Source organism: Ursus americanus, chromosome 22, assembly GCF_024610735.1.
Source record: "Ursus americanus isolate L20-20 chromosome 22, mUrsAme1.1.p, whole genome shotgun sequence".
Classification (NCBI taxonomy): Eukaryota; Metazoa; Chordata; class Mammalia; order Carnivora; family Ursidae; genus Ursus; species Ursus americanus.
The window spans coordinates 36,119,207-37,220,957 of NC_142148.1; the positions used below are offsets into that span (position 1 = coordinate 36,119,207).

The 1,101,751-nt window shown below is 40.6% G+C and overlaps 2 protein-coding genes, 2 long non-coding RNA genes and 2 pseudogenes across 15 annotated transcripts; 4 read left to right on the forward strand and 2 right to left on the reverse strand.

Annotated features, from left to right (window-relative positions):
* Positions 1–45,195: 45,195 nt before the first annotated feature.
* BTBD3 (BTB domain containing 3) lies at positions 45,196–79,033 on the forward strand. Of its 2 annotated transcripts, XM_045809093.2 has the most exons (5): positions 45,196–45,330; positions 69,657–69,948; positions 70,457–70,547; positions 71,111–71,229; positions 74,506–79,033. In XM_045809093.2, exons 2-5 carry the CDS (start codon positions 69,806–69,808, stop codon positions 75,536–75,538), a joined length of 1,386 nt encoding a protein of 461 aa, XP_045665049.1. In that variant the 5' UTR covers positions 45,196–45,330; positions 69,657–69,805; the 3' UTR covers positions 75,539–79,033. The 2 variants fall into 2 exon arrangements, with proteins under 2 accessions (XP_045665049.1, XP_045665042.1); XM_045809086.2 differs by lacking the exon at positions 45,196–45,330 and having other exon boundaries at positions 69,219–69,948.
* Positions 79,034–287,317: 208,284 nt separating this feature from the next.
* LOC123799865 (uncharacterized) lies at positions 287,318–790,732 on the forward strand. 10 transcript variants are annotated; one of them, XR_015720957.1, is made up of 15 exons: positions 287,318–287,459; positions 368,274–368,377; positions 409,289–409,381; positions 512,704–513,029; positions 513,345–513,463; positions 665,274–665,387; positions 689,639–689,754; positions 731,898–731,953; positions 758,160–758,432; positions 759,552–759,675; positions 762,757–762,852; positions 766,955–767,120; positions 779,196–779,295; positions 785,427–785,533; positions 789,479–790,732. It is a non-coding gene; the product is annotated as an uncharacterized LOC123799865 (long non-coding RNA). The 10 variants fall into 10 exon arrangements; XR_015720954.1 differs by having other exon boundaries at positions 785,427–790,732; XR_015720961.1 differs by lacking the exon at positions 368,274–368,377 and adding an exon at positions 395,938–396,015 and having other exon boundaries at positions 785,427–790,732.
* Positions 640,815–664,785, reverse strand: LOC123799860 (uncharacterized). 2 transcript variants are annotated; one of them, XR_015720963.1, is made up of 4 exons: positions 664,517–664,785; positions 650,218–650,359; positions 648,574–648,773; positions 640,815–643,716 (listed from the first exon to the last, which is right to left on the reverse strand). It is a non-coding gene; the product is annotated as an uncharacterized LOC123799860 (long non-coding RNA). The 2 variants fall into 2 exon arrangements; XR_006781736.2 differs by lacking the exon at positions 664,517–664,785 and adding an exon at positions 650,486–650,631.
* A 73,387-nt stretch (positions 790,733–864,119) lies between the features above and the next one.
* LOC148108066 (endogenous retrovirus group V member 1 Env polyprotein-like) lies at positions 864,120–866,293 on the reverse strand (annotated as a pseudogene).
* A 31,476-nt stretch (positions 866,294–897,769) lies between these two features.
* On the forward strand, positions 897,770–898,230 carry LOC123800600 (ORM1-like protein 2 pseudogene; annotated as a pseudogene).
* A 42,534-nt stretch (positions 898,231–940,764) lies between these two features.
* On the forward strand, positions 940,765–1,077,758 carry SPTLC3 (serine palmitoyltransferase long chain base subunit 3). Its single transcript, XM_045809157.2, has 12 exons — positions 940,765–941,177; positions 973,014–973,199; positions 988,358–988,512; positions 989,144–989,292; positions 1,006,457–1,006,581; positions 1,008,578–1,008,671; positions 1,022,851–1,022,956; positions 1,031,516–1,031,735; positions 1,039,799–1,039,925; positions 1,064,367–1,064,502; positions 1,069,377–1,069,506; positions 1,073,850–1,077,758. The coding sequence occupies exons 1-12, from the start codon at positions 941,061–941,063 to the stop codon at positions 1,073,961–1,073,963; spliced, it is 1,659 nt and encodes a 552-aa protein (XP_045665113.1). The 5' UTR covers positions 940,765–941,060; the 3' UTR covers positions 1,073,964–1,077,758.
* The last annotated feature ends 23,993 nt before the right edge of the window (positions 1,077,759–1,101,751 follow it).

A 1,101,751-nucleotide genomic window follows, 5' to 3' on the forward strand; every position in this document is an offset into this window, starting at 1 on the left:
GCTTGATACAGTTTGCTCTCGTGTATATTTTACTCAACAACAATTATTTTTTTTCATGTAGACTAATCTTGGAGGCCAGAGAAAACGTGTAATGGCTTCTCGTTCGTTCCTGTTTAACTTGAACAATATACTAATGTGGTTGATACCTAGTTCGACTTTCATCGTTAGTAGCAATAAAACATTGGCATTGGATTATACATTTCCTGAGAGTAAGTGTAAGCATTTAATGTTTTGTTTTGATCACCCTCATGTGTGAAAATTAAGTAGACATTTTTGGAAAATGAAATCAATGCATCAAGGCAGGAAACCATTACAGGAGCCTTGTTCAGACAGTTTACAAAGTTTGAGCGCCTTGACATAACTTGGAAACCGAGCCGAGCCTCTGGTGTTCTAAATAACGGGTTTATGGAAAATATAGTTTTCTACATTCTATGTCCAAAACTGATCCCGCCACCTTTTGTTTTTCTTCCTTGACCTAATTTTCCTTCCAGAGATTTCCATTCCTATTCCTAGTACCACATTCTCCCAAGGCAAAGGGCTGAGGGTGCCACCCTCACTCCCCTTCCATCTTGCTCACCAGCACATCTCCTCAACTGCCCCGCCTCAGGCTGCACTGTCTCCACAGCTGATGCTGTTGGTGAGCTCCCAGATCCAATGCTTTCTTTTATCATTTCTCTATGCCCATTTTATCAGTTCTCTGTACCAGTTTGTGCTGTTTTGCTCCAAGTGGTTTACAGCTGAGGCCTTCTTTGGAGAGCTGCCCTGTCCTGGAACTCTGTACTCTTGATGCCTGGGGATTTATAGCACCCTGAGGTGGTTGACGGCCAGTGAGTGACTAGTGCAGAAATATGAAAGCTCAGTCCCCTTGCCTTCAAACAAAACAAACTCTGAGATGGAGTTCTAGCTCCAGAGCTCCTTATGGAATCAGGCTGAGTCTGGGACTCAAACTGAAAGCTCACTCTTGCTTAGTCTCTTCTCCTTCCCTGTCCTGCTTCCCTCACCCCCTAAATGGTTTCTCCTAAGAGCAATGCCTTGGAAAATCACTTCCCATGGACCGCTTTGCCTCAGAGTCTGCTGCTAGACAACCTGACCCAAGAGAGTCTCACTTGGGTGGCCACCTTTCTATTTTCAAAGCTATTGCTTTAGTTCACTGCTGATGGTAACCACTTCCTATTGCCATCTTGGCTTGTGACTCTTCCCATTTAACCTACTGTCAGATGACCTCCCAATGTATATCCCTGTGCACATCACTTCTCTGATCAAAATCCAGCAGTCATTTGCCATAGAATTAAGGAAAAACTCCATGCTAAATTCCTTGGCATGAAATTTAAAGCCCTCCACATTGTGACTCCAAACTACCAGTCATTGAATCCTGAAATTATACAGAACTCTCCTCTGACAAATGCCTACCCACTTTCCAGGCTCCCTGCTTTGCTGAGAGCTGTTCCTTCCATCTTAAATGTCTCCCATTTAATCCAAGTAACAAAGTCGTGCCTATCAATCAAGTCCATGTCAAGTGTCTTTTTGTTATGAATACTTTATTGATCCTCTTTTTATTAGTTTCCTATTGCTGCCATAACAAATTACCACCACAAACTAATGGCTTTAAACAACACACGGTTTATCTCACAGTTCTGTAGGTTAGAAATCTAGGCAGCCTCGGTTGGGTCGTCTGCCGAGGATTCACAAGGATAAATTCAAGGTGTTGACCAGCTGGGCTCTTACCAGGAAGCTTGGGAAAAATCTACTTTAAAGCTCCTTTGGGCTGTTGGCAGAATTCAATTCTTTATGGTTGGAGTACTGAGGTCCCTGGTCCCTTCTATTGTCAAAGGCAGTTCTTCTAGAGCTTTGATTCTCTTGGACTTCCCTTTCTGTCATATCTCCATTGTCTCCAAATGGAGGAAGGTCTCCACTCTTAAGGAATCACATGGTTAGATTGAGCCCACACAGATAATCCAGTTTAACTCCCCATCTCAAAGTCCATAACCTTAATTATGTTTGTAGTCCGTTTTGCCATGTAATAGAACATATTCATAGGTTACATGGTTTAAAGTATGAACATCTTTTCTGCCAACCACAGTCCCCTCTTCCCCAGTAAGAATGGTTTCTTCCCACTCTGAACTCTTATAGCCCTTTATATCTCCCCATAGTAATTTCTCTCACATCTAAAGTTGGAGTAGCTAACTTACTTCAGCTGTGCTTGCTACATGCCAGGCACTCTCCTAAGCACTTTACATATATTGACTCACTTAATCTTCGTAACAACACTTTGAGGTCAGTACTGTTACTATCTCCATTTTACAAATGAGGAAACTGAGATAAATTATAGACTAATAAATTATAAACTAGTAGATATAAACTAATAAATTATAAAGCTAGGTATGAAAAGATGATGCTATGTGTTTGTTAAACTGTTTCGTTTTCCTTCCAGCGCCACAGGAAGACTGCCCTGCACCAAGGGCCATGTGACTGATCCTGGCCTATGGAAAATGATCAAAAGTGATGATGGTCACATTTCCCGCCTGGCTCCCTGCAGTGCATGGCATGGTTTTCCACGCTCACTCCCTCTCTTTGGCTAGCAGCAAATGATGTCAAGATGGCAGAACCATACGGTAAAAAAAAGCCTGGACCTCTGAGTCACCTCTTGCAGGAGAGAAAGCTTGTAGGTCCTCCTGACTCACACTGGATAGGGGCATGTGAGTTGAGTAACATTGTGTTAAATCACTGGGGTTTCAGGGATCTTTGTTACAGCAGCTCGTATCACTTACTTTGATGAATACCCTAAATTTCAAACCTGGAAAATCTGGCTCTGGAGTCTGTGTCCTTAATTACAGTGTTATTCCTTCTTCCTTCCTTTTCTGAATAATAAAACTTGTAAGATGGTTGGATGAATCTAACACTCATAGAGATAACATAAGTGTGGTTTAATGAGTTCATGGCATATCTTATTTTGCAGTGACTTGAACACTTGAATTCTGTCTGGGAGTCTGCAGTCTGATGTCACTTCCCTTTCTACCCCCTGCCATACTTACGCATTGTTTAACATACAGATGTTAGATTTGCTGAATTAAATGAAGAAAATGAGATTTTCTAAGTAAATTATTTCTATAAAATATATTTCAGAGAAAATGTTCAGTGTACTTGAAAAAGTCACTTTCAAACATTAAGAAAGCATCCTGCTGACACAGAATCTGTAGGAGTTAAAAGGCTCTTGCCTGTTTGTTTACACCTGCCAGGTGGTACCTTTCCCTAACAAATTTATCAGGAAGAAACTTACATTACATTGGAAATATCCAAATACAGTAAATAAACTGTGATAAAATGTTTTACTTAGGGGTGCCTGGATGGCTCAGTCGGTTAAACGTCTCCTTTTAGCTCAGGTCATGATCTCAGGGTCCTGGGATTGAGCCCCATGTCAGGGTTCCCCTGCTCTGTGGGAAATCTTCTCCCTCTCTCTCTGCCTGCTGCTCCCTCTGCTTGTTCTCTCTCTCTGTCAAAAAATAAATAAAATCTTTTTAAAAAATGTTTTACTTAATGATAGATATGAATACGTGTCACAAATTCAGTGTCTTCTCTAAGCAGTGAAATAAAGAAGGTCTCTTTCCCTAATACTCAAGGGCATAAGGTAGAACTCTTTTCTCTCCACCAGGAGAGCATTCAAATAAAACATTTATACATATTTCACTTTGGACTTTCCTTCAATTTACATATAATCTGGTGAGATTCATTTCACAGGAAAACTAGCAGAGAAGAGGGAGATGACTAATCCCACTCTAATCCCCTCCACTTAACACAACAGGCTCACAGAAGGACCACGAACTGGACTTCAAACCAATGGAATAAAAATACAAACTGCTTGTTGCAATACCAAATGTTGGAAGTCTGGCATAAATATATCCTGGAAGTGGCCTCAAAGTAATATGCTTCTAAAATGTTCTAAATGCTTCTAAGGCTCTAAACGTCATAAATCCATCTTTTCTTCCATCTGTCTGGCCGTCACCCATTTTCAGCCATCCTAGAATGTAAAGCCCTTCTCCATTTACATCCATGAAATACAGGTTTGCATATAAACACATACTTACATCTATAAATATATTTATATTTACAAACATATATGTTATCACAGTTTGCCAAATTATAAATATTTGCACAAATATTTATCTGTAATGATGATGATGAATGCTCTGCCTCTAGTCCTCCCCTCTTCCCTGAGTTTCAGACCCAAATTTTGACAGTGCAGTAGACCTCTCCCCAAGTATCCTGTAGTATATAAGACTCTAAGAGCCCAAAACCAACTTCATCATTTTCTCCCCAAAATGCCCTCTTCTGAGGACAGTCCTGATCCGGCTGATAGCCCTGTCATCCACCTCATAGCTTGCTTTTAAAAAGAAATCTAGGAGTTACCCTCCCTCCCTCCATTTCTCCATTCTCTCACATTTCAACAGTTGCCACAGCCTTTAGAATCGACCTCAGAAATGTCTCTCTAAACTCTTCATTCATCCCTGCAAAAACTGCTCATGGAGTGTCTACTAGGTCCCTGCTCTTGTCTCATGTGCAGATTACATTGTAGTGAGAGAAGTCAGAAAGTAAACTAGAGCAGAGGAGAGAAAGACAGACAGAGAAAGAGAGAGACAGAAAGAGAGAGAGAGAAAGGAGGGAGGAAATAAATCTATGAAGGAAATGAAAGTCATGTGATGGAACATGGTAAGGTAGGTGCTACCTTGGGAAGGAAAGAGAAGAAAGCCCTCTCCGAACAGATGGGTGTCTGAACTGAGACCAGAGGATGGAAGAGAGACAGCCCTGGGGCAGCCAGTAGAAGAGCTCTGGGCTGAGGGAACAGTCAGAACAAAGCTCAGAGGCGGACACTGCTTGGTGAGTTCAGGAAACAGGAAACCCAGTGTGGATGAAGGACGATGACTAAGGGGGACAGGAGTGTAGAATGACACCAGGGAGGTAGGCAGAGTCAGCTCATGGACAGCCTTCCATTTTGTCTCTATCACTAAGGGACTGTATTAGAGAGATTTAAGCAGGGTGCAAAATGGTCTGAATTACGTTTTTTCAAGAATGACTCTGGCTGCTCTCCGGATAAAACAATGTCTAATCTACTCTTTATTTCTACGGATTTGCCTTACCTGGGAAATAAACCTGAGAATGGGAGAAAGTTAAAGCCCATTACCATCCTTAAGGCTAGGAATGGTATTGGCTTAGCCTAGGATTTCTGCAGCAAAGGTAGTAAAACGCTACTCAATTTGGAACATTTCTGCATAGAGAACTCAGAGTACTTGCTAATGGAATTTCTGTCTGTGTGTGTGCTCGGTTAGGTAGGTGGGGGCACAGAGAGAGAAAAGGGAGAACTGAGGATGACACCTTCATTTGGGGCCTGAGTAAATAAATGCTCTCACTCCCCCCACAGCTCCTGCTTTAGTTCAGATTCTCTATAACTCAAGCCTGGACAAAATTGCAGTAGTGTCCTGGTCTCCATTTTTTTCCAGTGTCCCGTTCTCCCCACCCAATCCTCTTTAAAACATCCTCTATGTTATCCTGTAAATCTCAGAATCATTTCCCTTAAAATTTGGATCAGTCAAGGTATGGTTAGGAAAAAAGAAGCCACACTAAGTATTGTCAGAGAGGATGTAATAGAGACAACTATTTACTCAGATCACAAAGGGGACACTGTCACTTCTAGGGTTGGGGCAAACTAGATAGGTCATTCATATCTGCAAAATGCAGTTGCTACCCTGAAGACAGAGATACATAGAAAGAAAAGGGAGAACCCCACAACCCAGGAGCTTGGAGAGGCTCCTAAATATCTTAGGTTCCAGACCTAATATTCCATAAAGCCATCAGGTTTTTCAGAACCTAGTCACCTTTGCATGTGTCATTTAATCTATTTGGAATTTCATTCTCCCTACGCAGAAACAGCTCTGGAAACCACCCTCAATTTCTCCAACCTGAGTGCATCATTGTCTTCTTTGACAGCCTTGTGATTCCACAGCTCCCATGTCAACAAGGATCATACTGGATTACCATGCATCTATGTACAGCTATCTCACCCACAGGACTACAGATTTCTTGCAGGTAAGAATTATGTCTTAAAGACTTCTTAGCAATCCTCCAGAGATGTTTGTTGAATTGATACTAGCACTGAGAATCTCTAGGATCCACACTGACTGATACTTGGACAACTTTTTGAAGTTCCAATTGGAGTCAGAGATTAAATACTACTTACCTCACCATAAAAGGATACAGAATAAGTGGGGGGTCATTTTACATGTATGACATCTATATCAGTTAGTTTTTGTGCCATTAAAAACAAAACAAACAAACAAACAAACAAAAAACACCTCCTTAGCTTTGTGGTTAGCTCAGCATTCTGTGGGTTGACAGTTTTGGCTGGGCTCAACTGGGTGGTTCTTCTGGTCTCTCTAGACTCACCCACACATCTCTGGTCAGATCTAGGTGGGCGAGGGGCTAGTTAAGTCTAGAATAGCTTGTGTCTGCTCTGTATGGCACCTTCCTCCAGCAGACTAGAGTGGGCATGGCTACTGGACCAGTTCACTCTCACTTCTGTTGCAATCTACTGTCCAAAGGAAATCACAAGGGTAGACAAAACTCAAGAAGTGAGGAAATTACCCCATCTTTTGGTGGAAGGAGATTTCAGTCCTAATTATGGGGTGCCAGTTCTAAGCTTTAGCCTCAAAAGGCCTTGAACACCCCTGCTCACTATCTTTGTTGAGACGTTGCCAGCACCATGAGAGAAAGCCTCACGGCTTCCCAGTTGTTCCTAAGAGCATCCTTGAAGAGTCTACATCTGCGCGCTCTCAAACTGCAGCAAAGACTAGCAGAGTTGCTGCCCAACCCATAGCTAAACTTGGATGCATAGTGAACTAAGCCGAGACCAGATATGTAATAATAAATTCTTATTATTTTTAGCCACTGAGTTTTGAGGTGGTTTGTTTTATACTGCTAGCAAACTGATAGAGAACTTACTACCCACCTGACATAACACTGATCTCTATGCTGCTCCGAAGTAATCTTTTCGTTGTTGCTTTAATTTATTGTCGAAGATATTTCCTTGAGTTACTCATTTATACACATGGTCTCTCTTTCATTCTCGGCTTTCCAATATCCAACGGCAAGTTTTTGTTTTCACGCTTTTTGAAAGGTAATACAGCTTACAGCTAGGGTCAGCTATGTTGCCTATTCTCAGCACAATCAATGAGCAGAGCATCTGCAGCCAGAGGTTTAGTCCTGGTTCTGACACTGACTAGTAGTCTATCTTTGCGCATGTTTCTTTATCTGTACAATGATGATAATGATGCAAACCTAGCACCCCCACATAAAGCTGTCCAGGTTGTGTACTGCACAATTCCAACTGCCACCAACTCTTGTTCTCCAGTAAATAAGCTTCATGGCTGGACATGGCAGCCATCGGTTATTTGGGGTAAATACATACATAGTAGGCATTTATTAAGGGTTAGCTCTCTTTTCTTCTCTCTCCTAACTTGCAGACAAAACATTAAAACCTGAAACAACTGGCACTCCATGTTCTAACCCAGGGATTACCAAACTATGGCCCATGGGCCAAATATGGCCCATTGTGTCTTTTCATAAATAAAATTTTATTGGAACACACCCACACTCATGTCTATGGCTGCTTCCGTTTTACAGTGGCAGAGATGAGGAATTATAACAGCTCATACAACCCACAAAGCCTAAATCATTTATCATCTGGCCCTTAGAAATAACTTTTTTATACCTCAAATTTTTATTGCACATAAGAAGCACTTGGAACTCGTGTTTAAAACACAGATTCTTGGGTCCCACCTGTCAGGGATTCTGACCCATAGATCTGACTGAGTCCTGAGTAGCTGCATTTCTAACAAGCACCCAAGTGGGGCTGATGCTGCCAGTTTAGACACCACACTTTACACAGCACTGTCCTAATCATCTGAGATGGTTTTCCTTATTCTTAATATGTCAAGGTATTAATAAATTAAAAACATATATGAAAACTGAACCCATTTTGTGGAAAAGCTCAAAACTGTGCCTTAGGTTTTGACCAAATAATAACCGCAAGCCATTTTAAGTACAAGTTTCCATACAGATAATTCATGTTTATTCACAGGAGGAAAAAGTTAATCTGGGCCAAGACGGTAACCACCAGCCAAAGTCAGAAATCAAAACACATGCGCAAAAATAAAGAATACATATTAGGCTTTAATTATTAGCCTGTGTACAAAATGAAAAATTCGTCTTGAGGTTTTCCTAAATTAGAAGGTTTCCTCCTCCTAATTGTGCCATTTGTCCAATTCTCTTGAAAATATCTAATAATGGTGTGCTCAGTGACAACCACATACTCCACGGCTCAAAATAATTTATATTTTTCCCCACTAATAACAGATTGCTGATGCTCTTCCCACAGCCTCAAGCGTTCAGACTGATCACTAACGAAGCAGCTTACTGAAGTTATAGCAGGTCAGATCTGTTGTGATCCAATGAGGGATATTTGAAAATCATCCTACAATGAGCCTTTATAAATTATTATAATTAAGCTGGTTGTTATTAGCCTGCCCTTCCTTGATCTCTAATTTAATTTCCTTCAATGATTTCTTTCTTCTACCCATCTTTCTACTTCAGTGCTTAAAATAAAAAGAGCAAATCACTTCCTTTTAAAATTGCATAATGTACCTTCATTTTATCTTGATCATTGAGATCATATCCCTTTTATTAGTAGAAAAATGACCTGAATATTATTTTGAGTCTATTTTCAATATGGAATCAGCCTCAAAGAGCAAGAGATTCTTAAATGGCTATGGGAGACTTTACAGTCCCTTAGGTGTCCAGTACAAAGGTATAAAGTTAAAAGTAAATGCTAGCTTCCATAACGTGGGACCTTAGAGGAAAGACTGGAACAAAAATCCCACACACTCCATGTGCAGATTCAAAGATTTATGAGCTCTTACAACTAAACACACACCCACACACTCCAATGGAATTGTCCTTAGATCTCAGAATGTGTTCCTGAAATAAATCCCTTATGCCAACTGGAGTATTACAATAAAGAAGTGCTTTGAGTGGAGAAAAATCTGGTTTACCTCCTGGTTCTTTCTTTCTTTCCTTCTTTCTTTTCTTTTTCTTTTCTTTTCTTTTCTTTTCTTTTCTTTTCTTTTCTTTTCTTTTCTTTTCTTTCTTTTTCTTTCTTCCCTCCCTCCCTCCCTTCTTCCTTTCTTTTTGCTTCAGTTCCTTGAGTAGCTTTCCTAATTTATTAGAATCATAGCTCTTTCAGCTTTAAAACAGAGATTGAAAATTCCTACCTCAATAAATTTCGTAAGTTGTGCTGGGATCATGGTTTGGACTGAAACAGTTGTCTGCAATTTTACTTTTTCCTTGCTGCTTTTACACATTTTCCAAATTTTCTACAGTGGACAAACATGTCTAGAACAAATTTGAGAGGCAATATATAGCATAGGATTTAGGAGCATGGACTTCTTCAGAGTGTCTGGGCTCAATTTTTGTTCCACTGTTTACTAGCTGTGTGACATTAGGGAGCTAAGTAATCTACCCATGCCTTAGTTTGTCACTCTGAAAAATGGGAATAAAATAAGCATTCCACCTCACTGGATTTTTTTAAGGATTAATTAAATTTAGCGAAAAGTGTATGGAAAATGCTCAGGAAGTTTTAATCATTGTCATTACCATCATCATTGTTGTTACTCTGGCGGTTATAAAATAGGGTGTTATTCATTTCATCTTCTCTGTTGTTGGCATAAATCTTACTATAATGTAGAACCCAATTCTTACTATGTTCTGTATCTCAGGGCATTCACATTTACATTCTTTTCACAACGCAGAAAGAGTTTGGTTGTATGAATGATCCAGCTTTCTGGGGTCACCTCCCAAACAATGGCTTGTCTTTGAATCCTTGTCTCAGGGTCTCTTTCTGAGAGCTCTCAGACTAAGACATATACTTAATGCTGAGAATGCTAAACCTAAAATTCATAGCAGACTACCTAGGAAATAGAGGAGAGTCCAGTGGAATGAAACAAATATTACTTAACTCTGAAAAGCAAGACTTCCAAGCAAGAATGGCTTGTTCAATAAGCCCCTGTGTGCAAAGAAAGGCGGGGGTGATGTCAATTTTGATTCTACCAGTGGTTCTGAGACGTTAAGTAGCCACCAGAGATCACGGTGAGTGGAAATATCATCAGGACTTTGCTTGGAGCACTGGGTACTACTGTCCAGTTAAAAAAGCAGATGTGAATAGGAAATTCACAAAAGCAGAATGAGCAGAGTTATCTGTGGAAGCCATGAAAAACACATAAATTTATCATGAATTTAAATTCCTCTAAAAACAAATGCCTGATTCTTCTTCTGGCAGTATTGAAATTTACAAAACCATACTGACCTTCTTTCTGAAAACAGTTTAAAATGTTAGCTAAAATATAAATAAAATATTTTTAAATGTAAGCATGAGTGGGAGAGAAAGTGTAGAATTCTCAAAGGCCAAACACTGATTGAGAGCAGAAATCCAGACAGGCCAGCAGAAAGTCAAGGCCAGCATCAAGCTAACGGCATTTGCAAGTCCAATAGAGCTTGAGAGTAGGCGGCTTTCACAGCCTGTTTTGGGACAGGCTGTGATCAGGACAGGCTGTCGGCTGGGATCAGGAGATGCCAGAGCCTCACCCACATAAAACGGGGCCCACAAAGGACTACTCTCAGAGTAAAGATAAATGAAGAAAAAACTGTCCTTGCTGCCTACCCCCTCCAAACCCTCCCATGCTTCACACCACATGAATCAACAAGAAAAGTTGATTACCTGAGACCTTGGCATTGAGAGATTATATTTCCAAAACATTCCTCTGAAAGGTTTACAACACAACTCACATTACCTGAATGGTCTGAAAAGCCTCAAGCTGAGAATTTAAAAGCTTATAGTTTTACTTTTAGGGTAAGATTAGCTGCTTTAATAAATAAATCCTGAAATATCAGTGGCTCACCACAACCCACTTTTTTATTTATATCATGTTCAATTGCCAGAGAATGGGGGCTGGAGATGAGGAGCTCCCCAACAGAGGTGACTCTGTCTTCACTACATGGCTCATAAGTGCTCCCTGAGCATCTGCACCTACCTGTCAGGGAAGAGGGAGAGGATTCTGCGTGGGGATGTTTAGGGAAGAATATTAAAAATGGCCCCCAATGAATCATGTCTCCCTTTGCCTTTGCCCCTTCACATTGTGACTTTGGAGCTCCTCCCATGGAAAGTTGAAATCTACTTTCTCACCCTTGAATATGAGTGGACTTAAGACATGTGTTCGCTGACAAAATGTGGTAGAAGCAGCATTCTGGAGCTTCTGAGCTTAAGCCTTAAGAGAGCTGGCAGTATCCACATTTTCCCTCTTGAGAGACCAACCGCCATGTTGAAAGGATGTCCAGATAATCCTGCTGTAAAGAAAGGCCACATAAAGGCCATGAGAAGTGGGACATCACATGAAGAGACAGGCCACAAAGGGTGGAATCATGGCACTCCAGCTCACAGTGAGTGACCAGGCCTCTGATGTGTGATAGAAACCATCTTGGGCTTCCGGCCCAAGCAAGTTCACAGCTTAATGTAGCCACATAAATAGCCCAGCCAAGACTAGTAAAATACTGCCTAGTTAACAGACAAGCTCATAAGAAATAATAAAATGTTTGTTGTTTTATGGCACTAGGTCTTAGGAGTTATTTGTGACATAGCAATAGGTAATTAAAATGGGTGTTCATTCAGTGGCAAGATGTTTATCGGTCAAATTTGGAAATGGATGCCTCACTCCACTCACATTCCACTGGCAAAAATTCAGGCTCAAGGCCATACCCAACTCCAAGGACAGCTGGGAAATAGAATCCAGCTACATACCTAGGATGAGAAAGAAAATGTTTTGGTGAACAACTAGCTTGTTTCTACCCCAGAAATGGTCCCTGTTCCATAGTTTCCCAGCACTTAGCATAGGCAGAAACAGTGTCTGAAGGAATTTACCTTTATTTTAGACTTCAAAGAATTAGAACAAAGTTCAAAATAAGCCTAAAAACAAGGAGACATAGCTCTGGCTATTACAGCTTTTTAGTGAGAACGTAAGAGAATGTTATGCCCAAAAATTTGAAAATAAAATAATTCCCCAAATAATGATGTATCAGCACAGACTCAAGAGTAATAGAAAATGTGAGTGACTTATAACCAATAAAGATAAGGAATCAGCACTTAAAAGCTTCAAAGGAATTCCCAAATCCTGACAGATTAGTAGGCGAGTTCTAACAAACATTTGAAGAAATGATAATTTATATATTATTCATACACTTCTAAAGAACAGCAAAAGGAAGAATATTCCCTAACATTTCATTAAGTGAGTATGATCATGTTACAAAAACCAAACAAGAGGCTCAGGGAATGGAAATTTTTTTTTAAAGATTTTATTTATTTATTTATTTATTTGGCAGAGAGAGAGAGAAAGCAAGCACAAGCAAGGGGAGCAGCAGGCAGAGAGAGAGGGAGAAGCAGGCTTCCCGTTAAGCAGGGAGCCCAATGTGAGGGTCGATCCCTGGAACCTGGGATCAGGACCCAAGCCGAAAGCAGATGCTTAACTGACTGAGCCACCCAGGTGTCCCAGGGAATGGAAATTTACAGCACATTTTCACTCAAGAACGTATGTATAAAAATCTGAAAGGAAATTTTAGCAAACTGCTGAGCAAAGAAAAGATAATACATCATGACCAAGTTGGATTTATCCTATGAATGTAAGGACAGTTTAAAAAATAAATTTATTGGGGCACCTGGGTGGCTGAGTTGGTTAGGCATCTGACTCTTGATTTTGGCTCAGATCATGAACTCAGGGTGGTGAGACAGAGCCCTGTGTCAGACTCTGCACTGGGCATGGAACCTGCTTAAGATTCTCTCTCTCCCTCTCCCTATGCCTCTCCCCCCCACTCATACATACATTCTCACTCTCTCTCTTTTGCTAAAAGAAAAATAATTAATTAATTAATTTCACTATGTTGACAGATTAAAAGAGTCTAGTTTCCAGGCTGGCATGTAAGAAGCTTGGAAGCCATCACTTTGTCCTAAGAATAAGTTAAAAGTTGAGCAAACTGAAAATCAACAATTCTTCTTAGATTCATCAGAGAATTGAGGTCACAGGGCAAACTACTGCCGTAAATACTGAAGACACAGACAAGGCAGGTAGAGAGAATCACAATGTACAGGAGCAGAAGCCTTTTCTAGAACCACTTCAGGCGTAGGAAAACCTCAACTGTAATTGATGAATTGTTAAAGGCTCAGTGTGGATAAAACTGGGGGTGAAGAACTCCAGGGACACAGGTGTTTTTTGGGAGGTGCGGTGGGGTACCACACTTTTGTGAGTTTCACCTCCTGAAGCCCAACCACATTTTCACAGTGAAGATAGAAGAAAAATCCCCTTCCGGTAGGGGGAGGGAAAAGCACCATTTTGAAATACACCAGATCATCCTGTTCTGCCCCCAGGAAAAACTATTCCAACCAGAGCCAATGTTTTGAATTTCATCAGAGCCTAACTGACCTGGAGGAAGGGAAATACCATCTCCAATCCCCTCTAGCCATCCTGTCCCATGAAAGTAGGGGGAAAAAAAGAGGCACTTATGAAGTTCACAGCTCAGGGCACAGGCTCATGAAAAGACAGACCTATAACAGGCTTACAGAACATTCTCCTCCCCCATCACAGAGGCCAGTTTACTGCAGTTCCTTTATCCAGTACATCATGTACAGCTTTCACCAAAAAATGACAAGACATACTAATGGGGAAAAAAAAAAGAATAGCACAGTTTGAAGAGACAGAAAACATCCGAGCCAGAGTCCGATGTGGTAGGATGTTGGAATTACCAGAGCAGCAATTTAAAATAACTATGATTAATATGTAAATGTTTTAATGCAAAAAGTTGGCAACATGAATGAACGCAGAATGTAGGAAATAAAGAAAAATATTAAAGTAATCTCAATAGATTTAGAAAGGATGGTACCTGAAATTATGTTTACATTTATTATATTTGCTTAAAAAGTTTCTGGACAGAGGCACCTGGGTGGCTCAGTCAGTTAAGTGTCCAACTCTTGATTTTGGCTCAGGTCATGATCTCAGGGTCATGCATCCTGCATCGGGCTCCAGCTGGGTGTGGAGCCTGCTTGAGATTCTGTCTCTCCCTCTGCCTCCTCTCCTGCTCGCTCTCTCTCTCTCAAAAACAAAAACAACAACAACAACCAAAAACACAAAACACAAAAACAAAAACAAAAAAAGGAAAAAGAAGAAAAACAGCCTATCACCACTTCTGTTAAATATTATCCAGAGAAGAAAAACAAGAAAGAGAACTATAAATGTAAGAACTGGAAAGAAAGAAATAAAATTGTCATAATTCAGAGCTGATGTAATTATCTATAGAAATGCAATTCTACAGGCATATTATTATAATGAATAAGAGAGATCAGCAAGTTTGCTGGAACAAAACCAATACAAAGTATTTAATTGTATTTCCATAAACCATTAAGAATAGTTAGAAATCATGATTAGTCAAAAAAAAAATTTAAATAAAATTTATTACTAGGCTGTGACTTTCCCCAAAACAGATAACTGCAATATTGATTGGATATATTTTGAATCTATATATCTATTTAGGAAGAACCAACATCTTACCATTATTGAGTCCTCTGATACTTAAAAATTGTATATCCCTTCTTTTATTTCGGTCTTTTCTAATTTCCCTCAGCAATGTTTGGAGATCTCATCATAAAGTCTATTACATATTAATTTATAAAAGTTACCCTTAAGTTTTTCATGTTTTTATACTATTTTTTTTTTAAAGACTTTATTCTTTCATTTGACAGAGATAGAGACAGCCAGCGAGAGAGGGAACACAAGCAGGGGGAGTGGGAGAGGAAGAAGCAGGCTCATAGCGGAGGAGCCTGATGTGGGGCTCGATCCCACAACGCCGGGATCACGCCCTAAGCCGAAGGCAGACGCCCAACCGCTGTGCCACCCAGGCGCCCCTATACTATTTTTTTATGATACACTTCTCCATTTAATTTTCCAGTTCATCACTGGAATTCCTAGTCATCACTAAATTCACTTATTTCTAGGAGATTTTATCCTATGTTTATTACAGAGATGACATCATATATTAGCAGAGAAAGATAAACATTTTAGCTATTAGTCATCCTTATTTAAAAAAATGAAATTAAATCCTTTCACACACACACACACACACACACACACACACACACACACAAATTCTCCATGGATTAATAACTTTAGTGTGAAAAGCAAAACTGTATAATGCCGAAATGTCAAAAAAAAAACGTATTTATGATATTGAAATAAGGAAGGATTTTTTAAAAAATATTTTATTTATTTATTGGACAGAGAGAGACACAGAGGGAGAGGGAACACCAGCAGGGGGAGTGGGAGAGGGAGAAGCAGGCTTCCCTCGGAGGAGGAGCAGGAAGCCCCATGCGGGGCTCGATCCCAGGACCTTGGGATCATGACCTGAGCCAAAGGCAGACGCTTAACAACTGAGCCACCCAGGCGCCCCAGGAAAGATTTCCTAAATGAGATAGAGAAACTTCAATGAGGAAAAAAGGTAATAAACCTGGATATATTAAAATTAAATTTTTCTGATGATCATAGAGAAGTAGCATGGAATAGAGGTTGGGATCTCACACTCTAGAGACTAATGCCCAGGGTTTGAATACTGGCTGTGCTATCAACTACTGGTGTGAACTGGGGCAAATTATTTATACTCACCACCTTTCTTTCCTCAAAAGGTTAGGCTGGTAATAGTGCTTATATCAAAGAGTTGATAAGAAGATTAAGTGACTTACAAGACAATTGTATCCTATAACTATGCAAATGTTCATAAAATAAACTGTATAAAAAGAAATCAGTGAGAATGAAAACTCAATTTGAAAATTGGGAGAAGATATTTGGAACAAATATAACTGACCCAAAGTGTTAGAATATTTATCCATCTACTATCCATCCATCCATCCATCCATCCATCCATCCATCCATCCTCTTCACACAAATCAAACTTAAAAGAGAGTAAGCAAGGGACATAACAGGCACTTCACACAGAAGGAAACAAATACTTTAAGGACAACTTGTCATTGTTGAAGAAAGCTGAAGATGCTCATAACTTATAATCCAGTAAGTTCACTCTCAGGAATACACCCTGGGGAGAGGAGTTAAGATGGCGGAGGAGTAGGGGACCCCTTTTTCAGCCGGTCCCCTGAGTCAAGCTGGATAGGTACCAGACCAGCCTAAATAACCACGGAATCAGCCTGAGACGCAGGATGATGCATCTGGATCTCTACAAATGAACATCTCCAGCGCTGAGTATTGAGGTACGAAGAGGGGAGCTGTAAACCGTGCACGGATATCGGAAGATAAAAGGAAGGGGGAGGGAGCCGCCGCGTTTGGGCTCCGGGAAGCGGCAGCCACCTGCACGGGGGAGCGGGCGGACTCACAGAGGGCACCCGCGAGAGAGCGGACTGAGACCGGTGAGCCGTGAACCCGAGCCACCAGGCATCTCCCCGAACACCGGAATCCCGGTGTGCTCACAGGATCCAGACTGAGACCGGGAGCTCCCGGAGCGCGCGCGGGGCGGCTGGCGGCTGGCGGGCCACCTGCACGGGGGAGCGGGCGGACTCGCGGTCGGCACCCGCGAAACAGCAGACTGAGACCCTGAACCGGGTGCGCGCGCCATCAGGCTTCTCACGAAACTCCGGAATCGAGGTGTGCTCACCGGGCATAGACTGAGACCGGGAGACCCGGGAGCGCGCGGGGCGGCCGGTGGCTGGCGGCATTAGAAACACAAAGGACAGAGACGCGCGGGCCGGTGGCTGGCGGCATTAGAAACACAAAGGACAGAGACGGGGCCGCCGGTGGCTGGCGGCATTAGAAACACAAAGGACAGAGACGCGCCAGCCCTGGAAGTGAGGGCAGGGACGCCGGGTGTGGGGCGCACATCCCCGGACGCTGCAGGGTCGAGCAGCACCAACAGTAACAGAGTTAAAGTGGCCAGAACATCAGTGGAGAACGGGCCGCAATCCCTCTGTTCTGCGACAATGCAGCTTCTGCTGCTCTGACCGTCAGAAGAGGCATAGCCGGCCGCCAGGGAAAGCCGCCAGAGAACAAAAGCCTGGAAATACCAGCTCAGAGAGTGCCCATCCCCATCCTCCCTCGCAGGGGACACGGAGACTCTACCCCAACAGGGATGCCTGAGTATCGGCGCGGCAGGCCCCTCCCCCAGAACACAGAAGGCAGGCTGAAAAATCAAGAAGCCCACAACCGGAGGCGCCTGGGTGGCGCCGTCATTGAGCGCCTGTCTTCGGCTTAGGGCGCGATCCCAGCGTTCCGGAAAGGAGTCCCTCATCGGGCTTCTCCGCTGGGAGCCTGCTTCTTCCTCTCTCACTCCCCTGCTTCTGTTTCGTTCTTGCTGACTGTCTGTCTCCCTCTCTCAGATAAGTAAATAAATAAAATCTTTAAAGAAGAAGCCCACATCTCTAAGATCCCTATAAAACAAGGGGCACGGCCTGGGACCCAGTCAATAATTTTGGGCTCTGGAAACCCCGCAACCTCTCTTCATCAGAATGACAAGAAGGAGAAGCCCCCCCCAGCAAAGAAAAGACAGTGAGTCAGTGGCCTCTGCCACAGAAGTAACGGATATGGATGTAACCAAATTATCAGAAATGGAATTCAGAGTAACAATGGTCAAGATAATGAGTAGACTTGAAAAAAGTATTCAGGAAAATGTTACTGAGAATATACAATCCCTAAGGGCGGAAATGAGAGCGAATTTGACAGAAATTAAAAATTCTATGAGCCAAATGCAGGCAAAACTAGAGGCTCTGACGGCCAGGGTCACGGAAGCGGAGGAAAGGGTTAGTGAATTGGAGGATGGGTTAATAGAGGAAAAAATAAAAATAGAAGATGGTCTTAAGAAAATCCACGCCCACGAATGTTGGCTACGGGAGATTACTGACTCAACGAAACGATCCAATGTTAGAATCATCGGCATCCCCGAGGGGGTGGAGAAAAACAGAGGTCTAGAAGAGATATTTGAACAAATTGTAGCTGAAAACTTCCCTAATCTAGCAAGGGAAACAAAAATTCGTGTCCAAGAGGCAGAGAGGACCCCTCCCAAGCTCAACCATGACAGACCTACACCACGTCACGTCATAGTGCAATTCGCAAATATGAGATCCAAGGAAACAGTATTGAAAGCGGCCAGGGCAAAGAAATTTCTCACGTACCAAGGCAAAGGCCTCAGAATTACATCAGACCTGTCTACACAGACCTGGAATGAGAGAAAGGGTTGGGGGGCATTTTTAAAGCTCTTTCAGAGAAAAACATGCAGCCAAGGATCCTTTATCCAGCAAGGCTGTCATTCAGAATTGATGGAGAAATAAAGACATTTCAGAATCGACAGTCACTAGCCAATTTCGTAACCACGAAACCAGCCCTACAGGAGGTATTATGGGGGGTTCTATAAAAGTAAAAAGGCCCCAAGAGTGATACAAAACAGAAAGTCACAGCCAATACAAACAAAGACTTTACTGACAACATGGCAGAATTAAAAGCATATCTCTCAGTACTCAGCCTGAACATTAATGGTTTAAATTCTGGTTTCAAACGCCACAGGGTTGCAGATTGGATAAAAAGAAATGACCCATCCATTTGCTGTCTACAAGAGACTCATTTCGAACCCAAAGATGCATTCAGACTGAGAGTAAGGGGATGGAGTACCATCTTTCACGCAAATGGACCTCAAAAGAAAGCTGGGGTAGCAATTCTCATATCAGATAAATTGGATTTTAAACTACAGACTATAGTTAGAGATGCAGAAGGGCACTATATTATTCTTAAAGGAAGTATTCAACAAGTGGATATGACAATTATAAATATATATGCCCCCAACAGGGGAGCAGCAAGATACACAAGCCAACTCTTAACCAGAATAAAGAGACATATAGATAAAAATACATTAATAGTAGGGGACCTCAACACTCCACTCTCAGAAATAGACAGAACACCCTGGCAAAAACTAAGCAAAGAATCAAAGGCTTTGAATGCCATACTCGACGAGTTGGACCTCTTAGATATATATAGAACACTACACCCCAGAACCAAAGAATACTCATTCTATTCTAATGCCCATGGAACATTTTCAAGAATAGACCATGTTCTGGGACACAAAACAGGTCTCAGCCGATACCAAAAGATTGAAATTATCCCCTGCATATTCTCAGACCACAACGCTCTGAAATAGGAACTCAACCACAAGGAAAAATTTGGAAGAAACTCAAACACTTGGAGACTAAGAACCATCCTGCTCAGGAATGACTCGATAAACCAGGAAATCAAAAATCAAATTAAACAATTTATGGAGACCAATGAGAATGAAAATACAACAGTCCAAAACCTATGGGATACTGCAAAGGCAGTCCTAAGGGGGAAATACATAGCCATCCAAGCCTCACTCAAAAGAATAGAAAAATCTAAAATGCAGTTTTTATATTCTCACCTCAAGAAGCTGGAACAGCAACAGAGGGACAGGCCTAATCCACGCACAAGGAAGCAGTTGACCAAAATTAAAGCTGAAATCAATCAAGCAGAAACCAGAAGTACAGTAGAGCAGATCAACAGGACTAGAAGCTGGTTCTTGGAGAGAATCAATAAAATTGACAGACCACTGGCAAGACTTATCCAAAAGAAAAGAGAAAGGACCCAGATTATTAAAATTATGAATGAAAAAGGAGAGGTCACGACGAACACCATTGAAATTGGAAGGATTATTAGAAATTTTTATCAACAGCTATATGCCAATAAACTAAGCAATCTGGAAGAGATGGAATCCTTCCTGGAAACCTATAAACTACCAAGATTGAAAAAGGAAGAAATTGATTTCTTAAACAGGCCAATTAATTATGAAGAAATTGAGTCAGTGATAAACAACCTTCCAAATAACAAAACTCCAGGCCCGGACGGTTTTCCTGGGGAATTCTACCAAACATTCAAATAAGAAATAATACCTATTCTCCTAAAGCTATTTCAAAAAATAGAAACAGAAGGAAAGCTACCAAACTCATTCTATGAGGCCAATATTACCTTGATCCCCAAACCAGGCAAAGACCCCATCAAAAAGGAGAATTACAGACCGATTTCCCTAATGAATATGGACGCCAAAATCCTCAACAAGATACTTGCTAATAGAATCCAACAGTTCATTAAAAGGATTATCCACCACGATCAAGTGGGATTCATACCTGGGATGCAAGCGTGGTTCAATATTCGCAAATCAATCAGCGTGATACATCATATCAACAAGAAAAGACTCAAGAACCATATGATCCTCTCAATCGATGCCGAAAAAGCATTTGACAAAATACAGCATCCTTTCCTGATTAAAACCCTTCAGAGTGTAGGAATAGAAGGTACATTTCTCAATCTCATAAAAGCCATCTATGAAAAGCCTACTGCAAATATTATTCTCAATGGGGAAAAGCTGGAAGCCTTTCCCTTAAGATCAGGAACACGACAAGGATGCCCACTCTCGCCACTATTATTCAACATAGTACTAGAAGTCCTTGCAACAGCAATCAGACAACAAAAAGGGATCAAAGGTATTCAAATCAGCAAAGAAGAAGTCAAAATGTCTCTCTTCGCAGACGACATGATACTCTATGTGGAAAACCCAAAAGAAGCCACTCCCAAACTATTAGAAGTTATAGAGCAATTCAGTAACGTGGCGGGATACAAAATCAATGCTCAGAAATCAGTTGCATTTCTGTACACGAATAACGAGAACGAAGAAAGAGAAATCAGGGAATCCATCCCATTTACAATAGCACCAAAAACCATACGTTACCTTGGAATTAACTTAACCAGAGACGTAAAGGACCTTTATTCTAGAAACTATAAATCACTCTTAAAAGACATTGAGGAAGACATAAAAAGATGGAAAGATATTCCATGCTCATGGATCGGAAGAATTAACATAGTTAAAATGTCCATGCTACCCAGAGCAATCTACACTTTCAATGCTATCCCGATCAAAATACCGAGAACGTTTTTCAAAGAACTGGAACAAATAGTCCTTAAATTTGTATGGAACCAGAAAAGACCCCGAATCTCCAAGGAACTGTTGAAAAGGAAAAACAAAGCTGGGGGCATCACAATGCCGGATTTCGAGCTGTACTACAAAGCTGTGATCACAAAGACAGCATGGTACTGGCACAAAAACAGACACATAGACCAATGGAACAGAATAGAGAGCCCAGAAATGGACCCTCAGCTCTTTGGGCAACTAATATTTGATAAAGCAGGAAAAAACATCCGGTGGGAAAAAGACAGTCTCTTCAATAAATGGTGCTGGGAAAATTGGACAGCTACATGCAAAAGAATGAAACTTGACCACTATCTCACACCATACACAAAAATAAACTCCAAATGGATGAAAGACCTCGATGTGAGACAGGAATCCATCAAAATTCTAGAGGAGAACATAGGCAGCAACCTCTACGACATCAGCCAAAGCAACCTTTTTCATGACACATCCCCAAAGGCAAGAGAAACAAAAGATAAAATGAATTTATGGGACTTCATCAAGATTAAAAGTTTCTGCACATCCAAGGAAACAGTCAGAAAAACTAAGAGGCAGCCCACGGAATGGGAGAATATATTTGCAAATGACACTACAGATAAAGGACTGGTATCCAAGATCTACAAAGAACTTCTCAAACTCAATACACGAGAAACAAATAAACAAATCAAAAAATGGGCAGAAGATATGAACAGACACTTTTCCAATGAAGACATACAAATGGCTAACAGACACATGAAAAAATGTTCAAAATCATTAGCCATCAAGGAAATTCAAATCAAAACCACACTGAGATACCACCTTACGCCAGTTAGAATGGCAAAAATAGACAGGGCAAGAAACAACAATTGTTGGAGAGGATGTGGAGAAAGGGGATCCCTCCTACATTGTTGGTGGGAATGCAAGTTGGTACAGCCACTCTGGAAAACCGTGTGGAGGTCCCTTAAAAAGTTAAAAATTGAGCTACCCTATGATCCAGCCATTGCACTACTGGGTGTTTACCCCAAAGATACAGACGTAGTGAAGAGAAGGGCCATATGCACCCCAATGTTCATAGCAGCAATGTCCACAATAGATAATCGTGGAAGGAGCCGAGATGCCCTGCAACAGATGACTGGATTAAGAAGTTGTGGTCCATATATACAATGGAATATTACTCAGCAATCAGAAAGAATGAGTTCTCAACATTTGCTACAACATGGACGGCACTGGAGGAGATAATGCTTAGTGAAATAAGTCAAGCAGAGAAAGACAACTATCATATGATTTCTCTCATCTACGGAACATAAGAACTAGAATGATCAGTAGGGGAAGAAAGGGATAAAGAAAGGGGGGGTAATCAGAAGGGGGAATGAAACATGAGAGACTATGGACTATGAGAAACAAACTGAGGGCTACAGAGGGGAGGGGGGTGGGGGAATGGGATAGACCGGTGATGGGTAGTAAGGAGGGCACATACTGCATGGTGCACTGGGTGTTATACACAACTAATGAATCATCGAGCCTTACATCGAAAACCGGGGATGTACTGTATGGTGACTAACATAATATAATAAAAAATCATTATTAATAAGGAATACACCCTGGAGGAACCATTATACCTGCACTCAGGAGATCTATATAATAATGTTTATAGCACTGGAAAACAAAGCAAAACAAAAGACAAATTTCCACCCATAGTAGATTGGATAAGTAAGTTGTGTAATTCAGTTTTTAGTAAAACTGAACAGTTAAATATATCAACCTGGATGAATTTCAAAAATATAATAATGAGCCAAAAAAAAAGCAAGTCACAGAAAAATACATTCAGTTTGAATCCATTGATTCTAAGTTAAAAATATGCAATATGAAACAACATGTTGTTTAGGCACACAAATGTGGTAAAATAAAAAAGAAAAAGAAAAATGATACAACATTTAGGCTAGTTACCTCTGATAGAAATGGCAGGGATGGGATTAGAATGGAGCAAGAGGCACTTCAATTTTAATAGACCTGTTCGGTCGTATCAGATCACTGGTATTAGGGTGTCATTGCACTATTATTCTTTATCTCATGTTCTATGCCATTTTCTTTTTTGTATCTACCCAATGTTTGATTAAAAAACAGTAATCAAGGGGTGCCTGGGTGGCGCAGTCGTTAAGCGTCTGCCTTCGGCTCGGCGTGATCCTGGTGCTCTGGCATCGAGCCTCACATCGGGCTCGTCCACTGGGAGCCTGCTTCTTCCTCTCCCACTCCCCCTGCTTGTGTTCCCTCTCTCGCTGGCTGTCTTTCTGTCTCTCTCTCTGTCAAATAAATAAATAAAATCTTAAAAAAAAACAGCAATCAAATACTAAAGTCATCACTTGTAGAAGAGAATTATGATTTACAGTTTTTAAATGACCACAGGAAGAAATAAGGAACAAATAAATTTTGATCAACATAGCAAAGGGCAAGAAAGAGAAAATCGAGAAATCCAAAAACACCCAGAATTGTCAAAATAGAAAGTGGTGTTGCAGGGTTACAGGGTTCTTGTCTCATGGAGTCAAAGAAAGATGAAGAATGAATCTCCTGGATAAAGGGTGAAGTGAGGTAAAAGCTTATTAAGGGAAGGTTAGAACAGAACAGAAAAGCTCTCTAGAGCAAAAGGAGTCCTGAATGGGTTGCCACTTGAGGGCTTTTATGGTCAGTCTTTCATAGGAAACTGATCAGGGAACTTGGTAAATTTCTTGTCAATATCACCGTGGATTTGTGAATATCATGTCTCTATTTAGAAAAAAACACTATGGGCTTGTAAATATCACGAGTGGAAACAAGGTGCGCTTGTAAATATCATGTCTATTTCTCCACATCTGGTATTTCTGTGAGCCTGGTTATGTAGCCCCCTGCATCAGCCTAGTTACATCACCCCCATTTGTCTCTTCCTACCTACCCTTGCCTGTTCCTTCCTCAGTGGCACAAATAAAATTAACCAAGATAATCATAATAACTATTGTTAGTTAAATTTGTTTATTATAAGGCAATGAATGATTCTCAGATTGTTTCAAGAAATAAAACAAAATTCAGTTATATGGGGAAGTATATTCCAAAACAATACAAACAAAACAAATGAAGAATAAAATATACAGTAGCCAAAATAAAAATTTGAGACAGAAAGTTTTCATTTGGACAAAGGGATCTATTCTATTTTCCAAAATTATAAAAACCTCATTGAGAATAATATAGTCATGAATCAGTCAATTAATAAATCTCACAATACACAATTGTTTCCTATTATTCACCGAGTCCATATTTATGAGTTTGCTTACTTGTTAAATTTCATTTGTAACCCTAAAATCAATACCCATGGCAATTTTGCAGTTATTTACAGATATGCACCAAATGGCAAAAAAATTGAGTTACTGATGTGCGGTTATCAGTGGAGGTCAAACAAGACAAAGCTCTGCCTTCCTATTTCAGCTCTTATACTGTAAACAAATGTACTTTTCATGGTCTATTTAGGGGTATTTTTTTCATATTTTTTATGCTTTTTGTTGGTGATTTCACTGTTTAAAATGGCCCCCAAGCAGAGTGCTGAAATACCACTAGAGTTCCTAAGTACAAGAAGGCTGAATGTCCTTTATGGATAAAATATGTGTTTTCATTCAGATATAAGTTATTGTGCTGTTGTTCATGAACTCAACGTTCATGAATCCACAATATATGTATTAAATAAGGTGTCTTTAAACAGAAACACACATAAAACAAGATTATATATTGATTGGTTGATGAAAATGTTGTGACCAGAAGCTTGAAGGAACCTAACTTAACATATCCCCTAGGAGCAATATCTCAGTATTTGCTAATTCAGTCTTCAAGCTGACTTTTATAATATAACTACCACAGATAATGAGAATCAACCATGTAGAACACAAAATCACAATCACATTTGGAGAACTGAACATGTCTCTGAGAATTCAACAGATCAATTAGAAAAAATTTAATTAAAATATAGAGAATCTGAATAATGCATACAATATGCTTATTTTGGCTGCTAGCTATCCTCTCTGCCCAAAGGCCTATAGCAATGCCCACATCAATGAACTTCCCAACACTCCACACCCCTAGATCCTTACCTCTTTATCGCCAATGCCTTCCTCCCAATCCAACTTAGTCACCTGCTCCCCTGGCCACATCTTAGAAATTGTTATCACCAAAAACTGCTCTCTCTCTAAAATCTTGAGTTTAAACATACTACCGGGTCTACCACTTTCGTTCCATCTCTCTCAGTAACTCACAAACACCCACTGCTTTAATTCTTTAGCTCTTTGGAGACCTCCAAAATACCGATTCCCTAACTATCTCACAGCCTATTTATTCCTCCCTTCCTTGTCCAAACCTATGTCCATGACTTCTCATTATAATTACGCCTTCCCAAGGACCCCTTGTTCCCTTGTTTTTCTCCCATTCTCTCTCCAGAGAATGCTCTCCCTCCAGATCTTTCCTTGGCCAGAAGCTTATAATCCTTTAATGATTCTGCCTGAGTATTAGTTCCTCTGGGTGTCCTTTCCTGACCACCCTCAGTACAGCCAGCTATCTCTATCTCAACTTCTTCCTTCTTTTATAGTATTTAAGGCAACTTACAAATATTTCTATTTGATATGTACTCCCCTCCCCATTTTGCTCTAAAACATAAGTTCCATCAGGACAGAGATCCTGACTATCTTATTATCCCTACATTCCCTGTAACCTAATATGATCCCTTATACATATTAGAAATTCATTAAGTGCTTGTCATACAAAGGAATGGTTATCAAATTCTCTTCTCTATAAACCATATACATTATTTTTAAATGTCAATTTGTGGAATGATTATAAAATTTAATCACATGTAAAGGGGCACCTGGGTGGCGCAGTTGGTTAAACATCCAACTCGTGATTTTGGCTCGTGATCTCAGGGTCATGAGAAAGAGCCCCACCTCAGGCTCTGCACTCAGTGTGGAGTCCACTTAGGTTTCTCTCTCCCTCTCCCTCTGCCCTTCCCCGACTCTCAAATAAATGAACAAAATAAATCTTTTTAAAAAATTAATCACATATAAAGAGATAAAAACAACCTTAATTAATTTGATACTGTGGAAATTAGACCACCTACATTCTTTCGTAGAGTATAATAAAACAAAAATTTAATAAGGAAAAAATAACCAAAATGGACCTTAACCAGTTGGAAATCTAAAAACCTCTATTTTCAAGACTTCAGGAGAAAAAATTAAAGGTTATAATTACAGTTACATATTTACAGTAAATATGATGATCCACAAGGCTCTGGCTTAGTCTACCTTAGACTTAAGCCATACACTCACAGTTTTAATGACTACCTACAAGCAAAAGACTTAGAGGCAGCTCACTAGTTCAGGTCATCTCTCTGACCCCCAGACCTGAATATGCAAGCAGCTTCCTCCCTATTGCGCCTACTTGGATATCTCCAAATCCCCTCAAACTCTAAAGTCTTTGAGAATGTTGTCTTAGCCAAGTCAGTTATAAATCAAATTATATACAGTAAAAGTAGAAGTGCCTAACACTTCTCAGAGTGCATTAAAATTTGCCTACAAAACATTTCATATGCTGCCAGGAAGATGGCACACCAGCAATCCTAAAGAAAATTAAATGGATCTTAGTGGGATTAATAAATTAACGTTAGCAGATTATTTGGTAACAAAGCAGATCCCACTGACATCAAGTTTGGAAAAAGTCTCTATAAGGAGCAAGGAAAGGACAATGGGAATCTATGCAACACTCACTCCCCATGTTTTCTCCATCACCATGTTCTAGAGCTTGTTCTACTTCCATTGGCTCCTAGCTCTTTGAATCTCCAGCCCATAAACTCACTTCTTGGAGTAACAAAAAGGAAGGACCCTGAAACACTCTTTTGAGTCCCCACCTTATCAACAAATATAGAAGCAAAGGAGCCCATGTATCCTGCTTCCTTTCTGTTAATTACAGATGACGTTTCTCCTGCTCCTATTCAAGGTAAACCCTCTGCTTGTTCACTCGGTGCCCATAATTTTTACTCTCTGCCATGTATCCTTTCTCTTCTCTCTACTGAATCATTCTCTTCAGCATTCAAACTTGTAATTTCTCCCACTTTAAAAACTTTTTCTGGTAACACATCAATTTTGTTCCCTTTTATAGTAAAACTTTGCGGAAAAATTGTCTACTCTTTCTTTACACTACCTCCAACTTCTCCTATGTCACTTGAACCATCAGAGTTAGACACTCCCCTCCACCATGCCAACAATACTGGTATTTTAAAAGTCACCTCTAAGGCTAAATTTAGGAAGCAGAACAACATCCAGCAAAGAAGAATGAAAAGGACATGCCAATGAAGTGGGAGGGGAACCAGGCCTGGGTGCTGTCCTAGAAACAAAGGAAAGAAGTAATTCAAAAGGAAGGAAATAATGGCTTGATCCAAAAGCTGCTGAGAGGTAGAAATGACCTTTGGACAGTGCAACCAGTGGATCCCATGGAGACACGAAGGAAAACCTTAATGGAGGGGGTTCAAAAGAGAATGAGAACTGAAGACAGCAACAGAGAGGACTCAAGACCACCCAGGGTTTGACAGTTTGCTGGGAGAACTCACAGAACTCAGCATAGAATTGTACTCACTTCTGTGAGTTGTTGCAGTGAAGATACAAAACAAAATCAGCAAAGGGAAAAGGTGCAGGGGGTGAAGTCTGGGAGAAACCAGGCACAAGCTTCCAAGACTCCTCTCCCAGTGGAGTTACACAGAATGCGTGAAATACCCCAACAACAAGTTGTGACAACATGAGTGAGGCTGTGCCAATCAGAGAAGCTCATGAGAGACTCAAAACCCAAGGTTTTTATTGGAGGCTGATCATGTAGGCAGCCTCTGTCTGGCATATAACAAAATTCCAGACTCCCAGAGTAAAAGCAGCTGTTGAGCATAAGCCATATTGTTTATGCCAACAGCTGAGACAGAGTCAGCCACTCTTTTTTCAGTAAATTTAATCATTAACCAACCTGTGTATCACAACCCAGATTTTAAAATTTTGAAGGAATATGTCAACTTTTTCTTAACATATCACTTAAAATATGATCTCCAAATCTGATATTACATTCTATCTTTATGGCTGCTAAGTCAGCCACTCTTATAATTAGTGATGGTAGAACCCTCCCAAAATTCAAGTTCCCTTGTAAGCAGGCTTTTTAAGGGCAGACCTGCTACATTAATTCTTTTCTGCACAAGAAGAGAGAGTCAGCAAGTAGAGACTATTCCTTCAATAAACTTTGCTTTGAAGAGGATAAGAGAAACCAGATGGCAACTGGAGGAAACATACAATGTCAAAGGGTTTATTTTATCTTATTTTTAATAGGTGAAATTACAGGACGTTGGAATGATAAAGGGAATTATCCAGTGAGGAGAGAAAATTTGATGATGCAAGAGAGAAAGGATACTTAAATGGAAAAGAACAGGATTCTGCACACAATTGAAATATAAGCCTTTTAATGCAACATGGGAAGTTCACCCATCATATGAGAGATCATGATTGTTGATTGACAAAATAAATATATGTCTGTCCTACTTCTGAATTTTATTGACAAGAGAGCTCAGTACGATGACAACTTAAATGATTAAATATACAAAATCAATAGCTGTCCTATTTAAAAATCTAGTGAGGAAGGAAAACTTCCATTCACAGAACCATTTGGAAAAATACATCTAGACAGAAATAGACATAATACATGAAAGAAAACACTATATGTTTTATGAAAACATATGAAAAACACTATAAAATGTTACTAAACAGTATAAAAGTAGACAAGAATAAATGGAGAACCGTATCAATCCATATTCTTGCAAAGAAATACTAACAGAGTATTTTCTCCTTGAATTAATCGAATTTATTCATTCAAATGAAAACCAATTTCAGAGGGAAGAAATTTGAAAGAATAATTTTTAAACTTATTAGCTGAACTATCCTCAAGTTATCTGAATCAAATTAATTTTGAGTCACATCAAAACCTAATTTGATTTCATAGGAGTAAAAAGTATTACCTTTTTTCTCAATAATGTTTACTTTTGTGTTTTACAAATAATATTTATTAATTGCAAGAAAATTTATAATACACACAAGGACTTTTATTGAATAAAATAAAACCATCTGCAAATATAAGACTCGGGGACCACCACTCATTCTTGACATTTTGTTGCATGCTCTTTCACGCTTTTTAAATGCAGTCCTTGATTTGCATGATGCTGATAGGTAAGACTCTGTTACCATGGTTCTGTTATAACTAATGCCCAGCAAAATAGTTCAAATCTCAGTATCTATGCCATACTGAGTAATTGTATAAAACACAAGCTTTGTTTCTAGCTCTTTGGTCCACCAGTTACTTCACAAATAACAGATACACATCATGACTGGTAACCGATAGCATTACTTCTTTCAAAGTCTGTCAGTGATTGATCATTGCACGTGGTTATTCTATTCACACACAGACAGCAAAACGTGTAGCTGTGTTACCTCTTTGTTTCCTAGGGATAAACCCATGTGACATTTTAGAAAAATGAACAATAGAAAGAGGAAACTGGCTAACAAAATGAAAGTTCAGGGGAAAAAAATCCCAAAAAGTGTTAACATTGAAAGTGAAATTCAAACAGAATATAAATGGAGTTCTAAAAGAAATTGCTGATATTCAGCAATATTGACACTGTCACTATTGGAGAGGAACCTGGTGAAGGCAAACTTACAGACATGAATAAGGAATGTAGTTATGAAGAAAGGATGAAGATGTGCCAAGGACAGTGATGTCAGCAAAAATCTTTCCATTAAAAAACCTCTCAGAGATAACTTGAGGACTTAACAGTGCAAAGGAGAAAGTGTTAGAAGATGACTCAAACTTAAAAAGCAGTATGACAGGAGCACCAGGGGAGCTCAGTCAGTTAAGTATCTGCCTTCAGCTCAGGTCATGATCTCAAGGTTCTTGGATCCAGCCCCACATCGAGCCCCACATTGGGTTCCCTGCTAAGCAGGGAGCCTGTTCTCCTCTCCTTCTTTCTCTCTCTACCTCTGCCCCCGCCCCCATTCATGCACGAGCTTGTTCTCTCTCAAATAAATAAAAAATAAAATCTTTTTAAAATTTTTTAAAAATTTAGAAAAGGAGTATGACAATTCACCAAGGCATGGAGATGTTTGCTCCGTAAGTTATATGACAAGAAGGCAAGCACTATTTAAACTACTCTTGATAATTTTTTAAAGAAATAAAACAGCTTAAATCAAATGCTTCTAATGTTTTATATTAGTATTACATAGATATTAATTTTACTATTTTTTCATTTTTGTGGACACCTACAACAGATAGTGAGAGCTTGCATTGTTGGTTATAGAGTTCCACACCACCATGGAAGGCAAGGCTGCCTGTATCTCCCTCATTTATTCATTCTTTCTCTTTCTTCTCTTTCTCTGTTTCGTATCAGTACATGTACTGTAACAAAAATGGTACCATAAAGGAAACGTTTTGAATCCTACTTTTTTGCTTCACATATATTATTTCCATGTCAACACATAGAAATCTACACCATTTCGCCTTTAGTGAATGCAAAATATTCCACTGACTGGCTGTTTCAACATTCATACAATGATTCTCCCATTAAAAAACACATAAATTGTTGCTTTTGCTTTACGATTATGAAGAATCTACAATGTGCTTCCTGAAAGTAGAAGTGCTAAATCAAAGTAAGGGTAGGTGTATTTTTTAATTTGGTAACATACTCTTGAACTGAGTTTCTGAAAGTTACAGCAATTTATCCTTCCTCTTGGAGTGACAGAGAACCCATACTCAGACTCCACATCAAAAGGGGGTATTTTAAGTCTTCCTAATCTTTGCTAATCCAATAAGTAAAATACTTTTTTGCACTTTATTTTTTTAAATTACTTGTTGAACTAAATGAAATTTGTACTGGAGTAAAATAAGAGATCGTGGCAAATTTCTATTTTACATTAGGAAGTATAAATACTTATATTTAATTTATACTAAATAAATTTTTTAGGCTAGATAATTTAAAGATAGCCATATTCAAAGAGGCTTTTTTGTAGTTCTTCAAAGACTTTAACTGTTGCGTAACAATCAATGTTACCTCTGTATTCAAAGACTAGAAAACAGAGATTGCACAGACAGAATACAAGTTTGAGAGTCTGTTTATTGCTCTTTTCATTGGCTTTTGGCCACAGGTATTTAGATGTTTATAGTGGTCTTTGTATGGACATCCTTGCATGCTAGAGATGCTTCTAACATTGGGATCTTCAGAAAAAAGAGCAGGGATTAACAAATATTGGTTAAAGGATGGGTTTTATATCAGAAATATAAACATAACACTGAAAATGAACAGACATGAGAAAAAAATCAGCATAAGTTAAAACTAAGCAAGAAATCAAACTTCTGGATTTTGGGGTTTTTTTAAAGATTTTACTTTTAAGTAATCTCCACACCCAATGTGGGCCTTGAACTCACAACCCCGAGATCAAGAGTCACAGGCTCCACCAACTGAGCCAGCCAAGTGCCCCTCAAACTTTCCATATCAAAACATTAAATTATAAACTTTAATATAATAACAACTGCAAAGTTAAGCAGTAAGTTCATAGTTTATTCTGTTGTGAAATGATGTCCTTGCTATCTATGAGGCTTGGTATGAGCACAGTAGTTTTTAATAACTGACAAAACTTTAATACTGGAAGTGTTCAAATTTCCGATTTTTTTCTGAATCCTCAGAAGGCCTGATAGCATGAGACCTCTCATTCCCACACGGCAACTATAGAAAGGGGCTGAAAAGTAGCAGGTTCCTTTACAAAGGGGCAAATTTCATAGTCTCTAGCTCACCCTCTTTATTCATTTATATTGCCTGCCTACCTTTTGCTCAAGAAAGTAAATCAATCTTGAATTTCCTTACAAATTTATATTACTAGAGGAAAGAAATGAAAACTTATTATGGATTCTGATTAGCATATCCATTATACTTGAAAGGGACAGCAAATAATTTTATCACTCTTTTCAGACATTTTATTTCAGGGAAGGATTTTTTTTTTCTTTAATATTGTTCTGTTAAGTTCTTTTGGACTACCTGTCCAAATAGATAACCTAATGCTGAAACACTGTGCGTTAATGCACCATTTAGGGGTTACATAGATTTCCACTGAATTTTCCACGGTCCTAATGGAAGCACTTATCAGACTTGGTGCCAGTGTGATCTGCTTTGTAGCTGAGAAACCAGTCCTTTCATTTATCATCCCCACTAATTCCAGTCCACTTTTCTCTAAGAAAAGTGTATAATCTGTCTGAAGTCACTCTCAGTATTTTGTGGGCAAATTTCAATGTCCACTGAGAAGGGTTATATTCTTCTACTCTAACTGTAAATGATTTGCTTTATAATTGGCTTGGCTAACAATAAAATTCTCAAAATACATGTTTTAGATAAGTAAGCACATTTACTTACTTACATCTTCAAAACAACCATCACCTAGCAGAGATGGGCAATATGCTGGCTCAGCTACTTCTGTAAAGATTCTAGAAGAACTCTACTTTTGAGCCTTATTCATTTTCAAACATTAGAAAGAGAGAATGAAAGGCATTTAGCTGGTTTTCCATTAAAGGAATAGCATCTATTATGGGAAAGAATAGAAACATGAACAATTCAAGCTTAGAATGATACTTACCAGCTCCTTAAAAGAAAAGCTGACTAATCAGGGTCATTCATCCCTACTTTGAGGGTATCATAGTACATTGACTGATCCTTGATAGATGTTGTTTTGTTTTTTTTTTTTTAATTCTGTGACTTACTACAACTACTTGCTCCTAATTGTCAGAGGTCTACATCTTCCTCATCTTTGTAGAGGTACTGCACTGACTAGTTCTTTCATCTGCCCAAAGTAAGTGCTCAATGCTAATCCACTGACTTATTCACACAGATCCTGACTGAATACGCCTCATGCTCCTACTCTGGGTGGTATATACCTTTTATCCATCAAGTCAATCACAATATCCCATTAGCATTAGTGACCTTCTGTCATATCCATCTTTCCCTCTTCATCCCTCCCTCTATGGCCCAGGATCAGGAACTGGTCATCTCTCACTTGGACCTTTGCAATATCACCCCTATAGTCCTCCCTTCCGCTGTGGTATTTCTAATGTTAAATTCTGAACATACCACTCCTCTTTAAATTCTTCAGTGCCCTCCACTCCCTACAAAATGAGAATCCTTAGCATAATATAAAAGGCCCTTCAGGAATGCTCTAACACCTGCCTACCTGTCTAATTTCATTTCCCATTCCACCTGCGGTCCTATTATAAATTCCAGTATTACTGGATAATGTCCAAACATGCTATCTCTTTCAGACCCTTTCTTTACATAGGTTGTTTCCTTGGCCTGGAATGTGTACCTTCTGCCTGTGGGCCTAGGTAACTTCCACTCATTCTTCTAAGCTCCAAAGAGCCTTCTCTGAAACCAACCCTCAATTCTCTAAAGGGACCTCACTTCATCTGGCACATCCCGTCAATAGAGTATTCCTCACATTGTAATAAAACTTGTTTGGAAGTGTTTCTCACCCCTAGACTGTGAATTCCTCCAAGGGAGGCAGCTGTCTCTATTCTCTTTGCATCCCTGGCACTTGTCACTGACAAGTTAAGGGAGGTGTGCACAGAGAAGGCACTCAATTCATTTTGACCGAATGGAAGAACAGACAAGGCTGACTAGTCATTTCCTTGAAGACTTCATTCATTCATTCATTCATTCATTCATTCATTCATTCATATATTCATCCATTCATTGGGTGCTTCCTAAAAATGAGTAGACTATTGTAATGGAAGCCCCTGGGAGGCTTAATAAAAATGGGGTCACTTCATTTGTCAGGGCCAGAGGCATTGAAAGCCAAGTTGAGGCACTGAAGCTTCAGAATTCTGCTTAGGGCCAACATATGCCAATTATTAGGGCCACTATGTAAATATAATGAAGAGAATAATGTACACAATAGTTATGGCATTTCACATGTACACATTACTGAATAGATTTGAAGCACCTAGGTGTTTGCAAGCTATTTATCACATTTTAAATCATTAGAAATATTTAAGAGGAGGGTTGGGTTCTGGGTTATGATCATCTCCAATTTATTGACAAGAGAACTGAGGCATGGAAAGATTAAGTGGCTTGTCTAAGTATACTTTGTGTGATAAACAGCAAACATAGTTCAGTTCCTCACTCTTTCCTGTACCCAAGAGTTCAGCTACCAAACTTTGCACTACCTTCCATACAGACTTTGGCCCTAGCCACGTGACTTGCTTTGGCCAGTGGGATGTCAGCAAGCATAATACTGGCCAAGGCTTGAAAAGTACATGAACAATTGGGCTTTCTTGCTCTTGCCCTCTGTCATCTCCATGGAAAGCACCTGCCCACGCTAGCCTCTTGGTCCGAGAGGAAGGAGGAAAAACACCGGGAGCAGAGAACAGTCACTTCAGTCATCCAAAACATGGCTACATATTCAGCTAACAATTTAGGCATGTGAGTGAACCCAGTCAAGGCTAAACTGCCCGGCTCAACCCAGACTAACCTGCAACCCTCAGACTCATGAACTAACTATATGCTTATTGTTTTAAGTCACTGAATTTGGAAGCGGTTTTGTAAAAAGCATCATTGCAATAATTCACCCTGTTAATAAAAGGAAAACTAGCACTAGATAAAATAATGAACAAAATATTACTATTGTAGTCACTCTTTACAGATATTGGCAACCCTGTAAGACAAAGGGGCCTAGGTATTGGAGGTTGAACATATCCAACCTAAAGAGTCCAGAATTCTCTTCATTTCCTAAGTGTTATCCACCCTGAGTAGTTCTGTGACTTATCAGTGAGAGTTTTGAGATACTTCTTTATGTCATGAATGGCTCATGATTTTCTGACTTCCAAAGTATCCTTCTTAGCAGAAAAAATAATCTTCAATGAGAAAAAATATTTTTTGTAAGATCTATTTATTTATTTTAGAGAGAGAGAGAGAAAGAACACGAGCAGGAGTGGCAAAGGGAGAGGAAGAGTGAATCTCAAGCAGATTCTGCACTGAATGCAGAGCCCGATGTGGGGCTCGGTCTCACGACCCTGAGATCACAACCTGAGTTGAAACCAAGAGTAGGATGCTTAACCGGCTATGCCAAGCAGGCACCCCAAGAGAAAATATTTTTATAGCACATTATCCCAAGCTAAGCTAAACTGTGATTTGAAGACCAGTTGTGACTGGTGAACTCCTACATGAGGGCACCCACTCATGGGAGGCAGGGGTATGTTAGATGGAAATTGTATAATAGGTAAGTTTCTGGGTCAGAAATAGGAGGGATGAAGGGATGGGTAGAGGTCAGTGGGGGATGTTTTATCCAAACTCTCGCTGGCAATCAAGTATAATGACCCCAGAGAGACAGAGGAAGGTCAGGAGACATGAGCCGGGATGCGGGATTTGGATGGGATTTGGCCAGCTGGATCAAGGCAAGGGGATAAAAGCAGAGGCAAAGACAATGCTTTGAAGCCCAGATAACAAAGACTTTTATAGTGGAACACAGAATGGGACTCTCATGTAGGAAAAACAGAATGGAATATAGCATATGCTCTTCAGTTGCCCTGGATTTTGGTAGCATCTGAAGTACTGGGCAAAATTCCTCCTGGAAGAGACACAGTACTTACTTACAGGGCTTGGCATCCATGGTACTGATTAAACCACCTGCCACATACCTCGTGGGCACCAAACACTAATGAATGGTTAGAGACAAAATCCAGAAGAAAGTCCCTCTGAGCTAAATGGACAATTGGAAATAATTGCATGGCTCTGAAGTGGGTATTAAGGTCCTGCATTTATGTAGTTGTTGGGGACAAGAAACAACAAAGCAAATTTCAGTGTTAAAATCAGTGTTTAACCTATAGGCTAGTGATACCAAGAGGCTCCGGTTCCAACTATTAGTATCTCCACGATGTATACTGCACCTAAAAGAATGAATATGATGAAAAAGACAGATAATGTGAAGTTTTGGCTAGATTAAGAAATGACAAGAACTCTCAAACGATGCTGGTGGGAGTATAAATTTGCACAACCACTGTTGGGTGATGTGTACTAGAGCTGAGTATATGCAAATCCTCTGACCCAGCAATCCTACGTGTAGGTGAAGTTCAACAGAAACATGTACCTGTGTTCATCAAAAGACATGTATAAGAAGTTCATAGCACCACTGCTTATAATAGGAAAAAACCATCAGTGATCCTATGGATGATTAAATTTTGAAATATTCACACACAGGATACGATACAATGATGAGGATGAACATCCTACAACCACACTTCATAGTCTGGATGGAGCTCACAAACTTAATATTGAGCAAAAGAAGACACAAGATACATACCGTATGATTCCATTTATGTAAAGTTCAAAACAGGCAAAATAAATGAATGCTGTCAGAACAAAGGATAGTGTTATCCTGGGGGATATGGGCAGTAGAGTCCATAAGATGCATGAAGTAGGCTGTTGGGATGAGGGTTTATGTGATGGCTACCTGGGCATTTTTAAGTTGGGAAAATTCATTGAGTTTCATACTAATGATTCATATGCTTTTTTATGTGTACTAGGTTTGATAAAAATTTTAAATCTTGACATTAAACGTCAAGTCAAAGTAATATGTGATAAAATTTTATTTTTTTGGTTTGGTGGGGGATATTTTGTTTGTTTTTTTGTTTTTTGTTTTTTTACAAATAGTGGATACTCTGTCTTCATAGCTGAATCAGAAAATTACCATCTCTGAGTTTTAGCTTCCTCATTTTAAAAATGGGAAAATGGCATCTGTTCTGTTCATAAGTTGATTTGAAAATCAAGTGAGTTAGCAGGCATGAAAAGAAACTTTGAAACTGGAAAATATGTACACATGGAAGATATTCTTGTTGGAACAAAGCAAAAAGGGGTTTTAATTCTAATTTTTAAATGATTTTACACTGTTAAAGAATAACTCCCTTTGACAAATGATAGTAATTTTAAGTGTTTTGGATCAAGTTTTAAAAAGCAGGTTTGTCAATTATATAATGGTCTTTAATGTACCCAGATTGTTGCTTTTGTTTCAGAAAACAGAAAATTACATGATAGCTTGTAAATGGCACATTCAATTTCACACACTGAGAATGTTTGAAAAGCGAAAGGTCCACATATAATTCAGGAACTCAAATTTAATGGCATCAAATGATACATAATTTGATTCGTTCAACCACATTTCCAGAAATTAATCACTGAGTGTCAGTATCTTTCCATCCTTCATGACTTGGTTTGTCAAAAGAAAACTGCCCTTTTTGCCATGGCACTACTAATCAGTAATAGTTGGTTCTCTGGATTTAGCATTTCAATCCTGCACTCAGCATCTGGAAACATTTTAAAAGGTCAGATTGCTACTCCCTTATTCAATTTAGTAAAGTTTCACAAAACAAAATGAGCTTCCTTTTGTGCCTCCCAAAATGCTTAGCAACACCTTTAGAAATCAATGGAAACTTTGTCAGAGTAAAAGTTGGGAGTAAAGATTAGAAAAGGAAATTGGAAGGCATGACCTATAGCTTCTTCCTCTCCCACTGATGTTGTTTCTCTAGATCAGAGTGTCTGAACAGGGTCACAACTGAACTTTTAGAATGGCTAATTCTTTGTGGGGTGGAAGGGTATTTTTCTGCACCTTGTAAGATGTTTTAGCAGCATCCCAGACCTCCAACCACCTGATGCCAACAGTTCCCTCCCTCCCCCACATTGGTGACAAACAAAAATGTCTCCAGCCACTGCCAAATATCTCCAAGGAGGGAAGAGGGGGGTAAATTTTCCTCGAGTGTGCTTCTGATGGATATCTGCTAACACTTTAGTCTTCAGGTCTTCTCCAAGATGCCTATACCTTTGTACAAGTTCTTCCAAACTTTCTAGAAAGAGTCTGGCTGTAAAGTGCCCTGCACCAAGGGTGTGTTAGTAGCCTGGTGGTTTGGCAAGCCCATGTTGTCCTGTAGGCATAGCAGGTCACTGTCTTGTATGCAGATTTTTTTTTTTTTTTTAAGATTTATTTTCCTTGAGAGGAAGAGAAAGAGAATCTCCAGCAGACACCCACTGAGTGCAGAGCCCAGTGGCCTGAGTGGTCCCTCTCACAACCCTGAGATATGACCTGAGCCAAAACCAAGAGTCAGATGCTCAACTGACTGAGCCACCCAGGCACCCCTAGTATGCGTATCTTTAGAGCATACCTTTATTGAGAGTATTGAATTCTGAGAGCATCAGAGAGAACAAGAAAATAGAAAACATGGGGAAAGAGGCATAAAAGGAAATGAAGATAATATTCAGGTCTGCCTGGGAAGGGGCTGCAAGATGCCACTTTTGTCCCTGTGTACCTGGTGCATACTGGTGCTGCCCTGCTCTTATTTCCTTGCAGGCACTGGTGCAAGATGTCTGGCTTACAACTGCCAGCAATTGATATTCTTTAACTTTTTTACTGGCCACAGAAACACCTTCAGTTTATGAGCAAGGGCTAAATCAAAGTGCAGGGAATAGTTTCCCTGGGAGCAGCCCTCGATCTCTGATAGACTAGATGGGTGGGTAATGATTCCAGCTCTCTTGTCCCCTGATGAATGGTAGTTAGTGGATAATGATCCCAGCTCCCTGGACCCTTGACTGGAATATCCCTGAGGCATGTGCTCTGTGCTGGCTCCCAGAGTTTTCCCTGCATGACTGAACTCCAGCCTGTAACTTGGCTGCCTACCCTTTGTTTTACTTTCCCACTTTACCACCAGTGTTTCCTTGGATCACCTCCAAATAAACTACTTGCACTTGAATCTTATTTGGAGGTTTGGTTCTAAAGAAAATCAGAGCGGGGAGTGGGGGGTCTGGTGAGATACAGCTTTACGCTGTCACATTGGGTTCCAGAATATTCCAAATCCACAAAGCTAACCTTGGGAGAATTAGAATCTATAGGGCTTCCCCTGGTCCAAGTTACTTTATCAGAAAGAATATGTTCTCCAGCTTTATGAGGAGTTACACAGTAATAACCGCTTTTAAAAGGGCAAACAGCATAACATAAGTATGTGGTATTTTCTTAGTCTATTTTCTGTCATTTACTCATGTAGGCACAAAATGTTGTATGGTAACTCAAAGCTCTATGAACTGTAATTTACTCTTATAAGGTTATAATCTAGTAACAAACAATTTATAATGCCTGTTTACAGGGAAAAAGAAAAAAGGTTTCCATAGGACTTTGAATCTCCACCAAATAAGTAACCCCAGAGATGGAAATATACTGTTCTAGTTCTTAAGACATAGTTTAGTCATTTACCCAATTAATAAAATATGATGGCTTTTATCTAATGTCTGGGTTTATGAATCTCTCCATATATAACCCTTCAGTATATTTTCCTCAAAATTCAACCAGAAATGGTTTTACATGATGAACTGGGGAATGGTTTTACATGATAAATTGAGCCATCCATTGTAAACAACTGCAGTGAATAATGCACGTGTGAACTACAAATGTTAAGTGGACATCAGACAAGCAGGAAGTATTTATCAATATTATATGCATATGAACATTTATTTACTTATTTAATCTTTCCAAACTCTGGTTTAGAATTTTGACAAAATATATAGCACTTAAAACCTTTTTTGAACTCAAGATAATGTATTAAAGTCTTTTAAACACATTGTATCTGTTTACTGATTATTTAGTTGATCAAAGATCGTATTTATTTTCATTATTGATCCATACAATCAAATGTAAAAAGAGGCTTTAAAAGTGTAAAAATGACTAAACCACAAAGAAAAGTTCTAAAAGACACTAATAAAACTTAGAATAAGAAAGATTTCATTTACAACAGGTAGAAATATTCAACCCTGCAGCTAAGATAGATTAAAAAATCACTGCAGAGTAAGAACAACTGGAAATGAACAGAATAAAACATGATAGGACTAATCAAATAAAACACTAAACATGGCGGATTGAAGGCACTAATGTATGTATCCACACCCTTGGGAGTGCCTTTCTACACTGACTCTGGGCTTGCCCAGCTGGTTTGCTCTGGCCAGTAAAACAGTGTCACCTTGATACAATCAGAGGCTTGAAAATCTGTGTATTTTTATACCATCTCTGCAGGGCCACCACAGAACAAACCTGCACAGACAAGGGACCACAAAGAGCAGAGCTGAGCTGTTCTAGTTGAGACCATCCTAGACCAACCAGCCTTCAGGAACCCATTCAGCTAAACGTGGATGCTTGAGAGAGCTCAGACAAGATTAGCCAAGCCTGGCCCAGACACAGAACAGCATAGCAGACCTGTAGACTTGATGGAAGAAACAAAGGTTGTTGTTTTAAAGCCACTAAGTCTTAGAGTGGTTTGTCACTGAGAAATATTAGATATACCCACTATATTAGGTACAGGTGGTCAACAATCGCTGGCATAGAAAACAAGATGGGAAATATTTATCATGAATATGGGCTAGCTCTTATACTTGCAATAGGATATTGGACACAAGAGTTAAACATATCAAATAATGTAGGCATCACAGAAAGGTTTTATGACCCCATTGTCAGAGATGATTTCTCTATTAGGACATTTGCTAAATAAACACAAAGTAAAAAACCCAGAGAACATATACGGAAGTGCCACTGAGACCTAGGCTGTCCCACTAAAGTAGAATATAAGGTATGGAAATAATTATTTTACTATTCATATGACTTTACAAAACCTTGCTTAATGAAGTATGTGTTTACATTCTACAAAACTGGATATAATGCTCTGTAGGAGGTTCATTTTTAAAGGAAAAAACCCTCTGTAACCCAATACTGGATTTGTAGCACTGTTTTTACCATTGCTTATACAAAACAATTCCTATGCATTTGATTTTTATGATTATACTCAATTTAATATTTTAAATGTCATCCTGATGTAAAGTTTAATATTCAAAAATAAAGGTATAATTAAAATGTGCAAAAGTCAGCTAATTGGAAAGTTGTGTCAATCGATCACATTTTGTCAGTGGGATAAAATATTAGAAGGAGGTAAAGCCTGTAAAGAATAACCAATATTGTGCCATGTTATTAAATTTTGATTCTTCATGATCAAATATGCTTATAGGAAGAAACATTTATATTGCCATTCTCTCTACTGGGTGATCAACATTCTACTTGTGATACTGAGCAAATTGAATTCATTTGAATAGCATTACTAAAAAAAAATCATGGAGAGTGCTACATATGAATAGTGTAGAGCTAATTGTGTTTTAAGTCTAATTTTAAACCATTTAATGCTAGCACACTGGTTAAAATTTCAAGGCAACATTCCAGGTTTTGTAATTAAAAAAAAAAACAAAAAAAACTGGCCCAGGATGTATTTTAACTTATTTCACATCTCCTATTATCATCATTATTATTCATCAGATGATAATTAACATCCATGGCTGGAGGCCATTCCTTTCGATTTTTATTAAAACTCTTCCTTTTCTAGTATAGGGTTTTCTTTAATCCCAGATTAATTTATTTCCCATTCACTGTGGCAAAGCTCCTAAAATGAATATATTCACAAATTCTCAAAATAAAATATCCTGAGTATTTAAGAGTTGCTAAAATGCTAGGTATTTTCCCCAAATTACTTGCTTTTGTAAATCCTGGAGTTGGTTCACTGTCACCCATGGTGGAATATTTTGTTCTCAGCCAAAAGGAAAAAGGAGGTCACATTATGACAGCACTGGTTACAGGACAAACATGATGGTCATCTTTGTCCGCCTGTGTAATGGTTTCCAACTCAATCATTCCTTGTCTTTTTATAAACCCAACCCCCCACCTTTTGTTATTTTCATTTTAGTTTTTATGTATTTTTCCTCATAAATCTCCATTAGGTCAGGGAAAATTTATCTCAGATTTTTTTTTTTAACTCTAAAGTTTCTTTCTCCTTTAAACAAAACAACAGCCATGACAATAAAGAGAAAACAAACAAAACAGGAGTTTCTACATCTGAATGAATGGTAAATGTCTCTCCTACCCTGCCATCTCTGACTTTATCCTGTAAGCTCAGAAGGGAGTCAGTAGAATGTTATTTTATTTTATATTTATCAACTTTGCTCAAAATAGTTTTAAAAGATGCTTGCTACTCTACCCCTTTGGCTTGCACCATACCAAACTGTGCAACGCTGGGGGTCACAACAGAGGCAGGTTTAAGAGAGTGAGCCCCCGGCATCAAGTTCCTGAAGAAAATGTAATTGGCCCAATCATTCACATCCCTCCAAAGGAATTGGCTACACCCTACCTTAAATTACAGTTATGATTATTCATTTTTTTCCAGGCTCTTTGATAAATCCCCTGAGGGTAGGGATGTTGCCTACTACATAGTAAGTGGCAATATTTTTAGATTAAATGGAATATTTTATCCATTTTTGCATGCTCCCAATAGCTATGGGCCTGCCCCAGAAGGAATTCAATAAATACACTCAGTTATGTATCATGTACCTACTCCGAGACTGGGAATTATTTCAAAAGTAACCTCTTCTTAGGTTTCTCCTTCCAAGTAGCAAGTAGAGTGAATTGAACTGATGCTTATATATATATGGAATAAGATGTTCAGATGTGAATTTTATCTCTGCTTTGCATGTTTGGTGTTTTAAAAGTACAGTGAAGGGATGCCTGGATGGCACAGTCGGTGAACCATCTGACTCTTGATTTCGGCTCAGGTCATGCTCTCAAGGGTCCTGAGATTGAGTCTGGGTTGGGCTCTGAGCTGGGCATGGAGCCTGCTTAAGATTTTCACCCTTCTGCTTCCCCTCCCCTCCCCACTAGCACATGTGTCTGCGCGCGTGTGCATGCAGATGCTCGGGCCCTCTCCCTCTCTCAAATAAAGTAAAAGTACACCTAAAGTCCATCTTTACTTAATAGCTCATTTGGCATTTATTTGCAAATAATTAAAATATTCATATATATCACCTTCTAGCATGTCTGAGTTAGGAAGACCAAATTTTTCTGTTAACTCTTAAAGTCATTTACTAAATGTAATATTATTACCCAGTGAACTCAGAAAATGCTTTTCAGTGCCAATATCCACCTTTTCTTCTCTTTTGGTTTTGCCTCTGCTATTCATTCACAAGTAATAGTAGTTGCCGCTTATATAGACCCTAATACATGCTGCCTGTCTACCTACTTTCATTTAATTTTTCATAACCTCACAAGTTAAAGATTAGAATCTCCATTTCTCAGATTCAGATGGTAATTAACTTACATAATTTTCATAAGTTTGCAGGTTATATTAGTCAGGGTCCTCCAAAAAAACAGAACCAATATCTGTCTATCTATCTACCTACCTACCTATCTATATCAAAAGAGAGAAAGTGAGAGACTTATTTTAAGGGATTGACTCACATGACTGTGGAGGTGGGCAAGTCCAAAATCTGGAGGGTAGGTCAGCTTGCTGGAGACCCAAAGGAAGAACTGCAGTCTGCTGGCAGAATTTCTTCTTACTCAGGGGATGTCAGTATTTTTCAATTACGGCCTTCAACTGATTGAATGAGGCCTACCCACATTATGGAGGGCAATCTGCTTCACTCAATGTCCACTGATTTAAATGTTAATCTTACCTTGAAAAAAATACCTTTGTGGAAACATCTAGGATATGTTTGACAAAATATCTTAGTGCTATGGCATAGCCAAATTGACACATTAAAATTAACCATCATGATTCTATTTTACAGATGAGCACAGTAAGATTCAGAGGTATTAGCCATTTGCACAATATTGGACAGTTTGTTATGGAACACTTGGGCTTTACAAAAGGCGTTTTTGTTTCCCAAAGCCCATGTGTCTACACACACACACACCCATATACACACACACATCCATACATACACATAGTCTCTCAAATTTAAGTTTTTCAGTTGAGTAGAAGTAAATTCTACCAGGGCACAACTCCAGTTAGAAAAAACATTCAGTGACTGGAGCCATATATTTTAGAGGTCTAATTTATCCACTAATAAATACGTACCAAGGATGATGATCTAATCTAATGAAGTTGGTATCTGTTATTATAAATAGCTCTGTACACCCAAAAAGGCAGTGACAAAAGCTAAGTAATTCTCCTGTCCTTCACTATCTTTGAAAACTATTCATGCTTTCTATTCCTGGTGCCGACACTGGAATTAGGACCCTACCACTTCGGACAGGGATATATACATTGTATGTCTCTAGTCTTTATATTTCTAAATTCTGCATTTAATCAGAACTTACCTCCCCTCCCCCCCAATCTTCAACATTTTTCAATTACCCTCTGAAAAAAGGTAAAATTTTGAGGTTAAGCATTAAAAATAATTTCCAAATGAGCTTCAACTACCCTTTCAGCCATCGTTTTTGCCCTTCACTATGAACAATACACTCAGGTTAAACTTGTCCCAGTAGGGTTCGTGTGTGTGTGTGTGTGTGTGTGTGTGTGTGTGTGTGTGTATACTTTTTTTTTTTTTTGCAATTCATTCCTTTATGTTCACCTTTCTCTCCAGGTGAACTTCTGACACCAGTTCTTCCAGGTTTCTCAATGAAGTTTTCGGCATCACCCCAATCCAGTAGCAAGTCTCCTTCCCCAAACTGCTTAAGAGTGTAGCGCACTCCCATATCTGTTCAAAAACAAGGACGCAATCAGTTCAGGAAAAGGAATCGCAAGCCAATAGTTCCCCATTAATGGAGAACGCCCTGTATCCTGAACAAAAAGCTCTGCCAAAGTAGGTGCTCAATAAATGTTGAACACATTAGTTGAAGGAACCAGAAAAAAAGCCTGCAGTCTGTGGGACACGGGTGAACTTGCCTCTCAGGGAGGAGGAATCCTAGCCCTCTTCCACTTTGCTCCCATTCACTGGTCCAGGGTCACCGCCCTCTTCGCCACCGGACCTAGGAAGGGACAGGCAGTGCGCATGCCCCTTATCCAAGGCTGCCTCCGGGCGCGCGGCCTGCTTGGCCCCGCCCCCTCCCGGCGCCCGGGAGCGCGCGCGCGGCCCCGCGGAGCGTGCCCTGCGTGCGGGTGCCCGCCAAGCCCGCCGGGCGCTGGATCCCCGAGTGCCCGGGCCGGGGCCTGAGGAGTGGGCACCGGGCCGGGGCGTCGAGCGGCGAGCAGTGCAGGCGGCGGCTACGCCGGAGGTGACGAAGAGCGCGGACGGTGAGTGAGGGCGCCGCGGGCGAGCTGGCGGGCGCCTTCGCGCGTGCGCAGCACCGGACCGCCCGGCCAGGGGCGCGCTCCCGACCCCGGGCCGAAGGTGCCGAGCGCCGCTGGGCAGGGACGGGGCCGCGGGCAGGCGCCAGGCCGGGGGATGCAGGGGCGCCCAGATCCCTCGCCTTGGCTGGAGAGACGTTGGTTGCACCGGCGGGCTTCCCGAGGGGTCCCAAGCGGGACGGTGCCGGGCCCGCGCGCTGGGGTCCCGGCGCCGTGGTCCGAGGGGCAGGGCCAGCTGCAGCCAAGGGGCGCCGGGGAGGGGCGAAGCGAGCCCACCCGGGCTCCAGCCGGCCATACGGCCGCCCGCAGAGTGCGCGACCAGCGGAGGTGGCGGAGGTCCAGGGAGGGGGCGCGGCGGGGGAGCGTTGGCGCCGAGCAGGTGGCGGGGGCCGCGCCCCTGGGCCAGGGAGGCGCATGGTTGGAAACCGGAGCAAACTTCCCGGAGTAACTTTATTGAGGCGCTGCCAGCGGGGCCCGCGTTGGGGGCTCCAGGGACCTACACCCCGGCCTTTCCCAGTCCTGGTCGCCTCAGAACCCCGTCGAATGATGGTGGGCTTACTGGGATTCTATTTCCTTCTGGCCCTGGAGCTCGTCCTTCCAAGTTTTGATCGGCATTCATGGCCCATTCGCTCTTAAAATAGGTGTATAAGTTTGGTGTTTGGGTAGGAAGGATGTTTGCTATCTTGGGAAGAAAAAGGTTATACTGCCTAGTCTTTTAATCTCAAAGAAAGTATTGTTAGAGTATGCTGGGGATTCCTAATTGTCAAGAAACCTATTGTCCTGTGTGCTTGGAGAAAGCCAGCTAATTCTATTATTAGCCTTAAAAAGACAAAGGGAGATAATTGTGCCTTCTTTTCTTTTTTTTAAACACTCTACCACCTCGCCAAATCACGGACTACAGTAGTTCCCAAAATTGGCTGCAGAAGAGAACCACTGGAGAGTTTTAAAACTCTAAGCTTAAATAGCACCCCAGACCAATTAAAACAATGTGTATTTTAAAGATCCCTAGGTGTTTCCAATTTGCAGCAGAGTTTGGGAACCGCGGGTTTAATAAAAGTCAAGATTTCAATTTTACGAAGTAGCAGTTTGTAATTGAGATAAAAGTCTAGCTTCATTTTCCATAGACAGGAACTGACAAAGGGTGGTTTGTTTTCCACCGGGGAGAGAGGGAAGTGTCTAATGGTTCAAACTTAAACTTAACTATAATGTGACTCTAGCGTCCAGGTCTTTGTTCTCACTGATGTTCTGAGTTTCCTTTGGGGTTACTCAGCCCTCCTTCTCTGACCCCTGCCACAGCCGAGGAGTTTCGTTGTCTTTTAACCTCTCAAACTCTCTTTCTTTACCTTCTCCCAGTTTCCTTCTTTTAACCATCCCCCAACCTCTGGGAGAATCCCCCTCCCCCCAGACTGTACTGGCTTTGAAGGGTTACTGCGGGTTCCTATAGCAACGAGTCCTCCAGGGGAAGTGGGCGGGTCCTCCTACCTTTGGGTTTCAAAATAGGACTCTTCCTTTTCCGAAGAATTTGAATCACCCTTTTCATTTCTTGGCCTCAGCTCAGGTAAGGGTGAGCTCATACAGTTCCAGTTTTTCTTTCTAAGTAATTACAGAATTATTAGTGCTGTTGTATAGGGTGATACTGCTCGCAGCTATGAGGAATATTCATTCTTCCCAGTCTTTGCACTGAGAACTTGTTTAACAAAGTTCCAAAATGTGGTGGAAACGATGTTTTTTTAAAGTTTTCCTTTCTGAGCACAGAAGCCTAAGAATTGTACATATCATTTCTCCAAAGTCTTAAGACTTCTTATATTTCAGAAGTTTTAAAAGTGAAATACAATCCTACAGCCATGCAAAAATCTTCTGGTAATTTGTGGCCAAAGAAAAGTCATTATCAGCCTTTGACTTGTTTTGTTCCTAGAAAGTGCTTTGCCTTGATTCTTTACGAAAAGAAAAGTTAAACCACTTATAGTATTATACTTTAACAAAGGAAAAACATACTTTGTCTACAAATTTGCTCACTCCTTTCCTTCCCCAACATACACACATCCAAAGCTAATTTTTGAAAATGTTCACTGTTATGCTCAAAACAGGTATTCTACAGCCATCTAATTCCGGTTAGCCTTGAAAGGAGCTGTTAAAACAGTTCTGAACAAAGTAGTACAGAAATACATCATTTATATGTCTTAGGCTTTTTGCTTTTTGAAACCTTTTAAACTTTACTATGTAAATAATAATCAGAATTCAATTAATCAATTCCAAAATGTTTTTAGTAGGCGATTTAGTAGTGATTCTGATCTTTGGGAGTCAAGAGAGGTGTTTTTTTTTTTTTTTTTTGCAATTATCTCCTGTCTTATGTGCTAATTAAATATCCATTATGGACTATGAAGCAAATTCTGAAAGGATGATTTTTTCCCATTTTAACTCAGAAAAATAATTATGGAAATCCCTCTCATTTGATGTATCTTGTAGTTCAAACAGTAATGCTCTACTGCTAAAATAGTAATCTCTCACCTAATCTTTCCTCTTTTTTCATCACGTTTCAAAATTGAGGGCTTCAGAGCACCTACATTTGAGAGGATCTGTTGTTCCTTTGGCTTCTAAACGTTTTAAAATAAAAAGAAATTGTCCCTGTTGTAGACATTTAGGGAATACCCCCAAAATTAAAATTAAAATCACAGTCACATCATCAGAAATAAACAACTGTTCATGAGATGGTATGCTTCCACTTGTCCCTTATTTGTCTGAATGTTTTAAAATTGGCAATTTTAATTTCATCTGCAGTTTTAAATACTGCCCTTTTACTTAATATACTATAGACATTTTCCATGCCTTCAAATCTTTGAATATAAGATTTTTCATGATGGATATGTCAAAGTTTATTTAAGTAGTTTTCTGTTGTCTGACATATTTCCTTTTTTTTTTTTTAGTGGTTAAAAAATCAGCATTAAATGCTGGTTGCAAATCCTACCTTGGCCACTTCAGATCTAAGTGGCCTTTATTAATTACCCAATTCTTTGATTGCGTTTGCTTTGTCCGCGGAATCAGGGTAATACGGATGCCTGCAACATAGAGTTTTGGAAAGATGGAATGAACCAGATAGAGGAAGGCCTTCAGCAGAATCTGGCAAAGGAGGTAGTAGGCTCAGAAAGTAAAAGCAGACTCGCAGGCAGAGCTGGGATAAATGCCTATGCCTGAAAGTCTTGGTTTCTCAGACTTGCTTGGGCTAGATTTATAGCAGAATTCCTGGGGCAGAGGTGAACTCTTTATGACTCTTGAGGCACGTTGCCAAACTGCTTATGCCAAGACACATTGATTCTCTTATGCACCTAATGGTTTCCCCACTGTGTCAGCATTCCAGTGTTTAATCTTTCCTAATTTTCTATAAAAATGTGATCTTATTTTATATTCTTTGGAAACTAGTGAAATTAGTGATTTGCTTCTTGTTTTACCTTTTGAAAGGTGTTTGTTCAGGTACTTTGCCCCCTTTACTCTTAATTGATGATTTTAAAAAATGATTATAAATACCTGTTTCATATAGAGTATTGTGCCTTTATCATATTTGCAGTGATTTTTCCCTCACAGCTCATTATTTGTCTTTTAATTTACTTTATGGTATTTTCCAAACAGCAAAATAGTTTTATGTAGTCAAGCTTTGTCTTGTCCTTTATGATTTTTCCTTGTAAACATTTCTGTTGGGAAAGTGTAGAGATGATGTAACAAATTTTGGAAATATATTAGATTTTTACATTTAATTATGTATTAATGTATGGATGTGAATTGTCTTACACCATCTCCTCGCTAACTCATCAGTTCTACCAGCACCATTTGTTAAATAGTCCATCCTTTCCTCATTGGTTGTGGTCTTTCCTTTATTACATGTTAAGTTCTGGACTAGCTTTGGGTTTGCTTCTATTTTAGGTCTTGCTCGTGTATGTGTTGATCTCTAAACTTAATGCCAAGTCTTTTAAATTGTAGATTTAGAATACATAGAAATATCTGTTAGAGCAAGTCATGATATTCCTTAGAAAATCAGAATTACACTCATCTGTCCTTTCAGATAAAGATTATTATCTTACTATCTTTAAACTAATGCATGCACATAGTTTAAGTCTAAGAGTACTAAAAGGCTTATTGTAAAATAAATGTCCCTTGCCCCCTCTCTCCCCTACCACTCCCATTCCCGAGTCTCCCTCCCCAGTGGCAGCCTTTTGACTGTTTACTGTTTCTTCTCAGTTGTTCGCTGGGGCCTTTTGTAGGGTCTTTCCTCTTGGGCTGGTCAGAGAGTGTGGTCTTCCAGCATCCTGAGCTGTGGAAAGGATCTAGCTGCCAGTGTTCTCGGAGGCATCTGGCAGGAGTCTTCAGCATCCTCTTTGTATAGAGTCACTTTGGGGAAGGTTCCTGTGCTCTCACGGCCCAGAGACTTAACTGTTTTATCTGCTCCTATGAATCAGTCTCCAGTCTTGCTGAGCTCGGGGACTGTCGGCCAGACATTTGCTGCAAGTTAAGTTGGAAGGGCATCCTGGGATGTAGGGTGTCGTCAGTAGCCTTTACTAACCTTACTTTAGCCTGTCATCCTTTCTCCTCCAGTTTGTGAGTAAACTGGAAGTACTTCTCAGTTTTCCTCACTTAAGACGTAGCATTTCACTGTTTCAGGTGGGCTAAGTTGCAACTAGGCTGTCTGCTTTCCCCTTTCCTGATTCTGTTGCAGTTTTCCACTTACAGTTATGTGCGTTGTTGTTTTTTGGGAAAGGACTGTCGTCTACATGTAGTGACTGTCTCTCTCAAGGGACATGAAAGGTTATCCGGACCTTCTAGCTCTCCTCGAAGAGGTTTTGGGTTTTGTTTTGTTTTGTTTCATTTACGTCCTAATATGTCTTGTTAGGGTTCTTCGGTGTTTATGTTTTTGTTGCTGTTGTGATGGGTTCTTCAAATTGGCTATTGCTAGTGTAAGACAGTCGTTGATTTTTGTATATTTATTTTATAGCTGGCTTTTACTCTAAGAGCTTTTACTCTAAGAGCAGTTTATTCTCTTGGGTTTCCTAGTTATATAATCAGTTGCTGATAATGACACTTATTTCTACTTCTTTCTAATAATTACACCTTTTATTTTGGTTTTATGGCATGCTGCACTAACGCTAACTTTCTAGAACATTATAAAATGATTCTGGAACATTATCAAATAGTAGTGGTGGTAATGTGCAAACTTGTGTTGTTCTTTATTGTAATAGAATAAACAGTGGTGCGATACTGGCTTTTAGTTTGTCATAATTCCTCATTAGGACAAAATCTATATTTTATTTCCAGTTTGCGTGGAGGTTGTTTTGTTTGGTTAAGTGATAGGAATTGAATATTAACAAATAACTGTTAGCATTTATAGTTTATCACTTTCTTAATGGTGTTTCTTAACAGATCAATTGATTTGAGTCCCAAATATTAAATTGGAGTAAATCCTTTCTTTTGGATAATCCTTTAGAAAAACATTCAATTCATATGCAAATTGAAAGGATAACATCATATTCAATCCATAATTATCTTCTGGGGTGAGGTGGGATATGGTCACTAGGACTTTTTCCAAAGAAGGTATTCCAGGTTGCTAAATCCAGCAGTCATTTCTCATCTTTACCTATTGGCAGCATTGATATAATTGGTCATTCCCTCTTTTTTGACATATTTCACTTGATTTCGAGGACACCACATGCTGCTACTTTTCTTCCTATGCTACTAGATCACTGGTTTCACTTTTTCAGTCATTTTTTAAAATTTGCACTGTTTTTTTCTTACCAACCTATTAATTTGGAATGCTTCAGGGCTCAGTTCCTATAGGACTCTTGTCACAAGCAGTTACAAGAGCTTAATAAAATACCACGTAGCTGCGTAAGACTCCCAAATGTATATTTCCATCTGGGGTAGTGCGCTGAAACTTCTGAAACACATGTTAACTACTTTTTTGACTTCTTAACTTGAATATGTAAAAGATACCTCAATTTTAACAGGATTAAAATTGAGTTTTTTATTTTTCTCTACAAACCTGCTCTCCCTGCAGCCTGCCCCATTTTGGTGGGTGGTAAGTCCATTTCTCAGGTTATCCAAGCTAATGCCCTTGGAATCATCCTTACTCTTTTCTCTCCACATCAGATCCTGCTACTGTATCTTCAAAATGTATCCAGAACCCTGTTGTTACCCACATAAATCCAGGCGCTCAGCCCCTTTCCCCACCTCTGTCTACTCACACTTTTGTCCAAGTTTCCAGCACCTCTTGACTGGATTATTACAGTGGCCCCTCTTTTCTCCTTCGCTGGCTTCCTTTTAGTACATTATGGGCATAACAACCAGAGTGATCTTTTTAAAACAGGAGTTAGTTTACATTAAAACTGTCCCATGGCTTTCCATCTTACTCAGAATAAGTCCCGTTCCTCTTGTTGATTCACAAAGCCCAACACAAATCTGCCTATCACTAACTCTGCCCTTTTTCCCACTTCTCTCCCTCTCCTGCCCTCCATTCCATTCATCTTTATCTCCTTGTTGATCCAGAAATACATTAGGCACATTCCCACTTTCAGGTCTTTGTGTTGGGTTTTCCCTCTGCCTGTAATATTTTTTCCCCAGGTGCATTCATGGCCAGTTTCCTCAGCTCCTTCCAGACTTCACTAAAATATCCCCTTGTCAGTGAGGTCTGTTCTATTTATAATTGCATGTTAAGCTCTGTATCCTTCTTGCAGAGCTCTGCATTTTCTTTTTCTATAGCATCTATTACCTTCTAAGATATTACCTGGTTAATTGATTGATGGTGAATTGTCTCTTTCCCCACTGCTGGTAGGCTGTGAGTTCTGTGTGGGCAAATATTTTGTGTCTGTTCATTAATGTGTCCCACGTGTCTGGTATGTAGAAGGTGTTCAGTAAATATTTTTTGAATGAATGGATGCAGTCTGCCTTCTCTGGTGTTTTGTTTTGTTTTTTCTAATGCATTTCTTATAAAGTAGCATAGACCTTGGCACCAGTGGGTCCAACAGCAATGATTTAACGTCCCACCAGCAAAGGAGAAGTTCCAGAACATGTATGATTTACAGTGGATATAATAATACATAGACTGGTTATGAGAATTAAGTCAGAGACTGTAAAGTGCTGAATTGTGCCAATGTGTAGGGACAAGTTGCTTAACAGTCAGAAAAGCCTAGCCAACTGCCTTGATTCACATTTGAATGATGAGAATTATGTTCTAGAACCTGCTCTTTGGATTTCAGCTTTTAACCAAGGTGGGGGACAGTGACCTCACTTCGGGAACTTTTCAGAATACATGTCTGAGCTCCCTGGTAAATATCAGTGATATACTGTTACTATATTTGTTTTTTAGCCACTGCCTTAAAGTGGAATGTAACCATTTGTTTTCTCCTTTTGTGCTTTCTTGCTGTTAAGGACATTTCTCCATCTTTTATGTCCCCTTTAAACTTTTTCCTCTGAGGTTGAAATAAGTTCTTTTATAAAGTGATTTTGAAACCACTCAGAGCCTCAGAGAAACTGCTAATTGAACATGATACTAAATCCACAGAATCCAAGCATCTCGTCCCTTACCTTCAGCTTCCCGGACTGCAGTCTGCTGCAGTCATCCGTACAGCAGTCATTATAGCAGTCATTTTAGAGTTTTGCTTACAGTGTTTCTACAGTCTCCTCTTGTGTCCTTCAAATCCAGAGTATCTCAAAAACATCAGACTCCCTCCCCTTCTCTTTTGGTAGAGTAAGAGCTATTTGTATGGTTTGTCCTGTTGTAGTTGCTGTGCAAATAAGTGATGTCATGTGCAAGAAAAAGATGATTTTTTTAGAGATCATCTAAGCAACCAAAGAATAGACAATAAACCAAAATGTATGTAATTCTAGAAATGTTGATAAACCCAGTAGCTGTTACCTAAACACAAAATCTGTGAAATTTTCTTCAGTTTCTACTTTCTTTTTCTTTGGGCACGTCTAGTTCCTTATTTTTTACCTCCTGAATTTTTCTGTAGTGGTATATGAGCAAGAGCAATCCCCATATTCAGTTAGAGGGTATAAGTGTTTTAGACATGATTACTGTACACGTTAGAATTTCTGAAGCACCACTGTTCTGAATGCACCTGCCTAATAAATTTGCTTTGCCTTTTCAACTCAGATTAGCATTATATCTGGGTTTTGTTTTTGTGAAGATTCATTCTTTTGCAAATATCACTGATATAATTTATTTTATTTTGAACCCCAAACAATCTTATTGGCCAAGTCTGAATGGAAAGCATTGACCTGTCTTTCTGCCGCTGAATCACAAAATAGCCCTTAGTTTAGGCTGTTTATTAATTGATAGCCCAGTTGGAAAATATACCTTGTTTTTATAGTTCTACACTTGGTTTGGGACATATGTAGTATTTGTTTTCTTTGTAAAGATTTTTTTTTTTTTAATTGCCACCAGTGTTTTTGGAAGTGGTAATCTTGACTACCTAGCACCAGCAAACATACCTACTCTATAGTGAGGGACTAATTTTGACCTTCAGCCATTATTATACTTTAGGTTTCTGAATAGAGAAGTGATTACCAAGGTCCCACCTATTTTCATATCTCTGTTCATGAAAAGTGTAGTAAAAAGTCAAGTGTAGTAGTCAAACTACATTTAGATGTGTTACTAGGGGGCTTATTGGAATGATCTACATTCCTAGAAAGTCTAGAAAATGGTAAAGTTTTTAATTACTGTTAGAGCAGGCTTCTCTTCCCAAAATAATATTATTGTCATCATTAAAAATGATGAGAAACTACCCAGAAGCACCTCCTGCTCAAGATGTAAGGTCAGGCTCCGAACAGCTGTTCCTTGCTGTTGCTTTCTCTTGTATAGCCCTTCCCCCAGGCCCCGTCCCCTGTCCCCCCATGTCGGACACCCTTTCTGGCAGGGGTGCATCCCAGGACGTCCTCTCTTCCCATGGTTCCTTCTCTCTCCCTTTCCTGGGGCCTTAGGAGATAGGGGTGAGTGCCAGGCACCTGTTCGTCGGAGCATGGGCAGTTGGCAGCGGAGGTAAGTCGCGGTGCAGTTACTTCTGGTCCCTGCTGGTTGTTCTCTCACCAGACGCCCCACTCCTTCCCCTTTCAATAAATATTGTAGAATTTCCTTATGTGAATTAGTGGATTTTCTAGTTAATTTAATACTACTCAGCAGTATTTCTGTGGGACCTACGGGGTCAGCACATGTTTACCTGAAATTCTGGGATACTCTATTATCTACTTTCTCTTGCCAGTGCCATGAAAGACTCCTCAAAATGTCAAATTCGATCCTGAACTCTTCCTAGCATACAGCTGCTGGCAGGTACTCAAAATCATCACGAGGCGGTGATATACACTACGAAGTGGGTGTTGGTTGGGGATGTCAATAGGTAATGGTGTCTGGCTTGAGTAATAGGAAAATCAGATGCTCAAGTTTGGGACAACCTGTATTTTGATTTTACTGTCTTTCTATAATAACATATAATTATTGGGTATAAAGTAATTATGAGGGTTGCAATTCTACCAACATATACAACCTCTAAAATCCTTTTATGAGTGAAGCTAAGAAAGTGAACACTGGGTCTTTAGTAAAAGGGTATTTTTTTCTTTTATTTTTTTTAAGATTTTATTTTTAAGTAATTTCTACACCCAGTGAAGGGCCTCAGACTCACAACCCTGACATCAGGAGTTGCATGCTCCACCAACTGAGCCAGCCAGGTGCCCCAGAAAAGGCTATTTTTAAATGAAAAATTACTGCTGGTAGATGAAATATTTCCTAACCTGAACTTTATTTCCAACAAACTATTTTCTACTGCCTAATATGTTACAAAGATTTTGGTATTATAGAAAACCAAATACTGTACTATATATACATAGTACATAGGAAGTTATTAAATTAGTGTGAGAGAAGCAGGTTTGAAGGGAGAAAGTGAACAGCGAATTCTCTTCACGGTGGCAGCCATGTTTACCTTGGGGGGATAGCAGAGGCTGCTACTTTAATTGTCCTAAGGAAATGTGGTGTAGGAGAAAGCAGATTATCAGGGAGACACATCTGCGTCTTTCTTACTGCTAACATTTATGTGAAGCCTCTAAGGACAGTTGTCTACTCGAAACATTTAAATTTTTCTCTTATTTAAAGTCTTCCGAGAAGGTATTAATTGATAAATCTTGTACCTCATGCTCGGTGAATTTCGTGAAGTTGGGGCAAAGCTAATAAGGTGCCAAACAGGGTCATAGAACAAATAGAATATTAGTTTTTTGACTGCTGTTAATTTTTGTGGCAGAGATTGTCTTCTTTTTCCTTGTGTTCTCTATTTTATCTACCTAATATGCAAAAAAAAATTTTTTTGGAATGAGTAGTTGAGAATTATGCTCTGAGAATTGCTGTTTTCTAGAAGAATAAAACCAAAAGGCTGCTATGTTAAAAGAACCTTCATTAAAAAAACCTCTAAGGGCTGACCACCAATCATGCTTACAATAAAATCCAAACTCCTTGTGATGCTAGGCAGGTGTCAGTGGTTCTCATACTTTTTGGTCTCAGGATTCTTATACTCTTATTTTGAGAAACCCAGAGAATTTTTGTTTATAGGGGTTATATCTTCTTGTTATTTATTGGAGTGGAAATGAAAGCAAAGAAAAATTTTATGTATTTACTTATGTGTTTAAAAATAAATAAATGTGGGACGCCTGGGTGGCTCAGTCGATTAAGTGACTGCCCTCAGCTCAGGTCATGATCCCAGGGTCCTGGGATCCAGTTCGCTTCGGGCTCCTTGCTCAGCGAGGAGCCTGCTTCTCCCTCTGCCGCTCCCCTGGCTTGTGTGCTCTCTCTCTCTCTCTCTCTGACAAATAAATAAAATCTTTAATAAATAAATAAATAAATGTATGTATGTTTTGGGTTGAATCATATGACAAAAATCTCATCTCCCAGATGGGTAGCTCAGAAAGGAAGGATATTTTAATAGCCTTTTCAGATTATTGTGACTATTCTTTGATACCTTGTCAAAATTTGAATGGTAGTTTTTTAAAGGTTAATTGCCGTGTGAAATCTAAAACCATCAGTGAACTTGTTTTGTACTCCTGTTACACGGAAATCCGTTGGTCTGTCTTGTACTTCAAATGGACTGTTTTTTTCCCCGTGCATGATTTTGTAATGTAATTGCATTGTTATTAGAAAACATTGGTTCAGTGAGTAATGCAAATCTGTCAAATGTTATGTTTCATTATACAATATTTTAAAATTACATTCATTTAATATCATCACCAATCTCATCAGAAACAGTCTTTAAGTGTTGGGAAGCTATGAAACTCAAACTTATGCTGGTATAATCAAGATTTCTGAAATTTTAATTTTTGCTTGAACATTTGAATTTTATCATTGGCAATAGTTTGTTTTCTGTTTTGTTTGAAGTGCCACTCTCCATTCATTTTTTGAGAAGATGTCAGCTGGTTATTTAAGTGTCATAAAGCATATTTGGCAAATTTTCTCAAGTACAGTGGTATCCCATGAAAAAAGTGGCTCATTCAGCTCTAACACAAACAATTGCATGAGTATTTTTTTTCTCAAGGCAATCGTTCTATCTCTGTTTCAGTAGAAATGCCTTAGGGCTACTTCCCATTTCATCACACAGAATATTAAAAAGATATGTGCTCAGGGGTCAACAGTTTTTACTGCTGCATCTCCCAGAGATTTCCCCATGAAACAGTACATTGATTATGGCAAAGGAAGGCACGGGAGCTAATCTGCATTCATCGAAGCTGTTTTACCACTGTTCCTAAATCCTCCAATTCCCCAGGTGTGGGCGGGGAGGAAGGGGGAAAGAAAGGCGGTTTGACTGGTCCTTCCGTGCATGTTCCCTTTGGCTGTTCAGGATCTGCTGGAGTGATTTGCACTTCAGGTGGCTTAGGAACCAGCAGCATCAGTAGTGAAAAGAGTCACAGAGCCAGGCTATGGACCAGTTCTTTTGGAGCTTCTGGAGCGAACCCTGCCTTTTCTGTTTGGAGCAGGTGGCTCCCCTCGTGAGGGCTCTTGGTTATGCACCACCACTGCCAGATGTTCCTAGGAGGTTTCAGAGGGCTGCAGTCACTTCTACCTACTTCACATACTTTCTTACCCAGTGCATTTCACAACTGCTTAAAATGCTTCATACCTTAAAATCAAGCATACTTTCAACAGTAGGCTCAAAACAATATATTTACCTGATCCCGCCTTCCAAAAAAATTTTTTATAGCCATTTTAAGTTATTTGGAAATCCAAGTTATGTTTTATTTTTTTCCAGCACACAATTCAAACCATTGTTTTATAGCAGCTTGTTAACAACCCTACTAATGATTTTTAAAATCATTGCTGGTGGTAAAAGTTTCCTTTACTAATATGCAAGAGACTTTTGCAGCCGTGGAGAAGATACTCAGCTATTCCATTATTGATATTACCATCTTCATTTATTCTTACTCCAATGTTGTAAGAGAATATATAGACAGAAGGTGAGAATTCTTTATTTTGGGGGAAAAATTAAACATTTTTCTGGTTCTTCTTAGTAAAGGATGACATGGAAATGCACACATGTAAAAAGTGCACTTTTCCACTTGTGCTCATGCTCTGCAGTAATCTTAATGTGACATTGCCCATCCCTGGCACTGTGGTTTGTTTGCCATGTAGGCGTGAGTTTCCAGACTGTTCATATACTGCGCCCTGTACACACAAGCCTGTTTTATTACTTTGTTTGAAGATTGGGTGTGTCTAATGTAGTGGAAATTTATCCATTCAGTGTTAAGTACAGACGAAACACATTTCAAAGCAAAAGTCTCTTTAATTATCTATTTTTTTAGATTATTCATATGACTGCTTTCTTCCTTTCATGTGAATTGCTGAGAATTTATTATCCTTTCCAGTTCATTAAATCACTAAAATTCTCTACTGGTGCTATAAATAAATATGCCAGACCATGAATTGAGACTAGTTGATAAAGGCAGCTTTGTCCTAGTAACTGGGTCTCGCTTGTGGTTAACCCACACTTTGAATATGTGAATATTGTACTACAGTAAGTTTTAGACTTCTGGTGAAGCAAAGCCTTGCTTTAAACACATGTGGGGACTTGCCTTAAGAGGAGTTTTAGCGTTGTCAGTTCGCCTAGCTGCAAGATGAATGCAGTATTACAAAACCACATTTGTGCTTAGACATGTTCGGGAGAGCCTCGGGACACATTTAATAGATGTCTAGGTTCTTTACCACTGTACCTCACATAAACCTGCAGCTCAGGAGCTAGAAACATCCTAGGCCCCAGTTTCAAACCATTTTAAACCCAGGAACAGTTGCACTCCATAAATGCACTCTGGGGTTCTAGATGAACTTGGACGTGTGGGACTTGGTCCTTCCTGTTAACACAATGATTGAAAGCCAAGCGTGGGTGTGGTGCTGTTAGCTTTTATTGGGAGATGCGGAGATGCAACCCTCAGAGAACTCAGTCTCATCAGACCTCCTAAGGCAGGAGGAAATGTGAGAAAGTGCTGCATGGAGAGTCTCTTAAGTATCAGGAAGTCTTCCTTGTTGAGGTGTCTTTGGGCTGCATTATGAAGGATGGATAGGCTTCTGGTAAGTAGATTTGTAGGGAAGAAAGAGTGGTGAGGATGGCAATAGGCAACAGGCTCATTTCAGGTTGGGAATAGACTTGTTTGCTAGGTGAGGACATGAAGAGGACAAGATAGCTCACAGCCAGCTCCTGGCAATTCCAAATGCATTGCAAACCATGTGACTTCCTCTCTCTGAGGAAGGTGAGGCAGGATTTCTTCTTTTCTCCCTGGATAGACACTTGGTGGGCAGTCCTGACATGCTGGTGGAGCAGGAGAGACCGGCCCATCCTTGTTTCACGTGGTATCTCTTTAGGAAGAACGGCACAGAGTAGTTGGTTAAAACTTGGCCACACGCCACCTAATAAATATTCCTTTTCGCTTCCTTTTTGATGCTGTATTTTAAATTTTATGAACAAGTGTTACCTTAAATACTGACATCAACCAAGTCTCCTATACTGAACTCTTAGTGGATCACAGCATCCCTGTGGCTGGCTAATAAAATGCTTATGCAGAGATCTAACTCCTACAGATTTTGAGAACCATTTTCAGAGACTGTCTGCTTTTCCCTTGTCTAGTTCCAGTCATCGTCATTACAGTAGACCTTGTATGGGTCCATGTAGGTCTGAACTGTGGTGAAATGGTTGTTCTGTTATTAAAAAAAAGGAAAAGAAGAGAAAAAAGTAACAATTGAATTGCCACTCGTTGAGTATATATTTGGATTTGAATGTTCATTAATCTTTAATCTGCCCATTATAGTTAAGGTACACATGTAAATACTGTCTGTTGTTTTGTGATGCAGAGATTAGGGAAACCCGAATTTAAAAACATTTTTATGAATACTTTTGACTTTCTAAGTGAGACTCATTTGAGCATTATTTTATGAGCAATTACATTTTTTTATTCTGTACCTCTGGGCAGTTCAAGTACTGACCTACTTATATAGTAGCTCTTAATTAAAAAAAAATAAATGCTTGCCGAATATATATTAGAATTGAATTTTTGGTTGAAATACCTTATTTTCTTAGTTCTGGCACATGCAGTGAAACTAAGTACAGAACCTTCTCAACTTTTATTCTGATGACAACAGCATGAGGGATGGAAACAACAAGGGAGTACTTCATCAGTGCCAAATAATAATTTTCTGCAGCAAATGGAAGCCGTCTCTGAATGTTACTTGGTGTTGATATAGTTAAGGTTTTGCCAACCTTTATAGGACAATGTGTCTTTATATCGTGTCCTTCACAACAGTCATGGGGAATTGTATACTTTAAAGCTAATTAAAAGTAGCATAAAACCTATTTTTTAAATCTGAATTTAGAACAGATTTTACTTTGAATTTTTGCCAGAAGTTGATTTCTGTAATAATCCTCTGTCACAGGCTTCTAATTCTACTTGAATTTTTTGTTAGGAAACATTTTTGTGACTTAGTTTAGAAATGTATGTGCCTTTATCATTTTCATTTGGTGGTCTCTACTCCAGAAAAGACAGGTTAGAAATTGGGTGTGAAGATGCCTTGTATGACTTCACATGTTATTTGTATTTTCCCATGGCACAATTTCTCTCAGTGGAGCAGATTTCTTACTTTTAGATCTTGCACTGCTTGCTTAATGTAACTGTATTTCATTCTAGTCACATACATTGTAAACGTGAAAGAAGGTATTTCGTTATTTGAGACCCTTGTGGATGTGTTTACTGGTTTTTTTCTATGTGATTTTGTTAAAATAAGAAATAAAAGCCCCTCCACCTCCCCCAGCCTTGCCTTTACCAAACCTATCTTGTTCACTTTACAGTGATAAAAAAGTTAAATCTAAGTATATAATGCATATCATTACTTCAGGTGTTTTAGGAGGTAGTTGGTGAATTGATAGGAGAACAGTGTTCATTTCTAAGCACTCTTTAGTGACTAAGGGCATAACATATTTAGATGACTTGTCTTTGGTTATCTAATTTTTTAATCTTGTAGAGCTTTTTAACTAAGAGTTGTGGATATTGGGGAAATTGGTCTATGAAATTTATCCCATTAATAACCAGTACTGATATATACTATCTGGTGGTTTGAGCATTGTCCAATTCCATGTACTTATTGGAAAAGGATGACTTTCCCAACAGAGCAAGGCATTTTTTAGTTTAGTTAACCCTTAATGAAGAAGGGCCTTGGCTTTTATCTTAATGATCTGACTGTGGAAATGTTTTTGGTTATTTCTAGTATCAGGGGGAAAAAAATAGCACCTGCTAAAGTAAAAAAAAAAAAAATCTGTGGAAAAAAATGTTTTCCTTTGACCAGTACACAATTTTCTTCTGTCAGCTGAAGCCAACAGCCAACCTGGAGAAGGCAACGGCAAAGTTATTCCATTCTAGCATTTCCAGTAGGATTAACGTCCCCTGTTGGATCAGTACAGTCTCCCTTCTGACCTTCTCAGAAGAGGCTTTCTGAAGCCTGATTTTACTTTTCTTTGCACAAATTGTTTTTAAGTACCTAGGTGAAAGTCATACATACATACAATGGGATCATTGTATTATGGCAATAATATTTCTACCTTTTAAACTAACATTTTAATATAGATTCTGTTTGTTTGAAAATAATTTCTAAGGAGTCATTCAGCTCCAGGTTTAATATATAGTGTTGTTATAAGTTAATCTTTGATTGATAAAATATTTTTAGCAAATATTACTCAGAGAATTAATCAGCTTCTGTTGATCAGGTTTATGTATATGTATAGTTGTGCGCCATGAGAAAATGTTAGAAATACATTGTATTAATGCTTGAACTCTTACCAATGGAAATTCTCATTTTGGAATTTCCACCTCGACTTTATACCATATCATTGGTTGTCCTAGTAGCAGTCTCAGTTGAGAATAGTGATCATATACTTTATCAAATGACTATTTGATGAAAGCTCAATTATTCTAAGGTAGTTGAGCTGCCATCTTGACTGGTTAGGGGAATAATTAACCAACCTAAAGAAGAGAGCCCTTTCTTTCTGTTAAATTATGTATCTTTTTTTATTTCACTGACTGTAAGGTGCCATCAACAGCATGTAAGACATGCTATTATTTTATGTACCAAGGAAAAAGGGAAGAAAAAACCCTAGTACTTGTACTCATGAGATGCCATCAATTATAAGATAAACCCAATTTCAGAGATGTTAAAATGGGGGAGAGGATAATAATAAAATATGGTACATATGTATGTACATAGTTTTTGTTGGGTATTGGTTATAATCATAATATTAAAATGTTAAAGAAAACTATATTAAATAAATCACTATTCCTGCCAAACATACAGATTCTTTAATCCTAGAAAACTAGAATTGGGAAAAAATAAGAGATTATGTAGTCAACACTTTTACACAAGAGGAAATTTACTAGGAGATCATGTAGAGTATGTAAAAATTAGCAGTTGATTACCTTGTTTACCAAAGTATCTTAAACTTTACAAAAGAATTTGTAGTAGTAGTCCTTTAAATAGCTATCTTTAGAGTATCTCATGATAAATTTTATATACTCTCCCTTCTCAAGGTCACCTCATTTACCATATGATAAAGACTTGGGATTTAGATGAGGTGTTTAGTATCCCAAACAAGTGCATACAGACACAGCTTATAAGCATCAAAGATCATACATCAAATACCATACAGAATTTTTACAAGAATCGTTGTTCCTGCCTTCCAAGAATAGTCACATTCTACCGTTGGGTGTATTTTCCAAGTTTAAAGTACAGTTTAAGGTTAACCGGAGCTCTGTGCACTAAAAAGGAAATGATTTAGTGAAATGGTCCATGAGCCTCATCCTTTCAGCCAGCACTGAAGTATGCCAGGCCCAGATACTTGTCTTAGTTATCAGCCTTGGTGCCACAATTAAAACTAGGTCATTGTGAGAGAGACCAGGTTGAGTTGCTAGTATAGACATTACTACGTGCTCCATAGATGAACTACTTGCAGCTTTTGGCTCTCTCAGAAAGTGGGTACAGCAGAGCATCTGCCAGCAAGTACTCTCACAGGTTTGAAGTTGAGTGGACAACTAGCCTAGAGTAGCGGTTTCAGGTGCAGATTTGCACATCACGTGGGGACCTGATCACACTGTACAACACACATCTTAATAATCGAATGTTACGGGGCTCCTGGGTGGCTCAGTAGTTAAGCGTCTGCCTTTGGCTCAGGTCATGATCCCAGGGTCCTGGGATCGAGCCCTGCATTGGGCTCCCTGCTTGGCGGGAAGCCTGCTTCTCCCTCTCCCCCTCCCCCTGCTTGTGTTCCCCCTCTCGCTGTTTCTCTCAGTCAGATAAATAAATAAAATCTTTAAAAAATAATAATAATAATTGAATGTCACCTGCAAAATTCCAGCAAGTTCCTCAGCAACCTAGGACTTTCCTGGCCTGAGTGAGGCCAGAAAAAGCCTGTGGATGGGATGAAATGTCAGTAGTTGTGCAGCCTGGAAGATTATATCTTTGGGTTTGAGCCAGATTAATCTTTGGGTTTTTGTTGTTTTGGAAGATTATATCACAAATGTTTCCTGCTTTGGGTACAATTGTTACCAATAGTGAAAGCTTACCTTTGCAAAGTGTTTTCAACTTTTATCAAAATGCTTTCACAAACATGTAATCTTGCCTTCACAGTAAACCTGAGAGGGTTGACTGGGTATTATTATCCCATTTGGCAGATGAAAAAAACAAGGCTCATGGATATTAAGTAACCTTCAGGTCACTTCTTGTTGGCTCTTGCTTTTTTCACTATTCTGTGCTGCCATTGCTTAACTCCATATTTATTTCTAAATTTAGAAAGCATATAGCCTGTTTTCCAGCAGCTCTTGCTATCTTAAAGACTGCAAACATTTTGTTGCTTATCTTTTTTACCTCCTAAATTCTGCTCAGTATTGAAAAGCAAGCAAAAACAAAACACTATTCCATCATGATTTATCAGATTAAATTAAAATTACTCTCCTCTGTGATGGTCTGTCAGTAATTTTTGGAAGTGATACTCCTTTCCACAGTCCACCCTACCTTGTTTAAACCTCAGTTAACCTTGCTCTGTAGCTGTTTAGGTTTCTTGTGTTAAACCAAATACAAGTCCAGACAAGAAGTTCAGAGCTAGAGCAAGTTAAACAAGACTCTCCAGCGTTGTTAGTTGTTGACATAGGATTTGTTGGTATAAACCATGAGTGCCTAGTTTTTCCAACTTTCATTTTACCTGGGAAGCCTCTTCTGGCTTTGAGCGGCTCCCTCATTTATGTTCCTTCCTGTTACAGTTCCTCTCCATGTCTTTCCAGAAAGTGTCCTAGAATTCTTCCTGCAGGGTACAGAGTATATATGTTCATGGTTTTCATATCTGTAAGTTTTGCATATATTTTTTTTCTTTTAAAGTAGATCAGAAGTATGAAGATAAAGCATTATGTAAAAATGTGGGGTAATGAACTGCAGATGGAAATTAGAGTGAGTGAAACAGATAAAATTAGGCAACCAGTCTGGAAATCTGCATTCTAGTCCAGACATTGCCCCACTGCTTAACCATTGACAGATCCCTTCTGGATACCTTATCTGTGGACAGAGTTGTATTAAATAATTTCTAGAGTCCCTTTCAGTTCCAAACCTCATTCATGTCCCCACACTGAATGTAAAAGGATTCTACTAAATAAAGAGGAATGTCTGGCACCTTCCAGTGGTGAAGAAGATAATCTAAGTGAGCTTAAATTCTGCTGATAATCTTGTTATTATTGGAAATTGAATGAAAAGAGATAAAGATGATAGAACTTTCTGACAATTGTAAAAATCATCTGAAACCCACTGTGACTAGCGAATCTCTTAAGTCTGGTTCCTAATCTTGCTCACTATTGTATGCCAATACCTAACGCGCTGCAAGGCCAGCTTGTTGAATTTTAAGTACAGGTTTCCCCTACTATCCAAAAGTACAGTGTACCTGTGGAAACTTTTGTAAGCCAAAATGGCATAAAGAAGCAATCACCATTTACTTTATTTGGAAAAAGTTTTGAGTGTTCCCAGACCCATAAAATAACCTCTCTTTGGCTTTTCTGATATTTTAGGATACATCTTGCAAATGGATGCACAGAATAAATCAAGATAAAGCATAGGTGCTCTGGCAAAGCCATGGCAGCTTGATGCTGAGTGTAGTTCCTGGGGAAGGAGCTTGGTGGTGCCACTTTTCTCGAGATGTGTGCTGCCTCTAATGGCTCGCTGCGAAACATGCTGAATGCTATTTTTGCTTCTTCCTTTTTTCATAAAAGCAAAAATTCTTTGGATTTCCTTTAGTGAAAAAAGATATTAATGTAGGTCTTTCATAAAAGCAAAGTGCATAACATGAACTTTCAAAAGGTGAGGGATACGTATATACTTTCATAAAACATTAATGGGCTTCTTGACCAATTTACTTCATTAGGGCAGATTAACCGTGTCTCAGAACAGCTTTAAAATTCAGGAGGTGTAAGAACAAATGATACAATGCTAGTTGAAAAGAAATTTTAGAGGTGAAATATGAAAATACATTTTGGACAGGTATCCTTCATTTATCTACCCTTCAACCTAGTCGGTGATGTTTTTGGGTTGCGGATTCAATAGATGGGAGTTTTAACTCTTGATGTTTAATTTCAGGGGGGAAAGAAGCCATAATTTGTGTTTAATGAAGTAGACTATAGATGTGAAAGCAGAGAGGAAAGTGATATACATATTTTGTATATTCAAATCAATCTTTAATTTTCATAACATTTTATTGTGTTCTGGGTCATGGATTACCCTGTAAGACAGATGATAGTTGTGGCTCCTGGTCCCAGGAAAATAAATACACACTCCCAGTTGTGCACGCCATTTGTTGATGCAGCCATTGCCTTCTTCCCCTTATTCCAAGTTCTTGATAGAAAAGTGCTTTGGAATGTTTAACCTTGAAAGCTATTAGAAATCACCTAGACCAGTATTACTTAAACTGTGCTTATGAAATCCATGGAATGAATCAAGACCAACATTAAAAAGAGAAAAATAAGATAGAAAATATCTATACTATCATAACATGCTGAGAGTTTTTGTTTTGTGAACCCTCTTTCTATTTGTGGATGTGTGTGCGTGCATGCATGCTAGTACTGAGTCCGAATATAAAATGCATTTCTTAGGATTGAAGGTAAAGACTGAGAAACACTCATCTATTCTAGAGAACCTCTTCATATTGTAGCTGAGGAACTTGATGCCCTTAAAGGCTAAATGATTTGTCAGACTCCCCTTCCCTTCAACACACACACGATCAATGTTTTGTGGCCAAGCCAGGACTGAACCACATTACTTGGTGGCTAGTTTTGCTGTGCCACAATACTAATTTTTTGAAATAAAATTGTGAAGTAGATTATTTCAAAATATTAAGTGGTTCTTCTGTTTCTCACTTAGCAATCTTTAATCCTTTATTTTTCCCACTAAAATGATCTCTGTCGTTGTCCTATAAATAATCTGAGCATGAGCTGCTTTTCCAGAGAGTCAAAGTACTTTGAGGCCTCTCAGTTAGCTGTCCACACACCTGAATCCCAGAATTTTGACATTTAGGGCCTAATCAGAAGAATTTCAGAATAAGACACCCAATGTTAAGTTTTATGACCAAACCAAACCAAATTAATCATTTTGAATATTTCTCCACTCACTTGATAACCGAATGCAAAACGTGGCTCCAGATGTTGATACTGGATCATTGGGAGACCCTGTAACCTTCTTTATTTTAATCTTAGAGGCTTTCTCAAACTTGAAATGGTACAGATTACCTAGAGGGTCTTGTTAAAATGCACTTCTGCTCCGGAATCGGGGTGAGTTTCTGGATTTCTGTGAGGCTCCCGGGAGGTGCTGCTGCTGCTATTGCTGCTGCTGCTCCAGGACCACACTTTGAGTAGCAAGGACTTTGTTACCTGTCTTCTAAGCCACGGTAGGAAAACGAAGCTCTCAACAAGTTTTCCATGTCTTGATTTTATGCTTTTCAAAATTAGCTAAAAGATTAAAATGCCACTTTAATTTTTTAAATTGGATTACTTTTTGTATTTAAGAACGTATCTTTAAAACAGCCATACTCCTCAGTCCCCACTTTTCATGAGTGTGACAGTGCCCCTCTTTGCAGCGTTGTTCTAGGGAATTCATATAACTAGTATATTCAAGCTTTTCCACAAAACTTAGTTTTCCAAATACCTAAAACTTTAATTTCAGAACGAATATTTTCTAAAACATTATATAATTTTCTTAAGCTGTTGCATGAACTTGTTATTTTAGTGGTGGAAGAGCAGTGTTTGTTCGAAGCTTTCTTGGTAAAAGCTGTTGAACTGAGTGTGAAATGAATAAAAGCCACAAAGCCTTCTAAGTTCTTGTATCTACTTTTTTGTGCTTTTACTATTTTGTCTGTCCAGTTAACAGTTGTTAGTATGTCTGTCTCAAAGCAGCTCATTTCCCTTTCCAATCTAATTGGTTGCTATCTGACCTGAAAGCCAGGTATGTATGGGACTAATCCTGGTCAGAAGGACCTCCCTGTCCTGGGGGCTTTCCTAGGAGGTTGGTGTCGAGAAGTTCAGTAGCAGTTGAGCAGGAGAGAAATCTTTTGGTTTTATCCATATCCTGGGTTGTTAGCTCAATTGGAACACATGTGTTCCTTCTTTATACCTTTTACCACATGCTTTTAAAAAAACTAGTCTCTAGATCTCTCTCTCTCTTTCTCTGTATAGCATTGTGTGATTTGAAAGGGTATGTGTATGTCTGTGTGTGGGGGGGCTGCATATATATACATATGTATATATATGGTAAGCCTGTGACTGGGAACACACAATAATTGTAATAAATAAGCAGCATTTCAGGGTCCATCTAAAATGGAGACGAATAACCTTGTGGTAAAAACTGTTGGTTCTCTTATATAAAGTCTGTCTTGTACTGGCTTTGCAGTTTTAAGAGTAATAATGATGACAATAAAGAGGATATTCCTAGGCTCAGTCTTATGACTTAGGGTCCCAGGGATTCAAAGTTTGATTTCAGTTTGTTCTCTTCAGATTATTGGTTATAATAACCATCGTGGTACATTCGTCAAGCCCTCACTCTGTGAGGCACTCCTTATTCAGATGACTGCTGTGCCACAAGCAGGGCTGTGCCCATAAAGACTGTGTTAGGTGGGGCCGGGGGGAATGGCTGCGGCACTTGGAACAAATGAGAGTAATCCAGATAGATGGGGTGAGATTAAATCTCCTCATTAGTCCCTCTTTAGAAACAAATAAGCATGTGTGGAACCTGTAGCAGGTGTTTTGTTTTTTCTTGCTCAACAAAGCTAGAAATTGTTGGGGGCTTCACATCCATGAAAACCACATACATCGTAGTGTATGTTCTTCTGATTCAAAGCAGAGAGAACCTGTTTGCATTTTAACTAGGCAGCACCAGAACATTTATCATTTTCAATAGCCTTATTACTGGTTTTGTGTTCGAAGTTGTGGATTATAGTCTTTAAAATTACGACAAGTTAAGTGTAGCCATAACATTTAGGCTGGATTCTGAGATCCTGAGCAGGGACATATTTTTAGTGAATTATAACCTTTAAATACTGATGAGCAGATTTGTCTAATTTGAATCTTATTTTTTATATCTAAAATTTGTCTGTTTCAGTGCAGCTAAACCTACTGGTATAATCTTAGTCTAATTTAAAAGTATTTTCTGATCTGGGACTCCTGTCAAAGATCATCATAGGAACTAGAAAATGTTGGGAGATAAAATGAACACACGACCTCATCTCTCTTATTTTGCACTAGACTATAACTTGCATTCAAAGAGACTGGAAAAAGGAAAACAGCGTTCCTTTCCATTAAGCTGTAATAAGTGTGTTGTTTAGTATGGTTTTGCTATTAATAATCCCTTTTAGCTGAAAGAAAGGAGCATTTTGTTTGAAGTATTTGAAACTAAATGCTGCCGGGATAAAGATTTTACTAGAAAGACAGAGTAGATATCAGTGCCTACCCTTTGTGAATTGATCCTGCTTGTTTAACCAGGGAAATAAAAATGTACATCTACTGAAGAGAAATCTGTGAGCACAAACTGTTCCTTTCCTGTTTGCAGATTTCATAGGTTGTTTATCTTATTTAAATATACAATAATACAGGAGACAGCAGAATGCAACTGCTGTTCCTTTAATATCAGAGCTATGCACGTTACAATAGGTGTCACTGTTTTGCTTGGTCCAATCATGATTGGTGACTTCAGCTATTGGCTCCGAGCACTGGCTGTCTGACTCCATCTGCAGGGCTGTAATACCTACTCTCCTCCGATCCATTCACCACACAACTTCAGCCGGCTGAACAGACTCAACACGGCTCCAGCACATCTTGCTAACCTAATTCAGAAAACAAGTGCTACGGCTCTCTGCCTGTCATCTTCGCTCAGTGTAGCATTTTCAGGTGATCTAGGAAACTGGGTTATTTTTATGAGCAAATAAGAGAAATAGGAATCACGATGGAGATGTATTTAGCAGACCCAGTACTGGATAAAACTTAAAGCCAGTTTCTATTCAACATAGTGAAAAGGTCACCTTGTCCGGCTGAGAAAAGAAGCAAAATAGCAGCTTGTTGGTTTCTGTTAACATCTCGGCTCATGCCAGCCTCTTTTCTTTGATGTTTGCACCAATTTGGGATATCTAGCTATAAAGAGAGACACACTGTACTCATGGTAGATGACAAGGAAAAGAACATGAAATGTCTCACCTTCTTCTTGATGCTTCCAGAGACGGTAAAGAATAGGTCCAAGAAAAGCTCGAAGAAGGCAAATACCAGCAGCACCAGCAGCAGCAGCAGCAACAGCAGCAGCAGCAGCAGCAAGTTGCCCCCAGTTTGTTATGAAATAATTACCTTGAAGACTAAAAAGAAGAAGAAGATGGCTGCTGATATATTCCCTCGTAAAAAACCAGCCAACTCCAGCAGCTCCACTGTCCAGCAGTACCACCAGCAGAATCTCAGTAACAACAACCTGATCCCGGCCCCAAACTGGCAGGGTCTCTATCCCACCATTCGAGAAAGGTAAGTGACGGGCCAGCATATTTACTTTAAAAGTTTTCCTGTGTTGAAGTTTCTGCTTTTGCACAACCTGTAATGTATTTTAACATAAATCTGTGTTTCCTCTTTTCCCAGAAGCTTTATTGGTAATGGAAAACTGCCTTGTATCTTTTCCAAAACAGTACAGCTGTTTTCCTCTTAGATAAAAATGTTTTTGCAAGCTGTAACATTTAAGTGACAGGCTTGTGTCTACGGACCATGGAAGGTTTGAAGATAGAAACCTTTTATTTGTCCTTAGTCTAATGAAAAGTTTGGATAACTTTTTGTTTTTTTTTTTTTTTTTTTAACTTTAGTTACTTCCCATGTGTTTGCAGTGATCACAAACAGAGTTGTGTAGTTGGAATCTTTATTTGTAGTTTTACCCTGAAGTTACTAAAGTGTTAGCTTGTGAATCTCTTGTGGGTTTTGTATGTTGGGGAGGGGTATTAAAAATGCTGGCTGCTGTGCATTAATGAATTGCCTCTGTTTATAGAAATGCAGTGATGTTCAATAATGATTTGATGGCAGATGTACATTTTGTGGTTGGGCCACCAGGTGGGACTCAGCGGTTGCCAGGACACAAAGTAAGCAACAGCTGCATTACCCGTTTAGTCCTGAGATTTACAAAGAGGGAACCTCTCCATAAGCCTGAAACTTGGTTGGGGTGGGCAGCTTGCCGATGGCAGGCAGCGCATGTTTCGCCCATCATAGAGAAGGCGCAGCCTCTCCAAAGGGTCTTGGCCACGCTTAATTTTTTTCTTTGTTTCTTTCTTCCCTGCTTTACATCCCACACAAAAACATGCCCTCTTAACTCTCCAGTCATGGGAAGTTGTTGCGACAGGTTAGGAAAGTCATGTTTACTCTTCCCTAGAAATTGGTTAGATAAGCTTTTATTTTATTTATTTATTTTGTAATGAGGGAACTTAGACATTAATCTCTTAAAGCCTTGAGGTAGTTAGCAGCATAAAGACTGGCTTGCATGAACATCTATCTTCTGCTTTCACGGCAAGATACACACTGTACCTTGGCTTTGAAGAAAGAGCAGTGTAGGTGCTCCGTGTCCCCTAAACCCGATTGCTTTTCTGGACTGATTGACTGAAAATGCCTTCAGTTTAGTGCATGAAATAAGATTTCCCTTTCTCCACAGTATGTTTTAGCTGTTGGGAGCTCTGTGTTCCATGCAATGTTTTACGGAGAACTTGCTGAGGACAAAGATGAAATCCGTATACCAGATGTCGAACCTGCTGCTTTTCTCGCTATGCTGAAGTAAGCATCGTTCATTCGTTTAGAGAGAGTTTGTTTATGCTGTGCCTGTACTCGCTGGTTTCTCAGTTAAATAGAAGAAAGGGAGACTGATGAAGAAAGAGGGTGCTGCTTACCTTGTAAATGTTTTTGGAGAGAACTCCGGTGCATCTTTCGGGGGAAAGCATGTGGAATGGTGCAGGCATTTATAATACACCTTGGCATGGGATTTGGGAGCAAATGGCATGGATAGTGATTTGATCTTTAACGACTCACAATCAAAGAAAAATAACTTTCTCGTGCAGGATTATCTAATGTTCTCTCTGACATCGTTGTATATGAACAAGTCTCTGAAGACGTAAATTACATTTTTGTTTCACAATTCCAGAAATTATATACCTCGTTTACGTACCACCAGTTAAGAGGTTTCTCAGTTTTCTAGGAGTGACTGTTTCCTGTCAGCAAATGTGTAAAACTTGCTGTTTGAAAATAATCTGATCTTTGCCCATACGTACGTGCGCATACTCTTATATAAAATCAGTACCATTTCTCAAGGATAAAGAAGCATTTGCATTTGATAGTAGAGGAGACGTTTTTGAGAGAGATGAATAGTTTTCTATAGTTTTATATGTATTTTTACAGGAAAACTTTAATTGGTAATATAAAAATGTAAAGCTGTAAGATATATACTTACTTAAAAAATAGTTTTCTGTCTCATGGGTCTTTTTCAGAGTCCAGTACGTGTTAACCAGCTAAATAGAAGCCGCTTCTCAGATGTGCACTGCTGATGGGCAGTGTGATAGTCTGCCCTGTGATTAGCATGAAATGGTTATTTTAAATAACTTTTTATGATTTTTGTTAAATCCTTCTTCTAGCACGCCAAGTATATCCAGAGCTCAAGGTTATCTACTGCTGTAGGGATTTTGGTTCTCTGGAATAAATACGTTTGTTAAAAAAATTATTCTGTGTGTCAACAAGTTGGACAATAATCCCACAAATGGTTAAAATGTTGCAAGGTATTTATTGTCTGCTCCTACTGAAAAATCAGTACTGCAGTTAGTTGGAGAACTTAAAAGTATTCAATTCTTTATTTATGTTGTAGTTTTGAAATCTAATTGCTTCTGACTGAAACTTTCACAGTGGGAAATAGGGAAATTAAAGATACGTGAGCATGTGAAGGACCAAAAGGTAAACTAATTCACCACTTTGAAACAAACACTTAGTGACCTTTCTAATCTTTTAGAGATATATGTACGGAAACCAGTTTTACCTGGAGGGCTTTTGTTTTGTTTTGTTTTTTTCCAGTCAGGTCAGCTTTGTACAAGTGACATTGTCTCTCACAGAGGAGGACGCTAACACTAGTTCAGCATCTTGACTGCCCTGCAGCCCAGTAGAGTGTTGTGTTGTTTTAGCCAGAGAGATACATCATTAGGAAACAGGAATAAGAATTACAGAATTACATTTCACCCAAGTCATTCCATCCGCATCTTTTCTTACAAATATATTACCTAGAATATATCTCAATACAGCTTTTTAAAATTATACACGCAGTCCACCAGAAGTGGTAAGAATCAGAAATGTGGTACAGTGCCGTTTGCTGTCGGGCCACAGTTGATCAGGACTGTACTGTTGCCATGGATAGCGGAGGCCAGGCTTTCCAGACAACTGCGTTGTGTGGCTGAGTAGCCAGTATTCCTAGAAAGGGAGTCGTCAAGAAAAAGGGAAGACCGCTCACTTGACGGTCCAGGGTAAGAGCCACTAAGTGCTGACCTTGTTGCAGATTCTTCCCCAACATCCTGGTTCTCAGGTCAGAGCATCACCGAGCTGCCGGTATTTTGTAAGTTGGTCTTGCCAGTGGTATATGGCTTAGCCTATCAGAAGAGAAAGAGCTTCCTAGGAAGAAAATGGAGGTTTCATTTGTGATTGTGGACGTTTTTCTTACCGTCATCACTATAGGGTTTTTTTTGTTTTCTTTGCAGAAGCCATTGCTGATCTTTTGTTATATGTGTTTCACTGAGTTAGAATATAGTAACTAAAGGAAAACTTAACAGCAAGTAGCTAAACACCTTAGCTTTAACTGGAAAAATTTAAAAATTAAGTGTTATCAGTATGTATTTTTCACCCATATGTAGTTCTCACTGACTCTTATACTCAGCCTGGCAATCTAAAAGAAGCAGATGATTTTTGCTTTTACATACCATTCTGGAAGACTGCCACCACCCCCCTAAATCACCAGGAAGTGTTTTATCTCCTGACATAGGGATACTTTATAGAATCATAAAAATAGTGCATATTTGGGCTTTCTTGCTTTTGTCTTTTAATAAAATATATCCAGAAATAATACATTCTATAATTCTAAAGGTAGAAGAAATGTGTGGAGGAGAGAAGAAAGAATTTAGAGTAAAAAAAAAAAAACAAACCAGGTACAAAAACTATGTTGGATTCTATGTAAAGGCAACTGGAAGATAATGTTGAAATCCATATATGATAATCTGTTGAACTTAGAACTACTTGAAAAATATGTTTCTTAATCTCAGGTTTTATTTTGTGTTTAGGAAAAATTCAGGTCATACTCAGTTAAAAGAATTAAGATGTAATCATTGCCACCATAGTATTAAAGGCATTTGTTTCTATTTGTATAGAAAATTTTAGAATAGAACTATGTATGTGTGTTTGTATATATGTATAGAGAGAGAGAGAGCTTCTGAAACATAAGGAGATTTTTTTTTTTTTTAAGATTTTATTTATTTATTTGAATGAGAGAGAGAGCACGAGGAAGGTGGGGAGGGAAGACTTCCCGCTGAGCAGGGAGCCCAACAGGACACTGAGCTTTCCGGGCTCAGTCCCAGGACCCCTGCATCATGACCTGAGCCAAGGCAGACGCTTAACCGACTGAGCTACCCGGGCACTCCAGAGATTATTCTTTGATTAAATATAATGTGTATTTAACAGAAATGTTGCTTTTTTTTTTCCCCCAGTGCTAACTCTGCTATACAGTTTTTTTCCAAACAGTTCTAGTATCTTCTGTTTTTTTAAGAAGACATTGAATGCAGGTGATAAAATAAAGGATTGAATGGTAACACAAAGTTAATGTCTTTAATTATACAAACTTATTGCTGAGTTGAAATATTAATAATTTATGAACATATTTCAGCTGTTTCTTTAATCCCTAATCATTTTTGTAATAACTGTCACATAAGATGATTTTCTTGGAACTAACTTGAAAGTAGTTGCATCTTTTCTTGCTGGACATGCTCATTTTGTGAAAATTCCATTTATATGCGGTGTGCTGTCTTTCAGATATATCTATTGTGATGAAATTGACTTGGCTGCTGACACAGTGCTGGCCACTCTTTATGCTGCCAAAAAGTACATCGTCCCTCACCTCGCCAGAGCCTGCGTTAATTTCCTGGAGACCAGCCTGAGCGCCAAGAACGCCTGTGTGCTCCTCTCCCAGAGCTGCCTGTTTGAGGAGCCAGACCTGACCCAGCGTTGCTGGGAGGTGATCGATGCCCAGGCTGAGTTAGCTCTCAAGTCCGAGGGATTCTGTGATATCGACTTCCAAACTCTAGAAAGTATCCTCCGCAGGGAAACTCTGAATGCCAAAGAAATTGTGGTTTTTGAGGCAGCTCTCAACTGGGCTGAAGTGGAATGCCAGCGACAAGACCTAGCTTTGAGCATTGAAAATAAACGCAAGGTCCTCGGAAAGGCACTTTACTTGATCCGCATACCCACGATGGCCCTGGACGATTTTGCAAATGGTGCTGCCCAGTCTGGAGTTTTAACTCTCAATGAGACCAATGACATATTCCTGTGGTACACTGCAGCCAAAAAACCCGAGTTGCAGTTTGTGAGTAAAGCCCGCAAGGGCCTCGTGCCCCAGCGCTGTCACCGTTTCCAGTCATGTGCCTACCGGAGCAACCAGTGGCGTTACCGGGGCCGCTGTGACAGCATCCAGTTTGCAGTGGATAAGAGAGTGTTCATCGCTGGCTTTGGGCTGTACGGCTCCAGCTGCGGCTCCGCCGAGTACAGCGCCAAGATCGAACTCAAGAGGCAGGGCGTGGTTCTGGGGCAGAACTTGAGCAAGTACTTCTCGGATGGCTCCAGCAGTACCTTCCCCGTGTGGTTTGAGTACCCCGTGCAGATTGAGCCAGACACCTTCTACACAGCCAGCGTCATTCTGGATGGCAACGAACTCAGCTACTTCGGACAAGAAGGCATGACGGAAGTTCAGTGTGGCAAGGTGACCGTCCAGTTTCAGTGCTCCTCGGATAGCACCAATGGCACTGGGGTGCAGGGCGGGCAGATCCCTGAACTCATCTTCTATGCTTGAGAACACCTCCCGAAGCAGTGTGAGCTCTGAGGTGCACATCTGGTTCCCCCTTGCTTGATGCTTAGCTCATCTGCAGATATGTGATCAGTGCAGGTAATTCTTAATGAATGAAGCTGTAGGCAGTTTCTAATTTCTTTCAACCTTTTAATTATGTACAGGCAAAAATGCAGCATTCAGCTTTTAACTATATGCTTAAAAGAGCCAAGTTCTTATTAAGGCTTTGTGGTTTTTAGAGTTGCGTCTGTACACCTGGGGAGAATTTGTGCTCTTTTCCAGCTGCCACACTGACCTTCCAGTTTTGTCCTTCTTAAAATTTTCTGAATCACCTTGAATTTTCTTTAGGGCTTTATTTTGACAAATAGAAATAAATACTCTAAAATAATAATGATAAGAGTTATTTTTAAAGAGAACCCCCACTCCCCCAAAATTATAGGTAAACCTCAGTGTACAATTTTGAAAGACGTTTTGCTTCATAATAAGTAATAATTTAGAAAGTAGGCAGTAGTTATGTTTAGCTCTTATTTTATTTCATTTTAAATATTTTACTCTGGGCATTATTTTTGCTTAAGTCCTAAATTCATAAGATTGTTACATGTTTAACACTGCAAAGTATCTGTGTAGGATAGGAAAACAGGAAATTGGATGTTTGCTTAGGCCATGACTTCTACTACAAGCAGGTTTTTATTCTTTTAGTTTAGAAAACAAACTATTGCAGTACAGACGCTTCTTTTAGAACTAAATTACACATTTTTATTGTCAATAGGGAAAAATCACAGGCCTATTAATTTAAACTAAACAGCTTATAAAGGAAACCTAAAAAAGTCCCATTCTACAAATAGTTTATTTCATGGCATAATAGAATACACAGTTTGAAAAAGCCAGTCTTCTCCCCACTTTGCCTTTGATCCCCGTTGTTTACTTGTTTTTATAAGTTATACTGTATAGAATTCTTATTCCCTTTTTCCCATGAAAAGAGGACCAAACAATTCTTCAGATGTATGGAGTAACAATTAGTTTTGTAGCACTACATGTTAATGTAATAAGAAACTTTTATTCATTGATTTTTTTTCTTTTTTTTTTTAATCCAGAATACACTTCACCTGATTTACTTTGACCACATACTATCTTCGTCATTAATTATAATTATGTCCTGTTCCTAGACTGCTAGAATTTGGCCTTTGGCCATCTTAAAGTGCCAATATACGCCTGCAGGGTTTAAAAAAAAAAAACAAACGTCTGGAGCGATACACTTGATTGTACCTAATATTCACTGCATCAGCATCACATCCAGCCCTCTTATTTGTCCATGGTTCATGTAAACAAAGGAGGGAAAAGCTCACCTCAGAATTCTCCTTCAGTGATGGCTTGTGATGGTTTAGTGCCTGTGACCCTGGTGTCCGACATGTTCACTTCAAGTTGAAGTATCCATGTGTTTCTGGGCAGCTTTTCTGCTCAGCATGATCCTGAGATGGCTTCCCCCACCACCCAGAGTGTGGTCCCTGGCCGCCTCCTTCTCCTGCTCTGCGAGTCCCAAGCTGGCTTGTCTGGAGCCAGGGGTTAGTCCTGGGGTGGGCGGGCGTGTGTGCTTTGTGGGCGTCCACGCACGTCCATGTGCATGCAAGTGTGTTTGCCGACTCAGGAATTGTCTCCTCCCTGCCTGGCCAGTAAGATGTGGGACAGAAATGGTCCCCCTGCTGGCCCTGGCAAGGCCCCAGGAAGTGACTACCCTTATCTTATTCACTGTGCTTCTGGGCCACCTTTTCCCCCGTAGACGTGGGCTTGTTGCTTTTGGCCGGCTTCCCTAGTGGAGGAGAACACTGGATTATGGGAAATGTTTTAATAATCATGTTTGCCATTACCTATGCCTGTTAGCATAGATGATCAAAAGCTGTTACTGGTGATTATAGATGAGTACTCCCAGGACAACTTTCCAAAATTATCTAACAATTATTTCTTATTAGGAAGATGACAGATAGTAGTTTTGGCAAAGTATCTGTGAAATAAAGGTATGTTTTCAATTTAAAAGATACTTCTGTAAAGGATTTTGCTTTTAAATTATGACTAAACATTTCGGTAACTCATAGCTACCATGCAAATTGGTAGGCTGTATACCTGATTAGAAGGCACTCATTTTTAAGCCAGAGGAGAAGAAACTTGATTTAGCACTAATGTCATCATCTCAGATTGTTGAGGTGGGTATTGTAACCTTAGAGTGACGATCGTTCATTCAGTAACGCTCACTGTCAGTGCTCCTGTTAGCAAGATGCCCTCCACGTGGCTAGGGAACTGCTGGGGGAAAGCCAAGGGGGATCCTGTACACTGGGGGTATAAGAGCTTGATTTTATGTTAATTACCATTAGCTAAAAAAGAAAAGACACATCTACCACCTCATTGGCTGGTGTCGAGAGCTGTGGGTTAAGTTTGAAAACTGTATTTAGAATGAGAAATTTTGTATTTTAAATCCTATTCTCCCTTTTGCATTTTCAGCAACATGGAATGAAAGCTAATGTGCTTGCTTTATTTTCTTTGGTAATCTCGAATTTTGTAGCTTTTAAAACTAGAAACCATTGTTCTGACAAGGCAGGCAACTCTAGTGTATAAACACAACTTTATTAAACAGAATACTCTGTAGATGCTTTTCCCAATATATCTGGCAGTCTTTGTCATTGTTCATACTGGGGATAAAGGGGAACTAGGCTAGCGGTTCTAATGTAACATTCTTTAAGCATATCTTAATATAGTATTTAAGTAAATGGTCTAATTTCTACATAATTATTGCACTGAACTGTCTTTTTTGTTTTTTAAGGTGTTTAAATAAGCTCGGCTAATTCAAGACACTAGCCACTTGTGCATCAGAGTGCTTGAATTTAGTGGCTTACAGCATTATTTATGAAGGAAAAATATATAAATATGAAGTACCTCATGTTGAATGTTATTGTACTGTATTTTTAATGTAACAGTGCAGATCTTGTTAGACACATGAATGTGTATAATCATGTTAAATGCAAATAAAAATAAAATTGGTTCATAGATCTGTTTTCCTTAGCATTTTTGTAGGTCCCTTGAAACAGTAAAAAATCCATTCTGGCACTTTTGGTGCCACTACATTTTACAGAGATGGTTTTGCAGGAGCATTTGTTTGCTAAGTATTCAGATATCTTTGATCCCTAAAGATGTAAAAATTTGAGGCAAAAGCATAGGAGAACAATGAATATGTTAATCAGTCGCATTGTTCAAAGCCTGACTGTGAAGTTAATGAGAGGAAGTGAATGGGTGCATTTATATTCCCTATATGGAACTTGTGCTTTGCTGGCATTCTGCTGCTATAGTCGCTCACATGTCCGTGGATCTGGCTGTACTGGGGGGTGTGGATACGGAATCACATCTAGCTTTAGATGTAACCAGTGCTGCTTGTTCCTGCTGTGTTATAATAGCTTAAGTCTCTGAATGAAAAAAAATAAATGTCATATGAGAATTTTGAATATGTTTATGTGCTCAACTAGTTTTCCATTATATTTGCCCATTCAAGTAATACACACACACATACACATTCATACATAATTATATATAAACATATATTTTTTCTCTGCAGCTTTCTGTTGGTTGGTTTTATACTAGAGTTTATTGGGAAACCCTACATATTTGTTTAATCACTTCATCTGCTCAGCCTCTGTAGCATACCTGCTCAGAATTTTTGGAGTTATTCCAGAGAATAAAGAAACTGGAAATATTCATTCTAATCAGTTTAATTACAGATACAACCTAAACTGCAAAGGTCTTTAATCCAGGAAAGTCAGCTGTTCTCTCTGTTGCTATTTAAACTTAATCCACATATGATTGTTTTCAATATCCCAAAACAGTTGGAAATGATCCCCGTCCTTTGTTGGCACCCAGGATCAACATGTCAAGGAAATTATACTTTTCTCCCCGAGGACTCTATGGCTTGCCTACAAAGGCCGTGAACTTAAACTTGGGAAAAAATAGAAAGGAGGAAAGCCCTCCTGAGGAACTAAATCGTGTGAAACGTAGAGGCCGAAACAAGCAAGTGGCCCTGAAAACCTGTGGTTACCCTGAGTGTTCGTTAGAGTAGGCACCCTAAGTCGGTGCCTTTGAGGTGTGTTGGTGGGAGTTGACCACACTTTAGATTTCAAATTAATGCATTTCAGCATTTTTTTCTGATCCATTTACATTTATTGACCAACTGCTCCTTTTGCTCAATACTTCATGTTATCCTCCACTTTTAAAAATACATCATCTAACAAAACTGAAAACTGGGGAAATTTTTCAAAAATAGAATTTCCTCACTTATTTCTATAACCACCGTAAGTGCTGGTGAAAAGACCTTCTCAATCAAGATACTGTCCTGTGGGTGAGATGGCAGTATTTGTGAGGAAGAGTTGAAGATGGTGGTTGACCCTGTCACACACCAAGCAGCAAAGCCATTCACAGCAAAGATCAGTTGCTGAAGAACCTTTGGGTGCATTTCTCACTTGGGCATCTCCCCTCTGCTGCCTCTTTTAGGCCTTTTTAGAGGGAGCATGGCAGGGGAGGTGTAATTCCCATCTATGCCAACTCTGAGTATCCTTACGACTCTTGTGTTCTATTTGCCCGTTCACACAGGTGTGCGTCGGACAGCAGTTTTACTAGCAGATGCCACTTTATACTCTGCCATCTATAAAGTCCTTAACCTCAAGATAAATAAACTAAACACCTGCTCTTTACTTTGTCTAACCTGTACTTATTAAACAGTTCTGTGTACTGGACGTGATTCAAGTTATCTATTCAACTACCAGCACTTCAGTGTTAGTTTACCCTAACTGATTTCTCTTTAAGCTGGTTTTGGTAGTAACCAGTCTCACTGCTACGAAGGAAGGAGGGACTGCGTGTTAGACCTCAAGAATGGTGTCCTTTTTCCCTTCGTGGGACAACAGTACCGAAAGTTATTTCAAAATTGAGGCACATTTTTTTTGTTGTTTATGACATTGGTGGGCAGTTTATATTTAACAGACTATGTCTTACATCAGTTTGTTTTTAGAGGAGTGAAATTATACCTGAAAAAAGTTGAAAAACAAGTCCTACTAGTAGCTTTCTTCATTTTAGCATGAAGTGCTGCAAGAAAGCTTTATAAGCAGCAGATAGCATAAAGACTGTTGTGAGAAACCAGAGAATCTGAGATATTTTGGTATGTAGCAGTCTTTACCGTAGCTGTACAATTTGCATTTTCCTTCCTAAACTACTATATTCAAAAAATAGTCACAAGAAAGAGGACAATTTAGGGAAAGCTGCAAATCGTCTTTCAGAGCTCGAAGCAGAGGGTACCACCTTCTGTACAGTAGAATATATAAAAATGTACTTTTGAGAGATACTCTGCATTTTTGTGCTTCTCTTGATCAGCCCTAAAGCCCTAAACTGTAAATTATTTCAGTGCCCCTTAGAATAATGCCAAAACAAACAGTACACCGGAGTCCTAACCAATTAAAAATTAAAGACAAACTCCAATTCTAAGAATATTTGGAGGCATTGATGGAATACTTGGTGTTTCCTAGATAAAAGACGTAAGGTTTAATGAATCAAAAGGATTACCCCATGGTTCGTTCACCCGTTGGTCATTTATTGACCCTTTGCTTTATCCCGGTCAGTAAGAGAGATCCTGGGGAGTCAGAGACTCAGTAAGATACGGTATGTGCTCTCTAAAGGTTCAAGGCAGTGCAGCTCCGCCCTCAGCATGCAGAAGAATCATGAATTACCAGGCTCTATCCCCAGAAATTCTGATTTGGTAGGTCTAAGGTGGGGCCTGAGAAACTGCACATCAACAAGCTTCCGTATGCTGCTGCCGCCGTCTTTTCATTCACATTTTGAGGGGTCCATGCAGGGTAGGAGAGAAATACCTTGGCTCCTCCAGGAGCACTGCAAAGGACATCCGGATCAGTGGAAGGTGTAATGCTTGAGCTGGGTTTTGAAGGACGCATTAGAATTCTCTAGTGAAGGTTGGTGGTGCCAGTTGGAGGGGGCAGGGAAGAGTGAAGGGAATTCTAGAAGAGAAACAGAGCAGATAGACAAACCGCTCCACGTGGCTTAAGCAAAGGGACACGTGGAGGAACGAGGCCACCTACTGTGTGCCAAGTTTGGAACCAGCTAACGAAATGGACCTGAACACAAAGCACATCATCTGCCAGACTAAATTATCTGGCTTTTATCACAGAATGAGGCCATGACAGTAAAGAGATTTGAGATGGACCAGAAAGAGCTTTGCATTTTAGAAACATCTTTCTGAACTCTGGGAAGTATGAACTGGGTCAAACCAAGACAGAAGTACATAGGGCTGGGCTGTGAGTAATGCAGATGAAGACGGAAGGGGGCCAGGGAATGGAGAGAATGGTGAAGATTCTAGAAATGTGGAAGAGTGATCCCTGGCGGGCAGTGGTTGTAGCATCCAGTTAAAAGAGGGCTTGGTGGAGAAGGAATGCCTTGACATTTATCCTAAAGGAGAAGAAAAGTCTGCTTTCTTTTGCTTTACCATCCTCTGTAGAGAATTGGTCTGTCGATACCCACCCTTGATTCTAAGATTCTTTTAGGAAGAAGGGAAAAAGTCAACATAGTGTACTGGTTAGTAACGCTCCAGGGCAAGGCGACAGGGCTCTGGCTGCATGTGACTCCAGGCAAGTGACTTAACCTCTCTGAACCTTAGTTTGCTCAAGAAAGATGGCAATAATAATAGGGCCTTCCTCAGAGGGTTATTATGATGAGGAAAGAAATTAAAATTTCGAAAGCACTTACAACAGCACCTGGCAAACAGGAAGTGCCATGTAAGTGTTAAGTAAAACAAAATCTGAACGGCCCCGAATTAAACGTATGCACCTTCCTCGTATACGCCCTTATGAGAACAGTTTACTTGCAGTTGCACACACTTAACAAGTTGTCAGTGCAGACGATTCGAAACCATCATTTTTTTGCTGCTCTTTTAAGTCACTGGAAAATAGCTAAGGAGTATATAGAGCTGTATTGTTGAGGAATTCTCCTATTTGAACCAAATTTCTTCTAAGTTTCAATTTGGTCATGTTAGTGAGATATAACTGATGTGCTGGGTTCTAGCACCTTAGATAGGATTCCTCAGAAAACCACTCTAAACCTGACTATGAGCACGTAACAAGTGTGCGAGAGACCCTTTGAAGACATTTTCCAAGAGGAGTCTATTTGCACATATATACTCTGGGTTCTGCTACAGTCAAAATAAACTCTTTATTCTTGGCCTACAATCTTAGACAATTTTGAACATCACCCCTTCTCCAGATATTTGGGGATTAAACTCAGTTTTAGTATTGAAATTATTTGTTGTATGTTGAAAGCAGGTTTGACCTTTATTCTGAGTGATGCGAACATCACAGGGGGCAATTGAAGGGCTAATTGTCTCTGTTCCAGTAAGCACAGGTGTTCCTGCAAAGTACTGGGAACCTCGAGTTTGCTCTTGCTGGCTCTTCGTCTCCCTCCCACTGCCTTCCCCACGAACATCCCCTCCTCTGCGGACTCACCTCCTGAGCCAGTGCTAGGGCCTCATTTGGCAAGGGCCCTGACAGCAGTGAATTTCTGGTCCCTTGTTCAGGGCTGGAGTCTCTGTTTTGCAAACTAAGCCTTTAGGAGCCTCACACCCCAGAGATTCTCATTCAGGGGCCACTTTTATCTGAAGCTCAGGGCAGGGGTCTGGGGATCCTGATGCACATGAAAGGTTGGGAACCCCTGGTATAGACAAGCCTCCCGGGACCTTTCCTCACACCTGCATGGATATCTAGCTTCGGCAACCTTGCTCCTTGCTGGCGATCCGGCACCAGGTGCTCTCAGAAATCAGTCTTGTGCGTATACCCTGAACCCATGACGCTTGGAACTGGCCGCAACCAAAATCACAGTCGGCATTAGTGGATGAAATAAACCAAGGGAATCAGAAGGCCTAGCTTCTGACTCTCTAACTTCTTGACCCTGACCTCTACTTGTTATTCTTGCCTCGGTCCATCTCCCTGTACTTCCCAGACCTCCATCTGCACCTCAAAAGCCCAGAGATCCAGTTTGTTCAGGGGTGCCCTGGTCCCAACTCCAATCCAGTTGGACTATGTTGCCTGCTGAAGTTCTGATCACCATTATTGACTGGTCTTGGTGCCTGCGCATGTTTGGGACCCCAGTCCTGAGCCCCATCTCTGCGCTAGCCTATGCATTCAGTCTGCAGGGTCTCCTCTCCCAGGCAGATACTCCTAGGCACTGGTCCTGACGGAGCCCCCTGCCCAGCCTCTTCCATAGCCCCCACTTTCCGTTCTTTCCTTCTTACCTTTGACCCGACCCCCACAATGGCATACTTAACATACATCTGTAGCAGCTTTCCATTGCTCAAGTAATGCATAACAAACACACAAACTCAGGAGCCCACGGCAATACATTTATGCTCTGGTGCCTACGAACAGCTGTGGGTTGTCTTGGCAGCTCCGCGTACTTGATTGAGGGTTGGCTGCCTTTGACTGCGGCAACTTTGCTCTGATTGTCTCTCATCCTCCAGCAAGCTAGTCTGGGCATGGTTTCGTGGCAGTGGTCAAGGCACAAGAAAATCACCTGCAACAGGAAGAACCACGCCTGGCCTCTTGAGGCTTGAGCTCAGAACTTATGCACTATCACTTCTGCATTGTGTTGGCCAGAAGCAAGGGGTGGTGAATTAGACTCTACCTCTTCACTGAGAAGAGCTGCAAAGTCACGTTCGAAGGGCTGTGGATAAAAAGAAGAGTATCATATTGGGCCATTTATGCCATCATAAATGTGCCTATGTGTAGACCCTGTGCTCCTTTCTAACCTGGACTCCAGAGTCAGTTCCACTCGAAGTTACCCACAGAGAATCTACAAGCCCCCAAAGCATTAATTAACTGAAGATGTTATAGAGGGGAGGAGGAGGAATCTTGCTCATACTCATAACGTAAACTTCCCAAGTATCCATTTGGCAAATGTCCTCACCACGTACTTGGTTGGTTCTGCTAATGCGTGGCTTCTTGGTCCCAATTCCCCAGGCACAACTATATCTTCTCATCAGATCACATCTCACCCCCTAGCTTTAGCTCCTCAACCCGGAGCCTTCACTTGGAGTACTTAGACACCTCGTTAGATGTGATATTGTCACTTAAATCACTTCCGCTCTCATATACTGCCCCATTAGCGTTGCTGTACAATTTCCTCAAAAAATCAGGTCTTCGTAAAGCCAGCAAGTGGAGGTGGATAGGAAGGAGCATTTCCCTTGTGTGTTTCTTCATTATCATTAACAGCAACACCCTGAGGAAATTTTACATGGTCCATGGGCTTCTTCCAGGTACAGGAAGATGGTCCTCAGAGGGTCAGGAAGGAAAAAGGAAGTTGTAGGCTGATATAACAGCTCAGCCATCCCTTGGGGCCAGGAAGCACTGGAGAAAGAGGGTTGTCTGGAGCGGGGAGAAAGGATGAGGTCTCAGGTAAGCAGGATGTCTCACACAGCTTTTCTACCTGGAGCCTCTCTCCCATTTCTCATCTCTTTGGGAATTCCTGACCTGGGACCTACCCACAGCGTTTGACTTGGGGAAGTTCAGCAGGTAGGACAGTTTAGGGCGAATTCCACCAACCAGAGGGTTGGGCATATCACTTATATTCCTCTAAGGTCTGTTTGCCAAGGGCTTGCTTAATCGGCTCTGCACACCGTGACCACATCACCAAGGCCTCATCAATGGAGCGGGTTGCTTATGTGACCTTTCCAGCAGGGCTTTGGCACCTCACATGCACATTTGTAAGTCAGCGGTTTACTGCTACTGCTCTTTGGGGGCATATGACCCAGGCCTCTGATCCTGCTTCCATTCCTTTCTTCTCTGAAGAACCCCTCCCTCACTAGTGCTCCTGCAGGAAAGCCCCGGCCGCTTTGTCTCTGTTTCTGTTCCACAGTACAGAAAGTTTTAACTACTGGAGTGTCCCAGATCCTTCCAAAGTGAGGCAGCGTACTTGGTTACCAGTAGTAACCAGAGTCTTGACTGCTGAGAGATTTGCTAAATCGGTCCACTCCTTCCCCAAATTTCAGATTTACTTGCCAGATGGGTTTATCAGAAAGCAACAACATTTACTTACCTTAAATAGAGAACTGCTGAAATAGAACAATTGTGATAGGCTTTAAATATCGTCATAGTCACCCATAAAGGGTGTTGTTATCCCCTATAACAATTCCATGACTATAGGCATACTTTGGGCTAGAGGTAACATTCAGTGTGAATGGGAGTCATGTCACGTGGTGGCTTCCCAGAGATCGACTCTGTCATCCGCCCCAATCACAAAACTGTGGCTGAATTTGAGCACCTCTTGGGACAAATCTCTTCCTGTTGAAGCTTCTCATCCCCCTTTCCTCCCTCCTCGACTGCATTCAGGAAGAATGTACCTTCCAAGAGAGTACAGTCCAGCGGAGTGAACTACATCCATTTCTAGTAAGATTCCAGTGTGGACTGACTTGAAGTGCAAGAACACTCGTTTGAGGGGGTTTTGTGGCTGTTCGTGGTGGGTATTGTTGCGGTTTTTTAATATTCCATTTATTCAGAGTTTAGAAGGCAAGTGGGAAATGAACTAGATCTCTTCCCTGTAACTGCAAAGAAATACCTACCTACCTTCTCAGGTAAACAGCTGTTGGATTGATAACACCAAATCCTCCATACATGCAAATCACCTTGGCCTCCAAGAAAGCTTCAGAAATGAGCATGGATATGACTAGAAACAGGATAGTGCAGGGGCCGGAGTGGTGGGGGGTGGGGGGGTGAGGGTAAGAGAAAGGACCCTCGTGCCTCCCCATTTCCTCTGAGATGCAAAGTCTTTGGATAAAGAAGGAAAGGAGTCCTTTGGCTGGAGTGAATGATGTCCAGTAGTGACAGGTGGCCAGGGGAAGAGGGCATGACTCTGTTAGACCTCCCTGGCCGGCCACCCACACTCTGTAAGGAGCCTTTATAGTTTGCCAAGCCTTCTGTGAGAGCCCCATCAATGACTTCCTCAGGGCCTTTTGAGCTTCTGGGCCTCCAAATAGAGCCCAGAGTGCAGGCCAGACCCACCAGCCATTCAGAGTTGGGGAGTGAGGCCAGAAACCAGACCATCACTGACTCCTCTCCATCAAGTACTGCCCTTGGGCCATGCCACAGCTGCCAGGATGTGCAAGCTTTTTCCTTCACCAGGAAGAAGCAAGTCTGGCTCATGGCAGCTTCAGACATATCTGGAGTCCAGAGGATGGCGTTGAAGTTTCCTTACTGCTCTGCTATGTCCACCCCACGGCCTGGGTGAGGTCTGCCCTATGTGGGGAGGCAAAGGTCCTCTTGGCTTGCATGCACTCCTCCCTTCCTTTTCTACCCTTCTTGCCTCAATGGCCTCATTCCTCTGCTGCTCACTGGATTCTAGCTATAGCTTTTGAACGTGAACAATCCATCCCATTTCCTGCCCACCATCCCCACATTCATTGGTGAAGATGTTAAAAGGCAAGGGAGTTTTCTTTTCTACAACTGTGTTCACCTCTCACAGCTAAAAGACCGCTTCACAAGAGGTGGAAGAATAGGTAGGGACAAAGCAGGTGGAAGAGTCCAGAGGCGCCATGTTGTCACGGTAATGAAGATGGGTGGGAACAAAGAGGTGAACATCACCAGACACCTGACCCCTGACCCATGGACCAGGAAAGGCAAGTGGCTTCTTACAGCCTAAATAAATAAAATGTGCCAGTTGTTGGGCTTTGCCATGTGACTGCCATTTACACAGGGCTGTGCAGTCTTCCCAAACTCCCGCTAAGACGTCCTGGTTAGAAAAACAAATTATTGCGTGTGTCCAGAATGCAGTCTTTCACAGGTCATTATCAGAGCGGGTCCCTTGTCAATACCACGCCTGATTGGGAGCAGCTCTCAGAATCATTTAGTTTCTCTTGTCAGGGGAAGCTTTTTAACTGCTTCCTGCTGTCCTGTCATTTTGTGCTAACCCCAAAAGGCAGTGTTAAATTGATGTCATCTTTCCAATTTCTTCTCAGAAGCATTTTCCTTTCTGGTTAACAATGGAAACATTTGCGCAATAATCAAGGGAGAAAAGTGGCCAAACATGAATGCTGTGAAAACCCCTAAATGGGATGAATGCATTTATTTATCTGTGCAACCCGTCATTCTGGATGACACAAAGAAGGACGAATCTCACTCAGGTAGTAAGATAAGTAAAGGAAAATAAAGAAGTAAAATAAAAGCAAGTCCAAACCAAGAAGAAACCCATTGCCTTTCCGTCAAGAAAAGGATTCGATTTGAGGCTTTACCTTGTAGAATTACCACCAAACAAAAAATTGAAGACAGTGTTGATAATAATTGAACTGGGTGAAGAATACATGGCTTTCATTGTACAGTCTGTTTGTGTATGTTTAAAAATTCACACGATAAAAAAATTAATTGTGGCAGGAATTGGATGAATGAGCTCATACAAGTCAGGTGGGTCCTGGGCAGAGGCCATTTCCCCCCATATTTACATTTGCAGTGCTAGGGGGGCCCATTCCAATAACGTCTAGCTGAAAGCAAGTTTGAAAGTAAACTTTGTTTTAGACATACACGTGAACAAAGGGTTCTCTGTGATTGACCCACCCCTGGATTCGTGTAAACATAGACGAAGGTTTTCACAAATGCTGGACGTCTGAATTTTAGAACTTAAATTACGTGTTTTCTTAAATTTAGGGATTGACAGGTATGCTTAGTTGCTTAAATGAAGACTCCTACTTCATAAGATTCCTAATTAAATGGGAAAGGCATTCTCAATTTTTGATCTTTGTTAATCATATCTGGGAGAAGCCTGGAAGTTTAGATCATGATTTAATTAGGGCATTCTTACAGTAGCCCTGGTGCTAACATAATCTAATTTTAGCAAATTTTAATTGCAAGTGCAGAAAGGGTTTATGTGGATTGGAGTTGGATCTGAGATATTCTAGCTTCTGGAAGTAGTACCACCATCCCCTCCACCTCAGACCCTCCATTTAGCCATGCCTGACCCTAACAGTTTATAGAGCCCAAGGCAATGGTACAAATGGTGACCTATATATTATGTGTCTAAATAGTAGAAGTTATGTATCAAGCTAACAAATGTTAAATAAAATGTGTTCTAGCATTCTTTTTTTTTTAAGAGAGAGCGCGCACATGCGCAAGCTGGGGTGGGGGAGGGGCAGAAGGAGAAGGAGAGAGAGAATATTAATCAGGCTGAATGCCCAGCACAAAGCCTGACATAGGGTCAGTCTCACAACCCTAAGATTATGACCTGAGCTGAAATCAAGAGTCAGACACTTAAACAACTGAGCCACCCTGGTGCCCCTCTGGCACTGTATCTTGAGAAATAAGACTCCACAGGAACCTGGAAGACCAGGTTCAGATTTCAAACTCTTGGCTCCTCAGAGTTCTGTACTGGGGAATGTTGGTGATTGAGAGGACTCTAGCCTGTGGTCCCCACCCATAGTTCACACCCTTTCCTTGACTTTATCTCCTCAGCCCATGCATTCAACTTTGTTCATTCCAATCCAACAGCAAAGAGCTACCCCTCGGCCACACTTGGGGCCTATAGGTACACATACTGGTGGTATGTCTGTCCTCATGAGGAAGTGGCCTCGGGGCCATGAGGACAGAGAATTCCAGGATCCCAGATACTGCATGATGCAGAGATTGAGGCGTGGGTTCTAGATAAGCACGTCCCCTTGACTGATTTGCAAGCATTAATGAAATCCATGGGGAAGAACTTTGTATGCTTCTCCTCCATCAGGCCCTAAATGTTGGCTCCATAATCTTTCCTCTCACACCCAGGGCTCAGTAATCTTTCCTCTCATACTTTCTTCCTGAGTGATCTCATCTGGTTCCGCGGCTTTATATCCCTCATTCATTCACCCAACAAATATTCATATTTCTAGGTACTAGGGATACAGTAGTATATAAAACAGAAGACAAAAATCTGTGTCACAGAGCCCACTTTCTAATAAGTGATGATAAGGAAGATATGGCAGTTTTAATCATGATCCTAAATTCTTTGGTATTCTATCTAATGTAAGGTGGAATCAAACTCTACTCTCTTGAACTTGGGTGGTCCATAGAGCCTAATGAAAGTGATGCTCTGTGACTTCCAAGGCTAGGTCATCAAAGGCCATGACCTTGGTCCCTGGAAATGCTCACTCCTAGAGCTCTGCATGGTCACATAAGGAAGAGACCACCCTGAGACCACCATGTTGGGGTTCTGGTCGACATTCCCAGCTGAGTCAGTCCTTCAGCCCAAGCATGAGCCAGGAATGGGGAGCTACCTTGGAAGTGGATCCTCCCTGCCCGGCTGTTCCGGTCTCAGCTATTCATGTCACTCCCAACTGAAGCCCCTGACTTTAGAGAACAGGGAGTTTCTGTCCTCACTGTGTATTTTCTAATACTGATCCACAATATCTGTAAATAGAAAAAAGTGGTTATAGTTCACTCCACTGAGATTTGGGTCAAGATGCACAGTGACTTCTAAATGTATGTCTCCAGCCCAGACCTGAATTCCAGGTTTGTATGTTCAGCTGCCTTCTCACAACTCCATTTGGATTTCCAAGTGGGCATCTGAAAATGTCCACTTCCAAAATGAAAGTCTTGATGACCGCCACTGCCGCCCAACAACAAACAAACAAAAACAACTCATTCATCTTCCCAATCTTGTAAAAGTCACGACCTCCAATCCAAATGCTTATGACACAGTCATCCTGGATTCTTTTTCCATCATTTCCCACATCTAATCCGTTAGCAAATCCTGCTGCTTTGACACTGAAAATAGATCTCTCATCTGTCTATTTCCCTTCAACTCCAACCTAATCACCATTGTCTCTCACCTGAAACAGCCTCCTACCACATTCCTGGCATCCAAACCTAGCCACTCTAGACTGTTTTTGAAACAGCAGCCAGGGAGATCTTTCAAAAACATAAATCAGGATTTCCAGGCTAGGATGGTGCAGTGAGTGAAGACAGCAGTGCTTCCTAACCACCACCCTTCACCCCCACCACCCAATTCTCTAAACAAATAATCATGAGAACATTGTATATTACAAGCGAAAAACTGAAGCAACAAAACTGGGATTAAATACAGGATAAACAGTCCAGGAAAAGGAAATGGAATGACACACACACTTACACATATGCGCACACACACAGTGAATGGATGGCAACTCTAGCCTTGCAGTCTTCAGATCTCAAAGCAAGCAGGAGGCCCTGGAAAGGCACATGTGCTCCATGAGATATTTCTTTTGAGGACACCCCTGCTTGAAGTATAGGCTTGGAGTGGTCTCCCAAAGTCCTAAAATGAGGTTGAAAAGGCCAGCCCCGCTACTGCCTCTGATTGTAACTCCTGGCAAGTAAATGGGGAAATGGATGACACAGACACACCCCATGAGATCAAGAGCTGAGCCAAGCCACCACTGGCTTTGCAGCACCTTCTGAGATCTAGTTCTGACTCGTGGGAGGGGAGGTCCAGGTGGAGGCAACTGTAATAGCATTAGACATCGAGAGATACACACAAAAGGAAAGAGGTGTGTTTTGAGGGAGGATCTCCCATTTGAAATAAGCCTGTAAACTGAAAGTCCCACATACATGAAATAATCCAGTGCTAAGAAGGACAATAAATTAAGACATCAGAATATAAATTCACTCTTAGGAGATCTGTGTGTTAGTTAGTTATTGCTATGTAAAAAAATCACCCCAAAACTCAGCTGCTTTCAACAATTTTATAAAATATTCCAATGAAAACTTTCAGTATTAAGATCTATCAAGTAGATAGTAGAAAGAGAATAAGAATTTATGAACCACAATCAAGTTTCAAACATATAGAGATACATTTGATAGACCTGAAGGGTGGGACGCTTGAAGTCAGATTGCAGGAAGTGGCATTGGGGTCAAGAGGGAAAACATAATCACCATAAGTAAGGAAGGTTACTGTTCATTCTCAGTAATGGGAATGGGCTGGGAGAAGGGACAAGAAGTGTTAGGTTAGTACGAAAGCTCCAACTGGTGAGGGCTCCTGTACACCTTAGTAAGAAGAGACGTGTAGCCTAATATGGGAAAATACATTTCACTAAGGGGCTGTGCATCTTCCTCCACATGCAAGCATGGACACACACGCATGCATGCACACATGTGAACAAGGGAGAGTTTCTTCCAATGAGCTGGAGAGGTGAATACCCAAGTTCATGGAGTGCCTGGGGCCTCTGAGAACATGACCCAGTGGAAGGCTCTTCAACACCAGGGCATCTGGAGTCATCGGGGGGCAGAGTGTCAGATGCAGTGACAGCAACAGCAATAGCATCAGAGAGAAGAGGTGCCCAGGACAGGTTCCTGCAGAAATAGCTGTGTGGACTAGTGAAGTAGGAGAGGCAAGAATAGGTAATGGAAGTGGAGGCTACAACGAATTGAACATGAGACAAATAAAACTAGCCTCTGCCAACTCTGGTGACTGCGAGAGAGACACAAGGAAAGGGGTGGGCTGAGATCCTGCCACTTGGCTGCGGTAGTCAACGAATCAATGGACGTTAGGAGGAACAACTGAAGCAGCATTCCCTGGGAGTGGCAAGCTGGGGGTCAAGAGGAAATTTAGGTAATATAAGAGACGGATCTGGAAAAAAACTACAGTTCTCTGAGCACTAACTTGTAGATCTAAATCTGCATAATTATTTGTGGTAGTCAGCCTCCAAGATGGCCTCCATCGATCCCCATGTCCTGGTATTCACACCACTGTGGGGGTCTGCACACATTGAATAGGCTTCCCTGTGAAACCAATAGGCTGTCACACAGATAATGGCGTGTGATCTTAGTGCTAGGTCATAAAATACATCATAGCTTCTGAGCTACTTTTTTGGATCATTTGCACTATGTGCAGCCAGTGGTCATGTGGTAAGGACAGTCAAGCCATCCTATGGAAAGTTCCAGGTGGTGTGGAATTGAAGTGTCTTGACAATAGCCTTGTGAGTGTGCCATCTTGGAAGTAGATCCTCCAGCCTCAGTCCACATCTTGACTTCAACCAATTCAGAGACCCCAAACCAGAACGACCCTGTTAAGCTGCACTGAGATTTCTGACCCACAAAACTGCACAGGGATAATAAATACTTACTGTTTTTTAAGCCTTTACATTTTAGGGTAATTTGTTATGCCCCAAGAGATACTTAACACAGATTTGGCACCAGAAATGAAGTCAGACAGCAGATGCTTTAAAGATTTTAAGAGTGTGTCTTCTTGTAGATTTTATGGATATAGTACTCTCATGGGTTCAAATCCCTCTAGACTGCATTGACTCAGCCAGCTTCATGGGGCTGCAGCAGGCTGGCCTGGGCTTGTAAACATGAGGGTGACAGGAATCCAGGAGAGAAAGAGAAAAAATAAGCATTTTTTCAAGGCTGGACATGAGTCAAATTTGCTACTGTCCTGTTGGCCAAAGAGAATCACATGTCTAAGCACAGAGTCACCTGGGAGGCTGATACTCAAGGGCATGGATGAGGCAGTTGTGATAAACTGGGGCTCTTAATACAGTTAATGTACCGCAACAATCCGCTAAGTTTGCTCTAAATATGTCAAGTTATAGGAATATTTTCAAGATGACAACCCCCTTATTCACATGTCCCTGTTTTCCACAGCTCTTTAATCTAATCCAATGTTCCTTAAGTTTTAACAAACGGTTTCTGAAATGTACACAAAATTTTCAATGTTAAATCCTCCGCAGTTTTTTTGGCCAGTTTTCACACCAAAATCTCTTGGAGTTACCTTCTTTCATTGGTTGCCAGAGGCTTCCCCTAAGCTTTGATACACTATCTAGTAATAAAAACCTTACTCCTTACAAATACTATTGTTTAAGTGTCATTAAAATTGGGGTTTTTAGGAACTGTAGATCATTTCTCTCAGCACATACATTCCTTGGCTCTTTTTCTTACAAAAGCAGAAGGGAGATTAAAAAAAAAAAAATGCAGAACATGGGGGGGCACCTGGGTAGCTCAGTCGGTTAAGTGTCTGCCTTCTGCTCAGGTCATGATCCCGGGGTCCTGGGATCGAGCTCCCCATCTGGCTCTCTGCTCAGTGGAGAGCCTGCTTCTCTCTCTCTCTCTGCTCCTCCCCATCCCCTCCACCCCCACACTCATGTTGTCTGTCGCTCTTTCTCTCAAATAAATAAATAAAATCTTAAAAAAATAAAAAGAAAATGCAGAGCATGGGATGTTTGTTAGCAGAAATCCATGATTATCTTTACCCCTGATTGAAAGGAAACACTACTCCCTTTCCCTTAGTAGTAGCTCTTGGCTCTTTGAAGTCTAACTGCCATTACTGATTTTATATTTGATGGTTCTTTTGTAATATTTCTACCTGTTGGTTAGTATGCTTCTATTGCATATGGTTTTTCTTATTCCTTTTTTTTAAAGGATGATTTTCATCCCTTTCCAGTTGCATTTCAAAAAGACTTTAGAACATGAAATTTTAAAAGCATTTTTAAGCAAAACTTGGTGTGCTAACTTACCTCCAAACAGAGTTACAAAGTGGTTTCATCACTGTATGTATTGCAGGAGGAATCCCTTGTTGCAGAAAGCACCTGGAGAAAAAGCTGTGTAAGTTATGGGCCTATAGTGGATACTCGTGGGAAAATGTGCCCTACTTAGTGCTGTCAGCTCTCTTCTTTGAAGGCTTTCTGAGCTTAAAAGCATGGGATTTGCTCTATTAATATATTTTATATGGAGTGCGAGAGAGCATAAGTACTTTAAACTTTGACTTTTGTGGATTTGACATTGTGGTTTCAAGAATTTTAAGGAGATTTCAGGGAAGTTAGTAATTTGTAATTTTGCCGAGACAGGACATTTAATCTGAATGTGCAGTGAAGGGTAAGAGGCTCAACCCAGTGGGGCCACCTTATCACCCTCGTCTAATTCTATCATCACCCACCTGGGAATTCTTTTGCAGTGATGGTAGCAGATATGTTGTTTGCTCATGATGCATTTATCCCCACCTTTCTCCTCTCCACTTCCTAATAATTTGTATGCTCTTCCAGGTTTCCCCTTCTACTTCCCCATTACAGCTTAATGTGGGCCCTGATTGCATTAGATCCAACCACTGTCATTGGTTTAGGAGTGACCATGTGGCTTAAAACAATGTAATCAAGGCAACCTTAGAAAATCTGGGTACCATTTAGCTATTGCTATGTAACACCAACCCCCAAAACTCAGAGTTGCTTTAAACAATAAGCATTTGCCATAGCTCTGCAAGTCAGCTATGTGGTTTTTCTGATCTCAGTTTGGCTTATCTGTGTGTCTGTAGTCAGCTTCGGGTCTGCTCGTGGCCCAGCTCCTCCAGGCTGAGCTCTCTCATGTGTATGGAGTTAGGTTGGCTGGAGATTAGTCTAGGTTGGGCTCAACCAAGATAGCTTATTTCTACTCCATGTGGTCTTTCATTGCCCATCAGGGTAGCCAAAGTTTGTTCTTAGTGGAGACAGGAATCCAAATGAGAGTGAAAATGTGCTATTCTTTTGAGGCCTAGGCCCCGAACTGGCACCTTGTTACTTCTACCTTATTCTATTGGCAAAAGAGCCATGAGGCCAGCCCACATTCAGGGGGTGGGGACACAGACTCCACTTCATGATGAGGGGAACTACAAGCTCACAGTTGCCAAAGGCATGGTTTCTGGGAGGTGGAAGTGGAGAACTGGGGCCATTTTTACTGTCTACCAGGGTCAGAGTGAAATGTCAAGATCAAGACTCTCTTTGTCTCACTTCTGGATACGAACAAGAAAGTGGATGGAAGCCCCTAGAGCTGCTTGCAGCCTTCTTGCTATCACGAGGGAAGACAGCACGAGGACAAGGACAGCATAAAGGGAAGACAGAACCAAAAGAATTGCAGAAGAAATGTGTCACAGCTCTCATGATCCTGTGGACATCTGGATCAAGCCACCACCCCGTGGACGTTAGAGATGCATAAGCCAATAAATTCTGATATCATTCCAGCCTGTGTGATTGGAATATTCTCTTTGGAGAAATTCAACTGCAATTCAACAGAACAATACTTTGCTTCTCCTTTAAAATTGTACCTCCTCCCCCAAATTCAGCTGCTAGTGCTTCTATGAAAATAATGCATAGATATGTAGGAGACAGTTCCTAGTCAGAAAGTCAAAGTTAACTATACATTAAAAAGTGAAATATCTTACTCAACAGAAGTTCACATCTGTAACTTTAATACTATATTTATGGAATAGTAAGGAGTCTGAATGGGTGACTTAAAATTTTCAGTTATAATTTACTGTCTCTTATGGAAAAAATTATATGTTTTAGTAGACAGTTACTCAGGCTGTTTTTTTTTTTTTAAATTATGTCTTTTGAAATGCTCTCTCCATTTATTTTCTATTTCTGCCACAGTTTTATTGACCTTTGTGTTCTATGGCTTATGTTAAAAATACTATTGGTATGTTGAATATGCTTTTCTTGAACTAAACACAATCCTTCATGATTCCAACAAAAATTTTTAAGGGACATTGAACTCACATCCTCCTTAGCCAGTTTGAGAATTATAGCTTTAATAGCATTTGAAGATTGGTAGATTCATGAAGGGCCTTGGGACATATCTTGCTCAAGTGTCGAATGTCTACTCTAGTTACCATTCATTTAAACAGTAAGTGGATATATAAAGCTTAGTGTAGTCACCACTGGCTAGATGATGTATTAATAATTTTAAGTTCCATGGGAAAGAACCCTGAGTAGAAGGCCAGGGGTATAGCTTCTAGACCCAGTGGTACTCCTGAATGGCTGTGAAGCCTTAGGCAAGTCACATAAGGACTTCTAGGACAGAACCCTTGTTGATTAAATCAGAAGCACTCTTCACCTTCATCTACAGGTCATATACAGACTTCAGCAAGTTCAAGTGAAGAATAAGAAGGAGCGTATTTGATTGACTTGAACTCAAGATGCAAGAAGTTTAGAGTATGGCGTTAATATCAACAGAAGTAGTGAAATTATGTGATCCAACTGGGAAGGTGCAAAGTGTCATTTTCCTTCCACTGTGATGGGAAATCAAACATGGATGGAAATACTCTCAGAGAGCATGGGAAATCATACAGAAACTCAGTCGGCCCTACTTCTCAGGAGGAAAAATTCGTTTGATCGAAAAACTATCCCAAATGTTGCATCAAGTTTGTGTTAAGCACAGTCAAGAGAAAGTTACCAATGTTTCAAAGACAAAGGACTAAGAACAAAGGATGTCTGATAATTTCCACATTAGCTTAAAAATTTATAAGTTTCCACCTAAGCAGGGTGACCATGTACATCTGTGTAGCTTGTAAACTGCACAATATCAAAGATCACTGTTTGCATAGTCTATGGTATGAATGGCTCTCTCTGCCCTTATGCAGGTACAGTATACACCTTTATATGTGGCTCCCTGCACTCAGTCCCTTGTGTCATTTGTTAATTGGGTTGATACAATCCTATCCAATTTCAGAAGCTCTGTATCTACACTCTCAGGCTGTTTAGTCTTCCAGTATAAGTTTTTCCCTATTAAGGAAAAAGTGGTCCTGGAATATCATTACCCCTTATATGCCCCCAAGCCTAAGGACCCAATCCCTGAGGTCTTTTTCCATCAGGCCTCTTCTGGGGGCATGACAGTAAAAAGGGAAGTGTCAGCATCTGTCTCAGATCAACCAGTCAGCTCTTCCTTTCCTAGCCTGTCATCAGGCAAATGCATGTGATTCCTCTCCTTCTTGAAAGTGTCTCTTCATCTCAATAAAGACTTTGGGCTTAAATAGTCATCAAGTTCTTCCCACTGTCAATGACTCAGCTACATTAATACCTGTCACTGCTAATGAGGTCTCCTTGCCCCACTCTGTTTTCATTCCATCCACTCTTTTTTTTTTTTTAAGATTTTATTTATTTATTTGAGAGAGGGCAAAAGCAAGAGAGATTGCAGAGGGAGAGGGAGAGGCAGACTTGCTGAGAGCCTGATGCGGGGCTTGATCCCAGGACTCAGTGATCATGACCTGAGCCAAAGGCAGATGCTTAACCGATTGAGCCACTCAGGGTCCCCCATTCCATCCACTCTTAGGAAATCCTTGTGTTGTCTTCCCAGATAATAATAATAATAATGGGAAACACCATCACTTACTGAGCACTTACGGAGTGCCTGCCATTGTGCTTTTCTTCCCTTTTTTAAATACAAGGGACTTGAACCTGAAGACACTAAGTAGGTCAGATCAGAGCTGGCATAGGATACAGGGCTTGTCATCTCCAAAGCCTTTGCTCACAGGCATGCCACTGAGCTTTCATGACCCTGGCCTGGGCAGAGGACAGCCAGCTCTGGACCAAGACGTGTGGGCACTGGGGCCAGCTCTTAATGTCTGTGCTTCAATGTGGTAATCTTCATATATGGGGTCACCATTGATTTAAAAGAGAGTGTTTAAGGAGGAAGGGTGAGTGGGAACCCGCTGGTGAAAGTTCTTAATCTCTTCTTGGTTGTCATAAGTTAGTCACCATAAGCCCCAGCTGCCTCCCCACTCAACAAGATGAAAGCCCTGTGGGTGACAAGTCCTACTGCCTTAGAGGGCAGGTCGGTGGCAGGAGTATCTCAGTTACAGCAGGTGCCCACACTGGCTCTGCATTCAGCCATGTGCTCTGCTTTGGCCGAGGAGGTGGTAGCACAGCAGACACAAGCAGGGACTTGAAAAGCATGTGTATATTTCTACTCCTGTCCTTAATCCCTGCCACTGCTGAGACAAGTCCAGACTAACCTGCGGGAGACATCTGACAAACAAGTGGAACAGAGGCAAGTCCTTCCGGCTGAGGCCATTCTAGAGCAGCCAGCCCCCAGCTGACCAGTTAGCAGACAGTGGACACATGAGCAAGTCATTCTGAGATAAGCCAAGCCCAGCCCAGCCCAGATCAACAGATCCACTCATAAACTCGTGAAAAATGATAAGCAGCTATCTTAATCCACAAGTTTTCAGATTGGCTATATAGCACCAGATAACTGACACAGTGGGTTGCTACTGGACTGTGGGCATCATAGTATCTTCCCCAAGTGGCCCTTGGATGCACAGATGTTCTCCTGGAACAAGCTACGTATCGCTTTCAGCATGCGCCTAAGGCCACCCATGCAGCCCTACCTTTGCTGAGGCTTTTCCTTGCTGAGTCCAGGACAGTATTTGCTTCTTAGGCCCCTGCCAGTTGGCTGGTCCTTGCTGTGCACTTGGCATATGATTAAGGTTGTGCCTTGGAGCAAAGGTCAGCACCCTTGCTGTGGCACTCACTTTTGCTTACCCTTGCCTCCAAGATACATCTTTCACCAACGGACAAAGCCTCCGCTAAGGTGAAATCTTGTGGGGCTGGCACTTTTGGCTTAGAGCTATCTGCCTAGATCACAGCATTCAGGGCCCAATCACGGTATAGTAAAACCAAGCCCCAGAGCCAACATAAGCATCTGTAATTTGCTGTGTTCACAATCCCATGCCTGTGTCGGAGACCCATCCTAAGCATCTCCATTTGTTACTGTGACCCACCAATTACACTCCCTCGACGTGCCTCCAGGTTCCTGGACCAGTTCTCCAGTTGCTGCAGGTTTTTGGGTGGTGAGGGAGGGACAATAAAGAGAAGCTCCCCTTCCCACCTACTTCTGAATCAACTGCGAAGTAAGAGTTAATAAACGGCAGATGGAGGTAGATGTTCTTCTAAAATAACGTTGGTGATGGAGACTTCCGCTTGTATCTGTGGGAAGGTGAGTTTCTGAACACCGAGCCTCAAACTTAGGCAGACAGACTCATGGCCCTGACGTGGAAGAATGCACTGGGAGGGCTCCCTTCTCGGGGGCTGGACAAAATGCTTGTATTTCCTCTGGCTGGTGTGTCTAGAAGGCATTTTCCCCATACTGTTGTATGGATGGCTTTCTCGTCACTTCTATCTTAGGCCAAAACTGACCTTCTGTGAATCGTCTTCTCTGACTTCTTGGTCACTATCATATATGGCAGTTTTATGACATGTCTACAAATTCTTTGACACTCCTCTCATCTGAGATGGGGCTGAAGTCCCCACCCCATGAACCTGGGCCAACCTCGAAGACTGTTAAAACCAACAGAATGTAGCAGAAATGACACTGCATAACTCATGTAACTTCGGGGAGTCAAGTTATTGAAGGTGATAGAGTTTCCGCAGCGTCTGCTGGGACACTTGCTTTTGGAGCTCTGAGCCAGCAGGAATGAAGGCCAGCTACCCTGAGGCTGCCATGCTGGCAGGAAGCCTGAGCCACATAGAAGGGCTACGGGCCAGTGCTCCAGACGGCACTCACTGCCCGTGTCCCAGGTGACAACCAGCATCAGCCACCAGACATTCACACGAGATGCCTTCAGAAGGATTTCAGCCTACACCAGCCAAGTACCCCAGTCTTAGAATCTTTCCAGATAAGGGTGTAGATATCGTAACAGAAACAATCTATCTGCACCATGTCCCATTAAATTCCTGAACCACCGAATCCACGGGCATCATCAAATGATTCACCTATTGCCGTTCATTTTGGGGGTGGTCTGTTATGATGCAGTAGTAATGGGAACACTCTGCTTCATATCTTTTTCATAGCAGTACTTATCATGGTCAGAAATTACATTTTTTATTTACTGATTTATTTACCGACAGCCTGTCATTCCTTCAAAGATGTAGGTTAGCTCTGCTAGTTAATGACTTGTCTGTCTTAGACCTAGAACAGTGTTGGCACATAGCAGTCAGTCAATAAATATTTGTTGAGTGAATGAATGAATAAATAAATATCTTTTCCCTTATAGAAGAGAAATAAGACTTTCTGGGCAATTATTTCAATCCTTGTATTCTTCATCTCTGGGCCCTAGGCAACAAAACCGAGGCTGTTTGCGTGAGATACAAAGTAGACTGTTCTTTTTATAATATCCAGGCAAATCGTCCTGCCAAACATTCAATTATTCGTTCAATGCCGTGAGCTGAGCACCTGCCCTTGCCCCACAAGCCAGCCACTAGAATTCTTGCTAGGGACAGCGAGGTAGACAAAACCCAAGCAGCCTTCAAGGAGTTGTTGTCTAGGAGGGGCGTGGACAAATTAAGGGATGGAGAAGTGTCTTAGCAGAACACAGCCTCAGTGGTGAGTCCCTTAAAAGTCAGGGGCAGTGACTGCCGTCAACACACCACCATATCCCCAGAGCCCCGCTCAGAGCCTGGCACATAACGGGTGCCCAGAACTATTTGTTGACGGCTGAGCAGAGGAAACAGAGATTTTTCAGAGCCAGGCCCAAAGTAAAGGCGTGCATCAGAAGGGAAGGATAAGTCACTAGGAGAAAAGGAACTCTCGTTAAATGTCAAAGGAACATTTGGTTCTCAGCTGGCATATTCTGCCATCATAAAGCGTCATTACAGAAGCCAATTTAAAATACCAAGGACCCTGGCACAAACATGCCACTGTTTTCTTAAAGCAAGTCTATTAAGATGACATGAAGAAATAATGGCATCTGCCTTGAGTTTCTGCCTGGAGATGGATTCATGCAATCTCAGCATTTTATCCTGAGCAGCTCCCCTGAGAAGATGCACTGGGGAAACCATTTGTATCTCTTTTAACGAAGACAGGAAGCCTTGAAGTCCATGGGTTGTCCACTTCCATGAGACTCCAATCCAGTCTCGGGGAAAGGTGTCAGATCTGAAGATCTTGTGTGCTGTTAACGGCACGCGGTTCTTTTCCCCCTGGTGTTGACATCTAAGGCAATGCAAAGCCTTCGATTTTACGCCAAGTTAGGATGCTGGGAATATTCCTGAGTACCATGTGCAGGAAATTAATTAAGCGATGCAGGAAATTTGGGCACGTCACCAGGAACAGAGGATATACTGAATTATTATTTGTTGAATGGCTGAATGAGGATAACTCACAAGATTGCTTTATGCTCTCTGTGGTTTTTCATACATCACATGCAGGCTTATCCAGCCAGGCTTCACCAAGACGGGTTCATAGAGGAATAAAGGGAGTTTTAAAAAAAACAACAGCAAGAATAGTCACTCGATGCAGAGCAATGCATCAGCTACTGACTCACTGAGTCCTTACTCCTGGAGGGTTTTTTTTTTGCCACATTTCGCAGTTTTGTTTTGTTTTTTTTCCACATCGTACTTTGATGGCTATGTGGAACTTACTGGACCTCTCTGTCCCCCTAAGAATCACCATCAGAGAAGTCAAGGATGGGGCCCAGCCCCACTGCAGACAGAAGTAGATGAATCAGTGGGCAGCCTCGCTGGGAGGAAGAATGAATATAAAAATAATTAGTGATCACTGACTATGCTCAGCATTTCAGCATTGCTCTCTCATGCCACTTAATCCTCAAGCACTTGCCTTAAGTACTTGTATATATGTCTTATGCCCCTTCTAGGAAGTGGTATAATGTCTTGGGAAAAACACAGTTGTTTAAGTCAGAAAGTTCTATGTTCCCAGACTTAGTAAACCTCAGGTAACTCATTTATAAGTCAGGGACTATCACACCTGTATTGTAGTAAGTGTGAGAATCACATGTTATAATGTCTGTAATGTAACTTACACATGGTCTGCCCCACGGTAAGGCAAACAAACCGTAGTAGCCTGTCCTTATTTTAAAGCCAGTGTATAAAATCCTTGAAGGCAGAAAGCTGGCACAGTGCCTTACCTATGAGAAGATTTTACGAATATTTATTGAATAAGTGAATGCATGAATAACCATGGGATGAAATAGTGTATTAATCAGGGTAGCTCTAGCAGCAGAAATAAATGTATTTCAGTGGCTTATCAGAATAGAATGTTATTGCTTACTCACCTAGGACTCCAGCTTGCGTGTTCCAATCAGCAAATGGCTTTCTACCACATATTGATTCACGGACCCAGGCTCTGTCCAGCTGACATACCCTGGCCTTGGAGTCTTTGTAGATCGCCTCCAACTGCTTCTTAACCCCAGGCCTGGAAGGGAAGGCACACTCACCACCTTCTACTCACATTCAACTGGAGAGACCTGGTCATAGGGCTACACTTGGACCCAAGGGAGGCCAGGAAGTAAGATTCCTCATAATAGTCGTGGTGTGCCTTTCAACTACGCACCGCATGAGGGGGCCAATTGTTATTGTCAAAAATGGTTACTGTCAAAATAGTTAAAAAAAAAGAAAGGGAAGCCAGAAACTTAGAGATGAGTGAACACATAATAATAATTTGTGTAAAAGGTATTCCCATAACATGCTTAAAAGAGATAATAATTTAATGATTATTAAATAATATTATTCATAATTGGCCACATTGGCAGGTGCCTATAATGAGCCAAGCGTAGGACAACAGGATAAGGTGGGAACTGTGGCTGATCGGGGAGTTCTCGACTCTCTCAGGCTTCCAAAGCAGGGAGCTAAATTCATCCTGTTCGTAGGCCTGGACTGAGCAACAGCCCTATTTTACCTTATTTCACTTTATTCTGACTTTTTAAAAAAAGATCTTATTTATTTATTTGAGAGAGAGAGAGAACATGAGCAGGGGAAGGGGCAGAGGGAGAGAGAGAGAGAATCTCAAGCAGACCCTGCATTGAGCATGGAGCCCGACTTGGGGCTCGATCTTACAACCCTGAGGTCATGACCTGAGCCGAAACCAGGGGTTGGACACTTAATTGACTGAGCCACCCAGGTGCCCCTTTATTTTGACTTTTTTTTTTTTTTTAAGATTTTATTAATTTATGTGACAGAGAGAGAGGCAGTGAGAGATGGAACACAAGCCGGGGGAGTGGGAGAGGGAGAAGCAGGCTTCCCACTGAGCAGGGAGCCTGATGCGGGGCTCGATCCCAGAATGCTGGGACCATCACCTGAGCCGAAGGCAGACGCTTAACGACTGAGCCACCCAGGTGCCCCTATTTTGACTTTTAATTAAAGTATAACATATCTACAGAAAAGACTAATATCTAAGTGTACAGCTTGATGTGTTTTTATAAACTAAACAGCTGTAGTGTAACCAGCACCCGGATCAAGAAACAGAACGTCCTCAGCATTCCAGAAGGCCTCCTCATGCTCCCTTCCAGGCTGCTCTCCTAATATTCAAAATAAACCAGAACTCTGAAATTTATTTATTTATTTTTTAAGATTTTATTTATTTATTTGACAGAGAGAGCAAGAGAGCACGAGCAGGGGGAGTGGCAGAGGGAGAGGGAGAAGCAGGCTCCCTGCGGGGCTCAATCCCAGGGCCCTGGGATCATGACCCGAGCCGAAGGCAGCTGCTTAACCAAGTGATGGCCCAGATGCCCCAGAACGCCCCAGATGCTTAACCCTAGATGCCCCAGAAGTCTGAAATTTAAAGTAAAATTTCCTCTGAGTTTTAATGTATTGTGTGGTGGCCGTGAAAGAGGCATTTGCAGACTGGACCGGGTTGAATGTAACCAGGTCACCACACACTCTCCCTCCTCTCGGTGTGGGTGTCTGTTATCCACTGAGTCTAACAAACCCGCCCGAAATGTACCGCCTTAACACAGCAGACATGTATTATTTCTCACAAGTCTGGCTGGGCTCCCACAAGCATTGGCAGACATCTGGAAGGTCATCTGGAGGCTAACTGGTCCTGGTGATGTCGGGTGGGGTAGCTCATCTCCACTCCATGTGGCGTTCCGTCCTGCACGGGCTAGCCCAGGATTGTTCACATGGCGGCTGGGCAGAGTTTGAAGAGAAAAAGTGACCTGGGAGGGAGGCAGGAGGGTCCGACTCGGAGGAGATGGGATGATAGAAGCAGAGGTTGGCTTGATATGGCCACGAACCAAGGAAGAGGGGCAGCTTCTAGAATCTGGAAAAGGCAAGGAATGGATTCTCCCCTAGAGCCGCCAGGAAGGACACAGCTTTTGCCTTTAGCCCAAGACCTGTTTGCGGCTTGGAACCTCCAGAACTGAAATACAGATTTGTGTCTTGTGCTAAGTCTGGGGTCATTTGTTAGAGCAGCCACAGCAAACTGGTACGCCCAGCTTTTGCCGGGCCGTGGACTCTGCCTTTCCTAAGTCCCTGCATGACTGCAGATGTTCTTGCTGGCCAAGAACATTATCACTCAAGAGCCAGACAACCAGGCCCTGCTGTGGACCCTGCGCTGCGGGGACAGCCTGTCTCCACCCCTCCTCCAGCTGTGCCCATCTCCATGGAGCCAGGCGTCTTGCAGGCCCAGGCTACCCCAATGGGGTCCGCTCAGCAGCGGTGGCAGCCTCGCCTAGGCATCTGTTAGGTGTGCCATTCATGAGTCCCCCCACCCCCAGACCTACCGGAGCAGAACCCCTGGGACTGAGGCCCAGCAATTTGTGTTTTTACAAGCCCTCCAGGGATTCTGAAGTAGGCTTGTGATTGAGAACCATTGCTACCCAGGGTGTGTGTGGGGGGCGGGGGGAGTCTTTTCCCAGGGTCTGTCCTTCTCAGGGTGGACTGTGCTAGAATGTATGCCTCCTGGGGCCCAGGTGATGGCAGTTTGGAAGAGGGTTGAGAGGCTGAGTTTTATGGTCTGAGGTATCTGTTTATTGCATAGGAGGTCCCGATTTTGCTGAAAGTAGCCAGGGGAGGAAAAGAGAAGAGGGAATGGACTGGAGTTCTCATTTAATCTCTTGTTCCCAGGAGCCTCTGGTCATAACAATGAACAGAAATGGGAAAAGCGAAGTGCTTTGTAAAGTACTGATCTGTGTATACTTAGAGACATGGTGAGCACCACCTTGTATAGGGAGCAAAATCGTTTTTTAGGGCATGAATGGGATACTAAAACTAGTAACAATAACAGTAAAAATAAATAATGATGTAGTTTTGGAATGTTGGTGAGGTCCAGAGCGGATGACCAAGAAAGAATTCTTGAGATGTCTTTGGTGCAAAAAGGTGATTGTATTAAAAGCACGGCGACAGGACCCAGGGGCAGAAAGAGCTGCCAGGGTTGTGAGAGGTGACTGATTATATACTTGGGAGTCCAGGAGGTCAGGACAAAGGGCTTTCATATGCTAAGGAAGACTCTCAGGATACTGGAGGCCTTGCAATTGTCAAGCTAAGGTCGTTTTTTCCCTCTAGCAAAGCATTACCATTATGATAGTTGGGAGTTTCCGGGAGGAATGTTACACTCTGCCTGCCTGAACTACTTGTCAGTGAGCTACAGGTTATAAGGAAATTTTATTTTATTTACACTCCCTTCTACCTCTGTTTCCCACATCACTATGGAGGGGAGGGTGATGTTAAGGCTCCAAGAAATTGAGTTAGGGGTCTCTGAAAGTTAGGCAACTGATAAGAATGCTTTTTCCTTGTAAATCACTAAGATACTGGTAACCTGATAGAGACTCAGGTCTTGCAGGACTGTGATCTCTGTTCGTTTTTCCCTTTGCTTAGTTTTAAGGCAGCCAGGAGTTCCTGAGGAATGTCACACATAACTCATGGAGGAGGGAGGCTGGGGTGGATTGTGGTCAGCTTGTCCTTTGTCCTCAGCTTGCTTTCTGCTCCCTCATCAAATCATCATCATCATCATAATAGTTGCTATCTGAGGTCTGAATCCCTGGAAGCAGAGCCTGAAAGGATTCACGTGCAAGTGATTTACTGGGGAAGTGCTCTCAGAGGGAAGCAGGGAGTAGGGGAAGCCAGACGGAAAACGGCAAGAAGCCAAGCAAGGCAAAGCCCCAGGCTCAACCTGATCCCGAGGGCAGCTCTGGAGTGTGAGTTACAGCTCTCTGTCTATCTGCCAAAGGCAAGGGGACCGGGCTCTCTGACTGTGGCTGCCAGTGTTACTGTCTGCTTGGGGTAACACCTGCCAGGCCGGCTCCCTGCTCCTGCGGGTAAGGTGGCTCCAGTAGCCCAGGGGCAGGCCTCAGAAGAAGGTCTCAGGTGCAAGCTGTTCCAGCAAAGCCTACAGGAGCTCATGGGGGCACAGAAGTGGTAGCCTGGGTCTCTGAGAACCTGGACAGGTCACTAGCATGTCCACTTTGGTTACCCTGAGCTCTTGCAGGCACTGTTCTCAAGGCTTCTCTGGTATTCAGTCATCAAACCCTTACCAGGTAAGAACAGTTGCCATCCTCATTTTCCAAATGTGTAACCTGAGGCTCAGGAAGATTAAGTAATTAGACCAAGGATCCACCAGAAGTAGGAGGTGGCTGAACTGGGATTCAGACCTAGGTAGTGCAGTCCCCAAACATCTCTGCTAATGGCCCCCTCTTGCCGCTGCTGTCCCATGGGCCCCACCTGCCCGCCCTGCTTCCGGCTCCTTGCAGGGACAATACTTCATTGAGGGGCAGCAGGAAGGTGATTTTCCAACTCTCCTTCATCCAGGAAATCAGAATGAGGCTTGTGAAGAAAAGGGAATTTTTTATCAACCACGAGAGAAAATCTTAATCTATATGCTTAATTAGGTCAGATACCCATTTTCCTCTGAGTCTTTTCTAGTTCTTTGAAGTCAGAGGAAGCCCTGGGCATTGGAGGGGGAAAAAAGTAGAAAGAGAATTGGGAGGAAACCCTCCACATACACACAAGAGGGAAAAAAAAAAAAAAATCAATCGTCAATCTTCTTTAAGGATTGAATGCAGATAAAGTCAGCTATCAACCCTATCAACATGGAAAAAAATGCTTAAAATAAAAACTAGGGCAATCCCCTGAAGGAGGAACAGCTTGGCATCCGTCTGAAGACTTTCCTACCTTGTTAAGAGTCTCGTTCTCCTTCTCTCACTACAACACTGGAATTGCTTGCGGTCAATCCAAGGACTCCTTGAGGGTTTTGATATTTCAGGTAAAACTGAAGACTCAAAACAGATCTGGAATTTTCAGAGGGCCCGTGAGGGCTGTTTGCCGTGGAGCAGCATGTGTTGGGGGAGTGAGTGTCGATGTGGTAGGTCAGGAGGTCCGACGTTCCTTGCGTGTTCAGCTCTGACGCTTGCTACCACGGAGGCACCAGGATGCTACCCTCTGGCGTGTCCTTCTGGGATTACGGCCACATTCTGTACCTGTGCTGTCCCAGACAGCGGCCACGACTCACACGTGCCTGTCAACTTGAAATGTGGCTGGTGCGACTCAGGAGCTGACTTGTTACTTCTATTTACTTTCAATGAACTGTGAAGCTTCATAGCCACACGTGGCTAGTGCCTACCCTAATGGACAGCTTAGCTCTAGGCCTTCACCTTTTATGGATTCGGTATATCAAAAAGCACCTGCAAAAAGAGATCTTTAGGTCCCAGCCTTTTTGTGCATTTGTGCAGATGAAGAAACCAAATACGCCAGTTAACTTCTGCTGCTTGAAATAACAACCATTTATTTATTTCATGATACCCTCGGATACAAATTTGGGATGGGCATAGCTGGACAGTTTTTATTGTCTCCTGGGGCTAAATTTGTGTGGTTGAGGGCAGCTCCCCTCAGCTGAGAACTGGCTGGTCTGGGACGGCCTCGGCAGGGTGGGTCATTTAGGTTCCCAGTCGTTTCTCATCCCCTGGAAGGCTAGCCTGGGCTTTCGCACATGATGGCTGGGCAGGGCTCCAAGAAAGGAAGCCATAGTGTGCAAGACCCCCGAGGCTTAGTCTCAGGACTTCTGCTGCCTTCTGTTGGCCAAAGGCAATCACATGGCCAGCTCAGAGTAGGGGGCCAGGAAATAGACTCCTCTTCTTGCTGGGAGATACAGCTGAGTCACACGCAAGGAGCATGGATATCGGGAGGCATGAATAATGGTGGCCATTTTTTTAATCAGCCACACTGAGGCCCCAAGGGCACAGTGACTGACCTGAGGTCACAAAGCAAACTTTTAGTGGGGCTGGGACCCACACCTGGGACTCTTGACTCCCAGACCAGTGCTAATCCTAGATTGGTTCTTGGAATCTCTTGTGTAGCCAGCACTTGCCTTTGTGGGCCTTGGTTTCCGCATCTACAGGAAGATGGAGAGGCGCAAGATTTCTGACTTCCCTGAGCTCTCAATTCCGGCGTTGGACTTGGTGGTTGCCTGGGGTGGGAGCCGGGGAGGGGCAGAATCTGGGGGTGTGGGCAGATCTGGGGGAGCCCATGTGGAAATCCTGAAGGCTGCCTCTTTTGCAAAGGAGCCAGAAATTGTCACATGCGACCTACGTAAGGTATTTACCGATAGGCTCAGCTTTTTGGAAAGAAGTTGGTAAAAAGACTGAGTTTGGAAAGGATGGCATTTTTTCTTCCAGGTTTTTCTCATTTATAATCCACCCACTTCCTTTTCCTTTCATAAATATGATGTACGTGAGTGGAGTGATCTAAATATCTTCCTAGTTCCAGAAGCCTGACAGTATTTTCACATCGATCTCACATTCGATAAATCACGCCCTGCGGATCTGTGAACTGAAAGGCCAATAAAATGCCTCCGGTGAGAAGCGCAGCGGCGGGAGGGAGCGCTTCTGTTAGGGCCCTGAGTCTCCCCAAGGCAGTGATGCTAAGTGCAGCCCGCCTGGGACCTACCCACGGTCCAGATTGGTGTGTTGTGCCCCATCGCTGGCTCACAAGTCTTCACTTGTGAAAACAAACAGCAATGAGTAGAAGGGAAGTTCTTCGGAGGAAAGGCATCGCGGAGAAGCTAGCTGTACTCATCGAGATGGTGGTGAAGACGGTGAGCTGGAGAGAGAGGGAGAGAAGGGGGAGGAGGAGGTAAGCGGGATGCAGGAGAGAGGCTAAGAGGAGGAAGGTGGGGAGGGAGGGGGTAGGTGGGGAAAGGAGGAAGCAGGAAGAGGGGCAGAAGGCAAGCGAAGAGAGAGAGGAGGAGGAGGTGGCAAGGGTGGGGACTTGGGGAAGGTAGAGATGGAGGGGTGTAGGTGTGGGGAGGGACGACCACAAGGGCAGGGCCAGTTCTGAAGCCTCAGTTTCCCAGAATGCAGACACCGTGGCTCTTTTTCTTTTTTCTTTCTTTAAATTTTAAAGATGTCATGGCATTATGAAAGGATTCATGAACCAGGCAGCACCCCATCTCTCCAAGGAGCTCCCATGGCTCGTCCCTCGGCACAACTCTCTTCCCTTTCTCAGGGGCCTGGCTCTCCCCGGAATCCAGTGGGGGTCTCCAAGTTTAGTGACACAAGTGAATGTGACTCAGGTCCAAGGCGCCCTGAATTTGTTCTATCCTCCCAGGCTGTGTGCCTTCCAGTGAGTGGCTTTACTTCTTTGCGTGTTTGTCTTTTCACCTACAGAAACGGCTGGGCCATTTGAGGTGATTTTTATTTTAAACTCTCTTTGGCTAGAAAAATATCTTCTGGTGACCGTTTGTGAAGAAACCATATACATACCCCACAGAACAGGGCAGGGCCCTTCTGTGCTCAGTTTAAAGACAGTTGGCTTAGACCAGCTTTCTTAGGCTGGGATCTCTGGAAACAGACCCTGAGACAAGCCAATGTCCTAAGGAAGTGTTCCCAGGAGAGGTTTGAGGGCCAGGAAGGGCAGGGAAGAGGATGGCAAATTCCCAGCCTCTGCCTGATCCTGTGGAGTGTTCTAGGGCATCAGTTAGGCCTCAGAGTTTATCCCCTTTGAAGTAAGGGAGCTGGGTTTTCATCCTGGGCTAGCGGCCTCTGGGAGGGTATACCTCTCAGCAGTTCCCAGCTGTCAGTGCTGGTGAGAAAGCTGCAGTAACCCAAGGACAACCCTCTGAAAGGGGTCACAGGGGCCACTCCTTAGCAGCAAAGCAATGCACAGCTGGGGGACAGGCGCAAGGAACCAGCAGAAGGGATCCTAGGGAATTTGGGCAGGGAACCAACAGCGTCTGTCATCTTCATGAGTTTCTCCAAAAGCTCGTGGTCCACAGGAAGTGAGGCCATCTAGACCGGTAGGCCCTCGGACAACCTTGCAGCTGACCACACGATGGAGTCACGTGGCGGCGCCCAGCCTAAATCAGCAGAACTGTGGGGTAGGCCCACAGAATTCTCAGCTGAATACATGGAAGTTGTTTTAAGCCATGAAGTATTAGCACGCTTCGTATGCAGCCGTAGCTCTCTGACACAGGGGGAAGGAAATGATCGGAACCCAGAGTCTAATGTCTATCCCAGCAAACATCTGTAAGTAGAAACTAAAGGTGGGGTCAGTGTTGGAGTCAGAATTGGCCTGTATCCTATTTTTTGTTTTACTTCCCTTTACAGTGGCACTGAACTTCATGAGACACCAGATAGTTCTGCCTGGAAGGGGGCAATAAGAATAATGTCTCTCCAGTTATTACTGAATTAATACTCGACAATTGACCCTCTCTTTCAAATCATCCCCAGCATTTCAAGCTGCTACTGGGTTTTAATCTACTGCCTTATCATCCCCGAGGTCACCGCTACAATGGCATTTGTTCTTGAAAGATAAGTCAGCTTCTTTAAAAAGAAGGCAGCAAATAGTATAAAGAAGGAAAGGATAAAATAAGATTACATGGCTAAGCAAAAACTTGAGAGGGAATAAAAGAAGAAGGAAGGAGAAATTAATTGAACTGTGCTTTGAGTGATTGGCTCGGTGGCCAGCTTCTGAAACAGTTAAGATTACAGTAGGGAGATTAGGTCAGTAGATATTTTCCAGACATCTCCCATGACTCTAATTGAAGTTATTTCTAAGCATCAGAGGAGCCCAAATACAAAAGCTTGGTTCAACATGACCTTTCTGGAGATTTTGCTGATTGCACCTTAAGGATGGATCTTATTATGGCTCTGGTGAGGTACCTATCACTCTGCTTGACATCATTCCTCCCTACAATCACCACGTTTGCATAAAAAACTAATATGAGAAGTGTGGTGAGCCACGAGGCAGATGGAAGCCTTTGACTAATTAGTCGAGAATGGTGACAACTTCAGAGACATGCTTTGGAACAGATTTAGCACTGACACTGCTCTGCCGATATGGGAACACCGTGTCACTTTACTGGGAGTTGGGAGAGGAGGAGGTGCCAGCCTCAGAAAGCCTGGTGTCTTGGCTTTGTAAGAGAGCAACTGAGAGTCTGTCCACAGGTGACAGTCCTGTTTGCAGAACTCTCAGAATGCCTTTCCCAGTCTTGTCACACACCTTCCCTTTCCTCTTCCAGACCCAGAGGGCTGGATCCCTTCCCCTCCGTCAGCCCCAGACCCTGTCCTTGACTCCTTGCTCCTCTGGTACTTCTGCTTCTAGAATACCCATATCTTGATTCATAAAAGAATCACCTTTTAGAGGTTTAAACCCAGATACCTGGTTTATACGCCCAGAGATTTGGATTAAGGAATCTTGGATGGGGCCACAGAGCTTGTATTCTCAGCCAGTTTCCAGGTGCTGTTGGTGTTGCTGGTGCAGGGACAACACTTGGAGTGGTTCTCCCTTAAGGAAATGATAGATTGATCTAAGCCCAGCGTCGCAAACTAGCCACCTGCAGACCAAGTCCAAGCCCAATGTATCAGTTTTCCCTCATAACATTTTAAAGGGAAATCACCCCAAAATATCTAGATGTCTGGCATCTTTTGTAAAGTAAGAACATCTGTCTCTATCAATGGACTTGATGTTGGTACCAGCATCGCCAGTTAGAGGGGTAATGGACTCCTTACTTTGCTATAGTCCTCACTCACGTGACACCAGGCTCACTCCATCCTTTCTTCATGTGGCTGGTCTCTATTGGTCCCTAAGTTTGCGTCCCTTAACTTAAATTTGCATAATACAAATTAATTCATGTTAACCTTTATAGGTAACACATCTGCATTTTTGCAAGGGCTTTCTGGCAATGGTGACTTAATTCAGAGGTGTGATACCGGTGGTGGAAATCTCAGGCTGCAGGGCTCAGCTTTGTGGAGAACTGGGGGGCTTCTCCAAGGACCTGGCAGAACAGTCTCCTCACACGTCTCCAGGAGATGAACCTGGTTTCCCAAAAGTTGCTGCGTAATAATTTGGCAATAGATGAGAAAAGACGATGCATGCCCTCCTAGAAAGAAAGAGTCTTTATAAAATGCGATTTTTACTACAATGAGGGGTAATACAGGCTTAAGTTCAGAGATGCAAAACATTTACTGGGGTTCTGCTTATGAGAAACCCCATTCTCTCCTTCCATTTGTCCTTAATTCATTCCTTGAAGGTGCCATGTAGAGTTGACCACAGTTTCTGGAGCATTGTCTGGGTTCAAATTCTGGCCTGGCCATTTACTTTCTGTAATACCTTGGTTAAATTACTGTGCGCTGGAGAGCCTTGGCTTCCCCATGCATAAATCACACCAACTTTGCAAGGCTATATGTGATGGTTAAACGGAATAAGGTACATAAAGGTCTTAGAACAGCCGATGCCTAGTGAACGGTTCATAAATGTCAGCAACACCTGCTTCCTGTTGTAGAAAGTTTGTAGGCAGAAGAATCAATCCAATCTAAGTTCTAATCCCTGTCCCCCTAGGTATGGGTCATGTGACCTTGAGAAATGTTGCCCTTTCTTTTATTCATTCTTCTGACAGATGCTTATTGAGCCTATATGTCCTCACCGGTAAAATGGAGATAGTAGTATTTACTTCATAGAATTGTTGTGAAGATCACACGAATAATTCATATAAAATAGTGTTTGACGTACGAGAAGTACCTAATAATATTAGGTTGGCCCGCATGAAATTGCTGTTTTTGTAAGTTAAAAATGGTTGAATTCTAACAATTTTCTGCAGTTCAAACTAACAAGTAGTACTATTCTTGCTCTTAATATGGTGGTTGTTGAGGTTTTATTCCTACCAACTCTACAGGGGGTGTCTGAGTTAGCTCTTGCTATGAAAGAAAAAACAAGCCAGCTCAAAACCCAGAGGGATGAAGCAACGAACCCTATGAACCCTATTTCTCATGAGTCTCACGAGCCTCTGGATCAGCTGGGCGGTTCTGCTGTTCTGGACCAGACCTGACTGATCTTGACTGGGCTCGCTCATGAGTCTGGAATCACTCAATAACAGATGTGGCTGGCTGGTCTTGGATGTCCTCACTCACTTGTCTGGGGCAATGAGGATGACTGGGCCATGTGTCTCATTCTCCAGCAGGCTAGTCTGGGCTTATTCATGATGTGATGGCGAAGTTCAACCAAGAGCGCTGGGCCTCTTGGGCCCACGTGTGCTACTGGCATGGCATCACTTCTGCTGCGTCCTTGTGGCCAAAACAAGTCTTATGGCCAAGCCCAGAATCAAGAATTGAGGAAATAGACCCCACCTTTTGGTGGGAAGGACTGAAAAGTCTTCTAGCCAAGGGCAAGCATCCAGGGAAGGGAGGAGACTTCAGGCTTCTTTTTTTTTTTAAACCAATCAGTCTAGGACACGAAGTATAAATAATACTTGTGTTGCTTTGCTTCATCATTTGTGTTATTTCTTTAACTGAAAGAATGATTTTTGCCAAGCAGTAAAATATCCCTGTGCCTTTGATGATGACATATTTTTATCTTCCCCTCCTTTGGCTCTCCTGGAGTTTTAGGAGGCTCTGGTTGGGACTTGCGTGGGTGGTCTCCTTTCACACCTCAAGGACTCCATTTCTCTACCTTAAAATACAAGAAGCCGAATCAGTTTTGCCAGAAAACAGAGTAACTATAGAGCGGCTTGGTTCGTTTAACTCCGTTTTCTTGCTGACGAAATGCACAGCTGCTCTTAATATTCTTTTTTTTTTTTTTTTAAAGATTTTATTTATTTATTTTGACAGAGAGAGACAGCCAGCGAGAGAGGGAACACAGCAGGGGAGTGGGAGAGGAAGAAGCAGGCTCATAGCAGAAGAGCCTGATGTGGGGCTCGATCCCAGAACGCCGGGATCACGCCCTGAGCCGAAGGCAGCCGCCTAATGACTGCGCCTCCCAGGCGCCCCCTTGATATTCTTTTTCTCCAGCACCTCTAATCAGCAGCGAGGACTTCAAAGACACTGCTAAGTGCACTGTAGTCGTATCATAAAGACGGGGACAAACTCTGACCTCTCCAATTTTTAAGACTTCAATCACAAAGGACTTTATGAAGACTTTACAAAATCTTTGTGGATTGAAATAATAAAAGCTAAAATTGCCATGTCACTCTGTATATGCATTAAACTGTTTACTCACTATTCTGATGAAGGTACTAGTAGTATTCTCATGTTACAGATTTAAAAAAAAAATGGTGGAACAGATCAGTTAGAACCTTGCCCAGAGTCACCCACATAAGAAGTGGGAGAGTCAGGATTTGCACAAAGAAACCTGTGGTTGGGACCTACACACTTTAGAAAGGTTATGAGTGTCCCCTCTCTTCCCAAATAATATTAAAAATATTAAGTCCTTTTCAGTTCTACTGAAGATCCAGAAACCATGACTAGGCAGATTGTAGCTCAGTATGAAAACAAAGATATAGTCTAACTTTTAAGGGCTCCCTATCAATAAAGTGCAGTGTAAGGTACACGTTCCCAGATACAACTGAACATCACTGACAGAAGAACTCGGGGACTCAGGGCACCTGGGTGGCTCAGTCGGTTAAGCGTCTGCCTTCAGCTCAGGTCATGATCCTCGGGTCTTGGGATGGAGTCCCACGTCGGGCTCCCTGCTCAGCGGGGAATCTGCTTCTCCCTCATGCTCTCCCTCTCTGTGTGTCCTCTCTCTCTCAAATAAATAAATAAAATCTTAAAAAAAAAAAAAAGAACTCAGGGACTGGATTCAAATCCTGGCTCCTTGATTTTTTCTGTGAAAGTGTCTAAGGCCTCTTAGCCTCAGCTTCATCATCTTAAAAAACAAAGAAAACAAAACAACAGAACAACTATAAGTAATTCCATAAGCTATCGTGAGGATAAAGCAATATATTTAAAGGTCATGACTCGTTATGGATCACCAGCGAGGATTCATTTCCTTTCCTCTACCATCAAAGGAGTTGCCCAACAGAGCTTCCAAAAGATCTTACAGGAATTGGAGACATGGGACCATGTCTTGTATCAGAAAAGCGATTAGTCTAGCTACTTGGTACTAAAAGCATCACGTGGGGGCTTGTTAGATATGCAAAACATGGGCTCTACTCCGACCTACTGAGTGCAGTCATCTTGGGGTGAAACCCAGCGATCTGTGTTCCCAGGTGATTCTTATGCTTCCTAAAGTTGGCAATGCCCTGGCCGAGGTGACCTCTCTTCCTGCTTTAGTTCTATGGTTCCAGTTTCTCCCTCCCTCACCCACCCATGTAGTAATTGCTACTGTGTGCTGAATACCTCGTCTGCTCAAACATGTGAGTAAACACTTGACATGCATTTATGTAATCCTTGCACCAGTGGGGCTGGTGCTATTATCATCCACACCGTACAGATGAGGGCACTGAGACGTTAAGGAACTGGCAAACTAGGATTGCCATCTGAAAGTGTTCAGAGCTCTGGCTACCAAGCACTCTGCTAATCTAATCACCGCATAGGGTCTGTCATAACTCCAAGAAGGACCTAGAGGGGAGCTCTTTGTCTTTCAAACCCATTCATCTGATGATGCAATGGAGTAAAGAAATTAAGCTATTGATCTCAGACAAGTCATAAAGACGGCCCGCATGGAGGGTCACTGGCTGATAACCTGAGTCCCTGCAAGACTAGAAAATGCTGGGAGGTCACAGGGCTGTGGAGAAGGGGGTCGGGAGGTTCCTCCCAGGGGTGTGCTCAGCAAGCAGGGACCCGGTGGGTGGAAGTGCTGCCTTGAGTGCCCTGCAACTGAGAAACACAGCTGGAGGTAATTATTTTTTCCTAGCTATAAATAAAAGAATCCTAAGAAGAACAAGGTGGGGGAAGAGCAACTTGGGGGGAGGGGTGCTTCACTTATGCTCTTCCCCTGTCAGCTGCTCTGGATGATAGAACAATGAGTTGGTTTTAACCACTTCCTGCCCCTTGCTACCTTTTTTGCTGGTGATGTCTATACAGGGAACAGGCCTTAAAGCAGAATTTATGATCATCTGAGCCTGCAGAAGAGGTGGTCCTGCCTGATGCAGAAGAGACTGGCAGCAGAGATCCAGGTAGATTATTGTGTGAAGGAAGAGGGACCTTGTGTCCTGTCATGCTGGGGCCCTTACCTCCCCTTCGTATCTGCTTCAGCCACACAGATGGCACTGGCCTCATGGCTAGGGGCTGCTCATTACAAATGGGGCCTCAGGCTACAGGCAATAGTCAGGATTTCTGATGATTTGAGAAGGATGTTCCGGGCTTAACTTAAACCACCCAGCTCCAGAATTCCATGAGAACACCATCATCCCTTTGGCAAAGTATTCTTAGTTTTCTAAAATGGCAAATACTCCTGACGATGGAAGCACACCAAGCCTCCCCTCTCATTTGAACCTTCGTGGTCCAAAGTCACTTTCGGTGATTATATTTTGATGCATTTGAGGAGGGACAATACAGTAGCTCTAGAGAGTTGCTGCGTGACGTGTGGTTCTGGGTCAATCGTGTTGTATGCCCTGGGTGCCCGGTGGAAATGCAGTCTCAGGCACAGTCTCAGACCTCCTGAATCAGAATCTGCATTTTAAAACACGTCCAGGTGGTTTGTATGCATATTAGCATTTGAGAAGCCTCCTCTAGCTGTCTGAGACTCAAGTGGGGCCACCTAGCAGCTGTTTGGGGGGGAGGGGAGAGGACCAGAAGGAGATAGTTTAACTTGGTGAGCAAAGCATACATATTCTGGAAATGTAGCAAATTCCTTAAACTGTACATGAAGTAGAAAGCAGCTGAATGATGTAAATCTGATCCCTGACTGTGAGTCAGCTGTTCAATCAATAGCAACATCTCTTGGTGGTCCTGAGGGGACAGCCCTGTGGACCTGCAGGGGACGTTAATGAGGCTAAGGATCGTATCGCCTGGCTGACACCTGCTAGGCAATCTTCCACAGCAAAGTGCTGGCTAACAGAAAACTTCAAACTGTGATGTCCTGACCAATTGCGAGCCATCTACCCAGACTGCATTGAAGTTTGCAGCCCCCGTGGAACACTGTTCATAAGGAGCTTGCCTTACCTAGAGTCAACCTGGGGCTTCCCAGAGCCTTGCTTTGTTGCATGAGGGTCTGGGGGTCTCCAGGTTCTTGAACCTGAAGGTGAGGAAGGATCACTGTTCCTGCCTCACCTTCAGGTGGAGGTTTAGGAGACCAGGCTCTCGGACACCTGGGTGGCTCAGTCCATTAAGCGTCTGCCTTTGGCTCAGGTCATGATCCTGGGGTCTTGGGATTGAGCCCCACATTGGGCTCCCTGCTCAGCAGGGAGTCTGCTTCTCCCTCTTCCTCTCCCTCTGTGTGTGTCCTCTCTCTCTTTCTCTCAAATAAATAAATAAAATCTTAAAAAAAAAAAAAAAAAAAAAAAGCCAGGGCCTATCCTGAGGCTTGGGGACCGTCTGTGAAGTTTCTTCCAATTAAGTTCAGTCAGGACTGCCACGGACTCTTGAGAAGGCAGACCACTGACCTGGGGAAGTCTATACGGGCCGTGTGGCCTCTCTCGTGATGATGAAACGGAGAGAAAAGTTCAAATTAAATCATATCCTTGTTCCAAAAACATTACCGTAAATCATATTGTAGTCATTTCCGTGACCGCTCCTAGACTCAGACAGTCAGGAGCCTTCGGCATGCCCGGTGGACCTTTAGCTGACTTCAGTTCTCAGCTCCCCAGTCAGCGACTTTGCAACTGGGATCTGAGATGCGCAGGGATGGGTGCACGTGTCTGTGGGGCTCCACCCTGCACGTGCACATATATCCGTACAGGGAGGTGGCTCTCTGATCCACATCACCCTCAGATGGCGTGGCGTTCCAGGTGAGGAGGTCTCATCTTCCATGAAATGGAACACATCTGTAGGATGATTAACAGAAAAAGAAAGGTCGAGTCCTACTGAGACGCACCGAGACTGCCCCGGGACCCATGCCTTCTTACTGCTAATCTGCGCCATGTGTTCTATGGAAGATAGACATATCTTCCCCACCTTTGATATGGTCCTCACGTGTTTCATTCTGTTGAAAATTCTCAGAGGTTAATCTCTCATACCCACATGGTGAGTGATTACTGGGGACCCTGATTGGAGGGGCAGCAACTTATAAAATGAAAAGAGACAAGCTTTAGACTAAATAAAATAGATATGAACTATTTACTGAAATGAAATGAGAGAATTCAAACGAGGTAATTCTCTGGAGTGCAATTTCATAGGCTCTAGATTTTCAGGGCGAGGCCACTTTGCTTGTTTACAGGCAAGGTTCTTATTGCACAAGGCTTAATTGGGGATGCTAACATGTGTACCTCTCTCCAGCCGTGAAGTCTCACCCACAACAAACTCAAAGGTTGTATTTGAACCATGAGCACTTTGGAGCCTGTGGAAGGGTCTCTGTCGAAAGGCCTGGACTTTAATGCCTGCTCTTCGCATTACCAGCGAATTAGATCCACCCGTGTCCGCATTCCTTCATTCACTAATTTACTCAGGCATTCTTCTAAAGATAGGATAGATCCTGCTCTTGCTGGGTTTACATTCTAGTGGAGGAGATGACCAAAATATATTCAATAAATACACATCTAAGTGTGTACCTGAGAATAAAAGAGGGCACCAAGATAGAGTGTAGCCAGGATAGATGGGCTACCTTTTGGCCATGAGGGTCAGGAAAGGTGAATTCCAGACAGAACAACAAGAGCAAAGGCCCTGAGGTAGAAATGAGCTCACACATGTGTTTTTCTTTTTAACAGACTTTTATAGCTCTTAGCACATACAAGGAATTGATTTAAGCATTTTGCAAATAATACATCATTTAATTCTCATAGAAACCCTCTGAGGTAATGCTAGTCTTATTTGTACAATGCTACAAATGAGAACGTTGAAACACAGTTTAAGCAGCTCACTAGCTTTAACTTACATAGCTGGTAAATTGTAGAGCAAGGATTCAAACCCAGATCTGACCCCAGGGTCTGTGCTCATAACCACTTTGCTGGTAGTTCCCAAATTACCACATATGGGAGCATTTAGGGATCTTTAAAAACTACTGATGCCTGGCTCCCTCGCTCAGCCATTTGGATATAATTGGGACGGGCCGAGAGCTGGACATTGGGATTCATGAAAGCTCCCAGATGATTGGGATGTGCAGCACACTTGGACACCAAGGGCATTGTGCCATGACGTTTAGCATTAGAGTGAGAGCCTGAAAGAGCAGTAGCATGTTTAGACTTGAACAAGGGAAGGAGTGGAATTCCCTCCCCTCTGGCCCCTGTTGGTTCACATTTGCCTATTTATGCATTTGCCAAAATCAACGGCATCCATATAAAGAAGAAATGGTCTACTCTTGAATCAAGAGTACCCTGGTCACACCATTCCCATCAGCAGTGTGTACCCAGCTCTTTCTTCCGGTGAGGTACATAACCACCTTATTGCCTGACCTCAGAAGAGCACCCCACAAAAGTCATCAGACACCAGTTCTGCTGGGACAGGAGCAGGTCAGGCTGAACTAACTCCTGAGCCCAGTAATATTGGCCCATTGTCTTTGAGAGAGCCCATTTTATATTTTCTGCCTAAGTTGATGCTCAAAGTGGACCCTGGTTCTTGCTCCCCATATTAAAGGATTGGTTCACACTTGTGCTATAAATTGCTCTTCCATTTACTAGAAAGTTGGGTGAAACCAGCTAGTTATTGACTCCAAGCAGTGGGAGAAAGTCTACGTTGTGTCCTACATTGGGGTCACAGGCAGCATGGAAACTTAGGGAGGCTCTAGATAATTTATTTTGTCTATAGGCACTATGGAACTGGGAAGGGACAAGAATCATGTCACTGATTCCAACATTTGGTTCAGACATATTCCTAATATCTCACCAAGACAGGAATTAGGACTATTTTTCTGGTGCCAAGGTTCTGCTTGGTAGAGCTCAGAGCAGGTTAAGTGCCTTTGGCTTGAGTTTTGATTGGTGTGTGCGTAGGTTGCTTTGAGTATCTGCAACAGGCCTTCCAGAGTATCCTATACCTGCAAGAGGGAAATGACTGCTCTGGAGACTGAGAGGAAATGCCAATTAAATAAGAGAACAGGGAAGTTAAGAGAACTTCCCGACACCACCTTTGGTGAGTTGTTGAACTGGAATTGGAAATGAGGGTGTCTTTGCCAGGCATGACTGATTAAACTCCACACCCCTATTCATAGGAGAGGAAGCCTTCCAAAGACTCCTAAATGGGCAGTGAAGTGATGAGAAAAGATGATTATGGCACAGATGCCAAGAGCAGGCTCCATATTACTTACAATCCTACAGCACATTTTACGTGATCGTAATGTTTCACGAGAGTAGCAGAGGCTGTGCTGTAAACTGCCCCATCAAAGTCCCAGCTGGCAAGCCAGGGATTATGAAACAAAGCTGCAGGTTAGGAAGCCAGTGTCATCCACATTCTCCATTAATGTTGTATACAATTAGCATTCACAAGTAATGGCTCAGGGCTCACTCCCAGTGTAAGGATTTATGGGGTTTTCTATAGCGTGGAAAGTCAGAGATGAGTCAAAAACACTCGATTAAAGTCTATCCCTCCAAAAGTCCTAAAAATATGACATACTTAGGACTACAGTGAGTTGGTTTTATTTCCTCCTACGTCAAACACTTTGGACATTTCATGAAAAGCAATATGCTAAGGTAAAGTTTAAAAATGTTGGTGATATGTGTAAGTATTAACTAAGTTAATTAAGTGGAAGCCATCTGTGGATTCCAGGATGTGGGTTGTGGAGAAAGGATTGTGGTGAAGGGACATGGGAGGACTTATACTCTTGGCAGGATTGGAGAAGCAAGGCATCTAGTACAGGGAGTCTGAATCTGTGTGTGTGTGTGTGTGTGTGTGTGTGTGTGTGTGTGTGTGTGTGTGTGTATAAAGATTTGCATACACACGGTATATATATATATATATATATATATATATATATATATATATATACACACACACACACACATATATATATACATATACACACACGCACACACATATACATATATACATATATTTTTAATTGAATGCAGATGCTAGTTAAATACAAAGTTTACTTATTTCGCACTAGCTTTTCTGCCATTTTCTATTTTCTTAAACAGCAAAGACTAGAATGTTAATAATAACCTCCCTCGTCCCTTTCCTTGAAGAAATAGGAATTAAATCCTTGGGATAATGATGTAGCAGTGACAAAACCAAGCATAGACAATGCGAGAGAATGTACACCAGCCCTCTCTTCCTCCTGAGTGGGAGATTCCTAGGTGAAAGAATTCTAGATCTGCCTCAAGATCCTGGACCAAGTCAGGCCATTGGGCAGAGGGACAGGACTGACCATGCTGGGCTGACAGTGGAGAGAGAGAAAGAGAGGGAAACTATTGTCATAAGACTTTGGCAGAATGAATCCCACAAGGGGAAAGTTGGTGATGAAGGGTTGATGTCCCATGGGTCTGATTGGAGGGGGAGTTAGCAGAGTTTCAAGAGAAGCAGGAGAGAGAAGACATTCGGGCAGTTACTTTAGATGTGAAATATTAAAAAGGACAAATAACAGGAAATGGGACTTTTAAGTTTTCCTTAAAGTTAAAATGAACGAATGGAATCCACTTTTAAAAGATTTCAGGAAAGCTTCAACTTCCATTTCAGATACAGTTTGGCTGATGAATCATATTTCTTTGACTATAACACCATACAGGAATGAATTTTAGGGCTGAAACCATGGAAGACTTTATCTTACATAGGTTATAATGGTTCTGCAATATTCATATGTTTTCTCTTTTTGTTGACCAACTGATACCCTATGAGACTGGAAAGGATAACTATTGCAGCTAGATAAGCTTTCTGAGCCTAAGGATGCCAGAATCTCTGATATGGCAACTAGATTTGGACCTTGTCATTCTTAATGAATAAATGTTAAAGGCTTTGGTGTTAATCAGTGTAATTTGCTCTCAGTAGCCAAGTCATAGTTCTAGGTCGTAGATCAACAACAGAGGTCAGGACAGGAAGAAATTAGGGTATTATATTTGCTGTCATTTTTGAGCAAGGGGAAGTGTTGACTAGAATTTGGGAGGGAACAGCTTGCCATTGCAGATGGCCGGCACCATTATCAAGGGGAGCCAAGGGGCAAAAATGACATGAGGCAATCCAATATTAATTTGGAGTTATGAAAGTCCAAGACACACCTGCCAACCATAAGCTCCATGCCATGCTCATCTTCCCGCCAAAGGTGAGTGTGGCCATGAAATACCAAGTGCACACTAGTGGTCATGGTCAAGAGGAATGTAAAGGGCTATGAGGGAAACTTATAATGCTCTGCCTCACCATAGATAAGGCTGAGTTCATATGAAACCAGTGGAAGTCACACAAAGTGGAGACCCCAAGGGCCCAAGAGACTTGATTTGATTTTTCTCCATTATTTGTTCTCACAGCATCCTGTAATTTCCATTCCTAGCACTCCTCACAATTACAAGTAATTATTAAGTAGTTATTTGTTAATGTCTTTCTCTTTAGATTATAAGTTTCATGTGAGCAGGGATAATTGTTTATGGATGTATCCCTAGTGCACAACATGGTGTCTAGCTCATGGTAGGGGCTTAATGATTACTGGTTCATTGAGTGAATAAAATTAGTGTGATCAAGGGTAGAGCAGGAATCAATACCAATGTCTAGGGGATTGATGGTAAAGGAATGGGATCCAAAGGAGAGAGGTAAGAAGAAAAGGTACACAAGTAGAGTTCTAGGAAAAATAGTAAGTTCCTCCCATTTAGGCTGAGACTGGGTCTAGAAGAACCTTGCTAGGTAAGGTGTGGCATGGACCAGAGGCATCAGCAGCACCTGGGAGCTTGATGAAAATGTAGGATCTTGGCCTCCTGCTGAAATAGAATCTGCATTGAGACAGATGGCCAGGTGATTTGTGTGTACATTAAAGTGTGAGAAGCATTGTTCTATGGCATGAGCAAATATCCTGCTTCCTAACATAATTTTGAGACTGCTGAGGGCACTCAGACCAACAGTGGCTAAGGAGAATGGAGCCAACGGGGGAATGTGCTCCATTGAAACCATGACATAATAGGGGTGATGTTCAATGTGCAGATAAGGAAGTCTCTTGCTATTAGCACAAGGAGGAAGACGAAGCAACTTAATGTAGACTTATTATTGTCAGTCTTGAAGTTGGTCTCTGTGAGGCAACTAAAAGACAGCAAATCATGCCAAGTTCTAGTGTTATAAATATTATTGACTCACATGGGGAAAAGCCATACCATCCAGACAGGGAAATGGAAGGGTTAAAGTGTAGGGACTTTTTGTCCACGATTTATTTTTACCAATCCTCTGAATTTGAGTGACAGGAAAAAGAAAATGAGCATGAATGAAGGAGCCCTGGAGATAAACAGTTGGTTATATGAATGGTATAGGTCAGTTACATTCAAATTGCATCTTGTGGAATTTGTGGTTTTTCAGGGATCCCTCAGGGGATGACATAAGTGTAGGAAATTGAGGAGGAGACAGAACAAGAGACCATATTTCACTAGAAGCGGTGTTTTACATATCTGGGTTCTACCAAGTACTGGAGTGATACAATGGGGACATGGATTGGCTTGCATGCCATCTCAGATGGATGACTAAGAGAGGGTTTGGTCAGTGGGAACAGTTTTAATCTAAACAGTTGTAAAAGGTCATGGAGTATTTTCAGACCCCCCATCTAGGAAAGGAGAGAAAATACAGAGACCAAGGGCATTTATTTTTGTAGGTGCCTATTATGTAACCCAAATATGTAGCACACATGGCATCATTACAACTTGATCCCAGATTTCTTTCCACCCGAGCCTAGGATTCCTCTTAGCACAGAACTCTAGGCAGCCATTAATAATTGCTTGGGAATGGTACTAGAGTTGAATTTCTTCTACCAATTCGAGTTCCAGGAAATAGGAAAACATGTCAGTAATTTCTCTAATTGTCTATATTTCAGTAATGTAATGATGGTTTTATATGGGACAAGAAGTGAGCATTTGTCAATTTTTTAGCTACCCAGCACCTTTTGGACACTCTTCCTATTACTGGGGACTTCCTATCTTATAAATCATACCTCCCCAAGAATGGAGCCCACAATTCTTTTTTTCCCATCCTCCTTTGCAGATAGACTCCAATAATTATATGCACCTGTATTAGACCTCTGATTGAAAGAAAGCAAGAAGATGAAGCTGGCACTTCACAGATTCCATTTTTGGGTGAAGGGGGCTTGAAGGCATCCAACTTTCTAGGATATTACTGGTGGAGATTCTGGCACCTGGCAACCCACTTTAATGTTGCAAGCTGAGATATCTTATTCCAGCTTCAGCAGGAATGGAGTCCTGGCTGGTTCAGGGATACCCTGTGCTTTGATCATTGTTGTTGCCTTTATAGATAGCCTCTAGACCTGATACTCTGGCCCTCCGGCAGATTCTTCAGTGCCCTTTATATGTTTCTTCTTTATTTAAACTAGCTAGAGTGAGTCCTGTTGTTTGCACCCAGAATCCTGAACTGTGGTTAAAAATAAAAGCTCTAATTCTTCATCTTTCCTTGTGTTAGTTATTGATTGTTACGTAATGAACTATACCATAACTTAGTGGCTTACAACAGCAATAAAACTGTACTATCTATCACAGTTCCTGTGGGTCAGAAATATTTAGGAGTAGCTTGGTTTTGTATTTGAGGTATGGGCTGGGGCAGCAGTCATCTGAAAACTTGACTGGAACCAGAGGATCTGCCGCCAACATGGTGGCAAGTTGGTTCTGGTGGTTGGTAGTTCTTTTCCATGTAGACTTCTCTACAGATCTGCTTGACTGTCTTCATTACAAGTGGTTGGCTTTCACCAGAGCAAGAAATCCATGAAAGGAGGGAGGGAGGAAGGGAGAGAAAAAGAGACAGAGAGAACCAGGAAGTCCTTTTCATGACCCAACCAGGGCAGTCACACACCGTCATTTCCACCACATTTTATTCATTAGAAGGGAGTCAAAGTCTAGCCCACAGTAAGGGGAGGGGAAATAGGCCCTTCCTTTTGAATAAGCCAGTGCCCCAAAATTTGTGGACATCTTTTAAAACCACCAACCATGCTCTTTGCCATATAAATTTGTAGTGCCTTCCCTTAGCAGGTGAGCTAAACTGCCCTGCCCTACCACTCTGAGCTGAGTCATTTGACTTAATTTGGCCAAAGGGATCTTTGGAGACATGATGATGATCAAGTAGAGATTTGAAAAGTGCTTGCATGTCTCCACTTGCTCTCTTGCATCTCTGTTGTCACCATGTGCTTGTATCCAGGCCACCCTACTGAATGACAAGAGCTACATGGTATAGAGTCAAGTATATTAGTTATCTATGACTGCATATCAAATTATCCCAAAACTTAGCAGCTCAAGACAATAAGCATTTATTATCTTTCAGAGTTTCTGTGGTTTAGGAATTCAGGAGTGGCTTAGCTGGTTAGTTCTGGCTCAGGTTCTGGCTCAAAGGTTCTGGTCTTTGGAAGGCTTGGCTGGGACTGACGAGTCCACGTCCAAGGTGGCTCATGCATGTGGCTCGCAAGTTGGTGCTGGATGTTGAGGCCTTGGTTCCTCACCATGTGGATCTCTCCATAGGGCTGGTTATGTGTCTTCACCACATGGTCTGGCTTCTACTTAGCTGAGTGATTCAAATGAGCAAGGCAGAAGCTACAATGTCTTTGGTAACCACGCCTTGGAATGACTGTCATCTTTGGAGGATCCTACTAGTTACACAGGACAGCTTTATTTTATGTGGGAGGTGACTGCACAAGGGCAAGGATATACCAGGAGGCAAGCATCACTGGGCACCATCTTGGGGGATCACGACCACATCAGTTTGCCACAGTCATTCCAGTTGAGGCCAAATTCTATCAGCCAATAGCTAGTCTCACCCCGGGCATGGGAGCAAGCTGTGGAAGATCAGCAGAGCTCCCCAGCCAACCCCCCACCCCCCGCAGGCTCCAGCTGACTCCAGATACGTGAGCAATAAATGAAGTTTTGTGGTTGTTTGACAGCATTATTGTGCACAGCCACGATAATGTGCTGATACAAGCACATTAGTGACACTGGGAGACATTTAGAGGATTATGAATTAGAACTGCAACGAGAATCCCTAGGCTCAGTTTTCCAATTGGCTAGTACTGAGATTCATATATAAATAGGATCTCTGCCTTTAAGGACTTACATTCTAATAATTTATACACATTGAAGCATTTGAGCCATTGATCTATTTGTTTCTCCTGCAAAATAAAGCACAGGAATAAATGCATGCAGTTGCTTTTATTCTGAATTTGTTCTCAAACTGCTTTTGTGTGCAGAGTAGACTGCTTTTGCCTAAACTCTTGAAACTTTTAAAAAATTGGCTTTATTAGGTGTAGTTTACATATAATAAAATTCACCAACTTTAAGGCTACGGTTTGGTGAGTTTTAATAAATATATATGGGCACATAATCACCATCACAATTGAAATATAGGACATTTCCATCATTCCCCAAAGTTCGCTCATATCATATGCACTTTTAAGTTAACTTTTTATTGCAGTAAAATACAAGCAAGTGCAAGCTTGATGAATTTTCACAAAGTGTATCCATTATTCAAATCAAGAAAGAAAACATGACAAACACTCCAGGGGTTCCCACATGTTCTCTTTTTCCAATGGTAACTACTAAGCTGGTCTTCATCACCATCAATTAGTTGCCTGTTTCTGAATGTTAATGTCAATGGAATCATATAATAACTATTCCCTTGCATCTGGTTTCTTTTGTTAAACACTATGCTTGTGAGATTTTCTCCTATTGCTGTGTCTAGTTGTAGTTTGTTTATTCTCATTGCTAATACTCCACTGTATGACTATGCCACAATTTATCTATCCATTCTATTCCTGATGAACGTTTGGGGCTCCTATGAATACACCTGCTAGGAACATTCGATACATATTTCCTGGCTTTTTTTTTTTTGATGGCTTTTCCTGTTTTTAGGGGGATAGTAGGAATACAATAGAATCAAAAACTGCCCATTCATTTTGATTAAATCAACTGTTTGGGGACACTCACCAAAAAAACAATGGACTTTTCAGAGGACATTTTCCTTGATGGAAGATGAGGCCTCAGGTTTGTATATGCTCCATTTTATGAGAAAAAGAAAATACAAGAGTGCATTTTGAAATTTGAGAAGCAGGTACTGAGATGGTCAAACTTTTCTTCTCATTCCAGGCTCTCTGTACCAACCTTTTCTCCCTCTCTTCCATTTTCCTTTCCTTCTTGCCTCCATTCCTCCCTGCCTTCTCTCCAGGCATTTTTAGGTAGATAGGAATTTCAAAGCCAGGGGTGAATTTTCCTCAGAGGGGAATTTCTTTTTTTCATGAAAGTGAAGATGAAGTCAAGTGATTTTCAATTTGCTCCAAATGGCTTCTTTTTCTGGGAAATAGTTTCGGGCTTTCATAAATATCGAGACATTTTTGTTGTCTCAAATTTTGTTCTGCTTATTACATCCTGCCAGATGGGTCTCAATAAGCCATAATGAAGGCCACGACGGCCATCATGACCCGCATCCTCTCCATCACTGGGACCCTGGTAGCCCTGCCATTAAAGGCAACCGAACATTTCATCCGCCGCAGTTGATGGGCAAGTTTCAATTTGGGCTGGCCAGGCCCCAAAATGATCTACAAATGGCAGGTTGCAGGCTGTTATTTTATAGACTATAAGCTAGTGTGAAATCCTGTTCCTCTTAAGGAAGCTCATCTATTCAAAATTGAAATCACTTTTGCACAAGGACTGCTGGAGGACAGTCCTCCTACGTCCCACATGCCACATGTGTTTTAAGGAAAAACTTGCAAATTCAAGTTGCTTCTAGTTCTTCAACATGCCACCAGTTAATCCATTTTGAGAGGTCCTTTCTACCCGTGTGGGCATGTAGTAGACATGTGGTTTCAGGGTCCACTCCCCATGGATCCTTTCTCAAGAATGTTTGATGACCCCATCTGGTTGGTCCCTACCCACAAGTTCCCCCAGAGTGATCTCTGGTGGGTTAAGTCAGCTGTGCTTGAGCCTCTGATGGGCTTCACTGGCCATACACTATAAGTCGGGCCTTTGGTTGGAGCATACTGTCTCATTTTGTAGGATTTGAAGCTGCAGGTTGGGGTCTGGGGGTTGCTGCCAGCTGTCTTCTCTGTAAGGCTAGGGCCCCTGGTGAATGGAAGTGACACCGAGGAAGCAGTATTTGTCATGTTTAAGCTCTACCATTTGTTCACTCTTCTTAGTTAAGCCGGAAAAAAGAGTTGCTTCTTCCCTTCCTTCCGGTCGTGATCATTTCAGTAAACACGGACCCATTTTTGCCAACTGCACCAAGGACCTGTGAGTGGCCATGAAGCTGACCATGCCTTCATTTAGCGTGACTTCAAACTGAGTTTACGAAGGAGGCCTTCCAATAGCCCCACGGGTTGGGGTGTGTGTTTCTCCCCCTTCGTGTAGATTGGACCCTGAAGTCCACATGTGAGAAGGCATTCTTTTTGAGGCCGAAACTCACTGAATAGAAGTCGTTTGCATTTCTATTTGAGCAGCCTGGAGACAAACATAGTGAAATGAATAGCCTTTTAATTTAATTGGCTTCCCAGTGTGAATCCAAAAATAGGAGGCACAATCCATCTTGGAGTTACTGTAGAAATCCCTGAGATCCAAAGCCCCGCACATAACTCCCCCAGAGTGTAAGCGTCTTTCCCACTCATGCCAGCCCTCCCACAGAAACCGAGGCAGAGTGGGGGTTAAGTGGGAAGGGGGGGAGTCTAGTCCCAAACAGACGATTGTGTCTGTTTATTGGCGATGAGCTGCAATTGTCTTCTCTTTTTCAAATATAAACTATGCATTCAAGGAAAAAGAACAAAAAGTGCTATTACATATTTGTGTACTTTTCAAAATCAAAATAGAGCCAATGAAGAGAAAAAAAATCTAATACATTTGACTTTTTCAAATGAGAATGTAAGAGGGTATGATAACATGGCTGGAAGTGAAAGCCTGGTTGAAAGCTGTCAGAAAGTCCTTCTAACAGCTCAATCTTCTACTTCTTAGAGCTAGGATCGTATTGGAGAGTCCTGGGGTTAATCTTGCCTTTGGGTTGGAAATGAAGAAAAAAGGAGGCATCTGCTGTCTGGGTTACAGGCCAACGTTCTAAGTGCTTTATACACTTGAAACAAATCTGAGCAGAATACTGGCGCCTCGTGGTCCCCCCAGAGCAGGACTTGTGCGAGAAGGCACAGAGGAAGCCAGGGCCTGATGCAGAGGGAAGGAGAGGCTGATGAAGAACATTAACCGCTAGGGAGAGCAGGTGTTTTCTCCAAAAGACCTCTCCCATGCTAACTAAAAGAGCCACTTGTGTCTAACTTCTCCGAAATTTCTACTTTTCTGCACTCTCAAATGAAAACATGTGCCTTGGTTTGAATAACATGTTCTTTACTAAAACTTTGGTGGAATTCAAATGCTGAAGGGAAAAAAAAAATGATAGAAACACCATCAAAATAAATCCTTTTGTTTATAATTAGAGAATACATTGCATGATTGGGTGAACCAGAGTTTCCCGGGAGGAGAATACTAGTGTCCTCTGAGTAGCAGAGAGCTCCCCACATGATTCAATAACTTGCCTTGCAGCAGGAAATGTAGCAGAGCTCAGCTCCGCATCAAGGACCCTCCCAGACCTGTCCTCACCTGGAGCAGGGCGGGAGCAATTCCCACCATGGAAGGACTGGTTTTTTTTAACCCAGGTTTTATTCACCCCCCATCCGCAACCATGGTCCTGGGCAAAACTGTATAGGAGGTGGCGAACCTCCTGCCCTCCCAAGATTCTTGGGTGTCTCTCCTTGCCCTCAGTCTCTCGTCTGGTTCCTGGCCATCCTCACCTAATCCTCTACCTGTGTTCTCATCTTTAGCGCATCGTCTCGTTTAACTCCCAGAACAACCTGATGAGCCAGGTCACATCATGGGCCCCATTTTGCAGGTGGAGAAAGCGAGCCTCAGAGACGTCACGGTCCCAAGTTCCTGCAGCGTTTACATTCTAGTTGGGATTTTCTGAACACCGGAGCAACTTCTATGCCCCCAAGGATTGCATCTCCGGTGGAGAAATTCCAGGGGCTGCGAGAAGCTGCGCACACTGGCATTCTCGAGGTAAATCACGTAGCTCGCCCGCCTGTGCACGCTCCTTCTGCACTTGGCATCTTGAGTGGCGGAGTGGGTGATTCTATCAGCATTGGAGAAGTGGCAGCGAACTTTGGAACATTAAAATGAAGACTGATTCTTAAGCTTTGCAAACAACGGGTCCCTTTATTTTGGAAAACACTTGTCCTTCCTGATGTCAAGTGTTGCATTGAAAGAGGCAGAGTTAGAGAACAGGACGGCAATAAAAAGAAACACATTTCGTTGCCCTATGGTAAGTCAAGCAGGCCGTGCTTTGGGCTTCAGGCTTTTTCCATCTGTGGCATGAGGACTTTTCATTAGACGATTGCCAAGGCCCCTATTTTAGCTAAACTCCTGCTTGCTCTTTGAGAAAAGGAATTAATTTCCCATTTAATATGCAACATTTTTTTTTCCCCACTAGCGCCTTTATCTCTCTCACCTTTGGGATCATTCCTGGCTTCCTTCTTGGGCTGTTAATAATTAATAGCACTAGCGTTTATAAGCCAGTGGTAATATGTTTTGATTTTATCATTTCTTTTCATGAATTATGGATATTATTAAAAAGCAATTTTTTAAAAGTCCAAGAAGGGAATGGAAGTTGAAGGGAGGTCAGAGGATGAGAGGGCACGCCATCCCGCTCTTCCATCATCTGTCAGCTTTCATAAGTAGCTTTCAACTTGAAGGAGCTCCTGCTCTTTCTCCACGTCTCCCTTCATGGGTGGGAAAACACAGCCATAGCTGGAATATAAATTCATACTTGAGCCTTGAAATCCTCCACCTGCCAGGAGGTCACTACATAAAGCAGGTTTCTCTTAGATGTCATTCAAGAGGTAAACCCCTGAATTGCTCCTGAGTGAGCACACTCAAATTCTGTACGGATTTAGAATCAGGAAACTAAAGGTTTCATATTGACATTGTCTTTGATTGACCAGCTGTGTGCCTTTGAACCCGGCAATGAACCTGTGGGGCTCCTTATGTCTAAAATGTTAAAACAATACCAGGCTCATCTCAGTAACAAGAATCTTTTGAGAGTAAGATGAAACTGTAAATGTTAAAAATAAAACAAAGTAAAATGTCTGTTCTTTGAATCACACCACGAAGAGAAGGAAAAGGCAAGCCACAAACTGAGGGAAAATATTTGCTAAACATATCTAACAAAAGACTTATATCTAGAGTATATGAATAACTCTTACTGCGCCCTACATAATTTTTAAATGGGCAAAAGATTTGAATAGATACTTTACAAAAGAATATATATGAGTGGCCAATAAGCACATAAAAAGATATTCGACATGGTTAATCATCACAAAAATGCAAATTAGACCCATGAGATAATACTACATAATCATTAGAATGTCTCAAATTTTAAAAATAGGAAAGACAGACTGACAATATCAAGTGCTGGCAATGGTAAAGAACGACTGGAACTCTCCTACATCCTGGTGAGAATATAAAATGCAGTAGCCACCTCGGAAAATAGCTTGACAGTTTTCTTATAAATATACACTTACCATATGACCCAACCATTGCATTCCTAGGTATTTACCAAAAAAACCTGAAACTGTGACACAAGACCTGTATGTAAGTGTTCAGAGCAGCTTTCTTCAAAATTACTTAAATCTGGAAACAACCCCAACGTTCATCAACCGGTGAATGGATAAACTAATAAACACCCATACGGTTGAATACTGCTCAGCCGTAAAAAGGGATACACTTAAACAAAAGGAGTTGGACTCAGAGTACTTACTGTATGATTCCATTTATATAAAACATAAGAAAAGACAAACCTAATAGATACTGGCAGAAAACCAATTCAGAGTTGCCTAGAACCAGAAATTGTTAGGTGGGGTTTGTGATTGCAAAGGGGCACATGGGAAGTTTCTGGGGTGATGGAAATGTTTTATATCTTGACTTCAGTAGAGATTACACAGGTGTATGCATTTGCCAAAAAAATATGCACAGAAAACGAAGGCACTTTCTCTCTGGGTTTCATTTGAAAAATTTTTACTACTAAGTCTTCAAGTTTACTTATCTTTTCTTCTACCGTATTTTGTTGTTGTTGCTGCAAACATTGTATTGCGTTGGGTTTTTCATCTCTGGAAGCTAATTTGAGTCTTCTGTTACCTCTGTGTCTTTCCTCATGTTCATGCTTTCCTCTACCTTCTTGAATACGTGGAATGTATTTATGATCCCACACATTACTTGTATAAGGTCCTTGAATATTAGTTCTATCGTCTGTGTCATTTCTCTATTTCTACGATTGATTTTTCTTTTTTGCATTTCCCTACCTCTTTGCATGCCTGATAATTTTTGACTGGGTATCAGACATTGTAGTATTTCCATTGTTGGGTGCTAGATTTTTTCTTTTGGTATTCTTTTAAATATACATGAGTTTTATACTCAGAACTGATTTGATTCATTTGAGACTTGCTTTTAAGCTTTGTTAGACAGGACCAGAGCCTTTACTCTGTGGCTAATTTGGTCACACTGCAGAGGCAATATCTTTCTGAGTACTCAACCATATCTCAAATAAGCGTATGCAAACAAATGAGTAATCAGTACTCAACCAAATGTGTATGTGAGCTTTCTCCATTCTGCTGTTGGAAATGGCATTTATTTTTAACTCTGAATAAACTCTGAGTAATTTTCCACCTGCTCTTTTCCAGTGGTCTTTCCCTCGCCCTGAGTAGTTTCCTCACAAGCAGAGTCTTATCAGTACTCAGCTAAGGACTTGATGGGAACCCCATGCAGAACTCTGGAGCTCCCTGCCTCTCTCTCTCTCTCTCTCTCTCTCTCTCTCTCTCTCTGTGTTTCTGTCTCTTTTGTGGTATTCCCCCCTGCAAACTCTAGCTTCCTTGACTACTCCATACCCTGCTGAAACTGAAACCTGAAAACTCTCCCCAGATAGTAAGCTGGGGCAATCACAGATGCATGTTGTTTATTTCTCCTCTCTTATGGGCAACTGTCTTGCCCTGTTTGCTGTCCAGTCTCTGAAAACCATTGTTTCATATATTTTGCTCCATTTTTTTAAGCAATCTCTACACCCAATATGGGGCTTGAACTCACAACCCCCGGAACAAGAGTCACATGTTCTACTGACTGTCAGCCTGGTACCCCTCTTTTGTCCATATTTTTTTAGTTGATGGAAGGAGGGCATATCTGGTCTTTGTTCCTTCATCACAATTGGAAGCAGAAATTTCAAATGGGTGCATTTGACTTCGTGTGATTTATACTTCAATAAATGCCATGAGCCTTCTCATCCGTGAGGCTGCACTGTAGCCTGGATGCTCAGGGTAGCTTTGTAAAACTTTGCCATGTTGTATAAGTGCTAGAATGCGACAGGAGAGTCTGACTAGAAACTGCAGAGCAGTATGTCATGGACCTACTTGGCCCCACCACACATGCATCACCCATAAGGTTGCTGCAGCCCTTATGGCTCTTACCTTTTCAGAGTTTACTGCTCTGCATCACTTTGCCTGGCTATGCTCCCAGCAGGCTGGGGTGACAGGGAATCAAATCCTCCCAGAGCAGCCTTCAACCAAGGTCGAGGGGGAGCTGGTGTATCAACACTGCAGCTTCCTTGCTCTTCAGGGAGGCAGCTCTAGGGAGTGTCCTCTACAGTTTGCAGGCTTGCCCAGCAAGATCCCTCTTCAGCCGCTCAACGTGGCCACTTGCTTGAGATCATACTTTTTATTCATTACTTTCCTACCCCGTCTTACTGCTTCCTTCCTCCTCCCCAGACCCTATAATTAGTATTTCCTGGGATCACCTCCTGAATAACCCATTTGTAAATGAATCCTTGTCTCAGGGTCTGCTTCTGGAGGGGCCCTCACTGTGACAGTAGCCAATTATACCCAAACAGAATCAGGCTGCCCAGGCTGGAGAAGGAGAAGGGACCCCAAGCGTCATCACTCCTCAGTTCTCTGCTCATCCTTGCCTGTGATCTCACACATGAGTGATATAGCACAGGCCTTTGGTGGTGGAAGTATCAAATGATAATCCATTTCTAGAGGACAATTTTGGCACGAAATACAGTTTTAAAGATGCCTATCATTTTTGGTTTAGTGGTTGTATTTCTAGAAATGTACTTAAAGAAAATGAATGAGGGTCTGTGCAGTATTTGGCTCTGGAACTTTGCACTGAAGCTCTGTCTGTAATATCAGAGAAATGGAAGTAACCCGGAGATCAGCAACAGGGTATGTGACAATGACAGCACATTCATATAATGCAATACTTTGTAGTCATTACAAATGCTGTTAAAGATTAATATATTTTGGTAGAAGATGTCCTAATATATTGTGAGGTACAAAGGGTAGGTTATAAAGCAATAAATATAGAATGATCTTACTTATTTCAGTTTCGAAGTAAAGGAAATTTCTGTTTGAAACTTGACCATTCACAGAAAAGCTTGGCTCTCACATAACACAAAGCCAACAACTCATACTGTTGGAGGTTTGAACCTCCAACAACTCATACTGTGGACTAAGTTGGGAACTCTACACCAGTATTAAGCTGGAGAAGCAGATGACATCACGTGGATGACATCACACAGTGAAAATGACCAGTCCCAAGGGCAACTTTTCAGTCCCCTTCTGTAACAATTGCAAAGTTCCATTTGGATCCTTCCTAATTTAGAAAAGACTGTCTCCCTCTTGCCTTCTGTTTGGCTCTCACTCCTCATCAGGAGAGGCCTGCCGAACTCCTCCTCCCAGAAGAATGCAGCTTTCCTTGTCCAGCTTACTAAGTTCATCCTCAACGGAGACCATTTTGGGTCTTTGGTTATGCTTTGACATATTTGAATGAAGTTGGTCAAAAGTTGTAGTTGAACAAATATTACCCACAAGTCTTTTCTGAATACCTTTTATGTGCCTCATACCTGTGCAATGTATAACATAATAACTTTGAGTGACTGACCCATGGGGACAGAGGACCTTGAGGAAATAATCTGAATCAGAAATGAAAATTCTTCTACCTCTGACCTGCTCTTCCCTCTCTCCCTTCTTTTAGTTTTTTTTTTTTTTCCTGCCCTTAGGCGGTACCAGTTGAGCCACAGAGATGAGAGTAGAGGACATGGCTCATCCATCTTTAAGAAGCATATTTTGGGGAAGAGCTCAGATATACATGAAAATAAATAGTCCGGAGTATATTCCCCGACTGGGTGTATAAGAGAGATATAGAGTCAGAGAATTTTTGAGCCACTTAAACTAATGTTAGCAATTAACATTGAGGGATAAAATCCAGCGAGATTAAATGATTTTCTAAAGTCTAACAGCTAATAAGTAAGGAATAAGGACAATTGAATATTTCCATTAAATAGAACCTCAAATTGTTTCTGTTTATTTATTCAAAGGAGAACCTGCCTCTCATTGTACCACTTATTATTTGGAGGAGGCAAGAGCAGTGGACTTGCATTAAAGTCATTCATGGGTTTGGGGAAATCATTTTGAGAAGACAGGTTCTATAGCCAGGCCAGGGAGTGGGACTGCCTGAAGGACCTTTGCAAAATATGAAGCCTCACATTTCATCCTTTGCAAGGTCTGATTCACCGAGTGTGGGATGGAGCTTAGGGAAATGTAGTTTTCAACTGCTACCCAGCTAATTCTCAAACCAGCCAAATGTTAAACTCTGGGCTTGACCAAGCCCCAGGCAGTCTGGGATCTGGAGGAAATAAAAAGTGGGAAGAGGAGAGAGGAAATTGGCTCATAGGATTCGGACCAATTTTTTCGTCCAGAGCAAATTCCTTTTCTACCCTGATTGGTGTTTGCCCTCAAATGAAAAAATGGAATCTGCACGTTTACAGGAATTTGCCAGCTTGGGTGGAGATGGACGGTAAAAGTCTTCCAGCTCCTCCAATGCAGAAAGGAAAAGAGAACTAAAGGCCACCCCTCTTTCTGACTCGGGGAGCAGCGCGCGTGACTTTGCTCTGTCTTATTGCAGAACAGGGCTGTCGCACATCACCATTTTATTTAAAAGCAGTTTCCCTTCCCTTCGCTCCAACATCAGCTCAAATCACAATATTTTGTCTCCTTTTTAAATAAAAGATGGGGCTTCACTATTTGGGAGAACTGACAGGTTTTCCTCATCCTTTGTTTGATGAAAGACTCTGAAGACTTTTCGGAGCCCTGCTGATGGCTTCTTCCCACGTTTGAATGAAACGCAAACCGAAAGGCTGCAAGCCCCAGAGCAGGCAGGCAGGTGCGTTTGCACCACTGCTCTCTGCAGCTGCTGTTCAGTGTGCTGTTAGGGAACGGGCTCGGCACGCTGCAAACTTTCATGCTGTGGAACTCTAGGCTACGGTTCGGTCAACAGGCTCTTTCACCGTCTTCTCATCTTTCCAGCTTTGTCCACGCTAGAGCTTGAGCCGGTCGCGTTCCTGGAGTTGTGGCGAGCCTGAATGAGAGGTCCCGCCGGTGAGACGCAGGAGATCCTGTCTGTCCTGGACACCTTGCGGTTACTAGCAGGAGAAGGAAGGCCTCCAGGCCAGGGATGGCCATGCTTTTCCTGCAAAAGGCCAGGGAGTAAATATTTTCAGCTTTGTCGGCCTTGGTCACAATTACTCACCTCTGCCATTGCGGCGTGAGAGCAGCCATAGGGAAATGAGTGTAGCTGTATTCCAATAAAACTTTATTTGCAAAAACAGGTGGCTGGGCTGGATTTGGCCTTTGGGCCATAGCTTGCTGACCTCTGGTCTAGGACATTAGGACCGTCAAGTAGAGACAGCGCTGAGTTTGAATCCTAGCTTGTCCACTAACTTGCAGTGGGACCTGGGAGTAGTTACTGAAACTGTGAGCCTTCCCCACGTCCGCAGTAAAACGGTAATAAACCCACTAGCTTGTAGGTGTACTGGAAAGAGAGCTGGAACAAGTCCTGGATTGATCTTCAACCACACGTAGGAACCTTGCCAAGACTATGACGTCACTCTTCTAGAGACCAAACCAGAAATCAGACTTCAGATGCTGGGGCCCCACGGGCTATATTTTGTTAACTGAGGGGTTTTATTTGGATCATGTGGTGTTTTAAAGACTTTGGCAGTATGAATGCTTTTAGATACTACTGTATGTTTTCGACTGGTCTGTCAATACTACTTTGTTGTCTCATGGCTGGATAGCTTCACTTTTATTTTTTTTATTTTATTTGTTTTTGGATAGCTTTGCTTTTAAAATGTCCTTCCTGGTGTCTATAGGTATATAAGTTTATGACCCCTTGATTGGAAGGAGTCTGAAGACTCTTCCAACTCTGAAAGAACATGACTCTGCCACTCTCCGGGGATGATGCCAAACGTTTCACATTTCTTATTTAGGAACAAGTCACCCAAAACGGTGGTTTAAAAAGAAAAACCACCTTATGCCTTCCTTCTCCTGAGTCTAGGAGTTGGCCAGGCTGTTCTGTTGTCACAGGCTGGGTCCAGCTGACCTTGCTGGCCTCTCCCATGCATTTGTTGTCAGCTGGTGACTCAGCTGGAGATTGGCGGGGGGAGGTCTGCCTCAGCTTAGATAATTCCACTCTCTTCCACGCGTCCCTCCTAAGCCTCCAACACGACAGCTAAGTCAGGTCCTCAGAGAAGTGAGAGGGGAAGCAGATAACATGCGTGTACAAGCTTCTACTTGCGTCAAGTTTGCTACTCTCCCATTGGTCAAAACAAGCACATGGCCAAGTCCAGGGTCCGCGTGGGAGGTCACAACCAAAGGCATAGGGAGGAGTGGAGAGCTGGAGCTACCAACACAATAAATCTGTCACAGATGCTAAAGTGATGGTTTGTGTGCGGGGAAATGGGAGCACCATTATTCTCTTTGTCTTTGCTGAACAATGTGGTAACTTTCTGAAAACAAAGAACGGGACCACGTGCAGGCCATAATGAGTGCCGGTGACTTTGAGTGTGTGTGTGTCTGTGTGTAGAAGGGGTGATGTTTCTCCTTCTTTTCTCTTTTCCCCTCAAACCAAGAGCAAAAAGAGAGTTCTGGAGACCTTTGAAAACTCTTCTATCAGTCCCCTGGGGAACTGTAAGAGGTAGATTTTAAGGATACTGTCAAGTGGGAGATCTTTCCAAAGAAACACTGCTCTCATTTTTGACGTCATGAGCTGCTTGTGTTCTTAGCTTGGGATTCATCTTTGGAAAGGTGGTTATTTATTTCTGACACACACTAAGAAAAAGTTTTTATTATAAAAGTGAGAGTGAAGAGAAGTAACAGCAACAGAAAAACCCTACCACCACTACCATCATCAACAAAACACGAATAGGTTATTTTTGCAAAGTAAAAGTTGTGAGTTTTCCACATGGTCTATGAAGAAAATAAAAGGTATAAATCAATACTGATTTTATACATCTTTTCCTTTGCATACAGGTGTTGCCAATAAGGTCCCCCAGGTAAACATCTGAGATAAAATAATGAAAGCTGAAATGTTGAGACTACTCATTACTTACATTAATTTTTTTATAAGATATAACTTAGGGTACAGTAAGAAAAGAACCTGTATTTTTCTAAAGCATTTTCAATTTGTCAATTTCTAAAGTTTTCAATTTTTTAATGGAGATGAACAATGCCAAGGTACAGAACCCTCAGTCCGTCTGACACCCACCACATTTGCTAAGTGCTTAGCAACACAAGAAAATAATGCGAAGAAAGCCAGAGCTGAGAGAGCCGAATCCGCTGAGGTGAGGTTGAGTTCCTTGACGCCTGCAGTGTGGTCCACGGAGAGACGGCATCACACCATCCAGGAGCTTGTCTCCACTCGGACCTGCGGAGTCAGTCTGCGTCTTATCAAGGCTCCGAGGATTTGTAAGCACATTAGCATTTGAGAAGCACTGGTTTCTAATTAATTACATTATAAATTAGAGGCTACATCTGGATTTGGTAGAAACCTTGGTATTGCAAAACATTTATTCGTAGACCACTTTAATAAAGACCCCAGATCTATTACCATTTTCAGGCCTCAGTGTTTTATATCTGTCAAACAGGGACTCGTAACTCCCTTCCATGATTTTCAAAGGAGTTGAGGCAATCAAACCATAGTTATAATAAAGTGTTCTGGAACAGATAAAGAGATATATAAATATTGGGTCTTATTTTATTAATGAAGAGCTTCAATCGAAATCGTTTAGCTAAGTACAAGTCCTAAACACTGAGGAAACTAATGAGGTCAAGAAAACACTATTCTGTCTTCATGCTCGTAGGACTATCCAGCCATCCACCCTGGGTAGCTGGCATTCCAGAGCACTGAATCTGCTCCATTATGTCAACGATGACCCATCACTCCAAAGGTCTTAACACCTGGCACTTGATTCTAAGATTTTGCTGCTGAAAATGTCCTCTGACCAGCACTATCAGCCTCGCCTGAAGGCTTGTTGGAGACGCAAAACCTCCGGCCTGAACTCCAGTCCCCAGAAGCGGAACCTGCATTTTGATGAGATCCTCCTTGATTCTTTTTGTTTTTTTAAAGATTTTATTTGTCAGAGAGAGACAGAGCAAGCACGCACAAGCAGGGGGAGTGGCTGGCAGAGGGAGAAGCAGGCTTCCTGCTGAGCAAGGACCAGATGCGGAACTTGATCATGACCTGAGCCGAAGGCAGACGCTTAAGCGACTGAGCCACCCAGGCGTCCCCATCTTTCTTGATTCTTGTGCAAATTAATCATTGAGAAGCGCAGATCTCGCTGAGTACTTCTCAACTGGAGAAGGAAGATCTTCTTCGGCCCTAGGGTCCTTCTAGCTGGACATAGAATCATCGACATGAGACAGATTAGCAGGAGAAAATCATATTTAATAGGTGTACGTGCAGGGAATCCACACAGACATGGAAATTCCAAAGACAGTGAGGCAACATGAAGCTTATTTGAGCTAAGGAGAGGGGAAGGAGTCTGAGGCTACAAAGGGGAGGTAAGCCATTAGCAGAGAGGTGAAAGCAGAGGTTTTGAAAAACAAGGTTGCCCCATTATGCAGATAAGTTTCGTAGGTAAAGGGAAGATTCTGTTAATATCTCTCTTCCTGGTACAGGCTCTCCTTTACAAGGTAAATTTAGACAATTGAGGGGGAGACAGACAGCTTTTCCTGCTGGGTTTGGATTACTTTTAATTAGAAATAATCTGTATGCCAAAGTGGCCCACCTTCGGGCAGCCTCTCCTGGGCACATACAGAACCCTGGCTACACATTAGAATTCCACGGAGGCCTTTAAAGATACCAATGCCCAGCCCCACCCTAAGCAATGAAATTAGAACCTTTAGGCATGAGCCCAGGTGTTTGTATATTTTTAAAGCTCCTAGATGATACTTTGATATACTCTTCGGGGAGTGCAAAGGGAGATTCAGAGAAAGGCCATGAAGAGTCAGGGAACAGAGAACCTTGAGGATCTTAGAGATCCTTGGCATGGGGAGAGAACTGGAGTTTGGGTATGAAAGGAGTAAGAAATAAAGAGTTATGGCAGTGGAAGAAGCCGAGCCACGTGGAACTCAACTGTGGAAATGGCTGAGGAGCTCCGGGGGAAACTAGACCCCACGCTGCGTGTTCAGTTATATGTGCTTCTGAGATATAAAGACTTCTGTCTTCCCAGAACTGTAGTAAAGACTCCATGTGGTTGGCTCCTCTTATGGAAAATAAGGAATAAGGGCAGAGCCCAATGCCTGAGTTTACATAGAAAATGTATGTTCAGAGTGGGCTGATGATATAGGTTTGCCAGATAAAATACAGGACACCTGATTAAATTCTAATTTCAGATAAAGAATGAAAACCTTTCTGGTGTAAGTATGCACCATGGGATATTTGAAATATCTGAAATTGACATTTAACTGGGTACCCTGTATTTTTATTTGCTCAATCCAGCGACTTTATGATGAACCCTCAGCTGGTTCTGAGAAGCAGGAGCTGAGGTTCTGAGGCCTCATAAAAGACTTAGTGTTGAGCTGGCAGAAATCTTGGCAAGGACGTTGTGCTTAACGTGAACAGAGGCATCTTACCTACATTTGGTTTAAATCAGAACTACTTTCTCTTTACCTTTTCCATACTTTCCCTTTACTCCACGTGTTGCGGTTTGCTTGGGTCTCCCCCTTGTCCTGCCCCATTCTCTTTGCCTTCCCTTTGTGTATGTTTCAAAGTGAACTTGTCCTTGACTCGGTGTTTCTTGTTTTCCCAGCGCCCTCCACTTCTGGTAAGAGAGAAGCTCTTATTCTTAAAGCCAATTCAAATCCGTTGGTATTTTTGGAACAGCTCTTATTTATTTACCATATTCTAGTGCACCATAGCTTTGGACATTCGTCCATACATTTACATTTCTAAAGTGCTCCATTCTTCTCTATTTTGTGATGGACAATTTCCTGAGGCAAGAAACGAGTCAGCTCAGGGTGTGGGAGACACCGATGAGGGAGGAGATGAAGAACAGCAGCAAAATGAAACAAGGATTTTGTCTGAACCCAGCCCCCACCAACAGCCGCTCTCCCTGTCCCGGCACAAAGAGCTGTTTCAGCCGGGGTGCTGAGCGGGCAGGGGACCGCTTTCAAAACCACCGAGTCTGTTTACGGAGATATTATTTTCTTTTGAGAACTGCCTGAAGTGGAGTCTTGTGAGGCATTTCTCAAGAGCTGCCCCAAACCACTCCCAGGCTGGGGTGGTAATGCACGTACAGAAAGAACGAGAGACGGGCACTGGAAGGTTCTTTTCTAGCTTGCCCAACAAAGAGAGAGGAATGGGATAGAGCCCTGGTTCCCAAAGTGTGGGCTTTAGACACGCTTTGCAAGGGCATCCCCAAGGAACTCATTAGAAATACAGAATCTCAGGCCTTACCCCAGACTTGCTAACCCAGAGACTCCTATGGTTGGTCCAGCAATCTATGGTGTAATAAGCCTTCCAGGTGATTCCAATGTACGCTGAAGTTTGAGGACTACCAGGACTGACAATTATACTTCTTCACCCTCCATGAGAAAACTTCATCTCTGTTGCCAAGCACCACTGTCTAGGGGGATGTGGATTGCCCAGGTGTGCTGGGCCGTGCTGTCCAGACACTGTGGATGCATGTGGGGGTTGGGGGGGGGAGAGAAGGAATCCTTCTCTTTAGTTGGATGACAAAAAAGGGACCAGGATAGGTAAGGACAGAAGGAATAACAGACAGAAATGAAACTTACAAAGCCAACAGAGTCATACAGAAGGGAGAGTAAACTTTATATCCAGAGCAAAAATGTGTTGAAACAGAGTTTTAAGTTTTTTTTCAAATACTATATGTACTCATAATAAAACTGGCCACTATTTCGTTTGACGTATGACATGCATTGCACTAAATGTGATTCAAACTGGTGCTACAGGTAGCCGCATATACGCGCTGGGTGGGGTCCTTGCCAGTGAGACCACAGCCCCAGAACCAGGCTTCGAATTGGCTGCTCTGTAGAGGCGAGCTCTCATCCTAGTGGTTCGGGGCTTCGGCTGCGTCCTGGACACCCCCAGGAAGCTTGAAGAAATATGGATACTTGAGCTCCAGCCCTCATGTATTAGGTCTGGGGTATACCCTGAGCATCAGGATTTTTAAGCTCTCCTGGGATTCTGATGTGAAGCCAGGACTGAGGGCTACTGTCTTATCAAATCTGTAGCTAAATGGTTCGCAGCCCTGGAAGCAAATAAGAGGCACCAGTTTCCTCTTTAAACCATACTGGTGGTCAGGGCCCATCTCCTGAGATGCAGATTTAATTGATCTGGGGTGGGGCCCAAGCTTGGCATTCTTCCAATGTGTGGCTAGGGTGGGGGTCACTGCTCTAACTCTTAACACTGCTAGGAGCCCAGGCGATAGACGAGCTGGGTTTGCAATATGGCCTTGACCCTGACTTATTGCTGCTGATAAAGTCCTCACCCAGAATGACTTCGGGTTGTCTCAGAACAGCAGGAATCAGCCAGTTCAGTTCAGGATTATTGATGATTCAAATAAGGGCTGTGTGTCAGTGTGTGTGTGTGTGTGTGTGTGTGTGCATGGTAAGTGCAGTGTAAGTATAAAGATGAATTAAGAATAAGAGGCTTAATTCCCCCTGTTGAAAATAAGAGAAGAGACTCCCCTTCTCCTCCTTTTTGTCAGACATTTACCTTAGAAAATGCCAGAACATTTACCTCCAGAAACCAAATAAGCCTTTTGTCAGCTTTATGACCCAGGAGTGTCTTTCTTAAGGACCTGGGAGCCACCTCCTTGAAATGTGGACAGCACCCCCACCCCAAGTCTCTGTGGGAGGTAGGAGCCTAACCTGGTGGGCACCTCGTTTCAAGTTGTAAAATTACCTCCTGTCATAGAGATAGGAGTTAGTGTTTGTTCCTCTGGCTAAAGTCAATTAGCTGACATCGCTGGTCGCCTCACTTAGCAGGCAGAGTTAGATGAACTCTGTGTGACCGATAGTGCTGCCCAGCCCTCTCACCTGAGGACTCGTTATTGTTTGTCTTGAAAACGACTCATTCTTGTTTAGCTTGACAACGTGCCCATAAACTGGTTGTCTCTGCTTGCCTATGTAAACGGTGCGGATGATTTCCTTCCATCTCTGTGGTCTCTTAGCAGGCTGCCTGTGACATGCATCCCAGTCAGGTTTCACGCTTATCCAGCAGTAGAACTGCTTTCTTTCTCTACTGACTTTGTGGAGAGGATTTCTGGATCGGGAGAAGATTTTTTTAAAAATTATATTTCCAGGACTCTGTGTGTGTGTGTGTGTGTGTGTGTGTGTGTGTGTGTGTGCTTCGTTTCCTTGGGGACCCCTCTGGCCCTGACATTCCAGAAACCTGCGGCTCATGCTAGGACCACAACTTCCACCCTCCTAGAGTCCTGATACATCAGGGTCCCACACAGGTGCAAAGGGGTCTGGGAAGAGGCCCTGTCCCAGCCCCCAGAGGGGAGAGAGGGCACCTGGAATTGCTCCTGGCAGTGGTGTGTCTATAGGGCAGGGTGTAGACACAAAGCAGAAATGAGAGAAGAAGGAGATGTAGCAGAAGGATGATGGTGAAAGTGGAAAACTGGAGAATGTTCTTCCGCCTGTGACACATGATACTAGCCTCATTTATAATAGTGTTTTCAATAGTAAACGCGGGTAAACAGACTAGAACAATATTTGAACTGACGAGAAGTAGATGGAGGTGTCTGAGTTTGACTTGTAACAAGGACTAAGAGTTTGGCCAGGTACAGTGACCTACGGAACCTCTTTCGATGGCCCCAGTGGAGGTCCAAGATTATTAGAGTTGATGGGTGCTGTCTCTTCTCTTTGTACTCTCACCGTTGCTACCACAATTTTAATGACTCACTGGGGATCTGTAGTGGAGAGAGTGAACACCAGACCTCCCAGATTCTCTCTCCTCTTCCACCCACCCCCAACAAAAAGCCTCATTGTGCTCACTGAACCCTGGTACCATGAATGGGGCCTTTATTCCAGCCACATTTCTGAGTGTGCTGCAAGTTCCCCTAAGTGCAACGGTTTTGACGTCAACTTGCAAAATCATAAAATAGAAGACCTGGAAAGAATTTATGAAATGGTCTGATTCAAACTCATTCTTTTCCTTTCTTTTTCTTGTTGGTAACAGAAAAGAAGAAAAAGAAGACAGAAAAGTCAAGAGACTTGTCCAAGATAAAGCAGTTGGTTGGCCACCGAGTTCATTGATCTGCTACCACCAAATCTAGAAACACTCGACCAAAACACAGCAGATTATTTTTTCCCCCAGTGTTGTCCTGTTCACATTTCTATGGGAAAGATAATGGACATACAACTCCATTAAGTTATAAGTGATTTTCTCCAGTTTACCTGTCAGGGAAAAGTTTAGAGCTGGAGTTCAGAACTCCTCCCCAGCCCCTTGCCCCTCTCCACACCCTCAGTCCAGGGTGAGATTTGCTATAGAATGTATTTTTTCAGTGGGTGGATTTCCTGTTTGAGATTTCTGCCTCCTCAATATGGTTGGAGCAAATGGAGAGCCCTATGTGGGAATGAAGTTGGAATCCTGGCTACTTAGAGGCATGCATTTTACTAGAGTCTTGGACCTGCAGATTCCTGTTTGCCTCAGTCTCTAGGCCAAAGTATGGGGCTCTTAGTAATTAGTAGTGTTTCTTTATAGGAAGCTTGTTCTAACGTCTCCTCATCTTTGTGCCTTGGTTCCTCCACCTGTCAGGTTCTTTCTTTACCTTAGCAGTTGATGTTTGCCATCCACCTTCTCCTTTCCCTCCTCCCCCTCCTCCCTTCCCTCCTCCCCCTCCTCCTTTCTCTCCTTCTCCTTCTTCTCTTTCCTCTTCTTCTTCTTCTTCTTCTTCTCCTCCTCCTCCTCCTCCTCCTCCTCCTCCTCCTCCTCCTCCTCCTCCTCCTTCTTCTTCTTCTTCTTCTTCTTCTTCTTCTTCTTCTTCTTCTTCTTCTTCTTCTTCTTCCTCATAGTTTTTATTGAGAAATAACTGACATACATCATTGTATAAGTTTAAGGTGTACAATCATGGTTTAATTTATGTATGTTGTGAACTGGTTACCACCATTGGTTCAGTTAACATCCATCTTCTCATACGGATACAATGAAAAGAAAAGTAAGAAAAAAAGGCAAAAGGAAAAAAAATTCTCTACGTGATGAGAACCCTTAGGGTTTACTCTCTGTGTAACGTAACTATGTATGAGATGGCGGTGTTAGCTATAGGCATCCTATTGTCTGTTATATCCCTAGTGCTTATTTACTTTTTTTTTTGAAAAAAATTTTTTTTTAAAGATTTTATTTATTTATTCGACAGAGATAGAGACAGCCAGTGAGAGAGGGAACACAAGCAGGGGGAGTGGGAGAGGAAGAAGCAGGCTCATAGCGGAGGAGCCTGATGTGGGGCTCCATCCCATAATGCCGGGATCACGCCCTGAGCCGAAGGCAGACGCTTAACCGCTGTGCCACCCAGGCGCCCCCCTAATGCTTATTTACAACTGGACATTTGTACCTTTTGACCTTCCTCGTAACCCCCCTACCCTACCCCTTCTGGCTTCTTTTTTGACCTCAGTCAAATATTTCTTTATCTGAGAAGACTTCTATGAGCTCTTGGCAAGGTTGGCGAGTGTCTCTGTTGCTTCCTGAACACACGTTGGTACAGCACTTGTCACAGGGCCCTGCAACTGTTGGCTAGACTGTGAAAAGGCGAAATAGAACATTTCACTCCTAGATGCATCATTCTAAGTGAAAGACATGAAACTGAAAAGGCTAGCTACTGTATGATTCCATTTATATGACATTCTGGGAAAGGCAGAACCATAGGAACAGAAAACAGATCAATGGTTGCTTGGGGGTAGCTGGAGAGATTGACCACAAAGGACATGAGGGGATTTTTTGTTATGATGGAACTGTTCTGTATTTTGATTCTGGTGGTAGTTACAAGATTGTATGTGTTTGTCAATAGTCATAGAATTGTATGCCAAAAAGGGTTATTTTATTGTATGTAATTTATACCTTCATAAATGTGACTACAGAGGAAAAAAACAAGAACACAAAAATACCAGCTCTTAAGAAATTCCAAACCAATCAAAATTGTAAACTCTCATTTAATAACTGAAGTAAAATAAATATAGCCTTCTTTATTCTGGAAGCCCAGTTATTATGCCTTATTAGAAATAAAACTCCAGGGCACCTGGGTGGCTCAGCTGATTAGAAGTCCAACTCTAGGTTTCGGCTCAGGTCATGATCTTGGGGTCATGAGATTGAGCCCTGCATTGGGCTCTGTGCTTAGCATGGAGTCTGCTTGGGATTCTTTCCTCCTTTGTGTCTCTCCCCCTCTGCTCCTCCACCTGCTTTTTCTCTCTCTCTAAAATAAAATAAATAAAATCTTTTTAAAGAAAGGGAAATAAAGCTCCATTTAGCCTCAAACACTGAGTTATTTTGGAAAGTAGCATGGAAGTCGCCCCGGGATAAGCATAGGTTTCTCTCTCTGTTCTCTCTCAATTCGGTCACATTGGCCAAGAAGGCATCTCAGGGGGCTGCCTTCCTCTCTTTTCAGAAGGGTAACCCAAAGTTTAATTTGACCTTGAGAAAATGGGCATGCTAAACACAAGTGGTATTGGGGTGGCCTCAGAACCTAAGGAGTTTGAGTCTGCTGAGGAGCACACGAGCTGCTGCAATCCCCCAGGGACTTGTACAGTTTGCTAGACGACCCTGCCAGAAGCCGAGCGTGAGGCATTATCATGGCCGTCAAGTGCAGGCTGCTGCTCAGAGCTCCAGAACCAGCAGAGATGGGAAGCCAAGGGACTTAGGTAGCACTTGGCCCCACAGTGAGTGTAAACATGGCAGGGATCAGATGGCGGCCATAGCTCAGTAAGTATCTGGAGGATCCTGTGATTTGACAAGTCAGACATGGGATTTTCTGCCTGCCTTGGTCAAGAGGGACTCAGAATGGGACTACATGGCATCCGAAGGGTGGTGAAAGTAGGGACATGAGCTAGGAGAGATGAGTCCACCCCAGTGCCTGGCCATTTCCTCGGATGCTGATGGAGGTGGCATGCTTATGTGGATGAGACTGGATTTTTCCAAAGTCTAACAGAAATTTCCTACTCAGGGTGGACCCTTCAGGAATCCATAGTCATGGATGTGTAGCGAATGAGCTGAACATAATAAGCTTAGCCACACCAAGAAACTACACTTTGTTCTATTAATTAGCATCTGGACTCTATCACTTACATTCGCCCTGACTGAATGCTGTTTCCAAGCTTCAAAGCACTGGAGTTGCATTGTCCAATATAATAGCCACTAGCCACACACGGTCTTGTAAATTTAAATTTATAGTAATTGAAATTAAGCACAATGTAGAATTCAGTACCTGAGTTTTATTAGTCACATTCCACGGTGCTCCAAGCTGGCTGCTGTTCAGGGCCATGTGGGTGGTTAGAATCTTTTCATCTCCGCAGAAAGGTCTAGCAGACAACACTGCATGAAGGACTATTCCCTCAAAATCCTAAAACCCAAAGTGCTTCCTAATTGTCAACTGAATAAAAACATGTAATCCTAAAAATTCAAGTTCATCTCATGGACTGCAGCCCCCAGACTCCCCTTTCTTAGCTCCCACAGTGATGCTAGCCTCCCTGAGATGACAGAGATTTTGCTCTTACTGCGTCTGTGTCTGGATTATTTCTGGTTCATGGACAATCTGGTTTATTTCTGTCTGGACTTCTCTACTAGCAGCAAGTGTTGAGGGGCTGCTGTCAGCCTGTTCTGGGTGGTATGTTTTTGGAAATCTTGGAAAGCTCCGAGGACGGAGTTCCTACCCCTTTGTGGGGACCGCAGGCCAGGCTGGGCAGCATGGTTGAGAAGGTTGCCCTGAGTTCTATCCTAAGCCACTGGCGTTATTGTCACCCTCACATTGTCTTGTCTGCATCTGTCTTCCCTGCTGGCTTTTTTTCACAGCTGTATCTGTGACTGTGTTTGCTTTGGGCTTGTGGTTAAAGTTATACTGCTTGCAATTCTCTAGGAGAAAAGCCTCTTCCCTGGTGCTGTGATGGTAAATGCTTAAAAACTGATTCTCTGGGTTGAAAAAGGCCTTGATTTGTAACATTTCCTGAATATCACGGTATAAATTCTCGCACCATGGTCAATTTCAAGTTGCCAACCCAATGTCCAGGAGCACAGAGCTGGAAAGTATTCCCACCACTTAGACATAATGGCTGCAAACAGCCTCAAGAGCGTGATGATAGTAAAAGAATTAGAGAGTGATGAGCTTTAAGTATTTGTTATTTTTGTATTTGTTGTTATTATTTATTTAACTTTGAGTTTATATAATTAAATTTTTCATAATGGCTGTTTAACCACCAGCTCACAGAATTATTGAAAATTTCACAATTGGCTCTCCTGGGCTGCTATGAGCTGGCTCCAGCACACCACTGCCCCCCACCCTTGTTCCCGAGGAAGAAACAGAATTAGCTCTTACAATGAGTGGTCTGTTCCTAATTTAACCCCTTTGTGTGTCTGGCCAACACTGCGGGAATACTCTCAAAGATTCATAGATTGTAGGAATCTGCCATCTGTGAGCACCATAGGGCTATCTAATTCAATCAGATCTTCCATCAAGAGAAGTAAATTGCACAAAGATTTAGAGAATTAAAACTGACCAAGAGCAGAAATCATTGCCTTCTCAGAGGGCTTCGCCTACATGACCATTGTGAGGTTGAGCCAGAAAATGTGCTGGTTGGGAATGCAGGTGGACCGGAATGACTCCTGCTGGCTTGCCCAGAGCTTATTGACTGCCTGTTACTATTACTTGAGAAATCTGGTTTGTAGCGTGTGCCATTTTCTGTTTTAAAATGAGCAGCCCAGTTGTTCCGTAAGCTGGACTCTTGCTTTATACGTTATTGTACTTAAAAATGCCATTCAGTGCTTATCAGTTGCCTATGAGTTTTTTGCTGATAATTGGGAATTCCTGAAAGTGGAAAATGAGTGTTTCTTTGGTGGAGTGGTTTCTGCAGTTCCTGGTCTGTTGTCTGGTTCAGAAAAGGTACTTGTTACATGTGGGTTGAATAAAGGCTAAGATGCTAGGATACACAGGTTCCGTTTAAGGAAGGGACAACTTGCTCCATGCTGTTGGCTAACTTTGCTGTTAATTACAGACATGTCATTAAGACTGTTAAGCACCAGGGGTGCCTGGGTGGCTCAGTCAGTTAAGCAGCTGCCTTTGGCTCAGGCCATGATCCCAAGGTCCTGGGATCGCGCCCCATGTTGGGCTCCCTGCTCAGTGGAAAGTTCTCCTTTCCCCTCCACCTTTCCCCCATTCCCCCTCCCCCTCCCTCTACCTTCTCCCCTTCCCCCCTTCTCCTCTCTCATGCTCTCTTCTGCTGCTCTCTCTCTCAAATAAATAAAATCTTAAAACAAAAACAAAAACAAACTGTTAAGCACCAAAGGACATCCCTGAAGTGCTTTTCTACTGTTTTCCCCGGGGCCTTACACCCTCATGGACCAAGAGGGGAGGACAGCAGAGTAAATAGAGTAAAAGCCTGGACCTGGAGAGTTCTGTTGGCAAATCCCAGGTCTTCTATTTCCTAGCTGCGTCACCCCAGACGACAGACAAGTAGTATTTCTGAGACTCAGTTTCCACATCCATAGCATGGCAGTATCACTTTTGCTTCACGCATCATCAAAACTGCACGAGCTGATGCGTGCAAATTGGCTGGCACGTGGCAGGCACCCAAAAGGTGATGGTTAGTGATACAATAAGTTTCCATTCTCTTATTCTGGTTCCTTCTCAGTTGCTTTCATGAGAGATAACCTCATATGTGGATACTGTCTCAACCCAGTGGAACCACAACATAAAGGGTTAATTCACCCCTCTGTGGTTTCTATAGACTAGGGGCGAAGAACTAAGTCAGACACACCTGCTACCTTCAAAGAATTTAGAAATCGGTGGGTGAGTGGAAAATATAGCTGAATTATTATGATATGGTATGACCTAGGAATTTTGCTATTAGAAACAGAATTTGAGAGGGAAATTGACCAAGAGGAAAGTTTGACTACTAACTTTGAACAAAGCAGGCCGGACATTTCCCAGATCTCTGACCCATGACCTTTGTTGAGAGCGCTTGACATTCAAAACTACATGCAGGTACATTCCCAAGGTAAGTGGGCAGTCCTGTGGTCTTTCTCTGGGTCTGCTGAATGTAACTGATGGCAGCCAGATATCCCGGGCTTTTTACCCTTATGGCTTGATTATCTCTGCCAGCGAAAAAATAAAGCCGAGGCCTGACCCCCCAGGGTTGTTACACTTTTGATTATTTTTGGACAGAGGCAGCACTATCATTACCTCCTATCTCTCAGTCATGCCACACATCTCAACTATTCCAGAACCTTCCCTCTACAAAACAAGAGATCACCTGAGAAGGTCTTACACATCTCTGTGGAGTCTTTTTGGATTTGGGCATTTCAAGGAAAACACATTGAGCGTTCTTTCATACCTGTGTACTTTTCTACTTCCCTTCTGCAACCCTTACCCCCGTTCCCACCTTAAGACAGTTTCTTTTCTGCTTTATGAAATATGCACAGTTCTAAAGCTGGCACCATGTGAGCGCTTACTTCCAAGAGGATGCAACTTAAAGGAAAACGAATTAAAGCTCTCTCCATCCTCCCTTGCGTCTCCCCCTCTGAAACAAATGAGGCTCAGCTTGAATGGCCTATCAGGTGTGCAGTTACCTTCCCCCAGCAGTCTGCGTGGCGCGGAGCAGATAGACTCCCCATTTACGCATATGTTTCTCCAGGATCTTTCGTATTCATTTTTGGGCTTTTTTGGTATCCTGGTACATCCTATGAAAATGCAAACACTCTGGAAAACAGTGCTACCTTCAGCAGTTCTTCTCACTTCAGCCAGGAATTGCACAGGGCTATTAGACACTAGAAAGATTTCAGGGCCTGGAGATGGGAGAGAGAGGGACCGTAAAAGAACAGAAAGGGCCTTGAAAGAGTCCACCTGAGGATTTCATAGAAATGCCGAATCTCCAGCTGCCCCAGGTCTGCTGAATCAGGATCTCTAGAGATGGGGTCCAGAAATCTCTGTTCCATACAGCAAGCCCCCCGGCGATCCTGACTCGCCCTTAACTTTGGGAAGCGCCAAGCTAACCCACCAGTTCAGATCCACTTTTCTTCAACTTCTGCATCAGTAGCAGAAGCCTGGCTTTATAAAATATTAGACTTCCTCTGACATGATGGGAATGTACCCCATTTGCAAATACATCCAGTGTTTGTGCTACAAATTCACATTGTGGGAGGATGTCCTTTCTCTCTGTGCTGCAGTGTTCCCCTTCCTTGTGGTTCTTATAAAAAACACAACTTTTGAGATACATTTTATTAATGATAATTATCAGTGATGCAGGAGATAATTTTCCACAATTCTCTTTGATCTGGAAGAAGTCTGCTATGATTCAAGGAGAATCACGAGGGCTCTCAAACCCCTCACATGTCTGTGTGCAGGACTGAACACCTGTCTGAGTAGAAATACAGAATATAAAGGAAAACTATATTGTGGGCTAAAAAGAGGAAACACTATTGAATATCTGAGAATTCCATCTGCTTTTTTGCTGCTAAGATAACAGGATAAGAGATTTTTCCTCCTGCTGCTATATTGCATTTGATTGGTTTTGGAGCTGAGTAAAGCAAACTGCACTTTTGGAAAGCCACTAGGGTAATGGAATTACTGGAGTGGGTGTCAGAGCGCTTGAACCCTTGTTCTGTTCTGTCCTGATGACTCACTAGCTATGTGAACTTGGATAAACCAACCACTTCATGAGCCTCTGTGCCCTCCTCTGTAAAATGCGGTTATAGTCCCCCTCTCTATTTTGAAGGTTGTTGTGAGGATAAAATGAGAAAATGCATATAAAAGTCATACAAATATGCAGTATATGGGCCCAATGGTACCCTGGGGCCTGTATCAGAATTCCTCTCTGTACCGCCACCCCTTTGGCTTCCTCTATGTAGAAACAAAATAGTCTGAGGACCAGAAGGAAACATCTGAGGCTACACACAGTCCAGAACTTTCCAGGGAGCCAGTGGGAAGGAGAGTCCAGGAACCTAAGCAGAAGAGGCTGGCCTGTTCTGGAGGTCTAGATTGAAGTCTGTAGGTTTTGCTGCTACCTAGGGAGGCCCACTCAGCAGAAGTCTTGGAGAGGAGATGCACTCGTATACTTGCGGCCTTTGGAGGTACTTTCCGAGCTTGCCGACCTAGAGGAGAACCCCCAGTGGGCTGGGTTGTTAACGGGGCCTTGTGTGGGGAAAGGGTTGGCATTGCACCTGGGAAGCTCAGCACTGAACTTCTCATTTATAAGCAATTTAGAGAAAACTAGGGTAGTATGATCCTATACCCAGCTAAGATATCTATGCCAGGGCCAGCAATAGGCATCTGTTTTCAGAGTTGCCAAGCCCAGAGAGTAGTGTAGAGGGAGTATTCCTAGAAAATGAAACTTCAGGAACCTTGAGGGACATATTCAAGGACACAGTCTAGCAAATAAGAATTGATTCACGACATGGGTCTCCAGATAGGAAAATATGCGAAACACAGAAGGACAAGACAGCAATGGCCCCTGCTTTTCTACATGTAAAATTCTAGGGAAAAGGAAAACAACACAACAGAGAGCAAACATAAAATAATCTGGGCAAATACACTATTAAATAAACTTAATAAAGTAAATTTAAATCCGCTAAATTCCCGTTCAGAGTAGAGAGATGATCAGATTGTACAAATCGAAAATAATCAACTACATGGTTTCTAGAACGATTACACATAAAAGCAAGTGATAATAAAATACGGATGATAAAGGGTTTACCAAAAATATGCCAGGAAATCAACTCAAAATGAAGCCAATGGGAGACTCTTAATGTTTAACAAAATGAAATGCAAGGACAAAGCAGCCAATAGGGAAAAAGAGAGGGATGGATAATGGTAAAAGTTTTATTCAGCAAAGGAGATACGATAGTTGTAAAAATTTATGCATCAAACATCACATCTGCCAAATACAGAACGAAAACAAAACAGACTAGAAATGTAAGGAAACTGGGACAAAGTACAATTCGAAAGCAGCTGTTGGTAAGCAGCTTTCTGCGTTCCAAATATCAAATAAATGAAAAGTGAGAAACAATGTGTTGAAGAATATAATCATTAAGTGAGGATATGGACACGAGAAACCGTGAATATAGGCCTATTTCTTTGATCTCTAAAAAGTATACTTTCCTCCCTATTTTGATGGAGCAACCAGTAGTATTGATCATGTATTTAGCCACAGAGAAAATCTTAATGAAATATCCTAAATAGACACTTTATAGACCATATTCACTGATTCGACAGGAGTAAGCCAGAAATCATTAATAAAAAGGCCAGAAAGCACATTAACTAGATGGAAGTTAAAAGTATTCTTCTAAATAATTACAGGATCGATAAGGAAATTAAACTGAAATTACACACTATTTGAGGTATTTGGAAAATAGTATAAAAAGGAACACTTTGTACAAAAGAAAAAACTATGGGGTGTAGTTAAAGCTCTATTATGCAAAAATAGGTCTTTATTTCTTTTGTTCTTTACAAAGGACGATCAGTAAGTGAACTTCATTTTCAAATTAAGAAATCTGAAGGACAAATAAAGTGAACCGAAATAAATGAGGAGAACAGAGGCAATTGATTTATTTAAAAAAAATAGAATTAGAAAAAAAATTACAGAAAGGAAACATCAAACAAAAAGCAATTTCACTGCAAAGATGACTAAGATAGACTGGCAAGCATGATTGGTGAGAAAAAAAGGCAGAAATCTGCATTCCGTAGCCTGAGGAAGGAGAGAAACCTCTGATTTGTGAGAGATTTAAAAATGTATTGGAGAATATTATTCATAAATAATGTATTACACATACATTACACATAAATATTATACATATACATCAATTTTATACATAAATATATTGTAACAAATGTTATTACCTGAAAAACTATAATTGCATAAAATGGGCTCGACAAGAATTAAAATATCTGGTGAGACCAAAAGCCAGTAAATTGATGGTAAAATAATCAAGTATCTACCATTTAAAGAAATCACTAGGCCCCAGTAGTTTTATAATCAAATGTAACCTTTTAAAAATATGAAAATTTCTCTGTAATTTAAGTGACTCGAAACTGCTGGAAATGGCAGAAGTGGGACAACTCATCTTATTAAATGTATATACTCTTAAGACCAAAATCTGTTAAGTTTCATATACGAAATAAAGCTCTTTATCAATTTACTCACGGATATAGACACAGATTTTCTGAAGTAAAGTGTTAGTAAAGAGATTTCAGTCAAATAGTAGAATATTAATGCCACACCCAAATAATATTTATTCAAAGGATTCAAGGAGATTTCAAATTTTGAAACATATCACCTAGTTTTTTGCCTCAATAAATTGAAGACAGGGAAAGCTATATGATTATACCATTAGAGACTAAAGGAGTACTTTATAAAGTCTAGCATCCATTCCTCTTCAAAATTCTTTTTTTTTTATTTTTTTATTTTTTATTAATAATGATTTTTTATTATATTATGTTAGTCACCATACAGTACATCCCCGGTTTTCGATGTAAGGCTCGATGATTCATTAGTTGTGTAGAACACCCAGTGCACCATGCAATATGTGCCCTCCTTACTACCCATCACCGGTCTATCCCATTCCCCCACCCCCCTCCCCTCTGTAGCCCTCAGTTTGTTTCTCATAGTCCATAGTCTCTCGTGTTTCATTCCCCCTTCTGATTACCCCCCCTTTCTTTATCCCTTTCTTCCCCTACTGATCATTCTAGTTCTTATGTTCCATAGATGAGAGAAATCATATGATAGTTGTCTTTCTCTGCTTGACTTATTTCACTAAGCATTATCTCCTCCAGTGCTGTCCATGTTGTAGCAAATGTTGAGAACTCATTCTTTCTGATTGCTGAGTAATATTCCATTGTATATATGGACCACAACTTCTTAATCCAGTCATCTGTTGCAGGGCATCTCGGCTCCTTCCACGATTTAGCTATTGTGGACATTGCTGCTATGAACATTGGGGTGCATATGGCCCTTCTCTTCACTACGTCTGTATCTTTGGGGTAAACACCCAGTAGTGCAATGGCTGGATCATAGGGTAGCTCAATTTTTAACTTTTTAAGGGACCTCCACACGGTTTTCCAGAGTGGCTGTACCAACTTGCATTCCCACCAACAATGTAGGAGGGATCCCCTTTCTCCACATCCTCTCCAACAATTGTTGTTTCTTGCCTTGTCTATTTTTGCCATTCTAACTGGCGTAAGGTGGTATCTCAGTGTGGTTTTGATTTGAATTTCCTTGATGGCTAATGATTTTGAACATTTTTTCATGTGTCTGTTAGCCATTTGTATGTCTTCATTGGAAAAGTGTCTGTTCATATCTTCTGCCCATTTTTTGATTTGTTTATTTGTTTCTCGTGTATTGAGTTTGAGAAGTTCTTTGTAGATCTTGGATACCAGTCCTTTATCTGTAGTGTCATTTGCAAATATATTCTCCCATTCCGTGGGCTGCCTCTTAGTTTTTCTGACTGTTTCCTTGGATGTGCAGAAACTTTTAATCTTGATGAAGTCCCATAAATTCATTTTATCTTTTGTTTCTTTTGCCTTTGGGGATGTGTCATGAAAAAGGTTGCTTTGGCCGATGTCGTAGAGGTTGCTGCCTATGTTCTCCTCTAGAATTTTGATGGATTCCTGTCTCACATCGAGGTCTTTCATCCATTTGGAGTTTATTTTTGTGTATGGTGTGAGATAGTGATCAAGTTTCATTCTTTTGCATGTAGCTGTCCAATTTTCCCAGCACCATTTATTGAAGAGACTGTCTTTTTCCCACCGGATGTTTTTTCCTGCTTTATCAAATATTAGTTGCCCAAAGAGCTGAGGGTCCATTTCTGGGCTCTCTATTCTGTTCCATTGGTCTATGTGTCTGTTTTTGTGCCAGTACCATGCTGTCTTTGTGATCACAGCTTTGTAGTACAGCTCGAAATCCGGCATTGTGATGCCCCCAGCTTTGTTTTTCCTTTTCAACAGTTCCTTGGAGATTCGGGGTCTTTTCTGGTTCCATACAAATTTAAGGACTATTTGTTCCAGTTCTTTGAAAAACGTTCTCGGTATTTTGATCGGGATAGCATTGAAAGTGTAGATTGCTCTGGGTAGCATGGACATTTTAACTATGTTAATTCTTCCGATCCATGAGCATGGAATATCTTTCCATCTTTTTATGTCTTCCTCAATGTCTTTTAAGAGTGATTTATAGTTTCTAGAATAAAGGTCCTTTACGTCTCTGGTTAAGTTAATTCCAAGGTAACGTATGGTTTTTGGTGCTATTGTAAATGGGATGGATTCCCTGATTTCTCTTTCTTCGTTCTCGTTATTCGTGTACAGAAATGCGACTGATTTCTGAGCATTGATTTTGTATCCCGCCACGTTACTGAATTGCTCTATAACTTCTAATAGTTTGGGAGTGGCTTCTTTTGGGTTTTCCATATAGAGTATCATGTCGTCTGCGAAGAGAGACATTTTGACTTCTTCTTTGCGGATTTGAATACCTTTGATCCCTTTTTGTTGTCTGATTGCTGTTGCAAGGACTTCTAGTACTATGTTGAATAATAGTGGCGAGAGTGGGCATCCTTGTCGTGTTCCTGATCTTAAGGGAAAGGCTTCCAGCTTTTCCCCATTGAGAATAATATTTGCAGTAGGCTTTTCATAGATGGCTTTTATGAGATTGAGAAATGTACCTTCTATTCCTACACTCTGAAGGGTTTTAATCAGGAAAGGATGCTGTATTTTGTCAAATGCTTTTTCGGCATCGATTGAGAGGATCATATGGTTCTTGAGTCTTTTCTTGTTGATATGATGTATCACGCTGATTGATTTGCGAATATTGAACCACGCTTGCATCCCAGGTATGAATCCCACTTGATCGTGGTGGATAATCCTTTTAATGAACTGTTGGATTCTATTAGCAAGTATCTTGTTGAGGATTTTGGCGTCCATATTCATTAGGGAAATCGGTCTGTAATTCTCCTTTTTGAGGGGGTCTTTGCCTGGTTTGGGGATCAAGGTAATATTGGCCTCATAGAATGAGTTTGGTAGCTTTCCTTCTGTTTCTATTTTTTGAAATAGCTTTAGGAGAATAGGTATTATTTCTTCTTTGAATGTTTGGTAGAATTCCCCAGGAAAACCGTCCGGGCCTGGAGTTTTGTTATTTGGAAGGTTGTTTATCACTGACTCAATTTCTTCATAATTAATTGGCCTGTTTAAGAAATCAATTTCTTCCTTTTTCAATCTTGGTAGTTTATAGGTTTCCAGGAAGGATTCCATCTCTTCCAGATTGCTTAGTTTATTGGCATATAGCTGTTGATAAAAATTTCTAATAATCCTTCCAATTTCAATGGTGTTCGTCGTGACCTCTCCTTTTTCATTCATAATTTTAATAATCTGGGTCCTTTCTTTTTTCTTTTGGATAAGTCTTGCCAGTGGTCTGTCAATTTTATTGATTCTCTCCAAGAACCAGCTTCTAGTCCTGTTGATCTGCTCTACTGTACTTCTGGTTTCTGCTTGATTGATTTCAGCTTTAATTTTGGTCAACTGCTTTCTTGTGCGTGGATTAGGCCTGTCCCTCTGTTGCTGTTCCAGCTTCTTGAGGTGAGAATATAAAAACTGCATTTTAGATTTTTCTATTCTTTTGAGTGAGGCTTGGATGGCTATGTATTTCCCCCTTAGGACTGCCTTTGCAGTATCCCATAGGTTTTGGACTGTTGTATTTTCATTCTCATTGGTCTCCATAAATTGTTTAATTTGATTTTTGATTTCCTGGTTTATCGAGTCATTCCTGAGCAGGATGGTTCTTAGTCTCCAAGTGTTTGAGTTTCTTCCAAATTTTTCCTTGTGGTTGAGTTCCAATTTCAGAGCGTTGTGGTCTGAGAATATGCAGGGGATAATTTCAATCTTTTGGTATCGGTTGAGACCTGTTTTGTGTCCCAGAACATGGTCTATTCTTGAAAATGTTCCATGGGCATTAGAATAGAATGAGTATTCTTTGGTTCTGGGGTGCAGTGTTCTATATATATCTAAGAGGTCCAACTCGTCGAGTATGGCATTCAAAGCCTTTGATTCTTTGCTTAGTTTTTGCCAGGGTGTTCTGTCTATTTCTGAGAGTGGAGTGTTGAGGTCCCCTACTATTAATGTATTTTTATCTATATGTCTCTTTATTCTGGTTAAGAGTTGGCTTGTGTATCTTGCTGCTCCCCTGTTGGGGGCATATATATTTATAATTGTCATATCCACTTGTTGAATACTTCCTTTAAGAATAATATAGTGCCCTTCTGCATCTCTAACTATAGTCTGTAGTTTAAAATCCAATTTATCTGATATGAGAATTGCTACCCCAGCTTTCTTTTGAGGTCCATTTGCGTGAAAGATGGTACTCCATCCCCTTACTCTCAGTCTGAATGCATCTTTGGGTTCGAAATGAGTCTCTTGTAGACAGCAAATGGATGGGTCATTTCTTTTTATCTAATCTGCAACCCTGTGGCGTTTGAAGCCAGAATTTAAACCATTAATGTTCAGGCTGAGTACTGAGAGATATGCTTTTAATTCTGCCATGTTGTCAGTAAAGTCTTTGTTTGTATTGGCTGTGACTTTCTGTTTTGTATCACTCTTGGGGCCTTTTTACTTTTATAGAACCCCCCGTAATACCTCCTGTAGGGCTGGTTTCGTGGTTACGAAATTGGCTAGTGACTGTCGATTCTGAAATGTCTTTATTTCTCCATCAATTCTGAATGACAGCCTTGCTGGATAAAGGATCCTTGGCTGCATGTTTTTCTCTGAAAGAGCTTTAAAAATGCTCCCCCAACCCTTTCTCTCATTCCAGGTCTGTGTAGACAGGTCTGATGTAATTCTGATGCCTTTGCCTTGGTACGTGAGAAATTTCTTTGCCCTGGCCGCTTTCAATACTGTTTCCTTGGATCTCATATTTGCGAATTGCACTATGACGTGACGTGGTGTAGGTCTGTCATGGTTGAGCTTGGGAGGGGTCCTCTCTGCCTCTTGGACACGAATTTTTGTTTCCCTTGCTAGATTAGGGAAGTTTTCAGCTACAATTTGTTCAAATATCTCTTCTAGACCTCTGTTTTTCTCCACCCCCTCGGGGATGCCGATGATTCTAACATTGGATCGTTTCGTTGAGTCAGTAATCTCCCGTAGCCAACATTCGTGGGCGTGGATTTTTTTAAGACCATCTTCTATTTTTATTTTTTCCTCTATTAACCCATCCTCCAATTCACTAACCCTTTCCTCCGCTTCCGTGACCCTGGCCGTCAGAGCCTCTAGTTTTGCCTGCATTTGGCTCATAGAATTTTTAATTTCTGTCAAATTCGCTCTCATTTCCGCCCTTAGGGATTGTATATTCTCAGTAATATTTTCCTGAATACTTTTTTCAAGTCTACTCATTATCTTGACCATTGTTACTCTGAATTCCATTTCTGATAATTTGGTTACATCCATATCCGTTACTTCTGTGGCAGAGGCCACTGATTCACTGTCTTTTCTTTGCTGGGGGGGGCTTCTCCTTCTTGTCATTCTGATGAAGAGAGGTTGCGGGCTTTCCAGAGCCCAAAATTATTGACTGGGTCCCAGGCCGTGCCCCTTGTTTTATAGGGATCTTAGAGATGTGGGCTTCTTCTTTAAAGATTTTATTTATTTACTTATCTCAATACTCAGCGCTGGAGATGTTCATTTGTAGAGATCCAGATGCATCATCCTGCGTCTCAGGCTGATTCCGTGGTTATATAGGCTGGTCTGGTACCTATCCAGCTCGACTCAGGGGACCGGCTGAAAAAGGGGTCCCCTATTCCTCCGCCATCTTAACTCCCCATTCCTCTTCAAAATTCTAAGTAAAATTTGAATAGAAGGAAAGAAGTAGGCATGGTAAGGACTACTTACTTAACAGAAACATGAAAATAAATGGTAAAACCCTGAAGTTAATTCCATCAAAATATGGAAAAATTAGGGAGACCTTCTATTACTATTAAAATTGAACAATGTTTGACAAGTGCTAATTGATGCAATAAAACTAGTAAGTAAAAATATCAGCATACATACAGCAGAGAAGAAGACTCAGTTATTGTATCCTTGCAAAATTCAAGTGACCCCAACTAAAATAACTACTAACATCATTAAGAGAACAGGGACACTGGTGTTGAGAGGGATTGGATAAATATACCCAATCAATAGCTAACTGAAATAAGTTAGAAATAGGAAAATATTATTATTCATAATACTGACCAAAAAAGAAAATATTTAATAAAATGAGAAAAATATAGGTTAGGTGGAAAAGACTATAAAATCTTACTCAAGGATATAAAACAAGGCAAAAAAAATGAGGAAAATATATTTCTGGATGGGAGGATGAATATCATAAAAATACCAATTCATCCCAGTTTAATGTATACAAATTTAATGTGATTTCAGTCTGAATTGGATCTGGTCAAAATAATTAAACTCCACTGGAAGACTAAATGATTAAGAAAGCCAAGACAAATTTTGAGAAGGAGTAATGACTAGGGACTTAGCATTTATTAAAAATGCAAAAAGGTACTACATTAGTTTCCTGTGGGTGCTGTAAGAAACTACCAGACACTTGGTGGGTTAAAACAACAGAAATCTAGGGGTGCCTGGGTGGCTCAGTCATTAAGTGTCTGCCTTTGGCTCAGGGTGTGATCCCAGGGTCCTGGGATCAAGCCCCACATCGGGCTCCCTGCTCTGCTGGGAGCCTGCTTCTTCCTCTCCCACTCCCCCTGCTTGTGTTCCCTCTCTCACTGGCTCTCTCTCTCTCTCTCTCTCTCTCTCTGTCAAATAAATAAATAAATAAAATCTTTAAAAAACAAAACAAAACAAAAAACAACAGAAATCTAAGGGGGCGCTTGGTGGCTCAGTCAGTTAAGCTTCAGACTCTTAATTTAAGCTCAGGTCATGATCTCCTGGTGGTGGGATCGGTTGGTGGGATGGAATCTTGTGTCTGGTCTGCTTGTCCCTATCCCTCTTCCCCCCCTTTCCCTCCCCTCCTGCTCTGTGCACCCCCCCCAATGAACTTGCACACTCTCTCTCTCAGTTTAAAATAAATAAATACAATCTTAAAAAAAAAAAAAAAACAAAACCAACAGAAATTTATTCTTTCACAATTCTGGAAGGCAGAAGTCTGAAATCATGGTATCATTAGGACCCTGCTCCCTCTGGAAGCTCATGGGGGTGGGGAATCTGTTCTTTTTTTTTTTTTTTAAAGATTTTATTTATTTATTTGTCAGAGAGAAAGAGAGCACACATGCAGGGGGAGAGGCAGGCAGAGGGAGAAACAGGCTCCCTGCTGAGCAAGGAGCTCAGCGTGGGACTCGATCCCAGGACCTTGGGATCATGACATGAGCTGAAGGCAGTCACTTAACTGACTGAGCCACTCAGGCATCCTGGAAATCTGTTCTTTGTCCCTTCTAGCTTCTGGTGGCTGCCAGCAGTCCTTGACCTGAGGCTGCCCCATTCCTGTCTCTACCTCCTGGGTCACAGAACTGCCCTCTCCTCTTCTGTCTTGGTAACTTCAGTCTCTTCTTATAAGGACAGCTGTGACAGCATATAAGGCCCACCCTGATAATCCAGGATAATCTCATTTCAAAATCCTTAACTGAGTCATATTTACAAAGACCCTTTTTCCAAAAAAGGTAACATGTACAAGTTCCAGGGATTAAAGTGTGGTTATTTTTGGAAGGCCATTTTTCAGCTTACCATGACCACTGTCATCAAAACCTATTGCTACCAGAGCAGGCAAATAGATCAATGGACAGAACAGTGGAGAAGTAGAACCATGTACAAATGGGAACTCGACATATAGCAAAAGTGGGATTTCAGGAAATTACTAGGAAGACATGCTTTCTTTGAACATTAGTCATCTGTAGAAGAAAATAAAACTGGATCCATATCTCATTACCATATACAAATAAGCCCCCAATTTATCAACTATGCAAATGTAGGAGAAGAAAAGTTAGCAGAAATTCTAGGGGAATACCTATATAAATTTGACCAGTAAGAGACAGACATACATGACTAGATAAAAATAAAGTCTTTCAAATGACACAAATGCCTTTCAAAAGGTCAGGAGTCTAAAGTTCAATAATGATTATCACATTTTTTGTATGTCTTTCCATTGTTTTGAATTTCACCAGCAAGGCTGTTGTGGGAATTTCTTAAAGCGTTTAGGGTTGGGTGCCTTTGAAATACAAAAGTCATAATTTCCCAAACCAATATCCATCAGTTAAGACACATTCAAGTCTAGGAGAGTATCACGCCCCCCTTTTTTTTCATAATTACATCACTTACTTAAATAATAAATTAGCATCATTCTTAGAGAGTAGAATGAAAGAGCTGAAGAATTCTTTAGTTTACTTCCTCTTATTTCAGAGAGGAAGGAACCAAGGCCAACGATGGATCAAGTGGACCTACCAATGTCTCAGGCTTGCTTCTGCTGAGTGGGGACAACATCCACGCCTCCGAATCCCTGTCGGTTCCTTCCCACACACGTGGCCTTGCCTGAGGAATATGAGAACAGGGTCTCCTCCAGTCTGCCCAGAACAGTCTATTGTCCTTGACTCTTAGAGCCTTGAATGGCTATTTCTTTTTTCGAAGGTTAATAGGAAGTGTCAGAACTGCATTACCCACCTCCAACACTCTGCTGTTGTTCTTCCCAGTCTGAACTCCACCGATGTCACAGAGTTCCAGACACTTCCAAATACTAATGAAGGGCCTTAGATTGGAATCCACTGACTACCCTGATGGATGAAATGGACATGTAGACTTGACAGGCTGGCTAATAGGGACAGAAATGGGAGAAAATATCCTGACAGAGATACGCTACTTAAAAATTACTCTAAACGGGGCACCTGGCTGGTTCAGTTGGTGGAGCGTGCGACTCTTGATCTTGGGGTCTTGAGTTGGAGCCCCATGTGGGGCATTGAGATCACTTAAAATTAATAAATAGAAAGTGTTTTGAAAATAATTAAAAAAAATAAAAAATACTCCAAGAGAGATGGGGTAAACAGCTGACTTCCTGCTGGCATGCCATTCCCCTGTTCCTGCTCGGGGCTAACACGACAGGGAAATTTTATTTTGGCACACATAGCTGAGGGAAAATAATTTCCCTAATCCTTCTGAATTCAATGTCAGACAACCAGACAGTCCCCCATTGTCGGCAGTTAGAGGGTCCGTCTGGATTTCTCCCATTTTGTTCTATCCCAGAAGCAGTTTATACTTTCAACAGGTTGGTGGGGAAGGTTGTTTTTTTTTTTTTTTTACTTTTCTTGAATCACTGAGAGCTTTTATCAAGATCTAGGCAGCTAGGCTGGGATCTAACCAAAATCATGCTTATGGTTATCTAAGCTTGGGTTCCTCAGACCCTGAGACTAGGATTGGAGTGCAAGTCAGTTATGTGGGTTGTGGTCCCAGGATGTGCCTACAGGGCCGCGAAGGGCTGAGACACGGAAGGGATGAAGGCCCAGGATGTGTTACTGACAAACTACACCCTGAGCCATCATGGCTCAATACCACTGGGGACCTCTAGGGGGCAGTGTAGAACACGTGAGCTTCGTCCCACCTAAGTGGTGAGAAGCTGGGGTAGTTATTCACCCACACCCATTCCCCATCTCCTGAGGCCACTTTCTGGAAGTATTAACTTTCCAGCACTTCTGACCAGCCCAACAAAGAGAATGTCCTTACACAGGAAGCTGGCAGCTGCTTGCAGCCGGTCACCATTACTGGGGCACCAATACCATCTGCTGCAGGGACCTTCTAAAAAGAGAGGTCGCATCTTAATTTCCCACACTTTATTTCATAAATAGGGTAGTGCTCGAAACTTGACCCCATGATAACTTAGCCTATATTCTTAAGTCGAGTGCAAACAGTAAATTCATTCATCGATTAGCATTCTGTTTTTAGTTCTAATGGGGAGGGAAATAGTATTTTTAATTGAGATTCTACATCTTTTGGCTATTACCTGAAAATATTGACAGTGGCTGAGTCCTGACCAGGAAGTTAAAGACCCATGCAGTTCACTCCAATTATGACATTTAAGCCCATATTATCTCATTGGCAGGAAATGAGGCTCCCCACAAACATTTCGCTTTTCAAACTGACGAGCAATTAGAGCTGAAAAAGACGTATAAATTAAAGTATTCAGTGCATTTGCATTGGGACTATAAATCACAATAGTTATCCTGCTCACAAAATCCACCCAATAGGGTATGGTCCCTCGGGTATGTACATCTCTGGATTTTTCTCTGTCCCCTTCCTTCTCCGTGTTTACTTTTCTCAGGGTGGACCTAAGAATGGAGGCATTAAAATCAATCCTGTTTTGTGCCATGTGAGAATATTCTCTGGCAATGACAGTACTTCTTTTTTAAGTTGTGCTGATTTTCTTCAAATCTGGACTTGCTCTTATATTATTAAGGCTGGTTCCATCACATGTTTGCTGCATTGCCATCTGAGGCTCGTCTCATTGCCAGCAGCTCTCAAATCCTGGCTTTCTGTCTAAGATATAAAGGTGGAAGTGCTATTTATGGGTAATTACAAAATCACCTTGCTCCAACCGATTTATTGGAGAAATTTCTATCAAGGTTTAGCGCTCATCCCAAGCATGCAACGATGCTGATAGTATTTAATGATTTATTGAATGCTGCCAACTCCAGCTCTTTCTCTCAGTTTGTAGGTGGTGGGTTTGGGGAATATTTCGGACGCAGTCAGTGCTATGGAGATATTTGGTAGATCCCGCAACACAGCCCCTTGTCTCTTTTCTCTCCCTTGCAGTTGATTTGACTGGGTGTGTTTTCTGTTAGCATGCACTGGTAGAAACGCCCGGGGTATCACCTAAGGTTCTCCAGCTCCTCCTGATTATAGAATGTGCTGTCAAGATGTTGGGATGTTTGTTTAACTAGAAGTAACAAGGACACTCAGAACGACTGAGCTTATGATGACCTAATTGTTTACTAACACAAGTGAACTTGATGACATCAAGTGTATAAAACCCATTGGTGTTATTGAATACACTTTTCAGATATTCCAGTATTATGTTTCTGATTAAATCTTTTTTTATAAAGGAGATATCGTTTGCAAGGAGTGAAATGCATGGATATTAAGTGCATAGACCATTGGGTGTATATATCCATGGAACATAGGTCCCAGTCAGGGTACAGAACATTCTCAGCACCCTAGAAACTCCCTCCTCTTTCCAGTCAGCTTCCCCTGCCTTCAATCAGTCAATCACTCCTATGCATTCCATCATTACAGAACAATTTTGCTTATTCTTGAATTTCGCTAGCTTCTTTGACCCAGTATTACATTTGGTTTTCAAGACGCATCTGTGTAGCTGTGTAAATCAAGGTGGTTTCTTTATACTGCTGAGTAGTATTCTGTTGTCTGATTATATATTAGAGTCTTTCTCAAATCTCTTGCTGATGGGTATTTGGAATGTTCTCAAGTTTTGGCCAGTATGAATAAATATTCTTGTGCAAGACTTTTGGTGGGGTTTTCTGTTTTCATTTCTATGGAATGAAACCTGAGAGTGAAATTGCTGGATCATAGGAAAGATCTGTGTGTAAATTCATATTATTTTTATGGTTTAGAAATGTTGGCTTAGGCTTGCATGGTGAAATGTAATAGACTGCCAATGATCACTCCTAAAATTTAAGGTGAATTTTTACCTGTATATAGTATCCCAGACATTTCTACCTATATACAACATATTGCTCAGCAACCCAGAGTGTTGTTTGCTCTATTGGCATGTGAGGGTGTGGCCTCCAGGCCATTTGAGGAGTATATTCAGCCTGGGATGTCCCCTAAATGCTATTCTTCTTCTTTATTTAAAGATTTTATTTATTTATTTGAGAGACAGAGAGAACATGAGCAGGGGGAAGGCAGAGGGAGAAGCAGGCTCCCCACCGAGCAGGGAGTCTGATGCATGGCTCAGTCCCAGGACCCTGAGATCATGACTTGAGCCGAAGGCAGCTGTTTAACTGACTGAGCCACCCAGACGCCCCTAAATGCTATTATTCTCTTGAGCGAGAGAGGAGCCCATGACATCAATGCCCGCCTATTGCGTTCTCCTGATGGTGAATTCAGGTCTTTCCCTAGACCTGGGACCAGGTCCTGCGGGAGATGGGAAATTCGATGCCTGCTCTGATCACCCACAAATGGTGTGTGTGAAGGGATGCAGGTTAGATGCTGAAATCACAAAGCAAAATGTGAAGTCAGAAAAGCTTCTGGAGGAGCAACTAAGAACAGACAGAGTCAGGATTACATTACAGACAATGATGATTTTAATAGCTGTATAAATTGCTCCTTTACTTAATTTGCTTTGTTCTCCTGTTTTCCCTGCAGTGGTTTGTAAGAAGTTCAGTAAGTAAATAAGCCTCCTGACGGGGCAGGAGTGGGGCGTCTTCTGCATTCTGGGGGGTGCATAGATACTCTACGGGGCAGAGTAGATTGTCACTGAAGGGCAACCAGATATGAAAATCCCACCTGTGTGACCTTGCAAATTCATTGTTGACAGGCTGATGGTGGGATGTGCTCTTCTATTCCCGGAGGCTCACGCTAGAAAGGGTATGTAAAACTCACCCATTACCATGAACTGACCTACTTCCGGCCTTGTGCTGGCCCAAGTAGTCTGTGCATCATGTGACCTTGACAAGTCCAACGACTTGGGCTTTAGTAGGTCCCCTTGGGCAGTTTTGCTTGATGGGTGCAATGCTAGAGTTTTTTGTCGTGATCCAGGCAAAGGTGATGTAATTCCTTAATGAAATGCCTGGATTTCAGTCTAGGCTTCCTTTTAGCCTATGAATTTCCTGCATGAAAGATCGCCTCATTTGATAATATAGGAATTTTGTTGCTTGGCCTGAGCTCTCCTTGGCAATTCAGGATGATTAAAATGTCCGAAGAGCATCTTGAAGGAGAGCAGCCTTTGGTGCCCCGTTGTCATCCAAACCTTGAGTGGACCTCTGTGTCTCCTGGCCCTCTCTCTCTCTGTCTCTCTCAAACTTTATATCATTTATGGAAGTACTGCCAGGTGAGAATGCAGCCTCGCAGAAGATTTGGGGAGATGAATTAAGGCTTTCGGTATTTGGAGGCTGGAGAGTTATAACTTTCCACTCGCAGAAGTGCCAGAGTGGGCATTTACTGAACGTAGGTCACTCAAAGAATAGGTCCCCATGTTCTGAAAAAGTATTAGATGTCAAGCCCCCCTCCCCTCCATTGGTAGGAATTGCAGTTTTAAAAAAATGCAATGTTGGACTCTTAGTTTTTTCAATATTTTTTTAAACCAAGAACGGGACTGAATATATTTGCTCGATCTTTTGTCACCATAGGTCCCCAGTCACTCGGTGAGAATGCAAGCAGCAGGCAATTTAATTTGTTCACAGTAGAATCTCAGGTCCCTTTGAGGAAGGACTTTTAGCTGCTCTGCTCCCTAATTGTGGAATTTACTACCAATTTCTAATCCCTGTGCCCTGCCCGTCTCTGCTTAAATAAATGAAAGCTTTCCGCATTCCCAGAAGTGTTTGCAACCCTCAGCTAGGAGCAGGAGGGGCCAGAGAGAGGTGGAGAGAAATGCTTATTGCTCAGGGTTCAGGTTTCCCTCTGGAAAAAAAGGGTGTACAGATTCACACTCATGTTCCTCTTATTTCTGTTTCAGGAGTCTGAATCGAGAAAGCAAGAGTAATGATGATACAATCAAGGAAAACATTTGGGGACAGGCATGGGAGAAGGAGGAGAGGAAAAAATACAGGGGAAAGCAAAGATCTTGGAAGAGCCGAGGAGGGAATAAATCAACCTATTCTCTCCTGTCCTTTCCTCCTACTTCTCTGTGACTGCAGTGAATTTAGTGGCTTCTTAATTCAGTGACGTTCACATATATCACAGGGCAGTTCTATTTGCTGAAATATTTATTTGCCTGGAGTTGGACTATATAAAATGTTAAGCGCAGACATGGTAAATGGCACATGTTACATTCCTTTGCTTTGCTGGAAGCTTTTGCCCAGGGGATCAAGACCCCAGGGAGGGAGTGGAACCCCTTCCGGCACCCTGCCCACCCCCATAGCTGTGGCAGCCACACCCCAGAATTTGGCAGTGACAAGCACAAGACGGTTTCTATCTACAACCGTCTTATCTTTTGGTCTCTGCAGTGCGCTCTGAAATTCAGCATTTTTCCTTTGTTACTTATTCATTTAATAGATGAACTGTAAGACAGAGAGAGCACATTTACAAGAATTCTGGTAAAAGCGAAGTGGTGGAAAGAGTGAACAAATTTATGGATATGGTTTCATGATAAGCTTCCCATGGGATTTGGAACTCCTTTCCCTTTGCTATACAATGAGGCTATATAAAGACTCATTGGAAACAGATGTCACAGCATTGGGTGCAAGAAATTTTGTGAATCCCAAGGCTCTTGATGACCTGCGTTAGGGACATAAAATGACATGATGAGTAAATATTTTAGCTTTCAAGGAAATGGTTGATGGCGCTTAAATACCACGCCCCCCAACACACAATCTTGACATCAATAAGTTAATAGCTACTGTCTTTTTACAGCGAGAAGAGGTGTTCTTCAGGAGGCCAAGCAAGTACCTGGGGTTCTGAGACTCTTTACCCAGCCTTTCATGGAATCTGATTATTTAGGAGTCTTTGGGGATTAAGGATGGCATCACTTCTCACAGCCAAGCTTAGCTCTTGCCTCTGTTATAATGTGTGAAGAAAACCGAACATAGAGCACAGAGAACCACAGTGCATCCCTGGTGGACGAGTTTCCTCATTAATAGTTAAAGTTAGGAAGAAGACTAGTGTGTGCTTTCTAAGAGAACAGAATGACCATCAGGCTGAGAAAATTTAACCCTTCGTCTTGCTTGGGTGTCAGTGTCTTTTTGAAGCAGAGATAGGCCAGGCAAGGTGGAGAGGAGTCAGAGAACTAGACAGATTTGAGGGTGAGATGGTCACAGAGGTATATGGGAAATGGGTTCATCAAGGTTTGCATCAGGAGAAGCAGAGAAACGAGTCAAAGTGAGGTGGGATTGGAGAGGTTGAGAGAAAGAATAGATCACAGGGGCTAGAGTCTGGGATGGAAGGAAAACATGAGTTTCTGAACCAGCTGGCAGCTAGAAAGAGATCGGATAAGGGTACCATTTTGCTCTGATACCACCTCTGACTTAACCCAGACTCCAGCATATAGTTGATGCTTTACAAATCTTTATCAATTGAATGATGGAATAAATGATTGCAGTAGAAACTGGAGGAACTGGGCAGTATACCAGAACATTGTTCTGGGGAACCAGGGCATAAGGCAGCACTACTCTGAGTAGAACAGGGGTATCGTACAACTTCTGGCTCCAGGCAGAGGCCAGGATGTCTTTTTGGAACAAGGCAGGAGTTCAAATCTAATGTCCTTAGATTCTGGGTATATATCTCCAAAAGAATTGGAACGAGGATCTTGAAGAGATATCTGCATCCCCATGTTCACTACAGTCTTAGTCACAGTAGCCAAGATGTGGAAACAACCTAACTGTCCATTAGTGGATGAATGGATTAAGAAAATGTGGCATACGCATACAATGGAACATTATTCAGCCTTTTTCAAAAAAGGAAATCCTACTATATGTGACAAAATAGATGAACTTCAAGGATGTTTTGCTAAGAGAAATAAGCCAGTCACATCAGGAAAACTATTGCATGATTCCACTGGTATACAGAACCTAGAATAGTCAAACTCATGGAAACAGAATAGGATGATTTCCAGATGCTGGGGCAAGGAATGGAGCGTTGCTGTCCAGTGGGTAAAAATGAGTATGTTCTAGAGATCTGCTGTATAACACAGTGCCTATAATTAATAATGCTATATTGTGCATTTAAAATTTTGTTAAGAGAGTAGATCTCATGTAAAGTGTTCTTACCACAATTAAAAAAAGAAAAAAATTAACTGCAAGGCTGGCTTGATACTGAACGTCTCATCCTCAAACCAATGGCCTTTACATTCCCGCTGATTAGACATAGGGCTGTTATCTGAGCCCAGAATGGAGCAATCGGTAGGGTGGGTACAAAAGGCCCCAGGTACACAGATCTTTAGAGTGTAGGAACCAGCTTTCCAAGACTCAACCGGCTCCCGGAAAACTCGTATTTCAGGGCCGTGTTTAAGGGTGCAGGCAGGAAAGGAGATTTGGTGTTGCTGTTTGTGCCTCCAAATCTTAAGTGGGGTGTATGTGAGAATATGTGTACGTGCCTCTGTTTAAGAAACAATGTCAGGTAGAAGGAGTACACAGAAGGAGGGGTTAGAGAAACACTCACCAGGGGATATACAGAGATGTGGAGAGATAGCAAGATAGCGAGACCCAGAGGTATTTAGACACGGAAACAGAGCAAGAAAAACAAAAGTATAGAAAGAGTCATGGACAGGCCTAGTAGAATTTCTTTCTCCCCTCTGCCCCCAATTAATCGATCAGATGGTTGGCATGACTGATGATAGGGTGGTTCTGATTTTAATTGAAACTCTAAGGGTATACCTCTGTTAGATCTTAGGAACGTTAGAGAAGTTGAGATTTTAAAAGGAAGAAAAGAAAACTAGCCTCAACATAGAGAAAAAGTACTCTTCACAAAAGACAGTCATTTTGATGACAAAATTAAGTTTGGAAACACAGAAAGTGCATGGAGAGGGACCCTGGTCCTCCAGGATGTAAGCTGGGTCCAGGCGACCCGCCTCACGGGCAAGTCATTGTGTTGGATATTTCGGTTCTGATCAACCCCCATACATCTATATCTACGTAGAGCCCCGACACTATGACGGCTGAAAAAATATTTATGAATCAAAACATTAATAAGCAGATGCCCTTTTGTTTGCTCTTACTCATATTCAGGTGAACTCCAGGCCAGTTTTCTTCCTGGCAACTCTGCCCCACCTCACATGGAAACAGAAGTAATTATAAATTACACCGCAGGCTAGTCAACAGGAAATGTTCCAAGCCTGGGCTTTAATTCATTTTGGGTGATAGTTCGTCTCGCACACAGCCCCAGACAGGAATAACTTACTTTAATCGGCCATCATTCGTGGACTGGAGCGTGGTCTACTTTAGAAATGACACTGCCCCTTTATTGTAACTGTATTTCTCTGACTCATGGTTATCTAACTGGAGGGAGTAGATCAATTTCTCATAAATCATAAAAGTATGTAGAAAAATAAAGTCGATTTCTTTCCTCAGCCCTTCCTAGCTCTCTACACAATGACAAGAAATAAAAGAACCATACAGCCATACTTGGAATTCTCCCAAAGAAGATGATCTTAGGTGCTAAAAGCCAGAAAGACAGTGGTCACAACCTGAGGTTGGGAAAGGGAACGACGTGGGCCATTCATTCTCCAAGGTTCTTTGGCCCTTTGTTAATAGGCTAATGCAATCAAGACTCTTGTAGCCCTAATAGCAATTTCTTTGATCTGTAGAGTCTTTGTTCTTCATTAGAGAGCTGTTTCTCAGGACTGGGATGATCTGTATTCAATGGCATTAGGACTCCTATACCTTTCAAATGCCAGGGAGGTAGCAAAGGTACGCCCCGGAGTGTGGAGGAACAGATGATGCGGGGCAGTAAGTCCCTGCACTGCATCAGAGGCGTCTGGGGCCACATTGCTCTGTGGATGGAAGACCTTGCCGTGAACCTCAGTGTCATTTCCTCTCTCTCCTTTTAACCAAGGCCTTTTTTTGAAAAGGTTGGAAAGGCATGGAAGGAAGGCGTACGTATTCTGTTGCCAAGAATTGTGGTCTTCATAAAGACAAGTTCTCAACGAGCAGGTGAATCCAATAGGGGAAATGGCATCATGTTAATTCGACCCACGGTCACTCTGGGTGCCCGCCTGATGGGTGAGGTCTGGGCTTTGGTGGTTCCTGTGCTGCCCTTTTCCTGGGGTCTCAATACAAATAATTCTGTGGCACTGGTTTAGAAATCCACACCCTTTCTCTGTGGAAGACAGCCACTTTTCGTTCCACTGTCATGTTTTAGTCACATGCTTCTGGGTGATAGAAGAAGTCCAATGGGTAATTAAGACTGATTTTCTTTTCAACTGGGGAGTATGATTTGCAAGAAAAAAGAGGAACACAACGTAAAGGAGCTGTAGGTACAGGCATGGATATGGATATGTGTACAAATGGTTTCTCTTCTCTCTAGAATCCAAACTATAAATACTTAAAAGATGAAATTTTAAGCAATGCCCATGCACTGTTAAGTATCTATTTAGCCACACAGTTTGGAAGAGTGCGTGTTCGTACACAAAGTGTATCTGGGGGCATTGAAGCGCTCTTTGGAGGGACTCATGCTCCCCTTTCCTTTCCTGAAGCTTTCAGAGTAAGTGAAAACCCAAGGTGCTCACTGCATCAACTCCCATACCTTAGGAAATGTATGAAAGCCATTGTGTAAGTTTAAGTTTGGCACCAAGGTTTGTTGTATTTGGGGGCGTCTTTTCATGTGTTTGCATGAAACAGACGCGTGTGTGTCTACACGTACAATATATATATAATATATATATTTTGGGGTTTTGGAGAAGTATAATTAAGACATCGTGTAGCTGTCATCTGTAAATATTCAAGAATAACCATCCTTATGTAAAATTGATATATTCTGATTTGAAAGACTTTAGCAGGCCAAATTTTCTTCCAAATTACTGACTTGGAATTATTCTTTTAAAAAGATTTATTAACTTGACAGAGAGAGGGAACACAAGCAGGGGGAGTGGGAGAGGGATAAGCAGGCTTCCCACCAATCAGGGAGCCTGATGCGGGGCTCGATCCCAGGACCCTGGGATCATGACCCAAGCCAAAGGCAGATGCTCAACCGACTGAGCCACTCAGGCGTCCCAGTAAGGGGCTTCGTAATTCTAGTTTTGTAACGAGTGGTTTTGGCTCTTTGCTGGAGTCTCCCAGTTGTAGAACTTGCTAATTTAGTATTCTGGAATCATTCGTTTGGTTGCCTTCCCTGTGAACACACCTCTGGCTGCATCTGTAAATAAAATGAGTTTGAGTCAATTTTGCTGTGTCTATCTTTCAGTGTTTCAATTTAGTTTGCAAAGGCTGCTCTGTGAGCACCCCTTTAAAAAATGGATTGCCGAGAGATGGACACAATAGAAAGACAGAATTTCCCAGTTAAGAATGCCAGGAGACATCTCTGAGCAGTTATGGAGATGGAGATGTCTGGAAAGTTTATTGCCCTTAATTTGCACAGCATTTCCTCCCCTGCCACCTCTCCCCCATCGGTAGGTGTTAGCTCTTTAAGGGAGCTTGACATTTAGCTTGGAAATGAACACAATTTTTTTGGTTCCACTTAACAACCAGGGTAAGTTTTCATAGGTAATTTAGCAAATGTCAAACTTTTCTAATAATGTAGATTTGATTTATACAGCCAAGCTTGTTATTCTCACTCCTGAGAAGCCTTAGAACTTGGGTGGCTTTTAAACCAAGGCACCCGTGTCCCTGCTCACTTACAAACGCCAGTAGCCTCCCAGGAAAACCTGAGCCTCCCTCACTGTCCTCAGCATTCCTGCTTGTCTCATTCTCACCTGCTCTGAATTCCCTCCAGCTCTACCAATCAGGGTGCCTGTGGGTGCATACCAGCTATTTCTTTTTCTTTCTGATTCCTCCTTATCACATAAACAAAAGTCACTTCTCTTGATAATGACACATTTTCTTGTCTTTTAATGATGAGAGCAAATTGGACATTTTGGCTTGTGACCAGACGGTCAAGATGTATTCGTTCAATGCCCATTGCATGCACGGGCCTCACTACCCAAAATTCTTATTTGCTTATCCAGTATCAATTTCCACTTTTTTCCTGGTAATCCTTCTTCTTTTTGGGTGTACGTCATTTGGTTCAGGTCGCTGTCCTCCCAGGGTGAAGCAGGCTTTGCTCCCATTTCCTTGTCTTGTGAGCTGCCCTGGCCAATTGGAGCCTAGCATCCCTCCCACCCCGGCTTCGGTGATTAAAGATAGGCATTGGTCTGATGAGCGCCAACAAGAGCTGAGAATGACCAAGAGTAAGGACGTCTTTTCCCACTGGGGTGAGTGAAAAATAAATTGTAGATCTGGAACTGTGAATGTCCATCTAGGGGGCTAGCCCCTCTTTTCCCAGAGCTTGTGTGGGGAAATAATAATACCAGGTCACATTTGGCATATGGGGTGATAGAGACACTATAGGGTAGGAGATATCGCTATGAGTAAGGCTTCACATTATGGAGGACTTAGAATTTCAGCCAGGCTTTGAAGGATGAAGGGGATTTGGAGACCCAAGGAAGGTCCTTCTGTGAATGTTTGTTCCCCCTGATACTCTGCCTCCATGACATATCTTGGGTCTCTGTTGGGTGTCTTCTCTCTCCATTGGTTCCTTAATGTTCCTCTTTCTCAGGATTCTGGGCTTGGATGGCTGCCCATCATGTTCTCTAGCTCTTGGTTCAGTCAACAGCATAGTTTTTGATTATCATTTCTGTGTGCAAATGATTCCCAAATCCATTTTTTCTACCAAGACAGACATCAGTTTTAAATTCTAGCACACATTTCCAACTGGCAACAATTACTGCCTTTAAATCTCAAAGGCCTCTCATACTTAATATAGTAAACATAAGCTCATCATCTTCCCCACTCCTACCTCTTTCTTTTCTTCCAGGTTTTAGCTTAATGTTGGCTAATGACACTATGACACTGCATTGTCCCCCGTGATGGAATATACCCTGAAGTCATCCCAGATTTCTCCCTCTTTAAACTTAAAATCATCAGATTTGATTTATTCTACTTCCTCAGTATCTTGGAAATATGTGCTCTCTTCTCCAGTTCCCTGCCCTTATTCAAATATCTCTGCAGATTTTTTTCAAGACTCTCCTCTTGGTTTACCTTACAACATTTACCTTTCTAGTGTAAGGTTTTCAAAATTTTTGTTTTTGTTTTTCACGTCTGTTTTTATCATGGCACACCCATATCTTGGGTTCCCTTTGGCCTAATAAGATTACACCCATATTCTTCAGCATAGTTTATAACACTCCTTATGATCTGGTCCCTGAATTCCTTTCCTACATAATTTTTTTTACAAATCACCAATGTCTTCCTAGCCATATCAAGCAAACTATAGTCTCCCCAAACACACTGTATTCTGTGCACAACCACGGAACTGGCAAATAATATCTGTTGGCTTTGATGGGCCAAAATAACTGGCACTGGTACGGTTTGGGGAAATCAAGGATACAGATGAAAGTTGTGCACAATCAGCAATTGAGGCAGAGAGACTTGCCACCTTCTCCAAGGTGCAATCTTCTGGGCTACAAAACTCTCACCGAAGGAATGCACAGCAGAGGATAATAATAATGTATGACTAATGAGTCTCATGGTAGGCCTTCGGGAGGCCTAACTTGAAGACCCAGTCTTACTTACAGCAGACTGGGTAAGTTGTTCCTCTAAGTTTAGGTGGAAATATGTCAGGAATCACCTCCCCTGGGCCAGGTGCTTCACTTAAATCTTGGGGTTAAACAATGTAAATTCCAGAACAATCAGGTATGAACACAAACCTCATGTATCACTCTTGTGATTAGGATAATGCTGCCCAGCTCAAAATCATTCCTGAATTTGGATTGGTTATCTAGTCATCTTTGGGGTCATGCTAACCAGATTCTTAGACCACTATTAGGACCATACTGCAAGATACAATGGTTCCCACCTTTGGGCCTTTTCATATTCCCTCTGTCTGATTTATCTTCTCCTGCCTTCTCTATCTGGTGAGCTGCTACTTACCTCTCAAAACTCAGTCTGGATGTCACGACCTTTGCAAAATGTCTCTGCATTTCATTGTCATTAAGAGAACCAGCTTTTACATTCTGGTTGCACTTTATAATGCCCTCTTCCAGAGCCCAGGGTGTTGCGATTATCTTTCCTCTGACCATGTTCTGTTTATCCTGGCATCCAGGACCTGGATACTGTCTGGCACATAGCAGGTGCTCACAAATGGTTTTTGAATAAACGATCAAATGAGATGAGGGATGGAATGAACAAAGATAACAAACCTGGAGAGCCACATATACACAGCTTGTGTATGAGATCTTGTTGAGGGTGTGGTGGAAAATACATTGCAGAAATTGGTTGTCAAGGTCAATCAATTTGTTTAGTAGTGAAACTCTGCTCTAAATTCACGATACTATGAATTTGATTAAATAACACGTGAACTATCTGAACAATGCATTATAGTTCCCACTAAAATGATGTAGAAATAGATTATTGATAAAAAAATATTCAATTTAAATGTCAATTTAAAGTATTGATGTAGGACAATGACTCATGGGGTTGACTCTGGGAATAAACTAGATATACCGGTCAGTGTAGGTTAGCTGCTATAACAAATATAACAAATACTCCTCAAATCCAAAGTCTTGACTCAAGGGAGGTTTAGTTGTCACTCATACAAAATGCAAAGAGGCTATTTTTGGTTGGGTAGCTGTGTTCCAAGAAGTGAATCAGGGACCAAGTTTTTTCTATCTTGTGACAGTATTGTGGTATGACTAGGATTATGGGCCAGAATTCAGTTTTGTGGTCCTACTGAGGTTTAAGGGGGCTAAGAAATGTGGCCTTCCTGTATGCCTAGGAGGAAAATGAAGTGGTTTCCTGACCACAGAACGCTGTCCCTTGTGCACCAGAAAATTAAAAAAGGAGAGTGTACCTTTAAAGCAAGCTGTACTTCAACCGAATTCATATTTACGGTTCTATTTTGTCTATCGTAAGAAGTCTACCTTAAAAAGACCTGTAAAAAATTACAAAAGGCATGTGACATTATTTTTCAACTTTGGAAATGGTTGCTTTGTACTCATTCAAGTAGACAGGATAATTTAACAGCAGTGATTCTATCAACATCATCATCACCGTCATCATCATCATTATCACATCTTCATTGAAAGCCTAATATGATATATAGGTCAGTGCACTAGGTAATGGAGTTTCAAGGAGGCATAAAGGCCTTGAGAATTTTATAATTGAGCTGGGAAGTCAGAGTTACTGCATTTATAAGGTAAATCATAATGCAAGACTGCACGTGCTTAGTGCTAAATGAGTGGCAGTGATATTATGGAGAAACGGGCCTCCTCGAGATAGATGTAATGCACTCTAAGAAATATGGGTATTGCCTCTCTCAGAGAATCATATACTATAAAAACCATAAAAACCATAGACTAAAAACCTTTGGGAGCATAGGCCACTTCTTTCATCTTATAAGTGAGTGTACCAACTTGTCTCTAAAGATGCCCTCCAAATCCCAGTCTCAGGCAATCCCACTCTTATTCCTTAAGGTTGGGCTGACCCCATGACTTGCTTTTCACTCAAAGAGAGTGGCAGAAGTGGCATTGTGCCAGTTGCAGGCCTAAGCCTTAACAAGCCCTGGCAGCTTCTGCTTTGGTCTCTTAAATACATACTCTGGGAGAAGTCAGCCAGTATATAAGAGGTCCAACACTCTGGGACAGCCATGCTGTAAGGAAGCCCAAGCTAGCCAAGTGGAGAGGCCATATGGAGAGAGAGATGCCCAGCTAGCCATGAGCCATTCCAGTTCTGAAGCCAGGCCTGTGAATGCGACAGCCATCTTGAACTTCCAGTTGAGCCAGTCATTCAAATGACTCCTGCTCAGTTGTTGCCTGACTTCAGCCACAAATGAGAACTTGCCAGTTGGGTCCACCCAACTCACAAAACCATGGTTGCTTTCTCACAGCAGTGGATAATCAGTACAACGAAGAAACTGAGGTCACAGATGCTAAATGAGCCCCTCAAGGGCAAACACTACTTATGACTGAACCAGGAGGAGAGCCCCATTCTTTGATAGGTTTGTAATCCCGTGTAGTTGAGATCAGAGCTTCTCCAACTTTAGTGGGCATCAGAATCACCTGGAGAAGTTGCTAAGCCTCAGATTCCTGGGCTCACTCCTCAGACATCGTGAGTCAGTGCGTCTGAGGATTTACATTTCTAACAAGCTCCCTGGTGACATCAATGCTACAATCTGTTGACCACGCTTTGAGTCACCCTGCCATAGAGCAGGCCAGAGGTGATCTTCCAGCTCAGGTTAGGCATCGGCTGATTTACCACTGTGCTTCTTCACCATTACCTGCTTGCTGTGTTTCCAGGTAAGTAATTGAAAAGGGCAAAGTAACAGGCCTTGTTCAGGCAGTGCCCAGTTGCAGCTGAGCCCTATTTTAGCTTTTTCAGCCGTAGGCTGAAGAAACCCATATGGTCTGTGAGAATAGACCCACTTATCTGAGTTCTGCTTTCCCTAGGTATGACAGCCCGGGTTTCATAACCTTGTTACCAGAAGCAATTAGGGGCATCATCCAGATTTTCAGATCCATTTCCCACGGAGACACACGTTAGGAATCTCCCACAGTGAATTTAATTAGCAGAAAATGTGGCTCAGCCAGCGACCTGCCATGCAGATAACAGTCATGGCTGCCCAGCAACTGCAGCTCCTTTTTCTTAAAAAATGACAAGTTTCCTAAAAGGTGGTGATGAGTCTCAGCCAGCCATCGGGTGGGACTCTGTGCAGCCTGATTTCACGTAATCAGGCAACTCACACATCTTGCTTCTATTCAATTTAAAGGACTCACGTAGGCAGAGATGCTAGTGAGAAAAGATAATGGCTTGCAAATGACAGCGTTAGGCATTTCCTTCGTGTACCTGGGCCTGTGTTGGCTACTGGTGTATTTCTGCAGATGTTTTGGGTGTGATACAGTAATCATATTATATCCAGAACTGTTATTGAAGATTATCTGATGAGTATTTATATCCTACATTAATGGTGGGTATGCTATGAATCTGCTTGAGATATCTCTGCATAAAAAGCCAAAGGATTACAGTCTTTCGTTGTGGGCTGGAGTTTAAACATGACCTTGTTAAGCATTAATGAAAGTCATAGGCAAACATTTGTCAAGCATCAGTGGGTGAATAGACCCCTCCCATGCGGAATATTTATGCTATTACAATACCTATTAGATATGATGTGAGAAATTGATTGAATATGCTCCTTGTACTATAATCCTACATGAGGATTAATGAATATATCAAGTACCAGATGGTATAATTTGGCATTGACTAAAGTTATTGGTAAACTGAGAATTTTTAATGTCCCTAGTGTTTCTGGCTTGGACTAATTGATTGATGGTCAAAATTTAGCCAGTGCTTTTGCATTAATGGGGCTCTGTGGCTTTGAGTGGGTGGTCACAGTGGTGTGTAATGCTAACTTCCAAGGGGAGGATTTCATTATGGAAAGGGAGCTTTTAGGTCAGTTAGTAAGTGCCTCTTATTTTCAGCTGAGATACCAATTCACACTACCTCAAGCAGCAACAGTTGAAGTTCTCCCATTTCTCTTCAGCATTTCCAAGATAGAACAGTATTATTTGGAAAAAAAAAAAAATCTTGGTCAACCTTGATCACATCTATTTGTTTTTATCTGCATTTATTTGACTACTGAAATAGATGTATTTTTGTCTTACGTTTATTGGCTATTTGCTTCTTTCTCTCTCCTTCTGGTTTATTCATCAATATTAACCTTTTTTTCCGTTGGTATTTTTGCCATGCTTTGTTATTCATTGGAAATATTTCATTTACAAAAGTTTGTTGAGCCTTGAAAGATGTTGGTCCTTGAACCGTGTCAGTAGCATGGGCTGAGGGCACTCGGAAGTGTTCATGAGCTGTGTGGCCAGGTAAGCTGGTGATATAATGGGTGTTCAGAGGCAAAGGTGGGTCTCTGTGAACTGCACCTAAGCATTTGCATGTGGAGTAAATGAAGAATATTTGTAAAAGTGGGACTAGCAGGCAGCTCTCTAAAGAAGTTGAAGTTTTGGGTAATGTGTTACTTTAATTTACATTCACTTTACAGTCTGTGCACGTGAGAGTTATTTGGAAGAGGTTGACTTTTGCTAGCTGTGGAAAGCAGTAAGGTCGCTAGTGACAGAGCAGAAAGAGCTGGGCTGTTTGTTAATGCGCTCTGGCCATACCGTAACCACACAAGGCAGGGCTAACGGGGGTGGAGTCAATAACAGGCAGTTCTCTGGCTTTGAGGGTTATTTGTTCTACTGAGCCAATATGTTTTTCGTAGTGAACATTTTCTGTAGTGTTCTGTTTTCGCCTCTTTGAAAGGCTGGTAAATATAGTTTGAAGGTGTGTGGAAGGAAAAAGTATTGCCAACCTCATGTTGGTGGATTGAACTCACTGTGTCCGCTTCTTTTCCCATGAAACCCAGACATGCTGAGCTTGCATGGCTTTTGAAATATGGCAGAATTGAACTTAAAACCGGAACTTTATCAGGTTAGAGGGCCTCATTTTCAGTAGCCGCCCCCCCCCCCAAAAAAAACCTCTTAAAATGGCCAGAACATCTAATTTAGTTTTATCATGACCCACTCCAATTTTGTCACATTTATTGTTTGGAGTCACCTGAATGTTTTCATTTTAATGAAATGGGCATTTTAATCAGTGAAAGAACACTATCTGGTTGAAGATTTAGTGTGTTACTACTGGGAAATTCGATTTATCTGTTTTAAGCAACCATCTGGAATAAGTTTATTTGTATTGCATGATGTGCATATATTTATGCTGCAAGATCAAAATCCTTAAATTGCATCCTTTTGAAATTTTATATATTATATAATGACAATTGCCAACACCACAATGAAGTGATTACATGGCTTTCAAAAATGGAAACATTGTGCAACAAAAAGATTACAATGTGTAATGAACAAGTTCATTTACTCGAATATAAATGTGGTGAATAATGAAATGCATACACTATGAGCTGAGATGAATCTTCTGTCATTAGAAATACAATTACAGGGTATTGAAATTTCCAAGGTCTAACAAAAGTAAATAGATATATTGTTATCCAGCCAAAAATAGATCTAATTTATTTGTGAAAGTTTTCCTTAATTATGTCATAAATATATCAAATAACTCACAGTTAATAAAAACTGCAAAATGTGTATACATGTGTGCATATGGGTACTTTTTTTAATCAAAGAACAATGTTTATCTAGGTCTGTTCTGTGTATGATTTGAAGTCTTCCCAGGTAGCTTTCAAGTGCTCTGCCATTGTCCCTTTACCCCACACTCCCCCTATCTTTCCGTGAACACCATTGCCTCTCCTTATGCCTTAAATACTCCCTAGAAAGATCTTTTCATAGGAGAAGATCTGAGGAGCAGAGTCATATGAAAGGATGAGCTAACGGAACACCAACTTTGCATGTATGGAGTGTGGCAGATCCCTCCTGACATTGGAGTCATAACAACCTGGGTTGGAAAAATTGCCACTTCCTACTTGACCATGGTTAAGTTATTTAACCTTTCTGAATTTTCTTATAAAATAAAATACCCATTATATTCCTATAGGGTTTGGTGAGGATTAAATGGTGTATTTCATAAACGGCTCTTGATAGAGTGTGTTGCTCATAATGAGTTAATAATATTACTTTGTTTCCTCGACCATATGTTCTTTTCTTTTGCTAATTGCAATGTGGTCTTTTTGGCCAAGGTAATTAGTTTCTTGTGTTCTCTTTTGTTGTATTAGGTAGGATGTTTTGGCTACAAGTAATATAATACCTACCTAAAAATAGTTTAAGCAATGAAAATGTTTATTATATCACATAGCAGCAAGCATAGCAATAGGTGGTTCCAGGGGTGGGAGAGTGACTCAGTGGTGTCAGGAAGGATCCCTCTTTCTGCTCCCCACCATTGCCATATTGGATTGGTCCTTTGGCTCTCTCTCCTCATGGTTGCAAGATGGCTGCTGCTGTTCCAGGCGTCACATGTAGCCGTGGCAATATCCAGCTGAAGAAGAATGGTGTCTCTTCCCTGCATCTCTTTTTACTGAGGTGAAAAAGTTTTGCTATCTCTTATCCCTCTCCAAAAAGATTTCCCCTTAGGTCCCACTGGCCAAAACTGTGATATATTCTCATGTTTTAGTTTTAAGAAGGGGCTGGAAAAGTAGGATTTTGGGGGACTCTTTTTTGAGCACTAGGACAAGGAAAATTGAGAAGTCTCCCAGGAACATCTTCCCCATCCCTACGTCATGTAAAGTACTTATTTTGGTGGGGTGGCATGGAGATGAAATGAAGTTACATGGCAGATATGTCTATATGTTTATCCATAATGGACCATTTTAAGGAAATCTATGGGAACGTTTCTCAGAAGGTGAGGTTATATGCATCCAACATGTGGCTCATGGGGCAGAAATTGATTTGAACAGCGGAGAATGCCCTCCACGTGTTCTTGCATTGCACCAGATGAGTGGGAATCATCTTGCTCAAGGCTTTTGCAGGAGAGGTTTGGGGGTTATAGAATAGCCCGAGACTTTGTTTTACCTTGGTTATGAGTAAGAAACAACCATCTGGAGGACCAGACTGGTGGACAGTAATGGATAAGGAGCTACAGAGAAGATCATGAGTGGTAATGCCTGTTCCATCCAGAGACCGAACAGTGAGATTTTGGCGGTTGGGGAAAGCACCAGCCATTTCCAGAAGGGCCAGCCCCAAATATTTATATTGTGTTCATTTGTTTTACAAATATTCATTGAGTAACTTTTTAAGCAGGCGTTGGGCTAGGTGCTGGGGGTTTAAAGGGGCCATAAGTTAGTCCCTGTCTTCAGGGAGCTCATGGTCAAAATGACAAAGGCAGCTATGCAGACAACTTTACTTGGCTCAGTTTATTGGGTTATTTTAGTAATATGTTCTAGGTGTGCTAATGGTGAGCGTGGGGCCCATAGCTCTGTGTGGAAGAGGGGCTGTCAGAAAGTATCCATGTTGAGGGGTGTAAGGGTTTCAGTTAATGAGGGAGAAAGAGGACAGAAGCCCATTCTAAGTCCACGATAGTAATAAATTCCACAATCGACACTGTATTCCATGCCATATATATATATATATATATATATATATATATATATATATATATATATATATATATATCCTCACAATCTTTACCGCAGCCAGGCTGGCGGGGCGATGTCGCATGGTCCTTTCCCCCATTTTACAGTTGAGTTATCTGAGATGTGGGAGGGTTAAGTGCCCTGGCCAAGGGTGCATAATCAGAGGGGGTGTTGGCATGGCAGGTTTGAGGTGGAGTGTGTGTTCTGTTTGCTGATCGTACTGCTTTCCTATTGCCCCCGGAGACACCCAGCTCTGAGGATCAGAGGTCAAGAAGGTGACACAGGAGACACATCATTAGGCTGCACAGAGAAATGCAGTGTCTGTCACACTCAGTGTTCTGCAGACTGGTACTGCAAGATGGCAGCCCTCACACCCCTCCCTGGGTAGGGCGCCTCCTGAGCTCTGCCTGAGAGGGAGGGTTGGAGAAAGAGCACAGATCCTGCAAATCTTGTATGAAGAGTCTGGAGAAGCCCCCGTTAGTCTCGCATTTCGTCTAGCATTTGTATTTGATCATAGTGTGAACCAATTCGGAAACCTGTGTACTATGGCGCCCCGTGTGCTGGAACACTGGCTTGTCTCACTGATACTCCATGGCATGCCTCTATTTATTTTTTTTCATTTTTGTATCACTTAGTTTCTGTATTCAGAAAATAGGGTTTTCAATCCAAGCCTTTAAATCCTGGTTCCACAACTCGCTAATTCTGGAATTGCTAATTTGGAATCCTGTCTAAGTTAAACTCTCAAAGCCTCAATTTCCATTATTGGTTAAAAGGTTCTACCGTTAGCACATTCTCCGTGTTATTCATAGAGGCAAATGAGCTAATATTTGTAATGTGTTTGGCACGTCCATCCCCCTCTCCTCCTTCCTTATGCCTTTAAGCCACCTGCAATTTTCCAGCCAGGGAAACTTGACATTTCTGGGTCTGCTGGTTTAGCCAGGTCGCTAGATTGCAACCCAAGCTACATATTAGAATCACCAGGGGGAATTAAAAAAATACTGGTGCCCGGGACTCACTCTGGACTAGTTAAAATAAGAATCCTTGGGGAACATTAGTGTTTTTGTAATACTTTCCCAGGTGACTCTAACATGCAGCCTGGACTAGGAACAACCAAGCTACAGAGACTGCTTCTCGAATTTTAATGGAGCATACAGATCTCCTGGGTTCCTGGCTAAAATTCACATTTTGATTTGATAGGTCTGGGGTGAAGCCTAAGACTGCATTTCTTTTTCTTTCTTTCTTTTTTTTTTTTAAGGATTGTATTTTTAATTAATCTCTATACCCAACATGGGGCTCGAACTTACAAGCCCGAGATCAAGTGTTTCACGCTCTACTGACTAAGCCAGCCAGGTGCCCCTGAGATTGCATTTCTAACAAGTTCCCAGGTCATGCTGCTGCTGCTGGTCCAGGGATCACAGGTTGAATAGCAAGGGGAGCTAGAGGATGAGATTACCTTGCAGGCAGGAATCCTGTTTGCAGTCAGGCAGGGGCAGCTAGATAATGTCCGAAGCTCATGGTCCGCCTCTTTTCTGGAATAAAAGTTGAGGCAAGTGGACTGCCTTCAAATGGCCCATGCATTTTGTGTCCTCTATTTCTGCATATCACAAAAGTTGAGGTTTGGAGCCTCAGAGACAGAGTTTAGAATTCCAGGTATAGGAGATTGTCGGGACTGTTGGATGAACTGGGATTCCTGCTGGAGGACTCATGTGAGCCTGCCGAGGTGCTGCTGGGGGCTTAAGATGCAGAGGATGTTAAGGTTTCTATCTGGAGGAGACCTTCAACCTTTAGTGGAGCTCAATACAGAGGGGCCACTCAGGTTTCTAAAGACAGTGCATTTCATACTTAACACGCATGGGTTGGGAATCCGAGGGGGGTAGTCGTTTAAGACTTTTCTGATCAGTAGATTTGGGTGGGGTCCTGAGAATTTGCATTCTAACCAGCCCCCAGGTGATGCTGCTGGTTTTGACCACACCTTGGGAAGAACTCTTTTAAAAGCCAACAAGGGAAAAAAATGCTTCACAGCAAAAATCCTTATAGATCATTTCTCTGGGCCAGAAATGATCTTCTGGGCAAAGGTTCAAGGGCGGAATCAGTCACGGGGAGGGGGCAAAATGGAGAGCAGTATTCAGTGTGATGCTACAGGATATTTGGGTGCGGGTGTGAGGTAAGAGAACGGCTTCTCGAACATCTTTAGCCATTTGAAGGATGGTGGGTTTCTAGGCTGCGAGACTACTCCCCGTTCATATCAGGACTGCCTCGCACCCTCTTGCTGGAGGGCTAATTAGACTGCCCTGATGGCATAGCTACCCACACCGAGTCCTCTTGCCTGGAAGGGGATGCCTTTCCTAGAAAGTAGGGATACGAAGAAGCAGCAGGAACCACCAAAGTGGCTTTCGAAGCTGTTGTGATCTGTGATGTGGACACATTAGTGGGCAGGTATGCAGAAGCACTAATCCTTATTGTATCCCAAGAAGGACAGCGAGGTTCAGAGCGTGCACACCTGGAATGAGAGGAACCCTAGTGCATGCTTATTTAGTCCTCCCTGCCTTTTCTTGGGGACTGCCTCCAGCTCCATGTCACATCAGCTCTGGCCATTGGATGTGCTCTGTCATCCACTGCTCCTGTCTGTGGTCCTGGGCCATGGGTTCCAGTTGGAATGTCTACCTTCTTTGCTGGTTGGAGGTTGGGGTCCCGGTCCATTCTCTCAGAGCTTTCTGGATCTCCCTGTGCTGTGGGTAGGGGGAGTGGAGGTGGGTTGAGGTGGGAGCTCAGAGCCTTTTTGCCTGAACAGTGCCTGCCTACCACCCCCGAGGTTGCCCTACAAACTGTGGGATCTCCTAGGAGATTCTCCCAAAAGGGAGAACCCGGGCACCTTGCTTCCACTGACAGATTCCCTCTGGGTTCTCCCCACCAGCCCCAGCCCAGGAAGGCTCCTTTCAGCCTCAGCCATTGTGGTTCAGGAAATACCCCAAAGTCACACCCTGTCCTGAATCCTCCCTACTCTATGGCTTTTGGTTAGCAAAACAAACAAAAGTAAAAATACTCCTTTTTCTCCTAGGAGCCCTCCAAATATTTTTTTTTTTTTTTGACATTTCTGGTTTTGCAAATGAAAGCTTTGGTTTGAACAACTACTCCTTTCTGTCCCTGAAATGGGCTTCCAGAGGCAAATTTGGAATTAGGACCCAGCACCGAATTTTTTTCCTCTTCCCACCAAACTCCACCCCCAAGCACCGGCTGCCTCAGCCAGAGTGGAAGGGAGGTGGTCTGAAAGGGGCAGTGAGAATCACTAGGAATGAAAACATATTGGGTAATATTTCAGACTATCACCTCACTGTGCTTTCGGGGCCCACGAAGCTGCAGGACTCAGCACTAGCCCCTACACAGGCCTCCTTTGCTGTCCTCCTCCTCCCCCTTCTCCTCTTCTTCCTTGTCTTCCTTTGTGCTGGGTTCTCTGCGGAATTACAGGTCAGGCTGCAGGGGCAAGGGGATTGAGCAAGATAAATAAAGTCAAAGATACCTCACCTTTTCTCGCCCGAATTCAAAGAAACAGCATTCTCAGAGAACGCATAGTCTTTTTATTCTCAATGGTCAATAGCATTGAAAAGTTTCTCTTCTTTCCCTTTTAATGCTTTGTAAGCTAAAGCAAAAATAAAACCTAGGGCAGTTTGCATTTCCTACGAAATATTTCTCTTATATGTGGTTCTAGATGTCAAGCTTGGGAGAATATTATTGTGACTTTCATGGAGTCTTTTTATGGTGAGAGCCAGTGTGTGCCAGTAGGGAAAGTGTGCGTACATTGAGAACTGTTCTCTGGAACTCAGCATGGAGGTGTATCTAAAAGACGAGGATGCGGCCAGAAGGGGAGCTCTGCTTCAGCATGCCGGCTGCCATTTCCAAATGCACGCAGGTCTGTCTGTATTGAAAACTTTCAGAGGGGAGGGGGGTGGGGGAATGGGATAGACCGGTGATGGGTAGTAAGGAGGGCACGTATTGCATGGTGCACTCGGTGTTATACGCAACTAATGAATCATCGAACTTTACATCAAAAACTAGGGATGTACTGTATGGTGACTAACATAATATAATAAAAAATATTATTATAATAAAAAAAAAGAAAGAAGAGAAAACCTTTCTACCAAAGGGCAGGGGAAAGCCTGCAAGTCTGAGAAGCAAATTGGGAAAATGCCCTCAGCAAGCGGGAGCGCAGTAAGGCTCCAGGGACAGGGGCCCCAGGAAGCCAACGATGGCAGTGCGCACGTAAAGAAATGAGTTTTATTTTGTTTTTATTTATTTTTAAAGATTTTATTTATTTACTTGTGAAATGAGTTTTATTTTGAACAGTATATTGCATCTGAATTTCTTCTTGGTGCCTCAATTAACGTGGACCTAATAGGATCCTAAAAATCAGCCTTGCGGTGGGGTTTAACGTGGAGATTATTTATCTTGATCTTTTTCTTTTTCCCATCCAGAATGCTTTTTATTCAATTGGCTTTTTTTTTTTCTAATTTAGTTTTTATTGTTGTTTTAATTAGAAGCAAAACCTCTATGTTAACAGTTCCTTATGTGTATTTACGAGATATTCTCTATGTGTACTAAGAAAAACCATAATGGCCCGAGACTGCTGGTAAAGCTCTAGTCCTTGATTTGGATGCTGATTGCACCATCCAGCCTGGTAAATTTTAATTTGTTATTTTTCTGTTTAAATGTCTTTTTTTCAATAAATAGCTTATGTTATTTATTAATTTTTAAAGATTTAATTTATTTATTCGACAGAGACAGAGAGCACAAGCAGGGCGAGTGGGAGAGGGAGAAGCAGGCTCCCTACTGAGCAGGGTGCCCGAAGTGGGGCTCGATCCCAGGACCCTGCGATCATGACCTGAGCCAAAGGCAGACGCTTTACCTACTGAGACACCCAGGTGCCCCAATACATAGTTTACTTTAGAAATTTAGAAAAATTGAGACACATCTACAAAACCCTTTGTATAGTTCACACGTAAGCGTTCGTTTTATAATGAATTTCGAGGACAGGAAAGTCTCAGGGCAGCTGATAAAGGTATATGATGTGTAAAAGACTTAAGATAAAGGTAATTCAAGAATACTTTAATCCATCCGCTCCATTTTCCCAGTAGAAAGGAGAACCAGAGTCTAGTGACTTAAGAATTTGAATCCAGGCCATATATTCCACTCTGCCGTCTGTGTAGCAACATATGGAACCTGTACTAGATAGTGGCAAGAGTTTCTGGTGCCTTGAAAACTCAACACTAGGTATATATCATCTCGTTTAATCCATTAAAACACTTCTGTTGGGAGATGGGATTTTCATTCTCATTTTTCAGATCAGGAAACCGAGGCTTCTCAAGGTGGGTGACTTAGTCAAGGTCACACAGTGAATGTCAGTGTTGGGATTGGCACCCAGGTCTCTCTGACCCCTGACCTCACCTTTTTAACATTCTGCTGTCGTCTTTTCTCCACACCTAAAATTTTTTGTTTTGATTTTGATTATTTCTGGATTCAAATTTTACTTTTTCCTTTTGGAGTGGAATTTCGAACAGGAGAGGAGAAGAGACAAGATGCTGTGGCAAAGAAAGTAAATAAAGTTTGTCTACCAGCATGTGTTTTTTTTTTTTTTTTTTGGTTAAAAAATTAAACAAATATATCCTACCTATTTCCTTAGGTATTAGAGTCAGCATTCTATCTACTTAAGCAAGAATTTTACCAACCTTGATATTGTCTAACTATGATATTAAGCCTGTGAGGAGAGAGGCTGCTAGAAAGATCTCTTTCACTGAACAAAGACCTCTTCAGCCCTTGAAATGGAACTTGCAGGTTTCTGTGATGGGACAAAAATAAACTGGGAGTGTCTTCCCACCCCAACGACATGTCCTTTACCCACATTAGTTTAGGGAAGCAGATAGGCTGCCCGAGGACGCCAGCCACCACGTTGCACGAAAGCCAGACACCTTCACTCCAGAATTATGAGCCCAGCTCAGTGCTCTGTGAAAATAGGTACTTTTCTGGATGATTTTGTGATTGCTTTGATGATGGGGTAACACTAAATGCTGTCATTACTGAGCTATAATGGCCGAAAGTAATTTTCTCCCAGCATCAGGGACCGTAGAGAACTTGTTCTTTTCCTGTTATTAGTCTACGTTGGAGAGAAATTCATTTGCTAGAGGAAAGTTATTAAAACACTCTAATTCAATATTTGTGTGAAAAATGATAAAATTGATAAATTACAGGTGAGTGAGACCAGTGAGCTCTGTTGTTTCTTTCCTCCGGGACCCACTGTAGATTTCTGATATTTCCTGTGTTGTAGCTTCTTAGACACATGATTTGTCTATTTGAGCATGGGAGTAAAGACCCATGTTCTGGGGCGCCTGGGTGGCTCAGTCCTTAAGCATCTGCCTTCGGCTCAGGGTGTGATCCCAGGGTCCAGGGATCGAGCCCTGCATTGGGCTCCCTGCTCTGCTGGGAGCCTATTTCTTCCTCTCCCACTCCCCCTGCTTGTGTTCCCTCTCTTGCTGTCTGTCTCTCTCTGTGTCAAATAAAAAATAAATAAATAAATAAAAATAAAAATCTTAAAAAGACCCATGTTCTTGGCCTAACAGCCAAATGCAGCCAGAAGGTCTGACATTCTGCTAGAATATTGTCATTCTTAGCTCCATCATTATCCAGAGCTGACCAAAGCCCTATTTTGCATAGAACAATCTTGATTTGTCCACAATAAATAGATTATTCTTGGAGCCACTGATGCTCTCTCTTACCTGATCCCTAACTGGTCCCATCACTCAGAGTTTAACCATTTACCAGAGAGCCTAAAAATAAAGGCACAAGCAATTTTATTTTTCCCTGATTTTCACATTGAAATGCACCATAAATTTTCTCATGCTCCTTCGAGAGTCCTTCTCTGGTGTTTTTTTTTTTTTTTTTTTCCCTTGCTTTTCAGTTCCTTCAGCTCCTAAAAGAACTCCCTAACGTGCAAACTTCTTTTCTTTGTGGTGTATACTTTCTCCTTTCCTGATCTCATCTACCTCTAGCTTAGTGCTTCTCAAATGTAGTGCACGCAGAATTGTCCGGAGTGTTTGCTAATATAGACCCTCAGCTCCATCTCAGAGATTGTGACTCCGTTGGCCTGGGGTGGACCTCCGGATGGTGCGGTTCTAACCGTTTTCCAGATGATGTTACTGGTCTGTAGGCCATACTTGAGGTGGCATTGCTCTGGAGCTCAGATAATCGTATCTAGGTAGATGATACTGTGTTCTAGGGCTTTCTCAAGAACTTGAAACTGATTTTTCAGACTTCCTTCTGGAGGGCTCTCCTGGCTGGCCTACTAGAGCTCATATGCAAACTTGGCTTCAACCTTACTGCCCCATCTTCTTCCCTTCCCGTATTTACTAACAGTGCCTCCTGTTGAATCACGATATCGTAGACCTGCAACTAATATAACACTGTATGTTAATGATACTGGAATTAAAATAAAATAAATAAAAACAACAACAACAGTCCCTCCTTTACTGCAGGTAGCCAAGCTTAAGGCCTCAAAATTCATTTGCTCAACTTTCTCATCCTTTTTGCTTTTGTTCCATTAGGTACCAAGTCCAGCCATGCCCATTTAATTAATGACCTTCATGGTTACTCCATGCCACAAACACTTCATTATCTCTAGAAGTCTTTTCCCACACTGCTCCCTCTCATACTTTCTGATTCAGCTGCAGCCATATGAAACACTTAAGTGCGTTTGTGTCTTTAAAAGTGCTGGGTCCTCAGCCTATAACAACTATTTCCTTCTTTTTCACCTATGACATGACTATAACTCATGGGTCATGGATGGATGAAGAGCAGGGTGACATTATTTTAAAGACTTTGATTTATTAGACTTATAAGGGAGACCTGAAAAATCTAGTTTAATCTATATAGAAGATTCTTGGGATAGATTGGGCTAAGAATATATTTCTTCCTCTACTGTTTTCAGTTCTGCCCCACTGCTTTTGAAACCCATGTGTCATCTACATAGATGGAGTGAAAATGGAACCGCATCCTACTTGATGATCTTTAGTCTATCTTATTATGCACCCCTTGCTTCTCCTCCCCCCACCTTGAGTAATAAGCTAACCATAACAATTACGGTCACCCTGGCTTCCAAGTAAAAATCTTTAGGTCTAACAGGAAGTCTGGGACATTTGGGGGACATTCCTTTAATTTGTGAGCACCTAGATCGAGTACCTAAAGTGGAAACTGACCCCTGGAATCAAGACAATGAAACATCCATGACTATTTTGGATTTCCAAGGCCTTTCCTTTTAAAGCATGACCACATTTTGAAATGTTGGCTGAAAGTCTTTCAGAAACATATTATACATTTCTGTACCTTATCAAACAAAGATTCAGAGCCAAACTTGTCTTTTCTTGATAACTCACAGCAACCATAGCGAATGCCACTTTTTGTGTCATGCAGTGTTTTTCTGTCTTTTCTCCAGTTTCCAGGTGTGGCTTTATAGGTGACTAGCCGGCCTCCTGCAGCTCCCCTGCCTAAACAGACTGCTGATTTTAATCTGCTGGAGCTGGCAAGTTAGATAACCAAATACGCACCAACTGTGTGCAAAGTACAAGAGGCTCAGGAGCTGATGGAGGGCCTCTCTGTTAGACCGGGACCCTTAGCTTTTTGTGCGTTAGCACAGCCATTTCAACCACCCAGAGTGATTCTTTCCCTCTTTCCTCCGGACCCTTTCCTTCCATCCTCCCCTCCCTCCCAGCCTCCCTCCCTCCTTCTTTTCTTTTCTTTTCTTTTCTTTTCTTTTCTTTTCTTTTCTTTTCTTTTCTTTTCTTTTCTTTTCTTTTCTTTTCTTTCTTTTCTTTTCTTTTCTTTTCTTTTCTTTTCTTTTCTTTTTTCTCTTTTCTTTTCTAATTTTCTTCTCTTTTCTCTTCTCTTTTCTTTTCTTTCTTGCCCTTCCTCTCTTTCTCCCTTTCTTCCTTCCTTGTTTCCTTCTCTCTCTCTCTTTTTTGCAAACTTACTTTGGATTGCTCAGCGACGTCTGCTGTTTTCTTGAGTGGAGTTTCCTAGTAGAAGACTGACCTTCAGATGAGTACAATTCAATCACATTTTTACTCTTTCATTAGTGTACCGTGTCTTCATTTCTGAGAAATATATTCAAGTCCAAGATAAGGATGCTTGTTTGAATTTAATTTAAAATAATTTAAAATTTGTGGCGTGAAAATTCTGGGAGAGAATTTAAAGTCTCCTCTATATACATTGACCACATTTGTGTATTTTGTTTCTTGCAAACATACGTTGAAGTTGTAGATCCTTTTGTATAAAGTGCACTTAGAGAAATGGCTTTTACACTAGTTGTATATACTGTGCTAATTACCAAAGATTTTTGAATTTAACTGGGAAAGAGAAAGAAGAGGTATTATAATATCGGAATAAAACTGTACTATTAATTACCAATCTCTATTGCTGTTTACATTCTATATTGACAAACTTAACTTGCTGAGGGCTAAAAATTGATCTGTCCAGACTCATTTCCATTACAGTTAAAGTCATTATGTGAAACAACAGCAACGGTTGCAAAGGAGAAACAATGTATCTATCTTCACAACTAACTAGGAAACTTGGCAATTTGGCATTTCAGTCTGTTGGGTCCTTCTTGTAGGGAATATAATTGTTAAAGATGTGATATTCTCAAATGGTGAGTCCCAGCCACTGAGTTAACCTGTGCTCTGACAGTAAGGTTAGATTGTGCACCCTGCACTAGGAGACCTAAGGGTGACTCTAGACTTTTTCTCTTTAGCTCAGCAGTTAATATGTATCTGTAGAACCATGTGCTAAGGAATACAAAATTATAAGAAAGGTACAGTCCCTAGCTCTGAGGACCTGCTATTTTGCTAGAGAGACAAGACAAATGAGTAAAACTCTTGGTGAAGCAAGTGTGGTGCGTAAAGATAGCACGTGGGGATTTCTTTCAGGGCTTACACTGCCAGGGTAGATGTTAAGTGAAGAAGGAGGTGAAAGAGATCAGCGTGGGCTGGTGTTGGGGGAGGAAGCAGGGCGCGATTGTGACCCTGAGTACTTTCTTAAAAGGAGAGGAGCCAGAGGCAGAGACAGTGTACTAGAACGCTGCCCGAGCTGGAGGCTACCCGGGATGCATGAAGTCAGAGTGAAGGTTAGTATGAAAAGAGCTTGGAGGATATAAAGGGAACTGGCGGTGTAGCAACTATCCCTTTGAGCAGAGAAGATGTCACCGGAGTGAGAATCTGTGGGTGGCTGCTCATCCTCAGAGCCGGTGGGGCGCAGAAGAAAGGGTAGAGAGAGATGCTGACGGGGCTCCAATCGCAGACTTTTCAGGAAAGCGGGTGTTCTTAGGCTGGGCTCCCTGGAAGCAGAGCCTGAGATAGGGATTCTGGTGCAGCTGATTTATTGAGGGAGAACTCTTAGGAGAAAGGGAGGGAGGGAAGCAGGATGGGGCAAGGGAAGAAGTCATCAAAAATAGGCTTTCTTTCTGCTACAGCTGAGGCTCTGGCTGATCCCATGGAGTTCAAGAGTGCCAGTGGCACGAGAGGGCTGTTCCGACTGATGAAAAGGGGCCAGGTTTCTGTACTCTGTGTCCTTCGGTCATTAGCCAGCTGCAGGTTGCCTCCAGGATGGGTGGGGAGGGCACAACCCCCCCGGGTATTTCCAGGCAGGTAGCTTGTCTGCACAGGCAATTCTCTGGCAAAGGGGGCAGGCAGTGAGCCTTTGGCAGGCGATATCGACACATCTGGGGGAGGGTTACACCTGCTTAGGAACGGGGATTTGGACAGGGCACCAAGGGGTCTACCACACCGATTTTTTTACTCTCAAATAAAATGTTCTTTCTTCAGTTTCTCCTCCCAGTTTCTCCTCTCACTTACACTCACAAACCAACTCTCTGACAGATTCTTAGGTGGAAGGTAAAAGCAGTGTACCCCCTTCTGAAAGTCCCTCCCCCCACTCCCCAGTGATCTACTGCCATCATATCCAATTGTGTCTGGTTGTGCCCGATTCCCAGCCTAAACCAAACATGAAATAGCAAAAGGGTTTATGTTTGTTACAGTCAGCAGCCAGAGGGAGAGTGGAGGGGCTTTTAGGACCCAGCCTATAAGTAATAGTCCTGGCTTTTGGGACAGAAATCACTTCTTATTGCCTGGACAAACTGGTGGACATTTAGAGGGTCACTTTGCATGTAGGAGGACAGATTCCTTTTCATCTTCTCAGTGATGCATGTGCAAAAGCAAACACATCTTAGTATTATCCAGACCAAAGACAAGAAAAGCCTCATCCACCTAGAATTTTATTATTTGGAGAGATGGGGGCAAGAAGAGGTCTAGTCAGGAAGTTTTAACCCTGGCTGCACATTAGAAATCTGGGGGAACTTAAACAAACAAAATACAACAATACCTTTGTGGATTAAACAAAATCTTGGTGTAGAGAGAAAATCAGTAGGCATTGCTATTTTTTTTTTTTTTAATTCCCAAGAGACCATAATGTACAGCCAGGATCTGTTCTCTATCAGATAGCTGTTATTATTCAACAATCTGCCCAGAGCTCCGTGGATTAAAACAAGCATGTGTTTTTACTCTTGAGTCCGAGGACATCAGCTGACAGTATTTCTGGTCTAGGCCGGGCAGGCTCATGCATCAGGGGGCGGCTGTTTCTGGGGTAGATGGTTCTGCTAAGCTCGGTCAGGGTCTTCGTTGGGGGGCATCTGGCTGGTAACTGGTCTAAGGTGGCTGAAGCTGAGACCACATGGTTCTGCTCCACGTGGTCTCTCATCCTACAGGGTAGCCCAGCATGTTCAGATGGTGGCCGGGCAGGGTTCCAAGAAATAGGGCAGAAACACAGAAAATCTCTTGAGTTCTAGGCTTGGAACTGGTAGAGCTTCCCTCTAACCCATTCTGTTGGCCAGAGCAAGTCCCAAGGCTGGCTCAGAGTCAGAGCAGGAAGGGATTCCAAAGTTAGAGGACGTGTGTGTTGAGAGAGGGAAGTCAATAATCGAGGCCAACAATGCATTCTGTCTACCACTCAGACCAAAATCCCTAACTCTATGGTGGGACAACTGACTTGTCAAAGTAGTTAATCTAAGACTTAGATATTTCACCCACACATCTGTTCATTGTCTTCACCCTCTCCCCTGTCATTCACACCTCTTCATTATGGGCAGTATTTGAACTTTGGCCTCTAGCCATGGCATGGACATTTTAGCATACAATATGCACCTATTCTTTATTTTTTACAGTCTAATTCACTTGAATTATGATTGTGCTCTGGACTCAATTTACATAGACTAGATCCACAGATAGATGGACAAGTGAAAGCACATACTTGAAATTCATTTTCTAAAGTAGTAATTATGGAATACTCATTGGAAAGTATTAACAGCTGGAGTATGTTCTAAGAAAGCGATCACGGAATTTAATCTCTCACATGTTGACAATTCAGAGCCTTGTGATATTTCCGTGCACTTCCTTACCTGAAGAACTGTTGTTCTGAAGGGAATGGAAGGCTTATGGGGGAGTGAGTTTCCTGGTGTCTCTTCAGTCTGGGCAGAAACACGTTGAAATAGATTATACACCTACAGATGACCCGCCATTCACTTTCCAACCATTTTTCAAAGTGAGTATTAATATATTGTCTTACCTTTGGGATTTTCCATAATCGATGCCTTCACCATCTGGTCCTAATTAATCTCACCCCCTCTGGCCTAAAATCTGGCTCGTCTGGAGTCATTCCTGGCCCCTTATTCATGCTCATGTTGTTTCTCCCACTTACTCCACCTCCCTGGGATGCTAGCCCCTTCCTCTCCTCTCTGCTCTTTCAGATCCTGCCATATTCTCAAGAAGCTACTCAAACTGTCCTTGGGATCTCCTGAGGCTGTTTGGGCCGTGATAATGTTTTCTTTCCTTGAATAGCCGCGTAACTTATTATCTGAACCTACTAACCCCATTCTGTCTTGAGTAGCTGTCGGGGGGGGGGGGGTTAAGTATGTAATCACACCTCATCTGATTGGCCTGTGAGTCCAGGTCAAGCCAGGTCAACTGATTTGATGGCTGAGCAATAGCAGGACAGTCATAGGAATGTGAGTTCCATGAGGCCAGGCTGTCCACCTTCTGTGCTCATTACTGTATCCATGGCATTTAGCACATAGAAGATGCTCAATTGCATCTATTCAATGAATGGAGAGCAGGCAATCAATAAACACTTTGCATATCAATAAATAAATTGTATTTCAGCGATAAGAAACAACAAAAATGTGAACATTTTGAGTGTGTGGAATCCAACCTTTGTCCCTTTTTCTATTGAAAATGAGCCCCTATTATATGGAAGGCAATTTGCTAGACACTGGGGGGTCAAGCATAAACAAGTCTTAACTCTGAAAGATCTTACAGGCTTGTGTGCGGAGGCTATCATTGCTGAGTGACTTTTGTATACTAGGTGCTAATGCTGATGATGTTGGAGTGACTGGCTTGTCACTTCAGCCATTGAAGTAAATAGTGTTTAGGGTCCTACACTCTAGGATATATGATTATTGGTCCGCAAAAAGCTAAGAACTTTGCATAAGACATTTAACTGTTCTGGGCCTCAGGGTTTTCATCTGTGAAATCAGAAGAACTTCTTGAAGAAACCCTCTAGTTCTTCCTTGCTCTGACCGGATTCTCTTAAGAAGGGCTTAGCATCCTTCTGATGGAATGGCATGGTCTTAAATCCGTGGGAACGAATCAAAAATCAGAAAGTGTGCTATCATTCTTCTGTTTTCCTGGTCTGTCTCTCACTGCCAGCATGACCCTCCTCCATCTTGTCACAAGAACATTAAGGTTCTCCAAGCAGCCCTGGAGGACATTTACCAGAACTCTATTCAGCATGGCACCACTCTCTCTATGATCCTGTTTGCTAAAGCAAAAACAAAACAGCGAGAACAGAAGTGTTTATTTCTTCCTGACTGGGCCTGATCTAATGGGTATTTTGTTGAATCCCATTGCTCATCCACCTACCCAAATGTTCCCTTTGAATCTGCCCAGGAACATAATGTAATGTTTGGTGATGTATCACTGTTACTAGTTCCCTCAGACTGAACCAATGCATAATGGAATGCTTGTTCCCACCAGTCCTAGACCTCAATCCAGAAGCCTTGTCCCTAGAGGCAGTCAGACATGACCCTAACTCCTTTGTGACTCAGGAGCAGAGGCCCGTGTCCCTCCAGATTCATCTTGGCTGCCATCATCAAGGGGCTTCACTGCACCCCATTTTTTGGAAACTTACAAACTTTACAAACTCCTTGATTGAGGAAATTCTATAAACTTGGCCCTGAATGGGGGCAGATACTGCACTTCATCACGTTGGTGCATTAACCTGTTTAAAACCTCGGCAAGGATTGATTATTTTAAGGCTTGTCTTCCTGAGCCTCTCAGCATTGAAAAACGCTTTTGTTTCTAGGATTGTGTTTGCCTGCCCTCCCACACAACAAAGCAAATGTCTCCATGACAGATGGGCCACACTGCAGCCCTCAAAGTCAGCAGACTAAAGGCTTATTGAGCCAGAGGGAAAACAAAGTCCAGAAACCTCTATGGAAAGCAGCCTTTACTCAGCCCATTTGGTCATTTACGGGTCTAAGTGGGCTGAAATCTCTATACGTATGAAGATTAAAGTCTCCCTATTAACTGGAGACTGTGGCTGGCCAACATTCTATGGACATTCTTGAGGACACGCTCTTGGGAAATATTAAAATTTTGTGTCAGGAAACAGGCTGGTCAGATTAGTCTGTGAGTGAGTTTGTCATCATGAACGCAAAACGTTGCCTGTGGGAAATAGAAGGAGGTCTCCCTCTCTTAAAAAAAAAAAAAAAAAAAAAAAAAAAAAAAGGTCTCTGCCCAAGGGTGTTTAAGAGCATGTGTGCCTGTCGGAGGCTGTCTTCTTGAGAACACCCGGGACCCTGAGAGGGACTAGCATTTACTGTTAGTCCAGTGGCTTTCCCATTAGAGTGAAAGGCAAAGGATTTGCAATGATCTCTAAAACCTTGAAGGGTCTGACCCCCCTTCCTCTTTTCTGACTGCCTCCTAATCCAACTAGTTTGACCCTATTACTACCCCAAATGAGAGTGGATAAAAGCAACAGCAATCATTTATTTTGCTCACAACTCTGCCATTTGATCAGGGGTCAGTGGAAAAGGCTCATTGCTGTCGAACCTGGTATCAGTGGGCAGGGCTCAACAAAGGGCTGGAGGAGCTGCTTCCGAGACCACTCATTCACCTGGCTGCTGGCCATCAGCTGCAAGCTCAGCCTTAGTCCCTCCTCACGTGGGCATCGGTGTGGCCTGAGCTTCCTCACAGCATGGCGGCTGAGTTCCCAGGGCAGGCATGGAAAGAAAGAGAGCCAAGCAAAAGCTGTACTCCTTTTCATGAGCTTGCCTGGAAGTTACTCAGGGGCACTTCTCTCATACTTGTCATACTTTACAAGTCAGGGCAGTCACAAAGCCCTGTCCAGGTTCGGGGAGAAGAGACATAGACTCTACCTCCTAAGAGAGGATGGGGATAGCAAGGCTCTGGAAGGTCATATGGGATGGGACGTATTGTGGTGGCCATGGTTGGAATATAAAATCTGGAACGGTCCCTTCAGTACACTAGGCATGTTCTCTCTCAGTCTTTGACCTTTACTTTCTCTTTGTCTAGAAAGCTCCTCCCTTAGATACGCATGTGGCTTACTTCCTCAATAGCTTTGCCTCTTTACGCAAATATTTTCTTCTCCTCAAGGTCTTCCCTGGGTGGCCTGTGCAAAATGAAAACCCGCCCCACTTCCTAATCCTTGCCCTGCTTGCTTTTTCTCCATAGAACTTGGCACAATCTACATACTGTATATTTTACTTATTTATTCTGGTTTTTATCTTTTTATTTTACTGTTCTCTTCATTAAATTGTAAGCTTCCATTAAGGGAAAGGATTTTAGTGTTTTATTCATTGCTGTTCCCCCAGAGTGAGTAGAGTGCCTGGCACATAGTTGTGGACTCAATAAATATTTGTTTGAGTAAATTAATGAACATCTGCCCTCATAAGACACAAGAAATGGCAGTGACCATTTGTTCTCATTTACTTTGATCCGTAGGTCCTGAGTGCAGTACCAGGCATATAGACACTCTATGATGACTTAATTAATGAACTAATTAAATAAATCTAGTGGTTTTAAACTGTTTCTCAATTTGAGAAAATCAACAATAAATATTCCATCTACAGTCATGTATTCACGATGAGTCCCCCTTCCTCATCTGCAAAGTCATAGCGCCAGCCCATGTGCATATTAAATTCTGCCCTAACAGTGCTACTCCAGCTTCCTGTTAGAGCCAGAAAGTTATAAGAATGGAAGGAGGGAAGATCACAAGGGATGCCCAGGAGAATACACACAGCTCTGGCAGCGAACCTCTAGCCGTCTGCTTGATCTCGCCTCCATTGTTTGCCATCTGAAGGGGTTGACCTGTAAGTCAGTCGGAAGGTGGCTTTCCCCCAATCTGGTTCAATGTTGGCAGTTCAGATGTCCTAGAAACTGGGAAGAAAGCAGGAAGACAATTACTTCAAATGTTATCACACAGTTGATGGGGCATTTCTGCTGTCCTTGAGGAATGGCCTCTTTTGTTTCCACATGGCTCTCTAGACAGGCATTCCCTGCCTTGTGCTTGTGAGCGCGGTTTCAGGATGTGTTTGGAGTAAAGTAGTGACATTTCAAAATGGATTAATAAAGAGTCCTTTAAATTGTATGTGCTCTTGAGTTTCCCTTAAATAGTACTCACTAAAGCATACAGGTTGGAATCAGGCTGGAATGCCCTGGACCCATCATCAGGTATATTTTCCAGAAGTTCAAAAGGAGTCTGTTCTGAGACAGGCTTATAGTGCATTTCAGTGTGTGTACTGTTTGACAATTTCCCCCCTGCCAAAATAGAGGGAAAAGAGCCGTGGCCCCAGACAGCTTCAAGTTGGTGGACAGGATCATAATAGTGCCCTACATGTGTCACCTGAGTCAGCTCAGTAGCATACGGGGTCTCCATCACTCCCTGTTGCGTCAAGACCCTGAATCTGGAAATGTCTAGAAGAGAGGCAAAGGGTGGCCTGTTCTCCATGTCTGGTGGGTTGTGTGGGGCCTGGGGGTTCCCAGGGCTCTGCCAATGCTGCTTCCTTCTCAAGCAGAGGTTACAAGAAAGAAAGGACTGACATGCTTTGAGCTCCTTCTGAGACTAGGTAAGGAGAATATAAACTATTAATGTAATTTATGGGTAGAAGCACTTTGAATATAAATGAAGCAACCAATGGCCCTTTTGATTGGCATTTATATCTCCTTTTATAGAGATCACACAGAGTAGTGTTATAATTCTTGACAGTTTTGATTGTAAAATATATGGGACTTAAGCTCTCTGGAAGAAAGCAAAGATGATTAATATTAATAATGGACAATTAAATACACAACAGACATGAGTAATATGTTTTGTATTTATATAGCTATCATTTTAACTCATTGGAAAACACTATATGCTTTATTGTCAGAAATCCAGTAATAATAAGACGCTATATTATTTAGGTCACATAAAAGAAGACATTCAAGCTAATCCCTAAATCCTATTAATTTCTTTATTCACTACAGAAAAAACAATAGCAATTTGACTCTACTATTCACACGAATGTATTCAAAGCAATGGGCCTGATTAAAGGTGAGATCGAAATTCAAATAAGTTGGTTCAAATGCAATCAGTCCCAGAGTCATTTGGAAGTGCAAGGAAGACTGTGGATGTCTAAAAAACAAATAAGAGATGGGGCAAATCAAAGTATATTAATATCACAGTGGTGAGCATGTTTTGTGTTTTTTTTTCCTTCTTCTATATGCAGGATGCTGAGTGAAGTAACTGGGCTCTGTCAGCAAAAATACGGTTCTAATAAGAGTGTGTATTGTTATGGGGGAAACTATTTCAATAGAAAATGCACATCTCTTAGATTATATCCAGCATTTGGAAAATTGCAAAATGTTTTACCACTTCTATTTCCCAGTTCCTCCTCCCTTCCCATGACTCCATCCATGGCCATGTGGAAAAAGGTAGAAGGTGATAATAAGAAAGAATGGATATTGTGCTTTGTCTTTAGGTCAAAGTAGAAGAGATGAACAAGTGAATGTTGCATGTATCAGATCTTCATCCAAAAACCATTTGGAATACTTTTAGGACAAATAGGATAGGTAAAGGGTGAAAAAGCAGTAGAAGTAAAAATTTGTGTAACACGTGGAAAATGTGATCCCCCAAATAAATAAACGACCCGTACACACATTGTGTTCTGAAAAGTCACGTGTTAGAGGTGGAACTTAAAATTGGATCTGAATTTTTTTAAACCGAAGAAAGAAGACAACGTGCATAGCTACATAACTTACGTAGGCGTAACTACTCTTCTTAGGAAAATACACCTGTTTTATTTTCTAAGATTTAAAAGAAGGTTTTCTTTTGATTTTATCTTATTTTTTGTCGTTTGTCTTCATTCCCATGATAGAGACAGAAATCAATTCTCCCATCCTAACCCCTTTGCAATTTGCTGTGGTGTGGAAAGCCCATCTTATGTAAGGAATGGTTATGACCCTCCACTGCCCTATTTACCTCTGACATCATATACCTTATTTTTAGTGATGCGCCCATTAGCCTTTGCTGCATAAACAAGCTCTCTCAAACTTCACGGCTTACACCAACCATTATTCATTTGCTCACAATTCTGTAGGTTGGCAGTTTGGGCTGGGCTAAACTAGGGCATTTCTTAGCTGGTCTTGCCTAAGTTCACTCGCGTAGTAGTTGCTTCTGGAAGCTTAGCTGGAACCGAGTGGGCGGGGATGACCTGACTCACATGTCTGGTGGTTGGTGGGCTGAAGGCTGGGGATGCTTTTTTCTTTCCTCCATTTGGCTTTCTTAGTCAGCTAGCTTGGACTCCTTCAAATTCCAGAGTTCCAGGTACGTCAGAAATAGAGCAAGCCTTAGTTGAGTGCAAGGCACTGTCCAAGCCTCTCTTGGCATTACATTTGCTGATGTCCCATTGGCCAAAGCAAGTTATAGATTCCAGGGATGGAGAAGTAGACTTCACTCTTAAAGGCAGGACCTGCAATCAATTTGAATGTTGAATTTGAGGGTTGTTTTTTTTGTTATGTTTGCACATTCTTTTGCAAGTTCAAGTTTGCTGCTGCCATTGGAGGAAAGGGACCACCTCCCCTTGCTGACACTGTAGCTTCTACTCCTTGCTTAAAATCTTCTGTCCTGTAGGGAGGTCACCTGTGGGGCCTCTGAGATGCTCTTTCAGAAAGAGGAGTTCACCTCATCAGTTGAGACAACAGGGATTGAGAATGCATCTGATCTGAGAGGTGTGGGGAGAGCAAGGAGAATATAGAAATGAGTAGAAATAATGCAGGTGGAAATTGTATGTGTGAACACACGGGCATGCATTCATGGGAGGCGAGAGATGAATGAACTTGTATTTCAGTGTTAACCGGCTTTATTCCTTTGAGGGCAAAGGAGAATCATTGAACAATTTTAGACTTTTATAAATCATTTCCCAAGTGAATACCAGGTTGTGGGTTAAGATAGATCCCAAAACATTACCACAAAGCATTCTTTCTTTGGCAGGACCTTTCAAGATGCCTTCTTTTATTTCTGGAAGTTCCCAGAGGCATCTCAAATGTTTTTACAAATGCAATCTTCTTAGCCACCATGTGGTGTCTACCATTTTCTCTGCTACGGTCCCCTGCAGGGATGTCAGCTGCTGAGGTCGCTGATGCTGGCAAATGCCCTTTGAAAATTCTGGGGATACTCAGGTGCTGATGCAGGCTTTGTCTCCCACCAGGGATGAAAGTGCTAGCATCAGCATTGGTGGGTCTGCAGGTGCCCCCTTGTATTCTTATAGCCTTGTAAGGCTTTTCCTACAATGACCGCCTATGGATTTTACTGGTTGTTATGTATGTTTTTTTGACTCAGTTGGATGAATTCTCTTGCAGTAGTGTTTTCGTTCCTCATGCAAATAGAGCTGTGATGGGTCTGCTTCACAGGTCCTTCCTATAACCCTTGCATTAATTACCTTGCAATGCAGCAAAGGACCACGAAGCCTCATAAGTCTCTGGATTACCTGAGTGGCTATGGCTTGTGCATCTAACTGCAGTCAGGTGGCTTTGCTGCTCCTACCTGTACTCTCTGACATATCTACGTGGGCACTCAGCTTAGGAGATGTGGCCCCATCCATGTCATCTCTCATCCCCCAGCAGGCTAACCCAGGTTTGGTCTCATGACAGAGGCGAGGTTCTAAGAGAGAGAGTAAGCACTCAAAATCTCTTGAGGTTTAGCCTCGGAATCTCCACAATGTGACTTCTACTATTCGAAGTCTGTCACCAGGCTACATTCAAGGGGTGGAAAAATAAATAGACTTTATCTCTTGGTAGGAGGAGCTGCGAAATCACGTTGCAAGGGGCATGGATACGGGCAAGGGCAGAGAATTGGAGCCATCTTTGCTACCAATCTAACTACCACAGACCCGGTCACCTCCGAGTCCTGAGGTGAGCACAGGTTGGCAACCCAGACAATGTTAAATGCATTTTAGAAAGATTAATTTGGTAATCCTTCTAAAAGGGGAGGAGATCAATTGATTTAGGTAGTGGTAGGGGAGGTTGGTGTAACCAGCAAAATGGCTTTTGCCTTAATATAAGTGATAAATCAGGAGTGTCTAGAACAGGGCTAGTGCATAGGTTGCACACTGTGTGATTGATTTGTAGTAAATGCCTGGAGTGGGGTGTTGAGGAGAATTATGTGGCCACTTTCCTGGGTGAGCTGAACACAGAGCTTTGATGGATTGGCCATGTTTGCCATGGTCTTCGATGGGAGCAATGACAGCACAGGACCAGCTATTTGCCATTTTGGTCTACCAGGGGTGGTAAAGTGAGGTTAAAAAGTCTTTTGAAATTAATTAGGAGGCAGAATTAAAAAGTATTAGTGATCCATTGCAAATGAAAGGAAACTATTATTCTAGAATAGTCCCAGTTTTTGGATTTGGATACTAGATGAATGATAACATCATTTCTAGAAGTGGGTCATATTATATAAGCAGTAGATTTGAGTCTGTATTAGATAGGCCAGTCTTGTATAATATTGCAAAAGGAGTATATATATTTTTTTCTGTCGTCTCTTGGTGCATAGCAAACCAACCCAAAACTTACAAGTTGTGATGATTAATTTCATGTCAACTTGACAGTGCCGTGGGGCGCCTAGGTATTCGGTCAAACATCATTCTATGTATTTCTGTGAGAGTATTTTGAATAAGAGTAACATCTTCATTGATAGACTGAGTTAAGCAGATTACTCTCCCTAATGTGAATGAGCCTCATCCCATCTGCTGAAAGCCAGAATTAAACAAAAAGGCCGACTCGCCTTGAGTCAGAGAGAACTCCTGCTGCCTGACAGCCTTTGACCTGGGATGTCGGCTTCTAAATGCCTTCACACTCAAACTGAAACATCAGCTTGCTCTGGGTCTTGGGCTTCCTGACTTTGGACTAGAGTTACACCATCTGTTCTTTTGGTTCTTAGGCCTTTCGACTTAGCCTGGAACTACACCGTTGGCTCCCCCGGGTCTCCAGCTTGCCAACTTAACCTTACAGATCTTGGGACTTGTCAGTGTCCATAATCATGTGAGCCAATTCCTTATAACAAAAAAATAAACATATACACCTAAATACACACATACACGTGCTACTGGTTCTGTTTCCCTAGAGAACCTTGGTTAATACAGAAGCTTAAAACAACAACTGTTTTACTTCTCAGAATCGGGAGGTCAGACATTTGACAGGGTGGACTGCGGATGCTCTGTGGTATCTGGGGTCTCAATGCTCCGCCCTCTGGCCTCTTCTTCTCAGCGTGGTCTCATCACAGTGAAATCTAGTCTGAGCTACTGTAGACCTTGGCAGATGCCCTCAGGAGAAAGTATTCCAAGTAGACAAGGACTTCTTAAGCCTCTGCTTCCATCATGTTTGATAATGTCCCATTGGCCAAAGCAAGTTTGGTGGCCAAGCCCAGAGTCAGGGTGACAGGGGACTACACAAGGACATGGATGCCTGGAGATGTAGTTCAGTGGAGCCATCAAAGTTAATCTGTCACTGTGGAGAGGTTTGATGTTCCATCTTGGGCATACTGATTCTGATGTGTCTCTGTGATAGCTAAGTGGGAAGAGTCGGGGGCAATATGGGCCTGAAGCTAGGAAAAGGTGATTTAGCTGGATAGATACATTTGGAAATCATGACTACATAGGGGTAATATGAAAATATTCCACAATCGGGACGACAACCAATCAGAACAGAGATTGGCTATAGCCTTGAAGCAGGGTCTCAGAGAGTCCCCTGTTTTGCTAGGTATTTTCCCTTTTGTTTTTGGTGACAGGAGTCCCAGGAAAAGAGGCAGGGTAGACAGGGTAACAAGATGCCACTGGTGGGAGGAGGGCACTGGGCATCAACAACTTACCAGTTGGTAGGAAATATTACAATATTTCGACAACAAGTCTGAGTGTTCTCTCTGTATACAGGTGGTGGCTGAAGCCACGGGTAGTTGGTCAACAGTGTACTGAGACAGAGCATGAGATTAAATGGGTTGATGTGATCAATATTCAACCACTTCTGGCCTACAAAAAGTATAATTTCATATGTTTCAACCTAAGCCACAATGGGACAAAAATAAATTTAAAGTAGATACCAAATTTCATTAACAGGCAGGCAAATAAGAGGAACCCCCAAAGGAAATTGAAAAGGAAGATTCCATGGAAGGCAAAGGAGGAACGCAGAAGAGGAAGGAAGGCAACAAAGGTCTTGAAAACCACATTGCAGAGTTCAGGTAAGATGATGACTGCCGGTCTTTTGTATTTGGCTACTAAGAGGTAACCTATCTGAGTTCCACTTCGGGGAAATGGTCAGGGCAGAAATCATGCTTCAGACACTCATGAAGTACCCGGAAAGTGAGAACTTTCCTCTAAACTCTAAACTCAAGACATGGTTAGAGTATTTCCCTTTGCCTGATAGTGAAAAGAGAAAAGGTACTTGATTTGGAAGTAGAGTTGCGGTAGATTATGTTTTTTAAGATGAGAAAGACCTGCCCACATTTATTTTTTATTTTATTTTTTAAAAGATTTTATTTATTTATTTGACAGAGAGAGACAGCCAGCGAGAGAGGGAACACAGCAGGGGGAGTGGGAGAGGAAGAAGCAGGCTCCTAGCGGAGGAGCCTGATGTGGGGCTCGATCCCATAACGCTGGGATCACGGCCTGAGCCGAAGGCAGATGCTTAACCGCTGTGCCACCCAGGCGCCACCTGCCCACATTTATATGAGAAATGGAAAGATATTTAAAGATCCTTCGGCGTGATGTTTTAAGATGATCTGTTGAAAAGGTCCGATGGTGAGTAGAAAGAGCAAAGTCCTAGGATCAGGGGCTGGGGTTCTTGTCCCAGCTTTTCCGGTTTCGAGGGCCAGTCTGGTCACTTTGTAGCAAATCTGTCTTGGTAAACAGTGGTTCTTTATCTCCTATTTCTTCAGCTTTGGTGCTTTAGTCCCCAAACACCAGTAGCTTCCCATGATGATGCGACTGTTGCAGAACTTCTCCCAGGGAAGTGAAGCTCAGCCTTAGCCATGTATTAGCATCTCCTGGGTGCGCTTGTAAAATGCTGATGTCTGGGTCTCACCACAGAGACTCTGATGTAATTGGTCTGGGATGTGGTCATGGGTTGAACTGTGACCCCCCCCCCCCAAAGGTATGTTGAAGTCCTAATCCCCAGTACCTCAAAACGTGACCTTATTTGGAAATAGGATCTTTAAAGAGGTGACCAAGTTAAACCAAAGTCATTAGCATGAACCCCAATCTAATCTGATTTAGTGTCCTTATAAAAAGGGGAAATTTGAATACAAAGACTTGTGCAGTGAGATTATGGGAAGGGAAATAAGGGAAATGCCATGGCAAGATTAGATTGGCGTTAGGTTGCCTCAAGACAAGGAACATCTGGGCTACCAGCAGCTGGAAGAGGCAAGGGGGGATCTTTCCGTCATGTGTCAGAGGGAGCGTGGCTGATACACAAATTTCAGACGTCTGGTCTCTGGAGCTGTGAGATAATACACTCCTGTTTGATAAACCACTTGGGTTGTTGTACTTTGTTACAGAAGTCCTAGGAAATTAACGTAGATGGTCTTGGATAGCAGTAGTTTTAAAACTGGCCCAGACGATTCTAACGTGCCAGGATTGGCATTCGTAGCTATTAAGGGAAATAAATGTATAGCAGGTGTAACCTGAGTAGAAAATGTCAAAATCAGTTTAGGAGCCATGCAAACATAATTATCACAAGTATAATATTTAAAATATAGTAATCTGGGGAGTAATTTTAATGCCTAGTTATCTATTTCTTCCTAACTTGGGGCTTTGCCTTACGAAAGAGACATTTGCTGTCTTGCTCCTCGGCAATTTCTCGCCTGGATGCTCATTTTTAGTCTAATTTCTCACTGTGAGTGATGAGATTCTGGATTTCTACTTCGTGTGTGCTTTACAGGTCTCCTCATGGCATGTCTTTTATTTTTCATGCCCAAGGGCACTGACTTGCACCTATCCCTATTGGACTTCACCCTGTTCATTTATAATGTAACATTTCTTCAATTTGTCAAAGTTACTTAGAATTCTGATCCTGCAGTCCAACATTCTAATTTCTATTACTCAAGGAGAGTCCCCAGGACAATTGAATTAAGAATTATATGAACAGGAGGAGGAATCAATTTCGAGAAGATCAGATAATGGAAGGTTTATTATATTATGTACTGCATTAAAGTGTAAAGATGTATGAAAGATAAATGGTCAATGCATGAATTATACAAAGAGTTCCTTAAACGAGCCTGTGAGATCAGGCCCTGTCCAGGCATAATGTGAGATGCAGAGTCTTGTCATCACTGTCATCCAAAGTGTGGTACACGGGCCAGCAGCGGCAGCATCCCCTTGTTGCTGGTTAGAAACACAGCATCTTGGGGCGCCTGGGTGGCACAGTAGTTAAGCATCTGCCTTCGGCTCAGGGCGTGATCCCAGCGTTATGGGATCGAGCCCCACATCAGGCTCCTCCGCTATGAGCCTGCTTCTTCTTCTCCCACTCCCCCTGCTTGTGTTCCCTCTCTCGCTGGCTGTGTCTATCTCTGTTGAATAAATAAATAAAATCTTAAAAAAAAAAAAAAAAAAAGAAACACAGCATCTTAGACTCCATCCCAGAAACACTGAATTCGAATCGGCATTTTCACAGGGTCTCCAGGGGAAGCACATGCATATTAAATTTTCAGACATTTTATTTATTTTCAGAGATTTTATTTATTTATTTGACCGAGAGAGAGAGAGAGAGACAGCCAGCGAGAGAGGGAACACAAGCAGGGGCAGTGGGAGAGGAAGAAGCAGGCTCCCAGCGGAAGAGCCCGACGTGGGGCTCGATCCCAGAACGCTGGGATCACGCCCTGAGCCGAAGGCAGACGCTTAACGACTGAGCCACCCAGGCGCCCCAGACGTGTTTCCTGCCTTGAAGAGCCCACCGAGTAGGCTGGTTGAGGAGGCAAGGTACAAATGTGGTAGAGCAGTGCTTCTCAAAGCATGGTCTGGAAAACCACCTGTATTGAGGTGACCTTCAGGGCCTGGCACAAGGAAGGATGTACGCTTGGCCCCTTCAGATACCAACTCAATTTGAATCTTGGGAGGTGGGCCTCAGGAATGTGCATTTTGATACGTTCCCGAGATGAATTGGATGCACAGTAAAGTCACGGAGTAACTGTCCCAGAACCATAGGAATTAATTTCGCCTCCACACATCTGAGGAATATGACACCCTTCCATTAATAACAGCTGTGCATGATGGCAGTGTCCTGGGGGTGGCAGCTGCTCTTCCCTAGAGCACTGTCGTCAAAGGATGGGCCACAGATCAATAGCCTGGCTATTCCCTGTGAGCTTGTTAGAAATGCACACTTTCAGACTTAACCCTGTGTCTCCTGGTAGGGGCTCAATCGTTTTCCCCCACAAATTCATATTTGAAGTTCTAATCCCCAGTACCTCAGAATGCAACCGTATTTGAAGATAAGGAAATAAAAGAGGTAATGAAATTAAAATGAGATCTTTAGGGTCGGCTCTAATCCAACATGACTGGTGTCCTTATGGGAAGAGGACATTTGGACACATCACTGTGCACGTAGAGGGGAGACCATGTGAAGCCAGAGGGAGGAGATGTCCATCCTAACGCAAGGAGAGAGGGCTCAGAAAAAAATAACCCGATGACACCTTGATCTTGGACTTTCAGCTTCTGGAGTGGTGAGAAAGTACATTTCTGTTGTCTGAGTCATCCAGTCTGTGGTACTCTGTGGCCCTAGCAGAATCGTACACCAATTAAATTAGAATCTGATTTTTTAAAAGAAGATTTTATTTTTTAAGTCATCTCTACACCCAGTGTGGGGCTTAAACGTACAACCTGGAGATCAAGAGTCACATGCTAAACCGACGGAGCCAGCCAGGCGCCCCGAGAATCTGAATTTCTAACAAGATTCATAGGTGATTCGGGTGTATAAGAAGCTTTGAGAAGTACTAGTCTAGGACAGTGGTTCTCAAACTTTACAGTGCATCAGAGTTCCCTTGAGAGCTTGTTAAAATAACAGATTGCTGGGCCCTGTTGTAGAGATTGATTGGGTTGTCCTGCGGTGGGGCCAGAAAAGTCCGCCTTTCCAACGAGCTCCCAGGTGATGCCGAGAGTACTGGTCCACTGACCACACTTGGGTGGTATAGGTGGGACCAGCAGCATCAGCTTTACCTGGTAATTATTAGAAAAGCAAATTGGGAATTCCTGCGCCCCGCCCCCAAGACTTGCTGAACCAGAGATTTGAGGGCTGGGCCCAGCAGGGTGATTTTAAAGCTTGAGTTGAGAATGGGTGGTCAAGCACTCAACAAAATCTGGGCAAAAGGGCCATGAATGTTTGAAACACTCCTTTACCACCAGGTGATTATTTTGTTGTTTTTCTAAAGGCATGCTTTCACCCTTCCAGCCAAGAATCACGGCTGGCAATGGTTGTGGCCATAGCGAAGGCGTAGTTCTTAAACTTGGAAGTGTATCAAATCACCTGTTTATTGGGCCCAGTGATTCACTTGGGTGAGGGGCGTATCCCAGAACTTGTGTTTCCTAACAAATTCTGACTTGGTGCTTATGCTGCTTGTTCAAGGACCACGTTATGACAAACATTAAACTTAGGGCTTGCAGAATACTGGGATGTGGGTCAGATCTTGAGACCACTGATATGGCAGACAGTGTTTGTTGGCCAACCAAACGCTCATTCTGGAGTCGTTTTCCCCATAGCTTTATCCAGTATAGGACCTAGGAAAAGATAAGTGTCTACTTTCTCAGACTAGACTACAGCCAGGAGTGAATTGTGATACTCTGACAAAATTCTAGCCACTGGGACCTAAGCAGAAGTCTGCAAGGGGTGTGGGGCAATTCTGGAAAAGTTATTGCTTGACGCTAATAGAATATCCAGCACTGCATTTTCCCCCTCTGGCTTGGGACACAGAGACAATGCCTGGAACTGAAGCAGCCTTGTTGGGACCACAAGCATACATACAAAAGGCAATGGGCCAATAGAATAAAGGTGGCCAAGTGGCGACTTAGAAACACAGAACCAGCGCTCAAAACCTCTACCTCAGAGGCTGCTTTATGTGGGACAACAGTCTATTGCTTAAGCCACGGTGAATTGAGTTTTCTGTTACTTATAGCCAAAACCACTTCTAAATGATAACGAGCCATCTGTATAATTAAAAAAAAAAATTAAACAAGTGACCTGAGGTTACCAGACTTTATTCCCTTAGGTTAGAACATCAAAACAAAACAAAAACCCAGTAACATAAAAAAACTATAAAACTACCACTTAACACCACCATCATCATGGTGTATAATAAAGGGCATTTTAACCTACACAAAAAAGGCAGAAAAATTTAACTGACTAAATCAAGCGTTTGAAAACAGCTTTATTCTTCATTGCAGTGAAAATAAGTGTAAAGTTGTCAGAGATCTGCAGACATCTCCAGACCAACATCTGGTGGTGACAGCAGACCGTGGACACCCTACATTATGTCCTTAATAAGCTATAGTTTAGGCAAGTAAAGGTATTCAATTGTCGAATAGTCTGTTTAGCGTATGTCAGTAATCATTAATACGTGAAGCTCATTTAGCATTTCATGAGTCCGTTTGAGCTTGGTTTTCTCTTTGTGGTTCATGCAAGGACTCTTAGGCAAGCCCTTCCTATAGAAGCTCCTTTGATCAGTTCATAAATCGCTCTCACCTGCTACATCCTGATGCGTGTGTCTAGACAGAAACACACATACGCACCGTTAACCGTCAGCAATGAAAAACGAAACAAAGGCCGAGTCACAGAAAGACTCCAAAACGGCATGTGTATCTTAATCCCTTACCGATGTGCTCATTGCTGAGAAACTGCTTTGCTCAAGCCTAAATCCAGCCCGAGTTGGGGTTTTTTTGTTTGTTTGTTTGTTTTTTGTTTGTTTTGGTTACAAAATAATTAGTCTCTGAGTCACTTTTTAATCTTATGCTAATGAGACCCCCTACAGCCTTGGCTCATACCTTCAAATTAGAGATTGATCTATAATTAATAAGGCTTATAATGCCAGTACCTGAGACAAAGGAGATCTCTGGGCAGCTGGGGAGAGAGAGCAGAGAAGTGCAGTAAGGGCATTTACAGTTGCATTTGTGCTGCATACCAACTTGGCTTCTGGTGACAGAATGAAGCAGGTGTCTGTGGGTAAGCAGTCTGATGGCTCAAGCTTCTCTGCCAAGAAAAGCAGCGAAACTGCCCCTCGGAGATCTTAGGTGAGACAATGGGTGCTGCATCTAGTTTCCGTCCTTAGTAAGAGCATCCCTGCTCATGGGCCCCTCGTCCACTCCTGCATGACGTCTCTACCCTGGCTTGGGAAACGTGTTTTGAACTGCCTACAACTTCTGAGAAAAGCACCAGGGCAAGGAATCATTTGTTTTTTTCCAGCTATTTTTGGAGCCATGTGACTTCCCTACACTATAGCTTTAGAGCCTCAAAATTCCCAGTCATTGGAGGAGAGGAACACTTGCTGATTAATTAAAATCTAATTTTCTATTTTATCATAATTGCAGCAGCAGAGAGAAAAAAAAAAGTAAGACTTATTATTCCAAAAATGAAAATGATCCCCGGACAGTTTGGGCTTATTATGAGCTCTGTGTTACAATTTGTTTTAAATTGAATCAATAGAATAAACATGGAAATGAGCTCTGTGAAATCATTTATTTTTAAAGGATTTAAATGAAAGCCTGCATCATTTTGGTTAAATTTTTTTAGACTCCACCAGGATAGACCTCTTGATAAAGACAAAGGAAAGAAGAGGGCTTTAGGCTTTGCGGTAGGTCTGGGACAACCCTTGGGGACTGCCAGTGCACGGCTTGATGACTGGGATTTCTAACCGTGTTTAAGACACCACAGTGGTTCCCTGTTAGCTCAAGAGATGATGTGAAAGTGTCCCCCAACACTTTCTGTTGGGGAAATCTCAAAACAATTGATTTCAGTTCACTTGGAATTTTTAGACTGGGTAACACTGGAGAGTTGAGGCGGCTGCCTGAAACGTTCAAGACGGCACAAGGGAGGCCAGCTGGGTGCCTCTGTGCCCTGACTGGGTTCTGGCACGTGGGCTGGGGCGTGAAGGGCATCCGTGTGAGAGGTGGTGACCTGGCACCTGGGGATTAGAGCTGGCTCTCCCGATGTAATTACTTGGTTTACTGATTCTAATGGGAAGGAGGAGTTGATTTTTACCTCTTCACTTTCTGCTGAGTCTTCACAACACCCGCAAAGTCGTATCGCCTCTGGCTGGGGGCGGGGGGGGGGGGCGGAGAGGGGAGTGATTAGGGGTGGACACCTGGGGAATTTCAAATGTGCACTTCATAAATGTCCTGTATAAATGGGTGAAGTACCATTAGTGCTAAATATAAAAAAATAGGTTACACAATTGCGTATATATATATATTTATATTTGTATTTATACAAAATTTGTTTATATTTATATTGTGTATTTATATATTCTGTATATTTATATATTTATAGCATATATTAATATTTCTATCTATGTATACATGCATATAAAATACATATATTTATAACATATACATATGGTCTTATAATATTTGTATGATATATACATATATGTACATTTATGTTCTGAAATGTTTTAAAAAAATATATACTGCATGTATGCATGTCATATATATGGTATCTATAATGTATACCATAGGTGTCTATGCATATATATATATATATTTTTTTAATGATTTTTTATTATATTGTGTTAGTCACCATACAGTACATTCCCGGATTCCAATGTAAAGTTTGATGCTTCAATAGTTGCGTATAACACCCAGTGCACCATGCAACACGTGCCCTCCTTACTACCCATCACCGGTCTATCCCAATCCCCCACACCCCTCCCCTCTGAGGCCCTCAGTTTGTTTCTCATAGTCCATAGACTCTCATGTTTCATTCCCCCTTCTGATTACCCCCTCTTCTTTATCCCTTTCTTCCCCTACCGATCATCCTAGTTCTTATGTTCCATAGATGAGAGAAATCATATGATAATTGTCTTTCTCTGCTTGACTTATTTCACTTAGCATTATCTCCTCCAGTGCCGTCCATGTTGCAGCAAATGTTGAGAATTTGTTCTTTCTGATAGCTGAGTAATATTCCATTGTATATACGGACCACAACTTCTTAATCCAGTCATCTGTTGAAGGGCATCTCGGTTCCTTCCACGATTTAGCTATTGTGGACAATGCTGCTATGAACATTGGGGTGCATATGGCCCTTCTCTTCACTACGTCTGTATCTTTGGGGTAAACACCCAGTAGTGCAATGGCTGGATCATATGGTAGCTCAATTTTTAACTTTTTAAGGGATCTCCACGCTGTTTTCCAGAGTGGCTGTACTAACTTGCATTCCCACCAACAATGTAGGAGGGATCCCCTTTCTCCACATCCTCTCCAACAATTGTTGTTTCTTGCCTTGTCTATTTTTGCCATTCTAACTGGCGTAAGGTGGTATCTCAGTGTGGTTTTGATTTGAATTTCCCTGATGGCTAATGATTTTGAACATTTTTTCATGTGTCTGTTAGCCATTTGTATGTCTTCATTGGAAAAGTGTCTGTTCATATCTTCTGCCCATTTTTTGATTTGTTTATTTGTTTCTCGTGTATTGAGTTTGAGAAGTTCTTTGTAGATCTTGGATACCAGTCCTTTATCTGTAGTGTCCTTTGCAAATATATTCTCCCATTCCGTGGGCTGCCTCTTAGTTTTTTTGATTGTTTCCTTGGCTGTGCAGAAGCTTTTTATCTTGATGAAGTCCCATAAGTTCATTTTATCTTTTGTTTCTCTTGCCTTTGGAGATATGTCTTGAAAAAGGTTGCTTTGGCCGATGTCGTAGAGGTTGCTGCCTATGTTCTCCTCTAGGACTTTGATGGAATCCTGTCTCACATCGAGGTCTTTCATCCATTTGGAGTTTATTTTTATGTATGGTGTGAGAGAGTGGTCAAGTTTCATTCTTTTGCATGTAGCTGTCCAATTTTCCAAGCACCATTTATTGAAGAGACTGTCTTTTTTCCACCGGATGTTTTTTCCTGCTTTATCAAAGATTAGTTGCCCAAAGAGCCGAGGGTCCATTTCTGGGTTCTCTATTCTATTCCATTGGTCTATGTGTCTGTTTTTGTGCCAGTACCATGCTGTCTTTGTGATCACAGCTTTGTAGTACAGCTCGAAATCCGGTAATGTGATGCCCCCAGCGTTGTTTTTCCTTTTCGACAGTTCCCTGGAAATTCGGGGCCTTTTCTGGTTCCATACAAATTTAAGGACTCTCTGTTCCAGTTCTTTGAAAAATGTCCTTGGTATTTTGATCGGGATAGCATTGAAAGTGTAGATTGCTCTGGGTAGCATGGACATTTTAACTATGTTAATTCTACCGATCCATGAGCATGGAATATTTTTCCATCTTTTTATGTCTTCCTCAATGTCTTTCAAGAGTGATTTATAGTTTCTAGAATATAGGTCCTTTACGTCTCTGGTTAAGTTAATTCCAAGGTAACGTATGGTTTTTGGTGCTATTGTAAATGGGATGGATTCCCTAATTTGTCTTTCTTCAGTCTCGTTATTCGTGTATAGAAATGCAACTGATTTCTGAGCATTGATTTTGTATCCTGCCACATTACTGAATTGCTCTATAACTTCTGATAGTTTGGGAGTGGATTCTTTTGGGTTTTCCATATAGAGTATCATGTCATATGCGAAGAGAGACAGTTTGACTTCTTCTTTGCCGATTTGGATACCTTTGATCCCTTTTTGTCGTCTGATTGCTGTTGCAAGGACTTCTAGTACTATGTTGAATAATAGTGGCGAGAGTGGGCATCCTTGTCGTGTTCCTGATCTTAAGGGAAAGGCTTCCAGCTTTTCCCCATTGAGAATAATATTTGCAGTAGGCTTTTCATAGATGGCTTTTATGAGATTGAGAAATATACCCTCTATTCCTACACTCTGAAGGGTTTTAATCAGGAAAGGATGCTGTATTTTGTCAAATGCTTTTTCGGCATCAGTTGAGAGGATCATATGGTTCCTGAGTCTTTTCTTGTTGATATGATGTATCACGCTGATTGATTTGCGAATATTGAACCACGCTTGCATCCCAGGTATGAATCCCACTTGATCATGATAGATAATCCTTTTAATGTACTGTTGGATTCTATTAGGAAGGATCTTGTTGAGGATTTTGGCGTCCATATTCATTAGGGAAATCGGTCTGTAATTCTCCTTTTTGAGGGGGTCTTTGCCTGGTTTGGGGATCAAGGTAATATTGGCCTCATAGAATGAGTTTGGTAGCTTTCCTTCTGTTTCTATTTTTTGAAATAGCTTTAGGAGAATAGGTATTATTTCTTCTTTGAATGTTTGGTAGAATTCCCCAGGAAAACCGTCCGGGCCTAGAGTTTTGTTATTTGGAAGGTTGTTTATCACTGACTCAATTTCTGCATAATTAATTGGCCTGTTTAAGAAATCAATTTCTTCCGGTTTCAATCTTGGTAGTTTATAGGTTTCCAGGAAGGATTCCATCTCTTCCAGATTGCTTAGTTTATTGGCATATAGCTGTTGATAAAAATTTCTAATAATCCTTCCAATTTCAATGGTGTTGGTCATGACCTCTCCTTTTTCATTCATAATTTTAATAATTTGGGTCCTTTCTCTTTTCTTTTGGGTAAGTCTTGCCAGTGGTCTGTCAATTTTATTGATTCTCTCCAAGAACCAGCTTCTAGTCCTGTTGATCTGCTCTACTGTACTTCTGGTTTCTGATTCATTGATTTCTGCTCTAATTTTGGTCAGCTGCTTCCTCGTGAGTGGATTAGGCCTGTCCCTCTGTTGCTGTTCCAGCTTCTTGAGGTGAGAATATAAAAACTGCATTTTAGATTTTTCTATTCTTTTGAGTAAGGCTTGGATGGCTATGTATTTCCCCCTTAGGACTGCCTTTGCAGTATCCCATAGGTTTTGGACCGTCTATAATGTATACCATAGGTGTCTATGCATATATATTTTTATATATAACATATAAACACGTGTATATCTGTATATTGATATTTACAAAAACGTGTCATATATAGCCACGTGTATATGTCTGTATGTCTAGGTAGGATATAGAATATACACCAAAATATCAAATGGATCACGTGGTCATATCTGTAAGTGATATTGTGGATAATTTTTATTTTCTTTGTGTCTTTCTGTAGTTTCTAAATATTCCATGACTATGAAGTATTGCTTTGCAGCCACAGGAAAGTCGATAAAAGGAAAGAGAGAAGCTTCCCTGCGTGTTGTACGTGTCCTCAGGACAACTGTTTGCCTGCTGTGATAAGTGAGGGTTATGGTTCCCCTAAGTGTGCGTCCCTTTCTTTATCAGGTTGTTGTCTGTATCCACTGGAACGAAGGAGCATTACCTTCAGGCCACGTGGGTTTGGATGGGTCTAGCATTTGTCCCTCTCCTTCTTCCCTTCCCCCTGGCATGCATGAGCTCACTCAACTGACATGATCACAGAGAATCTCCAGGGTCCCTCAAACGTTCCTGTTCTTTGTGTTCGCTGATGCTTATATGAGTTGTCACATACATGTCCTCCTTCCCCATCCTTCATGGCAGACAGGTGGAAATGAAGCCGTAGTCAATATATACATGTGGGCTCCTGGGTGGCTCAGTCAGGTAAGCATCTGAATCTTGATTTCAGCTCAGGTCACGATCTCAAGGTTGCGGGATTGACTCGTCCCTCATTGGGCTCTGTGCTCAGAGTGGAGTTTGCTTGAGATTCTCTCCCTCCCTCTGCCCCTCTCCTTGCTTGTGCTCTCTAAATAAATAAATAAATAAATAAATAAATAAATAAATAAATATCTTTAAAAAAATATACACATGTTAAGCACAAGCTCTGGCCTAGTATTCTCATGAGTATGAGATCTGAAGGGCTTGTTGAAACACTGTATTTCTGACTCGGTAGGTCTGATGGGGCCAGAGGAACTGCATTTCTAGCAAGCCCCCAGGCAATGCCCAGGCTGCTGGTCTCTGCACCACCCTTTGAGGGGTCAGGTCTAACAGCCCTCAAGGTGTAGACCCCACAGCAGCAAAAGCAACAGCAGGAGCAGCAGTGAATTTGTTCGAATCACAGGCTTTCAGACTCCGTCCCAGAGGTGTTGAGTCAGGATTTGTATTTTTTAAAAATGTTCCCAGGATATTCAGGTGCACATGAAAAAGAGGTACCAGGATAGGCATGAGCAAGAAAGACAGGGACTTTTGAAGTTAACTAAGAGGCACGTAGAGCTGAGAGGCTCTGGCTATCCTCTTCTCCAGGGTACCTGGCCAAAGTCACCATGTTCTAAACACCGGAGGGAAAGGATGCATTTCTCAGGAGTAGAGAAGCAAGCTGCTGGGTCTGAGGCATAAAATCACAATGTCGATATATTAGTTTGCAGAGAAAAATAAAAATGGTGAGAGAGATGCATAGGTTGGGTCACCTCCCTGAGAAGGCAGGTGACATGGGAAATCCAGTCAGCCTCAGCAGGTGCACAAGTGAGCAAGGGTTCCAGCAATGAGGGCCTTCTGCATGAAGGGGAAGTTCTAGGGTATTCTCTTTGCTGCTCTCCACTGGGATGGGACCAGGCAGTCTTTGCTCTCTGAGTCTGTTACTTTTATACATTCTTTAGAGAGGTGAATACTTCAGTTAGGTCACCCATTACGCCTTTTTTAAAAATGATTTTGTATATTTCTGTTCTGACTCCTTGTTTGTTTCGAAGTTTAACTCTTAGTGGACAATTCTGTTTCCTTTAATTTGAAGTTCCTTGGATTTACCAGAGAGCAGGCTTTGTATGAGCCTCACAGATTGCTCAGAGATGTTTTATGTAATTCAGGTCTTTTTTCCCTCACTCAAGACAAGCCAATAAAATATAAATTATTGTCCCTACCTTTCAAACAAAAAATTGAAGACACAGAGGTTGTTGTGGGTTGAATTGTGTCCCCTAAAGTGATATGTTGACATCCTAACCCCCCAGCACCTGTCCATGTGACCTTATTTGGAAATAGGGTCTTTGCAGATGTTATCAAGTTAATGCTGAGGTCACTAGGGTGGGCCCTTACTCCAGTAGAACCACTGCCCTTACAAAGAAGAGAATGCCAGGTGAAGACAGAAACACACAGGGAGGACCCCACGTGAGGACAAAGGCAGAGACTGGGGTAATGGATGCCAAGGATTGAAGACCACACCAGAAGCTAGGATGTGTCAAGGAAGGATCCTACCAGAGTTTAGAGGGAACATAGCCCTGCTGACACCTTGATTTTGGTGATACCTTGACGATGCCAGAATTGTGAGAGGATGACTGCATTTTTTTTACCCATCTAATTTCTGGGTTGTTTTTGTTTTGTTTTGTTTTGTGTTTGAAAGCGAGCGAGAGAGTGCCATTGGGGTTGGGGAGAGGGGCAGAGGGAGAGAGAGAGAGAGAACCTCAAGCAGGCTCTATGCTCAGCATGGAGCCCAATAGGGCTCCACTTCAGGACCCTGCGATCACGACCAGAGCCGAGATCAAGAGTCAGATGCTAAACCGACTGGGCCACCCGGGTGCCCCTAGTTTGTGGTATTTTGTTAGGGAAGCCCTAGGAAACTAATACAGATGGTTCTGTATGGTGCTGAAAGGTATCCAAGTTGGTGGTACAGGCAGACACTGGTGGGACCCCTCCCAGATCCCCTCAGTCCGTCCACTTCAGTGTGTGCCGAGCATGTCCATCAGCAGACACCTGCACCCTCCACCTGAGCCCTTTCTCTGGCTCCTGAAGCAGGCAGGTTGGATGTGCTGAGCATTGAACACCCCCAGGAGCTGCCTTCAGCCAACAGTGGGGGGGAACTGGAATGCACATGGGGCCACAGTGTCCCAGGGGTCCTCCGTGGTCACCCACAGCGGTGACCCGCTCATCAACTCACCCTGCCTCGGCCCCCTCCCCTTGCCAGTCTCACTTCCCCCTTCTCTAAAGGTGCTTCCTAGGCCCACCTGCAAATACACACCTGTACCTTCCATCAAGGAAGCCTCTGGGGAAGGCCAGCCTCAAGCAGATTTAGACTGACTCCTTCCTGTCTGTGTTCTTTCCAGCCCAGCACTTACAGGAAATAGGCAATGATATTTTCCTTCTTTGATTTTCCCCAAACACTGAGCATAAAATTGGCAAAATACTTAACAGATTTTAAAATGCACTAATCTGTGCTCCCTTAGAATTTGTCACAAAACCCTCCAGGAGCTGGGAGAGGAGTGGCTAATGCTGTGAATCACAGGGTGAAGTTACGTGGGTGGCGTCCGATACCTGCCAGGCCCATGCTGAGGGCCTTACGCACATTATGTTGTTAAATCTCCAGGATGGCTTTGTGTGCAAGTTATTCCTGCTCAGGTTGGCCTTTGACATGGAGCCAAAGCTCTTTGAGGCCAAGCATCATGTTAAACTCACTAAAAAGGCTGAGAAAATCCCCACTTATAAGATACTCTTCAGGGAAGAAGTGAGGGGCGGGAGGGTGGTGGTGCCTTCAAGGTGCTGTTTTCCTTTAACTCTCATGATGCTTTATGCTTCCTAAGTGCTCAAAGAATGTGTGATAGAAGGATTGAATGATTGGCAAATGGAAAAATCCATCTTGTGGGGCCTGAAGATGATACATTTGGGGGATGCTTGTTATTGCAGTAAAACATACACAAGATAAAATTGACTATTTAAGCCATTTAAATGTACAATTCACTGGCGTTGAAAACATTCACAATATTGTGTCACCATGGCTATCCGTGATCGTTCATTTTATGTGTCAACTGGACTGGGCTAATGTCCTGATGCCAGGACAGCTGGTAAAACATTCATTCTGGGTGTGTCTGTGAGAGTGTTTCTAGAAAGAGATTAGCATTTGATTCGGTAGGCCGAGTAAAGAGATCCACCCTCCCCAATGTGGGAGGGCATTATCCAGTTCTTTTGGGTCTGAATGGAACAAGAAGGCCAAGGGAAGGGGGAATTCCTTCTTCTTGAGTCGCGGCATCCATCTTCTGCTGCCTTCAGACTCCAGAGCTCCTGATTCTTGGGCCTTCAGACTCTGGGACTCCCACCAGTGGCTGCCTGGTTCTCAGGCCTTTGGACTTGAACCGAATTATACCACCAGCTTTTCTGGTTCTCCAGCTTGCAGATGGCATATTGTGAGACTTGGCCTTCACAACTGTGTGAGCCAATTCCTATAATAAAGTTCCTCCTATATATAGCTATATATATATCCTATTGGTTCTCATTCTCTGGAAAACTCTGACTAATATACTCTCTATTTCCAGAATTTTTTCATCACTCCAGACATCAGATTTAAAGTTAAGAATTTCAAAAATTTTACCTTTACACATATATATTAAAGATTCCATTTATTTATTTGAGAGAGAGAGAGTGTGTCAGCAAGCTGGGGGAGGGGAGCAGAGGGAGAGGGAGAGAGAGAATTCCAAGCAGATTCTGCATTTAGCACGGAGTCCAATGTGGGGGCTCGATCTCACAACCCTGAGATCATGACCTGAGCCAAAATTGAGAGTCAGGCGCTTCACCAACTGAGTCACCCAGGTGCCCGTATCTTTTCATTTATTTTAAGAAAAACATTCTGCTACCTTCAGTATATGGTGATGTCTGTCTTGTTTACAAGATGGCGGCATCAGCATCATGTGAGCATATTGCCAAGGCTTCTTTCTCAGAACCTGTGCAGTGAAGGGTCCTGGATCTTAAGTTTCATTAGCTTCATGATAAACCCATCTCTGTGTATTTATATCTAAGAACAACTACTTTTTTTATTTGCTGAAAATTGCTAAAGTTCTGATCTTACAAATAAAGTAAGAAAATGGAAGAGTTATTTTTGGTGTTCCCGAGACAAACATACTGATTGGGTCCTTGCATTTCATCCCATCTTCCTGTCATATTTGGGTTAACGTCATCTGTTGATGGGCTTTTCCTCAGTACCATCTTAGACCCGGTCAGGAGGGACCCTTGCTCTAAGACCTGTGCTTTGGAGGGCCCCATGCCTGCTGTGGTCCAGAGACTAAGCCTTCTTTTCTAGATTACTTTTCAGGTAGCCAGGGCCCTAAAATCTCTTTCCGAAGGTTCATAAAAGTTTGCTTTCAGGGCCCCCATGTGCCTCTTCCTGTGGCATACCTTTCCAAATGTGTGCGTATCGTGAGGCCTGGGGAGTGGCCAAAGGTGGCTGGAGTGTGGGAAATGTGGATGAAAATTGAACTTGCAGGCTAGTGTCCAAAGATGTTTTCTCAGGACACCTTACATGTAGGCTAGAGCTAGGGAATGAGAAAGGAAGAGGGCCAACCCATGGATCCAGGGCTGGAGTTGGCTCTCCTTACACCACTGTGTTCCAACATGATGCTCCGAAAGGGGGTCCAAACATTCAAAATCGCAATTTGGCTCTTCAGATTATTATGATGGAATAATATTTTCCAGAATACAAGGATGGCACATACTTTATGTAGCAGTTTGTAGCATATCACTTTTCAGTACTTAGCCATATGGTATGTGGGCCATCGTTACTATCCTGCCCTAGTCTCGTAAGTAATTTTCTTCTCTCACTCAGTTTGCTAAACACAACCTCATTAGGCCAAATACCTGGACAAATATGAATTAAACTCACGAACAGGCTCTTGTTTACTTAATAAGAATCCTGTTGTCAGGCAATCTCAGGGTTGGCTGAACAGCTTGGAGAGCATCAAAGACTCAGGTGTTTCCTTCCTTTTCATCTGTCATCTTCAGAATAGAGGTGTCTGTCCTCATGTCGCAGGATGGCTGACTGAGCTCTAAATATCACATTGTCCCATGATAGTGCTCTGAGCAGAAGTAAGGAGGCATCAGGCAGGTTTTCTTCTCCTGATATCTCCTATTCAGTGTGAAAACTCTTATCCAAATGCCCTAGCAGAATTTTCCATCCATCTTATTGGCTAGAACTTGTTACATTATCTACTTCTGGACATATTACAGGTGAAATGGAATGGGTTTAGACCAAATAGGATTTGTCCCCTGGGGGTTGGGCACATTACTACCTGAACACAAAAATTCAGGTTCCTTTCAGCAAAAAGGCAGAGAGAACTTGTCTTAGGCTGGTAAGCCATAACAACAGATAGAGAGAATCGTTCCTTTCCATAGAGTTATAAAGGAAGATCAGTTACTAGGAAGTGAAGAAGGAAAGGAGATTTGTCACAGGATAGAAAAGGCAACCACAGCTGAGCTTGTAATAAGCAGATTGCGAGAAGAGAATGTTCAAATGAAGTTCTGTGGGCCTTCATTATAAACGGTGAATGATTAACGACATTGAATTTCCTTAAATTTATGGCTTGTATTTGTTACATAACACATCACTAATAAATAAAGTCTGATGGATTAATATTGCTCTTCTCCCTCAATATTTTCATGATGTTGTTTTACCAGAATTAACTGTTGCCAGGAGAAAAATCAACTCTAAACCCTTCATTGCTCATGAAGTAAAATGACTTAATCAGCTCATCCTAGAATAAATGAAAAAGACTCTTGAGTCACCATTGAAAATTCTGATGAAGCATTCAACTTCTGACATTCCAAGAAGAGGCACCTGGGTCTGACTTCCCTTTGTCTTACCCGGGGGACGAGCAAAGACGTGTGTAGGGAAAGGGTAGAGAAGCCACAAAGGGCCATACAACCAAAGCCTGCTCAAGTGTTTGTCTGACCCCGAGGTATTTCTTAACGTTGACTTGTCACTTGCCTGCTGCTTAAAGCTTACATCCCAGCGGTAGCAGGCCTATGGTGTCCTTTTTCTATGCAAAGAATAAGGCATTTATATGGACCATAAATATTTTGACCTACGGATAACACATATGTAACAAATGGCCTGGAGGTTAGAATTGCATCTCAGTGGCTACATTTCTGCCCTGTCATGCTAAGTGGCATTTCAGGTTAGGAAGGGGCTACAGATCAATGATAGACGTGATCTCTGCTTCCGGAAGTGACATGGGGCAGGAGACGGCAATGTGGGGCTGACCTCTCTATGGTAGCTAATTCGCTGTGTGCTGAGTAGGCTTTTCACAGCATGGTGGCCAAGTTCCAAGAACGAGCATCCCCCAGACACAGAAGTAGAAGGTGCCAGTTTCTTAAGGCCTGGGCTGGGGAATTGGCATGGTGTCCCCTCTGCTTCATTCTCTTTGTCAGACAGAGAGCCTGGATTCAAGGGAAAGGGATAAGGACATAGACTCCACCCCTTGATAGGAGGAGTATCTAAGAATTAGGGCGACATATTTTAAAAAAACCACATCATCTCAAATGTCATCTCCCCCAAGAGGCCCAGCCTGGCCACGTCTTTTTAAGCAGCCCTGCCCTCCCCACGATCACTGTCTGTCACCATACCTCTTAGATTTTCTCCGTGGTACAATTACCTAGACTTTGTGAATGCATTAATTTAATTGCATAATTGTAATGTCACTCCCTGCCAAGTATGTATTTTCTGGGAGAACAAGAATATTAGGGATGTCGTTCACAGCTACCGCGGCTCATAGCATAGTAGGGGCCCCATAAGCACAGAGTTGGTCCACACTAAGTATTTATTGAGTCCGTGAAATTTTTATCAACTAATTCTTCCAACAGGTCAAAACAGGGATGTATCTCATACCCACCGTTCATACTTGTCCCCTAGCTTTCTTTTATAATCTGGGGCTCTTATGAATATGGCCACTCCCGGACCTGAGAATCCAGCTAATTATCACAGACTTAAGCTGGGAAGCTGCTTCCAATCGCAGGAGTGTGGCTGATTGCAGCCTTCTGGAAACGCACCAAATACCCTGTCACACAAATTCCCAGCTCCGACATGAAAAAATTGGATTAGGAAATAGCTAAAGAAGAGATATTCATGAAGGCGTAGCTTTCTGAGGTGCAGAGGAGAAAATGCCTCTGCGTATTTGTTACTGTCCATGGTTATAGTTACTGGGAAGCAAACAGTAACGGCACAGCCGTAATTCTGAGAAAATGGGCCGAGTGACTTATTGCCTGTTGGTTCAGAGCCTGCAGATCTGTTTTCCAAAGTGCAGCCGGGATAAAGCTACAGAATAACGTGCAGCTTTTTACCTTGTCCCGGGTGCCTTATCCGGCCCGGGAGGAGCAAGCTGAGTGGGGAGAGGCATAGGAAGAGCTCACGCGCCCGATTCTGTGTTGCTGGCCGCGGAACTGCAAGGCGGACATTCACCGGACTTCAGTTTCATCCTGAATTAGTGATGCGTCTCCATTAATGAGGGCAGCATGATGGTGCATCTCTAGTTCTTTTCGGGAGAAAATAAAGTCAATTAAAATCATTGCCTTTCCGAGGAGAAGCAATTCACACAGTCTTTTATTAGTAGCACAATGGTGTTGTTTTCCTTTGTTACCAAGACGGCAATTAACAGGTTTCTAATGGCAAGTGGGTGACAAGTAAAACCCCCTATTAGGAAGGTGACTGCTTTCAGCCCTCTAAACGGAGTGCAAGGCTTGACGGGTTTACAAATAAAATAAAATAGCTGCTCTAGGCCGTTGGACTCTTCACATGAATTTGTCGACCTGCTTCCAGTCACAGGCCTTATGTTTGGCTGAATGGTATTTTCCTGCTGCATGTCAAGTATTAAAATAATATAGAGCAAACTTTTAAGTCATTTCTGGAAAACAAGGAGGGGTTTTAGAAAATCTGATAGCTGTAGGATTCCAGGTGGGAGTGTTGGTGGTTATTTTTATACATGGTATATTTTAATTCTTAGTATTTTTATTTTTGATTCTATTTATGTATTACAAATACTTTTTTCCTGTTTGTTCATAAAGTAACAAGTTTGGCTTCCCGAAAAAGCGAAAAGAAGTATCTTGTTGGAAGTTGATGACATTTTCCTCAAGAGGTCCCAGGGAGACTGAAGAAAATGGAATTCAGTGAGGTGGTAACATAGCATGTGACCAAGATCAGTGAGAAAAATAGAAAAGGACCCCAGGTCTTCTGATAGGGTAGAGGAGGGAGAAAAGTCGGTACAGAAACCTAATATGATCAACACAGAACTCTTCATCTTTCCTTTCATCCTAAAATTGCTTTTCTCTCAACGCCCCCAACCCGCTGGTAAAATGTCACCATTCTTCTGGTTAACCAGGCTGGAATATTCTACTGTTGATTCCTTCTACTTCTTTGTATTTTATCTTCTTGTCTTTCCCTAAGATTAGACCTCTAGATGTGCCATTTATTTCTGTCTGATTTTTCTCCTTTTTTTAAAAAAAAGATTTTATTTATTTGACAAAGAGAGAGAACGCAAGCAGAGGAAGCAGCAGGCAGAGGGAGAAGGAGAGGGAGAAGCAGGGCTCCCTGCTGAGCAAGGAGCCCTGCATGGGGCTCCATCCCAGGACCCTGGGATCATGACCTGAACAGAAGACAGACGCTTAACTGAACCGCCCAGGCGCCTCTGTTTTTCTCATATTCAGTCTTTTCTGTTGCTGTTTTCAATGTTTGCATGTCCAGCCTAGAGTGAATGTTCATTTAGTTATGGATCTGCGGACCTTGTAGATAACGTCCAGGATGAAATTTTCACCCAATGCGTGTAAATATGGGGTCAGAATTCAGGAGAAATCTCAGGGAAATCCAAATTTGAAACCCACCCATGAAAAGACACCGTGGAGGGTTTGAAGTGAACTGGATGGAGCTAGAGAAAGATTGGGTTCAAGAGCCTGTTGCGAGGCTCCTGGGAGCAGAAGAGAGAGCCAGAGGAGGCATTCCAGGAAAGAACATGGTCAGGGCAGTACCCTTGGAAGCAAAGAAGACCCAAGCTTGAAGGAATCGTCAAATATTGTAAAGCCGTTCAAGAAAGATTAAAACTGGGAACAGCTGATTCTTGTGGCATTTAGGAGGGGACTTTCCAGATTTAATAGAGTCCTCAGGAAACAATTGGAATAGGAGCAAAGAGTGACTTGAAGTGATGAAGTTTAAGTGGAGATAAACATCTCTAAAAGGGGTCTGCAAGTTTCTCAAGTCATACTCACCTTTTCTGTTGTCTTGGTTTGGGTTTCCCAGCTCCCCTCCCTAGACAGAGCCCAAGGGAAGGGCTTGAGTGCAGGTAGTTTATTGTGGAAAGTGATCCCAAGGAACAGGAGTAGGGTCTGGGGAGGAGGGAGACAGAAGGTGAGACGGGGATGGGAGGCTGTGTTACAGAGCCCATCAAGCTGAAGCTTTTTGTACCTAGGGCTAGAAGGTGAAGTAAATGTTGGGCTAGCTCCCCACTTCTCCTTATGTTTTCCAAATCCCAATACTTTTGAAGCTCTTGCTTCAGTGTTGTTGGAGAAACATCTGAATACCCTCTTCTCACCCTGATAACCTAGACAATCCCCACCCAACTCTAATGATGATTTCAGCTCCCAAGTGCTTGCTCACCTGCTCTCCTCTCTTTACTGTTCAAAGCGTATGGGGTATCTTTTATTTCGCTCATCTGGAAAGGAAGGCTCCCTGCTTCCTGAGGTCGCTTGGTTTATTACACCCAACCCCCGCCCCTCATTGGATTTAGGTCTTTGGGCACAAAACCCAGGATGTCTTGCAGACATCTATGTGTTTATCATCTAGACACCTCCCCACCAAAACACAGACACACATGCACACACGTACACCAGGTGGGTAGCCAGTGGCTAAATACTCCCCTCTTCTCTCCTCCTGGGGGCAGCCAGAGGTGCTTCTATGCCACAGGTATGAGGTCCCTAGCTGGATGGAGCCATACAGTGAGATAACAGGCCCTTGGACTGGCCTCCCCTCCGTCTCCATCTTACTCTGGGAGTACTGAATGAGAGCAGGAAAGGGGAACAAAAAGTGGAGAAAACCATAAATGAGTCTCTCCAAGTAATGATATTCGACTCTTAATATCTTCAACTGGATACATACTTGAGTGGGAGAAAGGAGGACAAGAAAATAAGAGAAAACCGTAAGTTGATATTTTCAAATATCATCCAGCCACCAAAGTTTTATTTTTTTCTTCTTAGCTTAACTATAATAAACTATATGTTCATTAAGATTAGGCACTATATATTACCTATATTTTATCCCCTTATATTGCCTAATATGATGCTGGGCATATGGTCATGGCTGCTGTTCTTGCACATGGGTTATATTGTTGACTCTGAAACACTGTTACATCTGAGGAATATAGAGGTGTTTTCATGTTAAAACACCTACGAAAGCAGGTAAGTACCTTTATTCTGCTTGGGGAGAGATGAGTCGGTGAGGATTCATTAGGTAGTCGCCAGCCACAAGAACAAAAAGGAATAGCAAATTGCTCTGTGGGGGCAAATTGCCTGCCCTGCTCCTGGGCTTAACCAGTGTTCTCTTTTGGGCCTCCGAGGTGCGGTAAGTGTCACACATCAGTGTTTGTGCTCTGGCCTTGCTTTTGTTTTCCAATCCTTTAGAGGGGTTTACCAACTTTAATGGCCCAGATTTCTCATCTCAGCCTAATCTCCCTACTTCTCCACCAGAGCAAAACCCTTGATCTTGATTTCCTTTATAGCCTTTGCATGGTAGGCACTCCTCGTATGATCAGGGGTAGCTGTTGATGCTGTAAATCCTTTCCTGCTGTCCTTACCAGAAAACTCATGATTCACTTACTGTGTAAGAAATGCCAAATGCCAGGACACAAACACACACATACAATTCTCAATGCTTTCTTTTTATTCTCCTAGGTTAGGATCACTTGTTAATATTCTCAGAAAGTTTTTTTTTTTAAGATTTTATTTATTTAGAGAGTGGGGGGAGGGGCAGAGGGAGAAGGAGACAGAGAAGCCCAAGTAGACTCCATGCTCAGCACAGAGCCCAATGAGGGGCTCGATCTCATGACCCTGAGATCATGACCTCAGTGGAAATCAAGAGTTGGGCACTTAACAACCTGACCCACCCAGGCACCCCTCTCAGAAAATCTTTCTAATTTAACCTGAGTTGTTGTCTACCATTTCATAGATTTTTGTGAAATGAGCAATTCTCATTATAACTGGGGCAGACTGAACACTCTTGGTTATTTCCACTTTGTCTTCATTTCCAGAGATTAATGTCACTGAAGTGGACATTGAGCGATGGTTTAGTCCAACCCTCTGTTCCCATTTGGACAGCAGGTAAAGCACCCACACTTAATGGCTTTCCTTTCTAGTAGCAAAGAAATAGTTCAGGGATTTAGTTAATGCATAGTGTACTAAAAAAAAAAGTTCCCAACTAACCTCGAATCCGGACATTGAATGACTATGCTATATGAAGGAGATCTTTCATAGCTTATTTTTGACAGAACCTACTAGTAGCCCTGCATAAAGGTTCTATGCGCTGTTCTTGGTAATAAGAGTTTGTGTTTGCTTTAAATGCAGGAGACATTTTATTTCTAAGAAAGGGCAAAGGTGCTTCTCAATACATTATCTAGGAGCTTTGTATCAAGTTGCAACATGAATGGACATTTTTAAACTGTTATCTCTTGGTTATGCTACTAACAAACTCCTTGGCTCAAGGACTCAGATGTCCCTTTGGCCCAATTCTCCCTAAGGGCAAGGGGGTCATATGTATGGCATGACATCTGGGTATCTTACTGGGAACCAGTTTCTAGTAAGATGATGTTCAACCGCATTGAGGTGATAGGAATTGTCTGGGCAAAAATATCTTTCCCCTGATAAACTCTAACGTTCCCAAAGAATATTCTCACATAATATATGACATAACAAAGAATATTCCCACGTAATATATGACATAACAGCTTCTGATATAACCATGGGAGGGTCCCCATCACTGTAAGCAAACACTAATAATGCATCTTTGGGGGATGGTTTTGTGTTTCCCTCTCAGACTCCTAAGGGTAGGCTAGATCATATTGTGCACCTTAGGTAAGGGGAGGCACAGCATTGCTGGGGTTCCTCATCCTAGCCGCTGAGAGAGATTTTGTCCTGGCTCATGATACAGGTTCCAGAATCCCTGGAGCGAAAAACACTTGAAAACCTTAAAAATTGTATTCTTTTGTCATTCCAGAGTGGTATTTTTCATGTAGATATTCAACAAGTGTCCCTAGGAAGGACAGGGTCAATACAGAGGAAGAATAAATTATACAAGGGATGCTGGCCATACTAATTAGAAACTTAGGAATTCGATCACTCCATTAGGAGATCAAGGGGAGGGACTGGCCTTAAGAACTTCTGAAGAAACCAACAGACATTCTTGTACACTGCAGAGAGAGATGCAAAATGGGACAGCCACTTTGGAAAACAGCTTTACTGCTTCTTACACAGTTAAATATATCTTTACCATATGAACAAGAAATTCTACTCCTAAATATTTACCTAAATTGGATGAAAATCTGTGTATGCAAATATTTTTAGAAGCTTTTTCATAATTGCCCCAAACTGGAAACAAATGTTTCTCAACAAGGGAAAGGTTTCTCCATACAATGGAATACTACACAGCAATATAAAGGAACAGAGTGCTGATAAGATTAGTATAGGTATTTGTATGGATACTTACATGGAAAAATCTCAAATGCATTGTACTAAGTGAAGGAAATAAGACCCCAGATACCACATACTATGTGATTCCATTTATAGGACAGTTTTGCAAAGGGCAAACTGTAGCGACAAATAAAGCATCCCTGGCTGCCAGAACGTGGGAGGAAGGGTGACTGCAGACAGACATGTTGGGTGACGAACTATTCTGTGTCCTGATGGTGATGGTGGACACACGTGCCTACACTTGCCAACTCACAGAACTCTACACTACAACAAAATTAAACTAGATAAAATGAAATAATTAAAAAGGCCTCCCCCACTTTCTCTCTTTCTTTCTCACCCAGGATGTGAATGAGTCTACTAGCTCTCTCTCTGTCTCTCTTGTGATTCTTACGGGGCTCATTCTCCTAACATATATGGTTTCCTCTGTGTGTAGGTGTATTACACCCAGGCACAGGCTTCCATCCGTTCAGCTTAGTAACTTCAGAGAAGAGGGGACACATCTTGTCTCTAAGTATATGCATATACAATCCCAGGAAAGGACTCCTTTGGCCCATTTTGGGTCAAGTGAACAATTCTTGGCCAATCATTTTGACCAGACTGATGGACTGCTATTTTTGGAAATCAGGTACTCATTCCTGTGGCCATGCAGGTGGGATATGGTGATGAACAGCTCCCTGAATGGAGGGTGGGCCTATTCCCCAAATTGGGAGGTGGTCTCACTTGAAAGGGAAGGAATGGTGGGCAGACCAAAAAAGCAGAGACCACTCTTGTATAGGTGGTCCATTTGCAGGATGCAGGGAGGCCAGTAATTGGGGACTTTAATGCAATCAGTTACCACAAGCTTGTTACCACAAGCTTTTATATAAGATCAATTGATCTATATCTATCTATCTATCTATCTATCTATCTATCTATCTATCATCTATCTATCTATCTATCTATCTATCTATCTATCTATCTTTTCTTTTTCTGGATCACAAATTCTCCCCCAACTTCCTGAGAATCTAATGACAGCTTTCGATCAATGCCCTTGCAAAATGTAGACTGCATGAGGTCACATCTGCATTCCCCCCATCTGTCTCCCAGTTCATGAATTCAAGAAAGGGTTGGGATTCTCTAAGGTTAGCCTGTATTATATTCCCCCAGAGCGCTTGTAAAAGATTGCCGTGTCCTGCCCCAGAGTGTCTGATTCAGTGGAGCTGGCAAGGGACCTGAGATTCTGCATTTTTAACAAGTTAACAGGTTCCCAGGTGATGCGGATACCGCTGGTCCAGGGACCAGATACGGCAAACCACTCCTCTCAACCACAGACTAATGGTTCTGTTGCTAGGTCTGCTATAGCATGCATCTCCAATTCTGCAGTTTTTCCAGAGGGAGACTTAGCCACTGAAGAGTCTCAATTTGTGTTTATTATAACTGCTGCACTCTTGATGCCTCTGTTAGGGCACCATTGGGATCAAAACAGCAATGTTAAATAGCTCCTCATGTATCGATTCATATCTTGCAACTCAACTATTTAAAACATGAACAATGTTCTTCCAGGGGATTGACGGGTTTTAGAAATTGGCCTTTAAAATCACTTAAAAATGTTAACATTTATTGTAAAAAGAGGCTGCCTTTTAAAGAGTCATTTGTATGCTTTTAGCTCTCCCAGTAGGAAAAAAAAAACACCTAATAATTCATATTCATATATTTTTACATGTAAAATATAAACAATTTTATTCCTGTTTTTGCTTACTATCCTATGTGTTTCCTCACACCATTCCACCCCCTTTAAAAACAGGATTTCTTGGGGACACCTGGGTGGCTCCGCCACTTGGGCGTCCGACTCTTTGATTTTGGCTCGGGTCTTGATCTCGGCATCGTGAGTTTGAGGCCCATGTTGGGCTCCATGCTGGGTGCGGAGCCTACTTAAAAAACAAAAACAAGAACAAGAACAGGGATTTCTTATTGGAGGCACAGCTCTGTCACACGATGTCTCAGAATTTGCAAAATCTTTCCATGTTTTGAGGAGATCAATGAAGTTTCTGATTTCCGCAGTTGAGAATTATTAATAATGATCTGATCGTGCCTTCAAAAATGAACTGATGGTCTCCTTCAAATATATACTCTAGTGCTATTCTTGCCATTTCTGCTGTTGCAATGGATGGATCAAGGAATCTGAATCATTAAGGCTTTTCTTCTTTTTTTCACAAATGCCAAACAAAATTAGACTGATTATCCAGGCAACCTGACCTGGGACATTTGTGTAAGGTTTTCAGTTCCGAACAATTGCAGACATTAAAGGCAAATTGCCAAGATGTGGTCACTCTTGAACCTCTTTATTCATATCTTGCACTGCCTTCCAGTTTCTAGCCATTTTGCTTTTTATTTAAAACCTAAAAGGCAACTTATTAGTCAAGCATACAGTAATGTAGAGGCCCTGGAAATGGCTGTGTGATCCGAGGATGGAGATTCCCTTATGCCCTTTCCTGTGCAGCGTGGGTGGGCCACACATGGATTTACAAGGCATTTGTGGCTCCTGGTGACAATCTGGAGGGTGTTCTGGCCCTCAAGGATCTCATTCACTGCCATTCCACTGTCTCTTGCAATCCAGACTTCCCTCTAACAGACGGCCATTCTCCCCCAACTTTCTTCTAATTCCATGGCCCGTGAGGTCATTTTGCTATCTTTTTCACCCCCACCGTTGATCCATTTCTGGAGGAAGCTGACTCTGAGACTCTGAGAGTTCCATGTGGGAATGCTTTTGGTGAGTTTTCTTGGGATCCTATGTGGGAGAGTGAAAGAGGCAGGTTGGATCTGGTGAGAATTTGGGCTGTGATTCACTCGTCACAGAGGACTCATCTGAGCTAAGCCAGGGTAGCCCTGTGTCTCAAATTGGGGCATGCATTTGGGCCTTCGTACTCTGATATGGCATTCATTGAATGAGGGCTGTCCCTGGATGGGACATGACCTTGGTGAGGACGTTTCTCAAGGAGGAGCTCAATTCTGCACCAATAGCAGCCGACAATGTTGGAAGCTAGGAGGATGAGGGGCTTTGTGTGATACGCTCTGGCATCCATTATATCCCAGGTAGTTGCAGGCACGAAGCTCCATTGCTTGGCCAGTTTCCATAAGAAATCTATCCAAGCAAAGTATTTAGTGAGTATAATTTAATTGGGTTTTAGAGATTGTGGGGAGTGGTCTTCCCACGTTTCCTTGGCTCATTTCCTTCTTTCTCCACTCTCCCAGTTCTGTTCTCATCTCTCCCTCTCAGAATCCGGCCTCTTCACTGTCCTTCTCTTATGCAAAGCAGAATACGGCCCTTTCTAACCCAGAAGCCAAACGCCAGTCTGAAAGGGGATAGAGCATGAAGGCTTGACCCCGTCCAGTAAACTGGCCTACCTGATGCCTCCAACTTGCCTGGTAGACTCAGGCCTTCCCATTGTCATGACCCAGTAAGGCTTTCTTCTTTCCTCGTAGCATTTTCCTGTTACAGCATTTTCCTGAAGCGCCTACCTCCTTTTGACCCAGGTATTCAGGCCCTTGCCATCTGGAGGCCCCCCTCTAGCTCATCTCTGACCACACTTTCCTTCCAAGGACAAGGAATCTGCAGGGCCGAGGAATGGGCCGACCCAGAGCCCCTACACCTTCTTTGAGACCAAGCAGCAGGTATCAGATGTATTAGTTCCTCATTGTTACTGCGCCAAAGAAGAACAAACTTAGTGGCTTCAACCACCTCAAGTCTATCGTCTCACAGTCCAGGAGTCAGAAGTCTGAGGTGGGTCTCACAGCACTAAAACCAAAGTGTGGGCAGGGCTGGGTTTCTTTCTAGAGGCTCTAGGAGAGAATGTGTTTCCTCGCTTTTTCCAGCTTCTCGAGGCCACCTGCATTCCTCATATCCCCTTCTATCTTCAGAGCCAGGAGTTGCTGGTTGAGGCTTTCTCAGATTGAAATACTCTGGCTCTTAAACTTCTGCCTCCCTTGTGACTACATGGGGCCCATCTAGAGAATTCAGCTAATCGTAGTTTAAGGTCAGTTAATTAGCAATCTTCATTCCATCTGCAACCTTACTTGCCCCTTGTTAAGTAACATACTCAAGGGTTCCGGGTATTTGGGTGCGCACGTCTTCGAGAGGCCGCTATTCCGCCCGTCCCACCTGGACCCCAGGAACCTGCTTCTATACAGACCTAAGCTCATCCAGTCTGTCCTCTGAATGCAGACCCATTATCAGTGAAAGCTCCTTGCGGCCGACGAGGGTAAGGGAGTCCTGAAAATTTGAGTCATGATGAAACGCAAACCCATTAGGTTTATCTTGAGGTTGCTAGAACATTTCCAGGGTACTGAGAACCTGTCTGTGGTAAGCCAGGGTACTTGTTCTGAGCCACAAAACCTCGTAGCAAACCTCAATGATTCTCAATCTTGCCAACCGGAAGAGCCACATGATAACTTTCTCTAAAGTGACAAGTGTCCAGGTAGCCAAAGCGGGAAATAAACAGGTTTTGGTGTTAAATGATCGGAAGAGGCGGGAACTGCAGGCAGTCTCCAGAGTCTGAGCATCTCCATCTTACGGCTTTAAGAACTTGACGTCTTTCTTATTCGGGAAATTAGCTAAAAGTTTATTTGTTGGGTCTTCCCTTTATCCTCAAAACCATCCTGCTGTGCCCCTGGTAGCTTTGCAAAGCTCAGTGCAGTGCGGGTGCCGCCCGAAGCCCCGGGATTCACCTTGCTATCTTTGCTCATTTCATTAGCTTTGCTCTCCTGTGATTCTTCGTGATCCGGCTGAACAGCTCCCAGAGTGAAATCTTAACCTTTTTGACCCTTCATCCCTTCCCTTCCCTGAGGAAGCACTTGTTCCCTTGTACTTCAGTTTTCGTGGGATGCTTAAAATAAAACACTCTTGGCGGCTGACTGTGCATGAGGGACGGAGCCCTGGTCTCAGAGCATTTTCCTGGGAGTGGTGTCGAAGGACATCTCACGCAGCACACTCAAGGCTGGCAATTGGTTGATTAATTGGAAAAAAAAAATCACAGAAAGCAGGGGGTCATAAAAAATGATTCATACATGCCTTAAACATTTTTATTTTAACTTAAAACATATAAATTGACATTCATTTGCCAATCTTTGATGTAAAGCTAAGGTCTTTTCTCTTAATTGGAGTGATGTGTGGTCTCTTTTCATAAATCACACTCTTAATGCATCCCTTAAGATCCTCAACTTCAATTTCTTTACATTGAGGCAAGAATTAAAGTGACTTGCAAAGCAATCTGATTGAATAATCTCCCTCGATTGTTATAATCTCTCCCTGAGCCCTTCTCAGTGTTCTCAGCCACACCTAATCCAACAGTTTCTATACAATTTTACTGGCTTGCTTGCATCAAACTATTCTGAAGAACTCCACTTATTTTTCACAAAAGCATCTCTTCTTGTGCACTCATATTTCATAGATTCCATACACTTAATTTACGTAAAATTAATTTGCTTACATAAAATAATCACGATTCGAACTAACGTATTTGGTAATAAACTCAGCTCACTCTTGGAAAACGCTGGTAAGTTTTCAAGTCAGAGTAGAAGTGCAGCGGTATCCTAGGGAGAAGCCTTTGAGTGAGGGGTGTGGATGTTTGGGGCTCTGTGGCAGGTGCTGGCCATGCCCCTCCCTTGGCACCTTGACCCACCTTGGATGTCACCCGCAGTTTTGGGGCCTTCCTTCCTTTAGCAACTAAGGAGAGTCTGAAAACGCTGGGGACCTAGTGATTCATGAGGGATAGGAGTTGAGGAATGAACACTCTGGCTTCCTTGTGCTTCGGGGGATGCTTCTGAGACAGATTCTGTTCAGTCTCCCAGATGCCCACGGAGGCCACCTGCTCATTGATATCCCCTTTATTGGCTTCCTCTCCTACTGGCTTCCCTTGCCCGTTCCTTCAGGGGTCTTCCTCATATCACCTCCCAAATTTGTACTCAAATTCTCAACTCTAGGTCTTCTTTTGAAGGAACCTACATGAAGAGAAGCACCTGGCAATATGCTGTGTACAGAGAACTAAGAGAATGGACCTGGCAAGTGGATTGAATGGAAGCCACAGAAGAAACCTTCCATGATTCTGGGAAACCTTTGGTCTCTCCCTCTTCAGACCTGTAAGCAATTTCCATCTTCATTTTGAATACACATGGTGCTTTCTTTAAACCAACATTGTGCTTACGTTGTTGCAAACTTTGTTGCAAACCTTGGACAATATGTTACAAGCTACCAGCTGGGGCAAGGGTTGACTGGTGTCTTATCGTAAGCCGCCTGCCTGAATTCCTCTCTTTCACTCTGTTTGCCTTGAATGTTACAAAGTGGCTATTCTGGGCCTTCGGCATCATCTGTGCCCCAATTTCTGTTTCCCACACAGGTTCCCACACTGAAGCTCTGCACCTAGCCTTCAATGTACCCATGGTTCTGGGCCCCTGACTATGGGAATCCATCACTTAGCTGAGACCCCAACCTTGGATGTATGCCCTGAAACTGCCAACCCCACTTCAACTCTGTCTTTTCCTCCCCGCCCTTCCGCTTACCTGTACCATAGTCACAGCCCCAGGCCCTTCTCTCACAGGTGGACTCTAGGTGGTATTTCTAATGCATGTCTTTATAAGAATTTTCCTGTAAAGCTTACCTTCCCATCACTTAAAGCCATCTAAATGTTTCTCTTCAAAGATACACAATATTGAATTAATGCTCTTTCAGAAACAGAACAAAACCATTGTATTCTGTCTCCCCCATTCTTAAGAACAAGTGTTTGGATTGTAGAGTGATTGAACCACACTCCATTCTCTCTTATTAATGGAAAATTGGCCATAAATTGTCGAGGCGTGACTAGCTCATTTCCCAACACAGCTGCAAATGCTTTATGCTGGGATCACTTTCGATTTCTCAGAATGAAAGGAGAAATCTCTATAGAACTGACACCTCTCTAAACAGTACCCCGAGTCACTGTCTACAGGGACCAACTACTCTGAAGGGAGAACTGACTGAAGGAGGCGCTACCTTCAGCTGAGGCTGTTTTCTTGGAGTGCTTGTCTGTTTTCTCACAGCGTGGTGGATGCGGCTGCAAACTTTAAGAAGGTAGTCATTAAAACATTTTCTCCCTTTTTTTCATTTGGAAAACTAATCCAAAATGTATATATGCCTGGGAAGCACTGTGTATTTAATGCACAATAATTCATAATAACACCTTATTATAATATTTGAAAGCACATTACATTTTTCAAAGCGTTCTCACCCATAAATCACCTATTTTCATCCTCACACATCCTGATGAAGCATATTTTAGTATTTGGTAGATGAAGAAGGTGTTCAGATAGATTTATTGATGTGCTCAAGGACACAGTACGTTAAAAAAGACACTTGAGCTTCTCTGTTCTGACACTGCTTCTAGCGTCCCAATGCAGAGTCACCTTTTGTCTTTTCTCCTGGGACCAGCCCTCGTTTTGGAAAACGATTTCTTCCCCGATTTCACATGTCACAGAGTGGCTGCCAAACACTGTGCCCTACTGACATCTCTTTCACAGGGTTTACAATCAGTGCAATAAGGAGAGTTCTAGTCAGCATTTTTTTTTTAAATTAAGAACCAGAGGAAGAAGGTTCCTCCCACTCATGTGATAAAGTTTAAAGCTGTTCACTGTCATGTGTCAATCTCATGAGAAAGGCAGCCCAGTCCATGAGACTGAAGTTGACATTGGGCTGGGAAGAGACACGAGACATGCTAAGAGAGAACCGGCATGCCCGCTTATGTGGCCGGTTGGACCCGGACCCTACACAATGCATCACTTTTTGCCCTGGGCCCGGGCTTGGGGTCCATCACTTGCATTGAAAAGACACAGGTTTCCTTCCCAGTGCATTAACTCACTTGAGCCTCAGAAGAACCCCATGGGTGAGACATCGCAATTATTACAATTTCCATGTTGGAATTGAATTACCTGAGACTGTTCATTGGAGGCTAATCTGCAGACATACAAATTAGTCAATGACCAAGATGTGATTAGAACGCCCCTCCTTTTCTATACCAAGTCCTATCCTTTTCTTCCTCAGCACACAGTTTATCTGCTGCTGAAGGACACAGAGGGAAAATAAGACAGAATTTTAAAACTTGGTTAGGTACAATTTTCCATTTGTCTTGAAAAAAACTCCATGTTCTATTAACTCAGCTGTCCTACTCAGAGGTGAACTAGTTCCTCTTCCAGTGCATTCTATCCCAAATAAATTGTGGTTTAGTTTAGTCACTGATTCCCTAACATTGATATGAGTGCTGGAGATTTTAACCCATGTGAAAGATACAATCCCTGAATTTAAGGATTCCATAGTCTGTTTTTTTAAGTGTGTGTGTGTGTGTGTTTAACACATTGCTCTGATGTCTCTGTCATTTTTGCCACTAGGATTGGTACCCACAAAAAACCCCCTTAACCAGGATGGGGCCCCTTCTCCCAGCTGCTGTGAATATTGGTTATTACTAACTCACAGCTGCCCCCTTTTCCTCAGAGAATTGCCGGAGGCTTCCAGGAGCTGCGCTGTCTAGCTGGGTATATGTCGTGCCCTTCTTTTGAGGCAGCTTTCGGACAATGACAGACTGCTCCCAGTGCCATTCACATCTTAAAACTCCCAGTGGGGTCAAACGGAGACTCAACTTCACCTGAAACTATATATTTGCTTACCTTCTCTCTCTGTACTACCCTGCTTTTCTCACTCCGTGACAGGTTTCTCCTGAGAACACTCCATCACTTGTCAAGGATCTCCATCTCGTATTCTGCTTCTAGGGAAACTGGCCTAAAATATTATCTTCCTGGCGGTTTCACTCTTCTACTTATATCTTCCTTCCATATCACGTGTGTCCATTCTATTGGCTCTGGCACCCACCACTCACATTCTTGTTAACTCTGTTGGTCAACCGGGGTAGAAAGAGCAGCCTGGTGATGCCTAACCTAATACCGTGTATTGCATAATTCTCCTCAGTTGGTTAAAGTGGTAGGTCTGAAGAGCGAGGGATGTCCTGCATTTCCTAAAATAGCATAGCAGCAACTGTACTAATTTTAGCTAAGGACACAAAATGCCCGGGGATATAAAGATGTGATTCTTTTTTTTCCCCTTGAAAGATCCAATTGTATGGAAAAGCTTGCAGGAAGCACAGGATAAGTTAAAAGTGTCATGTTTTTCACCAGAAGTAAAGTAAAGGCAGGAGCTAGGGGACTGATGTCAGGTGCCCCTCTCCAGTGTTGATATACATGGCTAATGGGGTCCTGAGACCACGGAGTCGTCAAGTGTGAGGCCTCTCATATCCATGGTTACCATGTGTTGAGTTAGGAGTGAGGGCCAGAATCTGTGTGTGAGGAAATGTGCAAAGGATAAACTAGAAAAACATGCCAATTATTGGTATTTTGTCAAGGGGGTGGGGGCCACCACTGAGCAGTAAAGATGGAGTCAGCCATGGAAAGAACAGAGAAAGTATAGCAGGGGTGGAAAGAGCTCAGTGAGCACTGGATGCAGTGCTTAGACTGTGGTGCCTTCCATGCCAACTGTCTCTCTGCTCTATAACCTCACGATGCCCCTTCGAAATTCAAGTGTTTTCTCCAGTTGACAGACTAGGAAACCTGCAACTCAGTAATGTCACTGATACCACACAGCTAATTTTAGATCTTTTTTTCCTACTGCAATGGTTGTTAAGGTTCTGTTAAATAATACATTCTGAACACCTGTTATATAGTTATTTCCTTTGCATAATGTAAAGTTGAGCTTCTTTTTGCTTGTTCTCCATTTTTTCCTTTTTTTTCTTAAGCTTTGGAACTTACTTTCTAGCTACAATGGAACTGGAATTAGTGGACACGTCCAGGTCCAGTGACTCAAGAACAATCACGATTTGGCAGCTTTTGTCATGGTTCTTATCAGCTTCTGCTTTTCCCACCAAGAGAAAAGACATTTCTTAAGTGTGTTCTCATCTGGTTCCTTTTTCTTTCTCTTCATTGATGAGGTTGCCCATCTTTCAATCTTACTTAGGTCTAAGGTAAAAGCACAATTACACCAAAGCCCTCCTGATTCCCAGCAGACGTCCTTCGATCATTGCTCTTGGCCTTAACCAGCTGCTCTTCATTATGTCTCACAGCAGTAAACCAAGTAAAGACCACTTACTGACTTACTGGAAAAATCACTCACTGATCTCCCCATATCCCATTGGGTGTACCACCATTATCTCTCTAGATGCATGTAGCTTGTGTGACTGTGTGTCTGTAGGTCCTCTCCACCCGTGTGTACACACAGCAGATTATTTTATACTAGGAAAATTTCCCTGGAGGTCGCCAATCCCCCCACCCCCTACCCCCATTTTACAGATGAAGAACTGAAGTCCAGAGTTATGACTTTGTCTAGGGTCACATAATTACATGTTAGAAAAGCTGGAACCAGAACCCATCATCATCATCACCAACAAGGCTTTTTCCCCAAACTCTACAAGTCTCAGAAATACCAGGGTAATTCATAGCAAGCACCATGAAGTATTTTCAGTCATTCATGTCACTGTGGAAGATGAAGCAGATCCTCTAATGAGGATTTGAGTGAAGGTGATTCATTTAAAATGTGTGCACAGGAGAAACCAATAAGGGTAGAGAAGAAGCGGGTCAAGGAAGAAGAGGGAGCCAGTCAAAGGTATGACTTAAGGCAAAGATTCAGCCTCGGTCTGATCCCATGGGGATCCCCGGAGTGCAGATTACCCTGCAGAGACTTCCCACCCCCTACTCAGGGCCACAGAGCTAAGCCTTCATGCCTGTATCTTTCTTCTCAGAAGACACAAACTTCTGATTTTTGCTTCAAGTGGCTCAGAAGTGGCCCAAGAGAAGACTTCTGAATGAAGCCGCAGGTGCATAATGTTAGAAGTAAAGAATGCGGGAACTTGCTCTTGGGCAAATGGGCAGACGACCAATAGTGGGCGCTGCAGAGTCGAGGTCATGGATGTAGTACGGCTTCACTAGCCTTTCACAGCCCTCGGTGGCTTCTATGTCTATGTGTGATGCTCCGTCCTCATATCTCCACCTGGCTGCCTTCATCTTTCCTGTCTTTGTACCCCTTCAAGAGGCCTTCTTTGGCCATTCTAATGTAGGTCCTGTCTCCTCTCAACGTTCTCTATCTCCTTGCCCTCCTTCATTTTCTTTGGTATACTTATTCCTCCCTGAATTTACTTGTTTCAAAGTGTAATATCTCTCTGCCCCATATAAACACCAGGAAGCCCGAGATTCTGTCTTTCTTTTCATCATTTTATTTTTAATCATGGAAGAATGCTTGGCTCACAGTAGGTATTTAGTGTATATTTGTTGACTAGTAATGAATGGCTAGATGGATGAAGAACCCCATCATGAAGCATTTGTAGAGAAATGTGGGACTATTCTCAAGTTTTGGCAACATGCATTATGGCACACAGAACTTGCTGTCATTCCCTCCCTATCAGTATGCAAGGGAATATATATGAAGGATTGTATTAAAGTTCAATCTGTAGTCTTCCAAATTATTGTAGATAGTATTGGTCTTAATGGGTATATTTTAAAGTGGTGAAATGCTTCCAGAAAATTTTTGGAGAAAATTATGGCATTGAAGGGAGCCTTTTAGTTCTTTGATACATTATGCCTCTCAATGGAATATAATAGCTTCTCTTTTCCCCCCAGAAGATGTGTGCATTTCATTATATGTCATTATCTGATATACGTTTGGCATAAAAGGCACTTTCCCCTTTTTCTTTTTTTGCATAGGACACATATAGTAGAAAATTTCCATGAGTTGGTGTCATATTCTGTTCTACAATGTATCTTATTTGGGATTAGCCCCAACCCCTTTTCTTTTTTGCTGTTGTGTGGGGGAATATATTGATTCATTACATAATTTGTATTCTATTCTTCAGATCAGAAATTGGCCTAGGCATTCAGACTGCACAAATCTCTCCCCCTGCACCAATATTTTTTTTTCCTTTAGCCAAATACCATTTCCCTGAGCAGCAATTTAGTCATTACCCCATGATATAAAAGAAATGTGAAATCTGTCACAAGGAAGATGATGTTGTGACACGGAGAGGGATCCTTTGGGAGGTTTAACCAGGTTTTCCACAAGATTGAAATGAATGTGACACTATGTTCAGATTCATAATTAAATTTATTCTTTTTTTTATGTGTGTGTGTGTTCTTCTTTACTATGGAGAGAATGAGAATGAGAAAATGTGGCTGTAGCTATGGACTAAGGACAGGAATCAATCTTAACCTTAAAAATAGCAGCTTAAATATATGGGTTGTACTTTAAGTTCCAAGGCGCTCCATGCAAAGCATTGTACTATAGCTGTGACTTCAGGTGTGGGCTAATAATAGATGGCTAATGTAATCCCCAGGAGAACTGTAATTACTCTTTAAATGGCTTTCTTCTGTGCTAGGCAAGAGAGTAGCAGCTATGGCTAGTCTCTACACTGCAGTGTTGGCACATGTAGACACCTAATAAATATTGTCAAAATTGAAAATAGAAAGAGATGCGCTTGAGAGGAGAAGAGGGAGAGAGGGAAAGGAGCAAGTGGAACAATCCCGTGAGAGTGAGGAATATTCATCCCTTATGAGACATGGTTCAAGATTTATTTAGGAAATCACCACTCCACCAATGGATCGAAGAGTCCATTGGCACTAGGGGCTGATAGTCACCAAACCCTTTGGAGGAGATAGGCATGGCCAACTTCAGAGAACTTCCTGACACAAGGCATGAGGAGGGGTGATGGGACTATCTTGGTGACCAGTTGTAGGGAGCTCATAGGGTAAAGGATGACTCTGCTGCACCTGTTGCCTTCAGGTGCTGTAGACGGCCAGAAGTCCCATGATCGGAATGCAAATGGCTGAGCACTGATCAAGCCCAAGGGTAGCTATTAATTGTTCATAGCCAGGAGCCCTGATCTTGTCCTATGTCTGGTGTGAGTGAGAGTCACCCAAGTTGAGCGAGTCAGCACTGCTTTCTTTGGTGGCCCAAATTCATGCAATCCCAAATTACAAATTCATGCAATTGTTATTAACGTTGTTTACGGCAAATCCAGCAATGTTACCCTATACTTAAGTAGGATATTATAATAACATCTGTCTTACAAACATACACACACACACACACACACCCTATTACTACTAGTCGGAATAATTGATGATCTAATGGGTGTTTGGGAGAGTGATTCCCATTGATCATATTCCCATTCTTTTATCAGAAAGTCTGATTTTGAGGGGGGGGGCACTGGCATTTTATTTTGATTAATTAAGTAATTTTTGGATTCACCCCAACTTAGTCAAGTTTTATTTTTCTCAGAAAGTTCAATTTTTAAAGATTTTAGAATGGTTTTAACTCTTGTTAATTCATGCTGAGGCAAAGAAAAGTACAAAATGCAAAGGAATGGTTGGCCAGAAAGCATGTAAAAATATGCTCATACTTACTAGTAATTATGGAAGTAAAAACATAACTCTTAGCAAGGTACAGTTTCACAACTGTCTTATTGGCAAAAGCATTTAAATCTTATGATGCGAAGTGTTAGGAGGATGTGGGAAACCATCATTGATGGGAATGTAAACTGGTTCAACTACTTTGGGAAAATATTTAGCAATATCAAGTATATCAGTTATGTCATACAACAATAATACTGTGTGTGAAACCACTGCAGAGCTTAATGTCTTCAAACAAGAACCATTTATTGCTGTTGGTGGGTCTAGTAATGCATCTGTGGTCAGCTGTAAGTTAGCTAGACAAGTCAAACAAGTGTAGACAAGTAACATTGTTGATTTTTGGTTGAAGGCTGGTCTGAGATGGCCAATGTGATGCCTGGGCTCTTCTTCATTTTTCTTTAGTATGTATGTCTGTTACATTCCCCCAGCAGGCTAGCTACATTCTCCTGGCAGTCTCAGAAAAGCAAATGTGAGCATGTTTAATCATGCAAGGATGCAAGCAGAAACACATAATCACTTTTCAAGCCTCTGTGTCATGTTTGTTACCATCCAATTGGCCAAAACTCAGGGTTACCCTGTTATAGGAAACAGTCCACACTGTTTGCGTTAACACCAATTCGCACAATCTATCTAACTCGTTAAATGGCATGGAAGATTCACATATCCTATGACCTGAAATTCCATTCATAAAATGTCTGGTGCACATGTATAAGAAGACATGTATAGGTATATTGATTATGGTAGTGTTTGTAATTTAAAAAAAAATTGGAAAGACCCTAAATGTCCACCAAGAGAAGAGTTAAGTTTTGGTAGAGTCATGCAACAGATAACATGACAGCGTGAAAATGAGTAAACTAGATATTTAGTTAGCATATGACATGAATCCTCAAAACCAAATATTAAGTAAAAGAAAGCAAGTTGAGAGGGCACGTGGGTGGCTCAGTCGTTGGAGCGCCTGACTCTTGGTTTCAGCTCAGGTCATGATCGTGGGGTCCTGAGATTGAGCCCCACCCACCTCTACCTGTCCCTCTACCTCTGCTCCTCCCCCTGGTCTCTCTCTCTCTCTCTCATAAAGAAAGAAAAGAAAAGAAAAGAAAAGAGAAAAGAAAAGAAAAGAAGAAAGAAAGTTGAGGAATGACACATAGAAGGTATTATTTATGAAAATTAAAGAAAACACACACACTTTTCACGTGCAATTATGCGTGTATGCTTAACTCACTCTTTCTTTGGTGGGCCCACTTCATGGGGTGGTTTTGAAATGTAGGAATAGAGAAAGAAAATGGAGCCCTCAGAACCCAGCTGACCAGTGTTAGTCCAAGGATGGTTCATGAACCAGGAGTAGCAGCATCACCTGGGAGCTTGAGAGAAATGCAGATTCTTGGGCCCTGCTGCAGATCTTTGAATGAAGATACTTAGGGTGAAGCTCAGCAGTCTGTTTTAACTAGCCCTCCAGTTGATTCTAGGGTACACACAGCTTGGAAAAACATTGTCATAACTTCTTTTCAAATAATGACCAGTTAATTGCATCTAAGCAATGCCCACATCGACAAAATAGCAGTCACTTGGGATTACTCCAATCTCAATGCGAAATGCTTATGGGAGGTTTCCATGAGACTATAATGAGCAGGGATTTCAGTTCTTATCTCAAGGAAATAGATTTATTATTATGCTAGGTATCTTAGCACAATACTAAACAAAATTGGGAAATAAAGAACTAAGACTGGAACTGAAAATATATTCACACTTTTTATTTTCCACACTTTGAACATCTTTATATCTTGTATGTTGCTTTTTGATTTAAAAAATTATGTAACTTTTTTGGATCCATATATCATTTTCCATTCCACAGAGATTTCTTTCTTTTTTTTTTTTTTTAAGATTTTATTTATTTATTTGAGAAGGAGAGAGAGAGAGAGCAAGAGAGCAACAGCACAAAGGCAGGGGGAGGGAGAAGCAGGCTCTCCGCTGGGCAGGGACCCCGACGTGGGGCTTGATCCCAGGACCTTGGGATCATGACCTGAGCCAAAGGCAGACATGTCACCAACTGAGCCACCCAGGTGCCCCTCCACAGAGATTTCTAACAGAAAGATGAGGAACTGTTCAGCTTCAAATGATATTATTTTTATTTGCATTGATGAAATAAAATGCCTGTAGAATTTAATGGAATATGCTACATAAAAGTAATTTAATTTTTATTCAAGTGGCCCTATCTATGAAAGAGCAATTTTCGATGAAGGTTGACATTCTGTAAAATTTAATCACCAACTATCCAGAAAATAGCTGTGAAATATTTTATAGTTTTCTTTCATGTGTCCATTTCTCTTACAAGTCTTAACTTTTTCATGAGAGAATATTCTTTGTAAAAACACTTTTTGGTTCTTTTATGTTACGATCGACAGTCCTATTTTAGTTTAAAAAGTACATGTTGAGCACTAAGTATACACCTGCCACTGTTCTGGTTTTTCAGGTAATTTAGCAACCAAATCAGATACAGCTACTGATCTCATGGAGCTTACAGACTGGGTCAGGGTTGGGGAGACAGACAAAAAATAATTTTATAATAAATCACAGGGTATTAAATGCTGTAACATTGAAACAAGATGGCGGTCTAGAGGCTCCTAGGAGGGCTGTTAATTGGGTGGTGAAGGAAACCCTCTGAGAGGGTGACTCTGAGGGAAGCGAGGAAGGGAAGGGATACCGGAGGGTGACATCTCAAGAGGAGGAATGCCGAGTGCCCTGGACCCGAGGCAGGAGCGTGCTGGGGTTTTAGAGAAATAACAATTAGGCCAATTTTGCTCAAGCTGAGTAAGAGACAAGGGCGGCCCAGGTAAGTTGTAGAACCCTGTTTGATTTGGCACTTTGAGAGTGCTCAGCTCTTTTTAAATGCCAAAAGAGACTTTTCGATTATTATCCCATGTCAATCAAGTTTATTTCTGGGGCCCCTAGGTGGCTTAGTCCTTTACTGGCTGCCTTGGGCTCAGGTCATGATCTCAGGGTCCTGGGATCGACACCCCCCCCTTTGGGCCCCGTGCTCAGTAGGAGTCTGCTTCTCGTTCTCCCTCTTCCTCTATCCCTCCCCCTGCTTCTGCATACGCTCTTGCTCTCTCAATCTCTCTCTCAGGTAAATAAAATCTTTAAAAAAATCAAGTTTATTTGCTATGCTATATGCAAATCATGCAGCTGTATCAAAATGCCATTAAGAGGACACATTGTACTCCGGTCAGCAGTGAGCTCTATATGCTGTCTGGAAGGCAGGGTTGCTGCATAGTTGGGCAGGCTAGAAAGAAAGTGCATGGGCCCTTAAATGCCACCTTCTTTCTCTTTTTCAGGAGAGCGCTCTTGCCCCTCTCCAATCACGATGTTGGAATTTAGAAACCTGTTTCTGTCTGGACCAAGGCTCAGTGGTGGGGGCAGGAGGAGGGGTGTAGTGGGTTGTAGAAATGAGCTACAAGCTCCTTTACTTTTTAACCTGGGACAGTTCTTTGAATTTTGGTGAAATCTCTCTTACTTCATACATTGAATTCCTGGAGAGTACTTTTCAATACAAGGTAACGTGTTAGAAATAGTTGGGAGAATAGTGACTCCAATAGCAGAGGTTTGTGTCATGTGTGTCTATAATGTGGATATTGAAAATCTTGGGTCAGGACTTCCTTCAGCTCAGCCTTCTTTCAGTCCCTAGAGAAGGCCCCTCCTGCCACAAGGATTTTACACGTACTGAGCTTTTGTTTCTTGTTTTTCTCTTGTTTGGATGTACACTGGGATGACCCAGGGATGCCCAGACCACACCTCGAGGGATGCGTTAAATCAGGATCTCGGGGGCAAAGTTTCCCAGGGTATTCCAACTTGCAGCCAAGCCTGAGAACCACTGTGTGAACAATTTGTTTTTCAGCCCACCTTTCTTTTTTTTTTTAATAATAATTTTTTATTATGTTATGTTAGTCACCATACAGTATATCCTTAGTTTTTGATGTAATGTTCCATGATCGATTATTTGCATATAACACCCAGTCAGCCCACCTTTCAATCCCGCTTCACATGGTGTCCTCTTTGACTTCCTCCGAGACACATTCCTTGACATTCTCCTGCCCCAACCCTTAGTCAAACCCCCCTGTTGAGTCTGTACCCCGCCTCCGGAAACGCTTATCACAGTAGTTATTTTACATTTCTTTGTGACATTATTAGTTTAATCTTTTTCTTCTCAGATTCTTTTTTTAAGGTGATTTTAAAACTTATTTACTATGACAACCAACTTTTGCAATCCTGGTGTCTTAATGCCAAGAAGGATGACCGAGTCTATGTTGAATTCTTATCCTATTTTTTTTTCTCCCCTGAATTAATCAACTGACCTCTGTAAGCATACCAAACTCACGCTGATCAAGGTCATTGCCGGCAAATTTATCTTCCCCACACAGGACTTTGTGGTTCAAACTAAAGTAATTGAGAGGGCACCCTGACATGTGAGGTGCAGTGCAAACATTTAAGTATGAAGTAAGTGCTTATTTTCTGCCAGTTTTTGTGAAAAGAAACCTAGCCTTATGCGCAGAAAAACATACGGTGTTCAAAAAATGTGTTCTCTCCTACTCTTGACTGTGAGCTCCTTGAGGGAAGTGACTGTGTTTGATTTTGTTTACCTTTAAATAAATCCCCAGGCCCGAGCACCTGGCACCCAGTGAATATTCAATAACTATTTGTTGAATAGGTGAACTGGAAAGATGGAAACTATTCTAGGGGCTTATTTTTCAGCTAGTTCCGGTTCAGTTAAGGGGGAAAAAAACAGTGATTTTTCACTCCTGACTGAATATTAGCATTGCCTAGTATAAAAGGTATTGAAAATAGCCCAAGCCTGGATCCCAACCCAGATCAACCAAAACCCCCAGAATTTTGGAGCTTGGGGTGTTGCTGTATTAGTTTTCTATTACGTTGAACACATTACCTGCTTAATTGCCAGATTAATTTAGCAGCTTCAAGCAACACAAACTGGTTACCTCACAGTTTCAGTAGGTCAGAAGTTCAGGTGCGTAGTGCCTGGATTCTTGTCAAGCTGAAATCAATTTGTTGGCCAGGGCTGTGTTTCTCTCTGGGGTTCTTAATTCTCTTCCAAGCTCACTGATTGTTGGCAGAATTTCATTTCCTTGTGGTTATAGGACTGAGGTCCCTGTTGTCTTCCTAGCTTTTGGCTGGGGATCAATATCAAGAGGTCACTCTGATGTCCTTGTCACCTGGCCCTCTCCATCTCAGCAGCAGAGAACCTCCTTGGTGTCAAACTCTTTATGCTTCACAGCTCTCTGACTTCTCTTTCGTGACCAGCTGGGCAAGACTCTTTGCCTTTAAAGGACTTGAGTGATTAGGTCACGCCTACTCAGATAATATCCCGTTCTTCTTTCTTTCCCTCTTTCCTCCCTCCCTCCCTTTCTTTCTTTCTTTCTTTCTTTCTTTCTTTCTTTCTTTCTTTCTTTCTCCTCTCTTTCTTTCTTTCTTTCTTTCTTTCTCTCCTTCCTTCCTTCCTTCCTTCCTTCCTTCCTTCCTTTTGGCTTTTCAAAAAATTTTTTATTGATATATAATTGGCATATAATATTGTGTAAGTTTAAGCTGTGTAACATATTGATTTGAAACATTAATTTCTTAAAGTCAGCTGTGCTGTATATCACATAACCTAATCACAGAAATGTAAGCTATCTAACACACATTGCTGGGTATTATGCTGAGTGTGTAAACTAGGGATGGGGGTGCAGGAAATCTTGGGGCCATCTTAGAATTCTGCCTACCACAGTTGGTATTAAACAACTCCCCAGCTGAGCGTGAGAACCACTGGACTACATGTATCAAATATTTAATAGGGCAAGTTGTTAAGCAACCTTTAAAAACAGCAATTTTTTAAAAGAAATACATCTTCTAGTCATCTAAAACAACCTCACCAATCAGGGGACAGCAAGAGAATTTCTAACTGTGAGTAGCAGAGACTTATTTAGGGCCCCATGTGACTCTCAGTAGAAATATCATCTGAGAGAAGCACTTTCTGTGGGATTTGAACTATACCATTTCTGAGATCTAGTGTGTCAGTCAGGGTTCCAACCACACACGCAGCTCACCCTGGTGACAAGAGACTCTGGTGACAAGACTAATTACAGAGATGTGGTCGGGGCTAAAGGAGCAATCGGGGGTTGGAGACTAGCAGTAACGGGAGGTCATTACCACCTGCGGAAGGGATTGTTGTCCTTGGAGTCCATGGGGAGCTGGAAGCGTAGAGGGAGCTGTAGACAGGCAGACACGGTCAGAGACCAGGGAGAGAAGCAAGGAGAAATCCTCTGACTTTTCTCACCTCCCATCCTGTGATCTCCTGCCCTTAACTTCAGAGGGAGAAGAACCATTACATCTTGAAAATGATATACTTTTTCAGATTGATAAAATATGTTTTGAAAATTAAAAATTGGTATAAATGGGAATTCTTTATGCCTTATAAAATAATTTGCCAGAGGGGTTTCCCATGTAGTAAATTGGGCTTTGCCAATTACATCACTTATTCATCAGTCCTGGGCACTGGGTTGTCCTTTGTTTTATTGTCAACTTTTTAAGGTCCATATAGATTAGCCAGTGAGCTTGGCACTGGGATAGGGGGCAGGGAAAGGGAAGTTGAAGATGTATGTTTTCATTTTCAAGACCAATAACATACCTTCCTTTAAATTAGTATAAGCATGAAGTTATCATATTAATAGAATGAGTAATTTTATTGATAAATTAGGACATTTCTTGATGATATGTCTTACATAAGATATGCATAATCTATTTGATATGTATGAGTAAAATGAAGATAAAATAGTATTTTTAGCAGACATGGACCTTTAAAATGTTTGTTAATTTCTGATTTATGTGAAGATTTATAGCATAGGCAAATTTTAAATCTTATTTCAGCACACTTATGATTCTTTTTCATTAAAACCAGGAAACTCTCTAGGCAGATGCTTGGTTTTTGTCCTAAATTTTATACCTTCTCTCTCTTATCTTCACTCTCCCTTCTTCCTACCTTCATGTATGTTTGTGTGTTTGTATTTCTCAGGTGTTGTAAAAATAATCTTGAACATACTCCACTATCACTTTAAATTTCCTAGTTGCATGTTATTGACATGAATTAGTAAGTAATAAACAATATTCAAAATTTTAAAAAATATAATATTTAAATTCAAGAACCATGACTGAAAAAATCTTTTGGTCCTATACATTCTTAAAAAAAAAAAAAAAAAGTCCTTGTAAAATAAAAATTAAGAAAAGCTAAACAAAAAGTAAAACATTGAAATGACAGGACGGCATTAAAACAGGAGAAGGGAACATCAGTGAAACAAAGATGCTTATGAATTTCTGGAAGGTAGAATCATGCCTACCGGTGATTTGAATGAGCTCAGTACAAGTTGGTAGCTGAGTGTGGGGTTCATGCTGTGGCCAGTGAAATCAGAGGATATGGAGAGCAGAACTGAGAGAAGGGACAAAAAGTAGGGGGCTGGCTGATGTCTTTGCTAAATGGCTTATAGAATAGCCTCTCCCACCCTCCATCATCCCTTGAGTACAGCCACAGAACTCATTTCCAGGATAAAGCCAGAGAGATACTTTTTAAAGAAACAGAAGTTCTGGGCAGAACATAGGCTTCCAGAACAGGAGTTAGCTCTCTCCATTAGGACCCCTCTAATTATGCCGTTTGGAGGAGGGGCACAGATTCCTTCATGCTTTCTTAGAGATGATGTGATCTCATAACACACACAGATTTTACAGCAAGTCTTCTCCTTCGTTGTAGAAATTGGTAAGGGCTGAGCACACGCAAGCCAGCGGAAGATGTTATTAATTCGATCTTCTGACAGTAAATCACTGAATAACCAACATTTCCAGGTATATGAAGACAATTGGCCATGCCAAGGAAGAAATAAGATAAGGAAAAAGACTACAGAGTCAAGGGGATACTTAAATAACCTAGGGGAAGAGATGCTAATTTAAGCTTATATTCCTCGGAGTTATTTTGAAATGCTATTGTACCCATAAAGAGAGAAACATTCTTAAATTGAATCTATAATTGAAAAAATTTGTTAGTAAAATATTTAAAGAAGAAGAAACAAAAAGCTCTTCAGGCAATGAAACCTTCTCCAGAAACTTCCTCTCAATATAAAAGAAAGAAAGAACACGTATTTTATACAAACTCTTCCAAAGGGTAGTGAGAGGGGAAACCTTCCGCGACTCACTTAATAGGCTAGCATAACTTTGGTAACAAAACCTGGCAGTTATATTCCAAGCATAATGAGTCAATACCTTACATGGAAATAGATGAAAAAATCCTGTAAAAATTAGCAAACAAAAAATAAATACAAATTAGCAAGCAGTATATATCAATAGATAAAAGGGAACTTGACCAAGTTACGTTTATTCCAAGAATACAAAGTTGGTTAAACACAAAAAAATCAATGTATTTTATCACATTAACAGAATATAGGAGAAAAATTAAACAATCAATAGATGCAGAAAAGGCAGTTTATAAAATTTGTTTATTTTATCATTTATGATTTAAAAAAAGCCCTTAGTGGGGTGTCTGGATGACTCAGTCAGTTAAGCATCTGACTTTTGATCTCAGCTTAGGTCTTGATCTCATGGTGGTGAGTTCAAGCCCAACATTGGGCTCCATGCTGGGGCTGGAGCCTACTTAATATAAAAAAAGATCCTTAGCAAGCCAGGAATGAAAGGAAGCTTTCTTAATTTAAATATGAGTGTCTAGGGAAAAAACCCAAAGTTTGGGATTGAGACAAGAATGTCTGATATTACCATATGTTTTCTATTTTGTACAAGAGGTTCTATCTATGGTGATGAGGCAAAAACAAATAAATATGGTTAATTTGGGAAAGAAGAAATAAAACTTACTACTTGTGAGACAACATGCCTTGATTTGTTTATGTAGAAAATCTAAAGGAGTCTTCAGAAGTAACATTTGGTCAGTGATATAAGGTGATCATTAAAATCATCGTGTAATGTACAACAGCAGCAAATATTTACAATTTTCTGAAGTTAAATATATGATACAACTTAATAACAGCATCAAAAACATCAAACACATAGAATAAGTCTAGTAAAAATGTACTGGACCTCTGCATAGAAAACTGTAATGCATTGTTGCTAGAAAACCAAAACACATAATGATATATACTATTTCCATGAACAAGAAGAATTAATATTGTTAAGATGTCAATTCTCCTTAAATATTTATTTTCAATAAATTTCAATCAAAATCATAGCTGATGATCTTGTAGAAATTGGCAAATTAACTCTAAAATTTATATGGAAATGTGAAGGGCCAAGAATAATCAAAACTATCTTTAAAATATTGAGTTAGAGGTCCTACATAACCAAATCTACCTACCTCATCAGTTTAAAGCTACCATAAATTAAAAATGGGTGGCATGGTGCCAGGACTTACTGGTAGAACTGTGAAACATACTGGAGTTCAGAAACAGACCCATGTATTAATGGGTACTTGATTTATGACAAAGGTGTCATGACGACCCAGAAAAAAAGACTTTTTTCTCTTTAATAAATGCATTGAGTCAACTGGATATCAATATGGAAAATTTGAATCCTCACCCCTACACTTCATAAAAATCAATTCCAGTGATTTTAGATCAAAATGTAAATGATAAAAGAGCAAAACTTCTGAAAGACCACAAAATAGAATATCTTCATGACCTAAGTGTAAGCAACTTAAAGAGGGCACTTTAGCACTAACCATAGAAGAAAAGATTAATGAAATCAATTATTTCTGTTCATTAAACATGTGATTAAAAGCATATAAAAGACAAACCAAAGAATGGGAGAAGATATATGTTATAACCAACTAAGGGTTATTGTTTTCCAGAACATGTAAAGAACTCCTACAAGTAAATTAACCAATACAATTAACCCAATGGGAAAATTTGCAAAAAACTTGACCAGCTATATAACAAATGGCCAACATTGATATTATAGAGGTACTCAATTAAAGTTTGAAAAACAAAATGCTACTATACGCCAGTCAGAATAGCTACAGTTAAATAGACTGACAATACCAAGTGCTGGTGAAGATTTCAAGGAACTGGAACTTTCATACATTGCTGGTAAGAGTGATACTGGTACAAATGCTTTGGAAAATGGTTTGATGATATCCTGTAAAACCTAATATAATCATACCCTATGACCCTAAACAGCATTAAATAGAACACATCAGAAGTGTGAATATATGTGCACCAACAAAAATGTTTGTAATTTATTTATAACAACCAAAGACTAGAAACAAATAAATGTATACGCATTTTAAATATAAGTTTTTATAGATTCATAAAACAGGATGCTTTTCAGAAATTAAAATGAATAGATCACTTCTGTAAGCAACAATGTGGATAAATCTCACAAACCTAATGTTGAGTGAGAGGGGCTAGTCATAAGAGAGTATATAGTATTTTGTTTCTGTTTTATGAATTCAAAAACGGTCAAAACTATTAAGCTATTAGGAATCAGGAAAATGATGCCTTATGGGAAGAAGAGGGTAATGATTGAAAATGGGACTCAGAGCGTACTTCTGAGACAAAGACATTGTTTTATCTCTTACTTATGTGATCATTTTAAGATAATTCATCAAGCTATAATTTGTCCACTTTTGGATTGCCCATTATACCTAATTAAAATTTTTTAAATAAACTGCACTGCATACTAATGATTCAGAATCGGATTGGCATTAACATTCTCACATCGGCAACCTTGTATCTTAAAAGATGGTATAATTATGCCTTCAAAATTGTAAGAAGAAAAAAAATAGGGGGCTAGAATTCTAGGAAATAAAAGATACATTCTTTTATTCTCACCTCTTATGCACCATTTCTAAAAGAATCCAAGAGAAATTCAAAGGCCTGAGGAAACAATAGAAGTAACCCAGGAGAACAATAAAAAGAAACAAGAAGACAGCTGTGCTTATGGCCTAGAAGCATTTTGTATCATCCAACAAGTAGCATGATAAGGCAAGTTGATGCTTTAAAGAATGTGATAAAACATGAATACTTTCTCTCCAACAACAAGAAAAACAAAGGGAATGCAATAAAATTCTCCAACAGATTTATAAAAGTTGTATAAGAAAATCATGTTATAAATTTGAAGCAAACCGAAGTGTGTCATTATATCGAACATGTGCTGGAATGTCATAAAATACATTTGACCTTGATGTTTGAAATATTCTCCTTCAAGTGACTCAAGTTGAGAGACCCAGGATTACCTCTTTGTGAGTTCAATCACACCACCGATTTCTGCATAATCATCGTATTTTTAATATTGTTTATTGGTTCATTATTTTCAGAACCAAACTGTGGATGCAGAACTTTATTATAAATAGAAGTCAGAATATAAATGCTACACAACGTTGTCAAAGCAATGCAATGCCTGGCAGATTCTGACAAGTGGTAGAGGTGCGGGCTGTGAAAGCCAAGTGGAAAGATGTCAGAACATTAAATACCTCATCTTGTACAGTGAGAAATTGAGAGCTACAGCTTGGAGCTTATGGGTCTAAAACAGAGATCTTAGTATCGGATTTAAGATTTTTTAAAAAATATAATCAACAAACATAGAAGGAGGGAGAGAAAGTAGATGGAAGAGCTATAGAGAAAATAAACTAATTATTTCTTATGTCCACATAGAGCCTGAATAGACACAGCTTAGTGTTGAGAAATGTGGACATAGAGACACAAACATTTTATTTAGTATTACCTCAAAGGCCTGAAAGGAGAACTACACAAAAATGATCTGTGAAGAGGGAGTGTGGAGGGGGAGGGAATGAGAAAGATTGAGGGGGAGTGTTTCTTTTCATTTTGTACCTCTTTCTTTTTTCTTTCTACGTGCATTATGTCTATTAAAATAACAACTAACTCAATTAAGACAAAAATAATTGTTAAAGGAATTATCCAGAAGTAGCAGAAAAATTTAAATGGTAGTACGTATACAGAACTCATGACTGCAAGTCCCATGCTAAAGACCTTATTTTGGTATCACTATGAAATCTTGTGTTTTGCTTTCTGTGGTAGATTGCAAAGTTAGCCACATACTTTGCAGCTCCTTCTCTTTGTAACTGGATTTTTCCCTCCTCTAGAATCTGGCTGGCCCTGTGACTTGTTTTGGCTAATGTATAGTAGCAAATGTGGTATAAAAGTCTTGAAAAGTTCTTGTAATTCAGGGCTTACCCTCTCTTGCTACTCTTGAATCCTGAGACTTCTGGTGTAAGAAGGCTGGGCAGGCTGCTGAATGATGAGAGCAGGTGGTGCCCGAGAGCTGACCAACCTCCAGCACGTGAGTGAGGCTCTACCAGATTATCCAGCTGCCAGCTAACTTGCATGACTCTGAAGTGAACCTTGCCAAGACAAGCTGAACAATCCCAGATCAGATGACCTGTCCAATGGACCCATGGAATTGTGAGCTAAGCAAGTGGTCATTGTTTTATGTTTTGGGATGTTTGTTATGTAGTGAAAGCTAACTGATACACTTCCTATAAATAGGGCCATTTTGACTACTACCATCTCATAGAAAGTTCATGAATACTAACAAGATCATGATGGATATTATCCTTGAGATATGACTAGAGAAGCAAATTTAGTATATCTCTTGATTAATTGTGTATATTTAATAAATAAATCTTTAAATGGATGATGATTTTTAGTACATAAAATTCATGTGTCTCCCTTTTCATTATTCAATATCTTGTGGTAAAAATATTATTTCTAAAAATACTCACTCCCATTTACATTCACATATATCTGCCCAGGTGATGTTTTATAATGGTTCGTATACCAAACTTGCCTTAAATTACACTAGAACAAAAAAGGACCAGGTAATTGAACTGAGATTAAGGATTGAACTGGGATTAAAGATTAGGTTTTTTCAACTATAAAATTCACAAGGGAGCGTTAGTTAGGACATTCAGTTATCCAGCTAACTGAGACAAAGATTTGCAGAGCAATGTTCAAGAAAGTCAATGAAAAATTCCGGGAATTTTCACATTTTCAGAGATAGTGAAAATTAGGTTTTGGAAATAATCCAAAAGCCCCTTAAAGTTTAGGACTGAAGCATTATTTGTCTTTTAAAGGACAATCAAATTAAAGAAAAATCTAATGGAAAAATTTAACAATCTAGATTCACTGTAGTTCAAAATGTCCAGATTAGGTTATTTAGAATTTTCACAACTAGTTCAAGGGTCAAAAATTACATCAAATTTCCAAGACCATTCAATTGGGGAAAGAATAGTCTTTTCAATCAATGGAGCTTAGACAGCTTAATATTCACGTGCAAAAGGACAAGTTTGGACCTCTTCTTTATACTATACACAAATGTTAACTCAAAATAGTTTATAGACCTAAATGTAAAAACTGAAACTATTAAACTCTTAGAAGAAAATATAGGAGTGAATCTTTGTGACTTTGGAGTAGGCAAAGTCTTCTCAGATATGATACTAAAAGAAAAGAGATAAATTAGACTTTCGAGATTAAAAATTTTTGTGTTTCAAAGGACACCATCGAGAAAGTGAAAAGATAACCTATGGAAGGGGAGAAAATATTTGCAAATCATATATCTGATAAGGTTGTAGTATCCAGAATATATAAATAATTCTTACAACTCAACAATAAAAAGACAACCCAATTAGAAAATTGGCCAAGGATGGAAATAGATATTTCTTCGATTAAGATACAAATGGTCAATAAGCACATGAAAAGATGCTCAACATCGTTAGCCGTCAGGGAAATGCAAGCAAAACCCACAATGACACTTCACATCCACTAGGGTGACAGTTATCAAAAAGATAATGGCAAGTGTTGGTGAGGATGAGGAGAAATTGGAAGCCTCGTATATTGGTGCTAGCCATGTAAAATGGCACAGCTGCTTTGGAAAACAATCTGGCAGTTTCCTAATGGTTAAACAGCATTACTACCTGACCCAGCAATTCCACTCCGAGGTGTATACTCAAAAGAAATGAATATGTATGCCCACACAAAAACTTGCAAATATTTAAAATAGCATTATTCAGAGAGCCAGAAAGTAGAAACAAGCCAAAATGTTCATCAACTGGTGAATGAATAAATAAAATATCCATATGATGTAGTATCATTTGGCCATAGAAAGGAGTGAAGTACTGATACATGATACATGGATGAAACATGGAAACATACCAAGTGAAAGAAGCCAGTCACAGCACGCCCCGTATTGCATGATTTTATTTATTGGCAGTGCCCAGAAGAGGGAAATTTACAGTGACAGAAAAGAGTCCTAGTTTGCCGGGGCGGGGGGTGGGGGGGGGAAGGAGGGAATGGGGAGTTACTGCTAACGGGCATGAGGTTTCTTTCTGGGGTGATAAAAACATTCTAACATTACATTGTGGCAATGGTTGCACAACTCTGTGAATATATTTAAGCCCACAGAATTTTGTTCTTTAAATGTATGAATTGCATAGTATGTAAATTACATCTCAATGAAACCATTATGTTTTTAAAATTGTTAGATGTCTCATTTGACCTAATGAGGATAAATGACCTGAACTGTAAGGTCCTTTACCAGATAAAGCTGGATTCAAAGGATTTTGATTTTTTTTTTAAAGATTTTATTTTATTTTTCTAAGTAATCACCACACCCAACATTGGGCTTGAACTTACAGCCCTGAGATCAAGAGTCACATGCTCTACCAACTGAGCCAGCCAGGCACCCCCCTGAGGGATTTTGATTTTTAAGAGACCCTAAAGGGAGCCTTAATTTTGAGTCTTGTTTTAAAAAAAAGCTAGGTATATGAAACTCAGATCTGTGAACTCAGGACAAACTTCCTGAATACTAAGAGAAGAAAGTATTTGGTATTCTTTGCTTGGTCAAAAATACTGTTATGCTATTCTAAGTCTGACTTATGAAACATTCTGTATCTGGCTTGTCTAAGCTATTATTTAGGAGAGGCATCAAGATAAATTTTGAGGGTTTAAAAAATGTCAGATATAAGTGAAAACAAAATAAAAAAAATTTTGTGAAGTTTTTCCCCCCTAACATATTCATGTGAAAACACATGCTAATATTTCATCTTTGTTTCGTCATTCAGCTTGCCAAAGAAACAGGCAAGGTGTGATATTTTAATCATCTGTGTTGCTTTAATATTCTAGCAACATATTTTTTTGCTCTGAATTCCGCACAGAGTCATTTCTCAAGCAGACGCTATGAGAAGAAATGAGAAACTTTTATCTTGTTTTGCATAAGAAACTCATAAGAGGAATTGATAAATACTTAATAAAAATAGTTTATGGAAAGGGGGTAGGGAGTGGGTGGTAAGGAGAGAGAATTGAAGTCAAATAACTCATTATTTTTAGAGTAGAATAAGATTGATTTAAAAACATAATCAGTTACCAGATTGGGCTCAAATGAGTGTTATGTATTTAGGTTAATTCCTAATTTATGTTTGTTAATTTTTTTCACCTCCTCCCTTGTAAACTTCTCAAAGTCAAGTAAGAAGTAACTAGTTTCTTATCCAATTATGAGCAAAAGACAAAGAGCGCTTAATCAGCATCGTAAAGGCATTTGAATCCTTATTAGATGAAGCACCCTTATTTGGTCTTCAAATCATTGTCACGGGTGTATTATTATTTCTCATTACAGGTGAATGAAGAAATGGAGCCTTCTACAGATCAAATTATTCAATACATTATTTATGTGAATTAAATGTGTAGTGAGGAGTCAAACCCAAGCCATTTGCTGAATCACTTATTTGACAATTGTATAGTAGGCCTACACTAGATATACAATGATTGACTGGTGTTTCCATGGACTTGCTTCCAGCTCACTCAAAACCCTGGAAATTGGTGTATGAACAGGTAACAGTAAGTTTCGTGGGATAACCGAATGTCTCCAATCCAGCGAGGAGTGCAAGTGCCAAATGACTCCCTATTCATCACCCCAGAGCCTTTGCCTCATGGTACAGCAGAACATTTTCCCTGATATTTCCTTCTTCTGGATTCTGCTCCATTCATCTCTACCCTCTAGCCAGCCTGTCCTATTTTCTGAACAAAACACTTTCCTCTTTATGAACCCAAATTTCTGTGACTTCCACTCATCAGCCCTCCATACAACCTGCAGAACTACAAAGACCACATCCGTTCCCTCTTTCTCATGAGTAAATGTTCAAAAATAGCTTTTTTGGGTGCTCCTTTAGATAGCATCCTTTCTATATTAAATAGAATATTTTTATCAGCAAGTTTTGAGAAGTCATGCAATAAGTGAGTGTTGTCCATGGAAGTCTTGGATTCATCCCTCTTCCTGATGTGAGATCACATTGGGGTAACTATTTTTGGTTGAGTTTCATTCTGTGTATTTGGGTTGTATTGACTCTACTACCAGATTCATCTTTCTCAGCCTGTCTGAAGCAGTGAATTCCTTCCTCTTAGACATAGAGGTGAATGTGCAACCCAAGTCAGGCCGATACAAATCAATTCTAGGACTTATGTTGCAACTTCTAGGAAAAAAGAAGCTTACTTACTACTGGTGTTGCCAAGCAAAGATAGTGAGATGTAATTTCAGAGCTGCTAGGAATTAACACCTGCAGAGAGATTGCCTGAGAATGAAGCCCACATGGAGGAAAGCTGTACTGAGAGATGGAGAGACAGAGAGAGATTAAGGACATCACATGAATCCCTATATCATCACCTACCTAAGCCAGATACTCCTTGACTTTTCACATACACGAGCCAACAAAGTCCTTTTCCTTAGAATGAAATTTTATTTGTATTCTGTGAACTGCCTCCAAAATAGTCCTTTCAAAAAGCCCAAATTTCTAGATCTGTAACCATCTTTGTCCCTATTATAAATACCTTTGGCCAGGGCAATGTGAATAAATGATGCATCCATCTAATATCCACATTATTAGGGACGCCTGGGTGGCTCAGTCCGTTGAGCACCTGCCTTCTGCTGGAATAGAGCCCCATGTGGAGTGAGCTCTCTGCTCAGCAAGGAGTTTGCTTCTTCCTCTCCCTCTGCCCCCCCCTCAAATAAATGCAATCTTAAAACAATATTTAAAAAATAATATCCACATTATTAGATAATAATATTACGTGATTAGAAGGTAGGGATTTTTATAAGGAATGAGAATGGTTAAGTGTTTTGCAGGAGGTAGCCTTTGAAGACCTTGCTTGCCATGCTAAAGATTTTAGGCTTTATTTTATACACAAAGGATCCCATTAAAGTTTTTTGAAAAGGGAATGACATGATATAGCTTCTGCTTAAATCAAAGCTTCTGGAGGCAGAGGGAGAGCTATTTTGAAGAACAACAGGCTTGAAGTCAAGAGAGAACTTACTCAGATAATGAAGCAGAGGAGCCGAGAAAAGATGAACTTGGTCTGTAGCACTTTAAAGGAAGAAATAATGGAAATACCAGTAAAAGTTGCAGAATTTCACAACTGGTTAGTCATGGGAATAATCAAATAAAAAGTGTAGTTCTGAGCCAGAGTCTTTTTCAAAATTTCCTTTTGTTTGTATTACATTATTCCACTCATTGGTGCTCTCTAAAACTTCGGCTCATTCGTATTTGAGGAAACTACAGCGCCTAGTCTCACGTTCTTCACTGAATCGCTTTGCCAGGCACTATTGCTAAAGTGAGTTTAGATTTCAGATTGTACCTGTGCTTTAGTTTTTACTTCTATTTAAGAGTTATCTGAATTTTTAAAATTGAATTATACAGTAATTTTCTTTTGGCCTGGTATTACGATGAGTTATTTTCTAGGAACTATTGCTAAATAAAAAACTCGCCCCAATAAGGGGTCATTCACCAACTACCATTTTATTACGTTCACGGATTTCCTTAGTCAGGAATTCAGACAACAAGAATGACATGTCTATGTTTCATGATGTCTGGGGTCTCAGCTAGGAAGACTAGGGCTAGGATGACTTGAATGTCTGCAGAGTCATCATTATCTGGGGGCTTCTGGAGCTAAAGCAAGGATGTCTTGAAGCCAGAATGGGGTGACTTGAAGGCTGGGCTCATCTTGGATTGTCAGCTTGAGTGCTTACATTTAATCTCTCCAAATGGGTTGGACGGCTTCACAGCATGGCAGCTGGATTCTGAGATAGAGTATCCAAACAGAAGCATCTAGAGAGTGAGCATTCCCATAGACACAGGTGGAAACGGCATGGCCTTTAATGGCCTACCATCAGCAATTACACAGCATCACTTCTTGCTCTTTTATTTACAGCAGTCACAAGGCCACCCAAATTGAGTGGACACAGACTCTACCTCAGTGTGAAGAGGGCAAACGAATGTGTATCCATTTTTAAAAGCGGGCACAACATTCATCAACAGGCTTCGAGTACTTGTAAATTAGTTGTGCTTTCCAATTGTAGTAAGGAAAATCAGCCTCCATCTACAACCTCTGTTGTACAACTTCTTGCATTGCTATGCTCTTTCTCTTCATCTGTAGGATTAATAATGATAAAATAAGTCTATTGTTATTGTTATGATTTTATAGATTATTTCATTTCAGTCAATTCTTTTTAAATGTAATTTGTTACTTATCTTTGCTATTAAATATTCAGGTATAAATATTCAGGTATAAAGTCAACATCTTCACATTCATTCTTCAATACCTACCACACGCCAAGCAATTTTGGGGAGCAGTGGTCTGTGAACTGTGACCCATGGGCCAAATTTGGCTCGCTCCCAGCTTCTGTATGGCTTGTGACCTAAAAAAGTTTTTTCCACGTTTCAGTGCTTGACAAAAAAAAAAAAAAAAAACCAAAGAAAGAATAATATTCGTGATGCTTGAAACTTACATGAAATGTAAAATTGTGCCAATAAATATTTATTAGACTGCAGCCATGCTCATTTATTTATGTATTATCTATGACTATTTTTGTATCTCAGTGACAGAACTGAGTCATTTTAACAGAGACCAGATGGCCCACAAAGCCTAAAGTATTTACTATTTGGCCCATTACAGAAAACATACACCAACACTTCTAGGGTATACAGTATTGACAAGGCTTACAAAAATTCTTACTTCTGGGGGTTTATATTTAGTGAGGAAGTTGGACGATACACGTATCATATACAAATAAAACATATAGTGTGATAAGTTGGGCTAAGAAGCAAAAGAAGGCAGGGAAGGAGGATGTGTAACCTCAAGACAGGGGACTGAAATTTTGGCCAACACAGTGTCACTGTGATGGTGAAGTTTCCATAAAGACTTGAAGGAGGTAATTTGGGAAAGAGCCTTCCAGGCAGATGGAATGGTCAGTGCAAAGGTGTCCTATGTGGCTGAAAGTGAAAGGAAGGGTAAGTTATAGGAGACGAAGTCAGACAGATGAAGTCAGGTAAAGATGGGCCAGGAGATTTAGGCTCCCATAGGTCATAGAAAATAAGCATGCTTTTATTTTTGAGGTCCAGGGTTTTGCTCACAGAAGTGATCTCATCTGAATGATGTTTTAATGGGATCATTCTGTGAACAAATGTGTGCTCTTTGAATTGGGATATATTACTATTGGCTCTTTTTGTTTCTTTGTATTTGAGGTGGATTGATTCACATTTGCCTATGCCTTTATTTTTATTTTTATTATTTTTTAGAGAGAGAGAGTGCATGCACATGCACGTGAGCAGGGGGTAGAGGGGCGGAGGGAGAAGGGGAAGAGAGACTCTTAAGCAGGCCCCATGCTCCCTATGGAGGCCGATGTGGGGCTTGATCTCATGACCCTGAGATCATGACCTGAGCTGAAATCAAGAGTTGGATGCTTAACCGACAGAGCCACCCAGGCGCTCCAACCTAGGTCTTTATTTTTAGTATGACTTTATCTTTTTGCTCTAATTTGATCTAAGTATATCCCTTGTAAGCTACATATTATTGATTTTTAAATAAATTTGAGGCATGCTGGAGGTCAATCTAAACTTTACGAGTATTGTTACAATTGTTGCGATTGGTCTAACTTTGCATCATATTTTTTCTTTAAAAATAAGTATTTTATTTGTGATTTCTTTTTGAATTTATGTTTACCCAATTAATGGGGGAGGAAAAACGTTGGCAGGTAAGGATTTTTTTTTTCCTTTTAGAGTTTTAAGTAACCCTGAATTCTCTCTTCCCCTTCATTGAAGGTTACATTAGTGTTACCAATTATTTGGTGCTCTTTCCAGAGAGAGTAGAGAGTGTTGTTCCATCCCACGTTGTTGTAAGATCAACCAGGTGATGTTCACCAGTACCGAGTGGAAGATCTAAGAGCCTCTGTCATAGGGCTGGACATTCCAGATCAGAAGTTCTGTTTTAGCTTGGATCTCAGAGCAGAGAACCAAGGTTTGACTCACAGTGCTCTTCCTCAGAGCCTCCAAAAAGGAACCAACATTATCGATCCCTTGATTTTTTTTTTTTAAGATTTTATTTATTTATTCGACAGAGATAGAGACAACCAGTGAGAGAGGGAACACAAGCAGGGGGAGTGGGAGAGGAAGAAGCAGGCTCATAGCAGAGGAGCCTGATGTGGGGCTCGATCCCAGAACGCCGGGATCACGCCCTGAGCCAAAGGCAGACGCTTAACCGTTGTGCCACCCAGGCGCCCCTCGATCCCTTGATTTTGAACTTCTAGTCTCCAGAAGTGTGTGGTAATAAATTTTGGGGTTTTTTTTAGGACACTGAATTTGTTTTACTTTATTATAGCAGCCCTGGGAAACTAATGTACTTAGGTATAAGATTGTTATTCTCACTTCTATAAGAGTTTTAAGATCAGAGATGGGGGGGCGCCTGGGTGGCACAGCGGTTGAGCGCCTGCCTTCGGCTCAGGGCGTGATCCCGGCGTTCTGGGATCGAGCCCCACATCAGGCTCCTCCGCTGTGAGCCTGCTTCTCCCTCTCCCACTCCTCCTGCTTGTGTTCCCTCTCTCGCTGGCTGTCTCTATCTCTGTCAAATAAATAAATAAAATCTTTAAAAAAAAAAAGATCAGAGATAGGGAAGTTGGTACTTAAAATTGTATAAACCATTCCCATTTAGAGCATTAGATTTGAGAAGTCCCTCATTTTCCAGACCATCTACAAAATCTGGTATTTAAAAGACAAAGATACCAAGGTGCAAAAATTTGGCTGGTTTTAAATCCTGTGTATATGGAATCTGGTTCCATTTTCCCCAGCACAGAGCCTTCAGCCCAGACAATCCCTAACAGATAGAAAGGTAGTGATAACTATCGCTAAACTGTTGTTTTTCACTTGTAAATTAGACATGATGAAATAGCATCAACTGAAGATTCGCAATGAGTTCACATTTTAATGGAGACTGGCAGGTTACCAAATGCTGAAATAAATATGTAAAGAAGCACTGTGAGCGTATAGACCTGAGAATAACAAAAGTAATAAGACTAATTAAAATCTGCTCCTATCACATTTCTTCTGAAATTAAAAAGTTATTTATTATAATGTATTAAATGGATATGGTTCACTCATTTCTTTGTACTTTGGAAATGACTTCTGAGAAAAACCGAAGTGTGAAAAATAGGAAAAGAATCTGGAAGAAACAAATATGAAGAATAAAAGCAATCTTCACATAGGATATCCTCTCCTAATTCATAATCTTGGAGAAGTGAGACACTTTTCTACGTCTAAATCCAATTTTTCACCCATGCAACTATGCTTAGAAAGTTATTGCAGTATGTTCTCTTTTAAAGAGAAAATGACACAGAGACAAAAGATATAAGATCTAAGAAGGCGGGGTCATGACACAAGTGAGTAGTCAATGGAAGCCCCAGACTGAAGGAAAGACAAGTCCCAGGATGACAGACCTAGAGAAGAGATACCTGGGTTGGAGAGAGAAGATCATAGCTCTGGGACAAAGGTCTCCGTGGGGGAAAAATAAATAACAATTATTTACTATTTTAAAAATTATTATTAAAAATGATCTACTATGATCATTATTTAATCTATTTTTTAAAAGATTTTATTTATTTATTTATTTGGCAGAGAGAGAGAAAGCACAAGCAGGGGGGCAGCAGGCAGAGCAGGCAAGGGAGAAGCAGGCTCCTGGCTGAGCAGGGAACCTGATGCGGGACTGGATCCCAGGACTCTGGGTCATGACCTGAGCCAAAGGCAGATGCTTAACCAACTGAACCACCCAGTTGTCCCAATCATTATTAAATCTATTATGATCATTTTTAAAAAATGATCTATTATGATATGCCATTTAGAGTAAGGAAAACTTCTAAGAAGTATATGATAGATCTGATGAAATATTTGGAGAAGTAGTGAGGAAAGATATACCGATAATTATGTATGATTGGCAGAGTAAAGACAATTATTAATTCTAGTGAAAACAAAATTTAAAAGGAAAGGCATGCAATTATAATACAATAATTGGCTTAGTGAATAACATTCACTAAGATATAATGAAACAAACAGATGTCATCGATTAATTGTAAATGTCAGGTAACTATATTAGGAGTATGGGGAAAATGGTTTTAAAGTACTTTAGTTAGTTATCTATTGCTGCATAACAAATTACTCCCGAACTTTGTGGCTTTAAACAGTAAACATTTATTCTCTTCACACTTCCTGTGGATCAAGAACTTGGAAGCAGCTTAGCTGGATGGCTCTGGCTCAGGGTCTCTCATGAAGTTATAGTCCAGATGTTGGCTGGGTCTGCAGTCATCTGAAGACTTGGCTGGGGCAGGAAGAACTGCTCCCAAACTCACTCACATGGCAGCTGGCAGGAAGCCTCAGTTCCTCACGAAATGGCAGCTAGCGTCTCCCCCTGCAAATGGCCTGAGAGAGAGAAGGAGAGGAGAAACTGTGATGGAAGCCACGGTGCTTTTTTATGACTGGTCTCCAAAGTCAAACACCATCACTTCTGCTTTGTTCCATTTGTCAGAGGCAAGTTACAAATTTCAGCCCACGCTCAAGAAGAGGAGGATTAACCCAAGCAAAGAGTATCAGAGAATCTATGGACATATTTTTAAATCTACATAAGAACTTTGGTCAATTATAAAGAGATAAAGGGACATATTTTTAAATCTATATAAGAACTTTGGTCAATTATAAAGAGGTAAATATAAATATAAAAGATAAATCTGATTGATAAAAAAAGTAGTATAGGCATTTTATTTTAAAATATGAAAGTAAGGGGGTGCCTGGGTGGCTCAGTTGGTTAAGCATCTACCTGGTGATTTTGGCTCAGGTCATGATATCAGGCTTGTGAGACTGAGCCTGACTAGGGCTCCACATTGCAGATGCAGCCTGCTTAAGATTCTCTCTCTCCCTCTCTCTTTGCCCCTCCTCCTCTCCCTCAGCTCATGCACGCATACTCTCTCTAAAAAAATAAAAAGAAAGTAAGTACTATTAAAAAACAGCTAAAAGAGGCAGAAGTGGTTGTTTTTGGGGAGGAGCAGTGAAGAGTGAGGAGGAGGGAGGCAGGGGACTATTTTTTGTATTGTTCTTACAGTCTTTTCATAACTATGTTATTAAAACATTTTTAAATTAAAGGCAAAGAAATAAAGGGAGAGAAAATGGAAAATAGAAAAACTTCTTACCATGTATTTAAGCATTTACCATCTAAGTCTTCTTCATAGAATACCAGTATTGTCCCAGGTTTTGAGAACCATAGACCTAAAGAAAGAAAAGGGTTAATGAGATTCTTCCTAACTTATTTTCCTGAAAGGAAGGGAAGGGGATGAAGGAAGCTAAAAGTAAGAGAAGAGGAGAAGGGAAGGGAAGAGGAAAGTAGGTAGTTCTGTTCTCCTTCCAAGTCACATATCTGACAGCCCTTTAGTATCCTGTGAAGTATGGGAGAATTAATTAAATTTAAAAAGAATCATTATAAATCAGTTATCAGGGAGCTTGATTAATATTTGTTGAATGAATTAATGATTTTCCAAAGACCTTAACACATAAATGCTGTCAGTTCTCCAATATATTGAGTTTCCCACAATGATAGTAGGTGAAAGCAATTATTATATTCCCAGGGAAAAATCTTATCTGTAGGCTTTCTCATTTTTATTTCCATTTTGTGTATAATTTTTTCTTTGTCTCCATGGCGCCAAATATTGCTTTAGATATATAATTTTTGAAAACGTGTCTATCCAATGTTAGGCTGTGCTCTAAAGCAGGCAGTCTCCCTCCTGCTCTAAGGTGGACCCAGGTGGGCTTATCTCTCCTAACCTTGGGTCCTTGTTCTATTTAATTCTCTTCCTCCTCTCAGGCACCTGTGGTGACCCAGGGAACCCGCCTGGAAACATGTTTTCCTGTTTCTCTTTCCTAAATGGCTGCACCATGGTAAAGAAACTAATTGAATTCCCCACACCATGACATGCCTATATATGTGTGTGTGTGTGTGTGTGTGTGTGTGTGAGAGAGAGAGAGAGAATATACATTCAGCACTGAGTGACAGAAATCACCTACAGCAGTTAAACAAGTAAGGAGTTTTATTTTTTTTATGTAAAAAGTATTCAGGGAATAGGCTTTATCTGTCTTCTTTTACTTTTCCATTCAGCCATTTTAGGATGTGGTTTCCAAGTTGATCATTACTGCCTCAAGGTCTCAGAATGGCTGCTCCAACTCCAGCACTGCTTCTGCATTCCTGCCAGGAAGAAGGGGAAGATTCAAGGCAATATCTGTAAGGCAGCTAAGTCTCTTTACCATTAAGGAGCTTTCTCAGAAGTTTCACTGATCTCTCTTGAGCAGCACTGTGTTATCTGACCACCCCTCCATGTAAGGAAAGCTGGGAAACATTCCCCCCGCCCCCGGTTGTTGCTGTTTGTTTTTAACCCGGACACATTGCTGCTACGGCAAATTGTTTGCAAACGTGACGGCAATTGTGTCTCTCCTTTTCTCCACTCATACACCGTGACTTTGAACCTCCCCCCACAAAGGGCTGGAGTCTCTTTCCCACTCCTTCAGTCTGGGCTTGCCTTAGAAATCGTTTTGGCCAATAGAATGAAGTGGAAAGGATATTGTGTCAGTTCCTAACCCAGGTGTCGAGGGATGTGCACGCTTTGTCTTGCTCTCTCACAACTGTGTTGATCCACCATGTGAACAAGCCCTGGCTATCTTGCTGGATGGGAGATTCATGTGGCTCAATTACCTCTGTCACGCCAGCCAACAGCTGGCCAATCCTTAGATCTCTGACATTCGAATGAAACTCACCAAGACGAAAAGAACTTTCAGCTGACCCAAGCCCATATCGTCAATTCATTGAACCGTAAATGGTGGTTTATTTTTAGCCACTAAATTCTGGGGACAGAATATAATTCATTAAAAGATGATACGGTCTCCCTAAATAAAATTAGGGCTATCTTGGTAAGGGAGAAGGTAAGAAAGGCTAATAATTAGGCAGCTAGCTCCATCTGTCATAGGGCGGACCAGTATTTCCTACCTCTATGGTATTCTGGGGGCTCAAAGAAACTGATGTCTCTTCTAATTTATTTTTCCAAAAAATTCAATAAATATGTGCTTGCTTCAGCAACACATACACAAAAATTCAAAAAATAGGATAATTATTTAAACATTATTTTAAAATAAGGTTGAGAGATTTGGGAGGCATATCGAGTGGGCACATACTATGATCAGTGGATAACAGACAAGCATGTGGGGGCTGTGTGCCTCCCTCAGTTTCTTGCTCAGGTGAACCTCACCAGCTATCATAGTGGTTTGGGCATCATCAAGTTTAGTTGTTTTCATTCCGAGTCATATATTGTTTAGTTCATGTCCAGGTGGGACTGATGGTTAGGTGGGAGGACACGGAAATGCTAATGTGGAAAACAAATTAAGAGACACATAAAAATCCCATTAATATTGTCTTCACCAGATCTGTAGGCTACAGTCATATTATCTGTTTCTCAAATAGCCTGGAAACTTTTCATGGCACTTCAGGAGCCAATGCTAAAAAGGGGAAATAGAGCAATGATTGTTATTTGTAAGTTGGCATATTGTTTATTGAAATAAGGATTAACCATACTTACACAGTGATTTGCAAAGAAATACTTCTAATTATGAGTCAGAAGCCTCTCTCACATTTACTCACTTTGAAACACAATAGGAAAATTATAAAAATAAACCATTTTATGTTTTATGAAAAATGCAAGAATCTCCAGTAGTTATTCATAAAAATTAGTATTTTGTATTTACATTGAATGTTGTGATATGAAATTATGTTTCAAACTATAGTTTTATATATATTCATTACCAAAAAAACAAATCATGACATATCTGTTTTTGTTTTGTTTTTATTTTTTATTTTTTGACATATCTTTGATAATTAACCTGGCAGCTTGTCTCTTACTAAATGAGGTTACTTAAAAATATAACTTTATATGTGGTATATAATCATTAAATACTTTAAATGAAATATATATGTATATACATATGTTTATGACATAGTTAATTTGTATTTTACTTAATGTTGCTTCTATAACATAAATATCTGAGGATAAATAATGGCTCGATGGGTGACAGAGGATATTGTTAATGGGATGGCAAAGATGTTATAACTAATGAAAAAAATCCTGCCATGGAGATGTGTTGCTTTAGGGCTGTGGGTGTTGTCCCTGACTCTGCACAACTTATCTCATTCATAACTTGTTTCTGCATTAGCCCCTTGCCCTTGATAGAGGATGAGGCATTTGCCAAGATAAACATGGCGGCCTCACTCTCACATGGCTGGTTTCCTCCATCTGGGACTCCTCCTTGCTCCCCATGTTTCACAGAAACGTGTTTCTTCTTTGTTTCCAGATGACCTTTCCTGAGCAAATCCTTTTCACATTAAGGACTCTTTAGGAGTTGAGGGTGAAATTAATTTGGCAGGCATGATTCTTCCTAGAATTTATTTGTGAAAAACCAGCATCTGGAAAAGAGGGGAAGTGGGGAAGTGCTGAAATTTTCAGAGGCGAAACAGGACAAAAAGTAATGAAGGCCATCTTCTTGATTTTTTCCAGAGGGACGATGGAAGTCTGGAGTGTCGATCTGCTTTGACGTTCTCAGCCAAAGGGCCATTTAAAATAAATCAATATAAAACAATGATGTTCTGTGCAGATGTGGAGGAGGCATCACGTAAGGAGCTCCACATGCTTCAGAACTCAGTGCTGTTCTAATTCATGATGGCTCTGCTCTGTGGATGTCCCCATGTGGAGCAGGTCTGGTTTCTTTTTTAGTGTCAGGGACTAAAGCAGAGAAGAGTCGTGTGGCTTCCCCCAGCTTCCCACAAAGTTGTAAAGAATAGTTAATGAAGGGCCAACACTGGAACCTATTTTCAACTCACTTGACATAACTGTGTTTTCTGGATACGTAGCCGAAATTTTCTAAATAACGATAAGTGTCCATTCTTCAGGTTCTTTCTCTGACCTAGTGCGCTTCCTTTTTTTTTTTAAAAAAAATTTTTCATTTATTTATTTGAGAGAGATAGCATAAGCAGGGGAAGGGGTAGGGAGAGAGGGAGAAGCAGACTCCCTGCTGAGCATGGGGCTTGATCCCAGGACCCTGAGATCATGACCTGAGTCAAAAACAGACGCTTAACCTACTGAGCCATCCAGACACCCCTGACCTAGTGTACTTCCAAGAGTGAGTACAGGTAAGGCTCTTCTCAGGGAGGCCAGACATTAACATATAAAAACAACATTGTACAGTTCTTAATTTTTTATACAGTTCTTATTTCTAAATTGGATTTTATATCTGTTGAGGGCTTGGCTATATTTTATTCTTTGTTCCGACCCCAAATCTATATTGGGAATATATGTGTTTATCTATATTAGGGCCATACAAAATTTATTCATAGGGATATTAAAGTGTTAAATTGGTATGTTCACAGTTAGAGGCCAGGGCTTCTGATATATGTACACTAGAGGCATCTGGTGAAAATTCTAGAAGAACTCAGATGATTGGAACGAAGCCTTGACAGGTGTAGGACTGAGGGTGTTTTAGGTGCTGGTCACAACAGAAGCAGACAGTTAGGGTTAGGGTGAAGATTAGTATGTGAGAAAATATAGCGGAGACAAGAAGGAATTGCAGAAGGGATGGCAAATGTTATAACACAAGGTCTGGGTGAGGCGAGGCACCTTCATTGCAATGGCAGTATTTGGGACATTGCATGATGCAATCCATGCAAAGCCCTTAGCACAATGCTCAAGGCACAGGAAGCATATGTGCTTTTCAAAACAACTCTACGAGAGAGATGCTACTATTATCATCTGAGAATGGAAAGGGTAAGTTACTTGCCTAAGTAACTTACATGGCCACTAGCCAGAAACCTGTCGTTTAGCTGCTAGGCTATTCTGCCTCTTTGTTAAGCATTACCATTAGTTAATGCTGATTGGCTGCTATTACTAGCTACTATTATTATTCGTTATTATTTGTAATAATACTCCATGCTACCAATACTCTACATTATTACTCTGTACCATCTCCAAATACTTACTATTATCATTAATAGTAGAATCTTAGTATGATTGCACAATTTTTAATGGTCTAGGACCTGGGATTCAGGCTGCTAGGGTTCAGATATTTTTTTCTTCCATATCTTGTGAGTTTAAGCCAGTTATTAAAGCTTTCTCAACTGGTAATACCATCTAGAAAATGGGTATCATACTTTTATGTTGATCATGAGGGCATATCATAGATGTTCTTTAAAAAAGTCTTTCCTAGGGCACCTGGGTGGCTCAGCTGGTTGAGTGTCTGCCTTTGGCTCAGATCCTGGGATCGAGCCCCATGTCAGGCTCTCTGCTCAGTGGGGAGCCTGCTTCTCCCTCCCCCTCTGCCTGCCACTCCCCCTGCTTGTTCATGTTCTCTCTCTGTCAAATAAATAAATAAAAATAAAAAATAAAGAGTCCTTCCTTTTGGGTATACAGTAAGATTGCACCCCCCCCTCCATTTGAAGGTAGTTATGACCATGTGCCATGCATTTCACCAATGAAATATGAGTGGGAGTGACTAGTATAACTTCGGGGCAAATGTTTTAAGAGCCAGTAAATAATTGCCATGTCCCCTGTTCCCAGCATTGGCCATCACACTGGAGAGCTGTCCCCTGAGTCCCTGAGTGACTGTGTTAAGTAGTCTCCTCAAATAACCTGTGATGGGCACATAGCATGAATGACAAGTAAATCTTAGTTGGTTTAAGCACTCAATATTTTGAATTATTTGTTTTTACAACATAATCTAGCCTATCCTGATCTCGTGGCACATAACTTGGTCAGTCAGTCAGGATGGGGGAAGTTATGCAGCAGTAACACCCAGGCCTCATAAAGACATTATGTAGCTTATGCTGGGTGAACATCACGGGTTGATTGAGTGCTCTCCTCTATGTCATCCTCATTCAGGGACCCAGGCTGACAGAGTAGCTGCTATCTGAAAACTTCTCGGTTGTCATGGCAGAGGGGAAAGAGAGCATGTTAATCCATGTGTTGGCTCATCCAGCTTCTGCCTGCAAATAATTCACAGCACTTCTGCTCATATTTTGAGGGCCCCAGCTAACTGAAATAGTGCAGAGAGCAGCAATCCTACCTCTACTTTAGAGAACAAGGAGTACTATAATGTATTAGTGAACGACACTAATCTTACATCATATAAATCTTCCATCTTTTCTCTATACATACACCATCTAACATGTATATTACCTGCAATATTGCCAATTTTATTTTATTTATTTATCTTTGCCAATTTTAAATTTTATGTTTTTATATGTAAATATGTATCCTGGGTATGGAAAGTGATGCTTAAGCAATTGACGTCTTAGTTCCAGGCTTATAAAAGATATTTGATGAAATCTCTCCAGATGGAATTTTCTTTGGGATCCACACAACTTTTTTTTTTTTTTTTAAACTTATATAGAATGTATTCCTTTGGAAAGAAGAAAAGATTATGGTCTCTATCCTTCAGAATACTTAGTTATCAGGGCCCTTTTGGAAAATATTTATCAGTGGGCCCCTTTACTTCAGGTTCAAGGGCATTTAAAGGGACCTCAATACAACTTCTCTCCAGTTTTCCCTTTCCTTTATCCTAATTTATCAAAAAACATGCTCATTGTGGTTATGTTACAATGTAAGTTATAATCACATGTATATTGCCTGCAATGTATATCTCATTACCATTCTGTGAAAGAATGTAAAAATTATTAAATTTGTAAGATTGATTTAATTGAAGTTTGACTTGATTTCAAGTCTAAACCTTATTTCTGTGTGCTCACACTTATTAGTTGGTGATACAAGTCACATTGGCTACAAATTTGATTTTTTAAAATATAGAAGAAGAAAAATTGGGGGAATGCTCATCCCTGATACCACAGCCATAATTTTTCTCATTTTGATGTTGAATCCATCTAGTGTTTCAATGAGTTCCCATAGGGAGCCATTCATCTGGAACTTTCCATAGTGTGACTGTGATGTCTACACACAGAAATCTAAACCAGCTGAAGGCCTACCAGCTTGCCTGCATAGAAAATTGAATTCTGCTCCCTGGAAAATAGCAGGGACAAGCAGAATGTGAGGATCAATGAAGATTAATGGCATATTACTTGATGCAAATTAAAACGGACAGAAGAAATGTAGTCTCTTGGGGTTAATCAGGGGCTTATCAGGGTCCAGACTTTTGTTCTAAAACCCAACTCCAGTACTTTTGCTCTGAGATACAGATGCTGTTTCCGCAGCCCCTGTTTGCTGGCAGTGATAGGGGCACATTTATGATGGAGTTTTGTGGCTTTGGAATTAACAAAAGGGAAAAGAATCCGTCATACCAGTATTTGTCAAGGTGGTGTGATGTTTATCACACATTAGTGACAGGAAAACATTTGCATATCTCCAAAAAATCTTGTGGCTAGCATTCACAAATGGGCTCATATGTCTTGTCATTAAATGTGTTTCCTTCTTGGGGTGCCTGGGTTCCTCAATCAGTTAAGCGTCCGCCTTTGGCTCAGGTCATGATCCTGGGTCCTGGAACAGAGCCCGGCATTGCGTTGGGTTCCCTGCTCAGCAGAGACTCTACTTCTCCTTCTCCCTCTGCCCCTGCACCTTCTCGCGCTCGCTCTCAAGTAAATAAATAAAAAGTCTTTTAAAAATGTGTTTCCTTGTTGACTTTGTTGTTGGGAAGCTCAGAATTAAATCTGTGACACAGTTTAAATATTGTTGCAGAGCAGAAAACATTTTAGGGTACTGCCAGCCTTTGCTTTACTTTATTTAACCTCATATACTGTCTTTTGTTAATAATTTTAAGACTTTTTACTGAACCATTCAGGGAATGGATGAATGCATAACTTAATTCATTGACGTTCTTCTGGCTAACTACCAATCTTCAGTTACAGTGATGAGACAAAGTCTTACCAGGGACCCAAATATTCCATGAGCCCGAGGATACATAAACTGATAGCTACTGGGAAGGTTGTTGAAATACAATCTATTTGGATTGACTGGTGGTCAATCTCAGGGCTGTTTTTGAGCCAGAAATACCTTAGTTTCTCAAGGAAATAGTAGGAAATATGGTCAAGCCCTAGAAAGAAAAGAAGAGGCCAGTTGATTTAGGAAAGAAAACCAGGTTGGAATGTAAGTGGGAAAATTTCTTGAGCATCAGTGTTGGAAGTGGAAAGCAACGCTTCACTGCGAGGAGAAATGGAGAGTAGTTAGCAGTATTATTGAACTCCTTGCATGTCTCGGGTAGCCCACAACTGCTGGGGTCCTGGTGCTGCATTACTAACTTGCTTAGCGAATTCATTGGGACAGAAGACAGTAGGGGTTGTGTTCTGGGTAGTGGGGTTTGTGGCTCATCTTGTGTAAACTGAGGTGAGGCAGAAAACAGGCTGTTATCTGCAGCAGCTATGGCGGTGGTGTTAAGCTCCTGGGGCTGGTGTTCCACTTGCCTATTAGTCTGCTGCTGGCCAATGGTGAATCCATAAAGGCATCCAAAGGCACTTTGGAGAGTGTTCCTTAGAGATAGGAAATAGGGCAGAGGATATGATTGGGGACCAGTAGCTGGGTAGTTTGTAGACAAGGAAAATATTTTTAATAGACTAAGTGGCCATGACTGCAACAAAGAGGGTGTGTGTGTGTGTGTGTGTGTGTGTGTGTTGGTAGAACTCTACACCAAGGTGGGGTTGTGACTCTGGAAGGTGGGCTGGTCAGTGACGGAAGCTCTGTGATGACATCCACACATGTTTGGGGTTCTGGAGATGGCATGGCAGCTCTTGGTCCAACCACCTATGAAAGTGATTTACACATATTAACTCACTTTATTTTCTTAGCTCTATGATATAGATGCTATTATTATACCCATTTTACAGAAGAAGAAATTGAGACATTAAACACTTAGATAACTTTCCCACAGTCACTCAACTTCTAAGCCCAGTAACTGGGATTCAAACCCAGGCAATGAGACTTCAGTCTTAGCCACCGCACCACCCGAGCCTTGCTGTTCTGATTCCTGCTTGGAATGGCACTGGTGCCCCAGACAGCTTGTCATCAGGATGAACTCAGGAGTGGCAGAACAGGAGAATGTACCAGCAGCAGCCATGTGCTCTAATCAGCCCTTCTTCCCCTCTCCATCACCTAATACCGTGGCCTATTTTTTGAGCTTTACTCTCAAACATGAATGAATTCCTTTTTCCGAAAAACAGATTCATTGGTGGAGACTTATGGCCTTCACCTTCCAACTAACTTGTCTATGCGGAACTGGGTCTTCTACTTGTACCTCGAAGAACAGATCAGGTCTTGGCCTTTTCTCTTATTAAAATCAACCCTTTTCCTTGCAGTGATGATCTTGGCAAAAAGTCTTGCATCCTTTGGCATGCTTATTAAAAATAGTAAGTTCCCTTTCATTCTGCTTCCAGGAAAATGGGTCTTGTACTGGTCCTAGAAATGGATAATGCAGGGAAGACCTCAAGTGATCCTCTGCAGGACAAAGTAAGTCTGTCTCTACCAGTTAAAGTAAAATTCAACAAAGAACTGTACCCACTTCATAGTTAAGCTCACAGAAATTGGACTCATTAGAGCCCCTAAGTACTGACACCACCACCAATTATCTCATGACTCGTAGAGCCTTGCTTTTGTCACAGATCATGACCAGACAACGGCCTCCTTGGCAGGGGGACAGCCCTCTGTAATAACTGGCCATAAAGACCATTAGTGGTGTCACTTCTTCTGCCTCTGATCTGCAATACGCTCCAATTACCATTGACAAGATATCAGAAGATAATCTACCACAGGCAGGAATATTGAGTGCTTCAGCTTTGCCGTTTGACAAGGGTAGAGGACAGGAGATGTTAATTTTACCCAATAAGATCTTTTTTACTTTAAATTAAACAATCGAGGTACAAGTGTGAGAAGAAAATAAAAAAGAAAATAAGATGGCAGTGCCCCTAATTATTGTCTCCCAGATTCTCTCTCTCTCTCTCTCTCTCTCAAACCACTCTAGATCTGTCTCTTTCCCTATGTTTACTTTAAATTGTCTTTATCTTCCTTAGGATTCAAGATAGCAATTAACACCTATAACAAAAATTTAAGGGATGCCAGTTACCTAGGAATTCTAATAGCAATTAAAATGTTATCAGGAAAAATTTAAATTCTAGCTGAAGAAAAAGAAAAACGCTATCATTAAAAATCTTCAGTGACATTTTAATGCTGGAAACAAAACTCTTCCCAGATCTCATGGGTAATGCTTTGTGCATAGAGAGACCTTTAAAATAAATGTCAGCTAGGACAGGGAGGGCCCACCTGCTTAGAGCAGGCCAGGCAGCTTTCTAAGAGGCTCTGGGCCACAGTGCTGGGCTCTCAGAAGGGTGAGGATTTACATACAGTCCGTGCCTGGAGAACTCTATCAGTCAGAGTTCGGCCAGAAAAACAGATCTACTGCGAATAATATGAAATGAGGGCTTTGCTATGGAAATTAGACCCATTGTATAACCGTGGTAAGAGCTGGGGAAGTGCAGAGCCAGGAGAGGTATCAGAGAATCAGCTAGTTTGGAGCTCTGGTGTGGGTGATGTCAGAACTTGCAGGAACATTCTATAACCAAGAGCGTCAGGCCATCAGAGTGGGATCTCTAAAGGAGGAAGTCAAGGAGGAGTCTATAGGAAGCTCTTGCTTCTGTGTGGAGCTTACTTACCTCCATGGGTCCGCAGCCAAGCTTGTGCTGGTAGGGTGGGCTGCAGTGAGGAAGGGGAGCAGAACAAGGGGCTGAGGAGATGGGGACAATCAGGCCTGCCAGACTTATCTGCTCCACCCACTGTCACACCTTGCCACTGTGACCTTTGGAGAATAATGACTTCTGTTTTACTTCCTTCTTCAAGTCCCATGCAAGTTCTTCCTTTGGTTCTCTCTAAGTGGGATCAAACTGAGAAGGGATTCTTAGAAATATAGTTCCCAGAGTTAGCCAAGTTCACAAATGTAGTCCAGCATTCTGATTATACAAAAGCTCCTTTACCTCAAGCTCTCTGGCATTTTGTTATTTCAATAAACATTTACTGAGTACTCATCAGTATTCTAAACATTAACATTTCACAAAGAAATGGCTTTTTTTTTTTTACCTTTAAAGGAGCTTATAGTCTAGTTAGCAGAGAGAGATGTGAATGAAAACAAAAATTTAATTGAATTCAATGTGATGCATGCTGTATTTCAGATATGAACAAAGTTATTTTAAAATACCAAGGAAAATATTCTTTCTAAGGGAATCAAAGAAGGCTTTTCTGGGGTATGAAATAATAGTTAATGCAACCCAGCAATTCAGCTCCTATTAGAGGGAAATTAAAACATATACAAAAAATTATGTATAACAGCATCAAAAAATAATAATACTAAACTGAAAATAATTCAAAGCCCATCAACTGGTGAATAGATACACACAATTTAATATATACACGTAGTGGAATACTATGCAGCAATCAAAAAGGATGAACTACAAATAACATAACATGGGTGAACTTCAAAAACATTATATTAAGTGATAAATGCCAGAAATACTAAAAGCAGATTTGTATTTGCCTGGTGCTGGGGCTGGGAGCATGGGTTGAATGCATATTGGAATGAAAGAATTTGGGGGTTGATTGAAGTGTTCTATATAACTGTATGTTTACTAAAACCCATAGAACTATACACTTACAATGAATAAATTATATGTGAGTTAAAACTCAATAAAGCTGTTAGAAACATTGCTGCTTTCTCACTTGATGGGCCATGGCAGTAATCCGAAGGTGATAAATACGTCCCCAACACACTTTTATGTGTGAATTCTTTGAAAGTCTGGTTTTGTTAGTTGGAGACCCACTGTGTTTGGTGAGTGCTAGTGGCTGTAACAGATAAATTCTAACATCTCAGCAATTTGAAAAAGGAGAAATTTATTTCTTATTGCTGTAAATCCATAGAGGATGTTCCCAGCTGGCATGCTTTAGATGTTTTTTCAGGGACCTAATCCTTCCCACCTTGTGATTCTTCTGTTTCCAATGTGGAGTCTAAGATGGTGCTGTTCATTGACATCAAGTCAAGGGAAGATAAAGAGGTTCTTGGAGGAATGCATGCGGTGGTGGTGGTGGTAATGGTGGGGCTTAGAGACCAGACCTGGATAGGAAAAGCTTTACTTTCTCTCACTTTCCAATGGCTAAGACCATCATACAGCCACGTGTAAAGGCAAGCAGGTTGGAAAAGCAGTCTAGCTGTGTGCCGAGGACAAAGAGGTTGATGAAATGTTTGCTGAGCTCAACCACATCAGCCAGCCACGCTTCCCTTCTCATCTCTTTTCACTTTCCCATTTGAGGTTTGCAACTGACAGAGAGAGATGCATTTGGCAGACTCTAGAATGCTATTTCCAGTGATCGATTCTGAACAGGGAGTCCTTCCTGATACTACTGGCCATGATCATGGCAATGCTGACCAGACAATACCTTTTTTCTGCATCATTATGCACAGCCCTTATCTTTATCTGGAATTAGCTGCAGAAATGGAGGATTACGATTATAGTGATATCTGAACTGCTCTGTACTATAAAACAGATTGTGGCAGAAATTATGACTATCACCCCTCTATGACACTTGTCTTTTCTTCAGGGACTCGGGATTTAGTGTGTTAGGCCTGAAACTCTAACAACCAGGGGAAATGAGTAAGCTTAGCCTTTAAAGAGCCTGTTTCCAGTGATGCAGCAGGCTTGATGATGTCAGAACTGAGCAAAGTCCCTGTCTGAGCAAAGAAATAGCTGCTATTTAGAGAGCAGATCGATGCAATCACATATGTTATCAATATTCCAGCTAATTAGAGTTTTCCACCCAGGGACCACTGGTAGAAGTCATAAAAACAATGGTGCCCTCTTTGTTGACAGACCCTAACCTATTTCATGCTCAGCTGTACTAATTCCCTACCTCATAAAGAAATTATCTAAGAGGGTTTATTAAAGCTTTCAGGATCCTCATAAAATAGTCTTCATATGGCAGGAAGAGGATATTGATGGATTGTCCATTATCAGCTGTGCATGGGATCTTGAAAAAGAGCTGGATGCTTGTTGCCTCTTCATGATGGAAGAGCGGAGGTGCTTAATTACACCAAAGCACTATTATCCCAGCAGCACTTCTGCTATCACCATAAACACTTGAAATCTTTAGGATGAGCTGCTCTGACTCGATAGTGGTAATTGAGTGGAAAGGAACATTTAAAACCAGCTCTGCTTGTACATTTGCATTTGTCTTAGGACCTCAAGTGTTCCTGCTTAAAACCTTCTGAGGCTGTCCCTCCACACTTGAAGTGACATCCTTCCTCAGTCCGTGTGATCCAGCCTCACACCCACCTGCTTCTCCCTCACCACATCCCTGCTGCCCTGGTCTTTTCTTTTTTTCTCAAACAAAACTGAGGGTACTCTGCCTCCATGCAGTCTGTACTTGCTGTTCCTTTAACCTGGTGACTCTTTCCCAGCAATTCACAAGCCTGGCTTTTCTTTATCTTAGTCTTCAGCTGAAATGTTGCCTCCTTGAGAAGGCCATTCTTCACTATTCAGTATAACATTAACCATGCCCCCACGACATCATCTGTCTTATTTCCTCCACAATAGTTTATCATCATAATGCTTGCTTAATTTCTCTCCTTGCCTATTGTTTGTCTCTTCCAAAAGAATGTTAGTCCCGTAAGGGCAGAGATCTTTTCCTGATGTGTTCGCTGTTATTTCCAGCACCAAAAACAGTGTTGGGTGCATAGAAGTATGGGGAAAAAAAGACCTCTCTTCTCTCCCAAATGAGAATAAGGAAAGGCTATTTATTCAGAGTTTGTTATGGCAAGGGAGTCAGGCTCCATTGCTTGTATTTGGCAGAGACTCAAAGCTGGGCAGATGAGTGGGAAAGCTTTATCATGGGGAAAAGCAGAAAGGCTTCAGGGATGCCTTCATTGGCATGGGAAGCCGGAGGCGGGCATCTGAGAAGTAGGGTCTCCTATGTGACTGGTTAGCTGGCCATATTTGGCTTTCTCCACTGGGTCCCAAGTTGGAAGTAGGGGCAAAAATTAGAGAAGCTGTCAGTTATTGATCATGTCCTGGCTGCTTAGCGCCAATTGCTACAAAGTTTGTGGTTTGGCTTCCTGAGCTGGTTGCCGTACGTTATGGGTCAGAGTTCTATTTTTATATACAGTCTGCTCATTGTCCCTTTGTGTATTCTGACTTTGAGAAGCAACTCAATGCATATTTATTACTTTGGGGTCTTTCCCTGCATCTTCTGCAGCTTTGATTTTGCATCTAGCATTCATTTTCTTACTCATTCTCACACCTTCCTTCTTTCTCTCTCTTTTATTTTTTTAAGGATTTTTAAATTTATTTATTTATTTATTTATTTATTTATTTATTTATTTATTTATTTATTTATAGCAAGCAGGGGGAGAGGGGAGGGAGAGGGAGAGAGAGAGAATCTCAAGCAGACTCTGTGCTGAGCCCAGAGCCTGACATTGGGCTCGATCTCACGACACTGAGATCACGTCACCACCCGAGCCAAAACCAAGAGTCAGATGCTTAACTAACTGAGCCATTCAGGTGCCCCTCCCTTCCTTGTCCAGAAAGACCTCTCCTGTCCCTACAGCCTCATCTCAATGTTAGCCTATTTGTTTATCTCAAATGGCTATTTATTCTTTGGGCTCCAGCAACCACCATGCTCACACTTCATGCCAGGATCATCCCACTGTTCTCTGAATGGGGAGTGAACGCAGGCACTAGTCCATCCCCAGACTGTCTATTCCCAGTCCTTCCTGATTGCAAATCCAGGATTTTCTTGCTTTTCCATTTTCTCCCACCCTCTCTTGCATGGAACTTCTTTACTTTCTTTCTTTTTTGGGACTACACCCTGCTTTGCGTCTTTTCTATAATGTCCAGACCACACTACTGCATTTAGTCTCTCCTACAGTGCAATCCCTTGACTTCGTCTCTTGTTTCCATCTTGGCACTTACGACTGAGCATCTCCGGATCGCGGGTAACTCACAGGGCCCATGTGTTTCCTTTCCTGGTCCTCTCTTACCATCAAAAATAAAACTGTCTCATAAGGGATAGAAATGGAAGTCGGCATACTTCCCACTAAATTTCTTTTAATTCTTGAGCTTCTATGATTGATTCTCCATCAGATGTGAGCACAGCAAGAGGCCTTTTTGTCACTCATCAAAGACTTCCTGGCTCTGAGATCTTCCTTTTCACAGCTGAGTTGAAGCAGACCTGAATAAAAGAATCTCTACACTGTGAGAAGGTGAAAGCTTTAAAAAAGAAAGAAAAGAAAAGGAGAAAGGAAAAAAAAAAAAAAAAAAACCTGTGCAAGGAGACTTAGGGTTCCTCACAGTACAGCCTACCTCCCAGGTTTGAATGACTTTTTTCTGTGGTTGGCTGATTAGCGAGGCTTCCCTTAGTCATAATTAGCTTGATGAAAACTGCATAGATGCTCCCCCTTTTCCTCTTTAGAGTCTGAGAACTTGGAGGACAGGAATGAAGTCTGACATTGTTCATTTATGGAGCCCAGTTGGGGCTGGCTCACCACGGGCACTTAAATGCTATTGATAAATAATGCACGCAATGGAGCTCTGGTTTGGAATTGAATTAAACCTTGAGTTCAAACATGTTCTCCCTCCGGTTATATCTGTTTCGTATCTAGCAAAATGCAACAGTGAAGTTTGATGTAAGTGACTAGAGGAAAGGGAAACAAGCCCCAGAGAAAGAAAGTTTGTGCATTCTGAGTTATTGAGAGTCTTTGCCCTAGAAACATAAGTTTTCAGCACGATACAAGGTTTTTTGGCAGGTGCAACATTTGTCTTCTTCCAGATGATTTGGAAATGCAAGGAAGGCTTCATAGAATGGGCTGATTATTGCATTCTAGGCACTGTGTGTGCAATTTTCTAGCTGGCAATTCAGATAAAGAGATGTGTTAGATAGACCCTGAAGAAGACACGGTAATCCCCACTGTCAATGAGTTTATAGTTTATTACGTGTCAAGTTTCAAGAACCTTAAAAAAGACCCCCCATGGCCTGCTTTTACTTGCCTTTCACTGCCTTATCCCTCAGCACTCCCTCGCTTACCATATATGGTCTAGCAATGTCATCACATATAAAATACTACTTGCCTCCCTGTCTTTGTTTATATTGTCCTTTCTACCAGGCCTCTTTCTCTGAGTGACTCCTGCTCAGACTTTAAGTTTCAGCTTGGGTATAGCATCCTCCAGGAAGACCTAGACTAAGTCAGGTACATCTCTTTATGTTTCTGTATCATTCTGTGAATGGGACCGATATGATCCTTAGCTCATGGTACTGCATGAAAGAATTTCAATCTGGAATGGCCTGGAGGATGAAGGTGGAAAATCTCATGCCTGTGTCCTCAGGAAAACAAAGCTTCAGGACTGAGAGGCTGATGTCTCATAAATGCCTGATTTAGAGAAAACTGATAATGTTAGAATTTTCTTAAGTGATAGGCAGTTGGTCAGGCACTGCCTCATATCGACCTGGGGAAATTTTTGCTTGTGGTTTCCAGAGACATGAGCAAGAATTTGTATGACTGCAGGGATTTTATCTGCTTGGGGAATTTTCAAAGCTGGTCTCCGTTCGCTTTTGATTTTAACAACTTTTAACTGAACTCCCCCTTCTTTACCTTCTCTGCCCCGAAATATGGCCCATCCCAAGGCCTCAATAGACTTGCCTGTAGCTTGCTGTGGTTTGCATGTCCCGAATTGCAATTCTCTGCTATTGCCAAATAAACTCATCTGTTTGACACTTTTGAGCTTGTCTTGGTTTACCTGTTGTTTTAGGTCAACATCCTCTACCATTATATGTTATGTTTGTCTTCTCTGGCCTGTGAGATACTCAGGGCAAGGACTTTGTGGTTTTCATCTTTTGGCACCCAGAACCCAGTGCAGTACCTGCAGTCATTGGGGGCTTAACAAAAATTTGATGAATGATTGAATGAATTACTGTTTCCGGTGGTTGCTTCTATAAGGGTCTATATACCCGTGAGGTGTTTTACTTTAATGTCAGAACTGCCTGGGCTAAAACTATATTCACTGCCAATTTGGTTACTCTTGGGAGTCCTCGGTCACTGGTAGTATTTGAGAAGATAATCAGAATTTTGCTTTTAGACAATCTTGTGGAATAGAACATTGACCTGGGTGAGGAAAGACTGGAATTTGGAGAATCAATGAGAGATGACAGGATTTTTAAGGATCACTGTGACCATAGGATTGCAAAAAATAAGAGAGAGTAGAATAAAAAAGTGGATACATAAAAAATATATGACAAACTATATATATAAAATGATGTAAACATAAGTAGAATATAAAAGGATAAATCATTTTTTAAAAAGATTTTATTTATTTATTTGACAGAGATAGAGACAGCCAGCGAGAGAGGGAACACAAGCAGGGGGAGTGGGAGAGGAAGAAGCAAGCTCACAGCGGAGGAGCCTGACGTGGGGCTCGATCCCATAACGCCGGGATCACGCCCTGAGCCGAAGGCAGACGCTTAACTTCTATGCCACCCAGGCGCCCCAAAAGGATAAATTATTTTTATCTTCTTCATCATTTGTTTATATGTTCTGCTCACTTTCCTACAGATAGTTTATTTTTTTCTCTAGGTACAGTGTAAGTACTTTCAGTATATTAGGGTTAATCTTTCTCTCATATGTTTGAAAATATTTCCTAAGTCATCTGCCTTTTAATTTTGTTTCTGATTTTAAAATACGCATTCAGGTATATAAAGTGGAAAGCTTTGTGTTTAATACCCATCATGCATGAAACTTTAGGATGAGTCTGGTCTGGTGTCACATGGTCTGAGTTAAAACTTTTGCTTTAACTCAAGAAAAGGGAAACCAGGACCGGCAAGAGAGGAGAAAGCATGTAAGATGCCTATGATTGCTGGTTATAAGATAGGCATTTTTTCCATATTAGGAAAAAATTGTTCCAGCAATTCCAAAGGAGGGCTAAATTTTATTGATTTTTTTCCCCAGTGCATGTTAAACTGGACGTATGTGTATATTTTACTTCTCTGACCTACTCATGTATTTTATCAGATTTCCTAATGACAAATCATCCTTGCATTCTTGGGATAAACTCTTCTTCATCAAGGTGGGGGATTTTAAAAATATAACACTGAATTTAATTGGCTAATATCTTATTTGGATATTTTGCATCAATATTTATGGATGAAATTAGGTAACGAGTGTTTCCTAAGCTGGTATTACATGGCAACAATGTTTCTGTGGTCAGGTAAGCATAAGAAATGTATATATTGTGTTAGAGATTCAAAATGAATAATTTTTTTGGCAAGAGTTCTGTTTAATGTTTTTGGAACTTGGAGTTTTTCATTATTGTTAGAAGATATATTTCTTGTAACAGTTTCATTCAAACTGCAAGTATTAATAGAGGTAGGGCTACAATGACAAAAAGATAGACAAAGTCCTTGCCCCAAGTAATGCAGAATCGATTGGCTAGGGGATACGGACAAGTAAACAGGCAAATTGGGTCACATTTTGATTAATGTGATACAATAAGATAATACAATAAGGGAGACCAGGATTCTGTAGGAGCACAGAATTTCCCAAATATGTATGGGGTGTGTGTGTGTGTGTGTGTGTGTGTGTGTGTGTGTGTGTAGGGATGTCTTGGGGGAGTTTATATAGGATTGTCAAAAACATTGAAGCTAAAACTTATTCGTATCCATGGTTCTAGTACAACCAGGAAACATGTTTTTGAAATGCTTGCCCCATAGTGTTGTCTATGTCAGGTTTTGATACAAAGTTACTCACATCTGTTCATTGAAAAAGAAGGATATGTGTGGCTTTTTATTTTTTTGTGCCAATAAAAAATAACTATGTTTCCTTAAAGTATGAATATATTTGACCAGTTTTCTGGTTAATTCTGGCAATTGATATTTAACTGTTAGTTTTCTGAAGATATCTCTTTTTATTAGCATACCCATTATACAATGTGTAGGTTTTAATATCATTCTATCTATTGTTACAATGTTCTTCTTATGCCAAATTCTACTTACTAGTATTTTTTCTCGTATTTGTTAAGGATTATAGTAAATAGAATAACCATCATGTATTGACTACTTACAATATGTCAGGCATAGGGTGCTAAGTGCATTTCGCACAATTTACTTTACAATGAAAGAGGTATCATTATTGCCATTTTTAAGACAAAAAATCTGCGGATCAGTGAAGTTAAGCAACTTGTCTGATGTCACACAGCTTTGTAAGTGATGAAGCCAGCATTCGCACCTAGAAATGTGTGAACTTCGGGATGGTTCTACTGAATCTCAGATTTGTAAAGTTACTCTATATTTTTCACTTCTGCAGGAGGTCATGGAAAGGACGTGACTGCCGATTGACCCGTAACCTGGATCCGGGCAACTGGAGGCTCCTCGCCTCCTCCCGTCCTTGGACTGCATGCTCCACCCACATTGGCACGGTGGGAGCCATTTTCAAGGACACAGCTTTGCGAGTAAGGAATTGTTGAGGACATGGGGACCGTAAAAGTGACTGAACCCTGGTAAGACCTCCGTATCACTTTTAAGATTCTGGCGGGTGGGTGCGGACATCTACGTGTCCTGCAGCCACTCAGGACAAGGCCGGCAAGTTAGTTCCCTTGCTTTTTAAACCGGTCACCTACCCATCCGGAGGATCTGGTTCTTTCCTAAGTCTCCTTGCCCTCCCTGTACTAGGGACCGTTTGCAAACGAATGCGCGCGCACAGACAGACAGACAGACACACACACACACACACACACACACACGCACGCACACGCGCGCGCGGGCGCGCGCGCGCGCGCACACACACACACACACACACACTAGCTCTAGAATGTATAAATTCTCTCCTCTTTTCAAATCCATTAATTGCTCTTTTTAGTTCTGTTATTTTTCTTCTGTTTTATATCATACTTTAATTTTTTATTAATTATTTCATTTATTTTTCTCGTCCGCTTTTAACATCAAAACCATAAAAGGGTTTGTAGAACTGAGTACAAGTTTGCGGTATGCCACATATTTGCATATGAAATAGCCTCAGTTTTGTTATACTCTAAATGTTTACTTGAAAGGTTTCTTTGTGACACAATAATTGTTTAGAAGCATACAGAGCATTATTAATTTTCAAATAACTGGGTTTTTTTTTGCCTCTTCATAGCTTCTAGTTTTATTGGATAATCTTAAGAGGATGCGGTTTGTACTTTTTCTGTTCTTTTGAATGTGTTGAGCATGACTCTCCGTTGTTTTTCATCTGTTTATTTAAATATTTGTTGTAGTCTTAGATATGGTCTTGGGGATGGTCAAATTTTTCACTTAATCTAAAAAAAATTTTGCTGCCAATAGGGAAATTTAACTCCTTTATATTACTGATAAAAAACAAATACTTGGCCCAAATTCTTCTTGTTTGAACTTTCCTTGTTTTCTTTTGATTGCCTTTTTTTCTGTGTATAGACTATATTTTACTTATGTTTACATTCAGTGGTTATTTTTAAAGTGTACTCGTGGATGACTTTAACCTTATATTTCTTCTCTTCAAAAAGACTGACTCTTTATCACCATGTGGGGAAAGGAATATGATACATGTTTCATTTTTCTCCCCTTCACCCAGCATACAGTCTTTCAAAATTGTTAAAGACTATTACTAAATAATTACCTTTTTGACAAAAAAAAAAAAAAAGATGATTGCATTTGTTCTGATGCTCTGTTTTCTGTCTTAGGAACATCTATAATTCTTTACTTGAATCTGTTTTCTCTACATGCCTTCATTCCACCCCCCCCCCCATATTTTTGTTTCTATTTATTTTTCCTCTTCATTCTTTTTAACTTGATCCATTAAAAGTGCTTTGATTTTTTTGCCATGACCATAATATTTTTTTTATTGCTTTCCATTTTACTTGTGTGAATTTTCTATTTCCATTTGTTTTTAAATTTTATTTCAGCCAGTTTTTCTTAAATCTGTTTTGATCTTCCCTTCTGTACTTATTTTCCTAGCCTTGGTTTATTGATACTTGTCTTTTTCTGCGAAAAGGAATGAATAAATATATATACACACACACACACACACACTAAATTTTACTGTAAATTATAGAAAACTTGTTTCAGATGTATACTTTTCTGAAACATTTTATATCCTACATGTGAAAGGGAAAAAAAAAGCTTACATTGGTGCTTTCAGATGAATTGTTCTTGAATGAAAAGTTCAAGTGTTTATTAATTAAAATGAGACTGTTTATGGCCTAACTTCCCTCTCCTATAGAATATAGCCAGAGAATTCTTCTCCCTTTTCCAACTTACTTTTCTCGACCCTCCCACAACCAATCTGGCTTACTGAAGGTCCTTGCGTTTCCACTGTCTTAACAAAGCTTATCCTTATGTAAGGAAGCATTTCAGAGCTCAACCATCTTTACAGCTCCAGCTTCCTGTGTACTCCCAGTGTATGCTGGGAGTTGCAGTCTCCTAAGGATACAAATAACCAAGAAGCTGACAGGGCCAAAGGTGGAGGGAGGACCCTTGGGGTGGTTCAGGAAATTATTTCGTAGCTTGTGGGACATGGCTGCCTATGTTTCTCAGTGGTGCCCCTCCATCCAGGATGCAGTACAAAGAGTAAGAGAAAAATCTCTTTTTCTTATCTTCTGTTTTCTCAGGGCTTGTTTTGAATTTGTTCTGAGGATTAAGTAAGTACTGTGTTGTCTGAGAAGAAGGTCCCTAACCCAACCCCTGTCACTGTATTTAGTAGAAATTCCACTCCCACCTGGCATCTCATCTTCTCTTAATTTTTGTTTGCATTGTTACTGTCAATTTTTTGTCTTGCCCTTAAACTTGTCTGTATCCTTGGATTCGTTTTATGAAGGTAGAGAGAATGTGTGGCAGAGTTGGTTACTTTGCTACCATTGAACCTAGAAATCATGTGTACATATATTCTAAGGACAAACTTCATAGGGACAAAATTTTAATGAAATGCAAACAGTAGCATTTGGACAGGCCCCTCCTTGGTTACATTTCAACTATCACTAACCACTGAGGAAGCCATACCACTGCTCTTTACACTCCTGTCGAAGAGCCATTCTTCCTCTCTTATCTTATGCACAAGGTATCATTTTACTCCTAGTTTACTTAGACTCGCAAGTGTCTGGAGAGTTTAGTACCTGTCTTGGTGGACAGAAATCGTTTCCTTGGCACCATGGAGAGCCAGTGCAGTGTGATGCTTGGGCAAGTAGATTCCAGAGTCTGTGCGGGTTCAGATCCTAGCTTCTCACACACCAAATGTGTTTCTGCTGTAGTGTTCTGACCGTTCTGTCTCTTGTTTCCCCAACTATAAAATGGGGCCAATAATAGAGTACCTCCAATGTATGGTTATTGTGATGATTTAATGTCTTGCAAGTAATCAATATCATAAAATACTGACAGGAGTATCTGTCACATTGTAGATATTTAACAAGTGTTCCCTGCTCTAATTAAGAGAGCCATACTTTTTTCTTGTGTATTTGAGCAATTGTATACAACTTAAAAACTTTAAAACCCAATTCAATGATTTTTGTTTGGAATACATTCCCCAGGTGTTACTCTAATTTCTTTGCATACTTCCAGCAAAGTTGTTGCAAAAGGAACTTTAGGTCTTTCTTACCATTCGATATTTGTAGTGTTGCATTTCCCTCAAGCTCAGGTGACAGTGAGGAGCTGTTTAACTTTCTCTTCCTCCCCTCCCTGCCATGCCGTGGGAGTAATGTTACTGTGACTATAAAGTTTTCATAAAATTGCTCACTGTCATTCCTGAGACACCCACGGCAACGATTAACCCAGCATGAGTGTTGCATTGTCAAATACACTGATGAGATGTAGGCAAAACTTTTAAAATAACTCCCATCCCCTTCCCCAACTGATGCTTGCATTAGGCAAAAAAGAGCCTACAGGTTGCTGAGGAGTGAGCAGGAGTTGGAAGCTGCTGTGATATTTTAAAGGGCTTATTGCCCTCTCCTCAGGTTTGTATTTCAAAGCCTGGCCATCCAGCCATGAGCGCTATAATATACACGGCTGCTGGAGGCTGACGGGGTTGTGAGGGTGGTGACTCATTCTACACCTCTACGATGCAGGTCAGTGAGAATGACTTGCCTGAGGGCCTTGAAGAAGGACAAACTAGAGTCCTGCTTGAGCTGTCATTGGGTGGCAAGCGTGTTAGACATTATATTAAATGGACCTGGTATTAGCATTTACCACATTGCTTGGTTTTACTGGGACCGTTCTGGTTTCAGCACTGAAAATCGCACCGAATCGTGGGAACCCTCTCAGTCCTGAGAAAACCAGCGCAGTTGGTCACTGTACCTGGGATTAAGCTATAGCTTTGCATTTAGAACAAGCTGTGTGATCTTGGCCAGGTCATATGGCCTCCTATGGCTGGATTCCTCTTTTATAAGGTGGAACTAACAATATCTGCCTAGTAATACTGCAAGAATCACATGCAGTAGTGTCCACTAACATGCTTTGTGTCTTGTGAGGTCCTATGCCAGTGTCAGAAAATGCAATCCTTGAAAAAATTGTTTCTTTGAGCCAGAAGGGTCTACCGGAGAATTCCAGAGTGGGGGTGGTTATACAAAGCTGAAAGCCTGTGTCCTGAAGACTTCTCCAAAGCAGTGGTGCGCATGACTCCAAAACCAATTGTCTGGGTTGGGAGATAGGTTTGAAGGAGGTTTGGGTGTCGGGGAAAAGTGGGGGGTCACAAAGATCCCTGGTGTGGGATCCTGATGAACTGATATTTGATATTTGCAATGGCTTTACTTTATATTTGCGGTGGCCCTAGGCCTCGGTGCCTACCCAAACCTTTTCATGTGGCCTAGGCTAGTCTGGCTTTTCTAAAAGAACTTGCTATTCTTATATGTAAAATGAAAGATCATTTTATGTAGAATCTGTGATTTCTCAACTCCCTTTCGGCTATAAAGCCACATCACATCACACCCGTGGGTTTTCAGACATTAGCCACTGTGGGAGTTGGAGGTGGCCTCCAGACCTCAATCCCTCTTAGGCCTTTTACAGTTATATTTTGTACCTCATCACCCTATTTCTTTCCTTTACTTCTGACACTCTCTAATTAGCTCCTTTGTACATTTATTTTCTCTTGTTTCCCTCTTCGCCCCTAGAATATTAAGTTCATGAGAAATGTAGAATTTCCCTGTCTTGCTGACTGCCATCCACTGTGCCCAGTGCGGCAGGTGCCTGGCCAGTGTGTGGGGAATGAATGAGGGGACCAGACATCCACGATTATCTTCTATTGGTCACAGGCCACACCAGCTTGATATATTTTGGGTGAATGAATAAATGATGGAAAAAATTAAGTGACCAAAGGATGCATAGAAATAACACACAACTTTATGTTCACAATATTTTAATTTCTTTAAAATCAATATTGTTGATAATGAGGGGAGCAAAAGACGTGAACTATACAGTTCTCAGCCACCTTTAATGCAAGGATGGTGCAGACTTTCAGATATTAGGCCCCGAGGTTGGAGTTCGAGCAAGAGATGGCTTATTGGAAATTTGAGGTACTCTGAAATACTTATGAACATTTACTTCAGCTGTTACGTAGCATACCCCCAATTCTTTTTTTTTTTTTTTTTCATATCACAGGATGTTAATACAGTCTCAAGTTTAAGATGGTAATTAATTCAGACTATGAATGTGGTGGAGTCCAGCTCTTCGGTGCCAGTAAATTGCCTGTGATGACTGTCCTTTCCTCTCCTCTATCCCAACGCAGCCATGGGATGTTGGCTGACATTAAAACTGGAGGAACAACAGGGCAGCCACCAGCAGGCAAAGGCAGGGAAGAGAGGGTGTGTATAACTCTCAGATTAGGCCTGCTCCCTCTTATGATTCACAGCAGATGTTATCTGCTAAACTCAAACAGCTGATCCTTGATTTAAAGATAATTTGTTTATTATTATACTAAACAGAGCCCGTAAATCTCTATTATAGCCTGATGAGAACCAGGGAAAATATTGTATGCTGAAAGCACCAACAGTTTACATTTTCCTAGCTTCATTCTCCCCCGTAATCTGAACCACTGATAAGAAATATTGACTTTTTCAGAGAGAATTCTAAGCAGAGCAATAAACAATGCATGTTTTGTTGTGTGTTAAATGTGTCTTGAGTTATAGTTCCAGGGGGAAGTCAGGCTCGACTTTGGTAATCTACCACACATTGTGTTTCGGTGCCGGCTGAGTCTTGTCCTGAAGGCCTGTGTTCTTTCAAGCTTCTTGAGTGTATCCAAATCCTCCGGGTTCATGTTCTCAGAGAGGACACTGGTTGCATAGAGAGCAGAGGTTGCATAAGGCCCCCATAAACCCCATTACGGCGATTTGCACAGCTGTAATCATTATAAATAAATTCCTTCATAAATTTCAACAAATGAAATCATGTTATTTTATTTTGCCTGCTCTGTCTCTTCGCTGTGCCGCTGAGTCGCCAGGGCGTCATTGATTTTGGCTCATTTTTGTGGAAATGAGATTTAAAGAAGAGCCCAATGACAGCAGCTGAGAGCACTCTTCTCCCCCAACCCAACCTTTGTTTTTTTGTCCGCTGTCAGAGGAAAACAAGTAGATGAAAATAAGAATAGTTCATGGACTGAAATGAGAACAAGTATGTGTTAAGTTCCCGGAGCACATCTCTTTACTGCTTGGAGGTATATTGAGGTATAATTTTCATGTAGCAAAATTCACAATTTATAGGAACAGAGTTCTTGGAGTTTTGACAAATACGTTGACTCTTGAATATGGGTTTGAACTCTCCGGGTCCACTTACATGCAGATTTTTCTTGCTAAGTATATGTACAGTACTAGAAATGCATTTTTTTCTTCTTTCTGGTTTTTTAGTACCTCTTTTCTCTAGCTTATTTTGTAAGCATATAGGAATACAATATATGATATATAAAACATACAAATTATGGGTTAATCAACTGTTTTGTTATTGGTAAAGCTTCTGGTCAGCAGTAGGCTATTAGTAGTCAAGTTTTGTGGGAGTCAAAAGTTATATGTGGATTTTTAGCTGTGCGGGGGTCAACACCTCTGACCTTATATTGTTCAAGGGTCAACAGTAGTCATATGACCACCGATAATCACCATATAGAATATTTCCATCACCTTCCCCATAAAGATTCTTATACTTTGCAATCAGCCGCACTCTTGACTGTTGCTGTGTTTTCTGGTCCTGTAGTTTTGCCTTTGCCGGACTGATACAGAAGTGGAATCACACAGTATTTAGCCCTTTGAGTCTGGCTTCTTTTATGGAGCTTGATGTGTCTGAGATTCATCTGTGTCGATATATAAGTGTTTCATTCCTTCTTACTGCTGAGGAGTATCACTGTTCTCTTCCATTCTCAAGCGAGGGTCATTGGGTTAATTTCAGTTTTGCATTGTGAATTAAGCTGCTTTAAACATTCTTGTACATATCTTTCTGTGGACATGCTTTCATTACTCTGGGGTAAATACTTGGGAATGAGATTGCTGGCTCATATGGCAAGTATATGTTTATGAGAAAAGTCAGACTGTTTCCCAAGTGTCTGTTCCATGTTCCATTCCCACCAGCAATGGATGAGAGGTTTAGTTGCTTCTGCCTTCTTCTCAGAATTTGATGTTGTCAGGCTTCTTTTCTTAAGACCATTCTGATTAGAATGAAGCGCTACCTGTGGTTTTTAATTTACATTTTCCTAATGACTAATGATGCCGAGAACTTTTTGTGTGCTTATTGGCCATTTGTATATCTTCTTTGGAGAAAGGTCAATTCAAATACTTTGCCCAGGTTCCTCAAAAATTTAAACATGAAATCACCATATGATCTGGCAGTTTCATTCCTACGTATATAGTCAAGAAAATTGAAATCAAGGGCTCAAACAGATAATTGTACACCGATGTTCATAGTAACAATAGCCAAAAGGTGGAAACAACCCAAATATCCACTGACAAATGAACTGATAAACAAAATACAGTATATAAATACAATGGGATATTATTCAGCCTTTAAAAGGAATGCAATTCTGATACGTGCTACAACATAGATGAACCTTGAAAATATTATGCTAAATGAAATAAGCCAGACACAAGGATGAAAATTGTATGATTCCATTTAGATGAAGTATGCAGAAGGGGCTGATTCACAGAGATGGAAAATACAAGAAGTTACTAGAGATGGGGGAGAGGAGAGAATGAGAGTTATTGTTTAATGGGTACGAGTTCCTGTTTGGGATGATGAAAAATCCTGGAAATGGATAAGGATTGTACAACATTATGAATGTACTGATTGCCCCTGAATTGTGCACTTAAAAATGGTTAAAATGGTAAATTTCATGTTATGTGTATTTTACTACTATAAAAAAGGAATTCTTTGCCCATTTTATAAGTGGGTTGTCTTTATTTTTGAGTTGTAGGAGTTCTTTATATATTCTAGATACTAAATCCTTATCAGATATATGATTTGCAAATATTTGTTACCATTCTGCATGGGTGTCTGGTTGCACAAAATTTTTAAATTTTGATGAAGTCCACTTTACTTTTTCCTTGGTTGTTTGTGCTTTGGGTTTCATATCTATAAAACGATGCCTCGTCCAAGGTCATGATTTATACTTATGTTTTCCTCTAAGGAGTTTTAGTTTTTACATTTAGATTTATGATTCATTTTGAGTTGACTTTTGTTTATAGTGTAAAGTAGAAGCCCAAATTCATGTTTTGCATATGACTATCCATTTGTCCCAACACCATTTGTTGGAAAGGCTATTCTTCCCCTATTGAATTTCCTTAGGACCCTGTTTAACTGTAATTGACCATAAGTGTGTGGAATTAGTTTTGGACCCTCAAGTCTATTCTGTTGACCTATTTGCATACCTGTATGCCAGTATCACATAATCTTGATTACTGTAGCTTTGTAGTAGGTTTTGAAATTGGAAAGAGTGAGTCCTCCAACCTTGTTTTTTTCTAAATGGTTTTGGCTCTTCTGGATCCATTGCGTTTCTGTATGACTGTTCGGATCTGGTTGTCAAAGTGTATAAAAATGGCAGTTGGAATTTAGATATGGATTGATTGAATCTGTATATCAATACAGGGAGTATTGTAATCTTAACAACATCAGGTCTGCCAGTTTCTGAACATGGATATTATTCCCTTTATTTGGGAGTTCTTTTATTTCTTTTAGTGATGATTTATAGTTTTGGTGAACAAATCTTATACCTTACTGATTAACTTTATTCCTAAGTATTTTATTCTTTTGATGTTACTTTAAATGGAATTGTTTCCTAAATTTTATTTTTGCAGTGATCATCGCTAGTGTATAGAAATACAACTGATTATGTATATAGATCCTGCAAACTTATTAAATTTACTTATTAGCTGTAACTATGTATTTGTGAATTACTTAGGGTTTTCTATATATACATAACGTCATGTCATCCACAAATAGAAGTTTTATTTCTTCCTTTCCAATATCAATGCCTTTTGATTCTTTTTGTAGCCTAATTGCCCAGGCTAGTACCTCCAATACAATATTGAATAGAAGTGGTGAGATCTTAGGGGAAAGCTTTCACTTCTGTCACCATTAATTATGACATTGGCTGTAGATTTTTTGTAGATGTCCTTTATCAGGGTTGAGAAAGTTTCCCTCTATTCCTAGTATATTGAATGTTTTTATCATGAAAGTGTGTTGGATTTTTTCAGGCTTTTTCTTCTATTTTGTGTAGTTTTTATCCTTTAATATATTAATATGGTTTATTGCATTGATTGTGTTTTTGCATGTTGAACCAGTCTCGCATTCCTAAGATAAATCCCAGTTTATCATAGTGTATAATTTTTTTATGTGCTGCTGCATTCAGTTCATTAGTATTTTGTTGAAGATTTTTATGTCTATTATTATAAGGAATATTGTTCTATAGTTGTCTTTTTGTGAGAGGTCTTTGTCCATTTTGGTATAAAGGTAATATTGGTTTCATGGAATGAGGTAGGCAGTGTTCCCTCCTCTTCTGTTTTCAGAAGAGTTTGTGATGGATTGATGTTAGTACTTATTTAAAAGTTTGGTAGAATTTATTATTGAAGCACTCTGGTCTTGAGCTCTTTTTTTTTTGGATTTTCTTTATTATTAATGAAATTTTCAACTTGTTATGGATCTATTCATACCTCCTATTTTTTCTTGAGCAGGTTTTGGAAATTTGTGTCTTTCTAGGAATTTGTTCATTTTATTTGGTATTCTAATTTGTTGGCATACAATTGTCCTTAGTATTCTCTTTTATTACACTTTTTAATTCTGTAAGGTTGGTAGTAATGCCCCATCCTTCACTCCTGATTTTAGTCATTTGAATCTTCTCTCTTTTATTCTTTTATTTTTTTATTTTTATTTTTTTATTTTTTATTTATTATTATTTTGTATACGTATATTATTTTGTATATTATAATTTTGTTTTATGTTATGTTAGTCACCATACAGTACATCCTTAGTTTTTGATGTAGTGTTCCATGATTCATTATTTGCATATAATACTCAGTGCTCCATGCAATTATGTGCCCTCCTTAATATCCATCATTGGCCTATCCCAATCCCCCACCCCCTCCCTCTAAAGCCCTCAGTTTGTTTCCCAGAGTCCATAGTCTCTCGTGGTTCATTCCCCCGTCTGTTTACCCCCCCTTTATTCTTCCCTTCCTTCAACTACCAATCTTCCTGCTATTTCTTATGTTCCATAAATGAGTAAAACCATATGATAATTGTCTTTCTCTGCTTGACTTATTTCACTTAGCATAATCTCCTCCAGTTCTGTCCATGTTGCAGCAAATGTTGGGTAATCGTTCTTTCTGATGGCTGAGTAATATTCCATTGTATATAGGGAGCACATCTTCTTAATCCAGTCATCTCTTGATGGGCATCTCGGCTCCTTCCACAATTTAGCTATTGTGGACGATGCTGTTATGACCATTGGGGTGCATATGGCCCTTCACTTCACTACGTCTGTATCTTTGGGGTAAATACCCAATAGTGCAATTGCTGGATCATAGGGTGGCTCTATGTTGCTTTTATTCTTTTAAACATTTAACTAGATTTAACTAGTCTGGCTAACTGTTATTAATTTTGTTGATCTTTTAAAAAGAACAACTTTTGGTATCTTTGATTTTCTTTATTGTTTTTCTAATTTCTATTTCATGTATTTATACTCATAGTCTATATTATTTCCTTCTCTCTACTCATTTGGAATTTGGTTTACTCTTCTTCTAGTTTCCTAACGTGTAAGGTTAGGTTGTTAATTGGAGATCATTCTTTTTAGTGTGAACATTTAAAAGTATAAATTCCCCTCTGAGCGCTAATGCTGCATCTTCTAAGTTTTAATATGTTGTGTTTTCATCTTCATTCATCTCAAAGTATTTTCTAATTTCCTTTGAGGTTTCTCCTTTGGCATATTACTTATTTAGGAGTGCATTCTGTAATTTATGCATAATTGTGAATTTCCTGAATTTCCTTCTGTATTGATTTTAATTTATTTTCACTGTGGATGAATGATTTCGATCCTTTTAAATTAATTGAGACTTGGTTCATAGCCTAACATAAGATTTAGCCTAAAGAATATTCCATATATATTTGAGAAGAATATTTGTTCTGCAGTTGTTGGGTGAAGTATTCTATAGTTGGTTGTTAGGGCTAGTTGGTTTATTGCATTGCTCCAGTCTTCTGTTTCCTTGTTGACCTTCTGTATAGTTTTTCTATCCATTATTGAAAGTGGCATTTTGAAATATTCAGCTTTTTTTTGTTGAATTGTCTATTATTCCTTCAATTCTGTTAGTTTTTACCTAATATATTTTGGGACTCTGTTGTTAGATGCCTATTATTGCTTCAAATATTTTTTCTGCCTCTTTCTCTCCTTTCTTTTTGGGCCTTTCAATGTGTGTGTGTTGATGCACTCAACTGTTTATACAGGTCTCTGAGGCTCTGCTCATTTCTCCATCTTCTTTTTCCCTTCCTATTCTTCAGACAGAATCATCTTAGCCTGTCTTTAAGTATATTGATTCCTTTTTTTTTTTTTCCCTGCTAAAATCTTCTGGTGAAACTCTTTGGGTGAATTTTTGAATTTTTAATTCTTGCAGTTTTCAGCTCCACATTTTTTATTTGGAGTTATGTAATTATTATGTCTTTATTGATATTCTCGAGTTAGTGAGCCATCTTTCTCAGACTATACTTTAGTTTGTTAGACATTTTTTCCTTGAACTCTTTCAACATATTTAAAATAGCTGGTTTAAAATAACTGTTTAGTAAGTCCAACTCCTGGATTTCCTCAGAGAGTCTTTTTTTTTTTTAAGATTTTATTTATTTATTTATTTGAGAGAGAGAAGGAGAGAGCAAGGATTGAGGGAGAGAGAGAAGCAGACTCCTTGCTGAGCAGAGAGTCAGATGCAGGGCTTGATCCCAGGACCCTGAGATCATGACCTGAGCCAAACGCAGACACTTAACTGACTGAGCCACCCAGGCGCCCCTCTCAGGGAGTTTCTGTTGATTACTTATTTTTATTGTGCATGAGCCATACTTTCTTTTTTCTTTGCATGTCTCCTAATTGGGGGGGGGACTAGATATTTTAAATAACATGTAATAACTTTGGAAATTATACTCTGCCCCCTCCCCAGTGTTTGTTGTCATTGCTGCTTGTTGTAGTTATTCTTTGTTTGTTTCGTGACTTTTCTGAACTAATTCCGTAAAGTTTGTATTTTTTTGTTGTGTGTGTCCACTGAAGGCTCTATGGGGTTAGCTTAGTGGTTAGCTAATGTTTCAACATAGATTTCCTTGAATTCCTGGAACAAATAAGTCTCCTAGTCTTTGCTTAGTGGCATACCTTCCACACCCATCCAGGTAATTGATAACTCTTCCTTAGCTTTTACTTCCTGCTTGTGCAGAGTCTCCAAATCAGTCACAGAGTAGGCATATAGTCTTATGCGTGCATGTGACTTTCTATGTTCATAGCAATGTGATGGAGCTTTCCAGAGCCACCATGGACTTCTTCATCCTCTTATTTTCTTTCAAGCTTTCTTGTTAGTCTGTTGTTTGTCCTAATTGTATCTATCATCTCAAGCAGTCACAACTTTATGACTGTAGCTTTTTATTGTTTTGGTAAATGCCCCACAAGGAGAGGCTTTATGCACAGCTAGCTCCAACTTAGGTCAAATAAAAACAAGCTTTTCAAGTGGGATCTTCTAGGGACCCAACAGACAGGCTAAATAATGACAAAATAATGGGAGTGAGGCTTTGAGAGAGCTTCAGCTTTGTTCTGTGCCTTCCACATGGAATGTTGCCCGTTATTTTCAAGGGTACTGCTGAGTTGGAGTGGGGAGACACAAAGCTCATGTTCTTACTGAGATTCAAATGTATTACCCAACCAAACACTCCCCATATTATCGAAAGCCTTGGGTTATTTCCCAGAGTTCTAAAAAAGTTGATTCTGACAATTTTTGTGTTTTCTCTTTTTTTAATAGTATGTTTTTATTAAAATATTTTTATTCAAGTATAATTAACATACAGTGTTATATTAGTTTCCGGTGTACAATATAATGAATCAACAGTTTTGTACATTACCCAGTGCTCATCAAGATAAGTGTACTTTTAATCCCCTTCACCTATTTCACCCACCCCTCCTCTCACCTCCTCTCTGGTAACTCTCAGTTTGTACTCGATAGTAAACAGTCTGTTTTTTTTTTTGTTTGTTTCTTTTTTCTTTGTTTGTTTTGTTAAATTCCACATATGAGTGAAATCATATGGTATTATCTTTCTCCAACTTATCTCATTTAGCATTAAATCCTCTAGATCCATCCCTGTTGTTGTAAATGGCAAGATTTTGTTCTTTTTTATATTTTTAATATTATTTATATTAATATATTAATATTTATAAATATTAAGTATTTATAATAATATTGCATTCATCTCTCTCTCTCTCACATCTTCTTTATGCATTCACCCATTCGTCTATGGGTGGACACTTGGGTTGCTGCCATATCTTGGAATATTGTAAATAATGCTGCAATACACATAGGGGTGCGTATATCTTTCTGAATTAGTTTTTATTTTCTTTGGGTCAATTTCCCAAAGACAATATACAGATGGCAAACAGACACATCAAAAGATGCTCAACGTCTTTCTTCCATCTTTAGGGAAAAGCAAATAAAAACAACGGTGAGATATCATCTCACACCTGTCAGAATGGTTAAAATCAAAAACACAAGAAATAACAAGTGTTGGTGAGACTGTGGAGAAAAAGGAACCCTTGTGCACAGTTGGTGGGAATGCAGACTGGTGCAGTCACTGTGGAAAACAGTGTGGAGGAGGTTCTTCAAAAAATTATAAATAGAAATACCATATGATCAGGTGATTTTTGTAAGTTTTCATTCATTTTAAAGAGGAGTAAAATTTTAGAGGTCCCTACTCTACTATTTTTGCTTACATCTAAGATTTTATGTATGTGTGTTATTCTTATATGCTAAAATATGTGTAATGAGTACCATATCCTTTTCTTAAATGTAGTCAAGGTTGGGATTTGCTTCTGAGTACTAGGCAGTATAAAAGGAGACCCCATTTTACCCACTGGCTAGGTATAGAATGGGAAAAGCTATGAGGACAATAATTCATTGTTATTACATAGGTCCCTGGCCCAATCCTCTTGTAGGCAATGAGCATCCCCAAATAATTCATGCTTTGTGATAAGCACTTCTTTCTTTGATCATTAGATTAAATTAAATTAGGTGAAGCTTACAGGCCTCAAAAATAAAGCTTCCTAATTCAACTTGATTATGATGCAACCATTTGAATTTAGGTACAAATGCAAAGTTGAGACGTAGGGGTGTGATTGGACTTCATCAGTTAATTTTAGAAGATGGGAGGATTACTCTTACCTGGACGGGGCGCTATCCAAATGCCTGACCACTCTCACTAAGACTGAAAACTTGGTTGGCTCCTGAAACTAAGACAGTCCCATGGTCATTTCTTCAGGAAGGACAAGACTTACAGTTGCTACACCTGCTGAGACCTTTTGGCTGAAGTTCTTTTCCACTTCCAAATCCTTAAGAATTCAGTTCCATTCCGTTCTCTCCATTTTCTCACTTCCTCCTTAGATCCTTCTCATTTCTTTGTCCGTTCCATGCTGTATCCATTGTGGTGAGAAACTGTAGCCCTTTCTTTGACTCTCTGGTGAAGGGCCTTCCTTTTTTTCTGTGCTGGGTCTAAGTGAGATGGGACATAGCATAGAAGCTTGTTTTTAACCATACTTTTAAGTATATTTTTTGTGTAAAGTCCTATCAGTTTGGAGAAGGGAAAAAACCTGCTTCTGGCTTCATCTACATAACTAGGATTTTATTCCTAAGTCAGACTGTCTTAGCAAGGATGACTTATTTCTCGATGTTCAGCAAATGTGTAAAAACCACGCAAGCATCGGAGGTTGTCCTCTGGAGATAAGTGGAGCTAAGCATAAAATACATGTGCTAATAGCTCTGTGTCTGACTTGGCCCACATTTATGAAATGATGACTCTTCATATCTGGTAGGTCAATTGACTTAGTTTAAACTCTGATTAACCCAGACATGGATAAATTACAATTTATCTTGAATCCAGATGGCAAATGTGCTTATGACTTCTCGTACTTGACTGCACTGCCATTCTCGTAAAGTTGTATACAGCTGTTAACTGAATGCTGTTGTGTTGCATCTATGGGAGAGATGCAAAATTGGGGAATGTGAAGAATTTATTTGGAGTGTAAGTTCTTTGTAAGTAGGCCATTGCTCATATCTAGCCACAAGACACTGTAGCCATGATATATTTGGTCCAATAATTGTTCCCATCTAAAAAATTAAATCGCTTAAGTGCATAATTTATATGAATTATTATCTCACTGTTGGTAACTTGCATCGCAGACTGCTCTGAACTAAGAGCCAGGTCAAAACATGGTTTATATGGCAGACTCAGCTCAGTGGGGCTCAGCATACACCATTCAGTCATTTATTTACATAAGTGAATGTTTATTAAAAGCCTACTGTGTGCCAGCAACTCTGCCCAGTGCTGAAAGATAGCAGCAAGGATAGTGCACTTTGAAGAAACAAAGCTTCGCCTTGACTTTGAATCAGAAGCTGTTAGAGGAACCATCAGTGCAAATTTGGTAAAAGCAGTTGCTGCCAGACAAACAAACTAAACTGCTTTCTTTCGCACCCAAATTTTTATGCATTATATAGACCTGCTTTGCCCAATATGGTAGCCACTGACCATATGTAGTATTTTAAATTTAAGTGAATTAAAATTGAATACATTTTATTTTTTATTGTTATTTATCTGTTTATTTCAAGTAGGTTCCATGCCCAGTGTGGAGCCCAATGTGCGGCTTCAGCTCACCACCCTGAGATCACGACTTGAGCTGAGATCAAGGGTCGGATGCATAGCTGACTGAGCCACCCAGGTGCCACATAAAACTGATATATTTTAAATTTCAGTTTGTCAGTCATCCTAGCCTCATTTTAAGTATTTAATAGTCCCATGTGTCCAGTTGTTACTGCACTGGACAGCACAGGTGCAGAACATCTCTGTCATCACAGAAAATTCTGTTGAGCTGCTCTGATATAGAAGATGGAATGAAAAAAACCCGGTGACTTCATTTACAATTTAATGATTAATATCAGGCACAATTTATGAGTTCATACTATTTCCTACAACAGACACATTTATGAGGACAAGAAATTTTCTAAAGCAGGTTTTACAAGCTTTGAAGTTACAAAAAGACAGACTTGACAGTTAATTTAAAGCGTTGTTACCTCATGTGTTCTCATTTTCTTTATGTTGAATGTTAGAAAAAATAGCGTGAGCCAACACAAAACTAATAATAAGGATGATGGCAGGGATTGCTGACTCTTCACCAAAATCCATTCTCCTTTCTTTTTTTTCTGCAACGGTATAATGCTACTTGGCTGACCATCGGCACTGCAGTGCCCACCTTCACATACAGCTTGGTGTGGTGACTTGGTTCTTAACCAATGGAATGGGAAGAGAAGAGAAGTGACATCCCTTCTGAATAGAGCCTTTAAACGGGCTGATGTGCTTCCTTCATACTCTTACTTACTTTGCAGCAGATCAGCTTCTGCACCATAGCTCCCAATATGCAGAAAGAACACCCCCTCAGTAGGGGATGGTGGAAAACATGAGAAGCAGCCCGAGTCGTTAAGACTGTGTAGAGTCAAGTGGCCCAATAACCTGAAAGTCCAGCTGATATATAAGGAGAAAAGAACTTACATCTTACTTGACCCACTGCATTTTGAGGTCTGTTTGTCACAGCAGCGAATATTACCCTAGCATACATAAGAGCAGGTATTAATTTTAATTTTGATCGGTAATTTTTTTTTCAGCCTGAGATGCCAGAAACAACCACATTATCATGAAAAAAATAAATTTATAGCACTTCCCCCGAAGAAATCCCTCTTTTATCCATGATGAAATTGCTTCCTATCTTTATAAGGCTCTTGTTTTAGGTTGGATTCCCTAGAAGCAGGGCCTATGTTGGGGGTTCTCTTGCATTTATTGCATGAGGACTCTCAGGAGAAACATGCAAAGCATTGAAGGGAGCAAAATGAGGAAGGGGAATGAGCCAAGAAAAGACATGGATTCAGCTGGACACTAGTTTCTGCTTAATTGCCCAGAGAGCTCTAGAGTATAAGTCTCACCACAGAGTTGTTTCCGCCTGAGGCAGGGCACAGGGTTTGGAACCTCCATTTTAGTCAGTCTTTCACTGTTGGACCCTCCCTGGCATTTTCAGGAGGATGGTCTCTTACTGAATGAGGGACATCCTGAGAAGAGGGGAGCTGGGAATTGCTTCCAGGCAGCACTCTCGTAGCTGGGGCATGGGTGCACCAGCCCATGAAGGCATCCGTGCAGCCCCACCGTTGTTACAACAACTTATCTTTAAATATGGGAATGTATGATCTATGGTTCCCTATTAGATGAAACTGACAGGAAGATTCTCTTCCTATAGGGAAACCTGTATTTTTTTTTGTGATCCTAAATATGGTACCTAGTTTGGCAGAGCAAATTTTTTCATAGGGAGATGGACAGGCAGAAGTTAAGTTTTGGCATAAATACAGAAGTTGGGACAGCGGTGTCCATATGAAGGTGTGGGGGAACCAAGAGAAGAAGGAACACCTCTCTTCAGGGTGCCGCAGAAGCCCGTTCCTGATGTGAGCAGGCCTGTGACAGTAGCAGTGTATGGAGCTGCAGCACCTGAACTCTAGAGCCAGGCGGCCTCTGCTTGAATCCAGTTTCTGTCACTAACATGCTGTGTGACTGTGAACAAGTAACTTGACCTGTCTTTGCCTCAGTTTCTTCTTCTGTAAAGTAGGGATGATGATGGATGCTAATAACTACAGGCTGTTGAGTGAATCATACCCAAGTATGCAAAGATCTTAGAATGCTGCCCAGAGCCCAGTGAGTGGCATCGAAGGTAGCTCTGTTAGGGAAGCTAGGTCTTGAAATGAGAAGCTAAGTGTGCCAGAGATTCTTCTGAAAGACTGAGAGATTCTTCAGGTGCAGAATAGGAGAGGGCAATGGTTAAACAAGCCCTTGGCCTCTGGAAGCAGTTATTCTAGGACTGAATCCCTACTCCACTACTGCATGACCTTGAGCAAAATATTTAAATTGTTTATGTCTCGGTTTCCTCCTATTTAAATTTGGAATAATGGTAGCATTTTTCTCAGAGAAGTATGGATGAAATAATAATTGTAATATTCTTGAACAGTACCTGGTACATAATACATCATAGTTAAAACTTGTTCTTGTTCTACAAGAAAAGGCAGGGGGACTCTTGCAGAGTTCATTGCTTAGGACAGGTTCACAGCTTATATACAGGGGTTTATGAGATGAGTGTGATGTCATAAAGTTAAATAGAAACTGAGCTGGAAAATCCCACTGTATAAAGTGAAGGTGACTTGACTTGATCCTGTGGGCACCGTAAACCCATTGAATGCCAAAGTTTTCTCAAGCTTCTTTCAGAGTAAGGAAGTGGTACTTGTTAGCTATTGGTGCATAACAAGTGATCCCATAATTTAGTGTCTTAAGACAACATCTAGGGGCGCCTGGGTGGCTAAGTCATTAAGCGTCTGCCTTCGGCTCAGGGCGTGATCCCAGCGTTCTGGGATCGAGCCCCACATCAGGCTCTTCCGCTATGAGCCTGCTTCTTCCTCTCCCGCTCCCCCTGCTTGTGTTCCTTCTCTTGCTGGCTGTCTCTCTCTCTGTCAAATAAATAAAGAAAATCTTAAAAAAAAAAAAAAAAGACAACATCTATTCATTTAACTCAGAATTGTGTAGGTTGGCAATTTGGACTGGGATCAATTTGGACGGAGAGATTCTTCAGGTCTCAGGTAGGTTTCTTTGTGATTCTTTGTTTGCTTTCTGGTTAGATAGTTAGCTATGGTTCAAGGGGTTGGCCAAGTGTTGATTTGCGGCACCTTGGTTCTCCTCCACATGGTTTCTCCCTGACAGACCTTGTTCTCATGTCAGAGGCAGGGTGTTCTCATGTTCTCATGTCATGTAAAGAGTGCGCAATAGCTCTTAAGGCCTAGACTCTCAACTGTGCAATGTCACTTCTGATGAATTTTCTTGGCTACAGTGAATCATAAGGTGGAGCCCAGTGTTGGAGTAGTTGGGTTTACAAAGTTATAGGGAAATGAGCATGGGTACAGGAAAGTCATTAACTGGGACCGACAGTGAAAACAATCTAGCACATTATCCAAGGATCACTTCTTTAATTCATGAGCAAGGGCAGAGGCAGCAACTATAGCACTGTGGTCCTCTTCAGGGTGGGTGATGTTTGTAAGGGCCTGAGAAGGGATAGCTTTAAACACTCCCAAATAGGTGAGTCACCTTGGCCTTGCCATCTCTCCTTTTGTGCCCTAGCCTCTCTATTCTATACATTTCAGAGGTTGGTAGTTGTTGCCTGGAGGAGATCTGGTTGGGGAGACACCTGTATCATGGAGGGTAAAGAGACCTCACAAACATATGATGTAAAAAGAGGGCATGATATTGAGGTCAAGAGAATCCATTGTTGAAAGGAAAGGGACACATTTTATTTTATTTTTTTAAAATATATTTTTAAGACTTTATTTGACACAGAGAGAGAGAGCGCACAAGCAGGGGAAGAGGCAGGCAGAGGTAGAAGCAGGCTCCCCACTGAGCAGGGAGCCCGACTTGGGGCTCAATCCCAGGACCCTGGGATCATGACCTGAGCAGATGCTTAACTGACTGAGCCACCCAGGCACTCCAGAAAGGGACATTTTAATATATAAAAGCAAAACTTTTTGAAATAAACATTTGATCCTTTCTATTCCACCTTTGTCTCTTTATTCAGAAAGTTAGAGAATTAATAAAATCTCCCAATTTATAGAACTAAAGACATAAAGTAAACAATGTTGACTAAATGTCAGGAAAGTATGAAGTTATAATATTTGAACTGTATATTAATCCATATATGTTTGATATAATTTATACAGATCATTAGTCTTCAAGTAATCTGAGTAAATAAAGGGAATATATATTTTATTGAGGACCACTACTGTGTGAGAAAAGAATCATTGAAGATCACAGATTAATACAAAAGATTAATAGCTGTGTTGTACTGATACTGAATTGGGGAACCAAAATTAAGTTTTGCACCCAGGACATCCAAGCCTTGCCTGGGTCCCTTGAGTCACTCACCTAAACTCTTTGAATGATAATTTGCATTCTTGTTACATGGAGGTGTTTCTGTCACTAGATTGTTGCTTTTAGCACATTGCCTAGAGTTTCCTCTGCCCCCAGCAAGAAGTCATTCCTTCATCATTAAAGCATTAAAAATCATTTAGTTTAATTTTCTCTTTGAAGAGAAGGAAAATGTATAATTTACAGAAAAAAAGGTATAATATTTTTTTTTGGAATATCTGGTTTTTGTTTGTGCCTTGAACAGAACTGGGCTATGTTTTTGTTTGGGTTGCCCCAGAAGTGGGCCCTGAGATAAGGATCTGAATGAAGTAGTTTATCTAGGAAGGGAGCCCAGGAAACATTTGTGGGGAAGTGAGGCAGGGAAGGGAAAGCCGCTGATAGGAGGTGTGTTACCTTGCTGGTTACCACTGTGGGCGCCAGAGACTTAATGCCTTTGGGGAAGCCTGGGACACAGAACAGACCATATGCCTGAAAGATGTCTCACCTGAGAAGTGAGGGAGCTGGGGCATTTATACACCACAGCCGTCAGTCTGCGGCTGAGGGCTGCTCCCAGGAGGTATTATTAGCCTGCCATGTCCAGCCGGCTCGTGTGGCCGTGAGGGCTCCTGCCACCAGAGAAGGTCTTCAGGTAAAGATGTAAAAGTGATGTGCATGAAATGCTAAGTGCTGAGGGAATATGGATTGTGACTTAAAGTGTCTGTTCCACACTAAATCCTGGTTTTCAAACCTTTGTTTTTTAACTAGCTTCTCAGATCCTTTCATGGAGTATAAAACAGCATATAAAACTGATTAAAAAGCAAACAAACAACGGAGCTATTTCTGTGGTGGTTAGCGGGTGCTTGGTTCCTGTGTTCTCTCTTTCCCTGTGGTTCTGCAAACCAACTGAGAGCCACCTCTGAGGAGTTCAAGGGCTCCTCAGAAAACAGCTTGAAAACACATGACTTAGATCTTTAAGGATATTTCCAGTTCTGGCTCTTTGGTTGACATCTTTGCACTGAACTGCCTTCTGCTAAAACTTTCTCTGCCTCCTCTCCTCCTTAAGACAAAACCAACACAAGATCTTTCCAACTGGATATTGTGGTGTTAACAGCCAAAAAAAAAAAAAAAAAAAAGTACTCAACGGGAAAAACACAACAAGATGTAAAAATGCAGCTCATTGGATGGCTATTTAAAACCCCCAGAAACTACAGAGAATAGGGTAGCCATAGTAACACACCCAGGCATATCATCCCCGGGGAGTGATGGCAAGCTGGAGGAGGAGGGATGGGGGTGTGGAGGGCAGGGGCCTGATGGGCAGGGGGCTCTCCTGGCACAGATTCACTACTGAGACTGGAAAGGAACAGCCTTAACAGAAGCTGTGAATCTCCTCGACGAACATAGAGGTTTATCTATATTTTTGGCAACTTCCCTTTGGAATCAGAAGTTGGCTTCTTTAGAGATAACTTAAACGAAAGCATATTAAAAAAAATCTTTGATGAAACTCACACTGTGGGGGAAAAAAAACAACAGAAGACCAAATGGAAAGTGTGGGCGGTAGTTGTGATTATGCCTTTTCAAGCAGTTCCTCAGACACTGCTCTGGGTTTGGGTTCTTACTGTGTTGATGGTCACATTAAGTGACTGAAACTGCAAAGGAGCCCATGGGCTGTTGTAGTAAAAGTTACTGGTGCCTGCCCAGTGCCCCTCTTTCCAGCCCCTCTACCAGCTGCTGGGAATATTGAAAGCGAATGACTCACAGCTGCCTCCTGTTCACAGAGCTGCCCTTGGCCAACAGGCACTGCCTCTCCAAAAAAATGCCTGGGAAGCCATGTCTTCCCTCCAGTTCCAAACCAGTGACTGATTGAGCCTGGGGTATAAAATCTCGGTTCCTGGCTGCATTTTAGGACATAACTGTGCTACTCTTCAAGCTTTCCCATGGGATCAGCCTTAAACCAACCAGCCACCACAGGAGACCATTTATTTCTTCACTCAGCTTCTTCTGCTCTACCTGTTTCTCTCATTACCTTGAAGGTTTCTTCTGAGATCACTCCGTCAGTATATCACTTGCAAGAACTCCAACTGAGGCTTTGCTTCTAGGGAATCTAACCTAAGACATTGCTAGTATTTGGAGGGAAAATGCACAAGGGGATCCATGAAAGTCTGTGAGGGATTGACATCCATCCTCCATCCTCCAACCCTTTCCTTGGATCTACACATTGGATTTCTGCAAGATTTTTGGTGAATGAGAGCTCTTGGATACCAGTGTCTAAAAGCTGTTGGACCAGAAGATCTCTAAAGCTGGGTCTAGCTCAACAGTTCTGGGAGGGCTTTTTCTACTCCTAAGAGTGCTCTAGTTTTACTAGGATTTGAGAATGAATGGGGAAAGACCACGTATTAAAGAAAACGTGGTTGGTTGGAGTAGGCCTTGTCATCACTCAGAAATTCTTCAGACCGTTTCTCTAGGAGAAGGGGTATTATCATCCTTTAGCTTTTTAAAATCTGCCACTTTGTGGCTGCTTCCCTGAAAAACCCAGATCTGGATGCCAGAGTAGAGCTTATGTTGCCCTACCTAGATCCTTTACTGGACTTGGGCATCCATTCTTCCAGTTGTCCTTAGTTAATGAGAGCCACCTCACCTGGAGATGCCGAGGAGTTTATCCCTTAGTCTCCATAATACACCAGCTATAGGTCAGGAGGTAGCCATGGCTGGGTGCTTCCAGGTGAGACCACTCTGGTGTAATTTACATTCCAGAGCTCCGCATAGGGTCACCTGAGACCACCTTGTCAGCTCCTTTCCTGCTCCATCCTGCTTTCCTTTCTCCCTTGCTGGATTCTCTTGGCAGCACTCCCTCAACAAATCATTTGCAAAACAACTCCTAGGTAAGGCTTTGCTGCTGGAGAATTTGACATACTAGTAATTCAGATGGCTCAGGGCCACAGAGAGTGAAATTTGGCTGGGGATTAAGCACCAACTGATAAAATTGAGGTCCACAGAAAACAATTTGGAGGCCTTTGAGTTAGAAAAGCTCGTGTTTTATTCCCTTTCCAGATCTCCTGAGTATCTTTTCAATGTGGGAAAATAGAGAAGGTAAGGTGTCTGTTTGTTTCCCTATTCAAGAAATTGGAGGGTTTTTGTTTTGTTTTCCACAGCTCTATCCTCAGTGTTTATACCTGGGTGCTCAAGTACTTGTTGAATGTATTTTAACAGATGTTGCAAAATACCTTGTTGATGGACTTTTCTGAGTGCATTTGGAATACAATAAAGATGTAAAAAATGGTAGGCTTAGGGGACAAGATAGAAGATTAACCTAGTTTTAGGTTTATTAACTTTGCTTCTTTTCAACGAAGTGGAACGAGTCTTATTAAATACTAATTATCTTCTCCATTCTTCTGCATTCTGATTGTTTTGTTCTTTTAGAGAATATGCTTCTTATAGAGAAAATAACCTTTTTCCGACTCCTGTATTCAAATACCTATCGTATCTGGGCTCTAAGCTACAATTCTTATGGACTGCACTATTACTCAACTCTAAATGCCATTTTAAAAGCCAGTTTTGACATTTATTTAAACCATTTGAGATCTCCAGTCCTCCGGGGAGACAGTATCTGATGCTGAATGACTAATATGAATTTTTGTAGCCTCTGAATGGTTTATGGAGCAGGATGTGATATCAGAGTCTTTGAAACATTCAGTGCAGTTAAATCTGGCAACCTCTTTGCCGGGATCTTCCTTTATTAAGGACCAAGTACACATATATCTTGATGGATAGAGAGAGAAATGAGAGGAATTTGGAGAAATTTGGCCCCTTTAATGCCCCTCCTCAGAATATGTAATTTCCTTCCCACCACGTAAGTTATAAGCCTTGGCTGGTAGGGGAGTACAGAGCTGGGACTGAGATGAGGTATCTACCTAAAGTGCAAAATTTAAGTGGTGCCAAAAAACTCAGTATTTTAATGCAGTATTTTTAAAATAAAGATTTATGTGTTTATTTGAGAGAGAGCGAGCACACATGAGCAGGAGGGAGGCAAAGGGAGAGGGAGAGAATCCCCAAGCAGCCTGCCCCCCCCCCCCCCCCGACGCGCGGAGTGAGGAGCCTGACTCGAGGCTCCATCCCAGGAACCTGAGATCATGACCGGAGCTAAAATTAAAAGTCAGAGGCTTAACTGACTGAGCCAGGTGGCCCAATGCAGTATTTTTTATTGTGGCAAAATTTAGCATCTTAATCATTTTTAAGTCTACAGTTCAGTAGTGTTAAGTTTATTCTCATTGCTCTGAAACAGATCTAAAATGTTTTCATCTTGCAAAAATCTGAAACCCTATACTCACGGAAAAACAACTCCCCTTTTCCCCCTACCCCGGGTCCTCGGTAACCAAAATTCTACTTTCTGTTTTTGTGAATTTGACTACTGTAGGTACCCCATAAGTAGAATCATGCAGTATTTGTACTTTTGCGACAGGTTATTTCATGTAGCATAATGTCTTCACAGTGCATCCGTGTCGTAGAATGTGACAATTTCCTTCTTTATGTAAGGCTGAATAGTATTCCACTGCATGTGTATACCACATGTTCTTTATCCATTCGTCCACTGATAGACGTCTGGGCTGTTTCTACCTCTTGGCTATTGTGCATAGTCCTGCTATGAACATAGGTGTGCAAATATCTCTGTGAAAGCCTGTTTTCAATTCTTTTGGATGTATAGCCAGAAGTGGGATTGCTGTATCATTTGCATTTCCATTTGTATCATTTTGGAGAAATGCCTATTTAAGTTCTTTGCCCATTTTATATAGATTAGGTTATTTGATTTATTTTCTTGTTGAGTTGTTAGAGTTCTTTTTATATTTTTATGTTAATCCCTCATCCAGTCTAGGATTTGCAAATATTTTCCATCATGCCATATGTTGCCATTTCATCTTGTGTATTTTGATGCACAAAAGTTTTTAAGTTTGATGTAGTCCTGTTTATCTATTTTTGCTTTTTCATTGCCTGTTATTTTGGTGTCATATCCAAGAAACCATGCCAAGTCTGATGTCATAAAGCCTTTTCCATGTGTTTCCTTCTAGGAGTTTTATAGTTTTTGGTCTTCTGTTTAAGTTTTTAATCTGTTCTGAGCTCATTTCTACACATGTTGAAAGATAAGGGTCCAACTTCATCTCATGCAGGTCGACATCTTGTTTTCCCCGCACCATTTGAAAAGGCTATCATTTCTCCCATGAGTGGTCTTGACACCTCGTCAGGGATCATTTGACTGAATACATGAGAGTTTATTTCTGGACTCTCTGTTGTATTCCATAAGTCAATATGTCTTTATGCCGATATCATACTATTTTGATTACTGCAACTTTATAATATGTTTTAAAATCAGGAAATGTGAGTTTCCCAACTTTGTCCTCCTTTTGTTTTGGCTATTTGGTGTCCCTTCAAATTCCATATGAGTTTTAGGACGAATGTTTCAATTTCTGCCAAAAATGCCATGGGGATTTTGATAAGGATTGCATTGACTCTGGATCGCTTTGGATAGCATGGACATCTTAACAACATTATGCTTTGCAGTCTGTGAACACAGGGTGTTTCATTTTATTTTTACCTTTTGTATTTGCTTTCATCAATGTTTTGTAGTTTTCAGTGTAGTTTTCTTTGGTCAGGTATGTTTTTATGTGTTTTATAATAATATCCAAGGCCGTTGTACATGGAATTGTTTCTTAATTTCCTTTGCAGGTTGATTGTTCATTGTTCCTGTATAGAGACACAACTGATTTTTTTTTTTTTAAGATTTTATTTATTTATTTGACAGAGACAGCCAGCGAGAGAGGGAACACAGGCAGGGGGAGTGGGAGAGGAAGAAGCAGGCTCCCAGTGGAGGAGCCCGATGTGGGGCTCGATCCCAGAGCGCCAGGATCACGCCCCGAGCCGAAGGCAGACGCTTAACGACGGCGCCACCCAGATGCCCCAGAGACACAACTGATTTTTGTGTATCAATTTTGCCTCCTGCAACTTTGCTGAATTTGATGGTTAGTTTTAACAGTTTTCTTTTTTTTTTTTTTTTGTATGTGGAATCCTTAGGGTTTTCTACACATAAGATCATGTCTGTGAACAGAGTAATTCTACTTCTTCCTATCTGATTTGGTTGACTGTTATTTCTTTTTCTTGTGCAATGCTCTGGCTAGAACTTCCAATACTGTGTTGTATAGAGGTGGCAAAAGTGTGCTTCCTTTCCTTGTTCTTAATTTTAGGGGAAACGCTTTTGGTCTTTCATCCTTGAGTATAATGCTAGCTGTGGGCTTTTTACGCCTGTTCATCTCCTCCCCACCCCAACCCCTGGAAACTATTTATGTGTTGAGTTTTAAGAATTCTTAGCATTTTCTTACAACCTTTTTTATTTCTGTGGCATTGGTTATAACGTCCGCTCTTTCATTTCTGACCTTAGTTATTTGAATCTTCTCTTCCTTTTTCTTAATCTAGTTAAGGGCTTGTTAATTTTCTCAATATTTTCAAAAAACCAACTTTTAGTTTCATTGATTTTTTTGTTTTGTTTTTTTATTTACTATTTCATTAATCTCTGCTCTAATCTTTATTATTTCCTTCCTTTTCCTAGATCTGGTCTAATTTGTTCTTTTTTTAGTTTCTTGAGGTATAAAGTTAGGTTGTTGATTTGAGATCTTCTTTTCCTTTTAAATATGGGCATTTACTGCTATAAACTTCCTTCTTGACACTACTTTTGTTGCATCCTGTAAGTTTTGCTCTGTTGTGTCTTCATTTTTTTTTCATGTACAACTCTTATGAACAACTTTATTCCATGTATTTTTATCTTTTTTTAAATGTTTTTTTATTATGTTATGTTAGTCACCATACAGTACATCCCTGGTTTCTGATGCAAAGTTTGATGATTCATTAGTTGCGTATAACACCCAATGCACCATGCAATACGTGCCTTCCTTACTACCCATCACCAGTCTATTCCATTCCCCCACCCCCTCCCCTCTGAAGCCCTCGGTTTGTTTCTCAGAGTCCATAGTCTCTCATGCGTCATTCCCCCTTCTGATTACCCCCCCTTTCTTTATCCCTTTCTTCCCCTACCGATTTTCCTAGTTCTTATGTTCCATAGATGAGAGAAATCATATGATAATTGTCTTTCTCTGCTTGACTTATTTCACTTAGCATTATCTCCTCCAGTGCCGTCCATGTTGCAGCAAATGTTGAGAATTCGTTCTTTCTGATAGCTGAGTAATATTCCATTGTATACATGGACCACAGCTTCTTAATCCAGTCATCTGTTGAAGGGCATCTCGGTTCCTTCCACAATTTAGCTATTGTGGACAATGCTGCTATGAACATTGGGGTGCATATGGCCCTCAGGATATTTTCTAATTTCTCTTGTGACTTCTTCTTTGACCCATTTGTTTTTTAAGAGTGTTGTTTAATATCCACATATTTGTGGATTTTCCAGTTTTCCTTGTGCAGTGGTTTCTGGTTTCATTCCATTGAGGTCAGAAAAGACACTTTGTACAATTTTAATCTTCTTGAATTTGTTTAGACTTGCTTTTTAGCATACTATTATGATCTGTCCTGGAAAATGTTCCATGTGCCCTTGAGAAAAATATATATATTCTGCTCTTTTGGGGTTGAGTGTTCTGTATGTGTCTGTTAGGTACAATTAATATATAGTGTTGTTCACATCCTCTATTTCCTTATTGATTTTCTATCTCATTGTGTTCATTATTGAAAGTGGGCTATTGAAATCTACTATTATTTTTTTCCTGTCTATTTCCCCTTCAATTTGGCCAAAGTTTGCTTCATATAATTTAGGAGCTCTGAAGTTTGGTTCATAAATATTTATAATTGTTAATCTTCTTGGGGAATTGACCTTTTATCATTATACAATATTATTTGTCTCTTGTAATAATTTTTGATTTAAAGTCTATTTTATTAGAAGAGCCACTTTTGTTCTGTTTTGGTAACCATTTGCATGTAATATCTTTTTCCATCATTTCTCTTCCAGTCTGTGTGTGTCCTTAAATCAAAAGTGAGTCTCTTGTATACATCCTGTAGTTGGGTCCTGTTTTTTAACCCATTCCGACAACCTATATATTTTGATTAAGGAATTTAATCCACTTAAACTAGAAGTAATTCCTGCTAGGGAAGGATTTACTATTTCCATTTTATTAATTCTTTTCTGAATGACTTGTAGTTTTTTGTCTCTCTTTTCCTCTCTTCCTGCCTTTCTTTGTGTTTTCTTGATATTTTATAGTGATATGTTTTGATTCCTTGACCATTTCATTTTGTGTAAATTCTACAGATATTCTTTTGTAGTTACCATTGCAGTTACTTAAAATACCTTAGAGTTACAGCATTCTATTTTAAACTGATAAGAACTACCTTCACTAACATATAAAAATTCTAGTCCTTTACAGCTCTACTCCCCACTTTATATTACTGATAGTATAAATTACATTCTTATATATGGTATACCTATAATACAGATTTATAGTTTTGAGATGTTTTTGTCATTTAAATTGTATGTGCCAAAATTACAATAGTACTGTGTACTATATTTGTTCATGTATTTACCTTTACTGGAGAACCTTGTATTTTAGTATGGTATGTTGTAATTGAGTACTCACAGAGGTATTCATATATTGTATTAACTTGGTGTCTCTGTGGAAGGAAAAGGGCCTGCAATCTTTTGGTATGCCATCCTGCTGAAGTCTGAATCACCTTCATCTTTGCTCAGATCTACTCTTAGAAAGATTTCACCTTAGTAAGAATGTGAGTCATTGTTCTCCTCTGCCTGGGGCCTTGCATTTAAACCTCATTTTGCTGCAAGAGTGAAAGAATGAACAATATATTTATTTTTAAATTTTAATTCTAGTATAATTAACATATCATGATATATTAGTTTCAGGTGTACAATATAGTGATTCGACAATTCTGTACATTACTCAGTGCTCATCATGATAAGTGTATTGTTAATCCCCCTCACCTATTTCACCTATCCCCCCACCTACCTCCTCTCTGGTAACCATCGGTTTGTTATCTGTAGTTAAGATTCTGTTTTTTTGTCTCTTTTTTCTTTGTTTGTTTGTTTTGTTACATTCCACATATGCGTGAAACCGTGTGGTATTTGTCTTTCTTTGGCAGACCTATTTCACTTAGCATTATACTCTCTAGTGCCATTCATGTTATTGCAAATGGCAAGATTTCATTCTTTTTTATGGCTGAGTAATATTCCATTCTATATATGTATACTCATCTTTTATCCACTCATCTATGGATGGACATGTGGGAAAGAATGAGCAGTATTTTAAACATTAAAATTAATGCAGAAAATCCTTAAAATTTTAAATAAAGACAGCATCGGAGTGTTCATTTTGTTTTTAAGGTAAAATTCTGAGACCACAGACAGGTTACAGGGAATGAATGTTCAATGCAAGGAGGGAAAGTTATGTGGGACTTAGTTGTCACTATTTGAGTCTCACAGGTTAAGCTGGTCACAACTACTTGAAACCAGAACGGATGTAATCATCACATTGAAAACAAGTGGGTTGGGGGCTAGGGTGCAAAGGTAGGGAGGGCAGAGAAAAAAGATACATTTACTGAAATACCCCAGGTACATTTTGTCTTGCTTAATATGGGCAGACAGCCTATGGTCAGGAGATAAGCAAGAATGAAGGGACATCTTAGACAAAAAAGTTAGAGATCCAAGGTATGCAATATGTTCTGGGATTTAATGGAGAATTTTTTTTTGTCTTTGTATTTTTTCATTCCAAAGGGAGAATGCAAATTTTGAAACCAAAAGCATCTTTTCTTTTGCAAAAAGCATCTACCATTTTGCAAGACAGTTTGGAGACAGGTGGTAACTAAAGATTTAAAGAGCAAAATTTCAACTCTGTGTAAAAGCTATTGTGTGTTTAAATTGTCCCTAAATGGGAGATAAGGCTGCATTTTCTGTCTCTAATCCTCCTCTAGCCCTTCGGCCTCTAGGCCTCCTCTCTCTTCAGATGTCTTTGTGTGTATCTGCACAGTATTCATATATTGTTGTTAACTTGGTGTCTCTGTGGGAGAGGAAGGGCCTGCAACTTCCTAGTGTACCACCCCGCTGATGTCTGAATCCCCTTCATCTTTGCTCAGATCTGCTCTCAGAAAGAGTCCGCCTTCATAAGAATGTAAGCCGTTGCTCTCCTCCGCCTGGGGCCTTGCATTTAAACCTTATTTTGCTGTGGGAGTGAAAGGATGAGCAGCTTTTTTCTCTGACAAATGGATTTCAGGCCTCTCTGCGGAGGCTGTGGACTACTGAGTGTGAGGGCAGGTGGGAGCTGTCACACGACCAGCTCTGCTTCTGCAAAAACTGCCCTTGGGAGCCCTGAGGAAGCAGAAAGCACGACTTATATGAGATAATATTTGATATTGAGATGCTATGTCATAAATTGGCACAAGGCACCTTTATAGAGAGGAAATGTGGTCATTCTATGCCGTGTCTGAGCTTTGTTTTCTAAGCAGTCTGAAGAAAACGAGCAATGGGTGTTTTCCAAGAACCTCCTGGATAGTTCAGTAGGAATGGAGGCTTGCGAAACTGAGAGTCTCTTAAGTAGAGTGAATCATTCTCCCTGGAGTAGGATGGATGCCTCAAAAAATATTTTATGGACATATCCATTCATTCCTTTATCCAGCACATACTTACTGAGCTTGTAATGTGTTATATATATGGCATTGCTCCAGGCCCTTGGCTTCCAGAAGAAAACAAAACTGTGGAGGTACCTATGTCACCTGGGGATATGGAAGGAAGACATGTAGCTTTAGAATGTGTTCTTCAATTTAAATGGTAAAGAATATGAAAAATGTCTAAAAGGAGTGAAGCTTAGTATATTAGGTTCTAAAAACTGTTTTATCTGCATGTATCAATCGGAAATTTTGCTTAACTGGCAATTGATTTTCTTAATAATGACGATTAAGTACTGCAAGGACAAAAGTGCCTTCTGAATCATCAAAGAAAATTAGATTCTTTTTAACACAGAACCGGTGTTAGATGTATTTCTTAATTATTTGAAAAATCTGTGTGTCTCAATTAATCAGGCAACATGATTAACTAGAGAAGGTTGTTCCTTGGCCTGGTGGGATAATACTTAGTTTACTGTAATATGATTTCTCAAAGCCAGCAAGTCTGTAAAAATGTCTACGAGGGAGTAAGAGGCAAATATATTTTAACTATTCCTAGATTGATATAAAAGCCAATTGTATGGAAACTGAGATAAAATAATAGCAGACTGGTCCCTAGAAGCTCAAAGCACTTATGCTATCCAGTTCAAGGTTACCAAATTGCAGATAACAAAGACTCCATGATCTGCTACCAAGCATCACCTCTACCTGGGTTTTATTTCTTCTGGTGAATTAACAGACATAATTCTTCAAAAGACCCTCAGCTTGGAAGAAGAGAGTTTGGAGGAAGAGAACAGACGGATTGACATTGCTCTAGACTGTCCAGAAATAACCAAATGGAACATCTAGCTCACTGGGTGGCGAGCCAATTGATGTCTGTTTTTTAGTTCAAAGTCCTAAAGATTAGGGAACAAAGTCCTAAAAATGTGCTGTGGGAGATGGGCCAGCTAGAGACATAGAAACAGAAAGTATTGGGGTTCGAATGGCCATGGCAATGTACACATTGCTTTTTTGTCCCATAATTGCAGCATATGGCTCAGCAGTCTGGAAAACGATACTGTGTGGTGTATCACTGCATAGAGAAAGAATTCCTAATGCCCGAGTCACTGGGACCGGTTTCTTTATAAGTAGGGTAAAGGGAACACTTGAGATATAACAATGAGTTTTAGGCCAATGCACTTGGGGTAGAGGAAGTTGATAACCACAGGGAAGAAAACAGTAGTGAAGGAAGCCACTTTTAATCAGAACAGTAAAGACGGCTTTCAGCGCAGAAAGTCTTGAGTGGGAAAAGAAAAATAAAGGGGCAGGGGAGAAAGAAGAGCAGCCCACCTACCCCACAGTAGAAACATACAATTAAAAAAAAAAAAAAGGTACACTCTTGGTTTCTGCTCCGACATGTAAGGAACTTGGAAGAGATCACTGCATCCTAATGATAGGTAAAAATCTGACCAAGCGGAAAATCAGCTCTTCGTTGATCTATCAGAAAATTGAGGTCACACCGCAAACCACTGCCCCCAAAACTAGAGAGACAGATAGGTAGATACAGAGAATCACGACTTACCAGACCATGAACCCATGAGCAAAATCCTCTGCTAGAACCAGGGTTGGGGTAGAAAAACCAAAACTATAATTGACGAGTTGTTGGAGGCTAAGTGTGGACAAGTCTCAGTTAAAAACTCCAGGGGGACACAATCATAGAGGGGTGACTTTTATCTCCAGGAGCCCTACCAGGTTTCCACAATGAAGATGAAAGAAAAATCCCCTGTGCTTCTGACACGGGGAGGGGAAAAGTAGCTATTTTGAAATATGCCAGCGCATTCTGTTCTTTTTAACAAGGTCTGCTCTCAAGAGGAGCTATTTTTATCAGAGCCCCGATTTGATGGAGGTAGCCTGGATTGCACAGAGTATAGCGATGACTGTCCTGGAGGGTCCCCTGATTAGTGATTTTCATGGTTAATATTTTACTGCAGCATAGCTTAGCATTGCCCTGGCTAATACGCATGCCAGTTCTAATTGTTTGTAGATGACAGTCCGGAGTTTTGTTTTTGGAAAGACTGTGAAACTAAAGACAAGCTCAAAGGAAAGGGTACGTGATCAGTTTGCTTGTCGCATTGAACGAGCGGGAGGCGTGTCCTCCATGTATTTGTCAACTGTGAGATCCTAGCCTAGTGCTATCCCATAGAACTTTTAGCAAGGATGGAAATGCTCTGTGTCTGCACCTGTCCCATAGGGTAGCTGCTAGCCACATGTGCTGTTCAGCACTGGAAAGCTGGCTAGTGCAACTAAGAAACTAAAGTTTAATCTTACATAATCTTAATTTAACCATGTGTGGGTAGTGGCTACCTCTTGGACGGCACAAATGTGGTCCATACTCGATTTGTATACATATTCTGGACTTAGACTGAGAAACAAAGAATTCCTGGAACCTAAAGAGTATGTTTCAGCAGTACTTCCGCCCTTTAACATTTATCATTTAAAATTACATATTTGTAACATGATTCTTTTGTGGGCTTGGCCTATCTCTTGGATTTCTTGAGGCTGTAGGGTGAGGAAAATTAGATTAATAATTTTATGCTTCAAAAGATAATTTAGCAAAAAAAATTTAGCAAACATTAGTAAAAAACATGATTATTAAATATATCCTATTATATTAAAACATCATCCCCTATCCAAAATGTCTTGATTTGAGGATTGACCTCAAAGCAAACACTAAGACAAGCATTTGAATGGAGGGGCCTTATTTGGTATGTGAATTCAGAAGCACAGAGGAGAAGCAGAGAAGTGAGAAAGGGAAGGAAGAAAGCCAATAAAGAGTATGTTAATTAGTGAGCCATTTCTGTGGGCAACTGGAGCTAATCCTGCTGAGACCTTCTGGGAGACTGTACAAAGTATACTTTGTAATCGTTCACCAAAAGTTACGGAAGCAGGAGTGTTTATTCAGCTACTCTCATTCCTGATTAATTGAGGGCTGGTCCTGTGGAGGGTTGTGAACATCCCAGAGCTTCCAGTTCTTCTAGCTGGAGTTGCTCCTATTCCAGAAGAAAACCTTAGCGAGAGGTAGACAAAGAGGCTTGAGTGGGAAGGTCCCTGCACGGTCAAGTCCTGTCCTCCAGAGCCGCACCTGACCTCCAGGGTGGGCTAAGGGAATACCATCCGTGCACCAGAGTATCTGGTTAAATGTTCAAGAATATCGTAAAACTCTTCCTTGGTCCCATTGCAGTCTGGTCTGTATGATGCACAAATATTTAATCAGAATTGGAGCAAAACATGAGATGCAAAGCTTTGTTTCCCTTAACTATTTCAAGGTCTCAATGTCCAGTTAGCCTCATAGGTTCCTGTTCTCCTCCCAGCAGGGGTGCGGTGTCTGCAGGCTGCCCCGGGATTTCTTCAGTCACCTCAGCTCCCCTGGCCTGCAATGCATGGTGCCTCACTTACGTCTGACCTTCCTGAGTGGCCCATGCCAGTCTCCCTTGTGCCATCAAAATGCCTATTTTCTGGATCTCATTATTATGGGATTCTGATCTTAGATTATTATGAGAAAAGTCATGATTTTACTAAAGTAATCCATAGTCAGTTAGCCAATTATATGCTTCAAAAAGATGAACTCAGACAATCTAACCATAGGAAGATTTGTAAATGGTATATTTTATCCATTGAGATAGGTTATTAGAGACACCGATGGGGACCTGGAATAGACATTGTTTTTTTCCTACCCGTTACCCATCTCTCTCTCCCTTGTCTTCCATGTTAACAGGATCGAGATTTCTTCAGATAGAAGCAGAGATTAGCAGGATCTCAGGAAAGGCAAATTCCTACCCCAGCTTCTAGAGAAAAATCTTGATTGGTCTAGACTTGCTCTTATCCAATATGAAGCCACCAATCTTAGAGCACTTGAAACGTGACAAGTCCAAATTGAGATGTGCCATAAGTGTAAAATGCATGCTGAATTTCAAATATTTAATTAAAAAATGTAAAATAGCTTATTTTATGTTGATTACTTAAACAATAATACTTTGGGTATATTGGCATTAGATTAAATAAAATGTATTACTAATATTCATTTCACCTCTTTTTACTTTTTAAATACGACTTCTACGCAATTTAAAATTATATATGTGGCTTATGTGACCTTTTTGTAGAATAGTGTTGATCTAAATGAATTATGATTATTTCCCATGGCCAGTTATTGGGCTAAGGTCGGCGGTATGACACAACTTTATCAATAAGATCTAAGAGGTAGTGTGTAGCTCCTGGGAAAGTGTTTGCTTTCCTGATATAAGAAATAGTCTTGGCTAGCATGTCCTTTGCTCTTTCAATTCTCTTCTATTCCTTTTTTTCTGGAACACAAGTGAAATGCCTGGTAGTCTGGCAGCTCTATTGTGACTGCGAGGCAACAAATAAGCCACCAAACCTAAGGAATAAATATAAGTAACTCAGTGTGAAAGATATTAAAGTTTGGATGATATTGTGGATTATCTTTGACTGTGATTCTCCTGACTTCTTATTAAGGTTCTATTTGTTTAACTCTGCATGTAAGGTTTTGGTTACATGCAGATAAATGTTCTCCAAAGGGCAGAGAGCCAGTCCGACATTCTCTACACTACATTTACACTCATCATTCTTCAGTTCCCAGCCTGGCTTTGAATGTGGATTTAAGGAAGGCATTTGAAGGAGTTTTAATCTTATAAAATGGTCTTCATTAGGGGCGCCTGGTTGGCTCAGTTGGTTAAGCGTCTGCCTTCAGCTCAGGTCATGATCTCAGTGTCCTGGGATCGAGCCCCACATCAGGCTTTCTGCTCAGCTTGGAGTCTGCTTCTCCCTCTGCCTCTGTGCTTTTTCTCCCTCTCTTGCTCTCTTTCAAATAAGTAAATAAAATCTTAAAAAAAAAATAAAATGGTCTTCATTCACCACTAGAGAGACAGTTTACTGATTACCTCCACTCAAGTGTATTACTTTCCTTTTCTAGGAACAGTTGATTCCACATTTGTGTTTACTCAGTGTATAAAAAAATACAAGGATGAAGCTAGTCCTGAAACAGTTTGTAGTAGAAACTAACAGTTTACTCTCCTCTCCAAATCTACATTCATAGGAGTAGTGCATCCATCCTCCAGATGCTGCAAACAGAAGCTTCGAATAGCTGAGAGCTGCCCCCTTCTTCAGAGAACTTCCCTCAACCCAGGAGAGCGATCTTACCCAGAAATGTCTGGGAGATTCTATGCTTTTCTCCTGGGGGTGGCCCACAGCTAAAGACTGAGAAGAGAGTCAGAAGGTTAGCTCCCTTGCCTTAAGGAAGACCAACTCTGTGGTACTGTGCATGCTCCAGAACTTCTATGAGATCATACTGCCATGGGGCTAAAGTACAGCTAAGACCACATCATTGCTTGCTTCCTTCCCTTACCATTTTCTCTTTCCCTCATTCCTTTTCTTCAGCCCTCACTCAATAAGCCACATGCACAAGAACCCACATCTCAAGCTCTTCTTCTGGGGAATGTTGACTTAAGACACATTTTAAAGGAAATTAACATTCAGGTCTAGTTTCTTAATGTGTAGAGAAAAGTCACAAGAGTGATTAGTGACATCATGTCAATATTTTTAACAGTATCTTTGAATAGTTGGCAATTCTTGAAATGAATTGGTAAAACAGGTGTTTTCTCCTGGAGAATTTATAAAGCTAATCCTTATACAGTGAGGAGGCTCTTCATTGTGTGATAGTAAGATGTGTGCCAAATCCTATAGTCTCTTGAGTTGTGCTGAATCTCCCTTCTACTTAAACATTCAGACCACTTGAAAATAGAATACCCAAACTAAATAAATATCTTTGCCCTAAGACTAATTTTACTCCTACCCCAATGAATAGAATTGAGGAGCCATAGATGGAAAAGTGGTTTGGGATTGTCATAAGATTGATTGTAAGCTCAACAGGGGCATGAACTAGCAGGGAAAGTTCTCGGTAATATCAGCCAGGTGCCCAGAGGAAATTAATAAGTAGATGTTGAAAACATAACCAGACCCCTAATACTGAGTCAGGCAAGAATTCTGGTGGCAGAGTGACTGGGTAAGAGATTCTAATTAGGAAATGAGAAGAAAGGAAATGAATATGCTCCCCTAAGGATCTGACTGAAGGGTGAAGTTTCCATTCGTTTGCACTGGGTATTGTAGTCAAAGCTGGTTTTGTTCCATCAGCCAGGGGAGAACTATGGATATGAGTTGGTTTAAATGTGTTTCTGTGTGGCATTACCTATGCTCTCTCTTCTTTACATTGTCTGAGTTCTTAGGGCTATAGATATGTGGAGAAATTTGGTTTTAGGTATTAAGTTCTTAGGAAAAATAAAATGCATCTATCTGCAATAAGCCAATTTAATGGCTTTGGTCATTAATATTGTCAATATTAATCATTATAGTATTATCAATATCAAATGAATCTACATGTTATCTTGTGACTAAGGAGGATGTATTGTCTAGAGTATTTCAGTGATTTATTTTCACATACTCATCTTGTGGCCATTTTCATTCATTCAGTAAATATTTTAAAGCTCCTACTATACCCAAGACTCAGTGCTAGACTTTGGTGAGATCTTATGATCTGATAAGGGAACAAATGTAAAAATAGAACTCCAAGTCAGAATGCAAAGGGATGTGTGTTAAAAGACAAACATGAAATGCCATGAGGGTTTAGAAGAGAAAAATATTATCTTCAGTAACAGAGACCACTGGAAGAAAAGGTGGCAGATATCTGAAATCATTATCGGCATCATTGTAGATATTATTAAATAATTCTGCATGTTAAGTAGGGACAAACAGGGCTACGATTTCATGAGTTAATCTCTATATACTAAAATCACTTTTCTAGTAATCTTAAGTGCTGGAAACTTTTCATAAATACTTTGAGAATCCACGAGCTTTCATTCTAGAAAACTTCTAAGAATTTTAGAAAATGACTTACTAAATGGAAAGCTCTCTTCAAAAATCTCTGGAGACTAAGTCCAAGGGAAGAGTAATTTTGATGACATCCATCTATTAAAAGAATGCTTTTCCCAGCATCTCTTGAAAATGAAGAATCTCATTTTGAGAAGTTAAGGTTTTCAGGGTCACAGGTTTTCAAAAGTCATCAAAAATGAAAGAAAGAGGAAAAATTGTAAAATCACGTCTCTGCTCCAGAGCTCTGAAACATGGAGGGAGGGAGGGAGGGAGGGAAGAGAGAAGAGGAGAGGAGAGGAAAGGAGAACAGATTTGCTAATAGGTACGACTGAAACACAGATTTACTAATGAGTTTAAAGAAGACCTTGTACTCATACATGTTTGACCATCTTTTCAAATTGAAAAAGGAAAATTTTCATTAGCTTGAGAGTGAAAGCAAGGCAGATATTGGAGAAAAGAGAAAACGTAACAAATATGAATGTTTACTTTTACTTTATGCTGTTTGAGTTTTGAAATAGATCCCTAGTTTCTTTCTTGGTTGTGCATATATGCTAAAGCAGGAAAAAAGTAGAAACTGGTCTTAGTACTCAATGGCTACATATCATTTATTTATTCATCACCAATTTATTGGATATCTATCATGCCAGGCACTGTGTGAGGAATCAGGAGTACAGAGATAAACCAGATATAGTTATCACACCTTTGGAATCTGGTTAGGTTATAGAGAAAGAGATAAAGCTCTCTCATCAGTGTTAATAAAACTACCACATCGGTAAGAGAAGAAAGGGATAAAGAAGGGGGGGTAAACAGAAGGGGGAATGAAGCATGAGAGACTATGGACTCTGAGAAACACACTGAGGGCTTCAGAGGGGAGGGGGGTGGGGGAATGGGATAGGCTGGTGATAGGTAGTAAGGAGGGCACGTATTGCATGGTGCACTGGGTGTTATACACAACTAATGAATCATCGAGCTTTACATAAAAAACCAGGGATGTACTGTATGGTGGCTAACATAATATAATAAAAGATATTATTAAAAAAACCCAAAAAACAAAGCAAAACAAAACAAAATCTACCACATCATATGTTTTAAATATACCTCTAAGCACCTTACATGCATTCATGAAGAATGTGGAATCTTACTATCCTCGTATGTGAATAGACAGGAGCCCACAGAAGTTGAATAACTTGCTTATAATCTCTCTGCTGAGGCTCAACATTAAATCATCTTACTATTTGTGTATTTTTAAAACGCTGTGCTATTTTAAAGGATCTGCTATGTTTTTTGACAGGAGAAGTGAGAAACTGCCTGGAGTAGGGGGGAAGAAAGAGAATTTGTCAAGGCTCCCCAGCGTTGGTAATTTTCGATGAGACTTGAAAGGATGAATGGATGAGAGCCATGACAGCACATACGGAAGCACAGAACAGGAGCAAATAGCAGCTCAGATGGACCACTGAGTAACCTGGGGAGAGAGACAAGAGACAAGACTAGAAATGCAAGCAAGATCTTAATGGGCCTGATGTGTCTTGTTAGGTATTTGACAAGACATCGAAGTCATTAGGGAAGGTGGTTTTTTAGGACAAGTTCCACAGAAACAGATCCTGAGACAAGGATTCAGGTGTAAATGATTTACTAAGGAAACATTCCCAGTAGTAACTGGGTGGATAAAGAAGGACAGAGGAGGGGAAGAGGCCAAACAAGGTACTGTAGGAATTAGGAACAGTAATAGAACACTTCTGGTTGCCTTAATCATGTAAATATTCATGATAAAGATGGCAGCTCACTGAAACCTTGAAGGATTGATCAGGATTTGATAAAAATGGTTTAATGAGGGTGCTCTATAGAGAAAAGATAAAATAATGCTTGAGCTAAGATAGAGTCAAAGACAGGATATGAGATAAAACCTAGGAGAGTGGCAAGACATAGGTAACAATGTTTTGAAGACCAATTAGCATGGCTTCATTTCAAGGAAAAGTAAGCTTTCTCATTTTTTTGCGACAGATGGTAGTTTTCCATGGGGAAGTTAAGATTCTACCCTCACACAGAAACTGGGAGATAGGGGTTCTATCTTTTTTGACGATTATGTTTCAAAGAGATGGTTCCCAGATCTTTAAGAGAAGCGTTCTTGGGTTGGAAAACTGTAAAGAGGCTTTTAGAAATATTTACATATCAGAGGGGCAGAGAAAGGATGTATGATTACAAGTTCTGTAAAGTAAATGCTCTGAGCAAAGTGAGGTCAGTGGACTAGAGTCAGACAGAAGCCTGTCCAAGGTTCAGTCAAGCTGAGGGGAACATTAAGGCCTTCTTGGTGAAGACAGTCTTTTAGAGTTTTTATGTACTTTACCACTTCCACCTTAAGCATGGGAACTAAAACTCAAGTTCAGGAGTTGGCCAGCCAGTAACTTTTTACTTAATAATATTTCTGGTGGAATTTTAAGCCTGTAATGAGTTACTACTTTGGACACGAAACAGGGCCCTAGTGACTATTTAAAATGCCTACTTCCTGGCCACAGAGGCCTAAAGAAAGAGTTTTACATGAATCAAGAGATGGACATTTAACATTTTTAGGGAAAATGGCATTAATCAAAATGGTGAGCTGAAGGAAAGAAGACATGCATTCTAAATTTCTGGAACATATTTTTATGTTTAGCTTTTAACGTATCTATTCATTTCTCAGAATAGCATATTTCTTGGAGCATACTTTTATTTGGATCTGGTGGTGCAGATGGTGGAGGGAAGTGTGAGTCCCTTGGGGTGCTGTGAAATGAGAGTGTTGGGGCTGGAATATAAAATGAAGAGGAAAGACCTATGTGGGAGGTAAAGGAAAAAAAAGGGGGGATAATAATAATGATGATGAGATCTGAAGAGTGAAACAGTGTCTGTATCGGTATTTATATCTGTATCTATATAATGTATGTGTGTGTATATATATGTATATGTATCTCCATCCAAGCCTCCCTAGCACCACTTCTTTTGGAAAACTCAATACCCTCCCCTTCTTTTGGATAACTTTTCTTCCCCTGGTTTCCCACCAAGTGGTTCCAATGGAGAGGGGCAAATATAAGACCTGAATCTCCCGGAAGAATTAGATATGCTATCCAAGATAAGAGTGGGTGGTTAAATGATATAAAGATGGGGGGGGACTTGATAGGTTGACCAGCTGTTCTGGTTTACCCATGACTAAAGGATTTCCCACAATTTTCAGTGCTAAAACCAGGATGGCCTCAAAGAAAATGAGACAGTTGGTCACCTTAGAGATGAGGGGTTTTGTAATTCACAGCCAAAACTGTCCTTACTAATAAGACAGGTGACCGTTGTGATCAGCTTCCAAAAGAAGATCACCCAATGAGAAATTTAGTAGAGATTTTTTGCCTTAACATGTCACTCTCAAACCAATTCATTAAGATGTGATTTGGGGACTCTGGAATATTTCTTCCATGGCTCCTTCCACCTGCTGGTTGAGAGCTGTGCTGTGGGATTTTGCAGTTTGGCAATCTTTCATAGCTGAGGTGCTGGAGGTCCCTGCCCACCTTCTATACACCGAAACAGGGGGGAATCAGGTGGGCTGAGGTGGTGGAGTACAATGCACTGGGAGCATTGGCTGCAGTGTCCTGACATCACTGCCTGTAAATGTGCCCTCAGTCACCCTAAGGAAATCTACCATAAGCTGAAGAAGACCCTTAAAGATGGCATAGGGTCAATAGGCTTATTTACTGATGATCAATAAAGGCTGAGACAGGTAAAGGAGTGATTCACAACTGCACATGCATTCTTAGTTGAGCAGGATTAGATGCTGAGATTCCTGAGGTCCCTTCCAGGACACACCTGTCCACACTGAATGTGTGGGTGAAATGTGAGACCACTGTAAATATGATTTTGGTGAGAATGTGAGAAGGAAGCAAAATTACTATCCTCATACACTTTGAAAATTATTCCTTTTAAAAAAAATACGTCCTTTTCCTTTTTCTGTCTTTTAAAAAAAATTCAGCATTCTCGAGGTATAATTTGCACATAAAATGATAAAATATTTAAAGTATACATCATGGTGATTTGGTATACATGTGCAGTGTGAAGGGATCCCCCCTCATCTGGTTAATTAACACATCCATCACCTCACATCTTTATCTTTTTTCATTTTCTCTTTTTCTTCTTCTTTTTGGCAAGGGTGTTAAATTTCTCCTGTCTTGGCAAACTTCAGTCACACACCACAGTATCATCGACTACTATAGTCACCATGTTTTCCATTAGATCCTCAGACCTTATTCATCCCTTAATAGAAAGTGTGTGCCCTTTTACCATCCTCTCCCTATTTCTCCCAGCCTCAACCCCTGGCAACCACTTTTTTTTTTTTTTACTGTTTCTATCAGTTTTGACTTTTTCTCGACTTAATCTTAACAGAGCATTTCATTGTAGAAAAATAAAACAGCATGTTATTTGGAGCTAGACATCATGTGTTTGGATACTGGACATTGTACCTGTTCACTAAGAAATTTCAGGCAAAGAAAGTGCTTAAACTCAGTTTCTTCATCTGTGGAACAAGTATAGCATTTTCTGTCTCTCAGGGATTCTGCTGTGGCACACATAAAATCCATTAGGTAAAGAGCTGTGTGGTTCATAGCTACTAATGTCAGCCGTCAATATCATTAAAGGTACCAGTAAAACCCTCCCCAAGTGAGACTTTTTTGGAGGATCTATGAACCTGTGAGTCTGCAGGCTTGTTTTCTGGGGCACATACATAGCTTAGAAGAAGACCACGGATATGGTGAGATGTGCAATAAAGCTAATGGGCAACAACTGGAAACTCACAAAAATTGATTACCAATAGAATGATAGGTTGATTGTTCTATTTATTGATTGGAATTCAGCATGTGGAAATTGGGTTAGCAAATGAATGCAGACTAACCCAGGGAAGGGGAACCGTGGTTTTCCGTAAAGATGTCTGAAACAGTATTTTGGATTAATGGTTACTGGTTCAGAGTGCTCAGTAGAGCCCAGTGGTTTTGCCGTGGGTGGGTGTGTGTGTGTGCTTTTATGGTTGGTTGACCACAGCAGACCACAGAAAATAAGGAAGAACTCCGTGGCTTTGTTGAAAGCTGTATTTCCTGGAACCCCTGAGAGTGGCTTTGTTACTCAGCTTTGACATTATGCTTGGAAGGAAATCAGCGCTGTTCTTGTTTGGCCCGTCATTTTTCTTTTTTCTTTATTCTTTCTGGTTAAAAATGCTCTATCAAGTCTTAAAGTAAAAAAAAATGTCTTTACCTCAGGGCAGGCAGAGTTAGTTCAAGGAAGGGGGAAAAAAGACCTCAGTTAAACTCAGTCCCATCAAACTTGGGCCTTCTAGGTGATGATCCGGAAGTCACATTTCAAAACCTTTAGCTTTTGTTCAGCAATCTATGGATACCTCCATTGATCAAAGCCCCTTTTCTACATTCTCTGTAGAGTTTGCAGGAATGGTTCTCCAACATTAGCATATGTACAAGTCAAGAAGAATATTTTGACAGAAATGCAGATTTCTGGGAGGTGATGGTGGTATGGAGAATGCATTCTGACTCCCTCCTGGAGACTTGGGTGGGGGCCGACCTTGAAGGATGCCATTTTTTTCTCTTGACCAAGTTTACCCTAGCGAAGTATTAACATCTTTGGAGTTTCCCATCTTTGACTTGTCATTCTGTCCTTGTACTTGTACCATTATTTAATCTACACATAGACAATGTGCCCTTGATCATTTAGAACTCTTGCTAAGACCTGAAGGACCAGCAGTGAAGACCCCATGCTACCAGCACATCCACCAACGTGAATGAGTCTCACGGATAATTAGCTGGGTCAAAGAGCACAGTCACGGAAGAGCTCATGCTACATGATTCCGTTCAGATGAAGTTCAAGAACAGGTGAAATTAATCGATGGAGAAGGAAGGCGTTAGAGTGGCTACCTCTGGCTGGGTGACTGTGTAAGCAGAAGGAATTAGAGGTCCCCCCAAAAAGGAAGAAATCATTTCAGGCCTCCAGCTATTTTCTGTGATCTTGCCTTACCCACTTGACTTGCCCAGCACACTTCGTGCAGAACTTCGAGGAGGTGTCAGAATTCCAAAGAAATGCAAAAACCTCCGTAGTTAAGGATTTTAAGGGAACAAAGGGAATGCAAATACTATCAGTCTCTCCCAGGCCAGGAAATAGCCTAACTGTATCAGAGACAATAAATCAGTGGTAAAACTCCCAGTGCTGTTTCAAAAGTAAGCAAGGCCCTGCATTCATTACCTGAGATAAAGAGGGGGAGATCCATCTAGCTTATCCCCGCTCTCAGCTCTTGGAGCGTGTCCATTACCCTTCCCTCTTGTCTGACAATTACCTCTGCTTTATTATAATGTTATGATAAAACACCCCTTTCTGAATACTCATCGTAACCCTAAATAAAATAAACACACTCACGCCCGCACAGGGAGTCCTGGCTTTGGAGGTTATGCCCCACGATCTCCTCATTCGCTGCAAATAAAATTACCTTAGAATGTCAGTTCTACCTGGTACAATCTCTAACTCACCAAGGAGTGAACTCACAGTAGTTCAGTTATAGTTGCACACTGGGAAGGAGTTTGGGGAGACTTACGGGGTGTTAGAAATTATATCCTGGTCTGGATGATGATCATGTGGGCTGTATATATACTCAAGGAATCAAGGTACTCCATACTTAAGATTTCCATCGTATACATTTTATTGTATATATGGTATTTTCCAATTGAATTACACACACACACACACACACGCACACACACACACACACACACACTGAGGGACCCCAGTTAAGTGAAGAGTAAACAGCTAAGACCTTTTTATGCTCCTTTGAAGGCCTTCCTGTTGAGTTGAATTTACAAATGGGCGAAACAGATTATGACTAACACCTTTTGTCACCCACATTACCCCCAGGCTGGCTGATACCTAAAATTATACTTTTATTGCAAAGTTTAAATCTTTCTCAAAGGGTGCTACATATCTGGGAAAAGTAATCATGTGTCATTAACATTTGATCATAAAATAAGAAGAGGTTTTATAAAATTCACATAGTTTAGTGGTTCTCAAATCTGGCTGTGTATCAGAATCACCTGGGAATCTTCAAGATATGGACTTGTCAGTTGTATCTTAGACCTACTGAGTCAGAACCTCTGGAAGTAGGGTGCCCAAGGAACAGCGCGTGTGTCTGTATGTGTATGTGTGTGTACACATATGACACTGTAATCAAAATTAGTCCAAATGATCTCCCATGTGGGAATTTCTCCACGTATTACAATGATAGCAACCTCCAAATTTCCTTGTATATAGATTATGATGTTTCCAGAGATCCTTCCCATGGATCATGTCATCTGAGTCTTACCTCTATGGGGTAGATAAAAGTGGTATCATTTCTCTTTTGCAGATGAGGAGATAGAAGCTCAGGGAAATTAAGTGACTTGCCCTTATCAGTGAAGGTAATCAGGTCTTCTATTCCAGACCTCCTCTTACTCTCTCACTGTGAATAGGAAGTCCTGCCCAGCCTCTTCTTGAATAGTTTCTTTTTTTTTTTTAATAAACTTTTATCTTAGAACAGTTTTAGATTTACAGAAAAATGTGAAATTAGTATGAAGTTCCTATATAGCCCACACCCAGGTCCCCCTTCTATTAACATTTCACATTAATATTATATATTTATCATAATTAATGAACCAATATTGATATATTTCTATTAACTAAAGACCATACTTTTTTCAGATTTCCTTAGCTTTTGCTTAATGTCATTTTTCTGTTCGAGGATAACACCTACGTGTCTCCTTAGGCTTCTCTTGGTTGTAACAGTTTTTCAGATTTTCCTTGTTTTTGATGACCCTGACAGTTTTGAGGAGTACTGTTCTGGCATTTCGCAGAATGTCCTTCAATTGGGATTTGTCTGATGTTTTTATTATGGTTACACTGAGGTACTATGCTTTTGGGAGGCAGACCACAGAGGTGAAGTGCCCTTCTCACCACATCCTAGCAAGGGTAGATACTATCAATATGAATTATCACTGTAGATGTTGAACTTGATTATCTGGCTTGAAGTTTCTCCGCCATAAAGTTACTCTTTTCCCTGGTTCTGTACTCTGCTCTTTGGAAGAAAGTCACTATTTGCAGCTCACACTTAAGCAATGGAGAGTTATTCTTCAGCTCCTTAAAGATGGAGTAACTACATGAATTATTTTAAATTCCTCTTCACTAGAAAATTTTTTTTTGTTCCTGCCCATTTATTTATGTGATTCTTTATTTATATCAGTGTAGGTATTTATTTATTTAAAGTCATGGATATTTATTTGATACTTTGGGTTATAATCCAGTGCTACCTTATTTATGCTGTTGCTCAAATTGTTCCCACTTTGACCATAGCAAACTCTTTCAGTTGGTTCCTATGTCTCTTTGGCGTACCCAGATGCATGCGTGTATATGTGTGTAAGAGAGACCACTTGCTTATTTTGTGACACTACAAGACGCTTCAAGGCTCATCTTGTTTATTTTCTGACTCAGTCTTAACATCAGCCATTTCTCTAAGGAGCCCTGAATTCTTTTATTGGAGAATAGTATTAGAAATCAAGAGCTGGGTGCCGAATGTACTGTTAAATGACTCCTGTGATATTCTAGGTTAGTTCAAACTCTCTAGCTATTTATGATAACAATCTGCTTTTTAAAAAAATGTACAGGATTTCCTAATATTTAAAATACTAGGAAAATCAAATAAGACCTATAAAACACAAATCCACCTTTTTTATTTGAGTAAACAAACCTAATATTGCATTTCAAAAAAAAATGAGTAAACATTACAGAAAAATTGCTAACAGTAGTTTCTAAATGCTCACTCTCAAGTTTTATACTTCCCTTATCACAGACTGGTAACAAATAGTTTGTTGATTAGCACTGGTCTTTGGACAGCACTTTTCAGTAGCTGTCCTTTGGTTATGTCACTGGCAGACTCAGTCTTTGGAGCAGGTCTTTGCCTGATAACTTCCAGCCACAGGTTCAAGTTCTGTTTTCCGGAGCAGTAAGGCACAAGGAAGACCCTCTTTTACATTAAACACTCCTGATACTTAAAGACAGTTGTCACGTCTCATAAAGACCCAAACAAATCCTTCTTAGTTTTTTCTATTGATTTTCCTAAAATGGATTTCCATTGTATCCGCCTTATTCTGTGTCTGTTCATCTCAATGGACTCCAGTTCATTTATATTTTCTTAAAACAGCATTATGACTCGAACACAGAACCTCAAATGTGGAAGTCTGCACCTTCCTTGCATGAACTCACAGCTGCTCTTCCCTCCAGCCTTCACAGTTTGGAGACCACTCTCTGTCTTGGATTTACTATAACCCCTGTATATGTCAGTCACCTTAAGAAGCCCAGGTCTTCAAGGTAATGCCTTATTTCTCACATGACTCTGTCCGTCACCTTTTCTGATCTCATGGCCCACCCTCTCCATCTCTTAAAAACATTCCATGGTGCCCCCAGGACTCACAGTCAGGAGTAAAATACCCCATAATCTCACCCTCTCCTGGGACTATCCCCTTCACTTCTTGTTCTAACTGGAAACCTCATCACCTTGCTTCCCTTGCAACTCCACTGGTGGTTGCTTCCTTGTTTGCACTGTTGGTGCCACTGGGCTTGATGATGTGTGAATGTTCTGTTTGGTCCTCATTGCCATTCCACATCTTCTCCCTAATTCTTCTCTAAACATTACCCCTCAACTTGACTCTCAGGTCATTACTTCATTCCACCTGCTACCCCTTCTTTGTTGTGATTGTCTGTACACTTGTCCGATCACTGCCCATATTCCTTGAACATTTTAGCTCTTGGATAATTGTTAGGTTCTCTAGCATGAATTCATTGGTAACTTAGTTCTCTGTTCTCTCTTGCCATGCTCTTGTCCTGTACCCTACCCTGCTCACCGAGTCTTTATACTCTGGACATTGTCATTGCCAATGACTGCACCCCCTCTATTATCTCAGTGCCAAACATGTCACACTACCACTACCACTTCCTGCCCTTCCATCTCACTCCCTCAGTACACAACTGTAGTAGTTCCTAGTTCTGAGAACTCCTAACAGTGGATACAACCACCTCCTCTCGGTCTATTAAAACCACCTCAAATCCTCACTTTTCTCCTTATCCAGTTCAAATCCCATGGCCGACCATTATGATTACTCTTTTGTCTGCTAACCCAACACCCTTATTGAAACACTTGCTCAACTAAGTCACAGCCTTTGCCACATCTTTCTGCCTACTCTATACCTGTTCATCTGTCATTGAAAGTGGCTGCAGAAAAATACCTAGCTGTGCTGATTGGTCTCACGTTCGTTCACGGTCAACCTCAAGTGTGTCTTGGTCTACACAGCACTCCTATTATTTTCCCCACTCATTCGTTCTCCCAATCTCCTAAAAAACAATTTTATACCTTCCCATCTGTGCTCTGACCTTCCACATCTCCCTCCTCATCCTGATGCTCTCACATCATGGCCTTGCTTTCCATTTCATGATGAAAATGGAAACATTCATAGGAACACTCCTACAACCTCCCACCACCAGTTGTGCTCCCCTATCTGCCTCTGTGCCCATTTTTTGGCTTCTCTCTTATTAGCAAGCCTGAACTACCCATACCCCTAGCTAAGGGCAATCCCTCCATTTGTGCACTAGATTCCATCCCTTTCTCACCTTCTCAAAGTCATCAATCCAGTAATTCTTTCCCTTTCCTAAAATTTTTTCCTTTCCTGGAATCTTCACAGTAGCATGGAAGCATGCTCTTACTTTTCCATTCTTAACTATAGTTCTATCTAGCCATTACCTCAGTTGTGTCCTTCCCTTTACAGCAGAACTCAAAGGTTTCTGTCAATTGTCCAGTCTTCTATTTTCCTCCTTCCATTCTCTCTTGAACTCATTCCAATCAAGTTTTGCCTCCATTACACCATTTAAACTGTTCCTATCAAGGTCACCAGTAACTTCACATTGAAAAATCTTGTCCTGAATTCATTCTAGTTCTTTATTTCACTTGAGCTTTCAGCAGCAGCAGAGCTTTAAGCTCCTGTTTTATTTGAAATGCCTTTTCTATTAGGCTTTCTGGGGGCCATAGTTGCCTGGTTTTCCTACTTGTAGGACCACTTTTTTAGTCCACTGTGCTGGTTCTTCATCTTCCCAGTCTCTACAGTTTGAGATACATTTAAAGAGGCTTAGTCGTTGGAACTTTTTATTCTCACTCTCTTCGTTATTTCAACCAAACTTACGGCTTTAAATATTTGTTTATTGATGCCTGCCAAATTTATATTATCAACCTGGACTTCTTCCCTGAACCACAGATTCTTATATCCACCTTCCTGATTGATATATCCAATTGGTCATTTCATAAGTATTTAAAAATAAATATATCCCAAACTGAGCTCCCATTATTTGACCCAAAACTTGCTCATGTGCAATCTTCATCTCAGCAAATGCCCAGGGCCCCCAAATAATGGTATTATCTTGACTCCTCTGTTTCCTAAGCTGTGTCTCATAAATAAGAAAATGCTATTGCTCTTCCTTCAAAATAGATCACAATTTGACCACCTTTCAGCCCCTTCACTGTTACCATCTTGGTTTAAGTCACCATCATCTTTTGCCTGGGTTATTGACAATATCTCCTAGCTAGTCTCCCTGAATGCTTCAATACAGTGGCCACTCTTGCTAATCTGGTGAAATTCCCAGCCAGTTTATGTCCCTCCCCTGTTCAAGGCTTCCTCTGGCTTCTCTCTTTCCTCAGAGTGAGATCCAGTGCTCTGAGAGTGACTAGAAAATCAGCTCCGCATCACCTCTCTGATCATATCTCTTACTGCTCTCAGTCTTGCTCACTTTGCTCCAGCCACACTGGGTTCTACACTGCCAGGCCTCCTCAGCACCTTTGCCCTGGATATTCCTTCTCTTTGTCCTTCCTGAGATATGCATGGCTTGTTCACTTTTGTCCTTTTTATCCTTTCTCAAGTAGCCCCTCTCAATGAAGACTTCCCTATCCGTCTTATCTAAAATTGTAACCCTCTCAGTCCCAACATTTATTCCCCTTTCTTGCTTTCTTTTTCATCATTTTTTTTTCTCTAACATTTTTGTCTGGTTCATCATTTGTTTTTCCACTAGAATGCAGGTTTTATGAGGGTAGGGTTGTGTGTGTGCATTGTTCATTGGTATATTGCCAGCACCTACAACAGTGCCTAGCATATAGTAGTAACACAGTAAACATTTATTGAGTGAATGAATGGTTAATTGAATGCAAGGAATGTTGGGCGTCTACATCCCATAATATGAACACTATATAACACAAATACAACCTAAATGTGGATCAGATTCTCATTTGTTTAAGCAATCACATCCCACTCTTGATACATTTCATGCTTACAATCAACCACAATTCTCAACTCTTTTTCATATGAAGTCCTGCCAAGCCAGGAGTTCCCTATTGTGCATTCACAGAATTATTTTTAAATTCCCACACATGGCCCTTTATAAACTTCTTCTTGTTATTTTAAACTCAGCGGTCCAAGTCTGCCAAGAGATAATTCTGGATATTGATTTTGATATATCTTACATGAACATTCTCTTCTAGCTTTGATAAACTTTTATTTGACTTCATTTATGTTCGTTACAATGTTTAATCAGACAAGAGAAATTGAAAAGCCCTGGGGCTACCGAAAGAGAAGTTGTAACATGTTGCATTTTCCCAACACCACTGTACCATCACACGCTCTTCTTATACTGTGATGCTGATGCTCTTACATGGAGAGACTGGGTCTAAGTTCCCTTCCCTGGAGCCTGGGCAGTTCTCGCAGTTGCCTCAATCAATCAGTAACTCTATGTGACTTCTAAAGCTAAACTAGAGATGGTCACACTGCTACTACCTGGTCTTTTATTTCTTGAGACACGCACCTTGAGGCCCTGAGCTGAGATATAAGATGTTTCGTTATACTGAGGCCACCTTCCGAAGAAACCACATAAAAAAGACCACAGAGAGACACAGAATGAAATCTGAGAAGCCCCAGATAGTTAAGATCCTGGGTACTTAAGTCCCTGCAGCCCTGTCGCCAGACATGTGAGTGAAGAATATTTGAAGAAGATATTAGTCTCAGCCACCATCTGACTGCAACCGTAAGAAAGGTTGAAAGACCCCAAGTCAGAACTGCCTAACTGACCAGTCCCAAATTTCTTACCCATAGGAACCATGGGAGGTAATAAATGATCATTGTGTTTTAAGCCACTAACTTTTAGAGTGATGTGTTACACAGCACAGGGGAGCACCCTACCACACTGTTCTGGGGAGCAGTCTGTTCTATTGACTCAGGTCTGGGGTGCTACATATGAGAAGCACTCAAGGTCAGGAGAGATGCTGACAACTTCTGTGGGAAGACTTGACTGCTTTATGCTGACTAGTAAATCTTCAAAACAGAGGGCTGTTGTGGAATAAACTAGAATGATGGTAAAAGTGAATTGAGACAGAGTGAAGATGACTAGAAAGCAAGCTTTGGAGGGTTGGGGCAAGAATAGAGATGGGTTCTGATTCACTATTTTACTTGTACTGGCCATTCTTTTAATTTATTTGAGGGAAATTTGGAGAAACGATTGCTTTTGCACAGTTTTGAATCTCTGCTAATACAAGCTCCATTTCTTCATTCAGTCTCTCTATGCCCCCCGGTGCCTCTGTTCCCCACTTAGTTCTGATTTGCAGCTGGGAAGACCTTATATTCTAACAACTTTTTTGTCCTAATAACTTTTGAGTTATTGAATTACTTTCAATGTCTTTGCTTCAAATTTGCATTCTCACATTTGAGTGAGAAAAAAAACCAAACCCAAACTCTTTCATTTACTCCACCAGTGTCTGATATATTGTACCCTTTGGATCTCCAACATTTTATATGGGATTTCAATTGATTTCTTTTTGCCTCTTTTTGATTGTAGGCAGCCCGAGTGTATTTAAAGGTATAAACTCTGTCTCAGGTTTTTCATTTAAAAAGAGCTTTCCCCCACCTCTGTGCCTTTGCTCCTCTTGCTGTCATAACACCAATATTTTAAAATGATTTTGCTCATATTAATCACGTTCTCAACCTGAACTACAAATCTTACAAGTGTGTACTGTCCAAGAATAGACAATTTATTAATGTCTTCTTTTCCCAACACCTCTCTTTATAACCGATTTAATTACAATGTCTGAAATTTTGCCTGTTAGACACTTATTTAAAGAGTGTGGTATGTAGAATAAGGGAAAATAGCCATAATTGAGTTTAAATTAACTCAAGATTATTTTTTAACAAGCTACGAGGGGTTGACTTCCTCTTATGCTTCCTTTCTCAGTGGAATCCGATGATACAAAAAAGCATACAAAGATCAGTAGCAAAAGGGAAATAAAGAACAATGTTGTTAATTTATTGCATTCAAGTGTCAGACAGCTTCATCCTATATTCAGATGATAGTTGTGCTGGTTTTAATTCTGGGGCCAAAGTGTGTTGCTACCCAATTCTGTTCAGAGTCTAAATAATGTTATTGGACATTTTGAGATATATTTGCAATGAAGTGATTCTGATACCTCCTTTCCTGTCAATCACATGGGGAAGGATGGTGCTTACCTCTGGAAAGTAAGCCTGTAGCCTTCCATGGTATGTTTATAGCATGGTGACAGGGAGAGAAGACAAGTAAAGTGAGCTTCCTGGTGGAGAGTAGGAAGTAAAAGAGAATGAATGGGACTTTAGACACTGCCTTTTATAGATACAATTCCTATGATTATAATACCTGATCCGATAAATACTTTATACTTTGATATATCTGATTATCAACTCCTCCTTCCACGAGAGTAATAAATAATTGAGTAGAGAGGGATCAGAAACTCCTTTGTAGGTATCCCTGTAAGTGGAAAAAAGAAGAAATTACCTTGGTTGGGATGACATACCTACCTGAGGAATAGGGCATACCGTTTACCTGAGTTGGTTCTGGCCGCTATCACAAAATACCACAGACTGAGTGGCTTAAACAATGGACATTCATTTCTCACAACTCTGGAGGCTGGAAGTCTGAGATCAGAGCCCCAATATGTTTGAGATCTTGGTGAGTGCCCTCTTCCTGCTTTCCTCACATGGTGGGAGGTCAGAGGGGTGAGAGGAGGAGGGTGAGAGAGAGAAAGGAAGCTCTGTTGGGTCTCTTATTATAAGGGCACTAATCCCATCCTGAAGGTTCCCCCTTCATGACCAAATTACCTTCCAAAGGGCCCACCAACAAATACCATCATCTCACTGGGGATTAGAGTGTCAAGATACAAACTTTCAGGGGACGTGAACATGTAGTCCATAACACTGTCCTTTATCTGCCCAATCTTCCCCAGACATTTATTTCTTTTAATTCAATTGAGTTTTACAACTGGGTCAATAGTTGAGCTTGATCGTGGCTGATAACTTCAGGACAATTATAATAAGACGAGCCAAGACTTAGTGGTTTAAAAGCATAACCATTTCTTGTGTCTTCTGAGTCTGTAGGTCACCTGGGTGGTTCCACTGATCTTGGCTTAGCTCACTCATCCATCCATAGTCAGCTGGTGGTTTAGCAAGAGGCTGGCTGGTCTAGGCTGTTCTCAGATGGGACAGCATGGGTCTCTTCCATACATCTCTCAAGTCTCTCCAGCAGGGTAGTGTGGGCATGTTCTCATGACAGTTGTACAAAATCAAGGGCAAGAAAGCCTGCTTGTGTTACATTTTCTCTTGTTCCAAAGCAAGTCATATAACCAAGTCCAGAATCAGAGTGGGAAGGGAATACTCAGTTACAGGACAAGGAGATTTCAGGAATATTATTAATTGAGGTTATGACTTAAGAGAAGCAGTGTATCAGGAGAATCACGCTATCACCTTCTTGATTCTAATGTCACCCCCATAGAACTGTCTGTGATAATGGAAATGTTCCATATCTATGATGTCCCATAAGGTAGCCAACTAGCCATATGTAGCTATTTAAATTTGTTTAATTTAAATGAAATAAAATTAGAAAATGAGTTCTTTATAATAGCTTATTTCTTATCTTAATAGCTAACAATATACTAATCACTGTTCCTAATACTTCACCCTGAATCAGTGAGGTGAGAAATTATGCTATTGTACTTAGAAGTCCCTATAATAGGTCAAAATGGGCCATTAACTTGGTATATTGGAGGCATTGCTGTGCCCTATTGGGAACCGATTTAAATTGATTAGGTCAAACTCAGCCAGTTTATTCTTTGAGAGAAATTTCAGCAGCCTACCATAATGGAGGAGGTGATAAGTTTCCTCTCCACAGACCAGCTAAAAAGTTGCAATGAAGCCAAATCTCAGATCTAGCTATCTCTGCCTCGCTTACAGACACTGATTAGCAAGTAAAATTTAGAGTCCACACACTGTGCTCTGCAGGCTCAATAAAGACTCCATCTCTATTTTTAGGTGATTTAATAGTACCTTCCATAAATGTTGGAATATTGGAATATTCCATAAAATATTCACCCAAGACAAAGGCAGCAGGCTGCTGCTAAGCATATGATGGACTCCAACAACCAAGAATCCTCTTTATTATCTGCTGAATGCTGAATTGTTTATGAATCAAGCTTAGGGTACCATTCCTCACTGAGAAGAATCTAGAATACCTTGAATTTTATACCCAGTGCATACAAGGGTCTGAATGGCCCTTGCATATTTCTAACCAACCCGAATATCCTGACACCATCAATGTCACCAGTCTAAACTCATTTCTAAAATCCTTTGTGGTGATTAAAAAAAAACTGCTAGGCTCACTAAACAAAATTCACTCCTGACATAAATTCTGCTAACGTACAAAACCTTAGATTTTATTCTGAGATCCACATTGCTGCGGAGCTTGGAGTAATTACCCTGAAAGTATGGTCTTTGATGGGGTGCTAACAAATCACCCTGAGGATTTGGGGCAACTCAATATCCAGTGGTCTAGATTAAAATGAGCGTGCACACACATATGTATTCTATTTTTACTGAAGTATCATAAAATAAACTCGAGACCACAAAATTTAAGGTGAAAACTTGTACTCTTATTTCGAGTTCTCAAGTCAGATTCTGACAAAATTTATGTTTTTCAAAAGGCTGGTTTATTTTTGTCTTATTTAAAGTTTCACTAGCAATCTCTAGTTTTAAAACATCTGTGCTAGAAAATGTGGCAAATGTAATTTTTGTTAATTACAAGTTCCAAAGTTTTGTGGATGTTGTTTAATACATGATCAGTTTGATAAGGATTTCAAGGAAACTTGGAAAAGGGGGGAATTTTTGTTTCTAGATTATGTATTTCAGTACTCCCCTACAAGTTTTATTTTATATTATTTAAATTCTTTATGCATGTATTTACCTCTTGTGTTCTTCATGTATCGAAACTTTAAAAATCTTGTTTAAAATCTTCTCCATTGGTTGTAATTCTGTCCATTTCATCTTAAAGTTTTTAATGTATGCATTTGGTGAGCTGTTATTTTATGCATACCATTTTATGACTGCTAAATTTACATTGCAAGTGTATATTTGAACAATAAAACATGACACTTTAATTTGAATCATCTTTAATTCAGCAGGACGTGAAGTTTTAGTAATTTATTATTAATATTATTCAGAAAGGGTACAGGATTGATATAATTTCTGAAGACTCGCATGCTTAAGACCTTATTTTTCTTCCTTCTCACGAATAATGGCTTGACTGTGTATAGAATTACTCGTTCTCAAGCCTTGTCTGTTCTAGTCTTTCCTCCATTTTTTTGCTGACACTTATTTTCTGTATTTTGAGGTTGCTTGTGTTTCTTACCTTGTTTCGCTGGATTTTTTTGGTTTCATGTTTGTGTTCTACTCATTCAAAAATGCCTCTCGCAGGTGCCTAGTCGTGGGTTTCTTTCTTACTGTTTTTTGTCTGTTTTTGTTGGAACAGGTGAGCTTTTTTAACCATCATACTTGGGTACTTTTTTTTTTTTTAATGATTTTTTATTATATGATGTTAGTCACCATACAGTACATCCCCGGTTTCTGATGTAAAGCTCGATGACTCATTAGTTGCGTATAACACCCAGTGCACCATGCAATACGTGCCCTCCTTACTACCCATCTTGAACTCTTTCTTTTTCTTTTAAACTTGGTCTTTATTGCATTTGGTTCTGAAGTTCCTTTGTTTTATATCAGCAGATGTGCCTATAACTCTTCAACTAGATTTTTATTCCCTAGCTCCTTATATATAATTTCCTACCACATTGTTTTCATCTTTCTGTTTCAAATTCCGAGAAAAATCTCTCAATGCTGTCCTTCCCAGCTCTGTAATTTTCAAGGATGTTGGATCTGCTTTCTTACCTCTAGTGAGGATTTTAACTCGATTTTCCAGTGTCAGCGTCCTTAAAATCCTTCCCTATCTCCTCACTCACCTTGTCTCAACTCACTGCTTTGTACTTTACTCTGAGGTTCTATATTCATTTCCATCTTTTATTGTTGTTATTATGGCTTTCTGTTTCTATTTTATGTAGACGAAGGCACAGCTTCCGTGTCAATAGAGATTCAGTCATTCATCCAACAATTATTTGCCGAATACCTTTTTCATGCTCAGTAGCACCTTTATTAGTCACAGACATTAAACGAAATAATTACACAAATAATTATATACTGACAAAATCACAGGGTGCCCCAAGAGTATATAATAGAGGCCTACTTTAATCTGGGGGGTAAAGCAAGGACTCCTTGAGAAGGCAAAACCTGAATAAAGAATAGCAGTGAGCTAGTTTAAAGAGAAAGTGGGTGAGAGCCTTCCAGGTAAGGTGCCCAGCCTTGGCAAAGGAGGTCAGAAATTCTGTTTCTTTCCATGGTGCTCTTCCTCTGAGTTTTTGGGATAAAATCCTCTTTCCTTTGATCTGCAGAATTTCTTAAAGATCACGTGTTGGAGTGTTTATTCTTGATTGAGGGAAATTTTTCTCTGGACCTTGGTCAGATCACAGAGCCTGTGGATAGGCCTAAGTTCAGCATTCTGTCCGCTGTGGTGGCGATGGAAACCCTTTCTCATGACAGAGTTGAATGATGAGCTAATGCTGATGTGTGTATCTCTGAGCCGAGCTGTCCTGTCTAGCATGACTTTTCTGGATTACTCAAACTGTGTGACATGGCTGTCTGACTAAAATGGGCTGCCAGCTTTGTTTGGGAGTTCGATGCCAAGGCTCTATGAGTCAGGGTCAGCCTGGTGGGAAGCATTTTCCTCCTCTTTTTTCCCAGCAAGTAGAGCCGCTCTATGTCATGTAGCAAAGTAGGAACAACTCACATCAACGACTTTATAGACATAGGACATTCCTTCCAAATTCTGGAGCAAGGTCCCTCAGCACTCTTCATTTTGGGGTCATCTGATCATTTTGTTTTGTTTTGGTTATTTTATCTTCTGTGTATTTATATGTGTTCCGTGGTATGTAAGAAGTTGTGACAGATGCTATTTTAAACTAGAAGTCTTTGGGTATATTTTTAGTCTGCCAAATTTCTTGGAACTACTTGATTTTAAAACCAGAGATGTTTTTGGTGAGTTAAAACATTTTAGCAGAAAGAAAAAGCATGTATGAAGTCTAGATCAGCATTTTTATTAACTAGTACTTTTATCGTCTGATATGGACCTGTGGGGATTTGGGGGTCACATAGAGAGATGGGAAAGAGAGAACACTGGTCTGTGTGTGAGGAATCCCAGCCCTGACGTTAAATGTGTCCTTCCTGGAGTCACATTCCCTCTCCGCGAAAGGAGGTACTCAGACAGTCAGTGTTTGCTGAGTTTGTTCTGCAGTGTGCTAGGGCCTTGCCACTCAGAGCCTGCTCCTGCACCAGCTGCATTATATTGCCCGAGAGCGTGTGAGAAATTCAGAATCTCAGGCCCCAGTCCAAAGATATTGAATCCGGATTTTAACAAGACTCCAGGTTATTCCTGTACTTGTGAAAGTTTGAGAAGCTCTGATCCAGGGGCCGTCTGTAGTACCATAGGGCTTCTCTAGGGATGTGGGGGAAGGAAAGAGAAGAATGTTAGGAGAGAGGTTTTCTTCACTCTACTCCCCTTAACCTGCCTCAAACAGGGAAGCTCTGCTTTTTCCCGTCAAAGAAAATTAATTATGAGTGCCCAGGTATTTTCTTTTGGGAAAGATAGATCCTTCTGCAAATAAGGAAATTGTTTGATTAAATGATCATCAACATTCTTTCAGCTTAAAAGTTTCATACTTACACTTTGTTTCAAAGACAAGAGAAAGGCAAATTTATTATAGCTTTGGAGGAAAACAATTAATATAATATCAAGCATACAAACTTGATTTCTTGGAGCCCACATGGGATAAGCTTGAGACCAGGCTGTCAGAAATCCAGGAGAGGAGACCCTGCTTTCCGCAGGGAGCAGGACATTGATCCTGTAATATCCCTAAGGCCCAGAGGACAGCCTCCTGCCTGGATACCTACAGAACACTGGGAAGGAGCAGGACAGTTCCCCCAGTATCCCCAGCCTCCAAGCCAAGTTTTTGGGAATGTCAGATTTTGGCAAAAGGCATAGAATTGTCAAATGGCAACTTATTTCTGCAATGGCAAGATGTATTTGTACTCTGTTAGCAAAATGTATTGTTAGTTCTTATCTGGAAAAAAAAAATCAAGTACTCATTTATCCCCTTCCCTTCTTCTCGGCTGTGCCACAAAAATGCTGCATTACAGTCACCCTGAACTCAGTGTCTTTAAAGCATTAATCTTTTTTTTTTTTTTTTTCTTTTCTTTTTCTTTTAATTCTCACAAATCTGTGAGTTGACTGGGAGACTGGCTGGTCTGAGTTGGGCTTAGTCATTTTCTGAGGTGTACTGGCAGGTTGACTGGGGCTGGCTGGTCTGAGGGGGGCCTCTGCTGAGATGAGTCAGGACGAGTCCTCCCCTCGTGTGCCTCTTCCTATTAGGCCAGCCTGTGTGTGCCTGTTATCACAGGAAATTGCAGAGAAGCAGGGAGGAAGTAGAAATGGGCAAGTGTTTTTCATGCCTCTACTTTCCTCCCACTTGCTAACTTCCTGTTGGCCTATGCAAGTCACATGGCCAAGCCCAGAAAGAGAGAGGGAGAGAGTGTGAGGGGCTAGAAAGCTACAGCATAAAGGGTGTAGATGCACAGAGGTCATTAATTAAATTCAATTTAAATCAATTAAATGAAATATGAAGCTACCACACATGATCTTAAACAGGAATTGGCAGGAATCCACTTGTAAGAAGTACAGTTCGCACTTAACACAAGGAGCCCTGGAACAAGGATATGTGAGAAAGATGGATCTCAGTGAACTACAGCAGGAAACGATAAGCACTCATACAAAACGCCTTTTCAATATGCCAGTTACGTTACGATAATACAGGGAAAAGCATAAGGCATTTGTTTTATTTTTCCTATTTCTGGTTTGGGAGATACTATGTCCTTTCTCTTTTATTAATCCACCAAGTAAAAGTTAAATAAATTATTGCTCAACTGATTTATGGCTAATTCAGCTTTACTAGGTCCCAGTGTGGCATTTATGGGTGACCAATTATCTCTGCCAAGCCCTTCTTCCATGGTCTACTTACGACCTCCTGTTGTGCTCTGCCTTGAAGATGCTTTCATGAAAGCGTTTGAGAAAGTCGCGTGGCTGACAGTTACTGCAAGATGCATTTGTTTCCTGACTCTTTGGCAGTCAGAAATAATCTGCATGACCTACCTGCCCCTTTGTCCCAGAGAAAGCTTTCCTAGAAATGTCCAGACCTGAGAGAGGAGAGCCTGAAATCTGTGAGCCACCCTAAGTATGTCGGTAATAACCCAAATTAATTTGAGTCTTGTTTTCCCTCCTGTTGGAGCTGGGAGCATATCGGTGGGAAGGTTAATACAGTGCAGTGTTATCTCCTCCGGGCAATTCTGCCGCCTCGGAATCGTTTTGCATTTCCTCCCTGGGAAGGAGATGTGCTCTGCCATAGTGATAAGGAGAATGGCAAAGAGGTCAATCCAGAGAGATTAGGCTGCCTACCAACAGCTCCCTGTGCCGCACAGGGTTATTATGAATCTGGGAAGTGAGGGGCTCAGTTAATTTTAGTTCTGAGTAACTCAGTCTCCATGGGGTTCTTTTAGGAGATGCAAACAACTCAACAGAACCTTGTTAAAAAGACTTCATTCTGTGCAGCCAGGGAGAGAGCCCACATGTGATTTTTACACAGGAGACAACTTAGTGTCAATTCAGCCAAAAAAGAAAATCAGACTTCAATACTTTTCAAGAATCTATTGTAAGGCAGGAAAAAGTTTTCCCTTATCCTCTTAGGATCCCTGGCTAGGTCTGAAAATTAAACTGACAAAGACTGATGAGCAGAAGAAAAGCATACAGACTTATTTAATATAAATTTTACGTGGCAAGGGAGGCTTCAGGAGGAAATGAATGGCCGAAGAAACAGTAAAAGCAGAGCACTTTTATGTTAGGTTTGATGAAGAGTAGACAGTCATGTAAGCAATAGCAAACTGGGGGAGATTCAGTAAAGCTGGTTTGTTCAGATTCTTCTCACCGTTTCTTTGTCTTGGGAGATAAGGATGTTCCTTTCCTCCGGGTGTAGGTAGGGCACCTCTCACATGAGGGTTTATGACCAGTTTCAGGACAGAACTTGGGAAAAGGTCAGAGTGACCTTCCTGCTTCTGCTATTTTCTTAAACTCCTTCGGCTAAAAATATTCAGTATGCCACAGTGCCATATTTTGGGGTAGCATGTCCCGAACCCCATCACTATCATGCTCACCTCCCATGCCTTTGCTAAATTAGAATAATTTTGCTCCCTGACTTGGTAAAAAAGAACAAGAATTGGTAACAACTCCCTCCTAACCATTAATTCAATGTTGTTATTTTTTTCTTTTCTTTCTTTCTTTTTTTTTTTTTTTTACTGGTGGCAAAGCAGAAATTCCCACAGGCCTTGAATGCTAATGAGGTGCCAAGAAGTGCTGACAGGAACTATGCATAGAGAGAAGAGTTCACATCTAACTTCTGGGCAGACTTTCCTTAAAAAATACCTCACCGTTCCATAAGAAATAAGGAAGAGGAAATCTGTAGACCGAACCTGATTATTGGTCTCTGTTTCTTGCTCTCCTATGTCCCTCCATTTCCTGACCTCTGTTCTGTTTGCTCTCTGTAGCTCAGATTGCTGTCTACCCTCCTATTTAAAAATCTATCTTCCTCAGCTGTGGTGACCAAACTCTACTTTAGTCAAGAAGATCTTTAAGACAGTCTGCAGGCACCAACTGTAGGCCTCCAGAAGAATGAAATGTAATGTGAATAAGTGAATGAGTGAATGAATGAATGGAAGGATGAGCAAGTGAATCGGTGGGTGAATGCATGAACAAAGTGGGCTCTGCTCTCTGTAGCCAACTCCAACAGAATAAAAGGGATAAAGAAACTTCTGTTTATTCTCAGTATGATGACATTCCAAGGTCAACTTAGGTTTAGACTTCTCACAGAATTATGGGAACCACGATCATGTCATTCAATGGGCCAGTAAGCTTTCAGATGATAGGCATCCCAGGAAAGCTCATAACTGCCTTTCCTCCACAGCCTCCCTGTGCCACCCCCTCTCTTCCTTCCCCCAGACTCGGGGACAGAATTATTCTGGAACAGTGCTGTCCACTAGAAAAATAATGGGGGCTGTGTATGTAATTTTATGTTTTCCCATAGCCACTTTTTAACAAAAGGAAGAATAAACAGTGTTTTATGGGTTGAATTGTGTCTTCTCCAAGAAAGGTATGTTGGAGTCCTAACCCCAGTACCTCAGAACGTGACCTGATTTGGAGATAGGGTATTTAAAGAGGTTATCAAGTTAAAATGAGGTCATTAGAGTTGGGTGCTAATCCAATATGACAGATGTCCTTAAAAAGATTACAAATTTGGACACAGGCATAGAGGGAAGATGACGTGAAGGGACCTCAGTGAGAAGTCAGCCATCTGCAAACCAAGGAGGTTTGCAGCCCCCTGAAGGAACCAATCTAGTCAATACCTTGGACTTCTATCCAATACCTTGCATCTTGGACTTCTAGCGTCTAGGACTGTGAAACAGTGAATCTCTGTTGTCTAAATCACTCAGTTAGTGGTATGTTATTACCAGCAGCTCTAGCAAACTAATATACAGTGAGAAGATTTTTAAAAATTATATATTTTATTTAACCCCATATATCAAAAACATTCTTCCTAATTCAGCATGTATTTGACACAGCACCTCTGTGACTGGGCTCACTAGTTTGGACTTGCCATACTTCAAGTGTTCAGTAACCACATGTGGCTTGTGGGCGCCCTGGTGGACAGCATGGGTCTAAGGTGAGCTGAATCCTGAGGGGAAGGATCCTGTTTTCCACTCCCCCAAGTTGAGTGCACACAGACCCACTACTCCAGGGAACTATACAATTGGGGGGCAAGTGGAGTTTGGGGACTTTAACTTCAAGTCTGAAGATGGTAATTAAAAACAAAACAAAACAAATAAACAAACAAACAAAAAGGTCTTCCATTTTGTTCCATTAGTGTGGTTCTGCTTATAAAGGGTGTATGTATTTTAAATCCTGGCAATTCGGTGCATTTCCTACTTGGGCAAATTGGCCAATTCAACATTATTACTTTAATCATACAAATGCAGACTTTACAAGTGATTTACCATAGAAACTGAGAAAAAACCCACCTCTCTTCAACTAAAAATATAACAGTCTCTCTATAAATATGCACAACCATATGACAAACAATTTCTGGGGCACAGTGCTACATTTTATTTCCTTTAAAGAAGTCAATATGGTGGATCTTGAGCACCATTTGCAAGTGTGAATTCTCCATTTGCATGCCTGCTTTGGGCCTGCTGGGCAAGGTCTTAGTCCTTGGGTCAGTCCATCATCTGCCACTTTTCAATTTGTTTAGTGACGCTAGAGGAAAGGAGTGAACGGAGAAGCCTTTTCCGATATTTGTCATCTGCTTTCTTTCTAGATCTTAAAAACAAACACTGACAAATTAATATGGTTGATTATGTCAAATAGTTTCTCCAGGAAAAAGAAACCCTAAATGGGATGTGATATTATGATTTATAATAAGAAATACATGGTCTTTGTTCCCATTTCTGGCACAGAGCTCCTAAAACCCTTGGGATTTTCCTAAATGAGGAGAGCAATAAATGTATCTTTTGTTGTGTAAATAAGGTGACTTTTGGAAAGCACCTAGGGATAGGTGCTGGTTTTCAGTGGAGCCAACCATCTGATTAGAAGGTTGGAACATTCAGTGCCATCCCCTGACCTCTGGGGAAGAGGGAAAGGCTGGAGGTTGAACCCATCACCAATGGTCAACTATTTAATCATCTTTTCTATGTAATGAAGCCTGTATAAAAACCCAAAAGGAGGGGGTTTGATGAGCTTCCAGGTTGGGGAACCAGAACACTGCCATGTGCCACTGAGCCAGGCCCCAAATTCCACAAAGACAGAAGTTCCTTTATTCGGGACCTTGCCCTTTGTATCTCTTCTTCTAACTAGTGATTTCTATCTTTTCATATTCTTTGCAGTTAACTGGTAATCTTGCGAGTAAACAAGTTTCCTGAATTCTGTGAGCTGCTCTAGCATGTTGATCAAACCCAAGAAGGGGTTCACAGGAACCTCTGATTTATAGCCAGTTGGTCAGAAGTCCATCAGAAGTCCAGATAACACCCTGGACTTGCAATTGGTATCTGAAGTTAGAGGAGGTGACAGTCTTCTGGGACTGAGCCCTTAACCTGTGGAATCTGATGCTATCTCTTGGTAGTCAAATTGAGTTGAATGGGAGGACACACAGCTGGTGGAGATTTGCTTGGTGGTGTGGGGACCCCTCCGCCCTGTGCCCACATACACACACATTGGAATTGGTATCGGAATCAATATGGGACAACTGGCAAAACTACTAATGAACAGCAGTGTTCTCCAGTTGTAGTCCAGTGGAGGAAAGACAGTTAAGTCCCATGTAATTGTGAGAGGAATGTGAACGTTATAAGACTGTGTTGAGGAAGGACTGAGACAAGCACTGCTGGGGCCCCTGGAGGGCTGGGTATATGCATCAGCCCTCTGTCTACCTCCTTTTCCTCAGGCTTCCATCCATGATCCTTTTTCCTTCTTACTCAGTGTCCTCTCTCTGACATGGTCTCACTCATTTCCAAGGCTTCACTTGCCATGTGTACTTATTTCACCTGAAGATTCCCAAACCTTTTTCTGTCCTGGACCAGACTTTGGACATTCTAGAACCCTCTGTCCAGTTGCATACTGGACATCCTCACTCCAGGTCTCTCAAACAGACTGAACTCCGGATGACAACAGCTTCAGCTTTCCCTCTCAAACTTACCTCCTTCCTTCTTTCCTTTCATAGTAACGGGGTCTCATTTACTGCTGGGAAGCCAGGGATCATGAGGGACCCCCTCCTCTTCCTCATGGCCCACCTCAGTCAGCTGCTATGCCCTGCACATGCTGTTGCCTAAATACCACTTGAATCTGCTTCTCTCCAGTCATCAGCTCCAACACCCCAGGCCACCATCATGTCTCACCAGGATCATGCAACAGCTTCCTCATAGGCCTTCTGTCCTGATTCTTACCCCTTCCAGTTTGTTCTCCAAGCTTCAGACAGAGGGATTTTGCAAAGAGGCAGGTGTGATTTCGTGTCTTCCTGTTTCCATCCTTGGTCGGTGCCTGACATCAAAGTGTAAGCCCTGTGGTCCCTCGTGTTGTGGCCTCTGCCTAATGCTCTGGCAGCCCTGTCACTTGCTTCTCCCTGTCCAGTTCTACATCTGTGGTTCTTAAGCATCAGCATCACTCCCTGAGGAACTTGTTAGAAATGCAGATTCTAGGGCCCACCCACGACCTACTGAATCGGAAGCTCTGGCCCGCCATCCGTTGTCATAAGAAGGCTTGCTTCCAGGGGATTCTGATTGAGCTCAAGTTTGAGAACTGCTGTCAATATTAAGAACCACTAGCACAGATGCTTACTCATGTCAAATAGAAAACAAGTCAGGACTTAGGAAAGGGAGGCTTTAGTCTTAAGGATTGATGCAAGGTGAGGGGAGAAGGGCTGTTGCAACGGGGAGGAGGTTCTGTCCATAAGGTCTGCCAGCATCTCCAGGGTTAAGCAAAAAGGACTTTTCTTTTATAGAGAAGAGTGAACAAAGCTAGGAAGAGCTGGGTGTGGGGAAGTAGGATGAAGGGCAGGGGCATGACAGGACAATAGAACTGAGGGTGTTTTACCTTGAAGATGCTATTCCCAGGACAGGAAATTTGGAGGGTCTGTGTCTGGCCTTGTCTAGATAAACAAGGAGGTCATCTCAAGTTTTCTCTAAGTTTTATGGAGGAGGTGCTTCTTTGCAGTAGGTCATTCTGGAAGACAAAAGTGTGTGTTGGGGGGGGGGGGATCGCTTCCTGTTTTCCAGGAGCTCATTCCAGCTGTGTCCAGTCTGAATGTAGCCCTTTACCCTTGTTCTCCCCACTGCCAGGAGCCCACCTGCCCAGTTCTCTGCACCTACTCTCTCCCTACCCTTCCACATTCAGTGGGTGCTGGTGTCATCTTAACTGAACATTCTCTCCTGTGCTGGATTCCACATGCGACATCTACACTCCGGATCTCCAGTCCTAACTCAGTGCCTGGCACCTGGCTGGAGTCAATGCATACTGAACAAATGAAGGAAAGTAGAGAAGTTTCTTGGAAGATATGTTAATATAAGAAGCTCTTTTAGTGCTTGATAATAATCCCTTGAGAACTTTTTTTTTTTTCTCCTTTTCTGCAGTTAGAAGGCAGTCAGAAGTGTCACATTCCCTCCTGAGAGCTCTTTGAAACTGCTCCTAAAATGGCTGCCATTTTACTGACCTCACTGGAGCTCTCTTTTTCCAAGCTCAGCTGCTTAGTGTTTTCTTTCTTTCTTTCTTTTCTTTTTTTTAAACATTTCTATTGTGTTCTTCAGGGCAGGATAGAGGTGTTACAGCATTCTAATGTGCTACCAGGCTGCAGATCAGAATTTAACAGCCCGTGGGAGGGCCAATTAGAGTCAATTATAATGTAATTGAACTGCCTTGTATTCCTTGTCTGTATAGAACTTCTTTTGGGGAAGATTATGCTTCCCTCCACACCGTGATTGGGGCAAATCTCAGCTGTACCGATTCACAGGAAATGGTTCTGACCCTAGATCCTGGAGTAGAGCTTCATGGAGGCTAACATGTCCTGGAAGATTAGGGCCAGAGAAACTCAGCTCAGTTCTGTTATTTTGAAAAGCCAAAGGAGATGCTGACTTCCCTAATTTTTTCCCTTTTCTTTCTTTTTTAAGATAAGTGTACTGCTAAATTCTTATAAAGAATTAGGGCATAGATGAAGTCACAGTTAGTGACTGTGGGAAGTTAGCTCACTCAACCTGTTGAAAAAGGCAGAAAGGAGAAAGAGGTGAAGGTCGCATTCTCTCCAGTGTCTCCATTGCTGGGTGTTGGAAGTGGTGCCCCCATGGGAGGATTGACGCTATCCCTTCCCCACCAACCTTCGCCTGGAAACTGGCCTTTGGACCATTGGAGAGGGGCGCCACTGGTTACATAATTTCTCCTTTCTCACTGCACCTAGCCACCATCACATCCTAGTTTTGGGATGTAACTGATATGAATTTCTGAAGGCTCGGGTCCATGACTGGTTATGTAGTTTCCCTAGTGGCAGTGACCTCCTATCTGCTCTCCGTCCTTCCTTTCTCGACTCTTTCTGCTTTTTGCTCCTCTTCCATGATGTTATATATCCTAATAAAATAATGTAACATACACCATCATCCTCAACCTCAGCCTTCTGATGAACCTAGGGTAACACGGATTACATTTGTGAAAATGGGAAAAGAAAGCAGGTTTTGATCGATTTGCCTATTTTTCCATTTTCTAGGAAACAGCTTAGTGGTCTGAGAGCCCAGTTCATGGCAGAGGGCTTCCAAAGTGATAGAAAGAAAGTTATGTGCTGGTCCCTGATATAAAGCTGTTTGAATACTCACCAGTTCCCTTGACTCTTGACAAGTCTGTTGCTTCCGTTGTCTTCCAGAATGTAGAAGGAAGTAGCTTATGTGACAGACTCAGTCTCCTTTGATTAATTCGAACTCACTGATTGATTAAGGCCCATCCTGGAAAACTTCTCTTTACTCAGAATCAGTTGGCTTGCCACTTTAATTACACCTGCAGAATCGCTTCACCTTTGCAATATTCTCTTGGCTAGAGGAAAGGTAATGGATTCCACCCACACTTAAGGGGAGGGAATTATGCAAATATAGGCATACTGGAAGGTGGTGGTGGTCCTTAGGGATGATCCTAGCATCTGTGCCTCACACTGAGGCAATCCAAGGCAGAGACCTGAACACAACATCAGGATTAGGTCACAGAAAGTCACTGGTAAAAATGATGTCCTAGTGGGCCAAAGACCTGGTCTTTTTTCTATTTCCTGGCTTCTAAGTGACCCATGATTTTTGCATGAGCCCATCAGCAGAGAAAGAGAGAGAGAGACTCAGTAATGATGATTATTAATAAAGATTACTCAAAATTTGGATATAAAGTGAAAGGTGGGTGGCTTGCTTTTTCAGTGTCATATGGAGGTGCAGGCCCATCCAGGGATTAGGCAAATGAATGTTCTTTAACTCACAGTTTGCTACTGATTAGAGGTCCCAGACTCCGTAAAGCACAGCTATCAGGCAGACTTTTTTCAGTAGAAATGCAAATTACTTCCAATCAGTGGAACGGATCATCTCAAAGGTTATGGCTTATCACCCTGTTGGACATTAACCATCTTTGTACGCAGCCTATCCTAACCAGCCTTTATTAACTTGGCTATGAATACCTATCTTTTCAAATGTTCTTTGGGCTGGTTTTAACACCTTACTATTTCTCTCAGTAATTAATGAGTTGAATAAATCTTTGACATGTGTTCATTTTATATTTGCCTAAGCATTATTATGTCACTTTTTTGAAAATTATACTTTAACAATGGGATAGAATTTTTCATCAACCAGGCAGGAGAATAGAGTTTATTTAATTGTGACAAATAAAGAAAAGTGAATTTTTTAACCCAATATTATGGGGTACAATTCACAGCCTTGGCAATCCTCTCAAATTCTAAGGAGAAATAAATTTCCTTGCCATGCTCTTTTGGGGGAAGGAAGGAAATAAAACCCATAGTCACCCACCTTCTTTCTTTGCACTTATAAATGCCTGATCTGTGGTCTGCAAGTTTGAGAGCATAGTATTTAACTACCAGATATGGTAATGATGGTAGCAGTGAGTCAAAGATCCATTGTGAGGGCAAAGCACACAGGTCAGACCCCCATCACAAATGCTCTGCTGAGAAGTGTCTCAGATTGGGCACTCAGATATGACAGAATTCCAACAAAATCCTCCAGTATTGCTCAAGTGTAATTTAACCTGGTTCTTGATAGATATAGGGTAATCCAATTAAATATAAACTTAATCTAGTAAATTATTTTATTTATAAACATACATGCCCTTTATTATGTATAGTTGATATTTTATCCATTATATATAAATGCATAGACACGTGTGTGTGTGTGTAAACATATACATATACATATATTATGGTAATTTTGACTTCATGCTATTTGCATCTTCCACATTTACTTTAGAACATAATGCTTGGATGAGATATGACACCACTGCACCCAGTGCCAAGCCTGGCGTTAGATGGCTACTTCACAAATGCTTGGTCTGTGTGGCATAAGATGTTTCACATGCAAGTTATGGAAAGAAGCGTTGTTTCAGGCTGAGCCCTGCTTAGGCTTCTTAGTAAAACTGTGGTGTCCCACCCAGGAACTTCTCTGCCTAACTCAGGGCTCTGCTACTACAGGTGTTGTTCAATAAGAGCACAGAGCTGCCCCCAGGCTTCTTGCCAAGAGAATCAGCTCAAACAACAGGAGCTGCTTTGCCCAGAAATGCTTGGAGATTTTGCCCCTTACCCCAATGTGGGGGCAGCCCAGAGCCAATGACTGGCTGATATCAGGGCACAAAGCTGGTTCCTCTTGCCTCAGTGGGGGACGGGTATCTCTATGGTGTCCTTTATTCTTCCGACTCCTGGAATCATCAGGCTGAGGCCAGATGCCAGCCAACATCACATCCTTTCTGGGCTCCTTCTCTGACCCTATCCTGTATCCCTTTCTAGTCTTCGCTTGTGAGCTCACCCCTATTAAGTCCCTTGCACAAGAATCCCCATCTTGGGCTCTGCATTCAAGTAACCCAACCTAAGACTTTCTGAGCCTGGTTTCCTACTGTGAGTCATCGCTGAATGTTGCCTCTGTACCAAAGACAGTGCAGCCTCCCAGATACACTCCTTAGGAGCGATGCTTCTGTTAGTCACTGAGAAGGGGAAGTGATGCCTTCCACATAACTGAATTTCTACTGCTTAAGCCCTGCAACGATTTAATCAATAGAGGTTTGTGGAAAATAATTTTGTGACATCAGTAAACTATGGAATTCCCTGGACTTCAAATCAGAGGACCTCATTTTTCAGCCAGGCTCAGCATCTAACTTGGTGTGTGGGTGCAGCAAGGCTATTCGCGGGAGGTGTGTTTTCATTACCAATAAGATGGGGATCATCTAACGGCCCCAGTCCCTTTGCAGATTACCATGAGGGACCAATGGGTAGTGAATGTGAAAGCATTTTAGAAACTGTCAAATGGGTTTATTATTCCAGAGTCTCTTGTACGCAAGAGAAACTTACAATCTACTTAAGCTCACTTCTCTGGGAAGTTCACAGCATGAGGCTGCAGTTAGATTTAGGAGCTCAGTCACCACTGGAATTTTGTCTTTCCTCTCATTTCTTGGCAATTCTTACTTCTTTTTAGCTTTGTTCTAAGAAAGGCACTCTGCATGTGGAAGAAAGTTGGCTTCAGTTAGCAAATCTCATTCCTACCCAGGCCTTAGGGTATCCTGAGAGCTTATGATCCAGGGGAAAAGAGGACAGTGTTCTGTATAACTCTGGAAGAAATCATGGGGAAAACTAAAGGAGCAAGCGTGGGCACATGCCCACCCCTGAACCAATTGCTGTGGCCAATGGAAAGAAATACACCATTTGGACAGAAATGGGTTTTGTGATTTTTTTTAAGGGTCATGGAGTTCAGCTCCACCAGAACCATATGGAACAAATAAGAATGCTGTGGAATGTGGAAGTGATAATTTTCTCAAAAGACAGATACCAGATTGGCAGCCATATGTACACTACAGTATTGTGTAAGTTAGAAGGTATAATAATTATCAAGCAGAATATATTAAACTTTTATTGGTATCTCAAGACCATTGATAACTAATCAGTCCTTTTGGTCTATTATTGTGATAATTCATATGGTGACTAGGGTTGTTAATATCTATACCAAATTTCCCCAGACTCTTAAAATATTGTTGAATACTTATGTCTGTATTTTTATGTAGTTTTCCTATTTTCTTCTTGCCTGTTATTGAAGTTTTAATACACTTACTTCAAGTGCCTCTTCCATACAAAGTACTATGGGCCAACAATTTAGAAAACCATGTGAACATAGAACTTTGTCTAAAATAAGAGCATGTAAGTTTTGAGAGAGACTCTCCTCTAAGAAAAGTCCATGGACATTGTGACATCTTATGTCATTGCTTAGAAGCCTCTTGTTCTTATCTGCTCTGAATTGAGATTTCTGGTCTCAGGGACCAAATAGCCCTTTCTACCTCAAAATACAGTGAATGTTAAGGAATCTAGATTGGGTATCTGGAGTTTAGGGGGTCTGTTCCACTGATACGGGATCAGGTGAATTAGGACAAACACTGAATTCAGAATAAGACTTTGATTATATTTCTGGGCCTTCCACTTACTGGTTAATCAGGTTGGCTTGGTACTTATTACTAAAGCACTTTCTAAATGCACAGGGATAGATGTTACAGATATAATAGGGGCTTTAGCCAATGACTTTTCAGTTACCTGTTGCTAGGTAACCATTCACCCCAGAACTTAGTAGCTAGAAGCTATTGCACTTTATTTCCTTGTGATTCTGTAATCTGGGCTGGGCTTGATGATTCTTCTGCTGGTCTCACTTAGAGTCTCTCATGAGGCTGCAGTTGTTCAGAGGTTACCCTGGGGCTGCAGGATCTGGAGGACTTCACTCACAAATCTCATTGATGCTCTTCATGGTATCTCTCTTCACATAGTCTCATCATACAGTAGCCTAACTGAGGCTTTATTACCGCATGACAGTTGGTTCAGAGAATGAGTACACCGTAAAGCAGGATGCATATCTGCTTGTATCATGCTTGCTAATGTCTCAATGGCCAAGGCTGGTCACATGGCCAAGTCCATACTCAGGGCTAGAGGAGAATGTACAACAGCAAAAACACCAGGAGGTGAGTTTCATCGAATGCTACCGAATTTAACAGTCTGCCATTGGTGGTTCTAGCTCAGAGTGGAATCACTAGAACTCCAAATAGCCCTTCAGGGTGAAGTAGGTAAGCCTCACTTTAACAAAAATTTCACTCACAAATATTGAGCATTAACAGTTAAGATTTCTATTGGGGAAAGTGTTCCACTGCTAAGAGTATATATATTTTCAAGTCATTGGACTATATAATCTCTTGCAAGTTAAACATTTTATGATTTTATGACTCCAGTTCTTGGGCCACTTAGTTGATCTGTCCTTGGATGATAGCACATATTCTTATCTACACCACTGGATACCTGCCAAGATGGATACAATAATGTCTCCACATCGCTTAGAGGTCTTCAACAGACACACTGAATGCATCCACTGAATTTCAATTCCCTTTCTGCATCACATCCTGCATAGGAAATACCTCCTCCATTTAGAACACTAATATCCGTAATTATGAGCACTTATGAATTTAAAGGCAGGTGTTAACATTAAGTAAATCCATAGTGTGAACATATATTCATTTGGAATGTGCTGTCCTGTGTATGTGACTGTGGTATTACTGTTCCCCTGTCAATAGCGCATGCTTTTTATTTTATTTCTAAAATTTCAGGTAGTTAACATATAATAACTACAACAGGTATTATTATTGAACCCTTATCATGTTCCAGGCACCAAGCTAGTGCTTTTCATCTCATCCCTTTAATCTTTACAAAATCCTTAGAAAATTGATATTATTATTATTATTTTTAATGGATGGACAAAGAAGGATACTGAGGCTTGGTGAATGATCCAAATCCATGCAGCTGAGTTAGCGGCAGAGCTGGGATATGAACCCAGAACCTTCAGGCCACAAAACTACTTCTACAGTCCTCCCATACCTCACTCATTCCTCCTGTGATTGAGGACCTAATCTAAGGTGCAGGGTTTTAGTACATAGAAAACAACACACCTGCCTGGACAGAGCTAGTGTCTTTAGCCATAACCTACTACCTGGGTTCTCAACCTTGGCTGCATATTGCAATAATCCAGGGAGATTTCAACAAATGCTAATGCCTGGGTCTCACCCTCTTTATTCCTGATTGAAATTGGCTTTGGCAAAACCTGGGCACTGGGCTTTTTGAAAGATTCCCAGATAATTTTAACTATGCAGCCAAGATGGAGAACCACTGACTTGGAGGGACCACGTATATGTCCGTGCCTCCAGGAGCCACTTGCAGGACCCTGACTATTCCATGGCATTGCAGATAATACTTCTGTATGGAATGCTCTTACTTCCTTAGTCCTTAAAAACTCCTAATCCTGGTTCAAAATCCAAACCCAGTGAACAAAAGGAAGTAACCGAGGGAAAGAAAAATGATGCAAACATTCAGACCAACATTATACAAAAATCTGAGCTCGTGATCATGAGCTGCCTTTCAGGGTTTCCTGGGACACCCCCTCCAGACCCTGACAGCTGACACCTGAAGGATTCTCCCTTCTTAATTCTTAGCCTCTACTGTCTGTCCCAGCCCTTCCGGGGCCTCTCAATTTTTGAGGAGATTTGCCAATCACACCAGTTTCTGGGGATCCACTGGCAGGTGACTGGGGAGAAGGGGATGATATTGGTGTTTCAGTCTCACTCTCTTCTCTGATGGTCTGATCAGAGATGAGTTCAGTGAGAATGTGCGGTGGGCCGCAGTGCTGGTGGCAGCGGTGAGGTTCATGTGTGGCTCCTCTCCTGGGAGGGTGCAGTTTCTTTATTTATTAGGGTAAGGGCAGTTAACTGTCATCCTGTATTCTAAAAACTTTGGATTTTAGGGGACACGGAGAAGACCCAGAAAAAAGTTGACAAATGGAAAACCACTGCAGGGAAAAATAACATAAATATCAAACATCAGACTCAAATGATTTTAAATTCTACCAAGTTCTACCTTGTTCAGTAAAACCTATTATGACTTTTTTGGTGATAATTAAAATAATTAGATTAGCACTTAGAGGTTATACTCATTTCATCTCACCAGTTACAAATTTCTTGGAACTCTATTTCCCACTGTATAATTAGGTCAGCCTCAGCTCCTCATCTTCATAGCTAATGGATCTATTGTTATTTATATAATATAATAATGACTATATAATATATACAGTATGCATTGCTTCTGTTATCAGAGAGTATAAAGGTAGCTTACAAGAGTTTCAGTCTAAATAGATCTTCAGCTAAACAGATCTTACCATTTGGCGGACACTCTTCAAACAATATTAAACATACATCATCATTTATATATTGTATACTTTATAATAACCTGATGAGGACAGTTACTCTAACTATCCCCATTTTACAGATCAGGAAACTGAGACATAGAAACATTAATTGATTTCGTTTACTGAAGGGTACTCAGGTAATAAGTCGGGGGAGGAGTGTCTCAAGGTGTCTCTGAGGTCTAGGCTCTTAACTTGCACACTTGACCATTTTCTGGCATAGCTGTGAAAGGCAAAGACGTTATAGTTGTTATCAACAGGTGATTTGTGATTTCTTTGTGTGTATTGCACTCCAGAATCATATGATAGAGAAAGATCATTACTAAGATTTCAAAAAGACCATCTGGAGAAAGTATCTTCTGTAACATACACATGCAACATGGAAATCTGTAGACGAAGGAGAAGTATCAGTGGTATACACCAAAATGTTGATAGAAATCAATTGGGGTGTGGGATTAGAGATGACTGTTGTTGCCTTTTTTGTGCTATTTTGAATTTTTAAAAATACTTGTGACATTTAATATTACATATTTCCTCCACACTCAGTATGGAGTCCAAGGCAGGGCTTGATCTCACAACCTTGAGATCGTGACCTGAGCCCAAACCAAGAGTTGGATACTTAACTCACTAAGCCACCCAGGCACCCCAGTATTATATATTTTATAGTATGTATTGTTATTTATATAGTATAATAACGACTATATAATACATACAGTATGCATTGCTTCTGTTATCAGAGGGTATAAAGGTAGCTTATAAGAGTTTCAGTCTAGTATAAACCTCCCTGTAAACCCCTTACCATGTCCTAATCCTAGAAAAGTCAGAAACTAAGCTTAGGGAGCTATGGATGGAAGAGCTGGACAGGAAGAGAAACTTCTGAATATCTCCCCTCCTTTCTACATGGTAGGCCTTAGTCAGAGCCTTTGACAGATACAAGGATTAGACATGTTAATTCTGATTTAACGTAATGGGGAATTTGAATGATATAACTGTGACCAGATAAGTCATAGGGCCTGCTAAGATTTTTATCCAGTGGCAAGGGAAGAATTATTACAGAATAGACGGGGGAGTGAGGAGGTGGGAACTATGTGATGAATTTAAGATATTTAGCATTTCCATCAGGTTTAATGAATGTAACCCACGTTTTGTACTTTTTTTTGAGAACCTGCAAAAAGGTTTTGGCTTCTTTTCTATAATTTCTGGATAAGGGACTGATATTTGATCTGGTTTTGGCACTATGTTGAGATAGGCCTTGATGAGACTCGAATTTCCTTAGTTATATATATATACATATGTATATATATATATGATAAGGAGGTAGAAAAAACTGCTCAGCTTTGTTGCCACCAAGAAAGGCTCTTCATAAAGAGGGTAAGATTTGAACTTGGCCTTGAAGGATGAACACACAGGTAATATATCAGACTAGTTAAATGCAAGAACTTAAAAAGCTAGAAAAGCCTAGACTTAAATGCAATGCTTACTACTTATTAACTGAGGGACCCAGGATGATCTTTCCAACTTAAGTTGAAGTTGCAAAATAGGGAATTTTTTTTTTTTTTTTTTTTTTTTGTGGGAGAGAGAGTGTGAGAGGGGTGGGGCACTGGGAGAGGAAGAGAGAGAATCTTAAGCAGGTTGGGCACCATCTGATGACCATGAGATTGTGACCCGAGCCCAAATCAAGAGTCAGTCACTTAACCAACTGAGGTACCCAGGCATCCCGGGTGTATTATTTTTTAATCACACATTCTGTTGCACATTTTATAAATAGTAGTTTGATTACATATAATGTTATAACATATATTATTCTTGATTATAGATTTACAATAATAATGCAAGTGTCTATCTCAGAATGTATGAGTACTAAGAGATACAACCAAAATGACTGTGCCACGCATAGGACCTGTCTATTAGAAAGTGTCCAAAAAGTGGCAGGAGCTGCTGCCACCACCAGAAACTCAGGCCAGACCTGAGCAGGCAGAAGGAAGAGCACATGCAGATGTGTTTATAACACGTCGAACATGCCATAGAGAATGAGACAGCCTCACTGAGATGGTCTAGTAAGTGGAGATGGAAACCAATTAACAGAAATGGGAATGTCACAGCTGAGAGAAAATTTTGGCATCTCAATCTGGGTCTACACAGCCTCCTCCTTGGTTTCATTTGCATCCCTCCATCTCTGGAATGATGCCCCCGACAGTACATTATACGGCTTTCCAGAGCAGGTCAGACCCGGCACGGGGAAAATGGAACGGCCCTGCTGGCAAGTAATGAGGGTCCCCACACAGCCTTTTATGTGGGAATTAATCTTTTATTAAGAAAGAAAATTATGCCCCAATGCTTTGGGGGCTTTTTGCTCCTGGTTACAAGAGCCACGGGAAGCACTAGTTCCTCTCCAGGGCCTCCGTCAAGGGCAGTCTTCTAACAACTCCTTTGGAAGCTGAGACTCTCTGGGGGCTAGTATGGTTTTTGTTTTTGATTTTGTTTTTTTTTCTTTTCTGGTCTTAGGTGAATGAGGCATTTGAGCACAAAATACACTGTTGGCTGCTTACTAAATCCCCTCTTTCTATGCAGACTGCTGGGGGAGACTCAAAGTTTGGGTGATGCTTTTATAAAGCAGATGAATGAGTCTGCAAAGGCATTTGGGAGTTAAAGTGTGCTCATGCTCCTTTGAGAAATTAGAGCTCAGGAGAGAAGAGGGATTTAGCCCTCAGTGGAGATGCTGGGGAAGGGGATGCATTGATCAATGTGTCCGGCATGTGTGAATTGAGGGCCTGGCATGTGCAAAGTGCTATCTGGGGCCTGGATTCTGCTCTGGAAGTGCTTCCAATCTGGCAGCAGTGAGAAGGTTCCCACATAAGAACCTCAAACAGAGCCAGGATGTTTCTTGAGCTGAGGCAAAGTGCGGAGTGAGAGGCAAGGGCAGGCAGGAGGTGATGTCCAGGGTGCGATGACGGGGCATGCTGGACACACACAGGTCTGTCCGAAGGGCTGGGTGCAGACATGGCATGGAGAGAGGCCTGAGGAGGGTGGTCCAGGACGAAGGAGCAGCCCGGACTAGGGGGAGGTGGCAAGACCTAGTCCAGGGGGTTTTGTGGCTGCTGAGTACCGCCCTCTAAGGGGTGGGAGGCTCATAAATAGGAGCGGGGCTTCTGGCACTCCTGAGGATGCTAATGGTAAACGTGGGTGGAATTCAAAGTCAGCTCTAATGCCTTTTTGGAAAGGAAACCCTGTGCATATGTAAAGTCAGACTGGGTAGTGGTTGAGAGCACTAGGTTAGGAGATGAACAGAGGTCCAAAGCCCAACGCTGTCATTTCTTAGCTGGCAGACCCTGGGCATGTTTCTCTAACACTCTGTACAAAAAGGCTAATAAATAGCTTTCTTGTAGCAGGAGAAAATTCAGTGAGATAGTCCCTGTAAATACATTGTGCATTATCTGAGCACATGGTAAATATGCAATAGTTCGGACTATTGCATTATTATTACCTGGCTAGCTCCTCTGGTATCCTTAAGGTAAAGTACCGAAACCATAAAAATGTAGCTAATATATAAGCATTAAAAATTTTGCTCCTTCCCTAATTTGCAATCTGGTTTCCAGTTCATAAACCATACGTATGAATTTTTTGAGAGATTTGGAAGCTGGGAAAAGAGAGGCATGGAGGCTTTGGTAGAATTTGGAAGAAAAGAATCCTGCAGACCAAATAGACTCATTCTGTTGAGTTCTGAGGCCAGAAACTGTACACAAATGAGGAAGTTTAGAGGGAATGGGTGTTTAGCACAACAGAAGGTAAAACTGAGAAACATCAAAGCTATTTTTTAAAAAGGAAGAAGGGGAATTAGAGATAGAAGGAGGGAAAATGGATAAAGAGGGGTGACAGAAGAAGGAAGGGAAAGAAAATGGTGAAGGAGGGAAAGAAGGGAGGTGGAAGAAGAAAGAGAAGGGAGGGAATGAGGAAAGAGTGGGGTGGGTAGGAGGTAGGGAGGGAGAAAAGGGAGGGAGGGACAGAGGAAGGAAGGAGGGAAAGAAGGAAGAGGGGAGGAGAGGAGGGAGGAAGGAAAGGAGGGATGAGGGAAGGGAGGATGGGAAGGGAAGAAGGGAAGAAGGAAAGGAAGGAAGGAAGGAAAGAAGGGAGGAAGGAAGGAAGGAAGGAAGGAAGGAAGGAAGGAAGGAAGGAAGGAAGAGAGAAGGAGAGAAGGAGAGAAGGAGAGAAGGAGAGAAGGAGAGAAGGCAATCATGGCTTTGCAGGACAGTGAGAGTGGGACAAGTGAGCCCATCTGCCATTCCTCCCAGAAGTATCCAAGCCTAGAATAAACACCCATCAGATATTCCTGCATAGATGAGCACTTGGACTAAATGGCCTTTAGAGTTTTCTCCCTAGGCCCTTTTTATGAAACTTTGGATTTCAAATAATGTGGCTGCTAGAGAATTCAAATATGTAAAATGGACCCTCTGGTTTTTTTTTGTTTCCTTGCCGCTATTCCTTCAAATCCCAGAGGGCAAAACTAAAATGTTTTCCGAAGTTGTTATATGCATAATGTTTGAGGCATCAGGGCTGCATGTCCAAGACTGACAGATATATTCTTTCTCTCAAATTCTTCTAAACACATGACATTTCTGATCTGATCCCTCTGGAGTCCAGCCCTTACTGAACATTCACAAATAGTTTCTTTATCAAAAATAGCAACCAAATGAAATTTTTCACTTCGTGCAACTTAGTGCCGCAACATTAACCATGAACACTTATTTTCTTAGTGGAATTAAACAAAAAATGCCCCTTGTCCTTGGGAATCTAGACCTTTCTAGCGTGTGTGACCAATGTCATGCCTCTTTCCTACACAGTTGGATTTTCCCCATTTAAAAGAGCAGCTTTCATTCCCCCTTAGGTTTATGTCTTGCATGTCCTATTCATTCGGCCGTAGAAATGTATTATTATTACACCTGGAACACTTGTTACATTCCCGTCTTCGATTGGACTTGCATTTGCCAGCTTACTCCAGAATTCAAGGACAGCATGTGTTCTTGACCCTCTCAGATGGGTTTACTCAGAGAAGCACAGCTTAGATCTCTGTCTGGACCAGGAGGTTGAACACCTGGCATATTCAGATTCTGCTCTTGACCATGCAGATTTGGGAATACTTATGAGCACTGACATTTATTGTCATTTTACAGATCTGGGATGGTATTTTATTTCTTCCTGGATTCTATGGCTAAGGTGTATGTAAGCCACCACCCCTCCCCCGGCTTTGTAGTGGCTTTGTATTGTGAATAGAAAGACTTTCCATAGGCATGGTCTAATCTGTTAGCTATCAGCACATTTTCTCACAAGTATGGTTTTTTTTTTCTTTAAAAATTTTGTGTAGTGGGAAATAATAAATGCTGTATAACTTTATTTAGAGATATTTGTTCACGTAGAAAGAAAGCCAAGACACGCCATAGAAGAGCTTTCTGAACAAAAGGAAGGCATGCCTGAGTTTGCTCTGAGTTATGAAAATTGATGAGGTGAAGAATTTCCACTAGATTTTTATTTAAGGGAAATACAAGGAGGCTAATTTCAAACAAATAAAAAAGAATGTAGTTGCTTTATGAACCTTGCAAGTGGACAGATGACCTTTAATATGTGGAATGACTTTGCCATGCTAGTTTAAAGGCAGGACCAAAAGCATTGCTGGACGTTTCTGGAAGAATATGTTGGATGAATGGCAGGATTTTGAGGAGGTGGCAAATCAGCTAGGTAGTTCCATAAAACAAGTGTTGGTGTTTCGTCAGAGCAGAAAGTTTATTGGAGAAGGCTATGGACATCCCCAAGTTGGATCTCCTTACTTTTAGAGAAAGAGAAATGAAGTTCCAGAGAGGGTAAAACTTGTGAAGCTCTTTGGCACAGCATGAACTAGAACCTTGGCCTTCTGAACTTTGGCTCAGTGACCGCCCATCAGATTGAGGACAAATTCTCTCAGACTTGCCCAGCACCCCACAGATTCAACCTGAGTCTGGGGCGGCCTTCCTGAACCTTGAGAGAGGGCAACTTGGCACCACATGTGAGGGCTGAAATTTGCTGTGGGAGAAATGCTGCTTCCTCTTGACTTAACTCAGACTGGAGGACCACACCGGATGAGTTCTGGGGTGCAGTCTCTGACCCTGATGCTTCTAGGGCTGGGTATACAGTTGGTGCTAAATGCATAGTTGTTGGATGGCTGCATGATGGCTGATTGTGGTACACGCTTCTGTCATAATGATCGTAATAAATCAGTGCTTTTATTGTATACATTGCCCATATTAATCTTCATAACACCTCATTCCCTGCGAGGCCAAGTTCAAATTCCCTTCCTTCTACTTGGCATAGTATCATATTCCTTAGCCCTTCATGTTTCTTTGTTGGAGCAATCTCTCAAGCCCTGTATTCAAATCTTACTTCTTGTATGAAAGCTTTGATTAATTTAAACTTAGTTCTTTTTTTCTCTGAAGTCACATTACATACAGCCTATGTTCATGGTAGCCAGGATGTGCTGTGGAGTTCATACCTCCAGAAACAATCCTCATAAGACAAGGGATGGGAATTGGTAGCACAGTTCTGGGTGCATTCCTCAAAAAGCCACCAATAGGACTGAACCTCATTTGCCCAAAGTGGTGATATACTATACATACAAGGGCTTTCTACTACATACAGTTCACAATCTATTTGGGAATGAACCTTTTCTTCCTTCCCTCTCTCCCTTTTCCTAACCCTCTTTTGTGCTTCTCGGAATTACTTCCCAGATACACTACCTGCACCCAAGTCCTTGTTTCAGGGTTTGCATTTAAAGGAACCTAAAGTAAGACACCATATATTGAAATACTTAAAAAAACATACAGTGCTCAGCTTAGAACTATGCACATCACACATGCTAAAATTATATGGATTAAATAAATATGGATGAATGGAAAATATGCCCTATATCAAGATCTATTTTCTGTCTCCTCTGAGGCTGTCAGATCGTACTGAGCTTTGTATTCATGGGTAATAATAAAATGGATGTTTCAGAGTCACTGTTCATTCCCTATATGATTCCTTTGTAGCCCTGTTGGTGTCCCTCTTAGATCTCCTCAATAAAGGAGCTACTATGTTGGCTGTCACAGGGGCCCCTGCTCTGGAGAATTGTCCTTGGCCAGTGAGGTCATGTCTATCATCCAGAGGCAGTCAGTGACTGACTGACATGGGGACAGCACAGGCTAGTGTCCATGCCTTAGAGGGGGCTCTGTGGTGAAATTCATACTCCAGAATTCCTTGTGGGATCAGGTTGAAGCTAGATACCATGTCAGCTCATACCTCATTGTTCGTCTGCTTTCCCTGCCCATCTTCCCTTACTCCCCTTCACCAGAGAACCCTTCCTCAATACATCCCATGCATCTGAATCCCCATTTCAGGCTCCGCTTTCCATTGATCTCCCTTATCTTACAGGGCTTTTTCTTCCAAGACTCCTGGACAACCTAATGCTGAATTTCTCATATAATATGACAATTCATATGTTCAGTAAATTTTGGAAATTTCATCTCTGCAACAAGGTAGGACTGTCCATTATCATCATTTTCACCTCTTCCTATTAAATATGTAAGAATGGTGTTTGGCAACTTTTTCAGGAAGTAACCTTCTTTGATGTAGACTCTGTTCGGTACATGGAATGACTTGACCATGGAATTTCTCTAGGGTTCATAAATAAACTTTCTTGGGGGGAAAAAAGCATGACTTTATTCTGCCATAGAAATTTTATTGCAATATTATATAGGATGATATTTAATATAGCTCAGTTTATAACTTATAAGAGGCCACTTTGAGGTTAAAATATTTTAGCTGCCCTGTTGCTTTTGCAGTTGAAAGGAGCAGAGTAGCTAGAAAGATCAAAAACAACCTTTTAAATTCCCCAAGGCCTTGTTTAATGGAGTGTATACAATCAAATTTCAACAATCCATGGTTAGATTATCTATGGCAGTACTTCTCAGACTTTAATGTGCACATGAATCACCAGGAGATCTTGTTTAAATGTATATTCTGGTTCAGTAGGTCTAGTGTGATGCCTTAAATTCTATGTATGTGAAAATCTCTCATAAGATGGTGATGCTAATTGTCCACAGACTGCACTTTAAGCAACAATATCTTATATATATTTTTCACTCCTGTAGTGCTTCCCCCCCTACACCCAGTGACCATATAGATAATAGAATCTGGAGATAAGATTGAAAGTCTGACACAAAGCCCTTCATGACTATGCAGCCTAAGCAAAATTGTCCTCCTGGCCTCCGATGATAAGCTCTGACTCTAAGGACATATAATGATATTGCACATGATCAGAAATATGAAAAATGTTGGCTTTGGTAAATTTTTTTAGGTGGATTCGGGTTGAGGCTTGATTTCTCCTGAATATACCTTCTTATCTAGCTTTTAGAAAGGGATATCACCTTCAATGGTAACACAAGGAAAATAAACACAGTAAATACTGGTATCATAAGCAGTCTGGTTGGTAACAAAAAGTACTGATTGCACCCTACCTGGCTTGCTCTTTGGGGGTCCCACTCTGCAGTGGAAATTCTACTCTTAGCTCCTGTAATAGTTCACCAAATTCTAGGCCTTATCTTAAACATGAAATATCGAAATCAAAGCTTATCTTACTATATTTCTTGAATTCTAAGTCTAGGCCTGAAGCAATTTATTTTTCTGAAATAGCTAGTCCATGTTTCCAAGGTATAGCTGACATTCTGAGAAATATGCATCTTCAGAAAATATCCTCCTGTTTGTGTTTAAATATTATATAGACCATATTTATACCTTAAATTCTCAGGAAAATGAATATGCATAATGTTCATAAAGTTAGAGTATTACACACATAACATATTGTTTCCTCATGGGAGGTATTGAACAATAAAACAAGATGAAATTTTAAGACTTTCTAATTTCCCCTCAGACCAATATTTTGTATTTTATAAATTTTTACTCTAAAATAATTAATGTTGATGTCAACAAAAATGGGAAGGTCTCTGAAAATTCTCTCTTCCATAAAATCTATAAAAAATTGGTAATAAGTAGTCAGAATCAGCATTTTCATAACTTTAGAAGTTAAGAAAAGGCTTGCAGTTATACGGAAAGTTTTTATTCAATAACAGTGTTTGCATCTCAGTAAAAATAGTGAGTGTTTTAACTTACCCTGTTGCCATCTTCCCACCCTTAAGCTCTGTGGTAGCTGGCTGCCTTGAAAACCTAGAGCCCATGCTCATAGTTAAATACACCAGCCTGGAAGCGACTAGAAGAGAAACAGGGTTGAAGCTCCCTTAAACTTCATTCCCATAGATTATCATTATTTGGCCTGTCTAGTGGTTCCATGGAAGACCCCACTTGCAAGACAGTCTTTATTTGCCTTGACTAGGACCTCACATAATGCAAAAAAACCCTTTTGCCTGGCAGTGTTTGTCAAAACCAGTTAGAGGTAAACTACCTACTTTTGTGTCTGTCTGAAGCATTGGATAACAGTTGGAGAAAACCATAGACTAACTAAAAATCTTTAAAGGAAAAGCTGGGAAAAGAGATATTCACAGGGATTTTGAAAAGCTCACACACACAATCACAAGGATCTAAAAGTTTATGTGAATGTGTAGGGATGTGTGCATGTTCAGGAAAGACCTGAGAAGGACTTAAGTTCTCACCTGTGGCCTACCTTGAGGCTCATTGTAAGCAGGAAGTGAAGCATAACGTAGAATCATCAAATACCTGGCTGAGTACTGAAGATGTTCCCCAGTAGACACACAGAGACCCTCAACAGAGCCTGGTAGACTTACTGGTTCCTTTAAGGAAATCTGCTTAGTCATTAACTGACCATGATGTTGACTAGGCAGAGACTTCAGTTGCCACAAATGAAAAAGAATAGAGACTTAACAGAGTTCATTCAGGGAAGCCATTAAACCAACAAACCATTACCATAGCCATCACCACCACCGCCACCACCACTATGGCAACCACATACACACAGACACAAAACAAAACCCAGTAGTAAAAGCAAAACATTGGAAGGGATGAAAATCAGATTTTCAGAGTTGCCATGTTATTTTAAATGTCCAATTTCTAATAAATTATGAGACATGCAAGGAAAAAAAAACACAGGAAAATATGGTGCCTAAACAGGAAAAAGAGCCGTCAATAGAGATTATCTCTGAGGAAGGTCATGTGTTGGACTTACCAGACAAAGACTTGAAATCAGTTATGTTAATTATACTAAAAAAAAATACAGTCTATTGGAGTGCATAAGAATGATGTCTCACCTAGCTGAGAATATCAATAAAGAGGCAAAAATTAACTAAAAGGACCAAATTGAAAAGTACAATTACTGAAATTAAAATTTACTAGAAGAACACAATAGCGTATTTGAGCTGGCAGAAAAGTTAGCACAATGGAACATAAATTAATTGAGGTTATATACACTGAGGAACAAAAAGAAAAAAACAATGAAGAAAAACGAGCAAACACTTGCAGGCACATCAACATACTCATAATGGGAGTCCCAGAAGGAGAAGTGAGAGCAAACAGGGAAGACTATTAAATATATAATGGCCCCAATTTCCCCAAATTTGATGAAAAATATTAATCCGAATATAGAAGAAACTCAACAAACTTCAAATAGAATAAACTCATAGATATTCACACCTAGGCACACTATAATTAAACTGTTGAAAGACAAAAACAAAGAGAAAGTCTTGAAAGCAGAAAGAGAAAATAAATTCATTACATATAAGGGATCGTCAATAAGATTAATTGTTCACTTCTCCTCAGAAACCATGGAGGCCAGATGGCAGTGAGATGATACATGTATAAAGTGCTGAAAGACTTTCCAACCAATTCAGTCAAGAATTCTGTAACATAACTGTTCTTCAAAAAGGAGGTGGAAAAGAGACATTACCAGATAAATAAAAGCAGAGAATTCATTAGCAGACCAACAAGAAATACTAAAGAAAATCTTTGAGGCTGAAATTAAAGAACACTAAACAGTAAATCAAATCCACATTAAAAATAATAAGTACCAGTAAAGGTGGCTATATCAATAAACATATAAGACAGTATAAATATATTTTGGTTTATACCTCTTTTTTTTTCTCCTATCTGATTTAAAGGATATCTGCATACATCAACAACCATAAATCTGTGTTGATGAGCACATGGTGCATAAAGATGTAATTTATATGACAGTAATGACACAGAAGATCAAGTGTAGAATCCAGCAATATAGTGGCAAAGTTTTGGCATAGTATTGAAGTTAAATTTGTGTGAAAGCAACTAGATTGTTATAAATTGGATGTTAATTATAATCCCCAGGGCAACCAGTCCGAAAATAACCCCCAAAAATACAGTAAAAGAAAGGAAAATGGAATTAAAATGATAAAGTAGAAAATATCAGTTTAACACAAAGAAGCAATAATGGGTGAGTAGAACAAAAAGATATATGACACATAGAAAACAAATAGCAAAATGCAGTAAATATAAACCTTGCCCTGTAATTATAATAAGTGAAAATGGATAAACACTCAAATTGAAAAGCAGAAGGGACAAAAAAAATGACGGAGAGTAAATCCTATTTCAGGATAGTTGACTTGCAACAGATCAAAGTTTGCAGTTTTCTGAACACTACTGGTTAGACCAGATTGCAAAGTCCTACTAAAATTTTATTGGAAATTTAATGTAATTTCAATTAATATACTGCTTTTCTTTGACAGGAGTTGGGGGCGGGATGTGAAAAATAATGCTAAAGTTTATCTGGAAAACTAAGCCTATGAGATTTACCAGATGAATTCTGAAAAAAAAAAAAAAAAGGATAGGGGTGCCTGGGTGGCTCAGTTGGTTGAGTGTCTGTCTTCTGCTCAGGTCATGATCCCAGAGTCCTTGGATCAGCCCCCATCAGGCTTCCTGCTCATCAGGGAGTCTGCTTCTCCCTCTTCCTCTGCTGTGTCCCCTGATTGTGCTCTCTCTCTCTCTGTGTCAGATAAATAAATAAAATATTTAAAAAAAAGAATAAAAAGAATGATCCAAGTATATACTGTCTAGAAGAAATACACTTTAGATTAAAAGGCACAAATAGATTGGAAATAAAAGGATATAAAAAGGCATACCATGGAAAGAGTAAGCAAAAGAGACCTGGATTGGTTTTAGTATTGGACAAAATAGACTTTAGGACAAAAACAGTTACTATGGACAAATAAGGATATTTTATAATAATACAAACTCTTGCAAAATATAGAAGAGAAGGATACACTTCCCAATACTGGAAAGCACATTATTAAAAAACACCTATAGACCAGTACCCCTTATGAGTACAGATCCAAAAATAGTCAAAAAAATATTAGCAAACTAAATGCAACAACATATACAAAGAATTATACACCATGACTAAGTGAGATTTATTCCAGCAATGCAAGATTCTTTCAACATATGAAAATCAATCAATATAATGCAACACATTAATAGAATAAAGAACACAAACCACATGGTCATAGTAATAACAGAGAAAAATCATTTGACGCAATCCAACAGCCTTTCATGATAAAAATATTCAATAAAAAATATCAGACACCCTGATAAAGGGTATCTATAAAATCCCCACAGATAACATTATAATTAATGATAAATGTCTGAAACTTTCCCCCTATGATCAGGAACATGACAAGGGCATACTCTTGTCATTTCTCCTTAGCATAATACTGAAGTTTCGAGCCTGTGCAGTTAGGCAAGAAAAAGAAATACAAGGTATACAGAATGTATACGATGAAGTAAAACTACATTTATAGATGACATGTCTCTTTTATAGAAAATACTAAGAGATCCACAAAAATCCATTAGTGCTAATAAACAAGTTTGGCTCCAGGATACAATATCAATATACAAAGATCAATTGTATTTCTATATACCAGCAAAGAGCTGGAAATGAAATTATGAAAATAATTCCATGTATAATAACACTATTAAATAAATACTTAGGAATAAACTTAACCAAAGAAGTATAAAACTCATACACTGAAGACTTAAAGGCATCATTGAAGGAAATGAAAGAATACTTACATAAATGTAAAGATGACTCATATTCATGGATAGGAAGATTTCACATGTCAAGACGGCAGTATTTCCCAAGCTGATCTTAAAAGTCATATAGGAATCGAAGGGACCCAGAATGGCCAAAACTCTCTTGAAAAAGAACAAAGTTGGAGGACTCACACTTTCTGATGCAGAATTTAATACAAAATACAATAATCAAGTTGTGTGCTAGTGGCATAAAGTCAGACATATAGGTAAATGGAATAGAATTATGAGTCCAGAAATAAACCCATTTTACATATATTTATGGTCAACTGATTTTTGTTAAAGGTGCCAAAGCAATTCAAAAATTGATGTTTTCAAAAAATGGTGTTGGTACCATTGGACCCCTACTTCACACATTTGCCCAACTTAAGTCAAAATGAGTCAAAGACCTTAAATAAGAAATAAGATTTCAAAACTCTTAAAGGACAATATAAATGCAAGTCTTCATGACCTTGGATTAGGCAATAGTTTCTTAGATATGACCCTTTAAAAACACAAGCAACCAAAGAAAAGGTGGATTAATTAGATTACATTAAAACAAGCAAACAAACAAAAAATGGTCTGTGCTTCATGGAACATCATCAATAAAGTGACAAGATATCCCACAGAGTGGGAGAAAATATTAGGAAATAATTAATCTATTAAGGGTCTAATATCCAGAATATATCAAGAACTCTGCAGAACAACAGTAAAAAGCCCAATATGGGCAAAAGGTTTGAGTAGGCATTTCTCCAAAGAAGATATGCAGATGGCTAAACACATGAAAGATTTTCAACATCATTACTTATTAAAGAAATGCAAATGAAGACTACAATGAAATACCATTTCACAGCAAAACGTGTCTATAATAAAAAACACAGACAGGAACAAGTGTTGGCAAGGATGTGGAGAATTTAGAGCCATCCCTCATTGCTGCTGGGAATCTAAAGTGGTCTAACTGCTGTGGAAAACAGTTTGGCAGTTCCTCAAAATGGTACACATAGAGTTACCATATGGCCCAGCAATTCCATTCCTGGGTACATGCAGAAGAGCATTGATGACATCAATTCACACAAATACTAGTAAATGAATGTTCATAGCACTTTTACTCATCGTAGCCAAAAAGCAGATACAACCTAAATATCCATCAACAAATTAATGGATAAACAACTGTAGTGTATCTACACAATGGAATGTTATTCAACTATGTAAAGGAATAAAGAACTGATACATGCTGTAAAATGGATGAACCTTGAAAACATGATTCGTGAAAGGAACCAGAGACAAAAGGCCATATATGGAATGACTCCGTTTATATGAAATGTCCCGAATGGGGAAATCCATAGAAGACAGAAAATGAATTAGTGGTGATCAGGAGCTGTGAGAAGGAAAGTGGACAGTGACTGTTACTGGGTGTGCGGTTTTTTTGTGGCGAGATGAAAATGTTCTGGAAATGAGAGGATGGTGGCACAACCTTGTGAATATGCTTGAAACCACTGAGTTGTATTCAAGAGGGACATAATTTTTTGTATGTGAGTCATGTTTCAATTTTTAAAAAATCAGTGTGAATTCACAGAGAAGGAGATACACGAAACTTTACTGCAAATATAAAGAATATTGCAAACCCTGATATTATTGATTTTTGGAGTCGTTTTTTACCTGTTCTGTTAATCTGATACCAACTATTGGCATGAATATTTGAAGCTGATGGCAAAAAAAAAATTCACATATTAGTGAGGCTGCATTATTCAAAAACAAGATGAACAGAGAATTTGCATGCCCAAAGTTAAGAATTCATGAGGAAAAAATGAAACCCAGGTAATAAATACAGACAGACAGGAATAATATTGTTTTGAATGAGTTCGGCACTGTTGCTTGGGGTAAGAAAAAGTTTGAAGTAACAGTGAGAGAAAAGAAAGAGAACATTGCAGGAAATTTGGATCTTAATTTGAAAAAAAATCATATGGTCATTCCCATTCTTTCTTAATGTTGTGTGTAAATTCGGGCTCCCTAGCAGTAGCCTCTCCAGATGATCATGACTGTATCACCCATCAGGGCCTCTCAAACTATAACGTATATTTGAATCACCTGGGACCTTGTTACATGTAGATGCTAGTTCACTAGGTCTCTGGTAGAACTTGAGATTCTGCCTTTCTTTTTTTTTTTTTTTAAGATTTTATTTATTTATTTGACAGAGATAGAGACAGCCAGCGAGAGAGGGAACACAAGCAGGGGGAGTGGGAGAGGAAGAAGCAGGCTCATAGCAAATGAGCCTGATGTGGGGCTCGATCCCATAACGCCAGGATCACGCCCTGAGCTGAAGGCAGACGCTTAACCGCTCTGCCACCCAGGCGCCCCGAGATTCTGCCTTTCTGTAGAACTCATTGCTGATGATGCTAATTGCCCACAGATTGATCACACCTTAAGTAGCAAGGTCTAGTGTGACTTTTCTGCTCTTCTCAGTACTGTGCTTAATAAAGGCCATCCAGTAGGTAGATGTTGAATAAATAGATGACTTTCTATGCTGTGATAAACGAATTTCCTATTTATATTTTCCTAGGCACACATACAGATTAGGGAAATTATAGCACATCACAACATGAGGAAAATATTGTGGATTCCATCAGATTTTTCTTTCCTATGTAATCTCAGAGCACATTGCTGCTGCCAGATTTTTGCACGTAAGCAATGTGAACTGCAGTCAGCTGTGAAAACTGAAGTTTACCTCCCTCATGCATGGAAATTACTTCAATAAATGTTACTTGAATAAGTGAGATTGAATGTGAACACATAGATGCCTAAGACTCTTGCTTATCTCCATCTCCCTACGGGTAACCAAAGCTGCAAAAGTTGGAGCATCCCATCATGGGTCTTTTGACTTAAAGGCAAACACAGCGTAGAATCCACTGTACTTCCTTACACCGTGAACTGCCTCATGGAAACTTCTCTCACAGAGGAAGTACAGAACCTAATGAAGTCTGTTCTCTCCTTTGCTATTTCCTCTTAGTCCCGGGGAAAATGACAGTCTGTGTTACTCAAGATTAAAATAGTTTTCCCCGAATAGAATTTCCCAAGCTCATGGGCAAACAAGGCAGGCGGGAGGAACCTGTTTACCTGAGAGTAAGCCTCTTGAGGACAGGGTCTTAAGCCATCAGTAATCAAAGCAATCGTTCCATAACATTTATTGAACACCTACTATGTGCTTCAGCACTGTGATAGTTTCTTTAATCATCACAATACCTGAAGAAACATAAGGTCCTTGAGAAGAAGGACTTTGTCTGGACTGTTTAACATAGTATCTCTAGTAGCTGGAATGATGCTGGGCAGTAAACAGGTATGCAGTAAACATTAGTTGATTGGCCAAATGACCTATACATTAGATAATGTTCTTTTAAAGAAATTTTTATTTCAGTTCAACTTAATTAACAAATAGTGTTTTATTTATTTTTAAATAAATTTTATTTTTTATTTTATTTATTTATTGTTAAAACACTAACAAATAGTGTTTTATTAGTTTCAGAGGTAGAATTTGGTGATTCATCAGTTGCATATAATACCCAATGTTCATTCCATCAAGTGCCCTCCTTAATGCCCATCACCCAGTTACGCCATCCCCCCACCCACCTCTTCTCCAGAAACCCTGTTTATTTCCTATAGTTGAGAATCTCTTATGGTTTGTTTCCCTCTCTGTTTTTGTCTTATTTTATTTTTCCTTCCCTTCCCCTATGCTCATCTGTTTTGGTTCTTAAATTCCATATATGAGTGAAATCATAGGATATTTGTGTTTCTCTAACTTATTCCAATTAGCATAATACCCACTAGTTCCATCCATGTCGTTGCAAATGGCAAGATTTCATTCCTTCTGATGGCTGAGTAATATTCCTGTGTGTGTGTGTGTGTGTGTGTGTGTGTGTGTATCACATCTTCTTTATCCATTCATCTGTTGGTGGACATCAAGCTCTTTCTGTGTTTTGGCTATTGTGGACATTGCTGCTATAAACATTGGGGTACATGTGCCCCTTTGAATCACTATGTTTGTATCCTTTGGATAAAAAACTAGTAGTTCAATTGTTAGATCATAACATAGTTCTATTTTTAACTTTTTGAGGGACGCTCCATACTGTTTTCCAGAGTGGCTGTACAAGCTTTCATTCCCACAAACAGTGTAAGAGAGTTCTCCTTTCTCCACATCCTCACCAACATTGGTTGTTTCCTGAGTTGCTAATTTTAGCCATTCTGATGGGTGTGAGGTGGTATATCAGTGTGGTTTTGATTTGTATTTCCCTGATGCCAAGTAATGTGGAGCATTTTTTCATGTGTCTGTTGACCATTTGTATGTCTTCTTTGGAGAAATGTCTGTTCATGTCTTCTGCCCATTTTTTGACTGGATTTTTTTTTTTTGTTTTTTTGGGTGTTGAGTTTGATAAGTTCTTTATAGATTTTGGATACTAGCCCTTCATCTGATAAGACATTTGCAAATATCTTCTCCCATTCCATAGGTTGCCTTTTAGTTTTGTCGACTATTTTCTTTGCTGTGCAAAAGCTTTTTATCTTGATGAAGTTTCAGTAGTTCATTTTTGCTATTGTTTCCCTTGCCTTTGAAGACATGTCTAACAAGAAGTTGCTGCAGCCCAGGTCAAAAAGGTTGCTGCCTCAGTGTTCTCCTCTAGGATTTTGATGGATTCCTGTCTCCCATTTAAGTCTTTCATCCATTTTGAGTTTATTTTTGTGTACGGTGTAAGAAAGTGGTTCAGTTTCATTCTTCTGCATGTGGCTGTCCAATTTTCCCAACACCTTTGTTGAAGAGACTGGTTGTTTTTTCCATCAGATATTCTTTCCTGCTTTGTCAAAGATTAGTTGACCATAGAGTTGAGGGTCCATTTCTATGTTCTCTATGCTGTTCCCTTGATCTATTTGTCTGTTTTTTTTTTTTTTAAGATTTTATTTATTTGACAGAGAGAGATACAGTGAGAGAGGGAACACAAGCAGGCGGAGTGGGAGAGGGAGAAGCAGGCTTCCCGCTGAGCAGGGAGCCCTATACAGGGCTCGATCCCAGGATCCTGGGATCATGACCTGAGCTGAAGGCAGATGCTTAACGACTGAGCCACCCAGATGCCCCTATGTGTCTGTTTATGTGCCAGTACCATGCTGTCTTGATGATTACAGCTTTGTAATAATGCTTGAAGTCCAGAATAGGGATGCCACCAGCTTTGGTTTTCTTTTACAACATTCCTCTGATTACTCATGGTCTTTTCTGGTTCCATACAAATTTTAGGATTGTTTTTTCCAGCTCTGTGAAAAAATGTTGATAGTATTTTGAATGTGTAGATTGCTTTGATAGCACAGACATTTTGACAGTATTTGTTCTTCCAGTCCATGGTCATGGAATGTTTTTCCATTTCTTTGTGTCTTCCTCAATCTCTTTCATAAGTGTTCTATAGTTTTCAGAGTTTAGATCCTTTACCTCTCTGGTTAGGTTTATTCCTAGGTATCTTATGGTTTTTGGTGCAGTTGTAAATGGGATTGATTCCTTGATTTCTCTTTCTTCTGCCTCATTGTTAGTGTATAGAAATGCAACTGACTTCTGTGCATTGATTTTATATCCTGCCACATTGCTGAATTCCTGTATGAGTTCTAACAATTTTGGGGTGGAGTCTTTTGGGTTTTCAATATAAAGTATCATGTCATCTGTGAAGAGTGAAAGATAATGTTCTAATTTAATAGGAAAAGAGCGCCAAAAGTTCAGAGAAAAATGTAACTTCCCTTAAGTCACATAGCTAGTGAATGACAGAGCAGAATTCAAAAGATGGTCGGTGAGCCTCTGAAATAACACACTGGATCTGTCATGCTCTTCCTTTATTTTCTACCTTTTAAAACGCATGGCATCTTCCATCTCCCAGGGGGGTGCCCAAGTGCTGTGTGCCTTGTTTTTTTTTTCTTCTTATTCTGACAAAAAGTCTACTCTTCTCTCTCTGGCACAATACTACATACCAGAAGAAGTCCAGTTAGAGAGGATCAGGTGTAAGTTTTTATAAGCATAGGACATTCACAAAGTGTAGCAAAAATTACCAGTAGCACAGCAGTGTGTCTTGGAACTTTGGCTGAAAGCCACTATACTCAGGGTTGCTTGAATTAGCAAATAAAAATATTGGATGCCCAGTTAGACTTGAATTTCAAGTAAACATCAAATAATATTATAATATTGATATGATGCATTATTTGGTATACACATACTATTGTTTGTTTTCCTGAAATTCAAACTTAAACTGGGCCTGCTGTGTTTTATCTGGAAATCCTAACCACACTATATCATAGCCCTGCCCAACACAGTAGCAGGAGCCAAAATGTATTGGTTGAGTGGATAAGTAAATGGATATATAGAAGAATATACGAATAAGTGAACAGATGATCATTCAGAATCTCTAATTCTCTGCTTTGGGCATCATTTAGGCAAATGTTAGCCTGTGTCCTATTTGATATCATCTGCAACATCATCATATGTCCTTGGAGGCAGAGCTGCTCACTAGGGCCAGGAGAGTCATATGGCTTGGACTGCACAGTCACAGAGGGCCCCAGTTTTAGGCTTTCAGTCTTATCTTTAGATTACATTATGCATAGGCATGGGAATGGGTACAAGAGTGAAGCAAATGCTTATCAAACAACTTTAAAATTGTATCTCCTTGAATAGACCACACAGCTAGTCCTGTATTAGTTTGTTACGGCCACTGCAACAGTTTACTCCACACGTAGTGACTTAGGACAGCACAGAAAGATCAGCTCAGAGTTCTGGAGGTCAGAGTCTGAGAATGGGTGGTAGGGGACTAAAATCAGGCTATGGCAGGGCTGTATCCCTTCTGAGAGCTCTTAGGGAGGATCTGTGTCTTCTCTTTTCCAGCTTCGAGAGGCCACCTGCATTCCTTGGTGCCTGGCCCCCTCCAGCAAAGGCATTACTCCAGCCTCTGCTTCTCGCCTTGCTTCTTCTCTGACACTGACCCTCTTGCCTCCCTTTCATAAGGACTCTTGTGATTACATTGGTCTCAGCCAGATGATCCAGGATAATCTCCCCATTTATGGAACCTTAACTTAATCAAGTTTTAAAATCTCAGTTATCAGGAAGGTAACATATTCACGGGTTCTGGGGATTTTGATGCAGACAACTCTGGGGCCATTATTTGGCCTACAACAAGCACTGTAGTTAATGTGTAATTATATTGCACAGTGTTCTCTATAAATGTTAACAGATTAAGTGTAAACCTTTAAAATATACCAACATTTTTACAGCGGCTTCTGTTATTTCTTTATGTTTTAATATCCTTGGAGCCTCTTCTGACTTCCGAGAGTCCCTACTTGAAACAATGTGATTTCTTATCTCAATAACGGAAGTATTGCACAGTTTGGTGGACCAAATCAGTGGTTCTCAATCTTAGCTGCACATTAGAGTCAACTGAGCATTTTCTTAAAAAAGTCCCAGTGCCAAGGCTGCACACCAAATCAATTAAAACAGGGTCTCTCGGGAAATGGATCCAGGCTTCGGTATTTTTTAAAAGCACCCCATGTAATTCCAACGTGTGTCCAAAACTGAGAACCCCTGCACTCAATTTAGCCTTCCACTGCTAGGCTAACCTGTCTTTTCTTCCTTTACTCTCTCCCGATTTTAAAAATTTACTTTTATTTATTATTTATTTTTTTATCGAAGTATAGTTGACATACAATGTTACATTAGTTTGGGGTGTACAACATAGACAAGTTGTGATTAGGCTGTGCTCACCACAAGCGTAGCTACGGTCTCTCGCCATAGAAGGCTATCACAATACTATTGACTATATTGTGCTGTACCCTTCATCCTCATGACTTATTCATTCCTTAACTGGAAACCTATACCTCCCACTCCCCTTTACCCATTTTTGCTCCCTATCTCTTATTCTAGCCAATTTTTCTTGCTATCTGCAAGTTTGTCTTTCTCCCTTGTTGGTCTGTGTTCTTTCGATTGCATCGTATTCAATAAGGAAAGACATACAGATGCTCTCAAAACAATCAATATGGTGTGGCTTAGTGGGGACAGTGCTGTTCCGGGAACGAAAAGGTGCTCTGCTTTACCCCAACGAGCAAGTTCTTCTCCTCTCTGACCTTCAGTTTCCTTATCTGTAGAATGAGGAGTTTGAAATAAACTTTCTATGGTCTTTTCTAATTTATAAACCTCACAATTCTAAATATAGAGAGAAGAGCAAGGCTTATGGAAGGAGTTCTGGATCCCAAACCTGAAGATTAGATCTGATTTAATTAAAGGCAAACAGTTTTACTCTATGCATCACTGTTTGTCTTGGCTTGTTTCCCCCAGAAGCAGAATATGAGACAAGGATTTGAGTGTGAGTGATTTAGTTAGGAAGTAACCTCAGGAAGCACCGGGGTAGCAAGGCAGATAATTCAGGGTAGATTCTCAATTTTAGTGTCTCTGTGGGTAACTGGAGCTCCATCCCACTGGGAACCCCAAAGCCAGTGTAGAACATGGGCTCAGAGTTATCCCACCAGAAGGTACAGGTTGTGGTGGGGGAGGCGCTGCATACTGATTTTTAATTTTTGTCAGTCATTGGTTGATGGCTGCTCCTGGGGACTGTTAATTCTCCAGTCACTTCAGCCTGCTGTGTGTAAGGACAGAGAAATGTGGTGGCAAGAGAATCCTTTGGGGAAAGAGATGCAAATGGTAACATTTGGATGTCAGGTCAATGTGCCCCACAGGGTTAGGGCCAACGGGGATATAGACAGATGCTACTGTGGCTCTTTTTTTTAATGGCAATAAATTGTTGCTCTTTATATATTAATTAAGGATGTTTGAGGAATAAATGAATTAACATTTCTGAAGTACTTTGAGAACTGTCCCCACCCTTTGGGAAAGTTGCTGTAGGCAGACAGAATATTGCGACAAATGTACTCCCCTTTAAAAAAAAAGGCTCTCTTGGATATTTTTAGGAAGCAGATGAAAATTTTCAGTCTGTTTGAGCACCATTTGGTTAGATTCTGTTTCAGGCCACTAAATGACATTTCCCCCCTCAAATATCAGAAGGTTAAGGAGTCAGATTTTCAATACTAAGAGTAAATGAAAATATATTACTTGCAGGTAGGACAAATCCCTATGCAGGTGTTGAGGAGGAAAGGTGTTGCTAGTATGCTATGTGTTATGTTTTAGCCCAAAGGGAGAAAGATGTCCTTTCCCTATCTATGCCAGAGCCTGCAGACATATACTAAGAGCACAGAGATTTACTTTCTCTCCACTAAGTAAAGGGTGTCACCGCTATTGCTCACGCTCATCACAGCCGTGTTCTCCTGAGACCATAGACTCCTTCCTCATCTTATTATAGAGCACTGAACAAGGTGAGTTGACCATCTCTCCATCTAACCATTCCAGAAAGTTCATGGAACTGGGTGATTTTTTTTAAGTTGGATAAATAGCATAGATTTATCTCCAAACTTGAAATCTTGCTCAGAATTTCTTCTCTATACTAAAAGAATGGTAAATGTTTTGTCTTTAGATCCATAATCCTTAGCTCTCTCAATAACATTTATTAGAATCTTCACTATAACACTGATGGAACTTCAGAGTCCATGAGCCAGATTCCATCTAGTGCAGAGTCTGGGGGATGGAGAGAATGTGGTGAATGGAGCTTATTCCCTCAACATTAATGAATCCATGGTTTTAGATTGTCTCCAAACTAAGAGCATATATTCAAAGCCATCAAGACCACCGAACCTCATTTGAGCTGCCAGAGTGGCAAAAACTGCATGAATGACCCCAGACTAGATCAAGAGAAGACCATTCACTTGAGCTCAGCCCAAAATTCGTATCCACTGAATTATGAGTAAACAAAATGATTGTTGTCTTAAATCACTGGGTTTGTGATGGTTTGTTATACAAAAATAGATTAGTTATATAATTTTTAAAGCAACAACCAATGGGTATTTAAAAAGGGATGCCTTTGACATTTCAAAAATATTTGAAAGGCAATTTAGCCCTAATTCATCTCTCTCAAATTTTTTTATGAGCTCTTTTCTTGCATGTAGGTCCCTGGTTGTCAGATGTGTGTTCTAAATTTTTTCTGCCTCACCTTTGCTTCTGTAGACCCTGATCATGGAATGCTTTTTTCTGGTCCTCTTAGCCTACCCACAGCAAGCTGCTGTTCAAAATCAACCTCCTTCACAATTTTTGCCTTGATCAGCCTGATTTTTTTCATCCACTAAACCCATTCAACCTTGACTAGAATCTACATATTTCATGCTATATCAATCAATTCAAAAGTCTTAACCTCCAATCTGGACTCTAAGCTTCTTGCAGGAGAGAAGTGCCTGCACCTGGTATGGAATCTTTCACATAGTTCCAGGTGTGTGAGCATCCACCCAAAAATGCAGGGGTCCCAGTGATCTACTATCTACTGTCATTTAAGTTAATATATGGCAGGAGGGAAAGAGCAAGGAAACAATGAAACATCCTAAGTCCCTGGCTCTTTTCTCTTTGGCTATGCATCTGTGTTCACTACTTTTTATGACCATTAGCTTTATAGTTTCCAAATAGATTTTATTAGTGGTGGAGAAATACCAAGGGAGTATTATCCTTAGAATCATTGTGAAGTACTATTGCTGTGCTGAATGTGGTTGTAGGAGTTATGGTGGAGTTTGAAAAGGAGATGGCAGGGGTGCTACCCCAGTATAATGATGTGAGTAAGGGCAGAAGACCTTCAATACATTTGTGGTACTGACTTCCACTGAATTAGTGTCATCTCCACTTTCTTGTTTTTCTTTCTTCTTCCTTATTACAACACACTTGGGGAGCAGATTGAAACTCTGGTCCTCATTATAGTCAATAAGATCAACCCTACATTGAAGGATTTATTTTCAATTTAGTGATACTATCTTTTGAACTTCAAGAAGGTTATATTTCAAGGATATTACATTTCTGGTGGATGAGCCTTTATTGTCAGTGATAATTTTAAACCCCACTCCCTGGTGGAGAATCACTGGCAGCTAGCACCGGGACTCAACGGGGTCTCTAAGAAGATCTAAGTAACACAAGCATAAAAATGCAAGTGAAATGTCGGTCTACACTTTCCTCCATGGAATATGATGCAAAATCCAGAAACATTTACAAAGCTGACCTAGCAGAGAATCTGAAAACAGAGACAGAATTTCTTTGGACAGTTAATCCAGAGGTTGAAATGGATGCCTCTTGGAATAAGAACTAGAGGATCTTCTTTCACACTTTCTTCAAGTTTAAGGGTTCAAAGGTGGTGACTGGTTAAGAGTCTAGGCTTTATTGTCAAACAGTTTGAATCAAGACGTCACTAACTAGCTGTGTGATTATGAATAACTTACGTAACATTTTTAGTATTTATTTTCTAATTTATTCTTTATCTGTACACTTAGCCCATGCATACTGTAACCTATAGATAGATTTACACTTTCCTGATGAATAATAGTCATGCAAAAAATGTTAATTTTTATTATGCAGTGTTGCTAGCTTGCTTTGGTCTTACACTTGTTAAGAAAATCCTTTTGTATTAGCGTCTTAGGTCAGGACTCCAGAAGCTGAGCCTTAGACAAAGATTCACTTAGAAGTGATTTATTATGGAATTGCTCCCAGAAAAGAGTGGCGAAGGAGTGAGGGAAGCTTAACACAGAACACAAAGAAGCCAAATGAGGATAGAGACGTTTCATGTGAATTTCCAGCTCAGCCTGACCCCAAGGGGAGCTCTATAGTTTGTTCTACCTCATGACGAAGGAACTGGGATTTCACAGTTCAGCACTGAGCAGTCATCAGTAAAGGTTCACTCTGGCATATATAGACTCCCAGTATGCAGGCAAAATGGCTTGAGTAGCTTAAGAATATTATTCCAATAAGAGGCACATGGGTGCCTCTTTATTAGAAGCAAAGTACACAGAATGAGGATGAAGAATGCTGGAAAAGTGCTGAATAGTTTCAGGAAAGAATATGGATTTATTCACATGTTATATAACCTCTTTACCATGTACTAGGTGTATTTTAGAGACTTAATGAGAGATGACAAGGCTCTACTTTCAAACGAAAATATGACATTGGTCAATGTGAAATGTTTCCAACTCAGCTTTGCTTCCATGTGAATACACCCACGTGGATGAATACATTTTGAGTCGTCTGACCTTTTCTGTTCAGATTTTCAGAATAGCACTAACAAACACATGACAGAATCACTTTCATTTCTAACTCTTCACTTTAATTCTAATTGACTTTAGAATAGAACCACCCAGAAGAAGACACTTGGGTACCAAATGATCCAGAGTGTAGGCATGTAGTTTAGAGCTTCTGTGACTCCTTAGGGAGTCAGAGTGAAAGAACCAAACCCACGTCCTCTTTTAGGTGTATCCTCTGCTCTGGCTACGTGTGTGATGCCTGAGCAACTTGGTCAATTTCTTCAATAATAATGACAATCATTATTAGAAACATCCCATCACATGTCATGTTTTTACTTTGCACTAGGCACTTTGCTAAGTGGTTTTGCACGTAGAATTTAGAATTCAAGTAGCCCAGTGATGTAGATATGATTCCCATTTTATGAGTAAGGAGGTGAGACTTACTGACTGGTACTGACATATGGAAGCTCAGCTCATTTGTTCTGAAGTAACACAAACTCTGAGGTACAGTTTATACACCAGAGCTCCCCTTGGGATCAGTTGAAGTTGGGAATTTACCTGAATTCTCCCTCCTCATTTGGCTTCTTCCATCTCAACCAGCTTCCCTCATTCCCTCATCAGTCTTTTCTGAAAGCAATTCCTTAAAAAAAAAACCACTTGCATTGAGGTGCCTCAGTAGCTCAGTTAGTTGGGCATACAACTCTTGGCTTCAGCTCAGGTCATGATTTCAGGGTCATGGGATTGAGCCCCATGTCAGGCTCCCTGCTCAGTGCAGAGTCTACTTGAGATTCTCTCCCTCTCTCTGCCTCTCCCCCCACCCTCCAAACCCTGTTCATGATCTCTTTCTCTCAAATAAATAAATAAATTTTTTTAAAAAAATTGCTTGCACATGAATTCTCATCTCACGGGTACCTTGCCCAAGACACCAGTCTAAGAGGATGTTATTACCAATTATAAGACAAAAAAAGGTCAATGGCACAACTTGTTTAACCTTGCCACAAGGTTGGTGAGGATGACAACACACATTTGAACTCAGACTGGCTCCTTTTCAAAGTCATGTTCTAAATACCACCTTTTAGTTTCCCCAGTAAACTGAAGAGGTCATGCCAACTAAAGTATAACTTAACAGATAACTTTACAGTATCATGACTCTGATAATGTGTGATCCCACCCCCACCCCTTCAACTTAAGAACTAGCTCTTCTCAGATATCCAAGATATTGAGGCTCTCTGAATATCTCTTACAAGAATCTGTAGACTCTGGGGATAGTGGCAGGAGGGAGCAAACCTCCCTCCCCTATTAGTTCATTTCTGTAGTCTGAGAAGATTTGTTTTTCTTATTTTTTATCTCTCTATTTAGGGAAATGCTATAGACATTCTGTCACAATGTAGGGAAAGGAGGAATATGGATTAAAGGGAAGGATGGAAGGAGAATTGTGTCCTGTTTGGGAAGTGCAGACTCTTACAAGATAAAGCCCTCGGTACTCTGGATTCTGGGCTTTGTGAGTGTGTACTGCACAGCTTTGCTGGCCAGTCCTTTCACTCATTCCACTCATCCAACCTGCTCTGCAAAACATTTCCAGCTGCATAACTCACATCCAACTTAAAACCAGTACTAACTGTGGTACTAAAGCAATTTTTCCCCTCCCAATCTCTACATTAATGCCTGCTTTTCAAGTTGTTACACAGCAAACTTATTACTTCACCACAAAAAGGATCTGAGTTCTCCTCATTAGTGGACTGAACACACATGTAACTTGTACAGAAGTTATTCCTATAAGCTTTAATCATTAGACAAATATTGATACATTATTATATATCTTTAACTCATTTATAACTTACATATAACAAATGCACAAGATATATAATAAAGGTACTTATCTTAGCCAGAGTTACCTGGAAACAGAGCCTGAGGCAAGGATTAAGTGCTGAAGCTTTTTTTTTTTTTTAAGATTTTATTTATTTATTTGACAGAGAGAGACAGCCAGAGAGAGAGGGAACACAAGCAGGGGGAGTAGAGAGGAAGAAGCAGGCTCATAGCGGAGGAGCCTGATGTGGGGCTCGATCCCAGAACACTGGAATCACGCCCTGAGCCAAAGGCAGACACTTAACGACTGTGCCACCCAGGAGCCCCTAAGTGCTGAAGCTTTATTTGGGAGATGCAGACCCAGGGCATTAAGAAGACAAAAGAAAGTGAGGCAGGGAAGGGTGGAAAACAAGGTAAAGGGGATACTTTACTAGTCACTGCTTTATGTTGATTTCTGAATAGATACAGTGTGTTGCCTAGCAGGTAGCTTTGCTCAGCCCCACACAATGTCTCTGGAACAGTCCCTGAGAGTTTAAGGAAGGACATGTGGACAGTGAGCCCATCAGGGGTTAGCCAGTCTTCTAGGTAGCTTGAGTCTGGCATGTGTAGATCTTTGAGGTTCAGGATTTTACATCTCCTTTCTAGAGTTAAATAACAAAAATTCAGTTTCAAAGATCTGATTGGCTTTATTGAATGATTCAGGAATCGGGCAGCATCCCATCTAATAAATAGAAAGGAGTTCCAAAGAGCTACAGAAAGAAAAAGGTTTGTAAAGGCAGAGAGAGAGGACAAAATGGTAATTATTAGTAAAAATCGCTTTGTGTTTAGCAAGGTTGCCCTCCTAACAGGGAATGGAAGGGGTCTATCAGTGGATTACCTCCTAGTGTTGATGAAAACATTCCAATATGGCTGGTTAAAGATCACATTTCTAGGGGAAGCCGAAGCTGCATTCAGGTGAAGTATTAAGTCTTGGTGGGGTTTAGCATAAGTAACTCCATTTTGGGCCTGCCATCTCTGTCTCCTTTTTAACACAAGGAAAACAGATATCCTTAATTTGCTTTGTCTGTTCTTTGAAAAGTGTGACCATGAACAGGTTAGACTGATGTTTATGTGGTTTATGGAATCAGTCTCATGCATTCATTTAAAGCCACACCACGTAGACTGCCTGCTGCCAGGGTGAGGACCTGGTATCTATATTCAATCAGGGGCCTCTGCCATATTTATCCAGCTGGTTTTGAAAACAAAGGAAACTACATGCAAGGGTGAGGTCAGTCATCAAGCCTGGGCCTCCTGAGGTGCCAGGCTTTAGATATCCGTCCAGTCAGTGTGGCGGGGAGACGCGGGCCTCATTCCCATTAGTGTTAATGGAGCCAATTGTATGAATCCAGCACATATCAATGTGTATTCTCTCATGTTTTGATATCTTAATGCATGAAATTACATCTCTAGGGAAAGGCTTGCCTCCTCTTAAGTGCTCCCAGTTCCCATTAATGATAATGGAAAAGAGACACACGCACACCCCCACTGTTGCTCAGGAGATTGGGCAAAATATGGAAGATGATTAGGTTTTGGGAGTGTTACAGGAGACTCAAAGAAGCTGCGGGGAGGGTCTAACGGGATCCTTCTTTGTGGGCTTATTTAAGCAGTTTTGTTTTGTATAGACAGTTTTCTCAGAACTGTTAACAGGTCATTGGCTATCGTCTCCTCTCTAGGAGGAAGATGCTGATGTCTATACATGTTTGGGAATACCCTTTGGGATGTGGGGTGTATTTGTGAAGAAAGGGAGTGGATAGGGTGCCGGAGGAGCCACAGGTATTCCCATGAGAATGCTAGGGTGAGTAAGCAGGTGCACAGTGTGTGGGAAGAACTGACATGGAGGCTAAAGGCTGCTGTGCGCTGGAGAAATGCAGCGTGAGGGAGGACAGCGCCCACCACTCCCCTGCCTGCACTTTCTTTCGGATGGTGCTCTTCTGTGTTTTTGGAAAAGCAAGATAAGCAATTCTGGCCACATTCTGCCCTTTTCTCTTTGTAGAGAGGGCACGGATACAGGTTCTTCAACAGTCTGAGGTTACTAAAAAGGTATAATTGTACAACTTAGACATAACGCTACGTGATCAGATTACAAATTAATATGAAAATCTGCCAACGCTTATTTAGTCTCTCAGCAAGTTTGGCGGCTGTTTCCCCTGTTGAACTAGAATGTGTCCTCTTGGTGACTTCCCGTGGTTTAAGGAAATGGCTTGTTTGGAATCAGCCACACACGCACGTGGCACAGTATTGTCACTTGCTGGTGGGATGAGAAAGGTGTTGTGAGGGGCACTTAAGTAATTTCAAACTAGAGACCACAGTGTCTGAAATGGTATCACATTCATTCTTTCGGTATAAGCTCTTACTTTTTTTTTTTTTAAATGTAAAGCAAAAGAGCGTTGTAAGAGACTGTATATTCTTCAGTTAACACCCATGAGGGAATACGTTCATCAGAGACCACTCAGACGTGATTCATAGGGGAGGATTCTTCAAGGGGGAGAAAAAAGTGAAGGAACGAGAAGAAACAGAGGGGAACATGGAGTGGGACCGGGATAAACCTGCATCCTCATGGAAACTTTGAGGTGACAGAAAAGGCAAATGAGTTGTTGAGCTGGGTGCACACTATAGAAGACATGCCTTTGTAGCTGGTGTTTCTTATCCTTCTTTGGAGTGAGTGGTACAGAGCTACTCTGAGACCCAGATGAAAACTATGGACCCTGTTGTCAGAAATATGCACACACACAGGCATACATCCAAGCTCACACACATTTTTATGGAATTTTGAGTGTACATACATCCCCTGACATCCATCCATTGCCCCGAGTTCAGGGAAGCAGCCAAACTAGAGAAGTTCAAGGTCAGAGCTCCAGTATGATGAGGACAGTAGATGATGGACAACAGTGGCCTGGGGTCTCTCATTTCTAACAATCCCATATAGAAGGTGACTTTGTCCACAATAGCTAAATCGTGGAAGGAGCCTAGATGCCCTTCAACAGATGACTGGATTAAGAAGTTGTGGTCCATATATACAATGGAATATTACTCAGCTATCAGAAAGAACGAATTTTCAACATTTGCTGCAACATGGACGGCACTGGAGGAGATAATGCTAAGTGAAATAAGTCAAGCAGAGAAAGACAATTATCATATGATTTCTCTCATCTATGGAACATAAGAACTAGGAAGATCAGTAGGGGAAGAAAGGGATAAAGAAAGGGGGGGGTAATCGAAGGGGGAATGAAGCATGAGAGACTATGGACTCTGAGAAACAAACTGAGGGCTTCAGAGGGGAAGGGGATGGGGGAATGGGATAGGCTGGTGATGGGTAGTAAGGAGGGCACGTATTGCATGGTGCACTGGGTGTTATACGCAACTAATGAATCATCGAACTTTACATCGGAAACCAGGGATGTACTGTATGGTGACTAACATAATATAATAAAAAAACATTAAAAAAAAAAAGAAGGTGACTTTTTGGTAACAATGAAACTGTAAACAGATCTATTGAGACTGGTAGAAATACTCACATGTTCTGATATGAATTGCAGTGCTGCTAGTTGTGTGGATAAAGATGAGTTTTAAGTCGGCAAACTTAAGTAGTGACACAGAATAATTTTGGGAAGTATCCCAACACTTTTTCTACCCCTGTCTTAACACAAACTTGCATTACATTCACTTAACCGGTCTTCCTCCCCAAGTGTTATATCAGAATCACTAAAACAGGGAAGAATCAATAAGTCTTTAACAACATTCCATTATTGATACACCAACTACTCCTCTGTGCTTACCTGCCTCTCAATTGCTCTGGTTTCCTAAAAGAAAAGTACCAGATTGAAATAGTACCCACTGCCTCCATATCAGTCTTCCAACAAATGACAGTCCTCAATATTGTACCTTTAGGAGCAGAAATAGGAGATGTTTCTACTTTTAAAGCTTTGAAACAACAAAAATACAATCATTCAATCCTTCATTTCATGGCCTCTCAGAAATAAGCAAAATCTCTGCCACGTGAGGCTAAAGGTTATTTTTAATGATTTGTTAACTCTGACATATTAGGAGGAAGTTCTTCAAAAGTGAGCAAATGCTGATTCCTCAAATATACACATTCTTGAGTTTGCGAGACACAGATGACTGTGACCTCAGTTCCTATAGCAGGAACTTGTCTGGTTTCAGCTCTATGTTCCTTAAAAAAAAAAAAATGTAATTCCCTAGTAAAATGGGTAGACCAGAGAGAATAGCATGTCTTTATAACTGCTTTATCTTTTCTTTTTTTAAATTTTGCAAGTCATTATTTAATTTTAGATCAAGGCAAGTCCTAAATTATTAGTATATTTGTTCTAAAGCCAGATGAATCGTATTCTGAAAAATCAGAGTGGAGCTGCTAGTGGCATCCACAGGTCCACTTTAGAGTCCCATCCTTTCAGCCTGACTGTTTGCTCTAAGTGATAGAGAAAGGGTACAACTGAGATAAGGACCCTGTCCACAAATTCATTACTTTTAACTGTGCTCACAAAGGATTGTGTCTGACAGCTCACTTTGTAAATGACCACTGCAGAGCTCTGATTATTCTTGTGGCGGTGATAGGTAGAATGAGGGGCTTTTGACTTCACCCGATTTGTGGAAGAATTGATCACCTTTGCATGCTTTCTCTGTAAACATTTCCCAATTCAATATGGACTCTTTTTACTGAGGATTCTTCATCAGAGGCCGCTGAGAGGTAGGGACCTCCAGCAGGTCATACTTCATTACCTGCCATAGATCAACCTCACGTGTCCTCATAGCAAACTCTGCAAACTCCAGGTTGCTATACATAAACACCAGCCAGTGCTCATAGGCAAGGAATTTTCAGATGCAATTCTGAAAGATAGGCTGGCCAGGAAAACAGGACGCCCAATCTTCTTAAAGTTCGAGGCACTTTCATAAGAAAAGAAAGGTGTCCATTCAGGGAGATAACTGGTTAGAAAATTAAACTCACCATAGTTTCTCTATCCGTTGCACCCTCCTTGCCTGGCTTTAGACGTGGAAAAATAACAGATGTTGCATGATAAAGCATAGGATTTGGATGACCTGTAGACGTAGGTTATGAACATCTAGACATGGCTTATAAACATGTAATGGTTATGGCACAATGTGATCTGTTAGCTTCCATCTTACCTCCCTCAGGCACCACCTGTCAACTTTGTTCTTCATGAACAGTGGTCAAGTGTGCAGGAGAAAATGGCAATCAAAGATCTATAGTTCTCTACACCTGCCATTATTAATTGCAGGTAGAATTAACCTTAGGAAAGAGTCCTCAAGAGATTGTGGCCAATACAAGCAAAGCTCGCGATACTAGACAGGGCTGCTGTACGTCCACATTTGTATAATGAATTTGCTTCTGTAGATCACACGGTTATTTGGTTATATATGCCGTCTAGCCCCTTACACATTTTGTGTCTACACTCAGGTCCAATGCTGTGGGCCAGTGGTAAGAAGCCAGAGTATATGTTCAAGCTAATGAGCTTGCACTGGCTTCTTGTCAACAACACCATGCTCCTGATATTCTTTCCACTGTATCCTCTTTAGGTAATGTTAGGCATCACAGGGTGGTGGGTCACCTAGAAGACCTTAAGCAATCATTGCCAAGGTAACAGACTAAATGGCATTTCAGAGAGTCACAGGAAAATTTATGGGAACTTGTAAATTCACCTAATTCAGGACCGAGAATGCAGCAAGCTGATGAGCTGTCAGCTGTCTCTGTTGCTGTAAGTGTGACTCTGAACTCTCTCCTTTCTAACTTTCTGCTTATACGCAAGTAATGAATCATGGAACATTACATCGAAAACTAGTGATGTACTGTATGGTGACTAACATAACATAATAAAAAATTATTATAAAAATAAGTAAATAAACTAGACAGGAGAAGCTATGTTAGAATTGTGTGTAAAGTAAGAACTGTTAGGTTCTAAATGAGACTGGGAGGGATTCATCTATGAGTAAAACCCACGCTGGAGCTTAGGGGTTACTTTATGCTGCTCGGACATCTCCGCACTGGGCTCTATTTTGTCCAGTCTTAACTACTCTAGCCTAAATCAAGTTGAGTGTCTTTTGGAGCCTTGTAGATATGGGTTAGCATTTATTAGTCAGCACAGGTAGGTTAAACTGTGATAACAAACAATTCTGGAATTTTAGCGACCAACCAGAGCAAAGGTATCTTTCTTGCTTAGGCAGTGTCTTCTGAGTGTCCAGGAAACCCTTCAGGACAGCTGTTCTTCGTACAATGACTTGGTGGTCCAGGCTGATGGGCACCACTATTAGCTGCACCATTGGGAACAAAAAGCCTCCTTGTTCAACAGGCAGGGGAAGAGGCACTGGAGACATGTGAGTGAGTCTTTCACAACTTCTTCCATGTCTCAGTGCATTGGCCAGAACCAGTCAAATATCACCACTCCGCAGCAACAGGGTAGGGATTTTTAATCTTCCTATGCTCCTAGAACCAGATCTGGACAAGCACTAGAAGTCTCTGTAATGACATTTATCATCACAAAGTAACATTTTAACTCAAGCTAGAAAAATATCTAACTTTCAGCTTTTAATTCTTCCTCCTTATATTATAACCCCTTGGGTGCCACATTCCCATGAAAGAAGAAAGAAAAGGCCTTGCATTTCCTCTTGTTTGTGATAAACAGGAGGGCACTGTGGCTGGTGTGTCCAGGTCATGATTTATTGGTTCAGCCGAATCTACTGCAATGCTCCATTCTTCCAGGACACTCAGCAACACAGCAGATCTTTTAAAGAATCCCAACTGGCTCCCACGCTGAATAAAAGAGAGGGGAGAAGTATCCCAGCTAGCTCTGGTTGAAATGGAAATCTGCTCAAACTGAAAATAGAAACTCTCATGGGGGTTGTCTTTAAAAAAGAACGGCAGGGCCCAGTAGTTCTGGGTGACATATGTTGAATCATTTAAATTTCATTTCTTTCCACACAGTTTAGTCAGAAAGTGAAGGGGTTTGAAGCTGTAAAAAATAACACAGAAAATAGAACTTCAAGTCAAAAAGACAGTTCAGGAATTTCTCTCAGACCAGGGCAGCCAAGGTATTTGTCAGTTCAGACCAATTTCCTTTATCCCTCCCTTGCTCCTGAAATATGGTTTTCTAAAACTCTATTAAATGACAATCCTATAATATTCCACACTATTATTGTCCCCCATCTCTCCTGACTCATCTGGTTATCCTCTCTGGAAATGCGTATCTAACATTTTCTATCTGTTCTTTCTATCTATAGGACATTCAAGGTCCTCTTTCAAAGCTCTCAATTCCCCAAGGCTTTCTCTGCATGTGCTTTGTGCTGTGCAGTTATCACTTTATAAAATACTGTCCTTTTCTCTAGGAGCTCCTCTGTGTGGTTGAGAACTTAATCACACACTGGCTTGTTCTGGAGGTATTGCCAAGTGTGTTAGTCCTGTCTTCCCAGACAGGTCCATTGGTCCTTGATCATTTCTCTTTGGGACTCAGCAACACCAAGTCAATGTTATATTTCCATGCTCTATAGCTATTTGTTGATTGATTGCATCATACCCCACTTAATCAGATTGGGGTAATGTGACTTTCCGGGGTAGGTACATTATACATGAGTATGCTCTCTGGCCATCCTTCCTGATGTGGTCTCATCCATCCACTTCCGAATAACTGCCAGGGCTGAGTCCACATCAGAGCCCAAGAGTAAGCCATGCTTTGAGCTGTTCCTGCCACTATTTGTGTTGGGAATCCCTGCCTTGTTGTCTTTGGAAGATTGGAGAGTTCTGTAGATTGGATTACTGTTCCCGCTTTTTCACTCCTTCCTAAAATATAGGTTTATTTCCATGCTCCTTTGTCATGTGATTTTCCCTCTCAGTAGAGTGGGCAGAATATGAATTCCTTGTTCATTATGGGTTCATACAATTTGATCTGGCCAACGGCGATTAATAGATGTATCATGTGCAGAGGACTTAAATATGCTCCATACTTAGTTTAGCCTCTTTTGCTCTACTGTTTGTTTTATGAAGTACTTGTCTTTGGCATTTATCTAGTTTCAAAATTATGAAAACACATGGAACAGAGGTGAATGTGATCTGAAGCTGAGTCTAGCCCAGCCCACCTGAACCAAGGTAAGCCCAACCAAGCGTAGTCAAACCACAGCTGATCTATAGAGAAAAATAAGAAAAGTAGGCTTTTGTTGTTGTAAGCCACTGAGATTTGGGGAGTTTTGTTATCCAGCACGTCACAGTAAAAATCTAATAGGGGAGGAGGCTGGTGGTAAGGTATCCAGGCTATGGAGCCCCCAAACATATGGTAGTAAAGCAGTAACTGCTGACCTGGGGGGAGGGCTTAAGGAAGATACTGGAAGAAAGCAGAGTGTTCTTGCTGGAAAGACACCGAATAAAAAAAACATAACCTCCTGAGAATGACCAGGTAGGATGGCTGCCCTATGGCATTGATACTTCTAGTGACAGTCTTCCCTATTTGGAGACACTGTCCTTGCTGTCCCAGTGGCAACCTGCTGTCCTTTAGATGTAAAGATTCCAATATAGTCTGAGGATAAATGGTGCAGAGTATTGGTTCGGTGAGTGAGTTTTAGAGCCCAACTATCTGGGCTTCGTGCCTGCCTCTGCTGCTTTACTGACTTTGGCGGGTTATTTAGCCTCTTTGTGTCTCAGTTTCCCTACCTAGAAAATGGGACTAGCAACAGAACATATGCATCTCAAGAAATCATTGTGAGGATTAAATGTTTTAATATGCATAACGTACCTAGAACAGGACCAGGAACTCAGTAAATACTCAGTAAGTATTGGTTGTTTTCATCATTATTGTTATTATATTTTCACCAAAATTGAGGGCACAGAACCCCATTGCATTCTGCTGAATGTCCTGTGGGGAATTCAGATGGATACGTGAAGACATGGCCATCACCCTAAATGAATGTGTAATCCAAAATGTGGGATAATACTATATAGGTACTTACTATCCCCCCAGTGCTCCACAGGAGGAGGGCCCACGTGTTTTGAGCCCACACTTACTGAGAGCTCATTTGGTCCAATACTGAGATGAAGATGGGAAATAAAACATGAATTCATAATAGAGATATGACCAAAGGGCTATGAGAATGTGGAAGGGAGAGAAATTGCAAATGGGTGGGGAAGATGGAAGATCTCCACAAAAGATACGAGACTGAGGTTGGATCAAAGAATGCTCTCACAGAGAAAAACAGTCAAGGACGAGGGAATGCCAGTCAGAAGAAGCTTTTGTATAGAGGGGAGGAATGGCAATTATTACAGACTTGGGGAACTGATGAACTGGGGTATCGGTTGTTGTTGTTGTTGCTGTTGTTGTTATTGTTGTTGTGTGTGAAATGAAGAAATTGTACCTGAGAGAGGTTGAGGAACCTGCCTTATCTCACACAGAAGTTTGGAGTTAGGTGAGAACTCGGGGTCTTTCTGACACTAAGCCTCATTCTATTACACCACATTTTGTCCCAGATATTAGTAGAAAGTAGAAAGGAATACCAATTTGGGGTCATATTTAGAGGGTCTTGAAGGTCAAGCAAATGAATTTGATCTGTAATCGGTAGTCAACAAGGGACCTTAAAACGAGGGGACACCATGCTAACTGTGCTTGTACTCGTCATATCATTTTATGAGTGGTGGGCCAAGTGATCAGAGTGGGACCATTTGAGAGCTGGGAAATCATGGTAGAAACATCAGTAGTGGTGTAGGGGCCAGGTCATTGGTGGTGCTGGAGTCAAGTTACAAGGAATGGACTCCATTTTGTTCAGCTGGCAGGGAGTCATTTGGAGATAATGGTATTGATATGTTTGTACTGAGTTGCCCCTATTTTTTTAAAAAGGCATCTTAACTGTAAATACATTTTTATCTAGAAACCCACAGAAAAGCTGGAGGAATACCCAGATTTATCTTTTGTTAACATTTTGACTTAATTTGTTTGCCTTTTTTCTGTCTCTCTTTCTTTCTAAATAGGCATATGCATACATACACACATGTATAAACTGATTTTTGTAAACCTTTAGGGAGTAGGTTGCATACATTATGACTCTTCACCCCTAGATTCTTCAGTATATATTTCCTAAGGATAAGGACATTCTTTAAATAACCACAGCCACTTGTGAATTTCAGGACATGTATAGCACTATTTTCCTTCTCGCACAGGATCCAGTCTAGGATCACACATTTCACTTAATTGTCATATCTCTTTAGTTTTCTTTCATCTGGAACTGTGCCTCTTTTTAGTTATGACATTGACAATTTTGAATAACACAACTGTCTCCTTTTAATGGAATAGTCCTCATTTGGGGATTTCTGAGAGTTCCTCGTCCCTAGATTGAGGTTGTGCATTCTCAGCTGGAATACTGCACTGGGGATATTGGGCCCTTGTCATGATATCACATTAAGATGCGTACTTTGTCCCCTGGCCCCTCATTAGTCATGTTGATTCTGATCAGCCAAAGTATTGTCCAAGTTTTTCCCCATTAAGGGGTTGTTCAATTTCCTTACAGTATAGTTAATACACTTCCTTTGCAACAAATAAAAGTTTGTCAAAGACACTTAAGACCATGCAACTATTTTGCTCCTCATTAAAATTTTTCCGTGAATTTAGTGTCCTTTGATAATTCTTGCCTGATCCTATCTTTGCTATGATGATTGCAAAATAATGATTTTCAGGGGTGCTGGGTGGCTCAGTCGGTTGAGCGTTGGACTCTTGATTTTGTCTTAGGTCATGATCTCATGGGTTGTGAGATCAAGCCCCACATCAGGCTCCCCGCTCAGCGGGAGTCTGCTTAAAGATCCTCTCCCTCTGCTTTTCCCTCTGCTCATGCACGTGCATGCTCTCTCTCTCTCAAATAAATAAATAAATCTTTAAAAAAATAATAATGATTTTCCAACTACAGTTCATCTGCTGCATCTACCAGCCAGTAATCGGCATTCTTTTTGAAAAAGAATTCAAATTCCTTTCCTCCTGTTTATTTATTAATTTATCTAGCAATTTTTGGTACAGACTCGAAGATTATCTTCCTTAAAAGTTTTGGTGCTCAAATTGTCTTAGATTTGGCCATGAAGAGCTCCTTCAAACTAGTTCCTGTGTCCTTGTGACATAAGCCCATTTTTTTTCTTTTGAATACTTTTTAAAACTTTCTCATTTAATCAGCAACCCTTGAACACACTATTTTCTATGGTCATGTTCCAGAAATTCACAATCTCATGAAATAATTAAATCCAACTACTGCCTTCATTGATTCTTTGTTAGAAGCAACTAAGCTATGACCCAAACTTTTCCTGAAAATCATTCACTCTTGCTTATCAATTACACAGAGCTCATCTAAAAGTTCTTTTTCTTACAAATGATCTTGGTTGATTCAGAATTTCAGCACCAAAGACTGGGCACTTATTCAGTGCTCATTCTACTTCTGGGCTCAGATGTTTCCTGTAATTTGAGATCAATGGATGATTAAGCTAAAATTTTACCAGGCAACAAAGAGCATGACCCACAAATTCAGACAACAGTATATTCTGATCATGGTACTTTGTAGGGGAGACAGAAGCTGGGGTTAAAAATGGAAGAAGTTCTGGAGAATTCAGCACTCTCTTGGCCATATTCTTGCTCTCAAAGACCTTGGTCCAAAGTGTCCAATTAAAGATGTGAGTTGGAATATATTCTTTTCCATCTCATCCTTAGTTAGGGAGACAAGGGGCAATTAAAGAAATAATAAGTTACAAAAATATCCTTTATTTGTTATACCCTAGGATATATATGGTTATCCAAGGTGAATACCCAAACTCATAGGTAGTGGGCAATAATGGTACCCCACCTAGGTTCCTTGTAGTAGGATGGTACACCCATGCCCAGCTGCTGTGAATGTTAGCCACTAAAGGCTCATATCTGCTCCCTTCTTTAGAGAATTGCCCTAAGTTAATGGGCATCTTCAAGCCCAAGTAATTTGGCTTATCTCCTTGACCCCAGGATAGCCTGAAGCCAAGGACTGATGGATTCAGGAGTACAAAAATGTGATCCCTTTACCTCAAATTGAGACCAACTCTGTGATGCAATTCATGTTCAAGACATTCCCATGGGACCAAGGCTGAGCCTGGACTTGCTTAACTAGTTTCCTTATCCCACATGCTTCCTTCCCTCTGTTACAAATTTCTCCCAAGAGCACTCTCAATAAATCATGTGTCTTGGGACCCAAATTCTTGTCTCATGCTCAGCTTCTATTAAATTAAACCTAAAGAACACAATCAAATTAATATGGGAAATGTCTTAAAGTTATAAATAATCTCATATGTGATTTTCAAAGTAGTCAGAAATGTATATGTTTGCTATGAATCATTTGACACAAAGAGGAAGTATTTAAAACCAACTCATAATATCCTAGTACTAATACTTTTTGAACAGTGTCACCATCTTCCAGTGATATTGGTTGGAAATCTCAAAAATATCTTTGACTTTTTCCCACTGACTTGCCTCTAGTCACCCACTTCTGCAGGTTCTCGAACACCTCCAGTCAAGAACCGTATGACCTCTCTTTGACACATTCTCTCTCACTGACATTTTTGCCTCTATTCTTCCCTCCTCTGTTCCCCATAATATCTACCATGCAGGTCATTTCTGTATCAGGCAAGGCCCACAGTGGTCTAATTTGGTCTGCCCATCTTCTTTCCAGGCCCACTGACCTGTGAGGCCAGTTGCTCTCTTTATTTTCAAATAATACATTGCAAGGATACTTCATATATTCTTACCTTTCTTGCTTTCGAACATGCTTTTCCTTCTCTCAGAATTTGTCTTCCCACATATCTACTTCTTGAAATGCTATCTATAAAAATCCAGTTTAAATGCTTCTTCCTCAGCAAAGCCTTCTAAGATTCCCTAAATCAAAACCAACTTTTCTTTTTCCCATATTCCCTCAGGCCATTGTTTGTTCCTCTAGGAAGGCCTTTCCCATACACCTGTATGCTTGTGTTAATTACCAGTGAATGCATCTAGCTTCTCCACTGTACTGTAAGGTGCTTGAGGAAAATAACTACATTTCCCTCTACTCACACCTCTTCAGTCTGCCCGCCTTCTGATCTTTTTGCTCATCCAGCTTGCCTACATTCTGCGTGGTCCACAAAAGATGGCTGCAGAAAACTGTGTGGTCTAGGGAATGCCCCAGCTTTCCTCATGGACGCACCATGTCTTGCTGCTTGAATTCAGGGCTATGTGCTGCACTCTTGCTTTTTTATTTTTCCTTCCCGTTTCTTGCCCCCTTCTGATTTAGTGACATTACCCCTTGTCTCTTTGAACATTTGTATTTGGGTTCTGGTTTGGCTCTGGACTCAACTCATTTCAATATCCCTTGCAGCCTTGGATAAGAGTTTCTTTTCCCAAAGCACATACCTATTGAGGATTCAATAAATACGTGTATTCTGGACCCCGTGGAACTCTTCTGCTCTGTTTGCTTTCCATAAGCACTCAGTTTATCAAATAAGGAGTCACAAAGACCCAAGAAGCTTGTCCGTGGGTAGGTTTTCCAATCAATAAGTGGGAGGCCCTCCCTCACCCAGTGTTCAAGCCATTAGCTTTTACAATTGGTAGATTCAAGTCCTGGTTCATACATTTGACTTTCTTTCCCCCAAGCTCAGGACACATACAAGTTCTCTTGGAGAGTGATGGTGGCCATGACCAGGAGTTCAAAAATATCAGCATGAGAGATTGTGGCAAAGGGTGGGGTGTTCTGGTTTTCCTTGAAGTCCATGGACTCAGTTGTACTCAGACAGGCTTTTGCTGATTCATGGGAAAATGTCCATGCAGTTCTCTGTTCCTACTTTTGTAGCTTTCAACACAATTTTCCATACTGTCTGAGTTGACCCCTAAATGGATCTTTCTAAGTGAAAGTGTGTTATCAGTTGCAAAGCACTATGAAAATGTTAGTTGCAGCTGTTGTAGCAATTGGTATTTCAAGGCAGGAAAAGGAGTTCATTTTGGCCGTTCCTCTTTTCTTAAAATTGAGAAGCTCTGAACTCTGACACTTAATTGTTCTCATAATTACAGCAAGAGAGAGGGAGAATTAAAACTAAAATTCAAGCAATTACATGTGCAAGGGCAAAAGTGGCAATTACGTTAAAATGCATGGCCCATTTTCATGTTAGTTAAGATGGATGTTAAAAAAATCTGAGATGCAGGAGGTGTGGGCAGGGCCTATAATATGAAGATCTTGACCTCATAGTCCCATGAATGTGTTTTTAATTCTTTCAGCCCCAAATAAATGTCTTAGATAAAAGGATTATGTGTGAGACGTGATGTATTTTTGCACCTTTACAGAAAGACAAGATTTGTCCTTAAGAAATGTTTCTAAATCTTTGACATTTGATTTATTATATAGTCATATCTTACATAGAGTTATCAGAAGCCTAAAAATGTCTCCTCATTATCTAAATGCCAAGACTACATCTAGTTAGAACCAGCCAAATTAGAGGACAGAGTTATAACTGATGGAATCTTAGTAACAGTTTGTAATAAAAAAATAGAGAAAACACATTCTTAATTGCAAGGGACCTGCCTCTCCCACTCCTATTGTGGATAATGTTCTGTTTGTTGATTTGCTCACTCATTCATCCATATGTTAATGCATCTTTGAAATTTTCTTTTTTTAACCTTTCATTGTGAAATAATCACAGATTCACAGGAAGTTGCCAGAAAAAAGTACACCAAGGTTCTGGATACTCTTCACCCGGCCTCCCCCAATATTTGCATCTTTCATAACTATTGTGCGATATCAAAATCTGGAGATCAATGTTGGTCCAATTCACAAAGCTTATTCAGATTCCATCAGTTATGCTTGCACACAGGTGTGTGCACATGCACATGTGTGTTTAGCTCTATGCAGTTTTCTCACTAGTGTAGCTCTGTGTAACCACCACCATAATCAAAATACAGAAAAACTCTTTTATCCCCATATGACTTCCTCATGTTATTTATCCTTTAAAAAAATGATTTATTTATTTATTTTAGAGGGAGGGGGAGAGGGAGAGAGAGTCTTAAGCAGACTCCACACTGAGCAAGGAGCCTAACGCAGGGCTTGATCCCACGACCCTGAGATCACAACCTGAGCTAAAACCAAGAGTCAGACGCTCAACCAACTGGGCCACCCAAGCACCCCTTATTTATCCTTTTATAGCCATACCCACCCTCTCCCCCATGCCCGGTCCTTATCAACCATTAACCTCCTCTCCATTGCTCTAATTATATTATTTCAGGAATGTTCTATAAATGGAATCATGAAGTATATATCCTTTAGAGATTGGCTGTTTTCATTCAGCATAATTTACTTGAGGTTTATCCAAGTCTTTTCTGTGTATTAATAATTTGTGCCTTTTTGAGTGGTACAGTTAGTATGGGTGTACCACAGTTTGTCTAACCATCCACCCACTGAAGGACATTGAAAGACAGATATTTAGCTCAGAATTTATGTGTATGTATTTTAACTGAGTTGTTTGCTAGCATTAAGCATGAAGAGATTAAGCTCAGAGCCAGCTGGTTATGGACTAGGGTTTGATTTCCAGGAGTACTGGTTTTGAATAAAGGGAGAGAATCAAGATGAGGCAGCCTTCTGAGTTACTTCACCCTGAAAGGTATGATCATGACTTCTCCTGGATGTTTGTAGACGCTGCTTAGAAAAACGAAATCAGAACCAGGATCTGAGGCACTAAATTTAAACTTCGGGCTCCTAGTTTACAGAATGGCCATGGATTAACTACACACTTTTCCACCTTTTCCATGAATCACTTAGAGATCCTGTAGAAATGCAGATTCTAATTCAGAAGGTTTGCGTGAACCTAAGATCCTGCAATTTTATCAAGCTCTCTGGTAATACTGGCATTGTTGGCCCACGGAACTCTCTTCGATCAGCAGTGGACAAGATGATACCAGAGATTCCTTTATAACTTTTTTTTTTAAAGATTTATTTATTTGAGAGACAGACAGACAGAGACAGAGAGAATGCACGCATGCGCTCGAGTGGGGAGAGGGGCAGAGGGAGAGAGAATATCCAAGCAGATTCCCCGCTGAACATGGAGCCCAACAGGGATCTTGATCTCACGACCCATGAGATCAGGACCTGAGCTGAAACCAAGAGTCAGGCGTTCAACCGACTGAACCACCCACGCACCCCTCCCTTATAACTTAAAATACTTTACCTTGCTTCCTTTAGACAAGTTTATAGCCTGAGGAGAGAAAGTGCTGAGGACAGAAGCCTAAATGGCTGGAATTTAGTTACCTCAGAGGTGCCACTGAGAGAACCGGGGGGCCAGTGTGCCAGCCCGTCTGCTCTGCATGGGCTCCCCTGAACAAGTGTGTATAACTCTTCCAAGACCACAGCGTTGGCCCCTGCAAGCAGCCAAGGCCAAGAGCATGTTTGGTGGGATTTGGTGAATCTCTGAGGTAAAACCAGCTCTTAGACGACCTTAGTCTCCTCATGTTGAGCCGTAGACAACACCTCATGCTTGTAGTATTAACAAAGAATTTTCTTCTCATTTCATTTTGCCTTCATGCATGAAGAGAGTAGACTTATTCTAGGTCATTTTAATAGAGCATAATTAGGCCCAGTGGGTTAGAGATTTGAGTTCAAAATAATGATAATTTTGATGATTGTTGCTGTCAAAGTTATAGGCCTGCTTGTGAAGTGATGAACTCCCTGCCATGACAGGCGTGAAGCACAAAGTAAGATGATGGTTTACTGGGTCTATAAAAAGATTGTGTGGGAGGATGGCCTAGATCAGGGGTCGGCCAATTTTTTTTTTTCTGTTAAGGATCAGGCAGTGAGTATTTTAGGCTTTTGGGCCAAATGGTCTCTGTTGCAACTACTCAATTCTTTTGTTGTACCCCCCCCCATGCAGCCACAGACAATACATAAATGAATAAGCATGCCTGCATTCTAAAAAAAAAAAACACATTACTGATGGACACTGAAATTTGAATTTCCTACAGTTTTCATGTGTCATGGAATGTTGTTCATCATTTGATTTTTTTTTCCTACCATTTAAAAATGCAAAAATCAGTCTCAGCTCACAGGCTGTACAAAAACATGGTGGTAGGCTTCTCTTGGCTTGTGGCCCTTCGTTTGCCAACCTCTGGCCTAAATGAACCTCAAAATGTCAGGAATCTGGGGGTGTGAGGATTCTGGCCTTGCTTAGAATACTCTGGAAGGTGGCTTCCTCTAGCTGAGAAAAAAGGATTTGCCTTTCATGGGTAAATTGCCTTCCACAGGTAAATATGTTTCAGAGAGACGGATGTTTCATCAAATCTCACCCTGCTGGAAGCATTTGCTCCTTCCTGAGGGATTTGGGATCTCTTCTGACAAACTTTGCCTTTCTCCGACTCCAAACAGCAGATTCAGCCCACTGCCCACAGCCCTGCCTCAGATGGTTTCACCTTTGTAAGTTGCCAGGTGTTCTTTCATCTAGAGAGCAAGCTGTGTATGTGGACAGCAACCCTTAAGAAAAATCTCGAGCTTTGTGAAGACTTTCTGAAGCTGACCTTCACGGTGTTTTGAGTTACTGTAACTGGCTGTGAATGCTCACCTCAGTTCTTGGGTGGGCTGCCTACAACAGCAACCCTGCTGTGTGTTCTGCTTCCGACGTCATCTGCCCCCTCCCATCTGATACTGCAATAGTTCCTGGGTGGGTAATTAAAATGACTCTCTTCCTGGCTGAAAGCCGTCTTTGGTCTAGACCTCTCCGCTGCCTTTATTGCATCAGTGAATTTTCCTGGATCAGACCAAGGGGGCAGAAAATGATTTGATCCTGATTATGGAAGAAGAAATGGAGGGACTCCTGGGTGGCTCAGTCAGTTAAGTGCCCGACTCTTGATTTCAGCTCAGGTCATATACTCAGGGTCGTGGGATCGAGCCCTGTGTTGGGCTCCACACTTAGCGTGATGTATGCTTGTCTCTCTCCCTCTGCTCCTCCCCACCCCAATAAACAAACAAACAAATAAATAAAATCTTAAAAAAATAAAGAAATGGAAAAGGCACAGCAAAGGTCTTCTCTGAGGTCACAGAGAAGTCCATGGCTGAGCCAGAACGGACATGCACATGTACACGGTTCTCAGACTCTGTTGGTCCTTTAACTTTATGTGTAATCCCTATTCTCTTCAGAAATCTATGTACATTTTGTGGATTTATATGGCTGCATTTCCAAGTATGACACTTGCTTTCTGAGACGCTGAAATGGGCTGAGGACTATAAAATACTGATCAGGAAGAAAAAAAAATAGGCTTCAGAGGGAACTGATAACGCATTGGTAGCAAAGAATGTGGTAGTATAGGTGAGTAATATAGCAAACATAGTACTAATAAAAATAGAATAAATTTATGTATAATATGCAGGCAAGATTTTATTCATAATTTTAAAAGCCTTCAATTCAGTTCAGTTGAACCAACTGACCTGACAGAGAGTTGAAGTGATCTTAGAAAGCATCTTTTGGAGTATAGTGGTCATTCAAGGCTTAGGAATAAATTTTATAAGAACTCTAAAGCATGGGATGTCTGGGTGGCTCAGTCGGTTAAGTATCTGTCTTCCACTCAGGTCATGATCCCGGGGTCCTGGGATCGAGTCCTGCATCAGGCTCCCTGCTCAGTGGGGAGTCTGATTCTCCCTCTGCCTGCTGCTCCTCCTGCTTGTGCTCTGTCTTGCTCACTCTCTCTCTCCAATAAATAAATAAAACCTTAAAAAAAAAAAAAAAAGAAAACCTAAGCATTTACTTGCTCAAGTAATTTCAGTGAAATCAGGAAAAGAATTTAAAGATGAAGGGTTAATATCATCAGTATACAAATACATGAAATAAATGTAAAAAGCACATGAACTATATAAGTTATAGAAAAAACAGTAATGGTCCAAAAATTTGAGAAGATGGAAAAAAACCCTCCAAATTACAGTGGGAAATCACAGATCTGCATTAAATTCATTAAGATTAAAAATAACATGATTTAGGGGCACATGGGTGGCTCAGTGGGTGAAGTTTCTGACTCTTGGTGTCAACTTCGGGCCTGATCTCAGGGGTGGTGAGATGGAGTCTGCACTGGGCTCCATGCTCCCTGTGGAGTCTGTCTGTCTCCATCCCCCTCTGCCTCACCCACCCATTGTGCGCATGTGTGAGCACAGACTCTCTCTCTAAAATAAATCAATAAAATCTTTTAAAAAAACAACACAATTTACTAAAACCATAATGAGGAAACACAACTAGCAGAATAGCTAAAATAAAAATACTTACTTAAAAAAAAATGCTGGTGAGGTTGAGGAGAAACCGGATCACTCAGACACTGTTGGTGAACATGCAAAATGGTGTGGCCACTCATAAAAATAAATATATGACTACTGTATTGACCCAGAAATTGCTCTCTTGGGGGCATTTATCCCACAGAAATGAAAATGTATGTTTACACAAAAACATGAACACAAATGTTTTTAGTAGTTTTATTCATGATAGCCCCAAACGGGAAGCAACCCGGATGTCCTTCAGGGAGTGAATGGTTAAACAAACCATGCTGCATTTTTACCATGGATTATTACCAGCAAAATACAAAGGAATAAATTATTGATAAATGCAACAAACTGGATGCCTCCAAAGAATTATGTTCATTGAAGAGAGGCAAGACTAAAAAGGATACATACTGTATGATTCCATTTATATAACATTCTTGAAATGACAAAATTATAGAAATAGAAAACAGGTTAGTGGTACCTGGAAAGAAGGAGGAGGTGGGGACAGGAGGAAAGTGTGTGTGTCTATCAGAGGGCAACATGAGGAGTCCTCTGATAATGGAAATGTTCTGTATCATGACTGTATCAGTATAATGTCCTAGTTGTGACATTGTGCGAAAGTTTTGCAAGATGTTATCATTGGGGTAAATTGGCTAAAATGTACATGGGATTTCTCTCTAGTAACTGCATGTGAATCTAAACTATCTCAAAGTTAAAAGTTTAACTAAAAATACAATTCTGAGAGTTAAAAGAGATATAAAGAAGTCTCTTCTTGCTTACATATTGGGAGTGGTACCATGATCATCGATCGGTACTTCTGGAAATATTTTAACAACACAAAAGCCTCAAGTTTTTCCTGTCTGTCCTAGCAGCTCTGCTTATATGAATGTATCTTGGAGAAATAATTGAATGCTCCTATAAAGACTTATGTATAAAAATATTCAATGTTGCATTATTTACAAGAGTAAAATATTTCAGATAGATACAATAACTTATAATGAAGGCATATTTAAAGATTTGTGCTATGTACATATCATAGACTCTAATGCAGAGATCAAACTCATCTTTTTGGAAGAGAGATAGGGAGTAGAACCCAGTGGCGTGGTTAAGTACATGGGCTCTGACACTATAATTCATGGAATCGAGTTGTGACAGCCCTGCCTATGTGCTGTGTGATCTTAGACTAGTTTACATCTCTGTGCTACATTTATCTCTTTATAAGGTACAGATAATGAGGTTGTTGCAAGGCTCACATGAGCTAAAAAAGTAAAGGCTGGTGCTCCATAAATATCAATTGAAATGTCTCACAGTTTTTAGTCATTTTTGAAAACGTCCTAGAATGAGCATACATTATTTTTATATGTTTAAAAATGAGAAGGAAACAGATATTGTGAAATAAAAGACAGGCAGTAAAATATTAATACTGGTTCATGATGATGATAATAAGTGGGGAAGGATCTTATTTTTCCGCATGATTTCCCAGATGGTTTGTGATGTGGGTTAAGCACACTTACAAATGAAGCCTTTATTAATCAGGGAACATAGGATGTATATCACGTCTGTGCACCTTTTATATTTCTCAGAGCTCCATAACTACAGTCCACTTTCTCTCCCACACCTTTGCTATTCATTGGCCCCTGTTGACCTTACAGCCTTCATCCCTTGGCCACGCTATTCTGCTTCCCACAAATTCCTATTGCCCAGTTTTTTTTTCAGTGCTGTCTAACTTTTAAGCCTCATTTCTCTCACAAAACCTTCCTGCAAGTACCTTCCACCATGACCTGACTTCTCTTAAAGTTCTTTCTCTGTTCAGTGTCATCCCATATGATTTAGCACTTTATGGTTGCCATGTAGAATGCTATTTTATGGTGTTGTTTTTCTGCACGATGCTGCAAATGGATACTTCTTATACCCTTAACTGAAATGTAAGCCTTTGTGGTCAAGGGCTGTTTTTATATTACTTTTGTGCTATGCAGAGAGAGTCACGGTTGAATGAAAGAGAGACAAGGGTAGCCTGACTGTATGAGTTTAGCCTTGAGTAGTGATGAGTGAAGTAGGTTTCATCCTAATGAAATATCCTAAGATATTTGGTCAGATATCTTCCAAGTGACAGGAAGTGGCTTTTCTTTTTTCAGAACCATATAGCAGAAGATTACATTAAGGGAGACATCCTAAAACCTGAATTGAGAAACTTGAGAAGTCCGGAAGAGTAGCTGGGAAATCTGGAGGTACTGAGTAACATAGTATCTATACTTGGGGGTTGAAGGGCAGCCCTGCCCGGAGGAAGAAAGTGAGGTTAAAACATATTCTTACAAAGTAAAGCACTGTAAAACAATGAGATGCCTTGTTTATATGTAATCCTAAACAATCCCAATACGTAAACAAATACAGGTAACAAATTTTGTTTCAAATAAGTATATTTCCTAATTTCGACTTTTAACTTTTCCAACATCAATGATATCAATATTCTGATCAAATTAGAGAGCTAAAATAGAGATTATAGATGCCAGTTACAACTTAATATCCACTCTGCTTTCTGGTTTATTTCTCTCTGTTGTTTTGAGCTGCAAAATCATGAGAAGTTTGATTCAGTAAATTTAACTATTGTAAATGATTACAAAATGATGGGTTCTGTTGTGTTGTTTTTAAGGAGCTTGTTTGCAATCTTGAGATATTCTTAATTCAACTTGAAGACTTGAGAAAGAACTAAGATGTTTTTGGTTACTGCATGAAATCCCTCTACTATTCAGTAACCATTTACACCATGTTCTCTGTAGCTCCTTTTTATTTTGAAAAGTTCAAAAAATTCAGAAGGATGCAGAATAATTTAACAAAGACCCTCATACCCTCCACTAAGAATGAACAAATATTAGTATTTTGTCCTTCTTGTTTCAGATTTATTTTTATAGTTATAGATATGACATTATAGATATTTGAGCCAACTCTAAGGCAGCCACTGTCAAGAAATTTCTTTGATTTCCTCCAGCCATCTATACTATATTTTTAGCAAATACATATTTATATAAGATGTAAGTCTATAATATATATTTCCCAAGCTTTAGCAATCTACTTCAGGGCTTGTTAAAACAGATTGTAGGGCCCCACACACAAGAGATTCTGAATCAGTAGGTCTGAGGTTGGGCCCAAGAATTTACATTTCTATTTTAAGTAATCACCATACCCAATGTGGGGCTTGAACTCACAACCCTGAGATTAAGAGTTGCATGCATATTCCCAGGAAATGCTGATGTTGCTAGTGTAAGCACTAGATTCTTAGGACAATTTATATTTATTCTCATTTTTAAAAATTACTCACTGTATAATTTATCATTTTTTTAAGAAGCACTCTGTAAGTGATCATGTATCACTTGTTTTAATTCAAAATCATGTTCCCGTGGTCTGTCCATGTGAAACATATCTATATAAAACTTATGCAAGTGCTCTAGAACAATTCTATCTCTTTCTCTATTGTTGGTTATTCCTGTTTTTCCCAATTTTTGCTATATAAACAAGGCTACACTGAGCACTTTTCTGCATGTCTACCAGTGTAAATATACCATAAAGCAAAATGGTTAAATATTAGTGATGTGCAAGTTCACATTTTCTAGATACTGTCCAGTGGATCTTCAAGGCAGTGGTTCTGGTTTATAAAGTCTCCCAATTATTGCTATCCTCACTAACCCTCAGTTATTCACACTTTTGTCTTTTGCATAATTGATTAAAGTTACTGATGGTTCATTAATGTTTTAATTTGCATTTCCTAACTTTTCAATGAGGTGGAACATCTTTTCATATTTGTTGGTTATTCAGATTTCTACTCTAAATTACATGTTCCAATATTTGGCCTCTTTTTATTTTGCATGTAATCATTTTATTAGTGATTTTAAATGCGTTTCTCTTGTATCCTCTTTACTCATTCCTAGAGATGTACATACTGTGACTATTTATCCTCCTAAAATGCAAGTAAGAGAGCAACACTAGTTTTTAAAAATGGCAAAAGGGTAGAATATATGTCATAAAAGAACATATATGAATGGCTAATAAGAGCATGAAAACGTGTTCATTATCACTCGTTATCAGGAAAATTCAAATTATAACACAGTGAGATATCACTATAAACCTAGGGGGATCCCCAAAGTTAAAAAGACCATCAATAGCAAGTGTTGGAACAGATTAAGAATCACAGAAATTCTAATAGATTGCTAATCAGAATGCAAATTGGCAGAACTACTTTGGAAAAATCATTTGACAGGTTTTTTTTTTTTTTTAATTGAGGTATAATTGACATAGCATATATTAGTTTCAGGTATACGATGTAATGCTTCAATATATGCATATTTTGGAAAATAATGAACACAGTAAGTCCAGTTAACATTCATCATCATACATTGTTACAGTTTTTTGTTTCTCATTATGAGAACTTTAAAGATACACTCTCCTAGGTACTTTCGAATATGCATACAGTATTATTAACTATAGTATTTGGCAGTTTTTTAATAAAGTTAAACATGCACCTAGTCTATGACCCAGCAATCCAACGCCTAGATATGTGCTCAAGAAGAATGAGGGCGTGCGTCTACCTAAGCCACGCATGCAAATGTTCACGACAGAATGATTAATACTAGCTTCAAACTGGAAACAACCCAAATGTCCATCAGTGGGAGATGGATAAATAATTGTGGTTTATTCATACAATGAAATATACTCAATAATAAAAAGAATGATATACTGACAGATGTTTTTATGAATCTCAAAAACATTATGCTGAATAAGAGAAGCCAGGCACAAAGGAACACACTATATTATTTCTTTTATTAAAAGTTCAAGAATTATCAGGATAGTGGCTGCATTGGTAGGTGTATGGTGGGTATTGATTAAGAAGTGGCCTGAGGGAACTTTCAGGGCTGCTAAAATATGGAAACATCTTGACCTGGTGGTGGTTTGAGACTGCAAACGTAGGTAAAATTCCTGTACACTGAGAAGCTGTGTATTGTGCTATATGTGAAATATTCCTTGCTAAAACAAATTGTAAAGAATGAAATGTCTAAGGCTCTCGTTTTATTGGAATGTCAAGAAGAGAATTTCTTTGGGAGGGGAAATGAGTGGTAGCTTGCTTTCACATAATAGAGAAATATGTGTTTGATAATGACTGCTGGCATTTTGAAGATAATCACTATAGGAATTAGAAAATACCCTGCAATGTCCAAAGAAACGAGAATTAAGAATTGAGAAACAAAATTAAAAAAAATACAAAATGTAAAGAAAGGTGAACAGAATAAAATGGATGCTTAATTGTTACCTAAAATGAGAACAGGTTGAATTCTCCTATGAAAAACAGGGATGATTAATAATTCACTTACAAATAGAGTCTTACATTATTCACAGGCTATAAAAATGGAGGCAGAAACATTACTAGAAAATAAAAAAGCGATCAAGTGGTGAAAGTGGACAGAAAGAGTGTGCCAAGTGTAAAAGGTATGATTTAAGAAGAAAACCTGGTCTTACACTTATATTTACTAAACAACAAAGAAAATTACATACATATATGTGTACACATATATATGTATATATATAATATTGTTCTATGTAAGTTATTACCTTTCAGTGTTCATATATTTTCATATATTTAAGAAGTAGATGTACAAAATTTTTAAATAAATGAAAATGTATAAAAATGGAAAAGTAGTCATTTACACTGAATGAAGTTAGAAGTTTATTTTATGGCTTTTTTTTTTCATTAAATTTCTGACAATGTTTAATGGTTTGATTTATGGTAAATGAAGCAAAAATAATTATTTTTAGGCTGAGATTATTTTGCATAAAAATTACCTTGTTACTTGATAGGAATGGCTATAGGATTATTTTGCAAAAATTCTAAAGGTGAGCCATGATAACAAATAATTATCATCACAGAATGACATGGAGGGCAAATTGTCTGGCTTTCTCCCATAAGCATCTGAAAAAGAATGAGAGATATTCCCTCCGTGCATACTGGTCGCTGGCACCCCTCCAGACCCCTTCACCAAACACAGTCATCACACCGATTATGGGAGACTTGGGCTCTGGTAGTAGCTAGGAAGACTTGGCGTCCTGCTGTCTGAGTTTCTCTGGCTCCAGGGAAGAATTACCAGTTGTCTTTGAAAGTTTGGCTCTTTTGTGTTCTAGAGCTAGATTGTCTTAGAAGATGAGAGACTTTAGGGCTAAGGAGGGTGAAGGCTGGGGCTGGTATCATGGTGGGAACTTGCATCCCTCTGCCATACAATGCTCTGTGAGGTGGCAGGACCTCTAAGACTGCCAAGAATGTGCCTGCACCATTACCAGGAAGCTTCAAGTTCTGGGAGCAAAATCTAGGAGTCCCCTTTGGTCAAGGTTGTGTGCAGATGAGCTTGGTCCCAGCTCTTCTCCTTTTCAGGATCAGTGCCCAGACTGCAATGGAGATCCACACTAGGACAATAGAATGTAGCCAAAGAAACATAGGAAAAATGGCAAATCTCCCTAGGCATGGCTTGGAGTCAGGTTAAATCAAACTTGGAAAAATTTTAAAAATATGATGGTTCCTTCCCTGCAATGCTTAGGAGTAAATTCATAGTGCCCATATTATAGTTTTATTATTTTTTATTTACAAGTGACTTGTGGGAGCATTTTTTTTTGGTATATGTTTGTTTTCATATGCTGTTTTCAGCATGATTAGCATCAGCTCAAGAATCCACCTGGTGCTAATAGAACATGATTTGTAGCTTCATCTTGAGCATTCTTGATCTTGCCATTTGCATCATCAAATTTTCATTTCCAATAGTCTGGTTTTAATCAGTAATCCATTTCTCACTTAAATAACTATTGTTTGACCTCAACAGAAAAAAGTATTAAAAGTAAAATAGATAAGAACCACCTCAAATATATAACGAATATAAAATTTTGCATAATGTGTTTCTACCTTGATGGAGCGTATTATACATTCTCTTGTTACTGCACAGCCAACTGGGATTTCACAACAGGAAGGTACGTGAAACAGATTTGCCTGGGTCTTACTTGTATTTAATAGAGCACAGTGTCCTTGTTCTGTAGGTTTGAACTTACTTGTACATTTTTAAGTAGATGGATGTGCACGGGCCTGAAGTCACAAAAGGTCAGTGCAGAACAGCAACCTTTCATTTCCACAACACATTTACACCAAGTTCAAATACATGGGGAGCCTCTGCAAACTCAGGATACACTTTAATTAAACTGAGACAGCAGGAGGGCTTTTATTTAGAGAATTGCACAAAAACGAGTTGCCCACAAGCATAAATTAAAACATTGGTAATCCTTAGTATATTCAGCCTATACTTTAATAGATGTGGTTTTTAAAAACCATTTTAAGAGGAGTTCGAAATATTCAAAGAGGAAAATTTGAAGTAGGAAATTGCGAAGCCCAGAAATATCTCTATAGAATTCTGAGATGTTTAGAGAAGTTAAGTTGACACTTCTAATTCTTTGATCCTTCGAATCCATATTTTCATTGAGTAGTGGTTTATTCATATTATTATTCAGGGTCTCATGAAATAAGTTGGCCTACTCCAAACTCAAGCAACATGTAAAGTAGAAGTCATATAACAACACACATAGTAAAAGTTCATGTAATCCTCATCCTCTACAGTTAAATGTAGTGACAAGAACATTTCAGGGAGTGTATGACTGGTAGAATTGGGTGAATCCTTATGGATTCTCTTAGACAAACACATTTTGTGAGCAATCACAACGAGAGGGTCGGACTTCTCCATTTAGTATGTACAAGTGATTATTTTCCTCATAGAAAATTACCCTTGGTGCTTCTCTGAACTATACAAAATATTTAATATTGTTTATATATTCAGAGTATAATCACTTGTTTCATATAGATATTGTTTGGCAGTGTGTTTGAAGGCAAAATTCCCAAAGAGAAGATGGAAAGTATCTCAGGAGAACATAATTTGTTTTCTAAAAAAATAGCTTTATTGAGGTATGATTGACATACAATAAATTGCACATATTGAAATTCATTAAGTTTTGACATATGTATAAATCCATGAAACCAGCACCAGCATCAGGATAATGAACACATTCACTTCCAAAAGTTTTGCCATGTCTCTTGATAATTCCTCCTTCCTACCCTTCCTTTTTGGATATGGATTTGGTATTCTGAAGTCTTTGTAAACTTACTTATTTGTTTTGGTTGCTTTTTAAAAGATTTCATCAGATTTTCTAAATGCAATTTTGGATAGAAATGATGAGAGTACATATCCTTGCCTTTTTTTCAGATCTAAGGGGAAAAGCATTTAGTCTTTAAATATTAAGTATGACATTAGCTGTAGGTTTGGGGTAAATGCCCTTTATTAGGTTAAGGACATTCCCTCTATTCCTACTACACTAGGAGTTTCTATCAGGAATGAATGTTGGACTTTGTCAAATGTTTTCTTCTACATCTATTAAGAACGAGCATATGGTTTTTCTTACTTAGTTTTCTAATATAGTGACATACATTGGTTTTCCGATGTTAAGCCAACTTTGCTTTCCCGAGATGAACCTTACTTGGTCAGGATGTGTTACCCTTTTTGTGTATTTATGTCATCCTTATCTTTGTCCCTCTGTATGTAATTTATCTTTTCTTTTTTTCTGGCTGCCTTTAACATTTTCTCTTTATCAGTGATTTTGAGTAATTTGATTATAATATACCATGATGTCATTTGCTTCTTATTTATTGGAGTTGGATTCTTTGAGCTACTCAGATCTGCCACTTTTCATCAAATTTGGGGAATTTTCAGCTGTACCACTTCAACATTTTTTTTTTCTGTCTTCCCCTTTCTCCCTCTGGGCACTTCCCTCACACATATATGAGGTCCTTTGAGGATGTTGTACAGCTCACTGATGTTCTGCTTTACTGTCATTCTCTTTTTATCTCTGTTTCATTTTGCATCACTCCTATTGCTATGTGTCCACATTTACTGTTTTTTCCTGTCTATCTAATCTGCTGTTAATTCCATTCTGTGCAATTTTCTTCTCACACATTGTAGCTTTCATCTCTAGATGTTCCTTCACACTTATGTACTGATCAGTACTTAGCTAAAAACTCAAGTGGAACCTTCTGCTTATTTCTCGGGTCCTCTCTATATTCAGTTCTCCCTTCTCTGGTCCTCTGTTCAGTGAACTGTATTACATTGGTCTCCCAAGACTCTCATCTCTGTCTTCTCAACTCAGAGAGTCTACTGGTCTCATTCTGTATTCTCTCTCCATATACTAGGGACTGGAAATGCTCCAGGCAGTTAGCTGGGACAATCATAGATCTAACCTTGTTTGTTTCCTGTCTTTTGGAGATCACTGTTCTTTATTGACTGATACTCAATTTCTTTGAAATATGTTTTATACATCTTGTCTGTTTCACGGTTGTTTCAGGTGGCAGCACAAATCTGGTCCCTATTACTCCATCTTGGCCAGAAATGGAGTCCAAATCATTTAGTTCTAATTTCCTTTCAAACAGGCCAGTTTTTGTCTATCCAGGTAATTAGCCATACTAACTATTTTGGTTAAATTCTAAATCTTTAATAGAGTGGTTAAATTTCACTACTTTGAGTAAAATTTCAAGTGCTTCTCCCAACACAAAGTACTGCCCTTTTAAAGTGACGTGTGGGCATTCTTCACATGATTTATTACCATCCACACTATAGGTGCAGCTTGCTTAAAAATAAATTGGATATATGAGGATATTGATAGTTAAAGAGTTACTTTAAAATTTCCTCATTTTTCATAAAGATTTGCCATTAAATTCTTGCCTTCCAACTTCAGTTTCCTCGCTTCTAAAAAATTTACATTCAGTTTTTGTTATAAATACTTCATTTTAAGAAGATATAAAATTTAATTTGCATAAATTTCTCAGTAACATATCTGTTAAGAAGCTGCAGTAGTTCAAGGGCAAAATTGGGAAGCTCTTGGCAGAAAACATGAAATCACTGGGCTGATGATGTGTGCTGGATTGTGAACTGGAGTCCTGCCAACATGTCTTCCAACCATGAGAAGTCTTTCCAAGGAAAATGACCCTGGCAACCATAGAGAGCGATCCTTGTTTGCACACCTGGTAAGCTGGTGGGTTTTCTGCAGAAAAGGTTAGTTCATCCAATGTTTCATTGCACAGAACATTTGGAGGTGAGACAAATAAGAGAAAACTATGTCTGATCAATTTATTTCGTCTTTTTAGAAAATAAAACGGAGAGAAAGAATTTGGTAATCTGGGTTCCTCGGAACTTTAAAAATCTGTAAAAGAATGACGTTACCCTTCAGGTCAGACTGATTGAGAGGGGCACAAGGGAGCTGGAGAGCTGGAAATATTCTAGATTTTGTTCTGGGGAGTGGTTATAAAGGTACATGCATAAAATTAATTGAGATTTAATATTCATGAGCATTACCATGTCCCTGTCATTTCTAAAAAAAATATTTTCTAAAAGGGAGGTAAATTTAAGAATATAGGGTGCGTTGATCCTGGAAAAGTATCTGAATATTCACAAGGCACCTATCACATTTTATATTTTTTAAAGGCTGTCATTTAGAAAGATAATGTCAAACAGGTATTATATTTGTTATTAGTGAGGTTGCTAAAATCAAGCAAAGTTCTTAAAAAGTTGAAAAAAATGGTTTTACCAACACATAGGGGAATTAACTCTTTGTGTATTAAATGGTAAAATTTTAACTTTTATCTTTAGGTAGAACCAGTAAGTATATAACAGCTAAGTTATGAGTACATACATTCTGATAAGGAATCATTAAGTAGAACTCGGGATTCAGGATGTCTTGCTTAATGTTTAAGGTTGACATCATATGGGACAGTTAGGTTTTCCAACTAAATATCCCCTTGATTGGAGAGGGTCTATAGCTAGGGCCAGCAAACTGTGCCTCATAGCAAATCTGGATGCCAGCTGTTTGTGTCCCCCCAAAATTCATAAGTTGAGTCCTAACCCCCAAAGTAATGCTATTAAGAGGTAGGGGCTTTGGGAGGTGATTAGGTCATGAGAGCAGAGTCTTCTTAAATGATGTTCGTGCTCTTATAAAAAGAGATCCAGAAAGGTCCTTTATCCCTTCCATAATGTGACGGCACAGCAAGAGTTGCCAAATATGAACTATGAGGAAAGCCCTTACCAGAGTACAGCCATGCAGGCACCTTGATCTCAGACTTCCAGCCTCCATAAATAAATAAATGTTTGTTGTTTATAAGCTACTCAGCCTGTGGTATTTTGTTGTAGCAGCCTAAATAGACTGAGATATCATTTGTTACTGTAAACTGAGTTTAATAGTAACTCATCCACTTTCCATTTGCTTAGTATTCTCTTTGGCTACATTTACACTACAAGAGCGATGTTGAATGATCAGGCAAAGACCACGTGGCCTGCAAAGCTTAAAATAGTTACTATCTTGTCCTTTGCTGAAAAAGTTTGCTAACCCCTAGTCTACAAGAAACATAACCCGTAATTACCACCCTCTATAATTCTTATTTTGTGTACACAGTAAAATGCAGTGTATTATGCTCATACCATAATGTAGGCCTCTGTATGGGGGAAAGTGGGCTCACAGATATCCCTGTATTTATTTCTCATAGAAGTTCTGTGATGTAAATTTGTTTTCTCTCTTAGTCAATTGCACAAATGCGTATTAGGGAAGGTAAATAACCAGTAACTTTCCTAAGCCCTCACATCTAAGAAGTGGCTAAATCCAAACCTGAACTCATATCTGACTCGCCCTGACCCCTTTCCTGTACAACACAGAATTTCCAGTTCAGATTTACAAAATATAAAACCTTAGACCAACAATGGGGTGAGTATGTGCTAATACCAGGTTATGTGCAATAAAGTGGCAACAGATACGACTGTGAAACCAAGACTTGAGGAAATAAACCAAAGGTGAGCTATTTTCTGAGTCTCTTATCAGAGCCATTGGAGTTGGGTTTCTCCTGAAGGGAACTGATGTTTCTTTAATCAGTTATCTTGGTAATCAATCACCCATGTAAAGCCTTCCCCTCACTTTTTTCACTGTGTATAAGATCTGTAAGAAGTAAGATCAAACTCTCTTTTAGTCATAGATTCATGAGAAGATTAATCTACGCATGGCCCTTTGTTTTTGCTTTGTGTAAATTTCTTCTTTTCTGCATGCAAGCAGATCATTTTCTTTTGCATAACATTCGTATCTCTGATCTTCTCTGCCTCTGAATTAAAGATTGGGACAGCTTGAGCAATGTTGGGGAGCATGGAATCGTGGAAAGAATAGGATGAGAGGCAAATGTCATTTAAAACAATACTAACCCCTGGCTCTTCGAGGGATGGAAGGACAGACAGAATTCTAGAAAACTCTGCAGGTCTTCTACCCTCTCACAGAAATTGGCTTTTAGTTTCTCTGCAGGTGCCAGGTACACTAAGCATCAACAAAATGCTGGTGGCCCAGTACATGGTTCTTACACATGGTTGAGGCAGAAGAACACTGATCGTTGCCTACACAGAACTTTATCTTACTGTTTTCTAAATAAAGGAACAATGCCCAAGTTTTTGCTATTTGGAAACACTGATGGCCTGGGCCCTGGCCACACCAATTCAGGGCCCACTGAAGTAATCTCAGTTCACAAGAAGAGCCCAGTCCCCTATCCCGAGTGTGTCGGGTTCCGCTCCTGAAACAGTAGGGGTTAATCTTGGGGAAAGAATAAAAATTTGGAGAGGTAGATTGTACTTACTTCTGAGGACTGCTATAACAAATGACTATAACCTTGGTGGCTTAAAACAACAGAAGTGTATTCTCACTGTTCTGGAAGCTGAAAGTATGAGATCAAGGTGTTGGTAGGGCCATCACCCTCCAGAGGTTCTAGGGGGAGATTCATTCCTTGCCTCTTCCAGCTTCTGGTGGTATTGGCATGCTCTGGTCTGAGGCCACGTCACTCCAATCTCTGCCTTTGTGGTCACGTTTCCTCCTCTTTTATGTGTCTCCTTCTCTGCATATCTGTCTCAAAACTTCTTCCACCTCTCTCTTCTAAGGAGACATGTGATTACATTTAGGGTCCATCCAGACAATGCAGGGTAGGCTCCTATTGAAGATCTGTATCACACCTTCTGCCACATAATCACAGGTTCTGGGGAGTTAAGATGTAGACATATCATTTTGGGGAACACCATTCAACCCATTACACAGATTTTAAAGAAGAGTATATGAGAGTCTTCCTTTCTTGAAAATCAAAATGTCTTTGTTTATCTCTGACTCCAGGACCTAGAGAAGCTTCAAATGGACGTGGCGAGTGTAGGCAATAATAAGCCAGAGCCTGGCTGAACTGAGATTTTATGTGGAGCTGGGCATGCATTGCTGTTGCCAGTTAGTCGGTGGTCATGTTCCTTTTCCATTATCTTCAAACTTGAGGGACACTTTGTTAAAAGTTACAGCCTGGCCTCTAGTGTCTTCCGAGGAATCAGGATGAGGCTTGTGCCCACATGTGGGACAAAGAGATGTAGTGATGGCTGTGTCTCAGACTTCCAGGGGTAATCTCAACCAGCAGTGGTGGCTGATATTAGAATATGGGGTTATCCTACGAGGGGTCCTGGGAAAAGGGAAAGCCACTAGATGGCTAAATGAGAAAGACAGGGTACAGGAACATGAAGGTTTTGAGTGCCCATGAGGCAGGGTCATGGAAAACTCCACAAGGCAGCTAGGAGGCATTTTCAGGTGGCAGTAGAGCTTAGTCACTTCCCGACAACATCCTAGCAGACCGGTAGGCTCAGCCCATGATAATTGTCTTGGCCTCACTCATAGGCCACTGAGTTACTGTTTATAAAGTAAGCATAGGAAATATTGCTATTTGGGGATGGAGTGATGATTTCTAATACAAGGGCAACTTTACCTCTGGTTCACTTCAACTAAGATATGTTGACTACATCAAGGTATCTATACTATTACCAGAGAATGGAGGCTTATTATTTGAAATAATGTAGCTTAATTTTTTGTTTATCTATGTGATTTTGTTACGTGTCATTGGATCAACTATACATCTTCTATTTCCTTTATAGAAAAAATATATATAATTTCACAGTCAAGAGCTGTAGTCTTGGGGATCATGGGCACATCATGCTGGCTGTTAATCCAGACCTACTGCAGGGCTGTCAAATGCAAACAGTGGATGGTGACGCTATAGGGAAATAGAAACAGAAAGAAGCCAAACTCCTTTTGTAAAATTTAAGAAAGACAAAAAGGCAATTTAAATACAGAATTGACCCTGGTGAATAATTTGGCAAGATGTATTGGCTTCTTCCAGGTGTGGAGTTTATAGGCAGATTCAATGCAACAAGAAAGAAATGCAAGAAATGGACAGACAGTGGATGTGAAGCACAAGACAATGGGGTCCTTTGCTCAAATATTGCCACAATGTGACTTTTCAGGTTTTTATGTCATACTGGAAGAAATGATGCAGGTTGGCAGTAGGATATGTCAATATTTTCCATCTCCAAAATGTCACCAGCAGTTAGGAACTGGCAATTTCAATCACAAATCTCGTGGACACTATTTATATTGTAAATAGAGGGAAATTTGAAAATACGTTGCATATCGTAAATCTCTATTGCTGAGTTAACTCAGGAGTATGAGAATCCTAAAACTGGTCCTTACTTTAAAAGGTGTCTGAATCAACATTTGCCATTAGTATGTAAATGGCCAGAGAATGCTGTGGATATTTGGAGGGGGTGGTGATGGGGAAGTGTATTGCATGATCTGGATGTTGAGAATTATACTTCCATAACCACCCCTGGTAGGGCTTGTATAAGCATCCCTTCCCAGCCTAGGTGACAATAATTCAGAACAACAAGGGAAAGGTTGTACAAAGAGTTTTAACATTAATCAGCTATTGTGTGCCAGGCATGTGCTAAGAACTGTCAGGTGTGATATTTAATTTATTTCTCTCAATATCAATGTTAGGCATAATTACTGCATATTTTATAGATTTAGATAGGAGAAGAGAGATGAAAAACTTGAACAAGTTCAGACAGTCAGTAAACACAGAATCAGGACTTAAATTTCAGTCTTTCTGAGCATTGATCCTTTCAATAACCTGTTACCTCTAGAACGAGTAGAACACTTACTAGTTGAGTAAAATTTTAATTTAAGATGGATACTTCCTTATCAGTGTTCTTAAAATCCTCTCATACAAACTCCTTAAGGTGGTAAACCTGTAAGGACTTCCTTACTCTTAGCTGGCTATTAGTTTATTACTTTGGTGTCATTGGTTCCCATGGTTTTAAATTGTGCAACCCTAGTAGTAAAAATTTTGTTATTATGTATATATATTTACATATTATACTATAGTTTGCTTATAATACTATAAATAAAATATATGACCTGCTACAATAAGGTAGATTTTACATTATAAACCTAAAACAAAATAGAAATGTAAAAACTGAGAAAAGATGGTATAAATATTTTAAACCATTATTGTAATGTTTTCTATGCTGATTTACTATGTATTGTGGTTATATCATTATATGTTATTTGTTTTATTTATTAATAGTACACACATAAAATATTCTTAGTAACAATAAGATTGAGTTATTTTTATTTATTTTATCATTATTTTGAAACTCTTGGCTTAAAACTTACAATAGCACAGTCTTAAAAGTCTTAGCCTCAATGCAGTATATGATTTTATTTATATAAATACATTGAATACTTTAAAAACTTGAAGTATAATTCACATACAATGTTATATTATTTCCAGGCATACAGCATATTGATTTGACAATTCTGTACATTACTCAATGCTCATCACATAAGTAGTCACCATCTGTCACCATACAATGTAATATTGTTGACTATATTCCTTATGCTGTACTTTTCATCTCTGTGACTTATTTATAACTGATTATAATTTGGTACCTATTAATCCCTTTTATCTATTTCACCCATTTCTCTACCCATCTTCCCCATTGGCAACCGCCACTTTGTTCTTTGTATTTAAGAGTCTGTTTCGTTTTTTGGTTTTTGGTTTTTTTGATTATTTGTTTCATTATTCATTTGTTTTGATTTTTATTTTTTTTTATTATTATTATTTTTTAAGATTTTATTTATTTATTCGACAGAGATAGAGACAGCCAGCGAGTGAAGGGAACACAAGCAGGGGGAGTGGGAGAGGAAGAAGCAGGCTCATAACGGAGGAGCCTGATGTGGGGCTCGATCCCACAACGCCGGGATCACGCCCTGAGCCGAAGGCAGACGCTTAACCCCTGTGCCACCCAGGCGCCCCCATTTGTTTTGATTTTTAGATCCACATGTATGTAAAATCAAAAAGTTTTGGTCTTTCTGTGTCTGACTTTTTACACTTAGCATCATACCCTCTAGGTTCATCCATATTGTTGCAAATGGTAAGATCTCACTCTTTTTTATGGATGAGTAATATTCCATTGTATATATACACCACATCTTCTTTATCCATTTATCTTCCAATGGACACTTGAGTTTTTCCATATTTTGGCTATTGTAAATAACACTGCAATAAACATAGGGGCACATGTATCTATCTGAATTAGTGTTTTCATTTTCTGTGGGTAAATACCCAGTAGTGGAATTACTGGATCGTATGGTATTTTTATTTTTAACTTTCTGAGGAACTTTCATACTGTTTTCTATAGTGGTTGCAGCAGTTTACATTTTTGAATACTTTTTGATGTATACCATACATTAAGGAACATGAACAAGTTATATATGTATAATTAGATGAATTATTACAAAGTGAATATAGCCAGGCCAAAAAAGTAGAACAAAAAAAGAAAAAAAAAAAAAAAGTAGAACAGCCCCATATCCCGTAAGCTAGTTTTCTGATTCCTATAGTAACTATGCCTTCAGTCTCTCCTAAAGGGATATCTTCTAATAGTGTTTTCAACCTTTACATAAAGGGATAACATAGCATGTTCTCTTTCATGAGTGGTCTATTTTATTCAACTTTATGTTTGATACATTCAGTTGTTGCAAGTAAAGATCATTCATTCATTTTCATTGATGGGCAGTGCTTATTTGTGTAGTTATAACTGAAATTGATTCATTTTAATATTGATAGGCACTTGGCTTCGTTCAAATTTGTGAATATTACGAATACCAGTACTATAATCACTTTTTTACATATTCTTTGTTGCACATATATCTGCATTTCTGTTTAGTTCTAAGACTGTGACTGCTAGGTGATATGGTAAATAAATGTTTAGTTTTATGAGAAACTGCCAAAAGGTTTCCAAAGTGACTGTACCATTTTATATTTCCATGAGCAATGTGTGAGAGATGCTCTATATATGTACCAACTCTTGAGATTCTGGATAATTTTAGGCAATCTGGTGGGCATGTAATAATAGGTATCTCAATATGGTTTGATTTGCATTTCCACAATGACTAACAAAGTTGTGCACTTTTTTTTTTTTTAATGTTTAATGGCCCTTTAGAAAGTCTCTTTATTTATTTTCTTTTTTGGATAGTCTCTTTTTGAGAAACAGCCATGTAGGAACTTTCCCCATTTTTCAATTGGATTATTTGCCCTTTTAAAAAATACATTATTTTGTAAGAATGTTTTTATTCTCTAAATACAAGTCCTTCATGGATACAAGTCACTTATTTTACAAATATCTTTACCCATTCTCTGGCTTGCCTCTTCATTCCCGTAATTGTGTGTTTTGATGAACAGAAATTTCTAATTTTAACTAATTTTCATTTTGTCCATCTTTTTCTTGGTGGTTAGAAATAATCAAGTCTTGTGTATTTATCTATTTCTTTATGGGTACTGCTTTTTGCTTAAGTAATTTTTTCCTACACCAGTCACATGAAGGTATTTTCCTATATTACATACCAGAAGGTTTTTGTTAACCATTTATGTTTTGTTCTACCATCATGCTCAGCCTGGAATTGATTTTTCTATAGATGATAATACATGGAAGTTTGTATTTTTCTACATGGATATATATTTGACCTAGAACCACTAATTGAAAAACCAGCCTTTAGTTATCAGTCCATCGTATCACCTCTGTTATAAATCAACTGTCATGCTTGGGTCTGTTTTTGGACTCATTATTGTGTTCCATTGATCTATTTATCTATCCTTCAGACAGTCCTACTCTGATTTATTTACTGAGGTTTTATCTGGATAAAGGGTAGTATAAGTCATTGTACCTAGCTAGGACTTTGATCTTCCAGATTGTTAGCATTTCTTGTCCCTATTCACTTGCCTGTGTTCACATATACATTTTAGTATCAGCTTGTTAATTTCCACTAAAAATGTGGGAGTTTTTAAAGGGATTTCATTGGACCCAAAGATTAATTTGAGGATTACTAACATCTTAAATATGTTGAGCCTTTCAATATAGGAAAATAGTAAATCTCTCTATTTTTAAAGGATTTCTTCAATCTCTTTAGATTTTTTTTTTCTCTGTAGAGGTTTCAAAATTCTTCATTAGATTTTTAACAGATACTTGATTTTTGTCATGCTATTATAAATGGTATACTTTTTTTTATCTGATTAGATTTCAGCATTTATTAGCACTTTGGTAAAAACAACTGTGCTTTTGAATAGCAACAACAAAAAAGTATATCCCACTTGAATAAAACCTTAAATATATCAAAGAGTGTTAACAGTGTTCACAGCATCAATCTTATGATCTCCTTCAACATAGAGAGGAAGCTAATCTAGCCGGAATTATGATGCAGGACCTTCAATATCTAAGTGAAAGATACCAATTTTAAAAAGAGCATTTTCTTCTTTTTTTTTTTTTTTTTAAGATTTTATTTATTTATTTGACAGAGATAGAGACAGCCAGCGAGAGAGGGAACACAAGCAGGGGGAGTGGGAGAGGAAGAAGCAGGCTTCTAGTGGAGGAGCCTGATGTGGGGCTCGATCCCATAACGCTGGGATCACGCCCTGAGCCAAAGGCAGACGCTTAACCGCTGTGCCACCCAGGTGCCCCTAAAAAGAGCATTTTCTAATTATTTCTTGATAGAATATAGGATTGCAATGATTCTCTAATTGATCTTGTATCCAGTGCCCTCATTATTTTTACTTATCAATAAGAATATATATATATTTTTTTACTCTTGGATTTTTTACATGAACAATTATTTCATCATTTAATGAAAATTTTATTCCTTCCTTTTATATTTTTTCACCTTTTATTTTATAATCTTCCTTTACTGCACTGGCTATGCCTCCAGTACAATAATGATTGGAAATATGATAGCAGGTATCTTTGTCTTCTTCCCAAGATCATAGGAAAAGCTTGTTTACATGCCCTTTATCTAAGAAAGTTACTGTCCATGAGTTTTTATTGTAAGTATTGAGTTTTATCCAATGCTTTATCCTTTATTCTCTCCATGTGGTGAATGATAGTGAGATGTGAATTCGTACCATCCATGCTGTCTTAGACAATCTCCACTTTGTCATGATGTATTATTATTCCTGTAGTTGTATTTTGCTGGGTTTTGTTCTTACTATTTTGTTTAGGTTTACATCAGAGTTCACAAGGGAAGTAAGCTTATAACTTTTCTTTCTTGTAATGTCCTTATAAGAGGTCTTGGGATTAAGGTTATCCGGGTTGTTTTAAAAGAAGCCAGGTGATGTTCCTCTCTTTCTATTACCTGGAGCAATTTGTGTATCAGGCTTACTTTTTCCTAAAACATTTGGCAGAAATCATGGTAAGGTAATTTGGAGTCTGAAGTTTTTTGTTGTTGTTTGTTTGTGGAAAGGTTCTTAATTACTTATTTAGATTTTAAATAACTATCAGATTCATTGAATTTTCTATTTTTTTCTCGTTGATACAGATTTAGTAAGACTTATTTTTCCCAGTTAGATCTAAAATTTCAAAGATTTTTACCACAAAGCTTTTCATAATATTCTTCTAATATATATATATTTTTTACTTATAGTGTTGTTCCAGTCTTCACTCTGTACATTGGTGCTTTAGGCCTCTTTTTTAGTTTCTTTATCTGTCTTGCTAGGGGTTTAGTAATTTCACATTCTTTAAAAAAAAAAAGCAGATTTTGGCTTGGTTGATCCTTTCTATATTATATTTACTTTTGATTTCATTAATTTCTTCCTTAACCTTTTTACTTCCTTTTCTTTTTCAGGTTTAATTTGCTATTCTTTTGTAAAAAAAAATTCATTTTTATTGAAGTATTTAGCATACAATGTTATATTCTTTTCAGGTGTACAATATAATGATTCAACAATTTTATATATTACTCAGTGCTCATCAAGACAAGTGTACTCTTAATTCCTTTATTTCACTCATTTCCTCACTCAACTCCCCTTTGGCAACCACCACTTTGTTCTCTATTTAAAAGTCTGTTTTTTTGTTTGTCTCCTTTTTCGTTGTTTATTCATTTTTTTTCTTAAATTCCACATATGAGTGCAGTCATTTGGTATTTGTCTTTCTCTGTCTGACTTATTTCGTTTAGCATTGCACTCTGTAGATCTACCCATGTTGTTGTAAATGGTAAGATTTCTTTCTTTTCTATGGCTGAGTAGTATTCCATTGTATACTATACGCCAATCTTCTTTGTCCATTCATCTATCATTGGGCACTTGGGTTGCTGCCATATCTTAGCTATCTTAAGTAATGCTGCAATAAACATAGGGGTTCATAAACCTTTTTGAATTAATGTTTTTGATACCTAGTAGTGGAATTACTGGGTAATATGGTAATTCTATTTTTAATTTTTTGAGGAACCTCTTACTGTTTTCCATAGTGGCTGCACCAATTACAGTCCCACTGAATTCCTTTTTAACTTCTTGATAATTGATATTCAGTTTTTCTTCTCTTCTGTGTATATATGGCTGTAAAGTTCCCTCTTATCATAGTCTGAGCTATGTTCCACAAGTTTTGATTTGTCTTATTTTTATCATCATTCATTTCAAAATACTTTGTTTTTCATTTACCTCTTGATGACTTAGGAGTCCAGTATTTAATATCCACACATCAATTTCAACAGCAAACTATATGAAGCAAAAGAAGGATCAGTTTATCCAAAGACAAAGCACTGGAACTCAGAGCTCCTCAACGAAAGAAGAAGGAGAAGAGAGAGAGAGAGAAAGGAGCAGAAAACTTATTTGAAGAAGTAATGGTTGAAAACTTCCCTAACCTGGGGAAGGAAACAGGCATCCAGATCCAGGAAGCCTAGAGAATTCCAAATAAGAGGAACCCAAAGAGACCCACAACAAGACATTATAATTAAAATGTCAAATCTTAAAGACAAGGTGAGAATAGGAAAAGCAGCAAGAGAAAAAAACAGTTTCTTGTATGTGAAGGAACTGACATAAGACTAGCAGCAGATTTTTCGCCAGAAACTTTGCAGGTCAGAAGAATATTCAAAGTGCTGAAAGAAACATCCAACCAAGAATATTCTACTCCACAACGTTGTCATTCAGATTGAAGGAGAGAGAAAGAGTTTTCCTGATAAAAGTTAAAGAAGTTCATCATCACTAAACTGCATTACAGGAAATGTTAAAGGGACTTCTTTAAACTGGAAAGAAAGGTTGCTAATTAGTAACGAGAACACATAAAAAGTAAATCTCACTGGAAAGGTAAATATAGATAGTAAAGGTAGTGGATTAATTGCTTATTAAGTTAGTATGAAGGTTAACATTTATAAATTATGAGATATTACAGAAAAATCCAAAATCCTGTTATTTCTCAAAAAATCAGAAATCCCAACAGCAGTAGACCAGCATTCCTACACAGAAACAATGGCTGTGCTATTTCATAAAGCTGTTCTTCCATTTTTTCGATCTGGCCTACAATCTGCATGTTGCCACCTGGCCAAATTCTTTTAGAAAGCTGACCTGAATGTTTTTGAGTTTGAGATCCTTGAAAAAACCTGACAATAAACTTTCATTGCTCTGAGACCAAGTACTTTATCTGAATTATGGTTAAATCACAGCATGCCACAGAATATTTAGACATTTGGTGACCAAATTGATATCAGCGAAATAGTTAAAGCTTTAAAAAATTATCAGTATACATACCAGACTTGATTGTTCATAATAAAGCCGATTTATTTTAATTAATGCCTGAAATCCTAGATGCCCAAGTACTTCAGTTTATCCAATAATTTCTTCTTAAATCAAACTTTTGAAAAGAATAATTATAGGCGCTAACAAGTAGCAAAACTGTGAATAGAATTGTTTTCTTTTGTTTGGTGGAGGAAGGTAATCAGCAGGAAATGGCCAAAAGATGAGATGTAGGAAGAGGAAGCTGGGAGCAGGAAAAAACTCTCACAGGGAAGCAAAGACACTGGGATCACTAAGAATTGATTTCATTACAAATCTCAGCAATTGCTGGGAACAGTTTCCTGGGATAAGCAGTTAAAGCAGGTCACGCATATAAAAAGGAAATGCTTTGTTTAGTAAAACTGGAAGAACTGAAAACCATACAGATTTTTTATGGGTCAGTATCTTGCTAATCAGGGAACACCTTACAATTTAATTTAAGGCTTTTTACAGCCTTTGAACTTGTTATTTAATTCAGACGTGATTGAAAGCTGCTGGGACTCTCATAGGCCGTCAGCACAGATGCCTCAGTCCCACAACATAACCATGCAGAAATAAACAAGACATTTGTGTCCAAAAGTTTGACTTTTCACTCTCTGTATTGGATGAACCTGAGAGCAAACGCTCCTTTAGAAGAGTCTGACCTCAGAAGACTCTGGAACATCTGGAGTCTGGGAAGGACTAACAGGATTTATATGTACTGATAGGAAAGGGCCACTCAGCACCTGGTGATAACACCGCATTCAATCAAGGGAAATTAAATTCTAACAGGATTAAAGGAGTCAGCAGTTAATACATAGGAGCAAGATTTCCCCCAAGCCGACATGCACATTGAAAGCCTATCTTCTATGGGAGAAACTGCTAAGAACATGACACAATGCATTAAGGAAGGAGGCAGCTTAAAATATGTGCAGAAATTCTAGCTTTTCATTCTGGTATGGCAATAGAGATTAGGTCTGAATCTCCTAGGATTTATTGCCCTGTTTTCTAGCAGTGAATGCAAAAACATGCATTAATATAACAGTGTGGAATCCACCCAAATAAACTAAAATTATATATCGAGTTTTTAGTGTGACTATCACGTGCACACACACAGAAACTGAAACAATAAAGGGAATGTCCTAAAATATAAAATAAGAAAATCATGAATACTGTTCATTATCCCAAATCAAGGCTCTTTAGTACTTTGTTGTTGGCCTCACAAATCTAGCTGTTCCTACTTGATATATCTGTGCTTCCTAATTTGCAATTTTTCTAAAATTCAACGGAGATGTCCACAGCTTATGCAAATCAAGGATCAACACTTCCCTTACAGCAGTTACCAGGGACTTGTCTTTCCCCCCCTAAGTTCTCTATAACCCTGAGAAGAAATATACCATTCCTTTATGGCATTGTCACTTTATCATCTTGCTTCCGGCCATAATTCATTGTGAGACAAAGCACCCTGCTTCTTCGTGGTTGCTTCTTTCTCCTTGTAAAAATTGATTCAAGGCAATTAGATGCCCCAGCTATTCAAAAAGCAAGCAAAGATTGGTGAGGGGCCCAGGCTAAAGGACAAACTTGTCCTTCAGAGAGGTCATGCCTCAGCTGAAACTTGCCTTTCCCGGGGGACAATGGTTCCCTGTCAGTCCTCTCTGAAACAGGCTTGTTGTTTTGCTCGTATCCTTCATTTCTGAGTCAGGGAGAGAAATTAGTTTCTGTGGTAGGTTGATTGCATTAATGCCCCCTCCCCCCCACTTCACCCCTACCAGTATCTTCACCCTCTGCCTTGTAGCATTATAATGCCTTCCTAGTCTGACTCCAAACTCAATTAGATTACAGGACATTTTAAAAGGCCAATGGGTTGTTAATAAGGGTGATGTAAGAAGAGGCTTTAAGTGTGCTTTCACGTTGGGGTTGCTTTCCCTGCTCTCTCTCATGTCTATGTGAAGGCAAGGCAAGACTTCTGGAGGATGAAAGACATGTAGAGTAGAGCCAATCCGAAATCAGCTAATAGCCAGTGACCCCCACTTATGTGATTCATCCAACCAAGACCAGAAGACTTCTTTTACAACCTACAAGCTTGAAGTCTTTGTTTCCCTGTGGATAGTCTCTTACGTTCCTCCACTGGCCCATTGGCCCAGACCTTGGGAACCACAACTCCGGTTTCAATAATCTTCCTAATAGGAGAGAATATGCCTCTGGTGAGGTGGAGGGCAGGGGGAACATCTCTCAAAGTCCTCTTTAGTTATACCTGGGCAATCTCCTTGCTACATTGCTAAAAAAAAAAGAAAAAAAATTAAGTAGTTAGGTACTCACCCTGCTTAGTCTCCATTGGGATGTATTGTTAAATGTGTTACTGTCAGATTTGATAAAGCCCTTTTTGTTTCTCTTTGGAGGATTTTTCTTCATAAGAGTTGAGATGATCCAAGAAATGCAGTGTATCTTTAGGGGTGTGTCCACACAAATTGTTCTAAAAGAATCAGGTTGGAGATAAAATTAACTTCTCTTAAAGTTGCTGATTCATCTCTATGGTAATAATCAATTGTGTGGTTGAATCCAATCTTATTTTTATAAGATGGCACCCTCTGTGTCTTTACTTGTATTAAATTAAAAAAGAGCTCTAGTTGGAAGGTTGAATTTTATTGATAATTTCTAACCCTTGCAATATAGTCAGATTGTATTGAAAAAGTATCCATCTGCATGCTTTTTATAAGAGATACACCCAACACGCAGAGTAATCATGAACATTTGAATGTAAAAGTATGGGGGAAATACACAAGGCAAATACGAAGCAAAATAAGTCTGGTGTAATTATATTAAAATAAGTTAAAATAAAAGGACTTTAAGACAAAAAATAAGGTTAGGGGTAGAAAAGGTCTTTATATTGATAAAAATGTTTTTAAACAAGAAAATAAACTAACCTTCTATGCACCTAAAAAAATAGCGCCCATAAAAATATATTCCTAATAGTTTGAAGACTTAAATTTAAAAGTCAAGCAAAACTGTTTAGAAGAATATATCTATAACTTTGGGAAGGAAGCCTTTCTTAAATATGTCAAAAACACTAAATATAAAAAAAAAAAACCAGATGAGTACATTTGGCCAAATTCAAATTAAGAACTGGTTCTCAGAGATACCATAGGGAAAATGAAAAGACTCCTGACAAACTAGAAGGAGATATTTGCAACATGTGTCAAATCTCATCCATCAATCAAAGGACAGCACAATGAAGTGTAATACAGTTGACCCTTCAACAAAGTGAGGGTTAGGGAGACTGAGCAGCAAAATATCTGTGCATAATGTTTGACTCCCCCAAAACTTAAATACTGATGGCCTGTTGACTGAAAGCCTTACTGGTAACATAAACAGTTAACACATATTTTGTATGTTACATGTATTATACACTGTATTCTTACAATAAAGTAGCTAGAGAAAAGAAAATATTAATAAAATTCTAAGGAAAAGAAGATAGATGTATAGCGCTGTAGTGGGTAAGTGGATCCCTGCAGTACAAACCTGTGTTGCTCAAGGGCCAGTTATTTTTGCACAATAGAGTACTAGACTGTAGTGGAAATAATGGAGTCCAGCTCTTGTGACAAAGGAATGAATTTAAAAACAAAAAGAATATTGAGTTGAAAAAGCTAGTACCACAAAAACTAGATATAATATGATACCCTTTTAATAAAATCTAAAACTAAACACATATTGTTTAGAACTATACACATAAGAGACAAAGTAATCATGAAAATAGCAGAAAATGATAAAATCAAAATTTAGAATAATAGTGACTTCAGGGGTCGAGGAGCGAAAGGGGTATAGGGTAAAGAAAGAGGAAACAAGAGAATATCAAAATTAATAATAATGGGGGAAATCCCAGGGGCTGTTAGTGCTATGTTACATGTTTTACAAGTAGGTTACATATATCTTTTTGCACACATCAAACATTACATATTAAAAAAAATAAATGAATCCAGTTGTCAGTTCTTCGCAAACTATCAAAAATGAATTAAATTAAATTCAAAACAATAAAAAAGACAAAATGTCTCCAGAACTTCACATTTAAAAAAGAAAGTCAAAAGCCCGGGTGTCTCAGTTGGTTAAGCATCTCTGCCTTCGGTTCAGGTCATGATCCCAGGTCCTAGGATTGAATCCCACGTCGAGCTCCTTGCTCAGTGGGGAGGCTGCTTCTCCCTCTCCCTCTGCCTGCCACTCTCTCTGCTTGTGCTGTCTTTCTCTCATACTCTCTCTCTCAAATAAATAAATAAAATCTTTAAAAAAAAAAAAAAAAGAAGAAAGAAAATCAGTCTGGGGGGGGCTGGGGAAGAAAATCAGTCCATTAGAAAATGAATTCAGGGGGCCTGGCTGGCTCAGTCAGTTGGGTGTCTGACTCTTGGTTTCCATTCAGGTCATGATCCAGGGATCATGGGATCGAGTCCCACATGGGGCTCCATGCTCAATGGGGAAGGGAGTCTGCTTGGGATTCTCTCTTTCCCTCTCCTTGTGGCTCTCCTAACCTCCCACCCTGCACATTCTCTCTCTCTCTATAACACATAAATAAATCTTAAAAAAAAAAAAAGAAAAATGAATTTGGTTAATAGTTTTGGGTGGAAGTTCTATATAAAAAGAAGAACATTAGAAAAATAAAGAGAAAGAGAGAAACAGAGAGAGAGAGAGACAAAGAGCCAGAGACAGAAAGGAGAGGATATAGAGCACTTAACAAACACTATAATTTTGGTATGGTAAATAATGCTTTTTGGCATTATTTTTATCCCACCTGCTTTCCTAAAATGATAAGGGAGAGACTCTAGTTGGATTAGAAGCATTCTTGGCATTTGCTATTCTGAATGTATTTTCCATCTTGAAGTTACTGTGCGTGAAGCCAGGAGCAATTACTTTTCAAGTGGATACACTGTCACCACCTTTCAAGGTGTCATTGTCCTGCATTTCATCAGAACTACTTGAGCCAGCCAGAGGTTCGCATGCCAGGCATTACAAAATAAATAGAGAATTGGAATTCTTTCCATCTATAAATCAAGGAAATGCAAAATTGAGTTCTGACTGAAGAGGCACTCCCCCCTCTTTATGAGAAAACCATGTCTTCCAACTTTTCTGGTATGGTGCAAAGACTCATTTTAATGAGGGGCTTTTACTTCTTATTATTCTTAGAAGTTATTGGAAGTTTGAATATCTTCTTTTAAAAAGTGTTTTCTACTTTTCCGACTAAGGTTCTTTCTCTGTAGAAACAACGGATTAACCATTTTTAAAGAACTTATTTTCTTTCCAGCAATCCTGATGAATAGCCCATTGTCCAAAGCTTGATTTAACAGGTCTTATCAGATGGGTTGTGCCTTTGAGAACGACCAGTAGGGACTGACGGCTTGTCGGTCAGGTGTTTTGCGAGAATGTGGGTGCCTGAGTGCTGACATGCAGAACTGCTTTGATTCATTTGCCCAAAGAAAATTCAAATGACTTTAGGGTAATTTACTTATTTAGAAACATTATATCCTTCTTACCCCACCTTCATCTTGACCCAAGTAAGTTTTGGCTTCAAGGGTATTTTGTTATTGTATATATTTAAAGTGTGCAACTTAATGATTTGATATACATATACATTGTGAAATAATCACCACAGTTCAGCTAGTTAGCATATCAGTCACTTCACATAGTTATAGTTGGGTTTTTGTTTTGTTTTGTTTTGTTTTGGTGGTGAGGATACTTAGGATAAACTGTCTTCGCAAATTTCAAGTACACAGTACAGTGTTGTTACCTATAGTCACCAAACTATACATTAGGTCTTCAGAACTCATTGATTTTGCAAAACTGAGACTTTACCAACATCTTTTCATTTTCCCCTTCTTCCAGTCCCTGGTAATCAGCGACATTTTACTTTCTGCTCCTATGGGTCTGACTATTTTAGATTCCACATGTGAGAGCATAAAGCATTTTCTTTCTGTGTCTGGCTTATTTCAATTAGCATGATGTCTTCCAGGTCTGTCTATATCATCACAAATGGTACAATGCCCTTCTTGTTCAATATTCCATTGTACGTATATACCATGTTTTCTGTCTTCATTCATCCATCAATGGACATTAAGTTGTTTCCATATCTTGGCTATTATGAAAAATGCTCCAATGAACATAGGAGTATGGGTATCTCTTTGAGACCCTGATTTCAATTTTTTAGATATATACTCAGAAGTGGGATTATTGGGTCATATGGCAGTTCTATTTTTAACGTTTTGAAGAACCTGAATACTGTTTTCCATAATGGCTGTACCAATTTACATTTCCACTAACACTGTAGCAGGATTCCCTTTTTTCCACATCCTGGCCAGCATTTATCTTTTGTGTGTGTGTGTTTTTTTTTATAATAGGTATCCTAACAGGTGTGAGGTAATATTTCATTGTGGATTTGATTTGCATTTCCCTGATGGTTAGTGATGTTGAACACTTTCTCATATACCTCGTGGCCATTTATGTGTCTTCTTCAAAAAAGTGTCCATTCAGGTCTTTTGCTCACTTTAATATCAGTTATTATTATTATTATTATTATTATTATTATTATTATTATTGATATTGAGTTATCTGAGCTCTTTATATCATTTGGAAGTTGACCTCTCATGGTTTGCAAGTATTTTCTCCCATTCCATAGGTTGCCTTTCATGTTACTGATTATTTCCTTTGCTGTGCAGAAGACTTTTAGTCTGATATAGTCCCAGTGTTTATATTTGCTTTGGTTGCCTATACTTTTGGTATCATATCTAAAAATTCATTGCCAACACCAATGTCAAGGCATTTTTTCAAGGGTAACCTATGACAGTAAAAAGGCTCTTCATTTTCCCTGAGAATGCTAAACTCCCTCCCAGTGACTCTCAAATTGAAAACTGCCTTCAATGTATCAATCATTTTCCATAAGTGTTTAATAGCTTCAAAGAATTATGGTTCCATATCCTTTGTGGGTTTTAGCTGGGGTGCAGTGTTCACAATTGAATACATAAAGGAGACGATTCTTGAACCACACATACACACTCTAGTGAAAGTTAAGAATACACAACTGGCCTACTTTACACAGACACACATAACCCCCACACACACCACTTAATCTATTTAAAATCTGTTCCTAGCCTCTAAATTTCTCAGACCTTAGGGAAATAAAACCAAGGTCATAGCTATATAATTGCAAAGATCCAACTGTGTCTTATTAACCCAGTCACTTCATGAGCTAATTCGGGGCCATGTGTCCACAAAACCACAGCATGTTTAAGATTTATAATTAAATTTCAAAAATGAAAGCTCCTCTTGCCTTTCTTGTGTAAGGATCCATGAAGTGTGTGGCTATCATACAGAATCTAATGGATAGACTGCCTTTTTATATTAAGCCTTTTCTTCTTATTGTGATGCCAGTTTGTGGTAAAGGATGTGGCATTGCTTTCTAAAAAGTCATTCCAGCTTAACATTCAAGAGATTAAAAAACAATGCTGAGAGTACATTTGAAGAAGTTCCCTGAATTTCTCTGGGTTCCTAGAAAAATCAATCTAAAAAGATAGACATTTTCTATCTACGGATATCTGTGGTTTAAAAATGCCCACCAGGGAACACTGTCTATGTCAGTAAAGGGATGAGAGAATGTACTTGTCCAGGCTCTCTCAGAAACAAATGCCAAGCAACGATTAAACACAAAGGGTTTTTTTTGAGGGGAAACACCTGTAAGGAAAAATGAGGAGAGAGCTGGGAAAAGCTGGGTGAGCTGTCAGACCACAAAGCACATCTGACTTGGTGGGAAGGTGATAGTGTGATGAAAGTGGGATTATAGCCTCCTAGACCATTCTGCAGCCTTAAGTTCCAGCAAGGCGAGCGGGGCATCCCTGAACCAAAATCCAGCCACTGGAGAAGTCCTGTGACTCCCAGAAATGGACCTGCCTTACCATAAGCCATAGCTCAGTATGCTCAGTCATTGGCCCCAGTGCCAACTCAGAGCTCAGTGACCGGACCCCTGGGATTTCAACCTCGTGCCGTAAATTTCTTCACATGCTGTAAACAAGACACAGAATAACTTAGATGATATTATAGAAGATGATTTCTTTGCTAGTCCACTTGTTACTATAGAATGTTGCATAACAAACCACCCCCAGATCTGTGTATTGCCTGTTGGTGTCCCTTGCAGTTTTTGTTGAAAGATAGACACTGAGTATGGATCGAGTAGTAAGGAACTGAGGTAAGTAGGCATTCAGTGTAAGGTTTCATGTTAATCTGACTCAGAGTTGGGCTATGTGTAATGTTTGCTGGGGCTATAAGTGCTAAAGATTTTAAATTCCTCTAGGGTCCTTGTATTTTGTCCCCCCCCTGTCGACATTGGGTTTCTCTGAGTATTCTCTTCAGAGAGAGACTATGTCTGCTATTTCAGCTGTAAACGAATGTGTTGCTCTGGCGCCATGTTGATGTGGTAGTGAAGTGTGGCAAAGAGGAAGTCTTTTATAATACTGTTATTAAATCTCAGTCTTTTAGCGGGCCTGTGACTTTAGGCTGTGACCTTCACAAGTGTTTCTCCAGTGGAATAGCTTCTGCCCTCCCCTGCTCCATATTCCCGTACCTGGCTACAGCATTCCCAACTGATTGTCATGAAGCTCTGTCCTGTTGACTATGTTTTTCTGCTATTACTTATTTTTTATTTTTTAAAGATTTTACTTATTTATTTGACAGAGAGACAGAGAATGAGCACGGGGGAGGAGCAAAGGGAGAGAGAGAGAAGCAGACTCCCCGCTGAGCAGGGAGCCTGCTATGGGGCTCGATCCAAGGATCCTGAGATCGTGACCTGAGCCAAAGGCAGATGGTTAACTGACTGAGCCACCCAGGTGCCTTTATTTTTCCTCTTTTAGGTGAGAAGGAAAACTAGCAGGACCGGAGTGGCTCCCAGATGGGATAATGCTCTGGCAAAGTCTTTTACTCTGGAGCATAGGCCCTCATTATGGAAAAGGTTCTGGGCATATCTCAAAATGATTATTTTTCCCCTTTCTGCTAGAGTCAAGAGGGGCTCTGTCTTAGCTCTTCACTGTGAGAACCTAGTGGGGCTCCTGGAGATAAAGTCCACAGAAGTATGGGGGCCACCAAATACTGTAGCCTCCCTAGTTTCTCGCTGCCACACTTGTCTACACTTAGTCCTCAGGAATTCATGAAAATTAACATTTACAGTTCTTACCACTATATGGCTCCAGTGGCTTTATGCCAGGTAAGCAGATCTCAGCTGTAACCCTCTGGGCTTGTCTGTTTCTGCAGACTGCAAGGTGGAGGTTTATCCTGCAACCTCGGTTTTCTGATGGAAAAAGTCATTAATATTCAGTTTCTCCAGCTTTTTCATGTTAAGAAGGACAATTTCCAGTTCTTTACATACGTGTTCTTTAAGCCATATTATTCACAACAGAATAACGAGGTCAATATTTTTATACCATTTATTTGGAAATAATTATAGGTTCATGAGGATTTCTAAAAATGTACAGGGAGGTCGCATATGCTCTACAGCCATTTCTTCCAGGGCTAACATCTTGCATAACTATAGTACAATATGAAATCCAGGAAGTTGGCATTGTTATAATGCACAAAGCCTAATCAGATGTTACCCAGTTTTCCATACGTGCGTGTGCATGTGTGTGTGTACGGTTCCATGCAACCAGATTAAGTTTTAGGAAAAAAGAAGACAATATCTAACATAACCACAGACCATGTTAAAGTGGGAAATTGACATTGATACAGTACTACTAAAATCTGGTACAGACCTTATTTGGGATTCACCAGTTTTTATGTGCAATCTTTTGAGTAGAATTCTACGAAATTTTGTCACCTATTTTGAGTAACCATCATAAAGTTAGAATGCAGAACTAATCACTACAACTAAACTCCCTCTTGTTACTGCTACTGCTACAATCACTGATCAATTCTCCATCACTATAACTCTGTAACTTTGAGAATGTTGCAGATATAATTTATTAAATAGATATATTTAAATATATTTATATTTAATTTATTAAACATATATATTTAAATATATATTAATTATATATAATTAATAAATTATTTAATGAAGTGCAACTTTTTATATATAATCACATAGCATATTGCTCTTTGAGATAAGTTTTTTTTTTAAATTCAATATAATATCTTTGTGATCCATCCAGAGGTTGTTGCATACATTAATAGTGCATTCCTTTTTATTGCTGAGAAGTATTCCACTCTGTGGCTGTATTACTGTTTGTCTATTCAAGTGTTAAAGGACATTTGGGTTATCTCCAATTTTTAGTGGTTACAAATAAAGCTGCTATGACATCATGTACAGGTTTTGTGTGAATGTACCTTTTCACGATTCTAGAATAAATACCCAGGAATATGATTGATGGGTCAAATGATAAATCTATGATTACAAGAAACTGCCAAACTGTTTTCTGAAACAGTGGTACCATTTTATATTTCCACTATCAATGTATGAGAGATCCAGTTCTTTCCCATCTTGCTAGCATTTGGAATTAACACTATTTTTAAATTTTAGCCATTTTTTTTAAAGATTTTATTTATTTGAGAGAGAAAGAGCATGGAGGCAGGGGCAGAGGGAGAGGGAGAGAAGTAGACTACCCACTGAGTGAGGAGCCCAACATAGGTCTTAGTCCCACAACCCTGAGATCATGTCCTGAGCTGAAATCCAGAGTTGGACACTTAACCGACTGAGTCGTCCAGGCACCCTTGCATTTTAGTCATTCTGATTGGTGTATAGTAGTAGCTTATCATAGCCTTAATTAGCATTTCACTATGGCCTGTGATGTCGAACATCTTTACCTGTGCATATTTTTCTTCCCTATATTCTCTTTGGTGAAAGGTCCAAACTTTTGCCCATTTTCTAATTGGATTGTTTACTTTCTTACTGTTTAGCTTACAAAATTTTTAATGTATTTTGGATCCAAATCATTTGTCAGATATGTGGTTTGCAAATTCTTTCTCTCAGTCTATGGCTTATCTTTTTATCATTTTAACAGGGTATTTTGCAAAGCAAAATTTTAAAATTTTAATAAAGTTTAACATTAATTTTTTAATAGATCATGCTTTGGTAACATGTCTAAGAACCCAGTACTTAATATTTTTAAAAGATTAAAAAATTCTCTAAGAATTTCTTCTCCATCACTTAATATTTTTAATAGATTAAAAAATAGTGATAAGCAAATTATAAAACAAAGTTATAATGAAAGGTATTTTCATTATGTATGAAACATATAATGCTAGTGTATACCTGTATAATATATAAATATATATGATTATAATACTCATATTTATATATATCTATGAAGCCACAAAATAAATTTACCAAATAAATATGATTAAAGGAAAATATTAAATTGTAGAGGACATTTAAAGAATTATGAGAGTATTTGCATGGCTTTATGCTAAAAAATTTGAAAACTTGGTTGAAATGGATAATTTTCTAAGGAAATTTAAGTTACCAAATTTATTGTCTAAACAATATGATCATCATGGAGAAAATGCAGTAAATAGATAAACATCTACTTACACAAAATGAAAACGATACATGTATTCATCATTAATATTTTCAGGATTAAAAAAACACAACACATAAATATCTGCATTTTATGCAATTTTATTTATTTATTTATTATTTAGTTAGTTAGTTAATTGGGGGAGAATCTTAAGCGGGCTCTACCGCAACCGTGGAAACTTAGGGCTGAATCTCACAATCCTGAGATCATGACCTGAGCCGAAATCAAGAGTTGGATGCTTAACTGACTAAGCCACCCACGCACCCTTGCATTTTATGCAATTTTGGAATACAGAGGAGAAAAAGCTTTCCACTGAACTAAATAAATACAGTTATTACTGATACCAAACTATGACAAAGTAGCAGAAGGAAGTAATAAAAGACCAATTTAATCACATTCAGTAAAAGTATGAAATATTATCAATTACAGTGATCGAGTGATGGTAATGCTAAAAATGCAGAAAGTCTGCGTTCCAGAAATCTACTGAGTTGCTATACTAATAAGTCAATGAAAAGGACAAGAAAGTTACAGTTATCTCAGCACATTCAAAAAAGGCATATACTACAATTCAAATTATATCTAAGGCACATAATAGTTTAAAAAATGTACTAGTAGAATAATGTTTATTGAAATGTAATTTCCATATATTTATATGTGTATATATAGACAGATTTATATAGGTATTTATAGCACACAGTAATAGCCAACATCATGATTAATTCCAAAAAACTAGGCACTTTCCCATTTAAACTAGGAACAAAAGAAGGACAATTGCAATCATCACTATTCTTTATAATTATTCTGAAAATATAAGGGATATAAATACTAGAAGTAGGAAGGAAATAATTATTATTATTTACAAATTATGTGATTATACATTCAAGAAACCTTAAGAAAAACAACAACGATTAGAATTAGTGGGAGAATTCAGTAGTGTGGCCAATTACAAAATAAATAATCAAGTGGAATTTTCTTATATAATAATAACTCTTTAGAAGTTGTAATACAGAAAATGATTGCATTCACAATAGTAATATTAATTATAAACAATATTATTTCACAAATACAAAATAATAAAGAACAATTATCATAATAAATGGACAGGTACTGTATAAAAAAATTAAAAGTCTGTAAAAGGGCTTAGAAGTTTAGAATAAATGGAGAACTGTGTCTTATGTGTAAGGAGATATAACATTGGGAATAAGTCAATTTTCCTAAAATTAACCAATACATTTAACTCAATTTACAGAGAAAATCCAAGTACGATTTTGTTTTTCTTTCTTTTAAGAAATGACAAAAATTATTCTAATATTTATCTGAAAAAGTAAATGTGCAAAGGTGGTTAGAAAAAAAACTAACAAAGGAGGAAGCATACAGAATTTAATTTACCAAATACTAAAATATGTTGAGTGAGATCACAAAAGATGATGGAGTAGAAAGCTTCAGGAATCTGTGTCTCCATCAAAACAACCATTGAACCGTCAAGAATTGCTAGAATCAACTATTTTGGAATTCTGGTTTCTGTTCAACACTAACCATGTCTGAGGGTGTGCTTGATGGAGAAAGAGGCTGGTAAATTTCAGTGTTTTGCATAGCAGTTAACTTACCTGCATCTCTGAGGCCTATGGCAAGCAGCCATGGAATCACCCCCTTATGTTCCTAGTACAGCTTGCTGGTGCCAGGATGGGGAACAAGGACCTTGTTTTCTAAAAATTGAGGTTGTGTGTTTTGATCTGCCTGGTGGATCACTACTATCATCTAAAGCTCAAGAATCCCTATTTTTTTTTCCCTTGTGACTAAGTCGTACTTGCTGCTAATTGTTAAGGGTTTTGGGAGTAGAGGATCGAGGACAAACTAAGCCTGCTCCAACCTGAAGGCATTTGGAACAGCTATGCCCTTTGACTAGAAGGCTCTTCCCTCCAGGCTAATTTCTGCTAGGCTAAATTTCTTACCTCCTTGAAGCCTTTTCTCTAGTTTTACCTGCTCAATGAAGCCTCCACTTTCCTATTTAATTCTGCCCCTCACATTCTCTCTGGTACTTACTGCCTCTCCGTCAAGCTCTACTGTAGGACTTAGCACTTTCTCATATGCTGTCTAGATTATTTACTTTATTGTTGATTGTCTGTTTCTCCCACACCAAAATGTAAACTCCTTAAAGAGAGGTTCTTTGTTCATTTTGTTACATGTAGTAGATGCAAGTGTATGTTGCCCTGACAGCCCCTCCCCCCACAACACACACACACACACACACACACACACTCTCTCTCTCTCTCTCCAGGACTAAAAACACACTTTCCCCTAGATCCTGGGAATGATGGAGGGTGACTGCTCAAGAGATTATTTCTTTTGAAATTGTCCTCTGCTGAAGAGTTCCATCTTGCCCAGTGTCATGCACTTCCCCAAGGACAAGCCCCTGTTCAAAGATTTCTAGATGCAAAAGTACAGAGCCTCAAAATCCTTGCCTGAATTTGGGACAGCTGTGAAGGACATCCAATGTCCACAGCTCTATGGGGAATGGACTCCATGGATCAGCTTTGCTCTTCCCATATTTCACTGACCTTCACAGGTGTCCACCCCAAGAACACATCCCCAGAATGTTCTTCCCCAGTAATCTCCATCTCAGAGTCTATTTCCCAAGGAACCCAACCTACAACATTCGCTGATGTACCCCAAGTTCTAGAAAAGTGTCTGACAGAAGTTTCTTTAAAAATGTTGGATGCATGAATAAATATAAATACACTGACAACAACTTCTTCAAAAGCTAAATGTTGACAATCAACACACCTGCACATACCTTCCTGAATGTTAGGAATTTCATGGTACAGCATTTTTTTTTCATGTACCCACTCAACAATATTTATTAAATATCTATTGCATGTCAGCTGAGGATACACAAGTGAATTAAAGGGACAAAATCCATTCTTCATGAATCTTAGAGTCTCATGGTAGAGTTAGAAAATATGAAAACAAACGTGTATAGTTTAATGTCTGTGATGAGAGCCACGAGGGCAAATAAAGTAGGATAAGGGGGCAGAGAGTGATATGGTGGGGGTTAGAGTGATATTTGAAATTGGGTAATTAGGTAGACCTCTCTAATGAAGGGGGATTAGCTAAAACCAAAATGAAAGGACATCACTTAGGAATGAACCTTATAGATGCCTGGGTTAAGAGTGTTTCATGAAGAGAGACAGCATGTGCCAAGGCCCCGGAGCAGAAATGTGCTTAGTGTTTTGAGAAAAAGGCAAAGAGGCTGGGATGGAGTGAGCAAAATGGAGAGTGGCCAAGACAGCGGCATGCATTTAGAGTGACCGTCAGTTGCTGGGCCATGCAAGGCTTGTTGAGAATTTGGGATTTTATTTTAAGTGTAGCAGGATGACTTTGAAGGGTTTTGAACAGGGAGGTGGCATGACCTCCTCCCTGTTTTTAAAGGAATTTGGGTTCCCATGCCCTCACTGCTTCTGGCATTTTTAGACATGTACTAATATCCTGTTGAGTTGCTCCATGGAACATAGTAGTTATTCAGTGGATGCTCACAGGACAATGACTCTTGATGTTTGCAGTTTGGTACCTTTGAATGACACGGGGCCCTTAGGTATAGTTAATTCTGAACGACATTTGGATTCAACCAACAAGTTTCCAGAGCCCACCATGTGCCTGGACAGACCTTATTTGATCTTCATATTCTTGAGAAGTAGACATCATTACTCCTTTTGCAGAGGAGAACACTGGGATTCACAGAATTAAACAACCTACCCAAGTTTGCATAGTCGCAAGTGACTACAGTAGTCTTGAACTCATCTTCTTATTCTGCATCCTACATTTTTGCACAAAACTTAACCACATGTATTTGCTTTCCTCTTTTGTGGTGTGAGATAGGATAGGAAGTATAAATAAAAATGACCATTCACTGTGCATAGTGCTAGGCAATGTAGACACACCATTTGAATTGGCCCCCAAACAATTCCATGAGTAGATAATATGATCTCTGTTTTCCAAACGAAGACACTGAGATGTAACTGCTTGTGCTCAACCTGTGGTCCATCGGCTGGCATCATCAGCACCACCAGGGAGCTTGTTAAAAATGAAGAATCTGAAGTCTCAATCTATGAAATGGAGAATATAATAGCTTCTTCACGTATTTAGTGCCCTTCCACTTCTCATTGTTTGTATCACTGTTTGGACAAGCAACTCAAGCTCTTTTTGCAAATGTAGATTGTGATTTAGTATGTCTGCTAACAGTCCATTGCCAAAGCAGGTCATGTGGCCAGTTAACCTCAACAGATCTGGATGCATTTTCTGTCCATGGAGGGAAACCGGGAGAAAGAATGCTGAACTCACTGCTGAACAGCAAACCAAATTGTCACAGAATTAGTAAGGAATTTGGCCATTTTATTCAACCAATTACTTTTCTTAAATTATGACAAAGATTTTTCCATTGTTTTCTGGGGTATCCTACCAAATTTAACTGACTGCCAAAAGATCCTTTTTTAAACACGTGTGATGCTATCTCTGGAAGGAGTTCTGGCAAGCACAATTTCCTCTGTCTTCTATCCCTTGTCACACATTCGCATTCCTTATAAAATGGTACCTTGGACAGCTGTCTGGATGAACTCCCATTAATCCAGCTCTGTCCCTGTTCTAAGGAAAGATGAAAGGCTTCTGGTCAACAGATTAGTGATTCTGCATTAAATCAGTTGGACTCCTGGCCATCTTTTACTTCGATGAGCTATGCTAATTTTGGAAAAATTTATTGACCTGTAAACTTAGTCAAGAAACAGAATATTACCAGCATGGAGGAAGCTGCCTTCATACTCCCTTCTAGTTACTATGCTCCCCAGGGTAACCACTATCCTGACTTTGATGCACCTATATTAGCTTTGCCCATTTCTGTTCTTTAGATAAATGGAGTCACGGAGCATGTACTCTTGCATCTTGCCACATTCACTTACCACTGTGTGTGAGATGCATCCGTATTTTTACATAAAGTTGTAGATTGTTACTCTTTATTCTTGTGCAGTGTTTACTTATCTACTCTATTGCTTGGTAACAATGTGGAAGCACCTATTTTTTAGACATTAGGAATAAAGCTGCCATGACATTGTGCGCTATGACTTTTGTTGAACCTGTGTATGTATTTCTTTTGGGTAAACACCTCTGAGTGGGATTGCTGGGTCACAGGATTTGTGTGTGTTCATAGTGAGTAGACACTTGCAGCTTCTATTTTGAGAGTTTGGAGGGTGCTGTGGACTTAGTCGAAGATGCGTGTGGCTACGTTTTGTTTACAAACTTGTGAATTTCCGCTTTAAACATAGACTATTTCTCTCTGGGCCTAAGTTGTACTTTGGTTGCAAATTAGGCAGTTTTGAAAGCTGCAGCAACTTCTTTGACTTTCTGGGGCTGCATCCAGTGTATTCCTCATAGATGAGTAAGAGATGGAGGTTCTTGCCACCAGTGCTGTGTGCATAGGGAAAATGTCCTAGCGTACCATCACCCAGTACTCTCCCGAGAGTGGATGATAGGTCTGGAAAATGATGATTATCCCTTTAGAGTCCAAATGGCAGAGTCATTTATCATTTCAAGTCCTGCAGAGAGGGACAGGCCTTGTTCAGGGTTTATGCTCATGAGCTAAGTGCTCTGCTGTCCTCATGTTTGCAAGCCTGTGTCTCTGTGGAGGGATGCAGAGTCTTAGGGTTTGAGGGAGGTCAGAGCCCTACGGGGGAACAGAAAGACAGAGAGAGACCTAGGAAAAGAGAAAGAGCTACTTATAAGCCCTACCTCAGCATTTCATATGGCTCCAAGATAGGTACCTGCCCACCGTGAGAGCAAAAGAGAAGTTTTTGCTCAGTGTATGTCAGTTACAACTGATAAGTTTATCCAAGAGACTTTAGAGTGGAGAGAAAAAGTGTTGAGTTGGAGGTCTCCCTCCGAAGGGCGTACTTATCAGATGGAAGTGGCCAGTGGGAGTAAAAGACAAAATGCACAGAGGAAAGCTTCTTCTCAGCCCCTTCCTTAATGCCAGGTTGAATTTTCATGCTCTTTCCTGGCTTTGTCCTTTGATGAGTATGAAAGCCATCAGAAAAGTGTTTCACAGAGTTACCACTCTGGTGAAGAAGCAAATGGAAAACATTAAGGAATGAATATGTAAATAAGGTACAAATTATGAATCAGAGTGATTCAGAAGAATATGAGAGAGTGAATATTTTTGACTTTACTAATTATATCAACAGGGAGGTGGCTAATTTGGCATTGAAATAGCCCAGAGGCGTAGTTATATCTTAAAATACATACTTAAAAATATATGCTTAAATAAAAATTTAGTTATGTCTTATATTTTCTCATCCTAATGAAAAATGGACCCCCTAAGAGTAGTAGGAAGGGCCCCAGAAAGAACTAGATATGCCCTCAGATGGGGAATTTGAGGAGACTTAAAGGAATATGTTTACACAATTGCTGGCAGGATTAAGGGGAACAACACAGAATTTTGAAGCCCCTGGAGCTATAACAATCTTGAGGGGCTCTTTATCAATGCCTTGGGTGGAATGGGCTGGGGGAGAAAAGAGCAACCAGTACCCAGGAGCTGTGTCTAGAGGAGAATCTCAGCCAGCTAGCATCAACCTGACAGGAGGGAGCCAAACCCACTTTTCTACCTCCCTCCCATCTCCTGCTGGCGTCTTCATTGGATGGATCCAACTGGAAGCCCAACTGTAAGGAGCCTATTCATTGGTCCATGGAGATAAATTCCCCTTGCCCTCTCCGGTGGAAAAGGGCCAGAGGGGCAAGCGGGAACCATTCAGCCTACAGATAGTTAGGTTTCTCAAGAACCCAAACAAAGCTGGTTGTTTAGATAGTGGTCTTTTTTATAAAATGCACACCTATGGTACTGTGATTATTTAATGTTCATTAAACACTTCTAGCTCATTAAGCATTCATTAATTAGGGTCTAATTCTGCAAAAGCTTCTTTTCCCAGCCACGAAAATCAGCAGTTTCTTTTTCTTTTTTTTTCCCCAACTGCCTTTATCTGGCTGAAAGAAAAAAGCTTTTTTTAAACAAATGTTGCAGGGTTATGTAAAAACTCTGGAAAAAATATCAATAATCGGCTTCAAAAGGTGAACACAAAATTTCCTGAAGCATCTATAATTATGTTAGGATTTTACAGAGAAAACACTATCTTCTAGTTGTAAGTCTATATTTAGGGGCTAAAATACCTGGTTATATCCTGTTCAGCCCCGGCTATTGATTTAGGAATTCATAGAACTATTTATTCTTCTGCTCAATAGAAAAGATTGCTTACCATAGCAACCCCCGCATTAGCATTCAGCTTCCTGGTTGCAAAGCACCTTCCGAAGGAGGATGTACACCAATGTGCAAAGTGAGCCCAATTTTTTAAATATAATTTTAAGGGGGGGAGGCTTTTATATTAAAACTCACAACAAAGAAGACAACCCGAGCTAGAGACTCGCAATTGTCTCAGGCTTGTTTGCAATTATTTAATCTGCACATTTTCCCTGATTCCAGGCATTCTATTCCTCTTGCACTTCTCTAAGCCAAGAAGGGGTGGGAAATAATAAAATATTATGCACAACCCACACCCAACATCAAAAGCTTGCTGCTCTCTATGGGGAGTTCCGACTTAGGTCAGCTTCACCTCAGTGTTCTTAGATTTACCTTTCTTTCTTCTGCTGGAAAAAGGCAAATTCTTGGTCCTGCCACTCAAAATCTCACAGAGAAAATATTTAGTCTAATTTTCTAGTGTGTTTCGCTGATGTCAATCAGGTGTCTGGAACACTAGTGATTGTTCTTACCTCATATTGTGAGGTGAGGTAGCATTTTAATTAGGAAAAAAAATTGACTTGTGCTCATAAGTGATAGTCACAGCTTTTGTCAGGGAGCTCAAAATGGATCGAGGCCAAGAAGGCATGATTTGTATATCAACGATCAGGACTTTTAAACCTTTGTTTGGAGTTTCACAGGTTAAAAGGGGTTAGTTCGCAGGTACATTATAACATTGCTTACAGTCAAAGATAATACTGAAATATAACCCTGGAATGGTTAGTGACTTTGACATTCTATTTCAGCTTTAGGACAATTTTTACCTGATTGCAGACAATGGCTGAACAGAAAAAAAAAAAAAATACAGGGGCTCAGGTAACTCAGAGGACTGGCAGATAGATAATAGGGGTCAAGAGAGGTGAACGAGGTGTTCTATCCAAGGAAGTGTGTTAGAGGAAGAGGGGCTGGAGAATGGGATTGTGCTTTGGGTACAGGTAGAAGCTCTTTCTTCCGCATGCGTTGTGTCCTGAGCCCTGTCTGAGCCCCATGAAGCGGGCTAGAGGCTTGAATGAGAATGGCATTTCTGATTGAAGCAGGAGCAAATATGTTGGGCTTCCTGCATATATTTTTATCCTGTACACTTCCCTCAGAGGTGTCATGGGCTTTGCTTTCAAGTTAAACTCCCTTTCTGCAGACTTAAGGAAAAATGAGATTCTGGGTCCTTGGCAGACCTATCGTTGCATTAATTTTCATGAAGCCTTGATTTAGCAATAGGGGGCTCTTTCCTTTTGAGCTGACCTCAGCATTGATGGGTACTGTCTGTGAGAGGATAAGGAAGATTCATCCAAACGGACAAGGTGGGTTGGGGTTGGCTCAGAAATGAATTTGGCTAGGTCTTCTACAGGTATCACGGTTTTGTGAAATCAGTTGATAAATCAGGCAATTAATGAGAGATCAAAATATTAGCATTGCCTGAAATATTACTGCTGAAATATTATTTTCAACTGTTATCAGTGCTATGGCATTCTTACTTACCAACTTCTTTATTTTTTTAGAGATAGAGAGAGAACACAAGAGTTGGTGGTGTGGCAGAGGGAGAGCAAGAGAGAGAATCTTAAGCAGGCCCCACCCTCAGCATAGAGCCCAATACAGGGTTCCATCTCATAACACTGAGATCGTGACCTGAGCCAAAATCAAGAATCAGATGCTTAACCAACTGAGCCACCCATGTGCTCCATTTACCATCTTCTTTAGACCAGTGGTGCTCAAACTTTAGAACAAAAGTAGTGCTTGGAGATTTAGTGATCCTGACGATTCAGAAGCTCCACCAGCAGTGACTCAGTCCTGGGTGGGACCTGAGAATCTGCACTTCTAACAAGCTCCTGGGGGATGCCATTGTGCTGGCTAGAGGGCCACACTATGAGTAGCACTGAGTCAGTTACCTCCTAACTGGTTGTTGGGCCCAGGAGTCTGTGTTTTAATAAGCCTCAAGGTGGTACAGATGCTCACCGAAGTCTGAGAAGAATTGCTTTAAATCGCATGGTCTGAAACTTACTAAACACTGGACCTCCTGATGAATTCCTTAAAGGAGGCTAACGCCTGGTCTCACCCAGCTGGTTCTGTTGAAATTGGACTGGTAATAGCCTGACATAGGGATTAGTTGCAGCTCCCCAGATGATTCTAATGTGCAGAAAAGGTTAAAAAACCATTTCTTAAACCATCCCCTCACTTCTAGGTTACAAGACTAGACTGTCTGCAATGTGTTCTTTTCAGTGGTTTGCTGTGGAAGGGAAAAGATGGATAAAAATTCTAGCATCTGAAAGGAAGAAAGTTTTGCTAGCTTCGTGCAAAGTCAGTCCCAGCTTACCTTACATGCTGTAGGGAGTGAGTAATGAAGGGCTCAATGCAAAAGTACTGGGAATGAGTCAGCCGGAAGAGGTAGAAATTTGGGCAGAAAAGCAAGTTCCATAAATCTGTAGAAGTGAAACCCATTTAGTTACCTCCAAAGGGCCAAATGTGCTATTTAAAATGCTCCAATAGAGCATTCGATTTCACAGCTGTCGGTAGCTTTGAGGCCAAATTATCCTTCCCTAAAGTTAGGAAGCAGAAGTAGGAGCACTACTCAAAGCCACATGTACTACTGAGATATTAATTAAGCCCCAAAGACTTCAAGGACCCCTGTCCCGTCCCCTTAAATGCTTTGTTCTTTGCCAACTGATGCAAAGAGATTTTTCTTGACCTTCCTTACATTTGACCCAAATCTCTAAGGCTGGGTATTATTAACATAAAGGGATGTCAACATTTTAAATTCCAGAGAATAGATTCCTCCAAAGCACACCTATATCCTTTGGTTACTACCCCAGGATCTTGAGATTTATTTCTGCTTTTATTAAACAGTCTCTTTTAGGAATGTGTTAACAAAAAATAAGCAAGATTCCTTCCATTTGGGAAATCCAGCTTGAAATTTAGGCAGCAAGTGTGGGTATTACGTCAAATTTGAGCACTGAATGGAGCATCAGAGACACAGGATTCGTCCTGGTTTTCATCTTATCATATGACCTTGAGAATGTCTTTGAACTCTTCTAAGCCTTAGTTTCTTAACTGTCAAATGGCAATGACTTCTCATGTTCCCTTTTGACTTTAATCACGTAAAAGGGTCTTCGGAAACGGGAATCTGGCAAACTCTGTGGGATCAAAGTCAACTGCAAATCTGTTGTGTTAGTTTTCAGACTTCCAGGGGAAACACTAAGGAGATTGTTGCCTGTTTGCAATGACACTGCTTCAGCTTCAGTGCCATCTCCTCCCTCCCTGCTTTCCTGCTGTGTACTAGCTGTTGTTTTTCATTGGTATGATTTAAGAGACTGGAGAAAGCAAGCCATATTCTTCAATGCATTCCTGTTAGGGTAATAGAAGATAAACCGTTTTTCCTATGATCTGCTTCCAAATCACTCTCACCAGCTGTGAATCTCCTGTTCACTGAAAGTTATCAGTTGAACTTTTTCCTTCTGTTGGTCTGTACTTAGCCATCTTTCTGAAAGGAAGTTCCATTTACTTTGTTGGTTCCAGGAGAAGGCAGCTATGTCAAGGCCTCATTCTGCTTCTTCTTAATTGGATCAGTGGGGAAGGGGGTTGAGCTTCTCTGATTTGCTGGTCAGCTGACAAATACTCTCAAAAGCCCTGCTCTAGTCCTCCCGAGTATAGTTATCTTTGCCAGCCGATACAAATACATCCCTCTTGACTTTGTAACCATTGCACTCATGCCAAAGTTGGGACTACATTAACATAAAAGGATGTCAAAACTTAAGTCATGGTGAAGCATAGATCCAGCCAAACCTAGCACTGGCAATGATGGACATTAATGGCAACTGAACTAGTATTAAGTGATTGTGTGGGAAGAGTTGCCCATTTTGCCTAAAAAGGTATCAAAAGGAAGAAAGGAAAGCAGGGGAAAGGCATACTTCTGGAATCCAAGAGCCCTGGGCTTGAGGTTTCATCATTAGTTAACCGGCTATGAGAACGTGAAACACTTTCTTAGTTGCTCCAGATGTGAGACAGGGGTAAATCAGTGCATCTGGAACTTTAAGTGCGTTGGAATCCCCGGGGATGTTGGTAAAACGCAGGCTCTGTAGGTTTAGGGTCCTGCACTTCTAAAACTCTGCGGTGCTGCCGATACCGTGAATCTGAGACCACACTCTAGCAAGCGGCCAGTTGATTCTCCCCCAACTTATCTGCTAGCTCTGAAAGTAAATAAACAAGTAAATAAGTAACTCTTAAGCCATTTTGAAGAATTCTATTAAGTATGATGCTGAAGTCCAAGATTCCACAAATCATGATGTGAATCTGTCATAGTACCTGAGTGGATTCTCTACATTTCACACCCTCATTGCAGGAAAAATGTCAATCAGAGAAGTAAGAGTTTTTGGAGTAATGTTTTTTTCCCCAAAATATTATTCTCTGCCTATTGGATACCTTCTGATCTCCCTCCAAAATAACCCAGAAGAAACATATAGTGAGTATTGGAAGCTTATTGATTTTGTATATCAGCCCAAGAATTATGCTTAAAAAGCTTTTTGTGAAATTTATGAAACATAAGCAATGGGTTATATCGATGTTTTAATTGCCAAACCAGTTATTTTCTTTTTGCTACTTATTTTGTAACATGAGTTTCTAATTTTTATCCTGAGACTGAATCTATATTCCAGCTAGTGACACAGAATATTAACAAATATTTGCATGCTTCTAATTAGAAATGCTCTGTTGACATTCTAACGTGAGTTATGGGGACAAATCAAGAAACCTTTGTATTGTGTCTGATGTGTGTGGCTTGGTTTGTACACTCCAAGACGTGCTCATAAAATTAACAAACCTGATGGTGAGACTGTAAGCTTGGATATGAATTTGGCTTTCCACTGTTTTTTTTTTTTTTTTTTTTTTTAACTGAATAGTTTAACAAGGTTTCAGTGTTTTCAGGCTTTCAGTCAGGAATGGGGTCACTTGGGGCGCCTAGGTGGCACAGCGGTTAAGCGTCTGCCTTCGGCTCAGGGCGTGATCCCGGCATTAAGGGATCGAGCCCCACATCGGGCTCCTCCGCTAGGAGCCTGCTTCTTCCTCTCCCACTCCCCTGCTGTGTTCCCTCTCTCGCTGGCTGTCTCTATCTTTGTCGAATAAATAAATAAAATCTTAAAAAAAAAAAAAAGAAATGTGGTCACTTGCAACAGGATGCAGCCTATTGACAGTAGCCGCAGAAACAAGTGCTGGTCCCCCTGAGGAAGTCATTTCTGAACTTCATTCCCAAAGACTAACATCAGCAGCAAAGTCGAGGATGTGGCTTCTTTCCAGTAGGTGCATGGGACACGCTCCCTTTGGTGACATGGGAGGAGGGGAACTGTGGACAGCTTAGCTTCTGTTTTGCATCAGGGAACAAACAAGTTTGGGAGAAAGTTTCATTTGCCATGAACATCAATGCCTTTCTGTTAGGTGTTGAAAAGAAATCTCTGCTTAGAATAGAAACTGATTGAAGATATATTTAAAAAAAGAAAAAAAAAACTTTACCTCAATGGGGGAAAATAGAAAAAAAAATTAGTGTCTTTATTGTCTTGAAATATTATATCATAATAATCCTCTACAATTGGAGCTCCCATGAATTTTTATATGGTGCCAAATTAATGACAAAAGCAATGTATTTAGAATCAGAGCACACTGAGTTGAAATCGGACTTTGAATCCAATCACTTAAAGTCTCTCAGCTTCAGTTTTCTTTTCTCTGCAATGCACTGTTTATTTAGGTACTCACCAAGGTCCCTACTAGCCCTGCAATTCCTTGATCAGTTTTCCAATGATATTTTGGTTTTCTCATGTTTACTTACAAATCCAAATTATGCTCACTGCTCTTCTTTACTCATTTTTTTTTTTTTTTTTTACATTTAACATTTTTTACAACTTGGCCATTTCTCTTTAAAAAGCCCACACAGGGGCACCTGGGTGGCTCAGTCGTTAAGCATCTGCCTTCGGCTCAGGGTGTGATCCCAGGGTCCTGGGATCGAGCCCCACATCAGGCTCCCTGCTCCACTGGAGGCTGCTTCTTCCTCTCCCACTCCCCCTGCTTGTGTTCCCTCTCTTGCTGGCTGTCTCTCTCTCTGTCAAATAAATAGATAAAATAAAAAAAAAAAAAAAAAAAAAAGCCCACATAGAGTTTCCTACCTGATGTTTGGACTTGAAAACCCTAATAAAGCTCCAGTGGTCCAGGAGACAGAAGACGGACTTGAGCGTGGACAGATAGGCTAAGGCAGTGTTCATCTGCTCCTTCTATCTTGTATTTTGGTGGGTTTGTCTTGTCAAGGAGCTGTGGACTTCAGAGAGAAGCTCCAAATTGACTACAGGTAATTGTTTTCTAGGAGCCACTTTTAAGTGGTTATCCATTGGCTCAGGGAAGCACTGGATGGGAAGATGAAGTTCAGTGGTGTGCTGGAACTGGCTGGGCTCCTACAGCCTTATGAGATCGAGATCAATCTTTGCATTTCTGCCCAGCTCTTGGCTACAATGAGAATATTTATACCACAGAAATCAGCAAGTGCTACAAATGGAACCCAATTTATTAGAGCCACTTGCAAAACATTTATGAGCATTACAACTGGGTGTCACACATACACATATACACATGAAAACACACATAGCAACACCACTCACATTTAGAATTCGTGAATGTCTTTGTTAAAGCAAAGAATTGGACTAGAACTTCCATCTTCCAAGTGCCCTTCTTTTACAATTTTCCCCCAATTCACAGTGTCCATGCAGCTGATCTTTTAAAAATGTGTACAATGTATCATTACTCCATACATCTGTGAAAGGACTACATATTCATAATATTTCAAATGGATTACAATAGAAGGGAGAAAAAAATCACCCATGTTTGTATAATCCAAAGGATTACAATTAATAATATTAGTAGTAGTTTATTACTATTAGTATAATTTTTTCTATATACAGCCCTGTGAAAAGGAAACAATTTCCTTACTCATTACTCTATGATTTAGATTTCTTCTCAATTGCCCACTGTGATAAATAATACCATGATGAACAACTTGATATGATTTAGATGGTAGAGAAAGGCTATGGGATGGAAATATGGAGTGTTGTTTTTTGGACCCTATATCCCCTCAATTGTTGGCAAGATGGGGGAGAAGATGGCATGAGCAGTTTAATCTTGGCCAAGGAAAATTCAGCTGTCTGTCGAGCAGTTTGGAGGACCTGGAGATTTATGGAAGTCCTATAAAACGCTAACTGAATGGCATGTGTGGGTGTGTTGAGATTTGATGCCAGGTGGTTTTGAGAAGAGCTTGCCAGGGCTTAAATCAACCCAATCATCAGGATCAGAGCAGATGCCAGCTATTTTTTCTCATGCCCCAATTCTGGACCTGATTGAGGACACCTGTTAGGAATATTTGTCACCTGATGCATATCGAGGCAAGCAACACATCACGGAGAGTTTGGTAACAGGAGAGGTAGAGCCTTTAGTTGTTGGGTGAGGCTGAAAGCTTCTGTGTACCGTTGCTTGCCAAATCTACCTCCAGCTTGCTGGGCGGACATGTTCCTGAACCTACCAACCGAGAGGCCTATCAAGCCAACTAATCTGATACACTGTGTTCTCTGATAGCTGTGCCGTGAATATATTTGTGTATTATCTCCACCTGTTCTGTTCACTCAAGTGGAGGCTCTGTTGTTGAATGCATCTGGTTTTGAACTTACTGAATTCTTCATTTAATTCAATGCAGCAGACATTTAATGTGCAATAGGCCACTGCAAGGCAGGATGCAATGTTTATGTCTCCGTTTTTTCAGACTGACATAATAGAAGAGATAGATGTATTAAAATACCCAAGATATAAGCCCCTTATAATAATATAAGAGGTTATCACATGGGAACAGTGACTTCGGCGGGGGGGGGGGCAGTGGCATGGCTAATTTTTCAGCTGGTGAAGAATTCTAGGGAGAGGGAGTTTTGTGGACAAACAAGAAGCTAATAACAATTGGTCATAATTATATAGTGCTTTTTGATAAAGAACTTTCATGTATTTTATTACTTTTAATTAAGTCAAAAGAGGAAAACACCCTGAATTGGCTGAGCATAGGTTTGAGGGACAATGGTGGAAGTGTTTCTGTGACAGTCTGTTGTTGCTAGACCACAGAGGCTATCTTAATCTGGATTCCTCCAAGAACCGATCCTAAAGTGAAGGTTTTAGGTAGTTTATTTGGAAAATAATCCCAGGAGTCAGGATGAAGGGAGAGGCAGGTGAGGCAGGGAAGGAAGGGAAGCCAATAACAGGGAACATGCAGACTACCACCAGGGCCAGGACAGGGTGAAGTGGGGGAAGCATTTACCTCACATGTAGAATTTAAGAAGTGCCAAGCAGTAATTAAAAGTGACCGATATTTTAATGAAAAAAATTAAAATATCAAAATGAACACCCAAAAACACCTTGTTAGAAAAATTATCAAAATTTAAAAATTTTTTAAAAGATTTATTTTAGAGAAAGATAGAGAGAAGGGGGGGGGCAGAGCGAGAGGAAGAGAGAGAATCTCCAGCAGACTCCCCACTGAGCAGGGAGCCCTACACAGGGCTTGATCTCATGACCCTGAGACCATGACCTGAGTCAAAGTCAAAAGTTAGAGGCTTAACTGACTGAGCCACCCAGGTACTCCAGAAAAAATTACCAAAATTTTAAATAAATAAAGGGCCAGACAATGCTATGTTGAGCCATATTGGAGCCTGTGGCAAAAAGAAAAATACATAAAAATACATTTTTACCTATGTTTAAAACTGTGCATTTTTCTTCAAAACATTAACTGAAAAGTGTATTGAAAAATTGAAAAGTAGATGTATTAAAATTCGCACCATTAAATTTAAACATTTTGTTTATATCAAAAACAAATTTTATTTTGATTTTACTGTTTTTAGTGGAAATAAACTCATCAATATTATTTTCATGAAAACCATTAACCATTTAAAAATACATTTAAAAATTATAGATAGGAGCATACATATTTCTTTTACCTCAGGCTCTAGTATGGCTCCCCATGGCACTGGTTACCACTGTGGGCCATGATCCCCCAGCGGGTCCTCTGATAACTGCTGTACTGAGGAGTTAGAAGGCTATTTGTCCACCAACTCCTGGTCCTTATTGGGTAGGGTCTCCTTGTGTGGGTGCTAATTCTCTGGCACTCCCAGCATGCTCCTGGGGTAGATCAAGACCCGTGGAAAGACACTACCACCATCAACTATGGTGGGCTTTGATGGGCAAACAAGGACCATAGGCTTTTAGAGTGTAAGCCCTATGATAGTACTAAAGGCTTTTGAGAAGATGTGGAATGATTATCAGAGCTCTAGTTTAGAAATATGTGGTTTTTTTTTTTAATTAAAAAATTTTTTGGAGATGGAGGGGAGGGGCAGTAGGAGAGGGAGAGAGAGTCTTAAGCAGGCTCCATGCCCAGTGCCCAGCACAGAGCCCAATGCAGGGCTCGATCTCACAACCCTGAGATCATGATCTGAGTCAGAATCTCTGCTCACAAAATTACATTTCTTTCTCACTCTCATCCCTTCTTTCTGAGACAAGAGAGGAAGAGGGAATTGGGTATAAAGACAAATTCTGAAGTAAAGAAAGAAGCCAGGGAGGACAGTAATCGATATGCCCACCTGTGCAAGGTACTATTTTTCCTATCTTACAGATGAAGAAGTTAAAGCTTGCAGAAGTTCAGCAATTTGAGCTCTCCCCACTAGAATGTGGAAAAGATGATACATAGACTCAAGTCTGTTTGGTTCCAGAGACCTTGGTCTTTCTACTCTACCACTGGATTACCTTGTAGGGCCTGAGGCAAGAACTCGTATACAGGTAGTTTGTTTGTGAGGTGATCTCAGAGACAGGGACAGAGGGACAAGGGGGAGTTAAAAAAGGAGGAAAAAGACATAGAAAGTGATTTTGTTGAGGTCACTGCTGTGGGTCCCTTGGATTTGTTCCTTTTCAGGGCTTTCTCAACTACTTATAGATGTCTCTCAGAATTTTCCACCAAAGAACAAAACTCAGAATATATTTATCCATCAGCCCTCATGCCCCTACGTTTGAGGGCCATCCCTGGGGCACTATGAGCCCTGTACTTCTAGGAATGCATTCATGCCTGAGGAGTGGACTATTACTTGATTTTGGAACATCAGAGAAACCTCAGAATAGAAAGGGAAAGACTCAGAGGGCAACTGAGATGAGACGCGGTGGGTATGAAGTAAGTCAGAGCCTGTAAGAACCTGCCTGCTGCAGCCACAGCTGAGATCAGAGGTGAGGCTGAGAGGGTGTGAGCTGGGTCACCTAGCGTGTCTGATAGATCCATACTCTCCCAGATTCAGCCCTTCCAGGCCACGCCGACACGTGATCCTTCCAACATACTGGCTTTGGAAAGGTGGCAAAGCTCAAACATGCCCAGTCACACCCACGTGACAGATCACTGCACCAAATTACATGTAAGGAAGAGGGGGGAAGCACTGTGAAGTGCATGGATAAAAAGGGTTTTCTTCCTCACTGAAACAGCAGATGGATCAGGGATACCTGAGTTTGTTGTTGCAGTACTTGTCACTTTCCGATGGACAATCGGAGCCTGGAAGAATTTGTTTAAAACATTCTCCTTTTCAAGATAGATGATATAAAAAGCAACTTTTGATGACCAGTAGGGCACTGTTATGAGACGGGATGAAAAAGGGTACAGCTTTGAGGCAAGAACTGTGAAGGGGCTGAGATTTTAGCAAGCTAATGAGTTAGCCTGCTGCACTTTAATGGATGCTGGCAGAATACAGAACGCAGGACTTTATTACTGAGGACACAGCAAGTAGCATGAGCACTAGCACATTTGTTTCAGTTCTCCTGACCCTCAAGTCCAACAGGGGCTACACAGATGCCCAAATAGATGTCCGAATTGCCCACTGGAGGCATTATCTTATTTGCCCTTGATAGTAAGGATGCCTGCCCTTTCCTGCAGGAGATATTATCGCCATCTTCCAAGGGTGTAAGCTAACCTGTCCTCCACTTCAGTGGAAGACATTATCTTTGTCTTCCAAGGCTGCTCAGTGTACAAACATCTTTGAAAAAATAATCTGAAACAAAGGGCATTTTGGTGCCTCACTCATAATATATGTGGAAATACAAGAGACCCATGCATAATTTTCTTTCAGTACTTTGTCTTTCATCAAGTAGCAACAGGGATGACCTTTGGTTGAGCCATACATAAATGTTTTACTGTCTTAGCAAGGCATATAACTTTGACACATGGGGACATATTTCTTGACCTTAGACAGGACAGAGGAAAAGGTCAGGCCTAAAATACCTGGATAAGAAGCAACTTTGAATGGAGAGAAAGAGGTGGGAGAATTGAGAGAAAGTGAGAGGAAGAGAGAGAGACAGAGACAGGAATAGAAACTTAGAAAAATAGAAAGTAATATAACATTCAGAAAAGCATATGGAGATATGGAAAGCATTGAGTAAGTGGATGGATGAATGGAGAAATAAAGACAAATACAGGGGTGAATGTATAAATGGATGACAGGTAAATAACTATATGAATAGAGAGATTGAAAGAGTGAAGGAAAGAAAAGAAATGAACGGCAGAGAAATGAGGGATAAGAGAAGGGTAGATAGAAACTCATGAGGATTGAGACCCAGTCAGAGAAAGACACAGGGCTAGAAAGAGAACAGAGAAAGACAAAGAGAGATACATGAATATACAGAGAATGACAGAGAAAGAACATGGCTGGATCGACAGATGGGGAGAGGGAAGAGGAGTGAGAGAAATGGATAGATGGATTGATAGATACATGAATGGAAGACAGATAAAGAAAAAGAAGAGGTAATATGACTTTGGACTCTGTATTCAGATCTACTGTTTTGGTCCTGCCATCATTTAACTGCATGGCTTTGGGTAAGTTACTTTCTTCACCTGTCAGATGGGAATAGTATTAATAATAGTACTGACCTCGTAGGGTTGTTTTTAAGTCTGAATTGAAATAATCCTTATAAATGCTTAGTAAGCTGGCAGTCCCGTGATAATGCTGTTACACAGGAAGATAACGTGTTATGTCAGCTGAGATGCCCATTCCTATGAATCTAATAGGGTTCAACATTTTCAGCACTCATCTTACATTTGTTTCCCATTGGAGCCATAGCTGAGTCTGGCAGATGTGTCAAACCCTGATAAAGCCAGCACTGGCATCCAACATTAAAATAGCAATTTTATGCAAACGGGATCTTCTCATTATGTTATCCTTGTGCAATCCATAATTATTGCTTCTGAATGAATCTGAGGTTGTCTTCATCTCCATGAAATGAGGTCACACTACTTATACAGTAAATTAAAGGCAAATTGAGCAGATGATATGTATAAAATAAGAAACATGCAGTTTTTAGAGCCATTGACACAGTGCTAAATGAGTTGATTTTCCATACAAACCAAGTATTTATATAATTTGGTTTAGCATCCCAACATTCAGATGGAAGCCCACACTCTTTACAGACTTGTTACTCTTTTACTCTTTACAGAGTTAGCATTTATGGTGAGGAACTACTTCTTGAGTCCTTTGATTTCAGTTTTATATCCAAGCACATAATGTTTTACAGTTCATTCTTGCTAAAGAAAAAAAAAAGAAATATACTTGCCTAAGTTATTTTGGTATGTCACATTATGGTGAAATATTTCCAAATAAAGTGGCATAAAAAGCACAACCTAAAATGTTTGGCTACATCAGAATGCATTACAGACTCTTTCTCTGGCCTGTTTCTTTAATTGTTCTTCATGTGCCCAGGCATTTACATTTCAAAGGGTAGTTATTATAATTTCTAGCACACACTTAATTCAATTAGGTCCTCACTTTTAATGAGGGTAGGATGAATAAAAATTATCCAGATTTAGGAAAAACTGTGTATTTTTTTCCAAATGCTTTTTTGCCTCTCTATTCTCTTACTCTTGGTCAATCTTATGAGTAAACAATTACACAGATGGTGTAATTTGAAGAACAGCATGATAATGCATGTGAAAAATGATTCAAAATACTTTCTTGTTGCTTTTCTATTAAATATCCCTCTAGTCAGAAATTCCACCGTTAGAAAGTCTTTCATTTGGCTTAAATACCCTTCCCTTAAAGGTTCTCTTTTATTTCTTTCCAGTTTTATTGAGAAGTAATTGACATACATCATTGTAAAGTTTAAGGCAAATGAAATGATGGTTTAATTTTCATATATTGTGAAATGATTATCACAGTAGATTCAGCTAACATTCATCATCTCATATACATAGAATATAAAGAAAAGGAAAAAATTCTCCTTATGATAACTCTTAGGGTTTATTCTCTTGTATGGTATTGCTAACTCTAGTCATCATGTTGTACATTACATTTCTAGTACTTATTTATCTTAAAACTTGAAATTGGTATGTGGGATCTCTTTTAAAATGTAAAAGTTTCTAAATAGGAGGGTTTAGATTATATTTTAGGTAAATTCATTTTATTTGGATATTTTCCCTTTTAAGCATTCAGTTTCATCAAAAACACTTTTGAACTTAACTTCAGTGGTGACTTAGATGGAGTAACACAGTATTGATGGGAGACCTGACACTCATTCAGTCATTCCTTCATCAATTGTGTATTGGGTTTTTATTATATATCAGACACTATACTATGCACTGGATATCCCAAATAGACTTTGTCCTCATGAAACCTACAACTTATTAAGTGAGGTGATTGGTGTTTAAATAATCACAAAGTTTATAACTGAAGATTGCAATGGCCTCAGTGAAAGAGAGTTGCAAGGAGTTCCAGTGGCCTGAAATGGTTCTGCAGGAATGGGAAGTTTACCAGAAATCAACTTTTCTAGGGCCACAGTGCTATCCAGGACAGCAAACTCATGTCTAAAATGTTAGTTACCAGGGTGCCTGGGTGGCTCAGTCAGTTAAACATCTACCTTCTGCTCAGGTAATGATCGGAGGGTCCTGGGGTTGAGCCCCGTGTTGGGCTCCCCGCTCAGTGAGGAGTCTGCTTCTCCTTCTCCCTGCCCCACACCTGTGCTCTCTCTCTCTCTCCCTCCCTCTCAAGTAAATAAATAAAATCTAAAAAAAAAAAAAAAATGTTAGATACTCTTGAATGAGAAGTAGGCACTTTTGCAAAGAAGTGAGAGAGCCACTTAATGGGCCAGAGAGCTAAGCATGGAGAATGATGTTTGTTTAGAAACTAGGCTGCAAGTTATGCTTTTTTCTGGCCCAGATAATTGCTTCTGAGTCATGCATGCATGGTGTCTTCCTGCTTCCCCCGCCAGATGTCTTACCCGTGCAGTTCCTGCTAATATAGTGATATGGGCCTATGGCTTGCCCCTTCCTGGACATTAAGCTCCTTGAGCTCAATGCATCCTCAATAAATGCCAGGTATATGAATGAATGACAACGATAACCTCTGAGAGGGATATTATTAGTCTTATTTGTCAAATAACAAACACGGTCAGAGTGCTTAAATGATTTATCTAATGTCACACATCCAATATGTGGCTATTTCCAGATCTCAACCCAAGTTCCTTTAGAGCAAAAACTAATGTTAGAAAACTTATTACCTCATAAAACAAGAATATAAAGACAGTACCCCCATACCACGTGAAATTATTTAAAATGACTCTAAAGCTATGTCTCGTCTGTGTAGAGTTTTGCAGAGCTAAGGTATAAGTTAGGTTATGCTACCGTAACAAACAACCCCCAAATGTCAGTGTTGTAAGGCAGGAACAGGTTATTTCTCATACGAGTTATACGTCGAGCAGGTCAGCAGGAGGTTCTGTTCACTGCTATTGCACATAAAGCAGCTGTCATTGCAAACATTCCTTCTCACCACCAAAGGGAAAAACAGAGGTTTAGAATGTCTTGCAATTAAAGGCTGTAGCCTGGAAATGCCACACTGTCACTTTAGTTCATAACTCATTGGTTGGAACTAGTCATATGGCCCTGTGGTTTCTGTGAGAAGATGCAAAGACAGAATATTTGGCAAGCACTGATGACTCCCAAAGATAAAATGATTTATGCATCTTTTATGGATATTTATTCATCAGTGTTTTTATCAGGTACTTATTATGTGCCAGGATCTGTGGACATAATAGTATATTAGTTGGCTATTGGTGCACAACAATCATAGCATTTCAGTGACATACAGTATGCATTTATTTCTCTTTTGTGTATGTGTCAGGTGATTAGGGTCTGGCTGATCTAGCTTGGGCTCAGCTGAGCAAGACTCCAACCTACAGGTTCTATAGGTTGTTTGAGTGTTCAACATATAGCCCATAACCTTCTGGGACCAGTATGTACAGGAAGCATGTGCTTCTCATAGCAATGGCAAAAGTATAAGAACGGTGAGTGGAAACATACAGTGCCTCTTACAGCCTAGAGTTAGATCTACCACACAACCACATCTACCTTAATTCCATCGATGAAAGCAGGTGTTATGGCTGAGCCCAACAACAATGGGGCAGAGAAGTATAATCAACCTCTCTTGGTATAAACTATAAAGCACATGACAAGGTCATAGATTCAGAAAAAAGGTGATTAACTGGTAACAAGAACAAAATCAATACAAGCTGTGATTAGCCTGAAATCTTCAACTTTGTGTAGCTTATATTCTATAGACAAGGGATCAATAAATAAAATATGTAAAACTTTAGATGGGTATAGCTGATAAGGGGAAGAAAGTTAAGCAAGGAAAGGGGTTGGGAAGAATAAGGGTGGTAATAGTGGTTGACATTCTAGAAAAAAAGGCAAGGAAGGAAGACCTTACAAAACAAGATGGCAACTGAGTACATTTCCTAAAGAAAGTAAGAGAGACATCTATGAAGATAGCTGAGGAAAACCAGAGGAAAAAAGCAACTACAAAGACTAATGGTGCCTGGGAATGGACTGGTTTGTATGTGGAGGGGGGAGCAATATAAGAAGCCATCACTATATTATGGGTGATAGACAATGGTGGCTAGCCAAGGGTCTTGTGGTGGATGAAATGCTAAATCACCGAATTGGTTGGATTTTTAAAATATTTTGATGCCTAGTCAATTAAGTTTGCTGATAGTTTAGATGTGTGATATGAGAGAGCAGTATTAAGGATGATAGCAAGGATTTTTGTCCAATCGCCTGGAAGAAAGGAATTTCAATTTTCTGAGATGGCAAGAGTAGTGAAGGTCCTGTAAGAAAAGAAGATTGAGGTTCAGTCTGGGCCTATTATGTTTAACGTATCTGTTAGTCATTCAGGTAGAGAGGCCATCAGATAGTGAGATGATTAGAGGAGAAGTCCAGGCTGTAGAGATGAATTTTGGAGCCTCTTTTACATGCTCTTGTGTACATCTGAAGCTATTCAAGACCATGAGACTGGTTGAGATCACCAAAACAGATAAAATAGTGACAAAAGCCAAGGCCTAAATCCTGGGGCACTTGCAATTTCCAATGCCGTGAAGATGGTGAGGAACCAGCAATAGAGTATTAGAAGACGTGGTTAGAGTACAGGAGAGAAACAATGGGAGTGTAATGCCATGGACGTTAAGAGAAGAAATGTTTTCAAGGAGGAGGGAATTTTCAACTTTGTCCAAAGCTACTGACATGTCAACTAAGATAAGGACAGATAACTGCTAGGTTGAGCAGCATGCAGACCACTGATGATCTTGTGAGAACAGATTAATTGGAATGAGGGTGCAAAAGATTGGTCGACATGGGTTTAATAGAGAACACAACAGGAGAAATTGGTGATGGTGAGTATAGATCACTCTTTTAAAGAGTTCTGTGAAAGGAGAAAGTTAAAGGTTTTGTTTGTTTGCTGGAAGACAGAAATGATTAAGGGAAAATCATTTTCTTTATAAATGGGAGAAATATAATCATGTGATTTGTAAGAACAAGAAAAAATAACAATACAGAAAAGAGGGAAACACTGATGAATTGATTGCCTTGAGTGTTGAAAAGGAAAGGGTTGGTGCAGAAAGGGGGAGCGTGCTTTGTCTAGGAGCATGGGCCTTTTACCCACACCATCTAGAGGAAAGGCAGAGTAACTGGGGACAGAGGCAGGTAGGAGGGAGTTGTGCTTGTACGGCCTGGGTGCTTCTATTCTCTCAGTGAGGAGGGAAACATCTGTTCATTGTCCAAAGTCAGTTCTGTTCCTTCCAACTCAGGTAGCCCAAATCAAACACTGTCTTAAAGCCACACTGGTGCTGTAATGTCAAATACACAATGTATTGGAAATACTCAATCCAGGGAACAGCAGATGGGCCCCCAAAAAGGTAACCAAAGACATTCATGATGCTTTTGTGATTTGGAACAGCTGGAAGTGGGAAAAATCAGATTCCTGGTCTTTCCGCAGAAGCTCTTTCACACCAGAGTTGCCTGGTGTCTCTCATTCCTCTGCTGCTAGATTCTGTAGCTCTAAGAAGGTTTATTTGCTTAAGGAAACTTGGCTGGACCTCTAAGGGATGAATATGGGTGGTTTTCTGAAGCAAGATTGTTGACGGTCTCCCTCCTGAGAGTTGCTAGAACCTAATCCGCTGCTGAAGGTAGTTCTGAAGACGTCCATCAGTTTCTTTCTTTGCAGCCATGTGTGGCCCTCCTGTATACTAAATACCAACCTCGTGCCCCATCTCTGCAAGTAGTTCAGATGATACCTCTTTTATTTTTTAAATTTTATTCTGTTATGTTAGTCACCCTACTAGATGTTACCTTTCTGAGAAGGCCTTTTCCTTATGCCAATTAACTAAGACTCAACAATTAGGTGATATTTTGGAGCACTTATCTTCCCTTCTGTATGATCATATTACTGAGAGCAGAGACTGTCCTGTTCTTTGAGGCATCCCATTGAAGGCCCACCTTATACAGAACAGGCACTTAATAAATTAATGAGTAGATCACTTTTTTACTTCCCCTCAGGCATAATTAAAATTCAGTTAAGAAAGGACTGCATGAGCAACGTGTTAAAGGTTAACGGCAAGTCTGTTTAGAACAATAGCAAATGTTAACTAATTATTAAAAGACAACTTTTAATTTAAAAGCCTAGTTTTTAATTATTTTTATGACAGTTTATGTTTAATTTTACCTGCTTTACCCCTGGCTGTAGATGACAGATTTCTATTTTAATTATGCAGCCAGTGATTACTACAAATGTGTTGAGACCCATTATTATTTTTTTCTTCTCTTAGCTCTCTTGGAATTGGAAGTGAGCAGCCGTTGGGTATTATCAAGTTCTCCTGGAAATGGCCGTGATACATGGCCAAATAATTAATGCCTGCCAAATGACTGAGATTCACATGCCTCTCCACAGTCTTGGTGTGTAGGGAATACTAAATAGAAGTCTCAGGGCAGATACACGTGAGTGTGACCGCCCAAGCTTTGATTATCTTTATACGCTGCCTGTGGCCATCTGGCAAAAGCTGATTCACTCTCTGTAGTAGCTGGGTTTTGTGGGTCAACAAAGTACCCCTTTGTTTAGTGGCTTAAACAACCATTTTGTTAGCACATGATTCTGCAGGTTGGTGATTTGGGCTGGGCTCAGCTCAGTGGTTCTTCTGGCCTTGGCTAGGACCACTTATTTGTCTGTGGTCAGCACCCGGGTTGGTTAGAGGCATTTCAAAATGACCTCCACTGGGATAGCCCATTTTTACTCCACATGTCTCTTATCCTAGCCAGGTCAGGGCTGCAAGAAAGAGTAGAAGTGTATACAAGGCCGAGACTCAGAGCTGACATGCTGTCACCTCTGTCATCCTATTGACTAAGTTTCAAAACCAGTGATATTCTGTCATCCTATTGACTAAGTTTCAAAACCAGTGATATTCTGAGAGTGGGGAAATGGATTCCCACATCTTGATGGGATGAGCTGGAAAATCATATCTGGGCAATGGGCCTGGATACAGGGAGGTCATTTTGAAATTTGCAATACCAGCTAAAATATAATTTATTTTAAAATCTGCATGAGCAAAATAAGCCCATTTGTTGAGTCTCCCGGTGTTGAGAATGCAAAAGTTCTGGGGCTTCTGTGTTGGAGTCAGAAGTAGGGCCCGGTTGTGCTATGTAGTCAATGAACTACTTCTTGAAATTGGGTGATGGGCTCTGGTTTCGGAAATGAGAGCTCTTTCTGCTGAAGTTCATTACCAGTTTGAAAAAAAAGCAAGGCTCTAGCAGGGGAAACCAACATGGCCGGTGAATTCCTCAAAAAACTGAGTGGATCCAGGTATGTCTTCATACACCAGCATTTCTTTTTCCCTCTGAGCATGTGATATTCCAAATCATTACTGCCTTGTCTTTACCTAACTTGAACCTGGTCCTAACGATAGTGCTGGCTGATAGCTAAGGGGTTAAATGTTAAAGGTATTTCCATTTTTGGAGGGATCTCTTGATGTTCCAAAGACTTAAAAGGCCAATGGCATGAAGTTCAGGTGGTGGAAGGACAGGCAGAAGTGCCCATGTTTTTCAACAGGGTACTTCGGCAAGCTGCTGGATTGTTCTTCTGCTCCTTTGAACCTAAGCACTGAACTTGTCATTCCTGAAGTTGTATGGGTAGAGCGCTGTATAAGGCACTCCCCACTTACGTAAAGTAGACGGTAATGTTGGAGATGATGGCAGTGTGGTGTCCAGCGCTGATGTGCCTCAGTAGAATCCTGTTTAGATGCGGTGAACTTGGCTATGTTTCTTTCTGCCTGACCTTCCTTGATTCCTGCCATTTTTACAAGCTACATTCCCCCTGCTTCCCACCAATTTCTCGAGCGACTTGCTAATAAAAATCCCCCTTGCTAATAATCCCCTTTGCTAATAAATTCCTCTTCTGCTAAGTTGACCAGAATCATTTTTTTAAAACTGAAGTGTAGTTAACACACAGTTACATTATTTCAGGTGTGCAGCATAGTGATTTGACAACTCCGTATGTTATGCTATGCTCATCACAAGTGTAACTACTATACAACACTATTACAGTACCACTGACTATATTCCCTGTACTGTACCTTTTATCCCCATGACTTATTCATTCCATAGCTGGAAGCCTGTATCTCCCACTCCCCTTCACCCATTTTGCCCATGCCCTGCCCCCAACCAGAATCATTTTAAATACATTTTTAATTGCTTGCAACTGAGAACTCTATTGATTTATTTTAAAGTGTTTTCCTTTAATTCTCCTTAGGCTTTCCTAATTGCCAGTCAAAATATTTATTTGGGGGAAGGGGGCAAATTGGTAATTAAAGCTACACTGACGTGGGTTCATAATGATTTTTTAATGCAGGTAGATGCAAAGCAGTGGTACCCTGCCCAGATGCCCTTTAGGAGGCTTGTACAACCTATCCCCAGATGCTGTGTGTATGGATTGCTATGGACTCACAGCTTCCTTCTCCAACCCTCATGCTCCAACTGAAAAATTACCCTCAGCACTCAGGACCACTAATGCCTTTCTCTTCTCCCAAGCCCCAGGAGGCACCTGAAAGCCAATGATGGACTGATATGGAGGTAGAAAGGCCAACTCCCTTGTCTCAAGGGGGCACAGCTCAAAAGTGTTTCAGAAGCCCCCATGGATCATGCCACATCCTTGCTCAGGAACTTCCACTGACTTCCTTGGCTTCCCTGATTCCTCTCCTCCTAGGAATCCTTCTTCCATGAACCGCATGCATCTGAATCCATGGCTCGGGCTCTGCTTCTAGGAAAGCCAGGGCAAGGCTGCAGATTGGGATCTGGGAGAGAAGTATATTAGTCATGGAGTCTAATTGTGGCAGAAGTAACCTCAAATGTTAGTGGCTTAAAATGATAGCAAATTATTTCTTGCTCACTTTAGTCTAGTGTGGTTTGTTTTATTTTGTTTTTGTTCATCAGGCATTCACAGGTCCGGACTTCCTCTATCTTGCGGCTTCTCCCTTCTGTAGGTCCTTACCATCTGCTGCACTGGGAGTTGATGGGGGAAGACAGTGAGGCTTGCGCTAATGCCAGTTTCTGGAAGTGGTGACCTCACTTCCACCCATCTTCCATAAGCAAACACATGTGCAAAGGAGACCGACAAATATGGTGTAGCTCTGTGCCCAGGCAGGAGAGGAAGCCTCCAGACCGAAAAATAGGAGAGATGGTGTGGGGAGGCAGAGCTAGGAAGCTGTAAGACTTGAAAACACCACTTGGCTATAGCTCAGGTAACCATATTGACCAAACAAGGCCTCTCTGGGCAGTGAAAGGATGTAGTTTTAATAATTACACCAGGATCCCAGGGGTAAAATGGGGCTGCTTCAAGCAAACACGGATGTAGAGTCATCTCAGCTGTAGATGACTCACAAGCAATCAAGAAATGGCTGATTCACACCATGTGGGTCATAAAAATGTTTTAAATTTCTTCTTCCTGGGCCTCGAGCCACAAGGCTGGGTAAAAGGGAAAGACAATCAGGGGGCGGAATTTGTAACCTTCACGGGTAGTAACCGAGCTGCATCCCTCCCCAGTGCCTCAGCACATTCGGGCTCTCCAGTGCCCAAGTTCGCACTCCCATCCGAGGCTCTTTCCTGCTTTCTCTTCTCTAGTCACTCCCCCACAGTAATGGGAAGCTGACTGTTATTCTTGCTGGGTGGCCTTTACCAGTTCCCTCTAGCTGGAAGAACTACGAGTGCGTAGTAGGTCTCTGAGGCTCTTCCGGTATAAACGTTCTCTGATGCTGAAAGACTAAGATGCTCAGTTAAAACAAGAGAGAATCGTGTTATGCCCTTAGGAATTGGTGTGATATTTTGATTTATAATAAAAAATGTATATTTGGGCTTTGTCCCCTTTTCTGGCACAGAGCTCCTAAAACCCTTGGAATTTCCTGTAAGAAGAGCAAGATGTCTCTTATTATGCTAATGAAGTGATGTTTAGACCCCGCCTAAGAATGGGGGCTGGTTGCCAGCAGAACCACCTTGTGATTAGAAGGTTGGAACTTTCAGTCCTAGCCCCCCAACCTCCAGGTAGGAAGAGGTGCTGAAGGTTGGTGCAGTTGCCAATGGTTAATGATTTACTCAATCATGCCTATATAATAAAACCTCCATAAAAACCCAAAAGGACTGAGTTCAGAGAGCTTCTGGGGTTGATGAACCCATGGAAATTTGGGAAGAGTGCCTGCTTGGAAATGGTAGGGAAGCTCTGTGCCCTTGCCCTAAAACTTGCCCTGTGCATCTCTTCCATCTGGTTGTTCCTGGGTTGTATCCTTTTATAATAAACCAATAATAATCTATAGCAATCTATAATAATCTAGAGGTAAAACATTTCTCTGGGTTCTGAGTTTTGTTAGCCACCCTAACAAATTAATCAAACCCAAAGAAGGATTTGGAACCTTCCATCTGTAGCTGGTGGGTCAAAGGCACAGGTAACGATCTGGACTTGCCACTGCCATCCGAAATGGGGTGGGGGCAGTCTTACAGGACTGAGCCCTTAACTGGTGGAATTCAATGCTATCTCTAAGTAGGTAGTATCACAATTTAGCTGAATTGTAGGACACCCAGCTGGTGTCCAAGAATTGCTTGTTGGTGGGAAAACCCCTCCTCACACATCAGAGATTGGTGATCACAACCCATTTAGCTGGGGATATGGGAGTGGGAAGGAGCAGTTGGTGATCCAGTGTGAGTGACTACTGAGAGCCAAAGGGAGTGATTGTGCTGGATCATAGTACAAATGTGCTCAGGGTCAACCAGGCACTGACTGCTTCTAGCCTGGTTCACACGAGGACCCTGCCTAACAATAGGAGGAGGAGGAAGGTGGGGAGAAGGCCCCAAGGCCTCCATAATTTCCATCAGCACGCTCCAATTTATTGATCTGTATCGTGGATATTATGCTGTGCCTCTTGAGGGCAATACCCCCACCCCGAGCTGTCAGAAATTTCAGCTGTTGGCTGCTCACAATGGGGGGGCCTCCCTGGAAATTGCCCATGGTCTCAGGGACCTGCTGTGCTTAAGGATAGGCAGTGGAGGCAGTGACTGACTAATGACGCAGAGGCCTCACTCCTTTGCCTCTATTGGGACAACCGAGGTCATCCCAGCTCCAGAGCTCCCCGTAGGGTCATCAAAGCCTCTGTTGTAATGGCACTGGGGACCAGATTTTCTCCCTGTCCAGTCCCACCTTTCCCATATCCATAGAGGTATCTCCTGAGAAAGCATGCCCTGGAAAACCCTTTGAGTACAACTCTGAGTCAGAGGCTATTTCCAGGGGATGCAAATGGAGACAGTCTGAGACATAAAATCGAAATAAACTGTTTGTGCTGGGAAAATGGATTTTCAAGGCAAATGCTAAAGCCCCCATCGCTAGCTCCCAACTGCTGCTCCCCATTCTCTTCCTATATAGATCTCCCCCCACGTAAGGATGGAGAGAGATCTGGAAGGAGGACCAGCAGGGGCCGTGAGCAGCCCCCCATGGCTCTTATCTGCTGCTACTCTGCTCTTATATTCCCTCCCTCTCTGCCTTCTGTTAATGCTAATTCAAGGTCTTAAAATAGATTTTTTTTTCTTCTTTGCTAAGGCCTATAACACACTTCATCATTTTCTTCTCTTACAAGTTTTGATTTTCTCTGTGTAATGGGTTTTTCTTATGTTTAAAGAAAAAGTCAGAATTGTGAGTGTGTGTGTGTGTGTGTGTGTGTATTATACAGCAGATCTCATGTCTTTTTGGCATTTGGAACTCAGAGTACCAAGTAAACAAAATCTGTGATATGGTCAGGTCAGGTCATAAGGCTCTCCACCTGATGAATTATCTAGGTACTTCTGTGACCCAGGTATCCGTGGCTATGAACTTGACTCTGAATCCATAAGCATCTTCTCTCAAACACTGCATTATTCCTTAAGGTTCTAGAGACCTGGGGCCCTGGCCATAGATGGAGGGCCTATATTCTACCCACCGATTGCTAGGGGCACAAAATCCCCAGGCAGTTTTTCCTGGGGGTATTCTTCCAACCACACCAGTTCACTGGGGTAGAACTTGAGAGAGTGATTCCCGTTACGAGAAAAGAAAGTGGCTGACTCGCAACACATGATCAGCCAAAGCCCCCACAGTGTGGGGGTACGAGACACACACTCGCACACCATTTTCAGTCCTTCAGAGTCTGTTGCACAACTGCCAATTTTATCGTTTCAATCCTTTGGTTAAGAGTCTGTTTCTGGAATCATACATTTAACATCTTCATTCAAGGTGCAGTTCATGTTACACCTGGGTGGTGTTCCTGAACACATGCGTGACTTCTCATGTGACCCTGGCTCCCTGAAACTTTGTTGCCCACCTTCCCTGCCCCCCAGAACACCCAGGAAATAAAGTTCTGAACCTCCATGCCCGTGGATTCTGTACATCTGTCACATTGGCATGAGCCCTGTATCTCTCATCCTGTGGCTGATTATAAGCAGGTTGGTTTGGCCCTTCCTCGTTTGGAGGCAACATACTATTCTTTCTCCAGCTCCTAGGACAAATCCAGTCACACGTAATGCATTGAAGGTGTAGACTTACCGTTCTTTGGGGAAAGAAGGCAGGCCCACTATCTTCTTGGCTTCATTCTTGTTCCACTCTTTCTCTTAAAGTTTCTTATGGCTCTGTGTCCTTTCTAAAACCCCTGCCCCCAAAGGTCACCCTACGGGCATGGTCTCAGCTCTTTGCTATCACTGCTGCTTTGAGAGAAAATAACCTCACTTTCTTCCTACTCCCTCAGAACCCCAGGAGGCTTTATCTTTATGGCTGGTCACTGTCTTCAATTAACCATAGTTCTAAAGCTCTGTCTTCAAGTTTTCCTGCCCCCTGAACACAGTGTCTCTATCAAGCATAAAGAGTTTTAAAACAATAATGAGCGCAGGTGAACTTCAATTTCAAGGAATTTCCACCAAAGAATGAGCCCCAATAGGACAAGGTATCTTTCTTATTTATGCTTATACCATCACCACCTAGCAGAGTTCCTAGCACAAGGTGGCCATTCACTAAGTTGATTGATTAAAAATACTATACGGAATTATTTCATAAAGAAAATATCTTCCTTAATGGGGATGATAAGCTCTACTTCAAATGTGATTATAAATATATTTTTGTATTTGGGGATTTTCTTAACTATGAGCAGATGAAATGGACTTCATTCCTCAGAGGAAAGTATAACCTGGTTCTTTTTCATATGGAGGTTGGTTGTGAATATCTCTCTCTCAAAAAAAGGGGTTTTTCTTGGGAAGCAAGTCGGTCAGGGGCGAAAAAATCTTCTCTCCTGTCATAGACAAAATTATGGAAGGTACACTCTGAGCTCTAGGCAGCAAGCCAACACTCTCGTGCCTCCTGATGCTTGAAAACTACGCTCTGATTTTTATTTTTATTTTGTTTCCAGTGCCAGTGCTCCTGGGTCAATATGTTAATTTGAAAACTAGTTGCATATATTTGCATGTTGTACAGATTCTTGACTCTATAGAGGCAGAATTAAAATTAAATAGGGTTTTCTACCCTTCTACTAGTCTAGTATGGTTTTAAAATCCTACCAAAAAAATCCATTTTCCTTCATTTCTCTCACTCTCTGAAACTGCAGAAAAGATAATGGGGTTTAGCAATTATCAGCTTAATCTAGTAAAAGAAGCTTTGACTTTCTTGACATGAATTATTTAATCTACAGTGACAAGGTAATTTTCATTGGTTCTTGACCTGTAGTCTACAGACTCAAATTGGGTAGTTAGGAGGAGGGTTCATGAACTTGTAAAGGAAAAAAAAAAAGTAAAACATTTTTATTTCACTGAAATTTAACATTTCTCTTCAATTATGTATATAGGGAGCCAACTGCAATAGTATCAACGATATCTGGTTCTTCAGCTTCAACAGAAATCACAGTTTTTTAATAGCACAACAGAGTCATTCCACATATTTTAAAATGTCATTTACTCTAATCACTACTTTTAAGTTATATTATTTGATTTTTCACTAGTTCTTGTTATTTAATATGCCCATAAAGAAGCACAAATATTACTATATCACAAATTTATGTTTTTTAATATTTAGTAAGTTTCAATGTAATTCAGTTTTTACTTTGTACCCTTGTGCCTTTCACCTTTTGCATTGAAAAATATTATCTTGAAGAAGGGTCCGTCCGCTCCTCAGACTGCCAGCAGGATCCAAGAGACAGAAAAGGCGAAGGGCCTGAGATTTACCTGTTTATTTGTCAATACCCCACCTTCTTTTTGTGTTTACGTTTCTTGATTAACCGCAATCGAGCCTGCTTCTCTGCCTCTCCTCAACATGAACCTCCTGGGGGCATTGGTTATTTGCTGAATATTCCCTTTCTCCAATATCCCTGATGCTACTTGAACCTCAGCAGACTATTTATGAAGAGGAGTGAGCTCATTCGGGCATGGCTTGATGCTCTGAAAAAAGTAGTATGTTTTAGGATGAGGGTGATATTTTTGAAATATATATAACCTAACGTCTTGATCACTCTGTCAGCTTTTTAAAAAGGCGCTCTCCAATTATACCCCTAGCAATCCCAAATCTTTAGGACAGATTCTAAATGCAGAATCACCTTTTCACTTCCATTAGAAGGGCAGAAGCCACTTTAAATGGTACGTCATCTGCTGATAGAACATAAATTGGAATCATTCTGAATTTACTGTGTTTGCTCCAAGCTGGGGCCAGGGAGCATTATTGGCACACTGCAGTTTGGAGGGAGCCTTGTCTTGCTTGGAGTGGGTATCTAACGAATAGGAGAATTTGATACGCTGGCTTGATTCCTTAGTGGAGGTTAAATGTGATTGTACTCTTACTCTTTCAGTCTGAAATCAGTCGTATTACTGCAGCAATGACAGTCAAATTTTAGTTTGCATAGGATTTGTTGAGGGGGAAAACACGGAAACACTTCTCCCACATGCCCAGGTTGGAGTGCTGGGTGGCTTCCCTTGCCTCGTGAGGATAGAGATGCTGTCACCTGGCTCAAGCACACCAGCTGTCAGCTCGATTTCCGGTTCTCCTGCAGCTCTGCCTGTGTCATCTGAAACCAACTGCCTGGGTGGCTGAGTCATCGCAGTGCGGAAGAGCCAAATCGGGTAAAAACCAGCCTCTGGCCCTTCAGTATTTATCCGGCATATTTAGGGAGGCAGTCCAGAGCCAAATGTGGGCCTTAGGCACAACCATTAAGTAGGCAACATCTGGGACTACAAACCCAACTTCTACTTTTTAAGGTTTCCCAAACCCTTTAGCTTCCCCCTTCCTCAAGCGTTCCGCACCTCCAGGCTGCTGTTGCCCTCCCCAGTAGCCGATATACTAGTTCATATCCTAATGGTAGCACAGCAGTGGGCCCTTCATCAGGGGATGGCTGTCAACTGGAAAAACCAAATATTTTAAAGGGCTATAATTCTTACATTACCGACGGTAGATGGTGAAATCTAGAAGCCCTCCTTGCTTGTCTTTCCTTCAGTCGACTTTGAGTTAATCAGAAGGAAGATTATTTTTGGTGGGCCTGGCCTAATCAGTTGAGTTCATAAAAGAGGGTTTATAGGTAAAAAATAGAAGAGGTACCTAGAAGGAAGCAAACCTCGATGTTGTGGAGAGGACCACACAAGGTGTGGTGTGTGCAGCCTCTAAAAACAGGAAGTTTTGGACTTAAAGTGACAAGGAGCTAAATTGTGCCAATAATCTGAATGAGTTTAGAAGAGACGCTGAACTCCAGATGAGAACCCCAGCTCAGCCAACAGTTTGGTTTCAGTCTTGTGAGACCCCGAGCAGAGGATCTAGCTAAATTTTGCCTTGACTCTGTGGGTCACCACAGAAACGGGGCAACAATAAGTTGTAGTGTTTGACGCTCTAAGTTAGCAGTAATTTTTTTGCACAGAAATAGAAAACGAATACAGTGGGACTCCAGAGATTCCTAACTTTTGTGTGTCATTGATCCCATGGGAGGTCTGGTGAAGCCTATAAACTTCTGCTCAGAATTAATTTAGTTAGTGCTTATAATAAAATACATATGGTTATAAAAGAAACCACTTTTATTGAAATAGGGTAATAAAAATGTTAAAAACATATCTAGGTTAGAGTAACATATGCATTTATTTGTTAACATATTAAGTAATAAGATCTAGTGGTAGATATAAGAACTACTGTAATATTAAAGAATAATTAGTGCAAGCCATATTTTAAGATATCTGCAGAAACAGTAATGCAATACAAAATTACCTGCAATTTCTATAGGTGTCAAGGTGTCAATGCTAGTGCTCTTATGGTTGTTTGCTTTCATTCACAGTTTAAGGAAATACTAAATTTCAGATAGAGCTTAGTTAAGGATTTTTTCCCCCAATCCCAGTGTATGGACCCCTGCATTCTATCTGGGTTAAGCTCCCTAGATGAGAAAGTTCTTGGCTTCACTTTTCTGAGCACTCCCCAGAGGGTCCCATCACCCACATCGGACCCTTTGCTCACCCCCTCAGAAGCGCCCCTCTCTTGTTTATTTCTAGCTCATGGTTTGTTTTCTTTCTTTAATTACATGGATCACTTGATTTGCATGTGTGATTCTTGTCTTCTTGATGATGCAGAATTAACTTGAACAGAACACAGACGCAGCAAGATAAACTCTGGGTGTGTCTGTCTGGGTTTCTGAAGGCTGGTGTTACAAATGCCCTCCTGGGGCACGGGGCAAACTCCTAAGTCGAATGGCAGTGTTGACTGCTGCCTTCAGTTGACAGCTGCCCATCCCAGCTCCCTTCCCTTTTCTGCAGACCTGGTGTGCGCCAGAATGTCTGCTTATGAAAACTCGCTTTCCACCCACTGTTCTCTGTGCTGTCAGAGTTATAAATGGATGTTCTCTGCTCTTGGCTGTGCTGGAAATCAATGTAATGCGTGCTTCCCAATTATTTCTTTACTTCTTTCTTTACTCTTTGCTTTTCCAAAAAATTACAAGCGTGCGTGGCTTTTAAAATTTAAAGAGTACTTAAGAGCTTATGATGCATTCGATGCATTCCTTCCCTCTCTTGTCCCAGCTCCTGTTTTTATTTTCTTTTCCTCTGTTGGTTACTTCCTTAACTTTACATAACATATCTATTATTTCTTGATTTATTAACTTTACATGAAGTCTGTTGACTCACTGTTATGAAAGATGAGGGTTTAATTCACTTTCCTCCCCATTTCCCATGGATGGTAGTTTTATTGTTCGAGCTCTATTGCTTGCCTTTATCATACCTCTATTTATATCAACTTTAGCACTACTTCTGCCTACTCTTCCTTCTTTTCTATGTTTTATTTTCTTTCAGATACATATTTGCTTTCAGACTGTGAAGCTTAGCATTATTTACTTTCTCTTAAGCCAAAGTTGTCTTCTATAACTTTCTCTGTAGGTTAATTTTAAAAGCAGGAAATTAGCTAAGAGCGTTAATCTAATTTGACTATCAAAATATTGTTCTTTGCAAGGCCCAGGGGTGGCTAGGACCGTGTGTATAATAAAATCATCTCCTAGACCACTTGAAGAAGGAAGTGAAGTTGCGAAGGTCAAACAATTCATATTGTTTATACCATCAAATGATTAAACTCATGTCTAATTTTTGTTTAACACTTCGATGGACATGATATGCAGAGGGCTTTTGTTTGTTTTATGTCTCTATTTCAGTTACTTCTACTTTTGTTTTTTTGGTCTTCTTGACAAAAGAATAACATGACTTCAGTCCCCAATTTTGTGGACCCTCCCTGTGGATGGAACTCCAGCATATGCTAATTTCAAATCAATGTACTTCTAAATAAAGACAGAATTAAACCAGATTGATTTGAGAGAGGAAGGACAACATTGCAGGTATAAATCCTACCTAAGCTATATTATTTACAAACTCTAGAAATAAGGAGTCCAGTGGACTGATTCCTTCAGAAGGACATCTAAACTTTTCCATCCAGGTATTTTGGGTGGAGATCTATCTGTAGTAATGGCGGTTGAGCAGGGGACTCAGACCTAGCCTATCAGCATAATGCCACTTTCCTATGGGAAGCCTGTATAGGCGACAATCCTTGGTCCCACTGCCAAGGTTTCATAATATTTTAAATAAATTATTTGGTCATCAAATATCAATAGTGTTTAGTCTATAAAATCTAGTAACTCAGGTGCTCCATTTAACTCAGTGCTGCAATGCTCCATGCTTCAGATGATTCCTGAGTCTCTTCAGAATTCCTTTTGGTAAGAAAACTTCCAGAAACTGAATCCACACCCTCAGTTCATAAGTGAATTAATGGGTTTATTTCCTAAACCCAATTAGTTTCTGTTGCTGAGGTAAAGACTTGCTGTTTAGATCTGAACACCACTGTCTATTTTGTAAACGATCCCCAGGCTGAAGTGAAACAGAACTGTTAATGTATTTTTGATGAATATTAAAAATTCATGGAAAAAAAAGTATGATAAATATTCAAAGGAGCCTGGTTTTGGTTTCCTTACCTTATTCTCTCTCATATCCTCTTACCCTTACTCTGTACAAAGAGTATCATAAAATTTCCGCATCTTTCTACATTATGGAAAGTCAATTTGATAAGAATGTTGTGATGTCTGTCACCTGTCAGAGGTAAATTGAGTAGAAAATTATGCAGTACCCTGGTAAAACCAAATGTTAATATGGAAATTCTCATTAAAAGCCCTAAGAAGCTACAGATGTTTGAGTAAATTCTACTGATTGCTTTGACCTGACCTTTTTCAACTGCCCCCTTACCCGGTGTGCTGAAACCCTTCAGCTGATCTCACCCCCATGTTATCAGTTTCAGACCAGGAGGCTTTTTCAGAATCATTGGCTATGGCATTAACTCATTTTCTTCCCACCTCCCCCGCTCCGTCCCCCACCTGCTGACAATAGCTCTCCGTTCGGGGCTGTGAGCAGGAAAATGCAGCAAGTTTCTCCTTCAATAAATAGGACATCCCATTCAGGTCACTCATGCAGCTCATTTTAAATAAATTGAATCAACTTATGCCTATTAGCTGCTTGTCCTTGAACTAAGATAACCTGGGATGTCTAGATATCGCTCAAAGAAGAAATCATGAGGGTGACAAAATTTGCTGAGTGCTCCAAGGCCAATTTTTGTGGAACTTTACTTGAGTAGGGCTGGGGAAGGGATCTGCTATTACTCTGAGTGAAGCAGCATATTAGCTATTTATAGTATGGTCTGCCCTTGGAGAAAAGCCTCAGAAAATTAGAAAATTTGAGAATGTTTTTCAAACAAGTTTTATTTTTGTGAAATGAACGAGGAACCCTGAACGAGGTTAAGAGATTGGCTCATCCCAGGAGACTGGGAATGCCCAGTCCCTTCCCAGAGATGCTCTTGTCATAGGAGTGTGTCCTCAACAGCGTCAACAAATCAATGAATCAGCAGCCTAATTCATATACAGGAGTTACACAAGGAGTAGTATAAAGATTGTTTTCCTAAAGAAGGGCTTAAATTTGATTGAAGTAAATCATCTCTGAGCTTTCCTTCTTCCACGATGAATTAGTTCTTATAATTTCCCATCCTGTGGCTTTAAGTACGGTCAGAATCTCCATTTATCTAATTCAGATTTTGCCTTTGTTATTATTATGGTTCAGTAATATATTAAGTTCCTCTCCCTGTCTGGGCACATGCGATGATCTCATTTTCTTTTTTTTTTCTTTTAGTTTTTATTTATTTATTTGACAGAGAGAACAAGAGAACACAAGCAGGGGGAGTGGCAGGCAGAGGGAGAGGAAGAAGCAGGCTCCTCAGGGAGCCTGATGGGGGACTGGATCCCAGGACTCTGGGATTATGACCTGAGCCGAAGGCAGGCACTTAAGCAACTGAGCCATTCAGGTACCCCAAGTTGATCTCATTTTCCTGCCCCTTCAAGTGAGGCATGACCGTGAATTTGGCCAATGAATTGTGAGTGGAAATGCGATGTGTGATTTCTAGGCTGTCACACCTAATTGTTGATGCTTGATTCTTGAGTGCTTTCTTTCCCCCACACCTATGATCATGGGGGGAGAGGTTGGCATGAAGAGGCCATAGGATTGATGCAGCCTGAAAAGACAGTGGTCCTGACTCATGGCTGAGTTAGGATGAGTGGGAAATAATTTTCTATTGGGGTAAGCCAGTACAAGTTGGGGCTACTTCTACTGCAGCATAACGAAGACTATCGTTTTGAAACAGGCTCCATGTTCAAACTCTCCTGGATGAGACCCTTCAGAGCCACTATTCCTTTATTTCTGGGGCATTTCTCTTGATTATTCTTAATAGAAGCTCTTAGCTATTTTGTGCAATAGACTGCCACTTGGGAAGTTGTGAGCTGGGGGTCCAGATGTTGACCTGCCAGCAGCAGACAAGTGTATGCTCCATGAGGTCCTCTAATTAATGGAGAGGAGCCTTATGGTATAATCAAAATCAGGCTTAGCACAAGGCTCTCTTGGGATCACTGCCTATGATTATAGAAAGAAAAGAATACCTGGTTTAATTGACATTTATTAATTGCTCTTGGCTACTCATATTAACTTACCTTCACGCTGATAATGGCTTGCAGGGATAACCTTGATAGGAGTATTTGATTCAAAAAGGCCTGGGTGTGATATCAGTTTCAGAAATAGAGATCTCCTCTTAGAAATATTGAGGTTCCAGAGGGCAAATGCCAAGTCCGGTTTTCTGTACGTCCAAACGGACACCATCCACCTGAATGAAGTAACATAACTCACTTCTGTTATGGCTCAGGCTTGATTCTTATCTGTTTCTTAAGTTCTTCAAAAAAGGAAAATTATTTTCATAATTCCTATACTTTTTAAAAATTTAAATTCAATTTAATTAGCATATAGTGTATTATTAGTTTCAGAGGTAGAATTTAGAGATTCATCAGTGGCATATAACACCCAGTGCTCATTCCATCCAGTGCCCTCCTTAACCACCCAATTACCCCATCTTACCACTCACCTCCCCTCCAGCAGCCCTCAGGTGGTTTCCTATAGTTAAGAGTCTCTTATGGTTTGTCTCCCTCTCTGTTTTCATCTTATTTTTCCTTTCCTTCCCCTGTGTTCATCTGTTCTGTCTCTTAAATTCCACATATGAGTGAAATCATACAACATTTGTCTTTCTCTGACTGACTTATTTTGCTTAGCATAATACCCTCTAGTTTGAGTTTCTTGAAAAGTGGAAATACATGGAATAAACCATCCCTATTTTAGCAGGTTTCAGCATTTAATATTTAAAAGGCCATATTTCCAGAAACCCTTTCCAAATTGGCAGGTTTGGCGAAGGAGTTGTGTTTTGTGTGGTGTTTCATAAATTACTTGGTAGAATAAAGAACTTCTAAAATGTAGTTAACCGTATTTCATGTGATCTTCCGCTATGGAGGAGCCATTAATAATAAACATAATACGGAGTTTATGTTTTTCTCCAATAGCAAGGAACTCTTTCCTTTCTTTTGAAGTGGGTTCACTCCCCTAAAGCATGATGTTTCTGAACTAAGCTCCTATTGGGTTGAGGAGTGGGAAGGAGAACAAAACCGAAATATTTTCCTAATTTATCATGGCGGCTGGTCAAATGCTGATGAAGCTTCCATCAGCACTCTTTATTGCTGATAACTAGGAAAATGTCTGAGCTGGACAGGGCCCGTCTTGCTAATGTGATGAAATCCTTACAGAGGGAGTGTGCACACATTCGTTCACTCCTTTATCTCCTCCTTCTTGGCTTCAGCTCCTTTGGAATAAATGACAGACTCAAAAAAGGTGCAGTCCCCTTAATTTGTACCTCGTTTAAAACAACTATTGAACTGACTCAGCTACTCTATAGTGTTGTAGTGTTACTTCTAAGCGATACATGCAGTTCTTTCAAAACTTCACTTCCTCCTTGTGTTCTAAAGTATTTTCCAGGAGACCATTTTGATCCGTACTTTTCCTCATGAGCACGGGAAGCTTTCTTAAGGTTGCTGGTCTCTCCTTAACTTATTAAAGCTTTTTGCGCCCAAGGATTATAAGGTTAAAAAAAATGGTTGAATATCAGAAATGTCACATGGCTCAAGCTTTATTTGGTGTGGCTAGAGATTGATGAAGAATTTCATTTTTTTTTTTTGTAGAAAGCACCTTGTTTTTTAATTTTATTTTATTTTTTCATGTCAAGATTTTATTTAAATTCAAGTTAGTGAACATAAGTGAAGTACTAGTTTCAGGGGATAGAATTTAGTGACTCATCACTTGCATATAACATCCGGTGTTCATTACAAAAAAATGCCCTCTTTAATGCCCATCACCCATCTACTCCATCCCACACCTGCTTCCCCTCCAGCAATCCTTGGTTTGTTCCCTATAGATAAGAGTCCCCTGTTGTTTGCCTTCCTTACTGTTTTTATCTTATTTTATTTTTCCTTTCCCTCCCCTATGTTCATCTGTTTTGTTTCTTAAATTCCACAAATGAATGAAGTCATATTGTATTTGTCTTTCTCTATTTTGCTTAGCATTATACACTCTACTTCCATGTCATTGCAAATGGCAAGATTTCATTCTCTTTTTTTAAAAGATTAATTTATTTATTTTAGAGAGAGAGAGAGAGGAGAGAGTGTGTGAGGTGTGAGTGGGGGGAGGAACAAAAGGACAGAATCTTTCAAGCAGAGTCCCTGCCGAGTGTGGAGCCCAACCCAGAGCTCAGTCCCATGACCTATGAGATCATGACCTGTACCGAAACCATGAGTCAGTCGCTTAACCAACTGAGCCACCCAGGCACCCCAAGTTTTCATTCTTTTTGATGGCTGAGTAATATTCCATTGTATATGTATACCACATCGTCTTTACTCATTCATCAATTGATGGATATTTGGGCTCTTTTCACAGTTTGACTATTGTGGATAGTACTGCTATAAATATTGGGGTGTATGTGCCTCTTCGAATCACTATTTTTGTATCCTTTGGAAAAAGCTAGTACTGCAATTGCTGGCTCATAGGGTAGCTCTATTTTTAACTTTTGAGGAACCTCCACGCTGTTTTCTAGAGTGGCTGCACCAGTTCGCATTCCCTATTCTGTTCCATTGATCTATGTGTCTGTTTTTGTATCAGTATCATACCATCTTAATGATTACAGCTTTGTAATATAGATTGAAGTCCAGAATTGTGATGCCTCCAACTTTGATTTTCTTTTTGAACATTGCTTTGGCTATTCAGCATCTTTTATGGTTCCATACAAATTTTAGAATTATTTCTTCTAGCTTTGTGAAAAATGCTGGTGTTATATTGGTAGGGATTGCATTGAATGTGTAGATTGCTTTGTGTAGTATAAACATTTTAACAATATTTGTTCTTTCAATCCATGAATATGGAATGCTTTTTCCATTTCTTTGTATCTTCTTCAATTTCTTTCATAAGTATTTGATAGTTTTCAGAGTACAGATCTTTTACCTCTTTGGTGGTTTATTCCTAGGTATCTTACCATTTTTGGTGCAATTGTAAATGGGACTGATTGATTCATTTCTTTTTCTGCTGCTTCATTATTGGTGAATAGAAATACAACAGACTTCTGTGCACTGATTTTATATCCTGTGACTTCACTGAACTCCTGTATTGGTACTAGTAATTTTTTGGTGGAGTCTTTCAGGTTTCCTACATAGAGTATTATGTCATCTGCAAAGAGTGAAAGTGTGTTTTCTTCCTTGCTGATTTGTGCCTTTTCTTTTCTTTTTTTTCTATCTCTCTCTTTTTTTTTTTTTTTTTTGCTTGATTGCTGAGGCTAGGACTTCCCATACTACACGGAACAACAGTGGTGAGAGTGGACATCCCTATCATGTTCCTGACCTTAGGGGAAAATCTCTTAGTGTTCCGCCGTTAAGCATGATACTAACTGTGGGTCTTTCATATATGGCCTTTGTGATGTTTAGGTATGTTTCTTCTATCCCTACTTTTTGAAGGTTTTTATCAAGAAAGGATGCTGTATTTTGTCAAATGCTTTTTCTGTGTCTATTGAGAGGATATATGGTTCTTATCCTTTCTTTTATTAATATAGGGTATCATGTTGATTGATTTGCAGATATTGAACCATCCCTGCAGCCCAGGAATAAATCCCACTTGGTCATGGTCAATAATCCTTTTAATGTACTGTTGGATTCAGTTAGCTGGTATCTTGTTGGGAATTTTTGCATCCATGTTCATCAGGGATATTGGTCTGTAATTCTCCTTTTTAGTTGGGTCTTTGTCTGGTTTTTGAATCAAGGTAGCTCATAGAATGAGTTTGGAAGTTTTCCTTCCATTTCCAGTTTTTGGAACCATTTTAGAAGAATAGGTATTAATTCTTCTTACCAAATGTTTGGTAGATAGAATTCCCCAGGGAAGCCATCTGGACCTGGACACTTGTTTGTTTGGAGAGTTTTGATTACTGACTCAATTTCTTTTTTTCTTTTTTTTTTAATGTTTTATTTATTTATTTGACAGAGAGAGAGGGAGAGCACACACACAAACAAGGGAAGAGCAGGCAGAGGGAGAGGGAGAAGTAGGCTCCCCGCCCAGCAGGGAGCTCGATGTGGAGCCCGATGAGGGGCTCGATCCCAAGACCCTGGGATCATGACATGAGCCAAAGGCAGACACTTAGCTGACTGAGCCACCCAGGTGCCCCTGATTCAATTTCTATACTGGGTATGGGTCTGTTCAGATTTACTATTTCTTCCTGATTTAGTTTAGGTAGTTTATATATTGCTAGGAATTTGTCCATTTCTTCTAGTTTGCCTAATTTGTTGACATATAACTGCTCATAATTCTCTTATAATTATTTGTATTTTTGTGCTGTTGGTGTGGTCTGTCCTCTTTCATAATTTTATTTGGGTCCTTTCTCTTTTCTTTTTGATAAGTCTGGCTAGGGGTTTATCAATTTTGTTAATTCTTTTGAAGAATCAGCTCCTAGTTTTGTTGATCTGTTCTACTGTTTTTTTAATTTCTATATCATTTATTTCTTCTTTAATCTTTATTATTTCCCTTGTGCTGGCTTTAGGCTTTATTTGCTATTCTTTTTCCAGCTCCTTTAGGTATAAGTTTAGGTTGTTTGAGACTTTCTTGCTTCTTAAGAGAGGCCTGTATTGCTGTATACTTCCCTCTTATGATAGACTTTGGTGCATCCCAAAGGTTTTGGATTGTCATGTTTTCATTTTCATTTGCTTCCATGTTTTTTTAAAATTCTTCTTTAATTTCCTGGTTTACCCATTCATTCTTTAGTAGGATGTTCTTTAACCTCCATGTATTTGTGGTCTTTCCAAATTTTTTCTTGTGGTTGACTTCAAGTTGCATAGCATTGTGGTCTAAAAATACGCATGGTATGATCTCAGTCTTTTTGTAGTGGTTGAGGGCTGATTTGTGACCTGGTATTTGATCTGTTCTGGAGAATGTTCCATGTACACTCATAAAGAATGTGTATTCTGCTGCTTTAGGATGAAATGCTCTGAATGTATCTGTTAAGCCCATCCGGTCCAGTGTGTCATTCAAAGCCATTGTTTCCTTGTTGACCTTCTTCTTAGATGATCTGTACATTGCTGTGAGTGGGGTGTTAAAGCTCCCTATTATTGTGCTATTATCAATGAGTTTCTTTAAGTTTGTTTTTAATTGATTTGTATAGTTGGCTGCTCCCAAGTTAGGGGCATAAATATTACAATTGTTAGATTTTCTTGTGATATAGTTCTAGTCTTCATCTCTTATTACAGTCTTTGGTTTAAAATCTAGTTTCTCTGATATAAATATGGCTATTTCAGCTATTTTTTGAGGTCCATTAGCATGATATGTAGTTCTTCCCCCCTCACTTTCAATCTGGAGGTGTCCTTGGGTCTAAAATGAGTCTCTTGTAAGCAGTGTATCAATGGGTCTCATTTTTTTAATCCATCCTGATATCCTATGCCTTTTGATTGGAACATTGAGTCCATTTACATTCAGAGTAATTATTGATAGATATGAATTTAGTGCCATTGTATTACCTGTAAGGTCACCGTTCCTATAGATTGTGTCATTCCTTTCGATTCTTTGTTGCTTTTGGTCCCTCTTTCCTGCTCAAAGGGTCCCCTTTAATATATCTTGCAGAGCTGGTTTAGTGTTCACAAACTCCTTTAGTTTTTGCTTGTCTTGGAAACACTTTATCTCTCCTATTCTGAGTGACAGCCTTGCTCTGAATATAGTATTCTTGGCTGCATATTTTTCTTATTTAGGACATTGAAAATTTTCTGCCACTTGCTTTTCCTGTTTTGAGCAAGTCCCTGGCTGTGATTTCTTTTTGACCTTTCTTCTTGGGAGAATTCTTCCATCTTGCCATTTTGGCTAGATTTCTGTCTTTTGTGTGTGTGTGTTTTGAAATGTTGTTATGCTTCCTGCATCTGAGAGTAATGTTGTATTAAAAAGGGGTCATACACTGTCCAGAGTCTGGTGCTTCAGGAACTGTTGCTGTTGTATGCTGTGTGCACTCTGCTGTTGGGTTTTGGCTGCTCTTTCTCACTGGTCAGTCTTCTGCAGAGTTCGTCCTTGCTTGCAGTGGGGAGTCTTTGGACCTTTAACTAGGTGTGCTTTGATTTGTTTGTTAAAAATTTCTGGGAAAAAAGGAAAAGAAAAGAAAAGAAAAGAAAAGAGGAAAAAAAGCAGCCTGATCCCCAAAAAGAGAAAAGGAATGAAAAAAAGAACAGTCAAAAAACTATAAGCCTGATTCCAAAGAAAAAGAAAGGAAAAAGAAAAAGAGAAGAAAAAAGAAACTTGATCCCCCCACAAAAAAAGAGAGAAAAGGAAATGAAACAAACAAACAAACAAACAAACAATTCTATAAGCCTGGTTCCAAAGAATAAGAAAAAGCAAAAATGAGAGGTAAAGCCTGGTCCTATTTCCACCAGAACTGCAGGTGATGCTTTGAAGTACTCTGTGATTAGTAGATTTGGTGCATGTGGGTGCTGCCTGTGCTGGTCTTCTGGGGGAGAGGCCCACTGTGCTGACCCAGAGTCAGACCTGCCCCAGTAAATATGCGCTTGCCAGGCACAGGGGGGTGGGGTTTGGTGTAAGTGGCTCTAGCCTCCACTGGGAGCCACTGTGTTGCTGTCTGAATCCTACCATGTTGGTGGAGAGGGGAAAATGACACCACCTCACCTTCCCAACCCTAGTGTGGGGATCTCACACCCTGCGCAGTTCAGGAAGCCCTCACAGAACAGCGAGGGCCATCAGTGTGCATGGCGCCACAGCTCTCCTGGGTTTTGTCTTTGGCATATGGCTGCGATTCAAAACCCCAAAACTTAAGGGACCCTGCACCATCTTAAGTGGACCTGCTCCCCTCCTCTGGAATAGAGCCTCACAGTGTTGTGTCCGGTGTCCTTTGTCCCAGAAAAACAGTCCTACACCTACACGGTTTGCAGAATCTATGGTATGTCACAAAAGTGTGACCAGGTTATCCACTCTCTGCACATGCCTCTGTCCCCTGCTGATAAAAGGCCATTTGCAGGCACCTGTAAGGTCTTTTGTCCTTAGAGAGGCAATATGCCCTCTTCCAAATGTACCCTAGGAAGGGGAGTGCAACACCATGTGCTCCTGGGTCAGTGCCCTCCTTTCCCCTAGGAGTACATGCCACAGCTCCGCTCCTTTGAAAGTTGCACACTTCCAAATCCTCAGAGTTTAAGCTCCACGTGCTGTTCGCACAAAACCTGTGACACTCAGTACCACTTATTCCTTCCAGTCCATGGTCCAGAGAGGTTTTCTTCTTGTGTGAACCCAACACACACTCTCTCAACCCCTCATTCTTTTTCTCCCTTTTCTCTCCCTGCGGAAATGGCTACTTCCCCTCCAAGGCCCCACCATTTTTCTCTCCCCCAATTCCCTTTCATGCACCTCACACCTGCCACGCTGCCTCCCTGCAAATATGGAGATCCTTCTCCCAGTCCTCAGATTGATTTCCTGGGTGTTCCAAGTGATCTGACCTCAATACAGCTGTGTTCTCGGGATGAGGAAAGCCCAGGATCCTCCTGCTTTTCCGCCATCTTAACTCCTCCCCCACATTCGTGAAGAATTTACAGAGCTGCCTACCAGCTGTACACAGCTCTCTGTCATCTTATTTTCTGTTCTCCTACAAAGGAAACAGATGAGAGATAGAAAGAAATGTCATCAGAACAGTCTATAGAAGTGGCGTGAGGTTCCTGTATATTGTGCATCATTCACCCCACCCTGGTCCTGCTCCAGGCTGAGGGGCAAGGGAAAAGAAGAGCAAAGGAAAAGAAGAGATGCTAGTTTATACTTGAGGTCCAGCAGCTTCAGGCGTGATCTTTATTCTGGTGGGCCTCTGCCTCCCAATAATGAAATGAGGATAAGTTCTTCCTACTTTAAAGAGTTCTCTTGAGAGAAAATAGAATAACATAGAAGTATTTTATACTTTGCACATCAAAAGCAGGGCACATCTTAGACATCTGTAAAGACATTTGTGAAGTGACTGTAAACTTCTCCACAACCCTCCCTCCAGAATCTAAATAGAAAATACAAAACCAATCATCATAAAACCTCAGGGTTCTCTAGGTCTCCTTTGACCATATATCCCACAGAGAAAAGAGAAGAGCATTTAGGAGAGAGAAAATCAAGGGGAAGGAGAAGTGAGGATGCCTACCTGTCCTCCTTCCTTACTCTACTGCAAGCACTTTAATTGTGTTAGCTTATTAAATTCTCTCACCCTTCGTATCATGTGGATATCATCACCCCATTTTACAGAGGAGGAGATTAAGGCCAACAGAGGAAGTATAGCTTGCCCTGAATGGAAGAGCTTGTTAAGTGGCAGAGGAATAGATTCAAAGGCAAGCTGACTGACTCCAAAGTTGTACTCCTTCCAAATGATACACGACAGCCCGGATGGATCCAGGCAGCCAGTGGATTTTCTGGGAACCAGGAAAGCAAAAGGTTTGGGGGATGGTGTGGGGCAGGCACTCACCTGTCCATAGCTTCTGTGACAAGACATCCTGCTCCTTTCTGTGAGCCTTTCTCTAGCACATTAATGAAGCCATCTCCCTGATGTCCACCAGAAAAGATCAAGTAGCAATGGGAGCAGTATGAGGTGGGAATAGGAGAGAACCTAAATGGAATATATGCCCTTTTGAGAGAAACACAATTTGCAAATGCCCCCAAAATGAAGACACAGAAGAGAGCAAAGCTTGAGGGAGAAGGTCAGGTAGCATTTGTGAGATTTGTGAGATATCGGACATCTGAAGATGGGGATGATCATAGGATTTTTCTGAATCAGCAAGTCTTTTTTTTTTTTTTTTTTTTTTTGCCTCAGGGGCTTTTTCACATTTGTGAGATATCAGACATCTGAAGATGGGGATGATCATAGGATTTTTCTGAATCAGCAAGTCTTTTTTTTTTTTGTCCTAGAGGCTCTCACACTTAAAAAATTGTTGGGAACCCAAAAGAGCTTTTGCTTTCTGACAGATGGTTGCTATCTATTGATATTAATCACACTGGAAATTAAAACCAAGACATCCAAAAATACTTACTAATTTATTTTAAAATTATAATATGCCTATTACATATTAACATAAATAACATATATTTCTTCAGAACAATAACTGTAATTACAAAAAAAAAAAAAACCCTTAGAAGACTAGCATTGTTTTATAACTTTGTAGATCTCTTTAATGTCTGGCTTAATATAAAACAACCAGATTCTCTTATCTGTTTCTGCATTCCATCTGCTGTGATACATTGTTTTGGTTGAAATGATTAAAGAAAACCCAGCTTCAAACAGATTTGTAATTGGGAAAGTATGGACCTTATGGATTCTCTGAAAGGTGAACTCCACGGGTTCTGGCACTATGTTTTGAGAAAAACTGCTTTAAAAATTTAAATAGTGAATGAATACAAAGGATTTGCTACAGTGCCAGGACACAGAGTGGATAGATGCTCACTAAATTGTATGAGAAAATGTTATCCCCGAACTTCAGTGTACCTACATACTATGTCTAAGATAAATGTCCCAAAATTTCTCCCTCTCTAGCTAGCTAGTATAGATATAATGATAGGGAAGGAGGGAGGGAAGGAGGGAGAGAGAGAGAAAGAGAGAGGAGATCAAAGCCAAGCAAGTTGGATAGGTAGATGGATGGATGGATGGATGGATGAATAGATAGGTGATAGATAGATAGATAGATAGATAGATAGATAGATAGATAGATAATCACAGCCACACAAGTTCATGGGGGCATACATACACACAAAAGTACATACACAAAAACGAAGCTTGGAATTCTCTTAAGCTCCCTTAAATAAATCAAAATACTGACATCATTTTACAAATTATTTTAACAACATTCTTTTGCCTCCTTCTCCTCTTACCTTCCACCTTTTTTTTTTAATTAGGAAAAATGCATTTTATTGGTGTGCCCAGTGTGGTACCAGTGATGGGCAATGCCCAGCACCTATCTCTGCCATGGATTCCCTTCTTCCCTCTCCTGGGAGTTCATGACCCAATCCCAGAAACAAACAGAATTTCAAATATGTTCACCAGGGCCATGTGGAAGTTATTTACCCTAAGAACCCTTTATCAGGAATGGGGAGTCTACAAGAAGGGCTCCTCCCAGACAGGGTTCTTAATCTCAACCCCAAAACACAGGAAATTATTTGAGTGGTAACTTTTTCGATTTGTCCAAATATGGTCCATATAAAATACCACTCTAGATTTATAGGAGGGAAGTTAATAGATACATGCTACACTAACATTAAGCACTAACTCTTAACTCTGTCTGAGAACCACATGGAAAATGGCTGTAGGACCTCCACTGGGCACCTGTGCCATGAGCATCTCCCTGGCATAATCCATGAAGTCCTCAGAGTTTGAAGTGTGAAAGTGTCCCATGAGATATTTTATAAAAGGTATGATTCCTGATTCATTGTTACTTGATTTTGTTAGAGTTCTTTCTTGACTTGGTCATCGTTTTTAAGAAATAACCAATATTTCACTGAAACTCCTTGTTTCCATTTTTAAAAAATCTAGGTATACTTTACATACAGGAAAAGCCGCTATTTTCATTGTGAGTTCTCTGTCTTGACAAATGTTAGAACTGTATAACCACTACCATAATCAAGATACAGAACAACACCAAAATCCCCCAAAGATTCCGCATGTTTTTTATGGTTAATTCTTGCCCCCGTCCACAGCCCCTAGAAAACACTGACCTTTTTTTTTTTTTCTGTTTCTATAGCTTTGTCTTTTTCAAAAAGTTATTTTAGCCTTGTCTTTTATAAGATGGAATGTTACTGGAATTATAGTGTTTTGAGTTGGCTCCTTTCATGTAGCATAACAGACTTTAGATTCATCCTTATTTTGGGGTATATCAGTGGTTGGCTCCTTTTCCTTTTGGGGCATTATTCCACTGAGTGGATGTTCCACATTGTGTTTATTCATTCCCCAATGCAGGGACATTTCGGGTGTTTCCAGTTTGGGGCAATTACCGGTAAATGTCCTATAAACATTTGCATACATTTTGTGTGCGTGTGTAAACTTAGATGTTCATTTCACTTTGATTGCTGGGTCACATGGCAAATTTATATTTAACATTATAAGAAATTGCCAAACTGTTGTCTACAGTGGGTCTACTAATTTGATTCTGATTATGAATGAATGAACATTTTAGTTGCTGTAGTCCCTCACTAGCACTTTGGCAGCCTTACCCCCAACCCATCCTAATCGGTACGTGCATATCCATGCATTCACATTTTTTGAGTCCTCCATTTCTCCACTCTTAAAAAAAAGTCACAAAAGAAGGAATACTAAAATAACTTAGATGGACAGCTTAGATTGATAGAGTAACTGGGCTAAAGAAAAAATAGTAAAGACCTAAAAGTCTCAACGTGTAAGCACAGGACAGTAAATGAGGTGTATATACTTTGAATCTAGGGATAATATTTAGCTAAATATTATCTTTTGAAATCCTCTAATCCTCACAAAAATTTTTAAAATAACTCAACATTGTAGGGCTCGTAACTCAAACACTAGAGGTCACATTAAAATTAACAAGCAGCTGTAAAGTTGATCCCCTAAGTGTCCTTCTGATGCTACGTAAACTTCTATTAAGTTAATATTAGCTTTTAAAAAAAATGTTGAATGGTCAGTAATTCAAAACAACTGAATTTTTAATCATTACTGTATGTCCTGTAGTTGTTTAATAACATTATCAAGTTTTAAATTGGGATTTCTATTTCCTCTTTTAAAAATAGCTTTATTTAGATATAATTTATATACCATAAAATTCACCTATTTAAAGTGTATAAGTCACTGGTTTTAGCAGAGCTGCAGGATTTGTGATTATAACAGGATATAATTTTTCTAATATTTGCTTTTCAAAACAGCAAAGACTTATTATATTGGTGTGTATGATTCTTCATCTTTATTTTTGAGTATTTGTATTGTTATCATTACATACATTTTAAGAATGCCCAGTGATGAGAAATTCAGAGCAGCAAGGTTTTAATTTTCTCCAGAAGTAAACATTTCAGTGATTAATGTTAAGATTCTTTTGCAGCTAAATTGATGGATGATATCAAGCTAAATATATTGATAAAATTTTATTTAGGACTTGAAAGCTATGAAGCTTATTTTTAATAACACAGTAATTGAGTTGAAATTAAGTTAATTAAAAACTCTTCTTTGAAGTAAGCAAATTTAAAAACAATGAGTGGAGAAGCAAAACTTCATTAGGTTTGAGAAAAGCCTAATTTATTTTTCTCCTTACTATTTTTCATCTTGTATATCATGTTTTTTTCAAATAGCATCATTACCTTAAACTCTTTAGGTCACGTTTTCTTTTGTATGTTTGTATCCAGTTCAGTTTCCATTAAGCATATTGACATATACTTATCTGTGCAAAGGGGGGGTATTTTAAAATATTAATTAAATGGATTTAATAAGTAATCTGAAGATCACCTAACATGGGTACATGGGAGGTTACATTAATATAAACAGCCACATTTTGTGAGCTGGTGTTTCTGTTTAAATTATGGAAGAATATTATCCCCCTTTCTATAAATATTGGGTTCATAGAAGGAGTCTTAGCTCTTGATCTTTATATATTTGAGCTGTTCCTCACATTCCCCATTCCCCCTAGTACTCTGAAATGAAGTGCTGACTTCTAATCAGTATCCTCCAATGACATGACTCCACCCCAACCTGCTTGCAGCCCCATGTCTTCTGTGAATTGGGTCAGTAAATCATCCTCCCCTCTTGGGTTCAGTTCTCCTCCCTGGGCTTCAGTGTTTCACAAGGTTTATTATCTGTACTTTTATCCACAGCCTCTTCCTCCCCTGGGTTCTCACACATACCGTGATCACTCTGTGGGCTCTTCGATACCTCTGTTGGGTCCAGCAAGCCGCTGTCTCACCATCCTTAGCAAGAGTTCCCTTGGGGCCTTGACAACTCCATCTGTCTTCAAGATTCTGCTGTGCATCTTTCCATTCCTCTACCCCACCTTCCAGACCACTGCCCCACCTCAACACAATAGCCCACTGGTCACAGACACTGCTGTAGGTGCCTAAAAGGACAGAGCTTCCCACTTGTCCAGACACTTCGACAGGAGCTAGAAAAGAGTTTGGGTAACAGATGCAGGAACACCAGCTGGCTGTAACCAAAATTTGGTGGAATGTCAGCTTGGAGACCAATGTCTGTATATCTTTGCCCTGGTCTAACACTTTAATATTGAATGGTATTTGGCATAATCCCTGGGTTGGCAAATGAGTTATCTGCTTGCACCAGGGAGACGTGGCTATTCAGAGGCACTTGGGCTTTTGCCATCCCATTAAATATTTCTGAGATACCTAAAAGTATTTTAATATGGAATGTGCCATGGGATATGGGATCCTGCCAATTTGATAATTGAATGGGGGGAGCTGATGTTTATTTTAACAAAACCAAATCCCTTCTTGACAAGTCTATTTTTTCACATTATGAGCGAAGAATTGCATTATGAGACACCCTTCAGAAGCAGGCTATCACCCACTCATTTCTGATTCATGCCTCCAGCTGGTGTTCCGCCCTCTCATACATCCCTGGCACTGTCCCTACCCAGTGGGGAAAGATAGAACTGTTACCACAACTTCCCATCTGAGTTCTCTCTGCTGGTTCTTTACAACTGGTAGGTCTGCACAACACTCTGATTATTTGGTATTGGTATTCAAAAGTAGTAGCAACAATAAAAAGAAAGATTCATGGTGAAAGTAGTGGAAGGAAGACATTTTTCTACATCTCTTCCTCTCTTTTATATGGAGGATATTTATAGGTTAAGAGAATTCCAAAGAGGATATATATTCAAACTATTTTTAAGGTAACATTTACAAATTCATTTCAATTTAATTTATTCCTCTTACTTTGGGTTCTAAGCAATGCCATCAGTAGAGTACCAGTAGACAGCCCCATAGATTGCTGCCCTAGACATTTGGGACCATCATTCACTTATCAAATGCATATTTGAGTGTCAAACTCTGTCCTGGGTTCTGGGAAATACAGATGAGGTTCCCTCTTCATGCGATCAGGCAAATGATAAACACATAATCCAATAAATCCAACAAGAAAATATTAGATAGGTCCAAACGCTATGAAGAGTTCAGACTTTACAAGCAACTCCCCAGAGAGTGTCTGAAGTTAAATCCAAGTATTCAGTGGGCAGTATATGAAGAATATAACTTTGTATGCCATCAACAAAGGCCTGAAAGTAACATCGGGGGGAATAATGCAAGGCATGGTCTGATTCCCTAAGGAAAAGAGTTTCCATCACTTTCTAGGCATCTCATCCTATCTTTCCACATCTTCCTCCTCACCTGGCAGCTGAGCAGACACCACAGGAATGGTACTCAGTTGCAGGCAGAGGGGTGGGTGGGGGTAACCATAGAACCTGAGAGACCAATCCATAAAGGCTCACCACATTTTACAACTATGTTTTAACTAGCTTAAAAATGATTCAAAAGAAGTTTCCTTCAGAAAATGTGAAAATTGGAAGAGGGTTGCTTGTTTGTAATCATCAAAGGCTTTTAACTCCAAGGTGAGGAAAAAGTCATTTTTAATGCATTTATAAATGGAATGATCCAATCCTGAAACAGCTATTCTTTTATCTCCCATCTCTGCTAGTATTTCTCCACTGTAATAGACTCTTCCCCTCCCATGGACAATGAAGGAAAGTAATTACTTAAGATTTTCCTGACTCTTCTCGTTTTATATTTTTCTTGCCTATAAAATGTTCTGCAGGTGTGTCCTCAAGCCAGTTCATCCCTGCACTTTGCATCTTGTGTGTAACCACCATTATTGAGGGTCATTCCAACTCTGGTATGCTCTTCCATTCTCACCCAAAGCAATTAGCAGAATAGTTGTTAGAGGAACACCAGCAGTCACATTTCACTTGATCTTGTTGGCGTTAGTCACTGTGCCATTGTGGTGAATTGAATGATGTCTCCAGAAGATATATCCAGGTCCTAACCCACAGAACTCTGACTGTGATCTTATCGTTAAAAAAGTCTTTGCAGAGTTGGTCTCAGTATCTCAAGATGAAATAATCTAGAGCCCTAAACCCAATGAAAAATACCCTTATGAGACATGCAGAGAAGAGGAAGAGGCTATGTGGCAACAGAAGCAGAGGCTGGAGTGATGTGGCCACAAGCCCAGGAATGCCAACAGTTTCCAGAAGCTGGAAGAGGCAAGGAATGGAATCTCCCCTAGAGCCCTTGCGGACATCTTGATTTTGAATTTCTCCAGAACTGTGAGAGAATACATTTCTGTTGTTTTAAGCCACCAGGTTTGTGGTAATTTTCTATTGCAGCCCTAGGAAGCTAATATAGTCAATCTAGGTTGTAAATTCCATAAAAGCAGGTCCTAAGCAATGCCCTGGAGTGTGTGTCCCATACACAGAGTGGGCCAAACTGATGTGACTTGATCAGGCGAGTTTGAGATTGAGGCAAAATTATAAAAGCGTCTATTGTAGAAATATCTCTATTTCTACCATTCACGTGGCATCTCAAGCAAAGAAGGAACAGCCATATTTCTCTGTTAGAAGAAAAGAACTGAAGTTTTTTGGGTGCTGTTTAGTTAGATGACAACAATCATACTCATGAGGGCCTGTCAGCAAACCAAGAAATTAAATAAGGCCTGTTTACACCTACTTTTTCCTACAGCTGTTCCTTCTGTCATAGAGATGTCCTATTACACACAAAACTCAATTTCTCACCCCAGTGCTTAGTTCACCTCAGACTGTTTAATCAGCACAGGGATGCTGTGTGGATTCGCTATTCCTTTCATGCTGAAAAGAAAGTGACCTTGGAACTCTCTGGCACTTGAGCCACCCATAAATTTCTTGCATTGCCAGAGAACAGCACAGACCAACTGCAGGGAGTGGTTGTTTTATTTCTTCAAATACTGATGAAACGCTGTTGTCTTGTGGTAATTGAGCTTCAGATTTGCCAGAGAAAAGATTCCCTCTCACTTCTAAGTAATACAACCGGGTGGCTGGGAAAATGCAAAGACACAGAAAGGAACATTCATCAAGGTGTAGATGCTATTTCATGAAAACAAAATATGCCAAACCTGTGACACTGAGTCATAAGGAGCTGTTTGATCTTGCTCTCCTGGTTTTGAGCACCATATCCAGAATGGGCAATGTTCTTACTGTAAGGCTACATCCTGCCAACTGCTATAAACAGTCATATGCCATAAAACGAGAGTTTCTACTTCCTCTGCCATTCTCTCTAGAGCACAGTTCAGTCCCACCTCAGGCTCTTACGGAACTTCAAGAATCCCAAGGCTTCTCTGTTATTTAGAAAGGCAACACACCATGAGATCAGGCCGATGACATAACTTGAGAATTACCTTGGGAGGCACAGAACCAAACCCTGTCCTGTAAGCCAGGCTCTGGTGGAAGGCAGCTGTAAAGTAGGCTTTGAAATATGCTCCAGGAAAGCCTCCATTAGTATGAGTTATTTCAGATGCTTATTATAATCCATACCCTTAGAATACATTGATGAGGAAAATAGCACAGATGAATGACTCTACCACAGTCTGATGTTTAGGTTTTATTGGAAAGAAATCCTCCTTAAAGCTAGTGGAACCTGACTACAGTCGGCAGAATGACTCGGAGATAGTTCAGGATTGAATGCAAATTTTATACTTTCTGAGCAGAACCAGCCATGGAAGTCTAGCAATTTTGGAGAGGAAGTCTCACACTCAATAACATTTTTAAAAATCCATTCATTCTATAACTGTGAATAGTGCACCCACCATTTGACCAGAAGTACATATGTGCTATGAAAGATAAAAGTATAATACAAATTTCATCTTCCACACTGTGCAATCGACTAGAGAGTAACAGGCATGCTTTCCTGAAAAGTTAAAAAAAAAAAATACAAGAGCAATCACAAAGCAGTACCTAGTTAATTGACTAATGAATGAATCAAACATAAATAAGTTATGTGTTTATAGATGAGAAAGATCTGACCAGATAGTCTGGTAGAGTGGAAGGAACCTGGGTCTTCTTTCATGCAACCTGGGTTCAAACTCTCTTTTTCTTTTCTTTTTCTTTTTCTTTTTTTCCACCTCTTCCTAGCTATGGGTTTCAGGACAGTAAGTTAACAAGCTCTGTGGGCCTCAACTTCATCAGGATGTCTTTGTTGGATTGTTAAGGTGTTTGGAAAATGAGATATAGTGTATAAGCAGCCCCTCTCACATAATAGGTGTTCGAATGCATTGTTGCTTCCTTATTACTTCTTCTCTCCTCTAGCTCACACTTTCCTAAGAAGGGAGGCTCTGGATCAGATTTTCATGAAGTGTTTCACAGCCCCTGGGATAGAATTTGTGACACTACTAGATGTTGTGAGTAGGCGGTGCTGATTAAAACAAAAAAAGGTGCTGAACAGAGGGTGCCCATCATCCAGGTGGTCCCCCCCAAAGTTGGCTAAGTTTCTGCCTTATCATAAAGCTAGTGGTATTCATAACCAGATTCCAAATTGAGGCCTCAGAAAGGGTTTTATGCGGAAAATTCCCTTCCCTAAATTCAGATCTCATCTCCTTGGTTATGTTAATTATATTTGAGCGTTACATTAGCTCTAAACTTCCCAGTCGCCAGGGGAACAATGGAAACACAGCAGATTATATAATTTTCATTGACTGATAAAAAGGACATGCGGAGTCTTTTTGGAGATTGAATTCTAAGGCTTAAAATGTGTAGTCATAAAAAAAGAGAATGCATTTACAAGTTGCATTCAAAAGTGTGCTTTATCTCTTTGCTTCCCACGTGTGGCTTCCAGCTCTTCTAGCAATGTTTGGGGGTGAGGTAGAAAAACACACACCTGGTGGATATGTCCTTTTAGGGTATTATGACTCAGGAGGAAACCTGGTAAGATCCAGATGTGTGTACTTTAGAATGGAAATAAATGTGAACAATATTAGCATTTGTGAGATAAATGAAGGGAGTGAAAACAGGGTAAAGAAATCTGTTTAGAGTTGCTTTCACTAAGAGAATCTTCATAAGCTCATAATTTATGAGCAACAATGGAAATTTAGTGAATGGGATAAGACCAAAGATATTAGCCCAGACCAGATGCCTAAATTTAAGATGGTTTTTGTGACAGAATAGATTGAGGTGAGCCACTGGTTGAATTCCAGGTGAATGTAAGGAAATTTTGACCCATTATTACAGCCAGCCAATTGTATAGCTGAATTCATCCACAAAGGAATTTTCTTCAATAACCAAAGAAAGTGAGCACAATCATTCTTGTGTTAGATAGGAAACAGGGCCCAAGAGGAGACTGGCTGATGCTAGAATTACCTTCTATCATATAAATTATTTTGCAGTTTAAGGAGAAGTAGTGTCTTAGAGAAGTCACAAGGTGGTCAGATTTCTACAAGAAACAAAAATATATGAAAAAAGCCTCAAAGGCAAAATCATTGAGTAATGATGCTTCTTCACTGTTCCATTGAGTAGAAATGATGAAAAATCACCCAGTGTAGAAAAGTGGTAAATCCTTCTGCTCTGGCAGTCTTGCTGGTCAATTTTCCCATGATACATTCACTGCCAGTTAACTGTGAGGAAAAATAAAACAAAACCAAAGAGTTGTCTCTTTTTCTTTGGTTCTGATTTGTGAGAGGTTGAAATATTCAAAATGAGCTGGTCCTCCTTTAAGGCAGTTCTTTACCTTGACCGTCCTTTAGAACCACCTAGAGAGCTTTTAAAAATCCACATGCCTGGGTCAGTCCCATTCTCTGCATCAGTGTTTGAAAACCCGCCCGGGTGATTACAGTGGTAAACAAAGCCTGAAATAGTATGACTATTCATATTCCACATGACTGAAAATAGGAACATCAGTAATGAAGAATGACTGAAGAATCATGGTCATCTTAAGAAGTGTAGTCTGTTTCCCTATTCTTGAATCTGGGCTGCCTCTGTTATTTATTTTAGTCAGTAGGATGTGGTACAAGTGACATGATGTGAGTTTCAGAGCTTCAGTACAGTTTCTGCCTCCATCCTTTTGGAATATTCTCTTTGCCTTGTAAGGAACCTTGGGCTAGAGGGTTAGATCATGAGTGATCACATAGAGAGATGCCCAGTTATTAGGCAGCACCAACCTCCAGCTATGTGAGTGGAGTCATCTTGGCTCATCCAACCCTAGTAGCCCATTCCAGCTGAGCCTGATCAAATCGCTTATCAGCTTTGCCCTCTTGCTCCCTTTGGCATAAGGAAACTAGTTACTGTGTCATGAGAATGCTCAAGCAGCCAGTGGGAAGTTCTATATGGTAAGAATCTGAGTTATCTGCCAATAGCCATGTATGTAAGCCATGTTGGGAGCAGATCCTCCAGCCCCAGTCAAGCTTTCAGATGAATGCAGCCCCTACCAAGATTCTGATGGCAACTTCATGAGAGATCCAAGCAAAAGCACCCACTTAAGCTGCTCCCAAATTCTTGACCCGTGGAAACTATAAGAAAGTCAGTGGTTTCTATTTTAAGTCATTAAGTCTTGGAACCATTTGTTATACAACAATAAATAACTAATGCAAGGACCTTTATTTCTGAATGGATTGCACTGGAGAAAAGAGGCCTAGTGGGTCCAGCTAAAGCATGTAAGGGGAAGGAGAATAATTCAGCATCTAGAATTAAAGGTCATGGTCTAAGGTCAATGGCATGGTGGTGAACTAGATTAACAGTGCTTTGGAGCCTGTGGTAATGGAAAATGGAATACCTATTAGGAGTGCCAGGTGGTTATCCTAGCAAATGTTAATCCTGTCTAGGAACAGAATTTAGTCCTGCCAGAGCTGAAAATCTGCCGCTAGATAGGGATTTAGGAACTTCAGTTATATAGATTGGAAAACTGCAGGTTGATAGACTGACCATTATACACATCTCCAGGGAACTAAGAAACCACTTAGTGTAAAGGAAATAACATAGAAACTCATGTTAAGAGGTGATAAAGAGAAATGTATCATTTTGGGGCCAAATACAAGCTACATCCCAAACTAAGAAAGGAAAGATAGTTGAGAGAATGAGGAGAAAAGTTATGCAACAGAATCAGGATGGAGAAAAGGAAACAAAAAAGTTGTAAATGAGGAGAACAACATTTGAAAATAACTAGTACATTTTTTAAAGCAAATAAGTTGGGAGGTTTTGTCCTTCTCTCTCTTAAGGGCTGTTAACTATAACCAAGCATGTCATAATCTACAATAACACCAGAAAAACTAGAGATAAAAGGTGCAGTACAAAGAAAGTGAATAATTTTAAGGAAGGATGCTCATTTTATGTAAATTTTAAACAGAATGTCAATTTGTCTGAAAACTGTGAGGAGAACCCACATACGAGGGAGAGCGGAAAACTGCAAACAGCTCAGCAGCTAAGTAGGGGCAGAGGAGCAAAAATAAATAAATATTACGTTACTCAAATAGCAGCCTATGAGCTACGGAATTTTATTTTGACATAGGAGTCCTTGTCACTTTCTTAGCCAGAAGGAGTAATTAACTACTTAATGCTGAGGGAAAGCAGAGACAGGGGGAAATTGCTGGACTCTCCACCTCACGTTCCAGACACTCAAAATGGCATTGGTCAGGGGTACAAAGTTTCAGTTATGTAAGAGAATAAATCAGTTCTGGAGATCCAACGTACAGCAATATGACTATAGTTATCAACACCATATTGCCTACTTGAAATTTACCGAGAGGGTAGATTTTGTGTTCTTAACCCACATACACAGAAGAAAAGGAAAACAAAAGGAGATGATACCAATGCAAGGTGATGGTTGTTCTAATTAGCCTGATGTTGTGATTATTTTACAAAATATATGCATATCAAAACATCAATTACATATGTACAATTTTTATTTGTCAACTCTATCTCAAGAAAGCTGGGGGGAAAAAATTGTAACAAATGGCATCCCCATGAAGCAGTCTTCAATAGAAACATTCCAAGAGGGCATCTTCAAATAAATGGAACCACAATTAAAATAAATGAAAAAATAAAATGGAAATGAAGGGAAGAAAGATAAAAACAAAAAGCTGTTACAGGAATATGCATCAAAGGAGGAATTAATCTGGTTAGCAGAAGAATATTTATTTATAGTTATACTTTTGAAAAAGCAACATGATTACTAGTGGAAAAAATCAATATTAGACTCCAGGATGTCTGACTTCAAAGTCTATGCTTTTAACCATCATGTGATACTACTAAATAAAACTGAAAAATAAGGAAGAAACAAACACAGAACTTAATAGCTTAAGAAATAAAAATTTGCTGTATTTGCTGTATATGTCTGTCTATTCAAGAATTGTTTCTTTGAATAAATCAGGTAGATATATAAAGCTAACTAACTCACACATATCAGAGGAAAAAAAGGAAAATGTAAGCATACTAGAAATTAGAACAAGGAACTAGCCAAAAATCAGAAGACAATATTAGAAAATCATAGGGGAAGACCTTGTTCAACTTTTCAAATAAATCTGAAAGCCTGGTAGAAATTGAAAATATGAATTATTACAAACTGACTCAAGGTAGATAAAACAACCTTAAATAAACCAGTGGCCATAAGCTAAAGTGAAATAGTTGTGAAAGCATTCTATAACAAGCCCCTGGAAACAAGGCCCAGATGGTTTCATGGGCTCAATTTTATGAATATTTCAAAGAATATATAAATCCAACCTTATTAAAACTGTTTCATAGACTATAGAAAGAAAAAAAGGCTTCCAAATATTTTTCCTTTAGTCAGGATAACTTTTATGCCATCCTTCCCCAAAGGTAAAAATAACACATAGAATCACAGAACGACTGAGGAAAATCCAGCCTACTGTCAGTATAAAGCCAAGGAGATCCCTTTAAAATGTAGATTGTTCTTGGGAACTACTATATTTATATATTGAATCTCCTGGATTGAACCTCTAATTTTTTTTTTTTTTTTGGTCTCTTAAAAAACATTTTTGATCTTTTTCTTCGGATTCTACTTTCTGAAATTATTCTTGATCTTATTCCTCTAGCCTTTGAATGAGCTCGTTAATTTCTGCTATTTATTTATTTTTAATTTTCAAGGACTCTATATAGCTTTCTGATTTTTCTTTTTTATATAGCATTCTATTCCTATTTCCTGGATGTCATGTCCTCCCTTATCTATGTGAATATATTAAAGGGTAGGATTTTTTGAGCCCCCTCCCCCATTTTATAACTATAGAAACAGAAAACTGATACTGGTGAGGGGCGCCTGGGTGGCACAGCGGTTGGGCGTCTGCCTTCGGCTCAGGGCGTGATCCTGGTGTTACGGGATCAAGCCCCACATCAGGCTCCTCTGCTATGAGCCTGCTTCTTCCTCTCCCACTCCCCCTGCTTGTGTTCCCTCTCTCGCTGGCTGTCTCTCTCTGTTGAATAAATAAATAAAATCTTAAAAAAAAAAAAAAAGAAAAAGAAAACTGATACTGGTGAAATCCTACTGGATGTAAGAGCTGGGGGAAGAAAGTCTTTAATTTTTTATTTTATATCCTTTGGTACTATATGAATCTCTTACAATATGTATGTATTACTTTTATAATGATAATAATAATAATAATAATAATGGGGAGGAAGAGGAGAAGGAGGAAAAGAAATCATTAGATAAGCATCTTGACCTCTGACCAATACATTTATAATGCTTATGCAGCACCAAAAAGAGGAATATCCTTAATACCAGCAGAAGCCTGGACAGAGAATTCAGGTTTCATCAGGCAACTTAATGTCCCTCTGCATTCTATAGTAGTTCTTCTATGCATAATTTAGAGTCCTCGTAATGAGTTCTACTAACCTTATATTATCTCTTGCAGAGTGGGACTTTGATGAAGGTTTTTAATGTGATCCGGACTTTGATTCATCTGTAGTTATGCTACTTTTGTCTTGCATTGCAATCTTGAGTCCTTTTAGCCTCCCCGACAGGAATCTAAGGTGTAAACTTCCAATTTTCTGCATTCGGTGGTTTCCACTTTGACTACTGGGCCTCAGAAATGACCTTGCTTCCTTGCATAAAATTAGAAGTTTTCTTGGCAAACACGAGGTGGGAGGCTGTGCTGTCACTCCCAAAGGAGTGTGTGGCAAAGCAAGAGTATTTGAGCTTATGTACGCAGGTTGGACAGTTTGGGCCAAGCTCACATGCATCATGTCTGAGGCAGTTTGGGGCAGACCACTCCTGGCCTAAGCCAATCTTTCATAGGTCAGTTGACTTAGGCAGATACTACCAAAAGCACAGATCATGTACAGAAGATAGTGGGTAGTCAGGCCCTGAAATTCTGAGTCCAGTTGAGAGACCGCCAAAGAGGAGGGTCATGGGTGCTGCCAAGATCTGATTTGATCACCAGGGTTCTGCCAGGGATTTCAGACTCATTACTACTGCCATACCCTTGTCTTCTATTTGCCCTGCCAGTTCCCATAGCCCAGGGCTCTATGGGTCCTGACACTAATTCTAAAGTGTCCTTCCGTCCTGCTCCTTTCTGTTTTGTTCTGTTTTCTGCCGTAAAATCTTTAGGAATTTTCTCCTCCTCATTACTGTAGGGCTTACTTTTATTTACTGTTGGCAACATTGAGAAGTAGAAAACAATTTGCTATGGTACCTTTCCCATCACTACACTCAACCAAAGTTGATGCTGGCCTTTGAGATCTTCATCTCTATTCACTGTTCATGCATTCAACAAACATTTGTTGTCTAATTACTATACACCACGTACCCTTCTAAGCAATGGGGATATTATGGTGAACAAAAGAGATAAAATCCCTGCTATCATGGAGGATCTATTTTACTAAATGTGTCCTCAGAATCAAAGCTTTTATTTCTTTTAAAGATTTATTTATTAGAGAGAGAGAGAGAAAGTGAGCACAAGCAGGAGGGAGGAGGGGTAGAGAGAGAGGGAGAGAGACTCTCAAGCAGACTCCACTTTGAGCCCAGAGCCCGATGCCGGTCTCAATCTCAGGACCCCGAGATCACGAGATGAGCCAAAACCAAGAGTTGGAAGCTCAACTGACTGCACCACCCAGGCACCCCCAGAGTCAAAGATTTTAATAGCATATAGTATTTCTTGTTCCCAAAGGGATTATCTTTAAACAGATGATCTTTAAACAGGTGCTCAAACAGTATCCAAGGTCTTAAGGAATAAAGTCAAACGATAACAGATTGGGGCAGCCTAACTATGATCTATTACAGGAAATGTGGCAGTGGTGGAACATGTCTTTAAAAATAATGCTTCTTGTTAGGCCATTTTATTGTCCTAAAGCAACCCGTTACAGCAGAAAGAGCCCTGGATTTGGCATCTATGGTGTGTTTTTGGCAAGTTATTTCACCACTTTCAGCATTGGTTCCCCCTAACGAACACCCCGTAAAAAAGGAATTCTAATATCCATTGAGAAGTAATGAGAGAATGTATGTTTAGAAGCCTGGGCTGGCCTGGTGCAAAATAAGGGCTCAGTCTATGGGTGTCCTCTCTGTGGAAAGGGCAAGGTGTGGGCAGAGCCCTTGGTTCCAGCAGGGGGGCACCATCATCCAGATCCTGTGGGTCTTGTGGGGCTGTGCCTATGCCTTGTTTGTGGGGGGGCAGACAGGGGAGCCCACCCAGATGCATGGCCTCGGGCTGGGTGCTGGCCACTTCACAGCTAGCTCTCCTGACTCATGAAGCCCTTCACTGGCACCATTTTCTTATGAAGCTGCCTTTCTTTGCCCATTGCACTGCGTTTAGAATGCAAGTCTGTGCTAACTTATTACAGGTCCTTTTAATGACACGCTCCAGTGTCCTCAGGGTAAAGATGGAGAAAAGCCACTTTTCCTCACTTTAGAGAAACAAGAGGAGAGGATCATGCTGAATGATGCCAAGGTTGACTGAGGACACATGCATATATTCCATAGCAGCTTAATTTATTTTCCGCTATTATAAAAGTGAATTATAGTCTCTTTGTTTCTCTGATTCAGTGGAAGAAGAACTGTTAGACACAAAGCAAAAGGTCCATTAAAATGACTGTGCTGGGGGAAACTCCCTGCAGCAGTCCTGACAGAGGTTTATGTGGGATGATGTAAGAAGGAGAAGACCTGAGGCATAAATTCGGAGCCTCCTGAAAGGGACTTGAAACTGGGTTCGCAGAGGTCAGGAGGAGATTCAGTTCCCACAGGCTTCAGTGGGAAGTTCATGCTGGTCAAAAAAAATCAAAATAATAATAATAGTACCAATAAACAGATAGCAAAAGGTACCTTTCATGAAAAAGAGATGGTTGACCTATGGACTCAGTATCTCAAGGCAGGGGAACCATATGATTCAGGTTGGTCATTTCTACTCCGTCAGGAAAGAAGGCCAAGAAAGGAAAAAGAGAGCAAAATTCTTATATGATATTCATTTTGTACTTAAATTTGGGAAAATATCTTTAAAGCTACCTATTCATTCCAATGATGGGTGTATTTTTGTATTTAGACATGTTGACAACAAAGATGTATGTGTATGTTGGAACATCAGGGCTTTGCAATGACAGATAGTAGGTCTTAAAAGCACTAGAAGTTATTTTTTTAAATTTTATGTGTTCTCATAATGATGCCTAATATTCTTGAGAGGGAAGAACATATTTCCTGAAAAAAAATCTTAATTTTCATATAACATTAGGAAACCTCAACAATTCTTAATAAAGGGCAATAAAATTACTGGGTCCTATTTGGATTGGCTTATGAAGACCTCAGTGGCTGTTCTTGCTTGAAAGAAAGGCATCCTCGGAATGGATTTAAGTAGAATTTCTTGGTTGCGGAGTTCACTAGTTAGCTCTCTTCAACTGGGAAAATACTTTAGATCAAACCATTGGCATTTAGGATAAAGATAAAGAAATAAATCTCTCTGCTAGACATATTACAAACATGTTTTGAAAATATTTGAGTAGTTATGAGAAGCAAATTTGTGGTGTGGCTTGTCTGTGATTTATTAAAGCAATGGTAGCAATGGAAAATTAAGACCTCACTTTGATACTTTATGCATTTATATACATAAAATGTGTATCTATTTATATATAAGTATGTCATATATATATATAGTCATATATATATATATATATATCTCCATCTCTCTCTCTCTCTCTCTATATATATATATATATCTCCGTCTCCATATCCATATATATATCTCCATACACACACACACACACACACACACACACACACATACATACATACATATATATTGCTTGCTTTCACCCTGTGGTGTGAGGAACTAGGGGTGTTTAATGATTCCTACTGATGTGATATTTAATTGCTCTTCTGCTTTCTTCCACTTACTGGGATTTGTGGGAGAGAGGAAAGAAACCTTGAAATCTCCAGTGTCGAGATTGTTCTCAGCTGCAAAAGGATGAGTGCCTGATTTGGGCGAATGTTTACCCAGACCAGTACCTAAGTAAGGTTGGGATGTGTGAGTTGAGGCTTGTTTGATATAGGGTGTCTCAAGGCTTTGGTCATAGGATGCCAGGTGGGACGCAGGGGTCTAGCAAATTATCCACAGGAAGTTTGGCAAATTCATAAGAATAAGTACTATGATTATTTGGTTCATACACAGTTCACAAGTTTGAAATGTTATGTTAGTTTTAATTTTCACAGAATACTTTAGGCACTTAATATTTTTCTCAAAAGTTTTGCATGTGCTTAAAGAATTGTGTTGTCGGTTCGCCTTGACTAATATTGTGTTCACAGAAGTGATTGGTCTTGGCAATAGTATTTTCAGTAGTCTAACATCAAGATCAGTCACTTGGGTTTTGTTTCTTGTTAAATTGTCTTTTATTCTTACTGGTATATACTGTTATATCCCAATTGATGAAAATGGATGAATGACTTAGAAGTACATCATTAAAGATAAAAATGCTATCAAAAACATGAGATTATAGTCAGATAAAATAATGACATAAATAGTAAATAGGTCTTCAGTGTGAATATAGAATGTGAATTTATGTGGACTGGAAATTTCACATGTGTAACTAAAAACGAAAGTGTAAATGGGAAATACAATTGTTAATATCAAAAATTAAAACTTTATTGGACTAGTGAGACTTCCATCTCCAAAAATGAAGCTTTTGAAAATGTGTTATGAAGCCATCTATGTTTTCACGTCATTTTTAAATAAATTAAAGAAACTTGTACTTATTTGTCAAATCAAATGCAAATTAATGGATCAGGACAAAATGGAAAATTTTATCCCTTAAGTCAAAGAAGAGATAAGAATGAGAGATGCATAATTCAGTTTTTCTCTTTATAGGAAAAACTAATATCAGTCTTATTATTGCCAGAATGCTTGTAAAACCAGCCATAAAATTAATGATAAGTATAATGCACAGAAAGGAGGTTGCACAAGCCATTACCAAAACAAACCATTACCAAAATTCCTTTATCCATTGATATTGTTGGATATTTCTAACAGTAGCAGGCTGTTATGATTAATGCAATACTAATTTGACTCAAAAGCATCTTGTCAAAGGAGTCCCTTTAGCCCCACCTTCCGGATGATCTGTTCCCCCCCCCCAGTATTTTCAGATACCTGGCATACTTCCATGTGCACATATTGCTTGATGATGTACCTCTGAGTATCACAAAATCATCATATTACAGGGACCAGTTGGGTATCCCAGGCAAATTTGTTTGAATCGGCTCAGTTCTTCCTGAGAGGTAACCATTATGCTAGTTGGTTTTTTTCCAAGTGAGTACAAATCATATTATAGCTTTGTGATCAGAGCTATGTAAAAACCACATGCTTCTTTTTTTTTAAAGTTGATTTTATAGACATGAGTTGGGATTAAGTTGATCCATGTTTTCCCTGTCCTTGTATATTTGATGCAAGGCAAAAGCCAATTTTCTTCATTTAGCTATGTCTATTTATTTTAGGATATCATTTGAACTTGAACATTCTGGTGTATTTTATTGTTCCTTGTGCTCTGCACCGTTGTATTTACTCTCTAACTATTGTGGCTGTGATAGCCAGTGATCCAATTTGTAGTTGGATGAAACCAGAAATGTATAGCACTTTCTACAGCACCTGGCTCCTTCAATCCCTGCCCTTCTTTCTCCTTACTCCTTTCTGTCTTGTGCAGAAGATGGGTTTGTGTGTTTTCTTTTTTCCACTTGTCCTCAAAGGATCTCATTTGCCCCAAGTTTTGGTGTCAAGCTATTGTCCTGTGATCTCTATTTGCAGTCTGTCTTCACCTTGTACTCAACTCACAAGCCCTTGGCACCTCCTCACTTTCTTCAAAAAGAAAAAGAATTCCAGCCATGCCAAATATATTACAGAGAAACAGAATGTTTCCTGACTCTTCCAAAAAGAAAATGCAGAAGGGTTCACATTTTCTCCTTCCCACCCACCAGCAATTTGCTCCAGACTTCTGCCCCTTGGGGGATCTTAAAGTCCCCTCTGGCATAGCCAGCAGCTCTCTTCCCTGTGCCCCCGTAGAGTCTACACCTGGCCTCTATTATGCTCCTTCTTGTGGGATTTTTGCAAACACTCCAAACACTTATTAAAGTGAGTCTTTCCAACAAATGCAATTCTCTAGTGAGAGGAGGTCTAATTAGGAAAAAAAAAAAATCCCCTGTTATTATAGCAGGAAAGCAGGCAAGTAGAGAGGAGGGTGTATTTAATACAAAACAGCTTCCTTGTGCTTAGTAGGAAAAGTATTTCTACCAATAATTTGTGGATCTGGAACTCCTCTAGCTTTTAGGGTCTAACTAATTGTGTATTTCATTTGTTTCATTTGAAACTGGGCTGTCATTTCTTGTCAGGAGGAAAACAAGAGATTCTCCGAGTACACATTCATCCCCTGATCACCTGTCAGCCTCACAGGAACAAGCATCTTGCAATTTGTCCCTGCCCAGGCACTTCATCTTCAAACAGAAACTGCATCTTAATTATAGCCTTTAATGGGCTGTTTCACTCCAGGATCAATATGTCTGACAAAAACCAAGCTCCGCTAAAAGCTCATTAATTCACATCCGACTAATTCAGGATTTGTGATGATTTTGGCAGGGACCGAGCTGAAGTTTACCTCTTGTACTGCTGCTTACAAAGGTTTAGCTCGGCCAATTAATTGGGAAGAACAGAGTTGCCAAGGAAGTATTTACAGAGTATCTATGTGCGTGGAGGTAACAGGCTGATTGTAGTTTCTGCACTGCTCAGTCACTACTAGGCAACCCCAGTTAACCACTGTTTTGTATTAGCATCATGGACGTGGAAACTGCAAAGTGCACTGCCTTAAAAAGTATCTCCAGATCCACCCGTTTTATTGCTTTGTGGTTGAGGCCTTTGATATATCACATCACATCGCTCACCCTACCTCTGATTACAGCCTCAGCTCCAGTGGACATTTCCATATGAGGTCAATTCATCTCTGCAGGCAGAGTCCGGTCTCCAGCATGGGGTGTGCAGGTCTCCTTGCCTTTTCGCTCAGGGCTTCCTCTGAATCTACAGGAAGAACAGGCCAGAAGTGTAGGGGGCTAATGCCTACAGAGAATAATGCTCCACCAGTGGGAGGGAGTGGATGCACTGATGGACACTTTAGGAGGCTTTCCATAGGCTTCTCAGAAGTCCTGGCAGAAGTGAGCCCCTATGGCTGACAGCTGTGACCTTGATCATGTGGGCTTGTATTGGCTTTTCCTGCTTTCCTGTCTTACTCTCCCTGCTCTATGGCATTGCTTCCCAAATAAACTACCTGCCCCCATTCTGCTTTTGGGGAAACCCAAACTAAGATACCCATTCCTACAAAATTATATATGAAAGTATGCATGTATTTGAAATGTTTGTTCATTCCTTAGTCCCCTGGTTCCTTGGTAAGTGCATGTCTGCCTTGCGCTTCCGGGTTTGAGACAGTCCTTTGGCAGTAGTACTGAGCAGGCAATGAGTATCTTCTTTTTCTTGTCTGCACTTACAAAACTCTATTCCTTCTCCCTGAAGTCCTTTCTCTGGGTTGTCATAGTCCTGCCTGCCGCCATCTATCCAGCTCTGGTCTATCCCTGGTGCCATTCCTCTGCCTCACCCTTTTCCTCAAAATCAGCATAAATTATCCCTCCTCCTACTTTGTCTTCTGCTCAGTGTTCTGTTTCTTAGTAACATAACCCCTACTAACTAATATGGTAGATGAGTCCATGTCAGAAAAGTTCATGTGTTTTTATATTACTCTGAGAAGGTAATAAGTATGTGGTTTAACCAGGACCTTCTAAGCAATTGGGGCCTTTCCATTATCACTCAAGCCATGCCTATATTTAAGCACATGTAGACGTGCCAAATGCTATTGTCATCTTGAACTTCAGCTGTTGTCTTCTGAATTCTGTAGATCTTCCTTCTTCTTCTTTTTGGTCTTCATCTCTTCTTCTTTCCATTGTCTAACTCCTTGTTATTCACAGTGTGATCCAGTGACCAGTAACATCTGTTACGCCCGGAAGTCTTCCACTTATGTAGACTCTCAGGGGCCCACACCACACCTACTGAATCACAGACTCTGCATTTTTACAAGACACTCCCCACCCCAGGAGATTCAGAGGCACATTAAAGTTTGATAAACATGGCGACTGATGGTGGTTTCCTAGGCTTCTAGACCTGGTTCTTTTCCTCATCCTGCACACTGTCCCAGGCAATGTCTCTGCCTTCATGGTACCAGCTATGGTCCATAAACTGATAACTACACCAACTGACTTCAAACTCAGATCTCCATTCCAAGCTCCTGCTCATTTGTGCAACCGTTCCATTGACCACTGGATGTCTACATCTGGGTACCTCACAGGGGAGCCCATCTCAAGATATGGAAGTGTGGTTGCCCCAGTGATGCTGCTGCTGATGGGCTAGCCTGGATGTCTGTATCAATTAGGATCAATTTAAAAATGAGTCCAGGTCGTTACTTGTTGCTGTAGTAAAAGCAAGCAAGCAAACAAACAAAAACCAAAACAAACCAATCAGTTTTGTCCTTTCTTGAATTTGGAGTCTAGGAATATTTTATTCTCAAAAATTAATGACTTTTCAAACTCTTAGTTCCACCCCCCACCCAAAAAAAAATAAACAGCCTTGTGAGGGATACTGTGGTACTCCTCCAAATTCCCTCTTCAGAATCTAGTACAGCTATCCTTCTGCTACTGGAGATATCTGTGGCTGTATCCACTCCTGACAATTGTCTCAGGGGGTAGGAAACTCATTTTCTCAAAGGTACACCCCTCTGAGGGGGCAGTCTGTGGCCAATGATGGGTCAGCATAAGTATATGGAAGTCTAGTCCTTTTGTCTCAATTTGGAAGAACTCAGAACGGCTTATTCTAGCTTCAGAGCTCTTGTAGGATCAGTTGAGGCCTCAGCTGTAACCACATCATGGGTTGGACTCTACCTTTACCTAGTACTCCTGTCCTCACTTTCCCACAGGTACCTCCTGAGAGGACTTCCCAATACAACTTTGGCATGAAATACTCCATCCCAGAGGCTATTTGCAGAGAAAGCAACCTAAGATACTACTGCTCCTTCATTATTTCCTATCTTATCAAATGCACCAATATTCCTCCTGCTGCCTGAACCAGACAATTAGGGACGGTTTTTGACTTCTCTCCCACACAAAGAGGTCAATGGTGCATTGATCGCTCCTTTCTATCCTGACTATTGCCCCGGTTGATCTGACTCTTTCTCAGAAAATTACAACAACCTCATAACTTGCTTCCTCACTGCAACCATCATAGTATTTCTAGAATTAAACAAATAATATCATTTATGATTCTTCTTCTTATATAAAAACCTCCCATTCCCTCAGCATAAAATCCAGGCTTCTTAAGATACCATATAACACCTATTTGGTTCAGTCAGCACCAGGCTTCCCTCTCTCAGAGGAGTTATTTCATTGTGTTGCCACAAGTTAGAAGATTTTCTCCATATGTAAAAGTGGACTCTTTGATGCTGAGAATGTGTTTTTGTATCTCGCTCTTCCTAGAGCCTTGTCCAAAGGGTAGCATCTAGTAGGAATATGAAAGAAATTTTCCTGCAGACATCAACTCTGTTCTCCTGTGTGGGTTATTCCTCCCATCCAACCCATTCTAAATTCAGGAAATGAAACGATTTCACTGTTTGCTTATGTATTTAACCTGTCATTTACCTTTACTTCTTAAGAACGACCATTTAAATTTGAGGGCGTGATGATCCATTAGGAATTTGCTGGGGTGACTGTGCAGCCAGGATTTACAGCACTCTGCCAATGTGATTCTTTGTATGCATCCTGTAAATTTTAGTTATAGCTACACTTGTCTGTGGCCAGCATGGACAAGGCTGGCTCCTTTTTGTAATTTCATAATCACAATAAGATCATAAATCTCAAGCTGCCTTTTCTGTCCCCCCTTTTTTTGGTAGCCTATTGCCTGAAGCAAGACAATGGACTTTCAAAGGAAAATGTCAGCATTAACAGAGAGCCACTCTCAATGAGCCAGGCAGTGCTGTTTCAAGGTTATGTGAAGTTCATCCCCATCTCTTGACTAAAGACTCAGTATTAAAAAAGTGTGAGGATTTTCTCTGTGACCAAATGATCACATCTTTCCGGAGCTGAAGGACAGGTGTGCAGATATGAGTATCCAGATGTTGGTGTCATCCTTACGCCTCGCCCAGATAGTCACTAGTGTTTAGGAGAACAATGCAAGTAGTTTGACATCATGGAAATTTGCTCAGCCTTCCTGGATATGGTAACTACCTTTTATGTCACTATTATGTTAAGTCTGTCCAAATGACTCAGTCTGTGTTGTCCAAAAAATTTATTCTTGAAGATTGGGATTTTTAAAAGTAAACACTGTATCTTAGATAGATTTACAGAAAAAAATTGGAACAAAAATGCAAACAATTTCCATATCTTCTACAGTCAGTTTTCCTCATTAACACATTATTATGATATATTTGTTACAAATAAATAACCAATATTGATACATAATTACTAACATCCGATAATTTATTCATGTTTTCTTAGTTTTTTTTCTTTAACCTAGTATCATTTTGCGTTCCAGGATCCCATTCAGGATACCAATTTATATTCGATCATCATGTGTCCTCAGGCTCCTCTTGGTGGTGACAGTGTCCTAACTTTCCTTGATTTTGATGACCTGGACAGTTTTGAAGAGTACTGGTAAGTTACTTTGTGGAATTCCCTCATTTGGGATTTGTCTGATGTTTTTCTCATGATGTGACTGGGTTTGTGGATGTTTGGGAACAAGACCATGGGGGTAAAGTGCCATTCATCACATCATATCAAAAGTACTCATACTTAACATGGTGTCAGGGTTGATGTCAATTTTGATCACCAGGCCAAGACAGTGTTTATAGGCTTTTTTTCACAGTAAAGTTACTCTTTTCTCCTTCTTTTCATGCTATACATTTTGGAAGAGAGTCACTATGTGCAGCCCACACATAAGGAAAGGAAAATTAATCTCTACCTCCTTGAGGGACAAGTATCTATATAAATTATTTGGAACTCTTCTGCAGAGAGATTTGTCTTTTGTTCACCATTTATTTATTTATTTATTTATTTATTTAAGATTTTATTTAGTTGACAGAGATAGAGACAGCCAGCGAGAGAGGGAACACAGCAGGGGAGTGGGAGAGGAAGAAGCAGGCTCATAGCAGAGGAGCCTGATGTGGGGCTCGATCCCATAACGCCGGGATCACGCCCTGAGCCGAAGGCAGACGCTTAACAACTGCGCCACCCAGGCGCCCCATTTGTTCACCATTTATTTTTTAGTCAACCCTTTATTTATATCAATATGGACTAGTTGATAATATACTTTGGTTTATAATCTAATATTACTTTATTTTTTTGCTTAAATTGTCTCCGACCTGCCCACTGAGAGCTTTTTCAGTTGACTACTTTGTCTCTTTAACATACCCCAGCATTGTGGGGATGTTTTTGTTTGTTTGCTGGAGTATTTCCTTACTTACTGAGCTTCAAGATATATACGTGTATCTTATATACATATGTATGTATATTACAAGATATATAACATATAATATATGCAATATAATGGAATATATAATAGAATATAACATATTTAATATATTCTTATATATAATATATATTTATTATACATATATATAGCATTAGTTATATATTTACATAATATATACAAAATTATATATATATTTAGCATAACATGCCTTTTAAGTTTTTATTGAAAGCATCATACATCGGGTAATGGCAACTGAAGTAAACAGGCCTTTAGGGTGAGGTTTTTTGTTAATCTGGCTGGGAGTTGTATTGTGTTCAATATTTGATTGGCTACATTGTTTTGATCTCTCCTCTTGATTTTGGGCTTTCCTAAGTACTCCTGCAAAGAGTCTGCATCTTGCTGCCCTTTCTGCTGAAACCCAGTGTTATTATAGCGGGGTGCTGTTGGTTTTGTAAGATATGGTGGAATAGAAGTGTCCTACAACCTTATGATTTAATCTCAATTTTTCAGTGAATTCAATCTTCCTGCGTCCCTGGACTATGACCTTCATAAGTGTTTCTTAGCTTTTCTTGTTCCCTTTAGATGGCACAGGAAGGCTTGTAGGGGCTGGAGTGGGAGAAACACTCCTCACCTAGCTGGGATGAGGGTCTGGTAGTCTTTTTTCCTGCAGAGTCTGCCTTCTTATGGAGAATGGTCTGGGCATATTTCACAGATTACCCTACTTCCATCTCCTGTACCAGAACCTTGAGGGGATCTTTCTTGAATCTTTACCCTGAGAACTTCGTGTGGTTCTTGAGGTAAAACATGCCAAAGTATAGGGTGTGCTCTAAGAATGCAGCCCCAGAAAACCTTTTCATTCCCAAATCCAGCACATACTCAGTTTCCAGCAGTTTTTCCAAATGCCCATTTAAGTGTTTCCACCAGTTTAGAGTGCCAGCAGCTTCTGCTCCAAGTAAATAGATCTTGGCTGATGTTCTATGGATGTGTCTGTCTATCCAGATTTTGGTGTGGTAGAGTGCCCTATGAGTGACCTGAATTCTTGAGGGCTCCAAGAAAAGTCTTCACTTTAGTTTATTCACCTTTTCCTTAGAAGGACAGGACTGATGGCTTCTCATCTCTTTACATCAGAGAATGAAACCAGAAGTCAAAATTGGGATTTTAAATAGTGTACAAGGAAAGTCAGCATGACCCCAAGCAACACGATGTCACCTCCATGATTCTTAATTATCCAGTCAGCCTCATATTAAACACCTGTGCATTGTTGTGTGCACATCCCCTCTACACAGACACATACACACACACAAAACATCACTCAACTCTATAAAAGACATTTGTTAAGTGAGTACTAGAGACCTTAGAATCTTACAGTGGGTGTATTTTCCTTTATTCATCTTGGACATAAATTTACTTTTGGTTATTTTTTTTTAACCGTTAAACTGACATAAAATGTGCTCTCAAAATGTGTTTATTAAATGAACAAAAGTCTTTAGTAATATACAATGATAAAATGAAATACAACATGAGGGAGAAAACTTTGATTTTATATATAAATTGTAACCAATAGAGGATTTTGAAAGTCAAAAGTAAGATTGATCTTTATTACCACTTTCCTGAAAATATTGCCGTACCGAAGAAAAGAAATACAGAATTGCAGGGCTGGAAATAAGAACTGAAATCACCATAATTTCCTGTCTCTGTGTTAAACAATATTGAGACTCAGCTATTTTTCTCTATATATGTTAAACAGTACCGAAAACAAGCAAAATAGTTTAGCTACTTGCTCCAGAAAAATACTTCTTCCAGGAGAATAAGACTGTAAGCAACCGAAGTTACCTAAATGTCGTGACTAGTAACATGCTTATCAACTCTCTCAAAGACCCTCACAAGCTTTGCTCAGGAATTCAAAGCTATGCCATAAATTCTGTCCAGTCTCAATCAGCCCCCTGCCTTCCAAAACCCACCTTAGAATTGACCCACCCAGCCCTAGAATCCTATACTTATCTTTCCTTTATTTCTCCCTACTTAGGTAGTATTAAGACCTGTGAAGGTAGGTACTCTACACTCCTCAAAAAAGTCCAGTAATCTTACCTTTGCTCTATCAACAGATTTTTCTCATCATCTTTTAGGGAACTAATAGTTGGTAAAAGGAGCTGAAATGGAAAGTTGAATGCACAACCTCGAGAAGCCTTTAACATGGTTTACATTACAGAGACTAATATAGCTCTTGCATTTCAAAAATTATGCCTACACCCTCTTCATTAATAGGAAACTTATTAAAATTGTTTTTCTTTATTTTCTCCTTAGACAGATCTATCAAAAATTCCCCCTCATTTTGGCGAAATTCCATCTCCTTTTTACATTAAGTACTGGAAAGCTCATGACAGGCTTGTGAATGCACTGTGATTTGTGATTTTTGTATGCACCTTCCAGAAACACAATTGCAGTAACTCTTCACTTGGGAAACTTAAAGAGGAAGGGAACTTATGACTGTTGTAATATATTTTTAAATAGATGATAGCTCCTTAAAGACCTCAATTTGACAACAAAATGCTTTTAACAAAGTCTAAGGAAATACTTAGTGATGGGATTTATTGTTAAAGATCTAAATTCTAGTGACAGCCATTCTAAAAAATCATTTGAGACCATTGTAAATTAAATAAGCAAACCACAGTCAAGGACTGGTAAAAGCTGCCCCACATCTCCACTTACTTTTTCCTCTGTCACTTCTTCCCAAATACACATGGTACAGAGAGTTAGGGAAATGATTTTCACGTCAGTGAGTAATTGTATAGTCTTATGGGATGGTGAATAAATCATTCTCTTAAGCTGGGTAAATTGTGCTATGCCGTTGATCAATAGTGTCTGCACTTCTTTCTTTCTTTTTTTCTTTTTTTTAAATTGCATTACTGCAGGGGAGCAAAACTTGCTACCTTAAAATGTGTATCTTTGGCATGTAGATTACTTAAAGCTAATTGTTGTTAAGAAACAGATGGCTTGGGAAGAGCTTCTGACCTCGCTAGCTGCCTAAAAGAACTTAGATGGGAGGACCTGCTCCAGGAAGGGAGCTCTCACCATGAATACCCATAGCGTAATATGAGCTAGGTGTGGTAGACAGGGAGAAACTTACCAAAGTCTGTTTGTTTAAATTCCCCTCTATGTCCCATTTTTTCTGTATGGCCCAGCAAACATTTGTTTACCAGACATTTACTCCTTTTCATCTTCTTATGAATTGTCTTTCTTCTCTTTGGAGTGCCAGACACCCACCCCCTGCTCCTTAGCTCTGGTGGTTTATAAGCCTTAGTTGCCTGCCTGCTGCCTGTGGGCCTCATATTCTTATGGATCCCGTGTACATACGTAATTAAATTTGATTTTCTCCTGTTCATCTGTCTTATGTCAATTTAATTCTTAAGAGCAGCCAAAAGAATTTTAAGGGGTAGAGGAAAATTTTTCCCCAACAATAACATATACATAAAGTTTTACGTATGTATTTCTAAGGCACATATACTTTTCAAAAAGGGCTTAGCTGCAGATATTTTGAGGTATTCTGGACTTGGCCAATATCTAGCTGCTTGGGTCATTGTCAAGTAGCCGGCCAAAGTGAGCATGATCAGAGGAAATTTGGGGAAGAATCACTGTTCGCTTCTCCACACACACCAGGGAGTATACCAATCTTTACGGTGTGCCCATGTCCTTAATGTGCGTCACCCCATCTGCCATAGTCAAAATATCATGGTATTTCTACTTACAGGCTTATGGGGCAGGGCGATATTCATTGCAGAAGAATGAGAGAAGCACTGATCAAACTGTGCCCTGTGAAGAACTGGGCTTTCAAGGGCAGACCAGGAATGGGAGCCTCAGAGACCATGACACTTACTGCAGCCAAAGAAATTCAGCATTTTTCTAATATAATAACAGTTATACAGAAAATTTCATTTGAAAAAAAAAGGGGGAAATGCTTCTGAGGAAATGTTTAGAAACTACTGATCTGTTTCCATACTATAGTAAATTACATCCAATTTGATTTAAGTCTTTCCCCATCCAAATTCATGGACCCCCTGGGATCTACCTGCAGGCTCAGGTGCTGCACAGATTGCAGGCTAAGTACCTTGCCTTAGGACTACAACTTCTCTTATCTACCAAGACTCTTCCTCAATACACGTTACTTGCCTCGTATCTCTATGTGTTGCCATGTTGCATGCTTGTGGGCTCTTTCTGCAGGGCTTCATCTACCTGTTGAGTCACTCTCATAGCCTGGCTCGCATGGTCCTCCCTTGATGGCCTTCGGTCATCTGTGGAATCAGATATCACATCCTAGGCAAGTTGTCCTGGACAGCTCTTTCTAAAATAGCAACTGCCCCTATCCTGTCATTCTCTTTGCTTCTGTCCAGCTTTATTTGTCTTTGCAACTGCATAGAATTATCGAAAATGTATGTTAAATAATGCATTTGTTTGCTGAAGCTTCCTTGCACAGAATATAAACTCCATGGATATAAGGAACTTACCTGTTTAGGTTACTGCAGTATCACCAGTGCCAAGGAACTCTATTCGTTGTGTTTAAAAAGTCCTGTGATGCTACGTCCTAGGTACCTATGCATTTCTTCTCTCATTAGCTGCAGTTAGAGCTGTTCAGATTCCATGCTATGCCAGATTCTTCTTGTATAGGTCTTATTACAAAGCAATGGGAAGATCAGCCACCTTCTCTCTGAGAAATGATATTCTGACTCATACTCCTTCCTTGTTTTTTGTCCATGGATAGCAGAACTTTGTCCAATAAGTAGACTCCCATTCATCTAATGCACATAGAGTGATGGGAATAATAGCAATTACAATTACATTGTTTAAAGAATGTCTGGTTCTGCCCACAGCCTCAGCACCCTGTAACTAACTACCCATTAAAGAAAAGAAAAAAAAAAGAAAAAACCTCCCATAAAACCCTAATAAATCTTGGAACTCTACATGCCCCAAAGTACTCAAATTACCAAAAGTAATTTAAAAATATTTCTATTCCTCACTTAGGTGTCAAGCCAGAAGTTGTATCTTTAAGCCCTTATTTAAAAAAGAAAAAATTCCTGTCTCTCTTTTCTAGTTCTCAAATATTATATTACTGTACCAGAATAACTCTAATCTCTTCACCCACAAACCTATCACAAAACTGCCATAGATACTCAAGCTATGTAGACCTTCTCTTTTTCCCATTCCCTGTATCATATTGTCTCACCTCCCAACAGAAGTTCCCACTTGACTTTTACCTTGTGTCAGTTATCTGTCTATCTGTCTATCTCTCTATCATCTAACATCTTTCTATCTTTATCATCTATGTATCATCCATGTATCTCTGTATCCATCTGTTACAAACCACTCCAGGACTTAGTAGCTTAAAATGATGATTTTCATATTCTAAAATATCTCTTCCAAGATATTTATTAACTATAAAGTTAATAAAATAGTAACTTCAAAATGGAAAATTAGAAAGAAACCACCTTAATCTACTGATCAAGGAGAACAGCACTAAAAGCCAACTTAACGCGATGTACTCCCTGATAGAATGGACTGAGAATGACGTCACTTCATTCCCGAGGTGCAAAATCTCAGCCAAACCCAAACTGAGGAATATTTTGCAAAATAACTGACCAGTACTCTTCGAAAGTGTCAAAGTCATGAAAGATGAGGAAAGACTGAGAAACTGCTATAGATAAGAGGAGACTAACAAAACAAAAACTGAATGAAATGTGGAATCCTGGACTAGATCCAGGAACAGAGAAAAGGGCACTAGCGGCAAAAAATGGTGGAATTTGGGTAAGACCCTTACTTACTAGTATTAATATCCTGGTTCTGATCATTGGGCTGTGGTTGTATGGGGTAAATACATTAAGGGATGTTCAGTAAGGGGTATGTGGAAACTCTCTATACTACTTTAGCAACTTTTGTATAAATCTACAATTGGTTCAAATTAAAAGTTAAAGAAAGATACACAATGATATATTACTTCTTACATTTCTGTGGGTTCCTGAGTGATTCTTCTGATTTACCTGGGCTCTCACATGCAGTGGCATTTATCGGGTGAGTTGGCTAGGTGCTGGCTTATCCAGGACAGGGAGCAATTGGGCATCTCTTTTCATGTGATCTTTCATCCTGGGCTTCTCACCATGTGGTCTCAGAGTGGTTTCGAGAGGGTGGAAATAAGACATAAGCTTCTAAATGCCTATCCTTGGCAATCGTGCCTCACTTCTGCCTCATTCTGTTGGTTGGGGTGCCTGGGTGGGTCAGTTGGTTAAGTGTCTGCCTTCAGCTCAGGTCATGATCTCAGGGTCCTGGGATCAAGCCCCACATTGGGCTCCCTGCTCAGCGGGGAGCCTACTTCTCCCTCTCCCTCTGCCCCCCCCCACTTGTGTTCTACCTTACAAGCTCTGCTCTCTCTCTCTCTTTCAAATAAATAAATAAACAAACAAAAAACAAATAACAACAACAACAACAAAAAAACACAAGTCCTAAGACAAGACCAGATCTAAGATATCGTGTTGAGAGGAGTAGTGGCAGGGTCACATTACAAAGGGTTGTGGACATGGCGAGGCACAATTCATTGAGGACATTATTGTCAAAATCTACCATGAGCCACATTGGGGAGTGCCAGAATGCCGCAAGGGACTGATGACCACAGGCAGGATACCTCCATCCCCACTGCAGTCACATCTGTTTTGCTGTCCCCCAATCGCTGGGGAGTGTGGGCCCTCTCTCACCCTGAGTTGCTTTTTTCTCGTGCAAAAATTCTCATGGAATAAAAAACAATCCCACTATTATACCTCTCTCTGGGGAATATATTGCATATGTGTGTGTATGCAAATCTGTGTGGAGGTTGCTTTGTATATTTAGGTTTGTTTTATTTTATAGAAGCAAACTTCATTTTCTCATCATTTGTTAAATTCTATTTCCCAGACCTAAATTCTGTAATGACTGCAACACAGATGGTTTCCGTATATGTGTAACAGAAAGGGCTGGGGGTCACGGGGCAGCAAAGGAGAAGTACTAATATTCTTTTTTTTTAAAAAAAAAAAGATTTTATTTATTTATTTGACAGAGATAGAGACAGCCAGCGAGAGAGGGACACAAGCAGGGGGAGTGGGAGAGGAAGAAGCAGGCTCATAGCGGAGGAGCCTGATGCGGGGCTCGATCCCATAACGCCGGGATCACGCCCTGAGCCGAAGGCAGACGCTTAACCGCTGCGCCACCCAGGCGCCCCAGAAGTACTAATACTTCTAATACTAATTAGTGAATACTAATTCACTATAGATAATTCAGAGGGGGCTCACTGAGTTTTCACCAAAACACATAAATTTTAGTGGCCCTGACTCTCTTTTTGTTCCCAGGATTTTGCTGTGTTCCACTCAGAAAAAAGTTTTACTTTAAGTCAAATCAAATGAAAGATAAAATCAACTAGTAACTGAACAAGAAAACAGAAATCAATAGTTTTCTATAGAGCAAGGAAGAAATCAATAAAAATTGGAAGGAGAACTCATTATCTATCTTCAGGGTAATCAGAGTTGAGAAAAATTCTGCCATTGGTTAATTGACAGGGGCAAATAATATGTCTCACAGATAGGATTGTTATCTGTGATTTGATACCTAAAAGGGTATTACATTCAGAGCTTCCAATTATAGGACCTGATAGAAAATGGAGTCAATACACACTTCATTTTAATTGAATTTGGTGTTCAAATAGAAAATAAAAGTGAATTCTATCAAAAGACCTGAATTCTTGGTCTATCTGAGCCCAAGAATGAGGCTATTGCATTTTCCCTATTTACCATGTATGTTGATGTTACTTAAAAACAAGCTGTATTTGTTCTTACTTCCATGTAAACGGAACAGCAGTTTCTAGTTTGGTCTGTCTCCCCAAAAGTTAATCTGTCAGGAATTTCATATGCCTGTGCCCTGCCTCATCCATCTTTTAGACAGTGATAAAAAGTGGAGTCACAGACAGCCAGTGGAGCCCCAAGCAGGCTTGTGCTCTTAATTACTTTTGAAACTTTGAAATCAAGATACCCTTTCCAAGAAGGATCTCTCATTTTAAATAAAGTGAATATTTCTCCTAGATACTGCACTTCATTTATGTCCTTAGACTAAAAAACTGAAACTCTTTGGTACAGAAAATGAAAAAAGCCTTCTGCTTTCATTCTGGGAGTTGGAGGATGATCAGGATGGTGTCATTTCTGCTAATCCAATACACTGAAAGGTTACAATGTAAACCATTTTGATAAAAATAAAACTCTGGATACCTAGGTGTATAGATTCCCATATTATATTAAAATATATATGTTATATAAATACTAAATAATAATTGCATATAATATTAAATATATATTAAATAATCGTAATTCTATATGGTATTAAATATATATATAAATACAATACTTCTACTAAGCAATATGATTCCATGTAAAAGGTAAAGTTAGAGATATTTACTGAATATAGTTGGTGGTCAATAAAAGTTTTAATTAGCTTGAATAAATAGAAGTGTCATTGCACGTACCTTTCCTACAGAGACATTTGGGTTCAAATATGCTTTTACATGATTTTATCTATTGTATAAAATTATGCATTTATTTTCCACAAGATGGCTTTGCAAAACATAGATTTTGAAATTTTGACTCTTTTCTATAAAATTAAGCTTTTAAGACTTGCAGTATCCTCTTCTTTAGGTCATTACCTGAAATGAGACTTTTTGGGCCAAGTCTTCATGGAACATCTTTTCCCTTGTGTTGAAATAAGGTTGCATACAGTCAATCTGAGGACAGTAGTTGTTCTACGTGCAGGATAATGACCTGGTTGGCTGGAGAGGGATAGAGACAAAATAGAATACCGGATTCCTGATCTCCAACACTTTACATGTTAAAGGGAACAGCCAATACTAACAACATAGAGTGAAAAAATTGCACAAATCAAATATATTAACAAGTGCATATTAATAAAACTGTGAGAAATCAAAATATATAAATTCTGAATTGAAATGTAGACATACACACACATATACATATTAGGGAAAACTAACTGCTATAAAAGAAACAGGAAAGGAAGGAAGGAAGGAAGGAAGGAAGGAAGGAAGGAAGGAAGGAAGGAAGGAAGGAAGGAAAGAATGAATTTCAGTGGTGTTGCAAAGTGATGGTTCCTTTCTCCCTTATGTCATAGAGGATTTGCTCTGTGTGGTCAGTCATGGATGTAGGCTCTTATGATCTTTGGTTCCATTTCCCTCTGAATGCTTAAAGACCTCACTATTCTCCTGGATAATTAGGAAATAGACATGGAGGATGTGGAGGGTGTTTTCCACATGCTGATTTGGGAATAGCATACATCACTTCTGCACACATTCTGTTGGCCAAAACTCAGTTGCAGTGCCAAGATAGCCTTCAGTGATCCTTGCCACCTGGTATTCATACCTTGTGGAGTCCCCTTTCACATTGCTACAGCAGAAATGATGGTATGGGTTCCAAAACTATATTGTAAAGGATTTTTGCTTCCATGAGCTTGTTCTCTCTTGGATTCCTGACTACCTGGAAAGCAAATCGCCATGTTATGAGCAGCCTAATGGGGAGACTTCCATGTTGGGCAACTTCTAGCCAACACCCAGCAAGAAACCAACAAGCACCATGTGAGTGTGCTTGGAAGCAGATGGCCTAAAACCAGTTGAGCCTTGAGATAATTGCAGACCCAGCTGACAGCTTGACTATAACCTCTTGAGAGAGGCTGAGCCAGAACCACCCAGCTAAGCCATTCTTGGATTTCTGACCCTCAGAAACTATGTGAGATAACAACTATTTGATGATTTAAGCTACTAACATTTGGGGTAATTTGTTACATAGCAATAGATACCTATGTGCATGATCTCCCCTACCTGGGAAATGATGTCTGGCTGTGTGTCCATAAGGAAAGGATATGTCATTAGTGTCCACACAGCTGTCTCTACCATACTCAGTATCCACCCTGTCCAGGAGTCAGGATCAATGAGAGATAATACCTTCCCTGAGGAACTCCTAAGAATGAAACAACCACAGATGCATTGCCCCATATCCTCCATGGGCTCTTTACCTTTTCTCTGCAGATCATGAAAATGGCCTTCACAAAGAATGCCAGAAGAAATGGTGCCTTGAGATCTGGGCTACTCCCATATTTCATTCTTTCTTCTGCATGGCCAACAGAAGAGACTCTGATCTTTTCCAAAGCAATGTAGGAGGCCCAGACACCAGACTGGAAAAAATACCCAGGTCCTTGTACTGAAGTACTTAACTGTTGTATTGAAAGGCTTCCAGCAGGTCCTTCCAAGCCAATGATAATTCATAAGTAGGTCCAGGGACCCAGAACACATTATCATCAGGCCTGACATTCCCATAGTGGGTTACTCAAAGGAAGAACCGATTACATTGCCCACAAGCTTTCCATTGGATATTGCATAGCTGTCTAATAGAGTAAAATATATTCAGATGGGCAAACTCTGGTGTGAATACTTTTAAGTTACTTACTTCCAAGCATGCTGTCTATCTATAGTCCTCCCTGTAGCTTAAAACATGCTATAGGGGTGCCTGGATGGCACAGCCGGTTAAGCCTCTGACTCTTGATTTTGGTTCAGGTTATTATCTCAGGGTCTTGAGATCAAGCTCTATGTCAGGCTCCATGCTCAGTGGAGGGTCTGCTTGTCCCTCTCCTTCTTCCTCTGCCCCAACCGCCCACCACCCGCCGCTCATGCATGCATGCGTTCTCTCTCTCCTTCTTTCTCAAATAAATAAATAAAATCTTTAAAAAATATATTATTGAAAAGAAAAGCTGAGAAAAATAGAGAGAAAAAGCCTTTTCTGGCCTCTCGAAATCATAACAAAACCAGATTCCTACTGTGTCTAACCATTAAATAGGCTCTGAACATTGAGGTAATTGTCATCATTTGCCCTTAAGAAAAATCAACAAAATGTAAAATTGTTGCCAACAAACACTATGGGTCTCCCTTTCCAATGGCGGGACCAGTTCTTGACTGAATAGAAATAAGATGATTGTCAAGTGTAAATAACAGGGAATTTAAAGTAGGAAGTACTATGCCCACCACTCTGTTTGTATGACCTGGTGACATTTACTTCATTGAACCTGTTTCCATTTCTATAAAAATGGGGATAAAGATGCTGTTACCTATATTTTACTAGAGAGGCAAAAAATATATATAATATAGATGAGTTGTCACATGTGTATTTCCATTTTCTGCCAAAAGTTGAATAATAATAAGAGCCTTTGCCTTTTGCCATTAGGGACTTTTAATTTTCCTTGGTGGCATTTCTAGAGCTTCACATTTTATTCATTTTGTTGTGGAGGTTTCCTTCAGTGTGAGGAATTAAGACTGTCTTGAATTACAGGAAAGGTTTTATAGACAAAGCATGACTAAAATTTAAAATGACTTAAAAAATATTTATATCAGAAAAAAAAATTTATATCAGAACTTTACCATACAAATGAATATTTCTCTCTTGGAAAACTATACACGGATTTTAATAAGCTGCCAACCTTTAGTATCTTTGAAAATTTCAACTTTCAGAGTAGAATTTTCAACCATGGCCTGTTCTTTCAACAAATATTTATTAAGGCCCTACTATGTGCCTGGAGCTATACTAGGAGCTAGGCACAAAGGTAAACATCAAACACCTTTTTTTTTTAAATGATTGCTCATTCATTGGAGTGAATTTGATGTTTTTTGTGAAATCAAAGAGTCATCAGAGAACCAAGCCTCACCAGAGAATCTTCAATCTAGTTGAAGAACGTTGGAACTAGATGGGGGTAATTACACTTTGTATCAAAAATAAGTGTGATTGGAATACAATGAAACTGATTTTCCAATGGGGCTGGTATATTTAATCCAAAATCAATTCCAGACTAAGGAAAAACTAACATTTATTGAATACCTAGTATGTTCCAATCATAATACTTCCAAACATCATTCTGGGAAATTCCTTCAAAGGCTCATTATCTATACTTACCCATGAAACTCAATGATTTTTGCAAGACCACATTGCTAGGATGTGGCAGAAGCAAATCCAATCTCAAATCCCTCTGACATCAAAGTCAAAGACCATGTCCTTCCAGTTATAACAATTGCATATCCTTAGGAATTTCAAATGTTTTATGGACAATGGCAATGAAATTAGAATATTTACATAACTTCCCAAGGGAACCACTTAGAAATAAAGCATATAGGACCAGTAAGGTCAGAATTATCTCCCAATGATTATCAGTCTTGATAAGAAGAAGATATGTCCAAGTAGTAAGACCAATTTCCATTCCAATAAGAGGCAGCAAATTCCAACCAAAGGATAATGATATGAGATTCACAATGGATTACCCAGGGAAAATCATTAGCCAGTACCTCCATGGTTGTGGGATCACAAACCCTAAAGTGCTGCAAATTTATGATTGTTTGCCACTTTGTGATTTGACTTTTAGTAATTGACAGTTGCCAAAGCCCTGCCCCAAAGTGACTCTACCCTATAAATCCTCTTTGTTAAAATTCAGAGTTTTCTAGCAAAAGTACAAAAATCTCCAAGCAGACAGTGTGTTCCTTTGCTCTTTCAAAGCATTGTCATCCCTAGAATCCAATCAGCCAGCCCCTGTGCCATGGCTTCTCTTACTATAATATTTAGGCTCAGGAATCATGCTGTGTGGGTTGACAGATCACATTGCTGGAGAAATATGCAGATGACTTGGCTGAAACACCTTTAATTGACAGAACATATACAGACACAAAGAATTCAGTCAGCTAAATAATATTAGGATTAGGCTTTGCCTTTCACTGAACCATCTTCCTATAGAAAATGAGTTTCATCCATCAATTTTTGTCAGTCAGGGACAGCCATTTTGTCAACCAGACATGTTTATTTAATAAGCAGCATGGTGTTGCTTTGTAATCCCAGGAACATATATAAGTACTGTTTCTAAGCCTCCTCTCCCACTGCCCTAACCTCTGTATTGTTATGCCATACTTACAGTCAACTCTCTGAGTTAGGGGGTTTCCAGGTAGAAAGCGGCAGATCGCCGGGGCTAAGGACAGAATTGGTACACATCTTGGCATTGGGCCCAGAGCAATCAATCAGCACACATCCAATGAGTGGATTCTATAAGCAAGCACTTCCTCGGTTCTGAGGGTGATATGAAAAGGAATGCCATATGTCTACACAGACAAGGATTTTAGAATCTAACTGGGGAGGAAATAGCAATAGCCACTATTTGTTATGAGTTCTTTACTGAAATTCTTATATTTAATCCTCCCAATAAAGCTGTGAAGCTGTATGACTCTGCACCTTTTAGAGAGGAGGTTTACAGAAGGTAAGGAATTTATGCACATCACCCAGTTAGCAAGCAAACGAACTCTGCTTTGCCACAAATCTTAATTTTAAAAATCTTAATAGCCATTATACTATAGCTTTACTCTCAATGCAAGAAAGATTTTTAAAACTTTAAATGTAGACAAAGAAATCACATTAGTAAAGGTGATAAATATCAATACAGCACTATAGCAGAAAAAATGGACTTGACCAGTGCTGAATATGTGCGACAGTAATGGGGACTGCAGGAGCTTGAGGAAATGTCTGGGCTCCTGTTGGAGGAGGTCATGGAGAGGACGTGACTGCTGGTTGATCCTCAAGCTGGACCTAGGCAGTTGGAGACTCCTCACTACCTCCCTGTCCTTGGAATGTACACTCTGTCCTCAGTGGAAGCTGTTTTCAGGGACACAACCTTGAGAGAACAATGCATTGTTGAGGCTATCTAGATGGTATACGTGACCAAACCCAGTTAAAGCCTCTATATAAAATTCTTTTTAGTTTCATTTTAATCTTAGTTCTTTATTCGACAAAGATATAGTTTAGATAATGGAAATCCCAACTCTAAAAGTCTTTAGCTGCCACTTGTTCAGCTCTCCTGGGTGTCAAGCATTGTGCCAGATCCCCCGCAAACACCATCCCAGTGCCTTTTGTCAGTAGCCTGTTATCTTTATTTTCCAAATAAGGAATGTAAAGAATGGAACACCCAGTAAGCCCTTAGAAGATAAAGAAAGAGGTTTGCTTCCGGAGTTTCCTTCCCTGATACATCATGAGCTGGAAATCCCTTGTTCATAGTGCCAGAGACAGAGAACATCCTCACTTCCCATTTTTTGTCACAGTCAGGGACAGCCATTTTGTCAACCAGACATGTTTATTTAATAAGCAGCATGGTGTTGCTTTGTAATCCCAGAAACATATATAAGTACTGTCTCTAGACAGATTCCTCTAGAAGGGAGTTCTCATCGTGCTCCACAAGCTTCATTTTCTAGAGAAAGACTTGGTCATACTCTCCTCCCAGTTAAATAGTGGCCAGCCATGTGTCGGTTGGGAGAAATGGAGCAATGAGAAATCTTGCTATATTTTGGTTCCCTCCAGTTCTGATTCCCCTTGTGCTATTATGGTTATAGTTGACAAAACTTACTGGTCTTATGCTTTCATGAGCTCCTGTAGAACCTCCCAACACCTATGAGTTTCTTGGGGTCAGAGACTAGGTATTATTAAGCTATATTCCCCTATCTTCTAGTTTTATATCTGGTACATTGTATGCCATAGATATCTGGTAAAGTGAGCTTGATTCTACAAAGCTTCCCCTACCTGATTTGAGTGCTTAAAATTACTTAACATGGGACATGGATTTTCATTTTATGGTAAAAGATAAAGCTTCAAAGAAGTGGTTTATTGTAAAAGCCAGGGTGTTTTTTACCTTCAAGGGAAGAGAGAGAGCTCCCACTGGCAAGGGGCACACAGGAGGATTTTGAGGTGCCAGTCACATTTTATTTCTTGGTTTGTGTAGTAGGTACATAAATGTTCAATTGCCAACTATTCCTGAAATTTTTGCAAACACTTTTCTGTATGCTTTAGACCTTATGATATATAACATATATGTATAAAAGTGCATGCAACAAACAGAAAAGCACTTGTGCAATTTGAGGTCAAATATAAACCAAACACTTGTGTAACCACTAAACCACTTGTGTTTTACCAAGCTAAAAAAAAAAAAAAAAGACTTAAAATGCCCCCAGGTGAATGAATAATCTGACTTGAATTTCCATGTCAAGGGACGTGATGATTTCTTTTGATCGCAAGGAAGAGAGGAACACTGCAGAGATGGAGAAAGAGAATCCATAGTGAGATTGAAGGATGAGACAAAGCAGTTCTTGGCAGGTAGGTTTGGGGAGCAGATATTCTGTTCATATAAGACACAGAGAGACATGTTCCCCTCTCAGAAGGATGGCTGCTGTTTTGTCACAGTGGAAAAAAGAGAAAAGGAAATCAAATTTGGGGGGAAAAGGAGATGATGTTGGATGAGAGTATTGTTGGTAGGCCTACTGATCATAGCGCAAACTCACAGATTTCCTGGGTTAAGATTATGATGCTGGAATAAGGTTCTAGTACTACTTAAATAAAGGAAAAGATGGGAAGCTAAATCTTGGCACATGTCCCACAAGAATCATGGATATATTGATCATCTTGAAGGGTTACTACATTTATAAATCAAACATGATATGTCACCATGGATTGGAGGACTGTTGATCGGTATTACAAAATGACATCAATTAACTATGGTGGCTTGACATTTGTCTCTTTGTTGTTCTTATGAAACAGACTGTGATCGTGAAGGTCTGAGCTTTGGAGTGAACCAAGGTAACGACTGTTCTGCAGTAATAAAATGTCCACCCCCATTTGCCCAGTGAATCTTTCCTGGGTGCAAACACACCTAATTAGGATGGCACTCCATTTGGAAAGCTAATAGTTAAGCACTTTTCCCCAGTGGATCAAGACCCATGATTGGGGATATTATTATCTCCTCTATAGATTTGTTCCATGTTCCCATGTTTAAATTCGGAAGACCAATGGAATGGAAACATAGAATTAACCTGATTGCAGCAGAAAACATTCCAGAGTGAAAACCTCTCATTCTCTTGGTCTGTCTTAATAGGGAATCAAATGTGATTTGTGTTGTGTGGAGATGATTACTGATGGGTAATTATTCTAAAATCTCTCTTTTCAAATCCTTTGCATGGCAATCAAGGAAGAATGTGAGAGGTTAGGCATTACATTACCAGAGTTATCAGCAGCATATAATTTCTTAATTATGCATAAAAATGAATAGCAAATACCTGCTGAAGGAGTTCCTGAATTTTCTCTGTGAAATGAAGTCTGGAGTACAGATGGGCCTGTGAGGCTTAGTAGAGGCTGTGGGTTAAAAGACATGAGCAAAGATTCTTCTATCTAATAGCTGTGTGACAAACCCCAGTTTTGTTATCTCTATAGTGGGAATAATGGGAATAATAAATAAGAAACCAGTTCTTCTCTGGGTTGAAGTGTGAGTTACATTAAATAGTATCACAAGATGCTTATGGTGATGTCTGGCGTATAATACAAGGTGCTCAACAAATAGTACATTTATATTATGGCTGTTATTTTTTACTATCAGGATTAATATTTCTACAATTCCTTATACTACCAGCTTTGATCAAAGCCATACCTGATTCAGGTAGAAATAAATTTAAATAAGACGAATGTCACTTGGATATTTCCTTTTGGAATGAAATTATGGACGTGGGGGTTAAAATTAACCTGGTTCATTAAGATAAGCCTTTTGAAGATTGCTGTGGGAGAAAAGGGTCTGTCACAATCGTTTCCTAAGAGGGCTTCTTACTTGACTTGGGCTAACTTGTTTCTTGGGTTTTCCTAGGGCGGCATGTGCTATTTGAAGGTGCCAGCCACCTTAAAGTCAATTAACATATTTACTTACACGTCCAATCCTGCATCCTCTAATTTTGGGTGAAAATATGTACATTTTTTATCTATTATGAAGGCTTGTCAAGAGCAGATTAAGTGTGAATTGTTACTATTTGTGTTCATTTCTTGTCAAAGTAAAATGAGTACTTTACCACTCAGCATCCTTCCTTAATTGTTCCCGCAGAGCCAGGCAGTTATTGGAGACCTTATGCTCTCAGTGGTATGGATCTTTAGCTTTCTGGAGTCACATTTATGATCAGTGACTAGACAGTGCAATTTATCTACACGGTCTTATTGCTGTGTTTGATTGGTGGGAGGGAAAATCTAATAGTAAAAAAAAAAAAAGATGTGTACGGTGAGAATGACACAGGCTAGAACACATTTTTAGCTAGTAATAGGATCTCTACTCACTCCCACCACAGAAAGCTGCGTGGAAGCTACTGGGGACAAATTGGCATCTGTCAGCTTTTCTGCCTTGAGGGTATGAGGGTCTATAATCTCCCATGGCAAACACCCAGTGTTTGATGGCTACCAAGTCATTGTAAAGGTGCCACCATTTGTGATTTGCAAAAGCAGCCATACCATCTCTCTTCCACTGGGATAATACCTTCGTATCTCAGAGTAGCTTGTCATGAACTATGGCTATAAGAAAGAACAAAGGGAACAAACCTGAGAATGGGATGAGAGAGTCATCTACAGCTAAACTGGTGACTAATTAAAGATTTCTTAGGGAAAAATAATTGAGCCCTGAAGGATTGTCTGCATCATGATTCGTGACAATGAGAAAGTCATTCTTCATAAGTAACATATTTGCAGATCATGCCACTCTGAAAACATATTAAATATTAATTAATTTAATTAATGTTAGAAAAAAGAATTCGGCATTTAGCAACATGTAAGAGAAAACCATGCTTAGAAAATTGGATGTCAACCAGTTCAATTAAATGCATTATGGGATAGATGTTTTATATAAATATAAATTAACAAGAGTATTGTTTAGAAATGCTCCACTCCAATACCAATTATCAGGAAAATTAGTTTGTGAGGGATGACAACTTATTGGTACATTTATGCCTTCAGGGGGAAGAGAGAATTTACATTTTACCTTGTACTCTATCTGTACATTGCAATTATGGCATGTATCAAAAAGTGGTGCTTTGGTGATTTCAAACATATATATACTGGATGAAAAAGACTCTGGGAAACAAATGACTGCTGTACATTTATTACATCCTATATTTCTGCAGTCCTCCTATGTCTGGAAGGAACAAATAGGTTTGGTTTAGATGCCAAATACAACTTCTACTCAAAAGGGAAGTTCAAATCCTTTGAGCAAGTTTGATAACATTTTTAGTAGTGTTGGGAAAGCCATCTGTTTTTTAGGCCAGATATAGGAATCTGAGTCATTTTTTTCTCTCAATTTTCTCCTGTTTCAACATCATCTTGTGTAGGTCAAGGGCAAAGTAAAGGGCAAAGTAATCCTCTGTATCTATTGCAACTCTGTAAATCGAAAGTAGTTGGAAACGTATTGTTTTTGAGTGTTACAAAAAAACTGCATCATGGACACACACTTTCATATCCATTGAGAAAGAAAGTCGAATATGTGAGGCTTTGGTTCAAAGTGAATGGGTACAATAACCTCAGTTCCCCTAGTTTAATGTCTGTCTTTCATATCTATGTCAAATCAAGCAGGATTGTAAAAGTTCATTATTTCAACTTTTTGCAAGGTCTTTGGGGCTATGAATAGTCAGCAAGTACCAGCCACTTTTGGAGATGTCTTGTTAAGTTGGCTTTGTCCAATAGATTTTGTCAGGAATAGTCTCTTTCTTTGTGAGACGTTCATGACATTCATAATACAATCACTCAACAAAGATTGATTCACAGTAGTAAGTGCAGGTTGTTGTTCCACTTAAAATAGCTTGCATGCATGGCCATGATTCCTCAAAACTCTTAGAAGAGTATTCATGGCTTTGAATGTGATTTTGCAGACGGGTACACGTGTGATGAATGGTACTTTATGTGCCCCTTCATTTAGCAAAGAGTTTATGCTCTTGCCTTTAGAGCAGTGATGTGATTATATTTTCTGTTCTCTGACATGGATGAAGCATACAGAGTGGCTTACGTGAATGCCCATAGAAACTTCATTTCCCACTTGCAGTCTACCACTTGTGTCTTCCATGACCGTTCCCTTTCCTTTTGCTCTTCCCCCTTCTCATCGGTTACAATGGATCCACTTTCCATCTTTCCACATCTCCTAAATTTGATTTAAGTTGTTGTTTCTCATGGCATTAATAATCTAAGGTGGTAGTTCTGGTGAGGGCAGCAAAGGAGAGGAGGGGGAGAATTTCTGGTGAAAAGCAGGCAGCCCTTGGTGCACACAGACGTGGGTCAGGTTGTAGCCCTCGTACTTATGACTTACACAACCTTGGACAGCTGGCTGGATTGACAGGTGTCTCCATTGCCTTCTACTGTCTTCAGGAATATGAGGATAATAATGCCTTCTTCACTGTACACTCCAAAGGATATAAGAACTAGGAAAACTCAAAGCAGGCAGTGTTTGACTTAGTGAGTGCACTTATTTCATCTCCATTTTGTTCCATTTTCTTCTTTACCCCGCCGTGGTGTCACCCTGTTGGCAGCCTCAGGATTGCGTCCAAGAAATAATACCACATTTCCTGCTCTGCTCAGAAAATGAGTGACCCTTTCATTAGTTTAAGCATAACCCTTTACACCCCTCTGATGATCAGTTTTCTCAGTGGCCTTTAGGGGTGAAGTGAGAGAAAAGTAGTTGGGAAATAGGAGGGACTCATGGCTCCCGGTTTATTTTTCCAATATGAAAAGCTAACAGTTTACACATTAATTAGAAATTGCCATTTGTTTCAACTACCGCACAAACAATAAGAATACCTTTAACAATACTCTTATAATTGCCTACAATAAGTGCCACTACTATTCTTAGAATTTTTTATTTTTAAAATTTTGTGAGCAACTACTTTGTGCCAGACACTCTACACGGAATTTCAGAGAGAAACAAAGCTGAATTGTGGGTCCAACTCCCCCTGTGAGACAGTATGCTAAAAGCCTTCCTCTCTGGTGGGTCTTATTTCTCCTTTACCATTATTCCTTCCACTGTTGACATATGAAACTTGAAGCTAAGGTCAAGAGGAGAAGAATCTGGAGGAAAGCCGGTAACATTTTTATTGCTCCACAAGGAGGCATTAACCCTGGTCAGAGCCATACATGGTGACCCTGATGGGGAGGTAGGTGAGCCATGACTCTCAGAAGGGAAGAGCCAGCTCTAGGACCCAATCAGCCAGAACAGAGTCCCAGACATTGCTCCCAGCCTGAGGTTCCCCACTCACTCTCGGGTGCCCCTTCTGTGATATTCTAAGCCAGGGTCACCATCAGTGGCCTAGGACTTACAGCGTCCCTGGGTCTGGCAATGTGGCTGAGGACAGTGTGAAGCTAGAACCCTAGATAATTTCATCCCAAAGGTCCAGGATGGGTAATGAATAGTACAGTTCACTCATGTGGCTAGTACTGTAGAGATACTAGAACTCCGGGGTCTAGTGAATATTGTCTATGAAAAAAAAGTATATATTTGCGAACAGGAAACTTGCAAAGCCTTTTGAAAATCCTTTCTATATGTTTATGTTTGGGAATTACAAAGTCTATTTTTACTTGTGTAATTTAATGCTATAAAAGGAGAAATGGACACTGAAATCTCTAATTCTTCGGCTAGTCTGGAGGCCCTGTAGTGTCAGGTATTATGTCTTTTCAGTATCAAGGGTAGAAGCCAGGGTTACAGGTTCATTGGTTGTTGATATTTTAGAGGAGGGTTTTCAAATTTTAGTGTGGATCAGAATCTCCTAAGGAACTTGTTGACACAGATTCCTGGGTTTTGCTCCTAGAGAAGGTGATATGTGGGTCTAGGATGAAAACTACGATTCTCCATTTTTAACAGCCCGCAGGTGACACTGATACTGCTGCTCTTCGGACTACACTCTCAAGTAGCAGGGTCATAAAGTGTTAATGCAGCCTGTAGTTTTCATCTTCACTTTGTTCTGGGAGATTCTAGTCTCAGTTACACCTGTTGTCTGGGCAGAGAGACCCACCAGGTTGCACTTTGTATCCACCACCCAAACCCTCCAGAACTCAGTCATACTTTCTGGCAGTTCTTAGATATCTGTTATTCTTAGAGCCCTAAGCCAGTATGACCTGAGATGCAGGTGCCCTGGGGACCACTGAACAGACGCACTCTACGACATAGAGAGAAAGGAGGTGTGTCTGGAATACCAAATCATGAAAGTGCTTAGATGTGCATCAAGCACAAAGATATCAAATTACAGGCCTACTTGGTCTCACCCACCATAATTTCATTCTGGTTTACAAGGTTTGTCATGCATGCTCTTGGAAGGGAGATAAGACATGGCTAAATTAAAACAGGGTATGACGTGGAAATCCTTCAGATCGGGCTTGAAATTCAATCATACCCTGATTCACAGCTTCATTCTGGGCCTAGCTCTGGCAGATTGCTAAACCTATTGAAGCATTTCTGGAACAATGGTGGGGAAAGGTAAAGGAGGATGGGTATGGAGGTCAGATGAGCTTTGAGAAAATACTTTAGGTTCTCTGAACCTCTGTTTCCTCATCTAAAAAACACGTCAATGATATTTACCTAAGAGAGTTTTTGTACAGATTGCCTGTAAGCATATTTAAAAGCTGTCAGCATGAAATCTAGAACATAGTAACACTCATTAATATTAGTATTCTTTTCTTATTTTTTGAAATCTAGAACAGTATAACACTCACTAATATTAGTATTCTTTTTTTTTTGTTGTTTTTTTGAAATCTAGGACATAGTAACACTCATTAATATTAGTGTTCTTTTCTTATTCTTTTTTTTTTTCTTAGTGTCTCCTGCCTATTAATCAGGAGAACATGAAGGCTGAAGAAAGAAAAGAAATATTAGGTTCTCAGAAATTGCAAATGGTTGGTTTCGGGCATATAACTGAATTAGATTTATTCTATTTTTTTTAAGTTTAGTGGAACTCCAAGGACTGGCCTTGAGACCTCACAACCATTAGTGACAAAAAAAATCTATAAAATGGTATCATGTTTTAAAAGTAGAAGACACATCTTGGGTATTAAAGATGACAGGTGGAACATGAATGGTAAATATTCATAAAAAGACTTTATTGTTTGACAATGGACCATAGTGGTTCCTAAAGCTTCATATCAAGGTGCAAATTATGTATAACTGAATGATAAGGGGTATGACATAATGCAGGATATGGAAAGAGAATGGAACAGGGACTGGGTTGTAATTCCGTCTCTGCCCCAAGCAAGCCTTGTGACCTTGCAAAAGTCACTAAACCTCCTGGTAACATGCACGTGTATGTTATACTTACTCTGCACAACGCCCTTTCCAAAACCAGCTGGAGTTCCTTTTAGCTCACAGATATCATGCTTTGTTTAACATCATCAAGGTGATAATTTGGATGCTAAATATTCTCATGCAGAGAAGCATTTCAAAGACAAAAATCTGGGGGAACTAAATCTGGGGTGCTGATCTTTATGACTGTGGGCAGCAGCTCTAATGACAGAATTTTCCTGAAAATCTCTACTTCTTTCCTGATTCCTAGGGTGCCCAGTTCATAGCAGGACATGAGAAGGAGGTGGGCCATTAGATTCTCCCTGAAGGTAGACCCACAACATATATCAGTGCCATGAGAGTGGGGCTGTATCTGTCTGGTCACTGTCCTATTTCAACTGTTGGCGCAGTGCCTGCCATGTAGTAAGAATTCAATCAATATTTGTGGACTGTATGAGAAAATGGATGAATAGTAATTCAGGTGATCCAGCCTCAACAAGATTGTCCCAGAGAGCCTGTACAAATCAAATTGTGAAATTTTCTGCCTTTCCTGATTCTGTATAGACACAGCCCCAATTTCTGCCAGTGCCTGAAGGATAATTACAATAATAATTCATGTCTCCATGTGGAAATAAGGTATAACATTCATACTTTCCCAAGGTGCATTATCACTCATACTTCATTTTGGAAAGATTGATGTGGAAAATTAGTAGCTCTACCACAAGGCTAATGAGAAATATAGGCAAAGCATCTGAAGCAATGGAAAGTAAGAGATTTTTTCCATCATGATCAGTAAAAGGTATATATAGAAAGCTCTGTGTGGAGCCACACTCCACATCAAGCAACACCTATCAGTGCACTTTATTCAAAATTTTTTTTCTCCTTTATTAGTCCAATTACTTTGCCTTAAAAAAATAGACTTTGAGTCCAAATCATGTGCATGATATTATGATAAATAGTATAGTGATAGGTAATATATAAGACATTTTCTACCTATAATAACTGCAGTCTGAGTTTGGGACATATACATGTGCATACAAAGCTATACTTGGAAGGTCTGCTAGTGCCCATACTAAGTAGAAAGAGGCCTAATAACTAAGATGTCTGAAATGTACACGTGAAGAGCAAAATGCTAGGATGGTGGGTAGTGGAAGACTGAGGAGGGAGAAAAGCCTATTGTAATGAAGAGATCAGAGTTGAGGTAGGACATATATAGATATTGTAGGATCAAGTCAGTCCAAGAATCATGATGTAGGGAGGATCACAAATCATCTACAGGTATGTGGCATTCACAGTGAATGACAGAAATCATAGCTGTTAGGTACAGTAAACACCTTAGATTTGAAGTCTAAAGATATACATGGGAAATCCAGCTCTGCCATTTACCAGACAAGTAACCTTGAGCCAAATCTGTGAGCCTCAGTTTTTCTATCTATAAAAATAGGCTTATAGGTATCTACCTCAGATTTTCAGAGGAACCAACGTGGTAACATACAAAGCAAGAAGCACTTTGTCAGCACACAAGGTACGAAGCAAATCTTATTATGCCAATGCATGATTGCAGCTTACAAATGGAAAAGCTAAGATGAAGGACACAGTGGGAAGTCTGCAGGTTTGGCTGAGGTGTTTGGTTGAACCGATTTTGACAATGTTGCGTCAATAAGGTTACCCATATCCCAGACTTCTACAAGATAATCAAGAAGCCAAATTATCCTAACATCCATTCTTGCCCTATTTCAACGCATGCATTTAGCTTCCATTCAAATAGTTAACCTGCTCAGTGCAGAGAACTGAATCAGATAATGCAGCCTGTGTTATTTTTATGTTTGGACCGAGTCATTTTGCCTGGCGATACTGAGGAAAATAAGTCAATAACTGCCAAATTTCCACTTAGCTTGGTGGAAACAAGCTGTGAATGAGGGTAAATCTTGGAGGAGGGGTATTGTTCAAAGATGAGAAAATTTCTAGGAGAAGAGGCACGGGGTCTCTTGAGTTGTCCTATTCTTGGAGAATATCCACCACACACAATTGGAAAAATGTGTACATCTGTTTATGCTTCCTGTTGAAGTCACTATACTATTATCTGCAAGCTCTCTGGATTCAGTCCCCCTTCTGCCTTCTAAATGACTTTTGCACCTGGCTCATACTTTTCTTTACCAGCGAATAATAATGGCAACAACATCTACTGACCAGGCATTGTAATTTATAGCTTATAAAGTATTTACTTTATTCATTTGAGTCCCCTGAGAACCATGAAAAAGGTTGGCATTGTTGTTTTCATTTTACAAGTGAGGAAAGAGATTTAGTAGGGATGGGAGGGAATGGGGGAAGGAAAAGAACATAAATCAAGACTGGAGAGAGGAGGGCAGACTCTTGGAAATGAAGGAGACCATGGCAAGTCAGACAGTCCAGTAGAGGGCTGTGTCTCAGTGACAGTGAACTAACTGTGTGGTAGGTTTTGAGCTTGGAGTTTTTTCTTCTTACTTGACAGCCACAATCAAAGCTCAAAGAGTTCATACAAATTTCTCTTGGCTAGAAAACAGCTGAGTCTTGTGTCCTACAACATGTCATCCCCCTGTGCCACTATGCCAGAACCTTACCCCGCTAGTCTAAGCCAGACCCATCTTCTCCAAAGCATGCTCTTGGGTGTAAGAGAAATTCAGAGAAAATCTTGATTATAGAAACACATCTATACAAAGAAGAACAACAACAGCAAGGAGAGGTGATACGAAGAAAGAAAGAAAAAAAAAAAAAGCCAGGCACTGGTCAGAGGATAATCCATCGTTGCTCAAATGCACAGCCTAAAACAAATGTGCTGTGATGTATACTCTAGTCCTTAACAACTCCTGTCCATCCATGTGGACTCATTTCTTTCTTTTCGTATCTTTAACATGTTTAGAAACTAATTATCCTTCTATAAGCACTAAGGACAGATGGCTTCCAGGAAAGTGCTGACGGAGCATGATATAAAGCATGTCAATAGTAAGCCGATGCTACCACTCTTTCATTATTTGTAGTAATCTTCACAGCATATATTTATCTTTAAGCTCATGTTTCTCGCTCAGAATTTTTAATGACAATGAGTATCTTGTCCCTCTGAATCCTCACTTCACCTCCATCCTCTTTTGTCCTCTAGTTTATGAGATATAACTTCGGACAAATAGGAGAACCAGCCTGTAGATCTTTATGGCATAACTGGTTTAGGTATTCACATCTGTCTTTGTCTATTCAGACTGCCATAACAAAATGCCAGGGACTGAGTGGCTTTGGCTTAAATAACAGAAATTTATTTTCTCACAATTCCAGAGGCTCAGAGTCTAAGATCAAGGTGCCAGCAGGTTTGGTTTCTGGTGAGACTTCTTTTTCTAGCTTGCTGAGGACCCCCTTCTCACCGCGTCCACTCATGGCCTTTCCTCTATGGAGAGAGAGCTCTCTGGTGTCTTTCCCTCCTATCTTCCTATAAGGACACCCATTCTATAATATTAGGGCCCCACACTTATGCCTTATTTAACCTTAATTGCCTCCTGAAAGACCCTGTCTCCAAATACAGTCACATTGAGGGCTACGGCTTCAATGTATGAACTGGGGGGAGGGGCACGATTCCGTCTACAACAGTATCTGAAGACAAAAACATGACCCACGGGCAAGCTTTCCTGAATATTCCATCTTGAAGCATCCCAACGTAGGTGACCCTTTACCCTTCTCCCATCCCGACATCCTTCCCTTTTCATTCTCAGCTTTTCAATGAATTCCATTTCCTCCTCCAAGGTCTCTACCATACTTTCTAAATCTGAAGTAGCCCAGAGGTGGTTGTTACCCAGTGGTGACCTAAGAAACCATCTTAGAGTGAGGGGAGGAAGACTTGGTCATGTGAGGAGAAAACAAAAGAGCTTCAGAGCTCTCTAGGTTGGGAGCCTTGATATTTATCTTCCTCCTTATCCATTATGAAAAAAATGAGAGTTAGAGGCAAGATGGGGTTGTTGGGTATTTAGTGAGATTTAGTAGAAAGTAGAAGGAATGTCTGGATGGTAATAGGATTATGTGAGGATGTGAGGAGGGCTTCATATTAGCCTGTGGTCCAGAGGCCAGAATCTAGCTGGGCGTCAGATTAGACAACAACGCTCTTCCACTGAAAGGGTAGAGAACAGAAGAGCAGAAACAGGTTCTTTGGGGAGAAGAGGGAGGTCAGAGTCCTGAGTATAGCCAGGGGCTCAGCCAAGAGCAGCAGTGTCCCAATAATTAATGGTAAATATCGGCTGCTGCTACAGTTTGGTTTTATTAACCCTTGTACAATCCCAAGTCCACACGCTATCTTTGAGGACTCACACAGCTTCGGATGTGTGACTGTCTGGTTTCTAACTCAAACTACCATTCAACAAAGAATGTAGAGAAATTACATGACAGAACATTTTAAGGGATTACTGACCCCCAAGTCCTCCTTTCTTCATTTAACTTTGGAGTGATAAACAAAAATGTTGACTTTAAAAAAATGAATGAAGAAAATTGGCAGATCAGAATTCCAGAAAGATCTAGTCTTCATGCCTGTGTTCCTGTCCTGATTCTACCACATTACAGTCCTTAGGATGCTTTGGAATCCTTCTTAAAATGTCGGCATTTATTATTTAACATCTTTTCTAAAATGCATGACTCTATTTTGGTCAAATAATGAAATCTCTGATCATTTATGTACACATAGAGGTCCAGAAGCAATCCTTCTGAACACCCATTCTTGTATAATATTGTGTTAATAAATAGAAGAAACGCAGGATTTAGGCTGCGAGCACATGCTCAGTCGACACAGTCCTGTTTTGTTTACTTTTTCTACAGAATCCTTTCTGTAGCTTTATTCTGTTACTCATTTGGGAGGTGTTTTCTTAAAATAGAGGACAACAAATTTTGGTGAAGAGCGCTGGAATTTTCACCTAAGGAAGTGTTGACCACAACTTGTCACTTTAGCAACACTTTTCCATCAACTTCCGGTCATCACTTATGGATTCCACTCTTGGTTAGGTCTCCTCCTACCCCTCTGGATGCTTCATGCCAGTTTCCTTTGCTCTATTGCCTCATCGCCTGACCTATAAATACAGGAGTCTCTCCAGCTTCACCCCTAGGGCAGCTTTGCCGTTAATACTCTTTATTTGAACCCATGCAATCCCCTGCTCTTTGATGGTTTCTCAATGATACCCCCAGTTCCAACATCCCCCACCCCCAACTTAAGCTCATTTCTAACTGCCTGTTCAGTGTATCTGCTTTGATAGCTAAAAAGACATCTCAAACCAAACATAGCCAAAGTTACATATTGGTTTCCGCTCCTGGCAAATCTGTTTCTCCTGAAGTCTTTTTGACATCTGTAAATGGAGGTCTGTTCCTAGAGTTGCATAGATCACACTCTCAACTTACCCCTGACTTTCTCTGACTCCTCACATCCAATCCATCAGAAAGACATGTTGCCTTAGCTGCAGGATTTATCTAGGCTCCCAGCACTTCTGCCCTTCCCCACTATGTGTCCAGTTTGTACCATCAATAGCAATAGCAGAATCTGTCACTCTGCCTCCTTTGCTCAGCTCTATCCCCTTATAGTCTATACACAAAAGCAGGAGTGGTTCTTTTAAGATGTAAGTCGTATCATGTCCTACACTGACTCAAACCCTCCACTGACTTCTCAACTCGCTTGAAATAAAATCTTACAGACAAAGGGGATTAAGACCATAGTTATCATTATGAGCATTCAGTAATATATAGAATTATTGAATCATTGTATTGTACACCTGACACTAATATAACACTGTTAATTATACTTCAACAAAAAAATTTTTTAAAAACTTATAGACCTGAGAATTCAGCCACTTGTTTCCTTTCTGAATTCAACCCTTACCACTTTCCTCAACACCTACTGTAGTCCAGTCTAGCTGATATCCCCCCCTGTTCCTTTAACATGCTCTTGCCTCAGGACCTTTGGACATACTGTTTGCACTCCCTGAAATTTCTTCTTTGAAGAGCATACCTTTTTCCTTTAGGTCACATAAGCCTCTACTGAAATGTCACCTTATCAGAGACACCTTCCCTGACTAATTTCTCTAAAGTGGAACTTCTGCCCCTTCCCTCTCTATTTCTTCCCTTCTTATTTTACTGTATAAGCCTTATTTCCATCAATAGGTACTACCTACTTATCTGTTTATTGTCTACCTCCCTCATAAGAGTGTCCAATCCCTGAGAACAAGCACTGTGAGTGTTTATTCACCGATTGATCTGCAGTGCCTACAATATTGCTGGTTCACAGTGGTTAATCAATCAATCAATCACCCCATATTATTTTTTATGTGTATCTGTGCAGGAGTCTTGCTTGAAAATAAAGAAAGGTCAATGGGAAAGAGAACCAGATGGAAATCAGAAACCCAGCCTTGGAAAAATAGATTTTTTTTTTTTTAAAGCTTTGCTCCTCAAATGTGGCATTACCTGGGAGCTTAGATTATTAGAAATGCAGATTTGGGGGCTCATCTCAAACCTAAAGAATAGGCTCTTTAGTTAAATGAGTTAATTTGAAGCAGAAGTAGGTTTTCCAGACCTCAGTGGTGTTATTTGATCCATTTCTGTGGGCATCTGGATGGCTGAGCTGTAGCCGTGTGGATCTGGACCAGGTGTGTACTTCAGTGTTGGGTGGGGCCCAGAAATCTGAATTCTAACAAGGTTCCCGAGTAATTTGTATGCACAATGGAGTGAGAAGCTTTGCCCTAGAGTCCTGCAAATGGACCTCTATCTTTCCTCAATGAGACACCCTGTCCTATCTGAATAAGATTGCAGCTTGCCTTGTATCTGACACTGAGTGTCCTTCTGTGTTGTCTGTTTTCCAGAACTTGTGATTTATAAATGGTTGATAAATGAGAAAAGTGACTTGCTTCGGGGAAACTAATAAGACCAGGCACCCTGCTGCCATTCAATTTTTGACATGGGAAAGACCCCGCCCAAGAGAGTCTGCAGAGGCAGAATTGTCACTCACAAGATCACAGTCCCCTGTCAAGAAGCAGGCTGCCAATTTGAGACAGGACAAGAGTCCACTGAGAATCACCAGAGGCCAAACCTTCCCACTGGGTGATCTGAGAAGGCAGGTACTTTGTGAAACAGAGCTTAATATTCAGATAGGCAGAAGGGAGGCAGCATAGTTGCATTTCTGTTGTACCTTGTTCCTCCCTTGAGTTGTCCTACAAAGTGCATCTCCTCTCCTGGTAGCTGCTGTAATTCGTATATTTTTATCTTGTCATTGCTCGGATTTGGTTCGCTAAATCATTCTGAGCTTCCCTGACAGGCTGGTGGTGCAAGGTCAAAAATAACATTTCACACTTCTCTGAGATGGGGATTTGAGTGCACGTGATAAATTCTCCTAAGAGAAGAGAAGTAAGAAAAGTAGGATGGGATAGGGGGAAAGGCCATACGTAGATGTGGGTTCAGCTCAAGTTTAGACTCAGCCTAATCCCACAGGGAATTCTGGAACTTGAGGACACCAGAGACTACATCCCACCTTGAGTCAAAGAGGTTGGGTCACTTTTACCCTCTTGTGAGTCAGCTGCAAACTGTCTCCCAAAATTCTGTGGTAAACTCCCAGATATTTCCCCATGAGGCAACTCTTCTAGGCCACAGGCAAGTCTCAGAATAAGGAGAGTAGTAGTGAGCTGTAAACAACCAATACTCACAACAGCTGGGGGACGTGTCTACCATAGGTATTAACAACTATACATCCATACACCCTTTAAGAGGAGTAGTTCCTTCATCTAGATTGGAAATCTGCCTAGTGATTCCATGCAAAAAAAAAACATTTTTCCAATTTCAGATATTAACATCTTTAATTTGATTACCATTTGCTATTTCAAATGCAGTGTTAATTATTAACTTATTTTATCCTAATAACAACCAAGTCATGTAGATGATATTGCTATTCTTCTTCACTGATGAAAAATTGCTGCACTAAAAGCTTGAGAAGTTTGCCCAAAGTAAACAACAGAGGTCCACTGGAGTTCAGGCAGTGTAGCTCCAGACTCCTTATTAGTAGCCACTAGACTATGAGACACCAGCTGAATGACCAAGGCTTTGAGAGGAGGCATGGCACCGTAAAGCCTCACTCATTGCTAACACAATGGAGGTGCCCATTTTATGTTGGTTAAATGAACCAAAATGAACCAAATGAACCAAAAAAAAATAATATTGGATAAAAATATGGATCCCTTTGATCTTGTATATATCAGCTTTCTCTGCCCAACAAAAGATCCCCAAATTCAGTGGTTTAAAACAGGAAACATTAATGTAGCTCTTAGTTCTGTGGGTGAGCAATTTGTGCTGGGAACAGACCTGTTCTGTTCTTGATGGCCATTCTGTAGTCAGCTGCTGGTTATCTAGCAGTTCTGCCTCTTGGACTGGTTGTGTAAAAGCTGGAGTGATGGGCACAAGTGAGCCATGTGTCTCTCATCATCTAACTGGCTACCCTTGGCTTGCTCACCTAGCATCTTGGGAGAGTTTCAACATGGGAGAATAAAAATAAAAGTTAAGGCGTCTTGAAGCCTAGGCTAAAAACTGGAACACTATCACTTCTTGGGCATTCAAGTAACAAGGCCACCTTATATTCAAAGGTTGAAATTGACTTCGTATTTTGATGGGAGGAGCTTCAGAGTCACTTTGTAAAGGGGCAAGGAAACCAAGAAAGGAATTATTTGTAATCCTTTTTGCTTTTACCAGAAATCTCATTGTATACCTGTTTGTTACAGGTAAATAGGCAATAGAAACCCTTCCATCACATTTATCGCTTTCTTTTACATATAAAATATTGATAGTATTAGATTAGGAACTTAGAAACCAAATCACCACTGTTAATCAGTTAATAAAAATCAATGTACATATCTGAAACAAGAAGTCTGCTCCTTGATGCTCTTTTTTCTTTTTCTTCTGAAAATATTAGAAAAATATCTCATCAGTAGCTCTATAGTCCTACAATAAATCTTTATTTTTTGGCAAGGGTAAAGTAGATTTAAATGTTATACAATGAAATTTGAGTCTCCCATCCACCCCATTCTACTACCTCAGCTTACTCCGAAGAGTGACCAACATCAAAAGACATTTGTGTTTCCAGACTTACCTCCCTGAATGGGAGTATACTATACATACTGTCCTCTACTTTGCTTTTTCACTTAGCCCTGTGTATTGAAGACATTTCCCTATAGCTCAATAGTTTTAACTCATTTTTAAAAAATAGTATAGTAGTCCCTCTGAAGTCCAGGGATATGCCATAGATAATTTACTTGTTCCCTTGTACATAGTTATTTTTACTGCTTCCAGATTTTCTGGTTTTATAGACAATGATGGGAAGTGAATTCTTTTGCATATCCCTTTAGATTCATTTACGAGAGAATATTTAGGAAAAATTCAAGAAGTGGAATTTATAGGGTAAATGTGGTCTTTTAAAATTCAAAAGATATTGATTAAATTAACTACAGCGAGGGTGTGCCAAGTTCACCAATTTTAGACTCCTATAAAATAGTGCATGCATGTAGGGGTTTTTTTTTTTACATGCTCATAGACCCTACAGACAGTCCCTGACTTAAAATATTTCAGTTTATGGTTTTTCAACTTTACAATGGTGCAAAAGCAATATGTGTTCAGTAGAATCTAGATGTCAAATTTTAAATTTTGATCTTTTCCTGGGCTAGTGGTATGTGGTAAGATACTCTCTTGTGATGCTAGGCGGCAGCCGCTACATCTCCCATTCAGCCAAGTGATCATGAGGGTAAACAACCAATGCACTTACAACCATTCTGTTTTTCACTTTCAGTACAATAGTCAATAATTCACATGAGATATTCAACACTTTTTTTTTTTCTGAGAGAGTGTGCAAGTGGTGGGGGAGAGAGAATCTTAAGCAGGCTTCACACCCAGTACAAAGCCAATGTGGAGTTCCATCTCACCACCCTGAGATCAAGACCTGAGCTGAAATCAAGAGTCAGATGCTTAATTGACTGAGCCTCCCAGGCGGCCCTCAACACCTCATTATTAAATAGGCTTTGCCGTGGATGACTTTGCCGAACTGTAGGCTAATGCAAGTGTTCTGAGCACATTTAAGGTAGGCTAGGTGAAGCTATGATGTTTGGCAGGGTAGGTGTATTAATGCATTTTCCACTTAGGATACTTTCAACGTATGATGGGCTTATCCAGATGTAATCCCATCATAAGCTGAGGAAGATCTGCATATATTAGCAAATATTAACATTTTTGTCACTGTTCAACTATTCTAATTTTAGAGGTCTGGTCACATGATTGCTTAATTTGCATGTCTTCAAAAATAAGTGAGGTTGTGTATCTTTCCAAAATTTATAGACATTTATATTTAATTTTGTGAAATGCTTGTTCATATTCTTAACTCATTTTAATATTGTGTTATTGATCTTTCAAGAAAAAGCTTGTATAAAGCTTTTTAAAATTTTTATTTATTTTGGTAAGAGCACTTAACATAAGTTCTACCCTTTTAACAACGTTTGAAGTGTACATTTTGTTGACTATAGGTACAATGTTATACAGCGGGTCTCCCGGGTTTATTCATGTTGCTTAACTGAAACTCATACCCATTTATTAGCAACTCTACATTTCCCCCTCCCCTTGGTCCCTGGATTCTATGAATCCACTCTGATCTATAAATTTGACTGTGTTAGAGACAGTAAGGAGAATCACACAACATTTGTCTTTCTGTGACTGGCTTATTTCCCTTAGCATAGTGTCCTCAAGGTTCATCAGATTGTCACATATTGCAGAACTTCCTTTTTTTAAAGGCTAAATAGTATTATATATATATTATATATTTATATATATTATATATAATATATATATTATATATGCAAGTATATATACCACATTTTCTTTATCTGTTAATAAACATCAGTTTGTTTCCACATTTCAGCTATTGTAAATAGTGCTGCAATGAACATAAGAATGCTAATATCTCCTCAAGATCCTGATTTTAATTCTTTTGACAACTACCCAGAGGTGGGATTGCTGGATCGTATGGTAGTTCTCCTTTTAATTTTTTTGTGGAACCACCACACTGTTTTCCACTGTAGCTGTGCCATTTTACATTCCCACCAAAGGTGTCCAAGAACAACAATTTCTCCACATCCTTGACAACACTTGTCTTCTTCTTCTTTTTTTTTTTAAATAACCATCATGGCAGGTACGAGGCTAAAACCACAACATATAAAAATTTTTATCATAAATAAAATGAACCTTTTTGTTTATGACAAATATTACTACTGTTTTTAAAACTGTATTTCACTGAGAATATATGATAATGTACTGATCTTAAGTACGGATAATGAACTGATCTTAAGTATACAATTCAGTAAATTTTGAACAAATACATGCACCTGTGAGACCATCAAACAAATCAAGATATATAACATTTCTAATGGTTCAGAAATTCCTTTATGCTGGGGGCGCCTGGGTGGCACAGCGGTTAAGCGTCTGCCTTCGGCTCAGGGTGTGATCCCGGCGTTCTGGGATCGAGCCCCACATCAGGCTCCTCTGCCATGAGCCTGCTTCTTCCTCTCCCACTCCCCCTGCTTGTGTTCCCTCTCTTGCTGGCTGTCTCTATCCTGTCGAATAAATAAATAAAATCTTTAAAAAAAAAAAAAGAAATTCCTTTATGCTGCTTTCTACTCAGTGGCCTTTACACTTCCACAGAGGCAGCCATTAATCTGACTTCCAGGAAGATAAATTAGTTTTTTCTCTTCTCGAATTTGTTATAAAGTTAACTAAACAATATACACTCTTTTCCATGTGGCTTCTCTGTTCAATGTGTTTTTCTTCTTCTTTTTTTAATAATGACATTTCATTTAACAGTAGTTTGTTGCTTCTTATCTTAGAGTCGTATTTCATTGTATTTTCCTACTGAAATTTGTTTATCTGTTCACCTGTTGATGGACATATGGGATATTTTGAATTGTGTTCTGTTGTGAGCTAGGCTGCTATGAGCATTCTTATATAAATCATTTTTGTGCACACTCTTTTTTATCCTTGATATCTGCTTACGAGTAGAATATCTAAGTCATAGGGTAGGTTTATTTTTAACTTTACTAAGAAATACTAATTTCCAAATTGATCGTGTGGCATTTCCCATTTCCATTAGCAATGCATGAGATTTCCAGATGCCCCACATGTCAACGATTAATGTTTTCAAACTTTATAGTTTTAGATAGTTTGACATGTGTGTAACATGTAACTTTGCTTTGCATTTAGTTGACAATTAATGAAGGTGATCATTTTTTTTCATGTATTTGTGACCTATCATCTATCTTTTGTGAAATGTTTTGTGAAGCTCATTGTCTCTTTTAAAGGGAGTCACTTTATTTTAGTATTGATTTGTAGAAATTATTTATTCAGGTTATGAAACTTTTGCTATATATAAGTGTTGCACAAATTTTCCTCCCAGTCTATGGTTTACCTTTTTATTTTCATAATGGTGTTGTTTTTGATTAACAGAAGATTTGAGTTTTTATAATATCTTACTTGTGAATTTTTTTCTCTTGTGGTTAGTATTTTTATGTCCTTTCCAAAAAATCTGTTTCCTCTTCTTCTGTGATTTATTTCAAGCTAATTTTTATGTATGATATGGGTCACAGATACTTTTTTCTATACAGACATTCAGTTCCAGCACCATTTGTTGAAAGGCTTTCCCATTAAGTTGACTAGATATCTTGGTTCTATTTTTGAGCTCCCCATTTTATTCCATACTATGGTGGTCTATCCTTACAAAAGAGTCACACTGCATAAATTACTGTCACCTCTTAGTAAATCTTGAAATCATGTAGTTTAATTCCTTTTTTAAAAAATTTATTTGAGAGAGAGAGTGCATGGGGGGAGAGGGCAGAGGCAGAGAGAATCTCAAGCAGACTCCCTGCTGAGCATGGAGCCTGATTCAGGGCTCCATCTCAGGACCCTGACATCATGGCCTGAGCCACAATCAAGAGTCAAATGCTTAACTGACTGGTTAATTCCTTTGATTTTATCCTTCCTCCAAATTGTTTTGCTATTCTAGATGTTTTATAGTAGATCTTAAAACCGGTTTATCAATTTCTACAAGAAAGATTCCTAAAATTTTAATTGCGATTGCATTGAATCTATAGATCAATTTGGGGAGAATTGATATCTCAATAATTTTGAATCTTTTAAGTCATGAATGTAGTATTTCTCTCCACTATTTAGTTCTTTAATTTCTCACAGCGATATTTTGGTGAAGTTTTACATGTCATTAACTTAAATTTATTCCTAGAATTTGATTTTTGATGCTACATAAATGGAATTGTTTTGGATTATATTATTAGTTGAAGAAGTTCTATTCCTAATTTGCTAAGAGGTTTAATTATACATGGGTGTCAAATTTTATCAGATGATTTTCTTTATATGTTTAGATGGTCATATTTTTTATTAAGTTAATATAGTACAATATATTCATTGCTTTTCAAATTCTAATTCAACTTTGTATTCCTTAGATAATCTCTACTTGATCACAGTTTATATATTCTGAAATCAATTTACTAAAACTTTGTAAAGAATATTTTTGTTTGGGTTAGTGATGGATATTAGTTTGTAAATTTTTTTCGTGTTTTCATATCAGGGTTATGCTGGCCTCATAAAATTAGAATATTACCAATTATACATATAATTAATTATATGATATTAATATTATATTTATTAATTACATGTTATATATCAATTACATATAATATATTCCATATAATATATTCACACAGTATATAATAGTAATATATAACATTAATATATGATATATTGATTATATATGTATTTTGAAAAGACAAATTGGAACAGGAAAAATCTAATCCTATAAGATTACATGTAAGATGATATTGATTTTAAATTTGAATACTTTATGTTTAATTACTTTACTACCCTTTGTCTATGTTGGTATTTATGTTTACATTTAATGTTTTTTTTATTATATTATGTTAGTCACCATACAGTACATCCCTGGTTTCTGATGTAAAGTCCATGATTCATTAGTTGCATATAACACCCAGTGCACCATGCAATACGTGCCCTCCTTACTACCCATCACCGGCCTATCCCATTCCCCCACCCCCCTCCCCTCTGAAGGCCTCAGTATGTTTACATTTAAACATATAGTAAGTTAATGTACAAGGCATAAAGTTTTATATAATAGTTAAACAATTTTATTTTTGCAATTTGAATTCTCACACAGAAAAGTATAAATTAGACATGGTACAACAGTTATTTATTCTCACCTCTTAACATCATTACAATTGAAAGCCTTTTCTCCATCCTTTGCTCCTTGACACCAATTAGGGAAAAAAAAATACCTGGAAAATAGAGAAAACCGTGTTTCTTCAAGGAAACATGAAGAAAATATTATGAAGCAACCCTTCTCAATACTGCAACATCTTGGGCAAGATGGGAGGCAACGTAAATGCTCGCTGGCACTTGCCATCACAGTGTTCTTTGGAGCCAAATACAGAAGTCCTGCATTCTAAGTATCCTCTGTCTAAAAGTCCCGTCCAAATATCCATTGGCTATGGTGATGTGATTCAGAACCACAGAGAGTTCAAAAAAGAGACAAAGAATCTCCTTTGGAGTTGAGATTCAACCCTAGATTTTAAGGGTAGGTAAGCAAATCACACGAGCACAGAACACAACTGAAGACTAGCCTCGGATTTTTCCCACCACAGCGCTCAGTATTGAAATACAGAGAACAAAGTTCTAAGGGATAAAATACAGCCTCAAAAATGTGTACCGAGCTGTATTTTATTCAACTATAATGGCAATACAGAGACATGTTTGAGCATGCAATATTGGAGATCAGAATAATAAGCCCAGCTTATGAAAAAATATCAGGTCTATCTTTAATAAATCCACGTTTAAAATCAGGAATGAGGAGAAAAAAAAAGAAATCATGGTAAAAGGAAGAGTGATAGGCATTAAATCCTCTAAACTTTAAAATTAAAGATCAAATAATAACCATTATATTCATCATAAAACTTCTGACAAAGTAAACATATAAGTGACCAAAAAAACATATAAACATATGTAAATGCCAAAGACTGGGAGGGGAGTTTGAAGAGGGTATAGTAGTTTCCTTATTTTTCAGAACAGGAAGTCAATAGGGCTTGTCTAAATTTGAAACATAAGGTTAAAAAAATAATCTAACATCATAAAGTATCTCTAATCTAATATATTGATTTCAAATTGCTTTTTTGGCAATTAAAGTCAGGTGGTGAAGCAACATTTATCTGAAGCTCAATATTCCTTAATTTCAATGCACGTCTTGCCCCCTACCTTTGGTTAAATGTAATTCAATTTTAATTAAAAGTCTAAATAAGTGTAGCATTGTAGTGTGCTAACCATCTTTCTAAAATAATTTACATTTATTTGTTTATCATTTATTATTTAGATGGATGTATACATAGACATCCCTAAAATATTAGCCCTTAAGTGTTGACAATGATTATTTTTGAGTGGTAAGATATGGAATAATTTTGAAAATATTTTCTTGTATATTTTTTAATTGTCTGATTTTTTATAATGCTTATATAATATTTGCATTATTTATATATAAAGTCATCCTAATAAAAATTAATTATGAAAATTAAAGAAAAAATATTTGACTTAAAAATACAGACTGGAAACCACAATGGTCAAAGACTTTAAAAAATATATCTGCATAAAATAATACTCATAGAAAAAGGGCAAAGAACATCAACAAAAGGTGAAATGTCACTGACCAATACATTAAAAATAAATAGCGCAGATTCTCTAGTATTCAAAGAAATTCAAATTCAAATCAACTTTTCTTTCTCTTTCTAATCTGCTTCTAAAGGAGTATTGAGCTGGTCTTCTCACAATCTGGTGTTGGAATATAAATTGATATAACTTATCTAAAATGCAATTTGGCAACATTTGAGTTTTAAAAATATTCATAATCTTCCACAACTTCAGGAACTTAAGCCTGTAAAAACGCTCAAAATGTAAACAAGCGCTTATGAAAATAAGTGATAGATATGTATTTCATTGTTATTGCTAGAAAAGAAAAACAAAAAATAATCTAAAAGTTCAACAATAGAAGAGATATTAGAGTCTATGAGAAATAATAGTTTCCATCTATTGAGCTTTCGTAACATGCCCAATTTTGTCAAAGGCTTTCCATATGTGATCTCATTTTATCTTTATGACACAGGGAATAAGGGCTGTTGACATTTTGCACTCGAAAGATAGCCCATGTGAGAGATTAGGAAACATAGTGGAGATTACCAAAATCATACATGGTAAAGTTTGGATTCACTATCTAAAAATGAATGTTCTTCAATTTTATGTACTTCCTACCTTTATATTAATATTGTGCATCCATTTTAAATGAGGGTTTCATTTTGTTGAGTCATCATTGAATTGACCTATCAACAATGCTGGTCAAGTGTAAATGTCATTTTGTTAATGTTTGGTTATAGAGATCTAAAGACTTGAAAAAATAAATGCCAACTTTTGGTTCTCAATTCCTCATGTTGGGAGCTTGGAAGTTGCCACTCTATCCTAAGGGCAGGTAAAAAGTTGAACAGACTGAATAATCAACAGCTCTTCTTGGATTCATAAGAGGATCTAAGACAGGGAGGACACAGGGCAAACTGCTGCCCGCAAGATTGGAGAGACCCGAATCCTACGAGTCACAACTTGACCAGAGTGAAGACTCAGGAGTAAAAACCTTCATGGGAACCAGTGCCTGGGTAGGAAAACCTGAACAGTAATTGTGTAATGGCTGGAGGCTCAGTGTAGACAACTCTGAGAATTAAACATTCCAGAGAGACCCAGTCTTGGTATGGGGGAAGCTTCACAGTTTTGTGAGATTTACCTCTGGGATATTGATCAGGTTCTTAAAATAAATATTGGAGAAAAATCTCCTCATACTTTTGGCAGAGGGAGAGGAAAAAGAGTCATTGTATAATACACTAGAATGCTCTGAAATTCTTCACAAGGTCTGCTCTCCTGAGAAACTAATTAAACAGAGCCTAATCTGCTGGGATTTTATCAGAGCCTAATTGAATGGGGGCCAGGGAAATATCCAACTCCAGCCCACTTGAGCCATCCTGTTCCACCTAAGGGGGGAGAAAAATGTCTGAGAAATGCTTGTAATGTTCACAGTCCAGAGGCACAGTCTTACTAAAAGATTGAGACTTAGTCACAGGACTGCAGAATGGTTCACCTCCCCACACAGCTCGCCATCACATCACTAAAGGCCTGTTTACAGCAATTTCCTTTACCAGGTACAGCATGTCTGGCCACCAGGAAATAGTTATAAAACATTTCAAAAAGTAAAAACAAAAAAACAGTTTGAAGAGACTGAGCAAGCATGAAAACCAGACATGGCAAGGATATTGTAACTATCACATCAGGAATTAAGAACAACTATGATTGATACACTAAAGACTCTCTTGTATAAAGGAGACCACACACAAGAACAGATGGGCAATGTAAGCAGAGAGAGGGAAATCCTAAAAAAAAAGAGCAAAACACTGTAACAAAAATGAAGAATGTCTTTGGTGGGCTCATTAGTAGACAGGACATGGCTGAGGAAGGAACCTCTGAGCTTGAGACATCTCAATAGAATCCTTTGAAACTGAAAAGCAGGGAACAGAGACTGAGAAAAATAGAACAGAATATGTAAGGACTGTAGAACAGTTATAAAAGGTGTAACATCTGTGTAGTGGGAACACCAGAAACAGAAGAGAGAAAGGAACAGAAGAAATATTTGAAATAATAAGGACTGAAATTTTCCCCAAATTAAAAATTTGGGTGTGTAGATGTTTCTCACAATGTTATTTGTTTTTTCAAAAATATTATTTTTTTATTATTAAGATTTTTTAAAAGATTTATTTACTTATTTTAGAGAGAAAGAGAGAGGAGAGAGAGTGTGTGAGCGGGGAGAGGGGCAGAGGGACAGGGTGAGAAGTAGACTCCCTGCTGAGCATGGAGCCCGACGTGTGCTCCATCTCATGACCCTGAGATCATGACCTGAGCTGAAATCGAGAGTTGGATGCTTAACCCACTGAGTTACCCAGGCACTCTTATTACTAAGTTTTTAATTTTAATTCCATTACAGTTAACATACAGTGTTATATTAGTTTCAGGTGTACAATATAGTGATTCAACAATTCTATATATTACTTCAGTGCTCATCAAGTGTACTCTTAATTCCCTTCACCTATTTCAACCATCCCCCACCGACCTCCCTTCTAGTAACCATTCGATTATTTTCTATAATTAAGAGTCTGTTTCTTGGTTTGTCTCTTTCTTTTTTTCCTTTGCTGTTTGTTTGTTTGTTTGTTTGTTTAAAGATTTTATTTATTTATTTGACAGAAATAGAGACAGCCAGCGAGAGAGGGAACACAAGCAGGGGGAGTGGGAGAGGAAGAAGCAGGCTCATAGCAGAAGAGCCTGATGTGGGGCTCAATCCCATAACGCCGGGATCACGCCCTGAGCCAAAGGCAGACGCTTAACCGCTGTACCACCCAGGCGCCCCTGTTTGTTTGTTTCTTAAATTACACATATGAGTGAATCATATGATATTTGTCTTTCTCTGACTTATTTTGCTTAGCATTAGACTCTCTAGCTCCAACCATGTTGTTGCAAATGGCAAGATGTCATTCTTTTTTATGGCTGAGTAATATTCCATTACATATATATTCCACATTTTCTTTATCCATTCATCTCTTGATGGACACTTTGGCTGCTTCCAAAATATGGCTATTGTAAATAATGCTGCAGTAAACATAGGGATGCAGGTATCCCTTTGAATTAGTGTTTTTGCATTTTGGGGATAAATACCTCGTCATGCAATTACGGAATCATAGGGTAGTTCTATTTTTGGCTTTTGGGGGAAACTCCATACTGTTTTCCAGAGTGACTGCACCAATTTGCATTCCAACCAACAGTGCACAAGGGTTCCTTTTTCTCCACATCCTCACCTACCCTGTTGTTTCTTCTGTTTTTGATTTTAGCCGTTCTGACAGGTGTGAGGTGATACCTCATTGTGGTTTTGATTTGCATTTCCTTGATGATGAGTGATGTTGAGCATCTTTTCATGTGTCTGTTGGCCATCTGTATGTCTTCTTTGTAGAAATGTCTGTTCATGTCTTCTGCCCATTTTTAAATTGGATTATTTCTTTTTTGGGTGTTGAGTTGTATCAGTTCTTTATATATTTTGGATACTAACCCTTTATCAGAATTGCCATTTGCAGATATCTTCTCCCATTTAGTAGGTTGCCTATTAGTTTTGTTGGTTGTTTTCTTTGCTGTGCAGAAGCTTTTTATTCTGATGTAATCCCAATAGTTTATTTTTGTTTTTATTTCCCTTGCCAGAGGAGACATATAGAAAAATGTTGCTAGGGCCAATGTCAGAGAAGTTACTGCCTGTGTTCTCTTCAAGGATTTTTATGGTTTTAGGTCTCACATTTAGGTCTCTAACCCATTTCAAGTTTATCTTTGTGTATGATATAAGAAAGCGGTCCAGTTTCATTCCTTTGTATGTAGCTGTCCAGTTTTCCCAACACCATCTGTAAAGAGACTCCTTTTTCCATTGCATATTCTTTCCTCCTTTGTTGAAGATTAATTGACCATATAATTGTGGGTTTATTTCTGGATTTTCTATTCTGTTCCACTGATCTATGTGTCTATTCTTGTGCCAGTATCATACTGTTTTGATTATTAAGCTTTGTAATATAACTTGAAGTCTGGAATTGTGAGACCTCCAGCTTTGTTTTTCTTTTTCAAGATTCCTTTGGCTATCCAGGGTCTTTTGTGGTTCCATACAAATTTTAGGATTGTTCTAGTTCTGTGAAAAATGCTGTTAGTACTTTGATAGGAATGGAATTAAATCTATAGATTGCTTTGGGTAGTATAGACATTTTAACAATATTTGTTCTTTCAATCCATGGGCATGAAATGTCTTTCCATTTTTTGTGTCCTCTTTATTTCTTTCATCAATTTTTTATAGTTTTCAGAGTACAGGTATTTCACCTCTTTGGTTAAGTTTATTCCTAGGTATTTAGAAATATTCTAGATTTTCATAGTAAAATAGATTAACATGTATTTTTGTATGAAGCTACTCGTTTAGAGTTTTCAAAGACTATATAATGATTTAGGAAAATACATAAAATATTAAATTAAGTGGGAAAAGAACATAAAACATTTTATGTTACATCTCAATTCTATCAATACAGAGAAATATCAGAAAAAAAGGCATAAATAAATAAAACATATTAATATGATTTCTGCCTGGATTTGTATATAATATTTACTTTTCTTCATATCTCCCTTTTTAAAATGTTGTAATGCATACACACACTATTTTCATCATTGGAAAAATAAGACACTTTTTAAAAAGAGGATATTATGTAAGAGTATTATGAAACAGATACACAACAGCCAAAAACTATCATCTTTCATTAAATGTGCCATTGCAATGAGGTGGGAAAATGGCTACCTGTTCTATAGTGGTTCTGTGTCTATTCATAATCCATATGAAAAACAATTAGTTTCATTCCTAACTCACTCCATACACACACACACACATACACACACACAATCAATTATAGGTGAGACAGGTAAAAAGTAACATAAAAAACAATTTTGCCCAATAGAAACATGATGTACATTGATTTTTGTTGAAGTGTAATCCACATACCATACAATCTGCTATTTAAATTACATGATTCAGTGCTTTTTAATTCTATTCACACAGTTGTGCAACAATCACCACAATTAACCATTTTGGAAAATTAATTGGCAGCATCAATTAACATTAAACATTTGTTTTCTCTGTACCACTCCTAAGTATATACCTAAGAGAAATGAGTACATATGTCTACCAAGATATATGTAAAAGAGTGCTAATTTCGATATAATTTGTAATTGCCAACAATTAAAAAGACCCTGGATAAATCACATAATGATACATTCACCAATGGAACATTAAATAGCAATGGTAAAGAAGAGACAGCGCATCTGGGCAGAAGTATGTATTGCACTCACAGACAAAACATTCAGGAAAACAAGCCATCTGTGGAAGTGTATTGATGGTATTAGCCCATTTATATGAATCCAGAAGAGAAGCAAATGAATCTGTGGTAATAGCTGCCAGACCAATAGCTGCTCCACCAATATTTTATGGAGGGTATTGAGTGGGAGAGGACAAGAGTTAACATTTCAGGCTGCTGGGAATTTCTATGTCTTTAACTGTGTGATGATTGCCCAAGAGTAAGCATATGGAACATTTCATCAGGTGGTGAACCTAAGGTTTGTGCATTTTATTGCATGCACGTTACACCTCAATACAATTTTTGAAAATTTAAAAAGTATAATATGAGGCAATGAAAGATTCCCGTAGGTCGAACAATCCTGGAGTGATGGGAATAAAAATTTAATGATGTAGAAGATCAGTCTTTTCAAGGAAGTAAAGATTGCTTGGACCAGAGCATGATACAGACTTTTCTAAGTAGTTTTATCCATCATTTTTTTACTTGATTTGGTTTGGATTTAAATTATTTTTATATTATGGCAGTTTTGATAGCTAAATTGCTTTCATGATTTGAAATCTCCAGATATATTTAAGCGCAGGAAGAAAATAATTGCTATAATGAGTAAAAAAGACCTCTTTCTGCCTCAAGCTTACAAAGATAAGAGGGCATTTAATGGAGCTTTTCGTTTAACTTTAAAAGCACTCTGCATGGGGGAACCCTCTTTCCATATAATTTAATGATCCAGGAAGAGTTTTCATGAATGGCAAACTAGTGTGCTGAAGGAAGGGTAGAAAGGAAGCAGAAGGAGTAAGCGGGTTGGCTTACACCGTAAAAGAGGCGGTAGTGTTTACCCTATCAGAACTGGGCTAGAAAAAGACAAAATGAAGGTAAGGAAATACACATTGTGTGTGACACAAAAAGAGTAGCCAGTACTGCATTGTGGACAGTAGCTCTTTGAAGGATCCATTGGCTCTTATACATGACCAGCCAGGGAGGGGAAAAAAATGAAGTAGGTCAGATTATTTTCAAAACCTCAGGAAGATATCCGGCCAGTTTCCTCTGTTCTGTGAGGCCAATCCCATTCACATTTTTTTGGTATATATATATATATATATATATATATATATATATATATATATATATATCTGTATCTATATCTCTATCTATCTATATAATTTTATCAAATCATCTGATCAGTATTTTTCTTTACATTAACTATTTTTTATAAATCAATTATACTTTTGTTAAGCAATACTGTATGAAACTATATTTTGGGGTTGCTACGTTCTTAATACCTAGTCAAATACATATGTAATTATTATATTTAAAAACAACATATAGGTTTAATCTGAAAGCCTCTCTCACGTCGCCAGTGGTGTAAGTACCATCATTTGAGGAACATTAGCTTAAGGGACGCCAAATGGCACACTTAATCTCAAAATGTGGCCTTTATTATAGGAAACCTGTTATGGTGTCTGAAGTTACCATCAAGAAAGCGAAATCTTTGCACTAGGACAGTACCTTTTAAAGGTCCTAGATTGGAAAATGTAAGCGTGTCAACAGAGTGGGAAAAATCATCATGAGACATAATTACCAGTTAATCTTACCCCTCGTATAGAGGAGGGCTCTCAGGGAATGGACTACTAGAAACTCATATTTTGATATTTGAGGCAGGGAGATCATAGACTCTGGTATAGGGTTAGACAGAATTAGAGAAGGCAGTGAAAATATCAGGAGATATATATATATATTTATACACATTTATACACACACACACACACATATATATATATACACACACACATACATATATATAGTCAAGGAGAAGCAATCATGATGTCAAGGGGTCAAAGGAAGTTTCAAAATCCAGCCTGGCTGTATTCCAAACATCAGTGAATAAGACACATTGGTTAATTAGTGAAAATGTGGAATGGAATGGAACAGAATATAAATCACATCTATATGGTCAATTGGTTTATTACAAAATTATCAACACAATTAAATGGGCAAGGGAAAGTCATTTCAACAAATGATGCTGAATTAACTAGATATTCATAGGAAAAAATGAAACGTGGCCATTATTGATGCTATATATAAAAAGTAACTCAAAATAGATCATTGTCATAAGGGTAGACTTAAAATTACAAAATTTCGAAGAATAAAACAGGAAATGATCTTTGTGATTTTTGGCTGAGCAAAGAATGCTTACAATACAAAAAGCATGAACCATTAGAGAAAAACTGGGTAAATTGAACTGTATCAATTTTTTTCTTAAAAACCTCTTTAAAAGACATTTAAGAACACTAAAAGGTAAGCCACAGAGTGAAGAAGTACTTGCAACACATATTATCAGACAAAGGACTTGTGTCCAGAATGCATAAAAACCCCTTACAACTCAATAAGAAGGCGTACAACCTAATAAAATATGGGCAAAAATTTAAATAGAGATTTCACAAAAGAAGATATGCAAATGACGAACAAGCACATGAAAAGATACTCAATATCATTAGTCATTAGGGAAATGCAAACTAAAACCACAAAGAGATACCAGTACATACTGTTGGGCAAAAGGGAACCGGGGTGTCCTGATTTAACTTTGGAGGGTTTCTTCTTGTATTTTAACAGCAAGTCTTTTCAATTTTCAAGGGCAAATGTAAGCAGGAATCATTAAGAAGCCAACCCTAAGAGGGGAGAGGGTACATGATTTCATTAGGCCAATTAAAAAAAAATGATAATTCTGAAGATTCTTGTTTTCATCTTTTCCATAATGAACTTGGGAGGCATGGATGCTCAGTTTTGTGTGCCATTTCAGGCTGGGATAATGGGCTCCCCCGGGTGCTACCTCAGTGAGGCTGCCTTGCTCTGTCAGGCAGGGAAACAAAGACACCAACTCGCATCTCTGGCTTTGTCATATCCATGCCTGAAGATGATTTTATGTAGGTGGCTCTGGAAACACGGGGATATAAGTTCCACTACTCTAATAATTGTCTCAGAGAAGTGGGATTTTGTGAGGTTGAGAGGAGAGAGAAGATGAAAGCTATTACTGAATAAACGTCCTGCTTCTGCTGTTGGGATAGATACATCATCGTCCCAGCTGTCACCAGTCACCACTAAATGAGGGTGCATTTGTCACGCTTCATTTAGCAGGCTTCGAGACTGGCTGAGCTCGAGCCTGGCCAAGATTATAGACTATTTAAAGTCTCTAAACCAGAGTTCATAATAAATCCCCCCACAAAGCCAGAGCCAGAGGTGAAGGGAGCCAGGTTATTGCAAGGCTTTGTGAAAAGGATAAAGGTAGGATCGATACTGCAGAAAGGGACTAGGGCAAGGAAAGAAGTAAGGCAGACCTCTTGAAGGTCTTTAATCTGCATGGATTTTTCTATGCCCCACTAGCTATAGGCAAATACTATCATCAATTCCGTAATCATCAACAACAACCAAAAAGGTAACGGAAATTTTAAGTGTCCAAGGAACGGGGAGGTGTTTTTGCAAGGTGGGGGTGCTGGGGCAGGAAGCAAAAAAAGTCACTGGTCAGCCTTGGCATTGTTACAACTCCACTAGTGTATAAGCATATGTCTGCAGTTGATGGAAAGAAGCTGTGGCATGGGAAAGGTTTGGTCCTTTCCTTGCAATCATTTAGAATGTGTAGGGACCTATTGTAAAAGCTAGGAAAACATGTGTGCCAAGAAGCTGATCTCATCCTGAATGGCCTTCTGAGCAGTAGGAGTTAGGAGAAACACTCATCTCAAACCTCTTCTCTCTCATCTGCCCTCTGATGTGGGTGCCAACATCAAAAAAGATGTAGAGAATCCAAAAGTGAAAGGAAATCCTAGGGTGCCTGCTAGGGAATGTGGATGGATACCAGATTTCCGTCTGTGAAGCAGGAGGGAAAGCAGGTAAAAATTATATTGCAGGAACTGGGACAAAGTTAGGTATTGGTGACTATTCAAACCAAGTCAATGGGGAGGATGAGCCAGAGTAGAGAGAGGGATGTGTGAGGAATAGATGAGGATATAAAATGCCAGGAGGAGAGAATGTGAGTTGTGCCTGAGAGGTCAGAGTATGAAAGGGCTTCAAATCCATCCTGTGGAGTTTCAACTTTATGCTGAAGATAATGGAGAGGCATGGGAGATTCTTTTTTTTTTATAATAATTTTTAATTATGTTATGTTAGTCACCATACAGTACATCATTAGTTTTTGATGTAATGTTCCATGATTCATTATTTGCACATGGGAGATTCTTAAGATATTGGAAGATCTTAAGAGTGTTACAAGGAGATTGTTGTACTTACAGTATGGAAACTGGGTTGGGAGGGAGCAAAACTAAAGGCAGAGAGGTTGGAGATGGCTATACTGGTCCAGATCAATTAAAATGAACTGACCTCCTGAAGAAACAGAGTGGAGAAGTGGGAAAAATGTGTATGGATTCCTTGAGTCAGTGTTGGCTTGGATTTGTGATTAGCTGACTGGTTACTGCGTTTCCCTGATTTGCTGTTTGAATTATGGCGGACAGTGCAGTATCTCAGCCCCAACTCACTCTCATTCATGGAAAGTCTAATACTTGTTGCTAATGTCTCCATTCATTGATATGTCCAAGAATCTTTAGGGAGCATCCTCATGCTTGAATTTGAATTTGAAAGACTATGGTACCATTATGAGAAGTTGGATCATCTAGTCTAGGAGGATCTATGGTGCCACTGGTGTTACCTCCAGTACCAGAGGCCTGAGGATTACAGATGAAACCTAGCCAAGAAAGATTATCCTGCCTCCATGGCTGCAGCTACCGTCACATTTGTGTGACCCCCTGTTGTGTCCAAAGCAATGTGAGTACTTGCTCTATCACAACCATTGGTACAAACCCTTGCTGAAGCTGCAATTTTTTTTTCTTAGTCTTCCACAAACCCTAGTGGTAATTCGCTCAGCAAAGAACGTACCCGACAGAATTGTCATGAACTTCCAACATTAAATTTATGTAGATCCCATCACATTGTTTCTTCTTTAGTGTGTCAGAATGCCCCCTTAAAGTAGGGTGGAAGAGTCTCCATTCTCTGCCGTCTTAGGAGGCTAGAGCCACCATTTTTGTACAACACCAATGTCCTAGGTCAAGTTCCCAGAAGCTGACCCTGAGTAGATGATTCCTGTGAAAATGATTTATTGAAAAAGTGCATCTAGGGGAAAAGTGTAAAGGAGTAGAACAGGGAAGAAGGAAGAAGCCAAGAAAGGACGCAGCTTCAGGCAAAAACCTCAGGTTTAGCCTAATCCTACAGGGAGCATAAGTTACATCTCAGAATTTTCCTTGACTCAAGGTGAAGGGGTTGGGCTTTCCTACTTGTTGGCCAAGGTCCACTCCAGGGGATGTAAACTACCAGGCACTTCTGATCTCTGCTGGTGATGTGGGCAGAGAAGCTTCAGTAGCCAAAGGACAGTCCTATAGGTGTCTACAGGTGTGAGCCTTAAGCTACAGCTCACAGAGCTGAGGGATGGGAGCACAGAGGGGGTGAGAGGGACCTGAGGGGAACTGGGAGGAACACCAGCTGTGCTCAAACTATACCTGGTTTTATAATCCCCTGATGCTTTTATCATGGGTGACTCATTGCATTCATTGAATCTAGGGTTTTTGTCATGCCCATTTTTTTTCTATCCAATCACATTCTAAAGGTTTTGAACTTAAAGAGAGAAGGTGAGGGACTCTTGATTCCTCCCCTTCTAAAAACCCCTGAATTCTTTATGCAAATTTCCTTATCACCTTTAATCTCTACATTTTAATATTGTCTCTTTCCTATATGTCCAACATTTATGTTTCCACCTCATAGATTCCATTACCATTAAATCTGGGAATGAGGAAAGATCCAGTATGATACCCAGGATTTTTACTTCATCTACTGGGTCTCAGAGCACTGGCTTCTCTGGACATGAGTCTGAGCTCCTCGTGGGCACTTTCTCTGGTTCATGCAGCTTGCAGGGCGAGGGACTGACATTTGGGAAATACTCTTGGGTTTCCTGAAGAGCATGAAAAAGCCATGAGTGAACTTCAGAGAGGACCTTCAGTTCAGACTCTTCTCTGAAACTAAAGATATAAAGGAAACTCAGGTGTATTTATTGTTCTAAGGTACAGAGTTCCTACAATCATAGGGTGATAGAGCTCTATCAGAACTACGGGATTATTTAGTTACCCCTCTTATGATACAAAGCAAGAAACTAAAGCCCAGAGTCTAAGGGACCCTGCACTGGTCACTCAGTTAATTGATTGCAAGACCAATGCTGGAATCAGAGTCTTATGGTTTCTATCGAGGTAAATACATTCCTGAATATAAAAATGAAAATGGTTATTAAAATTGTATAGATTTTATTTCCCCAAATTCACCATTTTATTCCATTCCTCCAATCTTCCATGAAAACCTTTGAAACTTTTAAAATTAATTTCTGTTTGCCTCAAAAGCCATGGTCTAAATATACGGAGTTATTTTATGCTGTTTGTAGTTGTCAATCACTCTATAAATATTTACTATCCTCATGAGCCCAAAAGAGTTAAAAGAATTACTCTTTCCAGGAAAGTTGAGGCAAAACACAAGCACATATCCCAATAAATATGATGACAACAAAAATGCGTCTTTCTGGCTGTAGTATTCCAGCATATGCAATCACCACAGCCCAGGAGCCAGGTTCTATTCCCAATGTTCCAGGTACCACCATTGCTTAGCTCTGTGGCCTTGGACAAGTTATTTAATCTTTCTAACCACAAATTTCTACAAAATGTGTGCAATAATAGTCTTCCTTATAGAGTTGTGTAGCAGTAATAATTAATGTTCTGTGTAAAGCCCTTAGCATGATTCTTAGAATACAAGCATCCTTCTAATAGTTATTATTATTATTGACTTTATTCTACATTTTTCATTATTGAGATGTAATTGATACTTCATTAAATTCATTATTTTGAAGTGTACAATTCCGTATTGTTTAGAATATTTCACAAAGTTTTGCAATCATCATCACTCTCTAATCCAAGAATATTTTCATCATCTGTAAAAAAACTACCATACCTTTTACTAGTGGTTCCCATTCTTCCATTCCCTAGCCTCTGCTACCTACTAATTTACCTTTCGTATTTATGGATTTACTTATTCAAGGTATTTCATATGAATGGAATTATACAATATATGACTTCTTGTGTCTGGCTTCTTTCGCTTAACATTATGTGCTCAAATGCCATGTTGTGCTATGTATCAGTACTTCTTTCCTTTCTATGGCCAAATAATATTCCATTCTATGACTATATCACATTTTGTTTATCCCCTCATCAACTGATGGACATTTCAGTTGTTTGATTTTTTTGGCATTATGAATAATGCTGCTGTGAACATACATGTACAAGTTTTTGTGTGGGTACATATTTTCAGTTCTCTTGAGTATACGCCTAGTAGTGGAAATACTAGGTCATATGCTAATTCTATGATTAATGTTTTAAAGAACTGAAAAACTGTTTTTCAAAATGGCTGCACTGTCTTACGTTTCTACCAACAATGTAGAGGATTATAATTTATTCACATCCTGTTCAACACTTGTTATTATCTGTTCTTTTGATTATAGCCATTCCAGTGTATGCGAAGTGGTATCATATGATGGTTTCAATTTGCATTTCTTTAATGATTAATGATCTTGAGCATCTTTTCATGTCCTTATTGGCCATTTGTATATCTTCTTTGGAAAGCTGTCTATTCAAATCTTTTGCCCATTTTAAATTGGGTTTATTTTTCTTTTTATGGTTGAGTTGTAAGAATTCCACACATTTTATTAAGTATTAATTTGCAAACACAAAGTTGCAAACACGAAGAAGAAAATATAGACAAATTCCTGCTTTTGTGAATTTATATTCTAATGGAGATATAGATAACCAAAAAAAAAAAAAGGCAAACAAGTAAATGAGCAAGAAAAATGTTTAAGAACAATAAATGGTATAAAGGAAAGAAAAAGGGGGATATAACAGTGATAGGCAGAGTGGAAACAACTTAAGATGTGTTGGAAAGAGAAATACACTTCCAGCTTTCAGCTGAAACCTATAGCAATAGAACTAACCTATCATAGAAAGATCAGCTACCACTGAAAAGATGTACCAAGATTTCAGTAACATAAGCAAAAAAAGAAAACTATACTCCAAACAGTGTTACCCATAGCTGAAAATGGCCCTTTTAGCTTAGTCACATTTCTGGTAGAAATTTTTTTTTTTTTAATAATGATTTTTTATTATATTATGTTAGTCACCATACAGTACATCCCCGGTTTTCGATGTAAGGCTCGATGATTCATTAGTTGTGTAGAATACCCAGTGCACCATGCAATATGTGCCCTCCTTATTACCCATCACCGGCCTATCCCATTCCCCCACCCCCCTCCCCTCTGTAGTCCTCAGTTTGTTTCTCATAGTCCATAGTCTCTCATGTTTTATTCCCCCTTCTGATTACCCCCCCTTTCTTTATCCCTTTCTTCCCCTACTGATCATTCTAGTTCTTATGTTCCATAGATGAGAGAAATCATATGATAGTTGTCTTTCTCTGCTTGACTTATTTCACTTAGCATTATCTCCTCCAGTGCCATCCATGTTGTAGCAAATGTTGAGAACTCGTTCTTTCTGATAGCTGAGTAATATTCCATTGTATATATGGACCACAACTTCTTAATCCAGTCATCTGTTGCAGGGCATCTCGGCTCCTTCCACGATTTAGCTATTGTGGACATTGCTGCTATGAACATTGGTGTGCATATGGCCCTTCTCTTCACTACGTCTGTATCTTTGGGGTAAACACCCAGTAGTGCAATGGCTGGATCATAGGGTAGCTCAATTTTTAACTTTTTAAGGGACCTCCACACTGTTTTCCAGAGTGGCTGTACCAACTTGCATTCCCACCAACAATGTAGGAGGGATCCCCTTTCTCCACATCCTCTCCAACAATTGTTGTTTCTTGCCTTGTCTATTTTTGCCATTCTAACTGGCGTAAGGTGGTATCTCAGTGTGGTTTTGATTTGAATTTCCTTGATGGCTAATGATTTTGAACATTTTTTCATGTGTCTGTTAGCCATTTGTATGTCTTCATTGGAAAAGTGTCTGTTCATATCTTCTGCCCATTTTTTGATTTGTTTATTTGTTTCTTGTGTATTGAGTTTGAGAAGTTCTTTGTAGATCTTGGATACCAGTCCTTTATCTGTAGTGTCATTTGCAAATATCTTCTCCCATTCCGTGGGCTGCCTCTTAATTTTAATCCACTTGGCCCTAAATCGGCAATTATATGACAATGTATGATTTTTGCCAAGATTCCTTTCGCATGTCATCGTGTAGGCAAAATTTGCCTTGATATATTTTTGAAAAAAAATATTGTACCTCTTGAATTCAGGGCACATCCAGTGCTTTTTCCAGTTTATCACTAGGTACATATTTACTAAGTATACACAATTCAAGGCTAGTCACCACCAGTTTACAGTAATGAGGCCAAAGGGTAAGGTATAACATTAACTTATCCTCTTTATTAAGAAAATAGATGGCATGAGGAAAAAATCAGGCATTCAAAATGCTAGAGCTAAGTTCTATGCTCCTAATGTTGAACTTTCTTTGAAATCATTTTCTAAAGCAAATCCATAAAATATGAGGTGACCGTATTTCCTATTTGCAAACAATGCATAAAACATAAAGTAACAAGCACAATATTCACATTTTAAAAATGCAATTTGGAATGTAGTGCTCCCTTGCTTGTTTTGGAGCCAGCTGCCAGAGGATATGAATAACAAGATCAAAAAAATCCAATAAAGGCTAAGTGTGCTTGTGGGTAATTTCCCCATCATTTGGGTGTAGTTCCACTAAGATGAAGGACAGATACCTGAAACCAGTGCACACATTTTACTAGAACCTAAGCAAAAAACAAAACAAAACAAAAAACAAACAAAAAAAACCCTGAACCAAACCAAACCAAACCAAAACAAAACCCTCTGTTCAAAACTTCAATGTGATGCAGCTTGAACTATTCAACCAAGCATCCAGCCACACCTTATTGTGAAGGCTGGTGCTTTTACTAAATTGATTAAGAGCGGAAATTCAAAACTAGAAGTTAGCAAAAATGCCCCCAGAATAACTTCTATATGGAAAGTAGTATCTATTATTGGTATCTATTAGATATCAACTTTTTAAACAGCCATTTATTGGCTACCTACCATGTACCAGATGACATTTTTAGATGCTGGAACACAAAGATAAGAAAAACAGACAAGACCTCATTTTTAGTAAGGCTACTATACTCTTTATGTATAATAATAGGAAGGATTAAATGGGGACAGGATTAAATAAGGTGATTAGCAAAAATCTCTGTAAGATTATAAAATGGGACTTGAGACTTGAAAAACTAGGCTTGAATAAAATATTCTATGTTGTATTTTTTTGTATATCCTATGTGTGTGTTGTTTAACCTTCGTTGTTACAATTCAGGAAGGATTTCTAGTTTGTGTTGGTTTTCACTACTTTTCTAACCTCATTTTTATTACTTTGCAGATTTATAAAGGTTTGAATCAATTACTATTTTTGAGAGAATATTCATATATTAAAATAATTTCTGCACTTGTAGGTCTAATATTTTGCAAAGAGTAACTCTTTTATAACCAGTATTGCCCTACTCCAATATTTAAAGGATTTGCTTGCTTACTTTCTGTATCAGTTAGCTATCACCACAGTAATGCTGTGTAACAAAATCCCAAAAGTCAGTGTTTAATTATTTATTCTAGTTATGTATCTGTGGGGTAGGCTGATCAAGGATCGACTTTGGGCTTGGCTGAAAGCTTCAGAGTGGCGTTTCTCATTTTCCTTAAACCAATAGTTACCTGAGGCAGGGTTTTTTTTCATGCAGAAATGTGGAATTGGAAGAGACCAACCCCAACCATGAAGCGCATGTTAAGTACACGTACTAACATCCCATTGAACAAAGAAAGTCACATAGCCAAGCCCAAATCAAGTGGGGGGAGCTACACCCTCCTCATGATGTAGCCTGAGGAAGTCTCATTGCCAAACCCAACATCAACAGAGCACAGAAGTAACCTCTCCCTTGCAGTTAAGAGGGAGGAAGTAAATATTTGCCGCACAACAGCCTAGTCTACTACACCTTTCATTCAGCAACTGAATATTGAGCATCTTGTATATTCAAAATATTGTGTTATGTGCTGTGGGATATACAAAAATTAAATAGAAATACAGGCTATGTGCAAAGAAACTCATTTAGGAATGCCTGTTTGAGTCAATAACACCAGGCAGCAATTCTCAAGTATATTTTCAAAGAACCAGGTAAAAAGTCTTGGACATTCAGAAAAGGATGATATGACATGTATTCCTCATCTTACATTGTCTTTTCAATATAGAAGATCTTAGGTTGATAAAAAATGCGCACCTACTCACCATTCCTACAAACTCATGCATATACTATACCATGTGTTGAATGTTAAGCATATACATAATCTTCCACCTTTATAGAAGATGCTGTCAGTATCCCTCCCATTTCTCCTTGCCACTTACCATCCTGTCATAACCAATGGCTTTGCATTGCAAGAACCTGCAGCCCTCTGTGTAAAGACTTGTCTTCTCTGAGGTGCATGTGTGTCCTATGCATGGGATTGACTAGATGAGCCATGGAGTTAAAGCCCTGGTAGCTGCCCGCAACTAGGAATGGACCAGACTTGGTGGGAAAACCTCAACTCCTTGCCCCGTGGCTCATTAAGTGCTCTCTAGCAGGATGAAGCCCCGGCACCCACAGTAGTACCTGGTTTAACGCACCCTCTTGGCTCCCTTCCTTCCCTGTCTCACTTCCTCGGTCCTTATCAATAAGTGTGCTTCGTGGGATCACCTCCCAAATAAATTAATTACCACTGTACTTGGATCCTTGTTTCAGGGTCTGCTTCTGGGTAATCCAAACTAAGATCATGAAATAAACTGAAACAACTCAGTTTGAGGCAGAAGCATTAGACCAAAACCAAAAAGCCTCGAGGCCGTCAATGTTTGACTTGGTATCTAGCTTGGAGCTTTTAATCTGTGCTGAGTTTCTGTATAAAAAGCATCAGCTTCCATCTCTACAGAACACATTATATGCTTTATCAAGCAACACAACTCAAGTTAAATTTGCATCACCAAGTTAAATTTTCATCATCCAGCTGAAGGAATTGAGGATCAGTTCTGATGTAAATAGTTTGTTTTTCACGAGGACCTGATAAAAACCAGAACCATGAGTCCAGAAGCTGGTCATTTCTTTCTAACCACTATTAATTCTACCAACACTTAGTGATAATTTACTACATGAACATTTATTCTAATTTTTGAGATTAAATATTAGATTTAGGCCTGGTGCCTCCTGCCCTCTAAGTATTTATAATCCAGTTAAGAGTCAGGCATGGAAGGAGATAATGAGAATTAAACTATAATATAAACTATGGCAAATGCCATAATCAAGGAATAAGCAAACTACTCTCTGCATGCACCCAACCCCTTTCTGAAGTGGGACTTGCTAACAAGGTAATCCCAGATAAACATAAAAATATAGGTAGAAATAGAGTTCTGAAAAGAGAGACAAGCCACTGCTGAAAATATAACATATAGTTTAAAATAAAGGAATGTATAGTAAAATATGTATTTTTGTTTGTTTTTTAGCAAAAGACTCTTTTTATTTATTTATTTATTTATTTATTTATTTATTTATTTTACAAATGGTGTGGTATTGGACCCAACTTTGTGAAATCTGGATCAGGCAACATTTTGTCAGGAAAACAGAATTGTTTTTATAATATTTTCTAATATTTGATTCAGGGTCAGGGAATTGGTTGCACAGGTGCTGGAGGACAAAGGGGCCAAAGGGGAAAGTGGTGTCCCACCTGGGAGCAGGAGACCTGCAGCATGCCTCGAGAGACTCGGGGGATGCTGGCCTTTAAGTTTGTTGCTAGCAGGATCCAGAGATAAGAGACACTTTCCTTTCCTCCCTCCTATGTTCCAAACTCTCACCAAGTCTCCCATTGGCTCAACTCCTTGGGAAAGTGCTGCAGTGGGAGCCTGGGAGACACAGCAGGTGAGGGACAGCCCCACTGTCATGGGAGCTGAGTCAGGGCACAGGTAAGGAGGGGACTGGAGGGCAGCCCAGCCTAAGACTGGAACAAGAGCTAAATTTCGCATCTAGGTTCTCAGGGCCTTTCTCTGCAAATAGAAAATAATGCCCACTCCTCTCTTGAAAAGGAAATACTGTGTGTGTGTGTGTGTGTGCACGCACACGCACATACATATGTGTATGCCTATATACATACATGTGCATGTATATACATACGTATACATATGTGTTATCATGTGTGTACGCGTATATATACATATGTGTGTGCACAAACACACACACATAGCCTGAAATCCCGAGATTAGCATTGTAATATCCGTGAGCAAAAGTTGAGAAATAACTATTACTTGAAATTCACACTGTAGCTTATCAGCAAGCGAAAATGACACTTCATCTTTCCCAAAAACATTTTAAAAATACATGCAAGCACTTCCATGTCTTTATGTCTTGGTGCTTAGATCCAGTTTATATTTTGAATAGAAGTTGTGCTACCCTTCCTGGAAGCTGCCCTGTTCCTATCTCAATCCTTTCTCTTCTGCTTTTTCTTTCACTGGTTAATTACCCGTCAACCAGATGCAGGATTTAGCCCCTCCTCCCATTCTCCGGCACCTTGAAGTAATTGTTTTTCTTAACTTACAGTAGCGGTGCAAGGAGGTTAGGAGTGGTAGAGATGTTCAAAAGAAACTCTTGTCTTAAGGAGGATCCTGAAACAGAAAGTCGGTCACAGAAATTGCTGAGTACCTTTACACGCTCAGCACTAGCTTTGTGCTTATATGGGCTCTAAGATATTTTGTGTCATCCAAGTTGTTATAATCTCACTGCCTCCTCCCTCCCTTCTTCTCTTCTTCCTTCCTTTCTCTCCTCCCCTCCCTTCCTTCTTCTTTGTTTCTCCTTTAATACCCTACAACTCTCCATAAAGTATTGGAGATTATGAGTTTACAGTCTTGTTAGAGAAACATGTGAAGTGATTAGAGAACAACAGAACACACGTTAAGGTGGTGATTATGCAAATGGTATAAGTAAGGAGAAGGGAAAGGGAATGGCTATATGGGCAGCCGCAGTCAGACGTTACGCACACTCTGGGATGGGAACTGGACCTTGAAGATTAGTGAATTTGCACAGACAGGAAGAAGAGAGAGTAAGGCAGTGAGGGCACATCAGGTAGAGTCACAGAAGTAGGAAAGAAGAGGTGAGGGTAGGAAAGGGAGACAGGTGTCACAGGACCCTTCTTTGAGGATGCACCTTTTGCCAACTGTCCCGTTGCCTGACCTTTATCCACATTATCGAGTCAGTGAGCACATTTACTAGCTGGTGACCATTGTATGAAGTTTCATGATCTCCAGGCCATCTACATGAGTGAAAGATTATTCTTACTTATTTTTTCTGTATTCTTCATGGTTCTATCCCCAGTTGCCTTGCAAACACCTACATGAGAAGCACAATTCCATGGCTGACACAAGTGTAGCCAACTAAATTCACACATAATCAGGTTTTTACCTCCCTCACCCCAGGAAAAGCAGGGAAGTTCATGAACAAGCACCAGCTCAAACAGACACAATTACCTAGTCAGAAAGAAAAAAAAAAAAAACAGTTACATTTTTCATAATAATAGCTACAAAAAAAAAAGAGAAGGGAGAGAAATGTATATTTAATGTGATATAGCTGTCTCTGAACTTTATTAAAATCGAGGTCCAATTTGACCTTGAAATGAGCCTTGTCAACACTTCTTTTTCATCTTCTTAGCTTTTCTAGCTATTGCTGTTTGAAAACCTTTCTGGAACAAAGCTTTTATATTTCATTCTGGGGCTGGAGCACCTGACTCTCTTTGTCATCAGTTTACAAAGAAGTGTACTATATATTCAGATTCTAATTGCTGAACGTTCTACTTGCACAATGTGATTAAGAGCTTTCAATGACATCTCAAATGAAACTGAATTTTTCATCTCAGTCTCTCTCTTGGTAAGTTAACAAACACCAAGCAAACATTTTAGGCTCTGGGCCTGGATATATAATCTTATTTTAATTTTATCAAGATCAGCATGTATTTTATTTTACAGGTCATTTTTCAAAAAGAAATCATTCATTTTGTATCACTTTATAAGTACTTCCTGTAGCATGAGTGACAATTAGGTGAGAATGGAATGCCAATTCAGAGCCACAGAGGAGAGTATTTGGTTATACTCACTAACTTGCTATGTAATTCCTTCCTATCTGCCAGCCTGATAGTGACCCTCATTCATATCTTCATCCTAGCAAATTTGAAAATGACTGCTTAGAAGAGATCTTCAGGAAAGTTCTTGAATGGGCAACATTAAGTATTAAATCTGTAAGTACCAACCTACCAAAGTACTTGATTTAATTTTGCCTCTTTTTGCTCCATGTGGTGATTAAGAGCATGGGCTCTGAACCAAATTGTTCCTATGTGAATCCACTACGCCAGTTACCAATATGGCAGCTTGAGTAAGTTCTTTGACTTCTCTTTTTCTCCATTTTCCTTATGTAAAGCACTGGTAATAATAATATTTACATTGTAGTATTGTTGTTTAGAATAAACACGATAATACATGTAAAGGACACAGAGGAGTACATAGCTTTTAATAAGCACTCAATAAATGCTAGTTTATTTTTTTCTAGCCATTAATTACCCCCGTTCTACCTCACCCTTGGGTTGAACATCATTTACATGATTTTCTAATGACTATTTCCAAAGCATGTTATCATGCAAAATAGATCAAATGAGCTCTATTTAATGATTTAATTAATTAATCATTTAGGCTGTATTTAAATTAAGTCCTAGACATTTTTATCTAAGATATATTAATTTGCTTGGCCTATTTCCTAGGCTCTTGTGAATAAAGGATGCTTGAATGAAATACACCCTTTATTCTTGTCCCAAATTATCCCAATGAGAGGCTCTTTGAAATGGCATCCCTGTCAGGAAATTCAAATAATCTTGAAAACAAACAAACAAGCAAAACCCAGACCATTTGGCTGTATTCTACATGATAATTAAATGGAGCTTGAGTGACCTTATATTGAGTTAGGGTGCTTTAGCACCTTTTGACTTCTTTAATGTCCATCGGAGATTTTAGCAGCTCTTGTTCAGACTGAAATGTGGTTTTCACACCCTGGGGAATCCAATCAAAATGAGTGAAAGTAGAAGAGAAACAATGGATTATTATGCTTTGTGGGTTGTAGGTGTGGATTTTCTTTTCCTTTTCATTTTTTTTTTTTTCCTTTTTGGTAATGAATTCAAGACATTTATGGTTTGCCAAGACTATGTTTTTTTTGGAACTGCAGAAGTAACACAACGTAACAGAAATAATATTCCAATCCACTGACTATCCTCCATGATGACACTTTGGAAAGCAAAAGGAGGGACTTCTTTCTGATTCACTCCAATTTTTTTTAAGAAACAAGGAGAAATTTGAATACCTTTAATTTTCCTGGCTTTGTCTTTTGACTCTCATCTTACTGCATACAACAGCTAAAAATTTAGTAAGTCTTGTTGCAAAGCATTTTTTTCCTTAAAGATTTATCTTAAGGGAGAAGGCTATTTCTATTTCTTTGTTTTGGAAATGAAAGATGTTTTCATTCATACACCTGACTCAAAATTCCCATTGAACATACTATTTGGAGGACATGAGACATTCACAGTGGTTGCAAATTGTCCTATAGGCAAGAGAGAGATGTGAATTTATGTGTGGAAGAGTGTTGGGGGGGGGGGAAGAAAGGGTACAAAGAAACAAAAGAGAAGTGTTCTTTATTCCCCATAAAAAGGACAGGAGGTGGGTGGTAGATGAGAGGTTTCCATTCTAAAATGTTAAAATAGTATATTTTCTACTCTTGTAAAGCACTGAGTTCTTAACTTCTTCCAAAATGGTGCTCTTTCCAGGCCAATCATAACTCGTGAATCACAGATAGTTACTGCATATCAAATTGTTGTCCTTGCATTGTTTAGTCAAAAGAAAGCAAAATTCCTGGGTCACATTGCTCCTGCCCATTTGAAGATGATGTCTCTGATGTAATTTTTTTAAAAAAGATTTATGTATTTATTTGAGAGAGAGAGAGAGAGAGCAGGGGAAGAGGCAGACGGAGAGAGAAAGAGGGAGAGAATCTCAAGTAGACTCCGCACCAATGCAGGGCTCCATCTCACGACCCTGAAATCATGATCTAAGCTGAAATCAAGAGTGGGACACCTAACCAACTGAGACAGCCAGGCACCCTCTGATGTAAAATTTAATACTGTGTCCTCAGACTTTCTGGGCAATTGCTATAAGCATCCTCTCTTTGAACAGAATTTAGTGTAATACAGCCCTAACCAGAGAATGCCTAAAATGCCTACACGGACCAAATTCATTATTAAGGATTTAGAGGAACCATTTGTTTAGGAAGGCAAAGTATGACCATTCAGATTTCATACTCAAAATGATTGAGATGCATAGGAATTATGGAGTTTATATGAGATCTCTCCTCTTATTAGAGATGATGTCATGGGCTATAAGTAAAAAGAGTTATGGAAAGGTGGGTATCTACAATGCTTCTCCCTCAACACGTAATTATTGAAATGAGACATTTTCTCTGTCCTTTCCATACAGTATTAGAAAGAGTTATCCAAAAACATCTTCTAGCATTGTTTATGTTATTTCCTTGGCAATAGATACTAACTACTTAGCCGTATGGAGCTTATTATTGAGCTAGTATTTTTTCTTATATACATACATCTTCACAGATATGTGTTTGTTTCTTTATGCTTCCCTACCATTTTGAAGATACTAATAGTAGAGAAATACTCTAATATATTTTTGTATTCATCTGGGTACTTAGCACTATGCTTTACCTATACTTTGTTCTAGTATGGGCAAATATTTACTGATTGCTCAATTTAAAAAGTTGAGATGAGCAGGAGAGAAGGATCACTAGGTTGTTTAAGGTTCAGGTTATAGGTCTGTATCTTGTGACAGTGAGACTCTCTCTTATGGAAGGTCACAAAGTAGGTGAACCTCAGGTTCTTTGTAGCCCATGGGGTAACTGGCAGATCAAGTTGGATAATATATATGGAAATGCTTCAGGAACTGCACTCATTCATTTTCTTCACCCTGTGTGCATTCTGTTTGCCTTTGGTCCTAACTAATTTCTCAAAGATTGAGTTAAATCAATTGAACTTGTTATGTGTTGGGTACAAGAGGAAATTTAAAAAGTAAGGTATACCCTGGACTCTAAGGATGCAAAACTAACATGGTACAGTGAATGTAAGTTATCACAAGCGGAAGTTGGAATTGATTTTGACTATGCAACCTACATCTTTGGCATAACAGTCTGGGCGTTGAAAACAACAACAACAATAAAATCACACTTGTTGTTCTCTTTCACCTCCTATGGAATTATCCTCTAGGAGGTAAATTCTGCTTGTTTGTAATGAGGAATATATGGGAAAACTGGACAAGAAGAACACATATAGGCTTTTAAGGAGTTCCCAGAGGAGGTGATCACCACCTCGGTTCCTCTTGGTTATTATCTAAGTTCCCCCCAAAGAACACCATGATGGTCACCTGATTTATGGAGTGTATTGAGAGGATAGATTCATAACTATTTTTACCAAGTGTTGAGTGACTATATTTTAGGATTATTCTTCTTGATTTGGGATGTCACCTTGCTTTTAAAATGATGCTTTATTTTTCATTGAGATGTTCCTTTGTGCAGGTCCAGGCCTCATTCACAGTGTGTGTAATATGCCAGAACAAACAGATAAATCATCCCCAGCCAGAGCAATGTAATGCTAGGTTACTGTAATTTTGCCCTGAGTGCTGAAATCCTGGCACTTTCAGGGTTGTTACCCTATAATGTTATTTCAGTGAAGAAATAATAGCACTTTCCTCTATCTCTTAAAAATATCTTCTGGCATTTTCCAGGGCATTAATCATAAAATCTGTGTTTAATAAAAGGAGAAATGGGAAATAATAAGAAGTGAATTAGATTTCAAACAGCACTGAGGGGAACTATGTGAATGCACAGTGTGTTGGAAGTAAAGGGTTTGTATTTTTGATGTGTTAAAATGAAGACTCTTAACAATAAGATATTTTTCTACTCTCTGGGGATAGGAAATGTTGAATAAAGGTGAATGAGATATATTCCATTTCTTTTTATATTTTAGTGCTTTTTCACGTAATTATTTTCCCTAAATTATGCACCTAAAAATACAAACACGAATGTGTCTTCAGTAGTTAAAATGAAACTCCCACGGTCTGAAAATAGCCTGAAAGTTCATAAGTAGGATTTAATTTACATTTACAGAAGGAAAATTATTTAAGTATCACAGTTTTCATGGCCTGAATTTCTATATATTTGATGTAAAGGCAGATTACTAACAATAAGGATAAAATGAGATAATTAGGGTATCTGGGTGACTCAGTCAGTTAAGTGACCGACTCTTGATTTCGACTCAGGTCATGATTTCGACTCAGGTCATGATTTCAGGGTTGTGGGATCAAGCCCCATGTCAGGCTCTGGGATGAGCGTGAAATCTGCTTAAGATCTCCCTCTCCCTCTCCCCCCTCCCCCGCTCTTTCTCTCTAAAAAACAAAAACAAAAAACGAGGGAATTAGTGCTCTAATTTTAAATACATACCATTGAGAAACTCTAGTTGATAGGAACAGGGGACGTTAATCTTAAAAGAGAAAAGTCGATAATAATCTGACTCTAAATAAATAAATTGAAATCTGATCATCTAAATAATCTAAATAGAAACATGATGATTGTATAGTATTCCATAATGATACTATACAGCAGTTGAAATGAGTAAGTTAGATCAGCATATAGCTATGCAGATAAATCTTAAAAACGCAACTTTAAGTGCAAAATAAAATTGCAATGGGATAGCAGGTACATTAATTTTAAAAATGCCATGTAATGTTATTTATGGATATTCACATATATGTAATAAAATATGGAAACATGACTGAGAGAGACACACCAACTTCATCCTCATGACAATCTCTGAAGAGGGAGGGAGGAGAATAAGAAGCAGATATGGGACTTCCATTATTTTAGTAACACTTTATTTCTTTACAAAAATAGGGAAAGATCAGTGAATGTGGCAAAACCTATTTTGGATGAAGCAAGAGGGAACATGGCTGTTGCTTGTGTCATTCCCTTACTTTCATTGTATGTTTGAATTATACTATTTGAGGGTAAATTCTTATCTCTGGCCTGAAGATCTGTGATGAAGGTAGGAGGTTTTGTGGACATGAATGGTGTGTTCAGTATCAGATGTTCAGTAATACGTGTAAAGGCCCTCAAAGGGTCAGTCATAACCGAGGAAGCCAGGGAAGTCTTTCCATTCCATGAATTCTGTATCTAGCTGCTAGAACTGGAACATCCCCTATGAAATCCAATGGCTACCAATCTGGGGCTCCTGGGGTGAGACATCATTCGGCTCATAAATGATTATAGTGCATACGTTCAGGTGAGATGTCTGCTGTCATCATACAGAAGAACAAGGGGTGCCAAGAAAAGCCACCTACGAATACTATGGGGACGTCAGTCTTGAACCAACAACAGAGAAGGTGGCAGAAGCGAGACAAAACATAATGCTCTACTAATCACGGTTTTCCTTTCCTTTTTTATGTGGACTGGTTTCACTAAACTGATTTGATCTGTAACCCGGACATCTGCCAGTCATGTGCAGGGACTCCCTGTCTGAGGAACACTGCTTAAAAATGTCCATTTAAAGTTGAAAGCCATATACACGTGGATGGCTGTTTAGAAATGAGAAATAGGGGGCGCCTGGGTGGCGCAGTCGTTGGGCGTCTGCCTTCGGCTCAGGGCGTGATCCCAGCATTCTGGGATCGAGCCCCACATCAGGCTCCTCCGCTGGGAGCCTGCTTCTTCCTCTCCCACTCCCCCTACTTGTGTTCCCTCTCTCGCTGGCTGCCTCTGTCAAATAAATAAATAAAATCTAAAAAAAAAAATGACAAATTGCATAGAACGCCAGAATGTTAGTGTTAGGATTCAGAATTCAATTAAGTCACTCTTCCTCCAGGTAAGGAAATTGAGACCCCAGAGTGATTTTGTGACTTACCAGACATCCACAGAGGAAGAACAAAGCGTGGGACCCGGATGATTCGCTTACAAGCTGAGTGACCTGCACACTCCTGCAAGAAATCGTTCCATTACAAAACTTCAGGGATGATTGTTTGGGATTCTCTCTCTTTTATTCTAAGCTTAAAAAAAAAAAATCTGTTGAAAATCCCACAGGAGCTGAAATTGCTGAAGACAACTAGCTCTTTAATTATGATGTGCAGTGAGCTGCTTTTACTTTTCGCTTATCTCTGAAGTTGGATTGCCCAGTACATCTGAATGTTCCCTGACAGTCCCTGTGATTTATATCAGCTCACAAAATTAAAAAAATGCAGACTTGCAGCTCTAATTTGCCAGAATCCTTAAGATCTCTTTTATCATGCCCTGCTGCCTGGATGGAAAGCAGCATTCTCTTTAGTGGCAATCTGCTCTAATCATTTTTTATTCAGGTGGCAGGCAGGGTTCAGGCAAAACATGAAAGAGAGTGATTGGAGCACAGTGTCTTCAGATGGCTTAAACCGCATCACTCAGGCAATTTTGATCCTTTTTTATTTAGCCACATTTAAACAGGTTTCTTTTACAGCTCAGGAGACCAAACCACTGCACAGGATATAAATAAGGTACATCAGAAAAGAGCATGGCATTTGGAGTCTTAAGTTCTTCCCTTCTCGATGTGTGTGACCTTGGGTTTCTAAATCTTTCTCAGTCCTCATTTCCTCATGTACAAGAAAGAGAATGAAAAAAAAAAGGCACTCATCATTGGATTATTCTGAAGGGGAAATAAGCTTTGAGAATTGTAAAGTGCTTCATATATTTTAAAGTGTTATACAGATGTGTCCTATACCCATTTTCTGTGTGAGTTTTTAAAATGTACCATCTTGTCTAGAAATCAGTTAAAAATAAGACACACTAAAATTTTCCTAATAAACATCTAACTGCTCATGTCCTCTCTGAGTTATTAAAAAAAAATAAATTCAGGGGGTGCCTGGGTGGTTCAATCAGTTAAACATCTGACTCTTCATCTCAGCTCAGGTCTTGATCTCAGGGTCATGGGTTTGAGCTCCGCACTGGGCTCTGTGCTTGGCGCGGAGCCTACTTAAAAAATTTTAAAAATTGGGGAAAAAATTCAGATTCTGGTTAGTTTTCTTAGCAGTATTCTGTGCTGTGTTGTTCTGAAAGGTAAACATAGGACAAACCGTGTAAAAAGCAATGGTCTTATTTACTACCAGTTTCTGGAAAGGAGAGAGAAATTGTTCCTTTGCTGCAAAGCTACAGCAATTTATTTTACTCTATGAGAAAAAAAAAAATCAATGAAAGAAGAAGACAGCTACTGGGGCCACCAGAAAGAAATTGAAAATGGTGGTTGGTTTGGGAGTCTTTGCTGGTTTAGAGAAAGCCTCCATCTTTCTGAGGATGTAACCCTCTTCTCTGGGTCTGGGACCCCAGGACAAACTCCATGTGACAGCATAAGTTTTTTCACTCAGCCAGTTGCCTTTTCTTTGTATTTGGTTTGACATGCAACTAGTAAGGTGGGCTTTAATGAGTGAGTTACTTGTGCCGGCACTGTCACCTACAATTGCCCACACTGGTGAACTCCAAGCTGCCTGCTCTGGCCTCCAGGAAAGTTCAATGTATTTTCATCCCATTGGAATACTTTTGTGTGCCCCTCACCAGGGGTAAGATCCTCATGACGGAAACCACAATCACGTATTGTCTCATCATCTTTAGGGAAGTAGTGCCTGGATCAGAGATAATTGTATAAACTACTGCTGGATTAATATTGCTTTGCCAGTTGGGATTTATGGGGGCAACGAATCATAAGTCCAACTTAACTCCCAAACATCTTACTATTGTCATTTTTTCCCTAATGCCTAAAATTCCCATGGGCTCATTGAGAAAATGTTTATACAAACTACAAACTTAGTAAGACAGAGTGCTAATGCTAAGTATAGAAAGGTAATATTCATTCCTGTGTGATATATGGTTTCTCTCTTACAAGTCTTCTTAATGGTACATGTACATTTTAATGGCTGAGGGCATTAGACACCACCGAAATGATACATCATTTGAGTCACAAGGATTGGTTTGTTTGACATGAGCATATTCTTGCCCTCCCTTTCTTCATTGGAGTAAAGGAGAGGGAATGAAAGAGAGGATAGTAATTACTGAACTACTATCTAATGTAGACACTAGAAAGGGGGCATTTCATAACTGGATAACATTGGCTCTGAGACCACCAAAGTAGACTGAAGGGCAGGTTACAGAAGAGGTAAAGCTCATGATTGCTTGTTTCAGGATCCTGTCCTGAGCTGATCACATGACAGACTATAAATTAGAAGTGAATTCAAACATCATCAAAGTCCCAGCCATGTAGGCCCATGACTTGAGACATGCTGAGGTGGCTATAGTCTTGTTTCTGAAAGTGTAGGCCCTGGACCAGTAACATTATCATCATCTGGTAGCTTGTTAGTAATGCAGAGTCTCAAACCCACCAGACTTCCTGAATCACAGCCTGTATTTCAATAAGATTCTTATATCATTCTTATGCTCTTTAAGTTTTTAAAAAGGATGGGCTAGTGAATTTAATAACAGGGAAATAGCATAGAGAGTGCATTGCAATTCTTCTCAAGCTATCTTAAGGCTAGATCAAACTGGGCATTCTTTAATATCTCCCTTTAACAAGCTCTTAAAAGGAGTAGAGCCACTTTATCAAGTGCAGTGGAGAAGAAAGGAACAAGGATGGAGTCCAAATATTTTTCACTCTACTACATGGTTTCCCACATGGTCCTAAAATGGTATATTCTAGTGGTCTGGACATTGTCTACTCAGGATAAGGAGGGCCTGTGTTAGAGGTGACAGTGACAGTGCCTGCTGGATGAGAACTTCGGTTTCCAGGGCATTCTAAGGAGCTTCCTGATTGGGGGATGTTGGAGGAGCAGGTTTTGATTGCAAAGTGTCTTCTAAAGGGATGGCAATGTATAGTAATCACAGCAGGTCTGTTTCACCACTGCCTTACTCCTCCCCCTCTCATTCCCAAGCATCTTGGTCTTCCAGCCATTGGTCTGCCTCCTCCAGTGTTTTCACATCAGGTGTGAGATTTTTGTCATTGAGCTAAGGAAACCCCATGCAATATTTGTTAGTATTTAACTGTTATTAAATGCCAATGAGAAAAGTCACATATCTAGTTATAATAATAAAAGTGCTTTCTCTTGCTTAGGGAGATACCATGAAGAAAACACAAGAAACTTGAATATGCAATAGGTCTTGCTCCACACCTTGGTTACTCAAAAAAGTGTATATTAAATCAAAACATACTTAAAAGAATGTGTATTCCTCTTTGTTTGAAAGTAAGAAATCCCAAACAATATCCTATAGGAAATTTTCCCTAAACATGGTCACATTTGCTAAGACAAAGCCCACTCTTGTCAGACTGATGAGAAACTATTAAGCACTGGCCTTCAGAATTCAAAAGCAAACAACAAGAAAAGCCTATAATGCTGTTGGATTTATACAAATAAATATGATGCATATATTAGGTTGAACAATAGGCCGATTTCATATGACGTAACCTAATAAAGATGGAATCAGTATTGTTAAGTCAGGATCCCCCTGTGGATTGAGAATTTTGAGCACATTTATTAACATTTATAAAGCACCTAATAGTGACAGGGATTAAACTAAATGTTTATACTCAGACTTGAATAAGGTCTAGTCTCTGTGAATACATGCTTATCAATCATGGTGTTTCAGAATCAGTTGTCCCTTACTATATAAACTCCTGTTAATATCACTAGTCACTAGCCACAGCTTAGAAATGGAATACATTAGGATAGTCGGGAATATTTTACTCAGCAAAGGAAAACAGTGCTACCACTCACATCTGGATTCTGCTGATATTTAACTATTCTCTATCCCTAACCCTAGATCTAGCTAAGATAGCTTTTAAGTTAAATAAAATATGAATTAACTTCTTGTGGTTCCATGGAACATACAGAATCCTCAACTTGCAGATAGAAAGCAAAGTTCTAGAAATTTGACTTCCAAGAGATACGGTTAAATTAATGCATGAGCTTGAATAATTCTAGGACTCAAAATTCCCACTTCGGTGCCTTTCCAAAATCATGATTGGCAGATCAGTGGTTGGAAAAATTCAAGACCACTGTGTGTATTTCAGGTCAGCAATGACATGGACATACCAGTCCTAATGAAACTCAACCAGTAATCTGAGCGACAGCTGGCTTGAAGCCCTAGAGAGAATGAATATACCAATGGACAATGGCCAGACTACATAGGACAACAGAACTCTTACCTACGACTTCTGCAGCAACTAGTTATGGAAGCCAAACCAGTCTCTCTAGCAGTCACCCTGGAATGATCCTGGTCAATGACTGCCAGCTTCCTTGTTTTTGGTCCCTGCTTTCAACTCAGAACCAACAAGAACAAGCCAGATATGCTCCCTAAACCAATCACAAAAGATGCCCTCTGCTAGTTAGCCCAACTCCACCTTCCCCACACCAATAGCCTCCAATCAGGGCACACCTGAAGCCTTCCCTTTGTACCTCCTTGCCTGCCTTTGAGTCTCTGCCAAACACAAGGTTGAGGTATGACCCTCTTGCTAAAGCAAGTTCTGAATAAACAGGTTGTATTCATCCTCTTTGGATGGTCTTCTTTTAGTTCCACATTCCCCAACCCCCCCCCCTCATCATCAAATCTGTGGGCCTCCAAGTCCTGATGGGAAAGTTATTTTCTCTCCTCAATGAAGAATATAATTAAAGACCAGACATTTCCTCTTTCAATACACAGGCTGATCCAGGATTTTCATTGACTTGAACTTTTGTTAGTTGCCCCTTCAGGGTAGTTTCCATCACTTCTTTCCAGATGGGAGCTCTCCATATCCACTGTGTGGCTGCTGTGAAGCTCCCAGGAGTGAGCAGTGTCAGTTTTCTTTTACCTTGTAACCTTGTAGAACCCATGTGTACTCATAAAGCATTGTGTATATTTCTGGTCATATGGTAGTTACTATTATTAGTGTTATCCTCATTATTATCCTCATTATAAAAGCACATATAAAATAATTGAAGTAGTCAAAAATTAATTTTAAGTCTTCCGCTGGGCTTACTTTATTTTTATTTTTTTAAGCTTGTGTGTGTGTGTGTGTGTGTGTGTGTGTGTGTGTGTGTGTGTATATATATATATATATATATATTTATTTATTTATTTATGTCCTCTCAACATGAGGCTCGAACTCACAACCCCAAGATGAAGAGTTGCATGCTCTTCTGACTGAGCCAGCCAGGCATCCCACTTCATCTTTATTTTGAAGCAATATTTTATTTATATGTTTCCATGGGTTTTGCCCAGCCTTGCAAATATCTATTTCCCTACCGATTTTGGACAAATAAAAGTGAATGCTTAGCAACAGGTAATGTTGATTAGCCTCTGGATTACAATAAAATGTAAGAAGTATCCCAAAGTACTTACAAAGATAGAAATATTATGATTACAAATAAACTTTTTAACAGAAAACATTAAAATCTTACCCCTGGAGTCATTTTATCTCCTTTATATTAAGTACCTCACTACTAAGTAAAATGGAGCTGAGGGCTGTTTAGGGTTATTTACCTCAGACTTGATAAATCTCTTAAGAATGAGCTTGGACCTTGAACTACTCTAGGTAACCCTAACCACACCACATGATTTAACTCTTTGTTAAATGTGAGAAGGGGGTTACCTCAGCAGTACCCTCAGCTCAGAGGAAAGCACAAAGGCTGTTATTCACGGGCTTTAAAATCAGACTAATTTGCCTAATTGGTAACATTTATAGGAAGTCTATTTTTCCCCAGTGGTGTTTTTTTTTTTTTTTTAAAGATTTTATTTATTTATTCGACAGAGATAGAGACAGCCAGCGAGAGAGGGAACACAAGCAGGGGGAGTGGGAGAGGAAGAAGCAGGCTCATAGTGGAGGAGCCTGATGTGGGGCTCGATCCCATAACGCCAGGATCACGCCCTGAGCCGAAGGCAGACGCTTAACCGCTGTGCCACCCAGGCGCCCCCCCATTGGTGTTTATTCATTTGTTCATGTATCTAAATTTTACTCTTTACTAGGCACCATGCTAAATGCTCAGAATATAGTATTTAACAAGACCTGATCCTTGTCCTCAGTGCGTTCAGGGCCTATTTAAGTACACAGAGAAGAGGAACCAAAAGTGTAATGTGTCTTCCCTCCTCTCTATCCCATTTCCCCAACTGAAGATTCTTGCTTGAAAGTCACCTTTACATATCTTAGTAAAGCAAAAAGCAAAAGAAATTCAAATAATGTGGAAATGCTACCTTGATCATCATAATAAAGATCCATGTTGTAGATGAAGGGACAGGGAAGAAAAACCAGCTGGGCTAGGTTTGGGAGAAAGTTTTGGGGAAGGGAGAGAGAGAGAGGGAGAGAGAGAGAGAGAGACAGCAAAGACATTAACTGGGTTTTGCTTTTGTTGTTCCTGGTTTTTTTTTTTTTTCAGCATCTCCCAGGCATGAAACATATATTGAAAATAAAAGATATAGCTGAAGAAAATATTTTAAAAGATTTTTACTTTAAATGCACCTGCTGGTAACCTAATATTTCTGAAAGAGAGTTACATTTTAAATGGCTCTCAACAGTTTTGTTTAAGTAATACTGTTCAGAAACTGGGCCTTATGGAACCCCAGTTATATTCCAGTTAAGGAAGTAAGTTGGCAGTTACAATCCAGAGATATAAGTGCTCTGATAAGGGAGATAATAAGGTGTTATAGAATAGGATAGGGGAGGGATAGAGTGCATTAGGGAAAGATTCTCAGAGGAATCATATGTAAGCTGAGAAAGGAAGCATGAGATATCCAGACAAACCCAGACATTGCAGGGGATCGGGCAATAGAATCAGAGAAGCAGTAGACTGCAAAGAACTCACCATGATTCATAATGACTAGAATAGACTGTGTATGGGAATAAAGGGAAAAATAACCTTGGGAATAGCCTTTTCTTTAGCTATTCTCTGATGAGATCTGTAATATAACCTGGGGTATCCTTTAACAAGCTCTCTTTCTGCCCTTGTAATACACATCTCCTCGTTGCGATTGCAATTGAACTGTCTTTAGTGAGTAGTCATCTACTTTGCCTGATTTTTAATCTATAGGACCCAGGGCTATATTGTCCATAGAACAGGTTCAGCAGATAATCAAACAAATTAGTTATCACTTATATCTACTATGTACCAGACCCTGCACATAGATCATCTTTAATCCTTATCAGAGCCCTAAAAAGTAAGGTTTTATTTGTCCTACTCAAGGGATGAAGATACCAAGGCTCAGAGTCCATTCATTTGCACAAGATCACAGATCAAAGTGAAGAAAAAAGCTACACGGTTCTTCACTTCAGTAGACTGCTTTTAACTGCTATAAACTCTTGAGCTCTTCATTTAGCTATGGGGTCTGCTACAAGTACTACCCTCTCTCCCCACACTTCACATAGCAAGACTCCCTCAGGCTCACCCAGCCCGTTGTGCCTTGCCACTGGACTTCTTCAATAACTTCGAGCATCACTTAGTAAGAGTAAGGACCTTAGGAGTTAGACTCCCACTCACAAATTTTGTGACTTTAGAAATATTACCTTAATCTCCCTATACGACTCTATTCCTCATCTGTAAAATAGGGATTGACTGGCTACCTATTTCATGGGTTGTAATTAGAATTATATGACCTTCCGTAGGAGAAGAGAAGACTTACACTTGACATAGAGTCAGCCAGCAATGTGTTTTCAATTCTCTTTGTGGACTTTCTCAACCTCAACCTTACTCTAAACTTTCTCAAACTCAGCCTAGTTTTTGTCTTCTTTTACAGAAAAGTTGCCACCTATCACATCCACACAGTTTACCATTGGAGATGGCCATGGATTCTTAAATTAACGAAATGCCAGCTGATTAACCCTATTGGCACGTGTATCATATGTATGTGACTATGCACCATCATAATATGACATTTAAACAAAATATTCAAGATTTCCTTCTCTCTTCCTTTCTGAATGGAAACAAACTGTTGTTCTCTTAAGACCCCTGTGGTGGAAATAATCAAAAGATTTACACCCTCCAGAAAGTAGCTTTATGCTACTTTTAGACATTTAGAATCCGTGTTACTTTACACAGGAAGTGAGTACAACTGTGCTAGAGACTCCAATCAGCCCCTAGTCTGCATTATCTCCTCTTTCACCCAGCTAATTATCAAAGAGTCAGTAAAAGAAGGAAATGCACATAAAGGGAACATTGTGCCTTTAAGAATCCTCTCCCTGCCAGTGCTTTTCAGGGGGTGCTTCTGATCTTAAGAATGCACTGTCTCAGAAGCATGTAGGATGCAGAGGTAATGTCACATAAATAATATGAGAATTGTCTCTTGGTATCCTGAGCACCAAGCTCAGACTCCAGGCATTTCTCTCTCATGATGCTCCAGAGAAACTTCAAGTGTAGCAGAGCCATATTGCAAGATGAATTGAGGATTCTCTCTTTTCCCGCTGACTGAGCTCTTTCAGTCCGTGACAAGACCAAATGGAAGGTAGCATTTGGGACTGAGGGTTAGTGCAGAATGGTGATATAACCAGCCAACACGACTCAGGAACAAGCTGTCAGGTATTTTTGTCCTGGGCAAAACCACCCATGGGAAACACATGCACACCTTCGCACACCCAACTGGGGACACCACTATTCAAGAAGTAGAATTAAAAGTTAAGTTTATGAAAAAAGAAAAAAAGAAAATTTGTATAAAGCTTCTGGTCATTTTCCCTGGAACCAAACCCTGAGATGGGAATTCTACTGCATGTGATTTACTGAGGGCAGGTTCTCAGGAGAAGAGTCAGAGAAGCAGACAGAGGGAAGAGCTAAGCAAGCATATTGTCTTTTTTGGAGATTAACCCTGGCCTGATCACAGAGCTCCAGATCATGCATTTAAACCAGAGTTGGCCCCACCTTGAGGCACGGGGCTGGAAGCTTTGGATCCTTGCAGACTACACCAATGGTGGTGATATGGAACCTCCCTAGTGAGACAGCTTCTTTCTTCTTTCTTGGAGAGCAGTCTCCAAAGAACTGCACAGCCTGAAGCTCGTTAGCAGTAAACATGCTGCATCTGGGGGATGGGTACTCTGGCTGAGTAAAGGGCATTTGTGTAGCATCTACTAAGAGTAACTTTACTCTTTGAATATATGTGTATTTGTGGGTGGAGAAGATCCCCCCCAATCTATCTATCTATCCATCTATCATCTATTTACCTACCTACCTAGCTTGTAATTTAGTCTACCTACCTATGATCTATTTTAGACTTTCCTTAAATGTTGCTCTACTTACAGATTATTTCCATTTGTTTCTATCTACCTATAATTACCTTTCTAAGTGACATTTTAAAAAGAAAATTCAAATGTAGGATACTTATATTACACAATTGTGCAATATGCTTTTGGTCTTCTGTTATGATAAGCCAAAGAAAACAAATCAAAACAAAAAACACCTCTGAATATTGCACATCAGCTGATAGAACAGAACTGCATCTCAGCTGTGAGAAGAAAATGTATCCTTTCCTGGTCTGTCATAATTAATAGCCTAAGCATTTGATTTACAAGATTTTCTAGTCTAGAAAGTACCATTTATATATGCATGATGAAGCTATTAAACAATGAAATTGCAAAATCTGTATACAGAAATCAACAAATTTGATATTCTCTCCATAGCCCTCGGCCTGGAAGTGAGGACACTGTCTGTCATTCTCACTGCTCTCTCCAGTCCATCCTCTCTCCCTGCTCCCTAAAATACCCAGGTGTGAATTTTGTGTGATCGTCACTTGTCTATCACCACAACCATGCTCCATAATAAGCCGCCTCCAAAACCAGAGGCTTAAAGCAATGAGCACTTACTTAGTTTTTGTGTCTTCACATTACTGGTTTAAGCTGATGTATTAGTTATTTATTTCTGTGCTAACAGATTTTCCCAAAATGTACCAGCTTAAAGCAATATACGTTTATCTTCCCACTGTTTCCCTGAGTCAGGAATCTCATGCAGCTTAGTGGTGTTCTCTGGCTCTGGGTCTAGCCCAGCATGCAATCAATGTGTTGGCCACGGTCATAGTTGTTTCAAGGCTTGACTGGGGGTTGATCCACATCCAAGCTTACTCATGTGAGTGTTGGCAAGCCTCGGATTCTTGCTGGACACATCACTGCCTTACTATGTGGGCTTCTCCATAGGGCTCCTCACAACAAAAGAATTTGCTTCCCCCCCAGAGCAAGGGTCACAGGAGAGGAGCAAAGGAAGGGCAAGACAGAAATCAGTCTTTTGTAACCTAATCTTGGAAGCGACATTTCAACACATTGCTGTATTCTATTTATTAGAAACAAGTCACGAGGTCTAGCCCACACTCAAAGGAAAGATTTCACAAGAGCATAAATAAGCAGAATCATTGGAAGCCATCCAAGATACAGCCATATGTGGCTGGTTATGTGGCCTTTGGTTTTGACTGGACTCATCCTATATGTAGGGGTCAGCTGCTGTTGGCTGATCTCGGATGGTTTTGGCTGTATGACTTTGCTCTGAGACTTGTGTATTTCACGCTCTGGAACATCAGCTGGGGCATGTTCTCTTGATAATGGCAGAGGAATAAGAAGATGGGCAGAAATAGCCAAAGACTCTTGAGACTCAGGCTCAGAACTGGTACATCATCACTTTTATTGCATTCTAATTGGCTAAAGAAATAAATTCCACATCTGACAAGAGAAGCTACAGGGTCACATTTGCAATGACGAATACAGGGAGGTCTGGAAAATTGGGGCCACTAATAAAATCAAACTAGTACATGTCAGTGGTCCTTCACTTCATATACTCTCACTTCATATTCTTGACCTGAAGGACACTCCCCTTATTTCTTGAAGGTTTGCCATTCGTTGTCACTCTGTACAATGCTGTTCCTGTTGGAGTTCTTGGGGATGTTGAAGTCCACATAAATCAGTGTTTCCCGGGCACCAATGTTATTTTAGGGGGAGGAAATTCTTCACTTACATGAAGCTATCTTTTGGGTTGCAGGGTATTTGACTTCCCTGAATCCTGCCCTTTAATTGCCAATAATGATTCCAGGTTTGAAAATGCCCTCACAGGGAGGGAGGTCACAGATAAGCAAGTGGAGGAGGCTAGTGTGATCAATGTGATGCTGCACTAGAGTCAGAAACATCAGTATGAATTCATGTTTAGCTTAACATAGATACGGTAGAGACTGTCACATATAGAAATTTTTATAGATGTAGGTATATTTATGCATGTGTATATGTGTGTCTATTTGTATATGTGTGCACATATATGTATCCATACATATATGTGTATGTGTGTATGTGTGAGCATATCTATGTGTATACATATGTGTATGTATATGTGTATACACGTGTATATATACGTGAGTATACATATGTGTGCATATAGGTATATACATAAATGTATGTATGTATATGTATATTTGTGTATGTGTACGTGTGTGTATATGTATACGCCCACGTTTTCTTGCTTTGTCAACTGATAAGCCCTAGAAGCAATAACGCTGCAGTAATAATGAGCAAAGCTAACACTCAGATCTTGATTTCTAATACCATTCTCCAATAAAAGAAGCCAGAACTCCTTGGAGAAATGACCATTCTAGGCCTGGAACAGGAAATATGCAAGATGGACCTGAGGCATATGGTGGGACTAGAAAGTAAGTACTAAAAACAGACAAAAAGGCTCCCACAATGATGGCGGTATGTCAGAGGGGCACAGAAGTCAAATGAAAAAGCTTGTAAGGCAGGAACAATTTGAGTAACACAATAAGCAAAGTAGTATTGGATTATAACACCAAGTATAAAATAAATATCCACAGGCCTATACTGATGTAAATTAAAAATTGAATAAATAAACAAATGAAGGAAAATATACAAATCTCTTATGCAGAAGAATGGCAAATAATTTATGTAGCTACTCTGCACTCCAGTATAACTCCTCCTTCCTTAATTGTGGGCTGCATGCAATGACTTCCTTCCCAAGGGTGGAGCATAGAAAGGGAAAGAGAAGAATCAATTTGTAGTGAAGAAACATGACAAACACTATCTCAGTTGGGTGATCAAGGTCAACATCGACTGTGATCGGCCATGTTGATGGCATGTATGCAGAATATAACGTGATGTGGATTACACTTTACCTCCGTAAAGTGGGTCTTCCTCTCTAAAACCCAGAACCCTAGTCTCATCATAAGAAAAATGCCAGACAAATCCCAGTTGAGGGGTGTTCTACAAAATGCCTGATGGGTATTCCTCAAAACTGTCAAAGTCAGCAAAAATTAGAAAAGTCCGAGAAACTGTCCCAGCCAAGAGAAGCCTGAGATATAACAACTAAATGTAATATGGCATCTTGGATGAGATCCTGGAACAAGAAAAAAAAGTTAGATCAAAACTCATCAAATATCAATACAGTGTAGACTTTATTTTTTTTTATTTTTTTAACATTCTTTACTCTTTACTGTCATTTTTTTAAGTTTTTAAGTTTTTATTTTAATTCCAGCTAGTTAACATACGATGTTATGTTAGTTTCAGGTGTACAGCATAGTAATTCAACACTTCCGTACGTCACCTGGTTCTCATCACAACAAATGCCCTTCTTCATCCCCATCACCTATTTCCCCCCACCCCTCCACCCGCTTCCCCTCTGGTGATCATCAGTGTGTTCTCTGTAGTTAAGAGTCTATATCTTGATTTCTGTCTCTCTCTCTTATTTTTTCCCTTTGCTGGTTTGTTTTGTTTCTTAAATTCCACATATGAGTGAAATCATATGGTGTTTATCTTTAATTCACTTATTTTGCTTAGCATTATACTCTCTAGTTCCATCTATGTCATTGCAAATTCTTTTTTATGGCTGAATAATATTCTGTTTTATACGTGTGTGTGTGTGTGTGTGTGTGTGTGTGTGTGTGTGTGTGTGTGTGTATGCCACATCTTCTTTATCCATTCATCAATCTTTGGACACTTGGGCTGCCTTCATAATTTGGCTGTTGTAAATAATGCTGCTATAAACATAGGGGTGCCTGTATCCTTTCAAATGAGTGTCTCATATTTGGGCAAATACCCAGGAGTGCAATTGCTGAATCACGGGGTAGTTCTATTTTTAACTTTTTGAGGACCCTCCATACTGTTTTCCACAGTGACTGCACCAGCTTACATTCCCACCAGTAGTGCACGAGGGTTCCCCTTTCTCGCATCCTCACCAACACCTGCTGTTTCTTGTGTTGTTGATATTAGCCATTCTGACAGGTGTGAGGTGATATCTCCTTGTAGTTTTGATTTGCGTTTCCCTGATGATGGGTGATATGAGCATCTTTTCATGTGTCTTTTGGCCATCTGGATGTTTGCATTGGAGAAATGTGTCTTCATGTCTTCTGCCCATTCTGTGTAGACTTTAGTTAATAATTATCAATATTGGTTCATTAATTGTGACAAATATACTGTACTCATATAAAATACTTTATTAGGAGAAACGGTGTGGAATATATGGACAATAGGTACTAGCACCATAATTTTTATGTAAATCTAAAACTGTTCTAAAATAAAAATTGTATTTTTAAAAATGCCTTAACACATTTTCACCCCCTTCTCCCAGGTGAGTGATAACACTCTTGTTTGAAAGACACTGACATAGATATCCTTCCAAAGCCGTCAATTCCTTGACCTTGTTTCCTCCAGTGATCTTGTCCTCCTCCCCAACTCAGCCATTTGCACTGTTGGCCACACCCCAGACGTTAGCCTCACAGCTAATGAAGGTCTTTCATGATCTCAGTTTCAAGCATCTCTCTCCCTTCTCCGGTTATTCTGTCTGACAATTCTTCAACCCCTGGGTCAGGACCTACGGTCCTTTGCTCCTACCATCCTTTCACTGTCTCAAGTGTCCTCGTGAGGTCCCTTTGCCTGGCTTCAATTCTGAAGTTAATTATTAGAATTGCTCCCTTGGATATACTCTCAACCCCTTTGTTCCTCTCTCGCTTTGACCTATTCCCTTGGCAAAACTCCAGCCATAATTAAATTAGATTCTCCACCTATTTATTTTATGTACCCATTTAGCTGAGCACAGCTGGCTTACAATGTTGCCTGGCAATAATGTCCTACTTTCCTACTCAATTTATTGCCCTGCTCTCTCGGACAATGGTTTCATGCTTTCTGTTCTCTTCTCTTCTCAAGCCTTTAATACAGGTTTCCTTATCTTCGCTTTCACCTGATGGTGTATCTTCTGTTTCGATGAGAAAATAGAAGCGTTCAGAAGAAAACTTGCACAAACCCCCACTGTCGCGTTTACCTACTCACCTGTATTTGTGCCTGTCACTCCTATTTTCTCCTCTGTTATCGTGGAATTCCCTTGGTTTCAACCAAGGCTAAACCGTACCCATAGGTACTACACCTTCTCCCTTTATACTGTACTTACAGGTGTGAGGGGATTCTCCCTCCCCGCCTTCCTCAACTTTTTTCTCTTTATGGGATCTTCCTCCTCAGTATACCAATATGTCATTGTTTCTTCCGAGAAACAAGTCTTGATCCACTTCCTCTAACTACTGTCCCATTTTTTCCCTTTCCTTTATAGCTAAATTCCTTTCAAAAGTGTTCAATACTCTACCTCCCCAATTGCTCACTTCTAGTCTCTTTTAAACCCACGCTAATGAGGCTTCCTCTCTACTGTCCCACCAAGGTCAGACTGCTCTTGTCAATCTCACCAGTGACCTCTGCATTGCTAAGCCCTATGGTGGATCCTTGCCAGTTAGGCACAGCTGATCACTCAGTCCTCCCTGAAACTCCGTCTTAATTTGGCTCCCAGGATTTCACACATTTAAGTTTTTCCTCCTGACTTATTGGCAGTTCCTTCTCAGCCTCTTGTACTTACTTCCTTGTGTCTCTGTGATCTCTTAATATGGGAGAATCACAAGGTTCAGGACTTACACCTCTTCTATATCCATCCACACATGCCCCCATATGACCTCATTCAGTTACTCTGTTTCAAAAACATCCGTATACTAGTGATTCCAAATTTATATCTGCAGTCTGAACTTCCACCTTGAACTCCAAACTCATACATTCTAGTGCCTGCTTGACTCTTTATCTGGATGGCTAATAAATATCTCAAAACCAGTATGTTCCCAACTCTGCTCTTCCAGAGACTTTCCACCTCAGTAATGGAAATCCCATCCTTCCAGTTGTTCAGGCTATGTACTTGGTATCAATGGACCTTTCTAAATTTTGCTAATAGTCTGTGCCATTAGCAAATTCTGTTGACTCTATCTCCCAATCATCCCAAATCCTACCATTTCTGACCACTTTGTCTACTACCATGCTGGCCTAAGTCATCATATCTCTTAGCTAGATTCATTTCATAGATTGCTGTCTGATTTCCAAGCATCTGATGGTGTTCCTCCTTCAGTCTATCTTCAACAGAGGTGAAAATTGCTGCTGTTAAACAAGTCAGATCATGTCACACCTGTGCTCAAACCCTCCGTCTCCCCAGAGTTAAAACCAATGTCATCACCGTTGTCTAGAAACCTACAGAATGTCTTTAGTCAAAAAATTTTTAAAAAGATTCCAACTCTGGTCCTCTCAGTTCTACTTACTGAAACCTTGTTTAAGTGGTTGGTGCCTTTGTGTGAATGAAAATGCTCTAATCCCCTTTGTCAGGTGCAGCCTTGCACCAGAGCTTACACTTTGGCAAGTATAGGGCAGGCTGGATGACAGAGCCCACCTGGTCCCTCAGCCTGTGTCTTTGTGCAGTGCACACACTGCACAACTGTTTCAGCTCTACCCAGCAGCTTGGTGCCTCCTGTGACTCCTATGCACTAATCCCCTTCTACTCTCCCTTACATTTACTCAACCCAACCATATGAGCCTCGTCGTTGCTCCTTGAACCTGACAGGCATACTCCCACCTCAGGACCTGTTTCTACCACCCCAACTTCTTTGTCCAGGTTATATATCAGGTTTACTCCCTCACCTGCTTCGGGTCTTTGCTCTAATGCCACCTTTACAGTGATGTCTTCCCAAACTCCCTATTTAAAATTGTGCTCTGTGCTCATTTCTTCCCTGCTCTTTATCCCTCTATTTTTAAAAAATGTTTTCCAGAACATATTCTACTTAAGGTATTTTTATGCATTTGACTGTACCTTTCACCTCAAAGATATGCTCCCTGAAGGCAGGAATATATGTATTTTATTTTTGTTGTTATTAATTGCGTTTCCCCAGGACCTAGAGTTCCACCTGCTACATAGTAACCATTCAAATCCTATATCATATATAGAGAGAGGTTTTTTGGTATGAAGGATATACTAGTTACTCTCTCTGACCCAGTCTCCTCCACTAAGCACAGTTTCTTTTCTCCCCCAGTAGCTCACTTGCACCTGAATATATTTTCTTATGCTCTGTCAAATGCAACGTGTCCTATCTGCCGTATATACCCGCTGACCTCACTCACCTATTTCTCCTCTGTTTCCTAGAGGGAATCCCTAGATCAAACACTAACATTGCATGATTAATTGGGGGGGGGAGCTTCTATATAAATAATATATCAGTAAATAATGGAAACATTTAATTTTTTCAGCCCAGTACATCCATCTGTTTCTGAGAGTGAGACATGAAAATCTCCAAAGATAATGGAAAAAATATAAGCAAAACGGTATTTGTGGATATTTTCAAAATGGCAAAGTAGACCCAGTCAATAATGAAAACAATGGTTGTTTCTGTTGATTTATAATGAAACTTAAAGCAACCTAATTGCCTTACTATGGAACTAACTGAAGTCCATCTGCTTCAAAGACACTTAGAAAGAAGGGCAATCCTTCCCTAGGGTTTGCGTTTCCCTCTTTGGCTATAAAATGTTAAGGGGTGGGGACTGTGAGCTTTCTCATTCTTATCTTTGGCAAACATCATTTTCTTTCTTTGTCTGGTGATCATAACGGCATTCTCTTGGTAACATCTCTGGCCTTGCAAAGTTGGGCGTAACTTTCTTGATCTCTGCATGTATTTACAACAAAACAAACATGCTACGTTTGTAGAAATATGTCATCTGTTGCTCTTTGTTTGAGCTCAGCTGGGGAATAGGAAGCGAAATCAGGTTTTGAAGAAAAAACAACAGCGCCATTTGGACAGCTGCAGGCATGAATTTCTGAAGAGGACAGCTGGGTCAGGTTATGTCTCAGACTCTGAGCTGCTTTGCCCTCAAACAGAAGCCCAGCAATAAAGGAGGAAGGCCTGCGAGATGGGGTAGTGTGGGGCTATAGCCTAGTGTGTTGGTTGCTAAATTCATAGCATGTCCGTGCTCTATCAAAACCTATTACTTTCCCCAAGTTCAGATGGCAGGTTTTTAACGCTATTTCTGGGTTTTAGAATGTCACCACCGTCAGAGTGTTTCAGGCCGTACAGGGATGGAAAATATTCTCTCCACACTCACCCCAGCAAACGGCGAATCCTTGCCCTGCACCAGTTATAAGCGTGCACAATAGCAATAAAATGCTTAAACAAGATCAGTCAACTCAGCATGGTTGACATTTTTGATTGATATCAATTTACTTAAGTGCTACCTGCTTCTTTAAGGGCTTTTATCATATTTAAATAGTATTTCTGGAGTCCAGCTAAGTAGTGAAATATGTTTATTAACTTTTTAAAGAGACATATGCCTTTTCAAATAAAAAATGTGTAATTTGAACACATAGGGCGTCATTATTTTACCTCCACTATCCAAATCCCCATATTAACCACCACTCTTAGAAACATGCTGGAATCTCTATCTTTTTTTTTTTTTTAATTCATAAACATCAGTTAATCCACTGGCTGTGCTTTTTATTACCAAATGCAGAAACTAGAAAGAAGAACATAAACAGAAACCCAACTATTCAGCATAGCCCTGGCCTGGCTCTGAAGGTGAGGAATTTGGGCACTTTCTTCAAGGCCCTGCTGGCTTTGCTCAGGTCATGGCGTTTGGCGGGTCCATCCAGTTCCCTTTCCTGAGTCAGCAAAGCTGGTTAAACATCACAGTGAATGGGAAATGGGGATGGTGTTATACTGTTTTCCAAAAAAGGTTTTCTTGACCGAGTGTGGAATGTGCTGCATACGATGTCTCCTTGAAGACTTCATAATGATACATAGCAGATTATAGTTTTTGAGAAGTCCTACCATGCCTGTTCAATTTGGTTTAGCACTGAAGTTCTCACACGTTCTTGACCAAAGAATTCCTTCCATAGGGGAATTTCCACTACCTGTGGTAGCTGGGGGCCGGTCACATAAGGATATATAAGATTCAGGCATTTACCCACAGTAGAGCTTTGAACGGAAGACGGGCATGATGTTTGTGATCGATAAGGCTCATGTGAATGCTATGGGATGTGATTTAAGGGGGCATGGGGAGACAAAAGTAGGAAGATGGGTTAAGAGGCTATCACAATAATACAGGTGAGCAAAGAAGGCTAATTTGAACCTGATGGTAAAGGTGTAGATAATAAAAGGGCATCACTTTCCAGATGAATGCAGAAGACAGAGCTTTGAGTATTTGCTGGCAGATGGGGTGTGCCGTGTGGGAGAACCCTCAGGGATGACACCAAGGTCATTGCCCTTAGCAAAGAGAAAAGAGGAGCAGATTTGGGCATTTAGGGGTAAATTATGAGCATAGTTTTGTAGATGTTAATTTTAAGATGACAATTAGATAGGTGTTCGATAGTAGCCAGGACATTCTCTGGGATACCTCTCTGACCTTGACTTAGTTCAAGTGCAGTGGTTCTCAACCCTGGCTGCATGTTAGAACCACTTGGGGAGGTTTCAAGTTCTGATGTCCAAGATGCCCAGACCAGTTATACAAGAATCTCCCAGCTGGACCAAGGTATTGGCAGTTTTCAAAACCACTCAGTCAATTCCAGTGTATGGCGAGGGCTGGGAACCACGGGTTCTGTGGTGCCAGTGGTGTCTGGGTTTGGGATGGTCACAGCACACTCTATGAGTTGTGGGGGTGTGATGGATAGAAGGAAACCAGAAACACTGTCACCAGGAAATAGGTAATTCCTGGGTTCTCTCTGACTCTTCAGGTACTTTTGCTTCACTTTCTCCAAGTTCACGAAATGTCAGGCCTTCTTGCTTACGGCACCTTGTTTCACACATTGTTCATTTAAATTAGGCAGCACTGGTGGTCCCTAGATATCCTTCTGGCCCAGAGCCTGAGCGTTTCTTGCTGGTGTCTGGAGATCCAGGGTTTAAGACTGAGTTACCTGGAAGTATAAGAGCACGACAGAGCCTCCTTCACACCCCAGCCAGCAGCACCTATAGCTGAAGCTAATTTGGAAGCATTAGGAATTCAGTAACACTGGGCGGGATGGGGATGGGAGAACCGCAAAGTAGAATGGTTGAAGGGGCTTTTCGTCACAGTGGCCAGATCGTGAAGGAAAACGCAGAGATGTTCTTAGAACCTCAAATATTTGCCTTTCTCAGTGAAACCCGTATGTTCTGGTACCACGTTGATGGCCGAGGTCCTCGTGGGAACACCTTCACACACACACACACACACACACACATACACACACACACACACACACACACACACTCAACACACACAATACAATACACAGGCCACCCATATACCCACAACATACACTTCACGTGCCCCCAACATACACCAACACACCTCTTATTCACTACCTCCTCACATCAGATCTCTTAGGAAAGAGTTTCTTCCAATGACTTATTCACACTGCAGAAGGTTAAGTTGTTTATTCACTTTCTGTGCCCTCAGAGAATTTATAATTTAACTGATGAACTTTGGAATTTTAGTTGTCGCAGCGCTGGCAAGGAGTCTAGAAAGTTCAGTGTTCCAAGTTCTTCTGAAGCTGCATTATTTAGGCACCAATATACCCTGTTACTTGCAAAGCCGCTTTTGAGGGAGGTAGAAATCAAGGTGGAAGGAGGCCCTTGAAACCCTTTGTCCAGTGGATAGTTTTATCTGAGACGCTGCCTGTTAACTCAGACCTGAGGAAAAGCCCTGAGGTGATACTGATCCCTCCTCAGAAGGAGAGCAGATGCTGTGGGTGCCTGCCACTTCCCATGCCCCTCCCTCGTCAGTGCACAGCACATCAGTTTTCAAAGCCCGCCATCTGCATTTCTTTGCCTGAGGGCTTTCTCTGGACTAAGAAGCCCACTTTGCCCACCCTTGTGATGAGCTACGAGTTCCCAGGAACTGACACCACCAAAAAGCAACTCTCTATCTGTGACTGGTGAACATTGGCTCCCCATCCTTTGAATGGGAGAATTCCTCTGCATGCTCTACTATGGGCTTCTAGAATTCTCCATGGGATTGAGTCTATAGTAGTAACCGGCTTGATAACATGTCCCTTTTTGACCGCTTCCCCCCTCCCCACCCCATTTCACTTCCCCATAACCCTACCAATGTTTTCTGAGGTCACCCCTGAGATAAACTACTTGCACTGAAATTCTCACTCAGGGTTAGCCTCTGGGGAAACCCATAGTAAGACACAAGGAAAGGGGGGAGTCCTCTGCAACTGTACATGAACAAAAGATAGACAGAGGTCAGTTTAGACAAAAGGGATCTGAGTCACAAATGTGTCTGTAAAACTGTCGTGTTATCTTGATTTGATTTGCAAGGAAGCTTTGGGAATTTTGCCTCTCTGCTGGGGTGGGGACCAGAGTGACCATGCAAAGGGGAAGCAGATGCACTCAGCCTGCGGCCTCACACATCTGCTGGATGAGCAACAACTATAATTTTCCAGGAGGGAGACAATAAAAAAATGCACATAAAACTTTTTATTGTGTAAGTGACACTGGTTATTATAGTCAGCAATCAGAAAGCTACCCCGAGGATAGAGCTTCTCTGCCTATTAATGTAGAGCAAATGGCTAGCCTGTCTCTCAAGTCTCTCAGTGTAACACTGGAGATGCTAGGATTCATTCCAAAAGAGTTATAATATCAGCGAAATACAAGGAAGATCTAGCAAATGTGTGTTTCAGGAAAGATAATAAAATAAAATCTAAGCATTTCAGAGCTCTTGGGGCAAATTGAATCCATGGGAATTGAAAAATAAAGGCTTGGAAAAAACACATAGTTTTTTATTTTTTTATTTTTATGGAGGACAGGAAGTAATGTATTTCTACATTTTATGAAAGGAAGTTTTTCTGGACCCCAAACTACTGCTGAGGCTATTTCCAAACATAGAGAAAAATTATTCAATCAGGATCCACAGTTTCTATGTTTATAATCAGGTCTTCACCTAAAGATAGATAGATAGATAGATAGATAGATAGATAGATAGATAGATAGATAGATAGATAGATATTTAGAGCAGAATTATGACAATTCATGAATGCAATTTGTAAACAACCCCTATGTTAGAATAGCCACCTCGCCTATCTTCTCCTTCAGTGTTGATGCTACTTGCTTTAGGGCCAGGCTCTGTAGGGTCAGCCCACTGCACACCCTCCACTCCGACACAGCTCAGAAGGTCTCTGCATCCCTCACCAGCTGTGGAAGACCTCAGAATAGGGGTCATCAGCACTAAAATAATTCGGAGAGGGATATCTTGATGCATTTTTTCAGATAGCCCAACTCAAGTGCCGTAACAAAGACCAGCATCTACAACTGGATTTATCCCCCAAATCTTGATGTTTAACAAAACGTAAATTTATTTATGGCTTATATTAAAATCAAACACATGTGAGTGAATGGCAAAAGACATTAGTCCACAAGGCCATTCAGAAACTCAGGCTCCTTCCATCTACTGGTTCCACAATCCCTTAGACAGAGGTTGGAAACTTATTTATCTACCTATCTGTATTTATAGACTTTACTTCTGAGAGTGGTTTCAGGTTCACAGAAGACTTGAGCAGAAGGTACAGAGGTACAGAGGTACAGAGGTGCTCCATAGTCTCCCTGTCTCCCAGTCTTCCCAATATGCACAGCCGCCCCCACTGACAATATCCCCCACTGGTGTTGTCATCTATGAACTGACACCAACACATCACAGCTTACATTATATTATTATTAAATCATAATATGTATTATGAATATATTAAGTTATAATATATTATTACATTACATTATTACACAGTTTATATTCACTCTTGATGTATATTCTATGGGTTCAGACAATGTATGATATGTATCTACCTTCACGTGTCATAGGTTTCACTACCCTAAAAATCCTCTGTGATGCACCTATTCATCCCTTCCTCCCCCCTCCCCTAAACTCCTGGCAAGCACCAGTCTTCCTAGTCTCCATGGTTTTGTCTTTTCCAGAACATCATGTAGTTGGAATTATACGGTATGTAGCCTTTCCGATTGGCTTCTTCCACTTAGTAACATGCGTTTAAGTCTCCCTCATGTCTTTCCATGACTTGATAGCTCATTTCTTTTTAGCAATGAATAATATTCCGTTGTCTGGATGTGCCCCAGTTTATTCATTCATCTACTATCGGGCTTCTTGGTTGCTCCAAGTTTTTGGCAAATAACGAACTTTATATTTAAAGGGCCAGATCGTACGTATTTTCAGCTTTCTGAGTGATACAATGTCTGTTGCAACTGCTGCCATTGCATTGTCAAAGTTCCCTTAGCAACACATGAACAAATGGACATAAGCTGTGTTGCAATAATGTTATTTACAAAAACAGGGCGTAGTATCCAGACTCCTGCCTTAGGGTCTTGGAGTCCTCCACTGGCCCTCATCAGCAGACAAGCGAAAAGAGAGAGCAGAAGATCTGGATAGTGTGATAAGTATTTTTAAAGGACAAGTCACATAACCTTGGTCAGACCACATGAGCTCACCCAACAACAAGGGAGATTGGGAAATGTAGTTTAGTTCAATGTGCCCAGAGGAGAGAGGAAACAGGATTTTGTGAGCTGATGGCATTCTATACTAACCTGAGAACTAATCACTTTTTATGATGTAGTGTCTCTGGTAAAGGTATTCTGAAATTCTTTTTTTTTTTTCATTTTTATAAAATATCTTTATTTTTTTTTATTTTTTTTATTATATTATGTTATTCACCATACATTACATCCCTGGTTTTTGATGTAAAGTTCGATGATTCATTAGTTGCGTATAACACCCAGGGCACCATGAGATACGTGCCCTCCTTACTACCCATCACCAGCCTATCTCATTCCCCCACCCCCTCCCCTCTGAAGCCCTCAGTTTGTTTCTCAGTGTCCATAGTCTCTCACGCGTCATTCCCCCTTCTGATTACCCCCCTTTCTTTATCCCTTTCTTCTCCTACCGATCTTCCTGCTATTTCTTATGTTCCATAAATGAGTGAAACCATATGATAATTGTCTTTCTCTGCTTGACTTATTTCACTTAGCATTATCTCCTCTAGTGCCATCCATGTTGCAGCGAATGTTGAGAAATAGTTCTTTTTGATAGCTGAATAATATTCCATTGTATATATGGACCACAACTTCTTAATCCAGTCATCTGTTGAAGGGCATCTCAGTTCGTTCCATGATTTAGCTATTGTGGACATTGCTGCTATGAACATTGGGGTGCATATGGCCCTTCTCTTTACTACGTCTGTATCTTTGGGGTAAATACCCAGTAGTGCAATGGCTGGATCATAGGGTAGCTCTATTTTTAACTTTTTAAGGGACCTCCACACTGTTTTCCAGAGTGGCTGTACCAACTTGCATTCCCACCAACAATGTAGGAGGGATCCCCTTTCTCCACATCCTCTCCAACAATTGTTTCTTGCCTTGTCAATTTTTGCCAATCTAACTGGCATAAGGTGGTATCTTAGTGTGGTTTTGATTTGAATTTCTCTGATGGCTAATGATTTTGAACATTTTTTCATGTGTCTATTAGCCACTTGTATGTCATCATTGGAAAAGTGTCTGTTCATATCTTCTGCCCATTTTATGATTTGTTTATTTGTTTCTCACGTATTGAGTTTGAGAAGTTCTTCTGAAATTCTAAATAACTGGTTTTAAAAGCCCTGGAAATGTAATTCCTATGGGAATTAGAAACTCCTAAAATTTATGAAAGAATTTGGCTGGCAAATTATAATATGATGTTTGAGAGAAGCATTGTTTAAGCGATGCCAGAAATTAACTTTTTTCCATATGGATGAATTTTGCAAGTCTTGATGAGGAATTAAAAGGGCTCTTGCTATACTTCTGTTTGTAGATAGTTGGTTAACAGGGTATGACTCACACACAGGAGTAATCAATCTCTATTTCTTTTTAAATGCTTATAATTTCTACTTCCCTTAATGGACATCGGTCTTCACTCATATTCTACCGAATTAATAGATATTGGTCTTCCCTCCTTGTCTACCAAATTAGTAAGATTTGATTGAAGTCATGGATTTGGCCAATACACCAAGTTTTGTTTCCTTGTGTAGCTTTAGAGGACAATATTATCAAATTCAGGGTTTATTTCTCTCTAATAATTCCTCAGAGTAATTATTTTTGTGGAATCCGACAATAGAAAATAGTTATTTTGTACCGTTCAAGGTCTGAAAGGTGACCGTGTTTAGTAGCATTAGCAAACCCAAGGATAGAAATGAAATTTCATCAGACACTCTTGCCATGAAGGAAAGAAAAAAAAAAATCCACTGTAATTGTTCTTGTGTCTGGTTTGGGTCAGACTAAGTAAAAAACCAAAGAAATAAATCTAAAGCCCTTGTCTTCATTTTTCAGCCTTCAAGCCCTTCTAATGAGGCAGAGCTGTGCAGATAAATCTAAAATTTTAATAAGGAAAAATGAAAAATATATGGCAGTTATTCTGCAGTGCCCTTCCAGGTCACCCTGAAATTTTTAAAGTTACTGTGATTGCTCTTGGTTCCGAGTACATTTTGTACATTTTGAAAGCAACTTGCTCCAAATATCAAATCACATTTAAAATTTCCTTCGTTTGTTTTGTTCTGTTTTTAGATGCAGGGTTTTTTTTATTCTTTTTGCCAATGATGTTTTGGCCTCTGGCAGGTTAACCTAACGCATCTGGTAGGGCAGTGGTTCTTCTCTTTTAGCATCCCTGAGAATCACCTGGAAAACTAGTTAAAAATACAGGTTCCTCACAAGAAATAGCAGGAAGATCAGTAGGAGAAGGAAGGGAAGAATGAAGGGGGGGGGTAAACAGAAGGGGGAATGAAGCATGAGAGACTGTGGACTCTGGGAAACAAACTGAGGGCTTCAGAGGGGAGGGGGGTGGGGGCATGGGATAGGCCGGTGATGGGTAGTAAGGAGGGCACGTATCGCATGGAGCACTGGGTGTTATACGCAAATAATGAATCGTGGAACACTACATCCAAAACTAAGGATATACTGTATGGTGACTAACATAACATAATAAAAAATTATTATAATAAAAAAATAAAGTAAATAAATAAATCTTTAAAAAGAATACAGGTTCCTGAGCCTTCCTCTCAGAGACTCTGAATCAGCAGGTCTGGCCTGGGGCCTGAGAACGTGCATTTCTAACAAGCTCACAGTAATGCTGATGCTGCTGGTCTGGTACCACACTCAATTTAACACCCAAGTCAAGAGTCTTTCAATTGGAAACCCAACACAAGCTCGCTTAACACACGGAAAATGTATTGGCTTGCAAAAATTAAAACTCCAGTCTGTCAGTCTGACTTTCTGCACTACAAATTCCATCTGCTCAAGTAATATCCTCAGGTTCCAGTTTGTCTCTCTTCCTCTCCTGGCTCCATTTCCCTTGTACTGGCAATTCCCTCATGATTGCAAATGGGTTGTGGTGCTCTAGGCCTTATATTCTCAAGTTTCCAAGCCCAATGGAGAAAAGGGACTGTCCCCCTCCCCCCGCCCAATTTTCTCACTGGTATTGGCTCTAATTGAGTAACATGATCATCTTGAACCAATCACTGTTTTCACTGTAAGCCTAAGGATGTGATAGCCAATCAGTTTAAGGACTTCAGACACCTGCCATATCTGCTTTTTTGCATCAGAGATTACTCCATAGCCATGGGGGCTCTCTCAGCTTGAGCTTAATGCAGTCTAGATGCGTACAAGCATTGATGCCCTTGCATCCCCCAACCAATGGGACATGGGATTCGTGGATAGGGGTCCCCATCGCTCAGCTTTCAGACAATTATTACATGTATTCTATAATATTTCTTAGAGGGGCCTGGTTCAGTTTTGTTCCAGTTGCCCCCTGTGGAAACCAGCTCTTATGGTAGACTCTGTACAGACATTTCCCCTTTTTCTGTCTCTGACTCACTGCTCCTCACCCTGCAGCGGAACCACCTCCCAAACAAACTACCTGTCGCCGAATGTTTCCTTCATGTGCTACTTTTAGGAAAGTCCAGACAATAACCCTACGTAACCATGTGGGCTGACACTGGGGGGAGAGGTCGTTCTCCAGAGGAAGGGGTGAAAGGATGCTGAGAAAGGAAAACAATATATTTCCCCTAAAACCAGGGGAAATTTCTGGGTTTGGGTAAATTCACAAACAAATAATACTGAATTTTTATTCAATCAGAATATAGATTTGAAGCTGAAGTATTGCACGCAATGGATCAAATGGCAGCAGACCAATGGTAGACACTGCCCATCTTATAGGTAGACTGGGAGAGGAGATTGGGACCTTGGATGTCATGTTGCTTTTAAACATGGTTTTAGCTAATAATAAGTTTAAAAAAAATAAATATACTTTCCTACCCTCAACCTCAACTAATCTTGTAACATCTTGCTCAAATGTCTAATGCTGCCATCTCCCCAGCCCTCCTGTGCACCCCAGGTTTCCCAGGGCATTCTGTATCTCAGTCTTCCATGTCTCAGCTAAACCCCAGTGCTCAAAGCTTTCCTGACCCGTGCCCCATCTGCTGAAGATGGACCTAGGCTGAAGCTAGCCGATGGCCTGACAGCCATGTGTTTAACAATGAGTGAGAATGGAAATGACATACAAAGTCTCGCTTCAGCCAGGAAATAATTCCATCATTGTGACTTTCTGGAAAGAATTAGCCAAATGTTTTACAGAAATGCATTCCCAGGAAATTTTCTCTCGTGAGAGGTACTATCACCTAATTTTGGGGAATGCTGGGTATTGCCTTTTCTTTCAGAGTCACGGTAAGCATTTGGTTATTAAAAGCTCTGATCATTTGGGCTGAAAACAGTATTAACTTTACTTAATCTGGATTCTTCCTAACTTAGAAGATTCTGGCTCTGCGTTTTTGCTGTTATTGCTATTTTTGTAGTATTTTTCATGGAAAACCATTCACATCTTAGATACCTCAAGCACTTCTAAAAATTCCACCCTAGCGTAAAAGTGACAACTAAACTGGGAAATTCTATTATCCCTGTGGATAAATAGGAGAGACCTTTAGGTAATTCATCTTGGTGAAAGCTGAGACTCCATCTCCTTACATGTGGGTCTGGCTCTGGGCTCATTTCTAGGCCTGCCCAAGATTTCTACCCCTCACTCTTGGTGTTGCCATGGCGTGTTATTTCCCTGAAGGCCAGGGAGTGCTGGATTGTTTCTGTAGTATTCAGTAGAATCAGAATTGGAGCCACCACATCTGACGTTGCTTTAGCAGATATGGCAAATGTATTATTTTTGTAATATACTACCTAAGAAACTGGGTTTATTAACCAAGTCCACACATTTCAAATAGAATGACTGTTGGTAGTATGTGCACGTGCTTCTGGCTGTACATGATAAAAACACATAGAGCCCTTTAGTTGCAGTACCTACTTTCCACATGGGAATCATGATCTACTAAAAGTGAAAGCTGTATTTTATATTTGTAATGGTGGAGAAGGAATATTATTTTAAAACAGGGGATTAAGTTCACCAAGGAAAGGATTTGCACATGAGCAAAAGCTCAGCGGTGACTTCAAGGGTACTTTTAAAAATGCATTGTAGTAATTTTTCCTAATACACTGTGTTACAGGGTAACACACAGTAAAAAACCCAAATCCCTGAACCAAAGAGGCTTCCTCAGATTACTCATTGCAAATGGCAGCATCCGCCCCCACACACCTTGAAACCCCTCTTTTCTGCTCACTTTCATCCATCGTGCTATCCCAACTGTCAAACCATATATTTATTTGTTTCTGCGCAATAGAACAAAAGTTGAATGAGACCCCAGGCTTCATTGTGTTCACTGCCTGGCACACTGTAGGACTGCCAGCAATAGTTCTTGAATCTATGAATGCAAGTATTAGCCTATTGTCCTAATGGTTTCATTTCTAGAAATCACATATACCTTAACCAGTCCTTCGTATGAGCAAGTAAGTAAATGTATTTGGCAAAGAAGTTGAGGTTACACTCATGATTTTTTCCCCTCTTTCTCCTATAAGCTCTTAAACCTTTTTGCAGGTGGTGGTTTTTCAAAAATGATTTGGAAATTGCAGTGTATTGTTCTGTCAGGGTACTTGGCAAGTTTGAGATCAGAAGGATGAAAGAGTTTTGCAGGGTAATTGCCACTTAATGACAGCAGAACTGTGACTTGCCCAGAGAAAACAAATATTCTATAGGATTATACCTGTTCATTATTACAGAGAAATGTCAACATTATACAGAGAATTCATTGGTACGACTATAGATACATTTTTGTCTGTATAGTTTGGCTCATTTTCCAGGCTTTGGTGTTATCAAGACAACAGTCTCAAATCTCTGTACAGATTCACTGGGCCACCTGGAAATTTTCTTAGCCTAACTGAGTTGCAGTTTCCTCATTTGTGAATATAGGTGAGAATATCCACTGCTGGGTATTATTGTAAAGATTAGAAATAAAAAATATGAAAGAACCTATTTTCAACAGACTCAATAAATGGTCATTATTTTTATCATCGGATCAACATATTTCATGACCTCTGTATTAGTTTTCTAGGGCTGCAGTAACAAAGTGACGCAAACTGGAGGTGGGGCGGGGGGGGCTTAAGACAACAGAAATTTGTTCTCTCAAAGTTCTCATGGCTAGAAGACCAAAAGCAAGGTGTTAGCAGGACCATGTTTACTCTGCAACCTGTAGGAGACAATCAATCCCTCCTTGCTTTTTCCTAGCTCTGGTGGGGCTGTCAGTCCCTGGCATCCTTGGCTTGCAACTGTATCATTTCAATCTCTGCTTCTGTCTTCACAGGATATTTTCCCTGTAAGTCTGTGTCTTCACATGACCATCTTCTCTTACAAGGTATTAAAAAGAAAAGCACAGGCCCAAGATGGTGCTTCTTAGGCCAAGTTGGCAAACCAAGACTTAATACCTAATCTACTATAGTTTCAAACCCCTGGGAATGTAACCTTTAACCAGGTACATGGAATTTCCTGGTCAATACTAAGAAATTTACTGATAAACCACATCTGCTCCCCTTAGAGGGGCAACCTTGTCTAAATAATGCATTTCCTGCTAATAAATATCTTTCTTTTTTTATGCCCTCTCTCTGCCTTTAAAAACGTCTCCCTCTTTCTCTCTCTCTCTGTCTCTCTTTTTTAACTCAGTGGAGCTCCCTTCTACTTGCTAGATTTGTGAATCATTTAATAAAGCCAATTGGATCTTCAAGTTTACTTGGTTGAATTGTGTTTTTTAACAAAGGACACCAATCATATTGATGAAGGGCCCACCCTAATGACCTCATCGTACTTGATTACATCTGCAAAGACCCCATTTCCAAACACAAGTACTTGATTACATCTGCAAAGACCCCATTTCCAAACACAAGTACCAGGGGTAAAGACATATCTTTGAGGCAACATAATTCAACCCATAACAAACTTATATGAATTCATGTATTCTTCTCCTAGCCCAACCACCTATATTTCTAGCTCTGCTTTAATCCTTTTCAACCCACCAACCTGTTGCCACTCCAGAATATTTTCAGCCTGGAAAGAAAAGAACTTTCTGATTCAGAGAATACTGCAAGACCAGCAACTTCCTGAAGCTTTCTGAAAGAACAAGGGAGCCTGACATTGCCAGGCTCTAAAAGCCAAACAGCTTGGAGAAAGAGATTTAAAGCTCGTAAATATCAAAGAGCCTCTGGAATACTGGGGGCAGGAGGAACAGTCCTAAACAGAGTGAAACATAAATAAAGTTGGACTGGGTTCATTGGCTTCACTCCCAGGCCAAAATTATCCTCCCCTTTCCAAAACTAGCATTTAGCACACCATTTGTTTGGAATGGTTATTGTCTTTGTGGAATACGTTATTTTTTACAGTTTATGGCAGGAGTTGACACACAATGTTACATTATCCCATATTTCTACTCAGATACACACAGGTAGGATTGTAGCCCTGATGGGCCTTTTGAGGCTGATCTAATCTGACCCCTACCTCAAACGAGGTCATTTTCCTGCCCCCTGCAATAACTATCTTCTCATCTGGTTCCTCAACTCTAGCACCGTTCTTTACATTTTATATATCCTTTCTGATCAGAGAAGGACTACATTGCCATTTTACATATAGAAAGTAAATAAATAAAATTGCCCTACAAGCTCATTGCTTTTTTATAAAAATCATTTGAAATGCTGATTTTTAATGACTTCCTAATACTCCATTGTCTGATATACCATAATTATTTTAGTCATGCCCTCTTAGTGACCATTTACATAGTTGCCATTTTTTTCATTCTTATAAGAGTTGACATAGTGACCATTTTTGTACCCAAATTGTTGTGAGCCTGAAGTATTAGTTCTAATTTTTGTCCTCAGTTCGAAAATTTTTAGAGCCCAATGGTCAAAACATGTCCATTCCCTGACATGGAACTCTGGTTACCTTGAAGGAGGAAATAAACACATCCAGGTCTCAATGGCTTTGACCTGTTCTTTTATGACGGTCCATATGTGGAGTCACTGATAAGAGGGTAAAAAGGGGTGCCTTTGGCCTCAGTATTCTTAGGTTGTGTTCACTTGCCCTCTGACATGCACAGATGGGAAGAGTCTACCTAAAGCTGTTCTCCAGCTCCTGATAGAATCTGATGTAATTTCCCCATCTAGTATTCCCAAAGGCCTTAGAAAGAGCTGTTAGGAAAATCTTGGACCTCAGCCCACATTGATTTCCTATAAACAGCCAGAAAGTGGGTTTGTGGTAGGCCTTCCGACGTTGGGAGCAGTTTGTGGTGTACAGATTATGTTCCTCTCAATCACTGTGCCTTCATCAGTCAGGGCAATTAGAGGCCATGCTGTTATATCTCCTCCCCACGAACTCCCATCTTCCAGACCCAATCAAGAAGCAGGAGGTGGGCCTCTTCTTAACCCAAATCTACCCTGGCTGGGTTCCAATCAAAATTTTCTCATTGTTTCTTGCTCTCCCCCTCCATAGAGGGACCTCTATTCTTCAATCATGTCTTTGGCAATTTGAATGATGGATGGCTTTTTGCATATCGTTAGCAGGGCTTGGAGAGAATGATAACTGCTCATTCCCACTGATCAGGGCAATAAGATAAAGAATTTATCTGGAAACCATTTTGCCAGATGACAGAGTAGAAGCCAAAAGCCAACATAGAAAATCTAACCCAGTGTTTGCTGTTTGCTGAAAGAGATAGCTTTCTCTTCTGAGATTATGACTCCGTTTTACTAGTGGACACAGAGCAAAATAGCTTGAGTGCACACTGCAAAAAAGTGGGATTCATTTATACTTTCCTGAGAATGATTTTTTTGTTGTTTTTTGCTATTCAAAATGTGGTGCAAGGATAAGCAGTCTTAGCATCTCCTGGGGGCTAGTCAGAAATGTAGATTCTTTGTCCACAACCAACATTCTGAACCAGAATGGCCATTTAACAAGATCCTTAGCTAATTTATTTGCATGTTATGGCTTCCAAAGCACTGATCTAATATATAAAAGGTATGTGCATTTAGTTGCTTGGATGACACCTTTTTAAAAACCTACTCACCTTATAAAACAAAACAAACTGAAAAAAACCATTAAAACCTTTTCCTACCTAGAAGAATATTTGAGTTCTTCCAGGATCCAGCCAAACCGTTTGTGGGACTTGCACCCAAAAATTCATTCTAAGGGATAGAATTGTTCATCTGGGTGTCCTTTTATTTTTAATTATATAATTTTAAGTAGTTTAATTTATTGGAAAGTTATAGACAATTGGTAAAATTTTCAAAGAGCATAAACACGTTGACTTACTTCGCATCTGTTAGAATCGTAAGACTTCATTTTAGACACTTAGTTTTATCCCCCAAGTTAATCACTACTAATAGATATTGTTTTATATTTTTGTATCATCTTCCAGAAATATCCTGTGATACATATATACATATATATATACCTTTGCTATTTATTTGCTATTTTCTTTATATGCAATATTCTGTACTTTTGTTTTTCAGCATATTTTAAATATCCTGTAACACACATAGAGAGATCTACCTCATTGTTTTTAATGTTTACATAATATTTTTCCTGTGTTTGCATCAAAATTTGTTACTGTTCAGTGTCGTTTTAGAATGTCTCTAGCTTCTTTGTATGTTGTAGCTACTCCAAATGATATTACAAGGGATGTCTCTGTGCATACATGTCTGCATACATGTATGTTTAACTATGACATAAAAACCTAAGAATAAAATTGCTGTTTGGAAGGATAGAACATTTAAAATTTTGTTAGATTTTGCCAATCGGCCCTCCAGACACAACTGTTTTCATTAGTATCCCACCAACCATCCATAAGATTTGTTACTGCCCTAAGTTCCTGCCTTAGCGAGGTATCAAGCTTGAAATGTGTAATCTGAATCTGATTTCTCATGCCTTTATTTACATGCCTTTATTTCATTATGAGTGAATTTGAGCATATATTTATGTGTTTAGAAGTCATCTTTATTTCTATTTTGTGGAATGTGTTAATTTTTTTCAGCTATCTTTTTCTTTTTGTATTTCTATCTTTATTGAAATGTATTTGACATACAACATTGTGTAAATTTAAGGTGTACAGAGTGATGGTTTGATATGCATATATTGTAAAATTATCATAATTATCATAATAAGGTTAGTTAACACGTTTATTACCTCACATAGTTATCTTTCTGTGTATGTGTGTTAAAAACTTTTAAGATCTGGGGCGCCTGGGTGGCGCAGTCGTTGGGCGTCTGCCTTCGGCTCAGGGCGTGATCCCGGCGTTCTGGGATCGAGCCCCACGTCAGGCTCCTCCACTGGGAGCCTGCTTCTTCCTCTCCCACTGCCCCTGCTTGTGTTCCCTCTCTCACTGGCTGTCTCTCTGTCAAATAAATAAATAAAATCTTAAAAAAAAAAAAAAAGAACATTTAAGATCTACTCTCTTAACAATTTTTCAATATAAACTACAACATGGTTAACTATGGTCACTGTGCTGTACATTAGGTTCCCAGAACTCATTCATCTTATAACTAGAAGCTTGTATCCTTTGACCACCATCACTCATTTGTCCCACTCCCTAGCCCCTGACAACTACTAATTTACTCTCCATTTCTGTGAGTTCAGTTTTTTTAGATTTCACATATAAATGAGATCATATAATATTTGTCTTTCTTCATCCAACTTACTTTATTTAGCATAATGCCCTCAAGTTTCATCCATGTTGTTGCAAATGGTAAGATTTCCTTCTTTCTTATGGCTGAATAAGATTCCATTGTTCACGTTTTTTTAATCCATTCATCCATCAACAGACACATAGGTAATGAATATGGGAGTTGCTGATATCCCTTCAAGATAGTGATTTCATTTCCTTCAGATACATACCCAGAAGTGGGATTGCTTGATCAGATGGTAGTTCTTTTTTTAATTTTTTGAGGAACCTCCATACTGTTTTCCAGAATGTCTGTCCCAATTTACATCCCCACCAACACTGCATGAGTATTGGTTTACAACCTCCTCGGAAGCTTCTTGGGTAATAATCTGAAACTGGCCCTCATACTTGGAGGGCAGGGAAAGACCAAAGAAAGAGGTAGGCCACTCCAGAGTGATAGGTGACAGGTTTAATAAGCAACAGAACGTACCCGTAAGGCTGGTCTTAGGCAGCCACAAGATGAGTAGACCTCCACACCTGCCTGCCAAATCTTAAAAAGTTTTTATAGAGGCCTTAACTAGGCTCAGTCACATATACCATCCAAATGGTCTTACCACTGGGTTGCTATCTCAAGGCTTTGTCTTTGCAGCAACCTCTGGCAGCTGGTAAGGTAAATGTGCAAGCACAGAGAGGGGTAAGGAGCCTCCAATTGCCTGGGTCCAGCTCACAGGTCATCCAGCAGTCATCTCCTTTCAGCGACTTCCTCCAACAACAAGGTCCCTTTTTCTCCATGGCCTCACCAACACTGGTTATCTCTTGCCTTTTTGATGATGGCAATTCTAACAGATGTGAAGTACTATACCACTGTGATTTTGAGTTGCATTTCCCTGATGATAAGTGATGTTAAACACCTTTTCATGTATGTGTTGGCCATTTGTATATCATTGGAAATGTGTCTATTCAGGTCCTTTGCCCATTTTTTAACTAAGATTTTTTTTTTTTTTTTTTTTTTTTTTTTTGGCTACTAAGTTGTATGAGTCCCATCTTTATTTTGGATATTAATCTCTCATCAGATATATAGTTTGTAAATATTTTCTTCTATTCTGTAGGTTGCCTTTTTATTTTGTTGATTATTTCTTTTGTGGTGCAGAGCTTTTCAATTTGTTGTAGCCCCACTTGTTTATTTTTGCTTTTGTTGCTTGTGTTTTTGATGCTATATCCAAAGTATTGCTAAGAGCAATGTAAGGAGCTTTTCCTCTATGTTTTCTTCTAAGTGTTTTAGTTTCAGGTATTATATTTAATCCATTTTGAGTTAACTTTTGGAAGTAGTATAAGATATGGGTCCAATTTTATTATTTTGAATGTGAATATTCAGTTTTCCCAGTACAATTTATGAAGAGACTGTTTTTCCCTGTTAAATATTATGGGCCATCTTGTCAAATATAAGTTGATCTTATGTGCATGGGTTTATTTCTGGGCTCTTGATTCTGTTCTATTTGTCTGTGTGTCTGATTTTTTGTCAGTAGCATACTGTTTTGATTACTTTGTAGTATAACTTGAAGTTAGGAAGTGTGATACCTCTAGCTTTCTTATTCTTTTTCAAGATTGCTTTGGCTTTCCAAGGTCTTTTGCGGTTCTATAAGAATTTTAGGATTATTCTTACTATATCTGTGAAAAATGCCATTGCGATATTGATAGGGATTGCATTGAATCCGGATATTACTTTAAGTGGTATGAACATTTTTTTTAAAGATTTTGTTTATTTATTTGACAGAGAGAGAGAGACAGCCAGAGAGAGAGGGAACACAAGCAGGGGGAGTGGGAGAGGAAGAAGCAGGCTCCCAGTGGAGCAGGGAGCCCGATGCGGGGCTCGATCTCAGGACACTGGGATCATGACCTGAGCCGAAGGCAGACGCTTAACAACTGAGCCACCCAGGCACCCCAGTAGCTTGAACATTTTAACAATATTAATTATTCTTTTTTTTCTTAAGATTTTATTTATTTGAGACAGACAGAGAGAGAGTGCACAAAGAAGGGAAGAGGGAGAAGTTGACTCCCCACTGAGCAGGGAGCCTGATGCGGGGCTCAATTCCAGGACTCTGAGATCATGACCTGAGCTGAAGGCAGATGCTTAACTGATTGAGGCACCCAGGTGCCCCAATATTAATTATTCTGATCTATGAACACTGAATATCTTTTCATTTATTTGTGTCTTTTTCAATTTATTTTATCAGTGTCTTATAGTTTTTAACATATAGGTCTTTCACTACCCATGTAAGGAGGGCACGTATTACATGGTGCACTGGGTGTTATACACAACTAATGAATCATCGAGCCTTACATCGGAAACCGGGGATGTACTGTATGGTGACTAACATAATATAATAAAAAATCAAAAAAAAAAAAAAGAAAGTAAAAAAAAAAGCATATAGGTCTTTCACCTTGTTGGTCAAATTGATGCCTAAATATTTTATTGTTTTTGATGCTAATATAGATGGGATTTTTTTTTTATTTCTCTTTCAGATAGTTTGCTTTCGTATATAGAAATGCAAGTGATTTTTGTATCCTGCAATTTTACTGAATTTTTTTGTTAGTTCTAACATTTTTCAGTGGTTTCCTTAGGATTTTCTATATATATTTATGTATATACATATGGTCATGTCATGTCATATATATATACTCATATACATAAATGATCATGTCATCCACAGAGACAATTTTACTTTTTCCTTTTCTATTTGGTTGTCTTTTTATTTCATTTTTTGCCTGATTACTTTGGTTAGGACTTCCAGTACTATGTTGAATAGGAGTAATGAAGGTGGGTACCCTTGTCTTGTTCCTAATCATAGAGGAAGAGTCTTCAAACTTTTACCTCTGAGTATGATATTAGCTGAGGGTTCATCATATATGGCCTTTATTATGTTGAGGTATATTACATCTATGCCAAATGTATTAAGTTCTTTTATCATGAACGGATGTTGAATTTTGTCAAACACTTTTTCTGCATCTATTGTGATGATTATAGGATTTGTATCTTTCTAATAATATGGTAAATTATGTTTATTAGTTTGCATATGTTAACCATCCTTGCATCCCAGGGATAAATCCCACTTGATCATAGCATATGATCCTTTTAATTGTTGATGAATTCAGTTTGCTAGGATTTTGTGGAGAATTTTCCCATCTATATTCATCAGGGATATTGGTCTATAGTTTTCTTGTGTCTTTATTTCATTTTGGTAGTGCTGGCCTAGTAAAATGCATTTGGGAGTGTTCTCTGTAATTTTTTGAAAGAATTTGAGAAGGATTGACGTTAATTATTCTTTAAATATTCGGTAGAATTCACAGATGAAACCATCTGCTCCTGGGATTTCTTTGTCAGGACATGTTGATTACTGCTTCAATTTCCTTAGTCATTAGTCTGTTCAGATTTTCTATTTCTTCATGATTTAGTCTTGGTAGATTGCATGTTTCTAAAAATTTATCCATTTCCCCTAGGTTATCCAGTTTTTTGATGGGTAATTATTCATGGTAGACTTTTCTGATCCTTTGTATTTTTGTGATGTCAGTTGTAATGTCTCCTCTTTCATTTATAATTTTGTTTGAGTCCCTCCCTCTTTTAGCTAAAAGGTTTGTCAATTTTATTGATCATTTCAAAAACCAACACTTAGTTTCATTGACATTTTTATTGTCTATTTTCTATTTTCATTTATTTCTATTCAAATCTTCACTATTTTCTTCCTTCTACTAACTTTGGTTTTAGTTCATTCTTCTTTTACTAGTTCCTTGAGGTATAATGTTAGGTTATTTATTTGATATCTTTTTCTTTTTTAAATTTATGCATTTATTGCTAAAAGTTTCCCTAGTTCCTTTATTTTTAAAATTTATTTATTTATTTATTTGACAGAGAGAGAGGGGGAGAGAGCAAGCACAAACAGGGGGAACAGCAGGCAGAGTGAGAGGGAGAAGCAGGCTCCCTGCAGAGCAGGGATCCCAATGTGGGCCTTGATCCCAGGACCCCGGGATCATGACCTGAGTCAAAGGCAGGTGCTTAACCTACTGAGCCGCCCAGGTGCCCCTCCCTAGTTCCTTTAGAACTGTTTTTGCTATAACACATAAGTTTTGGTGTCTTGCATTTTGGTTTACCTTTGTTTCAATATACCTTCTGTTTTCCCTCTCGATTTCTTCTTTGACCTATTGATTGATTAGGAATGTGTTGTTTAATTTCCACATGTCTGTGAATTTTCTAATTTTCATCCAGTTGTTGATTTCTAGTTTTATACCATTGTGCTCAGAAAAAATACTTGATATCAATCTTCTTAAATTTGTTAAGGCTTGTTTTGTGACCCAACATATGATCTATCTGGAGAATGTTCTCTGTTTGCTTAGGAAGCATATATATTTTGCTGCTGTTGGATGGGATGGCCTGGATATATCTGTTAGATCCATTTGTTCAATAGTATTTCAGGTCTACAGTCTTCTTATTGTATATTCTGTCTGGATGACCTACCCAGGGTTGAAAGTGGGATATTGAAGTCCTCTACTATTATTGTGTTACTGTCTCTTGTTTCTTCAGTTCTGTTAATATTTCAGGATCTTTGGGGATGGACAAGAGTGTCTTCCACTGGGTCTCTGGTGGTACTGATGGTGGACTACAGTTGGGAAGAACTGAAGCCAAATATAGGGCTCTTTAAGAATCACTAGGATTGCAGACCCTTGAGTCCCTGGACCTGTAGGACATCTGGCAGACTGTTGCTGTGAGGGGGCTGGGGCTCAGTATAGGGCCCTTCTCAGCTGTCTTTTTCTAAGATGAAATCGAAATTTTCTTACTAATCTATCAGAGCTCTTTCATATTAATGGTTTTAGAAACCATCCCTTGGAGAGAGACACATGTTATAAATATTTTCCTCAGTTTGAATTTCATCTTTTTTATATTTCATATTGTATTTGTTTTGAACAGATAATACACATACATATTTAAAATAGTGGAACAATATATTCACACTATGAATTAAGAAGTTCACTTCTACACCTGCCCCTGTCTGCTCCACTGCCCACCCCCTTTGTGGGGAGCCATGTTCATCATGTTATGTATATTCTTTAATGTTTATATACTTGCAAGCAGATACACATACGTATTATTTCCTCCCTTTCTTACAAAAAGTAGAACATCACCTGTAATATTCTTGCTTTTTCTTTTTCACGTAGAAGAACATCCTGGAGATCTTTCCATCTTAACAGAAAAGAGTCTTAACCATTCCTTTTTTATAACTATGTATTATTCCCCTGCTGGGATGTGACATACTTTACTTCATCAAATTTGTAGTGATGGACATTTGTGTTGTTTCTGATCTTTTATTAAAAATAAAGCTGCAAAGAATAACCTTGTAACTATATTATTACTTCATATGTGAGCAGATGTATGTATGCGATATATTCCTAGAGGTAAGATTGTGAGACAAAGGATAAATGGTTTTGTAATTTTGATAAATGTTACTAAATTTCACTGCCTACTAGTTCTGTATTCCCACTAGCAATGTATGAGACTGCCTGTGTTGTCCGAATTGTGAATTATTACCATATGATGAATAAAAAATAGCATCTCACTGTAGTTTTAATTTGCATCACACTTTTCATGAGAAAGAATGTACGAATGGTTTAAGGACTATTTGTATTTCTTTTATTCTGTGTACTGCTATTTATCTTTTCGTATCTTTGCCTACTTTTCTGTTGGATTGCTGTCTTCTTTATCAATTTTAACAATTTCTCTATATATTCAGCTACAAGCTCTTTGTCTTCTACGTGAGTTGCCAGCTTTTAAAAACAGGCTATTCTTTTGATGTTTCTTATTTTGTCATGTAAGATGAAAATTTTAAAAAATTTATTAACATTATTGACTTTTATGTCTTCTGGTTTTGAGTCATATTAAAAAGACCTTCCCAACTGCAAATTTAAAAAGAAATTTACCCATATTTTCTTTTAGTTCTTTCTAAAAATAGGCTCTTTTTGAAGTTTATTTTAATGTGCTACGTCAAGCATGGATCCAATGCCATTCTTTTTCTAATAGCTACCCAACTATACTAATACCATTGGTTTAACAAAAAATACTCTTACTTAACCTACTAACTTGAGATATAGTCATATACTGAATACGCCAGGTATCATATACTACATGCATCATATATCTTCATCATATGCTAAATACATGTATCTGAAATAATTTCTAGATCTGTTATTTTCCATTTATTTGACTAGTCATGTGCCAATGTTGTACTGTTTTAATTAGCGAGGCCTTATTGCATGTCTTTATTTTGAGTAGGTTTGGTCCCTTTCACTGCTTTTCAGATTTAGAGATTTCCTGAATATTCTTGTTAGTTTATTTTTCCATATAAATTTGGAATCAGTTTGACAAGTGCAAAGAAAAAAAATCTGTTGGCATTTTTATTGTAGACATGTTAAATTTATAAATTAACTTAGGCAGAATTGACCTCTCTATCATTTGGAATCTTTTCATCCAAAAACTGCTAAGTCTTCCCATTTACTTACGTTTACTTTTTTCATTCTTATTTTGATACTTTGCTCCTACATAATTTACATATTTCTTACTAAGTTTAAACATGATGCTATTGTGAACAGTCTTATCTTTTATTATGTATTCCTACTGATTGTTATTTGTATATATGAAGGGATTATATTCCTTATATTTATTTTATAATCTAATATTTAACTACATTATTGTTTGGTAGTAGTTTTTTTCAATTGATTCTCTTAGGTTTCCCAGAAACTCAATCATATCAGATGGACACAATGATAAATTTACCACCCTCTTTCAGATTTTTTTGTTCCTCTAAGCAGACAAAGTGAGGTGGGGGAGACTCCAACCCCATCCAACAAATAAGAGAACTAAATATGAGAACATAAAATAAAACTCCTGAGGAGTCCCAGAAATAGTTATGGGGAGGTCTTGCAGAAGGGCAAAATCACACGTTGGGCAGGATCCAGTAAGTTTTTAGTTGCTCCCAGTTAAGGGACAAGTCCTTCAGGATCCAGGCTTGTGTTGGGGCTCACAGAGGAGCCAGAAAACTCTATATTTAGGCTTTAATTTTCTTTGGAACCTAGGACATAAATATTTTAATATAAATAATCCATAGATATTTGGGGAAAATGTAACCTCATTTATTTTTACTCGAGTCATCTATTTTCTTATTTGTTTTAGTATCTACTTTATCTGTCAAAAATTAGAGAAGTGTAATAAATCCTCCAAAGTCTATTATGTTTCTATGTATATCTCTTCTTTCCTCACTTGGGGCTGTATCTATTTTGATGTCTTGTTTTCCAGCACATGTAGGCTCATGAGAATTATAACTTTTATAAATAAGTCTCCTTGTCCTGTTTTTATGCTTTCTGCCTTGAATTTGACTTTGTCTAATATTAGTATTGTTATTGTATTTCCCTGGTACATCACCTTTTTTTCTAACCATTTTGAATCAGTGTATTTTATATAGTTATGAGTTCTGGACAGCAAATAATTGGACTTTTGCTTCGTAACCTAACTGCAAATGCCTAAGTTTTAGTATTTATTTGTGTTTATTGTCTCATTTGTGTTTATTGTCAGGATGGACATGCTTATTATGTTTGGCATCCTTCTTCCTGCTTATTATTTTTGTGCTTTATTGTGATTTCATTTGCCTTCTCTTATTTGTTGTATGGCTTCTGTTTTGTTTGATTTTATCGGTTTTGTTTTATTTTTTTTTATTTTTATTTTTTAAAGATTTTATTTATGTATTTGACAGAGATAGAGACAGCCAGCGAGAGAAAGAACATAAGCAGGGGGAGTGGGAGAGGAAGAAGCAGGCTCATAGCGGAAGAGCCTGATGTGGGGCTCGATCCCACAACTCCGGGATCACGCCCTGAGCTGAAGGCAGACGCTTAACCACTGTGCCACCCAGGCACCCCCGGTTTTCTTTTTAAAATGTGCATTTTCAGGGCGCCTGGGTGGCTCATTTGGTTGAGCATCTGACTCTTGATTTCAGCTTAGGTCTTGATCTCAGGGTCCTAAGTTCAAGCCTCACATTGGGCTCCACGCTTGGTGTGGAGCTTACCTAAAAATAAATAAATAAATAATGTACATTTTCTGTATGATATCCCTCATGGTTACATTTAAGATTTTCAAAGAAATACTTCAACTGAAAGTCCTTTATGCATCAAAGTTAAGAACAAAATAATAAACTCTGATTTCCTTCTATGCAAGAAAAGCAATGGGGAACTTTACATTGTTCTGGTTCATATTCTGCAATATTCATGCATTTATTTTTATGACATACACTCTCAGAGCCAGATAATTATAATCAAACCGTATTTATTTATTTATTTATTTTTAAAGATTTTATTTATTTATTAGACAGAGATAGAGACAGCCAGCGAGAGAGGGAACACAAGCAGGGGGAGTGGGAGAGGAAGAAGCAGGCTCCTAGCGGAGGAGCCTGACGTGGGGCTCAATCCCATAACGCCAGGATCACGCCCTGAGCCAAAGGCAGACGCTTAACCGCTGTGCCACCCAGGCGCCCCTCAAACCGTATTTAAATACTGAGATATTATCTTCAAGAAGACAAATTTGAAATTGACATTCAATTGTATGTCCAAGTTTTTCACAACTTTATAAGCAATTTCGTTTTAACTTGTCTCAGTGATCATCACCCATAATTGTATACCATGGCTTTCCCATTCTTGAATTGTTGATTCTTACTTCTCACCCAGCTATTTGTTGTTGTTGTTGTTTTCCCCACCTAGCTATTTGAAGCCCATAGGCAAGTCATTTTTTTCAAGGAGGGAACACAGGCATTTTGTATCTGAACCCTTCAATAAGTAAGAACATCTTTTTTTGTGGCTTATATGCATCAAATAAAGAGGAGCTCTCAAGTATAAATTAGGTAACAAACTTTTCCCTACAGCAATGTGTGCACGTGATTATAGTACTTTCTGTCATTTAATGTTGCACAAAGGAATCTCCACCTACCCTGAAATGTGTTTCTTTGGAGGAATCTGTTATGTCTCATTGTTAGTTGGGACAGGTATTTCTCATAAAGTTCAATTAATTTTTCAGTGTTTGTTTACTTTTACCTAAAATGTCTTAACATATTTCAGTGCTTTTAAGCAAGTTGGTTTGGGGTCAGAAAATATATCTTTATATTTATTTTTTAGTTTTACTTTTGATTGACAATGTTTCATCCTCAAGGACACCTTCAATTGTTAGGCTAATTCTCTTTTTCAATTCTGTCAGGTTTTGTGTTTTTTTTGTTTTTGTTTTTTTTGTCTTTTCACTTTAATCTCTTTTTCCTCTGCCTCTGTGTTCTTTTTTTTTTTTTAATGATGTATGCATTTTTTTTTAAATTTATGTTTGTTACCATATAGTACTCATTAGTTTTTGATGTGGTATTCCATGATTTATTGTTTGCATATAACACCCAGTGCTCATTGCCCTCCTTAACACCCATCACAGGCCTAACCCATCCCCTCACCCCTACCCCCTCTGAAACCCTCAGTTTGTTTCCCGGAGTCCATAGTCTCCCCTTCCAATTTCTTAAAGAGCATCTCCAGTTTATTTTCCATATTACTGGTTTTTAAATTCTAGTCTGGCTTGAAGTCACTCAGGAAATGGTTTAAAATGGTTTAAAAGTTTCTATCCTGAGAATCGAAAATGTGAGTGTCCACAGTTGGGTCAAAGGCACACTCAGTATCATAATTCAGCCATGTGCCCTTTTCTATCATCAACATATTGTACATCCTGTAAGCAACAGGTAGAAGTCTAATCAGAAAAATCGAATAAGAAAAGCTTTAATGTTTATTTTGGGGGATCTTATGCTAAATACATATACTCTTGGGCCACCTAACATCTTGTGATATATTCACCTGCAAATGGATCTTTAATAGCCACACAATGTCCCTGGGTGTATCCAGCATTTAATCTATTACAACATTATTCATGAAGTCCTCCCTGAATCAGCACTCGCACATCAAATAAAAGATAAGTGCCAAGATTGCATGAATTTAGAGAATAGAGAATACAGATGGCAGATCTTATTTCTCACAACGAAGCAAATCTCAATTACAAAAACACAACCAGGCAGAGGATGGGAAGGACATCTTCAGAGAGTCCTACCTCTAAGTAAGAAAAGGCAGTACATAAAAAAAGATGCTGTCTATGGATGCCGTCAGGGTTCTCCATAGCATCTTGGCTCTCATTCACATACACCAAAGGCAGCTTACGATGAACCTCTGGGATTCTTTGCCTGCCTGCCCACGGGAGTACGTTTGACCCAAGTTCTAGACAAGCCTTAGGAGTCAATGGCCACAGAAGCAGCAACCAATGGTGGAGGAGGATTTGGTGGACCAAGTCTCCAGCTCCTTCACTCCTTGGGGTGAAACCTCCTTGGTGTGCACCACACTGCCTCCCAGGGTTCCCCAGCAATAAGGTTTTAAGATTGTCATAGTAGTAACATCTTTATAAGTCTAAGCCTCCCTTTCTCTGTTTCACTTCTTCACTCCGGTACCAGTGTTTCCTGAGATCACCACTCCAATAAATGATGTGTACTGCAGTTCTTTCTTGGTCTGATTTTTGGGGAATACAGACCAAAACAGACTCCAACCAAAAAGACAAAAACAAACAGGAGAAACACAGGTGATGCCCCTTAAGCCATATGACCAGTAAAACTTCCCTTTGAACTCCACTGATTCAAATATACCCAACAAATAGTATGTTCAAGGTTTTCTCTTCCTCTAAGTGTTCAGGAAGATATTACAGGGTTTTTGCTCCTCTTTTTTCCTTCCTAAAGGAGGAGACATATATAGGCCATGTGTGTAAAATTCCCTGAACTCTGCTTTTCCCCTTGGGCTGCTCATTTCCTGTTCTCAGATCACAGCTACTGAACAGGTTGCTTTTCTCAGATCCCAGCAAAATTCCTCAAGACTAGTAAGATAGTGTGTGATGGAGTTCTGTCACCCTGGGGGCTATTTCCCTCCACATTGCCTCACCATACTTGATTGTATGTGGTGGTTACAGATTTTTTCTCCATTCCTGCTTAACAATGGTTTAAAAACACCACATTCACTCTGATACTTAGTCTTGTTCTCTCTCTCTTAAATGGTCTCCATATTCTACCTGCTGAAAACTATCTGTTCCTTCTTCAAAAACCTGCTGCCCACAGGATGCCAAGCATTCATGATTAGTGGCTACTCCTTAGGATTCTCTATGCTTCTCTTCAATACTTCCCAAGATTCCTTTGTATTTGTTCCCAAATCTGGTATGGCCAGCCATACCTGTTACTCTATTTGTTACCATTTGTAATTCAATTGTTATGTAAAATAGTGAACTATGGGTGATAAAAGGGAACTTGTTTCTGTGAGAGCAAAGGTGAATGCTTCAGAAAGACTCAAAGAGAAATTGCTTTAAAATATGTTACATTTGATTTAGAGATGTGAGAAAACTATAAAAGACTGGGAAATTAGATATATATGTGCATATATATTTATTTATACATACACATAGACGTATATGTCTTCTGCACTCATATTTGCTTTGCAAGGGCTGTGAGTTTCTTGCTTCACCTTAAAGACACAAAAGCTGGAATTCTTAGGCTAGTGAATAGTTAACCTCGGGTGCACATTAGAATCACCTGGCAAACAGAAGAAGTTTGAACTTACCCTGAGAGATTCTGATCCTATTTGTCTAGAGTGGTGCTGAGCATCAGGAATCAGGACTGATTTTTTCAAGCTCCTATGGGATCTACTGTGTAGTAAGGGTGCTAGAGGTATGAAACTTCTTTATGTTCTCTTGGAGCAATGGCCACTCTAACGTAGGATGCAAAGCACGGGACTCTACTGATCACTTACCTCAGTTTGCTGCATCAGTTAAAAATTAGTGCCTATTCTTGGGCGCCTGGGTGGTGCAGTCCTTAAGCGTCTGCCTTTGGCTCAGGGCGTGATCCTGGCGTTCTGGGATCGAGTCCCACATCGGGCTCCTCCGCTGGGAGCCTGCTTCTTCCTCTCCCACTCCCCCTGCTTGTGTTCCCTCTCTCGCTGGCTGTCTCCCTGTCACATAAATAAATAAAATCTTTAAAAAAAAAAATTAGTGACTATTCTTATAGATTCTGGCAATAGGTTGTTTGCCATCTAAGATTCCAGTGAAATTGGAAGTTTCCATCTTTTGCTTAGTCTCTACAGGAATTTAAAGTAATGTTGTTGGAGAAAGGCTAAAAATCTCCTAGACTGATGACCTTTTAAATTGGATATGGCTGAGAATTTTTAGAAGTATGGCCACCCTAGCGCCCTGCAAGTGATGCTTCCTTGAGTTTTGCTCCTTTTGTTTTTCATTGACATTATTTTAGGCTTAATGCTTTGTGGTACATGTTACATCATAATTCATTATTATTATGGATACACACGATAAGCATTTTTAACAAGTGTAAGAATAGTAAAACGAACATGCATGTGCCTGCCACCCAAGTTAAGGAACAGAAAATTGTCAAAACTGTTTAAACTCTTCACCATTCCCTTATTTGGGTTCCTTCCTCTCCCCGAGAGTTAAGCCATTCCCCAAATTTTGCACTTATGCTTCCTGTTTGAAGTAGTTCTCAACATATATTGATGTATCTTTAATTATGCAGTTTTGTTTTACATATTCAACCAATAAATACATAGAATCTGATGTACCTTTTCTGATACTTCTGGAACCTGCTTCTTTTATTCGTATTATGCTTTTAATATCCATCCATGTCAGTATGCTAATCTGTAATTATTTCATTCACACTGCTGTACTGAATACCATTATGTGAATATATTTCAATGTATTTATCCATTCTATGGAATGGATACTACATTAAAGTAGTTGGCAGTGTTTTGCTTTGGTAAACAACATTTCCATAAATACTGTTTTAAATGTTTGCCTAGTGTAGTCAAGCAATAGTTTCCCCGTTTGCCTGGTAATGGGATTTCTGGATCATAGGATAGTAATACCTTCAACTTTAGTGGATTAGTTCAAGGTGTTTTCAAAATTGAGTCTAACAATTTATACTAACCCAGCCAAATCTTGGTGCACCATATCTTTTGGCTTTTCACCAAAATGTGGGTTGTAAAATATTGTACTATGGATTTAATTTTATTTCCCAAACAATTAGTGAAAATTATCATCTTTCCCAATGTTTACCCCGATTTAAAATTCCTCTTCTGTAAAATGTTCACTCACGTCTCTTGAGCATTTTTTGATTATGCTATTTTTGTTTTTCATGGTAACTAGACGTTATTAGTATCTTCTAGATATTAATCCATTGAGGTTTTTCGTATTGTAAAAATTTTCACACCAACTTGTTATTTTTCTTTTTACTCTTACCAAGATGTTTTTGATGAATAGATGGTCTCGCTTTAGTATAATTATAGGGGTTTCCTTTAAGGTTTTCAGGTTTATTTTTTGTCTTACTTAAGAAATTGCCCCTTACTCCAGCATAAGAAAGATAGTTTCATATTTTATTCTAAAAGCTTAAAGATGTACCTTTAGTTTTAATTCTGTAATTCACACAGAGTCCAATTTTGGCCGTGAGTTGAGGTAGAAATACGGTTGCATCAGTTTCCAAATTGAGAAGTTGTGTCAGCTCTGTGTATTGAGTGGCCAGTCCATGCCCTATGATCTGCAGTGACACCCCTGTCATCTAACAAATTCTGTGCTATCTTATCCTGTTCATCTATTCATCTATTTGTGCCAACGGACAACTGTCTTAATAACTCTAGTTTTATAATGTCTTCATTTCTGGGAGGATAAGTGACTTTATCCTTTCCTGGAAATATTATGATCATTATTAGGGCAGTACTTGGTCATGGAACTGTTGGAATTCGCTTGTTAAATTACACACACACAGAGACACACACCTCTAGATTTTTATTAGAATTGCACTAAAAATAGATTATATAGATCAGGCGTTGACAAACAACAAACGATAAACCAAACTTGGCCTGCCATCTTTTTGCTTCTGTTTACAAATAAAGTTTTATTAGAATACAACCATATGCATTCTTTTACCTCTGGTCAATGGTGACTGTCAAGCTACAGAGTAGAGTATGTGTGAATGCAATTACACGTCCTACAAAGCCTAAAATATTTACTATCTCATCCTTTATAAAGATTGCTGGTCCCTGATATAGATCATTTGGGAGAATAATTTTTTTTATGATTTTGAGGTTTTATATCCTTAAGGATATATCCAGGAACATGGTATAAATCTGGTTTATTAATTCTTCTTAAATATTTCTTGATAAAGTTTTATGTTTTTTCTCCATAAAGGCCTTGTACATATTGTGTTAGACTTCGTATCAGGTACTTTATATCTTCTTCTAGCAATTATAAATTGTATCTTTTAAAAATCGTAATCTCTAATAGTTTGTTGCTAGTGAATAGAAATGCAATTGTCTTGTGTATTATACAGGCAGAGAATTTGTTAAGCTGAGTTATGAATTTTAGTAAAGCACCTACAGTTTGTATTTTTTTTTTTTTGAGAACCCATTCTTTTTTTTTTTTTTTAATGATTTTTTATTATATTATGTTAGTCACCGTACAGTACATCCCCGGTTTTCGATGTAAGGCTCGATGATTCATTAGTTGTGTACAACACCCAGTGCACCATGCAATATGTGCCCTCCTTACTACCCATCACCGGCCTATCCCATTCCCCCACCCCCCTCCCCTCTGTAGCCCTCAGTTTGTTTCTCATAGTCCATAGTCTCTCATGTTTCATTCCCCCTTCTGATTACCCCCCCCTTTCTTTATCCCTTTCTTCCCCTACTGATCATTCTAGTTCTTATGTTCCATAGATGAGAGAAATCATATGATAGCTGTCTTTCTCTGCTTGACTTATTTCACTTAGCATTATCTCCTCCAGTGCCGTCCATGTTGTAGCAAATGTTGAGAACTCGTTCTTTCTGATAGCTGAGTAATATTCCATTGTATATATGGACCACATCTTCTTAATCCAGTCATCTGTTGAAGGGCATCTCGGCTCCTTCCACGATTTAGCTATTGTGGACATTGCTGCTATGAACATTGGTGTGTATATGGCCCTTCTCTTCACTACGTCTGTATCTTTGGGGTAAATACCCAGTAGTGCAATGGCTGGATCATAGGGTAGCTCAATTTTTAACTTTTTAAGGGACCTCCACACTGTTTTCCAGAGTGGCTGTATCAACTTGCATTCCCACCAACAATGTAGGAGGGATCCCCTTTCTCCACATCCTCTCCAACAATTGTTTCTTGCCTTGTCTATTTTTGCCATTCTAACTGGCGTAAGGTGGTATCTCAGTGTGGTTTTGATTTGAATTTCCTTGATGGCTAATGATTTTGAACATTTTTTCATGTGTCTGTTAGCCATTTGTATGTCTTCATTGGAAAAGTGTCTGTTCATATCTTCTGCCCATTTTTTGATTTGTTTATTTGTTTCTCGTGTATTGAGTTTGAGAAGTTCTTTGTAGATCTTGGATACCAGTCCTTTATCTGTAGTGTCATTTGCAAATATCTTCTCCCATTCCGTGGGCTGCCTCTTAGTTTTTCTGACTGTTTCCTTGGCTGTGCAGAAACTTTTAATCTTGATGAAGTCCCATAAATTCATTTTATCTTTTGTTTCTCTTGCCTTTGGGGATGTATCATGAAAAAGGTTGCTTTGGCTGATGTCATAGAGGTTGTTGCCTATGTTCTCCTCTAGAATTTTGATGGATTCCTGTCTCACATCGAGGTCTTTCATCCATTTGGAGTTTATTTTTGTGTATGGTGTGAGATAGTGGTCAAGTTTCATTCTTTTGCATGTAGCTGTCCAATTTTCCCAGCACCATTTATTGAAGAGACTGTCTTTTTCCCACCGGATGTTATTCAAATCGGCAAAGAAGAAGTCAAAATGTCTCTCTTCGCAGATGACATGATACTCTATATGGAAAACCCAAAAGAAGCCACTCCCAAACTATTAGAAGTTATAGAGCAATTCAGTAACGTGGCGGGATACAAAATCAATGCTCAGAAATCAGTTGCATTTCTGTACACGAATAACGAGAATGAAGAAAGAGAAATTAGGGAATCCATCCCATTTACAATAGCACCAAAAACCATACGTTACCTTGGAATTAACTTAACCAGAGACGTAAAGGACCTTTATTCTAGAAACTATAAATCACTCTTAAAAGACATTGAGGAAGACATAAAAAGATGGAAAGATATTCCATGCTCATGGATCAGAAGAATTAACATAGTTAAAATGTCCATGCTACCCAGAGCAATCTACACTTTCAATGCTATCCCGATCAAAATACCGATGACATTTTTCAAAGAACTGGAACAAATAGTCCTTAAATTTGTATGGAACCAGAAAAGACCCCGAATCTCCAAGGAACTGTTGAAAAGGAAAAACAAAGCTGGGGGCATCACAATGCCGGATTTCGAGCTGTACTACAAAGCTGTGATCACAAAGACAGCATGGTACTGGCACAAAAACAGACACATAGACCAATGGAACAGAATAGAGAGCCCAGAAATGGACCCTCAGCTCTTTGGGCAACTAATACAGTTTGTATTTACTAAGTTCACAATCATATGTACTGTGACTAATGATTGCTCTATTTCTTCTTTTCCAATCCACATACAATTGTAGTATCTTTTTCTTATCTTAGGGCACAAACTAGGATCTCCAGAACAATAAAAAAGCAAGTACTAATACTAAGCAAGTCCATCTTCTTCCTGTTTTAAAAGGAAATACTTTAAATGTTCAATATTTACTAATGTGTATGGTACGTTTTTTTGTTTTGTTTTGTTTTTATAAACCTAATAGATTAAGGAGTTCCCTTCCATGCTCATTTGTGATGAAATTTTGTCATGAATCAATAAGGAAATTTAGCAAGAACATTTTCTGTCTCCGTTGAAATGATCATCAGAGCTTTTGTTTTTACGTTTTTTTTCTTTACCTTTAATTTGTCAATGAATAGAATTTGATGTGTGTGTGTGTGTTCACTTATTTCATTTTTTTGTTCTCTAGGTTGGAAGGTATAGCATTTATTCATGTTCTTTTAGTAGGTACTCTAGGCACTTTGTCACTTATGCTTAACTTAAGAATATCTGAGATAAATCAGTACTTTTACCAACTTTCTCAAAAATATGAAGACCTTGGAATATTTTAACCTGAATCAACTCCCACTTCCATTTATATTCTGTTGTTGGAACTAAAATTTGAATGACTTATTTTACTTTGTTCTCATATATGAAGGTATTGTCATTAGTGTTTTGACACTTCATGTTTGGTCATATTTACCCACATCTTGAACAGTTTATTTCTTCATTTCTTCTTGTATTTTCATTCTTCCCAAAGACCATCTTTCAGAAGATTCTTTAATGAGGGATATGTTCGATTTTTGTTAGCTTCTAAAATGTCTTTATTTTGCCATCATTCTCAAAAGGTAATTTCACTGTGCAGAATTTTAATTGACAGTTATTCTTCTCTCTCAATAGTATCTTGAAAATATCATTAGTCACTGTATCTGGTTTCCACTGTTAATATTGAACAATCAGCTGCCAATCTAATTTCAATTTTTCTTTTCTCTAAAGTTGCTTTTATTCTGTTTTCTTTTTTTATCCCTGCAATTTTAGTGTCACAGATCCAGGTGATAATGTGTTTTGTTTTATTTGTAATTACTTATTCTACCTGGGATTTACTATGGGTCTTGAATTTAATGACTACTGAGCTTTTATTAATTCTGGAACATTGTCAGGTATTATATCCTAACTATCACCTTTCCACTATATTCTCTTTTTTTCCCCTCCATTTTGGGAAACAACTCACCATATGCATCACGTGTTTATTGCTTAACTTCTCTTGAAACTCTGGGCTGCATTCTAGATTATTTCTTTAGATCTATATTCCTTTTTTTTTTTTTTAAGATTTTATTTATTTATTTGGCAGAGAGAGAGACAGCCAGCGAAAGAGGGAACACAAGCAGGGGAAGTGGAAGAGGAAGAAGCAGGCTCCAGCAGAGCAGGGAGCCTGATGTGGGGCTCGATCCCAGAACGCTGGAATCACACCCTGAGTCGAAGGCAGACACTTAATGACTGTGCCACCCAGGTGCCCCTAGATCTATATTCCAATTCACCAGTTCCCCATTTAGCAGTATCTAAATCTGTGGTTCCCAAACTGACTTGCCTCAGATCACTGACTTGTTTGGGGTGATATATTAAACTCACAGGGGCCACAGAATATTTTAATATTTGAGGGGAACACAGCAAAACTCAACACTGTAGTAGTAAGACACTCTGCTGCTATCTCAAGGTAGGTCAGTTTCAACATTCCATTCTTTGACAGTTATTGTGATCAAAAGGAAATACCAGAAACAATTGATGTGAAACAGGAAATGAGTCTGGTTGGGTCCAGTCTGAATTACAGTTTGAAAAATGTGCAGTCCCAACATAACTTGAAATGGTTATTTAAGAATGAAATAGAATTGTTATTTTTTTCAATTTCTTCTTCTTCTTCTTCTTCTTCTTCTTCTTCTTCTTCTTCTTCTTCTTCTTTTTTTTTTTTTGAGAGAGAGAGAGAGTGAGAGCATGAGCAGGGGTGGGGCAGAAGGAGAGAGAGAGAGAATCCCAAGCAAGTTCCATACCCAGCATGGGCTTAATCTCACAACCCTGAGATTATGACCTGAACCAAAACCAAGAATCAGATACTCAATCGACTGAGCCAGCCAGGCACCCCTATTCTTATTAATTTTTAAATGGCTACTAAGTTCTTATGACAAATACATATTAAGTGTTTGAACTTGATGTAACAATGTAATAGAACTGTAGGGAATTTCTTTGGGTCTAGAAAAACTGATAAAATTACTGAGATCCTAAGGGTACCATGGAATGTGAAGGTTTAGAAAAGCCTTGTTTAATCTGCTTTCCTTCCTTTAGCTTTCAATCATTATGTTTTCCTTTTCATCTATATAAATTTGATTTGGTTCTTTTTTCAAAACTGCTTGACCATTTAATATAATCTCTTGTTTCTTTCTCACATTTGCCTACTCTATTTTTAATAAATTAAACATATGTCGCATATATATAATCCTCTAAATACCTTGTAATATTTATGTTTTTAGATATTTAATTGTGCCTGTGTGTGTATAGGATAAATATATATTAGAATATATCAATAATCTATCTATCTACTTATCTGTCTTAAACTAGCTCTTAAGCATAGTATCCCATTTCCTTGTGCATGGTTGAGATTGCTTCACTGAGTTAGTCTTTGGAGTTTTATCTGTGACAGTTGTTTGAAACATAGCATGAAGTACATTCATCCACAGAGTACTGGTTTTGTTCCTTATTGGCTCAGAGGAGCATTGCCATCTCTGGATCCGTTTAAAATAAATTCTCATCTTGATATTTTTTCAGATAACATAAAGAGTCTGAATTTGGGTCATCAGCCTAGTAAGGAATGGCTTATGGTTAGGATTTCTCAAGGCATTTTTCCCTTGGACTTGGCAGCAAGTTTGAGATGGGCAAATTTCCTTACCAGTACATTCTATGGAAGGTTTTTTCTTTTCATCCATCTAATTTATTCTTCGAATGATGATGTAGGCTATATTATAGTGAGAAAGCAACTATATATGGAGGATAGGATCTAACCCACAATATCACTATATTTGTGGTATATCATAAAATCATTAGATTTTAGCACCCATTTTCAAAGAGGAAATTGGGGCCCACCAATGTTATATGTTTTGTCCAATTGTCAAGGCACTTTAAAGAATGGTCATGTGAACCCTGTCCGAAAGGCTAAGACAACCAGGGTTATAGTGCCTGTCTGGCCCACTTGTTTCTATGCCTCATGGTGATCAAGAAATTAGCTTGTTGGCTAATCATGAGCTTGTTTTCTCTAATGAATTCAATTTGGTTCAATGAAATGCTCTCTTAGGAAGGAAGCCAGTTCTGTAGCAGCTTAAGTTGAGTGTGAAATAATAAAATAATGTGCAAATTAGTTTTGAAGAATACATAGACAAAACTCCAAATGGTTTATTTCCTAGAGAAGGCTGGAAGGAAGGGCACACAGGGGGAGGGTTTACACTGAATGCAGATCCCGGTTCTGAACTAAGTTCTCCTTTCAGTGTAACCAAAAAGATATGTATTGAGTACTTGGGGGACACATATTTGAACAAATACTGTTAGTGCCCTCAAAAGCCTTCTATTCTAGTATAATTAATGCTTAATACTTAATGAGACTTGAATAGTTTCCCATTTTGTGTGAATGAGATAATACTTCTAATGCGTTTAAAAGACAGCCAAGACAGTTGTACTTCAGGAAGTAGGAATATCAATTTCTAAATAGCTCTACAACACACCGTTTCTTATATTTCTTTGTACTTTTCAGTACTAGACACATGGTAAATGGCTTCTGTTCTTCCTGAGTGGCTAAAGGGAGAACAGCCAAATACAAATTCGATGCAGCTAAACAACTAATTTTACCTCATATTCTTACACTTACTTTGTTTTGCTCCCAAGTTTATAATGGAACTTATCTCTCCCTACCTAAGTGCTTTGACAAGCACTCTATCTAAATATTTTGATCAACACACACACAGCTGGGTTGAAAAGCTTCTTATCACAGCACTCAACTCTATTTATTTTATTCTCTACAATGACATGATGGAGAAAAGTGCATTGCAAATAGGAGTTATAGAGTAAAGAAGGAGAAAGACTGTATTTTTTTTTCTATTGCTAGGAGTAGGGAGAGGTATAAGGAAGAAGATGTTCCCTACACTGCTAGCTGCAATTTCTCTTTGTCGTTGAGTTTTAAATTTCCTGACCAACGTCAACCACAATTGCCTGGATTCTTCAAGACCCATTCATATTCTGCCTCTTCAATAACACTTTTCCTGGTCATTTTCACCCTTACTTATCTCTCATTCTTTGAACTCCCTTATTAACAAGAAAACCTATGCCACCCATTTAAACTTTTAATTATAGGTCAAATTCCATTGTTCCCCATTCCTTTCCATTTGAATTTTTTCTGTTACTCTGCAGCATGGACCATGATCAAATACGGAGTTCATCAGACATTTGCTTGTGTCATATATGTCAATATCCTATTGGTCAAATTGAGTCACATGGCCAAGCCCGAAGTCAAGGGTCCCCATTCTGCCTTGGTGGGATGAGGGCCTGCAAAGGCCCACAAAAAGAATGTGAGTACAGACAAGAGTGGAGAATCAGAGACTTCTCCTTCAAGCCTCTGTATTTACCTCCTAATTACATAATCTTGGCCAAGTCATTCAATCTCTCCAAATTTCACATACTCACCTACGAAATGAAGTGGACTCTACCTTCTTCTTAGTCATAAATTTTGATCAAATAAGATAATGAAATAAAGCACCCAACATCAGCCCTGGCTCTTCCTCTCATAATAGCACCTAATATGTAAAGTACCTGATTAACACTGTATTGCACTTTCAAACACTGAGCTCTCCAGCCAAAGAACAGGCTCCTTCATGAAGTGTGAAATAGGTACTAGAATTACTGAATCAGCAGCTGGGCAGTAGAGCAGGAAAACGGATCTTTGCCACCTCCATGACAATATGATTCTTTCCTTATGATTCCGAACTCCCCCCCACCCTAGAAGCTAAACATCCCATTTGCATATTTCCCCTTTCCCCCTTGAGGCTGTGGCTCAGAGGACATATTGTGAAGTTCTGCCAGTCAATCCAACTCCCCCTGTAGGTCTTTAATGAAAAATAAGGACAACAAAGAATGCTCTATAGATGGCAGTAGCAGCAGTAGCCACTTCTGAAGCAGCATTGACAGTAGTCTGAGCCATGGCGGTGGATGCAAGAAAGCCAGGTTTCTGGAAATAGCAGTAGCAGCTGCACTAAACTGCAGCAGACCATGCTTCCATGTCAAGGTCATAGCAGTAGCTGTTTCCTTCCATAGTTGTATGGTGTGTGTATCACCTGCACCTACAATGCTGTAACTGTTCTCCAGTGTTTCACCAGCTACCCAACATTCTCTTTTAAACTGTATTTTCTATCTAACTCATCTAGATTTAAAAGAACACTTATTGATATGGATATTGGAAACAAAAGTAGGCAAGTAGCAAAAGCAGGTGGTCATCAGACCCTCTAAGAAACTTAGAAAATAAAAGATTGGTTGTTTGACTTGGCTGGGGCTATTGGCAGTGAAGATCCAGTTAGTCTTAAGGGATGGGCTCTGGCAAAGCATGGAGAAAAATTAATGTCATGCTCATCAGTGGTCACTAGGGCTGAAGGCTCAGCTTTAGGAGATCAAATAGTATAAAAAGATTTAAGGACCAAAGGGTAAGGTATTGTGTCTGATGGTATTGGACTTGAGGAAAGAGATCAACAATGTCACATTTCTTAACTTTCACCTCAAAACATTGGCTGAAAGCCAAAAGCTTTCTTTCCCTGATCGAATCACCATTACTTTCTATGATTTCTTTTAATCTCTTATCTCTTGCAACTCCAAGTCTGAAAATTAAACAAAAATTTTGATATTTGTGACTGTTATATCACATTGTCTGCTGAATATGAGGTTTCATCAGGTCTTTTAGAGCGTTTGGCTAGGGAAAACAAAAGCTGGAAGCTGGAATAGGAAAATACAGGAAACCTCAGAAGATTTGTAAGATCTCAAATTGTCACTCTCCATTAAGATTGCCTGGCTAACAAAAGAACTTTTCACATTTTTTGTCTGATAGGCTATTTACACACGCTGGGGACTCTCCACTGAGCAAGTTCCTTTGCAAGAAGTAAATTTTTCTGTCACTTCACCCCATCTTTCATGGTCTTTAGATTTCAGGTAGAGTCAGATTCTAGCATATCTCAGGGCAATTTATGAAGCCAAATATGGGAAGGAATGGCTACAAAACAAATGAGGTGTAATATTATGCTAATTTCTATCAACAAAAGCTGGCATATAGTTGTAAAAATTTATTACAACGATGTGAGATCAAAGAGAAACAAAAACAATTTTTGGTCTGCCTGATTTCATCAACATTGATGAATGTTCCAGAGATGCTAATTCACTCTGCTCACGTAGGTGCCAGGAGGGGCCGACAGTTTAGTGGACTGAAATCTGGACTCAAAAGTTAAAGCAGATTTATCATATGTGACCTAGTGAACCCTACCAAATGATGCCCCTCAAGAGAGCCTAGAAGGTTCTTTCTTCACTGAAGCTATGAAACATACATTATTGAGGAAGAGAACTTGTTTTGTTTTGGGAGGAAAATCATGCTCAGAGACTGAGTTTGTCTTTGCCAATGATTTATTTAACACAGATTCACTGTGGAATTTAATGAGCCAATAGCATACAAGATAATGCCTCTTGATACACTAATAAAGAAATAACATACTCCAAATCAATGATAATCATACTGTTGTCCCAGGCAGGGAGAGGGGGTTAATGAAAGAAATAAAGTTCAAATTTAGTGGAGGTTTACCTTTATAGTGAGTTGATACTTGGGAGGGAGAGGCTTAGCCAACTGAGAGTTGCCATCCAGCTGCCGGGCAAAAGTATAAGCCCCTTGCTGCTAGAGCACACTGCTGGGAAACAACGGGACCGATGTTGACCCACAAACAGATTGTCTCCTGGGCCACCTCATAGTTTTCACCACCGCCCGGAAGATTCACCTCTACTGCGCAGGAGCTAATTGTTCCAAGGTCATTGGAGAGCCATTTAGATCAGTAAAGTGCCTCTTAGCCCAAACCAGACACATTTGGGTAAACCTCACAAACTCTCACTATCTATAGTCAAAATGTCCCCTTCACATAGTTGCTTCTTCCTATGTCTTCATAGATGAGCCTTGAGCGGGGTGGGAGGGGGTGGGGGTGGGCAGCAGCTGAACTACTAAATTCTGAATGGTGAAAACAGAGGAAGTAATGACGTCCTGACACAACTTACTTTATTCTTGTATCAAAACAAATTTTTTGTCTTTGTCATAAATAAGTGGATTAAAACAAACCTCATTTAGGTCAAAACAAGTGGATTTGAAATTATATCAAACCGATACATGACAGAACTACAGTGGATAATCTTGAGGCACAGGGAACTGGTGGAAGGTGCTGCTGTTGAAATGGGTTTCCTTGATTCTCACGGGGAAGCCAGAATCCCGGGTGGCAGAGATTGAGCGGCTGAACGGCTACCATGCCAGGGAGCGGGTAATCCAATGCTCTGACCTGCGGGGCACTTCGAATTGTAACTAATTCAATCTTGGGCTCCTTGGGTTCCAAATATTTGGACAAGCTACCAAATTTATTTTATTTTTGAAGAGAGAGAGAGACAGAAAAGAAGAAAAAGGAAGAGAAAGAGGGATAAAGACAGCTGTTGAACAGAAAGCTGATTTGATCCACAAATTCAGATTGTCTTACTCAGTTCCCAAGCCTGAATTGGCTGTCTTTCTCCTCCTCCTTCAACTTCTTACCCTTTTTCTTCTTCCACAGTGAATAGAAAAAAACAAAACCAAAACGGAAACACACAAACCTACAGAATAAGAAGTAGGGTATTTAGTTTTATTGGACCTAGCTTTATCTTGATAAATTAAGTTATCAAATGTCTTTCCTTCAAGTTTCTATCGGCTCAAAGTGAGGCCTCACTGCACTTCATCACCCCAAGGACACAAGGAAGTTTTCTTCTCTGTGCAAGATTCTTTGCCTTGTTTTGGAAAGGGAGACAGAAACTGAGCTACATTTTCCAATTTTTATTTCTTTTCCATTTTTAACCCCAAGTGTCTTGAACATCGCCTAACTCAAAATAAATGGTCAATAAATGTTTCTGAATGAATTGATGCTTTGTAATATTCTGTAATTTTACTTAGGATGTTCCATTGAATTTTGAATGCAGTGGAGATGAACAATGTATAAGATTGCAGCCTGGGAGTCATTAACAGAACTTTCCACCATACTAACAAGTGTTCTTTCCTATAAGAGAATAGTTTTTCAGCATCCACACAGGCCTTGAACTGTTCCATAATCCCAATCTTTAAAACTATTTTAAAAGTCAAGAGTTTCTAGAACTTTCACATTTGAGTTACCTCCCTGTGGAGTCTTTGAGCTTGTGACTATTGCTTCTTTGGGTGGCATGCCCAAAATCTAGCACTGTTTTTCAGGTGCCACAAAGTAGATTGGTAAGATATCACCCTTCCTCCTGGTCAAGACTTTATCAATGCAGAATATTTTAGGCTAGGTTTCTGGTAAGCAGAGTCTGAGATGGTAGAATAGGGAAGGGATTACCTGAGAGATTTCTTTCAGAAGAATGGGAGTAAGGGAAGAAGGTTGGCCAGTGGGAGGAGCTGAGCCAGCATGTTATTTTGTGTGTTCTCATTACCAATTCTGAAAGATGACCCAGTGGTCACCTTAACAACCTCCGTTTTGACCTCAGTTTGTACTTTCTAAGTAAGTAAGTCTTTTTCCCACTTACCTTCTAACTCAGCAAAAAGACCCAGCTGGTAAAGCTTTCTGTAATGGGAATTGAAACTACCCCCCTAAGCAATGACAACTGCCCTGACACCAACAAGACCTGGTGTGACCGACCCCAAGACAATAATCAACCTGACCTTTACCACCCACCTGCATGTACCCACCAAACTTTGCCCCACATTTTCCTTATATAAATTTAGAAGTATTTTCAGCACTTCGGAGACAGCCTTTGGGACACCAGTCTGCTGTCTTCTCAGTGTTGGCCTCACTGAAATAAATTCCTTTCTTGTTTCACCTCCACTCCTTTCCCTGGATTTTGTCAGCAGCTAATAGCTGAACCTGGTCTGTTTGGGAACCCTGGAGTCAGGTGCTTTTGCACTTTTGACCCCAGTTCCAACTCCAGTATGTGTGTGGGAGGAGACAGAGGCTTCCCTACACTAATAAGCAAGTCTGAGGATTTAACCCAATTTAGATACTGTCTACCTGGAGATAGCATCAGATTCTATAGGTTTATCACTGAGTTCCATAAAAATACCCCTCACACCCCCCACCTCAGATACCAGTTGCAAGCACAGGTTACCTGTATTTCTGACTAACTGACTATAAATCAAAGGTGCCCACGATCTTCTCCTTGTGTTCCATTAATTTGCTAGAGGGGCTCACAGAACTCAAGGAAACATTTACTTAGTAGATTACCAATTTATTATAAAAGGATATAAATCAGGAATAGCCAGATGGAAGAGGTGCATAAGACAGGTATGGGGACAGGGAGAGGAGCTTCCACACCCTCCCAAGGTGCCACTCTTCCAGCACTTTCATGAGTTTATCAACCTGGAAGCTCTGTCCTTTTGGGTTTTTTATAAAGGGTTCATTATGTAGGCATGACTGATTAAATCACTGGCCATCCATGACTGATCTCAATCTCTAGCCCTTCTCCCCTAACCAGAGGTGGGGGTCCGGTGGGGATGGAGAATGGAAGTTCCACTCCTCTAATCACCTGGTTGGCTGTCTTAGCAGCCAGCCCCCACCCTTAGGAGCTTTCCAAAAATCACCTCCTTCACATAACAAAAGACACCTTTATAGCTCTGCTCTCATCACTTAGGAAATTCCAAGAGTTTTAAGACTTTTGTGCCAGAAATGGGGGTAAAAGCCAAATATGTATTTCTTATAAATCACAATATCACACATGTGGTCTCAGCTGGAGTCCAGACTAATCACACAAGGAGCTCTAGAAGGTGAATTGCAACAGAGTTGGTCCCACTCCCAAGGCAAGGGATCTCAGTAGTCTCTTGTAACTGTAATTTCATCAGTTATTGGCTGCAGGCTACCCCAGCTTAGAGTGTTACTTACCCAGATTCCTATCAGCCAAAGGCAAATTCTTCTCCAGTGAGGCCAGTTCTGAGCTAGTAGCAATCAACACTCAGATGCTAATGGCTAGGTGCACAAGTCCCATACAGCAGATCTGGGCAGGGTACCAACAGTGTCTCTTCAGAGCCTAACATGAGATTGGACTCTACTGGGGGCATTACATTTGTTATTTATATTGGCTTTCTCATCTACTAAAATCAATAAGTATTTTTCATATCTACTGCTGTCCAAGTCTGTATACTCCTTTCTGCTTTTGTACAGATTAGTTTTTAACCTCTGTAAAATATTGCATTCCCCTCTTTTAGGTGTCCTCTCATTATATTTTCCCCTTCTACTCAGCCTATCTGTATCATTTTGGATGTTACCATCCAATTCTTCATAAACCACCTGACATCGGGTGAACACCTGTTTGAGTTCTCATTAAAAATAGACTGATTCTGTCAGTAACATATGGTCTCTGAGTGTTCAGTCCCATCTACTAAAGCCCCAATATCCAGAATGTCAGAATCAAACTCAGCTAATGCCTATCACTTTGAAATCAACATTTTGCTTTCTGAGAAATTTCATACCTTTGAGGATAAAAGGTTTCAGTGGTTCAAAGAAAATGGTTCTGAATTCGTCAGATCAAAAGATTGTCAAGGAAATGTTTGGGTTGCCCTCCCCATCCCCTATTTAGAATTTACTTCCCGAGCATCCAGTCCCTAAGCCAGCAGAGGTTTTTTCAGCTGGCTTTTTTTCTGATCAACAGCAAAATAAATCATTCCCTTCATGGGAACCCTGAGTCCTCAAAGCCTGAGAGGTTAATGCAGACAGGGTCTGGTTGCCTGAGGTCCAAGCTGTACTTTCTGGCCACATGGGTGGTTAATGCAATCAAGGTTGAGATTAATTAAATTAAAAGTCTGGTTTTATTGCTCAGAAAATACAGCAAATTCAATAGTGTTTGACAGCCTGGAGCTGGAGGCCTGGCTCTAATGTGATCACTGCTAGATGGGTGTAGCCAGACACCATGTCATTTAGGAGGCAGACCGCCTCTATGCCAGTTATGGGCTGTGTCCACCGTACATTTCGAAGACTTTAGTGAGCAATCAACATAATCTGCATTTACCTCCACAGGTACCTGTCCAGGACTGAGCCTGGCACCTTCTAAAAACCCTGCTCAGTTAACTAGTCACCCCTGCAATGAGCCTAGAGCCCCTGTTCTGCTATGGTTGGAAAACTTAGGTACCAGCTCTTTTAATTTCCCAAACACTGTCCCACTATGTCCTACTTTAGGAATTGCCTTCCAAAAAGACATGTGTGTAAAAATCTTTTTCCCTGGAATGTTGAAGGAGACCAGTCTAGTCGTATCTATCATGAAGCAGGGACAACATATGCCCTTTGCCATGATCTTTTGCAGTAGGCTCTTGATGAGGGTGGGGTGTGGGGATAAAACACAGACTTTAGAAATGGAGATATAGTTTTGATTTCTGCCTTCATAATTTACTCATCATACACTTCTGATAAATTACCTAATCTCTCTATACCTCTAACGTGGGGCTCAAGATACCCACCTGTAAGACTAAAGATTAAAAATAATGTAACTTGCAATGTAGCATTCATTGAAAGTCTGCTGTGCTTTCTCGTTCTTATCATCACCATTAACCTAAGTTACACAGGCTTGAAGGGATCAGGAGGCGGTCCCAAGAATGCTCCATCCTTACCCTTTCTCTTAACAAAATAGCCTCTTACGAAAGTAAATTATGTTAGCCACTTTCACCTTAGCATGAATTCAATCCTAAATGTGACTCCTCTCAGATTTTTTTTGTGGTATTTATTTATTTATTTATTCATTTATTTATTTTTTATAATAATTTTTATTATGTTATGTTAGTCACCATACAGTATATTCTTAGTTTTTGATGTAATGTTCCATGATTCATTATTTGCGTATAACACCCAGTGCACCATGCAATATGTGCCCTCCTTAGTACCCATCACCGGTCTATCCCATTCCCCCACCCACCTCCCCTATGAAGCTCTTAGTTTCCCAGAGTCCATAGTCTCTTGTGGTTCTTTCCCCCTTCTGTTTACCCCACCTTCATTCTTCCCTTCCTTCTCCTACCGATCTTCCTGCTATTTCTTATGTTCCATAAATGAGTGAAACCATATGATAATTGTCTTTCTCTGCTTGATTTATTTCACTTAGCATAATTTCCTCCAGTCCCATCCATGTTGCTGCAAATGTCGGGTAATCATCCTGAGTAATATTCCATTGTATATATGGACCACATCTTCTTAATCCAGTCATCTGTGGAAGGGCATCTCAGCTCCTTCCACAATTTAGCTATTGTGGACAATGCTGCTATGAACATTGGGGTGCATATGGCCCTTCTCTTCACTACGTCTGTATCTTTGGGGTAAATACCCAATAGTGCAATTGCTGGATCATAGGGTAACTCTATTTTTAACTTTTTAAGGGACCTCCACACTGATTTCCAGAGTGGCTGTACTAACTTGCATTCCCACCAACAATGTAGGAGGGATTCCCTTTCTCCACATCCTCTCCAACATTTGTTGTTTCTTGCCTTGTCAATTTCTGCCATTCTAACTGGCGTAAGGTGGTATCTCAATGTGGTTTTGATTTGAATTTCCCTGATGGCTAATGATTTTGAACATTTTTTCATGTGTCTGTTAGCCATTTGTATGTCTTCATTGGAAAAGTGTCCGTTCATATCTTCTGCCCATTTTTTGATTTGATTTTTTGTTTCTCGTGTATTAAATTTGAGAAGTTCTTTGTAGATCTTGGATACCAGTCTTTTATCTGTAGTGTCATTTGCAAATATCTCCTCCCATTCCGTGTGCTGCCTCCTAGGTTTTTTGAAAACAAAGCTGGGGGCATCATGTTGCCTGATTTCAAGCTATACTACAAAGCTGTGATCACAAAGACAGCATGGTACTGGCACAAAAACAGACACATAGACCAGTGGAACAGAATAGAGACCCCAGAAATAGGCCCTCGGCTCTGTGGGCAATCTTTGACAAAGTAGGAAAAAACATCCAGTGGAAAAAAGTCTCTTCAATAAATGGTGCTGGGAAAATTGGGCAGCTATATGCAAAAGAATGAAACTTGACCACTCTCTCACACATTACACAAAGATAAACTCCAAATGGATGAAAAACCTCAATGTGAGACAGGAATCCATCAAAATCATAAAGGAGAACATAGGCTGTAACCTCTTTGACATCAGCCACAGCAACTTTTTTCATGACACATCTCCAAAGGCAAGAGAAACAAAAGAAAAAATGAACTTGTGGGACTTCCTCAAAATAAAAACTTCTGCACAGCCAAGGAACCAGTCAAAAAAACTAAGAGGCATCCCAGATAAACTTCTTTGAGAACTTCTCTTGTTTGAAAAGACCTGAATTGTCTCCACTTTCCTCAACCTGCATAGCATCCATCTTTTCTTTCCTTTTCTTCCTTGTTATTGCATCTGCCTGAAGAACATGGCACAAAGGCATATGGGGGATGGATGGGGAGCAAAGGTAGCTGTGATAGAAACAGAGTGATGGAGCTGGCTGCTTCTGAGCGAGCTCAGTGCTGATCTAATTGTGAGCTGTGTCATTTCTCCCTCCTCTCACCCTGTCCCCATAATTCTCCTCAGGTACTTCTGAGGCAATTCCTCCAGCTCCTGAAATAGATGGGGGTAGACTGGCAAAGGGATCTGTGGAAATTGATAGCCCCCCTTGAATAAGGGCCTGAACAGAAAGGCTCCTTCAGTGCCATCAATCAGCAGTCACTGGGAACAGAGAAAAGATTTTCCCTAGTGACTTAATCAGTCAGAGGGATGTTGCCTAGCTGATTGAGGGCAGCTGGAAAGTGAGCAGTTGTTTCTATTATAACTTGTCATCAGCTATTGGTCTCAATAGAGAAAACTAGGTCACAGCAGCTTGACCAAAGATCAAGGCAGGTGTTTTGTTTAATCCCTTGGAGAGATGCTGATTTGGGAAAGAGAGAATGAGGGCTTTCTTGAATATGGTCTGTTATTACATTTAATATGAAATTTATATCCTAGCTTTCACAGACAATCCAGGGCACTGGGACAGAGATAAGAAAAAAAGAACACTATGTTCCTTTATTGGGTGTAGAAGGAGGATGAAGGTAATCTTTGTCCTTTCCATCCTGCGTTCCTAGCTCATTCTGGCACTGTTGCCTAGTGGCCGGCCTGCTACCCCACCCATCTCCCCAGAGCTCCCTGCTTCTCCTGGGTAGGAGGTCCTTCTCTAACCTCTCTGCATATTGCCCTGACCATAGTCCCTCCCTATCACATCCCCCTGTTTCCCTTCCTTTGTAGAATTATCATCCAGAATCATCTCACTTTTGGTTATTTCTTTACCTGTTCTCCATTTCTAGAAAGTAAACTGCATGATGAACAGGAACCTGATCTCACTCTGTAGTTATCACCTTGTCATCTACCCATGGTGCCTAGGAAACTGTAGGTACACAATAACTATTTAGTTAAGGAAGTAATTATTTTGGATGTGTCAATTCTTTTTAAATAGGTATTATCAGGTTAGGTTGTAGAAGCAAGAGCAGATTTGCAGACCTAGGCAGACCTCCGAGTTCGGGTAACACGAGGTCCAGTGTAAGGGAGCCATCTGGATTCAGACATTGGAGTAAGGAGTAGCCAGGAAACAGCAGTGTGGGTAACTTTGCATTAACTGAAAGAAAAAAAAAAAAAACCCTGGAAATTAGGCAAACTCATGTTTCTTCTCAAAGGCTTCTCTCTTTATTTGTCCTTTGAAAGCAAGAGTGTATCCCTAAGCCTTCATTGGTTTGAGGCTTGTCTTTGTTGTTCAGTGAAAATCCTGGCTGGAAAGCAAAGGGAGAGAGGGAGGGAAGAAGAAATTCTTGTAGGGGCCCCTGTTAGCATTATAGCATGAGCAGGCTTCAGACAGATTCATATGTCCTAGGTTCATTGCCTTTTGTGAATGGACACTGTGAAGGATTCAAGATAAAAGATAATTAAAAAGTGTATAAAGCACTGTTGCCGCAATGAACTTGCACTTTAGAATAGGGCATTCAAGGCATCCAGGAAAATACTCAACAATGGTGCAGGGCCTTCCAATTAACACTGGTGTTTCCTTGAATCTTAAACACAACCTCTTCACTATCACTTAATAGCCATCTACTGGACATTTAGAGTGTGCTCCTTAAGCCAGGGAAAGCAAATTCCTGGGAGGGCACACTGTATGCTGGGAGATATCCAAAAATAAACCTCTTCTCAGCATTGGGGGAACAGAGCTGAAGTTTTATATTTTTTAAACTCATGAAAAGTTTAGCGATAAAACACGAGACTTCCAAGAAATGCTGTGCCGGTGGTGAGGCTGTTTTGGATTGAGGCTCTGGTCCCCACAACTCTTGCCCAGTACTTTCACTGTCATTTAGAAACAATCCACATTTTCTACTACCTTTATCCATTGAGCATCTTTTCCCTTATGGATTTGGAATGTCTACATCTCTACCAGTTATGGATGAGATGTTTAGATTCAACAACTATTCCATGCGTTCACTTGGATTTCCCAGCCCTTGCGATTGGGATGGGGCCGTGAAACAAGTTTTGGCCAATGGGTCCTAAGTAGAAGTGGTAGATGTCCTTCCCAGATGAGCCAGTTAAGAGCTAATGTGGCTCCTCCTCCCTCTCCTCCTCTCCTTTGGAAGCCACATGTTGAGATGGTAGAAATAGAACATGCAAGGAGCCTGGGTCTCTAACTGCAAGATGGAGGCAGGTCCCCATCAACCTGCATCAGATTTTGCATGAGCCCAAAATAAATCTCCATTGTGCTAAACCACTGAGATTTTAGGATTTGTTTATTTCCATTGCATGGTGTAAGCTATCTTTGTCTAATACTCCATTCATAATCATTTCAAAGTAGAGGTGTCAGCTGAGGGTGATAATATTTGTTTTCTGACTCATCATGACTTTGGATGTTAGCTTGTTTGTAGAGTCAAATCTATAAGATCCTGGTTCTGAACACAGGAGACCAGTCAGGCTGCCCTGGTAGGAGTTTCAATAGGTCCTCAACCTAAACTTTAAGCTATTCTTTGCTTAACATCTCAAACTAGGCTTTGACGTTCTTAAGTGTTAATTTGAAATTTTCTGGTTATTAAAGTCATGGAGTTTTTTTTAACCAAAAGGACAAAAGGAGTAAACTGCAGTCACTGTTTGAAAGGTCTCATTTCAATAGAGTTGAAAGAACACGCAGACCTTCCCCGATAACAAGGAGACCTAAATCATGTTCACATTGGCGAGAGTTCCAATCCATTCTATTGAACGGCTGCTGTCCCCAACAAGAATATTATATTGCCTCTTATGTTAAATTGCATTGCAGGAGGCTGGCAAGAAACTCAGTGTACAAATCAAGGTTCAGAGGAACACACTTGATAGAATGGAACTGAAATGGGGCAAAGGTCGGCAGTTCTAAGAATGCAGCAGTGATTTGGAAACCCAAGACCCTCAAAAATTTCACCATTCCTCAGAGGTGATAATGCTAAATTATACACTTTAGGAAATGAACACGGTGCGATAAATGTCCTAGTGAGAAGTGAATTGCTTGCTCATCTTTGGATGCTGCACTAATTCTCTTCAGATATAAGAATTCCCTTGTAAACAAGGGCTGTCTTAAAAATGTATCTTTGCAGACTTTAACCCAATACCAGAAGTATACTAATAATAACAACTAGTATATTTAACACTTAATACAAGCCAGTTTTACTGTCAGCACCTTATGCATGTTGGCTTATTTAATCTTCAGAATAAACCAGTGGAGGAGGGATTATTATTAGCTGCTGTTTATCTGTAAAGAAACTAGGAACCTCAAGTAAGGGGACTTAAAGCAAGTTGCCCAAGGACATGTGGCTAGTAAATGCTGGACCTGGATTTGAACCAGCTAGCCTGAGTTTAGAGAGTGACATGAAACCATCATGTCCCAGTGCTACTCTTAAGAGTATGCATGAATGGAAGAAGGAAAGAAAGAAAGAAGCATGGATGAGAAGGAGTTGTAGAAGAATGATGAAGGGAAGAGGGAAGGATGAGGGGTATTGGAAGGAGGGATGGGAGAATGGAAAGAGCTTTGGAGAGAGGATTGGATAGAAGGATGAAAAGGTTAGATGGAAGAAGGAATGAAAGACAGGATAGAAGGCATGACAGATGGGTGGATGAATGGATGGAAAGAAAATAATTTAACTGGAAGAATAGAAGAAACAAATAGAAGTCTTTTTCCCCACTCTAATGGAGTTTCCAGTGTTGCTGCTGAGAAAGCCCCTGATGCCCACAAAATAAAGATTCATGGCAAAGATGATCTGGCTTTCCTGAAAGCAATGAAGTTTGATTAACAACTTGCCTCTCCTGTTCTCTTCTCATGCACATTGGACCTGTGTGCTTTCTCCTACTTGGGATTTCTTCCTTTAAAGCTACCCTAGATTTTCTTTTAACTGGATGCTACCTCCATAAGTGGTATTTGGAGACCCCAGGGTCTTGCCTTTTTGGTCTTCTGCAAGAATGCAGAGAAATCATCTTCCAATACATCAGTTCGGGTTGTTTCAGTGAAAGGTTGAACACCCTCTGGACAGAGGTGCTGCTAATTGAACTTTCCTTGTGAGAAAGGATTCTGCACTTAACTCCCAGCCCCTCTGAGTCCCAATTCAGTCTCTTCTCCATCCCCTGATACCACATGCTCAATAAATATATATACATTTTTAAGACTGGTTTGCTATGTCATAGCCAGAACTGCACCAGCACCTTATATGCCGCTTCCTCCAGTGAAACCAGCCCCAGAACTGCAAAGCTCATGCCCCTCTATGCTCACTTCTGGGAACCCAGAGGGTCTCTAAACATTTCCAAAGCCATCCCAGTAACAGAGAGGATTCTGTAATTATGAAGTGAAATTTCTCCTCTCAGTTTTGGGGGGCAGAGAGAATCTGAATAGCATTGAGAACACAGGACGCCCGACCACCCCTCCAAAGATTATCCTGCGTGGTCCTGGAAGCAGTAATGCAAACCTGCTCTGGCAGCCTGGTTTCTGCACTGTGAGTACCCCAGGGGTACCTCAAGGAGATGAGGGAGGCTGCGTGCCCTTGTGGGGCAGGGGGTGCCGATGATGTGGGCTTCTTAAACTTTTTTGTGCCCTGGAGCCGTTGGCTGTCTGGTGAAGGATCTGAACCCCTTCTTAGAGTAATCTTTTTTTAAGTGTATAAAATAAATGCAAAACACTGCAAAGGAAAGCAATCATACTGAAATAGTTATCAAAATATTTCTTAAAATTTGTGATAGAACAAAAGATGACTTCTTTACTGCATAAATAACAAGATCCAGCTGTAGATCTGATAACTTCCATAACTTTGCAGTAGAGACAAATGTAACGATATTTGGAGATGTGCCCAATGATGGGAAAGGCATATGAAAACATCTGTGATTTCTGTTGGTGACCCAGTCACAGGTACTAATACCGCTACAGTATTACCTACAGTCAGCATTGAAGGAAATGCTCCGTAGTTGTAGGTTTCAGTTAAAGGTTTTAGGTTAGTGACCGTGAAGATGCCATTTTCTTTTTCACATCCAAGTTCACAGATCCCCTAAATTCTATCCATGGACTGAGGATGAGAACTCCTGGGAGTTAGAAGCTTTCTTTCTTTTTTAAAAAATTTATTTTTAATGTTTAAAAATTGAAGTATAATTAATAATATGCATTTCAGGTGTACAACATATTGATTCAACAGCTCTATACATTACACAGGGCTCATCACGATAAGTGTAATCACCATCTGTCACCACCGACGTTATTACGGTATTACTGACTATATTCCTTATGCTATACTTTTCATCAACATGACTGATTTATTTTATAACCGGAAGTTTGTTCCTCTTAATCCCCTTCTCCTATTTCTACCATCCCCCCACCTCTCTCCCCTCTGGCAGCCACCAGTTTGTTCTCTGTATTTGAGAGTCTGGCTTTTTATTTATTTCTTTGTTTATTTGTTTTGTTTTTTAGATTGCACATATAAGTGAAATCAGGAGCTTTCTTTTTGTTCATTTTATTTTAGTACTGATGATAAAATGCTCTCTGCACCTAGGTATATACCCAAATGAATTGAAATTCGAAAGCAAGGAATCAAAAAAAAAAAAAAAAGATGTGATGCAGACATTATACCTATGTGCTGAGAGATTTGTAGAAGAGAGGTAAACAGAGTATGTGTGGGTTGCCAAGTAAAGCTGTGTAGGTTGGTTGAGATGGATATTCAAGGACAGTGGTGTGTCTAGACAAATGTAATGATTGAATGGGCAGGGTCTCAGGTTGTATTCTCCAAGAAGTAGACTGTGAGACAAGATTTCAAGTACCAGCAGAACACTGGGGAGATTATCCCAGGAAATACTGTAGGGAGGTGGGTGAAGTAAGACAGAGAAGGGAATGGAACCAACGAAGAGTACGTTCTCAATCAGCTACACTATAGGTGACTGAGCTTAGTCCCCCTGGGGAACTGTGAAAACCTGTGTAGACATGCATGCAGGGCAACCTCACCTGAGTGGCGAGAAAGCTGGTGTATTTACACACCACTTTCCAGTAGTCATCGTCTGAAGGCTGTTCTGGTGGGAGCAGTGCATTACTTCTAGCATGTCCCGTGTGCTGCACAATGCCAAAGTAGGCTCCAGCAGTCAGAGAAAGGCCTTGGGCAAAGAAGAGCAGGTGATGAGGGTGGTCATTGGACATGTACCCCGAAGCTGAAAAGACACATGGACACATGTAAGCTGATGGGTGGGACAATGCGTGATGCAAACAGAGCTTCCCAACTCTATTTAGGATGGAACCAAAAAGAAGAATACAGTTGACTGCAGGGGGTGGGGGTGTTGATTAAGGGCACCAACCCCCTCCATGCCACTGAAAACCCACAGAGAACTTTTGACTCCCCCAAACCTTAACTACTAACAGCCTGCTTTTGACTGGAAGCCTTACTGATAACATAAAGAATTGATTAACACATATTTTGTGTGTTATATGTATTAAATACTGTATTATCACAAGAAAGTAAACTAGAGAAAAGAAAATGTTATTAAGAAAGTCATTAGGGGCGCCTGGGTGGAACAGTGGTTAAGCGTCTGCCTTGGGCTCAGGGCGTGATCCCGGCGTTATGGGATCGAGCCCCACATCAGGCTCCTCCGCTAGGAGCCTGCTTCTTCCTCTCCCACTCCCCCTGCTGTGTTCCCTCTCTCGCTGGCTGTCTCTATCGCTGTCGAATAAATAAATAAAATCTTTAAAAAAAAAAAAGTCATTAAGGAAAAGAAAATACATTTAGAGTACCGCACTGTATTTATTGAAAAAGATCACGTGTAAGTGGACCCGCGCAGTTCAGACGTGTGTTGTTCAGGAACAACTGTAATCGTGACTTTTGTTTCTGTTGACCAAGAAGAGGAGGGGGCTGTAAAGCAACCAGAAGCATTTATTTGGGGTCTTAGGGATTGCAGTCCGGGGAACACAGAGTAGACTGAAATTGATGGAAATCTAAAGTGTGCTCTGAATTGCCAGCACAGAATGAAGGCTTACAAAGGCAAAAAACCACAAAGTTACATAATTTTTTCTGGAAGAATTATGCTGGCAGACTTAAACTGGCTATCTAATACAGGATTGACTCTTTAGCTAGCAGGTGTTACTGATCTCTATTTCAGTCCAGAGTAGAAGGATGTGTTCCAGGAGGTGGTCCTGTTGTCATTGTAATTGACAAAAGTCAAAAGTCTTGGTGTTAGAAGAATTCAAACAGGAGGGGAACATAGGCCCTAGCTTCCTCAGTGTCCTCTGCATCCTATTTTGAGTGACTCTCTTAGCAATGACTTCATTTTGAAATATTCTTTTCACAGTTTCAATAGCACCCTTGAAAGAGTTAATTTCCATAAAGCATTATCACAGCACCTGAGCCCTATATAATGAAGTCCATTTTAAACATGTGAGGAGGAAGGGGGCCTGGGTGGCTCAGCTGGTTAAGCAACTGCCTTCAGCTCAGGTCATGAGACTGGAGTCCCGGGATCGAGTCCAGCATCTGGCTCCCTGCTCAGCAGGGAGTCTGCTTCTCCCTCTGACCCGCCCCTCCTCTCATGCTCTCTCTCAAAGAAATAAATAAACATGTGAAGAGGAGTCTTTGAGAAGTTGGTTGCCTTGCCTGAAGTCACGTACCTGTACTGAGGTGAAGTCGAAAACTGTGACTTAAATCCTATGCTTTTGCATCCAGGATGCTTACGTTTATGTTCCGTTGTACTGTGTTCATGTCAAAGTCAACTGGAAGGCAGACCAGAGCTTTCTGCCCTTCCCTAAAAATCTAAATATAGAAAAGGAAAACCAGTGTTAATCCAGACTCCCAGGCATTTGCCGCGGTTGCTCAAGGTGTGCTGAGGCTATGGTAATGCTGCTCTGGATTGTTCCATCTCGGTGGTGATTGACTTACCATCTCTTAGTATAACATCCTCTTACAGCTCCGAGCTCTTTCAGGGAGAGATTTAATTTCAGTTCACATTTTAGACAGGAAAGGAGAAAACCTGAAATTGAGACATGAGCCACATTATATGTGTGGCTATCTGCCGCCATATTTCTGGGGGACATTGAGCAGGGTGGGTAACAGATAGTAGTGATATGGGGGGTTGGACCGAGTCGTGGACTTGAACCCAAAGAGAGAAGCTGCTAGAATGTGGTCTCTATTAGTATCCTTACTCTCTCTTGACTCCTCACGGCCATTTCCCAGACAGTCCATCAGGCCTCCCTGTTGCCTTACAAACCCTCCTCCAAACACACCCACTGCTTTCCTTCAGAGACCTTGCTCTTTGCTTGATGACTGGAACACCAGCCCAAGTGCATCACTTCCTGCTGGGTTCCCCTTCCCAAGATATTCGTTAGCCTTACCTGACACCAAACAAGGAGCTGGGCAAGACCTCAGGCACAGGAGAGAGACCTTTTCTGAGGACAGATAACCTTTGTCAATTTTGAAATCAAGTCACCTTCCCAGACGATAGAAATTTATTGTGTATGACAACCTAATCTCCTGTCCCCAAATACCTACAGCATTCCAAATCTTGGGTAATTGTGCTGTTTTCAACAAAAGTGATTTGTCCCATGTATAATGTAATGAATTGATCTGTAGACTTTTGTAAGTCTTTTGATGAACACATCTTGTTTAGATTTGTAGAAAATCATTTCAGATACTCAGGTCAGCTCACCTGGACACTCTCCTCTCCTCATCTTTCAGATTTAATTGCCAGACTCAGCATTCCCCTGGCCCACATATTAATGGAAATCATGAAAGTCTGGCAGGGTGGAAAGAAGCCCAGGCTGCTGTCTATTTTGGGCACAGACTTCCAGAAGGCTATCTTTACAGCTTACAGATATTAGATTGGCAAAATACATAGTGTTTCTTATGTTTCTTATGCTCAGCATCTCCTAACCACTGAAGAGTAAGACAGATCCGTGAGCGATGTTTCCCTGGTGCTCCCGGGAAGGAAGGAAAAGAGGTGGGAAAGAAGGAAGGAATGAAGGGGAAGAGAAGCTCTTTTCCTATGGCAGTCCTCATATTCCAATTCTTAAAATACAGGATTTGCCTTGTTTCTTAAGGCCTGATTTTTTTTTTTTTTTTTTGTAACTCCCCTTATGTTTTCTCTCTAGAGATTTGACTTGAGGACAGGATGGTGGTTCCACATTGTGACTGCCTGCCAGGTGTCATGCAACAGGTGAGCTGACAGCATCTCACCTGGGGCCTGACGCATGCTTCTTATGTTTAGTTTTCATTGTATTACTTAACTCATTGACTTGGTGACTTTTTTTTTTCTTTAGGCCACATCCTCCCCTTCTAGGAAGGAGATTGAGAAAGAATATGCCCACACAAATCTCAGAATAGTAACATGTTTGAAAAAAAAAATCCATTTATGGGAATGTACCAATGATCTGGTGTTCTATAAGCCACTAATGGTACTGCTTGGCAATAGCTGTTTTTGAGATAATTCTATTAATGGTCAGACTCACCCATGATGGTTCTCAGCCACCTACAAACAAATTGCCATAGGTCTTCCTTTTTCCCTCCAGATAGCACAGTCTTGGTAGTTCGTTGTAAGTGTTCATCTGTCTCCGGGGCAATCGACAGAGATCAGCGTGCCTTGGGACAGGTGCTGAAGTCAGGTGAGAAGGTGGCCGTCTTTTTCAAAGGCCAGGTCCCTGCCCTGTCCCATTTCTCTTCCTCCCACTAGAGGGCTTCAGGACATTTGTGTTCCCGTCAGAAGCAGGTAGGAGAGGAAGAAAGGAAGGCAGCAACATGGAAACACCACCATCAGTGAGGACTTCCCACATAGCTCTGGGCCACGATGAAGGAAGATGTGTAGGATTCATAGCAGAGAGGCAGTGGCCTGGTTTTGTTTCCACGTTCCTGCCATTCCAGATATATTGATGAGTAGGAAGACAGTACAGGGTACCAGGGGTAAGTGGAGGACAGCTAAGGAATCCAACTCAGACTATTAAATAAAAGGGAATGGCAAGATTTCATTCTTTTTGATGGCTGAGTAATATTCCGTTGTGTATGCATACCGCATCTTTATCCATTCATCTATTGACAGACATCTGGGCTCTTTCCATATTTTGGTTATTGTGGACATCACTGCTGTGAACATTGGGGTGCATGTGCCCCTTCGAATCACTATGTTTGTATAATTTGATTAAATACCTAGTAGTGCAGTTGCTAGATCATAGTGTAGTTCTATTTTTAACTTTTCGAGGAACCTCCATACTGTTTTCCAGCATGGCTGCACCAGCTTACATTCCCACCAACAGTGTAAGAGGGTTCCCTTTTCTCCACATCCTTGCCAATATCTGTTGTTTCCTGACTTGTTAATTTTAACCATTCTGACCTGAGTGAGGTGATATCTCCTTGTGGTTTTGATTTATAATGACGTGGATGGAACTAGAGGGTATTATGCTAAGCAAAATATGTCAGTCAAAGAAAGACAAATACCATATGATTTCACTCATATGTGGAATTTAAGAAACAAAATAGAGGAACAAAGGGGAAGGGAAGGAAAAAATAAGATAAAAACAGAGAGGGAGGCAAACCGTAAGAGACTCTTAACTATAGGGAACAAACTGAGGGTTGCTGGAGGGGAGGCGGATGGGGGGATGGGGCAACTGGGTGATGGACATTAAGAAGGGCACTTGTTGTAATGAGCGCTGGGTGTTATAGGCAACTGATGAATCACTAAATTCTACCCCGGAAACTAATAAAACACTATCCATTAACTAATTTGAATTTAAATAAAAAATTTAAAAAGAGAGAGAGAATAGTACCTCTCCTCTATCCTCTCATAAAAGCACCAGAAGTAAAATGAGAGGACAGCAGGTGGACTAGGGGAGAACCATGGGCAGTGGTTGTTCTGGGCTCACAACCTGGGAAGCCAGGTATGTCCAGATCATACAACCTGCGAAAGCTACTGCACTTGATTCTTCCATTTGAAACACAGAGGGGATCTGATAAAAATTGAGATGACCTTTGAGTTAACTAAGACATTGACCAAACCACCAACTGAAACTTCTTAAAACTTACCTAACCCACAAGCAATTGTGGCAAACTGAGGCCCACTGAGACTGGAGTATGATTTTTCTGAGACAATGAAAAATAAAGGTTTACTGCCTGCTCAGGATTATTAAAACTCCCATGGCATTTGTCGAGAGTTAGGGCAAAGTTCCGTTTACTGTCTTTGCTATTGCAATTTAGGAATTAACTTAAAGGCTCTTTGAAACCCACTGTTTAAACAGCTTGGACTGAGTAAAAAATGATCTGAGTGCCAATATCTTTTCTTTTTTAAGATTTTATTTATTTATCTGACAGAGAGAGAGCATGATCCAGGGGGAGAGAAAGAGGGAGAGCCAGGCTCCCCACTGAGCAGGGAGCCCAACTCCGGGCTCGATCTGGGAACCCTAGGATCATGACCTGAATCAAAGGCAGTCGCTTAACCAACTGAGCCACCCAGGCCCCCACCCTCACCCCGAGTGCCAATATCTTAAACACACGTACTATCTTTGCCTTTATTCTGGAATGATTTAGGCAATGAGGGTGAACTAAATCACCGGGTTGACATTCCAATCCAGTGCATGTTTTTGAGGGACCCCGGGAGGTTCCAAAACCTGCAGCTGTTATTATTATCTGATCTGTCTTGTGCGGCTGTGGATATTTGCTCAAACTCATAAAAATTTCTCTGCAAGGTCTATTGAATGTCGCTGGTATTTGTAACATAATAATCAAAATGAATTGTTGCTCTGGTGGTAGAATGAATACACAAGAGCTGATTAATCCACTTGCAGAAACCCTGAAATGAAGATGAAAAACATAATAACAGCCACCCTTAATATTAACCCCGTGGGGACTCAGTTATTAATTGGTCTGGATTTGAGCACAGCTTTTAATCAACTTGCAGGGTTTTAAGCTTACACCCCCAGAACTGCTCATTCATCTCTAAGAACTGTGAATTAAATGGTGAGCAAATGTCAGTGAAGGTCCTTTTGAGAGCTCATCTGAGGACATTTCTTTTACATCCATATCTTATAAGAAAGCAGTGCAGCTATGCACCTGACTGAGCTCACATCTGGAGAGAGTTTGTCTTCAATTTTTCATAGAAGAATGAAAGGATAGTGCTATGCCGCAGAGTAAACAGGTTTTTGAATCTATACTCAGGTAATTCAGGCCAAAGTAATTTTTCTTAAGGGAGGAGGGGGAAAGAGGATCTTATAAATGAAAATAATGGATTCAGACACTGGGATAATAAACTGGCCTGAATGGTTGATCTCAGCGGGGGTCCTAAAATATTTGGATTTCAAGGAATTCTTTGAAAACTCTTGCTCCCCAGTACAGTGAAACTATGGACATATGTGTCTCCATAATGTAAACAAAATCTAGGGAGTTCCTAGACTCCCTAATCCATCCTCTGACTCGTAGGTAAGAGTCTCGATTTAGATGCTTTCACAGTACTTAATGACTCCTCTCCTGTAATACCCTTCACATCTGTTATGATTGGTTTATTGCCTGTCTTTCATGGTGGCCTAGAAGTTCTCCAAAGGTAAGAACCACATAGATTTTCATCACGGAAGCTCCAGCATGTAAGTCAAGGCCTGGAATACAGGTAGAACTCAATAGATATTTATGAAATTAAAAGACAGAATCCTCATCTCCTGAATGTTTAATGTTCTTGTCCAAGTCCAAATAACGCTAACTAAATAAAAAGAGAGAGAGAGAGAAATGTTCCGCAATTTGGACGACACTAATTGTTCCCAGGCCTCCAGTTTGCCTGGCTAACCTTTCATCGTGCATGATTGACTTAATGATAATGGATTTGTGGAAATTAGTGTTCATAATTATATGTGATTCATTGAGTTTTCTAAAGCAGTGCTGCTCACACTTGAGCGTGCATGGGAGTCACCTGGAAAGCTTCTGAAAACAGATTGCTAGGCTCATCCCTCAGATAACCCTGATCCTTAGAGGACTGGCTTGGGGCCTGAAATTCTGTGTTTCGAATAAGTCCGCGTGATGCTGATACTGCTGGGCCACGGACCACTTTGAGGAACAAGTCTTTACAAACCCCATGATGTGATTCTGAGGATCTCATTTGCCATGGAAGGAATCTTGCGAGTCACATCCACCCGAGATAACACAACAGAGCTGTTACCCTGAAAGCAGACCTTTAGACTTCAGTTTCTGTTTGTCTTATGTCAGGATGCCACCCCATGAATGGGTCAGAATAACATCCTATCACACCTCCACATCATATTCCTCATAGGGTTCTTCTTCAGGAAATAGAGCTACAAAGTAATCGAGCTCTCAATTTGTCTTATTATAGGAACACTATTATAACAGCATGAATCGAACTTTTCAGGAAGAAAAAGAAATTTCCTCTAATCCTTCCGTTTTATTGGTTTGCTGGTTCGTTTTGGATTTTTTGTTTGTTTTTGTTATGAGCATGCTGATGTTTAAATAGCTGTAATCATGATGAACATAAAATTTGTGTTCTGTTTTTATTTAATGTATTTTTCATTAAGGTGCATTGTTTTCATTATTTGGACGATAGTTAAATAAATATACTAAAATGTACATGTGCTACTGAGCGTTATCCCTTCAATGCAATGACCTTGAGAGGCTATGAGCCTACTCCATTGCAAGGGTGTTGCTCAGATACACTTGGGATGCCTCCTTTGGAAAAATTCTCAGAACTAACTCTAAGAGATTCAAGAGGAGCAGTCTTACTCGGCCTCAGTCTGGTTTTGATCAGAAGAGAGTTACCCAAACTCATCCCGTACTATTAACCTTGCTTGACTCTGAAAGACTTTTCCCATTTTCAAAAACAAAACAAAACAAAACCCAAATGTATCTTTACAGGATCAATATTGACCACTACTGGGGAACATAAAGAAGATTACAGGCCCTGGTGGTGTAGGCTTGTTATTTTGTGAGATCCTTCCATTCCTCCTAAAATGACCTATAATTCCTGTAAAAATATACTTTTTGCAGACCAGGCTGAACTTCTTATGGAAACATAAATACGTGGGAATAATAAATACAATTCTGAGGAGAAAATGAGTAAGAAACCAAAGTTTACCAGATTTTATAATGGGCCATGAATAGAAGAAATGATCATTGAAAAGAGTCCAAAAATAGATTTGAATTCTGTATTTCATAAGAGCAAAATTTTAAGTTGATGTGAATTTTTTAATGCATGGAATTGAGAAAAATTAGGTATTTGAAAACATAGTTTAGTAGATCTCTATCCAAATTGCTGCATCAAAAGAAAAAATCCAGATGGAAGAAAGATTTAAGTATTTAAATAAAGCTAAACTATAAAATTACCCAAAGGAAATATGGAAGACTGATAAATTTGGCTATATAAAACGCAAAATTTCTGTATGACAGCAATACCATATTGCAAGCAAAGGTCATAAGAAAAATGATCGCCTGAAAAAAATTCTTAGTACATAAGAAAAAAGGATAATTTCCTTAATTTACAAAGTACTCTTTCAAATCAATTATAAAATACCAGAGTCACAATACAAAAATGTACAACACATCTGACCAAAAAACAGAACTTTAAGTAGTTTATAGACATAAAAAGTTATGCAACATCATTCCTACTAAGTAAAGGTACATTGAAACATCATTTTTCACTTATCAGATTGGAAGCTACCAAAAGATGTAATAGTTTACAATATTATTAACAATGTTTAAAGGAACCAGGCAGTCTCATACCCTCCTAATGAAAGTATAAATTGCTACAACCTTATTGTGTATCAATGTGATAGATAAATATCTACCACAAAATAAAAAGTACATATTCCCTTAAACCATGGTTTTTACTTCTAGGAATTTATGCCACAATTATACTCACAAATGTGCACTGAAAAATATGTATAAATATATTCATTATGAAATGATCTGTAATGGTTTAAAAAATCCGAAGCAACCTAGACAGGGGAATGGCTACATAAATTATGAAACATCCATTCAATAGAACAGTAGATAATTACAAAGAATGAGGTAGAACTCTGTGTGCTGACAAGGAAAAATCCCCAAGTGATATATTGTCAAATTAAAAAAGAAAAGAAAGGACAGGCAAATTGTAGAATAGCATATAGAGTGTATATATTATGCTTCTGTCTTCTTTTAAACTGAATCCTTGAAGTTAAAAAATAATATCTAATATTTATTTCGTTCTCCCTGTAAGTACATATCTTATAAGAACATCATGAAGATGAAATGAGATAATGTATGTAATAACCTATGAGTTAGTTCCAGTTATCGACTGCCACATAACAAAACACCCAAACACTTAGTGGTTAAAACAATAAGGATTCCCTTGCAACAACAATAAAACAACAACAACAAAAACAACAAAAAAACCTTTATTCCTCTTTGTTATTGGGTAGCATTCCATTGTATGAATATGCTACAATTTGTTTGCCTTTTCACCAATTTATAGACATTTTTATTGTTTCTAGTTTTTGGCTATTATGGATGAAGCTGCTGTAAACATTCATGTATAGGTTAGAAGAATGAAAAGGGAAACCATAGTTAAAGAAAAATTAATCGCAGAGCATCTGAAGAAGGACTTGTATTCAAAATACATAGAAGACCTTCAAAATTCATTAACAGAAAAAAAAAAAAAGAGCAAAAAACCAACCCAATAAAGAAATGGAAAAAAAGATTTGGACAGTGCCCAAACTAATCCCAAATATAGGGATAACAAATAAGCACATGAAAAGACATTCGTTGATCACTTGGGGAAATTAAGATCAAAATGAGTTATCACAACATACCTATTATTAAGTTGTTAGAAAGTTTCTTAAAAAGCTAAACATACATCTACCATATGATTTGGCTATTCTACTCCTAGGTATTTATTCAAAATGAATTTTGATTTCTGATTATGTGAATATTTCTTTGACTAGAGTGTAAGTATAAACATTTTGAGGTTAGGGACACTATTTTTCAAATCCTAGTTTATTTTATCTTTTTATTTAATGTGGATATCTCTAACGTCGAGTATTATGTCTAGAACCTGATACCTGTTCAGTAAAAGCAATCTTGTAAGTGAAAGGTGAGCAACAGAAAATATTCCTGGATTTGTTAGTAGAGGATAGGATAAAGCAAAACAAAACAAAAGAAAAACAATAATGATTCATTATTCCCATAATTCTGTGAAGTTCACCTGAGCTGCTGCATTCAACTGGCAAGCTGGCCAATAGTAGCACTCAGCTGGGAAGCCTGGAATGGCTGGGTGTCTCTCTACACATAGCCTCTCACCTGGGCTTCCTCCTGCTGGGCTTCTCCATATCATGGTAATCCCAGGACGACATTGCAAGAGGACAGTCCCAGTGTTCAAGAACTTAGCAAGAGTCTGGTTGTATCATATTTGCACATCATGTGACTAAGTAGCAGAGTCAATGTAGGTCAATATAAAGCCATGAAAAGCAGGAGGTGAAATTGTTGGGAGCCATTACTGTAAAAAACTCCTACAAGATATATACAATCACTTTACCAGTAAAGAAACTGAGGCTTAGAAAGAATTAAATGACTTGCCAAAGGCCCACAGCTAGTAAGTAGGAGAGTAGAAAGTTCTCCCTTGTTCCCCCGATTCCAGAGTCTATGCTCTTGACTGACAGTGTATGTAACAGAATACCCTTGCTTTCCCTACTTCAAACCTTTTCCGCATTCTTCTAAATTCTTTAATTTTAACCTTAGTTTTACTTGTGCACGTTTTAAACTAGCTAGTTTCAAAGGACAGCCCAATTTCTACTTTCTCTCACATTTGGTTGGTCCAGTCAGACTCTTCCCTGAGGCTGTTTTTGGATATGCTTTGCCTTTTCCCAACTATTGGCATTGAACCACCACCTGGAATGTCTTCTCACTTCATAACTGCCTCTAAAATCTCAGAAATATTTCAAAGTCTAGTCTGCATATCACACTTTCCACTAAGCTTTCCTCCTTCATTCCAAGGTAAAACTGGTTGTTGCTAAAAATATCATACTTAACCTTAACACCTTTATCATATACTGCAATATTTAGGTATGACGCTTCTATAGGACTTTCAGACTACAAGTTTGCAGTTACCTGGGTGTAGGAGGCCTAGAGTTATACATGTCTGTACGCACTACTTTGCAGACCATACCATCTTATAAATGTGAGGCACTGACTAAATAACTGAAGGGTTTTTTTTTTTCCTAATTTGTATTTCTTCTTTAAATATCATAGAACACTACTTCTCAGACTTTAGTGAGCATGGAAATCACCCTGTGATCTTATTACAATGCTAGAAATTTCTAATTCTGTAGGTCTAAATTAGGGTCCAAGATTCTGTGTCTTTGGAAAGTTTCCAAGTGATATTGATGCATCTCATGCAAGGACCATACGCTGAACAGTAATATCCTATAAAACACAGTTCTGAGGGTTCCACACTTAAAATAATAGAGCAGGTGTTTTGTAGAGCAAAATAATGCCCATAGAACAACAACAAAATAGTCAAAGCCAGAGTATCCAGAATAATATGATGCATTTCCTATGAGCAATTTTAAATCAATATATTTGGCCTTGAACCCTTCACTAATCTTGGTTTCTATTTCAATCTGTTAAACTGAAGAAGTAAAAAATAATAATATAGGCCAGATGTCTCTGCAGCTTACATATTTTCTTAGTTTATTGGAGACTGTTTCGAAGGTGATTCTGTTCTTCTAATATCTTTTTGCATTTGCCTCAGCATCATTCTTATTCTGTTGTAGTCTGTTATCCTAACTGCAATAAATAGGATCAAATTAAAATATGAATGTGACTTGTCTCTCCTAATTGAAAACCATACATGGGGGAGTCTGGTGGCTCAGTCGTTAAGAGTCTGCCTTCGGCTCAGGTCAGGATCCCAGGGTCCCAGGATCCAGTCCCACATTGGGCTCCTTGCTCAGCAGGGAGCCTGCTTCTCCCTCTGCCCGCCGCTCCCCCTACTTGTGCTCACTCTCTGTCAAATAAATAAATAAAATCTTTAAAAAAAAAAAAAAACCATACATGGATGAAGTCTGAACTTTGTAAGTGGCTCTTAGGGTCCCTGCCTAACTCTTCAGTTCTTTCTAGTCTATATAATTCAGGCATACCATATGTGATAGTTTAGGTTTATGTTCAGGATATTTCCACATACTCTTTTCCAGTGAGGGCAGAGATAGGTATTTCTTCATCTCATTACTTTGGGCTTGCCCATGTAATTTGCTTTGGCCAATGGGATGTTGGGACTCATAACATGAGCAGGGACTTTAACTGTGCTTGGGTAGTTTGACTTGATTTTTTTTTTTTGCTCCAGTCATCTGTCATGAGACGTATATACCTAGGTAACTGCTTCCGCTCCAGCATGGCCTTTGGAATAAACACATGGAAGAATATTTGAATTTAATCCACATCTTATATCTAGACGCAGACTAACCATGGCCTGAAACCAAACTATCCTTCTGAGTTTATTGTAAGTCAGTCAAACTATATTAAGTCTATAGACTCATGAGTAGGAGAAAAAAAATGCTTATGGTAAAAAGTCACTGAATTTTAAGGTGGCTTGTTACACAGCATTTTTATGGAATTAGCTGATTGGTGCACTGTAAATATCTCAGTTCTTCTGATTGCCTATCTCCTTTCCTCCTCTGGGCTTTTGTTCCAATGCTAACTTTGCTCTGAGCCACTTTCTTCCTCATCATCCCTCTTGGTTTGGCTATCTTCTCCTTATCTTCAGGGTCCCAATGTAGAAGAAACTTCTTCCCATGGAAAGATTTCCTGGCTCTCAGATTTGGATAACAAATTCTCCTATGTACTTCAGTATCACGATGCATTTGCCTAATCTTGTTTATCAGTTATAATCACGTAATTAATTTTCATTCTCTTACACCTAACTTTAAACCCCAGAGATCAGGAAGAATGTCCGCTTGGTTAGTTTTAGAGCCCCAGTACCTAGCACAGTGCTGGAACATTTTGGAACCCTTGATGACATTTCATTGAAATAATTCCATTTAGGGTATCAGCATTCCGCTGTGTGAGCTTATTTATGTTTCATGATAGTTTTGCTCTTACCTCTGGTTAAAGTTGGGTGGATAACTGCTAACAGAGAGCAAAGCTGTTTGAGATAGAAACAAAAAAAAACTAAAAAACAAAACAAAACACACAAAAACACAAAAAAACTAAGGAATGCACTTGAATAATCCCATAGTATATGCCTTACACTTTCACATGAACTGGAAAGAAGAACTATCAGCAACACTGTAAATAAGACAGCAAGCTGGCTGCATTGGAGGTGCTCATATTTCATAACTGTAAGAGGTACATTTTGAGGAATGAGGTTCATGGAGACAAGAGTTCATTTAATTTCTGTCTAAAGATGGTAGGATGAGAATATTAGTATGTCTAAGAAAGAGATGGTAACACCTTTTGAGCAGACAGCAATAGATTAAAAAATCCCATATTCCATATTTGGTTGAGACAATCTTCTCTTTAGGAAGTTAACTTTTCACCAGAACTTGCGTTGTTATATGATTAAATGATACATCAAAGATCCTGGCCATTTTCTCTGCTCCAATTGTAGACCCATTCTCTGTGTTGAATTTTTTTCTCTTAAGCCCCTTTGGAGCTGTGATCATACCCATGAAACATGCCATATAACTAAAAACCAAAAACCTTAAGTTCCCTATATTTTTCAAAACTGTGTTACAAAGACAGACTGAATAGCTATCTCAGATTAAGATCTGAAGAGAAATAAAACAAAAACTGTGCATGAGGCTTAACTAGCCTTTTTTTGTACAAAAAAATAAAAATGTTTCACGAAGGCCATTTTCTCTGCTCCAATTGTAGACCCATTCTCTGTGTTGAATTTTTTTCTCTTAAGCCCCTTTGGAGCTGTGATCATACCCATGAGACATGCCATATAACTAAAAACCAAAAACCTTCAGTTCCCTATATTTTTCAAAACTGTGTTACAAAGACAGACTGAATAGCTGTCTCAGATTAAGATCTGAAGAGAAATAAAACAAAAACTGTGCATGAGGCTTAACTAGCCTTTTTTTTGTACAAAAAAATAAAAATGTTTCACAAAGGTTATTACTAGGAGAATTGATGAAATTGGATAAGGACTGTAGATTATAATGAAGTATTATATCTAAAGTTAAATATCCTGATTTTGATAACCATTCAGCAATTATATTAGAAATCATCCTTGATTTGAGGAAATACATATTCAAGTACTAGGGAATAAAAGAGCATGTGTCATAGTTTAGGGGAAAAAAATAGGATGATACAATACATGTAACAAAATATTAAATATTAATGAATTGAGAAGAGGGTACATAAAAGTTCTTTGTATTATTCTTGTAAAATTTCTGTAAACTTAAAATTATTGCAAAATTTTTAAAGAGTTAAAAAATAATCAAAGTATAGGATTTGTTAACAGGTCTTGCAGGGCCCCTTCTAGTGGACCTTCTGAATGTAGAAATCTCTGGACCACAAGGGGGCACTAAGCTCTACGATCTAACCCAACTCCAAACTCCAGGGGACTCATGAACAACCTGAAAAATCACCTGGCCACTCCACTACTGGGATAGGTTTCTTCTTGTCCACCAGGGGAAACATGGCAGGATAGTTGCTGTGGATCGCAGAGTTTATGCTGGGACCAGAGAGAATAGATCCAGAAAAGCAGTGGTTGCAGAGTTTCCGTATGATGGGAGTTTAGGGGCCACACGCTGGCTGGGCAGACAATAGTGGGCTGCTGTTGAGCTGTGACCATGTGCACTGTTTTTACCTATAGTGGCTGTTTAGGAGTATCTTAGGAAGCAATGAGATAATACAGAGGATAAAGCCCCTGAAGACCACTTCCTAGTGCTGCCGCTGATTCATACATCAGACTGGATGTTATTTCCTTTGCTCAGATATTGCTGCAAGGCCCAGAACAAAGACCAGGTGCAGCGTCGTGTTCAGGGTAAGGAACAAGTTGAGATTGCCTGAAATAGAGTCAGCATCTCAGAAGCAATTTCATAAAATGAAACCAATAGAACAAAACATTGCTCCTAAATGAACAATAAAATATCAAACAACTTTAGCTCTCATTTTTTATATATGCAAATGCCTCCCTATCACACAAGACTCTAAAAGCCACATGCAAATCTGTTAGTGAGTAATTCACTTTTTTTGTGAGACTGATCTGAAAAATTCTTTAGCTCTCAACCCTGTTTACTTTCTCTAGGGCCTTTCAGAAAATAAACATTTTCCTTTATAGCACTTGGCCTATAATTTTAAGGATATATTATATATTAACATAAAAAAGTTCCATGTTGCCTTTATGTATCATTCATTTTGTTTTTCTTTCAGATGGATGATTTATTTATTCATTCAACATTTACTCAATACCTACTATAGTAGATATATCAGGGCCATATCCCTTTAGCCTTCTTGGAGATTATCTACAGATTCATTAAACAGTTCCCACTCAAACATCTGGGACCCTCTGCCTGAAGGCTTTCTCTTGCTGTTGGCAGAGGGTGAGGGATAGACCAGAAGTGCTGAGGAATTAATGTTCCCTGTAAGAAACGTCAACCAGTGAGATCTGGGAACTAGTAAATACCCCAGCTTCTCTTCACCCTCAGCGGAATAATTCTGAGGGGTTTCTCCCACAGTCCCTCAGAAGGTTCTCAGGGGGTTAAGCTCCAGTCGCACCCAGTGGTCACCTACTCAATGACACAGTCTTGACTGGCTGCCTTCCCTTTGCTCTCTCTCTTTCCTGATCCCTCACCTGTGTTTCCTGGGATACAGCCAAAGAAATCACTTGAACCGGAGTTTTTGTTTCTGTGCCTTCAAACCAAGATACCTTCTCTGCCTGAGGCAGAGGTCTACCTGCTGGGCAGTCAGTGGTTAACAAGGCAGAAAAAATGTCTCCTCTCGTGGAGCTTAGCTTACCTTCTAGTGGAATCAGCAGAGATGAACCAAGAAACGTTCAGAAACAGGATGTATCAGGAGTTTGTGAATATGTAAAGCAGGATAATGAGACAGAACAGGTTATGCAGAGTCTGTGGGAAGAAATATTTGGACAAAACTAGAAAATGGAGACGGGGCGAGCTTTGCCAAGATCTTTGGGAAAGCAGATCACGTAGCGGACCTAGCAAGAGCAAAATCCTGTGGCAGAAAGAGGTGGAGCAATCCAGGGAGCAGAAGAAAGGTCAGTCTGGCTGGACGGGAGAAAGAAAAGAAACTGTGTGAGCTGAGACACAGAAACACTAGAAGCACCGATGCATACCAAAAATTTTATCCTTAATATTTGTATTTACATATTGGTTGGTTTGTAAGCTCCTATTCACAGTTAGTACAATATTAACTCACTAACATGAATATATACTCATTCATTCAACATTTACTAAACATTTACAAGGCACAGGCACTAATTTAGAAATACCAGAAAGAGAACCAAGCAAAGTAGAATCAGTTTTCATGAGTCTGACATTCTAGAGCATAGGAAGGTAAAAAATCTTCCCCTTTTATTTTAAATGACTGTTGTTAACCAGGATCTTTTAAATCATCTTTTCATACACCAGCGAAATTTTGGTTCAATTTCATAATTTTTCTAGGAGGTTTCAGTTATTACAACTGAATATAAGCCTGTCTAATATTTCAAAGTCATAACCTGTCTAAAGCTCTCTTTTTCCCCCAACTCTTCTAGATTCTAATTTTTTCCAGTGGAAAAAGAAAATTGCAAGTATCTTTATTGACGGGATACAATAACTATGATCATTGCTGTCAGTGGATCTGTTTCTGTCTGATAAATTGCCTTCCCGTAAGTATCTGTGGTTTTCCTGAAGTGATGCTCACCTTTTCCCTGGCCCTTCTATGGAAGGCTCTTAGAGAGTGGCAGTTGAGTCTTCTTTTGGCCCTGCCAGTGGTCCAGACTCCCAAAAGTTTTTCATGTTAGGGATCCCAGTACTTGACTAGGAGCCCCACAACTCCTGGATTCTGTTAACCTCCATTATCCTACACATGGAGTCCCTGGAACTGTTAAAGCCTTTGTCCTCATTCTCCTAGGGTTACTGATAAAAACACAATTATACAATGCTTTCAAGCCAGCTCTATGGACCCCTTCAGAGGAACCTGTGCCTTCAGATATTACTGGACTATATGAAGACACTAGACCCTATATTCACACATAACTCCCAACTCCAGGGAACCTGTGCCAAAAACTTCTAAGAGCTATGATGACATGCTCTACTCTAATGCAGAAAGTTTCTGCAGATTCAAAACGGTGGCAAATATCCATCCTCAAATAACATCAGCCTCCTTTTCTTATAGCAGCCCAAGATATCACAAGTCATCTCCCTTGGAGGATCACAGAATTTGGCCTTGGCCCTTCAGGAGATAGCACCTCTTCTCTTAGCCATGGTAGAAGAACTGTAACTGACGCCATAAGTGCCCCCATCCCCTCACACTCATTACACACAGCATTTTACGGCGTGCAGCTCTGACTCTCAGTTGAGGGGTTTTCAGCCACATGCAGAATGGACCAGAAATGCTGAGGGGTTGACATTACTGAGGAATAAGGGATTGCAGCTGGTTACAAATACCCTAGGTTCCACAGCCTCCTGATGAGACAACTCTGAGATGTGTGTTACACTGTCTCCTAGTATCCCCCAGCAGGACTGAGATTCAGTTGTTTTCAGTAACCACCTGCTCCATTATATACTCTTTATTGGATTTCCTTCCCTACCTCACTCCTTCACTCCTCTTTTGGGATTTCCTGCAATCACATCCCAATTAAATCCCTTACCTTCAAAATCTGCTTCAAGGGGAACCCAAACCAAGATAAGCAGGAAAATACTTTTATCATGGACCCAGTCCTCCCAAAAACCCGACAGGGGATACTACATTTTATTTGTCCTTCTCAGCTTAAGTTCCACTTAATACTAGAAATGCTAATTTATATTCACATTTACATTTATATTTATATACGTATATGAATATACAAATATCTAGCACTTACCTGGACACTTAGGTCAGAATAAAATATCTTTTAGCTCTTCAATCCCAGGGGCCTTACAAATATTTTCAGCAGTTTTTCTGCATCATGCTGTCCTCATCTGTAACACAGCATTTGGACTTCATCATGCTTAGTGCCTCTTCCAATGGAAATTTCTTCAGCAGAACATCTTAGTGTCCCTTTTCTGTAACATCCCTCCAAGGTTCAGTGAATAGAAGAACTGGGGTGGCGAGGGAGCTAGATGTACTCCTTCCAGCTTTAGTGACTCAGCAAAACCAACTATATGGACCAGGGGGCAGATGGTCTTCGAAGCATTTCTGATGCCAGGAATGACTAGGCAAATGTTCTCTGTGCCTCATCTTTTCCTGTAGGATACAATTTTAATCTTTGGCTTCATAGGATAAATTATGGTACCAATTTAAAGACTTAGTTTAAGGAATTTATTAGGAAACAAAGAGCCATATACTAGGATCTTAATTTGCAGTATTCTTTTGGCCCATCAGGACACCAATAGCAATGACTGAGCTGTGTTACACATATTCTCAACCTTGAAAGGAAATTCAGGAAAGTGTCAGTGCCAGTTTTACCTTCACCTGAAAAGACAAAGCCAAAAACACTCTTGATTTAATTGGAGAAGCCCCAAGGTGGAGGGCATCTGCTCATCTCAAGATCAAGGATTCTTGCTTTCTTCTGCATCTTCAACTTCATTCTCACAAATTGATTACTTTTTTCCTGCCTGCGGAGAGCCTTGGCACATGACCAGAGTTTCTGACTCTCGAAGCGGTTCATATTCATAGTGATTTTTACAACCAATCTCACAGACACTGGGAATTTTCCATAGGAATCTCACCTGCCCCTGGTACAATGCAGATTACCAGAGCAGTGCCTCATTAGACTAAATCCTTATTTCCGGAATCATAGCCCACAATCTTGCCATCTTGTACTGATGGGATTTCATATTTAATTTTTTTTCTAATGGAAATTTCCAGTATTTATTTACTTCATAGCAAATGACTTTGCTTTGGGACTAGGTATTTAACCAAAACAATCAAACAACCATGATTTTGCTAAGGAAATAGAAAAATGAGAGGTGAGAGCAACTCTTTCAACTAGATGATGTGGCAGTTTTATTTCCCTTTGGTTTCCGAGTGGCTCATTTTCTCTGGCCTAGATAGAAGCAAGCAAGGATCAAAACATCTCACATATTTCTAGATGCTTGAGTCAGAAGAATTTTCTTCTTGTAGATCTTCCACCCCAGGGGTTTCATAAGTACAGATTCCAGCTCCCAGAAATAGTGAAACTTGAAGTTTTGGTGAGGAAATAGACATATAGGCAAACGAAAACCCCAGACTCAATTATCAATCAAATGGGAAAAATATTTAGGGAAGCAGTAGGGAAAAGGAAACTAGTGTTTTAGTCCTCAGTCTTATGGTGGTTCTGACATGAAGATTCTCCCACTGACTATGATCTATACCCTTCAGCCTACTTGTGACGTCAGAGCTAGAGCCCCTCTCATCAATCAAGACTTTCCACAGTCACAGATTACCTTGCCATTGGCTCCAGTGTCCTGTTTCTACTTCTCAAAGAATTCAAGTTCCCAATTAAAAAGTAAGAGGTACAAGTATACTAGGTGTTTTGCACCAACTTTCCCGTTGTTCAGGTAGTGTTGGTGCCATCAACATCAAAGTCCAGTCTCCCTACTCTCAGTTGATCACACAAGGTTCCTCATGGCAGCAGCTCCTGAAGTGGGAAAGATTAGGGTCCTGAGAACAGGCAGGCGGAGCCGTGTTTCTGACGTTGTCATCCTGGCTGTGTCTTTCTCAAGACCTAGCCCAGGCAAACAGTATCTTTGAGCACAGATATGGCTCTAGGCTGGACATACCAGGATGTGACAGTGGAATACAGTTAGTTTTTACTGACCTTGAGGTTGTTTTCCCCCAGAAAAAAAACTCTTTCCTTATTCCGAGCAACTTAAACACATTGGCCAGTTAGGATCATATCAGAAAGGAAAGCGAATCCTCCCTATGTGTTTTGGCAACCACTAGGGTCTTGGCCCTGGGTTGTACTTGAACAGCCCACCTGGGACCATTAATGGTACCCCTCAGCTTGGAGAAGGCCACCTCAGGGGCCAGACTATGACCCTCCAGAAGCACGGCAAAGCCCGGGTCACTGGCAGTAGCTGCCTTACAACACTGCCGCTATGGAGAGATGGGCAAACCGGAAACAGAGGACACTGTCATAGGGCTGCTTAGGTGGAGGTGGGGGGCTCATTACCAAGAATGTGGCACCTGCAGCAAACAACTTCAGTCATCAAACAGTAGAGCTGAGTGGAGACCAATAGCATGAAACAAAAGAGCCATAAAGCCCAGAGAAATAGACCCTGTGTTGACACCCAACAGAGAAGGCAGCTGGCAAGCCACTCTGCAGCAGTTCTGGTGAATGCTGCTGTTAGTGGGATTCCACTAACCTCTGTGTCTGGCCTTTGTTAAAGAATGAACCCTGTCCAGGTCCTAGAGGAACTGGAAATTCCAGAGCAGAATCCGGGCAGTCAAGAAACTGCCTAAACTCCTGTTTTACACAGATTCTACCAGTCAGAAGGAACTCCATGCGAAACTCTCTGAGAGTGCCTCATGTTTACTAATGGTTTGTATTAGAAAACACCTGTCATAAATGCCCCCTACTTTCCTCCCATTGGCATACCTGAGTCAGGTTTGGGGAAAGCCCAGGTGAAAAAGAAAAAAGAAAAGAAAAAGAAAGAAAGAAAAGAATTGAAGCAATTCTTCCTGTGGGGTAATTCTTTTTCTTTGCCAAGTATACTAACGGAAAGCACAGGGTTGACATTTGCCATAGTTAAAGGAATAAATTATGCTAAAGTGCTTCAAAAGCCTTTATGGTGGCATATTAATTGTTATTCATTCTTACCCGTTTTTCTTAAGAAATCACCTTTAAATCAACACTTCAATGTCCTAAGTTTATTTTATTTTATGTACTTGAAAAACTACATCAAACTATCTTTCTAGAGAAAACTGTCCATAAGTCAGGTGCTACTCTGCCTGGTGCAACTGAATTTTGTTGCAGACAAATGACTCAGAGGGACACTGGCTATACTAGGATCTACCCCCCAGCACACTCACCAGAATGCTCAAATCTTGACAAGTATAAAATTCGCCAAAAAGGGAGCCACTGCCCCCTTTTTTACCAGCAATTTAAGGCGAGTCCGACTCCCCCTTTTCTGAGTTCTGACAGGAAAAAAAAATTACCTGCAAACATCTCTGGGTGAGGTGCCTCGGTGCTTCAGGATTAGAGAGTTATAGAGAATAAGAATCAAGTTCATTAAATATTTCCTCCGGCATACGAAGTCTACTATCAATCCGTCCTAAAGCAAAGAAGCAATATTTGAGGTTATATGGAATGTAAATACTAACTGCCAGCGAAGGACCCTTACTGCATGCACAGGCTCTAAAGGGGCTCGAAATGAGCTGGTGTTATTGCTTGGATCGCCTGTGCAAGATTGCAACTAATAACTATGATTACATTCACAAAACCCTTGTCGGGAAATGAAAGGAATGCATGCCCCCGTGACTTGACATTATTGCATTCTACACTGTACTCCCAGGAGCCGATTCTTTTGTAAGGTCTGTTGGTAGGAAAATCTATACTTCTCTATTGAGGCCCACGTTTTACTAAATGAATACATTTTCTTTGATAAAATACCTATGTTGTTTCCCAGATAGACACTGTCATCTTTTTAAAGTGAGTAAACATTCTGCAACCTTTATCACTGCCTCGATCTTTTATTCTGGTCCCCAAATAAACGTCTCAAGTTGCGAACTACAAGGGCAGCCTTTTCCCCGCTGCTAAGGAGCGTGCCTTTTTTCATTTACAGCCGGTAGTCATACACTCTGAGATTGTAGGAGATTCCAGAAAAACATCCACAGAAGGTACAGATACAGAGACTTCTGTTTCTCTGCCTATAAAATGAAGATGGTCTAAAGTAGAATTAATTTTAAGATCCCTTCCAAATCTAATAGTTTAAAAATGACCTTTGGGAAAACAAAGAGAGCTCTTCTGTCCTCCAATCCATTATGCATTTTCTTGGGAATGTAACCTAAGACAGATAAAGAATTCTTCGAAAGACTTTGATTCCAAAATCTTACTCAGAAACCCTCGCCGGTGACGTTATCAAGGAGATTGCCTTGTAGGGAAGGAAAAATTCTTCCTCTACTCATCAAGGCCTTCCAGCTGGACTAAGAACTAAATTGACCTAAGACAGATTAACAGGAGAAAAAAAGCCAAAGTTTTATTATGTACACATGGAGGTCCACTAATGAAATTGAGACACAAACAAATGACCAAGGCAGGCAGTTTTATACAGTTTAGACAAAAAGACAATAAATTTGTGAGGAATTGACAGGAGAAAACATGTGTGGGAGTTCTAATTAGTAAAAAATTCTAAGTGGGATTGGGGCTGAAGTAGTAGGCTAGAAGAAAAGGACCAAGGTTTGTTTCTATAGCATTCTCAGCTCTAAATCTCCCATCTGGTGATGAGGTTGGCTCTTTACCTCCTAGTACGGGGAGGGTACCTTGCACATGGGAGATTTCCTTCCTGCTTCCCAGGAGGACAGAGGAGACTCTGAGTGGTCTTCTTACATAGTGTGTCTCTTAAGTAACTTTAATTTTAAATAATCAATATACCAAAGTGATGCATTTTGGGGTAGCCAGCCCTTGGCCCTGACAGCCCCTTTTTGGACCTGAGGTTCTCTATGCTGGGTTTTAGGCTAAATGTGTTTTTGTTAGGTCATGAGAGAGGGAGATAGAAAACAAATGATACTCTTTAGAAATTTCTATTGGAAATGAAAACACTAAAATGCAGAAAGATTAAGTGAATTTCTCAAGTTCACGCAGGTGGGGAACAGAGGAGTTGGGGCTTTTGACTACACATCTACCTCCTTCTTCGTGAATCCCTGTCTCGTGTAGGCACTGTGCGTAGTGACAGGAATCTTAGGAATGTAGAAGACCAGATCCTGCATGGAATCAGGGTATATAGGTCAAGAGGCTTAGAACAAGGACAACATAAGGGGCAATTGTCATAGAGCGTATCTTACAAGCGTACTGGAATAGGTGACCCGCAAGGTGTAGTGTGGTACATTAGAAATTGCCTGTAGGGTCCAGGAAGATTCCTCAAAAAGGGTAATATCTGAGCTGAGTCCTGAAGGAAGAATAGGATTTAAAGAGCTGAAGACAAGGATTCCAGGCAGAGAACACACAATCCTAAGAGATCCTGAGGCCATGGCACAGAACAGCAATGGCACCAGGTGGCCATAGATGGGCCACTGTGCACAGGATGAAGGGGCTGGCAAACAACACAGTTGGAGGGGTACAAACAACTCAGACCACGAGTAGCCCAGCTTAGCAGATGTACTGAAGGACTTGGCATCCCCTGGAAACAACCTTCACCTTTGCCCACACCTGCTATCTCTCTATCCGTATCTGTGGCCTCAACGAGAGGGCGGGCGGCAGCCAGCAAATTCCAGAGAGGCTAACGACAGATTTTCCAAGCCTAGATGAATGATGAGATGGAAGAAATACGAAACAGGAGGGTGTGATTAAGGAAATCATCTGAGCAGATACAGAAAGGTAAGCTATCTTTGCTTTGCTGACTTAAATTTTCTCACTAAAGTGGGAACTCCCCTGTGGATTAGCTTGGGTGCTGGAGGAGAATGGAGAAAGCTAAATTAACTAATTTGGGTCATGCTAGGGAGAGCGGAATAGAGAAATAAAAACACCAAATAACCTAATTAGTATGGGAGCTATAAATATAACCCCTGATGAGGTATTTCAGGGGGAGGTCATTGGATGCACCCATGTTAAGAGCCATGGGGGCACAGACTAGAGGGTAAGGCCAGTGTTCATGCCTCTACACCGGGAATTGGCCAACCTCTATCCTAGATGATGAAGGTAATAGTGCCTGCACTGTCGGTTCACAGGCTGGTGGGGGAAATTAGGAGTGCCATTGTTCAAAGAGAAGTATTTCTGCTGGTTTATTTATACGTTTCTTTAATACAATGACAAACACCAGCTACAGAACCCAGGTCCTGCACACCTACTATTAGTCACATGCCCCTACGAAACTTCACTGTACCATGCGTAGGAATGATTCCTGGAAAAATCTTTACAAGAGACACATCTTCCTCTTAATTGAATAAGGACGGTAAGTGACAGAATATTTACTCCACAAAGAAAGTGATACACATTTCTCTAGAAAGTTCTAGCTACCGCACAGCCTTCTGGTAGCAAAGCAGTGACTGACATCCTGCTGGGAGGTTTTTGTAGGGTTCATGCAAATGAAGCAAGGAGCAGTAACTGTGGCAGGCTTCTCATCAACAAAGTGATATGCCAGTAATTAGGTTTCAACTGACTCAGATCCCATTCTAAGCATTAATTGGGGGGAAATATGCAGATTGCTGGTTAATAATAGAACAGTTTTAGTTCCAGAGTCATTTTCTTCCTGTTCATCAATTTGTTTGATTGCTTGTGTGGCAAACACTTGATCTTCCCTGTATGTGTTTAGCTATTTGAGACTTTTTTTTTAAAACAGCCATTTATTAATTAGAGATGTATTTAAAGCACAATAGTAGCTCCTTTATGGCCCATGGAAGATTATTTGAAAATTGGAACCTTCCAGGGGTGACATGGGGTTTCAGAGAATAGAGTGGGAGTGGGGAGAATAATGTGTGTCTTCCATCTGTGTGAGGGGGAAGAGGAGGCAAGACTCAAATTCTTGAAATAAATACGTGTTAACGATTCAAAGCATAATGTACCCATAATGGGTTTTTCTCTTCTAAATTTCCAGCACTTTCTCTTCCCAAGAGAGTTCCAACAGGACTTTCCACCTACCTGCAATTAAATGATTTGGTCTACTATGACTCTTAGCTGGATCGGGGTCTATTTTAGCGCCCATCCCTGTGCTAGGAATGTGTATACAGTTGGTACATGTCATAAAGTCAACTACCTGTAGATGACATGAAGGACAAAAACAGACTGTCAAAGAGTAGAAGTTGAAATAATAGAGCAAAAGGGAACAGCGGTTCTCAAATTTAAGTATGCATCTGAATCACGGGGAACCCAGACAGAGTGCAGGCTCTGCCCTCCCCCCCACCCCGCCCCAAGTGATTCTGCTTCCCTAGGTCTGGAGTGGGCCAGGAATGCCTGCCCAGAACTTCCAGAGATTCTAATACTACTGCTTACTGGACTGCCCTTTGAGTAGAATTAGAGAGTACACAGGTCACAAAAGCATCCAATTTACAAAACTGAAAGTTTTAAAACACAGCTCTGAAACACACACACCTTCCCACAGTTCTCTGCAGAGAAGATTAGACACATAGCTTCCTCTTTACAAATACTGATACAACCAAAATTAGGCAGGGGCTTATGAAGAAACTTGCAGTGAGCCTGGGACCAATCAATGGGACTTCGACACTGCCTTCTTTGACCATTACCTTGGTTCCCATGGAAGACCCATTGAGAGATTTAAGAGTTGGTGCTACCAGGCCTGCATTACAAAAGAGTCAAGGACTAGGGCAAGGGATATTATGAAACCCTCTGCATTCCCCAGCATTTTCACAAAAATGACCCCAAGTCAAGCCAGCCATTCATCACAAAGAGGGGGCAGCAAAACTTTACCAATGGCACATCTCAGGGGTTTAAGGAAAAGGGGAGGGAGGAGTCCATCTTTGCCTGGAAATAAGAGGATAAAGGGCTAATTTTAGCAGAAGCACCTCTTGGTCAGGAAATAATTTTGATTTTGTAAAGCCTCAATTGCCATATAAATGTGCGTTATGGACCAGGTATTGTATTAAGAACATGACTTCATTTAACCCTAACAATAACCAAATAATGCAAGCATTACTATAATTTCCACTTTACAGAGGAGAAAATTGAGGCTCACAGAGGTAAAAAAAAAAAAAATTGCCTAAAATAAAAAACATTATATGTGACATAGCTGGAATTAAAATCTTGCTCTTTCCTACCATCTCAGCTACTTAACCACTGGGTTCTAGTACTTTCTCCCCTCATAGGCTCACAGTGATTCTGAGATTCCTTGGCAGCATCTCTTACCCTTGCCTCATTTTCTGTCTTCTAGTAACATAACAATCCTCACAAAATAGGCTTAAGAGCGATGGGCTCTATTAACAGTATCCTAGGGAAAATGTACGCACTAGCTACAATTTTCCAGTACCGGGCAATTGCCGCAGGACTGAAAATGGTGCTGTAAGAACAACAAATGCAGGTTTTGGGTGCCTGATATTTCCTGAAAATCTATAGGGGGCTACATAACTTTAATATATAACTCTTATTTGTATTTCTTGAATATCGGTTTTTTCTAAAAATCTTGTTCCGTTAGAGCAGTATTTTGTCCCTTAGGATATGCTTGACCACAAGTAGCATTGAACCTGATCAAAGTGGCTTCAAATGAAAAATCAAGAGGTGGCAAACAAGATTTCTGGAGGTGGGTGGTTCAAGGAAAAATCAGTAGCTCAGTGATGCAATCGAGGACCCAGATTCTTTCTGTTAATGCTCCTCCAGCCCGCTGCCATCACTTCGTAGGCTCTCTCCACATGGCTGCAAATGGCTGCTGTTAACACCTCCTTGCCATAATATGCCAAAAAGGAAGGAGTAACTGTGTGGGGAGAAAGGGGTCATCTTTTTATCCAGGGGTAGAATCCTTCCTATATACCCTCTTATATTGGTAGTTTCCGTGGAGAACAGGAAAGAGGTAGAGGATAACCAGGACTGGCCTAATCAATCAAGATCTATTTCCCAGCTTTGGGTGCATAGTTGATTTGGAAAAAAAAAATTGCATTATGTTAGAAGGGTGGAAGAGAGTATGGCTGTGGGTAGAAGTGCCATTGTATTTACCACCATCACTATTCTTCCTAATATCAATCCCTTTCCATATGGTCCTTGGTTGAGGGCTCTAGAGAATATATTAAGTAGGACAGCACTCGCCTTCTGGGAGTTCACAATTTAATCCAAATCCAAATGGCACTGCAGAGATCAAACACAGGTGATGATGGAGGAGACCAGAATCACAATCAAGGGAAAGTTTAAAAAAAAAAAAAAAAGAACCTGCTTATGTTGTAGAGAGAAAATTCCTTATTCCATCTTCCCAGATTTCATCTTGCAGTAAATGCTAATTCATGAGAAGGCTTTGATTTGTCGGATGAATATCTGAGAGCAGAATCAGAATGTGGGCAAACTACACATTTGCATCTGTTTTAATTTTTGAAAGTTGCTGTGCTAAATGAAAGAAGGAATTTTATTCTAGCCCTGAAAATTATTATGAGTGACTCACAATGAATGTTGCATCACTGTATATTAATAATAATGTTTTAAAAGTAAGCCTGCAGGCTGGGTCTTTATTGGATTCTTTTCCAGTGCTATTCAAAGTTATGGAGAATGTCGGCTTCAGATAAAAGGACGTATGTGAGTAATTGCTTATGTGCCACATAGATTCTCTGTGATTTGGTGCACTTGGGTTTAATTCACAACCTGTACTTCTATTCCTGTTATATTCCCAGTCACTTCTCTGGTTGCAGGGCTTACTATGACTTGCCTAGTTAATTCTACTCTGCATTATCTTAAGTAGTTTCCAAAACTCACAACTAAGGACAAGTAATTTTTCTAACCTGTCTTTTTTGGCCCCAAATAAAGATTCCATTTCCGGCCACTGGGCTCATTTATACACCTTGCCAGCTGTCTTACCTGCATTGTGTGTTAACACAGTTCATTTCAAGCTCTTAGTATGGCACCTGGCCGAGAGTCTGGGTAACTGCTAAAAAAAATATCCATCATTAGTTTCGGTGTTAAGATCCCCACTACCCTCACACCTGTCTTCAGATGCTCTAGTGGTCAGTGAGCAGACTCTGAAGCCAGTCGGCTTGGAGCCTTATCCTGTCTCCACCACGGCCAGGCACGTTGGACAAGTTCTTTCATCTCTTTGCACTTCATTTTTCCCCTCTGAGAAGGAGCGATAATAAACACACTATCCTCATTTTCATTTTTTAAGGATTAGGTGACAGAATTGATCTAAGACCCTTAGATTCGATGCGTTAGCTACTTACTAGGTCTACTACTTCTGTCACTACCATCAAGGCTACTGCTACTGTAACTAGTACTGTCAGTACCAGTTTTATTACTACTAATGATATTTTATATCCCTCCTACTTTTTTTGGACATACATTTCCATCTTTTCTATCAACCTGTATTCCCCCTATAACCTCAGAGTCCTTAAAGGCTGTGTAATAAATTATCCAAACACTTACTGATGTAAAACAAGATTTTTAACATTTTCATGGATTCTGTGGGTCAGGAATTTGGACAGAGTACTGTGAGGATAGCTCACCTCTGCCCAACATGGTGGGAGTCCTAAGCTAAAAAACTGGAAGCTTGGCTCCATGGGGCATCAGCTGTGGTGCCCAAAGCTGGGGCTAGAATCATCCAGACTTCCTCACTTACATGTCTGGCACATGGACTTAGAAGACAAAACACTTGAGGGGCTGGAAGAGCCAGAGCTCTCTGGGCATCTATTTCCAATGTAATGGTCTCCCTACACATCTCTCCAGTATGGCAGCTTCAGGTAGAAGGGCTTTTCACCTGAAAACTTCAGAATTCCAACGTTTGTGTCTGGAGAGAGGAAGCAAGACAGAGACTATGCTGCCTTTAGAAGTCATATAACATCAATTTTGTCAGAGTTGCGGTCCTATTAGTTTTCAGGAGAGAGAGCATGTGTCCCACCTCTTTAAGGAGGAAGACCAATTTCTCCTGTAAGGAGAGCATGTGACATAAGTGTGGGCATAGATGTGGACCTCTTGGAGGCTAAAATCTGCCATATCCCAATCAAACCCAATCTTCAACATGAAAAACAACCATTCTTACCCCCCATGAAGATCCTGTTTCTCTTACATAGTACATTATTTTAGGAAATGGAGGATCTCTCCTTTAATTGTTGGTCTCCTAGCCTGTTCCTTCCTCAAAGACAGGAGAGCCTGTATTTTCTGGAGTGTGTCCCACAGAGTTTGGTCCTGAGTTGAGAACAGTGGTGCAGCTCAGTGTTACTTGCTGGTTGTTTGATGGCAAGCTTTTTTTCTGACTAATGGCTCACAGATGCTTACTTTTCTGTTTCATAGTCACATCCTTAGGGTCCTTATTTTCTTCATTAATGGGAATTTAGTACCAGTTCTTTAAGCCTCTAATTTTCTGGAATTTCCCTTCTATCATCCATCTGGTATATTCCTCTGACATTTTCATCAAATCATTCCTAACCCCACAAATGGCTCCTTATTGTATGTCATATACAATTCAGATTTCCCAGCCTCCTTGGGAGAAGGGTCATTTACTCACTTACCCAGCTATTCATCAGTCTAGATTCTTAATCCCCTATTAAGATTTTCTAAAATCACTCCCCTTAACATTATTCACAATACAATGAATGCTCCGCCTGGTGACTTCTTTTGCATTTTCAAGTTTTTGTCACTTTCAAACCGGAGTCAAAACTCATACCCTCCTGAGGAAATCCTTTAATTCATTTGTACACTCACTGACACTAACAACACTAACAATACACACACACACATATCTAGTACTTACAAAATCATTTTATGAGATATCTTTAAATCATTGACATGTTGCATAATAACTGGGGTAATGTTACTTACATATACTCATCCTGTCAAACCTAACCGTAGGATTCTTTATTTCTAATGCAACGTCGGTATTTTCATGCTACAAGCACCTCAGGTTACATCCTATAGTATATATCAAATATATTTACTGCCCAGTGGATTTAGTTGTTTGAGAGAGTTTGGGTTATGAATGGGCAGTATTAAAAAACAAAACCAAAACAAAACAAAAAAACAATCATTCCAAATCAACTGATATCAACATTTTACCAGAGGAGGAAACCAGTACTTGGTCTATTCATGTCACTAGAGAAAAAAGAACTTCTGTCATGTCTCAGAGAAATGGATATGTTCTCTATCCCTCCCTATTCTTTATAGGCCTACTTTGTGTGTTTCTGGAAATGGCTAAAGGTATGCGTTTTCCCCTCATTTGGGGGGAGAAAACTTAGGAAAACGTTCTCGGGAAGGGAGGCATGGTAGAGTTTGTTGACAGTTGTGTGGAGGTAGCGGCCTGGTGAAACTGTGGGTCTGCAGTTGGATGTGGCCATGCCACCTGCCCTGGAGCTCTGGAATCAGCCCTTCCTACCATCCTGTGGCTCAGACCCTGGTTTGATAGTATGCTTTGGAGTAAGGGCCCATGTGCTTTCACATGAGCGGGTGTGATGGCTTTGTAACGTATCAATGTGGTAAGCTGAATGACACTTCCCAGAATTCTCTTCCTCTATGTTTCTGGTTAAGATGGGCTGCCAGAGATATTTTCTTAGAAGATTTGGAGGCTGGAGGTGATGCATTAGCCATGTGCCTTTGCTTCTGAAAGGACGGGGAAGATGCTTTTGTCCCTCGTACACCTTGTCATTAATCTACCAGTTCCCCTTGTTGCTGCAGGGCAGCCGTTGTGCCCACAACTGCTCCACCTTCCCCTGGATCCTCCTTCAGCTTCTTCCAGTCTTGGGCCAGGTGTGTGTTTAGCTCATGACAATGAGCTCCAGCTTCTGCAGGACACTCACATCACAAAAATGGGAGGCAGCGCGATCGCTATGGCTCCAGTTCTTCCTGGTGGACTCTCACCGGTCAATTATCTTTCCCACTTTACCTCCACTTTCCTTTCCCAACTGCCTGCCCTGGGGACTTCAAGTTTCTGCATCAGATGAAAAAACAATAGTCTTACAGAGACTGTTTAATGAGCTGCCACATGAGTTGTTACAGGTCAAATCCCTGTAAAAAAATCCATATGTATATGGGTATATATAATCCTAGTGGTTCTGCTTCTCTGATTAAACCCTGACTGATACAGTGGGTCTTACGTATTATTTTTCATAAAATGGAGAATACATCAGGTTGCAAGAATAATGTATCTTTTCTAAGTGGAGAAAAGAGGCTGTAGAGTTTAGGAGTTCTGTCAAAATTTAGGGCTCTAGACCTCCAGGGCATAGGTTACCTTTTCAAAATATTTCATCTATCTCTATCTGTATGTAGCAAGAAAATAAAAATCTAAGCTAAGCCAAGCAGTATACTAAACTATGGTGGTTCTCTTTACATTTGATCTTCAGGAAAGTAGACTATTTTTCACTGGGAATTTTTTTTTTCCCCTAAAGAAATTCATTCTTTGCAGCCATTTGCCTCGTATCAGAGGGACGTCTTCCCAAACTGTTCCATTCCTTCTCATTATCAACCTGCATATCAAAGAGACTCCATCTATGTATTTATTTATTCAGAACTTGCTTTTGAATGGAAAGTTTTTTCAGTTTAAAAATAATCTTCCTGCACTGCACCCTGAGGAGAGAAATCAATCTCAGCATTTGAGAAAAGCAGAAAAAGGTTTGCTAAGCTTGTGGCTCTGAGAGCAGAACTGTGTATGTTGTGGGGACATGTGATTCTGTTGTTCCCCTACAAAATAGCATTGCAGAAAAACTTAATAATAAATCTACCTGCTTTCCAATCCTATTTACAACTTGCTGTACTATCGAAGGCAGTCAGGCAAAGGCAAACTTTCTTTGCCAACTTCTCATGACTGGTGGCTGGAAAAGCATTCATGGTGGCCTCCTGCCGAAATCTCCTGATATGTGTTAAATTCTTACAGTTTTTGACTCCTTCAAGTTCCAAGTCATCATTTCTTCCTATTGTGTTGACAGCCATTAACTATTTCCAGCCTGTGTCATGGTAGTGCACTGTATACCCATCCCCCTCCATTAAATATATTGTTTGAAGTCCATTGGTTATATGAGATGAAATGGTGGATTGGAATCTTTTTTTTTTTCTTTTTCTTTTTCTTATTTGTGTTGCTTTTGCTTCTGTTCCTTGGAGCATAGAGCTAGAAGAGCAGCCACTTTGGTGGGAAAGGTGAGAAAATGTCATTACTACTCATCAAAGACTGTTCGGGATCCCTCCTGAAATCTTGAATCTGGAAGGATTCAGGAAGGACTGCTTTATCCTCCTGCACCCCTCTTGACTGGCAGTATACAATGTAAGATGATGGGGAAAGGGTTATGCTGATATGGAATCAACTAGAAGTCAAATATTAGTGTACCTGGAATCCAAGCAATAAACAACCTTCATCCTTAAGACATCCAAATGGGATCTAAAAAGCCATAGTTTTAATAGAGTTTCTGAGGACACCTGGCAATTTTGGACAAAGCATCAGCTTTCTTACTGGCCTGACCTGGCTCAGATCGCTGCCCAAAATTACTTTTGACTTTTCCACTGGGCAAGAAATGTAACCTCTAAGCCTCGATCTATCAATTTGTAAATGTGAGATGGTAATGCCTACTTTAAGGGTTGTTCTCAAGATCAAAAATAATGTAAGAAAATCACCTGGCCCAAGTTCCATGGGCAAACTTATCAAAGAACTTGTTCTTTGTGATTATCACGTGATGAGGACCTGCACACTGATGAGAAGGGAGGACAGGGAGCACCTGGAAGAAGTTTCCGAGTTATCAACAAGAATCGGTATCAGGAAGTGACAATGGATAGGTCACTCCTCGTCTCATTCCATATGGTGTATATTTGGTATGCCCTGGCCCATGTCATATTAATTTCTCTGAACTGTTGAGACTAGTCAAACAGTATGCCAAGGGTCTGGTATTTCCCGAAGAAATGACTTCCCTTAGATTATGTTGGTGACGAGGAAACCATCTACCTCAGATGAGAATTCTCCTTACTCTATTTTAGCATATGGCTCAAGTCCTTTCCTTTCAACAAGCATTCAGTGAGCCTCCCCAGAGCAATACTGGTCATCTATGAGTGACTGGAGAGGGATTTGGATGCTGTCAAACCCCTAGGGTTTGAGGTGGGTATCTCACACTCCTCAGCAAAGCTTTGTCCATCACTTTCAGGAAATGGAGGAAGGAGTTCAAACATTTTGACATTATCAACTCAGACAGTACAGGACATAAAGAAGGTATGTCTTTGAATATGTCTGAATAGAAACTGATTTTGCTTTGTGGAAAATTGCTGCTTATTTCTTGCCTATGGCTTGGCAAATTAGGAAAGCGTTTCACACTGACTATTGGGCTCTGTATGTGCATGTCTGATATAGATTTAAATTTAGTATTCTTGAGTCCAGTAGGACAAATTTGATTGATTGATTGATTGATTCATTGATTCATTCATTCATTCATTTTTGGGGATCCTGGCACCTGATCAGTGATCTTGATCCCCACTCCAACTCTTACCAGCATCAGAGGTAACACTGATCTCTGGACTTTCCAGTTCTGTAACTTCCTTAACCAGTGGCCCGCCCCTCCACTGAACTTCAACCACACACTCCCAAGACAATACTAAGAACCTGAAGCTCAGCCGCCTCTAAAATCCTATTCCCTAACTAGAAAATTAAAGCTTATTCTTCCTAACCCTCTCTACATCAGTCTTTCGGCCTCATTATTCTCCTTACTTTCTGCCTGTCCTCCTGACACCCCATTATACATCACTTCAGCTATTTCATTATACTTATCTTTAATTCCATCAACTCATCTTATAAAATTCCAAGTCTAGATCCTCCAAACTTCTTTTCCTTACTGCCAAGTTGCTATTGAATACCACTGGAGAAAGTTACAGTTATTATCATTCATGCCACTCAGCAGATGACCACGGATATGCAATGATTCTATTACATGTCCTTGGTCAATGTTTTTCTACTCCAAACTTCAAAAGCTCCTCTCAAGCTGTCTCTCTTTCTAAAATGTCTCCTCCTTGAGGGCAAGAAGCATAATTATATCTGCACAGATACTGCCCAATCCCCACAGCCCTAGTGCCTAACATAGTACTTGGCATATTTTAAATAATCAATAAACATTTGATGAATGGATAAAGAAAGACTTACCACACTCTTAAATCTATCAGAGGATAATTCTTTGTGCTCCCCAAATAAAACTAAGAGATATAGTTATAACTATTTCACCTATTCCTATACCATGGTGATCATCCCAATCCATTATCACCGTATTTCTATTCACTTCCCCAAAGTTTTTTCTTTAATTGCACAGATTTCTATCCTTCCCTTTTTTAAAAGATTTTTATTTATTTGTCAGAGGGAGAGAGAGAGAGCAAACAAGCAGGGGGAGTGGCAGGCAGAGGAAGAAGCAGGCTCCCCACTGAGCAAGGATCCCCATGTGGGACTCCATCCCAGCACCCTGGGATCATGACCTGAGGCAAAGGCAGACGCTTAACTGACTGAGCCACCCAGGCGTCCCAATTTCTGTCCTTCCTATAGGAATTTTAAACTTAACAAGTCCAAAGATAAATTATCCGATCCCCCCAACCTGACCTGCCATTCTACTTCTCAAGTCAGAAACACAAGAGTCACCCCAAACACCTTCCCCACCCTCATCACTTATAATTATCCTCTTAGGTCAGCCACTGCAAACTCCTAATATCTCCGCAATCAAGCATTTCTCAAAGTGTGCTCTGGTCATATAAGCCGGAAGATGCATCATGTTTTATGTTCCTCTTGGAACACCAAAGGATCTAAAAATTCTAGTAGTAAACCAGGTCTTTGATTTTTTTTAACCCAGCACTTTCGGACTCACAACTACCACCTCCATTGCCAATACCAATAGAAATTTCACAGAATTGAATATTCCTAGAGATACAATTTGGAAACTACCGTACTTTGTTCTCCTGTCTCCATTCTTACTGTGAATAGATACTGTTGTTACTCGGCCCAGATCCCTAGAATCTTTTTACCAACTTCATGCCACCATTGTCCAACTTCTTTGTTCTCATTAAAAGTCCATACCTTTGACCTTCAGAGGATTGTCCTTGGCAATAGGAATGGTGTTGCACTCCTAGTTAGCAGGAAGCAGATTCTAGACAAAGGACTTGTGTGCTTCCCATGTAGAAAGAACCAGAGCAACTCAGAGTTCCTGTCTCCCTCAGGATAGCTTCTAGCCAATGACAAACTGGTATGGAATATAGGGTGAGGTATAATTTATGCTACAGAGCTCATTTTGGGATTAGGCTGAGACTGAAACTGTTCTTGAACTCACATCCTTATTTGACTTTCTTTCCTTCTCTGTTCTGCTTCTTATATTCCCTCGTGCATTCATTTGAAAGTACTGCTTTTGTAAATCATTTGCAAATAAATCCTGGCTCAGGGTCTGCTTCCTGCTAACCAGGAGCATGGTACTTGATTTTGGCTCTCTCCATCTGTGATATAAACTACCACCATATTCCATTAAATGCTCTCTCTGCCTCTAGCCCCACCCTCTCCATTTCATCTAGGATAAAAATCTTTATCATGGCACCCTAGGGCATCTACCATGTAGTCCAGACCCAATTCCTCAGCTGTAGCTCCTCCTACTCTCTTCAGTGAATCTGCTATTTAGCCATGCCAAAGCAACTGCTATTTTCCAAACATATAAAGGTCCATCATGACATCGTAATATTGCACAAGCTGTGTGTCTTACCAGAAGTGGCCTCCCCAGCTTTTTTAGCTGGCAAATTCATACTTTTTCTTCAGAAGAATTTTCAATATCCCAGTGACCAATTCCTTAATTCTGCCCTTTTGCAGTTCAGCCCTCTGCCTTTTACCTCTAATAGTATTTGTACATTATAGTTTAACTGTTTGTCACATTGTCTGATTTCTTTTCTAATGTTGGCATTTCTGAAGGTTGATCATTCTGAGGGAGTGGTTGTTGGTCTCTTTGGCCCCACAGGGTCTCATTACATACAAAAGATACTCAGTAAATATCCATTGCAATGTAGAAATCACCTGTCTAGTAATTAATGACTCTTGAGCTCAGGATATCCTTGTTATAGACATTGTGACCTAGCTAATCTCTAAGAGAACAATTTTATTTTTAGTTGTTCCTGCCTTCCACATTGTAGATCACAAATTATGTAAATCAAATCACACATAGAAAATATCCCCAAATGGAATATTTTAGGTGTCAAATTGCTATCAATAAACTTGCTTGCAAATTTATTTGAGCCCTTTAAAGAAATTAAACACGGCTTAAGATTCGGCGTGGAATATTTGGATTCTACATCCTTAGGCACTTAAATCTTACAGGGCTAAACAGTTAAAGCACATTTACAAAAGGACAGCTCTGTTGCAGGAGGATGTTGGCAGTTCTTATTTTCTCCAGTGAGGAGTGGATCTGGGATTTCAGCACTGATAAGTGCACAGGGCCACTAGTTCATGACCTCAAAGTACCATTCTTTGTGAGTTTGCTGGTGGCTTTATGAAGATAAATGCTATGTGTTCCTGTTCCTGAGAGGCAGTTTCTTTAAAAAGCGAAATTAGTAGTTTCCCCACTGCCCTCTGTCCTCAATTTTCACTACCTGGAATGACTTTGTAGATAGACCTGTAACTTGTAGCTTCTGCTAAATCTTATAAGCCTAAAATGGGAAACTGGCACAATTTATTGTTCCTTTAGCCTGGTCTGTGACCTACACACATCTGGTTTTTGTCTGGAACAGCATCCACTAGGAGGTCTCTCCTCCTGAAGGCCTTCTGAGTTTGTCTATAAGACTGCTGGTTTAAACAACAACAAAATAAATATAAAATGAAAGCCATTCTTCGAATAAGATACCTAGGAATGAACCTAACCAAAGAGGTAAAGGATCTGTACTCTAAAAACTACAGAACACTTATGAAAGAAATTGAAGAAGGCACAAAGAAATGTAAAAACATTACATGCTCATGGATTGAAAGAACAAATATTGTTAAAAATGTCTATGCTACTGAGAGCAATCTGCACATTCAATGCAATTCTTGTCAAAATACCACCATTTTTCACAGAGCTGAAACAAATAATCCTAAAATATGTATAGAATCAGAAAAGACCCTGAATAGTCAGAGGAATGTTGAAAAGAAAACCAGAGCTGGTGGCATCACAATTTCAGACTTAAGCTATACTACAAAGCTGTGATCACAAAGACAGCATGGTACTGGCACAAAAACAGACACATGGATCAATGGAACAGAATAGAAAACACAGAAATGGACCCTTAACTCTATGGTCAGCTAATCTTTGACAAAGCAGGAAAGAATATCCAATGGAAATAAGACAGTCTCTTCAACAAATGGTGTTGGGAAAATTGGACAGTCACATGTAAAAGAATGAAACTGGGCCGTTTTCTAACACCATAAAAATAACGTCAAAATGGATGAAAGAACTAAATGTGAGACAGGAATCCACCAAAATCCTAGAAGAGAACACAGACAGCAACCTCTGTGATGTCAGCCACAACAAGTTCTTGCTAGACACATCTCTAAAGGCGAGGGAAACAAAAGCAAAAACGAACTCTCGGGACTTCATCAAGATAAAAAGTTTTTGCACAGCAAAGGAAAAAGTGAAAAAACTAAAAGGCAAACTACAGAATGGGAGAAGATATTTGCAAATGACATATCAGATAAAGGGCTATTATCCAAGATCTATAAAGAACTTATCAAATTCAACACCCAAAAAACAAAACATCCAGTCAAGAAATGGGCAGAAGACATGAACAGACATTTCTCCAAAGAAGACATACAAATGGCCAACAGACACATGAAAAAATGTTCCATGTCACATGGCATCGGGGAAATACAAATCAAAACCACAATGGGATATCACTTCATACCAATCAGATGGCTTAAATTAACAAGTCAGAAAACAACAAATGTTGTTGAGAATGAGGAAAAAGGGGAACCCTTTTACACTGTCGGTGGGAATGAAAGCTGGTAGAGTCATTCTAGAAAACAGTATGGAGCTTCCTCAAGAAGTTAAAAATAGAGCTACCCTATGACCCAACAATTGCAGTATTCAGTATTTACCCCAAAGATACAAATGTAATGATCTGAAGGGGCACGTGCACCCCAATGTTTATAGCAGCAATGTCCATAATAGCCAAACTGCGGAGGGAGCCCAAATGTGCAACAACAGATGAATGGATAAGGGTGATGTTGTGTATATATACAATGAAATATTACTCAGCCATCAAAAAGATGAAATCTTACCATTTACATCAACATGGATGGAACTGGAGGGTAATATGTTGAGTGAAATAAGTCAATCAGAGAAAGACAATAATCATATGGTTTCACTCATATGTGGAATATAAGAAATAGAGCAGGAGATCATAGGGGAAGGGAGGGAAAACTGAATGGGGAGAAATCAAAGAGGGAGACAAACCATGAGAGACTCTTAACTATAGGAAACAAATTGCGGGTTGCTGGAGGGGAGGTGGGTAGAGAGATGGGGAACAGGGTGATGGGTAGTAAGTAGGGTACGTGTTGCGATGAGCACTGGGTGTTAACATGCAACTGATGAATTACTGAACTCTACATCTGAAACTAATGATGTACTATATATTGGTTACTTGAATTTAAATTAAAAAATAGCTGATGCATTGATCCTACCCCAAGAGATTCTGGTACTTAATGCTGAACATGGGGATTTTTAAATCTCCCCAGGAGATTCTAATATGTATTTTTTCCAGGGCTAAGTAAAATGTGATACATGGACCAGCAGCATCAGAATTTCCTGAGCTAAAAAAAAAAAAAAAAGAAAAGAAAAAAGAAAAAGAATTTCCTGAGCTTATTAGAAATGCAAATTCCCAGGCCCCTTCCCAGACCTTATGAGTCAGACTATTTGGAGTGGGGCCCAGGAATCTGCATTTAAAAATCCCTCCAGATGATTCTGACGCACAGACGTGTTTGAAGATTGCCACTTCACACCAGTGGTGCTACACCTGTACCTTAGAATCCCTGGGAGAGTTTTACCAAACGCCCGGGCCCTGCCCTAGAACTTCTGAAACTGTATTTTCACCTAAGTCTCCAGGCAATTCTAATGCACCCAGGATCGAGAACTGCATCCTTATACTAAATAGACGGTCTTGCTGTATTCATTTCCAGTATATGGACACTAGGATTTATTAAGCTTATACAGTTTTTCTTCCTCTCACAAAACACCTAAACATAATGAACACAATCATCATTCTAAAAGAAAGGTCTGGTGCTAAAACTAAAGAATTGCACTTTGATGAGAGCAAAGCTTGATACTGCAGGATTCCAGAAAGGACGCATTGATCGGTATCTCAGCTATAATTAGTAGAACATAATACCAGACGGATGGCTGAGCTATAAGCACTGGGATGAAGCCACCCATGACCCCAGGACCTATAATGTACATCCCAGGAGAAGCCTGACTGCAGCCATTCTCCTTTCTAGAAATAAATCAAATGCCCAAACGTAGCTGACTTTAAGATTAAACTCGGAGGCTGATGCCTGGGATGGACATTGGATTTCCCATAGCAAATAAGAAGTCACATTCTACTTCTTCCCCAAATTGCCATTTTCAACTTCTGTTGGCATATCTGAGAATTACTGCCCCATTACTAATTGGCCCCTTAGCACTGGGCCCTAGAACAGAAGAAATTAGATTCAGGAAATATTTCTATTGCAAGTTATCTAGAAACTTGTAAAAAATGTCTCCTTTAGTAACTTTTACTGAGAGCCCTCCATGTGGGACAGAGAATCTATATATCCTTAGGGAACACACTTTTTAAATTAGCTTTCTTTTCCATCAAAATGCCTTAAATTCCTACATTCTTTAATTAGCTTATAACCCCAATAACAAACATTTACTGAGTGCTTATTGTTTAGAAAGCCTGACACTAAATGCTGTGGGTGATTAAAAATAATCTATGCATAGGAGATCCTGCTATTCAAAACATTATTCTGAGACCAGCAGCATCAATATCATCTGGGAACTTGCTAGAAATGAAGATTTCAGGGGCGCCTGGGTGGCTCAGTCGTTAAGCGTCTGCCTTCTGCTCAGGGCGTGATCCCAGCATTCTGGGATCCAGCCCCACATCAGGCTCCTCTGCTGTGAGCCTGCTTCTTCCTCTCCCACTCCCCCTGCTTGTGTTCCCTCTCTCGCTGGCTGTCTCTATCTCTGTCAAATAAATAAATAAAATCTTAAAAAAAAAAAAAGAAGTGAAGATTTTAGATCCCCACTCAGGCCTATTGAGTCATCTGTTTAATAAACTCTCCACATCTGTATAACCATTAATATTTGAGAAACATTGCAATAAAAGATGTGGTCTTGTCTTTTCAAGGCAGTTGAAAAAATACTACATACATATATGAACAGTTAAATCTTATTAAAAAGTAAATATAGGCCAAAACATGGTCCCTGCTCTCAAGAATCTTAAAAACTAAAGAGAGATTAATGTGACAAGTTGAATAATTATCTTAGGTCAAGTCCTATAGAAGCAGATCCTGAGAAAGGGATTTGGAGCACATGACTACGGTGGGGGTGGTTCTCAGGAGAAGAGAAGTGTGGGAATCAGGATGGGCCAGGGAAAGGAGTTAAGTAAGGGCACGATCCCAGCTGGAGTCAGCTTTTTGTCGTCTGTTAGAGAATATTTGGCTGTAGGTTGCCCCTGAGCTGGGAGTGGAGGACATAAACTCTGGGCCAAAATGGCTTGCATTAAACTGAAAGTAATCCTCTGAAGAAAGGGAGCAACTGTGAGATATGGGCAGCCAACCCTCACAGCAGCTGGGGGCTGAGTGTACTGACCATGAAAGGCAATCTGGATAAGGCACCAACAGCATCCATTGGAATAATATAAGATGGAAAGATGTCGCAGGGAAAGTAGAATTTAAACTGTACATTGGAGAACCCAGACATTGTTCCCTTTCCAAAACAGTATTTGATTTTCCCTGAAGGACTCACCTCTTCCACCATCTCCACATGTGGTTTACGATGGTGACTATACTTCAGACTTCAGGGGTGGCCATGCAGGGTATCATATTCTCCTGGCCACAGGGGTTGGTTCTGGAATGGGGACTTGACCAAATTCACAGCAATGAGAAGCCCCATAAACTGGTTCTGTTGTTAGGAACGAGTGCTCTCTCTCACTCTCTCTCTCTCTCTCTCTCGTTCTAGGTTGTGGAGCCCAAGAACGAGGTCATTTGAGAAGACAGTAAGACTGAAAGAGAGAAATTGAGGTCTGATTATATGAAGCATGAAGCCTGACCAATCCTTGGGACTTTTCAGGATATGTGAGCTAATAAATTAGTAAATTCATTTTTTTTTTTTTGCTAAAGCCAATTTGAGCCTAGTTTTCTATCTTTTGCAGTTAAAAGTAGGATTTAGATATGAATGCAGCATTTCCTGTTTTTGATATTCCTTGTGGTCTTAACAAGATGAATTTTCCATTCCCCTTTCTCCTTCTTACAAATCTTTCCCTTTTCTTCTGCAGAAATACTATTTTTGATGTAATTATGTTCTATGTTCAGATCACTCCTAAAACTAAACTGAGAATGCTTTCTTACCAGTTACTTCAAAACTGCATGCTCTTTTGAGCCCATAAACTTCATAATCAATGAAAATAAGGTAAAGGCTAATATATATTAGAGAAAGGTGATATTTCTAATCCTGTCTTGATCAAAATATATCAGTTTACTTCTTGACTTTGTAAATTATAACGTTTTGGAGAAGATATATTCACCAGAAACGTGCTTCAAGCTCTATCTTATTTTAAAATATTAATGGAGATATTCTTTTTTTTTAATAGAGATATTCTTACAAACAAGCTGAAAATGCATTAACTTAAAAAAGAGAACAAAACAGTTTATTAAGGATATTAAGACAGCATAAAAACTAGAGAGTTTATTGCCAGTGTAAAAAAACACGAAACAATCAGAAATACCAGAGATAAAAATACTAAGCATAAATCTGAATTTTCAAAAAATCCTTAAGAACTAACTTAGGGTGCCCATTTCTGAAGTTTGTGTGGACTTCTGGGATTATTTACAGCAAAGTTTCAAAAGTAAGGAAAAACTAACTCATTAGTCATGTGAATTTGCTTAGTTTTTTTGTTTGCTTTTTGTTCTTTTTTTTTTTTTTACACTTGATTTCAGATTCTAGTACTCATAATAACTATCATTAACTGAGGGCTCACCAAATAGACATTTGACATATGTTGTCTCTCTTAATTCTTAGGACTATAACTGAGCCTTCATTAAGGAGATGAGGAATCAGGTGCTCAGTGTTTTTTGTTGTTGTTTTGTCTTTTTAGTTTGTCTGTTTTTTAACTTTTCCAAAAACACAGGTGTGTAAACAGTAGAACTGGGATATAACCCCAGTCTAGTCCAGAGCCTGAAATAGTAGCCACCCTACAACTATGATTTCTAACCTGATCTTTTTTTCCTCCTTCTTGATATAAACCATGTCCTTCTATGGTACCTTTGAACTCAGGCTGGTGATGGGGTTCACATTTACCTGTAGTGACCTTTCTATCTGAGTTGGCTGAGGTACAGAATATCAACGCTGACACTGGGTGTTATATACAACGGATGAATCACTAAACTCTACCTCTGAAACTAATAATACACCATATGTTAATTAATTGAATTAAAAAAAAAAAGAGTATGAGTGCTGACAACAAAAGGAAGGCTGAGTCTGTGCCTCCCCACTCTGGGCCCACAGCAGGCAATGCACTGCCTCTGACTGGACAGCACCAAGGAGAGGGGACTTCATACATTTTGACAGGGCTGAGATATTCGTATAACAGAATTAATCCATAGTGGGGGCCCATGTGATAGAAAGGCAGTGAGGTGTGACATTTAGTGTTTTGGCCAGAGTTCTCTAATTCTCCTTCCTCAAAGATAGGCTGTACAACACAGCAGCTACGTTCAACAGCAGTTCACTGCATTATGTCCCACACCTGCCATCCACACTTATTCCACACATACCATTCCACAGTTGCCTTTCCACGTATTACCATTTCACACTTGGTATGAAAATTCAAATGGCTCTCCATTAGGCATGGGAAAGTTTATGTATCTACGTATGGATTTGTCAAACTCTGACCTCTTAAAAGACAGGGGTGAGTCACTGTAATGAAAGTGAGTCTTCAGACTGGGAGGAGGGAGTAAGGTTGTGCTTTGTAAGCCAACTATCTGTTTTTGAAAATATGCAATGAAAAAAGCCATGCATGTGGTTTTATGCACCAGTTTTTAAACTAGTGACTTGTTAAGTTTACTTTCAAAGCTGAGTTCTTTATAGGCCACTTGATTCTAAAATGTTTAGATAATTGAGTTTTATGTGTCTTTTTTCTGGCTTTCCAGAATATCCTCCTTATAAATGAATAGAAGCTGTGATCATATGGGCCTTTCCTCCCACCATTTAGCATATTACCACATGAATGTGCATTATTCATAAAGAGAACAGCAAAAGGACACTTGACATCTTTGGCCAATATTGGATTCTCTGCTCTTTATTTGTCCCTGGCTGTGTATTCTGGCAATAGAATGAAGGCCTCTACTATGCGTGTAGATGACAGGGTCAGAAAGCAACATTATCCTAAAACTCTGGGCTGTATGTATTTTCTTAGAGCCTGTAATAGAAATAAAAAATTTTTTTTTTTTTTTTTGCCAGCCTACTGTCTCTTTTTGGACAACAGAACCTTTACTTTCCACTTGGATGAACCCTCCTTTTTCTTTTAGTTCTCTTGGATGGCATTGCCTCTACCCTAGGCTGGGTCAATTCGGCATTAGCCTCACGAATTGGTGACAAAATAGGTGTGTGAGCCAAGGCAGGTCAATAGGAGCCTCAACCAGGACTTTTGATGGAGCTACCAGAAAAAAAAAAGGTCTTTCTTTTCCCTATGTTGGTGGAACATAAGCCTTAAACTGCTAGAGGCCATTCTTGCCATCATTTGAGTTACTCTGCTGAGAATAAATTCAACAGAGAAAAGAAATAGGACTTAAGAAAAGAAGCTGCCTTACGCCATCGTTGTCACTGTTTCTGAACTTAGGCCACATTAGACTTTACAGAAGGCAACATATAGCCCTTTCTGTCTAAACTTATTTGAACTAAGTTTTCTGTTACTTATAACCAAGAGCATCATAATCACCACAGTAATCCTAGCCGAAACTCACCCATTTAAAATTTCCTTGAAGAGTCGTCCATTCAAGGAAGATCGTTCTGAAAACGAGTTGATTTGGGGAGGCTTCTTGAGGTATTAGAATTTTTTGGAGTCTCTCTGGTGTGAATTCAGGCTTTGTAAGTCCGTGAGATTTCCTAGGGTAGACCTAGTATGTGGTGTGGCCCCTACTTTCTGCAGGAACCACAGTGAACGCAGCCAAGATCTGGTCTACAAAGTTTGCAGTCCTTGACAGTATCTCTCAACTTCTGGAGGTCAAGTATGATGGAAGAGAATTGAGGTGAGGGAGGATATAGGTTCTGATATTCACCTGAAACATCCATCAGCTTCCTGAATTCTGTACACAGCAATCTTTTTAGTCTAGAAGTCCTGTATCACAGGAGCCTTTTCTGTGCCTCTAAAGGTAAATAAGAAGGCAGAAATCTTGGGGCGCCTGGGTGGCACAGCGGTTAAGCGTCTGCCTTTGGCTCAGGGCGTGATCCCGGCGTTATGAGATCGAGCCCCACATCAGGCTCCTCCGCTATGAGCCTGCTTCTTCCTCTCCCACTCCCCCTGCTTGTGTTCCCTCTCTCGCTGGCTGTCTCTATCTCTGTCAAATAAATAAAATCTTTAAAAAAAAAAAAAAAAGAAGGCAGAAATCTGATCCCATATAAGGCATTAATCTACTGCATTTGTTCTCAAACTTTAGCATACACCAGAATTACCTGGAGTGCTTATTAAAACACAGTGTCTCTGATTCAGTAGGTCTGAATTGAGGTCCCCAAATCTGCAATTTACCAACTTCTAAGTAATGCTGATTCTGCTGGTCTGGCAACCACACTTTGAGGATCTCTGCCCTATAAGTATACCATTCACAGCGTAAGTAACACCAGCATCGTGTATAAGACTAACAATGATGGGGCAAGGTACACATTTGATGACAGTTACCCAGTAGAACTCGCTGCTGATGAGGAAGTGAAATCTATTTCCCCAGATGTATTGATTAGGTTATTTCCCCCTTTTTGGAGTGCAAAGATGCATTTATGTACCCTAAACTTAGTAACTTTTCTTCCTAAGCAGCATATGCCAGTGCTTTAAAGTCATTCTGTTCACTTCCTGTCCTTCTGTGGCTTAAGCAGAGTTTTCAGTGGCCAAAAAAGGCATCAGTCATGGGACAAGAGCTTTTGTAAACTCTAGGCCAGACAGCAAGGATTAGGAAATCTCCAAACTGGATAATTCGTCAAGAAAAATAAATACTCTTTAGTAAATGCAATAATAACCACACTGGGCTTCCAGCTAATCAATTTGCAGGGCCATCTGTCTTAGGAAAGTGGACAGGAGACCGTGCCCATTATGCAGGCCTGCAGGGGCCTAGGAGGAGACTGATGGAAATGGGAGCCTCTTGACATAAAGGAACCTGAAGGAGCAAGACTTCTACCTACTGCTTTCCTTGTGTGGAGGCTGTGGGAAGCCTCAGCTTTTAGAGAACATCTCTGTGGGGTTGCTGAATATCAGAGGCTCATCCTCAGGCCATCAACCTGTTTGCATCTGAGATGAACAGGCCCTGTTAATTTTAGGGTCCTTTATTATGTCAACAGCCTTTTTTTAGTTGAATTTTTATATTATAAATAGTTCTTACAACTATTAATTTTTAAATTATTTTGTGTGTATCTTTTTAGCTTTTTAACTTTTAGTCAGTTGACCTTACTGAGCCCTTACTATATGTAATCTTCCATATACAAGGAATATACATGACTTGAGATAAGCTTGGGTTTAAGGAACCTGTGGGATAGTTTGGGTAAGAAGAAGACACACAGAGGACATCATCTTTGCAAAGCCTCCAAACTCAACCCAGCTAGAATTAGATGTCCTCCATCCAGGGGCACCCATGTGTGAAAATCATCTCCTCATCTAAGTGTAGGTCATTGGACTGGAAGCTTTTAAGAGAAGTGCAAGGTCTTGTTTGTATGATCAGGATCTATTAAAGGGACTCACACATGGTAGACATTGCATTGGTGCCTAACAACTGAATGAGAATGCATTAAAAATACAAGGTAGCATGTAATATCTACATCAGCAAATAAGGCAATTCATAAAGAATTCTCAGGGAAAGTTTCTCCAAACATAAACTTTGATAAGTTTTACTTAAGAGAGAAGATGCCCTATGGGGAGGGTACAGTATCAAAAAATATCAAAAAATATCAATAGTACACCTGGGTAGGAAGGTGTACCCAGAGCTCGGGGATATAGGTGGAACTACTCACCAGCAGTGACGATGGCATTTTGGAGAAGTAGGAAAAGAAGATGGTAGAAGTCATGCTAGATTATTTGCATGGATTATTAGGCTGGGCTTTATAACAGTCCCATCAGTTAGCCGCTATTATTGGCCCCATGTTGCAGATGAAGAAACAGAGACTGAGAAAAGATAAGCATCTGTCCTACATCATTCAGGTATAATAGGGTGAGGCTTGAAATGTAATGGTCTGTCCTCAGGGCCTGAAGTGATAACCACTGCAGTCTACAGCCACCCTTTAAGAAAGACCAAGTAGATCTCAAATCGTTTAGTTTATCTTAAAATAGTTGGACAATAAACCAGGGGCTGAGGCTGGCTGCCATTTGGAAGCCCGGTAGTCTGTACAGAAACAGTATTTCCTGGATTTCCCGAATGGTAGTGGCTTATGGACTAAGCCAGCCAGTACAGGAGATAGAAGGTGGCATACTAGTGCAGATGCTGGCCACATTGGTTGGAGTCAGGGCCGGGATTCTAGGTCTAGGCATTGGGTTCATTACAAAGACGTTTCCACAGGTACTAAAAGTGGAGTATCCCCTACCATTGGTAGTCCTCTATCACTGGTTAAGGCATATGTGTCTTCTCTGGAAAACATTGTTTCAGTAATAGGAACCACAGCCAACTCAGTGGACTATGCTTAGTTGTTTCGATGGTCTCTGATTTTCCACTGGGTGGCAGAGTTTCAGACGTTGCTATGGGCTTCCCAAACCTCTGAACCAGTTTGCCTCCCTATTCTATCTATCTATGCCTGGCAGAGTGCAGGCATTTGCTTACTATTTTCACTGTGTTGCTTCAAGCAACTGATTATGGCTGAGGTGGGTAATTAGAAAGCTCCCTATTATAGGACCTGTAGGTGCATAATGGACTCTGCTGCTCCTGGCGTTATGGCTTTTGGGATAGAGGCTGCCCATCAGTTTGGGTTACTAGAAGATTAGAAACAGGACCACGATCCAACGAAGAGCCCATGGCTGAGTTTTTGGTTATTCCTCAGCAAAAGTCAGACATCAGTGCCACATGGTAATGGATGTAGGAGAAAAAGCATCCAAAGGTAAACAACCTTTTGCAACAACAGCAATGAAAGAATTATGTTTTACTCTAATGCTGTAATCCAAGCATGTTCTGGGACAGGAAAAAAATCATGCCTTCCAACACAGAATTGATATTTATTCATTCCTTCGGCTTTGAATATTGTTTTAGTAACCCGGGCACTGTCCTAGATGGTGATAAACGAGACCAAAGAAGCCCATGCCTTCATGAAACCTACGATCTAGTGCAGAAAGACTGACAATTAACAGTAACAAACATATACATATATCAAATCATCACATTGTTTATCTTAAACTTATATAATGTTATCTGTCAATTATATCCCAATAAGGGTGGGGAAAAATAAAAAATACAAAAGCACATTATTACCACCCAGAGTCCATGTTTTACCTTAGAGTTCACTCTTACTGTCGTACATTCTATGGGTTAAGACAAATGTGTAATGACATGTATCCATTATTATACTTTCAAACACAGTAGTTCACTATCCTAAAAATCACTGTGTCACCAATTCATCCCTTTCTCCCCTCAAACTTCTAGAACACACTGATCTTCTTACTATCTCCATTGTTTTGTCTTATCTAGAATGTCACAGAATTGGACCCTTTACAGATTGCCTTCTTTCACTTAGTAAAAAGCATTTAAGTTTCCTCCATGTCATTTCATGGCCTGATAGCTCACTTCTTTTTTAGTGCTGAATAATAGTCCACCGTCCGTACCACCATTCATTTATTCATTCACCTTAGTTTCTTCCAAATTTTGGAAATTATGAATAAGGTGTTAATAACATTAACATGTGGGTTTTATTTGTGACCATAATATTTTAACTCCTTTGGGTAAATACCAAGGAGTATAATTATTGGTTCATATGGTAAGAATATGTTTAGTTTTTTAAGAAACCATCAAAGTGTCTTCCAAGTTAACTGCATCATTTTGCAAGCCAAACAGTGACAATGAACCAGAGAATCCTTGCTGTTCCACGTCCTCGAACAGCATTTGGTGCTATCGGTGTTCTCAATTTTGGCCATTCTAATAGGTGTGTAGTGACATCTCATTGCTGTTTTAACTTGCAATTTCCTAATGATATAAGATGTTGTTGATCTTTTCATATGCTTATTTGCCATCTATATATCTTTGATGTAGTATCTGTTCTGATCTTTTGCCCATTTAGAATCAGGTTGTATGTTATCTCATGGTGTGCTAAGAGGTCTTTGTATATTTTGGATTCCAATCCTTTATCAGATATGTGTTTTGCAAATATTTTCTCCCAGTCTGGGGCTTGTCATTTCATCCTCTGGATAGTGTTTTTTATAGAGTAAAAGTTTTTAGTTTTAATGACGTTCAGCTTGTCAATTTTTTCCTCTCATGAGTCATGCTTTTTTTAATTGTACCTAAAACATCATCACCAAACCCAAGGTTACCTAGATTTTCTCCTGTGTTAGCTTCTAAAAATTTTAGAGTTTTGCATTTTACAGTTAGGTCCATGATCTGTTTTGGGTTAATTTTTATGTAATATGTAAGGTATTTAGATTCTTCTTCTTTTTTCTTCTTTTTTTTTCTTTTTTCTTTTTTTTTTTTTTTTTTTTTTGGCTCGTGGGTGTCTAGTTGTTCAGCACCTGTTTTTTAGTTTTTGTTTTTTGAAAAACCTATTCTTTCTCCTTTGGCTTGCCCTTGCTCCTTTTTAAGATCAGTTGACCATACTGCATGGGTCTGTTTATAGTTTCTTTCCTCTGTTGCATTGATTTGTTTGTCTAACTTTCACCACCAGCCAACTGTCTTGTTTCCTGCAACTTTCTAGTAAGTCTGGAGTTGGGGAATGTCAGTCTCTTTGTTTTTAATCTCTAAATTTTGCATTTTGAAAACCATGTATCTGTGAATATTTATTAATGGACAGTGTTGTTGTGAGGCTATGTATAGGGAACAGAGGTTACCATAGCCTTCTATCTATCAATATACCTAAATCTACCACCAGAATGGGTTCCTCAGTCACTAGCTGCATGGTGACATCAACATGAATGGACAAGCACCTCTACCTTATTAAATGTTAAGAAATCCTGTCGAGTTTGCCACAGCTCTGGGGCATCTCTGAGGCACAGAATGTGGTAGCTGAAGGATACTCAGATGACATAAGCAGAGTAGAGGTTGTTGGGGAAATCAATGGTAGGGTGACCACCTGTCTACTGCATTTTGAGCCAGGTTTAGAGCTCAGTGCTATGTTGGGGAATCTCAGCTAGGGGCTGCTATCAGGCTCTGACTGGTTGCCCATACTCCAAGGCCCTTTGCTATGCTTGCTGACCCCAGCATTCTGGCATCTGTCAAAAACTCAGCATCCCCCAATACTTAGCTTCCTGGATTTCCTCTCAGGATGCTACAGCCCTCCTTTTAGATCTCTGAAGTTGTATCCCTGAAAATTTTCCTCCTTCGACCCACAAAGACAGATAACACACACACACACACACACACACACACACACACACACACACACTTCTCCCTCCTGTCAAGGGGGATATAGAGAAATAGATTTTCTGTCTCAAAGTGAGTCATCTTCTCTCCCTAATACATGGCCAATAAAAAGAGAAATTTAATCTCTGATGACGCATTCTCCCTGTTGTATACATTTTTATTGCTAGTAATCCAAATATAATCCACACTACATATTGAAGGACTCATTTCTTTTATTTTCTCTGTCTCTTGAGCATACACTCCTGGCTGTAGACAGCACTGGTCTTATATTGGCTTTTTCATCCAAAGCCCTCCCCCACCAAAACCAAAACTCACACAAAAGGACTAGCTGGGTGCTGAAATGTGTACGAATGAATTATACGTCTGGCTAAGGTAACCAGACCTCAAAACAGCACAGTCTGATAATGTGTTCCATCGAGGCAAGAAACCTGAGACTTTTGCCCTGCTAGGCAGTGATATACAACGAAGAAGAGCTACTCGTTCCTCTTGGAGGAGACGACTGTAGTCAGCAGTTCTGTCTCTCAGCCAGGGTAACACTCCCTCTCCCAACTAATGTCATTCTGGATAAAATGCTCCATGAAAGATTCAATAGACTCAACTCATTTAGTCATAAGTAGAGTTGGATAGAAAATGGGAGCAATTATTTTCCATGATCACTAAATGCCATAGAAATTTGTGTTCTCTGTAAAGAGGGCTTTACGGCATAAGGGTAGACTTCCTCAGAAAGATGATGGCATGGTTTCCAGATAAGTATTCAGTTCATAACTCCAAATTACATGCTACAAGTAAAGAAACATTGTTCCTCTGGTAATTACAATGAATAGAAACTTTTTTATGCTTATTTTTTCTTAGAAAACAGTCATGGAGGGTGATGCATTATGTTTGTTCATAACTGTTTCATGCCAGTAGACATTGAAAAGCATATCCATCCCCTACTGGAAGCACTGACAAGTTTTACTTTTTTAGCTGGTGCTAGAGTGTAAGATAGACGCAGAATAAAGAGCATATCTTTAGTTCACAGAGTTTTCAAGCACCAATTAACTAGTTGGTGGATCCTGCCCTTCTCTAACTTCTCTTTTTACTTACCCACAATTTGGAAATTTCATTTTTCATCATGTCAGAAGAGGGATACAGAGAGTAATAAAATTCAAAGTAATCAGTTCGGTCACTTTTTAATATGTCTTGTAAAAGGCAGGATGGGGATGGATTTTGAAGTTACTGCCTGAAATTGGAGGCTTAGGAATATTTGTATTTTATTTGAGTCCATGTTCTCCTGCCTTTTCTGATTCTTAACGTAAGTGTGAGGATGTATCTTGTATGCATAAACATCAATAAATAGTCAGGGAACTGATTAATATTAAACGCTTAGGTTTGCCCCCCCTTCTCACATCTCACCTGAATTTCCTATTTCTATCTCTCTCTTCTCCTCTCCACTTTTCTTCTCCTTTCCCTCTCTCTCTCTCTCTCTCTCTCTCTCACACACACACACACACACACACACACACACACACAGTGACTTTCGAATTTTAATGCACATCTATCTACAAGACTTGTTAATGCTCACATTCATTACTGGACCCAGGATCAGATTTTCTGATTCAATTGGTCTTGAACAGGACCCCCAAATTTGCATTTTTGACACACTCTCCAAGTGATATTTATGCTACTTATCCAGGGGACCACACTTTGAAAATCACTGCTCTAAGGGATGTGCCCTCTCATTTCTGTGACTTCTTTTCCTCTACCCAGGAATGCTTTCTATAGCAAACAATGTTGTTTCCTTTTATCATATCCCACAGGGACCTCTCAGATTTTAGCCACAGCCATGCTGGGCAGTTCCATGCAAGCCTCAAGCTACCAGAGGCCCCCTTCATCTGTGTATTTCTCTGCTTTTCCATCCCAGAGCCTCTCCAGAAGCTGCAGGAACCCACTCAGCACACAGCATAGAAGTACCAGGCAGCTAAAGTCCCTGAAGGAGGAGGGCACGTCTGTCATGGGTGTAATTCTGAGAGGAAGTCTGTAGGTTTCTCAGACGCCCCACAGAGCTGAGCCCCCATCCCCCACAGTGGCAGCCTTGACAGCACACATTCTTATCTGCTCTACCTTTTCGGTGTCACTCTCGTTTTCCTCATTCCTGCCTCCTGAGTCATGTTCCCGTAAAGTACCTTTGCCAGTATTTTTGTCTCCAGCTTTGTTTTCAGGTGAATCTAAGCACAGACACCTTCCCTGACTCTTAGTGGCACCGAGCTACTGTCCTCTCTCTCCTTCCCATCAGCAGCAGCTGTGTAGATGCCCATTCACTCAGCGGCTCCATTTCCCCACCTCTTAGTTGCTGCTTCACTTCTGAAAGAAAAGGTGGTCTCCTTAGGACCTAGTGTCCCCAAACCCATCTTAAGTTAAATCACTTTTTATGTGTCAGATTCCATGGCTTTTCCCAGGCCCCTTTCTCTTCCACTCTGCCGAATTTGATCATGTGAACACTTCCTCATTCTTGAAACGCAGGTGTAATATCATTTCTCCTCCGAAACTGGACAATCCACTCCACTGTCAATATGGCTTCTTTCAGAACTCTCTAACACTGGGTTGTACTTGCTTAGTCACATGTCCTATCTCCTTCTAGAAGATTCCTCAGTCAGAGGATCCCAAGTTTTCTAGACTCACAATGGCATCCTTCATATCTCAGCAATTTCTTCACAATACCCTTAGGTCAAAGGAAAGACTAACGGTCCCATTTATCAAGGAGTTCAATGCGAACAACTTAAGTATGTATGTATTAACGAATGATTCGCCATTTGGAAGCATTACATGCATAAATATTGATTCAGTTGTAAATAAGCACAATTACTAATGAGATGTGTGTACCTGTTGAGCACTGCAAAACTTTTCAAAATTTTTCACAATTCAGGATCAGATTGGGCACCCTCACACTCATTTTTTTCCACAGTGATTTTTATATGCTTTTATCCAAAAATTGCAAAGATAGAACATCACCGAAAAGAATGCAGATGATCTAATGGATGTTGAAACTGTGGACTGCTTTGATTTAATGGTAGACATATAGGTCAGTGGAATAGAATTCAGAGTCCAGAAATAAACCTATACATTTATGATGAATTCCTATTTGAAAAGGGTGTCAATAAATTCAATGGGGAAAGAGTCGTCTTTTTAACAAAATGGTGCTGGAGCAACTACAAATCCACATGCAAAAGAATGATGTTGGAGCACTCCTTCACACCACATGCAAAATGAAATCAAAATAGACCTAACCAAAAGAGATGAAACTACAAAACCCTTAGAAAAAAAGGTGTAAATTTTCATGACCTCTGATTGGACAAAGGTTTCTTAGATATGATGCCAAAATCATAAGCACTCTCAAGAAAACATAAATAATATGATTTCAAAAAATCAAATACATTTGTGCTTTATACAATGCCATAAAACAGTGAAAGGGGGGTGCCTGGGTGGCGCAGTCATTAAGCATCTGCCTTCGGCTCAGGGCATGATCCCGGCGTTCTGGGATCGAGCCCCTCATCAGGCTCCTCCGCTATGAGCCTGCTTCTTCCTCTCCCACTCCCCCTGCTTGTGTTCCCTCTCTCGCTGGCTGTCTCTATCTCTGTTGAATAAATAAATAAAATCTTAAAAAAAAAAAAACAGTGAAAGGACTACCGGCGGGATGGGAGAAAATACTTGCATATCATATATCTGATAAAGGACCTGTATGTAGAATATATAAAGAACCCTTACAATTTAATAATAAAAATACACATAGCCCAACCTACAAGTGGGCAAAGCATTTGGATAAGTAGGCTTTTCTCCAAATAAGATATACAAATGTCCAATAAGCATGTGGAAAGATGCTCAACATCATTAGTCATTATGGAAATGTAAATTAGAACCACAATGAGATAATACTTCACACCCAAGTAGGATGCATATAATCAAAAACTAATGATAACAGTGTTGTCAAAACTGTGGAGAAAATGGAGCCCATCTCCTTTCCTGAAGACAAAGTAAAATTGTTCAACCCTTTGGTAAACATTCCGACAGCTTCTCACAAAGTTAAGCATAGAGTGATCTTATGACCCACCAATTCTAGTCCTAGGTATACATACCTAAGAGAATTAAAAACGTATATCCACAAAAAAAACTTGCATACAGATGTCATAACGGCATTATTCATAGTACCAAGAAGTTGGAAGAATCCACATGTCCCTCAACTGACGTATGAATAAACCAAATGTGGAATAACCTTACAATTAAATATTATTTGGCCTTAAAAGAAATGAAGTCCTCACACATGCTACAATATAGATGAACCTTAGAAACATACTAAATGAAAGAAGCAAGACATAAAAGGCCTCATATTGTATGGTCCCATTTATATAAAATGTCCAGAATAGAAAAACTAATAAAGACTGAAAGATCAGTGGTTGTCAGGGGCCTGAGAACTGAGGTTGACTACTAAAGGGGATGGGGTTTCTTTTGGGATTGATGAAAATGTTCTATGATTAGGTAGGGGTAATTGCACAAATATGTGAATATATTAAACACCACTTATTGTCCACTATGTAGGGGTGAATTTCAAGGTATGTGAAGTATATCTTAATAAAATGTCAAATGGTCTCCCTCCTTATCTCAACCAATCCCTGTCTTACTCAAAAGGGGAGTTGAATTTTCAGCTAAGCCTCCACCAGAATTCACCATCTTAAGTGGTTCCATTGATGTTTCCTGAGCAAAATTGAAGGGAAACTGATTAGTTAGCCATGACCTTCTTGCAGAAATGGTTTTTTGCAGAACTGGAGAGGGTTTTACTTTGCTGAATTCAACAAGATCTCCTGAAACATAAGCTGACTTCTTTTGTTAACTTGTATCTTTTAGACGCCAAAGAATAGAATGGAGGATTGAGGATGGAGAGTTTCGCAAAGCAGTGTGGCTTGGAACACAAAGCCAGAACTCCTAGGTTTAAATATTAGCAGAGTAATTTCTATCTGTGGAATAGTTAGGAAATCACTTACTCTCTTTGTGCCAGTTTCTTCATTTTTAAACTGTGGCAGTCAAGTCTAAATAGTAAGATTGTTAGGAGGACTTAATGAGTTGATATTTATAAAGCATTATGAAACTGTGCCCAACACATAGGAAGCATGATATAAATGTGTTTTAATTAAATATACAACATTATATAAAGCAATGAGGTGGTGGTGAACACAGGATATCTAAAATGTCAAGACACACACACAAATAATGTAGTGCTTGTTAAGATAAAATATAACATGCTGTTTGTTGACCATCATAGATTTAGCCTACCTTGTATCAAGCCTCAGTCTGGGGACTCTGGGGACCTCAGAGCCCTTGGGCGGTTTCTGTGAATTTCTTAACCTGCATCCCCAAGGTTCTGTCTGTCTCCTCCCCTCTGTCTTTGGGGGCTACATGGGTTTCATCTCCTGCCTACCCTCTGTAAGTACATAAACTTTGCACAAAATTCCCTTCCACTCCTTTGAGTAACATAGTGTTATGGGGAATAACTCTCATTCCTCGAACTTGGATAAGCAAAGGATGTTACATTTACTAATTTCCCCTTTTTCTCTATAACTTAAACTGAATCTGATTCCACACTCCCATTCTGTTAAGCTGACAAGAAACTCCCAGAGAAAGAAAGAAACTTGCTGTCTCCAATCTGTGTAGTTTCAATGCAGGACCCTCTAATGGTGCCCATGTCATGCTCTGTGGCCTCAAAGTCTTACGTCTCTAATGCTAGGATACCAGGCTCAAGTGAGAATCTTGCTAGAGACTAAAAGTACAAAAACTTGGTCTCAGCCTCCTTAGGGATGCCACATGGTCATGGTGTTTGAGCTTGGTGATATTCCCAGGATGCGGGGTGCAAGCTCTAATTCCTGGTACCCTCCATGTTGGGGATCTAGCCAGAAGAGACTCCATCACATCAGCATCCTGCTACTCATCCATGCCTAGACCAGGGCCCTCTGCTGAAACCTCACTGACCATTTTGTCTTATTCCTTAAAGATTGTCGTTGCCACAGTCCTCTTTCCTTCTCTCAAATGTACTTGGCGATGAGTGAGAATTCCAGGACCTTCTCAGATCATCCAAATTATCCAGCATTCCTCTTGGACTAATTCCAGTCAAGCACGATTTCCAAACTGTCCACTCCGGCAGTGTGCCATGCTGGCTGTACAAGTTTCATGACTCAACACATATATATGTTTTCACCGCTGCGCTCATGAGTGGTCACTAAATAGATATATAAATCCAAACAACTCTTTCAATTGCCATACACTAAGCAAGTGTTATAAAACATTTCTGTGAAAATACTGAGATGTTTGAAAGTTGGAGAACATGGAACAGAGCTGTCCAGTAGAATTTTCTGTCATGATGAGCATTTTCTGTGCTTGTGCTGTCAAATGCAGTAGCCTCTAATTACATGTTGACATTGAACCCTTGAAATGTAGCTATTGAAATGTGGCAATTGAAATCTTTTAAACGTTTTTAAAAAATTAATCCATTTCCATGTGTGTTTAAATAGCCCATCTAAGGATGCCTGGGTGGCTCAGTCATTTAAGTGTCTGCCTTCGGCTCAGGTCATGATCCTGGGGTCCTGCGATCTAGTCCCCCTCTGGCTCCCTGCTCAGCGGGGAGCCTGCTTCTCCCTTTCCCTCTGCCCCTCCACTCTGCTTATGTGTGTGCTCTCTCTCTCTCTCTCGTGCTATCTCTCTCTCTCTCAAATAAATAAATAAAATCGCTTTTAAAAAATAGCCCATGTGGCTAGAGTCTGCTGTGTTGCACAGAGCAGCCAGCACAGAGCATTTCCAATGTGAGACCCCACAGCTTTCCCAGCACGTTCTTCCCCAAAACCTGCCACTCTTACAGCAATCCAGTGGCATAATCCAACCCAGTTTTCCCCAAATATGAGTAATGTCTAGCTATCTTTTAAAAGAAAAATAAAAGTCTGGACCCTAGTGCTGCCTCTGAATTTGATATGCCTTTGGTTCAATTTTCCCACCACTTCTCATTATTAAACAAGCACAAAACCTTTATTTGTAACATGCAATGACATCTTAGAGCCTTCAGTTTGCTCTGTGAATGAAAACACAGGCACTGAAATTGCAAGACAAAGACAAGACTTACTTATAAGAAATCATCTGAAGGTTCTGAAATAGGCTTTGAAATATTGCTCTTTCCTTCACTCATCCAATGAAAATCTTTTTTGTTAAGATTTTATTTATTTATTCGACAGAGATAGAGACAGCCAGCGAGAGAGGGAACACAAGCAGGGGGAGTGGGAGAGGAAGAAGCAGGCTCATAGCAGAAGAGCCTGATGTGGGGCTCGATCCCAGATCGCTGGGATCACTCCCTGAGCCGAAGGCAGATGCTTAACTGCTGTGCCACCCAGGCGCCCCCATCCAATGAAAATCTTAAAAGCAAAATTTCTCCTAGAGAATTCATAAGCCCCAGTTTGATAGATACTGTCCTAACATCAATTTTAAAATGTTCTATTTCCTGGCACTATACTCCTGACAAATATCTCCAATTTCTGGAAATGAGTAGCCTCCACCAGAGTTCCAATTGTGGCTGACAGCCAGCCCTGGGATAGACACAGTCTAGTGTCTACCATACAAGGAATTCCCTCCCAACAAAGCAGTACCCATATAGAACTCCACCTTCTAGAGAGGTCTTTAGGAAAAAATCCAAATCAAATCAAACCAAAACAAAATCCTGAGGGAAACATCACTATCAACAATTTCCAGTGTAAAATTTCATGAGAAAGTCACTTTGGTAATTTCAGGTAATTCTCTTCTATCTCTAATGACTCTGGATCGCTCTGCAACATATTTAGCCTTGGAAGTGCTTCTCCAGAGATTCTGAGGTCAGTCTTGGAGTAGTTCCCATACTCTCCCCTGTAAAGACCCCCATGCCCCCAGTGGATCAGTGTTTACTCTGCACTGTGAGTTGTACTTTGCAGCCAGGACTTGGTGCACATCTTAGCTCCCCGAGGAGTGATTCAATGATGCATCCTACCTTGCTCCTCATGACCCATCTGCTGGAAAACTTCCTATAACATAAGACCTTATAAACAACTTGGAGAGTTATTGCCTGTCAGAACTTTAAGTACTCTCAATTGGAAGATTTAGTTTCACATTGTGAGTGGTTCCAGTTCCTCCCCACAATTTCACAAAATCCCTAACATCACCATCCCACTGTCTCCTCTCTCATCTCCACACCCATGACCATGTCGGTCACTGAGATTCAAGGACATACAACTCCACCCCCACTAGCTTCCTCGAGAAATACAGTCACAACCTGCCTATGTTCCAGGAGGTTATGGTGAGGCATTGCGGTGTCACCAAAGGATGGAAATTCTATAGCAGTGGGTCCAGCTCTCCGTCATCTCATTCACTTTCTGCCCATCCTATGCTAACTTCCAAAGACCCATCTTTCTCCCCTGTAAACTTCCCACCGGACAGCACTTCACAGGAACTCCTCTTGTCTAACACTCTTACCCCACATTTGTTTTTGGTTTAAGGAGAAAAAAACCATAGTCCAAGCAAGAGCCAGCATGCATGAGCTGTAGCTCCATTCATTAAATCTGATTTTTTTTTAAAGAAATGTTTCTTTCTTATGTGCGTATTTGAAGTAGGGTGCTTATTTCTTTAAGTCTGTAGCATAGCCAAGTGTCACATGACATGTCACCTTCACATTTAATCCTAGCTATATTAGCAGGCACAATTTCCCTGAAGGCGAATGTAACTCCAAAGAGCACCACGATTATGGTATTATCCCACTCAAACGGAAATAATATCAGCAATTTGTCTGCTAGGGGATGAAGTTTAATGACTGAACTCAGATCTTCAGAGGGCATAATAAAACATTGAAAAACATTCTGAAATGATCAGAATCATGGAAGATGTGATTTTTAAAAAAAAAAATATAACAGATCTTTTTAGTGAGAACTCATCTGGAGATAAAATTGTTTTAGAACCTTGAAAATCAGCTGTCCTTATTAAAAGCGTGTAGAACCAGATTACTTATAGCCTCCCACCTTCCTAATTGTCTTCTAAATTTGCAGTACCATCTAAAGTTAAATCATTTTCTGGACAAGAAGTATGATTTCAATCTTCAAATAGGCTTGTCACTTAAATGTTACAGAGGAGCTAATCAATTGTAGTCATCCAATCTTAGAAACGCGGATTCTGTTGTGTGGGAAGGAAATAAAAGAATTAGAAGTCTCAGCCAGTTAGTTTTTGCTGCATAACAAACCACCCTAAAACTCACTGGCTTAGGAAAGTAATCATTAACTTAGCTCATGATTCTATGGGTTAGTAATTGGGCTGGGCTTAACTGGGTGGCTGTCCTGGCTCAGTGGACTAACTCCCACGTCTGTAGTGAGCTGCCAGGTATCTGTGGTTGGCTAATCTAAGACAATCTCACCTGGGACGGCTCATTTCCATTCCATACTTTTAAAATACCTCTCACCAGGATAGCCTGAGTGTGTTCTCATGGTGGTTGCAGGGTCTCATGAGAAAGACAAAAGCATGAAATATCTCTTGAGATCCAGACTCAGAACAGGCAGAGTCACTCCTGCTGTATTTGTCAAAGCAAGCCACAGTCCAGATCAAATTCAAAGGATGGAGAAATAGGTTCCGCCTCTCTGTGGGAAAAACTGCAAAGTTGCATGGTGAAGGAACATGGATACAGGAAGGGGGGTAAATTTGGCTATTTCTACAAGCAATCTACTGCAAAGACATTTCCCAACTTTGAATTATTCAAAACCTACAAAAGTACCTAAAACATCATCCAGGAAGTTCTTGAGAAAAAAACAACAGGGTCACTAACAGGGTCACTATCCATAATTGCTGTCAATGTATAACCAGCTACTTATCCTTATATCCCTTTGAAAAGAATTTCCAGTTGCATACTCAGTCATGTCTCTATTCCAACCACACTTGTTCTCTTGTACCTTCTTCTTTGGTTTTCTTCAGTTTCCTTAAAAAAAAAAGTTAGCAGTCAGTTAGTCAATTACTGGTGATTGTTGTCTGGAACTTTACTGTGGTAGTTGGTATATGTAGTAATTGTTTTGATAGTCACTCTGGATGAAGAAGTCTTAACAGATATAAGGACTTAATAAAAGTCCTATATTTTCCCCGAAGGGACAACATTTCTCAAGTTTGGCACACACTCATCCAAGAAAAAAAATTTATAAAATGTATTTTAAGATAGTACTGTACTTGAGATGAGAGCTTAGAGAGAAACTTGAGGGTCTTACACGCAGGAGGGCTAAACGCCACTTATCAGAGATTCTAGGCAATGGATTTAGGCTGTGAGTAAATAGCATTAGTAGTGAAGCCCACTTCTGGACTTGGACCGACATAGAGCGGAAGTGCGGATGGGTGGGCATGTATGAGCAGATCTCTCTAGACCAGTGTTGCCCAATAGAAATAGAATGTGAGCCACTTATGTAACTAAGTTTTCTAGTAGTCACATTAAAAAAGTAAAAAGAAACTGGGCTGTCTGGGTGGCTCTTTCGGTTGGGTGGCTGACTCTTGGTTTTGGCTCAGGTCGTGATCTCAGGGTCCTGGGCTCCATGCTCAACAGGGAGTCTGCTTCTCTCCTTGTGCCCCTTCTCTCTCTCAAAAATAAATAAATAAATCTTTAAAAAAACGAAAAAGAAAAAAGTGAAATTAACTTCAAGAATATATTTTATTTGTTGGCATATAATTGCTCATAATGTATCTTAAAATTATCTGTATAACCTTGTGTTGGTCGTGATCTCTCCCCTTTCGTTCATGATTAATTTGGTTCCTTTCTCTTTTCTTTAGGGTAAGTCTGGTTAGAGGTTTATCGATCTTATTAATTCTTTCAAGGAACCAGCTTCTAGTTTCACTTATCAGTTCTATTTTTCTTCTGGCTTCTGTTTCATTGATTTCTGTTCTAATCTTTATTATTCTTATTTCTCTTGCTTGGTTTAGGCTTTATTTGCTGTTCTTACTCCAGCTTCTTTAGGTATATGGTTCGCTTGTGTATTTGAGATTTTTCTAATTTTTTGAGAGAAGCTTGTATTGCAATGTACTTCCCTCTTAGGACCACCATTGCTGTATCCCAAAGGCCTTGAACAGATGTAGTGAAACAAAGGGGCACCTGCACCCCAGTGTTCATAGCAGCAACATCCACAATAACCAAACTGTGGAAAGAGCCGAGATGCCCTTCAACAGAGGAATGGATAAAGAAGATGTGGTTTGTATATACAATGGAATATTACTCAGCCATCAGAAAAAAACAATTACCCAACGTTTGCAGCAACATGGACGGGACTGGAGGAGATTATGCTAAGTGCAATAAGTCAAGCAGAGAAAGACAATTATCATATGGTTTATGGAACATAAGAAATAGCAGGAAGATAGGTAGGAGAAGGAAGGGAAGAATGAAGGGGGGTAAACATAAGGGGGAATGAACCATGACAGACTGTGGACTCTGGGAAACAAACTGAGGGTTTCAGAAGGGAGGGGGGGGAATGGGATAGGCCGGTGGTGGGTATTAAGGAGGGCACGTATTGCATGGTGCACTGGGTGTTGTATGCAAATAATGAATCATGGAACATTACATCAAACTAAGGATATACTGTATGGTGACTAACATAACATAATAAAAAATTATTATAAAAATAAATAAATAAATAAAAATAAAGGTCAGCCCAGCTAGCTTAATCATATACTCTTAACTCTTAAATTATATAAACAACTTACATTGTTCCTGAATTCCACTTGATAGCTTATTTGAGAATAGAAATTCCTTAGACCTGGAGTAAGTTCGGCATTTAGACCGTGTTAGAATAACCTAGAGAGTGTGGTAAGGACAGTCCTTGGCTGCCTTGGGGTCCTTCATAAGGACATATATTTATTTTCCAGTAAATGGATTTCGTGTAGTTTACACTTAATTCCCATTTGACTTTGGGTCTATGACAGCTATTTTTTTTCTGCTATAAAAGCACTTAGTCTCTTAACTCCACTTGATGGGCATTCCTTCAAATATTCATAAAGTTTTCTATAAATGTCCAAGTTTCCTTTCTGCAACTATAAATATATCAATAAAAGAAGAATGACATATCAAGCCAAGACAGGTTCAAACGTTAGCCTGAGATTCTCTTTCAAGTTAATAATCTCTAAAATACGCATCACAGTTTAAAAAAAAAAAAGTAAAGTGATGCTTCTTGATAAAAAAAAGACTGGGTCTGAAGTTAGTGGAAATATGCACAAAAGGAAGAATGCTCAGAGACCGGTAGACCCTAAAACTGTACTCACCAATCTAGCAACACTCATGACGTATTTTAACAGGCATGAATCCACATGGCTAAGAATATCAACCAGGGACCTCTCAGAGTTTTTTTGTTTTGTTTTGTTTTTTATCTCCCCATTTAGTTAATAAAACAAAAATTGTTGAGCATTTACTATCAAACAGTGTTAGATGAGGGACAATGGAAAGTGGTGTAGGGGCTTAAGTTAAGATCCCATCTTTTAAGTTGCTTAAATTTTATTTGGTAAATAACCCCAAGGTCACCTCAAGGTTACTATTCCTTCTTATTTTCTTTTTGTAAATTCCCTCCAGTGGGGCAGGATTACCTCCTTAAAAAGCCTTCCTATCACCCCAATAACATACCATGCCGTATTTTATTCTTTAAAATGATTGCTGTTTTTTTTTTTAAGATTTTATTTATTTATTCATTCGACAGAGATAGAGACAGCCAGCGAGAGAGGGAACACAAGCAGGGGGAGTGGGAGAGGAAGAAGCAGGCTCATAGCGGAAGAGCCTGATGCGGGGCTCGATCCCAGAATGCCAGGATCACGCCCTAAGCCAAAGGCAGACGCTTAACCGCTGTGCCACCCAGGCGCCCCTAAAATGATTGCTGTTTTTACTACCTGGAAAATACAATAGAAGATAGATAGATAGAAGATAAAAAGATAGATAGACACATAGATAGATAACCAGTTTAACTGGGGCCCTTTCTGTCTCTAATTTGGCTAAGGCCCTAAAAATCTGAGAATGAAACATTAGGTGGTAGGTACTTGTACATCCTAAAATGAAGTGTTGAAGCTACATCTTACACGGATATTGGGGAGAAGAAGAGTTTTCGTGGCCTGTGCCCAACACTCACCTCAAGTATATGAAAAGGTTAAGAAGAAACATCTCAGAGAAAGAGAATTTGGGGAGAACTATTGATTTGCTTTGGATTTTCCACTCCCTCAACCAGTGTTGGACCCAGTGTAATAGAGGCTTCAGAGATCTTTTGGCAACTCTCTCCTAGGCAGTGCCAAACAGGTGGACAGTCTCACGGTGAGAAATAGATTGTGGTTGTTTCTATTAGTTGGTAAAGTGAGAAGATTTATCTATAAATGAAAGGATGAGTTTTGACTAGTCCGTGGGGACTGGATGCTTTTTTTTTAATATTTTTTTTTAGTATTTTTTATTATATTATGTTAGTCACCATACAGTACATCCCTGGTTTCCGATATAAAGTTCGATGATTCATTAGTTGCGTATAACACCCAGTGCTCCATGCAATACGTGCCCTCCTTACTACCCATCACCGGTCTATCCCATTCCTGCACCCCCCTCCCCTCTGAAGCCCTCAGTTTGTTTCTCAGAGTCCATAGTCTCTCATGCAATTACTTAAATGAAACTGTTTTGTGTCTAATAGTGATTAGAGAAATGTTTATCATTGGAGTGTTGATATGAGTGGAAGAAGATCTGGGACTGGACCGATATCTCATCCACAGAGAGTAAGAATGAATTTCACAGAGGGTTTGAATAAGCTGCAGAGGGGAAAATGGTGTTATTTTATGATTGTTCCTTCTAGAGCTTGTTCTTTCCACAAAGCCCTTTCGTACATTTATGTGCCTGCTTATTTTCTGTCTTCCCCATTGGAACATAAGCTCCCCAAGGGCAGGGACCTTATCTCTTTCATTCATCGTTGATTCCTCTGAGCCTAGAAAAATGTCAAGTACCTTGTGAGTACTTGAGAAATATTTGTTGAATGGGTACATAAATGGGTAGCAGTGCAGAGGGGATCAGAAGCTTCTACATGATTTTTCTTGAGGAAAGTGTCTCAGCTGAAATTAAAAAAAAAAAAAAAGGAAATACAGAAACACTTGGATTATCTTTCCAAAAGAAATAGAGTAGGAATAGCGCCTTCTCAATGTAGCCATAATTTACACCGGCTTCAGTGGAGGAGGCTCAAAGTCACATTTAGGCTCCCCTTGTCGAAAATCTCAGCTGCCTAATGCTATTCTGCTTATGTAACTAATTGCTATGGTGGCAGCTTTTATTCCTCCTCTGCATTTTCTCGTGTGATATTCTATTGCTAATAAAACTGTCAATTTTCTTTTACTTCAATAAAAGGTCACAGATGACAACAACCCCCTTCGCCTACTAACAGCAAGAGCCTTTATTAATATTTTAAATGTACACAGTGATATTTCCAAAAGGTCAGATTTTTTAAAAGACATAAAATGTCAGTCCTAATTCTTTTCTCTCCTCTTCTCTGCCCCATATCACCGTCGCTTTGCTTTTCAGCCTCAGATACTGTGCTTATTATAAATTATGTTCAACCAGGTAAACATCAGGTGGGAGCAGCAGGTAGGGGCATAGCATAAGAGGCACAAGTCTCTACCATCCACACTTCTCCTGCAGCTTAATGTACAAACATGGCCATAACGAGCAGCTTTCGGAGCATAAAGATTCTAAAGAGCCATCACCAACAGGTCTTAGGATTTTAGTCCTCTTCCTAATACTGAATAACAAATTGCCCGAAAATTTAGTGTTCTGAAGTAACAGACATTTATTTTCTGCATCAGAAATATATGTGAGGCTCATGTCGACTGTACTTCAATAATAAATTTTTTTTAAATGTTTGGGTGAAGCTTACTGAATTCTCAGGTCCTAGGTCTCTCAAAGGCTGCAGTCAAGAAGTTGATCCAGGCTGCAGGCATCTCAAGATTCAACTGAGGAAGGATTCACTTCCAAAATCACACATGTGGCCGTTGATGGGATTCAGTTCCTCACAGGCTATTGGACTGAAGGCTGGATTTTGGCCAGAGACCTAGCCAGTTTCTTTGCCACATGGTCATGTCCACAGGGTAGCTTACAACATGGCAGCTAGTCTTCCTCAGAATAAGCAAGTGAGCGGGCAAGAGAGGGTGAGTGATACAAAAGTCATGGTCTTATTGTAACTTAATCTTCGAAGTGACGTTTCATCATTTTTGCCATATTCCGTTTGTTAGAAGTGAGTCGCCAGGTCCAGTCTGCATTTGGGGGAAGGAAATTATATGAGGACATAAATACCAGGAGGTAAGGATCATTGAAGCTCATCTTAGAAGCTGCCTGCCACAAATATGAAGCATGTATCTGCACCAATCATAGAAAAAGAAGAAGCTTTTTACTATGTTTACTATGTGACAGGTATAGTGCTAAGGATTTTGCATGAAATAATTCATTATTTCAGAAAAATTCTATAAGTGAGTGCTATTAATATCCAGAGGTTATAAACCAAGGCTCAGAGTCATAAGGCAACTTCTTCAAGATTTCACAACTAGTCTGAGACAGACCTTGCCTTTTAATCACTATACTTCACAACCTTATTCTGCTCCTTTTCAAACCCTTCTTTGTGATCAGTGATAGACATTTACAAAGAGAGCTGGCTAGTATTTGGGTCATATCTGTGGCTATGAGAGAGTATAAGTATAGAATGAGGCTAAGTTACTCAAGAAGAGAACCATAACTGACACATAGCAAACTTTTCTCTACACTTGGATCTAGGGGTAGAAGTTAGCCAGAAGGGAAGAAATCAGAGAGGGAGACAAACCATGAGAGACTATGGACTCTGGGAAACAAACTGGGAATTGCGGAAAGGGAGGTGGGTGGGGGCATGGTGTAACTGGGTTATGGGCATTAAGGAGGGCATGTAATGTGATGAGCACTGGGTGTTATATGCAACGAATGAATCATTGAACATTATATCAAAACAAATGATGTACTATATGTTGGCTAATTGAATTTAAATTAAAAAAAGAAGTTAGCCAGATGTGGACATTACCTTCCAGAAGCTACTATGTGGTAGGGAGGCTGAAATATAGAGATCCTGGTATAGGGCAGAATGCCCAATGATGAATACTACCTGGAGAAGGGAGCATCATGACAGGATTTGATCACCCATTTGCCTAAGGCCAAAATGTGATTTCTGACCATGAATGATTCTTAAGAAACCTACCATGCACAATGAGGATGGTACTCCCACTGCAGTGTCAGTGAACACCATGAGGGGAGCTGGAAGTCCAGCAACTGTCCAGCAATAACAAGGAATACCCCTCACCTTAATTGTCAACAGAGGACAAGTGGAGAACCCGGAATTCTGTCTCCATCTGACAGTAATGAGATGGTCTTTCCAACATCTTGCACTGCTGGAGCTGTGTAAGAAAAAACCAACTAACGGGTGTCTGGGTGTCTCAGTCAGTTGAGCATCCAACTATGGGTTTCAGTTCAGGTCATGATCTCATGGGTCATGGGATCAAGCCCTACGTCGGGCTCCATGCTGAGCACAGAGTCTGCTGGAGATTCTCTCCCTCTGTCCTTCCCCCTACTCACACTTTCTCTAAAATAAACAAATAAATCTTTAAAAAAAAAGAAAGGAAGGAAGGAAGAAAGCAAGAAAGAAGGAAAAGAAAAGGCCAACTGAAATAAGAGGTCTAAAGACTCATGATGAGCTAAAAACATAGGCAGATTTCAATAAAAAAAAAATCATTAGTAATGCTAAGGACCAGGAAACTCTAAAATAGAACTGAAAAAGACAGTGAATGGATAAAACTACCAAGACTGCAGAGATATTAGAATTAACCTGACAAAGGTTTTAAACCATCTATGATAAAAATGCTCCAATGAGCAATGATGAATATACTTAAAACAAATAAATAGAAATATTCACAAAAGGGCACCTGTATGGCTCAGTTGGTTAGGTGTCCAGCTCTTGATTTCAGCTTAGGTCATAGTCTCAAGGTCATGAGATCAAGCTCTGTGTCAGGCTCCACACTCTGTGGGGAGTCTGCTTGAGATTTTTTCCCTCTCCCTGTCTGTCTGTGTTTCCCCCAACTCATGTGCACTCTCTCTCTCAAATAAATAAATAAATAAATAAATCTTTTTTTTTAAAAGAAAATATTCACTAAAGAAATATAAAGTTTCAGCAAAGAAATATAAATAAGAACCAAATGGAAATTTTAGAACTGAAAAATAAAATAACCAAAATATGGCTCAGTGGATGAGCTGAACAGCAGAATGGAGGTGACAGAGGAAAGAATCAGTGAATACAAAAATAAAATAATATAAATTACCAATCTGAACAACAAAGAGAAAGTAGAATAAAAATTTAAATGAACATGGCCCCCAGGACCTGTGGCCCTAAAACAAATATCTACTACTTATGTCATTAGAATCTTGGAAGGAGAGGAAAAAGAGGGCAAGTTGAAAAAATATTTAAAGAATGAATGGCGAAAACTTCCCAAATTTGACAAGATACATAAGTCTACAGATTCAAGAAGCTGCATGAAACTTAAAAAGATAAATTCAAGTAAATCCACAAAATATATCCAAAGCAAACAGAAATAAATAATAAAGTTAAATAAACCAATGAGACTGGAAATAAAGAAAAATAAAGAAAACCGTTAAAACAAAAAGCTGGTTCTTTGAAAATATCAGTAAAATTTACAAACCTCTTGCAAGATTGACAAAGAAAAGTGGAAAATAGAAATTGCCAATATCAAAAATGAAATGGGAGATATTACTACAAAACCTGCCGAACTAAAAAAATATTATAAAGGAATCCTGCAAAAAATTCAACACACATAAATTTGACAACTTAGACAAAATATCCCATTTTTGGAAAAATGCATTTCAACAATTATGAAATAGATAATTTGCATAATTTATTACAATTAAGGAAATTATATTCTTTTTTTCCAGGATCCTGTGCATCTAATTATACAATACCATTTTATTTTATTTTATTTTATTTTATTTTATTTTATTTTATTTTATTTTATTTTATTTTATTTTATTTTTATTAAACTGTAGTTGACAGGAAATTGTATTCTTAATTTAAAACTTCCCCCAAAAAGTAATCTCCAAGCCCAGATGCTTTCAGTGGAGAATTCTATCAAACATTTTAGGAATAATTAAGACCAGTTCTATACAATCTCTTCCAGAAAACTTTAGAGTCAATAATACTTTCCAGTTGATTTTATGAGGCTAATATTTCCCTGATAACAAAACAAAGATAGTACCAAAAAAGGGAGTAATAGTCCAATATTTTTCATGATTATAAATGCAAAGTCTTTAACAAAATACTAGCAATTAGAATCTGAAGTATACAAAAAGAATTATGGACCATGACCAAGCAGGGTTTATTTTAGGGACATAAGGCTTGTTCAATGTTCAAAAATTAATCAGTATAGTCCACAATATTAGCAGGCTAAAGAGTAATCATGTGATCATACTGGTCAATGTAGGAAAAGCATTTGATAAAATACAACATTAATTTATGATAAGACTCAGATAAATGGGGAAAAAGAAATATCCTCAAATTGATAAAGCACATCTATTTTTAAAACCCTACAGCTAACAGTATAATTAATAATGAAAGACTGAATGCTTTCTCCCTAAGATTGAAAATAAGGCAAGAATGTCCTCCCTCGCTAATTTTGTTCAACATAGTACTGCAAGTTCTAGCCAGTGAAATATGGCAAAAAAAAAAAAAAAGTGAGAGAGAAAGAAATAAAAGACACATAGATCAGAGAGGAATAAATACCATTCCTATTTGCAGGTGACATAATTTTCCATGTGGAAAATCACAAGGAATCTACAAAAATACTCCTACAACTAGTAAGTGAGTTCAGCAAGGGTACATGGTAAACTCAAGGTAAACATAATAAACTCAACAGTATTTCTATATACTACCAATGAACATATGGACACCAAAGTTATTTAAATATAATACATTTACAGTCTTTCGAAAGATGAATATTTAGCTGTAAATCTAAGAAAATATTTACGGAATTTATTTGCTGTAAATTATACAATACTGCTGGAAGAAAATAAAGAAGATGTAAATAAATAGAGAAAAAATGCCATGTTCATGGATTGGAAGACGCAACAATGATGTCAGTTCTTCTCAGCATCATATACAGGTTTCATGCAATTACTATCAAAACCACAGCAAGATTTTATATAGATATAGACAGGACTATTCTAAAAATTGTATGGAAGGGAAAGAGAACTAGGATAGCTAAAACTGGGTAAAGGGTACAGGGAATCTCTCTGTATTATTTCTTATGATAGTATGTTGAATCTACAATTATTCCAGAATAAAAGGTTTAATTTCTAGAAATTAGGAAAAACCCATAAAAGGTGGGGGGTGGGGAGAAAGATGGCATCTGTATCTTCTGTGAAGTCCCAAAATTTATGCTATTCTATAAATCCAGAATTACCCCCCAGGATCCCTTCACATGAAGAGAAACAACCTTTCAGAGCAGGGGTTTTGTTTTGCATTTCTCTTTAGAGGTGTCATTGAAACTGCAAGGTAGTTCGTTTTTACTTTTGTTTCCCTTGCCTCTGATGACATGTGATGGGAGCTAGGATCTGACTCATTTTTGGTCTTTAGTCCCAGGCTCTTTCCACAATACCGTACTGTCTCTCTTGAAAGGGAACAGCAGGTCATATGCTATTGTTGGGTCAACCTTATTTCAATTTCTACTGCCTCACATTTGAGAACAATTTACTTAAAAACAAACATAAACTATATGTATAATCATCCATAACTTGACATAGAAGTAACAAACAAAGAAAAGAAAGAGACAAAGAGAGTAACAAAGAAAGAGGCAGAAGAAGACCTGGAACCAATTCTCACTACTCTTATGAATATTCTTATGACTTTAGTAAAGTCCACTATCTTTGAGTGGCCTTCCCATTGCCTACTGCTGGAGTTCTCGTTTTAAGATCAAATGCAATAAAACAAATAGATGCAACCTGAAGAGTTCAAAGCACCAGAAGTAAGGTACATCTATCATTAACTAATAATTGCTGCAAAGAGAGAAATTAAATTACCATACATTCAATAAAAAATACATCTCCTGCCTGAGCATGCCTATTCCAGATCATGCCTGAATTTCCACTTTTCTTTACCTGCCTTCTAAAGCCTCTCAGCTGTAAATCTCAATAAAACCTTCAGAAGGCAATTTGGTAGAAAAATGTTTTAGCTAAATGCCTTTTGCAATGATATGTCAAAGAGGATTTAATTCTTCCTGGTTATGCTTCTCTCATCTTACAAGGATGTTGAATACCCAAATATCCCTTTCTGGATGGTTCCTCAAGCAGAACAGAGTTGGCTTTCAACTGATGATCAATTTAACTCCCATGCACACTAAAATGTATTTTCAAGAACTGCACTAAAAAAAAAAAAAAAAGATGAAAGAAAGAAAAAGGAAGAAAAGGGTGGAGGAAAGCTTTCAAGAATGCAAGTTCTTGTTTTCATCCATTTCTTAATTCAAATCTGTTTTTATGAGCAAGATTTAATGGACGTGGCATTGCATGTTTCCTGCTTTTGCCGCCTACATTACCCACAACTGATATAAGCCAAATCATCAGTGATTAACTCAACAGAATCAATACCAAGCGTCTGATAAGTAATTGTGCAAAAACAGAATATGGAGAGAGGGTGAAATAAACCAGCGTGGGCTTAGCAGGAGAAATGTACAAGGCAAAGTTGGTGCAGCTTAAGGTGGCTGGTAATAGAAATTAACAAAATGACATTTAAAGACAATGAAAAGGTTCTGTTTTCCTGTCTCTCTCCTTTGCCTTAAGCACAGCTGTGGATATGTCTGAAAGTTTTTACAATTTGTATCCTCCCTGAAAGAGTCATTAGTAAGAGCATCAACCCAGAAACATTAACCATGTGGAAATGACTAAATAGCTGCAACGATTTGTTAATGGAATGGTAACATTGAAGACTTAACAAAGATGGACTGAGCCAACTAGAGTATCAGAAAATGAACTTAAATGGCAAAACCTTAGAACTGTATGTTCCTCAAAATGGAGTGAAGTCACTCTGTCCTAGCACCTCTCCAATTCTTTCCTGTTGCATGCCCTTCAAGTACCATCATTCCTCTAGGGACACAGAAAAGGAACATTTTTCCCTGTAATAAGACAAAATTGATGTTGCTTCTTCTCACTAATTCCTTGATTTTGCACAGAACAAGTCTGATGCCTCTTCCTACATGGAAGCGTTTCAAGTATTTGAAAAGGACTATCACCTTTCTGTTGTTTTTGTTTTCTCACAGCTGTATAAAAATACAAAAAGGAATGTATATTCATTTTAATTAGACTATATAAAAAAGAATGAAAGGGGCACGCTAAAATAGAATGGAGAGAATATGGATTTTTTTCTTTTCTATGTTTTCCAAAGTTTTCTAAGAGTTTGTGGAATTGCTTAGGTAATGGGGAAAAATATATGAAAATGAAAAAGACAATGATATCTTTCCCCCTGGAAGAAAATATAAGTAGAAAGAATACGTTTGCTGAATTTTGGCAAAAGAAGAGATCGTGTAATGCATATTTCTCCTTGTTTACATGGTAAAACTGAGGCCAGAGAGGTAAGTAGTAGATGGACAGTCATGGTCTTAAAAATAAGCCCTTTGATTCCCAGACTAGCATTCATTTTGTTACACTAAGTCATGTAGATTGCCTTAAAGCCATAGTATTACTGTTGTTCCAATTTCCTTAGCTCACCTGGTTGGTATTCCAGGTTTTATTTTTTGGTAATAGATTGCTTCTCGGGGTTTATTTTTTGGTAATAGAAATTAAAGAAACAAAGTTTGGAGAGATTGTAAAAAATTCCCATTTTCCCATGTGTCTCCTTTGTTTTGGGCACAACTGTAGAGACGTCTAATGGTTTTCACATTTGTGTTTTCTGAAAGAGTCATTAGTAAAAAACATCAACCCAGAAATGTCAAAATGGCTGCTATGAGTTTGCTAGTAGAAGGATAACATTAAAGACTTTATAAGGATAGAAGATAGCAGTTAGTAAATCCTCTCACATTTCTATGTTTGAGCTACAGAGATGCCCACTTTTATGCCCCTTGTCAAGAATGTCGAGTAATAGTCAAAACATTCATCCAGCTCCCATTTTGACTCATCGACTAACCAGGTGTTTGAGTGTCACGTGTCTATCCTGAGAAGACAGATAAATATAGAAATGAAACAGCCTGGATATAGAGTGCCTGGGTGGGAGAAAACCTAAGTAACATGTTCTTTCCTGGTTCTACACTACCTGACTTTCTCATCAGCGTTGAGCCCCAGTGGCCCATAGTGATAACCTGCTCAATGGCACTCCTTTTTTTCCCTTACTTCCTATCAGTGCTTCCTGGAATCACTTCCCAAGAAACTTTTGGCACTCACAACTTTGCTTTAAGGTCTGCTTCTGGGAAAACCCAATCTATTACAACCCCTTCCACATGTATGCACACACCTGAATACACACACCCAGGTCCAGCAGGTGTGTTATCATGTACATCAGTTAGAAGTAATCCAGGTGCAAGTTGGGGAATAAAGGTCCCATCTATTCTTGAGCATGACTGAACAGGACCCTCTCTTGAGTCAAGGTCCTTTGGAATCTGACCAGGAGGCAAATGATTCATGGAAAGAGTTAAGTCCATTCATCTTGATGGCACATCCTTAGCTATTCCATCGCCTCCTTCACAGGTGTGTTCTCCTCTACACTTCACTATGAAATACCTCTATTTACCAACTTGGATGGAAGACAAATGTAGCTTATCAAACAGTCATTAAAGCAGCCTCAGTGGAACTCACAGGAGCAAACATCGCAACAAGCCTTGTTTTATTAGATAGTGACACACTACCTTCCTCTTTCTTCTCAGGGTGTGTCACTTGATAGGCTATTTCTCCAAAGTTTCCCATTAAACACCTGTATTTAGAAGATAAGTGAGCTGACTTACTATTAAAAGTCACTTTACTAAATCACTCCACAGAACATTACTAAAAATGTCTGAGCCTTCCAGATAAAGAAGATAAATTAACCTATGAAAACACCAACATGTGCTGCCTTTGCCGCCTCCCACAGTGCTTTGGAATTTATTCCCTTGAGGGGAAAGTCTAAGAAAGGTAAACAATTTCACTAAAGCATTAACTAACAACTTACGAAATGATATAATGATGATCCGGAAGACTCTTATCCACAGGTGCTATTCCAGATCTTCGGCATCGATGGTGGGACACTGAACAATCAGATCAGCAGCAGGAAGCCTGGGGAGATCCAAAGGGTCCTGGGAATGGGCTTGGGGAAACCACAGTGGTTGTGGGGCCTCGGAGAAATGGCTCTTTAACAGCCTGTTGCTGTACATAAGAGTTTAAATATTTAATGACTAGTTTGACTGTTCTTGTGGGTACCAAGTGATATCACGCTATGAGCAAGGCTGGGGTGACCAGCCTCCCACAGGTGCTCACCACTCTGCTTCCGGTTGCTGCCACAGAATGAGAGCAGGAAAGTCTCAAAGACTGACAGGTGCCTGGTAAAGCCAGATCATTGACCTCAAGGGAAGCTGCAGAGCTTCCATGGGCTCAGGCTGAGGCTGGGGTTTCCGTAATCATGCACTTATTACCTTCACCCTCCCCCTTCCCTTCCTTGCTTCCCAACCTCCGTAGTTCCTCCTGGAAGCACACAAATCCTAACCTCAGGGTCTGACTCTTGGAGACCTGACCTAAGAAACTCTCTAAGCTGCAGTTATTAATTTGCTCTGAATATTATGAATTCCATTTTTTTCATCCTTGACCTGTTATGAGGCTCCACTAGTCCCTCCATACTGGTCCTTGCTGATTGATATCATCATAGTGTTTATTTTTTATACAGAGACTCTGTTCCAATCGCAGAAGACATTGTGTCTCCAAGTCTCAGAGTTCAGTTTTGAAAAAATCACCAAGTTTGTGTCTATTGACTTAGCTATCTCTGCTCTGAATTGGTGGTGCCAAATATCATGCACATGTGGAACTGCCACAAGCATGATTTCCTTCAGAGCGAATGGTTCCCCTCTAGTGCCCTTAGCTGATGTATGAACATCTTTAATAGCTGGGTACTACTACCACTAATAATAAGACGCTATCATTCACCAAGCACTTATTAGATATGGGTCTCTAGCAGGAATGTTCTATGCATTATATCATTTAAGTCTCAGAGAAACACTTTAAAATGAGCATCATCAACTATAATGCACTTTGGGGGAAACTGAGGCAGCAAGCATTAAGGAATTTTTCAAATGTTACTCTTCTACCAGGTTGAAGACCCAAGCTATGGGTCTCCAACTATTTAGTACACAAGCTGCTTCTGATCCCAATGCTGATTGTGTCTCCCCAGAGGGAAGAGCGGGACTGAGCTTCCTGCCATTGATGGGACAATGATAGAGCCCAGGTTATTTTCTTCAATAGCTGAAAACCCCCTGGGACTCAGCTGATCCCTGCATCTTCCTTCCTATAATCAAGACCATTGTGAGAGCAGCCCGGGCACAGGCTGTCCATTTTCTGCCCTGCTGCGGCCCTGCTCGGATACCCACTGGCACCCAATTACATTGTTCCTTCATGTAGTCCCAATAGCCAGTTGTTTCATTATCCTTTTCTGAGATTCTCAAAAAGAATGCTCACATTTCTGGGCAATGCAAAATTTACTGAAGCAAGCATCTTAACAATTTACATAGGAAACAATTAATAGGTATAGGGGTCCTCTCCCTCTTTGAACTCCCCCCACACTCATTGCTCAGCTGGCCAATTCCCTTCTCTCACAACATTATTAAAATGCTGTTTCTTATGTGGATGTGGAAACCAGTCTGAAGCCGACTTCCATACTACAGCCACATATCAAAGGCTTTTTTTTTTCTTCACAAGAACCAGCCTTCTCCCTCAAATTAATTTCTTGCATCTGTTGCTAAGAAGATAAATATTTCTTTCCTATGTTACTTGCATAAAGTTAAGGAAAGCTATCTAAATTGGATAACGGAACACCATTTACACCATCTTCCTGACCCCCAGAAAATGCAGATGAGGGAGATGAATGGTTTCTTGAAGCCAAGAGAAGACCCTGTCATCTCCTGAGGTGCCCCATATATTAAACAAAATAAAGAAAGATCAAAATAGAGTTCAAAAACTGTAGTCAATCAAAGGTGTTTATACTGAAAAAAATCTTCAATAAATTTAACATATACACACAAATGTATTATAATGCTATTCATAGGACAGTCTTAGGATTTAGTTTTAGTTTTAAAAAAGTCCGTCACGTACCACAAGTTTTTGTAGTGGCCTGATCATGAATTCTGGTCTAAAACTGTATGATGAATGTTTTTTATTGGCAGCAGGGTATATCTTTGAGTGTAAGTTTGAACTCATTTTAGAAAATGTCCAGTTCTAAATTTAAGACCCTCCATGAATATGAAGGCTTGACTAAATGGGCCTCCCTCTCCCTTACCTAACTCACTGTAATATGCCCTGGATAAGTATCAGCACAGACAGCGAGACCTATTCCTATTCGAGTAAAAGCATCCCTTATATAGATACCAACTAATGTATGCGATCGTGTACACAAAAGACAGAACATTACGGGAAAACTATACAACCTGGGTAAATAAATGGGGAGGCACACTTAAACAGAACAGTTGCTTTCAAAACTGTGCCTAAGCAATGAATCAATCTGTCCAATTATTGATTTGATTCAGTTGTCCTTCCCAATAGGTACACGGTCTTGCTGTGTATCCTACATGTATTTGAAGAGCCACATCCATTTCAAATTAAGGAACCACTCTACATCATATCACCCAAATTGTGTGATATCTTCTGATGGATGAGTTTCCATAAAACACTGAGTTGCTTGACAAGAAAGTGTCACAGAAAAATAAAACAACTGTAACTCTAGGTCACCCTAGATGTAGTCCTCTTAAAAGGAAATTAGAGTACACTCAAGCTTGTAGTTTCCACTGGAAACAGTAGGTAGCATCAATGCCTTGTCCATGAGAAATTTAAAAGAGAAAGTGCCATCCCTCTATTCACCATAGGCTTGGAACAGTAGCGCTTCTTAAGTGAATAGGTATCATCTCGCTGTGCAGTATGGTAGAGAGACTCTGAGGATAATGGGTACCAATTCCTTCCTGCTCAATCTTCACCTCACATCAAGAAGTGGGACCTAATCCCCCTTCCTTCAAAACTGAGCTGGCCTTAGCAACTTGCTTGACCAATAGAATGCTGCAAAGTGACATTGTGAACTTCTGAGGCTCGACCTTTTGAAGATTTTACCTGGGCCTCTTGGATGCCCCCTCTCTGAACTTAGCTCCCACGTTGCAAAAAGCCCAAACCATACAGAGAGACCACTTGTGGGTGTTCCAGCCAACAGTCCCAGACGAGTTTCCAGTCAACAGCCAGCATCAAATGATGAGCAAGCCCCCTTGGGCGTCTGGCCCAACTGAACCTTCAGATAACTGCATCATGATGTGCCATCAGACCACAACTGGATAAAAGACCCAAACTGAGAACCACCCAATTGAGCCAAGTCAAACCACAGAATCATAAGACATACTAATATGTGGTCAGGTTACATTGTAGTTTTAAGCCACTAAATTACAATGTGGTTTCTTGCATAGCAGTAAGAAAGGAAGAGAAGAGTGGAAGAAAGCAAAAAAGAAGTTTCTGGAAGGTCTATCAAATTGCACATATGAGACCTACATTGCTCCTACAAAATTTGCATATCAGGAAAGAGGATCTAACCAAGGGATGTGTGTTTTGGAAAAAATTTCCCAGAGTCAGTGACTTTCTGACATAACCCAGTTAACGTAGGACAGAGTTGCTCCTTGCAAGCATTAAATATTTAAATATTGACACTCTGTCTTTAAATGAAGAAATAGTGAGGTCAATCTGCTAATTTTTAAAAAAGATTTATTTATTTGAGAGAGAGAGTGTGCATGTGTGACTGGGGGGAAGGGCAGAGGAGAGAATCTTCAAGCCGAGTCCCTGCTGAGTGTGGAGCCCACTGCGGGGCTAGCTCTCACGACCCTGAGATCATGACCCTGAGATCATGAGCTGAGCCAAACATCAAGAGTAGGAAGCTTAACCAACTGAGCCTCCCAGGTGCCATCAATCTGCTAATTTTATAAATAAGAGACTATAAGAGATGGTAAGTGATTCTATGAGGATAGGAATTATTCAATTGGTATAGCATCAAAGTGATTTTTGAGTCATTTAAAGCTAATCTTTAGTTTATCCTATACATTACCTTTTGATATAAACTCTAAATTTGAGAATTTAAGCCTTCAATTGCTCACCTGAACCCTTGAATCTTTTCATTGCCATGCTTTTCATTTGAATAATTCCATTCTGAAGTATTTAGAGGAGTAACATTTAAAAAGAAAAACGAATCATTACCACATTCCTTTATATAGTTTATAGTTAGTGATATATCTTTATTTACTTAAATTGCGTTAATATTCTTGGTTTAGATTAACAGGGGTTGGCTAACTTTTCTGGAAAGGACCAGAGAGAATATTTAGGGTTACATAAGGCCGCTGTTGTATGGTTTTTTGTTTTTGTTTTTTGCAAGCTTTTAGAAATGTAAAATACATTATTAGCTCTGGGGTATGCAAAAGGAAGACACGGATGTACTTGGGTGGTGTGCTCTATATTGCCACCTCCTGATTTAGAAAAAGGGTTTATACACAGGATATACAATAGCACGAGAAATTTATGAGAGTTACATGAATAAAAAGAAATACTGTTGGTCGAGTATTACTTTGACAATGCTGGATGAAACAAAGTTAAGAAAGTTTCTTTATTGCAGGACTTCTCAGAGCCTTTCGTGTGAGAATATGTAGTGCAAATCACCCCGAGATGGATGTAGTGTTCAACATTTCCTAAACACATGATTAACTTTAGAAATATCATTTGTAATATCATCTTAGGGGAATAGTGTTTTCCATAAAACTCTCTTGGAAATACACATTTAGGCTAATGAAAGAAAAAAAGCTGAGTTCTAAGGAAATTACGGAGGGTACCTAGGAACTAATGAGAAGGCTGAAATACCAACTTCCTTTTAGTTCAGCAAACCTGGGTTCTGGTTCCTGAGGAACCGGCTGGAGTGGGCTGCAGGTTGATATTTCGGATCGAGAGCCTGTCGTACTGCTGGAAAGCCTGCCTTTCCACAGGAAAGCCTTCTAAAGGATGTCAGCCACTTTCTAACGGATGGCGGGCAGATGTTTAGGGCAGACCAAAATAGCAACACCCACACTCAAGAATGAACTGCCTGCTCAGAAAATTACCTTTCTGACCGGGAAGCTGCTAAGAACGAAGTCGTAATTTTCCTTCCTTCCTTCCTTCCTTTTTTTTTTTTTAAACGTGTCTGACAGCTTCAAAATAGAAACTAATAAGAATGTTATTTTCCCCCTGATGTGATAAAAGGCTTGATAAAAGAGGAATTAAAATGACTGGCTCAGATGTGAAATTTTGGTGACCTCCATTTTTGTTGCCCATGGAATTTTTTTAACCCCCTTTTCATGGGGTCACTCATATTTTAATCTACGAACAAGACTTTCATTTCTCTGTAGCTCTTTGTTTTGTCACTTCCGTTTCAGGTGAGTGTCATAGAAAGACTTTAGGTTCATGTTGCAACTCCGTTATGCACTCATTATGTGACTTTAGGAAACTCATTTAACTTTACTGGACCTCAGGTAGTTGTTTGTGACACTTTTGGAAAAATTAAAATGACATAAAAATTAAACAGCACAGCGCATGTGGAGTTTTTTTGTTTTGTTTTGTTTTGTTTTAAGATTTTATTTATTTATTTGACAGAGATGGAGACAGCCAGCGAGAGAGGGAACACAAGCAGGGGGAGTGGGAGAGGAAGAAGCAGGCTCCTAGCGGAGGAGCCTGATGTGGGGCTCGATCCCATAACGCCGGGATCACGCCCTGAGCCGAAGGCAGACGCTTAACCGCTGTGCCACCCAGGCGCCCCTAATCAGGTCGTATACATGGTAGATGGTTAAAATTATTTATTTTCTTTGCTTCCTTTTTTTTCCCTTTCCCGTTGCCTAGTTAACTCTCAGTTCTAGGCTTACACAGCACAACATACTTTGAATAATATAAAAAACGGATGCTCAGGGTGTGAGCCCACGATCTGAGGTGATAAGCAGAACCAGCTGTGGCCCCACTTTCTACATTCACAAGGATGTACCAGAGCTTTGGAAGAAGATCCAGAGATGAGTGATCCCCAGGCTGAGAGGCTGAGTTTCAGAGCAGTGAGTAGTAGGGAGATTGGCTTCTGCCAAGCAACTTTCTCAAGGACGTGACTATTTTTGTGAGCTCTGTGGCGCCTTAAAGCCTTCCTACAATCTGAAAACCTTCCCTACCTTTTCTTGTCACTCGGGTATGCCTGCCAATTTCCACAAGAGGAAGGCAGCCCAACATCTACAGTTACGATACTCTCCTGTGTTCGTTTGAGCAATTCTATGGTGCATGTTTTGAATTTATATGTTTTATATCTCTAACTTGATAAAATCTCACCCAAGAAATGCAAAGGGTCCAAACAGCTGTCAACGTGCTTTCAAGAACATGATTTCTCTATAGTTAACTGATCTTCGGTGGCCACTGCTGAGCAAAAGTGGACCAGAACCAATTCCAGAAAAAGCTGCAGAACCTAAGCAATTGAATTGTTATTGGCAGAAAGAATATTTCAAAGGACTGCCTTCCCAGAAAAGTATCCAAGCACAGCTGGTTTCCCAGGCGATTTTGCCTAAACCGTTGAAGAATAGATCACTCTAATGTCTATTATTTTAAATTTGTCTAAAGCACAGGAAGAAAAAAAAAAAAACCCTCGAACCTTCAAACTTCTTTTTTCTTTGAAAATATTGTAACATTGCTACACAAACCTGACAAAGTTAGTACAATAAAACTCCAGATTAATCGCATAATGAGAAGCGATATAAGAATCGAACAAAATAGGGGCGCCTGGGGGGCACAGCGGTTAAGCGTCTGCCTTCGGCTCAGAGCGTGATCCCGGCGTTATGGGATCGAGCCCCACATCAGGCTCCTCTGCTAGGAGCCGGCTTCTTCCTCTCCCACTCCCCCTGCTTGTGTTCCCTCTCTTGCTGGCTGTCTCTATCTCTGTCGAATAAATAAATAAATAAATCTTTAAAAAAAAAAAAAAGAATTCGAACAAAATAGTATAAAGCAAAATGGAGCAGTATGTTTAAAAAAAAAAAAAAAGACAAGACAGAATATCCAGGTGGCGTGCAATACAAAAATGCAAGAAAGTATCAATATCAAACCAAAAATGAACATTCACCATCATATATGCTACAAAGGTCTTTAATAAGAGTCAAAATCCTCTCTCGATTTTAAAATAAAAACACTATGAAGTAGGAATAAAATAGTGCTCTGAAATATAAATGATCATAACCCAAAGTCAGCACTAGGTTTATTAGGGAAACACTATGAAACATCTTCACTAATGTTAGAAATAAAATAAGGACGCTACTGTCACCATCATCACTTAATGTTGCTCCAGAAATATCGACCAATACAATTAAACAAAGTAAAGACCAAATTATAGTGAAGAAACAAGGAATGAGATGACTGTGTGCAGATGTTAATATGGAAAATTACGAAGAATCTAATTAAAAACTGCCAAGAAACAGTTTGAGAATTCAAAAATTATCTGGGCACAGAAGGAATACGCAGAGATCAGTAGCGTTTATGCACTCAAATAATCAGAAGATACAATGGAATGAGAGATACCATGTAGAGTGGCAACCAAAAATATACATCAATAAATTTAACAAAAATATATACAATCTGTAAGGAAAAAATTCACAACACTAGTGAGATACAGAAAAGGAGATTAAAAAATGGAAAGAAATCCTATGATATTAAGCACGTAGGGGCTGACTATAAATTGAAGGTGATCCAGGGAAAAAGTTGAGTAGTATTCTATTTGGAACTAGGTAAACTGACTCTAAACTCCATTTGGAAAAATAACCAAGCAAAAATAACCTTGGAGATTTGGGAACATTATTATATCTTCGAATGTAAAGGAAAGGAGACTAGAGCTAGCAAATGTTGAAGCGTATCATATAGCCACCGTAATTTCAGGAGTGTGGTACCGACGCGTGAAGAGGATCCGAATACTTGGAGTCCAGAAATATCTATATACACAAGACAAGTAAATATGCAAGAAAGATAACATTTCAATTCTAGCAGCGGAGAAAGGAAGCTTATTCAAAGAATATATGGGAACAGCTTAATAGCCTTCTGGGGAAAAAAAAAAGTTTTTATACCTTAAACTCCATACCTTAACTTTAAAGTAAAACAGAATTTGGGCCACCTGGGTGGCTCAGTCCATTGAGCACCCGACTCTTGATATCAGCTCGGGTCATGATGTCAATGTCATGAGTTGGAGCCGCACAATGAGCTCCTTGCTCAGCGGGGAGCCTACTTAAGATTTTCTCTCTGCCTCTTCCTCTGCCCTCCCCCCAATTGCTCTTTCCCTCTCTTAAGTAAATAAATAAATAAATCTTTTAAAATAAAACAAATTTCAGATTGATTTAAAAAACATTTATTATAGAAATACAAACAAAATTACTGAAAGAAAACATAAAATTTTTAAAATATAATCTTGAGGTGAACAAGACTTTTTGGTATGGTATAATGTGCAGACAGCATAAAAAGAAAGGTAATTAAACTGCATTAAATTTTTTTCTTTAATTGTGTCCGAAAGCACTATATACAAAGTCAAAAGTCAACAACAAATTTGTAAAAAAAATATTTGTGGCTCATATCACAGAAAATTAATTCCCTTAATATGCAAAGAGTTTCTATAAATCAACTTAATAAGACCAACAACCCAATAGAAAAAGTGAACAAAGGGTATGACATAGGGTTCATTTCAAAAGTTTGAAATACAGTAAAAAACGTTAACTTTGCTTACTACGGAAAAGCTGCATATTAAACTTTGACATGAAAATGAACAGATTAGAAGAGATCCTAAAGTTTGAAAACACATTATGGGTATCATCGTGAAGAGAGTCAGTGTGTTTCGTTACCAGTAAAAGCACAAATTGGAACAACCTCTATAAACAGCTGCTTAAAAGACGTATCAGTATTAAAAATGCATATACCCTTTGAAATAACGGTTCACCTTCTAGGAATATATTCTATAGATACACAGATGCCAACTGAGAGATACCCAGCTCATTCCTTGGGGCACTGCTTGTAGCTGTAAAATATTATAGATGACCTACAGGTGTATTAACAAAGGACAGGTAAGTAAATTATAGGCTACCATGCAATACAATACTAGTCATTAAGAAACAAACCAACAGATCTGTTTCAGCTATTATGGAAAGATAACCTTTAAAAATATCAAAATGCCGAACTGTGTGTACAATAAGTACTATTTGTGTGATTACAGAAAAATAACAGAGGTTACCCCGGAAGGATACACCATTAACTGGTAGCTCTTACTGCCTCCAAGAGGGCAACCCCGAAGCTCCAGAACAAAGAAGGAAGGTGACTAACACCTTTGATCCCCTTTCACCCTCTCTTTTCAACATGTCAATTTCCCTTAACCAGAACTAATACGGACTTCGCTTTTCTGTTTTTTCCTCTTATTTTTCCTTCTTGTTTGGGGGTGATTTATGAAAAGAGGAAAGGTCTATGGCAACTTTATGCTGTCTTTTTTAAACCAGAAATGTCTATTCTTTTTTTGCCTTTTGAATTTTTAACCACATCCATCTATCACCTATTAAAAATAAGGAGAAGTGCAGCTAGAGGGTATTATGCTAAGCAAAATAAGTCAATCCGAGAAAGACAAATACCATATGATTTCACTCGTGCGTGAAATTTGAGAAACAAAACAGATGAACGTAGGGAAATGGAAAAAAAAGAGAGGGAGCGAGGCAAACCTATAAGAGACTCTTAGCTAGAGGGAACAAAGTGAGGGTTGCTGGAGGGGAGGTGGGGGGGGGGATGGGGTAACTGGGGGATGGACATTAAGGAGGGCACTTGTTGTAATGAGCACTGGGTGTTATAGGCAACTGATGAATCACTAAACTCTACCCCTGAAACCAATATTTCACTATATGTTAACTAACTAGAATTTAAATAAAAATTTGAAAAAAATAAAAGAAGTAGTATTAAAAAAGAAAACCAAGATTAGCAAAAGTCAAAAGTTTGACTTTGGTTAATGAGCCTGCGTGATTTTTGGTCACTGTTATGATCTAGCAAAGTTCTAGGGTCTCAGACTCACCATATGAGGCAGAGGAGGGGAAGGAGGGGATGGTCTGTGGAATTTATTCTTGTTTTCACTGTAACAAGAGTTTTGTTGTTTTGTTTTTTTCAGGTTTACTTATTAGTGTTTCGAGCGGAAGATTCCAGTAAAAGTGGATTCTGCTGCTAGTAAGTATATAAACTGTCCCCGTAGTTTACGGCACCGTGGAGGCACTTTGAGATCATTGTTTACCCTGCATTTAAGGCTGCGGAGCCTCCAGTATAATTTTACTATTTCAAATTACTTCCATGGTTTGTAGTTGTTATGTGTTTATTATTTACACCTATTTTTGATGGTTTTAGGGTTACTTGATGCGGAGCCCCTGATTGGAAGTGCACTCATTCTGCTTCTTGTCAGTTTGTTTACTGTTGTGATTTCTCTGAATGCCTTCTGGCGAAATTGGGAAGTTGCCTTTATAATGCCTAAGTGTTGTTAGAAAATCCACGATCCAATGAGATATCCAATACAGCCATATGTTGTACTTTGCTGGCTCCATACTTTCTTGGTGTTTGGCTTAGTTGCCTCAGTAAGTAATTATACATTTACATTATATTTATGTAAGGCAACCAGCATTTTATGAATCGCTGTGTGCTGGGGAATCAGGCCAAGCAGACTTTTTAAGTCAATGTGAAGATATAATTTGTAGTTTCAACCAAAGCGTGAGTATTATGAGGTAGGTCGCCAATCAGAAAATAGGAGATGAATACAAGTTCACTCTGAATTTATACATTTTCTAATTGCTAGTTCATGATCCTCCAGTAGGCATGAAGTCCGGAACCACACAGGGAAGCTGAGAGCAAAATGGGGTTTGTAGATACAGCTCTTCTGTTTCCTTATCAAATGCTGAAGGCCTCAGGTGTGGTGTTGCAGGGGAGGAACAAAGAACAGGCAGATGAGATGGCATTTCTTCTGCCTTCTCGTCTATGCTACACTTAGTCCAGCATCTGCAATCTAGGCGCTGTAGAGGGGAAGCATGTCAGAAGCGACTATACTCTCCATCAACCGGGAAGACAAAGAAACAACTGTGGCTAAACAACGACAGAGACTCTGATTGTTCAACTGGGCAAAGACATAGGAAGTGTGTGCAGGAGCAGCAGGAAGTGAGGTCAAAGAGGGGCGGGACCAGATTGGAATCTCTGGCCAGGTTTGCACCACCTAGAACAGAAAGTTAAGGAAGCTGTGCGGGCGGCTTTTCTTCCTCTCCTACTACAAAGCAGTGAGAAAAATGGCAAGGGTTCATTGTTCCCCAAATTAGTGCTCAGCGATCATTGCATTGCTGAAACCCTCTGACATGTGCATACCCCACCAACCTAAAGTTACATCAGTTTGAAATTCTATTGCTAATGTCAGCATGGCACAGGAGATAAGGAGATGGGGGAGAGATAACGGGAGAGAGACAGAGAGAATGTCATCTCATATGATCATTTTTATCATCACCTGAGATACCAACCTGGGAGCTTTAGATCTGATGAGGGATCTGCAGATTCGGAAATGCTGTGTCTGCAAATTCAATCCCGCGCTCAGCTTTGCTCTGTGACTCTGGGATTCACACATACTTGGTGATTATAAAGCAACAACTAAAAAAGCTATAAAAGAGTCCATTTTATTTGCCTCTAATTTTCTGATTTTCAGTCTATATAACAATATTCACTCTGGCCGAAACTGCTGAGTTATACAAATTATATTTTTGTAGATCATCTTTTTAAAAACTACAGATTCAGCACTTTCATCTTACAATCCACCCAGCCTTAAGTACTGCCATCTTTGCAAGCTCCTGTTTTAATCACTATTTCTCAAAATCTGTAAGTCCACTCTTGGGGGTGGATTTACTTAGTCACACATCCACGTGATATGAATATATACATATATATGCATGGATTGTGTATTACACCTTCTTGGCATTCTCAGCACCCAGAAAAGGGATCATTTGCACAGAGTAGGAATTTAATAAGTTGAAAAAATGAAGCACATGGTGTTCCCAGTAAAATTAGGTAGTTGTGTTGAATTAAATATATATAACCATCTGGATCCAGAATTAGCCGTCCAGGGTAGACACCTACATGCTATCGACCCACCACCTGCAGTGGGGCGAGGGACACTTGGAGACTATCCAAATCAGTTTCCAAATTCCTAAGCGGGAATAAAAACAGAAGTGTATTTTGTCAGACTGGAAAATGTCATTTTGAAAACCATAATTGTGGGCTGTATTTTCCCAACAAATTATAGTAGACATCCAGAGGCAGCTGCTTGTGTCTTTATTAAACATAAGGACATTACAGGAAAAAGGCAAGCTAACCATTGTATAGTTCTCTCCAGGTACTCTAGCCATACCTCCAGCAAGTCTAGAAACCAACCTACTTGTAAGAGTCCAGCCAAGGGACCGCTTGAGAAGCGATTAGGGATGGCCAATAACTGTCTCTCAAGAGTTCTGCTGAGCTCAGCTAATGAGATTTTGCTTGGAATTACAATCAAATTTGAGTCTCTCCATTAAGAGATAAAACCACTAATGTATCTTAAACTCGTCTTTTCTCCCTCCTCTCGTCACTGTCCCTGCTACCCTGGCCAAGATTCCTTTAAGGTAATGGGAAAGAGCATTTATTGCTTCAGGTGCTGAGTTCAGACAAAACTCCTTTTCTTTTGTCCACGGGGGTGCTTTCATGTTTGGAAAGAGTGCTGTCTGAAAAAGCAGAGTTAGCCCATCTGTTCGTTGTTCATTTTCCTATCTGTGAAGACTGTCTTCTTCTTCTGTGTCTCCTAGACTCTAGTCGAAAACTCATGGGATCATAGAATCATTGCCATCCTTCCTTATGTTCTATCTTGTCTGGTAAAATGCTACTGAAACCATAGGAAAAAACCCTAAAATCATAAAATGGCCTCTTTCACTTTATTATTTTATAATGCAGTAGCTATGTTATATTATAGTATTATATAGTTACTATAGCCAATTATGAATTTCCAAAGGGTATTTTAATTGAGAAGAAAATGTCCTCGTTTTCCATACCAATTATGATAAGAAATGCTTGCAATGAATGTGAGTAAAAACAACTTGTCAAGAACTAGTGCTGAAGCTTAAAAGCTTTACAATGCCTTCATACAAATACAAATTCTTTACAGTAAAGTCTATCTGAAGAGTTACTCTGCATTTATTAAAATAATGTGAAGGGGCGCCTGGGTGGCTTAGTTGATTGGGTATCTGACTCTTGATTTCAGCTCAGGCCATGATCTCAGGGCTGTGAGATGGAGCCTTCTGTCTGGTGCTGCACTCAGTGGGGAGTCTGCTTGAGATTCTCTCTCTCTCCTCTCTCTCTCTCTCTCTCTCTCTCGCTTTCCCCTCCCTGCTCCCGCACTCTATCTTGCTCTAAAATAAATAAATAAATCTTTTTAAAAAATAGAATGTGAAAAAGTTATTACCTACAGTGAGTAATATCTCCATCTTCTTTTTTATTTAAAAAACACTTCACCTGTTGTAATGCATATAGACCAAGTAATTTAATTAAAAAGCATCATCTCAGAAAAAAGTCCCTCAATTTTTGAAATTTCCAGCTGTATTAACATGTTTCCATTATCATACGGTAATGCACATAGTTAACTATTATAGGTAATATTTATTGTTTGTTTATTGTGTGGCAGATCTTGTCCTAGGCATTGTACAAGTATTATTGTGTTTATTTTCATATCAACCTTAAGAGATAGGTGCTCTGATTATTTTGCCCATTCTATAGATGAGTATATTGAGACACAATTTTTCAAACAAAGGTTTGAAAACTCCATAACAGTTCTCATGGACAGCAAGTGGCCATCTGAAAGACCTAGTCTCTGGCCCCAGGCTGTGCTCTGATCCACTTGAATATACTCTATTTCAAATGCAGCCTTGTTAAGGAGTGACCCATAGCCATTAGTATTGGTCAACTTTTCAGAATGACGTAAACAATGTCTTGGAGGATGAGGCTAATGGTTCCAGGACTCTGAGTTTCTCCTACCAGCAAAATACGTGCACCTTTCCAAAACTAAGGACATGAGGTTTCTAATTCTTTATTTTGGTTAAGACAGTATTTTTTTTAAATACCCATCCATTATTACTATGTTGCTTAGGAGAAAAACATTTAGTATCAAAATGTTGGAAAGATAATATCAGAGTAGATTCGCTTTTATGGAAATTTCACTACACTGACTTTTTATTTATTTTTCCTCCATGGACTAGAAAAATAAAGTCATCACGGTTTAACATTAGTCCATAGAGTCATTTCTAAAAACTTATGATTTAGATTATATAGTCTACATTGTCTTTTGCTGTCTTCCTCCTTCTTAACATTGTTCCTTTTCTCCCTCCTCCTCCCCTGACTCCCCATCCCTCCCCTCCTCTTGCTGTCCCTGCCTTCTCCTTCTTCTTTTCTTACTCCTGCCCTCCTCCCTTCCTCCACCCCTTCTTCTTCCTTCTCCTCCTCTTCCTCACTTGTTTACTAGTGATGGTCTCCAAGAATATGGTCAAATAGAATCCAACAGGAAGAAACGAAGGATAAGAGCCTAGAAAACCTACATACTTAGTAATCATTCTGTGGATACTTAAAAATTAATAATAGTGGATGGTCAGTAACTCAAGTACCCTTCCTCACCACAGAATCAGTTGTATCAAATGTTATGCCATCCCTGTGATATCTTTTTGGCTCCCTCCGCTTTATCTTCTTATGTGCAGGATTTTCTCCTACCCTTCCCAAACTCATCCCAATATTTCTAAATAACTTTCCTGAAATCAGCTCCTACATCACAATGTCACCATCTATAATATATCCTGTCATTGCCTCCCATATGCCTTCTGCTCTGACCCTTCTTGCCCCTCATATGGGGTAACTCTGAGGCATATCCACATACCATTTCCCAGAGCTTCCCAATGAGACTGAGCTCCCGTTATCTTCAGTGGTAACTTATTTTATAACCCATGCTTTATCAGTTTGCTTCCCCCCCACACCATGCTTCAGTTTTTCCTGGGGTTGCATTCCCAATAAACTACTTGCTCTTGAGTCCTTATCTCAGGATGTGTTTCTGGGGGAAGGTCAACTAAGATACCATCTTAACTTGTTTCAGAGTGATATTGGTCATTACTAAAAATCATATTCCAAGAAAATGAGTGCCATAGCAAAAGAGCTTTATAAAAGTAAAACAAAATGGGGCACCTGGGTGGTTCAGTAGGTTAAGTGTTTGACTCTTGATTTTGGCTCAGGTCGTGATCTCGGGGTCATGAGATCAAGCCCCATGGGGGGGGGGTCTACACTCAGCCGGGAGTCTGCTTGAGATTCTCTCTCCCTCTTCCTCTGCCCCTCCCCCCACTTCTCCCTCTCTCTCAGATAAATAAAAAATCTTAAAAAAAAAAAAAAGAAAGAAAGTAAAACAACGAAACTGCCTTCCTAGGAGAACTGAACGGCAGTCTATAAAAGAGACTGGGACTCACCCTGGCCTCAGGCAGCTCCCTACAAGTCATTGTTTTTTGCTGAGTCACTTACCATTGCTTCTTGATGGTGTTTCATTTCAAACATTACGAAAAGAACCCGTTTGAGAGCACTGAGTTGAGACCATGTGTCGGCTGATGTGAAATACTCCAACTGTGCTAAGAGGGTCCCAGAAAGTTAACAAGTGTTTCAGAAAGTCCAGTGGCTGTGAATATGAATGGATCCTTAAAAACTTTCCAATTCTCTGCTGAGTGATTCATAAAAGGCCTTCCACAAGCTTTGATTCACTGCCCTTCAAGAATGAATTTGCATGATGGATAGAAGCCCTTTTGATCTACAACACCATTTTTTTCTGTTATCAGTGAGCAAAGTGGGCATCCCATCTCTGGACACACTTGGTCATGCAAGAACTTAAATTTCAGTGCTCCCATTAACATTCACTGCTGTTTGTTGAATAGCGCACTCAAGATCTTTTGCCTACATGAAACTGCATGCATCCATCAAAAATTCACCTTGGGTTGCTAAGTTTGAAAAGGCCACGCAATGCCTCATCTACTTTGATTTTTGAACTACGGAAAATAAATGTGAGATAGTTCAACTGGAGTAACAGAATCCCCAAAGAGGGGATGAGGCAAATCTTCCCTTTTCTCTTGGCCAGTATTACTCAGTTTGGATTTTCCCCCACAATTTCCAAAATATGATCCATTTCATCTAGCTGTCAAGACTAGCATGCCATTCAAAACAATTCCATTTCTTGTCGTTTTCTTTTCCACTTTATTGACCACTGAGCAACTCATTAACTACTGACCTGAATCTTGAAACGAAGGATTGCCATATCAATAGTGAGTCACCCTCTTGGGAAGGAATTGAGGAAAACAAGCGACTCAACATGCCAAACCTGTAATAAGACTGGAAAGATGCACAAACATGGCGCCTACTACAAACCCAGCTTCTGAAGTTAGAGACAAAGGGACTGCACTGGAGTCTAACCCAGATGTGCTTTTACTCCTGGAAAGTTGCTTGACACCAACTTGATTCAGTCATTGTACTTTCTCTTTTGCATGCTGTTTTAGATGGAAATTCACAGGTGATGATGTTAAGAAGCTACTCAAGAACAATTTAAGAGCAGATAAAATGGGGTGGTAAAAAGAACGGTTACATTATTGCTTCGCATCTTAGTAAACCATTTCCCACAATTGTTCCAAACTCAAATTGGTCACTTATGACAAATAAGCAGTACTTTTGGACAAGTTTTGTTCTCCTTTCTGGAACTCTATCTAACATTTGAGGTTGTGATGAGCTAGAGTCTCTGACTCAAGGCAAAATTGCCTTCAGTTAGCCTTGACAATAGAGCAGTTAGAGGAAGAGGTTTCATGTTCTGAAGTTGTCAAGGGAAGAAAACAAACCACTTAAACCTATGACTAGTTACCAGTTAGAACCTGTTATAATAAACATACAATCTTTTGTGAAAATCAATTAAGTGCAAGGTGTTTTAATTCACTCTCTCTAATTCTCACGGCAACCAAGCAAGTAGGGGTTATTATCACGCAGAATTAGATAAAAATGAAGACACCAAGAGGTCACATGTGCCCCAAATCCAACAGCGAATAAATACTGGAGTTTATTTTTCTATTTTTTATTTTTTAGATTTTATTTATATATTTGCCTGAGAGAGAGAGAAAGCGAGAGCACAAGCAGGGATGAGGGGCAGGCAGAGGGAAAAGCAGGCTCCCCACTGAGCAAGGAGCCCGATGCGGGACTGGATCCCAGGACCCTGGGATCATGACCTGAGCAGAAGGCAGACGCTTAACAGATTGAGCAACCCAGGTGCCCCTAAATACAGGAATTTATATATGAAATCAAGTCTTATCGATTCTGAAACCCATGCCCAATCCACTACTAACCTGTCATTTTCTGGCTTTATTTTGTAACATACTTTAATGAAATGAAATTTACCTGGAGCCCTAAGATGTTAAGGAAATCAAAGAGGAGTGGTTCTTGTTGAATTGGGAGGGGAAAGCCTGGAGCCTTACTGCAGAGACTCCTTCCTTCTTCTTCTTCTTCTTCTTCTTCTTCTTCTTCTTCTTCTTATTATTATTATTATTATTATTATTATTATTATTACTATTAATTTCTAATCTTCTCTGCAGCAACACCATAAACATGAGCAACACCTCTGCAGCAACACCTTCTCTGCAGCAACACCATAAACATGAGCATCCTCATGCTTTATCAGGGAAAACATATAGATGCTTCCAACACAACACCACTGCACCTTCAGAATGAATGGAACTTTCTTTTCCTCCCCCGCCATGACTTTAAAGTCATAGGTCTCCGTGGACTAATGTGGTCATTTCTAATTTTAATTTCTGCATCTAAATTCAAAACTCAGAATATTAATAAAAGGCCATGTAAACACGATAGTCAACAAAAAGAAAAGAGAAAGATCTCATTTAATAAACTTGGTATAACACCTGAAAAGGGAACACGATTTACATTTTTGAATATTTTATACGCATACATGCTATAAACACTACGTGTATTTCAAAGTATAGTACATTTGCACGCAAATATAGAAAGTAAAATTAAACTCTCCTGTGTTTCTTTATGCATTAAATATGAAATTAGAAAAACTATCTATCCACTAAGGAACTGTCCCCTGGCAATGTGGCTCAGGGCAGAATGATGTTATTTTAAATTCTTCTCTCATTAGAAGGAAAAGGAGTTTGCTTCTTCCGAGTTTGTGTGTATTTATACCAGAGCTCAACTGGCATTTTCATCGTGGTGTTTATGAATCGTAATACAGTTCCACTGCAGCTTCTGACACACTCATTAATTTGTTCCCAGCGGCGGTTCATTACCAACATCACAAGCAGAACACGCGCTCTCCCTGGGCACCGAGGGTCCGCCGGAAATTAAGCAGACAGGGCCGCGGAGCTCTTAGAGCGAGCCCGCCGGCTTCAGCTCCCCCGCAGGCTGGAGGCAGCGCCAGGCCGCGGCCCGGAACAAAAGGCACCCTTGCCTTCAGTGGGCCTCTGTGCCTTCTGAGTCTTGAGCTGACAGGGAGCAGTGATTCCTTGAGAAGAGTGGGATCTTGCTGTCTCCATTCTCCATCATGTGCCTCCTCTGATCAGCCTGCTTCAGATGGGTGAAAGCAACAGCTTCAGAGTTTGAGCGCAGAGAAGACTTCGGAACATTCCTTTCCTCTGACTGTGGTTCTGCTCCCTGTGCTGACCCTTCCTGTCCTGGGGGGGGGGGGGCGGTTGAGCTCGGAGTTTGGCACTGCCAAAATCTCTGAGAGGTGTCGAGTAAGCCAACAGATTCCACGAGAACAGTCTTGTTGAATTTTGCTTCCCAGAAAGCCCTATTTTTTGCAGGAACTCCGTGTTTGAATAAGTTAGGTTGAAAGGAAAAAAAGAGGAGTCGTCTTAGTTCTCTGTCAGCAGTGTCCCCCGCCCACGGCGTGCGGCGCTGTGCTGAGTGTCACACGAGCAGAGCGGTGTGGCTGCTGGGCATCTCAGCAAGTACTTCCAAGCTCTGCTTGCCTTGTTCACACTGTCTAGTTCCTTCCATCTGCTCCACGTACTGGTAAAGTCACCGAGGAGTGTGGATGAGGCAGGATATGGGAATGCCTTGGGAAGTCCCTGTGGGGCACTGCATGGTATGGATGGAGACCAGGAAGTCTGGGCTCAAATCAGAACCCCATGACCCTGGAGAGACCACGTCAGCCCTTGACCTGGAGCTATGTCGTCTACAAAATCAGGTTCACGAGAAGCTATAGGATAAGACCACACGGGGCCCTTCTGAGTGATAAGTGAATTATTTGAATGAGATCCACTTTTGTTCAATTCCGAAGTGAGGTACAAATATGATTTGTGACGCAGAACAGGAGGAGAGAGGCCTCCCACAGCCACTAACCTGCTGGCCCTCTCCAGAGCTCCCCCGGAGGCCCAACAAGAACATTTTAACCCTTTCTCATGAATGAGGCCTCAGGATGTAGATCAGGGGACTGGAGAGCTCTGTGGAAGGGTACTTCCAGGGTCTTAGCCAAAACCCTTGAGCCCAATCTCTTGCCTCACATCGGATCCATCAGCAAATCTGGCCAGCGCTATCTTCAGAAGGTCTGCCGCTGGATCACGGTCCGTGATGTCACAGGTTTCCAGTGGTCTAAGCCACCATCGTCTACCCAGGAAACAAAGAGAGCCTTTTAACAAGCTTCCTAATTCCACCCTCATTTCCTCCTGTCTGTGCTTTTCTCAGCAGCCAGAGAGACCCTTGTTAAAACAGTAAGAGAGACCTCGTCAGCCTCCTGCTCCAAACCTGGGCGGCTTCCCGCAGAGTAAACTGCACAGCCCGCACAGCCCGAGGGCTGCCTCCGTGAGTGGGGCTCCTTGCACTCCCTTTCTCTGTTCCCTCTGCTCCAGGTGCACCAGCACACATGCGTAAGCATGCACGCACGCATACACACACACACACACACACACACACGCTCCTGCCTTAGAACTGTTCACTCGCTGTTTCCTCTACCTGAACCCTCCCTTCGCAGGTGGCACCAAGAGGTCACATCCTTCCTTAGGTAGGGTCCTGCTGAAGTGTCGCCCTTGCAGAGAGGGCTTCCCTAACCCCCTATTTTACCACCCTATTTAGAATAGCCCACACACTTGCACGCATACGTATCTGTACTTTCCCATCTTCTTCCCTGCTTTCTCTTCCTTTATATACTTACCATCACTTTCTATATGTCCATTTATCTTTCTATTGTCTGTTCTCTACTCTGGCCTCTGATTGGAAAAGAAACTTCGTAAAAGCATAGGATTGGTCTGTTTAATTCACTACTCTATCCCTAGTGTCCAGAATAGTGCATGATACATATCAGTCATTTAATAAATACTTGTAGAGATGACAGTGTGAATGAATTCATTTAGACATCAGAAGTCATCAAAGAGGACCAAGATGGCACTATTAAAACAATAATTGACTTTGATGGTGCAGAAAGTGGTCCCAGGGGACAGACAGCCACGTTAACATTGGTGTCATGAGAACAACCCTAGGTGGTATGGCTAAATCTTCCATGATCTTGCAAAGAGGCACCTCCCTCAGCAGGAGGCCCCACTTCTTAAAATTTATTAGCAAGCAACTAGGCTAAGTGAATAATTTATATGCTACCTGTGCTCTTCCCCACACTAGTGCTGATGTGCTTTCAATATTCCATCCCTCTTGCTTCCTCAGCTATGGCTCAGACAGCAATTTCATGCCACACAGAATATGAATCTCACAGGTGAATTTCCATCCAGGGTACAGTTCTCCTACTCTTGATGTGAAGAAAAATGTAAACAAAACTGCAGTAAAAAGTTCCTTCTGAGGCTGAGAACAGCCAGCAAAAAAAAAAAAAAAAAAAGCAAGAAAGAGTTGGAAAAACTTATTTAAGAGGTGGAAAAATAAGTAAACATCCCTACCTCATTTTCTTTACAAGTTGCATAATATTCAGTAGAATGTATGCACCACAATTTATGCAGCCCTTACGTTGATGATGCATTTTCCTCCTCATTTTCCTCCTCTGCAAAGCTGCAGTACTCTGATACTTATATCAGTACCTTTGGGTGCCTTTATTTCTGTAAGCAAAATTCCCTGAAGTGGGGTTACTTGGACAAATGGTAGCAATGTTTTTTTTTTTAATTTTAAGCAATATTTCTAGATATTGTAGTAGCAACTGACTCTCCCTTCAGAAATGTGTGACAGTATCCCCTCATCTGCCTCTCCAACCCCCCAAAAGTCTCACCACATTGGATTGCGAATCTGATAACCGAAAAAATTGTAATTCATTTTTAAATTTCCATTTTCCTGCATATGGTTAAACATCTTTTTCTAAATTTATTGGCTTTTCCAGTCCTTCTTTTCTGAATTGTCTATTCATACTTAGTGAAGTTATTGTCTTTGGTTTTAATTTTATCAATTGAAAGAGCTCGTTGAACAGTAGGACCAGCACTCTTTACTTGTCAATTCTGTTGCAATTATGTTAACCAATATATAGTTTACCTTTTCATTTCACTGATGGTATATTTTCCCTATGATTTCTTAAAATATTTATATAGCAGAGTATCTCTGCTTTATGATGTTTTCTGAGATTCCTGTCTTGTTTAAGAATGCTCCATCATCCCAGAGTTACAAAAATATCTCCCCGTAATTTGTTCCAAAATTATCATTTTTGTTTTCATTTAGCTCTTTAATTCATCCTGAATTTATATCTGTGGGCGGAGTAAGGAAGGAATCTCATGTTTTCTTCAAAATGGGCAGCAATTATTACATGGTATAGTCCACAAACCATCCTGAGTTAAATGTAGTCTTAAATTACCAAAATACCAACAATCTTTTTCACAGAACTAGAACAAAGAACCCTAAAATTTGCATGGAACAAAAAAAAAACCCTAAATAGTCAAAGCAATCTTGAAAAAGAAAAACAAAGCTGGAGGCATCACAGTCCCAGGTTTCAAGATATACTACAAAGCTGTAGTAATCAAACCAGTACGGTACGGGCACAAAAAGAGACACACTGATCAGTGGAACAGAGTAGAGTCCAGAAATAAACCCATGCTTCTATGCTCAATTAAGCTACAACAAAGGAGGCAAGAATATGCAATGGAGAAAAGATAGTCTTTTCAACAAATGGTGTTGGCAGAACTGGACGGATACACGCAAAAGAATGAAACGGGATCCCTTTTTACACCATACACAAAAAAATACTTTAGTCAAACTTGACTAAAAATCTAAATATGAGACCTGAAACCATAAAACTCCTAAAAGAGAACATAGGCAGTAATTTCTTTGACATTGGCCATAGAAACATTTTTTAGATATGCTTTATCTGGCAAGGGAAACAAAAGCAAAATTAACTATTGAGACTACGCCAAAATAAAAAGTTTTTGCTTAGTGAAGGAAACCATCAAAAAAAAAAAAAAAAAACCAGCAAGTTAACCTAGTGAATGGGAAGAGATAGTTGCGAATGATATAACTGATAAGGGTCTAATATCCAAAATATATAGAGAACTTGTATAATTCAACACCAAAAAAATGAAGCAATCCATTTAAAAAATGGTCAGAGGACCTGAATAGATATTTTTCTGAAGAAGACATACAGATGGCCAACGGACACATGAGAAGATTCTCATCACTAATCATCAGGGGAATGCAAATCGAACCCACAATAAGATATCACTTTACACCTGTCAGAATGGCCAAAATCAAAAACACAAGGGGTAAAAAGTGTTGGCGAGGATGTGGAGGAAAGGGAACCTTCATGCACTGTCAGTGGGAACGTAAATTGGTGCAGCCACTGTGAAAGACAGTACGGAGGTTCCTCAAAAAAATTAAAATAGAGTTACCATGCAATCCGTGGTAATACACCTGGATGTGATCTCTGGTTTTCCAGGTGCTCCAGTGGGAGCAGCTTCCCTGAGAGTCGTTAAGATCATCTGAAATAAAATGTCATTTGTTGGCGGACTCTGACCAGATAGTAGTCCACACACTCTGTCAAACTCGCAAAGAGAAAGTTCTTTTATTTAGTTTTGTGTTCATTTGAGCTCCCTGATCAGACACCCACCGGATCCTTCCTAGGCACCAGACATGCTTCTAAATACTTCTTACAGATTTTTTGTACTCCTTGTATTAACCCTGTGAGGCGAGTATTACATTGATCCCTATTCTGCATATTAAGAAATTGAAAATTAGGGATTTTAGTTGCCCTCGATGACAAAGGTGGCAAATGTTGGCGCTGAGATTTGTAGGTTCCGGTGGGATCCCAGAGTCTTTACCCTTAACAGCTCTAGCTACTAACAGTGCTCTTTTGTTTTTGTGTCTTAAATACTCCACTAACCACGACACAGAAGGTACACAGTGAGTATTTGTCATACTGGATTCAACTGAATTATTCTCCTGTAACAGATTAGAATAAATTTGTCTTCATTTACTGTCTCTGATGGAGACTCAAATAGTCTCTGTCTTCCTTTATGTGCCTGCAAAAACTTCATCCTAAAATAAACTAAAATGAGTGGAATTTAGATACCAGAATAAGTGTTCAAACCCTCCTGATTGGACTAGATCTTTGGCTTAAAAAAATAATAATAAAACAATTTTTTCATACTGTAGTCATAACATTCAGAAATAATGACTTGAAATGAGTTTGCTTCTTGAAAATTCTGAGTAATTTCAAAACAGGGTAATTTCAGTAACTGCAAAGGAACAGCTCTAATGAGTTCTGCTTAGAGAATCTTCTTCTCACCAGGAAATGATTGAAGACAAGGAGATAACCTCTCATTAATTCCTTACTAACTATTTTAATCAGGATTACATCACTGTCTCACTCCGAGCACAGACAACTGCCAGCAGGCTTTGGTGCTCAGATTCATTAAGCTGACAAGATGGAAAGGTCTGGACAGCCAGAGGGGTCGTTTCTGTGCCCCCCACCCTACCACGGGTGCTGTATTTGGTGAAAATGTGACACCTTCATTTCTCAGAGTGGCGATTTCCACTTCTAGTTTATTGCCACACATCCCTCAAAAGCTTGGCACAAATGGCTTCTTTCCATGAGCTCTCAAATACCCACGCTGTGGCTGGGAGCACCAAGCCCCGCAGGCAGGGCTGTCAGACAGACAAAATAGCTCCTACACTGGGATGGAGCCACCGTTCAGCACGGCCATGGATCCCTCCCATCTCCAAGGGCATGGAGGATTCCGCCTCTTCAAGTTCAGCATTCTGCAGGTGGGACTGGTCCTCTCCCATTGCCCAGACTTTGGGAAATCATGGCCAGAGCGTAGGAAACTTTGTCTCTATAGGGCGGGGGGGGGGGGGTGTTAACCCCATTCTGCCCCAGAGAAAATCACAAAGGCAGAGGCAGAGCCCCAGATGGCTTGAGATTCCTCTGTAGCCAACACTGCAGCTGTCATCCTCTCAAGCAATAGCCCTGCAGAGGCCCCCTATCCCACCTAGCCAGGTACACAAGGTGGCCCTTCTGCTTCAGAATGCCACACACAGTTCAGGGCAGGCGACTCAGGGCCGTAGGGATTGGTCCAGGGATTGGTGCACGTGTGCTAATCAGAGCCAATGAAATACACACGAATGGCCTTCTGGGAGGTCACGTGGTGTAATAAAGGGCCCCACACCCTGGGGAGCAGGTACCTGGCTTTGAGTCCCCACTCAGCCAGTCACTATTGGAGTGTTATTTAATGTGTCGCGACTTCAGTTTATTTCTGAAATAGGCATAAGCTAACCGCCGTGGAAGATACAAATATAAAAGGAGTTACTGTACGTAACGTACTTACACAGTAAATCCCAAATTAAAAGTATTCGAGTATTAGTTATTATTATTTCTTTCCCCTGAGACTTAGAGGAGAGAAATTTTGTATGGGATCTGAAGCTCAGAAAATGTATGGCTTGGAAAAGTTATAGACAACTTCAGTCTGTGAGGGAAGCATTTGTCTGAAAATAAAGCCGACGTGGAGCTTTGCTATTTAAGAGAAGGTGAGAGACATGTAGAGTGAAGCCGGTCCTGGTGGTATCATATGAGGCACAGACCAAGCTGTGCCAGAAGCAAGCCCTGTTCCATGATGTTCTCTTTTTGGTATGCCAGTTTGATTTGCGTTTTCTGGAGTTTTCACCCCAAGAGGTTTTAGCTGCTTCTCTCTTGGTGGAGGGGCTCTGAGTAATTCTGGACTGACTGTGGGTCTACCTGATGCAATGAACCAAAGCCTGGACAAGAGAGGCTGGGATTGTTCGTCCACGCTCCTATCCCTGGAAGTAAACGGCCTGAAAGCTGATCCAGAGGGGATGTGGCTTTTGAATGTAACACAGAGTAGCCTGGGCCCCTATTCCTTCAAGTCTGAAAGAATAATACTTCGCAGCTTCTAAAACATCTGCATGAATTAGCAGGTGGGCAGAGAACATACGGATAAGCTAAAAAGAAGCAACCTATAAGGAATTGCAAAACCTTGGGCTCTAGTGCTCCCCCACTGGGACATTCAGGCGGCCTTCCCAGGATGGGGAAGAGAAAAGACAGTTGGGCCACATCTGGGTGGAGTCAAGGATCAGGGCACCAGTAAGACTGGCGTGGGTCCATGTGTTAATCTGCTCAGAAAACTAGAGCTTTCCTAAAATCCCAGCATCAGGCTGTAGAAATCAAGCTCATCCTTCTCTTCTTTTCCATTTACAGCCTCTAAGTTCATTTTTAAAAGATTTTATTTATTGGGGCGCCTGGGTGGCGCAGTCGTTAAGCATCTGCCTTCGGCTCAGGGCGTGATCCCGGCGTTCTGGGATCGAGTCCCACATCGGGCTCCTCCACTGGGAGCCTGCTTCTTCCTCTCCCACTCCCCCTGCTTGTGTTCCCTCTCTCGCTGGCTGTCTCTGTCAAATAAATAAATAAAATCTTTAAAAAAAATAAAAAAAATAAAAAATAAAAAATAAAGATTTTATTTATTTAGAGTGAATGGTGGGGAGGGCCAGAGGGAGGGGAAAAGAGAGAATCCCAAGCAGACTGCAGACTGAGCACAGAGCCCGACGTGAGCTTGATCTCATGATGCCGCCGAGATCATGACCTGAGCAGAAATCAAGAGTCAGAGACATAACCAACTGAGCCAACCAGGTAGTCCTCTAAATTCATTTTAAATGCTTCATCCCTTTGCTTAGGAGGTTGCTTTGACCAAAAATGCACACGTGTGTGCACACACATTCATACACACACATAAACACAAACATACACATCTTACTCCTATACGGTCTCTAAATTTTCCAAAACTTTTAAGATATGTTTTCCTTCTTCAAATCTCCTTGCATGATTTCAGCCCACAGGGTTCTGCCTTTCCATGACATCCCATCCATTACCTCTACATTCCTTCAGCAACACGTGTGTTAGATCCCGTTCCTACAAGCACAGGGAGAGTAGCAGTGAAAATGCAAGGTCATGCCCAATCGTGAGCTGGCAATGGTTAAGGACTTCCTCCCACCCACCAAGAAGAGAGTCATGATTTGTAACATTTGCCAATTTCCATGGTGTCAATACATCCACTATGGCCAATTTTAAGCTACCAACATATATTTGTCAAAAATGGGTAGTAGTACACTATTACATAGTTTTCCACCCTATATATACAATAGATTTAAATAACTTCCAGAGTATGGATAAGAAGTAAAAAAGCAATTGAAAAGTGATTAAGATTATGTATTACTTTTTTCAATATAATTCACTTAATTATAAACTTATTTAATTTTAATGAGGACTGTGTTTTAAAACCAACTCTCAAAATTCATAGAAGTGTAAGGGTTGGCTCTTGTGACCCAATGCAAACTGGATACAGCACACTACTATCCTTTCTTTAATGGCACTTACCTTCTAGAAGGATATACTGAAAATAAACAAACGAAACATTGAACAATAAATGAAACAACAAATAATGTAAAATAATTATATAATAAAAAGTCTGATGGTAATAAATATGAGGAAAAACAAAGCAGACTATTGAGCATCGGGAAGATGAGAGTTTATTTTAGGTAGAGTGAACAAGAACATCTCAGAAGAGCACCAATCCTTCATTTAAATGAAGTAAGGGAATAACAAATGAGAAGATCCAGGAAAGTGCATTCTAGGTAGAGAGAATGGCATGTGCAAAGGCCCTGAGGGAGGAGTGAGGTTTATGTATTCAGGAAATAGCAAGAAGGTGCGTGTGGCTACAGTGGAGTATACAAGTGAAGGATCCTAGGACAGGTGGTTGATCAAGGTCCAGATCATGTAGAACCTTGTAAGCCATACGGAGGATTTGCTCTTTCAATCTCGATAGTAGGCTAAGAAGCCACTGGAAGCATTGTGCTTGAGAAATACACTGTAGGCCACATATGCAATTTTACCTTTTCTAGTAGCCACATTTAAAAAGCAAAAAGAAACTGATAAAATTAATTTTAATTATATTTAACCAAACATTTTAAAAACATTATTATTTCAACATTAGTGTGCTTGGTCTTGACAATGTTTAACTGGTATTGGAAAGAGAAGTAGGTCTTTCACTATTTTACAAATGATACCCTTTTTCTTTCATGTTTTATACAGGGGATTTCAATTCTACCAGCTAATCCTCATTGGGAAACCTCTATTGATTTAATTCAATGTATTCCTACCTCTGGAGTCTGTGAGAAACTTTACAGACATGAGCTTCTGCCCATATTGTACCAAAATATCACAATTTGTGGCGATTAAATTCTGTTGAAAGGAACACAAAGTCATTAGGCACTTTCAGCCCCCACAGTGAGGTGAACAATAATGGGCAGTTAGATGTCCCTCTCTGATCTTCACATAATGTCTGTCTCTCTCGGGGTCTCACTGGAATGTGGCTCATACACGGGAGCCTGAATCCTGCTTTTATGTTGTAGAGCAGTAAATGTTTAACTTAAACAGCCTCTTCATTCTCTTCCTTATAAAAATACAGTGTCTTGGCCTCCATATTTCTATTGAATTGCTGTCGGGTAAGGCTTTGCCCAGGGTCAACATAACAAGCCTCTCTGCCGGCTACCACAGCTGACTTTAATACATTCAGAGGATTCATGTCAGATTCCAGCCACTAAAGATTGAGCTGATATTCTAGGTATTGGGCAGAGGCATTCGTATTTCTGTCTGTGCAGAATTCAACACCTGTTAACTATTTGGAGGAATCATTTACCCAGTCGGGAAGAGAACCAAGTTGAGTTAGGGATTCCTCACTGCCACCACAGGCAATGTCCTAGAAATCTCTACAGCTTTCTGCATGGAGAAATTAACCAGGGTGGCACACCGCTTCGATTCCTAGCAAATATGACAACACAAACATGAAGATTTCAAAAAATGACATGAGGGGAACAGAGAGAACAACCATGCTTCCCTGTGAGATCCCTCTGCGAAGGCCCCCGTGACTAATTTTCTTGGAATGCAGCGAATGATGTTCTGTTCTTCTGAAGAATATAAAGTCTGGCCCATCCTCCAGGATACATTCCAGCAGTAGCTGCTGTGGAGGCCTCCTTGGGAAAGTTGCTCTCTCTCTAAAGGCAAACCGCTACAGAACGAAAGCCACAATATTATATATAATAAATCAGAAGAGGACATGAAGCAAAGTGAAAAGAAAATCAGAAGGGTCAATTAAAAAAAAAATAGCCAATGGAACTATTTGACCAGAACTACAGAGCTCTTTTAAGCACCAGAGATGAAAATTGATCATGCTTGGTTTGCTGGCTCCAAATGTGCTTTATAATTGTCAAATGGTGAGGCTAATATTTAATCCTAGCCACGAAGTCCTACAAGGGAAATGGAGGCAGCTACTGCCGTAGGAATTTTATGGTCAATAACTATATGACTCTTTTTAGAAAAAAAAAGCAGTTAACTTTTTCCTTAGTCGTGTTGAGTAATCACCCATTATTACACCAATAAAGAACTAATGGACTCTGATTTGGACACCTTTTGGAAGATAGATTGGTTCCTGTGGGTCTTGAGGCCAACCCCACAGTGGCCCTGTGCTTTCTTCAATGACCTTTTGGCCTCATAAACCCTAAGGTCTTGGATACCAAAGGTTATAGCTATTCACTGTATTTTTACATATATTTCAACCTCCTAGCACATTTTTATGCACAAAGCCAATCCTCCAAAGTAATTCTAACACAGAATTATGATTATTTTTATCACTATTATAGAAATTTCCCATAAGAATTGTAAGAAATGGAGACCTGAGTTTTAATAGTTGAGCATTTGTTGAGGCCTCTCTTTTCCACCCACACTTACAGTCTTCATGCGAGATTTGTATTTAAGACCCTGATCTTGACCATGCACGTTCTCCAACCATGTTGTTGGAGGGATTCTAAAAGGTATAACGAGTTTTGCCAGTTTGCACGTGGCAATTGCTGCTCTCTGCCACATAATGCAGCTGCGCTGGGATGCATTTAGAAGCCCACTCTTCTCTCTCCTTTACAGAAAGAGAAGAGGCAACTATGAAAAGCAGATATTTGTTACATATTTTTCACCAAATGTAAGAATTTTACTTCCATTCAGCCCAGAACAACACAGGAGGCGTGTTTTCTTCTAATATTCCCGATTCTCTTAAGAAGTCTCCTTCCCACTTTGGCACGTGCGTATTGAAGCCCTGTTATATGTAAGGCTGGGCACTCGACGAGGCAGCGCGTTCAGAGATGTGCATGGCAAAGCCTGGCCTCGCAGAGTTAGCTATTCAGTAGGAAGAATAAGACTATGAACACGTTATTCCTGTGCAAGGCCATTTGACAAAGCGTTTTTCTGAGCAAAAGAAGACTGACTCAAAAGTATATGTATCATATAATTCCATTAATGCAATGTTCTAGAACAGGCAAAACTGATCTATAGTTAAAAAAAAATGAGAGCAGTGGTATTGTCGAGGGTGTGGAAATGACTGGTTAAGGGTGTAAAGGCCACTTTCTTTCCCTTTTCCTTTTTTTTTTTTTTTTAAGTAGAATCTATATCCAGTATGGGGCTTGAACTCATGACCCTGAGATCAAGAGTTGCACGCTGTACCAACTGAGCCAGCAAGACACCCCTATAAAGGCCACTCTGTGTCTCTTATCTCGGCAGGGTTTTTGTTACACAGGTGTATGCACTTGGCAAACTCAACACATGATATAACTTGAGATGTGAGCATTTCACTGCATGCAAATTTATCTCAAAAGGAAACTATAAATAAATGTTGAACTCTGGCTAATGATATGCCACTGCAGCATTTAGGGAGAAATGTACTAAAGTCTGCAATTCACTTCAAAATGCATAAAAAATAAGATGGATGGGAGGATGGATGGATGGTAGATAAATGGTAAAACAAATATAGTAAAATGTTCCTGGTAGAAACAAGGTGGGACGGATGGGGTTCTCTGTACAGGTCTTCCAACTTTTCCGTATGTTAAAAACTTTTAATAATAAGTGTTGGTGGGGAAAAATATTTTCCTATATGAAGAGGAAATTTGAAATATTCCTTGAAGAGCACAAGAAGGATTTTGAATGGTAGTAGGTGCATCCACCACCTGGGAAATGACAAAAGCAGTCTCCGGAAGTGAGAGTAGAGAGGGAGAGAGTCAGCGTAGCAGGGTCACTCCGTGAGGGGGAGTCCTTCGAGGCCACACTAGGAAATCTCCTATCTCTAAGTACAATGCACAACCATTGTTGAGGTTTTCTGATCGAAGGATCAGTGGGATCGGGATTTTCATTTAAGAAGGGGACTTGGGGGGGGGCGCCTGGGTGGCTCAGTCTTTAAGCCTCGGCCTTCGGCTCAGGGCGTGATCCCACAGTCCTGGGATCAAGCCCCACGTCCTGCTCCCTGCTCTGCTTGGAGCCTGCTTCTTCCTCTCCTCCCCCTGGTTGTGTTCCCTTCTTGTGTTCCCTCTCTCTCTGGCTGTCTCTCACTGTGTCAAATAAATAAATAAAATCTTATAAAAAAAAAAAAAAGAAGGGGACTTGGGTAGTGGGAGAGCAATGGGGCTGGGGGAGCCATTTGTTGACGAGTAAGGGGAGTCTGAGCCAGGAAGACAGCGGAGGAGCTGGAAAGGAGGTGACAGGTGATGCTTGGAGGAAAGCAGTGTGGGGGACTCACTGGTCACAGAGCTGAGGGTGAACCGTGATTAAAACAGGGGCGTGAGGTTTCAGCTCTGTGATAAGAGGGGATTCACTGATGATTTGCTTCATGGAAAAAGAGTTTATAAACAGCTAAGTTACACAGCAGAAGGCAATGAGCTTGATACATGCGATTTACAAAAGATGCAGCAAGGGGCAGTAACGATATGAAAAGAACTCACTAGTAATATAAAATCAACCTATCGTGCCGGCAAAAATTAACAAGAATGATAATGTCCAGTGTTGAGGAAGGTGAGGGACAAAAGGCAGTCACACACGCCGTTCACGGGAGTGTAGGTAGGTGACGACTGTCATGAGGAAATTTTGGAGTCTCCGGCAAAACCTAAAACGTTCCATATTCTTCATACAGAATTCGATTTAGGGCAATGCATTCTAACTAATTACTTGCGTCATATATATGCCTCAATATGAATATAGAATGTTTATTTACAACATTGTAGTAGTGGAAAATTGGAAATAACGTAACTGTCTATCAGTAGAAGGGATATATTTTATGGCTTATTATCTGTATTCGTTTTCTATTGCCGTCATACAGATTACCACAAACTTAGAGACACACTAAGCACACACTAATTATCTTATAGTTCTGTAGATCAGAAATGCAATATAGTCTCATAGAGTCCAGATCAGCAGTCGAGATTGAGGTAAAAGGTCAGCAAGCTCCTTTCCTTTTTGGATGTTCTAGGAAAAAGCTGGTTTCCTACCCTGTTAGATAGATTGTTGGCAGAGTCTCATTCCGTGACGTTGTAGGATTCAGATCTTTGTTTTCCTGCTGGCTATAAGCTGAGCAGTGTTCCAAGCTTCTAGAAGTTGCTACATTTCTTGGCTTATAGCCCCCTCCTTCCATCTTCAAAGCCAGTAAAGGGAAGATTGAGTCTTTCTCATGCCATTTCCCTCTGACCGATCCTTCTGCCTTCCTCTTTTACTTTTAAGGACTCGTGTAATTAGATTGGGCCCACCCAAATAATCCAAAATAACCTCCCCATTGCAAGGCCCAAGGGCCAAGCCCTAAATCAGATGTGCAAAGTCCTTTTAGCCGTGTAGGGTAACATAGTCACAGATTCTGAGGAATGGAATGTGGATGTCTTTGGGGACCGTTATTCTATCATACCATCCTTACTGTAGATGAGAAGTTACTTCAGCTTCCTTACAGCTAAGTTTCTAAAGCCTGGCTTGTCAATTTATCAGACCCCTCAGAGTTCTGGCAATTCAGTCCCTTTAGTTTTGATCTAAAGATGTGAGTGTTAATTATCCTTATGATGGTTTTTCATATTACTTGTTTTAAAATACTTTTTTTTTTACTTCAATGGTCAAGTTCTGATGATATGAAGCAGAAACAGGCACCATTTGCATTCTTCCCTTTATACTCAACCAACACTGTGCCAATGTGCCAGCATTCCCAGGAGAGGGCCTCAAGTCACATTCCAAACGAAGCACACAATATGGCAGAGGAAGCATGGTTGCAGCTTGGGACCCTGAATTACCTTGCTTTGCCTCTAATGGCCCAATGACATTTGACCAGAGCCTCCATTTCATTTCTGTGATAGATTGATTAAAAAATTGTCTCTAAGTCCCCACCTTTCCCCGTATTTACATACTGGACAATGTGGCCTTTCTGCCCCTTCCATCAAAAGGTGAAGTCTTTCCACTTCCTCTTAAAGCCGGTCTGGCCTTATGACTTGCTTTTGCCAACTAAATACAGTGGAAACGTTGGTGTCAAAAGGACTTGCAAACTTCCACTCACTCTCTTGGACCCCTGTCATGACTCTGTGATCAAGCCCAGGCTAGCCTGTTAGTCACGTGAGTAAAGCCACCCCAGATCAGCCCATCCCTCTGACCCACCAGCTGACTAAACATGCATGAATGAACCCAGAACCCAGGTCTAAACGAGACCAGAAGAATCTCCCAGGTGCCTTGTAGACTAAAGCAGATTTAAAAAAATAATAATATTTTAAGCTACTGAGTTCTGGAATGATTTGTTAGGCAGCAAAAGCTAACTCATACAACATGGTTGGGCCCCGAACGGTCATCTGTAGAGAAGAGAGATTAAATGAAATAAGTCCTAAGGCTTTTATTGCTTTGTGTATTATTTTCCATAGCTTCATTCCTTTGATGGTTTTCAGCTGAATGAAAGGCCTCGATGTGTATGTCTTGATCTGTTGTGCAATCATCTATACCCTCTGTGTGCACAAACACCAAGCACCTGGAAACATACATACAGCATACAGGTGGGGGGGCGGGAGGGGAGCCGAGAGCACACTTAGTAGCAGGATCCAGAACCTGGTCACCTGCCAGATCAAGCTTAGTCATTCTGGCCTCACCTGTCAGCCCTCCTTGCTGCAGGTCCTCCTAGATTTTATCTGAGAAATACACTTTGATGGCTTATATCGATTTTATACCCAAACGTCTCCTTTCCAGATATGAACAAGACTATTTTAAGACTTAACAATTGGCTGGGATTTACATGGTCAAATGGATTAAGCCTGTAGAGAAATCGTTTGGCCTTCTTTAAAAACAAAGCAAAAACATCCTACTGTTTGTTTAATGGAACGGAACAGTCTCCACTCCAAGGTCTCTCAGGGCCCAAATAATGCACATAACCCTGTGGGGGTTCTATTGATCCACAAGAGCACATCCGTACGTGCTAAGCTGCCTCCTTTTTTCCTAAGATGAACCTAAGTTGAGACACTGAACTATTTCAATTTTCCAATTTGGGTCACTAACCAACTTTGAGTTGGAGCAAGTTACTTAGACTCTCTGAATATTAGAGAGGGATGAATTAACTAGGAATCATGGAGCCAAGAGCATCAGGTTACTGTGGTAATTCAAGGAGACTCATATGGAAATAATTTAAGACCTTCTCTGTTGCTCAGTTATTATTCATTTTCCTGCACATCCTTCAAAATCTAGCTTAAATGAGGCCCCTTTGTAAAGTCTTTATTCATATTGTCAGCTCATGTTTTTCCCCCCTCTTATTTATTCAAGCCAATTTTCCGGGTCTGAGCTAGGCCTGGGGACATAGATGTTAACAGAACTGTTTCGGACACGTGTAGAGCGGTACACTAAACAATATAATACATGACTGATTAAGTGATGTGGGCTACCCAGCATGTTTGGGGACATCATGGGAGTAGGGAACAGACGTGAGTCAGGGAAGGCTTCTCAAGAAAGTAGGACTGGAATGGTTAGCAGATGTTAGTCACCAGCTGCAGAGAGCCAGGGCCTCTGTCTGTCTATCTAAAGTCCGACAGTTTTTTTTCCAAACACACTTGTTGGTGCTTGAACTCTACGTTGACCTGCTAAATTTTCCGATAGGTTCCTTCGGCTTGTCATCCCAATTATATTTTGCGCTTCCCCGGGGAAGGGCCCATGTGTTGTACTTTTTAAAAAATGTTTTCTCTAACGCACAACAGTGCCAGGCAAACGTTGGTGCACAAGGCACCATTGATGGGTTCGTAACAAAAGACACTTAAGCTACTTAATACTGACTGTTCTCGATTTATAAGGTAGCTCCCAGTGGCCCACCACTTTTTATGATAAGTTTTGAAGTATAGCAGACACACAGAAAAGAGTACAAATCATCAGTGTACAGCTCAATGAATTTTCATGAAGTGAACATCGCCGTAGAAACAGCACCTATTTCAAAAACACTGTAGCCTTCCAGAAGCCCCCTTGTATCCCCTCCCAGTTCCCACCGCCCCAAGGGGAACCATTACTCTGACCCCTCACAATAGTTTTTGTTTATTTTTTTGGTATTTACTTACAGTGTGTGTTCATTGGTGTCGAGCTTCTTTACTCAACATTTTGTTTTCGAGATTTGTCCGTGTTGTTGAATGTGGTCATGCTTCTTTTGTTCTTGTTGGCATGTTGTGAGAATATCACCTGTTAATCCGTTTACATTTTTTAAAAATATTTTATTTCTTTATTTGAGAGAGAGAGAGAGCACAAGCAGCGGGAGCACAGAGGGAAAGGAAAAAGTAGGCTCTCCGCTGAGCAGAAAGCCTGATGCAGGGCTTGATCCCAGGACCCTGGGATCATGACCTGAGTGGAAGGGAGACGCTCAACCGACTGAGCCACCCAAGCGCCCCTCCATTTACTCTTGATGGTCATCGGATATGCTTCTCTGAATGCTCCTGTACACATATTTTTGTAAAGATACACATTCATTACTATTGCATATCTACCTGGGAGGGAAGTTGCTGGGTCATATTCGTCCTGACTTTAGTCGATACCGCCAAAAAGCCTTCCAAATGAATTGTACAAACTGTCGCTCTCACCAGCATAATGATACTCATTTTTAAAATACAGCCACTCTGAGAGTCAAAATATTTCTTAAAAATTGAGCTACCCTATGATCCAGCCATTGCACTACTGGGTATTTACCCCAAAGATACAGACGTAGTAAAGAGAAGGGCCATATGCACCCCAATGTTCATAGCAGCAATGTCCACAATAGCTAAATCGTGGAAGGAGCCGAGATGCCCTTCAACAGATGACTGGATTAAGAAGTTGTGGTCCATATATACAATGGAATATTACTCAGCTATCAGAAAGAACGAGTTCTCAACATTTGCTACAACATGGACGGCACTGGAGGAGATAATGCTAAGTGAAATAAGTCAAGCAGAGAAAGACAACTATCATATGATTTCTCTCATCTATGGAACATAAAAACTAGAAAGATCGGTAGGAGAAGAAAGGGATAAAGAAAGGGGGGGTAATCAGAAGGGGGAATGAAACATGAGAGACTATGGACTATGAGAAACAAACTGAGGGCCTCAGAGGGGAGGGGGGTGGGGGAATGGGATAGACCGGTGATGGGTAGTAAGGAGGGCACGTATTGCATGGTGCACTGGGTGTTATACGCAACTAATGAATCATCGAGCCTTACATCGGAAACCGGGGATGTACTGTATGGTGACTAACATGATATAATAAAAAATCATTAAAAAAAAAATTCTTGGATCTGTGCATGTTACAGAGGGTAGAAGTTGTGCTTTTGGTACCAAGTGATTGAAAGGATGCCTGTGCATTATCTTTGTGGACTTCTCACCATCAACTCCCTAGCTCCCTCAGCTCCGCCCACATCTTGGTAATGTTCAGTGGAGAAATGTAGCAGGGTTTCATAATAGTTCATGTTTTCTGAGATGGAATGGGTTTTAAAAGAAGCCACTGTTCTTTGGTATAACTTATAAAGATGGGTTCTTTTTCCATCATCTCTCCCATTTATTCTGTTAGGAGGAAAAATACTTGTTTCTAGAGGATGGAAAGATAAGCAAACCAGCCAGGGAATGGAAGCAAATGCATACGTGTTACTTCCCACGATTGCCTGTTATTCCATACTGTCCAGCCAGATGCTTCTACTCATCCTCTCTCACCAGGGACCAGGGGCAGCCTATGCTCCAGCATGGGCTCTTCCCCCTTCGCAGGCTGTGAATACACAGACTTCTGGCTCAAAATGACGAAGACTGCCATCATCAGTGACTCCTTGTTGTTGGTGGCCCATGCCAGGTCAGTTAAGAACACATCCACTAATCAAGTAAGATGCTGATATTCTGTTGAGAACAAAACTGATTGTAAACGCTGGCCTTGGATTTTATAAGCATATACTTGAAATTCATACATTTTTCTGGTGCTTTGCACAAAGCAGGAGCTCAGGAAGGATTAAATGCATTGAGGTCTTGCCCTTCACAACTGGGAATCACGTTTATACCAAAATGGCTGGAGTAAGATACTTGAGTAAAACATTCCCTCACTAGATTGTCAGCCCTCGGAGGGTAACGTCCCCATGACATTCCTGACACAGAGCAGAGTGCCTGGAATAAATAAAGACTCCTTACATACGTATCACATCTTCAGTAATAGATGCAATTAATGTCAAAGAGCAGAGGAAAACATAAAATGGTTCTGATAACTGATAACTAATCAGAAACCCAGTTGGTAAGTTGCTTGAATATTCTTTCACCCAAAATGATGGCTGGTCTTCAGCCCTTGGTTCTAACAGGGCCACAGGGCTTCTTTCCATGTACATGTGTTGAAACAGAAGAGCAGGCAGCAAGCACTACACCGATTATAAAAACTGCCTCTTAAAATAATGTTATGTCATGCGTGCCTTTTTGAGCAAATATATGCCAATTAGATAGGCTCATGTAAGTCTTTGAAGGAAAGAATTTTTCCCCCAATTAGCTTCTCTCCACTATCCAATAGAACCAGCTTACTCATACTCCAGAATGATCGTAAACCAAATCACAAGGGTCTCTTGACATATTTTAAAGTGATAATATAGTCACCTACGTTTTAATCAAGTTCATTTCAAGTTTATAGCAAAGGGATATAAGGGCTGGCCATGCTCCCCAGGCAGATTCTAAAGACATCTTGGTTTTGGCTTGTGGGAAAAAAAGCAAAATGCAAAGGCTGCCCAGGATGTCATCTTTCGGGGAAAAAAAAAGAAAAAAAAAGAAAACAATAAAAGTGTGACTTATTGTGGACTCCCCTGTTTCAACACTCTGTTTGAGATCATCCTTTGATGCCACACAGATGTTCTGTAAGTGAATGGCATCAGTACTTGTTTAAATGAGGTCCAGAAGTATTTTCCCTTTCCAATACTTAATGCCATGTTTTTCCTTTCAGATTATTGTAAATTGTGATACCAAAGTTGTCAAATCTACAGTGCTTCGGGGTGAAGGCCTTTGTAACAATACTGCTGTATCAGAGAACAGACTCTTTACTCCCCAAGCTTCCTTACGCATTCGCTGTGAGTCACCGACCACCTATTGCCTCTTTTCCTAACCTTGTATTGCCAAGTGATTTGTCCACACGTATTTATTAAGGATATCATATCATTTACAGCTTGTTCATTGACAGCCTGTCTCCAAAAGTGACAGGAAAACAATATAATTTGTGGTCCTTCCTAAATATCTAAGAAGGAAAAAGAAGATATTATGGCAAGCTTCTTCAAATTCACAAATGAGGCAGGATAAAAATCTCTGCAGAATTTATAAAGTCTGAACAATGCCTTTGATCTTGATGTATTATCATCCCACCCCCACTCTGCCATCCACAGTGGTGCCGTCAATATTTTACTGTGCTGGCCTAACACACAGCTCACAATTTTAAACTGACAAATCTAAGAGCATAAATTTTAGATGCTTTTTGCAAAACAGCAAGGCTGAGGACAGACGGTACATTCAGAGTATTATAGCCTGTTCTAATTCATGCCATTTTCACACACTTGGTCCCCCTCTGAAGGCTTTAGGGGCATATTTCAAACAAATATCAGTGCTTTGTGTTTATACCACATAATAAAGCATACCTGGGCCTGTCTGTAAGAGAATATCTGTTTTCCAAATCATCTCAGTTACGGAGAGAAAATTGATTCTATTTTGAGTCCAAATATAAGAGTAGACCCCCAAGTGAACATTTAAAATCTGTTCCCTGGGGATTTGCTGGGGGGCTTCCAGCTACGTATTACTAAAGTAGGATCCATCCGCAGGTGGATGCAGTGTGATGGGGGGTACAAGGAAAGGTTAGCTGCTTCCAAGTATTTCCCTCTCTTCCCAATGCCTCCTCGTCCCCTTCCCCGGGCCCGTAGGAGTACATGACATTTAACTATGAGAAAAGGTAGGTTAGGGAAGAGCATCTCTGGAGTTAATTCCCTGCTGTAAAGTCAGTGCCTCTGGGAATTGTGACCCACTCTTTATGTCAATGACTTAAATTAGTTAAGAAGTAGCTTTCTTCTAAAGAAAGTAGGAAGAGCCAGAGCATGGAGGAAGAGGTGGGGAGGATAGACTCAGGGGTTAGATGCCTCTGAGTAATGAGAGTATAGTGAGTATGGTAGGCAGAAGTGACAAATAATGTGGCCATGTTGTCACCGCTCCCTCTGTCACGCCCATGAAAGACATTCCAACCAACCACGGTTCTCCTTCTCTCCAGAGTTTTGATGTGTCTTCAGACTCCTACCGACACTCCCGCACCTGCTATTGACCAGTGGGAGCTGGCAGGTGTTTGAAATTATGCAACACCCCCACCCACCACAGGAGTCATTAAAAAGGATGATGGGGGGCGCCTGGGTGGCACAGCGTTTAAGCGTCTGCCTTCGGCTCAGGGCGTGATCCCGGCGTTGTGGGATCGAGCCCCACATCGGGCTCCTCCGCTATGAGCCTGCTTCTTCCTCTCCCACTCCCCCTGCTTGTGTTCCCTCTCTCGCTGGCTGTCTCTGTCTTTGTCGAATAAATAAATAAATAATCTTAAAAAAAAAAAAAGGATGATGGGATCACAGGAGTCAACTTAAAGGACAGGACAGGAAAAAGAGGTTTAGAACTGGACTTAAAAACCAGCTATGCTTCTTACTCATTGGGCAGCGTAAATAAGAACTGTGACCATAGTAGTATTAAAAGCTACCATGTATTAAGTCCCTACTGTAAGCCTGATATTCTGCAGGATGCTTTACTTAGGGCAGTAAAGTATCATTATTACATTGGTGAGTTCTAGAGTCAGCCTGTCAGAGTTTGAATATTAGCAGAAGAGGCTGCCAAGAGAATTCAAGCCTCAGTCTCTCATCTATAAAATGGGAATAATAATGGTCCTACTTCATTGGTCAGTTGTAAGGACATATGAGATAATGTATTGAATGCCCTTGGCATATTACATGGCCATCAATCAGTGTTAGTTTACTCCTGAACACGTGATCAGCATTCTATAAGAGATTGCTATGTTGCAACATTATTTATTTTTTTTTAATTTTTATTTAAATTCAACTTAATTAACATTTACTATATTATTAGTTTCAGAGCTAGAATTCAGTGATTCATTGGTTGCATACAACAGCCAGTTCTCATTATGTCAAGTGCCCTCCTTAATGCACATCACCCAGTTACCCCACCCCCCCACCTACCTCCCCTCCAGCAACCCTCCGTTTGTTCCCTATAGTTAAGAGTCTCCTGTGGTTTAGCTCCCTCTCTGTTTTCGTCTTATTTTATTTTTCCTTTCCCTTCTGTTCATCTGTTTTGTTTCTTAAATTTCACATGTGAGTAAAATCATACGGTATTTGTCTTTCTCCAACTGACTTATTTTGCTTAACATAATACCCTCTTGTTCTATCCACGTTGTTGCAAATGACAAGATTTCATTCTTTTTGATGGCAGACTAGTATTCCATTGTATATGTATACCAGATCTTTTTTATCCATTTATCTGTCAAGGGACATCTGGGTTCCCTCCACAGTTTGGCTATTGTGGACACAGCTTCTATAAACATTGGGGTGCAGATGCCCCTTCAGATCACTATGTTTGTATCCTTTGGATAAATACCTAGTATTGCTATTGCTGGGTCATATTTTTAACTTTTTGAAGAACCTTCATACTGTTTTCCAGAGTGGCTGTACCCGCTTGCATTCCCACCAACAGTGTAAGAGGGATCCCCTTTCTCCACATCCTGGCCGACATCTGTTATTTCCTGAGTTGTTAATTTTAGCCATTCTGATTGGTATGAAGTGGTATCTTAGTGTGGTTTTGATTTGTATTTCCCTGATGCTATGTGACATGGAACATTTTTTCATCTGTCTTTTGGTCATTTGTATGTCTTTTTTGGAGAAATGTCTGTTCATGTCTTCTGCCCATTTCTTGACCAGATGTTTTGTTTTTTGGGGTGTTACGTTTGATAAGTTCTTTATAGATATTGGATACTAAGCCTTTATCTGATGTGTCATTTGCAGATATCTTCTCCCATTCTGTAGGCTGCCTTTTAGTTTTATTGACTGTTTCCTTTGCTGTGCAAAAACTTTCTACCTTGATGAAGTCCCAATAGTTCATTTTTGCTTTGGTTCCGTTGCCTTTAGAGACATGTCTAGCAAGAAATTGCTGCAGCCAATGTCACAGAGATTGCTGCCTGCATTCTCCTCTAGGATTTTGATGGATTCCTGTTTCACATTTAGGTATTTCATCCATTTTGAGTTTATTTTTGTGTATGGTGTAAGAAAGTAGTCCAGTTTCATTCTTATGCATGTGACTGTCCAATTTCCCAACACCTTTTGTTGAAGAGACGATCTTATTTCCATCAGATATTTTTTCCTGCTTTGTCAAAGATCAGTTGACCATAGATTTGAGGGTCCATTTCTGTGTTCTCTATTCTGTTCTATTGATCTATGTATCTGTTTTGGTGCCATATTATTTCTTAAATTTTAAGTTGGAGTGTTTTCTGTTTTTCTCCCTCCCCTCTTGTTTCATGGGTAGATTGAGAGCGTAGAGTCCCTTCTCCCTAGCCACACCAAATAAGTGCAAGCATTTAAAGACCTAAGTGCCTAGTGAATATCCTATTCACCAGTTTTTCCTCTCCAAAAGACAAGGTGAGCATCTGTGGGGCTACTTGAACTAGAAGTAAAATGGGCTAGAAGGATTGTAGGATTTTCCAGCCAAAGTGGGAAATAGAAAAGAAATTTTTATGACGGGTCACAGGACAAGGAGTAGAAGGAATAATGAGGTTGTACTTCTCTTGATTCCTGTACATGTCCTGTACATGTCCTGTACATGAGAAGGTGGATAACTTGGAATCTATTTGTGGGAGATTGGGGCATGAAGCCATAGCTGTGCTTCTCTCCCTTTCTTTTGCTTCTTTTGGTGCTCTACAAAACGGAACAAGCAGAACCTGCCTTTGTAAGTGGGACAGTGGTGAACTCAAATCCATGGATATGGTTATTTATCACTCATAACCTGTAAGAATGCTGTCCAGTAGAAACATAACACGAGCTCCATATATAATTAATATTTTTCTGGGCACTTGGGCTCACTCAGTTAAGTGTCCAACTCTTGGTTTCGGCTCAGGTCATGATCTCAGAGTCACGATCTCAGTGTCATGAGATTGAGCCCTGAGTCAGGCTCTGTGTTCAACCTGGAGTCTGCTTGAGATTCTCTCTTTCTCTCTCTCCCTTTGCCCCTCCCTCCCTCAGCTCATGTTCTCTATCCCTTCCTAAAATAAATAAATAAAATCTTTAAAAATATATTTTTTATGCCAATATATCCAAAAATATTATCATTTCAACTTGTAATCAACATTTAATTAATTGTACCAAGCTTTTAAAATTCAGTAGGTATGTTAAACTTATAGCACATCTTAATTTGGAACAAGGCAAATTTCAGGTGCTCAATAGCTATGTATGATGTTATCAACCTACACTGATTCCTTGGGCTTCTTCTTGAGGAAACAAGACAATATATACCTCTCTCAGAAGGTCAACATGAGGGCAACAAAATTAAGGAAGCAAAACTTATTTCACACAAATGTTCTACCACTATTACCACACAAATTTTATTTTTTGCTCAGGATCTTCATTGCCTTTTTTAAAATAATCTATTAAGTATCATTACTATTGTAGATGTCTATTTGGGGGACAAGATGGCAACAGCTTGCTTCTTCATGCCAAGCAGGAAATGTCCAAAGCCACGGGGTAGACTGCTTAAGAAATAGGACTCCAGTGCGGCGGAACTGAGAAACGGCCATTACCACCCTGCATAGGAAGTACATTTTCTTTACTAGAAATTCTTTCTGTAGTATAGAACTCTCAAAATTATGTCCTAAGTGACTAGAAATTTACAGGAGGAGGAAATCCAAGGCTGGAAATGTCCCTGTGATGCCACTACGTCCATTATATACATTTAGTGCAGTTCCTTTGCTCTTTCCTCCTTCACTTCAATCCCACCGATGGGAACCCCTAAATTTTTCTTTAGAGCCTCATTTAAACCTCTTGAGAATGGTATATGTAATTACAGGCTCAAGAGAAAATAGAAAATGAAGAAATCCATGCCTTACTTTACTGATGAGAAAGTTGATTTAGAGAAAATGGGTGAATGCCCCCCAAATCCCATAGCCTGTAAGCATAAGAGGAGGATTAGAAATATTTTGATTTTCAAAAGAATATTGTCAACCCACAAAATGGGAGAAGTTATTGGCAATATATATGTCTGATTAAGTCTACTGTTAAGGATATATAACAACTCCTATTAATCAGAAAAATACAACAAATATGCAAGTTACCAATAAAGAACTTGGTGGGCTTTGGTCACCAAAAGCCATGTATAAAAATTTTCACAGAAGCTTTCTTGGTAATTGCTAAAATCTGGAAACAACACAAATGTCCATCAATGCTAGAATGGATTACAAACAATTGTGATATGTTCACATAATAGAAATGAGAAGCAATGAGAATCAATGAACTATTGTCATATGCAACACAGATTAATCTCATAAACATCATTTTGAGCAAGAGAATTCAAAAAATAAACATATTATACAATTCTATCTTTGCAATATTCCCAAACAGGCAAAACTAATCTAGAGTATTCAGTCAGGACAGTGGTTTGTGGGATGGGAGAGGTTGGTAGGGATAAGAAGTGGCGTGTGTGTGTGTGCGTGCGTGTGTGTGTGTGTGTGTGTGTGTGTGTGTGTGTGTAAGGGTAAGAGTAGTTCTGGAAGGCTGAAAATGCTCTATTTTTTATTTAGGTCCTGCCTTGTTTCTTTTTTAAAAAAATGATTTTATTTATTTAGTTGAGAAAAAAAGAGAGAGAGCGCGAGTGAGCAAGCATGAGCTGGGTGAGGGGGAGAGGAAGGAGCAGACTCCCCACTGAGCAGGCAACCCAATGCGGGGCTCGGTCCCAGAACTCCAGGATCATGACCTGAGCCAAAAGCAGACTCTTAACCAACTGAGCCACCCAGGCGCCCCAAGGTGCTGCTTTATTTCTGAAAATGTATTGAACTCTACATTTTCAGTAAATGTAATTTTTGGCATGTGTATTATGTTTTAATTATAGATTTTACAAAAGGAAACTAAAATTGCTAGAATTCTCCCCAAACTAGAGGCTTGTTTTAGCTAGTAAATTTGGGGAGTTTTATCCCTGTCCTGCTTTCTACCCTTCACACCTACCTCTGTCAGCCATGGGTATGGCTCAGGAAAATGTCTTCTGGGTGATTAGAAGCTCAATTTAATAAAATACTTGAATGAACATTTAGGGCAGGAATTACACTGAGGTCACCCAAGCCCCAAAGTTCTGGTGAAATAGAATCAGGATGATGCTCGTGTTTAGAACAATTCTTCTTTCCTCTTTTATAACCCAGAGCTCTCCCCAGGGCTCCCAAGCAAGAGTCTGCACCAGATATTTTGCACAAATAATGCAGTAAAAATGGGCTTTATTGCCCCATTTCCCGTATCTTATATATAGAGGAATGTCAAACAGCATTTAGAAAGGAGGCCAACTGCAGCTTTGGAGCTTTATAATCTTAACAGCATCCCCACAATGCTGTAAACACAACCTGTCCTGTTCACAATATTTAGGAGAGCTCCCATCCCAGGGGAAGTATCTGCAGTGCTGAGGTAGTCCTCTAGGGTCTAGTACCAAAGGCCTCCAACAGTGGCAAGCCTTGATATATTTAACAAAGAAGGTCTAGGGAACGGTCCTTAACATTGTAAGAAAAGAATCTACAGTGATGAAATATTATTGCAGAGAATAAACTGAATTAACCTCCCATACCCTTCTCCCACAGCACTTCCCCCCATCCCTGGCATTTGGATCATCTCTCCTTCATAGTTATTATTGCACAATGCAGAAAGAGAGAACAAGTTAATACTCAGCCTTCACTTTCAAAGCAGACCTCAGACGGGAAGGTAGAGTAGTGTCAGTGAGGACTCTCCACTGCACATCAACCTAGAGCTGCTGGAAGGTGTCTAGCAGGTGTCTGCCATGCTCCTGGGGGTTCCCTACATGGCTACCCTCAAGAGTGATGCCAATCACTCAAGAGTGATGCATGTCATAAACAGTTCAAACACAGCTGTGGGTGGAAAAATGAAAGGCTCTGTTGAACCCCCTGAGTCAACAAGGAAACATGGCCTCCGAGGCCATTCCAGTGGGCAACTGGAGACCCAACAGTGTCTTCATCAATAAGAAGACGAATGGTGAAGGGTGACCGTACTCTAGGGCCAGTCAGGAAAATGCAGGGTGAGTTTTTTTTGTTTTTTTTTTTAACAATTCTATTCATTTATTTGACAGAGAGAGACCGCCAGCGAGAGAGGGAACACAAGCAGGGAGAGCGGGAGAGGAAGAAGCAGGCTCCCAGCGGAGGAGCCTGATATGGGGTTCGATCCCAGGACCCCGGGATCACACCCTGAGCCGAAGGCAGACGCTCAACGACTGAGCCACCCAGGCGCCCCTGCAGGTGAGTTCTTACACACCTAGCTCTTCACCTACGGCAGAGTCAAGGAATCCTTCAGCATGGAGATGCTACTTGGCATCCATGTTGGAATTGGATCCGCCCACCATCAGCAGTCCCGCCATCAGCAACATGACAGATGGTGTGGTTTATCGCACCGAGTCTCCATCCAGCAGATCCTGTCCCTGCAGCTGAGAAGCTGGGCATCTGGGGGAGAATGACGGGTGAGGGTTTGATCACAACCAGGACACGATAGGGCACTGCTTCTGAGGCCACAAGGACAACCCTGCAGCCTCGGCAAAAATGAGGGATGCTCATGCTGGAGAAGGGGCTGCCAGTAGCAAGTTCAGACACCTTCCCACCTCTGTCCCCATGGCCCACACTGCTCAGTCTGCAAGCGCTCAACCAATATATTCTATCTCCCTATCTCACAATCATTGAAGGTCTATGTAGAATTTAAAAAAATAAATAAAAGAGCCTTTTTTCTCCGTGGAGTTCATTACTGATGGACTAGAGCAATGAGATGTAGACATCAAGTGACATGTCTCCAGCTGTCTGTGCTACTATTTATAATCGCACAGCTGCCCTAAGATCTTGTCTCTATTCGATTTTTATCAGCCTTATTTAGTTATAATTGACATATGTATTCCGGATATGTTTAAATTATGCAATTTGATGTGTTTTGACAAATGTAGACATCCATGAAACTATCACCACAATCATAATAATGAACATATACTTCACCCACAAAAGTCCTTCATGACCTTTAAAATTTCTTTTTGCTTCTTCCTCATACACACATTTATCTGCTCTCTGTCCTATAGATTAGTTTGTACGGTCTAGATTTTCGTACAAATGCAGTCAGACAGCATATTAACATACTGCATCATTTGAGATTTACCCAAGATGTAGCACTTCCCAATAGTTGATTCTTTTTTAATTGTTCTTTGGTATTCTATTTATCGATATCACAAACACACAGAGTTTTGAAGCCTATGACAAAGACATTAAAAAAAAAAAAACAGACATAATCTTCTTTTCCTTCCTCCACCAGCCTAGGTGAAAGATTCCACAACCAATGATATAACCTTCTAATCCACTCAGGGGTAAGACCAAGGTGGGATGGGAGCAGATGGAAAAACCTTGAGATAAGTTTGGGGACCCCAGAATACAGGTCACTAGGGTCCAAAGTCCAGCCAGAAGCCCAGATATTTCCATGATGCTAGTGTGGGACAGCAATGACAACCAAGGGCACCCGTGTTAACACAAGCATGGGGGTAGGAAGGGGCAGCAGGTAATATCCACCATGAGAAGAAGCATGAGAAATCCCTAAATTGAATGAGAAAACCCAGAGCTCCCTTGAAAAGTGCTACATGATTACATTTACCCTGAGATTAAATTTAGCTAACTAGAAAGTGCATTTAGTTATTTAATAGAATAAAAGTTACATCTTGCGCTTAGCTTATGAAGTCACACCTGCTGTTCTGGTGAGTGTCCCTAATTAATTATAATCTGGATGTTGATTTCTAATGATAAAGCTCCTAAGATAATAACATACAAAATCGAGAAATGAAAACAATTTTGGCCTCCATTTTTGCTTTGAAATAACTTTCTCTTTGGTTTTCCTCCCTGTGCCTGTACTCCTGCTTCTGTACAAACAGGCAGATCCTGAATCCTGTTAAACTCTTAGAGCAGGTCCTTCCTCTTTTCAAAATCCTCACATAAAAGCCCGCGCCTTTGCAGTGAGTTCTCGCCTGACATGATCTCGCCTGTTCTCTACTTCCGCCCTGACCACTGGGCTCCAGTCCCCAGGTGCCCCCCTAGGGCACCCACCAGTCACCTGGGCTTGCACACATGATTCCCTCTGCTTGCAGCATCTCTGACTGTTCCCCAAGACTTTTCCTTAAAACTCCCCTGCCACTCTGATCTAAAATTCCAACTTCTGGCACTCCCTTCCTCCAAAAGACAGGTAAATACATCATCCATTTCCTGACTCCCAGGCTAGGATAAATACCCTAGGAGGCCATGGATTTATGTTTGTTTTATCACTCTTTTATCCCCAGTGGGTTGAGTAATGCAGTTCCCAGGCTGGACCCTCGGTAAATATCTGTTGGGTGGATATAGTGGAATTTACGTTGCAGGAAGATAGACACGCCCATCGCCCTGGCAATACTTTCCCTTCTTCTAGGCAAGATTCAGTGGTAGACGAATTACAAGCTGTAGGAGGGGTTTGCTCTAGAGTCCAAGATCCAACATCAGATTCAACGGTGGATTGGCGGTTAGGCTCCAGGAGCCCTAAGCACCTGTCCCCACAGTAGGATTTCGTCTGCATGTTTCGGCCCTATGTAGAGGCCTCTCCTCCAAGAGGGTCCTGAGCAAGTACCAGGTACTTCCCACCCCACCCCCAACAAGTCAGAGGGAGCAATTTCCAGAAAGCGAGCACATTGTGCTTCTAACACCCAAAATGGGATGTTGTGCTTGGTGTGTTTTGTTGAATTGCACTCTCCTTTTCCAGTGCTTCCAAGATGGGCCAGCTCTCCTCTGCTGGATAAAGTTTTTCTTTGAATATATCACTGTGTTTAATCAAGCTCCAGTCAGATCTTGGGCCTCTAGGTATCCTTACAATGCCTACATATCTCCACTCGAGTTCGTTATAATTAGAGTTTATTTCTGAGAAGGCCTATTTAATATTAAGTTCATGGGGAAATATCACTGTAACTCTAGAGAACATTTCCTCTAACTACCAAGACACATACTTGCAGATAATAATATAGGGAAGCATGTACAAGGCTTAATGAAAATAATAATAACTGAATTAAATCAGCTCCAGCCATGTCCCCAAAAGTACCCTAGCCCTTTATATGTAGTAACTTATTTAATATAATAATCTGAAGAGATAGGTGCTCTTATCTATCCCATTCCTTCAACTAAGGAATAAAGAATAGCACTTAGCACTAAAATTGCATAGTAATGGGTGGCAGATCTGTTGTAGCATTATATAAATAACATAAATACGAGAATAAATTAGAAAAAACACAGGGTAATATCTAAAATATTTAACAACCAAAACAGTGATATGAATTACAATATAAATCAATTTATAAGTCAAAACCTAAAGGAAAAACGTATTGATTTTTATTCTCTAACTTCACTAAATTATAAATATAAATGAAATCATAAAAGTGCTTATTAGGTGATGTAAATTACAAGCACAAATCATTCATCAACTCAACCTAGTAGTTTCCTAATCTTGTGTCAATTCTAGAAACTGTTACATATCTTTTGCAAGATGTGGCCATGCTCAGTTCCAACTATCTGACTCTGAGACCACTGGCAGTTGCACCAAGTTTCCTTATTAAATCGAGAGTGACTTAGTCCCTGGTGCTCATCGCTTTGTTGCAGCCACAGGACAGCTGCGTGTGCACCTTGACATTGGTGTTACCCACTATCTTAGCCCCAAAGAACGGACGCCTCAGCCCCCACACTAACCATGCTCTCACCAGTGCCACCCACGCCTGTTCCGTGGCTACTGTGTAGCAGGATAGGACCGGAGCAGTACCCACCCTGTGCGGTCTCTATGGATGGCTGTGCGGGGACACTACACAAACAAAAATGTCTATAAAGTGCCCAGAAACCTCGATAACAGTAGTTACCTCTGCAAAATAGGGGACAAAAGAGATTTCAGGCCCATCTGAACACATTTCAAAGCAAATGTTTTCATGTATTATTTTTGTAAAGAATGTTTCAGAAACAAAAAAAAATATTTCGTAAGTTTAAATTTTTATTAAAATTGCTTTTATAAATCTGGCTAGTTAGCTGAGAATAGGAGATTTTTTAGAAATGAATATTCTTTATGTTTAATGCTAAAATCTTCACACAGACCCACATTTTCCTTCTCAAATCTAACATACTTTTCTACTATTTTCTGGATAACGACTGAACACTAGCTCACGCTATTAGTGGGGAAGGTTCTTTGTTGTACTCAGCTATTGATTCATTTAAAAATACTGTTTTAATGAGCACCTACTATTGCCAGGCCCCATGCGAGGTCATGTAGACAAGGAGTGAACACAGTCTATGGAGCACCAGCTGACATGGAACCATGAGTAGAGATGGGAATTTTAGTGGGGAAGAGAAAATATGGATGTTCTTCACTGGGGCCTCACAAGCAAGGAGAATAATGAAGGGTAAGAATTAGGGAAAGGAGGCAGAGCCCTGAACTCACAGGGTGCTCCCAGCAGGGGGAGGATTCTGGACTGATTCAAGGAGCAATAAGGTTCCAACAGCTAAGCCACCTGATCAAATGTGTCATTTAAAAAACCTCCGGTGCAAGTGGGTTTGAAGAGAACCACCCACGCCAACCACATCTGGCTTTCTAGTCAGAGGATTAAAACGTAATAAAATGCAATCAATGCCAACACTCGACTGGAAATGATATAATTCCCAATAATTAGGAAATGATAAGCCAGAGACAATTCTGCTCCATAGAGAGCCAGGTAACAGGGTTCGCCAAGGATTTATGTGGAATCACAGCAGCATTACCTCCTTTTTTCCCTTTTTGCACCAAAAGATAATTTAAAGGAAACATGGATCCCATTTGTAGGGATGTGGCTGATTGCTCCTCCCTGCGACCCCAAAGCTCCCCTACCGGCATCCTCGACCTTTGCCCGTCTCCCGTAATACATGAGACTTATCCTCTGCATGTTCGCATAGATGCTAGTCTCTGAGCTTTTTGTTGATGAATCAAATGCCCATGATATTTAATAGCAGATGTTAACCCCGCTCCGAGTTTCTGATTCCTTAAGTCTTAAACTTTAATGTCTTTATTTCCAGTTCAGTAACTCAGCCAGTTGTCGCATTTCCCTTTTTCAAAATTGGTGAGTATTCTTGATAAAGGATCTCAGAATGCATTGAGCTCAGGATAACCTGAATTATTACACATCAGGCTTCTAATCGGGGAGTGCTACCCAGTGAGACGGAAATAATGTGCTTTTATCACGCAGCGGGCAGATGAAACATTGTGCTTGTTTTATAACAAATGTCATACTTAAAACTAGAGGCATTTGCAGCTCCAAGGGACAATAATTTCTATTCGTTTACTAAACACAGGTGTCCATCTCACAAGTTCCTTTTTAATAAGGAAGTCTACCGAAAGCAGCACTGTATTGCGAAATCAACCACAACTGGAGAGCTGGGGTGAACAAACATACTTTGGGAATTTATTGCTTATCCCCATTTTCATTTTACAAGGTGTAGGAGAGATGAAAACAGTGTAAACATGAAGGGCACAGAGTAACCACTGGGGTCCCTCCTGTTTTCTTCCAACTGGAATTTCTAATAAAAGCGTATTTGAGTCTGATCCTGGCATTGCCTTGGCAGGGCGCCCAGCGTCACAGTCACAGCGGTGCTAGGGGCGCTCGTAGAGGTGGCAGGTGGTGGGGCGGAGACCGAAGGTGGTGCCCAAGGCAAGAAGAGCTCTGGGAGCAAGACTGGCTGCATAATTTGTGGACTTAGTGCAAAATGAAAACGTGGGGATGCTTATTCAAAAATTATGAAGAACCTCAAGAGAGCGATAGCAGAACATTAAATCAAGCATGGAGTCTTTCTAAGCATGGGGTTCTGTGTGACAGCACACGGGACAGCACTGTGCAGGTCAGGGATCTGTGCAGTGTCTGAATTGAAGCTGGGGAGAAAGTTCACTGTGAGAGGAAATTTACAATGGGCTTCTTTAAACAGACTGGTCAGCTGCAAAGCCTTTATGTATTTTTTCTTATTTTTCTTTTATGGACAGGGAGGCAGAGATCAGGAATACATTAAAATATAAATGGGGTTATGGTCTAAAAGCTATTTATTCCTTGTAAAAGTAGAGAAGATTCTGCCAAATGCTAAAACTAACCCAGCTAGGGGAGTGGGGTTGGGGGCAGGGGGAGGGAAAAGGTTGTAAACCACCGATTTTCTACTGATACCAGGAAAGGGAATAAGGCTTCTCTAGAAACAGCTGGTTGCCATGGTAAAATGGTAAAGAGAGCTTTCTTCAGTTTTTGTCTTCTGAATTGGAAACCCAAAACTGAGGAGAAGGACTCAGGGAACTTCGAGTAAAACAGTTGCATGTAGACTTCATGCACAGCAGCAAGAGATGATGTCAGACAAATGGTTAGCTGAGGCATCGGGACTGGCCCCAGGGCTTGGTGGAGGGAGTGAGCAGAATGTAAAGCTCCGAGGAAATTTACAGCAGGATTATAATCATGGCTTGCTGAGCCTGGCTCCTGTGTCCAGCCAGAGCTGTGCCAGTCACCGTCTATACATCATTTGACTTAACTTGTGTATTTCTCAGAGCAAGCTAGCATGGCATGTATCATCATCATCATTTTGCAGAGGAAGAAACAGAGATCAAAAAGGTCACATAATTTGGCCAAAGCTGTATTGCTACTAAGTGGCAGACCACAGCTCTGACTCTTGGCAGGATGTGGCTTGCTAAAAAAAAAAAAAAAAAAAAAAAAAATGGTAAGGGCAACAAGACCGGGACCTATTGTAGAAATCGTTCACGGACTTTGTAGCAATAACATGAGTGCAATAAACTAGGAGAAGATTAAAAGTTTAATTGGAGATAATAGTTTGACCTTAGTTGATATGACTTAAATATTGTTTGAAATGATGTTTATGTTTCCTTCTATCTATTAGAGACGAGTTGTCTAAGTATTTGGTCAAGGTTCAGATCAGTGTTTTATCAGAAGAGAAACTTTATTTTTTTGAACAAAAGAAAAACAGACGCTTTATCTAATAGCACGTTGAACAGATGCTAAAGGCATGCGGTGCTTAAGAGTTGTGCAAGCTAAGTGGCACATACCAAATGTTCAATAATACCTGCGAATGAACGAACGGTCACAAAACGGGGAAGGAAGAAGTATAAAGGTGCATGTGGAAGAAGACAGAAATTCTCTTGTTTCTGCCAAATTTGTTAGTATTTAGCTTCAATGCCAATTTGTTCTTCTAAGCAGGTCACTGTATGTTAAGTAAGGGTTATAAACCTTCATTCGACTATATGTCCTCCTCAACCAAGCATATATTTATAAAACTACCAGGGTCATGGGACTTATGTTTTATGCTAGAAAGAAATTTGGCAACCATGAACATTCATTGCAGCTTCTTCATTTCTATGAATAATTTCCATTCACATTGGTTAAGAATTCTATGTGGCGATAGCAGAATTTCTGCCTTGCTATAATCTGGGTTATTCTCCTATCTCAGAAGTGAGCCAGGAGAGATAAGTATTGATTCTTTTCCATTATGGGTCAACCAGAGGCCCTAGAACACCACAGAGTGAGGCAGAGTGGGTCTGTACAATGCTCCTCTCTTTCCCTGCCCCATTGTACCTTCAGATTTGTCATGGGAACCCATCACAGTGGCTGACCAACTCCCCTCACAATGGCTGGAAACGAGCCGGCAAAGTGCCTGGTCCACGACTCATGCCCAGCAAATGTTTCATACTCTCCCTTACAGCCATGTCCTCTACCCTGGCCCCTCTCTCCACCATCCCCCTATCCATAACTAAAATGTATGTCTTATTCCCTTGGGAGTGTTGTTCTCAAGCAGCTGTCATAGTTGAAAAAGGATCTGTCAAGCTAATTCCCACTGAAGTGTTAATTGTTGACAATAACATAATGTGTCACCTGCTCAGAGATATTTGCGTTTTGTGGGGGGTCTCAGAAACAGCCAACTCTTACCTGGCATAGAACCCAGTCACTGTTTCATGAACAATATTCAATGAATTGTTTGAACTAAACTCACCGAAGGAATAAATCTCCAATAGTAGGACTTCAGGCACCAATATAAGCCGGTAGGGAAGACGTTCTTGGACAAAGAGGTTTTCCAAATGTCACTCAAATCCCACAGAGGGCCAACTTCAGCTCTGACTCTCCACATTAATCAGAAAATCTCTGCCCTACATGTGAATGGAATTCCTTCCAGCAAATTTTAACCTAAATCTTTTCCTGCAGTGCTCCATGGAGAATTAGCAGAGCCCATTGCTTTCCTTCACACAAAAACCTTTCCATATACTGGATGATTATAGTACTGGGGAGAGAGAGAGAGATTGATTTATTATCCAAGTGAAGTATTTACCCACCAGACGTTCTTCTATGAAGTGTGTGGAGCAACTCAAATACATAAAGCTAATATTGTTTCAAATTAATCCGTAGCACATATTTACTTGCTTATGTCTTTCCACTAATTAGCTGGTAGTAATTATACAAAAAAAAAAAAAAAAAGGAATACCCACAAACTTCCAATTTTCATTATGAGAATATGTCTCAAGAAAACACGAGTACTTGAATTCTGGGTTTTTTCTCCTAATTGAGTGAAGTGTAACAAAGTCACACTGTGCTTAGGTCCCAAATGGTGTTTTCCAGTTCCGGAGTATCTCAGTTGTATGACCTTGGTCAGCCCTGGTTTCTTTGTCGGCAGGTGGGGGGAAGTCATGATGTAACATCACATAGTGCCTTCTCTGGGCCAAGTACCGGTCAGAGGGCTTTGCAAATGTGCATGTGTTTAATCCTTCTGGGACCCTCAGAGGACGGCACTACTAGCATGCTCCTCTCTTACAGCAGAGGAAACCGGGAGGAGAAAGGTATAACTCTGTGCCCAAAATCATGCAGCGGGAAGGTCAGAGGCAGGGACTTGAACCTGGGCAGGCTGGCTCCAGAGTCTGGGGCCCTAACCATTCTTTTCACATCAGCCTGCCTGTCACAAGCTGGAATCTTGGGTGATGCAGTAGGAAGGAGCTTTAGGGAGGACCTGGTCCACATCCTTAGCCAATGCTTCACTTGCATGGGAAATGGGATCTTGACACACAGAGGCCTTGAACTACGCACGAGGGATGGGGAGGGACTTTGTTACATGTTTCTGAGCATTTGGGTTGCCCTAGAAGCAGTCTGTGTGATAAGAATGCAGTTTATTCAGGAGGAGATCAGAGGGAGATCCCTGAGAGAGGAGGGGAGTGGGGAAGTAAGTCAGGAAAGGGATGGGAGTCGGTATAGCATACATTTATGAGCAGGTTACCCCTTGGGCAATGGGGGCTTGAACCCTCTGGGACATAGGGAGACATGGCTGGAACGGTTCCACCCAAGCGGCATATGTAGCCATCCACTTCCTTGGCTCATCATTTGAGGACACCCCGAGGGGCAGTAGTTCCCCGGTTCTGTGAACCCATGCTGGACATGGGTCCTGCACGTGCTTCTATGGACAGAGAAAGCTTTCAGGCAGAGATCGAGGTGCTGAAACAGGAGTGGCAGCAAACATCGGGCATGAGGAAGAACACGGACAGCACGCGTGTCCAACTGCAAGATGCAGATACCAAATTATCAATCTCTTCTCCACCTGAGGATAGTTATGCAGTCTTCTGCGTGCTGTCGGCCTTCCAATATGGAGGCATTCTCTCTTCCCGGACTTTCACTGCTGTCCGTTATTAACATCACGCCCATAGAAAAGCATGACAAGAAAGAAAAAATAACTTCATTCAACAAGTTTTTATGGAGCACCTCTCTGAACCAGGAACTCTTTAAGGCACTGGAGATACGACAGTAAAAACATATGTGTATAGGCCAAGGTCCTCGCCCACATGGAACCTTCATTCTGGCAAAGGAGAAAGAAAATACATAACTGATATGTGAATTGTGTTATATGCTAGAAGTTTGGAGTTATGGGAAGTAAAGGGCAGAATAAGGAGATTAGCAAGTGCTGTGAGACTGAGGCACTTGGAAATGAATGGGCAGGGAAGGCCTCATCAAGGAGATAGCATCTGAGTAGGGATTGAAGGAGGTGACAGAGGCAGTCATGCTTGTATCTGGGGTATGGTGGGGGTGGGAGGGAGTGAGAAGAACACCCCAGCAAGGGGAAGGGCTGAAGTTTAGAGGTGGGGTGAGGGGCAATGGGGAAGAGACCGGCTATTTCTATGTGGCAGCATGGAAATAATTAGATGGGAGATGGTAGGAGATGGGGTAAGAGAGACGAACCCAGATCAGGCCCTTGGGCTCTAGGGGCATTTTAAGGACAGGGAGAAAAGGTGGAGGAGCAGTAGGGTGGGATTTCAATACGACGATCCAGTCTGCTGGGTGGAGAACAGACTGTCAGGGGCAGAAGAGAAGGCAGATGGGTCACTTCAGAAGCTGCTGAGATAATTCAAGTGAGAAATGAATGCGAAAGCTGGACCAGCTGCTAGCTGTGGAGATGGTGGACAGAATCCGGCTATAGGCAGGATGTCCAGAGAGTCTAGATAAGGGAGAGGAGAGAATCACAGTGTCGTAGAATACCAAGTCTCAGGAGTGGTACCGCCTCTCATGTTACCATTCAGGAACCTGAGCTCAGAAATTCGGAGAGCCAGATTCGCTTGCTGAGCTGGGAATAGATGTCAGGACTGCCGGCCTCAGATTCAGGACCTCGAACGATGCCTTCCAGTGATGGGGGCAGTCTTTCAGGCCAGCCAGGCCCTGTGGGAGGACCATGAGTAAATGACTGGACGATATACGCACCTCTTTGTGGCCCCACTCCCACCGCAACTGGCCCCGTCTCTCTTAAGAGCAGTGACATTTTTCTTGGTAGAGGGACCCAGTCCAAGCTAATCACCATGAGAACATGGAAGGTGTGCACAACCGACTTCCCTTTTAATTTATTGATAAATAGTAACCTCTTGGTAAAATCTTGGAGTCTTCTCATAACAGTAACGGTATATGTACTGCTGGGAACGTCCTCAACACAAAGAGTGACACACTCTGTTCCCCTTTCCTTGGTTATCACTTTGACATTTCTCACAAATGTGCCTTCCACTCCTCTAATAATGTCTATGGAGCTATTTGCCTGGCAGCAGCAAAGCCCCCTGGGTAATCTCAAAACCCTGAAGAAACAAACCTTGGTTTTCCGTTCTTCCCGCCATCTATTTGGTATCAGTAGGGACCCTCCGCCAATAACACCTCCATTTACGTACTGTGAAAGAAACTTCATAACAAACACATAAAGAGTGATTTTCCACTCATAAGGGGCTGAATTAAGGGCATTAGCTCTGGAACGAAACCAAAGTAATTTGGAAGAAAGGCCATTTTGTCTCCCCCATTCCCTGGCACTGCTATGCATCCCTTGTCTTCCATTTTTAGAACATAAGTAATTGATGGGAGCGCCAATTAATCAAACTTAACTTACGTTTGTATACAGAGTACAACGTGTACAGTCATTTTACATAATATTTAGGTTACTGGTTGGATTTTTCTTTAATCTAGTGAAAGAATCAGTTTGCCTCCCCTGAGCTGTATATCCATCAGCTAGCAGGAGAAGCCTCCAGAAGCCTGCTGAGAGACAGGAAGAAGTCTGTCTTGACGCAAAGCCAGCTTTGTTCGTTCCATAAAGCTGCTCGTTCAGCTTTCACGGTGACTCATATAGGGCCTGTCTATGCCAAGTATTATTCTGAATATCACATTTTTTTCCAGATTCTAAGTTCGAGCTCTCTCTCTCTCCCAACACTGATAACAGAAAAACAAACTTGGTCTCACAGATTTTTCTAATTATTCTCTCCTGTCCTTGCCTTTAGCTCTGACACCCTTGTCATCACATTATTTTTCAGAAGCAATGAAGTAACCAAACGGTGTCTTTCTCAAGTTACGGGACACTGAATCCAGTGCTTCTGAAGTCTGAAGTCGCGCTTGCTTAAGCACAAACAATAAGCTTCCAGTCCTTATCTCCCAGCCTTCACTCAAGACCCAGAGAAGGGGTTCAAGGAGGATTAGGCATCTCACGGTTACCTCTGCTGATAACAGATGCTCTTGGGACCAAGTAATGCCACCTCTGCTTGAGTAATTCTTGATGAGGAGAAAGAAAACAGAGATTCAGAGGGGATGTGTTAGGAGGCGGGAGGTCTGCCCAGTCCTAACACTAAAAGTGATTCTGATGAGCAGGGCTTATGAATATGTGGGCGCAGACTCTGGATTTGAAAGTGACATGTTTACCGGGAGATGAGACGCTCATGCCTGCTTCAATACTTGTGTGTGGTTATGAATAATCCCCAAACATAACGGAACTCACAGGCGTATGTTTCAGTTACAGCGAAACCAAGTCACTGCACCATCAGGCAGGATAACACGGAAAGCTTGTCCTGAGCCGCACGGCGTTGCCAGGAAGCAGCCGACTTCAGATACGGGTGAGCAATGGTGCTGCTCCAGTTCCCGGCACCCGGACATGGGAATCTGGCACAGAGGGAAGGAAATAAATGAGATCACAGCCCAGGTGGGATAGTCATTCTGTTGGGCAGCAGGGTGGGCCCCAGAAGAAAGCATGGGACATAAATTTTGCCGGGTCCCAGCAGAGATGGGCTATGTTGCGCGAAATGGTTCCAATAAGACAAATTCGTGATTCAAGCATAGGGGAAGAGAGGATTTCAAGACATACGTTGTGTGTCTGTGGCATTCTTAGCGAGTTACTCCACCTGCCTTTGCTCTGTCTTCACACAGAGCTCACTCATTCCCCTGCCCAGCACCCCCACCGCCGTTAATAATCCTGCTTTTGACTCCACTTGTTTTTCTTCCAAAAGTCAGTTTAAAAGTAAGGAAGTTATCTGAAAAATGGGGGCATATTCAACCATTACCACTTTAAGTGGCATGCTAAAAGGTAATTTCTTTTGGGTGGGAGGGTCTAGGCACTAATGATGACCTTTGACTCGAGGTTCTTGCTACCCAAAATGTGGTCCATTGACCAGCAGAATCACAGTCCCTGAGAGCTTATTAGAAATGCAGGATCTCAGGTCCACTCCAGACCTGCTGGGTCAGAATCTGCATTTTTACAAGGTGTCCAAAGGATTCATATGTATAGTTAAGACTAAGAAGCAGTGTTCTAGGCTACCTAGGGTTACTGGGATCCAGGAAAATATCTTTAGAAACATGACAGTTGCAAAAAACAAACTTTTTGTATTTGATCTTTTGACCTTGGGGGACAGACGCCTGCTTATTTCTATTATTCCGTGTAATAGCTCTCATGGGAATCTTTTTAATACAGAAGTCAGGGAAAAAATAATGAACGAATGGATGAAAAAGAATAAGAACAAAAAAGAACAAAAAATTGAACTGATTAAAGCAAAAAAATAGTTCATATTGGGTTGTATCATCAAATATCCATGGACACATATCTTCAGGTCAAAATCAAAATCTGTCATGGAGAATCCATCCCTCCCTCTCTCTTGGCTCTTTCCTCTCCATGGCATCATTTGAATGCAAACTCTTTCAAGAGGTAATACTCAGTGTGGCCATAGTAGTGCAAGTTTGCACCCTGAGTTTCACTCTAGTAGCAAAGGAACAAACTCCTTTCCCAATTATTTAAGCAAAAATAAATAAATAAAGCAACTGGGGTTCACTTTAGCAAACCCATTTGGGTTGTGTATCTCTCTCTGGAGCAATCACTTTGAATCTGATTGGCCAGGTCAGGTCACATGCACACCTTTGGCCAATGGAGTGAGGTCGGTCACCATGATCTTTGACTTAGGAAGCTATAAGTTCTAAAGGAAAAATCCAGATGCTTTTACTTGAAGGAGCAGGAATGAGTGCTAGACAGCAACAGCAGATAGCCACATAGCTTTGATGTTTTTCAAGTTAATATTTCTATTATCATTTACTAAGGTTCTACTTTGTGTCAGGCAAATTGCTAGGAGCTGTGGGTTATACCAAGGTGACAGTGCCAGTCCTCAAAAGAGAGGACAGCAGACTCTTAACTGTGGTGCAGGGCTGAGGGGAAGCACAAGCCATGTGCGATGGATTCCAGAAGAAAGAACAATTAATTCTGCCTCAGACACATGGAAAGGCTTTGTAAACTTCAAGAATGAATGAGCTTCTAATACATGAAGCCCAAAGGAAAGCAGGAGCTAAGATTTGGAAACTTGTGACCAAATTTTAGAGTTTAAAGTGAACCAATGGACAATTTGAGCCAGACTGCAAAGAGCATCTTTGAGTGTTAACTTGGTGAAGAATTTAGACTTTATTTAAAATATTTATTAGAGGAAAGGAATATCATAGAGGTCTGAAGAGGGGAAACACCTCCATTAAGGAGTTAGGTTTGGAAACCGTTGTGGGAGGATTAAATCAGTAGGTGTGAGATAAATTTCTAGTGACCCTTCAGATGAAAAAGGTAAAGCTTCTATAGCTTAAATGCCCACATCTAAACTAATTTCACCTGGCCATCAGTGGCTCCAGAGAGTAACAGACTAGTTACTAAAGATGGTTTTCTGTTGGAGAAGAACTGGGAGAGATACTCAAAAGTCAATACTCAATGTCCGTTGGTTGATCAAATAAATTTTATAAGAAATTTTGGAGCACAATCCTGCTTTAAACAACTGGACATCTTCTGATGTGGATTATACTTAAGTAGAAGCTCTTCCTCTTGGAGCACAATGCCATAGCTTTCTGTGATCTTAATTTAAAAAGGTTAAAGAGTAGAGAGAGAGAAAAGGGGAACAGTAAAGAGAAAAAGAGGAAGGAAGGAAGGGCACAAAGGCGGGTAGGGATGGAAGGGGGAAAGGAGGAGACAGAGACTAAGGTGAACAGCAAAGTTAGTCTAGTAGGGTTCTCAGTGCAGTATTTTCCATGAATTGATTTCCCTTCAAAGACAACTGATGTCGCTAAGTTCAAGCCTCCTCTGCATGTGACCTTCACCCTTACAGTTCTGACAGCACTCTGCAGTGCGCTTAGAACTTTTTCTTAAAGTAGCACTGGGGGAAATACAGTTACATAACAGGACGTGAGAGTACGGCTGTGGATCCCGAGGGGACACCTAGTCTTGCTGAGAAGGGTCTCTCTTAGAGTGCATTGATACTGCTCCGAGCTTTCACAGGTGCTGAGCTGATCTCCATACTCCAGAGGGACCTACTGGCCACTCCTAGTAGAGAGGGCGCTTTGTCTCCCAGTGAGCAGCATTCCAGGCAGTGCTGGTCCATCCAAGTACTCAGTCTCCGAGAGGCTGGAGATCAAGCACAGCTCAAAAATACCACAGAAAAAAGGGGAGTCCAAGAGTGATAGGGCTGTCCATTCTCAAGGGCATTTTCAAGCAGGGCTGTCTCATCTTCCGCAATGATGGTCAAAAAGATCTCAGAAGGGAGGCAGGTGGGGGAACGGGATAGACCGGTGATGGGTAGTAAGGAGGGCACGTATTGCATGGTGCACTGGGTGTTATATGCAACTAATGAGTCATCGAACTTTATATCGGAAACCGGGGATGTACTGTATGGTGAATAACATAATATAATAAAACATCATTTTAAAAAAATCTCTTTCTTTTCATAATACATGGTATATCTCCAATACATTCTGGAACCAATACTGTCCTCCACCTCCATGGATATTACAAATGTGTGTGTGTGTGTGTGTGTGTGTGTGTGTGTGTGTGTGATACTCCAATTTTATTCTTGAAACTTTGGCCTTGACCTTTCATATCAATTGAAGAGAAATTGGTCTGCGTGTGCACAGATAGGACATGACCAACAAAGGAAAACCACCATTTGGCTCCAAAACTCTGACTTTCTGGAAGTTATTAAAATGTCTTAAATAAATAAATAATCTGAAATTTCATTCCAAAATATTTCCCAGTATATATTCTTAGTGTACACTTTTACTTGTGTTTGTTTATAATTTTTTTCACTGCTCTTTTTGGTGGGTTAATATTTTTGTTCATCCTCATGCCACAGGGTGGTCATATACGTGTGTGTGTTTGTGGTTGTGCACCTGTGGATCATGTGTCTATGTGAATGTGTGTGTATGTGCACAGCATGTGTATATATGGAAAGTGTGTATTCATGTATATGTGTTTGAGGGAGAGTGGGATGTGTGTGAATACAGTGTGTGTATGTTGTGTGTATCTGAGGTTGTATGTGTGTAGTGTGTATGTGATTGTGTCTGTGCACTGAAGTATGTGTGTTAGTGCACGGTACGTGTGTGATTTGTGCTGAGAAGACTGGGTGTGTGTACATGGAGTGTGGACGGCTGTACATATTCGATGTTTGTGTGTGTCTGTGTATATTGTTTGGGGGAAAGCATGGGGCACGTATATGAAAATTGTGTGGATATGCACTTGTAGGTACACACACTAAGTTTTTTAAACTTGTTCTGATCTACTAAAGATACAGTTCAAGGATATAAAAGGATATTATTCTGTTCGTATTCTAAAAAATCTGCGTTTGAAGTAGACTTTGAGTATTTGTTTTCATACACAAAGCAATTATTCTAGTTGGTAGCCAAAGGGAGCCATCTTGGACTTTTGGGAAAATGCCCAAAATAATGCTTCCTAAAAGCAATTTAAAATTGGAATGGACATGCCATTTTTAGGTGTCCAAAGGGATGACAGAAGATAGTTGATGGTGTGTTATTTTAGAGGGAGAAAACTATTAAAATGTTTCTGACTGTAGCAACAATAAAATACTAATGAACCAAAGGAACAGATGGAAATTGAAAAGCATGTGCAATGTCAAAACCCAAAATACAGTGATTTGTTAAATTACAGGGTTTGTTCCCCTGAGAGAGGAGCTGCAGTTTGCTGATAACTCAGCGACAACCGGGATTATTACTGTAACACAGCAACGCCATATTCTGCCTGAAACCTGCAAGAACTAATTAATTATATAGCTTTGGTTACTAGGTTAGAACCAAGCTTTGCTGTCCAGTTTCCAAAGACTGAACTTTCTAAATTGTCAGAAGAACAGCATTTTCCTAATTGTCTGCTGACTACCATAGATAGCTACAAAGACTGCTATCAATTGCCATAAGGAAAGTGCCTCATGAACAATTGTTTGCTTGCTTTGGCCATTGGGGAAGACTCTTTTTCTAGAGCTTTTTATGTTCTTGAGTCACTCAGACTTCCTTAGTGAACGGAAATTCATTGTATGGAGTTGTACATCTAACTATAACCGAGAGTCAGGACAGGGTGTGGCTCCTAGGAAGGGTTTTACAAGAATGCCAGCTGGGCATACCAGGCTAGATAGGTGATGGGAGCAAAATACTGTTCTCTCTGCTCTAAGCAAAAGATCCCAGTCTATTTCCTAAAAAAGAAGTGAGATTTTAGGAGCCTCCTGAGCACAGAAAAATGGGGAGAAAATGTTCTGCCCCTTATAAAAGAAAAGAATCTCTTTTGTGTCATTTTCCCCCCCAGAAATACTTGGGAATTGGAAATTAAAATGAATCCAGGAGGCCCAGTGAAAACACTAGAGGAGCAGACGCTTGCCTTGAGTCTCCTGTGGCTCTGGAGGACTTTCCTCTCCCCACCAGACCTTGCCATTTGAACCCTTACATTTGCTGCATTCCTAATGCCAGGGAAACAACCTCTCTCATGGCCGATGGGAATGTGAACTGATACAGCTCCGCTGGAGAGCAGCTTGCTGATATCTGCTAAAATTGTAATCGCACACATCCTATGGCCCAGCAAGTATATTTCTCAATATCTTGCCTAGAGAAACGCTCATCCACGCACACCAGGAGGATTGTACTAGGGTGGCCAGTACAGCATTGCTTGTCATAGCAGGGAATTGGAAGGGAACTTCGTGTTTGCCAATAGTGAAAGGGCTAGACCATACGGTATATTTAGGTTCTTGAATTATTTGCCACTTTATATAAGATGGATTTATGCTGGTGATACCAGAAGACTTCCAAAATATAGTGTTAAGTTGAATAAAACAAGTAGTAAAACAATATATGGATATAGTATGATAGCGTTTTTAAAAAGAAAACCTGTACACATATATGCGCCAATATTATACCTTTATGAATATGAATATAAATACACAGAGAATGGTCTGGACTTAGTTCCATTGGATGATAAAAACAATTATTCTTTGAGAAGAAGTTGGGTGTGGAGGTGGTGGTCAGATGGATTTAGACTTCTCTCACTAGTTGTATAATCCTGGAAAAGTTATTTACTTTGTTTTGGGTTCTTCACCTATAATATGGGGATTATAAAATATGTCTACATGATAGAGGTGTGGTGAGAACTAAGTGAGTTAATAATAAAACAGATAATGTGTGTGAAGCACTTCCTCAGGGCCCAATAATGCCCTAAGTATTTTATCTATATTACCTATTTTAATATGAAGTAGGTAGAATCATTATTCCCATTTTACAGGTCAAGAAACTGATCCATTGAGGTTGATAATTTGCCAGTAGGCTCATAGCTTGTAAGGTAAGTGTAAAGCTAGCAGATGAGACAATGACAGTCTTCAAAGGGAGGCAGCTAAACGAAGAATGAGAAGGTTTGAGAAGGTCTGAAGACACTTCCTGAAGCTCATATATCTTTTCGCATTGGCAGGAAATGCGTTCGGACCCATCTATTCTCCAGCTACAACAGGACTTGGATGAATGATCTTTACACACTCTCTGGCCAAATAATGAAACAGAAGATGGGCAGTTTTCCAGGTAATCGGGTTCAAAATCTTGGGGTGCATTTGATTTCACTCTCTCTTAAGCCCACTGCCGCAGAGTCGACAGTTGATCTTAATGTTACACCCCACGTGCCCTCACCATCGGCAGTGTACTTCCTCACCGTGGTGGGTAATTTTGTCAACTTGACTGGGCCACAGTGTGCCCAGATATTTGATCAAATATTATTCTGGTGTGTCTGTGAGGGTATTTTGGACGAGATTACCATTTAAATCAGTAGATTGAGTAAAGCAGATTGCCTTCCAGATATGGATGGATTTCATCCTATCAATTAAAAGCCTGAATAGAACATAAAGGCCAACCCTTCTGTAAAGAAGAGGGAACTTCTTCCACTGCCTAAATTGAATTGGGACGTCAGTTCTTTCTTGCCCTCAAACTTGGACTGGAACATCAGCTTTTTCTGGGTCTTGAGCCTACTGGCTTCTGGAGTAAAACTATACCATCAGCTCCCGTGGGTCTCCAGCTTGCTGATTGCAGAATTTGGGAAGGGTCAGCCTTTATAATCATGTGCGCCAATTCCTTATAATAAGTAAGTAAATACTCTACTAGTTCTGGAGAATCCCAACTACTATACTTACCCCTTGACTTTCAGTCTGTTCGTGTGGATTGCTTTGTCCAGTGGGATGTCAGTAGTTGTGATGCGAGCAAAGGTTTACCATATGCTCGTAGTTGGGTTTAACCTCTTGCACTTGTACTATTGCTATGAAAAGAATGTATTCTGGGTAGCCACTGCCCCTAGGCATCAGAATGAGACAAGTGGAATTGGCTAGAGCTTGGCCTGGAGCCTGGAGCCAAGACCTGCTGAATCCAGCAAAGATCAGCCAAACTTCAGCTAACTAGCAGCTTCATGAGTGAGAAAATGTCGTGTCTCTAAGCTACTGAGGTTTTGATGGCTTGTTTTGTTATTGCTGTTTCGCAGCGTCATTATGGTTATAGCTGACAGGATACGCTCACCATATATAATGCCTTCTTTTTTCAGTGCCTCTGAGAGCCATCTCTTCCCTCATTCTGGGGTAGACACTTTGACTCTGCATGGAGATAAAATGAGAAGAGAGTCTCCCACTGCTCTCCTTGTTTACAGCAACCCTCTATTTCAATCAGTGATCAGTGCTGATGAGTAATCTATCTGGAGCCTTGTTCAGCTCCTATCATTCCCCTACTCTAAAGTCTTCAATAACTTTCTAGTAAAGACAGGGAGCTCTAGCCCTTGCCAGTACCTGCTTCCTTGCACTTCTGGACATTTCTACATGCAATTTCCCCTACCTAGAATGTTCTATCACCCAACCCTTTCCATTTTCCCTTATATAACTACATGGTATAATTTTAATAATGATTTGAGATTCTACTAAAGCTTTAATTCTTCTTTGGGTACCCCCTCTTTGGCATGCACCACACCCCTATCCCAAACACAGATACACACATAAAAGAATCACACCTGGGTCTTTTGAGATCAACGTATTTTTTTCTAAGATCTCATAAACTCACCATCCATATACTTAACTGTATAATTATAGTAATAGTTTGCCCCCAAGGAAAGTCACAGATCTGTGGGCCTGTGAGCATTTATCAGGCTACAGTTGGTTACACTACAGAAATAAATTTGTCCCTAAATCTCTGAATTTATTCTGAGGTATAAGTCTGCCATTGCACATTTAAGCCATGTGGTATTTCCAGGGCATAGCGTGGGTTCCTTCCACACTCCTGTCTTGGTGAGGGTCAGTGGGGGTTTTGTTCCACGTGGGCACTCAGGGACCCAGGCTGGAGGAGGCTTCAACTCTACACTTGTTTCCACATTTTCACAGTAGGTAACTGGTGGAGCTGGAATTTGAACAAGGCAAATGACTTCAAATCCAGTCTTTAACCACTATTTTATATGTTTCTCCATTCAAATCAGGGCATAGAAAGGGAAGTGTCATCTAATGAATAATATGCAAGTATTTTATATTTCATATTTAATTCTTATAGTGGAGTTAGGGGGAAAGTATTATTATATCAATTTAGCATAAGTAAATAAATAAATTTCCCTGAGGCTAAGTAATTTGCCAAAGGTCACATAACTAAAAATATGCCAGAAGCAGGATTCAAAACGTGTTGATATATTCCCAAGAGATCACTTAGGACATAGCACTTAAGGATTAGAATAAAAACCTTTTCTATAAATCAGAGAAGGTGAGAGAATTCCAGCATGGAGAAAACTAGGGGAAGGGGGAAGATCCCAAAAATGTATATATGTATGTTCCAAAATATATCATCCTTGCCCTGTGAAAGCATAAAATGTACTAATGAAAATTCTATTTGAATTATCCAGAGCTGACATATGAAGCATGAAGTAACAAGAATACACGGTCAACTTTCATTATTCATAGATTCCATATTTGCAAATTCACCTCTTCACTAAAATTTACTTGTAACTCCAAAATACATACCCCAGAACTTCCACAGTCACTAAGAGACATGCACAGAGTGGTGAAAAATTTGAGCCACTGGACATGCACAGTTCCATCTGAGTTTAATGCAGACAGGGCTCTGCTTTGTCTCAGCTCTCATTCTGTAAACAAGTGTCCCTTCCATGGTCTACTTAGGGCCACATGTTTCACATTTTGTGCTTTTTGTTGGTGATTTTGCAGTTTAAATCAGTCCCCAACATAGTACTCACATGCAGTCTAGTGTTTCCAAGCGCAGGAAGGCTACGACGTGCTTCCTAGAGAAAGTCCGTGTGTGGGAGAAGCTTTGTTCGGGTAGGAGTTATAGTGCAGTTGGCTGTGAGTTCAATGCTCATCAATCAATAGCATGGTACTTCCATGAAAAAAAGAGAGAGAAAATTTACTAATCTGTATGGGAGGCCACTCCACAAGGTTCTAGAATATCATCCCTAGTGCTATGGACAAGGTGGAAAGTTGGCTAAACTTGTGGATGTGTGAGATGACAACTAATAAAAAACGTTTACTGGACAGCAGCACTGTGAGGCTGAAGAAACTCATGGTCATGTTATCTAGGGTCAGGAAAATGTCACACCCTTCTCATCCAGGGAGGGCTGGTTGCATGTTTCAAAAAGCAGTATGGCCCGAAAGATGTTAAATTTGCAGGTTCTGCAGATCAAGAAGCTATGAAAGAATTTGTTTTTAATTTTCTCTCCGTGTTATACAAGGAAAGGATTAAGTGGAAGAGTGTTTTCAACAGTGATGAGACTGGCTTGTTTTACAAAAATATTGGCAAACCAACCTATATAACACGAATGGCATTTGGATTGACCAATTTGTTGTGATCAGAGGCATGTGGGAACTTACCCCCATCCTTCCTCTAGGAGCAACAGTGTGATACTTGCTAATCAGTGTCCATGCATAGAATAAAACGTGTGCACGCAAACGCCTAGCACTAACTGGCAGTGAATCTTTGTGAGGTTCAATTCGATTTTCTCCAGTCAGGAAGTTAGTGCTTCCAGATCAAAATCTCCCATCGCACATGTTAGCCATATTAGCCATATGGAATTTACACAAGGTTTCTTTGGTTGTTGCTTTGGTTTGTTTTTATATCTTTTAATCCTTTGTCAATTTCAAATGAGTTTTTTAAAAATCAGCTGGCATGGGAATTGTGGCCAATACTCTTTTTCTAATTGCTTTTAGCTATTTTTTGAGGTTCTGTTTTTAGACCTTGGCTGTTTTGATGGAAATGGAAAGCGATCTGGCACTGACTGTATCCCTCCACAAATTATCGTAATTGGGGGACTCACACTTAAGTCTGAGGATGGCTGAGAATTTGCTCTTTCCTAAATGAAAAGTTGGATTTTCCCTCCTTCTGCAAAAATCCCTTTGTGAAAGGGATTGTTTTCCACTTCTTTTGGCACTGCAGTCTATATGATATTAATGCAAAATCTGATAAATGCATAGGTATCTTATTCACACAGATCCTAATCTCTTTTAGGAATCTAAGAATTCTTTTTAAATAAAATCACCTTGGAATATAAATTGAAAATTGAAGAGCAATAAAAAGAAGAAAGATTTCTACTTCATTGCCACGCAGATTTTCCATCTCCAGTCAGCTCTTACTGCAGTTTAGGGGGGTGCGAAACAATTTAATTGTTCTACCTGATTGCAAATCACAGAACATGCAAGGAGAAGATGAATCTATCTTGGCAAATGCATTATTAAAAATCTTCTAAACGTGTTTGCCCAGAAGTGAAGGAAATTTTTCTGTACCTGGATGGGAAAGACACAAGCAGTGAAAGGCTCTCAGTGCAGAGACTGGTTTGTAATACAGAGAGGCCTGCCATTAATGTGCAGTTATCTGGACATACTTGGGAAGAGGATGGTGGTGGAAGAGAGTGGATGGACCTTCTTAAATGGGAGTAGAGACTTCATGTTCATGAATGAAAAACAACACACTAACAGCTCTATGTGTTGAGGCTGTAGGAACTAGGGTTCTAGTGCATAGGATTTTTAGGGACTGGAGACCTGGGAGTAAATGTGAATATAGCGAGGTGGCAGCCCCTGTTGGTGCCTCACTTGTGATGCCCTTGTCTTATGATTCTAGCATTTGGCTTCCAACTGCCAGCATCTGCTTCTGTTTGCCTGAGAAATTCTCAGATCTCCAGAGACCACCTTGCATGCAAGTAGAGCAGGCCAGAAGTCCTGGGGAGTGAACACTGCCTACCCCCAGCAGTCCTCAAGCAATGAATGAGGACTGCCCTTCTGCACACAAGTGGCAGAACTCTGAGGTGTGTTCCACACTGGCTCCCCGAGTTCCTGGGTACAACTAAGCTCCAGATGCCCGTCCTTACTATCATACTTCATTGACCTCTTTTCTTTCCCTGTCTCCCTTCCCTGGTCCTCGACTTTGTTTCTTATGATCATGCCCCAAATGAAATATCTGCACCCCCATCCTCATCTCAGGGTCTGCTTCCCCGTGAAACTCAAACCAAAGAAATAGGTTAGCCAGGTTCTAGAATCCTCGAAATGAGTAGTTGTGGGGCCCTTATATTCATTTGTGTTGTTTCTTTGGTCACAAATGAAGGAGAAAGAAAACCCAGAAGCAGGAGTCAAGAAAGTATCGACAGTGAGTGAAGCAACTGCTTGGGGACTGTGGCGAGATCTCTGGCTGAAGTAGGTGGCTAGAACTAGCTCCAGCCCATCTGATTTCACTGGGCAAGGCAACCCTTGGTTTGTCAGACCCTCTTATGGGAAATTTGGAAAGCCATCAGGGACGTCTGCTAAAACAGAACATGTGTATAGTATATGCTACGATGAAGCAATTCCACTCCTGGGGAGATACTCAAGAAAATGGCATCGGCATGAGCACCAAAGGACATGTACTAGAATGTTCATAAGCTCTGTTCATAATAACTCCAAACTGGAAAATACACAAATGCTCCCAAAATGTAGGGTGGAGAGATGCATTGTGCATACTCATGCGATGGGCTACTATACAACAAGGAAACTGTATAAATCATTGCTACTGACCATACTATGAATGCTCTCAAGCATCATGTTGAGCCAAAGAAGCCTGAACAAAGTATATGCCCTGTATGATTTCATTCATGTAAACTACATAAGTACATAATTCAACAAAACTAATCTCTGCTGTTGAGAGAATAGGCTTTCTTATTCAAATCAGTTTCTCTAGTCACCTGCTACATTGCCAGGATCCCGTGGGTAGGGATATACACTCCATGGGGAAATCATTTCTCCTTCTTTTAAGGTATAATTCTTCCTGAGAAGGGTACTAATGTAGATCTATTGGTCATTATTACATTAGCCTGAATTAGGGCCCAGCATTGACAGAGGGCCTGCTGTAAGAACTACAGACACAGAAATGGACAGGTCAGAATCCATGCCCTGCTGACGGGACAAGACCTAAACAAATCATGGAAGTCATATGTTGCTTTATGTAGATCTTGGTTACTGCCCACCCCTAAATTAATTGCTGAGGATGGGGGCTGGGAGATCATGCTCATTTTCTTTTTCCTTGCAGAGGCTACCTTTGGAACAGAAACTGAGATTAATTCCATGCAAACCTTAAGACTGCTACTGTCTTACTTTGGGTTCCCCTGGAAGCACATCCTGAAAATAAAGATTTAAATGCTGGGAGGCAATTCTGGAAAACACCAGTAGAGGAGTAAAGAGGGAGAGAAGGAGGGGATGGCTGATGGGCAAGGTTGCTGGGGTGTTCATACACCCATTCTTGTCTGTCATTAGGTGAGGACTGGTCCTAGAAGACATTAATTCTCTATAGTTGCATGTGTTTCAAAGAAAGCTCTAGAAGTCAAAGAAAATTTTCAGAACAAGAAATGCAGGAACTGATAGTTGGAAGTCAGTCCAAATGCAATGTTGAGCAAAAGAAGCCAGAACCTAGAGTACGTACTATGGATGATGACGATGGAGCATTGACAGCATCCGTTACAACTACCCAATGAGAGGGGCGCCTGGGTGGCTCAGTCGTTAAGCGTCTGCCTTCAGCTCAGGGCGTGATCCCAGGGTCCTGGGATCAAGCACCACATCGGGCTCCCTGCTCTGCTGGGAACCTGCTTCTTCCTCCCCCGCTTCCCCTGCTTGTGTTCCCTCTCTCATTGGCTGTCTCTCTCTCTCTGTCAAATAAATAAATAAAATCTTTAAAAAAAAATACCCAATAAGAGAAGCAGTTCCTCAAATGAAAATTTGGATGAAGTTAAGAGGAAAGAGACAGAATGAATGACAATTAGGACACCAACCAGTGTCCACTACACACTCCAACCAGAAGACAGTCATTGAACAATAAAACAACCACATGATTGATGCTTAAAAGGAGAGTGACCCCAGAATCTGCCTCATTCGTGAGATGCCAACTCAAAATAATCTCCACTTGTGCAGGAATCCAGTCTTCAATGTGCACAACAGGTGTCCCTGCAGCCTCTGTATGATTCTTCCACCAATAAGGGGCCCACTCTCATTCACAAGACGGCCTCTTTTGCCATCAGAAAGTCTTACTTATTGTATAATTCTGGTATGATATTGAAATCTGAATCCATATGACTCCCTCCATGCTTCCTTCTCCTCCTCTCTGATCCATCCGCCCTCCCTGGGCTGAGTTCCTGGCTCTGCAGTGTCATCTTGGATATATCCACAGGGCCTTGGACCAGACACTGTATTCACAGCATGGGAAGTGGTGAGTGGATTTTTCTTTCATTTAATCTTTCCTACAGTGATTTTTAGATGAGGTCAATGAGACTCAGAAAGGTTAAGTAACTTGGCCCAGATCATACACTCATACACTGACAAGTGAGAGAAGTGAGATTCAAATACAGAATATCTGACTCCATTAAAATGCTTTACCCACAGAGTGCCTGTGGGGGAAAGTGTGTGTGTGTGTGTGTGTGTGTGTGTGTGTGTGTGGCTTCTCCCCCTCACCTCCACTCTCATTCCCAAGTACAGCCATCAGCTCTCCCTCTCCTACCCCTATCCCAGACCCCAAACCCCACTGCCTAGTGCAGTGAGACAAACCTCAGATCAGCAGCACTGACTCTGCCCTTCTCCTCCATCAAAATTGCCTTCTTTGGGGTCCCAGACAAAATGGCAATGGGTTCTCCCAATGAAACAATTGATGCCTTTGTGATAAATGTCTGGGATTCCTCTCCAAGTGACAACTTATCCTTGGAGGGCGATGCCCTAATGCAGAGGCAGCTGAGGTGGGAATTGGAGCAAACACAGGAGAATTGCAGGTTCATGTGGGGATTTGTGGCACAACCAAAATCACATCATATAAACACATACCCACCTTTCTCAGCCTGTGGCTAGGCTTAGGCTCAGGTCACAACTAAAGGGAAAGTGGTTGTCCCTAAGACCGCCAGTCCACAGTGTACTGGGGACACATCAGAGCCCCCCACCATGATATTTGGAATTCAGTGTGCCTGCCTCTTTTTGTATCAGTACTATCACAGCCTGCCTTGTGGATTCCCTGGAAAGACATGCTAACCAGATATCGCAGGCCAGTTGTCCTTTTGGAGAATTGTCTTCTTTCCTTAAGCACAAAGCAGAATGGGAGAATGAGAGCAATTTCCATAGGAGGGTGCTTATTTTCACAGTCAGAGCAAGTCGTTTTAGTCAGACTGCCATGGGCTCAAAGCTAGGCTCTGTCTTCAACTACTAACGGGCCAGTGGTCTAGTGTCTCAACTCTCTCAGCCTCAAGTCCCAAACATAACTGAGAATAGCCCTCACCTCTTCATAGGCTGCTACGAGGATTAACTGTTATAATACCTATGGATGTTCCTTGCATGCTGTGAGTGCTCAAAGTCACTTCTCTTTTCTTGCTATCAAAGCAAGTCCCCACGATCATTCTAGTACAGAAAAAAAGAATATTTTGAGATCGAAGTTGTGTGCTCTCTCTCTTACTCCCTTCCTCTCTCCATCTATCTTTTTGGTTTGTGTATCTTTCAGAAGTATTGTATGAGATAGGAATACAAACCTCCCTTGACAGAGTCAGGTAGTGACAGCAATGCGTTTTATCAGAGGCAGAGAACTCCCCGATTCCCTGCCTTGTCCCCTACATTGGTCATAACCATTGCTCATTTTTGTACTCTGTTTGCCCATTCACGATCTGCCAGACTCTACTGCAAAATCTGCCTTCACTCCTGCCAAACATGATCATTTTCTCTTTTCTTGTTTCCCTATCGACCCTTCTATTCATTCCTGACGTCAATTGAAAACTTATCTTGCCCTCCCCAATCTATTCATCTTAAAGTCAATCTCCCACCGCTACGATTTTTCTTCAGCGTCTGGGTTGTTTAACTTACTGGGTGCCATGGGGGATACAGATGTGCAGCAGATGCCAGGCTAAGTGGAAAGAGCATTGTGTAAATGGAAAATGTATTCAGATCGTCATGAGCGTGGTAGTGTTATTTTCCTTAAGACCTCTGGCCCTGAAACTTGGCTGAAAGTTGAGATTTTCTTGAACATCCTTTGAAGCATACCACTAAGGTATATGTATAATAATATGCAGACACGTGAATGCACGGCTTAGTGAATTTTTACCAGCTAAACACACCTGTGTAACCAGGACCCAGGTCAAGTAAGAGGACGTTATCAGAATCCCACTTGCCCATCATTATCCCCCCAGAGGTAACCACTCTCTTGACTTCTGGCAGCATAAATTTGTTTTTTAGTCTTGTATGAATGAAATCACACATTTCTTAAATATTACGTTTGGGAGATTTATTCATACTGCTTCAGTGTGGTAGTAGTTCACGTTTTCTTATGATGGGTAGCGCTCCATTATATAAACATGCCATAATCCATTTATCTCTTCTGTTGTTGAAGAGCATTTGGGAAGGCTCCAAAGTGATGCTTTTATGGAAAATTATACTATGAAAATGTACATGGCTTTTGGTGTACATGTGCGTTCTCTTGGGCGTATACCCAGCAGTGGAATTGCGGGACCTTAGAGGATCTATATAGTCAGCAGTAGTAGACTAGCAGTTTCCCAAAGGGGGTGGATCATTTTATGCTATCATCACAGTATAAGGGCTCCGGTTGCTCCACGTCCTCACCAACACTTTGTATTGTCTGTGAGAAACAGGGACAAAGGAGGCTAGAAACTGAAACAACTTCCACAAAGCTGGTAAGCCCTGCTCTTAAAAAAAAAAAAAAAAAAGTCTAAACTTAATAATTCTTTCATGTCTTAAATTTTACCTGAATTGTGAGCTTTCCATTTAAAGGAGGAGAAATTTTGTATAAAAACAAAAATCTCGTATCTCTAAATAGAGCTCCTTCTCCTCTCTAGAAATTTTTTCTTTTCTGAAAACCGTACTGGGATCAGAATTTATATATTTATTTACATATACGTTGTGATACAATAATTCTATTAATTTCCTAACCTAGAGAACAGCATAGATATGTGCAAAACATGTGTACTTGTCTATGACTCCGTGCTGGTGGTGGAGCCTGCTTGGGATTCTCTTTCCCTCTCCCTCTGCCCCTCCCTTCCCCCATCTCTCTCTCTCTCTCCCTCCCTTCCTCTCTTATGAAAAAATAAAAAAGGGAGAGAGAGCAATGTGTACTCTCTGATTCCATTGACATAAAGCTCAAAAACAGGCAAACCTGCACTATATTATTTAGAAATTATTTAAATATGAAGAGAAACACAGAAGTGATTGCCTAAATAGAATAGTGGTAACCTCTAGGGGAGGAAGAGGGAGGAAGCAAATAGGCGTGTAATTTCTGGACTACAGGCAACTTTCTGGTTCTTGACTTGGTGGTAGTTCATGGCTGAAACTTTTATAACTAATTCTTATACTGTATAATGATGTTTTAGGAACTTTTACATGTATGTTTTATTTCACAATATAAAAGATAAAATAAATTGTGTCATGTCTGGCACATAGAAAGTGTTCAATAAATATCAATTATTATAATAAATATATAATATACTAGTTTTATTTTTATTAGACTTTGCACTTTACAAAGTTTTTTCATGAAAATTACCTCATTTTAACCCAGGCATTGTTATTGTTCCTATTTCACAGATGAGAAAACATAGCTCAGCCTTGAGACACACACACACACAACAACAACAACAACAACAACCAGAAAGGAGCATAGCTGGAACCACAGCTCTGGTCTTCAGGTTTCAAACCCTTTCCCTACCTTCTAGACTCACATCTATCCTGTTAATGGAAGGGGAATCAGCCAAAAGTCTGATGATCCAAAACCCAACTCGTAGTTACTATTGTTTTACTGTGTGGACGGAGTCAAACTTCCTGACGTTTGTGTGTGCCCTGATTTTCCCATGTCGAAGGGACACAAAGACTTTCTACTCTGCGCAGAACGATGGGAGAAGTTGAGAGGACAGGAAATGTGTTGAAATACATGAAATGCTACATTCAATGAGTGTTATTTTGATGTATTTTACCTAAACTTTGAGCCTGAGCTGACTTTTAACAGTCAGTGCTAAAGCAGCGTCAATGTCAATAGTCTCTCCCCTCCTCTCAATGGTCCCACCCATCCCCCCCAAATAAATCAATGATAAAGAGATTAATCTAATCAGAAGACTTGGACATTGGGGCCAATTGAAACCAAACTGCCTGTGCCCAACACAACCAAACGGAACTGGAAGCAGCAGAAGGCAGACATTTTCTGCCCTGAAAGTTGGTACAAAACACTTGTTCACTGCATCAGTCTGAGAAAGGTTAAAGTGCATGATGTGGGAAATTAAACTTATTCTTAGCCTGCTTTAACGGAAAACAATCTCCAGGGCTATCTCGTGTGTCTTCTGACAGAGGGGCATCAATTGGGAAGATTACGTCTGTTATCAAGGAAAGCAATGAACTTTCCATTTACACTGGACTTTTATAATCTGATGAGAGAAAAGGTACATTTATCTTGTCTTTTAAAAAGGAAAAGGAAACTCTACAAATCTGTCCATTATACCTGCCGAGAATCTAAAGTGAGGTCAAGACAAAAGCAGATTACTTTTGATAGTGTTAATAAGAGTTTATTGCAAGGCCTGCAGTCCAGATCTCCCTCCGTGGATTTCTGAATGGCTTTGGGAGCTGGGCTATTCTTAGAGTAATGAGAAAGAGCCTTATCTCACACCGTAGGAAATTCAAAGATCCCTACGGCTTCAAAAGTCTTATTGATGCACTTTAGTAGAACTAAAAGCCAGGGTGGTTTCTTCTGATAAATACCTGTCTAATGTGGGGGATATGGGAGGAACCTTAAGAACCCACGGACATGCAGCTCTCAATATGGCATGTTAATAATAGGACCCGAAAGGACTCTAATGTGACTGAGGCTGTTTCATGACTAAATCATGTTCTGAGGCAGCATTAACAATATTAGTATTAGTGAATTAGAGGTATTGGTTACAAGCATTAGATGCTGACTCTCACTTATTTAGGTAATGGGGAATATGTTAGGAAAATATTGAGGGCTCGAAGAATGAGTGGCTGGTTGAGTTTTGGAGGAGGTAGGTGCCAAGAGAGCAACAGAGAACAGGAAGCAAGAGGCACAGCTGTAGTCTCTTGTTTGGAAAACCCTGGTCATGATACCACCTTTATCATGTATGTCCTACAGTTGGTTTTATTTTTGCTTCAATCGTGAATAACAAACATTCCATACTCCAATGGCTTATAGCAACAAACATTTACTTCTCTTGTTTGTGGTTCCGAGTCGACTAGAATGGCATTATCTCAGGTGGCAGACTGGCTGGTGTTGTCTCCAGGCCATAGATCAGGTCCACATCTGCTCCACATCTCTCCATGGACCGGTGGCTACCATAAGCATTTTCTTCTCATGACAACTCATGAAAGCACTGCCTGCCTTACATCTGCTCATATTCCTTTGGTTGAAACCCATCACATGTTCACCACAAATTCAGTGGGGCAGTCAGGTGTAATCCACCAGAATAGGAAGGAGGAAGGCAGTGAATAATGTTGATAATAATAGTGCAGTCAATCAAACACAGACGCTAAGCAAGCATCCTCTATACCTACATCCTAACCAGCTCACTGACAACTTCTCAAAACCTCCATTTCCTCCATTTTTTATCAGATCCAAATCCCCAGATAAAAATTTATGAAAAAGATCTCGGTCACTATTGCTGGAGGATACACACTAGTTGTATCTACATGTGTCCCTCAGATCTCAGTCCCACATTCTTGGGTAATTATCAACATGTTTGATTTTCACTCTTAGATAATGAATACCTTGAGGGCAAAGCATATGTCTTTGTGAGGATCCTTGCAGATGTTTGGCTTGTAGTTTTCCTTGAATTTGTGGTGAATGAAACAGTAAGTTCCCATTGGACTTTACCAGTCACTGCTCTGATAGGGCTCACCAGCCTCAGAGGAGGGTGAGCATGGATGACCCAAGGCAGAGCCAGTGGTTGGGATCAAGTTTTGTTTAGACGTGGGGCGCCTGGGTGGCACAGCGGTTAAGCGTCTGCCTTCGGCTCAGGGCGTGATCCCGGTGTGATGGGATCGAGCCCCACATCAGGCTCTTCTGCTATGAGCCTGCTTCTTCCTCTCCCACTCCCCCTGCTTGTGTTCCCTCTCTCGCTGGCTGTCTCTATCTCTGTCGAATAAATAAATAAAATCTTAAAAAAAAAAAAAAGTTTTGTTTAGACGTAACACCCAGTTTTCACGTACCACAGCATGAAAGAAAGACAAGTCATTTATCCTTTCAAATCCCATATCTGTTTCCTTATCCTCCCACCTCCTGACTCCATCACTACCAGTCAAGGTTGAAGGCACTACATAAATGAAGGGCATGCCTAAACCCGCACCTAAAACCTTGCTTTAGGCTTCATCCCCTTTGTACTTAAATCTCATCATCATTGTTGTTTCTAAATGGCCTGTTCCTTCTTGAAGGCATGTAGCATGCTCTCAATTAATGGTAATCATGAATAATATTCTGTGCCAGATACTAAGCTAAGCATTTAACATGAACTAACATAATTAGTCTTCACAACTTCTACATTAGGCAAGAACAATTACCACTGTGATCACTTGTCTAGGCAGCTCAGACTGGCCTTTTCTTGTTTGTACTCCTTACGCTGTTGGAAAAGTATAATAGTGTGAATGTTAAAAGTGCAAATGCAGGAACCAGACAACTTGGTTTTAAATCCTCCTCCCAATTCTTATATCTGTGTGAACTTAAATAGGTTACTTATATTCTATGCCTCAGTTTCCTTTTCTACATAGAGGTTGTAATAGTGCTTACCTTATAAAAGTGTTGTGAGCACTGGATGGGCAAAAGCACCCAGAACAAAGCCTGAAAGCATTCAGTAAATGTTTGAAAGGGCTATTGATCCTCCATCCACCTACTTGGCTCCTCATTTAGAGACCCAGGCTCCCCTATTCAAGAGGGACTCCTATTCTGGCCATGTAGATGGGAGTGGGTTTGTGCAGTAGCCCATCTCAGCAAGAAGGCCCCCATTCACCCCTACCTTGACAAAAAGAACAAAGTCCCTTAGGATCTCTTGTGTGTTTTTCCCTCACATTAGAGTATTTTTGTTCATTCTCCCTCATCAGCACCTGTCTAGAGAATAGCTAGTTTTCGATTATGGATTCGATGGCTTAAGACAGTTTTATTTATTTTTTATTATGAATTTGACTGCTCAGAATTTTAGTTCTTAATTTTGGACATTTATATCTCATTTTCTTTATGAGAAAATCTAGGGAATTATAGTTTTAATGTTGTAGTAAGTAATATTAAAATAAATGGCAAGCCAAGAATTGGGGAATTAAAACAGCTAATAATTGGATTGGAGAAATATAAAAACGCTGGATTCATTGAACCAGCACCAGTCTAATTTAAATGTCTAATTAAAAGTTATTTGGAAGCACAGCATACACAAACTGCATTGCAGTCTTCTACGGCTGAAAAGGAAGCTTGGTAACCAGAAGCAAATTCAGAACCGCATGAAGAAATGGGAATGGACTGTAATCTTTAAGCAGAGTATTCCATTTTAATCAAGGCATGTCCTACTCTACATTCCATTACCACTTCATTAAAAGATGCTGTCCCCGGTGCTGAAACTTCTGTTAGTTGTTTAACAGCAGAGCAGCCATGCTTCAAGCCAGGTAGGAACGTAGCAACGCCTGGCTGAAGAAGAAGCCTTTGTTAGCCTGAGCACTATTTATCCAAAGTTGCTTGAGAGCTACAAAGGAAGAAAAAGAAGAAGGTTTGTGATTAGGCAAGCTTAGATTAGAACTGATTTGACAAGAACAAGCCTGCCAGTCTGCAAGCTGATTCATACAGAGGGCTATTCATAGCAGAAGGCTATTTAGCACATTGTCAAATATGACATTCTAAAAACACAGTATGATCGTTGGTACAAATAGCTAATGAACAGTGACATATTTAGATTGTCTGCAGAGAGGTGGATGGGTGTGTACAGTTAGGCAAGAAGAAGTCCATCACCATGTGGAGGGGGAGATAAAAACAAAAACCAGAAAATGTCCAACGTAAAATTCTAAAATTGGGTTTGTTTTCAGAGGTTTACCAATTCTGTCACTATTAGTTTGTCACTGTCACCTTTGTCTCTCAGTTTTCTCATCTGTAATATGGAATAATAATTGTGTATACTTTGCAGCCTTGTGAGAATTAAATTGAGATTAAATGGTTTAAGATATGTAATGCAATTAGAATAGTAGCCAGGAAAGAAGTAAGCTCTCAATAAATATTGATTGTTATCATTATCATTATCATTATCATTATCAATATTATTGTTAACAGGTATTTTTCTCCACTAAGGAGAAAATCAGGTATAATCTTTTGTATAAGCATCATTAAATTAAACCTAAATGCTAAGCAGAACCCCTTGACAGTTCAGTTAAATGGCGCCTCCACTTCTGGAGAATAGAATTTATTCCTCTAAAGATATTTCCTATGTTTAAGAGATCAAAAATGAGCTGCATTCTCTCAAACCTCTCTCGCTTTTTCCTTTCCTCCTACTTTCTTACATCATCAGTTTAGTTCATTCATTTATTTGTTCATGCGCTTTAAAAAACTCTTTAATGAACCAAGCATTGTGCTAGATTATGTTGCTAAGAGATGCCAATCAAGGAGCTTAAAGATCCTCTGTCATGAATGAAAAGAATTGCCATAAATACAACTAATCTACAAAGTACTTGTGCATTAACACACACACACACACACACACACACACACACACGTTAAACATGGTACATTATCTCCATGTTACAGATAAGGAAACTGAGGCTTAAAGGAGGGAGTATCTGCCTCGAGCGCTCTGCCTTAAGGACTCAATGAAGATATTGCTGTGTCCAATCTCCACTGCAGAACAGCCTGTTCAAGGAAGTGCTAAGCTTCTCTTCCCACCTCCCCTTTCTCAGGACTCTAGGAAGGAAATAGTTCAAGGAAATGGTGACTTGAGGTCTAAGACTTCCCCATGAAGGACAAAGTCACAGCTCCTCCCCTTTCCCCATGAGACAGTCTGTCAATAGAGTATGAACTAAGAAAAATCTCTGCAGCCAAAATGGGGTGAACACAGCAGATGAATTACCTCTTCTCTTTAGTTCCACTTCCCTTCGTAATGAATAAATGAGGATTCAATAGATCCCTGCATCCTGTGTGACTTTTTTTTTCTCAAGCAAGTTTTCGTTGTTTTGGGTTTTTTTTTAACTAAGCAACCTAAACAACCAGAGGCCATTTTCACAGTTTACCATCTAAAAAAACACAGCAGTGGTAATTAAAACAATCTGGGGCTAGGGGAAAATGGAAGGGAAATCTGTCACTACTGAGACTCTCAAGCAGGAAAAAAAAAAAGGCGTTTTGGGGAATGAAGCAGAAACATTGACAGTTTGTTAGATCTAACCTCAGACTGACATGCACTGAAAGGGTGAGGCAGAAATTGTTGCTGGGGGATATGTCAGCTTTACATGAGACATCCAGGGAAAAACTCAGAAAAGGTGCCTAGAGTTTTCATCTGCCGCCAGGGCCAGGAAGGAGCTGACTTCCTTTGTACAAATGGGAATCAGCTACTGTGTAGTCATCTGTATGGATAGTTTTAGAAACAAATGACCATATCCAGCATATTCACTCCATGTTAGCTCAAAGTCAAGGGTTAAAAAAAGTCAACACATACCCCAACTTTAAAGTATTTTAAGTTTAGTTTTAACTTCATTTTAAGGATAACGCAGGTCTTTCAGAGTCATAGTTTCCTTTCTTTCCTTCTAAGGTATTTCACCAAACCCCCATTCCACTGGCTGAATCCTTTTACCCTCTGACTGGGGTGAGATTGTTCAGTAGCTTCTTGCCCCCAACCAAAGGTAAAGCCCCCTAAGGTAAAACCAGCAAGAACAGCTCTACAAGACATCTGACCTCACGCTATTCTTGATCTATTTTGCAGGAAAGGTCTTTCCAGTCAGGTATTTTTTTTTAACATTTTATTTATTTATTTGACAGAAAGAGAGACAGCCAGCGAGAGAGGGAACACAAGCAGGGGGAGCGGGAGAGGAAGAAGCGGGCTCCTAGTGGAGGAGCCCGATGCGGGGCTCGATCCCAGAACGCCGGGATCACGCCCTGAGCTGAAGGCAGACGCTTGACCGCTGTGCCACCCAGGCGCCCCTCCAGTCAGGTATAAACAGTGAAATCTAGTCAAGAACGTTTGGTGCTCTGTATCTCATACAGTTACAGTCTTATGGGAACAAATTTGCAAGAGATTTGTAAATTCTCACACAGTATGAAAAATAATCATTGAACTTGAAGCAAATCTGCTCACCTCATTTCTTTCGCCATGTTTGTTGGTTAAGGACATAGGCTGGATAATATAACAACAATAACAATGATAACTCGGCACTGTAACGTCATTATTTTAATCCTCAAAGTAACCCCGTGAAGTAAAGACATTTGTTACCCTCCCTTCACAAACAAGAAAACACACACATTTATTTGGAATAGTGGGTCACATTCAGTGTTAAAAAAAAAAAAATCAACTAAAATTAAAGCTTCCTTCTTACTGTACTTCCAAAATTTAAATCACTTGATTTACTATAACAAAAATAGAAACGGAACATGGAATGCAGGCTACTTGTATATCAAGTGGGCAGTTTCAAGTATTTAGAAATGTATTGGATTTTAGCCAGTCTAGCTCCATTTTCTTGTTCTTCAACAACAATTCTAGTCACCAGAAAACCTTCCCAACTGCATCCTAAGATGCAGAAGTTGGGAAACAAAATATTAAGGGATTGAGCTGAAAGAATATACATCCAAGAAGTAAAAGTGGCAATAATCCCTGGTGAAGTGGGAGATTAAACCGTATATTCCTCTTTGCCCATCTATTTTTTTTATTAAAGAAAAATGTCAGACTAAAAAAAAATGAAGAATAATGTAGGTGGCTATTAACTTTTCCAAGGAATTATGCCTACTTCTGAAAAACAACTTTATTATACCTTTAATCTCTAAAGTCTGAATAAGTTCGTACTGAGATACATCTCTTGATCTCTGCTTCCTCTCCTTAACTGCTCTCCCTGGTGATTTAGAAATGATCTGTTGTCACCATGGTTACTACTCAACTTCAGAATTATTCTTTTTTTTATGATATGTTAGTCACCGTACAGTACATCGTTAGCTTTTGATGCAGTGTTCCATGATTCATCGTTTGCCTATAACACCCAGTGCTCCATGCAATCGTGCCCTCCGTAATACCCTTCACCAGGCTAGCCCATCCCCCGCAACCCCCTCCCCTCTAAAACCCTCAGTTTGTTTCCAGAGTCCATAGTCTCTCATGTTTCTTCTTACCCTCTGATTTCTCCCTATTCATTTTTCCCTTCCTTCTCCTAATGTCCTCCATGCTATTCCTTATGTTCCACAAATAAGTGAAACCATATGATAATTGTCATTCTCTGCTTGAGTTATTTCACTTAGCATAATCTCCTCCAGTTCCATCCATGTTGATTCAAGTGTTGGGTAATCATCCTTTCTGATGGCTCAGTAATACTCCCTTGTATATATGGACCACATCTTCTTTATCTATTCATCTGTTGAAGGGCATCTTGGCTCCTTCCCCAGTTTGGCTATTGTGGACATTGCTGCTGTGAACATTGTCATGCATATGCCCCTTCTTTTCCCTACATCTGTATCTTTGGGGTAAATACCCAGTAGTGCAATTGTTGGGTCATAGGGTAGCTCTATTTTTAACTTTTTAAGGGCCCTCCACACTGTTTTCCAAAGTGCCTGCACCAACTTGCATTCCCACCAACAGTGTCGGAGGGATCCCCTTTCTCCACATCCTCTCCAACATTTGTTGTTTCTTGCCTTGTCCATTTTTGCCATTCTAACTGGCATAAGGTGGTATCTCAATGTGGTTTTGATTTGAATTTCCCTGAAGGCTAATTATTTTGAACATTTTTTCATGTGTCTGTTAGCCATTCATATGTCTTCATTGGAAAAGTGTCTGTTCATATCTTCTGCCCATTTTTTGATTTGATTATTTGTTTTTTGGATGTTGAGTTTGAGAAGTTCTTTATAGATCTTGGATACCAGCCCTTTATCTGAATTGTCATTTGAAAATATCTTCTCCTATTCCATGGGTTGCCTCTTTGTTTTGTTGACTGTTTCCTTTGCTGTGCAGAAGCTTTTTATCTTGATGAAGTCCCAAAATTTCATTTTTGCTTTTGTTTCTCTTGCCTTTGGAGACGTGTCATGAAAGAGGTTGCTGTGGCCAATGTCAAAAAGGTTATTGCCTATGTTCTCCTCTAGAATTTTGATGGATTCCTGTCTCACATCAAAGTCTTTCATCCATTTAGAGTTTAACTTCTTTGTGTATGGTGTGAGAGAATGATTATTCTTGCATATATAGCTGTCCAATTTTCCCAGCACCATTTATTGAAGAGACTGTCTTTTTTCCACTGGATGTTTTTTCCTGCTTTGTCGAAGATTAGTTGACCATAGAGTTGAGGGTCCACATCTGGGCTCTCTATTCTGTTCCACTGATCTTTGTGTCTGTTTTTGTGCCAGTACCATGCTGTCTTGATGATCACAGCTTTGTAGTATAGCTTGAAATCAGGCAGCGTGATGTCCCCAGCTTTGTTTTTCTTATTCAACATTTCCTTGGAGATTCAGGGTCTTTTCTGATTCCACACAAATTTTAGGATTGTTCCATTGGTAGCATTGGTATTCTGATGGGGATGGTGTTGAAAGCATAAATTGCTCTGGGTAGCATACACACTTGAACTATGCTTATTCTTCCAATCCATGAGCATGGAATGTTTTTCCATCTTTTTGTGTCTTCTTCAATGTCTTTCATCAGTGTTCTGTAGTTTCTAGAGTATAGATCCTTTACCTCTTTGGTTAAGTTTATTCCAAGATATCTTATGGTTTTTGGTGCTATTGCAAATGGAATCGATTCCCTAGTTTCTCCTTCTTCAGTCTCATTGTTAGTGTATAAAAATGCAACTGATTCCTCTGCATTGATTTTGTATCCTGCCACATTACTGAATTGTTGTATGAGATCTAGTAATTTGGGGGTGGAGTCTTTTGGGTTTTCCACAGAAAGTATCATGTCATCTGTGAAGAGAGAGAGTTTGACTTCTTCTTTGACAATTTGAATACCTTTTATTTCTCTTTGTTGTCTGATTGCTGTTGCAAGGACTTCTAGTATATGTTGAACAATAATGGCGAGAGTGGGCGTCCTTGTGTTCCTGATTTTAGGGGAAAGTCTCTCAGCTTTTCCCCATTGAGAGTGATATTCACTGTGTGCTTTTCATGGATGGTTTTTATGAAATTGAGGAATGTGCCCTCTATCCCTACACTCAGAAGGGTTCTAATCAGGAAAGGATGCTATATTTTGTCAAATGCTTTTTCTGCATCAATTGAGAGGACTATATGATTCTCTTCTCTTATTAATGTGTTCTGTCACACTGATTGATTTGCAAATGTTGAACCACCCTTGCATCCCAGGGATGAATCCCACCTGGTCATGGTGGATAATCCTTTTAATGTACTGTTGGATCCTATTAGCTAGGATCTTGTTGAGAATTTTGGCATCCATATTCATCAGGGATATCGGTCTGTAATTCTCCTTTCTGATGGGGTCTTTGCCTGGTTTGGGGATCAAGGTAATGCTGGACTCATAGAATGAGTTTGGAAGTTTTCCTCCTGTTTCTATTTTTTTTAAACAGTTTCAGGAGAATATGTATTATTTCTTCTTTGAAGGTAGAATTCCCCAGGGAATCCATCAGGCCCTGGACTCTTGTGTTTTGGGAGGCTTTTGATCACTGCTGTAATCTCATTGCTGGATATTGGCCTATTTAGGATGTCAATCTCTTCCTGTTTCAGTCTTGGTAGTTTATAGGTTTCCAGGAAGGCATCCATTTCTTCCAGGTTGCTTAATTTATTGGCATATAGTTGTTGATAATGGTTTCTAATGATTGTTTCTATTTCCTTGGTGTTTGTCGTGATCTCTCCCCTTTCATTCATAATTTTATTAATTTGGGTCCTTTCTCTTTTCTTTTGGATGAGTCTGGCCAGTGATTTATTGATCTTATTAATTGTTGAAAAACATACGCTATCCCATGACACCAGTTATTAAATAGGTAGTAAATAGATACTTGAGTAGCCCTGTAACTATTATATTCATTAAATTTATGATTTTAAAAAACTCCCCCAAAAAGAAATCTCTAAACTTAGATGATTCCACTGGAGAATTCTACCAAATAATTAAAGAAGAATTAACATCAATTTACTGTAATCTCATCTAGAAAAACTTACAAGTGAGTTCAGTAAGGTCACAGAATAAAAGATAAACATATAAAATCTGATTTCTCTATCACTGATAGGCATGTGTGCACTTGCAATAATATTTCCAAGTGCTCAAAAAAACAACTTTTAGTTATAAATCTAACAAGACACGTACAGGACCCATTTGCTGAGAGCTGCAAAACACTGATGAAATAAAGAAGAGATTAAAAAGTGGAGATGGGGCACCTGGGTGGCGCAGTCGTTAAGCATCTGCCTTCGGCTCAGGCGTGATCCCGGCGTTCTGGGATCGAGCCCCACGTCAGGCTCCTCTGCTGAGAGCCTGCTTCTTCCTCTCCCACTCCCCCTGCTTGTGTTCCCTCTCTCGCTGGCTGTCTCTCTCTCTGTCAAATAAATAAATAAAATCTTTAAAAAAAAAAAAAAGTGGAGATAGATACCATGTTCATGGATTAGAAGACTCAACAAAGTAAAAACATCAGTTCTTCCCAAACTGATGCACAGCTTTAACACAATTACTATCAAAATCTAAACAACAATTTTTGTAGTTATAGCCAAAATAATTTTAACATTCATATGAAAAGGCAAAAGAACTACAAATAGCTAAAATAATGTTGAAAAAATAATATACCCTGAAGAATCAGTTTTTCTGATTTCAAGACTTATCATGCACCCAAAGTAATCAAGACTATGTAGTATTGGCAGAAGGGTAGGCGCACAGATCAGTGGAAGACAGCAAAGGACTCAAAGATAAAACCAACTGATTTTTTGACAAAAGTGCAAAAGCAGTTCAATGGAGAAAAAATAGCCTTTCCTTTACGTGGTGATAGAATAAATGGACATCCATAGACACGTGCAGAAAAAGAATCTTTGTGTAGGTCTCCCACTTTGTACAAAAGTTAAAATCTTTCATGGACTTAAACATGAAACATAAAATGTCAAAACAAACAAACAAAAACAAGATAAAATCTACCAAATTTGAGTAAGAGTGCTTAGCATCGACACTAAAAATATGATCAATAAAAAGAATGATCATTTAGACTTCAAGATTAAAAATTGTTGCTCTGTGAAAGACTCTATTAAAAAGATAAAAAGACAAACTATAAACTTAGAAAATATTTGCAATTCATATGTCTAACAAAAGACTTTCATCTAGAATATATTAAGAACTCACAAAACCCAACAGAAAAAGAAATCCAATTAGAAAATGGGCAAAAGACATAAAAGACATTTCACGGCAGAAGATATGCAGATGGCAAATAAGCACATGTAAATATGTTCAATATCATTAGCCATTAGGGAATGCAAATTAAAATCACAATGAGATATTGTCACACATCTTTCAGAATGTCTAAGAAATGCTGGTAAGAATGCTGGTGAGAAAGTGGAGATATTGGGTCACTCACATTTGTTGGTAGGAATGTAAAATGGTACAGCCTCACTAAAAAACAGTTGTCAATTTAAACAACCCAGCAATTCCATTTCTGGGCATTTATCCCACAGAAATGAAAACATGTTCACCAAAAAACCCTGTAAATGAATGTTGATAGCAGTTTTATTCATAGTAGCCATAAAGCACAAACAACTCTGATATCCTTCAATCAGCGAGTGGTTAAACCACCTGTGGTACATCTATACAATGATTACTAATCACCAATAAAAGGGAACAAACTATGGATACACTCAGCAATAAAAGTTAATTATGTTTAGTGAAAAAAGCCAATCCCAAATGGTTACATACTACCTGATTCCATTCATATGATATCCTTGAAATGACAAATTATAGATATGGAGCACAGAATAATCACTGTCAAGGGTTAAGGAGGAAGTGGAGGCAGGAGGGAAGGGGGTGTGGCTATCAAAGGCAAAACGAGGGATCCTTTGGTGATGGAACTATTAGGTATCTTGTGTGTCGATGTCAATATCTTGGCTATGATATTTTACTTTGGTTTTGTAAGACACTGACACTGGCGAAAACTGAGTAACAGATATTCTGGATGGCTGGCTGTTGTTTCTTATAAGTATGCATGCCTCTACATTTATCTCAAAACAACAACAAAAATTATTTGAAAAAGTCAACATGAGCGTGTTAGTCATAGCTGTGCAGCTAGTCCTCCAAAGTGTATACGTTCGGTTCTCCCATAAGCTGTCAGAAGAAGCTGCTTCTGTAAGCTAACTTGGCACATGAAGCAGATCTTCTGATATTCTGCCATCTGTACAGACACCATCCTTCAGGCTGCCCACACTCCGGTCTTCCTTCCAGACCCAGAAGGTTCTAACTCACCACTTTATTTTGATCTTTCCCTCATCCTAAATATACATACAAATGCTAAGTCATGTCAAGCACCTACCCATGCTAAGTGATCACAATTCCTATTTTCCACTCCAATAAAGTTTTAAGTCACAATGATACCACTGCCAAACACTGAGTAGCTGCAACAGCACATATGCCACAACAGATGGCTCCCAAGTTGTGGTTTTTACCCCCAAAGTTCTTCTGCCTAGTAAACCTATCAGTAAGCATGTTCCAAATAAGTATTGTAGAATAAAGAGAAAAAGACAGCAGGTTTGGTTGGGTGAGCAATGGGATCTCAGAAAATGGAGGAACCTTCTGGAAAGTTCCAACTGGGGACCAATTTTGTAGCATACATTCTATGACTCAAGAATCCTTAGTTTTTGTTTTGGAGGTTGTTTTTTGTTGTTGTTATTTTAGGGTGTGTGTGTGTGTGTGTGTGTGTGTGTGTGTAATAAAAAAGACCTCAAACACTATTGAGAATCAGATGACAATTTTGGACCCTGTCCCCCTCCAAAGTACACGCACTTGTCAATTATTCAAATACGTGATCACTGCTGAAACTTTTTTTTTACCTGACTGTTTTAGAGAATGCTCAAATATTCAAGATATAATAATGTCCAAATTAGTAATGTCCAAAAAGTCCAAAAATTAATGCATCTCTGAAATCTTTGAGCCTTTGATTGACAGATTAAATGCCAGGATCTTCAGGGACACTTATTAATAATGAAAATCTCCACTTTATTGTATTGTTTTCTCCCTGTATTCAAATTACTGATCTTCCTAACCTATTTATTTTACGGGAATAGTCAAACATTCAAGATATGATAAACATTATCAATCACCAAATAGAAAATGTCAATAATACAATATTTTTCTATATAATATAAATAAATTTGCATTCAAATAAACTTGGTTCAGTCCTTTTATATGGCAAGCATTAGATAATTACCCTCAAATTCTTATAACCATTCTGCCAGGTGGGTATCATTATTTCAAGCTGATGTTGAAATTAAGCTGCAGTTAAGTGCATTGTTCATAGACCCAAAAATAAAAAGAGGCAAAATGGAGATTTTTAAAAATGAGTTAGCTGTATCTTTATTATAGGCATAACAGTATTCTACTTTGAAATGAATAGGTGCAGAGCACCTGAGTGGCTCAGTCAGTTAAGTGTCTGACTCTCAATTTCAACTCAGGTCATGATCTCAGGGTCCTGAGATCAAACCCCAAGTCAGACTCAGTGCTGAGCATGGAGGTTGCTTAAGAATCTCTCTCTCCTCCTCCCTTTGCCCCTTCTCCTGCTTGGGGAGGGGTGGAGAGTGCACACATGCTCTCTCTGTCAAAAAAAAAAAAAAGGAAGAGAAAAGAAATGAGTAGGCGAAAATCTCATTGTAATGTGGGGTTTTGTATGCACCCATGAAATCATCACCACAATGTATGCCATAAACATATTCATTACCTCCAAAATTTCCTACCACCCTCTTTATTTATTACTACTATTTTTGTGATAAGAACAATTAATACAATACCACTTATATGAAGAGTGTAAAATAGTCAAATTCCTAGACCAGAAAGTAGAATGGTGGTTGCCAAGGGCTTCAGGGAGAGGGAAATAGAGAGGTGTTTGTCAAAGGATACAAAGTTTCGGTTATACAAGGCAATAAATTCTAGAGATCTGCTCTACAGCACAGTGCCTATTGTTAACAATACTGTTATATACTTAAAAATTTGTTCAGAAGGTATATCTTATGTTAAAACTGAGATTTGAGGGGAACCTGGGTGCCTCAGTTGGTTAAGCATCTGACTCTTGATTTCAGCTCAGGTCACAATCTCAGAGTTGTGTAATTGAGCCACATTGGGCTCCATGCTGGGCATGGAGTCTGCTGAAGATTCTCTCTCTCTTCCTCTCTGTTTGCTCCTCCTCTCTCCCCCACTCACATGCTTTCTCTCTGAAAACACCCTGAGATTTGAACTGAAAATTTCCACCTTAAAACGAGCCTGGAGTAATAGTCTATACTGTTACAGTATAATAGCATATACTCTTATTCAATAAGAATTCCTGATTATTGCAATCATTTTCATTCTGCTTTATTAGGTATTTATTTTATATAAAAACTTGTGATTAAATAAAGACTTCAGAGAAAATTAATTAATGTCTATGTAATATTTTAATTGAGGGCACTTTATTATTCACAACACAAACATTCATGAGGTCTCTAACCACTAAGACTAGTAGTTAAGTAATACGCATATTGTATAAATTGCTATGATCATTTACACTTATGTTCCTCTAAACAGTATCCACAATCATCAGTATCAAAAACATTATCTTCAGGGTCACCTGGCTGGCTCAGTAGGTTAAGCGTCGGACTCTTGATTTTGGCTCAGGTCATGATCTCAGGGCCATGAGATCGTCCCCCCATGTCTGGCTCCTCACTGAGCATGGAGCCTGTTTAGGATTCTCTCTCTCTCTCTCTTCCTCTGCCCCTCCCCCCACTCCTACTTGCATGCTCTCTCTCTCTCTGTCAAAAAAAAAAAAAGCATAATCTTCAAGTGGAAATAGTGTCAATTTACCTTTTTCAGGTGATTTATAGAAACCTCTCTTCTTGCTATTTTACTGGCCATTCACCTGAGAATGCTTTTCCCCAGATCTTTTTTTCAGGCTCTGCTCAAATGCTACTTCCTCTGAGAACCCTTTCCTGACCATCCTATGTGAAAAAGCATCTCCTAAGACTTTATTCATTTTTCTTGCTTTGTTTCATATAACACCTCTTAATAATTGACATCATATTGCATGTGTTTTTTGCTCTTTTATTAATCTCTTTCCCACGAGAATGTGAGTTCTACACAGACAGGGACGATGGTTCGCTCATTTCTCTTGCTCCAAGACATAAGAGGAGTACACTGTAAGTCTTCAAATATTTGGTGAGTAACTGAATAAACAAAACCTAAATTTTAAAGGCAGACTTAAAGCTTTTTGAAGTGTAGCTAGGTTTTTCCTAAGTGCCCAACTACCCCACCACCAACCATTACCTACACATACGCTAGAGATTCCAGAACTCTCCCCAAGACTTCTGAGAACGTCCAGAACTTCATTTGCTGGATACCTCTAGTTCTGGCTGCCTGCTTTCTTGGTTTATTAATCATCTTGCCATCCTATGCATGCCAACTAGGGCAGCTCATGGTAAACTTTACTGAAGATTTCTGGACAGTAAAAAGAAGAGGATTTTACAAAGACATTGTGAAGAAAAACTTTGAAGTAAGTATTAAACATTCTTCTTTAAAAGCCTCAGTCATGGGGCGCCTGGGTGGCTCAGTCGTTGGGCGTGTGCCTTTGGCTCAGGGCGTGATCCTGGGATCCTGGGGTCCTGGGATCAAGCCCCGCGTCAGGCTCCCTGCTGGAAACCTGCTTCTTCCTCTCCCACTCCCCCTGCTTGTGTTCCCTCTCTCGCTGTCTGTCTCTCTCTCTCTGTCAAATAAATAAATAAAATCTAAAAAAAAAAAAAAAAAGCCTCAGTCATGACCCCACAGGGGTTTCCCACGGACACACTTCTCTTTCAGCTCTCCTAGCCCTACAGCAACCTCCCAGTCTCTGCTTTCTTCTATGCATCGTCTTCACAGCATGCTCACTGGGGTAGAAACAAACTCCTCTCTCCATCTCACACAGAGCAATTCAGTCTTCTCTTTTCTTGCCTTTGATCTTTCTGGTTTCATGCTTCAGGGTCTCTTCTTCCATCCCCAAAAGCTCTTAAGGGCATTTTCCTAAACGAAGATTCTTCCTATAAAAAAAAAAAAAATGTCTGATGCCAGCTGTTAAGATGATACATCTGTTGCTTCTATAGCTATGAGAGGCCCTAATATTCCACATGGATATGCCAAATATTGCCTTCTGAATAAATATTATATCTTACCCTTATACATGCTAACATTTTCTCATATGCATACATACCAATATACACATGGATATATACACTCTATATTATATATATATATGCTATTATTATTCATAAAAAATTATCAGAAAGTATAACTAAACTCACATGAATTCATACCATCTTTTGGTCGTTGGGTATTCCATCAATCAATCAGTTCTAAAAGACCAACTTTAATTAGGTAGATGTGTGTAAGCCTTTCTGATGTTAAAAAGTTTCCTCACACTTGAAAAGACTGATAATGTATTGCCTATCCAATATCAATTTTTCAAATGGAACCTGAAAATTAAGATTTGAAAGGGACAAAGGCAGCCATCCTTACAGATCCTTTTCATGCTTGTCAAGTATTTTCATCATTGAAATTGCCACAGGGATGAAGAAAACACAAGGACTGTTCATTTATCTAAATTATATGGACACATTGTTAAATGAAAAAAGTTGCATGCAAACCAATATTTAGTATGTCATCTAAAAATAAGAATATGTTTGTCTTATCAGGTGGTTGTGAGACATAAGGTCTCACTTACCTGGAAGAGGAAGCCCACTGCCTGGTAGGATAGGAATAACTGAAATCTCAGGTAGTTGTGGTGGTGCTGGTGGTAGGTAAAAAGACTGGTGCCCACCACTTATCTTGCACCTGGACCCCTCTAGTACAATTGTCAACCAGCCCCCCCTTGCATTCTTGATTGCATTTGTAACAGTTAGAGGCCTCAAACGTGTCATGCTGTTGCATCTACCACACTGTGCTGGGGCTTGGAAAAAGTTGGAAGTCGGTTCCATGTCTCCTAAAATACTGCTTCTGATATCCCCAGTATCCTGACATATTCCATTGAATTACATCAGCCAGCACTTTGCAATGAAGCTAATTGTATAATTTCAATCCTAGGTCCTAAGGTCCAACATGCCATGCTAGTGGAATCTTTACTTATTCTAGGATGACATGGTCTCCCTATTTAGTAGAAGAGGCTTGAGATCAATTCTTCAGGCTTGGATGAGATATTTTTGACCTATGAAATGCAGCCACAGATGCCAACTTTGGCCAACTCCCTATACTACTTATATCCACCAATGGAAAGAAGGACTACTGACTGCTTGACTCAAATGACTATATATGATCCTTTGTACTGGATGATGTCACTCCCCCTGGGCTGTTATTTCCATATGGGTCAACAGACTTCCCCTTACTGCCTCAGTTGAACATAATCTGAACCCAAGTTACAGTGATCATGTACCCATTACAGGTTTTCCCGGACTTCTTCCAAAACCTTACTTGTCCTTTCTGGCCCGAGTGTGAAGAAACGATCTCCTCAGAGTGTGTTTGTCAATTCAGGACCTCCTGGAAACAGACACCAACACAGAGTTAGAAGTACAACAGGTAGTAAGGAGGGCATGTATTGCATGGAGCACCGGGTGTTATACACAACTAATGAATCATCGAACTTTGCATCAGAAACCAGGGATGTACTGTATGGTGACTAACATAATATAATAAAAAAAACATTAAAAAAAAAGAAGTACAACAGATTGATTGAAAGTAAAACCTGTGACACATAAAGGAGTAAGGAAAAGCCTTCAGACTGTGACGCAGATATGACAGCAGTGAGTGGAGAGGGGAAAGGTCATGTAGGAAGCAGCGCAGCCTGTGGTGTGCTCTGAGAAAGTCTCATCCACCCAGTCGTGGGCTCCAGGGCAAAGAATGGCCATTGAGTAGTCCAACATTGAACAGCGCAGTCCAGGCCCTAGTTCTCTCATGGTGGTCAGACACTGGCTTGGAGAAGCCCAAGAGCAGCGTAGCCTCAGCTGAGATGCTGCAGGAGATCTTGAAAGGACTGCAGCTCGGCACTGGCAGCTATCTGCATTTCCTGAAGAGAAATCTGAGTGGTGTATTACTACAGTTGCCTCAGGAGGAGACACAGCATACTACAACCTTGATTGTAGTCTAATTCCTGGGTGGGGGATAACTGTGCTGATGACAAAAATATAAAATGTTTCAAACATCTAGGCCAAGTAACCAGAAAGATTCCCTATGCCTCAAAGACCCAGCAGATCAGCCTAACTTCTAGGGTGATTTAGAATAGAATCACTGTTAAGTGTGGGCCAGTGAGGGAACATCTTATCCTAGACTAACATACCACCCACATATGCATCAACATCGGTGGGGAGTCAGAACTCTCAGTATCCCACATATGGGACAGGAAGAAGGGCTGTCTGGAGCTCTCAGCAACCTGAAACCCATCCTCTGTTCTAGGGCTGGACTCCCTGAGACTGCACTGGGGGATAGCTTAAAGAAATATTCATGGATTTCTTTTTCTTACTCTTGTCCTAACCATTCCAGTGTCTCCTATAGCAATACCAGAGACTAGCCTCACAAACTGATAGGTTAAAATGGTACGGGATCCTGATGAGTGGGTAATGACACATAGCATCTACCCCTTGGGATAGGAGTGAGCTGCGACGTCAAGTATAACGATTTTGATTCACTGTAGGCTGACTCCTCAGAAAAGGTGATCGTCTGCTCTCGGGCACCACAGACACTATCAGCCTAAGGCAACTGACCCTGGAGAGGACTGTGCTAATGCGTTTGGTCTTGAGGCCACTGAACTCTCGTCACATAGCCACGGTCACAAGATTTGGACTCCAGCCCAGCCCTCTGTTCATGCCGGGGAGGGGAATCATGCAGCCCACCAGCCAAGGGCTGGATGGCTCATCCTCAGATGTGAGGATCCTTTCTCTATCCCTGTCTGCCACTTCAGAGATTGATGAGCAATGGGAGACCACATCCCTGCTAACGGCTTATGTTTCTATGATTTTCTTTCCCCATAAATGCTTTTCCAAATGACCTGTTACGTGTGCTCTCTCTCTGGTCATGTGCCCTTGTCTGCTAGGTAGCTTCCCTCTGTTTATAAATAAATCATGGAAGTACACACAAGAAATTGATAAAGGTAATAAACCAAGAGGTAGTGGACAGATGTGGACAGAAGTAGAAGAGAGCCTTCTCAGTGCACATATTTGATATTTGAACAATATGAATGTCTTACCTAATTTTTAAAAAAATAAAAATTGAAAGGAGAAAAAGTTCAATTAGTAACTTCTAGAAAATAATAAATTAAACTAATGCCACAGAGTTTCCCTTTCTTGCCCAAACTTCTTTTTTTTTTAATATTTTAATGTTTTTTTATTATATTATGTTAGTCACCATACAGTACATCCCTGGTCTCTGATGTAAAGTTCGATGATTCGTTAGTTGCGTATAACACCCAGTGCACCATGCAATACGTGCCCTCCTTACTACCCATTGCCCAAACTTCTTTACACTGACTTGAAAAGTAATGCTGACAGCCATCGGCATGAAAGTGTACCACATACAACAGAGAAAACACCCCAGAAGTAAAATAACATAATGATGGCAAAGGAATAGCGCACGTATTTTCTCAAATAACACATCAGGATGCAATTTTAGTTAAATCTAAGGAAAGTTTTAGAATCTAGAGAGGGAAATTAACTAAAAGTAAGAAATATTTCAACTGCGTGAGAGTGGTAGGAACTACACATCACACAGATGTTTCCCCCAACGGGGATTAGGAAGACACAATTCACGTTCCTCCTCCTAGCCCTTCACAGTCTAGCTGGGGAGACAGACAACGAAATAGATAATTAAAATACAGTGTGATATCAAAAATGAAAAACAATTCCAGATAGCTTGTTGATGTAAATACGAAAGGAAAAGCAAGAAGATTCTACAGGAAAACATCCACAACTGTCTTCTCTACCTCAGGGGAAGCAAAGTTTTCCTAAACAGAACAACAACAACAAAAAAGGCCATGGAAGAAACAAATAACAAATCGGATAACATTAAAAATAAGAACACTGGCTCATCAAGACACAATTAAAAGGTAAGAAGGTAAGCTACATAGTGGGAAAAGATATTTTCATCACATGTACCAGACACGTCACACCTTTAAATCAATAAAAATAAGAAAGACACCCCAATAGATAAATGAACAAGAGACTTCAAATGACATTCGCCTACATAACCAATAAACATGTGTGAAGTGACAGAAGAAAATTGTAACCACAATGAGACACCACCATACAACCACCAGAATGGCTAAACACTGGCTATGTCCATTGTTGCTAACCCCTGCAATTCCCCATGATGGGGCCCAATTGGAACGTGCATACATGGCTGGGGAGACAAAATGGCTAACAGAATGGCGATGTACATTGTTGCTAACCCCTGCAATTCCCCATGATGGGGCCCAATTGGAACGTACATACACGGCTGGGGAGACAAAAATGATAAGATCATTTTGGAAAATATTTGGCAATATCTATTAAAGCCAAACACGCACCCACTCCATAACTCCTAGACATGTACCCAAGAGAAATGATTGCTGATGTCCACTAAAAAACAGGGGGGAAAATGTTAAAATAACCAAAACAGCAAACAACACAAATGCCTACCAATAGTAAAATGGATACAGAAATAGTGGGTCTATTCATTCAATAGTATTCTATACAGTAACGAAAATAAAATTATAGCTACACACAACACAGAGAAACCTCACAGACATACTTAGTAAAAGAAATCAGATATAAAATTATATGTACTGCATTGTTCCACTTGTATGAATTTCTAGATCAGGCAAAACTATAATAGTAAAAGTCAAAGGAAAATTAACTTTGGGAAGAAGGAAGTATATTGATTAAAAACATTAAAAGGGCTTCTGAGTTGGGGGTTATTTAAATTTCTTGGTCTGGGTGGTGGTTTCATGGGTATATTCACTTCAGGATGAGTAAACTGTATATTATGAGTGATGCAGTCTTCTGCATGAATGCTATATTTAATTAAGACAATTTTTTTTTTAAAAAGTGCACTTCAGTCCTCAGATAGAACCCACTGAGAGAATGCACAAGAGAAAACTCCAATGCTGGTTTAGGCAATTGGGAAAAATTTCCTGGAAGGTCTACACTGAACCCTGGAAGGTGGATAGGCAGGAACTTGGTCAATAGCAGTGCAAATATTCCAGAACAAAAAGCTGCAGGTGAAAGAGATTGTAGTGCCTTCTAGGAACCATAACTATGTCTTACGGTGGAAACAGTGTTTTGGGGTTGTGAGGGAGGACAGGGAAGAGATGGGAATGTTGATAGAATCCAGATTATAGATTTGTAAGCCTTGTTAAGGAATTTGGACTTTGTTCTTTGAGCAACGAAGAGCTGGTTTTAAATAGAGAGTAATATGATTAGATTTGCATTTAGAACCATGACTATAGCTACAATGGAGTGTTGAGAATACAAGAGGGGAGGTACTGGAAAAATCTAGGCTAAAGAAAAGACAGAAATTGAGGATATTAAGGGGGTGTTTTGACAATAGGGCTTGACAAATGATTGATGATGTATGAAAGACAAAAGATTCTAAGATGACTCCTAGGCCTTAGCCGGTGCCATTTCCTGAGAAGAAAACACAGAAAGAGGAAACGTTTGTGTAGGAACGATAGGGTTAATAGACCACCTGTAACTGATACTTATGTAGGATAACACTATAGGGAGATTCTAAACATCCCAAGCAAGTCTCTTATTTTTTATGGCACTTTTCGCATTCCCTTGGCAGTTTCCCATCAGCCATCTCATTTTTGGTCTCTCAATAGCCTCCAGGATGGTCAGCAGCGGCATCATCATTGCACATAGCACACTGTCCCCGCCTCTCAGATCTGGGTGGCCATTTAGAGTTGACAAAGTACCTGACATAGAATAGAAAGTGTGGATGGGTTCTACCCTTCTCTCTTTAGGACACCATATGTCTCACTCCGTGCCTCTTACCTGGACCACTGTGAAGGTCAAACGAGGCGATGAATTCCAAAATGCTTTCAAACATGAAAGAAGTCCCAAAAAGCTCTATTATTATTACATCTCAAAGGTGTCGACAATTTAAAGAAAACCCCAAATGAACCATGAGTCGTCTTCCTTGCCTTCCCATAGCCCTTGCTTTCTCTTCTCTCCTAGTTATCTAAGCCAATCTGAGATTATCCTTGGCCCTGGTTTGTGGAGCTGTGCTAATTTGCATGGCTTCTGAGGCCCAATTATTGATTTTCTGTGAGGGGCGGCTGTGTTCGGACAGGTGGGTGGCATGGCTATTTGTCCAACAACATTAAGAGGAACTTACTGACAGCTTTATCTCTTTGTCGTGGACACCCAGACACAGGGTCTCATCAAACACTGGGGATGCTTTGGCATCCTGTGCTTGATGTCTCCCATTACCCACAGATACACATTAAGGTGATGAATTCCTTGTCAACTCATTTTATCACCTCTGAGGTGGGCTGTTAAAAACCACAATTGTCAAATTTCTCATATCTCTGTCACAAGCCAAATAGGAAAAGTCCACAAATAGCTGACATTTGAACATTTTCTTTCTGGAGGAGAAATAAATGAAAATTGCTTTTTCTCTAAGTTTAACATGAAATCAGATTTAAAACTAAATATTTTTCTATTAACAAACAGGAAAGAGTATATTAACAGGAAATGCTAGTATCGTTAGAGCATTTGGTGATGGTGATGGAGTGGGAGGTAAGATCTAGTTATAAATCATTTTATCTCAAAAGGAATTTAAATAAATAAGATTCAAAGAACTAAAATGCAAAATTAAAATGTCTAAGCACAAACATCAAAATTTCAAAAATTTTAGTATCTAGAGACGGGTCCTCTAAAACGAAGAATCTGAGAGTTACCATCGAAATCCATGTTATTTCAAAAAAAAATGTTTCTACCCATTGTTTGAATCCACACAGACATATGGTACATGGAAGAACTTAAGAGAATTAATTTTTTATCATCTGTCACCTATAAACCTATAGCAGAAGCAAAATAGAAACATACAAAGAGTTTCATCTGAGACTCACCAATTGAATAGTGTCAGATGTGGTTGATGGTTTCAGGGGACTCGGGGCAGGACACGGAAAGAGACTGTCACCAGGTAGCCACCCATCAAAGAGAGGAACTACCGAAGGAGAAGCTTGGCATTCCAAAGAGTAACTGTCAACTTTCATTCAAACATGTCCAAGTACAGAATACACTTCCAAGTCACTGTCTAGCTGGAAAGGACCCTAAATATTGTCTAGGCTTGACCCTCCATTCTGCAGAGGAAGCATGTGAGGATGGAGAGACGGAGAAACAGCAACAATCACACACCTGCTGTGAGACTATGCTATGAATGGAACCGGGACCTCTTGGGTCACTGTTTGTTGATCATTCTATTACCTGCACCTCATGCATTATATTCGCTGACCCCCTAAATCTTAACTGACCATTATATATGGTTAAGGTATTTTAATGGCTGCCCTGGAAATGAGTTAACACTATCTGTTCTCATTTTGATCAAATAAATCAACTGGTCTTTACCAGTCAGTTGTCTACTGACTGTTAACATCACTGTGACTTACTCATTCATTCATTCACTCCCCTCCAAAAACGACACTTCTCTAGCCACACAAGCGTCTTGGGTGAGCGAGCATTCCTTCCATGACACACACACTATTTTCTCGTATAGCTGTTCTTGGAAACTCCTTCTGTCACTTCCTTCCCTCGAAAACTCAACAGGCCAGCTTCCCTTTCCTCCGCGGAAACAGAGCTGCTTCCCAGCAGGCTTCATGAGGCTTTAATGTTTTAAATTGAATATCGTCCAAGTGAGTTTTTGTCTTCATAGTTGGCCCCATATGCAGCCACCTTTCAGCTCTTGGGCCCTCCCAATAAGGCAGACAGGAGAGAGGACGTGTGGAGCGTGCACCCGCTCATAGAGAAGACCTGAGAGGTCATGTCACCCCGCTCTATGACAGCTATCGAGTCCTGTGACTCCACCATTAAATACTCTACGGAATCCCGTGATCACATCATTAAATATGCCTCCATTTTTGTTAAGGCTACCCTCTCCTTTTAAACGCAAATACTTTTGAAAGGGTTAGTACACCTGATTCTTAATTTCAGAGATCAGATTGTGTTCCTCCCCAACTGGGGGGAGAGACAAGTTAAGGACTGGGCACTCTGGGCAGGGGTGGAGTAATCGCCGTGATGACCTCAGATGAATCCGGTCCTGGAAAGGGAAACGTGGGTCCAGAAGGGAGCCGCTCTGTGCTGGCAAATTGGCTGTGTGCAGCCTTCTCTGGGGTGATAATAACCATAATCGTCATCATAATCATTAAAGCAGCTGATATTTATTGGGGGCTTATTATGTTCCAGAAACTTAGCTGAGAGCATGATACCATTGAGGCCATAGACAGGACTCTGAGAATCTCTTAAGCCTTTACTTCTGACCCCTGCTAGGCTGCCAAAGATTTATAAGCAGATCTTGGTATACATCTCTTGTTTCTACCTCCAGGCAAAGTGACTGATTCTCTCCTTGTGCAGTTGCCAAGATAAAATATATTAATTTCAGACATGGTTACCTATTTAGTTGGATTGAATTTATGCCTGCAAACGCCTGCAAACTCAGGTATATGAAAAAGAAATCATCACTGGCTTTGACACCACAGCTCAAGCATCGATCCAAGAGCTAAATGGTCTAGGTTTCACCCCTGGCTGTGTGGTCTCAGTTTTCTCATCTCTAAAATGGGTTGTAAAATACCACTTCATAGGCTTTTCATGACAACTGTATGAGTTAATATATGAGAAGTGATTAGAACCGTGGCTGCCGCATTATGCCCGCAGTATAAGAGCTGGCTCTAATCGCGTTCTCATTATCCCAAAATACCGGCAGAATACAACTGTGTAGAGTCATGGCGTGCTGAGGAGTGGGAACGGATGGCATCCTTGTGCTCAGGCTATTGCAGAGAAGGTCTTCCCCTTGGTCAGGGAGCCAACTGGCTCAATTGTCTATGAGTGGAAAGGGCTCCAGGAAGCTTCCTGTAAGGCTGCATGGAGCCTGTCTCCTAAATGTACCACTTCACCACTTTCTCTCCAGGCCTCTGCCACCTTCCAGAGCATTCTTGGAAGGCTCCTGCAGACCCCGTCCCACTACTTTCCTCTCTCTCACCCCTAACCAAGGAAAACACTTTTCCAGTCTGAAGGTGAGAACAAAGCTTTAGTCCTTTCTTTTTCTTAGCTGCAAATCTTCCATTTCCTCTAATTGTGTAGGATTTTAGAACACAAAAGCCTGGGAGAGCCTCCGGCTATTTCTGGTTTTCTGACCTTGCCCTTTTTCATCTCTCCTCTGCGGGAACAATCACCCTGCAAGACTGGAGGGAAAAGGAGAATCCAATGAAAGAAGAAAAAAAAGTAACTATCTCCGTGTCTTATGCTACCCTACTTAAACAAGAGGATGTTTCTTCTTTTTTTTTTTTCATGAAGATATAAATGTTTTTATTTTTTTTTATTATAATAATATTTTTATTATATTATGTTAGTCACCATACAGTACATCCCTGGTTTTTGATGTAAAGTTCGATGATTCAGCAGTTGCGTATAACACCCAGTGCACCATGCAATACGTGCCCTCCTGACTATATGAAGCATGAGAGACCGTGGACTCTGAGAAACAAGAGGATGCTTCTTACTGCATGCCTGGGGATATCAGTAACTCAACACAAGGTCCGGTTCCCTCCAACCGCCATCGCTAATGCCTTGCTGTGCTTCCTTCTTGGCCAGCATTGGCTTCTGGAGGGTGTCTGGGGAAGGGAGGCAGAGGCTGGGGAGCTGCAGGTGCTGCGAGTGCACGAATGCAGCCAGTGCCCGTCTCGCTCAGATGCCAGGGCTGGTGTTTACAGACGTGGGGACCCAACTTCTCGGAGTGGCCTCTGACCACTTAGCCACACTGTCAGCGCCTCTTCCCACCACCAGAAAACAGGAAGTGAGCAGTGACACCAGTTACTGGGTGAACTTCAGGCAGGTGTGGGATGAACTTCTACTTAATTGTGAAAGTACGGCCGTTGCTTGTCTCAGCCGAGCTAGAGAGCTCAAGGGAACCTGAAGCCTTGCTCTTAGCTCTGTGTGTGTGTGTGTGTGTGTGTGTGTGTGTGTGTGTGTGTGTGTGTGTGTTACAGGTCTGAGTCTGATGCCAAAGCTTGAAATCCATAGGACATTAGGCAGCTGGGGAGGGAAGATGTTTGCAGGGTGGGGGAGAACAAGGAACAAAATGGAACCCACAGGTGGGATCTAAGGCCTGAAAATGGACTGAAATGCATGGCGCTTCTTGTTGCCTCTGACCTTAGAAGTTTGGTGTCCTGCAGAAGCCTTTTGTCATGCTGCTAAATGCACACGCCAAGCCCCTGAATCAGAGGAGCCACAGGAGAGTGACTGGACGGTGGCGCCGTCTCAGGCCCGCAAGGATGAGGCTAGTCAGCAAATCGGAGACGGTGGGTATGAGCCACAATATGGCTGCCGCCTCACTTGCACACTCCACTTGCCACCCCGGAGTCTCTCTGGTGGCATGTCCTCACTGGAACCATACCAGAAAAGGGTAGTAGTTCAGTAGACATAGTTCAGGCTGGTCTGGTTGACATGTTGCAAAACACTGCAGTGACAGTTCCTACTCCATCAGGCTGCGTGTTCTGGATCCAAGAACCCTCCTGTGGAGGTTAAGCCAAGTTAGATTCGGGAGAAAAAATGCCAATTGTCTACGCTCACATGTGTGTGCACGTGCGTGCGTGTGTGGGTGTGGGCGTGTGCATGCTCTTGTGTACTTAGAAAGGGCCATGGCAGGGGAAAGGCGCCTTGAAAGAGGCATTCCTGACGCTGTGCTACTTTACAGCCGTCATCTCTACCTACTCTTCACAAGAACCCCGTAGGAGTGGGGTAGGATTACATACTTCCGTCTGTAAAGACACGGTTTCAGAAAGGGCGAGCATCTACAATAACTATCAAAACTAGGATTGGAATCCACATGTTCTCTAAACTCAAATTCCAGATTGTAGCTATAGTGCCACCTGCCCTTTAAGATGTTCTTACTGCTAAAATCACGATGAGATTTACCAATGGTGAATAAAAAATAAATAAATACACATAAATCCAGACATGAGGACTTCCAAAGTCTTGGACTCAGGACTCATCACGAAGCCAGAACTTCCTGCTGTTTTATAAGCCTTCTGCCTGTTCTGGAGTTTGCCACCTCTTAGAAGCCACAACTCAGCCTATTTCCTAATAGGTATGACAGCTCCATCACTGGGGGCCCCGGCGGAACACGGAGAGCTATTCAAACTAGTAACAGAGAATATTCACTAAAAGGACTACTTACAGAGGTGGACGCAGGTTTCAGGAAGCAGCTGTGGTTGGCAAAGCACCCAAGGATCAGCAGCAGCAGCGGGAAGCCGATCGCGTGTAAAGAAGCAGCAGTAAGAAGGAGCATGAGCAGAATGCTGGCAGGAGCTATTGCTGTGGAAAGAGACCTCCGTAAGCCAGCTGAAGGTGTGACCCCATCTCTCCCACCCAGGATCTCCTACCCGTGCCTCTCTCCCAGTGGACTCAACAGGAAACCAGAGAGCAAGGGTGTCCAGGGGAAGTAATCTGTCAAAACCCTCTTCCCGGAGCAAAGGGAAGGACAGAGAATGGATCTGGGGTGACAAAGGGAACTCACTGGCTCTTTCAGTTCTTAATTTTCTTTAAGAAACATCAGACTCTAAGGACTGAAGTGTTCACGTGGCCCAAGTGACAAAACTACAGAAATGCATGAGATGGTCAGGTCACAGCAGCAAAGAGCCAGATATAAGGACAGGGTGCCATCTGACACAAATCCCCCTCCTAGCAGTGATGAAATCTACCTTACAATGCTGAAAACAGAGGCCAGGGTCGTCCCCAGCACACTGATATAAACGTTCTCTTTTGCTCTAAAGTTGCAGTGGCCCTCGGGGAATTTGCAGAAGAAGAAAAGTTTCAGGCTCTTGAGTGACCTGTCAGTCCCCTGGCAGATACCTTCATCTCCAAGTTGCCACAAAGCAGCGGCATTACTTTTATGCACACGTATAGAGAGAAGCATAAAAATACATAAACATAAAAATAGCACTGTGGACTATTAGCAATGCAGCTCATCGCACTGCTATCCACACTGTTCGCCTGCATTGGCACACGGCAGAGAAAACGTCGTGGAACCAGAGTGCGCAGAGCAGCCGGAGATCTTTAGATCGGATGCAATGGCTGAGACATGCCTGGGAATGCACCACTTCCTCCAGGTAAATTAAGTGCTGTGGGGAAGAAAAGAATTACTGACTTGTTCATTGCTGTTGTGGTTGTTGTCTTCGTCGTTGTACAAACTGTACAAAATAAAGTACTAAACTGAACATTCTCAGGTATCGAACTCACTGAGTACCAAAAGCCCATTGCCTGCAATCACTGGGCTGGAATCAAGATGCAGGGGGCCTGGTAGAGGTAGGCACAGCACTTCCCCGGGGACAACTGACAGAGACGCATCGGTGCCCGTTCCTAACAACACCACCTTGCGAAGGGCTAGCAATGAGCATGGCTTGAGCCAGAGATCAGGGCTCATCCAGGCCAGAGCTCTGTTTTCTCAGAGCTACAAGTCCCTTCCTTCCTTCCTTCCTTCCTTCCTTCCTTCCTTCCTTCCTTCCTTCCTTCCTTCCTTCCTCTCTCTCTCTCTCTCTTTCTCTTTCTTTCTTTCTTTCTTTCTTTCTTTCTTTCTTTCTTTCTTTCTTTCTTTCTTTCTTTCTCTTTCTTCTTTCTCATCTTTCTAGTGCAAAGCACTTTTTCTCTGTGAAAATCAAACCCGCCTGATATGGGAAGACTGGCTTTTCACTCTATGCTTACACCGTTTTACAAGTTTTTTTTTTCTTTTTCCTGTGTGTATTTTGACATTTTCAACTAAAAAGTGAGTTAAAAAGACCAAAAATCTGCATGTTGCCTTCTACCATTCTTCCTACCATTATTAAAAGGCACTAAAGTTGCAGGAATAAGCCTTTAGTAGGTTGGGAAGATTTGCTTTGATTCCAGCCTCTGACTCAATCCCTTTTTTGCAACAAAGTAGGGCAGTGAGATACAGCAGCAGTATTGGCCTCCTTTGCTCTATTTATTCCCATGCTGCAAAACCATGAGCTTCAACTCCAGAAGGACCAGTGTGCCAGACACAGCTCTGTGCAGCCTCCCTGCGAAGTTATTCTCTGACCCTGCGTCAGAGGTTGGGTGAGAGGAATGACGTACAAGTTTAACTGTCATTTGCTTCTATGCTTCCAGCACCTGCGTGGTAAAACTATTCCTCAGTATACTGAGTAGAAGGAAAGCAAGATGATATCAGATTGTAAATTGCATTAGGATTCATTCTTTCACCTGATCCGTGAGTTTCATAGCTGTTAACACTCAGGACTTCAAATCCTCCATAATTCCTTCCTGTAGGTTTGCGCAAGGACGCGGCATCCTGCTATGCTATGCCCCCATCTCTGAATGCATCTTCCCTTCTCCTGGCTGATGGTCTCTCTGCCCACTTGACCTCTTTCCTCTCCAAAATCAGTTACGAATCCAACTCTTTTCTCTGTTTTGATGTTCAGCTGCAGCTCCTCCATTAAGAGTAATGATGGAGCATGAGGAAGCAGAACGGATGGTTTCGAACTGGTAAGAAGACGCTAGAAGAGAACACGGACAAAAATGGAAGTAGCAGAAAGCAGGGCAAACGCTCCCTCCAGCTGGCAAAGGTATTTTAGGAAAATGGGCTCTAGTTTAGACAGCGTGAAAGCAAGCCTCGCCTCTCACTGTCAAATCCAGGCCATCTTCTGAGAGTCACATCGGGTCAAGTTTGTCCCTCCTGAAATACAGACCTTGCGCAGTCTCGTTTTTATATAAATATTTTTAATTAATAGATGGCTTCATCAAACATGAGAAGGATTAAGCATTAACACTCACCAGAGACCCTGAAATTAGATTATCTGCATCTTAATTTGCTTTTTCGACACCACTAATTTCTTTTTAATAGGTCTGTAATTTAGCTTTATCTACTTCTTATTCTGCTTGGCAGACTCCCATGCTTGCAGCTCACCAGTGTCTGTAACCTTTAGGCACTTCTGTCTGCACAGTGTATTAATTTTTAAATTATCCAGCGCAGTGTGAGGACGAATATCAATTACTTTCTATAGGGGAGCCAGGCACGAGCCCATGCTCTCCCAGTAGCAGTGAAACTTAAAGGCCAGTTATGGGGAGAATCTAGATAAAAACAGTAAATTCTCACTCTTGTATTACAGAATCTGCCACCCTTGAAATATTTTCCACTTGAGTCAGTGGCGTTGACGGCATTATTGCAGGGAAATAAACGCTTCTCTTATTGGCAGATGGACTCATGGAAAATCGGTCAATGGAAGGCCGGACCTTTCAGCAGACCTTTGCAGTTCTTCCCCATTTCTGATTATATTAACACTGTATTACTTTGAAAAAGTCACCCAAATCTCTCTCAGGGAGGAAACTTGTCTTCCTTTTGGAAAACCCTCAGAAGGGAAGAAACAAGAATAAAAAGTAGACTATCAAACAACAAAGAGGAATAGTTGTGCTAATGCATGGGGGGGAAAAAGAGTTGGTTTTTTTCTTTTCTTTTCTTTTCTTTTTTTTTTTTTTTTTTGGCCTGTTACAGAGGGGTAAATATAAGAAAAAGCCCATTGTTGAGGAAATTTACGTAAGGTGGAAATTGGAACATGAGATTCGCATGCTAAGATCACTGCTGGAGTGTGAGCAGGGAGGGCAGCTGTGCTCATCCAGATGAAGACCACGACAGTCACAGCCAAAGCTGCGCTAAGGGACATAGCGAGAGATGGGCACGTTCAAGACATTTATTGAAAGACCCACCAGGATCACTGATGATCCTACCCGGAGAGGGAGGGGATGAGTCATGGTTGAACTCCTAGACTTCTTGAACTATTGGTGGCTGGTTGTTAACACCAATACCCAGAACAGCAACAACATGGGTGAGGGGAGGGTGGAAACCAATCATTCCACTTAGACAATTACATCTCAGATGTCTGTGAGATATCCAAATGGAAGTAGTGCATAGGCAGTTGAATAAGTAAGACTAAAATCCGAAGGGAAGATCCGGTTTAGAGATAAAGTTGGGCACTATCATTGTAAGATGGTATTTAAAATTATGAAAAAGGATGAGGGGTGCCTGGGTGGCGCAGTTGTTAAGCGTCTGCCTTCGGCTCAGGGTGTGATCCCGGTGTTATGGGATCGAGCCCCACATCAGGCTCCTCTGCTGGGAGCCTGCTTCTTCCTCTCCCACTCCCCCTGCTTGTGTTCCCTCTCTCGCTGGCTGTCTCTCTGTCAACTAAATAAAATTATGAAAAAGGATGAGATCACCTAGGAAAGAGAGAAAAGGGAGAGAAAATATGCTGGCTTAGTTCTTAGTCTTTGGGAACCCCCAAATTGGATAGAGTGAAAGAAATGGCCCCTCCAGTGGAAAGAGAGGAAAGGCAGCCTGAGAGGAAGGGGTACCCAGGAGGGGGTAATGTGACTGTAACCAAGGTGACAGAAGACTATCCCAGGAAGAATGCTAACTGGGCCCAGCATTACTGAGACAGCAAATAACACAGGAACAAAACGTCAATTTTGCCTCCATAAGTCTGTTAGATATTTTTATCCTTTTCAAGGCATGGGGATATTGGATGCTAAACTTTGAGGGCAGGACTTGGCCTTTGATAGGAGTGCAGACTATTTCTCCACAGGAATAATAACCGGGAAAAGATGGATGACACTTGCATACCCCCAAGTCTCCACAGAGGATAACGTCCCCACAGGCAGCCACTCTCTGAGGTAGAAAGCAGCTAATGATCTCACCTCCACATACTTCAAACACCTGCAGTCCCCTTAACTCTGAACCCCACAACACTACACCAGGATGTTTTTCACAGCAGCAAATCATGGATTTGTCTACAAGCATGTAAATCCCTTGAGGGGATAAACAATGCTATACGCATCTCTGCATTCTGTGTGCAGCATGGTATCTAGCTCAGAATAAACCCTCAATTTGTGCTTTTCAACTGCAGTCATGGCTTTTTTTTTTTAATATTTCTGAAAATTCTTAGCATCCCCGCATATTGCAAATGATGGAAGAGCCTGGCCCAGAAATTAATAAAATCACAAATGAATTATCCTATAAATAGATTACTTTTCTAATTTTAGGGACAATCCTCACACAGGCTAAAGAAAAATAAAGGGGGTTAGTTACACAAGGGACAAGATTGTCTGCTAATATATTAGAGGTTGAGTAAGAGCAAAACTCAAAGCTGAGCTCAGTATTTTTTCTGAACTGAAGGTTGTAACTCGAACATACCAAGAACCATGTGTTTGCAGAAAATGTACTTTAAAATAATTCACTCCAAAAATAATAATAATAAAATAAAATAATAAAATAAAATAAAATAATTAAATAGCTCACTCCAGGGCTCCAATGTAGATGCTTGCTGACAACACACAAAGATCTGGAGATTGGGAGAGGGTTATATTAAATGATGCCTCTTTCATGTCTCACACAGAGTAACTAAGCATGGCCTTTCATTCCAACCCCACACCCCCATTCACTGTTTTAAGACTGGCAAAGTAATCTTGGGACTATGGAAAGTTTTATGCAAAATAAACGAAGCCAGACATAAGAGGAAATTTAGAGAGACAGCTAGAAAGGACTAAAGAAAGATGGAGAACAGGCAACAAGACACAGCTACTTTAACCATCTTAAAGTATAAGGACGTGGCCTCTTGTCCATCAAAGAAAGGGAGTCAGGGGCATCTGAGAAGTGACCAAGAATCTACTTTGGTTGCTGACCACAAATCTCACACTCATGTCTTTGGTGCAAAGTAATGTGCGATATTCCTCAACTCATCGCTTTTCAAAAGCTCATAACCTGATCCCTCATGTTCTCCAGACTGCACAAGACAATCGTCCTTTATTGTGGTTCCCCCAGGTCCTAACAGTAGAGGTCCCACATGGTGCTTCAGGGTCCCCGTGTGCTGCTTCTACCAGATGGGTTTACAGGCATTAACCTTTGCTTCTTAGAAAAGATCACAGAATGCACAGAAAATACATGGAATATTAGAGTCCAGACTTTCCTTCCAGGATTTACAAGAGCCCTAGTCCAACTCACTCACTGGACAAGGGACAAAGAGGAGGCAGAGGTACCCTGTGAGTTGAAACAGGTCATAGAGCTAGTTAGTTGCAGAACCAAAACAACTGCCAACCCACCATGTTACCATGAGTCACGTTCCTCACCTTGTATCTCAATTGCTTTGCTTGTAAGGAGGGGTAATCATGATCACCTTGCGGGGTGGTGGGGGACGAGATCACTGATGGGTGTAACATTCCTAGCACAGTGGTCAGCTTGGTTGGCACCTAACAGATGTTTAAGAAATTATTCTCTTCTCTTTTGCCCCCTCTTGCTACCCACAACGATGCTTTAGCTAATGCTATCAGAAGCAACAGATCAAAACAAAATAAAAAAAAAAAAAAAAAACCCAAACCACTTCCCAGTGCCACCCAGAGAAGGGAATTTTCACACACTCCCCTTCATATTGCAAATGAAGCATATTTCTCTATGGTTATCCACAGAGTATTAAATAGCTTAGAAGCCATTTATGTTGCTTCTTAAATACTGCTTTGAAAATATACCTTTCAAAATAAATACATAAATGCGTGAATGAGTGAATGAATGAATGAATGAATGAATACATACATACATACATGCATAGAAATATACCTTTCCCTACACCTCCTCTCACCACTACAATACCCCCAGGATGTTGGGCGGCTCTGGGTAAAAGCTGGTGGCTCTCCCAGGCTCTGAGCAGCACCCTCAACATGGCCCATTCTCCATACAGTAAGAGCAGAGGTTTCCCTTCCACAGGAGAACTGAATTTGCTTCTCTCAGCAGCTCTCTGGGGTCCAGAAAAAAAATGAGTATTCACTGATGCTCAGTAGCTATACGGACCCACCAGTAGTTTGAATATTTCTGGCCAATCGGGACAGCAACAGAGAGAGAAATATGTTTTATGTTTACAAATTTTGGCAGAAAAGAAATGAAGGAAAGAGGTGTGATGTGCGGGGCCGAGGGAAAACACAGATCTTGGAATCCACACGAGGTACAGAGAGCTGAGTTCTGCCTCCCCCCCACCTTGATTACTCATCTCCTATCTTGAATATATAGTTCCCCAAAGCTCGGTCATCACATTGGCGTCCCTCTAAATCCAGTTCACCACCTTCTTCTTTTTTTTTAAATCCTGGAAATTATAAACGATAATTAATATGCTAAAGAATAAGATATTAACAAATGCTTGTAAAGCTTAATCCAACTCAAACTTGCTTTCTACGAGGAATCCCAAAAGTCGCATTGCACGGATTCAAGCACAGAAAAATCCCCCAGAGACAAAAGTTAAAATAACTCATTCTCAGCTTAGGTGTAAATCAAAAGGAGAAAAAGAATTTTACCAAGGTTATTTAAGTTTCATGGAAGGCATATTGGCTTCAGGTACGTCTGGTTTTCATCTAACTTGAAAAAGGCTTAGATTTCAAAAATGAAACTATGCAAATGATTAGTCAGTCATTTTGTGTAAATGCTTTAGGCTTTAGATGTTACTGTGGAAAATAAAGTAAAATAAAACAGCTTTAGCACGGCCCCGATAAGCTTAGTCCACGGACAGCACATTAAATCCTGAATTACATACTCCACCAAACCCTTCCTAATGAGCCATCCAAGCCTCTGATGTATATAATATGCCTTTTTAAAAATGCATGAGTACATATTCCACCCATAGGTTTGGATGGCTCCTTTGGGTTATTTAAGTTTCAAAGGAGTCCATCAGTCTCCCAGGTATAATGTTCTGTGAATGCCTTAAAACTGAAAATTCAGAAATTAGAAGCGCAAAATACCTTGAAGGGAAACAATGTATCAGCCCCCAAAACCAGGCCATTCAAAAGCAAGGTTGATGAGGCCTCTGCTTCCCTGAGTTTCCTGTCTTTTGTCAGTTTCGGTCACAACCCTTAAAACAGCTGTAACTCTGCTCCTTCCAACCTAATTATACAACTCGGGCTTGCTTCGTTTATAATTAGAATCCAGTGACCTCCTCTGACTCTTGTCTGTGCTGCCGTTACGTGGTTGCTCTTAGTGCTGATAAGCGAATGTACGGAGCAGGCAGGGCCAGGGTGTTCAGAGCCCCAGGATGGCATCCCCGTGGGCTGTCCTGTAAAAAAATGCAAAGCTTGGTGCATCCCAGCCTAAGGAAGCTGGTGAATGCAGAAAAAAAAAAATACTCGTGGGTAGGAAAGAGAGAAAAAGTGATAAGAAGGGCTAACAGAGGAGCGGCAACTATAACTTTTCTTCTGGGGGAAGCACAAGAAATAGACAGTGCATGACCTGGCAAGCAAAATCCATCAAGTAGCATGAAGAGAGAAGGAACATGGGAGATGAAACTTACGGGCGGGGGACGAGGGGGGAGCAGCCTTAGCTGAGAATCTTCCTTGTGCCAGTCTCCCCCCACCCTGACTCCATTTAGCCCCCTGTAACTTATCTACATTGAATTACCTTCATTCTACAGAGAAGGAAACTGAAGTTCAGGGAGGTTCAGAAATATACCAGAAATCACGCAGCTAAAGACCGAGCCAGAACTCATACCCAGGGCTGGGTGACTCCAAAGCCTGGAGCCTTTCTCCTCTTGGCTAATGATGGATTTAGTGGAACTGAATTGAAGGACCGTGAAGATGGGAGGATGCGTCTGGAGGAACCCAGCGGCCCTACCCAACACAGCCTGACCGCCCAAGCGCAGTGTGTTTCCTCAACTGCAAATATAAAGCCCACCTCATACGGTTGTTGTGAGATACACGTACAGTACATGGCACGTGGGTCTGGCACATTGAAAACATTATGAGTGAAAGCTATTTACTATTCCGTCGTCTGCTTCATGATTCACTTCCCCAGTGTGCTTGTAAAGTTTTGCGTGATGGGCTCAAAGTTGTGTGTACATGAGAGCAAGAGTTTGATGGCGTTTCGAGTTTCTGTGGACACCACTCATATTTTTTCCCAACAGTACAGAAATCATAAATTAAGATGGGCTGGGTATGATTTGAGCAGGACAAGCTGGTTAGAAAATTGCAGATCATGACCCGGGTTTGATAAAGTAAGACCTGGAAAGCTGGTTAATTCCAAAGGTTGAGGTCTAACATAAAAATGCATTTGTCACCCCCACATAATTTAGATCTGTAAAGAGCTGATGTAAAGTAAATCTCCACACTGGTGGAGGAGCAAGGGGAGATGAGCTCATCCAGTCTGATGCCCTCATCTGCCATGAGTTGACCTGTGGCTCAGAAGATTCTAGTGTGTCACAGCCAAGTGTGGACACCGCCCCCCTCCAGCATGCGGACTGCCACTCTGCTAAGGTCCCAGGGTGTTGATGGTTACCCTAAAACACATTTAAGCATGACACTCTGTCCTCGTGGTCACCATGGAGATATGCAGGGTTTTTCATGGCATTAGTCTGTGGGCCTGATGACATCAGTGAAAATAGACATCTATGGCCTCCAGGATCACTCTTTCCAAGATTACTCGGATACACAGTGGCAAAGGAACAAAAGACTCCCACCGCAGCCTCACAGAACTCAGGCATGCTCCCACAGATCCAGGAGGAAACCTGAGAGTGTGCTGTCCTTTCTCCACACGCTGAGAGGTGACTTCCCACCACAGCACCTGCCGAGGAGACATAGAGTGGGGAGAGCACCCACGTGTCTTCTGTCAGCTGCGTTGCTGCTCATTGCAAGGGCACTAAACCCTTCAGAGCACCCACCAGTCTGTGAACTACCCCCTTTAACCCCTTCTCCATTTTTCCTCACTCTTTTCCAGGACTCTTATCTTCTTTCTAAAGAACATTTTAGTTTGAGATATAAAGATGAAAAGGAAAGTAAAAAGGGAGAGACTTCTTTTATTTTTCTTTTTATTTCTTTATCTTTTCTTCAAATTCTAAGTCCTGGACACAGGCTAGTACCATTTCTTCAAATTACCTTCAACATCCAGAATATCACCTTGTCCAGAGGCCATTGCATGCATCCTGAAGACGCACATTTGTCAGGCTACTGTGTGCCTTGCCCCCGCCATCTTGGTACTACAGTGGGCATTATGGGTAATCAGGGAAGCCCAAGACATAGTCACAGAGGGGTGGGAGACAAGGAAAACTCACTGAAAATTTTCCTTGTAAGGCTGATTTGATATAATGGCAAAATTCTGCCACAAAGAATCCCAGTCTATATGTGTATTGCTTTAAAGAAGGAAAGGGGAAATACTTCCCATAAATTGAATTCCCTAACATCAATGGGATTGACAGAATTCCATACTAACTGCAGATGTTAGTCTGTCTTCCTAGAGGTTGTGCTCTTCTCCGGACTCCCATCACTGCAGGCCATGTCCTGCCTTGCTGTGCTGTGCCTTGCCTGCTGTAAGGCCCCTTAGAGTGCTCTTGGTAACAGCTCACCCCAGGGCACAATTTCCTGGGTTCTGAGAAATTCACTGATGTCCAGACAAAAATCTATCCCAACTGTTCCCTGGTGCTTGAAACCCTTCTATCAGGGAGGACAGAGGAACTGTGTGCATAAATGCCCCTAAGAGCTACAACCGGTGATTTCAATTCATCAGGTAGAAATGACAGAGAAAAGATACCTGCCAGATGCAGACTTTTTAGAGGGAACAGATAAGGTGGGAGAAGCGGGGAAAAGATGCAGAAGGAGAGGCCAGAACCATCGAGAGAAACTTCATCTAATGGCTAAGGTGATGACTGACTGGCCTCAGGGTCCTGATTGTTCTCCCTGCTGGGGAGGGACTGGATTAACCATTTCTTCAGACTGTATCACCTCACAGAGTTCCCTGAACCAATCCCTTTTGGGAGTGGGTAGGTCTTGAGAGAAAAGGGAAGAAGGCTGAGCCGTCAGTCTACTTGTCTTTGTGGTTTATTTCTGTTTGTTTTTTTGTTCTCAGGTTAGTTTGGATTGAGTTTTCCTTCTCTTTTCTTTTCGCTCGTAAGACTTTCCACCCCAAATGAAGTGTTTTTGAAGTGTGGCCCAGCTTGTTCTGAACTATAAAAGATTGAGTTAATTAACCTTTCGTCAGCTGATTACTTTCAACCTTTTTGTTGGCACATTGGGGAAATGTATTAGTGGTTACTAATTAAAGGTATTGAATATACCTTTACACTTCAAATTCTTAACTCCTGGAACTAAGTTGATTAAAAAGAAAAGGGGAAACTTTCTGTTGAATTTATCCTTGAAAATGGCTAAGAAAGACTATAAATAAAACCAGGAAAAGGGAGCTGTCACCTTATTCTGTAACCTATCTTTGTAATTGAGGTTTGGAGCTGGGGACCATTTCGTAAAAATAATAATAGCTGAAATTTACTGGATGTTTATCAAGTGTAAGAAAGATAATAACAGCTTTACATGGACCATCTTATGTAACTCCCCCAGTTCTTTGAGAGAGAAATGAATTCCAATCCCAAATTACAGACAAGAAAATTAAAGCCTAGCAGTCAAGCAAATTGTCCAAGATCACAAAGTTAGTACACACCAGAGGAGGGACTTAATGTGGGTGGTCTGTCTCCAAAGATGATGCATTCAATCTCAACAATGTTGACTTAACTGCTGATACAATCATTATTTTGGGAGTTGATAAAAACTAAAAAAAACCACTTGCAATTCCAAAGTGCATTACATTTTCTCACAATTCCTTTCTGTATTAGTTGTTTATTGCTGCATAACAACTTTTCCCAAACACGTATTACCTTAGTCCAGGAGCAGCTTAGTTGGGTCTGAGTTCCTCCCAAGATCGTAGTCAAGCTGGTGGCCCAGGCTGCAATCATCTGAAGACCTGACTGGGGCTAGGAACACCTGCTTTCCGGTTCACTCATGTGGTCATTGATAGATGTTGTTGACTGTTGACTAGAGTCCTCAGACTCTCACCATATAACCTCTCCTTAAGCAGCCTGAGTGTCCTCATGGCGTGGCAACTACATTCCCACAAAGCACATGACCCAAGAGGGAAAGGACCATGATGGAAGCTGAAGCCTTTTATAACCTCAATCAAAGAAGAGACACACCATCAATTCTGTCCTATCTGGTAGGTCACACACAGGTCAGTCCTGGTACACTGTGGAGGAGGGGAGGGGACTGAATGAGGGTGTGACTACCAAGAGGTTGGAAATTTCTGGGGACCATCTTGGAAGCTGGCTACCATCTTCGACTTCCACACTGATCTCTCAGCATAGAATTCCCTTTTCCATCTTTTCTGTCTGCCTTCTGCTCATCCTTAAAGACTACTTCAGATGTAATTCTTTGGTAAAGAATTCCCCAGTTCTTATGATTCTAATTTATTTTTATGTTTTTATGAACACTCTTTTTAAAAAAATTTTTATTATTATGTTCAGTTAGCCAACATATAGTACATCATTAGTTTTTGATGTAGTGTTCAATGGTCCATTGGTTGCGTATAATACCCAGGGCTCATCCCAACACATATCCTCAATACCCACCACCTGGCTACCCCATCCCCCCACCCCCCTTCTGTAACATTCAGTTTGATTCTAATGATTATTAACAAACTGATCACATTGTACTATGATCACTTGTTTACAAATTGTCTTAGCTTGGGATCTCTCAAAAAGCAGAGACGTGGATTGCACTCAGGAAATATACTTGGGGAAGTGATCCAAAGGAACAGGCATGGTGACTGGGAAGAATGAAATGTGAGAGAAGGGAATGGCAATCCAAGAGGTCACTGATGAGCTGATCGACACTGTAGGCAACTGGGCTCCATCCACTGGGGATCCTCTGAGGGACTGTGTCATGTGTAACTAGAATTGTCAGCCTGAAAAAAGAGAATTGTATTTATTCACCAGGACCGATCTTCCCGGTAATTAAAAGTGGATTCAGAGAGTATTGACAATGGTGCAAAAAGCAAGAGGTGTAGCAAGTACACTAGGGATACACTGGTATATAGCAGGTGTCCACAGCAGTGGCCTGAACAGTATATTGGGATGGGAGGGTGTCGATGTCCAACATACACGTGTGGAAGGCCAGGGATGGTGTCTCATCTGTCTTTGTATCCCATTTCCATAGAACAGGGCCTAGCAGCTGGAAAAACTTGCCATCCCATGCCATCATCCTGAAGGCCCTTAATTTATTCAACAAATATGTACTGAGTATATACTATGAGGTAGGCACCATGCAAAGTACTGACAGTCCTGGTAAAGCGATTTGTAAAATATTTAATAACTAGTAACGCACAGGTACTGACCAATCAAAATGAACACCGGCCCTTCATACGCAGCAGGGCTCTCCTGGAAGTTCCTTTGTTAGTTCAAACCTGGAAACGGTTGAATAATGAAGCATAAACCAAAAATGGTGGGTCTTTTTGAATTGGGGGCTGGAGGATGGAGGAAAGAGATGTCTTAGATGCTTTCGAGAGAGAGGAAAATGGCGATTGAATATGGAAGGAAGAGGCATTCCTGGGATGGGGAGGAGGATGTGGGAAATGAAGCACATGAAAGCACAGATCAACCATCCCAAAGTGAGGGGTCTGTCCCTTTGTGCAGTTGAGAATAAATCAGGAAAACAAACAATCAAAAGTCCCCAGAATTATCAAGCATCAAGATAGAGAAGTGCCAAGTGTCAAACAGCATGTGAAAATGTTAAAGATGTGAAAGCTCGGGGTCCCGTGAAAGCTCAGGGTGATATTAAAGACGTAAAACTTTATCCTAAGAGCTCACTGCAAGGAAAGCTTTATGCTTCTCTCCAGTTTGGAAGCTGAGCTCTGGAAGGACTGCTCAGAAATGGTTTTGGTCGAATAAATGAATGGAGCTTAAAATTCTCACTTCAAAATGAGCAAACTAAATTCTGGACTTCTGTTTCCAATTAAGAGGGGGCAAGATACTGTCCCTCCCACCCTAACCAAGAATACAAAAAAGAAAAGCTCTAAAATAATTTTTCAAACACTTTAAAAAACAACCACCACCACCACCTAAATGAGCTGAAGTGTAGAAACAATGTATCTTCCCAGGGGAGAAGAGAATCAAGGATGCTCTCAACTCCAGGAGGGTGGGGGAGGAAGACTCGGCTACGGACAGGGCCTGCAGTACCAGACAAACCAAAAGGTGTTCCGATAATGGAAGAAAAATGCCACGTGGACACTTAGGTCACTTGTAAGAAATGAGAAATACCAGAAAGAGCAAACATGTGGGTAAACATAAAACATTTTTTAAATTATCATGTTATATTTATTTTCTTAGTCTATTGATTACAACAACAACAAAAAAGAGCATTTTATAGGGTTTATCCCATACCGGGGTAAGAACAAATGGCAACAAGAACACAGAGGGTGGGAGGGGAGTAAATTTAACTACTATGTTATAAAATCTTACATTGTGTATGAAAAATAAAGCTATCGTGTAAAAGACTGCGATCATTTTAAAATGATTTCTATAATCCAGGTCAACCGCTCAAGAAATGACATAAAGAGGTATAGTTTAAAAAGTTGAGGGATGAAATAAAATGGATGAAAATATCCTCGACTCACCCCAAAGAAGAAAGGAAGGGAAAAGTAAAGAGAAGATGGAAGTTGGGACAAATAGAAAATAAAAATAAATATCAAATGGTAGACATAAACCCACTACAACAATAATTATATTAAATTTAAATAGAAAAATATATGGAAAGACAGTATCTGGAAGGAAAAAGAGGAAGATCCAACTATTTATTGTCTAAAAAGACTCCTTTACATATAAAAACACAAACTGGTTGCAGGTAAAAGGAGGGAAAAGGATTTAACATACAAACAATAAGCAAACAAAATCTAGGGTGGCTATGTTAATATCAGACAAAGTAAACTTCAAGACAGTATTATAAGGGATAAAGAAGGACATCTCATGATGATTAAAGAAATCTATCTCAAAGATGTAAACAATCCTAAGTAAGTGGTGTCTGGAGTCACAGAACTTCAAAACACACGGAGCAAAAACTAATATAACCCAGGGAAGAAATGGACAAATCCATAATAATAGAGATTGCATTGATCAGCTCTCAGTGACTGACAGCATGACCTATGAGAAATTATTTGCAATGCATCTACCTATAAAGGACTTGTACCCAGAGCATATAAAGAACTCTTACAACTCAATTATAAGAAAAAAATCCAATCTAAACAATGGGCAAAGGACGTAGACACATAAAAGAAGATACAGTAATGGCCAAATAAGCACATGAAAAGATGCTCATTGTCATTGCTTATCAGGGAAATGAAAATTAAAACCATGGTGAGATGCCACTACATGTCCATTGGAAAGGCTAAAATTAAAAGGACTGGAATCACCAAGTGTTGGCAAGCATGTAAGGGCACTAGAACTATAATACATTGTTTATCAAAGATAATATGGTTTAACCAATTTGGAAAATAATTTGCCCTATCACCAAGTAACTCCATTTCCAGGCATTTACCAAGAAGAAATAAAAATAAATGCCCACACAAAGCAGCTTTACTTACAATAACCAAACTCTGGAAACAACCCAATTGTCTATCACCAGGTAATGTAGAAATAAATTATTGTATATTGTGGTATATTCATACAATGAAATACTAGTTGGGGGGGGGGCCTGCATGACTCAGTGACTGACTGACTGGCTGACTCTTGATTTAGGATCACGTCATGATCTCAGGATTGTGAGATCAAGCCTCACGTTGGGGCTCTGCACTTAGTGCAAGGCCTGCTTGAGATAGTCTCTCCTTCTCCTTCTGCCCTCCCCACTGCTCATGCTCTCATTCACTCTCTAAATAAATAAATAAATAAATAAATAAATAAATAAATAAATAAATAAAATATTTAAATAAATAAATAAAATCTTAACAGAAAAAGAAATACTAGTTGGTAATTACAAGAATAAACTACTTCTGCACACAACGTGGATGCATCTTTAAAATCATTGTTGATCAAAAGAAGCCAGACACAAAGAGACTGTACTATATGAAACCCAAGAGCAGGCAAAACTAAACTACAGTAATAGAAATCAGCAAGGGGTTGTTTATTGAGTGGGGGAGGTAGGATACCTAGAAAAGAACACGAAGGAACTTGCTGAAGTGAGGCAAAATGTTCAATAGTGTATTTGGGGCAGCAGTTACATAAGGTGTGTAACGTCAAAGTTCATTAAATGCAATAAGAATATTAAGATGTATTCATTTTATTATACGCAAATCGTACCTCAGATAAAAAAAAGAAAAACACCGAAATCCAAGTAAATTTAAGAAACTTGAAAGTCTTTTCATTAGACATTGCTGGCAACAATGTCTAATGGAAACAACTCCCAAACTCAGTGGTTTGCAATAGCAAACCCTTGTTTCTTGCTCACAAGTGCCAGGTTGACCAGTAGTCCTGTCGGACTCGTCTCTTCTGCAAGTTCTAAAAGTCACCGGGACAAGCTTTTCTCAAGCTGCCACGAGAGTCCGTGGAACCTCAGCTTATCACCTGCATCCTGTCACCGAAGCAAGTGACCTGAGCTCAAAGCTAATGGGGCAGGAAGAATACTTCACTCCCAGTGAATCATGACAAGGGTGTAGAAGGAGGAAGAACTCATATAATGTTAGTGTCTCCAAATAGGGTAAGAGGTGGGACAAAGGCCAGATCTCCTGATAACTAGTGTAATACCTCTGAATCACACCATGCTGTCCCTGTGTAGTCTAGAAGCCAACAAGCTCAGCCCCAGCTGTGTTCCAGAGGAAGATTCTAGAACATCTTCACACTCTACAGAGACGTGTGACAAAACCAGAACAGAATGCTCAGTGCAGATCTGAGAGAAAGCCTCACTCTGGGACACACAGTCAGACGGCTACCTCCCTCCAGAGAGCCACCAAGTTCTCTGCACTGAGAGAAGAAACATCTGTTAATAGAAAGAAATGCAATACAGCCATCTAATGGATCCTGGGTGTCATAGGCCTGCTTCTGCCTCCCTGGGAACATCTGAAATGGATCACAACACAGAGGGACGCTGTGTCTCTACCTGGGTCATTTGAGTTTGAGCATGCGTGTCAGCAGGCAGGTGGACTCCTTCCCAGGTGGGAAGCAGGGGGTGCATGAATTGTCCCTGGGCGGCTGCTTGGTGTGGAGTAGCTGTTCTTCAACTCTCTGGGGAGCAGTATTCCTTAACTTGAGCCCGCTCCAGCAGAAACACCCAAGGAGGGGATTTGACATAACTCTGTCCTAGGAAAAGGGAAGAAACTAGACAATTTTCACCCACCTACCTCTGGTAAAGACCAGGTCTGAAGACAGGTGGTGACCATTTCTGCCACATGCACTTTCATAAACCAACCAGAAAGAAACTTCGCCTCCATGGTCCTTCCAGGCATGTTAAACCATTTTCTCCCTGACCGACCGTGGACACAGTATAAACACAGCGAGAGCCTCGAGCCTTCAGTCCCTTTCCACAAAATTATGGTCGGACCCAGGCCAGTGATCTGAGCTTCCCCAAATCGGCCTGACTCCAGGCATTTGTCTACTACTCCAGGCAACTGAAGAGGTTATTCGATTTCATTCACTCGTCCAACCAACAATGATTGCTCACCTGCTCTGTGTCAGGAGCTCTGCTAAGCCCTGGGGATAAAGCTGTGAATGAGGAAAACATGGTCCCTTCCATCACAGAGCTTATAAACAAGCAGACAAGATGGATGTTGACAAAGCAGGTTAAGTGTAATGGGAATTAAAAAGCAGAATTGCACGGGGGTCTTCGGAGCCCGGTGAGTCACAGTAAGGACTCCCAGTGTATCCCAAGGGCAATGAGGAGCCATTAAAGGTGCTGCATGACCACGGGCTTTGGCTGCTGTGCTTTCCCTGCAAGGTGCCGTGCAACAGGGCAACGCTTCAAATGCTGCATTCTTCTATGAGCTCTGTCCTGCCTTGTGGGGTTTCAAGCTAACGAGCATTCACATGCACTTAAATTTTCACAAGTGCACTATCTCTGACACAACCCCACTGAGGTCTGAAATAGCTCTGGGGGCCCTCCAGGGCATCTGGTCCCAGCCAGAGACCGCACACAGGCTGCTCATACCCTCTCCCACCTCTGTCTGCTCTGTCCCAAGCCTGAGGGGGGAAGGCCTTGCATGGCGATAAAGCGCCTCCTCTCCCAGGCCCAGCAGTTGGCAGGGCATCGCCAAGCAGTTTGTAAACGTAAGTGGGAAAGGCCCAGTGGGAACTCTTACTTCACACAGTCTCTGCACCCAGCCCACTGGGTAGGGTTAGAAAAGGGACTTAAATCCTCACCTCCTTTGCACTATGCCCTTAGTCCGATGAGTACAACAAACCTGGAAGCCTAAGGTCTAGCTGACACTCATGAAGGCCTAAAAATAGGGAAAATACAACCAAAATGTAATCCCCACAGAAAATGTAACTGGAAAAATATCTGCTAGTTTCAGTCATACATGCCTCAAAAGGCTTCGATCCAGGACCATGAAAATGGTCAGCAGCAGTGGTTAATTTTGTGATGAAGGGGGTTGAGGTCTTTTTCCCCCACCTGAGTGTTCTATTTAAAAGATGCTATCATTAGCTAAAATCTGACATTTGGAAAGCACAGTGTCTATTTGTAAGCAAATGCACGGCTTTGGCACATTTCACCGAGCTCCTTCGCTAGGAAGAGAACAGCCCTGACAGGCTTGGACAGTGACGTATGGAGCCGTGCGCAGAAGGAAGGCAGGCTGGGGGGTGGGGTGCTGGGGCCTCAGAAGCGCTTAGGAGCTTGACATCAGAACCAGTGGAATTGATTGAGGGAGATTTTGTTTCTTCTGACTCTGTGGGAACTCTAGCGAGAGAGGGCATCTGGGGAAATGATTTTTATAATTCGATCCCAGAGTAAACCAGGATGATAGCTCTGCCCTGCAGCTGAAACCCAGCCACTCAGGAAACACCAGGCCTTCAGAGGGAGGCCTGTCATAGCACCAAGAAGGTGTCAGCATTTTCCTCCAAGCAGCTCTGATCCTGCCTCAGGCGACTCTGCAGGAAAGTGCGAGACAGGTCAGGGGCTGGAGCTCCCCGTCTCCCTGGTCCCACCCTCACTGCTCAGCACGCCGGCACTGTGGGAGAAGCAAGAGAGGACATCGATTATGTCTGCCAAGGCTTGACCCGAAATAAATGACATTGCCCCTCTCTTTGCTTAAAGATCCAGGCCAGGCTTGTCTCAGAGTTTGTGCACAGAGCTCACTCTGATGTCAGAGGAGGTCGTGCAAACACAGACGCGCACACACATACACACGCACACACAAGGCTCCCCATCATGATCTGCACCCTCCTCCCTTCCTTCTTTCAGCAAATCCTTGGGGAACCCCTGCTGTGCGCGGGGCACTTGGCTCTGGAGGTCACATTGTAGGTTTGGAGGTGGGGCTCAAGTGCGTGTGAGTGAGCAGGCAGAGAAAGTGATTCGGACAAAGAGAAGAGGAGACTGTGATTTGAACTGCTCTCAGTCATGTGGGAATCAGAGTAAGAATCCTGCAGAATCTTTAGTGGGTCTCGTCATTCCATAGGTCTGGGAGCAAGGACACAGCTTAACATTTTCCCTCTTCTTAAACCAAGTAGAGACAGCGGGGAGGACAACTTATTCTATAAAAGAAGGAGAAAGCACTTTTCTTTTTTTTTTTTTTTTTAATGATTTTTTATTATACTATGTTAGTCACCATACAGTACATCCCCGGATTCCGATGTAAAGTTCAATGCTTCATTAGTTGCGTATAACACCCAGTGCACCATGCAATACGTGCCCTCCTTACTACCCATCACCGGTCTATCCCATTCCCCCACCCCCTTTCCCTCTGAGGCCCTCAGTTTGTTTCTCAGAGTCCATAGTCTTTCATGTTTCATTCCCCCTTCTGATTACCCCCCCTTTCTTTATCCCTTTCTTCCCCTACCAATCATCCTAGTTCTTATGTTCCATAGATGAGAGAAATCATATGATAGTTGTCTTTCTCTGCTCGACTTATTTCACTTAGCATTATCTCCTCCAGTGCCATCCATGTTGCAGCAAATGTTGAGAACTCGTTCTTTCTGATAGCTGAGTAATATTCCATTGTATATATGGACCACAACTTCTTAATCCAGTCATCTGTTGAAGGGCATCTCGGCTCCTTCCACGATTTAGCTATTGTGGACAATGCTGCTATGAACATTGGGGTGCATATGGCCCTTCTCTTTACTACGTCTGTATCTTTGGGGTAAACACCCAGTAGTGCAATGGCTGGATCATAGGGTAGCTCAATTTTTAACTTTTTAAGGGACCTCCACACTGTTTTCCAGAGTGGCTGTACTAACTTGCATTCCCACCAACAATGTAGGAGGGATCCCCTTTCTCCACATCCTCTCCAACAATTGTTGTTTCTTGCCTTGTCTATTTTTGCCATTCTAACTGATGTAAGGTGGTATCTCAGTGTGGTTTTGATTTGAATTTCCCTGATGGCTAATGATTTTAAACATTTTTTCATGTGTCTGTTAGCCACTTGTATGTCTTCATTGGAAAAGTATCTGTTCATATCTTCTGCCCATTTTTTGATTTATTTGTTTCTCGTGTATTGAGTTTGAGAAGTTCTTTGTAGATCTTGGATACCAGTCCTTTATCTATAGTGTCCTTTGCAAATATATTCTCCCATTCTGTGGGCTGCCTCTTAGTTTTTTTTATTGTTTCCTTGGCTGTGCAGAAGCTTTTTATCTTGATGAAGTCCCATAAGTTCATTTTATCTTTTGTTTCTCTTGCCTTTAGAGATGTGTCATGAAAAAGGTTGCTTTGGCCGATGTCGTAGAGGTTGCTGCCTATGTTCTCCTCTAGAATTTTGATGGATTCCTGTCTCACATCAAGGTCTTTCATCCATTTGGAGTTTATTTTTGTGTATGGTGTGAGAGAGTGGTCAAGTTTCATTCTTTTGCATGTAGCTGTCCAATTTTCCCAGCACCATTTATTGAAGAGACTGTCTTTTTCCCACCGGATGTTTTTTCCTGCTTTATCAAAGATTAGTTGCCCAAAGAGCCGAGGGTCCATTTCTGGGTTCTCTATTCTGTTCCATTGGTCTATGTGTCTGTTTTTGTGCCAGTACCATGCTGTCTTTGTGATCACAGGAGAAAGCACTTTTCTGTAGAAGATATTTGTCCTTCTTTGGCTGATCAGTATCCATGTCCTGTTCCCAACAGTCCCCTCCTGCCCCCAATAAAGGCTGGCAGTCTGGGGTCCTACCCTGTGCAGTAGGCTGGATAATGGTTCCTCAAAGATATTTGCATCCTAATACCTGGAACATGTGACTATGTTACCTTGCACAGGTAAATAGGACTTTGCAAATGGGATTAAGAACCTTGAATGGGAAGATTCTCTTGGATTATCCTGATGTCCCCAATGTAATCACAGGGGTCTTTAAGAAGAGGGAAACAGGAGAGGAGGAGGAGGAGAAGCCCATGTGATGACGAAAAGTGAGGCATGTGGAGTCAGAGGGAGGCCATGCTATTCTGCTGGCTTTGAGGATGGAAGAAGGGGCCATGAGCCAAGGAAAGTAGGCAACCTCTGGAAGTCAGAAAAGGCAAGAAAACGAATTGTCCCCTGAAGAGTCCAAAAGGAAAGTAGCCTTTCATCACCTTGATTGTAGACTTCTGACCTTCAGTATATTAATTTGTGTTCTTGGCCACTAAGTTTGTGCTAATCAGGAAATTAATAGGAAAATAGAAATTAATAGGAAACTAATACAACATGTTAGTGCAACATTGCTTAGCTTTCAGCTGCTAGCCTGTGCTTCCCTTTCCCAAGACCACTCAGCTATCTGGGCATTCCAGAAGTGGCTGAGGATGGACTTCTACCAACTCCAAGCAATCACCGAGGAGAGCTGGTAGACGGAAATTCCAGTTCCCTCACCCTCGGGACTGATACTCAGAAGTGTGGGTTCCGTATAGGTTCCTCAGGTTGCCCTGTGAGATTAAGCCCCCAGAGCCCAGTGAGGAAACTAGCTCCGTTAGGCTTCTGGCTGCGTTCTCTTCCCTGTCTCACTTTCCCACCACCTTATAGGTGCCTCCTGGGATTACCTCCTAAGTATAAGATGGAGTACGATCAGAGCCCTGCTTCCCTGAACTAGAATCACTCACTTAAATCAAGTGACTCAAGCCAAACCCATTAGACAGTTGTAGCCTAGAGCACGAACTTTAAACAGAGAGATGAGGGAGCTTACACCAAGGAGCACTTGGTCCTGGGGGAGCCTCCTACCCCACACTGCCCCTGCCAACATTTCAGTCTCTACCTGCTTTAGGTTCCGTGAGGCCCTGTAAGCCTTCCAAAGAATAGCTTCCCCTTAAGTTAGCCAAAGTTGGTTCCTGTAACCAACTTTGCCATCAAAGAACCTTAACAGATAGAGAATTGAGGAAGGAATGAAGGAAGGAGGCGTATTCTTTGAAAAACAGGAAGAAAGAATAGGGGGAAAAAGCAGACTGGACATCTGGGAGCTTTAGTTAAACATGGGTTTTCAGTGTTTTTCAAATAGAAGCCTCCAGAATATCTATTTTGTTTTTTCTCAACCAATATCAGCCCCTCCCTCAGGACAGGTAATGTCTAGGTACAGACACATGACTAGGCTGTGAGAGTTGACTAAGTTGGAATTTGACCATTTTGAACTTGGGAGAATTCTTTAATGAGCAGAAAATCAAGTGCCCAGAAGACCTTTCCTCTCTGCTGTGCAATGCTTGGAGGTGATAGGGACTCCTCTTCTGTTATTCTGAGTAGACATGTGATGGGCTGAGCCTGGGGTATGTAGAGCTTGATCCTTGATATCATAAAAGAGCATGGGAGAGAAGTGCAGCCATTATCCCCAAGCAGTTTGTAGTAATCTTGTTCAGTGGTAATGGACAACAAGAGAATGTGTTGCAATAGTGATCATGACACTTAGATTCTAGAGAACTGGTGTCTCGTTCTACCTCCACCACTGATTGTATAACTGTAGGCAGGAAATATCACCTCCCTACATCTCCCTTTCCCTCCATTATCCAACAAGAGGATTGGACAATGTGATCACTCCCTGGCCTTGGGGCTCTAGAAGAGCATGATTCTTGGATGATCTGGTGCCAGCCAACGTATCATAACCAACTGTCACGGCAGTGAAGTTGAGTAAGCATACTCCCACCTGGCCTGCATGGCTGTCCCCCCATCATACTCAGCATCCAGCAACCTGGGAGTTTGAATATGGAAACCCAAATTCCTTTCTTCAACATGAATAGAGGCCAGAAGAATAGGGATACAGCTCTAAGCTTGATTTCACTCCCAAATAATGGGTAGACTAGTGCTGTGGGTGAATGTGTTGGCTTTAAAAAGAGAAAAAGTCAAAAGAACATCTTATTCCTTATTAGGCATAAAATGAAAGTATCTCGGCTCCCTCCAGAATGCAAGGGCATTTAGTTTCTTAAAGCTGCTTTAAAAGAAATATGTTCATTTTGGGGATAGTTAAGCTTATGGTTTTCCACAAAACTGCCTCATCTTAAGACTCTAGCTAAAACCTCTAATCTGCTGAGCCAATTCATTTAGCAAATGTTTTGAGCACTTGCTATACACCAGACATAGTTAAATAATGGAAGTACAAAGCCATGTGACTCATACTCCCTTTTATTTTGAAAACTCACCTTTGTTCATTTAGTACACAACCATATTCTGTGCACTTATTATGTACTAGAAACAGAACTAGACACTGGAGAAACAAAAGTGAGCCAAGTCGTCTTAACCTTCAGGCAACTCCCAGTGGTTGATGGAGAAAGTCAACAGAAATGGGCTATTCTGATATTGTACAGAGGAAGATTTATATATGCACGGAGCTGTAAGTATGGAGTCGTCGATGGCTACATGGAGGGGTCAGAAAAGACCCTCAAAGGTGCTGACTCTTCCACAAAGATATAAAGGAACCAGATAGATGGGGAGTTGGTTGGAGTAATGTTGGTGAGTCTAGGTAAGGATAAAGATGTGTGAAAAGGAAATCTGTTTCCTTGTCAAGGGTTAAAAGACCAAACTTGTCAAAAACAGGAAGAAAAGAAGACATTGTCTGCTTGAAATGTCTTTTCTTCCATCTTCCCATGGATGTAAAAATCATTCAGTCACCCCAAGTGGATGAAAAAAATTCAATTTACAAACATGAAATGTTTGTTGGTGTGGTCAGCTGTGTTCCACCACCAGGGAGGAGAGGGCCAGGACCACACTCTGGGTCTGGGTTTAAACTCTGCTCAGCCACCTCCTAGATCCAGAACCTTGGGCAAGCTACTGTAAGATGAGCACAGTAAGAGGATACTCCTAAAGTTGTTGAATCAGAAAATGACTATAGAATAATCTACCAAGTGATCAATAAACACTACAATTATTAGGAAAAAAATGTTTACTTTCTTATAGTGAGTAACTTTTTGATCCCAATGACAAATGTTTGTAGTTATTAAGTATGTCAAGTAAGAATTTCACAGGCTATTCTTTATATCAACATGTGGAGTATGGAGCCAGTCTCATTCATTTGAAATATATAAACATCTATTTATAAAACAAATTGTAGTCTAATTCCTGGATAATTTCATTTTTATTTTAGTTGAAGTGTCACCAAATGAGAAACACTGATGTCAATTTTTCCTTTCCAAGTGGTACTACTTGTAAGCAGACATTCTTGTATACAAATCCCATTTTTATTATAAAGTCCTGGCACAGTTCACAAAGTGATTCTGTGAGACTGTGTGTCATTTCAGGCTTGATGGTGTAATGCATATACTTGAGATTTGGACTCTTCATCTACCACTTACTAGCTGTATGACATCAAGCAAGTTAACTCACCTCGCTGTGCTTTCTTTCATACATATTTAAGAGATTACGGAGTTGCTGTGACAATTAGATGAGTTAATTCATACAATGTGCTTAGGACAGTAATTGACATATACAAAGTTCACAACAAAAGATAATATTATCATTACAAAAATTTTAGACATTCAGGGCTCCTGGGTGGCTCGGTTGGTTAAACATCCAACTCTTGGTTTCCACTCAGGTTATGATCTCATGGATCCTAGGATCGGACCCTGTGGGATTGGGTCCTGCATCAGGCTCTGCCCTCAGTGGGGAGTCTGCTTCAGGAGTCTTTCTGCCCCTCCCCCAACTTGTGTGCACACAAGTGCTCTCTTCTTCTCTCTCCGTCTCAAATAAATAAACAAATCTTAAAAAAAAAAAAAAATTTAGACATCACCCAAAATGGGTTATAAACTAATTAAGAAAAACTATAATGATTATTGACTGAAATTTTCTATATTAAATTGCTGTATAACAAGTCACCCCAAATCTTTGTGGCTTAAAGTAAAAATAATTACTGATTGTCTCTTACAGTTTCTGTGGGTTAGAAATTTGGGAGCATCTCAGCCGAGTGGTTGAGTCTCAGAGTCGGCCATGGCGCTGTAGTCAGCTGGTGGCTGGTCTGGGGGCACCTCAGACAGATGTGGGCTGGATCAGCTGGGGCTTCTTGGACAACTCTCTCTGTTTCTAGATGGCCTCTCCACATGCATGGCAGCTTCAGGTGACCAGCATTCTTATTCAAATGCTTCAGGATTCCCAAGTCTCTTGTTGAGTTGAGAGAGAGAGAGAGAGAGAGAGCCAAAAGATGTCAACACACCTGGTGCTCAAAGCAGGGATCGGTGGGCTGTCTAACCTCAAATAGACAAGGGCAATTATTGCTATTATTACCGGTTATCACCACCACCTTCTAAGTCGCCTTCAAATGAGTGTCCTTGAGAAGACAGGTGGCAGAAGAGTCTTGGTTTGAGTTCCCCTGGAAGCAGCGTCTGGGATGTGGGCTTGGGTGCCGTTGGTTTGCTCGGAGATTCCATGAAGTAGGAGTGAGGAAGCAGAAAGCATGAGCAGAGAGCAAAGCCGATAAAACATGCACTGTTGAGCTGTTACTCTGATGGCAACAGGGGCACTGGGGACAAAGAACAAGCCTCCAAAGTTTCCCTCTCCCGGAAGCTGGAGTATTTATCCATGAGCTCCTACTGATGGCTGAGGGTTGGTTGAGGATTGGGCTAGGGTCATTAACTCACCCGCATCCACACTGTGCTTAAGGGCAGGCTGAGCAGCCCTCTCCCCCTTCAGAGAAATCCCTGAAGCAAGAAAAAGAAAGAGGATCTGAGGTGGAACCCTGGCAGCAGGCACCAAACTACCCTCTCTCACGGTGCCAGAACCGGGTAGGTGGGCAGGGGGGTGGACACATAAGGAGTCTGCCTCAAGAGGTGTCTCCACGCAGCCCAACAGCTGGGCACAGGAGCTGCCCTCCACTCCGTCCTGAGGGGCTGTGAGCTGCTGGAGATGCCACGGTGTGCCACGCTGAGCATAAACGGATGCTGGACTCAGAGCAAGACAGACGCGGCCATGTTCTCCGTAACTCTAAGGGTATGGGTGCGGCCACAGACAGTGTTTCCTTCCGAATGTGTCCTAATATACCTAAGGGCCAAAATGTAGGTGCCAGGAGGGCAGGGTTTTTGTTTCATTCACTGATGAACACCACAAATGTGCCTAGAAGAGTTCCTGACAATGTACACCCTCAATAAATATTTGTGGAAGGAAGGAAGGAAGGAAGGAAGGAAGGAAGGAAGGAAGGAAGGAAGGAAGGAAGGAAAGAAGGAAGGAAGGAACTGGTATTTACATGGGACCTCCCTGTTCCCTCTCTATACTTGAAGAAAGAAAGGTCAACCTTCACAGCCTGAAATAAGAATAAGAACTGTTTAAAGACTGCCTAGAAAGTAAGTAAATTATTTTTTTTTTCCCAAGGCTCAAATGGCAACGTGCCCCTCCAAGCAGAGCAGTGGGGCTGGGGCTGCCCTCTGTGGGGGTGCAGGTACTCCATTCACTCCAGAAAGTCCAGTGCAGTAGAAAAGGCTCAGTGAAAACTGAATGCCTGTCCCAGCCTTAATTGCAGTGTTCGGTCCTTTCTCGAACCACCAAGGAGAGCTCTGAAGACCAATTTGCAGGCTGCTGCTTAGGGTCAGATGTGGGACTTTTCTGCCAGGAGCAAAACTCAGAAATAATTTGGAGTTCTGATCCTCTCCTGCCTCTCTGTCTATCACGATGTCTGCCCTGCACAGAAGGGCTTGAGGAGAAGCCTGCTAATGAGCTCAGCGCCCCTTTGGGGCTGCGCTCTCCCCAGTGCGCTGGCAGCCAGTGGTTCTCTGAGGCTCTGAGAAGGAGCAGGGCCACAGCACCACTGAAAGGAGACAAGAGAAGGCCATTCATTGCTGTGTGTGCCTGCAGGGGAACAGAGAGCCCCGAGCCTCCAAATGCGGCAGAGGAATGAGATGAGCTCTGCAATCAGCGGCAAGGGTAGCCAGGCCCAGCCCTGGCAGATTATACACAGTCCACGCACAGCATGGTGTTCGCCAAACATTTCCAACACTTGGGAGTGACCAAACCCATAGGCAGACCCAGGTACAGAGAAAAACACCCACATGGACTGGGGAACATTCTCCTCCCTGGAAGCTGAAGTTTGTGTCAGCCCTAGAGCAAGACAGGTGGAGAGAGCTACAAACACATCACTGGGCACGGCTCAGGTCTTTTAAGCTCCTTCCCTCTTTTTTTTTTTTTTTTTTTAAGGATTTTATTTATTTATTCTACAGAGAAAGAGACAGCCAGCGAGAGAGGGAACACAAGCAGGGGGAGTGGGAGAGGAAGAAGCAGGCTCAAAGCCAAGGAGCCTGATGTGGGGCTCGATCCCAGGACTCCAGGATCACGCCCTGAGCTGAAGGCAGACACCTAACCGCTGTGCCAGCCAGGCGCCCCTCCTTCCCTCTTTTAAAAGAGATCAGAAGACATTTTGCTTAGTGGAGAGATTGTCACACTCTGAGCCACAGGAAAATGAGACTTTTACAAATAGAATTAGAAATTTCCAGAAACAGGAAATCCAGGAAGATCTACACAACTCATGACCCTTCCCAGGAAGGAGACAGCAAATTGGGTATGTGACATGATGTTAATCCTCCCTAATTTACTGCAAAACTCTCCACCCGATTTTTTTTTTTTTTTTTTTTTTTTTTTTGTGGAAAACAACTCTTTTAGAATTTGCTTTCATGGACAAAATCACTTAGGGTTTTCCCAAAATGGCGGATTTGCTCAAGCAATACATATTTGATTTGGGCACATTTTTGAATTGACAAATGAATATGGGTCCATTGGATATTGAGAATTCACACTATGAGAAAAGAAAAAATACTAACCAAAACCCGTGTGAAAAGGTCAGAAGGTACAGCCTGACATACTCCCTTGAAGTCACCAGAGAGTAGGAACTAATTGCTTTCTCTCAACACGTCTCTACTTCAGTAGTTTCCAAACTCATGTGAGCGGTGAAATCATGCAGAGCCCCAAATACCAAATGGGTTCAGGCAGAGGGGGTCCTGGAGAAGCTGGTAAGGGCTTATGAACCTGCGAGGGTGCCCCCAGCTCTCCACTGCCATCACCCCAGGAGCCCCTCACGTACATGCCCTCATGTACATCTGTTGTGGAGCTCGGACTGAGTGTCACTGCACAAATCTGCAAAAGTACACTCTGCAGAGGGAAAAATACAAAGAAGTTTGTTTTACACTCCCGTCCTCAAACCCGGTTTATAAAAATAACAATACATAACAAGATAAAAATCATCAGTGGCTGTTGGGAGATAAAAGAATTTACATTTTAAGGGCACCTCGGTGGTGCCGTCAGTTGGGTGTCCAACACTTGGTTTCGGCTCAGGGACGTGAGATCGAGCCCTGCGTCGGGGTTCCACACTCAGCATGGAGTCTGCTTAAGACTCTCTCTCCCTCTGCCCCACCCACCCCTGCACTCACACTCTCCCTCTCTCAAATAAATAAATCTTTTAAAAAAAGAGCCTTTAAATTTTAAAAGTGTATGTGAATTTTATGGGAAATCAGGCTTTGCTAATGTTCTCAGAAACCAACATCTCTCTGGTGAAAGCATAAGCTAGGGTAGCATGTAAATTCGAGTATTCGTAAATTCGAATAAATTCGTAACCTCTCAAGACATAGGAATCATTCTTCCTTTTGCAGACATGATCCTGGGTTTCACCTTTATCCATGAGGTAAGTGGGTTGTTGGGCAAATCTACAGCCACTGAAGCTTGAAAAGGAAAAGAGACCTAAAGCTGCAATTTTACTTCTTGGTATTAGCGGATGTGATGGTGAGAGATTGAGGGATGAGTCAGAGGAGAAGCACGAGTTAGAGTTACCAGAAAAGATGGATCAAACCAAAGCCACAGAATACCTAAGCGGGACGCCTTCTGACTGTGCCCGGAAAGGTAGTGACTGAGCCTTATTCATTCTTGACTCCCCAGGAATCAGTGCAGAATGATTGCCTTTCTTGCAAGATCAGCAGCCCTAACTTGCTTCCTTCAGAACACACATTAAAAGAACCCTGACACACAGACGCTGGGTGTATCTCGGCAAGGGGTGCTGCTCTGGGGTAATTGCTTTGTTTATATTTTTGTTTGTTTGTATTGTTTGTTTATATTTTTGAATCTCTTATAAATTATACTAATTCAGAACACTTCCTTCTCTTATTGGTAAAGGCAAGAAATGTCAATATCCAGTTACCTATAAGTAGTTAATCCACCCGGAGAACAGTGGAACCTATAGATCAATTATCATGTGTAAACTTAAGAGAAAGATGTAACATGATGGGCAGGAAGAGAACCAGACTTGGAGTCCTGGGGACGTGGCTCAAATTTCAGCTCTGTCACTCACTCTGCATCCCACCATGGACCCCAGCAAGACCCTTTAACTGCTCTTAACCTCAGTCTTCTCACTTGTAAAATTCAGGGCTAGAAGAATATCTCGCAGGTTTATGAAGGGTTTGTGAAGAATAAATTTGAAATATATGTAAAGCTCTCTTGCATAGAACCTAGAATATATCAAAGCTCAGCAAATTGTATCTAGCATGACTAATAAAAAGAATTAATTTTTTTTCCTGTAACCAGCACTCGAAGAAATGATAACTAAGAGTAAAAAAGAGACAAGACCAGGAAAGACCAATTAAAACAGGGCAGCAGGAAAAGATCCTTTAGAGGAGATCCCTCTGCTTTGTCCACAATAGTCTTCGCATACGCCGCTCTGTGATTCCAAGGCCATGGTGAATGTGTGCCATGTGTGAGGCTACCTAGCATGTTTTGGACAGCCTTTCTGTGTTTCCCACATTACAAGTCTGCCTTTCTCAGGTAGAATCCAGAATTCACTTATTTACATTCACATTTCCAGATTCCTTTGTAACTAAAACACATACACGTGACTTCAACTCCACCAATCACATAGTCCCACCTTGGATTTAGAAGAGAAACTAGTTGCCACTTGGAATCGGGTTTCTGGTGAGGGTGACTAGGTGTAGTGGGGAGAATTCCTACCTCACATGGAGCACTGGCTAAAGTCATGGAAATAACACCCGTACCTGTAATCCCTGCGGAGCTGGTGCCCGATGGTAGCAGCACTGGGTCTCTCCTGGAGTCACCAGTGGTACCATCGAGGCATCATTCCTATTGCCTAAGCTACATACCTAATACTCTTGCCCTCTATAATGCTATAAACTATCTAATATCTAAGAATAAGTTTCTTTTATTACTTAACTACTAAAGTGGATTCTGTTATTTGCAACCAAGAATGCCAATTGCCTACCTCAAGACCACCATTGCATCGGGGCTCCTGGGTGGTTCAATCGGTGAAGCTTCTGCCTTCAGCTCAGGTCATGATCTCAGGGTCCTGGGATCAAGCCCCCTGTGGGGCTCTCTGCTCAGCAGGGGAAGTCTGCTTCTCCCTCTCCCTCTGACCCTCCCCCACTGTGTTCTCTCTAGCTATCTCTCTCTCCCTCAAATAAATAAGTAAAATCTTAAGGAAAAAAAAATCCTTAAAAGAAAAAAAGACCACCATTGCATCATTGCCCAGACATGGGCACTCAGTAAGTAACGCTCCTGAAAATCAATCACCAAAAGAAAAAAAAAAAAGTCTAAAATATTGAGAAAATTGGGGTTTAAAAGTTATGGTGTATTATAAAAGGTCTTCCATTTTAGAAAGTGGTCAATGCAAACATTTAGGTAGGAAAAGAATAAACATTGGTCATAACAGACTGTGCTTTGCATTTAGTCTGTGTTAGCTCATCAAAATTGACTTAACAATAATTTGACTTCAGTATGTGGAATTTGACAGTCAAGTACCACTTACTTGTGGATTTCAGTCCTGACACATGCGTTAGGTGCCACTGTCATAAACTGGAAGGCGTTAGCAACCGTCTGCAGCCTCTACTCTAACTCACCAAAGATATAAATAGCATATGGGTGGGGAAGAGTTTCTAATTGTCTATCAGCACAACAAGATACAATAATTGACTTCTATCCAATAATTATTGCTGTTTAAAAACAACCAGTCATTCATTTATTCATTATTTATATTCAACTAATATTTATTTATTCAGGGACCATCACATACCTGATGTTATGCTAGGTGCCAGAAATAATTAACGGTTACCAATATATCACTTGTCAATGGTACAATTAAATTCAAATCTTTGGGTGTTCTCACTTTTACTGCTTAACAGACATGCAACATGATTGTCAACTAACGTCTTCCAGCCTCTACAATCTCAATAAGATTGACTCCAACTCTCTTTGCATGCTCTGGAAAGTTCCAAATTCCCCATCAGCACCAAAAAAAAAAAAAAAAAAAAATTGTAAATACCTGAGGCGATGTTTTCCCCATTCCTTCTGGCTATATTTCCAGCATCTCATGAATTACACACCTTGCATTATACATCTTGTGGCTTTTTTCTGAAACTCATTTTCCCAACTCTACTACCAAAGAATCCCATTCACAGAAACATTTATGTGCAGAGCAGATTCGGGGACACAGGGAAGTTTATATCACACCAGTGCAAACAAGTACAAAATGAATATTAGCCATCTAAGCTGGGGAGTCCCTCTGTTCCCTTTCAGTGGGCTCAGTCACCACATCACTTCTATTCCTACTTCCCTTCTTTTTGTCCCTGTGTCCCCTAATTCTTGTGTATTCCTATATAACAAAGTAGTTAATAAATTGAGCTTTGGAAACAGGCCCCTGACGTGTGGATTCCAGCTCTACCCCCTACAGTCCACATGGCCTTCAGCAAGTTACTTCCCCTCTGGAGGCCACAGTTTGCTCATCTATAAAATGGGATCGCTATCGTTTACAGTGTTGTGAGAGTTAACACATATGTGTAGCCCTGGCACATAAGGAATGCATATCCCTGTTGGATTTTTACTGTTGTTAACGCAGAGCTGCTCAGTTACCCTATTTGTGCCATTACATGTGCTAATCCGTGTCTCTGGCCTGAGAAATGGTTGCAACTAGTTTTTCTTCCCTAAGAGGAGTTCTATTTCCATTTGCTAAAATAGTTATCATTGGCCTAAGTGTAAAGGATCACTTAGCAGGACAGCATAGGATGTAAGCATTTGGTTTTGAAGACAGATGGCCTAGGTTGAAGTCTGGAACCACTCCTTATGATTTTTTCTCCCATTTGGACAATTGATCAGTTCCGATGCTTCGGTTTCCTCATCTATAAAATGGGATAATAATACTACTTACTTTGTAGGAATGTTGTAAGGATAAAATAAATCAATACCTTGAGAAATTACAAATGAGCTTGGACTTTAAAGTAAAAATCAGGCTTGGCAAATAGACAAGGTAAAGCCAGCAGCAAAGTTAACGGCAAACAACATTCCTCCCAAAGGCACACTACATCTGTAGAGTCATAAAACCCTCTCCATCAGGTGACAACAGCTGTTTCACCCACTGAGAAACTCTGTTCGCAAGTCATAGACTCTGAGTAACATCGCAGTTTGAAATCATACCAGTGTGAATGAAACATCCCACTCTGTTTCGTTTGGGCTTTTTGTCTTTGTAAAAATACATACATTTCTTATCTCACAGTTTCTGTAGGTCACAAGTCCAGGGGGTTCACATGATTCCTCTGCTAAGTAATGGGTTCTCACAAGGCTGAAATCAAAGTGTCGGCAGGGCTGCGTTCCATACCCGAGGCTCCGGGGAAGAGTGTTCCAAGCTCACTCATGTTGTTGGCTGAACTCGGTTCCTTGTAGCTGTAGGACTGAGGTCCCATTTCCCTTCTGGCTATCAGCCAGGCTTGCCTCTGCTTCTGGCAGCTTCCCACAAAAGCATCCTGGTCTCATCTGGACAATCTAAGTTGCTTCGACACAGAAAAACAGCCCGGACTTTCAAGCCATGTGCAGACCTCCAAATAAGGAGTTTCTGGCTGTAGTATCCCACGTCTACCTTAACTTGACCGTCTCGAAGTAAAAAGATCTGAGTCCACTTCGTGTCCAGACCTAATGCGGACCCCTTACACGCAGCCCTGCTCTACGTTCAGCCCATCAAAATGGGACGGTTCAGCTCCTTCAGGTACATTTCACCTAAATTCCACCCTTCTCCAAAATCCTATAACTACGCTTTCGATTTTATTTGGTAAGATGCAGCACATTTCCTCTAGTGTGTGCTCTCCCTCATTGCAACACGTCAATAATCTGACTTAGTAGGACTAGCGGCTTGTCCCTGGTGATCTTAGGCTGGTTGGGCTTGAACGAGTCTGCTTAAAACACCATCTGGCACATGATAGCACTTGACTTAATCTTAGCTGTTATAACAAATATAATAACTCTATTATCATTATCATAAACTCTGTGGATAAATGTAAATAAAAGAGCAATAATGCTGTGGCAGCGATAGAAGCTATGAATAAGCCAATCAGAAAAAACAAACACATCACCATACTCTGTCTGCAGAAATCCCTGTAACCGCAGAGATTTTCTGAAAGCAAATTTCCACTTCGGAAATCTTGCTTGCGGTCATGTGACAGCACCCTTGGTGCTAGCAGAAGCTGTTCAGTCCTTTGAAATATTTCATCAGGCAGCATGGCCCCATGTTTACTCCTCTGGACTATGAGTTGAAACAATTAAGCCACAGTGTATAAGACTTTAGAAATTGTTTCAAAATCGGCTCCATCGTTGATACCAAATGAAAAAGTAAGTGGGTCTCAGAAACGTTTCTCACTCTTTCCACTAAAAATGTAAAATGTAAAAGATGTTTACAAGCTTAGTAATAATCGTGAGTAACCCTGGCATAATATAAAAGGCTTTGGCTTTGAGGGAATTTTTAGAAAACCCAAACCACAATTTGGGGTTCAAGGAGGACCTAGTAAGGCTGGAGACAACAAGCATCAGAAAGAGATGGCTCAGAGAACCCCCATCTTTCTGGCCTACCTAAGCAACATTTCTCCTATGGGTAAATAATATTCAGAGAAATAGATTCAATTGCCATTTATCAAACAATTTAAAATAGTTGAGTCAGGGGGTACATGGGTGGCTCAGTCAGTTAAGCATCTGACTCTTTTTTTTAAGATTTTTTATTTATTCATTTGGGAAAGAGTGAGAGAGGGAGGAAGCATGAGTAAGGGGGGAGGGTCAGAGGGAAAGGGAGAAACAGACTCCTCGCTGAACAGGGAGCCCAGTGCGGGGCTGGATCCCAGGATCCTGGGATCATGACCTGAGCCCCCGAAGGCAGATGTTCAACCGACAGAGCCACCCAGGTGCCCCTAAGCATCCTACTCTTAATATCAGCTTGGGTCTTGATCTCAGAGTTGTGAGAAATAAAAATAAATAAATAAATAAATAAATAAATAAATAAATAAATAAGAAATAGGGGCACCTGGGTGGCTCAGCCATTAAGTGTCTGACTTCGGCTCAGGTCATGATCCCAGGGTCCTGGGATCAAGCCCCACGTCGGGCACCCTGCTTGGCAGGAAGCCTTCTTCTCCCTCTCATGTTCCCCTTGCTTATGTTCCCTCTCTCGCTGTCTCTCTCTGTCAAATGAATAAATGAAACCTTTTTAAAAAAATAATAAATAAGCAAATAAAAATAAAAGTAAAATAAAAAAGTTGAGTCAATACTCAGCGATGATTGTCACATAAGAGAAAATAAATATCTCTTGAATAAATGAATGAGCTCTGATACGTGCTGCAGACAGAATACCACTCTCGAGAAATGTAAACATGAGAGAAAAGGCTGGCATGGGTATGATAAAGAACATCCAGAGAGGATTATAAAAATAGTTCAGACATAAATGGATAAAACCATCCCTAGGGCCATGGAAGAGGAAAATGCTCTGTGAAATTCAGAATAGACAAAGCAATGCAGCTCACTTGGGCAAAGCTAATCGCTTTTTGGTTCTCAGGTCAACTGATCCGCCCTTCTCTAACTTTATGGGTGTTCCCTGGTAAATGTTGGATGCACAAATTTCCACAGTGTGTGTTTTTCTTCCAGTCTCAGCAGAGACTCGAGCCCTTTGTTGCACAAACACTTCTGATACTCGATTTACAGGGGCCTACTAAGTTAACAAATAACTGTTATTCACAGAAAACACATAAACACCAATTCATTAATATGGTATTTGTTCTTTTTGTTGTTCTAATTTATTTGTAGGGCAATCTTCAAGATATAGCAAAGGACAAGGAAGGATACAATGAACACCCAGCTTAAGTAACAGAAGCACCATCCAATTGAAATTCCATATCTGATTACATCCCCCTCACTCCCCACCAGACCTACCAGCATCCTGAATTTGGGGATTATTATTTCTGTGCTTTCTTTAAGCTTTCGAAACATTTGTAATTATACCTTTTAAAGTATATACAGTGTTGCTTAGATATTTTAGCCTAAGTACAACTGGTATCATACTTCATCCTTCTAAAAATTGGTTTTTATTCCATGATGTATTTTTGAGATTCATCCCTGTTGAAACATGTACTACCCGTCTAGCATTCCACTCTAGGAATATACACAATTTATTTATCCATTCTCTTGGCAATAAGTTGTTTCCATTTTTTTTTTTTTTGCTATTATAAAGAATGATTTCTATGCTGCAAAAGTAACAAGAGTAATATACTATAACTGTCACTGCAGCTACTACTACTGATAATAAGAGCTAACTTTTATTAGTCTACTTGTTTTATTAATTTAGTTAGTAATTAATTAGCTAATCTAATTGGTCTTACTAATTAGTTTGTTTTACTAATTTAATCTATAAATTCTGTGAAGTAGATATATTATTAGCTCGATGTTACCAATAAGGAAAATATTGGAGGGGTATCATTGAATTGTAGAATGCAAATTTTGTAGCTTGCAACATATTACCCAACTGTAAAGATTTACATTCCCATCAGGCGTACGTAAAAGTTTCTGTTGCGCTATGGTCTCATCAAAACTTGGTACTGTCAGATTTAAAATTTGTTTTCAAAGATGTTCATAGAAATTGATAATGTGAAGAGCGTGGTCACTGACTCTGAAACAGAGAGAGCAATCAGAGTAAAGGCAAGTCTATTCAGGAATGAGGAAAGGCAGCCAGAGGAGTTAGGAGTTGAAATCTCATAGAAACACGGTTAAGGGAAGACTACTAACTACTAACTAACTACTACTACTACTAACTATCACCCAAGCAATAGAGCCATATACATGCTAATTCTTCTTTTACCCAGCGCTCATTTTGCTGTCAAAGACTACAGGGGAATATCTGAAGTAAAGATCAGAGAAAGGAAAATTCCTTTATCTCTAACCCTTAATTCTTCCCTACTTATAATATTATGACTTTTCAATAAATGTTGTGTCCCTAAGCACCTCTGCTTTCTCCTTTTTGTTATGAATTATTCATGTAGCACAGAGCAAATCAATAACACTCCTTTGAACCTAAAGTTATCACTTTCCACCAGCATTCTTTCATTTTCTTTTGTCTCCTCTAGGAGAAAGAAAGTTTATTATGTATGCTTGATCAATGTGAAAACACACCCAAACTATGAACACAAGAAGATGAAAAGTTTTCAGTTCAAATCAGACCCCCCCAAAAAAAAATAACCTCTTATAACTAACTAAGCCATGGAAGACACCAATTTTCATTAGTTCATTAGTATTAACCCTTTAAGCCCATAAGGACTATACATGACACCAACTGGAAAATCCCCACCTTGTGGGCAACGGGCTTCTCACCACAGCTATTACAGAATTCTTCCTCATAAAAGGGCCTTCTGTGTTGAGTGGATTCCAGAAATTGGGGCATTTCTGTAAGGGAGCTGTGAAAACATGCTTGACTGGATAAAAGGGTAGCCTTGTTTTACCAAAAAACAAATTCAGGCCATAAAAAGTTAGGATAGATCTTAACAACAAAATTAATTCTATTTTAGTTACACATTCTGTGTTTTTATGGCAAACTCCTTTCTCCACAAAGAAACTTCAAGGTACTATCACCTCCATAAAACACTACACCCTAACTCTCAAAGGGGGAATTGCAGGACTCTGAAAATTCCTGGTCCCTATTAAATTTAATTTAGGAATTTTTACTAGCTATGAACCATCTCCTCTGATCTTGCAACCCCAGCAAAAACATCAGCAGTAACCAAAATATCTTCCTTCTGTTGTCTTTTAGTCCCATCCATTTTGAAACAATCTGAGTTCTAACTAACCTGAATCATACAATGGGAAATACTGAGAGAAATCAATAATCTCTTCCTGGCATTCCAGTTCCGAAGAGAAGCCCAAAGACACCGAAAGGTGTCACTGTTACTGACAAAATCCCTGAGGCTCAGGGATAGAATGTCTTGTCCTTCCCTCTGCCCTGAAGCAAAGTAAACATGTTTCATGGTAGACTGTGGGTTAGTGAAAGGACTTTTGAACTATTTAGCTATTATAAGCCAGTTTTTATTCTCACATGAAACCACTCGAAAGTAGATGGACTCTTCCATAATTAAATAAACAACAAAAAAAGTATGTGTCCATTTTAAAAGATATTTCTCCCCATCTGGCTCCTGATGAAGCCAGATTGCGTCTATTCTCCATTACAAAACTTAAATCTGAAGGCTTTTCTTTCTCAAGACTTACAGTTAGCTCCGGATTCTAAGAACAACCAACAACTTCTAAATTACATTCTGACTAGCAGTCCTTTGACTCTTTCTTCAGGACACAGTGCCTTTGTGAAATGCTTCAGGGAGAAGTGAGGATATGGGAAATGCCTTGTTATGCAGAAATGCATTAACCCTGGGGCAGGTGCCTAGAGAAGCCATCACAGCACACCTTCTTTGTAAAGTGGGGGGGGGGGGTGTCCAGGAAAGACCAGTGTAGGGAAGGACTGGAGTGAGGAAAGGGAGAGGGAACAAGGAGGAAAAGGAATAATGAGAAAAGCACAACAAAGGCCTGTTGCACTTTATCTCATAAAATCACAGTTCTCTCTGATAAATAAATGAATATGGTAAGAAATCTGATAATTTACCTTAAGGAGACGTCATTTTTCTTTCTTTAACACAGTTCAGGTTAATTTCCTTGGGGCTACATGAAACTCCAGAGTATCAGTATGGACATGTTAATATTCAGAGTATCGGTAAGGGAAAACTGTCCTAAAAATGCTAAATAAATATTTACTTTTAAAATATGAACTGTCTGTGCATGCACGTATACACACACATACGCATCTACCAGAATAAGGCAAGACCCCTCTTCCTCCTCAGCTTTCTTATGTGCAGTCCATTGGCTATGGGATACGGTGGTTGTAAAGACAAGATGCTAGATCTCAGGGACAACAAAAATGAGATAATACATCTACATTATCAGGACCCATAATAGGGAGCGAACATGATTGGTCATAGTTGCAGTGCAGTTTTCCCCAGAAACATACCCTGAGTCGAGAATTTATAGGCATTTAGCTTGTTGGGGTGATAGAGGTAACACCAGGGAGAGGGGTAGGGAAGGAAACAGGGAGGGAAACATTGCCAATAAAGAAGTTGTTGCTGAGACAGCTGTCACCAAGGTGACTCAGGAAGTGTGGGACCAGTCCAGAACAGAATGCCTTAGAACTAACCCATCTGAGGGGAGAGGAAGCCAGAAATGCACCTGTCAAGCCCTATCAGTCATTGATTGAGCGTGCTGAGATGAGCGTTAATCCTATCGACTCAGGTCCTTCGGCTCTCTAAACAAGAAATTGCCTAGAAGCCAAACAAGAGTTCCAGGTGGGGCTTTTATTAGGGCTTAAGCTGGAACACAAGGGCGACAGCACAAAGGGAAAGTGTCCTTCAGGCTGGCTCTCCGGGAAAAGGTTTTAAAGGGGCTGGGGTGGGAAAGGAGTGACATCTAGGCCTGTTGGTACAGGAGAATATAGGAGGTTGGGTGCACAGGCAGTTCTGAGTAGACAGAACATCAGAATATGCTTTCACATGCATCACATGTCTCATTAGCATGTTAAATCTCCACCCCAGGCATGATTTTTAGTAACATAATGAGGGGAAGGTTCAGTATTGGGGTCCATCTTGGTGCAGGCTGGTCTTATCCTGTCTTCCTAGTTGAATCTCTCCTTTCAGTGAGCTTCCTCTCTTCGCATTCCTGCAGGACATACTACTCAAAGACACAGAGTTGTAGTGATCCCGGAAGATCTACCCAAAGGGCATTGCTATCCAGGAACCCTAGATTCAGCAGTTAGGGTTGAGGGGACCTGAGTCCTGTGTCCCTACTCTGTGTCATTCCCCCCTGAGAGATTTGACCCTCCTTATTCCTAAGGAGAAGGGGCCAAAGGTCTCATCTTCTGAAACTGCTTCCTGCTGAGCGGGAAGCCATCATTCCTATCCTACCCTGGAGGTGTAAAAATCTCCCACTAACTGTCTAATGCTTTGTAGGCACTTGGATCTTCCTGTCGTGGTGTAGGCTGGAATCCTTGTATCATCATTAGCTTGACTTGGAACTCTTGAAGCCTGGAAGACACAAACTTTACCAGGAGGTTAAGAAGACAGGGTCCAAAAAGTAACAGCAATATAAAAGCCACTAAGAGCCCAAGGAAAGGCAGGAACGAGGTAGTATTAGGGATATAGCCTGTAATAGAGTACCATATAGTTTGGGCATTGGCATAATTAACCCATGCAACCATTTGACTTATTTGTAAATCTGAATATTCAGTTCAACCTCTCCAGCATCGTTGATGTTTGTACAGCAAGTTTTGTTGACTCTTGTACAGACACCTCCTTGTTCAGCCAGAAGATATTCTAGAGCCAACCTACTGTCAAGTACAACCTATTCACCAAAGAATCTAGGTACTCCCAGAGGCCCTCTAAGGTGTCACCAGTATCTGAGGCCAGCGTGTCTAAGGCCTGGATATGGTTCCTTGAGGTCGTTTCATGATAGGTGAAACATGCTTCGGGGCAGCCAGTCTTATGGCTGCTCCAATTTCTGCTGAGATGAGTTGGAGTGCTCTCTTTTGTCTGGTTTGAGAGGTGACTTTATATATGGTGGGGCCTAATCCTTTGGGGCCTGGTCCTTTAGGGCCTAATTGTCCCAAAGTGTACTCTCCCTGGAAGGGAATATTATCTCCCTAAAGAAGGAGAAGGAGGAATCCAAGCTCCATTCATAGGGTAGTTTATTTTGTGGCAGACCAGGAGGGAATAGATGGGGGGCGGGGTGGGGTGACTACAAGCTTGGCAAGGTAAAGAGGAACTAAGCCATCTTTATAAAAGGGGACCCCGGTTAGGTGCATTACTGTATCTGGGAGACAGAGGCTCTCCATCCAACGGCTTCCCCATCTAGTTCTGAGTCTTTTATTCTCTCCTGGCTGTCCAAGGCAGATGGGGTCTGATAGGTGAGCCTCTAGGAAGGGGTTGCTGTTCCCTTTAAGTGCGTACTGGAGGAGTTAGGTTGGTGGCCTGGGGAGAGTAGGGATGAGTCCACACACCAGTGAGTCTGGTTGGGGGGTACATGAATAGCTTGAAGAGGAAAATGGCATAGGATAAATAGAGGGTGAGCTTCCCATATCAGTAAGGCAGGTATCTGTCTGGCAGGGGCAACAGGGTTGTCCCTGTTTTTCACGGAGAAGTGGGTGCTTAATCTGAAGACTGGGTTGGTTCCAAAAGTCTATAAGCCCTATACATCTTAAATCATCAAGATCATTGAGTTCCCCTGTTAGAAGTGCTGTGCTCCAAATGGGTTTAAAAGTCAAGGTGAGATTAATATCTTCATTTATAGGTACAAACTGGAGCTTAGGAACCCCTTCTTGTGGGTGGTGATGATAGATCCAATCATTAGAAAGATTATTTCCTGAGACAACGATGCTAGAAAAGTTGACAATTGAATTTTCTCTCCAGGTTTCCCTCCCTTTGTTATTTCCTTCCCGACTCATTCCCAGGAGAAGGGCCAAGAGAAGGGTCTACCTCATCCATCTCATCTCTGGTTTCTGTCTTTTAGCCCAGCAGGGACAGAACAGACCTTTCCCAGGGGGTGGAGGTGACCCAAAACGGTATTGGTAGAGAAGGAAAAGTAAAACAAGGGCACCCAAAAGAAAACTCAGCAAACCAATCCACCAAGGCATAATGGTTTATCTGACTCCAAGGGTCGCTTCTTAAACAAGTATCTGAGGTCTTCCATGGGCTCACAAGAGTAAGGTGGTTCTTGGCCTGAAGATGTCCAGGAGAAAAATGTTTTAGCCTGGAAAGATGTACCCATCTAGGGATTCCCTGTAGCTTAACTGCCGTTGGAATGGCTAAAATCACTAGATAGGGCCTTTCCACTTGGGTAGCAAATCTTCTGGGGAGCCCTTTTTCCAAGTTTTAAGGAGGACAGGATCTGCTGGATTAATTCGCAGTGGGGTGGTCTCTTCTAAATTACCTCTAGGGGGTGCTGTTACCACACGATTAGCATAATCCAAAATAGGTTTTTGCACCTGGCCCAAATTAATATGCTGCAGGCCTTGGCTTATTTCCCTATCTAGTAAAATATCAGCAGCGAGGGAGGGTCCCCCCTATGTCATTTCCAATGGACTGAGTCTTGGGCCAGTCTTAGGGCAGTGAGGATCCTGACGGGTGCAATAGGAGGCAATTTGGCCTAAGGCTCATGAAGTTTCTCTAAGGTTTTCTTTAGGGTATGATTCATCTTTTCAACCTTTCCTGAAGACTGGGAACTCCAAGGGGCATGTAGTTTATAGTTTATTCCCAGGGCTGTTGAGAAGCTCTGGGTGACCTTGGCTGCTCTGGAGAGACTCAAAAAGACCAAACCAAGTAATTATTTCTTTTGGGAGGGACTTACAAACCTCAGTTGCCTTCTCAGATGGAGTGGAAAAGGCTTTGACCTGTCCTGTGAAGGTGTCAATGAACACTAGGAAGATACTTACACCCCGATCGTGGGGGCATTTGGGTGAAGTTTATTTGCCAACCTTCCCCAGGTATGTACCTTGGTGTTGGACTGGCTTAATAACGAAGGAGGGATTGGATGGGCCTGGGCGTTGTTGGGAGCACACAAGTCACAGGCGAGGGTGACCCGCTTTACCATTTTTCTAAGTCCCCTTCCTGAAAAGATCTTTTGTACCCAGTCCCATAGACCATCTCTCCCATAGTGGGTAGCATTATTTAAATGCTTAATGAGTTTCCACAGTTGGGCCCCAGGAATGAGGATCTTGTCATCCTTTATGAACCATCCAGTACTCTTTTTTTATATCTCCATTTTTCATCACCTTTCTGTTCCCCAGGGAACGCTGCGGGTGACTGGGGAGCGTGGAGGGGCCAATCACCGAGTCAAGCTTTTATGATCGAACTGCCTGTTTTGGCCCTCAGTCAGCCCTGTTGTTCCCTTGACTTACAAGGGACCTGTTTGTTGATGGCCCTTATAGTGGACCATGGCCACCAGAGTGGGGAGTGGTACTGCTTCTAAAGGGGTCAGGATTAGATCTTTATGCTTTACTGGGGAATTTGTAGCTGTTAGAATCCCCCCTTCTTTCCAGATGGCAACCTGGGCGTGTAATACATGGAACCCATACTCTGGGTCAGTAAAAATACTTAATCTTTTTTCCTTTCCCCGGTTGTAAGGCCCTGATTAGGGCAATTTACTCAGCATTTTGAACTGAGGTCTGAGATGGGAGGAATTTTGTTTCTGAAACCTCATTGAGACTTACTATTTCAGAGTCTGCTTTCCAGACACCCTTTTCTATAAAACTGTTCCCCTCAGTAAACCATTCCACCACTGGGTTGTCGAGGGGCTGGTCGTGGAGGTCAGGTCTACTGGAATAGATTTGCTCTATTGTCTCTATGCACTGGTGCTGCAAACCTTGTCCTCTGGGGCTGGGGGCAAGGTAGCTGGGTTTAAGGCTTGGCATATTCTTTAAGTAATATCTGACGTGTCCATCGGGAGGGCCTGGTATTTAGTTAACCAACCTCCCATTAGCCAATGGTGTCCTTTAATTTCCGGTACTGTCTAGACATGACGGGGAGTTATGCATTCCAGGTGTTGGCCCAGAGCAAACTTAGAAGCTTCATTAGCTAGGAGAGTGGTGGCTGCAAGCACTTGTAGGCAGCTCTGCCGTCCTTGTGCACCTGGATCTAGCTGTTTTGAGAAATGCCCGCCAGTCTCTGGTTAGGTCTCAGCTTTTGGGTTACAACCCCCAAAGCTCCCAGTCTCTCATGAGTATACCAGCTAAAAGGTTTGTCCAGTATGGGAGTCCCGATGCTGGGGCCCTGTCTAATTTAATTTTTAAAGGCTCAAAGTCTTGTTCGCATTCCCTATTCCACTGTAGGGGCTCCTTTTCCTCCCCTTTTAGAGCTTCGTATAGGGGCTTCGTCATTAGGCCATAATTAGAAATCCAGATGAAACAGAAGCCAGATATTGAACCTGCTGTCCTGAGATCTGAGCTTTCATCGGGGAGACTTTATATCCTCTTTTTTCCGGGAAGTTAAGGTTAATGTCTGAGTCTTGCTTTGTCAGGTTACTTAACAGCAGGTCATCAACATATTGCAACAGTGTTCCATTCTCGAAGTCAAATTCTCTTAGTTCCTTCGCCAGTGCATTTCCAAAGAGATGCGGATTATCCCAGGAGACCTGTGGGAGCACTGTCCATGTATACTGAGTAGCTTCCTGAATGTCAGGGTGTCTCCACTCAAAAGCAAAAGAGGAAGCACCTGGTGGCTCAGTTGGTTGAGCAGCCAACTCTTGATTTTGGCTCAGGTCATGATCTCGGGGTTGTGAGATCAAACCCTGCATGGGGCTCCACGCTGAGCACACAGCCTGCTTGGGATTCTCTCTCTCTCCCTCTGCCCCACTCTGCCTGTGCTCTCTTTCTCTCTCTCTCTCTGAAAAAAAGAAAGAGAAAGAAAGAAAGAAAGAAAGAAAGAAAGAAAGAAAGAAAGAAAGAAAGAAAGAAAGAAAGAAAAGAAAGGGAAAGAAAGAAAGAAAGAAAGAAAGAAAGAAAGAAGAAAGAAAAGAAAAGAGGAGAAGAGAAAAGAAAAGAAAAGAAAAGAAAAAAGAAAAGAAGGTACTGGGAGTCAGCGTGGAAAGAAATGTAGAAAAAAGGCATCTTTAAGACGCTACTCTTTAAGATCCTTAAGATCCAGCACAGTGAAATACTGGGTGTCCCCAGGAACCTAGTAAGTAAGGTGTATGGATTTGGGACCCTGGGTGAATGGGACTAACTGCCTCATTCACCGCCTATAGGTCCTATACAAACCGATATTCCCAGTTTGGCTTCCAGACAGGCAGAATTGGGGTGTTGCTGGGAGATTGACATGGTTTAATTAGTCTGTTTCCTAAAAATTTAGCAAGTAGCAGTTGGATTCCTTTTAAAGCCTCCGGTTTTAAGAGATATTGTCTTTTTCTAGGCAATCCACTCCGGGTTTTGACTTTATTTTTATTGGGGGAACATTTTTAGCCTTCCCTTGGATAGGTATGTCCCAGACAGAAGTGTTTATGGCCCCTAACTTCCTCGGAAATATTTACAGGGTTAAGATCCAGACCTTTTAGAAGTGCCAGTGGATGGAATCCCTGCCCAGGTTCCATTTCCATTGGAATTCTATTCTTTTTTTTTTAGGAAAATGGTGGCTCCAAATTTATTTAGCAGGTCTCTTCCCTGCGGGGGAACAGGGCACTCAGGCACAGACAGGAAAGAATGAATAATAGTGGCAGACCTGACCTCACAAGCAAGAGGGGGAGTCAATTGCCTTACCTCAGGCCGTCCATCTATCCCGGTTGCTATGCAGTAGCAGTCGGAGAAGGGCTGATAGGCCAGGTCATGACAGAGTAGGCAGCTCTAGTGTCTGTAAGCTTTTCGGTCTTCCTACCTGCCCCGGCAAAGGTGGCCAGAGTCCCCGCTGCAGGGACACTGGTGCGCCGGGCAGAAGCCGGAGCTGGGCAGGCACTGCACTGGGTCAGTCGGGGTAGGATGCACGTGTTCTCATGGAGAGACTAGCGAGAAGCAGGTGTGGCCAGGGCGTCCCACGGGGCTGCTCCCGGCGTTCCCTTCTCCAAAGCTGGTTTCCTGGGAGGCTGGCGATGTCCTGTCGGTTGTCCTGTCTTCTGAGCCTCTGAGGGAGGATAAATTAGGGCAGCTGTGTCTTTTTGGCCAATCTCTGATCTCTATCAGCTCCCCTGCCTTGTCTCTGTTATTACAGACCTTGAGGGCCTCCTCTACTGAGGTTGATGGTGGCGTCTGAGGACCAGCCTCTAACTTTGGCAGTTTTCTCCTCATGTCTGGAGCAGATTGGGTAAAACGAATGCCTGGCAAACAATGCCCTTTTCCCCTGCAGACTCCAGGTCTGTGTTGGTATACCTTCTGAATGCTTCTGTTACCCAGCTCAGAAAGACTGGGGTTTTCTGCCTTCTCTTGAGGAAACTCTCTCACCTTATCATAATTCACAGATTTTATCCATCCCTCTGACGAGCCGCTGAGGTGATGCTGTGTTCTGGCTCAGTCTATGGCATCTGTATAGTCCCAGTGAGGGTCTTGCTCTGGGACTGCGTCACCACCCACCTGGTAGACTTGGTGGGGAGGACTGGCGGCCATTAAGCCATCTGAATATTCTCTAACCTTCCTTAGGATGAGACCTTTTTTGTCAGAAGTGCAACAGTGTACTAAAATGATAGTAACCTCCTGCCAGGTCAGTGAGAAGGTCAGTCCGTCTGACAAAGTCATCCCTAAACTTTTTTGAAACTCTAACAAATCTTTTTTTGCATATCCGTCAATCTTCCATAGAGAAAGGGACATGTACTCTAGCTATTCCCCAGCCACAGCCACAGCCCCCCTGCCCATTAACCACCTCCCAGAAGGGATAGAGGCAAAGGAGGGGGGAAACTTGGAGCCTGATCAGAGTCCCATGGGAGAAAGACTCTGATTTGGGGGGTTCTTGGTCTTTAGGAGCTGGACTAGGGTAACATAGGGGTTTAGGGGCTGATGGGCATATTGAAGTAGGAGGCTGAGGGTAGCCAGCTGGTTCCTGAGGAGTGTCCCCCACTTGGGGAGGATGCAGGGGCAGCAGAAGGAGAGGGTCTGTAAGTAAATGTGGCTGGGACTCCTTTGGGGGTGGGGCAGGAACGGAGCCATACATACACAGCCATGCAAGGCTGAGTCCTGATAAGTTTCATAAAGGCCCCTACATAAGGGATATCTCCCCACTTTTAAGACTGTTTACAAAACAGATCCAGTTGTAGAATAGTGTTAAAGTTAAGGGATCCATTTGGTGGCCACTTCTCTCTACCATCCAAAGGGTTTTGGGGGCCAAGCCATGTGACAAAAGAAAACTAATTTCTTTTTCTTTAAGCCATCTAATTCAAACTGGCCCCAGTTATTAAGAATGCAGCCCAAGGAGGGGTCCTTTGAGTTTCCCTGAGCATTTGCTATAACTACTGATAAACCTGGTGTTCAGCTATCAAGGGACCTGGGGCTGGGTGGAGCCCCTAGGACCCAGCATGGCTCTGCATAGACTTCAGCTCCTGGCCCAGTTACCATGGGAACGAGGCTGCGGAGATTGGAGAAAGGAGCAAGTGCAGGAGAGGAGGGGCTCCTGCGGTCTGGAACTGCCTGTGTGAGCAACCCTCTCATTTCTCCAATCTTATACCAAGTCCATGTCCTGCTCAGTCCTGACCCAAACATTTTTGGGCTGAAAAACAATTAATAATGGGGCTAACCAAATAGAGAGGAAACCGATTTAAGGATCAGAAAGAGCCTGTGCCCACGTGTTACTGAGGCGGTCTTCATGGAGACAGCGATGAGAGCTAACCAGGTGACAAATCCAACTAGGTCGGCGACAAAAACGCCTGCACGGTTCTCCTCCCCACAGGCGGGGACAGAGGACGGAGAAGTACCCAGGACTTCCAAAAGGGAAAGAAAATAAGGAGTCTCCAGGTTGAAGGCCAGAAGTGGGTAGAGCAGAGGCAGCTGGAAGAAGGAGAGGGAGAAAGAGAGAGAGAAGGAAAGAAAGAAATACCATTTCAACCTGCCTTCCTTGACGGCGTCTCTTCAGGCAGAGAAACCAAACAGGGGCCAGTGGAGGGAGACTCTATCCACTGACCCAGGGTGATCAGACCCAGGGGAGTCAACCATTTCTACCCGCCTTCCCTGAGGGTGTCTATTCAGGTAACTCAGGGAGAAGAAGAAAAGAGAAAGAAGGAAAATTTCCTATGACTGTCAGACTTACAGCCGTTACAGGCTGCGGGGCCCCTCCCACCTCTGCTGGTCAGTTACTGGCCAGAGGGAGCACGTAGGGAGCACAGTAGCACAGGCTGAGAGCAGGGAAGCTGCAGCTGTCTGCGGCCACCCCAGGGAGGGGAAGAAGTGGGGGAAAGAGTGTGGAAAGGAAGAGGGAGGTTAAAGGAGGACAGAAGGAAGGGAAAAGAGAAACATATAGCCTGAATGAGAGCAGTGGCAATCCGGGGACACGGGAGGCAGGTTTGCCTCCATGTGACACGGGAACAAATGTTCAGGTGGCTGCATGTCAGCCGCGATGGGGTTGCATCTGTCTGCCTGCCTTCAGGGCAGACATATACATCATCCTGAGCTAAGGAGAAGGGGGTAGGGGTCCGGGACGTTAACAGGAAGGAATGCAATTCACAGGGGCAGGGAGGTGTGTAGAATGGATGTTTGCTAATTAGAAATTTACTTGCATACAGATGGGTCATTCAGGTAAAATTTATCTCTGATACTAACCACTACTCTGGGAAAGACCCTTAATTTAGGGGCACCTGGGTGGCTCAGTCGGTTAAATGTCTGCCTTCGGCTCAGGTCATGATCCCAAGTTCTGGGATCGAGTCCCACATTGGGCTCTCTGCTCTGCAGGGAGCCTGTTTCTCCCTCTCCCTGCTTGTGCTTGTTCTCTCTCTCTCTAATAAATAAATAAAAATCTTAAAAAAAAAAAAAGACCCTTAATTTAGATTTTTTTATGTAGGTAAGGGAGGGGTAGAAGTTTTTCTTGAGCCTGCAGAGTCTCGATTGCCTTCGACTCAACAATAATCTTTATGCCAAAGTGGGCCATCTTGGGGTGGCCTGCCCTTGGTGCCTAGAAGATCTAGAATCTTGAAAAGGTGTCCTGTGTTCTGCAATCCCTCATTTCATAGAATCCTCACATCAACGCTCTGTGTGCAAACAGCCTGTTATATATATGATGGACTATTTCTGGTTCCTAGGAAGGAGCCTCTAAACCCTTGGAAATTCTTGAGTAGCAAGAATGTCTTTGTTGCTCATGGCCCCTTGGGCCATACTTGAGTTTCTGCTTATGAAGTGACTCTGGTGGACCCCTAGTTTCAGGATGGGGCAGTCCATGCTGGCAAGACCAACCATGTTATTGGAGGGTCACATGATATCAACCCAACCTCTTAAGAAGGAAGAGGGTCTGGTCATTGAAGGCAGTCATGTGGTCAATGATCCAATCAATCACAGCTACATAATAAAGTCACAATAAAATATCTGGACACCCAAATCTCAAGTGAGCTTCCCTAGTTGGTGATCATACATTACTGTGTCAGGAAGGGAACATGTCCTGAGGACATGCAAATTTCACTTTTGGGACCCTTCTAGACAGCCTGTGTATCTCTTCATTCGGTTGCTCCTCATTTATATTCTTTATTTAAAAGCTCATAATTAATTATAAGTATGGCCCTTTCCTGAATCTGTGAGATATTCTAGCAAATTATCAAGCCTGAGGGCCTAATTGGAATTCCTGAATTTACAGCCAGCTCAGAAGTACAGGTGGCCCGGGAACTCCCAAGCTTAGGGCCGAAATCTGAAGTGAGGGCAGTCTCCTAGACGAGTTTGCCATAAACCTGTGAACTCTGACCTAACTCCAGATAGTGAGACTCAGAATTACACAGTGCAGCCTGAGGTTACACAATTCATCCTTTTAGCACGAAGTGGGGGCAGACTGCAACACAGGTCCTCCTTGCTCTAATTACAAGTCCTTCCACTATACCTTGCTGAATTTTAGCCTATGTCAGGAGGGTTCGGGCTAGGATCAGGGAATGTTGTGGTTAAAGCTGACTTAAGCCCTCCAAGAATAGGGGCGCCTGGATGGCTCAGTGGGTTAAGCATCTGACTCTTGATTTCGTCTCAGGTTGTGATCTCAGTCTCACATTGGGCTCAGCCTCATGTTGGGCTCCATGTTCAGTGGGGAGTCTGCTTCCTATTCTCTCCCCTCCCTCCCCCTCAGCCCCTCTCCCCATTCTCTATTTCTCTCAGATAAAGAAATGAAATCTTTAAAAAAAAAAAAATCTCCCAGAATATGATGTGATAGTTCTAAAAATTACAAAATAACTATAAAAATACACTAAATTTTTTTTTAGTATTTTATTTATTTATTTGACAGACAGATAGAGAGCACAAGCAGGCAGAGCAACAGACAGAGGGAGAGGGAGAAGCAGGCTCCCCAATGAGCCAGGAGCCCGATGCGGGGCTCGATTGTAGGACCCTGGGACCATGACCCGAGCTGAAGGCAGCCGTTTAACTGCCTGAGCCACCCAGGTGCCCCCGAAATTTCTTTCAACCAATAAGTCTATATATGCAGAGACAATGATGCCAAATCTGTTCTTAAACTTCTATAGCCTGAAACTTAATCTGGAAAACTGGGGCTGATACTGCTCTAAAATTAAATATCAAGGTATCTTGATTTTTCCTTACGGAAAAATGCCATCATATTTTGGGAGTTTTCCAGGTTCACTAATTTTTGTTCAGTTTCTTTAGCAAAAGTACAGGAAGCAAAGTCACGCTTTTGCTCACACTAGTCACAAATGTGCAGAAAAAAATTATGCATTTTAATTTATGATGGGCTTCACGTTGTTCACAAGCTGGGTGCGTGTGTAGCATTTCATGTCGTGGGGTAGAGTGTAGATGACTTGTACAGAATTTTCAAGTTATCTTTTCTTAAAGTATAATATAAAAACAGAAATACATACAAATTGATGTGGGGCAGCGAGAGAACAGTCAGGAAAGAATTCTTGAGACGTTTTTGGTGCAAAAAGGTGCTTTTATTATAGCACGAGGACGGGGCCCGTGGGCAGAAAGAGCTGGACTTTTGCTGTGTGAAGCTGGTGATTATATGCTTAGTGCTCAAAGAGGTGGGGATGTACAGGGAGCATTCGATCATAAATGTTGTCCTCGAATTTCTACCTCTAAAACGACTTCTGCAAGATTTCTCTGGTGCTTATTATTCAGCTCAATATTAACTACCAGTGAGATGTACAGGCGGTCATGAGACCCTCTGAGAATGTAGCAGCGAGCACCTGTTTGATCCTTATCAGAACGATGCAGGCTGAAAGGCAGCCTCCTGGGCTAAAGGTGGACATTTTTCTGCTTCTATCCCTCATCACAAATCATAAGTGAATTTTCAAGATTCTTGCTTTGTTAGAAGGGTGAGGGGCCCCTGTTTTCATTCAAGGGCTGACTATTATTTTTTCTCTTTAAATATCTGCTATAATCATCCTAATCCTAATTTCTGTTTTCTCCTGCCACCTCTCTATTTCCCTTCTTTGAATTAAAACGAAAAACAAAAACAAAAAAGGAAAACCCTGCTTCAGGAAGAGGAGAGAGGTGTCATTTACACAGATATATACAATCAAAAAACATAGTCAGATATTTCAAAATATTAATCTCAAGAGATGCAAAGATTAATTTGGGCATATTTCTTCCAATACGCCTACATGTAAAGAGCCCAACCCCCCTTGCTAACTAATGAGCTCTAATTCATCAATTGCAGAAGGATTGGGCGAATCAACTCTGAAAAAGGCAAACAGTAGGGGCTTGCCTTTCTAGTGTTTGATAGTTTGCAAGATGCTTTTAATACCTGCCTTATTTTAACTTCAGAAGACTTTGTGGGAGGTGTTTTACTACCTTCAGGTGGAGGCCTGGAGCGATTCAACTGCTTGCCCCTACTGTACAGCCATAATTTAAGAAAAGACAACATGTTTTAAGCATGCCTTTCTTGTGGTTGTAAAGGTAGAAACCAAAGGTGTACTGGGGGCAAACTTCTCTTGGTTTCCCGAGGAGACATTTTTAGCACACTCTTTCTGTCGTTCAAATATTTATCAAACACAAGCAGGACCAGTGTCCTGGAGAAAGGCTCCACAGGTGAAGTCAAGCTAAATGCAGACTGTGTGTCCTGGGAAAGAAGCATCCTGTTTAGAAATATAAAGGGCCGCCATCTTCACACTGCAGCGCTCCCCTTACAGGTTATTATGATGGGAACTGGTGTTTTGTTTTCTGGACAGGAGTCAGCAGACTTGCACTCTGGAAGACCTTGAAAACTTGGGCTTTGGAGGTAGGAGGGCAGGAAGGACCCCAGAGAAGAAGCAAGTTGCCAAATTCTAGAAAAAGGGATCTGGTATTTCACTTTGTTTCCCTTTTCTGCATCGTAATTTCCTTAAATTATCTTTAAATGTTGAAATCAAAAGCCAAGTGTTAATTGTTCTTTGGGGAATCATCACTGTCTACATTTTTTGGCAGAATGGGCCAGAAAGAATAACTACAAGGAGGAAATGGGGTTCACAGCCCTACAGGGGCAGAAAGAAGGAGGAGGTGAGCCTCGGTGTGCACCTGAGGAACATTCTGGTACTCCCCAGGGTTCTCGGAAACACCTGTTGTTACCCAAAGGGGACTCCAACTTGGGACCACTGGACAGAAAAAGAGAGAGAGCCTCCCACAATGCAGGGAGACTGAGTACAACTACAATTAACAAAAGGGACTCAAATACCTGTTCTAGGTCTCTGTCCACCCTTCTTGCTGTGGGGAACAAGGGCAGGTTGGCCCGAAATGTGCCACTTTGGTATATTGGTTATTTTAAACAAAAGTTACTTAAAAGACAGCCTGTGTAAGAAGAACACTCGGACCCTTCTCTGTCCCCCTGGACACAGAAAATAAATCTCCCATATGGAAGGTACGCCCTTTGTACCAGGAGGTAAAGAGACATCCTCATCACCAGAGATGCGAAATTCAGGGCTGAAAGGCTTTGTAAACAACCCTCGTGTTGTTTAGTAAAATTAGTAAAAATTCACTATCCCAACCCAAATTCTGTTTAGAATTCCTTACCAATAGAAGCTCCCAAAGTTAAGTTTCCTTTAACCTGTCAATTCCTCACAGATTCACTGTCTCTCTAATTAAAAAGTACAAGAACTATCTGCTGTGAACATTTCTTGATGTCTCAATTTTATTATTGGGGTTTCATGCATACATAATAAAACTGAGGGTTTTTTTGTCCTGTTAATCTGTGTCATGCCAATTAAGTTGAAGAAGTAAGTTTAATTCTTCGTCTAGCTGGAAGACCTTGAAGGGTAGAGGAAGAATTTTTCCCTCCCTTCATTACCAACTACCAAAGAGGGAAAAGGACATTTTTTAAAATATAGGAGTTGGTATTTCATTTTACTACAAAAAAAAAAAAATGAGGTAAATACTATGGATATGTCTAAACTCAGATTCCCAGCTCTGTCCCTATAACCCCAGAAAGGCCACCTGTCCTCTGGTAGTCAGATATTTCATCTGTAAGATGAAGATATCCATATACCTCACAGGTGTTTTGTGGGGATTAAATGAGATAATTTAGAAACAGTGCTTAGCATGGGGTCTGGTTTCCTGACTGTGATATTCTGATTTATAATAAATATGTATTTAGTCTTCATCCCAGTTGTTTCTGGCACAACTCTCCTAAAACCCTTAGAATTCCCCAAGTGATAAAGGTGTCTTACTATTCTTAACAAACCCCTTTCAACCGCATCTGAGTTTATGTCAATGCAGTGACTTCTGGAAAGCACCTGAGGATGGCGCTGGTCGCCAGGGAACCAACCTTATTATTAGATTCATTCCCACCGCTTGATGTCCAGGGAGATGAGAGGAGCTGGAGATTGAGTTCAATTGCCAATGGCCAATGAAGTAATCAATCATGCCTATGCAATGAACCCTCTAGAAAAAAACAAAAAGTTGGAGTTCTGAGAGCTTCCTTCCCAGTTCATGAACATAGGGAGATTTGGGGAGAGTAGCATGCTCAGAGAGGGCATAGAATCTCCCCGCCCTTATCCCCATACCTTGCCCTATGTATCCCTTTCTCTGGCTGGGAATTTGTGCCCTTTAATACCCTTTGTAACCAGTAGCATAGTAAGTAAATCAGTTTCCTGAGTCCTGTGAGCTCCAGAAAACGAATTGAATGCAAGGAGGAGGTCCTGGAAACCTCTGATGTCTGGCCTGTTGGTCAGAAGCACAGGTGACGACTTGGACTCGTGACTGGCATCGGAAGTGAAGAGCAGTCTCGTGGGACTCAGCCCTTCCCCCGTGGGATCGGATGCCACCTGCAGGTAGACAGTGTCAGCATTGAGCAGAATCGCGGGACACCCAGCTGGTATCAGAGAATTGCTCGCTGTCGGGAGAAAAGAGCCACTGCATTGGAATCAAGCGCAGAATGGCACTGACCTTAATAAGTGCTCCGTGAGTGGATTCTCTGCCGAGTACGGCATCGTACACCAGTCCACTGTTATCAAATATATTCTTGGAAAAATGAAAACTGCAAGTTAATTGGAATTAAAATGCTTTGGCCCCTCGTATTTTGGAATTCTAACGATACTCCTTTTCAAAATGATAGAGGGGGGAAACCCCTCTGTTCGCTTTAGAAGCAGCTGCTAGCTCTTCTCCGGTGCCGTGTGCGTTGGTCTAGTGATAAATCTGTCCAGGATGCCGAGTAAACAACTGCTTGCCTCCAGTTGGATTTTCAATTACACCAGATATGTAATCTGATGTCTGGGAGCCCCAGGCTGCCGAGGACAGTGTCGCCTTTGTGGGGGTTATTTAAAGGAGATCTTTGTTTACCTGCTCCCCAAATGTCCTCACCTCATATATTTTTTGCAGTCTGACATGTTCCCTTTCAATCCCAAAGGCTTTCTGTGTTCAAAGCTCCTTATCTATTATAATGCAAATGTCCCTGGGAAAAAAAAGTAATAGCTCTTTATCAACTAATATTTCAAGGACAACCATTGCAACAAATGCTGAGGACAATTTCCTGGGAGCCCAGGATATAGGAGAGGCATATAAAAGAAAGGGAAGGGAGTATAGGGGGGAGGACAACAAGACGGGGATAATCTCGAAAAGTGGATGACAAGGATGGGTTTTGGAAATAGGCCAAGGCTCAGGTTCCCACAGAGCCAACATCCACGATCCTGCGTTTTGCTTCCTCACTTGTGAAGTGAGCATAACATTATGTCCCTTACAGATCGGTGTTAAAGATTAAATGAGGCAACGTGCACCTTGCCTGTCCTGCCCATTGGAAGCAAGTGATGACCATTAGCTCCACCTCTGGGCTCTGGGGTCTGAGGGCCCCTCATTCAAGGCCTCATCTACCACCTGCTGGCAGTGCGACCTCAGGCATTGCTGCTAGGTTCGCTCTAGGTAAACTGGGCCCAGGTCTTGCCTGCTGGCCTACTCAAGAAGAAGGGAATGTATGAGGCACATTTTTTTTTTAAAGATTTTATTTATTTATGTGACAGAGAGACAGCCAGCAAGAGAGGGAACACAAGCAGGGGGAGTGGGAGAGGAAGAAGCAGGCTCATAGCAGAGGAGCCTGATGTGGGACTCGATCCTGGAACGCCGGGATCACGCCCTGAGCCGAAGGCAGACGCTTAACCGCTGTGCCACCCAGGCGCCCCATGAGGCACATTTTTTAACGTCTAGTTAGCCAGCTATTCAGATCACTCAAGTCTGCGTTACGTTGCCCATCTAAAGAAAGAGGTCATCTAATGACACTAGGTGAGTGGCTTATTAACTGAAGCAGAAATAGCCATAATAATAATAATAATTTATTATTAGCCAGAAATAAGTTTGTCTGTGGTCACTAAAGTTAAAACATTACTTTTCTTACAGCTATGCTGAAAAAGACTGCTGAAGAAATGCGACGTATAATAATAAAGGGGATGAGTAAAAATGAAGGTGGAAGGAGAAGTTCAAGTTTCTTGTTCTCAGACTCCAGGCCGCTCCCCCCCACCCCCGCACCCCCCGCAGTTGCCCCAACTGCTCCATTTTTTCTTAGTGGGACGCCTTTTTCTGTCTCAGCCACAAGATGTCAGCCTAAGCTTAGTCATTTCTGTATTTTCATTTCTGTTTTTTCCAGGCCACACACCAATTTCTTCATCCCTTCCCCTCCTCCTGTTTTCTTTATGGACTCGGAGCTTTATGGACAAGTGCCGTTGGGCTTGGGGCCCTAACCCATCACAACAGACTGCCTTGAGTTCTAGCAACTTCGGAAGGGCCTCTGCTAAGAGCCGCGTCCAGCCTCCGGAGGAGCTGCCTTTTTTCCCCACCATGGCCGCTAGGCCTGGGAGGACACTGACCCCTTGCCCAGTGTATCCACTGGTGCTTCCCGTGCAAGGACAGGAAACCAGCGCCCCTGATTTTGGAGAGGACACTGTCTGCCGGTCTCCCGCCGGTGCATGAAGGCAACTCTGGAATGGCTTGGCAGCTCTGTGCCTTCGTGAACGAAAACGCTTTTCCACTTGCAGCCTGTCCTCCCTGGGCGTCAGCAGAACCTTCCCTCGTCGGCGAGATGCCTCCCGTAGCTCCAACAACCACCTCCTTGCCACACAACGCAGAAGGGGAAGAAAGGTAGCTTTTCTTTCTTTCCTGTGGAGTTCTGTGTGCCCCCAGCTCCCCCCAAAAGAAACCACCTCTTCCAGACACCTTCCAGCAGATGTAGGCATGCAGCTCACTGGCCAGCCTGCCCCGGAAAGGGCCACCAGCAAGAAGAGTGGGCACCCCATGATCGGTTGAGATTGGTTCGACTCCTTCTCTGGGTCTGGGGAGGGTTTACCTTCCATAAGCACAGTATTCGTGCCAGAGATCCATATTCCTGGGCTGAATTCTCCAGCCTGGGGTGATGAATCTGAATTCAGGACACTGACCCATCTCCCAGGGGCCAGGTGAGCGGCTGCCCGGGGAAGTCTGCAGTACGCCGGGACTTCCCTGAAGCTGAGCAAGGAAACCACCAACCACGACAGTTTATATAGAAACTGCTGCCCTTTGCTGGAGGAAGAGGGAAAAGAAACATGCTGCTGGGACCAGCCAGGACCCTGACATCAAGAGGCCCCCGGGGTCAGTGCGGGGAGTGCTGAGACAGGTGTCAGGAGCTTGGTATCTGGGACTTGGTCTGCTCAGCCTGTCTGAGAACTTGAGAAAAGGCCTCTGCTCTCTGGGGCTGTTTCCTTTAGAGAAATGCAGCCTGTCCCAGGAGGTGCAGCCTTGCAGAGTCAGCCTGGGCTGCTGCCCCTGGGAGCAGGTGTGCTCGGGCCCCTGTGTGTTGGTCTCTCTCTGCGCCCTTAAGCCACGGAGTCATGGGAACCTGTAATTTCCAACCAAATGATCTTCTCTGCTTGTGTAAATATTTGGCACCACTATCGGCGGGCATCTTTCTGTTCCCTTTCCTATAGCTGACCGGTGGGGATAAAATACCCAGACAAAGGTAGGATGTCCTGAGGAAGTAGACCTGGAAGGGACATGCACCATGAGGCCATTGATGTGCAGGCCTATAAAATGGGAGACAAGTCGACATATTGTTCACTGGACAGGGGTGTGTAATAAGCCTGTTCAAATACCAAGTCATGGTGTGCTCTGCCTTCGAGATCAAGGTCAACTCTGGGGAAAGGATATAGGAATGGTGATTGGATTTTGGTTATATGTGTTATGATTTTTCTCCTAAAAAGCACTTTTTTTTTTCCAGGGAAACACAAGTTGTCTGTCGGGTTGCTGATGGCACATGAACAGTCACTATACCCTTGGTGCAGCCCCTGTTTGGGGCTCAGGGTCTAGGAAACTCTACGAGCCACAGAAGACTAGGCTTCCTGCAGACACACTCTAGAAATCTGCCCCATTGCAACTTCCATGGCTGGAGAAGGATATTAACTGCGTAAGGTTCAACCAGGAGCCATCCAGCTTCCCCTGGGAGCAGGTGAATAAGTCCAGGAGAAACTCCGTTATATTCAAAGGAATTTCAGGCTCCACCTGGAACAAGTCAGGCGTGTGGGCCACCCTTGGCTTCAGCCTTGCTCTTAGCCCAGAGCTTTGGGCAAAACAGAACTTGGCATCAAAGAGAAATGTCACATTTTGAAGGAGCCTCTGCCAGGGCTGGACAGTATGATTTTCTGTGCCACTCACTGCCCTCGCCTTGTCCTGTCTCTTCCCAAGAGGGGAATTCAAGAAGAGGAGTTGACTGAAAGCTCTGTATGTGGAAGGACAGGGATTGGGCCAAGGTCATGCTGGGACCCAGATCATGGTGTGTAAGAGCAAGGATCCTGGACCCAAGCGCCCCAGTGCCCAGCTCCATACTCCCCTTCCAGCTCAGAGACCAGGGGCAGCTTTCCTGAGCATCTGTGTAGCTGGGTCTCCATCCTGGCCAGCAACGTTAATAATAGTACCTGCCTCTGGGTTGTGAGGTTAAAATCACAAAGGATTCAGGATAGTGCACAGCAGGGGCGCCTGGGTGGCTCGGTCTTTAAGGGTCTGCCTTCGGCTTAGGGGCTGATCCCAGGGTCCTGGGATCGAGCCCCACATCAGGCTCCTCCGCTGGGAGCCTGCTTCTTCCTCTCCCACTCCCCCTGCTTGTGTTCCCTCTCTCACTGGCTGTCTCTCTCTCTCTGTATCAAATAAATAAGTAAATAAATAATCTTAAAAAAAAAAAAGAATAGTGCACAGCATAGTGAGTTCTTAGTATATGTTAGTTCTTATAATTTTTACTATGATTGACCAACTACTCTGATTTTGAGCAGATGATATCTCTGAGCCTCAGGGGTGCTCCTAGACCCCAAAGCACTATCCTACGGCCCAAGGAGATAGTGGGTAAAGATTTTACAAGGATTACCTACTGCAAAGTTGTAATGAAATCCAGACCTTCACGTGAGTCCCACTGGCACAGACAAGGGATTTCCAATCTGATCTCTGCATCAGAATCACATGAGGATTTTATAAATAAAAATATTTTTTAACAGAATGACACTATAATAATATTCTAAATAGTTCTTTCATGTTAACTATTTACACAACAAAGGGAAATAAGAGAAGCAGTTCAATCAGCAGGGGGTTACAACTTGATCCTGTGATTGGGGTCATCCGCTTTGGTGATAGTTTTATTTTTTTTGACACCAGTCCTTGGACGTGTGTCCAACCGGGTTCCAAAGGATGTAACCTCAGAAGAGACCTTTATTCTACACGGTCAATGTCCTCCAGCCAAAGACCATCAGGAACAGACCTGTGATTGAACAAGTCGAATCTATTTCTCTTCTAAATGAAGGGCAACACCAAGGGGAAATACGGAGTCTCTCAGTAAGAGCATGGTAGAGAGGACACGATAGGATTTGGGGCTTGAGTTGGGTGTTTTAGGGGCAGGTTTGAGGATCAGAACTTTGCTCTGCAATGGGTACTGTCAGGAAGTGGAGTCAAATCTATGACTGAGTAGATTGAAAAATCTTACGTACAATTTGGGAGGCTGTGAGGCTAAAGCTATGATTGGTAAAGCAACTGTTAAACGTGTTAGCCTGGAGTGGTGTTTGCTCAGCTTTGTGCTTTAGACTATGTCCATGTTTCTGACTGCATTCAGACGTGGCTACAGAGTGGTTTTCTTTTTTCCTTGACCCATCGGAGTTGCAACGTGGCCTTCTGTCATGTTGGTGTTGTGTGAAATTGTTTCTGCTGAACAGGAGAGTGTTATGTCCTGGCTATGACGACCAGGTGGGCTCCTGGCAGCTCTGAGCCTGACAGATGGTGCCAGGCCAGTTCCCAAATGTCAGAGCGGCATTTCTCTTTCTCAGGACCTCTTCCAGCCAAGGCCAGACCGTCAGGTTTCGGGACATAAACCGAGGATCTTCACCATTGCTGAGACGTTGCTAGTCAGGTGTTTGTCCAGAGTGTGTTGTCTGGAGGTAATCCCTCCTGCTGCTTTTTTTCAGGATGAGTCATTCTATCACCTGACATGGCCATGACTGCCCAGGAGCATGTAAGACTCTGGGTGGGATAGATCTGTTGACTGCATTGCCAGCAGTTACCAGAAACCGAAGTGGTGATTAGTCCTTTCAACAGGCCTGTGCACCAGGGCCTCATCATCAAACTGAGGCCCGAAAACTCATCCTGGAATCCAACAAGGTCAGTGGTGGAGAGCCGGTACCTTTGCCTTTAGCCTAATCACAGGCTACGCCAGTCCCCGGAGCACACAGGTGCAGCAAGAAGGGTCGGCTACAGTAGAAACTCTCTAGGGGCTAGTTAAGAGAAAATTCACATCTTTGCGATTATCCGTGATTGTGACTAATAAACTTAAACTAGTTTGTACGGTTTCCAGAGAACAAATTGTGTAACTATGACATCTGCTAGTGTGAAAGTAATTTTAGGACTTAATGCAACTTTTCTAGTTGCATTATCCCTACTGTGGGGGTTGCCATTCAAATATTATGCGTGGAAAAGTCACTTATGTCTCCCAAGTAGATTCTGTTTGCTTCTTTCTGGAGGTCTCTGAATATTTTTTTGTTCAGAGAAACATGATCCCCTGGAGGGGTAGTAGTTTTAAATATATGAAAGTCTATAACAATTATCCTGAATATTCAGGATTAGTATGTGGTGGTCAATACACACTAAGTTATCTTCGTACATAGGGTAAGCTTGAAGGCCACATAAGCAGCAGATCTTAATGGGGCATGAACCGTATTGGGATTATAAGTATTATTTTGCAATGCTATTGACCAAATACACTATTCCCCAAGGAATTCATCATTTCCTACAAAGCAGCCAAAAGTGTATCTGGTTGTTGGACCAAACTCAGTCCAACATTAGTCCCCACCGGACTAGGCTCTTCTGCGAGGGTTGTAATGGCTTTCGCAGAAGTATTTTGTTGATGTGGGTCAAGGTCCAGTTTTTATAAGACTAAATTTGAGATCAGTTATGTGAGAGAAGCTCATGTACTGGAAAGATCGGTATAAGGAAATTCACCTGGAGTGTTTAAAGGAACGGTTGTCTAGAAGCTACGGTCTGAGAAAAATACGCCGACGTGTTTTGTTCTTTTTCTTAAATGGTAAAAGACCATGGCATGGGGGAGGGCCAGTCAAATTTAACAGGATGAAGATGAAGGAGACCATCATTTGCACTCAACATCATCCAGAAAATTCCTAAGAACTTTCAGTTTCAGGTCTCCTGATGGAACGGGCATCCAGTCGGCAGGAGTAAGTCTTTTAAGTTGGGAGACATAGCCCGAAAACCAACATCTAGGAGTTTTCCTGTGACAGTCATTCACAGTACTTGTTAAAGTTTTTTCCCACGGAGGGTCAAGAGCAGTTTTTCTCTGGTGCATTTTTCAGAGGCCCAAACCTCCAGGTCCCAGATCATGCAGGAGCTGCTTCAGTGGCTGTTTTAGAAATTGCTTGTACCTATTGGTGATAAAGTCAGAGGCACTGTATGAGTTCCCTAGAGTAATTACTCATATCAGCCTATAAGACCATAGAATCTGGAATTGGAAGTAATTCTCAAACTCACGAGGCAGCCTGTTATTAATACAGAAGAAGATAACTTCTGAGCCCTATGAGAAATTGATCTGATTGCCATCAAGGCTAATGGGAATAAGGCCTTAGAAGTTTGAGGGGTTTTGAGAGCTTTGATCATAATGTTTTCAGAATTCTGTTAGTTCTTTTCATTTTCCCTGAGGTTTATGGATGATAAAATGGAGTTTCTGAATAAAAGGTAAGACTTACAGTGTTCTTAACAGTAGTGCCTGTGAAATATGTGTCTCCATTACTGCAAAGACAGGTTAAGATTCCCCAAGCTCTAAATACAAAATCAAGCAATAGTTTACCCCCTATCATTACTGCCATAGTTTTCCAGAAGGATAAACCTCAACGATGCCTATGTCCCACCTTCGTGGTCTTTCTGGGGTTGTGTCATCAGCAGGTGGGACAATACCAGAAACATCCTCAGTAATACCTTATGCTCTGGTGGATAATATCATGAAGCATTTTTTAAAAATTCTACTTCCATTATGGCTTATTATAACTTTAGGTAGGAGCAAAGCATCCCAGTGTGTCCAGTGCACAGTCCTATAGTGGCCAGGACATCTCTGTTCCTAAAGCATTTCGAAATCATGAACTAACCTAAAATCATACCTACTCTCGGTATAAATGCTTACCTCTTTATGTTCTGTCAGCTGACAAGTTTGGGTAAGGGCAATGAATTTAGCCATCTGGAATATTTAATTTCTGGGTGAAGCTTATATGTCAAGGGCAAATTCAAGTTTCTGATGGCATACCCAGCTTTCTGATTTTTAGGTTTTTTTTGAAGTGTGAGCCCTATAAAAGCACAATAAAATCAAAGTGATCTTATCTAGAAGATCCATACTGACGGTAGATAGTTCCCAAAATGATGTTGTGTGATTGTTGGGTTCTGGTTCTTCAGGTAAAGAAAGGAGGGTGGTCAGATTTCAAAATGACGCAGCAGTGGATATAGACCTTTGAAGGGCAAAGTAGGTGGTCATGGCTACCAGACAGGTGTGGATCCAGTGGTTCTTTCGTACCAAGTCCTTCGTGAAGCATTCCATGGGGCATGGTGTTACCAGCCTCCAGAATAGAAGGGTTCCCAATGCATATCGGATGTCATCAGTGTGTTACACTGCCTCTGACATGAGAAAAAGAAATTTGGGCCTCTACCATTAGATCAAGATTATGTTAACTTAAAGAACCAAATCATAAAGGCAAAGAGACTCAACTGTCAAAGAGCCGGGTTTCTGTGTCCGTGGGAAGTACTCTCATAAGATAATCGTTACATGTCTTCAGGTATTAGACTGTGAGCAGTAACCAACCCCTGGTCCAGACCTCATGGGTAGCTTCCGAGCATAAGTGAGTGACTAAGACTTCTCTGCTGTCCAAGCTCTTTGGTGCGGGGGCAGGAGCCTTTTCAGCCAGGCCAACACAGGCTCTCCACCAGAGGCTGCTGCGGGCTGGTGGTATGCCCACAATAATATAGTAATGGCCAACTGCTACTTGTGGTTCTCTGATGATTGTGCTTCTTGTTAATCCTCTGTCGTATTGGGTAATTATATTGATTGCAACTCATAATCATGTTAGCTCAAATGTTGTTTTTAAAAAACTATGTACCTATACAATAAATACGCGGTGTTTTTCTCTTCAAAAACTTTTCTATGGAAAGCTGTAAGAATTGGCTGATGGAAATTCACCGTCATGGGATTATGTTTTTCTTTCTGGAAATCCTGAAGTGCTCTTTTCATCAATAAGTATTGACACATTTTAATAAAAAGTGTAGGTCTTCAAGTTATTCCATGGACACTTTCTTTAGATTGTAACTTATTTCAGATACCACAATAATTTTGAAATTGTTTCGAGAACTTCAACTATCTCATTCTGGGGACTTAAACGTTTATGGATAATATTACTATCACTATTTGAAAACTGAAAAAAAAAATTTTAGAACCCAAACAAGTTACTCCTGATGATTATGTGAACTATTTACTTGCAACTGCCCCAAGGCCGTGTGACCATAGCACCCGACCACAGAGGCATTTGCTTCATTACCTCTTGATGCCTGGAGCAAGAGCTTCCAGAGCCAGGTGCGACTAGTAGGCTTCTGTAGAATTTATCATTGAGAAATCTCTGAGGGGGTTTATACGTTGCCTTCTCCAGAGTTTTGTGCAAAGGAGGGGTGGGTGATGTGGCAGTCAAATCACAGCATGACTTGGCTTGCCTATGAATGCTTGGCTCCAAGGCTTGCCATAACTGGATATGCTAGGAGCAGCAAATACATAACCTCCTTGACTGTTTTCTCATGGAATTAATTCTTTGTTTTTGAAAGGTTGACAAAGCGAGTATGAGGTCTGATTTGGGTCTATTAAATCTTAGAAAAATATATCAGAAGGAACATGTTGAAAATGTAGCCAGTTTTAAAGCCTTTTAATGTTTTTTAAGTGCAAATGTGTATTTTTATATCTTCTAAAATATGATAAAGCTTTAAAATGTAAAAAATTAAAACAAAAAAGAGAGAGTCTGTACAAGATGAGAGCTCATTAAATGTAGTGGGGACTCTAGAACTAAATCAATGGAAGTTTTCTTTTTTTTTTTTTTCCCCTAAATCAATGGAAGATTTCAAGTATTTTTCTGTTGTACATATTAAACAAGTTAGATATGGCTTGGCCACTGGGTCTAACAAAACACTGAAATAAGCAGGAGGTCTCTAATGATTCTCTCATAACTGAGTCAATACTCCTACCACATGTTCAGAATTTTCATGAACAAGAAGCAAAAGGGACTTGTGAATCTAGAATCCTGGGGCAAATTTTTTTTAAAGATTTTGTTTATCCATTTGACAGACAGAGAGAGAGAGAGAGAAAATGTGCCCCAGGAGAAGCAGAGAAGGAGAGAGAAGGACAAGCAGAGTTCATGCAGAGCATGGAGCCTGACTTGGGGCTCGATCCCAAGACCCTGAGATCGACCTGAGCAGAAACCAAGAGTCAGACATTTAACCTACTGAGCCCTCCGGGGCCCCACAAAATTTTTTGATAAACAGTTATTGTTCTAGTATTTGTGCTTAAACACGAGCCTGCTTCTTACAACTTGAAAAGTATACAAGTATTAAAAGATAGTTCTATTAATACATTCTACTTATATACAATTCATCTAGGAAGATCAACTCTCTTTTGGATTTGTCTGGTTTTATGGGGTTTTATTTTGGCTGTTTTTATTTTTTAATTTAAATTCAATTAGCCAACACATAGTACATCATTAGTTTCAGATGTGGTGTTCAGTAATTCATCAGTTGCGTATAACACCCAGCGCTTATCACATTACGTGCCCTCTTTAATGCCCATCACGCAGTTGCCCCATCGCCCTGCCCATCTCCCCTTCTGCAACCCTCAGTTTGTTTCCCAGAGTTAAGAGTCTTTCATGGTTTGTCTCCCTCTCTGATTTCTTCCCATTCAGTTTTCCCTCCCTTCCTCTATGCTCTTGTGCACTGTTTCTTATATCCCACATATGAGTGAAACCATATGATAATTGTCTTTCTCTGCTTGACTTATTTCACTTAGCATAATACCTTCTAATTTCATTTCATTTACATTGATGTAACCGGTAGGTATTCATCCTTTCTGATGGCTGAGTAATATTCCATTGTATATATGGGCCGTATCTTCTTTATCCATTCCTCTCTTGAAGGACGTCTCAGCTTCTTCCACAGTTTGGCTATTGTGGACATTGCTGCTATGAACATTGGCGTGCATATGCCCCTTCTTTTCACTACATCTGTATCTTTGGGGTAAATACTTAGTAGTGCAGTTGCTGGGTCATAGGGTAGCTCTATTTTTAACATCTTGAGGAACCTCCATACTGTTTTCCAGAGTGGCTGTACCAGCTTGCATTCCCACCAACAGTGTAAGAGGATTCCCCTTTCTCCACATCCTCGCCAATATTTGTTGTTTCCTGTCTTGTTGATTTTTACCATTCTAACTGGTGTAAGGTGGTATCTCATTGTGGTTTTGATTTGTATTTCCCTGATGGCTAGTGATGTTGAACATTTTTTCATGTGTCTGTTAGCCATTTGTTTGTCTTTTTTGGGAAGTGTCTGTTCATGTCTTCTGCCTATTTCTTGACTGGATTATTTGTTTTTTGGGTGTTGAGTTTGAGAAGTTTTTTATAGATCTTGGATACCAGCCCTTTATCTGTAATGTCACTTGCAAACATCTTCTCCCATTCCATGGGTTGCCTCTTAGTTTTGTTGACTGTTTCCTTTGCTGTGCAGAAGATTTGTATCTTGATGAAGTTCCAATACTTCATTTTTGCTTTTGTTTCCTTTGTCTTTTTTTGTTGTTTTTATTTATTTATTTATTTATTTATTTATTTATTTATTTATTTATTTATTTTTTAAAGATTCCATTCACCTATTCGACAGAGATAGAGACAGCCAGCGAGAGAGGGAACACAAGCAGAGGGAGTGGGAGAGGAAGAAGCAGGCTCATAGCGGAGGAGCCTGATGTGGGGCTCGATCCCATAACGCCGGGATCACTCCCTGAGCCGAAGGCAGACGCTTAACCGCTGTGCCACCCAGGCGCCCCCTTTTTGTTTTTTTTAAATACTGAGGTTGGAGAACAAAGTCTCATTGAGGTTGGATTAATGCAAACCTGAAGGATTTTAACAAACCTAATTATTCCTATTTCCCCTTATTTTGTACAGTAAAATAATAAAATTATTATTCTGAATTTTGAAGGACAAAATAAAGACTAGTAGTACAGAAGACAATATAAATCATAGCTATCTAAAATCAGAAATAATTTTAGAACATTGTAAAAATACACACTAACAATTGTTAGAATGAAATTAAAAAAACACAAGGAATTTTTAAAAACTGATTAATGTGTAAAGAAAGCACTGATATTTAACAGAAAAATTAAGTTACAAAAGGAAACTCCATAATCTAGACATACAAGTTTGTTCCTGTTTTACACTACTTATGTAATAATTCGGAGCAAAAGATTTATTATTGTACTTTTATGTGCATATACTTTGGCATACACAGATATACAAAGAGGTAATTACTTAAGCTTTTACCTGTAGCTTTAAAATATAATTAATTTATGAGTATATTAAACAATATAGGTATCATATTAAATTTATCCTATGAATAAGCTGTTATAAATTTCTTAAGCAGAAATTTGTATGTATTTTATATATATTATTTATATCTTATATAGTGAACCATTTATATTAAAATCATCTTTTTTTTAAGATCTCACAACCCTGAGACCAAGAGTGAGACACTTAACCAACTGAGGCACCCAGGCAGCCCTATATTAAAATCATCTTTAATCAAAATAAGTAACACAAAAAAGAACTACAGGACAAAAACAAGATTTGTTTCACTATTTTCCCTTTGTAAACGTATCACTTTAACAATGGAAGTGGATAGATTCTCACACCTATAAAAACATGCATATTTATTTCTGTCTGTATAATCTGGATGAGATAGGTGTCATCCAAAGACAATTGTATATTTTGTTGTTAGTCAATTGCAATTTAAAACAGTGAGAGTAGAAATGATGTTGTGTTTTGTGTCTGCTTTTAAAAACTTCTCTGGCTTTCAAAACTTAATTAGCTGACTCATTTTTCTAAGATCTAAAAATTAGATAAGGATTGGGAAATTACAATTTAGTTAAACCTGTAGCTTTATAAAAATTTAATAAAGTTTAAAACTTTAAAAAGATGTCCATTATTATCATTTCATTTCACTATGTATATACATAAAGTTAAATTTATACACATAGTTTTTTATTTTAAACTGGTTATGTAAACAGTGGTAACTTACTAACTCATAAGTCCAATATAGGAAATTTGTACACTTTAAATCATGGGACAGTTCACCCTGGTCTTGAACAAACAAAAATACTGTCCTGATATTATATTTATATGGTAAACTAGTTTTTAAGCATACCAAATCCAGTTTGGTTGGAGAATATACTTTGATTTAGATCTTTGACATTTAGTGTTATTTTTTGGAGTGGCATATGGTACATCCCAAAGAATGTTACATGTGCATTGGAAAATAATCTGTGTTTTGTAATCATTGAATGGAGTGTTCCATCTATCTCAAGTTAGTCGATTGTGTTGTTCAAGTCTTCCATATCTTTGTTAATTTTCTATCCAGCTGTTCTAGCAATTATTCAGGATGGGGTATTGAATTTTCCAACTATAGCCAGTGAATTTTCTGTTGCTCTTTTCAATTCTAGCAGTGTTTGTTTCATGTATTATGGACTTTTTTATTAGCTATGTATACATTTATAATATGTATTCTTGATGTGCTAAATTTTTATTGTTGAGATGTTTCTCTCTCCAATAATATTTCTTGTCTTAAGATCTAATTTATTTTCTTTTTATTGAAGATTTTATTGATTTATTTGAGAGGGAGAGAGAGAGAGAGAGATCACGAGCTGGGGGAAGAGGCAGAGGGAGAAGCAGACTCCCCACTGAGCAGGGAGCCACAGGTAGGGCTTGGTCCAAGAACCCTGGGATCATGACCCTGGGATCATGACCTGAGCTGAAAGTAGACGCTTACCTGACTGAGCCACCCAGACGCCCCTTAATATCTACATTATCGATATAGTCATTCCACCTCTCTTATGGTTACTATTTATATATCTTTTTACTTTCCTTTTCAATCTCTTTGTGTCTTTAAATTTAAGGTGTGTCAGCAACATGGGTTGGGTCAATCAGAAGCTCCATTCAAAGCACAGTACAATCATTCAGCCCTTGAAGTCTATTTTCTTATTTTATTTATTTATTCCAATTCCCCACTCCTTTTTTTCCTAAGGTTCCCTAAAGGAAATCATTATATGCTTATTTTGTCTTCCATTTTGTATGGGTTCATATAAAATGTATAGTTTTATATTATGTATGTGTTTTAACTTTAGTAAATGCTACCGTGTTCTCCCTCATTTTGTTTCTTGCTCTGTTAGTCTGAACTTCCTCTAGACCATGCCAAGAACATGGGCCTTGCTGGCACATTCGTACTCCTTTTTATTAAAAGAAACAAAGGATCCAACTAGATTCGTCATCAGCAACCACTGCAGGCAGGCCAGATCTGGCCCTGTGCTTTTTTATGAAAATAAACTTCTATTGGAACACAGCCATGCCCATTCGTGTGTGTACCACCTATGAATGTTTTCATGCTACAATGGTCAAGTCTAGTAGTTGCCATAGAAACCATATGACCTACAAAACCGATGATATTACTATCTGTGCCTATACAGAAAGTTCACCAGTTCCCTGAACTGGATGATCCATTACAATCCCCACATTCTCATTTGCCAAAATCTCCCTTTCTTCTGCCATTTTCACCCGAGGGGGGATTTGAGCTAATGGAGGAAGGCAAACAAGCAAACATTTACCATGACTGCAGAGATTTTCCGAAGGCAACTTTCCACTTCAGAAATCCCACTTGTGGTTACGTGATGAGGCCTCGGTGCTGGCAGAGCCTGTCACGCATTGGAAATGCTCCTACTACAAGTTCCATGTTAACTCCTCTGGATATTATGGACTTGAGCAATTAAGTCTTGGTGTTCAAGACTGCTTTTTAAATCATTCATTTAACTAATGTTGAGTAAAAAAAGAAGCTGATTTCAGTACAGACTATTTCTCACTCTTTGTACGGATAGTGTGCCTTTATATTTTTTAATATTGTTACCCATATTATAGATGCTTGCAAAAGGCTCCAGGCTTTGGGAAGAAAACATTTAAAAATACAGAAGGCACAAACTCTTGGGGGATTGAAGTAGGGCAGGTGGACAGAGGACCCAAAGCTCTTAGCATCAAAGGTCTTTCAGAGCATTATTACTCTTCTCTGTTCATTATTACTCTTTTGTCTTTCTATCCTGGTTTAGACATCGTCTCTTACTGGTGTAATTTAATAAAGACTCAATTGACAGGGGTTAAGTCACTGTGTAGTACAGTTCTAGGCGGATAGTACATACTCGTTAAATGTCTGTTAGATGAATGAGTGGCCATGGGTGCGTTCAATGTAATCCCAGCCCTCTAGAAGCTTTATATGTTAAAGAAAGTACTGACACAGTATTCGGTGATGGGCAGCCAGATGGGCAACCATAGCATGAGAGGAGTCCAGACCTGAATGGACAATGAATTATGCTAAACCCCTACACGACGGCCATAGGTTGAGGGCAGGGGCAGTGTAGGGGGAACACAAAAAAAATCAAAAGGACGAGCTTCATTGCAGTTGTATTTATACTCAGTTGATGTAATTAGCATCAGGTAAACTGTCTTGCCATAATTAACCCATAATTAACCCTAGTGTCTGTTAGTAATACTTGCTACATGACTTCTCATAGTGCATTTGGCTTTCACTTGTCTTCGGTTCTTTGGCAAGGATTCAAATAAGACCTCATTTTATAAAATTTATATATTCAAGTCCAAGGGCCACCTTACCAAGTTAACAAATAACCATTTTTCCTCAGTAAATATATAAATACCTGATTCATGAATATGCTATTTATTCTTTACTTTTGCTATTTGGTGCTTTTGTATTTGGTTGTGCAATATTCAATATTTACTGAAAGACATAAAGAATAATATTGCAAACACGCATTTACACACTACCGGCCTTGACAAATAAAGCATGTTCAATCCAATCCAAGCTCCTAGTGGCCTCATCCCTGATCACAGAACTCTTTCTCCCCACTAGATGTAACAACCCTTTAGAATTTGGGCATTATTTTCATGTGTCTCTCTGTACTTTTCTACATATTTGTCATCTTTAAAAAATGCAGTATTTTCTATACACTTCTAACCTACATGTAACTGGTATCACAATTTAGGCGTTTTGGGGTTTGGGTTTTTTTTCAAATCATTTTACTTCAATCAGTATTCTATTTTTTAGTTTCATCCCTAGTGATACAGTTAGCTCTTGTATAATATTCGATTGTATGAATACAGCATCATTTATCAATTTTATCAATTAATCATTTTATCAATTCCATTTTTTATTATTTAGGTTCTTTTCAACTTCTTTTGGCTATTACAAGCAATATTTTTGTGAACGCTCATATACGTGTCTCCTTGCGGACATGTGCAAGAGTTTCTTTAGGGTGATATCGAAAAATGACAACATTGATACTACCGCTACTAGAAATAAAACCTGCAACTTATTGAGAGTTCCAAAATGCAACTTCTAAGTATGTCAGATATATTAAATCATTTCATCCTCACTTCAACCCAATGAAATAGATCATTATCCTCACTTTATGCATATAGAAAACATAAGTGGACAGTTGATGGGTCATGTAATAGGTAAAATTCCAATTTTACCAGATATTGCAAATTATCCTTCAAAGTGTTATAATAATTTCCATGCCCATTAGAGATGTATGTTAGTTTTTATTGGTCTCTATTCTTGTAGCACTTAATAACGTCAGACTTTCAAGAATCGTTCTAGAGATAAAAATATGTATTTGTGTATTATATGTGTTATTTATTGTTCCGATAGCTCAGATGAGAAAGAGAGACATCAGAATAAATTCTGTCTTAAGAGTATGGATGAGTAGGGGCGCCTGGGTGGCACAGCGGTTAAGCGTCTGCCTTCGGCTCAGGGCGTGATCCTGGCGTTATGGGATCGAGCCCCACATCAGGCTCCTCCGCTAGGAGTCTGCTTCTTCCTCTCCCACTCCCCCTGCTTGTGTTCCCTCTCTCTCTGGCTGTTTCTATCTCTGTCAAATTAATAAATAAAATCTTAAAAAAAAAAAAGAGTATGGATGAGTAAGGAAACCCAGAGGCTGGGAGTTTGAGAACACAGTAAAATGCCCCACGGGAGCGGAACGTTATTGTTGGTGCACACCTGTCCGAAGGGCGGAGCCAAACACTAGGAAGGGCTCTGTTTTCCTAACTCACAGGGCTATTGAACACAAAAAGGAAAGTCTCAACTAAAATTCAGAGCACAGAAAGTCTCATCTCTAACTTTGAGTTCTCTCCCAGCTTGAACATATATAACTTTACAGTGAATGATGTATCCTGAACACCCCCACATTCTCTTTCTTAGTTGTGAATGATTCAAATAGCACAGAAAAAATCAGTACCTTTGTTTAAAAAAACCAAAATGTCCACCTCTCTCCAGAATCGGTTAATTTTTTTTTATATTTCCCGCAAAAGGAAAGAATGTTTATTATGTATGTTTGATTGATGGAGAGATATACTCAAATTGTGAACATAAAGAGATTAAGGATCTTTAAAATTGTGGTCAAAGCAGATAAAAATAAAACTTTCCAGCTCATGGAGGTTGTGGGAAATGCCATTTTCCATGAACACACTTACATTAACACTTTAAGTGCACCGAGACTCAAAATCCCATCAAATGGAAAATTCCCACAGTGTCGGAAGGGGGCTTCTTACCACATGGGTTGCTGATTCTCTCCTCCTCAAAGGGCCCCTCTGTATTCACCAGATTTCAGAAACTCTAGTATTTTTGTGAGGGGGTTATGCAAACATACTTGACTGAGTCAAAGTGTAAGATATGTTTTGCAAAGAAATGAAGTTCAGGCCATAAAAAGTTAGGATATGCTCACAGCAGAGAAACAAGCTATATTTCAGTCACATCGCCTATGTTTTTGTGGCAAACTCCTTTCCCCATAGACAATTTAGAGGTACTATCACCTCCATAAAATGGCAGCCCCTCCTCCTCAAAGGGCACGTTTCGTGACTCTGAAAATTCTGATTCCCTACTGAATTTTACAGAAGAGGCTTTATGAGGCCATGAAACACCCCCTTCTGGTTCTACAGTTCCAGAGAAAATATCAACAGTAACAATAGAAGCTTCCTTCTTTTGTTTCTCCGTCCCACCCATGTTGAAAAGATCTCTGAGTTCTTCAAACATCAACCTGAGTTATTTAATAGAAAACATGAGAGAAATAAATATCTCTTCCGGGCATTCCAGTTAGAAAGAGAAGCCTGGGCTTAATGTCGCTATTATCGACCAAATCCCCTCAGCTCAGGGATGGAACGTCTTCTCTTCCTCTTGCTTCCAACTAAGAAAACATATTTCATGGTAGGCTCTTGGTTATGAGGGTTTGGTTTCTAAATGATTTAGTGATTATAAGCCAGTCCTTACTCTTCTGTGAAATTACTTGAAAGTAGATGGAGTCTGCCGTGATATTTTTTTTAAAGTAATTCCTTTAAAAATAAATACTACCCTTTGTCTGTGTTTTGATTTAGCCACAGCATGTCTATTCTCCATTAGGAAATTTGATCCTGAGCTGTCCTAAGGTATCTGAGATCTCAACTCTATATAACATATGACTGCCGGAGAGCCCGTCCCATGAACGAGCATTCTAATGAGCAAGGCTTCTGCCAATGAAGTACTCAGAAGCCAATGTCTTTTAAATTAACTTAATGGCAAAGAAGAGATATTACAAGGCATGCTGCCATTCAAGAGTATGTTTGTACTATGACAGGTTTCCAGAGGAGTCATCTGATACTTCTTTTAAAGTGAGGTGGGTAGTTGGGGTCCCTGGGAAGACAAAAGATTAGGGAAGGAATGTGGAGAGAAAAAAGAAAGGGAAAGAAATGGGAGGTGATTGATGGGAGAGACAGAGGAATTACAGAGTAGAATGAATCTCATCTATTAAAATAGTTCATGGTTCCCTGATAAATCAGCACATTAGGAAATCTCTTTTCCTTAAGGAAACCTACATTATGTGATCTTGAACACATCCTAAAGTTACCAGAACTCCAAAGAATTGTATTTGGAGAGGAGGCGAAACCTAGATGATACTAAACAATAATGATTGCTGGCTAATTGAACATAATAATAAAAAGTTAATTAATAAAAAAAAAAATAATGATTAATTTTGGGAAATATGCTCTTGATACATGCATGTATCTACCAAAACAAATCAATACCCCATTCCCAACTCAGTCTTATAAACTTTGATCCATGACCGTGGCATGGACAGTAGGGAAAAAAAGCCATGGATAGGCAATAAATTCAATTTCAAGAGTCAAGAATTAGAGGCAATATTGTTGGTCATTGTCTTAGTTTGGGATCCGCCAGAGGCAGATGCTAAGACAGGGATTTGCGATGGGCTTCTGAAGCCAGCAGGGAGGGGCTGCCAAGAGACTGGAAAGGGGTGCTGAGCAAAAATGGTGGGAGGAGAAAGCTGGGGGAAGGGGACCAGGTAGAACCCTGGGGAGTTAAATACCTAGAGAGGAGCTCTAAAGAGAGCCTCGAGGACAGCCCACAAATGATGAACTAGAGAGGGAAGCTGGGAGGAGAATGGGTGGGCCCAATACTAGGGTTTGGGGAATTGTAGGTGAAGAGGGGCAGGCAAGGTCTGCTTCCCAGCTAAGCATCATCAACTTTAGAGCTCGCGTGATTTTAAAGGGCCAAGTTCATACAATCAGAGCCACGCCTGGAATTGGGGATTGGGTTGCATCTCTTGAGATGGCGAGCTTCCTAGCTCAATCCAAAAGCCATGGGCAAATACTTGGCAGCACCAACTCTCTAGAGAAGGAACTGGGATGCCGCCTGCTTACATGCCAAGGGGATCACAGACAGGATGGGCAAGCCCAGAGGAAAAGGTGGGCATTCGAAGTATTTTCACCTCTCCCCCCTTCTTAGTGGTTCCTTGACTGTTTCCCCTGACCCTTCTCTGAAATTATGGAGAATGTAACCTCTTCATGATTCCCTATTATCTTCTTCAGGAAAATCAAGTGAGGTCCTTGTTTTCCTTGCTGCTTGAAGCCCCTGCCCCAAGCCTAGGCTTACTCCTTCAATTTACAGTTGAAGCATAAGGATCAGAGTAACATGACCATTCATGTCTCTAAGAGCAGAGAGGATCGGTCTCGCCTTTTAAGTTATTTTTCCCTCGGTCTTCAGCGTTTTCTTTGTGCACAATGGGGAAGTTCTTTCATTCTTTCATTTTGGCTATTCAGGGACAACTTGGGGGAACAAACTCAAAGAGAGTTCGAAAGGAAATTGAGTTGGATTCCTGCCTGATCCCCCACTGTGGGAGGATGAATGTGGGGGTTGCACACAGCGAAGTAAACCCCAACACTCGAGAGATGAATCGCCGGGGCATCTGGCTGGCCTACACCATCTTGGTAGGTCTGCTGCATGTGGTTTTACTCAGCATCCCCTTCTTCAGCATTCCCGTTGTCTGGACCCTGACCAATGTCATCCATAACTTGGCTATGTATATTTTCTTACATACAGTGAAAAGGACACCCTTTGAGCCCCTGGCCGAGGAAGGGCTTGGCTACCGGCACGCTGGGAACAGATGGACTATGGGCTCCAATTTATGACTCCCAGCAAATTCCTCAGCATCTCTCCTGTTGTCCTCTACCTCCTGGCCAGCTTCTACACCCAGTATGACGCTGCTCACTTCCTCACAAACACAGCCTCATGGCTCAGCGTACTGCTGCCTAAGTTGCCCCAATTCCATGGAGTTCTTCTCTTTGGCATCAACGACCACTGAGGGATGGGGCTGGGATGACACCAGACGGAAGGGCTGTTACATCCTTTCCTTCTCCATACTGTCTTCTGTATCTTGAAAGCCTGAGAACTATACACCCTTTCCCAAGCCCCAGGAAGAGAACAGATTAGAAAATGGGGCTTTCTGGGCTCAGTCTGTCAAAGAGCAGGTTTCTTTGAATCAGGAAAGGTGGGAAAGATAAGGGCCAAATCACTCTCCTCCACAGCAGGACGCCATGTTTGGGCAGCTTGTTTAGTAATTAAATTTTTCCAGATCTTCCACTCCACCACCTTCCAGCTGTTTTACTGTGTATTTTCCCTATAATAAAGAATTTTTTTTAGAAAAGAAAAGGACAGGGATTTGAGGCAATTAGTGCACCTGAGAGGTAAAGGAAACAGGAATTGGACAGTGGAGAAATGAGACAGAGAATTGAAGCCACCCTATCATGGGTATGACATCAGGCCAGCTACCCCTGAAGTAACAGGAGCTCTAGCCTATGGGAGAGTAGAACACAGCCTCAGTGTTCTCTCTCCAGGGGCAGGGGAGCTAAGGTACTGATTGAATGCTGCTTCAAGGGGCATTAACTCTCTGACTCTGTAGCACCTTCCATGAGCAGGCAGGGCCAGCCTCACTGGACAGAGAAAACCACCTAGCCCGATGACACAGGAGCTGGGAGTTAGGTGCTATGGGTGTGCGGTGGCAGGGAGAAAACTGAGTGAGCACTAACAAGCAGCTGCAGGGTGCAGGGCTGGATGCAAAGAAAGAATTATCCTACTCCCACTTTGTGTCATACCCCACAGAGCAGTTCACGTCCATGCAGCACAAGCCATTTTATTTATTTATATATAAAACTCACTTCCTGTGGCAGATTAGTAAGCACCATGAATCAAAGGCCAATTGAATTCTTACATTTTTCCAGTTTTATAGAGAAATAACTGACATACATCACTGTGTAAGGTTCAAGCATACAGCATAACGGTTTGATTTGCATATACTGTGAAATGATGACCACAATAAATTCAGCTAACATCTGTCTTCTCATATAGATACAATAAAAAGGAAAAAAAGAAGATCTTGCAAGGGATGCTTATTATCCAGGAGTAAGTATGTTCCTCCTATGACAGGTTTCTGGAGGAGTCCTCTGATAGTTCTTTAAAGTGGGGAGCGAAGTTGAATTTTCTCCTTGTGATGAACTCTCAGGATTTATTCCCTTAACTATATACAGTTCCTATATATCATACACCAGTACTAGCCATGGTCATCATATGGGTCACATTCCTAGTACTTATTGATCTTATAACTGGACTTTGTGCTTTTTGACCACCTTCCTCCAGTTCCTTTTGTCTCTGATAACCACAAGTCTGATCTCTTTTTCTATGATTTTTTTTTTAGGTTCCACATATAAGTGAGATCATACAATATTTGTCTTTCTCTGTTGTCACAAATGGTAGGATCTCCTTGTGTTTTCTGAATAAGTAACATTCCACTATATATATATATATATATACCACTACTTCCTTATATATATGGTATATATATATATAAGATATATATATATATATATATATATATATATATATATATATATATCACTACTTCCTTATCCATTCATCCATCGAGGAACACCTAGGGTGTTTCCATGTCTTTGCTTTTATAAATAATGCTGCTATGAACATGGGGGTGCAACAATTGGATTTTGCCAACACTTCTTCTTTGAGACCATCTAGCAAGGACTAGAGTGCCAGAAAGCTACCTTAAGAGTTACAGAATATGGACATGTTTGGCCTTTCATTTCTCCAGACCGATCTGCAATCATCAAGAGCTATCCTGTGAATGAAGATTATGGAGGCCTTCAACGTGTAGCATTTCCTTTATTCTCACTGCCTGGTTGTGGGGTCGTCAGATTCGAGGATTTTCTCACTGGTGAGAAAGTAGCTGGAGAGATTATGTGGTTCATCTGACATGTTACAACTGCTGAAAGGTACGGCCTTGACCCACTTTCTCCTTCCCACTAAACTTGGCTATTTATGATGCTACTGTCAATTGGGAGAAGATTTTAATTAAAGTCCTTTAAGACCTCCAACAGTATTAGAAAGTATGTGGTATTTCCAATAATACATCAACATAACAATAACTACTAACATAGCTATAATGATAGTATGCAGCCATAATGACAACTAAATCTCTTTTTTAATCTCTGTCAGTTGAAATTGGTTCTAGATAACTTCCTGCTCGGGAGAGTAATGAACATAGAACTAGCCTGAGTGTTTCCTAATGGCATCACTGTCATCGAATTTGGGAAGTCTACCATGTTTATAGATTTTTGACCCACTTTCTTTAGCAAAAGCACATAAAGTAGATTTACACACTTACACTGCTCAAATATATAAAGAAAGGTGGTATCTTTACTTCTCTAAAATTGATATTTTACTTCTCACAAGTGCCACCTGCTGCACTGTATGTGTGTTTCCTTGTGAATGTGCATGGAAGTTCAGAGGCATCAGCATTTTCAAGCAAACTTTTTTTTGGTGAAGAATAACGTATATAATGAAACGTGCAAATATATTAAATACAGCTGCATGGATTTTCACAACATAAACATGAACATGGAGTCAGCACCCAGATTAAGAAATAGAACATTACCAGCACCCCAGAACCACCCACCATGGCACTTCCCAGAGACCAAACCTGAAGTGGGGGGCAGGGGTAATTGATTCAATCAGCCCTTTGTCCCTTCTCTGTCCTCATGATCTGGGTGCCTCACTGCAGAGCTTAACATGATGTGAACTGATGCTTTGTCTCTTCAGACAGGAACCAGAGGCAGGACTTGGGGTCTTTCTCTCTGGAAGACATTAAATCTTGGACCCTTTTGGGAGCAAAGCGCAGACCTTGGTAACGTGGCATCATGCTAGGAGCTATGGCCAGTAGAGAAATCACAGGGGAAAGGTAGCTGACAAATTCCAGGAAAATAAAAACTGGAGTATTATTTTTAAGTTTCCCTTTTATGCACTGCAGTTTCCTTGTGTTATCCTCAAGTGTCGGGAGAGTGTATTTAATCCATGGTCCTTTTGTTAATTATGACTGGATGGGTCCTCTTTGTCCATGTTCTTCAACAAAACAGACCAGAGGGTATTACTAGAATGTGGGAAAGATGTCAGACCTGCAGGAGGAGACAGAGGGAAAGGACTGAGCCTGAGCCTGGAACATGAAGCGACCAGGGGCTTAGGTGGGTTTGTGGAACGTTCTAACACTTCTCGGGGTTCTCAGAAATACCTACCAACATCCACAGGCTGCTCAGATTAAGGACCACCAAACAGTAAAGGGAAGGGGATCTCCCATATGCTAGAAATTAATTCGATGCAGAAGTCATCATTTTTTGGATAACTTCTTCCTGTGCCATTCGGATTAGCAAATATATATATATATATATATATATATATATATATATATATATACACATACACATATATATGTATATATATAATATGTACATTCTTAATATTCAAATATATATATTCTTAATATTATCTTTTCATAGACTCCAGGAAACAAGCTGAGGGTTTCAGAGGGGACGGGGGTGGAGGGATAGGCTAGCCCAGTGATGAGTATTAAGGAGGGCATGTATTGCAATGAGCACTGGGTGTTCTATGCAAACAATGAATCATGGAACATTACATCAGAAACTAATAAAGTAGTGTATGGTGACTAACATAATAAAAAAAATATTATCTTTCCATAGATATCCTTTAAAATGCAGTTAAAGAATATCATCATACAATTAGAAAATCTCAATTGGTCTTTTTTTTTGGTTTTTTGTTTTTTAATTTGCTAATTAATTGGTTAATTGGTTTTTTTAATTTGCTGTTCTCAGGGTCCCTCTCTTCCCACCCATTCCCCGGCCTCGGGAACTTCTTCCTGAAGCGCCTATTTCACACCCAGCCACAAGATGTCAGCCCAAGCTTAGTCATCCCGGCATTTCCCCCCGCCCACAGAAGCAGCTTTCTTTTTTCCTAACCAGAAGTAATTTTGAGGCCCTCAAGACCCTCAAGGTCAGGTACAGAAACCACAGCGGCCTCTTGCCCGGAATGCTCTTCATGGCTGAAACCCCTGGCCTTCTTGGTTCTGAGCAGACCAATAATCTTGGGCTGTGGACGCCAGCAAATCACAGCCGACTGCCTTGAGTTCTAGAAACTTCAGAAGGGCCTCCTCTAAGGGCAGCGTCCAGCCTCCGAAGGAGCTTTCCTAACCACCGCGCCCCCGGGGCTGGAGGACCCTGGCCCCTTGCCCAGTGTGTCGGCGGGATCTTCCTGCGCAAGGACAGGAAACGGTGCCTTCGATCTGCCCAGGGGATGCCGCGTTCCTGCCTCCCCACCAGCGGCATGAAGACTACTCTGGGTCTGGTCCTGCAGCTGGATGCCTTCGTCCATGAAGACGCTTCCCCACTTGCAGCCTGCCCTCTGCAGGGTGTCAGCAGAACCTTTCTTCGTGCGCGAGATGCCCGCGGTAGCTCCCAGAACCACCTTATTTTTTTTTTAAATAATTTTTTATTATATTATGTTAGTCACCATACAGTACATCCCTGGTTTTTGATGTAATGTTCCATGATTCATTACTTGTATATAACACCAGTGCACCATGCAATACGTGCCCTCCTTACTACCACAGCACAGAGAAAGTGGGATGGGAGAAGGTGGCTTTTCTTTTCTTGTGGATTTCTGTAAGGCCTAAAAAAAAAAAAAAAAACAAAAAAAAAAAACCCTCTTCCTGACACCTTCCAGCAGATGTAAGCACAACCCACTGGCCAGCCTGTTCCTGAAACAGTAGCCAGCAAAAGGAGTAGGGACCTGGTGGGTTTAGATTGGTTAGACCCATCCCCTGGGGCGTGGCATTGCCCCAGACCTGAACAAAACGGGCTCCATTATCAAGGCTATTGGGGAGGCAGCTAGCGGAATCTGCTTCACAAGACTTAAAAAAGGAAGAAAAGATGGAAGGAAGGAAGGAAGGAAGGAAGGAAGGAAGGAAGGAAGGAAGGAAAGAAGGAAGGAAACTGATCAAAAAACAAAACCAAAAACAAACAAACAAAAAAAACAAACCTGCCAAAAGTCCATATGCAATCTATTCCCAATAAAATTTATTTTCGGTAAATCAGCATTTTAACTGTGTACTGTGTGGGTAGCTTATCATCATGAAACCCTTTTTTTTCTTTCTTAAATACCCTTTTATGTAGCTCTACTGAGTACTTACACGGTTATTTGCGAAAATGTTATTATTTTGAATGCATTGGTGGCCAGTTCATTAAGGCTCAACGCAGTGGGACCAAAACAAGAAACGGTTTTCTATTTCCCACACTGTGGCTCTCCTTGGATCTCTATGGAGCTTCCTGTCCAGTCCCTTAGGCACCTCCTGGGCAGATGCCCTCACTTTCTAGTTACTTTCCATTACCAAGATTCTATTCATTTTACAAATTTTTATTTAAATACATGTGTACATCTCATCTCTCCCCTTCTCCAAAAGTTGAACCTTCAAAATGGATGAGTCTGTGGTCTGCTCTTTCCTTCTGCTTCGGTATCTTGGAGTCAGTAAGTAGGAAGACACATTCCATCTCTGGAATCCCTCCTGATCCTCTTCTTTCTAGTCTGTAGCTACTCTGATGTTGGGTGAGGAAGAAGGGATCAGGAAAAACAGTCAAAGCCTTTTCACTGGGTACGTTTGTTGTTTCTCCGTGGTTGTTGCTGCTTCTGACCTATCCCAGACTGGCTACCAACACACTCCCAAGTGAAAGACACTTACAGACATTGGCTTGCAGGTTGCATGCACAAACTCTTTCAAAGGCCTTATTGGGGTTCTCCCTACCACACAATTTGCTGATGCATGGCTCGCGTCAACCCTTTTCCACTCTCCCTTATTATATTTTCCTGGTGGAAAACCTCACACACTCGTTCCTGGTAGGCAGCCTTTGTCTTTCGAGCATCCATCTTCAGTGGAGAATTGACAAGATGACACAAAATTGGTCTGTTTTTTTTTTTTTTTTCCTGTAATGCCATAGGAAATGCTACATTCCCATTGTGGATGTGTGACCATCTCCACCATTGGTCTTTGCTATTTATCCTGCCCCCTTGTCTTTTCTCTCCCTCCTCAGTTAGACTGTGGGGCAGAGGGCAAGCCTACTTGCCTTGGGAGATGCCTCTCTGGGAAAGAGATCCAGCTTTTCCTTTTTGCAGGCAGCCCTGGTCTTTATGTGTGATTCTCTTAGAAATCCCATCACTTGGCTTTGGAGATGAGAAATCATCTCTGTCACGACCACTTGCTTCACCAGGCTCACACCCACAGTTCTTATGAATCTACCACTTCTCTCAATTCTTTAATACGATGGGCAGGGCCTTTAGTAGGGATGATGCGTCTCATCTTGATAAGCCTGGGGCAGGGCCTGGTCCCTGTGGTATTTTAGAACGCGGATATGTAACTCATGCTATCCTTGGGTTGGGTTCATTGTTGCCAATATGGGGCCACCGTGAATGTCCTCCTAACTGTCTTTTAAATTTTACATAAAGAACAATTATGAAAGAAAATTTTAAAAGTTCGATTTGTGGATCAGCATTCTGTATTAAATAAAAGAAGAAAACTCTAACATGTTTCGAGAACTTATTTCATCTAATTGTCACAACAAGACAATGAAGTACTATCATTCTTACTTGATAAAAAAAAGAAAATTTAAGCTCCGGAAGTATTCAGTGACTTGTTCAAGGTCTCACAGTTAATGAGGCAGAAACACAGGTATGTCTGATTCCAAAGCCCATACTTTTATCACTTCTACTACTTTTTATACAAACAGTGTCTGGTCAGTAGGTCTGATAGCCTCTCTAAATAACTAGTTTTAAATAAGCGAACAGCAAGACAAAATTCAATTTAAAAAGAGCGGCCACCCCTGATCATGAACAGCTCTCACATCTCCACTTAACAGCACTTCCAGCTTGTTCAGTCCCTCAGTGAAGAGTTAGTCAGGGCCCACGGCACACAGAGAAGAAACGAGATGTGCATCCTTGCCTTCCAACTAGTCTGCAACCAGGAAGGAACCTAAAGACATACAGGAAATGAACTCTAATAAAACGTGGAAGTGCAACATCCTAAAACAAAGGCAAAACCTCGAATTCTACACGGATTCTCAAGTTCAATTTCATGCTTGGGGGAATGGACATCATAAAAAGTTACAGTGTGAGCTGAGTGCTGGGGAATGGGCGAGCTAAGGGGATGAGCGATGTCAGGGAAGGGTGTGAGGGTAGGGAACAGCGTGAAGAAAATCAGAGGGAGAAATCAGCTCGCAGATTTGGGGAGCAGCCAGCTATAGCTAGTTTGGCTGGAATGCGAGGTGTGTGGAATTTATGTATGAGAGAATAGGAGATAAAATTAAAAATTTACGCAAGGGTCAGATCACAGAGAACCTCAGTGTCAGGCTAAGATAGTAACTGAAAGAGTGTTGAAAGAAGTTGCGCTGAGCATTATCTCATTAGAGCTGAGTCTTAGGACAGTGAAACTTGGAGTACCGTGTAGAATCAATTAGAGCATGAGAAACTGAAAAAGTCAAAAGAAAAGCTAGAACAACCAGCTACGGCAATTATCCTGGGATGCTCCATCAGAGTAAGTACTAGCAACGATGTGGAGCAACTGGAACCTTTGTATACTATTCACTGGAGTAGAAAGTGGAACAATCACTTTTCAAAGTTTGGCAATTCTTATAAAGTTCACCTTATGACCCAGTAATTTCACTGCCAGGTACTTACCCAAGAGAAATGAAAACATATGTCCACAAAAAGACTTGTATAAGAATATTGCCAGCAGGAGCACCTGGGGGGCTTATTGATGAAGCAGTTTACTCCTGATTTCAGCTCAGGTCATGATATCAGGGTCATGAGATTGAGATCCACATAAGGCTCCATGTTCAGTAGGGAATCTGCTTGAGATTCTCTCTCTCCCTCTCCTTCTGCCCTTCTCCGTGTTCACATGAGCATGTGCGTGTGTGCGTGCATGCGCTCACACTACCTCTCTCTCTCTCTGTCTAAAAAGAAGGAAGGAAGGAAGGAAGGAAGGAAGGAAGGAAGGAAGGAAGGAAGGGAGGGAGGAAGGGAGGGAAGGAGGAAGGAATGAAAGAAAGAAGGAAGGAAGGAAGAATATTGCCAGCTGCCTTGTTCAGTATATTGAAAAGCTGGAAATAACCCAAATATTCATCAACAAAAAAATTAGATAAATTTCAGTATATACATAATGGAATATTAACAATTTTAAAAATGAGCTACTGCTAGACACAATAACATGGTCGAAGCTCAAAACTGTAATGTTCAGGAAGCCAGATAAGAGTATGTACCATGTGACCCCATTTATTTGAAGTCCGAATTCTGGGAAAGTTAATCTGTGGAAATAGAAATCAAATAGTGGGTTTTGGGGGAAGGAAATAAAGGAGGTGTGAAGAATGGACTAGAAAGGTGTATAAGGGAAATTTCTGAGAGATGCAGATGTTCTGCATATTATTTCTGGTGGTGATTACCTATATCCCACAATTGTCAAAAACTCATCAATCTGAACATGTGGCATCTCTGCCTTTTTATTGTATGTCAATCATAACCTAGTTTAAAAAAATTCTAGGGCACTGAAAATGTAACATTCACGCAACCTTCCTGGAAAAAAACAAAACTAGCAAATTACGACACTCCCGTACATTACCTAAGAAATCAATCAAAATAAAAGGGCAGAAATAGTGGTTGAAAAGGGCATAAGGGTGAGCAATAAAACCAATAAAAACCTACAGTAAAGGTAAAATAATAAGCTTAGATTTAAAAAATTGATGACTTTTGTAAGAGATAATGAATACTATAAAATTAATAGAGTAATAATAGCCTGTAACTCAAGGGCTAAATTATGGCCAAAAATTCTGAAAAGTCAGCAGAAAAAGAGACAGTGGTGATGTGTTTAAAGAAATCTAATTTAAAAAGGCTAAAGGCCTCCTGCAGAAAAAGCCAGTATTATGCTCAATGACATATTTATACATTTAAAAGAATGTATCGTAAACTCTTTAAAGAATATTTTTTCAATTAAGTTCATGGTTCATAAAATTTGCTTTGAAAATAAAGCCCATTTGGCTGCATTTATTTCCCACTCTGAGAGGTAATATAGTGCTTGCTGAAGCGTGTCTTCCTATCTGTCGGGGAGGTAGAACTCATATAAAAAAGGCAGCATATAACTTTCCGTAATTAGCTTAGGAAACAAAATTAATTACTATTCATCATCTGTTACCCAGATAAGCTCTAAGAAGTACACACTTAAGGTTACTTGTTTGGGGAGTCAGAAATTATATTTCCTATTCAAAAGCAAGATAGAAATCTGTAGAATTTGTCATTCTGGTGACTTGCTTAGGAAGCAAAAGTGAGTTAAGAATAGTTGAAAGTCCAGTTGAGAAGGAAAATATAACCTTGCACCGTGATAATTCATGTACCCTTCTGTAAAAGGAGAGCTAAGCTGTTACCTGGAGACGTATTTTCCAGTGATAAACAGGTGATAGTTCTGTGTAGAGATGCCAGAATTCTGTACAGATAGAGAGTGACACACACAGTGCAAACTCTTGAAATACACAATGATAATTTGGATCTCACCAGCTCCCTACCCACTCTGGATAATTGTTAATTCTCTGGGTTTCCGTGACTCTAAGATACTAACACAGAGTTACTAGAGATAAGTGGAATAACTCTTAATGAGCAAGCGGTTGAATAAATTGTGGTTAATGTCTACAAGAAAATATTAGATTTGTATCGACATTATGTATTGTTTATAAGTTAAATGAAAAAGTAAGTTTCAGAATCACATGTATTGTAAATATTCATTTTAGGTAAAACGAATCACAAGGGATTTGGGGTAAAACAAGTCACAATATAAGATATGAGAACAGACTAGCAAATGCCATACTAGAAGAGTTAATAATATTGTTCATATTTTAAAAATATCTGTTTAAAATGTACATGACAATTACTATAAGGAAATCGCTTTGGAAATGTATGTACTAGAAGAAAATTCAGGAAAGATGAGTTAACATGGGTGGATGGACAGATGGATGGATGGATGGATGAATGGATGAGTGGGTAGACCAATGGATGGAGAAATCTGGAGTCGTTTTTCTGTTGTTTTTCTAGTATATGATGTTTCCAATGATAATTCTGTTGCCAAAATTCCTTTCGTTCTCCGTATCCTTAGCGTTCTGACATTTCTGACAGTCAGAATGTGAATGGAAAGCTTTTCTATTTAAAGAATTCTATTCCCCTTCAGCTCTGAAAAATACCCTCATTGCTTCTCAAGTCATTTAGACCTGCTTTGTTCCCTCCGTTCCATCTTTGGGGCACTACTACTTGCTGGCTATTAGACCTCCAGGGTAGATCTCTGTCTTGATTTCCCTTAACATTCCATACCCTTTCCATGTTGAGCCACATTTTGAGAATTTTTTTTCATTTTCCCCCTTTCTTAATAAAAGGGTCATTTTATAAGTCAATCAGAGAAAGACAATAATCATATGGTTTCACTCATGTGAGGAATATAAGAAACGGTGCACAGGATCATAGGGGAAGGGAGGGAAAACTGAATGGGATGTCATCAGAGAGGGAGACAAACCATGAGAGACTCTTGAGTCTGGGACACACACTGAGGGTTGTGGAGAGGAGGTGGGTGGGGGGATGGGGTAATTGGGTGATGGGCATTAAGGAGAGCACATGATGTGATGAGCATTGGGTGTTATACGCAACAGATGAAATATTGAACTCTACATCTGAAACTAATGATGTACATATATTGGCTAATTGAATTTTAAAAAAGGAACATTTTTGTCTTGATTTATGGATACGATATCTTCTTAAATTGGTAAGTTTCTTTCTCCCTGTGCGCCAAATTATCTCTATCCTCTTGGATCGGTTTGTGTGTATGTGTGTGATTGCATTATCCTAAAACAGTAAAGAGAATAGGGAGTGAGATTATAGTTACAGGAAAAGAGATGTCGACAGATTTCTGGAAGACAGGAAATGAATCAAGAAATGTTGATGGCAGAGGAAGAGGTGAAGAAGGAAAGCCACTTCTTAGAATATATGCTGAGGAACATACAGGAAAGAAGAAGCCAGTTCACCTGGCAGACACGGGTGACAATTCCAGCATGCTGTTTATTACTCAGATGATCCTTGGTATTGTACTCCATTCAGAATTTTCACTATTATTTAATAGGTCAAATATCCAAGGTATGAAATACATATGTGTTTAACGCATATCTGTGTTTATCATTTATGCTTTTAACTCTAATGTACATATGGTAGATATATATCCTTTGTATATATTTACATTTAAGTTATATATATGTATAATTTCGTTCTGCTTGGTTTTGAACTGACATCAATAGAATTATGCTATAAATATTATTCTAAGATTGTTTCTTTCATTCAACACCATTTTTGAGGTTCATCTACATTGAGGCATGTGGCTGTCATTTCATCATTTTCACTGCTGAGTTTTATTCATTTGCATGACTATATTACAATTTATTGATTCAGGCTACTATTATGAAGATGAGGTGGTCTTCAGTGTTTAGCAACATGAATCATGCCGCCATGAACATTCTTATATATATATTCTTTTACAGGAGGGCACAATTGTCTCTTGGCATGAATTATTACATTACAGAAATGCGTAGGTTCGATACCATATTTGATACGAAACTGGTTTCTTTTTTTTTTTTAAGATTTTATTTATTTATGTGACAGAGAGACAGCCAGCGATAGAGGGAACACAGCAGGGGAGAGGGAGAGGAAGAAGCAGGCTCCCAGCCGAGGAGCCCAATGTGGGACTCGATCCCGGAATGCCAGGATCACGCCCTGAGCCGAAGGCAGACGCTTAACGACTGCGCTACCCAGGCGCCCCTCTAAACTGGTTTCTAAAGTTGTACCATTACACTCAAACCAACAGTGGATGAAAGTCCTGGTTCTTCCACATCTTAGGGATCATTTTGTATTGTTGAATATTTTAAATCTTATCGAGCTTGTAGTGTGCAACTGTGTCTCCTTGGGTTTTAATTTGTATTTCTATTATTGCAAAAGAAAGCTTCGCTTTCTTGTGTATTGTGATTTTTTTACTGTGAGCTACTCATTTTTTAATCTATTTTTTGTTGTGGGGGCAGTTTTTTTAACTTGAGTTTGAATTTGAGGTTTTACAGAAAGGATATGCATTTTTATCGCCAGGAGCCTAAGAGTATTATTAGAATGAGGTCCCTTCAGTTAAATGATCTGATTGAAATTTTCCAGACTGCAAAGGTAGTGCGAGTATAGACTAAAACCCATGTGCGATCTGGCTTACATAGTTTTATAGGAGATTTCTTTTCTATCTAATACCAAGTTCAAAAAAGAGTAGTTTTATCTATGCCCCCTTCTTCAGGGTGAGATTCCTTTTTAGTTCACCTTGTCTCCAAGGGCAATATCCTTAAGAAGCCCAGCCTTATGAGATGTCCTATAGACTTCTACTTTGGGTGGGCCCTAAGATTTGCCTCTGTGCCCTCTATTCCATAAAGCCAAATCAGAAACTCAATTTCCAGAGTTTCTTAGTAACTCCTGGAGGAGTTTGAGCTTCAACATTTAATCTAACTTACAGGGTTCCTTCTTTCACTTCAGATGCCTTTTTTAAAAATACCAGCTCAATAAGACAATTAAACTTAAAAAAAAACAACTATCCAACATTTTTATTATTTCAATCAGGAGTGTCAATCACCATATAATCTGGTAATTTACATAACCCTGCTTCTTTAATCTTTACCAAACAGGCTAGTGTTGCCCAACAGAACATTCTGTGATAATGGAAATGTTCCATGTCTTCACTGGCCAATATGGAAGCCACTAGCACCATGTGGCCACTGAGCATGTGACGTGTAATTCTGGTGGTTAAATAAGTGAATTTTAATTTTCACTTAATTTTAATTGGTTTAAATTTAAATTTAAATAGCCATCTATGGCTGGTGGCTACCATCAGACAGCAAAGGAACAGACCTTTATTCACCCATACATAACTGCTCCTATAAGGTGTAACAATTAGGATTATACATAAACCAGGAAGTGGGATTATTGGCTACATGACTAAGGATGCATAGCCAAAGGAAAAACAGTATAAAATCGAGTTTAAAGAGAGCCAGTCTTCAAACTGTGCGGTTCTATAAGAACTAAAGACATAGAGTTGTGGGGTTACTCCTCCATTATCTGGAAACTATTTCCCAACACCATTACACATAACTCAGCAATGAAAACACTGGGTAGAAGTGATCTCTATGCAGGAGCACCAGCAAGTTAAACCAACAAAACCACGGCTGTGGTAAAACTGTAGCTATTTCCCTACCAGGGGTAGGTTTAAAGACGTACTGATTTAACAGTCGAATATCATATCTACAGCTTCATCTAGACTTTTATCATGGTGTACTGGCAGCTAAAAATGTTGTTACTGGGGACCCTGTCACATTAATTACACTGGAGCTGGTACTAGCATCGGGCACAGCAATGTTAAACGCATTAATGCCCAAAGTGACCCTGGCGTGCTCCAAGGCCTTTACTGTGCTCCAAATGCCTTCAGCTTCTTCTCCCCATTAGCCATGAAAGAATTTTGGCAGCATCAGGTATATGACCTAAGCAGGCTTTGCAGCTTGAGTGGCAAAGGCAGAGCTGGCCATGGCATGTTAAGAACACTTGGGCTGTGAGCAGCATGCCCGCATTTACACCTCTTCTTTCTTTTTTTTCTTTCTTTTTTTTTTTTTTTTTTTGAGGTTTTTTTATACTGCTGGAAAATTTCCAATTTCTACGACATTTATCATCTCTCATGAGATCCGACATACGTGGAAGTTATGTTTTCTTTTGGCGCACAGTTTGTTCAATGATGGTTACTCACCTGGTACAAGACATGGAGATGAAGCTTTTTTTTTTTAAAAGATTTTATTTATTTATTCGACAGAGATAGAGAGAGCCAGCGAGAGAGGGAACACAAGCAGGGGGAGTGGGAGAGGAAGAAGCAGGCTCATAGCGGAGGAGCCTGATGTGGGGCTCGATCCCAGAACACCGGGATCACGCCCTGAGCTGAAGGCAGATGCTTAACGCCTGCGCCACCCAGGCGCCCCTGGAGATGAAACTTTTGGACACAGAGCAGATGACACTACTTTCTGCCTTGTAGTGTGTCCTGGTGTCATTTTCTGTGAATGTGGTCAGATAGAGTTGTTTTTGTTTTGTTGGGCTTTTCTTTTTTTTTCCTGTCTCCTTTAGTGGGGTGGGGTGAGCTAAAGTCACAGGAAGAAAAAATGTGTTGTGTGTGTTCAGAATGTGCCATTTGGGTTTTGTTTTGCAAAAAGAATTGAACTATGTTTGATAACAAGAGTAAATGGTAGGAAATGATTCTTTAAATTTAAAAAAAAAAAGTGTCAGTCTTCCTCCTGAAAGTACTAAGCTTCCAGCCTCTTTTTTTTTTTAGAAGGAATACTGGCCATATGGCATCTACCAGGCTATGTCACAAGAAGAGTATTTAACATAGTTTGTGGATTGCACAAGTCAGAAACGTAAACAGCACAGGAAATGGCATGAGGCACTCCCCAAAATGTTTCATTAGGCTAAATCTTATCTCAGCTGCAATTGCTGTGACTCAGACTAGCTTCTTGAATTAATATCAAAGCCAATACATACTCACAGCTGGGCTCCCACCATGCAGCCTCTTGTTTTTGTTATTTATGGCACTAGACCTCTCCTTGGAACTTCAGGGAATCAGCCATTTGGCTCTAGACCGGTTCATAGAGAGACTTCTCCCAATGTTATTGCTACCAGACACATGAAATTTATTTCCTTTTAAGAAATGGGGAAGTAGGGGCGCCTGGGTGGCACAGCGGTTAAGCGCCTGCCTTCGGCTCAGGGCGTGATCCTGGCATTATAGGATCGAGCCCCACATCAGGCTCTTCCGCTATGAGCCTGCTTCTTCCTCTCCCACTCCCCCTGCTTGTGTTCCCTCTCTCGCTGGCTGTCTCTACCTCTGTCGAATAAATAAATAAAATCTTTAAAAAAAAAAAAAAAGAAATGGGGAAGTATTTATTTATTTATTTATTTATTTATTTAAGATTTTATTTATTTATTTGACAGAGATGGAGACAGCCAGCGAGAGAGGGAACACAAGCAGGGGGAATGGGAGAGGAAGAAGCAGGCTCCCAGCGGAGGAGCCTGATGTGGGGCTCGATCCCATAACGCCGGGATCACGCCCTGAGCCGAAGGCAGACGCTTAACCGCTGTGCCACCCAGGCGCCCCAAGAAATGGGGAAGTGTTTAAATCATGCCTCTTTATAGGGCTATATTCTGCACGGAAGGAGCACAGTCCTGTGAAAAGAGCACTGGACTTAGGGTCGGCAGAAATGGGTTCTTACCCTAGCTCTTCCATTAGCCACGTGTGCGCTTCCCGCACAGGTCACACAACTTGGTTTCCTCAACTGTAAAGGCTGAGGGTTCTCCTACATCAACGTCAGGCTGTCATATGGCAGTCTCATTGGGAAGGCTGAGTTACCCAGAACTGACCCATGTAAACAAGTAGAAGATGGGACAGATTGGGGTTCTGTTTCCATGCTGCTGCATCCTCAGAATAGGCCAACCCCAATGGAAAGAAAAACAACCTTTTTTTGCACTTTTTTCTCAATGACCTGTTTTCTAATTCAGGAAAGATTAAACACTCGTAAGTGTTTTGGGGTCAGTTTGTAGGGTCCGTGTCCTCTCTATAAGGACACTATTTTATATCCCATTATCATGCATTTCACATCATAAATGGAAACCTCTTGCATTTATAGGTTATCAAAAAAGGTAGAAAGCATATGATAACCTTATTTTAAACCAGTATGTCAGTTTCATTATCAAATAATGGGCATTACATTTAAACCAATGGGTTCGTTAGTTGGCAAAATGTATAGTAAATATGCCAGGAAGTCTGTAAACATAGGAGAAATGGTGTATTTGTTGTACATTATACAGATAGGAAAATTGAGTCTCAGAATTGCTAAGAGCTCAGAGTCTAAGAAGCAGATCAGATCCAAACTTCAAGCCCATATTGGTCTGCCTCCAAAGGTATGCAGCTTATTCCCCATTAGGTATAAACATCTCAAATCCGAACCAGCTCCCTAACATATTTATATAATTTTTCTTATTGAAAATTTACAAATAACAATCCAAGATTCCAAACAATCCACGTTGAAGGAGACTGGATAAAGTGGTCTAGACACCTTGGATGTATGATGAAAGAGCCTAAGTGAGCCTTGGTCACTTTAAGACAAAAATTTTTCATTGTCTTTTCAGAATTTTTCTTCCTCTTTTTTTTTAATTGTGTTCAGTTAGCCAACATATAGTACATCATTAGTTTTTGATGTAGTGTTCAGAATTTTTCTTAAAGAATTTTCTGAAAATATCTGTATACTTTTCTCTTTTTTTTGCATTTTTCCTCCAATTATGTTTTTTTTTAATTTTTAAAAATTTTTATTATGTTAGTCACCATACAGTACAGCATTAGTTTTTGATGTAGTGTTCCATGATTCATTGCTTGCCTATAACACCCAGTGCTCCATAATACACGTGCCCTCCTTAATACCCATCATCAGGCTTACCCATCCCCCCACTTCCTCCCCTATAAAACCCTCAGATTGTTTCCCAGAGTCCATAGTCTCTCATAATTCATCTCTCCCTCTGATTTCCCCACCTTCTTTTTCCCTTCCTTCTCCTGATGTCCTCTATGCTATTCCTTATGTTCCACAAATAAGCAAAACCATATGATAATTGTCTTTCTCTGCTTGACTTATTTCACTTTACATATCTCCTCCAGTTCTGTCCATGTTGATGCAAATATTGGGTAATCATCCTTTCTGATGGCTGAGTAATATTCCATTATATATATGGACCACATCTTCCTTATCAATTCGTCTGTTGAAGGTCATCTAGGCTCCTTCCACAGTTTGGCTATTGCTGCTATGAACATTGGGGTACATATGGCTGTTCTTTTCACTACATCTATATCTTTGGGGTAAATACCCAGTAGTGCAATTGCTGGGTCATAGGGTAGCTCTATTTTTAACTTTTTGAGGAACCTCCATACTGTTTTCCAAAGTGGCTGTACCAACTTGCATTCCCACCAACAGTGTAAGAGGGATACCCTTTCCCCACATCCTCTCCAACATTTGTTGTTTCTTGCCTTGTCAATTTTTGCTGTTCTAACTGGTGTAAGGTGGTATCTCAATGTGGTTTTGAGTTGAAGTTCCCTGATGGCTAATGATGTTGAACATTTTCTCATGTGTCTGTTAGCCATTTGTATGTCTTCTTTGGAGAAGTGTCTGTTCATGTCTCCTGTCCATTTCTTGACTTATTTGTTTTTTGGGTGTTGAGTTTGAGAAGTTCTTTACAGATCTTGGATACCAGCCCTTTATCTGTAGTATCATTTGCAAATATCTTCTCCCATTCCGTGGGTTGCCTCTTAGTTTTGTTGACTGTTTCTTTTGCTGTGCAGAAGCTTTTTATCTTGATGAAGTCCCATAAGTTCATTTTCTTTTTTTTTCTTTTTTTAAAGATTTTATTTATTTGACAGAGAGAGACACAGCAAGAGAGGGAACACAAGCAGGAGAGTGGGAGAGGGAGAAGCAGGCTTTCCGCCGAGCAGGGAGCCCAATGAAGGGCTTGACCCAGGATCCTGGGACCACGACCCGAGCCGAACGCAGACGCTTAACGACTGAGCCACCCAGGCGCCCGCCATAAGTTCATTTTCGCTTTTGTTTCCCTTGCCTTTGGAGACATGTCTTGAAAGAAGTTGCTGTGGCTGATGTCGAAGAGGTTATTACCTATGTTCTCCTCTATGATTTTGATGGATTCCTGTCTTACATTGAGGTCTTTCATCCATTTAGAATTTATCTTTATGTATGGTGTGTAAGAGAATGGTCGAGTTTCATTCTTCTGTTTATGGCTGTCCAGTTTTCCCAGCACCTTTATTGAAGAGACTGTCTTTTTTCCATTGGATATTTTTTCCTGCTTTGTCAAAGATTAGTTGACCATAGAGTTGAGGGTCCATACCTGGGCTCTCTATTCTGTTCCACTGATCTTTGTGTCCATTTTTGTGTCAGTACCATGCTGTCTTGGCGATCACAGCTTTGTAATATAGCTTGAAACCAGGCAACATGATGGCCTCAGCTTTGTTTTTCTTTTTCAACATTTCCTTGGTGATTCGGGGTCTTTTCTGGTTCCACACAAATTTTAGGATTGTTTGTTCCAGCACTTGAAAAATGGCATTGGTATTTTGATCGGGATGGCATTGAAAGTACAGATTGTTCTGGATAGTATAGACATTTTAACAATGTTTATTCTTCTGATCCGTGAGCCTGGAATGTTTTTCCATCTTTTTGTGTCTTCTTCAATTTCTTTCATCTGTATAATTTTCAAACAAAAACTTTTTATCCTGAAGCCCACCCTGTGTATAATGAACATGCCTTCATTCTATGATGTTAAGTAAATGTGCATATCGATGTCCTCTGCTTAAAGTAGAAAACTAATTACAGAGTGCTGTCACTTCTACCTTGTTTATACAACATATGGCACAGTACCCCGAACAGCTACACTGAGCTACGCTTAGAGGGTCTTCAATGTTTGGACTGAATGAGAGCTTATAATAGGCTACTCTAACCTCCTCACTTCACACTTGAATAGACTGAGGTTTTTCATTCAGTACACCTTTGTCCAACACCTTTCGTATGCCGTTCATAGGATTCAGAACAATGGATGAGAAAAAGATGAGTCAGCTCAGACAAGTCCAACGATTGCCCAAGGACACTCACAGCTCCATGCCCTATCTAGGAGAACTGGAGCAATGGTGATCAGAACACGTAAGATTTAAACGAGACAGCACACATCTGACATTATTTATAAAGGTGCTAAAGGTAGGAGGCAGGATGAATGCAGACTCAGTGAGCATCAACAGAAGGAAATCTGGGGAAAGTTTTTAAATATTTATATCTGAAGACTTCAAAGAAATACTTTAAAGCAATGCCACTTAAGTTGAAGGGTATGACCCAATAGAACGATTTAGCATTTGACAGAGTATTTTTCAGGAAAAAACAGGCTTTCGGGTGTATAGTGTCTAAAAGATACAACATGGGGGCACATTAAGCTCTCTAGCCTTCAGACATCAAAAAGTAACTTCTGGGTGGAAACAGTTGTTGCACGGACTCACATCTTTCTCTTTCCACTCTAGTCTTCAAGTGAACTCTAACAGATATGAAATTACAAATGAAATCTGGCCTCCTTGGAAAAGCTAAGAGGTTAAATGGAAAAAAATAAAAGCAAGCCCCCTTCTGTATCACCTCCCTGACAAGGCAGCAGGCCCACAATAAGAACAGAGAGTACTAATGGTTATAATGAAAACCTCCCACACTTATTCTAGAAATGACTAAGAGAGGCACTCCAGGTCACTGGGGTTCCCAGGATCACTGATTCTTCTAGGGGACCCTTGGCCTCTAGGCAGATCCAATTTACCCTTCACGAAGAATGAGATCATAAGGGGACTACATTGCCATTGTTTATCCCTCCAAATTCTGCTCACTATTAACTCTAAGGGAATAGGGGTTCTTTACCTGGGCAACTTCCCCTCTGGATTATTTAGGGCTTTAGGAAGGTTGCCTTTGGAACTGGAACGTTTCTAATGACTGAGAAGCCCGTCTGTGTAGAAGGGGTCCCGTCTGAGTCCAAACCATATATGTTCTAAGGACTCCAGTATATCTGGACATATTTGATGGGCTTTTGGGTGGGACCACCAAGACAGAATTTAATGGACATCTCTCAAGGTCCAAAGCACAACTTTGGTTCAAGAATGATGGAGGAGGGTCGTAGAACATGGGCAGTGCGGTGGAGGCACTTCAGTGTAGCCCCGAGTCTTCTGGAGGCCTAAGGGTGGGTAGAGACCCTCGTAAAAGAGCAAGTGGAAATGTAAAGTCACTTCAAGTATATTCTCCACAAGACTAAGAGAACAATTAACCAACAGCACCAGGTCAGCAAGAGGAGGAATTAGCACCGTCGGTGTAAATGTTGGCACCCTTGTATCATGGATCTGCTGCCTCTGTGAGAACATCAGCAAGCACTGGAGCACTTGCAATGCCCCAAGACAGAATGGGGAGTGATAAGCACAAAGTATCAAAGCATTGAGAGGAGATGGGGAGTCTGTGTCCTCACACATCTCCTTCCTCAAGACAAGAGGATTTATCTGCAGAACGCACTGGAGAAAGGCTCAGGAGGACTTTGAAAGAATTTGTCGTTCTTGCTGAGACATGGTAAATGGAGTCAGAAAAGTACTGTTTCATGACTATTGTCATGAGCATTATTTATTCCCACGCTGCTGCAGCATCGAAAATACAAGTTAAGAAAGAAAAAAAAAATCAGTGCTTTTTTTCTTTAATGAAATGTGTAACTGTGGAATTCTTGAGCTTGATAAATTATGAAATGTTATTTGTAGCCTTTTCTTCTTCTTGTGGGTCCTCCTGCATCTTCTCTGAGTATTGCCATGTGAATTTCCTCACAAAAAAGAACCAGTCTGCATGAGAACAATAACTTCTTTGAGTAGTGCAATGTCATGGATTCTGAAAAGAAGGTACCACATTTCTGCTGCATGGATACATCAAAAAAGAAGCCACAAAATTTATTCTGTTACTGTCAAAATCTATCTGCTGCCCTTAAGCACTCTACTTAAAAATTACTTCTGCGATTATTGCCCTTATTACAACCCTGATTAGCTTTTACGGGATGATAAATGTATATATCTTTGGGTTAATATATGCCACATATCTATTCCCATTTATTTTCTTCCATTGGTAAGTGTGTTTATGCACTCAGTTTCCAATCCAAACTCTACCACTAGCACCAATACATATGAATAAGAAACAGAAGAGATTAGGTGTGGAAAGCCACACCTTCTTGCTGTAATTCAGGACGGCAATGGAGTTACCAACCTAGGGAGGTTCTGGGCTTTAGGCAGATAAAATTCACAACTTATTAGTGTTCAGAACTATCATCCCTTTCCCCAGACGCTACTGAATACAGGAGTTTGCTTCTCATACTCCCAGATAAACCTGTGCATACTTTCATACACAGAGTAAGACCTTGAGTGATGAGCTCAACAACTCTTTGGATACAATTTTCTGATTCGTAAAATAAAAAAATAAAATATCTGCCTGTCTGTCCCTCATAAGACTGTTCTATCACATAAAATAGAAAATTACAATATAGATACATTTTTGTTTTATTTCAATTACCTTCACTTTTTTTTTTTTTTTTTTTTTAGAGAGAGAGAGAGAGCGCACGCGTGATGGCGGGGGGGTGGGGCAGGGACAGCATGGGACGGAAAAAGACTCTCAAGCAGGCTCCGTGCTTAGTATGGAGCCTGACACGGGGCTTGATCTCACAACCCTGAGATCATGACTTGAGCCAAAAACGAGAGTCAGATGCTTAACTGACTGAGACACCCAGGTGCCCCACAATTAGCTTCATTTTTCAAAAAAGGAAATTATCACTTAAAGTAAAATGGTCCCTGGAAACACCTTGGTGAGTAACATCAGTAAGATGGCAGAATAAAAAGTCCGAGTCTTTGATGCCCCACAGAAATAGACATAACAATGATATATGAACTGAAGTACTTTTATGAGAGGTCTAGATTACATTAAGATGTTATAGTACTCAAGATGACCACACCATGTAGAATGGCTATCTTAAAAAAAAAAAAAAAGATAACCAGTTTTGACAAGGATATGAAGAAATTGGGATCCTTGTACAACGTTGGCAGGAATATAAAGTTATGAAACTGTGATGGAACAGTATGTGGCTTCCTCAGAAATTAAAAATAGAATTACTATATGATCCAATAATCTCACCTCAGGGTATTTATCCAAAAGGGTATCAGAATCTCAAAGAAGTTTATGCATCTCTATGTTCATTGTGGCATTATTCACAATAGTCAAGATGTGGAAACAATTAAATAGCCATTGGTGGATGAATGGATACAGGAAATGTGATACTATTGAGTCATAAAAAAAGAAGGAAATCTTGCCATAGGCAACAATATGGATAAACCTTGAGAACACTATGCTAAGGAAAATAAGCCAATCACAGAAGAACAAAGACTGGGATTCTACTTATAGGAGAAATCTAGGAGAGTCAAACTCAAAGAAAGTATAATGGCCGTTGCCAGGGGCTGGGAGGGGATGTAGAAGGTGAGGAGTTACTATTCAATGGGTATATAGTTTCAGTGAAGCAAGATGAGTAAGTTCTAGAGTAAGTTCTAGTAAGTTCCACAGGACAACATTGTGCTTATAATTATACTGTAGTGTACACTTTACTAAGAGAGTAGATCTCATGCTATCTGTTCTTACCACAATAAAAAATGTATTAAGCATGGGTCCTTTTAGGACAACTCCTTCTTACAACCTAAAATATTGGAATGCTGAATTCCAAAGTGATTTGCAAATAAACATTGAGAACTAAGCTTTATCATGACTTAAGGACAATGTGTGTGGGATATTTGGGGGAACAGTGGGAGGAAGTTCAGATCAGATGTTCCCTGAGAACAGTAACTCCTCTTTTTCCGTCATTTGGGCACTTCATAACTCAGTGTTATGTACGACGTAAGTCCGTGTCCTATGCTTTGGAGGGTGAAGAAGCAGAAATCAGGTCAAAGTTTTCTCACCTGAATAATAAACACTGAAAAAGAAATGCAGGTTAAGAAAAAAACCAACCAAGGTTGAGCGCCTAGGTAACAATTTGCCTGGTGCATGAACAATGCTCCAGCAGTGCTCTTGGCTGACTACATGAGGTCCTTGGTCGGACAGTATTTTGGCAAGAGGAACATGTGAATCTTAGGACCATTGCTTGCAATAGACCCTGAGGGCCAAAGTGCTCTCTCTAGTCTCTTAATGGTTCCTATACTGTACTTGCTGGAGGACTAAGAGCTCTTATAGCAACTTTCACCACGAAGCAGATGGTTTCTGGGGACAAGGCTGATGGGAGCCCTGCCCCTTCAAAAAAGCAAGTTTGGACAATGCGAACAAGGTTGAGAACTGGGGAATGCCAGAGGTCACATCTGGATACTGGTCTAAGTTTCTGCCCTGCCCCATTCCAAGTAAACAAAGGAAGGAGTGCCAGCGTTTCACCAACTGAAGTGGGGCTCAGATATTTGTGGGTGTCGGAAATAAGGGATGCTTCTCACTCTCACTTGATGCCATGACATCGTTCTTAGATAGCGTTTACGAAAATGTCATATTTAGTGGAAAAATTAAAGACGCTATAAATTCTAGTTTTAAAAATAAAACATTAAAAATAGTTCTCATAAGCACGAAATGAGCGTTCTATAAAATGGATATTGATCACTGGTTTTCCCCTTATTTTAGAAGTGTTTGTATTCACGGAACTGAGCAAGAAAAATCATATGTAGACTCTAAATGCCGTTTGGTATTAGATGACACAGCCTCATTAGTAATAATTCTATACCTAACAGTTTGTGAAGTCAGAAAACTTATTTTTTTTTAAAGATTTTATTTATTTATTTATTTGACAGAGACAGCCAGCTAGAGAGGGAACACAGCAGGGGGAGTGGGAGAGGAAGAAGCAGGCTCCCGGCAGAGAAGCCCGATGTGGGACTCGATCCTGGAACGCCAGGATCATGCCCTGAGCCGAAGGCAGATGCTTTAACGACTGCGCTACCCAGGCGCCCCAAGAAAACTTATTGATCAGTATTCAAATATAAGTGCTTTGGGAAAATCATTGGCTTAAAAAAATATCTTTTTTATTAAGTTCCTTTTCAAAAATTATGCGATAACATCTACTCAAATTCACAGAGGTAAAGATACGTTATGAAAAAGCTAATATTTGCCCAGGTAACCAGAATAATTTCACATAATTCTGAATGCCCAAGTGTGTATGATGTTTTATAATAATTTTACAAAACAGATTTGTATTATTCACATTAGTCTTCAATTGTTTCTTCTCACTTAGCAACCATTCACGAGTGTGCCGCTGAGTCAATCTTAGAAATCTCAGTCATTCCATACGATAGCTTCAACCCTGTCATTGATGGATGTGCCACGATTTGTCCAATCATTGCATAGCTAATGAGCATTCAGGTTGTTCTCAGGTGGGCTTGCTTGCTTGCTTGTTTTTCTGCTACAAACAATGCTGTGACAAACTGATAATCTGGTACACAGATCTTTGAGTCCTAGTACTTTTATTTGCATGGGGTGGATTTCTTTTCTTCCTTTGGATTTAATTTTTTGATTACGATATGTTAGTCACCATACAGTACATCATTAGCTTTTGAACATGGGGTAGATTTCTACAAGCAAGATTGTTGGTCAAGGGCACATGCATTTTTATTTTACCAGTGAATGCTTGCTTGTTTTCCAGAGGCTGTAGCAGTGTTATGCCCACCATCGATATACGAGAGTACTCATTTCCTTGAAGCATTGCCAACATGGAGGTGGCGGTACTTTTTTGTCATCCTCATAGCCGTTGGGTGACTTTTAGATTAAAAAAAAAAATAGGTTTGTGATTTCTTTTTGTACTCTAAAAGTCCTGACTGTACTGTTATAAAATGTTCGTTTTAAATAGAAAAGCTTACATGTTCTTATTTTGCCCATTGAATTTTTATTACAGTAACAATTTCGCAACATAACAGATAAAGAAAGCAACCAACATCACTCCATAGCTATTTTTCCATTTTAGTCCATGTGCATTTGAGTTTTATGAAGACTAGGTTCTGTATACTGCCATTTTACACTTCCAATTTTTACTATACATTACAAGATAAATAATTTCCTTGTTATTATAGAATCTTCCTTTTTAACAGCTGCTTGCTCTTCCATGGTTTGTGTCTATACGCTAATTAATGCTTCATCTGTTATTGAGTCTCTGACATCCACGAAGCTATTTCTGGTGTAATAATTACAGATAACCGAAGTGAAAATATTCATCAATATAAAATAATTCCTCTTAAGCAGATTTTCCTTGGATAAAATTCCAAGAACAGAATAGAACAAACATGTTAACAGATCTTGAGACATAGAACAAAATTATTTTCCAAAAGTATGGTCCCTAGTTATCCAGGCACATTACCCTTATGCAAGACATTGAAAGATTTCTAAATAAAGACACAGCAATCCTTATTTTTAATGAGCTTTTTGACATTTTAAAAGCACTCTGTGCTTTTCAGATATAATGGTTATCCTTGGGGAAGGTAATGACAGGAAGGGGGAGCAAGTGAGGTTCTGGGCCCTGGTTATGTTCTGCTTCTTGATGTGGGAACTAATGAGTCAGAGGTATTTAGTTCGTGAAAACCAGAAGTGCAGTACACTTAAGATCTGAGCACTATCTCTATGTGTATTATAGTAAATGTTCAAGAAATGCGTTGCGGCAATTTCATGGGAATGTCTGTTGCGCTGCAGAAAGACATATGAACAATCTGGAACATTTTGCCAAGTACCATTTTGGACTGAAATTGGGTATCCAAATATGCTCACATATTTTGCTATAAACCGTCAATGATGTTCCAAAGCACCAAGTCTATGTGTGTTAGAAAATCGCTCCAAGTCCCAGATGATCAAACATTCTTTGTTTTCTACGCTTCGGCAGCAGTCTGACAGTGGCACTGTTGGGAAAACTAGGTCAACCTGGAGCTTATTGTTGCTCAAAATAAACTTTGAGGATGTCAGCTGGTGACAGGGCCCAGGGAAGTTGTGATTGACCTGAGACACACAGTTAACTAGTGGCAGAACTGGAACTGAACCCAGGCCTTGAGTTTACCCATAGTAGGGCTTTTCCTAATGTAGCAGGTTGCCTTCTCTCCAGCCTGAGATAAACATCAGACGAGACAGAGGGCACGTGTAATGAGCACTGGGTGTTATATGTAACTAATGAATCATTGAACACTACATCAAAAACTAATGATGTACTATACAGTGGCTAACCGAACATAATTAAAAAAAAATAGTTGTTGATTAAAGTCTTTCTCTGGTTTTCCATGGGACCTGCTGTAAGTTCTCTAATTCTGTATTTCGTCCTTCCCCCAGGCATTCTCGACTCTGCTTTTTTAGAACTTTTTTTTTTTTTACATGCTCTTATCCTGGAAAAACTACGTACTTTTACACTTTGCACCTGTTGCATTCTTCACCTAAAAGGTCCTCCTGTGTTCAGTCCTTTGTACATATAACCTCATTTAAAATATCCCACACAGCAGTCTCAGAAAGTAGGTCTTACAAACAAAGGCTTATCCAAGAGCACAAAGATACAGACTTTTCACCCAGTTCTGTTTAATTCCAAACCGCTTATCTAAACCACTCCTCCCTGCTGCCTCTGTTCTTGCATTCATAGCAATTTTGAGTCTTGATAGTTACGTGCATGTTTGCATAGGCAGTGTCTAATTTACCCTTCTTTACAACCTCTTGAACCAAGCATTATTTTTGTGTCCCTTTACAGATGAATAAATGAAAGCTTAGAAAGGTGAAGTGACTTGCCCAAAGTCACACCATAATTATAATCCACACCACATAATTTAATCCCTGATTCAACATTAGCTTTTAGGTAATCATATAAATATTTATTGAAGACTTACTTACAGAGCATTAAATTGGATACCTGGGAATTAGAGAGATTGTTCATAATTGCTTCCTGTGTTAGATATATCTGTTCTGTCTGGTTTATAAGCTTCTACCCAGAATAGAGCTCATCCTGCTGGTAACAGCCTCCATATGCTTAGCCCAGCCTGGGGCCCAGAATCACTAAATACATATTATTAGACTGATTACCTTAGGATTTTCTCATCTTGGCTGCCAGGATAACCAGATGCCAAACAGTCACCAAACATTCTTATCCTGTGGCTGATTCCAAGGTCATTCATCTCCTGGTCACCCTGATTTCCTTTGTTAAGAAAAAAATTCCATCTTATTTTAAGAAAAGATTTTTTTTCTCAAACTAGCTGTAGGCAATAAGAGGGAATCGCAACCTCCCCAAAACATATAGAAAATCACTGAGTGGTTTGACCTTAGGAATTCTTCCTTAAAATGATGGTAAACATATCAATTTCCAGGAAAAATATAAAATGAATTTTTAAGCATTAACAATACAAAAATGCTTGAAATCCTATTGAAGAATTAAGTTCAATGGCACAAAAGCACAAATGAAAAAGAAAAGCAGACAAATTAGACTTCGTCAAAATTAAAAACTTTTGGTGACAGATGATGACTGTACTCATTGTAGGGAGCACTGAGTAGTACATAGAATTGTCAAATCACTGTGTTGTACACCTGAAACAATATAACATTGTGTGTCAACTATACTTCAACCAAAAAAGAGATTGTTTTGTGCTTCAAAGGTTACCATAACAAAAGTAAAAAAGACAATCTACAAAGTGGGAGAAAATATTTGCAAATCATATTTGTGAGAAGGGATTTATATCTAGAATATATAAAGAACTCCTACAATTTAACAATAAAAAGACAACCCAATTAAAAAATGGGCAAATGATCCGAATAGATATTTCTCCAAAGAAAACATATACATGGTCAACAAATACATGAAAAGATATTCAATATCAGCCATCGTGGAAATGCAAATTGAAGCCAGAGTGAGATACTACCTCATACTTTCTAGAATAGCTATAACCAAAAAGACAGATAATAACAAGCAATGATGAGGATGTGCAGAAATTGAAACCCTGGGCAGAAATTGAAACCTTCTCACACTGCTGGTTGCAAGGTAAGATGGTTTTTAGAAAACAGTCTGGTAGGTGCAAAAAATGGTTAAACAGAGTTAACAAATGGCCCAGCAATTCCACTACTACATATATACCCAAGGGAAATGACAATATATTTTTTACATAAAAATCTGCACACAAATGATCACAGCAACATTACTCATAATAATCAAAAAGCAGAAATAATACAAATATTCATCAGCTGATGAATGGATAAACAAATGTAGTGTATTATATGTATGTGATGGAATATAATGGAGTATTACTCAGCCATTAAAAAGAATGAAGCGGTGAAAGAAGCCATTGACAAAAGGACATATATTGTGTGATTCCGTTTATCTGAAATGTCCATAGAAAGTAAAACAATAGGGACAAAGAACAGATTAGGGCTTTAGTGCTTGTCTACCTGAGGACAAATGGGGGAAGGAGGAGATCGAGGGACCATGAGGAGTGACTGCTAATGGTATAGGATTTCCTTTTCGGGTAATGAAAACGTCTGAAATTGTGGTAATTGCACAACTCTAAGTAGAGTAAAAATCATTGAATTGTATCCTTTAAATGAGTGAATCATATGGTATGTGAATTATATATTAAAAACATTGTTAAATAAAGAAATAAAATGAATAAAGTTCAGTCTGGGAAACTCCAGAACATTGGAAGAAAATATTTGATGACATATCCCTGCATTAAGAACAAGTTATGATGCCATTCATGCACATCTTAGTTGTGGTCCGTTTCTGTGAATTTTTCCATCTGTCATTATGTATGCGTGATCTCTTCATAGTATCACACCAATATGGCAAGAACTAGAAACCAACTAGTTGGGAATGGAATGAGGGAAAGTTGTCAGGTTCCCGCAACTGGAAAAACAGGTTGAATATAGATTTGGTTATGTCACTAGCTGAAGTTTTGGGGACTAGCTCACTCACAAGGAGAAAAACACTAGCCATTTAGAAAGGAAGATGGTGTGATTAAATGCGTCAACCAATATCTTCTGCAGATTTCACACATGTGGTTACTGGGAAACCAACACTCTATGCAGAGGTCAAAACCAGTTAAAATACAACCCCACCTTTCCCACCTCCATGCATAGTAGATTGAATTCATCATAATGTGTGTGTGCATGTTGCCCATGTCAGAAAAAAGATGTGGGGCAAAAGGTAATGTATTCTCCAATGTTCATAGCAGCATTGTCCACAATAGCTAAATCGTGGAAGGAGCCGAGATGCCCTTCAACAGATGACTGGATAAAGAAGCTGTGGTCCATATATACAATGGAATATTACTCAGCTATCAAAAAGAACGATTTCTCAACATTTGCTGCAACATGGACGGCACTGGAGGAGATAATGCTAAGTGAAATAAGTCAAGCAGAGAAAGACAATTATCATATGGTTTCTGTCATCTATGGAGCATAAGAACTAGGAAGATCGGTAGGGGAAGAAAGGGCTAAAGAAAGGGAGGGGTAATCGGGGAGGGGAGTGAAGCATGAGAGACTATGGACTCTGAGAAACAAACTGAGGGTTTCAGAGGGGAGGGAGGTGGGGGAATGGGATAGGCTGGTGATGGGTAGTAAGGAGGGCACGTATTGCATGGTGCACTGGGTGTTATACACAGCTAATGAATCATCGAACTTTACATCAAAAACCAGGGATGTACTGTATGGTGACTAACATAATATAATAAAAAATTTTTTTAAAAAAAGGTAATGTATTCTGATACTAGTGGTAACAATTTTAAGGTTCTATAAAATGAATGTTGTCCAGAAATAAAAGCAAAGAAATAATTACATGCAATTATATGGGAAAATCTCACAATCACAATGTTGAGCAAAAGAAGTCAGATATGAAGGAATACATTCTTCATGATTTCACTAACATAAAGTCAGAAAGAAGCCAAACTTATCTGTGCCGTGGAAAGTAGGGGTAATGGTCACCCTTGGGAAAGTCATAGCTGGGGGAGCATGAGTGAGATTCTGAGGTGCTGGTAATGTTCTCTTTCTTGCTTGAACAAAGGGTCCACATTTCCATTTTGTATCGGGCCTGCAAAGTAGGTGGTTAGTTCTGCTCTTAGGTGTACTCATATTTACTGCCTGGAAATTCAAGAAAAAATGTTTCTGGCAGCTTTGTAAAGTATCATGAATCATGGGTTCAGAGCAGGGGGAAAAAAAATCAAGAGAAGCCAGTCTGAAGAAAGCAAGAATTCTTATAAACATTATACAAGTATTCCAGGAATGGTACCATTCAACTTTGAACCACACCTTCCTTTTGGTTTGGAGAAGAAAGAAAAAGGAAAATAATAAAGATGAACTGATCAATTTTGTACCCAAATACCACGTTGACAGAAAATGTTATATTTTCCCCCAGTTTTAGTGAGATATAATTTATATACATCGCAATACGAGCTTTAGGTGCACAGCATAAGGGTTTGAATTACATATATTGTGAAATGATGACTATAAGAAGTGTCATTAGCATCTATTATCTCCTAGAGATACAATAAAAAGAAAAAACAGAAAAAGAAAAATTTTTTTCCTTTGGTAAAAGTCATAGGATCTACTCTGTTAACAACTTTCCTATATATCGTACCCCAGTGAAACTCTAGTCATCATGTTGTACTTACTTTCTTACTATTTGTTTATCTTGTAACTGGAAGTCGGTACCTTTTAATCACCTTCCTATAATTCCCCATCCTCCCACCATCTCTGACAACCACAAATGTGATCTCTTTTTCGGTAAGTTTGGGTTTTTGTTTGTTTAGATTCCACATATAAGTAAAATTACACAGTATTTGTCTTTCTCTGTCTGATTTCACTTCACATAGTACCCTCCAGGTTCATCTGTGTTGTTGCAAATGACATTGCCTTGTAAAACATTATTTCCTATGCTCTTCTCTTCCCCCGCCAAGGAGAAGAAAAATTTATTTGATCTCACATTACTAATTAAATGTGATGCCTCATTTATTACTTTTCTGATAACTGTTGCTTAGGTCTTTTAATCTGATGGGTATTTTTCATTTTTCATTTTATACATCCGTGGTGGATTGGTGATTGTTAGACACTGTTAGCCATATCATGCTAAACCATAGATTTCTTGATGCAACTGTTGTCTGTTTTCCGATGTCCTACAGGCCACCTGCTGTAAATTAAGGATGCAAAAGCTATTAGCTGGCCAATTTTTGTATCTCACCAAATGTTCCTTTGAATTTAAACCTCCAAAGTTAACATTTTTCTTTTTCTCGAAAAAGCTTAAAATGAGGACCATAATGTCTCCCAATACTTTTAATTTTATGGGAGGACTGTGTAGTCCTGAGCTATTTTGACTTTAAAATGCATCAAAGTAATGCAGGATATAGGAGTTTAAAGCAAGTACAATATTTATTAAAAACACAGCTATGTTATGTAGTACTTTTTAACAATCTGGGAGCTACAAATTAAACAAGTTATTCTCTGAGCCTCAGTTTTTAATGTGTAAAATAGAAATCTGATGACCTATCATTGTGAAGATTATTTTGAAGACTACATGAAATGTGACAAATCCTGAGAAACTATTTGGAACATCGCTGATGGATCTAACACTTCGGTGGCAATTTAGATGCCAAATGACGAAAGTAAAATGTTCAAAATGTAAAAAACCTGACTTTCAAATATAAAACACATATGAAAGGTTTTATGCACCTTTTTAGTTAATTCATCAACAATAATATGCTAAGACTGGGCCAAAGGAGAATTTGAAGAACAGACATATACATTTCGATGTAGATAGATATAGAGAGAAAAACAAGAATGCAGACATTAACATTCTAATAAAATGGATAATGTCCTCTAAGGCAATAGAATTTAATGTTTGGGGATATCTTTTCAAATTGGCAGGAATCAATTATATCTTTACCAGGCAAAATGCATTTGCATTGCTTTTCACAAGAATCATTAGCATTTCTACCAGTTTTCTACACATGAAGCCTACAGAACTGTAAAACAGTCAACAGAAAATCAATCGAAAGGTGCATGCTCTTACAGAATCAGATAACCCCCAAGAGTTCACTGGACCGAGTGCACTCCAAATGAAAGGACATTTTGTTATTTCTTTCGTCCATTTCCAAGTCATGCAGGTACCTATAGTGCACGTGTATGTGCGTGTGCGTGTGTGTGTGTGTGTGTGTGTGTGTGTGTGTGTGGAGCTGGATGGAGACAATTTGAAATGCCTAAGCTCATGCACATTCATTTCCAATGCTATAGTGGGACAATACGTTTGCTTTCTTTCTTTGTATGTGCCTATATGTCATGAGGAAGATAGGTAGGTAGGTGAATTATTGTTGTAGAATATTATTCTTTTTTTTTTTAAAGATTTTTAATTTATTTATTCGACAGAGATAGAGACAGCCAGCGAGAGAGGGAACACAAGCAGGAAGAGTGGGAGAGGAAGAAGCAGGCTCCCAGCGGAGGAGCCTGATGTGGGGCTTGATCCCAGAACGCCGGGATCACGCCCTGAGCCGAAGGCAGATGCTTAACCGCTGTGCCACCCAGGCACCCCTGTAGAATATTATTCTAATATAGTAACTGGCAGGCACATTCTCCTCCTCACCCCTCAGCCTAGCTGTTCAGCTGCCCTATTCTCATTGAGCCAGGAGGAGGAAGTTACAGAACAGTACAGAGAGGAAGAAAAATAACCTGCTCTGGACTCTTGTGTTCCAAAAGGGAAGACCCTGGGGAGCACAAAAGATTCACATGAGTGGCAGCAGCAGGTCTGAGAAAAGAGGGATGTCCTGGGGGACTAGAAAAGAGATGCTTCCAAGTTGGGAAGAGGGAAATCAGAAGAGAAGTCCTGAGAGTAGAGACACAAGTCAAAGGCAGTGGGAGGGGCTTGCCCTGCTCCCCAGGCAGTGCTCCTTAGAAGAGGGAAGAACCTGGAGAGAGAATAGCTACAGAGGGAATCTCGGTGGATAGGACCACAGGCAAACTTGTAGGGATCCCTGATTTCTAACCGGGCAAGGAAAGAGGAGTTGGGCTCCTGTGCCTTCCCACATGGCACAGAGGAAGCACAGAGAAATCCACTCAAGCTGAAGGGGGCAGAAGTGTAGACTGAGGTGTTCTGTAGCATACGTCAATGACCAAAGTTACTGTTATGCTTCAAGCCTTCTGTCTCCAGAATAATCTGTGTTTGTGAACGTCCCCCATAGCTAGACTGATGGACTAGTATTATCTCAAGCACCTGATGGAATGGGAGTGGGTCCTCAAGATTAAATTCTCAGAAGAGTTTTTTTGTTTTGTTTTGTTTTGTTTTGTTTTGTTTTGTTTTGTTTTGTTTTGCATAGCTGAGCCGTGGGCTGTGATTTATGTGTGCTATGTTTTAGATTGCTCTACTTAGAAAGATTCAGCCCTCTGGCAGGTCCAGTGCTCATCATCAGCTAGGATCCATAACACTGAACCTCTTCTTGTCAATATCAGAAAGGCTCAGCCACAAGCCCCTTGGAAGCTTAGAAAATTTTTCCATCGCAAGGTAGTAGGTTTTACCTCCAGTGTCAGACCACCCCAGGATGGGTTTATCCTTTAAGTGTATGGAATGAGGTGGGCTTTTTAAGCTATACTGTGCACAGCAGGGGTTCAAAGTAACTCAGTCACACTTAGGAGTCCAAATGAACCGCCTAGCAAATTGAGAGACAGGCTACGTAAATGTCTCTCGCTGATCCTTTGCACGTAAGAAACTTAGAAATAGATTTTAAACAACAAGGCTAAAAGCACTTTATGAATATTTTTTGACCACCTCTGCTTTTTACCTACATGGTTTCCACGGTGATGTGGCTAAAATTATATTCCCACGAACACAGGAAAGGTTACCCTGGGTCAAGCTATCGTCCATCTGTGGCTGAGGTGGCTTAATGATTGTCACAGATAGATGGCATTTCCTAGTATCCCTTGAAGATAAGGGTGGCCAAGGGACTGACTTGCAGCAATGGAAATAGGAAGAAGTGGTATGTTCCACTTCCACACCTGGACCATAAAATTCTCCCTCAGGCACTGCTCTATGACTTTTCTCCTTTGGTCAGGGAAAGGTGATGACCATAGCAGCTTTGGAACGCATGGTCTGAGATGACAGAGCCTGAGTTATTTCAGGGTAGACATCACACTGGAACTGGGTAATGTAATCTTTGCCAATGTCTGCCTCCCCTCCTGGTTTCTTGGGTGGAAGTTCTAAGAGGATCAGGATGACTTGGAGTTGCAGTCCCTCCTACTGAACTTTCTTGATGGGTGATCTTACATCCATTAAATTTACAGCTTGTCGTTTTGAACCTTTCTTCTTAGCTCCATAAATGTCATTACATCATCACTAACAATATTCATGGATTAAGGAGGAAGAGAGACTCTAAACTTTTGTACAATGTGCTTTCCGATGTTCTCTCATACAATGTTTATGATAGCCCTAGGAGACTGTTACTATCTTTTATAGATGGAAATAAATAAGCTTCAGAAAAACTAATTTGCCTAATCCCAGCAGAGCCAGTTATTCATACCACCCAGCCTGCATGAGACACATATTATTGAAACAAAAGTTGAGGCTGTTTCATTTGACAGAGAACATCCAGGCCACCACCTTTTTACAAGCCAACTGGGGGTTTTTTCCCCTCCTTTACTTGCAGGCGAATTAAAACTATGTGGCACATTTCCTGTAGCAAGTAAAGTATGAAGCATCAGGACATGTCTGTGCCAGGGGCATGGAGAAGAATATGTTTTAACCATGACATAAATACCTACCTGTACATGACTCATACAGGAATGGGACGAGCTATACTCACACACACACACACACACACACACACACACACACACACACACAAAAGGAAAGAAACTATTTTGAAGTCAGAATGCTCTTGGCTTCATTCTTATCACATACTTGTGGTTTGGCACCAGCAACAAGAGCCTGGAGCCAAGCAGGCACACTCCCTTGATGTTAGACGACTATGTAATATTACTGAGTCTCCGAGACTGAAGCTCTGCCCTTCCTTTTCCTGGACAAGTGTCCCTTGGGCAAGTAGATAAATGGCCTCTCCGGTCAGCAACATGTACTAGCTTAATCAATCCACATACTAACTCGGTCAATCCAACAGTCCACAGACCCCATTGAGTGCCTGCCTCTGCCTGACACAAGAAGGAATGCGTTAGGAGCATGTAGTAAATAGAGTTTTTCCTCTTCAGCCACAAGTGATTTAATTCCCCCCAAATCTTCTTGATAGGAAAATTCCCCATTAAACAGCTTGGAACCTTGAAGTTCAAACAAGCTTAAGGTTTGATAAAATTCATTCAGTTGTACCCTTAGGATTTGTGCGTTTCACTACATGTAAATTCTACCTTAAAAACAACAACAAGCCACCATGAGATAAGACTACACACTAGAATATAAGACTTTTTAAAAGACTGACCATACCAATCATTGGTAAGGATGTGGAGCAACTGGAATGTTCACGGTACGAACACTTGGAAAATTGTTTGTCAGTATCGCCCAAAGCTGAACACATGTACACTTTATGTCCCAGTGATTGCATTCCTAGGTACATACTCAAAATTGATGCATATATATGATTACTAAGAGATATATATGTATATATATATGGGGAGAGAAAATTCATGGTAGTAATAATATTAATAGCTAAAAACTAGAAACAACTCAATGTCTACAATAGAATGGATAAATGATGGTATGTTTATAAAATATAATCCTACATACCGGTCAGGGTGAACAAGTTGCTGCTACATGGAAAACTATAACATGGGAAACTCTCTTAAAGGCAATAATTGAATGAAAGAAGCCACACATAAAAGAATAATATATATATATATATATATATATATATATATATATACACACACACACACACACACACACATATATACTGTATAATTCTGTTTATTTAAGATTAAGAGTCAGAACTGATCTATGGTGGTAAAAATCAATATGGTGTGTTCTTTTGGGGAGAAGAGAGTAATTCGGGGCAGGACATAAGAAGATTCTGTAGGCTAGACTGTCCTATTTCTCCATCTGGGTGATGATTCCTAGATGGAATCATCACTTTTTGAAAGTGACCACTCATTTTCTGATGATTCCTAGATGGAATCATCACTTTTTTTACTTTTTGAAAATCCATTGAGTCATACACATAGTGTATTACTTTTGTCTAAGTAATTAGACTTCAATCAAAAATTGCTATAAAGGGGCACCTGGGTGGTTCAGTCCATTAAGCATCTGCCTTCAGCTCAGGTCATGATCCTGGAGTCCCAGGATGGAGCCCCCCATTGGGCTCCCTGCTCAGCGGGGAATCTGCTTCTCCTGCCCCTCACCCTGCTCTCTCACTCTCGCTCTTCCTCTCTCAAATAAATAAATAACATCTTTTTAAAAAATTGCTATAAAAAGGTTTGGGATATTCAACTTGAGGAATAAGCCCATGAAAGCCTTTACAAAAACACATCTACTATATTCCTTTTTTAAGAAGAGTAATAAACTAAATTAAGTGACCCTCTGTGACTCTTCATGTATTTTAAATTATCAGTAATAGGCAGGCAGGATAATGGCTTTCCAAAGATGACCATACCCTAGTCAGTGGAAACTGTGAATATATGACCCTACATGGCAAAAGGGATTTTGCAGATGTGCTTGAGGTTATTCTGAGATTATTTTGGATAATCCAGACAATCTAATCATATTGATGTGGTTTTGGGATATCCGTGAAGTGAGGTCTGGAGCCGGCAACCAAGAAAGAATTCTTGAGGTGTCTTTGGTGCAAAATGGTGGTTTATTAAAGAATGGGAACAGGACCCATGGGCAGAGAGCAACCCTGCTGTCCTGGGGCTGTGAGGGGTAGCTAATTATAGAGAATGGGGTTGGAGGAGGTAAGGAAGCAGGGAGATTGAGAAAGCACTTTCACATGTTAAAGAAGACTCACAGGATACAGGAGGCCTTGCCATTGTCAAGTTAAGATTGTTCTTCCCTCTAGCAAGGAATTAGCATTGAGATAGTTGGGAACTTCTGAGGAACATTATACTCTGCCGGCTTCAAGCATCTGTCAATGGGCTGCAGATTATAAGGACATTGAGTTGTATCTACGTTTCCTTCTGGAAGCTAGGTTATTGATAGAAGTGCTTTGTTTTTGTAGATCAGATCGCTAAGACATTTGTAAACTGAGGAAGACTCATGCCTGGCAGGATCGTGATCTCTGTAAGTTAACCATGTGTTTTTCCTTTCCTTAGCTTCAGGGCAGCCGGGAGTGCCTGAGGAATGTCACATATATCCCATGGGGGGGGGGCGGTGTGTCAGCTCTGCTTTGTCCTCAGCTTGCCTTCTGTTCCCTCATCAATGTGATTTCTGGAAAGCAGACAACCTTTCCCGGGTGTGGTCAGCACTGATGTGCAACCAAAGAAAGGTGAGAGAGCTGCAAAATTGCTGGCTTTGAAGATGGAGGAAGGAGGCCATAAGCCATGGAATGGAGGTGGCCTCAAGAAGGTAGAAAAGCCAAGGAAACAACTTCTCCCCTAAAGCCTCCAGGAAAGAATGCAACGTGCTCATACCTTGATTTTAGCCCAGTAGGACCCATGTCAGGCTCTTGACTTACAGAACTGTAGGGTGATGAATTTGTGTTGTTACAGCCAAGTTTAGGAAAATTTGTTACCACAGCACTAGAAAACTAGTAGAGATAATGAGCATACAATTTCCATTTATCTTCCCTGGTTAGCTAGATACAGAAGAATTTTTCCCCCATCAAAGCTTTAGATAAAGGATAGATTAGTTTTACTTTTTATGCAAATATAACACATTTTCTGAGCCCTTTACTCATTGAAATGTTTAGTGCTTTTATGATGTTATAACTCAAATTCATGACTTTCCTTCTCCGACTAGGATTGGAGAGACTCTCTTTATATATGTCCCACAAACCTTTCCTATGGGAGACAGAAGAGTGCAGCTTTTCTGCTTCTCTTCCAAGTTTATTGAGGTTTAACTCAATAACCACATTAAGTTTGTCCATATGCTGTCTCTCTTAATCTTCAGGACAATCCAATATTGATCATTCAAAAGATACAATTGGATCTCTGATCAACAGATTGGTGGACTAACTGGGGCTCATTTGTCCTTGTTTAAGTTCCCCAAACAGGCTCTGAGACAAGGATTTGGGTGCAAGCATTTATCTGGAGGGTGCTTCCAGAAAGCCTGGATAAGTAGAACTATGAAGGGAGGGAAGCTAGTACTAAGTGTTTTCTTGAGAAGCTTACTGCCGAAGGTAATAGGGACACAATACCACTGGGGCGACTCGAGAGACTATGGACACACCTCAGAATTGTTCCGTAGAGAAGAACAACACAGGCATTTATGCACCAACTCTTGCCCTTCATTGGTTGAGGGAAGTGAGTCCCCAGCATGGCTAGCCACACTACACAAACAGAGCACACCCGACGATCAGAGAACCCGTGAAGAGCAGACAGACACAGGAAGAGGCCAGCACGCAAGAACGGTCTGTTGGGGCCGGGTTATAGGAAAGGCTCTGGAGTACTTCTGAGAAGTACCTAGTTTTATGTTTTGAGAGTCTCAACCCTGAAAATCCTGAGGGGCGGGGTGTTGAAAATCTGGGGGAGGGTTGTTGAAGTATAGTTGACACAAAATGTTAACATTACAATGTTATGTTAGTTTCAGGTATACAACATAGAGATTCAACATCTTTATATATTATGGTATGCTCGCCACAAGTGCAGCAACCAGCTTTCACCATAAATGCTATTATAATAACATTGACTATATTCCCTATGCTGTGCCTTTCATCCCCATGAGTATTCATTCCATAACTCAAGCCTGTACCTCCTACTCCCTTTTACCCATTTTGCCCTTTCCCCAAACCCTCTCCCCTCTGTCAACCATCAGATTGTTCTCTGTATTTATGGGTCTGTTTCTGCTTTTTGTTTGTTTATTCATTTGTTTTATTTTGGGGGGTTTCACATGCAAGTGATATCATAGGGTATTTGGGTTTCTCTTTCTGACTTATTTCACTTAGCATAATAAGTTTGGGGTTTTCTTTAAACAGATGTTTTTTCACAGCCGAAGAGTCCAGACATCTATAGGTTGGGGGACGCACCTGCTCTTTGCTGGGGGCATTCTGAAGGTAACTGCAGCTCCAAAGACTCAGGAACACCACTCCCCGGAGGATGATATAAATGAAGAAAAGCAGAATTACTCCAATGTTGCTGACTTTGGAACAGTAGTCATCAATAACGGGGTTTTCCAACTTCAAACAGCGTTGCTGTTCTATTAGCCAATGTTTCAAACGAAATAAAAAAAAAAAAAAAACAAACAAACCCAAACTGACACCTGCCATCTCTAACATTAGTATTTGGTCTTCTGATGTTATGGTATTTACAACCTACTGATAAGAAAACCTTTGGATCTGAATTATCTCAACACTGAAAATTTTCTAGACTGAATTCTTCAGGAAATTTAAATACTTCTCCGTAGAGGAATGCCAGGCTATCAACTCCCAGGAGGTATTGAGATGTCCTTTGATCTTGACACCGATTTAATAGACGTAGGATTTTCATGAATCAGGAAAGCAAAATAAAAATTTATTTCTGAATTGGCTAATTCAATAAAATGTCTCAAACCATAACAATTTCTGTTATTTCTCTTCATAGTGGTCGATGGTTGTCTGAAGGAGAGCTAGCTAGCATGGTGTGCGGGAAAGGGACTTGCTCCAGACCCAGACATTCTAGCCTGGGTTCACGCCTGCTTCCGCCATATACCCCTGTGGCTTTGGAAAGTCACCAAACTTGTGGCAACTTTAGTTTTTGCATCAGCATCCAATACATAAGTAAAGATCAAGTCCCAGAGAATGGATAGAGTTCTAGACACTGTACAATTCTGACCATTCATTTTGCTCATTTCCTCCTTTCTCTGCCAACATTTTCAGAGCATATTACCAAGCCTCTGAACATCTCTTTCTTGCTTACTTCTGTAAGTAGGCATCTGGGCCAAAAATTCCCTTCAGAGAACACCATAAGGCCATGGTTAACTAATTTCATTTTAACCTTTAATACACGAATAGACAGGCTTCTTTTTATTTCACTAATGAGGTATCTTGAGTAGAAGATATGAAGGTGCAGCTAACTCTTGGTTCTGTGAGGGTGGAGACTGCTTTTGTCTCGTTTATTGTCGTATGGAAAGGCTTAACAAATAACCTAATATGTCGCAGTTATTCAAATATTTATTAAGTTTACTGGTTGATCTAAAGTGTACTTAGCTATTCAGAGACACCAAATCATACCCAGTATTTAATTGGCATTTTAGTGTTGATTGATGTCTTCGTATGTTCAGGCTGCCATAACAACATACTATCTACTGGGTAGTTTATAAACAACAAATTTATTTCTTACTGTTCTGGAGGCTAGAAGTCCAAGATCAAGGCACTGGAAAATTTGAGCCTACTCCTTAAATGACTATCTTTTCACTGTAACCTCACCTGGCTGAAGAGGCAAGGAAGCTCTAATGTCACTTACGAGGTCTCCCCCAACATGACCTAATCACCTCCCAACTGCCCCACTTGCTAACACCATCATCGTGGTGGTCATAATTCCAGCCTATGAATTTAGGGGAACACAAAATTCAAACCATAGCAATCAATGTCCTTAAACTCAAAGCTACGACTCAACTCAAAGAAACCTCCATACTTAAGTTTGATTGGAGGAACGACGAGTCACCACGATTACACATCCGCTGTACCTGACGCTAAATGGTTAATGTGTTGAGATGATTTTGTGCAAATAACAATTCACATATCCCAACACGGCAAGTAAAGTAGAAAAGTTTCAAGAGTGAGAACATGGAGTAAGTATTTCCTAAGGGTTGGTGGGTGATTACCTAATGTTGGAAATTGAGATGAAGGGGGAAAAAGTGATGCAGATCTCAGTTTTGTTTTAAGATGCTTTCTTTATATATGGTTTTTGTCCCCCTGTAAAAAGAAAATAAAGAAAGACAAAAAGAGGAGGAGGAGGCACAAGGGTAGGAAGAAAGGAAAAGGAGGAAATCCGAAATGCAAAAGGGAAGGAGAAGGAAGAAGAAAAGAAAAGGAGGTGGGATGGAAACATCTAATGTTCAGAATTTAGTTAGTTTTATCTTGAAATCTTTATTCCAAAAATAATCTTGTATGGGTCATTAGAGCTGGGTCAATATAACAGTGTCTTCTACTTGTCTTCCTAAGTAAGCTGGGGCAGTGAGGCCAGCAGTTATCAGTGTCCCTCCCTACTTTTTCATCTCCCTTTTGCATAAGTCTAGAAGGAAATAGCCAACACAAATTTAGCCCCTGACTCCCAGTGTAACAGCCGTGGAGGAGAGAGACCAGTGAAAAGCTCGTTCTGCTCCGATGACAAAGTTGGAAGAAATGCAGTAAAAAGTCTGAGCTTGTGACACAAAGGGGTGGACACACTTGGGATTAGCCCCATCCCATAATTTAGCCCAAGACCTTCTCTTATTCCTTTCGCTCTCCCTGGGGCAGGAAAAAAAGGCAACCCTCCTATGCAAATCAGGTTAGAAAAAACATTATCATCACCTCCTCCATAAGCCGCATTTTCCTGGAAGGGAAACAAACCCCATCCGAGAGAGCTGAGAACCAAGCAATGAGGCTCTGACAACCAGGGCCGTCTCTGTTCTTCTGTTCTTGTTTTTTGCTTGTGTGTGTCTTTGTTTTTATCTACTGACCCAATAAATGGCTGGGTATTTTTTTTTCCCTCTAAATGCCCAATGTTAAAGAAGTCTCATTCAGGGGAACCATAACGGTGGTCTTGGGGGGACTGAACAGGCTGTAAATGATTGACACTGTCCAACAAAGCATAATGCCATCTGATGGTGATAGGAGAACACAGACGCCTAATGCCCTGAGAATAAGAGTTAATGAGGAAACCACAGGTGTTCAGGACTGGGCACTCCAGTCACCATCTGCCTCACAACACCTGTGTCAGTAACAAACCCAAGCCACACTTTTCTTTTCCTGCTACTCCATTGGACATCAACCCACCAAAAATGTTCTGTCTCTTTTTAGCCGAAGAAACTGAGGCAAAAGGAGAGTAAATGGCTCTCCCAAAGTCACGTGATAAAGTAATGCAGCCTTAACAAGAAACCAAACATTCCGTCTCCCAGATTGGCGCGCTACCGGAATGCTTGATGAGTTAATGCCTCCCATTGTATCACTGGTTTTAACACCGGGTGGGTTCTGAATATTTTACTTTCTTGCCATTTTGGGGTTATGGTAAAATCCACATCACAGAAAATTTCCCACTCTATCCATTTTTAAATGTACAGTTCAGTGGCGTTAAGTACAGCCACAGGGCTGTGCAACCATCACTGTCACCCACGGAACCAGCTGAAACTCTGTGCCCTTGAAACTGTAACTTCGCATTCTCCTCTCCCTCTGGGCAGTCCTGGCAGCCACTGCTGCGTGTTTTTTTACAGGGAAAAAAAAAAAAAGTTGAGCTCGGTTTACAATCAAAAGTTGTAATTAGATCCAGGAGGGAGAGGGTGGGGGTAGACGTAAATTCGGAACTGACTACATGTAGGAGACAGGAGACCATGACTGGGTGGGTGGGTGGGTGTGTGTGTGTGTGTGTGTGTGTGTGTGTGTGTGTGTGTGTGTCTTTAAAAGATGCTCCACCCCCCAGCCCGCCTCCCCGCAGTTTGCCACTGGGGTTTTGCAGTCTCCTGATTTCCTCTTGCCCCCAAGGAGCCAGCATGGGCAATCTCCTTTGTAGTTTCAGAAGCAAGTCTGTTGCCCTGAAGGTCGCGGTCTGAGCCTCTGAGCCGTGCAGTCTAAAGGTAACCACTTGTTTTTCCTTTCAAAGATCTGCCCCAACGATAGGCTGGAAAGCCTGATTGGTAGGATTCCTTCAGGGGCTCAGCCCAAAGCGCTTCCTCCCATCCCCTCACCAACTTCAAAACCAAAGCTTGCCAAGAACCTCTGGAGGAAAACCTGCTTGATTCCATCATTTCACACAAATGGCTAATCCTGGAGGTGGTGCTGTTTGCAATGGGAATCTGCACAATCACGGGAAACAGAGCGACGGCTCACCGAGTGGAAACTGCGTGAAGAATGGGATCGTGAAAGAAGCCCAGGTAAGAGGCGAGCCCTCCCCCGTACTCGGAAGGACTTGGACATTTCCCTCTTTCTTTCTGATGCTGTTGGGAGCCGCCGGACTGCAAGTCCTTCCTGCGAAGTGTTTTGTGTGTTCTGACACTTGGGCTAATTTCAAAGGCTCGGCTATGAAAAAGTTGAGCTGTGGATTAAGGGGGAGCATATCTGCTCTGTCCAAGAGCGGACACACAGACCCGAGAGCCTTATATGCCCCGAAATACAAACATACCTACTAGTCTTCTGCTTTCTCCGGAGCATCTTAGGGGGCAAAGGGCCGAAGGCTCAGACCCGTCCGCCGAATGTGCATCAAACAGTCACAGCAGGCTGGAGTCCTCGGGCTTGGGCAGGGAAAGAGCAGGGATAGTGAATGTGCTGAGGTGATGTGGTGTGGGCGGCATTTTTTCCCCAGTACATGAGAAATGCCTCTCTGGCTGAAAGGCGAATTCTTTGCGCTGTTTAGGGGAGCATTGTCACGGCTTACAGCTTGATTTGGGGCCAGAGTCCTTCTTTGAAAGGACATCACAGGCATTCCGTTCTGAGACACTTCAGAAAGGGTGGCTTATTGTTCACACTGCACACAGGAACTAAACAGACTTTTCATTGTTTTCCCATTTGATACTTTTTTGTCTTTCTTGGCTCTTGGCTCTGACAGAATGTTTGATGGGGATGTACTGAGGAGGAGGAGGGACTTCGGAAAGGTTGTCAGTGTATTCCAAGAAGGAGCCCCGTGTACCAGGTACCTGGAAAAAGACAGTGCCCTCCTTCTCACATAATGCCCTCTGCTAAAGCCGCACAGGTGAGCTCACCAGCTTCAGGAGCAAATTAGCATAGCCAAACAGGTGGCTTCAGTCTTGGGAAATGAGAAGCTCGGCAGGGAACCCGTGCAGTCCTGTATTACACATCCACCCCCTAGGAACCAGCATCCACCCAGGGAGAAGGTCATACTGTTCTAAGATCACAGGACCGGCAGAGCTAGCTGGGAGCCAGTCCATCACTCAGGGAATTAAATTCGTGCTTCCGGTTGGAAGAGGTGGGTGGAGAGGGGTGCTCTGCAACCTGGGGTGTGTGTGAAAGGCTGTGGTCCCAAAATGTATTCCCCTCTTAACAACAGGCATTACTCTAGGCTTGGACGTGTCCACCAAAAACTCAGGCCTGACCTCTCCCAGCAGTGTCTCTGAAACCTATCACAATATGAAGAGAAACATTCAACTCCTGTCTTCTCCATGAGGACAACCCCAATAATATCCACCATCTATTTGTCAGTAAGTGTTCATTCAGACTGCTAACCACCCAAGAGGCTCCTTGCCCCTGAAATGTTGGGAACACTGGCCACACACCCACTCACCCTCTCGGCCAGTCTGACCCTAAGGCCTCTCATTTGGGCAGAAAGGCCTTCAAAGCCGTCCTTCTGTCTCTTTACTTTATCTTGGTTTTGTAACCACCTTCCAGCGTCTGAGGTTGGAAACTTAGCTCAATGGTTGTGACCACTCCTAAGTCAAGATGAAACTCAAGATCCTAAAGATTCATTACTAAGTACTCCTGTAGGATTGAAAGTACCCTTGGACATCAAGGCCTCTCTTAGGGCAGCAGAAAAGAGGAGGGCTGCTGTTGCCTTTTCCAACAGCTCGCTCTGTAGGGCCATCCAGAACCTGTTGGTTCAGATATATTTAGGTGTTACTAAATTGAAATTGGCTTCCACTGAAAGCCTCAGTTATGACTTGAAAAATGTTTTCCAGAAAGAGTAAACCCTGCTGAGAACTTGGTGCAGGAAGACAGACAAGGGCCTGTTTTGCCCTTGAGGAGGATGCAGTCATCTTTACTCCATGGTCTTCTGTCACTAGTTTTAGCACCTTTTGCTTTGGAGACCTTTCACCAACAGGTCTTAACCAAAACCCTTGCTAGTTGACAAGAGCAATTCATAAAGGCTTACAGATATCCTGGGCCAGTGGTCTTCCCAACACCTTCTGCCAGGCTTAAGGCTCTAGGAAGTAGGATCTAAGATTCGGTCAGCTTCACCCAAAATCCCCTCACACTTTGTCCTGCTTTGCAATCATACACCAATACCTCTGTTCCTTTTATGTGTCACAGGACCCTGTGGGACTCTAAACAAAGGGTTCTTGGTGTAAAAAAAAGAATATGAAAATTACCGTTAGGCACTGTCTCCAGACCCTCCTTCTCTTTGTTCCAATGTAGCCTGGCTTCGACACCCTTGCACTGGAGTCCAGCTCACTAGCCCAATCGCAAGGTTAGCAAGGGGGCAGACTCCTTCTGTCTGGAAAACCTCTAGTTCTTCTCTGGAGTTTTTTGGAGCTTAATCCTATTGCGTGTTGTCGTCTCTTTAAACCCCACATGACCTGAGGATGCACTGATCCTTGGTTTTCATCCCTGATTAAGTCCATTTATTTGTTCACTTGGAGTATGACATCCTGTCTCTTACTTCTGACAGATGGAGCCTCAGTCAGTAACAGAACACTCGTGTCCTAAAGGATTTTTCTCTCTCCTCATGAGCATATCCACATAAATGATGGAAAGGCCCTTAACATCTTAACTCAGACTTGATATTTGCTATTGATTTATTTAATTCCCATAAAATTAATTGGGGATTACTGTTCACATAATTGCTTTTTCACTCCCACTCATTCCTGACCTGGCCATACCTTCGAATTAAGAAAGCCTGAAGCTGGGAGGTAGTCCTAGAGTCTTCATTGTTCTGAATACTGCATCGCCTCCAAGTTATCTTTTCATGGGATGGGGTCTGCATTTTTCCTTTATTACGTTGATCCTATAGGATCAAGGAAAACTGTTGAACTTTTCCCTAATCATTCCTTTCCTAGAAGACAAAAATATCTTGACATTAGAGTTATTCTAATTCACTGAGTTCTTGACCCTGAATGTTGTACTTTACAGAATGAGGTAGAGACAGCCTGAGCGGTAGTCTCTTATTCTACCATCTCTTCGTTCATGCAGTGGTATTTATTAAGAATCTGTTGTCCTTGGGACATATAAAGATGTACAAAAAAGGACCATTTAGCTATTAGGAGAAAGCTTATATTAAAATTGAACAATGAACACACTAAGTTAAATTATGGCACAGGACAAGAGCTGTCACAAAGCAAGTATGATTTAAGGACAGATGAGTGGTACGGATATTAAATACCAGAAGTTCGGAGAGGAGGAAAACAGCATGTATCAATGGTGTGCTACATACCAGGACTCAGCTCAACACTTTACATAGAGATCGCCTAGACCCTCATTACAGCCCCATGAAGTGGTAGCATCGTGCCCAATTTACTGATGAAGAAACATAAGAGATTAAGGAACTTGTGCAGAATTGCAAGCAGCATAGCCAGGAATTGAACCCAAATCCATATTGCTCCAAAGCCATTTCCCTTTCTACTACATTCTAAGATATTCCAGGTTAGGGTGGTCAGTGACAGATTTGTAGAGCGGGGAGAACTCACACTGAATCTGGAGACATTTGAAATGGCAGAGCAAACTGGGAGTTTATCCCTGGAGGCCAAATAAGGAGAAGAAGGGAAAGGAGCCCCAGAGATGAATGTAAGCATTGGTAGATGGAAGGACCAGGGAGCATAGGTCATAAATCTTTCCAGAAAGGAAGGGGGGGGGGAAGCGAAGTCTGTGGCATGACAGAGTGCAGAACATTTGAGAGACTTCTCTCAGTTTGGCGAGGCTTCAGCATAAGAGGGAGTGGGAATGCCATGCCCAGCTGCTGCTCGGTAAATGCTACACGAAGGGGAATGTTCAGGCAGATTCGTGGAAATCCTTCCTAGCTCTATAACCATTGAATATGAGCCTTCTGTTCTCCCCACTTTTTCATATCCTTCTGAAGCCCACAATGTCCTGGTACATCTGCTTTTCTGTTACAGTATAAACTTCTGGACAGTGAGAACTGTGACTTACAGTTTAATTGCACACAGTGGTAGCTGCCTGACAGGCCCTTGTAAATATTCATATCTGCAGGGGCTGTCTAGTCTGCACGCTGATGAAAACAGGTCAATAATCTCACCAGTTATAAGAAGAACTCACATAAACTACAAGTTTTGGCGATCTCTTGCAGTTGCTCTGAATGTTTATCCACTTTCGTCTTCCACAGTCATTCTCTAGTACCTTTTGTTTTTTGGTTCTCATTTCCTTTAACAAATCTTCAATGTGACAAAGTTTCTCTGTGATCTCCTTAAAGAGTCTCATTTTTTCATGGGCTCATCATTCTAAAGCATTCCCGTATGTCAGGTGTTATATCTATTCGGGTGAAAATGTTCTGTCTCCATTTATAGTAGCTCACCAATGTGACAGATAAGTAAATAAATAATTATAATATTTAATGACAAGTTCTATAATAGATATTGCAATTATCTATTGCTGTGTAACAGCTACTCCAACTACCCCCAAATTCAGTAGTTTTAAACAATTGCTGATGATTTCTATGGGCTAGGAATTCAGGCAGCTTGGTAGGGATGGCTGTCAGTGCTCCATATGGTGTTTAATGAGTATCCAATATGGACCCACTGAGACCTTGGTACTGGCTGTTGTCTGGGGAACCTTGTATCTCCTTCACAGGGATACCCTCTCTGTGTGGTCTCTCAGTGTCAACAGAATAGTTCAGGCTTCTTTAAATGAAGTCTGGCTTCCAAGAGAGTAAAAATGGAAACCACACATCCTCTTAAGGCTTAGGCTTACTTCTACCACATTCTGTTGTCAAAGTTAGTCACAAGGCCAACCCAGATGCAAGGGGAAGGGAAATGGGCTCTTCTTCTTGATGGGGCAAGCTTGCAAAGTCACATTACAAAAGGTTGTGAGGGGTTGGAGGAATATTTGTGACCATCATGGGAAACAGTCCATCACAGCAGAGATCTGTGAACCATGTTTAGGAATACAGAGAAAGGGCATCTCACCCAGGATAGGAAGGCAAAGAAGTCACTCTTGGCCTGACTCTTAAAGGCAGGGTAGCCAGGCACACAGTCATGGAAAGGCATTCTAACAGAAGGAAACACTCTTAGAAAGATACAAAACATCAAGACATGATGTGGATAAATGGGACTAAGTTTAGGATGTTTAATGGAGATAATCGGGTAATAAGTCTATAAAAGTAGGTGGGATAAGATCATAAAATACCTTTGTCTTCGTTACCATTCCTCAAAAAACAGACTCAGACATAAGGATTTGAGGTAAGAAATTTATTTGGGAGGTGAACCCAGGAGTTAGGGGAATGGAGAAGTGAGACACAGAAGAAAAGGAAGTCAATACATTTGTGAACAGGTTACCACTGTTGGCAGCTAGTGCTCAGATTTGGAGGGAGGGGGGCAACTTGATGATGGTGTAGAATATGCCTCAAAGTTGTCCCAACTAAGTCACAGGTTAACGAGGTATATGTCAACTAACTCCTGTCCATCACCAGTTGAGGGATTCTCCCGGGAGCATTAACCACAAAGCACTTCTCGCCTGACTACATATGATCAGAGAAAGCCCTCAAACTGACCTACAGGTGCTTGCAGTAAGAAATCATCAGAATCCCAGGGGGTCTGGATAGCAACAAAAGCGTATAGCCATATATATTTGTAATGAGGGAGCTTTGAGAAGAGACTCGGCGTGATCAGATGTGACTTTCTCAGGCTGTGTGGGTTTTATCCCTGGTGACTTTTAGAACATGCCATTATGGATTATCTTTGGCCTAATGGGCTAGCCGTCATGGACGACTAGCTTATGGTATTGAGCATGATACAGAACCTCCTACTATAGCTGGCAAGGGAGAAGACAAAAGGAGCATGTCAGGGTTGAATATCACTGCCGCGATTTTCTCCCTTTGCACTCAAAGAAAGTGAAAAAGTAGAAACCATGAAGAAAAATTTAGTGAATTTTATCTACATAAAAAATCTAGGGGCGCCTGGGTGGCACAGCGGTTAAGCGTCTGCCTTCGGCTCAGGGCGTGATCCCGGCGTTATGGGATCGAGCCCCACATCAGGCTCCTCCGCTATGAGCCTGCTTCTTCCTCTCCCACTCCCCCTGCTTGTGTTCCCTCTCTCGCTGGCTGTCTCTCTCTCTGTCGAATAAATAAATAAAATCTTCAAAAATAAATAAATAAACAAACAAACAAACAAACAAACAAATAAATAAATAAATATCTAAAACTCTGTATGGGATAAAACATAAAGAGCAATGAATAAAAATCAATTGGAAACTGTAATTTTAAGTAAAAGCTCCATTTACACTAGCATCAGAAATATGTTGTACTTGGGAATAAAAGGAAGAAGTGAAAATCAATTTGAAGAGAAAACCAATTTTGAAGAGCAGCATTTAAATGCTGCTGAGGGACATTAAAGAAAAGTGGAATAATTGGAAAGGCATACAATCTTCAAGGATAGGAAGACTCGAGATGAAAACTATGTTAATTCTACCTAAGTTAATCCATAAATTTCATGTGAGCCCAATAAATGAGACAACATCATTTTTTTTGTGTAGAAACTATAATCTAATAATCAGGAGCCATAAAAGAAGACGTTGAAAATTTGATGACATAAAAATCAAATATTTCTCTCTGCCATGACAACAAAACAAAAATAGCACCATAAAATAATCAGAAGGTAAATCACAGACTGGGGAAAATATTTGCAATTCATATCACAAAATGCAATTTCTTAATATATAAAAAACTTTTAGAAACCAATACAGAAAAATGTATAAAACCAAAGCATCAATAATAATAGTAAGGCCAATAAGTAATTGCTCCCTGCCAGGTCTTTTTATAATATTTGCCTCATTTAATTCTCATAACAATACTGCCAAATGGATATTATGAGCCATGTTTATATAGATGAGGAAATTGAGGTTCTGAGAATATAGGTAACTTCCCAAGGTCACACAGCTAGAAGAAAACTGGGACATAAACGCTAGATCATTAGATCATACCCCCTAGCCAATTTCTTTTTACTCCAACATGTTGCCCTGGACCCAAGAGTATTATCTACTTCCGACTAAAATAAGCCTGGAAACCTTTACTTTAAGAACAGAAAATAATTCCAGTTGCCTAAGTTATCAAAGAAAAGAAACAGGCTTATGCTTTCATTGTGACTACAAATAGTCTAGAATATCATGCTCCCACTCCTAATACACGTTGGCCTATAGGTGAGAACCTTGGGAGGTAACCAAGAAAATAATAATTATGATAATCCCCAATACGTATTGAGTCTTTCTAAATGCCAGGCATTCTAAGTGCTTTGGATTCATCATCTCATGACATTCCCCTGAGGTAGATACTATTATTATCAGACCCATTTTATTTTATTTTTTAAAATTTTATTTATTTATTTATTTATTTTGAGAGAGAGAGAAAGCATGTGGGGGTGGGAGGGGTGGGGAAGGGCAGAGGGGGAAGGAGAGGGACAAGCAGACTCTGCTCTGAGCCTGGAGGGGAAGAGGACTCCAACCCATGACCCTGAGATCAAGATCTGAGCTGAGATCAAGAGTCAGATGCTTAAGTGACTGAGCCAGCCAGGTGCCCCTATCAGACCCATTTTAGAGGTCTGATAGAGGAAACAAAGTTTCAGTAAGTTAACCATGGTCCTCAGCTCACAAATATCAACTCTGGGTTTGGAAACTAGGTTTGTCTAATTCTAGAACCCAGGTCCTTAGTCTACACTGGTACTCTAACCACAAGAGATTAAGGGGCAAACTGAATTCAGCCTTGAAGGGCAGAGTCAGTGTGGGTTAAATGTACTGTGGATTGTTTTGCTTGCTTTCTTTATTGTTCTTAATGAAAATTTAGCTTAGCACCAAACTGTCACATACCAGAGCTTTCAATATGCAACATTGTCTGCTCATGGACAAACTACATCAATGTGCTGGCCACCCCCACCCCATTTTTCACTTCAAACAACTCTGAATTTAAAGAAAATCGACCCATGTAACTCTAAGTCATATGGACTCAGACTGAGCCCCAGATGGAGCTCTGGAGATAATTTAGTTTTCAGAAGCTTCTCTAAGGGCACATGGCCACCCTGAATAGGCAGTTAACTTGGCCCAGGATTTCCTGGTAATAGTGACATCTTGGACATGTGATGTGATAGATGGAGGATTCTTGCAAATTCACTGAGAGATGGAATCTATTTCATTCCCTTTGAATCTGGGCTGAACTTAATGACTTACTTGGCCAACAGCGTGAGGCAGAGGGGATAATCTGGAACTTCTGAGACTAAGTTACAGGAAGCCTTGTGGCTTGAAGCCAGGCCTCTTAGAACACTCACTCTTGGAACCCAGCCATCATGCTTGGAGAAAACCCAAGTAGTCTCAAAGAGAAGCCCAAGTAGAGCGAAACCAAGTGTCCTTGCTGATAAGATGCCGCACCCGTGTAGACAGCGTGGGTAAGCTACCTTGGAGTAGGTCCTCCAGCCCCGGTGTCTACCTGCTCCCATTGATACTTCACACAGTATAGATGCGCTGTCCCCGCTGAGCCCTGCTCGAGTTATAGATTCCTGAGCAAACAAATGATGTTTTAGCTGTGGCGATGGCTTGTTAAGTTGTGGTAGATAAATGAGCACGCGGATATTCTATTTCCTTAAAATGCCTAGGAAACTCACTCTGCAATCTCACTTAATAACCATTTTTAGCACTGGCATTTGCATCTTGAGGGAAGAGTTTGTGTGGGCCATCCATTTGCATTTAATCGGTGGCAAAGATGTCTTTCTCGAAGCTGTACACTTGTGTTTCGTTTTGCTTGTGTTTCGAAATAATGACTGTATGCTTTAAGATGAGTGTCTGGCGGGTATATCCAAATACCAGATACAATAAACTCAAGTATCACCAGTGCAAAAACACAATCATTTAAACGCTATCAAGTCTGATGTGTAATTATTCAACCTGAGGAGGCTGTAATTTACTGCATTATCTATGAAGAAAGAGCTGACTCAGGAATGTGTGTGTGTTCAGGTGCAGATGTTTTTATTAATTAAAAGAATACATGTTTTTAATTAAATATATTTAATATCTGCCAATTAAATACTAATTTTATCTATTTGTTAAAATTTCCTTGAACAACTTTCCCTTTGGAAATACTGCCAGAGATAGATTGATATTAACCTAATTACTTGCGAGAGATCAACTACATTTAGTTTTAAATACACTTAATCTTATTACTAAGTATTGTCACATTTGTCTCAATTGGCCTGAACTAATGTAATTTTTCTGGAATTCTGAAGTATAGCAACCTATAAATTCATGTGAGAACGAGCTGTTGCTGCCAAATTAGAAACAGGTTAGATTAACCATTTAAACAACAACAACAACACTGTAAGCATAACTCTGAGAAGTATTCAGAATCACTCTCCACAATCTACTTTCTCCATCACACTGCCAGTCTGAATATTGCTGCCTCAAGAGTTTTACCATATTGGTTGACAGACTGTGTGATTTTCAAAAGAAGCTGGAAATCCGCACGGGGTGGGAAAGGTGCCAGGGAGAAAAACACCTGATTTTTAAGTATTGGCATCTAATCTTTATAAATTCAAATAGTGTGGATTTCAAGGAAACGTTGCTACCAGCCACAAATCTGTACCCTTCAAGTTATAAGCAAATCGGATGAGAAAATTAAGCGGTCATTAATTGAATACTCCTTTCTCATATATATTAGGGAAAATGGCTCTTCTTAATTTAGACTTTATATATATATATTTTTTAAAGATTTTATTTATTTATTTGACAGAGAGAGAGAGAGACAGCCAGCGAGAGAGGGAACATAAGCAGGGGGAGTGGGAGAGGAAGAAGCAGGCTCCCAGCGGAGCAGGGAGCCTGATGTGGGGCTCGATCCCAGGACCCTGGGATCATGCCCGGAGCCGAAGGCAGACGCTTAACAACTGAGCCACCCAGGCGCCCCTAGACTTTATATTTTTAAAAGCAATAGAGGAGTCTCACATCTTCATTTTCCTGAGTTGTTATATCAACATTTGATCCTGGGATATGCAAGTTTGAGGAACAGTTATGACCAACCACACATACTTGATTTCCCTGACCAAATATTGGGTCCCACTTATCGAAATGTCTGAGAAGTGACAATATTCTACTGGTCAAATCTCATCATTAAAGCTTCATAGGAAGTGATCGACAGACCTTTTGTTAGATAATGCAATCATAAGGCCTGGTCATGTTATTGTTCTCTGTATATGCTCTACCTGGGCCTTTAAAAGTTGCCTAAGAAAAAGGCCATGTGCCAGTCATGCTTATCCTCATAACTACAAGTTACCTGACTGTTCTTTCTCTGCCCTGTGGGGCTTAGCCTCTTGGAAGTCAAAGATCCTCTATGAAGCTGATAGATGCTCCCTATGGAAAGATGAATACGTCCATAATCACAAAGCTTTCCAAGCAGAGACTCATGCCTTCCCTGACTTTCTCAGATCCCCAGGTTAAGAACCTCAGCCCTGGAGTGCCTTCATTAATTAGGCTGCATCTGTTCTCACAACCCAACCAGAAAAACCAGCCAATCAACCTCTCCAGAGAAGATAGGGTAAGGGGTTCACAAGTTGATTCACGAAAGAGAGAACAACACGCTTAACCCAAAGCCATCACGTGACAAGCCCCATGTGTGTAATTTATTTGTTTAGAAAATTTATGTTCGAATTTGCCTTCTAAAACATTACAATGGATTTGTATTTCTTTTAGTGTAAAACTACTTTTACATCCTCCACTTGAGTAAAACTGAACTCAAAGTCAAAAAGGTATTTTCTTTTCTGGTGGCTTTTCACACACCAGCACCCCTCAGGATTTCCCAGGAAATCACTTAAGGAGGAATGGACAGCAGGAAGACCAATATTCAACATCCCGTAGAACTGGGTTTGAGTCCCAGCTCTGCGCCTTACTAGCCCTGCCACACTGGGCAGGTAACTTCGTGTCTCTGATCCATACCCCACAAGGCAATGGTGAAGGTTAAATGGGATAGTATGTAAGGTTCCCCGTAACTATCAGATATGTAGTAGATACTCCGTAAATGGTAGCTATTATCTGTTAAAGTCAGCCTAAAGCCATCTCTTTCTCCCCTACTGCTATTATAAGAGTGTTCAGTACAAAGCCTGGTATATATAATAGGTGCCCAATAAATGATAGTCTTAAACCCTCAAATTCCATCATCCAATGGTACCTTCTCAGACCTCATTTTACTTGACCTGTCAGAAGCCTCTGACACAAGTAATCACCCCCTCCTCTTTAAATCACGTTCTTCTCTTGGCTTCTAGGATACAACACTCCTATATCATTAGCTAGTCTTTTATAGTTTCCATTCCTGGTTTCTCTTCATCTCTTTGACCTTTAAGCAATGGAGCGACCCAAGCCTCAGTCCTTGCACCTCTTGTCTTTTCTGTGTTTCTTTCATGATGATCTGATCTTGTCTCCTCACTGTGTGTGTGTGTGTGTGTGTGTGTGTGTGTGTGTGTGTCTATGTGTGCGTGTGTGTCTGTGTCATTTCCAACTACCTGCTTTCCATTTGGGTAATCAAAAGGCAACTCCAACTTACCATGTCCAAAACTGAGCTCCTGAGACTCCCACCCTCCACCTTCAAACCTGCTCCCTTATAGTCTTTCCTGTTCCAGGAAATGGCAACTCTGTCCTTCCAGTGGCTCAAATCAAAACTCAAGCATCATTCATGATTTTCTCTCTCATTTGACATTCAATCAGTCAGCAAGTTCATGATCCTGCTTCCACAGTATATCCAGAATCTACTTGTCACCTCCCCACAGCAACTGCCCTGGTCTCAGCCACCATTACCTCTCACCTAGATTGTTACAGGAAGCTCATCTCTTGTCTCTGTGTTCCAGTGACCTATTGCTGGCATAACCAACCATCCCAACACATAGTGGCATTAAACAATAATCATTTTATTATGCTCATAGATTCTGCTGGTCAGGAATTCAGAAAAGACATACCACGACAGCTCTTTTTGTGTCCCATGATATCTGGGGCCTCAGCTGGGAGGACTCTATTGGCTAGATCTGGAACAGCCGGGCCAGAAGGATCTGTCTCCAAGATGGCTTCCTCACTCCTATGTCTGGCATCAGGGCTGGAACAGCTGAAAGAAAAGACAAGTAGGAATTACCAATGTGGCCTCTCTGGCAGGAGGACTTTAAGAGTGTTTTCTAGTAAATGGAGTAGAAATCTCATGGCCTTCTGTGACCTAGCCTCAGAGGTCAGCTTCACTTCTACCCTAATCTATAGGTTGAAGTAGTGACAAGCAAGCCCACATGGTTCAAGGGGAAGGGACCTTTTCCCACTCCAACTTCTTAATTGGAAGAATATCAAAGAATTCATAGACAAATTTTATTTTATTTATTTTTTAAAATATTTTATTTATTTATTTGAGAGAGAGAAAGAAAACACAAGCAGGGAGGAGCAGAGAGAGAAGCAGGCTCCCGGCTGAGCAGGGAGCCCAATGTGGGACTCGATCCCAGAACGCTGGGATCATAACCTGAGCCGAAGGCAGACGCTTAATGACTGAGCCACCCAGGCGCCCCCATACACAAATTTTAAAACCACCATATTCTGCTTCTACCTCTGCCTTCCCTTCCACCAGCACCAGCAAGACTGTTTTCAACAGAACAGCCAGAGGGATCTTGTTGAAATGGAATCCAGAGATGTCACTCTTCAGCCCAAATCCTTCCCATGGCTCCCATTTTACTCAAAAGACAAAATCCTGAATGATGGCCTAGTAAGGCCTCATGGCTTGGTCCTCTTCAACTCACTCCCTACTCTTTTTCCCAGTACTTAATCTATTCCAGCCACACTAGAGCAAGCAGGCCATACATTCTCCCATCTGGGGGCATTCACACTTCCTCTCCTGTATGCACTTCCCAGATGTCCACATGCCTTCACCCTCCCTACCTTCAAGTCCTCACTCAAATGTTATCTTCTCTGTGAGATATAAGCTCACGACCCTATCTAAAATTGCAAACCTTTTCACCCCCTCCCTTCCCTTCCTGATTGTTCTCATTAGTCCTTAACACTGTATATACGCGCCCACACACTAATTGATTTCCAATCTCTCGTCTGCTTCATCCTCTGGAATTTAAGCACCATGTGGGTAGGGATTTTTGTCTTCTTTACAGCTGAATCCCCATCACCTAGACCAGAGCCTGTACATAGTAGGTGCTCAATAATATTTGTGGGATGAATAAAGACCACCTATTTTTGTTAATCTATTATTTGTAAGAACTCTCATTTCAGCTTATTTTGTTTGCTATTTAAATTGCTATTTGCTTTCCACATGCCTAATTCTTTAAAATATGGGGAAAGCCCCACTTCATGTGATATACAGGCTTCTTTGTAAATTTCAAAGTATAAAACCTCTTATTGATTAATTTACAGGTCACCTAACCTTTGTTGGAGAACATGGCTACTATTCACTGTCCTCTTTTTAAAAATCACCAAATCACAAGATGATTTTGTATGACCAGGGAGCTATATGCGTTTATACTGATATCCAGATATTATATATACTCTAGGCCTGGGGTCAGGGAGCATGATTTAAGCAAGTGGAACTTTTTGAAGGAAATGAAAACAGAAATTAAATATCACTGACCCATCCTGATGATTGCTACCTCTTAGTAGGAGATGAAATATAACTGGATTAGAGAGAAAATGACAAATACCTTAGGGTATATAAGTCTGTCATCTGGTTTTAATACAGCTCTGCATTCTTAGGGTCGAATGTCCAAATTAAGTCGGTACAATCTGTTCTCCTTCCAATGTCTCTGTATATAAGATGATTTTTAAAATATCATTTAACAAACATTTATATCACACTACATCCTAACAACCTTACAAATACTACTAACTCACTTGTTCCTCACAACAACTTTATGAGTTTGATACTCTTACTCTATCCCATTTCTTAGATGAGTCAACTGATCATACAAAAATTAAGTAAATTTGCCTAAGCTTAAACCTCTGGTAGTACTGCAGGCTGGCCCCAAGTTCTGTGTTTTTATCCCTAGGGAAAAAAAAATGCCTTTTCCTCAAACATCTGATTGTGAATATGTGCAAAATCTCATAAAAATTAAAGGAGTTCTACAGTAAATATTCATATACCTACCGCCTAGACTCTCCAGTTAACCTTTTATTATATTTGTTTTATTGCATGTCTATCCACCTATCAATCCTTATGTTTTATACATTCCAAAGAAAGTTGTAGAATCAGTAACACTTCACCCCAAATCCTCCTGCATGCACATTGTGTGGCTTCAATACTCATCTCCAGTTCTTTTCTTTCCCCTTTTTTTGAGAGAAAATCTACATATAATGAAATGCACAAATCTGAATTACACTACTCAGTGAATTTTGACCTACATTGCCTTTTCATTGTTCTTATTGGGAAAAGTTTCATATATAGTTTTGGCTGTGGAAAGATGTTATAAAACTGTCCACTTAGCATTGGAGAGTTTAATCTCTGGACAAAATGTAACCAAACAAAATGAGAGTTCATCCACCCAGTGTGCAGCAAGCCAAGAAAAACTGACACGGAGCTTTGGCTGTGAAGGAAGATGGGCTATTTATTGGGTGGTGTCACCCAGGAGAACAGGGAGCTAATGCTCAAAACTCCCGAACTCCCCAATGGTGCACAAGTCAGGGTTTTTAAGGACAAAGTTGGGGGCAGGGGTCTTCTGAGAAAGTGGACACTATTGATCGGAGGCCCATGAAGTCATGTTAATAGATGTTACCTAGCTGCTTATGGTACCCCTCTGTCTGGTCCCACAGAGGTCTATTGCCTCTCGAAAGACTTGGAATCCGAAAAATCCCTTTGTTCTTCATGTTGGATATTCCATTAGGTACATCTGGTGCCTGTTTGTTCAGGATAATGCTGGCTGTGTGTGCCCAAACTACTTGTACATGCATAAGCTAGTGAGGTTGCATTTCTGTATGTTAATTTGAATGACAAAGAAGCATTCCTATCTCTTGAGCCTGGGTCTACATGTCTCCTGGTTGGGTCCATTCATGTCTGGGAACGATATCACCCCTATGTTCCTTCTTGCATTTGAGCTAGCAAGATGGATGCTGGCTTCAAAAAGAAGCAAGTAATGTGTAAATTGGCATCTTGTGAGGTAAAGGAAGGGCTCAGCAGAAGGCTTGTCTAGAGAAATTCCCCCATTGTACACATAGAATTCCAAAGGGATCAAGAGCCCTTTTCCTTTTTTGACCCTAGTATAATCCATCTGGCAGAAAGGGAATTTAGTTTAGAAATTCCTACGATTCCACTCCATCCCTTGTCTTCTTACAGATGGAGGAATGAAGGTCAACAAAGCCAAGTGATTACCTCCAAGATCACACCAGTGTGAGGACCCCCTCCCCAGCCACACACTGTTAAAGCAAATAGCTAGGGACCACAGTATTTGAAGACTCACAGTGATATCTGTTATTTCAAATTCGTTAGCTTCCCCTTTCAGAATTAATTTCTCAAAATTGCATTTGTCTCGTGTAAGAAGTAAAGGCATCTCCTCTCCTATTTCCCAAAATAAAAGCCACACGTGGAAATCCTTTTGTGTGTGTGTGTACCTGAGAACAGCATGTCAGAGAAATCAATATTAATTAGAGTGAATGATTGCTACCATGTGTGGTTATGGTTTTTGAGGTAGTATTGTTAATCCTCACAATGGGTTTTCGAATTTCACACGTAAGGATTCAAGGTTTGAAGAGGTCAGACAATCACTCATGCGACTGGTAAGTAGTGGAACCAGGATCATCTGTCTCCTAATGTCACATAACCTGTTGCCACACCCCACAGCCCTGCTGCCCTAATAAGCTGAATCATCACGTAGAGATTGGGAGTAGGGTTTCCCGCTGGCAGTGGGTAGGCTTGAATTCCAGCTTCATGTTGGTAGCTCTGTGGCCTTGATCAAGTGGCATAATCCCTTTGAGCCTCAGTTTCCCCATCTGGAAGTGAGGGCCGGTTTCCCACAGTAGTAAATGGCTTGACTCTTCACTGGTTGCCTTCCCTTCCCTGTCTCATTCCCGCTCTGTACCAGCGCCCCCTAGGGTCACCTTCTAGATAATCAACTTGCATGTGAATCCTTTCCTCAAGGTCTGCTTCTGGGGAACCCAAAATTAAGACAATGATTTCTTAAAAACGTAACCAATTCTTCGCCCTTTTAACCCTCAGGATCAAGTACCCAGATCCTTATAACTGTACAATCAACTTATATCCAGGATCTTGCTAGACACATACATCAATGCTGTGAAGTAGACAGAATGACTGTTATCGGCCCATTTTAGGGATGAAAAAACCAGGGCTTAGAAAAATCATGAGACCAAAGCCACATGGATGATGGGGACAGAGCCAAACAACAGTCTCAGACATTTGGACTCTAAAGTTCAAGGATGCCTCAAAGGACTGGCAGCAGTACACGTTTATCCAGCCCTTATTCAGTGCGTAACTCCATCAAAGTTTCCTAGCAAGAACACATTTGGGAAGTGAAACTAATCAAGGCATTTTTCCTTCCATAGTTTAATTCACAAGAACAAGAGTGTTATTTTTGTTATTGCACTTACTCAGAAGAACCGCTTTAGGGGTCAGTCTTAGTAAATTAAAAAATAAAAATCCACGAGATTCTAAAAGCCTTGTAAATGTTAATTTCTGCCCTAGCTCTCCACAGTCAGGCAGCAAAGTGATTTCAATGGTACGTCAGATAGCACAACTTCCTATAAATCTTTCTTCTAAAATCATTTACCTTTGTCTTCTGTTATATAGCATATGTATTCCTCAAAATACCTTTTCCTGAGCCCTTTATCAACCTCTAGTTCATTTTCAAACACTTAACATCATGAACGCTTGCTTCCAGTCAGTTCACTTCTTGGTTCCTTTTCTGAGTTTGCCCAAGGCAATGACATTGATGACAGGGTAGGAGCTCTGGGGTTCTTGCAACGTAGCACGTTTCTCAGTTACCTACTTGATCATTATTCCTAAAGAAACTAGGCTGCAGATCGTCTCAAACACTTGAATAATAATGGCAGAACTGATCTCAAAATCTCAGAGAAGCACGTTATCTCATTTTCTAGATCTTATTGACACATTTCTCAATAGGCAACTGAGACTTGAATAGGTGTCATCACTTGCCCAAGACCTCAAAATGCCCAATCCAGAGCAAGACACACCTCTGTCCACTGCCAGTTTCTAGCACCCCTACACAACACTGCCTTTCACATCATAGAACCAAAACAAATCCCATAGGAGCTCTTGGCACGAACATTTTTTGCCAACTCATGCAAATAATTTGGGGCACTGGGAAAAATCCCACAACTGACTTACCTCAGGATTTGGTTTGTTAGTTATGCAAAAGGGGCTGGCATTTTCTTTAAAGGGCCATGCTTGCCACTGGCCAGTTCTTTTTTCTTTTTAAGTAAACTCTATGCCCAACGTAGAGTTCAAACTCATGAACCCCGAGATTAATCGCATGCTCTACTTACTGAGCCAACCAGGTGCCCCACCACTGACAAGTTCTTAGCAAGACCACTGATTCAGGTGCCTACAGACTGAAAACAGAAGTACTCCACCTGGTGGCCTGAGAAAACGACTCAAAGTCTGAAAAAAACAGGTCATGGAAAATAGGGTTTTTTCATTGTTGTTAAGTGTAATGAATCTTTACGCCAGACAACGCAGGCCTTGTACCCATTCATTACCTAGGGCTCAGAAACTATGATGGCTAAAAATGCCTCAATCTAATTATTTGATTGATATAGAGGTACAGATAAAAACTAGTCAAGATTAGCCTTGTTCTTGGAGAAGTTACTTTTTTCTACATTATATGTCACATGATACGAAAAATTAATCAGATAATTACAGATATGACCATGGATATTTTCAGATTTTTTGGAAGCAAAGAAATAAATTGTTATGGTATCATATTCTTGGTGAATGGGTTGTTTGGAGACAGTATACTTATTTTTCCAAGGAGAAAAAGGTTTTTGTGGAAAATAAAATACTATGTGCTGCCTTCCAAAGAAACAAAAGATTTCAGCCAGGAAATGTTTATCTCTTTAAGGACACATTCGGGGGTGCCTGGGTGGCTCAGTCTGTTAAGCCTCCGACTATTGATTTTGGCACAGGTCATGATTGCAGGGTCATGGGATCGAGCCCTGAGTTGGGCTCCATACTGGGCACGGAGCTGCTTACGATTTTCTCTCTCCCTCTCCGTCTGCCCCTGCCCATCCCCCCATCTGTTGGGCACACAAGCGCTCACTCTCTCAAAAAAAAAACAAAAACAAAAACAAAAAAAACAAAGACACGTTCTGTCTTCAAGGCAGGCAAAAGATGAACCAGGTTATAGGTTCCTAAGCTGCTCTTGACATGCATACAGTGTGTGTGGTTTTATCGGATGACAGGCAGAGAAAGGGAGGAGAAAATCAAGGAGAATAGATATGTGCAACCGTGAACCAAATACTAGTGAACACATAGAGAAGAAACAGCAACGGGATCCCTGGCAAGTTTCTCTCTTTCTAGGTAGCAGGGCCTTCTGCTTCTTCATGTTGCTGAAAGTCAGGCACTGTTTGGCCTAGCTTCACAGAACAGGAAGTTTTGGGTGCGGCCCAAGTCCGTAGTTCAGCATCACTGAGGTGCAAGAAAAAAAATAGATTCAGTTTGATTCAAAGAGAAAAACCATTGTTTGTAATCCAAGTTCAGTCCACCGAGCTCAGCCAAATGACTCCCAGAACCACATTTTGTGGACTTCCAAAAGCCGCACCCTTGTTATAACTCACCTATGAGTCACTGGCTGCCTGGTGTGGCAAAGCAATACCACAGCGCACACCTCACCTGGTGTCAAAGCACGCCTCTGTTGTTGGTTCATTCCCGTGCAGTTTTAGAGCTTCCTTCAGATTTTGGGTTGTAAGGTCAAAATTTCAGAATCACCTGAATAAGTTTGCTTCATTAAATCTTCTTCCACCTTGGATATGAGAAAGACTTCAAAGTTACCAACCATATGGCCCAAATCACTAGGAATCACTGAACGTGGGTGCTCCCAAAGATCTGGTCTTCACCCAGCTTCCGTGGGCCTTTTGGAAACACATATCTGATCACATTCTTAAGCCACAGATTTTCTTAAAGTCATCAGTGGCTACCTTGTCAGGATGAAGGCTGAAATCCTAAACTTGATTTATGAGTTCTGCATAACCTCCCTGGCTATTCATTCATTCATTCATCAAATATTCATTGGATACCTACTACATATCAGCCATCATCCTAGGCGCTGATGCACTAGCAATGGACAGAGTGGATGGAGTTCCCCCACCCCCCAGAAATGATCCTTGACCATGCCTGCCCCCTCACCGTCCATGCCTACCAAACACTGTGCCCTCTTCCCCCCTCCCACAGCTCTTCAGACTCTTCCTTCTGCTGGGAACATTGTGCCTGGTAAACTCCTACTGATTATTCAGGTCTCATTTTAAACACCATCTTCTTTGGGAAAGTCTTTCTTTTTTCCTAAACTAGATCAGATCCCCAACCTGTCTGTCCCACGGCACTCTTATTTATTCATCATTTCCCTTTTTGTAAGTATTTGCTATGCATCTGTATTTCCATCTAGACCAGGGTTTGGCAAAATTTTTCCCTAAAGGGCCAGATAATAAATATTTTTCAGCTCTGTGGGCCATATGGTCTCTGTCACAACCATTCAATTCTGCCGTTATAGCATGAAAGCAGTCATAGACAATATGTAAACAAATGCGTGTAGCTGTAGTCCAATAAAACTTTATTTTTAAAAGCAAGTGGTGGGCCTCATCTGGCCTATAGGCCACAGTTGGCTGACCTCTGAACAACAGAATTTCCTGTGGAAATGGAAATGGAAATATTGTATATCTGCTCCCTTCCATAAGGAAGCCACCAGCCACATGTGGTTATCGAACACTTGAAATGTGGCTAGTGTAACTGAGGGTCTAAGTCTCTAAATTTATTTAATTGTAACTATTTAACTTTAAATGTAAATAGTCACATGTGGCCGGTGATTATTTTATTGGGTAGCACACACGCAGGCCATGAGGTCAGAGGCAGTGACCCCCTTGGTCACCACCATGTCACTTGGACCTAGCACAGCAGCTGGCACAGGGTAGGTACTCAATATTTATTTGCTGAATGAATGGCTGAACAAATGTATGAGGATGGGATGACTTATCAGACTTCCTATTTGCTTTTTACCACTGCTATACACTTGATGAGATGTTGCCACTGAATACTTCTTACTCTCTAGTCCTGAAATATTATATTTTTGTGTGTCTATTTTATCTCCCAATTAGCTCATAAGCTCTATGAAGATGAGGCTATACTATAAGAGAGACTCCCTGAATGATTCTCACAGTGCCCAGTATAGGTAGATGCCCATGGTAGCCAGCCTTCCCACAGAGTGTTTGCAGCTATCAGTAGTTACCTGGAAAGGGAAAAGATTCAGCCATATAGCTATTTTATTTTTGAAATATGTTTCCATCTGTCCCAAAGGTCTAAATTCAAGCTTTTCTGCTTGAACTTTGCTATTGTAAAGTTGAGAAATTCAGCTTTGCCCTGACCTGTCCTGCCTGATAACCGTGGGGAAGTTGCTTAATGCCCTAATCTCTCTTATTAAGTAAAGATAATTCTAATTCTATTACAGTCGTCCACCACCTACCTCTTAAGAATATCATGTGACTAAATAAGAACATGGTCATACATCTTTGAGCACCTCAGAGAGAAGCACTCTTCCTACATGGCACATTATAACTGATCAACAAGATAAGAGAGCATAGTGATTCTCAGTGATACTAAATTACTGGAACATTGGTTTTTTTTGGTTTATCAGGATAACTCAATAAAAGCTCTGTGTTCCTCAAGTAAGCCAGCTGGTTGTAAATAATATCAGAAGAATACAATCATTGCAGGGTGGTGTAGGGCGGCCATTTTGTTTGAATTATGTCAAATTGACTTTAGAGCCCCCTCCAGCTGTCATCCCAGGTAAGATCTGAGGATCCTCCAAATCTTTCTGTCCTGTATTCCTCCTGCAGTTCTGATAAAGAAGCATCCCAAGGGAGGCACACCTTTCTTTCACTGCTATCTGACACGGTAAGTCTAGCTTACCTTGCCATAGAAGGCACATTCAATTCCAGTGAGCTCCATACATCTCATCTCCGAATAGGTAACACATAAGGTCTAGCCAGAGGTCCATTCAAGGTTCTGTTTCCACCCAACCACCCAACAAGTGCCCATGCTGGTCCTCCTGTACTAGAAGGCCCTCCTCCCCTCTCCCAGCCTTTTCCCAAGCTTGGCTCTCTCCCTCTCATTCATTCATTCCTACAACAGATATTCATGGGGGACTCTGAAGCAAACATGCCCTTTATTTTGAATCCCTAATTTCCCAATCTGGGTGTATTCTGTGGAAGCCTATGGCTGTCTTCATGGGCTGCCCTGACCTATTAGCTACCTTCTCAGATGGTGAAGAGGAAAGCCAAGACAATGGGAAACAAACTTCACTTCACAAGAACTGAACTTGTTCATCAATAGAAAAAAAAGAAAAGAATTGAAGCAGTTAATATATAAAGATCTTATTCCCTGAAAAAGTTCCATGTTTATAATCTTGTCTCTCTTTCTCTCTGACATCTGTGGTCACTGAAGCCTAAATCATGTAATATCCGTTTTTCTATCAAGCACGGCCCAACATACAGAGATGCTCATTGAATCAAGAATTGAATCTTTGATTCAGTTAATTTTCTGGCATAAACTTCCCAGATTTAAATTTGAATTTTGGTCAGCCCACATGTTTCCTCGGGGAGGTGACTCAGTTCTTAGACTTCTCCGGAACACATGTAAGCAAAGGTTGGAAACAAAAACATTTTAACAGAATCCCTATAGTATGTATTCATTAACATAATAATAGGTGTCATAATAAATGAGCCACCAAATCTCAATGGCATAACCCAATAGAAGTTTATTTCTCACTCGTAGCAAGTCTAATTTGACAGTGATAGGAAGCCGGAGGAGAAAGCAGTGAGGACTCTGCTCACGCAGTTATTCAGAGAATCAGGCTAACAAAAGTTATGCAATCTTTAATGTGTGGCTTTCGAGGTCACCTTGGCTATCAGCATTCAGAGGGCAACAGGGGAAGGAGAGAAAGAAGTGGATCATGAGAGAGGCTTTTTTATGGGCCAGTCATGAATGTGGCACATTTCACTTCTACCCATTTCACGTTGGTCCGCATTCAGTCACGTGGCCACGTCTGTCTGCAAGGGATGAGGGAAATGTAGCCCAGCTCGGAGGAAGAGGAAAGAGAAATGGGTTTGGTGAATAGCCAGTCTTCGCCACACTGGGCAAACAACAGGGTTAAAATATTTGAAATATTTGAAAGGCCCGAGTGCCAGATAATGAAAGCTATTATTTCGCAAGTGATCCTTTATTTTCTGTCCTTTTATTAAATGACTTGTCTTCTAAAAATATTATTGTATCACAGTGTGGTGAGTATAATAATGGTGTTATGCCGTGAGAACATCGAGCCTGGATCTTTTTACGAAGCGAAGCAGCCAGTGCTGGTCTTAGACAGGGGCTATTAGGCAGGCAAAGTGTATGCGTGTGTGGTGTGGAGAGAGGGGAGGCGCAGCAGCAGAAGACAGAGAAGGGAGTAGAAACTGAAGAAATTACAGAAACGTGGCAGCCTGAGGAAAGTTGTGGAGGAGATAAAAACAAGGTGTGAAATGAAAGTTTAATGTTGTTTAAGCAACAAATGCAAGGCCAGAAACAGGAGGACTTGAGGCAGGTCATTTCTATGCCAAGAAACTTAGCTTTATGCTGAAAACGAGCACTTCCCAAAGAGAGTTTTTGTCATGGCCTCGGTAGATTTATATGAAAGGTGAAAAATGCAGTTGATACATGTGCTGGATTAATGGTTAAATGGTTAAGAGTTAAATGGGTTTTCACTCTATTATTTCGATAGCATTCAATAAGCTGATTCAATGACCAAGTATTTTTTCAGCACCTACCACGGGAAGCTGTGTGCTAGCAATAGGGAATAACAGTGAAGATCAAGAAAGATGGCTCTTACGTTCTAGCTTTTGTACACTGCGAATACCCAAGACACAGACATATAGCCTTTCCACAACCCTTGCTGTTAAGGGCCATCTCTAGGGAGCACTTTGGAAACACTGTGGCAAATGGGTTTTAGAGCTAAAGTTACCTAAGTAGCTACAGATTTGAGGAGTCAGGATGGAACAAGGGGAGCAGGTGTGTGGGTGATTGCAGTGGTTCTGGAGATGGGTTGATGAGCATCTCCCCTGAGGCTTCCAGTTCTAAGCTGGGATTCTTTCTCTCCGTCCATTCCTACTGCCCTTATCCTTCCTGCCTTCATCTTTCAAGTCCTTGGTACACTGCTTTCTCATTCATGAATCCTCCCCTACCTTTTCCAGCCAGAGTTCGATACAACCTTCTCCCAGTTCTCAGGGAACCCTGAACATCTCTCTATGGTAATAGCTGCCAGCCTGTAGTCTGTCTGTGGGCACATCCTGGCAGATGTTCCTGGCAAAGCATTTGGTAACACGGGCACTCTGTAAGGCTTGGTTTAGTGCTGAAATAGAAGAAAAAAACAATAATGAAATGTTTTAGGTACACTTGAGGCTGGAGTTTGAAGGCTGTTTAAAAAGAAATAATAGGGGCACCTGGGTGGCAGAGTCGTTAAGCGTCTGCCTTCGGCTCAGGGCATGATCCCGGCGTTCTGGGATCAAGCCCCACATCAGGCTCCTCTGCTGGGAGCCTGCTTCTTCCTCTCCCGCTCCCCCTGCTTGTGTTCCCTCTCTCTCTGGCTGTCTCTCTCTCTGTCAAATAAATAAATAAAATCTTTAAAAAATAAATAAATAAAAAGAAAATAATAAGTTTAACCTAAGATGTCACGGGTTCATGTATCTCAGTGGCCTGAAAAATTTGAGTTGGCTGAGCAACTGTTTCTTTTACACCAGCTATCCTTCTGGAATACCCCAGATAAGAGGTTTCCACTTGGTTTCTATCATGTAGACCATCTTATTCCAGGGTTTGCCAGTAGTTACTGATCATTATACCAGATACCTGTAGAAGTCAGAAATAAAATTAGTAAGGTGCTTATGCCCAAATTAAACATGACTTTATACATATAGAATCAAATGATACACTCTGAGCAGAAGTGTCTCACCTATTTGTGACAAGATGATAGGCTTTAGACTAAACTGAGACATAAGAGTTTCATAAAGCATCTCTAAACATTTATGTCTACCAAACACATGATAGAAGACTGGGGTTAAAGTACTCATTTATTAATATCCCCAGACAACTTTCAGGCATGAAGTACCCTCCAAATAAGGTAGAATTGTGTATGCTCATCATTCTTATATCATTCCACTTTTATGAGCTTTCAGCTGTATCATTTGTATAATTGACATTCCAAAATATTTTAGAAGAGAAATAAATGGTAACTGGGAATCAATAAGACACTCAAATATTTTAGAGTAAAAGTAAGAACTCTACTGAAGAAAGAGCTGCTTTGAATTTTCCTACCTTAGGGATAATATATTTTTTTAAAAGAAAACATATACATACTACCCATACACACACACACAAGCAAGCAATAAATGTTTCTTCATTTGCTGTATGTCCTTTAAAAAATTTGCAGGTACTTGACACGGTTGTATTTTTATAAATTTTTACCAGTTATGCTTGTTTAATTGCTAAGACGGTCCATGGAAGCTCTTTACAGCACCATTGTGGAAATGGTCTCCCCTCCCATAGATTTTTAACCAACTCCCACATTTGAGTACAGCCTAATCTCTGGAATAAATCTCTTATTCGATATCATTCACAGTGGTTGTTTCTCTGCTCAAAACCTAGCAACTACAATGTAGGTAGACACTCATTCCCAAAATGCCCGTATCCTTGGAAGTTTGTGTTCTACCCAGGAGACCTCTGACGAGGTCTACCCAACTCTCATAATGTGAAAAATTCCGCACACATTCCACTTCAGAAAGAAAGATGGCCCTATCCTTATCCCCAGTACTCTAAGTTCCCTTTGGCATTTTGTCATCCCAGGGACTATCTTATTACCAGACTTCCTACCCCCACAGTGACCAAAACCTGACAGTTTCTTCATACTCATCTTGGCTCTTCTTTGTAAGGACCAACCCAGCAGTATAATGGAGTGTGCCATGTTCCATGGGCTGCCTCAGTCTGAAAACAAAAGCTTGCTTGTGAGTGGGTGCTTAATCTACAGAATTAACTTGATTCCATATTTGCTCATCCCTTTCTATCCCACTCTAAGGACTAGAGCAGAACAAAGGCCTGAAGCGTGTTTCAGTTTTTTGTTTGTTTGTTTGTTTGTTTTTCAAAATTCTGGGGAGAAAAATGCTACTGAGACCGTCAGTGTCCTTCTGGTCAAGATAGTCACGTGTGCTCTTCCTCCCATCCCATTAGGGACACTGTTCTGGGAATTATACCATCTCTTCCCTTTATCTCCAGTTGTCCTTAATCTATTGGGTACTTTCTTCAATTCCTAAATATGCTATTTCTTTATTCTCAAAGAAGCAGCTCCCCTCACTATTAGTATCTAAAGCCACCACCTCCTGTCTGTCTCATCCTTCACCACCACACTTCTTCAGTGAGTAGTCACTAACTCCAAGGCCTGTTGTCTCCACACCTCCTTTCTCTTTAAATCCTGCTGTCCATAAAACCACTCGGAAAACAGGTGGATAAAATCACTTGCTGAAGTTTCCTTGTGAGCGTCGCCATATGCAATGTTCTTCCTCAGCTCCAGTGTCCCAACCCTCTGACTCTCCTCCCCCTTGAGCCTCCCCCTGCTTCCTCCCTCACACTTGCTGTCTCCCAGCAGATTCTTCTCCTCCTGCTTCTCCCTGTGTGTAGGTACTGGCCAAGGCTCTACATGTATTCTTTCCCATTCTTCCCAAATATTTCAGTCTAACAGTTTCATCTGTCTTCTCTATTCAGAAGATTTCATGAAAATCATAAACATTTCATGAGTACTTACTCTGTGGCAGGTACTTTGCGTATCTTATCTCATTTAATTTTCAAATAACCTTTAGGAGCACCTGGATGGCTGAGTCGGTTGGCCATCTGACTCTTGGTTTTGGCACAGATCATGATCTCATGGTCTAGAGATGGAGCCCTCTGACCTGTGCTGGTCACAGGGAGTCTGCTGGAGATTCTCTCCTCTGCCCCTCCCCCCACTCATGTTGTTCTTGCACTCTGTCTCTTAAATAAGTAAATTTTGCAAAAACAAACACTTTATTAGCTCCATTGTACACTTATGGCATTTGAGGGCAAGAGAAATTAAGGAACTCGCCAAGGTCATCAAGTCAGCAAATGAAAGTGCCAGGATTTGAACCCAGGTAGTCTCATGGCTATTGAAGCGCTCTCCACCATTCAGCTCTTCAAGACTGGGCTCAAATTCCACCTCCTTCAGGAAGTGTCTCCTGTTCACCCAGTGTGATATGGTCCCTCCATTTTTGGCACCCTTATGACATTTATTTTTTGCTCTATGTTATGGCCATTTTCACTCACTCCCCTCCCTGCCCCCACCCCACCTCCCACATACACTGTAACATTATCAATTCTGGGAGAAAGGGACTGTATTTGTTGATTTCATATCCCCTCTAATGTTAGCGTAGGACTATCTAAAATAGGCAGCCAACAAAAGACCTCCTAATTTGAATGGAAGACTTGTCACCTGTAAAAGTGGGTCCTCCCAGCATGCTCCAACACCCTGTTTATTTCCAGATGTGACAGGAATTCAGGAAGTGAACAAACCTCAGAGTATCTCAGGGTTGCCAGTGAGCAGGCACTCTAGGCTAGGTGGCTCAGAATCTGTTTATTTTCAAGGCTGTGAAAGAAAAGATAGAACAGAGAAAGAAAGTGCATCACGGAGTCCCATGTTGTGTCAGTCTTTGGCCAGCAAACTTACTAAGCAAGATTTTAGTGCTTCATTTACTTTAAAAAGACAAACTCTTGTATTTCAGAATAACTATCCAACCCTTTGAGAAACCTTTCCCAAGAGGTATGATGGACTTCAATTTTAAATAAAGGCACGTAGTAAATGAGTCACTTTCCATCTGTTAAGAAAGACATATATTTCCAGATAACTTTGTTCTCCATCAAGGTATCTCATTTTCTCTCTGTCAAATAAAATTACATTAAATTAAATTAAATAAATCAAGTTATATGAGAGAAAGTAGGTTTTAGTTTGAACTGATGGACATTGTTGAAAATTTATTCTTTGTGTTATAACTTTCTTCCAGAACAAGTCACAGGGGGAAAAAAAATGAATTAGTTACCCAAGCCCAGGCTGTGCACCCAGCTGCGAGTGTTACTTGCATCTAGGTAGACTGTTCTGTGCAATGCAGGTTTGCCTCAGAGCCAATTCAAGCAGAAAGTTCCCAGGGATTTCAGGGGAAATGTGCTGCTTGATTTGGTGACATATGGAGCTCAGAAATGGATATAGAGCCAGAAAAGGAAAAAGGGAAAATCTTCAGCTGATCCTCACAGGATGGCCTGGAAGTGTATCTCTTCACATGTGGCTACATAACTTAGCCATCTTCTAAGTCAACCAAAGTTGTTAATTTGTATGTGAAGTCATCTGAATTGAGCCCCTTTCACTCACTCTTCTTCCTCTATGGTGCCTTTAAAATCAGTAGGTCCCCAAATTCTGTCTCAAACCTACCATTCTTCTCTCTTTATAATTTCTCCTTTATCACATTCACCTTCAACCATGGCTTAAACTGTGCCTCATAGCAGTTGACTCCATTTCAGCCAGGGTCTCTCTCTTTTCCTGCATCTCTAACTGCCTGGCAAACAGTCCCTCTTCTGCAAGCCATAACCACATCCAATCCAGTCTTCCCCCCATAAGCACTCCCCTTTCTAATTCCCTCTGTCTTTTTATCAACAATAACACAATACTCTTTGTAGATACTTCCCATTTCCCTCTTCCTTGATCTTGTACCTACAAGTCACAAAAGTTCATCAAATCCTCCTTCATGAGAACCTCAGTCCCTTTTCCTGGAATTTGACAAATCGAGGAAAGAAGGAAGCCAATGGTGTGTCCCCATGATGTGAAAGGAGGCAGGAGATTGTTCCTAACCAGATTAGGAGGTCACTTGGAATGCAGGACACAGATGTAGTCCAAAGGTTAAGCACAGAACAGAGCCAATGATAGGAGCCGAAGCTGGTACCAGAATAGTAAGATCAACTCTCCATCAGACCTACAGGACAGGTGGGAGGACATAGTGAGAAGGAGTGAAGAAGTCAGGAACCAGGGACCCGGTCTGTTTTGTTCATCTTTGAATCCCCAGAACCTAGCACATAGTCAGCTCACAATAGGCACCCATTGAATGCTCTGTAATCCCAAGTACAAGGCATTGGTTATAACCTCTCGTTCAAGACCTCATATTAAGCAATGCTCTCTCACTGTCGTTATTTGAGACACCAGGTAATACCTGGGGAAGACATATGAGACAAGAGCAAATCCATCCTTGTTAGTTTGGAGTATCTAGAGAAGTAACCTGAGAGAATGCATAAATCAGGAGGCAAGGAATTTTAATAATATTTAATAATATCTCATGAGGGTTTTGACTTAACAATTCAGGTGTTCAATGTCATTATAAAAAGGCTTTTTAAAAATTGCTTTAAAAACAAGCGACGTAGACATAAAAAATACTCATCTACAGACAGAGTTTTTTGATTGTCATATATTTTGTGGCTTGGGATAAAACTTGCAGTAACTAAGTCACATCGATATTTCCAAAATATTGCAGCTCAAAAGATACAGGGGATAGGAAGGTGACATACTCTAGACAACTGTGTTGATGGAATCAGTGTTTGCTGTGGCAACAAAGATTATGACAATAGCAAAAACAATGCTTCTAATTAATAAGATTTGATATAATGCATCATTCTAAATATATATGTGCAAATTAAATTAATGCATTACATATGAGTAGACATTTGACCATTTCCTGTAATTCACTAAAAGTGACAAGTGGTCAAAACACTTCTCATTGAGAAATGCGGAATCTGGGCATTACATTATATTTGTTGAGTGAAATAATGAATGAATGTATAACTACTTATTAAAGACTAAAACTTAATTAAACCTTGGCCTTAGGAATAATTTATTCACTAATCCACTGAGCCAGTATTGATTGTGTTACTATGTGCAAATCAGTTAAACAGGAATTAGAATGGTTTGGTACTGAAAGTTACTTTCTCCTGGAATATTGACACCTAATATAAAGAAAGAAACTTTCTGTTACAAAAAATTTCAAACACACACAAAAGTGAAAAAATAATTTAACAAACATTCATATGGCCTCCACCTAGACTCAACAGTTATTTTTTTAAAGAGAGAGCAAGAGAGAGAGTGGGGGGAGGGGCAGCAGACAAGGGGGAGAGAGAGAGAGAGAGAGAGAGAGAGAGAGAGAGAATCTTAGGCAGGCTCCACACTCAGCATAGAGCTTGATGTGGGACTTGATCTCACAACCCTGAGATCATGACCTGAGCCAAAATCAAGAGTCTGAAGCTTAACCGATTGAGCCACCCAGGCGCCCTATAGACTCAACGGTTATTAACATTTTCCAAAACTTCCTTCATGTATATATATATTTAATTTTTGAGGGACCATTTGAAAAAAAATTATAGGTGTCATAGCATTTAATTTCCCCAATACTTCAGCATGCACTGAAGTATTCCCTCACATTAACTGTAATACTAGTATCACTCCTAACAAAATCAACAATAATTCCTTAGTAAGATATATATCCAGTGCCCATTTGGGTTTATGCAGTTGTTCAAAATGTGTACTTTTTAACCAGGTTTTTACAACAACAAGAAAACAGGATCCAGTGAAAGAACACACACTGCATTGGGTTGTGTCTTTTAAGTCCCCTCCACCACCCCTCTTTTTTTCTTCTTTTGTTCAGCTTTATTGAGGTATAATTAACAAATAAAAATGTATGTATTTGAGGTGTACAATGTTATTCGATATATGTAAACATTGTGAAATTATTACCACAGCCAACCTAATTAATATATGCATCACCTCACCTAGTTACCATTTGTGTGTGGTAAGAACACTTTAGAAATATTGTCTTATCAAATTTTATTTTTTTTATTTTTATTTTTTTTAAAGATTTTATTTATTTATTTGACAGAGAGAGAGACAGCCAGCGAGAGAGGGAACACAAGCAGGGGGAGTGGGAGAGGAAGAAGCAGGCTCCCAGCAGAGGAGCCTGATGTGGGGCTCGATCCCAGAACGCCGGGATCACGCCCTGAGCCGAAGGCAGACGCTTAACCGCTGTGCCACCCAGGCGCCCCTGTCTTACCAAATTTTAAATTCACTATACAGTGTTACTAACTGTAGTAACCATGCTGTACATCAGATCCCAGACTTATTCATCTTATAATCAAAGACTTACATACTTTGGCCAACATCTCCCCATTTCCCCTATTTCCTGCCCCTGGTAACCATCATTCTACTGTCTGCTTCTGTGAGTTCAGCTTTCTCAGATTCCACATATAAATAAGATCATGCTGTATTGGTCTTTCTGTGCCTGGCTTATTTCATTTAGCATAATGTAGTCCGGGTTCATTTACGTTGTTGCAAATGGCAGGACTAACTCCTTTTTTGTGGCTAAATAATATTCTGCAATATTTTATATTCTTTATCCATTCATCCATCTACAGACACTTCGATGATCTATTTCTGTATCTTGGTTATTATAAATAATGATGCAATGAACTTGGAGGTGCAGATATCTCTTCAAGACGCTGATTTCATTTCCTATAGACACATACCCAGAACTGGGATGGCTGGATCATGTGGTAGTTCTGTTTTTTAATTTTTGAGAAACCTCACATAGGTTGTACATTTTCATAATGGCTGTACCAGCTTGCATTCCACCCAACAGTGTACAAGGGTTGCCTTTTCTCCACATCCTCACCCACACTTGTTATCATTTACTTTTTCAATAGTACCCATACCGTCCTAGGTGTTAGGTGGTATCTCATTGTGGTTTTCATTTGCATTTCCCTGATGATTAGTGATACTGAGTACTTTTTCATCTACCTATTGGCCTTTTGTAGGTCTTCTTTGGGAGAATGTCAATTCAGGACTTTGCCCATTTTTCAGATCAGGTTATAGGAGTGGTTTTTAGTTGTGTGAGTTCTTTATTTTAGATAGTAATCCCTTAACATATATTTGGTTTGCAAATATTGCCTCCCATTCCATCAGTTGCCTTTTCATTTTGTTAATAATTTCCTTCGCTGTGCACATTGTGGATTATCTGATTGCTTCCTCATGCAGTCATTGGCCACATTCCCTTATCCTGATGTTTCTTGTGAAATGGAAGTTAGATATAAAAACTTGACTAAATTCAGGTTAAATGCATCATTCGCATATTGAATATTACCTTATGATAAGAGCACAGAGGCTCTTGTTCCAACATTGGTGATGGAATTTGATCATCTGGTCAAGGTAGTAACCTCAGATTTGTGATTAGGGAGTAACTGATGGGCTGATTCTTTGGCATCTTGCAAAAACTGTATTCCTCATTAACATTTTACTTAATGGATTTAGCATCTGTTGAGAATTTTTGCCTGAATCAATTATTTTTTAGGGGGTAGGAAAATAAAATGTACCTTTCTGATGACCTTCTTTCATGATCAACTTCTACTTTTCTCTGAGCACTTTTTATGATCTTAAACATGTTCTTTGCAAGTTAAAAGTTTCAAAGTCCAAAATTTTAAATATATACTTTATTGTAATGGAAGAGAACTAACCTTCTGTTTTCTTTTGTGTTTTCAGCAAAATGGGAGGCCACATTTTTATGATAAGCCAATTGTTGAATCCTTTGAAGAAGCACCTCTTCACGTTATGGTTTTCACTTACTTGGGATATGGACTTGGAACCCTATTTGGCTATCTCAGAGACTTTTTGAGGAGCTGCGGGATAGAAAAGTGTAACGCAGCCATAGAGCGAGAAGAACAAAAAGTATGTATGTGTACCTCTTTGGATTTTCGTCAATGCATATTCTTCTCTTAAGTGTTCTCAGAAGTGGTCATGCATGCACAGAGCCTAAAAAAGAATGAGGCACTCAGGAACCACTCAGAGTAAATTCCTTTCATCGCCACCTCATAAACCCCACCCTCTATGTGTTGGACTTGGTTTTTTAAAATATTTTATTGAGCAACTACTATTCTCCAAACACTGAACTAAGGGTTTTCTTATACATCATCGTATTTAATTTTTATAACAATCCCATGAGATAGGTATTAAAATACCATTTTAGAGAGGAAAGAATCAAAATATAAGAACGAGGGCTTTTGGCTAGGACTGGACTCTGATCTTGTTGCAAGATTAATATTTTTTATGTTCTGTGCTAGAATAGAAAAGTGTGCCTGAGTGAAATATGAAATTTTAATTTCATTTAGGTCATGGTTTCTCAGCTTTGGTACCGTTGACATTTTGGATTGGATAATTCTCTGATGTGGAAGGCCGCCCTGGGCACTGCAGGGTTTTGACAGCATCCTGGCCTCTCTTCATATCGATGAGTTAGCATTTTACCACACACTTGTGACAAACAAACATTTCTCCAAACATTGTAAAAGGGTGTCATGAAGTGCAAAACAACCCAATTTAGAACCACTAATCTAGATACTTTTGATAGTTAATCCATAAAAGTCTACATCATCCTCTTTTCACATAAAGCTACCAGGACACCCTGGAAAATATTCAGGGATCAGCAAAGAGCCTGCATTTTCCTAACATGTTCTCCGAATTGGTTTATATAATTTATGATGCCCTGAATTCCTTTTTCTAAAAATTGCTTTGAAATACTATGATGATTATGGCCATGGATCGTTCCACATGATGGAGCCTTGAACACATCTAAGCAAAGAACATAGGGAAAGAAAATGTGGCGTGAAAGAGGTAAGAGAAAGCATTGTACATTCAAGAAACCGAGGAATTCCAATGACTGGACTATTGTGAGTGACAGTGGGAGTATGTGGGGAGAAAGATTGTTTGAGAGGCAAGTAGGGACCAGACTATAATGGGTTTTTATAAGCCAAAGATATTTATTATACGAACAATGGGCATTGAAGGAATTTAGGCAGAGGAATGCAGATTTGCAGATTAGAAAGACCATGTTCACTGGCCTATGAAGAAGGGATCGCAGGAGGAGAGCACAGACCAAAAATCCAGTTAAGAGGCTGATGCAGAAATCCAGCTTAAGAATAAAAAAAGCTAGACCAGACCTTGGGGTAAGAGCAGGGTAGTTATAATAGGGGTGGTGGTAAGAGGTAAGGCCAAGAGATGTTAAAGAAGATGGAGTTAAGAATGATTGGCTTGACTTGGGGAATTAGCGAGATGGACAAATCAAAGACCACACCCTGGTCTATGCCTTGGGCAGCTGGGCAGGAAGAAGGTTGTGGCATTCATTGAAATGGGAAATGAGGAGGAAGAGCCAGTGGGAGGGGAAAATGGTCAATTCCTTTTTTGACCAGTTGAGAATTGGCAGTTCAATATAAAGGTCTACACCCCTGGAGAAAAGTCCCAGATGGAGAGTATGGCATCTTTAGTATATCTTGAGCATATCAACATTAATCCAAGCAACAGAAGTAGATGAGATCTCCCAAGGAAGGTCTATAGACAAAAAAGGGGAAGGGAGAGACAAGAATGAAGAACTTTAGAGAATTTAATAGATGTAAGAGATGGAATTCCAATTCAAGACTAGAGGCGAAGTGACCGCTTAAAAAGCCTTAAAATAGTTTAGGAAAGAGATATTTGTCCTTAAACTGGGGAAGAGGTAGATGGAATGAAGAAAAGGGAATTCTAGAGATATTTAGGAGGCAGAATCAACAAGCCTTGGTGCTGTGTGTACAGAAAATAAGATCAAGGGAAGAAACCAGGGTTAATCCCAACTTTCTGCCGTGGTCAGACACGAGAATGGTGGTTGGCACACCGGTCACAATGGCAAAGTTTTATATCAGCAAAAAGATGTGCACACATACAATTTTGAGGGTGTACAGATCCATAAGTGGCAAACATATAGAAACAGTTGAATCTAGTAGGAGCTGATAACGAAATGGGAGAGTGGGATAAGAAAAGCAAGTTCTTCTTGGCCATTCTCGTGAGGATCCCCACAGCCCCTCCCTGACACCAGCCGGTCTGTTCTAGAAGCTCTTATCACCGATCTGCCTGCTCCCCAGGTGTAGGTAACTGGTGCACAATAGATCAGCACATTTTAGAATATTTACTGGGACAGAGGGTGAGTCAAATGTAAATTTCTCAGGTGTGGCATCCCGTAGCAGGCTTAGGCTTCAGCTCTGCTGTCTATTTTCTATGCCGTGCCAGTATTTTTTGCTCCAGCAACCCAGCAGGGCTAGTCACTTTGGTCGTTCCAAAGCATTTCTTACATTCAAGCAGAACATACTTATATATAGGCAGATTGGTTCTGAGGGAAGCAGACTCTGAGATGGAGGCATGAAGGCAGAAAGGTTTCTGTGGTGTGCTCCTAGAAGCAATGCCCGTACACCTGCGACGGAGCAAAGGGAGCAAGATGAGACAGGTGAATTGTGATGCAGTCCCAGCCAAGGCCTCTGTGGCTCCCACAGGGAGCTCTGGAGAGAGGAGAGTCCTTTGGAAGCATTGCTCACGATGATAGGGTGTGGAGCCCCCAGTGGGTGCTACCACCGCAGAGGGTTGTGACCCCTAGCCAGGCAGCTCCCTTCAGCAAGCTGTCTGCCTCCTACACTCCAGGGACTGGGGGAAAGGGTGCCTGGTCCGGAACAATGGGATACACTGAGGGGGAGCAGCCTGGATTACAACACCTGTCACTATGGCTGCAAGCACAGCTCCAGGAGGAAGACATTGTATCAAATAACGCCCTGTATTTCTTTACAAAGTAAATGATATCCCTCCTGGTAGATCTCTGTGGGGTAGAGAGCATCAGTTGATTGACTCACCTTGGTGGTCAGACCTTTCACATGGTACGCTTCTTATTACATGTTCCTTCCTTTTGAGCCCCTTTTGAGGCTTTCAGAGTAACTGGTTTTAATAAATTGCAACGGCTGCCGTCGCTATATTCTTTTAGATGGGACTTGCTCACCAGAAACCCTACCTTCAGGCTGACCTTTAGCCTTTTACTATTTTTCCCCAGCCCCGCACTTGGGACAGTATCCTTGCTTTGCGTTAATAAGCTACTTGAGGCACGTATTGAAGTCTCTTGCTGGAAACACACTGCTTTCCAATGACTCTGGGCTCTCTTAGCAGAAATGAGCGTTATATTCTATTCTAAAAGCTGTTCGCTGAGAGAGCAGAATGATTCATCCCTTAAGCCAAACCAGCCAAGAGCAAAATGAAATCGGGAAAAAAGCACCTCCATAAGGTGGTGAATAGCAATTATGTTTTTCAAAAAGATCAGAAAGAGATCTGATTCTGATTACACTCTTCTACTCTATGTGCATTCTTTTTATTTTTAATAAAAGTTGTATATATTTAAGGGTACAAGATGATATTTTGATAAAAATATACAGAGCAAAATGATTGTTGCAGTCAAGCTCATTGGCATGTACCTCTCCTCATTTCTTTCTTCTTTTAATCAGATATAAGAATTTATTAATCCAGTTTTCCTATTTTCTCCCTCACTGGGATGACTCTTCTCACATCAAACCATCCATTCCAACTAAAGTGTTGCCCTGAATTCAGAATCTTTTTGCATTCTTCTTCTTTCTGACTTCTAGCCCAAACACCCAAAACATAAAGCCTCTGACAATCCTCTTATCTAGATCACTTGGTTACTGATTCACTTAGCATTACTGATTCACTTAGTATAAATAGGTGAAAATAAAAAAAAAATCAAAATCTTCCTCCAGAAGAGCACTAAAAACCAAATCAGGGGCACCTGGGTGGCACAGCGGTTAAGCGTCTGCCTTCGGCTCAGGGCGTGATCCCAGCGTCCTGGGATCGAGCCCCACATCAGGCTCTTCCGCTATGAGCCTGCTTCTTCCTCTCCCACTCCCCCTGCTGTGTTCCCTCTCTCGCTGGCTGTCTCTATCTCTGTCGAATAAATAAATAAAATCTTTAAAAAATAAAATAAAATAAAAAATAAAAAACAAATCATAGGCCCAGGACATCTGGCACATCAGATAGAGCTCCACTAACGATCAGAAGACATGGGCAAAAATAGGACAGTACAGACAGGTACGAGGTTTAAATATTCTCGCTTAAATTCTCCTCTTAACTCTTTAATTTTGGAGACATATTTTTATTTAAAATGAAAGGCCACTGCAGTGATGAATTGTAATTCGTTAAAGACCTCTAGCTAAATCACTTTCTCAATGATGCAGGGACTTCACTTTGCAAAATCTGGAAGATGTCAGCAAATATAATCATCAAATGAATGTCAAACACCATCGGAGACTTGAAAAACTTCAAGCACAGCCGCATTTCTCAATCCGCATGGTTTGATAACAGGTTCAGCAAGACCTGCTCCACAGGGCACCGGCCTGTTAGAGAACGTGGCAGTGCAGTTCTGTGTTCACGCTAGATCCACAGAATCCCTCCGGTGTCCCTGCAAGTACATCCCAGGTATTTCTGGCCCATCCCCAGAGGCTTTTACTCCCACATGAAGCAAAGAGGGTTCAGCAAGTTGTAACTGTAAAGAATTTTAAGACAAACCTCCGAATGTTTGCATGAATTAAAAATTGCCCTTTTGCACCCACATTTTGCATCCTGATACAAGAGCGGGATTCACCCAGAGAGACTTTCTTCTGAGTAATTGGAAGGATGAGTTCCATTAAAGTCAATGGGTAGGAGTTTTGTCCATAGTAAACAGATGGCCCGAGCCCTGGTCTTCCTGTTTGGACCTGGGTGAGTCCAAACTCAGCGCTTTCACTGGGGTTTCCCTGGGAACTTAGCATATTAGCCAGCAGCTTGTGAGATGGGAATATTAGACCAACGATTCTCAGCCTTGGCTGCCCATTGGAATCACCTAAGAAGCTTAAAAAGCCACTAAGACGTGGGCTTTACCCCCAAATATTCTCATTTCATTGGTTTCTGGGGCACCCTTGGTGAGGTTCATAAAAGCTTCCCAGGTGATTCTCCTGTGCAGAAGTTAGAAGCCAGTGTCTTAGAGCGACACTTCTCAAACTTCCCTGTGCATGCAAACCGTCACTCCCTCCCTTCCTTGACTTAACCATCGACCAAGAGATCAATAGCTTTAAATGCAGCAGAAATTGCTGGCCAGTGAAATCCCCAATCTCCCCAACCAGACCTCATTCCAAATACCTCCTGGCTGTTTCTAAAAAGCAAATGCACCCTCACAAGAGCTGAATATTTTCCACAATTGCGTCTAGCCGAGAAACACGTGCCGTAGTTTGGAACAACAGCTCTACAACAGAGTTCTCGGAATATTTTGTGAAATAAGACCATCAGTAAAATTAGATCATGGCTTCCACACAGTGAATGCTCAGGTCAATATTTATTTGGATATATATATCTGAACATCCAAATAAATATACATATATATACATGTTTTACACACACATACGTAACTTCTGCTGTGTCATTAAGATGTTAGTTAAATCATTTTCTAGTTCTTTTACAGTTCAGACTTTGCTTCCCTTCGCAAGAAGGAATCTACAAATAGAAGTCAAGCAGAGTTGATTATTTTTTAAAATTCTACCAAACATTTATCGATTTGTTTCTTTCTTTATTTGCTTATATTATGTTCCGTTAGCCACCATACAGCACATCATTAGTTTCTGATGTAGTGTTCAATGGTTCATGAGTTGCGTGTAACAGCCAGTGCTCATCAGAACACATGCCCTCCTTAATGCCCATCACCCAGTTACCCCATCCCCCCACCCCGCTCCCTTCTGTAACCCTCGGTTTGTTTCCTGGAGTCCAGAGTCTCTCATGGTTTGTCTCCCTCTCTGATTTCTTCCCACGCAGTTTTCCCTCCTTTCCCCTGTGGTCCTCCCTGCTATTGCTTACATTCCACATGTGAGTGAAACCATATTGATAAGGTAGAGCTTTGCTATGTACAGCAACTCGTGCTAAGCCAATGTGTGATATGGGTGGATTATGACAAGTCCTAATGAAGAGCCCCTTCTCAAGCCTGTCTTTCTTTCCCTTTCCTTTTTGTTATGGAAATAAGGAGCAAAAGCCTCCTTCCTGTCGTTTTCATGCATTTCATTGCCCAAAGGTTCATTTGCGCCCATTCTGTCTTTTCCTTAACGTAAATGGGATTGTATCATACACACTGTTGTGTGACTCACTCTTTTGTCACCTGACTATGTCTGAAGATCTTTACACGTCAGTGCCGGTTCACCTCATTCCTTGTATCACTTCCACGATGATATTCCATAATGTGGCTATATGATTATTTATATCACCATTTTTTATTATTTTATTATTTCAAATAATTCTTCAATGAACGGCACGTGTATTTATTCGAGGATTATTCCTAGAAGTGGCTTTCTGGGTTCAAGGAACGTATATTTCAACTTCTGAGAGATGGGCAAATTGCCTTCCAAAAAAGCTTGCCCAGCTAGGCTCCAGCCAGCAGTACCAAGGAGCGCTTGCTTCCTCACCAGCACTCGAATGTTGATAAGACCAACATGTTTTTTACTTTGCCCAGTCTGATAGGTGAACATTCTTTGTTCTTGTCTTAATCTGCATTTTCCTGATTAACAGCGAGACTGAGCTGCTTTTGATATGATCATTAGTACTTTATACTTACTCTTCTTTTTTTTTTTTTAAGATTTTATTTATTTATTCCACAGAGATAGAGACAGCCAGCGAGAGAGGGAACACAAGCAGGGGGAGTGGGAGAGGAAGAAGCTGGCTCCTAGCAGAAGAGCCTGATGTGGGGCTCGATCCCATAACGCCGGGATCACGCCCTGAGCCGAAGGCAGACGCTTAACCGCTGTGCCACCCAGGCGCCCCTATACTTACTCTTCTTGAATTGCCTCTTCATATCCCTTGCTCTTGATTTTATTAAATTGTTTTTTCTCACTGATTTAGAGGAGTCTTTTCTATATATCCATATATGAATAATTTGTCTATTAAATGATTTTAGCTATTTTTCTTATTCTCTTTCTTGGCTTTTGATTTTTTTCTATGTTCTACTTAGCCGTATTTACGTTTTTAATTTTTAAGCCGTATGTATCAGACATTTTCTTTTGTTTTCCTTGTTGTTAGTTTTTGCTTTTGGGGGAGGGAGAGTTCATGAGGTTTAGGAAAGCCTTTTTTTCATCTTAAAGTTAAAATAAATTTTCCTACAATTTCGTTCAGTACTTTTATGATCTGTGAGGTATTTATGCATTGATCCATAAATTCACTTAGAACTTATGTCTATGTGTTGTGTAAGCTAGGAGGACTTTTAAAAAAATATTTAAATTCTAGTTAGTTAACATATAGTGTAATATTGGTTACAGGAGTAGAATGTAGTGATTCATGGCTTACATATAATACTCCGTGCTCGACACAATTGCCCTCCCTATACCCATCACCCACGTTGCCCCTCTCTTGCCCACCTCCCATCCAGCAACCCTCAGTTTGCTTTCTAGTTGAGAGTCTCTTGTAGTTTGCCTTCCTCTCTTTTTTTTTCCCTTCCCCTATGTTCATCTATTTTGTTTCTTAAATTCCACATATGAGTGAATTGGACGGTATTTGTCTTTCTCTGACTGACTTATTTCGCTTAGCATAATACACTCTAGCTCCATCCATGTCATTGCAAATGGCAAGATTTCATTCTTTTTGATGACTGAGTAATATTCCAGGGTGTGTGTGTGTGTGTGTGTGTGTGTGTGTGTGTGTGTGTGTGCGCACGTGCATGTGTATATGTACCACATCTTCTTTATCCATTTATCACTCAATGGACATTTGGGCTCTTTCCATAATTTGGCTATTGTTGATAATGCTGCTATAAACATCAGGGTGCATGTGCCCCTTCAAATCAGTATTTTTGTACCTTTTGGGTAAATACCTAGGAGTGCAATTGCTGGGTCATAGGATAGTTCTATTTTTAACTTTCTGAGGAACTTCCATACTGTTTGCCAGAGTGGCCGCCCCAGTTTGCATTCCCATCAACAGTGTAAGAGGGTTCCCCTTTCTCCACATCCTCACCAACATCTGTTGTTTCCTGACTCACTAATTTTAACCATTCTGACAGGTGTGACGTGGTATCTCATTGTGGTTTTGATTTGTAGTTCCCTGATGCTGAGTAATGTTGAGTGTCTTTTCATGTGAGGAGGACTTTCTTTTTTAAAAGAGAGTTTTTAATTATCTCAATATCATTAATTGAATTTTTTACCCACTGATTTGAATTATTGATCAATTTGCCTATTTTTAAGGTAAATTTGTAAGTTTTTAGGAAATTCTTAAAGATTTTTTCTCTGTGTATACTTTAGAATTAGCTTGTCAGGCATTGAATTTTTTTTAAGAAACTGTTGTCATTTTAATTGGTAATATATTATTAAAGCTATAGGTATAGGTTAACTTTGGAAAATTTGACATTTAATAATATTTAGTCTTCCCATTTAGAAACATGATATGTCTCTCCATTTATTTAGGTATTTCTCACGTCCTTTAATAAAATTTTATAGTTTTCTTTATTCTAAGGTCTTACATTTTATGATCATTATTTGGGTACAAATTTTTGATGGTGGTACTATTTGAATATTATCTTTTCTCTATATCCCATATTCTAATTAGTTATTGATGGCATATAGGACGGCTATTGGTATTTTAATACTTTAATTCCAAATGCTACCACCTTCATGAATATCTCTCCTTACTTGCCACAGCTTCTCAGATAGTTGTATTGGAATTTCTTGTAGTTTTCCATGCATGCCATGAAAAACTGACCACTGTCTTTTTAAGTTTATTAGAACAAACTTGCTAACTATGTAATTTGGATCCTCTAGACTTACTTATGCTTTTGTCTTCTCAAACTTACCGTTTCTGGAAACGTATGGTAACGTCTTCCACTGTGATTATGGATTTGTTAGTTTTTCTTTTTCTCATGTATTTCAATGTAACTGTCAGATACATGAGAAATGACTCTTACAGTTCTCGGTGGATTTGTTCCTTTTATCCTACTTTACCTTGCACTCTGTCATGTCTGATACGAATATTTATACATCTGCTTTTTCTTCAACAGTCATCTCTTTATTTCAGTCTTCATCACTTTCAGAAAATGTAGCCCTCTTACAAGCAGCGTATAGATTTATTTTAAATCAAATGTGAAAGCTGCGTTTTAATAAAATAAGTTATGAACTATTACTTTCTTGAACCGTATGAAATTGCTGTTTTTGTAGGTCAAAAACAAACATTGGCAACTCCTTATGGTTAAACCTAATACTTTAATTACTCATGTGTTTAAATTGATTCCTGCCATCCTTATATTTAACATTTACATTTTCTGTTTTTTTTTTTTTAATTTTAAATACTTTTCCTTTCATACCTTTGATACATTTGATTCTCCTTGTCACTGTTAGGAAGTTATATATCGTATTTCTCCCCGCTATTATTTTAGTGGTTCTCTTTTAATATTTAACACATATACATGGAATGTAGATACAGTTAGTGATGAGAGTCTTCTCCAGATCAGGAGAAGAATTTAATAATTTCTTTCTCCCACCTACCCATTTTCCAGGGTATCATTTGTTTATTAATTTTTAGGTTCTGTTTCTTTATACCTCATATACCTGGGTTAAGCCAGAGTCCATCAGTTTCTTCACTCACTACTTTACCAGGCGTCTCACCTGCCTCTTTAGTTATTTCGTTGTTTGTTTTGTTGAGGTCTGTGCTCAATTATTACAGAAAAGGTCCGTGGGAGTTAAACTCATGACTCCTCACGTATATCGGAATGTTTTTATGTGGCTTTCTCATTTGATTGCTGGTTCAGCTGAGTATAGGATTCTAAGTTCAAAATCATTTTCCTTCATAATCTTTTTTACCATTATCACCTACAAAAGTCTGAAGCAATCCATTTCTTATTCCTCTGTGTGTAAACTGCCTTTCTTTCTTCCCTGAAAACACGTGAGGCTTTCGTCTTTATCCCTGGAGACAGGAAATTTAACCACTACCCAGTAGATCATTCACATCTTAGTATTCAGGTCTTTCCTCCTTTCTGGAATTCCCCCCATCCCTCCTCCTCCGTCTTTTTTACCTTCTTTTCCTCCTCTTACACTTCTCCTTCTTATCCTCCTTTTTTTCCCCCAAGATTGCAACTCCCATGAGAGGGATATTGGATCTTCTGAATCTGTCTTATGTATCTCTTGACTTCCTTTATATATTTTTTTCTCTATCCTTTCTCATCATGTCTTGGAAAACTTAGTCAATTTTCTATTCTAGCTTATTAATTGTTTTTCAGCAGTCCATTATCCTTTTGAGTTGTTGATCTTTTAAAAGGATGCATTGTTCTGTTGTTTGTCTCAAAAGACAAATATATTTTAAATTATTTTTCTGTTTACTCTATTAAGTCTTTTCACTAGATGTTAGTTCTTCTGCTTGTTGAATTTGGGACCTCTTATGCTACTTTTCCTTAAATAGTACTGACACTGTTTTATGTTCATTTCTTTTTAAATTTAAGAATCCTTATTCTACATATTCACCTATCTTGGGTGATTTAAGAAGGGAAATGGAAGGAGTTTGCAGGACCAGTAGCTTGTGGACTCCCCATCTCTCTACACTGGGGCATTGCTCTTCCATTCCGTACCTGGTGCCTAGCAAGGGGATTTGTCCTATGGACAACACAACTGCTTCTTACTTATTAATCCAATAAAAAGAGAACAAAGAGATCTAGCTTCCCACTTAATCATCCTGACTATCAACTTCTTATGGTTATTGACTCTTAGCTTTAAACTCCCCTACAGTTAATTTATGTCCACACCAATCTTCTCAGCAAGTGTTTTTAAAACTATGCTTTCCTATGGTTTTACTTCTCCGCTGATTAGATCTTATCTGAGTTTTGTGATGCTTCAATATTTCTGATTCAGTAATGATACTCTCCATTGTCTTTCTAGGCATTTGTAAATTTATTTTGTTTCTTAAACATCTTTTGTCACTTCAGAGGACTTTTAGATGAGTGGTAGAATACTTAAAAGCACTGAGTCTACCGGTTTTATTCAAATATCCCTCTAATTTCTTAATAGAATTAAATTTAGCCATCTTGACGTTGTACTTCTCATACTTAAAAGAACTGTTTACGATACATTGTCCTTTCCAGCAATGAAGAGAACATGAACATATTTCATTATTATTTCCCAAAAGGAAATAATGACATAAAATGAAATATTAGGTGAGAGCAGAAGTGTAGGTGAAAGCAAAGTGTTAATGTGGGCAAAATTAACAACTGCTGTTTGATAATGATTTTTTTCTCTCTCTACAAATTCATGATTCTATTTTCTATTGAATGAGCGGTAGTTAAATCAAATAAGAAGGAGCATGCTTCCAAACTTGGCACTATTTTTCACAATGGGCCATGGATATGTTCTCTTCACTTCCTTATAAGCACCTAGCCATGTAGCATGGTTATTGAAAAGAGCACTAGCTTTAGAACTGTGATTCCCAATTTGTCCCCTCAAATTTTCTGACTTTCCACTAAGTCATCTATAAACGTTGGGTAGAAATATATATAACACTTGGAAAATCATGAAGTATCCTACAAGCTTCAATGTGGAAAAAGAAAGATTGTCGTATTACAGTAGAAACAAAGACATTTTTGTGGCTGCATTTTTAGATTTTGCTCAACCCTCCTACAGCCCACCCCCCAAAACAATTGTGTCCTTATGCCCCAAGTTTCACTCTCACATCTAGCCATTTGTGTCAGGAAGAAAAATAAAGATTGTGAGTAGGCCAAGAGACAAGTTACATCTACAGATGGATAAAGGTACGTCCTCTTGCAATGCTCCTGTTTTTGCAATATCTAGTCCAGTTTCATTTTCTGGTATAGCGAAAATGCCGTGGGAGGTTTACCTGAGATTAGAGGTCATTGACCTTTGGAAGGTGTTGACTGCTCCTGAAGAAACCTCCCTCGTGCTCAAAGGAATGGGGTGGGGTGAAAATACACCCATGCAGAGGCAGGAAGCCTCACAGGTGCAGAGGAAGAGCAGGACAATGCCTCAAAAGAAGGCAATTCTTACTCAAACCAGACCTTGAATTCTAAGTAGCTTCCTCTCAGGGACACACACTGCAGAGCTTGTGTTTCAGACCTGGGTTAGCACTCACACCACTCACAAAGAAATGGCCCTGCATGGTTAAAAAAAACTGGTCTATCCCTTTGGCAGAGAAGTTTCAGGTACTTAATTACTAAAAAAGTCTATTGAATATGAAGATCATTCCCTACTAGAAAGTCTTCTCTGATCCCACAGAATAGCTTAGAATCCCTATATCTTGCCCTCAAAGCATCTGTCTCAATAAAAAGCTGGCTGCCCATTTCCTCGTAGGCAGAAAATCTGGATCTCTGAGCCAGGAGCCAGAAAGTTTGGGCATGATGAAGTATTTTCTCGCCTTCCCTCAAAAGGCCATGATAGCATGTCTTTATGAGACTCAATGATGAAATGCCCTAGGTTGTTTCCTCAAGTAAATGCCAAGTTCCTTAAGATGAGTGGACATTCCTCTACGGTCTGGCAAACTGTTGGCCTGAGCTTTCCGTATTGTGGTTCATGGTTTTTGTTATAACTGGGGTTTTGGAGGGAAACTTGCAGAAGTGGGGAAGGTGCCAGCCTGAAGTCACTCTTAAGTGACTGCTGGGAAAGTGAACGAAGCCAGAGGCTGACCAGAGTTCAAGTCACTCATCTTGCTGGGTCTGATTTCCTCACATGTCAAATGGGTGCTTGAACTCTACAACTTCTATGTCCCTCTGCCCTGGTATCCTGTGCATCTCGTGGTTCTTTGTTGAAATTAATTTTGTTTTTGGGGTGCCAGGGTGGTTCAGCAGGTTAAGCATCTGCCTTCAGCTTAGGTCATGATCCCAGGGTCCTGGGATCAAGCCCCACATCAGGCTCCCTACTCAGTGAGGAGTCTGCTTCTCCCTCTCCCTCTGCCATTCCCCCTGCTTGTGCTCTCTCTCTCATTCTCACTCTCAAATAAAATCTTTAAAAAAGAGAGAAATTAATTTTTTAATATTATAGACATAATATTTTGTTTTTCCTACCTAAAGCCAAGTGTTTTCCCAAACCAACTGTTAACCTTATTTTGAGTAAGATTTCTCAAAAAAAATCTAAAACTATAATTCCATTCAGAGTCCAGAAATAGTACTTACAGACCTACTTCTCTTTTTTCTCTTGATAGTATGAATTTATATGATGTCATTTCAATTAAGGAATAAAAACTTAGAAATAGAAGGACACAAATAACATTTGGGGATATGGAGTAATCCATAAGTCAGTAAACAGTTGGAAAAAAAAAAAGAAGAAATCATTTGGAAAAGATGTGCCTGAAATTATACAATCCCCTTTTCTCTCACAAATATGTCCATTTCCCTGTTAGAACATAAACAGGTATAATTATCATAACTTCGTTGCTTTAAATCTTCATATAACTTCTATCAGGATACTTGACTCTTAGAGGACAAATGCATTTGGTATGAAATTTTCAACTTACAGATGTAACCAGTAAAGTTGCCCTTTCCAGCCTCCAAATTTGCATGCAATAGATAGTCCCCAGTATGTGCTGGGGTTGTGGTTATAATCATTGTTCTTCTAGATAATCACAACTCCCTCTCCAGAAATGATGTCATTGCCGCTGAAAACCTAACGATGTGGCAAAACAGACTGTGGCTTGGATGCAACCACCAGCCACCCAAGCCTGCAGATTCTATATTCTATCCTCTGGAATGGATCAGCTCAAGAGATGAGTAAGCCAAACCCGTAGCACAAGAAGGTCTTCCACAAAGCCTGAGCCCTGGTCCTCCTTGTTCCCTCAGGAAATCAGCACTATTCCATAATGGGAAGGAGAGCCATGAACTCAAAAAGGATGGGAGAATAAGAAAGCTCCCTCCCAGTTATTCAGTGGTTCCCCATTGACTCCAGGATAATGTGTGAGTTCTTCATCCAGACACTTAAAGTTCCCATTTTCTGTTCCCAACCGGATATTGCCACCTTAACACACCACGGGGAATAGTAGTGGATGGGATCAGGAAGGTAACAGGGAGTAGAACGCTCAAGACCTTGGCTTTGACTCTAAGTGAGGTGGGAGCCATTATAGATCTGAGCAGAGTGACAAGATCTGCCATGTGTGTTATTTTTACTCATTCTCCTCAAAACACCCTACACTTCCAGCACAGACCCATTCATCCTGAGTGCCCTCTCTAAGCATCCCTGACCAAAGCAATCTCGTTCCACCTTCAGTGCCCAGCTTCGAGACCCCTCCTATATAAAGCTACCTTGATTCCTCCAGGAGGATGTGACTCTCCCTCTCATTCTAATCTTGCAAATGCCCAAAGTACGTGGCTTAGACCAAGGTTTTGTATTTTCTGCCTTATGCTATTAGGAGTTAGATGACCAAAAGTTAGACATGCTTTTCTTTGAGCCTCAGCTGGATTGTAAACCCCTCAAGCATGGCTTACCTTCTATATAGCAAAACAGTGCTGTTACTTCAACCGTGGGAGAAGCCAGGTGCCTCCACAAGCTCATCAACTCAGTTTCTAGGCCCTCGGCTATATGACAGCCAGCCAACTGCCAAGAGTTTTGCCAATAGGTCCAAGATCAAGTTCATCCACATTTCTGAAAACATGAGTGGGGATAGTCATGTTCAGAAAAAGTTAAGACCAAATTATCATCCAACCACTTTTCTCCAGCTAAACTCCTTTGACGAAAACATCTATTGTTACTTTTCAGATGGAATCTTGCAGGGTTCATTGGGTCCCCACTCATTTTGGGACTTACCTTATGTTGCACTGTCATCTTTGCTACCTTTCTGTGCCACGTTTTTTACTTCCTTCCACTAAAATGTAAGTTCTTTAGGGACGGAGGTCTCACAGAGTTCTTTGTGGACCCACCTGTCTCCTTACTTATAGGCCCTTGCTCCAAAACCGTTTGCAGGTGGACTATTTACTTGGCTCTTCCAGCCTTCAATTGCAAATAAAACACAAAAAACAGGAGACCAAAGGTAAACTGCTGCCTCTGTTGTAACAGGATTTTGTGCCGCTTTATCAAAACTTTGAGAATTTTTACACGCGGAACCTGTACATGAGAATCCGAGACAACTGGAACCGGCCCATCTGCAGTGCCCCGGGGTCTCGGTTTGATGTGATGGAGAGGGTGTCGGATGACTACAACTGGACATTTAGGTGAGGCAGCCTTCTGGAGGGGCTTGGTTGAAAGAAATCCTTCCTGGGACATTTTAGCGTGGGCACCAAATTACAGAGCTGATGAACACCAAACCACGGAAGTTGCTGGTCTTCCATCACTGAGCCCGTTGCAAGCCCTCATAATTCCAGTGGAGGAAGTCATGGTAATTCAGTTGCCAAGGGTGGCTGTGTTAGATTAAAATAAAGCCTGTGTCAGAAAGTGCAGGATACACAGAGCCAGCCAGGAAGAGCCTTTTCAGCCTTATGGACAAATTATACCCCCTTGCTTCTTGCTGAAGGAGACCATGATGACCATGGCTCTTTCTCACCTAGAAAGTTCTTGCTGGAATTTAAACAAGAGCACAGGTGTCACAGAAGTGAGCGCCCAAGGAAAACCAGGGCTAAGTAATACTCCATGGCTTGGGATACCTTTTTCCAATGCTTTGCCCAGCTTCATTTTGGGGTTACTGTCCTCCAAGGGCAGACCATTTTGTGTTGACAGCAATACACATCAGAAAGGAAAAAGAAAATATATGATTGGGGCCAGAGCCAAGATCTCCTTATAAGAGTCTTTTATGGGGCACGAGGCTGATGTTAAATGAGAAAGCCCTTTGTGGTCTTCTCTCTGCAGGTTCACTGGAAGAGTCATCAAAGATGTCATCAACATGGGCTCGTATAACTTCCTTGGCCTGGCTGCCAGTTACGACGAATCTATGAGGACAGTGAAGGATGTTTTAGAGGAGTATGGCTTAGGTGTGGCCAGCACCAGACATGAAATGGGTATGTATGTTCACCATTTTGAAATTTTGTCCAGTTGGGCCTCAGATGCCTTGTGGCAACTTCTCAAACGCAGATCGTATCTAGACTGTGTACCTCAAAAGGCTGTTATAAATCGCAAAATGAGAAAGGTATCTGAAGGCCTTTTCGGAAATTTCAAACATTATGCTCTTGCCAGGCAGTTTATTAGTTACAGGTTTTAATTCTCCAGAAAATAAAAATGGATCTTTCCTTAGACCACATTATTTAAAATAGTAACTATTGTGCCTCTTCCATCTGGTCCTTTTCTAGAGTCTTCCTCCCACTTTTCTTTTTTTGAAATAGCTTTTGTGAAGTATAATTGATATTTTTAAAAACTGTACTTACTTAAAGTATACAATTTGATGGGTTTAGACATATAAACACACTCTGAAACCATCACCGCCATCAAGGTAATAAACATGTCCTTCACCTCAGAAAGTTTCTTTGGATCCCCGCTTTTTGTGGTAAGAACACTTAACATGAGATCTACCCTTTCAACAAATTTTTAAAGTGCACGATGCAGCATTAATTCTAGACACAATGTTCTACTGCAGATCTCTGGAACTTACTCATCTTGCATGACTGAAATTGTATATCCATTGAACAACTTCATTTAGATTTTGCTCTTTCTTAAAGATGTCCATCACTGATCTTGCTTTTGTATTTGGATATTGCCCATCGCTGCTACTAAAACATAAGCTTCATGAAGGGAGGGATTGAATTGGCCTTGTTGTCTGCCATGTTGAATGAATGAGTGAAAGATGAATGAATGGGCATGGTGGAACAGACTGCCTATTTGTTTCTCTTTTAGCTGAAACATTTTCCCCTTATTCAAAGGAGTGAAATCTATGAGAAGGAAACTTCTGATCCTCCCCACCTCAGAGAGAAAGAGTGTTGCAAGCTTCCTCCTGTAGAGAGTCTTGCTATTCCTGACACAGCGTTTTCTCATATATCTTCTCATTTGTTCCTCACAAAAGTCCTCTGCTCAAGGAGGCAGCACAGGCGATGTTATTTCATCTTCTACAGAGGAAACAGGATCATAGTAACTAAGTGATGTCCCCCCCAGTGGGTTATTAATCATACTAACTCCCAGTCTAGCTTGCTTCTTCTATGATAGCAGATTCCCATCCAGAATGATATATGTATAGTTACCATGTCAGTTTCAGGCCAGTCTACGAACCCAAGGTAAATCTACTAAAAAGGGATTTACCATTAATGAAAAATGAGCCACGTGCCCCTCTTAGATATCCATTTGACAGAAGGGCATTACAAACCCATGCAACAAAGAACAATTCAAGTTGAACAAAGTAACTTTCTTAATCCATACATTCAGTTCACATTTAGCTAAAGCTCCAAAGTTTAGAAGGGGTTGCCCAGATTTCTTAAGAAAGCCATCTTACTTATCTTCATTTTGAGGCAGGAGGGCTGCAGATATAAGTGGAAGGAAGCTTCTACTTCACTTAGCAGAATTGGGTCACCCATGATACGCCTTTCGGGATGGGGCAGAGACTGGAAGACTACCCCCCAGTTATAAAAGACATGGAGTCAGTAAGCTTTGGGGATATTTCCTCTGGTGCTGGTGACATCACCAGGATCGTTAATGCACGAGACAGAAAACACATTTCCTGAGGATGACGACGCCCGACTCATTGAGACAGAACATTCCTCAGTCACAGCCTGCAGAAGCTAACCTGACACAGGCAATAGTTTCCTTCCTAGTGAAGCCACATATGGAACAGGAGTTCCTGATTCTGCAGACTCAATGAACCAGAGAAGCCAGGCAGAGATGAAGATCATAGTTTGGACTGTCTGCAGCCTGAGTTCTTTCTCCACTTACTCAGCCTTCTGAATGGCTAGACTTCTAATGTTTACCTGCTTCACTTAGTCTCTGACTCAAGCTCTAGGAAGATTTTAACAGTTTTCAGGGAACCAGTGAGAGAGCAAAATAGAAGCCACCCACACTAATTTTAAGCAAATAGAAGAACTGATAACAAGGATGGATATGAGCAGTCAGAAAATAAAGACGTAAAAGGGGCACATTTGAAAGTATTCTGCAGTATAAGCAGTAACCTTAGCCTAGCATGCAAGAATTAGTAGCACAATTTTGAATGCCACTTATTTCAATAACTTTTAGAAAGCATAAGCTATCTAGTCTTAAGAAAATGTGTAACAGTGCCAGTGGATTGTCAGTGAAAATTGGGAATATGGAAGCTTACCAATTTAGCAACCGAAAATGCTTCTTGAGGAGTCCAAAGTAAAAGTTTAGGAACATTTAATGACTTGAGTACTTTCCCAGAGCTTTTAAAAATAGTTTCCAATGTTCTGGAGGGAAAAACACACAAAAATCGTATTACAAAATAGGAAATGAAACAAAAAAGAAATCAAGAGGAAGTATTTAAAACACAGTGAAAGGATAGAAGACCACACACAGTATCTTGGCCAAAAATATGTGAGAAGAACATATTTGCCCACTGAAAGAAAAGGACTGAGATTTTGCCAAAGACCCAAACTCAACTATGTGCTCTAATCACAAACAAATACAAGTAAATGTAAGTTATTCCTAAGGATGAAAAGTAGAAAGATAAGTCCCAGCCAGACTCCTCCCTGCTACAAACCACTATAAAAGATGCACTCAGTGCCCAAGGGGGAGGTCAATTCAGTAAAAAGCGCAACAGACAAAGAGCCCAAGAGTAGAGTTGTGTGTCCAGTCTGCATCTGCAAATGCTAGGACTGAGCCTAAAATACAGCTGAGCTGTAAGGACGGACCCATTCCAGACACATACCTACAGAATTGCAAGTGCCGTTTTTAACACGTGGAATGATGTGCTGCTGTTTATCTTCATGTACAACTAAAAAATACTGGCATACAGAATTACGGGAGGCTTTGACTGTCTGTCTTCCGGTCAGTTTAACTTTCCATAGGCTGATGGGGGGGGGTGGTGCGTTTTTTTGATATCCTAAATATGAGGCAGAGTGAAATGGCAGTTTGGAGTCATAATCAAGCATTTAAAATGCCTGACACATTTTTAATTCTTATCTCCTCTATTCATGGGGGCATTTTTATTAGAATTCTCCTTGATCTGGGCTGTCTCCTTCAAATTGCGTGCCATATGTCATATCTTTGGTAATTACAGCCTAGTTTTTCTCAATAACTTTCTTAATGTGCCGTGAAAGATTAGAAATTCTTGAGTATTGTGTGTGATATTATGTTGGGAACTAGTGAACTCTGGACTGAACAGCTTGTCAAAGTCGAAGAGACTGCTGCCCAACAGCCTCTTTATAAGGTGACTTGCCTCCAGATTTTCAGCTGGAAAGTCACTTGAATACCTGTTTACAGATTCTAAACTTCCATGGAGTTTTAGATTCTCAGCACCAGGACTGAGAATCGTTCAAGATGTCTGAGTCTTAACATCAAACAATAATCAGTAATATCTCCATTATGCAAGATATTTCCACATTGGATCTTTGAATTTCTTTTTTTTTTTAATGTTTTTTTTTATTATATTATGTTAGTCACCATACAGTACATCCCTGGTTTCTGATGTAAAGTTCGATGATTCATTAGTTGCGTATAACACCCAGTGCACCATGCAATACGTGCCCTCCTTACTACCCATCACCAGTCTATCCCATTCCCCCGCACCCTTCCTCTCTGAAGCCCTCAGTTTGTTTCTCAGAGTCCATAGTCTGTCATGCTCCATTCCCCCTTCTGATTACCCCCCTTTCTTCCCCTACCGATATTATGAATTTCTTTATCTGAAAGAACTATTTAATTGTTCTGTGTGTGGAAGGTGTTTGTCTGAATATGTTGGTTTGACAATAAAAAGTGTAATGCAGCAGCCCCTGAGGCAAAGTAAACATATAATTGCTTGTTCTTCTTTCATATTCAGCCAAAGAGTAAAGAAAAAGCTGAAACTTTAAAAAATAAACAAACAACCTAAATGTGTGGTACAAATGCAAACAAAAGGAAAGCAGAAGATTAGCTTAAAGTTATTAGTTGTTATGAAGCATAAGAAGAGACTCGCCTTATAAAAATTATGTGGAGAGCCCATAATGAAGACAGATTCAACTCCTATATTATCTCTATGCATCAAGTAACACAGTGAGGACATAGTTGGCTGTTTATTTTTCTGTACACCTGGAAATTAGGATAATGAATTATGAGAGGCTTTGAAAATCATTTGGGCCAATTTAACATTCCACAGGCTGATTAGAAACAAAAGCAAGACAAATAAAATAGTGATAGGAGACCACAAAGTACCTCCCAGTCCTTGAAAAGAAGGAAAGAAGGAAGGGAGGGAGGGAGGGAAAGAGGAAGAGAGAAAGGGAGGGAGGGAAGAAAAGAAGGAAGGAGAGAGGGCAGGAGGGCAGGAGGGAGGGAGAGAAGGAAGGAGAGGGCAGGAAGGAAGGAGGGAAGAAAGGCGAGAAGGAAGGGAAGAGGGAGGGTAGGGAGGAAAGAAGGAAGGGGAGAGGGCAGGAAGGAAGGAGGGAAGAAGGGAAGTAGGAAAGGAAGACATAAAACATAAAGGGCGCTAACAATGTAATTATTGAGTTTCATTTAATATTTATATATTGAATTATGAGCCTTAAAACATATTACCGGTACACTTCATCTTTTAAATATTTAGTGAATTTTCACAAAAAATTACTATATATTGTGCCACAAAGAAATCTTCATTAGATTCCAAAAAGTGGCATCCACATTCTTGGATCACAGTGAAATAAGTCTAAAAGTAAATAATAAAATTAGAAACAATTCCTTTTTAAAAAACTCTCTGGAATGTTTTAAAGCCCTTTCCTAAGAGACTCTTGAATCAAAAAGGAAAAGAAATTACATTTACGATATATGTAGAAACTAACAACTGTAAGAACACCATAGGGTCCAGCTAGTTGTGTACTTGGAGGAAAATATATAGTCTTACTTTACTAAAGAAGAAAGACTGAAGCTAGCAAACTAACCTACCATGAAGTAAGGAGTAAAAGGAAAGCAAAAGTATGGAGTTACTAGAAATAAAAACAGACAGTTATGAATAAGAGAAGAACAATTTCTATTGGGCTGAGGCATCTGTGTTTAATAAAGTCACTAGAGGTGATTTTGGTGAGCGGCAATCAGAGCTGGCAACTGCTGAACAAAAGCTGACAAACAAGCAGTTTGTCGAATCCAACAGTGTATTCAGCAACACGATACCATGATTGAGTAGCTCATTTCAGGGACTATTGAGTTAGCGCAATAAGAAGACAATTCATAACATTGAAAAATCCCAGGAGAGAACATATCATTATCTTGATAGGTGACACTAAAGCATTTGTAAAATTCATTATCTGTTCCTAACACAAATTTTAATAGAATAAAAATAGGAGATTCCAGAATGCAATAAAAAGTACCTACTTCAAACAAAGAGACTGTACTATATTTCATGAGGAGACACTAGAAACTTTCACTTTAAAGTCAGAAAAACGAGGAAGATGTGTTTATCCACCATTTTTAATGCCCTGTGGAAGTACTAGACGACATCATTTCATTTTTCGTTCTTGAAGTCAAGAAGTATTTATGGAATGGCTACCGTGTGACAGAATAAGAAGTATAAGTATAATAAGAGGTAAACGAACCATCAGTTGTAGATGATCTCATTGTTCACCTCTCTGGTTTTCAAGCTGTGATCTGTGAGGAGCAAAGGGGACCTGTGCATGGGTTCTTCATGGGGCTACCATCGACAGGAGACGCAGCTGCGCAGGAAGGACAGAGTTTGGGTCTACTTTCTTCCAATTTACATACTTGAATAGTCAAAAATTTAAGGAGGGCACATGTGGTGGTGAGCACTGGGTGTTATACACAACCAATGAATCGTTGAACACTACATCAAAAACTAATGATGTACTATATGCTGGCTAATTGAATACATAATAAAAAATTTTTTTTAAATAATAATAAATATCCAATAAGAAACCCAATCAAGACTTACTGCATGTAGACCAATTTTTAAAATTCATATAGTAAAGTCAGTAATTAACAATCAGAAGATATATAGGAGAAATTACATTATTAATAAATATGGGCAAAACTAGCAAACACCTAGGGAATTATGTTGAAAATGTCTAGAAACTATTTGAAGAAAACTGTAAAACTTTGGTAAAAGACTTCAAAGAAGACTTGAAAACGTCAAGATAACAAATCCTAGAAGGGAACGACCTGGTCGTATACTTCTATCAGTACTTCTCCAAATGAATATGTAAATTGAACACCATCCCAATGACATTAATAGATGGGGAGAAGAGGTGGGGAGTCTAAGTGGAAATCTAAAGACAGACACAACTTGGCATACTCATTCGAATACAATAAGAACAATTTTGAAATCAGTAGGAAAAGGACTAATTACATCATATTTAGTATCATGATAACTGGCTGATCACATAGGAAATAAATTAGATCCCTACCTCACATATTATATCTCAGCACATTCCACTTGCGTAAATTGCAAATGCATTTGAGATTTATATATAAAAAGAAGAACCACCACCAGCAATAACTGCATCAATAAAATGGAAACTGAATGAATAACTGAAGTGATGAATGAATGACAAAACGAACAGAGTAAAACGATTCCACAATTCAAATGCAAAATGCACTTTTTAAAATTTAAATCCAATTAGCCAACATATAGTACATCATTAGTTTTTGATATAATGCTCAGTGATTCATAAGTTGCGTATGACTCCCAGGGTTATACAAAATGCACTTATATGCATTCCTTCGTTAGGGCCCTGCTAGGATTGTCAGTCTCTAGCTCCTTTGATGTTCGCATCACCTGTCTGAGTCCCTTCGGGCTGCTGTAACAAAGTACTGCAGACTGGGTGGCTTATGAACACCAAAGTTAATTTCTCACAGTTCTGGAGGCTGCCAGCATGGTCAGGTGAGGGCCCTCTTCCATGGTGCCAACTTCCAGTTGTACCCTCCCATGGTGGAAGGGATGAGCCAGCTGTCTGGGGCCTCTTTTATAAGGACACTAATCCTATTTATGAAGGCTCTGTCTCTATGACCTAATCACTCCGCAAAGGCCCCACTTCCTATTTCCATCACTTTGGGCATTTGGTTTCCGATACGAATTTTGGGGAGACGTAAACATTCACACCACAGCAGCCTTTTCTCTGGCTTGTCACCCTTCAATTCTAGAACCTCCAGTGGAGCTCACCTTACTTAACTCACCCTGCCTGGCAGTTTGTCCTCTTAATGGGAGGGATCCATTTCAAATGACTTCCAGGCTGACTCCATGCAACACAGGCCACCCTTGTCCATGGAAAACAGGCACTCTTCCCTGTTAGAGGAAAGACAGCTTGCTCCCACCCCAACCTCTAGACACATCTACTTGCCCTTCAGATTTGTCAAGCCTGATTCAGACAGTAGTCTCCTCTGTCCTCATGCTCCGGGGAACCAGAGAAAGCACTTCCAAAAATCCTGAGGGAAAAGCCAACAAAATGAAGCATTTAAACTTCTGTGCATAAAAAAACCATGTCAACAAATTTAAAAGTCAAGGAACAAAGTTAGGAAAAGTTATTTGCAAAATATAAGGCAAAATGTTAATATTCTTAACATGTAAAGACTTACAAATCAGAAGAAAAAAAACCCCTTACCTTAAGTGGGTCAGGATTTTGAGAAAGTTCAAAAGAGGCAAAAATGCAGAGTCAGGATTGTATAATGTTTCTCAAGCTTTTCTTTAACACTCCCTCCTGTGATATTTTAATACTGCAGATATCTGCTTATGTGGGTCATGGATATCTGTGCCTTATACACAGAGTAAGTTATCTGCCCTTCCGCCAAGAACAGATTGTCAACCCTTTGGGAGCAATATCATAGCTGCTGAGAATGCACAGGATAGTAATTACCCTTCGGGGAAAGTAGATGGTGACCAGGAGGGGGCACAATGGAAATTCTATATTGTTGCTGTTTTTTTTCTTTTTGATGCAGTAATATGTGTGTTCACTTTTTGAAACTTCACAGGGCTCAATACTTACAAGTTGTTTCCTTTCTATATGTATGTTAGAGTGTAACGAAAATTTTACATTAAAAAGTAGATCCAGTACACAAATGGGCAATTAAGGAAAAAAAAGAAATATAAGTGGTTAACGAGCCTGTGAAAATACTCTGTCCCATTAATAATCAAAGAATTATTAAGACATAGAGTTACCATTTTTCACCTAATTGACAAAAGTTCAAAAAAAATATATCCCATAGGGGCACCTGGGTGGCTCAGTCATTTAAACGTCTGCTTTCAGCTCAGGTCATAATCCCAGGATCTTGGGATCCAGCCCTGCGTAGGGCTCCCTGCTCATAGGGTGTCTGTTTCTCCCTCTCCCTCTGTCCCTCCCCCTGCTGGTGCTCTCTCTCTCTCAAATAAACAAATAAAATCTTAAAAAATAATAATAATAATATCCCATAGTTTCAAAGGAATAGAGAAAAGGGCACCCTTAAATGTTGTTGGTAGAGTACATCGGAAGGCAATTTGCTAGTGTATCAACAGAAAGCTATTTAACTCGGTAATTTCATTTTGAGAAGTTTGCCTTAAATTTTTTGAATAAGTGTTCAAAGATGTATGATCAAGAATACGCGGGGCGCCTGGGTGGCACAGCGGTTAAGCGTCTGCCTTCGGCTCAGGGTGTGATCCTGGCGTTCTGGGATCGAGCCCCACATCAGGCTCCTCCGCTAGGAGCCTGCTTCTTCCTCTCCCACTCCCCCTGCTTGTGATCCCTCTCTCGCTGGCTGTCTCTATCTCTGTCGAATAAATAAAAACAAAATCTTAAAAAAAAAAAGAATACGCACTGCAATATGCTTAATAATTGAAAAATTGGGAAAATAAGTGAGTTTCCAACAATAGGAAATTGATTAGATGTACTTGGTGGATCTGTTTAATGTAATGTCATTTGACCATGCAGAATTGTAATGCAGTTTTTTAGCATGCTGGTTGAGAGCAAAGGCTCTGGGATTAGTTTGCTTGGGTTCAAATCCTAGTTCTCCCCTTCCACTAGCTAGGGCCTGAGATAAACTCTCTCTTCCCAGTCCTCAATTTTCTCAAAATTGAAAATACATTGTTAAGAGAATAAAGCAAGTTATAGAACTGTATATTTGTTATTATGAGTCCATTTTTAAACATGTATTTTACTTGAATATTTGCATTGATAAAGATGGTTAAATTTTATTTTGTACTATCTTCTGATTTTTCCACAATGTTCTCATATTTCTCGGGTTAATTATTTCCTGAAGTTAACAGGAGTCTAAAATGAAGGCAGAGATTTATGAAAATAGTTCTGTTTCCAAGACTTGCTCACTGAATCAGACTGACCAAATTTTCCAGTCTCCTAGAGGGACCCCGCCATAGGCTATGTGGATTCTTGATCTTTTTTTTTTTAACGTTTTTTTATTATATTATGTTAGTCACCATACAGTACATCCCTGGTTTCTGATGCAAAGTTCGATGATTCATTAGTTGCATATAACACCCAGTGCACCATGCAATACGTGCCCTCCTTACTACCCATCACCGGTCTATCCCAATCCCCCAGCCCCCTCCCCTCTGAAGCCCTCAGTTTGTTTCCCAAAGTCCATAGTCTCTCATGCTTCATACCCCCTTCTGATTACCCCCCCTTTCTTTATCCCTTTCTTCCCTACCGATCATCCTAGTTCTTATGTTCCATAGATGAGAGAAATCATATGATAATTGTCTTTCTCTGCTTGACTTATTTCACTTAGCATTATCTCCTCCAGTGCGGTCCATGTTGCAGCAAATGTTGAGAACTCATTCTTTCTGATAGCTGAGTAATGTTCCATTGTATATATGGACCACAGCTTCTTAATCCAGTCATCTGTGGAGGGGCATCTCGGTTCCTTCCACGATTTAGCTATTGTGGACAATGCTGCTATGAACATTGGGGTGCATATGGCCCTTCTCTTCACTACGTCTGTATCTTTGGGGTAAATACCCAGTAGTGCAATGGCTGGGTCATAGGGTAGCTCAATTTTTAACTTTCTAAGCGACCTCCACACTGTTTTCCAGAGTGGCTGTACCAACTTGCATTCCCACCAACAATGTAGGAGGGATCCCCTTTCTCCACATCCTCTCCAGCAATTGCTGTTTCCTGCCTTGTCTATTTTTGCCATTCTAACTGGCGTAAGGTGGTATCTCAGTGTGGTTTTTGGATTCTTGATCTTAAACCAGCAGTTCTCAAACTTTAACTTACATCAGAATTACCTGCAGTGCTTGGAAAAACACAGGTTATTGGCCCCACCTACAAAGTTTCTCATTCAGCCGGGCTGGAAAAGAACCCAAGATCTAGCATTTCTAATGACTTCCCAGGTAATGTCCATGCTACTGCTCGGGGGACTACACTTTGGGAACCATTGTAAACTATCTAGCACAGCTGACTTTCTTGACCAAATTAACCAAGCGTTTTCCAAAATGCAATGGTCTTTTACTTTATGTGGAGTGAATACCACATATGCCTGGGGGCTGAAGTCTATAAATAAAAACTGGAAAGTAGATAAGAGACAAGCCAGAAAATCAATGAAGCAAGTTAGTTTTGATTATCGAGTGTATCCTGCCACACATTGCTGCTCTTGATTTCCAAATGCAGGAAAGGTTAAACTCAGCCAAATGGAAGAGAAACTTTTGTTTCCTTTCTTTCCCCTCCCCCCACTTTTATTCTACAAGAGTGTTTAGTTTCTTGGTCTTTCTTTTCCTGGTTAAGAACAGATGTATAGTAACAATATTATTTGAATGCCTAAGCTCTGTGAGTTCTTTGTGCTGCAAGCAACTGTTTCACTTCTGAGAAAACAAACTCATGGAAGGCCACGAGACTACTTCTGTGCCAAGGAAAGCTCATCTCTACTCGGAGACTTTTCTTCCTTTGAGAAGGAAAGTCTTGTGCTTGACTCAGCTCACCAGGGAAACCTGAAGAGTAAGCACACCTCAAAACTGCCTAGTGGAGAAGAGTCATTCAAATTATAATTGCAATTTTAGGAAGTAGCCTTCAAATATTTTCATCTTAAAAACATCAGAAAGGACACATTAACTTAGGAATCCATATGACTAGATGTAATGGGAAATTATTTTCCATTTTCAAGTTTCAAATGTGATTGTTATGTTAGTTGGAATGTACCTATTTGCTGACATTTCTATTTCTCAGTTTGAGAACATGGTCCTAAATCATTCGATAATTCATCTCCCTCTTTATCTTCCTCAAGTTTTCTGCTATCATTTCATTCAAATTATCAAGGCTCTTTCTGTGTTTCTTTCTCAAATATTTGTATCTAGATCTAGGAAAGGTACAGTGCACTAGTCTGAACTACTGAAAAAGGGGCCAGCCTGAATCTGCAAAATGTCTAAATGAAAGCAATTTTGAATAAATAGCATCCTATGGCCTTCAAGTTCCTACGAGAATAAGCAGTTTCTAAGAAATGGCTACCAAGTAGAGAACGTGTTTTCTTTTTTAAAAACGCAATTTTAATTAACACAGTTTTATGTAAATCAATGCCGTAAACATGCGCCAAAGCAGTGGATTCGATTAAATAAGCTATAAACATCCCCACATCAATCAGTTTCACCATCTTAATTCACAACAGCCAAACTCTTCTTCATAAACAGCGCCAGTTCCTCTCTGGCCAAATTATTGTAAATTCTGATGAATAAGGTTTCATTCCATTTCTCTCAAGCCTCTTTATTTTCCTTTTAGAGTATTTTTAAAGGGAAACAGACTCTCAGAGGAATTGTTTGAGAGTAGGAAAATGAAAGTGTATCTTGGTTTCTGAAAGCCTTTTGGCAATTTCCTGATACCTGTTATAGTTCTGACAAGGTAATTGCCCTTCTCTTGACAATGACAGGAATTACAGCACAGCCAAATGGCAACTAGCAGAGATATTCCTGCAAGTGTAGATTTGGCCTTGTAGGTTCAACAAAGCTAAGCAAGATAGCCCAATAATTTTATGTAAGTATAATACTTGCCAGCAAGGTAATACCTGGGATGATTGAACAAAGTTGAAACCCATAGAATTTCAGAATATGTGGATCTTCCACCATCTTCTCTCCACCCCCACAAATAACGTAAGATGAGATACATGCAGCCTAGAGATTTTCTAATAACCTGCCAATCAATGTTTTTGCAGTCGGCAGGCTGAGAAGTCAAAACTAGAGACCAGTCCTCCTGAGTCCCAGTGAAGAGCCCTTACACTACCCTATATTGTTCATAGCTAAAATCAGAGACCACCCCCATCAAGGGTCACCAGACTATTCTAGCTGCTTTCTGTTTTTGTCCTGCCTGCAGGTCACAAATAGTTTTTACAATTTTAAGTGGTTGAAAAAATAAAAATAAGAATACTGTTTTGCAACATGTGAAATTATATGGAATTCAAATTTCAGTATCCATAAATAAAGTTTTATTGGTACACAGCCACGGCCTTTCTTTTGTGTATTGTCTATGACTGCTTGCACTTTATAATAGCACATCTGGCCCATGAAGTCCAAGCTATTTTCTCTCTGGCCCTCCATAAAATGTTTGCTGTTGTAAATAAGTACCTGCCCTCATCACAATTTAGGAAGAAGGATCCTCTAGATTTATTAGCAATTGTCCAGATTTCCAAATCCAATGCACATCAATGTACATCAAAGTTTAGTCTCTTTTACTTCATTTAGGCAAAAATTCTGTTACATCCAAACACACTGAGGATACAGATTAACTTTCATTGACATCAGCACCTATGTATATACTTTATAGCCACTAATATCAACTTGAGGAAGACCAAGGACATTGTCAATGTCTACCCCTAACTTCCCACATCCACGTCCTCAGTTCAAGCAAAGTGGCTCAGATGGGGGCTGATATCCATGACACAATTGGAACAGCCAGGTGAGCCTGCTGGCAGATTGTCATGACAAATGCCAGCCTGCTCCTGGGTCAAGTCTAAGAAACTATCTACAAACAGGATATTCTGGACAAAAAGTGACTACAGTCACAGTTTGGGAAATAGTCTTCACATGTGCCACACAGGAAGAATTGGTGGTGGTGAAACAGGCTTGTTAATAACACCTACACTCTTTACTATTAGTCAGTGTCAATTTGAAGGCCAGCAGTCTTTATGTTCTGACTAAAAAGTATGAGCCAGTCAGCATCAATAAAAATCCAGCAGAAGTATACAGTCCATAAACATAATATTGGTACTTTCTCCTGCATCCAATTTTTATTGATTTGACTGATGGCGGCAAGCCTAGTGTTTGGCACATGAAAATAACATTGAGAGAGCTGGGAAGAGGATACATCCAGCTTGTCTTTGTTCTTTTATTCACAAAGCAGGTTTTCAGTATCCCATTGGATAAATAAACTTTCAGGATGAGAACAAGTGTCAATATATGCACAACATAGCAATTTGGAGATCCATTGTCACTAGCCAATTTGTGGCCTGTTTTTGAGCTTCAGAGACTAAAAAAAAAAACCAATGTAAAACAAAACTAAAGTCAGAGAGAAAGAGAAATAAAAATCACTATGAATTTATTTGTACCTTTGGTTAGGACTATAGCTGTGCTTTCTTGGGATTAAAAAAAAATCCCAAATTTACATAACAAAGACAACATGTTGAATATAATTTCTAGAACCACTCAAGTACTCAAACTACCAACTGCAACTTGACATGACTCAGGCACCTCCACCCAATTAGGATCTGGCCTGAATGTTTGCAGGAAGCAAGCTCATTTTTTGTGACTGCTTTGTTTCCCCAAGTTCTTCCTACATTTTTAGTTCGTAAGAGTGAAGAGCATGAAGAGGAAAGCAGCACTCAATTAATACAAATGAGCCATACTTTTCAGTATTCCGTAATGAACACCCCATCCAAACAGCCCAGTCTAGCTTTGAGAGGCAGGGCTTCCTGAAGTAGAAAATGTCCAACCATCCTGGGACTCTTTTATATCTGTTTATGAAATTTGAGCTGTGAGCATCAAACAGAAATTCTATAAAAATGGGGGTTGGGAGTGGGGACTGTTATTTTCTACAAATGAAGTTAAGTCCCTAGATGCAAGACCACTTGTAACTCAGCTGTGAGACATGTGGTCATAGAAATAGGCATATTTGAATACTAGTTTACTATCTACTTGACCACTGGAAATCCAGAAGAAGGCTGGATCTGGAGACCTAATATAGACATCTGCATTTCTTCTCTTCTTTCTCTCTGCAAGCCAGGACTAATGATAAAGGCTCACAGAGGGCACTTTCTCAGGATGTTCTTGGATACACCCACTTCTTACCAGTTGGCTGGCTGTTTCATTGCTTACAACACATCCTACATTATCCTGAGGACCTTTAGAGATGCATCCGTTATAGATAAACCCCTGGATGACAGACTTGGGGAAGAAGAAAGTGGAGGAAGACATCACAGAGACTCACCGTGAAGTTCTCTACTCATCATTTCTGGGTGACTGGGCCAGGACACAGTTGTCACCTGACTTTCCGGGACGGAAAGTCTCATGGGGAAATTTACCAAGATGGCCACGTTTGGGCACCCTCCATCCTTGTTGGAGACCTTCCACAGGTATGGGTGTTTCCAAGGTGGAGCTCACTACCTGATCACCTTGTTGCCCTAGCATCATGTGACCTCTTGACCTTCTTCCCTGTGACATCCTCTACTCTGGGCTCTGTCCTGTCTTTATTCTCCATCAAAAGCATGCAACTCAACAAGCACCTACTATGTGTCAATACTGCACTGTACTGTATCAGTACTCTGTGGTTGTCAAGATGACATCCCCCACACAGTATCGGCACCCCGAGGGCTCTTTCTGTAGTAGAGAAGTTGGCCTCATGAATGTTCAACTTAGTAAGTGCTATAATCATTATGTGATGATGCTTATGGATCTCAGAAGAAAATGACAGTTTTCCTGGGGAAACTGAGAAGAGCATCTAAGAAAAGACATCAGATGAGGTGGATGTCAAAGAATGAGTGGGACCTAACAAGAAGACCATTGTATGTGGAGGAAAGACCACTCCCAACATCAGGGAAGCCTAAAACAGCACCTCTCGCAACCTCTCTGGAAACTTCGAGGAGAGGTAGCCAGAGGCCACTCAGCTGTTTAGTGGAAGAGCTGAGGCCAGAACCCAAGCCTGTCATGCCCAGGCCAATGGCCTTTTCACTACCTATTCTTGGGACCATTCCCTTTGGGATGCAGTCTCCATTAGATAAAAACAAATCTGATGAGTGATTATGTGCCCGTGTTTTCTCTTTAAATTTTAGTATTTCTTTTTTCTCTATATCTTTGATAATACAGTTTTAAATGACAGTTTAAAATTTTAACTCCCCATTCCCCAAAATTGATTCTGCTAGAATACTTGTTTTACTATGGTTTCTGACAATTCTAGGTGGAGAAGAAAGGCCACCAGCCATCTGTTGTATGACAATGTGACCTCTCAAGAAGGACAAAGATGATCCATGAAATGTCCTCTTTCATATTAAATGCAAAATAACTCTTTGAACTCACTAGTTGATGCCTTCTCAAGTTTAACCCCACCATTTTAGTACAGGAAGCCTGGGTGGCACAGCGGTTAAGCGTCTGCCTTCGGCTCAGGGCGTGATCCCGGCGTTATGGGATCGAGCTCCACATCAGGCTCCTCCGCTAGGAGCCTGCTTCTTCCTCTCCCACTCCCCCTGCTTGTGATCCCTCTCTCACTGGCTGTCTCTATCTCTGTCGAATAAATAAACAAAATCTTTAAAAAATAATAATAATAATGTATCTTTTACTCTTACAGGATATTTCAATTCGGACACTAAATTTTCATCGTTTAAAGTGAAATAAGTAGAATATAATCCTATTCTAATAATAAAGTTATGTTCAGTGGAAAATATTTTACAGTGTTTCAGTTTTTAAGCTTAAAGTTAACTAAAATTAAATACAATTTAAAACTCTTTTGCAGAAATCACACGTAGCTAGTGGCTACCATATTGGACACTGCAGATCTAGAAGTTAAAGTGATGGCAAACAGAAAAATATGAGGATCTTTAACATTTACTCTTAGTAAGGCATAGGGATAGTGTATAAGAAGGAATCAGAGCATAAGCATATAAAACATAGCAGAGTGGTAAAAACGTGAACTTTGGAGTAACAGATTATCTCTGTTGGTTTTTATCTGTGACCTCTTTACACCTCAGTTTTCTAGACTGTAAAGTAATGATAACCTGCATTATTGGGCTTTTAAGATTAAATGAGATAACCTATATAGTGGCTTTGAAATCTAGCACATTCCAAAGGTTCTATAAGTTATAACTAGATTCACTAGTATCTATAGAAATCATGGGATCTGTTTCGATATGTGTGGGGCCCCTTGGAGAGGGTTATATTTTAATTAGTCACTTGAGGGAAGTAGGGTGAGAGGAGAGAAGAATTGTGCCATTTTTTGTAGATTTTATTTCATTATCAATATTTATATTAAAAAATGTGCCAATCCTAAGTATACAGCTCAAAAGATTTTCACAAAGCAAACATACCTGTGTAACCAGCACCCAAATCTAGAAAACAAAACATTTAGAGAATCTCAAAGCTCTCTTTGTGCTCCCAACAAAATTAACCACTATACTTACTTCTTTTTTTTTTTTAGAAAATATATACTTTTATTTTATTTTTTAATTATTTTTAATTAATTAATAAAATTTTTTTTTGGATGTAAAGTTCGATGATTCATTTGTTGCGCATAACACCCAGTGGCACGTATTGCATGGTGCACTGGGTGTTACACTATACTCACTTCTAACACTGTAGGTTAGGTTTGTCTGTTTGTAAACTTTATATAAGTGGACTCAGCCTGCATATGAGTGTAGAAGTGTCTGACTTCTTGTACTCAACAATATATTTGTGAGATTTTTTTCATTTTGTTGTGTAGGGTAATAGATTGTTCCTTCTCATTATGCTGTTTAATTCCACTATGTAAATACCTCCACAAGGCATTTCATTTGTTCATTCTACAGTATGTGGACATGTGGGTTGTTTCTTGATTGCTGCCGTGGCAAATACACCTGCTACCCACGCTCTGGTACATGTCTTTTGCTGATGGGTATGCACTGGATTTTGAGTTTGCTCAAAACTTGCTGAGAAGAGAAGACTCACTCATTCCATCATTTCACGGACAGGAACCTTGGACAAGCATGAAGAATTGGAGAACCTTGTGGCTAAGTTCCTGAATGTAGAAGCAGCTATGGTCTTTGGGATGGGATTTGCAACCAACTCAATGAATATCCCTGCACTAGTCGGAAAGGTGAGAATTTGTGAATGTAATTGTCTTCTGCTGTGTTATTTCGAAGAATTACAACTCTGAGCAAGTCCTTCATTCGGAGTATGGTGGAGAAGGTCCTTTTTCTAGGAAAAGCTGATTGGATGTCCAGCTTTTTAAATAAATTTACCAGCTTAGTCCAGCAAATCTGTTCATAATGATATTCGGTTTATAGAATTGCAGTCCTAGATGTGGTCATATTCCATCTTTGATGATGATAGTTTAGCAAGATCAACTAAACTTTAAGGCTCCCAGGTCCTCATTTACAATGTAGAAAATGCTTATTGGGCATTTATGTGGACAAAACATTATGCTCATGCCATCATTCATTTATTCATTCAACAGATCACATACTGAGAAATGACTTTGTCCTCATATAAAGCAAGACGCGGGGCATACAAAGATGTATAAGACCTGTGCCTTATAAATGTATGTTGTTTACAGTCTAGTAGGGAAAACAATGCACCAAATAAAATAGGACAAATACCACAGAGAAGGCATGCACATACATGGAGGGCAAAAGAGTTGCTTCCCCGCCCTTCTTGGGAAAGGCTGAAATTCCTGTGCAAAGCGGGTGACGTGAGAACTGAATCTGTTACTTGTCTGTGAAGTTTTTTCTGTAAGATAAGGAAGAGGGAGCAGCATGCCTAAAGCACTGAGCTTTGGAAGAACTAGAACGTAAGGTAGTGGATGAAAAAGAGACCAGAGATGAAGGCAAGTTGCAAAGAGCCTCGTACTCATGCTTGAGTATTGGGAATTCTTTCTGAGGAAAATGGGGGATTTGGTTGGCTCAGTTTAAGTAAGCAAGTGTCATAATCAGATTTAGGTTTAAAATAATCTGATTCATGACAGTTAAATGCAATATGTGATCTTTGACTGGATTCTGCATTGAAAAAAATAGAAGGAAATAAAACATCTATAAAAGACACTGATATCATTAAGACAGTTGGGGAAATATAAACTCGGGCTGTATCTTAGGTGACAGCACTATATGAATGTTGCATTTCTTGGGTATGATCATTTCATTGTGATTTAGCCAGAGAATGTCCTTGTTCTCAGTAAATACATGATGAAGAATTTAAGGGTGATGTATCATGAGGTTTACAAGTAACTCTCAAAGGCTCACAAAAAAAAAATTATAAACACACACACACACACACACACACACACACACACACACATCTACAGTATGGAGGTATGAGAATATTCCTGGCTCTTGCCCCCAAAACTTAAAACATGTCATGTATGAAGTTTCCAAACTGTAAGCAAAGACTCAGAGATTCTGGGTGGCCACAAATGGCCACCATAGTTTGTCTCTGCATTTTTGGCACACTTGAGCAATTTTATAATTTAGAAATTTTTAAATTAAAAAAGAACACTAATTTCACAACAGTAATTTATAAGCAGTATATTTGATTGATCTTTTTCACTCCCCTCAGACTGAATTTCCATCCACACTTTTCCAAATGCAAAGTTTTGAGTTGGCAAGCAGTGATGCTTTTGTCTACGGATATCAATACAGAGGAGAATGAGGATAGGAAAACAAGAGCTTGTAAGGCCTTGCAGAAAAGACCCCTGCCCTCCAGGAGGAGCACACCAAAATCGTCCCAAATAATCCAGCACGGGATTGAAAAATCCCAGCAAACCACAACCCACCCAAAGTATATCCACTTTCCTGTAAAAGATTCATTCTTTAGAAAATGGTAGCTGGCATGATCCAAGGACTTGAATGATCTTTTCTGATGAAAATCAAATGCAAATGGTTAAAGATGTAATCCCTTAAAATAATCCCCATCTTTATCAGCTACTTGTCTACAGGATTTTATCCACATAGACACCAGGTGAAACTGGGCCTTTCAAAATTAAAGAGGGTTTGGGGGATGTGTGTTACAGGTCTCAAATTGTCTTTCTTTTCCCACATGTTGTTTTTCTTTAATTTTATTTATTGGCCTTGTGTTTTGTGTGTTTGCTTTCGGAACAGGGATGCCTCATTTTAAGTGATGAGTTAAACCATGCATCTCTTGTACTCGGGGCCCGACTTTCAGGTGCGACCATAAGGATCTTCAAACACAACAGTGAGTATCAGATGAATTTATCCCAACACATACTACTTGCTTCTAGAAGAGCGTAAAGATTATTGATAGGGCTTTGTCCTTGCTCTTCAAACTGGGAACTTAGCCTAATGAAACACAATTATGTTTATATTCACTACTGGCTTGTTAACCTCTGCTGACCCGAAACAAATGGTGGAAGTACTTTAAACGCCCAGATTGCTAAGTGTAACCCAAACACATTAATGTCACTGTTATTAGTGGTCTTGCAATGCAGCCTCTGAAGACATGACTGATCTCTTAAGAGATTGACGTTTAATTATCAGAAGTGTTATAACTCTTCTTTTTTGTAATTCTGCCTTAGGAAAGTTTTCAGACTTAAGTTTTATGTTATAGTCAGGTAAAAAGTGAGTTCTTCCTTAAAATAATGTTTCCTTTCACTATCCCCACCCAGCACATGCTTACAATCTAGTGGGAGAAGCAGATATGTATCAATCAAAGTAACTGTATCTTGGGTTAAGTAGAAAAAGGGCCACAGCAGTAGCAGGCAATGGTTGAGCGTACAGACTTTGGCTGATGGACTTTTTCCATGCCCATAGCTAAAATAAAAAAAGTGACAACACCAAATATTAGCAAAGATATGAAGCAACTAGATCTCTCTCCCATTCCTGGAGGGTACGATGATACAACTTCTTCAGAAAACTGCTTGGCAGTCTTATAAAGCTAAACATGTCCCTATACTGTGACCCCTAAATTCCTCATCTTGGAATTTCCAGTGTATGTCCACAAAAAAGCTTGTGCAAGAATGTCCATAGCAGCTGTAGTCATTATAGCCAAGACTGGAAACAACCCAAATGTCTATCAACAGGAGAATGGAAAAGATCTGTGCTGTATTCATGTAATAGAATAAGACTCTCCGATAAGGAAGGAATAAACTACTGATACACACCCCATGGGTGACTCTCAAAAAAAACTACTTTTAATGAAATAAACCAGACACAAAACAGTATATACTATATGAGTTTGTTGATAGTAAATAAAAAAACAAACTATTAGACAAAACTAATCTATGGTGATAGAAATCATAATGATGCTTGCCCCAGATTGTGGGGGAGGGAATTGGTGAGAAGAGGCATAAAGGAACTTTCGGGGGGGAGGGGGTAGAAATGTTTGATATTTTGATTGGGATGATGGTTACATTCTTAATAAAATCCATTGAATTTTACATTTAAAATCTGTCAATTCCTTGTAAACAAATTTTCCTAAAATATAATTGTTATCATATAATATCTTTGGTATTTAAGAAAAAAGTATAGGCTTTGACCCAAGCATTTTTGTCCTGTTCTATAGCTTATTAGCGTAATCCTTGGCAAATTACTTAGCCTTCTCGGATCTCAATTCACCTATTCCAAAAATGAGGATAATTGCAATGCCTGATTCATGATTCATTGGAGAAGATACATACAGTGCTTGCTTAGCACGAAGCCTGGCAATGAAAACTTCTGCGTTGCTTGTACCTACTGTGTTATTATGATTATTAGTATCCTCGTCATTTGCATTGCCAGTGCCACTAAGGGACAGTAGAAAACATGATGACCCAGGAGAATGCAGAGGTCATTCCACTTTGGGGCTTGCATGAAATTGATAGTATCTGCCATAGTCTTTGAAGGTTTAAGAGAATTCTGATCAAAGATAAGGGCAAGGGAAATTTCAAACAGAATAATCTAGAGTGTGTAAAGAGCAGCAAGACCTCTTGCTGAACTCCTGGAGAAGAGCCTGAAAAATAAGGTCTTGGCCAGTTAAGGTAAAGCCACTAAGCTATATATACAAGCTAAGATATATGTACTTCAAGAAGCAACAAAAAGTGTTTGGACAGTTCTGCTTCATTCCGTGCTGTTCTCTGGATGAATTGTATTTGCTCAAAGCATTTAGTTGCCTTCCCCTATGTCTAGTGGCAGTGAAAACACAGATATGAGCTTTGAGTTACGTTTAAGCTTTGAACGGCACCAGATGGAAAAGACCATCTGCTTATGGATTGTAAAGGTCAGCTGTCCCCAAAGCAGTTCTCGTACACCTTCTCTATCCAGCATTTGCTATTATGCGAAATTACCCCAAATTCTACCATTCTCTACTTTTCCCTTGAAGGCTTTATAGGGGTGATGATAGCTAGCTAGCTAGACAGATAGACATGCATATATACCCAACTGAGAGTTTTCTCATTCACTAATCAAGAATTTCCTACTCTCCAACTTAAGACTTACGGTCGTGATTCTTCAATGGTTCCCCCACCTCTTGGCATTTATGCTCTTGGGTAGTCCCTTCCCGCCTTGTCTCAGGGTTGGCTATGTGATCAAAAGAATACAGTAGAAGTGATGCTATGTCATTCTCGAGGCTAGGTTTTTAGGGGCATTATGGCTTCTGCCTGTGCTTCTCTCTGGCGTCACTAGTGGGGGCACTAGCAGCCTGGGCAGAAGAACTAGAGCCTCTTGCCGACAACCGGGTGATGTGAGTGGGCTATCATTGCTGATCCTCCGGCCTCACTCAAGCCTGCAGATGACTGTAGCTCCAACATCCTGACTGCAGCTCACACCTTTCTTGAGCCGGCAGAACACCCACCTAAGGTTCCTAAATTCCTAACCTGCAGATTCTGTGCATACTACGTGCTTGTTGTCTGGGGGTAATTTGTGGTGTAGCCATAGATAACGAACACCACTTCTCTAGCCGCCATTGCTGGGGCAGGAGCCGGACCCCCAGGTATGATTTCCCACCTCCCCCTCTTATGAACCTAAAATGAATCACTCAGTGGACCCTGAGCTCTTTTACCCAACTACTTTACACACCTGGTCACCGGCGAAGAAGCCAAAATGGGACAACTTGGAGGCCCAACCATTCTTGGTCTGCATGGAGACAAGAAACTTGAGAGCCTGTAGCACGTAGGTCAGGAAGTGAACTGGGGTTTGGCTGCTGCATCTTGAGATAGTCTCCCGTGGCCCACATGGCAAAGGAATGTCAGGCCCAGACCCCAACATGCTAACAACCCTCGTTTCGAGGGGGGTGAGCAGGGGATGGCTTGAATTGATTCTTTGCCTGTTGGCTGAGGCTGAAATATGAAGAGAAGGGGATAATCATCACCTGTATTCCAGGCCCACAAAGAGCTATCAAAAAATACTGCTCTTATTCATGCATATATAGAGTAGATGTCAACAACACGAACACACCAGTGAAGATTATTTCCACATTTTTGTTCAAATACACACACACACACACACACACACACACACACACACACACACACACACGATTTAGCAGAAACCATACAATGGGAAAACTTCTAAGCAGACCCCTACAGAACAACCTTATTTTAAATATTCAAATAAACTGATGCATTCAGCCACAGACTGAATCTTTCCATTAGTTCCAACTGCTCAGTAATTGTTCAGGCGGCTTCTCTTGGTCCAGCCCATGGCACCCTGTGCAGCTAGATCATATCTTCTACTTCAGATTCCCCTCTCAGGATAACAATTCCAGTGAAGGGGCGTGCGGGTGGCTCAGTCGTTAAGCATCTGCCTTTGGCTCGGGTCATGATCCTGGGGTCCCAGGATGGAGCCCCGCATTGGGCTCTTTCCTCAGCGGGGAGCCTACTTCTCCCTCTCCCTCTCCCCCTGCTTGTGTTCCCTCTCTCGCTGTGTTGCTCTCTGTCAAATAAATAAATAAAATCGTTAAAAAAATAAAATAATTCCAGTGAAAATCCAACAGGGAGCATAGTAACTACATTGGGAAGAAATCCGACGACATCTGGACAGTGGGTAAAAACTGACATCATTGATGAGGGGCAGATGGGTGGTGTGTGTCTCCAGATGGGATACCCTGAGAAGGACTCAACATGACTTACATAGTATTCAAATCAGAATACTGAATTTTTTTAAATGTTTTTTTATTATATTATGTTAGTCACCATATAGTACATCCCTGGTTTCTGATATAAAGTTCAATGATTCATTAGTTGCGTATAACACCCAGTGCACCATGCAATACGTGCCCTCCTTACTACCCATCACCAGCCTGTCCCATTCCCCCACCCCTTCCCCTCTGAAGCCCTCAGTTTGTTTCTCACAGTCCATAGTCTCTCATGCTTCATTCCCCCTTCTGATTACCCCCCTTTCTTTATCCCTCTCTTCCCCTACCGATCTTCCTAGTTCTTATGTTCCATAGATGAGAGAAACCATATGATAGTTGTCTTTCTCTGCTTGACTTATTTCACTTAACATTATCTCCTCCAGTGCCGTCCATGTTGCAGCAAATATTGAGAAATCGTTCTTTTTGATAGCTGAGTAATATTCCATTGTATATATGGACCACAGCTTCTTAATCCAGTCATCTGTTGAAGGGCATCTCGGTTCCTTCCACACTTTGGCTATTGTGGACAATGCTGCTATGAACATTGGGGTGCATATGGCCCTTCTCTTCACTACGTCTCTATCTTTGGGGTAAATACCCAGTATTGCAACGGCTAGGTCATAGGGTAGCTCAATACTGAATTTTATCATTAGACAACCCTGAGGTAGAAATGTTCTATTGAAAAAAAAAAAGAAAAAAGGAATGTATTCACCACATATGCTAATACCATGAAAGACAGAGAAAGGCTGAGGAGATGATCCAGATTAAAGGGTACCAAAGCGCTGTGATAACTAAATACAGCCCCTGACCCTGGACTGGATTCTGAAAGAGATGGGGAGATGCTAGAAAGGACATTCTTGAGCAGTTCACAGAATTGGAATATGCCAGGGGTTAGATGTTCCTAGGTAAGACGATGGTATCAACGTTAACTATAATGACGCCGATAGCCACTCTGTCATCCAGGGCAAACAAGCTATGGCCTGTGAGCTAAGAAGAGTCTTCACATTCTCAAAGGACTGTACAAAGTACAAAGAAGAATGTGTGGCAGAGACCGTATGTGATCCACAAAACCTAGAATATTATTCTCTGGCCCTCGACGGAGTTTGCTGACCCTTGCGGTAGTCTCCTAAGAGGATATACCCTTATTCTTAGGGAAGACACACGACGGTGTTCAAGGATACCATGATATATGCGAAGGAGTCTCAATTCAGTAGAAAATTGTATGTGTGGGCATGCACATATATACGCACGGACAAATATAGATGGATGGATGGATGGATGGATGGATGGATGGATGGATGGATGGACGGATGGACGGATAGGTGATAGAGTGATAAAGTAAGTGGAATAAAATGTTAACAGATGAATCTGAGTAAAAGGGTATGTGGGTATTCTTTGTAGTACTCCCACTCGTGCAATTTTTTGTTAGGTTTGTTATTACTTTCAAATAAAATTTTAATTCCTTAATCCTTTGATGAAATTCTAATTCAAGAATTTCATTTTCTCTTCCAATTTTAAGAAGCTCTCAAAACATTCAGTAAGTTATTCCTCACGGCCTCCCTTTGTACTCCCAGAACGCAGAGACGAGTTCTCATTTATGTCTCTGTAATACGTGTTAGCTGGGTGCTTTGATACCAGCAACCAGCACTTACTGAGAATTTAGGTGATGCCAGATGCTGAGCTAGAGGCCTTCTCTTATGTACTTATTTAATCTCCTGGACAACCCCGTGAGGTAGGTCCCAGTTTACAAATGAAGAGATCTGGGCTTTGAGGTATGAAACAGCTTGTCCACGACCCTACAGCTGCTGGGTGGTGAAGTCTGGAGCTGGCTGTATGAATGCCACCCGCCCCTTCCAACTAACGGGAGCTGTGCGCAGCAAGGGTCCAAATTCCCTCATCTAGTGAAAATTCTCTCATGTATGCGCTGCTGTTGCTCTTAACTTTCTATTGTAGGTAGAATAATGGCCTTTAAAGATGTCCCTGTCCTGGGAGTGCCTGGGTGGCTCAGTCGGTTAAGCATCTGAACTTCAGCTCAGGTCTTGATCTCAGGATCCTGAGTTCAAGCCCTACACTGGGGTCCATGCTGGGTATGGAGCCTACTTAAAAAAAAAAAAAAAAGTCTGTGTCCTAATCCCCAAAGCCTGTGAATATATTACATTATGCGATAAAGGGGAATTAAAGCTGCCTATGGAATTCAGGTTGGTCAACAGCGAACGTTAACATAAAGAGATCGTCCGCATAGGTCCAGTGAAATCACAGGGTCCTTAAATGTAGGAAAGGGAAGCAGGAGAGTGAGTGTCAGAGTGATGCCATGTGAGAAAGAGGCTGATGGTCACTCCTGGCTTTGAAGTGGACAAAGGTCACACACCAAGAAGTGCCAGAAGCGTCTGAAAGCCGGAAAAGGCAAGTAAATGGAGTCTCCCCTAGAGCTTCCAGCTAGGAAAGCAGGCCTGCCCACACCCTGATTTGAGCCCAGTGAGATGATTTCAGATTTCTGGCCCCTGGAACTGTAAGATAACAAATCTGTGTTGTTTTTGAGCCATACATCTGTGCTAATTTCTTCCAGCCCGAAAGGAAAGCAATACACTTTTATTCTCAGACACACAAAGCCCTTGTTCCCACTCGCCAACATGCTTACTACTTTTGCAAATGGGCAAACTTTCCCAGCTATTGTGTTCGAATCACGAAAATAGCCACTTCTGAGAGCGGGGGTACCTCCAGGGTCCTTTGAATGACTTCTTCCTCGAGAGATGAGCGAAGTGAAAGGGTACATGGAGGGGAGAGAATTAATGAGGTCCCAGGATGTAAGGCGTCTGTGGCTGCCGGCTGTCTCTCCTGCTTTGCCATTCCCAGGAGAACACTAAACTCCTCAGGAAACGATGATGCTTTAATCCTTAATATGCATCCATGCAGATTGCAGTGACAATGCAAAGAAGATGTAGAAGATACTAAGTCACCTTCCTGTGTGTGTATGAGGCATGCAGCCAGCCCAGACCGAAGCTGATAACCTGTGAGACGGGTTCTTAAGAATGGCCACCTCAACTACAATGTTCTTAAATGTCATTTAATGTCATGGGATTTCCTTTAACTCTCTACTTCTGCTCTCCTCTGCCTATGTCCTCTGCTTAAACCTTGAAGATATTCCCCTGACTTTTGGAGGAAAAGAGGCCCTATTTTATATAAATCAAAACCAGAGGATACCATTTGGTATTTGCAGCAACCATTTTCAGTGGTACTAAATTCAAAGTCAGGTACCGACTTCTTTGTCACCATAGATTAGTTCTTCCTGGATAGTGACTATGGACAATTACTGAGACCATACCTATCATTTACTCTGCATTCTCTGGTGCCAAGCGCTATGTTAAGCCCTTTATGTAATCAGATCGTTCAATTTTAGCAAAAACCGGTACTCATAGTTCTCTCCATTATCTCTACTTTTTAAGAGGAAACTGATTCTCACAGTGATTAAGTGACCCACCCAATGTCAACTGATCAATGGCCAGAGTCAAAATTCAAACCCAAGTGTGTTGTTCTTCTCTTGGTTCATTTCTCCCAGGAGCAGAGCCTGAGACAAGGGTTCGAGTACAAGTGATTTGATGTGACCACAGGAAGTACCAGCAGATGGGCAGGGAATGGAGGCAGAGAAGGAAAGGCAGCCAACAAAGGGCGTGTTGTCAAGCAAGCCACCACAATAGACAAGTAGAGCTCAATCCTATAAGGAAACTCTGGGTAGCAGTGTAGACATACCTTGGTGTTATCCCACTTGAGGTGTGAGGGAGCCCCATTTGTGGGTGGCTGGAGGCTGTTCCTGCTCAGGCTGAGTGTGGCCCCCACAGCCAGGAAAAAAGCTCTTGGACAAAGAATGGCCTGTGTTTGCAATAAGAGGTGGGGTGAGGGATATAGGCAGGGCTGTGCAACATTTGCTAATGTTCTGACCCACTAACTAAGTCCGGCTACTGCCAGAGCATATGTAGGACCCAGAGGGCTGTGGGTCCTTGTGTGAAAACAAATCTAGTGTGACAGCTTATCTTGTCAGTAACCGAAATTTTAACTCCGAATCCTAACCTATGGCCTCTAAATTCCTCTGGCTAAGTGCAAAGAATACCTCCTTGTGTTTTCTCCCTTGGGCAGCTAAGGTGAAATGGCCAGTGCTTAGGTTGCCTTTGTCTCATCGGGTGTCAGACTCTTCAGACATTTCATAGCCAAAGCTAAGGAGTCAGCTCCAAGCAGGGACCCACAAGTCTGGTCTCCATCGTGATTCTGATACATTTTGAGGAAGTGGGCCGCAGCCCTTTGGGGCCCTGGGATGCCTTTGATAAACACAATCTGCAGGCTGCGTATTAACACCTTGGCATTCCAGGACTTCGAGCCCTGGATAAATTTTAACTCTCTGGGAAAGTTGACAACTTCTTCCAGAGATTTGGAAACTCGGGACTGAGTTATTTTTTTCTCTCAATCTGCTCACTTTACTGACAATGACATGGGACTTAGATTCTGGAAAAAGGTTTCTCAGGCTTTCACATACACTAGGTTCACTAGAGGGGTTTTGTGGAAATGCAGTCTCTGATGCGGTAGACCTGGGGTGGGGCCTGAGCTTCCGCCTTTCTGCCAGTCTCCCAGGTGACGCAGACGCTGCTGGTGTGGGACCACACTTAGCAAGGCTGTGGGCAATCTCCGTCCTCAAGGGCATCACAAAGGGCTTCTTGAACTAGTCCTGGAGAGGAGAAGCAGGCTTTTCAGCTAGGAGAGTTGCCATGGGGTCAGAGGCCTGGGCAGGCCAAGAATTTGGAGCAGTTGTTTAAAAAAAAAAAAAAAAATGGAGAGGAAGAACCAAGGTTCCAGCTAAAGACATTTAAAGGCCAAGAGGAGACAGAAGAATGAGTGCAATGTTTTTAGGGAAACTCTTGAGTTCTGCCTCTGAGGGCTCCGCAGTGCTGTTTGAGTGGAAGTTCAAACCCATAAACAGCACTGAGACTACTTTTTATGAGCCACAATCTTTTAGATCTTAAGGTGTGACTTGGACTCCTGAACTGGGTTGTTTTCTTTAATAAGTACCGTGATTGCCTCGATATGTTTTAACAACAGCTAACAGTATTGAACCCTTGCTGTAATGAGCCTTTTACATGTAGTAACTCATTTGAGCTTCATAACTACACAAGGCACCTGCTAGGATTTTCCCCTTTTTTACAAAGAAACAGAGGCCCAGAGTGGTGAGGAGACACAGAGCTAGTAAGAGGCAGAGCTGGCATTTACACCAAGGAGATCTGACTCCAGTTCCCATTTTTAAGCACACACACTTTGACCTCCTTCCCCAGCTGCCTCCCAGCTGGTGAAGTGAAGGGGCCTCCCTCTCCCTCTCCCATGCAACTCTTCTTGAGCCCAGCAGTTGGCTTAGGCAGATGCAGCCACGGTTCACTCTGGTTGCCCTTGACCTGAGACGCAGGATCCCAGCACTGACTTCTGAGCCTCCACATTGTTCCCCGAATCACATCTTACCTTCCTGAATTGACCTCAAGTGCTTAGGGATCCCAAGTCAGTACTGTGTTTAATTCTTCCCAGACAACCAGAGCCCTACATGCTGCACTGGACCAGAGCCTGGGGACTCTGTCCCCATGCTTTAGGCTCTTCCTGTCCTTTATCTCATGTCCCCGCGATCAGAAGTTGCTGGTATGATCCCCTCCCCCAATACACAGGCCCTGCCCCTAGCACCTGCCTCACCCTCAGATCAGCTTGGTCCTTTGCTCCCAGTTGCCTTTGCACTCTTGCAAGGAGATCACCCTGCTTCTTGAAAACCTGCCCAAGGTCATGCAATGACTGCCCATATACTGACAGAGCTACCAAGAAAATCTGAACCAAAGTATTTACCCAAACCGTAAAACCAAATTTCAATGCATCAGAAAGTCCCTCATTGATCTCATGGGGAAAAGACTATAAATGTGACTTTGAGAAAAACATTTATTTGCTTACCAAAGTTAGCCATTATGATTATGCTTTCCCCCAAAGGCTAAACAAGGTGCATTTCCCCTATCACCATCTTAAAAGTTAAGCATAATTTATTTATCATCGTTCACAGTTACTTAAGTAAGATTGCTTAATATTTCACATTCTGGCGCAATGTGAAGGATGAAATTGAGCATCTCCAAAGGAACGAGAAGAATGGGGGAACAGATGGGGAGCAAGGACTTAAAGTAACAAGTGCGTTCCTTCATCACCCAGCCATGTTGTCACTTCAGAGATATCTGGTGGATACCTGTCGTGTGCAGGCAGGAAACTATTTCTGGTGAGCAGCCCGTGGAATAGGGAAGCAGAGGGTGGACCTAAACGCACCTGGACGTGGTTTTCTTGGAGCTGAGGGTGAAGGACCATCAGCCACAGCGGGCAGCATACGGAAGGTAGAGGCCGATGTTCATCACAACCGCCATGACTGGCCCTGGATCCAGAGGAGGAGAAAGCCGTTGGGAGTAAGGGAAGCGCTCAGGTCTCAACAGAAGGTCAGTTGCACAGGAGAAGAGGAAGGAGGAAGCCATGCCAAAAAAAAAAAAAAAAAAGTCTTGTCGCTGTATTGGAAAGTCAGAAAGAAGCCAGATATCCACTTTTGATCTTCAGGAAGACACTGAACTACACCCAGCCTCCCTTCTGAGAAGATTATGGCATCCTTGTTTCCTTGGGCCTGCTTTTCACAGTACGTTATCTGCAGCTTGCCCAGATCCCAGAGGCCTGCAGATATTATCAGGGCTTTGAATTCAAGGACAGGCTCAGGAATAGGCTCTCAAAGTGTGTTTGTCACCTAAGCCTGATCATAGTTTCTGGCAGGTTGTTGGATTATTCCAGGTATTTAGCAATTCAGCAATCTGATGAGCCAGGCCTGTGACAGACCAGGACTTGCTTTGCACGGATCACCAGAACGTGGCCTCCGTGCTTTCATTTTTAATAGCTCAGTGTTCATCACCCAGCATGCCAGCTCACTCCTCCCAGCCCTTCCAAACCAAAGGAAACCACCTTAGTGAACTTGGATGGTGGTGAATGATGTCAAAGGCATTGCTGACACCGAAACTTGTGGCAAAATTACAAGTCCTTAATGTGCAATAAGGTTAGAATGATACTGTACAATAGTGCTATGTATGTGCCCCGTGATGGCATTGAATTTATCCTTTTATTTTAATTTCCATATCTCAGCATTTTCTTTATAAACCAACAAGAAACTGGCTTGTTTGGGTTTGGTTTTGGGTGGTTGGTTTTACAAACCTTCTGGCATTGGTTTGCTCATCAGAGAAAACAAAAACCTAATCATTCTTTCCTACTTCTTAGAGGTGTCACGAGGATGAACATAATGCAAATTTAAGTGCTTAAATAAGCACCATTATTTAAAAATCCCTTGCCGATGTTAGCGTGTGACTTGCTAAAACAGTAGGCTCTCACAAGGCCTGCAGATCATAAACCATGAACCCCTGAATCCTACAGGTCTGTAACCCACACACTGCAGTATTAATAGGGCAAGACCCTAAGAACCAAAGAGAAGCTGCCAGACAGGAACAGGGGTCCGGAATCCCACGCTGAGTGAAGTCATCCCTTTCTCTGCCTAGCTTCTGTGAACTTTCTGAGCTCCTGCTCACGTGGGAGGTAAGGCTGATTGATTTTTCCCTCTGCTCAAGAATCCCAGTGTGTGGACAGCAGGAGTTTGGTGAAGTTTCACCAAAGCCAACCCCCATGGAACTCTCCATTCAAGTGGAACGGGATGAGCTCCCTGCCACAGAAGGGACCGGGATTCCTCTCACTTCCATCTGCAAAATTCATGAAACACATCATGGCTATTGAAAGGCTCGTTCTCTGTCCTGCTTGTTATTAAAAGAATGGGGAGAACCTTCTATTTTCTTTAGTGGTGTTCACTTTAAACCTAATCCCAGGCTAAGCCTATAATATGTATGTGGCCTATTCGATTGCATAAGCAATAGAATAATCTCTGCGTATACAGATTTTTCAAAATCTTAAGAATATTCATTTTCTAAATGGCTGTTAGTTTGGGACCACATTCATCATGTGTCATTTCTGTACAAAAAACAAAAACAAAAACAAACCTTACAAATTCCAATTCCCAGAAGGAAAAACGCTCTTTACACAAGAATACTTATATTCATCGTCTCTTCGTTCCGTTCAGAGACTAACAGGCCTGCAGTAGATTATAGAAAAAAGCTCTGTTTCCCTCAATCACAGGGGTTCCTTCAACATCTTAGGAACCCAGCCTAAAACAAAATGTCCTTACAGGCGAAGGTTTATTATCCCGGAAATTCTCAAAAGCAGCAAGCTGCTTTTCGTTTCCTTGGCTGCCATCTAGTGGGTAATGATGTCATGTCGCTAAAACGCCCTACCTCTGGGAAGACAGAGGTGTCTTCCTGTCTTTAAAACAAACCCCCCAAACACAGGTAGTTAAAGAAATGCTATTGCAGACATGAGGCAATTCTTTCTCATAACTTCTATTTAGATCCAAAGCGTTCTTCTCCTTCCTTTTTCCATGGGAAGGCGACCGGTTCCATGATCACACATTGACTGGGCGCTAATATTGTGCACTAGCACTAGTGCTATAAGGAAACCCTAAAACAGGTGCAACCACAGACTGGGAACTAAAAGGTAAAGCTTCAGGGCTCTCCGCTGAAACCAAGAACCTGAGCTAACTGGAGCCGAGACCAGTGATAACCCGAAGAATAGCTGTTCCTTTGGCGCACCGGCTTCTTGTCGCTCTGACCCAAACCGATATTGACTGTGCCATTTTAGATTGATCTCTGCTGGGTTTATCCTGTGAGCACTTTTACTGGGGTCTCTGATGTCTGGAGAACATTATGTAAGCAACCGTCAGGTCAGCTGTTCAGTAGCATTTCTATCTTTTCAAATTAAAATCAGATTCCAAACCTAAAGTACTTTGGTTTCAGATTCTCAAAAAGGGAGGGCTCAGGAGGTGCAAAGGAACATAGTAGAAATATAAGGAGTCTAAAAACATGCACCTAAGACTCTGCCTTTTATCTCTGTCTCTGGGCTTTGCAGGTTAAACACACACACACACACACACACACACACACACACACACACACACACCCTGGGATGTAGACCAATCTTTCCCAGTGGTCTCTCAACCACAGCTCAGTCATCTACATGTGACTGCAGATAAATGAAAAGTCACTATTAATTATATTTGACACCACAAGTTAACAAGAATATTCTAGCAGACATCCATCCATCCTTATTCTACATGACCATGGAGCTTGAGAAGAAGGGACAACATACAGCTCTCACTGAAGGAAGTCGAAGGTAGTTGTTCTGAATGTGGGTCATGGTACAAGACTGCAGGGGTTCAAATCCTGGCTCTGTTGGTTGTGATCATAGACCTAGGAGATTTACCAGACTTTCCTGTGCCCTGGTTTCCTGAAACAAAATGAAGGTGCCTCGTGGTTAGGGTCATGGTAAGGATTAGAAGAGCTCTTTTTTTTTTTTTTTTAAGATTTTATTTATTTATTTGTCAGAAAGAGAGAGAGAGAGAACAGGAGCAGTGGGAGCGGCAGGCAGAGGGAGAAGCAGACTCCCCACTGAGCAGGGAGCCCGATGTGGGGCTCCACCCCAGGACCCTGGGATCATGACTTGACCCAAAGGCAGACGCTTAACCAACTGAGCCACCCAGGCGTCCCGGGATTAGAAGAGTTCTTACAAAAAAATGTGCTCAGAAGGATGCCTGGCATGCAGATAGGGCTCAATAATTGTTAGCACTCACTAATGTGTCCAGATGCTTCCAAAGGAGTGCTAATTGTTCCCCTGGCTTAAAGTTCTGAACCTCTGAAGGTGGAGGGTGTCAAAGGTCAGATCTCAAAGTATCACAAGTGAGACACCTGCCAGCAAGGCCCCCACTCTGTACAAACTCAACTAAACCCTAACATGCTTGCGCCTAAACCATCCGTGAGCGTGAGTTGATGATATCGCTCGGAGTTTATTGTAACCTGGTAACAAAGCTGAAGTCCCAGGGGCACATGTAGTGTTTCAATGACGGCTGAAGCAGGAGAGCCTATGAAACCATGTGCCTCCCGTGGGGGTTTATTCTGCCTGTTATACAAACCCGACGCGTCATCTTGTCAGAGTTAAGTTGTACTAAAATACAAGCCTCTCCCCCCTCCCCCATGTGTTCTCTGATTCTGCTTTTGCTCTCCGAAAAAGTTCAGGTCCGAGCCTGAGCCCAAGAAATCTGATACCTTCTCAAAAAATAAGGGGGGGGGGAGGAAAAGGAAAACCTTCTCATGACTCAGTTTCTTTTTGGTATTATTTCAAGACATGCAAAGCCTAGAGAAGCTCCTGAGAGATGCTGTAATCTACGGCCAGCCTCGAATCCGCAGAGCGTGGAAAAAGATTCTCATCCTAGTGGAGGGCATCTACAGGTAAGGAAATAACGGGGACGTTTCAGCACACTGGGCCCGCAGCGAGCTGACAAAGGAGGGCAGTCTGACCTCTCTTAGCTCAATGGAAAAATGAGTTGGTTATAAGGTATTATGAAGAGACCTGAGCCAGAGCAACCAATGTGAGCCGTCAGGCTTGGGTCACCTGTCTTTTCAGTGTCCGTACATAGAGCAGAACACCTCAGAGGCTGGATGCTTGTGAAGGTGTCTTCAGAAATGTCCTCTCAGGGCATTGATTACTTGCGTTGATTCTTTTCTCTACCATTGGCTGCTCCACAGTCTCAAAGGCCTGTGGGGGCTGGGTTATTGAACATCAGAATGCTTCTTGCCTGGGGTGCCTGGGTGGCTCAGTTGGTGAAGCATTGGATTCTTGATTTCTGCTCAAGTCATGATCTCAGGGTCACGAGATTGAACCCCGCATCGGGCTCATGCTGAGCAAGGAGCCTGCTTAAGGTTCTCTTCTCTCCCCCTCTCTCTGTCCCTCCCCAACCCCCCACTCACATGCTCTTTCTCTTAAAAAAACAAAAATGCTTCTCTCCTCCATGGCATTGCTGATAGGCACCAGATGCTTCTAACTGGACAGTGCACCCAAACTCCAGTTGCTTGCTGAACTTGGCCAATTGTTGGCATTAGAATACAGAAACCATTTTCCACAAGGTCAAGACTAACCTCAAGTGCAGTTCTTGATCCAGAGCTGGGAGCGGCTGGACTTAGCATCTGACGGTATGCTCAGTTTCCCACCGCTGTGAAGTCGAGCAGACAAAACACCCACTAAGCCCCTGAGAGCTTTTACAAGGCCTGTCGTGATGGAATTGGCTTCATTCTCTGAACTGGTATCGCTGCTGAAATGGGAACTGCCTCCAAGCCGTGCTTCTGTCGAATGCCCTACTCCCTGAGTCAAGGAAACCCTATCTCAGAGTGCTCACTCCTAAATCAGTTTCCAAACAATCCTCACGTTCAAAGAATTGGGGAAGATGTTTCTTATAATCATAGAAAAGTGAACAATATTAAATGGAAAGGAATAAGAGCTTACTTTCCCCACAAGGAGAAGCGTGCTTGCAAAGGAGACTTAGATCTGATGGAGCTTTTCATTCAGCCAGAGTGCACATCATTTCTGTTCCGTGAATGGAAAACAAGCAGCAGAAGAAACGTGTTTCCATCCCTTTTGGGAAAAAGAAGTGCTTTCTCCTTGATTTAAAATAATAATAATAATAATAGTAATAATAATAATAATAAGCCAGGTACCATCTTGTTTTTTCCCTTGGCCTTCCTGCCCCAGCGCCTGGTGTCCTGGGTGTCCCCAGTGCTACTGTGGAGTTGCAAAGCTGGCATTCCAAGTTTCTAGTAGCCCACGTTATGTATCACCCATCAGCACCTCCTCGGGTCAGCCCCCAGATGGTGTCCTATTTATGAAGTCTTTGGGATCGCCCTACAGCAGCGTTCTCAACCAAGGTGTTTCCTTCCCACAACCGCCCCTCTCCTGGACACTCTGGGCAAGTTTCACTTGTCACAACTGCAATAGAGCACTCCTGGCATCTAGTCGGCGGAGGCCAGGGATATTGCTAACCATCCTGCAATGCACAGGACAGCCCCCCACAACAGAGAAGCCACCTGCTCGAAATGTCAACGGTGCCGAGGTTGAAAGACCCTGCCGTGGAATCCTTCAATTAACAATTCCATTTAATGAATAATTTACTCACTGGCCTTGAACTTGCTACTTTTCGGAAATAATCTCATATTGACTCTGGGCTGTCATAATCTCAAGCCCAGGTCTTTCTCCCTGTGTGATCTGTGCCAGCTGCCACCTTGGGAAGGGAGCCCTTGTCTAAACACCTGTCATTCAGGCCTGGACTTGTGGGAGCAGGGATCAGCTGAGGGAGAGCAGACCGGACATCTCCTTTAACCAGACTTGACAGGATTCAACTGCAAATAAACAAAACTTGGCTCCACTAAAGGAAAGTTGTGTTTGAAGTACTTTGATCGTGGCTGAAATTAAGTGGACCACCAGCATTTTACTGTCAACCATTCCCATCAGTTACACAGAGAACCCACTCCAGCAGCAGGGCTTGTTAATAGCTAAGCCTGTGTCCTACCATGATCTCAGGAGGATGGCAGAGCCAGGTGTGGACTTCTGGCTCCAAGCCAGCATGGCACCAAACCACAGCCTGGGCCTCACTAGCAATGGTGTCTGTTCTGTTATCTGATACTGTGTAACAAACCACCCAAAGCATAAGGGCTTGCACTGCACTGGGCAGTTCTTCTGCTCCACATGGTGTTGACTGGGGTCATTCATGGGGTTGCATTCAGCTGGGAGTCCAGCTGGGATCTGGAACGTCCAAAACGACCTCACTCAGTACTAGCTCTTGGCTGAGGTACCTTGTTCCCTTCTCTTCTCTGGGGTACTTGGTCTATAGGCTCTTCTCACTCAGCAATCAAGCCAGAACTTCCTTACAACATGGTGCCGTCTTCTGAGAGAAGGAGAGCAGAAGCTGCCAGTCTTTTAAGGGTGAGGCCCAGCACTGGTATAGCATCATTTCTGCCATGCTCTATTGGTCAAAATAAAGGCGAAAGGCCAGGCCAGATTCAAGGGGAAGGGAGACAGACCACGCCTCTTGAGGCGAGGATTGGCTTGTGTGTAGAGGGATGGGAAGACTTGCAAGCAGCCATCTTTGGAGGCGATCTACCACAGTGGTTCAATCAGCCTGGCATTTATTTATACAGTGAAACCTCCACTTTCCACGGACTTCCCTTCACAGAGACCTTTCTTTTATCTCATCTGCGCAAAATCTTGTCTTTACGTGAAACTGTGACCTCAAAGAACCCGTTTGTAACTAGGGAGCAGGGCACCTCTTAGACAAGCCTCAGTACTTCCTGGGACCTCAGTTTCCTCATCTGTAAAATAAGGCTAACCGAGACTGGAGTTCTGGAACATAGTGGATGTCCTCATCTGCTGCTGTCACCAAAAAACGAAATTATTTCCCACAAGATTTTCCAAAGGACCAGGGTTAGGAATGTGAAACCAGCAGTTCACGAATGCGCCTCTACTTTGTAGCAATGTCTTATGGACACATACCTTGTTGACATCAGCACAAAGCCTCTTTTGAATTTTCGCTCTCAGATTTTTTTTTATCTATTGCTGTGGTTTGCCACCATGGGCAAAGTCCCCCCCGTCCCCTCCCCCGCCCTGTCACCACCACAAATGCCTCACATAAATCAATTTTTTTCATAATTCCTAAAAAAAGCAGTCAGCCCAATCAGACAGTTTCAGGCAGGTATCAGGGTAGAAAAAAGCCAGATACCAATTTTTTTTTTTAAAGATTATTTATTTTTTTATTTGACAGAGAGAGAGAGAGCCAGCAAGAAAGGGAACACAGGCAGGGGGAGTGGGAGAGGAAGAAGCAGGCTCCCAGCGGAGGAGCCCGATGTGGGGCTCGATCCCGGGACTCTGGGATCACGCCCTGAGCCGAAGGCAGACACTCAATGACTGAGCCACCCAGGCGCCCCCAGATACCAATTTTAAGAAGTCCACAAACTCCACAAGAGCAGTTATGATAATGGTAATTACACTAACAATAACAACAGTAATAATGTCACCATCCGTAAACCATCTAAGTCTCATTATGTCTCATTATGTATACAGAGAATATGGGGGAGCCAGAATCTGGAGGGAGGCCTGGGACCTGGGTTCAAATCCCAGTGTTGTCACCTATAGTCCTGTGCCCTTCATAGGGTTCTTTTGTTAAGTATTAAATAAGATCATCGGACCTCGTTCTTGCAGAAGCCCTGCCCATAGTAAGCCCACAACCAAGGGCGGCTGTCTTCATCATTAAATATCTTTTCAGTTGAGGAAGTTGAAGCATGGAAAACAGTAAGCTCTCTGCATTGTGAAGCCGTTTGCTCTCCACCCAGCTGAAGGAGGGATGTCAGGGGAAGGAGCTTGCGTTTACTCTGCGACTACTGCTCGCTTCACGCGTGTGATCTTGAGTTACTGTGAAGATGAAGACCCTTGACCCAGGGCAGACAACTGAGATGAAGTAGGACCAGGATTCAAATGAGGTAGCCCTGCTGGGACAGAGGCCCAGTATCAGCAGAAGACTCCACCCGTGGGTCCCCATCCAAAGACGTAAACATGGAAGATGTAAAGTTCTCCATGTGGCCTTCACCACTTGCCTACCCAGGGTAAAATAGGGAGAGTGAAACTTGAGATCTAAAGTTCCATGAGTTCGTGATTTGGGGCTTAAAAGTACAATCCTATTATTATAGTGTTCTCGTCTGCATTTTCTTTTAAGAATTGTTTTAAAGTCAGATTCTTCCAGTTTTGCGTCTCTGAAAAGTCTAATTGGTTGACTCATTGTGGTTGAGAAATCTCACAATTATTCAGAAATAGACTAGAGAAGGGCAGGGGGTCTCAAATAACCTGGGAGATACAGTCACATAACTGGAGCCCAAACTTTCAAAATAAAAAGTATCGAGAACTAGTAACCAGCCCTTCCAGAAAACACATACGTAAACAAATGTTTGAGTCTCAGAAGGCCCTTCTCTCTCAGAGTGTAAGCTCTTCTCCTCCCCAAGACAGTGTAAGTTTAAGGATCGAGAACTTTAACCCATGGTTTAAACAAATAGAGAAAAAAGGAAAAGAAAGTACTTTAGTTTTAACTAGTCTTACCTCTCTTCTTTTTCTGTTTTCACCCTCTTTTCTTCCCTGGATTATACGTGGGGCCCACCAGGGAGATTTTTTCCACCATGTAAGTTGGCAGGCCAGTGGGTTAATTCCCAGTCCTGCTAGTGGATAATATGCTTTATATGTGAAGGAGAAGGTGGTGAGAGGGAAATTTCAAAAAAGAGTCTTGTCGCTTAGCTAATTCATTATGTAACAGAAAAGATACAAAGAAATTATTCACCAGCTTGCTGGTGGAAGACTAATTCCAGTCCTTGCACAGAGCTTCAAATTAAGTACTGGAATTATCTCTACCTACAGTTGTATTTTAGTTGTTTTCCTTTTACTGAAGTCAAAAGAAAACACAACTTGCCATTCAGGAAGAAAAAAAAAAAAAACGCCATCCTTGTTTTCTTTTTCATTTTTGGCGCTGTGTTTTCAGACAGCCATTTACAGGAATAACATAGAAATCCATTTGTATGCATGCACCGATCTCAATATCCCCCTATAGGAAAGGGTTCGATTCAAATTTGGTCACATTGAGAAAATGAAAACTTAGTGCGGGTGAATATAACTCTTTATAAAAGCCGAGTTCTCCCTGGGACCCATGTGTGCCCTGCAGTAACTCCAGAAATCAGCAGTCCTGTAGAGTCATTAATCTTGGAGGAAGAAATACAAACCAGGTGGGCAGACTCCTAACATCAGCTCGACCAGCCCCAGCAAAGGATGGCTAATTAGCTGCCTTCAGTGTCTGCAAACTGTTCAGCATTAATGCTGGCTCCTGCCAAATTCAGTTCCAGAACAAAGAACGGCATTTGTGACATGTCAGGTTTTCAGCATCGTTGTGTTACCAACTTATAACACATTAAAGATGAGAAGTGGATCCTAGAATTTTGAGGGCATATAGCCATCTATTATGTAGGACACTCACAGGCCTCTTTCCTAGAAGATTCAACACAGAGCGTTGTCAAGGGCTCCCAATTTCTCAAGTCAGGCCCCACTGCAAACATTTCCTCCTAAGTGCCTCCTAAGAAAAAGAACAACCCAGTGAGTGCTCATACGTGCCAGACACTTTACAAACATCGTTTCTAGGCTTCCTTAGAAAGACCTTACCGGAAGGGTTCCATCATCGTGCTTCCTTTACATCCGAGAAAACTGAGGCAGAGAACATCATGTAAGTTGCCCACGTCCTCCATTGGTAAGTGGTGTGGCTACAGTCGAAGCTGAGTCAGATGGCCGCACTTTCTCCCCTCAATGAAAACCATGTTAACAAACGATTAATCTAAGAAAATACTGGAATTAACTCACAAACTTATATAAGAGAAGATGAGTGTATTTGGTTTTCATTTCATTAAAATCTGAAACCAGCCATTCAGAATGACCTTGTGAAAACACAAATGGCAATAAAGCTGGACTTCATTAAAATTAACAACTTGTGCTTTGCGGAAGACCATGCCAAGACAGTGAGAAGACAAGCCACAGACTGGGAGAAATATTTTCAAAAGACATATCTGACAAAGGACTATTATCTAAAATGTACAAAGAACTCTTAAAACTCAACAGTGAGAAGGCAAACAACCTGATCCAAAGACCTTAGCAGACACCCCACCAGAGAAGATGTGTAAATGGAAAAACGCACAGGAAAAGAAGCTTCACATCATAATTCATCAGGGAAATGTAAATTAAAGCAATAAGATACCACTACACGCCTGTTAGGAGGCCAGAATCTGGAAGACTGACGATGTGAAGCAACAGAAAGGCTCATACATTCGTGGTGGGAATGCAAAATGGCACAGGCACTCTGGAGGACAGTGTGGTGGTTTCTTACAAAACTAAACACACTCCTACCCTACAATACAGCAATCATGCTCCTTGATGTTTACACAAAGGAGCTGAGTGTCCACACAAAACCCTGCACATGGATGTTTATAGTATCTTTATTCATAATTGCCAAAACTTGGAAGCAACCAAAATGTCCTTCGGTCAGTGAATGAATAAGTAAACTGTGGGGCATCCAGACAATGGAATGCTATTTAGCACTAAAAAGAAATGAGCCCTCAAGCCATGAAAAGACATGGAAGAAACCTAACTGCCTATTATTAAGTGAAAGAAGCCAGCCGTAAAAGGCTACATGGTGCATGATCCCAGCTGTATGGCATTCTGGAAAAGGCAAAACTATGGAGACCGTGAAAAGATCAGTAGTTGCCAGGGGTTGGGTGGGGAGAGGAGGGAATAGGGGATTTGTAGGGCAGTAAAAACAGTCTGTAAGATAGCACGAGGACGGATACACGTTAGCATACATTTGTCCAAACTTACGGAATGCACAACACCGAGAGGCAGCCGTCACGTTACCTACGGACTTTGGGTGACAATGGTGTGTCAGCGTAGGTTCATTTGTGACAAGTGGACCGTGCTGGTGGGGGATGTTGATAATGGGGGAGATTACGCGTATGTGGGGCAGGAAGCATATGGGAAATCTTTACCTTCCGCTCAGTTTTGCTGTGACCTTGAAACTGCTCTGAAGAATAAAGTCCTTTAAAGAAGCCGAAAGCACAAATGCTGCTCTCGGTGGTCACCCTACTCCCTCCAAACCAACACCTCTTGGCTTGGGTAACGGCACAACCAGCCGGACTGTTTTGACTGAATCGACCTAACACTTAAGTTTATTTTTGTCATACATTAAATGTAATAAATAAACTAATTGGGAAGAAGGGAGAGGTTCAACTTTCTGTTTGCGCCCGTTGATTCGTTCTCGAATGAAATTGAAGGGTTGCTTGAGTTGTTTGACAAGTTCCTTTGTGTGGTGAGGGTGAGAGGGTGTGTGTTTTCATAGAATCCGCCTGTCAGTGCAGTCAAAACTGTGTGTGGTGTAGACACAGCCCACAAAGTGTTGTGAGAACTGATTAAAGCCAAAAGTTCTTTTAAACCCATTGGGTTCCGAAGGTGGCATGTAAATGTGAATTTCACTTATTTATTTACTTCATATTTTTCCCTTTTCTGGAGAGCTTGAAGTGTTTTTGCAATTTATAATACCATGAAAAATTAAGCACTTAGGGCTAAACCAAAAAGGTTCATCTATGGTAGTGGTCCTCAAAGTGTTGTCCCCAACCAGAGGGTGTCTCCTGGGAACTTGGTAGAAACACAAATTCTCAGCCCACCCCAGACCTGCCAAATCAGAAACTCAGGGGCGGGGGTGGGGGGATAGCGTAATCTGTGTTTTAACAAACCATTCAGGGGATTCCGATGCTCCCTCAAGAATGAGAACCATTGCCCTAAAGGAACAGAAAGAGGGGACACCACCAGATGCCTCCAATAGCGCTTGACTTCCAAGGAGCACTAAACAAGAGATCCTGAGAACTTTCTATTGTGCTTTCATCAACACTGTGTGTCTTAAGCAAAGTTCTTTTCTGTGTTTTTAATTCTTTCCTTTCATCTTTGGCAATGCAAGCGCTGAGTTTAGATCCGATAGAACTCTTCAAATAGACAGCAGCAAGCTGACAAAGATAGATTACCATAGAACGATCTCATTAAAACTAGCAGAAGACCTAGAATCCAAAATGGTCAGTCTAGTTACACTAGTTGACTTTCCAAATAAATCAATCAACAGTGCAGTGAGCTAATTGTTCACTTGAGAATTAGCTATAAGCACTTCAATCTATTGAACACAAAATTTTTTTTTCAAGTAAAATAATGCCAGATCAGCTTTTCAAGATTGAGAAGGTTGTCTTATCCAAATAAAATATGCCTTAAGAAGAGAGGAATTGCATGTCCGTCCCACTGACTGGTGTCAGGACAGGCTGTCTGAGAAGGACTGGAAGGGAGACCATCACAGGGTTTCCCAGGAAAGAATACTCAAGTGACAAGAATTTCTCCTTATGCCCTAGCATGGAAGGTTCCATCGTGCATCTGCCCCAGATCGTGGCTCTAAAGAAGAAATACAAGGCTTACCTCTACATAGATGAAGCTCACAGTATTGGGTCCGTGGGCCCAACCGGCCGGGGTGTTGTCGAATTCTTTGGACTGGACCCTCGAGATGTTGATGTGCTTATGGGCACGTTCACCAAAAGCTTTGGAGCTGCGGGGGGTTACATAGCTGGAAGGAAGGTAAGCCAGGGACTCCCCGTGTCTATTTTAAACCTGAATGCTCTGGGGACACAGTCTGCAGGGCTTCTGTGAGTTCCCCGAGAGCTTCCGCTCAGTTCAGTTGATCATGGCAGCCTGGATACAGTGGGTCCCCAGCCAAGTAGGCCCAGCGTGGCAAGGAACTCCCCCGCTCACGGTGAAGAGGAGCACGTGACGCGGAATCACTTTAGAATAAAATGACAGCATCAGCAGTGTACGCAGGAAAAGGCTTCATACAAGGAGAGGGGTGGTTGACTCTGCAGGGTAGTAGCTAAGGACTCTTAGAATAAATATCATTCTCCTAGGCAAATGATGGGGGAGGGTATATTTCAAAAAGAGGGAGTAATGTAGACCAAACCACAGACATGTTAAGGGGATGTTACAGAGCTGTAAGTAGCTTGGTTGTTGTGGCATGAAAAACATAAAGCAGGTAACAGCAACAGTGGGCAAAGGTCAGATATTAATGAGGTTGACCCTGTGCTACGAGTTCTGGGTTTTAAGAGTTTCAGTCAAAATCGTAGCAAGATCAGAGACACCCTTGTAAGAGATTTCCTGTGCGAAATAATTCTCTCCCACATTTTGGATAAGCCATAGGTCAAATTGTGTCACCCTCTAATTTCTTTCTTTCTTTCTTTCTTTCTTTCTTTCTTTCTTTCTTTCTTTCTTTCTTTCTTTCTTTCTTTCTTTCTTCCTTCCTTCCTTTCTTCCTTTCTTTCTTAAGTAATCTCTGCCCCCAGTGTGGGGCTCAAACTCATGACCCCAGGATCAAGAATTGTATCTGGACCAACAGAGCCAGCCGGATGCCCTTCTCATATCTTATCTACGTGACTTAAAATTCTGATCCGATGGGATCAGACTATTGAGTGTTATCCCTGTCCTTTTAATCCAATATCACCAAGGAGATTGCGAATATAAACCAATCAATGTTTAAAAGAAATTAAAGAGAGGAGGCAAGGGCCAGGGAGAAAGAGAAAATGAAAAAATCAAACCTGGATTTGAGGGATAAAGAAGCCAGTGGTCTGCCCTGTACCCAAACCCTGATAGCTCTCTCACAAAGGCCTACACCTGCCCCAGAGTGACTCGTGACAGTGGTGTTGGCTCCACCAAGGAGGAACACCAGGCCCCAAACCAGTGTATGCAGGTGGCATTCACAGCGTCTCCAAAATTTCCAACTCCTTACTCATTGTCACCAGCAGGAACAAGAGTTCAGACTCCTGATAAACCAGTTAGACAAATCAGGGACTGTAGCCGAAGACAGTCTGGCCATCAAAAGCCTATGATTTAAAACAACAGATTTCACTGTGACCATGAGATGTACAAATGCTTAAAATGGTCAGGGTTTTCAGTGGTCTTGACCCTTCAACTAGCATTACTTTCTTCTGAGCTCAAAGCACTGTTTTCCATCCTCCCTCCACCGGCCTGTGGGAATTAGCCGGGTAATGCTAAAAACATCGGGAATGCTTAGGATCCTACAAAATTTAGCTGAATCTGGTGAAAGGTTAAATGTTCCCTTCCTCAACTGTGGAAGCAGAGGGATCAGAAGGTCTCAAATTTAGAAGGTGCCTCATTGGGGCTTCATTTTTTGTGAGCTTGTGGTTTTGTGATGACTTTAGCAGCAGTTCTGAGCTACAAAATTTTTAACCAAGCGTAACTCTGTTTCCTGAACTAAGGGCACCTGAATAAACGGAAGCGCGCGGATCCTTGAAATGTTGTCAAATTTCGTAGATGTCACATTTTCCCCTTGGAGTTCCTTCATCGGATACCCACTTTAAACAAAGGCTCATGACTGGCCTGAAGTTAGGACCAGCTCACTCTGGTTCTCTCTTACTCTCCATCCTCAAGCCAGTGGGACTGTTTTAAAGGTGTATTTGTTCTTGTCTATGTAACTTGTATTCATTTGGGATAGATACCGGGCAGTCGTGGAAAATCATTACTTACATTAATATCAATGCAGAAAAAAAATGTGTAGATCTGTTCATTTCCTTGCTCTTTAAAATATTCATTCTCCGCATGCTTGGATCCAGAGAACTGCATCATCCTTCCCCCTCTGCTGCCTTTCCAGAGCCTCTGTCTTCTCCTCCCGCTCCGAACTACGCTGCAGTCTCTGAATTGACCACTAGATGGCAGCAAGAATTAGAGAGTCTTTGGCAGAGGTCCATTAGCCTGTACAGAGCCTTAACTGCCCTTAAACAGTCAGATGCGAAACCTAGAAAACATAGGGCAGTTTTCAAGACGTGGAGGGTGAGCAAGAGACTGGAGGCCACTTGAGAAAGTGTTTATATGCGTCGTCCCCTGATGATTTCAAAATCAAACACACACCTGTCTGGAATGGTTTTGATGAGTCTGTGGCAAACCCAGATAAATTGGTTTCCTTCCAACCTGCTAAGCCCAAGACTTAATGGAATTTTTGCATCTGCTTGTCTGGACCTTTAGCTTTTTAAGTTATGTTAATTTTAAATTATGTGTAGTTTCCATTTAAATCATAGTTTTTATTCGCCTGGATTTTGAATTATTTTTGAGAAAATTTTTACTTATACTTTGTTTTAAACTGTGCTTTTTAACTGAAAGGACGGAGGATTGGACAAATGCTAACAGTTTTAATTTGAAAGAAAACTTTCTACTTAGCTATTTAAATAATTGGAGTACAGTTTTTATAGAGTTTCATCATATTTTTCCTGGATATTTTGGAGTATATACCTCAATTTGTGTGGGGGGGGTGGGGAAAGTAACTGCAAAATAGCGAGGATTCTAACCAGTGGGTACAAAAGCAACAAAATGAACCTTAAAATCTTAAAACACACACACTAGGATTGTACATTTTTCTGAAACACTAATAATTTCAATTTCACTATGTTCATAGAGATCTTAGTAAATCTTGAGATTTGAAATTAACTACTTGGGTCAAAAAATCTAGAAAAAGGTAAAACTGGCTTTCTTTTTAAATGTCAATGTTAGGGTTAGTAGGAGAGGGACTATATTCCCAACAACAGTTTCGAGGAGGATCTAGAAGTCTTTCTGGAGCTGGTCAAGGTCAGGAACGTGTACGTTAGCGACCAGATCTGTCATGAAAGGAAACGTGTTTGGAAACAAGAGGAGGAAAAATTGATTTGCTAAGACAGTACCACAGAGAGTAGGGACTTTGTCTTGGCCTCAGGCTGGCTGTCACCGAATGTCCGACAAATTCATCTCTGCTTATTGGAATTTACTGCCCCCGTCTGGACTTTCTCTCCCTGCCTTAGGGAAACCGACCAAACGGCCTCTCCAGAGCCAGCAATATTTTGCTATTTTGTTCACTTTGAGTTTGGAGCTACCGTAGATCATCTGGGAACAACCCAACTTGGAACATTCTGTCCTTTCAAGACCTTTGCGGTGCAATGTCAGAGATAACGCCTTCTCTCCACCTGTCAGAGCTCCATGCTATGAATGGCTTCTTTGAAGGATACCTGAGCTGATGAAGCTAGGTTTATGTTTATTTTTTAATTTGTGTCAGTCCAGTTGCCTAGGAGGTGTGGTCAACACTAAAGACCCTGCTTTGGGGGGCCCAAGTGTTTCTCAGGCATGTATCCTGAGTTCCCTTGTCTGCCTGCTGCTAACCCCTGGCTTTACAGCCTCCCCAGGCTGAGCAGAGACCTGCAAATGAGTGGAGCAGAGGTAGCCTTCATGACTGATTGGTTGCAGGGCTGGAATTCTGGAGAAGGGAAGTCCGACACGGCAGCCAAGTTTGGGGTGAGCGTTCGCCCCAGAAGCCTGGGCGCCAGACAAAGGCTGGCCCCTCACAGAGGCCAGCTCTGCCCTGTGTGCTCAGCCCAGGCTGCATTTAACAGCCCTTTGAAGTAAATGGGGGTCACGGTATGAGCACCAAGATGTTTATTCTAAGAGCCTCCTGTCTGATTTCCTCAGCAAACCACCTCTGCCCTTGAACTCCAGGCCTATGGGTAGAGAAAATAATCAGGGTTTTGAACTTACAAATGGACTTGGAAACCTCGGTATGAGGAGACCTCTAACCCACTTTGAAGGAAGACATAACCCAGACTTTCCTTGAGGAGACCAAAGCCAACTCCTAATTCATGGCTTTTGGTGCCCAATGGCGGAACGCGAGGAGAGAATCAGAAATAGGGCATCGAGACCTTCCTTGATGCTCAGCAGAAGTTACCTAAGGAGCCCCACTTTCTGAAGCAAGTCAGAAAATTAACCCCGTTCACAAACTCAGACCCTAAGAGGAAGGGGACCCAGTCTAAAAGAAATAAGATTGTGGGCAAGAGAGTCTTAATGTTAAAAGAGAATGATAACTGCACTGATGGGGCATTCATTCAAACTCAGAATGCACAAGACCTTGGCTTTATGAACGTTCCCAATTTGGAAAGGAAAACTACAGGTTGGGGGACATTGAGAAGAACCCTTGAGGAATCCAAGGAAGTTTTGCTTTGTTTCTTTGTCTGATCTTTGTCAGTGAAGCCCCAAGACTAAGAGAATATTTCTATGCTTGTTCCTAAGAATGCTGCTTAGTAGTTCCCTATATACTTCGGGGACCCTCACCATCCATCCTCAGTCCCTGAAACCCCTCTGCTTTTCATTAGATCATCGGTATTTACCAGGCCGCTGCTAGGTCCCCACCGCTGTGGATTTTAGAGGAGTGCGTAACTCCATCCCTGCTCTCAAAGGGGTCTCCCTCACTTTGGGGAAATAAGAGCACTGGCCCCAAAGCATTTTGAGACTGATGCAATTCAGTCTGTGGTTTAGTACTGTTAACACTCGAGTATATTGGGGTTCTCCCCTCTACCCCCAAAAAGGAGCAAACTGTGAATTAGGGAAAGTATCACAGGTGAAGTGGAAGTGAAGGAGGTTGGCTCTGGGCTCCCCTGTCCCCCTCACCACGTGCCAAGCCAGCTGTCCGGTCTGGGGAAGTATTATAGTATGGCGCTAAGCGTGGGGACTCCAGAGCCAGGCTCTTTGGGTCCAAATCCTTGTTACCCAACCAGGTTTTGGTTGGATCATTTTCTATCTGTTTTGTGACTCGGTCACCTCAACTATAAAAGGGAGATAAAAATAGTACTTATCTCAGAGTGATTGGGAAGGTAAAATAAGTTAGCCCATGTAAAGTTCTTAAAATGGAGCTTCAAGTGGCCAAGGAATATCAACTGTGGTGTTAGCTTCGAGCCCTATTATGTTTTGGGGGCCATGCCAACTGTCATCAAGTCTGGGGACTCTTTTCTTTAAAATGCTTTTCTTCTCCTTTCTTTTCCTTCCGACCTTTACTACCCCAATAAGGATAGAGGAAGAGCTGGGCTGAAAACCTTTGGTTTGCTGTCTGGGTGTACCAATGTGTAGTTCCCTAATCTTAGAACATTACCCTCTGCCAAATGAGGGGCCTGGGTTAGAGACACTTCGAGGAGTTTTTGTATTTTAGTTCTCTCCTCCCAACGCATGCTCCCAGCTCTAAGAATCTCCGAACGCACAATCCATTAACAATGACTGCCAATCTCATTGGGAGTTCACTATGTACCAGACACTCTTCTAGACTATATATATATATATATATATAAACTCATTTAGTTTTCATGATGACCCTGAAGTCAGTATTACTATTATCTCATTTTTCAGAGAAGAAAAGTAGAGCACAGAGAGGTTTAGTAACTTGCTGGTGGTCACATATCAGTAAGTGGGAGAGCCAGGATTTGAACCCAAGCAGTCCAGTTTCAGAGCTTGTCCTGTAATTCCTCAGTCACACTTCCCTTCACGGGGATAATCTTGTCTTGGAAGCACTAGCTTCTTCCTCTACTCCCAGTTGACTCCTCCATCTTTGATGATAATACGTCACCCTCATTCCCAATTTTAGCACAGATCCATGCCTCCCCCCTCCTCTGCATCTGTCCAAATCCACCCATCCCTCAAGGCCAGATCACCTCCTTGAAACAGCCCTTTTCCAGCCCTGGTCCACGTGAGCCTTCATCACCCCATCATACTGTCCCCTGCATCCTACACGCTCTCTCCCGCTTGGCTTCCCGGCATTGTCAGGAGGCACCAACTCTCAACAAACAAAGAAAACCCTTGTTGCTGCTCATGGAGCAGCACTGAACAAGAGCTGTGAAGAACAGCCTGGCTGCAACTACTCTGGAAAATGCCTCTCTCTCTTTAGGAGTGCTCCCTCTCCCCCATCCTCCAGAGTGAACTTTCCAAATACTGTGTGGCCAGTGCCTTAAGTCAGGCTATCACCATGCATATACTCTGCAAATATAGTGAAAACCCACCCAATTGCTTATATGAGATTCAATAAACAAAAGAATAGATAGAAATTTAATTTTAATTTTAATGTAAGTGGATGATGGCTGCCAGAGACTAGCCTTTCTGTCCTCCTACTCTTCTTACACTCCCACATCTAGAACAGACAAGTCCTCGTGCAAACATGCTGGAAGGAAAAATGGAAGCAGGGAAGAAAGCCCAGGAGTAGAGAGAGAAGAGAAAAATGAAAGAATAAGGACAAGAAATGAAGGGAAGGGAAGAGGAAGGGAAGGGAAGAGGAAGGGAGGGAAGGGAAGAGGAAGGGAAGAAGGAAATACTTAGACATGGAAAGGGAAAAAAAGATTTAAATGGAGAATTTGTAATGAAAGAGGGAATCAGAATAGAAGAAAAGGAAGAAATGAAGAGTGTGAAATGAAGGCCAATAAAGAGAAAGGAAGTTGGGGGAGAAGGTTGCATGGAAGGGGGGGTTTAGAAAGGCAGGAGGGAGAGAATAGAGCTTCCAGGTCCCCTCATTGGGCCAGGTACATGCGTCACATCACCAGCCACCTGTGAGACAGACCATTCACTGAGGAAGATGAGCTAAGAATGCTTAAAATGCTTGTGAACAACCATGCTATCCATTCGCCAAGAGAGATGGAAAAGCGAAGGGTGGGCATAGTCCCAGACTTGGAGGTAGTCGATGAAGGGGGTTTAGGAGGAGATGGGCCTGCCCAAAGCAGGGCTCCTCCCAGTTCACCTTTACTAGGGAATGATCAGAGAAGACACCTCAGTGGAATTCTAAACTGTCTCCCCGTCCTTGAAGAAAAGGTCGCTGATCCTTTATAGACGCACTGCTGGTGCAGAGAGCTGTCATTAGCCCATCAGGTTTTCTGCAGAGCGTCCTGAGGGTCCCAAGGCATGAGCCAGAACAGGTGGACCAATGGATGGTCTGGTCAGCCAATAGATGGCTGAGCACCTCCAGTGCGGCCTCCCCACTGTGGCACTGGGTTATTGGAATGTCTTAAAGCTTCCCGCGGGCTTACCCGGGACCTTATATTCGGCCTCAGGAGTCGGGCATGCAAGTGAAGAATCATTCCTACCACTGAAGACCAGCAGACTGCAGTGCGTCAGCACTCCAAAGAGTGCTGCACAACATTCCAATAGTTCTCTACTGTCCAAGGCATAACCGGAGTTCATCTGGTCCTAACCCACACTCTGGTTTAATTTTCCACCTCTCCGTTATGCCACTCTGTACCCCCACCCCAAGTTTTCTTTTCCTCTTTACCCGCCTTCATTCTTTAAGACCATTCTGCTTCCTCACTGAAGCCTCCCCTGTCTGCTCCAGCTAGCAATATCCCCTCTCTTTCCTCTGCGATCGTCCTGCTGCGTATACTGGTCTGCGTATCCTGTTAATTTTCCTGCTATTACTTTTCCAAAGGCACAATCTAGTGTTACGTGCTCACGGGCAAGAACCACATCCTGTATTCCTGGATTCTCCTAAATGCTAAGCCAGTGCTTGTGTGCAGGCTAGGTATTCAACAAACATTTGGGAAATCATTTTCCTTTATACATATGGTTTTGCCTTACAGACCTCAACTCCAAATTCTCAGCATGCCGCTTTTGTATACCTTATAGGTTTTTGAAGGAGAGACTAAGAAGAAGAGATAGAAAAAAATAAACAGTTTGGTGATGTCCCTTGAAAATGACACCACATTCGAGAATCAAAAGTCTTATGCTATGGGGGATGGGGAGGGGACTAAATGGAGTTCTCACCACCAACACTAAGACTTATTTGCTTTCTTTTTGGGTTTCCTCTTTTATTAAAGGACCTTGTGGATTATTTACGAGCTCACTCACATAGTGCTGTTTATGCTACATCCATGAGCCCCCCGGTAGCAGAGCAAATCATCAGATCAATGAAATTTATCATGGGACTGGATGGTACCACGCAAGGTAAAAGGGTCTGCAGGGGGGACAACTCCCACAAATCCTTTCTTACACTTCTCTCTGCCTTCCTTATGTCTCATCAATCTGCCCCTTTCTCAGGTACACACCTTTGTCTTATTATAACTCAATTTGTAAATCAATTTGTACAAACCCAATTTGTACATGATACATAATCATACGGACTACAAAAATGTGCTAAAACTGCTGCCAACACACACACACACACACACACACACACACACACACATACACACACACACAGAGAGAGAGAGAAATGCTCTTTTAAAGCAACGAAAACTTTCTAATTCACCTCTTCATGTGATCAGCAAATCTGGATAATTTTGTGTAATCAGTTGTGTTAAAATGAAGCAAACAGTTGTATGTGTTTGCCTGTGTTTGCTTGGGGCTGTCACTTGTGTTTCCCTGGGAACAAAGTAGGGGTCGGGGAGGGATTGGCCACCGTGTGCATTTGAGGATATGTGGACAAAACACACACAATAACTTCCCATTTCCATTTCCTTTATTCTTCTTATTTTTTTTTATAGTGGGTCACCACAGCCAAAGTGTGCTGCTTTGCTCAACCCAAATGAGCTTAATCTGCTTTTTGAAAAATTGTTCCAGCACAGCCTTTTGGAGCTCACTATCTTTTAGATGTAGTTTATAGGGCTTCTACTACATAACACAGTGGGGATACACTGATGAATAAAGCAGTTCTTGCCGCCAGGCAATCTCGTGAGTGCGTTTATGCAAGTAGCTAATTCTCCCCGCCCCAGGACTGGTCACTGGGCCATAGTATCCATGTGCTGCACCCCACCTCCCAGCTAGTGGGAAGCCCTCCACTGTTGACTGCCATCTTCCAAGCCTACTATTTCGGTAGAATCATGGGGCGATCTATTTCCCAATTTTATTAAAGCAGCAGAATACTTTACTCATATACAAGTTTTACCCAGAAGTCTACTATATAAGACAGATGAGAACAGGGGTGGGCTGGTTGAAGTAGTGTATATACCTAGCTCCATACTGACAGCCCCGAGGCCCTTCTCCTGAGCCCTAGCGCCCCACAGGACACTGGTGCGAACACCCCTGAGACAGAACTTTCCGTTTCACTAGAGCAGGAAAGTGGCTTGCAGAGTGATTTTGTTCCTCCATGTAAAATGCCGTGATTGATGGTTCTCCAAAGTCTCTTCCAACCTTGTCTTTGGAGTTTTATGATCCTGGCTCTTGTTGAATAGTCTGTGTGAAAAGGAAATAAAAATCCAATCTAGGGAGGCCACGTGGTGCAATGGTTAAGGGCAGAAACTGAAAGTGGCTGCTTAGATTTGACCCCTGGAATCCTGTTTACTAGCTCTGTGGCCATAGGCAAGTGATTTAACTTGTCTGTTCAACTCAGGGCAAGTGACTTCTCGGTGTTTGGGCTCCTCCAGCTGTAAAATGAGGAAAATAATATTGATTGATGCTTTTGTGAGGATTAGGTGAATTTAGATACATAAACTGTTTAAAATTATGTCTGAAAACAATTATTTAGTAAACATCATATAATTGCTTGCTACTGTTATTTGCTACTATTACTGAGGCATTTAGTTCTTGGGTGAGAAGTATTTGGACCACATCTGTGGGATGCTGTAGGAAAGAGTCTTATGATGGAAGTGAGGTAAGACTAGGTGTCTTCCAAGGCCTGGATTAGTCAGGATAAGCAAAGTTATGCCACCATAATAAATAAACCCTGAAAATATCTATGGCTTAACAAAACCAGGGTTTATTTCTTGCTCATGCCAAATCTAATGCAAATCAGATAACTCTCTGCACAGCTATTTCCATGGGAGTGATTCAGGCTGCTTCTAGCCTCTGCATTCCCTGTGGCAGGGAACAGGGGAACATCAGCCTGGAAGTGACCCTTACCACCTTGGCCAAAACTAGGCATATGACCACACCCAAATTTGTGGGAGAAGAAGTTGGTAATTAAAGGATGTGGATATGGATAAGCAGATCTCTTTCAACGTTTTAAAACTGAACCTAGAAATAGAGCTGTATCTGTGCCCACGTGAACTGTCTGGTTGTATGAAAAAACTGGTCTGGAACCACTGGCTCCTCACGAAGCCATTATTGATGATCTTCTTGAAATTCATTCATTTGTTTTTTTTAAGATTTTATTTATTTAGGGGAGCCTGGGTGACGCAGTCGTTAAGTGTCTGCTTTCGACTCAGGGCGTGATCCTGGCATTCCGGGATCGAGCCCCACATCAGGCTCCTCTGCTAGGAGCCTGCTTCTTCCTCTCCCACTCCCCCTGCTTGTGTTCCCTCTCTCGCTGGCTGTCTCTCTCTCTCTGTCAAATAAATAAATAAATAAATAAATCTTTAAAAAAATATTTTATTTATTTATTCGAGAGAGTGAGCACAAGCAGCAGGAGGAGCAGAGGGAGAAGGAGATGTCCCCGCTGAGCAGGGAACCCCACTCAGGGCTTGATCCCATAACACTGGGATCATGACCTGACTGAAGTCAGATGCTTACCTGACTGAGCCACCCAGGTGCCCTAAACTCCATGCATTTCTTTCTTTTTTTTTTTTTTTTTATGTTCAGTTAGCCAGCATATAGTACATCATTATTTTTTGATGTAGTGTTGAGTTTCTGCCCTTTCTGACCAGATTATCCTTTGGCCTTATTTTAAAGATGAATAACTAGGAAAGTTACCTGAAAATTAGCCTATGTCTCAATAAGGATCACTAATTTCATAAGCCCTTTAGTGTGTATGTTATCAGAAGCAGTTGATTTACATGTAGCCAACCTGACAATCATTGCCTTCCCTCCTGTGGATTGGTTTCCTGCTTCATCACAGGTAGGATTCACTCCATTTATCTGACCACAGGTGAAGATCTGCAGAAAAATTGCATTGAAAGATATGATCAGTTCTTTGAGAGTCATCTATCATCAATTTTTCTTCCTCTGAGGTGGGCGGTATCTCCCTTGGTTCTCTCTCTTGCCTTAATAATTAAAGAATGATTTGCTTATTATTTTTTTCACCTCCTCATTGAAGTTTCTCACTTTACTCCTCTTGCCATCTTAACAGGGAAAAGAAAAAAAGAAAGAACAGAGAAAGCAATGTATGAAGTCTGTTTTCTTAGAGCCAAGATGGGAGAACTCAGGGGGAAAGACAGGACAATTTCTTTTCAAAGGGGTGAACAAAGGAAAGTAGTAGAAAAGAAAATTGACAGAATCATCTACCAAGTTTCAGATGGTTCTGTCTGACACATCTTTTGAAGAATTCAAAGGCACCAGTGAATGTTCATGCTGGCCTCATTTACGACAATGCCTGCTTTAAATAAAATGACTAGGACAGGTTGCGAATATTGCATTAACGCACCCTCTCTGCTGAGATATACGGACTCTCTCGGGGTAGAGTGCCCGGAGCTCAAAGGGATGCACTATGTCATTCCAGAGCTGCCTTACAGGATCTGAGAAAGAGAGCACGGCTCCAAGCCTTCATCTTTGGCCCACTCCACTGCAACTGTGATTGGAGCCTTTCAAGGCTTTGTTTCGGGTTGAGTTTGGGGAGCAGTTGGCCAGATCTGTCCCTTGATGAATATCTTCACTTTAATCTGCAATGCAAAGCCATAGGCTTCAAAGAAAGGCAAGCTACAGGAATAAGGTCAGTGTTCCTTTGAAGCCAAGGTTCAAAGATGAAATAGCAGTCTCAGCAAAATGACACGCTCATGCACAAACAGCCATCTTCACTCTGCAGCCAGGCTGCTCGTGGAGTTCGTGCACACAGGCTGGGGAGCTGCGAGGCCGTGCCCGCATTCCATGTGCTCCAAGGCCCTTTTAATCTCCTGGCCTGTCACATCGCGCAGCACAATGAGCCCAAAGTGGAGATGTGGTTTCTCCATCCTCATGGTTGTTGGGTGGTCCATAAGCCAAATCAGTGCTGTAAGCCCCTTAAGGGCAAGAAATGTGTCTTGAATTAATCTGGTGTTCCTCTGAGTGTCAAACCCAGTGCTCGGCTTAATAAATACATCATGATTCAGCTTCCATCTCGCTGGCCTACTCGATTTCAGCTCAATGTTTCTGCTAAACAAGATCGAGGGCATGTTTATCTCAGAGGACTGGAAGCCAGGAATGTGTTCCACACCCCTGTGGCCGCTGAAGGGATCACTTAGTATTTGGGACCCTCTGTAACTGACATCACTTTTGAAGAGGTCCAGGAAGGTTGCAGCTCAGTCATTCGCTTCACCTCCACCTGGCACGAGCAGCCCCAGGAGGCTGAGCCCCAAACCATAACAACTCCCCTAAGGAAAGCACCGGCAACAGGTGTCTTATGGTTATTTATTTAAATCTTGGATGCGTATTTTTCAATGAAACGGTCAATATTCTTTTTGAACTGCCAGTCTTGGCCTTCCTTCCCCACTCGCCCTTTCCGCACTCTGGGGGGAAGATAGACGATGTATCTCACGGAGGATTAAGGGTGTGTGCTCTGCAGCCAAATGGCCTGGGGCCCGGTCCCCAACTGCCCTCGCTCCATGATGGGCAAGCTGCTTACCCTCGCTTAGCCTTGGTCCCTTAGTTTTAATTGGGGTTGTACATAGGAGTAATTGATGCGAGATAAATAATGGACTTAGCAGGACACTTGATAAATAGGAAACACGCAATAAAAGCTCACAGTTACTATTATTTTAACTCATCTGCTTTCTGCCCTTCTCCAGATTGTCAAGTTTTTACTCATCCTAGAACTCTGCCTTTCTATCAGACTGCCATCTGCTCCGTCAGCAAATCCCACAGCACGTCCTTTGCCATGTGTCCAGAATCTGGTCCCTTCTTGCCACCCGCCTCTACCTCTGTCAGCTCCCCCCAGGATTACTGGGATCACTGGAGTAGCCTCCTGGATATCCTCTCCACTTCTGCTCTTGTCTTTTGTAGGACTTGTTTTCCGTACAGAAGCCAAAGTAATCTTTTTCAGAAAGTGTAACTCAGAATACCCCCTGTGCAGAACTTTTCACTGCTTCCCATCTTACTGAGTGTGAAGTTCAGACCATGGCCTTCAAGGCTTCTCATGATAAGTCTTCCGTTTTCCCACCCTCTTCCCCTCACTCGGTCCATTCCAAGCACTTGGCATCCTTGCTCTTCCTAGAACGCAGGGAACAACTCCTGCAGGGGCGCTGTGCCCTTGTCGACCTCTCCAGACCAGCATTTCTGACCAATATCTGCATGGCCCACTCTCTCATGTCCCTAGCCTCTTTGCCTAAAATCAACCTATTAGGGGAGTGACCCTACAATAAACTACACTCCCTCCTTCTGTCTCGCATTCTCCTTACCTCACTTTCATCTTCACGGCATTTATGAGCACCTGACAAATTGCGTAGGTATCGCCTTGTTTTTTGTTTTCCCTCCCTAGAATGTAAAGTCCAGGTGAACAAGCATTTTGTCTGTTTTATTCATTACACTGAGGACAGTGCGGGGCAATTACAAGTTCTCAGCAAATGCTTGTGGAAAGACAGAATCCTCTCTTTCCCTCTTAGCTCAGGAAATAAATGACCCTTGTCTTCTTCACATCTCTGTGCTTGATTCTCTCCCTTCCCACCTGCCACAGGCACTGCCCCTCTTCTCAACGATGAATTTGTTCACTTCCTTCATCCTAAAAAGCTTTCCCTGACCCCTTCCTCCTCTTTAGCCAGCCAGTGAGTTGAATCTCTTCCATGGCTGCAAATCTTCCTGAAACGGTGGCCTTTGCTGCCTGCTTCCCCCTTCTCCTCCCCTCTCAGTGTTCAGCAACTTGAGCTTGTCCTCAGCGCATTGCTGTGGGCTCTGCCCCCTCGAAGGTCACTGCTGCACACCCACTCTGCTGGCCTGTCTCTGACCAGATTTGACTGACCTCTCCACCTCTTCCTTTTCTTGGAAGACTTCTCTTAGTTGTGGAGGTGCTCTTCTTTTCTGGTTCTTTCTTCACTTTTCTGTGTGTTCTTCCTCCCATTTCTGTGAGCTATGTTCCCCTGTCTGAATTTGCCAGAATTCTATCCTCTGTTCTCTTTAGATTTCCCGCTGCACAAGCACACCCCCTACACACACCCCTTATCCTTTCCCTTATGTAGAGACATGATTCTCAGGTTTGAGCCTGTCTTGGAATCACCCAGGGGGATGGTAAGAACAGATTGCTGACAGCTTCTGGCTCAGAAATGCTTGTCGCACATCTCATAAGCTCCCAGGTGATACAGATGCAGCTGCCCCAGGGACCAGACTTTGAGAATCACAGCTGTCTGATGACCTGTACTCAGTTCAGTTTCTCCCTCCCATCAGGTTGTCCCATCACTCCATGAGACATGAAGTGATGACTGGGGACACGTGGACAACCTTTTCAGACATCGGTGGCGTTATAATTAGCATATAAATGTAAGAGCAACACTAGACATAGACATAGAGCAAGAATCCCAGGAAGGAGGCTGACCGTGGGCAAACTCAGTGCTGAGATGGCCAATATTAAGTATTCAGAGATTCCGCTCGATCCTTTGGAGGAAAAGATGGCCCAGAACAGATGTATTACCAGCATCTGTATTATGGCCAATAATTGGGCCTTAGCCCGTTTCTTTTTAATTCAACTTGGAAACTATGTCTCGGAGACCTACGATGAGTCAGGCACTGCGCTTACCACTGGGGAGAAAAACATGAAGGTCTCTATTTATAAGAAATCCACAGTCCACTAGTGCCTGATAGCCAAGGGCTCTGTGCCCTCATGAAGTACTGTACTCACAACAGCCTCTCCCTTCAACCTACACTTCCATATAATTTTTTGAAGTACATAAAGTCATTAAGAGTTCATGATCACAGGAGCGCCTGGGTGGCGCAGCGGTTAAGCGTCTGCCTTCGGCTCAGGGCGTGATCCCGGGGTTATGGGATCGAGCCCGGCATCGGGCTCCTCCGCTATGAGCCTGCTTCTTCCTCTCCCACTCCCCCTGCCTGTGTTCCCTCTCTCACTGGCTGTCTCTCTGTCAAATAAATAAATAAAATCTTTAAAAAAAAAAGAATTAAAAAAAAGAGTTCATGATCACAGCACCGATTATATTCTTTGATTTCATAGCAGACATCTGACAGAGAGACTGCCGTTTCTCTAATGACTTGTGTCTCTTGGGAGGACCAGGTATAATAATTACTTCCGTTCCTTAGGGCGTCTTCAGTAGGTAAACTCCATTCGGTGAGAAAGGAGATCCCCAATGGGCAATGGCTAAGTTAAAATTAAATCATGAAGAAGGAAGTTTAATAAGTTTTAAAATAAATTACAGGCAAGCCTTTCATATTCATAACTTGGGAAGAATGGCTTTTCCTATCATTGCATGCGGTCTACTTGACTTTGCACTATAATTATCAGCCTCCTATTGGCTACTCATTTTCCTGCTGTGATTGTTACAACTTTGACGACATGGTGTTTAAACGACATTGGCACTTTTCTAAGAAAAGATGGTCTGGGGGTGCCTGGGTGGCATAGTGGTTAAGCATCTGCCTTCGGCTCAGGGCATGATCCCGGCGTTATGGGATCGAGCCCCACATCAGGCTCCTCCACTATGAGCCTGCTTCTTCCTCTCCCACTCCCCCTGCCTGTGTTCCCTCTCTCGCTGGCTGTCTCTGTCTCTGTCAAATAAATAAATAAAATCTTTAAAAAAAAAAAAAAGAAAGAAAGAAAAGATGGTCTGTTCAACCTGATACATCTATTGAATATCAGATACTAAGATTTTGTAATGCTTTCAATTTCCCATCAGGATGAAATAGCAAGTATATATTTTATCAAACACTTGCTTCCTTGCCAACATGCAATCTACAGACCCATTTATTTGAATATCTAATGTGAATATCTAATTTGAATATCTAATTTAATGTGGACATGTAAAACTTTTAATTTCTTGTGTAACATTAATTTTTTTATATGCAGAACTGAACCAGAGACAGGGATAGTTTTAGAACAATTCTAGCTGTAACTAACAGGTCAGTACTTACATTGAATCCCTCCATTGCCTAACTCGTTTCTTATTTCATCAAAATGGCTTTAGGAAAAATCATCACATCTGTAATTTAACCGTCCTTCCCCTGCTGTTACTTCAGTGCTGGGCTGTTGGGATGATCACCAACTTTTTGAATCAGAAAACCTCTTTTTTGCTATCATATGCATGGAAATATTTGATGTTTATAATTGAGTGGCCAGGAGTAGCCTAGAAAGTAAAACAGCAGTGAGAATATCCTTGCAAGAGAATATAAACACAGCATTCCAATTCCTAATGTGTAATAGCCAGTTTCAATAGCTTAAACCTTCATCACTGCTAATAAAATCTCCTATGCTTATACAAGTAAGTTAAGAAAAATGAAATTCTCTCTTTTTCCTCAAAGTCACAATTGTCCCTCGCGGCCCTTTAACAGGGAGTTTCTGAGTAGCAGGGGAGGGAGGGGGGACCTGTCTGGATATTGTGTCGGTAGAGGAAAAACTAAAGATAAGACTAAAATGAAATAATGAATTGTGTTCTTCCTGGACATATGTCAATTCACTATGTAGGGGCCTCAAAACTAGGGGAATTTGACAGGATGGAACAACAACAGGGTGTTTTATCTTATAATTTATTGTTTTCTGAAGGTTGTGTGCAGAGATTATTACTACAAAAGGACAACACAAATAGCCAGAGCATCACTAGTATCCTTCCTCAGTTATCTTAGATATTATCGATCAAACTTACGTATTATCCAGAAATTGCCTCAGTTCTCCACTTTCAATTTGAAGAAAAGGCTTAACAAGCCTAACAGAGCCTGGAAACTTTGGTTTTGGTGAACTTGAGCAATAGGGCTCAGGGAGGATGGGGAAACGGAGTCGACAAATGAAAGCTAAGGACCCTCAGCCATTGTGCCAGTACAAGGAATTCTTCCTCAAGCTGGCTTCCTTTGCCCATTGGCAAATCAAACCTATGATGGGCCCAGGATCTGAGGAGGAAGTATTAAATAGACACACTCCCCAACAGAGGGCCTCCTCACACTAAATCTTTCTGAGATCTTATTTCCTGCTTGGCTTGGGAAGTATTCAAAACATTCCATCTGTGAAGAAGTCCTTACCTGGGCCCCAGAACAATATTTGCTCATCCCATGCTGCCTTTGGAGGGTTGGGAAACGAAGGCTCTCAGCTAATGGGATTGCTGTCCTTTCTCCCTCTGAGTATCAGCCTCTGGGATGGAGAGGCTCTCCATTCCTGAAGTGAGGAGGTGATGTCTTTTAAATCTACACTTAGTTACATTACGGTGTCACTATTTTATGGTGACATTGCCTATTCTAAAATTAAAACTGAGTATTCTGTCCCTTCATTGCAAAATCCCTGGTTCTAGTCACTGAGAATATCTGAGAGGCTAAAGATGACTGGTTTCTATGCAAAAAGGAACAATGAATGGAAAGGGGGCATAGATTGTTCATTGAACAAGTTTAGATCATGTTTAAAATCACCAGATAAGTCAAAACTTGTCACCAATGAAATTTTTCTTAGCCTCACAAACATGGAGAGAATCTGTCTTCAGACTGAAAGAAAACAATTGGGACTTTGTCCGATTTCGCAGAAGCTTGCCACCTTTCTCATTTTGATCCCTCGACTACCACCTAAGAGCTTTCTTGCTCCTGACCCCAGACACAAATGCCCTTGTGCTTTTTGCCACTCCACTCTTCTCCCAGAGCAGGCTCAGAACCAAACTCAGGGCCCAGATGAAATCTGGACTCAGAACATCTTGGAATGGGAGTTCATGCTGGAATGACCCTTCTAACTGCTGCCACCAACCCTAACCACCCTTTCTAAAATGTCACCCTCTTCTTTGTGGGTTACTCTCTCTACCTCCCTGTTCTGCATCATTTTTCTTCATAGTACTTATCACCACCTGGAATTACATGCTTGCTTCCTTGGTTATTGTCTGTCTCCCTCGGGAGAATACAAATGCCGTGAGGACGGGAACACTGTCCCCAACCCCAAGCAATATATGTTGACGGAATGAATGACCCCATTCAATGTAAGCTTGGCCATATCCCGTTAACTATTCGCCAGGCATTAGTACCTCCCTTACGTGTGCTCATGATATCTCCTCCATCTGGAAGGCCTTCATCTCTCCCCACAACCCACTTATACCTATTATTTTAAGATCATATTTATTTATTTGAGAAGGGAGAGAGCAAGCACGAGTGTGGAGAGGGGCAGAAGGAGAGGGGAAAATGGAGAAAGGGGGAGAGAGAGTCCCAAGCAGACTTCCTGCTAAGCACAGAGCCCAATGCGGGGCTTGATCCCAGGACCCTGAGATCATGACCTGAGCCCAAGTCAGACACTTAACTGACTGAGCCACCCAGGTGCCCTGCACTTATACCCATTCTTTATCTTCTAACCCCTATTTAGCCTACTAAGCCCTATCTCAATGACTGCATTCAGAAAATATTGCTTCCCCCCTCCAACCCCTGCAATTTTTCCTTCCTATGTTAGCCACATACCCCCAATCCAGCCTTCCCAATTGTTAGCATTTGGTTAATTAATTGTGTCTTAAGCATCAAAGATGTAAATGAATGAATACTCAGTGACTAGATTTGGGGCTAAACAGATTTCCTGGACAAGTCTTAGAACCTAATCACCACCTATAAACAATTACGGTTTCTCTAGAGATTACCTATAGAATTATTTTGGTTCAAATACTGGAGTTAGAATCACTCCTTGATAGATACCTGTATGGGCCAAAATCTAGGGTTCTTTTTCTATTCTTTAGATAAATGAATGGTTTTATATTATCACGTGTACGAAGGTTCTGTCTAGACACCATCTAATACAGAGGCGAGTAAGCTGGGTAATTCAAGCCAATGCTACCCAAATAGCAGGAACAAAAATGGGGTTTTTCCTTTAATTACCCAAGCAGTTAGCTGAATCCCTTACTTAACGTCTCCTGTGGAGACATCCAAAGCTCAAAAGTGCATGTGACTTTTTTATACACAGTAATCTGCAAGGACCGGCCACCAGCTAATCCTCTCTGTCCGAGGCAAAGTACATATCTAAAATAGAGGAGAGAAGGTTGATTCTTAGGCATCCGAAATGGAATTTTCCACTGAATATGCTGGGCGGGGGGACTCCTTCTCTCCCCTCCTCCATCTTAATGATGACTTGCACTTAGGATCTTTTTCAATCAAGAAACTTCATGTTTTCGTGACTTTATTTGGTGACTAGCAATGAAAGGTTGAGAAGCTAAAATTCTTGCACAAAAATTATGGTTGCCTTTTATACCATTTAGCCAATGAAAAGTAGAAGGGCATTAGGATTTTAAACCGTTGAAAGTTTTCATGGTATACACAGTCTTATAAGGCTGGTATTAGTTAAGGTAATTAGTTGCTGTAACAAGCTCCAATATATCAGTAACTTAACACAATAAAAAATTATTTTCTTGGTCATACAATGTCCAAAGTGGATGTTACTGTTGCATGGGAAGTTTTCTTCCAGGAATCCAACCTCCTTCCATCTTGTAGCTTCTCCAGCTTCAACATATGGCTTCCGAGCTTGCCGCTGAAGGCGTGAGGAGCATAGGGACCGTGTATGCAGTGTTTTCATGGGCCATTACTGGAAAGGCACATTTCATTTCTGCCCACATTCTAGTGGCCATAACTCAGCCACATGACCTTGCCTGACCACAGAGGAGCCAGGAAAATGAAGTAACTGTCTGCCTAGAAGGAAATGGGTTCAGTGAATAGCTAGCCAGTCTTTGCCACAGTACTTAACCTCAGTCCAGAACATTCTTTCCCAGACTTTTGATGGATGTATACTGTAGGAAGACACTGTATATTTTAGACAGTTTCCCAATCTTTCCCTATTGACTGAGTAAATAAACTCTTGACCTGGAATGGAAGAAAGTAGCTAAGAAAAAAAGAAAAACAAAGTCCAAAGGATTGAAGATGAATCTCTTTTCCTTTTATAGGGACACTCAGGGCTCCTAGTCTGGATTTTACCCACCATTTCTCCTTCTTTTGCACAGAACCTAGTCCCAGGCCAAGGCAGGTATTAAGATCATTATCAGTATAATGTTGCTAAATTCCTCAATGCTGTGCAGTTTTTGGAGGCAGAAAATGGACATAATGCTTCCCCAGAAGAACTTAAAATGACATGAAATTGGGACAGCTCTGGAAGTCAGGCCAAAACAGGGAAGAACATATATTTTGGAAACAGTAACATACTTTCAGACAAGTAGGATTTTTTTTTTTTTTTGGAAGGGGAAATGTGATGGGACAGAACATAGAACATTGCAATTGAAAACATGCAATTTATAAACATGCACGTTTAGGCTAGTCATCTGAAATGGAGGGGTTCATTCTGAACCACCCTCGCCCTCTCACTCAGCCACCCATGGGTTCTATGGGGACCATGGACTTAAAGGAGGCTAAGAGACTCGAACGAGGACTGAATCTCTGATGTTCATCACACCAGCACCCAGCAGGTGACTAGTCAAGGTGACTTCTCACTCTGCACCAGACAGAGCAATAAAACCAGAGTTCATGTCAAGACTGAGCTCATATGAAGCTATGACCCTACCCCACATCACTGGAAGCATTTCATTTAATTTGAGAATCACTGTTTGTTTCTGTTATGTCTACCTGGGCAAGTTCGCTCCAGATTATTCATGGTGTCCGATATTTGAGATTTGCAAAACAAATTTTTTGAAGGCTTAATCTGTTTTTTTATTCAGTTCTTAAGAGTATGGAATAAAATGGCAAAGTCTTTCAAGGAACTTCATTAATTTATGAACCTCGATCATTTGCCTCTTTTTTTTCCACCCTCGGTGGAGAAAAGCTAAGGATAAAAGAAAAAAAGAGTGAGGATTAAAATATAATGTATTCGAACTGGAAAACAGGAACATGCCTCATCTTTAAATCATTTTGTATGGATTATTTCATTCATCCTGGTCATTTGTGAACTTTTATCATGAGATTGGCAGGTGAGGTGTTGACCCTGCTTCTAACCCGACATGGACTTGGAGAAAGTGGCACCAGCGCCTTCCAGCTGTGACCTTGGACCTTTGCTCTGGGTCCTGGAACGGGGCACACATATTTTTACACTTGAGTTTGATAGGTTTGAAAATGGGAGTGACTAACTGAGAAGATTAAGCGCTTGGGGAGGAGGGAGAGTGGGAGGAGTACGCTGGGTGACAGCAATTTGCTCTCCAGTCAAATTTTCTCACTTTCTTACTGTTTATCTTTGACATGAGATACAGTCAAACTTCCCTCGGACGCTGTTGCTTTTCTTCAGTGCTGGGTGGGAGCGGCAGACTACCCTAGTCCATCCACATCACCAAGGTTTCTGGGGCTGTCCTTGCTCATTTACGCTTCACCAGGAATTCTGTGATTCCTCAAAGGGAGGAAGAGGCAGTGAACGCCAAAAGAACCGAAAGAAACTCTTACGATGAGACATGGGATTTTAAACGGTCTCACATTTCTTAGCACCTACCTGGGCAGAGAGTGGACCCAAGGTCAGCTTCCTACAGTTTCTTGTCTCCCCTCAAACCCTGCAACATGCTGTTCCCTTCTGTCCCTTGGAAGTCCCTCAGTGAATGCGAGCGGTGTCCACGGAGAACCCCACCTGGATCGGGCCCTCCAAGGGTCCAGGCATTGTGGAGGGAGGAATTAGCTGCTGCTTCCTGAAGATATGTGCTCGGTTACCCCCTGGGGACCAGACAGAGGCAGAGAAAGAGGCTCGGGGCTTTCTGCGCTTTCTAAAGGTTTCAGGCCACTGGCATTTCAGCAACAGCTAATACGAAACAGATGGCCGGGTGCTACGCTCCGCTGGCTTTCAACTGAGGGGCTGCCTCCGTTGTGATTAATCACCTGTGCTGGGGGGCTGGGGGGGAGGTGGAAAGTCCTACCTGGCCTTCTTTTGTATGCGTGGACCACAGGCTGGGCTGAGCCAGCCAAGTGACAGGCATTGCCTCTCGGCCCTGCTGCTGCTTCTGTGCACATAGGATAGCTTGGGTTTATCCCAGAACCACAATTAGCCGGCAAACCGAACCCCAGCGAGGAGGGGAAGCTTGTCTGGTTGTGCAGAACTGGCTCGCCAGACCTTCCACCGTTCGTTGATTTCACCTTAATAGTTAGACAAGGGTAGAGGTTTAGGGAGGTTGCACTTGGCTTTGAGGCCTTACAAAATGTCCCCAGCAGGAGTGTAAAGAGGATCTGTTTGTCTTTTCGATGGCACTGGGGCAAAAGGTTAGTGTGGCCACTTCCTTCCCCCCGCCCTGCACACAAGATATCCTTTTACACCCTGAGTCCCTGCAGAAGCTTCCTCTTCGCTTTGTCTCCTCTGTGTGGCTGGACGCTGAGATGGGGGAGTCCGTGAGGGAACACGTGTGGGATTCCGTGTTGGCTCAGTACAACTGGAGAAGGAAAGAACACGATTCCAGCTGTAGCGTCTCAGAGGGTGCAGGGATGCCGCTGTTGCACACTGATCTGTGTTTTTTCCCATCACTGGTTCATGTTCGGCTAAGCAGCAAGAACCCAAACGCAGTGGGTGCCTTGCCCCAGCCCCACTCTTGTCTGGACAAGTCGTGGAGAAAACCAGCTACCCTACCGGCCACAGCTGGGGAGGATTAAGCAGGTGGATTTGTGCTTGGAGAAGCCCCGCGTGTGCTCTGGGCTACAGAGCACGAATGTATTAATTTTCTATTTCTGCATAACAAATTGCCACAAATTTAGCAGCTTAACACAACACCATTTATTATCTCACGGTCTCCTTGGGTCAGAAGTCTGGGCAGTTTGATCTCTGCTCAAGGCCCAGTCAAGGTGTCTGTGGCTGGCCTCTCTTCCGGAGCTCAAGCTCCTCGCCCAAGCTCACGTGTCTGTGGCAGAGTCCAGTTTTGGGGGTGCAGGAGTGAGGTCCCCATTTCCTTGCCAGCTGTGAGCTGGCCCCTCTCCGCTCCTACAGACTGCTTGAACTCCTTACCATGCAGCCCTTCGGCCTCAAAGCCAGCGATGGAGAATCTCCTTTGCGCCAGACCCCCTCTCTCTTCTTGACTCTCTTTCTTCAGGGAGAGCCCAGTCCCTCCTAAGGGCTCACCTGATCAGGTCTTACGTACTGGTTAATGTCCCTAAAATGTATTTGACTCTTTTAAAATAGGAGGATTTTATGGAGTTAGATGTCCCCTGACCATACGCTTCAACTTGAATACTGAACATGAAAATTATTGCAGAGAACACTTCGTTCTGGTGGATAAGAAGCTGTTCGAGGACATGTCCCAGACACCAAAAAATCCCATAAAAAAATCAACCAACAAACAAAAAACTAAGGAGGGCACAGGACCAGCTGCATGTTACCCCCACTGAGCTCAGGGGTGCACCCCTACAGGGTAAATCCAAGTCAGTCTGTCTGGTCTTTGGTTCAAATGAATAGTTTTCACCATTTTTGAACTACAGAATTCTTTTTCAAATGAATTGTGTATGGAAGTCCATTTTATAAGATATATCTGGTTTTTAAATTTTGCAAAACTCACATAGGGTTTACCGTGTGTCAGATGCTCTTCTAAGTGCTTAATATTTAATCCGCAGAGTGGAATATAATGGATATTAGTATTATGACATTGCCTTCATTCCCATTTTATAGGTGAAGAGCCTGAGTTACATAAAGATGAAGTCCCTTGCCCGAGATGCTAGAGCTGATTTTGGACCCAGGAAATTGGGCTCACAGTCCTTGAGTACTCGGCCTCGGTGTTCTTGTTGTAGTGGGGGCAGGGCAGTCTGATCCTCCTTCTGCTGAGCCTTCCCTCAATTTCTCCCCACACCACACCCCCTGTCTGAGGCTCCTCCGGTGCACCCCCAGGAGACACTTTGAAAGCCAGGGGTTTGAATTATGTAGGTAGCTGCCTCAATGGGACTTTCTGGTGGCCACTTTGACTTGCATCGCTTCTCAGAGACCTTTCAGGGGACCCCATTAACCCAGTTGCTCAGCCCGGGATGTATCCTTTGCCGCCTCTTTGCCTTTCTGCGACAGATCAGAACAGTTGCTGACGCACACCTCCACCCTCTTCAGACGTTTGCTGCCCCTCTGACTTCCTCCTTGTCTTGCCACCTCCAGTTTTTCCCTCATCTTAATCCATGCGCTATACACCATGAGCTTGCTCTTCCCAAACCCCCTCAGAATACGGCATGTCCTGCTCATGATGTCGCCATGGCTCCCTATTCCCCACCAGAACCTTCCAAATCCTAGGGTGCCATCGACAGCTGGCAGTGGTCTGACTCCACTGATCTTTCTCACGACTGTGACGCAAACATTATGGCAAGTGAGTTACCCATTTCCCAGGTGCCCCCCACCTCCTAACTCAGATGCTCATGATGTTAACTTACCACCTCTAGCTCTTTGCTCCAAAATCCCAAAGCATTTCTTCCATGGAGCATTCCAGAAGGTGGGGCAGTTATTGCCATCATCCCTATTTAACAGATCAGTAAATGAAGGCTCAGGGATGATGAGTCACTCGCTCATCTTCATAAAAAAAAAAAAAAAAGGAAAGGGCAGGTGGAACCTTACATACAGATCTGTTGTACAGAGTACAAAATATTCTGAAGCGAGATTGCTTTCTGGTGTCTTCAGTTAGGGTCAGCCTTGGTATCTCTGTAGAATCAACACCTGCAATAGAAGTGACACTTCTTGAAGGTGTAACCTTCAAGCAATGATTCTTCACTGGTGCACAGCACAGTTATCCCAGGAGTCCTTCTGGAGCAGAATCTCGGGGCGGGGGGGGGGGGGAGGCTTTGTTGTATGTATTCTAAAAAAAGAAATATTTCCAGAAGACTCTGGTGTGTTCCTCTGCTTAAGATCACTGATTTATAGAGTTCCCGGAAGGCCCCTAGCCTCCCAAATTACCCCATTTAATGTGTAAAATTCCACAATTCCTGACTTGCTAAGACACTGCTCTCTATTTAAATGCAAATTAACTTTAAATATTACTCATCCTCTAAGTATTCAGGAGCCACTACTATGTGAAGAGCCTGCCAACTCTGTCTAGATCTTTCTTAAGGCTCTTCCTCTCAGTTGTATATTATTTGTTATCTGCTCTGTCTTCCATTAGATCATTTCTTTCCAAACAGCCTCAGAATGTTCTCATCTTCTACTTCACCTTCGCAGCTGGTCGGGCTCCTGAACATAGTGAGTGCTTTTCGTTTGTGAAATGTGTGAATCCATGAATCATGGAATTCACACCTCATCAGAAATGAGTTTACCAGCTTCTCTCCAAAGAGCAGATTTTGATTAGACCAGGAGGTACGGCCAGTTTCCGGGTCAGCTGGGTAATGCATTAATGATCTCCCAGCCTCAGTTTCTGTATCTGTGAAGAGGGCCCCAAAACACAGTTTCTGGCTCATAATAGGTAGGCAAGACCTATGGATTCACACGTCTCCTTGGGATGAAACTCCTGATGGGGTACGTGAGCAGTGGGTAGAGAGGTGGAGGCAAAGGCGGCCTCCCGGGGCCCTTGAAATCAGGCTGTGCAGACAGCTGTCCACCCTTGATGTCCGGCCTCCCTGCTCCTGCGTGCATTCCCCGGGGGTATGACGAACTGGCCTGAAGAGTCATTGGAACATGTGTATGTATAAAACATGCTGTAACCTTGGAATCCAGACATCAAAAGGGAGAGCTTCAGTGCCTGATAAAAATGTGTGTTCCTCTCAGCAAACCACTCCAAACAGTTCTCTCCATCCCACTGGGAAGCTTGTCACTGCTAATGTGGTTCTTAGAATTCTTGCTGTTCTCTAGTCTCTTGATCTTTGCTGAGATCACTCTGCCCCTAAGTGTGTTGCAAACAAAATGTCCTGTCTGGGGTTCAGAGCTTAACATAACAGACCGCTGGGTTCCTGCTGTCACACTGACACTTTACTCCAAGGTCTCTCCCCAGTCCCACCATCCTCCACCCCGCCATGCCAGGGGGAGAAGCCATGAGTGACTAGGCAAAGAAGCGGGAAGAGGCAAGGAGATGAGGCATTCTCAGACCATTCACGTATTCTTTAATATCGATGTGATTTTTTAGAAAGATCGACTTCTTGAATTGTAAGAGATGTTTTATGGAAAGGCTCTTCCCATCTCCAAAAAAAAAAAAAAAGGCCAATATTTTCCAAGCAGTGCTGCCTAAGAGCGTGTTTGAGGTTGCCCAGTCTGTATTGCAACCGTGGTGGAGGTGTGCTGAATAATTTAGGGACGGACAGCAGCATCTATTTCTTTATGTGCATTTTTAAGCCTGGGAAATAATAAAATAAGTCACTCTGTGGCATCGGGGCACATTCATGTTTCCTCTGTTAGCAAGTGAGGTTGGAAAATCTGCAGAAAATAGAGAGTGGCACCCTAGTTGGCTCACAAGCTCAGGAAATCTGCCTCTTCCACTTAGTCTTTCAGAGGGAAATGCCTCTCTGTTTTTTGCATGCCGATGGTTTAGCAGACAACAAATTTTCCTTCTTTAGCTTTTGACAGGCCATTCCGGGAGTCTCTACTGTGTGCAATGCCTTCTGGCCCTCTGGAGATTGAGTTGTCCCAAGCATATTTTTGGAAACGCCACAGACGATTGTTTTTATTAGGGGACTGCAAAGCTTTGTAGTGGGATGCTTTGTGTTTTATTTGTTTTCCTTCCCCTGCCCCAGCTGTTTTTGTTTTAACAGCATTGGAGGGAAGGTTAAAGTATTTGTGGCCTCCGTTAACCTAGCCCATCTCTCAAGTTGGCAGAGACAGAAATCTGAATGGGTAGAACAGCGGTGCACAGGGCAGCTGGGTTTTCATCCGGCCTCACGAGAGGTGGCAGGTTGACAATGGGGTTGCTCTCAAGTCAAATGAGCACGTTGGTGCAGGTAGCTGTCAGGGAAGAAGGTCACCCCCACCACACGTACTCTCAAGCACCCAAGCACTGATTAGCTGCTGGGAGGTAATCGTGCCAAACAAAAGGCCAGGACATACGCCCATCTTTTATTCTCCACATCCAGCTAAGACATAAGTCATAGCTCGGACACAGTCAGGCCCTTAACACAGGCACGCATGGCTTTGGGCTTCGACTGGCAATGGCGGCCATTTCTGAGACGTCTGAGTCTCTGTGGCTATACCCCTAGAACCCAAAATTCATGCCTGGTCTCATCCTGATTTCTATCAATTTAATACTGATTCAGTTGGTCTGGGGCGCGATCGAGGCATGGGACTCTGCCAAGCTCTACAGATGATTCTGAGGTGCTATTGAGGTTGCTAGGAACTGCTGCCCTCTAGAAAAAAAGGTAACTAAACTCCCAAACACCTACTGCCTGCCAGGCACAGTATGAAGCATGTTTCTGCATTAACCCCTCTATTTCCACCAACCTTTCGGGGTGATGAGCTTATTTATCTGTATCTTACAGGTAAAACTGAGGTTTTAAGGCCTTCTATTGTCCAAATGGAGTTAGGTTTTTTTTAGTCCATTTAACTCCATAGCCTCTTCCTTTTTCAGAGAACCCAGAATACAGCAATATACACAGTCATATAAACTCTCTGGAACCCTACGTAAGAGGTCAGCTCATTTACTTAATTTTCTGAGCAAAGACCTTCCCTGTCTTCTAATGATGTGTGAAAGAAGAACAAGAATGGTTGAATTAGAGACTTTGAGTGTTGGGAAGGGAAGGTGGCTGCAATGCGCAATCTCCACGCCACCCTCGAGTGGCCGTCCCTGTACAAAAAGACAAGTGCTAAAAATTCCTCCTACTCTTACAAAGCACTCTTCAGGGAAGGATCTCAAAGCACACCACAATTAATCAAATCACCCACATCCTGTCTAGATGAGTAGCATTTTATCCGTATAAATTCCTCTCTGCCCCCAGGCCCTACAAGAGTAGAATGTTTCCAATTTTAAAGAGTGAGTGATAGAGTAATTGAAAAGAGCTATATCTCGGCCGACGCAAAGGACCTCAAAGGTATTAATAGTGATCTCTATGAGAAAACATGGCGACCACGAAGTATATCATAATGGCTTGTCAGCCATGTTGTGCCAAATGATTCAAAGACAGAAAAAAACAGAGCAATTCTTAAGAGTCAGCTACCCCTGGGATCAATATTCTGATCTATTTGGTCAACTCTCCAAAGGATCTAGAAGCAGTAGAGTGATGACATTAGCTGATGATCCAGTTACTTGGGTTAATCAAGGCAAAGGGGACAGACGGGGCCAATTAAGTAGCTGGGCAGCCCAATGATAGATGAGTCATTATGGGCAAGCACAAAGATAATGCCATTGGGAAAAGCAATTTAAGTCATTCATGCACTTCCAGGCCAGGAAATCCTTCTAGTCTTTGAGGGGGAACATTTAGGAATCATCAGACCCAGCCTGATGAAGTCATCTATTCATTGTGCAGCTAACGATCAACAAAAGAGCTAAATGTACAAGGCGACAGGCCATATGGAATACATTTTGGTGGCTGGGATGTGTATCTGAGCCTTCATTTGAATCACCTTCTTTAAAACAAGTCTTACTCTAGCCCCTCTTTTTCTTTTCTTCTTCTTCCACAATCTCCCCCTACTGCTTATGCTCTCACCCCCCTAAAAACGCAGTTGCAATGTATAGATGAAATTTACTTTTAAGTGAAGACACATATTCTCCTCATTTTTAGTTCTGGCCTTCAAAGAGGTGGCTTTCTGTACACGTACAAGTTTCCAAGGAACACTTCAGCATGTGACAAAGCAATTCATTTCTAAGCACCAAGGAGGTTTGTCTATGCAGCAAAACTTATACAAATGGTTCTACATCTCTCCCAGTCCCTTAACTTGTATTCATGTTGCAAATCTGGAATTTCAGGGTTGAGGGCTTATCTCTTCCTTTTTGAAGGAGGTGGTTGGGAAAATAAAAGCATATATGAATTAAAGTAAGCCATATTTGTAGCTACCTGTTTCTTGAAAACCAAAGTCCCAACCAGGGACCCCAAAGTAAAGGTTATCAATGACTGCCATGTTGATAAATGCAATAAACACTATTTCTTTTTTTTTTTTTTAATAAACACTATTTCATCTCTTATCTTCTCCCTCCCTGATTGCTCTGTTTTTCTGCCTTTAAGTTCTTCCACTTCCCAACCCACTAAATGTTGGATTCTTCAATCCCTGTCTTTTTTTTTTTTTTTTTTTAAGGAAATCTACCCATCACTCCAGCCTTATCTTGCCCCACACATAACCACATCTTACCTGGTTCTCAACCACTCTTTGCTTCTACAAACCACTGGACCATTGCACCTGTTTCCTGTACCTGAAATGCTCCCCTCTGGCTTTTGCCTGTTAACATCTGTCTACTTTTCCAATCTCAAGTCACTCATCATGTATTGACTTCCTCAAATTTGGTCCAATGTCTCTAGTATGTGTTCTCATAACACCACATAGCATTCTTTATAACCCTCATAAGAGTTGTAATTTTCCATGCATTTTTAGATGTTGTATCTGTCTGCCCACTAGACTATATGTCTTTCCCTTTTTCTATTTCATCTCTTCCAGTTGCTGCTGACTAACCTTGAACTGCCCACTTCTCTTCTTTATGGTTTATCATGGCTGCCACTGGACCAGTTGCTTCCTCTGTCTTATAGATTCTGATAATAAACTTTTCTCTCTGTGTCCCTCAATTTCTAGTCTTAATACCAATTGTTGGTTCTTTCTAAATTTTTCACATTCACACTCTACCAGCAAGAGGATCTTATTGGTTTAATTCATATTTATTATTTCTTTGGTGAAGTTCCCATTATAGACCAATTCGTGGCTCTCTGGCCAACACCCAAGTGGACTGGCCTTCAATCAAGAGTGTTGTGCATCCATAAACTGTGGCCAGCATGGTGGAATTGAGAGGCCAGCTTTCCTAAAAAAGTACAATAACCCAGAAAGTACATACTTTCTCCATCACAACCTGTTGGCAGAGTCAGAGAGGAGTCTTCCTTGAGAACTGGAGTTGAGTGAAGGGTAGCAACAGAAAACAAGCAGGGACAACTGGATCAATCAACACCCTCCTTCTTGGTTGGTGTTCCACTCAACTAAATTTCCATTCTTTTGCATGTATTGTTAACACATTTAAGATGTCAGAGAAATCAAGTAGATTTGGGCCTGGTAAGCAAAGAAAAACTCTCACAGTAAGATCTGAAGTATTTTGGGAGTGATAGAGGCTAGTGAGAAATGTCAGATGATTGGATAAAGAATGTGCCCTTTGGGGGCCTGTCTACTTCTGGTTCACCCTTACTTCTCAGGAGTAGCCCTTCAGGCCTCCCACCTAAAGCAAAGGGAGTTCACTAGTCCTCCCCTGTGGCAGGCCTCAGATTCTAGTCCTTCATGTCCTACCCTCTTTCTCACAATATGAGGCTATTGAAAGCTTGCTCAGCCCTCAATGTTTGAACTGCCTCTACTTGAAAAACATGGTATAACAATGACCCTAACAACTGGAAGAGATACATTTTATTGAGCGTGTAGCGAAGAGTTGGCTACCATCCATTATCTGGGTAGAGATCATCCATTGCTACTCTTGGGCATAATGTAGAGGTTAACAGCACAGATTCTAGAACCTGATTCCCTGGGTTCAAATTCTGGCTCTGCTATCTGCCAACTGTGTGAACGTGGGTAAGTTACGTGGCTTCTCTTCATGTGTAACATGAGATTATAGCATCTAGTTCAATACAGTTGTTGCAAGGACTAAATAAAGTATTAATTGTCAAGTGCTTATAACAGTGGTGACATCATGTATTCGTGAGCTACAATTACTATTGTTGTCGATATTATTGTCCTTTAGAGGTAACCTCATCCAAAAAGTGGCCACCTGTATTACTCAGAACACATTTGGTTATAGGTTGTATAAATTCAACTCAGAATAGAAAAAGAAATATGTTGGTTCACACAATAGACAGACCAAAGGACAGACTCACTTAGGCATGGCTAGGCCTGAGGGTTACAATGATGCCATCAGGACTCTTATTGTCTTGTACCTTGGCTTTCTGAGTCAACATCATTCTCAAGCAGGTTTCCTCCATATGGTGACAAATATGTAGCTTGGATGACCTCATTCATACACTTCTTTAGCAGATCTAAAGACTCCGATAGGCCCAGGTTGTATTTTATCATTGAACTGATAGTGAGGGAGATGGAGTATTCCTGGCTAGGCCTTGGTCATATGATACCCTTGTAGCAAAGAGGAAAGTCAGGGCCAACTCTGCCTGAACATCACGGCCCCCTTGGAGGAAGGATGTTGAGCAGGAAACGTCCACTGCTCAACCCCCGGTCAAGACACAATCTGGGGCCGATTCTCCAAGAAGGAACTGGAGAAACGTGATTGACGTGTTTACTGCCATTTTAACCCATTTTCCACTGCAGAGTTGCAGACCCCAGGAGTGATGGTCAGAATATTGAAAAAGCAGTAAAGCAAAAACTCTGATTAGTTCGAATAGACGCCTGACCGATCATAATGGAGGTCGGCTGTAGCAGCTGTTCTGCTCGACAGCCACTTTGCATTAGATGAAAATGTTGGACTGATTTCTAGGGGACTTAAGCATCCACTTCTGTTCAATCTTCTGTGCCAAGCACATACACTCTGGTTTTGGCTGGTTTGCTCTCTTGTCTCACTAGAGGCAGTAATGGAGTAGACAGATGTCTTCAGAATGCTTTCCACTCTTTAATTCCCTTTGCCATCTCATATGTGTGACCTCCCCCCCCCCCAGGACTCATATGGTGGACAGAGGCTAAGCTTTTGAGCTAAAGCACCAATAACTTGGAAATGGACAAATGCACCTTCCTTGACCTTCTGTTTGGAGCCCACACTGTCATTTTTTTTTTTTTTGTGCTTGGGGAAAACAGAGGTCCCCTTCTTCCCTTCCCTCTATTGCTTTTCCCCTATTACTCTACCACTACCAAATGTCTCACAAAACAGTTCTGGTCTCAGCTGGACCTCTCTTTGTTCAGGGATGTGCTATCCCTTCAAACTCAGGTTAGGTGAAGTGCTCTTCGATTAGAGACTTAGATGAGAAGGAACTTAATGGGCCAGCTCAGCTTGGCTGAAAAGTCTCTACCAACAACAGGAGTGATGTGTCTGTGTCTGTGTGTGTGTCACTTCTTGTCACATTCCCTTCCCCTGAGTTAATGTCTTTAAAGCACTTAGCACAGAGTCCCTACACAGTAGGTACCTAGTGAATGATAGCTCATCTCCTTCCTTCTTGCTAGACATCCTCTCTGCCCACCTCACCCCACAGACCAGCCTGCCTTTAGTTGCTAGCAGAACCTAACAGTACCACCACCTCCCTGGATCCTGACTTCCAGACTCAGGACAGCTCTCAGGCATCAGTGCCCACACCTGCTCACCAAGATATATTTCCCTGCTCTATTTTGCCTCCTTCCCAGCTAATGATGCAGGCCTACAGAAAAACTTAGGAATGCTTGCCAAGTCAATCTGACCTTTGCTTCTCTCTTCCTGGTGGGAATTGATGGATTTCATGCCTGTCTCCTTTCAGGGTTGCAGAGAGTACGGCAACTTGCAAAAAACACAAGATACTTCAGACAGAGACTGAATGAGATGGGATTCATTATCTATGGCAATGAGGAGTCTCCCGTCATTCCCCTGCTCCTTTACATGCCTGCTAAAGTAGCGTGAGTATTCAACAGGCTCTCAGAATAACACGGGAGCCCCAAGGTGATCTAAGACAGTGTTTCTGACTCTACGAGGTTCTATCAGCATAGGCATTGCTTATGTGCTTAGAATGGGGTGCCCAGTTCAGAATTCACTTGTACAGCTTCTTGGAAGCTACCTGCCAGCCCATCAGCAGGGTCTTTTCACAGGACTTCTAAGAAGAGAATCAAGTGTCCACCGCTTTCAAGCCCTGTATTTGGTGTGTCACCCCCTAGGCCTCGACTGTAAATTAAGGATGATCGTGTGCCTCCTTCTGCCCCATAGACTTTTTCAGGGAGAAATTCTGGAGACCATCTCTCCCAACATTTGAAAACAACATTACCAGACTCTGTGCTTTCTCCACTGACATTTCATGGCCATCCTCAGAAGAAGGCAGCCTCATTTCAAGTGTGGAAGTAACTGAGGCTGAGATCAATTAAATAGTTTGCCCAAAGTCATATAAGTTGAGCAGTAATAAAATCAAGAAAATATCAAAAGGAAAACCCAAACTTAGGCTCACACGCTTAACACCAAATTTAAATGCCTCTCCTATTAATCAATAAACCTATTGATTGCTACTCTGAAATTGAGCATGAGAACAACTGCATAAAAAGAAAAAATGACTTTCCCTCAATATGGCATAGATAATTTTATACATGAGCCATAACTGATTACCTCCCTCTGTTACTAAAGGGAAATTAATTAAAGTCCTTTCTAAATATAAAATGTTTATTTGCGTGTCTGACCATGTGCATGCTGGAAAATAATAGTCAACATATATTTATGAGATTCTAGAGGTCCTAACTCTCTTGTAACATAACCCCATCGTTGGAAATTTCTGCTTGACTCTTCTAAGAGTCTGAATAGATTGGTAGAGTATTTTAAGTATAGAGAAGAGATTCTGGGGCTATCAGTTGAGAACTCATGGTGGATAGGACTGATTAATTCTTCAGTGTACACTCTTGTATCATTTCACCATAGCAAAATAACAAGCAGTTAAAACACACACGTGCGTTCTTTCACATGCCACACCGTTACCTCCAGTGGGCCCTTTGTTCTCAGATCTGGGTCAGGCTAACAGTGCATGGAGTGGTCAGGAGGATAGAGAGCTACAGAAACGTCCCACAGGATACTGCTCAGTACTTATGGCAGGGAAGAATGGCAACAGGGATTCAAAGTAGCATATCATCTCAAATGCTTTACCATCTGATTTCAGAAGATACAAAAGAAAACCTACGTCTATTCAGAATGGTTGGCAAAATGGCATTCCACGCTTAGCCCATGTCTATCTAATATTTTAACATCAGCTCAAATGAAAACATCAGAACTAAATTTGTTTTATTTTTGAGAGTCTGAAGTGCACAATGCTGGAGGGTAGCCATAGGGAGCGTCCTGGAGAGTTCTGACTTTGATCGTGGAGGCTGGACATAGGATCTTAACCTGAATCCATGCCATGAGAAGAGTCCATGAAGAGTGAAAACAAATGCATTTAAATTCAGGAATTCAATTTTGCAATAACAGAAAGAGAGAAGGAGTACTTCTGCTCCTTTATATGCCAGGAGTCCTAACTGGACAGCAGCTAATGTGAACAATGAAATCAGAGGGTGTTATGTGTAAAAACTGTGCTTCTTGGCGTTGTGAGGAGTTTGGAATGAGGAAGAATTTGACTCTGGCTCTTGCTAGCTGGGTGATGTTGCACAAGTTGCCCAACCTTCTGAAGCCCTAGTTTTTTCATTTTTAAAATAGGATGTAATAGTACCTATTTCATAATTGTTTCCATTAAACAAGATGCCATCTGTCAGCGTACAACACATTGTCTCTTATATAGGAGCTACTAGGCGGGAGCTGTTATTATTAGTAGTATTAATTGTTAATGTATATAAAGCACTTAATATAGTACTTGGTGTACTATCAGCACTTCATCAGTGGTGGTTATTATTACTACTACAAGGACTTCTCCTAGTACAATGACTATTATTATTAGTTTCAACTGAGTGCAAGTTTGAGTCACCATGGTTGTATGGCTCTCCAAAATAATTATCGGAATCTTTGGTTGCATTAATAAAAACAGAACTTTCAGGAAAATAGTAGATGTAAATCCTGCTATAGTGTGAATCACAATAGACCCTGGATGATAAGTCAAACCATCTAGTGCCTTCCAGGGAAGATGGTATTTAAGGAGGAGCTGATGTGGTTGAATGTTGATTCTATGCTAAGTAAGACTGTCAGATCCAACGATCACCCACCAAGGGTGGGTGCTTGGCCCTAGTTTATAAACAAGGACACCAAAACCCACAAAGTTGAACTACTTTCTAAGGGTCACTCAGGTTGTATGCAGTAGAGCCCAGAATTCAAAGCCAGTTCCATTTACCTCCTAAACCAGAGCTTTTTTCAGTGCATAGCATGGCCTCTGAAGCTTTAGTCCACAGGGGAAGAATTCACATCTCATTAAAAACACAGAGTTGAAGTTTAACTCTTAATGTCATCACTGGTGAATCAAAAGGCCTCAATCACTGTAAATGGAGGGGAAGAGAAACCCACTCTAATTGCCTGAGTTGTCTAAGGAAACTTAGAATAGGTCAGTTACGAAGGTAATGTCATCTCTTGTTGGCAGAAGTTGCTGCCAAGAGCTTCCCTGCTGCCTGGCCTTGTCTTCTTCTCAGACGTTTCTTCCATGGAAAGTTTATATGCAGAAAAGCTTTTGGGACAAGGAGTTGATTGTATAAGCCAGTGTATGAGCACTTCTTTCGTTCGCTCATTTTCAACCCTTTGATTTTATGAAAGCACTGTGATTTCTCCACATGTCCACCTACTGCAGAATGAAAATATAATCTCCAGCCAGGTCTCCTTTTGAGCAAAGTTTCATTGCAGCTCTACCACTGGAATCTTCTATGACGTTCAATATCATGTGATTTCACCCAGAAAACTTTCACTTGCGTAATCAAGAATATATTGTATTTACTGTCTGTTACAGAACGTACATTTCCCTTCCATGGACCTCACCACACGCTGGTGGGATGGTGGGATCCAGGTTGCATGCACACACTGCAGTGCTAATGTTTCATTATTATTCTTACCCACATAGTCTAGCTTCTTCCAGCTCACTCTGGCTCTCATTTGTTTTGGGGAGTACAAACCCAGAGGCTCATTATATAAAATGTTCGGGGCAATCAGACACATTAACTGAAGGAGGCCAGGTTTAGTAGTGTAAATTTTAAGCCCGAAAGTGCTCCAGGGAGGCCTCAGATTAGCCTAATGAATCAACAGTCGTATATTTTTCTCTACATTCTTTGGCAAAACTCGCTTCCTCTGTTACAAAGAGAACCATGCAGACAGTGAAAATGGTCTTTGGGGAGTCCCGAAAACTAGCCTGAGATCATGGGTCAGGTGGTTTGTACTCGAGCAATAAAAGCACTTGCTTTGTTGCTCAGATAATTATGAGATCTCATCCTGTGTAGTTCCATGGGCAGCCTTCCGTAGGGTGAACAAGAAAGAGAGAGAACAGCCTCTGTTTTTCAAGGTTTCTCAGAAAGCTTCATCTCCTTATTAATCTTCCCTGTCCAAATCAAAGGCAAATCTTGCCTTGCCTGGGCCACGGGGCCAGAGAGACTGTGTGTTCAGTAGATCTCACAATCTCCATCACTTCATTTGATAACATGCATTCTGCATGAGTCAACCAAAAAAGCAGACAGCTCCATGGCAAGAGGAATGAATAAACGAACAGGCTAGATCTCCACGTCTGGTTCAAGAATTTTTCCTGAGTTATGACTGGAAGGTTTCCGTGGTGCTGTCAGCTTCCAGCCTAAAAAAGGACACCAGAAACCTCTTAATGCTAAGAACAGAGCTGAGGCATTTACCTTGCTTGTGGGCAGAGACATTTAGTAAGTAAGGTTTCCTGCAGAGAGCGACGGAGCGCAAAATGGGGCAAGAGTCATGTAGGGGCACACGCCTTTTTGTCTGACCTTGGCTCTTAGCACAAAAAATTTACAGACTTTTGGGAGCTCGATATTCTAGAATCGTTACTGAGATTAGCTCTGAAAAAGAAAGAGCGTAGAAGCAGATAAGGGGAAGGAATCACAGCTGAGAAGGATGACACCCTGTGTCAGAAAGCTTTGTAGTTATGACCTACATACTACAGGCTGCATCTACCCACCAGCCTCTCTGTGTGTACACATTTCTTTCCCTATGTCCTTCTTGTCCCATCCCCCCTTTAACCCTGTCAATGGGTTTATCAGCCTTGAACATACCTGGGTAGATTCATTCAAACAGTAAAAAATGAGGAGACCCTTCCTATTTTCCATCTGTGGTTTAATGGGGGGGGGGGGGGATCTGGCTCTGGAATGAGAATATAGCTAGGGATTAGCTCCTGCAGACCTTCAGATCCTGGTTCTCAAATTGTAGTCACTAAGTATAGGCTTCTTGAAATTTTCATACTCTATTATTGGTGTTAAGTTTTTAAAACATACAAGTTTGCACTTACTATATGTTCTTTCTTTATGCAATTGCATTGTGTTAGCTGTTGGGTTTTTGTTTCTAGGACCCCTGCAGACAAAGGGCTTTTTAGCAATGCTGACTCCTTAAACCAGGGTCACATACACCAGCATTTTCTGCTCAGTGTCAAAGACTCAGTACTCGCAATGCACAAATGAGTGTGCCAGGCCCCATAATATACACCCTCAGCTATGGGCCCATCGAGGAACTGCCCCCATTTCCTTGTCAATTATATGTAACAGAAGTTTAATAATTTCAATCATCTTCTATTTATTGTTATAAGAAATGTCAATTAGCCGTATTCCTTTCCCTGCCACATAATTGTGTCATCTCTCAGCTAACCTTCTCCTTTACCTTTCCATAGGGCTTTTGCAAGGCATCTATTAAATAGAAAAATTGGGGTTGTGGTCGTTGGATTTCCTGCTACTCCCCTCGCAGAAGCTCGGGCTCGGTTTTGTGTTTCAGCGGCACATACCCGGGAGATGCTAGACACGGTGAGTGCCCCACGGGCCAACGGAATCACCAGTACCAGCACCCTGCCTTGCAAGCATGTTCTTTTGCTGAGCTAGCTTCGGGTTCCCTGGGTTTCTCTTGGTGGTTTAGAAAACCAACACTAATAAAACTCACTGCAAAAAAACAACAGTATGCCAACAATGCCCAACAACGCGATCAACTCAGGGGATAGAGAAGAAAAATGAGTTTAGTGAAGACTTGACTCAAGGCAGTGCTTTGGTTTCATAAAAAAGACTGACCGAGCAGCCACATGTTGTGCTGTTTACTTGATCTTAAATGCAAAAGCTAATCTGATGTACTGTCAGCACGAACCGCCCGCAACCTGACGCTTTTCAAAACCACCAACCCCATCATAAGAAAACATGACCCAACGAAGCAACATGCTGGCAAAGCAGTAACAAAGACAGGTCCATAATACCATCCGGACCTACAGGAGATGTAAATGATTTCAAAACCACCTTTCGTTGTCCTTTGGTTTTGATCTTTATGTGAATGAGTGAGAGCAGAAAACTAAGCTATCTCAATCAGTTTGGGGTCGATGGAACTGTCTCCTAGTGTCAAAGCAATTTAGCAAACACGCTGAGTGTCTACTATTGTGCCAAACCCTGGGATAAAAACTCTAAGAGGAGATACTAATAAATACACAACTAGTGATAATACCAGATGGAATAAATTCATCTTGGAAAAGAAATATAGATAACTGTGGAACATCAAGGTGGGAATTATATATGGGATTATATGAAGTCATTCATTATATATGAATGAGTTATTCTATATGAAGATGGGAATGGATTATGTGTATATGTGTAATATATATGCACATATAACAATCCATAATATATATGGATATGGGTATTATGTGTGTGTGTATATATATGTATATGTATATATAATTCACAGAAGAGGTGACTTCTGAGTTGGGCCTGTTTAAATAAAAGTTATGGAACATCACCCAAGGTTTCTGACCAAGGGAGGGACATAATCACATCACTACAAAATAAATGTGACAAATGGATCAGAGAGGGAAAAGACAAGAAAAAGGGACCTAAAATGGAGCTGTTTGAACAAAACAAGAGATAAACAAAAGACTTGGCAGGACATGTGTGGGAAGAGGAAATCAAAGAGGATTCAAGGTCTCCAGACCTGATGAATGGAAGGACGGTAAAGCTAAAGCATTTGTATGAGATAGGTTGACAATAAGGAACAGAAAATCGTCGCTTGGACCGGGGGAACAAAATGAGCTCAGTTTTAGACATGTTGGGATAATACGTCCAGGGACCACCTGTGGAAAAGAAAATCAGATTCTAGAGCTTAGGAGATAGTGCAATGCTGGAGCTTCTGTAGTTTAGGGAACTGAGAAATCACTAAAGCCAAAGGTAGAAGATATAACTGTCCAGATGCAAGCGAGGAGGCCAAGGGCAGACTCCTACAGAGTGCCCACATCCCAGGCTGGACTTAGGAATCCCAGGTGAGGAAGTAGACTCCGGTGGGGCTCGTGCAGTCTGAAAAGACATGAACTAGTGTAGTGTTAAACACAGTAAAAAGGAAAACGTTTCAAGGAAGGGAAGGATCATAATGTCTCCAAGAAACTACAGCAAGTTTAAGTGGGGTAAGAGATGAGAAGAAGCTTCTGGATTCACAATTAGTAGGAGCTTGATGTTCCTCAGAGCAGACAGTTTGAGGAGAATATAGGGAACAGAAGTAAGAATACAAAGGGAAAAAAGTGAATACTTTGAGCTCAAATAATAAATTATACACACATACGCAGTGTCCATGTCTTTCTGCTTCACCATTACATTCTTAGGACTGAAACCAGTGTCCACCACAGCATAATACAATACATAATACATAATATTATTATGTGCCACATACCTAATAACAATTTCTTGCATGACACATTAATAATTGAGCTAACTCCAGGTTTTGAGACGATGGGTGAACTTCGTTGTTATTGTTCTTTATAGCTTTCTATGTTGCCCAGGTTCTCCAAAATGAATACATATTTCTAGTAATTAATTTTAACAAACTGTTTCTTTTTAATAGAAAAAGTAGGCCGGTATTTCAAGAAGTTTGACTGCAAAAGAAAGAAAAAGAGTTTATAAAAGCCCTTGAAAGACTTGAGCATGATTACATGTTCAGAGAGGAAGAAAGCAACGAGAGAGAGGCAGTGGGCATGGGAGAGGAAAGGACATAACCAAGGAGCATGATCCCAGACATGACAGGAGGGGGCGCACAGCAGTGGGGGGATTTGTATTTTTTGTGACCCCAACAGCATGAGGTATTCATGGATACCCAGTTCTGGAGATATCAGACCTCGGGATTCTCTTCAAAAGTTCCTAATTCCTGTTGAATACCTGGTTTGGAAGGAGTATTGAGATATCTTAGACAGATGCCTCTAAACTTTTGAAATCAGACACCTATATCAATAAAAAATTGTAAGCATATTCTTTAATATGCACATACAGGGAAGTGAAAAATGACCCTTGAACAGCCAGGACATTGAAATAGCTAACTGAACGTAACACTCACAGAAAATACATACTAGACAAGTTGATTCTATGACCATGTTTGGAACAAGGCAGAAATGAGGCCACTCTACAAACACGAAATGGCTTATAATTTCCTTCTTCTAACATGAATGATGGCTACTCTTTTATCAATGACCTCGCCTTGGTCATCCAACCTGCCACATAAGAATTCTGCATAGAGCCAATCACTGAGCTTCTCCCACTCAAAACAGCATCAACCCAGACTGGTCCCTGCTTCCTTACAGTCATCTCGAGCACAAGTGCAAATGTGGGAAGAAGCCCTTCCTAACTCCCTCTTACTAAGATGCTTCTTCTGTAATTCATGCCTCCCTTTTTTGAGTATAGGTGGCTCTGGGTCATCTGATCAGTGGGCTTCAACATAAATCCACTTATAAGTTATATATGCCAAGATATTATGTACATTTTAGAGCAGACACATAAGTGGAAGTTAAAAAGATTGAGATAAAAATGACTAGAAATCCTATGTTCTCCTCCCAAACCTTCCATGAATTGTCTCTCGTCTCCCCCAAGTGTGCAGACGCCCTGCTCTGAGCTACTCCAGCCCCACCTTCAGCCAAGAGCAATAGACACTATTCTGCCTTGATGTCATTTTATTTATTTTTTATTTTTTTAAAGATTTTATTTATCCATTTAACAGACAGCCAGCGAGAGAGGGAACACAGGCAGGGGGAGGGAGAGGAAGAAGCAGGCTCCCAGAGGAGGAGCCTGATGTGGGGCTCGATCCCAGGACTCTGGGATCATGCCCTGAGCCGAAGGCAGACGCGTAACGACCGAGCCACCCAGGCGCCCCTCGATGTCATTTTAAATGTAACTTTGGTTACCTTGTCTTAGTGCTTAGATTTGATGTACAAATTTAGGAAGTACATTGAAGTGAAAAGAACATTTTAACCACCCATAATGTTACCACCCAGAAATAAACAACTCTTCATATGTTGGTGGATTTCGAAATTGATGCCAGTTTGAAAGACTTCCCAAAGAGGAAAGCCCGTAAGCTCCACTAGACATTCATTCCAGAGTCAACAAACATCTTCACCCTTTTCAAAGCATTAGATCCTAATATTGTCTTCCTCATTTGACAGGTCAAGACAGACCTAACAAGGTTAAAAAGGCATGCCCAGTACCATAAGATTAGTGATACCCTAGATGGGAAAATTATATTTTGGCTATTTTGAATCTCAGTTGTTTCTTTGGAAAATTAGGGATACCTTTATCTGCCTGAATTGAGAGCACTAAAACAGTAAGTTCTCGATCCCTTGTGGTTTTAAGTCCTACGATTCCATGGAACATAGAGAAGAGCATTTAAAAGCTGGGGGTGGAACAGTATAGGAGAGAGAAGATGACACTGATCAGCTCCCACAATATTCTATTTTGCTCCTGGCCAGGTTGATTTGCTAAGTCATGAGGACAAACCCAAATGTAATCTACAACCTTATCTCTTTCTTCCACAAGGTTATATATATAAGTCATTAAACTTTAAAATAAAGCCTGAAAGGGTAAGCATGAGTCAGATGCTTTTATTCCTCGCCTCACATCCCAAAAATAAATTAAATATTCATAATGTGGGGTAGACTATTAAACAACATGAAATAAAATGAATTAGCATCTAACATTCCTCTAGGGCTGGTTTATAAGCCACACCTTAATGATCTGGATCTTTCTCCTTTTCTTTGAAATCAAGGAAGTTGGCAAAAGAAGATTGTATCCCTGCGGGGCTCTGGATCACAGAGCCACTCAGGGGTTTAAAGAATAACTGATGGAAGGCAATCTCTTTGCAGGTTTTGGAAAACCTGGATGAAATGGGTGATCTCCTGCAACTGAAGTATTCTCGACACAGGAAGTCAGCGCGCCCCGAACTCTACGACGAGACAAGCTTTGAACTGGACGATTAAGTTTCCTGGTCCTGAATTGCACCTAAAGACTTTGCCAGAAAGACCCTCCCCCTTTGTGCCTCAAAAGGAATATAAATGGATTTCTCCCCCCTTTCTAAGGACAATTTTGGTTTCCAAACCAGCTTAATTGAACTGAAGGAAGTGTCGTGTTTTTTAAAAATGTCTCCAACTCGGGATTGCAGAGACAAAAATAAGGTTCCAGATTTTAACTTTCTCCTCCCCAGTATCCTGCTACAAATACACACACACACACACACACACACACACACACTTACACACACACACACTTCCTAGAACATTTTTAATGGCAATGAGCCTGTGTTTTAGCTGCTACTGTGCAGAGTCTTTGGTCCAGACTCTTTCAGGCATTCCAACCAAATGAGAGGGTTTTGGTTTTTAATTCAGTAGATCTCACTATGTGTGTACTTATTTCATCTGCAGATGTGAGCAAGGGTGGTGGGCAGTAGCTGACCTCCTTGTTTCACCCATGAATGGCCCAGCCAGAACTCCTCTGTAACATAGGGAGCTCCAGGCAGGAGGGTAAAGAAATGTTGCTTCTACCATTTGCCACATTTGGACTTTTTCCAAGGACGAGTGTCAAAAGCCATAGTTAATGTTTGAAGGGAGAGAGCAGGACTGGCCAGCATTGACTCGAGACGTCTTTGAAGGAAACTTTCCTTTTCCTCTTGCTGGTCTCCTACAGTTTGACAGCTGAGCTTTTGAGGTTTGGAAAATTCAAGACTTTTGTTTCATAAGGAAGGGGGCAGAAAGCAAACACAAGCCAATTGTAGGCTTAGACTCAAACTGTAATGTTATAATAACTGGAAGGTTGTCGGTGCCATGCGGAGTGAATGTTTAGCTTGCATACATAACCCTTATTACTTTAAGGAATGAGTTGTCATTTTCCTATTAAATTTTGAGTAAATGGTGAGATGCAGTTTCCTTAAGAATTGACTCTCAGGACTATACTTGAATGTATTGATTCAAAAACGACATCAAAAAGCAAATCCTCTTCAACTTTTTAAAGACTGACACCCCTGTTCCGGCCTATTAAGTAGTCCTTACTGTCTGCTGGCACATGCAATCTGATTTTGGTGTAAAGTGGGCTTGCACACTATTAAGCAACAAACCGATTTCCTTGAGTTCTCTCTGTCTCTATCTCTCTGCCTCTGTTCTGTCTGACTGTCTGTCTCTCTCTCTAAATGTGAACACAAGCTTCTCTGGAATAGTACCTTTTTGCTAATTGGTACTAGTTGGTATGGAAAAAGCCAGTGGAAAACCTTATCTTTAACAAGCTCCCAGATGGTTCCCAGATTTGGAAACTCTAAAGAGCAGTGGTGACCTTTTAGCAAAGCTTCTGTAATAGTTCGAATGAGTTACAGAACATTCCACTCCATCAAATGACAGTATAAACAAATCACTTCAACAGAGGTTTGACTCGTGACACAGATGGACCCAAGCTTTCATGCTGTGCACTGAGATAGAAACCCAGCCAGGAGCACCGGTGTTGGAGAGAACCACATGCCTGATGCTCCCCACTGATTAAAGGATGAAGGTGAGCAGCGTGGAAAGCTTTTTATGGGTAAAGTATAACCCCTACTAGGTATATCCGTTTGAAAGTGGATCACAGCAATAAAGCTTCTCGCACACATTTGTAAGGATCACTATCGGAAGAAGAGGAGAGGAAGTGAGTTCTGACAATGCAATTGCCCATCCAGTGACTAATTTTGATAACTAAATTCCAACTCCCCCAATGCATTCATGCACCATTACTTAAGCAAAGAAAATATATGGGGTATACATGTCCCCAAAAAGGTCTTTTCTCTTGAAAATGTGCATCTGAATGAAATTGATTCTAGTTAATTGTCCAAAATGCATAAATGTCTTCAGTCCTATAAAGGGAACAGTAGACGAGGAGGGCCTTCCCGAGTGAGGTACACTAGGCAATAAACAACCCCTTCCTTTCTAGATGTCCACGATCTCCATACACACCTTCACACCTACCCTTTGAGGTTTTTTTTTTTTTAAGATTTTATTTATTTATTTGACAGAGAGAGACAGCCAGTGAGAGAGGGAACACAAGCAGGGGGAGTTGGAGAGGAAGAAGCAGGCTCCTAGCGGAGGAGCCTGATGTGGGGCTCGATCCCAGAACGCTGGGATCACGCCCTGAGCCGAAGGCAGACGCTTAATGACTGCGCCACCCAGGCACCCCGTACCCTTTGAGTTTTAAGCCTTTAGAGGGGTGTCTTTGTGAACAGGAATAATTGTCTATCCTTATTACTTTTATGGAGGATCCTGAGTCTAACTCATGATAAGAAAATAATTATTTTTCCACCTGGCCTGGGGAGCAAGGGGGACATTACTCCTGCTTCATCAAGATCCCAGAGTCGTAGGACAGTTTATTATATTCTCACGTACAAAATTTAAAAAAAGAAATGAAAACCTATCTCTGTCAGAGGGTCTACATTGAATACACTTATGAAAATAACTATAAACCAAAGGCAATGCATCCTGAGAACATTAGGAGGGACCTGGATCCCATAGGGCTGGTAATATAAGAGTGTATGTCATATGTAGAATGAGGTTGGTTTACAGGGTGATTATGAGAATTTTTAATTTTTATAAGAAAACATCTCCTGCTAGATTCATAAAACCACATTTTATGTCAAACCAAATTTCAAGTCAACAAGGATTATTGAGTCTCAGTAACTATACCACAGCCCAAAATGTCCCTTTGGTTGATTCTGTTGAGAAAGAGAATTTTCTAACAAAACTCTGTTATGCACTCCAACCCTCCCAAATGCCCATGTGCACGCGCGTGTACACACACACACACACACACACACACACACACACACTTTCCCTTTCCTTTACAGAGAAAGCAAGAGTATAGGGTACAGAGATGAGAATCTGGCTGGTTGCTAGATAGATGGAAGATGTTTTACAAGTGGCCTTCAGTGAAACAGAAGATAAAGGATCCAGGCTGATATTCGTAGGGGGGATACATTTGCTTAACAGGGAAATGGCGGAGACCCATCCCTAATCTTATTATGGAACTGCGTTATGGTGGCTGTTTGGCTACATTGCCTTTCAGCATGTTTTGGTTTGACAGACACCATGGGCTTCAGAATTTACTAGGAAGCTTATTAAAATGCAGGTCCCTGGGGCCCACCGTCAGACTTCCACTGACTCAGAATAGCTATGGTGCCCAGGAATGTTCCTTTAGCCAGCCTCCTCTGGGGCTTCTAATCTGTGTCCTAATTTGAGAACCATTGTTGGAGCTGTTGTTTGCATAGCTCAGTTGTCTCTAATTATGTAACAGAAACTTCGTCCTCATTCTCTGTTGATAATTAAGGGTGCTTACGCTACTAAAGTGAGTTATTCCAACCTTTTCTCCTCAACGAGACATTTTGTGCCCATTTTCCAGGTACCTTCTCTTTCTACAAAATTGGATATTAAGAATAATCTGCCTCTGATTATGTATTCCAACAACAGCTCTCCAATAGTGTGAAAGTCTTAACAGTTCTTCACACACACAATGCCCCTCTGTATTTTCTTCAGAGGTAGCAAATATTATAAATGGCTTACTCTGACTTAAAATTTTTGATGCGGAAACCTTCACTCCCATGTACTGGGATTTATGGGAATAATAACAATGATATTTTGAATTTCTCTGGTGATTTCTTGGCCATTTTTCCTGGTCTCTGTATGAACAACATATTTGAAGTCTGTTTTCTTAGAAGACCTTATGCAGCTGTGTAATTTTTGGAAATTAAAAGGCATCTGTATTTTAAATGTTTCTAAGCAATTATTATGGGACATTGTCTTGCAGTATTGTGTGGGGGTATGTGTGTATGTGTGTGTGTTTCACTGAAACATTTGAGGTGACCAATTTCATTTCATTCTGCCTGTGAAATATTAGTTTCTTTAATAGACAAATCACCCAAATAGACAATAGAAAAAATAATTGATGGTTCTGTGTTAGTTTGGATTACCCTAAATAGAGACTCAGATAGAGATCTGTATTTAAGAATTTCATTAAGGAGGGGGCGCCTGGGTAGCGCAGTTGTTAAGTGTCTGCGTTCGGCTCAGGGCGTGATCCTGGCGTTCCGGGATCGAGTCCCACATCAGGCTCCTCCGCTGGGAGCCTGCTTCTTCCTCTCCCACTCCCCCTGCTGTGTTCCCTCTCTCGCTGGCTGTCTCTCTGCCGCATAAATAAATAAAATCTTTAAAAAAAAAAAAGAATTTCATTAAGGAAAAGGAGCAAGGGTGACTGGCACTGGCTTGAACTGTGTCACAATTGTGCTCATCTGTTCCCAGCTCTTCCTTCTGTGACATCACTTTGGTAACTTGAAATTGGCCAGGCTTAGAGTATTTACACTTGGAAATTGGCAAACATGACAAATTCGGGATCTGGAGAGCCTTCTGTTAAACCTTTACCAGCACACCACTGAGGCCATGTACAATGGAACAAAATACAGGATGAAGTGAAGAAACAGGATTGGAAAAGGGAGAAGCCTAACTGTGATTTCATCATAGAAAGGCCTTAGTCACCCCCATGGGGAGCTATGCAACAGAGATGGCCCTTTGGAATTATCTCAAAGTGAAGCAAAGGAGTCAGCCTTCTATGTCCTTTCTGCCATCAAGCAATCATGAGATACAAGTTACCAAGGTAGATGTGTGGGGAAGGGTATTACCTTGGCCGGGACAATTCCATTCAGCCAAAGGCATTTCTTGGGGAGGGACTCGGCTCTAAACTGACAGCAGTCCATCCACTTAAAAATAATTATTTCTATTCCATCTCCTTTAAAAAAGTTTTAACATGGCATATTGTAAACACAGAGTAAGGGAGAGAGAATAGTATAATGAACCCATGAGCACCTATCACCTAGCTTCAAACATCATCAGTTCACGGCTAATCTTTTTCATCTATTTCCCCCACTCACAGATTATTTCAAAGCAAGCCCCAGAAATCATACGATTTCATTAGGGAATATTTCACGGAATCTCTCTAAAAGGTAGAGGTTTTCAATGCCCCTTAATTTGTCTCAACCTCATTAAAAGCAGTCTTTAGGATAATAAAGGCATAAACATGAGTCAAATATTAATCTTTTCATTCTCTATCTCATACCCTGCCTGCAAATTTCCTGGATCAAGACTAGGAATTCTTTCTAAAGCAGGTATGCGGTGTCTTGAAAGATAGCAAGTCAATCATTTTGACTTGCAACCATGCACCAGACACTGTGCTAAGAACTCCGACATACGTTATCCTGTGGACACCCTCGTACGAGACTAAGAGTAGACTCATCTTGGAAGGCCAGTGTGTTGAGGTTGTCAGGGGATTAGCAGTGTATAAAGAGGACTTCCAAAGCTCCAACAGGGCCTTGCTTTACTTTTCTGAGAATGCTGTATTCTTTTTCCAGTTGAATTTCTTACAAAGTTATTTCAATTAAACTTTATGTATCAGCAGGGTAACTCTAACAGGAATAAGAGAACAAGTGAGGCCTACTTACCCGTTTGGAAACGGCTGATGCCTGTGACAGGGCTTAGGACAGAACTTGACATTAGTAAATCAACTGCTCTGAAAATTATCACAGATACAAATCAGTCAAATATCCAACATCAGGTGGTCAGGGTAGAAGCAAAAGGAGATTTTTTTTTTTTCAGGTGGCATGAAACAGTGCTCCCTTTTACTCAGCCCAGATGCTAATTTTATATCAAAAATATTGATTGAAGAGGCTAGTGATTTTGGCTCTCACCCAAGTTTATACAGGATCTCTCTTAATTAGGTTTGGGTCGGCGGCAATGCCCATGGCCATGGTTAAGTCTGGCTCCAATCACCACATCATGCTCTCTACTTCCTCACCAGCCAAGGAGTAAGGCAAGGAAATTGCTGCTCCTTTGTTTCTCCAGCCCATGAGTATGTTTTTTCCAGATTTTAAGCATGCATGGAGCAAATGTGTAAGGAAGACCGAAAGAAGTGTAATGGCTTCACTGTGATGAGATCAATGTAGCCTACAACTTGACTGTGAGCTTCAGCGGGAACAAGGCTCCATGTGTGAAAAATGAATGGGTAGCAATGTGAGATCATGGAAAAAGATCTTGGCATCTTTTGAATGAAAATTTTCACCAGGCTGCTGCAGCCAATCAGTCCAGGAGTATTTTTAAAAAGAAAAATAATCTTTTTTGCCAACAATACATGATTTCCCCATAATGTGTCTATTTCATAAATAATTGTAGTTAAGTCACACAACTATCTTAATAGTGTCCATTCCAATTTCATATACTTTGTACCAGTCTTTTTAAAAAACATCTCTCTCCAGGGACACCTGGCTGGCTCAGTCAGTAGAGCATGCAATTCTTGATCTTGAGGTTGTAAGTTCAAGTCCCACACTGGGGGTAGAGATTACTTAAAAAAAATAAAACCTTAAAAAATAAAAAATAAAAAATAAATAAATAAAATCATCTCTGCCCATATAAGGCATCAATACATCATCATCACAAATTACAGATAACTATAATGGGTTTTCCTATATGTGTAAAATAGTATGTTGATATTAAAAAATATTATTCATTTCCCCTAAAACATTTTCAACCAAATATCTATAAGAGATTTTTTTTTTAAGATTTTATTTATTTTTATTTATGTGACAGGGAGACAGCCAGCGAGAGAGGGAACACAAGCAGGGAGAGTGGGAGAGGAAGAAGCAGTCTCCCAGCAGAGGAGCCCGATGTGGGACTCGATCCCAGAACGCCAGGATCATGCCCTGAGCCGAAGGCAGACACTTAATGACTGCGCTACCCAGGTGCCCCTATAAGAGATTTTTTTTTTTTAAAGATTTTATTTATTTATTCGACAGAGATAGAGACAGCCAGCGAGAGAGGGAACACAGCAGGGGGAGTGGGAGAGGAAGAAGCAGGCTCATAGCGGAGGAGCCTGATGTGGGGCTCGATCCCATAACGCCGGGATCACGCCCTGAGCCGAAGGCAGACGCTTAACCGCTGTGCCACCCAGGCGCCCCCCTATAAGAGATTTTTAACTCAAAAAATTCTTAGATAAAATTTCAAAGTATATATTTGTAAGATATTTTATTAATGAGACAACTTAAAGTGGGATCAACCAAATGTTAACGATTTCCTATACAGATAAACCTATAAGTCCTATCAAAAGTCAATATTACCAGCATATTATACAGAAAAATTAAAATATTTTATTAAATGAGTCCATTTCTAATAAGATAGCACTGTTTTTAAAATTACATTTTTTACTGTGCATTTATTATTTCTAATAGCCAAGTAAAGAAGAAACATATCAGCTGCTCAAATGAATCAACATAGACCCCAGTTGTGAATAAGAATGGAAGATCAGGGATTACCAGATATTGGAGGAAAATCAGCAACACCAAAATGAGTGGCCAACATGAAAACAGAGAAAAGCATTCATTCAGTGACAGAAACAGACAATTACGGGAAAGAGAACTTTTTAAAATATTCTAATTATTATCCTTGTTGGTCAACCTAATTATATGAAGCTATCACATCCACATAACAAGAACAGGTTGATGTGAAAAGGAATTGGAGTTCACGAAATTTAAAAATATTTAATATTTAAATGTTTGGTGAAAATAAACCAAAAGAAAGCACAGAAGGAAAGTTTTTAAGATTTCTCAGAATATAGAGGTGCCTGGGTGGCACAGCGGTTGAGCGTCTGCCTTCGGCTCAGGGTGTGATCCCAGCATTCTGGGTTCGAGCCCCACATCAGGCTCCTCCGCTATGAGCCTGCTTCTTCCTCTCCCACTCCCCCTGCCTGTGTTCCCTCTCTCGCTGGCTGTCTCTCTCTCTGAATAAATAAATAAAATCTTAAAAAAAAAAAAAAAAAGATTTCTCAGAATAAAAAGCAAAGGACAGGGGTGCCTGGCTGGTTCAGTCGGTACGGCATGCAACTCTGATACTCAGGGCAGTGAGTTTGAGTCACACAATGGGCATAGAGATTACTTAAAAAATTTTTTTAAGAAAAAAAAAGAATATAAAGCAAAGGACAAAAAAAAAAAAAAGACATGAGAGAAAATTTAAAAGATATAACAGATCCATATGGGAGGACCAATATCCATCTAATAATAACTTGAGAAAGAAAAAAATCAGGCAAACAGAAGGCAGGTGGAAAAAATCAAAGAAATAAAAGAACTATCTCCCTGAGGCCAAAACAAAACAGAAGGTGGAAATGGCCCAGTAAGTGGTGAGCTGATAAATAAAAATAGTCTTTCACCTAAATGCATTTTTATGAAACTTCGTTACAACAAAGATAAAAGAGAAGAACTAAAAAGTTTCCAGCTGGGAAAAAAATATCTCAGCTACAAAGGTACAAGTAATAGATGTTATTTCTGAGCATTGTAAGTGTGTCCTCCAGAGGCGCCTGGGTGGCTCAGTCGATCGGGCGTCCCACTCTTGACTTCACCTCAGGTCACGATTTCAGAGTCAAGGGACTGGCCCTGCTTCGGACTCTGTGCTGGGAATGAAGCCTGCTTGGGATTGTCTCTCTCTCCTTTCTGCTCCTCCCTCCCCCCCTCGCTCCCGGCCCAGCACATGCTCCCTCTCTTACTCTGTCTCTCAAAAAATAAATATAAAATAAAAAAGTAAATGTGTCCTCCAGAAATTTTAGTCCAGTTTTAGACCCATCGGCAGGGTATACAAATACTCGTTTTTCTGATCTGTGCCAGTGTTGAGTATTACCATTTTTATAATCTTTGTCAATGTGATGGAGAAGAAATGGGTTCTCGTTGTCGGCTTCCCATTTTCTAGTGATGCATTCTTGTTCGTGTGCGGATTGGCTGTTTGTATTGGTCTTTTGCCCATGTGTTGTTGGTATCCCCTGACGCTTTCTATTGTAAAGTCTCGTTAGCATTCCTGGACGCAAAAAAGACAATGAAGCGATACCCTTGAATTCAGACGGAAAATAGCTTTAAATCCAAAATTCTATATCTACAAAAATCTACCTAAGTAAGAGAAGCCAAAATAGGGATTTTTTTTTTTTGCATAAAAGTTCTGAACAGTTTGTTTCCTCAGTACTCTTTCTTTAAAAAATTATTTGACCAACCTTCAAAAATAAATACAGCCGAACTAAAGGAAGACATGGCACCCAGAAAAGAGCAGAATTTATCTAAGAAAAGAAGTCTTCTTTTACCTTGAGAAGAAGTCTCAGAATGATAATTTATTAGTTAAAGTACATTAAATTTTCCTAACAGGAGGCGATGGGCTACTTTTTTGCTCATATGGAAGTCAAAATTAGTATCTGGGGTTGGCAAGCACCCTCCTCCACACAGTGTTTGAAGGCCCCGGGGCTTGTTCCCGCCCCTGGCTCCACAAAGCCCTAAGACAGAATCATTTCAGGGGTGGTTGAGGCCCTAGATTTCGACAAGTGAGAAAGGAAGAACATTGAGCGTGGAGGAAGCCCACCTCTTATCCGTGACTGAGGAGTGATTTACCTCTGACTCTTCGGACACATTCTGCAGAGTAGGGCGGGGCCTGATTCCACCCCCCCCCACGCCCCCCCCCCCCCCCGAGGGAGTATCCGGAGATCCATAAGAAGCAGGATGGGGGCAGGTAACACCCTGATATCTCAGTTCCTAGAGATCCAGCCCTCCTCCCCCGGTGCTGCTCCAACACCACCCCCTTGACCCCTCTCCGACACATAGAACTCACGAGCTCTAACCCTACTTCTGGGATGCGGGCCAGAGTCAGGACCCCGCAGTCTGCCAAGCTGGAGGTCAGAGAAGTGGCTTACACCATTTCCCGTTCTCGTCACCTCCTTCCATGTGAATGCATTCACCCGGTTCCTCAGAAACGACACGGGCAGGGGCCCTCCTCAGCTTTGAGAAGGCTGAGCTGGGCCAGCGAGAGGAGAGGGTGTGGCAGAGGTGGGTGTCCATCCCCCTGCAGCTCTCAGGCAGTGGGACCTCTGTCCGGGCCATGCTGAGGCTGGCCCGTATGCTCCTCAGGATGGGAAAAGCGAGGTGATAGGTTTCTCACTTCTGTGGTCTTCACTCTGCCTCTCAGATTGTCACACCTCACTTCGGCACCCTCCTGGGTTTCATTAGCGATGGGGAAAGCCAGGACCCCGGGATTAGTACAGGTTTGTTTGGGCTTGGCTCTTTTAAAATTCCACTTTCACAGGGTAATAGCCTGAGGTCAACTCTGCAGTGAATGCTGGAAAAGAGAAAATATGGCGCACTTTACGGCTTGTTTATCCATCTGCATCTTCCCTGGTGCACCATTCCTGGAGTCTCTCCTCTGCTGGGTTACGACCTTTCAGGGGTTTGCAGCTTGTTCAAAGCTACTCTTCGGTGACAGTTTAAGGACTAGGAGAGGTAGCCACTAAAAATAACAGCTCGGGCACTAATTCATTCCTGCCCCATCCCTATGTAGTGTCTTCCTCTGTTTTCACCGTCCAGCCTTATATACAGATGTGAGTGATGTGAACATAGAATTTATATATAGTAGGTCCTCACCTTGCAGAAGAATCTGGGGACATGCTTTCAGAAAACTCTTGTTCATCAGAATTCCATGAACATTCCTGTTCTGGCGTTTTGGATTTATATTTCCAAAGTTCATGATGAGACAGATGTTCTATTAAAGGGGGAAAGTACCAGAAATAAAAATCTAAGAGTGAGCTTCACACTTTACCACTTGTTTTTTCTTTTTTTTTGCTTCTTGAAAAAAAAGAGTTTTGATAAACAGATGCTTAACATGAAAGAGAAATAAGATGACAGACTGAATTAACCAAAGAGTTAAGAACTTATTTCAAAGCTGTCCCGTGTTCATTGTTGTACTCTTGAGTTGTACTCGTAAGATTTTCCAAGGTCAAACTGCTTTTCCACATTGTGTGTTATCTATCAGATGTTACTGTGTGAGATACATTAAAAATGTACATGCGTCCTAAATTTGAAATTCTTCCTCTGAGAATTTATACTGCAGAAATACTGAAGACCTTTAACTTCTGGTAACATTTCAGTCTCAACAACCAGAAACTCTCTCACTGCAAAGTGAAAATACTAGAGAAAATTAAGATCCTTTTAGACACAGAGCTGAGCCTGCAGGAAGCTTGGCACTAAAAAAAAAAAAAAAAAAAAAAAAAAATGAAGAGGAACCAGAGCTGAAACTCTGGAGGTTCTATGGGCGTTTTCTGGACTCATAACTTAGAGGCTTGTGGGGTTTTTTTTTGTTTTTTTTTTTTTTTAAGATTTTATTTATTTATTCGACAGAGATAGAAACAGCCAGCGAGAGAGGGAACACAAGCAGGGGGAGTGGGAGAGGAAGAAGCAGGCTCATAGTGGAGGAGCCTGATGCGGGGCTCGATCCCAGAGCACCAGGATCACGCCCTGAACCGAAGGCAGACGCTTAACCGCTGGGAGAGGCTTGTGTTTTAACACCCATGTCGGGAACACAGATAAGGACTGTCACCAGTGGGAGCTGAGAAGTTGAACTAGAACAATCCACCCAAAGGCTGAGAGAGATGATAATGACATTTTTCTGTCTAGGACCTAAGTGGAGGAAAAAAAATGGTCTTATTTTGAGAATTCATGACAATAGGTCTGATTTCATGGATTTGGCACTCAGATCTACGCTAGAATTCTCATGTCCATAAATTAATATAAAACATGTTCTGAATTGATAATACCCATTGCGGGCCTGGCAGAAGCTATCAGAAAATCTCTCTGAAGGGGCATATTCTTACACCAGGATTCCCAGTGAGGTCCCACAGAAGATGAGCGCGTGGCCCAAAACTGCAGAACTCATGGGGAAAGAATCCACTATGAACAAGAGCACTAGAAGTTGTTATCAGAAACAATGACAGTGGACTCCGTAAAAAATCATGTTTAAATTATTAAAGAAAGACATTTTCGAAAAATGAATAGAAATGTCAGAAGGAGGGGACAGATTTGGAAAACAGAACTTTTAGGAATGTCAAAATGTGATAATTAAAAATAAAAATCTCAATAGTAGGGTTAAATAGACAAAGCTTAAGGGAGAATTAGTAAACTGTAAGCAAGAAAATTTTTCGGAATGTGGCCCAGTGAGATTAAGAGATTAAAAAAAGAGAATTTAAGAACAAATTAAGGACATCACAAAGATTTAGCAATAAGAATCAAAGCATTGTTTATAACATCGAAATGTTGGAAATAACGTAACTGTCCACAAGTAGGAGATTTATTGAATATTGGTGCCTAATTTTTTAAAGATTTTTTTTCTATTTTAACATTTATTTAAGTTTGATGAACTCAAGGTTAAATGATACTGAAAAAATGTTTCTATTGATATTGGAAGTATAAATATTGTTACAAAACTAATTAAATATTTAAAACATGTATTTATATAATGCATAAGAAAAGACCTGGAAGATTACATCCCATTTTCTCTGGATAAAGATAATGAGTGTGGCGGGGAGGGGGTGATGTGTGATCTTCCACAATTAGAAAATAAAACAAACTGAATTTGGAGGAAGAATACCAATATTCTAGAATAGCTCAGAACATTACACTCTTGGGTTAACAATTCTTTTTTGCTTCCTGTCTCAATTTGAAGTCCCTGTTGGCTGGGTGCCAGGCCCTAAAGATACTAGTAAAGGCTGCTTACAGGTTTATGGCTCTGCATTTGGAGACAAAAGAGTGGAGAGGTCTCTTCAGAGGCCTTAGGATCCATGCAGAATGAAATCCAGATCTCAGATATGAACTGTTCATCACTCAGAGTCAACATCTAACCACCATGTCCCTTTTGCCCCGCAATCATCTACTTTGAGGGGCCTGTTACAAGTTTTTCAAAAAACCCCGCTAACTGCCTAACAGCAAACATGGTGAGAATTGTGACACAGCTGGACCCCATCCTATTGTATAGGATGAATTTATTAATTTCCCCGACACCACCATCCGCCAAGTCTCCCTATGCTACAGAGCTTATACTCTACGGGGACAGGATCGGCCATTCTCAATGCTAAGCGTAGGGACCATGACCTTCTCATCACTCATCCAGGCTTTGGGTTGGGTTCTTCATCCTATTCTGAATCTTGATTTCTGAGATTGACAGTCACTCACATGGATCCAGATACTCACATGAGGGAAATCTAAGGAAAAAGTCATGATGTCGAGGGTACCCTCTGCCTTGGACTATAAGCTTCCACTCAGGAGTCACATCATTATATTGCAATAACACTTATGTATCACTAGATACGAACAGTATCAATATACTCTCAGCACAACAACATTTCCAAACCAGGACAATCTTGTGCATAATAGCCTGATAGTAACATCTTCATTTGGTTAAATGCCCATAACCTGCTAAGTAAGCCCTAGTCTAAGGACCTGACAAATATTGTGACAGCACCAAGCGAGTGTTTGGAGGGATTTCTTCCCCAACTGATGATATATTCTCAATCTTCTGCAAAGTACCTCGCCCTGTTTTCCCTTCCATCTAGATTGTTGTCTGTTCTAAGTTCCCCCAATATAAAAATTCTAGAGCATCCCCTGAACATTTGTTAGCTCATTTGCTTCTTACAATAATATTTGAGCCCAGCATCACTATTTCAATGTTGAAAATGGGGAATAGAATAAAAGAAGCAAGTAACTTGCCCATTGGAGTATAAAGGCATAAATCACCAAGAAATGAGAGCCTACACAGTCTATCCAGCCCCAAAGGCCAATCTCTCTCTACTCTCCTAAACTGCCTCCCTACACCATCATTTGTTGAGTAATGGTGTGCCAGGCTCTGGCACAGAAAGAGTCGTGACATCCTCAGGACTATTTTAGTCTCTGCATTCCAGTACCTTCTTTTGGCAGATGTTCTGCCTATGTCCTCTTGGCCCACCCTGGAGTTTACCTGCAGCTTGGTGGGCATCTTCCTGCACACCGACAACTTCCTCCCACAATACTCTCATCCCTCTTCCTAAGGGTTTTCTCTGTACTTAGTAGCCCCCTGTCCACACAAAGCAGAAGTGCTATCCCAGGAGCAACGCTCCCCAGTGAATGATGGGAGTTGGCGGGTGGGCACTTCAACCTCTTTGAAGTTGGGGGGATAATTTGAAGTATGTTCTATAGAGTTTCTCTGAGTATCCTCAGTAGGTTAGAGCTCCAGTTGCCCTTTGCGGTAACCTGCTCATCAACGAACACTTCACTGGCTGTTTTTTCTTTCTTGTCTCCCTTCCCCACTGTCTCATTATGCTTCCGGACTCCCAAATAAACTAACTACTGGCACCCAAATCCTTATCCCTGGGTCAGCTATTGGGTAAACCCAAGCAAAAAGACACCTTTCCCTCTCACCTACAAACACCTAACCTTGAGGCCTGTGAGCAGTGGAGTCACAAGAACTTGCCCAGTTAACTATAGTATTGTTGTAACCTATCCCAAGAAACCAAACACTGATCTATATATAGGATCATCCTGCCAAAAAACAAACAAACAAAAACAAAAACACCAGCTACGTGGACAGTGCCCAGTCTAGATCAGCTGAATATCAGCTAACTCACAGACACATGAGTGAGAAATAAATGCTTATCTTTATAAACCACTGAGTTACCACACCGACAGATGGGAAGAGCCACATGTTTTAGGTAAGAACTAAAATGAAAGAAAAACAAAAGTTTGGGGAAGATTATTTTCCCTCAAATATGAAAGATTTGAAAAATAATATATTATAATTTTTTATAGTAGTAAGAACCAATACGAATTAAAAATAAATTTAAAAAGAAGACATGAGACAATAATTTCACATAAGTACCTAAAGAAGAATAGTGACTTCAGATAGCAATAAAAAGAAATACAAAATAAATCCCTAGTAAGGCACCATTTCCAATTTTCTACCTATTAAATATGTGAATGACAGAAACTGAGTTTTGAAGAAACTAGTCCAGTGCTCTTAAAATAGAGTCCAAGCACTCTGCAATGATCACTAGGCCTCCATTCCAGCATTAGCTCCACCTATCTCCCCTTTCAGCTCCACTCCCATATTTCTTTTCTTTTTTTTTTTTTTTTTAAGATTTATGTCTTAAATTTAGAGAAAGAGCATGAGCGGGACGGGCCAAGGGAGAGAGAATCTCAAGCAAACTCCGTGCCGTGCACAGAACCTTTTGTGGGGCTCGAACTCATGACCCTGAGATCACTACCTGAGCTGAAACAAAGAGTCAGATGCTTAACCCACTGCACCACCCAGTCTCCCCTCCACCCCCATATTTCTTACATGTTCTTAGCTTCTTCCTCCACCAGGCACCTCCCATCCATTGTTCCTCCTGCCTGGAAGGTTTTATTCCTTTTTCTCTCATCCCCATTCCCCAGCTTTTTACTGTTCCTTTCTGCTAATTGACATAAGTTTACTATGGATTGACAGGCAGAACTATTCCCATTGTTTAAATTATTTTCTATTTATTAATTTTTGTTTTGAGCACGTCTACTTGATTTCGTGAATGTAAGTGTATCAAATTCAAGTCTACTTCGCTTCTTTATAATGGAATCCCCTCTAAAATGTAAATACAGAATGACATTTCATTGACCACCTGCTATGGGTATTACATTACTTTTTCACAGATTATTGCCTCATAAAGTAATGGCAATAGCATTTCAAGGTAGCTATAAATGTACTCATTTTTATAGGTAATGAAAGAGAGACCCACAGGGGAGATAAGGGGACTTTGGGTTCAGCTCTGACATGTAAAGGGCTTGAAAGTGTCACTCCTATCCTTATAGCAAGAAATGACTAAACAAACTGAAAATCAATTACTTTCTCGGACCCAACAGAGAACTGAGATGTGCAAACAGCCTCTCAGAAATCTGGAGCTACAGAGCCATCTGAAAGGTAATGGTCATGATCTGCTTACCTGGAACAGAAGCTACTGGAGCCATAAAGTAGTAGGGACACTCAAAGGTAATTCTGATGATCTCCTTTAAGCTAAGTGTGAACTAGCATGAGAGTAAGAAACTCCTTAGAATCTTGGACTTGGAAGTAGGGTGGGGAGCAAATTCTCATGAGGCTTACCTTCAGGAAATCCATCAGGTTCTCACAGTGAAGAGGCCAGGAAGGGAATAATCCTTATAAAAATATATTCAGCACATTTTCATAACAGACATGCTCTCCAAGGAAAAAAACATTGTCAGAGACTTGTCTCACTTTGGAAAGGGGCATGTCTCCCACTCCAGTTCACTCTAGCTTTCCTGTCTCATCTAATAAGGAAGGGGTTGGGGACCATAGTCAACATGGGACAGGGTTCCAAGAGAAATAGATTGGGAACACTGCAGTGAAGGAAGGAAGTAGGGAGCAGAGGGGAAAATAACTATACTACTAGTAAACCACTTGTGAAGGTCACAGCCCAAAGACACAGGCTTACTAAAACACTGAGATTTAATTGAAAGTCTATAAATCATACTACCTCCCTAACATCTTTTCATAACACTAACAGACTCCAGTATAACAACAATGGACCATAGCTAAAATCGTTGACCAGACTCTCTCTGAATACTTAAGGAATTCCAAAGTCAAGACAAAAACAAGGACACTAGAGGAATTCTAAATTCCTGCACCCATAGTTACACCAAGCCTTAAACAAAGTCATACTCCTAACCAGACAAACATAAATCCTCACACTAAAGGAATCCCTAAGGTCCCTATAAAACAAGTGCACACTGCCTGGGTCCTGGTCAATAAGTTGGGTTCTGTGCATCCCCGCAACCTCTCCTCATCAGAATGACAAGGACGAGGAATCCCCCCCAACAAAGAAAAGATACAGAGACTGTGGCCTCTGCCACAGAACTAATGGCTGTGGATATAACCAATATGTCAGAAATGGAGTTCAGAGTAACAATGGTCAAGATGATGTGTAGACTTGAAAAAAATATTAACAAAAATATTAACAAGAATATAGAATCTCTAAGGGTGGAAATGAGAGCAAATCTGGCAGAAATTAAAAGTGCTATAAATCAATTTCAGTCTAAACTAGATGCTCGTACACCCAGGGTAAATGAGGCAGAAGAATGAATTAGTGAATTGGAAGATGGAATGGTAGAAAAGAAGGAAAAAACAGAAGCTTGGCTCAAAAAAATCCAATCTCAAGAATGTAGATTACAAGAGATTACTGACTCAATGAAACGTTCCCATGTCAGAACCATCGGCATCCCCGAGGGGATGGAGAAAGAGAGAGGTCTAGAAAAGATATCTGAATGAATTGTAGCTGAGAACTTCCCTAATCTGGCAAAGGAAACAAGCATTCGTGTCCAAGAGGCAGAGAGGACCCCTCCCAAGATCAATGAGAACAGACCTACACCATGTCACATAATAGTGTGATTCACAAATATTAGATCCAAGGATACAGTCTTGAAAGTGGCCAGAGGGAAGAGAATCTTAACCTAAAGAGGGAGGAACATCAGGATAACGTCAGACCTGTCCACAGAAACCTGGCAGGCCAGGAAAGTTTGGCAAGGCATATTCAGAGCTCTATCTGAGAAGAACATGCAGCCAAGGATCCTTAATCCAGCAAGGCTGTCATTCAGAATTGATGGAGAGACAAAGACCTTCCAAGACCTGCAGAAACTGAATGAATATGTGACCAATAAGCCAGCCCTACAAGAATTATTAAGGGGGGGTTCTATAAAAGTAAAAAGGCCCCAAGAGTGATACAGAACAGAAATTTAACATCTATAGAAACAAAGACTTCACAGGCAACATGACATCATTAAAATCATATCTCTCAATAATCACTCTCCATGTGAATGGCCTAAATGCTCCCATAAAACACCACAGGGTTGCAGATCAGATAAAAAGACATGACCCATCCATATGCTGTCTACAAGATACTCATTTTGAACCTAAAGATACATCCAGACTGAAAGTAAAGAGATGGAAAATCATTTTTCATGCCAATGGACCTCAAAAGAAAGCTGGGGTAGTAATTCTCATATCAGATTGGATTTTAAACTAAAGACTATAGTTAGAGATACAGAAGGACACTATATTATTCTTAACGGATGTATCCAACAAGTGGATACGACAATTATAAATATCTATGCCCCCAACAGGGGAGCAGCAAGATACACAAGCCAAATCTTAACCAGAATAAAGAGACATATAGATAAAAATACGTTAATAGTAGGGGACCTCAACACTCCGCTCTCAGCAATAGACAGAGCACCTAAGCAGAAAATCAACAAAGAAATAAGAGCTTTGAATGACATACTGGACCAGATGGACCTCATATATACATACAGAACACTACACCCCAGAACAACAGAATACTCCTTTTCTAATGCACATGGAACTTTCTCCAGAATAGACCATATACTGGGGCATAAAACAGGTGTCAACCGATACCAAAAGACTGAGATTATTCCCTGCATATTCTCAGACCACAATGCTTTGAAACTGGAACTCAATCACAAAGAAAAATTTGGAAGAATCTCAAACACTTGGAAACTAAGAACCATCCTGCTCAAGAATGATTGGGTAAACTAGGGAATTAAAAACGAGATTAAGCAATTTTTGGAGACCAATGAGAATGAAAACACATGGGACCAAAACCTATGGGACACTGCAAAGGCAGTCCTAAGGGGAAAATACATAGCGATCCAAGCCTCACTCAAAAGAATAAAAAAATCTAAAATGCAGTTTTTATATTCTCACCTCAAGAAGCTGGAACGGCAACAGAGGAACAGGCCTAACCCACGCAGAAGAAGGCAATTGATCAAGATTAGAGCAGAGATCAATGAATTAGAAACCAGGAGCACAGTAGAGCAGATCAACAGAACTAGAAGCTGGTTCTTTGAAAGAATAAATAAGATCGATAAGCCACTGGCCAGATTTATTCAAAAAAATAGAGAAAGGACCCAAATTAATAAAATTATGAATGGAAGGGGAGAGATCATGACCAACACCAATGAAATAGAAAGAATCTTTAGAAACTTTTATCAACAGCTTTATGCCAATAAATTAAACAACCGAGAAGAAATGGATGCCTTCCTGGAAACCTATAAACTACCAAGACTGAAACAGGAAGAAGTTGATTATTTAAACAGACCGATTAATTATGAAGAGATTGAAGCAGTGATCAAAAACCTCCCCAAAACAAGAGTCCAGGGCCTGACGGATTCCTTGGGCAATTCTACCAAACATTCAAAGAAGAAATAATACCTATTCTCCTGAAGCTGTTTCAAAAAATAGAAACAGAAGGAAAACTCCCAAACTCATTCTATGAGGCCAGTATTACCTTGATCCCCAAACCAGACAAAGACCCCATCAAAAAGGAGAATTACAGACCTATATCCCTGATGAATATGGACGCCAAAATTCTCAATAAGATCCTAGCTAATAGGATCCAATGGTACATTAAAAGGATTATCCATCATGACCAAGTGGCATTCATCCCTGGGATGCAAGGGTGGTTCAACATTTGCAAATCGATCAATGTGATAGATCACATCACAAGAAAGGAGTCAAAACCATATGCTCCTCTCAATTGATGCAGACAAAGCATTTGACAAAATACAGCATCCTTTCCTGATTAAAACCCTTCAGAGTGTAGGGATAGAGGCTACATTCCTCAATTTCATAAAAACCATCTATGAAAAGCCTACAGCAAATATCATTCTCAATGGGGAAAAGCTGGAAGCCTTTCCCTTAAGATCAGGAACACGACAAGGATGCCCACTCTCACCACTATTATTCGACATAGTACTAGAAGTCCTTGCAACAGCAGTCAGACGACAAAAGGGATAAAAGTTATTCAAATCAGCAAAGAAGAAGTCAAACTGTCTCTCTTCTCAGATGACACGATACTCTATATGGAAAACCCAAAAGACTCCACCCTCAAATTACTAGAACTTATAGAGCAATTCAATAATATGGCAGGATACAAAATTGATGCTCAGAAACCAGTTGCATTTCTATACACTAACAACGAGACTGAAGAAAGAGAAATTAGGGAACCCATTCCATTTACAATAGCACCAAGAATCATATGCTATCTCAGAATTAACTTAACCAGAGACATAAAGGATCTATATTCTAGAAACTACGAATCACTCTTGAAAGACATTGAAGAAGACACAAAAAGATGGAAAAATATTCCATGCTCATGGATCAGAAGAATAAACATAGTTAAAATGTCTATGCTACCCAGAGCAATCTACACTTTCAATGCTATCCCGATCAAAATACCAATGACATTTTTCAAAGAACAAACAGCCCTTTAATTTGTGTGGAACCAGAAAAGGCCCCAAATTGCCAACGAATTGTTGAAAAAGGAAAAACAAAGCTGAGGGCATCATGTTGCCTGATTTCGAGCTGTACTACGAAGCTGTGATCACAAAGACAGTATGGTACTGGCACAAAAACAGACACATAGACCAATGGAACAGAATAGAGACCCCAGAAATGGACCCTCGGCTCTATGGACAACTAATCTTTGACAAAGCAGGAAAAAACATCCAGTGGAAGAAAGACAGTCTCTTCAATAAATGGTGCTGGGAAAATTGGACAGCTACATGCAAAAGAATGAAACTTGACCACTCTCTCACACCATACACAAAGATAAACTCCAAACAGATGAAAGACCTCGATGTGAGACAGGAATCCATCAAAATCCTAGAGGAGAACATAGGCTGTAACTTCTTTGACATTGGCCACAGCAACCTTTTTCATGACACATCTCCAAAGGCAAGAGAAACAGAAGAAAAAATGAACTTGTGGGACTTCATCAAGATAAAAATCTCCTGCACAGCCAAGGAAACAGTCAAAAAAAAATAAGAGGCAGCCCATGGAATGGGAGAAGGTATTTGCAGATGACATTACAGATAAAGGACTGGTATCCAAGATCTACAAGGAACTTCTCAAACTCAATACATGAGAAACAAATAATCAAATCAAAAAATGGGCAGAAGATATGAACAGACAGTTTTCCAATGAAGACATACAAATGGCTAACCCACACAAGAAAAAGTGTTCAAAATCATTAGCCATCAGGGTAATTCAAATCAAAAACACATTGAGATACCACCTTATGCCAATTAGAATGGCAAAAATTGGCAAGGCAAGAAACAAATGTTGGAGAGGATGTGGAGAAAGGGGAACCCTCTTACACTGTTGGTGGGAATGCAAGGTGGTACAGCCACTTTGGAAAACAGTGTGGAGGTCCCTTAAAAAGTTAAAAATAGAGCTACCCTATGATCCAGCAATTGCACTACTGGGTATTTACCCCAAAATACAGACGTAGGGAAGAGAAGGGCCATATGTACCCCAATGTTCATAGCAGCATTGTCCACAATAGCTAAATTGTGGAAGGAGCCAAGATGCCCTTCGACAGAGGAATGGATTAAGAAGATGTAGTCCATATATACAATGGAATATTAGCCATCAGAAAGAAAGATTACCCAAGGTTTGCAGCAACATGGATGGGACTGGAGGAGATTATGCTAAGTGAAATAAGTCAAGCAGAGAAAGACAATTATCATACGGTTTCACTCATTTATGGAACATAAGAAATAGCAGGGAGATCGGTAGGAGAAGGAAGGGAAGAAGGAAGGGGGGTGGTAAACAGAAGGGGGAATGAACCACGAGAGACTATGGACTCTGAGAAACAAACTGAGGGCTTCAGAGGGGAGGGGGGTGGGGGACTGGGATAGGCCAGTGATGGGTATTAGGGAGGACATGTTGCATGGAGCACTGGGTGTTATACACAAACAATGAAGCATGGAACACTACATCAAAAACTAAGGATGTACTGTATGGTGATTAACATAACATAATAAAAAATTATTATTAAAAAAAGTAATAATTAAAATATATTGCAGTGAGTATAACATAAGGGTAAGTGAAAAAAGGACATTAATGTCACAAGGGGTAGGAGAGATGAATTAGGAATATTTTGCCACAAGGTACCTAAACTTTATGTAAAGTGTTATAATGTTATTTGAAGATAGACTTAGATTCACTTTTTTAAAAAGATTTTATTTATTTGAGAGAGAGAGAGAGAAAAAGCATGAGCCAGGGGAGGTGCAGACGGAAGGGAGAGGGACAAGCAGATGAATTATAATCTAATTATATCAATAATCACTTTAAATATGAATGGTCTAAGCACACCAATTAGGAGAGAAATTGCCCAGGTAGATGAAAAATTAAAGAGGTGGGTAGTGGAAAGAACCCGGATACACTCTCAAGACTGTCTAAAACCATAATAGAGGCTCTTGCTGCTTTACCAGAACAAGTGGGTGTTTCTTTTATTAAATAAATTTTGTAAAAAAGACTCAGTTGGTCCCTGACATGTTTGACATATGAATATCTCCTGAATTAAGTTACAACCATTGAAATCTAAAAATAACCACATAAAGCACAAATCTAAAATAACCTTAGATATTCAAAAAGTTGTTAAGGTGTTTTCATATAGTAGTTAAAAGGTCAGAGACAGCTGTTTGGAGCGTGAGTTCCACCGCTCAACAGGGCCAGCCAGATTATTTCTGTCTTTTCACTCCACCTCCCTTGGCTTTATGTCTGTCTCCTCATTACCTCAAAATGGCCACAATAGTTCTGGACTTCACATCATCATTCAAGACAGAGTAAAGAGATAAGAGGTATGGTGGTATTATATGTCCCATTTTATCAGGAAAACAAATTCTTTCCCTGACATTCCCGCAGAAGACGACCTGTTTGCATCTTATTGGCTGGAACTTTATCCCGTAGCCATCCTCAGCGGCAAGACAGGGCTAAGAAAATGGGTATTTCACTTTTCTAATCTATATAAGTGAGGTAGGTGAGAAAGAAGAAACTAGACAAACCCCTTATAGTGCCTACAGTTGCATATCCCCCCAAAAAAGAGAAAATCTGATTTTCCAGATATCATTAGTTTTACATATTCTTCCTTTGTTGTCTAAACTTACGATTTCTCAAAAAAAAAATGCTTTCATAGAATATTCTCTATATTAGCCACAAGTCCACTTAAAACTGAAACAAGTCTTTCTTCTTTGTCTACTTAACACTTTTGCTGCCATTCCTGACATAGAGCTGGTCTCCAAGCCTAACGGGGACCGTATGTATGCTCCCATGGATTATGACACACACTTCAAATGGTAAGATAGAATTTATGTGAACATGTCATGCAGATGACATATAAAATCCCTCTAGATTTTGCATATAGGAGGTTCAAGTTATTTCATTCTATGGGGACGTGGGGCGTTTGGTGGAGAGCACCAAGTCAGGAGTCAGGGAAAATGTTCTCCACTGCAAGTGTTTTCAAATCCAACCCAGATGGTTTTCATAAACAATAAAAGGGGTTTCTCCACTCTAGCAGGATTTTATCCAGTGGGTCAGCAATGTCACCAAGGACCCGGTTTTGTTGTTTTGGGTTTTTACATGATGGCCGCCAACAACTACAGGGATACCTATTGTCTCATATACATGTAAAATGAAAAAAGAGATAAAAATATACCTCTGTCTTATCTCGACCATTTAGTTTACTACAGTCCTTCACTCTACTCTGACTGAATTGCACCAGTCAAAGTATGATAAGAACACAAAGATCTAATTGGCCAGTCAAGGCCTGTCCCTATAGGTGCGCATGAGGTCCATCTCATGCTAAGTGCCAAGTGCATAGCTGCATAGGGGAGAGAGACAATGGATGAGGGTGTTGGGGAGGCAACATAATTTCCACAAAAGCCAGATCCTTGCATTCCTCCTTGACCATCTGGGAGCAGAGGGCCCCATGAATCCATCCTCTCTGACATATGACTAGTAAACCCTGCTCAACCCACCTTTCAGGGTCCCTGTGAGGTCTGAGTAAGATCACATAAATGAAGGTCCTCTGAAAACCATAAAGTGTTTGATGACGTAAGGTACCCTTAAATTATTAAGTGCTGAAGGTAAACTTCTGGATGAATTTCCATTATACACAGGGGGCAGCTACCGTCAGTGATCTACCAGATTCATTGGCCTTTCTCCACTTCCAATTGCTGACACCCACATCCCTTTGCTGAGGTTTTTCTCTGGGCACTGGAGCCCTCTCTGCACGTGTGGGAGTCAGGTCACAAGAGCTAAGGGATTTAACGTCTTTCTACCCCACCCCGGAGCAGTGTAGCCTGTGACAGACAGAGTTGGGAAATAAACGTGTTAGCCCTGAAGTGAAATAATTCTGGAGAATGTTCTCCATGAATCCCAGAGTGGCACAGCTTGAGTAGACTCCAGTAGTCCACCATGCTGACTGGTTTCTGAATGCGCCTTGAATTGGCTTCCTTCCCTCCCGGTCTCATTTCCCTTTCCTACCCCTGCGTCCTGAATTGCCCCTCAAATAAACTTCTTACATTCACATCCTTCTCTTAGGGTCAGTTCCGGAGGAATCCAAACAAAGACATACATCAAACTAATACGCAAATATGAGCATGCTTATTTGACCTGAAAAGCGTATTTCAGACGTTTTATTTTAAAATACGTTCAGTGATTCTTTTTGGATGATTTCTGTGGGAGTTCTCATTTTCTATGTATAGCAAACCTTTGTTTCTAATTAATTCATTATGTTGCTGGGCTAACGGAGGGGTCAAACATGGCCTGCCTCCAGAGAAAGATAAAACACAAGCAATGGTACACAGATGTATTTTTCACAAAGTCCTGTCCTGAAGATAGATAATGCTATTAGAACCTAGAATCTACAATTAGTATATTTATCAGTAAAATACACACTAGACTGTGATGAATTTGCATGTTTGACGACGAAAGGAAAAAAAATATGTTCAAGATGACTTCACTTAGCCATTTTTTTTTTTATTTTGTTTTACCCAGAGTTCGTTTCTATTATAACCAAGTTTTTAAACTGAACAGGTCATTTCATTTAAGCTCATAAGAAACGATGGCTTGTTAGTTATATGAACATTTTGAAAGGATAATTTGGTTCTGACCATTTAGCAGGGCTACATACGAGTATTATAAATTGAATGTCAAGTTATATTTGTCTTCTAATTTTACAGTTGAAATCAAAGTTGGTTAAAAACTTAACTTGCCTCAGCCCCTTTGCACTTAGCGATCCTGTGTCTGGAATGCATATCTCTGTATGGATGTTTTTTCTCACTCTTCGGGTGGTGGAAAGTCCTTCTCCATCCACTATCTCACACTGTGCCGCACTGTCCAGTATAGTAGTTACTGGCCATACACGGATGTTGAATGCTTCACCGATAGTATATATGTAAAATACACGCTAGACTTTATTTTTTTTTTAAAGATTTTATTTATTTATTCAACAGAGATAGAGACAGCCAGCGAGAGAGGGAACACAAGCAGGGGGAGTGGGAGAGGAAGAAGCAGGCTCATAGCGGAAGAGCCTGATGTGGGGCTCGATCCCATAACGCCAGGATCACGCCCTGAGCCGAAGGCAGACGCTTAACCGCTGTGCCACCCAGGCGCCCCAACACGCTAGACTTTAAAGACAGCATGGGAAAAAAAAGAATGTGAAACATCGCAGTCATTTTTATATTGATTACATGTTGAAACTTTATTTTGTATATATTAAGTTAAAAAACATATTAAAATTATGCCTTTTTTTTTTTACTTTTCTTAATGTGATTACAGGAAAATTTAAAAGGACATATGTGGCTCATATTTTGGATCACATGGTATTTCTATTGTTCAGTGCTGATCTAGAGTAATGCCCACACGACCCTCAGCGCCCTGCTTTCTTGTCATCATAGCACTTTATCACTCTTAAAGTAGATTCTGAACTATTTACCAAGTACTGGAATTACATTACACAAGTCAGTTCTGAAGTGTTTACTAGTATACTGTAAGCTCCAAGGGTCTTGTCGGCCAACTTTACTCTAAACCAGTGTCTGGCACATGGTCGAGTTGAAAACACGCTTTATGGGGGCGCCTGGGTGGCACAGCGGTTAAGCGTCTGCCTTCGGCTCAGGGCGTGATCCCGGCGTTATGGGATCGAGCCCCACATCAGGCTCCTCCGCTATGAGCCTGCTTCTTCCTCTCCCACTCCCCCTGCTTGTGTTCCCTCTCTCGCTGGCTGTCTCTATCTCTGTCGAATAAATAAATAAAATCTTTAAAAAAAAAAAAAAAAGAAAACACGCTTTATGAAATGAATAGATGGAAGAATAAAGGAATGAATGTTTCCCTGAGGGCTCCCCCTGTCAATTACAGCTCAACCACACTGAGTATTCACTAGGTTAGTGAGCTGGACTGGGTCCCCCTAGAGGGAGAGAAGGGGCAGTCATACAAAAGAAACAGAACTTGCTCACTGGCCATTTCTTCATTATATTTTGTGGTTTTCTTTATGAAATCGTAATCAGAAATGAAAGACAATTTGGTTCATCTGGTAAGAATGACGAACACACCTAAGACAGATCTAGGATTTGCCAATGATTAGGCAGCTAATGACTTAGTAGCTCAGGTGATTGACTGGGATCAAAAAGTCTAACTGACCTTCTGCTTAGCAAACAATCATTACAGCAATCAAGAAACTGGAGGTACTTCGTCGGGCTAGAAGTCACCACTAATTGCTGGCCTCTGAGTCTCATAACTGCCATCAAATGGTTAACAGTGATACAATTAAACTTCATAGTTGACAACCCCATTAAGATGAATGGGAAAGTTCACACTCCACTCACTACTATTATTCTTAGATTTGCCTGTCTGAACACTCAAAGACTTTGTACAGACCAAGTCAAAACGGACTTATACTTCACTCACTGAATTGGCTCAATCCTGTATAAAACTTCAAGAGTCTGGGCTTAAGCAATCATCGTGCTCTATTAGTTGTGTGAAAAATTGTACTTTTCCCTCCTTGACATTTTAGAATAGAGAATTCTATATTCAAAGAACGGAGAAAGTATGTCTTTTTCAACTCACTTGCCAATGGTTCAAGTTGTATCCTGGCCAATGATTTCAAAAGGCTTTAGGCCAATTTTTAACCCCTTTCTGTTCCTGTTTCTGGATTTTGGATACCCCTCCCCGCCCACCCCAAGAAATAATTTAGTTTCCATGAGAAAAAGAGAAGGGCTTCATTTTCATGCATACACTACCATAACTGTGCCTTTCCTAAGACACAAATTACTACAAAAAAATTAAAAACTTATCATCCAGCATGAATATATAAATAACAAAGCCTTTCTGGGATTCTCTACTGGTCTTTGTCAAAAGCCTGGAAAATGTGAACCTAATTAATATTTCAATATTCTTTTCCAGATAACACAAATGTTCAGTTATTTGGAAATGCCTGGCTTATTAACTAAATTTTTCAGTTTTAATAAATTTTCATTATTATGGGGACATGACCTGATAAAGGACAACTCTGTCTATCTACCTTATACCTAAATGCCTGTAAGTTGCCCCCGCTCTCTCCATTCATCTTTTCTTTTTAACCATGAATTCTCACCTCATCCCACAAACATACTCATTCTCATCCTTGTTCTCATTCTTTCCCTCCACTGGAATTTTTTCTTTTCCCACTTGTTTCTCTAAGCCCTAACTGCCATTGGATCCCTGTTCAATGCCTTCCTCCTTCCTGAAATTTGTACATAGTAATTGACTTCTATTTGAATGACAAAGAACATGCATAGTTTATTTCACTTATTTACTACCTTTCATCCTTCCTGTCTTCCATCCTTCTCCTTCCATGCATTTAAAAATCATCCATTGGGTGCACCTGGGTGACTCAGTTGATCAAGCCTCCTACTCTTGATTTTGGCTCAGGTCATGATCACAGGGTCCTGAGATGGAGTCCCTGGTAGGGCTTCATGCTCAGTGCAGTCTGCTTGAGATGCTCTCCCTCTCTCTCTCTGCCC

What these genes read in the sequence shown, in the direction of transcription:
- BTBD3 (XM_045809086.2), top strand. Translation starts at nt 69,599, where the DNA reads ATGGTAGATGACAAGGAAAAGAACATGAAATGTCTCACCTTCTTCTTG. An exon ending in AGCGGTTGCCAGGACACAAA is followed by an intron (nt 70,548 to 71,110) that starts GTAAGCAACAGC and finishes CTTTCTCCACAG; the next exon opens with TATGTTTTAGCTGTTGGGAG. An exon ending in GCTTTTCTCGCTATGCTGAA is followed by an intron (nt 71,230 to 74,505) that starts GTAAGCATCGTT and finishes GCTGTCTTTCAG; the next exon opens with ATATATCTATTGTGATGAAA.
- SPTLC3 (XM_045809157.2), top strand. Translation starts at nt 941,061, where the DNA reads ATGGCTAATCCTGGAGGTGGTGCTGTTTGCAATGGGAATCTGCACAAT. An exon ending in GGATCGTGAAAGAAGCCCAG is followed by an intron (nt 941,178 to 973,013) that starts GTAAGAGGCGAG and finishes TTGTGTTTTCAG; the next exon opens with CAAAATGGGAGGCCACATTT. An exon ending in ACTGGATGGTACCACGCAAG is followed by an intron (nt 1,039,926 to 1,064,366) that starts GTAAAAGGGTCT and finishes GTCTCCTTTCAG; the next exon opens with GGTTGCAGAGAGTACGGCAA.